Consider the following 1,153,433-nt stretch of genomic DNA (forward strand, 5'->3'; position numbering starts at 1 on the left):
AGATGGGTGGTAGTTTACAAGGACGGTAGGGTCAACAATTGTTTTTTCAGTGAGAAGGATGATGACGACAGATCTAAAGGAGAGAGGGGAAAGACCTGAAAAGAGAGAACCATTTACCATATGGGCTAACATGGGGACCAGCAGGGGAAGTTGGGTAGTTAGCAGTTTAGTGGGAATAGGGTGGAGGGAGCAAGAGGTTAGTTTCATGGACTAAGTGAGCTCAGAGAGGGTATGAAGAGAGATAGGAGAGAAACTAGACAAAGATGTGAGTTGAGGGCTAGAGTGGGGAGAGCATTATAGGATATATGTCCAGGTGGGTTAGTGGAAGGGAGGGACGTGGCAGAGGCAGCAGATTGGATGGTCTCAATTTTAGTGACAAAGAAGTCCATGAGCTCCTCGCACTTATTGTTGGAGGTGAGGGTGGAGGAGGCAGGGGACAGGGGAGAGGGGTTTAAGAAGACAGTTTGTAGCAGAGAAAAAAAGCCAGGCTTCTTTGCATTCTAGGATGATCCTGGACTACTGAGCCATTTTAGCAGATGAGACCAGGACCCAATAGTTTTTTAGGTAGTCCAGCCAAATTTGGCAATGGATGGCTAAACCAGTTGTTCGGCATATCCTTTCAAGTCTGCAGTCTTTGAACTTAAGGGAATGGAGGTGAGGGCCATATCAGGGAAAGGATAAGATGCCAAGAAGAAGACCTGCTGCCTAATGAACCCAGTGGCCATGCAGTACCAGTGGCTGTCAAAGTCACATTGCCCTCAAGGTTTTTCCGTCTGGACCCTTGCAGAGCTGTCACTGACATAAGCAGGATCTCCCAGTTGGTCACCCACAAATGCAAAAGACGGGTAACTGATGGCTCGTTGGCCAAGTCCGACAATTATGTCAATATTGCCCGTTGTGATACCAGTCAGAATGAGCAAGCGCACATTAGGCTTCCAATCCATCAATGTGCAACTGGTATGAAATCACAAAAAAGATATTTCTGCAGGTATGCACAAGATTTCTGGGCAGCTGCCATTCATTCTGTGGCAGTCAAAGCAAGCTGATCTCTTCGGACCTGGAAGCAGACTTTAGGGGTAGCTGCTATGCAACAAGGGATATCCACAGCCAACTTGGCTTCGGACACCTATCAGAAACCCCAACACTGAAGCCAAACAGTGCTACAGTGAATAGCATATCACCACCAGATGTGCAATTGATCAGATCATCAGGAGCATTAGGATGATAGGATCACAAGAAATAGGAGCAGGAGTAGGCCATTTGGCCTGTCGAGCCTGCTCTGCCATTCAATGAGATCATGGCTGATTATCTACCTCTATGCCATTTTCCCCACTATCCCCGTATCCCTTGATGTCACTAGTATCCAGAAATCTATCGATTTCTGTCTTCAACATGCTCAATGATTAAGCTTCCACAGCCCTCTGGGGTAGAGAATTCCACAGATTCACCACCCTCTGAGTAAAGAAATTTCTCCTCATCTCAGTCCTAAATGGCCCACCCCTTATTCTGAGACTGCATCCCCTTGTTCTAGACTCACCAGCCAGAAGAAACATCCTATCCACATCTACTCTGTCAAACTCTTTAAGAATTTTGTAAGTTTCAATGTGATCACCTCACATTCTTTGAAACTCTAGAGAATACAGGTCCAGTTTCCTCAATCTCTCCTCATAAGACAATCCCGCCATGCCAATGATTAGTTTGGAGAACCTCCGTTGCACTCCCTTTATGGAAAATATATTGTTCCTTAGACAAGGAGACCAAAACTGTACACCATACTCCAGGTGCCGTCTTACCAAGGCTTTATGCAATTGCAGCAACACATCTTTATTCCTGTACTCAAATCCCCTTGCAATGAAGGCCAACATACCATTTGTCTTCTTAATTTCTTGCTACATCTGCATACAAGCTTTTAGTATCTCATGAACAAGGACACCCAAGTCTCTTTGGACGTCAACACTTCCCAACCTCTCACCATTTAAGAAATATTCTGCCTTTCTGTTTTTTTCTAGCAAAGTGGATCATTTCACACTTATTCACATTATATGTGAAGGAGTAACAGGAATGCAGAGTACTGGGCTAATGGGAAGATTCTTGGTAGTGTAGATGAACAGAGAGATCTTGGTGTCCAGATACATAAATCCATGAAAGTTGCTACCCAGGTTAATAGGGCTGTTAAGAAGGCATATGGTGTGTTAGCTTTTATTAGTAGGGGGATCGAGTTTCGGAGCCATGAGGTCATGCTGCAGCTGTACAAAACTCTGGTGAGACCGCGCCTGGAGTATTGCGTGCAGTTCTGGTCACCACATTATAGGAAGGATGTGGAAGCTTTGGAAAGGGTGCAGAGGAGATTTACTAGGATGTTGCCTGGTATGGAGGGAAGTTCTTACGAGGAAAGGCTGAGGGACTTGAGGTTGTTTTCGTTGGAGAGAAGGAGGAGGAGAGGTGACTTAATAGAGACATATAAGATAATCAGAGGGTTAGATAGGGTGGATAGTGAGAGTCTTTTTCCTCGGATGGTGATGGCAAACACAAGGGGACATTGCTTTAAGTTGAGGGGTGATAGATATAGGACAGATGTTAGAGGTAGTTTCTTTACTCAGAGAGTAGTAGGGGCGTGGAACGCCCTGCCTGCAACAGTAGTAGACTCGCCAACTTTAAGGGCATTTAAGTGGTCATTGGATAGACATATGGATGAAAATGGAATAGTGTAGGTCAGATGGTTTCACAGGTCGGCGCAACATCGAGGGCCGAAGGGCCTGTACTGCGCTGTAATGTTCTAGTGTTCTAATTCTAATATACCATCTGCCATGTTCTTGCCCATTCACTTAGCCTGTCCAAATCCCCTTGAAGCCTCCTTGCATCCTCCTCACAATTTACATTCCCTCCTAGTCTTCAAATTTGGAAATATTGCAATTGGTGCCCATATCCAAATCATTGATATAGATTGTGAACAGCTGTGGCCCAAGCACTGATCCTTGCGATACCCCACTAGTAACAGCCTGCCATCCTGAGAATGACCCATTTATTCTACTCTCTGCTTTCTGTCTGTTAACCAGTTCTCAATCCATTGCAGTATATTACCCCAAATCCTGTGTGCTCTAATTTTGTTTACTAATATCCTGTATGGGACCTTATCAAAAGCCTTCTGAAAATCCAAATACAGCACATCCACGAGTTCTCCTTTATCTATGCTGCTAGCAAAATCCTCAAAAAACACCAACAGGTTTGTCAGACATGATTTCCCTTTCACAAATCCATGTTGATTCTGCCCAATCATATCATTATTTTCCAAGTGTTCTGTTATCTCATCCTTTTTAATAGATTCTAACATTTTCCCTACTACTGATGACAAACTAACAGGTCTGTAGTTCTCTGATTTCTCTCTCGTTCCCTTCTTAAATAGTGGGGTTATATTTGCTACTTTCCAGTCTGCAGGAACCCTTCCAGAATCTATAGAATTTTGAAGGATAACCACCAATGCATCCACCTCCTTCAATACTCTGGGATGTAGCTCAGCTGGTCTAGGGGATTTATCAACTTTCAATCCAATAATTTTCGAGTACTACCTCTTTATTGATACTAATCACTTTCAGTTCCTCATTTTTACAAGTCCCTTGGTTCCCTTGTGTTTCTGGGAGATTTTTTCTGTCTTCTTCCATGAAGACAGACACAAAGTATTTGTTTAGTCTCTCCACCATTTCCTCATTCTCCACCACAAACTCTCCTGTCTCCGCCTGCAATGGACCCACATTTGTCCTTGCTAACCTTTTCCTTTTCACATACCTAAAGAAGTTTTTATAGTTCACCTTTATGTTTCTAGCTACTTTGCATTCATAATCACTTTTCCCTTTCTTTATCAGTTTCTTATTCCTCCTCTGTTGGACTCTAAATTGCTCCCAATCCTCAGGCTTACCACTTTTTCTGGCAACCTTATAAGCCACTTCCTTTAATTTCATGCAATCTTTAACTTCTTTTGTTAGCCACTCTTGATTCACCTTTCTGTTAGATTTTTGTGTCTTTTAGGAATGTATATTTGTTGTAAACTATATAATACTTATTTAAATACCAGCCATTGTCTGTCTACCGTCAAATCTTTTACTGTACTTTCCCAATCTACCATAGCCAACTTGCTGCTCATACCTTCATAGATTCCTTTGTTCAGATTTAAGACCCTGGTTTCAGAATGAATTATATCGCTTTCAAGTTTAATGTAGAATTCTATCACATTGTGGTCACTATTTCCTAATGGCTCCTTTACAGCAAAGTTATTAATTAGCCCTTTCTCATTACATAATACTAAATCTAAAATAGCCTGATCCTTAGTTGGTTTCTTCTACATACTGGTCCAGAAACCCATCTCATACACTCTCCAGGAATTCTTCCTCCACACCATTAGTGTTAATTGAGTTTACCCAATCTATATGTAAATTGAACTCACCCATTATTACTGTATTGGTCATGCTACATGCAACTCTAATTTCCTGATTTATACTGTGCCCAACATTACCACTACAGTTTGGTGGCCTTAAAACAACTCCCACCAATGTTTGCTTTGCTTTTTCTTAGCTCCACCCAAACTGATTCTATATCTTGCTCCTTCAATCTAGGATCCTCTCTCACTAATGTACTGATCTCATCCCTTATTAACAGTGCTACCCCACCTCCTTTTCCCCTCTGCCTATCCCTCCTAAATGAGGAATATCCCTGAATATTCAGTTCCCAGTCCTGGTCACCCTGTAACCACGTCTCTGTAAAGGCAATTAAATCATATCCATTTACCTCTATTTGTGCCTTCAAGTCATCTACCTTAATGTGAATGCTGTGTGCCTTCAGATAGAGTGCCCTTAACTTTGTTTTAATATTATTCCTCATTCCGTTCCAATTTGATGTTTGTCTTCGCCTCGTCTGCCTTCCAATTTCACTTGCTACTTTTCTACTTCCTGTTACCAGTTTTGCTTTCCTCCAATCTGAGCTCCCTCGTAGGTTCCCAACCCCCTGACAATTTAGTTTAACCTCCCCAACAGCACCAGCAAATCGCCCTGCGCAGATGTTAGTCCCGGTCCTTCTAAGGTGCAACCCATCCATCTTATACAGGTCCCACCTATCCCTGAACATATCCCAATGCCTCAGAAACCTGATGCCCTCCCTCCTGCACCAACTCTCCTATTCCTTTGATCAATAGCACGTGGGCACTGGGAGTAATCCTGAGATTACTGCTTTTGAGGTCCTGCTTTTTAATTTCTTTTCTAACTCCTTAAACTCTGTTTTCAGGACCTCATTCCTCTTCTTAACTATGTCATTGGTACCATTGCAGAATAAAGAAAAAAAACTGATCACAGAGCATTTTCTCAAACATTCATATGTATACCCTTGTACAACTACAAAGCCTTACTCTTCCCTTTTCTGCTACTCCTATGTCATAGAACCTGTGTAGCATCAAAAACCTGCTTAGATCCCTGCTCTGACTGCTGAGATGCTCTTGGCTGTTTTGGAGCTCATGAGGGCACTGCTAAAGACTTGCTACACCTGCACATGCAGAATCAGCCATCAGAAGACAATGCAGCATGGCAGGTACTGCCTGACAAATGGGCTGTGGGTCAAAAATGGAAGTGCTTTGAGTGAAGTCCCCATTTCCATGAGCCCTTTCGCTATCATCCCTCTCAGGGTCTAGCTGCACTTCACGCTGCCACTGTGCTGGAGAACACTTTGGAGCAGATCAGTGTGGCTAAGGTATCTGTCAAACTATTTAAAGTGGCAGATAAGTTGTCATCCAAAGTCTACACAGTAGTGTTGAAGGTGTGAATGTATTGATTTGATTGTAATGTTTGATGATTCATGGTGCTGGCCACTCTATCCATGGAAGAAGACCTCATCTCTGTGGCCTGTGACATCACCTCCCACATGCTTGAGCTGGACTCATTCAACCTCTCTGAAATTGTGATGAAGGTCTGTTGAAGGCCTTACAGTAAATCACACATTATCTACTAGTGCTCAATGATTCTCCTCTTTATTGACAGCCTCCGGGGTACAGCATCTGTGTCCAGCTGAGCTTGGAGAGGGTGACTCTCTACTGCTGTCCCTGCCACCATCATCTGCTCATGCATTCTTGTGAAGTGTGAGTCAGGAGGTGAAACCCCAACTATCTGCCTTACTGATCCCATCGAAGTGTGAGTGTCTGAGCTGCTACATGGTTTGAATGTGTCCTGTGATGGTGCACCATTGGAAGATCTTAGCTCCTTTGAGGGCTCATCGCCCACCATGTGCACTGACTCTTTCTGCATACATGCAGGCCCTGTGGGACTTAAAAGCCATGAATTAATCTTAGCAAGGGAAGAACATTGCAAGTTATCATTATGAAGATGATTATATTTCACTCACTGTGGAAACCAAGTCAACAATGACTGAATGCCATATGACATGTGGGTGCCTTTTATTTAATTGTGTCACCAGGCTGGAAGCTCCCTGTCTCCCCATCTCCAACAGCCGGGAATGCCAGAACTCCACTTATTTCCAGTGCCTCCTCTACAGTTGTGAGCTGCCTGATCTGCTGAGCACCCCCCCCCCCCCCCTCCAGTTCTCTCCGTTTTCCCGTTGTTCTGTGTTCTTTTCTCCTGCAAGGATGGAAAAGAGAGACCTATCATTGAATGTAATGACATGTGTTCATCTGAAGGATGGAGTGCATTTGGTGATGGTGACTATGAGGGAGAGGCATGACGCTGCATAAGGAAGAGGGTGAATGGCAATGGTGGATGGATATATGGGGATATGAGGCAGTGCATAGAAAGAATAGTATCGGTGCACTTGAAAGTTAAGTGGGTGTGAAGAATAATGTGATAGAGAGATGGCTTGAGAAGGGAGAGTGAGAGGGAGATGAGCACAGCAGGATGTAGGTGACTGGATGCAACTGTACTCACTTTTCCTGACCTGCTTAGGTCATTAAACCACTTTCTGCCCTGAATCCAGGAGCGTTGCACTACACTCCTGCTGCTGACCTCCTCTGCAACCTCTAACCACACCTTCTTGGTCTCAGTTTCTTCCTCTCATTGCTCGGGAAGAGTACCTCTCACCAACTCCTCACAGCAACTAGCAGCAGATCCAGGGACATATCAATAAAGCAGAGTGCAGCCTTTGCCCATTTGGACACCATTCTGACTTTTTTAATTCTCTGACAGCCAACTCCAACTCCTTCAATGGCCACGTTTGGATTGTCCTTTTAAATATTGGAGTTGATATCGCCTCATGTGGGTGCATATCACACCTGTTAGTGCTGATTGGATGGGAAGCACAGAAATGAAATGATAATGAGGTGACTGAGTTAAAGAGCCACTGATAGGCATGCTGAACTTACTTTCCAGTTTTCCGCATACTATCGGAGGCCCTCTCCCCTCAACAACAGCTCCTGCTTCCACCACCTCACAAACTTAAAAGTGGGGCCAAAATCTCCTGGGCTTCATATTTCAGGGGCTGTAGGGTTTTCAGCCTGCTTCCCCACACTGCTGAACACCACTCCCAGTTAAAATCTGCACAAGTATATTTTCCCATTCCCACACCTGCCATCCTTGTAGCGTTCTCTGTGCAAACTTCCACTTTTAGGAATAGTTTCTGTTTGAAAAAACTTTGCTCACCAGGAACTGAGTTGAATCTGCAAAATCTTATCTAAAGCAGGAATCTTACATCCTGCAGAAAGACTGAACTTGATTAAAACACGAGTCCTAGAAATGAAAGGACAGTGTATAAGCTTATTGTTCGTCCTAATCTCTCTCAGGTTTTTCCTGTTTAAATAATAATGAGAGAAATATCATCTCCTGAAATTCAGCATTTATATTCTTTACATTACTCTTCTAAATTGAGATAATCTTGGCTTACATTTTATGTTATTAACACTGCTGATTTTCAAGAAAATACAGTTCTGCTCAACATTGCTCCTTCAATAAGCAACACAGAAACAGATTGGACGAGCAATAGGGACATGCAGTGCTCAAATTTCAGGCACTACAAATCCTCCTAAATTTATAAAATGGCAGACTGCACTCAAGAAATCCAGCCCTAGCGGGGGAGTGATTGTGGTTTTCCCAACAAGTTAGCTTGGTAGGAAGAGGAGATGGGGCAAGAAGAGGTCCGAATAAGTCATTTTATTTTATTATTGCTTTACTTGCCTTGTGGGGTCAAGAGGGAAAGAGTTCCTCCAGGCTCCACAAGGAAGGTTGAGAGCTGGCCTGCCTTGGGATCTCTCCTGCTATTCCCTCCCACCACCTGATTTACCCAAATGCCAGTCTGTTCTTTTGGCACCCAGCAGTGATCTCCTGCTGCACAAGGTTGTGCTCCTGCTGGACAGCCATCTGCCAGTTCCAGATAGTTTTGGACAGAAAACTGACCAGACACATGCAGATACAGTTTACTGTCCACCCTGGGCTCTGCCCACCCAAATTTCATGCCAAGATAAAATAATGGACTTATGAATCAGTTTTTGAAATGTATTTGGATGCAAAATAACATTTTTTTTTGCCTTACTGTTGGAGAATATATCAGTTTATCTCTGCAGGATAAGGCAGCGCACAACACCTGGGAGAGGAGTAAGAATGAAAGAGGACCAGACAGAAAGAGAGCGGGCCACTAAGAATAAACAGCGCCGGAGACACATCGTTAAAAGCATCTGCAGGGAGTCACCTGGGGACAGAGAGAGCAAGCCTGAGGGAAAACAATGTTGGAGATCCACAGTTAAAAGCAGTGGCAGAGAGTCAGTGAGAAACAGAGAGCGCGAGTCTGAAAAAAAAGAAAAAATTCAAAGTGTGACTCACAGGAAAGCAGGTTGCTTGGTGAGCATTTTTCCCTTTTTATCTCTCTAAACTGGGGCATTCAAATAAATTAGGAGCTGTGAAATTAAAAAAAATTAATGGGGGTAAGTCTAATAGTAAGTGAATTAGTAAGAGAGGCATTAATTAAAATTAATAGTTGATACAAGGTTCTAAAAGAGGGGATTAGAGTTATTTTTTTAGACCATGGACAGGCAGCTGAGACCTGTTGCTTGCAATTCCTGCACCATGTGGGAATTTCAGGACACTTCATGTGTGTCTTGCAAAACCATGTGTGTAGGAAGTATCTCCAGCTGCTTGAGTTCAAGCAGGATTTCTGAGCTGGACAAGCAGCTGGAGTCACTGCGGAGCATCAGGAAGGATGCAAGTTTCCTGGAGCTTCAGGAGTTGGTCACCCCACAGGCAGTGAGAGTTCAGGATAGTAGATGGGTGGCCATTGAGAAGAGTAGGAAGAGGAAGGAGGTACAAGAGTCTTTAGGCTGTGTGCCACTCTTTCAAACCGGTACTCAGCTTTGGAGGCTGCTGGCAGTGATGGCAACTTGAAACAGTGCAGTCCAACTGGGCAAAGAACTGTACAGGAGAGAATAGCAAAGAGCAGAAATTCGTCATTATGGGTTATTTCATAGTTCGAGTGAGAGACAGACATTTCTGTAACCATCATCAGGACTCCCACATGGCTGTGTAAAGGACATACTGGAAAGGGTGCAGAATATTATGCCGAAGGAAGGGAGTGAGCCAGAAGTTGTGGTACGCATCGGCACCAATGACATAGTGAGGGCAGGTATTGAGGTCCTATGGTCAGACTTTCAGGAGATAAGGAGACAATTAAAAAGTAGAACCTTGAAGGTAGTAATCTCTGGATTATCCTCAGTGCTATACACCAACAATAAGAAGCTAGGGAGGATCAATGTGTGCCTTGAGGCATGACGCAGGAGGGAGGGATTCAGATTCTTGGGGCATTGGGACCAATTCTGGGGCAGGCAGCACCTATTCAAAAGGGATAGGTTGCACCTCAGCAGGACTGAGACCAATGTCCTCCTGGAGATGTTCAGTAGTGTGGTTGGGAGGGTTTAAAATCATTTGGCAGTGGAAGGGGCATGACGATATAGAAGTGGAATAGAGCAATAAGGTGCATAAAGTGAGAGAATTGGATAGTACTAGAGAAAGAAGTAGTACCATATTAGATAGGTGCAGACTAAGAAGGACTATGAGTATTACTAGGACAGGTTTAGAATGTATGTATGTGATTGCACAAAGTGTGGTGAATCAGGTTCGTGAGCTACAAGCACAAATAGCCATGTGGGAATACGATACAGTGGCAATAATGGAAACATAGTTTAAAAATGGTGAGGACTGGGCAATTAATATTCAGGGATACAAAGTGTTCAGAAAAGATAGGGAAGGAGAAAAGGGAAGTGAATTGGCAGTACTAATTAGGGAAGACATTGTAGTGTTGGAAAGAGAGGATGTCCTTGAGGAGGCAAGGACAGAATCCATTTGGTTAGAGTTGAAAAGAAAAAGGAGGATGATCATGCCACTAGGAGTATTCTATAGGCCTGCAAACAGTAAGACTGAGATAGACAGGGGAGCAAATCTGCAGGGAAATTACAAGGATGGGCAAGAACTATTGAGTGGTGATACGGGGAACTTTAATTATCCCAAAAACGATTGGGATAATATTCAAGTAAAGGGAAAAGGAGGGGGAGGAATTTCTGAAATGTGTTCAGGAGAACTTCCTTTACCAGTATGTTCTCAGACCAACTAGGAAGGAGGTATTGCTGGATCTGGTGCTGGGGAATGAGTGGGCCAAGTGGACCGAGTGTCTGTGAGGGAACACTTGGGTATGAGTGATCATCATATCAGGTTTGGAAAGGAGCAAAAACAATCTAGTGTAGAACTTCTAAATTGGAAGAAGGCTAACTTCAATGAAATGATACCCACCAAGGTATAACTTGATGTGTCGTTGAGGGTAAAGCAGCTGATGTAGTCCACATGGACTTCAGTAAGGCTTTTGATAAGGTCCCGCTTGGGAGATTGATTAAGAATGTAAGAGCCCATGGGATCCAGGGCAATTTGGCAAATTGGATCCAAAATTGGCTTAGTGGCAGAAGGCAGAGGGTGATGGTTGAGGGTTGTTTTTATGATTGGAAGCCTGTCACCAGTGGTGTACTGCAGGGATCGGTGCTGGGACCCTTGCTGTTTGTAGTGTACATTAATGATTTAGACGTGAATATAGGAGGCATGATCAGGTAAGTTTGCAGATGACATGAAAATTGGTGCTGTCGTAATTAGTGAGGAGGAAAGCCTTAGACTACAGGACGATATAGATGGGCTGGTAAGATGGGCGGAGCAGTGACAAATGGAATTTAATCCTGAGAAGTGTGAGGTGATGCATTCTGGGAGGACTAACAAGGCAAGGAAATATATAGTGGGTGGTAGGACCCTAGGAAGTACAGAGGGTCAGAGGGACCTTGGTGTACTTCTCCATAGATCACTGAAGTCAGCAGCACAGATAGATAAGGTGGCTAGCAAGGCATATGGGATACTAGCCTTTATTAGCCGAAGCATAGAATCAGGGAGGTTATAATGGAGCTGTATAAAACACTAGTTAGACCACAGCTGGAGTACTGTGTACAGTTCTGGGCACCACAGTATAGGAAGGATGTGATTGCACTGGAGAGGGTGCAGAGGAGATTCACCAGGATGTTGCTATGAAGAGAGACTGGATAGGCTAGGGTTGTTTTCCTTAGAGCAGAGAAGGCTGAGGGGGGACCTGATAGAGGTATACAAAATTATGAGGGGCATAGATAGGGTATATAGGAAGAAACTTTTTCCCTTAGCAGAGGTATCAATAACCAGGGGGCATAGATTTAAGGTAAAGTCATAGAGAGATACAGCACTGAAACAGGCCCTTCAGCCTACTGAGTCTGTGCTGACCAACAACCACCCATTTATACTAATCCTACATCAATCCCATATTCCCTACCACCTACCTACACTAGGGGCAATTTACAATGGCCAATTTACCTATCAACCTACAAGTCTTTGGCTGTGGGTGGAAACTGGAGCACCTGGTGAAAACCCACACAGTCACAGGGAGAACTCGCAAACTCCACACAGGCAGTCCCCAGAAATGAACCCAGGCTGCTGGAGCTGTGAGGCTGCGGTGCTAACCACTACACCACTGTGCCACCCAGGAGGGCAGGAGGTTTCGAGGGGATTTAAGGAAAAATGTTTTCAGCCATAGGGTGATTGGGATCTAGAATACGCTGCCTGAAGGGGTGGTAGAGGCAGGAACCCTCACAATATTTAAGAAGTATTTAGATGAGCATTTGAAACGCCATAGCATACAAGGCTACGGGCCAAGTGCTGGAAAATGGGATTAGAATAGATAGGTGCTTGATGGCCAGCACGGACACGATGGACCAAAGAGCCTGTTTCTGTGCTGTATAACTCTATGACTCTGTAATGGAACCAAAGATTGACAGGAAAAACTGTAACATCTTTAAGGAGATGTTTCAGGTGCAGGCTAGGTGCATTCCAACAAGAGGTAAAGGCGGGGAACAAAAGCCAAGGATTCTTGGATGACGAGAGCGATAGGGATTATGATGAAAACAAAAAAAAAGGTGTATGATGCATGTCAAGTGAATTTTTCAAGTGAGAACCAGGCCAAACACAATAAGTTGAGAGGGGAGTTGAAGAGGAAAATACGACAAGCAAAGAGCGAATATGAGAATAGAATGGCAGTTAACATAAAAGGGAACCCAAGAATCTTCTACCGACATGTAAATAGTAGGCAGGTAGTAAGAGGCAGCGCGGGGCCTATTAGAGACAAAGAAGGTGATATATGCTTACAGGCGCAAGGCAAGGCTGGAATACATAATGAGTACTTTGTGTCGTTGTTTACCGAGGAAGAGGATATTGACAAAATATCGGTAGAAGCAGAGATAGTAGAGGTAATGGATGGGGTGAAAATTGATAGGCAGAATGTACTGGAAAAGCTGGCTACACTTTGAATGGATATGTCATCTGCTCTGGATGGTTTGCATCCCAGATTGCTATTGGAAGTGGGAGTGGAGATAGTGGAAGGGCTTGTCATTATCTTCCAATCTTCCCTCGATATGAGGGAGGTGCCAAAGGACTGGAGAGTGGAAAATGTGAAACTCTTATTCAAGAAAGGGTGTAAGGATATTCCTAGTAACTACAGGCCAGTCATTTTAATATCAGTGGTGGGTAAGGTTTTAGAAGCAATAATTAGGAAAGAAATTAACAGGCACTTGGAGAGGTTTGAGTTAATTCAGGAGAGCCAGCACTGATTTGTAAAAGGCACATCATGCTTGACTAATCTAATTGAATTTTTGATCAAGTATCAGAGAAGGTTGTTGAACGGAATGCAATAGATGTGGTCTGTATGGATTTTAAGAAAGTGTTTGACTAAGTCCCACATAAAAGGCTGGTTAACAAAATTGAGGCTCATGTAACAGGAGGGTCAGTGTCAGCTTGGATAAAAAAATTGGCCTAAGAACAGAAAATGGCGAGTCATGGTAAATGGTTCTTTCTCAGACTGGAGGATGGTAGACAGTGGTGTTCTCCAAGGTTCCTTGCTGGGACCATTGCTTATTTTATATATATAAATGATTTACATCTTGGAATACAGAGTAAAATGTCAAAATTTGTTGATGATGCCAAATTTAGAGCAGTGGCAAACAGTGAGTATAATACCAATCAACTGCCAAAGGACATAGATAGATAAGCCAAAAGATTGGATAGGCAAGGGGCAGATAGAATTTAATATGGAGAAGTGTGAGGTGATGCATTTTGGCAGAAGGGATAGGGAAAGGCAATATAGACTTAATTGCACTGTTCTAAAGAGCGTGCAGGGACAGAGAGACCTAGGTTGTTCATGTGCACATGTCCTTGAAGGTGGCAAAACATGTTGAGAGAGTAGTTAGCAAAGCACATAGGATCTTGGGCTTCATTAAGAGAGGTATTGAGTACAAAAGCAGAGAAGTTATGCTGAACCTTTTTATAAAGCTCTGGTTAGGCCACTACTAGAGTATTGCATCCAGTTCTGGTCACCACACTTCAAGAAGGGTGCAGAGGAGATTTACCAGAATGGTTCCGGGGATGAGGGATTTTAGCTATAAGGTTAGGTTGGAGAAGCTGGGTTTGTTTTCCTTGCATCAAAGGAAATTGAGGGGAGATTTGATAGAGATGTACGAGATTATGACAGGTTTAGATAAGGTAGACAAAGAAAAGCTGTTCCCATTAGTTAATGTTGCACAGGGACAAAGATTTAAGGTTTTGGCAAGAGTTACAGTGGGAATGTGAGGAAAAAACTTTTTTTTAGGCAGCAAGTGATAAAGACCTATGAGGATGGTGGAAGCAGAGACAATGAATGATTTCAGAAATAAATTGGATGGGCACTTGAGGGAAACAAACTTGCAGAGCTATGAGGATGGAGCAGGAGAATGGGACTGACTGGATTGTTCTACAGACAGCTGGCATGGACTCAATGGGCTGAATCATCTCCTTCTGTGCTGTAATGATTCTTTGACTCCATGACCAGCCAACATCATAAACCTACCCGAGCTGGAACAGTAAATTAGTGGCACCTCCAGAGCTGCCATAATAAGTCATTTTGAGGTGAAGAGCTTCTGTGACAGGGTCTCTGACTATTACTTGTATTCTTTCAGTAATCTCAAAAAAATTATGCCAAGTTGCATTGAGATGCCTGATCTGTTGCTATCCAGCCTCTCAATGATGTGCTAACTGTTTTCCCTTTTCATTTCCTGTTGGCCCTTCTCAGCACTGCGGTCTGCAGAAGGTAGGTCCTTCTAGGGATGCACTGACATGCACCAATGTAGAAATTGACATCCTGGCTGGTTTAGAGAGTGAATTAGAAGGGTCTGTTCATGGTGAAAAACACAGGACTTGTGAGCAGTAGCAGGTACTGGTGGCAGAGGCAGTCCAGGCAACAGTTCACTGAAGAGTCAGTGCTCTTCCAGCTCTGCTGAAGAGGACAAAGGTAATAGTTATTAGATTCCTGCTTAAGATAATACTTTGCAGACTGAACTCTATTTCAAGTGAGCAAACTCTTTCCAAACAAAACCAATCCATAATGTGGCCACAAATCACAAGTTCACTCTGAGAAGCTGCACGGATGATTTGTCTGGAAATGAGAAAATAATCGGCTGCATCTTCCTCAGTGAATAATGGATTAAATGGGAAAGCGGGGAAAGTGAGAACAGGTTACTGAGTTGGATGATCAGCCATGATCATAATGAATGGCGGAGCAGGCTCGAAGGGCTGAATTGCCCACTCCTGCTCCTATTTTCTATGTTTCTAAATGGCTATTTCTCTTTGCCAGTTTCAGCTAGCTAATAACATCTCAGGAATAAGTTATTCTGAAATTTACAGGTTACTTGCAAACTAAAAAGCAGTAATTGCAAGAGTTTATGAATGATTCTTTAATACTTCTCATGCATGGTGCATGGGTGGCACAGTGGCGCAGTGGTTAGCACCGCAGCCTCACAGCTCCAGTGACCCGGGTTCAGTTCTGGGTACTGCCTGTGCGGAGTTTGCAAGTTCTCCCTGTGTCTGTGTGGGTTTCTGCCTGGTGCTCCGGTTTCCTCCCACCTCCAAAGACTTGCAGGTTGATAGGTAAATTGGCCATTATAAATTGCTCCTAGTGTAGGTCGGTGGTAGAAGAATGGTGGGGATGTGGTAGAGAATATGGGGTTAATGTAGGATTAGTATAAATGGGTGGTTGTTGGTCGGCACAGACTCGGTGGGCCGAAGGGCCTGTTTCAGTGCTGTATCTCTAAATAAAATAAAACAATGAAAGTAACTTATATCAATCTTCAATTGTACATTAATGCTGCTGTGGAATGTGTAATATTTGTCCAAAGTGGCTCAATGCAAATTGAGTAATCCTGATTTAGCTACAAATTCCTAACAGCATAAACAACAATAAAAGAAACCAGAATAAAAATTGGGAGAGATATGAGACAGGCTGTCAATTCACTATCACTCATTTACTTTATCACACAAAGTGAAGATCTATTTCACTTTCTTTGTAGTTGATTATATCGTCAGTACATCTCAAATCTGGTGGAAGATAACAATTGATATCTTGGCATTATTAGACAGGAGCTGCCACAAGCTCCTGGTTTTCAATCTGGTGAGGTCTTCTCTGGTTTTTATAGGTTAGCAGCATCATAAACACAGCAGAAATCTTTTCTCTGATTGATAGTTGCACATCTATCGCCTTAGAACACGTCCACGATTTTTCAAGAAATAGGAAATCGTTCCTCTGTATTTACAATGGGGTGAATACATAGCTAGCTGAAGAAAGGTTCCAAACAAAGCAATTGTAATATGAAACAAATTTAAACCATTAAAATGTGATACAACAATAATATATGACTGCATTTAAAAAAAAATAATAAATCTGCTGAAGTCTTATGCACTGACTATAAGGTAATTTGGTAACTGTATAATTTGTGTATTTTGTGTTTATAAACAAGCTACACTCTCCCCACCCCACCCCACCCCACCCCTATCTTGACTCTATGGCATAGGTTTTTGTCTTTAGCACTTGGGCATTAAGCATCACCCACAACAGCACAGAGAGGAAAATTGGGCGGGAGGATCACACACTTGTAATGGATCCCACCCGATTTTCATTCAGTTACGCCCAAGTGCTAAAGACAAAACTCTACTCATATGTGTCACATTATCATCATATTTCTTTACCCCAACACTGTGATTTTACCAATCACTCTCTACAATAACAGCAAAATATCATCCAGAACCTATCTCTCCTGCACCAACAGTCTGTTTTTACACCCACCACCCTTGATAAACTATATTGATTTTATACCCCAATATCCATATGTGCCAGCCTACCTTCCCACAGATCAACCAATTCCTGTTTAGATGCTGTTCTTATCCTGTATTTTTCTGTTCATTTTATTTTTATGTGCATCTTCTCATCTCACTATTTCTGCCTATAACCTCATGTATAATCACCCAGTTCTTGGTTCTCCCTGGTTATCTATGTAACCAAAGTAACTTTTTGAAACATACTTTTGAATTGACCTCTTGCTGTACCTGTCATACAAAACTGTGTAATATCAATATGTTAGTTGATTTATTGTAGCATTGCAATTGGGGATTCAGGCTAAGCACATTAGAAAGCGATAGAGTGATTGCACCTTGGTGAGAGAAGGGGTTGGGGTGAGGGAGGTAGAAGGAGAAAGGGAGGGAGAGGAGGAAAGGCGGGGCGGGGAAGGGAGGGAGAGAGGGGAAGAGGCAGAGAGGTGAGAATAGAGGGATGAGAAGAGCTGAGGGGTACAGGGAGAAGGACAGATGATGGGAGAAAGAGAATGGGAAAACGCCAAAAGTAGGGGCTAGAAGAAAGGGGTAACAAGCAGGCAGCTAATATAACGTACTGGGCCAGGACCCATTTCTTCACAGTGTGAGGTGAGGAGGAGGAGTGCAAGGGGGAACTGGAGGGGAGCAGGAAGGGAACAGGAAGTGGAGGGAGAAGGAGGTAGATGATGAGAAGGAAATGGAAAAGCAAAGAGGAAGTGGAGGGAGACATGGCTCAATGAGTGGAGGAAAGGATCAATCGGAAATGGTTGATTGACATTGAGCCAGGGTAAATTTTCTTCTCAGGAGGAGAGGACAGCTGCAGAGGAAAACTGCTCAGGTCTGCAAATGAGACCCGCCCCAAGCCAGACAGAACCCCATCCAACCCCGAGCCCGATCCGGCCTGAGTCCTTCAATTTTTTCTCGCGCCCGACCCAACCCGACCATCAGTTAACCTACCTTCTGTTTTTCACTTTGTTCCTGTGGAAGTATAAAACATTTATTGAGGAGGTATTATTACCCTACGCGCACCGCTCCACCCCCTGAGGGCGGCACAGTAGCTAGCACTGAAGCTTCACAGCTCCAGCGACCCGGGTTCAGTTCTAGGTGCTGCCTGTGTGGAGTTTGCAAGTTCTCCCTGTGACCACATGGGTTTCTGCTGGGTGCTCTGGTTTCCTCCCACAGCCAAAGACTTGCAGGTTGATAGGTAAATTGGCCATTGTAAATTGTCCCTAGTGTAGGTAGGAGAATTGTGGGGATGTGGTAGGGAATATGGGATTAAATGTAAGATTAGTATAAATGGGTGGTTGTTGGTCAGCACAGACTCAGTGGGCCGAAGGACCTGTTTCAGTGCTGCATCTCTCTATGACTCCTTACCTGCTCAAGCTTAAAATAACTGTAACAAAACCAGCTTTCAAGTCCAAAAAGTAAATTAACATTAGAGTCACTTACCTGAGGTGGTGATAGAGCATGTCTGATCTGACCTGAGCCCAAATGCCAGACCTGCGAGTCCGACCTGAACCCAACACATGTTGTCAGGTAGCAGGCCTTTAGCTGGGAGGGAGAGCATTTTTCTTCTTGTAGTGCAGGCATTTACAGAGGGTTAGTTTTTGGCTCAGGGTTGGGGATGGGTGGAGACTGGGAGACAATGTTAAGTTGCTTCTGGGTGAGAAGCTGCAAAATAAGTCAGTTGTTTCTAATTTCAGCTCAATGCAGCATGCCTTATTATTTTGCTTGGTGGATGAGGGACTGTTCATATTTGGCATGAAGGGGTTGCAATCTCTGTTGAGATGGGGGGAGGTAAGGAGGATTTCCCACTCATGTTGTTTGCCCAAATTATTCTGAGTTTCTTACCTTGATTTGTGAGAAGGCCAGATGATTAATGTCCAGCTTGTGCATTTCCATTCCTATGTAATGACAATTCATCTCGTTGGTTTGTCCTTAAGCATTCTTTTTCATCTCTGACTGCTGCAAAAGTATTTGCTCAGTGAAGAACATTCGTTGTTTAAAGTGGATCCTCACTGTGTGTGTGATTGTGTGTGCATGGTGGGGTTGGTGGGGGAAGGGTTGCATGTTATGGCTTGCTGCTTTCTTTGTTCAGTCAGAGGGTGGAGGGTGGAGGGTAATCACTGCTCATAGGATAGTAGTGAAGGGACATTCTTTAGTACACAGGATGCATTGGATCTTCACTTTAGTAAGGAGGGATTTGTGTTCCGTAGAGAGGGTGACCTCCTTTGTTCAGTTGAGGAGGCATTCTCTGTCAGATTGATGGTGGGATTTGGGTCTTGCCAATGTCTCATGGAGTGGAGGGAGTGGAGCGGTGCGCGTAGGGTAATAATACCTTTTCAATAAATGTTTTATACTTCCACAGTTCTTCCACTGTTTCTTTCTTGGAATTTGTTTCTCACTGGGTACTGGAAGTACACTGAAAGTGTACTTTTGCTAGCTATATTATACTATTCTGAAAAAAAAGCAAGAAATGCTGGAAATACTCAGCAGGTCTGGCTGCATCTGTGGAGAGAGAAGCAGAGTTAACATTTCAGGTCAGTGACCCTTCATCCGGGTCCTGATGACCTGTCACTGACCTGAAGCGTTAACTCTGCTTTTCTCTCCAAGAATGCTGCCTGACTTGCTGAGTATTTCCAAAATTTCTTGTTTTTATTTCAGATTTCCAGCGTCTGCAGCATTTTGCTTTTATTATACTATTCCGACATCGGTTTGCACTTGCATCAAGGGCTTCTTCTTCGTACATGCAAATTAATTGAGAAGTATACAGACTTCAGACTCCAGAGATACTCTTCCCTGATCTTTGCTTCAATAATTTATGCAGGTACGTGCTTTTCCATTTCAATGTTTGGTTCTTTTTGCTTGCAAATAACCTGGATGCTTGGAGACATGATTATATCCTGACTGGGCTATAATGGATATTCTTATGGTTGTGTGCAGGGGTATCACATACCTTAGATGCTGCCCCATTATGCTCAATTAGTCACACAACTTTACATTCACAATACAATGTCAGATACAGTTGCTTTAGAATACTGAACAAATCATTGGAGTAATTGTAATTTTGGCCGCTGGTGTAAAGCAGGTGATAACGGATTGGCCAACCGAGTGGTATGTAACAGGTAGCAATCCAATATCATCTGTTTTGCACCATCACTGAAAGTTAAAATGACTCCCACTGTTTTTAATAGATAGTAGATAAAAGTCAATAAGGTAGCTAACAATGTTTGATAGTGCTGTTATTCTGTGGTGTTGAATCCAAATCTTTTTCTTCATTGAACTCACTGATGCCTGATCTGATAAAAGTATGCACTGCTGCACAATACAGCATACATTCCTCAATAAAGATCTTCAGCATGAGCATGATAAACAAAAAAATATTTACTCTGGCAGTTTTACTAGTATTCTGTATTATTTTTATGAAGGTTACATACCTCAATCAACACGAACCACCAATAAGCAGCATGCTAGGTTCCACTACCTTTTACTCAGATCTAGTTTCTTTTTATTAAAATTTGTGAACAGAAGAAAATACCACTTAAGGTTTTTTTTAAAAACACATGCTGAGAAATAGCTGGCAATTCACTCACACCTGATACTGTATGTCTCTCCAACAAGTACCATTTGCTTCTGTAGGGGATGCTATATGAAATTTGTTTGTCTGCTATTATGTCAAAGGCACTAAAGATAACAGAAAGAGCAATATCCGAATGAGTGTATTTGTTCTTATTATCACACAGCATGTTCTCATCAACAATGTATGTTTTTGAATCTTAAAATGATCATGATGGTAACAATAGGGTTTTCATGCAGTGCCAGTCACACTGTACTTGACCCAATATACACCTGTCCAGAAATGAACTAAACTTGCATTCGCCTCATTTTATGAAACTCTGAGTAAATGTATTGCAGTACTGCGGTGAATGGTTAGTATCAGATACCAATGGAGAGCTGCGCTCTTCCTGTTGTATGCCGAGGATGTTCCAACACATGCAAGGAAGGAGCATAAAGCCAAGGAAGATGGACGGTGAGTACGGTGGTACGAGTGCTTAGCCTGACTGGGAGCTTTAAAAATATAATTTAACTTCCTATTCAATGCTCATTCCAAACACATAGGCAATAGTGTTTCAGCTGCATTATAGAGCATTCACCTAATTTAAGTGGAAGTCACGGGTCTATTAAGTCCTGTACAGCAGCTTACACCGTAATTACTGATTGCATTGTGCGATGCTGGGCATATTGTAGGCCTCAAGCCTGCATAGCCAATTAGCCAATAGCACTGCGATTATATTGTTGGCCCCTCATCTGAAGGAGTGTTCTCCCACATATATATACATTTCATGAATTCCGGCTGCTCACATATATCGTGGATGAAACTTGATCAGGGCCTTTTATTTACATTAATAATTCAGTGACCGAGGATTTTCAGAAGAAAGCTAAACAAAACATGACAATATTTTGTTTCCTTTCTGTTTATTATTTGTCTATAACAGTATCTTTTTTGATCAGGGCTATCTGAGATGTGCCTGGCAGTTTAAGGGATCTGAAGATTATTGCACATACAGTCAATAACTCTGATTTGATGAACTAATATAGATTGACAGTTGATTTATAAACCTCATTAGTGGCTTATTTAATTGCTAACAGATCAGAGCTCTTTACAAAAAACTAAGGTATGAGGACTAAGGGACACAGATTTAAGATTTTGGGCAAGGGATGCAGAAGGAATGTGAGGAAGAACTTTTTTCACGCAGCAAATGGTAAAGACCTAGAACTTGCTGCTGACGAGGGTGGTGGAAGCGGAGACAATCAATGATTTCAAAAGGGCACTTCAGGGAAATAAACTTGCAGCGATTTGGGGATAAAGCAGGAGCATGTGACCGACTGGATAGTTCGATGGAGAGCGGGCACAGACTCGATGGTCTGAATGGCCTCCTTCTATGCCAAAATGATTCTATGACTATAAACTATGGGCTTTGGGGACGGGCTGGGAGGTGGGAAGGCTGGCATGGGAAGGCTGCGAATGGTATGCCTGTCTTCTTTCCACTGCTTCCCATCTTGCCAGTGGTGGGAAAGGTGGCAGATGGCTCTCGTGCCCAGAGTCCAAATGAGCCACTGAAGTGGGCAATTAAGAACCTCTTCCTCCTCCGCTTGCATTTAACGAGTGGTGGGGGGGGGCCTTCTGCCACGTGGAGAGACCGCAAAATAAACCTGACACCTTCCAGCGAGGTCCGGGGGCCGGGAACTTCCTTTTTGGGCACTCCTTAGAGCACAGAAGGATCCCCCAGCAGCAATGTCTGCTCCCACAGCAACGGTACGCCTGTCCTCACCAACACCACCCCAACCCTCGCCAGGGCATGCCTGACTGACCTTGGCACCCCCAGATCCCACCTACCAAGTTGTGAGAACACATGTCCATCGATGTGTCCTCCTCCTCCCGGTGCAACCCCAACAGTAGCCACCCCTCCAGGTGGCGCTGCTAAGCTGTCAGCCCTCTGATTGGCTGGCAGCCCTCTGATTGGCTGGCAGCTTTTGAGGGAGGTCAGCCATCCTTAATCGGGAAGACCACCCTGACAGCAGCTAATTAATTGGTTGCCACTGACAAGATGCAGCCCTGGGTCCCGTTTACTACTGAAGTAGGGTCATCCCCTGCTTTCCAGCCTGGCAGCGGGACCCCTGCTACCATCACTAAATTGAGTCTATGTGACTACATCTGAAAATACTTAACAAAGAAATCTTTTAAATCCTACCTGTTACCCAGGTATGATCACGGCTCTCTGATTTGTTCTATTCCCTCCACTTTCCCCAAAGCCCTGCAATGTTCTCTTTGTCAAAATTTATAAGTAATGCAGAAACGAACTCCTTCCTCCCCAGTCATTGTCGATACAAGAAGTGAGTGATTGCTTTGCACAAAACATTGAGGCAAGTCATGTTTGCCCATATAATAAGCACCAGTAATTTCCACAGGGCTCTTCCCATCAGCCACTTTAACTTAGGTGGAAGGCCCAGAGAAAAGATGGAAACAACAGTTCCTCTGGAGTTTTCATCGATTGTTCACAGATGTTACAGGGAGATCAAGGAACCACCATGGAAATTCTATCCCAGAGTTTGTTTTTAATGATGTAACTGATTGGATAGATAAAAGGAACTTAAAATTATGAACAGGGCTACTTTCCTATATTAGTGACAATGCTTCAAAAGTACTTCATTGGCTGCAAAGCACTTTGGGATATCTTGAGGTTATGAAAGGTGCTATAGAAATGCAAGCTCTTTCTTCCTTATGATGGAGGGAAGGCCTTTGATGAAAGCAGCTCAAGTTGATTATGTCAAGGACATTTCCCTGAGAAACTCCCGCATTAGTATTCTAGGCTGGCCTCAACCAACAATTTCCCTTGTATCAGGTATGATTCCAACCACTGGAAGGTTTTCCCTATGAGCACATTGATTTCACTTTTACCAAGGCTCCTTAGTGCCTTACTCCATCAAATGCTTCTTGATGTCTGCAGCAGGTACTTTCACCCTTACTGTGGCATTGAACTCTTGTGTACATGTCTGGAACAAGGCTGTGATAAAGTTTGGAGCTAGTCATTCTGGCAGAACACAAATGGATCTCATTGATAAGCACATTATTGATGAATAGGTGCCACTTGATAGCACTTATGTAGACTCCTTCTATAGTATATGGTAAGAGCTGATCATATTGTAATACTTCCCTCTCTGTTCAGAGGAGTGATGAACAAAGGAAGGAGAGAACATGGCTGATTAAGTAGAGTCTCCAGGCAGAATTTAATGGGCCCCTGGAGGCTAGGAGGTGGAGGGGTGGGCCCATAAAATTGCGACAGAAGGTGAGCGACAGAATTGCAACAGAAGGCACATCGCCTTCCCATTGTACCACAATTTAGTCAGGGGCGGGAAAGGCTGAACACAGCCTTCCCACTCAGAGGCCAATTGAGGCCCTCAGAGTGCCAATCAGTAGCCACTTAAGGGCGTCTTCCTATTGCCACTGGAATTGCCACATGGGCCACAGAGAGCCCTTATTGAAAAAGGCCACCCCTCCATTAACACCCACCTGCCCGCAACGCCCACCTTTCCTCCACCCATTGCCGGGGCCTGTTAGACTGGCCTTAGCAACCCTGTCTCACTTACCTTTGATCTGAGGCTCCAGCGCTGGGGCTGGTCCCAGGCCTCCTGTAGTACAGCTGGTGGCCACCACTCCCGGTGACGCTGCCGATGCAACTGAACTGCCGGCCCTCTGATTGGCCAGCAGCTCTTGGAGATGGGATCCCCCATCCTTAAAGGGACATGGGTCCCGGTACCAGGCTGTTAATTGCCCGAGTGCTGTTGAATCACACTAAGTGCGGAGGGGTGGGGTGGGTGCTCAGAAGGACAAAGGCAGGGTTCCCCTCACCTTTTCAGCCCAGTACAGGACCCCCGCTGGCACATCTAAATTCAGCCCTCTATGTGAGTTATTTCCAGTCAGAAAACCAGAGTAGGCTTCTACTTCCAATTTCCTGATTAATCTTTAATTTTTTGCTTCTTCCTTCCTATATACTCACAATTAACCTAACTGGCTTCTTTCTCTTTCTGTCTGGGTATCTTCTCCCATTTCCATTTCCATGAATTTGACTCTGATCACTCAACATTTCAGACTGTGTCAAACCTGAACTTTGACGTTGACAACCAGCTCCACTAAATGGTTGGGTCTGTGACATTGAGTGATTATTTATTTATTTAATTTAATTAGAGATACAGCACTGAAACAGGCCCTTCGGCCCACCGAGTCTGTGCTGACCAACAACCATCCATTTATACTAACCCTGCAGTAATCCCATATTCCCTACCACCTACCTACACTAGGGGCAATTTACAACGGCCAATTTACCTATCACCTGCAAGTCTTTGGCTGTCGGAGGAAACCAGAGCATCCGGCGAAAACCCACGTGGTCACAGGGAGAACTTGCAAACTCCGCACAGGCAGTACCCAGAATCGAACCCGGGTCCCTGGAGCTGTGAGGTTGCGGTGCTAACCACTGCACCACTGTGCCGCCCCCTTAGCCTTAATCAAAGTCCCTGGCTCACTTTGATCTAATGGTGGATTCTGTGATACTGGCAAACATTCAATTTCTTTGTGACTTTCCCTTTCTTTCTGACTTTTACTTTGGACTGTATAAGGAATTTGGACTAATGGAGGGTTATCATGCTCTCCTTTCGTCCGATTCCCTCATTCAAGCAAATGATCTACTTTACACTGACGGAGTCTGTTTCCAATCTTCACAATATATGTGAATGTGCCTAGTCTCTTTACAACATCTCCAAACACATACTTGTTCTACCACCTCAGTGTTTTTTTTTTACCAGGACCTTCTGAGCAGTACTGAACTCTCTATGTTTCATGCCTGGTATATCATGACTCATCTTCACTTTGTCACTGACGTCAGGCTTAAGCAAGTTAAACCTTGTCCAAGGAGCATGTTTAAACACTAACTCGTAAGGTGAGCAACCTGTTGTAAACTGTAAGAGAACTGAAAATTGTCCAGCTTGTGTCGAAGGGAAACATAGTAATTACTGTCTAGCTTCTAGACCTCTTCACAATCTGCACACTCCTTTCTGCAGTACCATTTGTTGCAGCGTGATGTGGGTGGTACCAGAGTGTGTTTGACTCCATTCTTACCAGGAAATATTCCGAACTCTTGTGACATAAACTGCAGGCCGTTGTCTGGCAACCCATAAATTGCAAACCAACCTCTGAAAGCCTCAACAGTTTTGGCACTTGTGGTATTGGGCCTAAACTCAACTTTTATCCACTTCTTATAGCTATTGACCAAAACAAAGTACTTTTTCCCTTCCACTTCAAAGAAATCAACATGCATTCGTGCCATGGTTTCCTTGAGCTGGACTTTCTTCTCCCGCTGCCAAGAGTAGCGGCGGGTAAAAGAAAAGCGGCCCACACACACGGGCTTGACACGATTTAGCGTGTGGCGACTCATTTAAATACGCAGGCCGGGCCGCCCCTACCAATCACGTGGTGGGAGCAGCCTCAGCGAGACTGTGAATGGCGTCAGCTGCCTCTGCACAGGTGCTGGTGTCATTTTTAAAGGGCTGCCAGAATGGCACAGAAACCATAGATTTGATCCTCATACCCACCCTCCCACTACACTGTAAATAAATTTCTGACCCGTCCTCCCTAATGCAATGAAAGTAAATGGCCGCCTCGCTTCTCCACCCCAACCCCCTCCCCAAAAAATGAACACTTACATGAAGAGTTGAATTCTCCTCCACAACTGCACAAAGTGCAGACGTCACCCCTTCCCACCCACCCCACACCTCCCCCCCACCCCCGCCACACCCCCCACCCCTTGCTAATGCTAGAAATGCAGAAATGAAAACAACAAGTGCTGGAAATACTCAGCAGGTCAGGCAGCAACTGTGGAGAGGGAAGCAGAGTTAACATTTCACATCTGTGACCTTTCATCAGAACTGGCAAAGGTATGAAAAGAATTAGGTTTTAAGCAAGTGTGTGTGGGGGGGGGGTGGGTGGTGGGTGCAGGGTGGGGGGTGGAGGTGATGATTTGGTGGGGAAGAGAACAAAAGGGGAGGTGTGTGATAGGGCAGAGGGCAGGAGAGATTAAATAACAAAGCTGTCATGGGACAAAGGCTAAGAAAGTGTGAATGCTTGTGGTGAAAGCTTTAGTCCAGAGAGAGTGTTAATGGTAGAATAATGAGCAGCTCTGTCCACATGATAAAACAGGCACATGGTTAAAAAATAAAATAAAATGATAAAAAAAATAGAAAAATATACAAAAGAGGCCAGTCATGCTCTGAAATTGTTGAACTCAAGGTTGAGTCTGCAAGGCTATATAGTGCCTAATCGAAAGATCAGGTGCTGTTCCTTGAGCTTCCCATGACACCTTCCCATGCAATCGCAGGGAATGTAATCCCTACCCTTTTACCTCCTCTCTCCTCACCATCCAAGGGCCCAAACACTCCTTCGAGGTGAAGCAGCGATTTACTTGTACTTCCTTCAATTTAGTATACTGTATTCGCTGCTCACAATGCGGTGCCTCGACATTGGGGAGACCAAACGCAGATTAGGTGACCGCTTTGTGGAACACCTCCACTCAGTCCGAAAGCATGACCCTGAGCTTCCAGTTGCTTGCCATTTCAACACAACCCCCTGCATTCATGCCCACATTTCTGTCCTTGGTCTGCTCCAGTGTTCCAGTGAACATCAACGCAAGCTTGAGGAGAGCACAGATGCTGCCTGACCTGCTGAGTATATCCAGCACTTTCTGTTTTTATTTCATATTTCTAGCATCTGCAGTATTTTGCTTTTATACTAGAAATGCAGAGTTGACCTCTTCCCCACCACCCCCCACCCTGCTTCCAATTTACTAAAAATCCTAAGTTCCTCCTTCCCCACCTCGGTGGCAGCAACTTTCCCTGGACAGGAAAGTGAAGGAGCATGAGTGCTGCCCATTGCACGGAAGATTCTGGACAGTCAGTAAGATTGTGCGGCACAGTGACGCAGTGGTTAGCACTGCAGCCTCATAGCTCCAACAACCCGGGTTCAGTTCTGGGTACTGCCTGTGTGGAGTTTGCAAGTTCTCCCTATGACTGCGTGGGTTCCCGCCAGGTGCTCTGGTTTCCTCCTGCAACCAAAGACTTGCAGGTTGATAGGTAAATTTCCCCTTGTGTAGGTAGATGGTAGGTAATGTAGGATTAGCATAAATGGGTGGTTGTTGGTCAGCACAGACTCAAAGGGCCTGTTTCAGTACTGTATCTCTGAATAAATTTAATAAAATTGCAGTGAATGGTATTTAAATGTATTTATTTCTCATTCTGAGACACACTTCACAACTTTTCACCAATTCTTCAATATCTCTGTCTACCTTTGGATATCAAAAATAGCTTCTTGCTTCTGCTTTCGACAGACTATCCCTGTGTGCTCTTGATGAAGTTCCTCTAACAATCTCTCTCTAAATCTTGCGGAATAATGTCTCTTAAACCCCAAAGGAGGCAGCCTTGATCTACACTCAGTTCATTTCTATGTGTGAAATAATGCCTGACAAATTTGTTGGACTTGCTTTTTTCCAAGGTCTTTGGCTGTGTAGAACTTCTGTAGGAACTTGCTGCATTTCTCTTTCTCGCCTTGGTAGTCTTTGAGCAGCATGGCGGGCTGTGCTGTGTTGTGTGGGTTCTCTCTCTGTTGGGCGGGCTCTCTGGCGAAGTCTGGACTCTGCATGCGAGGGTCAGGCTAGGGGGTTGGCAGGGTGGGGGGGTGGGGGGCGATCTCCCTCTGTCCTGGCTCCTGTATTCTTGTTGTTTAACCTCTTCAACTTTCTTTATAAGACGAAGATCTTCTGCTTAGGAGTGAGAGCTCCTAATTTCTCAGGACATAAAGAGCTGAATGTTATAAGCCCCCCGATGTCGGGGTCATGACAGGGGGCCCAGAAATACTTCCGGGAGAGGCCTACCATGGGCCTCGATGCCGGGAAGGCCCTGTTGCATTTTACTGGAGTTGGCAAGGCCTTGGGCAGTCCCCCTGCTGCCCGGCAGTGGAGCCTTCATTTAAATAGTTGAATAAATTTAAATACATGCAAAAGCACTTAACTTGTCCCAACGGCCGTCCCACACCGATATTCCGGCCGGTGGCCAGAAAGCTTGCGCCGTTGGATCTCCGTTCCGAGGCGTGACCATGGTGGGGCGGGGGGAGGAATGAATTTTTCAGGGCTGGGGAGCAACAAAAAGAAACGTGATTGGTTGCGGGAATGGTGGGAAGGGGTTGAGGGTCAAAGGGAGTAAAGTTCGGGGGGAGAGGGCAATTTATATATAAACATAGAAACATAGAAAATAGGAGCAGGAGTAGGCCATTTGGCGCTTCGAGCATGCTCCGCCATTCATTATGATCATGTCTGATCATCCAACTCAGTAGCCTGCTCCCACTTTCGCCCCATATCTTTTGATCCCTTTAGACCCAAGAGCTATATCTAACTCCTTCTTGAAAACATACAATGTTTTGGCCTCAACTGCTTTTTGTGGTAGCAAATTCCACGGGTCCATCACTCTCTGGCTGAAGAAATTTCTCCTCATTTCAGTCCTGAATGGTTTACCCCGTATCCTTAGACTATGACCCCTGGTTCTGGACTCCCCCACCATCGGGAACATCCTTCCTGTACCTACCCTGTCAAGTCCTGTTAGAATTTTATAGGTCTCTATGAGATCCCCCCTCACTCTTCTGAACTCCAGCGAATATAATCCTAACTGACTCAATCTTTCCTCATACGTCAGTCCCGCCATCCCAGGAATCAGTCTAGTAAACCTTTGCTGCACTCCCTCTATAGCAAGAACATCCTTCCTCAGATAAAGAGACCAAAACTGCACACAATATTCCAGGTCTGGCCTCACGAAGGCCCTGTATAATCGCAGCAAGACATCCCTGCTCCTGTACTCGAATCCTCTCGCTATGAAGGCCAACATACCATTTGCCTTTTTTACCGCCTGTTGGACCTGCATTTTTTGATTCACAAGAACACAGAAGAACACAATAAATAGGAGCAGAAGTAGACCATTTGACCCATCGGGTCTGCTCCACCATTCAATACAATCATGGCTGATCTTGAGCTTCAATTCCATTTTCCTGCCCGCTCCCCATATCCCTTAAATGTATTCAATGATGGAGCATCCTCTGGGGTCGAGAATTCCAAAGCTTCACAACTCTTTGAGTGTAGTCATTTCTCCTCTTCTCAGTCCTGAATGATTGGTTTCTTATCCTGAGACTGCGTCCCTGTGTTCTAGATTCCCTGACCGGTGGGAACAATCTCTCAGCTTCTACCCTATCAAGCCCTTTCAGAATCCTATATGTCTCCATTAGATCGCCTCTCATTCTTCTAAACTCCAGAGAATATAGGCCCAATTTACTCAGCCTCTCATCATCGGACAACCCCCTCATCCCAGGGACTAATTTAGTATATCTTCACTGCACTGCCTCTAGTGCAAGTATATCCTTTCTTAAATGTGGAGACCAAAACTGCACACAACATTCCAGGTGCGGTCTCACCAAACCCCTTACAGTTTTAGTAAGACTTCTTTATTCCTGACTCCAATCTCCTTGCAGTGAGTATGACTATGTTAGGCTGTTCCTTGGCTAGGTTGTGAGACAGCTCTCCTAACTTTGGGACAACAAAATTGTTAATGAGGATGATTTCTCAGGATTGACTTTGAAGGTTATGCATAGCTCGTTTGTGGCGCACTACAGATTGTGACGTGAACTGTGTCTTATGCTCGCACTGTTTGCCAACCAAATAATAAACAAAGTTTGGCAACAATTTTCAGTAATACTGTACCACGCCTAGCATTTAAGTCCTCAATGGACTGTGACTGAAGCATTCCTGGGTTTCCTTCATCAAAGCTCAACAAGATATTTTAAAAATTATGCATTTGTATCACATGATTATTGTTCAATAAGTGGGTGCCAGTTACCTGACCACTGTGTTGTAATGTTGTAAATGCATCAATGAAGACTGATAAAAGACGTTTGCATTTTTTCTAAAAATGCTGTGGAAATGCTTTTATGAATGCATTTGCAATGTTGACCAGAGATTTTTTTTCCTAATATGTGCATACACAGTACTTTTTTTTAACAAAATTCTCATAATATTTTCCTTTCCAATTTTTTAAAAATGAAAATAAAAATGATTAGAAACTCCTTTAGTTCTGGCTAGGATAGATGTAAGTTGAGACAACCCTGTTTATAACTTGTGGTTTAGCCATGCCTGCCTCTCCCACAGCCTGTGTAAATTAATCCCTTTACGTTTGAGACAAATATGTAATGTAAAACGGACTACAGACAGATAGAAATTTCACACCTTACTGCAACAATTACTTAAGTTCTACAAGCAGCTATTTTTGTAGTTGATAAGTCATCACATATTCAGATAATGATTTCATCCCCCACTGTAAGGTTCAGGCTGTATTTTGTTATGTTGCTGATTTACAGATCATATTCTTTCGCTGCCAAAAGTGTTGGATGTAGCATGAGGGCAGTACAGCTTACTGTTGCCTGGAATTTGTGCACAGGGCATTTTGTTTCACACAACAAATGTTGTGTTAGAAAAAAAAGCAGCTTCTGGCCCTCATCTGAATCTCCTTACCCATACCAGCTACTCTCATGTTGTATAGAGGTGTTCACCACAATGCAGTTGAAATTTAAATTCAGGGTGGAAATTTGATACAATCTATACAACTGAACAATTAATTAATTGTCCAGCTACAGTGTAAATACATTACAGCTCTCAGCTATTTCCAATGACAGTATTTTTTGTGTCTGCTTGTTATTTATTACTATGAAAGCAAACATTTCCCTCGACCAATTTTTTCCATTCCGGTGCAGAACGAGTTTTCTCATGCTGGGATACAATCCCAATTGCACCAACTTCCCTCGCCGAGTTGATTATTCCTAATGTGCAATTGTAAACAGTGAAGCCCACAGTGGGGTGGCAAAAACAGTGTGTGATAGCTCCAAAGCACACACAAAAACAACCGAGATGTTGAGGCCCAGCTGTTTTTAACCACTGGGCCTCATTTCCATACATTTCATCAGACGCCCTCTCAGCCAGGTCCACGAGCTGGCCAGCAGGCAGGAGCGGGAATTCAGCCTGCAGGATACCTCTGCCAGGGACTACGGGAATTGTCTCTGCTGTATTTTTTTTAAATGTATTTTATTGGGAGTGCCTGTGAAATTCTACTTTGGTGGTAGCACAAAGTTAGCGAATTCGCAGCATGTTTTACATACCGCCCGATTTTCTTTAAAATTGCTCAGTTATGGGGAAGGGTCAGGGGAGTGGGATGAGCAGAGTTACTCTTGTAGCGAGCCAGCATGGACAGAACAGGCTAAATGGCCTTCTTTTGAGTTGCAGCTTTTATATGATCCGATGATTCATTTTTATATCGCCCATTTTGTGCTGCTAACAATGTATTTCTAATGATGTGTAAAGCCTAGAAATTATGATGCTCAATATTGTTGCTTAAAAGAACAAAGAACAAAGAACAGTACAGCACAGGAACAGGTCATTCGGCCCTCCAAGCCTGCGCCGATCTTGATGCCTGCCTAAACTAAAACCTTCTGCACTTCCGGGGCCCATATCCCTCTATTCCCTTCCTATTCATATATTTGTCAAGATGTCTCTTAAACGTCGCTATCGTATCTGCTTCCACCACCTCCCCTGGCAACAAGTTCCAGGCACTCACCATCCACTGTGTAAAAAACTTGCCTCGCACATCCCCTCTAAACTTTGCCCCTCACACCTTAAACCTATGTCCCCTAGTAACTGACTCTTCCACCCTGGGAAAAAGCTTCTGACTATCCACTCTGTCCATGCTGCTCATAACTTTGTAAACCTCTATCATTTCGCCCCTCCACCTCCGTCGTTCCAGTGAAAACAATCCGAGTTTTTCCAACCTCTCCTCATAGCTAATGCCCTCCAGACCAGGCAACATCCTGGTAAACCTCCTCTATACCCTCTCCAAAGCCTCCACGTCCTTCTGGTAGTGTGGCGAAAAGCTCAATATTTTTATGGCAAAATGCTATATCCATTTTTTGATGGAACCATTAAAGTAATTGTATGATAATATTGTACAATGTAATTCACAGGCATAGGTGATTTGTTTCCTGAGGATCAATTTTCTATAAAACTACTAGTGCTTGACCAGATTTTCTCTATCTCACAAAACATTTAATTCTTAAGGGGAGCTTTTGCCTGGTAACTCCGGAGTTAAAACCATGTGATATATTCTGCCACAGCTTTTTTAACATCGAGATGTTGAGGTGTCTGCCCGAGAGTGGTGGTTGCCTCATAAATGTATGGAAATTGGGGCTATATCATTCATTTTGTACTGTGACACCATTTTAATGGCTCTTCAGATGGTAAAACCTGCTGGAGCAGAGGCAGTAAAATAAATACAAAACTTCTGAGTTCCACAAGGAAAGTCTGGGCCGTTGCTATCCCGGGCTCCCCTTGTTTCCAATCAAAAGCCTTTCCAGAAACACCAACCACCCTCGTATGCAACTTCCATGAGTGCTGGCAGGTGGCTTGTGAGCCATCCAAATTTAGAAGGCAGCAGCCAGACAGCTGCTCTTGATGCCCATTTCTGAAAGGCAGATGGCTGGCAAAATGTTAATGAGGCCCAGCCTTTATAATCAACCAGGCCTCCCATGACAACTCTCATGCAGCTCACCTCTGCTTTCCATTAAGGAGGTAAAATTCATGCTTGAATGTTCATCAATGAGTTTGCTTATAGGAAAAGTACCAGTGTTTCCAGGTCACTGAATATGGGGAGAGGGGAGAGCCAGATACGTTTAGCATGAGCAATGTCATGGACAGTTCACTGATGACACAATTAATCCTTCATTTATACTAACAAAGATACAAAGTGGCTGAAAGGGAAGAATCAATTGTTAAAATGTTATTTTTCTTCATCTTATGATTTTTTTTAAATTGGTCTGGAGTTTATGTCATGTGATTGGAGCATACAAAAGCTTACCGTGTCTGTTAGAAATTCCTCTCGCTTCTTTTAGCATAGGCTTTAACATGTTTTAAATAAATGGAGTAGCACATCCTTTGATCTTTCAGATGAATGTTTTAGCTGCTTGTAAGCTACTCCTTCATAGGCATTTTCAGGTAAATTAAAACATTGATCAAAAGCACCAAGTACTTTGAGACAGAGTTTCTGTTTCTACACCTGAGGGTATTTTGTTGCCTGAGTTCTATCCTTTATGGATGGAAAATCAGCTGGGTTCCTTTATGGGTAGACAAGTTTCCCCACCTTATTTTCCATGCAATACAGACAGGTGCAGAAATAAGAAAATCTGCCCTATCATACTAAAATGATCCCTTTCATCACACTAATGGCTGATGTTAAACTTTAGACTCAATAGGTCTCAGCTATTAACAAGTAACTGCACAAATCTCAGAGCTGTAGTCTAACTTTTAAAGTCCAGCATCAATCTGAGTAATTACTGAGTCATTATGGGTGGAAGTCAGAAACAGGAAAGGAGCAGTCACTTTGTTGGGAGTTTTCTATAAACCCCCCAATAGCAGCAGAGACATGGAGGAACAGATTGGGAGGCAGATTTTGGAAAGGTGCAGAAGTAACAGGGTTGTGGTCATGGGTGACTTCAACTTCCCTAATATTGATTGGAACCTCCTCAGTGCAAATAGTTTGGATGGAGCAGTTTTTGTCAGGTGTGTCCAGGGAGGTTTCCTGACTCAATATGTAGATAGGCCGACTAGAGGGGAGACTATGTTGGACTTGATGCTTGGCAACAAACCAGGCCAGGTGGCAGATCTCTCGGTGGGAGAGCATTTCGGTGATAGTGATCACAACTCCCTGACCTTCACTATAGTCATGGAGAGGGACAGGAGCAGACGGGATGGGAAAATATTTAATTGTGGGAAAAGGTATTACAATGCTATTAGGCAGGAACTGGGGAGCTTAAATTGGGAACAGATGTTCGCAGGGAAATTCACGACAGAAATGTGGAGGTTGTTTAGGGAGCACTTGCTGCGACTGCTGGATAGGTTTGTCCCGATGAGGCAAGGGTGGTAGTAGATGGAAAGTATTCAGCATGGAGCTCAGTGACCAGTGGTGTTTCACAAGGATCTGTTCTGGGACCTCTGCTCTTTGTGATTTTTATAAATGACTTGGATGAGGAAGTGGAAGGCTGGTTTAGCAAGTTTGCCGATGACACGAAGGTTGCTGGAGTTGTGGATAGTGTGGAAGGCTGTTGTAGGTTGCAACGGGACATTGACAGGATGCAGAGCTGGGCTGAGAAGTGGCAGATGGAGTTCAACCTGGAAAAGTGTGAAGTGATTCATTTTGGAAGGTCGAATTTGAATGCGGACTACAGGCTTAAAGACAGGATTCTTGGTAGTGTGGAGGAACAGAGGGATCTTGGGGTCCATGTCCATAGATCGCTCAAAGTTGCCACCCAAGTTGATAGGGTTGTTAAGAAAGCGTATGGTATGTTGGCTTTCATTAACAGGGGGATTGAGTTTAAGAGCCGCGAGGTTATGCTGCAGCTCTATAAGGCCCTGGTTCGACCACACTTGGAATATTGTGTTCAGTTCTGGTCACCTCATTATAGGAAGGATGTGGAAGCTTTAGAGAGGGTGCAGAGGAGATTTACCAGGATGCTGCCTGGACTGGAGGGCATGTCCTACGAAGAAAGATTGAGGGAGCTAGGGCTTTTCTCATTGGAGCGAAGAAGGATGAGAGGTGACTTGATAGAGGGGTACAAGATGATGAGAGGCATAGATAGAGTGGATCGTCAGAAACTTTTTCCCAGGGTGGAAAGGGCTATCACCAGGGGGCATAATTTTAAGGTGATTGGAGGAAGGTTTCGGGGAGATGTCAGAGGTAGGTTCTTTACACAGAGAGTGGTGGGTGCGTGGAATGCGCTGCCAGCGGTGGTAGCAGAAGCAGATACATTAGGGGCATTTAAGCGACTCTTGGATAGGTACATGGATGATAGTAGAATGAAGGGTAGGTAGTTAGTTTGATCTTAGAGTCGGTTAAAGGTTCGGCACAACATCGTGGGCCGAAGGGCCTGTACTGTGCTGTACTGTTCTATGTTCTATGTTCTATGTTCAATCATATTGTCTGTGTTCTGTGAGATATATGGATGTTTAAGAGAAGCGATGATCCCTGTCAATAATATTTGTGATCTTCTTTCTGCTCCATTAAAGATCCTGATCAGACAGAATTATCATTGTTTAAGGTACTGAGAAGAATGCCTGACTAATAGAGTACCTCCCCTCCGCACCCCATGGGATCTGCCTCGTAAATAACGGGAAACCTAATTCTCCACTTCTGGGCTTCTGACACTGACTTTGAAATTGATTGTTTAAGGGTCGTGAAGAATGAAATTGGAACACAGATAGAAATTGTAGATAAGTCACTGAGAAGTGCAGTCATCTGGTCTCCACCATGAAAAATGAGCGAGTGACCCCAAACTTCATGGTCTTGATGAATTAACATCAGAATTTTCTCACACTTATCCTCATCTGGAGAGCTTTACATCCTTAAAGCCAAAAACAAGAGCATATAAAATATCAAATAATACGAGGTGATAGTTGATCCCAGTCAGATTAGATTGTGAAGAGACACAGTTTGTGACAGGGTGAATTGATGACAGAGTGAATTGATGAAAGATGATAATGGTGTCTTTGAAAAGCTTACCATAATATTTCAGAAATCACCACTTCTTTTAACCTAATAGGGTGACTTGCAGTCCTCCTTCACAATAATACAACAGGAGGAACACTCCTGTTCATCTGGGGTCCACAAGAATAATTGAACCTTTACAATCCTATGTGGATTTTAGCAAGGCTTTTGACAAGGTCCCACATGGCAGACTGGTTGAAAAAATAAAATTCCATGGGATCCAGGGAAATGCAGAAAAGTGGATACAAAATTGGCTCAGTGGCAGGAAACAAAGGATAATTATTGACGGCTGTTTTAGCGACTGGAGGGGTGTTTCCAGTGGCGTTCCGCAGGGCTCAGTACTGGGTCCCCTGCTTTTTGTGGTGTCTAGTAACGATTTGGACGTAAATGTAGGGGGTATGATCAAGAAGTTTGCAGACTACACAGAGATTGATCGTGTGGTAGACAGCGAGGAGGATAGCTGTAGGCTGCAGGAAGATATTGATGGTCTCGTCAGATGGGCAGAAAAGTGGCAAATGGAATTCAAACTTGGAGAAGTGTAAGGTGATGCATTTGGGGAGGTCAAACAAGGCAAAGGAATACACGTTTAATAGGAAAATACTGAGACGTGTCGAAGAAGTAAGGAACCTTGGAGTAAATGTCCACAGATCCCTGAAGGTAGCAGGACAGGTCGATAGGGTGGTTAAGAAGGCATATGGGATCTTTTCCTTTATTAGCTGAGGAATAGAATACAAGAGCATGGAGGTTATGCTGGAACTGTATAACTCATTAGTTAGGCCACAACTTGAGTACTGTGTGCAGTTCTGGTCACCTCATTACAGAAAGCACTAGAGAGGATACAGAGGAGATTTACGAGGATGTTGCTAGGACTGGAAAAATGCAGCTTTGAGGGAAGATTGGATAGGCTGGGGTTGTTCTCCTTGGAACTGAGGAGGCTGAGGGGAGATCTGATGGAAATGTACAAAATTTTGAGGGGCCTAGATAGAGTGAAGGTGAAGGGCCTATTCACCTGATCAGACAGGTCAGTGATGAGGGGGCATAGATTTAAAGTGATTGGTAGAAAAATTAGAGGGGAGATGAGGATAAACTTTTTCACCCTGAGGGTAGTGATGGTCTGGAACTCACTGCCTGAAAGAGTAGTTGAGTTAGAGGCCCTCAACTGATTCAAAAGGAGTCTGCATATGCACCTCAAATGCCGTAAGCTGCAGGGCGACAGAGCAAATGCTAGAAAGTGGGATTAGAATAGGTGGATCGTTTTTCAGTTGGCACAGACACGATGGGCCAAGTGGCCTCTTTCTGTGCCTTAACCTTTCATAATTCCATAAAAGTCTCTTCTCTTCCAACACCCATGGAACTGATGGAACTGGCACTCTGATTAATTCTTACCTAAAAAAGCAATTGAGGTCCTATTTCTCATTTTCCACATTAAAAGGGGCTATCGCTTGAGTTGGTCGGACACATTGGACACATTTTAAATATATCTAGCTGCATTGTGGTGTTAATGAGGCAGTAAGGCTATCGACCACATTTTGAGGCCATTGATGCCCAATTAATTTCAGGCAAAGGCACTCAAAAAATCATCCCCAAGGAGTTTTCATTTAAGTATCAAATTTCAAATTCAAGTCTTTTTTTCATGCATGTTTTGTGCACAGTGGATTCTGCCATTGAGCTACACTAAAACTAAAGTTAGCAGAGGAAGGCCAACCAGAACAGGAAAGGGCTGTCTATGATGTTAGGTGGCACTAAGGGCATACTGTCAACTGAAGGCATTTGTCCACACAACAGGTCTCCCATACCAGATGCAGTGGCCTTTAATATTTATGTCTCATACTCCTTTCAGATTGTTAAACAAAAAGTAGCCAGCACTGGCAGTTACCTGTCAATCAGTTGAAAGTAGTTAGGTTCAATAGGTGTTAATTTTTGTAGCAGAAAGCTGAGCTAGCTAGTCAGTCACCAGAATTTCTATATAAAGCAGACTGTTTCTTAGCCTGACACAGTGATGGGATGCAGTGAGAGGTTACATCTGCCTGAGTGAGACATTTCCAGAGTGAAGTTGGAGATAAGGTGCACGTGAAAATTCGGTGCAGAGGGGGAAAGAGGGGCTCTTTTTCCTACCTTTTTAAGCCTCCAGCAGCTGATGAGTCTTCTTCCTTTGACTCTAAGGTAGGTGAGTGCAACTTTCCATTACTTCAGCTGTGTGAATTATTAACTAATTGACTAATTAAAAAAATAAGGTTGCACAGAGATGGCAGGGCCAGTGGTGTGCTGCAACTGTAGCGTGTGGGAATCTGTGGAATGCACTGCAATCCCGGACAACCATGTCTGCAGTAAGTGTCTGTAGCTTGCACAACTTCAGCTCAGAATTGCTGAGCTGGAGACTGAGGTGCAGACATTGCGGAGCATCAGGGTGGGGGAGAGTTACCTGGACACTTTGTTCCAGGAGGCAGTCACACCCCTTAGAGTAGGTAGAACATTAGAGATGGCCAATGGTCAGGGACAGGAGGGTGTAACTGCAAATGAGATAGGTAGAGGGAATCAGTATGTCGTGATGGAGGAGCCTCAGCTCCTGACCTTGTCCAACAGGTACAAAGTCCTTGCTACCTGTGTGGATGAAGAGAAGGACTGCAAGGTAGATGAGCGGACTGACCATGGCACCATGATGAAAGATGCCATTCCAGTGGGTGGAGTGAAAAGGAATATGGTAGTGATAGATACTGTTCTCTGCAGCCGTGCCGTGAGCTCCGATGGCTGTGTTGCCTGCCCGGTGCCACGGTTAAGGACATCTCCTCATGGGAGAGGATCCTGTTGTTGTGATCCATGTGGGAACCAATGACATTGGTAGAATCAGAAATTATGTTCTGCCTGGAGAATTTGAAGAGTTAGGGTCCAAACTAAAATGCAGAACATCAATGGTAATCATCTCCAGATTGTTACCTGAGCCACACACAAATTGGCACAGGGTCAAGATTAAAGAACTAAACCCATGGCTCAAAGAATTGTGTGGGAAGAAGGGCTTTCGATTTCTTGGGGCACTGGCATCAGTACTCAGGGAAGAGGGAGCTATTCCTTTGGGATGGGTTTCACTTGAACCGGGCTGGGACCAGTGTACTGGCCAATCGCATAACTAGGGCTGTGGGCAGGGCTTTAAACTAACTGTTGGGGGCGGGGAGAGGGGCTGGGGAAAAGGAACTTTAGAAATCCAAAGAGAGAGCTCAGGGCATCTGAGCAGGATAGTGAGGTGGGTAAATGCCAACAGAATGGGACAGGAAGAGACAGAAAGTTGAACAAAAATTTTACATCAGCAAATAAGGTCATTGCAGGGAATAGAGGTTAAAAAATGAAATTAAAGTTCCTCTGGCTGAATGCACGAAGCATCTGTAATAAGATAGATGAACTAGTGGCACAATTTTTAGCTTTATCCGTTTATGGGATGTAGGTGTCGCTGGCGAGGCCAGCATTTATTGTCCATCCCTAATTGCCCTTGAGAAGATGGTGGTGTGCTGTCTTCTTGACCGCCCATTTTGCCCTTGGCCGGTCGGGTGGCCTAGGTCTGAGAAAAGCCGCCTGACAAAAGCTAGCGGATTTCTGACGGCCTGGTGGGGCCCTCATGATCAGGCACCCTGTGCCCGATGGAGGGCCGCCTCCAATGCCCCAATTACCGCCAACACCCAACACGCTCCCCATCCTCCCAATCGACCACTCTTGCCTCGCCGGGGCCCAATTGATCACCCCGACGAGGCCCTAAAACTTACCTTCTCCCAGAGAGTCCTTCCTCTTCTTGTTGATGCTGGGTTGCAGTCCCGGCAGTGGCCACCGCTCCCATCCGATGAAAGTAAAATTCCAGCCATGGTTACAAGGAGATCAAGGTTGGGAAATGAATATTGCAGGGTACACAATATGTCAGAGAGACAGACAGAATGGCAAAGGAGGAGGGGTAGCCTTGTTAGTAAAGGATGGCATAAGGACATTAATAAGAAGGGATCTGGTCTCAGAAGTTCATGAAGTAAAATCAGTTTGGGTGAAAATTAGGAATAGCAGGAGTCAGAGAATACTGGTGGGAGTAGCTTACAGACCCCTAACAGTAGTTATATTATTGGACAGAACATTAAACAGGAAATTATTGGAGCGTGTAAAAAAGGTAATGTATTAATTGTGGGGGACTTTAATCTGCATATAGACTGGGACAATCAAATTGGCAACAGTGGTCTCGAAGATGAATTTGTAGAATGTTTCCGTGACAGTTTCTTGGAGCAACACATTGTAGAGCCGACTAGGGATAAAGCTATCTTCGATCTCACACTGCATAAAGAAACAGGGTTAATTAGCAATGTCGTAGTAAAAGATCCACTGGGAAATTCTGATCATAATACCATTGAATGTGACACATTTCAAACACAAACAAGAGTCTTAAACATAAACAAAGCCAATTAGGAAGGTATGAGGGGAGAACTGGCTAAGGTTAATTGGGTAAATAGACTGGAATGTATGGTGGTAAATGAACAGTTGGAAACATTTAAAGAAACAATTCAAAGGGTTCAACAAAAGCAGATTCCATTCAAAAACAAAACCTTGTCAAGAAAGACCCATCTGTGGCTCACTCAGGAAGTTAAGGAGAGTATTAGATTAAAAGAAGAGGCTGACAATGTTGCAAAAAGTAGTAGAATGTCTGAGGATTGGAAGTGTCTTATAAACCAGCAAAGGACCACCAAAAGTTGATAAAAGGGAAAAATGGAATATGAGAGTAAGCTAGCCAGCAATACAAAAACAGATGTAACAGCTTTTATAAGTACATAAAAAGGGAGAGAGTAGCTAAAGTAGACATTGGTCCCTTAGAGGCAGAGACAGGAGAAATCCTCATGGGGAATGAAGAAATGGTAGAGGCATTGAACAAATATTTTGTGTCTGTCTTCACATTAGAAGACACAAGCTCCATACCAGAAATAGGCAGTAACCTTGGGGCTAAAAAGAATGAGGAAATTATGAAAATTGATATCAAATAGTCGTTTGGTGGTACAGAACCTGAGAATTGCTGAAAATAGAGGCATGTTGTCGAGGTAAGGTTACATTGGTAATTCTCGCATGTCCTGATGAGTGCAAAATGAAAAGCTTTGACAACATGTCTCTATTCTCAGCAATTTTAAAAATTGGTATCAGCCAAGAAAAAATATTGGAGAAATTTGAGGGTCTAAAATCTAACAAGTCCAGTTGGCCTGCACCCTAGGGTAGAGATAGTGGATGCACTGGCTATGATTTTCCAGAATTCCTTAGATTCAAGAATGGGCCCATCAGATTGGAAGTTGGCAAATGTTACACCGCTTTTCAAGAAAGGAGGTAAAGAGAAAACAGGGAACTACAGGCCAGTTAGCCTAAACATCAGTCGTAGGAAGATGCTGGAAACTATTATTAAAGAAGTCTTAACAATGCACTTGAAAAAGCATAGTATGATTCGAACAAGTCAGCATGATTTTACTAAAGGGAAATCCTGTTTGACAAATTTATTAGAGTTTTTTGAGGATGTAACTAGTAGGGGAGATGAAGGGGAGCCAGTAGATGTAGTATACCTGGATTTTCAAAAGGCATTTGATAAGGTGCCACACAAAAGATTAATAGGCAAGAGAAGGGCTCATGGTGTTGGGGGTAATATATTAGCATAGATAGAGGATTGGTTAACAGACAGGAAGCAGAGAGTGGGCATAAATGGGGCATTTTCAAGTTGGCAGGCAGTGAATTTTGCAAGGGTTCCACAAGGATCAGTGCTGAGGCCTCAGATATTTACACTCTATATTAATGACTTGGGTGAAGAGACAGAGAGTAATGTATCTAAGTTTGCTGATGATACAAAGCTCGGTGGAAAGGTAAGCTGCGGAGAGCATGTAGAGAGACTGCAAAGAGATATAGACAGGTTAAGTGGCTGGGCAACAAGATGGCAAATGGAGTATAATGTAGGGAAGTACGAAGTTGTTCACTTTGGTCATAAAAATAGAAAAGCAGAATATTTTTTAAAAGGTGTGAAACTGGCAAGTGTTGATGTTCAGAGAGACTTGGGCGTACTTGTACTGTGATGGAATATAGGTATAAGAGGCTTAATTAGGTAGAATTAAGAAATAGTTAAAATATTATACCTTTTAGAATTAAAGTTTGAATAAATGGTAAGGTTTTTAAGATGCACTGACATTCCCCTTTAAGAGGGTAGAAAATTTCATGGTCCCTGTTATGAACCAGATACAAGTTGGGAAATCCATTTGTGTCTCGGTTGTCAGGGGGTTTGGAAGATAAACACACACATTGAAATATCCTGTCAGTAAGAGGTAGCAATAAACTTAACTAGTTTGTGCAGACAGGTCATACAAACATAGAAAATAGGAGCAGGAGTAGGCCATGCGACCCTTTGAGCCTGCTCCGCCATTCATTATGATCATGTCTGACCATCCAACTCAGTAACCTGTTCCCGCTTTTGCCCAATATCCTTTGATCCCTTTAGACCCAAGAGCTATATTTAACTTCTTCTTGAAAACATACAATGTTTTGGCCTCAACTGCTTTCTGTGGTAGTGAATTCCACAGGCTCACAACTCTCTGGGTGAAAAATTTCTCCTCATCTCAGTCCTGAATGGTTTACCGTGTATCCTTAGACTATGAACCCTGGTTCTGGACTCCCCCACCATCAGGAACATCCTTCTTGCATCTATCCTGTCAAGTCCTGTTAAAATTTTATAGGTTTCTATGAGATCCCCCCTCACTCTTCTGAACTCCAACGAAAATAATCCTAACCAACTCAATCTCTCCTCATACGTCAGTCCCGCCATCCCAGGAATCAGTCTGGTAAACCTTCGCTGCACTCCCTCTATAGCAAGAACATCCTTCCTCAGATAAGGAGACCAAAACTGCACACAATATTCCAGGTCTGGCCTCACCAAGGCCCTATATAATTGCAGCAAGACATCCCTGCTCCTGTACTCGAATCCTCTCGCTATGAAGGCCAACATACCATTTGCCTTTTTTACCACCTGTTACACCTGCATGCTTACCTTCAGCGACTGGGGTACGAGAGCACCCAGGTCTCGCTGCATATTCCCCTCTCTCAGTTTATAGCTGTTCAGATAATAATCTGCCTTCCTGTTTTTGCTACCAAAGCAGATAACCTCACATTTATCCACATTATACTGCATCTGCCATGCATTAGCCCACTCACTCAACTTGTCCAAATCACCCTGAAGCCTCTCTGCATCCTCCTCACAACTCACCCTCCCACCCAGTTTTGTGTCATCTGCAAATTTTGAGATATTACATTTAGTTCCCTCATCTAAATCATTAATGTATATTGTGAATAGCTGAGGTCCTAGCACCGATCCCTGCGGTACACCACTAGTCACTGCCTGCCATTCGGAAAAAGATCCCTACTCTTTGTTTCCTGTCCGCCAACCAATTTTCTATCCATCACAATACACTATCCCCAATCCCATGCGCTTTACTTTTACACGCTAATCTCTTATGTGGGACTTTGTCGAAAGCCTTCTGAAAGTCAAATAAACCACATCCACTGGCTCCCCCTTATCAACTCTACTAATTACATCCTCGAAGAATTCTAGTAGATTTGTCAAGCATGATTTCCCTTTTGTAAATCCATGCTGTCTCTACCCAATTCTACCACTGTTCTCTAACTGCTCTGCTATAAAATCCTTGATAATGGACTCGAGAATTTTCCCCACTACTGACGTCAGGCTGACTGGTCTATAATTCCCTGTTTTCTCTCTACCTCCCTTTTTAAATAGTGAGGTTACATTAGCTACCCTCCAATCTGTAGGAACTGTTCCAGAGTCTATAGAATCTTGGAAGATGACCACCAATGCATCCATTATTTCCAAGGCCACTTCCTTAAGTACTCTGGGATGCATATCATCAGGCCCTGGGGATTTATTGGCCTGCAATCCCATCAATTTCCCCAACACCATTTCTCTACTAATACTAATTTCTTTCAGCTCCTCTCTCTCACTAAGCCCTGTGTTCCCCAACATTTCTGTTATGATGTTTGTGTCCTCCTTTGTGAAGACAGAACCAAAGTATGCATTTAATTGGTCAGCCATTTCTTTATTCCACATAATAAATCCCCCTGTTACCGACTGTAAAGGACCTACATTTGTCTTCACCAATCTTTTTCTCTTCACATACTTATAGAAACTTTTACAGTCAGTTTTTATGTTCCCCGCAAGCTTGCTCTCGTACCTTATTTTCCCCTTCTTAATCAATCCCTTGGTCCTCCTTTGCTGAATTCTAAACTGCTCCCAATCCTCAGGTTTGTTGTTTTTCCTGGCAAATTTATGTGCCTCTTCCTTGGATCGAATGCTATCTCTAATTTCCCTTGAAAGCCATGGTTTGGCGACCTTTCCTGTTTTACTTTTGCATCAGACAGGGATAAACAATTGTTGCAGTTCATCCATGCGGTCAGCTCTGGAGTTTGCTTTGGGGTGTCATGGAAAGGGCAATTATAGATAGTGAAACAATAAATGGCATAGACTAATAGGAACAAAAGGTTAAATAAGCAGAATTATAAACATTTTGACCAGATAAATGCTCACAACTTCAACAGCAAAAGAATTTCAAAAAAACATTAAGTGGAGATGGTAATTAAAGATATGGATTTTAAAAGGAAGCAAGACACACACAGAAAGGTCACATCCATATTCTAAAAGTCAGATGACACTTCAGAAACAGTATAAACATGAGAGGTTTTGAAGCAAAAAAATAGAAGAGTTGAGTCCTCAAACAATGCTTCCTAACGAAGGGGAATTTAAGATCAAAAGTTTACTTTAAATTTTGATGGATAGTCTGGATATTCTCAGATGTTTTTGCTGTAACATTAGCAAGGTTAAACTTTTGGATTCTATGTTAGAAATAAGATTGTGTGTTACATATTTTAGTAATATTTGATATTAGAGTCATAGGGTCATGCAGCACAGAAACAGGCCCTTTGGCCCATCGGCCGGAATTTTACAGTGGGCGGACGGGAGTCGGACTCCGACGTAAATGTCGGTGACAACCCCGCTTCCACCCAGCCTGGGTATCCGTCCCGTATTTTACACATCCCCTGGCTTTAATTGGCCCGAGGGGGACTTCTACCCACTTGAGGGAGGAGGTCCCGCCTCAGTGAGCTGCCGGCCAATTAGCGGACCGGCAGCTCTTAGTCTCAGCAGCGCCACTGGAAGCGGTGGCCACTGCTGGGACTGCAGCCCAGCTGACTTGATGGAGCCAAGAGAGTGGGTAAGTTTGGGTTGCCTCACCAGGGGGATCGGTCGTGCTCTGGTGAGGCTAGGGTGGTTGTTTGGGGGAGGGGGGCGTCTTGGATTCCGGGGTGGGTTGGGAGGCGGGGGTGGCCCTCAATCGGGCACCCTGTGCCTGACTGCCATGGCCCCCCCACCACACCCCGGGGCGTGGAAAGGCCGGTAGCTATCTCAGGGCGGCCTTTCACGTCCCCAGCACACCCGCTTGCCACGGGTAAAATACCCGTGGAGGTGGGCGATGGCCACTTAAGGGTCTTAAGGTCTGATTGGCCTCAGGCGGGCGGGCCGTTTCCCACCTCACCGCTCGACCTCTGTAAACTTGTTCGGAGGTGGAATCAGGGCGGGTAGGCCTCCCGGAGCCTGCCGCTGAATTTTACACTGCCCTCACACCACCATCCTACCCTCTGGGGCGACATAAAATTCCGGCCATCGTGTCCGTGCCAGTCATCAGGCACCTATATTGTGCTATACTTATCCACTTCGAAGTGTATTGCATGTTAAATTCTTTAATAAATCTATAAAAGTTAATAAATCGTTTCATGTAGCATTCTGCATGCAACTACAAAGAACCCCCCTCTCTGTGTCTGTTTAAGTGGAGAGATACATATTGAAGAGAGTTCCCAAACCCTTATAATATCTGGGATATTTATGACTCAGACATAATTATTAAAAATAGGATATCCGAAAGATGATAATATTTTCTGTTGGTTTTCTTTCTTTAAGGGAAAGCCAGTACAATTCTTTGGACCCAAATAACTGTCTATGAGAATTTGTCTGGTTTGAACTTGATTAAATGAGATTCATAGGGATGGACTCCTGAGTTGGTTTAATCCCTATAAGGGGTTAAAGTCATAAATCACTTCAGTGCAAGGAACGCACAAAGTTAACATGCAAGTGCAGTAGGCTATTAGGAAGGCAAACGGCATATTAGCCTTTATTGCAAGGGGATTGGAGCAGAGAATTAAAGAAATTTTACTAAAATTGTACAAGGGTTTGGTGAGACCGCACTTGGAATACTGTGTGCAGTTTTGGTCTCCACATTTAAGAAAGGAGATACTTGCACTGGAGGAGGTGCAGCGAAGATTTACGAAATGGGTCCCTGGGATGAGGGGGTTGTCCTAGGATGAGAGGCTGCTTAAATTGGGCCTATATTCTATGGAGTTTAGAAGAATGAGAGGCGATCTAATTGAGATTCTGAAAGGACTTGATAAGGTAGAAGCTCAGAGATTGTTTCCGCTGGTGGGGAAATATAGAACATGGGGGAACAGTCTCAGGATAAGGGGCCAATCATTCAGGACTGAGATGAGGAGAAATTACTTCACTCAAAATGTTGTTAATCTTTGGAATTCTCTACCCCAGAGGGTTGTGGATGCTCCACTATTGAATACTTTTAAAGCTAGGATAGATAGATTTTTGGTCTCTCAAGGAATCAAGGGATATGGGGAGTGGTCAGGAAAGTGGAATTGAAGCCCAAGATCAGCCATGATTGTATTGAATGGCGAAGCAGGCTCGAAGGGCCATATGATATACTTCTGCTCTTTGTGTTCTTGTGGATTAGTGACTGCTGGCCTCTGCAGTTACAGCCAGTTTGTCAAGGAGAATATAGATTCATTATAGTTATAGGGGACTGTAATTATATTATAGGAGAGCAATAGTTACAGGGGACTCTATAGTCAGGGGCACAGATAGGCGCTTCTGTGGACGTGAAAGAGACTCCAGGAAGGTATGTTGCCTCCCTGGTGCCAGGGTCAAGGATGTCTCTGAACGGACAGGGGGCATTCTGAAGGGGGAGGGTGAACAGCCAGAGGTTTTGGTACACATCGGTACCAACGACATAGGCAGGAAGAGTGACGAGGTCCTGCAGGGGGAGTTTAGGGAGTTAGGTAGAAAGTTAAAAGACAGGACTTCTAGGGTTGTAATCTTGGGATTACTCCCTGTGCCACGTGCCAGTGAGGCGAGAAATAGGAAGATAGTGCAGCTAAACACATGGCTGAACAGCTGGTGTAGAAGGGAGGGTTTCAGATATCTGGACCATTGGGATCTCTTCAGGGACAGATGGGAGCTGTACAAGAAGGACGGGTTGCATCTAAACTGGAGGGGCACAAATATCCTGGCTGCAAGGTTTGCTAGCGTCACTCGGGAGGGTTTAAACTAGTGTGGCAGGGGGGTGGGAACCAGAGCAGTAGGACAGCAAGTGAAATAAATGAGGGGGAACTAGTAAATAAGGCCAGTAAGACTAAGAGGAAGAGCAGGCAGGGAGATGTTGCAGAGCACAGCGGGACTGGTGGTCTGAAGTGCATTTGTTTCAATGCGAGAAGTATAACAGGTAAGGCAGATGAACGTAAAGCTTGGATTAATACTTGAAACTATGATGTTGTTGCTATTACAGAGACTTGGTTGAGGGAAGGACAGGATTGGCAGCTAAATGTTGCAGGATTTAGAAGCTTCAGGCGGGATAGAGGGGGATGTAAAAGGGGTGGGGGAGTTGCATTATTGGTTAAGGAGAATATCACAGCTGTATTGCGGGAGGACACCTCGGAGGGGTCATGCAGCGAGGCAATATGGGTGGAGCTCAGGAATAGGAAGGGTGCTGTCACGATGTTGGGGGTTTTCTACAGGCCTCCCTACAGCCAGCGGGAGGTGGGGGAGCAGCTATGTAGACAGATTTTGGAAAGATGTAAAGGTAACAGGGTTGTAGTGGTGGGTGATTTTAACTTCCCCTATATTGATTGGGACTCACTTAGTGCTAGGGGCTTGGATGGGACAGAATTTGTAAGGAGCATCCAGGAGGGCTTCTTGAAACAATATGTAGAGAGTCCAACTGGGGATGGACCCATACTGGACCTGGTAGTGGGGAATGAGCCTGGCCAGGTTATCGATATGAACTTTAGTAAAGCCTTTGACAAGGTACCGCATGGCAGACTGGTACAAAAGTTGAAGTCACACGGGATCAGAGGTGAGCTGGCAAGATGGATACAGAACTGGCTCAGTCATAGAAGACAGAGGGTATCAGTGGATGGGTGTTTTTCTGAATGGAGGAATGTGACTAGTGGTGTTCCGCAGGGATCAATGCTGGGACCTTTGCTGTTTGTAGTATATATAAATGATTTGGAGGAAAATGTAGCTGGTCTGATCAGTAAGTTTGCGGACGACCCAAAGGTTGGTGGAGTTGCAGATAATGATGAGGATTGTCAAAGGATACAGCAGGATATAGATCGGTTGGAGACTTCGGCGGAGAAATGGCAGATGTAGTTTAATCCGGACAAATGTGAGGTAATGCATTTTGGAAGGTCTAATGCAGGTGGGAAGTATACAGTAAATGGCAGAACCCTTAGGAGTATTGACAGGCAGAGAGATCTGGGCGTACAGGTCCACAGGTCACTGAAAGTGGCAACGCAAGTGGATAAGGTAGTCAAGAAGGCATACGGCATGCTTGCCTTCATCGGTCGGGGCATAGAGTATAAAAATTGGCAAGTCATGTTGCAGCTGTACAGAACCTTAGTTAGGCCACACTTAAAATATTGCATGCAATTCTGGTCGCCACACTTCCAGAAGGACGTGGAGGCTTTGGAGAGGGTACAGTGGAGGTTTACCAGGATGTTGCCTGGTCTGGAGGGCATTAGCTATGAGGAGAGGTTGGAAAAACCCGGATTGTTTTCACTGGAATGACGAAGGTGGAGGGGCGACATGATAGAGGTTTACAAAGTTATGAGCGGCATGGACAGAGTGGATAGTCAGAAGCTTTTTCCCAGGGTGGAAGAGTCAGTTACTAGGGGACATCGGTTTAAGGTGCGAGGGGCAAAGTTTAGAGGCGATGTGCGAGGCAAGTTTTTTACACAGAGGGTGGTGAGTGCCTGGAACTTGCTGCCAGGGGAGGTGGTGGAAGCAGATACGATAGCGACGTTTAAGAGACATCTTGACAAATACATGAATAGGAAGGGAATAGAGGGATATGGGCCCCGGAAGTGCAGAAGGTGTTAGTTTAGGCAGGCATCAAGATCGGCGCATCAAGATTGGGGGGCCGAATGGCCTGTTCCTGTGCTGTACTGTTCTGTGTTCTTTGTTCTTTGTTCTTTGTTCAGGTGGTCGAAGTTTCTGTCGGGGAGCATTTCGGGAACAGTGACCATAATTCCATAAGTTTTAAGGTACTTGTGGATAAGGATAAGATTAGTCCTCGGTTGAAGGTGCGAAATTGGGGGAAGGCTAATTATAACAATATTAGGCAGGAACTGAAGAATTTAGATTGGGGGCGGCTGTTTGAGTGTAAATCTACATCTGACATGTGGGAGTCTTTCAAACGTCAGTTGATTAGAATCCAGGACCGGCATGTTCCTGTGAGGAAGAAGGATAAGTTTGGCAAGTTTCGGGAACCTTCGATAACGCGGGATATTGTGAGCCTAGTCAAAAAGAAAAAGGAAGCATTCGTAAGGGCTAGAAGGCTAGGAACAGACGAATCCCTTGAGGAATATAAAGACAGTAGGAAGGAACTTAAGCAAGGAGTCAGGAGGGCTAAAAGGGGTCATGAAAAATCATTGGCAAACCGGATTAAGGAAAATCCCAAGGCTTTTTATACGTATATAAAGAGCGAGAAGGTTACTAGGGAAAAGGTTGGCCCACTCAAGGACAGAGAAGGGAATCTATGTGTGGAGCCAGAGGAAATGGGCAAGGTACTAAATGAGTACTTTGCATCAAAGATGATTGATGAAGGAAGGGCAGTGGATGTTATCTATATGGACTTCAGTAAAGCCTTGGACAAGGTCCCTCATGGCAGACTGGTACAAAAGGTGAAGTCACACAGGATCAGAGGTGAGCTGGCAAGATGGATACAGAACTGGCTCTGTCATAGAAGACAGAGGGTAGCAGTGGAAGGGTGCTTTTCTGAATGGAGGGATGTGACTAGTGGTGTTCCTCAGAGATCAGTGCTGGGACCTTTGCTGTTTGTAGCATATATAAATGATTTGGAGGAAAATGTAGCTGGCCTGATTAGTTTAGTTTAGTTCAGAGACACAGCACTGAAACAGGCCCTTCGGCCCACCGAGTCTGTGCCGACCATCAACCACCCATTTATACTAATGCTACACTAATTCCATATTCCTACCACATCCCCACCTGTCCCTATATTTCCCTACCACCTACCTACACTAGGGGCAATTGCTAATGGCCAGTTTACCTATCAACCTGCAAGTCTTTGGTATGTGGGAGGAAACTGGAGCACCCGGAGGAAACCCACGCAAACACAGGGAGAACTTGCAAACTCCACACAGGCAGTACCCAGAATTGAACCCGGGTCACTGGAGCTGTGAGGCTGCGGTGCTAACCACTGCGCCACTGTGCCGCCCATTAGTACGTTTGCGGATGACACAAAGGTTGGTGGAGTTGCGGATAGTGATTAGGATTGTCAGAGGATACAGCAGGATGTAGATCGGTTGGAGGCTTGGGCGGAGAAATGGCAGATGGAGTTTAATCCGGACAAATGTGAGATAATGCATTTTGGAAGGTCTAATGCAGGTGGGAAGTATATAGTCAATGGCAGAACCCTTAGGAGTATTGACAGGCAAAGATATCTTGGCGTACAGGTCCACAGGTCACTGAAAGTGGCAACGCAGGTGGATAAGGTAGTCAAGAAGGCATACGGCATGCTTGCCTTCATCGGTCGGGGCATAGAGTATAAAAATTGGCAAGTCATGCTGCAGCTAACTACAGAACTTTAGTTAGGCCACCTTAGAATATTGCGTGCAATTCTGTTCGCCACACTACCAGAAGGACGTGGAGGCTTTGGAGAGAGTACAGAAGAGGTTTACCAGCATGTTACCTGGTCTGGAGGGCATTAGCTATGAGGAGAGGTTGGATAAACTCGGTTTGTTTTCACTGGAACGACGGAGGTGGTAGGGCGACATGATAGAGGTTTACAAAATTATGAGTGGCATGGACAGAGTGGATAGTCAGAAGCTTTTTCCCAGGGTGGAAGAGTCAGTTACTAGGGGACATAGGTTTAAGGTGCGAGGGGCAAAGTTTAGAGGGGATGTGCGAGGCAAGTTCTTTACACAGAGGGTGGTGAGTGCCTGGAACTTGCTGCCGGGGGAGGTGGTGGAAGCAGGTATGATAGCGACATTTAAGAGGCATCTTGACAAATACAGGAAAAAGATGGGAATGGACGGATATGCTCCCCGGAAGTGCAGAAGCTTAGGCAGGCATCAAGATCGGTGCAGACTTGGAGGGCCGAATGGCCTGTTCCTGTGCTGTACTGTTCTTTGTTCTTCTTTGTTCTTTATTATTCAGCAGGCCAAAGACTTAATCATTTTCACTATTGCCCAATACCAGTAACATGAGAGGATAACTGTTTGAGACAAAACAGTTGGCTTTCCTGATTGACAGGTTCATCATTTGCACTCAGTGTTGTCATTCAGGTAATTGTGGACAGTGCTGTTGTGGACAGTGCTGTGTCTTATGTGATCTGTATAGTTACTGCCAATTTTATTTTGCTCAGTACTACCAGTACAGAATCACCTAGCAATCACTTCAAGCAATGCTTGCTTCCCTGAGACCTCTTCTTTTTCAAGCAATTATTTATGTTATTATTGCTTGAAGGACATTGAAGAGTGAGAGAATGGGGTGGGAATACACCTGATGCATTCTTAGGTCCACGCTGGACCATGCGCAGGTAATGTGCCCCAACCGAGAGTCCGAGGCCAGCCTAAAATTGTCTTTCATTGGCACAATTCCAGTTGACAGTCTGCTTGGAATGCCACATAACATCAACGGTGCCTATCACACCTCCTGAGGCAGCTCGCACATTGAGGTGATGAAGGCCAGGCTGCCTTTTTTGCCAGCAACAGTCCAAAGTTAACTCCTGGAATAGGAAAATAGGATGTTGGGGGCATGAGGAGGGGGGACACAGGGAGGGGAGATGACAGTGTTTGGGGAGTCAGAGGAGCATTTTGCTCCTCATGGCTCCACAGGAAAACTTTGAAAAAAATGCAATTTGAAAACATACCTTTTGTTGGTGGTTATTGCTTTGGCCACAATAGCCATTGCAAAATCCTTAGCGGCACTCATCATTTCCGAATTTCTGGGGTAGTGGGGGGAGGGTGGGAGGCATGAAACAGACATTATGCCCCTCATCTCTATATGCAAGGAACCTAATGACTGTTTCAAGTAATCATCAGGGATGGGCCTCTTTTCTGGCATCCTTCGGGTGGAGGAAGTTTGTCCCTCAAATTTACATACAAATGAACATACAAACTGGGAGCAGGAGTAGACTATTTGATCCATCATGCCTGTTCCGCCATTCTATAAGATCATGGCTGATCTGATTGTGGATTCAACTCCACTTTCCTGCCTACCCCCGATACTCTTTGACACACTTGTTTCGCCAGTTTTGCCCAGCTGCACCAGATCCAATTTCTACTTGGATGCTTTCAAGGAGAATTGAGCAATTCTATGCAGCTATGATTCATGAAACCTAATGGACAACCACAGATAGATGCAGAGTACAGTAAAGCTCATGCTTATCAAATGTACCATTGCAGAAATATTTGATGCCAGCAAAATTGAAACCATGGGATTGAAGAGTCTGTGCGAGCATGATTACAAATAGATTAAGGGAGAGAAAGTGGTGAATGATTGCTTTTCAGAATGGAGGGAAATGTGCAGTGGTGTCCCCCACCATCAGTATTGTCACGCCCATGCAATCTGAATTTATGAACTATAAAATAAACTTATGAAGTAAACCTGAAATGGACGCTTTTCTTGTAAATAAAATGGAGTAAGAGGTCAGGTGACCTTTACTTTCCTGCCAATACAAATAGACTACAAAAACTCTGAGCTAATTTTCATGTCTGGATAAGTCTTGGAGAAATCATTGAACTGCAAATGACATTTTCTGTGGTGATGGCTGCTTCTCTCCAACTGATTAGGTCGACAATACTGTCAAAGACTTTTTGACTCCAAACTCAAATTCCAAAGAATGGATGTGGGAAAAAAACCTACTTTATCAAGGTGAGATGAGGATGAATGACACCTGGACTCCATTGTCTAACAATGGCCTCACCATCAGAAACCATTTATAGGGACAATGGAAGGAGAAACTATGGTCGCAAGATAGAAACTAGGTTTCTGATAAGGAGCTTTAATAAAGGTATATTCCAGGCAGACAAAGGAGATCCATCTATGCCATCAAAGAGAAGAGAACCTGCCTAAGATTACCAGCTTTGAGCTATATGTTGGCAGCGATTGGAACTCGGCCTTGAACTCCCTACCTGAGAAATTGTACCAGGACTTTGCCGTTAACTTTTGGTTAGAATATAACAGGAGCAGTCTGCAGCAGCACATCCATGTTTCTGAACCTTCAGTGAGCAAGGGAAAACATTACAGGCCTGCACTATTCAAGTCCTCATTCCAGGGAAAAGCAAGTTTAACAGCGGACTCTTTAAAATCATCTGACTTATCACATTATCTTTATAATCTCTAACTTTTCTTGAGTATGTGTATATCTGCATGAGAGTGAGAGTGGGTGATGCGTACATTTCGGGTGTTGTATAATAAACACTTATCTTTTAAACTTACAAGAAATCCTATCATTTGTCTCATCTTGACAATTGAAGCACTCAGGGATTTTAAAAAACCACTTGATTTAAAAAAGAAACAATGTCTTTGGCCTGTATTTTCTAGAGTTTTGAAGAATGAGAGGTGATCACAATGAAACCTTCAAAATACTTAAAATAGATGGACAGGGTAGATGCAGGTAAGATGTTTCCCCTGGTTGGGGAGTCTAGAACCAGGGGACACAATTTCAAAATAAGAGAGAAGTCTCTTGGGACAGAGATAAGGAGAAATTTCTTTACTCAGAGGGTTGTGAATCTTTGGAATTCTCTACCCCAGAGGGCTGTGGAAGCTTAGTCATTGAGTGTGTTTAAAGCAGAGATTGACAAATTTCTAAATACCAATGCTATAAAGGGGGGGGAAAAGGCATTGAAGTGGATGATCAGCCATGATTGTATTGAATGGCAGAGCAGGCTCGATGGGCTGAATGGCCTACTGCTGCTCATACGTTCCTATGTTCCATGTCAATCAAGAGGTGAAAAAGGGGGAACCATCCCTATCATCTCTCACCTGTCCATTACAGTCTTAGGATCACGACTCCTTATGATACATATGAATGACCTGCACCTGGGTATGCAGGGCTTAATTTCAAAGTTGCAGATGATACAAAACCTGGTAATATAGTAAACAATGAGGAGGATAGTTACAGCCTGGTGAAATGGGAAGACACATGGCAGATGAAATTTAATGCAAAGTAATGTGAAGTGATATATTTTGGTAGGAAGAATGAGGGGAGGCAATATGAACTAAATGGTACAATTTTAGTGTGTGCAGGAAAAGAAAGACTTGGAGGTACATGTGCATAAGTCTTTGAAGGTGGCAGGACACAGTGAGAAGGTGGTTAAAAAAGCATATGGGATCCTTGGCTTTATTAATAGAAGAATACAAAGGAAAGAAGTTATTATAAAGCTTTATAAAATACTGCTTAGGCCTCAGCTAGAGTATTGTATTCAATTCTGGGCACCACAATTTAGGAAGGCCTTAGAGAGGGTGCAGAAAAGATTTACTAGAATGGTACCAGGGATGTGGGACTTCAGTTACATAGAGAGATTAGAAAAGCTGGGGTTGTTCTCCCCAAAGCAGAAAATATTAAGGGGAGATTTAATAAGGATGTTCAAGATCATGAATTTTTTAATAGAGTAAATAAGGAGAAACTGTTTCCAGTGGCAAGCGGGTAGGTAGGCAGAGGACACAGAGTTAAAGTGATCAACAAAAGAACAAGAGGTGAGATGCGGTAACATTTTTTGACATAGCAAGTTGTTGTGATCTGGAATGTACTGCCTGAAATGACAGTGGAAGCAGATTCAATAGTAACATTCAAAGAGAATTGGATAAATACTTGAAGAAAAATCATTTACAGGGCTATGGAGAATGCACAGTGGAGTGGGATTAATTGGATAGCTCTACTAAAGAGTTAGCGCAGTCATGATAAGTCGAATGGCCTCCCACTGTGCTATATCATTCTATAAATCTACAAACATTTAACATATCCAGACTGGGGTAGCCTTACAGTAAAGTGTCCTCCCAAGCCAAGCCCAGAGTTTTCAGACTAATCCTCATCTGTTGAATGGCTTATAAATTTACCCTGAAAAGAGGCCTCAGCATGCATCTTGATGCCAATATATCAAAGCCATGGCAAAGGAAGAGGGTGAAAATGCCAATGAGGAGTTCAGAATGATACTAGTAATGCAACAAGGAAGATTCATGTGTCAGAAAGTAATTCCTGATGGCTTGCAAATTGTGTAACTCTACTTAAATCATCTTGTCCTACACATTCACAATTCAGTTTATCAAATCTTTTCTATTCTCACCTTATACTGGTCCCCTGCTATACTCAGTGACAAACAATGAGGAGTAACATACTTCAGGAGGGCAGAGACAGGTGGGTGAGATGGGCAGATAGCTGATGAAATTTAATGAAGAGAAGAAGTGATGCATTTTGGTAGGAGGAATGAGGGGAGGCAATATGAACTAAATGGTTCAATTTTCAAGGGTTACAGGAACAGAGACCTGAGGAGTACATACACAAATATTTGAAGGGTGCAGGACAAATTGACAGAGCTGTTCAAAAATGCATACAGGATCATTGACTTTATATAAAGACAGAGTACAAAGGCAAGGAAGTTATAGTGAAACTTTACAAATCAATATTTAGGCCCGAGAATTGTATCCAATTCTGGGTACTATATTTTAGCAAGGATGTCAAGGCCTTGGAGAGGGTGCAGATGTGATTTACTAGAATGGTATCAGGGGTGTGAAACTTCCATTATGCAAAGAGACTAGAAAGCTGAGGTTGTTCCCCTTAGAGCAGAGAAGATTAGGGGAGATTTAATAGAGGTGTTCAAAATCATGAAGCGTTTTAATAAAGTAAATAAGGAGATATTGTTTCCAGTGGCAGAAGGGTTAGTAACCAGAGGGACACAGATACAAAATAATTGGAAAAGAATGAGCAGTGAGATGAAAAGTTTATTTAGCCGGCGAGTCTTGATCATCTGAAATGTTTGACATGAAAGGATGGTGGAAGTAGATTCAATAATAAGTTTCAAAAGGAATTTGGATAAATATTTGAAGAGGAAAAAATTGCAGCACTGTGGGAAAAAGGAGTAGAACTATTTGGATTGCTCTTTCAAAGAGGCAGCACAGGCATGATGGGCCAAATGGTCTTCTTCTGTGCTATATCACTCTATGATTCTAATGACAAATAAATAGCACGATGTACAAATCAATTCCAAAGAATTATTTTCCTCCACCATAGAATATATGAATGTTGGCAGATTAAGTTGAGCTGGCAGGATTCTGCCCCTTGGTACTATGCTTTGTTTCAAAGATGTGACTCTGAAAATACCATTTATCATACGTGACTCCTTGTGGAAGGAGTAACAGAACTGGCTTGTTACATGATTTCACTGAGATCCTCTTGTGACCGCCTTGGGCTGTCTGTGAGGGCCCGACATGTAATTCAGCCACTATAATTAACTGAAACTGTCTGCTTTCAGAAAGCTCCTCTTGCAACAGGTGTTTCTGTTGGCAACAGAGGAATGAATAGCCATTCGGCACCTTGGGTTTGTTCTGTTGTCATTCAATCCGATCATGTTTGATGTGTATTTTAACTCCATCTACTCACCTTGGTTCCGTGTAATGCTTAATACCCTCGCCGAAGAAAAGAATGATCAATCTCAGTTTTGAAAAGTTCAATTGATCTACCTTCAACAGTTTTTATGGGGAGAGCATCTCAGATTTCCACAACCCTTTTGGTAAAGAACTGTTTTCTGACATCACCCCTGAACAGCCTACCACTAATTTTCAGATTTTGCCACCTTTTACTGGACTCCCCAATGATAGGAAATAGTTTCTATTTTTTATTCTAGTTTCTATTATCTAGCCTATCAAATCCTTTAATCAGTGTTATGGTCAAGTGAATAGGGGTTGAAGGGCTTCCCTCTTTTCCCTCTCCTTGTTTGACCACAACAGGTTGAATTCCTTTTTAAAGTTGATGTACTTGTCAATTCAGTAGGTGCTTGATTAATTACTTGCTGTGATCATAACAAGAACCAATCGGACAGGTTTTCTTGAGTTCAACAAAGAAAGAGGTTACCTTTATTATACCTAAACCGAACTAATGAAAATAATAAACTAAGCGCCAACTTTAAGTCTGTGGCCTTTGATGATTCGGCTGGCTTCTAGCTGAATTCGGTGGTCCAAGGCTTTTAGTTTGAAGAGGTAGATGACTGGTTCAGTGGGTCTCTTGGAGACAGAAATGTGGATGATTTCCTCGAACAGGGTTTCTAATTGTAACTGGAGTATGAAAAGGTGGCTAGTCAACAGACAGTGTTTGAAGCTTGTAAGCTGAAATGGAAAGAGAGAGAGAGGGACCCCCACTTAGGTGTGTGCGTGTCAGAGTCCAGAAGCTTCTCCTCTCTCTGCTGCAGAAAGCCACAAGCTTAAAACCACAGATGGGGCAGGCTTTTTACATGACTGTCACTCAGTCATTCAAACATAGCTGTTAGCAGTATTTATTTTTGCTAAAAGAACAGGTAGTTCCTTTAAACTTCCTGGGTCCTGGTTCTTGCTGGGAAATGAGCAGATAATTTGTCTCCCTCCTCACAAGCCTTGCAATGTAGGATACAGTGTTGCAAATTAGGTCCTAAGCTGCTAACAAAGTCATCTTTTTTATCTGTTTTTTTTTAAAATTTAGTCAAAAAAATATAAATTCAGATCTCCAGTCAGTGGATTAGAGAAAATTATCATTCAACAAAGCACATTGGTGTGACATCATCTTAAACACCTCAATTAGATAACCCCTTAATTTTCTATATTCCAGGAAGTATAAGCTTAACCATTAGTCCCACCAGTATTGTGCCCTCCTCTCCTTTATTCCTTGCAGCATATTTGCAGTGCCTGGCTTGTAAGACTGGCTTTCAACACTTTAAAATGTCTAATTCTATAGCTATTCTTCTGCTATTTCAGAATTGCAGTTAACGTAGATTACGAGAATGACTGCTTCTCTCTTGTAATTGCTGGCCCACTGTATGGGAGGTATAACTCACATTTTAGCCCACAGACTGAAAAAGAGAAAAGCTGCAACGAGCAGACTGAGTTATTCTCGAAAACATCAAGTAAACAACAGTTACCACCTGAATAGCACACATGCCAATGGTATTTCTAGACTATAACTGTATGGACTGTGTCTTTCACCTGAAAGACATTACCAGCTCGGCTTTGGATAGATCTGAAACAAGACAATCCTTACCATAAAACATTTCTGCTGTAAAGTTTGGTTGTGTAGCGCCTGTATTTTTGGTGCAATGGGTTCCATTTTGGGTCCAAAATGGCATCTGTGCATGCACACACTTCTGGTGCTGGACGTGCGAGATGCAATTTTGGGTAGGTTGGTAGCGTGAGTTGAGTGTGCGTGCTGGAAGTATTCAGATTCGGCAGATTGGGACATCAGTCAGCATGCAACACCGATTTGACTCTAGCGGTGCCATTTTCAACCTGAGTGCTCCAGCTAACGCCTTCTCTTAACCTCGCGGAACTGAATGCAGCAGGAGGAATCGCCCACCAGCCTTATTAATAGGAATCAACTATTTTCAGGTTGATTGTTGATTGATTTCTACTGGCTGTTGCTGAGTTTGTTGAAATGTTTGGAGGTTTGTACTGCTACTTAATGTTGGTAAAGCCTACAGGCAGTGGTATGGCATGTGGTGAAGTCCTTGGTTCTCACTTCACGGGTTCTGATCAGCCCACTTACTGAACATGGGTGCTGCTGCTTGTATCCCCTTGCCCTGCAGCATGACAGAGAGAGTGAGCAAAGGTGAGATAGAGGAGGACAAGCTGCTCAAAGAGGGGGGGAGGGGAGGAGCAGGAGGGAGAAGTGCTCTCAGCAGGTGGCCATCTCCACCCAGGGGCTTCACGGAGCAATTTTCCTACCTCAACCTCAGTGAGGAACAGTGAATTAGACACCTCTGTTTCACTAAGGAGGTGCTCACTGAAATCTGTCATCTGTTGCAAGCAGACCTGCAGCCGGAGAACTTCTTTGTGTAGGCCCCTTCCAGGCTGAGGCAGATGACATCTCCAATATCTCCAGAGAGAAGCAGACTGAGTGAGCACATGGCTTTGCCGGGGTAGTGGACTTCCCATGGTGCAGGATGCTATTGATTGCACACACTTTGCGACAGCACATCTAAATTCAGAGATGCACTGGAACCACAAAGGGCTCCATTCCCTCAATGTCCATCTGGTGTGTGACCATACGCAGCATACCATGCAGGTCAGCGCTCGTTATACTGGCAGCAGTCATGATGACTTTATTCTGCACCAGTCTGCTGTACCATCAGCATTTGAGCCACCATGTGAAATGAGACGGTGGTTACTGGGAGACAAGGGCTATGTGCTAATCACCAGGCTCCAAGCAGTGCACAACACATGCATATTGGGCAGCATGCATATAACAAGAGCCATGCTGCCACACAAAATACCATTGAGGAGATTATCGGGATGCTTAAACAATGCTTCTGCTGCCTGTACTGCGTGAGCAGAGCCCTGCAGTACTGAGTGAGTGTCACAATTCGTTGTGGTCTGCTGCTGCATCCTACACAACCTCACCATCATGAGGGTACAGCCCTTGCCACCAGGTGTATGGTGAGCAGCTGAAGAGGAGAAGGGAGAAGAGGAGGAGGAGAAAGAGGAGAGGAAGAAGAAGAGGAGGAGAAAGGGAGGAAACAACCAACACATGCCTTTTCCATCCGGGCTGTCCGTGATCAGACCCTCCTGCTATGATGCGAGTGAATTAAACCCCAATTCCACATTATTCATCAACAGTCCCTGTTTCTGACCATCACAATGTTCTCTTGGTCACAATGCTGAAATAAAAGCCACCACAGAAAGAACAACTTTAGCAATCTAATTTTTTTTTAATTTATTCATGGTATGTGGGCATCGCTGGCTAGGACAGCATTTCTTAAGCATCCCTAATTGCCCTTCAGAAGGTGGTGGTGAGCTGCCTTCTTGAACCGCTGCAGTCCACGTGGGGTAGGTACACCCACAGTGCTGTTAGGAAGGGAGTTCCAGGATTTTGACCCAGCGACAGTGAAGGAATGGCGATATAGTTCCAAGTCAGGATGGCGTGTGACTTGGAGGGGAACTTGCAGGTGGTGGTGTTCCCATGCATTTGCTGCCCTTGACCTTCTAGTTGGTAGAGGTTATGGGTTTGGAAGGTGCTGTCTAAGGAGCCTTGGTGCGTTGCTGCAGTGAATCTTGTAGATGGAACACACTGCTGCCACTGTGCGTTGGTGGTGGAGGGAGTGAATGTTTATGGATGGAGTGCCAATCAAGCAAGCTGCTTTATCCTGGATGGTGTCGAGCTTCTTGAGTGTTGTTGGAGCTGCACCCATCCAGGCAAGTGGAGAGTATTCCATCACACTCCTGACTTGTGTCTTGTAGATGGTGGACAGGCTTTGGGGAGTCAGGAGATGGGTTACTCGCCAGAGGATTCCTAGCCTCTTGACCTGCTCTTGCAGCCATGGTATTTATATGGCTACTCTAGTTCAGTTTCTGGACAATGGTAGCCCCTAGGATGTTGATGGTGGGGGGTTTAGCGATGGTAATGCAATTGAATGTCAAGGGGAGATGGTTAGATTCTCTCTTGTTGGAGTTGGTCATTGCCTGGCAATTGTGTGGCACGAATGTTACATGCCACTTATCAGCCCAAGTCTGGATATTGTCCAGGTCTTGCTGCATTTCTACGTGGACTGCTTCAGTATCTGAGGGGTCGCGAATGGTGCTGAACATTGTGCAACTTATGACCTTATGATTGAAGGAAGGTCATTGATGAAGTAGCCGAAGATGGTTGGGCTCAGGACACTACCCTGAGGAACTCCTGCAATGATGTCCTGGAGCTCAGATGATTGACCTCCAACAACCACAGCCATCTTCCTTTGCGCTAAGTATGACTCTAACCAGCAGAGAGTTTTCCCCCTGATTCCCATTGACTCCAGTTTTGCTCGGGCTCCTTGATGCCATACTCGGTCAAATGCTGCCTTGATGTCAAGGGCAGTCACTCTCACCTCACCTCTTGAGTTCAGCTCTTTTGTCCATGTTTGAACCAAGGCTGTAATGAGGTCAGGTGCTGAGTGGCCCTGTCAGAACCCAAACTGGGTATCACTGAGCAGGTTATTGCTAAGCAAGTGCCGCTTGATGGCACTATTGATGACACCTTACATCATTAGGGTGACATCTCATCCATCCGAGCAATGTGTGTGTTGGCAGACAGATTGCTGGACTGCTGTGTTTTGTTTTCAAACACTAGTCTTTTGATTCCATTTAGGCTCTGCTTTAATGTAAGACTCCCAACAGCTCTCTGCTCGTGACTTTTTTACTCCAAGGGTGGTGCTGCGGACAAATATTTCTTCTACAAACCAAATATATTTGTCATCTCCAGCAGAATGATAATCGCCTTTCTTCCCAATAAGTAGTATTGAATTCAAAATCTAATTTGTAGGGTTGCATTTAAAGAACAGTGATCATAGTATCGTAGGGTTTAGGTTACCTATGGAAAAGAAGAAGGAGCAACACAGACTAAAAATAATTAATTGGAGGAGGGCCAATTTCTGTGCAGTGAAAACAGATCTGGCTCATGTAAACTGGAATTAAAGATTGGCAGGCAAAACTGTAAATGAACAATGGGCTGCCTTTAAAGAAGGGATAGTTTGTATACAGTCAAGGTACATTCCCATGAGGGGGAAAGGTAGGACAAACTAATCCAGATCTCCCTGGATGACAAAAGGGATAGAAAGTAAGATGAAGCAGAAAAAAGGTACATATGACAGATGTCAAGTTGATAATACAAGTGAGAATGAGGCTAAATATAAACATTTCAGAAGGGAAGTGAAAAAAGAAATAAAATAAGCAAAGAGAGAATATGAGAAGAGGCTATCAGCCAACATAAAAGGGAATCTAAATAGTAAACGGATGGTAAAAGGATGAGTAGGGACAATTAGGGACTAAAAGGAGGACTTATGTATGGAGGCTGAGATACTAAATGGGTACTTTGCATCTGGCTTTACCAATAAGATGATGCAGCTAAAGCTGTAGGGCTCAATTTTCTCAGATGCCAGCGGGAGGACCTGGGGGTGCCATTTTACTGGTGGTGGCCAATTAAGAGGCAGCCAATTGAGCCAATTGAGTTTGGCTACCCACCTCCAAGAGTTGCCAGTCCAATTAGAGGGCTGGCAGCTTAGCAGGCTTTGCAACGCTACCATTACAGTTGGCTACCGCTGAGGATGCAGCATGAAGGAGAGGGCGCCTCAATTCCAAAGTGTCCTCAAAAACGAAGTAAGTTTTGTTGAGCAAACTGGGACCTGGCAGGTAAGCTGCAGCAATTAGGGGGTTGGGGCGTTGTGGGGGCATATTCCAGCAGTGGCGCCTTAGCCGCAGGGTAAGCTATTGCCAGTGGGGGGGCCTCGCCATAGACCATGGAATGGCCATAAAGCTGGGTCCCCTTGCCAGAACCCACTGGAAGGCTGCCAGGGATTACCTTGGCAGTCTCCCCACATGGTGTGATCTCCTGACACAGACTGGAAAGGGCACTTAATTGGGCACTTAAGTAGCTTAATTGGCCACCTGGCGGGCTGCCACACCACTGACATTCCCGCCACTGGTACTAGCCATGGTGACAGGAAAATGTCCCTCCCAACGCCTTCCCCGACCATATTACCAACCCTCCCACCTCCCAGCCCATTGTCATAAGGCTGGTAAAATTCAGCCTTAGTGAAAGAGGAGGTAGTTGCAATCCTGGATGGGCTAAAAATTGATAAAGAGGAGGTATTAGAAAGGCTGGTTGTACTTAAAGTTGATAAGTGACCAGAACTGGATCAAATGCATCCAAGGATACTGAGGGAAGTAAGTGTGGAAATTGTGGAGGCACTGGCCATAATCTTCCAATCCTCCCTAGATACAGGGATGGTGCCAGAGGAATGGAGAATAGCAAATGTTACACCTTTGTTCAAAAAAGATGCAAGGACATGCCCAGCAGCTACAGGGCATTCAGTTGAACCTAGGTGGTGAGAAAGCTTTTAGAAACGATAATCCATGGCAAAGTTAACAATCACTTAGACAAAAGTGGATTAATGAAGGAAAGCCAGCATGGATTTGTTAAGGGCTAATTTTGTTTAACTACTTTGATTGAGTTTTTTGATGAGGTACAGAGAGGGTTGATGACAGTATCAGGCAAGCCCCCCACCAGCCAAGAATGACGAAAAATTTATTTTGCCACATGAACATTGATTTTAAACTATTGTTGGTGAAGAAAGAACTTGCTTTAAAAAACAATTGGAGACTTTGGCTGGAGAGAGACATTAGCATAGCAGCAGACAAGTAGTTCAAAGGACAAATGAGCTATTCCCTGCCTCAATTTAATCCACAATGGACTTTGATTACCAGACATTGAAGCATTCCAGGTTAACTACTAACATGGCCGAATACACAAACAGACATGGTGGCCAGTTTGGTCACATGACTGACTGACTGCTGGAGTTCTTTTGAATTTGAACTTCCAACAGGGAAAGAAATCAGAAAAGCACTTTTCTCCTGGACTGAGAACACCTCTCTCCTGTCTGCTCTCATCTCACTCTCACCAGCTTTGAAAACCATTGAAGACATATGAACCCCAAGAGAGAAAAGTCTCCGACAGTGAACAAGGTTTAAGAAGAATACTGCGCCCCAATGAAAAGTAAGAGCTGTCTACAATCAAGGACCCTACGTCGAGCTGGCAACACAGAAACAGTAACAAGAAACCCCCTTTTGAGACTGCCTCAAACCTCTCCATTTTATTTTTCTTCTGCTCTTTTCTATCCTTATTTGCACGTGTGTATCGCATGTGTATCCTAGCTTGGGTGCATCATATATTCATAGGCGTTAACTGTATTAGAGTTTAAAATTAAGGTTTAATAAATTTCACTTTTCTTCTTTAAACCGAAGAAAGCCTGCTAATGCTCATTTCTTTGCCTTATAATTGAAAAGTGGTGAACAAGGTATCACAAAGGGGGAGCTCAAAACACAGTGTGTTTAAAATTAAACCCTGTTACAATAAGACCAGGTGAAGGCTGAAAAGACCCCTAGACACCTTTCACACCTGGTCGTAACAGTTGTTGTGGTGTGCACGAACTTCCAAAAAGTGTTTGATAAAGTGTCACATTATAGGGTAAAATGAAAGCAAAAAACTGCAGAGACTGGAAATCTGAAATAAAAACAAGAAATGCAGGAAATACTCAGCAGGTCTGGCAGCATCTGTGCAGAGAGAAGCAGAGTTTACATTTCAGGTCAGTGACCTTTCACCAGAACTGGCAAAGGTTAGAAATGTAATAAGTTTTAAGCAAATGAAGCAGAGTTGGGGCGAGAGATAACAAAAGGCAAGGTGTTGATCGGGCAGGGTCACACAGAATAACTGACCAGAAGGTCATGGAGCAAAGGCAAATTATATGTTAATGGTGTGGTGAAAGACAAAGCATTAGTGCAGAGAGGACATTAATGGACAGAAAAATGAACAGCCCTGGCCCAAAGCACAAAAACTAAAAGAACAGTGGGCAGGCATATGGTAAAAAAAATGAATGATGAAACAAACTTAAATAAAAGAAAAAGAAAAAAGAAAACAGAAAAAAAAATGAAAATAAAAAAGGGGGGGGCCCGTCATGCTCTGAAATTATTGAACTCAATGTTCAGTCCGGCAGGCTGCAGCGTGTCCAATCGGTAGATGAGATGTTGTTCCTCGAGCTTGCGTTGATGTTCACTGGAACACTGCAGCAAGCCAAGGACAGATATGTGGGCACGAGAGCAGGGGTGTGTGTTGAAATGGTAAGCAACCGAAAGCTCGGGGTCATGCTTTCAGACTCAGCAGAGGTGTTCTGCAAAGCGGTCACCCTATCTGCGTTTGGTCTCCCCAGTGTAGAGGAGACCACATTGTGAACAGCACAATGGGTAGGCAGTGGCGTAGTGGTATTATCACTGGACTAGTAACCCAGAGACCCAGGGTATATCTCCAGGGACATGGGATCGAATCCCACCACGGCAGAAGATTAGATTAGATTAGATTAGAGATACAGCACTGAAACAGGCCCTTCAGCCCACCGAGTCTGTGCCGAACATCAACCACCCATTTATACTAATCCTACACTAATCCCATATTCCTACCAAACATCCCCACCTGTCCCTATATTTCCCTACCACCTACCTACACTAGTGACAATTTATAATGGCCAATTTACCTATCAACCTGCAAGTCGTTTGGCTTGTGGGAGGAAACCGGAGCACCCGGAGAAAACCCACGCAGACACAGGGAGAACTTGCAAACTCCACACAGGCAGTACCTGGAATCGAACCTGGGTCCCTGGAGCTGTGAGGCTGCGGTGCTAACCACTGCGCCACTTTGAATTTAATTAATAAAAAATCTGGAATTAAAAGCTAGTCTAATGATGGCCATGAAACCATTGTCGATGGTTGTAAAAACCCATCTGGTTCACTAATGTCCTTTAGGGAAGGAAATCTGCTGTCCTTACCTGGTCTGGCCTACATGTGACTCCAGACCCACAGCAATGTGGTTAACTCTTACATGCCCTCTGAAATGGCCTAGCAAGCCACTCAGTTGTACCTAACTGCTACAAAGTCAATAAAAAGGAATGAAACCGGACGGACCACCCGGCATCGACCTAGGCACCGGAAACGACAACAGCAAACCCAGCCCTGTCGACCCTGCAAAGTCCTCCTTACTAACATCTGGGGGCTTGTGCCAAAGTTGGGAGAGCTGTCCCACAGACTAGTCAAGCAACAGCCTGACATAGTCATACTCACGGAATCATACCTCACAGACAATGTCCCAGACACTGCCATCACCATCCCCGGGTATGTCCTGTCCCACCGGCAGGACAGACCCACCAGAGGTGGTGGCACAGTGGTAGACAGTAGATAGGGAGTTGCCCTGGGAGTCCTCAACATTGACTCCGTACCCCAAGAAGTCTCATGGCATCAGGTCAAACATGGGCAAGGTAACGTCCTACTGATTATTGCCTACCGCCCTCCCTCCACTGATGACTCAGTACTCCTCCATGTTGAACACCACTTGGAGGAAGCACTGAGAGTGGCAAGGGCACAAAATGTATGCTGGGTGGGGGACTTCAATGTTCATCACCAAGAGTGGCTCGGTGGCACCACTACTGACAGAGCTGGCCGAGTCCTAAAGGACAGAGCTGCGAGACTGGGTCTGCAGCAGGTGGTGAGGGAACCAACACGAGGGAAAAACATACTTGACCTCGTCCTCACCAATCTGCCTGCCGCAGATGCTTCTGTCCATGACAGTATTGGTAGGAGTGACCACCGCACAGTCCTTGTGGAGACGACGTCCCGCCTTCACATTGAGGATACCGTCCATCGTATTGTGTGGCACCACCACTGTGCTAAATGGGATAGATTTTGAACAGATCTAGCAATGCAAAACTGAGCATCCATGAGGCACTGTGGGCCATCAGCAGCAGCAGAATTGTACTCAACCACAATCTGTAACCTCATGGCCCGGCATATCCCCCACTCTACCATTACCATCAAGCCAGGAGACCAACCCTGGTTCAATGAAGAGTGCTGGAGGGCATGCCAGGAGCAGCACCAGGCATACCTCAAAATGAGGTGTCAACCTGGTGAAGCTACAACACAGGACTATCTGCGTGCCAAAGTGCTTAAGCAGCATGTGATAGACAGAGCTATGCGATCTCATAACCAACAGATCAGATCTAAACTCTGCAGTCCTGCCACATCCAGCCGTGAATGGTGGTGGACAATTAAACAACTAACTGGAGGAGGTGGCTCCACAAATATCGCCATCCTCAATGATGGGGGAGCCCAGCACATCAGTGCAAAAGATAAGGCTGAAGCATTAGCCAAGCGGTTCCAGTACAGCTACAACACTGGCATCTACCCTGCAATGTGGAAACTTGCCCACATATGTCCTGTGCACAAAAAGCAGTACAAGTCCAACTCGGCCAATTACCGCCCCATCAGCCTACTCTCAATCATCAGTAAAGTGATGGAAGGTGTCATCAACAGTGCCATCAAGCAGCACTTGCTTAGCAATAACCTGCTCAGTGACGCTCAGTTTGGGTTCCGCCAGGGCCATTCAGCTCCTGACCTCAGTACAGCCTTGGTTCAAACATGGACAAAAGAGCTGAACTCAAGAGGTGATGTGAGAGTGACTGCCCTTGACATCAAGGTAGCATTTGACCGAGTATGGCATCAAGGAGCCCTCGCAAAACTGAAGTCAATGGGAATCAGGGAGAAAACCCTCCGCTGCCTGGAGTCATACCTAGTGCAAAGGAAGATGGTTGTGGTTGTTGGAGGTCAATCATCTGAGCTCCAGGACATCACTGCAAGAGTTCCTCTGGGTAGTATCCAAGGCCCAATTATTTTCAGCTGCTTCATCAATGACCTACCTTCAATCATAAGATCATAAGTGGGGATGTTCGCTGATGATTGCACAATGTTCAGCGCCATTAGTGACTCCTCAGATACTGAAGCAGTCCGTGTAGAAATGCAGCAAAACTTGGACAATATCCAGGCTTGGGCTGATAAGTGGCAAGTAACGTTCGCGCTACACAAGTGCCAGGCAATGACCATCTCCAACAAGAGAGAATCTAACCATCTCCCCTTGACATTCAACAGCATTACCATCGCTGAAACCCCAACTATCAACATCCTAGGGGCCACCATTGACCAGAAACTGAACTGGAATAGCTACATAAACACCGTGGCTACAAGAGCAGGTCAGAGGCTGGGAATCCTGAGGCGAGTAACTCACCTTCTGACTCCACCTGTCCACCATCTACAAGGCACAAGTCAGGAGTGTGATGGAATACTCTCCACTTACCTGGATGGGTGCAGCTCCAACAACACTCAAGAAGCTCGACACCATCCAGGACAAAGCAGCCCGCTTGATTGGCACCCCATCCATAAACATTCACTCCCTCCACCACCGATGCAGAGTGGCAGCAATGTCTACCATCTACAAGATGCACTGCAGCAATGCACCAAGGCTTCTTAGACAGCACCTTCCAAACCCGCGAACTCAACCAACTAGAAGGACAAGTGTAGCAAATGCGTGGTAACGCCAACACCTGCAAGCTCCCCTCCAAGTCACACGCCATCCTGACTTGAAACTATATCGCCGTTCCTTCATTGTCGCTGGGTAAAAATCCTGGAACTCCCTTCCTAACAGCACTGTGGGTGTACCTACCCCAATGGACTGCAGCGGTTCAAGAAGGCAGCTCACCACCACCTTCTCAAGGGCAATTAGGGATGGGCAATAAATGCTGACCTAGCCAGCGACGCCCACATCCCTGAATGAATTTTTAAAAATACAGTATACTGAAGAAGTACAAGTAAATTGCTGCTTCACCTGAAAGAAGTGTTTGGGGCCTTGGATAGTGAGGAGAGAGGAGGTAAAAGTGCAGGTATTACACCTCGTGCGATTGCATGGGAAAGTGCTGTGAGAAGGGGGCGAGGTGTTGAGGGTAATGGAGGAGTGGACCAGGATGTCCCGGTGGGAATGATCCCTTCAGAATGCTGACAGGGGAGGGAAGGGGAAGATGTGTTCGGCAGTGGCATCACACTGGAGGTACGGAAATAGCGGAGGATGATCCTATGGATGTGGAGGCTGGTGGGGTAGAAAGTGAGGACAAGGGGATTCCTGTCGTGGTTCTGGGAGGGAGGGGAAGGGGTGAGGATAGAGGTGTCTGAAATGGGCCGGACACGGTTGAGGACCCTGTCAACCACAGTGGGGAGGAATCCTCGGTTGAGCCACTTTATAGTCTTGTCAGCAAAGTGGAAGCATATGAATTAAAAGGGACAGTGGCAGCATCGATACGGAGATAACTGAGTGACAGGAAACAAAGAATAGTGGTGAACAGAGAATCGTGTTTTTTTGGACTGGAGGATGACATCTTGTGGGGTTCTTCTTGCTCTATAGTAGTACAATAAACTTGGGTGTGCAGGGCACAATTTCAAAATTTGCAGATGACACAAAATTTGGAAGTATTGTGAACTGTAAGGAGGATAGTGATAGACTTCAAGAGGACATAGACAGGCTGGTGGAATGCGCAGACAAGTGGTCGATGAAATTTCATGCAGAGATGTGTGAATTGGTACATTTTGGTAGGAAGAAAATGGAGAGGCAATATAAAATAAAATATGCATTCTAAAACAGGTGCAGGAGCAGAGGAAACTGGGGGTATTTGTACACTATTTGTTGAAGGTGGCAGGCCAGGTTGAGAAAGTGGTTCATAAGGCGTATGGAATCCTGGGCTTTGTAATAGAGGCGTAGTGTACAAAAGCAAGGAAGTTATGGTGAATCTTTATAAAACACTGGTTCGTCCTCAAATGGAGTATTGCGTCCAGTTCTGGGCACCACTCTTTAACAAGGCTGTGAAGGCATTGGAGAGGATGCAGATAAAAGTTAGGAGAATGGTTCCAGGGATGAGGGACTTCAGTTACAACGATAGATTGGAGAAGCTGGGGTTGTTCTCCTTAGAAAAGAGAAGGGTTGAGAGGAGATTTGATGGAAGTGTTCAAAGTCACGAGGTGGCTGGGGTAGATAGGAAGAAACTATTCCCATTGGTGGAAGGGTTGAGAACCTGAGGATGCCAAATTAAAGTGATTGGCAAAAGAACCAGAGGTGGCATGAGGAAAAATGGTTTTATGCAGTGAGTGGTTAGGATCTGGAATGCACTGCCTGAGAGTGTATTGGAGGCCAGTTCAATCATGGCTTTGAAAAGGAGTTGGATCATTAACTGAAGAGAAAAGATTTGCAGGGCTACGGAAGAAGCAGGGGTCATGGACCAGCTGAGTTGCTCTAGTAGAGAGCTGGCACGGACATGAAAGGCCGATGGCTTCCTTCTGTGTTGTAACCTTTCTATGATTCTATCAATTTATTATATTGTGAAATATCTTTTCATTAATTGAAGCTTCTATAAGATCAAAATGGTAATTTTCCATCCACTTTTTCTTCCTTCACAAAAATCTGCTTAAACTGTGAGAAAGTAGTTTTCTAAATCAGTTATTTCTTTAGCAGCATTTGTCCAGTAGGAATGCAATTTAATCTCCTTCTCCCCAGCACATGTGGATGTGTTGAAAACTGCAAAATCTCCTTTAAGGAGAAAAGTTTTTTATGCAAGTTTACTAATGTACAACAGGATTGCATAAATTGACTTGAAATTTTCAAAATGTTATCTTTCACAAGGAAACAGATGTTTGCCAAATCATTTTTCTTTTAAAGATGGTGGTCTAAGAGGGTTCCTACATGGGCTTAAATGCCATGGGAGCTTAGATGGGATGAGTGGCCTTTCCTCAGTCCTATCATCTAAGGTTCTAGAGGGAGTTCTGTAGTACAGACAGAGGCTGCTCAGCTGCTTGCAAATATATAGGCTTGCTGAAGGAGTCTTCATTGCCCTGTTTTATCCCCAAACCACTTTTAAATGTTTGTTTACTCAAGGTTATGATATACTTTCAGCTCCCCCAAACATTTATTTTAATTGTGCCTTTAGTCCAGCTGGACCTGCCTTCCTTCAGATTAACTGCAGCAATAAACATGGCGATATTGCACATGAAGTTTGTAAAATGATCTTTATCTGCAGGTGTGTGACAGTGTGCAGCTGCAATCTCCTCAGTTCTGCTGACATTACAAATGGTGACCATGAAAGGATAACAGGAATTCTACTCCTCTTCAACATTTTTAAATGAATTTCCATTACACATTTTTAATTTCTCCTTTTTAAACTCTTGTAACAGCACTAGCAAATAAAAGAAAAGTTTGTTTTATACAGCATCTTACCAGATCTGAAGGCTATCCCAAAGTACTTCGCCTCCAATTGAATACTTTTTATACTGAAGTTATTAATGTTATGTAGGTCAATTTGTATGTTTGCATAACAACAAATGCAATGAATGACCAATTCATCTGTTTTTGGTGACATTTTTGAGGGATGAGTATTGATCAGGTCACTAAGAGAACTCCCCACTCTTTGAAAAATGTCATGGGATTTTTTTATGTTCACCAGAGCAGGTAGATGGGAACTTGATTTAACTTCTCATCCAAAAGACAGCACCCTAACTGAACTAAAGTCTTAGCTTTCATTTTGTGCTAACTCTTGAGCCAAGTAATGCCAAATTATCTTGCAACAAAACAGTTACTAATGATTTCCCCACAGTAGATGGGGTAGTTTGGCAGGGGTATGGGAACCGGAGCTATGGAACAGTGGATGGGGTAGCTGTTGAACAGGCAGATACAGAGTGCAGAGAGTCTGTGAGGAAGGGTAGACAGTTGACAGGGCAAAGTTGCAGCCAGTATGATGGGTTGAAGTGTGTCTATTTTAATGCAAGAAGTGTCAGGAATAAGGGTGATGAACTTAGAGCATGGATCAATACTTGGAGCTACGATGTTGTGGCCATTACGGAGACTTGGATATCACAGGGGCAGGAATGGATGTTGGATGTTCCGGGGTTTAGATGTTTCAAAAGGAATAGGGAGGGAGGTAAAAGAGGTGGGGGAGTGGCATTGCTAATCAGGGATAGTATCACAGCTGCAGAAAGGGAGGTCGTCGAGGAGGGTTTGTCTACTGAGTCATTATGGGTGGAAGTCAGAAACAGGAAAGGAGCAGTCACTTTATTGGGAGTTTTCTATAGACCCTCCAATAGCAACAGAGACACGGAAGAACAGATTGGGAGGCAGATTTTGGAAAGGTGCAGAAGTAACAGGGTTGTTGTCATGGGTGACTTCAATTTCCCTAATATTGATTGGAACCTCCTTAGTGCAAATAGTTTGGATGGAGCAGTTTTTGTCAGGTGTGTCCAGGAAGGTTTCCTGACTCAATATGTAGATAGGCCGACTAGAGGGGAGGCTATGTTGGATTTGGTGCTTGGCAACGAACCATGCCAGGTAGCAGATCTCTCGGTGGGAGAGCATTTCGGTGATAGTGATCACAACTCCCTGACCTTTACTATAGTCGTGGAGAGGGACAGGAGCAGACGGGATGGGAAAATATTTAATTGGGGGAGGGGGAATTACAATGCTATTAGGCAGGAACTGGGGAGCATAAATTGGGAACAGATGTTCTCAGGGAAATGCACGACAGAAATGTGGAGGTTGTTTAGGGAGCACTTGCTGCGACTGCTGGATAGGTTTGTCCCGATGAGGCAAGGAAGGGATGGTAGGGTGAAGGAACCTTGGATGACAAGAGATGTGGAACAGCTAGTCAAGAGGAAGAAGGAAGCTTACTTAAGGTTGAGGAAGCAGGGATCAGACAGGGCTCTAGAGGGTTACAAGGTAGCCAGGAAGGAACTGAAGAATGGACTTAGGAGAGCTAGAAGGGGACATGAAAAAGTCTTGGCGGGTAGGATTAAAGAAAATCCCAAGGCGTTCTACACTTATGTGAGGAACAAGAGGATGGCCAGAGTGAGGGTAGGGCCGATCAGGGATAGTGGAGGGAACTTGTGCCTGGAGTTGGAGGAGGTAGGGGAGGTCCTAAATGAATACTTTGCTTCAGTATTCACTAGTGAGAGGGACCTGGTCGTTTGTGAGGACAGCATGAAACAGGCTGATATGCTCGAACAGGTTGATGTTAAGAGGGAGGATGTGCTGGAAATTTTGAAAGACATGAGGACAGATAAGTCCCCGGGGCCAGACGGGATATACCCAAGGATATTACGGGAAGCGAGGGAAGAGATTGCCGTGCCTTTGGCGATGATCTTTGCATCCTCACTGTCCACTGGAGTAGTACCAGATGATTGGAGGGTGGCAAATGTTATTCCCTTGTTCAAGAAAGGGAATAGGGATAACCCTGGGAATTATAGACCAGTCAGTCTTACGTCGGTAGTGGGCAAAATATTGGAGAGGATTCTGAGAGACAGGATTTATGATTATTTGGAAAAGCATAGTTTGATTAGAGATAGTCAGCATGGCTTTGTGAGGGGCAGGTTTTGCCTCACAAGCCTTATTGAATTCTTTGAAGATGTGACAAAACACATTGATGAAGGAAGAGCAGTGGATGTGGTGTATATGGATTTTAGTAAGGCGTTTGATAAGGTTCCCCATGGTAGGCTCATTCAGAAAGTAAGGAGGCATGGGATACAGGGAAAGTTGGCTGTCTGGATACAGAATTGGCTGGCCCATCGAAGACAGAGGGTGGTAGTAGATGGAAAGTATTCAGCATGGAGCTCGGTGACCAGTGGTGTTCCGCAGGGATCTGTTCTGGGACCTCTGCTCTTTGTGATTTTTATAAATGACTTGGATGAGGAAGTGGAAGGCTGGGTTAGCAAGTTTGCTGATGACACGAAGGTTGCTGGAGTTGTGGATAGTGTGGAAGGCTGTTGTAGGTTGCAACGGGACATTGACAGGATGCAGAGCTGGGCTGAGAAGTGGCAGATGGAGTTCAACCTGGAAAAGTGTGAACTGATTCATTTTGGAAGGTCGAATTTGAATGCAGAATACAGGCTTAAAGACAGGATTCTTGAAAACCGCGAGGTTATGCTGCAGCTCTATAAAGCCCTGGTTAGACCACACTTGGAATATTGTGTTCAGTTCTGGTCGCCTCATTATAGGAAGGATGTGGAAGCTTTAGAGAGGGTGCAGAGGAGATTTACCAGGATGCTGCCTGGACTGGAGGGCATGTCTTACGAAGAAAGGTTGAGGGTGCTAGGGCTTTTCTCATTGGAACGAAGAAGGATGAGAGGTGACTTGATAGAGGGGTACAAGATGATGAGGGGCATAGATAGGGTGGATAGTCAGAGACTTTTTCCCAGGGCGGAAAGGGCTATCACCAGGGGGCATAATTTTAAGGTAATTGGAGGAAGGTTTCTGGGAGATGTCAGAGGTAGGTTCTTTACACAGAGAGTGGTGGGTGCGTGGAATGCACTGCCAGCGGTGGTCGTAGAAGCAGATACATTAGGGACATTTAAGTGACTCTTGGATAGGTACATGGATGAGAGTAGAATGAAGGGTATGTAGCTAGTTTGATCTTAGAGTAGGTTAAAGGTTCGTCACAACATCGTGGGCCGAAGAGCCTGTACTGTGCTGTACTATTTTATGTTGTATGTTCTATGTTCTAGATGGAAATGGTTCACTTTGAAATGCAGTTTAACTGTGAAAAGGGAATGTTAAAAATGAATTAACGGCAAGATTAACCCTGCCGTTTTCAGCAGATGGTGGTGAATGTACAGACAGTTAATTAGTGCAAAAGTTAATACTTCCTGTCAAGAAAATGCTGGTCCTTAATGAATATATATTTTAGTAAGATTACAGTTGCTTTTAGCTTTTTTATATATCCGACCAGTTTATACTTCTGAATGTGTATGACGATACTAACAAAGAATTATGTTTGTCTGCTAAATAGCCACAAAATCATTCACTGTTAACCAATCCATCCAGATGACTATATTTCTGGAAAGTTGGTAGGATGTTATTTTCAAATGATTATGACTTGTGGTCAAGCCATTCAGCAAAGAAACTAAATTATACCATATTAGGAGCATCAAAGACCAGCAACTTTTACTTACTTGGTTTTGTTGGCTGATGGATCGGGGTGTAGTCCACCAACATAAATGATCCAAAGATGTGTCACGGCAGTTCATTTATTACTTTGAGGGCACACTTGAGGACCCTGGCAACCATTCTGCAGCATAAATAATAAGGGATGTTCTTGTGTTCTTTACCAAGAAATAAAATAGTTCAACTGAAGGACAAGACTTCCAAAGCAAATACCTGTACTCAATTTCCTGGTGAAGTCCTGACCCCAGGGCATTTCTCCAGTGCTGCAAGCAATTTAATGACTTGACATGTGTGGTCAAGGTGAGATCCCAAATCACAAACACACTTTTCAATAAATGTACCACCACCAGCATCACAACCTCAACACATTGCATCCACTATCTAATTTTACACTGATATTCATACTTTCCACACTATTGCATCTTTCACATGCACTTATCACACCTCAGGCACATCTCACAACTCTGCAACCATGTAAGACATCATACTATAGCAAACACTTCTTTTGTTTTAAAAGCAAAATACTGCGGACGCTGGAAATCTGAAATAAAAACAAGAAATGCTGGAATCACTCAGCAGGTCTGGCAGCATCTGTGGAAAGAGAAGCAGAGTTAACGTTTCGGGTCAGTGACCCTTCTTCGGAGCTGTACGAGATTATGAGGGTCACTGACCCGAAACGTTAACTCTGCTTCTCTTTCCACAGATGCTGCCAGACCTGCTGAGTGATTCCAGCATTTCTTGTTTTTACTTCTTTTGTTTTCTTCGTTCATGGGATGTGGCTGTCGCTGACAAGGCCAGCATTTGTTGCCACTCCTAATTGCCCTTAAAAAGGAGGTGATGAGCTGCCTTCTTGAACCATTGCAGTCCATGTGGTGTAGGTCCACCCACAGTGCTGCTGGAAAAGGAGTTCAATACACTTATTCACAATCACCACTCTTTCTCTTAGGACAAGATAATACATAACAGGCAGTAGGAGGATGTCAACAGGGATATTGCAGGATATTGCCTGTATGACATCATACCCCTTAAGGAAGTTGTGTTTGGTGTGATTGGGAAGGAGTAGGAGGCATTGTGGCCAGAAGCAGAGCAGGGGCATAGGGTCTAGAGGTGTGTGGCAACTCCAGCTTCCTAACAGATGCTCAACTATTACTGATCCCTAATCCTCCAAACCTATCCTTACTCCTAAATTCCACATCTTCCTATAGTCACCACACATGTTGCAGTCTAACACTACTAGCCTTATCATTGCAAGCTCCGAGGAACAAGATACACCTCACCATTCCCCCCGCCCCACCCTGCGGGAAGTGGAAAACAAGCATGAGCCACCTCAACCACACCATGGCTTTCAAAAGGCTATTGAATAATTATCTGAAGAGAAAAGATTTGCAGGGCTATGGGGAAAAGGCAAGGGCTAGCTGAGTTGCTCTTGCAGACTCCTGGCACAGACATGACGGGCTGAATAGTCTCCTTCAGCCATTCTATAATTCAAAATAAAGATTGATTGCAATAGTTGGTAGTCGTGGAATTTGTGATCTTTTTTATTGTGGTTTTCATGAGGAAGGGGTTGAAAGGATTGTGTGCTGATTATAGAACTCCTGATGGATCCTCAGTCATGGAATGTACAATTATGTGGCAGCAGTGCTCCGGAATTTCATGGTGAAGGATGTCTTTCAGAAGTGCTCTTCAATTAGATGGCGGCAAGCGTTCCTCCCAGGTACAAGCTGTCTATCTGTAAATTTCTGTTGTCCCCACTGGTACTCCTCCTCTTTCTCCTCCTCCATCTTTTGTTAATCTTCCTCTTGTGCCTCCTAAGCCTGTCCCTCTGGAACAGATGCTGGTCTCTCATAAACCAGATTATGCAGTGAATGACAACAAATCTGGAGATCTTCTTGGCTGAAGGGCATATACTGACCAGTTTAGGCATCTAAACCTCCGCTTGAGGACCCCACTGGTCTGCTCAATGATATTCCTGTTGGTTGAGTACTCAGGTAGTGTCTGGGAGTTTCTCAGGGGAACATGAGCTGTGGCATTAGAGGGTATCCCTTGTCAGCTAGTAACCAGCCATGCACATTGCATTGCGACTCAGAGGCCTGTGGGATGGATAAAGGCAAAATACTGCAGATACTGGAAATCTGAAATAAGAACAAATTCTTCTTTGGCCTCCTTGTCTCGAGAGACAATGGGTAAGCGCCTGGAGGTGGTCAGTGGTTTGTGCAGCAGCACCTGGAGTGGCTATAAAGGCCAATTCTAGAGTGACAGACTCTTCCACAGGTGCTGCAGATAAAATTGGTTGTCGGGGCTGTTACACAGTTGGCTCTCTCCTTGCACTTCTGTCTTTTTTCCTGCCAACTGCTAAGTCTCTTCGACTCGCCGCGCTTTAGCCCTGCCTTTATGGTTGCCCGCCAGCTCTGGCGATCGCTGGCAACTGACTCCCACGACTTGTGATCAATATCACAGGACTTCATGTCGCGTTTGCAGACGTCTTTAAAGCGGAGACATGGACGGCCGGTGGGTCTGGTACCAGTGACGAGCTCGCTGTACAATATGTCTTTGGGGATCCTGCCATCTTCCATGCGGTTCGCATGGCCAAGCCATCTCAGGCGCCGCTGGCTCAGTAGGGTGTATATGCTGGGGATGTTGGCCGCCTCAAGGACTTCTGTGTTGGAGATACGGTCCTGCCACCTGATGTCAAGGATTTTCCGGAGGCAGCGAAGAAGGAATGAATTGAGACGTCGCTCTTGGCTGACGTATGTTGTCCAGGCCTCGCTGCCGGAGAGCAAGGTACTGAGGACACAGGCTTGATACACTTGGACTTTTGTGTTCTGTGTCAGTGCGCCATTTTCCCACACTCTCTTGGCCAGTCTGGACATAGCAGAGGAAACCTTCCCATGCGCTTGTCTAATTCTGCATCGAGAGACAGGTTACTGGTGATAGTTGAGCCTAGGTAGGTGAACTCTTGAACCACTTCCAGAGTGTGGTCGCCGATATTGATAGATGGAGCATGTCTGACGTCCTGTCCCATGATGTTCGTTTTCTTGAGGCTGATGGTTAGGCCAAATTCATTGCAGGCATCCGCAAACCTGTTGATGAGTCTCTGCAGACACAAAGAACAAATAATGCTGGAAATACCCAGCAGGTCTGGCAGCATCTGTGAAGAGAGAAGCAGAGTTAACGTTTCAGGTCAGTGACCTTTCATCCGAACTGGCAAAGGTTAGAAATGTAATAGGTTTTAAGCAAATAAAGCGGTGGTGGGGAAAAGATAACACAAGAGAAGGTGTTGATAGAACAAAGGGTCACAGAGAATAACTGACCAGGAGGTCATGGAGCAAGGACAAAGGGTGTGTTAATGGTGTTGCGAAAGACAAAGTGTTAGTGCAGAGAGGGTGTTAAATGACAGAATAATGAACAGCACTGACCAAAAGAACAAACATAAAAAAAAACTGTGGGCAGGCACATGGTAAAAAAATGAATGACGAAACAAACTAAAATAAAATAAAAAATAAAAAAGGTGGGGGGCAGTCATGGTCTGAAATTATGGAACTCAATATTCAGTCTGGTAGGCTGCAGTGTGCAGAATTAGTAAATGAGATGCTGTTCCTCGAGCTTGCATTGATGTTCACTTGAATACTGCAGCAAGCCCAGGACAGAGATGTGGGCATGGGGTGGGGGGGGGTGTTGAAATGGCAATGCCATGTTTTCGGACAAAGCGAAGGTGTTCCACAAAGCGGTCGCCCCAATGTAGAGGAGACCGCATTGTGAGCAGCAAATACAGTATACTAAGTTGAAAGACGTCCATGTAAATTGCTACTTCACCTGAAATGAGTGTTTGGGGCCTTGGATAGTGAGGAGAGAGGAGGTAAATGGGCAGGTATTAAATGCACAAGGTGTCAGGGGTAATGGAGGAGTGGACCAAGGTATCGCGGAGGGAACGATCCCTTCGTAATGCTGACAGGGGAGGGGAGAGGAAGATGCATTTGGTAGTGGCATCACGCTGGATGTGGCGGAAATGGCAGAGGATGATCCTTTGGATGTGGAGGCTGGTGGGGTGGAAAGTGAGGACAAGTGGAACCCTGTCGCGGTTCTGGGAGGGATGGGAAGGGGTGAAAGCAGAGATGCGGGAAATGGGTCGGACATGGTTGAGGGCCATGTCAACCACAGTGGGGGGGAATCCTTGGTTGAGGAAAAAGGAAGACTTATCAGAAGCGCTGTTGTAGAAGGTAGCATCATCAGAGCAGATGCGCCGGAGGCGGAGAAACTGGGAGAATGGAATGGAGTCCTTACAGGAGGCTGGGTGTGAAGAGTTGTAGTTGAGGTAGCTGTGGGAGTCGGTGGGCTTCGAATGAATATTAGTAGACAGCCTATCCTCAGAGATGGAGACAGAGAAGTCGAGGAAGGGAAGGGAAGTGTCGGAGATGGACCATGTAAAGGTGAGAGAAGAGTGGAAATTGGAAGCAAAGTTGATAATGTTTGCCAGTTCAGGGCGGGAACAGGAAACGGCACCGATACAGTCATCAATGTATTGGAAAAAGATTTGGGAGAGAGGGCCTGAGTAGGACTGGAACAAGGAATGTTCGACATATCCCACAAAAAGACAGGCATAGCTCGGACCCATGCCGGTATCCATAGCAACACCTTTTACTTGAAGGAAGTGAGTGGAGTTGAAAAAGAAGATGTTCAATGTGAGAACAAGTTCAGCCAGGTGGAGGAGGGTGGTGGTGGATGGGGACTGGTTGGGCCTCTGCTCAAGGAAGAAGTGGAGAGCCCTCAAACTGTCCTGGTGAGGAATGGACGTATAGAGAGATTGGACGTCCATAGTGAAGAGGAGGCGGTTAGGGCCAGGAAACTGGAACGTAGGAAGTTGGAAGAAATGACGTAGGAAGTTGGAAGAGTAACAGATGTAGGTGGGAAGAGACTGGACCATGGGAGAAAAGATAGAGTCAAGATAGGAAGAAATAAGTTCAGTGGGGCAGGAGCAGGCTGAATCGATCCGTGTGCCAGAACAATCCTGTTTGTGGATTTTAGGAAGGAGGTGGAAGCGGGCTGTCCATGGTTGTGGGACTATGAGGTTGGAATCTGTAGAGGGATGATCTCCAGAGGAGATGAGGTCAGTGACAGTCCTGTGGACAGTTCGGTGGTGGGGTTATGGTCCAGAGGAAGGTAGGAAGAAGTGTCTGAGAGTTGGCGCTGAGCCTTTGCAAGGTAGAGGTTGGTACGCCAGACAACAATAGCACCACCCTTGTCTGCAGGTTTGATCACAATATTGGGGTTAGACCTGAGAGAACGGAGTGCGGCAAGTTCAGAGGGGGATTGGTTAGAGTGAGTGAGGGGAGCAAAGAAATTGAGATGGCCGATGTCTCGCCGACAGTTTTCAATGACAAGATCAAGAGCGGGTAAGAGGCCAGAGGGAGGGGTCCAGGTGGAGGGAGAATGCTGGAGGTGAGTGAATGGGTCCGCTGGTCGAGGTGAAGACTCCTGGTCAAAGAAGTGAGCCTAGAGGTGAAGGTGATAGAAGAAGAGGTCAACGTCATGCCAAGCATCAAATTCATTGAGGTGGGGTGGCATCCATCTATCAGGTGGGATTGATGACTGTCTCATTGCAAACGGATCGTGGTAGCTCTCCGGATAATCAGGTATTCACCTGCATGAGGTGCTGCACATCGAAGGAATGAAATCCCTTCCTGTTCCTGAACACCTCCGAGTTTAAATGAGGGGCGCACTTGAATATACATGTGCAGTCTTTGGCGCCCTAGACCATAAGAAATCCCACAGTCCTGTCAAGTCCCAGAGCTCTCTGCATCTAGTTTTCTCTGACAATAGGGAATAATAGTCATTTTTCCTCAGAGTGTAGGGACCTCCCTTATATGCATCAGTATATAAAGGATTGTGAGATGTGACTTATATCACCAGTAGCAGCTTGGAAGGTTCCACTAACATAAAAATTAAACACTACTGAGACCTTGACAGCTACAGGCAATGTAGCCCTGAGTGTGCTCTGAGAGTCTGAGTTTCCTTCTACAAGGCCACAGATCTCTGTGATGACCTCCTTGGCAAAGCACAACCACACCGTGCACTGGATTTGGGTCAAGTTAATATAAGAATAGTACTGTCTGAAGACCCTGGGTGGACAGAGCCTCGTGCTGGCAGTCCTCCTCACTCTCCCATCCCTCTCTCCTGCAGCAGTTGATCATAGAAACATAGAGAGCAGGAGTAGGCCATTCGGCCCTTCGAGCCTGCTCCACCATTCATTACGATCAGAGTTGATCATCCAACTCAGTAACCTGTTCCCGTTTTCGCCCCATACCCTTTGATCCCTTAAAGCCCAAGAGCTATATCTAACTCCTTCTTGAAAACATACAATCATACAATGTTTTGACCTCAACTGCTTTCTGTGGTAGCGAATTCCACAGGCTCACCACTCTCTGGGTGAAGAAACTTCTCCTCATCTCAGTCCTGAAAGGTTTACCCCGTATCCTTAGACTATGACCCCTGGTTCTAGACTCCCCCACCATTGGGAACATCCTTCCTGCAGCTACCCTGTCAAGTCCCGTTAGAATTTTATAGGTTTCTATGAAATCCCCCCTCACTCTTTTGAACTCCAACAAATATAATCCTAACTGACTCAATCTCTCCTCATACGTCAGTCTCGCCATCCCCGGAATCAGTCTGGTAAACCTTCGCTACACTCCCTCTATAGCAAGAACATCCTTCCTCAGATAAGGAGACCAAAACTGCACACAATATTCCAGGTCTGGCCTCACCAAGGCCCTATATAATTGCAGCAAGACATCCCTGCTCCTGTACTCAAATCCTTTCGCGATGAAGGGCAACATACCATTTGCCTTTTTTACCGCCTGTTGCACCTACATGCTTACCTTCATTGACTGGTGTACGAGAATACCCAGGTCTTGCTGCATATTCCCCTCTCTCAGTTTATAGCCGTTCAGATAATAATTTGCCTTCCTGTTTTTGCTACCAAAGTGGATAACGTCACATTTATCCACATTTATCCACATTATACTGCATCTGCCATGCATTAGCCCACCCACTCAACTTGTCCAAATCACCCTGAAGCCTTTCTGCATCCTCCTCACAACTCACCCTCCCACCCAGTTTTGTATCATCTGCAAATTTGGAGATATTACATTTAGTTCCCTCATTTAAATCATTAATATCCTGCTCTGCTTGGACTCATCTCTTCTTCCAGTTACTCATGCAGACCAAGGATGACCTAAAGCAAGATGTCAATGACCAAGCACTCCCTTTCTCCTGGTGACTCCTACAAGATGTCCAATAAGGCACAGCAGCATAACACTCGCTCTTTTAAGGTGAAGTCCTGAGAGAATTTTCCAGGAAAAATTTTGATGAAGTCTTGACAAAGTGTTCCAGAAAGTCTCCCGCTGTTTCTCAAAAATCCTCTTCAAATACAGTGTAGCAACTCGATCACAATCAGCAAGTGAACTTTAAAAGCTGATCATGACTTTAAGCTGCACTCGAAATCCTGAACAATGACTTGTTTACTCCTGTTCAGCTGTTGCTATTAGAAGAGATCATTAATTGAAGTGCTACCCGCCAAAATGCTATGCCTCTTTAATGAGAGTGAGCAGGTAATTTAATTGTCAGTCTGCACCTTAACGATCTTTCAGGTAGCCATTTGTAGCTCTTTTACCAAGGTGGCATCTTGCGCTAAATGCAGGCTAAACCGGCATCTCAGCTTAAGACTCTTAAAACAGAAAATGCTGGAAATACTCAGCAGGTCAGGCAACATCTGTGGAGAAAGAAACAGAGTTAACATTTCAGGTCAGAATATCTGATGAAACCTCACTGACCTGAAATGCAGGTCATGATTTTCAATCGGGGTTGAGAACTGGAAATGGTTCCAGGTCCTGACTCCACAAAGCATGCTTTCAGCACACCCACAGGAATTTTCACATCCTCAGTCAATTAAAGGCCAGGCACAGCGGGCAGGCTCCCAACACTGCAGGGTCAATGGGAGGCCCTTCAGCGCTCAGTGATTGGCAGCCCCAGCAACCGCGGTGGGAGCTGCCAATCTGAAGATGGAGACTGCGAGGGAGAAGGGCAGATAAGTTTATATTTATGTTTTAAAACTGCCACAGCTGCCTGTCCGTAATCCTGGAGCAGCAACCCCTCCAGGAGAAAGTCAACAGCTGTGGTCCAGTGGCCATTATGGGTCGGGGAGGGTGGGGGGGGGGAGGTTGGGTGTCCCTCGCATGATTCATCGCTCCCCCCCACCCTGCTCTGAACCCACCATGGTCGCACGTGGTCCGAGCCAACGTGGGCTGCCTGCATTGCACATTGGAAATTCCAAACAGCATGGGAATGGGGCCTTAATAGGCCCTGCAATTGTCACTAATTGGCTGCCCGCTGGGAAGGTGGCAGGCAGCCAATCTGAACTCAAGATGCCCTCATTCAAAATAGGTTGGGATTGGGACTGTGGCGATGAACCGGCATAAAGGCCAGCGCAGCTAAATTGCGCGCCTGCCCACCTCCAATCTGGACCCCAACCACGTTTAAAGATCCAACCCATTAACTCTCTTTCTCTCTCCGCAGATGCTGCCAGACCTGCTGAGTATTTCCAGCATTTTCCGTGTTTATTGTCAAGAGCAAATATAGATAACTCCTTTGACATCACTCAGATATTTGGTAATCTTTTGCCAGTTTTCTTTTATCGTTTCCCAGTTCTCTCCTCCTTTGTTGAAGCTATTGGAGTTCACTGGAGTATGATTCCACCAGTAACAATAGATTTCAGGTACCTCACCCAAGTAACCATTCTTCATGTGTCTGCTCAGAAACTCGAAGGAAGAAGGATAAGTTTGGCAACTTTCAGGAACCTTGGATAACGTGGGACATTGTGAGCCTCGTCAAAAAGAAAAAGGAAGCATTCGTAAGGGCTGGAAGGCGAGGAACAGACGAATCCCTTGACGAATATAAAGACAGTAGGAAGGAACTGAAGCAAGGAGTCAGGAGAGCTAAAAGGGGTCATGAAAAGTCATTGGCAAACAGGATTAAGGAAAATCCCAAGGCTTTTTATACGTATATAAAGAGCAAGAGGGTAACTTGGGAAAGGGTTGGCCCACTCAAGGACAGAGAAGGGAATCTATGTGTGGAGCCAGAGGAAATGGGTGAGGTACTAAATGAGTACTTTGCATCAGTATTCACCAAAGAGAAGGACTTGGTGGATGATAAGCCTAGGGAAGGGAGTGTAGATAGTCTCAGTCATCTCATTATCAAAAAGGAGGAGGTATTGGGTGTCTTGCAAAGCATTAAAGTAGATAAGTCCCCAGGGCCTGATGGGATCAACCCCAGAATACTGAGGGAGGCAAGAGAAGAAATTGCTGGGGCCATGACAGAAATCTTTGCATCCTCATTGGCTACAGGTGAGGTCCCAGAGGACTGGAGAATAGCCAATGTTTTTCCTTTGTTTAAGAAGGGTAGCAAGGATAATCCAGGAAATTATAGGCCGGTGAGCTTTACGTCAGTGGTAGGGAAATTATTAGAGAGGATTCTTCGGGACAGGATTTACTCCCATTTGGAAACAAGCAAACTTATTAGCGAGAGGTAGCATGGTTTTGTGAAGGGGAGGTCGTGTCTCACTAATTTGATTGAGTTTTTTGAGGAAGTGACAAAGATGATTGATGAAGGAAGGGCAGTGGATGTTATCAACATGGACTTCAGTAAAGCCTGTGACAAGGTCCCTCATGGCAGACTGGTACAAAAGGTGAAGTCACACGGGATCAGAGGTGAGCTGGCAAGATGGATACAGAACTGGCTCAGTCATAGAAGACAGAGGGTAGCAGTGGAAGGGTGCTTTTCTGAATGCAGGGATGTGACTAGTGGTGTTCCGCAGGGATCAGTGCTGGGACCTTTGCTGTTTGTAGTATATATAAATGATTTGGAGGAAAATGCAGCTGGTCTGATTAGTAAGTTTGCGGACGACACAAAGGTTGTTGGAGTTGCGGATAGTGATGAGGGTTGTCAGAGGATACAGCAGGATATAGATCGGTTGGAGACTTGGGCAGAGAAATGGCAGATGGGGTTTAATCTGGACAAATGTGAGGTAATGCATTTTGGAAGGTCTAATGCAGGTGGGAAGTATACAGTAAATGGCAGAACCCTTAGGAGTATTGACAGGCAGAGAGATCTGGGCATACAGGTCCACAGGTCACTGAAAGTGGCAACGCAGGTGGATAAGGTAGTCAAGAAGGCATACGGCATGCTTGCCTTCATCGGTCGGGGCATAGAGTATAAAAATTGGCAAGTCATGCTGCAACTGTACAGAACTTTAGTTAGGCCACACTTAGAATGTTGCGTGCAATTCTGGTCGCCACACTACCAGAAGGACGTAGAGGCTTTGGAGAGAGTACAGAAGAGGTTTACCAGGACGTTGCCTGGTCTGGAGGGCATTAGCTATGAGGAGAGGTTGGATAAACTCAGATTGTTTTCACTGGAACGACGGAGGTGGAGGGGCGACATGATAGAGGTTTACAAAGTTATGAGCGGCATGGACAGAGTGGATAGTCAGAAGCTTTTTCCCAGGGTGGAAGAGTCAGTTACTCGGGGGCATAGGTTTAAGGTGTGAGGGGCAAAGTTTAGAGGGGATGTGCGAGGCAAGTTCTTTACACAGAGGGTGGTGAGTGCCTGGAACTTGTTGCCGGGGGAGGTGGTGGAAGCAGGTACAATAGCAATGTTTAAGAGGCATCTTGACAAATACATGAATAGGATGGGAATAGAGGGATACGGACCCCAGAGGTGCAGAAGGTTTTAGTTTAGGCAGGCATCAAAATCGGCGCAGGCTTGGAGGGCTGAATGGCCTGTTCCTGTGCTGTACTGTTCTTTGTTCCTTGTTCAACCTCACTTTCTTGGTGAGAAACCGACAGGATTGAATTGGCCACCCTTATTACATCCTGCCCGATTTTAGTTTTCATTAACTTCAATCGGGACCTGTCAGTTTACCGCCAGATGGGTTAAGTTGAAAGTATCTGTTTCAGAAGGTTGTCCAATCATGAAAGGAATAACAGTCAATTGTAGAACCGTTCCCATTTCGTGTCGCCGCATACACACTTTTTAGCAGGGTTGATTGGGCAGTGATCAGGCCAGGAAACTCAACTGATTTCTTTCGGCCATGGTTTATCATAGCATCCCAACTGTTGCCCATGGCTGTGATTCTGGCATCTTTCTCACCCATTATGATTTCTGTGCATGACAATTAATGGTGGATTTTTCAACTCTTTTTCTAAGGGAATGCCATGGTTATTCTAATATAGCAGGCAAGCATTTTACAGATTTAACTATGATGCATCAAAATATACACAGTATAAGAATGAGCAGATACAGCTTTGCAGCTGATCCTTATTAGTGAATATAGGGTGGACTGTAATTTTTAAAAATAAATTTAAATATGAAGGAAATTATCACTAATTCTTTTTATATTAATCAAGAGGTAAGACGATGGTCATTTTCTGTGTTCTGTTCCATAAAGTCACTTTTAAAAAGTCCCTCTTGAAAAACTCAAGCAATTAAACATGATTGTATTGGACAATCCAGATGTGACAAGTGAAACATTACGTTTAAAATTTTGCTTTGCTTGTTCATTGTGTACTATGTTTTGAATAATTGTGTATAACACATTATGTAATTGCTGGCACCACATGCCAGTCAAGTGATTCTTCATTGAGTAAGTAATAAACAATGGGATAATTTAAAAGGAGAAAATCCTCTCAGAACTGTACCATTAGTCGAGTAAGGATTGGAGGAGGCCTGAACTTAGACATGGTAGGGGCAATTTTTCAACTTAGCTCCTGCAGCAGGGAGCTTTGTGTCCTCATAGCAATTCAAGAACAGACAGTATATGATTTTGCAACAGGAAACTCATGTGCAGTATGCAGCCAAACTTCTGACATACAGGAGTGAATTTTAACATGGTGGAGTGCTGGGTGCAGCTGGAGGGTCAAAACCAGGGAAATATTTAACGCAGTGATTCACTGACTTCAACCCGTGAACTTCCAGGTTTCACGACAGTGCATTAGACTGCTTGTGTGCAACCCCCTTGGGAGAGGTATGTTACCATTAGCACATGTCATTGCTCAATTAGAGCGATATTTACACTGACTTTTACACTGCGTTTAACTTCAGGTCCACTGATTTCCCGGCTTCCTGAAGCTTGCCAGTGAAAGCAAGGTGAGTACACAGCAGCAACAGAATATTAAGGCAATAAATATACAGTACTCACAGCTGCTTTCTTACCTGCTGGTGGCAAAGAGTTTCTTCACAGTACTTTTGCTGAGAGTTGGCTTTCTACACTTTGGAGGTTTGATCTACAATCTGGAGGCTTGATCTACACTTTGAAGGTTTGATCTACAATTTGAAGGTTTGCTCAATCAGATCAGGATGGACACCACTTATTGCTGCCTTACATTAGACCTCAGATGAGAAGTAACATGACCAGCAGCAGTAGTAACCTTCTGTTCCCAGATCTGTACCTACACACCACAAAAGGCAATACCAGGGAGGAGACCAGCAGAGTTGTAATACAGGAGACACTGTCCACAAAAAAAAGGGTTTACAGGCAGAGGCTGAGTTTCCTTGGCATGTCTGCACAGCAGTGTCTCAGGAGGCTCAGGTTGTCTCACCAGATGTTGTCAGACATCTGCAGCTTCCTAGAAGAAGACCTCCTCCCTGCTGAACCAGGTGGCTCACATGCTATTAGTGGATGTCAAAGTTAGCATTGCTCTCAACTTTGTTGCCTATTAATCATTCCAGAGCTCAGCTGCAGACATAGCTAGGATCTCACTGTCTATCGGCCCACAAATGCAATAAGCAAGTGACTAATGGCTTGCTTGGCAGATCTGGCAATTATGTAAACTTTGTCACCAATGATGCTGGTCAGAATTAGTGGGACTCTGACTTCCCACAGATGTAGGGCACCATCCACTGCACACCCGTGGAAATCTGGGCACCCCCTGAACAACAAGGAGCATTTGTCAATCACAAAGGCTTCCACTCCGTCAGTGTGTAGCTGGTGTGAAACCTATAAAAAGCTTTTTATGTAGGGGTGTGTAAGCTTCTTGGGAAACTGTATTGATGGTTTCATGCCGCAGCAGCCTAAGCTCCCTGATGTCTTTGATCTGAAAGCAGACATAAGGAATGGCTGCTCGGCAACAAGGAATGCCGACTTCAAAACTGGTTTATGGCACATGTCAGAAACTGACCACTGAACTCCAACAGTGCTACAATAAATGCCATATCACCACCAGATGTGTGACTGAACAGCAGTGGGCATGCTGAAGATGCATTTCATGGGCCTGGACAGATTTTAAGGCGCCCTTCAGTTTGCACCAAACAGGGTCTACAGAATGGTCATGGTTTGCTGTACTCTGTCCAGTAAAGGGCAGCAGCAAGGCTTGGGCCTGCAGGAGAAACAAAGCAAAGGGCTTAGACTCTTCACAGACAATTCAGAGGAGAAGGAAGAGGTTGAGGTTCATGGTCCCCATCAATTCATTACAGATACAGCACTAAAACAGGCCCTTCAGCCGTAGAGTCTGTGCTGACCATCAACCACCCATTTATACTAATCCTACATTAATCCCATATTCCTACCACATCCACACTTTCCCTCAATTCCCCTTCCACCTATCTATACTAGGGGCAATTTACAATGGCCAATTTACCTATCAACCTGCAGGTCTTTGACTGTGGGAGGAAACCAGAGCACCCGGCGAAACCCCACACAGTCACAGGGAGTACCCAGAATCGAACTCAGGTCGCTGGAGCTGTGAGGCTGCGGTGCTAACCACTGTGCCACCCTTCAAATTCATCATCAAAGATAGAAGACCACTTACGACCCAGCACCCATAAACGGACAAGACAGGAAAGCGGTGAAAAAGAAAAACATTTATATGTGCTAAATAAACAACTGAAACTTAACAACACAACATTTTCAAAGACACCCAAGTGTACACACTTGTGCAACAAGTCAGGATGGTGTGTGACTTGGAGGTGGTGGTATTCCTATGCACCTGTTGTTCTTGTTTTTCTAGGTGGTGGAAGAAACACATGGCTAATCCACTTCTGTCCCAGGTTAGTCTGGCAGGAAGCTGCAGCGGCTTCCCCATTCAGGCCGTTAAGAAAGTCTGGTCCCAATTACATCATCAGGCCCAGCATGAATGTATAAAGAGGAATCCTGCTCGCTTAGGGTGGTGTCCTTATCACCTATTCAGGAGAAGAGGCTGAATTGGAGCAGGATCCTGTCTGCTCCAAGGGCATTTTAATTGCTCATGTGCCCAGTTTCTGGCTTGCAGGTAGCGCAGAGGGACAGAAAAAGAGACAGTATGTTAAGAGAAAGGGAATAAAATAAATGCAAAATAAAATAGTGTAAACTATCCATTGAAACTGGCAAATCCAATGGAATGTAGCAGGTTCCTTCCTGCATCCAAATCAAAAAAGGCCAGTTGTGAAAATCAGTGATAATTTATTGCTCCTGCGACTGCTGGGTCGTAAGTGGTCTTCTATCTTTGATGATGAATTTGAAAACATGAACCCCTCAGGTTCATGTGTAAAATACTGCCTCAAAATGGCAAGGAAATGACTGTCAGGAAATGGGTTATGGCTCAACAAAGTCAGAATTAATCCTATGAGCACTGAAACACTCTATTGCTCATGTCTTCTGGTGGACATGTTTCCCTCGACAGCGTGGGTAAAAATATTCTCAGAAAGGTTGAATGTCAAATAGCATAAGCAGTTAGATTAGATTTGAACTAGCACTCCTAGCTTAGAATGCAGCAGGATCCGTCTTTCAACTGCTGACAGACCTGCTGGGCTTTTCTAGCACTTCAATTTCAGATTCCCAGCATTGAGTATTTTTGAATCTTCCCAAAGTAATGCTACTGGAATCCACAAAAGATTAATAGTCACTTACATCTTGAAGGCTCGCTTTGATGACCAGGTTCCACCCCTCCCCCTCCTTGGTCAGCTCCTCCGGCTCCCCCAACCCCCAGCACCCCCCAGTCATAGATGTAATGACTTTTGATGGGAGTGAAGCCAAAACCTTGTGTGGTCTCCTCCAACCATCTGTTTGCAGCAGACAGTTCTGGTCAGGCTGCTGAATGACCACTTACTACAGATGTCATTGTACTTTACTGTTTTTCAGCAATGGATCATTGGATAAGATTCTTTTAATATGAGAACACAGGGCAGATACAGACATTAAACAAGAAAAAGAAAATGCTTGGCTCTATTTCAGATTGATAATACCAATAGTAATAAAACTTTTAACACCATATTCTTGCCAGGTGCAAGGTTACTTTTTGAAGTAGGCTCTGCTTAACGCAGATCAAAGTTAAAATACTTATGCTGAAATTCATCTGATCTTTCTTTAAAGCACTTGATGTATCATGCAGATGCAAAGAACATCTAGCCACACAAAAGGATTGATTCAGTTTTTCCATGCTTCACCAGCAGTTTTCTTCAGGGAGTTTTGCATGATAGAGTAACCGAGGGGCTGAGATTTCAAAAAGACCATCACAGCTGTGTGATAATTGTATCTGACTGTAGAAGCAGCTCATGTTACAAGTCCATCTCACATTTAAGAGCCTGCTGCACCTCACTTCAATAGCTGTTGGGAGGAAGGGGATGTTGAGAAAGATCGCCAATAAATATGAAATTTTGTTTTTTGTGCATAAAAATAGGACATAAAAAAGTCAAGAGAAAAGTAAATTTGGCCCATCAATGTTCATCTCTTTATTACCCTACATCTAATTTTATAAACTAGCTGCATTTTGAATGCTTCTGTTAGCTTGCCTCCACTAGTCCCCCGGAAGGTTATTTCAAACATTCATTCTTTGAGCAAAGAGTTATTTCTGTTATCAAACAAAGAACAAACAAAGAACAGTACAGCACAGAAACAGGCCATTCGGCCCTCCAAGCCTGCGCCGATCTTGATGCCTGCCTAAACTAACACCTTCTGTACTTCCGGGGCCCATATCCCTCTATTCCCATCCTATTCATATATTTGTCAAGATGTCTCTTAAACGTCGCTATCGTATCTGCTTCCACCACCTCCCCCGGCATCAAGTTCCAGGCACTCACCACCCTCTGTGTAAAAAACTTGCCTCACACATCCCCTCTAAACTTTGCCCCTCGCACCTTAAACCTATGTCCCCTAGTAACTGACTCTTCCAGCCTGGGAAAAAGCTTCTGACTATCCACTCTGTCCATGCCGCTCATATCTTTGTAAACCTCTATCATGTCGCCCCTCCACCTCCGTCGTTCCAGTGAAAACAATCCGAGCTTTTCCAACCTCTCCTCATAGCTAATGCCCTCCAGACCAGGCAACATCCTGGTGAACCTCCTCTGTACCCTCTCCAAAGCCTCCACATCCTTCTGATAGTGTGGCGACCAGAATTGCACGCAATATTCTAAGTGTGGCCGAACTAAGGTTCTGTACAGCTGCAACATGACTTGCCAATTTTTATACTCTATGCCCCGACCAATGAAGGCAAGCATGCCGTATGCCTTCTTGACTACCTTATCCACCTGCGTTGCCACTTTCATTGACCTCTGGACCTGTACGCCCAGATCCCTCTGCTTGTCAATACTCCTAAGGGTTCTGCCATTTACTGTATACTCCCCACCTGCATTAGGCCTTCCAAAATGCATTACCTCACATTTGTCCGTATTAAACTCCATCTGCCATTTCTCCGCCCAAGTCTCCAACTGATCTATATCCTGCTGTATCCTCTGATAATACTCATCATTATCCGCAACTCCACCAACCTTTGTGTCATCCGCAAACTTACTAATCAGACCAGCTACATTTTCCTCCAAATCATTTATAAATACTACAAACAGCAAAGGTCCCAGCACTGATCCCTGCGGAACACCACTAGTCACATCCCTCCATTCAGAAAAACACCCTTCCACTGTTACCCTCTGTCTTCTGTGACTGAGCCAGGTCTGTATCCATCTTGCCAGCTCACCTCTGATCCCGTGTGACTTCACCTTTTGCACCAGTCTGCCATGCGGGACCTTGTCAAAGGCTTTACTAAAGTCCATATAGACAACATCCACTGCCCTTCCTTCATCAATCATCTTCGTCACTTCCTCAAAAAACTCAATCAAATTAGTAAGACATGACCTCCCCTTCACAAAACCATGCTGTCTCTCGCTAACAAGTTCGTTTCTTTCCAAATGGGAGTAAATCCTGTCCCGAAGAATCCTCTCTAATAGTTTCCCTACCACTGACGTAAGCCTCACCGGCCTATAATTTCCTGGATTATCCTTGCCACCCTTCTTAAACAAAGGAACAACACTGGCTATTCTCCAGTCCTCTGGAACCTCACCTGTAGCCAATGAGGATGCAAAGATTTCTGTCAACGCCCCAGCAATTTCTTCCCTTGCCTCCCTCAGTATTCTGGGATAGATCCCATCAGGCCCTGGGGACTTATCTACCTTAATGCTTTGCAAGACACCCAACACCTCTTCCTTATGGATAACGACGTGACCCAGACTATCTACACTCCCTTCCCTAGACTTATCATCCACCAAGTCCTTCTCTTTGGTGAATACTGGTGCAAAGTACTCATTTAATACCTTGCCCATTTCCTCTGGCTCCACACATAGATTCCCTCCTCTGTCCTTGAGTGGGCCAACCCTTTCCCTGGTTACCCTCTTGTTCTTTATATATGTATAAAAAGCCTTGGGATTTTCCTTAATCCTGTTTGCCAATGACTTTTCATGACCCCTTTTAGCCCTCCTAACTCCTTGTTTAAGTTCCTTCCTACTGTCTTTATATTCCTCAAGTGCTTCATCTGTTCCTAGCCTTCCAGTCCTTACAAATGCTTCCTTTTTCTTTTTGACGAGGCTCACAATATCCCGTGTTATCCAAGCTTCCCAAAACTTGCCAAACTTGTCTTTCTTCCTCACAGGAACATGCTGGTCCTGGATTCTAATCAACTGACGTTTGAAAGACTCCTACATGTCAGATGTTGATTTACCCTCAAAGAGCCGCCCCCAATCTAAATTCTTCAGCTCCTGCCTAATATTGTTATAATTAGCCTTCCCCCAATTTAGCACCTTCACCCGAGGACTACTCTTATCCTTATCCACAAATATCATTGTTTAAATTTAATTTTCATTCATTAAATATATGTCTAGTGGTTCTACTTTCCTGGTTTAATTTGAAGTACTGGCCTGGAGTTTTCAGTCAGTGGCAAAGCAAGGGGGCTCACCACTGACCACAAAGTAAGTCTTGATGAGAGATCTCGTGATCGCTCTGGCGAGATTTTCACCTCTATCGCCGTGCAGTGGTACTGCAGCTGATTGCAGTGTCCTTTACTGGGCATTCACAGTGTAGTGTGGAGTGATGTCATCAGGCTGTCCAAGCAGCCAATCATATTAATGTACTTTGAAAGATCCCCAATATGACACTAAAAGCAGTAAAATAAAATCGCATTTAAAAATTTTTATATGGCACAAATTAAAGATTGGGGCATACAGATGGGGTCCAGTTAAAAGGTTAAATATTCTGAAAAAGTTTTTAAAAATATTTTTAAAATTAAGCTTAAAAAATGTACTAATTAATCATTTAACAGCATTCCACGAACATAAAATTATATTTCAGAGTGTCATGAAAGCGCGCATTGTCAAAGGTGGCTTTTAAATCCACCAGCTGGAAACCTGAATTAAACTTATATGAAAAAGAAACAGATAAAAGGTGGCTTTACCAGCAGCTATTTGCATCACTATACCCCACATTCCAATGCATTGAGGTGGAGACAAGTTGTCTGCCGAGTCCCAGCAAGAACAATGATCGAGAGAATCTGAGTGAACTACCTATCCTGCTGCCATCAGCAGGAAATTATAGCTATCACTTGGACATTAAATTGTTGGAGACAAACCACTCAAACCTAATCACCTGAACAATGGGAGCCTGGTTGAGAGAAGGGAATTCCTAGACATGGGATGTTAAAGTTGCAAGAGGGAATATACACTGGTAACCATTATGTTGTATCACTGCATGACAGTCATGTGACATTTCCACCATCTGTGTGCTTAAGCTCTTGTTTTCTCTGCAGCAACCAGACAAGCAGCTAGAGACTGACAGAAGAAGACCCAAGTGGGGTCCCTCCACCCTCTCTCTCTCTCTCTCTTCAGTCCACCTTGCGAGTTTTGAACTCTGCCTGCTGGACGTCACCACCAGGCCTATCACTGCTGCAGAAAGAGACCCTGTGAAGGAAATCATCTGCATTCGCTGTTTCCAGGAGAACCACGGAATCAGCTGTCTACATCTGCCAACCAGAAGCCTCAGGACCACCGAATTCAGCCTGAAGCCAGCCGAGTCACCAACCACCACAGACTGTATACCCGTTTTTATTGCTCCAGACTCTAATCCAACCAATCTATCCTTCCCCACTCTGTAAGCAATTTGTGTATGTGTGTATGAACCTCGAGTGTGTGTGTGTATGTGTGTGAAAGCTGGAGCGTAGTTTATATTTTTACTTAGATCAGTTTAAGTACAATAAATCTAACCTTTTCTTTGTTAAAGTCAAGAAAACCTGTCCAACTGGTTCTTTTTATGATCATAGTATGTAAATAGTTAAGCACTCACTGAATAGGCAAGTATATCCATTTTAAATGAGAAATAAACCTGTTGTGGGCAAACAAGGAGAGTGACACAGGTGTTATGGCCAATTGGGTGATGGCATGGCTTGTTCCCGCTGTTCACCTCCCAACTGACCACAGCAAGTGTTGAATATTAGGTTTTTTTACCCCTTGTGTTTTATTTGTCAAATAAACAGACAGTGACAGGTTTTCTTGTAGGTTTAAAACAGAAGATTAACTATTTATTAAACTATATTCATTCTCGAAATGGCCGCTATGCCATTCACACACACAATCAGTCACACACATACATAAGAATAGATAGAGAGGAAAAGGGTAAATCATTTGAAGTGAAGTAGGTGGTGTTCTTGTTGTATCTTCTTGGCAGACAGTCTCTTTTTAAAGTCACAGATCTGGGTGTTTATAGTTTTCTGGTGGCTCAAACTTCAGACTGGAGGTGGTGGTCACTTTCAGTTCTCTGCTGCAGCAAGTTGAAGTGTAAAATTAGCAGCAGGGCTCTTTGCTTGCCTGGCTGGACTGTCTTTCTGTGATGTTCTTGTGATCTCTCTCTCTTTCTATCTCTCGCCAGAGAGATACATTTTAAGGTAAAAAATCTTACATTAGCCTCTGTTAGGAGACACATGGTCCCCACCCTGTTTTTACCACATAATAGCACAATATGTGGCTATTCACACCTTCTTTGTTTCATAAGAACCCATTCAATTCAATAATGTCTCTTGATGGTTTCAGAATGGGTGTTATGGACACCTCCTAGCTTGGAATGTATTCTTTTGTCCTTAACAGACAGTGAGACAATTTGAATATGCAGGCTAAGTCAGTCACCTTCAGTGGCCATTTTGCAGCACATTGTCCACTATAACTCTTCAGTTTGGTTCTGTATTGTTATCACTGCACTTCTCGATGGCTTGACAAGTTGTTCATCAAAGTTTATTAATCACATCACCATTAAAACCCCAGTTACACCTAATTGAACAAGGTGTAACTTTTTAAGGAGTTTCAAAAATGGGAAAGTTGGCATTCTCGCTGGTCTCATGATTGTCAGCTCTGGTGAGGGGTTCAAAAACGTAGCCTGTATTGGAGCCCTGAGTGACTGACTGGTACTTAGGCTTTCTGCACATGCCTAACATCCTGAAGTTGCAGTCAGTTTCAGAGAGATAATGACAGTGAGCAGTGATAGTTTGCTGACAAACCAACCACTCCCACAAAATCCAGCCCACTATTCTGAGTGTATCTGTGTATCTTGGAATGCTGAGGAAAGTCATTGAGGAATCTTGTAACATCCTTGAATATGGAAGTAGTACCAGAGGACTGGAGCACTTCTGCTCAAAAAGAGAGAAAGGGATAAACCAGGTAATTGTAGACCTATGGTAGTGGATAAGCTTCTAAGGGCGGCACAGTGGCGCAGTGGTTAGCACCGCAGCCTCACAGCTCCAGCGACCCGGGTTCAAATCTGGGTACTGCCTCTGTGGAGTTTGCAAGTTCTCCCTGTGTCTGTGTGGGTTTCCTCCGGGTGCTCCGGTTTCCTCCCACAGCCAAAAGATTGCAGGTTGATAGGTAAATTGGCCATTATAAATTGCCCCTCGTATAGGTAGGTGGTAGGGGAATATAGGGACAGGTGAAGATGTGGTAGGAATATGGATTAGTGTAGGATTAGTACAAATGAGTGGTTAATGGTTGGCACAGATTCGATGGGCCGAAGGGCCTGTTTCAGTGCTGTATCTCTAAATCAAAATCTAAATCAAATCAAAACAGGGTAAAGTTCATATCTAGAAAGTCATGCATTAATTCGAGACAGCCAACATTGATTTATAAAAAGGTGAACTGTGCTAACAGATTTAATAAATTTCTTTGAGGAATCAACAAAATGTATCAATAAAGGAAATGCTATAGAGGTTGTGGATAAGCACTATTAAAAGGTGAAAAATAAAGTACCACCTCGGAGACATGTTGTTAAAATTAAGAAACACCGTACTAAAGGCCTCAATTTTAAGTTTGCTGGGAGCAGGGGGTTCCAAGTGTGCACAGGAAACCCAAAAGTAAGTTCAGTGTATCCATCAGTGGCTTTTTAACTCAGCCAACACATTATCACTTACTTCCAGGTTTCTGGTCCAAACAGCAGCAGCAGGTATGATGTGGACCTGCAGGATACAATCTCAGCTCCATTTTTAAAGGGAAAATCCAAACATGCAAGCTAAACGAGTTGGAGTTGGCTGTCAGAGAATTAGAAAGGAGAGAATGGAGTCCAGACAGACAAAGACTGTGCCCCGCCTCAGTGATGCCTCCCTCAATATGCTGCTGGGGGTTATGTGGAGTAGGAGATAAATACTCTTCCCTAGCAATGGGAGGAAGAAGCCTGCTACTCAGACCAAGACGACATGGTTAGAGATTGCAAAGGAGGTCAACAGCAGGAGTGCAGTGCCATACTTCTGGATTCAATGCTGAAAGCGGGTCAGGAAAGATGAGTACAATTGCGTATTCACCTACATTCTGCTGTGTTCATCACACCAACACCTCACTCTACCTTCTCAAGCCGACTCCATCACATCATTCCTCACACCCACTTTTCTTGCAGGTGCTCCCATCCTTCTCCTTCTATGCATTAGCTCATATCCCCATCTATATTTCCACCACTCCCATTCACCCTCATCCTTTAGCAGCATCATGCCTCTCCTTCACAGTCATCCTCACCAAATACACATTATCTATCAGATGAACATATACCAATGTACTCACTCATAGGTTTCCCCTTTTTGATCCTTGCAGGAGAAGAGAATACGGAACAACAGGGAGAGAGAGAGAACCAGAAGGGGCCCTCCACAGATCACGCAGCTCACAACGGCAGAGGAGTAGGTGCTGGAAATATGTGGAGTTATGGCATCCTGGCTGTAGGAGATGAGACACAGGGAGCTCCCAGCTACCTGGTGATACAATTAAATAAAAGCCATCAACATGTCACATGGTAATCTGTCATGTTGACTTTGTTTCAACAGTGAGTGAAAAAGGTTCACCTTTATAATGAACATGCAACATTCTTACCTTGCCAAGACAAATGAATCTCTTTTATCTCCCACAGGGCCTTTACATGTACAGCATGAGCTGGTGGGCGTGGCGGGTGACAATCCCCAGAGGAACTGATTCCTTCTGAGGTTGCACCATCACAGGACACATTCAGACCATGCACCAGCTCAGACATTCACACTTCATTGGGACCAATGAGCAAGAGCAGTAGAGTCAGGCACAGCAGTGGAGAGTTCACATCAGAGAGCACAGCTCAGCTGGAAACAAATGCTGTACCCTGTGAGCTATCGATGAAGAGGAGAATCATTGAACAGCAACAGACAATGCATAATTCACTGACCGGCCTTCAAAGTAAGACTCACCACAATTTGATTTTATTCATTCATAGGATGTGGGTGTCACTGGCAAAGCCAGCATTTATTACCCATCCCTAATTGCCTTTGAGAAGGTGGTGTTGAGCTGCCTTCTTGAATACAACTGAGTGGCTTGCTAGGTCATTTCAGAGGGCAATTAAGAGTCACACATTGCTGTGAATCTGAAGTTGCATATAGACCAGATAAGGTAAGGACACCAGATTTCCTTCCCTAAAGGACATTAGTGAACTCGATGGGTTTTTACAACAATCTGGTCGTTTCATAGTCATCATTATTGATACTAGCTTTTTATTCCAGGTCTTATTTAAATAGTTGAATTGAAATTCCCGAGCTGCCTTGGTGGGATTCAAATTCATGTCTCTGGATCATTAGTCCGGGTTCTGGATTCCTAGTCCAATACCATAATCATCATGCTACCATACTGAGAGATTGGAGGAGCCCACTTCAAGCATGTCACAGGCCACTGAGATGGTGTCTTCTTCCATGGACAGAGTGGCCACCGCCATGGACCTTCAAATATTCCAATCAAATGAGTCCATATGTGCCTTTAACACCTCTGTGCAGACTCTGGATGACAACATGCCTTCCACCTTAGATAGTTTGACAGCTACTTTAGCCTTCAGTTGCCAGGGCCACACTGATCTGCACCAAAGTGCTCTCCAGCACACTGATAGCAGTGAAGTGTAGCTGCGCCATGAGAGTGATGATGGTGAAAGGGTTCATGGATGTGGGGACGTCAGTCAAAGTGTTTCCACTTCTCACCCACAACCCATTTCTTAGTCAGTAGCCTTTTCTCCCGATGGCCAACTCTGGCCTGCATAGACAGTCTTTGACAGGGCTTTCACAGGATCCATAATCCAGAAGACATTGGCCACAAGTCACAAGCATCTCAGCAGTAAGAGCAGAGATCTGAACAGCCTGTATCTACCTCTACTGAAGCCACACAGGTTGCATCATGTATGAGTACCAGAAAAAGGAAGAGTAGGACTTTGTCGTTACATAAGGGAATGAACATGGGTGACTGAGAAAATGTTGGTTTGATAAGTGTCACACTCACACAAGTAACAGTTATGAACTAAAGTGAACTGTAAAAATGAACTGATAAACTAAACTCCAAAAAATTGACACAATTTGACTGCAGACAAGATGGAGTAATAGGTCAGATGACCTCTCCTATACTGCAAATATGCATGGTGACTGTTGGAAATGAAACCCATCATCACATCTGGACTAGCTCTGGGGAAGGCACATTAAAGTGCTAAATAGCCCATGCAATGCTAAATGGTTCCTATCTTCAAGAATTGGGTTGACAAAGGCCTTTGCAGACAGGAAGACTCCAGATTCAAAGCCAATATAATGGTTGGAACTTAATACCACTTTGTCCAGATAAGACACATTCAAACCACATTGTGTAACAATGGCCAGCTGTTCAAAGACTTTGGGCTGAATTTTGTTTTCCCTCTGCCACAAGTGGCGGCTGGTAGAAAAATGGCAGCCCGCATGAACGGGCAGTGAGCTGCCACGCTGCCCCAATCGTGCACATGGCGGCTCATTTAAATATGCAGGTGGGCCACCGCACCTCCCCCCCGCCGCCCCCCACCAATCACATGGCAGGGCGGCCTCAGCGATGCCGTGAATGGTGTCAGCTGCCTCTGTGCAGGTGCTGGTGCCATTTTTAAAGGGCTGCTAGACCTTCCCAGAGACTGCAGAGTTGAACCCCATACCCCACCCCCGACAACTACACAACAAATAATTGTACACCTGTACGCCCCCTCAAAACACTTAGATTTCAGGAACAAAAACAAGAAATGCTGGAATCACTCAGCAGGTCTGGCAGCATCTGTGGAAAGAGAAGCAGAGTTAACGTTTCGGGTCAGTGACCCTTCTTCGGAACTGACAAATATTAGAAAAGTCACAGATTATAAACAAGTGAGGTGGGGGTGGGGCAAGAGATAACAAAGGAGAAGGTGCAGATTGGACCAGGCCACATAGCTGACCAAAATGTCACGGAGCAAAGGCAAACAATATGTTAATGGTGTGTTGAAAGACAAAGCATTAGTACAGATTAGGTGTGAATACACTGAATATTGAACAGCAGCAAGTGCAAACCTGAAGAAAAACAACCTGAAAAAAATAGTGGGTAAGCAAACTGAACAAACTAAGATGAAATGAAATAAATGCAAAAAAAGATTGTAAAAAATGTAAAAAGGAATGTAAAAAAAGGAAGAAAAAATAACTAAAAATGAAAGTAAAACGGGGGGCTGTCATGCTCTGAAATTATTGAACTCAATGTTCAGTCCGGCAGGCTGTAGTGTGCCTAATCGGTAGATGAGATGCTGTTCCTCCAGCTTGCGTTGATGTTCACTGGAACACTGCAGCAATCCCAGGACAGAGATGTGAGCATGAGAGCAGGGGGGAGTGTTGAAATGGCCAGCAACCGGAAGCTCAGGGTCCTGCTTGCGGACTGAGCGGAGATGTTCCGCAAAGCGGTCACCCAGTCTGCGCTTGGTCTCCCCAATGTAGAGGAGACCACACTGTGAGCAGCGAATACAGTATACTACATTGAAAGAAGTACAAGTAAATCGCTGCTTCACCTGAAAGGAGTGTTTGGGGCCTGGGATAGTGAGGAGAGAGGAGGTAAATGGGCAGGTATTACACCTCCTGCGATTGCAGGGGAAGGTGCCCTGGGACGGGGACGAGGTGGTGGGGGTAATGGAGGAGTGGACCAGGGTGTCGCGGAGGGAACGATCCCTTCGGAATGCTGACAGGGGAAGGGAGGGGAAGATGCGACTGGTAGTGGCATCACGCTGGAGGTGGCGAAAATGGCGGAGGATGATCCTTTGGATATGGAGGCTGGTGGGATGAAAAGTGAGGATAAGGGGAACCCTGTTGCGGTTCTGGGAGGGAGGGGAAGGGGTGAGGGTAGAGGTGCGGGGAATGGGTCGGACACGGTTGAGGGCCCTGTCAACCACAGTGGGGGGAAATCCTCGGTTGAGGAAAAAGGAGGTCATATCAGAAGCACCGTCATGGAAGGTAGCATCATCAGAGCAGATGCGTCGGAGACGGAGAAGCTAGGAGAATGGAATGGAGTCCTTACAGGAGGTAGGGTCTGAAGAAGTGTAGTCGAGGTAGCTGTGGGAGTCAGTGGGCTTATTGGTAGACAACCTATCCCCAGAGATGGAGACAGAGAAGTCGAGGAAGGGAAGGGAAGTGTCAGAGATGGACCATGTAAAGGTGAGAGAAGGGTGGAAATTGGAAGCAAAGTTGATAAAGTTTTCTAGTTTGGGGCGGGAGCGGGGGCGGGGTTGACCTCTCCCCCCTCCATAACACTTAGATAGCAGAGTTGCCTTCTTCCCACCACCCACCCCCCACAACTGCACAAAGTGCAGAGGTCACTCCTTCCCCCTCCCCCCCCACCCCCACACTACAACTGCAGAGTTGCTCCTGTTTCCTCCGTCCACCACTGCACTAAAAATCCTAAGTACCCCCCTTCCCCACCTTGGAGGCACCAGTTTTCCCTGGATGCAAAAGTGAAGGTGTGTGAGTGCTGCCCGTCGCACTGAAGGTCCAAACTGCAGGTAAGATAGTAAGGAGTTTTATTTAACTGTATTCAGAACCTTGGTTTAAATATTTAAAGTTGGGTCCCGTCGCAGAGTGGTGGTGGAGGGGGGAGGAGTGGCGGCTGTCATGGAGCTTGCCGCCACAAGGAAGATTGAGCCCGGCAATCCCAGCATTGGTCTACATGGTGGGCCACTGCCGCTCCGACCTTCCGGCACTACCAACCACTACCACCCTCCGTCCCCAACCACGGAGCCCAATGTCAGGAGCTGAAAACAATTCAACCTATTGTATGAACACACCAGGGGAGAGCATCCATGGTCACTTGAACGAAGCCAAGCCTAAAGAGGTTTTTTCTTTAAAAAAAGAGCTCTCTGAAAGACAGAAACAGAAAGCAAGCCAGCCAGGAAGCTGAGAGTTCCATTCCAGCCAAGAAGAAGACCCTGCCTGTAACATCTTTAAACCACAGAGGCAGAGACTGCAAGATGACCTTGAAAACTCCCCACCTGAGAAATCGTAACAGGATTCTCACTGTCGACTTGGATTGAATCTTCACCAGAGGAATCTGCAATACTTCAGTGAACTAAAAAAAGGAATACCAGGCCTGCACCGCTGCTAAAAAAAATTCCTCCTAGAAAACCAAGAAGGTTTCAAAGTGAACTCTTTTTACAGCAATCAGACTTAAATACATGCAATCCTCTAATCACTATCTCTTCTTATGTGAATGCATGTGTGAGTGGGTGAGGTTGCAAATATTTTTCGGGTATTGTTTAATTAATAATTTATCTCTCTTTTAGTCCTATGAGAAACCTGTCAATTGTCTGTTTATTTGACCTCCAAGACACACAGGGTCCAAAACAATAGATTTTTAAAAAAACACGGTCTATGGTCAGTTGAGAGGTAAAAAGTGCAAGTCATCCACACCATCACCCCCCTGTCTGTAACATAAGCTTTTTATTCTTTATTTAGTTCACATAATTGTTATTATTTTTCACCACTTTCCCATCTTGTCCTTTCTTAGGTGCTGGGTAGTAAGTGACCTTCTAACTTGTTTGATGATGATTGGGAAGACATGAAAGGAGACCAATGGAGGTGGAGGTGGGAATTTCAAGGGGTGATTGTTTGTTTGCAGGACTGCATTATGACAGTGTCATTGTGGGAGTGGGGGAAAGGGGGTAAGAGTGGCTGTTGCATTTTCTGGCTCCATAGGCCCACTGCTGTAATTTAAATGAACTGTGCATAATAAACGCATTCATTAATAAATGAATTGCTGGCATCTCAGGCAGCAATGTGATCAGCTAGGGGTGCATCACCCTCATAAGAACATAAGAAATAGGAGCAGGAGTAGGCCATTCGGCCCCTCAAGCCTGCCCTACCATTCAATAAGATCATGGCTGATCTGCCCCAGACCTCAACTGCTCTTTCGTGCCAGCTCCTCATAGCCCTCAATTCCCTGATATTTCAAAAATTGATCTCCCTCCTCTTTAAATACTTTCAGTGATCTAGCCTGCACAACTCTCTGGGGTAGTGAATTCCAGACATTCTGAGAGAAGAAATTCCTTTGCATCTCAGTTTTAAATGAATGTCCCCTTATTTTGTAACTATGCCCCTAGTTTGAGATTCCCCCACTAGTGGAAACATCTTCTCAACATCTACCCTGTTAAGCTGCCTCAGAATCTTGTACATTTCAATAATATCACCCCTCATTCTTCTAAACTCTAATGAATAAAGGCTTAACCTGTTTAGCCATTCTTGATAAGGCAACCCCTTCATCCCAGGAATCAGCCTAGTGAATCTCTTTTGAACTGCCTCCAATGCCAGTATATCCTTTCTTAAATACGGGGACCAAAACTGTACACAATACTCCAGATGCAGCCTCACCAACACCCTGTACAGTTGGAACAAGACTTCCTTATTTTTAAACTCCAAACCCCTAGCAATAAAGGCCAAAATTCAATTTGCCTTTTAATTACTTGCTGCACCTGCATGCTAACATTGTGTGTTTCATGCACAAGAACACCCAGATCCCTCTGTGCTGCACTTTTTTGGAGTATCTCTCCTTTTAAATAATAGCCTGCCTTTTGAATCTTCCTACCAAAGTGCATGATCTCACATTTGCCTACATTAAACTCCATCTGCCAAGTTTTTTCCTACTCACTCAACCTATCTATATCCCTTTGCAGATTCCCTCTGTCCTCATCACAACATGTCCTCCCACCTATTTTTGTATCGTCAGCAAATTTGGATATATTACACTCTGCCCCCTTCTCCAAGTCATTAATAATGATAGTAAATAATTGACTGATCCTTGTGACACTCCACTAGTTACATCTTTCCAGCCTGAAAAAGACCCATTAATCCTGACTCTGTCTTCTGTGAGTTAACCAATCTTCAATCCATGATAATACATTACCCCCAATACTGTGAGCTCCTAGCTTGTGCAATAATCTTTTATGTGGCACCTTATCGAATGCCTTCTGGAAATCTAAATACACTACATCTACAGGTTTTCCTTTATCAACTCTGCTTGTTATATCCTCAAAGAACTCTAGCAAATTTGTCAAACATGATTTCCCTTTCACAAAACCAGGTTGACTCTGTTTGATGGCATCAAGCTTTTCTACATGTTCTGCTATTTCTTCCTTTCTTATGGGCTCTAGCATTTTCCCAACAACTGATGTTAGGTTGACTGGCCTATAGTTTCCTGTTTTTTTGTCTCCCTCACTTCTTGAACAGGGGTGTCACATTAGCAGTTTTCCAATCTGCACGGACCCTCCCGGAATCCAATGAGTTCTGGAATATTTTGACCAATGCCTCCACTATCTTTGCAGCCACATCCTTTAAAACCCTTAGATGCAGGCCATCAGGTCCTGGCAACTTGTCTGCCTTTGGTCCCATTAGTTAGTCAAACACTTTGTCCCTCGTGATAGAGACTGTTACAAGATCTTTCCTCACATTAGCTCCTTGCTTATCTTATATCTGTGGGATGTTTATAGTGTCCTCACCTACTCCTGCTCGTCTTCTTCCTCCTCCTCCTCAGAATCTCTGCAGGATCCAAGGCTGGTTGTTGTGCAGGGCACAGCGCACCACAACCATTCTGGAGACCCTGGCCGGTATCTGCTGAAGAGCACCTCCAAATCTATCGAGACACCTGAAGTACATCTTCAGCATGCTGATGACCTGTTCAATCACTCAGCTAGTGGTCATCAGGCATTCATTGTAGTGCTGTTGAACTTCAGTGTTGGAGTGACTGACAGGTGTGATGAGCCAGGTTTGCGTGGGTATCCTTGTCACCTAGCAGCCACCCCTTAAATCTGCTTCCACGTCCAAAGAGATCAAGGAGCATGCACTACTGCAGGACTATAGCATTATGCCAACTGCCCAGAATATTGCACATACCTGCATAAATATCTTTCTGTGGGTTGCACACCAGTTGTCCATTGATGGAGTGGCAGTCATTGTGGTTGACAAATACTCCTTTGGGAGCTTCTGCATTGCCATGTGTGTGCAGTCAATAGTGCACGGCACTGGCAGAAGTCAGCCAAAGCTGCAATGCCAAGTACCCACTCATTCTGACTGGCACCATAGCAGGCAAAATTGACACAATTGCCAGCCCTGGAAAACAGTGAGTGACCTAATCTGTGCATTTGAGTATGGCTGACTGGGAAATCCTGGGCATATATGTAGCAGAGCCCTGGAAGGATCCAGAGGTGAAAAAAGTGCTGAGGGCTATCTTGAATCTGAAAGCTACTGGTAATGCTTAGCCAGCAGGTCAAGCAGGCAGCTGGCCTTTTCTAGGAAGCTTCAGATGTCAACCACCTCCTGATGCGACACCCTGAGATCATGATACTCTGCTGTTCAGACATGTCAAGAAATCTTGGCCTGTGCCAGTAGACCCTGTTTCATTGGTAGTGCCTTGTATGAGCTGCCTCTCTCTGCTGGTTGCCTCTATGCTGCTCTCCTCTCTTCTGTGCAGCAACAGGTCTGTGACCAGCAGGCCATGGGTACTTTTGCTGGTCTGCTTGGTCCTTATCTGAGATCCAATCTAAGGCAGCACAGGCAGCACTAATCCTGATGTAAGAGAACAAACCTCCAAAGTGTTGAAAGTAACCTCTCAGCAAAAGTGCCCTGAACAAACCCTTCCCCACTAGCAGGTAAGAAAGCAGTTGTGAGTATTGAGTAATTATTGGAATATTTGCCTGAGATTGTTTAAGGTTCCTCAATTTAAAAGGGCATGAGAGAAAAATTGAAGCGGGCTAAGTGGATGGCTCTTTTCAAAAAGCGGTACCGATGCAATGGGCTAAATTTTTTTTTTAAATTTCCAAAATATACTTTATTCATAAAAATCTGTAAAAATTACATTCCCAAACAGTTTAAAACAGCATCAAGTCAAAAAATACAAACAGTGCAAAGGTGATCAGTTTCCTTCTATACAATCATGAGTTGCCTCATAACCCTTCCATTTCATTGTCTTGCCGTATACATTTTTACATTTACAGCACACAAAATTTCTCCGATACAGTTCGAGGGGTTTCCCATGGATCCAGCCCCTCAGTTCTGCTTGGTGGGGGGACCTTACACTGTGGTCTTTCCCCACTGAGCCTTTGCTGCGGCTGCCCCAAGCTTTAGTGCGTCCCTCAGCACGTAGTCCTGGACCTTGGAATGTGCCAGTCTGCAACATTCGGTCGTGGACAACTCTTTGCGCTGGAAGACCAGCAAGTTTCGGGCAGACCAAAGGGCGTCTTTCACCGAATTGATAGTCCTCCAGCAGTAGTTGATGTTTGTCTCGGTGTGCGTCCCTGGGAACAGCCCGTAGAGCACAGACTCCTGTGTTACAGAGCTGATGCAATGGGTTAAATGGCCTCCTTCTGTGCTGCAAGATTCTATGTTTCTATGCCATTTAGTAACTTACACACCTCAGTACAGTTCCTTCTTAACCTCTTCTTGGAGATTGTAGAGCTTCAGGCCATGATTTTTAATCCTCCACTGGTCAAATACTGGGGTTTAGGTAGGGAGGGGGTAGTTAAGATAAGGGCAGCAATTTACCAACTGTGATCCCACTGCCTTACCACTATATCCTGATATTAACTTGCTTCTTTGAGCAGGCAAGCAGGACACCCACAGAAAGGCAGCTTTTAAATATGCAGATCAGGTCCCAATGATGTCATCAGATCCAAATGTGATTTAAATTGGAGGACTTCGCAGAGGACCAGTGATAGCCTCCCATTGGCCAAACCTGTCAAGAACCAAGGGTTAAAATCTACCTGCCCCTCGAAGCCATGGGTCATCGAGTCATTGTTACACAGCACAGAAACAGGCCCTTCGGCCCATCATGCCTGTGCCGGCTATCAAGCACCTAACTATTCTAATCCCATTTCCTGCACTTGGCCTGTAGCCTTGTATGCTATGACATTTCAAATGCTCATCGACCTACTTCTTAAATGTTGTGGGGGTTCCTGCCTCTACCACCCCTTCAGGTAGTCTGTTCCAGATTCCAACCACCCTCTGGGTGAAAACATTTTTCCTCAAATCCCCTCTAAACCTCCTGCCCGTTACCTTAAATCTATGCCCCCTGGTTATTGATCCCTCCACTAAGGGAAAAAGTTTCTTCCTATCTATCCTATCAATGCTCCTCATAATTTTGTATACCTCAATCAGGTCCCCCCTCAGCCTTCTCTGCTCGAAGGAAAACAACCCTAGCCTTTTCAGTATCTCTTCATAGCTGAAATGCTCCAGCCCAGGCAACATCCTGGTGTTGCAACCTCTCCAGTGCAATCACATCCTTCCTTTAGTCAGGTGACCAGGACTGTACACAGTACTCCAGCTGTGGCCTAACTGGTGTTTTATACAGCTCCATCATAACCTCCCTGCTCTTATATTCAATGCCTTGGCTAATAAAGGCAAGTATCCCATATGCCTTCCTAACCACCTTATCTACCTGTGTTGCTGCCTTCAGTGATCTATGGACAAGTACACCAAGGTCCCTTTGACTCTGCTAGGGTCCTACCATCCATTATATATTCCCTTGCCTTGTTAGTCCTCCCAAAATGAATCACCTCACACTTCTCAGGATTAAATTCCATTTGCTACTGCTCCGCCCATCTTACCAGCCCATCCATATCGTCCTGTAATCTAAGGATTTCCTCCTCATTATTTACGACACCACCAATTTTCGTGTCATCTTCACATATAAGTCATTAATGTACACTATAAACAACAAAGGTCCCAGCACCGATCCCTGCAGTACACCACTGGTCACAGGCTTCCACTCGCAAAAACAACCCTCGACCATCATCCTCTGCCTCCTGCCACTGAGCCAATTTTGGATCCAATTTGCCAAATTGCCATGGATCCCATGGGCTCTTATCTTCTTGACCAATCTCCCATGCGGGACCTTATCAAAAGCCTTACTGAAGTCCATGCAGACTATATCAACTGCCTTACCCTCATCTACACATCTAGTCACCTCCTCAAAAAATTCAATCAAGTTTGTTAGACACGATCTCCCCCTGACAAAGCCATGCTGACTATCCCTGATTAATCCCTGCCTCTCCAAGTGGGGATTAATCCTGTCCCTCAGATTTTCTTCCAATAGTTTTACGACCACTGATGTTAGATTGACTGCTTTGTCCCTGCTACCCTTCTTTAATAATGGTACCACATTCGCTGTCCTCCAGCCCTCTGGTACCTCTTCTGTGGCCAGGGAGGATTTGACAATTTGTATCAGAGCCCCTGCTATGCCTCACATAGCAGCCTGGGATACATCTCTTCAGGGCCTGGGGATTTATCCACTTTTAAGCCCCTAAAACAGCTAATACTTCCTCCCTTTCAATGCTAATTTGTTCAAGTATATCACAATCCCCCTCCCTAATCTCTGCACCTACATCATCCTTCTCCATAGTGAACACAGATGAAAAGTAATCATTTAAAACCTCACCTATGTCCTCCGGTTCCACAAACAAATTGCCACTTTAGTCCTTAATGGGCCCTATTCTTTCCCTCGTTATCTTCTTGCCCTTAATATACGGATAAAATGCGTTGGGATTTTCCTTTATCTTGCCCGCCAGTGTTTTTCATGTCGCCTCTTCGCTGTCCTAATTATTTTTTTAAATACCCCCCTACACTTTCTATATTCCTCGAGGGCCTCCACTGTTTTCAGCGTTTTGAATCTGCCATAAGCCTCCTTTATTTTCCTTATCCAATCCTCTATATCCCTTGACATCCAAGGTTCCCTGGACTTGTTGGTCCTCCCCTTCACCTTTACGGGAGTATGTTGGCTCTGAACTCTCACTATTTCCTTTTTGAATGACTCCCACTGGTCTGATGTAGGCTACAAGTAGCTGCTGCCAGTCTACATTGGCCAGATCCTGTTTAATCATATTGAAATCAGCCATCCCCAAATTCATTAATTTCATTTCCGTCCTTTGTCCTTTTCTATAACTACCTTAAATCTTACAGAGTTATGGTCACTATACCCGAAATGCTCCTCCACTGACACTTCTACTCCTTGTCCAGCTTCATTCCTTAGGATTAAGTCCAGTACTGCCCCTTCTCTTGTAGGACTTTCTACGTGCTGGCTCAAAAAGCTCTCCTGTATGCACTTTAAGAACTCTGCCCCCTTTAAGCCTTTTACAGTAAGACTATGCCAGTTGATATTAGGTAAGTTGAAATCCCCTACTACTATTACCCTATTATTGTTAAACTTGTCTGAGATTTGCCTACAAATCTACTCCTCTATCTCTCCTGACTGTTTGGAAACCTGTAGTACACTCCCAGCCAAGTGATTGTCCCCTTTTTGTTTTTAAGTTCTTCCCATTTGGCCTCATTTGAGGAACTTTCTAAGATATCATCCCTCCTTACTGCAGTAATTGACTCCCTGATCAACAGTGCAATGCCACCTCCTCTTTTACTCCCTTCCCTGTCATGCCGGAAGATTCTATACCCTGGAATATTGAGCTGCCAGTCCTGCCCCTCCCTCAAGCATGTCTCTGTGATTGCAATAATATCATATCCCCATGTGTTAATCAATATCCTCAATTCATCTGCCTTACCAGTAAGACACCTTGTGTTAAATTAGATGCAATCCAGTCTTGCGTTGTTCGCTTGTGCCTTAACAGGTCTATATTTGCACTGCCTTCCAGACTGACTCAGTTTCTCTTCTATATTTGACTGTGCATCACCCCTTACTGTACCTCCACTCTGTATCCCATCCCGCTGCCAAATTAGTTTAAACCCCCCACAGCAGCACTCGCAAACCTCCCAGCAAGGATGTTGGTCCCGCTTCGGTTCACGTGCAACCTGTCCAACTTGTCCAGGACCCACCTTTGCCAGAAACAGACCCAGTGATCCAGGAAACTAAAGCCCTCCCCCCTGCACCATCTCTTCAGCCACGCATTCACCTGCTCTATCCTCCTATTCCTATACTCGTGGCGGAAGGGGCTGGTAAAATTCTGCGTGGAGAGGCCCACCTCAACGTTGAGAAGGGCCCGCTGCATATTAGCAGCTGCGGGGGGACCTTGGTGCGGCCCTCCTGTTGCCTGGCGGTGGGTCCTTCATCTCCATATGTAAATTAACATTAATGATATTCAAATTAACTTACCTGCAGGCGGCGGCCGTCCCACGCTGATATTACGGCCTCAGTTTGGCCTTCGCGTGCCTTTGGAACTCCACACAGAATTCCAAGGTGAGAACCAGGTGGGGAGGGGTGAGGAGTAAAATTTTCAGGGTGGGAGGAGTGCAGGTACAGGGAAAACAATTTTGATTGGATGTGGGAATGGTGGTAAGGGGTTGAAGGGCAAATCTAAAGAGGTTGGGAGAGAAAGTGCAGGTTGGTAGGTCCATTACTTGTCCCCTTCCCTGGAAGGGTTACACCTGGACAGGACTGGGACTGATGTCCTCGGGGGAGCATTTGCTAGAGTGGTTGGGGAGGGTATAAACTAAAATGGCAGGGGGATGCGAACCTTTGCAAGGAGTCAGAGGAGGGAGGATCAAAGGCAGAACAAAAGACAGTAAGGGGAATAACAAAAGTGAAAGGCAGAGAAATCAAGGGCCAGAATCTAACAGGGCCACAGTGAAAAATAGTGAGAAGGGGACAAGTAATGTTAAAAAGACAAGCCTTAAGGCTTTGTGACTTAACGCACGGAGCATTCACAAAAAAGTGGATGAATTACTCGCGCAAATAGATGTAAATGGGTATGATAGAGTCGGGATTACGGAGACATGGCTGCAAGGTGACCAGGGATGGGAAATGAACATCCATGGCTAATGCATGGCAGATGCAGTATAATATGGATAAATGTGAGGTTATCCACTTTGGTAGCAAAAACAGGAAGGCAGATTATTATCTGAACGGCTACAAACTGAGAGAGGGGAATATGCAGCAAGACCTGGATGTTCTCGTACACCTTCACTGAAGGTAAGCATGCAGGTCCAACAGGTGGTAAAAAGGGCAAATGGTATGTTGGCCTTCATAGCGAGAGGATTCGAGTACAGGAGCAGGGATGTCTTGCTGCAATTATACAGGGCCTTGGTGAGGCCACACCTGGAATACTGTGTGCAGTTTTGGTCTCCTTATCTGAGGAAGGATGTTCTTGCTACAGAAGGAGTGCAGGAAGGTTTACCAGACTGATTCCTGGGATGGTGGGACTGACGTATAAGGAGAGATTGAGTCGGTTAGAATTATAATCGCTGGAGTTCAGAAGAGTGAGGGGGGATCTCATAGAAACCTATAAAAGTCTAACAGGACTTGACAGGGAAGATGCAGGAAGGATGTTCCCGATGGTGGGGAAGTCCAGAACTAGGGGTCATAGCCTAAGAGTACGGGGTAAACCTTTCAGGACTGAGATGAGGAGAAATTTCTTCACCTAGAGAGTGGTGAGACTGTGGAATTCACTACCACAGAAAGCAGTTGAGGCCAAAACATTGTATGTTTTCAAGAAGGAGTTAGATATAGCTCTTGGGTCTAAAGGGATCAAAGGGTATGGGGTGAAAGCGGGAACAGGCTACTGAGTTGGATGATCAGCCATGATCATAATGAATGGCGGAGCAGGCACAAAGGCCCGAATGGCCTACCCCTGCTCCTATTTTCTATATTTCTATGTTTCTATAGTAATAACGTTTCTTTTTCTGCTAATGTCCTGTAAAAAAACATTGCAAGGGATGGGAAAGGGCCTCCATTATGTGTGTAATTTTTATTAAATAATCCTTCACAATATTCCTTTAAAAATGTAAATTTCTCGATGATAAAATTCAGGCCCAAATCTTAGTCTAGATATCTTCTCTTTGGTAAAATTCAGTTTTCCTTGTGAGCCATGAGGAGCAGGAGTGTTCTTCGGGCCATACAAGGAAACCTTGTTCTCCTTTGCCCTTGAATTCCTATCCCTTCCCCTCATTGCTATCCCCCAAGCAGGAACCATGCCTGGGAGTCTTTGGCTTCCAATTCCTCCTGCCTGAATTCCTGCTACCGCCTGCGGGCCAGGTACTGAAAATGGCCTGTCTCAGGCATTTATTGAAATTAGATAATTCTCTGGGCCTTGACATCTCTGATCATTCTGGGTGCACCACCTGCTTTGGGGTTTGTGCAGACCATTTTTGCACCTTTCCTGTTAAAACCAGGGCCTCAGTTTCTTAAATCTTTCCTCATAAAATTCATTTCCTTATACTTGGAGTCAGTTTTTCTGCTCCTTGCAGATGTCAGGCCTGCCCACTCATGATTCTTTCGTGGCCCCATGGCCTAAGCAATGGTTGTCACTGAAAGGTAGTTTTTTTTTTAAAGTAATTTAAACAAACGTTCCTGTGTAGCCAGCTGGAGGGCTCCTTCTGGCTCCTTTGCCCTCTTGATGGCCACTGACAACCCATGCTCAGTCCCCCTGTCATTCTCCATATTCCCCATACTCTTCCCCCAGACATACTTAAAGGATACTGCCGATGAGGCCAGTGGTCTGAAATTCGATTCATCAGCCAGAGAACTGTATGTGGAGTGATCAGTCACTTGCCCACACTATTTACAGGAGGTCCAATTTTGGGCCGGTCTCAAGCCTCCCGATTTGAACAAAGAACAAAGAACAAAGAACAGTACAGCACAGGAACAGGCCATTCGGCCCTCCAAGCCTGTGCCGATCTAGATGCCTGCCTAAAATAACCCCTTCTGCACTTCCGGGGCCCATATCCCTCTACTCCCTTCCTATTCATATATTTGTCAAGATGTCTCTTAAACGTCGCTATCGTATTTGCTTCCACCACCTCCCCTGGCAGCAAGTTCCAGGCACTCACCACCCTCTGTGTAAAAAACTTGCCTCGCACATCCCCTCTAAACTTTGCCCCTCGCACCTTAAACCTATGTCCCCCAGTAACTGACTCTTCCACCCTGGGAAAAAGCTTCTGACTATCCATTCTGTCCATGCCGCTCATAACTTTGTAAACCTCTATCATGTCGCCCCTCCACCTCCGTCGTTCCAGTGAAAACAATCCGAGTTTTTCCAACCTCTCCTCATAGCTAATGCCCTCCAGACCAGGCAACATCCTGGTAAACCTCCTCTGTACCCTCTCCAAAGCCTCCACGTCCTTCTGGTAGTGTGGCGACCAGAATTGCACGCAATATTCTAAGTGTGGCCTAACTAAGGTTCTGTACAACTGCAACATGACTTGCCAATTTTTATACTCTATGCCCCGACCGATGAAGGTAAGCATGCCGTATGCCTTCTTGACTACCTTATCCACCTGCGTTGCCACTTTCAGTGACCTGTGGACCTGTACGCCCAGATCTCTCTGCCTGTCAATACTCCTAAGAGTTCTGCCATTTACTGTATACCTCCCACCTGCATTAGACCTTCCAAAATGCATTACCTCACATTTGTCCGGATTAAACTCCATCTGCTATTTCTCCGCCCAAGTCTCCAACCGATCTATATCCTGCTGTATCCTCTGACAATCCTCATCACCATCCGCAACTCCACCAACCTTTGTGTCATCCGCAAACTTACTAATCAGACCAGCTACATTTTCCTCCAAATCATTTATATATACTACAAACAGCAAAGGTCCCAGCACTGATCCCTGCAGAACACCACTAGTCACATCCCTCCATTCAGAAAAACACCCATCCACTGATACCCTCTGTCTTCTATGACCGAGCCAGTTCTTATCCATCTTGCCAGCTCACCACTGATCCCGTGTGACTTCACCTTTCGTACCAGTCTGCCATGCAGGACCTTGTCAAAGGCTTTACTAAAGTCCATATAGATAACATCCACTACCCTTCCTTCATCAATCATCTTCGTCACTTCCTCAAAAAACTCAATCAAATTAGTAAGACACGACCTCCCCTTCACAAAACCATGCTGTCTCTCGCTAATAAGTTTGTTTCTTTCCAAATGGGAGTAAATACTGTCCCGAAGAATCCTCTCTAATAATTTCCCTACCACTGACGTAAGGCTCACCGGCCTATAATTTCCTGGATTATCCTTGCCACCCTTCTTCAACAAAGGCACAACATTGGCTATTCTCCAGTCCTCTGGGACCTCACCTGTAGTTTGGGCATGCATTGTGGCTGCATCGTCGTCTTCCTACAATTTGTTTACCATATTTATTTACACAGAGAATGATTGGAATGTAAGCACATAATGCAGGAATGGGAAAGAAATTATTCAGTTCAGCTGGCCATTTATGCCTATCCACAGAGCCAGTTCAGATTATTTAATCACCCTCATGCCACAGCACAATGGTGGACTTGATTTTCAATATGGGGGTCGGGAATCCGAGGCCTGGATAATTTCCGGTTCCCTCCACCCCCAGCCCTGACATTGAAAATCATGGACTGTCCTGGAGGCGTTGGATTCCGCAGATAAGATCTTCAAATCGCATCCTCCCCGGCTCCCGACCTCACAGCCTTTTGAAAATCCCACCCAGTGTCATTGCATTCTCTGTAGAATGAGGATGAAAAATCTGTAAGTGCCACATTAATGGAGGGGCATAGACACATTGGGAAAGGTGCAGCAAATGTTCACTAGTGTTCACCAAGATATTACCAAAGATGAGAGGTAACAGTTATGAGAAAGACTTGAGATGTTCTGGCTTTTTTAGAACAGAACTGAAAAGGTTAAAGGGTGGCCTTAAAAGAGATCTTCAAGATTAAGAATTGTTTTGATCAGGTAAGCAGTGATAGATTGTTTGCAACCTTCAGTAACAAGAGGGCACAAATTTATGATAAACCACAAAAGGAATTAAAGGGGAGATTAGAGTGCATGACTTCAAAATTCTGTGTTGTAATATTCTATGCTTCCATAACAGATAAGACAGTTTCCCTCAAGGGATTTGTTAGTCTTAATTTCCTTTAACGTATTACATACCTCTGTTGCACAGACCTAGCAATGCTTTACAATATTGATTGCACTGCAAAAATGTGACAGAAGTTTAATGCTTTGATGACAAGTTCCAGAAAAAAGTTCAAAGTAGTCCCCCAGTCACCAATGGGCAGGAGGTCCATATGATCCACATGAACTTTATTCACTTAAATGGATGCACCATCAGGTCCACATGCTGATCCACAGTTGCTTGACTCCAGGTAAAGATACTGGCAATAAAGTCTGCAGTGTGGTGAAACAGATGGAGTTAAACAAGTTAGCATTTTTTTAAAAATCAATATTATCAGTACAACTTTTCAATATACAAATTGGCACAGCAAAAATACCTCACTCTGGACTTTCCCTCCTTTTTAAGAGTTTCTTCACCAAATGTAACAAAAAAAATCCATATTGAATTGGGGTTAATGTAAGAAAGAAAGTGATTATTTTCAATCCCCTTTAATCCAAAATTTTATTTTATTTATTTAGAGATACAGCACTGAAACAGGCCCTTCGGCCCACCGAGTCTGTGCCAACCATCAACCACCCATTTATACTAATCCTACATTAATCCCATATTCCTACCACATCCCCTCAATTCCCATACCACCTACCTATACTAGGGGCAATTTACAATGGCCAATTTACCTATCAACCTGCAAGTCTGTCGCTGTGGGAGGAAACTGGAGCGCCCGGCAGAAACCCACACAGTAACAGGGAGAACTTACAAACTCTGCACAGGCAGTACTCAGAATTAAACCCGGGTTGCTGGAGCTGTGAGGCTGTGGTGCTAACCACAGCATCACTGTAATTTTTCACGATCTTTGTTTTATTTATTCTTTCATGAGATGTGGATGTCACTGGCAAGGACAGCATTTGCTGCCCATCCCTAATTGTCCTTGACAACTGGTGACTTGCCTACCATTTGCTCTGGAGTCTAATGTAGGCCAGACCAGATAAGGACAGCAGATGTCCTTCCCTGAAGGACATTAGTGAACCAGATGGGTTTTTATGACAATCGATGATAGTTTCATGGCACCATAACTGAGACTAACTTTCAATTCCAGATTTTAATTAATTAAATGAATTTAAATTCCACCAGCTGCCATGGTGAGATTTGAAGCTGTGCCCCCATGGCATTAGCCTGGGCCTCTAGATTATAGTCCAGTGACATTACCATATGCCACCATCTCCCCCACTTTCAGGTGTTCTCAGTTTGTTTTTGGTAATTGAATTAATAGGTGCAAATACCTGAACACTTCTGATTCATTCCTAAAATTAATAGCATTTTGATCTCAATCTTCTGGCCAGAAGATGAATGTGGTGCTGAATAGGTTTCATGGGGTGAACATAAAGAAAGCTCGATGGCCATCATTTGTCATATCATTGCCAAAGGATTCATATTTCACATATATGAACATTCAAAGGCATGCTGTACACATATGACAAAATCAGGGATAGGCAGCGACATGTTGCACCACAGACATTTGACAAAATTATTGACTCAGCCATAGACAGGGGGGCAATTAATCTTTATATAAATTGTATAACCAATCTCATGGCATCAAAACACAGTCTGATTTAAAACACATTTCTCACTATAAATAAAGTAGCGAAGCATACAAACATCAATGGAGATCAGCACAACTGTATTAGTTAGCCAGCAAGCAAAATAGTATGCAATGCCAATGCAAATTACTTTTCTTGACAGAATAGAGCTAGCTACACCATGTTAAAGCATGGTAGACCTCAGTGGATTCACACTGTGTCAGGAGTGCAAATTAATCCAATAAACCATGAATCTCAAGGAGAGGATTGTTATATTGGTTATTGAGGTGAGGCAGTAGAAAAATCGGCAATCAGAAGATGGACCATTTCTCACACTGCTGTTGTCAAAAGATAATTTAACCGGTGATCGTCAATGTTTGTGAAACTTCTCCACCTGCTTGTAACATGTATCTGAAGACATGGCAGCCAACAAAAGGACAGTGATCTCCAAATTAGGAGACTTTTATAGAATGGAGCAGAAGAGTCATGTAAAACAGAAAAGCAAAGTGGAACAGGAAGAGACAGAGAGATTAACGGTAGGTGGCCAAGATTAGTTTATTCATCTTGACAGGCTGTTAAACTGGGTCCTGAATTTTAAAATACAGAAGCAATAGAATCTCTCATGGACAAAATGTCATTTGCACACCAAAGCTAGTGACAAAAATTAGATAAGTGCAATTACAAAGAAAGAGCATTCTTCAGTTCCACAATAAAGTGGTTCTCTTAAATTCACATGTCTATATCTCAGTCTATCACTGTTGATTCTGATTCAGTTCTGACAAGATGATTATTAACAAAAAGCTTTTCTGCAAAAGGTTGAGTAGTTGTTATTGCATGTATTATTCAGTTACAAAATATTTAGTCACTATTTGTAATTGTACTCCAGACTAACCAATTTATGTCCATGCCAAATCTCTTACCTGTTAACAAAGGTACACTTATAATGTAATTACATGATACAGACAACTTTCAAATGACATTGGTCACTCAGGTTATCTGCCCTCAAACTGGATGATGCACATTGCAGTTACTATGTTTGACATACTTGTTAAAGCTGTGCTATAATACAATTCATAGCAATAAAAATCAGTTAATGGCTGTTTCTAACATGGAGTGGGGTAACATCGCTGTGGATTGGTTCGGGGTGGGGGGGTGATGGGAAGGGGTGAAGGGCAAAGGTGCCAAACTTAATAAACAAATTCCAGGGGGAAAGGGGCAGGAATGTTTTGAAATGCCTTGGGTGTTGGGAAAATGAATTTAAAGGTAATTTATTTCTGCTTTTTGATAATTCAATTGACCTGGCCCTTTAATTTTTAAATCTGCATTAAAAATGGTGCCGGCGCTTGCGCATTGGTGCTGGACGGCATTGCCAGTGACGGCTTGTCTGTCCCCTCCACATCATCGGGGGGCGGACGCCGCGGCCATGCAAATGAGCCACTGTGTTTGAAATCTCGGCAGCTCCGTGACCTGGTGCCCGTGCAGGTGGGGCACATTTTTCTTACGTCTGCTGCCTATTTCGGCAGCAGATTCTTAAAATGCAGCTGACTTGTGGAGATTCCTTGGCTTTTCTTGTCTGTTTTCCCCTCAATACAAGCTCTGGAACAATGTGATTCCAAATGGATAGGAGTGGAATTGCGGCATTTATATCGAAGTAAAAGTACAGCAACTTTCAACATTTTACTGAGCTTGTGTCCCAAATGAAAGTAATGCTTGTCAGAGCATAGAAATCGAGACATTCTCGAAGTGACTTTTGCCATTTTAAAATGAGTTTACATAACACAAGCCTTTAAACTTGTGTTTTAAAATAACCTAGCTGCTAGGTTATTTTAAAACACAAAGTAAAAGACTTGGGGCTGAATTTTACTGGCCCTTCGATGCCGCGGGTTGTGGCACAGGGGCCGATAAAATTCTGCAGGGAGAGGCCTGCCTCGACTCACGATGTTGAGAAGGGCCGACTGCAAATTACCAGCGGCGGGGAGACCTCGGTATGGCACCCCAATTAGAATATGTAAAATGGTACTGACCTCTGCAGATTATGCATCCCATCGCCTCTCGATCCACACTTCCTTATTTTACCTATAACGGGAGGTCATCACGTGCCTTCCCATTCACGAATAGAAAACTGGATGGGATAGCAGAAGCAGGAGTCTGTACAGTGAAGGTAAGTCCAGATATACAGAGGTCTGAACTCTGCACACTGGAAGGGAGGAGGGAGCAGGGGATTACAGGGTCTTACTCTGCATTCTATAAGGGAGGGGGGATCACAGGGGTCTCATTCTGAATTTTTAAAGGGAGAAGGGAGGGGGGAATTACAGGGCTCTCGGCTCTGCATTCTTAATGGGAGAAGGGTCGGGGTCTGGGATAACTGGAGAAAAAGCTCTGAAGGCATGAAGGGAGGTACTGTGTACCTTTCCTCCGTAAACAGTGTATGCTCTGTGTTTGTTTGTGTATGTGAAGGAGCAATGGCACTCTAGTCATCTTGTGTGTGGGGAGGGTGTCAGAAAGGAGCGTTAAGGTTATCTGGATGGTGGGGGCAATCGATGCAGCTGGTAGGATCTTGATGTAGTTATGATGTGCCACTCTGAATATTAGCCAAGATGGGCAATGCCATGCCATGCCACATATTTGATCCATGAAAGCACCCGATGTACCCGTCAACACCAATCCCTGCCCTGTTAAGAACCTTTGAATAAATGAAGGATACAACTTTATTTATCACATGGAAATGGGTAAGGCTCATCCTAGATTGTGTGATCCACTTCTCCTGATGCGCCAGAGGCAAAATCAACAGGCAGGTGTGGTCCACATTAGGCCCCCCAGTCATGAGCTGCAGCCCCCAAGGGGAACTCGCCATTACGGTCACCATGCATCTACAGGCTCCAATGTCATGCCATCGGATGTCAGAGCACCTGTGTCAGAGGCGATTACACATGTAGAGAGGGTCACTGTGCCCTGCTCAACGATGAGCAGCAGCCCACGGGCTTCGGTGGGTATCCTATACCTGCAGTCTTCATAGTGGCAGCAGATCTTAAGCTTGACCACCTGTGCAGCATTTCAGGGGCCCACCGGGGACCTTTGTGAGGTCACACAGTCAGTAGTGCACTGCTGCACCGGAGAGGTCACCAATGACCTACACCGGAGAGCCAGTGAGTATGTGCGCTTTAGGACGGACTCTCACAGCCGGGCCCAAAGGGCCATTGGTTTTGGCACCATCACCAGAGAGCCATTGGTTTTTGGGTTCACAGACTGCCCCCATGTGACCATCAGGCCTCCCGTCAGACTACCATCTGAAGATGATACCATTAAAGGAATCCTCTGAATCCCGGTGAAGCTGGTATGTGATCACCAGAGATGCTTCATACAAATCTGTGCCCACTTCTCAGGCAGCTGCCATGACACCTGGGTCCTTCGCCAGTCCCAGCTGCCACCGGTATTCAGTGAACTGGCTCAGGTAGAGGGGTGGATTCTTGGAGACAAGGACTATCCCTTGCAGACATGGTTCCTGACACCAGTGACAGACTCCACCACTGCTGCAAAGGAGAGCTACAATGCCAGCCATGGAGCTACAAGAGTCACCACTGAGCAAGCGACCGGCATGCTGAAAAAGCGTTTCCAATGCCTGGATAGATAGGGTGGTGTCCTGTACTATGGGTCGAAAAGGCCAGCTCCTTTCTTTGCTGCTCACTGTGCTCTGCACAACTACGCACCCAATAAGGGGTAGGCCTGGCATGATGAGGAGAGAGGCCAACAGGATTCCTTCACCAACTGTGAGGACGCTGAGGACCAACAACAGGAAAGGCTCATGGGAGGGCAGATGGAACCCAGGCTCTGCATGCAGGGCTGGCAGTGAGCTAGGGATGTACGGCAGTGGCTTATCAGAGAAAGGCTCTCTGCTTCATAGGAGCCGACATGAACTCTGCAAGCCACACATCACCCTTGCTCACCTGCTGTGCAGCAGTCCACATCTGCAACATCTTTGCATCCACCATTACTGGCAGCAGAATACTGAGCCATTGTCCATATTACTGCATCCGTGGAGACGCACAGAAGTGATACTGGCATGGTAATGATGCTATTCCATACTTTGGCAGTTCTGAAAGGCCAATGATGTAATGGGAGGAGCCACAATAGGTACCTGCTGGCACACTTCATTCACACAGTAAAAGCAATGCAATGTCAGTGAAGACGATTTTGTTTTCGGCCTTTCTACATTATTATGTCACCTATGCAGATCCATTTGTGTCACAATGCTTTTTGGAAATCCTTGCGGATGCTCCTATGCGGTGCCACTTCTGCGCTAGCAGCCTGACTGTAGAAAGGCTGCTGATATGGTAGCCCTTTGGCTGTGGATGACTTTAGCGGTTGTACCCTGTGCGCGCGAGGCCTGGAGGCCCTGGATGGCTGGGAGAGTGATCGTCCATCCCCTTCCGGCATTAGACCCTTTGACCCCGGATGGCAGCACGTCGACTCACCTCCTCTGCCATCTCCAGCCAGGCTGCCTTGTTCAGGCGGGAGGGCCTCTTCTTACCATCGCTGGTAAAAAGGACCTCCTGCCTTGCCTGCACAGCGTGGTGGAAAGTGAGCAGGGTGGTTTGGTGGCCTGTGGGTTACCCTGGAGCACCCCTCTGCCATCCTTGATTCTTGGTGTGGTCCTTAAAGGTGACTCCACTGTGTAACTGCATTAACTTCAGGCTGCCAGGTTGTCTTGCACATGTTTGATAACCGATGCAGGACTGGTGGGGAAATCTGTGCTGTTGCCATGGTTTTTCATCTATTACACATTGTTCATGAACACTTTGCTTCTGCAGCTGCTGATCATATTTATTGGTGTAATATTTCTAGTTGGCAATGCAGCTAGAATATGAACATATTTTCCTGTTTTTTTACAAAGATGGTTTAATAACAGTTACATGTCTTTTCATGTAACAGCAGAGAAATGAATACAGATTCCAAATGCATATTAGTCTGCGGCTTTTCACAGTCAGATGATTAGAAGCCCACAGTATGTAGATATTCTTCAGTTTTGGTTTTTTTGTGTATTTGCCTTTTCTGGTACATTTAAGTCTCAAGTCCTGGAATGTGCAAAATTAAGATTTTTCACCCAGGTGCAGCACGCCTACAAGAAGCATGATCACAGAATTGTTACAATGCAGAAGCAGGCCATTCGGCCCATCATGTCCACACCTGCTCTCTGAAAGAGCAACTCCCTCAGTTCCATTCCCCTGCCTTCTCCCCATAACCCTGCACATTATTCCTTTCCATATAACTGTCTAATTCCTTTTTAAGTGCTTCAATTGAACTTGCCTCCACCACGTTCTCGGGCAGCTCATTCGAGACCTTAACCACTCGCTGCGTGAAAAAGTTTTTCCTCATGTCACTTTTGCTTCTCTTACCAAATGCTTTAAATCTTGTATCACAGACCTGAAAGTTAACTCAGCTTCTCTCTCCACAGATGCTGCCTGACCTGCTGAGTTCCTCCAGCACTTTCTGCTTTGCTGCCAGATTGACAGCAGCCCCACTCTTCAACAGTGAGGTATTATTTGACAGCTGTCAGGAAGCAGGTGCTGGGGTGCTTAAAATAGGGCCCCAGCACCTGCTACACAAATGTCAAATGGTTCCTCACTGCGCCGGATGTCCCGCCTCTCCCCACGTAATATGGGAGGGGGGGGTGATCTTGGCGCAGTGATGCTAATGAGCCCCCTTGCGTAATATCGCTGGGGCTCTGCAGCAGCCGCTGAATGTGGGTGCCCTGCCGAGTTCAAAAGGCACTGCTGCAGAGCGCAGTGAAAAGAGCCCACAGTATGTTGTATATGCTGCGGAGCGCAGTGCCTGGATCAAATTCAGCCCTTGGAGTAGGCATGTCAAACGTTTTCACGTGAGGGGCCACATTACAATTTTTAGCATTAATAGGGGGCCGGTAAGACAATTTTGGAAAGATAAGGGCATTAAAAATGTATCTTACTCTTAATCAAAACAGCAAAATCGCAATTTTGTGAAGAAGCATTTAATGAGAAGACTAATTTATTGACTTCCTTTCTAGTCACTATGTTGGGCACTGATTTAGTGAGATAACCTGGATTTTTTTTTTTGCATACACAAGTAGTCAATGTCTGCCGATTCACCTGTTGTAGTGATGCGGAGTATTCGGATAGATGTCCATCTGTCAGGAGTTTAGAACATTAGAACATTACAATTAGAACATTACAGCGCAGTACAGGCCCTTCGGCCCTCGCTGTTGCGCCGACCTGTGAAACCATCTGACCTACACTATTCCATTTTCATCCATCTGTCTATCCAATGACCACTTAAATGCCCTTAAAGTTGGCGAGTCCACTACTGTTGCAGGCAGGGCGTTCCACGCCCCTACTACTCTCTGAGTAAAGAAACTACCTCTTACATCTGTCCTATATCTATCACCCCTCAACTTAAAGCTATGTCCCCTCGTGTTTGCCATCACCATCCGAGGAAAAAGACTCTCACTATCCACCCTATCTAACCCTCTGATTATCTTATATGTCTCTATTAAGTCACCTCTCCTCCTCCTTCTCTCCAACGAAAACAACCTCAAGTCCCTCAGCCTTTCCTCATCAGACCTTCCCTCCATACCAGGCAACATCCTAGTAAATCTCCTGTGCACCCTTTCCAAAGCTTCCACATCCTTCCTATAATGTGGTGACCAGAACTGCACGCAATACTCCAGGTGCGGTCTCACCAGAGTTTTGTACAGCTGCAGCATGACCTCGTGGCTCCGAAACTCGATCACCCTACTAATAAAAGCTAACACACCATATGCCTTCTTAACAGCCCTATTAACCTGGGTAGCAACTTTCAGGGATTTATGTACCTGGACACCAAGATCTCTCTGTTCATCTACACTACCAAGAATCTTCCCATTAGCCCAGTACTCTGCATTCCTGTTACTCCTTCCAAAGTGAATCAACTCGCACTTTTCCGCATTAAACTCCATTTGCCATCTCTCAGCCCAGCTCTGCAGCCTATCTATGTCCCTCTGTACCCTACAACATCCTTCGGCACTATCCACAACTCCACCGACCTTCGTGTCATCCGCAAATTTACTAACCCACCCTTCTACACCCTCTTCCAGGTCATTTATAAAAATGACAAACAGCAGTGGCCCCAAAACAGATCCTTGCAGTACACCACTAGTAACTAAACTCCAGGATGAACATTTGCCATCAACCACCACCCTCTGTCTTCTTTCAGCAAGCCAATTTCTGATCCAAAGCTCTAAATCACCTTCAACCCCATACTTCCGTATTTTCTGCAATAGCCTACCGTGGGGAACCTTATCAAACGCCTTACTGAAATCCATATACACCATATCCACTGCTTTACCCTCACCCACCTGTTTGGTCACCTTCTCAAAAAACTCAATAAGGTTTGTGAGGCACGACCTACCCTTCACAAAACCGTGCTGACTATCGCTAATGAACTTATTCTTTTCAAGATGATTATAAATCCTGTCTCTTATAACCTTTTCCAACATTTTACCCACAACCGAAGTAAGGCTCACAGGTCTATAATTACCAGGGCTGTCTCTACTCCCCTTCTTGAACAAGGGGACAACATTTGCTATCCTCCAGTCTTCCAGCACTATTCCTGTCGACAATGACGACATAAAGATCAAGGACAAAGGCTCTGCAATCTCCTCCCTGGCTTCCCAGAGAATCCGAGGATAAATCCCATCTGGCCCAGGGGACTTATCTATTTTCACACTTTCCAAAATTGCTAACACCTCCTCCTTGTGAACCTCAATCCCATCTAGCCTAGTAGTCTGAATCTTCGTATTCTCCTCGACAACATTTTCTTTCTCTACTGTAAATGATTTTGATGGCTGCCCAGATCTGTCTTGGTTTCACTTTTGGAACTATACCCCCTCAGGGTTGACTGTGGCATAGTGAGCAATCTTACAAACACAGCACAGAGTAATCAAACAAAACATATTTTCCCCCTTGCAGACTGAGAAGCTTATTTTAAATTAAACCTTCACAATTATCAAACAGGTATATACTGAGTCATTTCTTAGAGTCTGTTTGTTCCTTTAAGTACACAAATAATCGTTGCGATATTGAGGTCTTCTATAATGGCGCTGAGATCAACAAAGACATAGTTGTGGTTCAGCACAAACATCTTGATGAGGTAGGTGATCAACATCGCAATAACAAATAGAAAAGGAAATGTATCCTTCAAGTCACTATTGTCAAAATCTCCAAGTAATCTTGCAATCAAGTGTAACGCGTCCCACTTGGTTTTGTCATCCAAGAGATAAGCATTGGTACTGAGCATCCACTTGATCCGCTTAGGGTATGATAAAGACGACACAAATTTGCAGTTGCGATTTGGACATTGGATGCAAACCCAATATCTGACAGCGAATCGTGGTTTTCTTGCGCATGTTCACTTCTCAGAGTATGCTTTTACTTTGCCTTGTCACTTCACTCTGACATTCGCACTGGATGGCGGTGACAGGTGAAGAATGCTCAGCAGAGAGCAAGTGATGCGACCAATCGTAAGTTCGGCTGGTGCCTTTCTGGTCAGAGAGTGTGGGATGGATCGATATTTGCGAAATTGGATATTAATGGATTGTTCAAGCGTTTTCCCCTCTAACATGCTAGCTGTCATACTGTCCTTGATCACCCTGTTGAAACGTTTGACACCACCATTCAATTGCAGATTGTATCGCGGTGTCAGATGGTGGTAAATTCTGTAGCTTACTAGGGACTCCATGAACTGACTGGAAGCCAACTGCAGTTGTCTGTAGTGATAGTCTCTGGAAAACTCCAGTTTGTAAAAATCTTGTTTAGAATGTCAATGATCGAAGTGGTTATGGAATTTGTTGTAGCGATTTCCAACCACTTGCTATGTGGATCATGAGCAACAAACAAACAGCATTGATTGCTAAGGGCTGCACGCACTTCTCTGAAAATATCTACCTTGAGTTGTTTCCATGATAAACACACATGCAGATAGAGACAGAAAAGAGCAGAAGAAATGAAGTGGAAAAGTTTGAGGCAGTACCTGAAGATGGTTTTGGTTACTGTTCGTTGAGCTCGCTGTAGAGTCCCTGATTGTAGGTAGATTTTGCTTTTCGTTGGGGCCCAGTATTCTTCTTAAACCTTATTCGATGTAGGAGACTTTTCTCTCTTGATTTTCATGTCTTCAGTGGATTTGGAGTTCCGTGAGAAAGAGATGGGAGCAGACAGGAGAGGCTGTGGCAAGCCAGCCAGGAGAGGTCTTTACAGACCAGGCGCAAACAGTCTCTCTCGAACTGTCTGTACAATTCAGAAAAATTCAGGTTGCTCAGCAAGTTAATCATGTGACTAGCAGGTTTTACCATGTCTGTTTGTGGATTCAGCCATCATAGCTGTCATCCTGGAACGTGAGCTTCCTCACCTTCAATGTCTGGTGATCAAAGTCCATTGTGAGTTGAAAGTGTTAGGCAATGGTCCTTTGTCTCCACAAGCATTGTCTGTTAATATGTAAATATGCTAGGGGCCACGGCTGATCTGTTTAACAAGTCAAGTCCTCGTTCCAGCAGCAGTTAAAAATCAATGTTCATGTGACAAAATTAATATGCCTCATTCTTGGCAGGTGGGGGTCTGCATGACAATCACATAACGACTAGGTATGAGTTGATTCGCTCAATGATACCGTCTGCTTCCAGTCATTTCAGCGCCTTTGGTGTGGATTGCAAACGGCAGCTATCTCAAATTTTTCAAAACAGGTGGAATTGATGTGTCGACGCGAGGAGCATGACAGTACCCCATACTCTCCCCACATCTTGTGAATGAGAAAGGATACTGTTGTGCATAGTCTCTATCATTAATCACATTAATGTGTGCACCAGTGGGGTCTGCTAGTTTGAAGTCAAGTTTATAGAACAGGTCTACCCCCATAAGGCCTTTGGCCATGTAGAACGTGAACTTGTCCAGGATGACACTTTTGTAGCGCCATGGAACTGTGTTGGAATAATCAAGACATTGTAAGCTTGAAGAGTATCTGTCACGAGTGAGAGAAAGCTATGAAAAATAACGACGGTAGAGGTTTTTGCTCATAATTGACATTTTCGCACCCACATCAATAAGGAACAATACTGAAATGCCTGCGACAGCGACTGTGCAATCCTTGAAATAACCCCCATACATGGCACTGGGTGCTTCGCTATCTGCAAAAGTATATTCATACATATTTTGCTGTCAGTTATACATTCCTCCATGTTGAACTGAGAAGTCTTCTGCTTTGAGAATCTGCACACCTTTGCAAAGTGATTAATCTTTGAGCATGCACTTTTTCCATCGTGTCTGACCTGGTGTTTTGAATCCATGGGTACCCCTACAATTTGGGCACGTTGTTGAGGGTGGCTGACCGTGATAGGTCAAGTGTTGATGAGCCTGCTGAGGTCTCTTTGCCCATAACCTTTGCACTCGATTTGATTGAGCAAACTGTCTGCGACCCTAAGCCTGTGGGTGTATTTTTGTGTAATATTGTTATGACTGCTGGGCCTTGTAACATGATTATGCCTTAAAGATTGTGATTTTTAAAAGTTCAAGGTGGAGTCCAGAAGGTCAACTGACCTCAACTCCACTCTGCGAAAGGTTACCAGGCTAACAGGGAGTACAGATCAAAGACTATCTTCTGAAGAACAGGGACTACAGCACTAACACCTTCAGACCAATGGTTTTCACCTCCTGGAGTTTTGGATCATAAAAGGAGTCAGCCATTGAGAACATGCTAACTAACCAGGCAGGTGTTAGTACCTGGGACAATGGAAAGGCCGAATAGCTTTGTGGAAAGCAGACTGCTGGTCTCTGCATTTTGGAGCAGAACAAAGAACTGTTGACTTTTAAGCCCAGATAAATTTAACAGACTACCTGGAGAAAAACAAGCTGTAAGGAAGGAACCATCAGGCTGTGGCCTTACGCATGCTATAAGAAGGGAAACTTGCAGGGCAAGCTGTAAGAGAAGACACGCAGCAGTGGCAGTGGGAAAGAGAGAGAGGGAGGGAATGCCTACTGTCTGAAGATATACAGCGAAAGACTATGAACGCTCTTTTGAATGTCACAGTTTGCAGAATAGTAAAGGACCCACAGGATAACCAGAAATCACATCATCCACAGTCATCCAGGTTGGAATTGCTCAGAGAAAGGAGCAAAGGTAATAGAATCATAGAGTTATACAGCACAGAAACAGGCTCTTCGGCCCATCGTGTCTGTGCCGGCCATCAAGCACCTAACTATTCCAATCCCGTTTTCCAGCACTTGGCCTGTAGCCTTGTATGCTACGGCGTTTCGAGTGCTCATCTAAATACTTCTTAAATGTTGTGAGGGTTCCTGCCTCGACTACCCTTTCAGGCAGTGTGTTCCAGATTCCAACCACCCTTTGGGTGAAAAATGTTTTCCTCAAATCCCCTCTAAAACTTCTGCCCCTTACCTTAAATCTATGCCCCCTGGTTATTGACCACTCTGCTAAGGGAAAAAGTTTCTTCCTATCTAACCTGTCAATGCCCCTCATAATTTTCTATACCTCAATTATGTCCCACCCTCAGCCTTCTCTGCTCGAAGGAAAACAACCCTAGCCTATCCAGACTCTCATTACTGAAATGCTCCAGCCCAGGCAACATCCTGGTGAATCTCCTCTGCACCTTCTCCAGTGCAATCACATCCTTCGTATAGTGTGGTGCCCAGAACTGTACACAGTACTCCAACTGTGGCCTAACTAGCGTTTTATACAGCTCCATCATAACCTCCCTGCTATTATATTCTATACCTCGGCTAATAAAGGCAAGTATCCCATATGCCTTCTGAACCACCTTATCTACCTGTGCTTCAGTGATCTATGGACAATTACACCAAGGTCCCTCTGACCCTCTGACGATGGCAGGATCCCCAAGGACACATTGTACAGCGAGCTCGCCACTGGTATCAGACCCACCGGCCGTTCATGTCTCCGCTTTAAAGACGTCTGCAAACGCGACATGAAGTCCTGTGACATTGATCACAAGTCGTGGGAGTCAGTTGCCAGCGATCGCCAGAGCTGGCGGGCAGCCATAAAGGCGGGGCTAAAGTATGGCGAGACGAAGAGACTTAGCAGTTGGCAGGAAAAAAGACAGAAGCGCAAGGGGAGAGCCAACTGCGAAACAGCCCTGACAACCAATTTTATCTGCAGCACCTACGCCACTCCGCTCCTGGAAGGTAAGTGACTGGGCCTCGATCCTTGGGCTCAATTTATCAGCTCTGCTCTCGGTGTTCTCCCCACAGGTCCATTCCGCTCCCAGAAGATAAGCCTCTGAATATTCTTTTCAAAAGAAAATTTGAGAGGTTCAACCCATTGCAACTGGGAGGAGTTTCAACCGCAAAGGATTTCATCATCAAAAAGGACTGTGGAACTGTCATGCTAGACCCCCACCTGCCAAGAATGAGGCACATTAATTTTGTCATGAACATTGATTTTAAAATGTTGCTGGAGTGAGGAATTGACTTCTTAAACAGCCATGGCTGGAAAAAACATTTACATACTAACAGACATCGAAGGTGAGGAAGCGCATTCCAGGGCCTGCCAAGGAGGATACAATCTACAAGGACCAGGACTGGTTAGACCAGCTGGTCACATGACTACTTGGCTGTTCCAGGGTTTTCATTTGAACTGGCCACAGAGTGTTTTAACTCAGAAAGACTATTTGCTCCAGGACTGAGAAGATCTCTCCTGTCTGCTCCTATCTCTTTCTCACAAGCCTCTGAATCCACTGAAGACACATGAACCCCAAGAGAAAAAAGTCTCCTGCAGTGAACAAGGTTTAAGAAGAATATTGGGCACCAACGAAAAGTAAGATCTACTACAATCAAGGAATCTACAGTGAGCTCGAAGAACCGTAACAAAAACTCTTCAGATACTGCCTCAAGCTTTTTCACTTTATTTCTTCTGCTCTTTTCTGTCTCAATTTGCAGGTGTGTATCGCGTATGCATGCTCGCATGGGCGTGTCGTGTATCCGTAGGCGTTAACCGAATTAAAGTTTAAGTTTAATCAATTTCAACATTTCTTCTTTAAACCTAAGAAAGCCTGTTTGTGCTGGTTTCTTTGCCTTATAATTGGAAAGTGGTGGACAAGGATTCACCAAGCGGGAGCTAAAAAGCAGTGTGTTTAAAATTAAACCCTGTTACAGTAAAACCAGGTGAAGGCGGAAAGGGAACCCTGGACCTCTTTCTCACCTGGTCGTAACATAAATTTGGGTGCTAGTGTCCGGAATTGACCCACAGACAAACGAGAAATTGGAAGTGGGAAGCCAAATTGTTCCCAAGCAAAAAGAAGCAAGATTTCCTTACAGGATTTCTTGTGGTTGTGTGTGCTTGAATACTAAGATGTCTGCGACTGAAGCTAGTAGCTCTCCAAGCCAGGGTGAAGTAACTTGGGATAAGTTAAAAGCACTGTCTATGGAGGAGTTGAGGAAAATGGCTGAGCATTGTGGGACCACTGTACATGGCAAGACTAGGAAGCCTGAACTCCTAAGACTAGGAACCAACCATTTTTCCCTTGAATCTGAAGAAGCAGACACAGGGTTAGAAGCAGACTCCGACAGGGTATTGTTAGCAAAGATACAATTGGAACAGAGGAAACTTGAATTTGAGGAAAGGTAAGGAGAGAAAGAGAGAGAGAGAGGCAGGAGAGGGAGACAGAAAGAGCCTTCCAGAAGGAATGTGAGGAGAGGGATAGACAGTAGAAGGAACAGGAGAGACAGGAGAGAGAGAGAGAAAGAACATTCCGGAAAGAATGCGAAGAAAGAGAACTGAAGCGGCTTGAGTTAACTAGCGGACGACAGAGTAACCCAAGTAAAAGCATGGCCAATATGGAGGAGCGTACTTCAGGGCTGGGTACAGAATTGTTAAAACTAGCTCAACTAATCCTAAAATTCAATAACGACGATGTAGAAGAATTTTTGTGTTCCTTGAGAAACTGGCAAGGCAGCGATAATGGCCAGCTGAGACCTGGCGTCTTTTACAACAAAGCAACGTAACCGGAAAAGCCCATGAGGTTTATTCACTGTTGCCAGATGAGAGATCATCAAATTATGAACTGAACAAAAAGTGCTATCCTCAGGGCATATGAATTAGTACCAGACGTCTATCGCCAATAGTTTAGAACCCTCAAGAAGCAAGCTAATCAAACTTATCTGGAGTTTGAAAGAAGTAAGCAACTGGCTTTTGACTCTTTAACTACAGCTCATCTATGAGAATCTGAGAGAAGTAATTCTGTTAGAGGAATTTAAACTTTCTCTCCCACTCTCTATAAAGACCCATGTAGAGGAGCAGCGGGTCCAGAGAGCCCGGCAAGCGACCATTCTGGCCGATGAGTTTGCTTTAATTTATAAGTCGGTTTCCCGGGGGGACCTTTCCTAGTCACCCCCACGAATCCGAAAGGGACAAAGGGTGGGAATTTGATAGCAGCCGAAGCAGAGAGAAAAGAGAGAAAGGAAAGTAGGAGACACATGGGGCCCTCCTCTAGCCAAAAAGGAAGGTACTGTGAGCAAGAGTAAGACCCGGAGACCTGTGTGCTTCCATTGTAATAAGGCAGGTCATCTAAAAGCTGACTGCTGGAAACTAAAAGGAAAAACTGTAGGGCTAATCAGAGCACACCTGCTCAGTGAAAACAGGGACCCTGATGCAAAGCATAGCAGAACAAGCTTCGACAAGCACAGGAAAAGCTAATAGGATTCCTGAAGGTTATCAGGGTTTTGTGTCTGAAGAAAAAGTAACTCCGTACCCCTCGAATCGGGCAAGCAAGCCCATAGTAATTCTCAGCGACACCGGGGCAACTTTTACAGGGAAACAGCCTGACCTTTCCCCCAGAGAGTGCAGTGAACCCCAGAATGGTGATGAATGGTATTGGAGGACAGTGTATGCCTGTATCTGTACACCGGGCGCACCTGGAGTGCGACCTAGTTTCGGGACCGGTGACCATAGGGATTGTCCCTAGTTTGCCTGTGGACGGGGTGACCTGCTCCTAGGTAATGATCTGGCGGGGATCAAGGTGGTAGCCCCCTCAGTAGTGAAAGAAAGCCCGCAAGAGGTCAGAGAGACAGGGCAGTGGCAGGAGACGGACCCCTGCAGTTTCCCTGAATGTATAGTGGATCAAGCCACGATCAAACCAGCAACTCCAGAGGAGACTGCTTTGGCGCTGCAGGCAGATGACCATGAGGTCTGCATGTCCGAGACTTTCTTTGAAAAGTTAGAAGACCCAGGGAATGAGTTAAATAAATTCTCCCTAACTGAGGCTCAGCGAACCTACCCAGTATTGCAAGAATTAGCACAGGCTGCTCAGTCACCCAGAAAGTGAAGCAGAGGGAGCCCCTGATTACTACTATTTAAAGAATGAGGTACTGATGAGGAAATGGAGTTCTCCTCACAGACCTGAGAGCAAGGAGTGGACAGTAGTTCACCAGTTAGTGATGCCGCAGAGGTACCGGGGAGAAATAGTAAGAAGAGCCCATGAGACTACAGTGGCTGTACATGCTGGTATACGAAAGACCAAAGCCCACATAAGGCAGCAGTTTGACTGGCCAAAACTCCAGAAAGATGTGGTGGAGTACTGCAGGAGTTGCCACATGTGCCAGGTTGAGGGGAAACCCCAACCTACAGTGAAACTTGCACCCCTAAGTCCTGTACCAGAGTTAGGAGGACCCTCCAGCAGATGGCTGGTGAACTGTAAGGGACCCCCGCCAACAACAAAAGGGGGCAGGCAGGCACATGGTTGGCAAAAGTTTAGAAAGAGGAGGGGAAAAAGTGACCAAGAGGGCAGGTTAAAGGAAGTCCGGGAAGAATCTCGGATGAAAACGCCTACTGTCTGGTCAACCAACCCTGGAAAATGTGAAAAGTTAGAGCCCACATCCTCCTATGTGAATGCAGACTCTCGAAGCACTCCACCAGAGTTGCTGTCAGCATTTACAGGAACCTGCAGAGACAAAGAGTGGCCTCTAGGGGGCACAGAAACCATGAGGGTGATGCCTCACCTCGTCTAAGTGTCACAGGAGAATGTAGTTAAGTCTGTACAAATACCTGCAAGTAGGAGTGTTCCAGAGAACAAAGGGGAGAGTAACAAAGACTCCTCCCCCACAGTCAGAGGAAAAGGGAACCACCCATCCCCTGAAGTCAAAAGTGTTTGTAAAGCAGCCCTGGCACCCAGAACAAACCATTTTTTAATAAGCCTTAAGATTGGTGAATGAATGGCAATGAATGAGAGAACTGTATGGTTTTTCTTTCTGTATGTTACATTTCTCTCAAACTCTGTAATAAAATGTGTCGTTTTTCTTCAAATCTCATTTAATTCCCCTGGGTATGGAGGTGTCAGGCAAGCTCCCCACCTACCAAGACTGAGGCGCACATTATTTCGCCACATAAACATTAAAACTTAAAATGTCAAGCCCCTGACTGGAAAGACATTTGCATAGCGGCAGACAGTGTTGGAACAATGAGGAAGCAGTCCCTGCCCCAATACTCAGAGACCTGTTCAAACCAGTCAGTCACGACACCACCTGGTGGCCAACTAGGGGAGTTTTAAATTGGAAAAGCAGAATTTGAACTCAGAAAGCCATATGTTTCCAGTTGGAACAGAACCTCTCCAGTCCTGCCTGCCTCTATCTCTTTCCCACGGAACTGAATCTTGTGAAAACACGTGAACCTCAAATAGATAAAAGTCTCCTATGTGAACAAGGTTTAAAAGGAACACTGTGCCCCAATGAACAGCAGGACTACCTACAATCAAGTGATCTCCAAGCACAGTTAACAAGGGACTCTTCTGATATTGCCTCAAACCTCTCTCTACTATATTTTCCTCTTCTCTTTTCTGTTCCTATCTGCGTGTGTATATCGTGTGTGCATGCTAGCGTGGGCGCGTCGTATATCTGTAGGCATGAACCGTATTAGAGTTTAAGTTTGACCTTTAGGTTTAATAAATTTCAACTTTCTCCTTTAAACCTGAGAAAACCTGGTGTGTTGGTTTCTTTGCCTTGTAATTGGAAAGTTTGTGAACAAGGATTCATAAAAGGGGAGAGCTCAAAACACAGTGTGTTTAAAAATAAAAACATGTTACAATAAAACCAGGTAAAGACAGTAAAAGATCCCTAGACCTATTTCTCACCTGGTCATTAAAGAAATTTGGGTGCTAGCGTCCAGGATTTTACCCATAGATGAATGAGTGAAATTGGCAGTGGGAAGCCAAATTGTTCCCAATCAAAAAGAGCAAATCAATGCAGGTTTTCTTGTGGTTGTGTGTGATTGAATGCAATGTCTGCAACTGATCACCCCCACAAATATGAGAAAGACAAAGTGTGGGAAGGTGATATCCACCAAGGTAGTCCTGGAAGACACATTTCTCACCTGGTCGTAACAACAACAACTGAAGCAGTCATTCGAGTGTTACAAGAAATCTTCGCAATACATGGTATATCGGATCCGATAATGGACCACACTTTACAAATGATTACTTTGTGCACTTTGCGGAAAACTGTGGATTTGTACATCTAACAGGTTCCCTTAGGTATCCACAATCTAATGGAGAAACTGAGCAAGCAGTCAGAACTATTCAAGCACTGTTAAAGAAAAATCAAGATTTTCAAACAGCACTTCTGAATTACAGAACTACTCTATTGTTATGCAGATTAGCACCATCAGAACTGTTAACGGGAAGAAAACATAGGACACAATTTCCAATCCTACCCAAGGGCTCCAAGTCCATAATTATCAGAGAGTTCAAGACAGAGAAAAATCTTACCAAAAGCAACAAGCCTATCATTTACTCATTTGGTAGTACAGAACTTGAGTATTGCTGAAAACAGAGACAATTTGTTGAAGCTTTTCATCTTGTGTACCTCAGGACAATTCGCAAGAATACTAATGAAGGGAAGCAACAAATTTATACTATATGACAAGAGAGTGCTATCATTAGCCTATCATTACAACAGGAAATACCATACCAGGAACTTACCGAAGTTGTCAGAAGGGCGAAAGGTATGGGTACAAGATCAAAGCAGAGAAGGAGTAATTGTCCAGAGAGAAAAGAATCAACAGAAATCTTATTTACTAAGGACTTCAGAAGGTACTATAAGAAGAAACAGAAGGAATCTTATTCCTATTCGTCAAAGACATCAATCAGTCATACATTTGGAGGAACCAGATGTTGAACCTGAAATTCAGAAAACACCGGATACTACAAACCTCAATGAAGGCCATCCAAGTCAAGAAAGAAGAGTTCAGAGAAAAACTACCAATCTTCCGCATCTGATGACAACAAAATCTGGGAGAGTTGTGAAGCTTCCTGACAGATTGAATCTATGAAGTCAGAGATGGGGTAGTATGCAAATGAAAAGTGAATGTATGTAAATATATTTGGATAAAGAATTGGGGGAGATGTAGTATTAGGGTCTGAAAGGGTTAATGTTGAGAGTGTGTAAAGAATACCTCATACCATGATGATGTAAAAGAGAGAGACACTTGAAGATAGATGTAGTGTGGCTTTAGAGGAGTCACATCGATTAGTGTGAAGCTGTACATAGTTATAAAGTAATAAACATTGATGTTCTAATTACTTTCTCAGTTGACTAACTAAACATATTAAGGTGGCAGCATACCAAACAAACATACAAGTTCCAAGTCAGGATGGTGTGTGACTTGGAGGGGAACTTGTAGCTGGTAGTGTTCCCATGCATCTGCTGCCTTTGTCCTTCTAGGTGGTAGAGGTCGCAGATTTGGTAGGTGCTGTTGAAGGAGCCTTGGCAAGTTGCTGCAATGCATCTTGTAGATCAGGGTTGTCCAACCTTTTCGCGGGGGAGTCCACATTGCAGTTTTTGTCTTACATAGAGGGCCGGTAAGATAATTTCGGAATGATAAATGCATTAAAAATGTATCTTACTATTAATCAAAACAGTAACAAATATACATTTTTGTGAAGAAGCTTTAAATGAGAAGACTAATCTATTGACTTACTTTCTGTTCACTATAATAAGAGCAAAATACTACGGATGCTGGAACTCTGAAATGAGAACAGAAAGTGCTGGAAATACTCAGCAGTCTGGCAGCATCTGTGTAGAGAGAAACAGAGTTCATGTTTCAGGTCTGTGACCCTTCATCAGAACTGGCAAGAGTTAAAAATGTAACAGTCTTTGAGCAAGTGAAAGGGGGAGGGAGGGGAGATGAAATGACAGAGATGTCATGGAACAGAATGCAAATGGAGTACTAAATAGTTTTGGCGAAAGACAATGCATGAGTCCAGAGAGAGTGCTGATGGCAGAATATGAACAGCTCTGTACAAAAGCAAAAGCATGAAAAATAAGTTTACAATTATCACAGGGTTAAAAAATAAATAATTTAAAAAGATGAAAACATATATATTATATATGTAAATAAATAAAATTAAATAAAAATAAAGATAATAAATAAACAAAAATAATGGGACTCATCATCTGGAATTATTGAACTCAATATTGAGTCCAGAAAGCTGTAGGGTTGGACATTGATTTAGTGAGATACCTGGCACTTTTTTGTTTGCACAAGCAGTCAATGTTTTCCCACATGCTTGTTATTTATTTCGGATATTTGTCCATTTGTCAGGAGTGATCTTGATCACCCTCTCTCCCTCTTTCTCTCTCCCCCTCTCTCTCTTTCCCAGAGTCCCCCCGCTCTGTGTTCCCCCTTTCTGTGTTCCCTCATCTCTGTGTTCTCCCCACTCTGTGTTGGTCTCCCATCTGTGTTGTTTCCCCCCCACCCCCCCGTGTCATCCTCACGCTCTGTGTTGTCCTCGCTCTCTGTCCCCTCTCCCTCTCTGCCCACACTCTCTCTCTCTGTCCCTTCTCTGTCTCTCTGTCCCCCTCTTTCTCGCACTCTCTGTCCCCCCTCTCTCTGTTCCCCCCTCTGTCTCTGTGTTCCCCTCTCTCTCTTTCTCTATCCCCCCTTTCTTGCTCTCTCTGTCCCCCCTTTCTCTGTTTCCCACCCGCTATCCCTGTCCCCTCCTCTCTCTCTCTCTCTCCATCCCTCTGTCTCTCACTCTCTCTGACAGTTGCAGAGAACGGGAATGTTCAGCAGATGGTTGGTCAGTTTTTTTTAAATTCTCTGGTGTCAATTTCACAACTGCCAGGTGCTGACATCGGGAAAAGCAGTTTCCCAACTTCAGACAGATTTGGGGGTTTTCGGTGGGTTCTAACTTTTTTTTAAAAGCATGCCGGAAAACCCCGAATCTGTCCAAAGTTGGGAAACCACTGCTCCCCATGTCAGCACCTGTCAGCTGTGAAACTGAGTTGCAACTTTTTTTTAAAGCTGGTCTGCAAGAAGAAGACAAAGGGAAATTTCTCATTTCCAGTCACGGACCCCTGGTGAGGATGAGGAATGGCCCGGTACACTTTACATCCGTGGGCCGGATGGAATCCTTTGGCAGGCCAGATCCTGGCTTGCGGGCCATATGTTGGACAATGCTTTTGTCTGTCCCCCTCTTTCTTGCTCTCTCTGTCCCCCCTCTCTCTGTTTCCCACCCTCTATTCCTGTCCCCTCCTCTCTCTGTACGCCGGTGGTGGAGAGAGTGAACGTTTAAGGTGGTGGATAGGGTGCTGATCAAGCGGGCTGGTTTGTCCTGGATGGTGTCGAGCTTCATGAGTGTGTTGGAGCTACACTTGTAATGAGAAGCTTTTTATGTTGTCTGATGCAACACGAGTGAGATGCGTGGAGTCGTTGACTGAAGATCTCAAACAGGTTTATGAAAAAGCCATCCACTATATACAATGCAGAGCTATCTACTTACAGGACCTGCCTCTTGGTGTTATAGTTACAAAGAAAGTCTGACAAATAGTCATGTGACTGCATCCCGGCATGCAGCTAGCATACTAAGATCTTAAAGGGACATCACTCTTAAAGGCAATCACTCAACAGCACTCATCCAGGCAAGTGGCGTGTATTCCATCACACACCTGAATTGTACCTTGGTGGACAGGCATTGGGGAGTCAGGGGGTGAGTTAATTGCCGCAGCCTCTGACCTGCTCGTGTAGCCACAGGATTTATATGATTGGTCCAGTTAAATTTCTGGTCAATGGTGACCCCCAGGATGTTGATAGTGGAAGAGTCAGCGATGGTAAGGTTGTTGAATTTCAAGTGGAGATGGTTAGATTCTTTCTTGTTGGAGATTGTCATTGCCTGGCACTTGTGTGAAGCAAATGTTACTTGCCACTTATCAGCCCAAGTCTGAATGTTGTCCAGCTCTTGCTGCATGTTGGCATGAAATGCTTTAATATCTGAGGAGTTGACAATGGCACTGAACACTGAGCAATCATCAGTGAACATCCCCAATTCTGACCGTATGATGGAGGGAAGGTCATTGATGAAGCAGCTGAAGATGGTTGGGCCTAGGACACTACCCTGAGGAACTCCTGCTGTGATGTCCTGGGACTGAGATGATTGACCTCCAACAAACACAACCATCTTCCTTTGCGCTAGTTATGACTCCAACCAGTGAATGTTTACCCCTTGATTCTCATTGACTTAAATTTTGCTGTGCTCCTTGCTGCCACACTCAGCCAAATGCTGCCTTGATGCCAAGGGCAGTCACTCTCACCTCACCTCTGGAATTTGTCTATGTTTGGACCAAGGCTGTAACGAGGTATGGAGCTGACTGGACAGAACCCAAACTGAGCAAGTTATTGCTGAGTAAGTGCCGCTTGATAGCATTGTCAATGATACCTTCCATCACTTTGCTGATGATTGAGAGTAGACTGACAGATGGGCCAGTAACTGGCCAGGTTGGATTTGCCCTGCTTTTTCTGGACAGGACATACCTGGGCAATCTTCCACATTGTTAGGTAGATGCCAGTGTTGTAGCTGTACTGGAAAAGCTTGGCTAAGGGTGTGGCTAGTTCTGTAGCACAGGTCTTCAGTACTACAGCTGGGATGTTCTCAGGGCCCAGAACCTTTGCTGTATCCAGTGCCTTCAGCTGTTTTTGATATCACGTGGAGTGAATTGAATTGTCTGAAGACTGGCATTAATGATGTTGGGGACCTCTAGAGGAGGCTGAGATGAATCATCCACTTTACACTTCTGACTGAACATGGTTGCAAATGCTTCAGCCTTGTCTTTTGCACTGACATGCTGCGCTCCACCATCATTCAGGATGGGGATGTTTGTGAACCTTCTTCCTCCTGTTATTTTTTAATTGTACACCACCATTCATGACTGGATGTAGCAGGACTGCAGAGCTTTGATGTGATCTTTTGTTTACATGATTGCTTAACTCTGTCTATAGCATGCTGCTTCTGCTGTTTATCAAGCATGTAGTCCTGTGTTGTAGCTTCAACAGATTGGCAGCTCATTTTTAGGTATGCCTGGTTTTGCTCCTGGCAAGCTGTCCTGAATCCCTCATTGAAAAAGTTTTGGTCCCCAGTTTCATAAAAATGGTAGAATAAGGGATATGTTTGGCCATGAGGTTACAGATTATGGTTGAATATAATCCTGCTGCTGCTGATGGCCCACAGTGCCTCATGGATGCCCAGTTTTGAGCTGCTAGATCTGTTTTGAATCTATTCCATTTAGCACAGTAATAGTGCCACACAACTCGACGGAGGGTGCCCATAGTATGAAGATGTGACTTTGTCTCCAAAAGAACTATGCAGTGGTCATTCCTACCAATATTGTCATGGACAGATGCATCTGTGACCGATAGATTGGTGAGGATGAAGTCGTCAGTTTTTACCGCTTGTTCGTTCTCTCACCACCTGCCGTAGGCCCAGTCTGGCAGATTTGTCCTTCAGGAGTTGGCCAGCTTGGTCAGTAGTTGTGTTCCTTAGCCACTCTAGGCGATGGACATTGAAGTCCCCCACCAATAGTATGTTTTGTGTCCTTGCTACTCCCAGTACTTCTTCCAAATGGTGTTTGACGTGGAGGAGTACTGATATTATTTAAACCTACTCTTTCACCTCCTCCCTTCCCACTGGCCTGGGCACTGAACATTCCTTCCAGGTGAAATAGTGACTTATTTGTACTATTTTACAGTTTAATATGCATATTCACTGCTTTTGATGTAGTTTCTGCTACACTGGGGAGACCAAACATAGACTGGGTGATCACTTTGCAGGATACCTCCTTTCAGTCTCTAAGCAGGACCCTGAGCTTCCAATCCCTTGTCATTTTAATTCTTTCTCCCATTCCCACTCTGACATCTCTGTCCTCAGCCTCCTTACACAGTTCCAATGAAGCTCAATGGAAGCTTTATCGCCTTCCAGACACAACATCAAGTTCAATAATTCCACATCATTACACTGCACTCATTTTTTCAGACAGCAGGTACTTGGAATTATTCTACTGCTGCCATTTACAGTTTTTTAGACCCATCTTTTGTTTCTTTACTTGTCCCATTATGATTGGCTTTTGCCTTGCACTTTCATCCCTTTTGTGATTTAATCTCTCCTGCCTCCCACCCTATCACAGACCTTCCTTGTTGTTCTTTCCTCCCGTCTCCACCTTTCCCTGCCTCTGTACTTGCTTAAAAACTATTACATCTGTAATATTTTCCAGTTCTGACAAAAAGTCAATGACCTGAAAGCATAGATGCTGCCTAATTGCTGAGTATTTCCAGCATTTTCTGTTTATATGTAAGTTATTGTTTGTTGGTTTCAGACTTGGTGTCCTCACCGAATACAGTGTTGTATTACAATGCATGTTAATGGCACTTCACATCATCACACATTGAAACATATTTATGTACATTCTAAATGCACAGACATGCCATGTTTCATCTAGGCACTCTTTGGGCTAAATCTTCTGTGCCCGCTGCTGATATTGGCAGCGAGCGAAGAGAATGGCGGTGCGCCTGCGCTGGCTGCATGTCACGGAGCTGCCGCAATCTTCCGTGCAGTGGCTCATTTAAAATAGGCAGGGCAGGTCACCCCCACCGATCACATGAAGAGGGCTGGCTGTTCGTCCTCAGCAATGACTTCAGCTGCCTGTGCGCAGGCGCTGACGCCATTTTTAAAGGGCTTTGAGTCCTACTGGTAAATTTAAATATTTAAAGCTCAAGTAAATAAAAACAAATGCCCCTCTCCCACCCTCCCCATAACAATTTAATTAATTGTTTTCCCAAATCACTTACGTTGTCCATCTGACCTTCCCCACCCCCCCAAACTGCATAAACTTTAACCTCAAACCCTTCCCACCATCCCCTACACCAGTTTCCCACCCACCCCCCCGCAACACTGATAAACATACCTGCTCCCCACTCCCCACCAGTGATCCGCCTCGTTTCCCCGGATGGGGATCCGAAGGCATGGGAGTGCCAGCCACCGGTCCGAAGATCGCAGCGGGACATCAGGCGGCGGCATAAGTATTATTAATTCATTAACTTTAATTTATTTAAATATTCAAATGGGGGTCCGGTCACTGAGCGGCAGGGTGGGGGGGTGGTTGCGGCTGCCACGTGGCCTTGCTGCTGCCGGAAGTATCGGGCTGGGCCCTCCCGGTGTCAGGGTGCGTGGCAGCTCCCTTCAAGTGGCATCTTCAGCCACCACCCCCCCACACTACGAACCCCGCGCCTGGGAGAGAACAAAATCCAGCCCTTTGGCTCATGAAATGTGTCATGCAAAAAGCAGTAAGCACGCTACCCATACAGTACATGCGCACTGTTAAGTGTACACTGATTGTTAGTATCATCATCTGTTTTTCAATCTTTGTCTTCTTATTCACTTATTTGTTCCCTCAAAGTAGGTATTGCATAATAACACAGTACAATGGTTTGCCATGTCAGGCTCTGTTTCTAGGTATGTCTTATTACTAACATCCTACAATATATTATTCTGTTCCTCTAGGTGGGCAAGAAGATAAGGCAGCTTAGCCCAATGACTGACCTCAAACAAGCATCTCACAGCACCATGTATCATTCAGTCCTTGTGGAAAATACTGTGGGGGGGAATGGGAATGAATAAGTTGCAGGAGGAACCACTTGGTGAAGCATAAAGAGGATCAAGTGCAGATGGGATTGGGAACGACGCAATCTGTTGGGACTATTCACAACCTTGGCATTCCATTTGATCCTGAGCTGAACTTTTTATTAATTCATTAACAGGACACAGTGATTGCTGGTAAGGCCAGCATTTATTGCTTATCCCTAAATACCCTTGAGAAGGCGTTATTGAGCTGCCTTCATCAATACAACTAAATGCTTACTGGCAATTTCACAGGGTAGTTAAGAATCAACCACATTGCTGTGGGTCTAAGTCACATCTAGGCCAAACCAGCTAAAGATGACAGATTTCCTCCCCTAGAGGACATTAATGAACCAGCTGGATTTTTCTGACATCCAGTAGTTTCGTGGTCACCATTATTGAGACTAGCTTTATATTCCAGGCTTATTTAACTAATTGAATTTAAATTCCCCAACTGCTATGATGGGATTTGATGGAGCATTAGTCCCCAGCGCCCCCTGTTCTGATGGAGGGTCATTGACCTGAAACATTAACTCTGCTTCTCTCTCCACAGATGCTGCCAGACCTGCTGAGTATTTCCAGCATTTCTTGTTTTTATTACCCCCAGAGTACTAATCCAGTAACATAACAACTATGCTACCGTACCCCCATACCTTTATGCTTATAACATACCCTCGTATCTATATTCTGACCACATAACCTCTCCATCACCAAGACCACCCATTTCCACCTTTGTAACATCGCTTGTTTCCACCCCTGCCTGTGCTCATCTGCTGCTGAAACCCTCATCCATGCTTTTGTTACCTCTAGTGTGACTATTCAAATGGTCTGCTGATCTGCCTCCTGCCAAGCATTTCTATAAACTTGAGCTCTTCCAAAATTCTGCTGCCTATGAGCTAACTTGCACCAAGTCCCATTCATCCATCACCCCTATGCTCTCTGACATATATTGGGTCCTGGTTAGGCAATGTCTCAATTTTAAAATTCCCATCTTTGTTTTCAAATTCCTGCATGGCTTCACCCCTCTGCAACCTCCTCCCGCCCTTCAATCCTCCACCATCTTTGCCGTCCTCCAATTCTGGCATTTTGTACGTCCCCAATTATAATTCCTCTGCCACTGACAGCTATACCTTCAGCTGCCTAGGATCTGCAATTCCCTCCCTTAATGTCTCTGCCTCTTTATCTCTCTCTCTCTCTTTAATGCACTCTTTAAAACATATCTCTTTGACCAAGCTTTTGGTCATCTGCCCTAATATGTCCTATGTGGCTCGGTGTCAAATTTTGTTTGTAACTTCTCCTGTGAAGTGCCTTGGGCCATTTTACTACGTTCAAGGTGCTAAATAAATGTAAGTTGTTGTTGTTGGCTACATTGAGGACTCCTTCAGCTATTCAATCAAAGATAGTTTGCTACTCAGCAGTGTTTTGGATTACACATTTATATAGAGCCTATTACATCTCTCAGCAACTCACAATGATCTTCACATACAATGAATTATTGTGAAACACAGTGACAGTGTTCTTCTGAAGCAGCCAATTTTGACACAAGATCCCTGCTGGGAGCACAAAATCGGTGAATTTATCCTTATATGGAAAATTATAGCGTAGATTTTACAATTCAAATTACTGACACAGACTATTGCATGCTAGCAGTGTAAATTGGGAATTTGGTCAAACAGATTAGTGTCTCCCATTGGATTTTTTTGCCATTAATAAATTCCTGAATGTTCTCCCAGATTGCGAAGCTCTGTGTCAAGAGGGCAAACATGTGAAATGTATTTTCATGTTTCAGAGAACTTCTATTTTCCATACTGTTTTGCAATTTTTCAATGCACTCAGATTAGGTCTAAATTTCTAGAATGCAAGAAGGTTGTAAGCATGGTGGGTCATCACCCACCTCCTGATTCATTGGAACTGCTCCTAATAAGATATCAGCATATTTTGATCCCAAATAAACAAGTGGTGAATAATTCAAAGTAGTAGAAATGAAACCAAAACCCAGCTTTTTTCCCCCAAATTCTAATTTTCAACTTGTTTGATTATATTAATGTCTTAAATGGTTTGCCTAAAGTTCAGAGTTCCCAAATGCTCTGATGAAACCATGGGTCCGATATTAACAGAGAAGCTATGATTATGTAGAATGCCGTGGTACTACAGTGCAAACCTGGCAAGTCCAGGAATGTGGATGCCCTGTGATCTTAACAGCAGGGCCTCATTTAAATAAAAGAATGCAGACTCTCACCTGGCAGCTCAATAACTCAACAGCGTACCTGTGAGCAGGAATGGGAACTTGTGGCAAGAGACTAAAGCTGGGGACCCGAGGGAATGGTTCCCAGCAGTTAGTTAAGGGCCACTACCGTGAGGTGGGTGGTGGGGGTCTGGCCACGTTCGGGGAAATGCGGGAGGCCGGCAAAAGGGAGGTCCCAGGCTTCCTTGTGAGGCCTGGAGGAACATTCTTGTCCCTCTTGATCCACAAGGAAATCTAAAAAGTAAATGTAAAACTAGCATGTTGGACCTTTAACAGCCCAGGATCTGGTTCCAGGCAGAAGCCGACATTGCCCTGTCCCTCCCACCCCAACTCAGGTCTCAACATGAAATTGCTGATTACATCCTGCTGACATCATCAAACCCAATCTACACAGTTAAAATAGGACCCCCACAACTGCCTCCTTCCTGTGGGTGTCCTGCTCAGCTGCTCAAAAGAACAGGTTAATATAAGGTCACAGCAGGAAGGCAGCTGGGTGAGTGGGGTTAAGTGACACCACCACCCTTCCCCCAACCTTTCCCCACCAGATGAGTCAGTTAAAAATTGGGCCTCAACCTTCTCTGGGCATTTCTTCCATAGCTTCTAGTGGTGGCTATTTTTTTTTTCACAGTTTTCATTTTCAGGCTATCAACATTTAAATTTTTCCCACTGAATATTGCAGAAGTCAGACTGTGGAAGCTCCAAATTATAACAGTCTGAGGCTTCAGTCAGCGAGTAATGTTGCTCTTTGCAATTGTCTGGAATACAACTCCATTCATGTTCTTTGGCTATTCTTTGGTTCTGATGTGTTTCCAGCAGTAATATCACAGACATCATGAAACTTCATTAGATTTTTTTTCCATTCACTATGGAAAATGTTACATGTGATCTGAACGTAACACACTTCTTACCTCAACTCACACTCTGTCTTTATCCATTTGCTCCATATGTAGTTGTTTACAGTCTCTGCTAAGGATTACAGCAATCAATTAAGATATTTAATTTGGGAATCCCAGGTTACCAAACTGGGTCAGAGTTCTGAAAAAAAATGGCTGTAGAGTCAGGCAACAGCTGAAAGCTGGAGGCATTTTGTAGCAATTGTTATTCCAGGTACATCCCAATATATTAAGTTTTATACTTTGAGTTAATCAATAACGAGCATACCCTCCAGGTTAATCTAAAAACAATGAGCAAGATTGTAACCTTGTGAGTTTAGAGATTGCTGTTAGTGATAAGTGGGTTAATGACTCAGCTAAGCACTCTACACAACATAGTTTCAACAGCAATTTCTAATTTCATTTTTTTTTATTTCTTTCCCCAAAGATCTTTGAAGCTAATACACAGACCTTCAAAGAAGGGTCGTTACTCTGGATGGGAATCAGGGTGGAAAACCTGGCCACTTTTTTTCCTCTGGGTTCAGAAATGCCAGGAATTATTGGCACATCCCCGTTAAACAATATGGGGATTATTTTGGTGAAAAGGTAAAAATAGGCACGAGGTGGGTGCTGGGCCCCGGGGAGAGTGTGGGGGTGTGCGGCCTGGGCCCAGGGGAGAGAGCCAGGGTGTGCGGCCTGGGCCCAGGGGAGAGAGCCAGGGTGTGCAACCTGGGCCCCAGGGTGAGAATGGGGTATGCGGTCTTGGCCACGAGGAGAGGGTGGGAGTATGCAGTCTATGCCAAGGGGAGAGGGTGGCGGTGTGCAGTCTGGGCCACGGGGCGAGGGAGGGAGTATGCAGTCTATGCCAAGGGGAGAGGGTGGGGGTGTGCAGTCTGGGCCACGGGGAGAGGGAGGGAGTGTGTGGTCTGTGCCGCGGGGAGAGGGTAGGGGTGTACAGCCTGTGCTATGGGGAGAGGGTGGGGGTGTGCAGTCTGGGCCATGGGGAGAGGGAGGGTGCGTGCGGTCTGTGCCACGGGGAGAGGGTAGGGGTGTAGGGCCTGTGCTATGAGGAGAAGGTGGGGGTGTGCAGTCTGGGCCTGGGGGAGAGGGCTGGGGGAGATTGCAGTCTAGGCCTCAGGGAGAGGGTGGGGGTGTGCGGTCTGTGCTCGGATGGGGTGTGGGTAAGCTTGGGGTTGGGTGTGCTAGGAGGCTGCAGCCTGTCTGTTGTTGTTGCAGGGAGTTGGGGTTTTTTGGTGGTTTTGTTCATGGGTTATTGGTGGTTTGTTCCTGAATTATTGGGAGTTTCCTCTCTGGCTATTTGAGGATTTTATCCCTGGTTTGTTGTTTTTGTATCCTTGAGTTACTGGGGTTTTTAATCTTTTGGTTATTGGGGGGTTCATCCTTGGGTTATTGAGGTATTGTTCCCTGGGATATTGGGATTTTATTCCTGGATTATTGAGGATTAATCCCTGGGTTATTGTTGGTTTATACCCTGGGTAATTGAGGGTTTTATTCCTGGGTTTTTCGGATCTTGTACCTGTGATGTTGGGGATTTTTATCTCTGGCTAATTGGGGATTATATCCCTGGGTTGTTGGGGATTTATAGGGAGGCCTGGTCCCCAGATGTGTGGCACGCAGGCCGACCAGCGTGTGGTGCCACCCAAGTGCCAAGAAACAGATTCCCTACTATAGGTAAGTAGCCTCACTGCCTTGTGGGTGTCTTGGTTAAGAAGTCTTAGGGATTTAACCTTGACAGAAATTCCGAAGGCATTTAATCTGTCATTTATCGGGTAACATTCCAGCAACTCTTACAGCAGCGCTCATACCAAACCGTACTGGATTTCTTCATTTCCATTGGAGAATATGAGCAATGCCGAGAGGGTGGTCCTGATGCTTGGGCAACACAGGTTCTCCATACTATATGCCCAGGCCTGCACCGTGGAGAGGACACTCCAGCTTTGTGGTTAAACGTTGGCACAACACGTAAAAACAGTTATTGGTCATACGCTCTCGCTTTATTGGTGTAGAGGAAGAGTGCCAAGGGTTACTTCCAACAGTGGGAGAGATCATCGCATTTCATTGGATACTACCGCCTGCCCCACGCTGGACAGCCGCTAGTCAGTTGGGTGTTGTCCCACCACGACCTGCTTGCTTCATAGGTGCTTGGAGCTTAGAGAATCATCTCTCAACAGGCAGGTCGATAAACTATGCATCAGGCAAGACAAACTCAATAATAAAGACACCAGTGGCTCACATCACAAGCTGAAACGTAAAGACCATATGTCTTGGCCTTACCAACAACCTTCTTCAGGTTGATGATACCGCAAGACAGCTGTGATCGACAAATAACTTATGAGGCTCAATGCAGACATTGCTGTGCTGCACGAAACTAGGCTCACTCAAAGTGGATCCCTTAAAGAGAAACACTACATGTTCTTCTGGCAGGGGAAAGCCCAAGAGGCAACACGTGAGTATGGAGTGGGGTTTGCAGTAAACAAAGCACTACTTTCAATGATTGAATCCCCCACAGAAGGCTCAGAGAGACTACTTACTCTTTGCTTGTTAACAAGCACAGCCCCAGTTAATCACACGTGCATCTATGCCCCAACAGTCACCTCCACCCTAGATGCCAAGGATCAGTTCTATGAGACACTTGATGCTGCCATCAGCAGAATTTCCAGCACCGAGGGATTGTACCTTCAAGGGGACTTCAATGCAAGGGTACCAACTACACAGCTTGGCCAATGTGCATAGATCACCAGGGGATGAGCAAGATGAATGAAAATGGACAGAGATCGCTGGAGCTATGCTGTTACCATGGACTCTGTGTGACAAACAGCTACTTCCAGGTCAAGCTGTGCCACAAGGTGTCCTGCTGACATTTGAAATCACTCCACTGGAGCCAGCTAGACCTTATCATCACCAGACATACCACCTTCAACACTGTCCTTTTCATTTGCAGTTATCACAACGCTGACTGTGACACTGACCATTGTTGTGCAGCAAGATCAGGCTTCAATCAAGGAAGCTATACCATTCCAAGAAGAAAGGTCATCCTCGGATCAACACTTGCCGTACCAATGATACAGAAAGGACCCAGGAGTTTCTCAACATCCTCAATTAGGCTTTTTCAGACAACAACGCCCAAGGCCTGAGTGCGGTGTCAAAGTGGAATCATTTGCACGTCACCATACATAACTCTGCACTAACTGCGTTTGGGAAAAGAGATCGGAGGAAGGCTAACTGGTTTGAAGCTTATTGGATTGAAATGGAGCCAGTTACTGCAAATAAGAGGATGGCCCTCATGAACTACAAGCAAGTCCCCAACAAACAAAACTTAGATGCTCTCAGAGCTGCCAGAAACAAGTCTCAGCAGATTGCGCAGCAGTGTACCAATCAATACTGGTTGAAACTATGCAACAGCATACAATCTGCTACTGAATTCAGGGATGCTGGAGGGATGTTTGAAGGAATTAAGAAAACAATGGGCCGAGCAGTAACCATATCAACTCCCTTGAAGACAAAGACAGGTGTGATCATCACTAAACCTAGCAAGCAAATGGAAAGGTGGGTGCAGCATTATCTCGAACTCTACACAACGGAGAACATTGTCACTGAAGTAGCTCTCAGCGCCATTCCAGACTTCCCTATCATGGAGGAGCTGGACAGAAAGCCCACCATAGTAGAGCTCAACGAGGCCATTGACCATCTTGCCAGTGGTAAAGCTCCAGGAAATGATGGTATCCCACCTGAAATCATCAAAAGTGGAAAAATGGCACTGCTGCAGCATCTCCATCTCTTGTGACTCTGTTGGAGGGAAATATCTGTACCTCAAGACATGCGTGATGCAAACATAGTCACCTTGTACAAAAATAAGGAGGATCACAGCGACTTCAACATCATTGGGAAGATCTTTACTCGCTTGCTTTGACCAGATTGCAGACCCTGACGTTACACACCTATCCTGAGTCTCAGTGCGGATTCAGAGCTGGCAGATTGACAGTCAACATGATTTTCTCACTTCGGCAGTTACAGGTGAAGTGCCACGGACAGCGCAGACCACCTTACATTGCCTTCATAGACCTCACCAAGGTCTTCAATCTTGTCAGCAGAGACAGACTCTTCAAACTGCTGAGAAAATAGGTTGCCCTCCTGGAGGCACAGTGGCGCAGTAGTTAGCCCCGCAGCCTCACAGCTCCAGTGACCCGGGTTCAATTCTGGATACAGCCTGTGTGGAGTTTGCAAGTTCTCCCTGTGTTTGCGTGGGTTTCCTCGGGTGCTCCGGTTTCCTCCCACTTGCCAAAGATTTGCAGGTTGATAGGTAAATTGGCCATTAGCAATTGCCCCTAGTATAGGTAGGTGGTAGGGAAATATAGGGACAGGTGGGGATGTGGTAGGAATATGGGATTAGTGTAGGATTAGTACAAATGGGTGGTTGATGGTCGGCACAGACTCGGTGGGCCGAAGGGCCTGTTTCAGTGCTGTATCTCTAAACTAAAAACTAAAAAAAAACATGCACAATTCTGTCAGAATGGAGCAACATCGGACGCTTTCAAAATCAGCAATGGGGTAAAGCAGGGCTGCATTCTGGCGCTGACTCTCTTTGGCATATTCTTCTCCATGCTGCTATTGGATGCTTTCGGTGACTCAAATGGGGGTGTCCACCTGCATACCAGAGCTGACAGCAAGCTGTTCAACTTGGCAATACTGCGTGCCAAGACCAAAGTGCGTAAAGTCATAGTCCGTGAGTTGCTGTTTGCTGATGACATCCCATAATGAAGTTCACTTGCAGCAGCTTGTAAAACAGTTCTCCTGGGCCTGCAAGGAGTTTGGACTGAGAATCAGTGTCAGGAAGAATAAAGTTATGGGCCAGGACATAGAGACTACACCTTCCATCAACATCGACAACCTCACTTTGGAGCTTCACATACCTTGGATCAACAATCACCAGCAACCTGTCCCTTGATGCTGAAATCAGCACCAGGATTGCCAAGGCTGCAGCTGTCACGTTAAAGTCGAGAAGGTGAGTGTGGATCAATAGTAAACTAATCAAAAATACAAAGATCCGCGTGTACCAGACTTGTGTTCTCAGTACCCTCCTTTACAGTTAGCAAAGCATAGACAACTTATGCAAGCCAAGAAAAACTTCAACCTCCACTGCCTCAGATGAATATTGGGCATCTCCTGGCAGGACAGAGTGCTGAAAACTGAAGTACACCAGCGTGCAGGGATCCCCAGCATGTTTGCCCTCTTGACTCAGTGGCGACTCCGTTCCCAAAGATACACTCTATCCCGAGCTTGTTATTGGCACAAGACTAACAGGTCGCCCATGTCTCAAATACAAGAATGTCTGCAAGCAAGACCTCAAGTTGACCAGGATTGGAGTCGATGCATGGAAGCTCCTTGTTGCTGAACGGAGTGCCTGGAGACAAGCATTCAGGAAGGGCATGGAAAAAGCAGAGGACAAAAGAAATGACAAGATGGCGGAAAAGAGAGCCCAGCGGAAAGAAAAGACATCAGTCGACCGCAGACCAACAATTTTCAGCTGTGCCAGCTGTGGAAGGGATTGCCACTCATGAGTCACTCTACAATCACAACAGACAATGTTAGGGGCATCATTTTAAGGTGATTGGAGGAAGGTTTCGGGGAGATGTCAGAGGTAGGTTCTTTACACAGAGAGTGGTGGGTGCGTGGAATGTGCTGCCAGCGGTGGTAGTAGAAGCAGATACATTAGGGGCATTTAAGCGACTCTTGGACAGGTACATGGATGATAGTAGAATGAAGGGTAGGTAGTTAGTTTGATCTTAGAGTAGGTTAAAGGTTCGGCACAACATCGTGGGCCGAAGGGCCTGTACTGTGCTGTACTGTTCTATGTATGGGACATGGAAACAGTAAAGGCATGAATGACCTCCTCCATCGTCCGATCATGGCTGCGCATGGCCTCTGGCATGTCCACCAGATGTTGCCTTACCTCTCCCTGCAACTCCAGCATGCCCTGTGTTGCCAACACCAGAGGCTCATTATCAGCCTGGGCTGAGCATGGACCTGGCCATCCACAGTCCTCCGAATGCTAGAGGCCTCAGCTGTCTCACTCTCAGCCGACTGCTCAGGCGCGTGTTCCTCAGGGTAGTGTCCTAGGCCCAACCATCTTCAGCTGCTTCATCAATGACCTTCCTTCAGTCAAAAGGTCAGAAGTGGGGATGTTCGCTGATGATTGCACAATGTTCAGCACCATTCGTGACTCATCAGATACTGAAGCAGTCCGTGTAGAAATGCAGCAAGACTTGGACAATATCCAGGCTTGGGCTGATAAGTGGCAAGTAACATTTGCGTCACACAAGTGCCAGGCAATGACCATCTCCAACAAGAGAGAATTGAACCATCGCCCCTTGACATTCAATGGCATTACCATCGCTGAATCCCCCACTATCAACATCCTAGGGGTTGCCATTGACCAGAAACTGAACTGGAGTAGCCATATAAATACTATGGCTACAAGAGCAGGTCAGAGGCTAGGAATCCTGCGGCGAGTAACTCACCTCCTGACTCCCCAAAGCCTGTCCACCATTTATAAGGCACAAGTCAGGAGTGTGATGGAATACTCTCCACTTGCCTGGATGGGTGCAGCTCCAACAACAATCAAGAAGCTCGACACCATCCAGGACAAAGCAGCCCACTTGATTGGCACCCCATCTACAAACATTCCTCCTTCCACCACCGACGCACATTGGCAGCAGTGTGTACCATCTATAAGATGCACTGCAGCAACGCACCAAGGCTCCTTAGACAGTACCTTCCAAACCTGCGACCTCTACCAACTAGAAGGACAAGGGCAGCAAATGCATGGGAACACCACCACCTGCAAGTTCCCTTCCAAGTCACACACCATCCTGACTTGGAACTATATTGCCGTTCCTTCACTGTCACTGGGTCAAAATCTTGGAACTCCTCTTTAACAGCACTGTGGGTGTACCTACCCCACATGGACTGCAGCGGTTCAGGAAGGCAGCTCACCACCACCTTCTCAAGGGCAATTAGGGATGGGCAATAAATGCTGGCCTGGCTAGCGATGCCCACATCCCATGAATGAATAAAAACAAACCTCTGATGAGGAGGACACAGAAGAGAGACAGGGGCAAGCAGCAATGAATGGTGAAGACATGGCGATGGAGGTCAGGAATGTTGAGCGATGCGCAATGGAAGCAAAAGACAACCTCATAATGACCAACTTTCAGCCACCTTGTGTCCACTCACTGAGAATCTAATAAAGACTCATGGTATGCTCATTCAGAAAGTAAGGAGGCATGGGATTCAGGGAAAGTTGGCTGTCTGGATACAAAATTGGCTGGCCCATAGAAGTCAGAGGGTGGTAGTAGATGGAAACTATTCAGCATGGAGCTCGGTGACCCACAAGGTGTTCCACAAGGATCTGTTCTGGGATCTCTGGAGGGAGTGCAAAAAAGATTTACTAGGCTGATTCCTGGGATGGCAGGATTGACGTATGAGGAGAGATTGGGTCGACTAGGCCTATATTCACTAGAGTTTAGAAGAATGAGAGGGGATCTCATAGAAACCTATAAAATTCTTACAGGACTAGACAGGATAAATGCAGGGAGGATGGTCCCAATGTCTGGGGAGTCCAGAACCAGGGGTCACAGTCTCAGGATACGGGGTAAGCCATTTAGAACCGAGATGAGGAGAAATTTCTTCACTCAGAGGGTGGTGAACCTGTGCAATTCTCTACCGCAGAAGGCAGTGGAGGCCAAGTCATTAAATATATTCAAGAAGGAGATAGATATATTTCTTAATTCCCAAGGGATCAAGGGATATGGAGAGAAAGTGGGAAAAGGGTACCAAATTCGAAAATCAGCCATGATCTTTTTTGAATGGCGAAGCAGGCCTGAAGGACCGAATGGCCTACTCCTGCTCCTATTTTCTATGCTTCAATGTTTCTAATACATAGCAGATATCAAATTCAATAATCATTCCACAAACAATGTAGTGGGTTTTGAACAATCTGAGCCCTGAATACACCCTTGGTGGTGCAAGCCATGCAAAATATGCCAATGTTTGGGCTTAAGTACCATCCAGTGGAAATGTCATTCAGAAGAATCTTAAAAGGTAAATAGCATGGGTAATTCATGCACTGCCGCGGTTCAAGAAGGCAGCTCATCACCACTTTCTCAAAAGCAATTGTGGATGGGTAATAAATGCTGGCCTTGCCAGCAACGCCCACATCCAATGAAAGAATAAAAAGAACAAACATAAAGGGCCATTATTATGGTAAATTATTTCAGATGCACTTTTTCAAATTTTTTGGATAAATATTTCCTGTTATTTTTTAGAACAGACCATGGGGGAAACTTTCCTGTTAGTAGAGAAGCAGTCGAATCATTTAGTAGAACTATCAGCTTCAGTGGGAGTGTGCAATGGGTAAGATCAGATCAAATGGCCATTATAAGTCCTGCTCAACTTCCCCTTCCATTTCAAAGAGAATGAAATGGAAAATTTTGCAGGGTGCATAATGCAATATCTCTTCACTGCCAAAGTATAACCTTTCTCCCATTGTTTCCAATATCAAAGAGAAGTCGACTACAAAGAAAGTCCTTCCCATAATTTTCAAAACAGACAGCTTGTTAAAGATGAGGGGATCTAAAAAGTGGTTCGAATGGAATAGAATCATAGAATGGTTACAGCACAGAAGGAGGTCATTCAGCCAGTCATATAGATGCCAGCTCACTAGAAAAGTAATTTAGCTACTCACACTACCCCACCCTTTCCCTGTAGCCTTGCAATTTTATTTTCTTTGGGCACTTATCCAATTTCCTTTCAAAATCCCCGATTGTGTCTGCCTCCATCACACTCGCAGGCCAGGATTTTATCCGGGTGACAGGGGTCTCAACCAGTGGCAAAAGTGCCGGCAAAAGCCTCTCGTCGCCTCCACTGGGGAAGGCCTGTTGCATTCCGTGCCAATTAAGCACTTAAATGGTCAGCAGCAAGCCTTCCAAAGAATCGAGGACCCTGGCGGCAGACGTCCCGCTTTCTGAGAGCTGCCGGACAATCAGGTGCCGGCAGCTCTTTCACTGAGCAGCGCCACCGCAAAGGCAATGGCTGCTGCCAGTGGAGTATTCACCTGAGGCCCTGGACCCAGGTCACAGGTAATTGTAAGCAACAGGAGTTTCACAGGGTAGGGGTCATAGGGGAGGGGGTGTAGGAGGGTCGGCAGCAAGGTCGGGGGTATCTCTCAGCGGGCACCCCCTTTCCTGATGGCGGGTCCCTTGTTCAGGCACTAAGTGCCTTTTAACGAGGACCCCCCCCCACCACGACCGCCCTGGAGCCGGCAAGAAACCCGCCCAGATTTTCTTGGCGTACTCCCTATGCAGTGACAAGCCCGCCTGCCACTGGGCTAATTTTGGCAGCAGCAGGATTGGGCATTAATTTCCCACTTAAGGGCCTCAAATGGTGGCAAGGCGGGAAGGCCATTCACTGGCCTTCTCGCCCTGGACTTAATTAGGGTAGAGGCGGGAGGATGGCATGGTCCCCCCAACTGTTAACATCCTGGCTGATTTTATGCTCTCCCCACCTTAAAACCTGATGCAGGGGGAGAGCATAAAACTCCCCCTTCAGGTAGTACATTCCAGATCTAAATTTTCCTCATACCGCCATTGGTTCTTTTGCACCTTAAATCATTATCCTCTAGTTATTGCCCTTCTATAAATGGGAGCAGTTTCTCTCTACTCTGTCCAGACCTGTCATAATTTTGAACACCTCTATCAAATCTCCTCTCAACCTTTTCTTCTCTAAGAAGAATAGCCCCAGCTTCTCCAATCTATCCAGGTAACCGAAGTCCCTCATTCCTGGAACCATTCGTTCATCATAACTTCCTTGCTTTTGCACTGTATGCCTCTACTTATAAAGCTCAGGTTCCCGTATACTTTTTTAACTACTTTCTCAACCTGCCCTGCCACCTTCAATGATTTGTGTACATATATCCCCAGGTCCTTCTGTTCTTGCACCCCCTTTAGAATTGTATCATTTATTTTATATTGCCTCTCTCATTCTTCCCACCAAAATGTAACACTTTACACTTTTCCGCCGTATATTTCCCTGCAAATTTGTTCCTCTATATCTTTCTGGTTGGTGGCCTATAGTATACACCCATAGTGTAATGTTACTTGTATTGTTTCTTACAATATTATTATTGTTCCCAAAATACCAATGGGCACTCCGTTTAGGCAGGACCAGAGCAAATAACTGGAAGCCATAGATTGCGGTGTCACTTGGCAGGTCACTTATTTTAATGCCCTGTAACTAACTTGACCATGTTCACTCTTGTGTGCCCTCAGCATGTTCACTGATCTGCAGAGGAGAAAACCTTTGGATAGCAATACAGGCAGTGAAGCCTTCCCTGCATAATAGCTTTCATTTTAGTTTAGTTTAAAGATACAGCACTGAAACAGGCCCTTCGGCCCACCGAGTCTGTGCCGACCATCAACCACCCATTTTATACTAATCGTACACTAATCCCATATTCCTACCACATCCCCACCTGTCCCTATATTTCCCTACCACCTACCTATACTAGTGGCAATTTATAATGGCCAATTTACCTACCAACCTGAAAATCTTTTGGCTTGTGGGAGGAAACCGGAGCACCCGGAGAAAACTCACGCAGACACAGGGAGAACTTGCAAACTCCACACAGGCAGTACCCAGAATTGAACCCGGGTCGCAGGATGTGTGGCTGTGGTGCTAACCACTGCGCCACTGTGCCGCCCTATTTGATCCTATTGTGTGTTGCAACTGGGAAATAACATGGACTCCAGAGCTGCGATCTGATAGCTGACGCAGATATTCTGGCCTGAGGAGTTCCATCACTGGGGAACCTGCTGCAGAAGGCCCTGGAGTTGCTGCCTGCTCTGTGGCAAACTGCAGTTATGGAGAAGCCTACCTGCATGACCATACAGATGAAGCTAAAAGGTGCTTCCACACTTATAAGACATAGCAGAGCATTTGGTGCATTCATTTGAAAGAAAAATCAGACTGGCTATATAACGGGTTGCATTTAATGGCACCTCAATAAACAACTCCTGCTCCTAATAAGTATGTTTGTATGTAAAAAGATTATTTTCACCACCAAGAAGTGGGAGAACAACATTCACCCAGCACTTTGTCTGGAATGTGTAATTTGAACTCGTCTGCTCTAGAGTAATTCATGTTGTCTGCAATTTGTAATTTGATTCGGTCATTGTCAGGCAGGCTACAATGTTCAGACAAGGCATAATGCTATTCCTACCAATTTCAGAGAATGCACAGTGCTAACATTCTGGAGTTCAAAGAACACACAGCAGAAATATTACTGATTGTACAGAACAAACAACATTAACACTCTGGGGTTTGGAGAATGCACAGCACTAACACTCGAGTTAAGAGAATGTAGAGCGCTAACATTCTATTGCCTATTTTATGCCTCCACTGTAATTGAAAGTTCGCAAGTGGGTGGAAACAGTTTATGGTATGCATACTTGGCCAATCTATTTGGTATAAGGTCATGATTACTGGTGTTACTTGGATGACTTGCTGAAAGCTCTGAAGTTCTTCTACAGCTTGGTCCAATGAGTGCGGGAAATAGCAATGACGTGGAGAACCCTTGCACTCTGGAAGGCTGGCCTGTGAAGATCGTGCCCTGCAATGACAAACTGGATGACTCTCCCTTGCTGCGCTTCTTGCTGCAGCACCTCAACTGATATCTTGGCAAAACAAGGACACATGGATGCCTACACTTCATTGTAGCAATTTATTGTAATGCGGTGAAAATTTAATCCATCTAAAAGAGAAGAGGTTTACCAGGATGTTGTCTGGGCTGGAGGGCATTAGCTATGAGGAGAGGTTGGATAAACTCGGATTGTTTTCACTGGAACGACGGAGGTGGAGGGGCGACATGATAGAGGTTTACAAAAGTAAAAAGCGGCATGGACAGAGTGGATAGTCGGAAGCTTTTTCCCAGGGTGGAAGAGTCAGTTACTAGGGGACATAGGTTTAAGGTGAGAGGGGCAAAGTTTAGAGGGGATGTGCGAGGCAAGTTCTTTACACAGAGGGTGGTGAGTGCCTGGAACTTGTTGCCGGGGGAGGTGGTGGAAGCAGGTACCATAGAGACGTTTAAGAGGCATCTTGCCAAATACACGAATAGGATGGGAATAGAGGGATACGGACCCTGGAAGTGCAGAAGGTTTTAGTTTAGGCAGGCATCAAGATCGGCGCAGGCTTGGAGGGCCAAATGGCCTGTTCCTGTGCTGTACTGTTCTTTGTTCTTTAAAACACTTTCCCCTCTAAAATGCTTCGTTAGGTCTTATAATCTCTATAGCAGTGTGGGTATCTGCCTTCAACAGTCAGTGACTAATGACTATCACACACTAGAAGCTAACTGCACACACACAATTAGGCCTAACTCAGGAGGTTTGGCAGGGTCAAACATGTGCAACTCCAATGGATATTTCACATTTGGTTCTATTTGACCTATGAACATCACAGAAAATCCATGCTTCTGTAGCACAACCACCAGGAGATGAAAGGTCACAAACTCTGTTTCTCTCTCCACAGATGCTACCAAGCCTCCTGAGTATTTCCAGCACTTTCTGTTTTCATTTCAGATTTCCAGCATCCACAGTATTTTGCTGGTTTGGATTGGAAACTCATAATAGGATTTTTGCACCATTCTAACAATTACGTTCTCATTTATTTTCCTATTTGATTAAATTAAGCCTCCAAAGGGGAATAGCAGGTTCCTATATCCTGCAACTCTACATCAAAATGCATCAGCTCATCAGCACCACTACTGAATACATTGCTTTCACTTAACAGTAAATAGTTTTCATTTTTGATTTGCTTCTTGGTTTGAAATAACTTTTAATGAGCTGGTTGAAAGGCCTATTTGAAGGACAACCAATTATCAACTGGATTACACAATTTACTCTTTTCTTCACAAAAGGACTTATTGACTTATTTTTGTTGCTTGTCTTCACAACTGAAGATGCAGCAGAGGCAAACCTCATCTGATTTTGATCAGCTGACTGCCATGGAGTTGAAATATAACCACAATTACTGCTCCTCAAATGGTGCTTGTTATATTCTTTGGCCAAAAGTGACAACTACAGAGCAGATGCCAAATTGTTGCTCCAGCACTGGGACATAGGCTAGTGTACATATAGAATACAGCAGCATCACAGTTACAGCATTTATGAAGAACGTAGAACTGCAGCATGACTGCATCGCTGCAGATTCAAAGCTCCAGTTACAAGTTAGACTGGCTCCGAACTGGTGTGAAATTTATATCTAGAGATCAGTCAGTTGCTGACTTCAATCTACCACTGGGGCAAAGGTCATCTCTTGCTCCACCAGCAGCTTTGTTAACCAGAGCTGGCTTCAAAATTTGGAAAGGATGGTAGGTTACTGACTTATGCAACAGTCAAGAATTTATGATTCCATCAATTATGGAACAGTTATATAAAGCTCTTGTTAGATCACATCTGGAGTATTGTGTTCAGATCTGGGCACCAAACCACAGGAAGCAGTGCAGCGCAGACTCACCAGAACGATACCAGGGCTAAAAGGTTTAAATGATGTGACAGGCTTCACAGACTAGGCTTGTATTGCCTTGAGTAAGGGGTGATGCAATTAAGGTGTTTAAGCAGTTGACAGGGTAGAGGGAAACTATTTCCTCTCCACTCTTCAACCCACCAGCTTCCAAATTCAACAGGTTATCCTCCACTAGTTCCACTTTCTCCAGCATGATGTTACCAACAAACATATCTTCCCGTCCCCTTTTAGCATTCTGAAGGGACCATTTCCTCCGCAACACCCTGGTCCACTCTTCTACCACTCCCTGCTCACCTTCCCACAGCACCTACCCATGCAAGCCCAGGAGATACAACAACTACTCTTTCACCTCCTCTTTTGTCACCATCCAGAACCCCAAGCATTCCTTCTAGGGGAAACATTGTTTTACTCATAAAAGCAAAATACTGCAGATGCTGGAAATCTGCAATAAAAACAAGAAATGCTGGAAAAACTCAGCAGGTCTATCAGCATCTGTTGAGAGTGAAGCGGAGTTAATGTTTCAGATCAGTGACCCTTCATCAGAACTGACAAATAAAGTCATAAAGTCATACAGCACAGAAACAGGCCCTTCGGCCCATCGTGTCCGTGCTGGCCATCAAGCACCTACCTATTCTAATCCCATTTTCCAGCACTTGGCCCATAGCCTTGTATGCTATGGTGTTTCAAGTGCTAATCTAAATACTTCTTAAATGTTGTTCTTGGCTCTACCACCTCTTCAGGCAGTGTATTCCAGATTCCAACCACCCTCTGGGTGAATTTTTGTTCCTCAAATCCCCTTTAAACCCTTACCTTAAATCTATGCCCCCTGGTTATTGACCCCTCCATTAAGGGAAAAAGTTTCTTCCTATCTAATCTATCAATGACCCTCATCATTTTGTATACCTCAATCAGCCTTCTCTGCTCCAAGGAAAATAACCCTAGCCTTTTCAGTCTCTCTTCATAGCTAAAACGCTCCAGCCCAGACAACATCCTGGTAAATCTCCTCTGCACCCTTTCCAGTGCAATCACATCCTTCTTATACTGTGGTGCCCAGAACTGTACACAGTACTCCACAGCTGTGGCCTAACTAGCGTTTTATACAGCTCCATCATAACCTCCCTGCTCTTATATTCTATGCCTCAGATAATAAAGGCAAGTATCCCATATGCCTTCCTAACCACCTTATCTACCTGTGCTGCTGCCTTCAGTGATCTATGGACAATTACACCAAGGTCCCTCTGACCTTCTGTACTTCCTATGGTCCGACCATCCATTGTATATTCCCTTGCCTTGCTAGTCCTCCCAAAATGCATCACCTCACACTTCTCAGGAGAAAATTCCATTTGCCACTGCTCCACCCATCTTACCAGCCCATCTATATCATCCTGTAATCTAAGGCTTTCCTCCTTACTATTTACGACATCATCAATTTTCACATCATGTGTGAACTTGCTGATCATACCTCCTATATTCACATCTAAATCTTTAAAGTCCACTGCAAACAGCAAGGGTCCCAGCACCGATCCCTGCAGTACAACACTGGTCACAGGCTTCCACTCGCAGAAACAACCCTCAACCATCACTCTCTGCCTCCTGCCACAAAGCCAATTTTGGATCCAATTTACCAAATTGCCCTGGATCCCAATCTTAACCAATCTCCCTTATCGTTTGCACTGGAATGCTGAATTGGGGCTGCATTAAAGAGCTAAAGTGGGAGTTTTGTGACTGAGGGAGTTCGGTGAGGAGGGAGTGAGGAGCTCCTTTCATTTCCTACCTGTCCTTAAAGAGCTTGACGGGAGTCGAGAGTTTCCAAAGAGCACAGCTGACTGGTGAGTAGGTCCTGGTGGGTATTTGTTAATCTGGATTGAATTGTAAATCATTGTTTTAGCAAGACTTAGTTGATTTATTTATTTTTTATTATAACAGTCTTTTAAAGTTTTAAATTTAAAGCGTTTAGTCATGGCAGGAGAGCTTAAAGCCGTGGCTTGCTCCTCTTGCTGCATATGGGAATCGGGAACATTTCCAGTCCCCGGGTCCAGCATATGTACAGGAAGTGTGTCCAGCTGCAGCTGCTGGAAGCTCGGGTTTCAAAACTTGAACAGCGGCTAGAAACACTGGAGCATCCGCGAGTCTGAGAGCATCGTGGATAGCAAGTTTAGAGAGGTGGTCACACCGCAGCTGAAGGGACTTGAGGAAGGAAGGGAATGGGTGACCACCAAGCAGTCCAAGAGAAACAGGCAGGTAGTCCAGGAGTCCCCTGGGGTCCTGCTTGCAAATCGGTATTCCATTTTGGAGGCTGATGAGGCTGGTTCCTCCAGGGAGTGCGGACAGAGCCAAGCTTCTGGCACCACAAGCAGCCTGTCTGCACAGGAATGGAGAAAGAGAGGAAGAGCAATAGTAATAGGGGATTCTATAGTCAGGGATACAGATAGGCGCTACTGTGGCCATCAACGTGACTCCAGGATGGTGTGCTGCCTCCCTGATACCATCCTGAAGGGGGAGGGTGATAAGGCAGAGGTCATGGTACATGTTGATACCAATGACATAGGTAGAAAGAGGGATGAGGTCTTGCATCAAGAATTCAGGGAGTTAATCAGTAGACTAAAAAGCAGGACCTCTCGGGTTGTAATCTCATAATTACGCCCAGTGCCACGTGCTAGCAAGTATAGAAATAAGAGAATAGCACAGATGAAGAGCTTAAGAGTTGGTGCAGGAGGAAGGGTTTTAAATTCCTGGACCACTGGGACCATTTCTGGGGAAGGTGGGACCTGTACAAGCGGGACAGTCTACATCGGAACCAGAGGGGGACTAACATCCTTGCTGGCGGGTTTGCTAGTGCTGTTGGGAGGAGTTTAAACTAATTTGGCAGGGGGAGGGGACGTAAACTCCTTGCAGAATAGGGACACAGCTAAACACAGGAAAGCAAACAAGTCAGAGGGAATACAGCGGAAGTAAGTTTCAAGGGAGTAAGACCAGGATGGAGGGCCTCTACTTTAATGCCAGGAGTATTACAGGTAAAACAATGAGTTAAGGGCAAGGATTGACATGTGGAATTGTGATACTGTAGACATCACGGAGACATGGTTGAGGGAGGGGCAGGATTAGCAGCTCAATATCCCGGGATATAGAATCTTCAGGCGAGATAGAGGAGGGGGTAAAAGAGGAGCGGGCATTGCAATATTAGTTAAGGAGTCAGTTACTGCAGTAAGGAGAGATGATATCTTGGAGGGGGCATCAAATGAAGCTTTATGGGTAGATTTTAGGAATACAAAAAGGACAGCCACCTTGCTAGGTGTTTATTATAGACCCCCAGATAGTGAACGGGAAATTGAGGAGCAAATATGTGTGCAATTCGTAGAGGTGTGTAAAAATAATAATCTTCTTCTTCTTTGGCCTCCTTGTCTCAAGAGACAATGGGTAAGCACCTGGAGGTGGTCAGTGGTTTGTGGAGCAGCGCCTGGAGTGGCTATAAAGGCCAAAATTAGAGTGACAGACTGTTCCACAGGTGCTGCAGAAAAAATTGTTTGTCGGGGCTGTTACACAGTTGGCTGTCCCCTTGCGCTTCTGTCTTTTTTCCTGCCAACTGCTAAGTCTCTTCGACTCTCCACACTTGAGCCCCGCCTTTATGGCTGCCCACCAGCTCTGGCGATCACTGGCAACTGACTCCCACGACTTGTGATCAATGTCACAGGACTTCATGTCGCATTTGCAGACGTCTTTAAAGTGGAAACATGGACGGCCGGTGGGTCTGATACCAGTGGTGAGCTCGCTGTACAATGTGTCTTTGGGGATCCTGCCATCTTCCATGCGGCTCACATGGCCAAGCCATCTCAAGTGCCACTGACTCAGTAGTGTGTATAAGCTGGGAATGTTGGCTGCCTCGAGGACTTCGGTGTTGGAGATACGGTCCTGCCACCTGATGCCAAGGATTCTCCGGAGGCAGCAAAGATGGAATGAATTGAGACGTTGCTCTTGGCTGACATACGTTTAGATTAGATTAGAGATACAGCACTGAAACAGGCCCTTCGGCCCACCGAGTCTGTGCCGACCATCAACCACCCATTTATACTAATCCTACATTCCTACCAAACATCCCCATCTGTCCCTATATTTCCCTACCACCTACCTACACTAGTGACAATTTATAATGGCCAATTTACCTACCAACCTGCAAGTCTTTTGGCTTGTGGGAGGAAACCGGAGCACCCGGAGAAAACCCACGCAGACACAGGGAGAACTTGCAAACTCCACACAGGCAGTGCCCAGAATCGAACCCGGGTCCCTGGAGCTGTGAGGCTGCAGTGCTAACCACTGCGCCACTGTGCCGCCCCTTTTAAATAAGACATGATTAGATTAGAGATACAGCACTGAAACAGGCCCTTCGGCCCACCGAGTCTGTGCCGACCATCAACCACCCATTTATACTAATCCTACATTCCTACCAAACATCCCCATCTGTCCCTATATTTCCCTACCACCTACCTACACTAGTGACAATTTATAATGGCCAATTTACCTACCAACCTGCAAGTCTTTTGGCTTGTGGGAGGAAACCGGAGCACCCGGAGAAAACCCACGCAGACACAGGGAGAACTTGCAAACTCCACACAGGCAGTGCCCAGAATCGAACCCGGGTCCCTGGAGCTGTGAGGCTGCAGTGCTAACCACTGTCCAGGCCTTGCTGCCATAGAGCAAGGTACTGAGGACACAGCCTTGATACACTCAGACTTTTGTGTTCCGTGTCAGTGCGCCATTTTCCCACACTCTCTTGGTCAGTCTGGATATAGCAGTGGAAGCCTTTCCCATGCGCTTGTTGATTTCTGCATCTAATGACAGGTTACTGGTGATAGTTGAGCCAAGGTAGGTGAACTCTTGAACCACTTCTAGAGCGTGGTCGCCGATATTGATGGATGGAGCATTTCTGACGTCCTGTCCCATGATGTTCATTTTCTTGAGGCTGATGGTTAGGCCAAATTCGTTGCAGGCAACCCCAAACCTGTCGATGAGACTCTGCAGACACTCTTCAGTGTGAGATGTTAAAGCAGCATCGTCAGCAAAGAGGAGTTCCCTAATGAAGACTTTCCATACTTTGGTCTTCGCTCTTAGACGGGCAAGGTTGAACAACCTGCCCCCTGATCTTGTGTGGAGGAAAATTCCTTCTTCTGAAGACTTGAATGCATGTGAGAGCAGCAGGGAGAAGAAAATCCCAAACAGTGTGGGTGCGAGAACACACCCCTGTTTCATGCCACTCAGGATAGGAAAGGGGTCTGATGAGGTGCCGCTATGCTGAATTGTGCCTTTCATATTGTCATGGAATGAGGTGATGATACTTAGTAGCTTTGGTGGACATCCGATCTTTTCTAGTAGTCTGAAGAGACCACGTCTGCTGACGAGGTCAAAGGCTTTGGTGAGATCAATGAAAGCAATGTAGAGGGGCATCTGTTGTTTGCGGCATTTCTCCTGTATCTGACGAAGGGAGAACAGCATGTCAATGGTCGATCTCTCTGTACGAAAGCCACACTGTGCCTCAGGGTAGACGCGCTCGGCCAGCTTCTGGACCCTGTTTAAAGCGACTCGAGCAAAGACTTTCCCCACTATGCTGAGCAGGGAGATTCCACGGTAGTTGTTGCAGTCACCGCGGTCACCTTTGTTTTTATAGAGGGTGATAATATTGGCATCGCGCATGTCCTGGGGTACTGCTCCCTCGTCCCAGCACAGGCATAGCAGTTCATGTAGTGCTGAGAGTATAGCAGGCTTGGCACTTTTGATTACTTCAGGGGTAATGCCATCCTTCCCAGGGGCTTTTCCGCTGGCTAGAGAATCAATGGCATCACTGAGTTCCGATTTTGTTGGCTGTACGTCCAGCTCATCCATGACTGGTGGAGGCTGGGCTGCATTGAGGGCAGTCTCAGTGACAACATTCTCCCTGGAGTACAGTTCGAGGTAGTGCTCAACCCAGCGGTCCATCTGTTTGCGTTGGTCAGTGATTATGTCCCCCGATTTAGATTTGAGGGGGGCGATCTTCTTGATGGTTGGCCCAAAAGCTCTCTTAACGCCATCATACATTCCTCTGATGTTTCCGGTGTCTGAGGCTGCTGAATATGACTGCATCGGTGTTGCCAGTAGTCATTTGCGCAGCGCCTGGCTGTTCTTTGTGCAGTGCTTCTGGCTGCTTTAAGTGCTACGGATGTTAACTCGCTGGGGGCTTTCTTGTAGTTCAACAGTGCAATGCGCTTAGCAGCTATGACAGGTTCCAGCTCTTTAAAATGAGATTGAAACCAGTCTGCATTTCTCTTCACACCTTTGCCATAGGTGGTCAAAGCTGACTCATAGGTGGCGTCTCTGATGTGGGCCCACTTGGTCTCAGCATCCCCTGTGGGAGTGTTTTGAAGGGCTTTGACAAGTGAATTTAGAAATTTTTGTAACAGCTGTGGATAAGAAATTCTGCTCGTGTTGTTGCGCAGGTGGCCCTTCTGTTTGGAGTGATGCAGCTTCTTTGGTCTGAGTCTAACCTTGCTGCACACCAGGGAGTGGTCGATGTCGCAGTCCGCACTGTGGAAGCTGCATGTGACTTGAACACTGTTTAAGGAGGCTCGCCTTGTGACGATCAGGTCCAGCTGGTGCCAACGACGTGATCTTGGGTGCCTCCATGAAACCTGGTGACAGGGTTTAGTGTGAAAGAACGAGTTGGTGATGCAGAGGTTATGATAGGTACACAGCTCAAGCAGTCTCTGTCCATTCTCATTCATCCTTCCAACACCATGGCGCCCAAGGCAGGAGGGCCATGAGTCATGGTCGGCCCCAACCCTGGCATTAAAGTCCCCCAGCAGGAACAGGTGTTCGGTATTGGGGATGCTACTAATGATATTATGGAGTTCATCGTAGAACTGGTCTTTAGCTTCAGGTGGGGAGCAGAGTGTTGGAGCATAGATGCTGAGAAGGTGTACTGGACCAGAGGCGGTGAGCAGTAGGATGGACAGTATGTGTTCCGAGCCATTTGAGGGAGGCTCTATCATGCTGAGCAAGGGGTTTCTGATGGCAAAGCCCACTCCATGCTGTCTTGGTTCTTCAGGATCCCGACCCTGCCAGAAGAAGGTGTAGTCTTGCTCTGTTAGAGATCCACTCACAGGGAGGCGTGTCTCCTGAAGTGCTGCAATGTCTACATTGAGTCTTCCGAGAATCGTTGATTTGCGTAAGGTCTTCCGACAGGCCAGGACACATAGTTCTGACGTTCCAGCTTGCAAAACGAAGGGCTGGTACCTTCTTTCCTTTTTTCGTGCTGTTTGGTGCGGTGTTGCAGTCTGCTTTTCGGGCAATGACCCTGAGCTCCAAGCACCCATTGAAGCAGGTGGACTGTGGCGGGACAGAACCTTATTGACCAGGGGCTGCCCGGTTTGAGGCGGGCGGTAGCTGTCCAGTGAGGTGCGATGACCTCTCCCACCGACAAAGGCAACCCGAGGCACCCAATCTCTACGCCAATTGAGTTGAACTTATAACCCGTAACTGCTGCCTTCCGTGTTGTTTCGGTCGCTGTGAGGCGACTATGGAGTGATCTCTCCATGGCGCCTGCCTGGGCGAATGTATGGAGGTTGAGAGTTGCCCAAGTGTCAAAACCCCCCTCTCGGCCTTTCTGGTGGGGTCCAAAGGAGTGCAGAGCACGACGTTTGGCACCGGTATGTCTGCAGGAACTGCCGGAAACATGCCAAAGGTGACACATGACCGCCTCTGGGGTTCCATTCCAGATATTCTGTTAGGGTTTACTCCCTTAGCCTTGTTCTCTCCCGAGATGTCCACAAGGCAGTGGGGTTGTTAGGGCCCCTACACAGGGGTAGGAGGATGCTGGTGGGAGGAGGGGGTGCGAGGGGGAGGGGTGGAGGGAAGCGGGTGCGAGGGGGAAGATGGTGCGAGGGGGGAATACATGAATAGGATGGGAATAGAGGGATACGGACCCCGGAAGTGCGGAAGGTTTTAGTTTAGGCAGGCATCATGATCTGCGCAGGCTTGGAGGGCCGAATGGCCTGTTCCTGTGCTGTACTGTTCTTTGTTCTTTGTTCTTTATCCCTGAAATGCTCCCCCACTGACACTTCTACCACTTGTCCAGCTTAATTCCCTAGGATTAGGACCAGTACTGCCCCTTCTCTTGTTGCACTTTCTATGTACTGGCACAAAAAGCTCTCCCGTATGCATTTTAAGAATTCTGCCCCCTTTATGCCTTTAGCACTACGACTATCCCAGTTGATATTAGGGAAGTTGAAATCCCCTACTATTATTACCCTATTATTTTTACACCTCTCTGAGATTTGCCTACATATCTGCTCCTCTATCTCTCCCTGATAGCTTGGAGGTCTGTAGTACGCTCCCAGCAAAGTGATTGCCCCCTTTTTGTTTTTAAGTTCTACCCATATGGCATCATTTGTGGAACCTTCTAAGATATCATCTCTCCTCACTGCAGTAATTGACTCCTTGATCAACAGTGCAATGCCACCTCCTATTTTATCCCCTCCCCTGTCACACCTGAAGATTCCATACCCTGGAATATTGAGCTGCCAGTCCTACCCCTCCCTCAAGCATGTCTCTGTGATAGCTATAATATCATCATCCCATGTGCTGTTCAACGCCCTCAATTCATCAGCCTTACTAGTAAGACTCCTTGCATTAACATAGATGCAATCCAGCCTAGCATTTTTCATTTGTGCCTTAACAGGTCGATATTTGCTCTGTTTTCCAGACTGACTCTGTTTCTCTTCTATATTTGACTGTGCATCACCCCCTACTGTTCCTCCACTCTCTATCCCATTCCCCTGCCAAATTAGTTTAAACCCCCTGCAACAGCACTAACAAACCTCCCAGCAAGGATGTTGGTCCCGTTCCGGTTCAGGTGCAACCAGTCCAACTTGTGCAGATCCCACCTTTGCCAGAAACAGTCCCAGTGATCCAGGAAACTAAAGCCCTCCCTCCTGCACCATCTCCTCAACCAAGCATTCATCTGCTCTATCCTCCTATTCCTATACTCCCTAGCACGTGGCACCTGGAGTAATCCAGAGATTACAACCTTTGAAGTCCTGCTTTTTAATCTGCTACCTAGCTCCCTAAATTCTTGTTGCAGGACCTCATCCCTCTTTCTCCCTATATCTTTGGCACCAATGTGTACCACGACCTCTGACTGTTCACCCGCCCCCTTCAGAATGTCCTGCAGCCACTCCATGACATCCTTGACCCTCGCACCAGGGAGGCAACATACCATCCTGGAGTCACGTTTGCGGCCACAGAAATGCCTATCTGTACCCCTTACGATAGAATCCCCTATCACTACAGCTCTCCCACTCCTTTTCCTCCCCTCCTGTGCAGCTGAACCGCCCGTGGTGCCGCAGACTTGGCCCTTGCTGCATTCCCCGAAGAAGCTATCTCCCCCAACAGTATCCAAAGTGGAAAATCTGTTAGAAAGGGAGATGGACCCAGGGCACTCCTGCACTACCTGCCAAGTTCTTCTACTCTGCCTGGCAGTCAACCATTCCCTTTCTGTCTGAGCAGTCTTTACCTCCGCTGTGACCACCTCCCTGTACATGCCATCCACAATGATCTCAGCCTTGCGGATGTTCCACAGTGTCCCCAGCCACCGCTCCAGATCTGAAACGCAGATTTCGAGTAGCTGCAGCTGGAGACACTTCCTGCACACGTGTTTTCCCTGGACACTGGAAGTGTCCCTGACTGCCCACATTGCACAGGAGGAGCACTACACATTGCCGAGCTGCCCTGCCAAGGCTTACCCTTAATTTATCCCCTTAAATTACCCAACAATTAGATTATTTACACTAGCGACCTTGATTCCCTAACAAAAAACACAACCTACTATATTAAAAAAAACTGCAACCTTTCCCTTTACTTTAGTTACTTACCCAGCTCTTTAGAGTTATTCCCTGACAGCAGTGACTCACCAACCAATCACCTTGTAGCTTTCCTGTGACCTCACTGTTGGCTTTATTTCTTCAAAACTCCAGTGCACTTTTTAGTTTAGTTTAGTTTAGAGATACAGCACTGAAACAGGCCCTTCGGCCCACCGAGTCTGTGCCGACCATTAACCACCCATTTATACCAATCCTACACTAATCCCATATTCCTGTCACATTCCCACATATTTCCCTACCACCTACCTACACTAGGGGCAATTTATAATGGCCAATTAACCTATCAACATGCAAGTCTTTGGCATGTGGGAGGAAACCGGAGCACCCGGAGGAAACCCACGCAGACACAGGGAGAACTTGCAAACTCCGCACAGGCAGTACCCAGAATCGAACCCAGGTCCCTGGAGCTGTGAGGCTGCGGTGCTAACCACTGCGCCACTGTGCCGCCCTTGTAGAGGTCCGGCTGCTCTCCGCTCCTGAAGGTAATTGAAGGCCCCGAGCCTCGCGCTGGATTTATCCGCTCCGGGTTCTCAGTGTTTCCACAGAGGTCCAACTGCTCTCCACTCCTGAAGATAAGTGAAGGCCCCCAGCCTCGCGCTGGATTTATCCGCTCCCGGTTCTCAGTGTTCCAACACAGGTCCAACTGCTCTCCACTCCTGAAGGTAAAAGGTTTTAAGCAAGTAAAGCAGGGGTGGGGCAAGAGATAACAAAAGAGGTGTTGATAAGACAAGGTAACTGACCAGAAGGTCATGGAGCAAAGGCAAAGGATATGTTAATGGTGTGCTGAAAGACAAAGCGTTAGTACAGAGTACAGTGTGAATTGACTGCAAAGCACAAAGCACTCCAAGCACAACATTCAAAAAAACAGAAACAGTGGGTAGGCACAGTAGAAACAAACTAAACAAACTAAAATAAAATAACCAAATAAAAAAGAAAAAAGAAAAAATGACTAAACATAAAAAGGGGGGCCCGTTATGCTCTGAAATTATTGAACTCAATGTTCAGTTCAGCAGACTGTAGTGTGCCTAATAGGTAAATGAGGTGCTGTTCCTCAAACTTGCGTTGATGTTCACTGGAACTCTGCAACAATCCCAGGACAGAGATGTGAGCATGAGAGTAGGGGTGAGTGTTGAAATGGACAGCAACCGGAAGCTCAGAGTCATGCTTACGGACTGAGCAGAGGTGTTCCGCAAAGCGGTCACCCAATCTGCGTTTGGTCTGCCCAATGTGGAGGAGATCACATTGTGAGCAGTGAATACAGTATACTACATTGAAAGAAGTACAAGTAAATCGCTGCTTCACCTGAAAGGAGTATTTGGGCTCTTGGATAGTGAGGAGAGAGGAGGTAAATGGGCAGGTATTACACCTCCTGCGACTGCAGGGGAAGGTGCTGTGGGAAGTGGACGAGGTGGTGGGGGTAATGGAGGAGTGGACGAGCATGTCGCAGAGGGAACAATCCCTTTGAAATGCTGACAAGGGAAGGGAGGGGAAGATGCAATATGTAGTGGCATCACGCTGAATGTGGCGGAAGTGGCGGAGGATGATCCTTTGGATCTGGAGGCTGGAGGGGTGGAAAGTGAGGACAAGGGGAACCCTGTCGCAGTTCTGGGAGAGAAGGGAAGGGATGAGGGTAGAGGTGCAGGAAATGGGCCAGACATGGTTGAGGACCCTGTCAACCACAGTGGGGGGGAATCCTCGGTTGTGGAAAAAGGAAGACATATCAGAAGCACTGTTGTGGAAGGTGGCATCATCAGAGCAGATGCGTCGGAGACAGCGAAACTGGGAGATTGGAATGGAATCCTTACAGGAGGCAGGGTGTGAAGAGATGGAAAGAGAGAAGTCGATGAAGGGAAGTGTCGGAGATGGACCATGTCCATATAAACTGTTAAATTTCTAACTTCTTCAGTTCTGACGAAAAGTCATCAACGTGAAATGTTGGGCGGAATCTTCTCACCTTTGTCCCTGCCAGAGCTACAGAACCATTTTCAGGTCAAGAACCCAACTCACGATTTGCACATCTTAAGGTTGCTCTTTCCCAGAGCAAACCAATTATCAGCCCATCTCCAGGTTCCCTGACCAATCTGGGAGGACAGACAAGATGACATGCCTAAAGCAGCAATGAAGGCTCTCTATTTAAAGAAACCCCAGCAAGACTCACAATAGCATCAGAGTTTGCAGGAAAAAATCCAGTGTGAGGGAGGAAAGAGCTGCTGCACAGATGGAAGATGTGGAAAGCTGCAACCACCACACGCCCCCGCCGCCCCCCGGTTCACAGACTCCTCCCTGAAGGTGATGATTCAAGGAGTGAGGGCACGAAGAGAAGTCCTCTTCCCTGGGGACAGCAGGAGAAGGCCAGCCAGCCTCACCAAGCAGGTGTGGCTTTATGTTGCTGAGGCTATCAGTAGCTGAAGTGTGATACTGAGGATCTGGAGCCAGTACCGAAAAAGGTTCAATGACCTCATAAGATCTGTAAAAGGTGAGTGTCCTACAACTCTCAGCTGGCAGCCATGACTCTCTCACCTCCCAAACATTTTTCTACACAGCACTTCGTTGACCGATACGCCATGCTATCACACGTATTCTTTCTATCCAGGCTCCTCCTCAAATCTCCATTCCAACAGACAATACTCACATTCACTGTCATTGTGTTGTCTTCTCACTCCCATTCTTCACAGTCACTCTCCTCAAATGTACTGTCCATCCTCAGCAATCAGTTGACTCCTCACACTCCTGACTCTCTGCCTTTTCTCATTTCAGGAAAAGAGAGCCCACAACTCCAGGGTGAGGCAGCAAACCAGGGGTGGAGCTGCAGCTATGGCCACCCTGACTGTGATGGAGGAGGAAGCCCTGGAGATAGGCAGGGTTTTTCTGAAGTTCTTTCATGACTTGTGAGCATCACTTTCAAGGCCAGAATGTATTGCCCATCCCTAATTGCCCTTGAGAAGGTGGTGGTGAGCCACCTTCTTGAACCATTGCAATCCATCTGGTGTGGGTACACCCCCAGTGCTGTTAGGAAGGGAGTTCCAGGTTTTTGACCTAGTGACAGTGAAGGAATGGCAATATAGTTCCAAGTCAGGATGATGTGTGACTTGGAGGGGAACTTGCAGATGGTGGCAGGATGATCACCAACATGCATTCAATGCGTTGAAACAAGCACTGTAATGTCTTCAATACTATGACCCTCAGAAGGCAACAACATTAGAAGTGGAGGCATCGCAGTGAGGTCTCAGCACGTCTTCGTCCAGATGGCAAGCCTGATGCATTTGGTTCAAAATGTCTGTCGCCAAAATAAGCAAATTACACCAATATTGAACGAGAAACTCTCACTCTTGTCTTCAGGATCACCAGGTTCCACACATTCTTATTCGGGAAAGAGTTTACAGTCCAAATCATAAGTGGCTGGAGATGACCTGGAGGAAACAGCTCACAAGTGCACTGCCTTGACTCCAGAGTTACTTATCAAGATTCAAGGCTACATCTGTGATGTCAGATACAAACCCAATAGTCAGATAGTCCTATCAGACACTCTAAGTAGACTGCCCAACCCTGGGAAAGTGTAAGACATACCGCTCGACTTCCAGGTGGACAAAGTTTCTGTGAGATTGGAGGATGTCTACAAGATAGATCGCATCTGCTTCGGTCAAAGAGAGAGGAAATCCTGAGGGAGACTTCTCAAGACTTCATACTCCGAGCTCTGTGGGACGTTGTTGTAAGGGGTTGACCCGAGACCATTCAGGAGGCCCCTACAGATCTGTATAAAGTATTGTCCATATTGAGACAAAATTGATGTATTCAATGGAGTACTATTCAAAGGATACCATATACTCATCCCAGCAACACTTCAGTCTGACATAGTTGGACAGCTCCACCAAGGACACGAGATTAGAGAGGATGAGACACCTTGCTTGCGAGTCAGTGTTCTGACATGGCATCAGCAAGGACATTGACTAGATGGTGAAATCTTGTGATGCATGTCAGGAACATCAATCTAGTCAACAGAAAGAACCTCTCCAACAGCATGACATACCATCATCATGGACCAAGATAGCAACAGATTTGTGGTCTGTGGGGAGAAATGACAATCTGTTTGTGACTGATTATCCCTCCAAATTTCCTGTTGTGCAGAAGCTTCAAGACGTGTTGAGTACAGCAGTGGCCAACATTGTTAGTGCCATCTTTAGTCTTTTTTGGTGCTCTGGTAGTAGCAGTGTCTGACAATGGCTCATGTTACGACCAGGTGAGAAAGGTGTCTAGGGGTCTTTTGCTGTCTTTACCTGGTCTTATTGTAACAGGGTTTGATTTTAAACACACTGTGTTTTGAGCTCCCCCTTTTGTGAATCCTTGTTCACCGCTTTCCAATTATTAGACAAAGAAACCAATTCACACAGGTTTTCTGAGGTTTAAAGAAGAAAGATGGCATTTTATTAAACCTTAAACTTAAACTCTAATAAGGTTAATGCCTATGGATATACAACGTGCCCACGCTAGCATGCACATGTGATAGACACATGCAAATAGGGACAGAAAAGAGAAGAACTTATAAGGTAAAAGGTTTGAGGCAGTCGCTAATGGTTTTTTTTTACTGTGCTTCGAGCTCACTTGATTGTAGGTAGTCTTGTGTTCGTCAGGGCCCAGTGTTCTTCTTAAACCTTGTTCATGTAGGAGACTTTTCTCTCTTTGAGGTTCACATGTTTTCACAAGATGTTTTAGTTTAGTTTAGTTTAGTTTAGAGATACAGCACTGAAACAGGCCCTTCGGCCCACCGAATCTGTGCCGACCACCCATTTATACTAATGCTACACTAATCCCATATTCCTACCACATCCACACCAAGAGATGGAGGCAGGCAGGACTGGTAAGGAGGTTCTGTTCCAACCGGAAGTACACGGCTTTCTGAGTTCAATTCCCTTGTTGGAAGTTTAAATCTCAACAGCCAGCTAGTCATGTGACTAAAACTGGTCTGACCACTTCTTCTGTGTTTGTGGATTCTGCTATCTTAGCAGTCAACCTGGAATGCTAGCTCACCCCACCTTCAACGTCTGGTAATCAAAAGTCCATTGTTGGTTGAATGGGTCAGGGCATGGTCCTTTGTCCCTTATTCCAACACTTCTAGTTGCTGTGCAAATGTCTTTCCAGTCAGAGGCTCGCAATTTTAAGTTTTAGTGTTCATGTGGTGAAATAATGTGTGCCTCAGTCTTGGCAGGTGGGGGCTTTGCCTGACACTCACAATACATGGGAAAACCGTTCCAGGTTGTGTGTGAACAATGGTCCATCAACTATGTCACATCATCAACCTGATATGCTCATTTGAATGGGATGGCTGACCGTATGGTCAGGACAGTCAAATCGCTGATCAAAAAGTGTTTGGAAACTGAGCAAGCTATCCAAGTTGTGTTATTGCACTTACGCACAATACCATTGCCTTTAGCTGCTGAGATTGTGTTTGGTCGACTGGTGAGAAGCACATGACTAAGCTATGATCTCACCAAGTCGTCCTTGATCACAGATCGTTTATGTCAGAAACAAGCTACGATGAAAGATGACAATGACATGCATGCGGGTGCAGAATTACCGTCACTATACATTGGCCAGAAGTTAAGGGTCTTACCCCCACAAAAACACACATGGATTCCAGCAGAGGTGTCCAAGGTGTGCAAAGAACCATGTTTGTTTGAGGTGAAAACACCAAATGGTGCGATACTGCAAAGGAATCAATCTCATCTCAGGGACTTTCTGCTAGCCATGCCCAGTGCGATCAACCAGTATCACCTATGCATATCCCTGTAGGTTTTGCAGACGAAGAGACAACAAGCAACAAAGCGACAACTGAGGACAATCCTCCTAAACACAATCTTCAGGAGGAGAGGATGAACAGTTCAAGAACACACCCACATGTTATTGTCAAAAGGTCTGGTCAAGTCAGCCGATGACCAGTACAATTCCAAAAGTAGACAACACATTGAAGAGGGATGTTTCAAATTTTCTTGTTACAGTTGTATGATTTATGTAAGTAGTGTTATAATTGTCAAATTTCTTTTCTCTCATAAGGGTTGCTTATTCATATATATATATTAATGTTATACTATATGAGGCTGTCATTTAAGGAAAGGGGGATGTTGTGGTAGTGTATTTGTTAGTATGTTAAATATAATCATTTAAATATATGTTTATGCTAATATGTATGTCATCACAGGAAGTGATGCAATATCACGTGATGCAGTTCTCTTGCACAGTCAGTTAGCACGTATAAGCTGAAGCAACAACAAGTTTCCATTAAAGCTCTGCATTCAAACTCTATGGCTGTCCTTCAGCTTTGTTTGTATCAATCTAGAAAGAGATAATACAACAGACAGGCACCTGCAATGGGTGGCCACCTACTCCTCTTGGGGGGAGGTCTTCTTACAAGAGGCTGCAGAGATCTGTGACCACCTGCCCCGAGAGCCTGAGCCTTCTGAGGCACAGTTGTTCAGAGAGGCACAGTTGTTCAGAGAGGTCCAGGTAGCTAATCCTTGGCCGATAGATCCTGAGCTGAGGGTATCGCCTCCTGTTTGAGGTGCAGCCCTGTGTCTATCCCCTCTGTTCCATGCAGTTGCATGTGACTGTGCAGAAGGCCACTGTTGCTTCTGGAGTTGCTGCTCCTGTCGCAGTGGCTGCTGAGCTGGAGGATGCTAAACCTCCTCCTCAGAGGTTCAAGCAACTTCACAATATGTAGATTCCATGTCACAGGGAAGTCTCACAGGTAATAAGGTGAGACTACCCTCAGAGGTATCCAAGGCAATTGAAAAAAATTACACAAAGTTGTTGTCCCCAACGAAATCAGGAACTGCTTCTGTGCGCGTAAGCCTTTCACCGTGGCTGACCACAGGCTTACCAGTTTTACCTTTTATACTGCTTATATCATGTCCGTTTCACTCTAACATGAGATCCAATTGTGTACTAGTCATCTCCAACCTGGGAAGTTGCAGACCAAGTGTCGAACCCGTGCATTGTTGGGAAAGAGGGATTCCATGATTAAAAAGGCTCTTAAGCGCCTTTTCAACTACCTCAATTGCTTTCCTGTCAGATCCACAGGGGTTCCCTACTGAACTCGCAAGCTGCTGTGTAGAAAGCTGGAAGATGGGGGGGATCATGTCAGGATCCAAACCCAATGTCCTTTTCCTGGACTTTTCCACCCTGCCTATTCCCAAATCTATCTTCACCAGGCTGGGAAGATTCTGCCTATTAACTCTATGTCTCTCACCACAGATGCTGCCTGACCTGTTGAGTATTTCTAGCATTTTATGTTTTTATAGCTATTTCCTCTGGTGGGGAGAATCATAACAAAGGGGTTAAACCATAAATATAGAGCTAGGCCATTCAGGGGTGATGTATGGAAGCACTTATTCAGACCAAGGGTAGTGGAAATCTGGAACTCTCTCCCCAAAAAGCCCTTGAGGCTCGATCAATTGAAAATTTCAAAACTGAGATTAATGGATTTTTGTAAGGCAATTGTATTCAGGGTTACAGAACCAAGACGAATAGATGAGTTAAGATACCGTTCAGCCATAATCTAACTGATTGGTGGAACAGGTTCAAGGGTTGACTGGCCTACTCCTGTTCCTATATTCCTAAACAGTAGCCATTGACTGTGTAGAACTTTTTGCCTTTTGAGAACTGAAGAATAAAATTTGTTTTCCAATAAACATATTGTCATATAGTGATATCTGTTGGATGCTGCTGAAACACTGAAAGTCAAGTTACAGAATGTCCACATTACATCTGTAACGTTAATCCAATATACCTCCATTTACTACATATAAAGCACAGCTTAAAAGCAGGGGTAAATGGCTCTTGATAAAACTGTTTTCAGGTTCAGGTTCACTTTTATTTATCTTGAATTATTGCTACAGAGATAGAAGCTACAGATATGCTGTAGGAGCTGGTTGGCTCATGTCATATGCGTATCATGGCTTCCAGTATCACACTCTCCAATATTCCTCTCCCATTGTTGCTGAAAAACATTGCTATTATCGATTAATATTTTATATTTATATGTTCATATTTTTTCTGAAAGTTGTTTCTTTTTCCCTTCTTTAAAAAAGATCTCTAATTCACATATACAGAAAGAACTACTTTTGTACAATTGTTTTTTTATATATAAATTTTCCCATACATGTCCATAGCTATTATAATAATCTATTCTCTACGACTAGATGGAAGTGTGTGAGACTAAACTGAGGTACCTACCCCTTTGAATTTCCTTTTTTCTCTGGGGTGAAAGCCCAGCTTCTGCTTGGCTGAACCCTTGCTGGTCTGGCCTACATCTGGATTTCTCCATGTTGAGAATTACTGGCAAAATCCCATGTCCTACAGAGCCATGGTACAAGCCAAGCTGTCAACACCATGGCAACAACTTCTGAAAATTTTATTCAAATTGAATACACATCCCAGCTTTTGAGTTCTCACGCAGCAGGTGCTCACCTTTAAAGCTGCCAAAAAGGTCCCACAGCATCCCCAGTGTGCTGTTAAGAAACAATATTTTGCGATTTAAGGAAAATATGTGTGCATTAGAGCTCAGCTTATGTCCAAGTTTGCAAAAAGTAGCTACAAAGTTGACAGGACAGATTTTCCGCTTATTGCACTTGGGCATAAAATATTAGTGTGTATGGAGCATGGAGAAAAATTGGACTGCGATGATTGTACCTCTATAACGGAGCTCAACTGATTTTCATGACATTAACTAAATGTATGGAAAGTTGTGTGGGCTCCATTATAATAGATATTATATAAGGTCTTCTGGATGTGTTCAGTAATTTCCCTCATATTTAAAGTCATAGAGTCATTTATTGCACAGAAGGAGGACACCTCTGTAAAATCTTCCCTTCATTTCCTTTACATTAAAGAGAAGGATTAGAGGGGACATAAGGAAAAACTTTTTCACCCAGAGTGTTGTGGGTGTCTGGAATTCACTGCCAGGAATGACCCTACTCTAGTAGGGTCCTGAACAGCGTTTTATAAAGTTTCAGCATAACTTCCCTGCTTTTGTTACTCAAAATCTCTATTTATGAAGTCCAAGATCCCTTATGCTTTGTTAACTATTCTCTCAATATGTCCTGCTACCTTTAAAGATCGATGCACATACACCCCAGGTCCCTCTGTTCCTGCACGCTCTTTAGCTGGACAACAAAGGAAAGATTTTGGAGGACGATGTGGTTATCATATCAAAAGCTGAAGCAATGTCGAGGAGGGGTAGTGCACTATGGCCACAGTCACAGAGGATGACATTTGTGACTCTGTTTGGGGCTATTTCAATGCAGTGACTGAGTGGAAACCATATTGGAGAGGTTCAAACAAATGGAGTTCCTTGAGGGTTTGTGTGTGGATCATCGTTGTTCATCATTTTCGTCAATAAGTTGGATAAGGATTTAATATTGCAGGTGATACCGAAATGTTCCTTGATTCCAAGTCAATTTAGGGCCATGTATATCAGATGTCCTTCAAAGTGGACAAATATCATGTCATGAATTTGTGGTGGGGACGCTCCAGGTGAATGTTACTAGTCACGAGACTGGCAGTAAAAGTTTACATTTTATTAAAAGTACACAGACAGTAAGAATTGGCTATAAGAACATAGGAATATAGGAATATAGGAATATAGGAACAGGAGTAGGCCATTCAGCCTGTGCAGCCTGCTCCGCCATTCTATTAGATCATTGCTGATCATTTACCTTGACACCACTTTCCTGCGCTATCCGCATATCCCTTGATGTCATTAGTATCCAGATATCTATCAATTTCTGTCTTGAACATGGTCAATGATTGAGCTTCCACAGCCTTTTGGGATAGAGAATTCCAAAGATTCACCATTCTCTGAGTGAAGAAATTCCTCCTCATCTCAGTCTTAAATACCCTAACCCTTATTCTGTGACTGTGTCCCCTGGTTGTAGACTCACCAGCCAGGGGAAAGATCCCATCTACATCTACCCTGTCACGCTCTGTAAGAATTTTGTAAGTTTCAATGAGATCACATCTCATTCTTCAAAACTCTAGAGAATAGAGGCCCAATTTCCTCAATCTCTCCTCACACAACAATCCCGCCATCCCAGAGATTAGTCCAGTGAACCTCCATTGCACTCCCTCTATGGCAAGTATATCCTTCCTTAGATGAGTAGACCAAAACTGTACACAATATTCCAGGTGCGTTCTCACCAAGGCTGCATACAATTGCAGCAAAATTTCTTTACTCCTGCATTCAAAACCCTTTGCAATGAAGGCCAACATACTATTTACCGTTCTAATAGCTTGCTGCACCTGCATGTTAGCTTTTAGTGGCTCATGAACCAGGACACCCAGCTCCCTTTGGACATCAACACTTCCCAAGCTCTCACCATTTAAGAAATACTCTGCATTTCTGTTTTTTCTACCAAAGTGGATCACTCCACACTTATTCTTATTATATTCCATCTGTCATGTTCTTGCCCATTCACTTAGCCTGTCCAAATCCCCTGAAGCCTCCTTGCATCCTCCTCACAATTTACAATCCCACCTAGTTTTGTGCCATCAGCAAATTTGGAAATATTACATTTGGTCCCCACATCCAAATCATTTATACAGATTGTGACCAGCTGTGACCAGCAGTGATTCTTGCAGTACCCCACTAGGAACAGCCTGCCATCCCGAGAATGAACCATTTATTCCTATTCTGTTTTCTGTCTGTTAACCAATTCTCAATCTATACCCATATCAGCAAGTTGTTGTTTTTTTGCTCTAATAGCTTTTCCTGTCATGTACTGAATTTAAGCACAAGGGGTTCTATTTACAAATTATCGACAACAAAAGGAAATAGGAAATGCAGAAGCACTTTTTAAATGAAAGGTTGGTAAGTTTGTGGAATTATCAACACTGGTGGTGCTATAAGAAAGCTTAATAGATTTCAAGAAAGAACTAGACAGTTTTTTTGTCGACAAATGGGATTATCGGGTATCAGGAATGCGGTGGATAAAAAGGTTAGGTGGACTGAAGATTTTCTCCTGTCTAAAACTGTTTCTGTATATTACCGTGGCTTTGGTAAGTCCACACTTGGAACATTGTCTCTGTTAGTCCTAACCAAAGCACCCAAAAACACTCATTTCCAATGCTCTATGCAGAGAACAAGAGGTCAGAGAGTCATCACATTGGTTCTCTACCCTTGTTTATGTCACTCTCAGGCTTCTCCAGACATGTGGTCCTGTGCCTACATCTTGAATGGGTACAATATCAGAGTAGCCACAATAATAAGGTAGGAGGCTGGCCTTCTCATATTAATTCTGCACAAAGGGTATTCGTTTTCAGCTCTGCCTGAAGAAGCTGTTGATAATTCAAAATTGCAGTAGCGTTCCCAGGGAGCACCGATTGGGGAATTTTAAGGGATGGAAAATCGTAAGCTGTGGTCCCGCAATTTTCCAAGTTGTGATCTCTGGAAGCCTCACTGTACACCAGGAGCCACTGATTACTGAATCTGCCCTCTGATACTCCTATTTTTCTTCAGAAATGGCTGGATATCAGATCAGTAATAAAAACAGACAATACTGGAAAACTCAGCAGGTCTGGCGGCATCTGTGGAAAGAGAAAGGGAGTTAATATTTCAGATCACTTTTGTATCAGATCTGACTTTTCCTTTGACTAGTCCAAGGACACTAGGAGCCCCCAGGTTCAATCAGCTTACTCAGCACAGGCCTGATCCCATTGTGGTCTCCGTGGTTCAGAACAACCACTAAGCAATGAACATACTGAGCTATTACGCGAACCTGAGGAAATTGTCCAACTACAGAACAGAATAAGGACGAAGAACAACTACTTAGCAGTGAAGTTACCCAGAGAGCCATTGGCGGAGCTTGGCTGAGATGCTTTAACTGCAGCAAGTAGGGACTGCAACGGGAAGATTCCTGATTCGTAACACTCAATGTCACGTCCTACAGTGCGGGTGAAATTGATGTTGGGCGCTAGTGTCAAGCGAGCACTAGCGAACTGGCAAGCTGTTTAGTCCGATTTTCATTTCCATTGAAGGCAACGTAAATAAAAAGCGGGTGAGCTATGAAATAGGCTGCCGATTCAGTGCTGACCATTTTCCATGATCGCCCAAGATGAATTTCAGCCCCAAAATGTTTATCCACTGGGCACAAGGAACTCTGGCATGCACTAATTAAGGATTTTTAGGCTTAGCCGACAATGGAGTTAGAAAGGACTTTATTCAAAACACCACAACCCCGATACTCCCAATCTGCACTTGCTGTTAATGAGTCTTTATGTTGGTAGCGACAATTACCCCTTAGATATCTAAGCAAAAGTATATGAACATCTGATTATACTTTCTACAATATTGTACTATGTCCTTAAGTGACAGGTCTTGAACTTACGCCTTGATGTCCCGCCATAACAGCGAGAGATTGGCAGAACCCTTGAAGAAACCACAAATCACTTCTCCTAGGGTTTCTCGGAATGAGACATAGCACGAAGACTTGTGGGAAATTAAGGGTCAGAGTATTGTATTCTTTCTCTACACTCCATTCCATTCAAACTCTCTTGTAGCCCAATGGGTCAACTACTATCATCTCTTTGTTAATCAGACAGTGTACGATGCTTCTTTCACATATAGGACCCAAAACCCATCACCAGCAGCGTACCTCATATTAAAGCAAAAACCTGGAGCACTTCAAAGCACAGCATCGCTAGTCATCATGAATTGTTATTTAATAATAAGGGACTATGTTAACATGCATGAAGCATATTCAACTGAAGAATTGAGGGATACTAGAAATAATATTTTACGCAACAATTCTTGAAAAAGCTTCAGGCTGCTTGCAGGAGGAATGCGGAAGGAGGAACAGTCACACTGAATGGTATTTCAAACGCAGTAAAACTGGAAGCAGTCCCTCAATGTCATTTCGATCAGGTGACTGCCAGCTGTGGGCAGCAGAGAACATCCTCGGGCGGATAGATGAACTGCAGCAACAAGAGAACGTAACTGCGCGACCACGGTCCCAAGACAGCTTTCACAGATGTGCACAGCGGGCAGCTTGCCATCCAGCCGTGCAAAAAAATCCTAGGTGAAAGATCTTCATTTATAAGCCTGGCAAAAAAAAAAGCGAAGTCAGCTTTCCCCAGCTTTTGGCCGATTCAAAGAGTTGGTGGAATGGGCGGACAAGTGGCAGATGAAGTTCAATGCAAAGAACTGTGAAGTCATTTATTTTGGTCGGAAGAACATGGAGAGCCAATATAACATAAAGGGTACAACTCTAAAGGGGGTGCAGGAGCAGAGGGGCATAGGGGTATATGTGCATAAGTCATTGAAAGTGGCGGTACAGGTTGAGAGAGCGGTTAATAAATCAGACAATATCCTGGGATAAAAACAAGAAATGCTGGATATACTCAGCAAGTCTGGCGGCATCTGTGGAGAGAGAAGCAGAGTTAACGTTTCAGGTCAGTGACCCTTCATCGGTATCCTGGGCTTTATTAATATGGCCATAGGAAACAAGAGCAAAGAGGTTATGTTGAACTTGTCTATGACACGAATTCAGCCTCAGCTGGAGTATTGTGTCCAGTTCTGGGCACCGCACTTTAGAAAATATGTGAAGGCATTGAAGAGAGTACAGAAAAGATGCATGAGAATGGTTCCAGGGATGAAGACTTCAAGTATTAAGACAGATTGGAGAAGTAGGGATTGTTTTCCTTGGAGAAAAGAAGCCTGAGAGGAGATTTGATAGAGGCATTCAAAATCATGAGGGGTCTGGACAGAGTGGATAGGGAAAAACTGTTCCCACTTGTGAAAGGATGGAGAATGCGAGGGCACAGATTTAAAGTGATTGGCAAAAGAAGCAAAAGCGACATAAGGAAAAACTTCTTCACACAAGTGGTTAGGATTTGGAATGCAATGCCTGAGAGTGTAGGGGAGGCAGGTTCAATCGAGGCTTTCAAAAGGGAATTAGACTGTTAATCTGAAAAGAACTGTGCAGGATTAAGGGGAGAAAGTGGGGGAGTGGCATTAGGTGAACTGCTCATTCAGACAGCTGGTGCAGACATGATGAGCCAAATGTCCTCCTTCTGCACTGTAACAATTCTGAGATTCTGTGATCTGTTGCAGGTGGTATAGTGTTTTCTGTCATGGTTTTATGAAGATGACACAAATTTAATCTCTCTCCCTATTTTGCTTTGTTATTGCCCTGCCTTGTCAGTACTTGGACAGTTAACAAGCATTCTTCCTCCTAATCTTCTGTGTCTTGGGTGCTTAATATGGCCTTAGCATTCATAATTGCACAATATCGTGCAGCACAGTTTAAGCCAAAATTAAGGGGAGACAAACAAGTAAAAGGAAAGATCATAAAAGGAGAATGACAAATATACATACCCAGACGTTCCACTCTTTTGTGGGGCAGAATTCGGCCGCCGTGGGCGTGAAGGGACCAGAAATTGGGGCGCGTATCATCGTCACTGGACTTCTGCTCCTTGATAGCTGCCATTATAATCTCCAGTAAAGGGGTGGCGCTTCTTCCACCCACCCACCCCAAAATTTGACCAGATACACTTGCCATAATGTTCGCAGTGACCACGTGCTGGAAGATGGTTGTGATTGTTAGAGGTCAATCGTCTCAGCCCCAGAACATCACTGCAGGAATTTCTCAGGGTAGTATCCTAGGCTGCTTCATCAATGACCTTCGCTCCATCATGAGGTTAGAAGTGGGGACGTTTGCGGATTATTGCACAATGTTCAGCACCATTCATGACTCTTCGGATACTGAAGCGGCCCGTTTCCATATGCAGCAAGACCTGGACAACATCCAGGCTTGGGCTGATAAGTGGCAAGTAACATTCATGCCACACAAGTGCCAGGCAATGGCCATCTCAAATAAGAAAGAATCTAACCATCTCCCCTTGATGTTCAATGGCATTACCATGGCTGAATCCCCCACTATCAATAACCTGGGGGTTACCATTGACCAGAACTGAACTGGACCAGCCACATAAAAATTGTGGCTGCAAGAGCAGGTCAGAGGCTGGGAATTCTGTGGGGAGTAACTCATCTCCTGCCTTCCCAATGCCTGTCCATCATCTATAAGGCACAAGTCAGGAGTGTGATGGAACATTCTCCACTTGCCTGGATGGGTGCACCTCCAATAACACTCAAGAAACTCGACACCATTCAGGACAAAGCAGCCCGCTTGACTGGCACTCCATCCATCATCTTCAACATTCACTTCCTCCACCACCGACGCTGCAGTATATACATCACCTACAAGATGCACTGCAGCAACTCACCATGGCTCTTAGACAGCACATTCCAAACCCGCAACCTCTTCCACCTAGAAAGAAGGACAGCAGATGCGTGGGAACACTACCACCTGCATGTTCCCCTCCAAGCCACATACCATCCTGACTTGGAACCATATCGCCATTCCTTCAAAATCCTGGAACTCCCTTCTGAACAGCACTGTTGGTGTACCTACACCCCAAGGACTGCAGAGGTTCAAGAAGGCAGCTCACCACCACCTTCTCAAGGGAAATTGGGTATGTGCAATAAAGATGAAATGAGGATGAGGAGAAATTTCTTCACCCAGAGAGTGGTGAACCTGTGGAATTCACTACCACAGAAAGCAGTTGAGGCCAAAACATTGTATGTTTTCAAGAAGGAGTTAGATATAGCTCTTGGGTCTAAAGGGATCAAAGGGTATGGGGCGAAAGCAGGAACAGGTTACTGAGTTGGATGATCAGCCATGATCATAATGAGTGGCGGAGCAGGCTCGAAGGGCCAAATGGCCTATTCCTGCTCCTATTTTCTATGTCTCTATGTTTAAATGCTGGCCTGGCCAGCAACACCCATTCCCATGAACGATTAAAAAAAACTAAACTACCCATAAACAACACTATGAGGGAACAGGTAAGAGCTAATTAAATCATAAGAATCTTTTGCCAGGTCAGACCCCTCTCACAGAGCAGTAAAGTGTTCCTCAACAATCCCCTTTACAGTACAACCCCAGGGAGCACCACATACTAGACAGACCTCCACCTTAACTGGAACTCAAGATTGAAAATAACTGACATGATAGTCAGTAGTTTTCAATCATTAAATTGTGTCACAAATACCAACATTTGTTTACACTTTAAACCTTCCCTTTTTGGTGGGGTTTGAAATCAAGTTGCTTTCGTAGTACAGCCAATGGTATGGGACCTCTCTTCCTCATGGTTCCCAATAAGAGATTGGCTGAAATGCTTCCTGCCCACATGACTTGTTTACTCTCACAATAAAAGAGGAAAATCAATGTCTTGGAGCTGCCATGTCACCTGGAACAGGAGAGCAAATGTAAACCAGAGCATAGTCAAAGCGTATTGATTTTACTATGGTTTTGTTTTTGGAGTGAAGTAACATTGGCATCACAGTCAGTGCCTTCACTTTTGGTTCCCTTTCGTAGACCTGACGATTAAGTACAGTAACATAACTAGATGGATGAACTGTGATGGGCTGAATGGACTTTTCTCATCCCTAACCTTTCTTGTGTTTGCATGGGAAATAATAGCTGTGAAACAGGAAAAAACAGCACTGATAGCACCATATTAATGGGACAATACTTTTAAACTTCATGGGAGTTTATTTCACATCAAATATCCTAACTTGAGATTTCAAGGTTAAGTGGTTAACCTCCAGCAGGAAGAGAAGCCAGTAACTGTAAGAGATACCTAGTTAAGTGTCACACAGTTCAAAGTTCAGATCTTAGCTGGCTAACTCGCTCTTTATAAATAGCAAAGGCACTTAAAGAAATACTCCAGGGAAGTCACATCAAATTATATTTGTGAGTCTGACCTTGCTATTGCATAAATCAGAAATATGTTACTATTGCTTTAATCACATGTTACTTTTTGAGTGGTATAGTAACTTACAAATAAGGGTGGGCTAATATGGGAGTGGCATAAGTCAAGCATATGTTCCCAGCGCTGAGGCAAGTGATGCCTAAAGTTGAAATTTTATATATTGTCTCCCCAGATAACATTTCATTTGGGGTGAAATGAGGCGGCATTAATTCAGCATCCAGTATGCCAACCATCCATTACATTTCATTTTAAAATACTGAAACAGTCTGACAGTAAGCATTTACTCAATATGTGGGACAACTATTTAAGCATATAAATGTCAAGATTGTTTAACCTTAGAGACTGACAGATTTCAGTATTACAATCACAAATATGATTTCTATCACCTTCCTTATAAACTTCACTTCAACCGTTTATTACTACACATCTTAAGTGTATTTTTTAAAGATTTGCTGCAAAACAAGTTTCACAAGTTGAGTTATTTTAATGAATCCCTCTAATAGACTTTACAAGGGCTGTTGATATTCCAAATAATGCCAAAGATGTACCTCTTTCTTTGGTTGATGAAAGCACAGACTAGTTTTCCATGTTATCTTACAGTAAGATTGGGTCTCGTATTTCAAATTAATGAAGAACAAGGTCATTACAGCACTATAGACAGAATCTATACACAATTGATTATTCTGTGGTCAAAGTTCAAGGATAACTGGTACAGAAATATTTGTAACCTTTACAAATCTAGTTGCTGCTACATTAGCTACTTTGATAGGTACAGGTGAGTTTTTAACATTTAGTTTTAAATTAAATAAATATCAATGTGTAACAGATGCAGTTCTTCTTAAAAAAAAATTAGTTCTTCAGGATTTTTTAACATAGTTTTTCAATTGAAAAATATCTCTTTAATTTTCTAGGAAACTGGCTTTGTTTTTGTAGTGAACCATTTAATAATCCAGTTGCTCTGGTTAGACGACCATGCACTTACTAGCTCAGTTGGCAAATTCACTATTGACACTCTGAGTTATCACAAGTTGTTCATAAAATTATGTATTCTCTAACCTTTGTGACTTATTAATGAAAAAGAAAAAAAGATCAGCTCCTGTTTTCTGAGCAAAGTAAACAATTGGGTAGAAGTTCTGGTAGTACGATCTTTGAAATATTGGCCACCGCACATTGCACAAAGCACCAACACTGACTGTGCAATGATATGACTGTGCTTTTAATCACACCACCCATTTCCCTTTTGTGTAAAGTGTTGTAAATCATGAGTCATCTCAGACAATGCAGAAAGCTTAATTCTTAAATAAGTTTGGTACAAAATAGATACATTTAATGTAATATAAAAAAGCTTTAGTCATATTAGCCTAAATGAGAAGATTTAAAAAAATGTACACACTTTCAGGCAATGCCCTCAAAAAAGTCTGCCAAAGTAAGTCCTTACTCTCCTCAAATTCTGTATTTATCCAATATATTGTTCATTGGGACAGGTTTGCTCGAGCATTGCAGCTGAAATTGGAGAAGGACATGGAAAATTCTCTTTAAAAACGGTGCATGGAAGAGAATGATGTTTAATCCACACAGGAAATGATGTCACACGAGGATGAGGTGGTACAACACAAACAAATTTTCTTGGAAGTTTTCAGCAACATGGCTAGACTGTAACCCACAAAGTATGTGACGTAAACAGTAATTGACTCCAAACGTAGTCTTTTTCTTGAAAACTATTTTCGGAACTTTTACTAGGTTCAGAACTGGAGCAGTGAACTAAATAACATTTATATCCTTCCACGGGTGAAAGAGAGAAAGGGAACCTGGAGTACATTGCAAGAGCTAGTTTCATTGCTGTCATCTAGAAATCCAAACTTCATTAGGTGTAGAGCTCTTCTCCTGTATAATATTTTGCAGTTCCACCTATAGGCAGGAGAGTCGATGTGTCTTGCCCCAAATCCACCAAAAAGCCAGAAAGTGAAAGGTTGAAAATTGAGATGACTCTGATTTCTGAGTAAGATAATGCTCACAGGCCCCATTGCTCAATAGTTCAACTCTCTGAAAGGTAAAAGGGCAAACTAGCTTAACCTCCTGTTTTTCCTTTACACACACAGTCACATTCTTCATGGTGCTCCAATCCCACATCTGCCAGAGATTTCTGCAATGGTTTCCCAGGGCTCCTATATCGCAGCTGAAGAACCTGAAAGAGTTGTAAGCCATTAAATTAAAACACAGTGGAATGTGAAGGGATTTTACTTCTGTCACAATAAGATTTCTCCAGACCTTTTGAATCTTCCATGACTAGCAGACAAAAAAGGAACAATACATCCAGACTACACCACTAATCATTAGGAATTCTGTTCCTACAACATAGCTCTTTTTTAATGCTGTCTTTTTAAAATTAAAGTGACTTTGGTATTAGTGTGACATCACCCAAATTCTCACTTGGGCTTCTGGAAACTTAAATAATGCATTATAGCAATGACATGCTTTGCACCACTGGATTGCGCCATCTAGAACTCTGGAGGAGTGAATACTAATATCAAAGCATCAGCAACAATAAAAAAGAACTGTTACGTATGATAGAAATGCACTATTTCTTAGCATTTCTTAGCATTCTAATATCTAATATCTAATATCTAATTCTTATTGTATAAGAAAATCAATTTTAATTGGACAAAATAGGTTACTCGGATGGTGCAATTTTATTTTTACAGCCGGTGTTCCCAACTGAATATCGCACGCTTGTCACTTCACTTGTATTTTGTTGGGTCAGGATAATGGTTGGGAAATAAATTTCAACATATAGTTGTCCATCAGCTACTCATGGTGGATCTTTAATCCACTGATCTTTATCATTCTCAGAGCTATTTTTGGACATCTGAAGTCAACTAACCAATGGCCAATAGTTCTAGTAATAGGATATTGATTTTGAAATCAACCTCAGCAATGAATGTGAGATGGATACCAAGCAAAATGCATATGCAAAGTGGCCCTACTTTTCTTCTTTCTACCTCCTTGTCCACCTGTCCTCCCTCTCTCCTGCTCCTCTCTCTCTCTGCCTCTCCTCCCATCACACTATCCCCATTCCTATCTTGTGTTTATCCTTGCCTCTCTCTTTCGGCCCTCCTCCTGCCTCTTTCCCTTTCTCTTGTTTAGGTCCCATTATTCACCTTCCCTTGACCCTCTCCACCCCCAACCCTGCTTGATCTGATAAATGCCCTTGGTCTTGAATTCCTATATGGGAATCCACTGAATATATAAATAAACAATGCATGAATTTTACCATTTTAAACTATTCTTTCAATTGTAACATGCCATTTTCTTTGCACCTTTTTTATTCATTTACATTTGGAGCATGGTAACTGGGTTGTTAGGATCTGCCAAAAAGTTAAACAGGTTAGTTCAGATTAATAGAAAAAAATGAATCCTGCTTCCTACTTACATAGACAGGATTTATGAACCTGCTGGCAAGTTACTAGTTCTGACTGGAGTGAACTCACTGAACTTTTAGGGACAATCAGACCTTTAGGACGAGTCCTTGGATGTTCATGTGCAGGATCTCAAAGTTTTAAAAATGTCCTGTTTTACAGAAGTTTGCACCTCCATTATTTTCCCAGTGAAGATCAGAACAGCATTATTGTACAGCAATATTGTAATTTTATTATGACACTGAGACCTTTTTTTGAAAAGAATCATTTAACTAGCTATCGGATACCTCGTGGTATCTTTTTGACACTCTGATGGGGACACATTGACAATCTTGGCAGCCAAGGGAGCAGCAGGCACAGTTTCCTCCACAGCGTTTTACCAGTAGACAGCCAGGCCAGTAGATGGTATCTGTCCGTTTGAGTTCCTCTCTCAGAGACACCGATGTGTTGCGTGGTGTGCAGCTGTATAACTTCACCTCTTCTTTCAGCAAGTTCAGATCCACTGCATTAAGAAGAACAAGGACACCTCTATTAGTTTTCTAATGTTTCCAGCAATCTCAATAGAATATTTAAGAACAAGAGCAGGTTGTTCTGTCCATGTTGATCAATGTTTAAGTATCACCTAAATGTATTTGACTGTTAATTCCCTACCTCGTAAAACATCAGTTCATCTTATGTTGTGTTTCAGGTTTATGAGGGAGAAAGAAATAGAAGGATTTGTTAATGTGGAAGGAGGCTCATGTGGAGCAGACACACTGACATGGACCTGTTGGGTTGAATGGCTTGTTTCAGTGTTGTAAATACTATGTAAAAAATACAAAGCATTATGGAGATCAGGGTGTTGTTTTGTACAATCTACTAAGAAATACCAGCATGTTAAGAAAGTATTGAGCCAGATTTTCTGAAAGAAAATGTCCTTTGCAGTTTGTTAAATTTGTATATCTGTAATTAACTGTTAAATAATCCAGCTATAATTTTGGTAACAAAACAATTGTCATGCTGGGCCCCCACCTGCCAAGAATGGGGCATATAGATTTTGCCATATGGACATTAAATTTCAAAATGTTGCTGGGAAGAAGAGAAGGCCTGTTACTAGGGCTGCCAGACACTTAGCTGGAGGATACCAATAAGGACAAGCGAATCCACAAACACAGAAGTAGTTATACCAGTTGATTACGGGATGAACCTGCTGGCCAACTTGGAGAGTTTTCTGAATTGTATAGACAGCTTTTGAACTGAAAAAAAGGACTGTTTGCTCCTGAAGTGAGAAGACCTCTCCTGTCTGCTCCTATCTCTTTGTCACAAGCCTCTGGACCCACTGAGGACACAGGAACTTCAAGAGAGAAAAGTCTTCTACATCGAACAAGGTTTCAGAAGAATACTGGGCCCCAACGAAAAGTAAGAACTACTTACAATCAAGGACTTTATAGCAAGCTCGAAGAACAGTAACCAAAACCATCTTCAGATATTGCCTCAAACTTTTTCACTTTATTTCTTCTGCTCTTTTCAGTCTCTATCTGCATGTGTGCACCATGTATGCATGCTAGCATGGGTATGTAGGCATTAACCAAATTAGAGCTTAAGTTTAATCAAGTTCAACCTTTTTTCTTTAAACCTAAGAAAACCTGTTTGGCTTGTTTCTTTACCTTATAATTAGAAGTTAGTGAACAAGGATTCACCAAGGGGGAGCTAAAAACACAGTGTGTTTAAAATTAAACCCTGTTACGGTAAGACCTGGTGAAGGCAGAGAGGAAACCCTAGACCCCTTTCTCACCTGGTCGTAACAGAAATTTGGGTGCAACCGTCCTGGATTTTACCCACAGACAAACGAGAGGAATTGGAAGTGGGAAGCTAACTTGTTCCCAATCAAAAAAAATCAAGATTTCAATACAGGTTTTCTTGTGGTTGTGTATGCTTGAATACTAACATAGTAAAAAAAATTGCAACAAAAAAAAAGCTGGTAGCTTCCCAAATCAGGGTGAAGTAACTTGGGATAAGTTAAAAGCACTGTCTATGGAGGAGTTGAGGAAAATGGCTGAGCAGTGTGGGATCACTGTACATGGCAATGCTAGGATGTCTGAACTTCTAAGGCTAGTGGCAAACTACTTTTCCCTTGAATCTGAAGAAGCAGAAACAGGGTTAGAAATAGACTCTGACAGGGTATTGCCAACAAAGATACAATTGGAACAGAGGAAATTTGAATTTGTGGAAAGAGAGCGAAAGGGAAAGGAAGGAACATGAAGACAAAGATAGGAAGGAGAGACAGAAAGAATCCAAAAAGAATGCAAAGAAAGAGCGCTTGAAGCAGCTTGAGTTAACGAGGGGGCGACAAAGTAACCCCAATGAAAGCATGGCCAACGTGGAGGAGTGTAATTCAGGGCTGGGTACAAAATTGTTAAAACTATCTCAACTAATCCCAAAATTCAATGAGGAAGAAGTGGAGACATTTTTTGTGTCTTTTGAGAAACTGGAAAGGCAGCTAAAATGGCCAGCTGAGTGCTGGCCTCTTTTATTACAAAGCAAGCTAACCAGAAAAGCCAGGTTTATTCCCTGTTGCCAGATGAGAGTTTATCAAATTATGAACTGACAAAAAATGCTATCCTCAGGGCACATGAATTATTACCCGAAGCCTATCACCAATAGTTTAGAACCCTCAAGAAGCAAGCTAATCAAACTTGTTATGACCAGGTGAGAAAGGTATCTAGGGGTCCCTTTTAACCCTCACCTGGTTACCATAACAGGGTTTAATTTTAAGCTCCACCTTGGTGAATCCTTGTTCACCGCTTTCAAATTATAAGGCAAAGAAATCAGCACAAACAGGTTTTCTTAGGTTTAAAGAAGAAAAGTCAAAATTTATTAAACTTGAACTTAAACTCTAATTCGGTTGATGTCTACGGATACATGGCGCGCCCATGCTAGCATGTATACGCGATACACACATGCAAATAGAGACAGAAAAGAGCAGAAGAAAAATAAAATGGAGAAGTTTGAGGCAAGATCTGAAGAGTTTTTGTTACGGTTTTCCGAGCTCACTGCAGAGTCCTTGATTGTAGATAGGTCTTGCTTTTCGCTGGTGCCCAGTATTTTTCTTAAATCTTGTTCACTGTAGAAGACTTTTTTCTTTTGGGGTTCATGTGTCTTCAGTGGATTCAGAGACTTTTGAGAAAGAGATGGGAGCAGACAGGAGAGATCTTCTCAGTCCAGGAGCAAACAGTCTTTCTGAGTTCAAACTCTCTGTGGCTAGTTCAAAAGACTGGAACAGCCAGGTAGTCATGTGACCAGCTGGTCCAACCAGTCCTAGCTCCTGTGGATTGCATCACCCCAGCAGACCCTGGAATGTGCTTCCCCACCCGCCTCGCTGTCCGGTGATCAACATCCATTGTTGTTGAATGTGTCAGGGAATGTTTTCATTTTTTGTTTTTCGGATTGTTTTCACTGGAACGACGGAGGTGGAGGGGCGACATGATAGAGGTTTACAAAGTTATAAACGGCATGGACAGAGTGGATAGTCAGAAGCTTTTTCCCAGAATGGAAGAGTCAGTTACTAGGGGACATATGTTTAAGGTGAGAGGGGCAAAGTTTAGAGGGGATGTGCGAGGCAGGTTCTTTACACAGAGGGTGGTGAGTGCCTGGAACTTGTTGCCGGGGAAGGTGGTGGAAGCAGGTACCATAGCGACGTTTAAGAGGCATCTTCACAAATACATGAATAGGATGGGAATAGAGGGATACGGACCCCGGAAGTGCAGAAGGTTTTAGTTTAGGCAGGCATCAAGATTGGCGCAGGCTTGGAGGGCCGAATGGCCTGTTCCTGTGCTGTACTGTTCTTTGTTCTTTTTGTTCTTTGGAATGGTCCTTTGTCTTTCCAAGTACTGTCTGTTAATATGCAAATATCTTTTCCAACCACGGCTGGTCTGTTTAACATCTCATTTCCTTGCTCCAGCAACAGTTTAAAATCAATGTTCATGACAAAATGAATATGCCGCATTCTTAGCAGGTGGGGGCCTAGCATGACATCTTCACACCCAGCGGAATGAAATGCGATTTGAGAAAAGGCACATTTCATTAAAAAGGTCAAGAGAAAATATAAGATACGGCAAAAAAAAAATGCATTTCTCTCATTCATTCATAAATCCTACAACTTATTCCAGCCTGTCTTTTCTTGGTGCCAGTGCTGTTTTAATTTCCCCTTTTTTGGCCTCCGAAGAAACATGTGGTTTTTGGGGAAGCTTTTCTTCAGTTTGCCCATTTCCATGACTGCCTAGGGTGATTTTGATGATTAGGTTTAATTTGCCCTGAGTTGGAATGTTTTTTTCCAGGAGAGTCAGTAGTGGACAGGCCTATCCTGAACTCTCTTTCAGTGCTTTGCTGAGTCATACAAAGGCTTTTGACCTTAGGGGGATGGGTGGTTCCTTTTCTCCTGACTGTGGTGGAGAATTCTTTGCTAATCTCCCCTTTGTCCCAGAGGTATTTGTGCAGACTCTACTGCACTCCCCTGTGGCACCTCAACTAGGCGAGGCATTACCCTCATGGTTTCTCTGCCCCCTAGAGGTCTTTCTTTGTTTTTGCAGGGTCCTGTAAATGCTGTTAGCAACTCTGGTGGGGTATGTCTGGTGTCTGCATTTATGTAAGAGGATGTGGGCTCTAACGTTTCACATTTGTCAGGGTTGGCTGACCAGACAGAAAGGGTTTTCATTCAGGATTCCTCCCAGACTTCCTTTAACCTGCCCTCTTGGTCGCTTTTTCCCCTTCCCTTTCTAATCTTTTGCCAGCCTTGTGCCTGCCTTTTGTTCTTGATCATGGGGGTCCCTTACAATTCACCAGCCCTCAGATGGAGGGTCCTCCTAGCACTGATACTGGACTTAGAGGTGTAGGTTTCACTGTAGATTGGAGTTTCCTCTCAACCTGGCACATGTGGCAACTCCTGCAGTACTCCACCAAATCTTTGTGGAGTTTTGGCTTGTCTTATGGGGCTTTGGTCTTTTGCATACCAGCATGTATAGCCACTGTAGTTTCGTGGCCCTTTTTAATATTTCTCTCCTGTGCCTCTGTGGCACCACTAACTGGTGATCGACTGTCCACTCCTTGCTCTCAGATCTGTGAGAACTACATTTCCTCATCAGTACCCCATTCTTTAAGTAGTAGCAATCACCTCTGCTTCATTTTCAGATTGGGCAACCTGTGCTAACTCCCACAATACTGGGTCAGCTCGCTGAGCCTCACCTAGGGAAAATCCATTTAATTAATTCCCTGGGTCTCCTAACTTTCCAAAGAAAGCCTCAGACAGACAGACCTGGTCATCTGCCTGCATTGCCAATTCAGTCTTCTCTGGGGGAGCTGGTTTCATCATGGCCTGATCCAATACACATTCAGGGAAACTGCAGTGGTCCGTCTCCTGCCACTGCCCTGTCTCTCTGACCTCCTGCGGTCTATCTTTCACTACTGAGGGAGCTACCACCTTCACCCCTGCCAGATCATTACCTAGGAGCAGGTCAACCCCGTCCACAGGCAAAATAGAGACAATCCCTATGGACACCGGTCCCGAAACTAGGTCACACTCCAGGTGCACCCGGTGTACAGGTACAGGCAAACACTGCCTCCAATAACATTCACCACCATTCTGGTATTCACTGCGCTCTCTGGGGGAAAGGTCAGGCCTTTTTCCAGTAAAAGGGATCTAGTGACTCCTGTGTCCCTCAGAATTACTATGGACTTGCTTGCCCCACTCAAGGGGTATGCGGTTACTTTCCCTTCAGACACAAAACACTGATAACCCTCAGGAATCCTATCAAATTTTCCTGCACTTGCAGCAGTAGACTTCCTGGGTCTTACTCTTACTACAGTTAAAGCCACAGTTTGTTCTGCTGTGCTTTCCATCAGGATTCCTTCTTTACTGAGTGGATGTGCCCTGATTAATCCTACAGGTTTTCCCTTTAGTTTCCAGCAGTCAGCTTTTAAATGCCCTGTTTTATTACAATGGAAGTACACAGGTTTCCAGGTCTCACTCCTGCTCATAGCACCTTCCTGTTTGGCTAGAGGAGGACCCCCTGTGTCTTCTGCTTTCCTTTCTCTCCCAGGACTGCTTTGGCTCCTATCACCTTCCCAGCCTTTGGCCCTTTCAGATTTGTGGGGGTGACTAGGAAGGTTTCTCCCCTGGGAAACCGACATATAAATTAAAGCAATCTCATCGGCCAGAATGGCCACTTGCCAGGCTCTCTGGACCCACTGCTCCTCGATATGGGTCTTTATGGAGAGTGGGAGAGTGTGATTAAATTCCTCTATCAAAATTACTTCTCTGCGATTCTCATAGCTGCTTTCAGATACGGAAGAACTGCTGCCTAGACAGCCTCAGCAGAGGCAGGTGGAAGAGGAAGAGCTACTTCACAAAAGTGATGAGGATGCACTGTCACTTGATCTTAAACTTGCAACCAGTAGCTCAGATATTGACATCGGCGGGACCTTAGAGGGTAGGATAGAGTCACAGTCAGCACATGGTGAGTCACCGGGCGTGAATGGAATGAAGCCAGGAGGAAAGGGTAGCTCGTGTGCCAACTCTCTGGAGGGTGAGGTCACAGACAAGTTCTGCTGCAGGGGACTCAGATGAGGATATCGTTGGGGTCGTCTGAGGCCATAATCACAAGGTGAGGGGATCTCATCCTCTTCTCCTGCAAGAGGCGAGGGCAGCATGAAAGGATAACAACATGCGGGATAACGGGTTTCCCGATGGTGCAGTAAGCAATTGACAGCATGCATGTGGTTCTGCAGGACCCCCAATACAGAAACCACAAGGGCTACCACTCCATAAATGTGCAACTGGCATGCAATCACATTGAGAAGTTCATCTCGGTAAATAACCGCTTTCCTGGCAGCAGCCATGATGACTTTGTCCTGCGACTGTCTGCCCTACCCACCATCTTCAGGCCTCCGAGAAAGCCCAGAGGTGAGGGTGACAGTGACCTTCATGGCTACTGGGATAGCTGAAAGAGGTGGCACAGCTCCATGACCAGCTCCTTTGCACATCTGAGCTTCCTCAGGCATTGCTCCTGGCTCATATGAATGTACATATATTGCTAGCTCAGGTCTTCGATGGAGAGCCCTCCTTTGGCTCCCTCCATGCAGAGGTACTGCAAAAACTGCCCCTATACCTGGATCCAGTACACCTCTCCTTTCTGACTGTAATCACCAACTGCCACAAAACACTTCCAACAGCACTTCACAGTGCTTCCAACAGCTCCATCTGAACACATGCAAGTTAAAAAGACCTGATCTGCAACTTGCTGAGTGGTCCTTTAAACAACCTCAGTTCAAGGACCACCTTGCCTTTCTGAATTTACATTTTCTTCAGTGATCAACACATATGTACACAGGACCTGTGTGGTCCAAGTTTGCAATCCTGGCATTGCGTCAGCCCGTGTTTCTGTGTGGCATCAGAATAATGTCCATTACAGCCTTCTGGCGCAAGTGGGGAACACACCTGCATGTGTCCTTCATCTGCACTTATGTGCATGGGCCACATAGGAAACAGCTGGCAGCACAGCCCACACTCTGTAAGTAACACAAGGCAACAACACCAAACTGTGCCGAGGGTTTGTGATATACACAGGGTGTTGGCTTGTTGGGAAGGGGGAATTAATTATTGAGCATTTTGCTTATCACTGGGGGGGGAAGCCCTCTACAGGGTGACCTTTGGCTATACCTCACCAAGGCAGGGAGGGATGGCCTCTAGGCCTCAGGAGTGCTGACACCCCAGCCTATCGCTGGGTGCCTGCCTCTAGGCAGTTGATCTGGCCCCTGTCACATCAGGAAACTGGAGATCCACAGGAAAATCCCAGTCGGCCTCCTTAATTTATCTTTAACAGGCTCTTAATTAGCCTTATTAAGAACATAAGAACTCGGAGCAGGAGTAAGCAATTCAGTCCCTTGAGCCTGCCTTGCCATTTAATACGATCATGGCTGATCTTATCTTGGCCTCAACACTTTCCTGCTCATTTTCCATATCCCTTCAATTTCCTGCCCGCCTCGTGGGAGGCTGCTGAGGATGAGGTGGTTGGGGCCTGGGGGGGGTGGGGGGGGGGGTGGCAGTGGTTGGGGTGGGGGTGGCCTTCTCGGGCTCTAAATCTATGTCAGCCAAAATAGGTGACGTCAGGAGTGGCGTCCCAAAACTGACATGCTGGCCAGCATCGGTAGTTTTCAGTCCCTTCCTCTTCTGTTCCCAACCTTGCGGGGTGGGGGGGTGCTGAAAATCCAGCCCCAAGTTTAGTCCACCAATCACCCCCATGTTCGTTGATCTACAATGGCTAATGGTCTAGCAATGCCTCCATTTTTAAATTCTCAACCTTGTTTCCAAATTCCTCCATGGCCTCACCTCTCCCTATCTCTGTAATCTCCTGCAGCCCTACAACCCTTTGAGATATCTGCACTCCTTCAGTTCTGAACTCTTGAGCATCCCCAGTTTTAATTGCTCCACTCTTGGTGACCGTGCCTTCAGCTTAAGGTTCTAAGGTCTGGAATTCCCTCCCTAAACCTCTCCCACTCACATCCTCTCTTTCCTCCTTGTAAGATGCTCTTTGAAATTTAACTCTTTGACCAAGCTTTTGGTCATGTGCCCCAACATTTCATTGTGTGGCTTGGTGTCAAATTTTGTTTGATATCGCACTGTGAAGTGCCTTGGGACATTTCACTATCTTAAAGGTGCTACATAAATGCCCCCCCACTGTTGTTGACAGGGCCCTCAACCGTGTCCAGCCCATTTCCCGCACCTCTACCCTCACCCCTTCCCCTCCCTCCCAGAACCCTGACAGGGTTCCCCTTGTCCTCACTTTCCACCCCATCAGCCTCCATATCCAAAGGATCATCCTCCGTCATTTCCGCCACCTCCAGCGTGATGCCACTACCAAACGCATCTTCCCCTCTTGGATTACTTTCAACACCAGTTCCCAGCAGTTCTGTGGCTGCCATTTTGAAATGAGGCCTTCCACGACCGGTGGGTGCCGCAGGGGCTGGAGTGCATCATAGATGCAAACAATGCTATTTTAATTTGAGTTTTTGTTTTATTTATTTGATTCTAATCAGCAACAAAGAAAATAAACTTTACAAACCTCCCTTGCATCAAAGAGGAAAACACTGCTGCACTGAATCAGAGTCAATAGAAAGTTTTAGCCCCATGAGTCAATATAAAAACATAAAAAGGAAAATTCTTTCCAAAACCACAGTTTAGCCACTTCATGGAATTAGAATGCAATGTTAAAACTGTGTTTACAGGACCAGCAGCCAGGGGCCCTTTGAGGACGGGTTGAAGGCAGGAGGGCTGGCAAAATGGCATGGGAAGGTGTCAGGTGGCATGCCTGCTGCTTTCCTAACATCATGCCATTTTGCCAATGGCGGGAAAGGTGGCAGATGGTCCACCTAGCTGGAGCCCAATTCAGCCACTTAAGTAGCAAATTGAGACCCTCCTCCTGTCTCTGTTGGCATTTTATCAGCAGCAGGGTGGGAATGTCGCCTCCGCCACCTAGGAAGGTCACCCAGTTAAACAAGGTGGCCACCCTGTGAGCTTGGGGGGAAGGAGCGTGGCCTCTTCGGTGGGCAAGCTGTGGCCCACGGAGGGCCCCCGGCAGCAAAGTTCGGCCCTCCGCTAACAATTGCCCTTCCCCTATCAACGCTTACTCTTTCCTATCCCCACATTGCTGGGGACTACCAGACTAGCCCCTGTGACCCCGCCACACCTACCTGGGTCTGGGATCCAACTGGTCCTGATCCCAGGCCTCTCGTAGTACCGGCAGTCGCCACTGCTCCCAATGGCGCTCCTGATACTATTGAGCTGCTGGCCCTCTGATTGGCCAGTAACTCTTGGAGGTGGGCGTCCAAAGGGCCAAGGTGGCATTCCTCTCACCTTCTGGGCCTGGCGTCGGGACCCCCGCCAGTTCCATAATATCAAGCCCAGATTGTATTTGATTCTGCTGTAAAATGAATAAAAAACAGAACCCACAATGAACCTCACCAAACAATAGAAAGGAAACATTTAGTGTGTGATTAAAGGCACCATATTACCAGGAATTTCTGCAGGGGGAAAATATATACTCCTAGGGATGGACAATCAGAGGATGGGCAACTCATACCTCTCAAGCTGGGATATATCCTTCAATCCACAGTGAATTGATAGGGTGGAATTCAGACTAGTGTTTGAGACAGAAGAAATATATTCTATGAAACTGGCAGATCAGCCTGAGTCTTGCTGACAGCTGCTGCCTTTCTCAGGAGTGTTGTTTTTAATATGGGATCACCTAACTGAAACAGGATAGTTGAGAGCTACATGCTGGGATGCAGTTCCACAGAGACTGGAAAGCCTCTGGTACCTTGCCCATGTGAAAATTCTTCAGGTGCCAGTCCGTACATGAGTACCACCTATTAGTGAACATTTGATAAAGTTAAAATTAAATCAGGAAGATAAAAATACAACAGAAACATTTTCAAATTGGGAATGAGACCCACACTATGTATTAATTAGTTAAACTATGTGGTGGGCCCTTGTGTAAGCTCTGCGGTAGGCTGGATAACAGAGGTGTGATATCATAATCCGGGAAGGCAATGTGGTAATCAAAACATACTTGCGGGTAGCAGTCTACTCTGAAAAATGTCTATTAATTATATCTGAAGAAGAAAAATCTATCAGAGCACATTAAATACCCCTTTGGTATCATTCATATTTGTTCAAATTGGGATCTGAGCCAGGAGTTCATGTTGGGTTGGATAAAGTACCACTGGGCCTGGATGATGTAGCATTGTTTAAGTGGTCTAGTCCCAGACTGTTTGACAGAAAAATTCCAGTCTCTGGCAAGCATTCACACTTATCAGACTGGGAGCAGCAGCAGCAGGAATCTGTACAGTATATCCCGATGGAAAAATGTCATCGGTGCAATGCTACATATGTAACTGACTTCATTAAAATGTCTCAGCAATTCTTAACTTGACAGTATTTAAATAGACAGTTATACAACACCTTGAAAGTTTAGCTCCGTTCCAAACAAACATAATAAATCCAACAGTAATTCAATGTCACTGTATGGACCAGTCTGTTGTTTCATTTGTCTTTGGGAAGTTTTATGAGCCCCGTTTATCCCCACCCCACACCTCTGCCCCTCCCTCCTCAAACCCCACAGTTGTGTAGAAAACAAGTAAATTAACTTTTAGTCTTACCATACTAACCTTCAAAAACGTGTATAATATCACCAAAACCATGTATAATATCACCAAAACCATGTATAATATCACCAGAGCAGCTTGCTTCACTAGACTTTCATACTGGACTTGCTCATTTTTCTTAGTTGTAAGTGGCAAGTATTCAACTGGAATTAAAGCAGACTGTAATAGCCAAGCACAGTATTTCTATCCGCTCAAAGTTCCTCATTCCATAGTGAACACCTGGAATAACCATTCAACTTTATTTGGGCATCAGCTTTGAATGGCTTGTAATCTGTGTCTTCACAAAGTTGCAGCAGATATTAAACTTTTTATTAACTCAATGGGAGCCAACATAGATCAGCAAAGTGCAAGGGCACTCGATATTAAAATTCTGCACCTTGTATTCAAATGCCTACATGATGTCATCACCACCCCACTCCCCCCACCCCCTCTCACCCCCGCAGCTCTGTAAACTCTTCCTTCCCTACAACCCTCTGAGAACACTGTGTTTTTCTATCCCGGGACTCTTGTGCATCCCACACTTCCTTCACCCCGACCATTGGTAGCCGTGCCATCAGCCATCAAGGCCTTGAGCTTTGGAATTCTCTCCCTGAAATGTCTACATCTTTCCACTTCTTTCAGCTCCTTTATGATGCTCCTTAAAATCTATCAATTTGACTAAACTTTTAGTCACCCATGCGGTTCACCCATGGTGAATGAAGGTACACCAAACTAATTCCTGGGTGGAGGGATTGTCCTATGAGGAAAGACAGGGCCTTTATTCTCTGGAGTTTAGAAGAATGAAAGGTGATCTCATTCAAATATACAAAATTCTTACAGTGCTTGACAGGGTTGTTGCAGGAAGGATGTTTCCCCTGGCTGGGGAGCCGAGAACCAGGAAACACAGTCTCAGAATAAGGGGCAGGCCATTTAAAACTGAGATGAGGAGGAATTTCTTCACTCAGAGGGTGGTAAAGCTTTGGAATTCTCTGCCCCAGAGGGCTGTGGAGGCTCAGTCATTGAGTATGTTCAAGACTGAGATCGATAAATTGCTACATATTAAAAACATCAAGAGATACAGGGATAGTGCAGGAAAATCGCATTGAAGTAGAAGATCAGCCAAGATATCATTGAATGGCAGAGCAGGCTCGAAGGGCTGAATGGCCTACTCCTGCTCCAATTTCTTATGTTCTTATGGTCGAACAGCTTACTTCTTTGGCTCAGTTAATTTTTGTGTGATTAAACTCCTGCAAAGCACCTTGTAACGTTATACTATGTTAAATGAGTTATCTGAATGCAAGTTGATGTTGTTGATAATTTGACATGAGAAATAAGAAACAGGAGCAGGAGTAGGCCATTCGGCCCCGCGAGCCTGTTCCACCATTCAATAAAATCTTGGCTGATCTGATTTTAGCCTTAATTCCACTTTCCTGCCTGTCCCCCATAACCCTTGACTCCCTTGTAGATCAAAAATTTGTCTAACTCAACCCTGAATATATTTAATGACCCAAACACCACTGCTGTCTGGGAAAGATTGCAAAGATAACAACCCTCTTGAGAGAAGAAGTTCCTCTTCATCTCCATCTTAAAAGAGAGACCCCTCATTTTAAAACTGTGCCCCCTAGTTCTAGATTCCCCCACAATGGGAAACATCCTCTCAGCATCTACTTTGTCAACACCTTCAGAATCCTTTATGTTTCAATAAGACCACCTTTCATTCTTCTAAACTCCAACGAGTATAGGCCCAACCTGCTCAACCTTTCCTTGTAAGACAGCCCTTCATCCCAGGAATCAGCCTAGTGAACCTTCTTTGAACTGCTTCCAATGAAAGTACATCCCTCCTTAAATAAGGAGGCAAAAATGTACACAGTACTCTAGGTATGGTCTCACAAATGCCCTGTAGAGTTGCAACAAGATGTCCCTACTTTTATACATCATCTCCCTTGCAATAAATGCCAACATTCCATTTGCCTTCCTAATTACTTGTTGTATCTGCATGCTAACATTTTGTGATTCATGTACAAGTTCACCCAGATCCCTCTGTACTGCAGCATTCTGCAGTCTCTCTCCATGTAAATAATATTCTGCTTTTCTATTCTTCTGCTGAAGTGAACAACCTCACATTTTTCCATAATATATGCCATCTGCCAATTTTTTGCCCACTCACTTAACCTATCCATATCTTCTTGTAGACACTTTGGGCTGAATCTTGTTCTCCTCCAGACAGCGAGTTTCGTGGCATGGTGGGCCAGAGAATTGGAGCAGCAGTGGCCGCCCTGGAAACTGAGGCCGGAATTGTTGGTTCCGTTCCATTGTTGCCAGCCAAATAAGGGCCTCTTCCCACTAAGATCTTACCAGTGGCAGGGGGGGGGGGGGGGGGGGAGGGGGGCGAGAGGAGGTGTGGGGAGAAGTGCTGCACAGAATGAGGAGAATCAAGCCAGGTATTTATTTATTTATTAATTAATACAGCACTGAAACAGGCACTTCGGCCCACCGAGTCTGTGCCGACCAACAACCACCCATTTATACTAACCCTGCAGTAATCCCATATTCCCTACCACCTACCTACACTAGGGGCAATTTACAATGGCCAATTTACCTATCAACCTGCAAGTCTTTGTCTGTGGGAGGAAACTGGAGCACCCAGCGAAAACCCACGCGGTCACAGGGATAACTTGCAAACGCCGCACAGGCAGTACCCAGAATCGAACCCGGGTCCCTGGAGCTGTGAGGCTGCGGTGCTAACCACTGTGCCACTGTGCCGCCCTAAAGATACCTATAGGTATCTTTCGATATCAACAAATTAACTGTTTATTAAAATAAACTAAAATCTTAAACACTACTAAAATTAACCAATATCTAAAGACCTTATAACTTCTTAATTTAAACAAAAAACTGCCGCATTCGCATACAGATACTCAAACTAACAGCAGTTTCATTTTTAATTAGCTGCCTGAAAAAAAAGGAGAAAACAATAAAGTCTTTGCAGATTACACTTCCAATGAATGGTCTTCTGATACAACACAGTCAAAGTTCACTTGCAGTCTTCCAGGGTCCGATGAATCCGAAGATCTTTCCAGAGATAGGAATTCGGCTGTTCAGTTCAGCAGTTCAGTTCTTTAGTTCAATTCTTCACTTCTAGTATGAAACTCTTCTTTTCCCAGCAATGAACACAATAGATCAATAATTTATTATTTCTTTAAGAAATTAATCTGGCTTGAAGCTTTTTTAGAATTTTGAGAGAGAAACTACACAAATTGACTTAGAGAGCTCTCCTTTCTTCCTTCACATGCTAGAATAGCCTGCCAACTGTGTGTCTCTGCCAGCCAGTTTCAAAGTCAAAATGGATACATTTGAATCTCTGTTCTCCATCTCTGTATGGTTGTTGCCGGGCAACCAGAATGCACTTTGGCTTACAGTCTCTGGAGCTTGCTGCCTTAAAGAAGTACTGATCTTTTACAACCTTAAAGGTACACTGCAATATTTCCCGAGGAGAAAAAGAAAAGGACCGTGACAGTATAGATTGTAAATAGTTGAGGCCTCAGCTCTTAGCTCATGATAGTGCTGTCACTTTTGAGTCAGAAGGTTGTGAATTCAATCCCCTCTCTGTGACTTGAGTACAGAATCTAGTTGACAATTTATGAAGGGCTGAAAGAATGCTGCACTATTAGAAGTATTACCATTCGATGAACTGTTAAACTGAATCCTTGCCTGCCTGTTCAAATGGAATGGAACCGATAAAGAGCAAGTGAACAGTATTTGGAATTCAGAAGGAATGAGAGAGGGTAGTTCAGTGAAGCAGTGACCATAATAGTGCCAATAAAAATGAAAAAGTTAAAGAAAGCAAGAGAGAAAGATGCTGGAGGTGAGAGAGGGTCACCTACTAAACTGTTGAGGAGATTGGCACATATTAACACTAGATCAAAGTGATTAAAGAATGATAACTGTACAAATTCAACACTTGAACACACTGTCAAATAACATAGACCAGTTATAGCCTCTTCTTTCATACAGAAGCCTTGTGAAAGGTTTTCTTCAAAATATCCATCATTATAACACCGTCAAATAATTTGCTGCTTCCCAAGGTAGACAAGTGAAGGTCTGGGTTTGGGGAAGTTGGGATATGCATACACATGCACAAGAAGACTGCTGGAAATCACATGTCATGAACCATGCAGTATCACCAAATCTCCCATTATGTGCTTATCTTGGAACAAAGCCACATCAGAAACAAATGTCTTCTCAATGAGCTCAAGTCAAATTTTTGTAAAAATCACACGTTGCATTACTTTGAGATACCACTTCAAATTAGAATTCATGTTATTGGAGATATTTATTTGATACTTGAAGGTGCATCCTGTTTACCCTTTGGAGAAAATATGGTTCTGCTGGAAGCTGAGCACTCCACAGCAGAGCCTACAAAGAATGGGAGAACTGACAGCTGAGCACTTGGGGATGGAATCTATAAAGAGAGTGCAAAAATAAGTTTTTTTTATTTTTTCATGGGATGTGAGCGTAACTGGCAGAGCCAGCATTTATTGCCTCTCCCTAATCACCCTTGGGAAGGTGGTGATGAGCTACCTTCTTAAACTGCTACAGTCCATGTGGTGTAGCTACAGCCACAGTGCTGTTAGGGAGGGAGTTTCAGGTTTTTGACCCAGCCAAGTTGCCCTGGTAGAACCCAAAGTGAGCATCAGTCAGCAGGTAATTGCTGAAAAAGTGCTGCTTGATATCACTGTCAATGCAATTTTTCATCACTTTGCTGATAATTGAGAATGGACTGATGGGGCCGTAATTGGCCAGATTGGATTTGTTCTGCTTCTTGTGGACAGGAAATATCTGGGCCATTTCTCACATTGGTCAGGTAGATGCCAGTGTTGTAGCTGTACTGGAACAGCTTTGCGAGGAGTGCAGCTAGTTCTGGAGCACAAACCTTCAGTACTACAGCTAGGATGTTATCAGAGCCCATAGCCTGTACTGTATCCAGTTACTTCAGCCATTTCTTGATGTGGGGTGAATCAAATTGCCTGAAGACTGGCAACTGTGATGCTGGGGACCTCAGGAGAAGGCTGAGATGAATCATCCACTCAGCACTTCTGGCTAAGAATGTTTAGATTAGATTAGATTAGAGATACAGCACTGAAACAGGCCCTTCGGCCCACCGAGTCTGTGCCGAACATCAACCACCCATTTATACTAATCCTACACTAATCCCATATTGCTACCAAACATCCCCACCTGTCCCTATATTTCCCTACCACCTACCTACACTAGTGACAATTTATAATGGCCAATTTACCTATCAACCTGCAAGTCTTTTGGCTTGTGGGAGGAAACCGGAGCACCCGGAGAAAACCCACGCAGACACAGGGAGAACTTGCAAACTCCACACAGGCAGTACCTGGAATCGAACCCGGGTCCCTGGAGCTGTGAGGCTGCGGTGCTAACCACTGCGCCACTGTGCCGCCCGAAATGTTTCAGCCTTGTCTTTTGCATTGACATGCTGGGTTCCTCCATCATTGAGGATGGTGATGTTTATGGAGTCTCCTCATCTAGTTAGGTGTTTAATTGTCCATCACCATTCACGACGGGATGTGGCAGTACTGCAGAGCTTTGATCTTATTCATTGGTTGTGGGATAATTAAGCTCTGTCTATCACATACTGCTTCCATGCATGTAGTCCTGTGTTGTAGCTTCACCAGGTTAGCACTTCATTTTTAGGTTTGCCTGGTGCTCTCCTGTACTCCTCATTGAACCAGGGTTGATCGCTCAGCGTGTAGTGAGGGATATACTGGGCCATGAGGTTAAAGATTGTGGTTGAATACAATTCTGCTGTTGTTGATGGTCCACAGTGCCTCATGGATTCCCAGGTTTGAGCTGTTAGATCAGTTCTGAATCTATTCCATTTAGCACAGTAGTAGTGCCAATTTATCGGAGGGCATCCTCAGTGTAAAGACAGGATATCATCTGCCTCCGGAGAATACTTGGCATCAGGTGGCAGGACCGTATCTCCAACACAGAAGTCCTCGAGACGGCCAACATCCCCAGCTTGTACACATTACTGAGTCAGCGGCGCTTGAGATGGCCTGGCCATGTGAGCCGCATGGAAGATGGCAGGATCCCCAAAGACACATTGTACAGCGAACTCGCCACTGGTATCAGACCCACCAGCCGTCCATGTCTCCGCTTTAAAGACGTCTGCAAATGCGACATGAAGTCCTGTGACATTGATCACAAGTCGTGGGAGTCAGTTGCCAGCGTTCGCCAGAGCTGGCGGGCAGCCATAAAGGCGGGGCTAAAGTGTGGCGAGTCGAAGAGACTTAGCAGTTGGCAGGAAAAAAGACAGCAGCGCAAGGGGAGAGCCAACTGTGTAACAGCCCCGACAAGCAAATTTTTCTGCAGCACCTGTGGAAGAGCCTGTCACTCTAGAATTGGCCTTTATAGCCACTCCAGGCACTGCTCCACACACCACTGACCACCTCCAGGTGCTTACCCATTGTCTCTCGAGATAAGGAGGCTAAAGAGAGAGAGTGCCAATACATCGGAGGGCATCCTCAGTGTGAAGACAGGACATCATCTCCACAAGGACTGTTTGGTGGTCATTTCTAGCAATACTTTCATAAACAGATGCATCTGTGACAGGTAGATTGGTGAGGGTGAGGCCAAGTAGGATTTTCCCTTGTGTTGGTTCTCTCACCACTTGCTGTAGGTTCAGTCTGGCAGATATGTCCTTCAGGACTCAGCCAGCTTGGTCAGTAGTGATGCTCTTGGTGATGGACATTAAAGTCCCCCAGCCCAGAGCACAATCTGTGTCCTTGCTACCCTCAGTCCTTTTTCCAAGTGGTGTTCAAAATGGGGGAGTACTAATTCATCAGCTGAGGGAGGACGGTAGGTGGTAATTAGCAGGAGGTTTCCTTGCCCATGTTTGACCTGATACTATGAGACTTCACGGAGTCTGGAGAAAACATTGAGGACTCCCAGGGCCACTCTACCCTGACTCTATACCAGTGTGCTGTCACCTCTGGTGGGTCTGTCCTGCTGGTGAGACAACACATACCTAGGGGTAGTGTTGGAGGAGCCTGGAACATTAGCTGTAATGTTTGGTCCGGTGAGTATGACTATGTCAGGCTGTTGCTTGACTATTCTGTGGGACAACTCTCCCAATTTTGACAGAAGTCCACAGGGCTAACAGGTCAGGGTGTGCCTTTGCTGTTTCTGGTGCCTAGGTCGATGCCGGTTGGTCCATCTGTTTTTATTCTTTCTCAACTTTGCTGTAGCGGTTTGGTACAACTGAGTGGCTTGCTAAGCCATTTCAATGAAGTATCAGCTGCATTTTTGTGGGTCTGGAGTCACATGTATGCCAGACCAGGTAAGGATGGCAGATTTCCTTCCCTAAAGGACATTAATGAACAAAGAGTGCAAGGAGCAATCTGAGAAATTGATGCACAGTCAAGGAACAGGGTTAGACCTCATAAATTCAACTGTTTATTATGCATATGCTAATTTAAAATATAAAGCCTAAAATAATATATAAATAATCAGAGTAATTAATAGATCTAAGCGAATTAAATAAACTAAGTAAAGGTTTCCAACATTAAAGGGATTCAAATTGAATTAAGTAAATATCTGGCATACATAAAGAATAAATCAGAGTAAGTACAGATTAATTTGATATCAATTTAAATCATCAACTAATTAATACCTTAAGTAACCCTTAAGTGATTTTCAGCTCTAGAGATAAGCTGCTGCTAACAATGAACAAATAAATAAGGACTAGCAATGACACTGCAGGCTATGTGTTAGGACTATAAACATGTGTGAGTCTGTGGACAACAAAACTGTCCAGGATTGCCACATCAGCAGGAAATGTCTCTACCTTGAGCCACTCCAGCACAGAGTCCTGGGGGTCTAAACTTGATAGCATCCGAAAATGGGCAAGGGGATTGTGACATACAATTAACCCACACCCATTGCTTCCAATGCTGGCAGTATGCAAACTTCATGCTGCCTGGTAACTAACATTATAGCAGCATGCAGCCAGTGTTAACCATGCTGTTAAATGGCTGCACACCTCAGCAGGGCTCCAAAATCATGAGAGGCGAAAACTAGTTAAAGCTTGCCTGAATCTATTAAAGGGGAGGTACTTTGTGCTGGAACAGGTCTTGGAAAGCAGTCTAAATTGATTCTGACCTGAGAAAGACACAAGTATGACACAACATGGGAGAGAGCGTGCTCCAAAATTTTCCAACACCGCACTGCAGGTCTTGGTTGAAGTGTTGCAAAGGAGGAGAGATGTGCTGCATCCATAAGGGGCCAGAAGACCCTCCAGATAAACTTTCAAGGTAATGGGACCAGATTGCCTTGGCAATCAATGCCAGAGTCTAGCCTGAGGACCTGGATGCAGCATGGCAAAATAGTTCAATGATGCCATATGGATGGTCAAGGTCAGTGAATGTATCTACAAGTGGCATTTCCCTCCAACTGCACCACGAGTCTCAGACACTGCTGACAGTACCACCCCCCTCCCGCCCAACCCCCCATCACTCACCAACCGACAACCTCGATCAATCAGGACTCATATTTAACATTTGTAGCCTCATTTCACCCCCCGATCAGTTCTGGTCGCCACACTATAGGAAGGATGTGATTGCACTGGAGAGGGTGCAGAGAAGATTCACCAGGATGTTACCTGGGCTGGAGCATTTCAGCTATGAAGAGAGACTGGATAGGCTAGGGTTGTTTTCCTTAGAGCAGAGAAGGCTGAGGGGGGACCTGATTGAGGTATACAAAATTATGAGGGGCATAGATAGGGCAGATAGGAAGAACAATTTTCCCTTAGTGGAGGTGTCAATAACCAGGGGGCATAGATTTAAGTTAAGGGGCAGGAGGTTGAGAGGGGATTTGAGGAAAACATTTTTCACCCAGAGGGTGGTTGGAATCTGGAACACACTGCCTGAAGGGGTGGGAGAGGCAGGAACCTTTAAGAAGTATTTAGATGAGTACTTGAAATGCCACAGCATACAAGGCTACAGGCCAAGTGCTGGAAAATGGGATTAGAATAGATAGGTGCTTGATGGCCAGCATGGACACAATGGGCCAAAGGGCCTGTTTCTGTGCTGTATAACTCTATGACTCACACACTTAGCATTCTGCAAGCTTCACACGCACATCTCTCAGCTTGCACATACTGCCAGATATCCAATGATGACAGCCACATCACCCAAACAGATTGTACCACACTCACTGACCCTTTCTCTTGCAGGACAAGGTGGTGCACAAACAGCAGGTGATAACTGGTTTGGGACAGGAGCAGCTACATGTCCTTACCACGATTGAGAAAATGCTGTTCAACATGATTGGAGCAGCTATTGTTGGGACCATGGCCAGTGGCACAGCTGAAACAATAGAGGATGGTGGTGTCCTCATACCAAATCCTTTTTGTAATATCCCACTTCACCCTCATATATATAGAAACATAGAAAAATAGGAGCAGGTGTAGGCCATTCGGCCCTTCGAGCCTGCTCCGCCATTCAATACGATCATGGCTGATCATCCAAACTCAATAACCTATTCTTGCTTTCTCCCCGTATCCCTTGAATGTATTTAATGATTTGGCCTCAACTGCCTTCTGTGGTAGAGAATTCCACAGGTTCACCACTCTCTGGGTGAAGAAATCTCTCCTCATCTCAGTCCTAAATGGTTTACCCCTTATCCTTAGACTGTGACCCCTGGTCCTGGACTCCCCCGCCATTGGGAACGTCCTTCCTGCATCTATACACCATGCTGGAAAGGCAGTGGTGTTCGAGCAAGAAGACAGTGTTAATGAAGAAACAGTTTCACTTGATCTCACACTCACAGTCACCAGCTCAGGTATTGACACTGTGTGTACTTTGGAGAATAGTTTAGAGACTGGATCTGCACGTGGTGAGACACCAAGCGCACGTGGCATGTAGAGGGCAAGAGAAGCATAGGTGCCAGCTCCTTGGAGGGCAAAGTCGCACATGAGTTCTATTTGAAAGCATGCAGATGAACAATTCCATGGGGCAGGCTACTGAAAAGGGCTATGGGTATGGGATGAGGGATTCTGCTTACATGGAGAGAGTGGAGAAACTGGGGTTGTTCTCCTTGGAGTCAAAGACTAAGAGGAGATTTGATGGAGATGTTTAAAATCATGATCAATGAAATGCTTGGTGCAATGGCAAATCTGTGTGCTCTGTCAAGGAGTAAGGAGGAGTGTGACACTAACTTTGCACAGGACTTTGCACAGAGCTGGGATCCCTTTCTTTTTCCAAGGAAATGGTGGTCAACTCCATTAGTACACTTGTGGACCCAACCACTATTCAGTATTTGATGGTTGATGTCTCAACTTTCATTTCAGAACAAATAGAAGCTACCCAATGTTTGGGGGCTGCCATGCAAGCTCAGACTGATGTCATGCTGCCATTATAGCTGTGGGTAACAGACTTTTATTTATTTATTTTTTTTTATTTAGAGATACAGCACTGAAACAGGCCCTTCGGCCCACCGAGTCTGTGCCGACCATCAACCACCCATTTATAATAATCCTACACTAATCCCATATTCCTACAATATCCCCACCTGTCCCTATATTTTCCTACCACCTACCTCTACTAGGGGCAATTTATAATGGCCAATTTACCTCTCAACTGCAAGTCTTTTGGTGGTGGGAGGAAACCGGAGCACCCGGCGAAAACCCACGCAGACACAGGGAGAACTTGCAAACTCCACACAGGCAGTACCCAGAATTGAACCCAGGTCGCTGGAGCTGTGAGGCTGCGGTGCTAACCACTGCGCCACTGTGCCTCCCTTTAAAAGGGCTTGCAGTGTGTCACAGCAGTCCAGCAATCTGTCCTTCAACACATTACCAAGATTGATAAGGTGCAGCCCCGAGGGAGTGGCAATAGCTCCGTTAAGCACAAACCTGCTGTTCTGTCTGAGGATGAAAGCATCCATCCTCCCACCACTGTTACTCTGCTCATGCTATTGGAGCCATGCAGCCCAGATGCTGACGGCCATGCTTAAGTGCCAGGCCTTTTAAGCCCAGAACTATTCAAAGGCCATCTTCAGTCTATCTCACTGAAAGTCAGCAGCCCTGTCAGCTATGTTGCAGCCACTGGGGTAGCAGTATGTAGCAACACGAGGACAGGCAAAGGCACACAGAAGACAGGCAGTAAGGAAATGCATAAGTTTGATTGGTGCAATATCGCATGCTTTGATTTATAAATTTGGTTTGGAATATTTATTTTGTATTAGCTTTTAATTTTGCATTGTGATCAAGCAATTGCTGTGATGGTCAGTAATAGTTGGATAATAAGGTGCGGGACTGTTGGTGAATGGGAAATTGGGAATGTGTTTACTGGTATAGCAGACAGATGAGTTGTTCATGGACCACCAGGCCAGAAAGGGGTCATCTATGCTGTTGTCTTCTTCGACAGCATCTCCCAAACCTACAACCTCTAGCACCTAGAAGGACAGGGGCAGAAGGCAAATGGGAGCACCATCACCTCCAAGTTCCTCTTCAAGTCACACAGCATCCCATCTTGGAAATATATTCATTGTCACTGGGTCAAAATCCTGTAAGTCCCTACCCAGCAGCACCATGCGAGTACCTTCACCACACAGACTGCACTAGTTCAAGAAGGCGACTCATCATCACCTTCTCCAGATTAATTAGGGATGGGTAATAAATGCTGCCCTTGTCAGGGATGCCCACATCCCATGAATGCATAAAAATAATGTTGCCTCATCCTCCTTCTCGTTCTACTACTACTCATCTGCTCACCATATAGCGGGTGGCAAGGATTGTGCCCTTATGATGACAAGATTGTGCAGCAGGGAGTCGATCACTATAAATCTTGGCACCCACTCTGCCAAGTGCTACAGGACTCCTCCAGAGCCTTTCAGGCAGTAGAATCTTTGTCTGTTCTATCATATTTCATGTGGCAACATGACTTATTGTGTGCATGCTGCCCACCTGTGCGAGGGATGCACACTGTTGTCATGAGCCAAGTTGTCAGACTCAGGGAGATGGTGGTGTAGTGGTAATGTCACTGAACTAGTAATCCAGAGGCCCAGGCTAATGACCCGAGAACACGGGTTCAAATCTCATCACAGCAGCTGGTGAATTTAAATTCAATTAATTTTGTAAAAATCTGCAATTGAAAGCTTGACACAGTCATAGTGCCATGAAACTATCATTGATTGTCGTAAAAACCCATCTGGTTCATTAATGTCCTTTAGGGAAGGAAATCTGCTGTCCTTACCTGGCCTAGCCTACATGTGACTCCAGACCCACACCAACCAATGTGGTTGACTCTTAACTGCCTTCAGATGTGGTTTAGCAAGCCACTCAGTTGTCAGGGGCAACTAGGGATGGGCAACAAATGCTGGCCTTGCCAGTAACACCCACATCCCATGAAAGAATTTGAAAAAATTTGATAGTCACCCTTTGGTTTGCCTTGGTGGTTCAAATGCAGATGGCACAGTGGACTGTTGCTGAACGAAGGCATCATGCTAAATCAGTTAATAACGCATTTGGGATCCTAAGCTTTATAAATAGAGGCACAGGGCACAAAAGCCAGAAAGTTATGCCAAACCTATATAAAACAGTAGTTCAGACTCAACCGCTGTATTATGTCCAATTCTAGGCACATTTAGGAAGAACGCAAAGACAGAAGAGATTTACGAGAATGGTTCCAGGGATGAGGGATTATAGTTACATGGATAGAGTGGAGAAACTGGGGTTGCTCTTCTTAGAGCAGAGAAGGCTAACAGGAGATTTGATCGAGATGTTTAAAATCATGATTGGTTTAAAGTACATGTAGCAAAACTATTTCCAATGGTTGATGGGTTGATATTGAGAGGGCATAAATTAAAGGTGATTGACAAAAGAACTAGGGGAAACATGAAAAAAAACTTTATTAAACAATGTGATTAGGTTTAGAATGCACTAACTGATAAGGTGGTGGAAATAGATTCAATAATAGCTTTCAAACGGGAAATTGGATAAATGCTTGAAGGAGAAAACAATCACAGGAATACGGGGAAATAGCAGAGGAGCAGGACTAACAGTATTGCTCTTTGAAAGTCAGCACAGACTTGATGATACAAATGGCCTCCTGCTGTGCTATAAAAATAGAGCTGCAAAAAGGAAATACGAGAACAAATTTCCAAGGGATATCAAGGGCAAGGGGACAAGGGGAAGAGTAAAAAGTGTGGGAATGCAATAGTTATAGGGGATTCAATTGTAAGGGGAATAGAAAGGCGTTTCTGTGGCCACAAATGAGACTCCAGGATGGTATGTAGCCTCCCTGGTGCGAGGGTCAAGGATGTCTCAGTGCGGTTACAGGACATTCTGAAGGGGGAGGGTGAACAGCCAGTGGTCGTGGTACACATTGGTACAAACGACGTAGGTAAAAAAAGGGATGAGGTCCTAAAAGCAGAATATAGGGAGCTAGGAAGTAAGTTGAAAAGTAGGACCTCAAAGGTAGTGATCTCAGGATTACTACCAGTGCCACGTGCTAGTCAGAGTAGAAATAGCAGGATATATCGGATGAATACGTGGCTGAAGAGATAGTGTGAGGGGGAGGGTTTCAGATTCCTGGGATATTGGGACCGGTTCTGGGGGAGGTAGGACCAGTACAAACTGGATGGGTTACACCTGGGCAGCACTGGGACTGATGTCCTAGGGGGAGTATTTGCTAGAGTGGTTGGGGAGGGTTTAAACTAAAATGGCAGGGGAATGGGAACCTTTGCAAGGAGTCAGAGGAGGGGGGATCAAGGACAAGAACAAAAGACAGAAAGGGGAATAAGAATAGTGATAGGCAGAGAAATCAAGGGCCAGAATCAAACAGGGCCACAGTGAAAAATAGTCAGAAGGGGACAGGTAATGTTAAAAAGACAAGCCTTAAGGCTTTGTGCCTTAACGCACGGAGCAATTGCAATAAAGTGGATGAATTATTCACACAAATAGATGTAAATGGGTATGATATAGTCGGGATTATGGAGACATGGCTACAGGGTGACCAGGGATGGGAAATGAACATCCAGGAGTATTCAGTATTTAGGAACGACAGACAAAAAGTAAAAGGTGGTGGACTTGCATTGCTGGTTAAAGAGGAAGTTAACGCAATAGTAAGGAAGGATATCCGACAATGTGGAATCTGAATGGGTAGAGCTGAGAAGCACTAAAGGGCAAAAAACGTTAGTGGGGGTTGTATATAGACCCCCAAAATGTAGTGGTGATGTTGGGAATGGCATTAAACAGGAAATTAGAGACGCATGTGAAAAAGGAACATCTGTAATTATGGGTGACTTTCATCTGCATATAGATTGGGCAAATCAAGTCAGTCACAATACTGCAGAGTAGGAATTCATGGAGTGCATACGGGATGGTTTTCTGGACCAATATGTTGAGGAACCAACTGGAGAACAGGCCATCCTAGACTGGGTATTGTGTAATGAGAGAGGAATAATTGACAATCTAGTTGTGCAAGACCCCTTGGGGATGAGTGACCATAATCTGATAGAATTCTTCATCAAGATGGAGAGTGATGTAGTTGATGCTGAGACTAAAGTCCTGAATCTTAATAAAGGAAACTACAAAGGTATGAGGCGCGAGTTGGCTATGATGGATTGGGAAATGTTACTTAAAGGGATGACAGTGGATAAGCAATGGCAAACATCCAAAAAGCGCATGGATGAACTGCAACAATTATTCATTCCCGTCTGGCGCAAAAGTAAAACGGGAAAGGTAGCCAAACCATGGCTTACAAGGGAAATTAGAGATGGCATTAGATCCAAGGAAGAGGCAGACAGATTTGTCAGAAAAAACAACAGACCTGAGAATTGGGAGCAGTTTAGAATTCAGCAAAGGAGGACCAAGGGATGGATTAAGGAGGAGAAAATAGAGTACGAAAGTAAGCTTGCGGGGAACATAAAAACTGACAAAGCAGGACATAAATAACATCGCAGAAATGTTGGCGAACACAGGATTTAGTGAGAGGAAGGAACTGAAGGAAATCAGTATTCGTAGAGAAATGGTCTTGGGGAAATTGATGGGATTGAAAGCCAATAAATCCCCAGGGCCTGACAATCTACATCCCAGTGTACTTAAGGAAGTGGCCCTAGAAATAGTGGATGCATTGGTGGTCATCGTTCAAGATTCTATAGACTCTGGAACAGTTCCTACAGATTGGAGGGTAGCTAATGTAACCCCACTCTTTAAAAAGGGAGGTAGAGAGAAAACAGGGAATGAAAGACCAGTCCCCCTGACGTTGGTAGTGGGGAAAATTTTAGAATCCATTATCAAAGATTTTATAGCAGAGCACTTGGAGAACAGTGGTAGAACAGAGTCAGCATGGATTTACAAAAGGGAAATCATGCTTGACAAATCTACGAGACTTCTTCAAGGATGCAACTAGTAGAGCTGATGAGGGACAGCCAGTGGATGTGGTTTATTTGGACTTTCAGAAGGTTTTCGATAAAGTTCCACCTAAGAGGTTAGCGTGTAAAATTAAAGCGCATGGGATTGGGGGTAGTGTATTGCGATGGATAGAAAATTGGTTGGCAGACAGGAAACAAAGAGTAGGAACAAACGAGACTTTTTCCGAATGGCAGGCAGTGACTAGTGGAGTATGGCAGGGATCGGTGCTCGGACCCCAGCTATTCACAATATATATTAATGATTTAGACAAGGGAAGTAAATGTAATATCTCCAAATTTGCAGATGACACAAAACTGGGTGGGAAGGTGAGTTGTGAGGAGGATGCAGAGAGGCTTCAGGGTGATTTGGACAAGTTGAGTGAGTGGGGAAATGCATGGCAGATGCAGTATAATGTGGATAAATGTGAGGTTATCCACTTTGGCAGCAAAAACAGGCAGGCAGACTATTATTTGAATGGCGATAAACTGAGAGAGGGGAATATGCAACGAGACCTGGGTGTTCTCGTACACCAGTCAATGAAGGTAAGCATGCAGGTGCAACAGGCGGTAAAAAGGGCAAATGGTATGTTGGCCTTCGTAGCGAGAAGATTCGAGTACAGAAGCAGGGATGTCTTGCTGCAATTATACAGGGCCTTGGTGAGGCCACACCTGGAATATTGTGTGCAGTTTTGGTCTCCTTATCTGAGGAAGGATGTCCTTGCTATCGAGGGAGTGCAGCGAAGGTTTACCAGACTGATTCCTGGGATGGCGGCACAGACGTATGAGGAGAGATTAAGTCGGTTAGGATTATATTCGCTGGAGTTCAGAAGAGTGAGCGGGGATCTCATAGAAACCTATAAAATTCTAACAGGACTTGACAGGGTAGATGCAGGAAGGATGTTCCCGATGGTGGGGGAGTCCAGAACCAGTGGTCATAGTCTAAGGATATGGGGTAAACCTTTCAGGACTGAGATGAGGAGAAATTTCTTCACCCAGTGGGTGGTGAGAACAAAGAGCAAAGAACAGTACAGCACAGGAACAGGCCTTTTGGCCCTCCAAGCCTGCGCCGATCTTGATGCCTGCCTAAACTGAAACCTTCTGCACTTCCGGGGTCCATAATCCCTCTATTCCCATCCTATTCATGTAGTTGTCAGGATGCCTCTTAAACGTCTCGATGGTACCTGCTTCCACCACCTCCCCCGGCAACAGGTTCTAGGCACTCACCACCCTCTGTGCAAAGAACTTGCCTCGCACATCCCCTCTAAACTTTGCCCCTCTCACCTTAAACCTATGTCCCCTAGTAACTGACTCTTCCACTCTGGGAAAAAGCTTCTGACTATCCACTCTGTCCATGCCGCTTATAATTTTGTAAACCTCTATCATGTCGCCCCTCCACCTCCGTCGTTCCAGTGAAAACAATCCGAGTCTATCCAATCTCTCCTCATAGCTAATGCCCTCCAGACCAGGCAACATCCTGGTAAACCTCTTCTGTACCCTCTCCAAAGCCTCCACGTCCTTCTGGTAGTGTAGCGACCAGAATTACACACAATATTCTAAGTGTGGCCTAACTGAAGTTCTGTACAGCTGCAGCATGACTTGCCAATTTTTATACTCTATGCACCGACCGATGAAGGCAAGCATGCCGTATGCCTTCTTGACTACCTTATCCACCTGCATTGTCACTTTCAGTGACCTGTGGGCCTGTACGCCCAGATCTCTCTGCCTGTCAATACTCCTAAGGGTTCTGCCATTTACTGTATACTTCCCAACTGCATTGACTTCCAAAATGCATTACCTCACATTTGTCCAGATTAAACTCCATCTGCCATTTCTCTGCCCAAGTCTCCAACCGATCTATATCCTGCTGTATCCTCTGACAATCCTCATCACTGTCCACAACTCAAACCAACCTTTGTGTCGTCCGCAAACTTACTAATCAGACCAGATACATTTTCCTCCAAATCATTTATATATACTACAAACAGCAAAGGTCCCAACACTGATCCCTGCGGAACACCACTAGTCACATCCCTCCATTCAGAAAAGCACCCTTCCACTGCTACCCTCTGTCTTCTGTGACCGAGCCAGTTCTGTATCCATCTTGCTTGCTCCCCTCTGATCTCATGAGACTTCACTTTTTGTACCAGTCTGCCATGAGGGACCTTGTCAAAGGCTTTACTGAAGTCCATATAGATAACATCCACTGCCCTTCCTTCATCAATCATCTTCGTCACTTCCTCAAAAAACTCAATCAAATTAGTGAGACACGCCCTCCCCTTCACAAAACCATGCTGCCTCTTGCTAATAAGTTCATTTGTTTCCAAATAGGAGTAAATCCTGTCCCGAAGAATCCTCTCTAATAATTTCCCTACCACTGACGTAAGGCTCACCGGCCTATAATTTCCTGGATTATCCTTGCTACCCTTCTTAAACAAAGGAACAACATTGGCTATTCTCCAGTCCTCTGGGACCTCACCTGTAGCCAATGAGGATGCAAAGATTTCTTTCAAGGCCCCAGCAATTTCTTCCCTTGCCTCCCTCAGTATTCTGGGGTAGATCCCATCAGGCCCTGGGGACTTATCTATCTTAATGCTTTGCAAGACACCCAACACCTCCTCCTTTTTGATAATGAGATGACTGAGACTATCTACACTCCCTTCCCTAGGCTCATCATCCACCAAGTCCTTCTCCTTGGTGAATACTGATGCAAAGTACTCATTTAGTACCTCGCCCATTTCCTCTGGCTCCACACATAGATTCCCTTCTGTGTCCTTGAGTGGGCCAACCCTTTCCCTGGTTACCCTCTTGCTCTTTATATACGTATAAAAAGCCTTGGGATTTTCCTTAATCCTGTTTGCCAATGACTTTTCATAACCCCTTTTAGCCCTCCTGACTCCTTGCTTAAGTTCCTTCCGACTGTCTTTATATTCCTCAAGGGATTCGTCTGTTCCTAGCCTTCCAGCCCTTACGAATGCTTCCTTTTTCTTTTTCATGAGGTTCACAATATCCTGCGTTACCCAAGGTTCCCAAAACTTGCCAAACTTATCCTTCTTCCTCACAGGAACATTCTGGTCCTGGGTTCTAATTAACTGACGTTTGAAAGACTCCCACGTCAGATGTTGATTTACCACCAAATAGCCGCCCCCAATCTAAATTCTTCAGTTCCTGCCTAATATTGTTATAATTAGCCTTCCCCCAATTTAGAACCTTCACCCGAGGACTACTCTTATCCTTATCCACAAGTACCTTAAAACTTATGGAATTATGGTCACTGTTCCTGAAATGCTCCTCTACTGAAACTTTGACCACCTGGCCGGGCTCATTCCCCAGGACCAGGTCCAGTATGGCCCCATCCCTAGTTGGACTATTTACGTACTGTTTCAAGAAGCCCTCCTGGATGCTCCTTACAAATTCTGCCCCATGCAAGCCTTTTGCACTAAGTGAGTCCCAGTCAATATAGGGGAAGTTAAAATCACCCACCACTGCAACCCTGTTGCCTTTACATCTTTCCAAAATCTGTCTACATATCTGCTCCTCTACCTCCCGCTGGCTGTGGAATGTGCTCCCACAGAAAGCAGATGAGGCCAAAACATTGTATGTTTTCAAGAAGGAATTAGATCTATCTCTTGAGGCGAAAGGGATCAAAAGATATGGGGGGAAAGTGGGAACAGGTTACTGAGTTGGATGATCAGCCATGATCATAATGAATGGCAGAGCAGGCTCGAAGGGCTGAATGGCCTACTCCTGATCCTATTTTCTATGTTTCTATGACAATATTAATGACAAAGGAAGACGCGATACAGTAACAGGAAATTAGGAAATGGCAGACCTATTAAAGAGCTACTGTGCATTGGTCTTCACACTAAAGGATTAGGATAAAGTACTAGAAGGAAAGCTGAAACAAAATCAATGGGAAGAACCGACTAGATTCAATATAAGTAAAGAAATGATGACGGAAAAAATAATGAGATTAAAGATAGATTAATCTCCAGGACCTGATGCTTTCCACGCTAAAGTATTAAAGGAAGTAGATGAAGAAATTGTTGATATGTTAGTCATGATCTTCCAAAATTCTCCTGATTCAGCAGTTGTCTCCTTGTCCCCTTGGATTGGAAAACTGACAATGTCACTCCATTATTTAATGAGGGTAGGAGAGAGAAAGTAGGAAGTTATATTAGTTTAACACGTGTTGTTGGGAAGTTACTCGAATCTGTTATTAAGGTCAGAGTGACTGAGCGCTTGGAAAAAATATCAGCTGAGCAGAGTGAGTCAGCATGGATTATTAAAGGTCATACCAACAAACCTAGTTCAATTTTCTGAGGACAAACATGGTAGATAAGGGAGTGCCTATTGATGTTACTTATATGGATGCCCATAAGGCATTCAATGAGGTTTCACATATGAGACTTAACATAAATAAGAGCGCATGGAATTGAAGGCAACCTATTTATTGGTTTGGATAGGGAATTGTCTAGGAGGTAGGAGGCAGAGAATAGGGATAATGTGTATGTACTCAAATTGGCTATTGCTATCCCCCTGGGATCTTTACTGGGGCCTCAGCTTTTCACTATATTTACAACTGACTTTCATGAAGGAATAGAGAATTGTTTATCTAATGAAATGTTATCTGATGAAACTAAGTTAGGTGCCACAGGGATAGTGTAGACAGGAGCAGAAATTTGCAAAGGGACATTGATAGATTAAGTGAGTGGCAACTGGGAAAACTGGCAGATGGAGCTCAATGTGGGAAAGTGGGAGGTCATCCACTTTGGATCTAAGATTAGATAATTTTCTAAATGACAAGGAACTAGAAACTGTGGCTAGGCAAAGAAATTTAGGGGTCCATATACAGAAATCACTAAAAGCTAGTGGACAGTTACAAAAATAATTAAAAGGGCCTTCACCACAAGAGGGCTAAAATACAAAGGGGCAAAAGTTATGTTACAGCTGTATAGAGTTCTGGTTAAAGCCCATTTAGAGTACTGTGTTCAGTTTTGGACACCATACCTCAGGAAGGATATACTGGCCACGGAGGGACAGATTCACCAGAACTATACAAGAGCTGAAAGGGCTAAATTATGAGGATCAATTGCATAGACAAGCCTTTTATTCCCTCGAATATAGAAGATACAAGGGTGATCTAATTTAGGTGTTTAAGATGAATAAAGGAATTGATAGGGCAGATCGATAGAAACTATTTCCTCTGGTGGTGGTGCCCAGAGCAAGGGGCAAAACATAAAATTAGAGTTAGGGCATATAGCGGTGATGTCAGGAACAGTTTTTCACACAAAAGGCAGCGGAGATCTGAACTCTCCCCTAAAAAGCTGGTGAGGCTAAGGCAACTGAAAATTTAAAAACTGAGATTGATAGATTCTTGTTACCCAATAATATTAAGGGTTATGGAACCAAAACGAGTAAATGGAGTTAAGATACAGATTAGCCATAATCTAATTGAGCATGGTGTTGAATGGCCTACTCATGTTTCTAAGTTCCTATTTACATTTGGGAATTTAAATTTGTCCTTCAGAAGTCTTCATTTTCTTATATTAATGAAAAGAAACATGAGTCTAGAAACTACTGTTGTTAATGCTTTTGAACACTTAATAAATCGGCCTGAATTCTGCTCTTGTTGGCAGGTTTGCAGCGGAATGTTGATCACACCCATTCATGTGAAACAGTCACTGACCAACCATAATTTCCTCATTAGCAATGCAGGGCGGTTTGGAAGCCAAAACAAAAAACAACCTTTATTGGCTTACCACCACTGGGAGACAGGAGTATGCAACTGGCTAAAGGGCAGCATCTCTTCTCAGTGATAAAGATGGAAAGTGTTGTTCCTCCTGAGTAGGTAGATTCAAGGGCTTCTATTTTAACCGTCCTCACCCAACAAGATGGTGTGTGCTTAAGATCAGGCCAAGCCAGCTTACTGACCTGATGTCACCCCATTCAAATGCAATGCCACCTTCACCAATTTTAAAGTTTGATGAGGCTCCCGAGACAGGCGAACGGGGGCCAAATTTAAATTCACAAGTTGATGATGTAATCAATGCCTCAACATGCTTTTAACGACGAGTCAGTGGTGAGTCTTCCCGGTGTCAAACCCGCCATGTGAACCGTGACGAGAGGTGTCTATTGCCAGATGAGGCCAAGGTAAAGTTTGAAAAATTGCTCCTATGTAAATTTCTAGTCTTCAAGGACATTCCTTTTAAAGGATCAAGGACCCTTCATCTCCCATCATGGTAGCATACATGAATTCAGATGGGGTAAGTTTCCATGATACTCACAGGCTTTGTAATGTTGTCTTCTCTCCTCTAAACAACAAAACTTGTATTTATATAGCACCTTTAATGGAAAAAAATGTCCTACTAAATCACCCTGATAACACTAAATAACACCCCACTGGAAGTGGTTTACGAATTCTGCTATCTTGGGTCCATGGTGATGGACAATCTGTCCCTTGATGCAGAGCTTGATGCATGCATGGGGAAAGCAGCTCCACCTTTGGCCGACTCGCAAAATGCACATGGGATAACACCAAGCTGACCCTTAGGACCAAGCTGCTGGTTTCTAAGGCCTGTGTTCCCAGTTCCTTGCAATATGGCTGTGAAACATGGGTGACTTACAGCTACCAGGAAAAGAAGCTCAATAATTTCCATCTTCATTGTCTGCGGTGCATTAGGGGTATATCCTAGCAGGACAAAATTACAAATGTGGCAGTCCTCTCAAAAACAGAGTGCCCAACTGTGTTGGCACTAATCAGACACAGGCAGTTTTGGTGGATCGGTAACGACCGGAGGATAGAAGACCGTCGCATACCCAAGGGCCTTCTGTATGGTGAAGTAGCGAGAGCAGATGATCAGTGGGGCACCCAACGCTTCTCTTCAAGGATGCTTGCAAGCATGACATGACCCTAAATGTTGACTATCACACCTGCGAGTCACCAACTGGTGAAAGAGGGAAATGGTGACATGTCCTGTGGACTTGTGTACCCTACCACAATAACCAGCTGCTACAGCAGCTTGGCAACAGGCGCCAACATCAAAATCAACAACTTCCAGCATCATTTGGCAGCTTCACATGCAGCACTTGTGGCAGAACCTGCCTCTCAAGGATTAGCCTTCACCGTCATCAGCAAAGATGCACCAAGAGAGACACACCACCTAAATGGATTGTTTTCTGCGTGTCCATCATTTTTTGTAGATGGAACGATGTCAACCAAGGTGCTTCACAGAAGCATTATAAAACAAAATTTGACATGAGCCACATAAGAAGATACTGGGACAGGAGGTTTTGCTAGTGCTGTTGGTAATGGTTTAAACTAGTTTGGCAGGGGTATGGGAACCTGAGAGTAGATTCAGAAGCAAGAGAAGAAAAATTGGAAGTGAAAGGCAGAAAATTATTCAGTGAGTTTGGAAGGCAGAGAAGACAAAGGCTAGAAAATAGACAACAAAGGAGTTTGGCAGCATTAAATAGTCTGTACCTCAATGCAAGAAGTCCAGGGAATAAGGCAGATGAGCTGAGAGCACAGATTAGCATGTGGGAGTATGATATTTTAGCTAGTATCAAGACATGGCTGAAGGAACATTCCTGGTTAGAGTTTTCAGACAAGATAGAGAGGGGGCTAAAAAAGAAAGGAGAGTAGTAATGTTGATTAAATAAACAATTATAGCTGAGAGTAAGGTAGAAGGATCATCAAATGAGACCATATGGGTTGAACTGAAGAACAAAAAATGGGCTATCATATTACTGGAGGCACAGTGACGCAGTGGTTAGCACTGCAACCTTACAACTCCAGCAACCTGGGTTTGATTCTGGTTACTGCCTGTGCAGTGTTTGCAAGTTCTCCCTGTGACTGTGTGGGTTTCTGCTGGGTGCTCTAGTTTCTTCTCACAGCCAAAGACTTGCAGGGTGATAGGTAAATTGGCCATTGTAAATTGCCCCTAGTGTAGGTAGGTGGTAGGGGAATTGTGGGGATGTGGTAGGATATATGGGATTAATGTAGGATTAGTATAAATGGGTTGTTGATGGTCAGCACAGACTCAGTGGGCATAAGGGCCTATTTCAGTGCTGTATGACTCTATCTACTGGGAGTACACTATAGACACATGAACAGTCAAAAGGAGATAGAAGAGCAAATATGTAGGGAAATCTCTGAAAAGTGCAAAAACAATAGGGCAGTTGTAGTGGGGAATATCAACTATCCCAATATTAATTGGAATAGGATTAGTGTGAAAGGCACAGAGGGAGCAGAATTCTTAAAATGCATTCAGAAGAAAATTTTTAGCCAGTACCTAGCAAGCCCAACAAGAGAAGGGGCAGTTCTGGACTTAATTTTAGGGAATGAATCTGGGCAGGTGGAAGGAATCTCTGCTGGGGTGCCCTTTGGTGGAACTGATCGTAATTCAGTTAGATTTAGGGCAGTAATGGAAAAGGACAAAGATAGACCAAAAATAAAAGTTCTTAATTGGGAAAAGCTAATTTTACTAAACTGAGATGTGATTTAGCTAAAGTGGACTGGAAACAGCTACTTGAAGGTAAATCAGTGTCAGATCAGTGGGAGACATTCAAGGAAGAGATAGAAAAGGGTCCAGAGCAAGTATGTTCCCTTAAAGAAAAAGGGTGGGACTAACGAATCCAGTGGCCCCTGGATGTCAAGGGGCTTAAAGGAGAGGATAAAAAGAAGAATGGCGGCACAGTAGTGCAGTGGTTAGCACCACAGCCTCACAGCTCCAGCAACCTGAGTTTGGTTCTAGGCACTGCCTGTGTGGAGTTTGCAAGTTCTCCCTGTGACCATATGGGTTTCTTCCGGGTGCTCTGGTTTCCTCCCACATGCCAAAGGCTTGCGGATTGATAGGTAAATTGGCCATTGTAAAAAAAAAAATTGCTCCTAGGTGGTAGGAGAATTGAGGGAAGGTGGGTATGTGAGAGGGAAAAACAGGAGGTAGGAGAATTGAAGGAAGGTGGGGATGTGAGAGGGAAAAACAGGATTAATGTAGGATTAGTATAAATGGGTGGTTGATGGTCAGCAAGGACTCAGTGGGCCGAAGGGCCTGTTTCAGTGCTGTATCTCTCTATGACTCGAAGAGGGAAGCTTATTATAGATACTGAGGACTCAATATTGCAGAAAACCTAGAGGAGTATAAAAAGTGTGATGTGAAATTAAAAAGGAAATTAGGAAAGCAAATAGTGCATGAAAAAAATAGGGGCAAGGAAGACACAAAGATTTATTTTCTAAATTGATAAAGAGCAAGAGAGTAACTAAAAGAGTAGGGCCTACTGGGGACCATAAGAGTAACCTGTGTGTGGACCAAGAGTGGTGGCAATCTGGAACTCACTGCATGAAAGGGTGATAGAGGCAGAAACAACTCTCATAATATTTAAAAAGTACTTGGATACACACCTGAAGTGTCATAACCTACAAGGCGATGGAGCAAGAGCTGAAAGTGGGATTTGGCTGGATGGCTACATGTTGGCCACGCGGACACGATGGGCTGAATAGCTTCCTTCCGTGTTGTAAACTTTTTATTCTATGATGCTAAAAATTTCTATGACTCAATGAAAAAAATTTCAAAGAACAAAGAACAGTACAGCACAGGAACAGGCCATTCGGCCCTCCAAGCCTGCACAGATCTTGATGCCTGCCTAAACTAAAACCTACTGCACTTCCAGGGACCGTATCCCTCCATTCCCATCCTATTCATGTATTTGGCAAGATGCCTCTTAAACGTCGCGATCGTACCTGCTTCCACCACCTCCCTCGGCAGCAAGGTCCAGGCACTCACCACCCTCTGTGTAAAGAATTTGCCTCGCACATCCCCTCTAAACTTTGCCCCTCACACGTTACACCTATGTCCCCTAGTAACTGACTCTTCCAGACTGGGAAAAAGCTTCTGACGATCCACTCTGTCCATGCCACTCAAAACTTTGTAAACCTCCATCATGTCGCCCCTCCACCTCCGTCGTTCCAGTGAAAACAATCCGAGTTTATCCAACCTCTCCTCATAGCTAATGCCCTCCAGACCAGGCAACATCCTGGTAAATCTCTTCTGTACCCTCTCCAAAGCCTCCACATCCTTCTGTTAGTGTGGGGACCAGAATTGCACGCAATATTCTAAGTGTGGCCTAACTAAAGTTCTGTACAGCTGCAGCATGACTTGCCAATTTTTATACTCTATGCCCCGACCGATGAAGGCAAGCATGCCGTATGCCCTCTTGACTACCTTATCCACCTGCGTTGCCACTTTCAGTGACCTGTGGACCTGAACGCCCAGATCTCTCTGCCTGTCAATACCCCGAAGGGTTCTGCCATTTACTGTATACTTCCCACCTGCATTAGATCTTCCAAAATGCATTACCTCACATTTGTTCGGATTAAACTCCATCTGCCATTTCTCCGCCCAAGTCTCCAACCGATCTATATCCTGCTGTATCCTCTGACAATCCTCATCACTATCCGCAACTCTACCAACCTTTGTGTCGTTCACAAACTTACTAATCAGACCAGATACATTTTCCTCCAAATCATTTATATATACTACAAACAGCAAAGGTCCCAGCACTGATCCCTGCGGAACACCACTAATCAAAGCCCTCCATTCAGAAAAGCACCCTTCCCCTGCTACCGTCTGACTTCTATGACCGAGCCAGTTCTGTATCCATCTTGCTAGCTCACCTCTGATCCCGTGTGACTTCACTTTTTGTACCAGTCTGCCATGAGGGACCATGTCAAAGGCTTTACTTAAGTCCATATAGACAACATCCACTGCCCTTCCTTCATCAATCATCTTCGTCACTTCCTCACAAAACTCAATCAAATTAGTGAGACACGACCTCCCCTTCACAAAACCATGCTGCCTCTCACTAATAAGTTCATTTGTTTCCAAATGGGAGTAAATCCTGTCCCGAAGAATCCCGTCTAATAATTTCCCTACCACTGACGTCAGGCTCACCGGCCTATAATTTCCTGGATTATCCTTGCTACCCTTCTTAAACAGAGGAACAACATTGGCTGTTCTCCAGTCTTCTGGGACCTCACCTGTAGCCAATGAGGATACAAAGATTTCTGTCAAGGCCCCAGTAATTTCTTCCTTTGCCTCCCTCAGTATTCTGGGATAGATCCCATCAGGCCCTGGGGACTTATCTACCTTAATGCTTTGCAAGACACCCAACACCTCTTCCTTATGGATAACGACGTGACCCAGACTATCTACACTCCCTTCCCTAGACTTATCATCCACCAAGTCCTTCTCTTTGGTGAATACTGGTGCAAAGTACTCATTTAATACCTTGCCCATTTCCTCTGGCTCCACACATAGATTCCCTCCTCTGTCCTTGAGTGGGCCAACCCTTTCCCCAGTTACCCTCTTGCTCTTTATATACGTATAAAAAGCCTTGGGATTTTCCTTAATCCTGTTTGCCAATGACTTTTCATGACCCCTTTTAGCCCTCCTGATTCCTTGCTTAAGTTCTTTCCTATTGTCTTTATATTCCTCAAGGGCTTTGTCTGTTCCCAGCCTTCTAGCTTTTACGAATGCTTCCTTTTTCTTTTTGACTAGGCTCACAATATCTGGCATTATCCAAGGTTTGCATCTGTTTGGTTCCATTCTTATCTACCTAGTCATTGTCAGAGATCACCTGCAATGTCATCTCTTCCCACTCCTGCACTGTTACCTCTGGTATCTATCTATCTTTAGACCCCACCTATTTCTCATTTACATTCTGTCACTTGGCAATGTCAGTTTCCATATGTATGCTGAAGGACTGCTTGTCCGATATCCAGTACTCGATGAGCAGAAACTTTGTCCAATTAAATATTGGGAAGACTAAAGTCTTTGTTCCCTACCACAAACTCTGTTCCATAGCTATTGAATCATCCCTCTGCCTGGAAACTGTCTGAGGCTGAACCAGAATGTTTGTAAACTTGATGTCATGTTTGACCCTGAGATCAGCTTCCAATCACTTATTTGTGCCATCACTAAGACCACCTACTTCCACCACCAGTACATTGCCTGCTCTGCCTGTGCCTCAGCTCATCAGCTGCTGGAACCCTCATCCAAGCCTTTTTTAACTCTATACTTGACTATTCCTAAGGACTGCTGGCTGACCTCCCACATTCTACCCACTATAAACTAGAGATCATCTAAAACTCTGCTGCCCAAGTCTTAACTCACACTAAATCCTGTTCACCCATCACCCCTCATTGGCTCTCGGTTAAGCAATGCCTCAATTTTAAAATTCTTATCCCAGTTTTCAAATCCATCCACGACCTCACTCCTTCCTACCTCTGTCATCACCTTCAACTCCACAACCCTCCAAGATATTTAAGCTCCTCTAATTCTGGCCTCTTGCGCATCCCCAATATTAATTGCTCCATTGGCTGACAAAAGAAATTAGGGATAGTATTAGATCCAAGGAGAGGAAATATAAAATGGCCAGAGCAAGCAGCAAATCTGAGTATTGGGAGCAGTTTAGAATTCAGCAAAGGAGGACAAAGGGATTGATTAAGAAGAGGAAAATGGAGTATGAGAGTAAGCTTGCAGAGAACATAAAAACTGACTGTAAAAGCTTCTATAGATATGTGAAGAGAAAAAGATTAGTGAAGACAAATGTGGGTCCCTTACAGTCAGAAACAGGGAACTTATAATGGGGAACAAAGAAATGGCAGACCAATTAAATACATACTTTGGTTCTGTCTTCACAAAGGAGGACACAAATTACCTCCCAGAAATGTTGGGGAATATAGGGTCTAGTGAGAAGGAGGAACTGTATGAAATCAGTATTAGTCAGGAAATGGTGTTAGGGAAATTGATAGGATTGAAGGCCGATAAATCCCCAGGGCCTGATAATCTACATCCCAGAATACTTAAGGAAGTGGCCCTAGACATAGTAGATGCATTGCTGGTCATTTTTCAAAATTCTATAGACTCTGGAACTGTTTCAACGGATTGGAGGGTAGCTAATGTAACCCCACTATTTAAAAAAGTGGGTAGAGAGAAAACAGGGAATTATAGATCAGTTAGCCTGACATCAGTAGTGGGGAAAATGCTAGAGTCCATTATAAAACATGTAATAGCAGAGCACTTGGAAAACAATGACAGTATCAGACAAAGTCAACATGGATTTACGAAAGGGAAATCATGCTTGACAAATCTACTGGAATTTTTTGAGGATGTAACTCGTAGAATAGATAAGGGAGAACCAGTGGATGTGTGTATTTGGACTTTCAGAAGGCTTTCGATAAGGTCCCACATAAGAGATTATCGTGCACAATTAAAGCACATGGAGGTAAGGTACTGACATAGATAGAGAACTGGCTGGCAGACAGGAAATAAAGAGTAGGAATAAATGGGTGTTTCTCTGAGGGGCAGGCAGTATAAAAGGAGCAGAGAAGCAAGGCCCGAGATCAGAAGCAGCAATGGCGGCAGTGAGAGGAGCCAGGGAGCTGACGACCATGTGTGCAGGAAGTGTATCCAGCTGCAGCAACTGGCTACCCACATTACGGAGCTGCAGCTGCAGGTGGATTCACTGTGGAGCATTCTCAATGCTGAAGACATCGTGGATAGCACTATTAGCAAGGTGGTCACACTGCAGGTAATGGCTGCACAGGCAGAAAAGGGATGGGTGACCACCAGGCGGAGTAATAGCTACAGGCAGGTAGTGAAGGAGTCCCCTGTGGCCATCACCCTCTCAAACATATATACTGCTTTGGATAATGTTGGGGGGGGATGGCCTCCCAGGGGAAAGCAGCAACAGCCAAGTCCGTGGCACCACGGATGGCTCTGCTGCACGGCAGGGAAAGAAAAGGAGTGGAAGAGCTATAGTGATAGGAGATTCTATCATAAGGGGTACAGATAGGCGTTTCTGCGGCCGCAAACATGACTCCAGGATGGTATATTACCTCCCTGATGCTACGGTCAAGGATGTCACGGAGCGGCTGCAGGACATTCTGAAGGGGAAGGATGAACAGTCAGAGGTCGTGGTACACAATGGTACCAAAGACATAGGTAAAAAGAGGGATGAGGCCCTGAACAAGAATTTAGGGAGCTAGGAAGCAGATTAAAAAACAGGACCTCAAAGGTTGTAATCTCTGGATTACTCCCAGTGCCACGTGCTAGTGAGTATTGGAATAGGAGGATAGAGCAGATGAATGCGTGGCTGAAGAGATGGTGCAGGAGGGAGGGCTTTAGTTTCCTGGATCACTGGGTCTGTTCCTGGTAAAGGTGGGACCTGTATAAGTTGGACGGGTTGCATCTAAACTGGAACGGGACGACCATCCTTGCTGGGAGGTTTGCTAGTGCTGTTGGGGGGGGATTTAAACTAATTTGGCAGGAGAATGGGATACAGAGTGGAGGTACAGTAAGGGGTGATGCTCAGTCAAATATAGAAAAGAAACTGAGTCAGTGTGGAAGGTAGAGCAAATACAGATCTGTTAAGGCACAAGTGAAAAATGCAAGGCTGGATTGCATCTATTTTAATGCAAGGAATCTTACTAGTAAGACAGATGAATTGAGGGTGTTGATTAGCACGTGGGATTATGATATTGTTGCTATCACAGAGACAGGGTTGAGGGAGGGGCAGGACTGGCAGCTTAATATTACAGGGTATAGAATCTTCAGGCGTGACAGGGGAGGGGATAAAAGAGGAGGTGGTATTGCATTGTTGATCAAGGAGTCAATTACTGCAGTAAGGAGGGATGATATCTTAGAAGGTTCTTTAAATGAGGCCGTATGGGTAGAACCTAAAAACAAAAAGGGGGCAATCACTTGGCTGGGAGTGTACCACAGGCCTCCAAACAGTCAGGAGAGATAGAGGAGTAGATATGTAGACAAATCTCAGAAGAGGTGTAAAAATAATAGGGTAATAATAGTAGGGGATTTCAACTTCCCCAATATTAACTGGGATAGTCTTAGTGCAAAAGACTTAAAGGGGGCGGAATTATTAAATTGTATACAGGAGAGCTTTTTGAGCCAGTACGTAGAAAGTCATACAAGAGAAGGGGCAATACCAGATCTAATCCTAGGGAATGAAGCTGGACAAGTGGGAGAAGTGTAGGTGGGAGAGCATTTCGGGGATAGTGACCATAACTTTGTAAGATTTAAGGTAGCTATGGAAGAGGACAAAGACAGGATGGAAATAAAGGTACTGAATTGGGGGGAAAGGCCGATTTCAATATAATAAAACAGGATCTGGCCAGAGTGGACTGGGAGCAGCTACTTGTAGGAAAGTCTACATCAGACCAGTGGGAGTCATTCAAAGAGGAAATTGTGAGAGTTCAGTGCCAACATGTACCCGTTAAGGTGAAGGGCAGAACCAACAAGTCCAGGGAACTGTGGATGTCAAGGGATATAGAGGATTGGATCAGGAAACAAAAGGAGGCTGATGGCAGATTCAGAGCGCTGAAAACTGCGGCAGCACTAGAGAAGTCTAGAAAGTGTAGGGGTGTACTGAAAAGTAATTAGGAGAGCAAAGAGGGGACATGAGAAAAAAAAAACACTGGCGGGCAAGATAAAGGAAAATCCTAAGGCATTTTATAAGTATATTAAGGGCAAGAGGATAACCAGGGAAAGAGTCGGGCCCATTAGAGACCAAAGTGGCAATCTGTGTGTGGAGCCGGAGGACATAGGTGATGTTTTAAATGATTACTTTGCATCTGTGTTCACTATAGAGAAGGACGATGCAGGTGTGGCGATCAGGGAGGGGGGATTGTGATATACTTGAACATATTAGCATTGATATTTTAGCGGGCTTACAAGTGGATAAATCTCCAGGTCCAGATGAGATGTATCCCAGACTGTTATGTGAGGCAAGGGTGGAGATAATAGGGGCTCTGACACAAATTTTCAAACCCTCTCTGGCCACAGGAGAGGTACCAGAGGACTGAAGGACAGTGAATGTGGTGCCATTATTCAAGAAGGGTAGCAAGAATAAATCAGGTAATTACAGGCTAGTGAGTTTAACATCAGTGGTTGGGAAAATATTGGAAAAAATTCTGAGGGACCGGATTAATCTCCACTTGGAGAGGCAGGGATTAATCGAGCATGGCTTTGGCAGGAGGAGATCGTGTCTAACTAACTTGATTGAATTTTTCGAGGTGGTGACTAGATGTGTAGATGAGGGTAAAGCAGTTGATGTAGTTTACATGGACTTCAGTAAGGCTTTTGATAAGGTCCCGCATGGGAGATTGGTTAAGGAGGTAACAGCCCATGGGATCCAGGGAAATTTGGCAAATTGGATCCAAAATTGGCTTAGTAGCAGGAGGTAGAGGGTGAAGGTTGAGGGTTGTTTTTGCAAGTGGAAGCCTGTGACCAGTGGTGTACCACAGGGATGGGTGCTGGGACCCTTGCTGTCTGTAGTGTACTTTAATGATTGAGACGTGAATATGGGGGGCATGATCAGTAAGTTCGCAGATGACACGAAAATTGGTGGTGTCGTAAATAGTGAGGGGGAAAGCCTTAGATTACAGGATGATATAGATGGGCTGGTAAGATGGGCCTAGCAGTGGCAAATGGAATTTAATCCTGAGAAGTGTGAGGTGATGCATTTTGGGAGGACTAACAAGACAAGGGAATATACAATGGATGGTACGACCCTCGGAAGTACAGAAGGTCAGAGGGATCAGTGTACTTGTCCATAGATCACTGAAGGCAGCAGCACAGGTAGATAAGATGGTTAGCAAGGCATATGGGATACTTGCCTTTATCAGCTGAGGCATAGAATATAAGAACAGGGAGGTTATGATGGAGCTGTATAAAATGCTAGCTCGGCCACAGCTGGAGTACTGTGTACAGTTCTGGTCACCACACTATAGGAAGGATGTGATTGCACTGGAGAGGGTGCAGAGGAGATTCACCAGGATGTTGCCTGGGCTGGAGCGTTTCAGCTATGAAGAGAGACTGAAAAGGCTGGGGTTGTTTTCCTTAGAGCAGAGAAGACTAAGGGGGGACATGATTGAGGTATACAAAATTATGAGGGGCATTGATAGGTTCGATAGGAAGAAACTGTTTCCCTTCGCGGAGGGGTCAATAACCAGGGGGCATAGATTTAAGTTAAGGGGCAGGAGGTTTAGAGGGGATTTGAGGAACAATTTTTTCACCCAGAGGGTGGTTGGAATCGGGAACACACTGCCTGAAGGGGTGCTAGAGGCAGGAACCCTCACAACATTCAAGAAGTATTTAGATGAGCACTTGAAACACCATAACATACAAGGCTACAGGCCAAGTGCTGGAAAATAGGATTAGAATAGTTAGGTGCTTGATGGTCGGAATGGACACGATGGGCTGAAGGGACAGTTTCTGTGCTGTATAACTCTATGACTCGATGACTAGTGGGGTATCACAGGGATCAGTGTTCGGTCCCCAGCTATTCACAATATATATTAATGATATAGATAAGGGAATTAAATGTAATATATCCAAGTTTGCAGATGACATGGAGCAATGAGGAGGATGCAGAGAAGCTCCAGTGTGATTTGGACAGGTTGAGTGAGTGGGTAAATACATGGCAGATGCAGTATAATGTGGATAAATATGAGGTTATCCACTTTTGTGGCAAAAACAGAAAGGCAGATTATTACCTGAATGGTGATAGATTGGGAAAGGGGGATGTGCGGCGAAACCTGGGTATCCTTGCACACCAGTCGCTGAAAGTAAGCATGCAGGTGCAGCAGGCAGTTAAGAAGGCAAATGGTATATTGGCCTTCATAGCAAGAGGATTTGAGTACAGGAGCAAGGATGTCTTGCTGTAATTCTATAACGCCTTGGTGAGACCACATCTGGAGTATTATGTGCAGTTTTGTTCTCCTTATCTGAGGAAGGATTTTTTAGATTAGATTAGAGATACAGCACTGAAACAGGCCCTTCGGCCCACCGAGTCTGTGCCGAACATCAACCACCCATTTATACTAATCCTACACTAATCCCATATTCCTACCAAACATCCCCACCTGTCCCTATATTTCCCTACCACCTACCTACACTAGTGACAATTTATAATGGCCAATTTACCTATCAACCTGCAAGTCTTTTGGCTTATGGGAGGAAACCGGAGCACCCGGAGAAAACCCACGCAGACACAGGGAGAACTTGCAAACTCCACACAGGCAGTACCCGGAATTGAACCCGGGTCCCTGGAGCTGTGAGGCTGCGGTGCTAACCACTGCGCCACTGTGCCGCCCCGTTCTTGCCATGGAGGGAGTGCAGCGAAGATTCACCAGACTGATTCCTGGGATGGCAGGACTGAAGTATGAGGAGAGATTGAGTCGATTAGGCTTGTATTCGCTAGAGTTTAGAAGAATGAGAGCAGATCTCATAGAAAACTACAAAATTCTAACAGGACTGGAGGGACTCGATGCAGAAAGGATGTTCCTAATGGCAGTGGAGTTCAAGACCAGGGGTCACAGTCTAAGGATGAGGGGTAAGCCATTTAGGACTGAGATGAGGAGAGATTTCTTCACGCAGAGTATGGTGAACCTGTGGAATTCTCTACCACGGAAAGCAGTTGAGGACAAATCATTAAATATATTCAAGAAAGCGTTGGATATAGTTCTTGGGGCTAATGGGTTCAAGGGATACGGGGAGAAAGCGGGAACAGGTTACTGAGTTTGGATGATCAGCCATGATCGTATTGAATCACGGAGCAGGCTCGAAGGGCCGAATGGTCTACTCCTGCTCCTATTTTTCTATATTTCTATTTTTCTACCATTGTTGCTGAACCTTCGGCTGCCTAGGCCCTAAACTCTAGAATTCCCTCCCGAAACCTCTCTGTTTCTCTACGGCGATTTCCTCCTTGAAAACGAGGGCGGCACAGTGGCGCAGTGGTTAGCACCGCAGCCTCACAGCTCCAGGGACCCGGGTTCGATTCCGGGTACTGCCTGTGTGGAGTTTGCAAGTTCTCCCTGTGTCTGCGTGGGTTTTCTCCGGGTGCTCCGGTTTCCTCCCACAAGCCAAAAGACTTGCAGGTTGATAGGTAAAATTGGCCATTATAAATTGTCACTAGTATAGGTAGGTGGTAGGGAAATATAGGGACAGGTGGGGATGTTTGGTAGGAATATGGGATTAGTGTAGGATTAGTATAAATGGGTGGTTGATGTTCGGCACAGACTCGGTGGGCCGAAGGGCCTGTTTCAGTGCTGTATCTCTAATCTAAACGCCTCTTAAAACCTGCCTCTTTGACCAAAATTTTGGTCATCTGCCGTAATATCTCCGTATCAGTGTCATATTTTGTTTTATAAGGCTCCTGTGAACTGCTTTGGGACATTTTATTATATTAAAGGTGCTATAGAAATATAATTTGTTGATTTGTTGTATATTGCCTCTCAGCATTATTCCTACGAAAATGCATCCCTTCGCCTATTTCTACGTTAAATTTCATCTGCCATATGTCTGCTCATTTCACTAGTCTAAGTCCTCCTTGCTGTTTGCTACATTTCTGAGTATTTAGCCATCTGCTGACTTCAAAATTTTGCCACCATGCCCAAGTTCTGGTCATTAGTGTATACAAAAGAAAAGTATCCTGAATACCAAACCCTGTCAGACACCACACTATACAGCCCTCCAGTCTAAAAAAGACCAACCATTTACAACTACTCTCTGCTTTCTGACCCTTAGCCAGTTTTATGTCAACGCTGCTCAGTCATTCCTATGGGTTTCAATTTTGCTGACAAGTCTATTATGTGGCAGTTTATCAAGTGCTTTTGATGGTCCACATGCACAATATCAACCACACTACCTTCATCAAACCTCTCAAAAAATTATAGAATCATAAAGCACAGAGAAGCAATTCGGCCCATCGTGCCTGTGCTGGCTCTTTGAAAAAGCTGTCCAATTTAGTCCCACATTTCACCATATCCCTGCAAATAGTTCTTTTCAAGTACATGTCCAACTATCTTTTAAAAGTTTTTATGCAATCTGCTTTCACCATCCTTTCAGGGAGTGTGTTCCAGGATATACAAATGCTTGCATGAAATAATTTTTCCTCATTTCCCCTATAGTTCTTTTGCCAATTATTTTAAATCTCTGACCTCTGGTTACCAACCCAGTTGCCACAAGAAACAGTTTCTCCCTTCTTGTTCTATCAAAACCCTTTACAATTTTGAACACCTCTATTAGGTTGCCCCTTATCCTTCTCTGCTCCAAGGAGAACAGACCTAGTTTCTCCAATCCCTCCATATAAAAGAAGTCTCTGATCCCTAGTACCATTCTAGTAAATCTCTTCTGTCTCCTCTCCCAAGGTCTTACCATCCTTCTGAAAGGGTGGCATCCTGAAATGTACGCTCGACACAAGCTGAGGCCTAACCAGTTATTTGTAAAGGTTAAGCATGACTTCCTTGTGTTTATATTCAATACCCCTATTTGCAAGGTCATGTATCCCATATTCTTTTTTAATTGCCTTATCAACTTGCCTGCCACCTTCAAAGATTTGTGAATATACACTCCCAGCTCCCTCTGCTCCTGCACCTCTCTCAAAGTACTATCATTTCGATTATACTATCTCCCTATATTGCTTCTCCAAAAGTGCATCACTTCACACACATCTGCTTTAAATTGCATCTTCTCATTTCATCATTGCTCAGTAACTCACCTCCTGACTCTCCAAAGTCTATCCACCATCAACAAAGCACAAGTTAGGAATGTGATGGAATACTTTCCACTTGCCTGGATGAGCGCAGCTCCAACAATACTCAAGAAGCTTGACACCATCCAGGATGACATAGCCTAGAGGCCTGCTACCCGAGCCGAACCCGACGACATATGTCGGGTTCGGGTCGGGTCGGGCCCATCTTCTGGGGCCGGATTTCGGGCTCGGGTTGGTTGGGCCCAGTCCAGGTCAGGCAGGGTCGGGTCGGGCCAGACACACACGGTAAGTGCTCTGCAGGTAAGTATTGAAATTAAAAAAACTTACCTGAGCTGTGAGTCCGGGACAAAACTGAGTCTGCGCAGTGCGCGATGACATCACTATGATGTCATTGCGCATGCGCTGCAGCTCGGTGGAGCTTCCCAGCGGGAAGATGGTCGGGTTGGGCTCGGGTCGGGTCGGGTCGAGTAGTGGCGGGTTCGGGTCGGATTGGGCTTGGGGCAAAATCGGAGGGACTCGGGCCGGGTTGGGCTCGGGTCCACTGTGGTTCAGTCGGGTTCGGGTCAGGTTCTTTTTCCCGACCTAAAGCAGGCCTCTAACTAAGCCTACTTGATTTCCATCCCATTCACCACCTTAAAAATAGAATCCCTCCACCACTGGACAGCAGCATGCACCAGCTACAAGTGCACTGGAGCAACGCAACAAGGGTCCTTCAATAACACCTTCATAACCCGCAAAACTGTACCATCTAGAAGAACAAGGGCAGAACATGCATGAGAACACCACCACCTGCAAGTTCTGCTCCAAGTTACACAACATCCTGATTCGGAAATATATTGCTGTTCCTTTACTACTGCTGCGTCAAAATCCTGAAGTTCCCTACATTATGGCACTGTGGATGTACATACACCACATGGACAGCAGTGCTTCAAGAATGTGGCTCACCACCATGTTTTCAAGGGCAAGTATGGATGGTCAATAAATACTGGCCTTGCCAGAAAAACCCATATCCTGTGAATGAATAAAAAAAATCAGTCTACGTCCTTCTAAAGTTTTGGTCTCCTTATTTAAGGAAGGATGTAAACGTGTTGGAGAAAACGTTTCAGAGGAGGTTTACTAATATGATACCTGGAATGATCTGGTTGTTTTCGGAGGAAAGGTTGGACAGACTGGGCTTATTTTCACTGGAGTTTAGAAGAGTGAGGGGAGACTTGATTAAAGTTTATCAGATCCTGAAAAGTCTTGACAAGGTGGATGTGGAAAGGATATTTCCTCTTGTGGGTGAGTCCAGAACCAGGGAACACTGTTTTAAAATTAGGGGTTGCCCTTTTAGGACAGAGATGAGAAGAATTTTTTTCTCTCTGAGGGTTGTGTGACTTTGGAACTCTCTGCCTCAGAAGGTGGTGGAGGTGGGGTCATTGAATACTTCTGCTCCTAATTTGAATGTTCATATATATGTTCGTAAGTCAGCAACTATCTTCACTGTTTACTATGTTGCCAAGTTTAGTATCAATCGCAAACTTCAAAACTGTACTCCCTATACTGAAGTCCAGGTTATTTATGCCTGACAAAAAAAGTAATGGCTCTGATCCCCATTGCATACCTCTCTCCAGTCAGAAAAACATCCGTTCACTAATCTCTGTCTCCTATCCATTAGCCAATTATGTATCCAAGTTATCATTGTTCCTTTAATACCACAGTGTTCTATTTTCTAAATAAGTTTGTTATGTCATATTATGTGGTACTTTATCAAATACCTTTTGAAAGTCCATATATACACATCTGCTGCACTACCTTCATCAAACCACTCTGTTACTTCATCAAAGAACTCAATAAAGTTAGTCAAACATAATTTGCCTTTCACAATTACTTGGCAGCTGATGCCGATTAGTCCCCACTTCTCTGAATTATTCTTTTCTTTGACAACGGTCTCTAGTAGTTTTCGAATCATAGAATCATAGAAAGTTTAAGGCACAGAAAGAGACCAATTTCCCACCACTGACTTTGCACTGATTGGTCCCTTTTTTTGAACACTCCTCTGGCAGCATTCCCATGTCCAAGGATGATTGGATCATTGCGGTCAGATCTTTTGCTATCTCCATGCTAACTTCCCTCAGCAACCTAGGATGCATTCCATCTGGCTTGCGTGACTTATTAACTTTAAGTGATGCCAATCTACTGAGCACTGCCGTTCTATCTATTTTTAATCTTTCCAATGTCCCTACTCCCCCCTCCTGTGTTGCAATATTAACTTCACCTTTTCTTTTTAAAATCCTCAAGTTTTAAAACTATCTTCCGTGTTTTCAAATCCCTCCATGGCCTCGCTCCTCTCTATCTCTGTAATCTCCTTCAGCCCCACGACTCTCTGAGATATCTGCGCTGCTCCGATTCAGGTCTTGAGAATCTTTGATTTAAATCGCTTCACCATTGGTGGCCATGCCTTCAGCTGCCTTGGCTTTGGAATTCCATCCTTAAACCTCTCTGCCTCTCTATCTCGCTTTACTACACTCTTTAAAATCTAACTATTTGACCAATCTTTTGGTCATCAGCCATAATATCTCCTTATGGGTTCGGTGTCATATTTTATTTTATTTATTTATTTATTTAGAGATACAGCACTGAAACAGGCCCTTCGGCCCACCGAGTCTGTGCCAACCAACAACCACCCATTTATACTAATCCTACATTAACCCCATATTCTCTACCACATCCCCACCATTTTCCTACCACCTACCTACACTAGGGGCAATTTATAATGGCCAATTTACCTATCAACCTGCAAGTCTTTGGCTGTGGGAGGAAACCAGAGCACCCTGCAGAAACCCACGCAGACACAGGGAGAACTTGCAAACTTCGCACAGGCAGTACCCAGAACTGAACCCGGGTCGCTGGAGCTGTGAGGCTGTTTTGTTTTGTTTTTGTTTTATAATACTCTTGTGAAATGCTTTGAAATGTTTTATTGTGTTAAAGGTGCCATATAAATACAATTAAAAACAGAAAATGCTGGAAATACTCAGCAGATCTGACAGCATTTGTGGAGACAGAAACCAAGTTAACGCTTCAGGTCGATGGCCTTTCATCAAAATCTGACGCTGCCAGACCTACTGAGCATTTCCTGCATTTTCTGTTTTTACTTCAGTTTTCCAGCATCTGCAGTATTTTGCTTTCGTATACTAATACAAGTGATTGTTGTTCTTAACTTGTGGAGACCCTCTCTGTTAGTTTGTCAAAGAAATCAATCAAACATGACCTGCCTTTAACAAATCCATGCTGGATAGTGTTTATTAACCCATATTTTTTCAAATGCTAATTCATTTTGTCCCATTTTATTGTCTGTGAAAGGTTTCCCACCCATTAGATTGACTGGCCTGTAGCTGCTGGGTTTATCCCTGTCCTCTTTTTTGAATATGGGTATAACATTAGCAATCCTCCAGTCCTCTGACACTGCTTCCATATCTAAAAAGGATTGGAAAATTGTGGCCACTATCTCCACTTTTGCTTCCCCCAGCAGCCTAGGATGCATCCCATCTGGATGGGGTGACTGTTCTACTTAGAGAAATGCCAATCTTTTAAGTACATCCTCTTTATTTTTATCTCATGCAATTTCTGTATTCCTCCTTTACTGTGACATTCACAGCAGCCTCTTTTGTGAAGACAAATGCGTTTAGTACCTGAGCCAGGCCCCTGCCTCCTCAAGAAGTTACCTTTATGGTACCTTTTTGGCACCACTTTTCTTTGACTACTCTACTATTTACATGTTTTAGAGAAAACTTTTGGTTTCCCTTTTATGTTACCAGCTAATCTATTCTCATACACCCTACTTGCCTCTTTTTTATCCTTTTCCAGTTTGCCTCAGTACTTTCTTTATTCAGTTTGGTTCTCTATAGTATTTTGAGTCTGATATTGATCATAAACCTCCTTTTGCTATTTTATTTTGATCTCACTGGGCTAGAAATTGGATTACCTCCATTTTTGGACATGACTCCTGATGGAGGTTAAAAGCATGTAATGTAGATCCTCCCACCTCATTGCCACGATTGCAGCACGACCCCGAGCGGCTCCCTCAATGAACTAGGCTCCGCAGCGTTACCAACAGCCTCTGTGCACCGCAAGGGGCTGAATAGCTTTGCGAGCAATCATTGAATCCAGGCAGCCTTCTTTTTATAAAGGCACAGTCCCTATAAAAGGGAAGCTGTATAAATGGAGTGAAGGCTGCTAATCATTATAAAAGACTCAGGCTGAAGGGAGATGTTACAAGTACCAGGGAGAGGGACCCCAATTCAGTGACACCACCCAGGGGGGACTGGGCACCAAGTGGAGGCCAGCAGGCATGCCATGTTTCTGCTGGGGGGCAGGAGGTCTTTGAGGCACACCCTCAAAAGTGAATGGGAGCAAGTGGCAAGCCGGTTAATGCCCAGCAAAATGTCCTGATGATATTCGACAGTGCCGAAACAAATTTAATGATCTCACTCAGGTGGTTAAGGTGATGAATGCATCAGCACATCAGATCTCAACCCACCGCATCACCCAATGCTCACACTACTCAATGCCCCACAGCCCCGTCACTCAGCTATAACAATATCTGATACTTAGGACTCATTTCTAACTCCTGTCACAGACCCACACACGTCTTCTAATAATGCCAGCTGCACATGCACCACTCCATGCCTCCACAAACCTACAGCTTTGCAGCTACGGCAGGTACATTATCCATCCACACTGACACGCGCTCCGTGCCATTCTACCCTCTCTCTTGCAGGAGAAGGTGGCCCACAACCAAAGGGAAAGCCAGAGGACTGGCATAGGACCACTATACTTGGATCCCCTTAGCATCCTCAAAGAGACAAATAATCGGGAAAGATGCCTCAAAGCCAATGGCACCTGGTGCGGCTGAGGCTGTAGAGGATGATGGTAAGTTGCTGCCTTCTCAACTCACTCCTCACCCTCATCCTGAAAGATGCCATGAAATGTAAACCACAGATAGTCTGACCGTGGACCTTCTGCTTTCCTCTCCATCCCTCCCCTTCCCTCACTCCAACCTTAGCTTTTGTGCATTCAGATAGTCAAGAACTGGCACCTGGTCACCTCCACAGAGCCATGAGGAACAGGAAGCGCAACATCACAAGAATGAGGAGGAGGCACCATCACTTGACCATACACTCACTGCCACCAGCTTACATACTGGCTCTGCATGAACTTTAGAGGGTAGTGTAGAATCGGAATCCATACGTGGTGAGTCATTGGGCAACAGTGGGCTGCAGTCAGGCCAGGGGGATCGGTCAGCTCGAGTGTGAACTCCCCAGTGGTGAAGGTTGCACACCAGTTCTGCTACAGGGGACTCAGATGACAACCTCGTTGAGGTGGACTACAGAAAAACATTGATTACAATGCACACTGAAATGCTTGGTGAAATGACAGGTGTGCCAGATAACCTTCAGTTACTGGCTCGGAGTCTGACTCCAACGTGACAGAGGCTAACCTTTCCACTGTGGAAGTGGTGGGCACCTTCATGGCAGCACTGGTAGACCGACCCATGTTGGAGTGTCTAGTGGCCTTTGCTTCAGCTTCCACTCCATTACATGCAGAGGCCTCCCAATGTCTCACTACTACATTAAAAGCTCAGATGGAGTTAATGATATCCATGGTTGATGCCAGGCAGGCTCAGACTCCTGCCATCATAGTGCAGATTGCAGTGCTTAGAGGGGTATGCAGGCTCTTAAAGGAGTTCAACAATCTATGCTCCAACAAATTATGAGGATTGCTGAGATGCATCCTGTGGGTGTGGCAAAAGCATCGTGGAACATGAACTTGCTGTCCTCTCTCAGGATGACAGCATTCATGCTCCCACCTCTGCCACTCTGCTGATGTCCTTGCTGTTGCCTCCCAGCCAGCCAGCCCTGACTGCTTCCACCCATGCCAAGGCGGTGCAGTTTGAAACTGGGTCATCTAGACCCAGAGCTGCTCGAGGGTGTCCTGCAAGACCATCTGCAGTCTTCACAGTCAGAATCAGCAGTCTTCCACCTGCCATGCTGCAGCCACTGGGGCAGAGCTGTGTAGGAGCACTAGGCTAAGCAAGGACACCTGTAAAAAAGCACTAACGGTATGCACAAGGGTGATTAGTTTTTTTTTGCATTACTGATGGGTTGCTGGATAACGTTGTTGAGTGAAGGATGTTGCTGTTGACTATTATTGATTAATGTCGGCCAAGGGGACTTTGTGATGGGGAGTCTGATATGGTTGTAGGTTGGGTCTATGTTTGGATGGGCAAAGTCTCACATACAGACCCTCTTGCTCCGTGCATTTAGTTGCACAGAGTGGATGTGGTCTCCTCCATGACTCCTCCTCTTCCTTCTCCTCTTCCTCTCGAGATGGCCTCTGGATCCCAGGAGATAGGGGTGGGCCCGCAGAATGGTTAGGTTGTGGAAGATGCAACACACCACCACAAACATGATGTAGAGATCCCTTGAGCAATCTAACCAGCAAAACCCATTGTTTGAGGAGGTCGATAGCTTGCTTTATGTTGTTGTAGGTTGCTCCTTGGCTCCCATTGAAGGCCCCCTGACCTCGTATGGCGGGATGTTGGAAAGGGGTCATCAGCCACTTCTCACCAAGAAGTCAATCGCTTGGAGACCCAAAGACGGTAGGTAGTAAGGATTGGCGCAGCATAAATGCATCATATGCACTGCCAGGAGAGCATGTACTCCCTGGTGTGGTCATACCCCAACTGTACATTCAGAGGAGGTAGTCTTTACTGTTCCTGTATTGCTTCCTGTTGACATGAGGGCCCACAGAACAATATGCATGCAGTAGATAACACCCTGCACCATCAGGAGGTCCGTTATCCTAGCAACTCCATGTGCATTCTCATCCTGCTGTTCCGTCCTCAAGGTGAAGAGGATGAAGTCCCCGCTCCTCGTGTACATTGTCTCTGTGACCTCCCTGTTGTATCTATCCAACAGTAAACTGCGAGATGTCACTGATGTCACCTGCTCCTTCCCAGTGCAGAATGTTCGGGCAACAATGACCTTCACGGTCACTTGGTGGTCTGTCTTTGTCCTGCTTTGAAGCTCCAGGTTGGTGTGAAGGATATTGCAGAACTCCGTGATGACTCCTTGGTAAAGCATAACCTCCTCAGGCACTGCTCCTGGCTCATGACTAAGTAACAGTGGTGCTCAATGAATACCCTTTGTGGATAGGGACTTCTATTGACAGCCATCCTTTTCCTCCCTCCTTACAAAGTTTCCTCTCTCTGCCTACTTCTCTCCATGTCCTGGTAGTGTTGTAGGCCAAGAGGTACCGCAACAACTGCCTGCATACCTATTCAAGGCACTTGTCTCTACTCCCTTAATATGTGCAACTCATATCTCAAAATAACTCAAGAAACTCAAAACAGTGCTTCCACAAACTCTGCTTGAGCAGAAGTAGCTCAAAAACACCTTACCTGCAACTTGCTGAGTAGCCCTTTACATAGCTCCAGTACAGAACCCATCTTGCTTCAAAATGCTTGTTGTTTCAAGAGTGATTAACAAAGACACTGCCTGTACATGTGTTGACCAGATTTGGGATCTGGCAGTTCCTCAGCTAGTTTGGCTGAATGACGTAATGATAACATCGATTCACACCACCCAGCACACTCTGTGGACGCACCTCTGTAGTGACTTTGCACAGGCCATGCAGGAAGCGGTCAATGGTGCACCAAGAAATCAGAATTAGACCTCCAATGGGTGCCACACAATGCAGTTTTGCACCCTATGGGCAGGATTTAGTGGAGCCAGCAGGGATCCTGGCAGTGGGCCAAAAAGGCAGTGGTTGGAACCTCATCTTGGCCATTCGAAGCCACACCCAACTCTATTTAATGGCTCCAGGCCAATTAACAGCCCGGTGCTGGAATCCCCACCCCTTTAAAGACAGGGATCGCACCTCCAGGAGCTGCCAGACAATCAGAGAGCCAGCAGCTCAGTAGTATCGGCAGCGCCACTGGGAGTGGTAGCCACTGCCAGAATTCAGGAGGCCTGAGACCTAGGCCCAGCACTGGAGACCCGGACCCCAGGTAAATGAGGTGGGGTCACCGGGGCCAGTCCAGCAGGCATTGGCGAGGAGTGGGGGGAGGGTGGGCTTTGAGTGCAGAAGGAGGGGGTTTCCAGGAGGTGGGTGGTTTTCCACCGGGGGTCCTCTGTGGGCCACAGATTGCCCTCAGAAGAGAGTCCCCTCCCACTGCACCCCCATCCCCAAGCCCACAGGGAGATCATTTTGTTTCACTGAGCAACTTCCCCATATGGCAGAGGCCCCATCCCCACCAGCACTTGTGGTGGCAGGAAGAGGCCCTTAAGTGGCTGATGATAGGCCTCTTTTGGGCCTCAATTGGCCTCTGGGTGGGAAGGTCATCTCCAGCCTATCCTGCCCCCGACTAGTTCTGGTGCAATGGTAAGGCGACAGGTCCGTCACAATTCTATGGGCACCCCTACTTCCGAACCTGCCTCTGGGGTGGCCAGTTAAATCCAACCCTATATCTTCAGTCATTCAGGAAACTCTAGTCTTGGATGCCCTTTCTTTCGCTGCAATGACAGTGTATGAATCTATATCCAAGTTACCTCATTTTGGAAGGCTTCCCATTGCTCATTTGCCTGTTTTACCTGACAATCTTTGCTTCCAATCCACCTGGGCCAGATCCCTTTTCAACTCACTGAAATTTGCCCTCCTATCATAGAATCATAGCATTGTTACAGCACAGAAGGAGGCCATTTGGCCTGGCTCTCTGCAAGAGCTAGTCCCACTCCCCTGCCCTTTCTCCATAGCCCTGCAAATATTTTCTCTTCAAGTGCTTATCCAATTCCTTTTTTAAAGAATTTGCCTTCACCACACTCTCAGGCAGTCCATTCCAGATCTAAACACTTGCTACGTAAAATAAGTTTCTCCTTATGTCGCCTTTTGTTCTTTTGCCAATCATCTTGAATGTGTCCTTTGGTTCTTGACTCTTCTGCCAATGAAGACAGTTGCTCTTTATCTACTCAGTCTAGATCCCTCATGATTTTGAACATCTCTCTCAATTTCCTCTCAATCTTCTCTTAGAGCAACCAATTTATCTTCTCCAATTTATCCACGTAACTGAAGTCCCTCATCCCTGGAACCATTCTCATAGGTCTTTTCAGTATCTTCTCGAAAACCTTTACATTCTTGCTGAAGTGTGTTGCCCAGAATTGAGCACAGTACTCCAGCTGAGTCTGAACCAGCGTTTTATAAAGGTTCATCATAATTTCTTTGCTTTTGTACACTATGCCTCCATTTATAAAGTCAAGGATCTTGTATGCCTTTTTAATCATTTTCTCAACCTGCCCTGCCACCTTCAAAGAATTGTGCACAGATACATCCAGGTCTCTTTGTTCCTGCATTCCCTTCAGGATTGCCTCTCTTCAAACTTCCTCCCAAAATGTATAACTTCACACTTCTCGGTGTTAAATTTCATCTGGCATATGTCCACCCATTCTACAAGCCTGTCTCTGTTCTTTTGAAGCCTATCACAATCCTCCTCATAGTTGACAATATTTCCAAGTTTTATGTCATTTGAAAATTTGAAATTGTGCCCTGTATACCCAGGTCTAGGTCATTAATTAATATATATTAGGAAAAGTAGTGGTCCTAGCACCAGCGTCAGGGGAACCTTACTGTATAACTTCCTCCAGTTCAGAAAACAACCATACACCACTACTCACTGTTTCCAGTCACACAGCCAACTTCATATCCATGCTGCCAAGGTCCATTTTATTCCACGGGTTTCAACTTTGCTGACCAGCCTGTTATGTGGCACTATATCAAACACCTTTTGGAAGTCCAAGTACACCACATCAACCACATTACCCTCATCAAATCTCTCTGTTACGTCATCAAAAGATCAATCAACTTAGTTTAACACAATTTGCCTTTAACAAACCTGTACTGGCTTTCCTTAATTAATCCACAAAAGCCCAAGCGACTGTTAATTTTGTCCTGGATTATTGTTTCTAAAAGCTTTCCTACCATGGAGATTAAACTGACTGGCCTGTAGGTGATCAGTTTATCCTTATACCCTTTTTTGAACAAGCATGTAACATTTATAATTCTCCAGTCCTCTGGCACTATCGCTGTATCTAAGGAAGATTGGAAGTTTATGGTCAGTGGCTCTGCAATTTTCACCCTTACTTCCCTCAGCATTCTTGGGTGCATCCCATCTGATCCTGGTGATATATCAATTTTAAGTACAGACAACTTTTCTAAATATCTTCACTTTACCAATTTTGTGCCCATCCAGTATCTCCGCTACCTCCTCTGTCACTGACTTTTGCAGCATCTTGTTCCTTGGTAAAGACAGGTAAAGCACTAATTTTGTACCTCAGCCATGCCCTCTGCCTCCATGCATAGATCTCCTTTTTGTTCCCAATTGGCCTACCCCTCCTCTTACTACTTATATGCCTATCAGAGACTGAAATTCACTTTTATGTTGGCTGCCAGTCTCTTCTCCTACTTTCTCTTTACCTCTCATTTCCTTTTTCACTTCATTTCTGAACTTTCTCAGTTGTATTATCAACCTGACATCTGTCATACACAGCGTTTTTCTGCTTCATCTTATACTCTATCTCTGTCATCATCCAGGGAGCTCTGGCTTGGGTTGCCCTTCCATTTCCCCTCATGGGAATGTACCTGACTTCATCCAAACCATCTCCTCTTTAAAGGCAGCTAATTTTTCTATCAGTTTTGCCTGCCAGTCTTTGATTCCAATTTATCTGGGACAGATTTATTCTCACCCCATTGAAATTGGCTCTCCTCCAGTTTTCTATTTTCACATTTGATTGTTCATGGTGCTTTTTCATAACTATAAATCTAAAGGTCAAGAAAGTTCTCTTACACACATTTCAGTAAATTTTCCCTCTTTTTGATAATTGAAGTCCTCCTTTATCACTACTCAATAGTTTTTACATGTCACTGAAATCTGCCTGCAAATTTGCACCTCTATCTCCTTTCCACTATTTGGCAGCATAATAGCTCCTCGATCATTCCTTAATTCTAACCAAATAGATTCTCTCTTTGAACCCTCAAGAACTTCATCCCTTTCCAGTGCTGTAGCAGTATCTTTGATCAATATTGCCACCATCCTTTTTTTTCCTTCCCTACCTTTCCTGAATACTTTGTAGCCTGGAGTATTAAAATCCCATTCCTCTCATTGTTTGAGTCAGATCTCTATTATTTCCACTGTATCCTAATTCCGTGTGACAAATAGTGCCTGCAGCTCGCCAACCTTATTTACCATGCTCCTTGCATGGCATATGCACTCCAAACCCTTCCTAGTTTGTCTTCTATTCCCCATCTGATCCCTTCTGATGCTGAACGACTCTTCATTTTAATGCTATTTGTCTCTTCCACTTCTCTGAACAACTTATTTCTTCTCTCTAATGCTTCATCCTAATGCCCCTTCCTGTGTAAAATTAGTTTTAACACTCCACCACTACACCAGTTAACCTTCCCAAAAATACATTTGTCTCAGTCCTGTTGAGTTGCAGCTCATCCATCTTGTGCAGGTCCCTCCTGCTACAGAACTGGTTCCAATGCATCAAGAATCTGAAACACTCTCTCCTGCACCTATGCATTGACCTGCTTATCTTACTGTTTCTATACTCACTCGAACATGGCACTGGAAGTCATGCAGAGGCTACTATTTTGTGGTCCTGCTCCTTAACTTCCTCCCTAGCTCCTGAAATTCTGTGGCTACAGGACCTCAAACCTTTTCCTTTCAATGTTGTTGGTTTCAACATGGACCCCAATATCTGGCTGTTCCCCTTTCCCCCACATACAGTTCTGTATCCTTTCCATCATCTCCATCACAGACGCAGCACACCATGCGAAACTCATGTTGGCACTTACAGAATCACATATCTATCCCCCGACTATTGAATCCCCTATGACCACAGCATTTTTATACCTTGCTGTGTCCCCTGTGCAGTCCTTTGCAGCATGGTGCCATGCTGTGGACTGCACTCCTTCAAGATTTGAGAGCATCACATTCCCGGAGGATTCCTGAAATGCCTTTTCTTTGTTTCTTAATTTTTCAGTGAAAGTTCAGTTTGGTACTTATATCTCCTCTCATCTTCCTTACCTTGAGATAACATTTTGTTACATCAATTAATAATGAATTTCTTCCTTACTCACTTTCCTTTGCACCTTCTTGCCCACCTCTTTAGGCTTTCATCACTGGAACTGTCACATTCATGTTCTACAGCCGTAATAGGGAACACCAATCTGATTAACAGGCACAATGATAACCTCCTACTTTAAGCAGCTTGGCAATTCCTGTTATGATATGAAATTTTCACACTTATACTATAAAGTACAACTGATACTAGATATTTTTAACTTACATGCTGTGGGATCTCTTTCACACTGTGTGCGGTACTGTTTTGAATGATATTTAAATTACAGACTAAGAATGTGAGACTGTACTGGGAATTGATAATTTATCAAAAGAACATGATCTAAATTGCTGTTGAGTGAACATTAATCCCTCGTAGAGGAGCACATTCTAAAAATGTAATTTAAACTTCATAAGAGATACTGCACAATACTTTAAAGGGACCACACGTTGTACCCTGTGTGTAGCAATGGAATACACAAGTTCTGTTTTAAAATTGGAATCTTGATTCAATTAAAGCACACTATGCCACTTCATGGGGTAGATGTTAACTATTGGCTGGCTGACTGGCTCTGGGTCACCACAATATCGGGTGGCCGGGCCCGTGCACTTGGCTGAAAGAAGGTACCATTCCTGCTCCTACCAACCCCATGAAGATAAACACAGATTTTACTTACATTTGGGATCCTCTTTGTCTGGACCACCATCTAGAACTGAACAGTGTGTACATGGTGCAAACTTTTCCCAGTACTCACCCCAGTGACAATCAGAGTGCTATGCATATCACAGGACCTCAACTTGCATTTCAATTGCCTATATCGGTGGGAAACATAGACATAGAAACACAGAAAATAGGAGCAGGAGTAGGCCATTCAGCCTTCGAGCCTGCTCCGCCATTCATTATGATCATGGCTGATCATCCAACTCAGTAACCTGTTCCTGCTTTCTTCCCATACCCTTTGAACCCTTTAGACCCAAGAGCTATATCTAACTCCTTCTTGAAAACATACAATGTTTTGGCCTCAAATGCTTTCTGTGGTAGCAAATTCCACAGACTCACCACTCTCTGGGTGAAGAAAGTTCTCCTCATCTCAGTCCTGAAGGGTTTATCCCGTATCCTTAGACTATGACCCCTGATTCTGGTCTCCCCCACCATCGGGAACATCCTTCCTGCATCTACCCTGTCAAGTCCTGTTAGAATTTTAGAGGTTTCTATGAGATCCCCCCTCACTCATCTGAACTCCAGCAAATATAATCCTAACCGACTTAATCTCTCCTCATACGTCAGTCCCGCCATCCCAGGAATCAGTCTGGTAAACCTTCACTGCACTCCCTCTATAGGAAGAACATCCTTCCTCAGATAAGGAGACCAAAACTGCACACAATATTCCAGGTGTGGCTTCACCAAGCCCTGTAGAATTGCAGCAAGACATCCCTGCTCCTGTACTTGAATCCTCTCGCTATGAAGGCCAACATACCATTTGCCCTTTTTACCGCCTGTTGCATCTGCATGCTTACCTTCAGCGAATGCTGTACGAGAACACCCAGGTCTTGCTGCACATTCCCCTCTCTCAGTTTATAGCCATTCAGATAATAATCTGCCTTCCTGTTTTTGCTACCAAAGTGGATAACCTCACATTTATCCACATTATACTGCATCTGCCATGCATTAGCCCATTCACTCAACTTATCCAAATCACCCTGAAGCCTCTCTGCATCCTCCTCACAACTCACCCTCCCACCCAGTTTTGTGTCATCTGCAAATTTGGAGATATTACATTTAGTTCCCTCATCTAAATCATTAATGTATATTGTGAATAGCTGGGGTCCTAGCACCGATCCCTGCGGTATCCCACTAGTCACTGCCTGCCATTCGGAAAAAGACCCATTTATCCCTACTCTTTGTTTCCTGTCCGCCAACCAATTTTCTATCCATCGCAATACACTATCCCCAATCCCATGCACTTTAATTTTACATACTAATCTCTTATGTGGGACTTTGTCGAAAGGAGTGTGGGGTGCTCCAGTTATCCACCGACAGGCCCAGAGGAGCTCTGCTGCAGCCACTGAGCAGTAAGAGTCATTCCCTCAATGCTTTTTCAGTGCTACCGTCACATTTCCACCAAGTCGGAGGCCTTGAAATCTAACCCTGTGATTTAGTGACTTCTTTATCTTATGTTATAGAATACAGTTTTTGCACCTTCATGCAATAATCCTTTCAGTAATCTCTAGGAAGAGCGAGTCCCACCAATTATGTAGCAAAATTAATGGACTGCTAAAACAAAAATTGAAAATCCTCAGGTAGAGATCTCTTGTCAATCTTGTCAAGGCTGAAATTGATGCATCCTCATTTCTAGCTGATCCCAACTAATATTTTGTTATATCAATAATAATAGCTTCCTTCATTTCTCACTCCTGTATGCACCCAAGTCTTTCTCTGCTACTTTTCATCATTGGTTTGAGGATTCCTTTGCAACATAGTTGGGCATAAAGCCACCAAGTTTTTGGACTCCCTTCCATAGTACTGAGATCATTTTATCTGATAGCTTTTGGCACAGGCAGAATCAAAGTGTGCTGGCTTTTCTACTTGCTCCCTTTGTATTTACTTCTCATTGGTGGAGGAGGAGGAGGATGCTTCCTGGCATTAATCAGCTTTGAGATACATCCAGAACACAAGCCATTAAATTGTTCTTTATATAATAATTTTTTTTTTATTCCAACAAGTCAATGCATTGTTAACAATAAAGGCAAACTGAAAAAGGCAGTGCTACCAAAACAGATGGGATCACAAGTCAGTGATAAGATATGAGGACCTTGTTTTTACAACCTACTTTCACTTATCTGGCAGAGTTCTGTTGTGGGTGTGCATATTATATTGAAGTTTTATCTTTTACAGAGCATAGTAACTTCTAGGAAATGTTAACTAGGACTGGATTTCGAGCAGGCAGGTAGGCTGCGCGACAAGCATCAAATCCACCCACCCCAACCTCCGCCATCATCCATTGGAGGGCTGGAGTACTTTAACTCCTGGTCCTAGTTTATATCTCACTGATGGCCGCTCACTCAATTGCTTCAGAAACAGGCCTCCAGGAGTCTATTTAGCGTGTGAATGTACCAGTAAAACAGAGGTTGCATTCACTTCTGGCAGACTTGTTTGTGAACAAAAAAGTCACAAGGCTGCCCCTAAGTTATTTGACACCTTCCTTGAGATATTAGTGAAAGAGGTAAGGACAAGAACAGTGTTCAGTTTTCCCAATGGGAAGAAAAGTCCCAAGAGATACATACATCAGGCATGGAGAAAGGTGGCAGAGATGATGGGGAGCAATTCACATCCCTGCACCCATTATGCGACTGTTTAACAGACATAAAAGGAGCACAATGATGATGAATTTAGCACAATGAAATGGCCAATGTCCAATCTGTATGTGCAATCTGACAATGGAGCAAGGGAGAGTACAGCTTTTCATTTCTCCAGTTCTCTCAACAACACCTGGCAACAGTCCTTCCTCCTTTCCCCCAGCATTCTGAACAGTTCCCTCCCCTGCATCATACCTTTCAGCATCAGTCAAAAAGACACATTATTCCACCTCTCATCTCAATCCAAACATATACTCACCTCTTGCTTGCTGCACTCACAACTGCCGCAAAGCACAAAGAGCATTCTGTTCTCACGTAGCAGAAATTGCAAAACAATGAACTCCTCTCAGGATTCCTTCCTCACTTCACACTTCATCCACTTGTTTTCTATTCAATACCTCCCCAGCCCACTTGCATTTTGCTTTTTCTGCCTCTCAATAGATGTGCACTTTTCTTTTCAGTATCCCCCCCCCCCCCCCCCCACCGCAACTAACTGTCAACCTCTCTGCAGAAGAAAACGGCTCACACACAAAGCAGTTTAAGGTTGGGAGAGACTGCATATAATCATGATCCTCACCCAGATGGAGCAGAAAGTGCTGAAAATCAGTGGCCCTTCAAAAGTGATAGCTTATCTGAGCAGGATCTCTGCCTATTGTTTGTACCTTTTCATGCACCTCACAAATTCATACATTCAGTCAGCTTGACAATTTCAAGCTGCATTGTGAAGTCTTTCATCTGCTATATCCAGCTGCTGTTTGAGTCATGCTTACTCTTGACTCTTTTCTCTTTCCTCTAGGTCCTTCCCAGCAGCAACAGCTTTTAGAGATACCTTGGAGGAGGACAATATTCTTGTGGATGTACTGTCAAGCACACCATCCCTCCCAAACACCACCACAGTGACTGGCACTCCATGTGCATTAAAGAGTGAGGTAGAGGGGTCTGCACTTGGTTAAGCATCTGGCTTGAGTGAGCAGGAGCAAGTTGTGGTGGCAAGACAGCACAAGTGCTGGTTTGGCAGAGGGCAAGCTGACCAAGAAAAAGACAATGATTTCAGGGACCAGCAATAAGAAGAACACTGCTTGTGTTGTACAAGCAATTTGTGTTGTACAAGCAATTTTATTAGGTATTTGAAGGCCTGCCAAGGAGTTTCTGGACCATGGCTTATAGTATGGAGGACTCCACTTCCAACAAGCGTGGTATCCTATGGCATGGTAGCAACACTCCGCATTCTATCTTAGAGCTTACGGCCACCTCCAAGGTATCTCTAGGCTCTCACAACAGGAGTCTGTGTTACCAGCTTTTGTAGCTTTGGTAGAAGTTCAGAAGGCTGCCATCCAGACCGAGGGCTCCCAATATCTGCTTCATCATTGAGAAGCTGGTAGAACATATATTGAGGAACTTTTAAGGTGCTACTCATCTACAGTCTACTCTGCCACAGATGTGGGAGTGCTGAGCCGCAGCCCCATGGGAGTTCTGGTGGTGCAACTGTAAACAAAAGTAGCAATGAAGTGCAAAATCGTATTTAACGCCACTGTGAGAAAATGGCTCCCCAGCGACACCTCAGAGGACAGATGCCATTCCACTTCATTCATACGGCCAGGGGTTTAGCTCTGTCAGATCTATGGAAGCCCCTGATCCTGTATAATGAACAGGTGTTCTACTAAAGTTGTGACTTTGATCGACAGATTGGAGCGTCCCCAAGGGTCAGCACTGAGATCACTGCTTTTTTTGCTATATATAAATTGTTTGGATCTTGGAATACAGAGTAGAATCTCAAAATCTGCTGATGACACCAAACTTCAAAGTGAGAGGGGAAAAGTTTAGGGGGGATATGCGTGGAAAGTTCTTTACACGGAGAGTGGTGGGTGCCTGGAACGCGTTGCCAGCGGAGGTGGTAGACGCGGGCACGATAGTGTCTTTTAAGATGTATCTAGACAGATACATGAATGGGCAGGAAGCAAAGAGATACAGACCCTTAGAAAATAGGCAACATGTTTAGATAGAGGATCTGGATCGGCGCAGGCTTGGAGGGCCTGTGCTGTAATTTTCTTTGTTCTTTGTCGGTGTGGCAAACAGTGAGGATGATATGCACTGCCTACAACAGGACATAGATAGGCTCGCAGAATGGGCAGAAAGGTGGCAGATGGAATTTAACACTGACAAATGTGAGGTGATGCATTTTGACAGAAGGAATAGGGAGAGGCAATATACACTTAATGGCACAGTTCTAAAGAGTGTGCAGGAACAGAGGGACCTGGGGATGCATGTGCGTAACTCTTTGAGGTGGTTAGTAAAGCATGTGGAATCTTGGGCTTCATAAATAGAGGCATTGAGTACAAAAGCAGGGAAGTTATGCTGAACCTTTATAAAGCTCTGTTTAGGCCCCAGCTGGAGTATTGCATCCAGTTCTGGTCACCACACTTCAGGAAGGATGTGAGGCTCCTTGAGAGGGTGCAGAGATTTACCAGAATAGTTCCAGGGTTGGAGGATTTTAGTTACAAGCTTAGGTTGGAAAAGCTGGGTTTGTTCTCCTTAGAACAAAGGAGATTGAGAGGCGATTTGATAGAGGTGTACAAGATTATGACAGGCTTAGATAAGTTAGACAAGGAAACAATGTTGTCATTAACAAATGGTACAAGAACTAGGGGACATTGAATGTTTTTGGGCAAAACATGCAGAGGGAATATGAGGAAGAACATTTTTACACAGCAGGTGGTAATGACCTGGAGCTCGCTGCCCAAAAGGGTGGTGGAAGCGGAGATGATCAACGACTTCAAGAGGAAGCTGGACGGCCACCTGAGAGAAATAGACTTGCAGGGCTACAGGGACTCGAGCCAGGGGAGTGGAACTCACTGCATAGCTCCTGTAGGACGTGCATAGCTGCCGGTATGGGCTTGATGGGCTGAATGGCCTCCTTCTGTGCCGTAAGTGACTATGACTCTATGAGAGCTCAATAGGCCACTAGCCCTCTCCCCTCTCCATCTCACTGACAAAATGGGAGGGCTCTCTTTATATCTCTCTTCCATCAAACAAAGTAAGGGATCTGTGCTTGATTAGTGAGTGACAGGAAGCCTGGAACAATTAGCTTTGACAAGCTTGGCTTGAAATGCATTCCTATATTTACGAAGGTATCAAATTTTCTATAATGAGAATAGAAAATTGGATGTTCTCACTGTGGAAATGGTACACTGTTCGCTCATGTACTTTATGTAAAATAAACCAGTTGCTAGTTTGAAATCGTGCCTCGTCTTGATAGACCATCTTCTGCAAAGAAAGGAGATTGTGCATGTATATATTTGAGTTGCTGGTATCTGGATCAAGGGTTTCTGGCCTGAATGTTACCGGCCTCTGGGTGACAGTAGCGGAGACAGATGGCTGGTAAAATAGCGGGGTGCCACATTGGGATGGCTCTTGGATGCAGTCCCGCCACCAAGGAGGTTTCCCAGCAGCAGGTAGGAATGGATCAGCTGCCCGCTCCATAGAGGTGGGCAGCCGGTTTGCATAATCAATGGCCCTATTAGGGGCCATTACATATAAACATAGAAAAAAGTAGCAGGAGTAGGCCACTCGGCCCTTCGAGCTTGCTCCGCCATTCATTATGATCATGGCTGATCATCCAACTCAGTAACCTGTTCCCACTTTTGCTCCATACCCTCTGATCCCTTTAGACCCAAGAGCTATATCTAACTCCTTCTTGAAAACATACAATGTTTTGGCCTCAACTGCTTTCTGTGGTAGCGAATTCCATAGGCTCACCACTCTCTGGGTGAAGAAATTTCTCCTCATCTCAGTCATGAAGGGTTTACCCCGTTTCCTTAGACTATGACCCCTGGTTCTGGACTCCCCCACCAACGGGAACATCCTTCCTGCATCTACCCTGTCAAGTCCTGTTGGAATTTTAGAGGTTTCTATGAGGTCCCCCCTCACTCTTCTGAACTTAAGTGGGGTCGCTGGCTTTTGCCTGTGGCAGGCAGCACCCTGCAACATGGGGAGGCAATCAGCTTCATGGAGGCGGCCTCCCAGCAGCAGCCTTGGCGGGCGGTGGGGGGCCATCAGAGCCAGACCTTCTGTACCTCAAAGAGGGGACCATGGGCAGGAAAGGCAGCCCCTGCGGCCGCAACAATCACCCAGAGGGGTTTCCCCTCCGATTGGCAGGGCCTTCGGTCTTTGGCCATCCAGAATTTTAAATAGCACTTACCTCTTCAAGGTCTCCTAGCTGCCTCAGCAGCGCCCACCTCTCCCAATGGGACCTCTCCCAATGGGACTGGGATTCAGAGCTGTTGGCCCCCTGAATGGGCCGGCAGCATCAGCAGCCCGCCAGCCGTTCTTAATTGGATGGCCGGCCCGGAGACATCCAATTAGAAGGCCGCCTCTGGTAAAATTGTCGAGCCGGTCCCGCTGCCGGCAAGTGTGGGCTCGGGACTCCCATTTAGTCCCGACATTGGGGTTCCGAAGCCTCTGGTAAAAATCAGCCCTCTGAGTCACAATATTGGCTAACTAGACAGTAAAAGGTGCCCTGCGGGTAATGAGGTCTGCTTGCAGGATTGATCGGTGATGTTGAACAAGACAATATTTAGTGCAAAAACCCAAATATTACAACACTTACCCACCACCTAACAGACAGTAATTATTTGAGCTATTAGGTCCATGTATGACAGAAATTTTACAAATGTGATACTTTCTCATGCATTGCAAGCACTCTCTAAATATAGAAGCTTTAATTATAAAGACATATATAAATTCTGAAGTTCTCCTGAAATATTCAAGAAAGTAAATCCTAGTTTTACTTATTATTAAATCATCTGGCAGCCTACTGTGTGTCACTATATGTTACAATGCCCCCGCATTAAAAATAGAAAATAGCAAGCGGGGACTAAAATTTCTTAAATTTATGCATAATGTAAAGCATAATATGGTCTGTGTTGTTAAGGGGATTTTAACTCTTTCCGATGAGCAGCATTGGAACAGGGAAGCAGTTAAAAAGAAGTAGCCCAATTTCATGGAACATAGAACATAGAACATTACAGCACAATACAGGCCCTTCGGCCCACGATGTTGTGCCGACCCTTTAACCTACTCTAAGATCAAAACTACCTACATACCCTTCATTCTACTATCATCTATGTACCTATCCAAGAGTCGCTTAAATGTCCCTAATGTATCTGCTTCTACTACCACCGCTGGCAGTGCATTCCACGCACCCACCACTCTCTGTGTAAAGAACTTACCTCTGACATCTCCCCGAAACCTTCCTCCAATCACCTTAAAATTATGCCCCCTGGTGATAGCCCTTTCCCTGCTCCATTTGCGTGAATGTGCAATTTAACGCTGCTGATTTTTGCAGCTAATGAAACTCCTGCCAGAATCTGATGGGAGATTCATTAACAAATGCAAATTAAGGTCCCATAATGCACATGGGCCCTCACAGAATTTTAACCAGCTGCTGAGCAACTGTAGCATTATCGCAACTCCTGAATGAATAACTGTTATCTTATATAAATATGCAATGTGTTTCCATTGTTTATATACAGACCTCAATTGAGTAGTTACTGTTTAGCCAGGAAATGGTGCGTCAGCATCCAACCTGTTTAGGTTCATGTGCGATAGTGTCAGAAACATTGGTTGTAATGGTATTGATACATTATGATGGTATTTTCATCAAAACTTATAGCACAGCAGGAGGTCATTTGGCCCATCATGTCTGTGCTGGTTCTTTGAAAGAGCAGTTGTGCTTAGCTCCACATCCTGGCTTTTTCAATATGAATTTTGCTCAAGTAAACTGGTGTTTTTTAAAAATTGATTTTTGGGTTGTGGGTATCACTGGCAAAGTCGCCATTTATTTCTCATCCCCTATTGTCCTGAGAAGGTATTAGCAGACCTTCAATAGTGCATCTGATACAAGTAAGTGACTCACTATGAGTCAACTGTGTTGATATACAAGTGGAATCACACATGGAACAGACTGGGTACAGTTGGCAAATTCCCTTACCAAAAGGACATTGGTGAAGCAGTTGGACTTTTATGGCAATCCAACAGCTTCATGGCCACTTTTTGCTGATAGTAGATTTTTAATTCCAAATTTTGAATACTGAATTCAAATCCTCAAATTGCCACGGTTGGATTTATACAGAAGATCTCTAGGCCAATGGATTTAAGTCCAGTAACATAACCACTACGCTGCTGTACTCATAGATATGTAAATATTTATTTGGAAGGTTATCGAGATTGTTAGTTCAAACACAATGTTTAATCTTTACCTATTTCCAGCTCTATGTCTTTTTGTAAGCATTTATTCAAGAATTCATTGAACACAGACAATTCTAACTCTGCACCTTTGTGAACATCTCCTTTCACTCCACTCACTTCCTCCAAATAAATGATGTTGCTATGGGAACCCATATGGCTCCTAGCTATAATAAAAGCAAAATACTGCGGATGATGGAAATCTGAAATAAAAACAATGTGCTGGAAATACTCAGCAGGTCTGGCAACACCTGTGCAGAGAAAAGTAGAGTGAACATTTCAGGTCTGTGACCTTTCATCAGAACTGGCAAAGGTTAGAAATGTAATAGGTTTTAAGTAAATAAAGCAGGGGTGGCGAGGAAGAGAACAAAAGGGAAGGTGTGCGATAAGGCAGAGGGCAGGAGAGATTAAATGGCATGAGACAAAGGCAAAGAGAGTGCTAATAGTGTGGTGAAAGACAAAGCATTAGTCCGAGAGAGAGTGTTAATGACAGAATAACGAACAGCTCTGTCCAAAAGCACAAACATGAAAAACCATTGGAGATTGGAGAAGATGGGGCTGTTTTCCTTGGAGAAGAGAAGGCTGAGAGGTGATTTCATAGAGGTATTCAAAATCATGAGGAGTCTGGACAGAGTAGATAGAGAGAAACTGTTCACACTTGTGAAAGGATCGAGAACGAGAGGGCACAGATTTAAAGTAATTGGTAAGAGAAGCAAAAGTGACATGAAGAAAAACTTTCATGCAGCAGGTGGTTAAAGTCTGGAATGCGCTGCCTGAGAGTGTGGTGGAGGCAAGTTCATTTGAAGCATTCAAAGAGGAATTAGACTGTTATATGACAAGGAAGAATGTGCAGGGTTACGGGGAGAAGGTAAGGGAATGGCACTAAGTGAATTGCTCTTTCGGAGAGCTGGTGTGGACACGATGGGCCAAATGGCCTCCTTCTGCACTGTAACAATTCTGTGATTCTGTGATACTAAGTGAGCCCTCAGATCTAAATTTGATTCAGGTTCCAGGCTTAAAACGTGTTACATCTCTAACTTTTTCCAGTTCTAACTAAAGATCATTGACCTGAAACGTTGGGCAGATTTTTTCTAGCCCTCTGACGTCAGGGGTCGTGGTGGGGGGGCCTGGAAAATTCTTCTGGGAGAGGCCCACCATGACTCTCGATGCCAGGAAGGCCCCACTGCAAATGATATTACAAATAAAGGATAATTACCTACTTGGTAGCGACAGCCGTCCCATGCCGATATTTCAGCCATTGGCTGGAACTCCCGTGCCTTCGGAACTCCATTTGGAGTTCAGAGGCGTGACACTGATGGGGAGGGGGGAGGAGTGAAAATTTCAGGGCGGATGGGGGGAAGCAGGGAAAACCACTCCAATTGGGTGTGGGGATGGTGGGAAGGGTTTGAGGGTCAAAGGTGCTGAAGTTAGGGGGTGAAAGGTCTTCATTTAACAAATTGGTTTTACGGGGGGTGGGGGGGGTGGGTTGTTTTATTTCTTGACAACTCAGTTGGGGGTGTTAGAAATGGGACTGAAAGTATCAGTAACACTTTATTTCTCCTTTCAGGGCGGCAGCACCTTTAAAAATTGAAATATAGCTGAAGGGCTTGATGCCCTTTAAAAATGACACCGGCGCCTGCCCAATCATCGGGGCGGCTGCTCTGCCCCCTCCATTTAAATGAGCCCCCGCGCAAAATATCAGGGGGCTCAGCGACGGCGCATCCATGCAGGAAGACCGCCTAGATCAGTGTGCTTCGCCGCGATTTGGGGCACGCTCATAACATTCAGCCTGATAAGTCTGTTTCTCTCACCACAGATGTTGCCTGACCTACTGAGTATTTCTAGTGTATTCTGCTTTTATTTCTGCATTATAATGTGTTACTCTGCTGATATCAGCAACATGCATTGTTGATTACCTGATAGATTGGTACATGACTGGGCACGAACCAAATTTGTCATGGTGACTCTCATCAAAAACTGTTCACAAGAATTGGTTTACTTGTTCATTTGCTGTTGGTAAACCCCTGTTGCATCTATTATTTATGGAACTCATATTTGATATGAGTCTGTACAGCAAATCCCAAGTCGAATTATTTGTAGTCATGAGCCTCACTTAACAACTGATCAATATGACTTTGAAAGAATCTCCAAGCAACATGAGTCACTGCGCAACCTATTCGACTTAGATCAAAACCAGGAATAATTTCCTTTGGAATAATTCTTGCCTAAGCAACATCATTGCACATATAAAAGTAATAAGGTAATAAGGCAAGATAGAAAGTGAAAGAGAAAACTTGCCTCTGGATTTTCTACCATGCACAAAAGCCTTTCCGAGCATCTGCCAGGTCGGTTTGTACAAGTCCTCCAAATCCAGTTGCCACCTTTCTGGTTCCAAGTACTTGATCAGCTCTTCAACTGTGTCAAAGCTTGAGACAGCCTCATTTAAGCCATCTAAAGATAAAGGAGATGGTGGCACGACAGTTGGGCTTTCAAAGTGGACCTGTATTGAAATCAAATTGAACACAGTGATTAGAAGTATATGGTTCTGCCGTCTTAGCTTGATGCTGTCAAAATAAGGAGACTTTAAAAGTGTACATTACATACATCTGTGTTTTTACAACAAAGGCATGGTCAACGAGTTGATGGAGTTTGGAACATAATCGACTTGAGTTTCAAGACTCCTTTAGTACAAATCAAACCAAGTACAATCCATTGAACAAGAGTCTTCCCTTTCTCTAACAATCTGCCAACTCCACTATTATTTCTACTGTTGTTGATCAAGAGTTTCCATTTTGGACACAAATCAGCAAGCCCGGCACAAATAGCTGGCGTTCAACTTCCCGCTCAAAATTATTTACATAATCACAAATGTAAAATCTTCCATGAATCAGTGCAGAGGGCAATGTTTTGGAACATATTTGTTCTTCTTGCATTAAAATGTTCCTTAATATATTTAAGAGTGGTAACCTGGTGCAATTTTATTAATGCAGCTGGAAATGGCTTTGTCATAAAAAATAGTTATTTTTAATACGAGTGTGTAGTCCATCACCTGTGAGTTACCCAATTTTAAGTAAATGAAAACTACTTAAAAACGAACTGTACAGACCCATTTGCTAGTTTCATTGGTGTACAGAAGTCAGTTTCTTGGTAAAAATAAATATTTTTTAATATTTCTACATTTTTAAAAGGTTCCTACTGGAGTCCTTGCACCTACAAAAACCTTAATTTTCAGAGTCTTACGTAAGGACTGCAAATGGGCACAATTATCAGAAACTTGCCATGATGATTTATTCAATCTGGGGTGTGGCCAGTTTTGTGTGCAAGGCCACTTCCACAACGATATCTTTTAAATCAGCACAAAAGATCACAGAAACGCAATTTGTGCTGAACATAATTTGTACTTGAAATTCATCGATCTCATGTGCTGGTTTGGCCGAATTTGAGCAAATAGCACAACCTAACAACAAAACTACCCCACTATCTCAAGGACCAATTATATTCTAAGGCCTAATAACTAATCCCTACTGCCGCCTTTCCACCAACCCTACCCCCACCTAACAAAATAATAGCCGATATCTTGTATTCCTATGGTTCCGTTGAAGGTGACATTTCACACTTCTGTACAAAAAAAGCATATTGCCTAATAGGCAATCTTCTTCTCACCTCTTGTTTCCAACTAATTTCTCGATTGTAATTTTTTATATCTCTAGTTTATCAGTATTGTTATGGTCTATGATTCTCTGAGCCTCATCTCTTGCTTCTCTAAGCTTTTAGAAATAACATTCCACAAATTTTTCCATCTCCTGGCATCATCACTGCGTTGAAATCAAGCTTCGTCACACCTTCTCATATTCTGAAACAGGCTGCCGAAGTATTCAAATTGGGCTCCTGTGCCAGTTTCAGGATTTCTATTGCAATTACTCTGTCCATTTGTACAGACAGCTGCAGGCCACTTTAAAAGCAGTCAAGGAAAGTTTTAATCTATTTTTGGTGATGCCAGGAAGAATACAGGTATGAGCACTCCTCCTATGTACACAAAAATCTCTGACTGTTTGCCAGCCCATTCAAAGGCTCCCTATCCCTTCCCCCAACCATGAACTCTATGAACAAGACCCAATCTTCTGGCCAAAAATGCATGGGAGCCGGCCAATTTCCCAACCTCTCACAACTGCAGAGCCACCATGGGTGGCCACAGCTAACTGATAGCAATCAAATAAGGCCTGAACTGAAAGTAGTTCATGCCTCAAGGTATCAGCATCTGGTGGGCAGCATGGCTGCTCTGCTGTCTTTGGGTAGAATCTTACCACTTCTTACATTTTTCTGCTGTTGGGAACAAAAGCTGGCCTTGACGCCAATGGTGTCGGCTGGCTGCACATTTCAGAGGCTGCCTCCATGTTCGCCATGGGTTCTTGACATGGGAAGCCCTATCACAGGGTGTGAAGCTATGAACAGCAGGCAGCCCCACTGGGAGAGTTGGGTGCTGCTGATGCATGTAGGGGACAGCGAGGCCATCTCAAGATGCAGGCATTCTCTGAAGACTTCTGCAAATTTAAAAATAAAGAATGGCCACAGCTGTGAGGCCATCATTGAAGGGTGGAAACCGCTCCACAGGACTGCTTGTAGCCATCACCCCCTGATCCTGCCTCCATGAAAATTGCCCAGAGGTGAGACCATGACGGGAGACCATCACGCCAGCCAGTAGCGGGAAATTGTGGGCTTGTCTGCCTCCGGTCCCGACTCCGCAGCTGACTGAAAATTCACCCCTTTGTGTTCATCTTGGGCAGAGGTTGTAAGCGGAAAGGGTAATTTATTTATTTATTTTTCATTTAGAGATACAGCACTGAAACAGGCCCTTCGGCCCACCGAGTCTGTGCCGACCAACAACCACCCATTTATACTAACCCTACAGTAATCCCATATTCCCTATCACCTCCCTACACTAGGGGCAATTTACAACGGCCAATTTACCTATCACTTGCAAGTCTTTTTCTTTTGGATGTGGGAGGAAACCGGAGCACTCGGCGAAAACCCACGCAGACACAGGGAGAACTTGCAAACTCCGTACAGGGAGTACCCAGAATCGAACCCAGGTCCCTGGAGCTGTGAGGCTGCGGTGCTAACCACTGCGCCACTGTGCCACCCCGGAGGGAGATATGATCCTCTCTCAGGTTCTTATCTCCAAAAGTTTTCTTTTCTTTTACAGCCTTCAGGCATTTAAAACCTAACTTTGATATCTACTAATCATTGATCTGCCTCATTAATCTTTTCTTCAGCTGTGGTGGTGTCCTGTACAGTGGATTAAATCCTTGATCTAGATTTCTCAACAATAATAATAGCTTGCATTTATATATCGCCTTTAACATAGCAAAATATCCCAAGGCATTTCACAAGAGCATTATCAAATACGAATTTGACAAATATAATAAAAACAGGTGCATCAGGTCTCAAAAAACCTAATATCTGGTTCTCCCTGAAGACATTCCAAGCTCTGCTTATTGGTGACTTTTACTCTCCGCCTCACAAATGTTACAATCCTGAAAGCATCCTTACTCTTAGGTCATGCCTTGCCTGGGTGACAGTATTTCAGCAACTTCCATTTACTTCAATGGAAAAGAAAATTGAGCATGGTGTAAGGAACGCTGCCGATTCACTATGACTATTTTACACTACCACTGAAGGCAAACATCAGCTCCAATTTTTTTAATAAGATTCAACTTTGGCCCAATCTGACTGAATGCTGAAACAGATCACACAATATTATTCACTAGAATGCTGATCTTTCTTATGAAATAAATACATATTGGGCTGGATTTTACCAGCCCCCCCGACGTCAGGGGTTGTGGCAGTGGCGGGGGAGGGGGGGGGCCTGGAAAATACCTCCGGGAGAGTGCCGCCATGGGCCTCAACGCCGGGAAGGCCCCACCCCATATTACCGGTGGCAGCGAGACCTCATGATGGAACTCCGCCACTCGGATCTGGGGACATTATTAACATATGCTAATTAATTTAAATGAAAGCATAAGTACTTACCTCATCACAACGGCCATCTCACGCCGATATTCCGGCTGGTTGCTGGATCTCCCGCACCTTTGGATCTCCGTTTGGAGATCTGAGGCCGAACACTGGTGGGGAGAAGGGAGGAGTGAAGTTTTCAGGGTAGGGGGAAGCGGTGAAAACTCTTGCTCATGGTTGAGTTGATGGTGGGAAGGGGTTGAGAGTCAAAGTTAATAAAGTTCAGGGGGGAAGGTTCATAATCGGAATAAAAGTTTTTTTGGGGTGAGAGGGCAATTTATAGATTGATTGAGAGGGGTAGGAGAGGGGATTCAAACTGCTATTAAAGTTTTAATTTTATTTTTAGGAAACCAGGACTTTTAAAAATTTAAATGGCCCTGAAGGGCTTGAAGCCCTTTAAAAATGGCACCAGTGCCTACGCTGGACACCATTGCCGGGACGGAGCGTCCGCCCTCTCTCCATCATTCGGGGCAGTCGTTCGCCTCCTCCATTCAAATGAGCCGCTGCACTAAATATTGCGGCGGCTTAGCGGGCAAATCCTATGCGTACCCCCTGCCACTTAAAAAGATCGCCGCCGAAATCAACGGCAAACTGGAAAAATCCAGCCCATTATATTGATTTTGTTTCTATTAATTATATGGCCAGTCACGTAATTTCAACAGCTTGTTGGGTCAGAAGCAGAGTTAAAAATTATATAAGATATATAATCAAGATAGTTTATTGCGCTTCATTTAAAATGTGCCATGTGCTAGTGCAGTCTAAGTCTCCTTACTACTGAGATAATGGCATTTGAACTGTGTAGCTGATGTTTTAAATTTACCACTAAAAAAGATCTCCAGTGTGCAATGAAACATATACAAGTGTTAATCATTCTATACTCTATTAAAAAACCATGTCTGGAATTTCTGTGGGGATCTCGGCATCTCCTGATCAATAGAAACCTGGGCAGGAGACATATTTATTCACTTTTGCTGTTTCTCTGAAGGGCAGGCTCATATACCCACATGTAATCCTAGGGAAGAGGTGAACGGGGAGAGAGACAACTTCAGGCCAACAGTGATCCTGGTCCTCTTGGCTACACAGATATCTAACTATGAAACTTTGCTGTAACATTTTTGGAGCAGCCAGCAATGCTTCCTCTTTGGACCAATGCCAGGGCAATGCTTACAGGATGCTCAATAATGATTCTGATGGCTGCTCACACCTCACTGTATCTTTGCTCATCTGCTGCTCATGGCTGTCACAGTGGTGTGTCTTAGGAGCATTCTTCTAGTCCATTTTCTTCTTAAAATAACTCACACACAGTAGGGAAGTTTTACTACAGGACTTTGGTGAGACCACATCTGGAATACTGTGTACAGTTTCGGTCAACTTAATTGAAAAAGGATATAACTGCATTAGAAGCAGTTCACTTGACTCATTCTGGGGATGAAGGGCTTATTTTATGAAGAAAGGTGGAACAGGTTGGGGCTGTACCCGTTGGAGTTTAGAGGAATGAGAGGTGATCTTATTGAAACATATAAGATCCTGAGGGGATTTGATAGAGTGGATACCAGAAGATGTTTCCTTATGTGGGAGAGATCAGAACTAAGGGACACAGTTTAGAATAAGACGTCTCTCTTTTAAGACAGAGATGAGGAATTACTTTTTCTCTCAAAGGGTGGTTAGTCTGTTGAATTCTCTTCTCCAGAAAGCAATGGAGGCTGGGTCATTGAATTTACTCAAGGCTGAGTTAGATAGATTTTTGATAGACAGTGGTAGCATGGATATAAAGTTGGTTGAGTGACAGGAAACAGAGAGTAGAGGTTAACGGTTGTTTCTCAGATAGGAGGAAGGTATATATTGGGGCTCCCCAAGCTTCGGTATTAGGACCACTGCTTCTCTTGATCTATATTAATGACCCAAACTTGGGTGTGTAGGGCACAATTTCAAAATTTGCAGGTGACACAAAAGTTGGAAGTATTATGAACTGTGAGGAGGATAGTAATATACTTCAAGAGGACATAGACAGGCTGGTGGAATGGGCAGACATGTGGCAGATGAAATTTCATGCAGAGAACAGTGAAGTGATAGATTTTGGTTGAAAGAACGATGAAAATCAATGTAAAATAAAGGGTACAATTCTAAAGGGGGTGCAAGAGCAGAGGGACCTGGATATATGTGCACAAATCATTGAAGGTGGCAGGACAGATTGAGAAAACAGTTAATAAAGCATATGGGATCCTGAGCTTTATAAATAGAGGCATAGAATACAAAAGCAAGGAGGTTATGGTGAATCTTTATTAAAAAAAATGGTTTGGCCTCAATTTCTCAACTGGAGTATTGTGTTCAGTTCTGAGCACCACACTTTCAGAAGGATATGAAAGCACTGGATGCAGAAAAGATTTACAAGAATGGTTCCGGGATGAGAGACTTCAGCTATGTGGGTACATTGGCAAAACTGGGCTGTTCTCTTTAGAGAAGAGTAGATTTGATAGAGGTGTTCAAAGTCATGAGGGGTCTGGATAGAATAGATAGGGAAGAACTGATCCCAATGGTGAAAGTGTTGAGAACATTGGGTGGGACTGTGGCACAGTGGTTAGCACCGCAGCCTCACAGCTCCAAGGACCCGGGTTCGATTCTGGGCACTGCCAGTGTGGAATTTGCAAGTTCTCCCTGTGACTGTGTGGGTTTTTGCCGTGTGCTCTGGTTTCCTCTCACAGCCAAAGACTTGTAGGTGCTAGGTAAATTGGCTGTTGTAAATTGCCCCTAGTGTAGGTAGGTGGTAGAGAATATAGGATTACTGTAGGGTTAGTATAAATGGGTGGTTGCTGGTCGGCCCAGACCTGGTGGGCTGAAGGGCCTGTTTCAGTGCTGTAGCTCTAAATAAATAAATAAAAAACCAAAGGACACCGATTTAAGGAGATTGGCAAAAGAACCAGAGGCGACATGAGGAAAAACTTTTTTATGCAGCGAGTGGTGAGGATCTAGAAAGTACTGCCTGAGAGTGTGGTAGAGACAGATAAGATCATGGCTTTCAAATGGGAATTGGATAAGCACCTGAAGAGAAAATTTGCAAGGCTACGGAAAAAGGCAGGGGAGTGGGACTAGCTGAGAAGCTCTTACATAGAGCCAGCATGGACACAATGGGCTGAATGGCCTCCTTCGATGCTGAAACCATTCTATGATTCTGATGTGTCCTGCTTGATGCACTTATGCACTGCAGACTAACTGGTGTTGCTGATGTTCCCTGAAGTATGTTGAGATGGGCCTAAAGTATACAGGTTTAGGGCTGTGATCACTTTTACTGCTGCTGGTGGTGGAGGTTGCCTACTGATCACATTACAGGAAATGGCATAGCTTCAACCTTGCCTCCTTGGTGAAGTGGAGCCTATGAAGATAGTTATTTTCAAACATTCCTAGGTAGGTTTGCCTGAGTCTCGAGTTCTGTCTAATGAGGGTAGTGGAAGCTAACCCCTGACATAACGTGCATCATATCTTTTTCTTCATTTACTTATTTATCATCCCAGAAACACAAAAAGAAAGGTACCCAAAAGTTTCCACTTTCAGATTTTTAGCAATCAAAGTTCTTGCTACAAAAACATTTAACAAAGAGATTAAAGGGACTGTTACGGCCAGGTGAGAAATGTGTCTTTGCTGTCTTTACCTGGTCTTAGTGTAACAGAGTTTAATTTTAAACACACGGTGTTTTGAGCTCCCCTTTGTGTGAATCCTTGTTCACAGTTTTCCAATTATAAGACAAAGAAACCAATTCAAACAGGCTTTCTCAGGTTTAAAGAAGAAAGATAAAATGTTATTAAAACTTAAAACAAACTCTAACATGGTTCATGCCTACGGATATACAACACGCCCACGCTAACATGCACACATGATATACACATGCAGATAGGACAGAAAAGAGAAGAAAAGATAAGGTGGAACAGTTTGAGGCAATATCTTGTTACAGTGCTTTTTAGTTAGTTAGTCCTTTTTGCAAGTAGTCATACATTCGTCGGGGCCCAGTGTTCTTCTTAAACCTTGTTCACATTAAAGACTTTTCTCTCTTTGCATTTCACGTGTTCTCACAAGATTCAGTTCTGTGGGAAGGAGATGGGACAGGTAGACATGAGAAGAGGTAATTCTTGCTTCAGTTCCAGGAGAGATCTTTACTTCATGAGCACACGGCTTTGTCTGTTCAAAATCCTTTGTTGGAAGTTAAAATTCTCTGCAACGGTCAGTTAGTCAGGTGACTAAAACTGGTCTGACCACTTCTTCTGATGTTTTTGGGAAGCAACGACTGGGTCCCCATTGTTCCAACACTGCTAGTACCATGCAAATGTCCTTCCAGTCAGGGCTTGCAATTTTAAGTTTTAATGTTTATGTGGTGAAATAATGTGTGCCTCAGTCTTGGTAGGTGGGGAGGTTTGCCTGACAGGGATGTACAGTAACACAACGATGACTATTGCAGCTTTCAAAAATTCAGTGTTCCGCTAGCAATCAAAGATGCCCCTGTGTAAAATCCAGCAAATCTCCCCTTAGGAACTGACTTGCTGAAAGCTCACTATGAACCTTATGTTCTTCACCCATTCTGCATGACAAGCTGCATGCACATTGCATTCTCCACTGGAAAATTAGGGAATCACTTTAGCGCTCATTTTGGAGTAGAAATGGGTATGTGTTGCACCTGTTTTACAGCCGTAAAATGGTGCAACGCTGGTAAATGAATTAGTGGGATGGCCTATGTCTATTCTGCACATGCATTCAGGCCACAGCTAAATTTGCCAGGCCTATTTTGTAGTCGTAACAGGCGACTGCCTGAAACAGGTGTTAGATCCCTGTTACATGATAATTAGGGGCCGGTTGAATGAGCCCTCTGTCTAATTTGTTTACAGTGAGCAGAGCAGGTGCCGGGCCTGCCCTGCATCCCTTGTGGCTGACAACCAAAGAGTGCAGGATTGCTCCAGCAATTCCACCATTGTTACAATCAACCCTTTCCCTCGTTACCTGCATCAATTCCCTTCCCTGCACTTACCTCAGGGTGTTGTCAGCAAGGCAAGCAGCCTAATATTCAGTATTTACAATGTGCAAGCTGCTTTTGAAGGCAAGACAGCAGACAACAGCTCAAGCTCAACTTCTGGCCAGCCTCAGCCTTCACGGATGGGGTGCATGCTGCTTGTGCAGCAACTGAGTCTGGGGCTGAAAACAAATTTCTACCACATTAACATTCAATTTCCATTCACTGCTATATTTAAGTGTTATTTGAATAACATTGTTTTAAGAGTGATTTGGGCCAGCCACAAGATCATTCCATATATGAACTGCAGGGGCTTCCTCCAAAAGGCATTTTCACACACAGTGCACTGGCAGGACCAAGTCCATCAGCTCAGATATGCCCCATTCTGATGTACATGTGGAATTATACAGAACATTTTACGTTCCAGCTCTTGCTGGTCACTAACCAACAAGCATGATGGTGGGAATGGTATAGTCAGATCCAATAAAATGGATATGCAGGATCACAGGAACAGCATGTCTGTGCCTGGTTTGTGTAGTAAAGTATGGACAAAATCTCGGATATCTGTACTATTTAATAATTTATCCTTTTTTTCCATTTACAGAGACATGTGCCTCTAAACCCAGAATGATTATAATTGGTCCATTTGAATTTTGTTTTGGTTCTCTTCATTTTTCAAGTTTTTTTCAGCAAAATGCTATTGCAGTCCTCAAAGGATTAAGCATATGTTTTTTTACAATCTTAAACCTGACCCCAGCAAGTGCAGTTATAATTGTGACAGGCTTGTGGTTTCTCAGAGATAAAAGCTTTTGCACAAGTTTCAGGTTTTATGTATTTTGTAAAAAGAAAGCTATTGTCCTGAAATTCCAGAGAGCTGGAGTAATTGTATGTGGTTGTGCACTGGAAGGTTGAAGGATATTTGAGAGACACAGAACATTTTAGAATATATTTGCAGCGTGTTTTCTGCCTTCCTTTTAAGTTCAGTTGAATGTGCATGTGCATGTGATGGATTATAATTGTCATCTCATTTCATAAGACTGTCTTTTGGCAAGAATACTGCCTTCATGTTTTTCACTACTCTTATCAGTCCTTCACATAATACAAGATATCAGACAGACACAGTGGATTTCATTTTGTTTCACCTTGTCTCATATAATCAACTTCAGGTTTAGAACTTGTGTTCATTAGAATAATTCTTTCTATATATGTGCATGTATATATATATATATATATATATATATATATATAACTACACATACAACATTTAAAACTTATCTCCAGAACCTATAAACAGCTGCAACATATTTCAACTATACTCTGTGTAAGATTTATGCCAATCTGTTCAAAGCCAAACTCGTACAGTATGCTTCAAAACCTCATTTGGACTTTTCACCTCAGGAATACTTGATCCAGCAAGGGAAAAAGGTAGGAATGCACAGCAGATATGTCCTTAAAGTGAATAAGGAGAAGGGAAGACAGCCAAGGAATAACAGTTGCTATTGTTTTATTATGAACTGGCTAAAATCCATCCAAATTTATGATAAATTATGTCAATCTTTTTATATGGAAAATGGCTTAAAGTGCAGACGGCGCATGCAGACTTTGAACTTGCCAGGAATAACTGACAGCACTTGCTGTGTAGACCTAAGTGCAAAAAAAGGAACTACAGCATTACCATTTTGAATGTAGTTGCCATGGGTGGCTCATTCCTGTTCAGTTTAGGCTGTAAACAAAAAAGCAAATATGAAAAGGTACATATTTTTCCCCTTCTCAAAACTTGCAGCAATCTGCTTATAGTAGCTCATTTATTCTCCCCCTCCCACTCTGCTCAGCCATTCTCCTGCAAGAAGAATGATCGCATGAGCTTCAGACTCTTTAAAAGCTTTCACCACCAGTTTTGCTCTGGAATCTTAGGCAGACATATCCTTTCCTACTAAAGTTGCATATAAGGAAAATCAGTTTTTAATCAAAATCAGTGAGTACTATATGAGGTGCTGTGTCTGATCTGAAATCATTATTTTAAAACTTCAAATAATGAGAGAAATATTCATTGTGAGGATCATTACAGCAGCACACTGTAATAAGACAAACAATATGTTACAGGGGAAGCAGAGATTCCCACCAGCTGCTGATAAGCCCCACCCGTGTTATTCAGCTCCTTGGTTACAGATATATGGCCAAATGGGCTGGGATCTAAGGAATCAGACAGCCTTCTGTATTAGACATTAAGCCAAAAAAAATGGAGATTCTCTGGCAAGATTTTCTGAGTGCCTAAAAATATAACGATACTCATGTGGAGAAATACCAATACCAATAAAACTCTCTCTCCAGGCAGGGCATCACACTAAAAGTTACAGCATCAGGTGGTTTATTTCAGAAATGTAGTGTTCCTTTCAAGAAACTTCTGCCGGTAGTAAATTTCTCAATTTTTCTTTCTCTTTCTCTGCCACTCTTTCTCACTTTCCCTCCTATTTTTTCTCTCGCCCACACTACTTTCTTTTCACTTCTGTCCCTTTTGCTTTCTGTATTGTCTTTCAATCACTTTCACTGGTAATCTTTCTTCCTTCTTTATGTTTCTCTCTATCTTCAGTCAGCTCACTCTGCCTTCAATCTAATTGCTTCCCAGATGGATTAATATACACATAAATTGCAGTGTCATGACAGCAATTCAAAGATCCAGCCAACACAGTTGCTTTAAACTCAAGACATCATCTGGTATACACATCCCTTGTGAAAAACACTTGGATTCTCTCTGATTTCAAATTGGCTCCTTTAAATTTGAATGATCTGAATCCTGAACCATCTGGAATAAAGCATCTTAGACAGATAGCTACTTCACTATAACGTAAGGTAGACGGATTACACGACTGAATGTTGAAAAAAGGAATGTTTCATTTTGTTTGAAGGCACTTAGATATCAATCATAGGGACCTGCATATTTTGTACACACTGCAACCATAGCATTGCGCATCACCAAAATATGGAAAATGTGACACTGCATGCACATACCATTAGTTTTTAAATAGGTGAGATGAAAAGTGTCCCCATCTCCCAGAATCGAACCAAACTTTGATTTCAGGCCAGCTCAGAAATGATGACAAGATAAACTTGCTATAATACATTATGCTGTGTAATTGCTGAACAGTACATCAATCCAAGAAGAAGTACAGATATTGTGTAACAACTTAGAATTAGAAAGAAAAATGCAGACTAATGCAAGTTTTTTGTTACTTTGGGAACTGCCAAATACCAGTGCGTGAGACCCTTGCCTGGAATATTCCTTCAATTATAGCTCTAAATTTGGACAAAAACACTCTCTTTTTGTTGAGTATATCTTCAGGGAAGCCAAAGCACAACTAACCCAACAGCACTTCCCTAACCATCAGAAAATAACACTGTCTGCATGCATGACTGTCTTAATGTGACCTGTACGTGTAATATTGTAGTACTCATTGTGTCAGTGTTATACCCAACATCCATTTCCACTATTTCCCACAGGTTAGATTCCATTCTCTGTTCTTTACAGTTATGGGGCAGGATTTTCCCATGGGCTTTGGGACTCTTGCATTGGGACCAAATGGAGGTTCCTACACTTGCCAGGAGCCAGACTACAGGAGCTATTTTCCTGGAGGCAGCCTCCAAATTGATCCCCTCCGTGTTTCCCTCCAATTAAGGATAGCAGGCGGGCTCCTGATGCTGCCGGCACAATCACAGAGCCAGCAGCCCTAGAGCTTTGGCAGCCTCACCGAGAGAGATGGGTGCTGCTGAGGCAAGTAGGAGAATACAAGGGCACTTCAAAATGGAGGCACCCTTGGAGGGGTGAAAATAGAAAATGTTTAGAGGGGCCAATCAGGCAGATCACTCGAAGCAGAGGGGAAACCTCTCCGGCGGCAGCATTTGGGCCACAGTTGTGGCCTTTGCTACGGCGAACCCCTCTTTGGGGGATGATCCCCTAGCCTGCCACAGGGATGCTGTCTCCATTGAGTTGGCGGTCTCCCCATGCAGTGGGGGGATGCTACTCTGCCGCAGGCAAAATGCTGGCTTATCCTCTAAATTTCCCCTAATTGGGGCCCTAATTATTTAAATTGGCTCCCCCCTATTTTCTTGCCTCCTCTCCAGTCACCCTAGGGCCAAGAAAATTCTGCCCATGATTTCACTGGAAATTTTGACCAGAGGAAACCTTCCTAGTTTACGATATGAGTGCACATGCAACTAGTGGAATTTATCCCTGCAGATCTCAGATTGCATTGTAAAATGAAGATTCAGCTGCAACGTTTCGATATGAAGGGGCAGTTTTCTGATCGGAATGAATAGTTGGAAAATTGTGCAGCGCTTATAATTTGCGCACCTGGCTGACAAAGCTTCCCATCTACAGTGCAAAGTCAGAAAATTGTCTCCAAAATGTATATCAAATACAGGTATAAAATTATATAGCACAGAAGGAGGCTATTTGGCCCATCATACTTGAACCAGTTCGTTGAAGGAGCAATGCAATTCTGTTGTGGCCAAGGAAAAGAGAAACAAGACAAAAAATTGATTGAGGCAAAAAATTTACTTCAAATGTAGATAGCTGTTGTGGCAGGTTTAACAAGAAAAATACATTTAATTTTATATTCACTACAGATAAATGAAGTAATGTTCACTACAAAACTTGCAACTGCCATTGACATAAATTTAGTTTGCATATGCAATAAACGTTCTAAAGTCACAAAGTTTCTTCAGTTCAAATAATGTAGCATTAACATTTGAAAATGTGAACTGCAGCTAGATTGGGCAGCATTAGCTTTTGAGGTAGATAATGGATAACATCGACAATTCTCTTTCAATGAAACTACCTGCACCTTGATTTATTTACTGGAATGACACATTATTATGTGAAGAGCCTTGGGAGCAAGCCGTATTGAAGACAGTGACACAGATGACCCTCAGCATGGACTGACACATCCAGAACAGCACCACCGTAGATGGAAAATGCTCTGAGGCCTGCAGTCTAATTCCCAATACGCTATCAGTCGACAAAGCTCCATGCTAGAGCATGGAGAGATAAAAGTTAACCTGAAAGTGATCAATGCACGGAGTGGACTTCCCAAATAGCAGGGTGCAGGCAAAAACCTGCAAAAAGGCTTATTTGTCTGCAGGAGAGTGGGACCAATGGTATGAACCCGATGGGGCAAATGGCCTTTTTCTGTGCTGTAAATGAAACAAATATTTGTGGGATAAGAGAGTGCAATCGATTATCCATTAAGTGGACAAATTTAAATTTAAACTTTAATATAAATTCCATCCTGCAGTCATAAGAATGCTAGATGCCAAGAACATGCTGGTGTTCCTCAAGGTCGTGTCCTGAGCCCAATCATCTTCAGCTGCTTCATCAATGGCCTTCCCTCCATCATAAGGTCAGAAATGGAGATGTTCGCTGATGATTGCATTCGCGACTCCTCAGATACTGAAGCAGTCCGTGTCCAGATGTAGGAAGACCCGGACAACATCCAGGCTTGGGCTGATAAGTGGCAAGTAACATTCGCGCCACACAAGTGCCAGCAATGACCATCTCAAACAAGAGAGAATCTTACCATCTCCCCTTGACGGTCAATGGCATTCCAATGGCTGAATCCCCCACCATCAACATCCTGGAGTCACCATTGACGAGAAACTGAACTGGACCAGCCACAAGACTCCTGTGGCTATAAGAGCAGGTCAGAGACTGGGAATTCTGTGGTGAGTAACTCACCTCATGTCTCCCCGATGCCTGTCCACCATCTACAAGGCACAAGTCATGAGTGTGAAGGAATACTCTCTACTTGCCTGGATGGGTGCAGCTCCAACAACACTCAAGAAGCTTGACACCATCCAGGACAAAGCAGCCTGCTTCATTGGCACTCCATTTACCACACTCAACATTCACTTCCTCTACCACCGACGCACAGTGGCAGCAGTGTGTACCATCTACAGGATGCACTGCAGCAACTCACCAAAACTCCTTTAACAGCAACTTCCAAACCTGCGACCTCTACCACCTAGAAGTACAAGGGCAGCAGATGCATGGGAACACCACCACCTGCAAGTTGCCCTGCAAGCCACACACCATCTTGACTTGGAATTATATCACCGTTCCTTCACCGTCGTTGAGTCAAAATCCTGGAACTCCCTTCCTAGCAGCACTGTGGGAGTACATACAGCCCAAACACTGCAGTGGTTCAAGAAGGCAGCTGGCAGCTCACCACCACCTTCTCAAGGGCAATTAGGGATGGGCAATAAATGCCCAACGACACCTATATCCCGCAAACAAATAAAGAAAAGGGACTGAAAGATCCTGCCGATTGAGTCAATTCAGTTTAGATTTACAAGATTAGCATACTTAACTTTGTAGGTCCATTATCATTAACCAGCTTTTGTTAGGAGGTCGATCTGGAACAAGAAAAGCCAATTCATGAGGCATCTCTTATGGAAAATATTCAACAACATGGAACCCGGTTTGTATTTATCCTCAAGGACATTTGTTTTCATCACAAAGGCTCCATATGTAAAGATTTGAAGTGCTCTGCCCTATCCAGTTCAAAAGCAGTTGTGAATCGCTCAACCATCATGTGGCTTGTTGAATTCTGCTTGATGGTCTGTGGGGTCAGAAATGATAAGGAGATTTAGGAGAATCTCCTGTTCACTCTTCAACAGAGTGAGTCGGTAAGGAAAAGTCAAAGTAGTCAGGGAAAGTTGACCATATTGGAAGTCAGAAAGAGAGCACTGTTTTTGGTGGATAGAACAAGACAGACTGAATTGGCAATATGATTTTGTCACAAAATCTAAACACCAAATTGCTTTCGAACAGTGAGGATGTGGAGGAGTTATGTTGCAGGAGTAGTAATCATGGGAGCGCACAATGTACCTGACACGGGACACATAGTAGCACATGGTTGAGTATCCACCAGCTTGCATAGTGCACTACTCTGCAAAAGAATAGCAGACTGTGAGGGAAGATGAGCACTAAGTGGAAGTGTTTCCTCCACTGGCAAAGCCATCAAATTTGGTGATCAGGTTATTTTTGGGTCTTGATAGTTTTTGTAGGTTAGTGACGTCCAAATAAACAAGATAAACATCATTACTAAGAAGTTGACCATTTAAGATGACAGTGAGTTCACGAGTGACATTAGTAGTGTATAAATGATAGATGAAGGACATTATCTTTGTGTTAGTTATTTTAGGCATTAGTCTTCTATGAGTTTCATATCATTAGTTAGTGTAATTTCCATGAACCATTAAGCATGTCTCATTAGCGGAAATTGCCTGCCACCATCATAGAAAACTTCTTTTAAAGTATTAAACCTTCTTGATACACAGGGAGAATTTATTGTGATTTGGCCATGGGTGAATTTAATTGTGGGCTAATTTTATATGCAATATATTTGTTCTACCAGCCAAACCAGAGAATGGCACATTTAGAATAATTGGGAACTTGGACAAAAAAATGGACAAAGTCAGAGTTTTTACATTCTATTTGGTTTACATTTCCATTTAACTCTTAAATTTGAAGAAATCCTATATCATTTTGGATCAGCCATTTGATATTTAATACTTCAGCTCATGCCCTGTGGGACCTCTGAATAACTTGGTGTTATAGAAATAATGTAATGAATAGAGTAGCTTTCCCACTTACTAAGGATTTTCTCAATGCTGGGAAATCAAAGTTATCTTGTACAGCTTCCACCAAAAGACATTGGTATTTTGGGACCTTGCTGTGTGCAAATTGACTGTTATGTTTCAACGGTGACTACATTTCAAAAACGCTTCATTGCTTGACATCCACTTTTGGACATTCTTAGATTGTGAAATGTGCTATATAGATTCAAGTTCTTTATTGATTTGTTTCTACTGTGTTAAGAACCTTGGGTTGTTTTAAAATCTGAAAGGCATTATCAGGTTATTGTAACTAGTTGTTGATCAAAAATTACTATGATTTTATAATGTTTATAATTTGAATTAATAGCTATAAAAGAATTACTTCTATCCCACTGTCTTTTTCTTCCTTATTCTCTGTGCTTTGGTTATTTTCCATTATTTCTTATTTACCTTGTATATTTTATCATTTATACTATTCATATAATGAAACTAACATGATTTTCTCTGTTTCCCAACAATCTGCTTTGGAGCTGGGAATCACATCACTTAAAGTCTTTTTCTGATGGGCTGAAAATCAGTTCCAAAGGCCTTTTCCATTCAAAGAACAGACAGAATTTTGAAGTGTGACCTGATACTGGAGTGATAGATCAAACATTCTAAATACTTTGCAGTTAATTCTGCCAAGATCCAGAAGCACAAGACATTGGTCAGGAGCCAAGTTAAATGCATGCAGCAAAGTAAGCCATCTAATTAAAGTGCTGGGGGAGGTGGGGTGGGCTGGTGGGCTGACATTAAATATGCAAATATTAATCTTTAGATACATATTAATGAGTACAAATAGCAGTGCTCTTGTTATAACAATGTTATGATGGAGACTAGATGCTTACTAGAAACCTAATGATCAGATGCCAAACCAGATGAATCTCGGCCATTTCTATCCCTGCCTGGGGCCTCCAGCAGCAGCTTGGCTATATTCTGCTCTAGATGATGGAGGTGGGTTTCTTTTCTGCAACCTTCTGCACCTACTGTCAGTCAGTTTTAAGGGCATGTACTTCCAATCTCATTAAAGGAATATGCCAGGATGAGGTACTGCAATGCTGTTATCTTTTGAGTGTTCTTTCCAAAATTCCACTCCACGTTGTACTTATTTTTCAGTGTAATATCTTTTTAAAGTTAACAGGAATTTAAGGAGTAATTACTTAGTGGGAATAGTATTATATTGATTACGTTGCTGGATTATCTGGACTAATGATCGGGAGATATGAGTTCAAATCCCACCACAGCAGCGGGGGAATTTATATTCAGTGAATTAAACGAATCGGGAATGAAAAAGTTTGTATTAGTAATAGTGACCATGAAACTACTGGATTGTTGCAAAAAACCCATTTGGTACACTAATGTTCCCTTCCTTTAGGGAAGGAAATCTGCTGTCCTTGTGGTTAACTTGTAACTGCCTAGCAAGCCACTCAGTTGTCAAGAAGACAGCTCACCACCACCTTCTCAAGGGCAATTAGGGATGGACAATAAATGCTAATCTTGCCAGTGACATCCTCATTCTGTGAATGAATAAATTAAAATATCACAATTCAAGCGCTCCCAGCAGACAGCAGGATGGTAGGGGACACATCTGGACAGATGTGCACAAGCCATGATCACTTGTGAATTAAAACTTTAATGAATGGAAAATCATGTGCTGTGCACTGAATATTTCACAAGCTGTAATTCCCTTCGATGTTGCCCTTTGCTGGAACCAGCAGATTGTGGAATCACTCCTTTCCGTCTTGAAATTAGACTGTGAGATACCAATGTAAGGACACTTAACACATCCATCTGAAATTCTGTGTTGCCCTATTTTAGGGGCTGCTTTAAACTGCTCTAAATAAATGACCTAACAGTCCTGGTTTAGAGAGAGATTTCAGAGGAACACGTGAAACATTTGTATATTAATATCCCACTACATCATTTCTGAGCCTCAGGGGGAAGTACTAAGCTCCTCCCTGCCAGACAGGAATGAAGTGGGTGAATGCTAAAAATTGGGAGAGTAAATTTATTGTTCTATTCCTGCTTACTTTGTATGGACCACCACCATTTTCCCAGGGGGCACTTCAGTCAGCTGATGCTCCCACTGCGGGAAGTCAGAAACGTTATGCAGACATGAAAATTGTATTTCAGTGCAAAAATATTGCTGGAATTCAAATGTCCCATTGATATGGCTACAAGGTAAATCCTAGTGGGAATGGTGGGAAATTGAGCAGGCAATAGGATTTAAAAAGTTAACAGTCATTTAGATCATAGGCAGCTATGGCTGGTGAGGTTTTTGTAATTCGAGCTTCTTGTGACTTCTAATCCTACTATTTTCTGATAACCTCTTTAGTTTACTTACACTGAAGAAGCTGCCATTATTTATAAGGGGTGATGCACATGCTGCCTTGTACAGGTAGAGGAAAAGGAGGAGGAAGAAGCAGCAGCAGGTCAGACTCAGCAGCATATAGCAGCAGCAGCAGCAGCAGCAGGGTGGCCTCAAAGAGTACAGTGAGTGAGGGGGGGCCTTCTTGTGGAAGGCCTACCCTCTTAACAGGATATCCAGGCTGAGGTTCACCGTTCCCACCTTTCTTAACATGCATGATGAGACTGCAAGTGGTTGCTAACTAATGCAACCTTACACAACAAAACCTACAGCCTGCTGCACTGAGGGGCCATACCATGTCTGTGTCTGGGAAAGTGACCATCTCTCCAAATTTCTTTGCCTCAGGGCCATTCCAGGCAGTCACAGAGGACATAAGATAAGAAAATAAACATATTTATATAGCCGCTTTCATGACCTCAGGACATCCTAAAGCACTTTATAACCAAAGAAATACTTTTGAAGTGTAGTCACTGTTGTAATGTAGGAAACACAGTATCCAATTTGTGCACAGCAAGGTCCCACAAACAGCATTGAGATAAAGACCAGATAGCCTGTTATAGCGATGTTAGTTGAGGTATAAATACTGAACTGGACTCTTGAGATGACACTGCTCGCATCTCACAGTCATTATCCTATAAGTGCATCAAGTAGGTGACAAATCTGTTAGTTGCCAGAGTGAACCATTGCATCTCCTCCCCAATTGATGAAAACACTCAGAACAGAAGAGTCCTGAAATCTGCAGCAATGGCTATCTTCCCTAGGGTGCATGCCACAATTGGCTGCACTCATGTTGCCATCAGGACACAGCACAACCAGCCAGAAGCTTTTATTAACTGCAAGGGTTCACTTGGTGAATTCACAGCTAGGATGTGATTAGACCAAGAGAATGATGCTGGCTTGTACCAGGTACCCAGCTAGCTGCCATGATTCATTCATCCTGCAGCAGTCAAACAACCCACCATGGCAAGAATGAGAGAGGATGGCTGCTTGAGTTTAAGGGCTATGCCCTGCTAGCTTGGTTAATGACACTCCTTTGAAATTCCAGAATGTTTGAGCAGATCAGATACAATGAGAGGCATTGTCATTATTGGGCTCACAATAGGGCTCCTAAAGAAAAGGTATAGGTGCCTTGATAGATCCCGGGGGCCTGCTGCAACATAAACTGGAGACAGTCTCCCACATGTGGTCTTCTGCATCCTCCAGAATATGGCCATCCAGAGGAGATTGCAGCTGCAGGACACAGATGCACAGGACAAATCCTCATCTGATGAGGAGCAACTGGTTATGGACAAGGTTGAAGCACAGGGAGGAGAGGCAGCACTAGGCCTTGCAGCGCGAAATGCAAGAGATGAACTAATTGCACAACAGTTCAGCTCAGTTGTTCAGTCCCCTCCCACTGAACACTAAACAAAGCCCCTATGCACTAACAGTCCTGGAAACTTCAAACACTGCTCCCTAATCTGCCATTCTCTGACCCAAAGGCACTAGAAACCATTGTCAATTTTTACAACACTGACTTATGCATAAGACACTTATCAGTTGCTCTACAAACACATGCAGACCAAAATGCCACAAGTGTTAATGATTTTACTATGCAATAAATCACTAATCACCCAAATGTTAATCCATAGTTCCTTTTTAAAAAGATTTGCTCACTCTACTACTTCTATGAGGTGCTCCCCCACTGGTATCAGCAGTGCTGGTGGTAGGCTGCTGCAAATCATATTGAGATCCAGGAGATGCTTTGGCCAGTGATCTCAGAACTCGAGGCCAAGAGTGCATGGTTGCAGACTCTAGTTCCTCAGCTGTTTCCAGGACTGTCTGACCCAGCTGGCTTTATGGCACCATGGCTGGTGTTGGTTAAGTTGGGGGGGTGGGTGTGGTGTGAGAGTGCGGAGGGTGAAGGAGCAAACATACTGACATCCTGAGGTAGACCAACTCGTACTACTCCTGAAGTGCCACTACCACTCTAATGGGGCTGCGGATTTTCACTTCCACTCATCTGCAGAAGATAAGAGAAGATAAGAGACTGGTCCACCAGTCAATCTATCTGTTGCAACAATCTCTCCAAAATGGAGCAGATACTGGTGCCCAGAGTCTGGATGGCATCCATCTGAGTTTCCATCAAAACTGCAAAGTCTGGTGACACAGATTCCTACTGTGACAGCAAGGGTGCAATGTCCTTGAAGGTAGCCACATGTTCCAAGGTAGAGTGAAAATGCCATGTGACAGAATTCTATTTCTGATGGATGTGGGATGGTTCAGACTTTCCAAAATGATGCTCAAAGTCTTTGGTAAGTCTTCCAATACCTCATACAATCTCTGGTGTGCCTCAAGCATTTTTCTTTCCCTGGCCGGATGTCTGTATCTCCGTCTTGCTCATTAGAACTGCCAAAGCATGTCGCCCTTTGGCAAGTCATTTCCTCTGCTGTCCCTGTCACTAGTACCTGCTGTGTTCATGTGCTGTGTACTACAGCAAATGCAGACCCCTCTAACTCGCTATCTAAAACCTGCCTGACGGTTTGTATCACATGACGATTGTTTCTCAGGAGGGATGATGTCCTCCTAGGTATCTTCTTCAGGATGTTGTTGATTAGGTTTTGCTGCTGAGAAGGATCTAGAGAAAGGAAGAGAGGGGAAAGAGTTAGGATGACAATGAGAGGCTGGATATTGCACATGCAAGGTTTGACCACACTAGGTTGTGATTGTGAAGATGGTTGAAGGTGCAATTGCTTGTGCTTCACATGATAAACAGTCACCCTGCTCAGAGGAGGCCCCAGCCTCACCACCACCATTACTGTGAGCTCTTGCTGTGTAAAGTACTTCAAATGTATCCTGCACCATCTGGATGAAGGCAATAATGTTGGGTGTTCCTAACCCATCCTTTTTTTTTCTCTGTCATATTGTACATTGTTTTCTCCTGCAGAAGGAGGAAAGAGTTATGACTGTACATGTGTATGACTTCTGAATGCAGAAGCTGAAAGGGAGAAGAAGCACGATGCAACGAGTGGGAAATAAATGGCTTGAGTGTGAAGTGAGGATGGAGACATGAGAGGAGGTGCCGGTTCTACAATTGACAGCAGCTGAAAAAAGCATTCTTTTAGTAGATGCAGTGAAGTTAGCAAGCAGCAGTTGAGTGTATGCTAGGAGTGAGCATGAGAGGCGGTACAGTATGCCTAGTAATTGGTGTTGGCAATATGATGTAGGAGTGATGATTGGTCTGAATGCTGGAGAAGGGAGAGAGAGAGTGTGACCGGCTACAATGCAACAGATAGGTAAAGGAGTGGCTACACTCACCTTTGTTGACTTTCTGAGGTCGTTGAATCTCTTGCAGCACTGAATCCAGGTCCCTTGGATGAAACTGCTATTGCTGACCTGATCTGCCACCTCTAACCATGCTTTTCTGCCAGACTGTTGACCACATTCTCATGCATCCCATATCTTTATTACAAAGGCTGCCTAGTTCCACCTCCATAACATCATCTACCTCCAGCCCATCTGTTGCTGAAACCTTCATTCATGTCACTATTCAACTAGTCCAAAGCTCTCTAGGCTGCTCTTCCATTCTCTACCCTCCATGAACTTGAGTTAATTGAAAATGGGAGATAATTCTTTACCTCAATGCTGCACTTGAATAGAATTTTTAATACGACTTTTCAAGTGTTTGCATCTGACTTGGTCTGAAGAGAGCACAGCACTGCAGATAAATGTCAGAAACGTCAGATTTCCTGCTCTGGCACCAGATGAGGTTTAGGGGAAAAATTTTCCCAGAAAAAAAAACCTGCCACTACCACTTCCAGAGCATTTTGTCTTCTGGGACAGACTACTGTTGTCAAGGAAGTTTTTTTTTGGACTTTTTCAACAAAAATTGTTTTGCTGACTCTGTACTTCTTACAGAATGCTAGAAGTCTTGTCCAGTTTGTCATGAAGGCCTTGTTCAATATTATGCCATCTCTCACCTCTTCTTTTGCAAGTTGTCTTATTTAGAGTCAGGCAATTGGAAACAACCAAAAATTCCTGTGATGGCTGAAGTCAGCTCAGCTTCTCCGAAATCCCCAGCCTTTCCTGAGTTGCTGTTTTCCTGCATCAGTGTGGAAATCCAGTTTTCCTTGATCTTACACCTGCTCCATGCCATCTAGAATTAAATGAGGACCCTTACAGTCAATCCAGATCATTCCTTCTAATCCCCTATTTTTTTTCCTGTTCCTCCATCCACTGCTTAATAATGGTGCTGCCCTCTTACCAGTTTCCTCCAGCGTAGACTACAGATGCTGCTGCCACCCAGCCATGGCACAGCAGCATTTACTCATTCGGAATCTTTAAATTAGCACTATAAAATAATCCTGCCCCATTGCTTCTTTTAGCACTCTGTTCTATAAGTCCACTATTGTGTGTGAAAAATCTAAACTGGACCTTGCTATTCGTAAAGCACTACTTCCTCACCTTTTAGAGTCATAGAGTTATACAGCACAGAAACAGGCCCTTCGGCCCATCTTGTCCGTGCTGGCCATCAAGCACCTATCTATTCTAATCCCATTTTCCTGCACTTGGCCCATAGTCTTGTATGCTATGGCATTTTAAGTGCTCATCTAAATACTTCTTGAATATTTTGAGGGCTCCTGCCTCTACCACCCCTTCAGGTTCTCCTGAAATGTCACCTTCCTACCACCGGGGTTATTTCTCAAGCCGATTGAAATGGGCAAATTGGCATGTGTAGAGTACACCATCAATACCAGTAAATCTAACAGTGGTATTACTGGAAAAACAAAGTAAAAAGGTAACTATATTTAATGTGGACAGTATGATACTGAAAAGGAGACTTGATGCAAACTGCACCATTTAATGAAAACCTGAGGTGATCATTTGTCCAGTTTTATCGTTCTTTCTACTAATAAATGATGCTTCCTGGATCAGACTAGCTTTCATTTGCTATTGTTAAGACACATGTCCCAGTTTTCCATTGCAGATACTTGCCCAATAGATACTGTGAGCTCTGTTCTCCCTATGGATGGATGTACCAGATTCCATTCCATTTCCCACTGGGAGTGCCAAGGGACTCATAATGTATCTTCTTCCATGTGGGTGAACATCCACACATTACAGGGATATGGCATCCAGTGTATTTTCCATCATTTCCCTGCTTGTACATTACTGGATTCCAGAGTTGCTACAGCAGTAGGGGGCTTTTAATAGTTAAAGAGCTACCTTAGCCTATGCAATCAAATGCAGAGATTGGAATGCTACCAAGAATCCAGCAAATATATTCAAAAGAGCTCCATTCAGGAAAAATCTGCTTAAGCACAGGTAGAAGCCAGGATTCAACCAAAGCGCAAGAACACTTTGCAAGCTGAGCCATTAAGGAAGCTCTTCCAAGCCCTATTCAATACCAATCTTCTGTTACTCCAGAATTTCCAGCTGCATTCCGTATTCAAATCCATTCAAAAATCTTTCCTGTTTCAAAGAAAAGGTTTAAGACCATGACTGCCATTGATACCACCAGATTCATGTTTGAGGCCCTAGTCAGTTGCTCTGACTGACCTAAATGAATGCCTTGAGCTCCAGTCAAATGCAGATTATTTCCCAGAGGAACATTGTAAACCGTGTTTCACAAAGTATTTTTTTCTTGGGAAGAATCCAGGTCCCAGTGATCCCCACTGATTCCACAATGCCATCATGTCATGCTTTCCCAGGACCTCAAAGCCAAAAAGTTGAAGCGTCATTATTTGAACACTGGTTGTTAGCCATTTAAAATAAATAATGCTTATCAGAAAATCTAGGCTAAGAACTTGAGACACTGTATGCTGGACTTTGAAGGGTCTCCGATGCCAAGAACGGTGGGGGGAGGGGGGAGGCATGAGGATCGCAATGGATGAGGCCTGCCACCGACCCAGACGCTGGCAGGCCCCATCCCGATCTCAGTGGTGGTGGCGAGGCCTCGTGGCAGTCCCCTGCCGTTCAGCGACGGGACCCGCACTGCAATATGCAGATGGGCACTGACCTTTCATTAACATGCAGGCTGCAGCAATTATGACATCAGGTGAGATCTCCCAGTCAGGAAACGAGGGGCAACATCTGTGGGGAGGGAGGGAGGGGGTACTTTTCTCAGTGCGGGAGGGGGAAGCGGGGTCAAACTTTTTGGACTGGTCGAGAGGGTGATGGGAAGGGGTAAAGAACAAACATTTTGAACTCTGGAGGTGGGGGGGGGGGAAGGTCATATATTCACAGCAGGTATTCTGGGGGGGTGGGGGAAGGGCAGCAATGATGTGTAATGCCATTGGGCGGGTGGGAGAGGGCATGGAAAGATTATTTTATTCATTTTTATAAACTTTACAGTCACTGTGTCTTTAAAAATATAAATGGTCATTGAGGGCTGTAAGCCCTTTAAAAATGGCGGCAACGCCTGCGTCTTGGCGCTGGACACCGTTGCCAGGGACGGCTCGCCCGCTCCCTCCACAGCATCGGGGGCGGCCGCGCCCGGCCATGCTAATGAGCCGTTGCGTTTGTAATCGCAACGGCTCCAGGACGTGCGGCCCGTGTGTGCGGAATTTAAAAATGCATCCCATATGTCTCTTGCTGTTTCGCTTTTCTTAGAATCTTCACCTTTTAAAACTTCAGCTTGATGTTACCTATTCACAACTTCCTGTTTCATGTCTTTCACTTTTTCACTCTTCTGGGGTCATCTGCTATGGCTTTTGCTCCTTCACTTTGGTTTCTCAGTTTAAAAGCATCAAAAAATTTATATTTTGTCCAAAGTCTTATGAAACATTTTGAATGAAATTTCTCAGGGCTTGTCCCACTCCATCAAACGTCTGTCAGAGTTATGATGGGCAGAGTGATACCCTCAAGGAAACGAACACCCACTGTTATGCCTAAAAGACATTGACCAGAATTATGTTTTATTAATTTGGTTCAGGCCTGGTCCAATCAAATTATGCCTTTTACCTAGTTATATTTTACCTAGTTTTGCCTAAAAAAAAACTATGAGCTGAATTTTATAGATGCGCCGCACATTGTGACAGCGCGCTTTGAATTCGCAGACTTCAGGCGCCGTTGCCAAGCCCCTGCAATATTTCGCGCGGGGGCTTATTTAAGTGGAGGGGACGGAGCAGCCGTCCCCGATGATGTAGAGGGGGCAGCTGTTCATTCCCTGGCAATGGTGTCTGGCTCTACAGTATTTTTTAAAGGGCTTCAAGCCCTTTAGCAGCATTTAAATGTTTGAAGAGATAGAATGATGAAAATTAAAGTAAGATATGTAGTAACATTCTCACTCCCGTCATCCACACTCCCAAGGAAGAATCGATGGACTCATTGGACATTCCCCCGTAGCCGGATGTCTAACAGCTAAGCATCTGCAAAGCATGAAGGGAAAAATAGCCATCCTTACACAAGGACAAGGACTGTGAAACAGTTGAAGTTGCTGTTTAACAAACCCAGCCTGCTGAATAGGCAGTGTGTGATAAGATGTGCTCCGAATGAGACTGCGAGACTGCTGCGGTTGCGAAGGTTGCTAGACAAGGATAGATAAGAACAAGGCCAGCAGATGTATTTTGTTTTACTTTGCAACTAGTAGCTAAGCAAACAGATGGCCCCAAATCATGGGTGTACGTGACTAAGGACATTCTCGATGCTGGGAGCAACTAGATAAAAAGGGGAGGCTAGGATGCTCCGCAGCGAAGACCTGCAGGAAGAACCATCACGGAAGTGAACCCTGAGTCCAAGATTCAGTGAAGAGAACCCATTGGGAGGGAGACTGATCACCTCACCTCACAACAGGTAGTATTTAAGTCCAAGCCATGGGTCTTGTGATTTATTGTAACAAGTAACAAGTAGTTTAACAAGTGAAATAACGAGTAGCTTAATAAGTGATTTAAGTATCAATAAAAGTGTTTATACGAAGTATCTCGTGCAGGTGTCTTTTGTCCGCCACGTCAGTTGACACCTTAGTTTGAGAGTCAACATTTTGGCATCCCTGGAAAGCATATATCCATTTTTTCAACCCACAAACACGACTGTGGTCAAATGATAGGTGAAGTGGTCATAGACGGCCCCAATCCAAAGCCCCAGAAACAATATGGGTTTCCCAAGCAAGCAGAGAGTGAAATTTTGAAGGTGATAACAAGTCTGTTACAGCAGGGAGTGTTGCGCCCTGTGGCATCAACAGATAACTCACCAATTTGGCCGGTTAGGAAACCTGACGGTTTTTGGCGACTGACGATCAATTACCGTGGATTAAATAAGACCACCCCGCCTACGGTAGCGACCAGCCCCGAGACTATGATGAAGCAAGCTCCACAAGCCCGGTTCTGGATATTAGTAACGGATTTTGGTCCATTCCTTTGAAACAGGAGTGTTAATACAAATTTGCTTTTACATTTCAAGGCCAGCAATACACTTGGACCTGTTTACCTCAAGGGTTTCATAACTCTCCCTCGATCTTCCATCAGAGATTAGCGCAGGGGCTCATTAGTTTTTCTCAACCCGAATGTTTAATTCAATACGTTGATGATCTCCTCCTCCAAACAGACACAAAGGGGGAACATCTCCAGCTCCTCAGTGAATTGTTAGCCCTCCTCACTTCCTTGGGACTCAAAGTTAACCCTAAAATGGCCCAGATTATGAAATCCCAAGTTTGTTGGTGTTTGCTAGTGCTGTCAGTGAGGGTTTAAATTAGAATGGCAGGGGGATGGGAATTTGAGCAGGGAGACAGAGGAGGGGGAAACAAGGATAGAAATGAAAGAAAATAGAAAGGTAAGAAGCAAAAGTGGAAGGCAGAGAAAACAAGGGCGAGAAACAAATGGGGCCATAGTGCAAAATAAAGCTAAGATGTCTAACAATGTTAAAAAGACAAGTCTAAAGGCATTGTGGCTTAATGCGTGGAGCATTTGCAATAAGGTCGATGTATTAACAGCACAAATAGATATAAACAGTTATGATATAGTTGCGATTACAGAGACACGGCTACAGGGTGACCAAGGTTGGGAACTGAACATCCAAGGGTATTTAATATTTAGGAAGGACAGGCAAAAAGCGAAAGGAGGTGGAGTAGTGTTAGTAAAGGAGGAAATCAATGCAATAGTAAGAAAGGATATTGGCTTGGAAAATCATGATGTGGAATCTGTATGGGTGGAGCAAAGAAACACCAAGGGGCAGAAAACATTGGTGGGGGCTGTCTATAGGCCCCCAGACAGTAGTGGAGATGTAAGGGATAGCATTAAACAGGAAAATAGATTGTTCAAATCAAATTAGCAATAATACTGTGGAGGAGGATTTCCTGGACTGTGTACGTGACGGTTTTTTAGACCAATACGCTGAGGGACCAACTAGAGAACAGGTTATCCTAGACTGGGTATTGTGCAATGAGAAAGGTTTAATTAACAATCTTGTTGTGCAGGGTCCCTTGGGGAGGAGCCACCATGACATGATAGAATTCTTCATTAAGATGGAGAGTGAAGTAGTTGAATCGGAAACTAGGGCCCTGAATCTAAATAAAGGAAACTATGAAGCTTTGAGGCGTGAGTTCGCTATGGTAGATTAGGAAACTTTACTAAAAGGGTTGACGGTGGATAGGCAATGGATAATATTTAAAGAACGTGTGCATGAATTACAACAATTATTCATTCCTGTCCGGTGCAAAAATAAAACTGGAAAGGTGGCTCAACCATGGCTTATAAATGAAGTTAGGGATAGTATTAGATCCAAAGAGGAGGCATATAAAATTGCCAGAAAAAGCAGCAAGTCTGAGGACTGGGAGCAGTTTTGAATTCAGCAAAGGAGGACAAAGAGGTTGATTAAGCAGGGGGAAATAGAATATGAGAGTAAACTTGCTGGTAACATAAAACTGACTGTAAAAGCTTCTATAAATATGTGAAGAGAAAAAGATTAGTGAAGACAAATGTAGGCCTTACAGTCAGAAATGGGGGAAATTATAATGGGGAACAAAGAAATGGCAGAACAATACTTTGGTTCTGGCTTCACAAAGGAGTACACAAATAACCTCCAAGAAATGTTAGGGAACCAAAGGTCTAATGAGAGGGAGGAACTGAAGGAAATCAGTATTGGAAAAAAAGTAGTTGCTTGGGAAATTAAAGGCGATATAGGCTAACAAATCCCCAGGGCCTGATAATCTATATCCCAGAGTACTAAAGGAAGTGGCTCTGGAAATAGTGGATGCATTAGCGGTCATCTTCCAAAATTCTATAGACTCTGGAGCAGTTCCTACAGATAGGAGGGTGGCAAATGTAACCCCACTATTTAAAAAGGAGGGAGAGAAAAAACAGGGAATTACAGACCAGTTAGACTTACATCAGCAGTGGGGAAAATACTAGAGTCTATGATCAAGGATGTGATAGCAGAACACCTGGAAAGCAGAAACAGGATTGGACAAAGTCAGCAGGGGTTTACGAAAGGGAAATCATGCTAAACAAATCTACTGGAGTTTTTTGAGAATGTAACTAGTAGAATAGATAAAGGAGAACCAGTGGATGTGGTGTATTTGGATTTTCAGAAGGCTTTTGATAAGGTCCCACATAAGAGGTTAGTGTGCAAAATTAAAGCACATGGGATTGGGGGTAATATACTGACATGGATTGGGAATTGCTTGACTGACAGGAAACAGGGAGTAGGAATAAACGGGGCTTTTTCCGGGTGGCAGGCAGTGACTAGTGGGGTACCGCAGGGATCAGTGCTTGGGTCCCAGCTATTCACAATATATATTAATAACTTGGATGAGGTAACCAAATGTAACATTTCCAAGTTTGCAGATGACACAAAGCTGGGGGGGAATGTGAGCTGTGAGGAGGATGCAAAGAGACTCCAATGTGATCTGGACAAGTTGGGTGAGTGGGCAAATGCATGGCAGATGCAGTATAACCGTGGATAAATGTGAGGTTATCCACTTTGGTGGTAAAAACAGAAAGGCGGATTATTATCTGAATGGTGATAGATTGGGAAAGGGGGAGACCTGGGTGTCCTTTTACACCAGTCGCTGAAAGTATGCATTCAGGTGCAGCAAGCAGTTAGGAAGGCGAATGGTATGTTGGCCTTCATTGCAAGAGGATTCGAGTACAGGAGCAAGGATGTCATACTGCAATTATACAGACCTTTGGTGCGACCTCATCTGGAGTATTGTGTGCAGTTTTGGTCTCCTTATCTGAGGAAGGATGTTATTGCCATGGAGGGAGTGCAAAGAAGATTTACTAGGCTGATTCCTGGGATGGCAGGATTGACAGATGAAGAGAGATTGGGTCGACTAGGCCTATATTCACTAGAGTTTAGAAGAATGAGAGGGGATCGCATAGAAACCTATAAAATTCTAACAGGACTAGACAGGCTAGATGCAGGGAGGATGTTCCTGATGGCTGGGGAGTCCAGAACCAGGGTCACAGTCTCAGGATACGGAGTATGCCATTTAGAACCGAGATGAGATAGGGTGGTGAACCTATGGAATTCTCTACTGCAGAAGGCAGTGGAGGCCAAGTCATTAAGTATATTCAAAAAGGATATAGATATATTTCTTAATGCCAAAGGGATCAAGGGATATGGAGAGTAAGCGGGAACAGGGTACTGAATTAGACGATCAGCCATGATCTTTTTTGAAAGGCAGAGCAGGCCTGAAGGGCCGAATGGCCTACTCCTACTCCTATTTTCTATGTTTCTATGTTTCACACTGCTGATAAGAAGGGAGCTCTAGGTTGTTGACTCAGCAACAGTGAAGGAACGGCAATGGTATGTGACTTGGAGGGGAACTTGCAGGTGGTGGCATTCCCATGCGTCTGCTGCCCTTGTCCTTCTAGGTGGTAGAAGTCCCAGGTTTGGAAGATGCTGTTGAAGGAGACTTGGTGAGTTGCTGCAGTGCATCTTGTAGATGGTACACACTGCTGCCACTGATGGCGGCGATGGTTAAGCGAGTGAATGTTTAAGGTGGATGTGGTGCCGATTGAGCGGGATGCTTTGTCTTGGATGGTGTCGAGCTTCTATAGTGTTGTTGGAGCTGCACTCATCCAGGCAAGTGCAGAGTATTCCATTACATTCCTGACTTGTGCCTTGTAGATGGTGGACAGGCGTTGGCAAGTCAGGAGGTGAGTTACTTGTTGCAGAATTCCCAGCCTCTGACCTACTCTTGTAGCCACAGTATTTATATGGCTGGTCCAGTTAACCTTCTGGTCAATGGTAACCCCCAGGATGTTAATGGTGGGCTATTCAGCGATGGTGGGGTATTCAGCGATGGTAATGCTATTGAATTTCAAGAGGAGATGGTTAGATTCTCTCTTTTTGGAGATGGTCATTGCCTGGCATATGTGTGGCACAAATGTTACTTGCTGCTTATCAGCTCAAGCCTGAATGTTGTCCAGGTCTTGCTGCATGTGGACACAGACTGATTCAGTATCTGAGGATTCTCGAATGCTATTTAACACTGTGCAATCATCAGCAAACATCCCCACATCTGACCTTATGAAGGAGGGAAGGTCATTGATGAAGTATCTGAAGATGGTTGGGGCTAGGACATGACTCTGAGGAGCTGCTGCAGTGATGTCCTGTGGCTTAGTTATTTGGCCACCAGCAACCACAACGATGAGATCACCTCTCATTCTTCAAAACTCCAGAAAATACAGGCCCAGTTTCCCCAATCTCTCTTCATAGGACAGTTCTGCCATCCCGGGAACAAGTCTGGTGAACCTTCATTGCACTCCCTCTATGGTAATAATATCCTTCCTAAGGGAAGGGGACCAAAACTGCACTCCTGTCATAATCTTGTACACCTTTATCTAATCTCCCGTCAATCACCTTTGCTCCAAGGAGAATAAACCTACTTCTCCAACCTAACCTTGTAGCTAAAATCCCCCATCTCTGGACCGTTCTGGTAAATTTCCTCTGCACCCTCTCAAAGACCCTCACATCCTTCCTAAAGTGTGATGACCAGCACTGGATGCAATACTCTTGTTGTGGCCCAGCCAGATATTTATAAAGGTTCAGCATAACCTCCCTGCTTTTGCACTCAACGCCTCCATTTATGAAGCCCAAGGTCCCATATGCTTTGCTAAGTACTCTCTCAATATTTCCTGCCACCTTCTATTCACATCAATTCCCAGGTCCCTCTGTCCCTGCACACTCTTTAAAACTGTGCCATTAAGTCTATATTGCCTTTTGCCAAAATGCATCAACTCACACTTGTCTGTATTAAATTCCATCTACCAATTGTCTGCCCATTCTGCGAGTCTATCTATGTCCTGTATCATCCTCCCTGTCAGCCATACCTCCAAGTTTGGTATCATCGACGAATTTTGCAATTTTACACTGTATTCCAATATCCAAGTCACTTACATATTTAAAACAACAAAAAAAAAGTGGTCCTAGCATTGACCCTTGGGGAACACCGCTGTCTACCATCCTGTAGTCTGAAAAACAACAAATTATTATGGCTCACTGTATTCTGTCCTTAAGCCAAATTTTTATACACTGACCCTCCTATTCCATGAACCTCAATTTTATTAATCAGCCTTCGATGTGGTACTTAATCAAATGCTTCTCTGTTATTTTATCAAAAAATTTAATTAGATTAGTCAAGCAAGAGCTGCCTTTTACAAATCCATGCTGGCGATCCTTAATTAACTCAAACCTCTCCAAGTACCTTTGATTTTTTTCCCTGATTATTGTTTTTAAAACCTTACCCGCCATTGATGTTAATCTGACTGGTCTGTAGTTACTAGGAATGTCCTTACACCGTTCTTAAATAAAGGTTTCACATTTGCCACTTTCCAATCCTCTGGCATCTCCCCCATATCTAGGGAGATTAGAAGTTTGCGACAAACCCTTCTGCTATCTCCACTCTCACTTCCTTTAGTAACATGGGATGCAAACCATCCTGACATTAGCATTTACAAATTTCACACCTTGTAAAAAATATTTTGCTCTTCCATTCTTATGACCAAAGTGAATAGCCTCACACCTCTCAACATTATACTTCATCTGCTACCTTGTTGCTCACTCACTTAACCTGTCTATATCTCTTTGCAGCCTCCCTCTATCCTCCTCGCAGCTTGCATTTCCACCTACCTTTGTATCATGAGCAAACATAGATTACTCTCTGCTTCATTGTCTAATTCATTAATATACATTGTAAATACCTGGGGCCCCAGCACTGATCCTTGCAGTGCGAATCAGCGAGACCAGCAGGACTATAAACAGCGAGGAGAAAGAAGGCAAGAGTACAGTCGGAGCAGAGTGAATCAACAAGACCAGTGGAGCTATGGACAGAGAGGAGAAGGAAGGTAAGAGTACTGTAAGAGCAGCGCGAATCAGCGAGGCCAGCGGGGCTACAAACAGCCAGACCAGTGGGGCTATAATCAGCGAGGCCTGGGGGCTATAATCAGAGAGACCAGTGGGGCTATAATCAGAGAGGCCTGGGGGCTCTAATCAGAGAGACCAGTGGGGCTATAATCAGAGAGGCCTGGGGGCTCTAATCAGAGAGACCAGCGGGGCTACAATCAGAGAGGCCTGGGGGCTATAATCAGAGAGACCAGCAGGGCTACAATCAGAGAGGCCAGGGGGCTCTAAGCAGAGAGACCAGTGGGGCTACAATCAGAGAGGCCTGGGGGCTATAATCAGAGAGACCTGGGGGCTCTAATCAGAGAGACTAGTGGGGCTATAATCAGAGAGACCAGCGGGGCTCTATTCAGAGAGACCAGCGGGGCTATAATCAGAGAGACCAGCGGGGCTATAATCAGAGAGACCAGCGGTGCTATAAACAGAGAGACCAGCGGTGCTATAAACAGAGAGACCAGCGGGGCGATAATCAGAGAGACCAGCGGGGCTATAATCAGAGAGGCCTGCGGGGCTATAATCAGAGAGGCCTGGGGGCTCTAATCAGAGAGACCAGAGGGGCTACAATCAGAGAGGCCTGGGGCCTAAAACAGAGAGACCAGCGGGGCTATAATCAGAGAGGCCTGGGGGCTATAATCAGAGAGACCAGCGGGGCTATAATCAGAGAGACCAGCGGGGCTATAATCAGAGAGGCCAGCGAGGCTATAATCAGAGCGGCCTGGGGACTCTAATCAGAGAGACCAGCGGGGCTATAATCAGAGAGACCTGCGGGGCTATAATCAGAGAGACCAGCGGGGCTATAATCAGAGAGGCCTGCGGGGCTATAATCAGAGAGGCCTGAGGGCTATAATCAGAGAGACCAGCGGGGCTATAATCAGAGAGGCCTGGGGGCTATAATCAGAGAGACCAGCGGGGCTATAATCAGAGAGACCAGCGGGGCTATAATCAGAGAGACCAGCGGGGCTATAATCAGAGAGGCCTGAGGGCTATAATCAGAGAGGCCAACGAGGCGATAATCAGAGCGGCCTGGGGGCTCTAATCAGAGAGACCAGCGGGGCTATAATCAGAGAGACCAGCGGGGCTATAATCAGAGAGGCCTGCGGGGCTATAATCAGAGAGGCCTGGGGGCTATAATCAGAGAGACCAGCGGGGCTCTAATCAGAGAGGCCTGGGGGCTATAATCAGAGAGACCAGCGGGGCTATAATCAGAGAGGCCTGCGGGGCTATAATCAGAGAGGCCTGGGGGGGCTATAATCAGAGAGACCAGCGGGGCTATAATCAGAGAGGCCTGGGGGGCTACACTCAGAGAGGCCTGGGGGGCTATAATCAGAGAGGCCAGGGGGCTATAATCAGAGAGGCCTGGGGGGCTATAATCAGAGAAGCCTGGGGGCTCTAATCAGAGACACCTGCGGGGCTACAATCAGAGAGGCCTGGGGGCTATAATCAGAGAGACCAGCGGAGTTATAATCAGAGAGGCCTGGGGGGGCTATAATCAGAGAGGGCTTCGGGGCTATAATCAGAGAGGCCTGGGGGCTATAATCAGAGAGACCAGCGGGGCTATAATCAGAGAGGCCTGCGGGGCTATAATCAGAGAGGCCTGCGGGGCTATAATCAGAGAGGCCTGGGGGCTATAATCAGAGAGGCCTGGGGGCTATAATCAGAGAGACCTGGGGGCTATAATCAGAGAGGCCTGGTGGCTATAATCAGATAGACCAGCGGGGCTCTAATCAGAGAGGCCTGGGGGCTAAAATCAGAGAGACCAGGGGGGCTATAATCAGAGAGGCCTGCGGGGCTATAATCAGAGAGGCCTGGGGGCTATAATCAGAGAGGCCTGGGGGCTATAATCAGAGAGGCCTGGGGGGCTATAATCAGAGAGACCAGCGGGGCTATCGAGAGGCCTTGGGGGCTATAATCAGAGAGGCCTGGGGGACTATAATCAGAGAGGCCTGGGGGGCTATAATCAGAGAGGCCTGGGGGCTATAATCAGAGAGGCCTGGGGGGCTATAATCAGAGAGGCCTGGGGGCTATAATCAGAGAGGCCTGGGGGCTATAATCAGAGAGACCAGTGGGGCTATAATCAGAGAGACCAGCGGGGCTATAATCAGAGAGAGCAGCGGGGCTATAATCAGAGAGGCCTGGGGGCTCTAATCAGAGAGACCAGCGGGGCTACAAGAGAGGCCTGGGGGCTATAATCAGAGAGACCAGCGGGGCTATAATCAGAGAGGCCTGGGGGCTCTAATCAGAGAGACCAGCGGGGCTACAATCAGAGAGGCCTGGGGGCTATAATCAGAGAGACCAGTGGGGCTCTAATCAGAGAGACCAGTGGGGCTATAATCAAAGAGGCCTGGGGGCTCTAATCAGAGAGACCAGCGGGGCTACAATCAGAGAGGCCTGGGGGCTATAATCAGAGAGACCAGCGGGGCTATAATCAGAGAGGCCTGGGGGCTCAAATCAGAGAGACCAGCGGGGCTACAATCAGAGAGACCTGGGGGCTATAATCAGAGAGACCAGCGGGGCTATAATCAGAGAGGCCTGCGGGGCTATAATCAGAGAGGCCAGCGGGGCTATAATCAGAGAGGCCTGCGGGGCTATAATCAGAGAGGCCTGGGGGTGATAATCAGAGAGGCCTGGGGGCTATAATCAGAGAGGCCTGGGGGCTATAATCAGAGAGGCCTGGGGGGGCTATAATCAGAGAGACCAGCGGGGCTATAATCAGAGAGGCCTGGGGGGCTATAATCAGAGAGGCCTGGGGGGCTATAATCAGAGAGGCCTGGGGGCTATAATCAGAGAGGCCTGGGGGGCTATAATCAGAGAGGCCTGGGGGCTATAATCAGAGAGGCCTGGGGGCGATAATGAGAGAGACCAGTGGGGCTATAATCAGAGAGGCCTGGGGGCTCTAATCAGAGAGACCAGCGGGGCTATAATCACAGAGAACAGCGAGGCTATAATCAGAGAGGCCTGGGGGCTCTAATCAGAGAGACCAGTGGGGCTACAATCAGAGAGGCCTGGGGGATATAATCAGAGAGACCAGAGGGGCGATAATCAGAGAGGCCTGGGGGCTATAATCAGAGAGACCAGTGGGGCTATAATCAGAGAGGCCTGGGGGCTCTAATCAGAGAGACCAGTGGGGCTATAATCAGAGAGGCCTGGGGGCTCTAATCAGAGAGACCAGCGGGGCTACAATCAGAGAGGCCTGGGGGCTATAATCAGAAAACCCATGTGGGGCTATAATCAGAGAGGCCTGGGGGCTCTAATCAGAGAGACCAGCAGGGCTATAATCACAGAGAGCAGCAGGGCTACAATCAGAGAGGCCTGGGGGCTCTAATCAGAGAGACCAGCGGGGCTACAATCAGAGAGGCCTGGGGGCTAGAATCAGAGAGACCAGTGGGGCTACAATCAGAGAGGCCTGGGGGCTCTCATCAGAGAGACCAGTAGGGCTATAATCGGAGAGGCCTGGGGGCTCTAATCAGAGAGACCAGCGGGGCTACAATCAGAGAGGCCTGGGGGCTATAATCAGAGAGACCAGCAGGGCTACAATCAGACAGGCCTGGGGGCTCTAAGCAGAGAGACCAGTGGGGCTACAATCAGAGAGGCCTGGGGGCTGTAATCAGAGAGACCAGCGGGGCTATAATCAGAGAGGCCTGGGGGCTCTATTCAGAGAGACCAGTGGGGCTATAATCAGAGAGACCAGCGGGGCTATAATCAGAGAGACAAGCGGGGCTATAATCAGAGAGACCAGCGGGGCTATAATCAGAGAGACCAGGTGGGCTATAATCAGAGAGACCAGCGGGGCTATAATCAGAGAGACCAGCGGTGCTATAATCAGTGAGACTAGCGGGGCTATAATCAGAGAGACCAGCGGGGCTATAATCAGAGAGACCAGCGGGGCTATAATCAGAGCGACCAGCGGTGCTATAATCAGAGAGAACAGCGGGGCTATAATCAGAGAGACCAGCGGGGCTATAATCAGAGAGACCAGCGGGGCTATAATCAGAGAGGCCTGCGGGGCTATAATCAGACAGGCCTGGGGGCTCTAATCAGAAAGACCAGAGGGGCTACAATCAGAGAGGCCTGGGGGCTATAATCAGAGAGACCAGTGGGGCTATAATCAGAGAGGCCTGCGGGGCTATAATCAGAGAGGCCTGGGGGCTATAATCAGAGAGGCCTGGGGGCTATAATCAGAGAGGCCTGGGGGGGCTATAATCAGAGAGGCCTGCGGGGCTATAATCAGAGAGGCCTGGGGGCTATAATCAGAGAGGCCTGGGGGCTATAATCAGAGAGACCTGGGGGCTATAATCAGAGAGGCCTGGGGGCTATAATCAGAGAGACCAGCGGGGCTCTAATCAGAGAGGCCTGGTGGCTATAATCAGAGAGACCAGCGGGGCTATCATCAGAGAGGCCTGCGGGGCTATAATCAGAGAGGCCTGGGGGCTATAATCAGAGAGACCAGCAGGGCTATAATCAGAGAGGCCTGGGGGGCTATAATCAGAGAGGCCTGGGGGGCTATAATCAGAGAGGCCTGGGGGCTATAATCAGAGAGGCCTGGGGGGCGATAATCAGAGAGGCCTGGGGGCTATAATCAGAGAGGCCTGGGGGCTATAATCAGAGAGACCAGCAGGGCTATAATCAGAGAGGCCTGGGGGGCTATAATCAGAGAGGCCTGGGGGGCTATAATCAGAGAGGCCTGGGGGCTATAATCAGAGAGGCCTGGGGGGCGATAATCAGAGAGGCCTGGGGGCTATAATCAGAGAGGCCTGGGGGCTATAATCAGAGAGACCAGTGGGGCTATAATCAGAGAGGCCTGGGGGCTCTAATCAGAGAGACCAGCGGGGCTATAATCAGAGAGGCCTGGGGGCTATAATCAGAGAGGCCTGGGGGCTATAATCAGAGAGACCAGTGGGGCTATAATCAGAGAGGCCTGGGGGCTCTAATCAGAGAGACCAGCGGGGCTATAATCACAGAGAGCAGCGGGGCTATAATCAGCGAGGCCTGGGGGCTCTAATCAGAGAGACCAGCGGGGCTACAATCAGAGAGGCCTGGGGGCTATAATCAGAGAGACCAGCGGGGCTATAATCAGAGAGGCCTGGGGGCTCTAATCAGAGAGACCAGCGGGGCTACAATCAGAGAGAGCAGCGGGGCTATAATCAGAGAGGCCTGGGGGCTCTAATCAGAGAGACCAGCGGGGCTACAATCAGAGAGGCCTGGGGGCTATAATCAGAGAGACCAGTGGGGCTACAATCAGAGAGGCCTGGGGGCTCTAATCAGAGAGACCAGTGGGGCTATAATCAGAGAGGCCGGGGGGCTCTAATCAGAGAGACCAGCGGGGCTACAATCAGAGAGGCCTGGGGGCTATAATCGGAGAGACCAGCAGGGCTACAATCAGAGAGGCCTGGGGGCTCTAAGCAGAGAGACCAGTGGGGCTACAATCAGAGAGGCCTGGGGGCTATAATCAGAGAGACCAGCGGGGCTATAATCAGAGAGGCCTGGGGGCTCTAATCAGAGAGACCAGTGGGGCTATAATCACAGAGACCAGCGGGGCTATAATCAGAGAGACCAGCGGAGCTAAAATCAGAGAGACCAGCGGGGCTATGATCAGAGAGACCATGTGGGCTATAATCAGAGAGGCCAGCGAGGCTATAATCAGTGAGACCAGCGGGGCTATAATCAGAGAGACCAGCGGGGCTATAATCAGAGAGACCAGCGGGGCTATAATCAGAGAGACCAGCGGGGCTATAATCAGAGAGACCAGCGGGGCTATAATCAGAGAGGCCTGCGGGGTTATAATCAGAGAGGCCTGGGGGCTCTAATCAGAAAGACCAGAGGGGCTACAATCAGAGAGGCCTGGGGGCTATAATCAGAGAGACCAGCGGGGCTATAATCAGAGAGGCCTGCGGGGCTATAATCAGAGAGGCCTGGGGGCTCTAATCAGAGAGACCAGCGGGGCTACAAGAGAGGCCTGGGGGCTATAATCAGAGAGACCAGTGGGGCTATAATCAGAGAGGCCTGGGGGCTCTAATCAGAGAGACCAGTGGGGCTATAATCAAAGAGGCCTGGGGGCTCTAATCAGAGAGACCAGCGGGGCTACAATCAGAGAGGCCTGAGGGCTATAATCAGAGAGACCAGCGGGGCTATAATCAGAGAGGCCTGGGGGCTCTAATCAGAGAGACCATCGGGGCTACAATCAGAGAGGCCAGCGGGGCTATAATCAGAGAGGCCTGCGGGGCTATAATCAGAGAGGCCTGGGGGTGATAATCAGAGAGGCCTGGGGGCTATAATCAGAGAGGCCTGGGGGCGATAATCAGAGAGGCCTGGGGGGGCTATAATCAGAGAGACCAGCGGGGCTATAATCAGAGAGGCCTGGGGGGCTATAATCAGAGAGGCCTGGGGGGCTATAATCAGAGAGGCCTGGGGGCTATAATCAGAGAGGCCTGGGGGGCTATAATCAGAGAGGCCTGGGGGCTATAATCAGAGAGGCCTGGGGGCGATAATGAGAGAGACCAGTGGGGCTATAATCAGAGAGGCCTGGGGGCTCTAATCAGAGAGACCAGCGGGGCTATAATCACAGAGAACAGCGAGGCTATAATCAGAGAGGCCTGGGGGCTCTAATCAGAGAGACCAGCGGGGCTACAATCAGAGACGCCTGGGGGCTATAATCAGAGAGACCAGCGGGGCTATAATCAGAGAGGCCTGGGGGCTCTAATCAGAGAGACCAGCGGGGCTACAATCAGAGAGGCCTGGGGGCTATAATCAGAGAGACCAGTGGGGCTATAATCAGAGAGGCCTGGGGGCTCTAATCAGAGAGACCAGTGGGGCTATAATCAGAGAGGCCTGGGGTCTCTAATCAGAGAGACCAGCGGGGCTGCAATCAGAGAGGCCTGGGGGCTATAATCAGAAAACCCATTTGGGGCTATAATCAGAGAGGCCTGGGGGCTCTAATCAGAGAGACCAGCGGGGCTACAATCAGAGAGGCCTGGGGGCTAGAATCAGAGAGACCAGTGGGGCTACAATCAGAGAGGCCTGGGGGCTCTAATCAGAGAGACCAGTAGGGCTATAATCGGAGAGGCCTGGGGGCTCTAATCAGAGAGACCAGCGGGGCTACAATCAGAGAGGCCTGGGGGCTCTAAGCAGAGAGACCAGTGGGGCTACAATCAGAGAGGCCTGGGGGCTGTAATCAGAGAGACCAGCGGGGCTATAATCAGAGAGGCCTGGGGGCTCTATTCAGAGAGACCAGTGGGGCTATAATCAGAGAGACCAGCGGGGCTATAATCAGAGAGACAAGCGGGGCTATAATCAGAGAGACCAGCGGGGCTATAATCAGAGAGACCAGGTGGGCTATAATCAGAGAGACCAGCAGGGCTATAATCAGAGAGACCAGCGGTGCTATAATCAGTGAGACCAGCGGGGCTATAATCAGAGAGACCAGCGGGGCTATAATCAGAGAGACCAGCGGGGCTATAATCAGAGCGACCAGCGGTGCTATAATCAGAGAGACCAGCGGGACTATAATCAGAGAGACCAGCGGGGCTATAATCAGAGAGACCAGCGGGGCTATAATCAGAGAGGCCTGCGGGGCTATAATCAGAGAGGGCTGGGGGCTCTAATCAGAAAGACCAGAGGGGCTACAATCAGAGAGGCCTGGGGGCTATAATCAGAGAGACCAGCGGGGCTATAATCAGAGAGGCCTGCGGGGCTATAATCAGAGAGGCCTGGGGGCGATAATCAGAGAGGCCTGGGGGCTATAATCAGAGAGGCCTGGGGGGGCTATAATCAGAGAGGCCTGCGGGGCTATAATCAGAGAGGCCTGGGGGCTATAATCAGAGAGGCCTGGGGGCTATAATCAGAGAGACCTGGGGGCTATAATCAGAGAGGCCTGGGGGCTATAATCAGAGAGACCAGCGGGGCCCTAATCAGAGAGGCCTGGGGGCTATAATCAGAGAGACCAGCGGGGCTACAATCAGAGCGGCCTGAGGGCTATAATCAGAGAGACCAGCGGGGCTATAATCAGAGAGGCCTGGGGGCTCTAATCAGAGAGACCATCGGGGCTACAATCAGAGAGGCCAGCGGGGCTATAATCAGAGAGGCCTGCGGGGCTATAATCAGAGAGGCCTGGGGGTGATAATCAGAGAGGCCTGGGGGCTATAATCAGAGAGGCCTGGGGGCTATAATCAGAGAGGCCTGGGGGGGCTATAATCAGAGAGACCAGCGGGGCTATAATCAGAGAGACCAGCGGGGCTATAATCAGAGAGACCAGGTGGGCTATAATCAGAGAGACCAGCGGGGCTATAATCAGAGACACCAGCGGTGCTATAATCAGTGAGACCAGCGGGGCTATAATCAGAGAGACCAGCGGGGCTATAATCAGAGAGACCAGCGGGGCGATAATCAGAGCGACCAGCGGTGCTATAATCAGAGAGACCAGCGGGACTATAATCAGACAGACCAGCGGGGCAATAATCAGAGAGACCAGCGGGGCTATAATCAGAGAGGCCTGCGGGGCTATAATCAGAGAGGCCTGGGGGCTCTAATCAGAAAGACCAGAGGGGCTACAATCAGAGAGGCCTGGGGGCTATAATCAGAGAGACCAGCGGGGCTATAATCAGAGAGGCCTGCGGGGCTATAATCAGAGAGGCCTGGGGGCGATAATCAGAGAGGCCTGGGGGCTATAATCAGAGAGGCCTGGGGGGGCTATAATCAGAGAGGCCTGCGGGGCTATAATCAGAGAGGCCTGGGGGCTATAATCAGAGAGGCCTGGGGGCTATAATCAGAGAGACCTGGGGGCTATAATCAGAGAGGCCTGGGGGCTATAATCAGAGAGACCAGCGGGGCCCTAATCAGAGAGGCCTGGGGGCTATAAAAAGAGAGACCAGCGGGGCTACAATCAGAGATGCCTGAGGGCTATAATCAGAGAGACCAGCGGGGCTATAATCAGAGAGGCCTGGGGGCTCTAATCAGAGAGACCATCGGGGCTACAATCAGAGAGGCCAGCGGGGCTATAATCAGAGAGGCCTGCGGGGCTATAATCAGAGAGGCCTGGGGGTGATAATCAGAGAGGCCTGGGGGCTATAATCAGAGAGGCCTGGGGGCTATAATCAGAGAGGCCTGGGGGCTATAATCAGAGAGGCCTGGGGGGGCTATAATCAGAGAGACCAGCGGGGCTATAAACAGAGAGGCCTGGGGGGCTATAATCAGAGACGCCTGGGGGGCTATAATCAGAGAGGCCTGGGGGGCTATAATCAGAGAGGCCTGGGGGCTATAATCAGAGAGGCCTGGGGGGCTATAATCAGAGAGGCCTGGGGGCTATAATCAGAGAGGCCTGGGGGCGATAATGAGAGAGACCAGTGGGGCTATAATCAGAGAGGCCTGGGGGCTCTAATCAGAGAGACCAGCGGGGCTATAATCACAGAGAACAGCGAGGCTATAATCAGAGAGGCCTGGGGGCTCTAATCAGAGAGACCAGCGGGGCTACAATCAAAGACGCCTGGGGGCTATAATCAGAGAGACCAGCGGGGCTATAATCAGAGAGGCCTGGGGGCTCTAATCAGAGAGACCAGCGGGGCTACAATCAGAGAGGCCTGGGGGCTATAATCAGAGAGACCAGTGGGGCTATAATCAGAGAGGCCTGGGGGCTCTAATCAGAGAGACCAGTGGGGCTATAATCAGAGAGGCCTGGGGGCTCTGATCAGAGAGACCAGCGGGGCTACAATCAGAGAGGCCTGGGGGCTATAATCAGAAAACCCATTTGGGGCTATAATCAGAGAGGCCTGGGGGCTCTAATCAGTGAGACCAGCAGGGCTACAATCACAGAGAGCAGCAGGGCTACAATCAGAGAGGCCTGGGGGCTCTAATCAGAGAGACCAGCGGGGCTACAATCAGAGAGGCCTGGGGGCTAGAATCAGAGAGACCAGTGGGGCTACAATCAGAGAGGCCTGGGGGCTCTAATCAGAGAGACCAGTAGGGCTATAATCGGAGAGGCCTGGGGGCTCTAATCAGAGAGACCAGCGGGGCTACAATCAGAGAGGCCTGGGGGCTATAATCAGAGAGACCAGCAGGGCTACAATCAGAGAGGCCTGGGCGCTCGAAGCAGAGAGACCAGTGGGGCTACAATCAGAGAGGCCTGGGGGCTGTAATCAGAGAGACCAGCGGGGCTACAATCAGAGAGGCCTGGGGGCTCTATTCAGAGAGACCAGTGGGGCTATAATCAGAGAGACCAGCGGGGCTATAATCAGAGAGACAAGCGGGGCTATAATCAGAGAGACCAGCGGGGCTATAATCAGAGAGACCAGGTGGGCTATAATCAGAGAGACCAGCGGGGCTATAATCAGAGAGACCAGCGGTGCTATAATCAGTGAGACTAGCGGGGCTATAATCAGAGAGACCAGCGGGGCTATAATCAGAGAGACCAGCGGGGCTATAATCAGAGAGACCAGCGGGGCTATAATCAGAGCGACCAGCGGTGCTATAATCAGAGAGACCAGCGGGACTATAATCAGAGAGACCAGCGGGGCTATAATCAGAGAGGCCTGGGGGCTCTAATCAGAAAGACCAGAGGGGCTACAATCAGAGAGGCCTGGGGGCTATAATCAGAGAGACCAGCGGGGCTATAATCAGAGAGGCCTGCGGGGCTATAATCAGAGAGGCCTGGGGGCGATAATCAGAGAGGCCTGGGGGCTATAATCAGAGAGGCCTGGGGGGGCTATAATCAGGGAGGCCTGCGGGGCTATAATCAGAGAGGCCTGGGGGCTGTAATCAGAGAGGCCTGGGGGCTATAATCAGAGAGACCTGGGGGCTATAATCAGAGAGGCCTGGGGGCTATAATCAGAGAGACCAGCGGGGCCCTAATCAGAGAGGCCTGGGGGCTATAATCAGAGAGACCAGCGGGGCTATCATCAGAGAGGCCTGCGGGGCTATAATCAGAGAGGCCTGGGGGCTATAATCAGAGAGACCTGGGGGCTATAATCAGAGAGACCAGCGGGGCTATAATCAGAGAGGCCTGGGGGGCTATAATCAGAGAGGCCTGGGGGGCTATAATCAGAGAGGTCTGGGGGCTATAATCAGAGAGGCCTGGGGGGCGATAATCAGAGAGGCCTGGGGGCTATAATCAGAGAGGCCTGGGGTCGATAATCAGAGAGACCAGTGGGGCTATAATCAGAGAGGCCTGGGGGCTCCAATCAGAGAGACCAGCGGGGCTATAATCAGAGAGGCCTGGGGGCTATAATCAGAGAGGCCTGGGGGTTATAATCAGAGAGACCAGTGGGGCTATAATCAGAGAGGCCTGGGGGCTCTAATCAGAGAGACCAGCGGGGCTATAATCACAGAGACCAGCGGGGCTATAATCAGCGAGGCCTGGGGGCTCTAATCAGAGAGACCAGCAGGGCTACAATCAGAGAGGCCTGGCGGCTATAATCAGAGAGACCAGCGGGGCTATAATCAGAGAGGCCTGGGGGCTCTAATCAGATAGACCAGCGGGGCTACAATCAGAGAGGCCTGGGGGCTATAATCAGAGAGACCAGTGGGGCTATAATCAGAGAGGCCTGGGGGCTCTAATCAGAGAGACCAGTGGGGCTATAATCAGAGAGGCCTGGGGGCTCTAATCAGAGAGACCAGCGGGGCGACAATCAGAGAGGCCTGGGGGCTATAATCAGAGAGACCAGTGGGGCTACAATCAGAGAGGCCTGGGGGCTCTAATCAGAGCACCTCATTCCATGACAATATGAAAGGCACAATTCAACATGGTGGCTCCTCATCAGAGCCCTTTCCTATCCTGAGTGGTGTGAAACAGGGCTGTGTTCTCGCACCCACACTTTTTGGGATTTTCTTCTCCCTGCTGCTTTCACATGCGTTCAAATCCTCTGAAGAAGGAATTTTCCTCCACACAAGATCAGGGGGCAGGTTGTTCAACCTTGCCCGTCTAAGAGCGAAGTCCAAAGTACGGAAAGTCCTCATCAGAGAACTCCTCTTTGCTGACGATGCTGCTTTAACATCTCACACTGAAGAATGCCTGCAGAGTCTCATCGACAGGTTTGCGTCTGCCTGCAATGAATTTGGCCTAACCATCAGCCTCAAGAAAACGAACATCATGGGGCAGGATGTCAGAAATGCTCCATCCATCAATATTGGCGACCACGCTCTGGAAGTGGTTCAAGAGTTCACCTACCTAGGCTCAACTATCACCAGTAACCTGTCTCTAGATGCAGAAATCAACAAGCGCATGGGTAAGGCTTCCACTGCTATGTTCAGACTGGCCAAGAGAGTGTGGGAAAATGGCGCACTGACACGGAACACAAAAGTCCGAGTGTATCAGGCCTGTGTCCTCAGTACCTTGCTCTACGGCAGCGAGGCCTGGACAACGTATGCCAGCCAAGAGCGACGTCTCAATTCATTCCATCTTCGCTGCCTTCGGAGAATACTTGGCATCAGGTGGCAGGACTATATCTCCAACACAGAAGTCCTTGAAGCGGCCAACATCCCCAGCTTATACACACTACTGAGTCAGCGGCGCTTGAGATGGCTTGGCCATGTGAGCCGCATGGAAGATGGCAGGATCCCCAAAGACACATTGTACAGCGAGCTCGCCACTGGTATCAGACCCACCGGCCGTCCATGTCTCCGTTATAAAGACGTCTGCAAACGCGACATGAAATCGTGTGACATTGATCACAAGTCGTGGGAGTCAGTTGCCAGCATTCGCCAGAGCTGGCGGGCAGCCATAAAGACAGGGCTAAATTGTGGCGAGTCGAAGAGACTTAGTAGTTGGCAGGAAAAAAGACAGAGGCGCAAGGGGAGAGCCAACTGTGCAACAGCCCCAACAAACAAATTTCTCTGCAGCACCTGTGGAAGAGCCTGTCACTCCAGAATTGGCCTTTATAGCCACTCCAGGCGCTGCTTCACAAACCACTGACCACCTCCAGGCGCGTATCCATTGTCTCTCGAGATAAGGAGGCCCAAAAGAAAAGAAGTGGGGCTATAATCAGAGAGGCCGGGGGGCTCTAATCAGAGAGACCAGCGGGGCTACAATCAGAGAGGCCTGGGGGCTATAATCGGAGAGACCAGCAGGGCGACAATCAGAGAGGCCTGGGGGCTCTAAGCAGAGAGACCAGTGGGGCTACAATCAGAGAGGCCTGGGGGCTATAATCAGAGAGACCAGCGGGGCTATAATCAGAGAGGCCTGGGGGCGCTAATCAGAGAGACCAGTGGGGCTATAATCAGAGAGACCAGCGGGGCTGTAATCAGAGAGACCAGCGGGGCTATAATCAGAGAGACCAGGTGGGCTATAATCAGAGAGGCCAGCGAGGCTATAATCAGTGAGACCAGCGGGGCTATAATCAGAGAGACCAGCGGGGCTATGATCAGAGAGACGAGCGGAGCTATAATCAGAGCGACCAGCGGTGCTATAATCAGAGAGACCAGCGGGGCTATAATCAGAGAGACCAGCGGGGCTATAATCAGAGAGACCAGCGGCGCTATAATCAGAGAGGCCTGGGGGCTCTAATCAGAAAGACCAGAGGGGCTACAATCAGAGAGGCCTGGGGGCGATAATCAGAGAGACCAGCGGAGCTATAATCAGAGAGGCCTGCGGGGCTATAATCAGAGAGGCCTGGGGGCTATAATCAGAGAGGCCTGGGGGCTATAATCAGAGAGGCCTGGGGGCTATAATCAGAGAGACCAGTGGGGCTATAATCAGAGAGGCCTGGGGGGCTATAATCAGAGAGGCCTGGGGGGCTATAATCAGAGAGGCCTGGGGGCTACAATCAGAGAGGCCTGGGTGGCTATAATCAGAGAGGCCTGGGGGCTATAATCAGAGAGGCCTGGGGGCCATAATCAGAGAGACCAGTGGGGCTATAATCAGAGAGGCCTGGGGGCTCTAATCAGAGAGACCAGCGGGGCTATAATCAGAGAGGCCTGGGGGCTATAATCAGAGAGGCCTGGGGGCTCTAATCAGAGAGACCAGCGGGGCTATAATCAGAGAGACCAGCGGGGCTATAATCAGAGAGACGAGCGGTGCTATCATCAGAGCGACCAGCGGTGCTATAATCAGAGAGACCAGCGGGGCTATAATCAGAGAGACCAGCGGGGCTATAATCAGAGAGACCAGCGGGGCTATAATCAGAGAGGCCTGCGGGGCTACAATCAGAGAGGCCTGGGGGCTCTCATCAGAAAGACCAGAGGGCCTACAATCAGAGAGGCCTGGGGGCTATAATCAGAGAGACCAGCGGGGCCATAATCAGAGAGGCCTGCGGGGCTATAATCAGAGAGGCCTGGGGGCGATAATCAGAGAGGCCTGGGGGCTATAATCAGAGAGGCCTGGGGGGGCTATAATCAGAGAGGCCTGCGGGGCGATAATCAGAGAGGCCTGGGGGCTATAATCAGAGAGGCCTGGGGGCTATAATCAGAGAGACCTGGGGGCTATAATCAGAGAGGCCTGGGAGCTATAATCAGAGAGACCAGCGGGGCTCTAATCAGAGAGGCCTGGGGGCTATAATCAGAGAGAGCAGCGGGGCTATAATCAGAGAGGCCTGGGGGGCTATAATCAGAGAGGCCTTGGGGGCTATAATCAGAGAGGCCTGGGTGCTATAATCAGAGAGGCCTGGGGGGCGATAATCAGAGAGGCCTGGGGGCTATAATCAGAGAGGCCTGGGAGCTATAATCAGAGAGACCAGTGGGGCTATAATCAGAGAGGCCTGGGGGCTCTAATCAGAGAGACCAGTGGGGCTATAATCAGAGAGGCCTGGGGGCTCTAATCAGAGAGACCAGCGGGGCGACAATCAGAGAGGCCTGGGGGCTATAATCAGAGAGACCAGTGGGGCTACAATCAGAGAGGCCTGGGGGCTCTAATCAGAGAGACCAGTGGGGCTATAATCAGAGAGGCCGGGGGGCTCTAATCAGAGAGACCAGCGGGGCTACAATCAGAGAGGCCTGGGGGCTATAATCGGAGAGACCAGCAGGGCGACAAGCAGAGAGGCCTGGGGGCTCTAAGCAGAGAGACCAGTGGGGCTACAATCAGAGAGGCCTGGGGGCTATAATCAGAGAGACCAGCGGGGCTATAATCAGAGAGGCCTGGGGGCTCTAATCAGAGAGACCAGTGGGGCTATAATCAGAGAGACCAGCGGGGCTGTAATCAGAGAGACCAGCGGGGCTATAATCAGAGAGACCAGCGGGGCTATGATCAGAGAGACCAGGTGGGCTATAATCAGAGAGGCCAGCGAGGCTATAATCAGTGAGACCAGCGGGGCTATAATCAGAGAGACCAGCGGGGCTATGATCAGAGAGACGAGCGGAGCTATAATCAGAGCGACCAGCGGGGCTATAATCAGAGAGACCAGCGGGGCTATAATCAGAGAGACCAGCGGGGCTATAATCAGAGAGACCAGCGGGGCTATAATCAGAGAGGCCTGGGGACTCTAATCAGAAAGACCAGAGGGGCTACAATCAGAGAGGCCTGGGGGCGATAATCAGAGAGACCAGCGGAGCTATAATCAGAGAGGCCTGCGGGGCTATAATCAGAGAGGCCTGCGGGGCAAGAATCAGAGAGGCCTGGGGGCTATAATCAGAGAGGCCTGGGGGCTATAATCAGAGAGGCCTGGGGGCTATAATCAGAGAGGCCTGGGGGCTATAATCAGAGAGACCAGTGGAGCTATAATCAGAGAGGCCTGGGGGGCTATAATCAGAGAGGCCTGGGGGGCTATAATCAGAGAGGCCTGGGGGCTACAATCAGAGAGGCCTGGGTGGCTATAATCAGAGAGGCCTGGGGGCTATAATCAGAGAGGCCTGGGGGCCATAATCAGAGAGACCAGTGGGGCTATAATCAGAGAGGCCTGGGGGCTCTAATCAGAGAGACCAGCGGGGCTATAATCAGAGAGGCCTGGGGGCTATAATCAGAGAGGCCTGGGGGCTCTAATCAGAGAGACCAGCGGGGCTATAATCAGAGAGACCAGCGGGGCTATAATCAGAGAGACGAGCGGGGCTATCATCAGAGCGACCAGCGGTGTGATAATCAGAGAGACCAGCGGGGCTATAATCAGAGAGACCAGCGGGGCTATAATCAGATAGACCAGCGGGGCTATAATCAGAGAGGCCTGCGGGGCTACAATCAGAGAGGCCTGGGGGCTCTCATCAGAAAGACCAGAGGGCCTACAATCAGAGAGGCCTGGGGGCGATAATCAGAGAGACCAGCGGGGCTATAATCAGAGAGGCCTGCGGGGCTATAATCAGAGAGGCCTGGGGGCGATAATCAGAGAGGCCTGGGGGCTATAATCAGAGAGGCCTGGGGGGGCTATAATCAGAGAGGCCTGCGGGGCTATAATCAGAGAGGCCTGGGGGCTATAATCAGAGAGACCTGGGGGCTATAATCAGAGAGGCCTGGGAGCTATAATCAGAGAGACCAGCGGGGCTCTAATCAGAGAGGCCTGGGGGCTATAATCAGAGAGACCAGCGGGGCTATCATCAGAGAGGCCTGCGGGGCTATAATCAGAGAGGCCTGGGGGCTATAATCAGAGAGGCCTGGGGGCTATAATCAGAGAGAGCAGCGGGGCTATAATCAGAGAGGCCTGGGGGGCTATAATCAGAGAGGCCTTGGGGGCTATAATCAGAGAGGCCTGGGTGCTATAATCAGAGAGGCCTGGGGGGCGATAATCAGAGAGGCCTGGGGGCTATAATCAGAGAGGCCTGGGAGCTATAATCAGAGAGACCAGTGGGGCTATAATCAGAGAGGCCTGGGGGCTCTAATCAGAGAGACCAGCGGGGCTATAATCAGAGAGGCCTGGGGGCTATAATCAGAGAGACCAGTGGGGCTATAATCAGAGAGGCCTGGGGGCTCTAATCAGAGAGACCAGCGGGGCTATAATCACAGAGAGCAGCGGGGCTATAATCAGCGAGGCCTGGGGGCTCTAATCAGAGAGACCAGCGGTGCTACAATCAGAGAGGCCTGGGGGCGAAAATCAGAGAGACCAGCGGGGCTATGATCAGAGAGGCCTGGGGGCTCTAATCAGAGAGACCAGCGGGGCTAAAATCAGAGAGAGCAGCGGGGCTATAATCAGAGAGGCCTGGGGGCTCTAATCAGAGAGACCAGCGGGGCTACAATCAGAGAGGCCTGGGGGCTATAATCAGAGAGACCAGTGGGGCTACAATCAGAGAGGCCTGGGGGCTCTAATCAGACAGACCAGTGGGGCTATAATCAGAGAGTCCTGGGGGCTCTAATCAGAGAGACCAGCGGGGCTACAATCAGAGAGGCCTGGGGGCTATAATCAGAGAGACCAGCGGGGCTACAATCAGAGAGGCCTGGGGGCTATAATCAGAGAGACCAGCAGGGCTACAATCAGAGAGGCCTGGGGGCTCTAAGCAGAGAGACCAGTGGGGCTACAATCAGAGAGGCCTGGGGGCTATAATCAGAGAGACCAGCGGGGCTATAATCAGAGAGGCCAGCGAGGCTATAATCAGTGAGACCAGCGGGGCTATAATCAGAGAGACGAGCGGGGCTATAATCAGAGCGACCAGCGGTGCTATAATCAGAGAGACCAGCGGGGCTATAATCAGAGAGACCAGCGGGGCTATAATCAGAGAGGCCTGCGGGGCTATAATCAGAGAGGCCTGGGGGCTCTAATCAGAAAGACCAGAGGGGCAACAATCAGAGAAGCCTGGGGGCTATAATCAGAGAGACCAGCGGGGCTATCATCAGAGAGGCCTGCGGGGCTATAATCAGAGAGGCCTGGGGGCTATAATCAGAGAGGCCTGGGGGCTATAATCAGAGAGGCCTGGGGGGGCTATAATCAGAGAGGCCTGCGGGGCTATAATCAGAGAGGCCTGGGGGTTATAATCAGTGAGGCCTGGGGGCTATAATCAGAGAGACCTGGGGGCTATAATCAGAGAGGCCTGGGGGCTATAATCAGAGAGACCAGCGGGGCTATAATCAGAGAGGCCTGCGGGGCTATAATCAGAGAGGCCTGGGGGCTATAATCAGAGAGGCCTGGGGGCTATAATCAGAGAGACCAGCGGGGCTATAATCAGAGAGGCCTGGGGGGCTATAATCAGAGAGGCCTGGGGGGCTATAATCAGAGAGGCCTGGGGGCTATAATCAGAGAGGCCTGGGGGGCTATAATCAGAGAGGCCTGGGGGCTATAATCAGAGAGGCCTGGGGGCTATAATCAGAGAGACCAGTGGGGCTATAATCAGAGAGGCCTGGGGGCTCTAATCAGAGAGACCAGCGGGGCTATAATCAGAGAGGCCTGGGGGCTATAATCAGAGAGGCCTGGGGGCTATAATCAGAGAGACCAGTGGGGCTATAATCAGAGAGGCCTGGGGGCTCTAATCAGAGAGACCAGCGGGGCTATAATCACAGAGAGCAGCGGGGCTATAATCAGCGAGGCCTGGGGGCTCTAATCAGAGAGACCAGCGGGGCTACAATCAGAGAGGCCTGGGGGCTATAATCAGAGAGGCCTGGGGGCTATAATCAGAGAGACCAGTGGGGCTATAATCAGAGAGGCCTGGGGGCTCTAATCAGAGAGACCAGCGGGGCTATAATCACAGAGAGCAGCGGGGCTATAATCAGCGAGGCCTGGGGGCTCTAATCAGAGAGACCAGCGGGGCTACAATCAGAGAGGCCTGGGAGCTATAATCAGAGAGACCAGTGGGGCTATAATCAGAGAGGCCTGGGGGCTCTAATCAGAGAGACCAGCGGGGCTATAATCAGAGAGGCCTGGGGGCTATAATCAGAGAGACCAGTGGGGCTATAATCAGAGAGGCCTGCGGGCTCTAATCAGAGAGACCAGCGGGGCTATAATCACAGAGAGCAGCGGGGCTATAATCAGCGAGGCCTGGGGGCTCTAATCAGAGAGACCAGCGGTGCTACAATCAGAGAGGCCTGGGGGCGAAAATCAGAGAGACCAGCGGGGCTATGATCAGAGAGGCCTGGGGGCTCTAATCAGAGAGACCAGCGGGGCTACAATCAGAGAGAGCAGCGGGGCTATAATCAGAGAGGCCTGGGGGCTCTAATCAGAGAGACCAGCGGGGCTACAATCAGAGAGGCCTGGGGGCTATAATCAGAGAGACCAGTGGGGCTACAATCAGAGAGGCCTGGGGGCTCTAATCAGACAGACCAGTGGGGCTATAATCAGAGAGTCCTGGGGGCTCTAATCAGAGAGACCAGCGGGGCTACAATCAGAGAGGCCTGGGGGCTATAATCAGAGAGACCAGCGGGGCTACAATCAGAGAGGCCTGGGGGCTATAATCAGAGAGACCAGCAGGGCTACAATCAGAGAGGCCTGGGGGCTCTAAGCAGAGAGACCAGTGGGGCTACAATCAGAGAGGCCTGGGGGCTATAATCAGAGAGACCAGCGGGGCTATAATCAGAGAGGCCAGCGAGGCTATAATCAGTGAGACCAGCGGGGCTATAATCAGAGAGACGAGCGGGGCTATAATCAGAGCGACCAGCGGTGCTATAATCAGAGAGACCAGCGGGGCTATAATCAGAGAGACCAGCGGGGCTATAATCAGAGAGGCCTGCGGGGCTATAATCAGAGAGGCCTGGGGGCTCTAATCAGAAAGACCAGAGGGGCAACAATCAGAGAAGCCTGGGGGCTATAATCAGAGAGACCAGTGGGGCTATCATCAGAGAGGCCTGCGGGGCTATAATCAGAGAGGCCTGGGGGCTATAATCAGAGAGGCCTGGGGGCTATAATCAGAGAGGCCTGGGGGGGCTATAATCAGAGAGGCCTGCGGGGCTATAATCAGAGAGGCCTGGGGGTTATAATCAGTGAGGCCTGGGGGCTATAATCAGAGAGACCTGGGGGCTATAATCAGAGAGGCCTGGGGGCTATAATCAGAGAGACCAGCGGGGCTATAATCAGAGAGGCCTGCGGGGCTATAATCAGAGAGGCCTGGGGGCTATAATCAGAGAGGCCTGGGGGCTATAATCAGAGAGACCAGCGGGGCTATAATCAGAGAGGCCTGGGGGGCTATAATCAGAGAGGCCTGGGGGGCTATAATCAGAGAGGCCTGGGGGCTATAATCAGAGAGGCCTGGGGGGCTATAATCAGAGAGGCCTGGGGGCTATAATCAGAGAGGCCTGGGGGCTATAATCTGAGAGACCAGTGGGGCTATAATCAGAGAGGCCTGGGGGCTATAATCAGAGAGGCCTGGGGGCTATAATCAGAGACCAGTGGGGCTATAATCAGAGAGGCCTGGGGGCTCTAATCAGAGAGACCAGCGGGGCTATAATCACAGAGAGCAGCGGGGCTATAATCAGCGAGGCCTGGGGGCTCTAATCAGAGAGACCAGCGGGGCTACAATCAGAGAGGCCTGGGGGCTATAATCAGAGAGACCAGCGGGGCTATAATCAGAGAGGCCTGGGGGGCGATAATCAGAGAGGCCTGGGGGCTATAATCAGAGAGGCCTGGGAGCTATAATCAGAGAGACCAGTGGGGCTATAATCAGAGAGGCCTGGGGGCTCTAATCAGAGAGACCAGTGGGGCTATAATCAGAGAGGCCTGGGGGCTCTAATCAGAGAGACCAGCGGGGCGACAATCAGAGAGGCCTGGGGGCTATAATCAGAGAGACCAGTGGGGCTACAATCAGAGAGGCCTGGGGGCTCTAATCAGAGAGACCAGTGGGGCTATAATCAGAGAGGACGGGGGGCTCTAATCAGAGAGACCAGCGGGGCTACAATCAGAGAGGCCTGGGGGCTATAATCGGAGAGACCAGCAGGGCGACAAGCAGAGAGGCCTGGGGGCTCTAAGCAGAGAGACCAGTGGGGCTACAATCAGAGAGGCCTGGGGGCTATAATCAGAGAGACCAGCGGGGCTATAATCAGAGAGGCCTGGGGGCTCTAATCAGAGAGACCAGTGGGGCTATAATCAGAGAGACCAGCGGGGCTGTAATCAGAGAGACCAGCGGGGCTATAATCAGAGAGACCAGCGGGGCTATGATCAGAGAGACCAGGTGGGCTATAATCAGAGAGGCCAGCGAGGCTATAATCAGTGAGACCAGCGGGGCTATAATCAGAGAGACCAGCGGGTCTATGATCAGAGAGACGAGCGGAGCTATAATCAGAGCGACCAGCGGGGCTATAATCAGAGAGACCAGCGGGGCTATAATCAGAGAGACCAGCGGGGCTATAATCAGAGAGGCCTGGGGGCTCTAATCAGAAAGACCAGAGGGGCTACAATCAGAGAGGCCTGGGGGCGATAATCAGAGAGACCAGCGGAGCTATAATCAGAGAGGCCTGCGGGGCTATAATCAGAGAGGCCTGCGGGGCTATAATCAGAGAGGCCTGGGGGCTATAATCAGAGAGGCCTGGGGGCTATAATCAGAGAGGCCTGGGGGCTATAATCAGAGAGACCAGTGGAGCTATAATCAGAGAGGCCTGGGGGGCTATAATCAGAGAGGCCTGGGGGGCTATAATCAGAGAGGCCTGGGGGCTACAATCAGAGAGGCCTGGGTGGCTATAATCAGAGAGGCCTGGGGGCTATAATCAGAGAGGCCTGGGGGCCATAATCAGAGAGACCAGTGGGGCTATAATCAGAGAGGCCTGGGGGCTCTAATCAGAGAGACCAGCGGGGCTATAATCAGAGAGGCCTGGGGGCTATAATCAGAGAGGCCTGGGGGCTCTAATCAGAGAGACCAGCGGGGCTATAATCAGAGAGACCAACGGGGCTATAATCAGAGAGACGAGCGGGGCTATCATCAGAGCGACCAGCGGTGTGATAATCAGAGAGACCAGCGGGGCTATAATCAGAGAGACCAGCGGGGCTATAATCAGATAGACCAGCGGGGCTATAATCAGAGAGGCCTGCGGGGCTACAATCAGAGAGGCCTGGGGGCTCTCATCAGAAAGACCAGAGGGCCTACAATCAGAGAGGCCTGGGGGCGATAATCAGAGAGACCAGCGGGGCTATAATCAGAGAGGCCTGCGGGGCTATGATCAGAGAGGCCTGGGGGCGATAATCAGAGAGGCCTGGGGGCTATAATCAGAGAGGCCTGGGGGGGCTATAATCAGAGAGGCCTGCGGGGCTATAATCAGAGAGGCCTGGGGGCTATAATCAGAGAGACCTGGGGGCTATAATCAGAGAGGCCTGGGAGCTATAATCAGAGAGACCAGCGGGGCTCTAATCAGAGAGGCCTGGGGGCTATAATCAGAGAGACCAGCGGGGCTATCATCAGAGAGGCCTGCGGGGCTATAATCAGAGAGGCCTGGGGGCTATAATCAGAGAGGCCTGGGGGCTATAATCAGAGAGAGCAGCGGGGCTATAATCAGAGAGGCCTGGGGGGCTATAATCAGAGAGGCCTTGGGGGCTATAATCAGAGAGGCCTGGGTGCTATAATCAGAGAGGCCTGGGGGGCGATAATCAGAGAGGCCTGGGAGCTATAATCAGAGAGACCAGTGGGGCTATAATCAGAGAGGCCTGGGGGCTCTAATCAGAGAGACCAGCGGGGCTATAATCAGAGAGGCCTGGGGGCTATAATCAGAGAGACCAGTGGGGCTATAATCAGAGAGGCCTGGGGGCTCTAATCAGAGAGACCAGCGGGGCTATAATCACAGAGAGCAGCGGGGCTATAATCAGCGAGGCCTGGGGGCTCTAATCAGAGAGACCAGCGGTGCTACAATCAGAGAGGCCTGGGGGCGAAAATCAGAGAGACCAGCGGGGCTATGATCAGAGAGGCCTGGGGGCTCTAATCAGAGAGACGAGCGGGGCTACAATCAGAGAGACCAGTGGGGCTATAATCAGAGAGGCCTGGGGGCTCTCATCAGAGAGACAAGTGGGGCTATAATCAGAGAGGCCTGGGGGCTCTAATCAGAGAGACCAGCGGGGCTACAATCAGAGAGAGCAGCGGGGCTATAATCAGAGAGGCCTGGGGGCTCTAATCAGAGAGACCAGCGGGGCTACAATCAGAGAGGCCTGGGGGCTATAATCAGAGAGACCAGTGGGGCTACAATCAGAGAGGCCTGGGGGCTCTAATCAGACAGACCAGTGGGGCTATAATCAGAGAGTCCTGGGGGCTCTAATCAGAGAGACCAGCGGGGCTACAATCAGAGAAGCCTGGGGGCTATAATCAGAGAGAACAGCAGGGCTACAATCAGAGAGGCCTGGGGGCTCTAAGCAGAGAGACCAGTGGGGCTACAATCAGAGAGGCCTGGGGGCTATAATCAGAGAGACCAGCGGGGCTATAATCAGAGAGGCCAGCGAGGCTATAATCAGTGAGACCAGCGGGGCTATAATCAGAGAGACCAGCGGGGCTATAATCAGAGAGGCCTGCGGGGCTATAATCAGAGAGGCCTGGGGGCTCTAATCAGAAAGACCAGAGGGGCAACAATCAGAGAAGCCTGGGGGCTATAATCAGAGAGACCAGCGGGGCTATCATCAGAGAGGCCTGCGGGGCTATAATCAGAGAGGCCTGGGGGCCATAATCAGAGAGACCAGTGGGGCTATAATCAGAGAGGCCTGGGGGCTCTAATCAGAGAGACCAGCGGGGCTATAATCAGAGAGGCCTGGGGGCTATAATCAGAGAGGCCTGGGGGCTCTAATCAGAGAGACCAGCGGGGCTATAATCAGAGAGACCAACGGGGCTATAATCAGAGAGACGAGCGGGGCTATCATCAGAGCGACCAGCGGTGTGATAATCAGAGAGACCAGCGGGGCTATAATCAGAGAGACCAGCGGGGCTATAATCAGATAGACCAGCGGGGCTATAATCAGAGAGGCCTGCGGGGCTACAATCAGAGAGGCCTGGGGGCTCTCATCAGAAAGACCAGAGGGCCTACAATCAGAGAGGCCTGGGGGCGATAATCAGAGAGACCAGCGGGGCTATAATCAGAGAGGCCTGCGGGGCTATGATCAGAGAGGCCTGGGGGCGATAATCAGAGAGGCCTGGGGGCTATAATCAGAGAGGCCTGGGGGGGCTATAATCAGAGAGGCCTGCGGGGCTATAATCAGAGAGGCCTGGGGGCTATAATCAGAGAGACCTGGGGGCTATAATCAGAGAGGCCTGGGAGCTATAATCAGAGAGACCAGCGGGGCTCTAATCAGAGAGGCCTGGGGGCTATAATCAGAGAGACCAGCGGGGCTATCATCAGAGAGGCCTGCGGGGCTATAATCAGAGAGGCCTGGGGGCTATAATCAGAGAGGCCTGGGGGCTATAATCAGAGAGAGCAGCGGGGCTATAATCAGAGAGGCCTGGGGGGCTATAATCAGAGAGGCCTTGGGGGCTATAATCAGAGAGGCCTGGGTGCTATAATCAGAGAGGCCTGGGGGGCGATAATCAGAGAGGCCTGGGAGCTATAATCAGAGAGACCAGTGGGGCTATAATCAGAGAGGCCTGGGGGCTCTAATCAGAGAGACCAGCGGGGCTATAATCACAGAGAGCAGCGGGGCTATAATCAGCGAGGCCTGGGGGCTCTAATCAGAGAGACCAGCGGTGCTACAATCAGAGAGGCCTGGGGGCGAAAATCAGAGAGACCAGCGGGGCTATGATCAGAGAGGCCTGGGGGCTCTAATCAGAGAGACGAGCGGGGCTACAATCAGAGAGGCCTGGGGGCTATAATCAGAGAGACCAGTGGGGCTATAATCAGAGAGGCCTGGGGGCTCTCATCAGAGAGACAAGTGGGGCTATAATCAGAGAGGCCTGGGGGCTCTAATCAGAGAGACCAGCGGGGCTACAATCAGAGAGAGCAGCGGGGCTATAATCAGAGAGGCCTGGGGGCTCTAATCAGAGAGACCAGCGGGGCTACAATCAGAGAGGCCTGGGGGCTATAATCAGAGAGACCAGTGGGGCTACAATCAGAGAGGCCTGGGGGCTCTAATCAGACAGACCAGTGGGGCTATAATCAGAGAGTCCTGGGGGCTCTAATCAGAGAGACCAGCGGGGCTACAATCAGAGAAGCCTGGGGGCTATAATCAGAGAGACCAGCAGGGCTACAATCAGAGAGGCCTGGGGGCTCTAAGCAGAGAGACCAGTGGGGCTACAATCAGAGAGGCCTGGGGGCTATAATCAGAGAGACCAGCGGGGCTATAATCAGAGAGGCCAGCGAGGCTATAATCAGTGAGACCAGCGGGGCTATAATCAGAGAGACGAGCGGGGCTATAATCAGAGCGACCAGCGGTGCTATAATCAGAGAGACCAGCGGGGCTATAATCAGAGAGACCAGCGGGGCTATAATCAGAGAGGCCTGCGGGGCTATAATCAGAGAGGCCTGGGGGCTCTAATCAGAAAGACCAGAGGGGCAACAATCAGAGAAGCCTGGGGGCTATAATCAGAGAGACCAGCGGGGCTATCATCAGAGAGGCCTGCGGGGCTATAATCAGAGAGGCCTGGGGGCTATAATCAGAGAGGCCTGGGGGCTATAATCAGAGAGGCCTGGGGGGGCTATAATCAGAGAGGCCTGCGGGGCTATAATCAGAGAGGCCTGGGGGTTATAATCAGTGAGGCCTGGGGGCTATAATCAGAGAGACCTGGGGGCTATAATCAGAGAGGCCTGGGGGCTATAATCAGAGAGACCAGCGGGGCTATAATCAGAGAGGCCTGCGGGGCTATAATCAGAGAGGCCTGGGGGCTATAATCAGAGAGGCCTGGGGGCTATAATCAGAGAGACCAGCGGGGCTATAATCAGAGAGGCCTGGGGGGCTATAATCAGAGAGGCCTGGGGGGCTATAATCAGAGAGGCCTGGGGGCTATAATCAGAGAGGCCTGGGGGGCTATAATCAGAGAGGCCTGGGGGCGATAATCAGAGAGGCCTGGGGGCTATAATCAGAGAGACCAGTGGGGCTATAATCAGAGAGGCCTGGGGGCTCTAATCAGAGAGACCAGCGGGGCTATAATCAGAGAGGCCTGGGGGCTATAATCAGAGAGGCCTGGGGGCTATAATCAGAGAGACCAGTGGAGCTATAATCAGAGAGGCCTGGGGGCTCTAATCAGAGAGACCAGCGGGGCTATAATCACAGAGAGCAGCGGGGCTATAATCAGCGAGGCCTGGGGGCTCGAATCAGAGAGACCAGCGGGGCTACAATCAGAGAGGCCTGGGGGCTATAATCAGAGAGACCAGCGGGGCTATAATCAGAGAGGCCTGGGGGCTCTAATCAGAGAGACCAGCGGGGCTACAATCAGAGATGCCTGGGGGCTATAATCAGAGAGACCAGTGGGGCTATAATCAGAGAGGCCAGGGGGCTCTAATCAGAGAGACCAGTGGGGCTATAATCAGAGAGGCCTGGGGGCTCTAATCAGAGAGACCAGCGGGGCTACAATCAGAGAGAGCAGCGGGGCTATAATCAGAGAGGCCTGGGGGCTCTAATCAGAGAGACCAGCGGGGCTACAATCAGAGAGGCCTGGGGGCTATAATCAGAGAGACCAGTGGGGCTACAATCAGAGAGGCCTGGGGGCTCTAATCAGAGAGACCAGTGGGGCTATCATCAGAGACGCCTGGGGGCTCTAATCAGAGAGACCAGGGGGGCTACAATCAGAGAGGCCTGGGGGCTATAATCAGAGAGATCAACAGGGCTACAATCAGAGAGGCCTGGGGGCTCTAAGCAGAGAGACCAGTGGGGCTACAATCAGAGAGGCCTGGGGGCTATAATCAAAGAGACCAGCGGGCCGAAAATCAGAGAGGCCTGGGGGCTCTAATCAGAGGGACCAGTGGGGCTATAATCAGAGAGACCAGCGGGGCTATAATCAGAGCGGCCTGGGGGCTCTAATCAGAGAGACCAGCGGGGCTATAATCAGAGAGACCAGCGGGGCTATAATCAGAGAGACCAGCGGGGCTATAATCAGAGCGACCGGCGGTGCAATAATCAGAGAGACCAGCGGGGCTATAATCAGAGAGACCAGCGGGGATATAATCAGAGAGACCAGCGGGGATATAATCAGAGAGACCAGCGGGGCTATAATCAGAGAGACCAGCGAGGCTACAATCAGAGAGACCAGCGGGGCTATAATCAGAGAGGCCTGCGGGGCTATAATCAGAGAGGCCTGGGGGCTCTAATCAGAGAGACCAGAGGGGCTACAATCAGAGAGGCCTGGGGCCTAAAACAGAGAGACCAGCGCGGCTATAATCAGAGAGACCTGGGGGCTCTAATCAGAGAGACCAGCGGGGCTATAATCAGAGAGGCCTGAGGGCTAGAATCAGAGACCAGCGGGGCTATAATCAGAGAGGCCTGCGGGCTATAATCAGAGAGACCAGCGGGGCTATAATCAGAGAGATCAGCGGGGCTATAATCAGAGAGGCCTGGGGGCTATAATGAGAGAGACCTGGGGGCTATAATCAGAGAGGCCTGGGGGCTATAATCAGAGAGACCTGCCGGGCTCTAATCAGAGAGGCCTGAGGGCTATAATCAGAGAGAAGAGCGGGGCTACAATCAGAGTGGCCTGCGGGGCTATAATCAGAGAGGCCTGGGGGCTATAATCAGAGAGGCCTGGGGGCTATAATCAGAGAGGCCTGGGGGGGCTATAATCAGAGAGACCAGCGGGGCTATAATCAGAGAGGCCTGGGGGGCTATAATCAGAGAGGGCTGGGGGGCTATAATCAGAGAGGCCTGGGGGCTATAATCAGAGAGGCCTGCGGGGCTATAATCAGAGAGGCCTGGGGGCTATAATCAGAGAGGCCTGGGGGCTATAATCAGAGAGTCCAGTGGGGCTATAATCAGAGAGGCCTGGGGGCTCTAATCAGAGAGACCAGCGGGGCTATAATCAAAGAGAGCAGCGGGGCTATAATCAGAGAGGCCTGGGGGCTCTAATCAGAGAGACCAGCGGGGCTACAATCAGAGAGGCCTGGGGGCTATAATCAGAGAGACCAGCGGGGCTATAATCAGAGAGGCCTGGGGGCTCTAATCAGAGAGACCAGCGGAGCTACAATCAGAGAGGCCTGGGGGCTATAATCAGAGAGACCAGTGGGGCTATAATCAGAGAGACCAGCGGGGCTCTAATCAGAGAGACCAGCGGGGCTACAATCAGAGAGGCCTGGGGGCTATAATCAGAGAGACCAGCGGGGCTATAATCAGAGAGGCCTGGGGGCTCTAATCAGAGAGACCAGCGGAGCTACAATCAGAGAGGCCTGGGGGCTATAATCAGAAAACCCAGTGGGGCTATAATCAGAGAGGCCAGGGGGCTCTAATCAGAGAGACCAGCAGGGCTATAATCACAGAGAGCAGCGGGGCTATAATCAGAGAGGCCTGGGGGCTCTAATCAGAGAGACCAGCGGGGCTACAATCAGAGAGGCCTGGGGCCTAAAACAGAGAGACCAGCGGGGCTATAATCAGAGAGACCTGGGGGCTCTAATCAGAGAGACCAGCGGGGCTATAATCAGAGAGGTCTGATGGCTATAATCAGAGAGACCAGCGGGGCTATAATCAGAGAGGCCTGGGGGCTCTAATCAGAGAGACCAGAGGGGCTACAATCAGAGAGGCCTGCGGGGCTCTGATCAGAGAGATCTGCGGGGCTATAATCAGAGAGGCCTGGGGGCTCTAATCAGAGAGACCAGCGGGGCTATAATCAGAGAGACCAGCTGGGCTATAATCAGAGAGATCAGCGGGGCTATAATCAGAGAGGCCTGGGGGCTCTAATCAGAGAGACCAGCGGGGCTATAATCAGAGAGACCAGCGGGGCTATAATCAGAGAGGCCAGCGAGGCTATAATCAGAGCGGCTTGGGGGCTCTAATCAGAGAGACCAGCGGGGCTATAATCAGAGAGACCAGCGGGGCTATAATCAGAGAGGCCTGCGGGGCTATAATCAGAGAGGCCTGGGGGCTATAATCAGAGAGGCCTGGGGGGCTATAATCAGAGAGACCTGGGGGCTATAATCAGAGAGACCAGCGGGGCTATAATCAGAGAGACCAGCGGGGCTATAATTAGTGAGGCCTGCGGGGCTACAATCAGAGAGGCCTGGGGGCTATAATCAGAGACACCAGCGGGGCTATAATCAGAGAGCAGCGGGGCAATAATCAGAGAGACCAGCGGGGCTATAATTAGTGAGGCCTGCGGGGCTACAATCAGAGAGGCCTGGGGGCTATAATCAGAGACACCAGCGGGGCTATAATCAGAGACCAGCGGGGCTATAATCAGAGAGACCAGCGGGGCTATAATTAGTGAGGCCTGCGGGGCTACAATCAGAGAGGCCTGGGGGCTCTAATCAGAGAGACCAGCGGGGCTACAATCAGAGAGGCCTGGGGGCTATAATCAGAGACACCAGCGGGGCTATAATCAGAGAGCAGCGGGGCAATAATCAGAGAGACCAGCGGGGCTATAATCAGAGAGACCAGCAGAACAATAATCATAGAGACCAGCGGGGCTAAAAATAGAGAGGCCTGGGGGCTATAATCAGAGAGGCCTGGTGGCTCTAATCAGTGAGACCAGTGGGGCTATAATCAGAGAGACCAGCGGGGCTACAATCAGAGAGACCTGGGGGCTATAATCAGAGAGACCAGCGGGGCTATAATCAGAGAGACCAGCGGGGCTATAATCAGAGAGACCAGCGGTGCGATAATCAGAGAGACCAGCGGGGCTATAATCAGAGAGACCAGGTGGGCTATAATCAGAGAGACCAGCGGGGCTATAATCAGAGAGGCCAGCGGGGCTATAATCAGAGAGACCAGCGGGGCTATAATCAGAGAGACCAGCGGGGCTATAATCAGAGAGACCAGCGGTGCTGTAATCAGAGAGACCAGCGGGGCTATAATCAGAGAGGCCAGCGGGGCTATAATCAGAGAACCAGCGGGGCTATAATCAGAGAGACCAGCGGGGCTATAATGAGAGAGACCAGCGGGGCTATAATCAGAGAGGCCTGGGGGCTATAATCAGAGAGACCAGAGGGGCTACAATCAGAGAGGCCTGGGGGCTATAATCAGAGAGACCAGCGGGGCTATAATCAGAGAGACCTGGGGGCTCTCATCAGAGAGACCAGCGGGGCTATAATCAGAGAGGCCTGAGGGCTATAATCAGAGAGACCAGCGGGGCTCCCATCCGAGAGGCCTGGGGGCTATAATCAGAGAGACCAGCGGGGCCATAATCAGAGAGGCCTGGGGGCTCTAATCAGAGTGTCCAGCGGGGCTATAATCAGAGAGACCAGCGGGGCTATAATCAGAGAGGCCTGGGGGCTCTAATCAGAGAGACCAGAGGGGCTATAATCAGAGAGACCAGCGGGGCTATAATCAGAGAGACCAGCGGGGCTATTATCAGAGAGGCCTGGGGGCTCTAATCAGAGAGACCAGCGGGGCTATAATCAGAGAGACCAGCGGGACTATAATCAGAGAGGCCTGGGGGCTCTAATCAGAGAGACCAGCGGGGCTATAATCAGAGCGGCCTGGGGGCTCTAATCAGAGAGATCAGCGGGGCTATAATCATGGAGAGACCAGCGGGGCTATAATCAGAGCGGCCTGGGGGCTCTAATCAGAGAGACCAGCGGGGCTATAATCAGAGCGGCCTGGGGGCTCTAATCAGAGAGATCAGCGGGGCTATAATCATGGAGAGACCAGCGGGGCTATAATCAGAGAGGCCTGCTGGGCTATAATCAGAGAGACCAGCGGGGCTATAATCAGAGAGGCCTGTGGGCTCTAATCAGAGAGGCCAGCGGGGCTATAATCAGAGAGACCAGCGGTGCTATAATCAGAGAGACCAGCGGGGCTATAATCAGAGAGACCAGCGGGGCTATAATCAGAGTGACCAGCGGGGCTATAATCAGAGAGGCCGGCGGGGCTATAATCAGAGAGGCCTGGGGGCTCTAATCAGAGAGACCAGCGGGGCTATAATCAGAGAGACCTGGGGGCTCTAATCAGAGAGACCAGCGGGGCTATAATCAGAGAGGCCTGAGGGCTATAATCAGAGAGACAAGCGGGGCTATAATCAGAGAGGCCTGGGGGCTATAATCAGAGAGACCAGCGGGGCTACAATCAGAGAGCCCTGGGGGCTCTAATCTGAGAGACCAGCGGGGCTATAATCAGAGAGGCCTGGGGGCTCTAATCAGAGAGACCAGCGGGGCAATAATCTGAGAGACCAGCGGGGCTATAATCAGAGCGGCCTGGGGGCTCCAATCAGAGAGACCAGCGGGGCTATAATCAGAGAGGCCTGCGGGGCTATAATCAGAGAGGCCTGGGGGCTATAATCAGAGAGGCCTGGGGGCTACAATCAGAGAGGCCTGGGGGGCTATAATCAGAGAGACCTGGGGGCTATAATCAGAGAGGCCTGGGGGCCACAATCAGAGAGACCAGCGGGGCTATAATCAGAGAGGCCTGGGGGCTATAATCAGAGAGGCCTGGGGGCTATAATCAGAGAGGCCTGGGGGTGCTATAATCAGAGAGACCAGCGGGGCTATAATCAGAGAGACCAGCGGGGCTATAATCAGAGCGGCCTGGGGGCTCTAATCAGAGAGATCAGCGGGGCTATAATCATGGAGAGACCAGCGGGGCTATAATCAGAGAGGCCTGCGGGGCTATAATCAGAGAGGCCTGTGGGCTCTAATCAGAGAGGCCAGCGGGGCTATAATCAGAGAGACCAGCGGGGCAATAATCAGAAAACCCAGTGGGGCTATAATCAGAGAGGCCAGGGGGCTCTAATCAGAGAGACCAGCGGGGCTATAATCAGAGAGACCAGCGGGGCTATAATCAGAGAGACCAGCGGGGCTATAATCAGAGAGACCAGCGGGGCTACAATCAGAGAGGCCTGGGGCCTAAAACAGAGAGACCAGCGGGGCTATAATCAGAGAGACCTGGGGGCTCTAATCAGAGAGACCAGCGGGGCTATAATCAGAGAGGTCTGATGGCTATAATCAGAGAGACCAGCGGGGCTATAATCAGAGAGGCCTGGGGGCTCTAATCAGAGAGACCAGAGGGGCTACAATCAGAGAGGCCTGCGGGGCTCTGATCAGAGAGATCTGCGGGGCTATAATCAGAGAGGCCTGGGGGCTCTAATCAGAGAGACCAGCGGGGCTATAATCAGAGAGACCAGCTGGGCTATAATCAGAGAGATCAGCGGGGCTATAATCAGAGAGGCCTGGGGGCTCTAATCAGAGAGACCAGCGGGGCTATAATCAGAGAGACCAGCGGGGCTATAATCAGAGAGGCCAGCGAGGCTATAATCAGAGCGGCTTGGGGGCTCTAATCAGAGAGACCAGCGGGGCTATAATCAGAGAGACCAGCGGGGCTATAATCAGAGAGGCCTGCGGGGCTATAATCAGAGAGGCCTGGGGGCTATAATCAGAGAGGCCTGGGGGGCTATAATCAGAGAGACCTGGGGGCTATAATCAGAGAGACCAGCGGGGCTATAATCAGAGAGACCAGCGGGGCTATAATTAGTGAGGCCTGCGGGGCTACAATCAGAGAGGCCTGGGGGCTATAATCAGAGACACCAGCGGGGCTATAATCAGAGAGCAGCGGGGCAATAATCAGAGAGACCAGCGGGGCTATAATTAGTGAGGCCTGCGGGGCTACAATCAGAGAGGCCTGGGGGCTATAATCAGAGACACCAGCGGGGCTATAATCAGAGACCAGCGGGGCTATAATCAGAGAGACCAGCGGGGCTATAATTAGTGAGGCCTGCGGGGCTACAATCAGAGAGGCCTGGGGGCTCTAATCAGAGAGACCAGCGGGGCTACAATCAGAGAGGCCTGGGGGCTATAATCAGAGACACCAGCGGGGCTATAATCAGAGAGCAGCGGGGCAATAATCAGAGAGACCAGCGGGGCTATAATCAGAGAGACCAGCAGAACAATAATCATAGAGACCAGCGGGGCTAAAAATAGAGAGGCCTGGGGGCTATAATCAGAGAGGCCTGGTGGCTCTAATCAGTGAGACCAGTGGGGCTATAATCAGAGAGACCAGCGGGGCTACAATCAGAGAGACCTGGGGGCTATAATCAGAGAGACCAGCGGGGCTATAATCAGAGAGACCAGCGGGGCTATAATCAGAGAGACCAGCGGTGCGATAATCAGAGAGACCAGCGGGGCTATAATCAGAGAGACCAGGTGGGCTATAATCAGAGAGACCAGCGGGGCTATAATCAGAGAGGCCAGCGGGGCTATAATCAGAGAGACCAGCGGGGCTATAATCAGAGAGACCAGCGGGGCTATAATCAGAGAGACCAGCGGTGCTGTAATCAGAGAGACCAGCGGGGCTATAATCAGAGAGGCCAGCGGGGCTATAATCAGAGAACCAGCGGGGCTATAATCAGAGAGACCAGCGGGGCTATAATGAGAGAGACCAGCGGGGCTATAATCAGAGAGGCCTGGGGGCTATAATCAGAGAGACCAGAGGGGCTACAATCAGAGAGGCCTGGGGGCTATAATCAGAGAGACCAGCGGGGCTATAATCAGAGAGACCTGGGGGCTCTCATCAGAGAGACCAGCGGGGCTATAATCAGAGAGGCCTGAGGGCTATAATCAGAGAGACCAGCGGGGCTCCCATCCGAGAGGCCTGGGGGCTATAATCAGAGAGACCAGCGGGGCCATAATCAGAGAGGCCTGGGGGCTCTAATCAGAGTGTCCAGCGGGGCTATAATCAGAGAGACCAGCGGGGCTATAATCAGAGAGGCCTGGGGGCTCTAATCAGAGAGACCAGAGGGGCTATAATCAGAGAGACCAGCGGGGCTATAATCAGAGAGACCAGCGGGGCTATTATCAGAGAGGCCTGGGGGCTCTAATCAGAGAGACCAGCGGGGCTATAATCAGAGAGACCAGCGGGACTATAATCAGAGAGGCCTGGGGGCTCTAATCAGAGAGACCAGCGGGGCTATAATCAGAGCGGCCTGGGGGCTCTAATCAGAGAGATCAGCGGGGCTATAATCATGGAGAGACCAGCGGGGCTATAATCAGAGCGGCCTGGGGGCTCTAATCAGAGAGACCAGCGGGGCTATAATCAGAGCGGCCTGGGGGCTCTAATCAGAGAGATCAGCGGGGCTATAATCATGGAGAGACCAGCGGGGCTATAATCAGAGAGGCCTGCTGGGCTATAATCAGAGAGACCAGCGGGGCTATAATCAGAGAGGCCTGTGGGCTCTAATCAGAGAGGCCAGCGGGGCTATAATCAGAGAGACCAGCGGTGCTATAATCAGAGAGACCAGCGGGGCTATAATCAGAGAGACCAGCGGGGCTATAATCAGAGTGACCAGCGGGGCTATAATCAGAGAGGCCGGCGGGGCTATAATCAGAGAGGCCTGGGGGCTCTAATCAGAGAGACCAGCGGGGCTATAATCAGAGAGACCTGGGGGCTCTAATCAGAGAGACCAGCGGGGCTATAATCAGAGAGGCCTGAGGGCTATAATCAGAGAGACAAGCGGGGCTATAATCAGAGAGGCCTGGGGGCTATAATCAGAGAGACCAGCGGGGCTACAATCAGAGAGCCCTGGGGGCTCTAATCTGAGAGACCAGCGGGGCTATAATCAGAGAGGCCTGGGGGCTCTAATCAGAGAGACCAGCGGGGCAATAATCTGAGAGACCAGCGGGGCTATAATCAGAGCGGCCTGGGGGCTCCAATCAGAGAGACCAGCGGGGCTATAATCAGAGAGGCCTGCGGGGCTATAATCAGAGAGGCCTGGGGGCTATAATCAGAGAGGCCTGGGGGCTACAATCAGAGAGGCCTGGGGGGCTATAATCAGAGAGACCTGGGGGCTATAATCAGAGAGGCCTGGGGGCCACAATCAGAGAGACCAGCGGGGCTATAATCAGAGAGGCCTGGGGGCTATAATCAGAGAGGCCTGGGGGCTATAATCAGAGAGGCCTGGGGGTGCTATAATCAGAGAGACCAGCGGGGCTATAATCAGAGAGACCAGCGGGGCTATAATCAGAGCGGCCTGGGGGCTCTAATCAGAGAGATCAGCGGGGCTATAATCATGGAGAGACCAGCGGGGCTATAATCAGAGAGGCCTGCGGGGCTATAATCAGAGAGGCCTGTGGGCTCTAATCAGAGAGGCCAGCGGGGCTATAATCAGAGAGACCAGCGGGGCAATAATCAGAGAATCCAGCGGGGCTATAATGAGAGAGACCAGCGGGGCTATAATCAGAGAGACCAGCGGGGCTATAATCAGAGAGGCCTGTGGGCTCTAATCAGAGAGGCCAGCGGGGCTATAATCAGAGAGACCAGCGGGGCAATAATCAGAGAATCCAGCGGGGCTATAATGAGAGAGACCAGCGGGGCTATAATCAGAGAGACCAGCGGGGCTATAATCAGAGTGACCAGCGGGGCTATAATCAGAGAGGCCGGCGGGGCTATAATCAGAGAGGCCTGGGGGCTCTAATCAGAGAGACCAGCGGTGCTATAATCAGAGAGACCAGCGGGGCTATAATCAGAGAGACCAGCGGGGCTATAATGAGAGAGACCAGCGGGGCTATAATCAGAGAGACCAGCGGGGCTATAATGAGAGAGACCAGCGGGGCTATAATCAGAGAGACCAGCGGGGCTATAATCAGAGAGACCAGCGGGGCTATAATGAGAGAGACCAGCGGGGCTATAATCAGAGTGACCAGCGGGGCTATAATCAGAGAGCCCGGTGGGGCTATAATCAGAGAGGCCTGGGGGCTCGAATCAGAGAGACCAGAGGGGCTACAATCAGAGAGGCCTGGGGGCTATAATCAGAGAGACCAGCGGGGCTATAATCAGAGAGACCTGGGGGCTCTCATCAGAGAGACCAGCGGGGCTATAATCAGAGAGGCCTGAGGGCTATAATCAGAGAGACCAGCGGGGCTCCCATCCGAGAGGCCTGGGGGCTATAATCAGAGAGACCAGCGGGGCTATAATCAGAGAGATCAGCGGGGCCATAATCAGAGAGGCCTGGGGGCTCTAATCAGAGAGTCCAGCGGGGCTATAATCAGAGAGACCAGCGGGGCTATAATCAGAGAGGCCTGGGGGCTCTAATCAGAGAGACCAGAGGGGCTATAATCAGAGAGACCAGCGGGGCTATAATCAGAGAGACCAGCGGGGCTATAATCAGAGAGACCAGCGGGGCTATAATCAGAGAGACCAGGTGGGCTATAATCAGAGAGACCAGCGGGGCTATAATCAGAGAGGCCAGCGGGGCTATAATCAGAGAGACCAGCGGGGCTATAATCAGAGAGACCAGCGGGGCTATAATCAGAGAGACCAGCGGTGCTGTAATCAGAGAGACCAGCGGGGCTATAATCAGAGAGGCCAGCGGGGCTATAATCAGAGAACCAGCGGGGCTATAATCAGAGAGACCAGCGGGGCTATAATGAGAGAGACCAGCGGGGCTATAATCAGAGAGGCCTGGGGGCTCGAATCAGAGAGACCAGAGGGGCTACAATCAGAGAGGCCTGGGGGCTATAATCAGAGAGACCAGCGGGGCTATAATCAGAGAGACCTGGGGGCTCTCATCAGAGAGACCAGCGGGGCTATAATCAGAGAGGCCTGAGGGCTATAATCAGAGAGACCAGCGGGGCTCCCATCCGAGAGGCCTGGGGGCTATAATCAGAGAGACCAGCGGGGCTATAATCAGAGAGATCAGCGGGGCCATAATCAGAGAGGCCTGGGGGCTCTAATCAGAGAGTCCAGCGGGGCTATAATCAGAGAGACCAGCGGGGCTATAATCAGAGAGGCCTGGGGGCTCTAATCAGAGAGACCAGAGGGGCTATAATCAGAGAGACCAGCTGGGCTATAATCAGAGAGACCAGCGGGGCTATTATCAGAGAGGCCTGGGGGCTCTAATCAGAGAGACCAGCGGGGCTATAATCAGAGAGACCAGCGGGACTATAATCAGAGAGGCCTGGTGGCTCTAATCAGAGAGACCAGCGGGGCTATAATCAGAGCGGCCTGGGGGCTCTAATCAGAGAGATCAGCGGGGCTATAATCATGGAGAGACCAGCGGGGCTATAATCAGAGCGGCCTGGGGGCTCTAATCAGAGAGACCAGCGGGGCTATAATCAGAGCGGCCTGGGGGCTCTAATCAGAGAGATCAGCGGGGCTATAATCATGGAGAGACCAGCGGGGCTATAATCAGAGAGGCCTGCTGGGCTATAATCAGAGAGACCAGCGGGGCTATAATCAGAGAGGCCTGTGGGCTCTAATCAGAGAGGCCAGCGGGGCTATAATCAGAGAGACCAGCGGTGCTATAATCAGAGAGACCAGCGGGGCTATAATCAGAGAGACCAGCGGGGCTATAATCAGAGTGACCAGCGGGGCTATAATCAGAGAGGCCGGCGGGGCTATAATCAGAGAGGCCTGGGGGCTCTAATCAGAGAGACCAGCGGGGCTATAATCAGAGAGACCTGGGGGCTCTAATCAGAGAGACCAGCGGGGCTATAATCAGAGAGGCCTGAGGGCTATAATCAGAGAGACAAGCGGGGCTATAATCAGAGAGGCCTGGGGGCTATAATCAGAGAGACCAGCGGGGCTACAATCAGAGAGCCCTGGGGGCTCTAATCTGAGAGACCAGCGGGGCTATAATCAGAGAGGCCTGGGGGCTCTAATCAGAGAGACCAGCGGGGCAATAATCTGAGAGACCAGCGGGGCTATAATCAGAGCGGCCTGGGGGCTCCAATCAGAGAGACCAGCGGGGCTATAATCAGAGAGGCCTGCGGGGCTATAATCAGAGAGGCCTGGGGGCTATAATCAGAGAGGCCTGGGGGCTACAATCAGAGAGGCCTGGGGGGCTATAATCAGAGAGACCTGGGGGCTATAATCAGAGAGGCCTGGGGGCCACAATCAGAGAGACCAGCGGGGCTATAATCAGAGAGGCCAGCGGGGCTCTAATCAGAGAGACCAGCGGGGCTCTAATCAGAGAGACCAGCGGGGCTATAATCAGAGAAACCAGCGGGGCTATAATCAGAGAGACAAGCGGGGCTCTAATCAGAGAGACCAGCGGGGCAATAATCTGAGAGACCAGCGGGGCTATAATCAGAGCGGCCTGGGGGCTCCAATCAGAGAGACCAGCGGGGCTATAATCAGAGAGGCCTGCGGGGCTATAATCAGAGAGGCCTGGGGGCTATAATCAGAGAGGCCTGGGGGCTACAATCAGAGAGGCCTGGGGGGCTATAATCAGAGAGACCTGGGGGCTATAATCAGAGAGGCCTGGGGGCCACAATCAGAGAGACCAGCGGGGCTATAATCAGAGAGGCCTGGGGGCTATAATCAGAGAGGCCTGGGGGCTATAATCAGAGAGGCCTGGGGGTGCTATAATCAGAGAGACCAGCGGGGCTATAATCAGAGAGACCAGCGGGGCTATAATCAGAGCGGCCTGGGGGCTCTAATCAGAGAGATCAGCGGGGCTATAATCATGGAGAGACCAGCGGGGCTATAATCAGAGAGGCCTGCGGGGCTATAATCAGAGAGGCCTGTGGGCTCTAATCAGAGAGGCCAGCGGGGCTATAATCAGAGAGACCAGCGGGGCAATAATCAGAGAATCCAGCGGGGCTATAATGAGAGAGACCAGCGGGGCTATAATCAGAGAGACCAGCGGGGCTATAATCAGAGAGGCCTGTGGGCTCTAATCAGAGAGGCCAGCGGGGCTATAATCAGAGAGACCAGCGGGGCAATAATCAGAGAATCCAGCGGGGCTATAATGAGAGAGACCAGCGGGGCTATAATCAGAGAGACCAGCGGGGCTATAATCAGAGTGACCAGCGGGGCTATAATCAGAGAGGCCGGCGGGGCTATAATCAGAGAGGCCTGGGGGCTCTAATCAGAGAGACCAGCGGTGCTATAATCAGAGAGACCAGCGGGGCTATAATCAGAGAGACCAGCGGGGCTATAATCAGAGAGACCAGCGGGGCTATAATGAGAGAGACCAGCGGGGCTATAATCAGAGTGACTAGCGGGGCTATAATCAGAGAGCCCGGTGGGGCTATAATCAGAGAGGCCTGGGGGCTCGAATCAGAGAGACCAGAGGGGCTACAATCAGAGAGGCCTGGGGGCTATAATCAGAGAGACCAGCGGGGCTATAATCAGAGAGACCTGGGGGCTCTCATCAGAGAGACCAGCGGGGCTATAATCAGAGAGGCCTGAGGGCTATAATCAGAGAGACCAGCGGGGCTCCCATCCGAGAGGCCTGGGGGCTATAATCAGAGAGACCAGCGGGGCTATAATCAGAGAGATCAGCGGGGCCATAATCAGAGAGGCCTGGGGGCTCTAATCAGAGAGTCCAGCGGGGCTATAATCAGAGAGACCAGCGGGGCTATAATCAGAGAGGCCTGGGGGCTCTAATCAGAGAGACCAGAGGGGCTATAATCAGAGAGACCAGCGGGGCTATAATCAGAGAGACCAGCGGGGCTATTATCAGAGAGGCCTGGGGGCTCTAATCAGAGAGACCAGCGGGGCTATAATCAGAGAGACCAGCGGGACTATAATCAGAGAGGCCTGGGGGCTCTAATCAGAGAGACCAGCGGGGCTATAATCAGAGCGGCCTGGGGGCTCTAATCAGAGAGATCAGCGGGGCTATAATCATGGAGAGACCAGCGGGGCTATAATCAGAGCGGCCTGGGGGCTCTAATCAGAGAGACCAGCGGGGCTATAATCAGAGCGGCCTGGGGGCTCTAATCAGAGAGATCAGCGGGGCTATAATCATGGAGAGACCAGCGGGGCTATAATCAGAGAGGCCTGCTGGGCTATAATCAGAGAGACCAGCGGGGCTATAATCAGAGAGGCCTGTGGGCTCTAATCAGAGAGGCCAGCGGGGCTATAATCAGAGAGACCAGCGGTGCTATAATCAGAGAGACCAGCGGGGCTATAATCAGAGAGACCAGCGGGGCTATAATCAGAGTGACCAGCGGGGCTATAATCAGAGAGGCCGGCGGGGCTATAATCAGAGAGGCCTGGGGGCTCTAATCAGAGAGACCAGCGGGGCTATAATCAGAGAGACCTGGGGGCTCTAATCAGAGAGACCAGCGGGGCTATAATCAGAGAGGCCTGAGGGCTATAATCAGAGAGACAAGCGGGGCTATAATCAGAGAGGCCTGGGGGCTATAATCAGAGAGACCAGCGGGGCTACAATCAGAGAGCCCTGGGGGCTCTAATCTGAGAGACCAGCGGGGCTATAATCAGAGAGGCCTGGGGGCTATAATCAGAGAGACCAGCGGGGCTATAATCAGAGAGGCCAGCGGGGCTCTAATCAGAGAGACCAGCGGGGCTCTAATCAGAGAGACCAGCGGGGCTATAATCAGAGAAACCAGCGGGGCTATAATCAGAGAGACAAGCGGGGCTATAATCAGAGAGGCCTGGGGGCTCTAATCAGAGAGACCAGCGGGGCAATAATCTGAGAGACCAGCGGGGCTATAATCAGAGCGGCCTGGGGGCTCCAATCAGAGAGGCCGGCGGGGCTATAATCAGAGAGGCCTGGGGGCTCTAATCAGAGAGACCAGCGGTGCTATAATCAGAGAGACCAGCGGGGCTATAATCAGAGAGACCAGCGGGGCTATAATCAGAGAGACCAGCGGGGCTATAATGAGAGAGACCAGCGGGGCTATAATCAGAGTGACCAGCGGGGCTATAATCAGAGAGCCCGGTGGGGCTATAATCAGAGAGGCCTGGGGGCTCGAATCAGAGAGACCAGAGGGGCTACAATCAGAGAGGCCTGGGGGCTATAATCAGAGAGACCAGCGGGGCTATAATCAGAGAGACCTGGGGGCTCTCATCAGAGAGACCAGCGGGGCTATAATCAGAGAGGCCTGAGGGCTATAATCAGAGAGACCAGCGGGGCTCCCATCCGAGAGGCCTGGGGGCTATAATCAGAGAGACCAGCGGGGCTATAATCAGAGAGATCAGCGGGGCCATAATCAGAGAGGCCTGGGGGCTCTAATCAGAGAGTCCAGCGGGGCTATAATCAGAGAGACCAGCGGGGCTATAATCAGAGAGGCCTGGGGGCTCTAATCAGAGAGACCAGAGGGGCTATAATCAGAGAGACCAGCGGGGCTATAATCAGAGAGACCAGCGGGGCTATTATCAGAGAGGCCTGGGGGCTCTAATCAGAGAGACCAGCGGGGCTATAATCAGAGAGACCAGCGGGACTATAATCAGAGAGTCCTGGGGGCTCTAATCAGAGAGACCAGCGGGGCTATAATCAGAGCGGCCTGGGGGCTCTAATCAGAGAGATCAGCGGGGCTATAATCATGGAGAGACCAGCGGGGCTATAATCAGAGCGGCCTGTGGGCTCTAATCAGAGAGGCCAGCGGGGCTATAATCAGAGAGACCAGCGGTGCTATAATCAGAGAGACCAGCGGGGCTATAATCAGAGAGACCAGCGGGGCTATAATCAGAGAGACCAGCGGTGCTATAATCAGAGAGACCAGCGGGGCTATAATCAGAGAGACCAGCGGTGCTATAATCAGAGAGACCAGCGGGGCTATAATCAGAGAGACCAGCGGGGCTATAATCAGAGTGACCAGCGGGGCTATAATCAGAGAGGCCGGCGGGGCTATAATCAGAGAGGCCTGGGGGCTCTAATCAGAGAGACCAGCGGGGCTATAATCAGAGAGACCTGGGGGCTCTAATCAGAGAGACCAGCGGGGCTATAATCAGAGAGGCCTGAGGGCTATAATCAGAGAGACAAGCGGGGCTATAATCAGAGAGGCCTGGGGGCTATAATCAGAGAGACCAGCGGGGCTATAATCAGAGAGGCCAGCGGGGCTCTAATCAGAGAGACCAGCGGGGCTCTAATCAGAGAGACCAGCGGGGCTATAATCAGAGAAACCAGCGGGGCTATAATCAGAGAGACAAGCGGGGCTATAATCAGAGAGGCCTGGGGGCTCTAATCAGAGAGACCAGCGGGGCAATAATCTGAGAGACCAGCGGGGCTATAATCAGAGCGGCCTGGGGGCTCCAATCAGAGAGACCAGCGGGGCTATAATCAGAGAGGCCTGCGGGGCTATAATCAGAGAGGCCTGGGGGCTATAATCAGAGAGGCCTGGGGGCTACAATCAGAGAGGCCTGGGGGGCTATAATCAGAGAGACCTGGGGGCTATAATCAGAGAGGCCTGGGGGCCACAATCAGAGAGACCAGCGGGGCTATAATCAGAGAGGCCTGGGGGCTATAATCAGAGAGGCCTGGGGGCTATAATCAGAGAGGCCTGGGGGTGCTATAATCAGAGAGACCAGCGGGGCTATAATCAGAGAGACCAGCGGGGCTATAATCAGAGCGGCCTGGGGGCTCTAATCAGAGAGATCAGCGGGGCTATAATCATGGAGAGACCAGCGGGGCTATAATCAGAGAGGCCAGCGGGGCTATAATCAGAGAGACCAGCGGGGCAATAATCAGAGAATCCAGCGGGGCTATAATGAGAGAGACCAGCGGGGCTATAATCAGAGAGACCAGCGGGGCTATAATCAGAGAGGCCTGTGGGCTCTAATCAGAGAGGCCAGCGGGGCTATAATCAGAGAGACCAGCGGGGCAATAATCAGAGAATCCAGCGGGGCTATAATGAGAGAGACCAGCGGGGCTATAATCAGAGAGACCAGCGGGGCTATAATCAGAGTGACCAGCGGGGCTATAATCAGAGAGGCCGGCGGGGCTATAATCAGAGAGGCCTGGGGGCTCTAATCAGAGAGACCAGCGGTGCTATAATCAGAGAGACCAGCGGGGCTATAATCAGAGAGACCAGCGGGGCTATAATCAGAGAGACCAGCGGGGCTATAATGAGAGAGACCAGCGGGGCTATAATCAGAGTGACCAGCGGGGCTATAATCAGAGAGCCCGTTGGGGCTATAATCAGAGAGGCCTGGGGGCTCGAATCAGAGAGACCAGAGGGGCTACAATCAGAGAGGCCTGGGGGCTATAATCAGAGAGACCAGCGGGGCTATAATCAGAGAGACCTGGGGGCTCTCATCAGAGAGACCAGCGGGGCTATAATCAGAGAGGCCTGAGGGCTATAAGCAGAGAGACCAGCGGGGCTCCCATCCGAGAGGCCTGGGGGCTATAATCAGAGAGACCAGCGGGGCTATAATCAGAGAGATCAGCGGGGCCATAATCAGAGAGGCCTGGGGGCTCTAATCAGAGAGTCCAGCGGGGCTATAATCAGAGAGACCAGCGGGGCTATAATCAGAGAGGCCTGGGGGCTCTAATCAGAGAGACCAGAGGGGCTATAATCAGAGAGACCAGCGGGGCTATAATCAGAGAGACCAGCGGGGCTATAATCAGAGAGACCAGCGGGGCTATAATCAGAGAGACCAGGTGGGCTATAATCAGAGAGACCAGCGGGGCTATAATCAGAGAGGCCAGCGGGGCTATAATCAGAGAGACCAGCGGGGCTATAATCAGAGAGACCAGCGGGGCTATAATCAGAGAGACCAGCGGTGCTGTAATCAGAGAGACCAGCGGGGCTATAATCAGAGAGGCCAGCGGGGCTATAATCAGAGAACCAGCGGGGCTATAATCAGAGAGACCAGCGGGGCTATAATGAGAGAGACCAGCGGGGCTATAATCAGAGAGGCCTGGGGGCTCGAATCAGAGAGACCAGAGGGGCTACAATCAGAGAGGCCTGGGGGCTATAATCAGAGAGACCAGCGGGGCTATAATCAGAGAGACCTGGGGGCTCTCATCAGAGAGACCAGCGGGGCTATAATCAGAGAGGCCTGAGGGCTATAATCAGAGAGACCAGCGGGGCTCCCATCCGAGAGGCCTGGGGGCTATAATCAGAGAGACCAGCGGGGCTATAATCAGAGAGATCAGCGGGGCCATAATCAGAGAGGCCTGGGGGCTCTAATCAGAGAGTCCAGCGGGGCTATAATCAGAGAGACCAGCGGGGCTAAATCAGAGAGGCCTGGGGGCTCTAATCAGAGAGACCAGAGGGGCTATAATCAGAGAGACCAGCGGGGCTATAATCAGAGAGACCAGCGGGGCTATTATCAGAGAGGCCTGGGGGCTCTAATCAGAGAGACCAGCGGGGCTATAATCAGAGAGACCAGCGGGACTATAATCAGAGAGGCCTGGGGGCTCTAATCAGAGAGACCAGCGGGGCTATAATCAGAGCGGCCTGGGGGCTCTAATCAGAGAGATCAGCGGGGCTATAATCATGGAGAGACCAACGGGGCTATAATCAGAGCGGCCTGGGGGCTCTAATCAGAGAGACCAGCGGGGCTATAATCAGAGCGGCCTGGGGGCTCTAATCAGAGAGATCAGCGGGGCTATAATCATGGAGAGACCAGCGGGGCTATAATCAGAGAGGCCTGCTGGGCTATAATCAGAGAGACCAGCGGGGCTATAATCAGAGAGGCCTGTGGGCTCTAATCAGAGAGGCCAGCGGGGCTATAATCAGAGAGACCAGCGGTGCTATAATCAGAGAGACCAGCGGGGCTATAATCAGAGTGACCAGCGGGGCTATAATCAGAGAGGCCGGCGGGGCTATAATCAGAGAGGCCGGCGGGGCTATAATCAGAGAGGCCGGCGGGGCTATAATCAGAGAGGCCTGGGGGCTCTAATCAGAGAGACCAGCGGGGCTATAATCAGAGAGACCTGGGGGCTCTAATCAGAGAGACCAGCGGGGCTATAATCAGAGAGGCCTGAGGGCTATAATCAGAGAGACAAGCGGGGCTATAATCAGAGAGGCCTGGGGGCTATAATCAGAGAGACCAGCGGGGCTACAATCAGAGAGCCCTGGGGGCTCTAATCTGAGAGACCAGCGGGGCTATAATCAGAGAGGCCTGGGGGCTATAATCAGAGAGACCAGCGGGGCTATAATCAGAGAGGCCAGCGGGGCTCTAATCAGAGAGACCAGCGGGGCTCTAATCAGAGAGACCAGCGGGGCTATAATCAGAGAAACCAGCGGGGCTATAATCAGAGAGACAAGCGGGGCTATAATCAGAGAGGCCTGGGGGCTCTAATCAGAGAGACCAGCGGGGCAATAATCTGAGAGACCAGCGGGGCTATAATCAGAGCGGCCTGGGGGCTCCAATCAGAGAGACCAGCGGGGCTATAATCAGAGAGGCCTGCGGGGCTATAATCAGAGAGGCCTGGGGGCTATAATCAGAGAGGCCTGGGGGCTACAATCAGAGAGGCCTGGGGGGCTATAATCAGAGAGACCTGGGGGCTATAATCAGAGAGGCCTGGGGGCCACAATCAGAGAGACCAGCGGGGCTATAATCAGAGAGGCCTGGGGGCTATAATCAGAGAGGCCTGGGGGCTATAATCAGAGAGGCCTGGGGGTGCTATAATCAGAGAGACCAGCGGGGCTATAATCAGAGAGACCAGCGGGGCTATAATCAGAGCGGCCTGGGGGCTCTAATCAGAGAGATCAGCGGGGCTATAATCATGGAGAGACCAGCGGGGCTATAATCAGAGAGGCCTGCGGGGCTATAATCAGAGAGGCCTGTGGGCTCTAATCAGAGAGGCCAGCGGGGCTATAATCAGAGAGACCAGCGGGGCAATAATCAGAGAATCCAGCGGGGCTATAATGAGAGAGACCAGCGGGGCTATAATCAGAGAGGCCTGTGGGCTCTAATCAGAGAGGCCAGCGGGGCTATAATCAGAGAGACCAGCGGGGCAATAATCAGAGAATCCAGCGGGGCTATAATGAGAGAGACCAGCGGGGCTATAATCAGAGAGACCAGCGGGGCTATAATCAGAGTGACCAGCGGGGCTATAATCAGAGAGGCCGGCGGGGCTATAATCAGAGAGGCCTGGGGGCTCTAATCAGAGAGACCAGCGGTGCTATAATCAGAGAGACCAGCGGGGCTATAATCAGAGAGACCAGCGGGGCTATAATCAGAGAGACCAGCGGGGCTATAATGAGAGAGACCAGCGGGGCTATAATCAGAGTGACCAGCGGGGCTATAATCAGAGAGCCCGGTGGGGCTATAATCAGAGAGGCCTGGGGGCTCGAATCAGAGAGACCAGAGGGGCTACAATCAGAGAGGCCTGGGGGCTATAATCAGAGAGACCAGCGGGGCTATAATCAGAGAGACCTGGGGGCTCTCATCAGAGAGACCAGCGGGGCTATAATCAGAGAGGCCTGAGGGCTATAATCAGAGAGACCAGCGGGGCTCCCATCCGAGAGGCCTGGGGGCTATAATCAGAGAGACCAGCGGGGCTATAATCAGAGAGATCAGCGGGGCCATAATCAGAGAGGCCTGGGGGCTCTAATCAGAGAGTCCAGCGGGGCTATAATCAGAGAGACCAGCGGGGCTATAATCAGAGAGGCCTGGGGGCTCTAATCAGAGAGACCAGAGGGGCTATAATCAGAGAGACCAGCGGGGCTATAATCAGAGAGACCAGCGGGGCTATAATCAGAGAGACCAGCGGGGCTATAATCAGAGAGATCAGCGGGGCTATAATCATGGAGAGACCAGCGGGGCTATAATCAGAGAGGCCTGCTGGGCTATAATCAGAGAGACCAGCGGTGCTATAATCAGAGAGACCAGCGGGGCAATAATCAGAGAGACCAGCGGGGCTATAATCAGAGTGACCAGCGGTGCTATAATCAGAGAGACCAGCGGGGCAATAATCAGAGAGACCAGCGGGGCTATAATGAGAGAGACCAGCGGGGCTATAATCAGAGAGACCAGCGGGGCTATAATCAGAGTGACCAGCGGGGCTATAATCAGAGAGGCCGGCGGGGCTATAATCAGAGAGGCCTGGGGGCTCTAATCAGAGAGACCAACGGGGCTATAATCAGAGAGACCTGGGGGCTCTAATCAGAGAGACCAGCGGGGCTATAATCAGAGAGGCCTGAGGGCTATAATCAGAGAGACAAGCGGGGCTATAATCAGAGAGGCCTGGGGGCTATAATCAGAGAGACCAGCGGGGCTACAATCAGAGAGCCCTGGGGGCTCTAATCAGAGAGACCAGCGGGGCTATAATCAGAGAGGCCTGGGGGCTATAATCAGAGAGACCAGCGGGGCTATAATCAGAGAGGCCAGCGGGGCTCTAATCAGAGAGACCAGCGGGGCTATAATCAGAGAGACCAGCGGGGCTATAATCAGAGAGGCCTGGGGGCTCTAATCAGAGAGACCAGCGGGGCTATAATCAGAGAAACCAGCGGGGCTATAATCAGAGAGACCAGCGGGGCTATAATCAGAGAGACCAGCGGGGCTATAATCAGAGAGGCCTGGGGGCTCTAATCAGAGAGACCAGCGGGGCTATAATCAGAGAGACCAGCGGGGCTATATTCAGAGAGGCCTGGGGGCTCTAATCAGAGAGACCAGCGGGGCAATAATCAGAGAGACCAGCGGGGCTATAATCAGAGCGGCCTGGGGGCTCCAATCAGAGAGACCAGCGGGGCTATAATCAGAGAGACCAGCGGGGCTTTAATCAGAGAGGCCTGCGGGGCTATAATCAGAGAGGCCTGGGGGCTATAATCAGAGAGATCAGCGGGGCTATAATCATGGAGAGACCAGCGGGGCTATAATCAGAGAGACCAGCGGGGATATAATCAGAGAGACCAGCGGGGATATAATCAGAGAGACCAGCGGGGCTATAATCAGAGAGACCAGCGAGGCTACAATCAGAGAGACCAGCGGGGCTATAATCAGAGAGGCCTGCGGGGCTATAATCAGAGAGGCCTGGGGGCTCTAATCAGAGAGACCAGAGGGGCTACAATCAGAGAGGCCTGGGGCCTAAAACAGAGAGACCAGCGCGGCTATAATCAGAGAGACCTGGGGGCTCTAATCAGAGAGACCAGCGGGGCTATAATCAGAGAGGCCTGAGGGCTAGAATCAGAGACCAGCGGGGCTATAATCAGAGAGGCCTGCGGGCTATAATCAGAGAGACCAGCGGGGCTATAATCAGAGAGATCAGCGGGGCTATAATCAGAGAGGCCTGGGGGCTATAATGAGAGAGACCTGGGGGCTATAATCAGAGAGGCCTGGGGGCTATAATCAGAGAGACCTGCCGGGCTCTAATCAGAGAGGCCTGAGGGCTATAATCAGAGAGAAGAGCGGGGCTACAATCAGAGTGGCCTGCGGGGCTATAATCAGAGAGGCCTGGGGGCTATAATCAGAGAGGCCTGGGGGCTATAATCAGAGAGGCCTGGGGGGGCTATAATCAGAGAGACCTGCGGGGCTATAATCAGAGAGGCCTGGGGGGCTATAATCAGAGAGGGCTGGGGGGCTATAATCAGAGAGGCCTGGGGGCTATAATCAGAGAGGCCTGCGGGGCTATAATCAGAGAGGCCTGGGGGCTATAATCAGAGAGGCCTGGGGGCTATAATCAGAGAGTCCAGTGGGGCTATAATCAGAGAGGCCTGGGGGCTCTAATCAGAGAGACCAGCGGGGCTATAATCAAAGAGAGCAGCGGGGTTATAATCAGAGAGGCCTGGGGGCTCTAATCAGAGAGACCAGCGGGGCTACAATCAGAGAGGCCTGGGGGCTATAATCAGAGAGACCAGCGGGGCTATAATCAGAGAGGCCTGGGGGCTCTAATCAGAGAGACCAGCGGAGCTACAATCAGAGAGGCCTGGGGGCTATAATCAGAGAGACCAGTGGGGCTATAATCAGAGAGGCCTGGAGGCTCTAATCAGAGAGACTATTGGGGCTATAATCAGAGAGGCCTGGGGGCTCTAATCAGAGAGACCAGCGGGGCTACAATCAGAGAGGCCTGGGGGCTATAATCAGAAAACCCAGTGGGGCTATAATCAGAGAGGCCAGGGGGCTCTAATCAGAGAGACCAGCAGGGCTATAATCACAGAGAGCAGCGGGGCTATAATCAGAGAGGCCTGGGGGCTCTAATCAGAGAGACCAGCGGGGCTACAATCAGAGAGGCCTGGGGCCTAAAACAGAGAGACCAGCGGGGCTATAATCAGAGAGACCTGGGGGCTCTAATCAGAGAGACCAGCGGGGCTATAATCAGAGAGGTCTGATGGCTATAATCAGAGAGACCAGCGGGGCTATAATCAGAGAGGCCTGGGGGCTCTAATCAGAGAGACCAGAGGGGCTACAATCAGAGAGGCCTGCGGGGCTCTGATCAGAGAGATCTGCGGGGCTATAATCAGAGAGGCCTGGGGGCTCTAATCAGAGAGACCAGCGGGGCTATAATCAGAGAGACCAGCTGGGCTATAATCAGAGAGGCCAGCGAGGCTATAATCAGAGCGGCTTGGGGGCTCTAATCAGAGAGACCAGCGGGGCTATAATCAGAGAGACCAGCGGGGCTATAATCAGAGAGGCCTGCGGGGCTATAATCAGAGAGGCCTGGGGGCTATAATCAGAGAGGCCTGGGGGGCTATAATCAGAGAGACCTGGGGGCTATAATCAGAGAGACCAGCGGGGCTATAATCAGAGAGACCAGCGGGGCTATAATTAGTGAGGCCTGCGGGGCTACAATCAGAGAGGCCTGGGGGCTATAATCAGAGACACCAGCGGGGCTATAATCAGAGAGCAGCGGGGCAATAATCAGAGAGACCAGCGGGGCTATAATTAGTGAGGCCTGCGGGGCTACAATCAGAGAGGCCTGGGGGCTATAATCAGAGACACCAGCGGGGCTATAATCAGAGAGACCAGCGGGGCTATAATTAGTGAGGCCTGCGGGGCTACAATCAGAGAGGCCTGGGGGCTCTAATAAGAGAGACCAGCGGGGCTACAATCAGAGAGGCCTGGGGGCTATAATCAGAGACACCAGCGGGGCTATAATCAGAGAGCAGCGGGGCAATAATCAGAGAGACCAGCGGGGCTATAATCAGAGAGACCAGCAGAACAATAATCATAGAGACCAGCGGGGCTAAAAATAGAGAGGCCTGGGGGCTATAATCAGAGAGGCCTGGTGGCTCTAATCAGTGAGACCAGTGGGGCTATAATCAGAGAGACCAGCGGGGCTACAATCAGAGAGACCTGGGGGCTATAATCAGAGAGACCAGCGGGGCTATAATCAGAGAGACCAGCGGTGCGATAATCAGAGAGACCAGCGGGGCTATAATCAGAGAGACCAGGTGGGCTATAATCAGAGAGACCAGCGGGGCTATAATCAGAGAGGCCAGCGGGGCTATAATCAGAGAGACCAGCGGGGCTATAATCAGAGAGACCAGCGGGGCTATAATCAGAGAGACCAGCGGTGCTGTAATCAGAGAGACCAGCGGGGCTATAATCAGAGAGGCCAGCGGGGCTATAATCAGAGAACCAGCGGGGCTATAATCAGAGAGACCAGCGGGGCTATAATGAGAGAGACCAGCGGGGCTATAATCAGAGAGGCCTGGGGGCTCGAATCAGAGAGACCAGAGGGGCTACAATCAGAGAGGCCTGGGGGCTATAATCAGAGAGACCAGCGGGGCTATAATCAGAGAGACCTGGGGGCTCTCATCAGAGAGACCAGCGGGGCTATAATCAGAGAGGCCTGAGGGCTATAATCAGAGAGACCAGCGGGGCTCCCATCCGAGAGGCCTGGGGGCTATAATCAGAGAGACCAGCGGGGCTATAATCAGAGAGATCAGCGGGGCCATAATCAGAGAGGCCTGGGGGCTCTCATCAGAGAGTCCAGCGGGGCTATAATCAGAGAGACCAGCGGGGCTATAATCAGAGAGGCCTGGGGGCTCTAATCAGAGAGACCAGAGGGGCTATAATCAGAGAGACCAGCGGGGCTATAATCAGAGAGACCAGCGGGGCTATTATCAGAGAGGCCTGGGGGCTCTAATCAGAGAGACCAGCGGGGCTATAATCAGAGAGACCAGCGGGACTATAATCAGAGAGGCCTGGGGGCTCTAATCAGAGAGACCAGCGGGGCTATAATCAGAGAGACCAGCGGGGCTATAATCAGAGCGGCCTGGGGGCTCTAATCAGAGAGATCAGCGGGGCTATAATCATGGAGAGACCAGCGGGGCTATAATCAGAGAGGCCTGCTGGGCTATAATCAGAGAGACCAGCGGGGCTATAATCAGAGAGACCAGCGGGGCTATAATCAGAGTGACCAGCGGGGCTATAATCAGAGAGGCCGGCGGGGCTATAATCAGAGAGGCCTGGGGGCTCTAATCAGAGAGACCAGCGGGGCTATAATCAGAGAGACCTGGGGGCTCTAATCAGAGAGACCAGCGGGGCTATAATCAGAGAGGCCTGAGGGCTATAATCAGAGAGACAAGCGGGGCTATAATCAGAGAGGCCTGGGGGCTATAATCAGAGAGACCAGCGGGGCTACAATCAGAGAGCCCTGGGGGCTCTAATCTGAGAGACCAGCGGGGCTATAATCAGAGAGGCCTGGGGGCTATAATCAGAGAGACCAGCGGGGCTATAATCAGAGAGGCCAGCGGGGCTCTAATCAGAGAGACCAGCGGGGCTCTAATCAGAGAGACCAGCGGGGCTATAATCAGAGAAACCAGCGGGGCTATAATCAGAGAGACCAGCGGGGCTATAATCAGAGAGGCCTGGGGGCTCTAATCAGAGAGACCAGCGGGGCAATAATCTGAGAGACCAGCGGGGCTATAATCAGAGCGGCCTGGGGGCTCCAATCAGAGAGACCAGCGGGGCTATAATCAGAGAGGCCTGCGGGGCTATAATCAGAGAGGCCTGGGGGCTATAATCAGAGAGGCCTGGGGGCTACAATCAGAGAGGCCTGGGGGGCTATAATCAGAGAGACCTGGGGGCTATAATCAGAGAGGCCTGGGGGCCACAATCAGAGAGACCAGCGGGGCTATAATCAGAGAGGCCTGGGGGCTATAATCAGAGAGGCCTGGGGGCTATAATCAGAGAGGCCTGGGGGTGCTATAATCAGAGAGACCAGCGGGGCTATAATCAGAGAGACCAGCGGGGCTATAATCAGAGCGGCCTGGGGGCTCTAATCAGAGAGATCAGTGGGGCTATAATCATGGAGAGACCAGCGGGGCTATAATCAGAGAGGCCTGCGGGGCTATAATCAGAGAGGCCTGTGGGCTCTAATCAGAGAGGCCAGCGGGGCTATAATCAGAGAGACCAGCGGGGCAATAATCAGAGAATCCAGCGGGGCTATAATGAGAGAGACCAGCGGGGCTATAATCAGAGAGACCAGCGGGGCTATAATCAGAGAGGCCTGTGGGCTCTAATCAGAGAGGCCAGCGGGGCTATAATCAGAGAGACCAGCGGGGCAATAATCAGAGAATCCAGCGGGGCTATAATGAGAGAGACCAGCGGGGCTATAATCAGAGAGACCAGCGGGGCTATAATCAGAGTGACCAGCGGGGCTATAATCAGAGAGGCCGGCGGGGCTATAATCAGAGAGGCCTGGGGGCTCTAATCAGAGAGACCAGCGGTGCTATAATCAGAGAGACCAGCGGGGCTATAATCAGAGAGACCAGCGGGGCTATAATCAGAGAGACCAGCGGGGCTATAATGAGAGAGACCAGCGGGGCTATAATCAGAGTGACCAGCGGGGCTATAATCAGAGAGCCCGGTGGGGCTATAATCAGAGAGGCCTGGGGGCTCGAATCAGAGAGACCAGAGGGGCTACAATCAGAGAGGCCTGGGGGCTATAATCAGAGAGACCAGCGGGGCTATAATCAGAGAGACCTGGGGGCTCTCATCAGAGAGACCAGCGGGGCTATAATCAGAGAGGCCTGAGGGCTATAATCAGAGAGACCAGCGGGGCTCCCATCCGAGAGGCCTGGGGGCTATAATCAGAGAGACCAGCGGGGCTATAATCAGAGAGATCAGCGGGGCCATAATCAGAGATGCCTGGGGGCTCTAATCAGAGAGTCCAGCGGGGCTATAATCAGAGAGACCAGCGGGGCTATAATCAGAGAGGCCTGGGGGCTCTAATCAGAGAGACCAGAGGGGCTATAATCAGAGAGACCAGCGGGGCTATAATCAGAGAGACCAGCGGGGCTATAATCAGAGAGATCAGCGGGGCTATAATCATGGAGAGACCAGCGGGGCTATAATCAGAGAGGCCTGCTGGGCTATAATCAGAGAGACCAGCGGTGCTATAATCAGAGAGACCAGCGGGGCAATAATCAGAGAGACCAGCGGGGCTATAATGAGAGAGACCAGCGGGGCGAGAATCAGAGAGACCAGCGGGGCTATAATCAGAGTGACCAGCGGTGCTATAATCAGAGAGACCAGCGGGGCAATAATCAGAGAGACCAGCGGGGCTATAATGAGAGAGACCAGCGGGGCTATAATCAGAGAGACCAGCGGGGCTATAATCAGAGTGACCAGCGGGGCTATAATCAGAGAGGCCGGCGGGGCTATAATCAGAGAGGCCTGGGGGCTCTAATCAGAGAGACCAGCGGGGCTATAATCAGAGAGACCTGGGGGCTCTAATCAGAGAGACCAGCGGGGCTATAATCAGAGAGGCCTGAGGGCTATAATCAGAGAGACAAGCGGGGCTATAATCAGAGAGGCCTGGGGGCTATAATCAGAGAGACCAGCGGGGCTACAATCAGAGAGCCCTGGGGGCTCTAATCAGAGAGACCAGCGGGGCTATAATCAGAGAGGCCTGGGGGCTATAATCAGAGAGACCAGCGGGGCTATAATCAGAGAGGCCAGCGGGGCTCTAATCAGAGAGACCAGCGGGGCTATAATCAGAGAGACCAGCGGGGCTATAATCAGAGAGGCCTGGGGGCTCTAATCAGAGAGACCAGCGGGGCTATAATCAGAGAAACCAGCGGGGCTATAATCAGAGAGACCAGCGGGGCTATAATCAGAGAGACCAGCGGGGCTATAATCAGAGAGGCCTGGGGGCTCTAATCAGAGAGACCAGCGGGGCTATAATCAGAGAGACCAGCGGGGCTATAATCAGAGAGGCCTGGGGGCTCTAATCAGAGAGACCAGCGGGGCAATAATCAGAGAGACCAGCGGGGCTATAATCAGAGCGGCCTGGGGGCTCCAATCAGAGAGACCAGCGGGGCTATAATCAGAGAGACCAGCGGGGCTATAATCAGAGCGGCCTGGGGGCTCCAATCAGAGAGACCAGCGGGCCTATAATCAGAGAGACCAGCGGGGCTATAATCAGAGAGGCCTGCGGGGCTATAATCAGAGAGGCCTGGGGGCTATAATCAGAGAGATCAGCGGGACTATCATCAGAGAGGCCTGGGGGCTATAATCAGAGAGACCAGCGGGGCTATAATCAGAGAGGCCTGCGGGGCTATAATCAGAGAGACCAGCGGGGCTATTATCAGAGAGGCCTGTGGGCTCTAATCAGAGAGGCCAGCGGGGCTATAATCAGAGAGACCAGCGGTGCTATAATCAGAGAGACCAGCGGGGCAATAATCAGAGAATCCAGCGGGGCTATAATCAGAGACACCAGCGGGGCTATAATCAGAGAGACCAGCGGGGCTATAATCAGAGTGACCAGCGGGGCTATAATCAGAGAGGCCGGCGGGGCTATAATCAGAGAGGCCTGGGGGCTCCAATCAGAGAGACCAGCGGTGCTATAATCAGAGAGACCAGCGGGGCTATAATCAGAGAGACCAGCGGGGCTATAATCAGAGAGACCAGCGGTGCTATAATCAGAGAGACCAGCGGGGCTATAATCAGAGAGACCAGCGGGGCTATAATGAGAGAGACCAGCGGGGCTATAATCAGAGAGACCAGCGGGGCTATAATCAGAGTGACCAGCGGGGCTATAATCAGAGAGCCCGGCGGGGCTATAATCAGAGAGGCCTGGGGGCTCGAATCAGAGAGACCAGAGGGGCTACAATCAGAGAGGCCTGGGGGCTATAATCAGAGAGACCAGCGGGGCTATAATCAGAGAGACCTGGGGGCTCTCATCAGAGAGACCAGCGGGGCTATAATCAGAGAGGCCTGAGGGCTATAATCAGAGAGACCAGCGGGGCTCCCATCCGAGAGGCCTGGGGGCTATAATCAGAGAGACCAGCGGGGCTATAATCAGAGAGATCAGCGGGGCCATAATCAGAGAGGCCTGGGGGCTCTAATCAGAGAGTCCAGCGGGGCTATAATCAGAGAGACCAGCGGGGCTATAATCAGAGAGGCCTGGGGGCTCTAATCAGAGAGACCAGAGGGGCTATAATCAGAGAGACCAGCGGGGCTATAATCAGAGAGACCAGCGGGGCTATAATCAGAGAGGCCTGGGGGCTCTAATCAGAGAGACCAGCGGGGCTATAATCAGAGAGACCAGCGGGACTATCATCAGAGAGGCCTGGGGGCTCTAATCAGAGAGACCAGCGAGGCTATAATCAGAGAGACCAGCGGGGCGATAATCAGAGCGGCCTGGGGGCTCTAATCAGAGAGATCAGCGGGGCTATAATCATGGAGAGACCAGCGGGGCTATAATCAGAGAGGCCTGCTGGGCTATAATCAGAGAGACCAGCGGGGGTATAATCAGAGAGGCCTGTGGGCTCTAATCAGAGAGGCCAGCGGGGCTATAATCAGAGAGACCAGCGGTGCTATAATCAGCGAGACCAGCGGGGCAATAATCAGAGAGACCAGCGGGGCTATAATGAGAGAGACCAGCGTGGCTATAATCAGAGAGACCAGCGGGGCTATAATCAGAGAGGCCGGCGGGGCTATAATCAGAGAGGCCTGGGGGCTCTAATCAGAGAGACCAGCGGGGCTATAATCAGAGAGACCTGGGGGCTCTAATCAGAGAGACCAGCGGGGCTATAATCAGAGAGGCCTGAGGGCTATAATCAGAGAGACAAGCGGGGCTATAATCAGAGAGGCCTGGGGGCTATAATCAGAGAGACCAGCGGGGCTACAATCAGAGAGCCCTGGGGGCTCTAATCAGAGAGACCAGCGGGGCTATAATCAGAGAGGCCTGGGGGCTATAATCAGAGAGACCAGCGGGGCTATAATCAGAGAGGCCAGCGGGGCTCTAATCAGAGAGACCAGCGGGGCTATAATCAGAGAGACCAGCGGGGCTATAATCAGAGAGGCCTGGGGGCTCTAATCAGAGAGACCAGCGGGGCTATAATCAGAGAAACCAGCGGGGCTATAATCAGAGAGACCAGCGGGGCTATAATCAGAGAGGCCTGGGGGCTCTAATCAGAGAGACCAGCGGGGCAATAATCAGAGAGACCAGCGGGGCTATAATCAGAGCGGCCTGGGGGCTCCAATCAGAGAGACCAGCGGGGCTATAATCAGAGAGACCAGCGGGGCTATAATCAGAGAGGCCTGCGGGGCTATAATCAGAGAGGCCTGGGGGCTATAATCAGAGAGGCCTGGGGGCTACAATCAGAGAGGCCTGGGGGGCTATAATCAGAGAGACCTGGGGGCTATAATCAGAGCGGCCTGGGGGCCACAATCAGAGAGACCAGCGGGGCTATAATCAGAGAGGCCTGGGGGCTATAATCAGAGAGGCCTGGGGGCTATAATCAGAGAGGCCTGGAAGCGCTCTAATCAGAGAGACCATCGGGGCTATAATCAGAGAGGCCTGGGGGCTATAATCAGAGAGACCAGCGGGGCTATAATCAGAGAGGCCAGCGGGGCTCTAATCAGAGAGACCAGCGGGGCTATAATCAGAGAGACCAGCGGGGCGATAATCAGAGAGGCCTGGGGGCTCTAATCAGAGAGACCAGCGGGGCTATAATCAGAGAGGCCTGGGGGCTCTAATCAGAGAGACCAGCGGGGCAATAATCAGAGAGACCAGCGGGGCTATAATCAGAGCGGCCTGGGGGCTCCAATCAGAGAGACCAGCGGGGCTATAATCAGAGAGACCAGCGGGGCTATAATCAGAGAGGCCTGCGGGGCTATAATCAGAGAGGCCTGGGGGCTATAATCAGAGAGGCCTGGGGGCTACAATCAGAGAGGCCTGGGGGGCTATAATCAGAGAGACCTGGGGGCTATAATCAGAGAGGCCTGGGGGCCACAATCAGAGAGACCAGCGGGGCTATAATCAGAGAGGCCTGGGGGCTATAATCAGAGAGGCCTGGGGGCTATAATCAGAGAGGCCTGGAAGCGCTATAATCAGAGAGACCAGCGGGGCTATAATCAGAGAGACCAGCGGGGCTATAATCAGAGAGGCCTGCGGGGCTATAATCAGAGAGACCAGCGGGGCTATAATCAGAGAGGCCTGTGGGCTCTAATTAGAGAGGCCAGCGGGGCTATAATCAGAGAGACCAGCGGTGCTATAATCAGAGAGACCAGCGGGGCAATAATCAGAGAATCCAGCGGGGCTATAATGAGAGAGGCCTGAGGGCTATAATCAGAGAGACAAGCGGGGCTATAATCAGAGAGGCCTGGGGGCTATAATCAGGGAGACCAGCGGGGCTATAATCAGAGAGCCCTGGGGGCTCTAATCAGAGAGACCAGCGGGGCTATAATCAGAGAGGCCTGGGGGCTATAATCAGAGAGACCAGCGGGGCTATAATCAGAGAGGCCTGGGGGCTCTAATCGGAGAGACCAGCGGGGCTATAATCAGAGAGACCAGCGGGGCTATAATCAGAGAGGCCTGGGGGCTCCAATCAGAGAGACCAGCGGGGCAATAATCAGAGAAACCAGCGGGGCTATAATCAGAGAGACCAGCGGGGCTATAATCAGAGAGGCCTGGGGGCTCTAATCAGAGAGACCAGCGGGGCAATAATCAGAGAGACCAGCGGGGCTATAATCAGAGCGCCCTGGGGGCTCCAATCAGAGAGACCAGCGGGGATATAATCAGAGAGACCAGCGGGGCTATAATCAGGGAGGCCTGCGGGGCTATAATCAGAGAGGCCTGGGGGCTATAATCAGAGAGGCCTGGGGGCTACAATCAGAGAGGCCTGGGGGGCTATAATCAGAGAGACCTGGGGGCGATAATCAGAGAGGCCTGGGGGCTACAATCAGAGAGACCAGCGGGGCTATAATCAGAGAGGCCTGGGGGCTATAATCAGAGAGGCCTGGGGGCGATAATCAGAGAGGCCTGGGGGGGCTATAATCAGAGAGACCAGCGGGGCTGTAATCAGAGAGGCCTGGGGGGCTCTAATCAGTGAGGCCAGCGGGGCTATAATGAGAGAGACCAGCGGGGCTATAATCAGAGAGACCAGCGGGGCTATAATCAGAGAGGCCTCGGGGCTCGAATCAGAGAGACCAGAGGGGCTACAATCAGAGAGGCCTGGGGGCTATAATCAGAGAAACCAGCGGGGCTATAATCAGAGAGACCTGGGGGCTCTCATCAGAGAGACCAGCGGGGCTATAATCAGAGAGGCCTGAGGGCTACAATCAGAGAGATCAGCGGGGCTCCCATCAGAGAGGCCTGGGGGCTATAATCAGAGACCAGCGGGGCTATAATCAGAGAGGCCTGGGGGCTCAAATCAGAGAGACCAGCGAGGCTATAATCAGAGAGACCTGGGGGCTCTCATCAGAGAGACCAGCGGGGCTATAATCAGAGAGTCCTGAGGGCTATAATCAGAGAGACCAGCGGGGCTCCCATCCGAGAGGCCTGGGGGCTATAATCAGAGAGACCAGCGGGGCTATAATCAGAGAGATCAGCGGGGCCATAATCAGAGAGGCCTGGGGGCTCTAATCAGAGAGTCCAGCGGGGCTATAATCAGAGAGACCAGCGGGGCTATAATCAGAGAGGCCTGGGGGCTCTAATCAGAGAGACCAGAGGAGCTATAATCAGAGAGACCAGCGGGGCTATAATCAGAGAGACCAGCGGGGCTATAATCAGAGAGGCCTGGGGGCTCTAATCAGAGAGACCAGCGGGGCTATAATCAGAGAGACCAGCGGGACTATCATCAGAGAGGCCTGGGGGCTCTAATCAGAGAGACCAGCGAGGCTATAATCAGAGAGACCAGCGGGGCGATAATCAGAGCGGCCTGGGGGCTCTAATCAGAGAGATCAGCGGGGCTATAATCATGGAGAGACCAGCGGGGCTATAATCAGAGAGGCCTGCTGGGCTATAATCAGAGAGACCAGCGGGGGTATAATCAGAGAGGCCTGTGGGCTCTAATCAGAGAGGCCAGCGGGGCTATAATCAGAGAGACCAGCGGTGCTATAATCAGCGAGACCAGCGGGGCAATAATCAGAGAGACCAGCGGGGCTATAATGAGAGAGACCAGCGGGGCTATAATCAGAGAGACCAGCGGGGCTATAATCAGAGAGGCCGGCGGGGCTATAATCAGAGAGGCCTGGGGGCTCTAATCAGAGAGACCAGCGGGGCTATAATCAGAGAGACCTGGGGGCACTAATCAGAGAGACCAGCGGGGCTATAATCAGAGAGGCCTGAGGGCTATAATCAGAGAGACAAGCGGGGCTATAATCAGAGAGGCCTGGGGGCTATAATCAGAGAGACCAGCGGGGCTACAATCAGAGAGCCCTGGGGGCTCTAATCAGAGAGACCAGCGGGGCTATAATCAGAGAGGCCGGGGGGCTATAATCAGAGAGACCAGCGGGGCTATAATCAGAGAGGCCAGCGGGGCTCTAATCAGAGAGACCAGCGGGGCTATAATCAGAGAGACCAGCGGGGCTATAATCAGAGAGGCCTGGGGGCTCTAATCAGAGAGACCAGCGGGGCTATAATCAGAGAAACCAGCGGGGCTATAATCAGAGAGACCAGCGGGGCTATAATCAGAGAGGCCTGGGGGCTCTAATCAGAGAGACCAGCGGGGCAATAATCAGAGAGACCAGCGGGGCTATAATCAGAGCGGCCTGGGGGCTCCAATCAGAGAGACCAGCGGGGCTATAATCAGAGAGACCAGCGGGGCTATAATCAGAGAGGCCTGCGGGGCTATAATCAGAGAGGCCTGGGGGCTATAATCAGAGAGGCCTGGGGGCTACAATCAGAGAGGCCTGGGGGGCTATAATCAGAGAGACCTGGGGGCTATAATCAGAGAGGCCTGGGGGCCACAATCAGAGAGACCAGCGGGGCTATAATCAGAGAGGCCTGGGGGCTATAATCAGAGAGGCCTGGGGGCTATAATCAGAGAGGCCTGGAAGCGCTCTAATCAGAGAGACCAGCGGGGCTATAATCAGAGAGGCCTGGGGGCTATAATCAGAGAGACCAGCGGGGCTATAATCAGAGAGGCCAGCGGGGCTCTAATCAGAGAGACCAGCGGGGCTATAATCAGAGAGACCAGCGGGGCTATAATCAGAGAGGCCTGGGGGCTCTAATCAGAGAGACCAGTGGGGCTATAATCAGAGAAATCAGCGGGGCTATAATCAGAGAGACCAGCGGGGCTATAATCAGAGAGGCCTGGGGGCTCTAATCAGAGAGACCAGCGGGGCAATAATCAGAGAGACCAGCGGGGCTATAATCAGAGCGGCCTGGGGGCTCCAATCAGAGAGACCAGCGGGGCTATAATCAGAGAGACCAGCGGGGCTATAATCAGAGAGGCCTGCGGGGCTATAATCAGAGAGGCCTGGGGGCTATAATCAGAGAGGCCTGGGGGCTACAATCAGAGAGGCCTGGGGGGCTATAATCAGAGAGACCTGGGGGCTATTATCAGAGAGGCCTGGGGGCCACAATCAGAGAGACCAGCGGGGCTATAATCAGAGAGGCCTGGGGGCTATAATCAGAGAGGCCTGGGGGCTATAATCAGAGAGGCCTGGAAGCGCTATAATCAGAGAGACCAGCGGGGCTATAATCAGAGAGACCAGCGGGGCTATAATCAGAGAGGCCTGCGGGGCTATAATCAGAGAGACCAGCGGGGCTATAATCAGAGAGGCCTGTGGGCTCTAATTAGAGAGGCCAGCGGGGCTATAATCAGAGAGACCAGCGGTGCTATAATCAGAGAGACCAGCGGGGCAATAATCAGAGAATCCAGCGGGGCTATAATGAGAGAGGCCTGAGGGCTATAATCAGAGAGACAAGCGGGGCTATAATCAGAGAGGCCTGGGGGCTATAATCAGGGAGACCAGCGGGGCTATAATCAGAGAGCCCTGGGGGCTCTAATCAGAGAGACCAGCGGGGCTATAATCAGAGAGGCCTGGGGGCTATAATCAGAGAGACCAGCGGGGCTATAATCAGAGAGGCCTGGGGGCTCTAATCGGAGAGACCAGCGGGGCTATAATCAGAGAGACCAGCGGGGCTATAATCAGAGAGGCCTGGGGGCTCCAATCAGAGAGACCAGCGGGGCTATAATCAGAGAAACCAGCGGGGCTATAATCAGAGAGACCAGCGGGGCTATAATCAGAGAGGCCTGGGGGCTCTAATCAGAGAGACCAGCGGGGCAATAATCAGAGAGACCAGCGGGGCTATAATCAGAGCGCCCTGGGGGCTCCAATCAGAGAGACCAGCGGGGATATAATCAGAGAGACCAGCGGGGCTATAATCAGGGAGGCCTGCGGGGCTCTCATCAGAGAGGCCTGGGGGCTATAATCAGAGAGGCCTGGGGGCTACAATCAGAGAGGCCTGGGGGGCTATAATCAGAGAGACCTGGGGGCGATAATCAGAGAGGCCTGGGGGCTACAATCAGAGAGACCAGCGGGGCTATAATCAGAGAGGCCTGGGGGCTATAATCAGAGAGGCCTGGGGGCGATAATCAGAGAGGCCTGGGGGGGCTATAATCAGAGAGACCAGCGGGGCTGTAATCAGAGAGGCCTGGGGGGCTCTAATCAGAGAGGCCAGCGGGGCTATAATGAGAGAGACCAGCGGGGCTATAATCAGAGAGACCAGCGGGGCTATAATCAGAGAGGCCTCGGGGCTCGAATCAGAGAGACCAGAGGGGCTACAATCAGAGAGGCCTGGGGGCTATAATCAGAGAAACCAGCGGGGCTATAATCAGAGAGACCTGGGGGCTCTCATCAGAGAGACCAGCGGGGCTATAATCAGAGAGGCCTGAGGGCTACAATCAGAGAGATCAGCGGGGCTCCCATCAGAGAGGCCTGGGGGCTATAATCAGAGAGACCAGCGGGGCTATAATCAGAGAGGCCTGGGGGCTCTAATCAGAGAGACCAGCGAGGCTATAATCAGAGAGACCAGCGGGGCTATAATGAGAGAGACCAGCGGGGCTATAATCAGAGAGACCAGCGGGGCTATAATCAGAGAGGCCGGCGGGGCTATAATCAGAGAGGCCTGGGGGCTCTAATCAGAGAGACCAGTGGGGCTATAATCAGAGAGACCTGGGGGCTCTAATCAGAGAGACCAGCGGGGCTATAATCAGAGAGGCCTGAGGGCTATAATCAGAGAGACAAGCGGGGCTATAATCAGAGAGGCCTGGGGGCTATAATCAGAGAGACCAGCGGGGCTACAATCAGAGAGCCCTGGGGGCTCTAATCAGAGAGACCAGCGGGGCTATAATCAGAGAGGCCTGGGGGCTATAATCAGAGAGACCAGCGGGGCTATAATCAGAGAGGCCAGCGGGGCTCTAATCAGAGAGACCAGCGGGGCTATAATCAGAGAGACCAGCGGGGCTATAATCAGAGAGGCCTGGGGGCTCTAATCAGAGAGACCAGCGGGGCTATAATCAGAGAAACCAGCGGGGCTATAATCAGAGAGACCAGCGGGGCTATAATCAGAGAGGCCTGGGGGCTCTAATCAGAGAGACCAGCGGGGCAATAATCAGAGAGACCAGCGGGGCTATAATCAGAGCGGCCTGGGGGCTCCAATCAGAGAGACCAGCGGGGCTATAATCAGAGAGACCAGCGGGGCTATAATCAGAGAGGCCTGCGGGGCTATAATCAGAGAGGCCTGGGGGCTATAATCAGAGAGGCCTGGGGGCTACAATCAGAGAGGCCTGGGGGGCTATAATCAGAGAGACCTGGGGGCTATAATCAGAGAGGCCTGGGGGCTATAATCAGAGAGGCCTGGGGGCCACAATCAGAGAGACCAGCGGGGCTATAATCAGAGAGGCCTGGGGGCTATAATCAGAGAGGCCTGGGGGCTATAATCAGAGAGGCCTGGAAGCGCTATAATCAGAGAGACCAGCGGGGCTATAATCAGAGAGACCAGCGGGGCTATAATCAGAGAGGCCTGCGGGGCTATAATCAGAGAGACCAGCGGGGCTATAATCAGAGAGGCCTGTGGGCTCTAATCAGAGAGGCCAGCGGGGCTATAATCAGAGAGACCAGCGGTGCTATAATCAGAGAGACCAGCGGGGCAATAATCAGAGAATCCAGCGGGGCTATAATGAGAGAGGCCTGAGGGCTATAATCAGAGAGACAAGCGGGGCTATAATCAGAGAGGCCTGGGGGCTATAATCAGGGAGACCAGCGGGGCTATAATCAGAGAGCCCTGGGGGCTCTAATCAGAGAGACCAGCGGGGCTATAATCAGAGAGGCCTGGGGGCTATAATCAGAGAGACCAGCGGGGCTATAATCAGAGAGGCCTGGGGGCTCTAATCGGAGAGACCAGCGGGGCTATAATCAGAGAGACCAGCGGGGCTATAATCAGAGAGGCCTGGGGGCTCCAATCAGAGAGACCAGCGGGGCTATAATCAGAGAAACCAGCGGGGCTATAATCAGAGAGACCAGCGGGGCTATAATCAGAGAGGCCTGGGGGCTCTAATCAGAGAGACCAGCGGGGCAATAATCAGAGAGACCAGCGGGGCTATAATCAGAGCGCCCTGGGGGCTCCAATCAGAGAGACCAGCGGGGATATAATCAGAGAGACCAGCGGGGCTATAATCAGGGAGGCCTGCGGGGCTATAATCAGAGAGGCCTGGGGGCTATAATCAGAGAGGCCTGGGGGCTACAATCAGAGAGGCCTGGGGGGCTATAATCAGAGAGACCTGGGGGCGATAATCAGAGAGGCCTGGGGGCTACAATCAGAGAGACCAGCGGGGCTATAATCAGAGAGGCCTGGGGGCTATAATCAGAGAGGCCTGGGGGCGATAATCAGAGAGGCCTGGGGGGGCTATAATCAGAGAGACCAGCGGGGCTGTAATCAGAGAGGCCTGGGGGGCTCTAATCAGAGAGGCCAGCGGGGCTATAATGAGAGAGACCAGCGGGGCTATAATCAGAGAGACCAGCGGGGCTATAATCAGAGAGGCCTCGGGGCTCGAATCAGAGAGACCAGAGGGGCTACAATCAGAGAGGCCTGGGGGCTATAATCAGAGAAACCAGCGGGGCTATAATCAGAGAGACCTGGGGGCTCTCATCAGAGAGACCAGCGGGGCTATAATCAGAGAGGCCTGAGGGCTACAATCAGAGAGATCAGCGGGGCTCCCATCAGAGAGGCCTGGGGGCTATAATCAGAGAGACCAGCGGGGCTATAATCAGAGAGGCCTGGGGGCTCTAATCAGAGAGACCAGCGAGGCTATAATCAGAGAGACCAGCGGGGCTATAATCAGAGAGGCCTGGGGGCTCTAATCAGAGAGACCAGAGGGGCTATAATCAGAGAGACCAGCGGGGCTATAATCAGAGCGGCCTGGGGGCTCTAATCAGAGAGATCAGCGGGGCTATAATCATGGAGAGACCAGCGGGGCTATAATCAGAGAGACCAGCTTGGCTATAATCAGAGAGACCAGCTTGGCTCTAATCAGAGAGGCCAGCGGGGCTATAATCAGAGAGACCAGCGGTGCTATAATCAGAGAGACCAGCGGGGCAATAATCAGAGAGACCAGCGGGGCTATAATGAGAGAGACCAGCGGGGCTATAATCAGAGAGACCAGCGGGGCTATAATCAGAGAGGCCTGCGGGGCTATAATCAGAGAGACCAGCGGGGCTATAATCAGAGCGGCCTGGGGGCTCTAATCAGAGAGATCAGCGGGGCTATAATCATGGAGAGACCAGCGGGGCTATAATCAGAGAGGCCTGCGGGGCTATAATCATGGAGAGACCAGCGGTGCTATAATCAGAGAGACCAGCGGGGCAATAATCAGAGAGACCAGCGGGGCTATAATGAGAGAGACCAGCGGGGCTATAATCAGAGAGACCAGCGGGGCTATAATCAGAGAGGCTGGCGGGGCTATAATCAGAGAGGCCTGGGGGCTCTAATCAGAGAGACCAGCGGGGCTATAATCAGAGAGACCTGGGGGCTCTAATCAGAGAGACCAGCGGGGCTATAATCAGAGAGGCCGGCGGGGCTATAATCAGAGAGGCCTGGGGGCTCTAATCAGAGAGACCAGCGGGGCTATAATCAGAGAGACCTGGGGGCTCTAATCAGAGAGACCAGCGGGGCTATAATCAGAGAGACCTGGGGGCTCTAATCAGAGAGACCAGCGGGGCTATAATCAGAGAGACCTGGGGGCTCTAATCAGAGAGACCGGCGGGGCTATAATCAGAGAGGCCGGCGGGGCTATAATCAGAGAGGCCTGGGGGCTCTAATCAGAGATGCCGGCGGGGCTATAATCAGAGAGGCCTGGGGGCTCTAATCAGAGAGACCAGCGGGGCTATAATCAGAGAGACCTGGGGGCTCTAATCAGAGAGACCAGCGGGGCTATAATCAGAGAGGCCGGCGGGGCTATAATCAGAGAGGCCTGGGGGCTCTAATCAGAGAGGCCAGCGGGGCTATAATCAGAGAGACCTGGGGGCTCTAATCAGAGAGACAAGCGGGGCTATAATCAGAGAGGCCTGGGGGCTATAATCAGAGAGACCAGCGGGGCTACAATCAGAGAGGCCTGGGGGCTCTAATCAGAGAGACCAGCGGGGCTATAATCAGAGAGGCCTGGGGGCTACAATCAGAGAGACCAGCGGGGCTATAATCAGAGAGGCCTGGGGGCTCTAATCAGAGAGACCAGCGGGGCTATAATCAGAGAGACCAGCGGGGCTATAATCAGAGAGGCCTGGGGGCTCTAATCAGAGAGTCCAGCGGGGCTATAATCAGAGAAACCAGCGGGGCTATAATCAGAGAGACCAGCGGGGCTATAATCAGAGAGGCCTGGGGGCTCTAATCAGAGAGACCAGCGGGGCAATAATCAGAGAGACCAGCGGGGCTATAATCAGAGCGGCCTGGGGGCTCCAATCAGAGAGACCAGCGGGGCTATAATCAGAGAGGCCTGCGGGGCTATAATCAGAGAGGCCTGGGGGCTATAATCAGAGAGGCCTGGGGGCTACAATCAGAGAGGCCTGGGGGGCTATAATCAGAGAGACTTGGGGGCTATAATCAGAGAGGCCTGGGGGCCACAATCAGAGAGACCAGCGGGGCTATAATCAGAGAGGCCTGGGGGCTATAATCAGAGAGGCCTGGGGGCTATAATCAGAGAGGCCTGGGGGCTACAATCAGAGAGGCCTGGGGGGGCTATAATCAGAGAGACCAGCGGGGCTATAATCAGAGAGGCCTGGGGGGCTATAATCAGGGAGGCCTAGGGAGCTATAATCAGAGAGGCCTGGGGGCTATAATCAGAGAGGCGTAGTGGGCTATAATCAGAGAGGATTGGGGGGCTATAATCAGAGAGACCAGCGGAGCTGTAATCAGAGAGACCAGCGGGGCTATAATCAGAGAGGCCTGGGGGCTCTAATCAGAGAGACCAGCGGGGCAAAAATCAGAGAGACCAGCGGGGCTATAATCAGAGAGACCAGTGGGACTATAATCAGAGAGGCCTGGGGGCTCTAATCAGAGAGACCAGCGGGGCTATAATCAGAGAGACCAGCGGGGCTATAATCAGAGCGGCCTGGGGGCTCTAATCAGAGAGATCAGCGGGGCTATAATCATGGAGAGACCAGCGGGGCTAGAATCAGAGAGGCCTGCTGGGCTATAATCAGAGAGACCAGCGGGGCTATAATCAGAGAGGCCTGTGGGCTCTAATCAGAGAGGCCAGCGGGGCTATAATCAGAGAGACCAGCGGTGCGAGAATCAGAGAGACCAGCGGGGCAATAATCAGAGAGACCAGCGGGGCTATAATGAGAGAGACCAGCGGGGCTATAATCAGAGAGACCAGCGGGGCTATAATCAGAGTGACCAGCGGGGCTATAATCAGAGAGGCCGGCGGGGCTATAATCAGAGAGACCAGCGGGGCTATAATCAGAGAGACCAGCGGGGCAATAATCAGAGAGACCTGGGGGCTATAATCGGAGCAGCCTGGTGGCTCTAATCAGAGAGACCAGCGGGGCTATAATCAGAGAGGCCTGGGGGGCTATAATCAGAGAGGCCTGGGTGCTATAATCAGAGAGGCCTGGGGGGCTATAATCAGAGAGGCCTGGGGGGCTATAATCAGAGAGACCTGGGGGCTATAATCAGAGACGCCTGGGGGCGCTAATCAGAGAGACCAGCGGGGCTATAATCAGAGAGATCAGCAGGGCTTAATCAGAGAGGCCTGGGGGCTACTATCAGAGAGATCAGCGGGGCTTAATCAGAGAGCCCTGGGGGCTATAATCAGCGGGATCAGCGGGGCTATAATCAGAGAGGCCTGTGGGCTCTAATCAGAGAGGCCAGCGGGGCTATAATCAGGGAGACCAGCGGGGCTATAATCAGAGAGGCCTGTGGGCTATAATCAGAGAGGCCAGCGGGGCTATAATCAGAGAGACCAGCGGAGCTATAATCAGAGAGACCAACGGGGCTATAATCAGAGAGACCAGCTGGGCTATAATCAGAGAGACCTGCGGGGCTATAATCAGAGTGGCCTGGGGGCTATAATCAGAGAGGCCAGCAGGGCTATAATCAGAGAGGCCTGGGGGCTATAATCAGAGAGACCAGCAGGGCTATAATCAGAGAGGCCTTTGGGCTAGAATCAGAGAGACCAGCGGGGCTATAATCAGAGAGGCCTGGGGGCTATAATCAGAGAGACCAGCGGGGCTATAATCAGAGAGATCAGCGGGCCTATAATCAGAGAGGCCTGGGGGCTCTAATCAGAGAGACCAGCGGGGCTATAATCAGAGAGACCAGCGGGGCTATAATCAGAGAGGCCAGCGGGGCTATAATCAGAGAGGCCTGGGGGCTCTAATCAGATAGACCACCGGGGCTATAATCAGAGAGACCAGCGGGGCTAAAATCAGAGAGTCCGGCGGGGCTATAATCAGAGTAGCCTGGGGGCTATAATCAGAGAGGCCTGGGGGCTACAATCAGAGAGGCCTGGGGGCTACAATCAGAGATGCCTGGGGGGCAATAATCAGAGAGACCTGGGGGCTATAATCAGAAAGGCCTGGGGGGCTATAATCAGAGAGACCAGCGGGGCTCTAATCAGAGAGGCCTGGGGGCTCTAATCAGATGAGACCAGCGGGGCTCTAATCAGAGAGACCAGCGAGGCTATAATCAGAGAGACCAGTGGGGCTATAATCAGAGAGACCAGCGGGGCTAAAATCAGAGAGGCGGGCGGGGCTATAATCAGAGAGGCCTGGGGGCTATAATCAGAGAGACCAGTGGGGCTATAATCGGAGAGGCCTGGGGGGCGAAAATCAATGATGCCTGGGGGGCTATAATCAGGGCGGCCTGGGAGGCTATAATCAGAGCGGCCTGGGGGCTATAATCAGAGAGGCCTGGGGGCTATAATCAGAGAGGCCTGGGGGGCTATAATCAGAGAGGCTTGGGGGGCTATAATCAGAGAGACCAGCGGAGCTGTAATCAGAGAGACCAGCGGGTCGATAATCAGAGAGACCAGCGGGGCTATAATCAGAGATGCCTGCCGGCTATAATCAGAGAGACCTGGGGGCTATAATCAGTGAGGCCTGGGGGCTCTAATCAGAGAGGCCTGGGGGCTATAATCAGAGAGGCCTGGGTGCTCTAATCAGAGAGACCAGCGGGGCTATAATCAGAGAGATCAGCGGGGCTTAATCAGAGAGGCCTGGGGGCTATAATCAGAGAAACCAGCGGGGCTATAATCAGAGAGGCCTGGGGGCTCTAATCAGAGAGACCAGCAGGGCTCCAATCAGAGAGGCCTGGGGGCTATAATCAGAGAGACCAGCGGGGCTATAATCAGAGAGACCAGCAGGGCCATAATCAGAGTGGCCTGGGGGCTATAATCAGAGAGACCAGCGGGGCTATCATCAGAGAGACCAGCGGGGCTATAATCAGAGAGGCCTGCGGGGCTATAATCAGAGAGGCCTGCGGGGCTATAATCAGAGAGCCCTGGGGGCTCTAATCAGAGAGACCAGCGGGGCTATAATCAGAGAGACCAGCGGGGCTATAATCAGAGGGACCAGCGGGGCTATAATCAGAGAGACCAGAGGGGCTATAATCAGAGAGACCAGCGGGGCTATAATCAGAGAGACCAGCGGTGCAATAATCAGAGAGACCAGGTGGGCTATAATCAGAGAGACCAGCGGGGGTATAATCAGCGAGACTTGTGGGGGTCTAATCAGTGAGACCAGTGGGGGTCTAATCAGCGAGAATAGTGGGGGTCTAATCAGCGAGACCAGTGGGGGTATAATCAGAAAGACTAGTGGGGGTATAATCAACGAGACCATTGGGGGTCCTATCAGTGAGTCCAGTGGGGGTATAATCAGCAAGACTAGTGGGGGTCTAATCAGCGAGACCAGTGGGGGTATAATCAGAAAGACTAGTGGGGGTATAATCAACGAGACCATTGGGGGTCCTATCAGTGAGTCCAGTGGGGGTATAATCAGCAAGACTAGTGGGGGTCTAATCAGCGAGACTAGTGGGGGTCTTATCAGTGAGTCCAGTGGGGGTATAATCAGCAAGACTAGTGGGGGTCTAATCAGCGAGACTAGTGGGGGTCCTATCAGTGAGTCCAGTGGGGGTATAATCAGCAAGTCTTGTGGAGGTCTAATCAGCGAGACTAGTGGGGGTGCAATCAGCGAGACTTGTGGGGGTCTAATCAGCGCGGCCAGTGGGGGTATAATCAACGAGACTAGTGGTGGTCTAATCAGCGAGACTAGTGGGGGTCTAATCAGCGAGACCAGTGGGGGTATAATCAGCAAGACTAGTGGGGGTATAAACAATGAGACCATTGGGGGTCTAATCAGTGAGTCCAGTGGGGGTACAATCAGCAAGACTAGTGGGGGTCTAATCAGCGAGACTAGTGGGGGTCGAATCAGCTTGACCACTGGGGGTATAATCAGTGAGACCAGTGGGGGTACAATCAGCAAGACTAGTGGGGGTCTAATCAGCGAGACTAGTGGGGGTCGAATCAGCATGACCAGTGGGGGTATAATCAGTGAGACCAGTGGGGGTATAATCAGCAAGACTAGTGGTGGTCTAATCAGCGAGACCAGTGGGGGTATAATCAGCAAGACTAGTGGGGGTCTAATCAGTGAGACCATTGGTGGTATAATCAGTGAGACTAGTGGGGGTATAATCAGCGAGACTAGTTGGGGTCTAATCAGCGAGTCCAGTGGGGGTATAATCAGCGAGACTAGTGGGGGTATAATCAGTGAGACGATTGGGGGTGTAATCAGTGAGACCAGTGGGGGTATAATCAGAGAGACCAGTGGGGGTATAATCAGCGAGACTAGTGGGGGTCTAATCAGCGAGACCAGTCGGGGTCGAATCAGCGAGACTAGTGGGGGTCTAATCAGCGAGACCAGCGGAGGTATAATCAGTAAGACCAGTGGGGGTGAAACCAGCGAGACTAGTGGGGGTCTAATTAACGAGACCAGCAGGGGTATAATCAGCAAGACGAGTGGGGGTCTAATCAGCGAGAAAAGCGGGGGTATAATCAGAAAGACTAGTGGGGGTCTAATCAGTGAGACAGTGGGGGTCTAATCAGCGAGACCAGCGGGGGTATAATCAGCGAGACTAGTGAGGGTCTAATCAGTGAGACCAGTGGGGGTATAATCAGCCCGACTAGTGGGGGTATAATCAGCGAGACTAGTGGGGGTCTAATCAGTGAGACCAGTGGGGGTATAATCAGCGAGACTAGTGGGGGTCTAATCAGTGAGACCAGTGGGAGTATAATCAGTGTGACCAGTGGGGGTATAATCAGTGAGACCAGCGGCGGTATAATCAGCGTGACTAGTGGGGGTATAATCAGTGAGACCAGCGGGGGATAATCAGCAAGACCAGTGGGGGTATAATCAGCGAGACTAGTGGGGGTCTAATCAGTGAGACCAGTGGGAGTATAATCAGTGAGACCAGCGGCGGTATAATCAGCGAGACTAGTGGGGGTATAATCAGTGAGACCAGCGGGGGATAATCAGCAAGACTAGTGGGGGTCTAATCAGAGAGACTAGTGGGGGTCTATTCAGCAAGAGTAGTGGGGGTCCAATCAGCGAGAGTAGTGGGGGTCTAATCAGCGAGACTAGTGGGGGTCTAATCAGCGAGACCACTGGGGGTATAATCAGCAAGACTAGTGGGGGTCCAATCAGCGAGACCATTGCGGGTCTAATCAGCAAGTCGGGTGGGGGTCTAATCAGCGAGACCATTGTGGGTATAATCACCAAGACTAGTGGGGGTCTAATCAGCGAGACCATTGGGGGTCTAATCAGCAAGTCGGGTGGGGGTCTCATCAGCGAGACCATTGGGGGTATAATCAACGAGACTAGTGGGGATCTAATCAGCAATACCAGCGGGAGTATAATCAGCAAGACTAGTGGGGGTCTAATCAGCGAGACCAGCGGGGGTCTAATCAGCGAGACCAGCGGGGGTATAATCAGCGAGACTAGTGGGGGTCCAATCAGCGAGACCAGCGGGGCTATAGTCAGCAAGACTAGTGGGGGTCTAATCAGCGAGACCAGCGGGGGTCTAATCAGCAAGACTAGTGGGGGTCCAATCAGCGAGACCAGCGGGGCTATAATCAGCAAGACTAGTGGGGGTCTAATCAGTGAGACCAGCGGGGCTATAATCAGCAAGACTAGTGGGGGTCTAATCAGCGAGACCAGCGGGGCTATAATCAGCAAGACTAGTGGGGGTCCAATCAGCGAGACCAGCGGGGCTATAATCAGCGAGACTAGTGGGGGTCTAATCAGCGAGACCAGCGGGGGTATAATCAGCAAGACTAGTGGGGGTCTAATCAGCGAGACTAGTGGGGGTCTAATCAGCGAGACCAGCGGGGGTCTAATCAGCAAGACTAGTGGGGGTCTAATCAGCGAGACTAGTGGGGGTCTAATCAGCGAGACCAGCGGGGGTATAATCAGCAAGACTAGTGGGGGTCCAATCAGCGAGACCAGCGAGGCTATAATCAGCAACACTAGTGGGGGTCTAATCAGTGAGACTAATGGGGGTCTAATCAGTGAGACCATTGGGGGTATAATCACCAAGACTAGTGGGGGTCTAATCAGCGAGACCATTGGGGGTATAATCAACGAGACTAGTGGGGATCTAATCAGCGAGACCATTGGGGGTATAATCAACGAGACTAGTGGGGATCTAATCAGCGTGACTAGTGGGGGTCTAATCAGCGAGACTAATGGGGGTCTAATCAGTGAGACCATTGGGGGTATAATCACCAAGACTAGTGGGGGTCTAATCAGCGAGACCATTGGGGGTATAATCAACGAGACTAGTGGGGATCTAATCAGCGTGACTAGTGGGGGTCTAATCAGCGAGACCAGCAGGGGTATAATCAGCAAGACAAGTGGGGGTCTATTCAGCGAGACTAGTGGGGGTATAATCAGTGAGACCAGTGGGGGATAATCAGCAAGACTAGTGGGGGTCTAATCAGAGAGACTAGTGGGGGTCTATTCAGCAAGAGTAGTGGGGGTCTAATCAGCGAGACTAGTGGGGGTCTCATCAGCGAGACCAGTGTGGGTCTAATCAGCGAGAGTAGTGGGGGTCTAATGAGCGGTCCAGCGGGGGTATAATCAGCAAGACTAGTGGGGGTCTAATCAGCGAGACTAGTGGGGGTCTAATCAGCGAGACCATTGGGGGTATAATCAGCAAGACTAGTGGGGGTCAACTCAGCGAGACCATTGGGGGTATAATCAGCAAGACTAGTGGGGGTCAACTCAGCGAGACCAGTGGGGGTCTAATCAGCGAGACCATTGGGGGTCCAATCAGCAAGTCGAGTGGGGGTCTAATCAGCGAGACTAGTGGGGGTCTAATCAGCGAGACCAGCAGGGGTATAATCAGCAAGACTAGTGAGGTTTAATCAGCGAGACCAGCGGGGGTCTAATCAGCGAGACTAGTGGGGGTCTAATCAGTGAGACTAGTGGGGGTCTAATCAGCGAGACTAGTGGGGGTCTAATCAGCGAGACTAGTGGGGGTATAATCAGTGAGACCAGTGGGGGTATAATCAGCGAGACTAGTGGGGGTCTAATCAGTGAGACCATTGGGGGCATAATCAGCGCGACTAGAGGGGGTCTAATCAGTGAGACCATTGGGGGTAGAATCAGCGCGACTAGAGGGGGTCTAATCAGTGAGACCAGTGGGGGTAGAATCAGTGAGACCATTGGGGGTCTAATCAGCGCGACTAGAGGGGGTCTAATCAGTGAGACCAGTGGGGGTAGAATCAGTGAGACCAGCGGGGGTATAATCAGCGCGACTAGAGGGGGTCCAATCAGTGAGACCAGTGGGAGTATAATCAGTGTGACCAGCGGGGGTATAATCAGCGCGACTAGAGGGGGTCTAATCAGTGAGACCAGTGGGGGTATAATCAGCGCGACTAGAGGGGTTCTAATCAGTGAGACCAGTGGGGGTATAATCAGTGAGACCAGCGGGGGTATAATCAGTGTGACCAGCGGGGGTATAATCAGCGCGACTAGAGGGGTTCTAATCAGTGAGACCAGTGGGGGTCTAATCAGCGAGACTAGTGGGGGTCTAATCAGCGAGACTAGTGGGGGTCTATTCAGCAAGAGTAGTGGGGGTCTAATCAGCGAGAGTAGTGGGGTTCTAATCAGCGAGACCAGCGGGGGTATAATCAGCAAGACTAGTGGGGGTCCAATCAGCGAGACCAGCGGGGCTATAATCAGCAAGACTAGTGGGGGTCTAATCAGCGAGACCAGCGGGGGTATAATCAGCAACACTAGTCGGGGTCGAATCAGCGAGACTGGTGGCGGTATAATCAGCAAGACTAGTGGGGGTCTAATCAGTGAGACTAGTGGGGGTCTAATCACCGAGACCATTGGGGGTCTAATCAGCAAGACTACTGGGGGACTAATCAGCGAGACCATCGGGGGTATAATCAGCGAGACTAGTGGGGGTTAATTCAGCGAGACTAGTGGGGGTATAATCAGTGAGACCAGCGGGGGATAATCAGCAAGACTAGTGGGGGTCTAATCAGAGAGACTAGTGGGGGTCTATTCAGCAAGAGTAGTGGGGGTCTAATCAGCGAGACTAGTGGGGGTCTAATGAGCGGTCCAGCGGGGGTATAATCAGCAAGACTAGTGGGGGTCTAATCAGCGAGACCATTGGGGGTATAATCAACGAGACTAGTGGGGATCTAATCAGCGAGACCATTGGGGGTATAATCAACGAGACTAGTGGGGATCTAATCAGCGTGACTAGTGGGGGTCTAATCAGCGAGACTAATGGGGGTCTAATCAGTGAGACCATTGGGGGTATAATCACCAAGACTAGTGGGGGTCTAATCAGCGAGACCATTGGGGGTATAATCAACGAGACTAGTGGGGATCTAATCAGCGTGACTAGTGGGGGTCTAATCAGCGAGACCAGCAGGGGTATAATCAGCAAGACAAGTGGGGGTCTATTCAGCGAGACTAGTGGGGGTATAATCAGTGAGACCAGTGGGGGATAATCAGCAAGACTAGTGGGGGTCTAATCAGAGAGACTAGTGGGGGTCTATTCAGCAAGAGTAGTGGGGGTCTAATCAGCGAGACTAGTGGGGGTCTCATCAGCGAGACCAGTGTGGGTCTAATCAGCGAGAGTAGTGGGGGTCTAATGAGCGGTCCAGCGGGGGTATAATCAGCAAGACTAGTGGGGGTCTAATCAGCGAGACTAGTGGGGGTCTAATCAGCGAGACCATTGGGGGTATAATCAGCAAGACTAGTGGGGGTCAACTCAGCGAGACCATTGGGGGTATAATCAGCAAGACTAGTGGGGGTCAACTCAGCGAGACCAGTGGGGGTCTAATCAGCGAGACCATTGGGGGTCCAATCAGCAAGTCGAGTGGGGGTCTAATCAGCGAGACTAGTGGGGGTCTAATCAGCGAGACCAGCAGGGGTATAATCAGCAAGACTAGTGAGGTTTAATCAGCGAGACCAGCGGGGGTCTAATCAGCGAGACTAGTGGGGGTCTAATCAGTGAGACTAGTGGGGGTCTAATCAGCGAGACTAGTGGGGGTCTAATCAGCGAGACTAGTGGGGGTATAATCAGTGAGACCAGTGGGGGTATAATCAGCGAGACTAGTGGGGGTCTAATCAGTGAGACCATTGGGGGCATAATCAGCGCGACTAGAGGGGGTCTAATCAGTGAGACCATTGGGGGTAGAATCAGCGCGACTAGAGGGGGTCTAATCAGTGAGACCAGTGGGGGTAGAATCAGTGAGACCATTGGGGGTCTAATCAGCGCGACTAGAGGGGGTCTAATCAGTGAGACCAGTGGGGGTAGAATCAGTGAGACCAGCGGGGGTATAATCAGCGCGACTAGAGGGGGTCCAATCAGTGAGACCAGTGGGAGTATAATCAGTGTGACCAGCGGGGGTATAATCAGCGCGACTAGAGGGGGTCTAATCAGTGAGACCAGTGGGGGTATAATCAGCGCGACTAGAGGGGTTCTAATCAGTGAGACCAGTGGGGGTATAATCAGTGAGACCAGCGGGGGTATAATCAGTGTGACCAGCGGGGGTATAATCAGCGCGACTAGAGGGGTTCTAATCAGTGAGACCAGTGGGGGTCTAATCAGCGAGACTAGTGGGGGTCTAATCAGCGAGACTAGTGGGGGTCTATTCAGCAAGAGTAGTGGGGGTCTAATCAGCGAGAGTAGTGGGGTTCTAATCAGCGAGACCAGCGGGGGTATAATCAGCAAGACTAGTGGGGGTCCAATCAGCGAGACCAGCGGGGCTATAATCAGCAAGACTAGTGGGGGTCTAATCAGCGAGACCAGCGGGGGTATAATCAGCAACACTAGTCGGGGTCGAATCAGCGAGACTGGTGGCGGTATAATCAGCAAGACTAGTGGGGGTCTAATCAGTGAGACTAGTGGGGGTCTAATCACCGAGACCATTGGGGGTCTAATCAGCAAGACTACTGGGGGACTAATCAGCGAGACCATCGGGGGTATAATCAGCGAGACTAGTGGGGGTTAATTCAGCGAGACTAGTGGGGGTATAATCAGTGAGACCAGCGGGGGATAATCAGCAAGACTAGTGGGGGTCTAATCAGAGAGACTAGTGGGGGTCTATTCAGCAAGAGTAGTGGGGGTCTAATCAGCGAGACTAGTGGGGGTCTAATGAGCGGTCCAGCGGGGGTATAATCAGCAAGACTAGTGGGGGTCTAATCAGCGAGACTAGTGGGGGTCTAATCAGCGAGAGTAGTGGGGGTCTAATCAGCGAGACCAGTGGGGGTCTAATGAGCGGTCCAGCGGGGGTATAATCAGCAAGACTAGTGGGGGTCTAATCAGCGAGACTAGTGGGGGTCTAATCAGCGAGACTAGTGGGGGTCTAATCAGTGAGACTAGTGGGGGTATAATCAGCAAGACTAGTGGGGGTCAACTAAGCGAGACCAGTGGGGGTCTAATCAGCGAGACCATTGGGGGTCTAATCAGCGAGACTATTGGGGGTATAATCAGCGAGACTAGTGGGGGTCTAATAAGCGAGACCAGCAGGGGTATAATCAGCAAGACTAGTGGGGTTTAATCAGCGAGACCAGCGGGGGTCTAATCAGCGAGACTAGTGGGGGTCTAATCAGTGAGACTAGTGGGGGTCTAATCAGTGAGACCAGTGGGGGTATAATCAGCGAGACTAGTAGGGGTCTAATCAGTGAGACCAGTGGGGGTATAATCAGCGAGACTAGTGGGGGTCTAATCAACGAGACTAGTGGGGGTATAATCAGCGCGACGAGTGGGGGTCTAATCAGTGAGACCAGTGGGGGTATAATCAGCGCGACGAGTGGGGGTCTAATCAGTGAGACCAGTGGGGGTATAATCAGCGAGACTAGTGGGGGGTCTAATCAGTGAGACCAGTGGGGGTATAATCAGCGCGACGAGTGGGGGTCTAATCAGTGAGACCAGTGGGGGTATAATCAGCGAGACTAGTAGGGGTCTAATCAGTGAGACCAGTGGGGGTATAATCAGCGAGACTAGTGGGGGGTCTAATCAGTGAGACCAGTGGGGGTATAATCAGCGCGACGAGTGGGGGTCTAATCAGTGAGACCGGTGGGGGTATAATCAGTGTGACCAGCGGGGGTATAATCAGCGAGACTAGTGGGTGTCTAATCAGTGTGACCAGTGGGGGTATAATCAGCGAGACTAGTGGGGGTTGAATCAGCGAGACTCGTGGGGGTCTAATCAGCGAGACCATTGGGGGTCTAAACAGCGAGACCATTGGGGGTAGAATCAGCATGACTAGTGGGGGTCGAATCAGCGAGAGTAGGGGGGTTTAATCAGCGAGACCAGTAGGGGTCTAATCAGCGAGACCAGTGGGGGTCTAATCAGCGAGTGTAGGGGGGTCTAATCAACGAGACCAGTGGGGGTCCAATCAGCAAGACTAGTGGGGGTCTAATCAGCGAGACCAGTGGGGGTCTATTCAGCGAGACTAGTCGGTTTCTAATCAGCGAGACCAGCGGTGTTCGAATCAGCCAGACTAGTCGGGGTCTAATCAGCGAGACCAGTGGGGGTCTAATCAGCGAGACCAGTGGGGGTCTAATCAGCGAGACCAGTGGGGGTCCAATCAGCAAGACTAGTGGGGGTCTAATCAGCGAGACCAGTGGGGGTCTATTCAGCGAGACTAGTCGGTTTCTAATCAGCGAGACCAGCGGTGTTCGAATCAGCGAAACTAGTCGGGGTCTAATCAGCGAGACCAGTGGGGGTCTAATCAGCGAGACTAGTGGGGGTCGAATCAGCGAGACCAGCGGGGGTATAATCAGCCAGACGAGTGGGGGTCTAATCAGCGAGACCAGTGGGGGTATAATCAGCAAGACTAGTGGGGGTCTAATCAGAAAGATCAGCGGGGGTATAATCAGCGAGACAAGTGGGGGTGTAATCAGCAAGACTAGTGGGGGGCTAATCAGTGAGACTAGTGGGGGTCCAATCAGCGAGACCAGTGGGGGTCTAATCAGCGAGACTAGTGGGGGTCTAATCAGCGAGACCAGTGGGGGTCCAATCAGCGAGACTAGTGGGGGTCTAATCAGCGAAACCAGAGGGGGGATAATCAGCGAGAGTAGTGGGGGTCTCATCAGTGAGACCAGCGGGGGTATAATCAGCGAGACTAGTGGGGGTCTAATCAGTGAGACCAGTGGGGGCATAATCAGAGAGACCACTGGTGGTATAATCAGCAAGACTAGTGGGGGTCTAATCAGTGAGACTAGTGGGGGTCCAATCAGCGAGACTAGTGGGGGTCTAATCAGCGAAACCAGAGGGGGTATAATCAGCGAGAGTAGTGGGGGTCTCATCAGTGAGACCAGCGGGGGTATAATCAGCGAGACTAGTGGGGGTCTCATCAGTGAGACCAGTGGGGGTGTAATCAGCAAGACTAGTGGGGGGCTAATCAGTGAGACTAGTGGGGTCCAATCAGCGAGACTAGTGGGGGTCTAATCAGCGAAACCAGAGGGGGTATAATCAGCGAGAGTAGTGGGGGTCTCATCAGTGAGACCAGCGGGGGTATAATCAGCGAGACTAGTGGGGGTATAATCAGAGAGACCACTGGTGGTATAATCAGCAAGACTAGTGGGGGTCTAATCAGTGAGACTAGTGGGGGTCTAATCAGAAAGACTAGTGGGGGTATAATCAGCGAGACTAATGGGGGTCTAATCAGCGAGACTAATGGGGGTCTAATCAGCGAGACCAGCGGGGGTATAATCAGCGAGACTAGTGGGGGTCTCATCAGTGAGACCAGCGGGGGTATAATCAGCGAGACTAGTGGGGGTCTAATCAGTGAGACCACTGGGGGTAGAATCAGCAAGACTAGTGGGGGCCTAATCAGTGAGACCAGTGGGGGTATAATCAGCGCGACTAGTGGGGGTCGATCATTGAGCCCAGTGGGGCTATAATCAGCGAGACTAGTGGGGGTCTGATCAGTGAGACCAGTGGGGGTATAATCAGCGAGACTCGTGGGGGTCTAATCAGTGAGACCAGTGGGGGTATAATCAGCGAGACTAGTGGGGGTCTGATCAGTGAGACCAGTGGGGGTATAATCAGCGCGACTAGTGGGGGTCTAATCACTGAGACCAGTGGGGGTAGAATCAGTGTGACCAGTGGGGGTATAATCAGCGAGACTAGTGGGTGTCTAATCAGTGTGACCAGTGGGGGTATAATCAGTGAGACCAGCGGGGGTATAATCAGCGAGACTAGTGGGTGTCTAATCAGTGTGACCAGTGGGGGTATAATCAGTGAGACCAGCGGGGGTATAATCAGCGAGACTAGTGGGGGTCTAATCAGCAAGACTAGTGGGGGTCTAATCAGTGAGACTAGTGGGGGTCCAATCAGCGAGACTAGTGGGGGTCTAATCAGCGAAACCAGAGGGGGTATAATCAGCGAGAGTAGTGGGGGTCTCATCAGTGAGACCAGCGGGGGTATAATCAGCGAGACTAGTGGGGGTCTCATCAGTGAGACCAGTGGGGGTGTAATCAGCAAGACTAGTGGGGGGCTAATCAGTGAGACTAGTGGGGGTCCAATCAGCGAGACTAGTGGGGGTCTAATCAGCGAAACCAGAGGGGGTATAATCAGCGAGAGTAGTGGGGGTCTCATCAGTGAGACCAGCGGGGGTATAATCAGCGAGACTAGTGGGGGTATAATCAGAGAGACCACTGGTGGTATAATCAGCAAGACTAGTGGGGGTCTAATCAGTGAGACTAGTGGGGGTCTAATCAGAAAGACTAGTGGGGGTATAATCAGCGAGACTAATGGGGGTCTAATCAGCGAGACTAATGGGGGTCTAATCAGCGAGACCAGCGGGGGTATAATCAGCGAGACTAGTGGGGGTCTCATCAGTGAGACCAGCGGGGGTATAATCAGCGAGACTAGTGGGGGTCTAATCAGTGAGACCACTGGGGGTAGAATCAGCAAGACTAGTGGGGGCCTAATCAGTGAGACCAGTGGGGGTATAATCAGCGCGACTAGTGGGGGTCGATCATTGAGCCCAGTGGGGCTATAATCAGCGAGACTAGTGGGGGTCTGATCAGTGAGACCAGTGGGGGTATAATCAGCGAGACTCGTGGGGGTCTAATCAGTGAGACCAGTGGGGGTATAATCAGCGAGACTAGTGGGGGTCTGATCAGTGAGACCAGTGGGGGTATAATCAGCGCGACTAGTGGGGGTCTAATCACTGAGACCAGTGGGGGTAGAATCAGTGTGACCAGTGGGGGTATAATCAGCGAGACTAGTGGGTGTCTAATCAGTGTGACCAGTGGGGGTATAATCAGTGAGACCAGCGGGGGTATAATCAGCGAGACTAGTGGGTGTCTAATCAGTGTGACCAGTGGGGTATAATCAGTGAGACCAGCGGGGGTATAATCAGCGAGACTAGTGGGGGTCTAATCAGTGAGACCAGTGGGGGTAGAATCAGTGTGACCAGTGGGGGTATAATCAGTGAGACCAGTGGGGGTATAATCAGCGAGACTAGTGGGTGTCTAATCAGTGTGACCAGTGGGGGTATAATCAGTGAGACCAGCGGGGGTATAATCAGCGAGACTAGTGGGGGTCTAATCAGCAAGACTAGTGGGGTTCTAATCAGCGAGACCAGAGGGGGTATAATCAGCGAGAGTAGTGGGGGTCTCATCATTGTGACCAGCGGGGGTATAATCAGCGAGACTAGTGGGGGTCTAATCAGCGAGACCATTGGGGGTATAATCAGCGAGACCATTGGGGGTGGAATCAGCAAGACTAGTGGGGGTCTAATCAGTGAGAGTAGGGGGGTCTAATCAGCGAGACCAGAGCCGGTATAATCAGCAAGAGTAGCGGGGGTCTAATCAGCGAGACCATTGGGGGTCTAATCAGCGAGACCAGTGGGGGTCTAATCAGCGAGACCAGTGGGGGTCTATTCAGCGAGACTAGTGGGGGTCTAATCAGCGAGACCAGTGGGGGTCTATTCAGCGAGACCAGTGGGGGTCTAATCAGCAAGACTAGTGGGGGTCTAATCAGCGAGACCAGTGGGGGTCTATTCAGCGAGACTAGTCGGTTTCCAATCAGCGAGACCAGCGGTGTTCGAATCAGCGAGACTAGTCGGTTTCTAATCAGCAACACTAGTGGGGGTCTAATCAGCGAGACTAGTGGGGGTCTAATCAGCAAGAATAGTGGTGGTCTAATCAGCAAGACCGTTGGGGGTATAATCAGCAAGACGAGTGGGGGTCTAACCAGCAAGACAAGTTGGGGATTAATCAGCAAGACCGTTGGGGGTATAATCAGCAAGACTAATGGGGGTAGAATCAGCAAGACGAGTGGGTGTCTCATCAGCGAGACTAATGGGGGTATAATCAGCAAGACGAGTGGGGGTCTAATCAGTGAGACCAGTGGGGGTAGAATCAGCAAGACTAGTGGGGGTCTAATCAGTGAGACCAGTGGGGGCATAAACAGCGAGACTATTGGGGGTCTAATCAGAGAGACCAGTGGGGGTATAATCAGCGAGACTAGTGGGGGTCTAATCAGTGAGACCAGTGGGGGTATAATCAGCGAGACTAGTGGGGGTCTAATCAGTAAGACCAGTGGGGGTATAATCAGCGAGACTAGTGGGGGTCTAATCAGTGAGACCAGTGGGGGTATAATCAGCGCGGCTAGTGGGGGTCTAATCAGTGAGACCAGTGGGGGTATAATCAGTGTGACCAGTGGGGGTATAATCAGTGAGACCCGCGGGGGTATAATCAGCGAGACTAGTTGGGGTATAATCAGCAAGACTAGTGGGGGTCTAATCAGCGAGACTAGTGGTGGTCTAATCAGCGAGACCAGCGGGGGTATAATCAGCGAGACCACTGGGGGTATAATCAGCGCGGCTAGTGGGGGTCTAATCAGTGAGACCAGTGGGGGTATAATCAGTGTGACCAGTGGGGGTATAATCAGTGAGACCCGCGGGGGTATAATCAGCGAGACTAGTTGGGGTATAATCAGCAAGACTAGTGGGGGTCTAATCAGCAATACTAGTGGGGGGCTAATCAGTGAGACTAGTGGGGGTCTAATCAGCAAGACTAGTGGGGGTCTAATCAGCGCGACTAGTGGGGGTCTAATCAGCGAGACCAGAGGGGGTATAATCAGCGAGAGTAGTGGGGGTCTCATCAGTGAGACCAGTGGGGGTATAATCAGCAAGACTAGTGGGGGTCTAATCAGCGAGACCAGTGGGGGTCTAATCAGCAATACTAGTGGGGGTCTAATCAGCGAGACCACTGGGGGTATAATCAGCGAGACTAGTGGGGGTGCAATCAGCGAGACCATTGGGGGTATAATCAGCAATACTAGTGGGGGTCTAATCAGCGAGACCACTGGGGGTATAATCAGCGAGACTAGTGGGGGTCTCATCAGTGAGACCAGTGGGGGTATAATCAGCAAGACTAGTGGGGGTCTAATCAGCGAGACCAGTGGGGGTATAATCAGCAAGACTAGTGGGGGTCTAATCAGCGAGACCAGTGGGGGTATAATCAGCAATACTAGTGGGGGGCTAATCAGTGAGACTAGTGGGGGTCTAATCAACGAGACCAGAGGGGGTATAATCAGCGAGAGTAGTGGGGGTCTCATCAGTGAGACCAGCGGGGGTATAATCAGAGAGACCACTGGGGGTATAATCAGCAATACTAGTGGGGGGCTAATCAGTGAGACTAGTGGGGGTCTAATCAGTGAGACTAGTGGGGGTCTAATCAACGAGACCAGAGGGGGTATAATCAGCGAGAGTAGTGGGGGTCTCATCAGTGAGACCAGCGGGGGTATAATCAGCGAGACCAGTGGGGGTATAATCAGAGAGACCACTGGTGGTATAATCAGCAAGACTAGTGGGGGTCTAATCAGTGAGACTAGTGGGGGTCTAATCACCAATACTAGTGGGGGTCTAATCAGCAAGACTAGTGGGGGTCTAATCAGCGAGACTAATGGGGGTCTAATCAGCGAGACTAATGGGGGTCTAATCAGCGAGACTAGTGGGGGTCTAATCAGTGAGACCAGTGGGGGTATAATCAGTGTGACCAGTGGGGGTATAATCAGTGAGACCAGCGGGGGTATAATCAGCGAGACCATTGGGGGTATAATCAGCAAGACTCGTGGGGGTCTAATCAGCGAGACCAGTGGGGGTCTAATCAGCGAGACCAGTGGGGGTAGAATCAGAGAGACCACTGGGGGTATAATCAGCAAGACTAGTGGGGGTCTAATCAGTGAGACCAGTAGGGGCATAAACAGAGAGACTAGTGGGGGTCTAATCAGTGAGACCAGTGGGGGTATAATCAGCGAGACAAGTGGGGGTCTAATCAGTGAGACCAGTGGGGGTATAATCAGTGTGACCAGTGGGGGTATAATCAGTGAGACTAGTGGTGTTCTAATCAGCGAGACCAGCGGGGGTATAATCAGGGAGACTAGTGGGGGTCTAATCACTGAGACCAGTGGGGGTATAATCAGTGAGACCAGTGGGGGTATAAACAGCGACACTAGTGGGGGTCTAATCAGTGAGACCAGTGGGGGTATAATCAGCGAGACCACTGGGGGTATAATCAGCAATACTAGTGGGGGGCTAATCAGTGAGACTAGTGGGGGTCTAATCACTGAGACCAGTGGGGGTATAATCAGCGAGACCACTGGGGGTATAATCAGCAATACTAGTGGGGGGCTAATCAGTGAGACTAGTGGGGGTCTAATCAGTGAGACTAGTGGGGGTCTAATCAGCAAGACTAGTGGCGGTCTAATCACTGAGACCACTGGGGGTATAATCAGCAATACTAGTGGGGGGCTAATCAGTGAGACTAGTGGGGTTCTAATCAGCGAGACCAGAGGGGGTATAATCAGCGAGAGTAGTGGGGGTCTCATCAGTGAGACCAGCGGGGGTACAATCAGCGAGACTAGTGGGGGTCTAATCAGAGAGACCACTGGGGGTATAATCAGCAAGACGAGTGGGGGTCTAATCAGTGAGAACAGTGGGCGTCTAATCAGCGCGACTAGTGGGGGTCGAAGCAGCAAGACTAGTGGGGGTCTAATCAGCGAGACTAATGGCGGTCTGATCAGCGAGACCAGCAGGGGTTTAATCAGCGAGACTAGTGGGGGTCTCATCAGTGAGACCACTGGGGGTAGAATCAGCAAGACTAGTGGGGGCCTAATCAGTGAGACCAGTGGGGGTATAAACAGCGAGACTAGTGGGGGTCTAATCAGTGAGACCAGTGGGGGTCTAATCAGCGATAATAGTGGGGGTCTAATCAGCGAGACCAGCGAATGTATAATCAGCAATCCTAGTGGGGGGCTAATCAGTGAGACCAGTGGGGGTCTATTCAGCAAGACCGTTGGGGGTATAATCAGCGAGACTAGTGGGGGTCTAATCAGCGAGACTAGTGGGGGTCTAATCAGCGAGACCACTGGGGGTATAATCAGCAATACTAGTGGGGGGCTAATCAGTGAGACTAGTGGGGGTCTAATCTGCAAGACTAGTGGGGGTCTAATCAGCGAGACTAATGGGGGTCTAATCAGCGAGACCAGTGGGGGTATAATCAGTGAGACCAGTGGGGGTCTAATCACTGAGACCAGTGGGGGTATAATCAGCGAGACCACTGGGGGTATAATCAGCAAGACTAGTGGGGGTCTAATCAGCGAGACTAGTGGGGGTCTAATCAGCGAGACCACTGGGGGTATAATCAGCAATACTAGTGGGGGGCTAATCAGTGAGACTAGTGGGGGTCTAATCTGCAAGACTAGTGGGGGTCTAATCAGCGAGACTAATGGGGGTCTAATCAGCGAGACCAGTGGGGGTATAATCAGTGAGACCAGCGGGGGTATAATCAGTGAGACCAGCGGGGGTATAATCAGCGAGACTAGTGGGGGTCCAATCAGCGAGACTAGTGGGGGTATAATCAGTGTGACCAGTGGGGGTATAATCAGTGAGACCAGCGGGGGTATAATCAGCGAGACTAGTGGGGGTCCAATCAGCGAGACTAGTGGGGGTATAATCATTGAGACCAGCGGGGGTATAATCAGCAAGACTAGTGGGGGTCTAATCAGCGAGACTAGTGGGGGTCTAATCAGCGAGACCAGAGGGGGTATAATCAGCGAGAGTAGTGGGGGTCTCATCAGTGTGACCAGCGGGGGTATAATCAGCGAGACTAGTGGGGGTCTAATCAGTGAGACCAGTGGGGGTATAATCAGAGAGACCACTGGGGGTATAATCAGCAAGACTAGTGGGGGTCTAATCAGTGAGAATAGTGGGCGTCTAATCAGCGAGACTAGTGGGGGTCTAATCAGCGAGACTAGTGGGGGTCTCATCAGTGAGACCACTGGGGGTAGAATCAGCAAGACTAGTGGGGGTATAATCAGCAAGACTAGTGGGGGTCTAATCAGCGATAATAGTGGGGGTCTAATCAGTGAGACCAGTGGGGGTAGAAACAGCGAGACTAGTGGGGGTATAATCAGCAAGACTAGTGGGGGTCTAATCAGCGATAATAGTGGGGGTCTAATCAGCGAGACCAGCGGGAGTATAATGAGCAAGACTAGTGGGGGTCCAATCAGCGATACCAGCGGGGGTCTAATCAGCAAGAGTAGTGGGGGTCGAATCAGCGAGACCAGCGGGGGTATAATCTGCGAGACCACTGGGGGTATAATCAGCAAGACTAGTGGGGGTCTAATCAGCGAGACCAGTGGGGGTCTATTCAGCGAGACTAGTCGGTTTCTAATCAGCAAGACTAGTGGGGGTAGAATCAGCGAGACTAGTGGGGGTAGAATCAGCAAGACCGTTGGGGGTATAATCAGCAAGACTAGTGGGGGTAGAATCAGCGAGACTAGTGGGGGTAGAATCAGCAAGACCGTTGGGGGTATAATCAGCAAGACTAGTGGGGGTAGAATCACTGAGACCAGTGGGGGTATAATCAGCGAGACCACTGGGGGTATAATCAGCAATACTGGTGGCGGGCTAATCAGTGAGACTAGTGGGGGTATAATCAGCGAGAGTAGTGGGGGTCTCATCAGTGAGACCAGCGGGGGTATAATCAGCGAGAGTAGTGGGGGTCTCATCAGTGAGACCAGCGCGGGTATAATCAGCAAGACTAGTGGGGGTCTAATCAGTGAGACTAGTGGGGGTCTAATCTGCAAGACTAGTGGGGGTCTAATCAGCGAGACTAATGGGGGTCTAATCAGCGAGACCAGCGGGGGTCTAATCAGTGAGACCAGTGGGGGTCTAATCAGTGTGACCAGTGGGGGTATAATCAGTGAGACCAGTGGGGGTCTAATCAGTGTGACCAGTGGGGGTATAATCAGTGTGACCAGTGGGGGTATAATCAGTGAGACCAGTGGGGGTCTAATCAGTGTGACCAGTGGGGGTATAATCAGTGAGACCAGTGGGGGTCTAATCAGTGTGACCAGTGGGGGTATAATCAGCACGAGTAGTGGGGGTCTAATCAGCGAGACTAGTGGGGGTCTAATCAGTGAGACCAGTGGGGGTATAATCAGCACGAGTAGTGGGGGTCTAATCAGTGAGACCAGTGGGGGTCTAATCAGTGTGACCAGTGGGGGTATAATCAGCACGAGTAGTGGGGGTCTAATCAGCGAGACTAGTGGGGGTCTAATCAGTGAGACCAGTGGGGGTATAATCAGTGTGACCAGTGGGGGTATAATCAGTGAGACTAGTGGGGGTCTAATCAGCGAGACCATTGGGGGTATAATCAGCAAGACTAGTGGGGGTCTAATCAGCGAGACCATTGGGGGTATAATCAGCAAGACTAGTGGGGGTCTAATCAGCGAGACCATTGGGGGTCTAATCAGCGAGACCATTGGGGGTAGAATCAGCAAGACTAGTGGGGGTCTAATCAGCGAGAGTAGGGGGGTCTAATCAGCGAGACCAGAGCCGGTATAATCAGCAAGAGTAGCGGGGGTCTAATCAGCGAGACCCGTGGGGGTCTAATCAGCGAGAGTAGGGGGGTCTAATCAGCGAGACCATTGGGGGTAGAGTCAGCAAGACGAGTGGGGGTCTAATCAGCGAGAGTAGGGGGGTCTAATCAGCGAGACCAGAGCCGGTATAATCAGCAAGAGTAGCGGGGGTCTAATCAGCGAGACCATTGGGGGTCTAATCAGCGAGACCCGTGGGGGTCTAATCAGCAAGACTAGTGGGGGTCTAATCAGCGAGACCAGCGGGGGTCGAATCATCGAGACTAGTGGGGGTCTAATCAGCGAGACCAGTGGGGGTCTATTCAGCGAAACTAGTCGGTTTCTAATCAGCAAGACTAGTGGGGGTCTAATCAGCGAGACTAGTGGGGGTCTAATCAGCAAGACTAGTGGTGGTCTAATCAGCGAGACTAGTGGGGGTCTCATCAGCGAGACTAATGGGGGTATAATCAGCAAGACTAGTGGGTGTCTAATCAGCAAGACTAGTGGTGGTCTAATCAGCGAGACTAGTGGGGGTCTAATCAGCGAGATCAGCGGGGGTATAATCAGCGAGACTAGTGGGGGTCTAATCAGCGAGATCAGTGGGGGTATAATCAGCGAGACTAGTGGGTGTCTAATCAGCGAGACTAGTGGGGGTCTAATCAGCGAGACCAGTGGGGGTATAATCAGCGCGACTAGTGGGGATCTAATCATTGAGACCAGTGGGGGTATAATCAGCGAGACTAGTGGGGGCCTAATCAGCGAGATCAGTGGGGGTATAATCAGTGCGACTAGTGGGGATCTAATCAGTGAGACCAGTGGGGATCTAATCAGTGAGACCAGTGGGGTTATAATCAGCGCGACTAGTGGGGATCTAATCAGTGAGACCAGTGGGGGTATAATCAGCGAGACTAGTGGGGGTCTAATCAGTGAGACCAGTGGGGGTATAATCAGCGCGACTAGTGGGGGTCTAATCAGTGAGACCAGCGGGGGTATAATCAGCGAGACTACTGGGGGTCTAATCAGTGAGACCAGTGGGGGTATAATCAGCGCGACTAGTGGGGATCTAATCAGTGAGACCAGTGGGGGTATAATCAGCGAGACTAGTGGGGGTCTAATCAGCGAGACTAGTGGGGGTATAATCAGTGAGACCAGAGGGGGTATAATCAGTGAGACCAGAGGGGGTATAATCAGCGAGACTAGTGGGGGTCTCATCAGTGAGACCAGTGGGGGTATAATCAGTGAGAACAGCGGGGGTATAATCAGTGAGACCAGTGGGGGTATAAACAGCGAGACTAGTGGGGGTCTAATCAGTGAGACCAGTGGGGGTATAAACAGCGAGACTAGTGGGGGTCTAATCAGTGAGACCAGTGGGGGTATAAACAGCGAGACTAGTGGGGGGCTAATCAGTGAGACCAGTGGGGGTATAATCAGCGAGACTGGTGGGGGTCTAATCAGTGAGACCACTGGGGTTTTAATCAGCGCGGCTAGTGGGGGTCTAATCAGTGAGACCAGTGGGGGTATAATCAGTGTGACCAGTGGGGGTATAATCAGTGAGAGCAGCGGTGGTATAATCAGTGAGACCAGCGGGGGTATAATCAGCAATATTAGTGGGGGGCTAATCAGTGAGACTAGTGGGGGTATAATCAGTGAGACCAGCGGGGGTATAATCAGCAAGACTAGTGGGGGTCTAATCACTGAGACAAGTGGTGGTCTAATCAGCGAGACCAGCGGGGGTATAATCAGCGAGACTAGTGGGGGTCTAATCACTGAGACCAGTGGGGGTATAATCAGCGAGACCACTGGGGGTATAATCAGCAATACTAGTGGGGGGCTAATCAGTGAGACGAGTGGGGGTCTAATCAGCAAGACTAGTGGGGGTCTAATCAGCGAGACTAGTGGGGGTCTAATCAGCGAGACCAGAGGGGGTATAATCAGCGAGAGTATTGGGGGTCTCATCAGTTAGACCAGTGGGGGTATAATCAGAGAGACCACCGGGGGAATAATCAGCAAGACTAGTGGGGGTCTAATCAGTGAGACTAGTGGGGGTCTAATCATCAAGACTAGTGGGGGTCGCATCAGCGAGACTAATGGGGGTCTAATCAGCGAGACCAGCGGGGGTATAATCAGGGAGACTAGTGGGGGTCTCATCAGTGAGACCACTGGGGGTAGAATCAGCAAGACTAGTGGGGGCCTAATCAGTGAGACCAGTGGGGGTATAAACAGCGAGACTAGTGGGGGTCTAATCAGTGAGACCAGTGGGGGTATAATCAGCGAGACCACTGGGGGTATAATCAGCAATACTAGTGGGGGGCTAATCAGTGAGACTAGTGGGGGTCTAATCACTGAGACCAGTGGGGGTATAATCAGCGAGACCACTGGGGGTATAATCAGCAATACTAGTGGGGGGCTAATCAGTGAGACTAGTGGGGGTCTAATCACTGAGACCAGTGGGGGTATAATCAGCGAGACCACTGGGGGTATAATCAGCAATACTAGTGGGGGGCTAATCACTGAGACCAGTGGGGGTATAATCAGTGAGACCAGTGGGGGTATAAACAGCGACACTAGTGGGGGTCTAATCAGTGAGACCAGTGGGGGTATAATCAGCGAGACCACTGGGGGTATAATCAGCAATACTAGTGGGGGGCTAATCAGTGAGACTAGTGGGGGTCTAATCACTGAGACCAGTGGGGGTATAATCAGCGAGACCACTGGGGGTATAATCAGCAATACTAGTGGGGGGCTAATCAGTGAGACTAGTGGGGGTCTAATCAGTGAGACTAGTGGGGGTCTAATCAGCAAGACTAGTGGCGGTCTAATCACTGAGACCACTGGGGGTATAATCAGCAATACTAGTGGGGGGCTAATCAGTGAGACTAGTGGGGTTCTAATCAGCGAGACCAGAGGGGGTATAATCAGCGAGAGTAGTGGGGGTCTCATCAGTGAGACCAGCGGGGGTACAATCAGCGAGACTAGTGGGGGTCTAATCAGAGAGACCACTGGGGGTATAATCAGCAAGACGAGTGGGGGTCTAATCAGTGAGAACAGTGGGCGTCTAATCAGCGCGACTAGTGGGGGTCGAAGCAGCAAGACTAGTGGGGGTCTAATCAGCGAGACTAATGGCGGTCTGATCAGCGAGACCAGCAGGGGTTTAATCAGCGAGACTAGTGGGGGTCTCATCAGTGAGACCACTGGGGGTAGAATCAGCAAGACTAGTGGGGGCCTAATCAGTGAGACCAGTGGGGGTATAAACAGCGAGACTAGTGGGGGTCTAATCAGTGAGACCAGTGGGGGTCTAATCAGCGATAATAGTGGGGGTCTAATCAGCGAGACCAGCGAATGTATAATCAGCAATCCTAGTGGGGGGCTAATCAGTGAGACCAGTGGGGGTCTATTCAGCAAGACCGTTGGGGGTATAATCAGCGAGACTAGTGGGGGTCTAATCAGCGAGACTAGTGGGGGTCTAATCAGCGAGACCACTGGGGGTATAATCAGCAATACTAGTGGGGGGCTAATCAGTGAGACTAGTGGGGGTCTAATCTGCAAGACTAGTGGGGGTCTAATCAGCGAGACTAATGGGGGTCTAATCAGCGAGACCAGTGGGGGTATAATCAGTGAGACCAGTGGGGGTCTAATCACTGAGACCAGTGGGGGTATAATCAGCGAGACCACTGGGGGTATAATCAGCAAGACTAGTGGGGGTCTAATCAGCGAGACTAGTGGGGGTCTAATCAGCGAGACCACTGGGGGTATAATCAGCAATACTAGTGGGGGGCTAATCAGTGAGACTAGTGGGGGTCTAATCTGCAAGACTAGTGGGGGTCTAATCAGCGAGACTAATGGGGGTCTAATCAGCGAGACCAGTGGGGGTATAATCAGTGAGACCAGCGGGGGTATAATCAGTGAGACCAGCGGGGGTATAATCAGCGAGACTAGTGGGGGTCCAATCAGCGAGACTAGTGGGGGTATAATCAGTGTGACCAGTGGGGGTATAATCAGTGAGACCAGCGGGGGTATAATCAGCGAGACTAGTGGGGGTCCAATCAGCGAGACTAGTGGGGGTATAATCATTGAGACCAGCGGGGGTATAATCAGCAAGACTAGTGGGGGTCTAATCAGCGAGACTAGTGGGGGTCTAATCAGCGAGACCAGAGGGGGTATAATCAGCGAGAGTAGTGGGGGTCTCATCAGTGTGACCAGCGGGGGTATAATCAGCGAGACTAGTGGGGGTCTAATCAGTGAGACCAGTGGGGGTATAATCAGAGAGACCACTGGGGGTATAATCAGCAAGACTAGTGGGGGTCTAATCAGTGAGAATAGTGGGCGTCTAATCAGCGAGACTAGTGGGGGTCTAATCAGCGAGACTAGTGGGGGTCTCATCAGTGAGACCACTGGGGGTAGAATCAGCAAGACTAGTGGGGGTATAATCAGCAAGACTAGTGGGGGTCTAATCAGCGATAATAGTGGGGGTCTAATCAGTGAGACCAGTGGGGGTAGAAACAGCGAGACTAGTGGGGGTATAATCAGCAAGACTAGTGGGGGTCTAATCAGCGATAATAGTGGGGGTCTAATCAGCGAGACCAGCGGGAGTATAATGAGCAAGACTAGTGGGGGTCCAATCAGCGATACCAGCGGGGGTCTAATCAGCAAGAGTAGTGGGGGTCGAATCAGCGAGACCAGCGGGGGTATAATCTGCGAGACCACTGGGGGTATAATCAGCAAGACTAGTGGGGGTCTAATCAGCGAGACCAGTGGGGGTCTATTCAGCGAGACTAGTCGGTTTCTAATCAGCAAGACTAGTGGGGGTAGAATCAGCGAGACTAGTGGGGGTAGAATCAGCAAGACCGTTGGGGGTATAATCAGCAAGACTAGTGGGGGTAGAATCAGCGAGACTAGTGGGGGTAGAATCAGCAAGACCGTTGGGGGTATAATCAGCAAGACTAGTGGGGGTAGAATCACTGAGACCAGTGGGGGTATAATCAGCGAGACCACTGGGGGTATAATCAGCAATACTGGTGGCGGGCTAATCAGTGAGACTAGTGGGGGTATAATCAGCGAGAGTAGTGGGGGTCTCATCAGTGAGACCAGCGGGGGTATAATCAGCGAGAGTAGTGGGGGTCTCATCAGTGAGACCAGCGCGGGTATAATCAGCAAGACTAGTGGGGGTCTAATCAGTGAGACTAGTGGGGGTCTAATCTGCAAGACTAGTGGGGGTCTAATCAGCGAGACTAATGGGGGTCTAATCAGCGAGACCAGCGGGGGTCTAATCAGTGAGACCAGTGGGGGTCTAATCAGTGTGACCAGTGGGGGTATAATCAGTGAGACCAGTGGGGGTCTAATCAGTGTGACCAGTGGGGGTATAATCAGTGTGACCAGTGGGGGTATAATCAGTGAGACCAGTGGGGGTCTAATCAGTGTGACCAGTGGGGGTATAATCAGTGAGACCAGTGGGGGTCTAATCAGTGTGACCAGTGGGGGTATAATCAGCACGAGTAGTGGGGGTCTAATCAGCGAGACTAGTGGGGGTCTAATCAGTGAGACCAGTGGGGGTATAATCAGCACGAGTAGTGGGGGTCTAATCAGTGAGACCAGTGGGGGTCTAATCAGTGTGACCAGTGGGGGTATAATCAGCACGAGTAGTGGGGGTCTAATCAGCGAGACTAGTGGGGGTCTAATCAGTGAGACCAGTGGGGGTATAATCAGTGTGACCAGTGGGGGTATAATCAGTGAGACTAGTGGGGGTCTAATCAGCGAGACCATTGGGGGTATAATCAGCAAGACTAGTGGGGGTCTAATCAGCGAGACCATTGGGGGTATAATCAGCAAGACTAGTGGGGGTCTAATCAGCGAGACCATTGGGGGTCTAATCAGCGAGACCATTGGGGGTAGAATCAGCAAGACTAGTGGGGGTCTAATCAGCGAGAGTAGGGGGGTCTAATCAGCGAGACCAGAGCCGGTATAATCAGCAAGAGTAGCGGGGGTCTAATCAGCGAGACCCGTGGGGGTCTAATCAGCGAGAGTAGGGGGGTCTAATCAGCGAGACCATTGGGGGTAGAGTCAGCAAGACGAGTGGGGGTCTAATCAGCGAGAGTAGGGGGGTCTAATCAGCGAGACCAGAGCCGGTATAATCAGCAAGAGTAGCGGGGGTCTAATCAGCGAGACCATTGGGGGTCTAATCAGCGAGACCCGTGGGGGTCTAATCAGCAAGACTAGTGGGGGTCTAATCAGCGAGACCAGCGGGGGTCGAATCATCGAGACTAGTGGGGGTCTAATCAGCGAGACCAGTGGGGGTCTATTCAGCGAAACTAGTCGGTTTCTAATCAGCAAGACTAGTGGGGGTCTAATCAGCGAGACTAGTGGGGGTCTAATCAGCAAGACTAGTGGTGGTCTAATCAGCGAGACTAGTGGGGGTCTCATCAGCGAGACTAATGGGGGTATAATCAGCAAGACTAGTGGGTGTCTAATCAGCAAGACTAGTGGTGGTCTAATCAGCGAGACTAGTGGGGGTCTAATCAGCGAGATCAGCGGGGGTATAATCAGCGAGACTAGTGGGGGTCTAATCAGCGAGATCAGTGGGGGTATAATCAGCGAGACTAGTGGGTGTCTAATCAGCGAGACTAGTGGGGGTCTAATCAGCGAGACCAGTGGGGGTATAATCAGCGCGACTAGTGGGGATCTAATCATTGAGACCAGTGGGGGTATAATCAGCGAGACTAGTGGGGGCCTAATCAGCGAGATCAGTGGGGGTATAATCAGTGCGACTAGTGGGGATCTAATCAGTGAGACCAGTGGGGATCTAATCAGTGAGACCAGTGGGGTTATAATCAGCGCGACTAGTGGGGATCTAATCAGTGAGACCAGTGGGGGTATAATCAGCGAGACTAGTGGGGGTCTAATCAGTGAGACCAGTGGGGGTATAATCAGCGCGACTAGTGGGGGTCTAATCAGTGAGACCAGCGGGGGTATAATCAGCGAGACTACTGGGGGTCTAATCAGTGAGACCAGTGGGGGTATAATCAGCGCGACTAGTGGGGATCTAATCAGTGAGACCAGTGGGGGTATAATCAGCGAGACTAGTGGGGGTCTAATCAGCGAGACTAGTGGGGGTATAATCAGTGAGACCAGAGGGGGTATAATCAGTGAGACCAGAGGGGGTATAATCAGCGAGACTAGTGGGGGTCTCATCAGTGAGACCAGTGGGGGTATAATCAGTGAGAACAGCGGGGGTATAATCAGTGAGACCAGTGGGGGTATAAACAGCGAGACTAGTGGGGGTCTAATCAGTGAGACCAGTGGGGGTATAAACAGCGAGACTAGTGGGGGTCTAATCAGTGAGACCAGTGGGGGTATAAACAGCGAGACTAGTGGGGGGCTAATCAGTGAGACCAGTGGGGGTATAATCAGCGAGACTGGTGGGGGTCTAATCAGTGAGACCACTGGGGTTTTAATCAGCGCGGCTAGTGGGGGTCTAATCAGTGAGACCAGTGGGGGTATAATCAGTGTGACCAGTGGGGGTATAATCAGTGAGAGCAGCGGTGGTATAATCAGTGAGACCAGCGGGGGTATAATCAGCAATATTAGTGGGGGGCTAATCAGTGAGACTAGTGGGGGTATAATCAGTGAGACCAGCGGGGGTATAATCAGCAAGACTAGTGGGGGTCTAATCACTGAGACAAGTGGTGGTCTAATCAGCGAGACCAGCGGGGGTATAATCAGCGAGACTAGTGGGGGTCTAATCACTGAGACCAGTGGGGGTATAATCAGCGAGACCACTGGGGGTATAATCAGCAATACTAGTGGGGGGCTAATCAGTGAGACGAGTGGGGGTCTAATCAGCAAGACTAGTGGGGGTCTAATCAGCGAGACTAGTGGGGGTCTAATCAGCGAGACCAGAGGGGGTATAATCAGCGAGAGTATTGGGGGTCTCATCAGTTAGACCAGTGGGGGTATAATCAGAGAGACCACCGGGGGAATAATCAGCAAGACTAGTGGGGGTCTAATCAGTGAGACTAGTGGGGGTCTAATCATCAAGACTAGTGGGGGTCGCATCAGCGAGACTAATGGGGGTCTAATCAGCGAGACCAGCGGGGGTATAATCAGGGAGACTAGTGGGGGTCTCATCAGTGAGACCACTGGGGGTAGAATCAGCAAGACTAGTGGGGGCCTAATCAGTGAGACCAGTGGGGGTATAAACAGCGAGACTAGTGGGGGTCTAATCAGTGAGACCAGTGGGGGTCTAATCAGTGAGACCAGTGGGGGCATAATCAGCGCGACTAGTGGGGGTCTAATCAGCGAGATCAGCGGTGGTATAATCAGCGAGACTAGTGGGGGTCTCATCAGTGAGACCAGCGGGGGTATAATCAGCGAGACTAGTGGGGTTCTCATCAGTGAGACCAGCGGGGGTATAATCAGCGAGACTAGTGGGGGTATAATCAGCGAGACTAGTGGGGGTCTCATCAGTGAGACCAGCGGGGGTATAATCAGCGAGACTAGTGGGGGTCTCATCAGTGAGACCAGCGGGGGTATAATCAGCGAGACTCGTGGGGGTCTAATCAGTGAGACCACTGTGGGTAGAATCAGCAAGACTAGTGGGGGCCTAATCAGTGAGACCAGTGGGGGATTAAACAGCGAGACTAGTGGGGGTCTAATCATTGAGACCAGTGGGGGTATCATCAGCGAGACTAGTGGGGGTATAATCAGTGAGACCAGTGGGGGTATAATCAGCGCGACTAGTGGGAATCTAATCAGTGAGACCAGTGGGGGTATAATCAGCGCGACTAGTGGGGGTCTAATCAGTGAGACCAGTGGGGGTATAATCAGTGTGACCAGTGGGGGTATAATCAGTGAGAACAGCGGGGGTATAATCAGATGAACTAGTGGGCGTCTAATCAGCAAGACCAGCGGGGGTCTAATCAGCGAGACCAGCGGGAGTATAATCAGCAAGACCAGAGGGGGTATAATCAGCGACACTAGTGAGGGTGTAATCAGTGAGACCACTGGGGGTATAATCAGCAATACTAGTGGGGGCCTAATCAGTGAGACTAGTGGGGGTCTAATCAGCAAGACCAGAGGGGGTATAATCAGCGAGAGTAGTGGGGGTCTCATCAGTGAGACCAGCGGGGGTATAATCAGCGAGACCAGTGGGGGTCTAATCAGTGAGACCACTGGGGGTAGAATCAGCAAGACTAGTGGGGGCCTAATCAGTGAGACCAGTGGGGGTATAAACAGCGAGACTAGTGGGGGTCTAATCAGTGAGACCAGTGGGGGTATAATCAGCGAGACTAGTGGGGGTCTAATCAGCAAGACCAGAGGGGGTATAATCAGCGAGAGTAGTGGGGGTCTCATCAGTGAGACCAGCGGGGGTATAATCAGCGAGACTAGTGGGGGTCTAATCAGTGAGACCAGTGGGGGTATAATCAGAGAGACCACTGGTGGTATAATCAGCAAGACGAGTGGGGGTCTAATCAGTGAGACTAGTGGGGGTCTAATCAGCAGGACTCGTGGGGGTCTAATCAGCGAGACTAATGGGGGTCTAATCAGCGAGACTAATGGGGGTCTAATCAGCGAGACCAGCGGGGGTATAATCAGTGAGACTAGTGGGGGTCTAATCAGTGAGACCACTGGGGGTAGAATCAGCAAGACTAGTGGGGGTCTAATCAGTGAGACCACTGGGGGTAGAATCAGCAAGACTAGTGGGGGCCTAATCAGTGAGACCACTGGGGGTAGAATCAGCAAGACTAGTGGGGGTCTGATCATTGAGCCCAGTGGGGCTATAATCAGCGAGACCAGTGGGGGTCTAATCAGTGAGACCAGTGGGGGTATAATCAGAGAGACTAGTGGGGGTCTAATCAGTGAGACCAGTGGGGGTATAATCAGTGAGACTAGTGGGAGTCTAATCAGTGAGACCAGTGGGGGTATAATCAGTGAGACTAGTGGAGGTCTAATCAGTGAGACCAGTGGGGGTATAATCAGCGAGACTAGTGGAGGTCTAATCAGTGAGACCAGTGGGGGTATAATCAGTGAGACTAGTGGGGGTCTAATCAGTGAGACCAGTGGGGGTATAATCAGCGAGACTAGTGGGGGTCTAATCAGTGAGACCAGTGGGGGTATAATCAGTGAGACCAGTGGCGGTATAATCAGCGCGACTAGTGGGGGTCTAATCAATGAGACCAGTGGGGGTATAATCAGTGTGACCAGTGGGGGTATAATCAGTGAGACCAGCGGGGGTATAATCAGCGAGACTAGTGGGGGTCTAATCAGCGAGACTAGTCGGGGTATAATCAATGAGACCAGAGGGGGTATAATGAGCGAGATTAATGGGGGTCTAATCAGCGAGACTAGTGGGGGTCTAATCAGTGAGACCAGTGGGGGTAGAATCAGAGAGACCACTGGGGGTATAATCAGCAAGACTAGTGGGGGTCTAATCAGCGAGACTAGTCGGGGTATAATCAATGAGACCAGAGGGGGTATAATGAGCGAGATTAATGGGGGTCTAATCAGCGAGACTAGTGGGGGCCTAATCAGTGAGACCAGTGGGGGTATAATCAGCGAGACTGGTGGCGGTCTAATCAGTGAGACCAGTGGGGGTACAAACAGCGAGACTAGTGGAGGTCTAATCAGTGAGACCAGTTGGGGTATAAACAGCGAGACTAGTGGGGGTCTATTCAGTGAGACCAGTGGGGGTATAATCAGCGAGACTAGTGGGGGTCTAATCAGTGAGACCAGTGGGGGTATAATCAGCGAGACTGGTGGCGGTCTAATCAGTGAGACCAGTGGGGGTATAATCAGCGCGGCTAGTGGGGGTCTAATCAGTGAGACCAGTGGGGGTATAATCAGTGAGACCAGCGGGGGTATAATCAGCGAGCCAAGTGGGGGTCTAATCAGCGAGACGAGTGGGGGTATAATCAGTGAGACCAGCGGGGGTATAATCAGCGAGCCAAGTGGGGGTCTAATCAGCGAGACGAGTGGGGGTATAATCAGTGAGACCAGCGGGGGTATAATCAGCAAGACGAGTGGGGGTCTAATCAGCGAGACTGGTGGCGGTCTAATCAGTGAGACCAGTGGGGGTATAATCAGCGCGGCTAGTGGGGGTCTAATCAGTGAGACCAGTGGGGGTATAATCAGTGAGACCAGCGGGGGTATAATCAGCGAGACGAGTGGGGGTATAATCAGTGAGACCAGCGGGGGTATAATCAGCGAGACAAGTGGGGGTCTAATCAGCGAGACGAGTGGGGGTATAATCAGCGAGACCACTGAGGGTATAATCAGCGAGACTAGTGGGGGTCTAATCAGCGAGAGGAGTGGGGGTCTAATCAGCGAGACCAGTGGGGGTATAATCAGCGAGAGTAGTGGGGGTCTCATCAGTGAGACCAGCGGGGGTATAATCAGCGAGAATAGTGGGGGTCTTATCAGTGAGACCAGTGGGGGTATAATCAGAGCGACCACTGGGGGTATAATCAGCAAGACTAGTAGGGGTCTAATCAGCAAGACTACTGGGGGTCTAATCAGCGAGACTAATGTGGGTCTAATCAGCGAGACCAGCGGGGGTAGAATTAGCAAGACTAGTAGGGGTCTAATCAGCAAGACTACTGGGGGTCTAATCAGCGAGACTAGTGGGGGCCTAATCAGTGAGACCAGTGGGGGTATAAACAGCGAGACTAGTGGGGGTCAAATCAGTGAGACCAGTGGGGGTATAATCAGCGAGACTAGTGGGGGTCTAATCAGTGAGACCAGTGGGGGCATAATCAGCGAGACTAGTGGGGGTCTATTCAGTGAGACCAATGGGGTATAATCAGCGCGAGTGGTGGGGGTCTAATCAGTGAGACCAGTGGGGGTATAATCAGTGTGACCAGCGGGGGTATAATCAGCAAGACAAGTGGGGGTCTAATCAGCGAGACCAGCAGGGGTATAATCAGCGAGACTAGTGGGGGTCTAATCACTGAGACCAGTGGGCGTATAATCAGCGAGACCACTGGGGGTATAATCAGCAATACTAGTGGGGGGCTAATCAGTGAGACTAGTGGGGGTCTAATCAGCAAGACTAGTGGGGGTCTAATCAGCGAGACTAGTGGGGGTCTAATCAGCGAAACCAGAGGGGGCATAATCAGCGAGAGTAGTGGGGGTCTCATCAGTGAGACCAGCGGGGGTATAATCAGCGAGAATAGTGGGGGTCTTATCAGTGAGACCAGTGGGGGTATAATCAGCAAGACTAGTGGGGGTCTAATCAGTGAGACTAGTGGGGGTCGAATCAGCAAGACTACTGGGGAACAAATCAGCGAGACTAATGGGGGTCTAATCAGCGAGACCAGCGGGGGTATAATCAGCGAGACTAGTGGGGGTCTCATCAGTGAGACCAGTGGGGGTATAATCAGCCAGACTAGTGGGGGTCTAATCAGTGAGACCAGTGGGGGCATAATCAGAGCGACTAGTGGGTGTCTAATCAGTGAGACCAGTGGGGGTATAATCAGCGCGAGTAGTGGGGGTCTAATCAGTGAGACCAGTGGGGGTATAATCAGTGTGACCAGTGGGGGTATAATCAGTGAGACCAGTGGGGGTATAATCAGTGAGACCAGTGGGGGCATAATCAGAGCGACTAGTGGGTGTCTAATCAGTGAGACCAGTGGGGGTATAATCAGCGCGAGTAGTGGGGGTCTAATCAGTGAGACCAGTGGGGGTATAATCAGTGTGACCAGTGGGGGTATAATCAGTGAGACTAGTGGGGGTCTAATCAGCGACACTCGTGGGGGTATAATCAGTGAGACCAGTGGGGGTATAATCAGTGAGACCAGCGGGGGTATAATCAGTGAGACCAGCGGGGGTATAATCAGCGAGACTAGTGGGGGTCTAATCAGCGAGACCAGCGGGGGTATAATCAGCGAGACTAGTGGGGGTCTAATCAGCGAGACCAGTGGGGGTCTAATCAGCGAGACTAGTGGGGATATAATCAGCGAGACCAGCGGGGGTCTAATCAGCGAGACTAGTGGGGGTCTAATCAGCGAGACTAGTGGGGGTATAATCAGCGAGACCAGCGGGGGTCTAAACAGCAAGACTACTGGGGGTCTAATCAGCGAGACTAATGGGGGTCTAATCAGCGAGACCAGTGGGGGTATAATCAGCGAGACTAGTGGGGGTCTCATCAGTGAGACCACTGGGGGTAGAATCAGCAAGACTAGTGGGGGTCTAATCAGTGAGACCAGTGGGGGCATAATCAGTGAGACCAGTGGGGGTATAATCAGCGAGACTAGTGGGGGTCTAATCAGTGAGACCAGTGGGGGCATAATCAGCGCGACTAGTGGGTGTCTAATCAGTGAGACCAGTGGGGGTATAATCAGCGAGACTAGTGGGGGTCTAATCAGTGAGACCAGTGGGGGCATAATCAGCGCGACTAGTGGGTGTCTAATCAGTGAGACCAGTGGGGGTATAATCAGCGCGAGTAGTGGGGGTCTAATCAGTGAGACCAGTGGGGATATAATCAGCGCGAGTAGTGGGGGTCTAATCAGTGTGACCAGTGGGGGTATAATCAGTGAGACCAGCGGGGGTATAATCAGCGAGACTAGTGGGGGTCTAATCAGCGACACTCGTGGGGATATAATCAGTGAGACCAGTGGGGGTATAATCAGTGAGACCAGCGGGGGTATAATCAGTGAGACCAGCGGGGGTATAATCAGCGAGACTAGTGGGGGTCTAATCAGCGAGACTAGTGGGGGTATAATCAGCGAGACCAGCGGGGGTATAATCAGCGAGACTAGTGGGGGTCTAATCAGCGACACTCGTGGGGGTATAATCAGCGAGACCAGCGGGGGTATAATCAGTGAGACTAGTGGGGGTATAATCAGTGAGACCATTGGGGGTATAATCAGCAAGACTAGTGGAGGTCCAATCAGAGAGAGTGGGTGGGTCTAATCAGCGAGACCAGCGCCGGTATAATCAGCAAGACTAGTGGGGGTCTAATCAGCGAGACCAGCGGGGGTCTAATCAGCGAGACCAGTGGGGGTCTAATCAGCAAGACTAGTGGGGGTCGAATCAGCGAAACCAGCGGTGGTCTAATCAGCAAGACTAGTGCGGGTCTAATCAGCAAGATTAGTGGGGGTCGAATAAGCGAGACCAGCGGGGGTCTAATCATCGAGACTAGTGGGGGTCTAATCAACGAGACCGGCGGGAGTCTAATCAGCGAAACTAGTGGGGGTCTAATCAGCGAGGCCACCGGGGGTATAATCAGCAAGACTGGTGGGGGTCTAATCAGCGAGACTAGTGGGGGTCTAATCAGCGAGACCAGTGGGGGTATAATCAGCAAGACTAGCGGGGGTCTAATCAGCGAGACCAGCGGGAGTATAATCAGCAAGACCAGTGGGGGTCTAATCAGCGAGACCAGCGGGGGTCTAATCAGCAAGACTAGTGGGGGTCTAATCAGCGAGACCAGCGGGGGTCTAATCAGCGAGACTAGTGGGGGTCTAATCAGCGAGACCAGCGGGGGTCTAATCAGCGAGCCCAGTGGGGGCGTAATCAGCAAGACTAGTGGGGGTCTAATCAGCGAGACCAGCGGGGGTCTAATCAGCGAGACCAGTGGGGGTCTAATCAGCGAGACCAGTGGGGGTCTAATCAGCGAGACTAGTGGGGGTCTAATCAGCGAGCCCAGTGGGGGCGTAATCAGCAAGACTAGTGGGGGTCTAATCAGCGAGACCAGTGGGGGTCTAATCAGCAAGACTAGATTAGATTTTAGATTAGATTAGAGATACAGCACTGAAACAGGCCCTTCGGCCCACCGAGTCTGTGCCGAACATCAACCACCCATTTATACTAATCCTACACTAATCCCATATTCCTACCAAACATCCCCACCTGTCCCTATATTTCCCTACCACCTACCTATACTCGTGACAATTTATAATGGCCAATTTACCTATCAACCTGCAAGTCTTTTGGCTTGTGGGAGGAAACCGGAGCACCCGGAGAAAACCCACGCAGACACAGGGAGAACTTGCAAACTCCACACAGGCAGTACCCGGAATCGAACCCGGGTCCCTGGAGCTGTGAGGCTGCGGTGCTAACCACTGCGCCGCTGTGTGGGGGTCTAATCAGCGAGACCAGTGGGGGTCTAATCAGCGAGACCAGCGGGGGTCTAATCAGCAAGACTAGTGGGGGTCTAATCAGCGAGACCAGTGGGGGCGTAATCAGCAAGACTAGTGGGGGTCTAATCAGCGAGACCAGTGGGGGTCTAATCAGCGAGACCAGCGGGGGTCTAATCAGCGAGACTAGTGGGGGTCTAATCAGCGAGACCAGCGGGGGTCTAATCAGCAAGACCAGTGGGGGTCTATTCAGCGAGACTAGTCGGTTTCTAATCAGCGAGACCAGCGGGGGTCTAATCAGCAAGACTAGTGGGGGTCTAATCAGCGAGACCAGTGGGGGCGTAATCAGCAAGACTAGTGGGGGTCTAATCAGCGAGACCAGTGGGGGTCTAATCAGCGAGACCAGCGGGGGTCTAATCAGCGAGACTAGTGGGGGTCTAATCAGCGAGACCAGCGGGGGTCTAATCAGCAAGACCAGTGGGGGTCTATTCAGCGAGACTAGTCGGTTTCTAATCAGCGAGACCAGTGGGGGTCTAATCAGCGAGACCAGCGGAGGTCTAATCAGCGAGACTAGTGGGGGTCTAACCAGCGAGACCAGCGGAAGTCTAATCAGCAAGACTAGTGGGGGTCTAATCAGCAAGATTAGTGGGGGTCTAATAAGCGAGACCAGCGGGGGTCTAATCATCGAGACTAGTGGGGGTCTAATCAGCGAGACCGGCGGGAGTCTAATCAGCGAGACTAGTGTGGGTCTAATCAGCGAGACCACCGGGGGTATAATCAGCAAGACTGGTGGGGGTCTAATCAGCGAGAGTAGTGGGGGTCTAATCAGCGAGACCAGTGGGAGCATAATCACCGAGACCAGTGGGAGTCCAATCAGCGAGACTAGTGGGGGTCTAATCAGCAAGACTAGTGGGGGTCTAATCAGCGAGACCAGCGGGAGTATAATCAGCGAGACTAGTGGGGGTCTAATCACCGAGACCAGTGGGAGTATAATCAGCAAGACTAGTGGGGGTCTAATCAGCAAGACTAGTGGGGGTCTAATCAGCGAGACCAGCGGGAGTATAATCAGCAAGACTAGTGGGGGTCTAATCAGCGAGACCAGTGGGGGTATAATCAGCAAGATTAGTGGGGGTCTAATCAGCGAGACCAGTGGGGGTCTAATCAGCGAGACCAGCGGGGGTCTAATCAGCAAGACCAGTGGGGGTCTATTCAGCGAGACTAGTGGGGGTATAATCAGCGAGACCAGCGGGAGTATAATCAGCGAGATTAGTGGGGGTCTAATCAGCGAGACCAGTGGGGGTCTAATCAGCGAGACTAGTGGGGGTCTAATCAGCGAGACCAGTGGGGGTCTAATCAGCGAGACCAGTGAGGGTCTAATCAGCAAGACTAGTGGGGGTCTAATCAGCGAGACCAGTGGGGGTCTAATCAGCGAGACTAGTGGGGGTCTAATCAGCGAGACCAGTGGGGGTCTAATCAGCGAGACCAGTGGGGGTCTAATCAGCAAGACTAGTGGGGGTCTAACCAGTGAGACCATTGGGGGTCTAATCAGCAAGACTAGTGGGGGTCTAATCAGTGAGACCATTGGGGGTGTAATCAGCAAGACGAGTGGGGGTCTAATCAGCGAGACCAGTGGGGGTCTAATCAGCGAGACCAGTGGGGGTCTAATCAGCAAGACTAGTGGGGGTATAATCAGCGAGACCAGTGGGGGTCTAATCAGCGAGACCAGCGGGGGTCTAATTAGCAAGACCAGTGGGGGTCTAATCAGCGAGACCAGTGGGGGTCTAATCAGCAAGACTAGTGGGGGTATAATCAGCGAGACCAGTGGGGGTCTAATCAGCGAGACCAGCGGGGGTCTAATCAGCAAGACCAGTGGGGGTCTAATCAGCGAGACCAGTGGGGGTCTAATCAGCAAGACTAGTGGGGGTCTAATCAGCGAGACCAGTGGGGGTCTAATCAGCAAGACTAGTGGGGGTATAATCAGCGAGACCAGTGGGGGTCTAATCAGCGAGACCAGTGGGGGTCTAATCAGCGAGACCAGCGGGGGTCTAATTAGCAAGACCAGTGGGGGTCTATTCAGCGAGACTAGTCGGTTTCTAATCAGCGAGACCAGTGGGGGTCTAATCAGCGAGACCAGCGGAGGTCGAATCAGCGAGACTAGTGGGGGTCTAACCAGCGAGACCAGCGGAGGTCTAATCAGCAAGACTAGTGGGGGTCTAATCAGCAAGATTAGTGGGGGTCTAATAAGCGAGACCAGCGGGGGTCTAATCATCGAGACTAGTGGGGGTCTAATCAGCGAGACCGGCGGGAGTCTAATCGGCGAGACTAGTGTGGGTCTAATCAGCGAGACCACCGGGGGTATAATCAGCAAGACTGGTGGGGGTCTAATCAGCGAGAGTAGTGGGGGTCTAATCAGCGAGACCAGTGGGAGTATAATCAGCAAGCCTAGTGGGGGTCTAATCAGCGAGACCAGTGGGGGTATAATCAGCAAGACTGGTGGGGGTCTAATCAGCGAGACTAGTGGGGTCTAATCAGCAAGACTAGTGGGGGTCTAATCAGCGAGACTAGTGGGGGTCTGATCAGCGAGACCAGCGGGAGTATAATCAGCAAGACTAGTGGGGGTCTAATCAGCGAGACCAGTGGGGGTATAATCAGCAAGACTAGTGGGGGTCTAATCAGCGAGACCAGCGGGAGTATAATCAGCGAGACTAGTGGGGGTCTAATCACCGAGACCAGTGGGAGTATAATCAGCAAGACTAGTGGGGGTCTAATCAGCAAGACTAGTGGGGGTCTAATCAGCGAGACCAGCGGGAGTATAATCAGCAAGACTAGTGGGGGTCTAATCACCGAGACCAGTGGGAGTATAATCAGCAAGACTAGTGGGGGTCTAATCAGCGAGACTAGTGGGGGTCTAATCAGCGAGACCAGCGGGAGTATAATCAGCAAGACTAGTGGGGGTCTAATCAGCGAGACCAGTGGGGGTATAATCAGCAAGATTAGTGGGGGTCTAATCACCGAGACCAGTGGGAGTATAATCAGCAAGACTAGTGGTGGTCTAATCAGCGAGACCAGTGGGGGCCTAATCAGCGAAACCAGCGGAGGTATAATCAACAAGACTAGTGGGGGTCTAATCAGCGAGACTAGTGGGGGTCTAATCAGCGAGACCAGCGGGAGTATAATCAGCGAGACTAGTGGGGGTCTAATCAGCGAGACCAGTGGGGGTATAATCAGCAAGATTAGTGGGGGTCTAATCAGCGAGACCAGTGGGGGTCTAATCAGCGAGACTAGTGGGGGTCTAATCAGCGAGACCAGTGGGGGTCTAATCAGCGAGACCAGTGGGGGTATAATCAGCAAGATTAGTGGGGGTCTAATCAGCGAGACCAGTGGGGGTCTAATCAGCGAGACCAGTGAGGGTCTAATCAGCAATACAAGTGGGGGTCTAATCAGCGAGACCAGTGGGGGTCTAATCAGTGAGACCATTGGGGGTCTAATCAGCAAGACCAGTGGGGGTCTAATCAGTGAGACCATTGGGGGTCTAATCAGTGAGACCATTGGGGGTCTAATCAGCAAGACGAGTGGGGGTCTAATCAGTGAGACCATTGGGGGTCTAATCAGCAAGACCAGTGGGGGTCTAATCAGTGAGACCATTGGGGGTCTAATCAGTGAGACCATTGGGGGTCTAATCAGCAAGACGAGTGGGGGTCTAATCAGCGAGACCAGTGGAGGTCTAATCAGCAAGACTAGTGGGGGTCTAATCAGTGAGACCAGTGGGGGTCTAATCAGCAAGACTAGTGGGGGTCTAATCAGCGAGACCAGTGGAGGTCTAATCAGCAAGACTAGTGGGGGTCTAATCAGTGAGACCAGTGGGGGTCTAATCAGCAAGACTAGTGGGGGTATAATCAGCGAGACTAGTGGGGGTCTAATCAGCAAGACTAGTGGGGGTCTAATCAGCAAGACTAGTGGGGGTATAATCAGCGAGACCAGTGGGGGTCTAATCAGCAAGACTAGTGGGGGTCTAATCAGTGAGACCAGTGGGGGTCTAATCAGCAAGACTAGTGGGGGTCTAATCAGTGAGACCAGTGGGGGTCTAATCAGCAAGACTAGTGGGGGTATAATCAGCGAGACTAGTGGGGGTCTAATCAGCAAGACTAGTGGGGGTCTAATCAGCGAGACCAGTGGAGGTCTAATCAGCAAGACTAGTGGGGGTCTAATCAGTGAGACCAGTGGGGGTCTAATCAGCAAGACTAGTGGGGGTCTAATCAGTGAGACCAGTGGGGGTCTAATCAGCAAGACTAGTGGGGGTATAATCAGCGAGACTAGTGGGGGTCTAATCAGCGAGACCAGTGGGGGTCTAATCAGCAAGACTAGTGGGGGTATAATCAGCGAGACTAGTGGGGGTATAATCAGCGAGACCAGTGGGGGTCTAATCAGCAAGACTAGTGGGGGTATAATCAGCGAGACCAGTGGGGGTCTAATCAGCAAGACTAGTGGGGGTCTAATCAACGAGACCAGTGGGGGTCTAATCAGCGAGACCAGCGGGGGTCTAATCAGCAAGACTAGTGGGGGTATAATCAGCGAGACCAGTGGGGGTCTAATCAGCAAGACTAGTGGGGGTCTAATCAGTGAGACCAGTGGGGGTCTAATCAGCAAGACTAGTGGGGGTCTAATCAGTGAGACCAGTGGGGGTCTAATCAGCAAGACTAGTGGGGGTATAATCAGCGAGACCAGTGGGGGTCTAATCAGCAAGACTAGTGGGGGTCTAATCAGCGAGACCAGTGGAGGTCTAATCAGCAAGACTAGTGGGGGTCTAATCAGCAAGACTAGTGGGGGTATAATCAGCGAGACTAGTGGGGGTATAATCAGCGAGACCAGTGGGGGTCTAATCAGCAAGACTAGTGGGGGTCTAATCAGCGAGACCAGTGGGGGTCTAATCAGCGAGACCAGCGGGGCTCACTGTCGCCTGTAATCAATTGTCGCCTGCATTCAGACAAGAAAGTCAGGTGTGACATCACAGGAAGCAGGTACGTGATTGGCTGGTGAGTATTGCAGCTTCGGGACTGCGTCTCAACAACTGGTAGTCGAAAACGAGAAAACAATTAAGGAACAAGTGAGTAGCTGGTGAGTATTATTAATTTTTTTAGTCAGGTTTATTTTAACTAGTGAACTGTCTTGATTAGTAATAGGGTTTATCAGTGCTAGTAAAGTTTTATTCATAGTTCCAAGGTGTTTTAATAAACGAGAAATACTGCAGATGCTGGAAATCTGAAATAAAAGCAGCAAGTATTGGAAATACTCAGCAGAACAGGCAGCATCTGTGGAGAGAGAAACAGAGTCAACATTTTAGTTCTGTGACCTTTCATCAGAACTGGCAAAGGTTAGAAAAGAATTAGGTTTTAAGCAAGTGAAGCGGGGGTTGGGGTCGGTGGTTGGTGGGGAAGAAAACAAAAGGAAAGGTGTGTGATCGGGCAGAGGGCAGGACAGATTAAATAATAAAGCTGTTATGGGACAAAGGCAAAGAGTGTCTTAATGTTTGTGGTGAAAGACAAAGTATTAGTCCAGAGACAGTGTTAGTGGCAGAATAATGAGCAGCTCTGTATACATGAAAAACAGGCACATGGTTAAAAAATAAAATAAAATAATTTAAAAATATATATATCAAAAAAGGCCAGTCATGCTCGGAAATTATTGGACTAATGTCAAGTCTGCAAGACTGTAGAGTATCTCATCGAAAGATCTGGTGCTGCTGCTCGGACTTGCATTGATGTTCACTTTTAACTTTTAGCATACGAGACTTATCTTTGGAAAGCAGAGGGTTGTTGTGTGATTGCCTTTAAGAGTGATGTCCCTTTAAGATCTTAGTACGCGAATGAGCTGAGTACTAGGATGCAGTCGTGTGATTACATGCCAGTCTCACTCTGCTACTGTAACACCTAGATGCAAGACATGTAAACAGTTAGCTCTACATTGTGTATACTTGTTAGCTGTTCAATAAACCTGTTTGAGAACGTCAACAATCTGAACTCCATGCATCTCATTTATGTTGCATCATAAATAGCTTCTCATTACACTGTGTGCAGTTCTGGTCACCTCATTACAGAAAGGATTTAATTGCACTAGATAGGGTACAGAGGAGATTTATGTTGCTGGGACTGGAAAAATGCAGCTTTGAGGAAAGATTGGATAGGCTGGGGTTGTTCTCCTTGGAACAGAGAAGTCTGAGGGGAGATCTGAATGAAATGTACAAAATTATGAGGGGCCTGGATAGAGTGGATGTGAAGGGCTTATTTACCTTAGCAGAGAGGTCAGTGACAAGGGGGCATAGACTTAAAGTGATTGGTAAAAAGATTAGAGGGGAAATGAGGAAAAGACTTTTCACCCAGACAGTGGTGGGGGTCTAGAACTCGCTGCCTGAAAGGGTAGTAGAGGCAGAAACCCTCAACTCATTCAAAAGGTGTCTGGAAATGCACCTCAAGTGCTGTGACCTGCAGGGCTACGGACCAAATGCTGGAAGGTGGGATTAGACTGGGTGGCTCGATTTCAGCTGGTGCAGCCACAGTGGGCCACGTGGCCTCTTTCTGTGCCATAAAGTTTCCATGAATTTTTCTATGATTCTTTCACTCTGCCAGTCACAGTCTGCCAACTTGAAAATGTTGTGTAAAAATGCATTTCCTTATCGAGTCATATGTCACCTTTGGTTCTTTTGCCAAATCACCTTAAATCTGTGTCCTCTGGTTCTCGACCCTTCCGCCAATGGGAATAATTTCTCTCTATCTACTCAATCTGGATTCGTCATCATTTTGAACACTTGTATCTCCTCTCAACCTTCTCTGCTCTAGGGAGAACAGCCCCAGCTTCTCCAATCTATATCAATAGGCATAGCTGTGTTGGTGCTTGCAAGTATTGGTGAGGGGAATACTGAGTGTTGTTCTAAATCACTGGCAGTGCTGACAGGCTGCTCTTCCAGGCCTAGAACAACAGAAAAGTAACAAATCCTAGCATGCTGAATCCAAGACACAGCTTAAAGGAGAGTTTGCATTAAAATAACAGAAGTTGTATCTATTCAGCACCTTTAAAGTGATAAAACATTCCAAAGTGCTTCACAGCAGCATCATCAACAAAATTTGATGAAATGATTTGCTACCTGAAGCGATATTAGGGCAGAGAGGTAGGTTTTAAGGAGTGTCTTAAAGGAGGAAAAAGTGGTAGATAGGTGGAGAGGTTTGGGGAGGAAATTTCAGAGCATGTCTCTGGCAGCTGAAGGCACGGCCGTCAATGATGGAGGAACTAAAATTGGAGATGCTCAAGAGGTCAGAATTGGAGTAGCACAGATATTTTGGAGGGCTGTAGGGCTAGAGGAGATTACAGAAATAAGGATTGTGAGATACTCCGAGATAGCTTTGTCAGTATGTTGATGGCTGTGTGGGAGTGAGGAGGACAGCAAGAAATAAACAACAGTACAATGTTCAGAAAACCCTTTTATATTCCCTACTTCCTTGAGGCTCTTATCGGCAAAGATATCCACAGCCTTTTCCAAAGGAATCAAGGGCTAATTTTGGGAGCCTTGCACCAGTTCAAGCCATAAGTAAATGCAAAAAATGCTGGAAATACTCAGCAGCTCAGGCAGCATCTGTGGAGACAGAAACAGAGTTAATGCCTTGAATTTTACCGAGCGGGCAGGACATCCTATGGGATTATACCAGCAAGAGCCAATTCAGAGCTGAAGGGCAGGGGGGTGGGTCCTAGTGCTGTCAGCTTGAATGTGCCATTTTTAAAGGCACAACTGCAGGCAGGCAAGTTGAAGAAACAGATAGAAAGGAGGGGTCTATAGTAGTGGAACAATGGCTTCAGAACAAGGAAGGGTCGCTCCACGATTCAGCAACGCCCCTTGGAGGTGCTCCTGAAGGCAGTTAGAGAAAGGAGAGATGTCATGTTTCCAACTGATGGGAGGAGGAAGCCAGCAAGCCTCACCAAGAAGGCATGGCTGGAGGTGGCAGCCATAGAAAATAGCCAAGGGGTGGTTGCAAGAACCTGGATCCAGTGCAGGAAGAGATTTAATGGCCTGCTGCAGTCTGGAAAGATGAGTGGCATTTAGAATTACAAATGGGAAGGTCAGCATAAATTAAAAGGTGTCCATGAAATGTGATGTCAGATGGTAGGCCCATGAATGGGGAAACACCAGGCATCAATGTCCATATTGAGGCACCCAGTTCACGTGCAGTTCTCGTCAGTCATGGGTGACTGTTGCATTGTGATGACTCAATGGCCACATCAACTTGTCGTCCCAGCGGCATGGTGCTGCACATTTACAGTGCCTCAGAATGACCAGCACAGATGTGCCATGGAACAGGAGTAACACTGTGTATGTCTGTGCTTGCAGGAGAAGTGTGATCATGAAGCCAGAGAGTGCCAACATATGGGAGATGGAGTGCCTTTCTTCACCAAGGTGACATTAATGGAGGAGGAGTCCATGGAGATCGGATGGGTTGCTGTAGGCGAGGCAAGTGTGGAAGCAATGGAGAGTGAGTAAAGCGATGGTTGCATCCAACATTTCCGAAACCATGTGTGGCCTGTGGCACCTGTGTGGCCTGTGGCACCTGTGTGGGCCTTTAACACCACTGGATGCTCCTGATCAAGGGGAGGTGCTAGAGTTTGGTTGAAGGAGCAGCTGTTTCACTTAAATCATGTCTCTCCAACAGGTACAGTAGCAGATGAGAAAGAGACAAGGGCTCCTGCTTCACTGGAAAGCTCAGAGGATGCAATAGCATCTCAACACACTTCACTCCATCACACCCTCCACCAGTGCAGTTACACTCACATCACTGGACTTTGTTGTGCCAGTAGAACGAGTGGCACAATCTGTTGAGTACTGCACAGACGGACAGGAAGAGGTAACAGAGGCAGTGACAGCTGTGGCCGCTTCCCCTCAGAGGCATAAGGAAAGGCTCAGTGATGTTTAGCTTCATGCAGATGGTGAGCCTCGGGTGTCATCAGCAAAGCAGCCGATGCTTCAGCAGCAGCGTGAAATGTGTGAACATTTGTTGGAGTTCCAGAGGCAGTGCAGTCCCATGCACAAATTATGGAGGAGTCCATCCATTTCATGAGTGGCTCCGTTTCTCTGGCATGTGAACATGTGAGCACATGCCATATTCCAGAGAGAGTGGTGACCTTCATGGAGAGACACAGGGAGCATTGCACCGTGGATGCAGGGGTAGTGCACAGACCTCCATAGCATGGCCTCATCCAGGAGATGTATGGAGCAATGGGTGGGTGAGATGGGCCAGTAATGCATCTCCCTGAAGTTGAACCACTCCAGGCAACCACAGGAGTGCATGTGAGGCCTGAAAGGGCTGAGGAAGGGCAGGCTGTTCCACCTGGCTGCTGTCACATCCACCTCCTGCAGCAGCAACTTCACTTCACCAGATATCAAATAGTAGATTCAAGGGTGCACTGTTCTATCACTGAACAGATTCTGTTTCCTGCTTCTGTATTTACTTTTCCAGCCACTTTTTTTTTTGCCAGTTGCTTCTTTTACCCATACAGCCTTTGGTAAAGCTGTTGAGAATATTTACCCCATATGTAGCCTCTACCTTTAAGTGGCCATGTTTATCTTAAATCCCAGTTTTAGGCCAGTGAGTCATTATGATCTGGAATGCATTTCCTGAAAGGGTGATGGAAGCGGATTCAATGGTAACCGTCAAAAGAAAATTGGTTAAATGCTTGAAGGGAAACATATTGCAGGGCTATGTGTAAAAAGCTGGGAAGTGGGTCTATTGGACAATACCTTCAAAGTGCGAGAACAGGCACAATGGCTTTCTTCTGTGCTGCAAGGTTCTATGAATCGAGGAGCTTAGCTGATGTGCTGGAACCAGCAACTTTAGCCTTGGAGCCAAATTCAGGGATTTCCAGCTTTTCATATTAGATGAGATTCTGAAAACTTTGAAATTTGTCAGGTAACTTTCCAAGTGTATGTTCTCTACAGGCAAGGCTGCATGCTGCGAGCATTACCATAAAATTACCACTTTTTTAGTGATTTTTTTTGTTTAGAAGGAAAGATGGTAATTCTAATGAAATGGAATAGTCTTCCATTTATGGCATCTAGGTAGCTGACCCTACTTTTGGCACAGAGCCTTGTTCAACAGGTACAGAGATTTGGATGGAGAAATCAATACATCCAACTTGCAGCACTCCCAATTTTCCAGCCAATCAGATCATTTCTCTGATTCCAGCTCTGGGATCACAGTCTAACAATTTCAGAAATATTGTGTCAGCATCAGTGACTTCCAGCTAAAGTATAACACAAACCAAGCAGGACTTGCATTTATATTGTGCTTTTAACGGCCACCAGATATCTCAAAGCGCTTTACAACCAATGAAGTACTTTTTGAAGTGTTGTAATGTAGGAAACTGCAAAGCTCCCCTTGTTTTATGGTAAGACAGGAAGAAGCTTTCTTCCTGCTTTTGCATACTAATGCCATTATAAAAACAGTAGGAAAATTTCCTAAGTTTGATATTTCCAGACAAATTGTAAAATATTTACAATTTTTCTAGAAATAACAACTGGAGAAAAATGAAGAAATCATAAAATACCACTCACACAATTCTTCTCCACATGCTCCACCCACAGGAAACATACCCAAAATAAGAATATCTTAACCCATATGTTTGTGCTATGGGTCTAATGAATCCAAGAGAACAATTAAGAGTTTCCAAGAGTTTCCATGTGCTCAAGGGTTGCTCTTGCTGCTTCTTGTCACACACTGGCCTTCTTTGTTTTCCTGACTAAGATTAAGTCTAAAATTTAGTTAGTCTCAATCAGACTCCAAACCCTGATGTAATCCAAGCATATATCTAAAATAAATAACTCATAACTCCACCCTTCCTTTGTTGATATTAATCTTTACTCTCTTTGGGCCTCTAACGTGGCCTGCTTTTCAATAATCTTGAGTAGACTCTCATGGGCATTGGCATCTCTCAGCCCAAATTCCTCAACCCTTTCTTTTCCCTCTCACCATTTTCTGCCTTTTCTCCTTATGAATGATCTGTGCTTTAAGACTTAAAATAGTAGCAAGGACAAAACATTGCTTTGTATATTTTGTACAGAATTGCTTTCACAAGGATCTGGTTTTGTCACCAGGAGTATTGCATATTGCCACTTGAGCTTTGAATGTGTGTGCACATTTTTGCAATATTTTTTCTGTGCTATTTTGTTTTGTTTAAATATGTTAATTTAGATAACCTTGCAACTACGTGCACCAGCCCAATACCTTTGACTGTCTCAAAGTTTGACTGTTAATGCAATGGAGGAACTCCTACCAACATGCTCACAGCCTTTTCTATTCCCCCTCAAGTACATTGTCATGGTTTCCTAGAATTCTACATTGACAGGCAGGCAAACCATTGACTAAACAAAATGAGAAAAAATATGCTTTGTTCAAAGAAAAAAGGGCATTGCACACAAATAAGATGCAGATTTAATTGCTCTTATCTGATTTTACTTTCTTTTTTTAGTTACCAAACCAAAAGGAAAAATTACCTGTTTGGAACACCATAGGCTCTTATTTTCAGCAAAATTACCATCATAGCAAGCCCAAACACAAATTCTGCAGTCCTGACTGTAACAGAGAGGGATAAATAATTGTAGACTAAACCAGTATTCATGCTAATCCTGGTGCAAATACAAGTTATCCTCAGCGTGTATGAAGGGAAATTTTTCCTCTATCTTACCAACAGCTGTGACAGCTCACTTTAGAAAAACACAGGGAGCTGCACCAATATCATCTTACCTGACTAAAACCTAATGGTGCATAAGAAGGATAATATAACTCCTAGACATGCACAAAAAAGTCAAATTCCTGTCAAAAATATTATATCCTATACTGCATGTTTCGCTTATACCAGCTCAAGAGTTGAGCAATAATCTGTTCAATTGTAATTTTTAATCCAACAAGGTTAAGAATTTGCCATTAATTTAAGCCAAAATTGAAAATAAAACTTGATGTTGAAAATGAATTGTGCTTTAATGCCAAGATATTATTTTTCACTTGACAATAATTCACGGCAAAACAGTGGAAGTCAGAAATCAAATGGAAGTGCAATTCGACTTGGGCAGCGACGCAAAACAGGCGATAGCGAATCAACAGCCCGTTTGACATGCCACCTGATTTTATCTCATTGAAGTCAATGGAAAAAAAAATTGGGTGGAGTGTAAAACAGACCACCAAGCTGCCCTTCAAACTCATCCTTAAATGTGTCCTCTTAACATTGTGCTATTTTTAAACGGTTGGATAAACAATTTTTGTGAAAGTAATTTTCTGAGTTTTGCGCATATTATTTTGAATGCTGAGAGGCGTGCTGTTATTTGCTGTAGCAGAATTTACTTTTTATTCGTTCGGGGGATGTGGGCATCGCCGGCTAGGCCAGCATTTATTGCCCTTCACTAATTGCCCTTGAGAAGGTGGTGGTGAGCTGCCTTCTTGAACCGCTGCAGTCCTTGGGGTGTAGGTACACCAACAGTGCTATTAGGAAGGGAGTTCCAGGATTTTCACCCAGCGACAGGGAAGGAGCGGCGATATAGTTCTATGATAGGATGGTGTGTGGCTTGGAGGGGAACTTGCAGGTAGTGGTGTTCTCATGCATCTGCTGCCCTTGTCCTTCTAGGTGGTTGAGGTCACGGGTTTGGAAGCTGCTGTCCAATGAGCCTTGGAGAGTTGCTGCAGTGTATCTTGCAGATGGTACACACTGCTACCACTGAGCGTTGTTGGTGGATGGAGTGAATGTTGAAGATGGTGGATGGGGTGCCAATCAAACGGGCTGCTTTGTCCTGGATGGTGACAAGCTTCATGAGTGTTGTTGGAGGTGCACCCATCCAGGCAAGTGGAGAGTATTCTATCACACCCCTGACTTGTGCCTTGTAGATGGTGGACAGGCATTGGGGAGTCAGGAGGTGAGTTAATTGCTGCAGAATTCCTAGCCTCTGACCTGCTGTTGTAGCCACAGCAGTTATGTGGCTGGTCCAGTTCAGTTTCTGGTCAATGGTGAGCCCCAAAGATGTTGGTAGTGGGGAGTTCAATGATGGTAATGCCATTGAACGTCAAGGGGAGATGGTTAGATTCTGTCTCGTTTGAGATTGTCATTGCCTGGCACTTGTGTGGCATGAATGTTACTTGCCATATTATCAGCCTAAGCCTGGATGTTGTCCAGGTCTTGCTGCATATGGACACGGATTGCTTCAGTATTTGCGGAGTCGCGAATGGTGCTGAACATTGTGCAATCATCAGCGAACAACACCACTTCTGACCTTAAGATGGAGGGAAAGCCATTGATGAAGCAACTGAAGATGGTTAGGCCTAGGAAACTACCCTGAGGAACTCCTGCAATAATGTCCTGGGACTGAGATGACTGACGTCCAATAATCACAACCATCTTCCTTTGTGTTAGGTATGACTCCAACCAGTGGAGAGTTTTACCCCAATTCCCATTGACTCTAATTTTGCTAGGGCTCCATGACGCCATACTCGGTCAAGTGCTGCCTTGATGTCAAGGGCGGTCACTCTCACCTCACCACTGGAGTTCAGCTCTTTTGTCCATGTTTGGACTAAAGCTTTAAGAGGTCAGGAGCTGAGTGGCCTTGGCATCAGTATGAAACACTTCTAGATCAATTATCCAGAGGTTGCATATGATCCAAAGCTCCTTCATGATCATAATAATTTCAGTTAAGTTCAGCATCAGCCAACTATCCTCGATTGCACAAGTCTGTCATGCCTGCCAGACATGGTTATTAGAATAATTTTGTGTCATGTACTCACAACCATAGGAGTTTGGGTTAAAGTTCATTAAACTTTGCAGGTCGGCAAAGCTCCAGGAATAGTATAAGGTCTGTGCCCCATTTTGAAGACCCAACCATTCAACAGAAATACAGCGTTCTCTACAAACATATCTTGTCTTGAAAAATTGTGGCAGTTTTACAACATAAATAACCAAAGTGCCAAAACCAACGTTCTACATAAAGACTTTATCGTACATGTTTGAGTAGTTTTAAATATAATTGATCATTGTAGAATATCACAAAGGATCAATCAAGGAAAAAGCTTTTCAACCATCAAGCTCAATCCTTGCATAGACCAGTACCATCATGAACTTTCTAAAACATTCAATTTCCTTAAGGAAAGTTCTGAAAAGGATTCTTCTTGACCCCAGAGGTGAGCCATGCAAAAATTCTAAATTCCTATCGAATTTTGGGTGTAAAGAATTAGCTGTGAGTAAAACAATGGTACTCAACTCCTACAGAAAATAATGTAAAGACCTATGAACCCTCAGCTCCCAAATTCCTAATATGCAATCTCATCTGGCTCAAATTCATAAATTTAGCTGGTGGTCTCTAGCTTTATGCTTACAGACCAAGTGCAGTAACTGATGAACATTATTGCCCATCACAGCATTTTAATTATTCAAATCAAATCTCCAATCAATCATCTTTTCTCTGATGAATACATGTTCAATTGAGTTTCTCTGCAAAAATTAGGCCAAGATTTTAGCTTACCTGACTTGCCGGGAGTAGTGGGGTCGGTAAGGCTTGGGAAACCCGGTGCTTGTTTTATTGCGACGTCACTGGTTCTCCACCTGGAAGCCAGCCTGATTGACAAGCTTGGCTTTCAGTTGGGAGGTGAACAAGTCGGTAGAGGCTGCAGGACAAGATAGGTCCACACCCCATGGGATTGGTTCTGGGTTAGGGGTGGGGGAGGTGTTCAATCGGAGTGGAGGGCGATCTTGGTGGGGGTCCTGGTAGGCAGAGGTCTGGCTGGGGGTGAGGGGCTGGAGGTAATCAAAGGTCTGGGGAGGGGATCAGAGGCCTGGGCAGGGGAAGTAGGTGGTTTGGAAGCAGGTTGGTGTCGGGATTCTGATTTTTTAGACTTTAACCACCTGTCCCACCTGACCCAAATCCCTGTTTTTTGTGGTTAGAATTCACCCACCTCCCCACCGCCCCCCCCCCCCCCCCCACCCCCGCCCTTACAGCCCTATGGTGCTGTATAATCATTCTTGTCCTTCTTTAAAAGGTATCCAACCATCAATGTGATTTTGAAGATAGTGCATCCAAAATGCCATGAAACATTTCAAAAGGAGTCTTGAAAATGATCTTTGTAAGGTTAGAACTAATTTGAATTTAAAGTCCAATTGCCTTGAAGTGCAGCCAAGTGCATGATTAGTCTTTAATATAACAATTCCATGCTGTCTGTGAATGCTGAATAATAATTTTCCTTTTCCACCTTTGCTGATGAGCATCCTTTCATTGTGTCTATATGTTCTTCTTTCATGTACCAATGGGCATTATCTTGCATTCTTCTACATTAAGAGCGATACACCCTTCCTTAGTCCATCCATATCAATGGTACAGACCCACTTGGCGACATTTTATTGTGCCACCAGCAAATTTCATCATATTATGCGGTGCCATCCACATCATCTGGGCTGAAACTCCAGTGTGAAACTGACGGAGTGCTGCCTTGTTGCAGTTGTCATCTTTCTGTTCGGATATTACACTGAAGTACTGTTTGCCTGTTCAGGTAGGCATCAAAGATCATCCACAGCCTGATTTAAAGAAGAGCAGGGAATATTCCTGGTCTCTTAGCCAACATTCCTCATTCTACCAATACTTTAACAAACAGAATTTACTGTTCACTCATTTTTGTTGGTAGGATCTTGCTTTGTGAAAAATGGCGACAGCATAGTGATATTTGCTGGAAGTACAAGGCAATTAATTGTATGCAAAGTGCTTTCAGATATTCTAACAGACATAAATGTAAATTTTTTTGGTCTCCATATCATTTATGAATTGGTTGATCAAGGAAATCAAGGAAATCTGCCGTCCTTACTTGGTTTGGCCTACATGTAACTCCAGACCCACAGCAATGTGGCTGATTTTTAAATGCCCTCTGAAATGGTCTAGCAAGCCACTCAGTTGTATCTAACCGCTGCAAAGTCAATAAAACAGAATGAAACTGGACGGACCATCCAGCATCAACCTACCGGAAACGACAATAGGAAATCCAGCCCTGTTGACCCTGCAAAGTCCTCTTTGCTAACACCTGGGGGCTTGTGCCAAAATTGGGAGAGGTGTCCCACAGACTCGTCAAGCAACAGCCTGACATAGCCATACTCACGGAATCATACCTTACAATGTCCCAGACACTGCCATCACCATCCCTGGGTATGCCCTGTCCCACCGGCAGGACAGACCCAGCAGAGATGGCGGCACAGTGGTATACAGTCAGGAGGGAGTTGCCCTGGGAGTCCTCAACATCGATTCCGGACCCCAGTCTCCTGGCATCAGGTCAAACATAGGCAAGGAAACCTCCTACTGATTACCACCTACCGCCCTCCCTCAGCTGAAGAATCCTCCTCCATTTTGAACACCATTTGGAGGAAGCACTGAGGATGGCAAGGGCACAGAATGTGGGGGACTTCAATGTCCATCACCAAGAGTGGCTCGGTAGCACCACTACTGACCCAGCTGGCTGAATCCTAAAGGACATAGCTGCTAGACTGGGTATGCGGCAGGTGGTGAGGGAACCAACAAGAGGGAAAAACATACTTGACCTCCTCCTCATCAATCTGTCTGCCACAGAGGCATCTGTCCATGACTGTATTGGTAGGAGTGACCACCGCACAGTCCTTATGGAGACAAAGTCTCACCTTCACATTGAGGATACCCTCCATCGTGTTGTGTGGCATGACCACCATGCTAAATGGGATAGATTTCGAACAGATCTAGCAATGCAAAACTGGGCATCCATGAGGCACTGTGGGTCATCAGCAGCAACAGAACTGTACTCAACCACAATCTGTAACCTCATGGCCCAGCATATTCCCCACTCTACCATTACCATCAAGCCAGGAGAGCAACCCTGGTTCAATGAAGAGTGCAGGAGGGCTTGCCAGGAGCAGCACCAGGCATACCTCAAAATGAGGTCTCAACCTGGAGAAGCTACAACACAGGATTACTTGTGTGCCAAACTGCGTAAGCAGCATGCGATAGACAGAGCTAAGTGATCCCATAACCAATGGATCAGATCTAAGCTCTGCAGTCCTGCCACATCCAGCTGTAAATGGTGGTGGAAAATTAAACATCTAACTGGAGGAAGTGGCTCCACAAATATCCCCATCCTCAATGATGGGGGAGCCCAGCATATCAGTGTGAAAGATGCGGCTGAAGCATTTGCAACAATCTTCAGCCAGAAGTGCGAGTTGATGATCCATCTCGGCCTCCTCCTGAAGTTCCCAGCATCACAGATGCCAGACATCAACCAATTCGATTCAATCCGCGTGATATCAAGAAATAACTGAAGGCACTGGATACTGCAAAGACTATGGGCCCTGACAATATTCCAGCAACAGTACTGAAGACCTGTGCTCCAGAACTTGCCGCGCACCTATCCAAGCTGTTCCAGTACAGCTATAACACTGGCATCTACCTGGCAAGGTGGAAAATTGCCCAGATATGTCCTGTACACAAAAAGTGGGTCAAGTCCAACCCGGCCAATTACCACCTCATCAGTCTACTATCACTCATCAGTAAAGTGATGGAAGGTGTCTTATACAGTGCTATCAAGCAGCGTTTGCTTAGCAATAACCTGCTCAATGACGCTCAGTTTGTGTTCCGCCAGCTCCTGACCTCATTACAGCCTTGGTTCAAACATGGACAAAAGAGCTGAACTCAAGAGGTGAGGTGAGAGTGACTGTCCTTGACATTAAGGCAGCATTTGACTGAGTATGGCATCAAGGAGCCCTAGCAAAACTGAAGTCAATAGGAATAAGGGGGAAAACTCTCCACTGGTTGATGTCATACCTAGTGCAAAGAAAGTTGATTGTGGTTGTTGGAGGTCAATCATCTGAGCTCCAGGACATCACTGCAGGAGTTCCTCAGGGTAGTGTCCTAGGTCCAACCATCTTCAGCTGCTTCATCAAGAAATGACTGAAGGCACTGGATGCTGCAAAGGCTATGGGCCCTGACAATATTCCGGCAATAGTACTGAAGACCTGTGCTCCAGAACTTGCTGCGCCCCTTCAATCATAAGGTCAGAAGTGGGGATGTTCATTGATTGTTGCACAATGTTCAGCACCATTCACGACTCCTCAGATACTGAAGCAGTCCATGTAGAAATGCAACAACACCCGGACAATATCCAGGCTTGGGCTGAGAAGTGGCAAGTAACATTCGTGCCACACAAGTGTCAGGCAATGACCATCTCCAACAAGAGAGAATCGAACCATCTCTCCTTAACATTCAATGGCATTACGATCGCTGAATCCACCACTATCAACATCCTAGTGGTTACCATTAACCAGAAACTGAACTGGAGTAGCCATATAAATACCATAGCTACAAGAGCAGGTCAGAGGCTAGGAATCCTGTGGCGAGTAACTCACCTCCACACTCCCCAAAGCCTGTTGTTACGACCTGGTGTGAAAGGTGTCTAGGGGTCTTTTTCAGCCTTTACCTGGTCTTATTATAACAGGGTTTAATTTTTAAACACACTGTGTTTTGAGCTCCGCCTTGGTGAATACTTGTTCACTGCTTTCCAATTATAAGGCAAAGAAATGAGCACACCAGGTTTTCTTAGATTTAAAGAAGTAATGTGAAATTTATTAAAACTTAAACTTAAACTCTAGTTTGGTTAACACCTACGGATACATGCCGCGCCTCACGTTAGCATGCATATGCGATAGACACATGCAAATAGAGAAAGAAAAGAGCAGAGGAAAATTAAAATGGAGAGGTTTGAGGCAATATCAGAAGAGTTTCAGGTTACTGTGCTTCGAGCTCATTTTTGTCCTTTTGTAGGTAATTCTTGCTTTTCGTTGGGACCCAGTATTCCTCTTAAACCTTGTTCACTGTCGGAGACTTTTCTCTCTGGGGTTCATGTGTCTTCAATGGGGCTTCAGTTCCATGAGAAAGGTATGGGAGCAGACAGGAGAGAGATGTTCTCAGTCCAGGAGAAAAGAGCTTTCTGAGTTTTAAAACTCTGTGGCAAGTTCAAATTCAAAAAACTTCAACCGCCAGTTAGTCATGTGACTAAACTGGTCTGACCAGGTCTTCTGTGTATTGGGGAAGCAGGGACTGGTTCCTTTGTTCCAACTCTGCCTGCTGGTATGCAAAATAGGTCATTCCAGTGATGTGCCTGACAATTTCTTGTGATAGCCCTCTTTTTTCCCAGCAACAATTTTAAGTTTTAATGTTCATGTGGCAAAATAATGTGTGCTTCATTCTTGGCAGGTGGGGGCCTGCATGACACTGTCCACCATCTGCAAGGCACAAGTCAGGAGTCTGATGGAATACTCTCCACTTGGCCTGGATTGGTGCAGCTCCAACAACACTCAAGAAGCTCGACACCATCCAGGACAAAGCAGCCCACTTGATTGGCACATCATTCACATACATTCACTCCCTCCACCACCAACGCACAGTGGCAGCAGTGTGTACCATCTACAAGATGCACTGCAGCAATGCACCAAGGCTCCTTAGACAGCACCTTCCAAACCTGCGACCTCTACCAACTAGAAGGACAAAGGCAGCAAATGCATGGGAACACCAACACCTGCAAGTTCCCCTCCAAGTCACACACCATCCTGACTTGGAACTATATCGCCATTCCTACACTGTTGCTGGGTCAAAATCCTGGAACTCCCTTCCTAACAGCACTGTGGGTGTACCTACCTCACATGGACTGCAGCAGTTCAAGAAGGCAGCTCACCACCATCTTTTCAAGGCCAATTAGGGATGGGCAATAAATGCTGGCCTAACCAGCGATGCCCACATCCCATGAATGAATAAAAAAAAACCCAGAACAGATCCCATTGAAACTTTACAAACCAATGGCCCCAGCCAGAACAGCTTCTACAGCTTTCATTCTATTTTGCTAATTTGCCAATCATTTCATAAGGAACCTTCATGTACAGGAAATGTAAGTAAATTATATTCTCTTGACGACAGTCATCATTTAATTTAATACCCTCATTAAGGAATTCTCGCAGATTTGGGTAGAATGAGCTATTGTTCCTCAATTCGTGGCAACTTCCTTTACTGGCCTCTAGCCTTTTTAGATGAACACTGATGGCATCCTTAAATGTTTCTCTTGGGCTTGTAGACTTATGTATTTCGGAAATTAGGAATATGAAATGGGGTGAAACTGGGTTGGTTATTTGGCCTTCTACTGAAACTCAAGAATGCCACGACTGGGAACAGGCACAAATTCCTGTTATTTATGCACTTAGATGCCTGCAGATGGAAGCTTCAGAGGAAACTAAAGTGTCATTGACCAGCATGAGTATCTTACTGCACTTCATCAGTAATACTGTCTTTACTGTAAAAAGTGCATATGACTGGTGCTGAGCTTTTCAATGCAGGCTCCTAAAGCCTGCTGTTATTTTCTATCAATCAGTCATCTATTCAGGGCTAATGACCAACTGCCCCAGTCATCATGATCTATAACAATTGCCAGTCTTACATACTTTCGCAATGCAGTACCTATGATCTTCTGCAAGTTAATCTTACCTCCAAGGTTCAACTTCTTTCCCACTAGTAAATTGTTATTTAGTTTAGAGATACAGCACTGAAACAGGCCCTTCGGCCCACCGAAGGTGGTTGCCGACCATCAACCACCCATTTATACTAATCCTACACTAATCCCATATTCCTACCACATCCCCACCTGTCCCTATATTTCCCTACCAATACTAGGGTCAATTTATAATGGCCAATTTACCTATCAACCTGCAAGTCTTTGGCATGTGGGAGGAAACCGGAGCACCCGGAGGAAACCCACGCAGACACCGGGAGACCTTGCAAACTCCACACAGGCAGTACCCAGAATTGAACCCGGGTCACTGGAGCTGTGAGGCTGCGGTGCTAACCACTGCGCCACTGTGCCGCCCTCTGCTCAGTCTCTCTGCAATGACCAACAGCACCATTGTTTCATTTCTTAGAACCGAAGTTAAAAGCCATTTCAAAAGATGGGATGAAAGCTTCTTCTCTGTCAATGATTAGCCACTGAAAGACATTTGGCTAATTTTGACCTGCCCAACCCAACCTTAAGTGGATATGAATACACAGAATATAGTTACTCCTGTGACATTAACTAACAAGAAGAAATACAAAAGCAAAATACTGCCAATGCCGGAAATCTGAAAATAAAAATTGAAAAGGTTGGAAATACCCAACAGGTGTTCAGCATCTGTGAGAGAGAAACAGAGTTAACAGACAGAACTTTAACAACCAAGGTGGGATGGTGGTTTGGGGTTGGGGTTGGGGAGTGGTGGTGAGTTCAGGTGCGGGCAGGGGTTTATATCCCCCCAAAATGCCGGCATGTCGGAATCCCAGTATGATCTTTTACTGGGATATATTCTTAAGTAAATTGGGAAACCCCTATGGAGACATTGGATCAGTCATTTAAATATTTATATATTCAATTCATTGAGCCTTTCGCCCAGAATTCCGGCTATAGCAGCCAACGTATGAGTTCCCCAAACTGTGTGGAATGTCAGGGTCAACATGGTGAGAGCACAGTGTGGAATCATTGATCACTGAAACTGACAGGCTGGAAAATCTTTGAACAGTGAAACTGCACAGCTGTTGCCCTGCCTACGTGAAAGGCTAGTGCTCATGCAACTTGATATGAGAGTGTGCTTTTACTGCTTTACAGGTGGTTTACAACTTTTTGGAAGTCATTTCACCTACCTTGGACTTTGTCCACTTTAACCTGCAATGCCTGCTGTCAGCCTTCAATGCAGCATGGGAGCAGTTTATGGAGCTATACCATGGCCCTCTGATGAGGAATGAGAAACACCCTCACCAACAAGTCCAGCAGCCAGACCAACAACAGTAGCAGCACCAATAGCAGTTGGAGCAACAACAACAACAGCTGTCTTCCCTGCAGCCACATGCTGCTCCACAGAACAGAGAGGATGGACACAGAGCACCAGCTCAAAGGAGACAATACTCCCAGCATAGGGTATACATCCAGTGGATCATCTTCCTCAAAACGATGGAGCAACAGTGCCTCAGGAGGCTCAGGCAATCGCATCAGGATGTTGCTGACATTTGCATCCTCCTGGAAGAAGATTACCTGCCAAGAGGGACAGGTAGGCATGCTTTGCCACTGGCTGTCAAGGTCACCAGAGTCCTGAATTTCTTTGCCTCTAGCTCTTTTTAGGCATCTGCTGGTGACATCTGCAGGATGAAACCATTGCTTGAGCAGCCTGGTAGCTTGCTTCATGGTGTTTTGGGTGGCTGTCATTGAAGACCTCTGATCTTACCTCGTAGGATGGGAGAAGGTGGTCATCAGCCATATATGGAAAGGATAGCCCGTGTTGCTGAGCAGATATTCTGCAGTGACTCTTGGAAGCCTGAGCACAGTCGGTATTGCGGGCTGACACAGGACAAAAGCATAGTGGGTGCTGCCAGGAAAGCAGGCTTTCACTGACATGAATTTTTTGGTGTGATCACACACCAACCGCACATTAAGAGAGTGGTCGCACTCGTGATTGCAGTATCACTTCCTGTTGGCGTGGAGGTCCCATAGAGCCTCATAAATGCATTCAACGGTTCCTGCACCATCGGAAAGCCCATGATCCTGGAGAATCCACTTGCTTTTTCATACTGGTGTTCCCTCCTCAAGGAAAAGAGGATGAAGTGCCTCTGTAACCTCCCTAATGCACCTATGCCTGGTGAACTGTGATATGTTGCTGATGTTGTCTTCTCTCGCCTGGAAGGATACATTGGCGTGGAATGCAAAGGCAACAGGGACCTTCATGGCCACGCGGAGGGCCATCCTCGCCCTGGTTTGAGGCTCCAGGTCAGTGTAAAGAAGGTGACACAAATCCTTGATGATCTGCTTTGTGAATCATAGCCTCCTCAGGCACTGCTCCTCGCTCATTGCTAAGTAGAAGTCATGCTCCTGGAAGACCTTCTCCTGTTTGGGTCTTCTATGAAGAGCTTCCCCTCTCTGCCTCCTCCTCTCCATGTCCTGATTATATTGCAGAGCAAGGTGGTACTGCAGCAACTGCCCTCTTACCTATTCAAAACACTCGTCTTTCCTCCCTTCCTGTGGTCAGCAAACACCTCCAAATTCCTCCAGCAACTCACCACAGTGCTTCCACAAACCTTGCTTCAGCAAAGGTAAGTCAAAAGCACCTCAGCTGCAACTTGTTGAGCATCCCTTTAAACAGCCCCAGAACAGGGGCCATCTTGCTTTGTACACTTGTTGTTTCTGGAGTAATTAATGAAGATTACGCCTGCATATGCATTGACCAAATTTGGTATCCTGGTGCTGCATCAGCCGGCTCGGACAACTGACATCATGATAGTATCCATTCAAGATCTTCAGGTGCACATGAGGACACACTTGATTAACACCACACAAGCAGTGCAGGGAGAGGCCAGTAGCACGATGTGCTCATGGAAAACTCTGGTAGGCCTCCGCAGAAGCAGTGTTACACAACTGAATTGTGCACCCCTCAAGCCAATTCCATTCACTCCACATGACATCATGTTTACTGGATACGACAAAGGCTACAGGTCTCGACAATATCCTGGCTGTAGTGGAGCATGGGAACATCGGAACATAGAAATAGGCTATTTAGCCCCTCAAGCCTGTTCTGGCAATCAAAGAAATCATGGCTGATCTGTGATCTAAGTCTACATACCTGCCTTTACCCTATATCCCTTAATACCTTCCAATAACAAAAGTCTATCAATCTCAGATTTAATATTTACAATTGATTAGTATCAATTGCTGTCTGCAGAAGAGAGTTCCAACTGTAGGGGAGACTGGCATAGGGCACCATGGGATACTTGGCGGAACCTAAATCCCTGTAAATTGAGAAAGCTTGCCTGCTAGATACACAAATTATATGAATACCTAATCAGAAGGTAACGAGACTAGGAGGGAGACACCCGAATTATATGAAAAATCTAAGAATCCTATGACTAGGGTAATCAAGAGGTTGACGAGGTGAATAATTTAACCAAGGCAGGAAGAGATCAGGGAAGGCAATAGATGGGAGATGCTGTAATTAAGAAACAGTTTATCAAGTAAACCTCCTGTAAAACTGTATAAAATGACGACTGGCACAATGTACTAGCAGAACCCCTACAATCATTCGTGAGAGTTGGACCTCTCCTTGCATGCTCGTAAATAAAGATCGCTCGTTTGTACCAGACATCCGACCCTAGAGGAGTTTTTGGGTACCAGGGCAAGCCCTCACCCTTACACAACCTTCTGCCACCCTTTTTCTATAGAAATGTTTCCTAATTTCATTTCTGAAAGGTCTGGTTCTAATTTTTAGACAACGTGCCCGAGTCCTAGACTCCCGAACCAGCAGAAATAGTTTCTCTCTATCTATCATTCCCCTTAACATCTTGAAAACTTTGATCAAATCATATCTTAACCTTTTAAATTCCAGGGAATACAGCCCTAGTTTGTGTAATCTTTTCTCGTAATTTAACCCTTGCAGTCCAGACATCATTCTGGTAAACCGAAGCTATACTCTCTCCAGATCTTCCTAAGATGTGGTGCCCAGAAATTCTCGCAATAGCCCAGGTGTAGTCAAACCAGGGCTTTGTATAGCCAAAGCATGACTTCTACTCCCTTGTATAATTGTCCTCTAGATATAAAGACCAACATTCCATTCCGCTTTTTGATTATTTTCGATACCTGTTCATGACATTTTAAAGATCTATGAACCTGGACCACCAAGTCTCTTTGGAACTCCACTGCTTCTAGTTTCTTCCCATTTAGAAATTACCCTGTTCTATACTTGTTATGTCCAAAGTGGATGGCCTCACATTTGCCTACATTGAAATTCATTTGCCACAGTTTTGCTCATTCACTTAATCTATCAATATCTCTTTGTAATTTTATGCTGAAGAGTTGTACTCCAGAATGAGCCATGCCTCGAATCAACCTGTTCCAGTACAGCTACAGCACTCGCCTCAACCTGACAATGTGGAAAATTGCTGAGGTATGTCCTGTCCACAAAGAGCGGGACAAATCCAATCCAGCCAATTACCAACCCATCAGCCTAGGATCAGTCATCAGCAAAGTGCTGTAAGGAGTTACCAATAGTGTTATAAAGCAGCTCTTACCAATAACCTTGTTTAGTTTAGAGATACAGCACTGAAACAGGCCCTTCAGCCCACCGAGTCTGTGCCGACCATCAACCACCCATTTATACTAATCCTACACTAATCCCATATTCCTACCACATCCCCACCTGTCACTATATTTCCCTACCACCTACCTATACTAGTGTCAATTTATAATGGCCAATTTACCTACCAACCTGCAAGTCTTTTGGCTTGTGGGAGGAAACCGGAGCACCCGGAGAAAACCCACGCAGACACAGGGAGAACTTGCAAACTCCACACAGGCAGTACCCAGAACCTGCTAACTGTTTGGATTCTGGCAGGACAACTCAGCTCCAGACCTCTCCATAAGCTTGGCCCAAATATTTGGAGAAGGCAAAAAAGGCAAGGGAATACATAGTATATGGTAGGATACTAAGAAGTGTCGAGCAACAGAGATGCCTTCGAGTGCATGTGCACAGATCCCTGAAAGTGGCTGGACAGGTAGATAAGTTTGTTAAGATGGTATACAGGATACTTTCCTTTAGTGGCCAAGGCAGAAAACACAAGAGTAGGGAGCTTATGCTAGAACTATACAAAATGCTAGTTAAACCACAGCTTGAGTACTGCATACAGTTCTAGTTACCACATTACAGGGAAGGGTACAGAGGAGATTTATGAAGATGTTGAAGATGATGTTGAGAATTTTAGCTATGAAGCAAGAAGCTTGACACCATCCAAGATAATGCAGCCTGCTTGATCAGCATTCCATTCACCACCTTCAACATTCACTCCATCTACCACCAGCGCCCAGTGGCAGCAGTTTGTACCATATACAAAATGCAGTGCAGCAACTCGCCACGCCTCCTTCAACAGCACCTTCCAAACCCCCATCCTGTTCAACCAGAAAGACAAGGGCAGCAGATGCAAGTCCCCTTCAAGACAGACACCATCCTGACTTGGAACTATATTGACGTTCCTTCACTGCTGCTGGGTCAAAAACCTGGAACACCCACCCTAACAACACTGTGGGTGTACCTACACTACAGAGACTGCAGCGGGTCAAGAAGGCAGCTCACCACCAACAACTTCTCAAGGGCAATTAATCTGGCCTTGTCAGCAACACCCACATCCTATGAAAGAATATTTTTCAAAATACTGATTCATCAGTTCCCTTCTCTCCATCATAAGGTCAGAAGTGGTGTTATTCGCTGATGATTGCACACTGTTCAGCTCCATTTGCAATTACTCAAACAATAAAGCTGACCATGCCCGTGAAGAACTTGACTTAGATAACATCCAGGTTTGTGCTGTGAAATGGAAAGTAACATATTTTAGTACACAAGTGACAGACATTGACCGTCTCCTACAAGAGAGACTCCAACCACCTCCCCTTGACATTCAATGGCATTGCCATCATACAATCCCGACCATCAACACCCTGAGAGGCAAAAATGTCCAGACACTAAACTGGATCAGCCACATAAACATCCTGGCTACAACGGCAGGTCAGAGGTAGGCTATTCTGCGATGACTGACTCGCCGACTGACTCCCCAAAGCCTCTCCACTACTTGCCTGGATGGGTGCAGCTGCAACAACACTCAAGAAACAACACCATCCAGGATAAAGCAGTTCACTTGATCAGCAGTGCAACCAGAACCCTCAAAGGTCCAATTCATTCACCACCAGAAAACCATGGGTGCAGTATTTTTAAAAAATTCAATATGGTGTGCAGGCCTCGCTGGTAAGGCCAGCATTAGAAATCATAGAATCATAGAAAGTTTAAGGCACAGAAAGAGGCCACTTGACCCATTGTGTCTGTACTGGAAATTGCCAATGCTTTATTTCCCTTGAGCAGGTGGTTGTGAGACAACATCTTGAACCATTGCAGTGCATGTGATAAAGGTACGCCCACAGTGATGTTAGTGAGGGAGTTCCAGAATTTTGACCTAGCCATGATAAAAGAATGGTGATGTATTGTTAAGTCACAATGGTGAGTGACTTGAGGAAGGGAGTTTGCAGGTCAATGTGTTCCCATGCACCTGCTGCCCTTGTCCTTCTAGGTGGTAGAGGTTGCAGGTTTGGAAGGTGCTGTCGAAGGAAACTTGGTGAATTGCTAATTGCTCCACTGCACCTTGTAAGTGGTACACACTGCTGTCACTGTACAGTGGTGGTGGTGGAGGGAGTGAATGCTTAAGGTGCTGAATGGGGTGTCCATCAAATGGGCTGCTTTGTCCTGGATGGTGTCATGGAGTTGAGCTTCTTGAATGTTGTTGGAGCTGAAGCCATCTAGGTAAGTGGAAAATATTCCATCACATTCCTGACTTGTGCTTTGTAAATGGTGGAAAGGCATTGGGAACCAGGAGGTGAGTTACTTGCTGCAGAATATTCAGCTGTTGTAGTATTGTATTTATGTGGTTGGTCCAGTTATGTTTCTGGTCAATGGTGACCCCCCAGGATGTTGATGGTGGGGGATTCAATGATGGTAATGCTGTTGAATGTTAAGAGGAGATGCTTGGATTCTCTTCTGTTGGAGATGGTCATTGCATGGCACTTTTATGTTGAAAATGTTATATGCAAATTATCAGCCTAACCTGAATGTTGTCCAGGTCTTGCAGCATGAATGCACAGACTGCCATTTGAGTAATTGCAAATGGAACTGAATACTGCGCAATCATCAGCGAGCATCCCAATTTCTGACCTTAAGTTGGAGGGAAGGTTATTGATGAAGCAACTGAAGATGGTTGGGCTTAGGACACAGCACTGATGAGCTCCTGCAGCAATGTGCTGAGATGATTGGACTCCAACAACCTCAACCATTTTCTTTTGTGGTAGGTATGGCTACAATCAGTGATGTGCTTTACCCTGGATTTCATCTGAATTCAATTTTACAAGCACTCCTTGATACGGCACTCAATCAAATGCTGCCTTGATGTCAAGGGCAAGCACCTCACCTCTGGAATTCAGCTCATTTGTCTATTTTTGGACCAAGGCTACTTAATGAGATATAGAGCTATGTGTTCATGGCAGAACCCAAACTGAACATCAGTGAGCTGGTTGCTGGCCGTGGTCAGCAATGTGTCTGTAGACGGACACCAGAGTCCGTGGTAAAGATTTTGAGGTTCTTGGTAATTTTAAATGTCTTTCTCCAAGCCTTTAAACTTGTGTTTAAAACAACCTAATGGATAGCCTCTCTATAGCTATAAGTGGTAATTCAGGTTTCAACACTTTCATATGAGGAAAATTATTTTGCCCCAATATTTGGCCTGAATTTTATTAGTGCACTGCAAATCGCAGTGGTGTGCTTTGAAGTCAGCAGTCTGCCCGCGTGGAGCTGCCACTGCTGAGCCCCCACAATATTTCGCACAGGGGCTCATTGAAATGGAGGGGGGCGAAGCGGCCACCCTCGATGACGTAGAAGGGGCTGTGCTCGGTCCCTGGCAATGGCATCTGGCGCCACCATGGAGGCACCGGCACCATTTTTAAAGGGCTTCAAGCCCTTAGACGAAATTTGAATTTTTAAAGTAACATTATTATGCATTGTCTTCAAAAAATTAAAGAAAAACTGGAGGCCATTTCCCATCCCCTCCTCCCCATGTTTGTTTTTGGGCCTATCTCACCAAAATTAATTTAACTTCCCTCCACAAACTCATTACCTTTGCCCTTCAACCCCTTCCCACTATCCCCACAGCCAATACAAAGTGTTTTCTCTGGTCCCCCACCCCCAGCCCTGATAATTTCACTCCTCCCTCCTCCTCACCAGTGCCACACCTCAGAACTCCGAACGGAGTTCTGAAGGCGCAGGAGTTCCGGACAGGGGCTGGAATATCAGCATGGTACAGCCGCCGAGACAATGTAAGTTTATGTGCATTTATTTCAATTAATTTTAATATTAAAATGAAGGTAAAAATGCGGCGAGGTCTTCTTAGCATTGGGGGTCATGGCAGGCCTGTCGCGGAAGAAATTTCTGGGCCACCCCGCCATGACCCCCGACATCGGAGGGGTAGTAAAATTCTGCTCTTTGTGGCTTTGTTTGTAAATTGAAAAAAAAGATTTATTTTCGCTCCATGAACCTGTGCCAGGAATTAGTAGACTGATTATTGCATACAAGTGATCTGGTTGACCAAAGGAGTATCAATGAATGACAAGGACATTTCCTGGCAGACCAGAAGCAATACAATGCAAGTTCTTAGCCAGGGCTTTTGTCCTGCTGACTAATAGTTGCACTGGAAACTCCAACATGTTTGATACTAGACTGGGTGCTTTGAGCTGATTAAAGAACTTAGTTGCTTCATTCAGCTCTCCATCCCCAATTCAAATACACAACATAATGGAATGTCTACTATAACCAAAACTGATAACATGTCAACCTAAATTATGCTTTGTTTGGGTTTGTGCACCATTGTTTATCAAAAATTATATCTAGTATTTTATTTCCTAGTCTTTATTTTAGAAAGAAGTGATAAACCAATGGTTGGCTATACACTTCATATACAAATTAAGTGCCTCCATGTCAGTGGCTGAGTCAATAATTTTGTCAAATGTCTCTGGTGCAACATGTTGGTGCCTATCCCTGATTTCTGGTAATAAGTGACATTTGATAGCGCTGTCAACGACACCTTCCGTCACTTTGCTAATGACTGAGTGTAGACTGATGGAGCAGTAATTTTCTGGATTAGATTAATCCTACTTTCTGTGGACAGGACATGCCTGGGTAATTTTCCACATTGTCAGGTAGATGCCAGTGTTGTAGCTGTATTGGAACAGTTTGGCTCAGGGCACAGCGCGTTTTGGAGCACAAGTCTTCAGGACTACAGCCAGGATGTCGTTGGGGCCTATAGCCTTTGCTGTATCCAGTACGCTGCGCTGTTTCTTGATATCACGTGGAGTGAATTGAATTGGCTGAACACTGGCATCTGTGATGGTGGAGACCTCAGGGGGAGGCTGAGATAAATCATTCACTTGTCACCTCTGGCTGAAGATGGTTGCAAATGCCTCATCCTTGACTATTGCACTCACATGTTAGACTCTGCCATCATTGAGCATGGGAATGTTTTCAGAGCCTCTTCCTCTGTTTAGTTGTTTAATTGTCCACCACCATTCCCGACTGGATGTGGCATGACTGCAGAGCTTGATCAGATCCGTTGGTTTTGGGATCGCTTATCTCTGGCTATAACATGCTTCTTTCGCTGTTCAGCATACAATGTTGTAGCTTCATCTGGTTCGCACCTCATTTTTAGACACACCTGGTGCTGCTCATGGCATGCTCTTCTACACCACTCATTGAACCAGGGTTGGTCCCCTGCCTTGATGGTAATGGTAGAGTGAAGGATATGCCAGAGCGTGACGTTACAGATTGTGTTGAATACAATTCGACTTCTGTTAATGGCCCACAGCATATTATGTATGCTAGTTCTGTTCTGAATCTATCCCATTTAGGATAGTAATGGTGCCACACAATAGGATGAAAGGTGTTATCAGTGAAGACGGGAATTGCAGCTCCACAAGAACGGTGCAGTGGTCACTCCAGTCAATATTGTCTTGAACAGATGCATCTGCAACGGGCAGATTGGTGAGGATGAGGTAAAGTGGGTTTTTCCCTTATGTTGGTTCTCTCACCAGTTGCTGCAGGCACATTCTGGCAGCTACGGCCTTCAGGATATGGCCAGCTCAGTCAATAGTGGTGGCTTTTGACTCATTCTTGATGAAGGACCTTTAATCACAACACGAAACACATACTGTGTTTTATGATCCTCAGTGCTTCTTCTAAGTGGTGTTCACCATGGAGGAGTACTGATTCATCAGTTGAGGGAAGGTAAGAATCAGCAAGAAGTTTCCTTGCCCATATTTGACCTGATGCCATGAAACTTAATGTCCGAAATTTTATCTGGACAATGGGGGTTTCGGCCACCAGCTAATACGTTGGTGAGAGCCCCATGTTTACTTAAGTGGGCAGCAGCGGGCCTTCCCCGGATTAAGGACCCCGGTGACAAATGTCCCGCCTGCTGAGAGCTGCCAGCCAATCAAAAGCAGCAGCTCTTTAACTGAGCAGTGCCACCACAGAGCTGGTGGCTGCTGCTGGTACTGGACTCACCAGAGGCGCAGGACCCAGCCAATGTTGAGTCAGGGCACGAGGGGTTACGTGAAGTGGGGGCTGCGGGGGAGGTGGAAATAGGGGGGTCGGCAAGAATGGCAGGGGAGTGGGTCTTAGTGGGCCCCCCTTCCCATTACTGGGTCCCTTGATCAGGCACTAAGTGCCTTTTAATGAGGGTTCCCCCCCAAAACCCCGCACTACTCCACCAACCCAACCTCAGAGCCTGCAAGCAACCCTCACGAGGTTGTTTGGCGTGCTCCCTGTGCTACGACAGGCTCGCGTGCTGCTGGACTGATCCTGGCAGAGGCAAGATGAAGCCCTTAATTGGGAATTAATTGCCCACTTAAGGGCCTTAATTGGCAGCAGGGTGGGAAGGATATCCATGGGCATCCGCCCCAGACTTAATTTGGGTGAGGCAGGAAGGTGGCGGTGTTTCCCACCCGCCCAACCCCTCCCCCTGGCCAACATCCCGCCAATTAAATTCACTCCCTGCCTCCAAAGTCGCTGTGGGTAAGAGCATAAAAATCCCCTCCCTAGAGTCATAACGGCACAGAAAGAGGTCATTTGGCCCATCAAATCCATGCCGGCATTCTGTAGAGCAATCCAGTCAGTTTCCTTTACCCCGCACTATCCCCATAGCCCTGAAAGTTTTTTTCCTTCAAGTACCCATCCAATTTCCTGCTGAAATCATTCATCCTCTCCGCTTGTAAAACCTTCGTAGGCAGCGAGTACTAGGCCATTACCACTCACTGCGCAAAAATGTTCTTCCATACATCCCCCCTGCATCTCTTGTCCAAAACATTCAATCTGTGTCCCCTAGTCCCTGTACCATCAGCTAATGGGAACTGCTTTTCTTTGTCTTCTTTATCGCAACCTGTCATAATATAGTACACATCTATCAAATCTCCCCTTAATCGCCTTTGCTCCAAAGAAAACAAACCCAGCGTCTCCAACCTAGTAGCTAAAATTCCTCATCCCTGGAAGCATTCTGGTAAATCTCCTCTGTAACCCCACATCCTTTCTAAAGTGTGATGACCAGAACTGGATGCAATACTCTTGTTGTAGCCTAACCAGAGTATAATGTTTCAGCCTAACTTCCCTGTTTTTGTACTCAATACCTCTATTTATGAAGCCCAATATCTCATATGCTTTGTTAACTACTCTCTCAGTATGTCCTGCCACCTTCAAACATCAATGCTCATGAACCCCCAGGTCCCTCTGTCCCTGCACACTCTTTAGAACTGTGCCATTAAAACTATATTGACTTTCCCTACCCCTTCTGCCAAAATGCATCACTTCGTACTTCTCTGTATTCTCTGCCCGAACAAAATGCATCCTAAGCTGTTAAGAGAAGCAAGAGAAGAAATAGTGGAGCTCCTGACCATCATTTTCCACTGCTCCCTGACTACAGGCATGGTACCAGAGGACAGCTAGTGTTGTATTATTGTTTAAAAAGGTAGAAAGGGATAGACTGAGTAATTATAGCACAGTCTGTGGTGGACAAATTATTGAAAAAAGTTTTGAGGGACAAGATAAATCTTCATTTAGAAATACACAGATTAATCAAACACAGTCAGCATGGATTTGTTAAGGGAAGGTAATGTCTGACTAACATGTTTGCATTTTTTGAGGAGGTAACAAGGCAGGTCGTGAGGGTGGTGCATTTAATGTAGTCTATATGTACTTTAGTAAGGCATTTGATAAGGCCCCATATGGGAGACTGGTCATGAAAGTAATAGCCCTTGGGGTCCAAGTGGCAAGTTAGATCAAAATTGAGTCAGACGCAGGAAACAAAGGGTAATGGTCAATGGGTGTTTTTGTGATTGGAAAGTTGTTTCAAAGAACAAAGAACAAAGAACAGTACAGCACAGGAACAGGCCATTCGGCCCTCCAAGCCTGCGCCGATCTTGATGCCTGCCTAAACTAAAACCTTCTGCACTTCCGGGGCCCATATCCCTCTATTCCCATCCTATTCATGTACTTGTCAAGATGCCTCTTAAACGTCTCTATGGTACCTGCTTCCACCACCTCCCCCGGCAACAAGTTCCAGGCACTCACCACCCTCTGTGTAAAGAACTTGCCTTGCACATCCCCTCTAAACTTTGCCCCTCTCACCTTAAACCTATGTCCCCTAGTAACTGACTCTTCCACCCTGGGAAAAAGCTTCTGACTATCCACTCTGTCCATGCCGCTTATAACTTTGTAAACCTCTATCATGTCGCCCCTCCACCTCCGTCGTTCCAGTGAAAACAATCCGAGTTTATCCAACCTCTCCTCATAGCTAATGCCCTCCAGACCAGGCAACATCCTGGTAAACCTCCTCTGTACCCTCTCCAAAGCCTCCACGTCCTTCTGGTAGTGTGGCGACCAGAATTGCACGCAATATTCTAAGTGTGGCCTAACTAAAGTTCTGTACAGCTACAGCATGACTTGCCAATTTTTATACTCTATGCCCCGACCGATGAAGGCAAGCATGCCGTATGCCTTCTTGACTACCTTATCCACCTGCGTTGCCACTTTCAGTAACCTGTGGACCTGTACGCCCAGATCTCTCTGTCTGTCAATACTCCTAAGGGTTCTGCCATTTACTGTATACTTCCCACCTGCATTAGACCTTCCAAAATGCATTACCTCACATTTGTCCGGATTAAACTCCATCTGCCATTTCTCCACCCAAGTCTCCAACCGATCTATATCCTGCTGTATCCTCTGACAATCCTCATCACTGTTCCGCAACTCCACCAACCTTTGTGTCGTCCGCAAACTTACTAATCAGGCCAGCTACATTTTCCTCCAAATCATTTATATATAACACAAACAGCAAAGGTCCCAGCACTGATCCCTGCGGAACACCACTAGTCACATCCCTCCATTCAGAAAAGCACCCTTCCACTGCTATCTTCTATGACCGAGCCAATTCTGTATCCATCTTGCCAGCTCCCCTCTGATCCCATGTGACTTCACCTTTTGTATCAGTCTGCCATGAGGGACCCTGTCAAAGGCTTTACTGAAGTCCATATAGATAACATCCACTGCCCTTCCTTCATCAATCATCTTTGTCACTTCCATTGGGATTCTGCAGGGCTCAGTACTAGGTCCCTTGATTTTTGTGGTACATATCAAGCATTTGAACTTGAATGTCAGAGGTATGATTAAGAATTTTGCAGAAGTAACATAAGTAGCAGGTAGCTTGACATGTACGTTGTGGAGAAGATGCAAAGAGGCTTCAAGGGGATTTAGACAGGCTAAGTGAGTGGGTAAGAACATGGAAGATGAAATATAATGTGGAAAAATGTGACGTTATCCACTTTGGAGGTAAAACAGAAATGCGGAGAATTTCTTAAATGGTGAGAGATTGGGAAGTGTTGATGTCCAAAGGGACCTGGGTGTCCTTGTTCATAAGTCACTGAAAGCAAGCAATTAGGAAGGCAAATGGTGCATTGGCCTTTATTGAGTACAAGAGGAAAGACGTTTTGCTGCAATTGTATAGAGCCTTGATGAGAAGGCACCTGGAGTATTGTGTACAGTTTTGCTCGCCTTACCTAAGGAAGGATATACTTGCCTTAGAAGGAGTGCAACGAAGGTTCACTAGACTGATACCTGGGATGGCAGGATTTTCATATGAGGAGAGATCGAGGAGACTATGCCTGTATTCTCTAGAGTTTAGAAGAATGTGAGGAGATCTCATTGAAGCATACAACATCTTTATAGGGCTCAACAGGGTTGATGCAGGAAGGATGTTTCCCCTGGATGGGGGTGGTGGGGGGGGGAGGTCTAGAACCAGGGTACACAGTCTCAAAATAAGAGGTAGGCTATTTAGGACTGAGATAAGGAGGAATTTCTTCACTCAGAGGGTGGTGAATCTGTGGAACTTTCTACTCCAGAGGGCTGTGGAGGCTCAGAAATTGAGTATGTTCAAGACAGAGATCGATAGATTTCTAGATATTAAATATATCAAGCGATACTAGTATATGGGTAAAGAGGTAAATTGGGTATGATTTAATTGCGATTACACAGACGTAGGGCTGGATTTTCCCAGCTTGCCATGGGCTGCACGCACAGGATTTGCCCCACGGAGCCGCCGCAATATTTAGTGCAGTGGCTCATTTACATGGAGGGGGCGGAATGTCCTCCCCGATGACGTAGAGGGGGCAGGTGCTCCGTCCCCGGCAAAGTAACCACATGATAGGACAGAGTATAAAGGAAGAAATAATGGGAGCTTGTCAGTAAGGTACAATGATAATCATGGGGAATTTTAATCTACATATAGACTGAAAAAATCAGATAGGCAAAGGTAGCCTAGATGATGAGTTCATAGAATGCTTTTGGGATAGTTTTTTAGAACAGCACATTCTGTAGCCAACCAGAGAACAGGCTATACTAGACCTGGTATTCTGCAGTGAGATAGAATTAATTGATGACCTCATAGTGAAGGTGCCCCTAGATAACCGCGATCATAATATGATTAAATTTTACATTTAGTTTGAGGGAGAGAAGAATGGGTCCAAGATAGTATTTTAAACTTAAATCAGGGCAATTATGACGACATGAAAACAGAGCTAGCTCAGGTGATCTGGCGAATTTGGTTAAGGGATAGGTCAGTAGAGATGCAGTGGCAGACATTTAAAGGGATATTTCAGAATACACAGAATAGATACATTCCAACGAGAAAGAAAAATTCCAAGTGGAGGACCCACTATCCGTGGCTAACATCATATTGCCACATGGCTACTTGTGTTTGTAAAGCACCAACCTCATTCACCACACTTGGTGCATTTACATACATGCATTCTAAACCTGTCTTTGTATTCCTCGTCGTCCTTCTTAGTCCTCTCCTATCTAATATGGTACTACTTTCTTCTCTAGTACTAACACTCTAGCTTTATGCACCTTATTCCTCTATTCCACTTCCAAATCCTCCTGCCAACCCCCCTGCCAATTTAGTTTAAACTCCCCCCTACCACACTCGTGAACCTCCCTGTGAGGACATTGATCTCAGTCCTCTTGAGGTGCAACCCTTCCCTTTAAGAAAGAAAAAGCATATAATTGCGCAAAGATGGGTGGCAGGTCAGACAATTGGACAGAATATAAAGAACAGTAAAGAATGACTAAAAGATAAGCAGGGAAAAATTAGAGTACAGGAGTAAGCTAGCTAGAAATATAAAAACAGATAGTAAGAGTTTCCACAGATATTTTAAGAAGAAAAGAGCTAAGAAAGTGAGCTTTGGTCCTATAGAAAGTGAGTCTGGGGAATTAATAATGGAAAATAAGGAGATGGCAGATGAATTGAACAGGTATTTTGCATTGTCTTCACTATAGAGGATACAAGTAACATCTTAGGTCTGTACAATACTCCCAGTAGTGTGATCATACCTTTCTTGCTTCTCAACTCTAATCAAAAAGATTCTGTCCTTGTGCCCCCTCTTTCCAACATTACAATGTCTTCCCTAATCAGTACTGCCACCCCACATTCCCTTTGTCTTTCCCTATTGTCATGCTCAGAAGGAGTCGTGATGAAATAAACAATGAATTGGAGGAATTATGGAAATAAAAAGTCAACTGTTAAACTGAACCACAAGATGATGGACACTTATACCACAGAGAAAATTGAATAGTGGTCAGGAGACTCCCTCTTCTATTGACAATACACAGCTCCATCTGTTGAGGAGGAAACTTGGTAATCTTGTCTGAAATAGATGTGGGGAGAATCCATTGACATTGAAAGGAGCACCATTACTATTGATGACTCCTGTCTACATGAATGAACTAACAAAGGATTCTGGAGACAGACTGACTCACAGCCTGAATCAAAATGAATAGGAGTAAAGCAGCACCATTATCACAGAATCGACCGCATAAGACATCAACCAGTCACGGTTTCTGTATCCTGGACCATTGTGTGGTCACTCCACTGGAGAGGGTCCTGTAACACCTGACAGAGACTCAATTGTGATTTTTTTTTACCTTGATAGGTAACCCTCTGGAGAGAGAGAGAGAGAGAGGGGAAGATCAAGCCAAGACCACAGAAAGCCAGTTTCCAGCCAGAGGCTGAGAAAGGACCAGCTTACCAGAAGAAACCTGTTGAATAAGAACTGAAGAACCACCACAGCAGAAAAATTACAAAGTGACTTTGAGACTCCATCTGTGAAGCTAAACCAAATTCACACCACCAACTTTGGGCTTAGTTTTAACCACTAGAACTCTACAACACCTTTGCAAGTTTAAGACTGCAAACATCCAGGCCTGCACACAGTATTCAGTAAACCACCTTGGACTCTTATTGCATCCTACCCTTTTCTCTCTATCTGTCTATTCTTGTGTATGCATGTGTGTGAATGTGTGAGAGGGTGTAGGTTGTGACAATTTCAGGAATGGTTTAAAATACATAGTTATCTCTCTTTTTAAACCTATGAAAAACCTGTTATATGTCTGTTTGTTTGACCCTAAAAACACTCTTGGACTAATGCACCATTTTTAACAAAACACGATTGCAGCCAGTTGGAAGGTGAAAAGTAGAAGCCACCGACATACTCTTACCACCTCTCCATAACACTATCTTTTCTGGACACTTTGTATCTTTGAATATTAAGTGCCTAGTCCTCAACGTTTTAAAGCCGCAATCCTGTTATTGTTGCTACATCATATTGCCACACGGCTACTTGTGTTTGTAGCACACCAACCTCATTCACCACACTCGGTGCATTTATATACATGCATTCTAAACCTGTCTTTGTATTCCTCGTAGTCCTTCTTAGTCTGCTCCTATCTAATATGGTACTATTTCCTTCTCTTGTACTAACACTCTAACTTTATGCACCTTATTCCTCTATTCCACTTCTAAATGCTCGTGCCAATACCCCTGCCAATTTTGCTTAAACTTCCCCCTACCACACTCGTGAACCTCCCTGCGAGGACATTGACTTCAGTCCTCTTGAGGTGCAACCCTTCCCTTTCGAGTGGGTGCTTCCTGCTTCTGAACTGGTCCCAATGTTCCAAGAATGTGAAGCCCTCCTTCCCGCATCATGCCTCAAGCCACGCATTGATCCTCCCTATCTTCCTGTTTCTACTCTTACTGGTGCATGACACTGAGAGTAATCTGGAGATTTTTGCCTTCAAAATTCTACTTTTTAACTTTCTCCCTAGCTCCTGAAAATCTGACCGTAAGATCTCAATATCTGCCCTCTCTATGTCGCTGGTACCGAAGTGTACCATAACGTCTGGCCCACTCCCGTCCCCCACAGAATATTTTGTATCCTCTCCGTGCATCAGGAAGGCAACATTCCATGTGGGACTCACAATAATGGTTACAGAAATGCCTGTCTGTCTCCCGAATTATGGAATCTCCTATAACGACAGCATTTCTACTCATTGCTGTTCCCTCCTGTGCACTCTCATGCCTATTGGTGCCATGGTCTGGACTGCACTCCTTCAAGGTGTCATCAGTCCCAGCAGTCTCCAAAGCTGAGTATCGGTTTGCGAGTGGCACACTGAATATTCCTGCACTTTCTGCCTCTTCCTACTCTTCTGGATGGCTACCCATCGACTAATCCGAACTTTCACTGCCTGTGGGGTGACCACCTCCTGGACCGCATGATCCAGGAAACTCTCATCCTCCCTGATGCTCCGCACTGACTCCAGCTGTCCCTTAAGCTCAGAAATCCTGAGCTCCAGCTCATGCAGCTGGAGCCACTTCCTACACACATGATCTGCCAAGACACATGAAGTGTCCTGAAGTTCCACATGGCATCGGAATTGCAAGCAATCAGTCTCAGCTGCCCACCCATAATCTAAAAAATCCTGATTCCCTCTTTTAGAATCTAGTTAGTACCTTGTTTAAATTATTCATTTTAGTTAATACCTCTAGACCCATTCCATACTAATACTCTCATTAATTCACTTATTGTTATACTTACCCAGATTGTGCTGACAATACTTTTAGTTTTTGTTTACCTTGCTCGCTGATGTTCGTGATCAGTCTGCTCTACTGTTCTGTCCCAAAACTCCTTCAGCTATGTGCTCCTCAACTCGGGGCTCTTTGGACAACCAATCACCTACCTCCAGTCCTGTGACGCCACCCCTTGATTTTTTTTTTGTTGATTTATTCTCACAGCGCTCTCACTCTGATTCCTGCTGTCTCCCTCAGGCTCACGCTCTCTGACTCCCTGCCACCACTTATATCTGTTAAGTCTCCAGCACTCTTTTCCCTCAAAGGCACTTTTTCTGTCATTTGCTGACTCCCTCAGGCTTGCTCTCTTTGTCTCCCACTGACTCACTCAGGCTTTCTTTCTCTGTCACTCAATGAATCCATTAGGTTCGTGCTCTCTGTCTCCAGCTGACTCCCTCAGGTTTGCTCTCTCTGTTTCCCGCTGATTCGCTCAGCCTCACTCTATCTGACTCCTGCTGACTCCCTAAGGCTTGCTCTCTCTCTTTCCCACTGATTCCCTCAGGCTCACTCTCTCTATTTCCCTCTGATTCCCTCAGGTTCGTTTTCTCTGACTCCTGCTGACCCCCTAAGGCTCACTCTCTCTGTTTCTCGCTGATTTTCTCAGGCTCCTTTTCTCTGTTGTTCGCTGACTCCCTCAGGCTCACTCTTTCTAACTCCCACTGATTCCCTCAGGCTCACTCTCTCTAACTCCTACTGATTCCCTCAGGCTTGCTTTCTCTGTCATTCACTGATCCCCTCAGACTCGCTCTCTCTTCCTCCTGTGACTCCCTCGGGCTTACTCTCTCTGACTCCCTGAGGATCGCTTGCTCTGTCGTTCATTGACTCCCTCAGGTGCACTCTCTCTGTCTCCCACTGACTCCCTCAGACTCGCTCTCCTTCATGGGGCTCAGAGTCAATGTTGAGGATTCCCAGGGCCACTCCCTCCCAACTGCATGCTACTGTGCTACCACTTCTGGTGGGCCTGTCCTGCCGATGGGACAGGACATACCAGAGATGATGATGGAGCAATTTGGAATGTTGGTTGAAAGGTTTGATTATGTCAGTATGACTATGTCAGGTTGTTGCTTGACTAGGCTGTGGGCCAGTTTTGGCACAAGTCCCCAGATGTTACTGAGGAGGACTTCAAAGGGTTGATTGGGCTGAGTGTCTCCTTGCTTCGTCCAATACCTAGGTCAATGCCAAGTAGTGAATCCAGTTTTACTGTTATTTTTATTTTATTATTAGAATGTACTGCAGAAACTCACACAGCCTTCTTCAACAACACCTCCAAATATGAGACTTCCAGTTCCACCACCTTGAAGGATATGGACTTGAGGTGCATGGGAATGGAATCACCTCCAGGTAGCCCTCCAAGTCACACACTATCTGGACTTGGACCTATATTGTTGTTCCTTCATTACTACCGGGTTAAAGTCCTGGAACTACCTTCTCAAGAGCAATTCGGGATGGGTAATCAATGCCAGCATTGCCAGTATCACCCACAACCCAAAAATAAATTGTAAATAAAACAGAAAATTCTAACTTAATAATTATTGTATATTAATTCACTGCAATATATGCTTGCAACACTGTGCATGTGATGACCTCAGTGCATATGTAAAAACATCATTTTGGGGTTTACCCAATCGTGAACACCTGAAGTGAAGAAAACAGTGCTCCCTGATAGCTCACTCAAATATATTCAAAAGAACAAATTAACAAACTTACTTCTATTGACATAGGTCATGTCATATCCTCAGGATGCCTCAAATGCTTCCAATCTAATGGATTATTTTTGAAGTGGTGTCACCAAGATAATAACTGCTTTTAAATTGTACTTATGTCATCATCTTCTGACACTGACTTCTCACAAAGGGGGCTGCAACTTGAAAGTAAATTTAATGTGATTTTTTTTAAGGCTGGCTGCTGGGCAGACAGAGTAAAAATAGATCTCCTCAGCCACATGCCTATAATGAATCCTAGGAAGTTTACTTTTGGATTACAGCTGCTGCCATTAGTATGGTCCTGGCATATTATAAAAGCAACCGAAGAAAAACATACAGAAGGAGAATGTGCCAATTTTAATCATTGGATTGTCCTGAGTTAACTGACCTCAGTATGGGTGCTACCAGAGGAATTACAAATGGCCCCACAGTGTCCACTAGTGAACGTAAAAAGAGGGGAAAGTTCAGCCAGAGTTCCCACTGCTCATTAATATCCAGACCTCCCCACCCCTATGTTGGAAAATGCACCTGTTCGATGGGGACATGATTAGACTGATATGTAATGTTGAGTTGAGGCTCACAAGTGAACAATGATCATTTGTGTGAGGTATAAGAAGGCCTCTGAGACAGCATTTGACCGAGTATGGCTTCAAGGAGCCCTGGCAAAACTGGAGTCAATGCGAATCAGGGGGAAAACTCTCCGCTGGTCACAGACATACCTAGCACAAAGGAGGATAGTTGCGGTTGTTGGAGGTCAATCATCTCAGTCCCAGGACTTCACTGCAGGAGCTCCTCAGACTATTGTCCTCGGCCCAGCCATCTTCAGCTGCTTCATCAATGACCTTCCCTCCATCAGAAGGTCAGAAGTGGGAATGTTCACTGATGATTGCACAATGTTCAGCACCATTTGGGACTCCTCAGATAATGAAGCAGCCTGTGTCCAGATGCAGCAAGACATGGACAATATCCAGGCTTGGGCTGATAAGTGGCAAGTAACATTCGCGCCACACAAGTGCCAGGCAATTACCATCTCAAACAATAGAGAATATAACCATCTCCCCTTGATGTTCAATGGCATTACCATCGCTGAATCCCCCACTATCGACATTAACGAGAAACTGAACTGCAGCAGCCACATAAATACTGTGGCTACTAGAGCAGGTCAGAGGCTGGGAATTCTGCAGTGAGTAACTCACCTCCTGACTCCCCAATGCCTGTCCGCCATCTACAAGGCATAAGTCAGGAGTGTGATGGAATACTCTCCAATTGCCTGGATGGGTGCAGCTCCAACAACACTCAAGAAGCACGACACCATTCAGAACAAAGCAGCCCGCTTGATCGACACCCCATCGACCAACGTCAACATTCACTCCCTACAAGATGCACTGCAGCAAGACTCCTTCCATAGTATCTTCTAAACCCACGCGTCTACCACCTAGTTTAGTTTAGTTTAGTTTAGTTTAGAGATACAGCACTGAAACAGGCCCTTCGGCCCACCGAGTCTGTGCCGACCATCAACCACCCATTTATACTAATCCTACACTAATCCCATATTCCTACCAAATCTCCACCTGTCCCTATATTTCCCTACCACCGACCTATACTAGGGGCAATTTATAATGGCCAATTTACCTACCAACCTGCAAGTCTTTTGGCTTGTGGGAGGAAACCGGAGCACCCGGAGAAAACCCACGCAGACTCAGGGAGAACTTGCAAACTCCACACAGGCAGTACCCAGAATTGAACCCGGGTCGCTGGAGCTGTGAGGCTGCGGTGCTAACCACTGCGCTACTGTGCCTAGAAGGACAAGGGCAGCGGATGCTTGGGAACATCACCATCTGCAAGTTCCCCTCCAAGTCACACACCATCCTGACTTAGAACTATATCGCCATTTATTCACTGTTGCTGGATCAAAATCCTGGAACTCCCTTCGTATCAGCACAGTGTGTGTACCTACGCCCCAAGGACTGCAGTGGTTCAAAAAGGCAGCTCACCACCACCTTCTCAAATGTAATTAGGGATGGGCAATAAAGTCTGACCTACCCAGTGTAACCCACCTCCCATGAATGAATAAATAAAAAAACAATCCCCAGCTATCTTTAGAATAGAAAAGAAGAAAACTGGAGGTGGGGCGGGGGGAGGATTAAAACACCATTCCAAAAACTACTTGGAAAAATAAAATCACATTTCAGTAGATGCTAGTCCTGTTAAAGGGGTAAAATTTTAACTTTCAGGCAGCTGATTGGCAGAGCACACGAGCGGCCTTTCTATGGCAGGAGCAAAGAGGCTGAAGCCATTTTGAAATTTTGGCCACATTTAAATAGAACTGGCATGCTGCCTGCCCAAAATAGGCACCCTGAAGCAACATTACACATTCCGACCCGCTCAATCAGAGCCCCCCAGATGCCACCAGTGGGCAGCAAGGCAAGCTCTTTGGAGGGGACTTTGTGATTACAAGAAAGGGGGAAAACCCAGGGCAACAGCAGCCCAGATTTCCTTGTGTGCAGCTAAAGGAGCATTCTGCTCTCCCAAAAATAATTTAGCTGTACCACCAGTAAATCTGGAGTGGGCATGGTACATGCCCCTCCCAGTTCTCTCTCCAAATGGCAATCAAGGTCGTAGGTATTTCATCAGATCCCAATTTGCATATTAAATTGATCTACTGCCTAAAAGAGATGGGTGATTTGGCCACCCAGCCCCAGCCCCCTTAAAAATCAGGACAGCTGAAAAACCGATGTTAACAACCCCATTTTGAGACTATTAGCGCCCCACTAATGCTAATTTGGAAAAGGTAAAATTGATGTAAAATTCTCCCTGATCAGTCAACATGCCTGAGTATCAATGCAAACAATGAATGCTTGTTCTAGAAATTATGCTTATCTGTGAAACTCCCCAACAGAAAAATATGTTGGATTATTGTGTAAAGCATATCAGTTTTGAGTACACATCTTAAGTATGACAAATGACTGTGCTTGCTGGCAGGAACAGGTAGTTCTAATCATAGCCAACATCAAAAGCAATCTGCCGGAAGGAAATAGTTGATCAAACATTCAGAATCTTAATAAACACGTTTATATCATTGAGGTGATCAATGCAGATAGCATATGCAGTGTACCTGACCTTGACAGTGGTCCAATGATTTATAAAATGAAGGAAATGGTAACTAAGCGTGTTTAAAAAATGACAGCATTGTTACAGTATTGAGTTGTCATCGACACAAAGAAAGACCCACAGACAGGTTCAAAGCAGATAATTTTCAAAATGAACGTTGAGCTTGATCAAGGGAATTACTGATTTCTGAAATACTTTCCTCTCCAGTTTTCTCCCTTGCTCTCTTGAATGCACCAACTGTGCTGAGATGCAGTTCCATGAGTGTTCGCTACCCTCATCCAAATATACATTTTGCATGGTGAGTTTAGACAGTGGAGGCAGCACAACAGAATTGAATCCTCTTCCCACCCATAGTCCAAATATGCATACTTCTCAGCAGGACACACTGATCGTAGTTAGGAACAGCACCTCAAGTGATGTTCCCCTTTGTAGTCAAAGGGCACTGAGGCTAACCGCAGCACCCTTACTGCCAGCTTGACTGAAGTCAAATAATTCCGCATTGACACCACTTACCAACAAAGCACTGGGAAGTACAAAGTGAATCAATGTCATTATTGTTGTATGAGCACTTTAAGAGTGATGTTCCTTTAAGAACTCAGTATGCTAATGAGCTAAGCATTCGGATGTAGTCATGTGACTGGAAGCCATCGTCACTCTGCATTGTAACACTTTGGACAAAGGTTCTGTATATAGTTTGCACAGGTTTTGAAATGCAGGACAAATTTGCGGTGAGTGGGATAAACCACACTTGTCACACAGCTTGCTTGCTTTTTGTGACCTGGTTATCATGCTAATACTGTTGGCTGCACCTGGTGCTTGCAGATGTTGTTGTCCAGCTGCAGTAGCTTTGTATTTCCTGCCATCTTCTAGCAGCGCATCAATGCTGTGACCTTTCTTTTTCCCCAAGAGGTCTTCCTGAAATGCTTCAATGGGTGCTGAGACAATCATCAGCTCTACTAGTCACTCCGACAGCTCAGTTTCTGATAAATCACATTTGTTGTCCTTACTATGGCATCTATTGGTGAACTGATCTGTTGATTCCTGTAGGACATCAATTCCAGGCAGTAAATTCTAAAATTCACCCTTAATCGGAGCTGATCATCTAGCACTTTCCATATCTTTGTGGGATCTTTCTAGTCCTCTTCAGATAAGCCAGAGGTATTGATTCTGTGTAACTCCTCATTTCCAACTGCTTTCATTATTTTTATAGCCTGTTTCTCTGGTTCTACAATCACTTGGTCTGTGAAGCCTAAGTGCATTCTTAGTTTAAAAAGTTTTAACTTGATAGGATATCAATGGCCTTCCAGTTCATGCTGGGAAATTTGGTATCCATCTTTCTTCTGTTCTTTTGCTTTTTGGTCTTTATTTAACTTTGTTCTACTCACTCAGTGATGTTTCCCCTTTAAGAAACTCTATTATTTAGACGAGCTGCTTGGTTGGAGAGTAACAGGTGTTTGGTAGTGTTCTGTGTTTATCTTGCTTGCAGCCCTTAAGCTTGTCTGTTTACATAGCTGTTCAATAGGCAGTTCAATGCTTTTTTGTTTATGTTCTTCATGCTCGATTGGTTTAATGATTTTTTTTAGCTGTGGCTGCATGAATGGAAATGCTCCTTCACGTTCGAATGGTTTAATGATTTTTTTTTAACTTTGGCTGCATGAATGGATTCTACAGTGTTGGAGGACTTCCTGTGCTTTTTGCTATTGGATGCCTCCTGTAATGGCGCCAACTTCAATCAGGCTGGGAGAGGAATTGGGCTTTCCCCAGTGTTTTTTTTTTATCTCCCATGGAGCTTTTGAAAAAAAAACTCAATTTTTTAGGCACTTCAAAGCTTGTCTTTTTAAACAGGGATTCCTCGACCGTCAGCACAATGACTCACCCAATTGTAGGAATTTACTTGCAGCCTGTCGTTCTGAGCTCTGTCTTTTACAGCTGGAGGTAAATTCTTTTTTCTTTCCACAGTTTGGGCCAGTGTTTCTTTTGAACTTTCTCTCTAGTGGCTGTAGAAAGGGTAATTTTCAAAGCTGTTGTACCTGTGGTCTTCAACAGTGATTTTGTCTTTTCACCACAGCTGCCACCATATAATGAGTTCTTTATGTTGTCTGATGCAACATAAATGAGATGTGTGGAGTCCAGTTGCTGAAGATCTCCAACAGATTTATCAACAGCTAAACTAGTATGCACATTTCAGAGCAAACTATTTGCAGAAACTTTCTCTCAGTATTGCAGTTCAGGAGTGACTCTGGCTTGTAGTCACATAACTATATCCTGGTACTTAGCTCATTAGCATACTGAAATCTTAAAGGGGCATCACTCTTAATCATCCAACTGAGATATCAACTGTTAATAATGTGAAACCTAGTCCTAATCCACAGTGAATGTGCTTACTTTCAGTTTAACCCCAACGGGTTTGGGACATCCAAGTCACCCAAGTTAGTGATTATAATATTCAAATAAAGCCCAGTGGTTGGGAGACCAGCAGCTAAAGGGAGCTGGGAATTTCGAGATGCAGCAGATAAGTGCTTCTCCAGCCCTGCTTGTGGGTGCTTCCCCCATCGACCCTCAAGGGAATCTTCTACCGCAATCCCTCCCTCTCCTTGACTGGCCAACCCCCACCCTACTGTGATCTTCAGACACCCCCCCCACTCCCCCCCACCCACCACCTGCGACCTGCTGATCACCCTGCTATCTGAAGCTCTCCCACAACCACCCTCCAGGATCTTTCCCCACCCCAATCTCTCTCCCCCCATGATCTCTGCCCCCTCCCCCCTACCCCGCTTGTTGCCATGCTGCAAGTACACCCTCCCCACAAACCCCAATCTTTCCAATTGCCAGTACCAACTCCAGCAGTCTGTGGCTGCGGTCTTGTACCGCAGCCTTTCCAGTTCTGCAACCTATCACTCTGGCCAGCTGCAGAATGCAAAATGGAATAAAACAAATTCTACTGAGATCGTGCTGTTAAATTTCACAGGACTGCCAGCCTCCCAGCGTTTCTGGGTTTCCTGGCGGCTGACCAGAGCCCCCTCTCCTCTACCTCCCTGTAAATATCCGGGGGAGAGATATGTCTGTCTTTGCCTTTCATCCCTATGAAACATGCTACTGTGTGATCGATCAATGAATCATGACTATTGTGCATAGTTAATTGTGAATGAAAGTTTTGGCTGCAATAGATGTTAGCTATGGCAAGTGAAAATTATTAATTTCTCACTGTGAGAATGAAAGATGTTGTGAGGAGGAGGAACAGTTGTCCATCAATTAGTGATTAAATGGAGTCAAGAGTGAGCGCCACTGGCCAACTGACACCTTGATGTGCATTTAAAGAATTTAAAGATCTGATTTTGTGTTTAAAAGGGATTTCTACTGCACTTCAGACAAAGTAATGGCGGTGGAGTGGTAGTACCTCTGAGGAGTTTCCCAAACAGATATTCTTCACGAGAATAGTTTGCCTATAGACAGTGCTCATGGACTGTTCCTCAAACTAAACTCTCAGCAATCCCTCAGCAACTACAGATTACTTCAGTAAAATTACTGAGAACACTTTTGTTAACTAACCTGCTGGTAAAGTAGGATTTTCATTCATCAACTAATCACCAGTTGACCACTGGTACACTACCAGCGTCTTTACAGGACTCTGATAATTTATACCCATATTAAACCTAAAAAGTAAATAAGGTACATTTTGTGAAGGCCTTCAGATTTGTACATACATTAAATATACATCAATCTATATGGACATTCATGAGGTGCTGTGGGCCATCAGCAGCAGCAGAATTGTATTTATCCACCATCTGTAACTCTATAGCCCAGTATATCCCTCTCTTCCATTACCATCAAGCCAGTTGATCAACCCTGGGCCAATGAGGAGTGCAGGAGGACATGCTAGAAGAAGCAGCAGGCATACCTAAAAATGAAGTGCCAACCTGGTGAAGCTACAACACAGGACTACATGCATGGTAAACAGCAGAAGCAGCATGCTTTAGACAGAGCTCTGCAGTCCTGCCACAATCAGTTGTAATGATGGTGGACAATTAAACAAATAACTAGAGGAGGAGGCTCCACAAACAGCCCCATTATCAATGATGGTGGAGCCCAGAACATCAGCGCAAAAGACAAGGCTGAAGCATTTGCAAACCACCTTCAGCCAGTAGTGCCGAGTGGATTGATCCATCCAGAGGCCTCCTCCTGAGGTCCCCAGCATCACAAATGCCAGCCTTCAGCCAATTTGATTCACTCTATCTGATATAAAGAAATGGCTAAACACACTGGATACAGCAAAGGCTATGGGTCCTGACAACATCCCAGCTGTAGCATTGAAGAATTGTGCTCCAGAACTAGTTGTGCCCCATCCAAGCTGTTCCAACACTGGCATTTACCAGACAATGTGGAAAATTGCCCAGGTATATCCTGTCCACAAAAAGCAGGACAAATCCAATCCGGCCAATTACTGCCCCAACAGTCGACTCCCAAACATCAGCAAAGTGACAGAAGATGTTGTTGATAGTTCTATCAAGCAGCATCTACTCACCCATAAACTGCTCACCAATGCTCAGTTTGGATTTTGCCAGGGCCATTCAGCGCCAGCCTTCATTCCAGCCTTGATCCGAACATGGACAAAAGAGCTGAATTCCAGAGGTGAGGTGAGAGTGACTGCCCTTGACATCAAGGCAGCATTTCACTGAGTGTGGCATCAAGGAGCCTTAACAAAATTGAAGTCAATGGGACCCAGGGGGAAAACTCTTCACTGGCTGGAGCACAAAGGAAGATGGTTGTGGTTGTTGGAGGCAAAACATCTAAGCCCCAGGACATCGCTACAGGGGTTCTTCAGGGTAGTATCCTAGGCCCAACCGTCTTCAGCTACATCATCAATGGCCTTACCTCCATCATAAGATCAAAAGTGGAAATGCTCCACTAATGATTGCACAGTATTCAGTACCATTCACAACTCCTTAGATAGTGAAGCAGTCCGTGCCGTACATGCTGCAAGACCTGGACAGCATTCAGGCTTGGGCTGATAATTGGCAACTAACATTCACGCTACACAAGTGCTATGCAATGACCATCTCCAACAAGAGAGAATCTAACCATCTCCCCTTGATGTTCAATAGCATTACCATCACTGAATCCCCCACCATCAACATTCTGGGGGGCAGTGGGTGGGGGGGCACTATTGAGCAGAAAGGTTAAAAAACACAGCCAGATTAATACTGTGGCTACAAGAGCAGGTCAGAGGCTAGGAATTCTGCAGCGAGTAACTCATCTCCTAATTTAACAAAGCCTGTCCACCATCTACAAGGCACAAGTTAGGAGTGTGATGGAATATTCTCCACTTACCTGGATGAGTGCAGCTCCAAAAATACTCAGGAAGCTCAACACTACCCAGGACAAAGCAACCCACTTGTGCGACACCCCATGCACCACCTTAAACATTCATTCCTTCCACCACCGAAGCATAGGAGCAGCAGTGTGTACAATCTACAAGATGCACTGCAGCAACTCGCCAAGCCTCCTTCGACAGCATCTTCCAAACCCACGAACTCTACCACCTAGAAGGACATAGGCAGCAGATGCATGGGAACACCACCACCTGCACGTTTCCCTCCAAGCTACACACCATCCTGACTTAGAACTATATCACCATTCCTTCACTGTTGCTGGGTCAAAAACCTGAAACTCCCTTCTTAAAAGAACTGTCGGTGTATCTACACTACATGGACTGCAGCAGTTCAAGAATGTCGCTTACCACTACCTTCTTACTATCTCTTACTATCCATTATTATAGCTAGAAATATAAAAAACAGATAGTAAAAGTTCCTACAGGTAATTGAAAAGGAAAACAGTAAGTAAAGCGAGTGTTGGTCCTCCAGAGAGAGTCTGGGGAGTTAGTAATGGAAAATAAGGAAATGGTGGAGGAATTGAGAAGATCTTTTGCATCCGTCTTCACTGCAGAAGATACAAATAACATCCCAGAAATAATTGTGAATCAAGAGGTGAAAGGGAGGGAGGAACCTAAAATAATTCCCATCACGAGGGAAGGGGAACTGTAAAAATTATTAGAACTAAAAGCTGACGAGTCCCCAGGTCCTGATGGACTTCATCCTCGGGTCTTAAAAGAAGTGGCTGCTGAGATAGTGGTTGCATTGGTTTTAATTTTCCAAAATTGCCTAGATTCTGGAAAGGTCCCATTAGATTGGAAAATAGCAAATGTAGCTCTGCTATTCCAGAAAGGAGGAAGACAGAAAGCAGTAAACTATAGGCCAGTTAGCTTAACATCGGTCATAGGGAATATACTGGAATCTATTATTAAGGAGGTTATAGCAGATCATTTAGAAAATCTCAGTGTAATCAGGCAAAGTCAACATGGTTTTATGAAAGGAAAATTGTGTTTGACTGATTTATTAGAGTTCTTTGAGGAAGTAACAAGCAATGTGGATAAAGGGGAACCTGTGGATGTTGTGGACTTGGATTTCCAGAAGGCATTTGACAAGGTGCCACATCGAAGGTTACTAAACAAAATAAGATCCCATGGTGTTGGGGTAACATATTAGCATGTTCAGAGAATTGGTTTGCGAACAGGAAACAGAGAGTTGGCATAAATGGGTCATTTTCAGGTTGGCAAGCTATAACTAGTGAAGTGCCACAGGGATCAGCGCTGGGACCTCAACTATTTACAATCTATATCAATAACTTAGATGAAGGGACAGAATGTATGGTTGCTAAATTTGCTGATGACACCAAGATAGGTAGGAGAGTAAGTTCTGAAGCAGGCATAAGGAGTTTGCAAAGGGATATAGATAGGTTAAGTGAGTAGGCAAAGATTTGGCAGATGGAGTATAATGTGGGAAAGTTTGGCTGGAAAAATAGAAGAGCAACATATTATTTAAATGGAGAGAGATTGCAGAACTCTGAGATGCAGAGGGATCTGAGTGTTCTAGTACACAAAACACAAAAAGTTATTATGCAGGTGATTAGGAAGGCAAATGCAATGTCATTTATTGCAAGGGGAATGGAACATAAAAGTAGAGATTTTTGCTAGAGTTGTGAGACCACATCAAGAGTATTGTGTACAGCTTTGGTTTCCTTACTTAAGAAAGGATTGGAAGCAGATCAGAGAAGGTTCACTCGACTGATTCCTGGGATGGGAGGGTTATCTTATGAGGAAAGGTTGGACAGTTTGGGTCTGTATTCATTGGAGTTTGGAAGGATGAGAGGTGATCTTATTGAACCATATAAGATCCTGAGGGGACTTGACAGGATGGATGTTAAAAGGATGCTTTCCCTTGTGGGAGAGACTAAAACTAAGGGGCACAGTTTAAAAATAAGGGGTTTCCCATTTAAGAAAGAGATGAGGAGAAATTTGTTCTCTCACAGGGTCATGAATCTGTGGAACTCTCTTCCCCGGAGAGCGGTAGAGGCAGGGTCATTGAATGTTTTAAGGCAGAGGCAGACATATTCTTGACAAACAAGGGAGTCAAAGGGATCAGGGGTAGGCAGGAAAGTGGAGTTGAGTCCACGAACAGATCAGCCATGATCTTATAGAATGGCAGAGCCAGCTCAAGGGGCCTAATGGCCTAATCCTGCTCCTAGCTCATATGTTCTCAAGGCAATTAGGGATGGGCAACAAATGCTCGCCTTGCCAGCTCCGCTCACCTCCCACGAATGAACAAAAAAAAATGTTTACCGTCAATGAACAAAAAAAGAACAAAGAACAGTACAGCACAGGAACAGGCCATTCGGCCTTCCAAGCCTGCGCCGATCTTGATGCCTGCCGAAACTAACACCTTCTGCACTTCCGGGGCCCATATCCCACTATTCCCATCCTGTTCATATATTTGTCAAGATGTCTCTTAAACGTCGCTATCATATCTGCTTCCACCACCTCCCCTGGCAGCAAGTTCCAGGCACTCACCCCCTCTGTGTAAAAAACTTGCCTTGTACATCCCCTCTAAACTTTGCCCCTCGCACCTTAAACCTATGTCCCCTAGTAACTGACTCTTCCACCCTGGGAAAAAGCTTCTGACTATCCACTCTGTCCATGCCGCTTATAACTTTGTAAACCTCTATCATGTCGCCCCTCCACCTCCGTCGTTCCAGTGAAAACAATTCAAGTTTTTCCAACCTCTCCTCATAGCTAATGCCCTCCAGACCAGGCAACATCCTGGTAAACCTCCTCTGAACCCTCTCCAAAGCCTCCACGTCCTTCTGGTAGTGTGGCGACCAGAATTGCACACAATATTCTAAGTGTGGCCTAACTAAGGTTCTGTACAGCTGCAACATGACTTGCCTATTTTTATACTCTGTGCTTTGCATTATATATGATATTATGCACATTTATATTGGAAACTGCCTTTGTCAGCTTGTCATGCTGTAATTACATCCTGATGTCAATGTAGGCACTGCTGCACCACCATTGCCAGGATGATGTAATTAGTTTCCATTCTAAATGTGGAGATAAAAAGTTTCTAGTGAAATAGAAAAATAAGTATAGAATGAATGAATGGGGTAGGAATTCGGACATGCCCCCTTCTGGGCATGCGGTGGCTGCAGGGTACCTTCCTCTGATTATTTTGCTTTTACCTTCCTCTGATGTTGTCTTAGACATCATTATAATCATAGAGTCACAGAAATGGAGCTGGAGTGGCACCAACAGCTAGCCAACAAAGGAAAAACTAAGATTCGCTTGGTGATCGGAAATTTAGCAGGCCAGGTAGAGGAGCATCACATGGGGATAGAGGATCAAAGGCCGGGGTAAGGAGAAGAAGAGATCGGGGAAAATTGGAGGCTGGGGAATGGACACGTGATCAGAAGCCACAGGATGGACAGGCGATCGAAGGCAGGGAGATAGACAGACGATCAGAGGCCAGGGGTGGACAGGCAATTGGAGGACGGGCGATGGACAGGCGACTGGAGGCTGGGAGATGGACAGGTGATTGGAAGCCGAGAGATGGGAAGCGATTGGAGGTCGAGAGATGGGCAAGCGATCGGAGGCCGGGAGATGGACAGGTGATCGGGACTGGGTAGGGATGGCAATTTTTGAGGAGGAGTGGTGATGACCTGCGTTCTTTAAATGGAGGGTCAGGAGGAGCATTCCTGCTTCTCCTGGCTGCAAATTCAGGGAAGTAAAGTTCAGAAACTTACCTTTTTGTTAAGAGTGCAAAACTGAGAATAAGCCAATCATGCAGTGGGGCCTTAAACAGGTGTTAGGTCTCTTGTTCCTTGTTGTGCATATGCAAAGGGTCTGAAGCCTGTTTTAGGCATGAGCCACGAATGCCTTTTTTTCCTTTACCATTAGGGTGGATGACGCACTTCTGGCCGTAAATTTGTATGAACTTCCTGTCCACTATAATCGGATTTTAGTGGGCCAATTAATAAATTTAAAGGCTAATGACTTCAAAACAGGCACTGAATTATGTCTGTGTGCCCTGGTCACCTACTTCTAAGTACAGTTCACCTCAAAACTTCACTTAGCCTTGATATACTGTATGCAATACCATGAGAAAATATATATATATAATATACACACTCACACACTGATATAACATATATAATATACGCATATATAATATATATAATAGATGCACACATATAAAATATTTATTATATATATAAAAATCAAAAAGCTATTAACTAAAGGCCGGTTCGGGTCTGCAAATGAAACCCGACCTGAGCCCGACAGAACCACATCCAACCCTGAGCCCGACCCGGCCTGAGTCGTTCTATTTTTTCCTGCGCCCGACCTGACCCAACCCGACCCGACCATCAGTTAACCTACCTTCCATTTTTCACTTTGTTGCTGATCTGCACAAGTTAAAATAACTGTAACAAAACCATCTTTCTAGTCAAAGAATTACATCAACATTGCAGCCACTTACCTGAGGTTTGTGATAGAGCCTGTCCGACCTGACCCGACCCGAGCCCGAATGCCAGACCTAGAAGTATGACCCGACCCGAACCCGAGACATGTCATCGGGTCCCATCGGGTTCAGTTCGGGTAGCTGGCCTTTACTATTAACCTCCACCATTGTCGGCTATGTTTTAATTGCCAAGGACCTAAGCTCTGGAAGTCTCTCCCTAAATCTTTCCTCCTCTCTACCTCTCTTTCCTCCTTAAAAACTACCTCTTTGACCAAATTTTTGGTCATCTGCCCTAATATGCACATCCTTATGCAGATCAGTGTCAAATTTAGTTTCATAACGCTCTTGTGAGGCACCTTAGAATCTTTTAATATATTAAAGCCACTGTATAAATGCAGGTTATTCTTGTTGTCAGTGCTTCAGCAGACTCATCCTTAATGATGCTGATGCAAGCCTGTTGAGATTGACTTATTAAACTGGGTTGTGTGTGCTGCCTTTCAGAATACAGTTGTCAAACTGACAAACAAAGGTTCGACAGTTGAAATTTTTTTATCCTTTGCTATGCTGTGAAACCGTAGAGCACTGAAACCTTGTTTTAATTTACGTGTAAATGTCAGGCAATAAATGCTTAGAGGTTGCTGCCTGGGGTACTTGCAAAGTGCTGAACGTGAAGGACTCATAGTATTTTCCCACTAAGAAATCAGCTTAGGGGAAAAATCCTACTGTTTTGTGATCATTATTATTCTAGGAGAGCAAACTGCACAAGTTGCTTTACTACTGGAAGAAAAGGAAAAGGCAGCTGTGTGTTGGAGTCCCTGCAGTAAAGGAATGTACAACCAAAGCCAAGGCACTGCCTTTCTATCTGGCTCTCTTTTACTTGCATTCCTCTGGTGTAACACTGTACAACATCACAGAACTCTGTTACAGACAGTATTCCTGTCTTTTCAAAACGTAATTTACACATTTTTTTGTCCTTTCCTCTCTTTTTCCCACTTTATCTTCCTATTATTTTCCTCAACTGTAAGAACAGGGTCGTCCAACCAACACACACATCCCCACAGATACTTCTCTCAATGTTGGGTCTCTCAAAATGGCCTCTGGGCTGGCATTCTCTTATTAAGTTTCTCTTCTTTGCAATTTTATCTACAACCATCCCCTTGCCCTTCCCCCCTAGATTTCTTTTCTCCTCTGTTTAAGATTTCCTGCTTCTAATAGAGTGTACATTTTTGCCTGAATTACAAGTTCAAGTTACAATTTAAAGTTACCTGTATAGCACACTCTGCAATGCCTGGAGCTCTACTCAAGTTTGATTCTGGACTGCTAGATTCCTCTGCCATCAGGACTACACTGCCGTACTGATCATCACTGGAAGACTTGGCTGCTGTGATTCCTCTCTGCCACTAAGTCGCTTCAAGTTTTAAGGTAACCGCTTCTTGGCTATTATGTCCAACCCCCATGTCCTCCTGTTGAGCTTCAGGATTGTACTTCAATGAAGTGCTGGCTTCATGGTTTACTTTGTGGCTGTGTTGGGGCTTGGACAAACCATCCATTCAGCTGTCTCTGTCACATTCCTCCCTTCCCCATCAAGCCAAGCTTTCCCCAATGTTGCCCTCACCCTAACCCTGACCTTGAACCTTTCTCTACTATCTGCCTTCTTTGAGTTCATCTTGTCCATTTCACCCTATTCTCACTAAAATGCTGAGCACCCAACCATCTTCCTGGCCTTCATACAAGTTGATAAGGACTGGTACTGCCAGATCTAGAGCCTCCTGGTTATCTAGAAAGTTACAGGGTAAGTTAAAGCAGAAAAAGAAGTTTATGACAATCACAAAAATCTTAATACTTTAGAAAGCCTAGAGGAGTATAGAAAGTGCAGGGGTGAAGTATAAAAGGAAATTAGAAAGACAAAGAGAGGACATGAAAAATTATTGGCAGGTAAAATCGAGGAAAACCCGAAGATGTTTTATCAGTACATTAAGAGCAAGAAGATAACTAAGGAAAGGTAGGACCTATCAGAGATGTAGAAGGGAACTTATGCGTGGATGCAGAAGATGTGGACAGGGTTCTTAATGAGTTTTTTGTCTCTGTCTTCACAAAGAAGAGGGTTGATGTAGACATTGTAGCTAAAGAGGAGTGTGAAATATTAGATATGATAAGCATAATGAGAGAGGACGTACTGGAGGGTTTGACATCCTTGAAAGTGGATACATCACCAGGGCCGGATGGATTGCATCCCAGGTTGTTAAAGGAAGCCAGGGAGGAAATAGAGGATGCTCTGAGGATCATCTTCAAATCCTCACTAGATACAGGAAAGGTATCAGATGATTGGAGGTCTGTGAACTTTGTACCATTTTTTAAAAAGGTGCGAGGGATAGGCCAAACAATTATAGGCCGGTCAGTCTGTCCTCGGTGGTGGGTAAATTGTTGGAATCTATTCTGAGGGACAGGATAAATTGCCACTTAGAAAGGCACAGATTAATCAGGGGTAGTCAGCATGGATGTGTTCAGGGAAGGTCATGTCTTACTAACTTAATTGAGTTTTTTGCAGAAGTAACAAGATGATGAGGGTAATGCAGTGAACAAAGAACAAAGAACAAAGATAATTACAGCACAGGAACAGGCCCTTCGGCCCTCCAAGCCTGCGCCGATCCAGATCCTCTCTCTAAACATGTCGCCTATTTTCTAAGGTTCTGTATCTCTTTTCTTCCTGCCCATTCATGTATCTGTCTAGATACATCTTAAAAGACTCCATCGTGCCCGCATCTACCACCTCCGCTGGCAATGCGTTCCAGGTGCCCACCACCCTCTGCGTAAAGAACTTTCCACGCATATCCCCCCTAAACTTTTCCCCTTTCACTTTGAACTCGTGTCCTCTAGTAATTGAAACCCCCACTCTGGGAAAAAGCCTCTTGCTATCCACCCTGTCTATACCTCTCATGATTTTGTACACCTCAATCAGGTCCCCCCTCAACCTCCGTCTTTCTAATGAAAATAATCCTAATCTGCTCAACCTCTCTTCATAGCTAGCGCCCTCCATACCAGGCAACATCCTGGTGAACCTCCTCTGCACCCTCTCCAAAGCATCCACATCCTTGAGATAATGTGGCGACCAGAACTGTACGCAGTATTCCAAATGTGGCCGAACCAAAGTCCTATACAACTGTAACATGACCTGCCAACTCTTGTACTCAATGCCCCGTCCGATGAAGGAAAGCATGCCGTATGCCTTCTTGACCACTCTATTTACCTGCGTTGCCACCTTCAGGGAACACCTCGCATGTGGTCTACATGGATTTTTGTAAGGCATTTGACAAGGTCCCACATGGTAGACTTGTGAGTAAAATGAAAGCCCATGGGATACAGGGGAATGTGGCAGGTTGAATCCAGAATTAGCTCAGGGCCAGGAAACAAAGGGTAGCAGTCGACGGATGTTTTTGTGAATGGAAAGTGGTTTCCAGTGATGTTCCACAGGGCTCAGTGTTGTATCCCTTGCTGTTTATGGTATATCTTAATGACTTGGACTTAAATGTGGGAGGCATGATTGGGAAATTTGCTGATGACACAAAAATTGGCCATGTAGTTGATAGTGAAGAGGATAGCTGTAGACTCCAGAAAGGTATCAATGGTTTGGTTGAGTGGACAGAAAAGTGGCAAATGGAATTCAGTCCAGAAAAGTGAGAGGTAATGCATTTGGGAAGGGCAAATAAAGCGAGGGAATACACAATAAATGGGAGGATATTGAGAGGGATAGAATAAGTGAGAGACCTTGGAGTGCAAATCCATAGGTCCCTGAAGGTGGCAGGACAGGTAGATAGAGTGGTGAAGAAGGTATATGGAATGCTTTCCTTTACTGGCCGAGGTGTAGAATTCAAAAGCAGGGATGTAATTCTGGAACTGTATAAAATGCTGGTTAGGCCACAGTTGGCGTATTGCACACAGTTCTGGTCATCACATTACAGAAAGGACATAATTGCTATGGAGAGAGTACAGAGGAGATTACAAGAATGTTGCCAGGGCTCGAAAGTTGCGGCTATGAGGAAAGATTGGATAGGCTAGGGTTGTTTTCCTTAGAACAGAGGAGGCTGAGGGGTGACTTAATAGAGAAGTACAAAATTATGAGGGGCCTAGATAGAGTAGACAGGAAGGACCAGTTTCCCCTAGCGGAGAGGTCAATTACCAGGGGGCAAAGATTTAAGGTGATTGGTAGAAGAATTAGCGGGGACATGAGGAAAAGCTTTTTCACCCAGAGGGTGGTGGGTGTCTGGAATTCACTGCCAGGAACTGTGGTGGAGGCAGAAACCCTCAACTCTTTTAAAAGGTACCTGGACATGCTCCTGAAGTGCTGTAACCTGCAAGGCTATGGACCAGGTGCTGGAAGGTGGGATTAAATTATGCGACTAGTTTTTTCAGCTGGCACGGACACAATGGGCTGAATGGTTTCCTTCTGTGCCATAACTTTTCTATGGTTTTTCTATGGTTTGATATTGTCAGTGATTACTTCTCCACAGATACTGTCCCTCATTCTTTTAAATCTGAAATCATCACCTCCAGATTGGAGAGTTGGGCAGAGAAATGGCAGATGGAGTTCAATCAGGGGAAATGCGAGGTGATGCATTTTGGAAGATCCAATTCAAGAGTGAACTATACAGTAAATGGAAAAGTCCTGGGGAAAATTGATGTACAGAGAGATTTGGGTGTTCAGGTCCATTGTTCCCTGAAGGTGGCAACGCAGGTCAATAGAGTGGTCAAGAAGGCATACGGCATGCTTTCCTTCATCGGACGGGGTATTGAGTACAAGAGTTGGCAGGTCATGTTACAGTTGTATAAGACTTTGGTTCAGCCACATTTGGAATACTGCGTGCAGTTCTGGTCGCCACATTACCAAAAGGATGTAGATGCTTTGGAGAGGGTGCAGAGGAGGTTCACCAGGATGTTGCCTGGTATGGAGGGCACTAGCTATGAAGAGAGGTTGAGTAGATTAGGATTATTTTTCATTAGAAAGACGGAGGTTGAGGGGGGACCTGATTGAGGTGTACAAAATCATGAGAGGTATAGACAGGGTGGATAGCAAGAAGCTTTTTCCCAGAGTGGGGGATTCAATTACTAGGGGTCACGAGTTCAAAGTGAGAGGGGAAAAGTTTAGGGGGGATATGCGTGGAAAGTTCTTTACGCAGAGGGTGGTGGGTGCCTGGAACGCGTTGCCAGCGGAGGTGGTAGACGCGGGCACGATAGCGTCTTTTAAGATGTATCTAGACAGATACAAGAATGTGCAGGAAGCAAACAGATACAGACCCTTAGAAAATAGGCGACATGTTTAGATAGAGGATCTGGATCGGCGCAGGCTTGGAGGGCCGAAGGGCCTGTTCCTGTGCTGTAATTTTCTTTGTTCTTTGTTCTTTGTTCCATTTCAAAAAAATTCACCCTCAAAGCCTCTGGCAAACTTTTGTCTCATCTCCAGCCCTTTTCCACTCCAAAGTCCTTGAACATCGTTCTCCCTCTTAAATCAGTACGAATCTTTCCTGAAACGCCATGCTTTGAATCTCTCCAATCAGGTTTCCATCTCTGCCTCAACACTGAAACAGGCCAAATCAGACACAAATAGCTTTGACTGTGATTATGGCCATGGTACACCATCCCCCTTCATCATTAACAGCCTCTCTGTAGCTTTTGGCACAATCAGTCATGCAGTCCCCATCCAACATCTCTCATCTATATTCCAGCTCAGTGGGACTATCCATGCTTGGTTCCTCTCTTACCTATCCACTTGTAGCTAGGGCATCTCCATCAATAGCTTCCCCACCTGTCTCCATATGATTACCAGGAGAGTCCCCAGAATCGGGCGGCACAGTGGCGCAGTGGTTAGCACCGCAGCCTCACAGCTCCAGCGACCCGGGTTCAATTCTGGGTACTGCCTGTGTGGAGTTTGCAAGTTCTCACTGTGTCTGCGTGGGTTTCCTCCGGGTGCTCCGGTTTCCTCCCACATGCCAAAGACTTGCAGCTTGCAGGTTGATAGGTTAATTGGCCTTTATAAATTGCCCCTAGTATAGGTAGGTGGTCGGGAAATATAGAGACAGGTGGGGATGTGGTAGGAATATGGGATTAGTGCAGGATTAGTATAAATGGGTGGTTGATGGTCGGCACAGACTCAGTGGGCTGAAGGGCCTGTTTCAGTGCTGTATCTCTCAACTAAACTGAACAATCTATCCTTGGCCCTGTCCTCTCCTGCCTCCTAACAACATCTGAAGACTCGGCATCGGGTTCCACATGTACGGCGACGACAGCAGCTCTACTTCTGCACCACATCAGCCTTCCACTGGCTTTTTGTTGTGAGACATACTTCAGCCCTGAATGAACTGTGATTTGATCGAGGTAGGCATTGGCATGACTGCAGCCACTGTCTGTGGCCCATGCCACAAATTCCATACTTATCTCCATCCACTATCTCAGGTTGGATCAGACTATTCACAACATATTGGCCCTGTGGTGAGCTTCTGACCCTCTATTCTCTCCATCATAAAGACCATCTAGTTCAATCTTTGTAATATCACCTGCTCCCCCCACCTCCCTTGTCTCAGCCCATCTGCTGCTCAAGCCTGCACCAAGCTTTGGTCACTTCCAGATTCGACTGTTACAATATACCTTGGGCCAGTCTCCCATCCTCCAGCCTCCATAAAATTCAGCATACTCTGCTGTCTGTATCTTAACCCACACATTTCCCATTCAACAATCACCTGTGCTCACTAATGCACATTGATTCAGTGCTTTAAATTTATAATTCTCATCCTCACATTAAGTCCCTTCAGGGCCTCACCACTTCCTGATCTCTGTAACATTTTCCAGCCCATATAATCCTCTGAAAACTCTGCATTCCCCCAACTTGGGCCTCTTGTGCATCCATCACTCATTTTGCCATATCATTGGTGGCTGTACCTTCAGCAGTCTCGGTCTGAAGCTCTGTAATTCCCTTCATGAACTACTCCACCTCCTTCTCCTTTAAGACCCTCCTGAAAACTTACCTCTTTGATAAAGCTTTAATCAGCACTCTTAATATCTCTTGCTTTGCTTGGCACCCATTTTGTCTGATATGCTTCTGTAAAGCATATTGGGATATTTTTCTTCTTTGAAGGTGCTTCGTTGCTCACACTCTTCCTATGTCGCTTTGTTAGAAAGTGTTTGAGTTATTATGACAGGGATCAGAAACATCCCAGGCCCAACTATCTTCAGTTATTTCATCAATGACCTTTCACCCATTTTATGTTCTGGAGTGAGGATGTTTTCTGATGATTGCACAGTGTTCAGTATCATTTGCAACACCTGGACAACATCAACGCCAAGTAACATTTGTGTCACAGGTATCAGTCAATGACCATCTCCAACAAAAGAGAATCTAATTACCTCCTCTTGACATTCAATGGCATTTCTATTGTTGAATCTCCAAGCATTAACATTCTGGGGGTCACCATTGACCAAAACCTCAATTGAACCAGCCACATAGATGCCATGGCTATGACAGCAGGCCAGAATTTGGGTATTCTGTGTTGAATGGCTCACCTCCTTACTCCTTAAAGCTTTTTTGACCATCAATAAGACACAGGTCAGGAGTGTGATGAAATACTTTCCACTTACCTAAATGGGTGCCGCTTCAGCAACACTCAAAAAGCTTGACACTATCCAGGGTATTCACTATCCACTATCCACTATCCACTTGCACTGTGATGCATTTGCATGTACTGGAAGCTACCTATATTAGTACACAGGGGGGCCTGTTCTTTGCAGACAGAAAGAACATATATACACACTGCGCCTGTTTCAGCTAAATAAAATAAGTGACCGCCATTCGTTGGTTCATTCCTCAGGGCAATGCCTTGACCAATCAGAGTCAAGCTGCCTGTTTTAAATTACAAACAAAGCCTGGCAGTTAACCCTGGGTCAAGGCAGCTGACGGTGTGACTGCCAATGGTGCAGTGATTAAAATTGGAAGTGTGAATTCAAATCATTAGCAGCGCAAAAATAAAACATGCTGACAATCTACTTGAATATGTATCTGTACATAGCTTCCCTACTGGCTCAGTTGGAAATAAGTAACTGAACCAGACTGGCCAGAAAGTTCCTTGTTTCATTCCTGCTTTCCACAATGTTTGATGACCTCAGCTGGGGCAGTAAAATGGGCTGTGACATTTGGCCTCAGCACTCCTCTGTTAGCAATGGGGAAAACCAACTTGGGTTGCAGCTCATGATCACGACCCAGCAACCTCTGCTGGAACATCGGGAATGTGAACATTATGCAAGGACTCAGCTGTGATGTCCCCATTGAAAAAAATACCCTGCCACTAATCAATGTCTGGGCTCACACATGAAAACCGACTTCTTGGACGAGGTACTGGAGGGTATCTGTTATCTGTGGCATCATTCAGTGCCAACAGGTTCAGGACTGGAGGAAGAAGTAGATGGAAAGTTAAAAGGGAACAGACAATTGTGTGGAATAGATGTGGCATTGGTTCTCCTGTTATTGTAACTGCAGACTAGTACAGTGGTTGCCTTGTCACTGTTATGCCCTGGTGGATGTTGTCTATCAGATTGCTTTCATGGCAATAACTCATTAATAGTTCTGATTGAAAAAAATGCAGGTCAAAATATGGCTAACATCCACTTGCATCATCTGTGCTGCTGCACTTTTCAGATGGCCTGCCTACTTATCCATTAGCAGAAACAGAATTCTGACCCATTTAACAATACAGAATTACTTTCTGGTTTCTCTGATAGAATTGTGCAAGAAAAATTATGAATGAGCCTGATCTGCAGTTTCCTCAGCAAACACTATGAGGAGAATTCCAATGGGTGTGATGTATTCTTCCTCCCTGTTAACAATTGTATGTTGAATGCAGGGTTAGGGGCAGAGAAGATTGGAAGAGAACTGACTTCTTTGTTTCAAGAACTGCTTTCCATGAATGACATTGCAGCTGGTCTACAATTCAGTATCGCTAACACATTTCACAGTTGCGTAGCCTGGAAAGGTCCCATCGAATTTTTTTTTTTAAATTTGTGTATAGTACCACGCATTTCTCATCAAATAGAATTATTTCTGAAACGTGGAGAATCATACTGAAAAGTGGAAGCTATAGGGTCCCAGTTACACATGAAGAAATCTGGAACATTTCTGAAATTGAATTGATAGAGCTGTCTTCGCAGTTTATGTACAGATTCCTATCGCTTTTCTTGTAAAAAGCAATAAATGAGTGCTTTGGTAAAATATAAAAATGCGAGCAAACATAGTACATGAAAAGGGAGTTGACTTTTGGATTGAATGGGCTTTTTCTTGATCCATGTTTTGTTTCAAAAGATCAGATAACAGTCAATACTCTCTCTCCCCAGGTGAATAAATATAGTTGCCAAGATGATAATTTTTCAAGTCAAAATTCCAGGATATCAATTTGACATTATCATTGAAATAACACAACTTTGACCAGTTGGAGTCCAAGATGTCAGCCCCAATTTTCAGACTGTGTTTGGGTTGGCTGTGTATGAGGTAAGGTGGGAGTCCCTCATAAAAACCTTGGTGTGAGGCCCGAAGCCATTTTAATGCTCGGCCCTCATTTAAATGTGTCTGCATTGTCTCAGGCCCGTATCTGCTGAGAATGATATGGGAGGTTACAGGTGGGGGCAAGAAATCAGGCAGGAAGCCAAAGTCACCGGGGACTCAAGAGGATGGTGGACGAGGTGGGGGGGGGAGGGTCTCCTAGATCCAAGTCATTTATATATAGCAAAAAAAAACAGTGGTCCCAGTAATGACCCTTGGGGAACACCAGTGACTACCATCCTCTAGTCTGAAAAGTAACCATTTACCATGTCTCGCTGTTTTCAGTTCTTAAGTCAATTTGTTTTATCTGATTGGACGCTGAACCGCACCCCCCACCATTCCATGAGCCTCAATTTTGTTCACCAGTTTTTTATGTGGTACCTTATCAAATGCTTTCTTAAAATCCATAGAAACAACATCCATCACATTCCCTTCATCAACCTTCTCTGTTACTTCATCAAAAATTCAATTAGATTAGTCAATCATGATCTACCTTTTACAAATCTCCTTAATTAACTCAAACCTCTCCAAGTGTCTGTTGATATTTTCCCTGATAATTGTTTCCAAAACCTTACTTACCACTGATGTTAAACTAACTGACCTGTACTAGCTAGAACTGTCCTTACACCCTTTCTTGAATAAAATTTGCCACTCACCAATCCTCTGGCACCTCCCCTCGTATCCAGGGAAGATTGGAAGATTATGGCAAGCCCTACCACTATCTCCAAATCACTTCCTTTAGCAACCTGGGATGCAAGCCATCCAGACCAGGTGACTTATCAACCCTAACAATAGTCAACTTTTTAATACCTCCCCCCACCCCTTAATTGTTATCCTATCCATTGCCTCTACTCTCTTTGCTTCTATCGATATTTTGACTGCCTCCATTTCCTTAGTGAACACTGATACAAAGTACTTATTAAGTATATTAGCTTTGCCCTGCACCTCTAAGCATATATTACCCTCTCTGTCCCTAATAGGCCCCACTCTTTCTTTTACTATTTACATGCGGTAGAAGATCTTTGGATTCACTTTTATGTTGATCGACTCGAACACCATCAATGATTGGCTGTCGAAAGCAATCTTTCCTTTACTTTAAATAATTTGATGGCAATCATTTATTTGTCTCCTTTGAGTTTGAATTGTTACAGCTCACGCTTTTGAGCAGTACTTGTTTCATGTTTCAACATCTATAAGCAAACTGAGTCACCCTGGAACTGAAGTGCATGTTTATTCTCTGTTGTGTTTGCTTTCACGTGATCCTTGTCCAATGATTAGCAGCCAGCCATGGTAATTTTCTAACTCGAGAACATCTGTAAACTGGCCATCATGGCTGCAAGTCAATGCAGAACATCAAATAAACCGCACCATGAGACAACTGCATAAGGATTGAAATACTGGCTGGATTTCATTACACAGAGCAAATAGAAAAAGACAAGATATATACAATAATCTGATTTACACTGCATTTAACTGGATTGGTTTAAAATAATGCAAATTTTGAGAGATTCCCTTGCAAGTTTAGTTTAGAGATACAGCACTGAAACAGGCCCTTCAGCCCACCGAGTCTGTGCCGACCATCAACCACCCATTTATACTAATCCTACACTAATTCCATATTCCTACCACATCCCCACCTGTCCCTATATTTCCCTACCACCTACCTATACTAGGGGCAATTGCTAATGGCCAATTTACCTATCAACCTGCAAGTCTTTTGGCATGTGGGAGGAAACCGGAGCACCCGGAGGAAACCCACGCAGACACAGGGAGAACTTGCAAACTCCACACAGGCAATACCCAGAATTGAACCCGGGTCACTGGAGCTGTGATGCTAACCACTGCGCCACTGTGTTACAGGGGTAGATTGTCCTCTTTAGTACTTGGGTGTAAAACACTGCTTCAGCGGAACACAGAGTAAAATTAGGCAGGGAGGACTGCCAACCTGCAATGGAACCTGCCTGGTTTCCATCTAATGGATTAAATGGGCAGATAATAAGGTGGCCTTCATAATTGGCATACAACACTAGTCTTCTGAATCTCCTCTCTGTGCTCTGCCAACGCATTGTTTTATACCAAGCACTAAAAAGGAAAAACTGATACATGTGTAAGTTTCTTCCGACAAATCCAACTCCAATCCTCTGTTGAAGCCTTGGAAGCAGCAAGAGTAACTGTTGAGGATGTAACGTGCATATTTCTGTAGTACAACTTGCACACTATGGGCTGAATTTAGTGAGCCCGCGATGGTCCCTGCGGCAGACCTGGAAATGAGCGCCATTCCTGATAGTCATGTAGGTGGCCACCCCACTGTGATCACACGGCAGGAGGCCATTTTGCATAATGGAGGCATGGGGCTCATCTGATAACATGGTGGAGGCGGGATGCAAAACGTTGAATATGATGTCAGATGACAGGTGTTGGCACCATATTTGCAGGCCTGCCAGCTCTGCTTGCATTGCTGTCTTGGACTCATTTGGTGCTAGCTTCTCAAATCTGAGACCCATGTTGAGTGATACTGAATCCCCCACCACACGCCCACAACCCATCAACCCCCCCCACAACACAGAGGTGGACCCCACAGGATGGCAGAGGCAAGACACAGGGTGGCCCCACAGTTAAGCAATGCCTCCCTCGAGTTCCTCTGCCAGGCTGCAAGGGAAAGGTGGGTGATCCTCTTCCCCAGCGATCGCAAGAAGAGGTCCTCCCACCTGACCAAGAAAGTCTGGATGGAGATCGCTGAGGAGGTCAGCAGCTGTTGGGCCACTTCCTGCCAACACCACCCCCACCCCCCTCCTCCCAGAACTGGGTTTAGTGCCTCAAGAGGGTCAATGACCTCCTGCATTCTGCAAAGGTGAGTGCTCCACAACTCTCTCCTTTTTAGTGATTGCAAATGGCTATGCAGGAGGAAGCGGGACATGCGGATGCAGGCCGCAGGCACTACAACAGCGATGGCAGAGGTGGTTAGGCATCACCTCCTGATAGATGCAGGGCTGCATCTCAGCCACAGACCATCTTCTTTCACAAATCACCTCCATTAACCCCCCTTAGAGCAGAAGGGAGCATAAACTATGTGTGATACTCCAGGATGGGACAAAGGGCTGACACTGGCAGAACTGTCATATTGACCTCTCTGTGAAGTAAGACTAGCTCCCTCTTTTCACTTGTGGGACAAGAGGGCCCATAACAGAAGGGAACCAGCCGAGACTTGCAGAGACATTCAGATCTTCAGCCTCTCTGTGCACACCAGAGGAGGAGGCACTAGAATTGGCAAGGACCTAGAGCGGCCACTCCATATCAGATGGAGAACCTGCAGTTGCCATGCAAGAGAGTGAGGATTGGCTTCCATCGCCATACAGTTCACTTCTGGAGACCCACATGGTTGGCATGACAAGATCTGCACAGCCTCACCCACACACGTTTATGTTCTGTCATGCAGGTCAATGCCCGCAGGAGACTCCAGCAGAACCAGTACAGCCGTCCACCTCCGAGGAGGAAGAGCACTCAGAGGATGCACCATCCCATGACTGTCCTGCACTGCCCACCAGCGCAGATACTTTCACCTTGGTGGGCCTCCGCTCGGCTGTAAAATCAGTGTCACAAGCTGGTGAGAGCATTACACATGTTCCCGAGCAGTTGGCTGAGGCTGAGACAGACGAAGTTTCTACAGTCGGAGGATTGTGGGTGGCCAGCCCCATGCTGAGCCCTAGGCTCATGACAAGCATGCTGGAGTTTCATGGAGAGGTAAGGCAGAGATGCCAGAGGCAATGCGCGGCCATGAGCATATTGGTGGAGGTGTTCATCCATGCCATCAGTACTGCCATGGTTCAGGCACATGAGCGCATGGCTTCCTCCCTCGAGAGGTTGGCAACTCTCATGGAGAGCCAGATTCCACAGATGCAAACAGACCTGCACACTATCACCTTGGCCGTGAGCTCTATGCAGCAGTGGCAAGGCAAGAGAAGGACGATGTGCCTGGAGTCTTCTCCAGGTCCTCGTCCTTCTCTGCTGAGCATGGAGGTTCAAGTGACCCTTGAAAGGGAGGAGGAGAGGCTGATCTCAACACCTGGGAACTCTGAGTGTGGACACTGGCTCCTCAGTCCTTACGCCAGTGAGCCCAGCTCCAGCAGTTGCAATGCCTGAGCAGAGTCCTGCACCAGTGCAGGAAAACCTAAGCAGTCGGGGCCCTCCAGATCACAGGCAGACAAAGGACAGCCACTGAAGTCATCACAGGCCAAGGGGCAGCCTGATCAACAGCCTGCCTCCAGCCCAGCTGCTGGCATTGGGTTCACACCTCATAGAAACACTCGTAAATGTATAAAGAAAAGCACCTAGACACACTTGGGGGTTCATGGGTGTTTGAAATTTGACATGTGCTGGGTAATTTTTTGTTCAAGCCATTAACCTTCATTGTGTAAAAGTGATTCTTCTATCATGCCTTAATTGTGAGCGGCTGACTTCCCCCCTCCCCCTTAGTGAATGACAATGAGGGCACAGCCCTCATTTGCATATGATCTCCCATGGGCCTTGCACATGGTTCAGCTGGGAGCTAGGCACAGAACACAAATAAAAAGGAGGCAACAGACTGCATGCATTGAGATGAGTCTTTATGGATTTTTCTCTGAGTGGCCAGCAGAGTGGCTGGAAGCGGGTAATTATGACATTATCTCTTGCCTCCTTGGCCCATCACTCTGCCTGACCTCCGGTGCATGGGCTTCAACATCCAGTGTTGCTTGCTCATCTCCCTCCTCCACGACCTCCTCATTGGTGGAGGAGTGTCGCTCAGCCTTGTCATCATCATGCAAGGCCTCCCCCCTCTGCAGTGTTAGTTTGTGCACAGCACAGGGATATGCGAAACCCACGCTGGGGCATACTGCAGGGCTCTGCTGGATCGATCTAGGCAGTGGAATCTCATCGTCAGCAGCCCAATGGCCTGCTTGATGGTTTATGGGTGGAGCTATGGCCTTCAGTCAATTCGATTCACTCCATGTGACATCAAGAAATGACTAAAGACACAAGATATGGCAAAGGCTATGGGCCCTGACAATATTCCGCAATAGTACTGAAGACCTGTGCTCCAGAACTTGCTGTGCCCCGAGTCAAGCTGCTCCAGTACAGCTACAACACTGGCATCTCCCCAGTTATGGGGAAATTTGCCCAGGTATGTGCTGTACACAAAAAGCAGGACAAATCCAACCCAGCCTACTACCACCCCATCATTCTATTCTCGATCATCAGTAAAGTGATGGAAGGTGTCATCGACAGAGCCATCAAGGGCACTTGCTTAGCAATAATCTGCTCAGTGACGCTCAGTTTGGGTTCTTCCAGGGCCAGTCAGCTCCTGACCTCATTACAGCCTTGGTTCAAACTTGGACAAAAGAGCTGAACTCCAGAGATGAGAACGACTGCCCCTGTCATCAAGGCAGCATTTGACCAAGTATGGCATCAAGGAGCCCTAGCAGATCTGAAGTCAATGGGAATCGGGGGAAATCACTCCGCTGGTTGGAGTCATACCTAACACAAAGGAAGATGGTTGAGGTTGTTGGAGGTCAATCATCTGAGCCCCAGGATAACACTGCAGGAGTTCCACAGAGTAGTGTTCTAGGCCCAACCATCTTCAGCTGCTTCATCAATGACCTTCCATCAATCATAAGGTCAGAAGTGGGGATGTTCTTTGATGATTGCACAATGTTCAGCACCATTTGCGATTCTTCAAATACTGAAGTAGTCCATGTAGAAATGCAGCAAGACCTGGACAATATCCAGGCTTGGGCTAATAAGTGGCAAGTAAAATTCACACCACACAAGTGCCAGGCAATGATTATCTCAAACATGAGAGAATCTAACCATCTCCCCTTGACAGTCAATGGCATTACCATTGCTGAATCCCCACACTATCGACATTCTGGGGGTTACCATTGACCAGAAACTGAACTGGAGTAGCCAAATAAATACCATGGCTACAAGAACAGGTCAGATGTTAGGAATCCTGCAGTGTGTAATTCACCTCCTGACTCCCCAAAGCCTGTCCACCATCTACAAGGCACAAGTCAGGAGTGTGATGGAATACTCTCCACTTGTCTGGATGGGTGCAGCTCCAACAACACTCAAGAAGCTCGACACCATCCAGGACAATGCAGCCCACTTGATTGGCACCCCTTCCACATACATTCACTCCAACCACCACCGATGCACAGTGGCAACAGTGTGTACCACCTACAAGATGCACTGCAGCAACGCACCAAGGCTCCTTGGACAGCACCTTCCAAACCCATGACCTCTACCATCAAAAAGGACAAGGGCAGCAGTTGCATGGGAACACCACCACCTGCAAGTTCCCCTCCATGCCACACACCATCCTGACTTGGAACTATATCGCCGCTCCTTCATGTCGCTGGGTCAAAATCCTGGAACTCCGTTCTTAACAGCACTGTGGGTGTACCTACCCCACATGGACTGCCACGGTTCAAGAAGGCGGCTCACCACCACCTTCTCAAGGGCAATTAGGGATGGGCAATAAATGCAGGCATACCCAGCAATGCCCACATCCTACGAATGAATTTAAAAAAAATTGTTGTACTTCTTCTCCGCTGCATTGCGATCAGTAGCCATGTCTTCAATGGATATCCTTGTCCCCAAGAATCCATCCCTGAAGGTGAGCAGGGGAATTGAAAAGCTGTGGCACCTGGGGCTGTTGAAGTATATAGGTGCTGTGACTGCTTCCCGGGAAGCGGGCAGACACCTGCAGTAAGCACTTTCAGTGGTCGCAGACCAGATGAACGTTGATGGAATGGAAGCCCTTCCTGTTGATGAAGGTGGCTGGCAGGTCCATTGGAGCCTTGATGGCCACATGCATGCAATTTTTATCACCTTGCACCCAGGGAAATCCAGTGATGGCCCCGAAATTGATGGCCCTTTTGGCCTGACTATTCGGGTTGGTCCAGCAGTGCACACAGTCGCTGGCCCTCTTGAACAAGGCATTGGTCACCTCCTTGATGCAGTGGTGGGCATCCCACACATGACCCTAGTGGATCGTGCCACTATGATCTTAAGGCTACTAGCATATGGTTGTTATATATTTGGTTCTTTAAGCTGCCGACATACAGAGTCTAGCCTGAGACATTCTTAGACTGTATTGTTTAAACATTAATCTTAATTGTGTAGTAACTATACACACTCCACACTAGCCTGTGTCTTCTTCAAAAGCCACATTGTAACTGTTCTCAAATCTCTCCCGCATGATCTCTTACATCATCATGGTGGTCAGTAATCTTGACATTCTGTCAAGATTAACCCTTTCAGTCCTTTATACCACATCTCCCCCGAGTCTTTATTCAAGTATATATTTACATACATTCACTTTTTTATTTACATGCTACCCATCTCCCCCCAAGTCTCTGAATTCATAGATTCAACCTATAGACTCTCCCTGATCTTGTTGTCGTCAGATGTGGAAGATTGGTAGTCTTTCTCTGATCCTTTGTTTCATGACTTCGACAGCCTTCATTGAGGTCTGTAGCATTCGGTGCTTTTTGAATTTTCAGTTCACCATTTGAGTCGGCTAAATGTATGACTGATTCCCACCCTTGATGTAAAGGAATAAGATTCCTACCATTTCTCCATACAGAATCTTCTTGAGCTCATGTTAGATAAGATTGCTGTTGATTCTCATCTTTCTGGAGAATTATCCCTTCTCTATTTTGGTCTCGTATACATACCCTTTGCCCTTCTTACAACTTTGTTAGGTTTCTTGTATGATATCTTCTGTTATAATTATGGGTCTGTTTGTTTCGATACAACTTTTCTTTGTCTTGTATTTTCTGATAATCCATGCTTTGCAATACTGGAAGTAATTTCCTGGGTAGAATTGGAAGTTGCGTTCAAAGTTTTCTTCCCATTAAGTGTTCTAATGGCACTAATCAGTTTGCATATTTTTCAGGATTTTCTTGCTCTCCACCCTCGCATTCAGCCCGAGTGAGGGATTGGGTTTCCCCATTTTTTTCTCTTGCTTACATGCAGCCTTTAGAAAATTAATTTTTTAAGCTTTCCAAAGGGTTTTTTTTCATGGATTTCTCAATCGTTGGCACAATGACTCACTGGATCGCTTGCTTTTCAGCCATGCTTCCGTTCTATTGAAGCTTTCTGCGGTATGTAGTTTGCTTTTTCCCTTCATCTACTTGTTTGTCTCTTCTGGCTGAAGGATGATTGCTGCTTCAAATTTTCTCTTCTGCTTGAAGGGTGGCACAGTGGCGCAGTGGTTAGCACCGCAGCCTCACAGCTCCAGTGACCCGGGTTCAATTCTGGGTACTGCCTGTGTGGAGTTTGCAAGTTCTCCCTGTGTCTGCGTGGGTTTCCTCCCACATGCCAAAGACTTGCAGGTTGATAGGTAAATTGGCCATTATAAATTGACCCTAGTATAGGTAGGTGGTAGGGAAATATAGGGACAGGTGGGGATGTGGTAGGAATATGGAATTAGTGTAGGATTAGTATAAATGGGTGGTTGATGGTCGGCACAGACTCGGTGGGCCGAAGGGCCTGTTTCAGTGCTGTATCTCTAAACTAAAAAGCATATAGGATGTCGATCCCAGCGCTGTTCACAATGTTATATATTTAGTTCTTTATGCTGCCACCATATAGAGAGGTTCTTCGACTGTATTGTTTAAACATTAATCTTTATTGTCTATTAACCATATACACTCCACACTAGCCAGTGTGCCTCCTTCAAAAGCCACGCTGTAACTGTTTTCAAGTCTCTCCCACATGATCTCTTACATCATCATGGTGGGCAGTAATATTTAGTCTCTCAAGATTAACCCTCTGATACCCTTATATTACAATGGTGACTCCCAAATCCCATTGGTCGCAACTTATCCTGCAGCAAGACACTAAAGTCGGTGAAGGCCACCCTGGAGAGGCATAGTCTTCGCTAACAGTGCTGCTTGGGCACTTGAAGGCAGTTGATTTGAGTCCGGTACACTCTCTGATGCAGGTTGACCGTTCCTGGCATGGCTGACTGCTGCTGCTCTTATTATGGAGGTTCACAGGCAGGTGCTGTAGCCTCTTGGCCCTCTATCATGCCACAGGGGTCCAAAAAGACAGGGGGTATGAATCCCATGCTAGGTGACCAGTGGGCCTACAGAGCACTGTCAATGCAGAGATGACCCTGCCTTGGCAACTGAACTTTTGCTACCTCTCCTGGAAGACTCCCTGATGGCACTCATTGCCCACCCTTGCTGATAGCTGACCCACTCATCCAGCATTATGGGAAACCAAGCATCTCGCCGAACAGTTTGATCACCCAATACAGCCACCAAACCTAAGCACGCACCACCCCCCCACCCCTTGTAGAGCACCCAAACCCAAGCCCTCCCCTTGCAGATCAACTGAGACCCTGACCTCCCACCCCCCCACTTGCAGGGCACTGGAGACCCTGAGCCCCCTTACAGAGCTCCTGAGACCCTTAAGCCCCTTACAGAGTTCCCGAGACCCCAAACCCCCTTGCAGAGTGCACAGCACTGCAGGCCAACAATGGTCTCTACACACTCCTCTTCCCCTATGCAGTGCTGAACATGGCTGCCTACCCGTCACGGCACGGAAGCCTCGCCTCGGTGCTGCCAGTTTTTAACGGACAGGAATCTGAAGATACATGAGGGCTGCCTGTCGTACACTTAATCCCAAGCCACCCTGTTGAATTGTGATGAATTAGATGCAAATGTATTAAAAGTAAGTGTTCAGCAATTTAAAATAAATTCCTCTTACATCAGGGTGGCAATTCTGTCCTTGTGTTTTCCCGCCGCTGACTAAATCCGGAATCGAGGTTGCGACGCCAGATTTCTGGGTGGACGCTTCCGACGCAACTCTTCGTCTCCCCACATCACCATTCCCACTCCAAACTGTGCACAAAATTCAGCCCTATGAGTTACTTCTTTTAATTTTCTATCTTTGTAAGATATGCATTGCACAACTGTTATGAAAGTGCCTCCATTTTTTATATTTTTTGAGGACTTAAGTTTTAGAATTTTAGAGATGGATTTATTGAAGGACTGAAGTGATTCCATAGATACTGGACTTTTTTTTAAAGGGTCACTGGAAGGACTTCGTTCAAAAACAACTTTTACTGGATGTCACATGTGTTCAGCTAAGTAAATAACAGATGCCTTCTGACTATGGGAGTTGTTTACAAGAAAAGTGACATGTCAAGATTTATGGTGCTCAAGAGTGGGTTTCATTTTGATTACAGTTTTGAATCAGTTTTGGAGGTCAGCCTGCTAAAAGAGAAGACCAGTTCATCTTTACTCCACCTCTTTTAGAAACCCTGAGACTCAAGTGTAAGAAATAAAGAAACCAAAGCAGCATTTCTCCTGAGAAACTTCTGGAAGACTCCCTCTCAACATCTCCTAAATGAACTGCTTCTGAAAAGATCCCAGTGACCCATCTACATGTACTCGGATGCTAGACTGTATGCCATCTGGAACATATCTTATCCTTTTTCTTCAACAATTAACAAGTACTTTGGCCAAAGCATCTTTATTTTTCTTTTAGCCAGTATGTGTGAGTATGTGTGTGTCTGGGTGTGTGTGTTAAAGCCAGAAAGGAAGATACTGAGGGTGGAAGTGAGGTCCGAAAGCCACAAGGTGGGACACCTTTGTGCAGAATGCTGGAAGTTGAGGGGTAAACCCATGGGAATTACTGGGGTACACAAGGCCAATGCAGAGAAAGGGACCCTGACTGAGAATATGACAGAGCAAGCTGTAGCTCTGACTGCAGCTGTAAGGCCAAGTACAAAAACCGCTGTGAGTGTGGGGGACGTGACTAAGTCTTGTTTTATAATAAATTAATAATTTTGTTGCTTATTAAAGCAACCTGTCGGTGGATTTTATTCTGAAACTAAAATAGATAGAGGATATAATTGGCCGCATCAGTAACTGCATACACATTTCTATATATGTTGTGACCTGTGGAGAAGTGGAACTAGAGAAAGACAGTGCACTCCTCTCGCATTGGACAGAACACAACTGCCAGGAAGGTGTTGGAGATGCCACTTACTGCCAATGCCACCTCTGTCCATTGGTCTTCAGCCACAGAAAAGAAAGCTCTTCTGAACTGCACCCTAAATAAGCTGACTGTTTGTCCCAAAGGAGCCCTTGAAAATGCTGCAAAACTAAACTCTGCAACAAAAGGTTTCCATCCTCTCTTTCTTCCCCCACTCCCAGTACAAATTGCCGGCTGGATTCCCGCCAGAATCCAGCCAACATTCTCTAACTGAGCTTACTCCAGAAAAACAGCCAAAGCCGTCAAAGTACACAAGTAATGGTCCCACCCCACTGCACATCTGCTCTCATTATGGACAAGTGGAAAGTCATAATCTTTGTCTTTAACAACGGTGACTGAGAAGACTAACTACAGTAAAGAACAGGTTAATGGCTTAGAAATCATATCTCTTCTGCTGTTGCTTGTGCCTGGCTCTAACGCCTGAAACAGCTGAAAATTACATTTCCAGATTGCTACCACCAAAATGAACAACAACAACAACTTCCATTTAAATAGCACCTTTAACATAGTAAAACATCCCAACGCACTTCACAGGAGCGTTATCAAATAAAATTTGACACTGAGCCACCTAAGGAGATATTGGGATAGATAACCAAAAGATTGGCCAATGAGGTGGGCTTTAAAGAGTATCTTAAAGGAGGAAAGAGGCAGAGAGTTTTAGGGATGGAATTCAAGAGTCTAAGGCCTTGACAGCTGAAGGCATGGCCGTCAATGGTGGAACAATTAAAATTGGGATGTTCAAGAGGCCAGAATGAGAGGAATGCAGATAACTCAGAGGGTTGTAGGGCTAGAGTAGGTTACTGAGATAGGAAGGGGCAAAGCCGTAGAGGGATTTCAAACAAGGATGAGAATTTTAAAATGATGCCATTGTTCAATCAGGAGCCAATGTCGGTCAGCAAGGACAGCGGTGATGGGTGAATGGGATTTGGTGCGAGTTAGGATATGGCAGCAGAGTTTTGGATAAGCTTAAGATTATGGAGGGTGGAAAATGGTAGTCCGGCCAGGAGTACATTGGAATAGTCAAGATTAGAGGATGAGGATTTTCATAGCAGGTGAGCTGAGGCAGGGGTGGAGTTGGGCAATGTTTCAAAAGCGGTAATCGGGGTCTCACGTATATGTGGTCAGAAGGTCATCTTGGTGTCAAATACAACACCAAGGTTGTGTTGAGGTTCAGCATTAGATGGGAGAGGGATGGAGTTTAGTTTTAGTTTTAGAGTTACAGCACTGAAACAGGCCCTTCGGCCCACCGAGTCTGTGCCGACAATCAACCACCCATTTTATACTGATTCTACATTAATCCCATATTCCTACCACATCCCCATCTGTCCCTATATTTTCCCTACCACCTACCAATACTAGGGGCAATTTATAATGGCCAATTTACCTACCAACCTGCAAGTCTTTTGGCTTGTGGGAGGAAACCAGAGCACCCGGAGAAAACCCACGCAGACACAGGGAGAACTTGCAAACTCCACACAGGCAGTACCCAGAATTGAACCCGGGTCACTGGAGCTGTGAGGCTGCAGTGCTAACCACTGCGCCACTGTGCCGCCCATGTTGATGAGTTGATGGCTAGAGAATGGAGCTTCTGGTGAATTCACATACAATAGCCCTGTACGGGATCCCATGGATACAAACAATGGATGGTGCTTTGAATAGTTGGATGCGATCACAAATCAACAAACATCCAGTTACAACAGATCCTGAATAAATTCACAATGACTAATGATAATCCTGCCAACCACCTACACTTGCTTCACAACAGACCAAAGAAAACTGCATAAGACATCCCAGATAGTTTAGTTTAGTTTAGAGATACAGCACTGAAACAGGCCCTTCGGCCCACCGAGTCTGTGCCGACCATCAACCACCCATTTATACTAATCCTACACTTATCCCATATTCCTACCACATCCCCACCTGTCCCTATATTTACCTACCACCTACCTATACTAGGGGCAATTTATAATGGCCAATTTACCTATCAACCTGCAAGTCTTTGGCATGTGGGAGGAAACCGGAGCACCCGGAGAAAACCCACGCAAACACAGGGAGAACTTGCAAACTCCACACAGGCAGTACCCAGAATTGAACCCGGGTCGCTGGAGCTGTGAGGCTGCGGTGCTAACCACTGCGCCACTGTGCCACCCCAAGTTGACTGCTGCCATTTTTAGCACAGGCTTGTTCAAGTCACTTAAACCAGAGAAGTCTAAGAATAGAGAATTCCTATTTTTTCTCAAGTCCCTTACCATCTACTACTGTATTTCAGAGTAGTACATTCCATTGGAGGCCCAATGTGATGTACAATGTCGTGGTGGGACAAGGTACCTGCTTGTGATCCACACATAGTGTGGCATAGCTGTGGCATTGTTGGAAGGCACCAATTGTTTAAAGGAAGAATATATTAGAGGGAGACTCACCCAGTCCACTCTTGCAGAACACTTTACATCTGACAATCAAAGCTTAATTTCAGAAGTGCCTATATTTGTACTTACTCCACACATGAATGGAAAGGTCCAAGGATATCGGGCCTCATAACTCAGTCAACTAAGAATGGTCTTGTGGGTGGAGCCCAAGAAAGTTAGTGGGGAAAGATCAGGCTGTTGTTCGCACTGCAGTGGTCCACAGATAAATGAAAGCCTTGGGAGACATTGCGGGAATCAGTGGGTTCATGAGTTCTGGGGGAGGGTGTTTGTCGGGGTGTGGGTGGGGAGAGCAGAGCCAGGGGTTAGAGAGATAGTAGCGTGGCAATTGATTGCCAGGGGCAATCTGTAACCTGGTGGGTGTAGAGGCAGCTGGCAGCTGCTCGCGGGCTCAGTGCCTAGTGGTCGGTCATCAGGGCCGGGTGTGGATGGAGGTCAGATGTCAAGGCTGGGGTGTCTAGAGGTTGAGGGTCAGTTTTCTTTGGGCCCGGAGGAGCTGGGTGCGGCAGAGATTCAGGCCGTCCTATAACATAGGGTCGGGTAGAGCACTCCTGTCTTCTGTAGGGTTGGTATCCCTGAAAGCAGCCCTCAATTTTGCTGGCTGCCTCAGGAAAACCAATCTTGCAGTGGGGACCTGAAGAAGGTGTTAAACCCCTTATTTGCATATGCAAAGCACCTAATGCCTGCATCAGCCTTTGGTTAAGGATGTCCTTTTGTTTATCCTCATCCACTATGGCAGGCAGCGTATTTCCAGTTGGAACTGTGCACACATTTCTGTCCACCATTATGGGGAATTCGGAGGCGGCATTGTGCTCGAAAAACAATAATGTCCACTTATCTGACTCTCTGTCACATATGGATTGTGGTTTTGAGAAACGATAGAGGAAAAGGATAGAAAAATGAATACAAATATCTTAAAAATATAAATGAAATTTTAAAAAGCACAACACAATTGAACTTGAAGCCCTATGACCTCTTTATAAACCCAGTTCTAATGTTTGAGGCTGTTCATTTACAGAGGTTGGTGCCTTATCTACCATGTGGAATGGAAAATGGTCCACATTTTTCTCTTCTAAAGAGCCACTGAATACACATTCTCAATAACTGGACCCACTCAGACAAGCTTTTGATCTGTTGTTTGATTTAGTGTTTAATTATTATACTGTTTAATCTACCAGAGTTAAAAGGAACTACTTTCAACATTATATTGTAATGCTGTACTAAAAAGTAACTTGAGACCTTAATCTCACTTCATCATATGCAAATATGTTCACTCATGCGTACCCTTAAAAATGTTCTGCACATTAGTACTATGAAGAGCCTGGTATGGTTTGTTACAGGTGAAACACACTGATACCTTTAAAATAAATGTGTAACAATTAATAAAGCACTGAAATAATGTTGCCAAAATTATCTGCAAAATGGAACAAGTTAAATAAGGCAACAAGTCAGAACTGGGAAATTGTAGGCCCATCAATATGATTTCAGTTTTTTTTCACTCTGGCCATAGTCCCAAAGGAATCTTTCCCCATTAGAATAGCTTAACAGTCACCACTCCTCAAGCATGGGGCAAGGCAAGGAGGCAGGTGTCCATGAACTACCACAGCCAGTACAGGGATTGAACCCATGCTGTTGGCATTTTTCTACATCATAATCTAGCCAAGTGGAACTCCGATGAAGGGTCACTGACCCGAAACGTTAACTCTGCTTCTCTTTCCACAGATGCTGCCAGACCTGCTGAGTGGTTCCAGCATTTCTTGTTTTTATTTCAGATTTCCAGCATCCGCAGTATTTTGCTTTTATATTTACAACATGTTTGTGGGCCAGGAGGAGCAGGAGTGTTTCCCTCCAGCCCAAAAAACTACCCTCCCTGATCTCCCCACAGTAATCTCTGACTCCCCTGATCCACACAAATTTCATTTTCTGTCTTCTCCCCGCAAACCCCCCTCCCCCCACCACAAATAAGTTCTCTCCCCCACTGCGATTTTTCACTTGCTGCTGTCTATGCCCTGGCTGTGGCCTTGTGCTGCAGGATTTGTCACCTGACAGGCAATCAGGCTGGTTTGTCAGGTGGAAAACCTGGTGAAAAAATGTCAGACACATCCCGCAGTTAATTTCAGTAGCATGTCCTGGAAACCCATACTTCCGGGTTTCCCACCCAGCACTCCTCCCTCTGATCCCATGCCGTAAATAACAAGGCCTTAGAGTATGACCACCTGCACAGAGAAAGGGTTATGGAGATGCTCAATATGGCTTTGGGAAAAGAAAGTCATGTCTTACCAATCTGATTGAACTTTTTGAGCAGGTTACCCGGTTGAAGGATAAAGGTACTCCAGTTCGCGAATTAAGTGCGGATACTCAAAAAAACTTCTGACAATGTGCCACACAATGGGATATCTGATTCCTGTTCTGATAAAGGGTCACCGATCTGAAAAGTTAACTCTGTTTCTCTCTCCACAAATGCTTCCCACACTGCTGAGTATTTCCAGCATTTTCTATATTTATTCCAGTCAGATTTGTTCCGATAAGGAATTGGTTGCATTCTCACAGATAGAAAGTTGGTATTAATGATGACGGTTCTTCATGGAGACCAGTTACTAGTGTTGTCCTGCACGGTTCGCCAGCACCACCATTGCTTTTCAGGATCTTTATGAATCTGGATGAAGCATAGCTAAATTGAAAGTATTGTCAACTACCTTTCTCTAGAAGTACTGAGAGGATAATCCTTCTCGGCCTCCTCCTGAGATCTCCACAATCACAGATGCCAGTCTTCAGTCAATTTGATTCACTCCATGTCAAATCAAGAAATAACCAAGTGCACTAGACAAGCAAAGGCTACAGACCCCAACAATATCCCAACTGTAGTGCTGAAGACATGTGTTCCAGAACAAGCCTTGCCCTCAGCTAAACTCTTCCAGTACAGATACAACATGGATCTAACCGAGAATATGGAAAATTGCCCGGGTATATCCTTTCTACAAAAAGCAGGACAAATCCAACCTGGCCAATTTCCATCCTATGAGTTTATTCCCATTCATGAGCTAAGTGATGGAATATGTAATCAACAGTACTATAAAGTGGTACTTACTCATCAATAACCTGCTCACCAATGCTCAGTTTGGGTTCCACCAGGACCACTCAGAAACCAAAAGCTGAATTCCATCAGGCAACATTGCTCCAAGTTTGGCACCAAGGAACCCTAGAATCAATGGAATCAGAGGGGAAACTCTCTGGTGGTTGGAGTCATACCTAGCACAAAGGAAGGAAGGTCAGGAGCGAGAGCGAAGCAAGACTGGTGGGGATAAGGAGAGTGGCAGCAGAGGAGGCCCGAGACCAGGATTGAGAGCTGAGTGAGTCCGGTGGTAAAGGAGGCCCGAGACCAGGAGTGAGAGTTGAGTGAGTCTTCCAGGGATAAAGAGAATGGCAGCAGAAGAGGCCTGAGACCAGAAATGAGAACTGAGGAAGTCTGGCAGCAGTGGAGGCCCAAGACCAGGGTGAGAGTTGAGTGAGTCCGGCAGCAGTGGAGACCCGAGACCAGGAGCGAGAGCTGAGTCCGGTGGGGATAAAGAGAACCGCGGCAGAGGAGGCCGGAGACCAGGAGTGAGAGCTGAGTGAGTCTGGTGGCAGAGGAGGCTCGAGACCAAGATCAAGAGCTGAGTGAGTCCGGTGACAAAGGAGGCCCGAGACCAGGAGCAAGAGCTGAGTCCGACGGGGATAAAGAGAACTGCGGAGAGGAGGCCCGAGATCAGGAGTGACAGCTGAGTGAGTCTGGCAGCAGAGGGGGCCCGAGACCTGGAGCAAGAGTTGAGTGAGTCCGGAGGCAGAGAAGGCCTGAGACCAGATGCAAGACTGGCAGGGGTAAATAGTATCAGGTTGGCAGCAGTTGGACAAGGTTTGAAGAGAGAAAACCCACAGTGTAGCATCACCACAAAGTAGGTAAGTGATTGATTTGTGAGTATTTCTTTTTTTCCCTCTCTATAAACTTGGGCATGGGTTTGAACTAAGCGATGGAAAATTAAAAATTTCAATATGGGTAAGTATAACAGTAAGTGAATTAATAAAAAAAAGTATTAGCACAGCACATGTCCAGAGGCCTTAATTAAAATTAATAGATGCACTTAGGAGCATGCAAGTGGCAGAAAGTGTCATAGACAGGAGTTTCAGAGAAGTGGTTCCACCCAAGGTGCAAGCAGATAGATGGGTGACCGCTAGAAGGGGCAGGCAGTCAGTGCAGGAATCCCCTGTGGCTATCCCCCTCTCTAACAAGTATACCGTTTTGGATACTGTTGGGGGGGATGGCCTATCAGGGGAAAACAGCAGCAGCCAGAGCAGTGGCACCACAGCTGGCACTGTTGCTCAGCAGGGAGGGACAAAGCGCAGAAGAGCAATAGTTATAGAGGACTCTATAGTCAGGGGCACAGATAGGGGCTTCTGTGGACGTGAAAGAGACTCCAGGATGGTATGTTGCCTCCCTGGTGCCAGGGTCAAGGACGTCTCTGAACGGACAGGGGGGATTCTGAAGGGGGAGAGTGAACAGCCAGAGGTTGTGGTACACATCGGTACCAACGACATAGGCAGGAAGAGTGAAGAGGTCCTGCAGGGGGAGTTTAGGGACTTCGGTAGAAAGTTAAAAAACAGGACCTCTAGGGTTGTAATCTCGGGATTACTCCCTGTGCCACGTGCCAGTGAGGGAAGAAATAGCAAGATAGTGCAGCTAAACACTATACATGATAGGGGCACAAATATCCTGGCTGCGAGGTTTGCTAGCGTCACTCGGGAGGGTTTAAACTAGTGTGGCAGGGGGGTGGGAATCAGAGCAGTAGGACAGCAAGTGAAATAAATGAAGGGGAACTAGTAAATAAGGCCAGTAAGACTAAGAGGAAGAGCAGGCAGGGAGATGTTGCGGAGAACAGTGGGACTGGTGGTCTGAAGTGCATTTGGTTCAATGCAAGAAGTATAACAGGTAAGGCAGATGAACTTAGAGCTTGGATTAGTACTTGGAACTATGATGTTGTTGCTATTACAGAGACTTGGTTGAGGGAAGGACAGGATTGGCAGCTAAATGTTCCGGAATTTAGAAGCTTCAGGCGGGATAGAGGGGGATGTAAAAGGGGTCGGGGAGTTGCATTACTGGTTAAGGAGAATATCACAACTGTACTGCGGGATAACACCTCGGAGGGGTCATGCCGCGAGGCAATATGGGTGGAGCTCAGGAATAGGAAGGGTGCAGTCACGATGTTGGGGCTTTACTGCAGGCCTCCCAACAGCCAGCGGGAGGTCGAGGAGCAGATATGTAGACAGATTTTGGAAAGATATAAAGGTAACAGGGTTGTAGTGGTGGGTGATTTTTACTTCCCCTATATTGACTGGGACTCACTTAGTGCTAGGAGCTTGGATGGGGCAGAATTTGTAAGGAGCATCCAGGAGGGCTTCTTGAAACAATACGAAGATAGTCCAACTAGGGATGGGGCCGTACTGGACCTGGTATTGGGGAATGAGCCCTGCCAGGTGGTCAAAGTTTCAGTAGGGGAGCATTTCGGGAACAGTGACCATAATTCCATAAGTTTTAAGGTACTTGTGGATAAGGATAAGAGTAGTCCTCGGGTGAAGGTGCTAAATTGGGGGAAGGCTAATTATAACAATATTAGGCAGGAACTGAAGAATTTAGATTGGGGGCGGCTGTTTGAGGGTAAATCAACATCTGACATGTGGGAGTCTTTCAAATGTCAGTTGATTAGAATCCATGACCAGCATGTTCCTGTGAGGAAGAAGGATAAGTTTGGCAAGTTTCGGGAACCTTGGATAACGCGGGATGTTGTGAGCCTCGTCAAAAAGAAAAAGGAAGCATTCGTAAGGGCTGGAAGGCTAGGAACAGACGAATCCCTTGAGGAATATAAAGACAGTCGGAAGGAACTTAAGCAAGGAGTCAGGAGGGCTAAAAGGGGTTATGAGAAGTCATTGGCAAACAGGATTAAGGAAAATCCCAAGGCTTTTTATACGTAGATAAAGAGCAAGAGGGTAACCAGTGAAAGGGTTGGCCCACTCAAGGACACAGAAGGGAATCTATGGGTGGAGCCAGAGGAAATGGGCAAGGTACTAAATGAGTACTTTGCATCAGTATTCACCAAGGAGAAGGACTTGGTGGATGATGAGCCTAGGGAAGGGAGTGTAGACAGTCTCAGTCATCTCATTATCAAAAAGGAGGAGGTGTTGGGTGTCTTGCAAAGCATTAAGGTAGATAAGTCCCCAGGGCCTGATGGGATCTACCCCAAAATACTGAGGGAGGCAAGGGAAGAAATTGCTGGGGTCTTGACAGAAATCTTTGCATCCTCATTGGCTACAGGTGAGGTCCCAGAGGACTGGAGAATCGCCAATGTTGTTCCTTTGTTTAACAAGGGTAGCAAGGATAATCCAGGAAATTATAGGCCAGTGAGCCTTCCGTCAGTGGTAGGGAAATTATTAGAGAGGATTCTTCGGGACAGGATTTACTCCCATTTGGAAACAAATGGACTTATTAGCGAGAGGCAGCATGGTTTTGTGAAGGGGAGGTCGTGTCTCACTAATTTGATTGAGTTTTTTGAGGAAGTGACAAAGATGATTGATGAAGGAAGGGCAGTGGATGATCTATATGGACTTCGGTAAAGCCTTTGACAAGGTCCCTCATGGCAGACTGATACAAAAGGTGAAGTCACATGGGATCAGAGGGGAGCTGATAAAGATGGATACAGAACTGACTCGGTCACAGAAGACAGAGGGTAGCAGTGGAAGGGTGCTTTTCTGAATGGAGGGATGTGACTAGTGGTGTTCCGCAGGGATCAGTGCTGGGACCTTTGCTGTTTGTAGTATATGTAAATGATTTGGAGGAAAATGTAGCTGGTCTGATTAGTAAGTTTGCGGATGACACATAGGTTGGTGGAGTTGCGGACAGTGATGAGGATTGTCAGAGGATACAGCGGGATATAGATCGGTTGGAGACCTGGGCGGAGAAATGGCAGAAGAAGTTTAATTTGGACAAATGTGAGGTAATGCATTTTGGAAGGTCTAATGCAGGTGGGAAGTATACAGTAAATGGCAGAACCCTTAGGCGTATTGACAGGCAGAGAGATATGAGCGTACAGGTCCACAGGTCACTGAAAGTGGCAACGCAGGTGGATAAGGTAGTCAAGAAGGCATACGGCATGCTTGCCTTCATCGGTCAGGGCATAGAGTATAAAAATTGGCAAGTCATGCTGCAGCTGGACAGAACTTTAGTTTGGCCACACTTGGAATATTGCATGCAATTCTGGTCGCCACACTACCAGAAGGACGTGGAGGCTTTGGTGAGGGTACAGAAGAGGTTTACCAGGATGTTGCCTGGTCTGGAGGGCATTAGCTATGAAGAGAGGTTGGATAAACTCGGATTGTTTTCACTGGAACGACGGAGGTGGAGGAGCGACATGATAGAGGTTTACAAAGTTATAAGCGGCATGGACAGAGTGGATAGTCAGAAGCTTTTTCCCAGGGTGGAAGAGTCAGTTACTAGAGGACATAGGTTTAAAGTGAGAGGGGCAAAGTTTAGAGGGGATGTGCAAGGCAAGTTCTTTACACAGAGGGTGGTGAGTGCCTGGAACTTGTTGCCGGGGAGGTGGTGGAAGCAGGTACCATAGAGACGTTTAAGAGGCATCTTGACAAATACATGAATAGGATGGGAATAGAGGGATACGGACCCCAGAAGTGCAGAAGGTTTTAGTTTAGGCAGGCATCATGATCGGCGCAGGCTTGGAGGGCCGAATGGCCTGTTCCTGTGCTGTACTGTTCTTTGTTCTTTGTTAAACAAGGTACTAAATAGATTCTAAATGAGGGAATAGAGTTTTTTTCATAGATCATGGATGGGCAACTGTTGCTTGCAATTCCTACCATGTGGGCCCTTCAAGACGCTTCCTGTGTCTTGGGGGAACCATGTGTGTGGGAAGTGTCTCCAGCTACTTGAGGTCAAGCTCAGGATTTCTGAACTTGAGTGACAGCTGGAATCATTGTGAAGCATTAGTGGCAATGAGAGTTTCCTGGATTATACATTCCACAGTCAGAGGGAGTTCAGAATAGTAGATGGATGGCCATCTGGAAGAGCAGGAAGAGGCAAAAGGTGTAGGAGTAGTCGGAGTGTGTGCCACTCACAAACTGGCACTCTGCTTTACAGACTGCTGGGAGTGACGACATTTTGAAGAAGTGCAGTCCAGACCATGGCAGCAATGGGCAAGTGACTGCACGGGGAGGGGTGGGATGGGGTGGGCGGTGGGGGGGTGAAAAACAGCAAAGGGTAGGTATGTAGTCATTATAGGAGATTCCAAAGTTAGGCGTACGGACAGGCATTTTGGTAACAGTTATCATGAATCCCACATGGTGTGTTGCCTCCCTGGTGCCAGAGTAAAGGACATCACAGAAAGGGTGTAGAATATTCTACAGGGAGAAGGCAGTGAGCCAGAAATTGTGGTACACATTGGTACCAATGATATAGAGAGAGCCGATATTGCATTCCTACAGTCAGAGTTTCAGAAGCTAGCTAGAAATTTAAAAAGATCTCGAAGGTAGTAATCTCTGGATTACTCCCATTGTCACATGCTAGCAAGGGTAGGAATAGGCAGATAGGGAGGGTCAATGCATGGCTTGAGGCATGCTGCAGGAGGGAGGGCTTCAGATTCTTGGGGCATTGGGACCAGTTCTGGGACAGGAGACACCTGTTCAAAAGGGGTGGGTTGCACCTCAACAGGACTGGAATCAATGTCCTCATGGGAAGTTTCACTCGTGTGGTTGGTGAGGGTTTCAACTAAATTGGCAGGGAATGTGCACAAGGAGATAGAAGTATAAAAGAGGAATAAGGTGGTTAAAGTGAGAGTGTTTGGATAGGACTACAGAAGGAAGTCGTACCATATTATATAGGTGCAGACTAAGAAGGACTACGAGAAATACAAAGACAGGTTTAGCATGCATGTATATAATTGCACAAAGTATGGTGAATACAGTTGGCCAGCTACAAGCACAAATAGCCGTGTGGCAATATGATGTAGTGGCAATAATAGAAGCATGGCTTGAAAATGGTGAGGACTAAGGATACAAAATGTGCAGAAAAGATAGAGAAGGAAAAAAGGGAAGTGGGGTGGCAGTACTGATTCGGAAAGACATTGTAGTGTTAGAAAGAGAGGTTGTCCTTGAGGGGGCAAGGACAGAATCCATTTGGTTAGAGTTGAGAAGCAAGAAAGGTATGATCAAGCTACTGGGGGTATTCTATATACCTCAAAATAACAAAAGAGAGATAGAGAAGCAAATCTGCAGGGAAACCACAGAGATGTGCAAGAACTATAGAGTGGTAATATTAGGGGACTTTAATTACCCAAATATCGATTGGGATAATGTTAGAATAAAGGAAAAGGAGGGGGAGGAATTTATGCATTCAGGAGAACTTCCTTGAACAGTATGCTCTCAGTCCAACTAGAAAGGAGGCATTGCTGAATCTGGTGGAACTGAGAAGGTTAAGAGGTGACCTGATCGAGGTGTTCAAGATGATGAGAAGTTTTGATGGAATAGATAGAGAAAAATTATTCTCTGTGGCGAACAGGTCCAAAATGAAAGGTCACAAATTTAATATCATTGGCAAAGGATCTAGAGAGGGGGATGGGTAGAATTTCTTTCACTCAGGGAGTTGTCAGGATCTGGACTGCTACAACTGAAAAGATGGTGGCACTGATTCCATAAATAATTTTAAGTGGGAGTGAGACAGGTACTTGAAGATGAGGAACTTACAGGGGCACAGATAGAAAGTGGGGATGTCGGATTAAGCATAACTGCTCCTTCAAAGAACCAGCATAGACACGATGGGCGAGTGGCGTCCTCCTGTGCTGTAGGTTTCTATGGTTCTTTGACCAGTCTGTGTCCATGTGGATACACTATTTAAATTAGATAAGTTAGGGAAAACATGCACATAAGTTGCATAAGTGTAGAACTAGGTTAGATGGCAGGAGTTTTTTCTTTTCGCTGGTTAGAATCAACACTTGGAACAGATCGCTAGCTCCTACAGTGTATGTGGATTCACAACATCTGTTCAAAAGCAAGCTGAACAAGCTCCTAACTAAGGTTAAAGTCACAGCATATGAAAGATCAGTGAAGTATTAGGTGATGTATCTCGCGGTCTTTGTGGTCTCCTTGAACTCATCTTGTCATCCTTGGGGGTCAAAGCAAAATTTCCCAGATTTTGTTTTCTTAATTTGCTTAGGATTTTTTAAATCAGGTTTTTTTGTGTGTTTTGCTTATCTCAGAAGATTACATGGCTGTTTTTGGGAAGAGAATGTTAGGGATCATGATGTTCAGTTGCACCATAACTGTATAGGCCAGGCTCAATGGAGCAGCTGGTCTTTTCCTCACGTTAGTGAGTATCCTTTATTTCCAGTGCACAGGTGTTGTGACTGTTTACCTGTGGAGACCTCAATCGGCCAAATTCGATGTAAAGGAGAAAAAATGTAGATGTGGTCATAGCAAACAGTTTCAGATTAATCCTTCAAGATGAAAAATTGTATTATATATTCAAATAACAGCATAGTTTGAGATTGTTTTGATACCCAGCTGATGCAGATTGCAGGACAATTATTCACTGAGAGAAAGCAGAAAAAACCATCAAGCTCTAGAGTTCTTTGAATTCCCATAGCATAAATGACATCAGTCTTTATTACATTAAGCATGACTGGTAATTTCAGTAACCACAAGATTGATATTGAGGATGAAAACTGAGAGTGAGCAGTGCCTCAGCTCCATTTTGCTGTGACACTGAATGAAAATACATGTTCTATACCCTTGGATATGGACCCAAATCTTAGGGAAAGTTGCTAAACAGACACTGAGAAAGTACTAGGCACTTCAAAACAGTTAGACAAAGAAAAATGTTGTGTTAATCACTTGACAATGGTCGGATTTGTCTTTTCGTGGTTGGCTGAAATGAAGTGACCAGAGGCCTGGGAGCAGGTTGTCTGCCCACATTCTTGGCCAGGGAATGATGGATAATCAAGGGGATAAAAAAGATAGCATACAAAAGTTAGCAGTCAGTAGTAGGCAAGAATTTATTTAAGAATATGCCTGAGGTTCTGTCAAGAATCAGATACGCACAGAACAAACAGATTATCTCACCATTACTTGTAAGTACTATGCATTCTTTTTTTTATCGTAAAACAGAAGTGAGGAACACAATGGCCTTCTTTCCTTCACATCTAATAGAACTGCCACACCTTATTGGCATAGCTGAGACACCTCCTGCACAACTAAAGTACAACATGTTACACATCCGCAAAAGAAGAAAATAGTATTTAGTTTGCATAAGTCAAATTCTAGAAGGAAGATATTTATCACCCGCAACAGAATGTTCCAGTGGTGATGCTTGGGCTGGTTTGAATAGTGGTTTATTAACAACCTGATTTACTGCAGAAATCATGCTTTATATTTTACCAACTTCCGATAGACTGAAGACCAAATTGTTTCTTTTTAATTCACACGTGACTCAAGTAACCAAGCTAAATGTTTCCCTTTTCTTGTGTTCTGTCATTTTCCTTATCTGACTACATTTTCGTCCATTGTATTTATTGTCACTGCAATATTTTAGCAGATATTTTATTTGTGTTAATTCCTAGTAGCCTAGCATGGCAAAAAGTACATACATCGTTCTAATCCAAACTAGTCCAGTGGAATGCATCCAACCTACAGGACATCTAGTGGGTGGGAGAGGTGACCTGTAGGTAATGACACATTGAGCAAATCACTGGGCCCCTAGCAGGAAAGAGGTAGGTTTTGGGGCAGAATGAGAGCTACTCTGGGCACTGGTGCAAGGACATTGTAAATACATTCAAAACATGTAGCATCCTAAACAATTTCTCCCTGGACTTATGTGTCCATTCTCTAATCTCAAGCATTAACAAAGCAGTTTTTCAGTGCTTAGGTGCAAGTTGATTCGTGAATAGGATTTCAGGTCTTTTTATCAATGGTCCTTAGACTGGGTGAAATCATTGTAAGTATTGCTGTACATTCCCTAAATTACCAGTGGTTTCACCTTTACTAATACTTGCCTGGTTCTTAAATTTAGACATGCAATTGGTGCAAATATGGGAATCTTGCACATTTCCAACCAATCACTTTTTGAAATTCATACGTTGAGGCAACTTTTCTGAATAAGCCCGAGCAGCAGGTGAGGTAGTCACAGAGTTAAAACTTATATACACTGGAGTCAACATGGTTGTCTATACTAAAACGCCACAAGTGGATATTGTAACATAATATACGGATAACTAAAATTCATCAAATAATTTCCATTTCTTCAACTTTTAAAACAGCATGCACATTCCTTAAATAAGATAATATTCTCGTTTACTTACAGGTTCCAGAAGGGAGTAGTAAATGCAGAAGCCCGGTTTTGATGGGAGATATTCATCGGATCGGAATCGTATCCTGATTTGATTTGCCTTCGATATCTGTATACCTGGAACTACACTGGTGCCACACCATCGTCCAATAATCACACCATCACTTGGATCTTCAATTTCTACAAAGTCAAACCTAAAGGAGAAAATTACCCTTCAACAAATGTGGCTTAGATGCAAATGAGCTGTATTCAAATTCACCAAAATAACAGATCCACCAATTTTCAAGCAGTCTCCATTTCGAAGTCTGGAGATTATTGATGACAATACCATCATACAAATGCTTAACATTCTCCCAGATCAAATTCCTCCCCACTATTTTAACAGAGGTATTAGCCAATATAAAATAAATTGGGTTCATGTCACACTGTTTTAACAGATATAAATACATTAAACATTTCTTGTGATCATATCACCAAGAGGAATTTCCAGAATGGGATCTCAAACCCATTTAATTGGAAATGTCCAAAATGCTGAATTGAGGAATTATATATTGTTATGTTTAAAAGCAGTTTCATAGTTAAATTAAATCACTATAGTGTTATATCAAAAACTTCCATAAATTATAAAGTATTTATTATGAAAATGAGTAGGCTTCAGCCAAAAGTTTATGAAATAAGCAGGAGCTGCACTCATAATTTCAGGGTCTAAGATAAATAATTCATGCCTTAAATAATTCAAGTTAACAACCGGTTTATCAGAGCTCCAGAAGCTGGCTGTATCTTGGATAAATTGTTTGCTGAATCAAATGCCAGCACTAGGCCAGAAAAAATATAGATGCGATGAGTATGACTGAAAGACAAAGTGTATGAGGGCACTAAGTGGAAAACATCTGACATGCCTCTCAATTTTCCAGATCATCTAGATCATCTAGATCATTAGGAATTACACTCCACATTTGCTACCCTTTCAATTCCATTCATACTAGAGCTAAAAACCCTGTTTTATAGCTTGGGGTGCAAATCGGCCGTGTGCGGAAAGCGGGTAGTCCCCATGATATCGCAAGTGTGAGCCCCGGCAATTTTAATTCCCAGCTTTCATTTTTCTGTCATTGACAGGCTGCCCATCCGATTGCACTGGGAATCAGGCAGCCCAGCCACATGACATGCACAATTTTTGGCAGGCTTCCAGAGGCCTATTTAAAATGGGGTGCATCTCTTACAATGGTGTTGCATTCCCTGCTTTGATTCTTTGTTGAACATTATAAACAATTGTGGCACCAGAGATGAGTCAGAGGATTGCTTCCTGATCCCCCCACCAGGTTTTCTGATGCCTTCCTGGGGGTCCTGGTGAAGGAGGTCAGGACAGGGAGGGAGGTTCCATTCCCCAGCAGCTGGACCCACATAGCCAGGCCACACTTTTGCAGGCCTGGACAGAAGAGGCTGACAGGATCAGTGTCACCATTATTACCCCTAGGACCTGGCTTCAATGACCTCACAAGATTAGTGAAGATGAGTACAGCTCTTCATCTCTCCACAACATGTGACAACACTCCTTTCACACAATTTCCCAAGACTCTCAATAAATCCCTCCCCTCATCTCATCATTCAACATCCAATCACAAGGATAGACTGGAACACCTCTTTCTCATTCCTAACACACTCACCCTTTGCTTTCCTCTCTTCACACCACAAACTCTTCTCATATCCTAACACTTGCACAACCACTAATTCCTCCCAGCACCCCTTCCTCATTTCACATGCTACAAATGTGGATTTTTACTCATCACCACCCCATTCTCCTTGCATCTTGCATTTTCACTTCACAACACATGGATTACATTTCAAACCCATTTGCATCTCCAGGTGACCTCCTCATTCTTGGAACTTCTTGTATATAACAGCTGCTGGTGCGAAACCACGAACGAAGATACTCAACTGCAGAGATCCAGCCTTTATAAACTAAATGCAATTAACTTTTTTTTTTAATCGAGGTATGGCGTTACAAACACAGCCAACCTTCATTACCTATTCCTAGTTACCTTTGAGAAGATGGTGGTGGGCCTTCTTCTTGAAGCACTGCAGTCTATAATAGAGAGTTTCAGGATTTTGACCAAGCAAGCGTGAAGGGAGAATTTACAGATATCACATGGTCAGATATTATGTGATCAAACCTCCAGGGATTAAAGGGGCAGCGGGTGCATAGATAGGAAATTGGCTAAGTAACAGATAAGAGGGAATAGTGGTAAACTGTTGCTTTTGGAGGCAAAAAAGTTGATGGTGGTGACTTTAACAGCCACTGGTAACGCGTGGCCACCAGGTTCAGCAGGCATCTGATCTTTTCTAGGAGGCTGCAAATGTCTGATACCACCTGATGTGACATCCTGGGCTGAATTTTACCGGCCCCTGGGTGGCAGGAACGGAGGCTGGGGGCCAGTAACATAGCGGGAATCTACAACAGAATGGCTTCCCGTTGCTGTCGCAGCCCCGGGGAAGAGGGCAAGAGACAGGCTTTGATGCAGATTGGCTGCCCGCTCCACGGAGGCGGGCAACAAATTTGCATAGTTAAGGGCCCAATTATGGGGCTTCATGGAAGCAGCCTTCCTGCAGCAGCCCAGTGGGCCATCAGTGCTGGAGGTTTCACGGCCCAAAGGGAACAAAAGACAGCCTCCATGGTACCAACAATCCCCCCACAATAGATTCCCTCCATCCCGCGGGGCCTACCGCCCTTCGCCATCCTAAATTTTCATTTTAACCTGTCCGAAGGCACCTCCGTTTTGAAGCACCACTTCGATGCATTCTAGCAACTGCACCATTAGTCACAGTAACTATTCAATTTCATCCTCCTCCGTCAATTATCTACCAGCAATTTCTATCATAGCTGACATTTATGGTTTAACCTCACCTTCACACACTTAGTACTGCTGCAGCCTAATACCCACAACTCACAGCTTGCATGCACTGCCAGCTACTCAACCATACCACATCACCCAAACACACTGCACCACTCTCACTTCGCTCTCTCTTCTAGGAAAAGGTGGCACACAGCCGGAGGCAGCATGAGCTAACTGGAGCTAACCATAGGGGGACAGGCAAGCCTGAATGTCCTAACCTCCAAGGAAGAGACACTGTTGGGCATTATTGGAACAGGCATTGCTGAGGCCGGGGCCAGCGGTGGATTATAACACTGATAGTCAGGTGGCGAAGGACGGAATACTGGAGCCTAGTCTTTATACACTTATAAGCTCTTACTTACAGAGACACACATAACATATCCCCCGAACCCTCGATCTCTCAGAAAGTTCCCACCGTCGATGACTGGCCCCTGATCTCTCCTTCCCTTCTCTACGCTCCCCGTCTGTGGACTGGTGCCATAGGCCTGCCTGCCTGAGAGCCATGCAGCTTTTCAATCCAGTTGGCAGTGGCCATTAGCAGATTTCAAACATCCAAAAATGGTAAATAAGGTCCTGCCATTAAAGTTGGCAGGACCTGAGGGAGATCTGTACTTCTAGGTTTCCCAACTGATAAAATGCACCCTGACCCATCATTCTCTCCCCTTCACTCCATAAATATTGTGGCCTATGCCTTTATTTATGAAGTCAAGGATTCCAAATGCCTTTTTTTAAGCCTTCTCAAACTGTCCTGCCACTTTCAAAGACTTGTGAACCCTCAGGTTCTCTCCCTGCATCCCCTTTAAAATTGTACCATTTAATTTATATTGTTTCTTCTTATTCATCCAACCAAAATGATTCACTTCACTGTCCAGGAGTGCACATATTTTGCTGAGAAATATTGCTCCATGGCTGGGGCACAAGTTTAAAAAATTACTCTATGATGCACACACAAGGCAGTCCTGAAAATCCACTGTCAGTAAAGCAGATTCAGGATGCTATCAGGGCAAGTGGGGCAGATTAGGAGGTGGGACATGTATAAAGTAGGGGGATGAAATTCAACTTTGACAATGTGCAAATGGGCAGTTGTGGTTCAGCTGTGTGTACAGCTGAATAGAAAAGCAAAATCGGCCAGGGTGTATAATGGGAGACAAATTCTCTACTGTTTGTTTTGTGCACCTGACCCCAGTGAATTTTCTGGAAGTGCTGGGATACCCTGGAGGAAGACAGAGGTGGGGTGGTGGGTGGTTTTTGCATCTGCCCTTGCTGCTTGAAGTTCACAGATGGCAGCCAAAATTCCCATCAGTCTCACCTCTGATGCCTCCAAAGAAGTAGCTCTCAAACTTTTTCATCCACGGACCACTTAGGCCCCTGCAGGTCACCTACCAGTCCAACTCCACCTGCTTTCACTTGCCACTGCAAAAACATTCATCAGTATTAATGGGAAGAATGGTGCTGCTTTTGATGAGATACCAATGAGGTGATGTCTGGTTTCAAGCTGAAGAGCTTCAGTCTCATGTCAGGTTCCAAGTTCAGGCAGTTCCTCTTCTTTGTTTTATGCCTCACAAGTGTTGAAAATCTGATCTCACAGTTGTATATTGTTGAGAATGGCAGCAGGTGCTTCACAGCTGCATCGGCAAGTCCAGGATATTCAGACTGTACATGAAGCCAAAAGTCCATCAAGCTTTTCTCGCCGAATACCAGCTTCAGTAACTCATCCAATGCCACCTCACAAGATTGTCCTTCTCTTTTGATGGAAGCTTGACATCAATCTCTTCAATGTGGCCCATGTTTGTGAATGGATTCCTAATCCACTCATATTCTGTCTGTGGATCTGGGAAGTACTTCCTGAATTGCTCATGGAGGCCCTGTAAGGGTGTGGTGAAGTCTTCAACAATCTGCCTATCAATATCTTCCTTGGATGTAAGCAGGAAATTGGAAAGAGTTGTTGTGAAACAGTCAAATTCTCGGTGGTTGAAGTGGCCACACCACAGCTCCATCTTCAGACATAAAACCTTTACTTTGTCCTGGACATTAAAGATGGTGACAGCTATTCACTGCAAGGCAAACTTCAGCCCGTTCAAGATGCTGAAATTATCAGCCAAGTATGTTAATTGGGCAAACCACGAAAAATCAGGTATGTGGTCCGAGAGGTCACACCCTCAACAGTCACTGTTGTGCAGGTAGATTTTGATCTCCTCGCACAGTTCAAAGAATTGGGTGAGTACTTTGCCCCACGACAACCAGCAAATTTCAGTATGGCAACAAAGTTTCATGTGTTCACTCCCCATCTCGCCACAAAGGGCTTTAAAAATGCACACATTCAGAGGATGTGCTTTGATAAAGTTTACAATTTTTACTGCCTCATCCAGAACTGTTTTAAGGCCAGCAGACATCTTCTTCACAGCCAGTTGTTGGTGATGAATGTTACAGTGTGTTGCTGCTGCCAATGGTGCTACTGCTTGAACAGATGAAGATAGGCCTTTTGTCCTGCCGTGTCATTGCTGAAGTGCCTTTAATACAAATTGTGTCCAATCCTCCTTAACTTTCACAATAAAGCCATTCAGTATCTCAAAAATAGCTTCTCCTGTTGTTTTGGTAGCCAGAGATCGGCAGAACAAAAATTTGTCATGTAATTCCCTGAATATTCATACCTGACATACACCAGAAGGTTAGCATCACTCACTAGACTCATCAAGTTGGAGTGAGAAGTACTGACTCTGTTGCAAACTGGACAACAGCTGGTATTCCACATTTTCAGCCATAATTGTCATTCAAAGCTGAACTGCATCATTCAAAAGAGGTACGTTGTCTTTCCCATTTTTTCCATTTTCCCCAAGCATGATGTTTGCCATTATTTTTGCAGCAGGCTTTATCAAGTTCTCAGCTACATTATGATCTTTCCCAGTTTTTGCAACTAGCAACAATAACTTCTATGAAGTCTGTGCAGTGCCGGGGCCTCAACTACTTACAATCTAAATTCATGACTTAGATGAAGAGACCGAGAGTAATGTATCTAAGTGTGCTGACAATACAAAACTAGGTTGGAATGTAAGCTGTAAGGAGGACACAAAGAGATATAAACAGATCAGATGAGTGGGCAGCAAAGTGGCAGATGGAGTATAATGTGGGAAGTGTGAGGTTATTCACTTTGATAGTAAGAATAGAAAAGCAGAATATTTTTTAAAGGTGTGAAACTTCTAAATGTTGTTGTTCAGACAGGCTTGGGTGTACGTGGGCAAGGAACACAGAAAGTTAATATGCAGGTACAGCAAACAATTAGGAAGGCATTTATTGCAAGGGGATTGGAATACAAGAATAAAGAAGTCTTGCTGCATTTGTACAGGGCTTTAGTGAGACTGCACCTGGAGTAATGTGTGCAGTTTTGGTCTCCATATCTAGAGAAGAATATACTTCCCTTGGAGTCAGTACAGCAAGGGTTCACTAGATTGATTTCTGGGACAAGAGGGTTGTCCTATGGTGAGTGGCTGAGTAAATTGGGCCCATACACTCTGGCGTTTAGAAGAATGAGAGGTGATCTTATTGAAACATGCAAGATTCTGAAAGGGCTTGACAGGATAGACAACGAGAGCTTGTTTACCCTGGCTGGGGAATCTAGAACATGGGGAGGCACAGTCTCAGGATAAGGGGCTGATCATTTAGGACTGAGAAGAGGAGATATTTCTTCAGTCATAGGGTTGTGAATCTTAGGAATTCTCTACCCCAGAGGGTTGTGGATGCTCCATAATTTAATATATTTAAGGCTGAGATGGACAGATTTTTGGTCACTCGGGGAATCAAGGGATATGGGGAGCGGGTGGGAAAATGAAGTTGAGGCAGAAGATCAGCCATGATTGTATTGAATGGGTGGAGCAGGCTCGAAGGGCCGTATGATCAACTCCCGTTCCTAATTCTTATGTTCTTATATTAACATTTTCCCTACCAATAACAATAAAATGCATAGTGTGCTTATTATGGATTAATTATTTGCATTGTTCTGATGTAATTCAAGGAGTTTTCCAATGTATTCCTTGTGTTTGCATTCAAAATAGCATTTAGGCTTAGAGGGTTTCAGTGCTTCCTTCGCTAATGTTTTGTAACACAAAGCATAATGAGCACTTGGATCTTCTTTATCACCTGTCAAGAAAAATCCCATTTTCAAGCAGTCACTGTTAAACTTCCTTTTTACTTTGTTTTTTTCTCTTTTGATTACTCTTATTGCTATTTTGATCTTGATCACTATTTTTTGAAATAATTTCGCAAACAATTTCTTCATTGCCCTTCCCTTACCCGTAAAGGGGAGATGGTGGCGTTGTGATAATGTCACTAGACTAGTAACCCAGAGTCCCAGGCTAATGCTCTGGGTACAAGGGTTCGAATCCCACCACAGCAGATGGTGGAATTTGAATTCAATTAATAAATCTGGAATTAAAAAGCGAGTCAAGTGGTGAACATGAAACCATTGTCAATTGTTGTAAAAACCCATCTGCTTCACTCATGTCCTTTAGGGAAGGAAACCTGCCGTGCTTAGTAGGTCTGGCCTACATGTGACTCCAGACGCACAGCAATGTGGTTGACTCTTAAATGCCCCCTGAAATGGCCTGGCAAGCCACTCAGTTGTCTCAAACTGCTATAAAGTCTAATAAAAAGAATGAAACCGGCAGACCACCCAGCATCGACCGAGGCACTGGAAATGACAACGGCAAAACTGTTGACCCTGCAAAGTCCTCCTTAATAACATTGGGGGGCTTGTGCCAAAATTGGGAAAGCTAGTCAAGCAACAGTCTGACATGGTCATGCTCAGGGAACCATACCTTGCAGACAATGTCCCAGACACCATCATCCCTGGGTTAGTCCTGTCCCACCAGCAGGACAGACCCACCAGAGGTGGTGGCACAGTGGTATACGGTCAGGAGGGAGTTGCCCTGGGAGTCCTCAACACTGACTCTGGACCCCATGAAGTCTCATGGCATCAGGTCAAACATGGGCAAGGAAATCTCTTGCTGATTACCACCTACTGCCCCACCTCGGCTGATGAATCTGTACTTCTCTATGTTGAACATCAATTGGAAGAAGCACTGAGGGTAGCAAGGGCACAAAATGTACTCTGGGTGGGGACTTCAATGTCCACCACCCCAAGAGTGGCTCGGTAACACCACTACTGACCGAGTTGGCCGAGTCCTAAAGGACATAGCTGCTAGACTGGGTCTGGGCAGGTGGTGAGGGAACCAACAAGGGGGGAAAATATACTTGACCTCATCCTCACCAATCTACCTGTCGTAGATGCATCTGTTCATGACAGCATTAATAGGAATGACCACCGCACAGTCCTTGTGGAGACAAAGTCTTGCATTCACTGAGGGTACCCACCATCGTGTTGTGTGGCACGACCACCGTGCTAAATGGGTTAAATTTTGAACAGATCTCGCAACTCAAAACTGGGCATCGATGAGGCGCTGTAGGCCATCAGCAGCAGCACAATTCTATTCAACCATAATCTGTAACATGGCCCAGCATATTCCCCCATTCTACCATTACCATCAAGCCAGAGGACCCACTCTGGTTCAATGAAGAGTGTAGGAGGGCATGCCAGGAGCAGCACCAGGCATACCTAAAAATGAGGCAAAAATACAGGACTACTTGCATACCAAACAGCGGAAGCAGCAGATGATAGACAGGGCTAAGCAATCCCACAACTAACGGATCAGTTCTACGCTCTACGGTCCTGCCACATCCATTCATCAATGGTGGTGGACAATTAAACAACTGACAGGAAGAGGAGGCTCTACAAACATCTCCATCCTCAATGAGGGAGGAGCCCAGCATAACAGTGCAAAAGACCAGGCTGAAGCATTTGCATCCATCTTCAGCCAGAAGTGCCGAGTGGATGATCCATCTCAGCCTCCTCCTGAGGTCCCCAGCATCACAGATGCTAGTCTTCAGCCAATCCGATTCACTCCACGTGATATCAAGAAACGACTGAAAGCACTGGATACTGTAAAGGCTGTGGGCCCTGACAACATTCCAGCAATAATCCGCCAGCTGGAGTCTTACCTAGCACAAAGAACATAGAACATAGAACATAGAACAGTACAGCACAGTACAAGCCCTTCGGCCCACGATGTTGTGCCGAACCTTTAACCTACTCTAAGATCAAACTAACTTACCTACCCTTCATTCTACGATCATCCATGTACCTATCCAAGAGTCGCTTAAATGTCCCTAATGTATCTGCTTCTACTACCACCGCTGGCAGCACATTCCACGCATCCACCACTCTCTGTGTAAAGAACCTACCTCTGACATCTCCCCGAAACCTTCCTCCAATCACCTTAAAATTATGCCCCCTGGTGATAGCCCTTTCCACCCTGGGAAAAAGTCTCTGGCTATCCACTCTATCTATGCCTCTCATCATCTTGTATGCCTCTATCAAGTCACCTCTCATCCTTCTTCGCTCCAATGAGAAAAGCCCTAGCTCCCTCAATCTTTCTTCATAAGACATGCCCTCCAGTCCAGGCAGCATCCTGGTAAATCTCCTCTGCACCCTTTCTAAAGCTTCCACATCCTTCCTATAATGAGACGACCAGAACTGAACACAATATTCCAAGTGTGGTCGAACCAGGGCCTTATAGAGCTGCAGCATAACCTCGCGGCTCTTAAACTCAATCCCCCTGTTAATGAAAGCCAACACACTATACGCCTATCAACTTGGGTGGCAACTTTGAGCGATCTATGGACATGGACCCCAAAATCCCTCTGTTCCTCCACACTATCAAGAATCCTGTCTTTAAGCCTGTATTCAGCATTCAAATTCGACCTTCCAAAATGAATCACTTCACACTTTTCCAGGTTGAACTCCATCTGCCACTTCTCAGCCCAGCTCTGCATCCTGTCAATGTCCCGTTGCAACCTACAACAGCCTTCCACACTATCCACAACTCCAACAACCTTTGTGTCATCGGCAAACTTGCTAACCCAGCCTTCCACTTCCTCATCCAAGTCATTTATAAAAATCACAAAGAGCAGAGGTCCCAGAACAGATCCCTGCGGAACACCGCTGGTCACCATGCTCCATGCTGAATACTTTCCATCTACTACCACCCTCTGTCTTCTATGGGCCAGCCAATTTTGTATGCAGACAGCCAACTTCCCCTGTATCCCATGCCTCCCCACTTTCTGAATGAGCCTACCATGGGGAACCTTATCAAACACCTTGCTAAAATCCATATACACCACATCCACTGCTCTTCCTTCATCAATGTGTTTGGTCACATCTTCAAAGAATTCAATAAGGCTTGTGGGGCATGACCTGCCCCTCACAAAGCCATGCTGACTGTCTCTAATCAAACCATGCTTTTCCAAAAAATCATAAATCCTGTCTCTCAGAATCCTCTCCAATAATTTGCCCACTACCGACGTAAGACTGACTGGTCAATAATTCCCAGGGTTATCCCTATTCCCTTTCTTGAACAAGGGAACAACATTTGCCACCCTCCAATCATCCGGTACTACTCCAGTGGACTGTGAGGACGCAAAGATCATCCCCAAAGGCGCAGCAATCTCTTCCCTCGCTTCCCGTAATATCCTTGGGTATATCCCGTCTGGCCCCGGGGACTTATCTGTCCTCATATCATTCAGAATTTCCAGCACATCCTCCCTCTTAACCTCAACCTGTTCGAGCATATCAGCCTGTTCCACGCTGTCCTCACAAACGACCAGGTCCCTCTCACTAGTGAATACTGAAGCAAAGTATTCATTTAGGACCTCCCCTACCTCCTCCGACTCCAGGCACAAGTTCCCTCCACTATCCCTGATCGGCCCTACCCTCACTCTGGCCATCCTCTTGTTCCTCACATAAGTGTAGGACGCCTTGGGATTTTCCTTAATCCTACCCGCCAAGACTTTTTCATGTCCCCTTCTAGCTGTCCTAAGTCCGTTCTTCAGTTCCTTCCTGGCTACCTTGTAACCCTCTAGAGCCCTGTCTGATCCTTGCTTCCTCAACCTTAAGTAAGCTTCCTTCTTCCTCTTGACTAGCTGTTCCACATCTCTTGTCATCCAAGGTTCCTTCACCCTACCATCCCTTCCTTGCCTCATCGGGACAAACCTATCCAGCAGTCACAGCAAGTGCTCCCTAAACAACCTCCACATTTCTGTCGTGCATTTCCCTGAGAACATCTGTTCCCAGTTTATGCTTCCCAGTTCCTGCCTAATAGCATTGTAATTCCCCCTCCCCCAATTAAATATTTTCCCATCCCGTCTGCTCCTGTCCCTCTCCATGACTATCGTAAAGGTCAGGGATTTGTGATCACTATCACCGAAATGCTCTCCCACCGAGAGATCTGCCACCTGGCCTGGTTCATTGCCAAGCACCAAGTCCAACATAGGAAGATAGTTGTGGTTGTTGGAAGTCAGTCCCAGGACATTACTGCAGGAATTCCTCAGGGTAGGATCCTCGGCCCAACCATCTTCATCAATGACCTTCCTTCGATCATCCACTAATTGTGTCTGTCTACCTTCTGCTCTAATGATGTGACCAAAGTATTGTATCTTTCTCTCTTTGATGTTATGCACTAATTTCCTCTTTTCTCCAGCCATTTCCAGCACTTCCTCATTAGTCTTTTTGTCTGTGTAAGATATGTGGGGCATGTAACATAGATGACAAAATGTAACATCTCAGCATTCTTTTCCTAAGATTCAGGGTCAGTTTCTTTGATGTTAACAAGTCTTTCATTCTGACAAAGCTGGTCTTGGCTATCTCAATTCTCCTTTAGATCTCATAGCCAGATCTCCCATCATCTGTGATAACCTGTCCAAGGTATGTAAACCTTTTCACTTGTTCCAGGATTTGTCCATTTACTTCAATTTCCACTTCCGGGGTTAGGTCTCTGCTTATCAGCATTGTCTTGGCTTTCGTCACATTCATTCTTAATCCATATTCCACACTCCTTGCATTAACTTTGTTCACAATTTCCTGTAGGGCCTCTTCTGACTCTGCAATTAGTGCAGTGTCATCTGCATATCTCAAGTTGTTAATGTTCAACTCACCAATATTGCAACCTGGTAGATGTTCTATGTCTCTGAAGATAGTTTCAGTGTGCAGATTGACGTTTTGGGGACATAACACAACCCTGACACAGTCCCTTTTTGATTGGGAAACTGTCTGATAAGCCGCTATCAAGTCTCATCACCGCTGATTTCTTCGAATATAGATTCTGAAATACCCTTTTATAACTTCTATCAATTTCTAGTTTGTTTAACCACTCCATTATTTTCTAATGGTAGACGCTATCAAATGCCTTCTCATAGTCTCGCCACCAGATTGCATCAAAATTCCAACCCATTGTCCGAGCCGTGGTGAAGCCATACGAGAGTACAAGCCAGACTCCTCTTTAGGTGACGGCACACAACCCAACTGGCTATAGCATTTACAATTATGGAAGCTATAAATATTTCACTATTAAATGTAATACATTTCTGTGCATCAATTTTTTTAGATATCATAATAAATTATTAAATCATGCCAGAAACAAATGTATAGACATTTTCATATTATAAACATTAATACTTCAAGAGAACACGTTTATTTGAAACATTCTACTATATCCTATAAAATCATCACAATAATCTTCTTCTGAGAAACTAATACTTATCTTACATCTATATTAATCAAACAAAATTAGCAGTAACATAAATCTTGTTGATAAAGACTACCTTGTTGTTGCTCGCACTTATGATGACTCATGCTGAGTACGCGGAGCCGGTCTAGTTGTGTGACATAGCATGAGTGGTGGGGATGAGGGGTCTGGCCTCTTCTCTCAAATAGCTTCGGTCGAGGTATTGCGCGTCAGCCACTTGCATTTTGGACCAGCCCGTGAACCACCAGGAGGACCCTTGCGGACCACAATTTGAGAACCAATGCTCCAAAGTATTGCAGCTTGCCGGAATCAGCTGCACAGCATTTTGGAGAAGCAGAGCTCATAACTTGTTTAAGACCAGTTTCCTTACGGCAGCTAGTCAAAAGGCTCCAAAAGGCTCAAATGGGTCACAGACCTGAAACGTTAACTCTGTTTCTCTCTACACAGATGCTACCAGACATGCTGAGTAATTCCGGCACTTTCTGTTTTCATTTCTGGTCAAAAGGCTTGCTCAATTGCTCTATTTTGTCTAGCTTTTTCCCCTGTGCGGCTGTTTCCCATGACTTTATGTTACTTAATTGAATTGTTCTTTTACTGTCTTATTATTGCCTCACTTAGACTATTACTTCGATCACGTAATGGTCTCCTGCTTTTTATGGAATTGTTTGTAGGTTATTCAACCACAACTAGAATATTTGTTGCTCATCCACTTTGCTAAAGTGCTTGCTTATATTTCAGTTTTCAGAGGCTGATGTCTCTACAGTATTTTTAATGCATTTTCTGTTTTTGTTTAAGTTTTTCAGTAATTGTAATTCTTTGGATTGAGCAGTGTAATACTTAAAAATCAAATTGCACTTTGAAGATGTCAATAGTGTTTTGGCACTTAAGTACAACAACGCTTGTGCACAAAGAGAATTAAGTCTAGAAATTAGTTTCCAGAGTAGCAGACAAATGTTTAAAACACTCATGTGGCATTCCTTTGTCTGCTATTTTAGTAGAAGCACTCACCCACTTATTTTACACAATGACTATCCACTAATATCACCAACAGTAGACTTGTGATTTTATAACATAATAAAAGATCATAAACCTTCTTAAGTGTGAAGTGTGTCATCCATTAATGCAGCACATTATGACTTCAATATGTTCCACTATTTATGTGTAGTCATATAGGCTCAACTCACACAGTAAATGAGGTTGCAATCTCACTCACAGCACTGTGGGAAGTACAAAGCAGAAACCAGTTACTTCCTCACAAGGAAGGAGAGGAGAAAGCTTCAATGTTGTGGTTCTCCCAGGTTCTCCCACTCATTTAGACACTGATCATGTGTGGATTCAAAGAAAGCCTCTAATCCGTTTTCCCTCCTGTCTTTCTGGTTGCAGTGGTGCATATTAGAGGGGTGTGTGTGTGTGTGTGTGTGTGTGTGTGTGTGTGTGTGTGTGTGTGTGTGTGTGTGTGTGTGTGTGTGTGTGTGTGTGTGTGTGTGTGTGTGTGTGTGTGTGTGTGTGTGTGTGTGTGTGTGTGTGTGTGTGTGGGCAGTGGTGGTGGTGGAGAGGGTGGGGAAGCAGGGGGAGGTATCCTTCAAATTACAGTTGGCTAACTGCTATGACAATATTTTGTTACAAATTGGGTTTTTACAATATAAATCTTTCTTCATTGGTAATGAAATGCTGTTGGAGTATTATTTCTGGCCTATTGTGGTTTTATAGGCAATTATCTATAAACATTCAGAAAACATAATGCACAAAAAAACTCACAAAAGGGCAAAGTAGGGACATAGTCAATTAATTACTCACGTTTTTGAAAAATGGTTTGACAGCTTCCCAACTGAAAAACTTGGCTACAACAGCAAGGTATTAAAAAGGTCCTACTTACAAAAAAGGTTTCAACCTGGAAAAGACTGTTAATCACTGTTAAGAAACCCAATTTATTGCCACAATTGCTCAAGTATTTGACAGTAAAACAAATACAGTAAAATGCTCTTGTTTGTAACCATGGGGATTAGCCTCAATCTGTGCATCAGGTTTACTATTTCAATAGTTGCTGTTAAGATCATGGATTTGTTGCCAATTTTATCTTCTGTACATTGATTCTATCAACTGAAAATGAATAAACTTGCTCCGCTGTTGCAAGGCAAGATTTCTTAGATCTTACAGTTCTAGAATGTCACGGACTGAGATTTTATCAGCCCGCTGCTGATCTCTGAGGTCTTTTTCCCCAGCAATGGTAAGAAGAGGCCTTCCCGCTTGACCAAGAAAGCCTGGACGCAGATTGCAGAGGAGGTGACCTGCCATGGGGTCATCCGCTGAGACTGGGTGCAGTGCCGCAAGAGGATGAACAATCTCATGCACTCAGCAAAGGTAAGTGGCACTTTGTTCTATGGCTCTGTTTGACCTGGGTGTCCCCACACAGAGTGACACTAGGGTGCCACTGCCATGTTAAAGACACGAAGGTCAGGCAGGGAGGATTAATGCCACATGAGTGACTGCATGTGTGAAAGAACTCACCCTCATTTGCACCTCAAAGCATGGCACCTACATGACAGGCTGAGTGTATATTACAGACTGAGCTTCTCCCACATTTGGTTTTAGCCCCCTGTTGTGACATGCGTCATGTTGTTGTTTGGCAATGTTCAACATCTGCATCCTTGTTCTTTGAGGTGAAGAGGGCCCACAATGCAAGTGAGTCCTTCAGGACTGGGTGGAGGGGTGCCAGACATCAGACCAGTAATATAGGCTGAGGAGGAGACCCTGGAGCTAGTTCGCAGCCAGGGAGGACATGCCGTTTTGGATGTGGAGCTTGGGGTCCCGGGTGAACATACAGCTCTTTGACAAACACAATAAGTACTCAAAACATTTCATTTTTGGACATAATGCAGTCATGTTTGTGACATGTACACCATAAAACTGTGCTCTTCACATTGTATCGTGTAGGGTGAGGCTCAGAGTCGGCATTGGAGACCCTGAAGACTTCCAGCACCTCTGAAGAAGAGATAACCTCAGAGGACGTGGCGTCCCATGACACTCCTGCACCTTTCACCAGCGCAGATACACTCACCTCGGTGGGAATCCATTTGGCTTTAGAGTCTGAGTCACAATCTGATGAAAGCACAACACATGCACCCAAACCGCTGGCTAGGGATGAGAAAGGCAACACCTCTGACAGTCGGAGGACTCTGGGTGACCAGGCCCATGCTGAGCCCCAGGCTGATTATGATCCTCTGGTATCAACAGCACAGGGCATGCTGGAGTTGCAGGGAGAGGTCAGGCAACATCTGCTGGAGATGCAACAGGCCATGCACCAGCTTGAGCGGAGGATGGGGGAGTCCATCCAGGCCATGTGTGCTGCCATGTCCCAGGCATACGGGCACATGACTTCCTCCATGGAAAGGTTGGTCACCCTCATGGAGAGCCACATTCCACAGATGCGCACAGACCTGCAAACTCATGCCTCGGCCATGAGCTGGACGCAGAAGGCTAGGTGAGAGAGAGACCAGGGGCCTGGAGAGTGTCCCTGCCACTGGTCCTTCTCAGGAGAGCAGCGAGGTTCCTACGAGCCTTGAGAGGGAGGAGATGAGCCAGCGCTCCATATCTGGGGTTCCCCCTCAGGGTGATTTCAATGTGAACACGGGCTGCTCAGTCCCTCTGCCGGTGAGTCCAGCTCCAGCAGCCACATCATCTGAGGATAGCCCTGCACTGATGCAGGAGGCCCTCAGACAGCTAGGGCCCTTCAGGCCTCAGGCACCCAGAGGATGACCGTCCAATTCATCCAAAGACAAAGGGTACCTCCACTCAAGCTGCTAGCGCAGAAGTAGTACCACGAAGGAGCGCCTGCAAACATTTCAAAAAGACACCATGACACATATGGGTTTTCACAGGCGACACACCTATTTATTAATTCCTTCTCACTAAATGTGTCTTTCTAACATATGTCTCCTTTTTACTGTGTGAATGATGCATGCCAGCATGTGCCAATTATGTGTCCTCCCATTACATCATTGACCTGACAGAACTGCCAATGTATGGAACAACATTATTGCCATACCAGTATGTGTGATGAGGCACTGCATGGATGCAGTCAAATGGGCAATGGCTCAGTCATCTAATACTAGTAATGGAGGAGACACAGATGTCACAGGTGCAGAAGACTGCCTACCAGACGAAGCACGGTGGTGTGTAACGCGGAAAGCATATGGTGCACTTCAGGGACTGTGGAAGCACTCAGCAATAAGGCGTTGTCATGCATCCCTTGCTTGCTGCTCACCATGTCTGCACTGCATCAAGGCTGTCCATCCTCCAATGTGCGTATGCTGCTGCAACTCCTCTGTGTCCTCATTGTCCAAGGATATCTCCTGCTCCCATCCCTCATCATGCTGCAAGGCCTCCCCCTCTGTATTGGAAAGTTGTGCAGAGTACAGCATACAGCAACGATACACATAACCCTTTCTGATTCGTACTGTAGGGTCCCACCTGATCTATCTAGGTAGCAGAAGTGCATCTTCAGCATGCCGATCACCTGCTCGATGGTAGCTTGTGTCAAGCTGTGGCAGGTATTGTATCTCTCCTCTGCATCGCTGGTGGGGTTTCTCACCGACGTCAAGAGCCATGTCTGCAAGGGATACCCTTGTCCTCAAGAATCCACCAAAGGATTTGAGCCAGTGCTGTGAAGAGCATTGGCACCTGAGAATGGTGCAGGATGAATGAGTCATGGCATCTGCCTGGAAAGCGGGCACACACTTGCATGAAGCGCTTCCTGTGGTCACATACTAGCTGCACGTTGAGGGAATAGTAGCCCTTTCTCTTGAGGTATGCGACTGGTTGTCCTGCTGGAGTTTTAATGACTACATGCGTGCAGTCGATGACCCCTTGCACTCGCGGGAATCCTGCGATGGCCTCACATCCAAGGGCCCTCTGGTCCCGACTCTCAGGGTCCGTCCTGAAGTGAATATAGTCACCGGCCCTCTCTGATACAGCGGCGTGCTGCTGACTGTGAAACCCCACACTCAGGTCACCAGTGGATCCCTGGAATGATGCAGAGGCATAGAAGTTAAGAGCCGCAGCAACTTTGAGGGCCACAGATATAGGGTGTCCAGCAAAGCACATCGGCTGCAGGTCATCATTCAGTAGTGCACAAAGATGTGTCACCACCTCTCTGGACATCCGCAGTTGTCTCTGACACTGGCGCTTCAACATCTGCAGGTATGACATGCAGGGCTTGTAGACCCGCTGTCTTCTTTGGCCTCGAATGCGCCTTTTTGTCTGCTGCTGCTCACATCCATGAGCTTCCACATGGGCTGCACCTGACGTTTGGTTCTGCCTCTGATGGATATGGATCCTCATGGCATGTGGATCAAGAAAGACAGGGTGGACCAGCCCCATCTGTATGCTGGAGGTGAACTCAGTTCCTTCAGGAGGGCAGAGAGTGATGTGAATTGGTGCTTCAGCTGCCTTCTGGCATCACCTATATGATATAATATGGCATTGCCCGTCTTAGCTTTAAATAAGAGGGGGCAGCTTGACCACAGTCATATTATTGTCATTACCTGGACTGGACCACCGGCAACATGATCATAAATCTTCAACCATTTATGCCCCCACCGCACATAAAGGGGTCCTGGACTGCCATTGCTCCCCCCCTCCCTCAAACATCGCTGGCTGAATGCAGGGTCAGCCCCCCCACCCCCACCCCAAATGTTAACGGACACAGAGTTGGTCCCTTTATGGAAGAATAGTACAGGGTTCCTCCCTTCATGAATGTAGAGTTCAGACCCCTTTCACTACAGCCATCCACCCACCTTCACAGGCTCCGGGGACTGACGCCTCGGTGCCGCCTGCTTTTCTTGGAAGTGAAGTTGAAGGCAAGAGTGCCGCACATCCGGATGAAGTTCGTGACCTGCTGGCTGAATGGCAGTGGCATGCGTATTAATGTATGGTAAGCAGCAATTTAAATATTCAGATCCGGGTCCTGTCACCTAGCGGCAGGTGGGCCGCCAAGGAGCCTCACCGCCGCCGGGAGGATCGGGCCGGGCCAGCTAGAAAATACTATTGATTATGACAGATGCCAGGTGGAAAATACTGTTGAGAATCAGGCTGAGAACCAGAGGGGAAGTAAAAACGCAACTACGAGAAGCAAAGACAGAGAGCAATAAAAGGGACTGGCAGCTAGCATTAAAGGAAATCCCAAAGTTTTCTATGGGCATATAAATAGTAAAAGGGTGATAAAAGGAGGAGTGGGGCAGATTAGGGACCAGAAAGGGGATTTACACAAGGAGGCAGAGGGCATAGCTGAGGTATTAAATGAATACTTTGCATCTATCTTTACCAAGGAAGAAGATGCAACCCAGGCAATGTTGAAAGAGGAGGTACGTCTAGAGGGGTTTAAAATTGATAAAGAGAACCTACTAGATAGGCTGTCTGTACTTAAAGTGAATAAAGCACCAGGGCCAGATGAGATGCATCCAAGGATACTGAGGGAAGTGAGGGAAATCGCAGAGGCACTGGCCATAATTTTTCAGTCTTCCTTAGATTCGGGGGTGATGCCAGAGGACTGGAGAATTGCAAACATTACACCCATGTTCAATAAAGGGTGTAAAGATTAGATTAGATTAGATTAGATTAGAGATACAGCACTGAAACAGGCCCTTCGGCCCACCGAGTCTGTGCCGACCATCAACCACCCAGTTATACTAATCCTACACTAATCCCATATTCCTACCCAACATCCCCACCTGACCCTATATTTCCCTACCACCTACCTATACTAGTGACAATTTATAAAGGCCAATTTACCTACCAACCTGCAAGTCTTTTGGCTTGTGGGAGGAAACCGGAGCACCCGGAGAAAACCCATGCAGACACAGGGAGAACTTGCAAACTCCACACAGGCAGTACCCAGAATCGAACCCGGGACCCTGGAGCTGTGAGGCGGCAGTGCTAACCACTGCGCCACTGTGCCGCCCAAATAAGCCCAGCAACTACAGGCCAGTCAGTTTAATTTCGGTGGTGGGAAAACTTCTAGAAAAAATAATTCAGGACAAAATCAATAGTCACATGGACAAATGTGAGTTAATTAAGGAAAGCCAGCATGGATTTCTTGAGGCAAAATCATGTGTACCTAACTTGCTGGAGTTTTTTGAGGAGGTAACAGAGAGGGTTAATGAGGGCAATGCTGTTGATGTGGTGTACATGGACTTTCAAAAGACATTTGATACAGTGCCACACAACAGACTTGTGAGCAAACTTGTAGCTCTTGGAATAAAAGGAACGGTAGCAACATGGATATGAAATTGGCTGAGTGGCAGGGAACAAAGAGTAGTAGTTAATAGATGTTTTTCGGGCTGGAGGAAGGTTTGTAGTGGAGTTCTCCAGGGGTCAGTATTGGGACCCTTGCTTATCCTGATATATATTAATGACCTAGACCTTGGTGTACCTGGCACAATTTCAAAATTTGCGGACGATACGAAACTTGGAAGCATTGTGAACTGTGAGGAGGATAATGTAGAACTTCAATAGAATATAGACAAGTTGGTGGAATGGACATACAGGTGGCAGATGAATTTTAATGCAGAGAAATGTGAAGTGATTAATTTTGGTAGGAAGAACATAGAGAGACAATATAGAATAAAGGATAGAATTCTAAAGAGGATGCAGGAGCAGAGGGACCTAGGTGTATATGCGAAAGGTTGAGAGGGTGGTTAATAAAGCATACAATATCTTGGGCTTTATTAATAGGGGCATAGAGTACAAGAGCAAGGAAGTTATGTTGAACTTGTATAAGACACTAGTTCAGCCTCAGCTGATGTATTGCATCCAGTTCTCGGCGCAGCACTTTAGGAAAGACGTGAGGGCATTGGAGAGAGTACAAAAGAGATTCATAAGAATGGTTCCAGGGATGAGGAACTTCAGTTATGAAGATAGATTGGAGAAGTTAGGACTATTTTCCTTGGAGAAGAGAAGGCTGAGAGATGATTTGATAAAGGCATTCAAAATCATGAGGGGTCTGGATAGAGTAGATAGAGAGAAACTGTTCCCACTCATGAAAGGATCGAGAACGAGAGGGCACAGATTTACATCATTTGGTAAAAGAAGCAAAAGTGACATGACGAAAAACTTTTTCACGCAGCCAGTGGTTAAGGTCTGGAATGCCTGAGAATGTGATGGAGGCAGGTTCAATTGAAGCATTCAAAAGGGAATTAGGCAGTTATATGAAAAGGAAGAATGTGCAGGGTTACGGGGTGAAAGCAGGGGAATGGAACTGAGGGGATTGCTCTTTCACAGAGCCAGTGCAGACATGATGGGCCAAATGGCCTCCTGGCCTCCTTCTGCACTGTAATGATTCTGTGGTTCTGTGATTCCCAGGGTCGAGGTTCATGGCAGGCCTTTTCCAGAGCCATCTTCAGGCACCACCCCCACCTCCCCCCACCCGCCCCCACCACTTCCCCTGCCATGGATCACGACATTGAGACCTTCTTGAAATCCATTTCCCTAAATTTCTTACATTATATTTGGAAGGTGACAAGGGGCAATATTATGGATGTTTTGCAGGGTGAGCAAAGGCTGCCGCAAGTGCTGCCAGTACAGAAGTGTGCACTGAATGAGTTCAAGTAAATAAAATTCATGGCTGATTTGTGGAAATTGACAGACCTAGTACAAAAAACTGTTGTGACTTTGAGGCAATATTCTTTCTTTTTGGGCCTCCTTATCTCGAGAGACAATGGATACGCGCCTGGAGGTGGTCAGTATTAACCTGAAGTTAATCATCTATTTTTATCTGAGTACCTCAGCCCTTCTTTATAAGTTACTTGCAGCTTTTAAATGGATTTTTGTTCTTATACTATATTTGTAATCGTTAACACATAGCACACTGTTTTATGCAACTAATCTTCTACATCATTCAGTAGAAGATAAAACAAAGTACTCCAGATGCTATATGATGGATTTTAAGAGAAAAAAATTGTAAATGCCTCAATTACCTTTTTGGGGTAAGAATTTTGAGTGGGAATGTAAAACAGTTGATAGTGAATAAACAGCATGCTTTACATCTCTGCTGATTTTTATTTCCATTGTCGACAAGATCTAAAGCAGGTTGCCAATTGGCTATCACCATATTACACTATTGTGCAAAGTTAAAATGATCCTTAGGTGCTTCCCCACAAGAGAAGTCTTCACAGTCTTAGCAAATGGCCACAGAGCAACATTTGTAGAGAACATTGAACAGGTTACCAACCTTGTTTTTTGGCTAGAGAAGTGCACTGTGAGAATGAAATCAGGAGAGATGTGTAATGAATGGCTAAATCAATATAGGCTATTTTCCACTCTTGCCCAAAGTCAAAAATGTCCACAATGCCTTTAAATTATACAGGAAGAGGGAGCCGGGCTTTTCCATTGAAAGGTAGCAGTCAGATAACCAGTATAGAAAAGAAGAGAGAAAAAGGAGAATAAAAGCTGTAAATTACACAGGGCAATAAACAAACGTTGTATGTCCCCAGGCACCAATTGCTGAAGCCTTACAATGATTATAAACTACTTTTAAGTATTATATTACGGTGCAGACAATGGCACAAAATCAAGTCTACAGAGAATTTATTGAGCCTGTTTGCTGGGCCAGTGAAACCACATTCCCATGTCAACAGAATATATTGGTCTCCTTTCTGTGATTAGCACCTGGGGATTTTATGGAGTTTTATTATTTAGGAGTTTTATTGAATATCAAGTATATGCACAGTGGTATAAATTAAGCCGCAACTCTAGTTGCAGAAGTAATTAAATATGTTTACACTGTGCAACCATAATTTAAAAAAATACTTTCTCCATACTGCAGGTTTATAAAAATTAATACAGTTTTATGACACACATTAAATGACCAAGATCACAACATTTCACCAGAGGTACACAGAGAGTGGTGGGTGCGTGGAATGCGCTGCCAGCGGTGGTAGTAGAAGCAGATACATTAGGGACATTTAAGCGACTCTTGGATAGGTACATGGATGATAGTAGAATGAAGGGTAGGTAGTTAGTTTGATCTTAGAGTAGGTTGAAGGTTCGGCACAACATCGTGGGCCGAAGGGCCTGTACTGTGCTGTACTGTTCTATGTTCTATGTACCCCATTCCCCATCCATTATATAAATCAATTAGAACTATTTTGTTTTCCTCACTGAACTCACTGATAAAATTTATTTTATTTCATCAATTTCCTGAGAAAGTCCTCCTCTCAAGGAGATGTTTGAGCAATGACAATGCAGGCACACATTTGCAATAAAAATAACAGGGGGGAATTTTAATTCCCCTGACGTGACTGAAACCTGCCACAAGTTAAAACTCCCCCCAACCTCTTATTGTTTGTTGACTCTCATGTGACCTGTACCGCAACTAAAAATGCTATTGATTGGCCAATCCTTCCTTTGTTTGAAATGTAATGGAAATAGGCTGAGATTACACTTGTGCCAATATAAAGTACAGTTTGAGACAAATAGCCTTTTTGCACTTTACCATGCATGATGTATCCTGATTATCAATATACCATTTTCAATCTCAACCTTTTGTAATTAGCATAGATCTTTTCATTTAAAAATGTTGGAGCTCAAATTCAACCAGTTATAAAAGATTTGGGAGCAGGAGGTTCCACAGGTTCCCCACCAGTGTTACAGTGGGAGACTTGTGGAACCCTAATGGAATTTCAACTAATTTTCTTTGCCTTACTTGTTGCTCATCACTGTGCCTACCCCTCTAGACTGGCTGCATGAAATATTGTACAGCCTGGCTAGAGATCTGTGAAAACAGACTGTACCACAGCAATGAGATTGTAAAAGTCCTGCACGGTAAATTGTCTTAAGCTGTTTCCCCAACAAGATCTATACGGACAAAACAGATTGCTGCAAATTGGAGCCCAAGGGCCTCTGTTTCAAATAGGGCCACCCTTCAATACAGGACTTCCTGAGCAAGATCTCCAAAATCTGCCTGCTGAATGGCACTATTCTGCACTCCCACCATTTTCTATCAACAAAGAAACATAACTTTATGGGTATGTACATACAGCTCTTTAACTGTTGCTGGGACTGAAAATCCTGATTTATGACCTCAGTAAATTCCCAGTATTTAATATGTTATGCACTGGAAATGTCATCTAACTATATAAATACACTAGCCTTGTATTTTTGGTGGGCGGCTTATAACCCCAACTTAAACACTTGCCGGATGCACCTGTGCTACATTGTAAACCACTGTACATGTGCAATATCAGTATTTTAGTTAGTTAAGGCATACTTATCATAAAATCATAGCAGAGATTTCAAATGTGTTGCTGCTGGAATTTTTTCATTCATTTAGGGTTACAAAATTACAGGTCAATTTTTCTGACTTGTGCTTCATGCTGGGAATGTGGGATCAAGCAAAACACATTAGGAACAATAGTGGCTATCAAAAGCACTTAACGCGACTTTTTGCATAAAAATTCAGATGGGTCATTAGTAAGCCGAAGAACTGGGTTGAGGATAATGGAAGTTTCAGTCCTGCATTGGGCGATAATTGTATCCTCTGTACTTGCAGAACAAGTAACCACACAGAAAACAAGCTGAAGTCAAAGATTTAATTGCCATTGAAGTCAACGGTCCTATTTAATTTTTGCAATTTCCCCTGTTTTGGATAAAGTTTATGCACTTTCTCCGATCAAATTTACTAGTGCTTAAAGCCATGAGAAAAATATAATAACAAAAACAACAGGTTGCATTTATATAGTGCCTTTAACATATTAAAACATTCCAAAGCGTTACACAGGAGCGTTATAAATCAAAATTTGACACTGAGCCACATAAGGAGATACTAGGGCAGATGACCAAAAGCTTGGTCAAAGAGGGAGGTTTTAAGGAGTGCCTTAAAGGAATAAAGACAGATATAGAGGTAGAAAGGTTTAGGGAGAAAACTTCAAAGCTTAGGGCATTGGCAGCTGAAGGCATGGCCACCAATGGCGGAGCAATTAGAATTGGGAATGCTCAAGATGCCAGAATTAGAGGAACATAGATATCTCAGAGGACTGTGGGATTGGAAGAGATTATCAGAGATGGGGAGGAGTGAGGCAATGGAGGGATTTGAAAACAAGGTTGAGAATTATAGAATAGTGCTTTGCTTAACTGGGAACCAACGTAGGTCAGAGAAGACAGGGGTAATGGGTGAACAGTGCTTGGTGCGAGTTAGGACACAAGCAACATAGTTTTGGATGACCTAAAGTTTACAGAGGGTAGAACGTGGGAGACCAGCGAGGAGTGTGTTGAAATAATCAAGTTTAGAGGTAACAAAGGCATGATTGAGGGTTTCAGCAGCAGATGAGCTGAGGTAGGGGCAGAATCGGGCGATGTTACGGAGATGGAAATAGGGGGTCTTATCAATGGCACGATATGTGCTCGATAGCTCATCTCTTGTTCAAATATGACAACCAGTTTTCCAACAATCTGGTTCCGCCTCACACTGTTGCCAGTGAGAGGGATGAAGTTGATTGCTAGGGCACAGAGTTTATAGTGGGGATCAAGGACAATGGCTTGACAATATTTAATTGGATGACATTTCTGCTCATCCAGTCCTGGATGTTGGACAAGCAGTCTGAAAAGTTAAACACTTTGGAGCTGTTGCAAGAGGTGCTGGTGAGGTAGAGCTGGGTGTTATCAGTGTACATGTGGAAACTAACGTCGTGTCCACTAACGTCGTGTTTTCAAATGATGTCACTGAGCCTAACATGTAAATGAGAAAGAGGAGGAAGCCAGGGATAGATTCTTTGGGGACAACTGAGGTAAAGATGTGGGAGCTGAAAGAGAAGCCATTGCAGGTGATTATCTGGCTATGATTAGATAGATAAGGTTGGAACCAGGTGAGTGCAGTCCCACCCAGCTGGATGACAGTGGAGAGGCTTTGGAGGAGGATAGTGTGGTCAACTGTGTCAATGGTTACAGACAGGTTGAGAAGGATGTGGAAGGAAAGTTTTGTAACAGTCACAAAGGATGTCATTTGTGACTTTGATAAGAATCGTTTTGGTACTGTGGCAGGGGTGAAAACTGACTGGAGGGATTTAAACATGGAATTCCAGGATGGATAAGCAAGGATTTAGGAGACGACACCACGTACAAGGACTTTGGAGAGGAAAGAGTGTTTAACATAAGGACATACGAACACAAGAAATAGGAGCAGGAGTAGGCCATGTGGCCGCTCGAGCCTGCTTCGTCATTCAGTAAGATCATGACTGATCTGATCTTGGCCTCAACTCCACTTTCTTACCTGTTCCCAATAACCCTTGATTCACTTACAGTTCAAGAATCTATTTATCTCAGCCTTGAATATATTCAATGAGTCAGCCTCCACATCTCTCCAGAGCAGAAAATTCCAAAGAGTCTCCAAAGATTGGAGATAGGGCAGTAGTTGGCAAGGATATAGGGATCAAGGGTTGGTATTTTGAGGAGAGGGCAGATTTGAAGAGGGGCACAGTACCTGAAGAGAGAGAGCCATTAACAATATCAACTAACATGCGAGCCAGGAGGGGAAGACGAGTGGCGAGCAATTTAGTGGGAATAGGGGCAAGGAAACAGAAGGTGAGTCTCATGGATAAAATGAGCTCAGAGAGGGCATGAGGGGAAATGAGAGAAACTAGAGAACAACATGAGTTCAGGGCTAGGGCAGGGGGGAACATCAGAGGAAGTTTAGCCGGGTAGGACAGGGGAAGGGAGTGAAGTGGCAGAGGTAGTTGATTGAATGGTCTCAACCATAGTGACAAAGAAGTCCATTGGCTCTTCGTACTTGTTGTTGGAGGTGATGGTGGAAGATACAGGGGGCAGGGGTTTAACAGGATAGTTTGCAGTGGAGAAAATAAGTCAAGGGTTATCTTTGCATTCCAGAATAATCATAGAATAGTGTGTAGTTTCTGCAGAAGTAGCACAACCCAATAGCACTTTACGTGGTCCAGCAGATCTGGCAGTGAATGACTAAACCAGTTTTGCTATATCTGTTCAAGTCTGTATCCTTGTACTTAAGGGAGTGGCAATGATGTTTAGTGGTGGCAAATGCTGTGTTGTTCTCCACACCCATGCCATTGCTTTGTATCTAATGGAATGTAATTTGCATTTCAAGACATGAATGTGGAAAAACTGTGAAGCCCTGCAAGACTTGCATTTCGTGAGGTGCCCAGAACTTCAACTGCGATAATTGCAGCACAGTGGCGCAGTGGTTAGCACTGCAGCCTCACAGCTCCAGCGACCCGGGTTCAATTCTGGGTACTGCCTGTGTGGAGTTTGCAAGTTCTCCCTGTGTCTGCGTGGGTTTCCTCCGGGTGCTCCGGTTTCCTCCCACATGCCAAAGACTTGCAGGTTGATAGGTAAATTGGCCATTATAAATTGCCCCTAGTATAGGTAGGTGGTAGGGAAATATAGGGACAGGTGGGGATGTGGTAGGAATATGGAATTAGAGTAGGATTAGTATAAATGGGTGGTTGATGGTCGGCACAGACTCGGTGGGCCGAAGGGCCTGTTTCAGTGCTGTATCTCTAAACTAAACTAAATTGTGAAGTTCTATTTTACAGCTAATTATGTGATCCACTGTCATTTCTGAGTTAGAGCAGATCAGTGTTACTGATGCAAATCAAGAGCTCTGAATTTTAGATAGAAAGGAATAAAAATATATGGCATGTCCAGGAAACAACTATATTTCTGTAAAAGTGTATGTTTTCAGGTACAGGGCATATGCAAATTTAAATAAGCAAAATGCTGTATCTATCCTTACCCAAAAAAACAAACATACCCAGCTGTAGCTCTGTTGGTAGCACACTTGCCTCTATTTCAGAAGGTTATAGATGTTGCATGATAGCCTTTAAGAATGATGTCCCTTTAAGATCTTAGTATGCTAATGAGCCAAATACCAGGATGCAGCCACTCTGCAAATGTAACACCCAGAGTAAGGTTCTGTAAATAGTTAGCTCTGTACTGTATAGCATACTTAGCTGTAATAAACCTGTTTGAGATCTTCAACCAACTGGACTTCACGCATTTCATTTATGTTGCATCAGACAACATAAAGGAATTCATTATATGGTGGCAGCTGTGGTGAGAAAACAAAGTTTAGGTTTGAAGACCACAGGTAAAACAGTTCTGAAAACGACTTTCCTACAGTGACTGGAAAGAAAGTTAAAAAAAATCTGGCTCAAACAGTAAAAACAAGAACTTACCTCAAGCTGCAGAAGACAGAGCACAGAACTACAGGCTGCAAGTAAATTGGTTGAGTCATTGTGCCAACAGGTGAAGGATACATGCATTAAACAAAAAAGCTTTGATGTCCTTCAAAAGATTGATTTTTTCAAAAGCTCCATTTTTAAAAAACAGCGAAAACCCGACTGCTCTAACAGGCTGATCGAGGTTGGCGCCATAATGGGAGGCATCCATTGGAAAAAGCATTGGAAAACTCCACCTACTGCAGAGCTTTCATCCACAGCCAAAGTTTAAAAAACCCATTAATCTACTCAAGCATGAATAAGCTTCCATTCACAAAGCTACAGTAAAAAAAACTCAAAAACCACTCAAGCGTGAACAACATAAACAAAATAGCAAAAAAAACCATTGAACTGCCTATTTGACAACTGCGAAAACAGAACAGGCTTAAGTGCTGAAAGCAAGATAAACACACAGCACTAGCAAACACCTGCTCCTATCAATCAAATCAGCTAGTATAAATAACAGACAGTTTCTTCAAGGGGAAACAGTTCAGAGTTATAGTACAACTCTTAAAGTAAGTTTTAAGCAAAAGAATAGCAGGAAGATGGATACCAAATTTCGCAGCATGTACTGGAAGGCCATCGCTATCCTATCTGAGTTCCAGCTTTTCAAACAGAATGCAGTTATGCTTTACAAGCCAAGTAATTGTAGAACCAGAAAGAACAGGCTCGAAAAATACTAATAGCAGTCGGAAATGAGGCATTACACAGAACCAACACCTCTGGCTTATCTGATGAGGACCAGAAAGATTCTGCAAAGATATGGAAAGTACGAGAAGATCTGTTCCAATTACAAGTGAATTTTAGAATTCACCGCCTGGAATTGATGTCCTATAGGCAACAGCCACAGGAATCAATAGACTATCAGAAGATGGTGTAGGAAGGGCAATGAATGCGACTTCTCAAAAACTGAGCAATCAGACCGAATAATGGAGCTTGTGATTGTATCAACACCCATTGAAGCGTTTCAGGCAGACCTCTTGGGGGAGAAAGAAAGCATTGATGCACTGCTGGAAGATGGCAGGAAATATGAAGCCATTGTAGCTGCACAACAGCACCTGTGAGCATTAGGTGCAATCAGCAGTATTGGCACCATAACCTGGTCAAAAAAAGCAAGCAAGCTGTGTAGTAAGTGTAGTTTATTCCACTCACGGCAAAATTGCCCTGCATTTCGTGAGCTGTGCAAGGCGTGTGGTCCAAAAGGGCACTAGGCCTGCCTATGCAAGAAATCTCGCTCCAGAAACGCAGCTAGAAGCTGCAACAGCACACAGACAAACAGAAGACAGGTGCAGCAACAAGACAACAGCAGCAAGGAGAGCAACATAGGCCTGCGTAAACGTAAGCCGATACATGAATTCCACAGGAAAACAGACCTGAGACAAGACTCACAAGGAGTAATTGTCAGCCAGAGGACCAACAGGTGTTCCACATTTCCACATTGTGAGCCTGACACATCATATTGATGAAGTCAAACAACTGGAAACTTTCACCACAATTAGCTTAATTTTTTTTATTCATTCATGTGGGCATCGGTGGCTAAGCCAGAATTTATTGCCCATCCCTAATTGCCCTTGAGAAGGTGGTGGTGAGCTGCCTTCTTGAACCGCTGCAGTCCATGTGGGGTAGGTACACCCACAGTTGTGTTAGGAAGGGAGTTCCAGGATTTTGACCCAGCGACAGTGAAGGTACGGCGATATAGTTCCAATTCAGGATGGTGTGTAACTTGGAGGGGAACTTGCAGGTGGTGGTGTTCCCATGCATTTGCTGCCCTTGTCCTTCTAGTTGGTGGAGGTCACCCAAAGAAAGCTGGCAAATATACACTCAGGGTCAAGATTGATACCGGCGCTGGTGCAAATATATTACCAGTCCGAATACTCAAAGATATGTACAGGAGTCATTGGACATCAAAGATACAACCAACAACTGCCAAGTTATCTGCTTACAACAGGTCACCCATTCCTTTCAGTGGCACACTAACAATGCAATACATCCAAGGCAAGTCAGCATGGAAATCACAAACATTCTACCTAGTAGACACGAGCAGACCAGCAGTGGCAGAACTACCAGAGTGTAAGGACCTCAACATCATAACTATCCATGAGAGCATGGCCAAGGGGAAATCTCCAAGAACCGGAACCCATTCGCAGACTCCGACCAACATCAAACGGTACAGTCTTGAAACCCAGCAACAGCACAACTATGTCGCATCTTCACTTCTGCTCTCTAAAGATCCACCAGCAACACACTGAGCCAGAATGGACAGGTTCCTGCATGAGACCAAGTACTCTTCCCCCAACAAGTCCTTGACCTTGAGCCTCAAGCCTTCAGACACGGAGGATGAGGAAAGGCGAAGAACACATAATGTCCTGAAGAGGCAGAGGAGGAATGAGTTGAAGCATTGTCTCTTCGAGATGAGATGCTGGAACTTTCCAAGAATGACAAGGCCTCAAATTTGGTCGTCTTGAGAAAAGCAACAGAGTATGTTCGCACGCTGAAGGCAGAACAACAGAAACCAAATGCAGAAAGGGAAAAACCTCAGAAAAAACAGCAACAGACGAGATGCAAATTCTCCGAGCAAGGGTTGTCAAACCACCGAGATGATATCTGGACTTTTCAGCCTCTATAATTGTAAAGTTCATAATATCTATCCCTATGTAAATAATTTTGATGTTATCTAATTTTATGTGCTTTTACTTTTAGCATATGCGACTTATCTTTGGAAAGAAGGGGGAAGAGTGACGTCCCTTTATGATCTTAGTGTGTGAATGAGCCAAGTACTAGGATGCAGTCATGTGACTTGGAGCCAGCGTCACTCTGCAACTGTAACACCCAGAGTAAGGTTCTGTAAATAGTTAGTTCTATACTGTATATAATATTTAGCTGCAACTAACTGGTCTCCAAACATCTCATTTATGTTGCATCAGGCAACATAAAATAACTCATTATAGTAGGTTCAACTCCCGCTCTTGGGGTGAAAGGGATCAAAGGATTTGGGGAGAAAGCGGGAACAGGTTACTGAGTTGGATGATCAGCCATGATCATAATGAATGGCGGAGCAGGCTCAAAGGGCCAAATGGCCTACTCCTGCTCCTATTTTCTATGTTTGTTTCTATGTTTCCAGAACCTGAGCATCAAAATCAATGCTGACATTCCAGTGCAAGGCTGAGAAACTGGTGTGCTGTTATAGGTGCAGTCTTTCAGATGAGACACTAAACCGAAGCTCTATCTGCCCTCTCCGGCAGTTGCAAAAGAACAGGTAATGCTATTTTGAAGAAGAGTAGGGGAGTTATCCCTGCTATCCTGAGCAATATTTGTCCCTCAAATTAATATCATAAAAACAGATTAGCTGGTCATTATCACATTGCTGTTTATGGAAGTTTGCTCTGTGCAAGTTAGCTGTGGGGTTTCCAGTGACTACACTTCAAAAGCACTTAATTAGCTGTAAAATGCTTTGGGATGTTCAGTGGTAATGAAAGGTGCTATATAAATGCAAGACTTTCTTAACTACCCCTTGCTCAAGCTCTGAAGCTGGGTCTTTTTCTAGTATCTCCCCTCATGGCATCTCTTCAGCTTATCAGATCCATGAAACCCACCCCTTGCTCTATTTACCATATTCCCACTAAAATGCTGATCACGAAACTTCCCTTCCTGACCTCCATGCCAGCTGACTTTGTAAACAATTCCCTCTCTTCAGAAACTGTCTCCTTTCTTTTGTTACAACCAGGTGAGAAAGGTGTCTAGGGTTTCCTCTCAACCTTCACCTGGTCTTACCGTAACAGGTTTCATTTTTAAACACACTGTGTTTTTAGCTCCCCCTTGGTGAATCCTTGTTCACTGCTTTCCAATTATAAGGCAAAGAAACCAGCACAAACAGGTTTTCTTAAGTTTAAAGAAGGTTGAAATTTTATTAAACTCAAACTCTAATTTGGTTACCGCCTACGGATACATGACATGACCATGCTGGCACGCATTTGCGATACACACATGCAGATAGAGACAGAAAAGAGCAGAAGAAAAATAAAGTGGAAAAGTTTGAGGCAATATCTGAAGAGGGTTTTTGTTATGGATCTTTGAGCTCACTGTAGAGTCCTTGATTGTAGGTAGATCTTGCTTTTCATTGGGGCCCAGTATTCTTCTTAAACCTTGTTCGATGTGGGAGACTTTTCTCTCTTGGGGTTCATGTGTCTTCAGTGGATTTGGAGTTCCGTGAGAAAGAGATGGGAGCAGACAGACAGGAGAGGTCTTCTTCAGTCCAGGAGCATTCTGCAGTCTCTGAGTTCAAACTGTTTGTACAATTCAGAAAAAACAGGTTGCCAAGCAGGCTAGTCATGTGACCAGCTGGTCTGACCACATCTGTTTGTGGATTCGGCCATCCCCGCAGTCATCCTGAAATTTGAGCTTCCTCACCTTCAATGTCTGGTTCGCAAAGTCCATTGTGGGTTAAATTGGATAAGGGAAGTAACCCCTTTGTCTCCACAAGCACTGTCTGTTAATATGCAAATGTATTTCCGGCCAAGGGCCTGATGATTTTTTAAAACAAGTCCTTTCTTCACTTCAGCAACACTTTTCAAATCAATGTTCATATGACAAAATTAATATGCCTCATTCTTGGCAGGTTGGGGTGTTTGCATGACACTTTCAAAACTACCATCATCATATCTCTTCTCTAAAACCCACACTTAACAGGTCCATTCTTGCAAACTAGTGCCCCATCTCCAACTTCCCTTTACTATCCAAAGGCCTTGAACACTTGGTCATCTCACAAGCCCGCACTGATCTTTCCCGCAACTCCATGTTGAATGACTCCAATCAGATTTCCATCCACAGCACTGAAACAGCCCTAATCAAATGCACAAATACACTCTCTGACTGTGGTGCACTATCCCTTCTATTTCTTCTCTACAACCTTTGACATCACACTATCTTCCTCCAATGCATCTCAATTGTCTAGCTCAGTGGAATGACCTCATTTAATTCCACCTTTCCCTATTCAATCATAGCCAGAGCATTTCCAGCAATGGTTTTGTTCAGCTCCTGCATCATTACCCCTATGAGTACTTGCTCACTCACCTACATGCTTGCTGACATCACCCGAAGAGGTAGAGTAAACATGTACATTGACAACATCAAGTTCTACCTCTGTATCCACTTCTTCATTTTCTGAGTTGCCAAACTGCTTCCCTGACATTCAGTCATGAATGAGCTGCAATTGCTACAGTAAAGTGCTAGGAAGTAATTCTGTACAGTAAGTTATATCAACAAACATTACAACAGAGACCACAACAACATTGTGCATTTATAGGATACTTTTAAAGTAGAAAAAAATCCCAGTACAGCACAATCATAATTTATGGGAAGATTTTCAATGCAATGTTTCCTCTCCTCTGCCCTCTTTGCAAGGCAATAGGAAACACAAAATTACCATGACACCTTACACTTACTGTATTGAAGGATATCCCCAAATCAATCCAGGCACCAGAAGCACACCTTCACCATGTCAATGGCATCTCGATTATAAATCTGGAGGTTGTGTGAACTTCATTATAGCCAGCATCTGTTAGCATCTGGGAATTCCATACAAGCATCATCAGCTACAGCTGCAGTGCATATCATTGATCTTTCAGGAGCCAGCACGAAACTTCATCTTCATGGTTGAAGAGTGGTGACATCCTAGATTGCTTTAAAATGAATGCATCATGGTAGTTGCTCAGGAAGCAAGCATTTGGGTACATGAAGTGGTACTACCAGTCGCAACCAAACTGCACACTGTAAAAGTACGCAAAGGTAATGGTAAGGGAGCACGTGGCCAGGTGGATGCAATGTATAGCTTCTTAGACTCTTAGGAGACCCTCAACTCTTAAAATGCAGCCATGCTGCCTTTGTCCATGTGGAATAGATGAAATTGCTGATGCAGGTAAACAATTCGCCTGTCAAGTGTTCAATCCACTGTACACAGCTGACTGGTTATTGCTAGTTAATATCTCCAGTAACAGCCTGGAATTATTCTGCAGCAGAAACATTCCAGGGTGTCTGTGACCTTTATAGCCATACATCGGTGGTACTGCCTGACCAATCTGTCCTCCTCCTTTTATAATCAGGCATGGTTGAGCAGACAGCAGACAGCACAAAAGTTAATGTGAAAGTCATTATCAAAAGCAAACAAATGGAAAAAAGTACACCAAAACTGACTTATAAATAGAGATTGCTGCAAATTACTGTAAATTCTGCTCAACCACCTGCTGACCTCTATAAAAATTGTCTTCCACCTTTTGTCTTGTGCCTAGCAACTCTAGACATCATTGTATAATGGCAAAAACATGAACTGCAGCTCAGTAGGCAGAAATATTGCCATTCCTTCACCTTCCTAACAGCAGTGTGGGTGCACCTACACTAGATGGACTGCAGTATTTCAAGAAGGCGGCTCATCACCACCTTCTCAAGAGCAATTAGGGATGGCAAATGCTGGTGATGCTTACATCCCAAGAATTAACAGAACTTAAGGCATCATATAATTACCATTCATTAACAGATTCAAAGCAGGTTCCGACAGTATAATTAAAAGCCTGATTTAACAGCTGTTTGCCAGCTATCTCAGGGCTAAAGAAACCTGGCAATGAAAAGGAGGTGGGATCTGCCAGCTGCAGAAGGTCAGCATTTTTACTCTTTGTGAGTCAGGAAATAAGGTCATAGAGTAATTACAGCACATTCAGCCCATCGAGTTTATGACAGCTCTCCGTAGAGCAATCCAATCAGTCACATTCCCTGGTACTAGCCCTGTAGCCCTGCAGATTTACTTCCCTCAATTTCACCCAATTTCCTTTTGAAATTATTGATCATCTCTGCTTCCACCCGCCTTCATAGGCAGCGAATTCCAGGTCATTGCCACTTTCTGTGTAAAAATGTTCTTCCTCACATCCTCCTTTACATCCCTTGCCCAAGATCGTAAATCTGTGTCCCCTAGTCCTTGTACCATCAGCTAATGCTCCACCCACCCCTCAAGAAAGCCTTCCCCCCCACTCCCCACCCTTTTATGAATTGCGGCATCTCTCTTACCCCTGCTGCAATCTACAAATGCAACCTCGCTCCCAGCCCTGGTATCTGGCTCTCTTCCTCCTGATTGCTACTCTCTTCCCCTCCCTTCCTCCACCATGCTCCTATCTCTCGCTTCCTCCCTCCTGATTGCTGGAGTCAATCTCATCATTGGCTCTGGAACCACCTACACAAGATGCCTCAAATTAGCATTGGCGTTATCGACACAACACAATGGACAGAATTCTGCACTGGAGTTACACTATCTCTCTGCCCCAGGAAATTGTTTAGTTACCCTGTTGCCTTTTGCCATTTACAACATTTTCCACCTAAACTGATGAGAAATATAGAGTATCTTCGCCCTATTTGTGCAGGCGTATTCAAAAGGAATGTAAATTATAGGAATACATTATCCAACTTACTTCCTATAATTTGCACCCTTGAAACACTGGGCGGTGAAATTGTGTTTTTTTTAGGGTATTGAGAAGGAAGATTTGATTTTATAGGACCACAGGATGTTGACTTGATCAATTCAACTCTCTAGCCCTGCAAAGTTTAAATTAACTGTTCAATTGCCTCAGAGCCATCTGCTCTGATTTTTAGCAAAAGTCACAAGAGGCCTGCCACAATTATTTTCCACTCTCCTCATGGATGCCTTCCTGATAGAGACAGGAATCCCACTGGGAGCTTGGCTAAAAAAATGTACATTTTACTTCAATTTTCAACTTTCGTCTAACTTATTTTATTCCCCTCTCTTGGTCTTAGATTCTATCCTGCATGAAATCTCTCTACCACAAACAATTTTTCTTTCTTAACGTATTGTCGGACAGAATTTTGTGGTCAGCAGTGAAGTGATAATGCTTGCTGCTGATCGCAAAGAAAGCTGCCCATCACCCACAAAGATTTAGCAATCTCTGTAATGTGGATTTTACCTTTTCCCATATTAATTTGAATCTGGTACCAAGTCAAGGAGATCTCCAGGCCTCCAGTAACAGTGATGTCATCAAGCAGGGTAAGCAGCCAATCACATTGAAGTATTCTTATAGACAGCAAATCAGGAAGTTAAATGCACTAATTATCCTCCACTTGTTTGTATAAATTTTACAAACAGCAAAATAAAGATTGGAGTGTACACATTAGAATCTGAAATATCATTAAAAAAACTTTAATAATTTTTATTACATTAAAAGCTATGGAATTTTTAATCATAATGGATCAAAGAAGTTCTTCAGCAATAGTTATGACTTAGTAAGTCGCTAAAAACCCAGTTGCATCTCATTAATAAAGCATAACATTTTCAGGAATTTTAACAGCAATATTACAGTGCTGTAAAAGTGGAAGTTCTTGGCAGTTCAGTGATTTCTATAAATTGTTGTCTGTGGGGACTTCAGCAGCGCACACTGCGGAGGAGCAGAGACAGCAATTTCTGGATTACTGCATTTAATTATGCATGCGCAGATGCCAGAAGTCGACAGTTTCACTAACATTAGAACCACAAAATCCAGGCCATTGTCCCTAATTTTCATTATTTGCTGTGACTTTTTTCAATGCATTTTTCTGGAAAACTAATTTACTTGTCATAACCTTGGAACCTCTGTCATCAGCAGAAGATTGACTATGAAGATTGAGGGTTTATTTGCTTAAAAGCAATGTTTTCTTACTGGTTGTTTGATGCTTTTCATTGTGTTATTTCAGAAAACATTTTCTGCTTTTAAACTTGCCCTTTTTTTGTTTGTGTTAATAGCATTTTACATTGAAATGCCGCAACTCTCCATGTAAAATTTTTCCAATGCTCTGTATCTTTATACTTAATCTTGATATGCCCTCTCATCCTATAACCCCTCTCCTCAATCTCTGGTAAAGAGTCTGTTTCTATCTACTCTGTATTAATCCTTCATGCCTGACAAATCTACTGGAATTTTTTGAGGATGTAACTAGTAGAATAGATAAGGGAGAACCACTGGATGGTGGTATATTTGGACTTTTAGAAGGCTTTTGATAATTTATTTATTTATTTAGAAATACAGCACTGAAAACAGGCCCTTCAGCCCACCGAGTCTGTGCCAACCAACAACCACCCATTTATACTAATCCTACATCAATCCCATATTCCCTACCACATCCCCACCATTCTCCTACCACCTACCTATACTAGGGGCAATTTATAATGGCCAATTTACCTATCAACCTGCAAGTCTTTGGCTCTGGGAGGAAACCAGAGTACCTGATGGAAACCCATGCAGTCACAGGGAGAACTTGCAAACTCCACACAGGCAGTACCCAGAACTGAACCCGGGTCGCTGGAGCTGTGAGGCTGTGGTGCTAACCACTGTGCCGCCCACAAAAGGTCACACATAAGAGATTAGCATGCAAAATTAAAGCACATGGGATTGGGGGTAAGGTAGAGAACTGGTTGGCAGACAGGAAACAAAGAGTAGGAATAAACTGAACTTTTTCCGAGTGGCAGGCAGTGACTTGTGGGGTACTGCAGGGATCAGTGCTAGGACCCCAGCTATTCACAATATATATTAATGATATAGATGAGGGAATTAAATGTAATACATCCAAGTTTGCAGATGACACAAAACTGGGTGGAAGTGTGAGTTGTGAGGAGGATGGAGAGAAGGTCCAATGTGATTTGGACAGGTTGAGTGAGTGGGCAAATACATGGCAGATGCAGTATAATGTGGATAAATGTGAGGTTATCCACTTTGATAGCAAAAACAGAAAGGCAGATTATCTAAACGGCAATAGATTGGGAAAGGGGGAGGGACAGTGAGGCCTGGGTGTCCTTGTGCACCAGTCACTGAAAGTAAGCATGCAGGTGCAGCAGGCAGTTAAGAAGACAAATGGTATGTTGGCCTTCATTGCAAGAGGATTTGAGTACAGGAGCAAGGATGTCTTACTACAGTTATACAGGGCCTTGGTGTGACCTCATCTGGAGTATTGTGTGCAGTTTTGGTCTCCTTATCTGAGGAAGGATGTTCTTGCTATGGAGGGAGTGCAACAAAGTTTCACCAGACTGAATCCTGGGATGGCAGGACTGACATATGAAGAGAGATTGGGTCGATTAGGCTTGTATTCGCTAGAGTTTAGAAGAATGAGAGGGGATCTCATAGAAACCTACAAAATTCTAACAGGAATGGACAGACTAGATGCAGGAAGGATGTTCCCGATGGTGGGGGAGTCCAGGACCTGGGGTCACAGTCTAAGGATAAGGGGTAAGGCATTTAGGACGGAGACGAGGAGGGATTTCTTCATAATGTTCCTTTTAAGTCTCCCAAATGACATAACAGCAATTTAAACTGGTCAACTATTAGCCAAGGATGTTAATCCAACTCTGGAGAGCAAGAGACTGGGAAACTGTGGGAACTTAAGCAGGGCACTGAACTTGCATACCCTTACTCAGGCACAGCCTTTAATGGATTTTAAAGGATTACTTTATAAGGCTTATTCCTCACCCAGAGCAGCACAGCAGTACTAATGGGGGGTCTCTCGATGGAAAATTGTGGGCTCAAATCCCTAATTGTGAATCTATTAAATTTCCCAACCAGCATTCCCTGTGAGTACTGCTCCTCGCAGGAAATGCCCCATTGAGCAATTAGCTCTATGGTGCATGCCATTAAAGAGTAGTTACTCTTGTTTGTGTAATCAACATCGGAGTGAGAAAATCAGAAAAAAAAGTTAAACCACAGTTCCATTTTTAAATTGTGTGCTCTGGATGCTTGTGTAGATTGCATTGAAAATTGTATGTAAATTGATTTCTTGGTTAGTCTGGCTTTCTTTGAATGTTTAACATAATCATTACAAATAGAAACTTTTGAGGTTTCAACTACGCATGAGAATATATGAGAAGAAACTTGCTGCTTATCTGTTTAAAGTGCATGCACTGAGCCCTGCTCAAGAGATTAAAGTACCAGAAAGTAGCACAACTAAAAAACTCAGTGGTTATCACAGAGTGAGTATTTAGTACCTGCTGTAACTTACACTTTTGTCCAGCCTTCTCAGACCAGCGGGAACACTGATTTAGATAATGCAGCAATTACAACACAAATCCATATTGAAGAAAAAAATTCTGCCAAAACTTTAGCTGCTCCATTGTTGAATTAATTCCAACTGAATAGGCGAGCTAATTGCTGCCTGTTTGTTTTAATTCATGCAATGGAAAACTGCCACATCTTTCCTTTAAAGGTCATTAACAAAATATTAATAGAGCTAAAGCAGCAAGCTGATTTTTGCCTATTTCTCTCCCCTTTATGTTTGTGTGGAAATCAGGGAATAGCAAAGGAAAAGCTAACAGTTTCAATGATTTTTCAGTTTTAATGCCTACTTCTGTTATTGTTTAAACAAGGACAGAAAATATCCCCTTCATACATGGAAGTGAAGAACAGGTATTGTTTTTCAGGACCACCTCTGAAGTACATTTTCCAAGTATTTAGGAAGCTACAAGAACATAATGATGTTCAGAAGAAAGCATTGAAATCTTATTCTTATCGGGCTAGGACCTAATGGTTCAGGCCCTGACAGTTTGCTGAGGGGTGTTTGCCTATGAACAGTAAACTGTTTGTCTGAACTTCCTCTTTGCCAATTTAACAGAGGTGCCAATCTATTTTCTTTAAATGGATTAACATCTCTGCTAAGATAGCAGAGAGAAGAATTTCATATGAATATGCTCAGCATTTATGTGCTTGTATCTTACTGTGCAATTTCAGGGTATATGTTTTAATGAGGAGAAGGGGCAACTAAATTTGCCTGAGGATTAGTATGTGTATGTGTAGGGGTCTTAACTCTTCTGAGGATTATGTGCAAGGTCTCAACACCAACCAAGGACATTTTGTGCATCTGGCCATTAGCTTAACTGTGTAGAAGGAGCTAAAATAGGCCATATATGGAAAATATATGTGAGTGAAGCTGCTCACATACAAAAAGGTGTCACTTCATCAAACGGACTTTTCCAGTTTATTTTGTACCAATTCTTTGGAAATCCTTTGCCTTTCACTTTGCTCACTATTATAAAAATGCATAGAAATATAAGCTTTGATCGGCCAAATGGCCTTATCTTGTTTTGGTTGTGCTACCATTTCATTTTTCTAATATTTTGGCCTTGATATCTTAATCTGCATCAGTCACATTTAAAATTCACCTCCCTTTAAACTGCCTCTAAATCCTTTTTTTTTAGATTAAGTAGACCAGAAATACTTCCCCCACATACATTGTATTTCCAGGGCTATACACAGAAATGTGAATATTTCTAAATTAATCACAATTTATCACCCTTACCTCAGTTCACTCATTGCTTTCAATGAACATAGCTACAATTGGGAACCAAGGGTAACGGGTCTGAAATTCCTGAGTCTCACTCCAACGGCAGATCAGCTGCCCAGATGCAATGACATAGACCCCAATCCAAATTCCAGAGTTGAAATCACCTGCACGGTCAGGCAATTGGTTGGCATCTGCAAAGGCACATCAGCAGCTCCCACCCCGATGTAGGCACTGAAAATTAGAATCGCTATATGCTATTCTGAAGGCTACAGAATGGCCCAGGAAGGGCCCAATTAAAAAGTTTTATTTTCATTTGTTTACAATTCCCAATAGAGCCAGCAGGGTTTTTGCTGAAGATAAGTGAGTCCCTTTCTTTCTGTCCTTAGGAGCAACCAAGATTTCTGGCCTTAGGTGTTCAGTCACTTAGGACTGAATTTTGTTCAGCTCCCGACGTTGGGCTCCGTGGTGGGGAGGCCAGAAGGTCGCACCAGCACCAGCCCACCATGGAGTCCGATGCCAGGATTGCCATTCCCAATCTTCCAGGTGGCAACGAGGCTCCCTTGCGACCCAGCCCCTCCACTCGGCGACGGGACCCAACTTTAAATATTTAAATAAAGGACGTGAATAAATTAACAGACCGTTCACGGCAATCTTGCCGGCTGTCCACGATCTTGCATGCGGTGGCCAGCACTCATGCGCCTTCACTTTCCTGTCCAGGGAAAGCTGGTGCCACCGAGGTAGGGAAGGGGGGAATCTTAGGATTTGTAGTGTAGTTGTGGGGTGGTGGGGTGGGGGGAGAGGAGTCAATTCTACATGTTTAATGTAGGGGAGGGGGGGGAAGGGGTGACCTCTGCACTTTGTGCAGTTGAGTGCGGGGGGTAGGGTAAGATCACATCTTAAATGTAGGTGTTTTGGGGGGGTGGGGAACAGAGCAGCCATTTATTTCCCTTATATTGTGGGGGAGGGGAGGTGCAGGATATGGGCCAAAAATAATTTCACAGTGTTTTTGTTGGGGGGGGGGTGGGGTGGGGGGGGTGGGTAGTACGGGCTTCAAACGTGCAGGTTGGCAGCCTTTTAAAAATGGCACCAGCGTCTGCTCAGAGGCAGCTGACACCATTGCCAGCATCACAGAGCCCGTCCCCATCATGTGATTGGGGGGGGGGGGGGGCGGGCGGGTGGCAGACCCCCCAACGTCTGCAGATGAGCTGCCGTGCACTAGATCACGGTGGCATGGCGGTGCTCAGCTGGCATGTGTGGGCCGCCATTTTGCTCGCCCATCGCTGCTCCCGGTGGTGGGAGAATAAAATTCAGTCCTTAGTTTTTGCTTTTAGACAGCCCTTAATTAAAAATGAACATCAGGAAAAGGAGACAGCAACGAGAGCTGAGTTTAGTCATTAGAACAATATAGAGCTGATTCTATGACTGGCACCATTCCTTTCTGGGAGTGCTCCTTTGGGAAAATCAGACCTTAAGTTTCCATGCTCTATTTTGAAAGTACCAGCCTTGAAATTAGGTCATGAGACATAAAAACACAACAGGATCTCTTTTATAAAATCATGCTCAAGGTGAAAACTCACTTTCTGGAATGAACATCAGAAATGTAAGCAGGTACCCTTTTAAATTTTCACTCATGGAGAGAAAATTGCATATGTTGAAATTCACAAAATGTACTCCCGACTGGCATGGCTTGCCACTGTGTACTATTTCCTTCTTACACTATTTTAAAGAAGGCATTCGCTCAATTCAAACAAACATCCATTACAATGATGAGGAAAGAAATTTCATCCAATTGCATTAAGGGTTCGTACACCAGTGTCCAACAAGATAACTTCTTTTGCGTTGAGATAAAGAGCAGCACTGATGAAACCCTTTTATGTTTTTATTATTTCTAATTGATGTTGTTTTCTCCACAATTAAATGTCAGTGCATGGAATAAGTCAACAGGAAAATGAAGCACAGCAGGTCCACAATCTCCTGGCCAGTCCATTCTGCAGGAATGCTGAATCATGAAACTGAATCTTCCCCACGAGGCTGGAAACAGGAATTGGGCTGTTTTCAGGCCTCAAACCCACCTCCAGTGGGAAACTGATTGATATGGAAACGGATTCCCTGCCCAATTGGAGCCTGTCGGATCAGGAATGGAGGTGGGTCAGATGAAGTGGGGGACTGATTTAGACTCCCCACGGATGCCATCACTGAGGCTGCTGGTTCTCTTAAAGGAGAAATCTGCTGAATGTGCCAAAGCCTTCCACAGCACCAGAGGGAAGCAAAATATCACGAGAGAACCAGAGGCTTAGCACCCAGGGCAGGGCTGCCCCTCGCTTCAATGAGCTGGCCTGCATGTAATGTTGGAGGCCGTGAGGGAGAGGAGAGAGGTCCTCTTCGAGGAGGATGGCAGCAGGAGGCCTCCAGCAAAGGCCAAAGAGGTCTGAGTTCAGATTGCTGCCACCATTAGCGGCAGAAGGGTGACAGGAAGAACCTGGATTCAGTGCCGTAAAAAGTTCAAGGATCTCATATGTTCTGGCAAGGTGAGTGCAACCCCCAACCCTCCGAACAGGACTCATGGCTTGTACCCTCCAGCAGACACACCATGAGGAGCCTCAGGGAGCATGGTGCTCCAGAACATGGGAGGGGTGTGTGCCCAGGGTACTGACTCACCCTTCAGAATAGCTCACAGCCATAGTGCTGCTAAGGACTTGTCACCACTGAGACATACAGCTGCTAATGGATAGGGGCAGATGACATTGGACAAAGAGGACAACAGTACCTTATCTCGCTCTCTTTAGTCCTTGCAAAAGGGCACACAATGTCTGGGAGAGGGCCCAGATGGGAGAAGGCATGTCATTCTTCTACTGCACCACGCAATGGAGCAGTCAGCAATGGACATAGCCACAATGGTGGGAGAGGAGGCAGTCAGGCCTGGCGGGTCAGGAATTCGTGATGGACCTGGTGCTTACATAGAATCATAGACAGTTTACAGCACAGAAAGAGACCACTTGGCCCACCATGTCTGTGCCAGCTGAAAAACATTCCACCCATTCCAATTCCACCTTCCAGAATTTGGTCCATAGCCCTGCAGATTACAGCACTTGAGATGCATATCCAAACTCCTTTTGAATGAATTGAGGGTTTCTGCCTCAACTACCCTTTCAGGCAATGGGTTCCAGACCACAACCACCCTCTGGGTGAAAATACTTTTCCTCATCTCCCCTCTAATCTTTCACCAATCACTTTAAATCTATGCCCCTTTGTCACTGACCTCTCTGCTAAGGTAAAAAGACCCTTCAACTCCACTCTATCCAGACCCCTCAAAATGTTGTACATTCCAATCAGATCTGCCCTCAGCCTTCTCTGTTCCAAGGAGAACAACCCCAGCCTATCCAATCTTTCCTCATAGCTGCATTTTTCCAGTCCCAGCAACATGCTCATAAATCTCCTCTGTACCCTCCCCAGCGCAGTTACATTCTTTCTGTAACGAGGTCACCAGAACTGTCCACAGTACTCAAGTTGTGGCCTAACCAATGATTTATACAGTTCCAGCATAATCTCCCTGCTCTTATATTCAATACCTCGGCTAATAAAGGAAAGGATTCCATATGCCTTCTTAACCACCTTATCGACCTATTCTGCTACCTTCAGGGATCTGTGGACATTTACTCCAAGGTCCCTCACTTCCTCTACACTTCTCAGTAATTTCCCATTAATTGTGTATTCCTTTGCCTTGTTTGACCTCCCCAAATGCATCACCTCACACTTCTCCGGGTTGAATTCCATTTACCACTTTTCTGCCCATCTGACCAGACCATCAATACCTTCCTGCAGCCTACAGCTATCTTCCTCGCTTTCTACCACACGGCCAATCTTTGTGTCGTCTGCAAACTTCTTGATCATGTTCCCCCACATTTAGGCCCAAATCATTACTGAGCCCTGTGGAACGCCACTGGAAACAGCCCTCCAGTCGCTAAAACATCCGTCAACAATTACCCTTTGTTTCCTGCCACTGAGCCATTTTCTACCCACCTTGCTGCATCTCCCTGGATCCCATGGGATTTTATTTTTTTAACCAGTCTGCCATGTGGGACCTTGTCAAAAGCCTTGCTAAGAGCCATGTGGACCACATTGACTGCACTACCCTCATCAATCTTCCTTGTCACTTTTTCAAAAAATTTGATCAAGTTGGTCAGACAAGATCTTCCCTTAACAAATCCATGCCGACTATCCTTCATTAATCTGTGCCTTTCTAAGTGACAGTTTATCCTGTCTCTTAGAATATATTCCAATAATTTGCCCACTACTGAGGTTAGACTGACTGGCCTGTAATTATTCTGTCTATCCCTCGCTCCCTTTTTACACAGGGTAATGTGGTTATTACAGGGATGCAGTGCACTCCACCCCATCCGATAGCATATTGCAGACCGAGTAACTTGGGTAGCCTCAGTACTGCAGCGGCTTCTATTCTCCTAGGCTAGCTGGCATCATCTCTTCTTGCGTCTCCCACAGATGCAGATGTCTAACACATGGCACCCTCACCCCATCCCTCCGTAGGCCTAGAGGACCAAGAAGGAGATGCAGAAGCACCTTACGAGCACACCTACCTCAGTGGGTCCTTGCACACATGTAGATAGGGTGGCACAGTGTGATGATCATGGCACTAGTGGGCAGGAGGTGGTGCCAGAGTCAGAGGAACTTGGAGGAGGGAGGCAGACATTCAGCTCAGCTGGGCACAGGTGCAGGGCCTGGCAGGAGGGTACTGGAGGGTGCCACCTGACCAATGCAGGCATTGGAACCACATCTTCAGAAGCCTGATGACTGTTCAATGGTTGTCCCAGTGAGCAGATAGCCTCTGCCTCAGGCTCTCATAGAGGGTTGAGTAGCCATCTCTTCAAGGGATATTCCTTGTTCCCTAGAATTCATCCACAGAGTTTGAGGGGGAGCGGTGGGGGTGTTGGAATGAAGAGCTTCAGCAGCCTGGACCGCCGAAGGATGAAGGAGTTGTGGCAGCTGCCAGGAAAGAGAACACACACATGCAGGAAACTTTTTTTGTGGTTGCAGACCAGTTTAACGTTGAGGGAGTGCATGCCCTTCCTGTTGATGAATCTCACTGGCCGGTCACTGGGTGTCTTGATGCAATCAATGATGCCCTGCACCTGGGGGAATCCAACGATGGAGGCGAAACCCAGTGCCCTCTGTGCCTGTGAGGTTGCATCTGTCTGGAATCGAATGTACTGTCTAGTTCTTGCTAATATGGTATCAGTGGCCTGTGAGAGACAGTGGTGTGTTGCCATTTGCGAGATGCCACTAAGGTCTGCAGCTGATCCTTGAAAGGAGCCAGAAGCAAAGAAGTTCAAGACCACAGTGACTTTGATGGCTACTGGCAGGGGCAACCTTTCTTGACCATCTGCCTGGAGAGTCACAGTCTCCAGCAGCACTGGTTCTCAGTCATCTCAATGTGGCTCCATCTTTGTCATTAGATCCTATCCTGAGTGTATGGCCTCTGTGTCTTTCCTGTCCCTCATGCCTCTCCCCTGTCCTCTTGATGCCTGAGGTTGTGCCCTGCCTGCAGAGGGTGTTGTTCCTCATCGCCACTGGTCCCAAATTCTGAGAGTTGTGCCCCCATTGCTAGCTGCAACCTTCCTTGTGCTCAGGTGGCCCCCCACAATTTTTTTTTGCCTTGCGCCTTCCTCTTATGGACCCACAATGTCAAGAAGGTGATGACTCCTGCACTGTTCGAGTGCTTACTGACAACTCTCCCCACAATCTGCACTGACCCGATGGCACCTATGTGCCAATGGTTGAGTCCCCCTCCGCACCATTCACCCTTTCATGGGGCAGATCTAATTTCCTCAGGCAGCCGTGACTGGTTCCCCAATGTGTTTCCGCCTTCATTCACCTGGCTTGCCCTAGATTGCGCATGCCACTGTCAAAATCAGAACATGCCACTTAACGAGCTCTCAATGGGTGCTTAAACAATCTTAATTGCCATGGTTAATGGATCAAGCAGGATCTTGGGGCTGCCCTCTCCCTGCCCTGGTGAAACTCGCTTGTCCCCTGCCCGCCTCCATTCCTGCCCCTGGCAGGACCTGAAAATTCAGCTTTTCATTTTCCAGGCCTTTTGAGATAAAGACTAGCATTCCATTAGGCTTTTTAATCTTTTTTGTACCTGTCCACTAGCTTTTAGTGATTTCTGTGCAAGGACCCCTAAATATTTCTATTTCACGACAACTCCTAGTTTCGCGTCATTTAGAAAATACACTGATCTATCTTTCATAGGTCCAAATGGATAGGTCCAAGTGGATGACCTTACACTTTTTCACACTGAACTTCATCTGCCACAGTTTTGCTCACCTCATGACAGAAGGCAGGCTTAAAATTAATGGACAGAATATTAAAGGGAACACTGAGTTAGATGTTATTCGGTTATTGGAGATGTGTTGTGTTAAGAGTTCGAAGTGTTGCTTCTCTGCAACAAGTGCAAAGATGACAACATGTATAAAAAAATTTTAGTGGGTACTTTCAAATTCACATTTCAGACATTTAGTACGATAAATGGCAATGCATAGCATAAAAGGGAGTTACATACCATGGAAAAAAGCACTCATATGTACTTCTATCATCTGTAAAGACTTCATTGGTGATGTCAACAACTATGATTTCATGTAGTCCACCCATATTATTCTGCATTTGGCAGTTAAAATCCAGTCTTTTTCTTTACATCACAAAACCTTTGCCTTATCTCCTGTCAGGTTTCAGAGGTGGCAGATGTAGATGGAAATCTCATCCCAAACTTGCTTTCTTATGCTTAGATTGATGAAAAACCCAGTGTCAATAGTTTTTTTTAGTTTTAATTTTAGAGATACAGCACTGAAACAGGCCCTTCGGCCCACCGAGTCTGTGCCGACCATCAACCACCCATTTGTACTAATCCTACACTAATCCCATATTCCTACCACATCCCCACCTGTCCCTATATTACCCTACCACCTACCTATACTAGGGGCCATTTATAATGGCCAATTTACCCATCAACCTGCAAGTCTTTGGCATGTGGGAGGTAACCGGAGCACCCGGAGGAAACCCACGCAGACACAGGGAGAACTTGCAAACTCCACACAGGCAGTACCCAGAATTGAACCCGGGTCGCTGGAGCTGTGAGGCTGCGATGCTAACCACTGCGCCGCCCAATAAGGGAAAAATAGTCTGGAAAATTCCTCTCCGACCTCCTCAGGCGATCAAAATCAGTCCAAAAGATCACATGGACCAAGTTTTAGAGATAAAGACATTTGCTTTCTATTAGAGGCAAACTCTGCCCCAGTCAAACACTGCTGCTCTCCTTGCCAGTACTTCTTCTACAATCAGCATAACTCAGGATTAATCAAACATGTTTTTCTTTTGTTTCTTTTCAGACATAATTTTAATGTTTGCAATCAGTACATCACGATTGGATGTCATGTGACACAGAGTGTTGTTCGGAATTAGTAGAATTTGAGTATTTTGAAAGGGATAGGGGTGTCGGGTAGGGTGGTGCAGTATAGGATCTTGTTATGATGCTCCAGCCATCATGGTATGGGGGGCAGGCTTCATTGACCAGCTGGTCTTTTCCTGCAAGTCAATTTTGTATGGTGTTATGCCTGAAAACTCAAATTCTAATTAAAAATTTGGTAACAATATTTTTCACTGCCTGTTACTTATTCCACACAACCTCAAGTCCTCACATTCAAGATTATATAGTCAAATTAAATGATCTATGTCACTGCACGGAAAGAACAACCATATCCCAAATATATTAAAGTTTGTTTTTATGTTCGTATATTAATCATAATAATAGGCATGAGAAGGTGTTCAGTTATTTCACAGCTACCTTGATAATACTCGTGGCTGTTTTTCACTGTAATGGTTTTAATCAACCTCAAGCTGATTTTCTTTTTGCATACCTCAATTATTGAGGTTTCTACTGATGGCTTGCTGATCCCAAAATTGAAATACTAGACCAGTTTGTTGTATGTTGCATGATCGCAAATGGCAACTTAAACACTTAACCAGTAGAAAAAAGATGGCCATTCTAACTGTACTGTGGCTGAAGCACATGTCTGCGACTTAAGCACATTATTAAAGTACCAGGTACACATGTACAATACATAGGAGTAATTAGCTCTGGAGAAAAGTCTTAGCTTCTTTATCCAACTAGTGGAGTCTTTGAGTATTTGATGACTAATTGCATCTGGCTTTACTTATAAGACAGAATTATGCAATGTGGAAAAAAACAGTATCCTACTCGTAATGGATGCGGTAAAGTCTGGTGGCTGCTTTATATTCTCAATATAGACTTTTACATTAATAAAATAATGCTTCTGCTACAAATAAACATCAAATTTAAATGTGGGCCAATTCCATTTTGTTCATATAATTTTCATCTGGCCCAACGTTCAACGCTGCTTTGTATAACTTGCTATTTAAAATAAGTATTTTCTTCTTGTGCAATTCATGAGCAATCAAGTTTTCTATCAAGCCGACAGCCTCTTATGGCAATTATCTATGACCATGCCAGTAAGTAACTGCTAAAGAAAACTGTTTCTTCTAATTTATCAGATATCTGTCTTCAATGCTGAAGTTTCTGGGCAATTTTCATGGTGGTTTTAATGATTGACATTTAGTGTTAACATCAGATTTCTGCATGAGATGCAATTCAGATATCGTCTGAAACTGCATTTTAATCCAAATGTTGGGTTTTCACAATTGGTTCAGCTCAGGAAAGTCAAAAGTCAAGCAACCACAAATTCAATGTCCTTTGATCCAACTTAAACAGAAGTGTCGGCGCTTGGCCTTGGTAGCGGCTCTGTGTTCAAATCTGTAGGGTCTATCTCTCTCTTCTAAGATGCTTTATGAGTATGTCACTAATGGCATAATGAGTGAGGTTGTAGCCATCAGTACATTTTCAAGTTCCTCATTGTCAAAACAGTGGGCTTAATTTTAAGAGCCCACCATAACTCCCGGCAGCAAGCTCAAAAAATGGAAGCCCAAACGTGGTGGCTGCACACCAAAGAGCTGCCATGATCTCCTGTGCAGCAGCTCATTTAAATACTGCCTGTACCCCCCGCCAATCACATGGAGGGGGCTGGCTGTCTGACGCCAGCCCTGCCAGCATATTTAAGTTTTTAAAGATACACCTCCCAAGATTTATCACATAAAATTCTAACACCACTTTCCCACCCCCCAATAACAATTACATTAACTATTTGCCGTTTCCCCCAAAAACACTTACCTTTTAAATCTGATCTTGCCCCCGCTGAAGACTGCACAAAGTTTAAAGTTCATTCACCTCTTCCCACTATCTCCTACACCCATTACGTTTATTTGACCCCGTCCCCCACACCTTGCACAGAAAATCTAAACTCCTCCCCCCCACCACCAGCAGCGTCACGCTGGCTTTCTCCAGACGGGGAATTGAAGGCACGGGAGTGCCAGCCACAGCACTGAGGATTGCAGTAGACTGGAAAGATTTTGGGTAAGTTCATTTAAATGTATTCATTTCATTGATTAAAATATGTAGATGTTGGTCCCGTTGCCCAGTGGCGGGGGGGCCGCTACAGACATCGCTGCCGCTAGGAGGATCGGACCGGGCCCTCCTGGCATCGAGCTCTATGGCAGGCCTCTGTTGCAACCATCTTCCGGACCCCCACCATGGAGCCCGACGTCATGGGCTTGGTAAAATCCAGTCTAGTGCCCTTGGCATTAGTGCCAATATTAATTAATTCCAGTACTGATAATCTACAAATCTATTTTCTGGTCAATATATTTAAAGTTAAATCAGGGGATTGAAATTTTGGGCAGTAAAAATTGAAATCAAAGGGGGGAGTTTTTACTTGCCAATGTGCTGGATGTGGTGGTTGGGCAGGGGGAGCAGTCATGTGTGGAAGAGCTGGAAGTCTAAGTTTCCCTACATGCGACTTTTGGCGCTGACAGGTTCAGCACCAGGAAGTCAGCCTGAATGATAGGCTTGGTTTCCAGTTGGGCGAGAAGCACTCTGCAGGAAGTCGCATGACTCTCCACACCCACCCCCAACCCCAGGGAGGTCCAATCTTGAAGGGGGTTACAATCATCGAACCAGGGTGAGGGGTTTGATCTCGGGGGGGAGCCAATCACTGACCACAGAAAGGAGGGTCCAATCCCAGGGTGGGGTCCACTTCCCAACCCTCTGGCGGTTTGATCCCAAAGAGGGGTCTAATCCCAGAGTGATTTTACAGGGTGGGGGGGGGGGTGGTGGGTGCAGATCTGATCATGGGAGAGCTCCTCCTGGCCCATAAAGAGTTCTGTGAAGATACTTCCCTGCTGCCTAGTTTGTCCTTGCCTCGCTGCAACTGCTGAATTTCCCGAGCCCAGGCAACCTAGCTGGTCACAGCTAAACCTGTCTAATAGGTTAAATCCAAGACTTCCAGCACAGTAGCATATTTAAAAAGCCAATCTGCCTCCTGAGCAGGTTGGCTATCCATTCCTTGTCCCACCTCAGTCAAACTGGAAGTCACTGATTGCAGCTGGCTTCCTGACTCAATCAGAATTTTTGTCCATTTAAGCCACCATCTGCACCATGTCCCACCTGCTCACCCATGTCAAAACACCCTGCAAAAGTCTGGATTAGCACAGGTGATCATAATTCTGATTCTTGGGTTCTTCCTGTGCTGTTAAATTTTGATAGCTCCCTATCCACTAGCACCTACATTCAACAAATGTATCAGAGGAGAGTCATTGCCTAAATATCACAAAATTCCCTGGGAGCAAAGCCTGGCTCAGGTATAAAATTAAAACCCGACCCGGGCCCGACCCGAACATAGCCAAGTCGAACCCGACCTGAGCCCGAGTCCTTTAATTTTTAATCGCGCCAGACCTGACACAAATCTCCTTCATTCGTTTGGGCAACAGGCTATTCCTGCAGCTCGAGTTGTGGGGAATCATGGGTAAGCCTGATCCCGTGACTTCCCGGAAGCAGCACTGTCCAGCCCAACCCGACCCGAGCCCGAATGCTGGACTCAGAATTTCGACCCGACCCGACCCGAACCCAGCACATGTAGTTGGGTTTGGGTCGAGTAGTCAGGCTTTACCTGGGGGTAGTTTTAACTTTGGGCAATGCTGTAAAATGACTGATATGGAATAACTCATCCATTATACAACATGCATAATTTTTCTTTCCATTGAAGTCAATGAAACAAAATATCAGTGGGGTGTATAATGGCCAAAGCAATTACACTCATTTAAGACGTCAGCCATAATTAAAATTACATCCCTTCTATTGTGCAAAGGAAAACTCTGCTTAAAATTTGTTCCTTTCCCCTCTCCTCTGCCAGTCCAGTGCAGGTGCAAGCACTCCAACATGGAAGTAAATGCGCATAGTTTGGTTTGTTTCATCATAAATTAAACAATGAATAATAACAAGGGAGCAACAACCCTGCTGTCAATCGTCAATCTTCATAATGAAAAATTCAATACAATTCCAAACAGGATTTTCCATTGTGTAATTACTTCAACCTTCTTGCTATAATTATCGATACAAGGATTTGAATCCCAGCTCTGAAGCAAATAGTACTTTTTATTCAGTAGTATAGCAGGATTGCTGCAATATTTCCATACCTTTTATATATTTACTTTTTACTAGTACACAATATTTTGGTAAAAGCTTTATTAGGTGCCAAAATCTCTGAAACAGGAAGATTTCAACAAAATATAGTGCCTAGAACAACAAAAAAAAGCCTGTCCTAACAATTCTGTGGCCGTGTTGGCTGCCATAAAAATTTATGCTGCAATAGACATAGAAGTACAGACAAATGCATAAAAGCTACAACACAACAACATTCCATTTCTGAAGAAAGTTCTGAAGGAGTTCTGAAGAAGGGTCACTGACCTGAAACGTTAACTTTGCTTCTCTCTCCACAGATGCTGCCAGACCTGCTGAGTGTTCCCAGCATTTCTTGTTTTTATTTAACATTCCATTTGGATCAGCAAGTCCATGTCAGTATTTACCTCAGTAAGAGAAAATACTCCAAATCACATCTACCTGCCATGTCGCTATATCCCTTTAGTGGCTTTTTGTTCAGCCACTTATCCAATCTAATCTTAAATGTTGACATTGTTTCTATCTCAACCATTAAACTTGTAATTGAGTTCCACAGCCTTACAATTCTCTCCAAAATGTTTCTCTTCCTCTTTGTTCTAAATCTCAATGTCAATCCATTCTTCAAATTGTTAATTAAAGTCAAAATAAAAAATACTTCCAAACTCCCTTGTGAACTTCATCAGTCTGCCTGTCTCAATTTGCAAACTGTGTAAAAGGTCTTTCAAACATTTTAGCTTAGGTTTTCCAATTAGAAATCTTTCAACACAAGCATTAAGCATTTAAAATTAATGGATTACTACCACTATTAACATAATGCTGCTTGAAAAATTTAGCTTTATAACTTCAGAACTCCATCTATTCCTACCATTTGTTCAAACGTTTATTCATTGACATGCTGTGGAGTGGGGGCTGAAGATTTCCTCTTCTGTTTGTACCAAAATCATTATAGCATTCTTTACACTCATGGGAATAAAGGGAAGTAGACACTCAGTCTACAGGAAACACTAGGTTGCTATATTGAGACTGCTCCACCATTTTGTTAGCCAATACAGCTTTATCTTTCTCGCTCCAGTTCCCTATTCAAGTCATTAAATCATACTTGAGCATTAAAAAAAAACTCAGCAAGAAAGATCCATTCCTGGCTTACTTGGGAAGTTAAGGTGAGTATTAGATAAATGAAGCAGTTATAATGTTGTAAAGAATAGATAGTAGTAAGCCTCTGGATTGGAAATGTTTTAGAAATCAGAAAAGGGTGACCATAATAATAAAAGCAAAATACTGCAGATGCTGGAAATCTGACATAAAAACAGAAAGTGCTGGAAATACTCAGCAGCATCTACGGAGAGAGAAGCATAGTCAATGTTTCAGGTCTGTGATCTTTCATCAGAACTGGCAAAGGTTAGAAAAGAACTAGGGGTTTTAAGCAAGTGTGGTGAGGAAGAGAAAAAAAGGGAAGGTGTGTGATACGACAGATTGCTGGAGAGATTAAATAACAAAGCTGTCATGGAACAAAGGCAAAGAGTGTGTTAATGCTTGTGATGAAAGACAAAGCATTAGTCCAGAGAGAGCGTTAACAGCAGAATAATGAGCAGCTCTGTCTACATGAAAAACAGGCACACATAAGTTGATAAAAAGGGTTAAAATAGAATGAGTGTTAACTAGCCAGGACTATAAAAACAGATTGTAAGAGCTTTTGCAAGTATATATAAAGAACAATAGCTAAAGTAAACATTGGTCCCACAGAGGCAGAGACATGAGAAATTGTCATGGGAAATGAGGAAATGGCAGACATTGAACAAATATTTTTGTGTCTGTCTTCACAGTAGAATACACAAGTTACATACCAGAAATAGAGGGTAACCAAGAGTGAGGAGCTTAAGGTAGTTAATATCACAAGAGAAAATGAATTGGAGAAATGTAAGGGACTAACATCCAACAAATCCACAGGAACTTGGTCTACATCCTAGGGTTCTAAAACAGGTAGCTGCAGAGATAGTGGTTATGCTGGTTTTGATTTTCCCTAGCTTCCAGAACAGCCCCAGTGGATTGAAAGTTAGCAAATGGTGCATCACTATTCAAGAAAGGAGGGAGAGAGAAAACGGGGAACTACAGGCCAGCTAGCCTGACATCAGTTGTCAGGAAAATGCTAGAATCTACTATTAAGGATGTCTTAACAATGCACTTAGTATGATCAAAGCCAACATGGCTTTACAAAAGAGAAATGGCGTTTGACAAATTTATTCGAGTTTTTTGAGGATGTAACTAGTAGAGTAGCTAAAGGGGAACCAGTAGATGTAGTATACTTGGATTTCCAAAAGACATTCAATAAGGAGCCACACAAAAGGTTAATAGGCAAGATAAGAGCTCATGGAGTTGGGGATAATATATTAGTATGGATAGAGGATTGGTTAACAGGCAGGAAGCAAGGATATGGGATAAATGGGGCATTTTCAAGTTGGCAGGCTGTGACTAGTGGAATGCCGTAAGGAACAGCTATGTACAATCTACATTCATGACATGAATGGGGAAATCGAGAGTAATGTATCTAAGTTTGCTGATGATACAAAGCCAGTTGGAAATGTAAGCTTTGAGGAGGATACAAAGAGGCTGAAAAGAGATATAGACATGGTAAGTGAATGGGCAAAACGGTGGTGGAAGGAGTATAATGTATAAAAAGAGGTTACTCACTTTTGTAGTAAGAATAGAAAAGCAGAATATTTTTTAAAAGGCGTTAAACGTGTAAATGTTAATGTTCAGAGGGATTTGGTGTACTCGTACAAGAAACACAAAGTTAGCATGCAATTAGGAAGGCAACTAGCATGTTGGCCTTTATTGCAAGGGGATTGGAGTACTTGAATAAAGAAGTCTTGCTACAATTGTACATGGTTTTAGTGAGACCACGCCTGCAGTACTGTGCACAGTTTTGGTCTCCATATCTAGGAAGGATATACTTGCATTGGAGGTAGTACAGTGAAGGTTCATTAAATTGGTTCCTGGGATGAGAGGGTTATGCTCTGATGAGAGGCTGAGAAATTGGACCTATATTCTCTGGAGTTTAGAAGAATGAGAGGTGATCTCATTGAAAGAAAGAAGATTCTGAAGGGGCTTGACAGGGTAGACACTGAGAGGTTGTTTATCCTGGTTGTTTCTCCTGGGGACACAGTCTCAGGATAAGGGGCCGATCATTTAGGACTGAGATGAGGAGAAATTTCTTCACTCAGAGGGTTGTGAATCTTTGGAGTTATAGATGCTCTATTGTTGAAAATATTTAAGGCTGAGATAGACAGATTTTGGTCTCTCAGGGAATCAAGGGATATGGGAAGCAGGCAGGAGAGTAGAGGCAGGAGGTTAGCCATGATCATATTGAATGGCAGAGCAGACTCAAGGTGCTGTATAGTCTATTCCTACTCCTATTTCTTATGTTCTTTGGTTATGTTCTTATGATTTTGCAAGCAAAGAATATCTGATGAAAGGTCACTGACCTGAAATGTTAACTCTCCTTCTCTCTCCACAGGTGCTACCAGACCTGCTGAGTATTTCCAGCACTTTCTATTTTTATAGCTACCCCCAAGCTAATTGTCTTTTGCTAGATGTTCTAAATGTAATTAGAATTATTTATTTGTGTGGAGGGTGAACATCAACATGGACAGGTTGGGCCAAATGATCCAGTTCCATGTTGTAACTTTTATGAACATTAGAATGTTATACAAACAGGTTCCAATTGCTTAAGGTGCTTATTGGCTATAAAAGAAATGAGTTTGACTATTCCACTCTTCAGTCCACTGCTCTGGACACTGCAGCACAGCAGTACCCTCAACCATGGTTTACTAAGGTAATGAACACAGGGAATGGAAAACAAAGGATAAATTAAGGAGATCTGTGAGATATATATGATTTTTCTTTCCACAAGTGAGGTAGTTGTACAGGTCATGAGTTACACAGTCAGGATTTAATAGCGGTTGGAGTTCTCATTGTAAAAATGCGTATGAACATAAATTGTCATGAAATATTCTGTTTATAGTGCTCGTAGTTCAATTTAGAAATTAGTTACTTCTTCTGAGTTATTGTAAGGACAAATGTCCAAACTCAATTCTAAATCCAAATTAATTTTCTGTAATTTACAAATACCTGAATTTGGCTAGTGATGAATTTTCAACACTCACTGGTGTTTTTTTTTCAGAACCACTCACTGATAGATTTGCTGCTGATGAGGGTACATTTCAGGACTCACGGATTGAAGTCTTGCTCAGTTACTGTCTAGAAAATTGGGAGTGCCACAAATCTAATGCATTTCCTTTGAGCAAGACTTTGCACCTGGAACAAAGTTTCTGAGCATTTCACCTAATATTACTCAATATATTTTAAGTTGACATTTCATTCATATTTGATTATGTTTAACTGTGAGGACATAATGAGGCAATTTTTCCTGTTTCTGGGCCTATTGGATTGCCTGGGCACAGTGCACAGAAGGAAATCAGACAGAGGGGTTCACACATCCATAAGGAAACCTGCCCATTTAAATGCACAGAAAACTGGGCAGGCTCCATTATAGATGTGCAACCTCCTCACTAGATTTTCCTTTGTGCATTAACCTCAGGCAACCTTTTACACCCAAGTACAATAAGAGAAAAATCTTCCCCTTTTAAAGACTATTTAGATTGTAGTGCTCTATAAGCTTACACAGATACATTTGGACCTTCTGATGTAGCCACATCAGCAATGGTGACCATGTAACTACTGAATTGTTATAAAAACCCATCTGGTTCACTAATGTCCTTTAGGGAAGGAAATCTGCTGCCCTCGCCCAGTCTGGCCTATATGTGACTTCAGACCCATAGCAATGTGGTTGGCCCTTAACTGCCCCCTGAAATGGCCTAACAAGTCACTTAGTTAAGGATGTCTATGACTGGGCAATACATGCTTGCCACATCCTGTGAATACATTTTTAAAAATCACATAAGGCAGCAACCTTATCTGTACCAGTAACATTATTTGCACATGCACCTCAAACTACCACCGCCAATCAGGGTATCAAGAGTTTCAGCTGTATTACAAACTCTGGCGGCATCTGCTACACTTGACTATGTAACTAACTCAGAGGATTCAGTGCTGTGGAGAGGCAACTTGAAGGCTTCTGGTGTCACAGACAACAGGAGCCTGATGAAATGAAGGTGCTGCAGCAAAAAGTCGGTGTAAGAAGGGTTGTCCTGTTTGGCATTTCACTTTCCTATGTATAGAGATAATGGTGTACAATCCTTGAATTATTATTATTGTATTATTCCAACATTGGGATTTTTAGTACATAATGAAACACTTCAACAAAGCACATGCAACAAATCCAGGAAAATCTGGTAGGCTGCTTCTGATCTGTTTGAGTTGTTGCACTGTAGAACTACTGCAATTCAGTTTATTGTGGAGGGTAATTCAAATATCACAGTGGCCGCTGTACAATTGTTGGTCATTGTGGTAAGAATAATAGGGGCAGATCTTTGAAAGACTGCTTGCAGAGAAATTAACATCCAGGGAGGTTTGATAGAGATTAGTGATGCCATGCAGACTAGTTTGACCCAAAGGAGTGACTTACTTAGACATATGCAAAGATGAACAAGGCTTTTGACATCCCAGGTAGGAAGGAGATCACAGAGCCAATTATTCTTGGTAGTGGCTTGCTCAAACGCTATAGGGTAAATGTTCCAGTCCCGTGGGCAGGGAGATCAACTGGACTATTTAAACCTGTCATTATACCACCAGCCATATCAGTAGAGCTTGGCACCCATACCTGGCAATAACCATAAGAATCAGCTCTGAAGGCTCCAGGTCAATGTGAAGTCAGTTGCAGACCTCCAGACAAGCTAAGTTATATGGATGCATTGTTAGAAGTGGGGTGGGAGAGGGGGGGAGTGGGCAAGACTAATGGTCGGAACAGACTCGGTGGGCCGAAGGGCCTGTTTCAGTGCTGTATCTCTAAACTAAACTAAACTAAACTAAACTAATGGCAGAGGACACCATTTCCAAAGTTGCCTGGGCCTCCTGCCGTTTTGTCCGGGGCAGGGAAGGACAGCCTTCCTGCCCCAGGCCAATTGAGGCCATTAAATGACAGCACCAGCTCTCCCCCCCCGCCCCCCACCCCGCCCACTGACCATTTTGCCAGGGCCTGTCTGAATGGCAAACCTCAACCCCACTCAACTGTACCGGGGTCTCCTTCTTCTTCATGCTGCAGGGCCTCCCCAGTATTGCCAGTACTGCAGAGCTGCCGGCCTTTCAATTGGCCGGCAGCTCTGGAGGTGAGAGTGTGTCCCTTAAAGGGTCAGCAGCCCTGACAATTGGCTGCCTGCCGTGGAATAGCTAAGGGGGTCCAACGGAGGGCAAGGTGGGGGTCTCCTCCCACCCCGCCGCTGGGACCCCCATCGCAAGAAAAAAATGCAGCCCTTCGTTTTCGGCCTCAAATTTATTTTTGGTGCATTGAGTTTTGCCAGCCGCTTTTTTGCCTTTAGAAATGGAACATCCATTTTCAAAATTTACAGCATTTGTAAAAGCTAAACAAAGGTTTGGCTCCATATGTTGGCACTTCTCTTTCTGTGACTATATCCCTTCAACTGTTTTCAGAAGCTCCTTGTAGCCTGCTGAATCACACAATTTCATGCCCCCTCCCTTAGGAATGTTCCAAATGGGCACATAGAAACCATGGACTTTCATCAGGGCCAACCTTAGAAAATCCTAACAGATTAGTTTAGTTTAGTTTAGAGATACAGCACTGAAACAGGCCCTTCGGCCCACCGAGACCGTGCCGACCATCAACCACCCATTTATACTAATCCTACACTAATTCCATATTCCTACCACATCCCCACCTGTCCCTATATTTCCCTACCACATACCTATACTAGGGGCAATTATTAATGGCGAATTTACCTATCAACCTGCAAGTCTTTGGCATGTGGCAGGAAACCGGAGCACCCGGAGGAAACCCACGCAAACACAGGGAGAACTTGCAAACTCCACACAGGCAGTACCCAGAATTGAACCTGGGTCACTAGAGCTGCGAGGCTGCGGTGCTAACCTGGCTTGAATTATTTGAGAAAGCACCCTTACATACACAGAGAGGTACAAAGTTTCTCTGTGCACGTGACGTAAGACACCACTCTCTAGGGGCAAAGTTCAATAAGCCTGTTTTCAGGCACGGGGATCGCGATATATGATTACCCGACGCCTGGCCAAGTTGAGGCAAGCAGCAAGCAAACTTCGTGCTGCCTGCTCATCAACATGGTTGTAGCATGCAGCTTAGATGCTGATTAGCTGCAAGTTCAACAAGAGGCCAAGCAGCATACGTGGCTAACATGATGTAAACTCGCCTGCACTTTTTAAAGGTAACCTGCCCCACTTAAAGTGGAGGTGCACATAGGCATCAGCAGCTGCTGGAACAATCTAGGGAAAGTTTTGATGGAACCAAGAATACTGATAATGGAGCAACAGTCCAGAGAGAGGAGCTGGAAGCCTTAGTGATGGATGTGGAAATGAGCAGAGAGGTGATATTTTCATAGGGTGCCAGGAAGCCCTCAAGGCATAGCCTCCGAGAAATGGGAGCAGGTGACCAGGGAGATCAATTCCTGGAATCTGGCATCAAGTACCTGGCTGCAGTGTCAGAAAAAAGTTCAATGACCTCACATGTGCAGTCAAGGTCAGTGAATGCATCTTCAAAACGACATCTCCTGCCCACTGCAGCACCAACCTCTCATGGTGCTCAATGCACCACAGCCCCATTACTCACCCATCAGCAATCAGGACTCATGCCGAACACTTAGACGCTCCAATTCATCCCCACACATGTATCAATGCTGCCAGTCTCACACCCACCTCTCGCAGCTTCCACATACCTCCAGCTATTCAGTTAGGGCGGGGAGATCGCTCATGTACAACACAACATACTCACTGGCATTCCTCCCTCTCTCTTGCAGGACAAGGTCATACATAACAGGAGGGAGTAATAGAGAATCGGCAGGGAACAGACACGCCTGCATTTCCTGAGTCTTTTAGAGGAGAGAATGATCCGCCTTTGGAGAGCCAACAATCACTGAAGCTGTTGTATCTGGTTTTGTCAAGAAAATGAAGGATGACGAGTATGTTTCTGCCTTCTGTTTGAATAATAAATTACTGGGAATAGAAGTACCATATGTGGAACGAAAGAAAGTAATTGTAAGTAGCACAGTACGTTCTGTGTATTGTGGGTTATCTGGGTACTGCCTGTGTGGAGTTTGCAAGTTCTCCCTGTGTCTGCGTGGGTTTCCTCCGGGTGCTCCGGTTTCCTCCCACATGCCAAAGACTTGCAGGTTGATAGGTAAATTGGCCATTAGCAATTACCCCTAGTATAGGTAGGTGGTAGGGAAATATAGGGACAGGTGGGGATAACTATCATAGTTATGGTAACCTGCATATAATTTGATATTTTGAAACGCAGAATGGAAGATCATTATAGTTTTTCCCAAGAGCCTAATCCAATGAGGATATAAATTTAGGTTACAGTGGTTTTACCTGCCACAGGAAGGACAATAAAACTTGCAAAAACACTGTCCAAAACCTGAGCAATTACATAACTCTGTAATAAACACCTTGCTTAATTTAAAATACTGCATTTTCTGTTCATCAGATAAATGGGAAAATTCAGCTCAGTCAGAAATTTGATATATGGTGTTGTACTGAGCTGTACAGACAAGGATCCATGCTCCTGACATCATTAGCTGATCAGCAACAAAGGGGCTTCGACAATTAACTTCTGTGTCCCAATCAATAGAAAAACAAAAATTATCCTTATCACACAATAATTATGAGTGAGCAAAGGCATTCGGCCCATCTTAATTTATCCATTATCATGGTCATGAGAAGTGCAGCAATGAAAATACAAAAAATAAACAGAAGAGTTAAAACATCAGACCAATTTTAAAAGATTAGTACATTTGCTTTCAACAAGATGCAGGATGCAGTCACATGACAAATACTACCTCCTGCACTACAACACGCATCCATGTCTAATACAACTAAAACTAATTAACACCGCCTACATGGAAATGAGCTATACACAAAATGAACTAAAACACTCTCCCAGAATCTGTGCCTCCAACTACCCTTCACCACAATAGAATGTGAACAGCCCTCAAACATATAATGAGTTCTTTATATTATCTGATGCAACATAAATGACTTGCATGGAGTCTCGTTCATTGAAGATCTCTAACAGGTTTATTAACAGCTAACTAGTATGTATAATACAGAGCAAACTATTTACAGAACCTTCATCTGGGTGTTACAGTTGCAGTGAGAGGCTGGCTTGTATCACATGACTACATCCTGGCACTTAGCTCATTAGTATACTGCGATCTTAAAGGGACATCACTCTTAAAGCTATCACACAACACTTAACACTGCTGCAAGCCTCACTCCAGATCTTACAGCTTTCACACACTGCCAGCTATTCAATTCTGACAGCCACATCAAGCAAAAACATTGCACCACACTCACTGACAAACTTCCCTTTCTCTTGCAAAAGAAGGTGGTGATCAACCAGAGGCAGCAGGAACTAACCAGAAGGGGAGAAGCACGGATGCATGTCCTAACTCCCATGAAGGAGATGCTGCTGGCTATTACTGGAACTGCTATAGTTGAGGCTGAGCCAAAGTCGGGACTATATCCTGTATAGGAGGACAGTATCCTCATATGTAATCCCCCTTCTCTGATCCCAGTTCCTCCTCATCCCACAATCTCTTCTGACTTACAAGTTGCAGATGGTGTAAGATACAACTCTTACTTTTCCCTCTCCCCTCACCACAACCCTATCCTTGTGCCTTTTCTGTTCAGATACGCAAGATGTGCCAGGCAGTGGAAGAACACCCAAGGAGAGCACAGTTATGAAGATTCATCATCATTTGATTTCACACTCGCAGTCACCAGTTTAGATACTGACGCTACGTGCATCTTAGAGGATAGATTCAGGATGGGATCTGCACATGGTGCACTGGGAACAAGTGTACAGCAGCCAGAGCAGAGGGAAAGGATAGCAGAGAGGCCAGCTCACTGGAAAGTGAGGTCGCACATGTGGTCTGCTACACAGGATTCAAATGAGGACTTTGATGGTCCAGGATACTGAAGAGGGCTAAACACAACCAAATGCTTGGCTCATTGAGAAGCCAGCCAGAAAGCCTACATTCAATGTCATGGAGCTTGGAGGAGTCCAGCACCAAATTGGCACCAGACTTTGTGCAGAGCTTGGATCCTAACTTTCCCATCATGGAAGTGGTGGACAACTCCATTTACACACTTGTGGATCCAACTTTCTGTAGTGCCTGATGGCCGACCAACTTCTGTTGTAGAACAACCAGCTTCCACTAAATGTCCAGGTGCTGCAGTGGAAGCTTACACTGGGGTCATGAAAAGTCAGCTTGATGCGATGCAAGCTCAGACTGTTGCCATCATGGCTGCGGATTTCAGTATTTAAAGGGACTTGCAGGATATCACAGCAGTCCAGCAATCTGTCCTCCAATAGCTTACTAGGTTTGCTGAGGTGCCACCTCAGGGAAGTGGCAGTGGATCCATGGAGCACCGTCCTGCTGTCCTCTCTCAGGAATACAGCATTCCTCTTCCCACCACTGCCATTGCACCAGTGCCTTTGCTGTTGCCTATCAGCCAGGCAGCCCAGACTGCTGCCTCCCATGCCAAGATGGTGCAGTCTGAAGCCAAGCCTTTTGCACTATGAACTGCTCGAGGTCATTCTCCATGGCAATCTGCAGTCTCCTCCACTGAAAGTCAGCAGCGTTCCACCAACCATGCTGCAACCACTGGGGTAGCACTGCCCAGGAGCACTAGGACAGGCAAAGACACATGGAAGACAGCCACTAAAGGGAAAGCACAAAGATCATTAGTTTACATTTGTATACAATATGGCCTGATTTCATTTATAAATTTGATTTGGAATGTTTATTTTATGGTGGCTTTTAACTTTGCCTTGTGGCCATGAGGACAATGTAATGGCCAGTAACAGAAGGAAGCTAAGGAGTGTGGGACTGTTGGTGAAAGGCAAATTAGGTTTGTGGTTACCAGTATTCCACGAGCATAAGTCCTTCACGTACAGCCCAGGCAGAAAGGGACTACCTTCTTCTTCTTCCTCGTCCACCTCCTCCTTTTCCTCATCCTGTTCCTCAGCTTCTTGCCTGATAGCTGGCAGCAAGGACTGTCCCTTCATGACAGCAAGGTAGTGCAGCATGCAGCATAGCGACATGAATCTTGACACCTATTCAGCCAATCGATGACTTCAAGAGGAAGTTGGATGACCACCTAAAAGATATAGACTTGCAGGGCTATGGGGGTTGAGCCGGGGAGTGGTACTGACTGCATAGCTCCCTGCAGAGCCAGTATGGACTCGATGGGCTGAATGGCCTCCTTCCATGAAGTAAATAACTCTATGACTCTATAAGTACTGCAAGGCTACTCCAGAGTGACCCAGACAACCGACTTGTTGCTTCAGCATGCCAATGGTCTGTTCTATCACATTTCTAATGGCAGCATGGTTCTCATTGCATGCATGCTGTGGACCTATACTTGTCTTGTGAACCAGAGTCGTGAGCCATGTCATCAGTGAATGGCTCTTGTCGCACAGTAGCCACCCTTAGCTTTGCCGTGGTGGCTCAAATGCAGAATAAAGACATCATTACTGCTGCCAGGATACTGGGCGTTGACCTGCATGATGCATTGCTCATGGTCACACACCGGCTGGACTTTGAGGGAGCAGAATCCCTTCTGGTTCCGGTATATGGCAGAGTTGACATGCAGTACCCGCAAAGCAATATGCATGCAGTCAAGGCCACCCTGAACCATGGGGAAGCCTGCAATCCTAGCAAACCCTTGTGTTCACTCTGCCTGCTTGTTTCTGGGGAGAATGAAATGAAGAGAGCTCTCTTTGAATAGAGAGCCTCTGTGATCTCCCTTACGGATCAGTGGATTGCAAACTGCAAGATGTTGCTAATATATCTAGCTCCAACCTGGAATAAGCCAGATGCATAAATGTTCATTGCCATGGTCATCTGCACAGCCACTGGCAATGCAATCCTTGCCCTGCTGAGTCTGTAGTCATGGCTGCAGCATTTGGCAGATTTTAGTGAGGGTCCCCTGAGTGAAGCACAGGCATCGGAAACTCAGTTCCTCACTGAGGTCCAAGTAGGGAATTGCTCCTTGAACACCTCCTGCTCAGAGCTCTACTCTCCCTCCTGCTCCTTCCTCTTTCAGCAGCTTGTCCTGCTTTATGTGGCCTCTGTTCGTTCTTCCAGTCATGCTTCATTCTGAAGAGGAAGGCTTACTAGTGCACCCATTGTTTGTAGAAGTTTTGAAGTCATTAAAAAGTCCTTCAGCACCTGCCACACCACTCCATGTAGACTTTTGCAACTTGAAACCACTATAGAAAGCATCAAAAGCATACAATATCATAGCAACAACTAAAAGAAATCAACCGGCGACTAAGTAGTTGATGATCCCTTTATGTAGCACGTGCTGCGATCCAGTCTTGCGCTTAACAAGTGTTCAGCTATGCAAGCTTAACAGAGGGCATCAGCTGGAACACTGAGCTCAAAAATGGCAGTGCTGTCATCAAATCATCATTACATGCTGACTGATGTCATGATCTGCCACTCTACATACTTCCTGTAAATGTTTACTACTTGTGCACCAACGCTGAAGCAAGCTGGCAACTGCTGTGCTTCGTGCATCACAACTGTGGGTGCTACCAATTCCAATTTTCTGTCATAAACGTCCACATGGGATCTATCAATCATCTGCCATAACGTTGTCAGAACATATGGAAACTCCAGAGAAACAATGTAAATGCAGTTTACAGTATTACTCCAGGGCTCTGCAGATCATCCACCAAAGGTTCAGCAAAGATCAGTTGAACCCCTTTAGAAACAAATGTGGAGACCCTCTAGTTTAAATGAAAATCCCAAGTTTCTCATCCTCTCCTCATAACTCAGTCTTCTAACACTGGGAATCAGCGTCATGGCTATTCTCTGCACTATCTCCAGTGCTTGAATATCTGCAGTGTTTCTTGGTGATCAGAACTTAACATAACATTCAAGGTGTGGTCTGAACAGAGCACCATACAGTCTGATCATTACTTCATCTAACTTATATTCTACCATTTTGTCTGTATTGTTCAACATCCTACTATCATTATTGATTGCTACTCAGCATTGATTGGAAGTGTTTACTGTTGTGTCTACTAAGGTCTCTCTCAGGATCACCCTTAGTTATGTTAACACCACTCATGTGTCAGCTATTTTTCCTTTCTATGTGTATAACTGTCTACTTAAATTGCATCTTCCTTTGTTCTTCCCTCTTGCATATCTTATCCAAATATTCTTAATTTCTGAGCTGTATCCTCCGAAACCACAGCCCTGCAGAATTTGGCATCACCTGCAAAACTGACTGCTTTGCAGAGAGTTTCTGAATCCAGGTGTTTTATGAAAATTACATACAGTAGTGGTTCTATCACAAGCCCTGAGACATCCCACCCAGTACTTGCCCCACTCCAACATAAACCGTCTAATGAGTACTGATTTCCTACTCTTCAGCCAGTTTCTTATTCATTCCCAGGCTTTAACTGAAATCCAACAACTTTATTTGTCTTAAGCCTGTCTAGCATGATGAAGTCATTGATTTTATGTAGGAGGGTATGTTCCTCATGTCTTACCATGTAAACAATTAGTCATAGAGTTGTTTACATCAAGAAGGAGGCCTTTTGGCCCATCGAGTCCATGCTGCACTCCACAGAGCAATCCAGTCAGTCCCATTCCCCCACTCAATTCCCTTAGCCCTGCAAGATTATTTCCTTCAAGTGGCCATCCCATTTCCCTTTGAAATCATTGATTATTTTCACTTTCACCATTCTCGTGGGCAATGAGTTCCAGGTCATTACCTCCCGCTGCGTAAAGACATTCTTCCTCATATTCCCCCTGCATGTCTTGCCCAAAACCTTCAGTCTGTGTCCCCTAGCCTTTGTACCATGAGTTAATAGAAATAGCTTTTCCTCGGCTAACTTATCTAAGCCTGTCATAATCTTGAACACCTCTATTCAATCTTCCTTCAATCTCCTTTGCTCTAAGGAGACCAACCACAGCTTTTCCAACCTAACTTTGTCATGAAAATCCCCCATCCCTGGAAACATCCTAGTAAATCTGGGGCCCTCTCAGGGACCCTCACATACTTCCTGAAATGCGGTGACCAGAACTGGAAGCAATACTCCAGTTGAGGCCTAACCAGAGCTTTATAAAGGTTCAGCATAACTTCCCTGTTTTTGTACTCAATGCCTCTATTTATGAAGCCCAAGATGGCATATGTTTTACTAACCATTCTCTCAATATGTCCTGCCACCTTCAAAGATTGATGCACATACATCCCCAGGTCCCTCTGTTCCGGCACACTCTTTAAAACTGTGCCATTAAGTTTATATTGCCTCACCCAGTGGGGACATGGGTTCGAATCACACCATGGCAGATGGTGGAATTTGAATTCAATTAATAAATCAGGAATTTTTAAAAAAGCTAGTCAGTGGTGATCATGAAACCATTGTTGATTGCTATAAAAACCCATCTGGTTCACTAATGTCTTCCCTACCTGGTCTGGCCTACATGCGACTCCAGACCCATAGCAATGTGGCTGACTCTTAAATGCCCTCTGAAATGGCCTAGCAAGCCACTCAGTTGTATCAAACTGTTACAAAAGCTAAGGAAAGGAATGAAACCGGGCAGACCACCCAGGATCGACCTAGGCACTGGAAACGACAACAGCAAACCCAGCCCTGTCGATCCTGCAAAGTCCTCCTTACAAACATCTGGGGGCTTGTGCCAAAGAGAGCTGTCCCACAGACTAGTCAAGCAACAGCCTGACATGGTCATACTCACGGAATCATACCTTGCAGACAATGTCCCAGACACCACCATCATCATCCCTGGGTATGTCCTGTCCCACCAGCAGGACAAACCCACCAGAGGTGGTGGCATAGTGGTATATATTCAGGAGGGAGTTGCCCTGGGAGTCCTCAACATTGAATCTGGACCCCATGAAGTCTCATGGCATCAGGTCAAACATGGGCAAGGAGACCTCCTGCTGCCTCCTTACAACCTACCACCCACCCACCCCCCCCCCCCCCCCTCAGCTGATGAATCAGTGCTTCTCCATGTTGAACATCAATTGGAAGAAGCACTGAGGGTAGCAAGGGCACAAAATGCACTCTGGGTGGGGGACTTCAACGTCCATCGCCAAGAGTGGCTCGGTGGCACCACTACTGACTGAGCTGGCCAAGCCCTAAAGAATGTAGCTGCTAGACTGGGTCTGAGGCAGGTGGTGAGGGAACTAAGAAGAGGGGGAAACCTACTTGACCTCGTCCTCACCAATGTAACTGTTGCAGATGCATCTGTTCATGACAGTATTGGTAGGTGTGAGCACCGCACAGTCCTTATGGAGACGAAGTCCTATCTTCACACTGAGTATACCCACCATCATGTTGTGTGGCACTATCACCATGCTAAATGGGATAGATTTCGAACAGATCTAGCAATGCAAAACTGGGCATCCATGAGGTGCTGTGGGCCATCAGCAGCAGCAGAATTGTATTCAAGCACAATCTGAAACCTCATGGCCCGGCATATCCCCCACCCGACCATTAACATCAAGCTGGTGGACCAAACCTGGTTCAATGAAGAGTGCGGAGGGCATGCCAGGAGCAACACTAGGCATACCTCAAAATGAGGTGTCAGCTTGGTGAAACTACAACACAGGACTACTTGCATGCCAAACAGCAGAAGCAGCATGTGATAAACAGGGCTAAGTGATCCCACAACTAACGGATCAGATATCAGCTCAGCAGTCCTGTCACATCCAGTCGTGAATGGTGAACAATTAAACAACTGACAGGAGGAGGAGACTCCACAAATATCCCATCCTCAACGATGGGGGAGCTGAGCACATCAGTGCAAAAGACAAGGCTGAAGCATTTGCAACCATCTTCAGCCAGAAATGCCAAGTGGATGATCCATCTTGGCCCCCTCTTGAGGTCCCCAGCATCTCAAATTCACTCCACATGATATCAAGAAATGGCTGAAGGCACTGGACACTGCAAAGGCCACGGGCCCTGACAAAATTCCAGCCATAGGACGAAAGACCTGTGCTCCAGAACTTGCCGCGCCCCTAGCCAAGCTGTCCAGTACAGTTGCAACACTGGCATCGACCCGGCAATGTGGAAAATTGCCCAAGTATGTCCTGTGCACAAAAAGCAGGACAAAACAACCTGATCAGTTACCGCCCTATCAGCCTTCTCCCGATCATCAGCAAAGTGAGGGAAGGGGTCGTTGACAGTGCTATCAAGCGGCACCTGCCCAGCAATAACTTGTTCACTGATGATCAGTTTGGGTTCCGCCAGGGCCACTCAGCTCCTGACATCATTACAGCCTTGGTCCAAACATGAACAAAAGAGCTGAACTCCAGAGGTGAGGTGTGAGTGACTGCCCTTGACATCAAGGCAGCATTTGACTGAGTTTGGCATGAAGGAGCCCCAGCAAAACTGGAGTCAATGGGAATCAAGGGGAAAACACTCCGCTGGTTGGAGTCATACCTAACACAAAGGAAGATGGTTATGGTTATTGGACGTCAGTTACCTCAGTCCCGGGACATTACTGCAGAAGTTCCTCAGGGTAGTGTCCTAGGCCCAACCATCTTCAGTTGCTTCATCAGTGATCTTCCTTCTATCATATGGTCAGAAATGCGAATGTTCGCTGATGATTGCACTATGTTCAGCACCATTCACGACTCCTTAGATACTGAAGCAGCCCATGTCCAGATGCAGCAAGACCTGGACAACATCCAGGCATGGGCTGATAAGTGCCAAGTAACATTTGCGCCACACAACTGTCAGGCGATGACCATCTCCAACAAGAGAGAATCTAACCATCCCCATTTGACATTCAACGGCATTATGATCGCTGAATCCCCCACTGTCAGCATCCTGAGGGTCACCATTGACCAGAAACTGAACTGGAGTAGCCATATAAATACCATGGCTACAAAAGCAGGTCAGAGGCTATGAATCCCGCAACGAGTCACTCACCTCCTGACTCACCATTGCCTGTTCACCATCTACAAGGCACAATGCTGCTCAAAATGTGGTCTCCTCTACATTGGGGAGACCAAGCACAGATTAGGTGACCGCTTTGCAGAATACCTCTGCTCAGTCCGTAAGCATGACCCTGAGTTTCTGGTTGCTGGCCATTTCAACACACCCCCCTCTCTCACGCTCACATCTCTGTCCTGGGATTGCTGCAGTGTCCCAACGAACATCAACGCAAGCTTGAGGAACAGCACCTCATTTACCAATTTGGCACACTACAGCCTGCTGGACTGAACATTGAGTTCAATAGTCTCAAAGCATGACGGGTCCCCCTTTTTATGCTTAGTTATTTTTTCTTTTTTTCTTTTCCCTTTTTTATTTGGTTATTTTATTTTAGGTTTTTCAGTTTGTTTAGTTTGTTTCCACTGTGCTTAACCACTGTTTTGGTTTTTTTAATGTGTTTTTTTATGTTTGTACTTGGAGTGCTCTCTGCTTTACAGTCATTCACACCCTCTCTGTACTAACACCTTTTCTTGAATCAGGATGTTACTTTTGCCACACTCCAATCCTCTGGCACCTCCACCATATCCAGGGAAAATTGAAAGATTATGGCAAGCCCTTCCATTATCTCCAACCCACTTCCTATTGCAACCTGAGATGCATGCCATCCGGACCAGGTGACTTATCTACCCAAAGCATAGCCGGCCTTTTTAGTGCCTCCCCCCTCTCAATTTTAACCCTATCCATTACCTTTACTCTCTCTGCTTCTACCGATATTTTATCAGATGAACACTGACACAAAGTACTCATTAAGTATAAAATAAAAACAAGAAATGCTGGAAATACTCAGCAGGTCTGGCAGCATCTATGGAGAGAGAAGCAGAGTTAACGTTTCAGGTCAGTGACCCTTCTTCAGAACTGAAGAAGGGTCACTGACCTGAAACGTTACCTTTGCTTCTCTGTCCACAGATGCTGCCAGATCTGCTGAGTATTTCCAGCATTTCTTGTTTTTATTTCAGATTTCCAACATCCACAGTATTTTGCTTTTACTCATTAGGTATATTAGCCTTGCCCTGCACCTCTAAGTATATATCAACTTCTTTGTCCTTAATAGGCCTTATTCCACCTCTTACTACCTGCTTACTATTTACACGTCGGTAGAAGATTTTTGGGTTCCCTTTTATGTTGACTGCCATTCTATTCTCATATTCTCTCTTTGACAGTCTTATATTTTTCTTCATCTCCCCTCTCAACTTATTGTATGTCGCCTGGTTCTCAATTGAGGAATTCACCTGGTATGTGTCATACACCCTCTTTTTTAGTTTCATCATAATCTCTATCTCCCTTTTCATTCAAGGTGCCCTGTTTTTGGTTCCCTTGCCTTTCGACCTTGTTGGTATGTACTTAGCCTTAACCTGAAAATTGGAGGAAGTAGTCACTCAGAATATTTACTATTCTGTGTTTATACTCTGGCCAGAATTTTACGTTGGGTGGGAAGCACCACCCACCAGCCAAAAGGTCAGAGTGAGACCGCCTACACTGGATCCGGGGAGCCATGCCAGGATTTTATGCTCCCCAGGCCCTTAATTGGACTTGAGCGGGACTTCCACCTCTTGAGGCAGGTGGTCCCATCTCCAAGAGCTGACGGCCAATCAGCGGGTGGCAGCTGTTAGTTCCAACCGCGCCACCGGGAATGGTGGTACTATTGGGACTGCACCCAGCATGGGCAGCAAGAGGGACGCCAACCCCAGAAGAAAGCTAAGTTTTGTGACTTCGCTGGGGACAATCGGCCAGGCTCTGGTGAGACAAGGGGGGGAGCTTTGGTCGGTGGGGGGGGGGGGGGTCTTTATTTTATTGTGGGTGGTTGGGGCTCTGGGGGGGCCTACATGGGGCACAGGATGCCCGATCAGGTGGGCCCCCTCCAGCCCGCAAGGAGACCGCCAGGTTTTACCTGGCTGTGTTCTGGGGCCTGAGGCACCTGCCGGCCGCTCGTAAAATACCAGCAGTGACAGGAGGTGGCCCTTAAGTGGTAGTTAATTGGCCACTTAAGGGCCTTGATTGGCCTGGAGTGGGCGGTCCGTTTCTCGCTGCCTCTACCCGGGTAAAATTACAGCGGGGGTGGGAAGGTGTCGGGAACAGAACCCCCCCCCCACCTCCCACTCAATTTTAAGCCCCCCGATCCCCCCACCCATCACCAGCATGCTCCTGAGGGGGGGGGGGGGGGCATAAAATTCTGATCTCTGTTTCAAGTTCATTTGCTTCTTTTGTGGTTGTCAACTTTTCTGGCTGCCCTCATGCTGCTGTGGTACTGAAAGAATGTTATTTTTATTGTGATGTTTAGTGTCTGCGGCTATGCTTTTTCTATAACTATCTTTGCCTTTCTGATCATCCTTTTCAACATGTTTTTGCATTCTATCCACATCAGTATGGGGAAAATGGTCAAGAATTGCTTCCATGATGGAAAATAATCTAGAATTTCTTTAAGCAAAGCAAAGGGTTTTTTTAGTGACTCTTAAAACTAAAAGGGAATTAGTGACTTGTATTGAAAGAACAGTTTCAATCCACGGTAATGCTTCTCTTCAATACATCAGAAAAGGTAATGGTCACTTGGAAACAATATGCCAATAAATGACAGCTGACACAGCTTTATTAAAGACTTTGTTTAACAAATTTGGTTGAATTCTTTGATAACATAATGGGTTAATGAAGGGTTAATGAAGGTAGTGTGGTTGAAATTATATATATGGACTTCCAAAAGGTTTTTGATAAAGTACCACATAATAGACTTATTAGCAAAATTGAAGTCCATGGGATTAAAGGGACAATGGCAGCAAAGATACAAAATTGGTTAAAAGATAGAAAGCAGAAAATAGTGGTGAACGGTTGTTTTCAGATTGGAGGGAGGTTTGCAGTAGTGTGTGCCCCAGAGTTCAGTATTAGGACCACTGCACTTTTTGATACATATTAATGACCTGGATTTGAGTATACAGGGCATCATTTCAAAATTTGTAAATGACATGAAACTTGGAAATATAGTAAACAGTGAGGAGGATAGAAACATACTTAAGGAGAATGTGGACTAGTGAAATGAGCAGGCACAGGGCACATGCAATTTAACAGACATAAGTGTGAAGTAAATGTCATGAAAACCCCACCTGCCAAGGAAGAGGCATATTAATTTGATATATGAAACATTAATTTTAAACTGTTACTGGACTAAAAAGATGGCTTGTTTGAAGAGATCACAGCAGTGGCTGGAAACATTTGCATTCTAAGATACAGTGGCCTGGAGAAGACAATGGAACTGCTCCCTGATCCAATTAACCAAATAGATTTCGATCACCAGACAATGTATGTGTAAAAAGCCAGAATTCCATTAACCGCACCACCCCCACCCCCCACCCCACCCCCCCCACAACCCACTCCACCGCTCCACTGAGTCTGTCTGCTAAGATGGAGAATCCATAAAAATGCAGGAGAGTTTGTTGAAACAAAAAGCTGTTCACATGATTAACCTGCTGGCCCAGGTTTGGTTTTGAACTGTTTTCACAGAATAGTTTGAGTCAGATTGCAATTTGAAGACAACAGAGAAGGAAGGTCTCTCTCTCTTTCTCACACAAAGACAAGGACCCATGGAAGGAAACTAAGTCTCAAGACAGAAAACCATCGAAACAAGTTTGAAAGTGCACTGGGCCCCAACGAGATGGCAAGATTGAACTGCAGTCAAAAACTTTACATCAAACTCAAAAGACAGTAAATGAACTCCAGCCCTTGATTCAAACCTTTCCCCTTGATGCTTTCTCCTTTCTTGTCTCTATCTGTGTGTGTGTTTATCGCGTATGCATGCTAGCATGTTCGCTTCGCGTATTGTTAATAGTTTTAACCAAATTAGAGTTTTAAGGTTAATAAACTTACACCTTTCTTGTTTAAATCTAAGAAAATCTGTCTGGTTTGTTTCATGCCATTACAATTGGAGAGCTGTGAACAAGGATTCACTGAGGGGAAGCTAAAAACACAGTGTTTTAAAAATTAAACCCTGTTACAGTCAAACCAGGAAAAGGCCGAGAGGGAAGCCCTTGACCCCTTTCTCACCTGGTCGCAACATAATACATTTTGATCGGAAGAATGAAGAGAGGCAATATAATCAAAATGGTACAGGAACAGAAAGACATGGGTGTGTATGTATGCAATTTTTTAAAGGCTGCGTTTGCTGACAATGCAACCATTAGGTGGCGCAGTACTAGCACATGCACAAATGCAGCCTCTTCCACTGAAATGTCACTGCCTGTGATGTTCAGGCAGCTTCCGGGATTAAAGATGTTGCTGCTCAATTCATCACAGAAAAACAACTTCAACCCGAAAATCCCCTCAAAAGTTGCCATCGCCACCTCCAACCCACCCCCATCAGTCACCCGCTCCCTCCTGTCATTGCTTCATTTGTATCATTTCTTGGATGTCTCTTGCTCAACTGTTTTGATTTTTTTTACAAAGACAGAAGATCTCTGGTATGATACTGTCATTGAAATTTGGAATGTAAAGTAATTTTCTATGGAACAGGTCGAGTCAACATTTACACTATAAAGTTTATGGAGGAAATAACTCTGTGAATTTCTGCCCACCCACCCTACCCCGCCTCCATTCCGCAATCTCCCATTCTCCCAATCCACACATTCACACTTCCTACAGCCTAGCTGTTTCCCCCCCTCCCTCAGCCGCTCGCTCCAGATCTCACCACCGCCGGAAGAAGCAAGGCAGGCCGCAAGGGGTGATGGTGTGACATAGGAGCAAATAGCTGAGAGCACGGAAGCGGTGCGGCCTCGAGGAGGGAAGCGGCGTGGATTAGATCTAGCGGCTGGAGTCAGGGAGGGGAAGCAGGCACCGAGCAGCCGGAGAGGGGGGTACTGGGGGTAGGGTGAGGGGGCATGCGCGGGAAGCAAGGAGCAAGGAACAATCTGCCAAGGGGAGTGGGGGGGAGCAGTGGTGAGGTCTGGAGAAAGCAGCTGAGGGGAGGAAGGGGCCGGCGGGGAGCAGGGGTGAGGGGGAGAAAGCGTCGAGGCCTGGAGCGAGTGGCCAAGGGGGGAGAGCGGCCAGTGGGATGGGAGAGAGTAGCTGAGTGGAGGGAAGTGGGTGAGGGGAGCCAGTAGCTGATGACATTTTCCCGCGCATGCACCAATTAGTCCTGGCAAGATATAGGCAGCATGTCACTGAGACCAGGAGACCATTTGTGCATGTGCTCAGCTTGGAGCGCTCTGATGACATCAGCGGACCGCTGCATTGTCAGGCGTCACTTTGTTTTTTAGTAGTGGCAGGACAAGTTGCAAAGGCTGTTAAAAAAGCACATTGGGATCCTTGACATCATAAGCAGAGGGATAGAGTACAAAAGCAAGGAAAATATGCTCAACCTTTATAAATGACTGGTTAAACCTCAGGTGGAGTATTGTCCCCAAGTCTGGGCACCAGACTTTAGGAAGCATGTCAAGGCCGTGGGAGGGTGCAGAGGAGATTTACTAGAAAGACACCAGGGATGCAGGATTTCAGTTAAGTGGAGAGACAAGAAAAAGTGAGGCTGTTCTCCTTAGAGCAGAGAAGGTTAAGGAGAGATTTAATAGAGGTGTTCAAAATCATGAAGGGCTTTGATGGAGTAAATAAGGAGAAACTGTTTCAAGTGGCAGAAGAAACAGATTGAAGGTGAGTGGAAAAGAACAAGAGATGAGATGAGGAGAAATTTGTTTACACAGCAAGATGTTATGGTCTGGGAATGCATTGCCTGAAAGGGTGTTGGAGTATATTCAATAGTAACTTTCAAAAGGGAATTAAATAAATATTTGAAGGGGAAATACTTGCATGGCTATGGGAGAAGGGCAGGAGAAATGGACAAATTAGATAGCTCTTTCAAAGAACTGCACTGGCACGTTTGGTTAAATGGTTTCCTTCTGTGCTGTATCATTCTATGATTTTATGGCCCTCAATTTCCTCAAATGGCATAAGCATCATGGTACACCAAAATTTCCTGACCTGAGCAAACGGAATGTAAAAAATAGTGAACAACAAGCAGAGATCAGCAGAGGAAAGCATGAGACTTCTTTCATGCTTAAAAATTAGAAGTTCAAAGCCATCAAACTATCCTTTATACCTGTTAAGCATCATGTTTTAAAAATAGCAATCAGGGAAGCTTTTCAATTCTTGAAGTAACTCATTGTGGTGTCTTAAAATACATTCATTATTGCATACATGAATTGGGCTTTTGGTTTTGATTCTATTAACCCCAGTTCTATTAACTCCTTAAACAGACTTTACTGCATTAACATTGCCAGTCATATGAATACTTTTGGAAATTTTCCAGAATTTCTGCAGGATCACATGCTTGACTGTATACCGCCTGTATATTAAATGAAGTGGCTGTTCTGAGTTCACCTCCTATCTTAAGAGCATTTTTTTTGTTAATGGTAGGTTTGTTCTACCCTTATCTGAAAAGGAGGCACTCACTTGCACAGTCCATTCTCTGGTTCCTCAAGTCCAAATCTTTCATCGAAGGTCAGCTGTATTTGCATATTCTCATCAGCTGCTATTAATCTCCACACCAGCACCACATTCCGAGGGTAACTCTGAGGAAATCGTGGACTCTGCACAAATCCATCCTCTGATATTGTGATAATTTTTTCATGCTGATGATCATGTACTCCTAATTTAATTAAAAAAAGCCAATGTAATTGTTTGTGTAAAACACAGGGAATTTAAATCTCAGCCATGATCAGTTGTATTTATGTACTTCATTTTGTCCAACTGTGCAGGTATAAACTGTAGTCTGATATAATGAACACAAATCTCACAATAACCATCCAATAAAGGATAATGAAACACGAAAACCACTATCCTAATGAAATATTTGCAATCTGGAATGTATTTAAAGATTCTCTATACCATATCATTTTTACCAGGTATCTGCTGAAAGTTCCTTCAAGATGCTTGGCACGGGGCCTGTTCTTTCATCACATATTTGGTGAAAGCTTACGAAACATTGAAAACTAAATAACACATTCTGTTAGGAATTTCAAAGTTTGCCATCACTCAAACCCAGACACTTTCAAGGCTTTAAATAGTGAAAGCCATTTGTTCTCCTGCCTGCTGTTTCAAAGACTGATTGTAAACATAAAAAGTGTGCTGTAATTTTTAACAAAGTCCACTTGTCTCTTATTTGTCATTCTCTAGGAAACATCCAACACTAAAATATACATTATTTAAGGTTGAATGTGTTTCTGAGGGTTTTTTTCACCCCCTTTAAGCAATGAGTTTCTTAAAGTAACACTGCGCTTCCTGAAAATGTGCATAGAATGCTGTGAAGCTCTTTTTGATGTAATGATATTGTTTTCACTGAAATCACACGATATACATCAGAAAAACTAAGTGTATCACAAAATCATGTTACTAATGTTTGATATTTTTATGATGAAAACATGTATCATTGAAGGTCCAATGTTTCTGTGGGAGTTTTTATCCTAATAGGAGTAGTCTACAGACCACCTAATAATGGAAGGGAGGTGGAGGGAAAAATGCCAAAAAATTAGGAAAATTTGTAAAAAAAACATAGAATAATAATTATGGGGAATTTCCACTACCCCAAAACTGATTGGCCAGAGGAGATTGGTAAGGGGGATAATGGAATAGAGTTCCTACAAAGTGTACAAGACTCTTTTCTAATCCAGTATTACTTTGCTTCAATATTTAGCAGGGTGATGGATCAGATGAACATGACATTAGTAGATAAGATTAGAAATGATATAACCACATTTAAAATAAAAACAGAAACGTTAAATAAACTAAACAAACTCAAAGAGGATAGAGGCCTGGTCTAGATGGGTTATACCCATTTTAGAAGAATCTAAGGAACAGAAAGCAGAGACACTATTACACAAAATTAATAATACCATTTGAAAAAGATGTAGTGCCAGAAAACTGGCAAGTTAGAACATGCCCAGGAAACTCGAGCTTATCATCGGTGCTGGGAAAAATAATGGAATCCCTACAAAAGGACAAAATAGAAAAACATCGAGAAACCAAAAATATAAAAATGAATAGTCAGCATGGACTTTAAAAAGGAAAGTCTTACTTGACCAACCTCATTAAATTCAAAGAGTAGCAGAGAGAGCAGACAAGACCAATGCAGTGGATGGAATGTATCTAGATTTTCAAAAGGCCTTTGATAAGGTGCCACTTAATAGATTAATGACTAAAGTCAGAGGATGTGGAGTCAGGGACAAGTAGCGGAATGGATAACTGGCTAGCGTCAAGACAGGAATCAGAGAGTAAGGCTAAAGAATAGTTATTCAGAGTAGCAGAAGGTGGAATTATGAACATTGTTTTATTTGGGAAACTGTAAAGAATTCCATGGATGGTTTTTTCACTGGTGTCATTGAAAGGACACTAAGGGGACTTGGTTTGTAAACAACCCTTACTGCAAGTCACCTGGCTTCAGATAAATACCCAGCACAGGCTTTTTGGACTCAGGGGAGATGTTTACCGAGAAGTAACAGGTCAAGATTTAAAGGGGTCAGGAGGCTTGACTCTTGAGATTGTTTTGGGTTTCGCTTTGGACAGTCAGTTAGGGCTTGGACAGTATTCTGAAAGGAGTTTTAAAAACCAGCCAAGAGAGCAGTCACTCCAGCTTAGCCTTTTCCATCTCTTTGAGGAGCTCTTTGAAGCGAGTGTAATAAATAGAGAAATTGATACTGCATTCCACCTGGAAAACCTACCAAACTGATCTTCAACATTGCTTGAAAAAAATTGTTCTAGAAAGATCCCAGTGACAGCTGTCGATGCATATTTGGGACACTAAACCAAAAAAGGGACAACTGACATCTTTCCATACCTTCTTTTTTCGTCAAGAATTAGCAAGTATTTGGCCAAAGTATTCTTTTATGTCTTTTTTTTTGTAACAGAGCTCTAAATAGAAAATTTCTATTTTTTTTTCCGGTATGGTGTGTATGTGTGTGTGAGGGGCTAAAGTAAAAGAGAACTTTCATATTTCACTCTTTGTATGAATGCTTTGCTTTGTTACTCGTTATGTCTTGTTTTATAATAAACTGATAATTGTGTTGTTTATTTTTTAAAAACCTGGTTGGTGTATTTTATGCGGCATAAAGAGTAGAGTCTATGATTGACTGTATCGATAACTGGATAAACATTTAAATATATGTTGTGACCTGTGCAGAAGTGGAACTAGAAAAAACAGTGCACTCCTTCCACCTCAGTTGTAACATATAATTGGGGGCTCATCTGGGATAACGCAATGCCGGCAATGTGCAATTGTAATTGGGTAATAATAATTGAAAAAAAAGGAAAAGGAGAAACCAGATTTCTTGTGTATTAAAGAAAAATTTACACTACTGGAATGTCTTTGTTAGTTGCTATGACCTTTCTGGAGAAGGAGGATATATCTCTGAGTGACTTGAGAAATTTAACAAACATTAGACTAAAGGATTTAGTTTTAGACTTAGTTTTAGGAAATGAAGATGGGCGGGTGAAGCAGTGGGAGAGCATTTTGGTGGTAGTGATCATAATTCAGTCAGTTTTAACATAATTACGGAAAAGGACAGAGGTAGAACAGGAGTTAGAGTCCTCAATTGGGGCAAGGCCAATTTTACTAAACTGAGGAGTGATTTAGTGAAAATGAACTGGAAACAGTGTCAGAGCAATGGGAAGCATTCAAAGATGAGATTCAAGGAGTTCAGAGTAAACATGTCCCCACAAAGAAAAAGGGTCAGACGGCCAAATCTATAGCCCCTTGGATGTCAAAGAGCTTATAGGGTAACGTAAGGCAGAAAAGGAAAGCTTATGTCCAACACCGAGAACGCAATACTACAGAAAGCCGAGAGGAGTATAGAAAGTGGAAGGGTGAAATCAAAAAGGAAATTAGGAAAGCAAAGAGAGGGCATGAAATAATATTGGTAAGCAAAATCAAAGTGAACCCAAAGATGTTTTATCAATACATTAAGAGTAAGAGAATAACTAAGGAGAGAGTAGGGCCCATAAAAGACCAAAAAGGTAACCTATGTGTAGGGGCGGAAGATGTTGGTATGAGGGGAACAATGCAGATATTGTAGTTAAGGAGGAGGAGGGTGAAGTATTAGATGTGATAAACATAGGGAAACAGGAAGTATTAATGGAATTAGCATCCTTGAAAGTTGATAAATCACCAGGGCTGGATGAAATGTACCCTAGGCTGTTAAAAGAAGCAAGAGAGGAAATAGCAGAAGGTCTGACCATTATTTTCCGGTCCTCACTGGATACAGGTGTGTTGCCAGAGGATTGGAGAAATGCTAACGTTGTTCCTCTGTTTAAAAAGAGAGTGAGGGATAGACTGAATAATTACAGGCCAGTCAGTCTAATCTCAGTAGTGGGCAAATTATTGGAATCTATTCTGAAAGACAGGATCAACTGTCACTTAGAAAGGCACAGGTTAATCAAGGATAGTCAGCATGGATTTGTTAAGGGAAGATCTTGTTTGACCTACTTGATTGAATTTTTTTGAAGAAGTAACAAGGAGGATAGATGAGGGTAGTACAGTTGATGTGGTGTACATGGAGTTTAGCAAGGCTTTTGACAAAGTCCCACATGGCAGACTGGTTAAAAACATAAAATCCCATGGGATCCAGGGAAATGGAGCAAAATTGGCTCCATGGCAGGAAACAAAGGCTAATTGTTGACGGCTGTTTTAGCGACTGGAGGGCTGTTTCCAGTGGCGTTCCGCAGGGCTCAGTACCGGGTTCCCTGCTTTTTGTGGTATATATTAATTATTTTGATGTAAATGTAGGAGACATTATCAAGATGTTTGTAGATGACACAAAGATTGGACGTGTGTTAGATAGCGAGGAGGATGCAGGAAGATATTGATGGTCTGGTCAGATGGGCAGAAAAGTGGTAAATGGAATTCAACCTGGAGAAGTGTGAGGTGATGCATTTGGGGAGGTCAAACAAGGCAAAGGAATACACAATTAATGGGAAAATACTGAGAAGTGTAGAGGAAGTGAGGGACCTTGGAGTAAATGTCCACAGATCCCTGAAGGTAGCAGGATAGGATGATAAGGTGGCTAAGAAGGCACATGGGATCCTTTAATTAAAACAAGAAATGCTGAAACCACTCAGCAGGTCTGGCAGCATCTGTGAAAAGAGAAGCAGAGTTAACGTTTCGGGTCAGTGACCCTTCTTCGGAACATGGAATCCTTTCCTTTATTAGCCAAGGTATAGAGTACAAGAGCAGGGAGGTTACGCTGGAACTGTATAACTCATTGGTTCGGCCACAACTTTGAGTACTGTGTGCAGTTCTGGTCACCTCATTACAGAAAGGATGTAATTGCATTAGACAGGGAACAGATGACATTTATGAGGATGTTGCCAGGATTGGAAAAAATGCAGCTATGAGGAAAGATTGGATAGGCTGGGGTTGTTCTCCTTGGAACAGAGAAGGCTGAGGGGAGATTTGATTGAAATGTACAAAATTGTGAGGGGCCTGGATAGCGTGGAGGCGAAGGGTCTATTTATCTTAGCAGAGAGGTCAGTGACGAGGGGGCATAGATTTAAAGTGACTGGTCAAAAAATTAGAGGGGAGATGAGGGAAAACTTTTTCACCCAGAGAGTGCTGGGAGTCTGGAACTCACTGCCTGAAAGGGTAGTTGAGGCAGAAACATTCAACTCATTCAAAAGGAGTCAGGATATGCACCTCAAGTGCTGTAATCTGCAGGGCTACGGGCCAAATGCTGGAATGTGGGATTAGAATAGGTGGATCGTTTTTCAGCCAGCATAGACACAATGGGCCAAGTGGCATTTTTCTGTGCCTTAAACTTTCTATGATTCTATGATTTGTCAGACCTTTTGGCATTAGAGTTAAAACTAGGAGATAAGAAAGTAGTCATAACTGAAGTAATAGCACAGCATTTGCAATTGGAAGAAGGCGGCAACAAACCAAATGGTAGTGCAGTCGAATTAGCTAAAACAAGGTTGCAGATGAAGCAGCTTGAACTTGAGGAAAGGGAAAAAGAGAGAGCATTTCAAAGGGAGCAAGCAGCGCAGCAGGAGAGGAAAAGGGCAAGAGAAAGAGAGGAAAAGAGAGAAAGGGGTTACCAGATTAGAAGGCTAGAAATAGAGAAAAAAAAAGGATGCACTTGACCCCAATGAAAATTCGGGTGGGGAAAGACCTGGCTCCAGCCCAGGACCCAGTGGAGAACTGTTTGAATTTGTACAAGCACTCCCAAAATTTGAGGATAGAAATGTAGAGGTATTTTTAATTTCTTTTGAAAAGATAGCCGAACAGATGAAGTGGCTGAAGGAAAGTTGGACACTGTTTATGCAAAGCAGGTTGCTGGGCAGAGCTCATAAAGTTTATGCCATGCTTTCTGAGGAGGCTTATGCAATTATGCGACGGCAAAAAAGGCTATTCTCACTGCTTATGAATTGGTCCCTGAAGCATACAGGCAGAAATTTAAGAACCTCAGGAGACAGCCTGGGCAGACCTATATAGAATTTGAGAGGGTAAAGCAAATTAATTTTGATCATTGGATGCGGGCACTAAAGGGAGAGGGCACATGTGAGAACCTTAGGGAACTAATTCTCCTGGAAGAATTTATAAATTCACTCTCTCTATTAGTAAGAACCCATGTACAGAACCAGAAAGTTTCAGCAGCCAGACAGGCAGCAGAAATCATCGATGATTACGAGCTTGTTTATAAGCCCAAAAAACCTGAAAAGGATAGAAGGTGGGACGGTAAAAGGAAGGCAAGTAGCCGGGGACAAGAAGGGACAGCTGGGAAAAACCTGGGATCTCCTCCTCAGGCCAGAAAGGAAGATGCTGAGGGTGGAAGTGAGGTCTGCATGCCTAAGTGTTACCATTGCCATAAGGTGGAACATCTTCGTGCAGAATGTTGGAAGTTGCAGGGTAAACCCATAGGACTTATTGGGGCACACAAAGCTAATGTAGAGAAAGGGGCCCTGACCGAGAGTACACCAGATCAGGCTGTCGCTCTGACTGCAGCTGTAAGGCCAAGTACAAAAACCGCTGTGAGTGCAGGGGTCATGAGTAAGATACCTGAGTGTTATAAGGAATTCTTGTCAAAAGGAAAAGTAGCTCCATATCCCTCAAGTGAGGCAGGTAAACCTAAAATTATACTTAGGGATGCAGGAGCCACCCAAACTCTTTTGCTGGGGAAAGGCATAACTTTCCACCAGAGAGCACAATGAATACTAAGGTTTTAGTGAATGGTATCGGCAGTATATAATCGTGCCTTTGTTTCGAGTGCACCTAGAGTGTGACTTAATGTCTGGAACGGTGGGAGTCGTCCATAGTTTGCTGGTAGACAGAGCTGACCTACTCCTGGGGAATGGTTTGGCCAGCGCAAAGGTAGTCACTTCTCCAGTAGTCGCGGAAAAAGCAATTGAAGTAAAAGAGACAGAACAGTTGCAGGAAAAGGTTCCAGGAATTTTCCTTCATGTGTAGTGACCCGAGCAATAGCTAAACAGGTTCCATTGTTGGAGGTAGAATTTGCACCACAGACAGATAGTCAAATATCTGAACTTTCTTTCGGGATTTGGATAATCTAAAGGAAATGTTCAATAAATTGTTCCTGATCAAGGCTCAGCAAGCTGATCCAGAGTTAAATAAAGTGGTACAATCAGCTGTAACTGAAGCTGAGGCAAAGGGAGTTCCAGAAGGCTACTACATTAAAAATGGGATTCTGATGAGGAAGTGGAGACCTCCTGACAGACCTGCGAACAAAGAATAGACGGTTGTTCATCAGATAGTGGTACCACCCAAGTATCGCCAGGAAATATTAAGGATAGTCCACGAAATTCCTATAGCGGGACATGGGGGGACCCAGAAGAATGAGTCACGTTTGGTTGACATTTTTACTGGCCAGGTCTTTCCAAGGATGTGGTGCAGTTTTGTAAAATGTGCCATACATGCCAGATTGTGGGAAAACCAAAACCTGCCATAAAACTGGCACCTCTAATTCCCATACCAGCTTTTAGGGAACCATTTAGCATGGTGTTGGTAGACTGTGTAGGACCTTTATCAAAAACAAAACCAAGACACCAAAATATGCTCACTATCATGGATATGGCTACTCAGTTCCCAGACGCAACTCCCTTGAGAGCAATTTCTGCTAAGTTAGTGGTAGAGAAGTTAACCCAGTTCTTCACTAGATATGGATTACCGATTGAGATTCATTGGTGCCGGACAGCGTTGCCGAGGAGGAAGATGATCAGGTCATACTGTCATGAATATGTGCATGATTGGGATAAAGGGCTAGAATTTCTTCTGTTTGCCACTAGGGATTCACCTAATGAGTCTACCGGTTTTCGTCCTTTTGAATTAGTTTATGGACAATAGATAAGAGGTCCTCCAAAACTAATTAAAGAAAAGTTTTTAGAAGAGGGACAAATCTTCTGTCTTAGATTATGGGCTGAATGTTAGTAAGTGCGTGGCGCGCGCACACTTCCTCCTCGGCAATGCTGTCCGGCACCACCGCGCAGGTGCCATTTTTAAAGGCTTTCAAGTCATTACCGGTATTTTTACTTTTTAAAGTGAAATGGACGCGACATGGAAATTTATAAATTTATGAAAAGATCGAAGGCCCCCTCCCAACAACCCCCCCCCCCCGCATGATCATACACTTCATTTATTGTCATTTCCCCGCTAAAAAAAATGTTGTTCCCATCCCAAATTTACCTCCCGAATTTCATTGCCTTTACCCTTTAACCACTTCCCACCATCTCCTCAGCCAACAGAAACAGTTTTCCTGCTCCCCCATCCCCACCTGCCCTGAAAATTTCACTCCACCCTCCCTCCCCATCAATGTTACGCCTCGGATCTTCGAATGGAGATCTGAAGGCATGGAACGTCCGGCCACTGGCTGGAATATCAGCGTGGCATGGCCATCGGGACAAGGTAGGTGCTTATGCAGTCATTATACTTTATTTAAATATTTAAATTAAGGCTCCGCTGCCGAACGGCAGGGGGGCCACCCCAAGGCCCTGCTGCTGCTGGGGAAATGGGGCGGGGCCTTCCCGGCGCCGAGGCCCATGGTGGACCACTCCTGGAAGTATTTTCCGGACCCCCCCCCCCCCCACCGCCACGAACCCCAACATTGGGTGGCTGGCAAAATCCAGTCCTATGTATCCATGTTCCAGGAACAGCTCACAAGAGCCTGCAAAGTGGCCCAGGAACACCTTAAAGTTTCACAAACAACCATGAAGACAAGCAGGCCAAGACCCGAACATTTCAACCAGGGGATGAGGTGTTAGTATTACTGCCTTTACAGGATGAACTGCTGAAAGCATGGTTCAGTGGTCCATATAAAGTAGTCAAAAGAATTGGTAAAGTAAATTATTTGATTGACGCCCCTGAACACCAATGTGTCATCAATATGTTGAATCAATATTGTCGGGAGGGGGATAAGCAAGCACAGGTATATCAGGTAGTAGGGTCAGGGAAGGATGAAAGGGCAAGTGAGGATGAGGCAAAACGAGGCCTAAACAATTCTCAAATTGAACTTCTTACTATCCGGTTAGCTAAAACTGAATTGTTAGGGAGATTGGACACTATGCTTTCCTATTTAGAAGCAAAACAACGAGAAGACTTAACATGGTTACTCAGGGCATTTAAAAGAGTCTGTAGGGACAAACCAGGATATACAACCTTAGCCACACATGATTTGGATGTAGGGGATTCCTTTCCTATAAAACAGCATCCTTATCACTTAAGTCCAGAGAAACAGTCCCAGGTAAAAGCAGAAATCCAATACGTGCTGGAAAACCACCTAATTGAATGAACCCAATCAAAGCAGATGGAGTTCCCCGGTGGTGTTAATGCATAAACCTGATGGTTTAAATAGATTCTGCATAGATTCGGCACAGTGGCGCAGTGGTTAGCACTGCAGCCTCACAGCTCCAGCGACCCGGGTTCAATTCTGGGTACTGCCTGTGTGGAGTTTGCAAGTTCTCCCTGTGTCTGCGTGGGTTTTCTCTGGGTGCTCCGGTTTCCTCCCACGGCCAAAAGACTTGCAGATTGGTAGGTAAATTGGCCATTATAAATTGCCCCTTGTATAGGTAGGTGGTAGGGAAATATAGGAACAGGTGGGGATGTGGTAGGAATATGGGATTAGTGTAGGATTAGTATAAATGGGTGGTTGATGGTCGGCACAGACTCGGTGGGCCGAAGGGCCTGTTTCAGTGCTGTATCTCTAAACTAAACTAAACAAAGTCAATATTTAGATGTGTCAACTTTTAAAGCAATGGAGAAAGCCAGCAACTGTCTTCAGAAGAAAAACTGACCTACAATCAGTGCCAAGTTCACTGTCTGGGGAAGCTTGCAATATAAGTGCAGGTTTAGAGACATTAATTAAAATTAGTTCCAATGAAGGGTCACTGACCCGAAACGTTAACTCTGCTTCTCTTTCCACAGATGCTGCCAGACCTGCTGAGTGGTTCCAGCATTTCTTGTTTTTATTTCAGATTTCCAGCATCCGCAGTATTTTGCTTTTAATTAAAATTAGTAGTTTAAACAATGTACCAGATAGATTCTGCAGAGGGTGTTACGGCCACGTGGTGAGGTGTTTGGGTGGTTCCCACTGTTCAACTCCTACCTGGCCACAGCAAGTGTTTTTTGTTCTTAGAGTTTAACCCCTTTGTGTTTTATTTGTCAAATACACAGATAGCAACAGGTTTTCTTGCTGGTTTAAAACAGAAAATCAATTATTTAATGATCAATACACTTTACCCCGAAATTGTCGTAACTGCATTCACTGATGCATTCATTCACACACATACACATATACATACACAAGAGATAGATAGAGAGGAAAAGAGGAAAAGTGGTTGTAAGTAGGGTAGGTTTCGGGGGTCACGGTAAACCTGTTCAATTCTGTTGGAAGTCAAGTTCTCATTGATTGCAGGCCAGGCCTGAGGTGTTTGTGGAAAGTTCAGTTGAAGACAGTGGATCACTTCTAATTCGTTGCTGCATAAGTAAAGATGCAAAATTCTACAGCAGGGCACTTCCCTTCTGGCTTGCTGGATTTCTCCCAGCCTCTTAGCTGGAAACAAGCCTCTTGGTGAGACTTCTTCTGGGTGTCTCCCTCTCTCTCTTCAGGGAGCTACCTTTAAAGTAAAGAATGGTTTCATACCTTTGGGCTGTATTTTGTGCTGGAGCCGGGGCTCCTGCTGCCAGGCCGATAAAGGCGAGGGGAACCCCGCCTCGGCCTTTTCATGCCCCCCCAGAGCGATCTTCCGGTCTTTTTCAATCAAAGTTTCACAAGCAAGGACCCTATCCATTTAAAGACGGGGGACTGGAGAGGCCCACCACAGGCCTCGACGCTGGGAAGGCCCCAACCCACATTACCATCATCAGTGAGACCTCGTAGCGGCCCCTCCGCTGTTCGGCGATGGGAGCAGGATTTAAACATGTTAATTAATGAACTTCTCCCATCGGCCAACCCGCTGCCATATTCCAGCCTGTTTTCGGGACTCCCGCACCTTCGGATCTCTGACCGGACATCCGATGTGGGACACTGGTGGGGAGTGGGGAGGAGGTAAGTTTTTAGGGCTGTGGGAGCGGGAGGAAAACCTTTTGATTGGTTATAGGGGGTGGTGGGAAAGGGAAAGGTTCAAAGTTTGTAAACTTTGGGGGGGGGGTGTGAAGGTGGGGACTATAAGGTAAGTGTTTTTTGTGGGGGAGGGCAAGTAATCATTTGTTTTGTCATTGGAGGTGGTGGGAGAGGTTTTTTTATTATCATTAATTACGGTTTTCATTTCTAATTCACAATTCCTATACCTTTAAAAATGTAAATTCATTGGAAGGGCTTGAAGCCCTATAACATTGGCGCCGGTGCCTGCACAGTGGCGCCTGACACCATTGCCGGGGATGGAGTGCCCGTCCCCTCTTCGCGGAGTAAGTCTTGCGCGTGCGCCCCGCCATTCTTGAAACTCACTGCCACCCAGGGATTCGGCCTCCAAGAGTCACCGGTTAATTGGAGGGCCAACAGTTCAACAGTATCGGCAGCACCACTGCAAGCGGTGGCCACTGCCATTACAGCAGAGGCCTCAGACCCCGGCCCAGTGTTGGAACCCCAGACCAGAGGTAGGTGAGGTGGGGCCACCAGGGCCAGTCGTGCAGTCCAGGGGGAGAGCACGTACCAGGGGCAGACTTGCTCCCAGTTGGGGATCTCTGTGGGCCAAAAATTGCCCACAAAGGAGGGACCCCACCAAGCCCGCAGGGAGGGCACCTCGTGTTACGAGGCATCCTCCCACATGGCGGCGGCACCCCTCACTGCTGGCAAGATCCCAGCGGCAGCGGAAGGAGGCCGAATCCCCAGCCCACCACCACCCATTGCGATTTTCCATGCTCCATCCGCCTCCGACCTCGCCTCATGGCAGCCTCCCGGCAGACTCCAGGGGTGGGGAGGGGGAAGTGCCCTCATTTTTGGGCACACTTTAGCACACGTAAGAGCACTCCAGTGACAATGGCTGTCTCCATGACAACAGTTCCACCCGCCCTCAACATCATCCACACATCATCCACACTGGATGGCACAGTGGCGCAGTGGTTAGCACCGCAACCTCACAGCTCCAGCGACCCGGGTTCAATTCTGGGTACTGCCTGTGTGGAGTTTGCAAGTTCTCCCTTAATCTGCGTGGGTTTTCGCCAGGTACTCCGGTTTCCTCCCACCACCAAAAGACTTGCAGGTTGATAGGTAAATTGGCCATTATAAATTACCCCTAGTATAGGTAGGTGGTAGGAGAATATAGGGACAGGTGGGGATGTGGTAGGAATATGGGATTAGTATAAATGGGTGGTTGATGGTTGGCACAGACTCGGTGGGCCGAAGGGCCTGTTTCAGTGCTGTATCTTGAAATAAAAATAAACAAAATAAAACATCCTCACTGGAGCCTGTCTGACTGGCCCAGCGCCCCCAGATCGCACTTACCTGACTTTGAGAGCACACGGCCATCGATATGCCCTCAATCGCCAGGTGCAGCTGCAGCAGTGATCACTGCTAGTGTCAGCGCTGCTAAAGCTGCTGAGCTGCTGGCACTCTGATTGGCCAGCAGCTCTTGGGGTCCTCCATTGGGATGCCAGCCCCAGTGGCAGCTACTTAATTGGCTGCCACTGACAAGATGCGGCCCCAGGTCCCGCTGAAGCAGGTTCTCCCCCACCGTCCCCCCCACCCCTCACCCACAGCTTTTAGCCCGGCAACAGAACCCCTGCCGCCTCCACAAAATCCAGCCAAGTATTACTAAAAACAGATTGGCTGCTCATGTATCTCATCGCTATTTGAGTACCTTACTGTGGGCAAATTGGTTGCCACGCTTCTCTACATTACAATAGTAACTACACTTCAAATGTACTTTATTGGTTGTCAAATGCCTTGGAGTGTCCTGAGGTCAGGAAAGGTGCTATACCAAAGTATATCTTTCCCTTTACCTGTGCAGAACTCTGCAGAAGAGTCGTCAGGTTCCATGTACCCCTCCCACACACCAATCAGCAAGTGCTGGCAGCTTACCAATATTCTACAGGTGAAGTTTGACCCTGAAAATGGCTCAGCCTTTCTGATGCCTTTGAGCAAGTTGATGAAAAGCTGCCCCTCAAAAGTACTTAGCTCGCATACTTAATAGCCTCCAACACTTCACAAATAATACTCTGAGGTTTGACCAACAGCAATTTGTTATTCAAAGCTCATCATTCTGGCAGGTTCAATGCTTTCTTGTGACTCTTTTAATGTAAAAATACTCCACCAACAAGAATGAGATCTTGTCTTGCGATATTAAAGTACATGAAAATGTTGAGATCAAAAGAGACCATATAGCTTTGATATTAAAATCATACATCTGTAATTAAATATAATTTTAAAAGGAACACCCATACGTACACAATTTGTGGCATTTTGCTCTTTAAATTACAAGCAGCTCTTTCTTATACAGCTGATGCAATCAACCCAAAGCAAAAATTACAGTGGTTTAGGCAATAACCACATATAATGTGCACATTTCTGGTGTCAGCAGACTGAGCCCACAGGCAGGAAGTTACAAATGGTGCCACTGCTAAAGCTGGCAATGCAATAAAGTGCAATGTAAAGTGAATCACCCCACTCCTTCCCAGTGAGAGCCAGCATTAATAATAAAGGCATACATTACAGATGATCAGTAGCAAAGCTTCTGTTCAGCTCTTGCAGCCATAATTCTGTCAACACCAATGAAAAACGGTACCCCAAATACAAAAAACATCTGATAGGTTCCCCAAAGGTTCAAAAGACAAATGGAGAGAAAAACCCGAAGATAATCATGAATTCCTTTGGTGTTGATATCAGAGTTCCATGGAGTTTTTATATAAATATATATAATATATATTTACATATATATATACATACACAACATATTCATATATATATAATATATCTTCTCTTCTTTGGCCTCCTTGTCTCGAGAGACAATGGATACGCGCCTGGACGTAGTCAGTGGTTTGTGGAGCAGCGCCTGGAGCGGCTAGAAAGGCCAATTCTAGAGTGACAGACTCTTCCACAGGCGCTGCAGATAAAATTGGTTGTCGGGACTGTTACACAGTTGGCTCTCCCCTTGCGCTTCTATCTTTTTTCCTGCCAACTGCTAAGTCTCTTCGACTCTCCACACTTTAGCCCCGCCTTTATGGCTGCCCACCAGCTCTGGCGATCGCTGGCAACTGACTCCCACGACTTGTGATCAATGTCACAGGACTTCATGTCGCGTTTGCAGGCGTCTTTAAAGCGGAGACATGGACGGCCGGTAGGTCTGATACCAGTGGCAAGCTCGCTGTACAATGTGTCCTTGGGGATCCTGCCATCTTCCATGCGGCTCACATGGTCAAGCCATCTCAAGCGCCCCTGACTCAGTAGTGTGTATAAGCTGGGGATGTTGGCCACCTCGAGGACTACTGTGTTGGAGATGCAGTCCTGCCACCTGATGCCAAGGATTCTCCAGAGGCAGCGAAGATGGAATGAATTGAGACGTCGCTCTTGGCTGACATACGTTGTCCAGGCCTCGCTGCCGTAGAGCAAGGTACTGAGGACACAGGCTTGATACACTCGGACTTTTGTGTTCCGTGTCAGTGCGCCATTTTCCCACACTCTCTTGGCTAGTCTGGACATAGCAGTGGAAGCCTTTCCCATGCGCTTGTTGATTTCTGCATCGAGAGACACGTTACTGGTGATAGTTGAGCCTAGGTAGGTGAACTCTTGAACCACTTCCAGAGCGTGGTCACCGATATTGATGGATGGAGCATTTCTGACGTCCTGCCCCATGATGTTCGTTTTCTTGAGGCTGATGGTTCGGCCAAATTCGTTGCAGGCAGCCGCAAACCTTTCACTGAGACTCTGCAGACACTCTTCAGTGTGAGATGTTAATGCAGCATCGTCAGCAAAGAGGAGTTCCCTGATGAGGACTTTCCGTACTTTGGTCTTCACTCTTAGACAGGCAAGGTTGAACAACCTGCCACCTGATCTTGTGTGGAGGAAAATTCCTTCTTCTGAAGACTTGAACGCATGTGAGAGCAGCAGGGAGAAGAAAATCCCAAACAGTGTAGGTGCGAGAACACAGCCCTGTTTCACGCCACTCAGGATAGGAAAGGGGTCTGATGAGGCACCGCTATGCTGAATTGTGCTTTTCATATTGTCATGGAATGAGGTGATGATACTTTGTAGCTTTGGTGGACATCCGATCTTTTCTAGTAGTCTGAAGAGACCACGTCTGCTGACGAGGTCAAAGGCTTTGGTGAGATCAATGAAAGCAACGTAGAGGGGCATTTGTTGTTTGCGGCATTTCTCCTGTAGCTGACGAAGGGAGAACAGCATGTCAATGGTCGATCTCTCTGCTCGAAAGCCACACTGTGCCTCAGGGTAGACATGCTCGGCCAGCTTGTGGAGCCTGTTTAAAGCAACTCGAGCGAAGACTTTCCCCACTATGCTGAGCAGGGAGATTCCATGGTAGTTGTTGCAGTCACCGCGGTCACCTTTGTTTTTATAGAGGTTGATGATATTGGCATCACGCATGTCCTGTCGTACTGCTCCCTCGTCCCAGCACAGGCAAAGCACTTCGTAGAGTGCTGAGAGTATGGCAGGCTTAGCACTCTTGATTATTTCAGGGGTAATGCCGTCCTTCCCAGGGGCTTTTCCGCTGGCTAGAGAATCAATGGCATCACTGAGTTCCGATTTTGTTGGCTCATCCATGACTGGCAGAGACTGGGCTGCATTGAGGGCGGTCTCAGTGACAACATTCTCCCTGGAGTACAGTTCTAGGTAGTACTCAACCCAGCGGTCCATTTGCTTGCATTGGTCAGTGATTGTGTCCCCTGATTTAGATTTGAGGGGGGCGATCTTCTTGATGGTTGGCCCAAAAGCTCTCTTCATGCCATCATACATGTCTCTGATGTTTCCGGTGTCTGAGGCCAGCTGAATATGACTGCATAGGTGTTGCCAGTAGTCATTTGCGCTGTGCCTGGCTGTTCTTTGTGCAGCACCTCTGGATGTTTTCAGTGCTCCGGATGTTAACTCGCTGGGGGCTTTTTTGTAGTTCAACAGTGCAACGCGCTTAGAGGCTATGACAGGTTCCAGCTCTTCAAAATGCGATTGAAACCAGTCTGCATTCTGCTTCACACCTTTGCCACAGGTGGTCATGGCTGACTCATCGATGGCGTCTCTGATGTGGGCCCACTTGGTCTCTGCATCCCCTGTGGGAGTGTTTTGAAGGGCTTTTTCAAGTCAATTTAGAAATTTTTGTAACAGCTGCGGATAAGAAATTCTGCTCGTGTTGATGCATGGGTGGCCCTTCTGCTTGGAGTGATGCAGCTTCTTTGGTTTGAGTCTAACCTTGCTGCACACCAGGGAGTGGTCGGTATCGCAGTCCGCACTGTGGAAGCTGTGTGTGATTTGAACACAGTTTAAGGAGGCTCGCCTTGTGACGATGAGATCCAGCTGGTGCCAACGACGTGATCTTGGGTGCCTCCAAGAAACCTGGTGACAGGTTATAATATATAATATATATAATATAATATATATAATATATATATCAGACATATACACACAAAGCTTTACAGCCATTTCATTGCACTAATTCCAACTCTTAGCCTTCTTCTTGCCCAGACTGGTCAATATCTGATGCTTCATACAAATCAAAAGCTCCTTTTTTTTACTGTTACCATGGAGATGGAAATTCTATTTCGGCAAAGATTGTTGAATACTCTCCAAGAATAAAAATACCTGATGGAAAGCAGTTGCTTCGTTGCTGCAAGCTAAAAGTTGTATCCACAAGGCATGTTAAATTTTGCCACATACCTATCCATGAAAGAACAACAAGAGGCCGCCTCCAAGACCCCCATCCAATTAAGAACAGCAGGTGGGCTGCACAGGTGGGAGGGCCAGTTGAGTGCCTGAGATGGGCACTGCAACTGTAGGTGGGAGACCGCAAGGGCACCTCAAGATTGATATGCCCTCCGAAGACTGCAAAAGCAGATTAAAATAAACTGTGGCCACAACTGTCAGGCCACCACTGACAGACCATCTTTAAGGATGGCAGGCGAGCATTTAAGGATGGCAGGAGAAACCCCTCCAGTTGAATTGTTTGGGCCCTGGAGGGGGGGCCCAGGAGTGATGGGGGGGCCTTTGTTGCCTGCTGCTCCCTCTTTGGGGGATGGAGCCTTCGGCCCCGATGTCCCCTTGGACTGCCACAGGGAGGCTGCCTCCACAGAGATGGGAGGGACGGAGGAGTGAAGGATACTCCACCGATGGCAAAATGCCGGTGGGAATGCAAAATCGGCTTTAATGCAACCTTAACTATATAAATTGCTTGTCTGCCTCCATGCAGTCGGCAGGCAATCCACTTCCCAGGTCACCTCTGGAAACTTGCCCAGTGGTGGGAATGCATCGAGGAGCCTTGCCAATGTATTCCCCCCTATTTTCCCGATTCCCTCCACCACCTCCAAGCCCGCTATCATGGGGCCAGGAAAATTCAGCCCTTGGTCACACATAGAAATAAACACATACTGGATTTTCTGCACCCATTGCTGGGAGCGGCAGCAGACGAAAAAAATGACTGCCCACACGCTGCCATGCCGCTGCGATCTTCCTTCCAGTCAGGCCGCCCCCCCCCTCAATCACGTGGAAAGAGCGGGCTCTCCGATGCTGCCAATGGCGTCAGCTACCTGTGTGCAGGTGCTGGTGCCCTTTTTAAAGCCCTGCTGGCTAGTTTAAATTTTTTAAGTTATAACCCATTCTACTGATTAAAAATCTGCCACCCCTTTCCCACCCCCCAATGACAATTCAATTCATCATTTGTCCCCTGCCCAAAGCATTTACCTTCCACACTTGACCTTCCCCCCGCAGAACTGAACAAAGTGCACAGATCACCCCTTCCCATCATCCCCTACGCTAATGATGTAAATTTGACCGCGTTGTTCCCACCCCCACGCACTAAAAACGTTAAGATCCCCACTTCCCCACTACCGCGGTATCTGCTTTGCCCAGACGGGAAATAAAGGTGCATGAGTGCCGGCCGCCGCTCAGAAGATCGTGGCCTGACAGTAAGACTGGAGACAATTTTATTTAAATGTATGCATTCTGCTAATTTGAATATTTTAATCCAGGTCCCATCGTCCAGTTGTGGGGGGGGACTGCCACGGAGCCTTGCCGCCGCCGGGAAGATCAGGCCCAGCCATCCCAGCATCGAGCTCCATGATGGGCCGCTGCCAGAACGAATTTTCGGCCCCCCACCCCACACAGAACCCTACGTCGGGAGCTTTGTGAAATCCAGACCATAATGTGCATTGCAGAATCTTCCTTAAGTTAAACCACAATTACGACTTGTATTTATACAGCACCTTTAACACAATAAAATAGCCCAAGGTGCTTCACAGAAGCATTATAAAAAAAAATGACACTGAGATATTAGGACAATTGCCCAAAAGCTTGGTCAAAGAGGTAGGTTTTAGGGTGTGTCTTAAAGGAGGAAAGAGAGGAAGAGAGGCAGAGAGGCTTAGGGAGGGCAATCCAGAGCGTAGGGCTTATGGCAGCTGAAGGTACAGCCACCAATGGTGGAGCGATTAAAATCAGTGATGCTCAAGAGTCCAGAATTAGATGAGCGCAGATATCTCACAGGATTGTGGGAATGGAGTTGATGACAGAAATAGGGAGGGATGAGGTCATAGAGGAATTTGAAAACAGAATGAGAATTTTAAAATGGAGCTGTTGCTTAACCCCGAGACAGTGTAGGTCAGCGAGCACAGGGTGATGGGTGAATGGAAAGCGAGTTAGGGCATGGACAGCAGAGTTTTGGAGGACCTCAAATTTATGGAGAGTAGAATGTGGGAGACCAGCCAGAAGTGCATTGGAATAGTCAAGCCTGGAGGTAACAAAGGCATGAATGAGGGTTTCAGCTACAGATGAGTTGAGGTGGGGTGGAGTCAGGCCATATTGCAGAGGTGGAAATAGGCAATCTTAGTGATGGCATGGCTATGTGGTCGGAAGCTCATGTCAGGGTCAAATACAACACCGAGGTTGCTCACAGTCTGGTTCAGACAGTGGTTAGAGAGAAGGATGGAGTCAATAGCTAGACAGCAGAGTTTGTAGCTGGGGCTGAAGATAATGGGCAGAATTTTAAATTTGCCAAGGAGGCTGGGGTGTGGGGGGGCGGTGCGGGAGACTGGTGGTGTGGCAGGTTCGGATGTGGGTTTAAAGCCCCAAAAGTGATGTCAGGTCAGGAATCCAACATGATCCTGTCTGCTTCTGAGTTTAACCCGGGGTGGGGGGGGGTTTCAGGCGAGCAGGGAACCCCTGTGGAGATCTCGCGTAAGTAATTAAAGTATCAAAATAGGCAATTAACTGAGAGTTTAACCGAGAATTCTGTTTTTTTAAAAGCCAGTGCATGGATTTCCTGAGCTGTGTGGAACTCACCAGGGTCAACAAGGTGAGAGAACAGCAGGAACTCATTGACCAATGAAACTAACATGCTGGGAAGCCTTTGAAGAGTGAAATTATAAAGCTTCTGGCCAACCTCGGTGAAAGACTTATGCTTCTAGGACTTGTTCTGAGAGCCTGATTTCATTGCTTTGTAGGTCATTTTCAACTTTTCGGAAGTACTTTCACCTACCTTGGGGTTTACTCTCTTGCATCTCAATTTCCCTGCTGTCAGCCTTCACTGCAACATAGGAGCAATTTATGCAGCAGCAGCATGGACCTCTTGTGAGGAGCACCAGGAGCAGCAGCAGCAGCACCAGGAGCAGCAACAGCCACTGCCTCCTCCACAGTTACATGCTGCTCCGCAGGACAGTGCAGATGGACACAGAGCTCCACTTGAAGGAGGCAATAGTCCAAGCACAGGGCATACATACAGTGGATCAGCTTCCTCAACACCATGGAACAACAGTGCATCAGGAGGCTCAGGCTTTCACGGGAGGTCGTTGCTGATATCTGCATCCTCCTGGAACAATACCTCCTTCCAAGTGGGCCAGATGTTGCATGATCGGTGGCTGTCAAGGTCATTTCACCCTTAATTTTTTGCCGCTGGGTCCTTCTAGATATCTGCTGGTGGCATCTACAAGATCTCACAATTTACTATCAATAAGTCCATCTGCCAGGTCACCGATGATTTGATTTTTAAGGCTGCCATTTCACACTTAATAGACCAGTCAGACACAGAATGCTGTCGGTTTCGCTGCAGTGGCTGGATTTCCACAGGTCCAGGGAGTCACTGACTGCACACATGCGGCAATCAAGTTGCCCACAGATCAGCCTGGAGTCTTCATCAATCGCAGGGGATTCCACTCCCTCAATGTTCAGATAGTTTGTAACCACTGGAAGGTTATCATGCATGTCTGCAGGAGAGATCCTGGGTGCTGCCATAATTCATTCATTCCGCAGCAGTCACATCTCCCACAGGTATTCTCTCCTCCACACAGCATCAGCAACTGGCTCCTTGGAGACAAGGACTACCCTCTGAGGCCCTGGCTGATGACTTCCGTCAGGAAAACACAGGAGAGTACAACAGGAGCCACGCGAGCACAAGAGCAATAATAGAGCAAGCCAGTGGGTTGGTAAAGATGCCCGTCAGGTGCCTTGACAGACCCATCAAGGGTCACCAGAATGGTTGTGGCCTGCTGTGCCGTGTCTGTACAATATCGCACTGTAGAGACGAGTGGAGCTGCAGCAAGAGGATACTGCTGACCGCTCGGCATCCTCCAAAGAGGAAGAGGAGGAGCCAGATGTGGCTATAGTGCCTGCAGCCGCTCATCCGACTGCCAGGAAAGCCCCCGACGACCTCATCCAGGCCTAATCTTTACCTATTCTGAGTGCATGAGGGCATCTGACAATCCAATCAGAAACCTTGTGCCTGTACCCTCACCACAAACACAATTCATTCCAACAGTCAACAATCTAACAGTCACATTCACTCCCTTTCCTCCTCATAAAACCTAATTATACTGTTCACCTGAAGGCTACTGTCAAGAGTAAATGGAGGATGCAACAAAGTAAAGGCCAAGACAATGAGGAATTCAAATAATGTGTTTCATTCATTGAAATAAATATTAACATAATGCCATAAACATTGCTCCTGTCACCCAACTGAATCCCCTTGTGCAACTATTACGTCTCTCAGTTACTTCTTATTGCTCCTACTTGGTATAGCTGCTGTGGCACCAGCAGATCTGGCAGCAGACTGCTCATTCCCCTGCTTGAACACAAGATGCCCGTGGTGGAAGTCCTCTGGGCTTTGGAGCCCATGAGGGTGCTACCAAAGACTGCCTCACTTGCCCCTGTGCAGGGGCAGACTCAGTCATCAGGGTAGAAGGCAGCTCTGGTGGGGGTGTGGGGGGAGTGTTGGCGGGGAGGTGCAAGGGATGAGAAATTGGAGCATGTTGAGAAGAGTCCCCATTGCCATGTACCCTTTATCCCTCTCATGGCCCATCCACACTTCCTTGCTAGCCAAGAGCTGGAAAGCACTTTGCTGTATTTCAGTGATGCGCTGAATGGCCAGAGCAAGGCTTTCCTCCTAGTGTGCAGGCCATGGGTGAGGGCCAGCATATATTCAGTTGCCTGCCACATCTGATTCTCTATACAGGTGGCCACTCTTTCCATGGATGTAGACATCAGTATGTAAGCCTGAGACATTGGCCAGAATTTTTCATGGCCTGGTGGGAATGCAGAGACTGGAACCGGAAGCGGATGGCAAAGGCTCATGCTCTGATTTCCATTTGAGGACCAATCTTGCAACGGCCGGTCAATAACTGCCGGCAGGAAGGGTCGCTGACCACACAGCTCCTGGAGGCAGTCCTTGAGACAGTGGCCATATTGTCAGCTGACGCAGAAGGAAGTGCTGGCAGCATGTTTAAAGGGCCACCAGCACCCACACCGGTTTCAAACTGCGGCCAGCAGGAAGCCTGCGCCCAGCGACCACCCTCTTCAGCCAGCAGTCAGACCCCTTCAGACTCCAGGCAAGGAACCACTTCAGCCTCCAGCCAAGGAATCACTTCAACCTCCAGCCAAGAAACCACTTCAGCCTCCAGCCAAGGAAACCCATCAGTCTCCAGCCAAGGAATCACTTCAGCCTCCAGCCAAGGAACCCCATCAGCCTCCAGCCAAGGAACCCCATCAGCCTCCAGCCAAGGAACCACTTCAGCCTCCAGCCAAGGAACCCCATCAGCCTCCAGCCAAGGAACCACTTCAGCCTCCAGCCAAGGAACCCCATCAGCCTCCAGCCAAGGAACCCCATCAGCCTCTAGCCAAGGAACCACTTCAGCCTCCAGCCAAGGAAACCCATCAGCCTTCAGTCAAGGAACCCCATCAGCCTCCAGCCAAGGAACCCCATCAGCCTCCAGCCAAGGAAACCCATCAGCCTCCAGCCAAGGAACCCCATCAGCCTCCAGCCAAGGAAACCCATCAGCCTCTAGTCAAGGAACCTCATCAGCCTCCAGCCAAGGAAACCCATCAGCCTCCAGCCAAGGAACCACTTCAGCCTCCAGCCAAGGAACCCCATCAGCTTCCAGCCAAGGAACCCCATCAGCCTCCAGCCAAGGAATCACTTCAACCTCCAGCCAAGGAACCCCATCAGCCTCCAGCCAAGGAACCTCATCAGCCTCCAGCCAAGGAACCACTTCAGCCTCCAAACAAGGAACCACTTCAGCCTCCAGCCAAGGAACCACTTCAGCCTCCAGCCAAGGAACCACTTCAGCCTCCAAACAAGGAACCACTTCAGCCTCCAGCCAAGGAACCACTTCAGCCTCCAAACAAGGAACCTCATTAGCCGCCAGCCAAGAAACCACTTCAGCCTCCAGCCAAGAAACTCCATCAGCCTGCACATTGCCCATGCCACCTGGGCCCTGCTGCTATAACGGGGACACCCTTCCAGTAGGTGCTGAAATGTTACTCAGCCCATTCCCCTCTCAGGCCCCTCTCTAGTGATCCCCCTGACAGGAGTAAAAGATCCTTAAGGGGGCCTAGACCCCAAATAAATGGTTGCCCTACTCGTTCCTTGCAATGAAAGTGAAACACCTCACTATACGGCTGTCAGGGAGTGGCACAGTGGTTAACACCACAACCTCACAGCTCTAGTGACCTGGGTTCAGTTCTGGGTACTGCCTGTGTGGAGTTTGCAAGTTCTCCCTGTGACCTTGTGGGTTTCTGCTGGGTGCTCTGGTTTCCTCCCACAGCCAAAGACTTGCAGGTTGTTAGGTAAACTGGCCATTGTAAATTGCCCCTAGTGTAGGTAGGAGAATGGTGGGGATGTGGTAGGGAATATGGGATTAATGTAGGATTAGTATAAATGGGTGGTTGTTGGTCAGCACAGACTCGGTGGGCCGAAGGGCCTGTTTCAGTGCTGTATCTCTCTATGACTCTGCAGCACTGATGCTACTCTTTAAAAGCTGCTGAGGCTCTGAACCTGAGTCATTCATGCACTGCTCAAAAAATTCATAGGGGCCTGTAAAATCACTTTCAATTGCCTCCTTAATCATCAAAATTACCTTTTAATTGCTTGTTTTCAAAATGCAAGCAGAGTCCCCACGTGACCTGCCGCCCTCCACTCCTGAAATTGCGTCCTGGTGTGATGACATGGGGGTCTGACCCAATGCCATCATGCAATCATTGCCGTCTGGTTTTTCCCCGTAAAATCCCTGCCATCATGAGACTCATGCTAGAGATGGAATCCTCTGATCTCTCTCCAACAATGTGTACTGACTCTGGAAATGCTGACAGAAGCAGACACGTTTCCGCTCCCTATAACAATTTCATGAATGACTTTCAAGGCTCAGCATCTCCGTGAAGCTGAGCAGAGTTTGGAGTGTCCTGTATCCTCCGGCGGGGACTCGCCACTATTGTCCTTGTCTCCTGCACCTGCTCCTGCTCACATGTGATGTGTGACTCACCATGTGACAACCTAGCCATCTCTAATGGAGTACCCACCAAGGTGTGTGTATCTGCACTGGCGAGTCATGTGATGGTGCATCCTCAGAGTACTCGCCCTCCTCTGAGGACTATTTGCAGTGCAGCTCCACCATCACCCCTGAAGGACCCATGGAATATCAAAGTGTCACGACAAGGTAAGAAAAGTGTCTAGGGTTCCCTTTCAGCCTTCACCTGGTCTTACCGTAATAGGGTTTAATTTTAAATACACCGTGTTTTTAGCTCCCCAATGGTGAATCCTTGTTCACCGCTTTCCAATTGTAAGGCAAAGAAACCAGTACAAACTGACTTTCTTAGGTTTCAAGCAGAAAAGTTGAAATTTATTAAACTTAAACTCTAATTTGGTTGACCCCTACGGAGACACGACGTGCCCCACACTTGTATGCATACACGATACATACATGCAAATAGAGACAGAAAAGAGCAGAAGAAAAATAAAGTGGAAAGGTTTGAGGCAATAACTGAAGAGTTTTTATTACAGTCCTTCGAGCACACTGTAGAGTCCTTGACTGTCGGTAGATCTTGCTTTTCGTTGAAGCTCACTATTCTTTTTAAATCTTTTTCGCTGTCGGAGACTTTTCTCTCTTGGGATTCATGTGTCTTCAGTGGATTCAGAGGCTTGTGAGAAACAGATGGAAACAGACAGGAGAGATCTCCTCAGTCCAGGAGCAATCAGAATTTCTGCCCAAACTGTTTGTACAAATTCAAAAAACTTAGGTTGCCCAGCAGGTTAGTCATGTGACTAGTTGGTTTGACCATCTTAGCAGTCAACCTGGAATGCGAGCTCCCCCACCTTCAATGTCTGGTGATCGAAAGTCCATTGTTGAATGTGTCAGGGAATGGCTGCTTTGTCCTTCCAAACACTGTCTGTTAATATGCAAATGTCTTTTCCAGCCACAGCTGATGTGCTTAACAAGTCCTTCCTTCACTCCAGTAACAGTTCAAAATCAATGTTCAAGACAAAATTAATGTGCCTCATTCTTGACAGGTGGGGGTCCAGCATGACAAAAGACATAAGTTACTGCTAACATGGCAAAAGGATTTAAATTCTACATAGGCATAGCATGGCATTTCAGTCACTGGTGACATCCAATCAACATGAGTGACTGTTAAGTGCCAAGTGGTGGTGTGATATTTAATGCTGTCATCAGGTCTGCGGGCCATGCCCGTCTCTCCATCGCCAATGCTTAACGTCTGTACCACCCTGTGAATTTGCAAGACATGCCTCTCCAATGCGATCAGCATGGCTATGGCTGTCGGTCCATCCTGGGCTCTCTGCCTCTCCATGGAGCTGTGCGTTCTCTTCTGCAATGAGAGAAAGTAGAGAGGTATGAATGTGAGAGGTGGAATGTGTGGAAAGGATGGAATGAGAATATTTGTGGAGGGTGACTGTGAGGGATGGGTGTGAGATGGTAATGAGGGTGGGTGTGAGTGTTGGCTGTTCAGATGCAAATTTGAGGAGGCGCCTGGAGAAAAATGAATGTATGAAACTGCAAGGCGTGTTGGTCAGAGGATTGGTGTGCAGGAGAATATCAGGGAAGTCAGAAAGTGATGGATGCCACCTGAAAGTGATATGTAACTCACCTTCCCTGACCTAATGGGATCGGTTTTCCTTTTCCGACACGGTATCAAGGACCTGGACACCACATTCCTGTTGCTGACAGCCTCAACTGCTTCCAGCCATATCTATTTACTTTGGTGGCTAGCCTCTCGCTCTCATGCTGAGCAAGCAACACATCCCTTCTGGCCCTCACCACCTCCAGCGTAACCTCCAAGGGCACAGCCTTCCCATGTCTTCCTTGTATTTCCATGTCTCCACTAGCCTTCAGCAGCAAGTTTTCCTGCAGCCATTCTGACCCGTGCCAGGGTCCCTTTAATAGAGATTTTCCACTCATAGAGGACTGGATTTTGTGTTTGTTCTATGTTTTCAGAATGCTTTCAAATAATTGACACATTATCTAGCCAATGACACTTGGCATTCTGCCCCGTCCTTTCCTTTCCTGCTAAACTGAGAACAGTGGCAGGTTGAACCTGTGCCTTCCTATTCCATGGAGACACGCATTACTGCTTCAACACGAAGTGCCATCCAGATGAAATTGACTGACTAGATTTGAGAAATCTATAATGACTGATACGCTAGGAAAGAAGTTGTTCTGTAGCAGCCCCTTAAAAATAGCTGCACACTGTTTCTTCATATCAGTTTACATCCCTCATCTTCTGTATCAACACCACATAATTTTTTAAGTGTGGTTTCCCAGAACAGCGTTGAAAAAGTGCCCAGTAATTTTATATTATGGACTCATTCCCACTGGGATCTGAATTAGGACAGTTAGAAATTGAATTATGCAATTAGGTATACTGTGGAAGAGAAAGGAAAACTAAAGTGGAAACAGTGTAAAAATATGGTTTAATCAATTCTAGTTGTACTACATCCGAATGAATTTTTAACTCAACGTCCATTTGAGCTTTTTGGGGTCTAAATTTAACATTGTTGTCCCTAAAATAGGCACAGCAATTACCATTTTAGCATTGGAGAGGTCCATCTGCGTGGGAGTTGAGGCCACTGCTATATTGGTGTTGAAATGAAGCTGCTGCACTAAATTCAGACCAGGACTTCCAAATTTGTTTGCCCTAGTGAGAGCTTTGATCCGACTGCATTTCGGGGCCTAGAGAAGCGAATCAGTGATCCTGAATGAGACTGCAGGAGACCATTCAAAAATAGGCCCCAAAACTTCCAAAATCTTGCTTCCTATACAGTCAGAAGGTGCCGGAGTATTCCTTTTGGCTTCACAAAACAACACTGGGCAGCTACCAGCGCATCCTTGCTACCTTTCCCAATCATCTTCTTCCTCACGGATTTACATCTGGGCAATGAAAAAGGGAAGAAATTCTTATAGCCCAGACAGGGGAGTGTATTTTATTTATTTTGAGATACAGCACTGAAACAGGCCCTTCGGCTCACTGAGTCTGTGCCGACCATCAACCACCCATTTATACCAATCCTACATTAATCCCATATTCCTACCACATCCCCACAATTCCCCTACCTACACTAGGGGCAATTTATAATGGCCAATTTATGTATCAACCTACAAATCTTTGGCTGTGGGAGGAAACTGGAGCATCCGGCGAAAACCCACATGCTCACAGGGAGAACTTGCAAACTCCGCACAGGCAGTGGCCAGAATTGAACCCGGGTTGCTGCGGTGCTAACCACTGTGCCACTGTGCCGCCCAATTGCACTGGAATGCTTAATTGGGGCCCACAGCTCGTCTGATTTATTCTGATGAGGACCGATTTACTTTGGTCCTTGGCCTCTCCATTCTAGGGCACTATTACTGCTTACCGCTGGAATCGTGCCTAGTTTGGGGTATTTCGTTCCCATTGTTTCTGCTGTCAAGAACACAGGCATGAAACCTTCTCCCAGACCTTCTAAAAAAGAGTCAATTGAAATCCACAAAACTAAGATCAATAGATTTTTGTTCAATATGGTTATCAAAGGATATGGAATGAAGGAGGTTAATGGAGTTGAGTTACAAATCAGCCATAATTTATTGATTGGTGAAACTGGCTAGAAGGTGCTGAAAGATGCTTTTCCTATGTTCCCTAAGATGAACCTAAACAGAACATCTGTCTGTGTTTTATTTTTTAACCTCCACACCCATGCCCACCCCCCCCCCACCACTCCCACGTGAGGAATTACAACATCCTCTACTTGCCCCACTGCAGACAATACACTGGCAACAGAGCAATGTGATTAAATCAAGCCGACACTCCTGTTATGCTAAATGTTAGTGGTCCAACAATATGCATCAGCCAAGGTAAAGGTTCTAGACTAGAAATTCTACCATGCAGAACCCATTTTTGGATGCTAAATGGCCCCTTAACTCTCCAATATGGTGGCAGGAAGCACAAGATCATCATAAGCTGGAGGTGCGTTGCCCACCATATTTGTATATGCAAGAAAATCAGCTTCCAGGGACTGAGCCTGAAACAGGCAATTGCATAGGTCTAACATCTGTTTGAAGTCCCCTCTGCAATGTTGGATTCCCCTGAACACAGAAGGCTGCAGTCAACAAAGTAAAGTATTTAAAATATACTTACCTAGATTTGAAGCATGAGGAGCAGGAATGATCCTCATGATCTCATATTCAAAAGACATGGGCCATTGCCAGCCACTGCTCCACCCTCTCCTCCCAATCACAATATCAAATCTCACCTCTCCAACTATAGCCATCACTAACCAACCTTCCCGACTATCACTACCTTCCCCATACGATTGCCCTCCCTCCTGACATGATAGCCCTCCCTCCCAACAAGATCTCCTTCCCTCCCGACACAATTGCCCTTCCTCTCAACATGATTTCCCTCCCTCCCAACACCATCACCCTCCTTCCCGGCACGATCGCCCTCCCTCCCAAGATGATGGCCCTCCCTTCCGACACGATTCCCCTCCCTCCCTTCCGACATGATCACCTTCCCTCCCAACATGATGGCCCTCCCTCCAAACCCCATTGCCCTTCCTCCCAACATGATCTCCCTCCCTCCTGACACGATCACTCTCCCTCCCAACCCCATTGCCCTCCCTTCCCACACGTTCGCCCTCCCTCCCAACCCTATTACCTTCCCTTCTGACACGATCAGCCTCCCTCCTGACACGATGGCCCTCCCTCCTGGGATGATCACCCTCCCTCCTGACACAATCACTCTCCCTCCCAACCCCATTGCCCTCCCGACATGATCGCTCTCCCACATGATCACATGCTTGCCCTCCATCCTGACTGATCATCCCCTTTCTGATCTCCTTTTATTGACTTACCTTTGTGCTGCAGCTGACTTTGCAGCAACCCAGTCAGCAATTTGACTTTGCCAGCGAACTGCATGGGGATACCTATTATGTGGCCGCATCTTGCCAGATTGATGATAATGAAGCCTGAGACCCAACATCTCGTGCACCTCAGGCCGATCCATTCAGGCATGAAAAATGGACCCTGTGCCCCCTGCACATCCACCTTTTGTAAGCCACTATTTCTTCAGTGATTGTGGAATTTGACCCTTTTAAGCTACTGGAGCTGCTCAGTTCAAACAGGGTGAAGATATTGGCCCTGACATTTATGAACAGATGGGGAGAGAGTGATGGTGACTTTTAGCAGCCAGGAAACATGGCAAAATGGGGAACACAAAGGTCCGTCATAATTTAAAAGCAGAAGCTCATTTGAATATTTTCTCTCCACTTTTCATCTGACAGCTGGCCAGATTGAGAAGTCCTGCATGTCATGATTGTATGTCTGGGCTTGAGTATTAGAGACTCTACAGTACTTGGAAGTGAAATTGAAAGTAACTCAGTGTTTTGGGGAAAAGGCCTGACCTGGGAGTAGTTATAAATGTAGATAGGCATTTGCTGCAGCAGTGAACAGAACTCTTTATTAAAGCTTGTCAAATCTTTGTTAAGATTAAATCTGTGACTTCAAGTCTGATTCTTCAGCCTGAGATGCGACACTGCATAGCCTTCTTGCAGCCAGTTCAATAGAGGAGGGACAGAGGGAAGTGGATGGAGGGAGGAAGAGGGAAGGAGAGAGATGGGGGGAGGGAGGGAGGGAACATAAGAATATAAGAAATAGGAATAGGAGTAGCTCATTCAACGCCTTGAGCCGGCTTCTCCACTCAATAAGATCATGGCTGATTTGATTGTAGCCTCAACTCCACTTTCCTGCCTGCCCTCCATAATCCTTGACTCACTTGTAGTTCAAGAATCTGTCTAACTCAGTCTCAAATATATTCAATGATCCAGCCTCCACTGCCCTCTGAGTTGATAATTGCAAAGATTAATGACCCTCTGAGAGAAGAAATTTCTCGTCATCTCGTGGATTGAGCTGGGGAGTGGAACTGACTGCTTCGCTCTGTGGAGAGCCGACATGGACTCAATGGGCCAAATTGTTTCCTTCTGTGCCGTAAATGACTCTATGACTCCATCTTAAATGGGAAGCCCCTAATTCTGAAACTGTGCCTCCTAGTTCTAGGGAGAAGGAGGAGAGGAGGGAGAGGGAGGGAAGCAGGGAGAGGGAGGAAGAAGGAAGGAGAGATTCCGGGGAGGGAGAGGGGTTTCCTGACTCACGTCTCAAGAGCAGCTGATTCGCCTGACTCCCAAGCTGCCTCAGTTAAACTGGAAGTAGGCACATTCACAGTTGGTCAGGGTCGAGTCTCCAATCTTTAAGAATTTAACCACCCCCCCACCGCCCCCCCGCCTCGCACTGTCCTGGGGGTATAAAATTTCCACCAGTGTCCTTTTTGGAATTTGTGAGTCTCTTTTGCTCAGTCGAAACCCATGGGGGCCCCATCAAATAAAGAAGAAATTTAACAGCACTGTCTAGTTTGTGCTTAATAAAGCCAGGCTTATCTATATGGCTTAGAGATAACATAAAGATGTATGCACTGGAACCAGAAAAACCTGTGATGCATCAAAATTTCCTCAGGACTTACCAAGCGAGCTAGATTCAAAGAACTGTTCCAGGGAATGAACATAAGGTACTCTCTGAGTAATTAGCGAATGCCAAAAAATTATGGGACCCTTTGCTTAAGTTCATTATGTATAAATGATGAGCGCCCACAGGAGCACATGTTGAGAATTCATGGGTATGTCATGAACGGATGAAATATCATGGGTTGCACACCCATGATTATCCAATGTGCATTCTTGATTGGGAGCATTGAATCATGAAAGCACCCAGCTCATAGGTCAGATGATCTTTAGCTCAGCTCATTTCCCCTCTTTTCCTGAAGAAAAAACAAAACTGCCTCTCTCTCTCTCTTTCCTCTTTAATGTGCCATTTGATTTGGTTAGTGTGTGCATTAATATAGGCCATGGACTTTCACCTCCAGTGACTGGATGAAATAAGAATGCAAGCTTTTGATTGAACCAGGTATCTTTCACCTCAGATTGCAAAAACACTGCCTATTGCAACTCTATGGTGGACAAGACAGGAATGTTATGCTGTTATATTTTACTTTCGGTAAAAAGGATACAGTTTATGTCTGTGCAAAGTGGTAACATATTTATGGTTTATTCACTCTTCTAAGGTGTCTGATACCATGCAGGCTTATTCTTTTACCCAATATGCCATAGTGTTCTGGAATTACACAGGTTCCCTCCAACTTGCTGCCAGTATTTCTACTTTCAAAATCCTTTTTGTTCACTCTTCCAACACCATCTCTTTTCTCTCCTGTTTAGCATCCACTATTTTTCCTCCTCAATGTAGAGTACTTTGAAATTCTCCCTTTGTTTGAGGACCAGGCCTCTTCCAACATCACAGCATAACTGACCAGTATGAAGGACATCAGAATACCTGCTGTGTGTCTCGCAGGCAGGCAGGCTCGATAGCCCATCAATTTAGTTGCTTTGTATGTTTGGCATCCGCTTCTTCACATCTTCTTCCCTACCCTCCATTTCCACCAAACCTTGGTGTATCACCTTGACAACCTTGTTAAGACATCCATTGCAGCATATTAAATAAATCAAAATGTGACCCAGTACAGGACCACCCAGATAGTTTATCAATGTTTGAAAGAAAATAAAACCATGCAAGATATTTATAAAAGGGCAACCAAAAGGTCCCCATCACAAATCATAATACATATTTTTCATTAAAAATAATTGAAATTGCTGCCAACACTTTCATGATATTTTAAACCAGACATTCTGATGTAAATCAGTTTGTTATTGAAAACCTTCAAGCAGATAAACATTAGGTAATAAATTTAGGGAAAGGGAGGTCAAGTGGGTCACTGAAGCCTGAATTCTTGACAACCCCACAATAACTGCCTGTGTGGAGTTTGCAAGTTCTCCCTGTGTCTGCGTGGGTTTCCTCCGGGTGCTCTGGTTTCCTCCCACAAGCCAAATGACTTGCAGGTTGATAGGTAAATTGGCCATTATCAATTGTCCCTAGTATAGGTAGGTGGTAGGGAAATATAGACAGGTGGGGATGTGGTAGGAATATGGAATTAGTGTAGGCTTAGTATAAATGGGTGGTTGATGGTCAGCACAGACTTGGTGGGCCGAAGGGCCTGTTTCAGTGCTGTATCTCTAATCAAATCATAATCTAATCAAATCTTCACTGCATGATGTATTTCCTTTTTTTTTATATGGTGATCCAATATGCCACCCATTGTGGGTAAGCATATTATGCTCCAGCCCCTGAAAGTGCAAAGAATTCTGGTGTAGGTTCAAGGTAGGTATCATGTCATGGGTTCCTTGTCAGTGCAAGAGCACTGTGTATGTATGTGTGTGTGTGTGTGTGTGTGTGTTGTGGAGCTGAGGGTCAGGGAGCTTTCTGTCACGACAAGTCTACTGTTGGACATCTTTTCCTGTTCACAGATCCTCCAGGCAGATGATCCATATCCATGCCGAAATGGATTACTTGTTACTGATTCCATAATTTTTACTAGAGTAAAAATATCTGGCAACTGCAAACAATGGTGATCACTGCAAACAACCATGAACACTACAAACTACAATGATGACTTCAAACTACAATGATCACTGCAAACTACAATGATCACTACAAACTATGATGATTACTGTAAACTGCGATGATAACTGCAAACTATGATGATCACTGCAAACTATGATGACCACTGCAAACTACAATGATCAATGCAAAGTAGGAGAAAGGTACGGAAAAATGGTGATGCAACAGTGATAGTGGGAAATTGGGATGTGGGTAGGTTTGCCAAACCTGGTTGAAGGCATTCCTGGAGGTTTGATCATGTGACACTCTGACCATGTGATATCTTTATGCTCAGATGACACCTGATCACGGGACATATGATCACATGGCAGTTGATCATACATCAGCTACTTACCTGTCAGCTGTGGCATAGTTACGAGCACTCCTGCCTCTGAGTCAGAAGGTTCTGGATTCAGGGCCCATTCTAGGATTTGAACCCAAAAACCAAGGCTGACTCTTGAGTGCAGTAGTGAGGGAATGCTATGCTGTTGGAGGCAAAGGCTGGCGACCCGACAATATGCGTCGGGTTTGGGTTGGGTCCGCCATTCAGGCTCGGGTCGGGCCTGGTCGGACATGCTCTATCACAACCTCAGGTAAGTGGCTCCAATGTTAATTTACTTTTTGGGCTTGAAACATGACTCAATATGTAGATAGGCCGACTAGAGGGGAGGCTATGTTGGACTTGGTGCTTGGCAACAAACCAGGCCAGGTGGCAGATCTCTCGGTGGGAGAGCATTTTGGTGATAGTGATCACAACTCCCTGACCTTTACTATAGTCATGGAGAGGGACAGGAGCAGACGGGATGGGAAAATATTTAATTGGGGGAGGGGGAATTACAATGCTATTAGGCAGGAACTGGGGAGCATAAATTGGGAACAGATGTTCTCAGGGAAATGCACGACAGAAATGTGGAGGTTGTTTAGGGAGCACTTGCTGTGACTGCTGGATAGGTTTGTCCAGGCAAGGAAGGGATGGCAGGGTGAAGGAAACTTGGATGACAAGAGATGTGGAACAGCTAGTCAAGAGGAAGAAGGAAGCTTACTTAAGGTTGCGGAAACAAGGATCAGACAGGGCTCTGGAGGGTTACAAGGTAGCCAGGAAGGAACTGAAAAATGGACTTAGGAGAGCTAGAAGGGGACATGAAAAAGTCTTGGCGGGTAGGATTAAGGAAATTCCCAAGGCGTTCTACACTTATGTGAGGAACAAGAGGATGGCCAGAGTGAGGGTAGGGCCGATCAGGGATAGTGGAGGGAACTTGTGCCTAGAGTCGGAGGAGGTAGGGGAGGTCCTAAATGAATACTTTGCTTCAGTATTCACTAGTGAGAGGTACCTGGTCGTTTGTGAGGACAGCGTGGAACAGGCTGATATGCTCGAACAGGTTGAGGTTAAGAGGGAGGATGTGCTGGAAATTTTGAATGATATGAGGACAGATAAGTCCCCGGGGCCAGACGGGATATACCCAAGGATATTACGGGAAGCGAGGGAAGAGATTGCTGCGCCTTTGGCGATGATCTTTGCGTCCTCACTGTCCACTGGAGTAGTACCAGATGATTGGAGGGTGGCCAGTGGTGTTCCGCAGGGATCTGTTCTGGGACCTCTGCTCTTTGTGATTTTTATAAATGACTTGGATGAGGAAGTGGAAGGCTGGGTTTGCAAGTTTGCCGATGACACGAAGGTTGCTGGAGTTGTGGATAGTGTGGAAGGCTGTTGTAGGTTGCAACAGGACATTGACAGGATGCAGAGCTCGGCTGAGAAGTGGCAGATGGAGTTCAACCTGGAAGAGTGTGAAGTGATTCATTTTGGAAGGTCGAATTTGAATGCAGAATACAGGCTTAAAGACAGGATTCTTGGTAGTATGGAGGAACAGAGGGATCTTGGGGTCCATGTCCATAGATCGCTCAAAGTTGCCACCCAAGTTGATAGGGTTGTTAAGAAGACGTATGGTGTGTTGGCTTTCATTAACAGGGGGATTGAGTTTAAGAGCCGCGAGGTTATGCTGCAGCTCTATAAGGCCCTGGTTCGACAACATTTGGAATATTGTGTTCAGTTCTGGTTGCCTCATTATAGGAAGGATGTGGAAGCTTTAGAGAGGGTGCAGAGGAGATTTACCAGGATGCTGCCTGGACTGGAGGGCATGTCTTACAAAGAAAGATTGAGGGAGCTAGGGCTTTTCTCATTGGAGCGAAGAAGGATGAGAGGTGACTTGATAGAGGGGTACAAGATGATCAGAGGCACAGATAGAGTGGATAGCCAGAGACTTTTGCCCAGGGTGGAAAGGGCTATCACCAGGGGGCATAATTTTAAGGTGATTGGAGGAAGGTTTCGGGGAGATGGCAGAGGTAGGTTTTTTACACAGAGAGTGGTGGGTGCGTGGAATGCACTGCCAGCCGTGTGGTAGAAGCAGATACATTAGGGACATTTAAGCAACTCTTGGATAGGTACATGGATGATAGTAGAATGAAGGGTAGGTAGTTAGTTTGATCTTAGAGTAGGTTAAAGGTTCGGCACAACATCGTGGGCCGAAGGGCCTGTACTATGCTGTACTGTTCTATGTTCTATGAAAGGTGGTTTTGTTACAGTTATTTTAAGCTTGTGCAGATCAGCAACAAAGTGAAAAACAGAAGGTAGGTTAACTGGTGGTCGGGTCGGGCGCGGGAAAAAATGAAAGGACTCGGGCTGGCTCAGGCTCGGGGTCGATGTGGTTCTGTCGGGCTCGGGCGAGCCGGCCTTTAGTTGGAGGTACCATTTTTCAGATGAGAGCTTAAACCGAGGCCCCGTCTGCCCTCCCAGGAAGATGTAAAAGATTCCGTGGCACTATTTTAAAAAAGAACAGGGGAGTTATCCTTGGTGTTCTGGCCAATATTTATCTCTCAATCAACATCATAAAGCAGCTTATCTGGTCATTATCACATTACTGTTTATGAGACCTTGCTGTGTGCAAATTGGCTGCTGCGTTTCCTACATTAAAACAGTCCACACTTCAAAAGTACTTAATTGGCTAAATATATATATATATATATATATATCAATGACCTACGCTGGAGTATACAGGGTACAATTTCAAAATTTGTGGATGACACAAACCTTGGAAGTCTTGTGAACTGTGAAGAAGATAGTGATAAAATTCAAGAGGACATGGACAGGCTCGTTTAGAGATACAGCACTGAAACAGGCCCTTCGGCCCACCGAGTCTGTGCCGACCATCAACCACCCATTTACACTAATCCTACACTAATTCCATATTCCTACCACATCCCCACCTGTCCCTTTATTTCCCTCCCACCTACCTATACTAGGGGCAATTTATAATGGCCAATTTACCTATCAACCTGCAAGTCTTTTGGCATGTGGGAGGAAACCGGAGCACCCGGAGGAAACCCACGCAGACACAGGGAGAACTCGTGGAATGGGTGAACACGTGGCAGATGAAATTTAATGCAGAGAAGTATAAGGTGATTCATTTTAGTAGGAAGAACAAAGAGAGGCAAAATAAAATAGGGTATAATTCTAAAAGGAGTGCCGGAGCAGAGGGACCTGGGGGTATATGTGCACAAATCATTGAAGGTGGCAGGGCAAGTTGAGACTGCGGCTAATAAAGCGTACGGGATCCTGAGCTGCAAAAATAGGGGCATAGAGTACAAAAGCAAGGAAGCTATGATAAGCTTGTATAAAACCCTGGTTCGGCCTCGACTGGAGTATTGTGTCTAGGTCTGGCACTGCACTTCAGGAAGGATGTGAAGACATTAGAGAGGGCACAGAAAAGATTCACGAGAATGGTTCCAGGATGAGGAACTTCAGTTATGTGGATAGATTGAAGGAGCTGGGTCTGTTCTCCTTGGAGAAGAGAAGATTAAGAGGAGATTTGATAGAGGTGTTCAAAATCATGAGGGGTCTGGACAGAGTAGATAGGGAGAAACTGTTCCCATTGGCAGAAGCATCAAGAGCCAGAGGACACCAATTTAAGGTGATTAGAAAAAATGCCAAGGGCGACATGAGAAAAAATCTTTTTATGCAGCAAGTGTTTCGGATCTGGAATGTACTGCCTGAGAGTGTGGTGGCATCAGATTCAACTGAGGCCTTCAAAAGAGAATTGGATAATTATATGAAGCAAAAAAGTTGCAGGGCTATGGTGAAAAGGCAGGGGAGTGGGACCAAGTGAGTTGTTCTTGCAGAGAGCCGGCATGGACATTAGAGGATGAATGGCTTCTTTCTATGCTGCAACCATTCTATGATTCTATGATAAAGCGCTTTGAGATGTCTGGTGGTACTGAAAGGCAGGATAGAAATGCAAGTTTAGTTTAGAGATACAGCACTGAAACAGGCCCTTCGGCCCACCGAGTCTGTGCCGACCATCAACCACCCATTTATACTAATCCTACACTAATCCCATATTCCTACCGCATCCCCACCTGTCCCTATATTTCCCTACCACCTAGGGGCAATTTATAATGGCCAATTTACCTACCAACCTGCAAGTCTTTTGGCTTGTGGGAGGAAACCGGAGCATCCGGAGAAAACCCACGCAGACACAGGGAGAACTTGCAAACTCCACACAGGCAGTACCCAGAATTGAACCCGGGTCGCTGGAGCTGTGAGGCTGCGGTGCTAACCACTGCGCCGCCCGAATTTCTTTTACTGGAAAACAGTGAAATTCCTGACATTTTTTTTCGTAATTATGGTACAAATAGGCCTACAAACACTCGGAAAGAGAAATCTGATTCTACATAGGCAGAAATCTGATGACCTTACAGAGTCCATGGGATACCCTCAGAGAACCCTCGGCTCTGAGCAACCCAGTTTGAAAACATAAGATGCGAGGAAGATGGATAGGCAAATGTTCAGCTTCTGCCATTACAATGCAAATGGTCTAAAGTGCCAGAAAAGACATAGAAACTAAATAAACAACACAACCACAATTAGAATAAAAGTAAGCCCTGGCCCTTTTTGTGACTTGTGCACACTGTCCGTGAGGTAACTGAAGCTGAGATCACAAAATGTTAAAAACCATTCCATTTAAGGCTTGTTACATTATATCTGTATTGCTAAACAATTTGCAGATTAAACTATTTTAAGGCAGAGCCAGACCATACATAGAATGAATATTTGGACTGAAACAGAACTCATTGGGATGATTTGACTTCTAAAAGTGCATTTTAAAGGATTACAGTCTCTGGCTTGTTACAGAAACCACCACAAATCCATTAATCAAATAACCATTAAAATATCTGTTTTAACATGAACTTCAATGAGGGAGACATTGCAGAATTCTAAACAGAAAGCTGAAGTATCAGATTAATTTAAATATAATCTGCTCTGCAAAAGTCTGTGGATGAATAGAGGTTTCCTCCAATTAAATATTGGGAAGACTGAAGCCACAATTTTTGGTCCCTGTCACAAACTAACCACCTACCATCCAAGCTAACTACTGACTCCACTGCTCTGAACATAAGAACATAAAAAATAGGAGGAGTAGCCATTTGGCCCCTCGAGTGTGCTCCACCATTCAATAAGATCATGGCTGACCTTGTACCTCAGCTGCACCTTCCTGCACTATTCCCATAACCCTTGATTCCTTTACTATCCAAAAATCTATCAGTCTTTGACTTGAGTATTCTGAAGAATTAAGCAACCACAGCTCTCTGGGGTACAGAATTCCATTTAAGTGAGGAAATTTCACCTCATCTCAATCCTAATCTCAGTCTGAGGCTGAACCAGACTGTTTGCAACCATGGCACCCAATTTAACCCGGAGCTGAGCTTCCAACACCTTATCCTTACCATCACCAAGTCTGCTACTTCACATATCCTGTTTGAAATTTTGAAGTGTTGAAGGGGCTACCTCTGTTTGCATGGGCAGTGGACTTTGGTCACATTACCCTGATCCCCTATCTCACTGTGGTAGATGCTTGAAATGTGCCCACAGTGGCGTGGGTACCTACTGTAAAATTCAAATGAAAAAACCTCCCCTGACTGTAGCAGGGGTCAGCATGAAAAAACTCTGGCATTTTACCAGTGATTTTCAGGGTTGAATTAACTAAAGCAGCTCCAAAATGGAAAGGAGCAAATGGAATGTAAATATAGGAAACTGAGGAGGAAGTGATGTTCCTAAAATTGGTGTTCAGACCAGAGGCTCCAGGGTGCAGGAATTCTAATGCCGCTTTTATGAGGTCTCTCTGGTGGCATGAGCCTCAGTTAAATACAAAGAAATATGCTCATCATAACTTTTAATAACTTACACATTGCCAGGCAGAAACAATGGATTTCACAAGTGCCTGGACATGTCTAAAGAGAATAGGTCTTCACCATATCTGCACCAAAGGCACCATCTGATGCAGTGTCCTGCAAATAATGGAGCCAATTTTTATTTGCGGCCTAGAATGGGGTGTCCACACAGCCTGCCTGATGATGTTGGCGAAAGGTCTATTCAACTTTGGTGGCCAGGCGTCATTTAAATAGAAACTGCGTGCTGCCAGTGGTAATCGTGCTGCTTCTAGGCAGCTTGCCATTTGGCAGGACAGGAAATCCTGCTGGCCTGCTGCCATGTAAAGGAAGCCTGAAAATCTTAAAGGGGAGGGTACTTTGCAAAGGTGATCAGTAGACAGCACTTTATTGAATCAGCAGGCAGCATGACATTGACCAGAGCATTCCTGAATCTCTCATGCCACAGTGAAAGCCTTCGTGAAGTAAATGAGCAATAGAAAGGAAGCCCTCTTTACTTCAGATGGGCGATGGGTGCCTCATCAATTAAGCCAGAAGCAGTGGAGAGAGGTGGCTGGGCAGAACAATACCAGCAGTACTGTTCCAAGAATCTGGCAAAAGTCCAAAAAGAAACTAAATAACCTTAGCAGGAATGCCAAGGTAAGACAACACATCACATCTCTCTACTCTCTCTGCTGCCCTGCAACACCAGCTCCCAAATTATCTATGGGTTCTGATGAAAGGTCACTGACCTGAAACATTAACTCTGCTTCTCTATCCACAGATGCTGCCAGACCTGCTGAGTATTTCCAGCATATCTTGTTTTTATCCCAAATTATCTATCCTTCCCTCACCTGCTTCACAAGCTTCAACTCCAATCATATGTGTCACTTAACTACACCTCCTAATACTTGCTGTCACACAAACTCAATGCTTGTTATTGCTCTCTGCATCTACGGTTGTTGAATCCCCACTAGGATTGCCAACCCACCAGGAGTCATCAAAAATTAAAGATTAATCTCCTGTTCACTACTTCAAGGAGAAAAATGTCCCAAGGCACTTTACAGGAACATTAGCAAACGACATTTGCCACCGAGCCACATAAGAAGATATTCGGGCAGATAACCAAAAGCTTGGTCAAAGAGGTAGGTTTTAAGGACTATCTTAAAGGAGGAAAGAAAGGTAGAGAGGTGGAAAGGTTTAGTTTTTTAGTTTTAGTTTTTAGAGATACAGCACTGAAACAGGCCCTTCGGCCCACCGAGTCTGTGCCGACCATCAACCACCCATTCATACTAATCCTACGCTAATCCCATATTCCTATCACATCCCCACCTGTCCCTATATATTTCCCTACCACCTACCTATACTAGGGGCAATTTATAATGGCCAATTAACCTATCAACCTGCAAGTCTTTGGCATGTGGGAGGAAACCGGAGCACCCGGAGGAAACCCACGCAGACACAGGGAGAACTTGCAAACTCCACACAGGCAGTACCCAGAATCGAACCCGGGTCCCTGGAGCTGTGAGGCTGCGGTGCTAACCACTGCGCCACTGTGCCGCCAGAGCTTAGGGCCTAGGCAGCTGAAGGCATGGCCACCAATGGTGCAGCAATTAAAATTGAGAGGACAGAATGAGAGGAGTGCAGATAAGTGGCCTGCTCAGGTCAGGAAAAAAGAACCTGACCCAAACCCAAACAAACCGCAGCAGACCCGAGCCCAACCCGGCCCAAGCCCCTCCGATTTTGCCCCGAGCCCAACCCGACCCGAACCCACCCCGACTCAACTTGACCCGAGCCCAACCGAACCATCCATTTATTTACCTTCCTGCAAGAAGCTGCAGCGCATACATGATGACATCATAGTGACATCACTCGCTCACTGCGCAGACCCAGTTTCGTCCCAGACTCCCAGCTCAGATAAGTTTTTTAATTTCAATACTTACCAGCAGAGCACTTACCCTGTGTGTCTGGCCCGACCTGATCCGACTCGACCTGGACTCGGCCCGACCCGACCCGAGTCCGAAAGCCAGACCCTGAAGATGGGCCTGACCCGACCCGACCCGAACCCGACACATGACGTCGGGTCCCGTCGGGTAGCAGACCTCTAGTGCAGATATCTCAGAGGGTTGTAGGACAGGTTAGAGAGATAGGGAGGGGCGAGATCATGAGGGATTTGAAAACAAGAATGAAAATTTTAAAATTGATGTGTTGCTTAACTGTGAACCAATGTAGTTCAGCAAGCACAGGGGTGATGGGTGAACGGGACTTAGTGTGAGTTTTGGATTAACTTAATTTTCTGAAGGGTGGAAGGTGAGGATCCAGCCAGGAATGCATGAAATAGTCGAGTCTATAGGTAACAAAGGCATGGTTTATGGCTTCAGCAGCAGATGAGCTGAAGCAGTTGTTAATTATTTATAAAAATATTCGAGATTGGGGAAAAATGTTGTTTGACTGGGTGGGGTAGTAGTAAGTGGATGGTCCTGTGATGAAACCTCCAGTAATGTTTCAAACTCAAGTTGGTAACCCTAAGCCCCCCACTGATAAACTTCCCAACAACAGAGGAGCACTTTGACCTGGAATCCTCAGCTTCTGTTTATTGTTCTTTGGCTGCCATTTTTACCTGCAAGAAACATGTAGCATGTGCTTAGGCAAAATGTAATGATATGTGCAGAAAATGCAATGGTAACTTACAGTGAGTGCAGTAGTTTGCAACATGCTTGCTGGCCCCACAAGGACTCTGCTCAAAAGTGAAGAAATACTCTGGCCTTCACCTTGCTCCTGATACTAACAAACATCTTGTTCATCTGCCGCCAGGTTCAAGGAATCTGGGTGACTGTATTGACTTGGTCAGCAACATCCCTCTATCCAGCTTACATCTATCTGTGTATTTACTGAAAACGGACATCAGCACCACTCCCCCAAACACCGCCACATTCCATTGATGGACCTCCAGCACTTCAGCAGCAAAGGGAGTGGTGCTGTCCACACATCTACACCATGACACTGGGAATGATAATGACATTTCTGGACACCACCACAATTTATGTTTATGTTTTAATGATTAAGTCATCTTTTCATGATTTGTTGCCTCACTACACTTTAGACTCTCCAACCAAATGTGATACAGATCAACTTTCCTGGATAAACTTTTCATTTACCATCAGCCTTTACAAGTTAATGGCTGGAACAAAGATGTAACAGCTCTGCAAACAGCTCTCCCTGTATGCACCACTCCTAGTAGGGAGCATTTAACTCAAAAGTCAGTCCTTTAGCATTTTATTATATCCTCAGCATGTGTCAAAGCACATTAAAGTCAATAGATTACTTTTTGAAACAGGGGCTGAATTTTCTCCTGCAGGCATGGGTCATGGGGACAGCACGGGAAGCGGGTATCATTTCTGTCTGGGCATTAGGCTGCCAGCTGCACATGATCTCAAGGCTGCTGGCCAATTAAGGAACACAAGATGCCGGGGCCATCCAATTAAGGAGTGCAAGTTGCAGGGAACGTCCAATCTTGGGCCCATGGTGGCAATGCGGGCTGCGAGGTCGGTGTCAGCTGACGCCGCAGCAGGTGCTGGCACCATCTTTAAAGAGCTTTGCCAGCCCTGCATTCGTTCCTGCCTGAACAACGGACTTCTTTCTGTTCCTGCTGCCTTGTGTGGTGCTGCAACTGCTGTCTTGAACCATCCTACTGCTAATGCTGCCTTCTCCCTTCACTGAAGACTGAAAGCAACCAAGGAACACACCGAAAGTCAACAGAGAGGGGGCGAGGCACCTAGAGTCTCCACAAGGTCCTCGTGCTTCTGAGCTTAGCAGGGAGGTATAAGTGTGCCTTGCAAGGGAGGAGGAGTGGTTGCCTTCTGCTTCTGGGGGCTCCTCTCAGAGCGCTCCCTCTGCCAGTGGCACCTTTGCCTCAAAAAGCTGTGATGTCAAAGCAGGGTCCTGCACCTGTGCAGGAGCCCCTCAGCCAGCTGTGGCCCTCCAGGCCCCAGGCAGCCAGAGGAAGGCTGCCAAGGTTATCCCAACGCATGGGGTAGCTCAGAAGAGCACTCACAAGAGAATTAGGAAAAGCACATAGTTGCATTTGGGATTCATGGGTGATTACAATATCTAGATCAGGGCCGTCCTACATACGGCCCACAGGCCAGGATCCAGCCCGCCAAAGGTTTCCATCCAGTACACGGATGTATTTCAGAAAAGAGAAATTTCCCATGGTTTCTTCTTCCAGAACAGCTTTATAAAAAAAATGGCTAGTCAGTTTCACAGCTGTCAGGTGCTGGGAGTGGGAACAGGGGTTTCCAACCTTTGGGCAGATTCAGGGTTTTCCGGGAGGCTTTGAAAAAAAAGTCAGAACCTGCCAGAAGACCCCGAATCTGCTCAAAGTTCGGAACCCGCTGTTCCCACTCTCTGCTATGAAACTGACTTGCAATTTTCAAAAAAACTGACCAACCACAAAGCTGCTCTGCTCAGCATTCCCGCTCTCTGCGATTCTGAGAGAGAGAGAGAGAGAGAGAGAGAGAGACGGGGGGGGGGGGGGGGGGGAGAGAGGGAGAAAGCCGGAGAGAGAAAGAGAAGGGGGAACAGAGAGAGTTTAGTTTAGTTTGTAATGATGATACAGCACTGAAACAGGCCCTTCCGCCCACCGAGTCTGTGCCGACCATCAACCACCCATTTATACTAATCCTACACTAATCCCATATTCCTACCACATCCCCACCTGTCCCTATATATTTCCCTACCACCTACCTATACTAGGGGCAATTTATAATGGCCAATTTACCTACCAACCTGCAAGTCTTTTGGCTGTGGGAGGAAACCGGAGCACCCGGAGAAAACCCACGCAGACACAGGGAGAACTTGCAAACTCCACACAGGCAGTACCCAGAATTGAACCCGGGTCGCTGGAGCTGTGAGGCTGCGGTGCTAACCACTGCGCCACTGTGCAGAGAGGGGACAGAGAGAGAGAGGGGGACAGAGAGGGAGAGAAGGGGGACAGAGAGAGGGGTACAGAGAGAGAAAGGAGGGGACAGAGAGAGGGTGAACACAGACAGCAAGGATGACATGGGGGGTAACAACACAGAGAGGGGGAAACACAGAGAGGGGGGAGACAGAGAGGAGGGACACACAGCGAGAGACAGAGAGAGAGAGATGGCGAGTGATCAAAATCACTCCTGACAGATGGACATTTATCCCGAATTCTCCTGATCGCTACAAGTGTGTGGACAAACATTGACTACTAGTGCAAGCAAAAAAATGCCAGTTATCTCATTAAATCAGTATCCATCATAGTGACGAGGGTCAATAAATTAATCTCATTTAAAGCTTCTTCACAAAAATGCATATTTTCTGTTGTTTTGATTAATAGTAAGATAAATTTTTAATGCCATTATCTTTCCGAAATTGTTTCACCTGCCCACTATGTCAGACAAAATTTCTAATGTGACCCCCCACACGAAAAGTTTGGACAACCCTAATCTAGATATTATGTTTCCTTTCTGTAGTGTGCCTCAATAAATCTTTCACTCACTCTTCCTGCTTCTATTCTAATTCTTGGTGCCCTGTCAGATCACATCTACACCTTTGCTGCCTCAATGGCCCTGAAACAAAGGAGTAAGGCACGAACATTCAGCACCTCAGCCCTGCCACTATGCGCTGTGCACCTGGGCAATGGGCGATGAAGTGCAAAATGAAGGGGACGAGATTAGGACGAATTAAAGGTCAGGCTTTATTGGAATCTTTCTGATAGGGTACAAGGGTCAGAGAAAACGACTATATATTAAGGTGTCCCAAACTTCCCTTGCACCTATCACATTGCACCTTGCCTGAGGTCCAAAGAGTTCCTCAGATTGTATTACCTGGTCAGCTGGCTCCTCCACATCCTCATCATCGGAGGACGCATCGCAATCAGCGAAGTCCTCATTGCTCAACGCCTCACCCCCTCTACATCACTAGGTTGTGCAGTGCACAGTAGACCACCATGATATGCAAGACCCTTGCTGGACATACTGAAGGGCACCACCAGATCAGTCTAGGCTCCTAAATCGTATCTTCAGAAGGCCAATGGCCTGCTCAATAGTCACTCAAGTTGATCTGTGGCAGGTGTTGTACCTCTCCTCTGTATCGGTGCGTGGATTCCTCACAGCTGTGAGTAGCCATGTCTTTAATGGACAGCCCTTGTCTCCAAGTATCAATCCCTGAAGGACAGTGGGGGCTGTAAAAGCTGTGAGACCTGGGACTACCAAAGTACGTATGTGTCTTAGCTGCTTCCCAGGAACCATGCAATCACCTGAAGGATCCTCTTTCGGTGATCACTGACCAGTTAGACATTGATGGAATACAAGCCCTTCCAGTTGATGAAGACAGCTGGCTGGCCCATGGGAGGATTGTTGGCCACATGTGTGCAGTCGATGACACCTTGCCCCTGGGGAATCCAGCGATGGCCCTGAACCCAATGGACCACTCCGCCTGACTTTCTGGATCAGTGCGGTAGCACACATAGTTGGCGGGCCTCTTGAACATAGCAATGGTCACCTTCTTGATGCACTGATGTGCTGCAGACTGAGAGATCTCACACATGTCCCCAGTGGATCTCTGGAAAGAGCCAGAGGGGTAACAGATGAGAGTCACGGTGATCTTCAGGGCCACTGGCATTAGGTGTCCACCAAACCCCATGCGTCTCAGCTCATTCTGTAGCATGGCGCAGAGATCAGTGTCGGCCTCCCTGGAGAGTTGCAGTCTTCGCTGACACTATCTTTCGGACATTTGGAGAAGTTCAGCCTCGAGCAGTAGACTCTCTCCTTGGGATATGCTCTTCTGCACACACATGGCTGCTGGCCTGCCCTCTGTGTCCTTCTGCATCATGCCCATCCCAAGGATGGTCCTCTTGCTGGTTGTGAGGTTGGTGATGTGCCCCACCATTCCCTCCCTCTGAGCTGCCCCTCATCCTCAGTTGGGGCCACGAGGTGCGGATGAATGAAGCCCATGGCAGGTGTCCTCTCTCTGATTCCTAGGCCTTCTACCAGGATGGCCCTACCCAACACCCCCAAACTTGTCCCTGAGTCCTCGCCTCGGGGTAAGTGCCATTGCCGCTATGTGATCCTGGTCACATGCCCCCACACTCGTGGCACCTTCTCCCCTCTTCAGCCAACATCACAGTTTCCTTCACACACCACCCTTCCTGCCACCACACACTAACTCTTCTGATGGCTTTGTTAGAGAGCCAGCACTTATCCCCTTAGCGTCCTTACTGTCCCCTAATTCCTTGCCACCTCGTTTCATCAGGCAGGGCTCCAAAGCCCCGTGGTCCTTGTGCACCCCTGATAAAATCCAAAAGACCCTGTAAAATTGGAGGTAATTGGCCTTTTAAATACCTCTATTGGTGTTCAGCTACCTTAATGTCAGAAATCAGCCTTCCATGGGTCCTGCCACTGGTAAAATCCAGAAATGATGTCAAGATGATAGACTTCTGGCCAATCGCAGTCCACCCCTATTTTATGCCCCCCATCTCCCCACCCCCAGCCTCCGAACCCGCTCTTACTGGCCTGGTAAAATTCTAGCCACAGTCACTATTGTTATTTAGGTAAAAATGCCAGCCAATTTGTGGACAGCATGATTCCAAAAACTGCATGGGAATGAATGACCAGATGCTTTGTTTTTGGTGGAGTTGATTGAAAGAAGTATTTCTCTGATCAAATGTTGCATGGCTGATGATTCCTCTTGCCTTGTGATGTGCAATAGGGAGTGTAAAGCAGGATCAGCCTCTGCACTGAGCAACTTCCCATCCTCAGAGATTTCAAAATCCATCCCTTGCACTCTCTCCTCTGAATTCGCTGCCCTCCTATCCACCTTTAATCTCTCCCCCAGTATCAACTTGCAAACCTATATTTACCTCTACCCTTTTGAATTTGCCATTTCAAATGGCCTCACTACTCCCATTGGGTCAATTACAGGTAAGGCCATTTCTGATTGTTTCCTTGTATCACTCTGCAGCCACATCTCCCTTCCCCTTCCCAAATCCACTTCTTTCTATTTCAGCTCCTTAAAAAAACATTCCTCCAAGATACTTGCAACTCCATTTTCAAATTCCCAACTGACTAGTTTTGGCCCGCCATTCACCACAACATTTCTGCCTTGACCACTCTCCTCAATCACCTCCACCTTTAATGCCCTAGTCTCTGGTAAAATCATTATTCTCTCTCAACCCTGGTCTTTCTCCTGGTAGACCCTTCATCTCTGCTCCCTTAAGTCCAAAGGGCACAGACTTGAATGTTTGTGGCTGACAGCTGGTTTAGCCATTCATCACCAGATCTGGCTGGACCAAGCAAAGCACTCTCGGGTCCTGCTCTCCCTTGCAAAAGCTTCACAGTATTCCAGGATGCAAAGATAACACCCAGCTTCTTTTTTCCACTACAAACCGTATTCTTAAACCCCTCTTTTCTGCCTCCTCTACCCTCACATCCAACAATAACTATCACGAGCTCATGGACTTCTTTGTCACCAAGACTGAGACCATCCATTCATCCCTCTCTGATGCTTCCTTCCCCTAGCTCAGCAGGCCAAACATCCTCTAAGGTTTCCCCCTGCCCTGGCCCTGAACTCGTATTTTTCTCTAGTTTATCTCCTATCTCCTCTCATGCCCTCTACGAGCTCATATAATCCATAAGACCCACATCCTGCTCGCTTGACCCCAGTCCCCCAAAACTACTGACCACCAAACTTCCCTTTCTGGCCCCTATGTTAGCTAATATTGCCTCTCCCTACCTCTAACGTCCTGCAGTCAGTCGTATAATATATTGAGAACTCACCATTCCACCAATATTAACTTTTAGAATATCCCTCAAGTTCCTTTCTTATCCATCGAATCGTAGCCAGAGTATCATTTCAATGGCTTGCTTCCCGCTCCTGCACTGTTAATTCAAGTGTCCCCAAGGACCTATCCTTGGCCTGTTGCTATTTCTCATCTAATTCTGGCCTCTTGAGCATTTCCGATTTCAATTGCTCCACCGTTGGCGGCAATGCCTTCAGTTGCCTAGGCCCAAAGCCCCGGAATTCCCTCCAAAAACCTCTCTGACTCTCCACTTCATGTCATGCTCCTATCTGCCAAGAATGAAGCACATTAATTTTGTCATGAACATTGATTTTAAGCTGTTACTGGAGCGAAGAAAGGACTTGTTAAACAGATCAGCTATGGCTGGAAAAGACATGTGCATATTAACAGATGGCGATTGGAAGGACAAAGGACCATCCCCTGATACATTCAACCCACAATGGACCTTGATCACCAGATATTGTGTGCAAGAGGAGCATTCCAGAGACTGCTAATATGATACAATCCAAGATGTGGTCAGACCAGTTAGTCACATGACTAACCTGCTTGGCAACCTGGGGATTTCTGAATTCTACAAACAGTTTGAACTCAGAAAGACTGAGAAGATCTCTCCTGTCTGCTCCCATCTCTTTCTCACAAGCTTCTGAATCCAACAAAGACTCATCAACCCCAAGAGAGAAAAGTCTCGTAAAGCAAACAAGGTTTAAGAAGAATATTGGGCCCCAACGAAAAGCAAGATCTATCTACAATCAGGGAATCTACAGTGAGCTTGAAGAACCAGAACAAAAACTTTTCAGAAATTGCCTCAAACCTTTCCATTTTATTTTTCATCTGCTTTTTTCTGTCTCTATTTGCGTGTGTGTATCACGTATGCATGTTAGCGTGGATGTGTTGTATATCCGTGGGCGTTAACTGAACTAGAGTTTAAGTTTAATAAATTTCAACTTTTCTTCTTTAAACCTAAGAAATGTTTGCCTTATATTTGGAAAGCGGTGAATAAGGAATCATCAAGCGGGGAGCTAAAAACATGGTGTGTTTAAAATTAAACCCTGTTACGGTGAGACCAGGTGAAGGCTGGGAGGGACCCCCAGACACCTTTCTCACCTGGCCGTAACAAAACTTTGGGTGCTAGTGTCCAGAATTGACCCACAGACAAATGAGAGAAATTGGAAGTGGGAAGCAAAATTGTTCCCAAGCAAAAAAAGAGCAAGATTTCAATACAGGTTTTCTGATGGTTGTGTGCGATTGAATACTAACATGTCTGCAACTGAAGCTATTAGCTCTCCAAGCCAGGGTGAAGTAACTTGGGATAAGTTAAAATCACTGTCTATGGAGGAGTTGAGGAAAATGGCTAAGCGGTGTGGGATCACTGTACGTGGCAAAGTCTGAACTCCTAAGGCTAGTGGCCAACCAATTTTCCCTTGAATCTGAAGAAGCAGAAGCAGTGTTAGAAGTGGACCCAGACAGGGTACTGTTAGCAAAGATACAAATGGAACAAAGGAAACTTGAATTAGAAGACAGGGAAAGAGAAAGGGAGAGATAGGAAATAGAGAGAGAGAGGCAGCAGAGGGAGAAAGAAAGAGCCTTCCAGAAGGAACGTGAAGAAAATAAAAGACAGGAGAAGGAACGAGAGAGAGAGAAAAAAAAAATTCCGGAAGGAATACGAAGAAAGAGAGCTGAAGTGTTTGGAGTTAACTAGGGGGCAACAGAGTAACCCCAGTGAAAGCATGGCCCATATGGAAGAGCATAATTCAGGGATGGATACAGAATTGTTGAAACGAGCTCAACTAATCCCAAAATTCAATGAGGAGGATGTAAAAGAATTTTTTGTGTCCTTTGAGAAACTGGCAAGGCAGCTAAAATGGCCAGCTGAGACCTGGCCTCTTTTACTGCAAAGAAAGCGAACTGGAAAAGACTATAATGTTACTCCCTATTGCCAGATGAGAGTTCATCAAATTATGTACTGACAAAAAATGCTATCCTTGGGGCAGATGAATTAGTACCTGAAGCCTATCGCCGAAAGTTTAGAACTCGCAAGAAGCAAGCTAATCAAACTTATCTGGAGTTTGAAAGAGGTAAGCAGCTGGCTTTTAACCAGTAGCTGAGGGTTCTTAAAGTACAGCTCAGCTATGAGAATCTCAGAGAAGTAATTCTGTTAGAGGAATTTAAAGATTCTCTCCCACTCTCCATTAAGAGTCATGTAGAGGAGCAGTAGGTTCAGAGAGCCCGGCAAGTGGCCTTCCTGGCCAATGAGATTGCTTTAATTTATAAGTCGGTTTCCCAGGGGAGAACCTTTCCTAGTCACCCCCACAAATCCAAAAGGACATAGGGTGGGAAGGTGATAGGAGCCCAAACAGTCCTGGGAGAGAAAGGAACGCAGGAGACGCAGGGGACCCTCCTCTAGCCAAAAAGAAAAGTGCTGTGAACAAGAGTAAGACCTGGGGACCTGTGTGCTTCCATTGTAATAAAGCAGCGCATTTAAAAGCTGACTGCTGGAAATTAAAGGGAAAACCTATAGGATTAATCAGGGCACATCCACTCAGTGAAGACAGGAACCTGATGGAAAGCACAGTAAAACAAGCTGTGGCTTTAAATGCAGGAAGAGTGCAACCCAGGAAGCTAACTACTGGATGTGCAGGAAAATTTAATAGGATTCCTAAAGGTCATCAGGGTTTTGTGTCTGAAGGGAAAGTAATCCCATACTCCTCGAGGGGGCAAGCAAGCCCAAAGTAATTCTCAGGGACACAGGGGCCACGAGATCCCTTTTACAGGGAAAAGGCCTGATCTTTCCCCAGAGAGTGCAGTAAACACCAGAATGGTGGTGAATGGTGTTGGAGGGCAGTGTATGCCTGTACCTGTACACCGGGTGCACCTGAAGTGCAACCTAGTTTTGGGACCGGTGACCATAGGGATTGTCCCTACTTTACCTGTGGACAGGTTTGACATGGTCCTAGGTAATGATCTGGCAGGGGCGAAGGTGGTAGCCCCCCCAGTAGTGAAAGAAAGACCGCAGGAGGTCAGAGAGACAGGGCAGTGGCAGGAGACAGACCCCTGCAGTTTCCCCGAATGTGTAGTGGATCAGGCCATGATCAAACCAGCTTCCCCAGAGGAGACTGAATTGGTAATGCAGGCAGATGACCAGGTCTGTCTGTCCGAGACTTTCTTTGGAAAGTTAGAAGACCCAGGAAATGAATTAAATGGATTTTCCCTAGGTGAGGCTCAGTGAGCAGACCCAGTATTGCAAGAGTTAGCACACACTGCCCCAGTCTGAAAATGAAGCAGAGGGAGTCCCTGATTACTGCTATTTAAAGAATGAGCTATTGATGAGGAAATGGAGTTCTGCTCACAGACCTGAGTGCAAGGAGTGGGCAGTAGTTCACCAGTGGCTGTACATGCCAGTATATGAAAGACCAAAGCCTGCATAAGACAGCAGTTTGACTGGCTAAAACTCCACAAGGATGTGGTGGAGTACTGCAGGAGTTGCCACATATGCCAGGTTGATGGGAAACCCCAACCTACAGTGAAATCTGCACCCCTAAGTCCTGGCGGACCTTCCAGCAGAGGGCCGGTGAACTGAAAGGGACCCCTGCCGAGAACAAAAAGGGACGGGGCGGCACAGTGGCGCAGTGGTTAGCACCGCAGCCTCACAGCTCCAGCGACCTGGGTTCAATTCTGGGTACTGCCTGTGTGGAGTTTGCAAGTTCTCCCTGTGTCTGCGTGGGTTTCCTCCGGGTGCTCCGGTTTCCTCCCACATGCCAAAAGACTTGCAGGTTGATAGGTTAATTGGCCATTATAAATTGCCCCTAGTATAGGTAGGTGGAAGGGAAATATAGGGACAGGTGGGGATGTGGTAGGAATGTGGGATTAGTGTAGGATTAGTATAAAGGGGTGGTTGATGGTCGGCACAGACTCAGTGGGCCGAAGGGCCTGTTTCAGTGCTGTATCTCTAAACTAAACTAAACATAAGGCTGGCAAAAGGTGAGACAGGGAAGGGGAAAAAGTGACCAGGAGGGCAGGTTAAAGAAAGTCCGGGAGGAATCCCGGATGGAAACCCCTATTGTCTGGTTTGCCAACCCCAAAAAATGTGAAGCGTTAGACCCCAAATCCTCCTACATAAATGCAGACACAAGAAACATCCCACCAGAGTTGCGAACACTATTTACAGGAACGTACAGAGACAAAGAAAGGCCTCTAAGAGGCAGAGAAACTGTGAGGGTGATGCCTCACCTAGTCAAACTGCCTGAAGGGAGTGCAGTAGAGACTGCACAAATACCTGCAGGCAGGAGTGTCCCAGAGGACAAAGGGGAGATTAGCAAAGAATCCTCCCCCACAGTCAGAACCAAAGAAAACCACCCATCAACCAAAGTCAATAGTCTCTGCATGACTCAGCAAAGCACTCGAAGCGAGTTCAGGATAGACCCACCCACTACTGACTCTCCTGGGAAAAAAATTACCTCAGCAGGAACAAAGACACTAGGCAGCCATGGAAATGGGCAAACAGAAGAGAAACTTCCCCAAAAAAGAACCACATGTTAATTGGGATGCCAAAAAGGGGACGATTTTAATAAGTTTTAGGATTTGTGAATGTATAAGAGACATGCATGAGTTTTTTCTGTATCTTATATTTTCTCTTGATCCTTTTAATGAAATGCGCCTTTTCTAAAATTGCATATCATTCCACTGGGTCTGGAGGTGTCATGCTAAGCTCCCACTTGCCAAGGGTGAGGCACATTAATTTTGTCATGAACACTGACTTTAAACTGTTACTGGAGTGAAGAAAGGACTTGTTAAATAGATCAGCCGTGGCTGGAAAAGACATTTGCATATTAACAGATGGTGATTGGAATAACAAAGGACCACTCCCTGACACATTCAACCCACATTCAACCCCTTGATCACCAGGTACTGTGTGTAAGAGAAGCATTCCAGAGACTGCTAAGGTGATACAATCCAAGACATGGTCAAACCAGTTAGTCACATGACTAACCTGCTTGGCAACCTGGGGTTTTCTGAATTCTACAAACAGTTTGAACTCAGAAAGACTGTTTGCTCCTGGACTCAGAAGATCTCTCCTGTCTGCTCCCATTTCTTTCTCACAAGCCTCTGAATCCACTGAAAACACAGGAACCCCAAAAGAGAAAAGTCTCCTACAGCGAACAATGTTAAGAATAATACTGGGCGCTAACAAAAAGCAAGATCTACCTACAATGAAGGACTCCACTGTAAGCTCAAAGAACCGTAACAAAAACTCTTCAGATATTGCCTCAAACCTTTCCACTTTATTTTTCTTCTGCTCTTTTCTGTCTCTATTTGCATGTGTGTATCGCGTATGCATGCTAGTGTGGGCGTGCCGTGTATCCGTAGGCGTCAACCGAATTAGAGTTTAAGTTTAATAAATTTCAACTTTTCTTCTTTAAACCTAAGAAAGCCTGTTTGTGCTGGTTTCTTTGCCTTATAATTGGAAAGCGGTGAACAAGGATTCACCAAGGGGGAGCTAAAAACACGGTGTGTTTAAAATTAAACCCTGTTACGGTAAGACCAGGTGAAGTTTGAGAGGGACACCTAGACACCTTGCTCACTGGATCGTAACACTTTCTTTCTTCTTTTAAGATGCTCCTGAAAGCCAACCTCTTTGACCAAGCTGTCCTAATATTGACTTATGTGACGAAGTGGCAAAGGTTTCTTGATAAAGTTCCTACGAAGTGCCTTGAGATGATTTACTACATTAAAGGTGCTATATAAATGCAAGTTGTTATTGTTTGATCGAGGTAAACATGCCAGCTAATTTGTGCAAGTTTCAATGGAGATTCAGACTATGGGACATGACTTTTGCTCCAGAACAGCCGTGCCCTTAGACTAGCTGCTCCAGTGCAGCTACATCACTGGCGTCTACCAGAAAATGGGGAAAATTGACCAGGTCTGCCCTGTCCACAAAAAGCAGGACAAATCCAATCCGGCAAATTACCACCCCATCAATATGATGGATGGTGTTGTTGACAGTGCTATCAAGCAGCACTTACACAGAAATAACCTCCTCACTGAAGCTCTGTTTGGGTGTCAGCAGGGCCACTCAGCTGCAGTCCTCATTACAGCCTTGGTCCCAAAATGAACAAAACAGCTGAATTCAAGTGGTGAGGTGAGAGTAACAGCCCTTGACATCAAGGCAGCATTTGACCAAGTGTGGCATCAAAGAGCCCTAGTAAAATTCAAGTCAATGGGAAAAGCTCTCCAATGGTTGAAGTTATACCTAATACAAAGGAAGATGGTTGTGGTTGTTGGAGGCCAAACATCTATGCCCTAGGACATCGCTGCAAGAGTTCCTCAGGGTAGTGTCCTCAGCCCAATCATCTTCTGCTGCTTCGTCAATGACCTTCCCTCCATCATAAAGTATGAAGTCGGATGTTCACTGATGATTGCATAGTGTTCAGTACCATTCATGACTCCTCAGATACTGAAGCAGTCCGTGTCCACATGCAGCAAGATCTGCACAACATTCAGGCTGAGGTTGTTCAGTGGAAAGTAACACTTCAAACTGTTGGATGCTTCACTACACGCGTGAGAGCTGGGGATTGGAGTGTGGAAGCAAAATTTGTAGTGATTGGGGAGGTTGGTGAGCCTCTTCTGAATAGAGAAAGTGGCCAAGCCTTGGGGGTGTTACACAGTGGATTGAAAGTGAATTCTGTGAAATCTTATGCGGAGCTTCGAGACGCGTTTGAACAGGTGTTCCAAGGAATTGGGAAGTTGCAGAACCACCAAGTGAGATTAACAATTGATGAGAACATGAAGCCTGAAGCTCAGCCTGTACACAGAACACCGTTTGGTCTGAGAGGGAAAGTTGATGCAAAGATCAAGGAACTGATTAACCAAGACATCATAGAGCCAGTTGAAGGACAAACACAAAGATCTTCACCAGTGAAGGAAGCTGAATCATTTGTGCGGTTTGTGGCAGTTCATGCTACACCCAGCCCAATGACAATGAGAGAGGTTGAAAGGGAGTCAGATAAAGATCCAAAATTGAATGACATCAGACAGAGAACCAAGCTGGAAATTGGGAGAATTGCACATTCAGAGCATACATTGATATACGAGATGAACTGTGCACAATTGAAAAGTGTATTCTCATAGGTAACAAACTTATACTGGGGTAGGCGGTGGCGTAGTGGTATTATCATTGGACTAGTAACCCAGAGACCCAGGGTATTTCGCTGGGGACATGGGTTCGAATCCCACCACAGCAGAAGGTGGAATTTGAATTTAATTAATAAATCTGGAATTAAAAGCTAGTCTAATGATGGCCATGAAACCATTGTCGATTATTGTAAAAACCCATCTGGTTCACTAATGTCCTTGAGGGAAGGAAATCTTCCATCCTGACCTGGTCTGGCCTACATGTGACTCCAGACCCACAGCAATGTGGTTAACTCTTACATGCCCTCTGAAATGGCCGAGCAACTCAGTTGTACCAAACCGCTACGAAGTCAATAAAAAGGAATGAAACCGGACGGACCACCATTGACCAAGGCACCGGAAACGACAATGGCAAACCCAGCCCTATCGACCCTGCAAAGTCCTCCTTCCTAACATCTGGGGGCTTGTGCCAAAGTTGGGAGAGCTGTCCCACAGACTAGTCAAGCAATAGCCTGACATAGTCATACTCACGGAATCATACCTTACAATGTCCCAGACACTGCCATCACCAGCCCCGGGTATGTCCTGTCCCACCGGCAGGACAGACCCACCAGAGGTGGTGGCACAGTGGTATATAGTAGGGAGGGAGTTGCCCTGGGAGTCCTCAATATCGACTCCGGACCCCATGAAGTCTCATGGCATCAGGTCAAACATGGGCAAGGTAACCTCCCACTGATTACCACCTACCGCCCTCCCTCAGCTGATGACTCAGTTCTCCACGATGTTGAACACCACTTGGAGGAAGCACTGAGGGTGGCAAGGGCACAAAATGTACTCTGGATGGGGGACTTCAATGTCCATCACCAAGAGTGGCTCGGTAGCACCACTAATGCCTGAGCTGGCCGAGTTCTAAAGGACAAAGCTGCTAGACTGGGTCTGCGGCAGGTGGTGGGGGAGCCAACACGAGGGAAAAACATACTTGACCTCGTCCTCACCAATCTGCCTGCTGCAGATGCTTCTGCCCATGACTGTATTGGTAGGATGACCACCGCACAGTCCTTGTGGAGACGAAGTCCCGCCTTCACATTGAGGATACCGTCCATCGTGTTGTGTGGCACTATCACTGTGCTAAATGGAATATATTTCGAACAGATGAGACGTTGTGGGTCATCAGCAGCAGCGGAATTGTACTCAACCACAATCTATAACCTCATGGCCCCTCATATCCCCCACTCTACCATTACATTCAAGCCAGGAGACCAACCCTGGTTCAATGAAGAGTGCAGGAGGGCATGCCAGGAGCAGCACCAGGCATACCTCAAAATGAGGTGTCAACCTGGTGAAGCTACAACACAGGACTATCTGCATGCCAAACTGCATAAGCAGCATGCGATAGACAGAGCTAAGCGATCCCATAACCAACGGATCAGATCTAAGCTCTGCAGTCCTGCCACATCCAGCTGTGAATGGTGGTGGACAATTAAACAACTAACTGGAGGAGGTGGCTCCACAAATATCGCCATCCTCAATGATGGGGGAGCCCAGCACATCAGTGCGAAAGATAAGGCTGAAGCATTTGCAACAATCTTCAGCCAGAAGTGCCGAGTTGATGATCCATCTCGGCCTCCTCCTGAAGTCCCCAGCATCACAGATGCCAGACTTCAGCCAATTCGATTCACTCCGCGTGATATCAAGAAACGACTGAAGGCACTAGATACTGCAAAAGCTATGGGCCCTGACAATATTCCGGCAATAGTACTGTTGACCTGTGCTCCAGAACTTGCCACGCCCCTAGCCAAGCTGTCCCAGTACAGCTACAACACTGGCATCTACCCTGAAATGTGGAAAATTGCCAAGGTATGTCCTGTACACAAAAAGCAGGACAAGTCCAAACGGCCAATTACATAGACAGGAAGAGTGATGAGGTCCTGCAGGGGGAGTTTAGGGAGTTAGGTAGCAAGTTAAAAAACAGGACCTCTCAGGTTGTAATCTCTGGATTACTCCCTGTGCCACGTGCCAGTGAGGCTAGAAATAGGAAGATAGTGCAGCTAAACACGTGGCTGAGCAGCTGGTGTAGAAGGAAGGGTTTCAGATATCTGGACCATTGGGCTCTCTTCAGGGACAGATGGGACCTGTACAAGAAGGATGGGCTGCATCTAAACTGGAGAGGCACTAATATCCTGTCTGCAAGGTTTGCTAGCGTCACTCGGGAGGGTTTAAACTAGTGTGGCAGGGGGGTGGGAACCAGTGCAGTAGAGCACCTAGTGAAATAAATGAGGAGGACATCGTAAATAAGGCCAGTGGGACTAAGAGGAAGAGCAGACAGGGAGATGTTGCTGAGCACAGCGGGACTGGTGGTCTGAAGTGCATTTGTTTCAATGCGAGAAGTATAACAGGGAAAGCAGATGAACTTAGAGCTTGGATTAGTACTTGGAAATATGATGTTGTTGCTATTACAGAGACTTGGTTTAGGGAAGGGCAGGATTGGCAGCTAAATGTTCCAGGCTTTAGAAGCTTCAGGCGGGATAGAGGGGGATGTAAAAGGGGTGGAGGAGTTGCATTACTGGTTAAGGAGAATATCACAGCTGTACTGTGGGAGGACACCTCAGAGGGGTTATGCAGCGAGGCAATATGGGTGGAGGTCAGGAATAGGAAGGGTACAGTCACGATGTTGGGGGTTTATTACAGGCCGCCCAACAGCCAGCGGGAGGTAGAGGAGCAGATATGTAGAGAGATTTTGGAAAGATGTAAAGGTAATAGGGTTGTAGTGGTGGGTGATTTTAACTTCCCCTGTATTGACTGGGACTCACTTAGTGCGAGGGGCTTGGATGGGGCAGAATTTGTAAGGAGCATCCAGGAGGGCTTCTTGAAACAGTATGTAGATAGTCCAACGAGGGATGGGGCCATTCTGGACCTGGTATTGGGGAATGAGCCCGGCCAGGTGGTCGAAGTTTCCGTGGGGGACATTTCGGGAGCAGGTGACCATAATTCCATAAGTTTTAAGGTACCTGTGGATAAGGATAAGAGTAGTCCTCGGGTGAAGGTGCTAAATTGGGAGAAGGCTAATTGTAACAATATTAGGCAGGAACTGAAGAACTTAGATTGGGGGCAGCTGTTTGAGAGTAAATCAACATCTGACATGTGGGAGTCTTTCAAACGTCAGCTGATTAGAATCCAGGACCAGCATGTTCCTGTGAGGAAGAAAGACAAGTTTGGCAAGTTTCGGGAAGCTTGGATAACGCGGCATATTATGAGCCTAGTCAAAAAGAAAAAGGAAGCATTTGAAAGGGCTGGAAGGCTAGGAACAGATGAAGCACTTGAGGAATTTCAAGACAGTAAGAAGGAACTTAAGCAAGGAGTTAGGAGGGCTAAAAGGGGTCATGGAAAGTCATTGGCAAACAGGATTAAGGAAAATCCCAAGGCTTTTTATACGTATATAAAGAGCAAGAGGGTAACCAGGGAAAGGGTTGGCCCACTCAAGGACAGAGATGGGAATCTATGTGTGGAGCCAGAGGAAATGGGCGAGGTGCTAAATGAGTACTTTGCATCAGTATTCACCAAAGACAAGGACTTGGTGGATGATGAGCCGAGGGAAGGGTGTGCGGATAGTCTCAGTCATCTCATTATCAAAAAGAAGGAGGTGTTGGGTGTCTTGCAAAGCATTAAGGTAGATAAGTCCCCAGGGCCTGACGGGATCTACCCTAGAATACTGAGGGAGGCAATTGAGGAAATTGCTGGGGCCTTGACGGAAATCTTTCCATCCTCATTGGCTACAGGTGAGGTCCCAGAGGACTGGAGAATAGCCAATGTTGTTTCATTGTTTAAGAAGGGTGGCAAGGATAATCCAGGAAATTATAGGCCGGTGAGCCTTACGTCAGTGGTAGGTAAACTATTAGAGAGGATTATTCGGGACAGGATTTACTCCCATTTGGAAACAAACAAACTTATTAGCGAGAGACAGCATGATTTTGTGAAGGGGAGGTCATGTCTTACAAATTTGATTGAGTTTTTTGAGGAAGTGACGAAGATGATTGATGAAGGAAGGGCAGTGGATGTTATCTATATGGACTTTAGTAAAGCCTTTGACAAGGTCCCGCAGGGCAGACTGGTACAAAAGGTGAAGTCACACGGGATCAGAGGGGAGCTAGCAAGATGGATACAGAACTGGCTCGGTCACAGAAGACAGCTCCAGCGACCCGGGTTCAATTCTGGGTACTGCCTGTGTGGAGTTTGCAAGTTCTCCCTGTGTCTGCGTGGGTTTCCTCCGGGTGCTCCGGTTTCCTCCCACAGCCAAAAGACTTGCAGGTTGATAGGTAAATTGGCCATTATAAATTGCCCCTAGTATAGGTAGGTGGTAGGGTAATATAGGGACAGGTGAGGATGTGGTAGGAATATGGGATTAATGTAGGATTAGTATAAATGGGTGGTTAATGGTCGGCACAGACTCGGTGGGCCGAAGGGCCTGTTTCAGTGCTGTATCTCTAAATAAAAAATTTTAAAAATAAAATAAATAAAGAGGGTATCAGTGGATGGGTGTTTTTCTGAATGGAGGGACGTGACTAGTGGTGTTCCGCAGGGATCAGTGCTGGGACCTTTGCTGTTTGTAGTATATATAAATGATTTGGAGGAAAATGTAGCTGGTCTGATTAGTAAGTTTGCGGACGACACAAAGGTTGGTGGAGTTGCGGACAGTGATGAGGATTGTCAGAGGATACAGCAGGGTATAGATCGGTTGGAGACTTGGGCGGAGAAATAGCAGATGGAGTTTAATCCGGACAAATGTGAGGTAATGCATTTTGGAAGGTCGAATGCAGGTGGGAAGTATACAGTAAATGGCAGAACCCTTAGGAGTATTGACAGGCAGAGAGATCTGGGCGTACAGGTCCACAGGTCACTGATAGTGGCAACACAGGTGGATAAGGTAGTCAAGAAGGCATACGGCATGCTTGCCTTAATCGATCGGGGCATAGAGTATAAAAATTGGCAAGTCATGTTGCAGCTGCACAGATCCTTAGTTAGGCCAACTTAGAATATTGCGTGCAATTCTGGTCACCATACTACCAGAAGGACGTAGAGGCTTTGGAGAGGGTACAGAGGAGGTTTACCAGGATGTTGCCTGGTCTGGAGGGCATTAGCTATGAGGAGAGGTTGGAAAAACTCGGATTGTTTTCAACGGAACGACGGAGGTGGAGGGGCGACATGATGGAGGTTTACAAAGTTATGAGCGGCATGGACAGAGTAGATAGTCAGAAGCTTTTTCCCAGGGTGGAAGAGTCAGTTACTAGGGGACATAGGTTTAAGGTGCAAGGGGCAAAGTTTAGAGGGGATGTGCGAGGCAAGTTTTTTTACACAGAGGGTGGTGAGTGCTTGGAACTTGCTGCCAGGGGAGGTGGTGGAAGCAGATACGATAGTGACGTTTAAGAGACATCTTGACAAATATATGAATAGGAAGGGAATAGAGGGATATGGGCCCCGGAAGTGCAGAAGGTGTTAGTTTAGGCAGGCATCAAGATCGGCGCAGGCTTGGAGGGCCGAATGGCCTGTTCCTGTGCTGTTCTTTGTTCTTTGTTCTACCGCCCCATCAGCCTACTCTCATTCATCAGTAAAGTCATGGAAGGTGTCATCAACAGTGCCATCAAGCGGCACTTGCTTAGCAATAAACTGCTCAGTGATGCTCAGTTTAGGTCCCGCCAGGGCCACTCAGCTCCTAACCTCATTACAGCCTTGGTTCAAAGATGGACAAAAGGGCTGAACTCAAGAGGTGAGGTGAGAGTGACTGCCCTTGACATCAAGGCAGCATTTGACCGAGTATGTCATAAAGGAACCCTAGCAAAACTGAGTTCAATGGGAATCAGGGGGAAAACCCTCCGCTGGCTGGAGTCATACATCGCGCAAAGGAAGATGGTTGTGGTTGTTGGAGGTCAATCATCTGAGCTCCAGGACATCACTGCAGGAGTTCCTCAAGGTAGTGTCCTAGGCCCAACCATCTTCAGCTGCTTCATCAATGACCTTCCTTCAATCATAAGGTCAGAACTGGGGATGTTCGCTGATGATTGCACAATGTCAGCACCATTCATGACTCCTCAGATGCAGAAGCAGTCTGTGTAGAAATGCAGCAAGACCTGGACAATATCCAGGCTTGGGCTGATAAGTGGCATGTAACATTCGCGCCACACAAGTGCCAGGCAATGACCATCTCCAACAAGAGAGAATCTAACCATCTCCCCTTGACATTCAACAGCATTACCATCGCTGAATCCCCCATTATCAACATCCTAGGGGCTACCATTGACCAGAAACTGAACTGGAGTAGCCATATAAATAACGTGGCTACAAGTGCAGGTCAGAGGGTAGGAATCCTGAGGCAGGTAACTCACCTCCTGACTCCCCAAACCCTGTCCACCATCTACAAGGCACAAGTCAGGAGTGTGATGGAATACTCTCCACTTGCCTGGATGGGTGCAGCTCCAATAACACTCAAGAAGCTTGACACCATCCAGGACAAAGCAGCCCACGTGATTGGCACCCCATCTATACAAACATTCACTCCCTCCACCACCGACGCACAGTGGCAGCAGTGTGTACCATCTACAAAATGCACTGCAGCAATGCACCAAGGCTCCTTAGACAATACCTTCCAAACCCACGCCCTCTACCAACTAGAAGGACAAGGGCAGCAAATATATGGGAACACCATCACCTGCAAGTTCCCCTCCAAGTCACACAATATCCTGACTTCGAACTCTATCGCCGTTCCTTCACTGTCGCTGGGTCAAAATCCTGGAACTCCCTTCCTAACAGCACTGTGGGTGTACCTACCCCAAATGGACTGCAGCGGTTCAAGAAGGCAGCTCACCACCACCTTCTCAAGGGCAATTAGGGATGGGCAATAAATGCTGGCCTGGCCAATGTTGCCCACATCCCATGAATGAATTTTTTAAAAGTGCCACAAAAGCCTCGGCATAGAATTGTGATGCTAGCTCATGGAGGTCACTTGGGAGTGATTGGTATTAAGCAAAACTTATAAACCAAAGTATGGTGTCCAGGGATGGAGAAAGATGTGGAGCAGTTTGTCAAAACCTATCATATGTGTCAACTTGTCTGTAGACCCAATCCACCGGAACCAGTAAGCAGCACACTGTAACTGGTTGGACTATGGGAGGATGGAGCAGTTGACTTCTTGGATCCATTTCCAGCAGGAGAGGCCACACTAGTGGTGGTTGACAATTATAGACATTATTATGAGTATGTGGCAATGAAGTCTACAACGGCAGAAAAAACGGTGTTTGCATTGCCTGAAATATTTGCAAGGCATGGTATACCAGTCACTTTGTAGTCAGATAATGGGTCACAATTCATTTCACAGACCTTTTCAGATTACATGCAAGTCACAGGTATTCACCATCACAGAGTAACACCAAAATGGCCACAGGCAAATGGGAAAGAGGAAAGACAAAACCAATCCTCAGAGAAACAGATGAGGATTGCTCAGGCTAAGGGCAAAGACTGGAAGGAGGTGTTGTTGTCATATGTGACCATGTATAGAGTAACTACACACACAACGATGAGAAAGAACCCAGCTGAGTTGTTATTTGGATGCAAAATATGCACCAGGATATGATGATGTTGCTGAGAAAAAGGGTGCTGCAAAGTTTTATCCAGACCACAGAAGGAGAGCTAGACAGTCTGATGTGATGCCAGGTGATGGAGTATTGCTGAGACGAGAGAATCCGGGTAAAATGGAAACACTATATCATGCCAAGCTGTACACAGTTATTGACCAGAAGGAAAACAGTGTGACTGTGCAGTCACCAGAAGGAGTTCAGTATGACAAAAATTCTTCATGCATTAAAAAGTATCATGGTGACAAAGACACAACAGCAGATGAACCAGATGTAAGAGCTGAGGTGAAGCTGACATTCAGCAATTCAGATGTCCAAGCCAGTGATGCTATTGGCAGGCAGAGAGAGAAACATCAGTTCCAGAGGGGCCAATGACATGACCAGAGTTCCTGAGACAAAGGGAATACTAAGGTGTGAGAGGAGACCACTAAAGCGATATGAAGATTTTGTGATTATGTTCAAAAATCATGACTGTATTTGTGGGCTTGTGTGTTGGAGACGATGGTACTTGGAGGTGAAACTTAAAGTGACTCAGTGTTTTGGGGAAAACACCTGACCTGGGGGTTGTTGTAAGGCCAGATAGGCACATGCTGCTGTACTGAAATGAAGTGTTTAATAAAGCTTCTTTTTTTATTTTTTTTATTTTATTTTATAACAGCATTACTATCACTGAATCCTCCATCAACATCCTGGGGGTTACCATTCACCAGAAACTGAACTGGACCAGCCATATAAATACTGTGGCTATAAAAACAGGTCGGAGACTGGGAATTCTGCAGCAAGTAACTCACCTCCTGACACCCCAAAGCCTATCCACCATCCAGAAGGCACAAGTCAGGACTTCAATGGAATTCTCTGCACATGCCTGGATGAGTGCAGCTCCAACAACACTCAAGAAACTCGACTCCATCCAGGACAAAGCAGCCCGCTTGAACGGCACCCCATCCACCACCAATGCATAGTGGCAACAGTGTGTACCATATACAAGATGAACTGCAGCAACTCACCAACTCACTTTATCATCATCTTGTAGCTCTACCTTCCACTCGGAAGCTGATCAAACGGTCTGCCGGCCAGTTGACAGGTTTTCCCTTTCTTCCCAGATACTCCTTGTTTCTTACCTGCATGTACCTGGCATTTATCAATCTTGTCTGTCTCAAATTCACCTCCTGCCCCTGGTTTATCTTCATCCATTCCTCTTCATTTGTTCCAGTTTTATTTACTGGCTATCGGCATGTGCCAGTAAATCATAGATAAAGCTCCCAAGGTCTGGCCACTGAGGGAAGCCAGCCCCAGCCTGTCAACTAACAGAATTCCATGCAACCTGTGATATCAGAAAATTTTCCAAAGTAGCAATAAAAAGAAACTTAAGTTTTAAAGAAAGATACATCAGGGTAAAAGAAAACAAACATCTGTCGATTGGAAAGAATACGCCCCTGTAACGTAACTGACAAAACCCATTGACAGCTCACCACTTAATGGCTAATTTTCATGACTTACTGGCAGGACCAGATTAACATTTTTTGTCGGCATTTCCCGGCCTCAGCCAGACAGACTGGGGGCGCAGGACTTAGACACCAGATCTCAGCCAGGGAGCAGAGAGGAGGAAAGGAGGTATCAGAAAGGCGTTGGCAAGTCGGGAGGGAGATGAGAGATCAGAGCCTGGAGGAGGGGGAGATCAGAGGCTATAGAGGGAATTCAGAGGCTGGAGGAGTGGGAAATCGAAGATTGCATATGTGGTGAGGGGGAGATTGGAGGCTGGAGTGGGGGAGATCAGCGGCTGGAGCAGAAGAACAGAGTCTGGATAACAGAGAGATCAGAAGCCGGAAAGTGCAGATCTGAGGCTGCTAGGGGATCATGGAGGGATTGGCAACGGGGGGAAATATGAAAGCTAGGTAGCGTGATCAAAAAGGCTGAGTGGGGAAGATCAGAGGTCAGGGGGAGGTGGGGAGATCAGAGGCTGGATGGGGGCTGGTGGAGAGATCAGAGGTTCAAGGTGGAGAGGCAAGGTGGTGAGATCGAGGCTGAACTCTGGAAGATCAAAGACTGGGGGCGGAGGTACAAGGAAGATTGGAGGGTGGGAGGGTGGATTGGAGGGTGGGGAGAGCTCTGTGACCAAAGGGAAATCAGAAAAGCCATGGCCGTAGATTGGAAAGGCTGAGGGTGGGGCGGAGGATGGGGGGAGGTAAGAGATCGGAAATGCAAGGGGAGATTGGAAAGACGAGGCAGGAGATCGGAAAGGCGGGGGGGGGGGGGGGCAGGGAAAAGCGTATGATCACTGAGGAGGGGTCAGCTGATCACAGGAGTGGTTTGCAGGTAAGCAAGGGCGGGGCTGGGAGAGAAACACTCTTGCTCCTCCTGTCCCACTGACCTGCTGCATCCGGCAGTCCTCGCCTGCCATTAGCTGCAACATTTTCCAATGCCCAGGTGTGAGGTGGATTGAGTTGGGGTTTAAGATTTTTAATGTGTTAACATCCCACTCGTTTTGGGGAACACAAATTACTCTTGTTAAGTTGTTTTTTTCTCTCCACAGGTGTTGCCTGACCTCCTGAATGCTTCCAGCATTTTCTGTTTTCCATAGAATTATAGGATCATGTAATTACACAGCACAGAATGAGACCATTTAGCCATTCTACTCTTTGAAAGAGCTATCCAGTTAGTCCCACTCCCTGGCTCTTTTCCCGTAGCTCTGCAAATTGTTCCTCTTCAAATATATATCAAATTCTCTTTCGAAAATTATTACCGAATCAACTTTCAGGCAACAAATTCCACGTCATCATAACTCACTGCAGAAAAAACAATTCTATTCACCTCCAGTTACTTTACATCCCTGTCCTCTGGTTACTGATCCTCTTGCCACTGAAAACAGTTTCTCCTTATTTATTCTATCAAAACAGTTCATAATTTTGCACACAACAATTAAATCTTCCCTCAGCCTTCTCTGCTCTATAGGGAAGAATTTCAGTCTCTCCAGTCCCTTCACATATCTGAAGTCCTTCATCACTGGTATCATTCTAGTAGATCTGCTCTGCCCCTCTCTGGAAATCCTTCCTCAAGTGTGGTTCAGAATAAAGTCCTTACTCTATGGGGGCAATTTTACCCCTCAAAAAGGGGTGGGTTTGGGTTGGGTGAGAAGTTAAATTGTAAGACCCTAACCCACAAGCTTGCAATTTCAATGGAAGTGGGGTGGGGGGGGGTTGCTGGTGACCAATCTGCTCTCAGGAGGCGGGTTGGTCAATGAAAGCTTTTAAGGAGACACAAAGCCTCCATTTTACTGTGCTTTTTATTTTTAATCCATCTTGGTGAGGTTTCCCTGGCCCCAGGAAACCTAGAAACTAAAAGGATACAAGGAGGGCCAGATCCAGTACTGCTTGACAGAAAGAAAAATTGGCATTTAAAGAGCACCTTTCATGACCTCAGGTTGTCCCAGAGCAGTTTATAGCCAATGAAGTACTTTTGAAGTGTAATAAAAGCAAAATACTGCGGATGCTGGAAATCTGAAACAAAAACAAGAAATGCCGGATTCACTCAGCAGGTCTGGCAGCATCTGTGGAAAGAGAAGCAGAGTTAACGTTTCGGGTCAGTGACCCTCATAATCTCGTACAGCTCCGAAGAAGGGTCACTGACCCGAAACGTTAACTCTGCTTCTCTTTCCACAGATGCTGCCAGACCTGCTGAGTGAATCCGGCATTTCTTGTACTTTTGAAGTGTAGTCACTGTGGGAACAGTGACTTGAGACCCCAGAGGAGCAGAAGTGTTTCTCCCAGGTACAAGAAGTTTACCTGCTTCCCTTCCAGTGATCACTGACGCCCCACCATCTGCCCCTGCATTCTCCCCTCACCTCAGTGCTCTCTCCACCGTGATCTCTCCCATGACCACAATCTGCGCTCCCAACCACGATCTCTCCCTTTCGACCAAAATCTCCCCCCAGACCACGATTGCACCTCATATGACCTCTCAAGCTGTGTGGGTTGGTGGGTAGCAATCCTGCTTAGAATCAGATGGTTTTGTGTTTAAGTCTGACTCCAGAGACTTGGGCTGAATTTTATGAGCCCTCTTCATTGGGGATCATGGCGAGCGGGTGGCCCGGAAAATTCTTCCAGGAGAGGCCTGCCATGACCTCAGACGGCAAGAAGGCCCCACTGCATTTTACCGGCGGCAGTGAAGCCTCGGTGCGTGCCCCACACACCTCCCCCACCCCGCCACTGAGCGGCAGGGCTTTCATTTAAATATTAAAATGAATTAAAACAAATACAAAATAACTCACCTTGACTCATTGTCGTCCTATGCAATATTCTGGCCATCAGCCAGAACTCCCACGCGTTCAGAACTCCGTTTGGAGTTCCAAGGCGTGACACTGGTGGGGAGGGGAGAGGAGTGAAACTTTCAGGGTTGGAGGGTGGGTGTGGAGCAGGGAAAATAGCTCCAATTGGGTGTGGGGATTGTGGGAAGGGGTTGAGGGTCAAAGGTGCTGAAGTTGGGGAGGGGGTGAAAGTTCGTAATGTTACAAATTGGTTTTCCGGGGGATGGGTTATTTTATTAATTGATAACTCATTGTGGGGGGGGGGGGGGGGGGGGGTGGTTGGAAAGGGGATTGAAAGCATCTCTGAAATTTTATTTGTCATTTCTGGGCGCCGGCACCGTTAAAAATTTCATTGTACCTGAATGGCTGGAAGCCCTTTAAAAATGGCGCAGCACCTACGCGGTGGCACCGGATGCCATTGCCAGGGATGGAATGTCTGCCTCTCTACGTCATCGGGGGCGGCCGCTGTGCCCCCTCCATTTAAATAAGCCCCCGCGCAAAATATCGCGGGGGCTCAGGGACGGCACATCCACGCCTGAGATCAGAGCACACCGTCACTCATAAATTTCAGCCCTTGAACACAAAATCCAAACTGATGCTCCACTGCAGTACTGAGGAAATGCTGCATTGCTGGATGTGCTGGTTTTCAATTGAGATGTCAGTTGGAGGCCTTGTCTACCTTATCATGTAAATAATCCCATAACACTATTCAAAGAAGTGCAGAGGAGTTTTTCCTTGTGTCCCTCAACTGCACTAAAACAGATTACATACTCATTACCGCTTGTGGGAAATTGCTGTGTGAAAATTGGCTGCCCACTTCCTACATTACAACAATGACTGTGCTGCAAAATTACTTTATTGGCAGTAAAGCACTTTGGGATTTCCTGAGGTCATGAAAGAAACTATAAAGTCATTTTAGCCGAGGCATAGAATATAAGAGTAGGGAGGTTATGATGGAGCTGCATAAAACGCTAGTAAGGCCACAGCAGGAGTATTGTGTACAGTTCTGGTCACCACACTATAGGAAGGATGTGATTGCACTGTAGAGGGTGCAGAGGAGATTCGCCAGGATGTTGCCTGGGCTGGAGCATTTCAGCTATGTAGACAGACTGGATAGGCTTGGATTGTTTTCCTTGGAGCAGAGAAGGCTGAGGGGGAACATGATTGAGCTATACGAGATTATGAGGGGCATTGATAGGTTAGATAGGAAGAAACTTTTTCCCTTAGCGGAGAGGTCAAGAACCAGGGGGCATAGATTTAGGGTAAGGGGCAGGAGGCTTAGGGGGGATTTGAGGAAAAATGTTTTCACCCAGCAGATGGTTGGAATCTGGAACGCACTGCCTGAAGTGGAGGCAGGAACCGTCACAACATTTAAGAAGTATTTAGATGAGCACTTGAAACGCCATAGCATACAAGGCTATGGGCCAAGTGCAGGAATATGGGATTAGAATAGTTGGATGCTGGATGGCCGGCACAGACACGACGGGCTGAAGGACCTGTTTCTGTGCTGTAGAACTCTATTTGGTGCTTTCCCCATCATATACTTATCTAGCTTCCCCTTAAAGCATCTACTACATTCCCAAGTTTTGTGTCACCTCAAGTTATGCCCTGTATACCTAGTCTAGGGTCATTAATATATATCAAAAGGAGCAGTGATCCTGATACCAAACCCTGGAGGACACTTCCCTCCAATCTGAAAACAACCAGTCACCACTACTCTCTGCGTTCTCTTTGCCAATTTTGTATCCACGCTGCCACTGCCCCTTTAATCCAATGGGCTTCAATTCTTCTCAATTTTTATTTCTTAATCGCTGGCCGCAATATTCATGGAGAGGTAGGGAGGGTGTGGGGAAGCATAGAACTACTGGAGAAATTTGGCAAGGTTGGGAATGCAGAGGTCGTAATGGTAGGAGCTCATTATGATCATTCCCATCCATTTCCTGCCAAATAGCTGGACAAATTGATATAAAAGCAAAATACTGCAGATGCTGGAAATCTGAAATAAAAACAAAAAGTGCTGGAAATACTCAGCAGGTCTGTCAGCATCTGTGGAGAGAGAAGCAGAATTAACTTTTATGTCTGTTCATCAGAACGGTTCTGATGAAAGATCACAGACCCGAAAGGCTAACATGGACAAATTGATAAACTGGCCGCTACCAGGCAGGAAAACCAGCAGCAGGACACCACAGCTGCGGGAACCTCGTAGACTGCCCCAACAAGCAGGAGGGTGGAAGGAACGGGAGATCAGTGGTTGGGGGGTGTGGGCAGCCTGTAAACTCGGGGGGTGGGGGGAGGTGGCAGTCAATGGGAAATCGGTGCTTGAAGGTGTTGCGATAGGAGGTCGGCTGTGACTGGGGAGGGAGAGAGGAAGCCATACACCAAAGCCTTGGGGGTGCGGGTAGGAGGGCAAGGTCTGAGATCACAGCAGGGGGAGTAAGAGCAGCCGTGATCAGCAGAGGAGAGGTGGAAAGCTTCCTCGAGGGACATCGCGGAGTACTCCTGTTCCGCCTGGCTCAAATCGGGTACTGGAAAGGGCATTGACCTTCATGAACCAGTAACTGCTGTCTCCCTTTCACTGCCAAGTTTTCCGAGTCCTCGAAAGCCCAGCCGCAATTGTTAAATTTAAATAGGCTCCCAACTGCACTGTGGAAGCCTGATTTAAATATGTTGATGAGTGTTCCACTTCTCAAAGACGGAATTCCTGCAGCGGTAAACTCACATTGGGGATGAATGTCTACACATTTTTTTGATTTTTAGTCCCCCACCCAAATCCCGACCTTCTCCTGCCTGTCATGGGGGTGCTCCGGGCTTCATAGGAAGGCCATTGCGTTTGTCTTTCATGATATCAGTGAGTCGTCCTTAAAAACCGTTTGTTTTTAAACAGACAGGAAGTCTTGCTTTCAGCAAACTCAACTTAAAATGATCAACATTTCAGCCCCCACCCTGCTCACATTTGGGACTTATGAAAACACATACATGTTATCACTAAACAAGCATTGAGTTTTTTCCATCTTTATAACTCCACACGGTAATTTGAAGTCTTGTTTTTCTAATCACTGCAAATCATTTCATTGATTGTTCTGGCAACTATCCAATTTAGATGATCAGGTGTGATCAGACCAGCCACCACATGCACATTCCTATTTGTGTTTTTAATTCAGGTTTGGAGAAAGAACACACATCATTGTGCACTTGCATAACAGCCGCTGCCTGACAATGCTGAAATGCTAAATCATATCAAGAGTGAAATAGTTATTCGAAAAAAAAAGTAATCTGAGCTTTAACTTGTATCAGCTACACAAACTAGCATCTATAATAACAGGATGTGTATTTTTTATGCATGTTAATGACAGTTTTCACTCCCTTTTGGTGACATGGTAACTAACTGAAATTAAATCGAAAGTCATCAATCTGAAATGTTAACCCTATTTCTCCGACCACAGATGCTGCCTGAACTGCTGAGTATTTTCAGCATTTTCTGTTTTTATTTCAAATTTCCAGCATCTGCTATATTTTGCTCTGATAAATCAGCAACAGTTTCCTTCACTGAATTGTTACTGGATGCCTCGTATCATTTGGGGCGGCACGGTGGCGCAGTGGTTAGCACCGCAGCCTCACAGCTCCAGCGACCCGGGTTCAATTCTGGGTACTGCCTGTGTGGAGTTTGCAAGTTCGCCCTGTGTCTGCGTGGGTTTCCTCCGGGTGCTCCGGTTTCCTCCCACATGCCAAAAGACTTGCAGGTTGATAGGTAAATTGGCCATTATAAATTGCCCCTAGTATAGGTAGGTGGTAGGGAAAATATAGGGACAGGTGGAGATGTGGCAGGGATATGGAATTAGTGTAGGATTAGTATAAATGGGTGGTTGATGGTCGGCACAGACTTGGTTGGCTGAAGGGCGTGTTTCAGTGCTGTATCTCTAAACTAAACTAAACATCATACAATCTCTCCTGGGATTTATTTTAAATGAAGATGGTATCACTGTTGGCCTCATTAACTAAACTTTCTAAAACACAAAAGAGGTGTAATTTTGACCCTTATACTCCATGATTCCTTATCTGACAGGCTACTTGATCAATGCATATATATTTGCACAGCACACTTTACCTCAAGCATTAACTATCCCACATATTTAACCACAGGCAGTCTATCTGAGGCAGTTCCATGCCAACTCATTCTTTCACGCAAAATGCTCAGTGCTGTAGAAACTAAAAGTTAGATCAGATTCCAAACAGTAACATGTGGGGAGCCTATGCATTGCCTACACTAGACATTTTGACTGAGTGCCATCACTATTGCCACATACATACAGTAGTGCTGCAGCAACTTAGGTAAGAGTGCCAGTATAAATCATTTCTAACAGGAATCTATCTCTGTTTCCACATGCTTAGGTTTTTTCTGTGGCAAACTGAGTTTATAAAATTCTTCCCAATAAAAGCTCTCAACAGTTTTCAATCAAATGAATTTTTCATTTCAGTTCAGAATTTTTCTCATATATTTTTGCTGAGACTACGATAGGGTTTACAATCAGAGTTCAGAATTATTCAACTGGAACTCTTGGACATTTCATCTTGTGCCACCCCTTGCCTCCCCTGGCCCCCAAACCATTAGTATGTTAGAATTTAGAAAGAACATCCCACATTTTCAGATGGCTGCTGCTTTTAGGCATTTGGAGGCTGAGATGATTTGGAAACAATTTATTAAATGTGTTACGACCCGGTGAGAAAGAGGTTTAAGGTTCCCTCTCACCCTGGTCTTACCGTAACAGGGTTTAACTTTAAACACACTGTGTTTTTAGCTCCCCTCTTGGTGAATCCTTATTCGTCGCTTTCCATGTATAAGGCAAAGAAACCAGCACAAACAGGCTTTCTTAGGTTTAAAGAAGAAAAGTTGAAATTTAGTAAACTTAAACTCTAATTCGGTTGATGCCTATGGATACATAATGCACCCACGCTAGCGTGGATACGCGATACACACATGCAAATAGAGACAGAAAAGAGAAGAAAAATAAAGTCGAAAAGTTTGAGGCAGTATCTGAAGAGTTTTTGCTACGGTTCTTCGAGCACACTGTAGAGTCCTTCATTGTGGGTAGATCTTTCTTTTCGTTTGTGCCCAGTATTCTTCTTAAACCTTGTTCGCTGGGGTTCATGTGTCTTCAGTGGATTCAGAGGCTTGTGAGAAAGAGATGGGAGCAGACAGGAGAGATCTTCTGAGTCCAGGAGCAAACAGTCTTTCTGAGTTCAAACTGTTTGTAGAATTCAGAAAACCCCAGGTTGCCAAGCAGGTTCGTCATGTGACTAATTGGTCCGACCACGTCTTGGATTACAGCAGTCTCTGGAATGCTCCTCTTACACACCCTGGTGATCAAGGTCCATTGTGGGTTGAATGTGTCAGGGAATGCCGCTTTATTCTTCTAAGCACTATCTGTTAATATGCAAATATCTTTTCCAGTCACGACTGATCTGTTTAACAAGTCCTTTCTTCACTCCAGTAACAGTTTAAAATCAATGTTCAGGACAAAATTAATGTGCCTCATTCTTGGCAGGTGGGGGCCTAGCATAACAATTGATTTATCAATGCCAATGCCTGCCAGTGTTTGTATGTTAAATGTGTAAACCATATAACATTAGTGCTGACCACACATTCTCCAATCCTTCAATAGACAAGAGCCACCATAAACACTAACATACTTCCAACAAACCTAAGCAATTAAACCTTAAATGCCAGCTATGTTTGTATAAGTTATATTGCTTACACTACAACAGTAACATTTCAAAAGTACTTCATCAACTGTAACGTGCTTTGGGATGTCCTGAGGTCATATAGGTGCTATATAAATGCAAACTATTTTTCTACTATGCATTGGGAGTTAAAATAAGGAGTTAAAATCCGACAAAACCCCAGGAGCTACTGACCTACATCCTAGGGTTCTAAAAGAGGTAGCTGCAGAGATAGTGGATGCACTGGTTATCATTTCCCTAGATTCTAGAAGTTTTCAAATCTGCTATTGAAGAGACGAGGGAGAGAGAAAACAAGGAACTACAGGCCAGTTTGCCCGATATCAGTTGTCGGGAAAATGCTGGACTCTATTAAGGAGGTCTTAATAATGCACTTAGAAAATCATCGGATGATCAGACAGAGTCAACATGGTTTTATGAAAAGGAAATGGTGTTTGAAAAATTTGAGAGCTTTTTGAGGCTGTAACTCATAGGGTAGATAAAGGAGGAGAGCCAGTCGATATAGTATACTTGGATTTCCAAAAGGCATTCGATAAGCTGCCACACATAAGGTTAATATACAAAGTAACAGCTGATGGTGTTGGGGGTTATATATTAGCAGAGATGGAGAAGATTAGTTAATGGACAGGAAGCAGAGAGTAGGGATAAATGGGGCATTTTGAAGTTGGCATCTGTGACTCGTGGAGTGCCGCAAGGAGCAGTGCTAGGCTGTCAGCTATTTACAATCTATATTAATGACTTAGTCGAAGAGACTAAGAGTAGTGTATCCACGTTTGCTGATAATACAAACAAGGTGGGAATTAAGCTGTGAGGATTACGCAAAGAGGCTGAAAAGAGACATAGTCAGGGCAAGTGAGTGGGCAACAAGGTGGCAGTTGGAATATTACGTGGGGATGTGTAGGGTTATTCACTTCAGTAGTAAGAACAGAAAAGCAGAATATTTTTGAAAAGGAGTGAAACTTCTAAATGTTGATGTTCAAAGTGACTTTGGTGTAATCATACAAGGAACACAGAAAGCTAGCATGCAGGTACAGCAAGCAATTAGGAAGGCAAAGGGCCTGTTGGCCTTTATTGCAAGGGGATTTAAGTACAAGAATAAAAAAAATCTTGCAACAATTGAATAGGCCTTTTGTGAGACCACACCCGGAGTACTGTGCGCAGTTTTGGTCTGCATATTTAAGGAAGGATATACTTGCATTGGAGGCAGTGTAGCAAAGGTTCACTAAATTGGTTCCTGGGATGAGAAGGTTGTCCTATGATGAGAGGCTGAGCAAATGGGCCAATATGCTCTGGAGGTTAGACGAGTGAGAGGTATAACATTCTGAAAGGGCTTGACAGGGGAGACACTGAGATGTTGTTTCTCCTAGATGGGGAAAGCCTGAATTCGGAGGCACAGTTTCAGGATAAGGGGTTAATCATTTAGGACTGAGATAAGGAGAAATTTATTCACTCGGAAAGTTGTGAATCATTGGAATTCTCTCTCCCAGAGGGTTGTGGATGCTCCATTGTTGAGTGTATTTGGGGCTCAGAAAGGCAGATCTTTGGTCTCTCAGGGAATCAAGAGATATGGGCAGCAGGTGGAAAAAGTGGAGCTGAGGCAGAAGATTTATCATGATCATATTGAGTGGCCTAACAGGCTCAAGGGGCCATATGGTTTAATACGGCTCCTATTTCTTATGTTCTTAGAAGGGGGGTAAGAATGTCCTTAGGGGATACCAGAGATATTGGTACAGAAGTGAGTAGAGAAGCCATTTCTGAAGATCCTCTGGCTATGTTTTCATTGATAAGCATGGAACCAAACAAGTTGAATATAAGAATATAGGAATAGGAATGCTCCATCATTTAATAAGATCATGGTTAATCCTCAATGTCAACTTCACTTTCCTGCCTGATTATGTCCCTTGATTCCCTTACAGTCCAAAGATCTGCCAATCTCAGCCTTGAATGTACTCCACAATTGGGCATCCACAACTCTCTGGGGCAGAAAAATTCCAAAGATTCACAACCCTCTGAATGAAGAAATTTCTCCATATCTAAGTCCAAATCATCATCCCCTTATCCTGAGACTATGCTCCTTAATTCTAGATGCTCCAGCTGGGGAAACAGCCCTGAACATCTACCATGTGAAGCCTTCTCAGAATCTTGCATGTTTCATTGAGAGCACCTCTCATTCTTCTAAATACTGGAGACTATTGGCCCATTGTACTCAATCGTTCCTCATAAGACAATCTACGCATCCAAGGAATCAATCTGGTGAACCTTTGTTGCAACCCCAAATATATCCTTCCTTGGGTACGGTGACCAAAACTATACACAGTACTCCAGGCGCAGTCTCACCAAAGACCTATACAATTGTAGCAAAAACTTCTACAGTCTTGTGTACTTCAACTCCCTTGCAATAAGAATCAACATTCCATTTTCCTTCCGAATTGCTTGCTGTACCTGCATGTTAACTTCTGATAAAAGGTCACTGACCTGAAACGTTAATTTACTTCTCTCTCCAAAGATGCTGCCAGACCTGCTGAGTATTTTCAGCACTTTTTGGTTTTATTGCAGGTTAAATTACTGTGTTCATTGTACAAGAAGAGGCGTACACGTCAAAACCTACAGAGAGGTTGAGGAGGATGAGGAGGGATGGTGCATCATGGTCAGTCACAAAGCCTGTCATTTGAGACTTTGGTTAGGATCATTTCAGTGCTGTGGCAAGGGAAGAAACCTGACTGGAGAGGTTCAGAAATGTAGCTGCAGAAAAGATGGGTATTGATTCTGTGACAGAATCTGCAGTCTGCAGGACCCATGGGGAAATGTGTGTGAGCTGTTTCTGAAAAGATGGCTTGTTGAATGCTCTGGAAGGTGCACTGACCCTAGTTAGCAAAGATTGTTTTCTTTTTTTGGAATAGAATGTCCTAACAGAAATTGAAAACAAATACTTTAGGTTGCTGAGGTAACTAAAACTGAATGGAAATAGATAAAAGAGTGAGACAATGCCATCCAAGCTCAGATGGCAGGATGGTTTTTTTTACAGGCAGGTTGAAGAAAGTGAAAATGGGATCTCAGAGTGGTTTCTGTTATTTAGGGGAACTAATTAACCAGACCCAGTCATACAGAGAACAGGGCTGTCACTGAAGGGTATGGATAAAGATAACACTGGAAATGCATACCGTCAAGCCTGTCACAAGGAGAACTGAGATGGTTCTGATGAAGTACGCCATTTTTCTTTTGGTAAAGACTGTACCTGTGGAGTTCGGGAGTAAAGTGAAAATGCTGACAGTTGGGAATTGTGGCTGCATCTTGGATGCCAGTATCTGGAGATCAAACTGATGAATTTCAGGGTTTTGTGGAACTGTGTGACTGTACTTTGGTGCCATACATGCTGAATGGACTGCCTAGTGAATCCATGAGATCCATCTTTATTGTATGATAGTGAATGTGTAATTTGTAATATTTTGACCGTGATATACTGGTAATTCAAGTTTAATTTATGTCAATTTTGGTTTGATGGTAAAGTAAAAGTTATAAAAGTAAAATCTTGTCCATTGTTTTTTTTTATTGGGGTTGTTTGGTAAATTCTGTTCTTTTGGTTTCTTGATCTCCACGGGAATCACAACAATTTGATGAGGCAGAGAGAGATAGGTGGAAATGACATGGTAATTTTCAAGGATGGTATTTTAAGGGTGGGATTTTAAATTTGGGAGGGCAATGAGAGAAGTTTTGAAAAGGAGGGTGATAGTACTTGAAGAGAGGGAATCATTTACAATGTCAACCAGCATGTGGGGCCATGGAAGGGAAGTTGAGTGGTCAGCAGATTTAAGGGAACAGGGTCAAGAGAGAAAGATCTGTGTCTCATGGAGAAGATGAGCTCAGGGACGTAACTTGATGCATAAGAAGGGAGGATTGCATCAGAGACAGTTGAATAAACGGGCCTGGTCTTAGTGAGAAAGAAATCCATGATCTCTTTACAATTACAAAAGCAAAAAACTGTGGATGTTGGAAATCTGAAATAAGCATAGAAAATGGTGGAAACCCTCAGCAGGTCAGGCAGCATCTGTGGAGTGAGAAATAGAGTTAATGTTTCACCATGATGACCTTTCATCAGAAGTGGGAAAAGTTAACAATGTACTAGGTTTTAAATGAAAGGGAAGAGGGTGGGAAAAAGAACAAAAGGGAAGATCTGTGATAGTGTGGAAGACAGGAGAGATTAAATGACAAAAGGGTTGGTGGTGCAAAGCTAAAGGGAGTAGTAATAGGCCAAGTAAAGAAACAAAGGATGTGTCTAGAGGAGATGTGAATGGCAGGATAGCTGCCATGTGAACACAAAGTAAAGGAAATAAGAGGGAAACTTGGCTGTGACAGAAATCCCACATGCCAAATGGAAAATATTAATTTCATTGTATGGAACTTTGCCCAAGACTTTCTATTGGACATTATTACAAATAACTTTTAAAAAGCAGAACAGAACAGCCAAAGATGGCCACGCACAATTTGCTTATAAGAAGCTAAAGGCCAGCTGGGAGACAGAGGTGATTACCCAGTCTAGCTAGAACAATAGGGGTGCGCTCTGATTCAATTACCTAGAATGGTTTTTGTCAATAGTGGTCGATCAAAGCCTCGACACCCATAAAAGAGTCAAAGGCCCCCTACCAGGTATGTTTGTGCAGCTTGAGAGAAGAACTTTGAATTTCAAAAAACCTTCCAGAAACTTCTGTTTTCAAACAAACAGGTGGTCACATTACATACCTGCCTGTGTAACTCGGAGTTTGTGAATTGTGCCTCAGAAGAAAGACAGTAACTGAACTCCAAGAAGCAACCCTCTCTAGCTCTCTCTCGCTCTCTCCTCCTCCTCTCCAGGAAGGCCTCGGCTACAGCTAAACCTCAAATCTACAGATCCTGACAGTCATCAAGGAAGATGGATAAAGCCCCTCTCCTGCCTTCTGGAACCAGAGAAGCAAGCTCAAATTGAGCACATAGTCCCAGCGAGGACTTCAAGACTTTAACTTCAACTAAGGACACTGAAATTCAGTATTTGAATTTCAAATCTTTCTTGTTTAAACTCAAAACAACCTGCCTGAACAAAGAACAGTACAGCACAGGAACAGGCCATTCGGCCCTCCAAGCCTGCGCCGATCTTGATGCCTGCCTAAACTAAAACCTTCTGCACTTCCGGGGCCCATATCCCTCTATTTCCTTCCTATTCATTTATTTGTCAAGATGTTTCTTAAACGTCGCTAGCGTACCCGCTTCCACCACCTCCCCCGGCAGCAAGTTCCAGGCACTCACCACCCTCTGTGTAAAGAACTTGCCTCGCACATCCCCTCTAAACTTTGCCCCTCGCACCTTAAACCTATGTCCCCTAGTAACTGGCTCTTCCACCCTGGGAAAAAGCTTCTGACTATCCACTCTGTCCATGCCACTCATAACTTTGTAAACCTCTATCATGTCGCCCCTCCACCTCCGTCGTTCCAGTGAAAACAATCCGAGTTTATCCAACCTCTCCTCATAGCTAATGCCCTCCAGACCAGGCAACATCCTGATAAACCTCTTCAGTACCCTCTCCAAAGCTTCCATGTCCTTCTGGTAGTGTGGCGACCAGAATTGCACGCAATATTCTAAGTGTGGCCTAACTAAGGTTCTGTACAGCTGCAGCATGACTTGCCAATTTTTATACTCTATGCCCCGACCGATGAAGGCAAGCATGCCTGATTGGTTCATTTCTAATAATATTCGAGGAACAGTGAGCAAGTGCTCACTGAGGTGATAAGCTAAATCACTGTGCTGAAAGAATAAACGCTGTTGTGGTCAAAACAGAGAAGGGGCGAAAGGGGTGCCTGAGACTGTAACACTTGACAAAAACCAAAACAGCAAAAAAAAACAAAATGGGGGCAGAGGTTATGATCAAAAATTGTTGAACTCGATGGTGAGTCCAGAAAACTGTAAACTGCATAATCAAAAGATGAGCTGCTGTCCCTCGAGCTTACATTGAAGTTCATTGGAACACTGCAGGAAGCCTTTTATTCATATATAAGGAGCAAGAGGGTAACGAGAGAAAGGATTGGCCCACTCAAGGACAAAGGAGGAAAGTTATGCGTGGAGTCAGAGAAAATGGGTGAGATTCTAAATGAGTACTTTGCATCGGTATTCACCGAGGAGAGAGACATGACGGATGTTGAGGTTAGGGACAGATGTTTGATTACTCTAGGTCAAGTCGGCATAAGGAGGGAGGAAGTGTTGGGTATTCTAAAAGGCATTAAGGTGGACAAGTCCCCAGGTCCGGATGGGATCTATCCCAGGTTACTGTGGGAAGCGAGAGAGGAAATAGTTGGGGCCTTAACAGATATCTTTGCAACATCCTTAAACACGGGTGAGGTCCCGGAGGACTGGAGAATTGCTAATGTTGTCCCCTTGTTTAAGAAGGGTAGCAGGGATAATCCAGGTAATTATAGACCGGTGAGCCTGACGTCAGTGGTAGGGAAGCTGCTGGAGAAGATACTGAGGGATAGGATCTATTCCCATCTGGAAGAAAATGGGCTTATCAGTGATAGGCAACATGGTTTTGTGCAGGGAAGGTCATGTCTTACCAACTTAATAGAATTCTTTAAGGAAGTGACAAAGTTGATTGATGAGGGAAGGGCTGTAGATGTCGTATACATGGAATTCAGTAAGGCGTTTGATAAGGTTCCCCATGGCAGGCTGATGGAGAAAGTGAAGGCGCATGGGGTCCAAGGTGTACTAGCTAGATGGATAAAGAACTGGCTGGGCAACAGGAGACAGAGAGTAGCAGTGGAAGGGAGTTTCTCAAAATGGAGACGTGTGACCAGTGGTGTTCCACAGGGATCCGTGCTGGGACCACTGTTGTTTGTGATATACATAAATGATTTGGAGGAAAGTATAGGTGGTTTGATTAGCAAGTTTGCAGACGACACTAAGATTGGTGGAGTAGCAGATAGTGAAAGGGACTGTCAGAGAATACAGCAGAATATAGATAGACTGGAGAGTTGGGCAGCGAAATGGCAGATGGAGTTCAATCAGCGCAAATGCGAGGTGATGCATTTTGGAAGATCCAATTCAAGAGTGAACTATACAGTAAATGGAAAAGTCCTGGGGAAAATTGATGTGCAGAGAGATTTGGGTGTTCAGGTCCATTGTTCCCTGAAGGTGGCAACGCAGGTCAATAGAGTGGTCAAGAAGGCATACGGCATGCTTTCCTTCATCGGACGGGGTATTGAGTACAAGAGTTGGCAGGTCATGTTACATTTGTATAGGACTTTGGTTCGGCCACATTTGGAATACTGCGTGCAGTTCTGGTCGCCACATTACCAAAAGGATGTGGATGCTTTGGAGATGGTGCAGAGGAGATTCACCAGGATGTTGCCTGGTATGGAGGGCGCTAGCTATGAAGAGAGGTTGAGTAGATTAGGATTATTTTCATTAGAAAGACGGAGGTTGAGGGGTGACCTGATTGAGGTGTACAAAATCATGAGAGGTATAGACAGGGTGGATAGCAAGAAGCTTTTTCCCAGAGTGGAGGATTCAATTACAAGGGAACACGAGTTCAAAGTGAATGGGGAAAAGTTTACGGGGGATATGCGTGGAAAGTTCTTTACGCAGAGGGTGGTGGGTGCATGGAACGCATTGCCAGCGGAGGTGGTAGACGCGGGCACGATAGCGTCTTTTAAGATGTATCTAGACAGATACATGAATGGGCAGGAAGTAAAGAGATACAGACCCTTAGAAAATAGGCGACAGGTTTAGATCGAGGATTTGGATCGGCGTAGGCTTGGAGGGCCGAAGGGCCTGTTCCTGTGCTGTAATTTTCTTTGTTCTTTGTTCTTTGTCGATGACAGAGAGGTCAGAATGGAAGCAAGGTGGAAAATTAAAACGGCAAGCTACCAGAAGCTCAGGGTCATACTTGCAGACTGACTGGAGGTGCAAAGAGGTCACCCAATCTGCATTTGGTCTCCCCAATATAAAGCAGACCATATTGTGAGCAGCGAATACAGTAATTGTGAGCAACAAATACAGTACACTAAATTGAAAATAGTGCACGTCAATTGCTGTTCCACCTGGAAGGAGTATTTGGGACTTTGGATGGTGAGGAAGGAGGAGGTAAAAGGGCAGGTGTTGCATCTCCTGCGTTTGCATGGAAAAGTGCCATGAGAAGGGGAGGGGGTGTTGGGGATGATTGAGGAGTGGGCCAGGGTGTTGTGGAGGGAACAATCCCTTTGGAATGCTTAAAGGGGAGGGGAGGGAAAGATGTGTTTGGTTGTGGCATCACGCTGGAGATGGCAGAAATGGCGGAGGATGATCCATTGAATATGAAGGCTGCTGGGGTGGAAGATGAGGACAAGGGGAGGGTACGGGAGAAAGGGGAAGGAGTGAGGAACAGAAATGCGGAAAATGGGACAGTCACAATCGAGGGCCCTGTCAACCATGGCAGTGGTGGGGAGTGGTGGGGGTGTGGGGGGTAGAATCCTCGGTTGAGGAAAAAGGAAATATCAGAAGTGCAAGCTCAAAGACCAGCACCTCATCTTTCGATTAGGCACTTTGCAGCCTTCCAGACTCAGCGGTGAATTCAACAATTTCAGATTGTAACCTCTGCCTCATTTTGTTCTTTTTTCTTCGCTTGGTTGGTTTTATTCTCTTATTTTTCTCTTGTTTTTGCTTTCAGATGGCAGTTGTTCATCATTCTGCCATTCACACCTCCTCCAGACATATCTTTTGTTCCTTTACCTTCTCCTTACCTCTCCCTTTGGTCTTGCACCACCAACTCTTTTGTCATTTATTCTCTCCTGTCTTCTACCTTAACACAGACCTTCCCTTTTGCTCATTACCCCACCCTCCCCCCTTTCATTTTCTTAAAGCTTCTTACACTTCTAACTATTGCCAGCTCTGATGAAAGGTCATCAACCTGAAACATTAACTCTGTTCCTCTCTGATGCTGCCTGACCTGCTGAGTCATTCCAACATTTTCTGTTTTTATTTCAGATTTCCAGTATATTCAGTATTTTGCTTCTGTGTTTGAGCAGGAGTGAGTCCTGGCTTCATTAAAGTACTGCAGGTTGCTGTGGCCCAGGCTCATTCCCTCTGTATTTGCCTACTGCCTCTCCCACAACTCCACCAAGACCAACCTACTGGCTGATGCAGCATGCGAGCCGCTCCATATTGTGCCAGCCCAGAGCCAACAAGTTGTAGCAGGATGCCCATTCAAGACATGCAGCTTGCTGGTGAAACTTAAATGAGGTCTGAGCTCATAATTGATCTGGCCTCCTTGCCCAATCAACGGGTGAGCAACTCCACCATTCAGAAGTAAAAATGGTCTCCCTTGGAAGAGTAGAAAGGCTACATAAAAAGGCAAGGGGGTGACCATGAACATGGTAGACAGACAAACTTGCATTCATAAGCGAATTTATATGGAAGGGGAGGCTGAAAATAGGAGGTCAGTGAAATCAGAGGAGAGAGAACAAGGTAAGTTGAGATCAATATTGATGGCAGCACAGAACAAAGATTTGAAAGGAAAAGCAAGAGGTGTGGTACAAGGTGAGATGCTTGAAGGAAGATAACATACCAGAGGAGCAGGGAGAAAGACCACGTTGTGATGGTTAGGGTTGGATCAACAGCGTGTCAGTTTAGGTGGAGCAGATGGTGATTGTCTCAAATTGAGTATCACAGCATTGCAATATGGGACATGTAACTTTTTTTCCTTAAAATATGAAATAATGCCTTTTCGCAGTCAGGCTTCTAGTTATTTTAAAATAACATGATCAGATTACTTTCAGTGTTGAAACAGTGTGTTGCATGAAACTTAAAACTTGTAAATAATGAACTTTTTGGATTCAGTGTAGAGTTACATGGACCATTCATTATTAATTGATGAACCACATGAAACAAGACCTAGACTAACTCCAGATTCATGTTTAGAATGAATAGCACATGTTATCTCACTAGCTCTCATCCATTATCAAAGCACATAATATGAAGCATGATCCTAAGATGTTAAAGGGATAGCAACCCATCTCCATGTAAATATTAGAGGCTTTTTCCAGTAGTACTCTACTTCCCAATATGTATTTATAAAGTTCAGTACTTAATACAGAACACGGTCAGCAACATGACAAATGTTTATCCAAGGCAGCAAATCATCATGGCCTAAAGAAGCAAGTGGGTATATTTCATCCTTACTGAACATATTTCCATCCAAGAAATTTAGCTACGGCATGATTCCAGGAAACTGAAAGGCAGTATCCATCAGCCTGAAATGTGTTGTAAACCAAGCCACAAATTATGTCATGTGTTCACCGATTCCATCGAATTAGATAGAAATTATAACACTGAAACATGCTGGTCAGTCAACCAGTCCATGTTGGTGTTTATCCTCCATGGTTATGAATAGTCCTAATCCCTTTTCCCTGCCCCGTTTCAGTTCTTTTTTTCCCTTAAACCAAATCTTTCACCTATTATAAAAGCTGACATTGAGGTAAGTATCGTTCTTTTTCTGGAATATTGCATTTTTATAGCCTAAATGTGTATTTACTGTAATCTGCCCTGGTTTGCAGCACATGGCAGCCGTCTCAGAAGGCTGAGACACAATTAATACTCTCTCAGCCTGGCTACTCTCCAGCAATTGACAGACAGGGTGCAGATTTTCAGAAATTACAAAGTAATTTTCCTCACAGCTGTAGGTTCCAACAACAGCAAGCACTATGCTCTTTCGAGACATATCTGTCACACATTGGCACCCAATATCAAAAAGACAAGTTTTGTTTAATCATAGTTTGCGTCACTTAGCTCTCCTCCCTTTCAGAATTCTGGCATATTCTACTAAAAAGGAGATCTGGCTTAACTAATGTCAACTGGCTTCTGGGTGTTGATTTTCCACTTTGGGTGCAATGGCAATCTGAGCACAAATTGCACCCAAAATTGCACTATTTTTGAGACGTGATTTTTTTCTTGAGTTTCTGCTCAAACTCATTTGCATATCGCCAACCATAAAATCTGCTATGAACCATCGAAATCAGGCAGCATTTTAAAATGTAATTTTTTAAAAACCAACATTTTGCATTAAACATATCCCTCGATATATTTAAGAGTGATAGTTTGATTAGAACACCTGAAAATGGATTTATCATTAAAAAATAAGCATTTATAATGATAGTGTCAAACCACCATGTATGAGTAGTCAGTCTGATTTTAGATTACTGAAAATGACTTCTAAAAAATATACAGATCCATTTGCTAGCTATATTGGGGTACAGTAATCAGTTTCTTAGTAAATCAAAGGAAACATTCAAAAGCTTTTATAAAGTAACGATTAGTGTCCTTGCCGACAAAAGAACCAGCGTAATTTTTAGAGCCTCTTCAAACGCCTGCAAAAGAGCACATTTAGCAGCAACTCCTAACGGTGATGAATTTATCTTGGGAACATGACCAGTTTTGTGGGCGGCGCCTGCTTTTAACACAATGTTTTTTAAACTAGCGCAAAAGATCGCAGAAACTAAATTTCTGCTGAACGTAATTTGGACCTAAAATTCCATGACCTTTCATTTGTTTTGCACTGATTTGGGGCAAATTGCGCCCAACAAAAAGGGCAACTGTAACCCCTGATCCTTATGACACCAACTTTTTCATATCTTGTTAAAGGAACTGCAAAATATCACCTTGGGTAGCAAAGGAAAAAATATAAATCCATCTACTTGATGAGTGTCTCGAAATAATCTCCAGCAAAGTTATTATTTCCTGTCTTTGTGTACTTGGCAGGAAAGGTGGAGGTAGTTTTGTTACCCAATGTGATAAATAATATTTCACATCCGAGAAACAGATGCTGCCTAATACAATTTCTAGGCCCATAAATGAGTTGACAAATTCGTACAGTCAGATCATCTTTTTACGAGAATATGCTAGAACTCTGAAAGGCGGGACTGCAATGATCTAAGGGAATGTGCTATAGACATATTTGAGTGTGACTTCTCAAATAAGAATATCTACTGATGATGTTCCTTGTTATTATAGACAAATTGGCATTACTACATCAATGATTCTATTACTCAGTCAGATGGACACTAAATGGTAACTCCAAACAGTGTGTATCAAGGTCCCACTCTTGAGGGACAATGCTTTCGCCCTATATTTAGAATTAAGAAAGAAATCAACATTGTGCCTTTAATTAGGTGACACTGATTTTCTACAGGAAAATTAATCTATATTGTACCTTTCACACCCTCAAGACATTCCAAATTGTTTCCTGCTAATTAAGTACTTTGGAAGTGTGCGAATGTAAGTGTCATGAATAGATATGAACCCCCTTATCAATTGTGTTGTATATTCAAGTATTAATGTCAACCATCATTTTATCCATCATGTTTAAGTTTGTATTTCTGAGTTCCGATTGTCAAAATGGAGAAGAGCGGTCAGGTGGGACAGCAACTTGAAAAGGGTCTAGCTTTAGGACCCAGGAGATTCTTATCTAATCTGCCTGGACTTGAAACTGTAACTGTTTGTGAGTACAGACTGTCTTCCATTATACCGCTGCCATGTGCTACAGAGACGTTTCCCTGAGACCTCTCTGCAAGAAGCAGAACTGCTTGAAGCTGCATTGACTTCGCTCTAAGGCCTTTTCAACAAGAAAAAACTTTAAAAGAAGCCACACTTTGACAAATCAAGTAAATAAAATCAACAAGACAAGCTGCAGTTACAATAGAAAAGTTTAATTTCGACCAATTTCCTCTCCATCCAAAAAAAAGGTGACTTCAGCAATTTAACTGTCTCCATTATTACCTTTGAGGGTGCAAAGAAAAGGAAATTTGCAAGAGAAGAGATATCTCAAACAGTTCCTCTCATATTCAGCATTTCTAATCAGTGATCGTTGGACTTTTTTGATATTTAAAAAAAGACTCTAGTTTTAACTGAAATCCATGTTAGCTAGTAGTTAAGATAAGTTTCTATTTAATAAATGTCCTTGCCTTTTTTATGCCTTTAACCTTTCCCTGAATGTATGTAAGCGTGTGTGGCGAAGTTAAACCCCTTCCCAAGTTTAAGAGAGTGTTAATAAACCCTACTTCTTTGTTTTATCTTTAAAGTCCATATTGTTGAAGTGGTCATTTATTATTAGGGTTTAAGGGAGGGAAAGAAATTCAATCACTAATCTATTTACGGACAGGTGGTTGGAAAAACAGGGAAATTTGTACAGAAGAAAAAAAAATTAACTGCCTGCTCGTAACATAAGGAAATGCAACAGCCAGCTTGTGCACAGCCAGGACCCACATACAGCAATCAGATAATCTGTTGATGGATAAATGTTGGCTTGAACCCTGGGAGAGCACCCATACTCTTCTTGGAACAGTGTCATGGGATCAGCTAGGACCACCTGCCAGCCTGGATTATGGATTTTTTGAAGTCCATGGATATAACAGATGACTGATCAGATGTTTGCAGTAACCCACCTATGCCGAAACCAAACATTACCCCTCATATGTCTGCAAGTCTGTGGAGTAGGATGTTTGCATTAGCCACTGGACTGAAGACCAAGTATTGACTTTGGAATAAGTATTAGATAATCTTTGTCTCTGTAATGTAACAGGTGAATTCTACTGGAAAGCTTCATTACTACAAAAAAGTAAGATGTAGCACAGGAATATGGAAATAATAAAAGGACCCAACATCTAACCATAGGGTAAAAATTAAAATGTTCAAATTTTTAGGAAAATGAAAAGACTGTCAGACATCTCAAGTCCACCCTTTTCTCTTTTAAATGAGTTTTAACTCCATCTACCTGTTTTCTCACCACAGGTGAAATGGTGATGCGAAAAGAACAATGCTACTATGTTCACTTCCAGCTTCCTAATGTCTTCACATTAATGTGCATCTAAAAACACACATTTTAATACAACAATCACACAATATTACTCATTCAAATCTGAAACAGATCAATACTTTCAGCACCTATTCATGACTTTCAAATTACATTCAAATCTGTGCAGTATTCTGCAAAGTTGGATGAATAAAGTTGCCCCATCACAAGGTTAATTAAGCAAAGGCTCACTAATTATGTTACTCAGCTGGTATTTAATGAGTAAAATAGGCTCAGATGTTCTTGCAACATGCAAAATCAGAGATGTACACCATAAATCTGTCTACCTAGTACATTGATCTCATCATTGATAACTTACTCCATATTTTTAATTGGAAAATAGGCACTCAGGGCTTTTGATATGCAGTAGATGCATCAAATGAGTGGAAGGAATTTCCATCACATTATTTAGTAAAGCCTGTCCTCTGTACCATGGACCAGATAAAGCCCATCTTTGCCATTCTCCCAAAATCAGGAATGCTGGTTATAGGTCTTCCTCAACAGGAAATATCAAGTAACCCTTTTTCATATGCCCTCATTATAAAATGGTTGCTTTCCTGGCTTTCAAAGACAGTGCAAGTAATTTTAACTATTGGTGATAGTGTAAAATGGGTGATAATGGATAATGAGTTCAATGGAAATGAAAATGGGGAGGGATGTTTAACAAAGGACTGAATCGATATCACCTGTTTTATACCATCACCCAAAGCCCAAATTGCTCCCAGTGCTCTTGAGGTCTTACACTTAACAGCACCAATTTACATTTAGATAGCACCTTTAATGTAGGGAAACTTCCTCGTCTTAGTCTATTAATTCAAATCTGCTGAAAGACTTGCAGAAATTTTCAGATAGCCAACAATCCCCTATACTTATTAAGCTTTTAAATAGTGGGTTTCCCAAATATATCCTTCTTACCTCATGTACTTAAGCTATGTTCACTTGCAGGAAGAATCTTCACATACATGGTTCATCTATTTTAATCAGTCATCTTACTAACACCTTGTAAAAACGAAATCAATCAGTAGTAATGCACGTAAGACGCGGAAATACAGTTTGACAATAATACGTGTTTTTGCTTTGAATAAGTGAGATGAATGATGTAATCAGAATTCCATGAAGTAGCAGTAAACAAGTATCAGTGTCAGCTGCTTTCATCATTTCTAATCATGTGTATACATCAGTGGTGATTACATTTTCAGGAATGATGGACTAAATTATTCCTTCCTTTTGTTGATTTTTTTACAAATGGAACTATTAGCCAAGACATAGAATATAAGAACAGGGATGTTATGCTAGAACTGCATAAAACACTAACTAGGCTACAGAGTATTGCATACAGTCTGGTCACTGTATTACAGGAAGGACGTATCACACGAGAGAGGGTATAGAGAAGATTTACAATGTTGCTGCTAGGAATGGAGGATTTTAGCTATCAGGAAAGATTGGATTGTTGTTGGCTGGGTTGTTTCCTTTGGAACAGAGCTGGCTGAGGGATGACTTAATTGAGACCTATAAAATTATAAGGGGCCTAAATAAAGTGGATAGGAATGGTCTCCTTTGTTCTAGCTTTGTACTGGGGCCTAAGTTAATTAGTGCCTGAAACCAGGAGATTTGTGAGATGTGCAACCAAAGTCACTTGAGGATCAGCCTAAATTTGTCTGGGCCACATCATGATAATTCCTGAAAGCTGTGGGTGTCAGCTGGGTAAGTTCGGACCTGACCGATTTCAACACATAGGTGTGTTCTCGAGATGGGGGAAACATGATTGGGAGGAGGGGGTGAGTGCAGGCCTTTTGTGCCTGTAGTCTTAATGTGTAGGCAGGAGGAACACACCTGCTCCTCCTGGCTCCACATTAAGGTAAGTTAAAGCAACTTAACTGCTGGCTGCTTCCGTGGCCTCCAACTGTCCGCAATCACACCCACCAATCTCACACCACAATCTGTAACTGCTGGTTAGGCCATTGTAGAGTCTGAAAAATTAGCCGGAGTTGGCTGCAGTGCCCGTTCCAACTAATTTCTAATCAATGTTGCGAACGGGCCTGGAAATGGGAGACCCTATTTCGATATTGAAATGAGGCCTAGCCTCCTTTCAGATGACCACCATTACCACCTAAAATTAAGCAGTTGCTCAGGTGCCCACACAACTTCTACCCCATTGTGTTTTATGTACTGAGAAACTTAAACTCCTTTACATTTTCCCATTGCTCTGCACAAAAGTTGAGACCAATCCCCTCGATATACATAGCACAGACTGTGGCTCAAGCTGTAAACCTGTACTTTCTGACTTACTACTTCAATTTTAGGTCAGTGTTTTTTGTCAGTAATATTGTGTACCCATTCTTTTTTGCATATTTCGGGTAGCACTTTCTCGTTGAAAATGAGAACCTCATACCCCAAATTCAATCTTGCATGGCGATCCCATATGCTGTTTTGAATTTTACCTGATGTCTTGCTGTCACTGCAGAATGATAGTACTATATAGTGTGAAGTCCCACTGATAGCTTACCCTCCTCTGGTGTCAGTCTATTGAGCACATGGCTCATTAAAATATCATTTTTACTTTATCCAACAGTAGAAAAGTGACCAAATCCCTTTTAAAGCATGTGAAGGACTGAGCAAGTTAATCTTGGAATTATTTCTGACTTTATTTTTTAATAAAGCAACTGTAATTCACTCTTTTCTACTCCCCTGCCCTCTAAAACTTTCCACAAATACTCTTGTTTGACCTCTCCAATTACATCACAATTTTTCTTGCTGGATGAACAGATTTCACCTTTTGTGTAAAAATGTATCTAATAAAATACTCACTTATTTACCACATTGAGAAGGCATTCAATATCATTGAATCATCATTTTAAAAAAAACTTTTTATGATACACATAAAATTATACTCTAGCTGGAGCTACTTCTCCACAACGATACTTTTATAGCCCTTCATTACAATTGTATCCTTTGTATTCCCCTGTGTGCTCTTGGCCACATCATCATGTAACCCTGACTTCTGAAGCAACCTTAATCCCACCGAAGCTCGGGTCTTGACCTTGCTTCTTTACTATATCTAATCTTTAACATCAATGCTTCCCTATTTCACAACACAACCTCTCTAGCTCCATAATAATCTACACTGCACAACACTGGCAGCGTTACTGCACCCATGGAAATGACTTCATAGTGCAGAACATATGAGCTGCATACAGGTATGGGAAAGAATGTAAAAAAAAGTAATTAAGGACATAAATGAAGACATCTGGGGTCTTGCACCAAAATTGGGAGAGTTGACCCACAGACTAGTCAAACAACAGCCTGATGTAGTTATACACACAGAATCATAAACCTTTCAGCAATGTTTCAGACTCCTCCATCACTATCCCTGGATATGTCCGAACCCAGCAGCAAGACACACCTACCAGAGATGGGGGCACAATGGTAGACAGCCAGGAAAGAGTGGCCCTGGGAATCCTCAACACTGACTCTGGACCCTATGAAGTCTCAAGGCATCAGGTCAAACATGGACCAAAGAAACTGCTTGCTGATTACCATCTAGGGGGTGAAGATGAAAATTTGCCCCATTATTTCAACCAAAGTGTGGTCTCAATATTCAACTGAATTGAACTACCTTGCACAGCCTCTCTGTGTTGCAAGATTTCTAGTTTCCTACTTCTTTTCCAGCTCTTTGTTTATTTGCTGCAAATTTAGATGCAGTGTCATTAGCTGCCAGCACCTGTTACTCTGCTTATTGTCAAGTGATGGGTTCACTGTAACGTTGCAAGGCCGATGAATGACATTTGCTGAAAATTGGTGAAAGAACCCAGAAATGAAGATGTTGAAAATCATCTTGGACAGTGGCAACACATGTGTGTTAGTGAATCGGTAGCCCGATTTTATTTTTCCACTGATGTTTAATGCTACTCGATTTGCATTAAAGAACAGGCAGTTCTCGCAAAAAATGTTACTCAGCTAATTACTCAGCTGATGTAGAGGATGGCATTAAACAGGAAATTAGAGATGCATGCAATAAGGGTGCAACTGTAAATATGGGTGATTTTTATCGACATATAGATTGGGCAAACCAAATGAACAATAATACTGTAGAGGAGGAATTCTTGGAGTGGGTACGTGATCATGTTTTGGACCAATACGGTGAGGAACCAACTAGAGAACAGGCCATCCTAGACTGGGTATTGTGTAATGAGAAAGGATTAGTTAACAATCTTGTTGTGCGTGGCCCCTTGGGGAAGAGCGACCATAACATGATAGAATTCTTCAGTAAGATGGAGAGTGAGAGAATTGATTCCCAGACTAGGGTCCTGAATCTAAATAAAGGAAAATATGAAGGTATGAGGCACGAGTTGGCTATGATAGATTGGGGAACATTACTTAAAGAGTTGACTGTGGATAGATAGGCAATGGCTAGCATTTAAAGAGCACATGGATGAATTACAACAATTGTTCATTCCTGTCTGGCGCAAAAATAAAACAGGAAGGGCGGCTCAACCGTGGTTTACAAAAGAAATTAGGGATAGTATTAGATCCAAGGAGGAGAAATATAACATGGCCAGAACAGGCAACAAACCTGAGGATTAAGAGCAGTTTAGAATTCAGCAAAGGAGGGCAAAGGGATTGATTAAGAAGGGGAAAACAGAGTATGAGAGTAAGCTTGCAGAGAACATAAAAACTGACTGTAAAAGCTTCTATAGATATGTGAAGAGAAAAAGATGAATGAAGACAAATGTGGGTCCCTTACAGTCAGAAATGGGGGAATTTATAATGGGGAACAAAGAAATGGCAGACCAATTAAATACATACTTTGGTTCTGTCTTCACAAAGGAGGACACAAATTACCTCCCAGAAATGTTGGGGAACATAGGGTCTACTGAGAAGGGGAACGGTATGAAATCAGTATTAGCAGGGAAATGGTGTTCGGGAAATTGATGGGATTGAAGGCCGTTAAATCCCCAGGGCCTGATAATCTACATCCCAGAGTACTTAAAGAAGTGACCCTAGAAATAGTAGATGTATTGCTGGTCATTTTTCAAAATTCTATAGACTCTGGAACATTTCCAATGGATTGGAGGGTAGCTAATGTAACCTCACTATTTAAAAAAGGAGGTAGAGAGAAAAAAGGGAATTATAGACCTGTTAGCCTGACATCAGTAGTGGGAAAATGCTAGAGTCCGTCATAAAAGATGTAATAGCAGAGCACTTGGAAAACAATGACAGGATTGGACAAAGTCAACATGGATTTATGAAAGGGAAATCATGCTTGACAAATCTACTGGAATTTTTTGAGGATTTTTTTGGGCGGCACAGTGGCGCAGTGGCTAGCATCGCAGCCTCGCAACTCCAGTGACCCGGGTTCGGTTCTGGGTACTGCCTGTACCGAGTTTGCAAGTTCTCCCTGTGACCGCGTGGGTTTCCGCCGGGTGCTCCGGTTTCCTCCCACAGCCAAAGACTTGCAGGTTGATAGGTAAATTGGCCATTATAAATTGCTCCTAGTGTAGGTAGGTGGTAGGAGAATGGTGGGGATGTGATAGGGAATATGGGATTAATGTAGGATTAGTATAAGTGGGTGGTTGTTGGTCGGTGGGCTGAAGGGCCTGTTTCAGTGCTGTATCTCTCTCTATGTAACTAATAGAATAGATAAGGAAGAACCAGTGGATGTGGTGTATATGGACTTTCAGAAGGCTTTCGATAAGATCCCACATAAGAGATTAGCGTGCAAAATTAAAGCACATGGAATTGGGGGTAAGGTACTGACATGGATAGAGAACTGGTTGGCAGACAGGAAACAAAGAGTGGGTATAAACGGGTCTTTTTCCAAGTGGTAGGTGTGACTAGTGGTGTACTGCAGGGATCAGTACTAGGAATCAGCTATTGACAATATATATTAATGATATAGATGAGGGAATTAAATGTAATATATCCAAGTTTGCAGATGACACAAAGCTGGGTGGGAGTGTGAGCTGTGAGGAGGATGCAAAGAAGCTCCAGTGTGATTTGGACAGGTTGAGTGAGTGGGCAAATACATGGCAGACACAGTATAATGTGGATAAATCTGAGGTTATCCACTTCGGTGGCAAAAACAGAAAGGCAGATTATTATCTGAATGGCAATAGATTGGGAAATGGGGAGGTGCAGCGAGACTTGGGTGTCCTTGTGGACCAGTCGCTAGAAGTAAGCATGGAGGTGCAGCAGGCAGTTAAGAAGGTAAATGGTATGTTGGTGTTATTGCGAAAGGATTCGAGTACAGGAGCAAGGATATCTTGCTGCAATTATACAAGGCCTTGGTGAGACCACATCTGGAGTATTGTGCGCAGTTTTGGTCTCCTTATCTGAGGAAGGATGTTCTTGCTATGGAGGGAGTGCAGTGAAGGTTCACCAGACTGATTCCTGGGATGGCAGGACTGACGAATGAAGAGAGATTGGGTCGATTAGGCTTGTATTCACTAGAGTTTAGAAGAATGAGAAGGGATATCATAGAAACCTACAAAATTCTAACAGGGCTAGACAGACTAGATGCAGGAAGGATGTTCCCGATGGCGGGGGTGTCCAGGACCAGGGGTCACAGTCTAAGGATAAGGGGTAAGCCAATTAGGACTGAGAAGAGGAGGGATTTCTTCGCTCAGAGAGTGGTGAACCTGTGGAATTCTCTACCATAGAAAGCATTTGAGACCAAATCATTAAATATATTCAAGAAAGAGTTAGATATAGTTCTTAGGGCTAAAGGAATCAAGGGATATGGGGCGAAAGCTGGAACAGGGTACTGAGTTTGGATGATCAGCCATGATCATATTGAATGGTGGTGCAGGCTCGAAGGGCCAAATGGCCTACTCCTGCTCCTATTTTTTCTATGTTTCTAAAATCTGGACAGGCTGGAACTGCCTCCCTCTTCATTTCTACAGAAAGCAGTACCATCTACATTTGTTACCATCAAAAATAAAATCCTCAAAAAGCAGTAAAATCATTATTTCAATTTCACTTCATGCGGTGTTAGTCAGAATTCCTTATCCATGGAGTGTACTCCATGTACCACAATGTATCTTCCATGTAGAAGCAATGCAAATGATAATTTTAATTTCCTGAACAAACTCTCTGCATAAGCTCAGAGAGAGGCCCCGATATCAGCATTCCATATCACAACAAATTAAATGCAGTGCAATAGTACCTTTGTACTGTGTCAATAGCAGCAAGTCGACTCGAGTCTGTACCTTTACAGGTTCAGGATTGAAGTGCATGAAAAATCCCAGCAGCACAATGTTACACTCTGAATGACGAAATATCTCACATGATGGAGATATGTTAAGTGGGTCCCAACATTAGTAATGCTTTCATCAATGCAATCGTAAATTACTTATGACACAGAGATAAATGTTTACAAATTAACTACGATAAATCAGATGTGAAAACCACACTTGCAGTTTTAAGTCTGCATGCAGTAAACGGTCATTTGGTGTGACATTCGCAATGACACGCTCCTTCCTCTGTGTTGCATGGTAGAAAAGCTGTGTGAGGCAGTACGGTTGGCATCCTTCCATCTACGAAAGATGATGGACATGCAGCACACATGATGGGGCACCTTTGCTGATGGTTGTGAAGGCCAATCCTTAAGTGGCAGGTTGTGCCAATAGTGCTGCAGGTGAAGCTGCTAAATGACGCAGTGAGTTGTTGTATTTGATGTTTGCGCCTGTTGCCAAGCTGATGTAGCAACTGGTCTTCGTGGTCGTGCACACCAGTCCACAGGTTGTGATGCCATTTTCTTCTTTCACCAGCTAGTAACTTCCAGGTGCGATAATCAACATTTCAGGGGAGGCGGTGGCGCAGTGGTATTGTCACTAGACTAGTAACCAAGGTATTGCTCTGGGGACATGGGTTCAAATCCCACCACAGCAGAAGCTGGAATTTGAATTCAATTAATAAATCTGGAATTAAAAAGCAAGTCAAATGATGATTGTTGATTGTTGTAAAAACCCGTCTGGTTCACTAATGTCCTTTAGGGAAGGAAATTTGCTGTCCTTACCTGGTCTGGCCTACATGTGACTCCAGAGCCACAGCAATGTGGTTGACTCTTACATGCTCTCTGAAATGGCCTGGCAAGCCACTCAGTTGGATCTAACCACTACAAAGTCAATATAAAGGAATGAAACCGGACGAACCACCTGGCATCGACCTAGGCACTGGAAATGACAACGGCAAACCCAGCCCTGTCGACCCTGCAAAGTCCTCTGAACTAACATCTGGGGGCTTGTGCCAAAGTTGGGAGAGCTGTCCCACAGACTACTCAAGCAACAGCCTGACATAGTCATACTCATGGAATCATACCTTACAGACAATGTCCCAGACACTGCAATCACTATCCCTGGGTATGTCCTATCCCACGGCAGGACAGACCCACAAGAGGTGGCGGCACAGTGGTATACAGGAGGGAGTTGCCCTGGGAGCTCTCAACATCGACTTTGGACCCCATGAAGTCTCATGGCATCAGATCAAACATTGACAAAGAAACCTCCTGCTGATTGTCACCTACTGCCCTCCCTCAGCTGATGAGTCAGTACTCCTCCATGTTGAGTAGCACTGAGGATGGCGAGGGCACAGAATATACTCTGGGTGGGGGACTTCAATGTCCATCATCAAGAGTGGCTTGGTAGAACCCTCATGACCGAGATGGCCGAGTCCTAAAGGATATATCTGCTAGATTGGGTATGCGGCAGGTGGTGAGGGAACCAACAAGAGTGGAAAACATACTTGACCTCATCCTCACCAATCTGCCTGCCGCAGATGCATATGTCCATGACATTATTGGTAGGAGTGACCACCGCACAGTCCTTGTGGAGACGAAGTCCCGCCTTCACATTGAGCATATCCTCCATCGTGTTGTGTGGCACTACCACCGTGCTAAATGGGATAGATTTCGATCAGATCTAGCAATGCAAAACTGGGCATCCATGAGGTGCTGTGGGCCATCAGCAGCAGCAGAATTGTACTCAACCACAATCTGTAACCTCATGGCCCGGCATGTCCCCCACTCTACCATTACCATCAAGCCAGGAGACCAACCCTGGTTCAATGAAGAGTGCCGGAGGGCATGCCACGAGCAGCATTAGGCATACCTCAAAATGAGGAGTCAACCTGGTGAAGCTACAACACAGGACTATCTGCATGCCAAACTGCGTAAGCAGCATGCGAGACAGAGCTAAGCGATCCCATAACCAACGGATCAGATCTAAGCTTTGCAGTCCTGCCACATCCAGCCATGAATGGTGGTGGACAATTAAACAACTAACTGGAGGAGGAGGCTCTACAAATATCCCCATCCTCAATGATGGGGGAGCCCAGCACATCAGTGCAAAAGATAAGGCTAAAGCATTTGCAACAATCTTCAGCCAGAAGTGCCGAGTTGATGAGCCATCTCAGCCTCCTCCTGAAGTCCCCAGCATCACAGATGCCAGACTTCAGCCAATTCGATTCACTCTGCGTGATATCAAGAAACGACTGAAGGCACTGGATACTGCAAAGGCTATGGGCCCTGACAATATTCCGGCAAGATGACTGAGGACCTGTGCTCCAGAACTTGCCACGCCCCTAGCCAAGCTGTTCCAGTACAACTACAACACTGGCATCTACCCTGCAATGTGGAAAATTGCCCACGTATGTCCTGTACACAAAAAGTAGGACAAGTCCAACCCGGCCAATTACCGCCCCATCAGCCTACTCGCAATCATCAGTAAATTGATAGAAGGTGTCATCAACAGTGCCATCAAGCGGCACTTGCTGAGCAATAACCTGCTCAGTGACGTTCAGTTTGGGTTCCGCCAGGGCCATTGAGCTCCTAACCTCATTACAGCCTTGGTTCAAACATGGACAAAAAGGCTGAACTCAAGAGGTGAGGTGAGAGTGACTGCCCTTGACATCAAGGCAGCATTTGACCGAGTATGGCATCAAGGAGCCCTAGCAAAACTAAGGTCAATGGGAATCAGGGGGAAAACCCTCTACTGGCTGGAGTCATACCTAGCGTAAGGAAAAATGGTTGTGGGTGTTGGAGATCAATCATCTGAGCTCCAGGACATCACTGCAGGAGTTCCTCAGGGTAGTGTCCTAGGCCCAACCATCTTCAGCTGCTTCATCAATGACCTTCCTTCAATCATAAGGTCAGAACTGGGGATGTTCGCTGATGATTGCACAATGTTCAGCACCATTCGTGACTCCTCAGATATTGAAGCAGCCTGTGTACAAATGCAGCAAGACCTGGACAATATCCAGGCTTGGGCTGATGTGGCAAGTAACATTTGCGCCACACAAGTGTCAGGCAATGACCATCTCCAACAAGAGAGAATCTAACCATCTCCCCTTGACATTCAATGGCATTACTATCACTGAATCCCCCACTATCAAAATCCTAGGGGCTACCATTGACCAGAAACTGAACTGGAGTAGCCATATAAATACCGTGGTTACAAGAGCAGGTCAGAGCCTAGGAATCCTGTGGCGAGTAACTCACCTCCTGACTCCCTAAAGCCTGTCCACCATCTACAAGGCACAAGTCAGGAGTGTGATGGAATACCCTTCACTTGCCTGGATGGGTGCAGCTCCAACAACACTCAAGAAGCTCGACACCATCCAGGACAAAGCAGCCCGCTTGATTGGCACCCCATCTTCAAACATTCACTCCCTCCACCACCGACGCACAGTGGCAGGTGGTACCATCTACAAGATGCACTGCAGCAATGCACCAAAGCTCCTTCAACAGCACCTTCCAAACCCGCGACCTCTACCAATTAGAAGGACAAGGGCAGCAAATGCATGGGAACACCATTACCTGCAAGTTCCCCTCCAAGTCACACACCATCCTGACTTGGAACTATATCGCTGTTCCTTCACTGTCGCGGGGTCAAAATCCTGGAACTCCCTTCCTAACAGCACTGTGGGTGTACCTACCCCACATGGACTGCAGCAGTTCAAGAAGGCAGCTCACCACCACCTTCTCAAGGGCAATTAGGGATGGGCAATAAATGCTGGCCTGGCCAGCGACGCCCACATCCCATGAATGAATTTTTAAAAAAATTTAGTGCCTTCATGTCACACTTGCAAACATCTTTGAAGTGGAGCTTCGGGTGCCCCACTGGTTGTCTGGCTCCAGCTACCTCACCATGCAGAAGATCCTTGGGTATGCGACCGTTTGCCATCCTGTGGACATGTCCGATCTACTGGAGCTGCCTCTGTTTGATCAGTGCCAACACATTTGGGAGCTATGCCTTTGAGAGGACTGCTGCATTTGTGATTTTGTCCTGCCAGGATATGCCCATAATGTGCCACAGAGGGAAAGTGAAAATTATTGAGCTTCTTTTCCTGGTAGCTGTAAGTCACCCATGTTTCATAGTGATACAGCATGGTGCTGAGAACACAAGCCTTATAAACCACCAGCTTGGTCCTCAGGGTTAGCTTGGTGTAATCCCATGGTTACCATGGGATTACACCATCCCATGGGGTGTTATTTAATATGGTCAGAGCTTGAGATGCAACACATTGTACCATGACCACAGTTTTCTTGAAGCTTATAGTCAAGGAGAACAAGTTACAGGCATTGGACAGTCCATGAGGCTTTGTAGCTGATTTTCCTGGTGGCACAATATATTGAGGTTCCAACTGTTGCCATGTGGAAGCTCACACCTGCCACTACCCAAACAAAATCACAGAATTGTTACAGCGCAGAAGGAGGCCATTCGGCCCATCATGTCTGCACCGGTTCCCTGAAAGAGCAACTCCCTCAGTTTCATTCCCTTGCCTTCTTCCCATAACCCTGCACAATCTTCCATTTCATATAACTGGCTAATTCCCTTTTGAATGCTTCAATTGAACCTACCTCCACCATGTTGTCACGGAGTGCATTTCAGACCTTAATCACTCGCTCCGTGAAAAAGTTTTTCCTCATGTCACTTTTGCTCCTCTTCCCAAATACTTTAAATCTGTGCCCTCTCAGTTCTCAATCCTTTCACAAGTGGGAACAGTTTCTCTCTATCTATTCTGTCCAGATCTCTCATGATTTTGAATACCTCTATCAAATCACCTCTCAGCCTTCTCTTCAACAAGGAACACAGTCCTAATCTCTCCAATCTATCTTCATAACTGAAATTCCTCATCCCTGGAACCATTCTCATGAATATTTTCTGTACTGTCTCCAATGCCCTCACGTCTTTCCTCAAGTGCGGCGTCCAGAATTGGACGCAATACTCCAGCTGAGGCCAAACTAATGTCTTATACAAGTTCAACATAAATTCCTTGCTCTTGTACTCTATGCCCCTGTTAATAAAGCCCAGGATACTGCATGCTTTATTACCCGCTCTCTCAACCTGTCCTGCCACCTTCAATGACTTGTGCACATATACACCCAGGTCCCTCTGCTCCTGCATCCCCTTTAGATTTGTACTCTTTATTCGATATTGTCTCTCCATGTTCTTCCTACCAAAATGAATCACTTCACATTTCTCTGCATTGAAATTCATCTGCCACCTGTATGCCCATTCCACCAACTTGTCTATGTCCTTTTGAAGTTCTACACTATCCTCCTCACAGTTCACAATGCTTCCAAGTTTCGTATCATCTGCAAATTTTGAAACTGTGCCCTGTACACCAAGGTCTAGGTCATTACTATATATCAGGAAAAGCAAGGGTCCCAATACTGATCCCTGGGGTACTCCACTACAAACCTTCCTCCAGCCCAAAAAACATCCATTAACCACTACTTTTTGTTTCCTGTCCCTCAGCCAATTTTGTATCCATGTTTCAACCATCCCTTTTATTCCATGAGCTACAAGTTTGCTCACAAGTCTGTTGTGTGGCATTGTATCAAACACCTTTTGAAAGTCCCTGTTCACCACATCAACAGCAGTGCCTGCATCAACCCTCTCTGTTACCTCCTCAAAAAATTCCAGCAAGTTAGTTAAACATGATTTTCTCTTAAGAAATCCATGCTGGCTTTCCTTAATTAACACACATTTGTCCATGAGACTTTTGATTTTGTCTCTAATTATTCTTTCTAGAAGTTTTCCCACCACCGAAGTTAAACTGATTGGCCTGTAGTTGTTGCGCTTATCTTTACACCCTTTTTTGAACAAGGGTGTAACGTTTGTAATTCTTCAGTCCTCTGGCACCACACCTGAGTCTAAGGAAGACTGTAAAATTACGGCCAGTTGCCTCTGCGATTTCCACCCTCAGTATCCTTGGATGTATCTCATCTGGTCCTGGTGTTTTATCCACTTTAAGTACAGACAGCCTATCTAATACGTCTTCTTTATAAATTTTAAACTCCTCTAGTGTCTGACTTACCTGCTCCTTCAACGTTGCCTGGGTTGCAGCTTCTTCCTTGGTGAAGACAGATACAAAGTATTCATTTAATACCTCAGCTATGCCCTCTGTCTCCATGCGTAAATCCCCTTTCTGGTCCCTATTGGCCCCACTCCTCCTTTTACCACCCTTTTACTATTTATATGCTGACAGAAAACTTTGGGATTTCCTTTAATGCTAGTTGCCAGTTGTCTTTTCATGCTCTCTCTTTGCTTCTCTTATTTGCTTTTTCATTTCCCCTCTGGGCCTTCTATATTCAACCTGGTTCTCAATCGTATTTTCTAGCTGGCATCCGTCAGAAGCACACTTTTTCTTCTTTATCTCTTTTGTCATCCAGGGAGCTCTGGATTTGTTTGCCTTACTTTTCCCCTTGAAAGGAACATACCTTGACTGTGCCCAAACTATCTTGTCTTTGAAGGTAGCCCATTGTTCATCTATCAGTTTTCCTGCCAGCTTTTGACTTCAATTAATTCGCCCCAGCTCCATTCTTACCCCAGTGAAGTTACCCTTCCCCAAGTTAATTATTCTTACCCTGGATTGCTCTTTGTCCTTTTCCACAGTCAGTCTAAACCTTATGATACAATGATCACTATCCTGTTAATGCTCTCCTACTGATACTTGATCCACTTGGCCCACCTCATTCAGAAGAACCAAGTCTAGCATTGCCTCCTTTCTCGTTGGACTAGCAACATACTGTTGTAGAAAATTTCCCTGAATACACTCTAGGAACTCTTGCCCCTCACTGCCCTTTACACTACTATTATCCCAGTCTATGTTTGGATAATTAAAGTCCCCCACTATAACTACCGTATCATTTTTGCACCTTTCTGTAACTTCCTTGCAAATTTGTTCCTCCACGTCTTTCCCACTGGCTGGTGGCCTATGGACAACACCGAGCAATGTAACCGCACCTTTTTTGTTCCTTAGCTCTAGCCAAATTGATTCTGTCTTCTCTCCCTCTGGGACATCCTTTTTCTCCAGCACTGCAATGCTATCCTTAATCAATACTGCCACCCCTACCCCTTTTTTCCCTTTCCTATCTTCTCAGTCCTGCTAAGATGCAAACCGTCCATCTTGTACAGATCCCACCTGGCCCGGAACTGATCCCAATGTCTCAGAAATATGATGCCCTCCCTCCTACACCAGTTTTCCAGCCATGTGTTCAATTGCTCAATTCTCCTATTCCAATGCTCACTTGCACATGGGACTGGGAGTAATCCTGAGATTACTGCTTTTGAGGTCCTGCTTTTTAATCTCCTTCCTAGCTCCCTAAAATCTGCTTTCAGCACCTCATCCTCCTCTCATCCTCCTTCTTACCTATGTCATTAGTATCAATGTGGACCACAACCTCTGGCTGTTCACCCTCCCCAGAAGAATGTCCTGTAGCCACTCCATGATATCCTTGACCCTGGCACCAGGGAGGCAACACACCATCCTGGAGTCACATTTAGTGCCACAGAAACGCCTGTCCATTCTCCTAACTAATGAATCCCCTATCACTACTGCCTTCCACTCGTCTTCCTCCCCTCCTGTGCTGCTGAGCCACCAGTGGTGCCACAAACTTGACTCTGACTGCATTCCACTGAGGATACATCACCCTTACCAGTATCCAAACTGATTAGTCTCGGGGGACTCCTGCACTACCTGCCTGGTTCTCTTAGACTGCTTGGCGGTCACCCATTCCCTATCTGCCTGCATACTTCTAAACTGCGGTGTGACTACCTCCCTAAACGTGCTATCCATGTAAACTTACGCTTCGCGGATGCACAACAGTGACTCCAGCTGCCACTCGACTTCCGCAACCCGGAGCTCAAGCTTCTGCAACCGGTGACACTTCCTGCAGATATGTTCGTCTAGGACACACGGTGCATCCATGACTTCCCACGTACCGCAAGATGTACATTCCACTCAGCGGAGCTGCCTTGCCATACCTTAACTTTACGGTGAATTTCCAATCTCAATTTCAATTTCAAAATTTTTGAATGACATTAATTGTGATGTCTGGTTAATACAAAGGAAGAATGCGACAAAATACAGGAAGACATTAATAAGTTTGCAGAATGCATGTGCAATTGGGAAATGAATTTCAATGTAGCTAAGTGTGAGGTGTTGTATTTTGGTAGGAATAATAAGGAGGCCACATATTGCTCCGATAATAAGAGTCTGAACAGGAGTAGGGATCTAGGGGTGCAGGTACACAAGTGGTGAGGCAGGTTAACAAAGTCATAAGTAAAGCAAACCAAGCTCTGGGATTCATTTTTAGAGGAATAGAGGTGAAAAGCAGAGAAGTTATGTTAAATTTGTATCAATCCTTGTTTAGACCAGATTTGAGTGCTGTGCACGGCTCTCTTCTCATATCTATAATAAGTAAATAGAGACATTGGAAAAGGTCCAAAAAGGATTCACAAGGATGATACCAGACCTTTCACAGGGTGGTCGAAGTTTGGAACTCTTTGGCAAATGGCAATTATTGCTAGATCAATGGTGAATTTTAGAATTGAGATTGACAAATTTTTGTTAACCAAAGATATTAAGGGAGATGGGGCAAAGGTGGGTGTATGGAGTTATGTCACATATCAGCCACAAACTTATTGAATGGCGAAACAAGATCGAGAGGCTAAATGGCCTACTCCTGTCCCTATGTTCTTAGAACTGAGAGGTTAAACTTATTAGGAAAGGCTGAAATGCTTTTTTCTGGAAGAGGTAAGGCTGCGGGGTGACCTGGCAGAGGTGTTTACAATTATGAAAGAGCTTGATAGGTCAGATGTAGAGAAGATGTTTCCACTTGCAGGCGAGACTAGACTATGAGCCATAAATATAATTAAGTCAGTAATAAATCCATTAGGGAATTCAGGAAAAGCTTCTTCATCCAGAGAGTGGTTAGAATGGGGAACTGGCTATCATAATGACTAATTGAGGCAAATACCGTTGATGTATTTAAGGGAAAGCTTGATAAGCACATGTGGGAGAAAGGAACAGAAGGATATGCTGATTGTTATGTTTACGCCAGTTTGCTGGATATTTGTATATCTGATATATCTCAGATCAATGCAGACATCACACTTGTATTAAATTACCAACTGGTTTATTTACTGCATTTTAAAATATCACAGCACTTACAAGATCTCAGTACAATGTCTTCTCAGAACAGTCCTTGTTTAGTAGAACATTCTTCCGAAGAAGGGTCACTGACCCGAAACATTAACTCTGCTTCTCTTTCCACAGATGCTGCCAGACCTGCTGAGTGGTTCCAGCATTTCTTGTTTTTATTTCAGATTTCCAGCATCTGCAGTATTTTGCTTTTATTCTTCTTTTAGTTTCCGTTTCAAACTGTTAAGCTCCACCCATAGGCTTAAGCAATCAAACACAGTGAGCATAGATCAGTGGACAGACTAATACAACCAAACCCAGGTCAATCAAACACTACACTGATAGATGAAGTAGGGTGGGAGGAGTCTTGTACGGAGCATAAACATCAGAATAGACCATTTGGACGGAATGGTCTGTTTCTGTGTTGACTTAAACTTGATGTAACCACAGGCCAGTTGCTTCCACCACAAGGAAGAAGAGTAAATCATAAAGCCAAAACTATTTGCTCTCGTGCACCTATAAGTGCAAGTTCTTTATTTTATTCTCTCTAGGTAAGTGGCTGCACAGAGAAATTGTGTGGAACACGGACCCAAGTTTTCAAATTGTTGTTTTAGCCAGAGAAAGTGGGCAACAACAACACCTTGAATTGAAATAGTGCTTTTAACATAGTAAAAGGTCCCAAGGCACTTTACGGGAGGGTTATTAACACAATTTGACACTGAGCTCCATAAACAGATGATAAAAAGTTTGGTCAAAGAAGTAAGTTTTAAGGAGCATCTTAAAGGAAGACAGAGAGGAAGAGAAGCAAAGAGGTTTTGGGAGAGAATTCCAGAGCTTAGGACCTAAGCAGATAAAGGCATAGTCACCAATACTGAAGCAATTAAAAATGGGATGCACAAGAGGCCAGACATGGAAGAGTGCAGATATCTTGGATGTTTGTAGGGCTCATGGAGGTTACAGAGCTAGGAAGGGGCAAGGCCATGGATGGAGTGGAAACAAGGATGAGAGTTTTAAAAGCAAGGTGTTGCTCAACTGGAAACCAATATAGTGGGTGAACAGGACTTGATGTGAGTTAGGATATGGGCAGTAGAAGATGGGAGTCTGCCAGGAGTATGTTGTAATAGTCAATCTGCAGTGCCAAAAGCCTTCTGTAGGGTAAAGGGGGAGAAAATTAAACTCCCATCATGCAAGAACCAATCCTGAGTCATGCCAATTGTGGAAGTAATCATAGACACTGTGGCAAATGTGACGATGTTTAGTTAATGAAAGTAAGAAGTGTTTTTTTGTAAATCATAATTGACAGAAAGCAAATCAGATACTGGGATGGAAGGTGGATGAGTGCTGGATGATGTGGCTAGATCTCATATTATGTGAGTGCATCTTAACTGAACAGACTGTACTACAGGAAATCTTGTCAAGCCTCACTAAAAATACTGAAAGGGTCACTAAGGCATAACTAAACAAAACAAAAGGAAGGCAATTTTTACAGCCAGTAGTTCCTTTTTAGTATTGCTCACCCATGCTTCCACACAATTAACAAAGCAATGTTGCTTTGCAGAGCTATGTGCTTAAAACACAAGGTGACATGTAGTTACATGAACTGCAACATTTTCTTCTGTCCACGTGGATTACAAGCTGTACTGTACGATTAGTACTGAGGATTACCAACAGAATTGGGTGTGATGCCAAAAGTTGCAAGTTTAGTCTTCCAGAACATGTGAATTAATCATAGTCCTGTACTTGTTCTTAGTACTGTTTCTCATATTCAGTTTCAAATACTGTCAGGGTAGTAAATAAAACAAACCAACAATTCCATTAGCTGCTGTTCTTGTTAATTTTCTGCTGTGAGAAAGGCTTGGATCAAGAAACCTTTATTCCTTCCATTCCACTAAATTCTGATCGACTGTCATTCAGACCTTTTTTTGTGTCCTTACTGGCACAATAACCTGAACTGCCGGCAACTTGTCCACAAGTTAATGTAACAGAGCTGTTAACTGAACAAGTTACATGAGAACACGTTATATCAATTGAATGTGCTAGAAAACAGACACTGCATTGTAAATTTATTTTTCTTTTTGATGGCTATCATTATTTCCAACTATTTCCACCTCTGTCACAATGCTTGATTCTGCGCCGCCTCAGCTCATCTGCTGCTGAAATCCTCATCCATGCTTTTATTACCTCTAAACTTGACTATGCCAATGCACTCCTGGCCAGCTTCCCATAATCTACCTTCTATAAACTTGGTGTCATCCAAAACTCTGCTGTCCATGTTCTAACTCGCAGCAAGTTCAGTTCACCCATCACCTCTGTTTTCATTGACCTGTACTGACTCCTGGTTAAACAACACCTCAATTTTAAAATTCTCATCCTTGTTTTAAAATAATTCCTGCCCCATGGTCTCATCCCTTCCGATCTCTTATTCTCCTCCAAGATATCTGCTTTCCACTAATTCTGGCCTCTTGAGCTTCCCCGATTTTAATCACTCCACCATTGGCAGCTGTGGTTCAATGCCCAAGCTCCTAAGCTCTGGAATTCCCTCCCTAACCTCTGCATCTATCTCCCTTTCCTCCTATAGAATGCTCCTTAAAACCTACCTTTTTGACCAAGCATTTGGTCATCTGTCCTATTATCTCATGTGAATTGGTGTCAAATTTTGCTTGATAATGCTCCTGTGAAGTGCCTTGGGACATTTTATCATGTTAAAGATGCTGTATAAATACAAGTTGTTGTTGACACAGTTGTTGTTATCTGCATACACCCTGCGCAGTTAAAGATCATTTTCACATAGAACTACCTGTTTTTTCCTCTTGGTCTTTCAAGAAACATCTGATTTAATTGAAAAATCCTGTGTTTTAACAAAGAGATAAGTGTCAGGTCTAACAATGAAAAGATTGTCTCAGGCGCCCTAAAGCAAGACTATGGAATGATCATGTTGCTGCTGGGGAAAAAAAATCAACTTTTCCTTGAAAAATGTATAGATGACGGTACTAGTTTTATGCTAAACCTCAGACTGAGTTTCTGACAGAAATGCTTTAAAGGTCTCTCAAAAACTCAACCCCATTCTTCTATCAAACTTGTTCCATGCTTAAAATTGCAACTTTATTTGAGGAATGCTTCAATTGCCCAAAAATCCATTAATATTAAGCTCCAGCTATTTTGCTTTTTGATAACCCATCAGCCACAGTCTTGTAGTGGGTGGGCTGCTGTAGTGATAGCATTTTGCGTGTCATGTTTGATTAATGCTTTGAAACTGCTGAAACGGTTCATTGGCCTCTAATGCCCTCTTTGAGAGAGAACAAAGGCACTGTTTCAGGTACAATGTTTGAAAAAGCGCCCTAGGCAGCTTCAGTGCAGGCCCATAGCACAGTACCAAGCAGCTTGTACAGTAACTCTTCAACCTTTAGAAAATGCTCTTTCACTGACTCTGTAAAGAAATCCCTTCAAATCTGCTTTTATGGTGCCTGCCAGATTGATTTCAACAGGTGTGCAAAACAAAGGCTTGTCTAAATACTTTGCTATTCAGGCAAATATGTTCAAAGCCATTACTTTCCTTATCAAAGACTGCTTGTTTTCTGGTCAATAAAATTTGATTTTTCAGACTGAAAAAAAATTCAAATTTACAAAGCTCCACACAGCCAAGTGATATTTGTCATTCCCTGTACCATACTATGAACACTTACAGCACAGAAGGAGGCCATTCTGTCCATCGTACCTGTGTATGAATATTTCTCCATTCTATGTTGTATCTTTTTAGTGTCTCCACAGACTGAATTGTACACCACCCCAAAGAGCGGGATAGTGGTGGGGGGTGGTGGGGGGTGGGTGGCTGGCGTAAAATGGAGCGGGACGGTCCGGGAGCCCTTCCCAACCCGCTCCCGCCTCCTCCCCCACTTTATGCAGGGTGGCAGCGAAAACCAGCCTGCCTGCCCCAAGCCAATCAAGGCCCTTAAGTAGCCACTTAACGGCCACTTAAGAGCCTTCATCCGCCTCCACGTGGATTTTACGTATGACAAGCCAACGTCCTAGACCCAAGAGAAGCTGCCTGGCAAACACAGGCGGCTCTCAAATGTCCCAGGGAGGCCCTCATGATCGGACACCCTGTCCCCGATAAAAGGCCGCCCCCACTACCCCAACCATCCCCAACACCCAGCACACCCCCCTTCCCACCAACCAACCATCCTTGCCTCACCGGGGCCTGACCGATTATCCCCGGCGAGGCAACCAAAACTTACCTTTGCTCCAGGCTCCTTGACATCTTTTCTTCATGCTGGGCTGCAGTCCCAGCAGTGGCCACTGCTCCCGGTGGCGCTGCTGGGACTATGAGCTGCCGGCCCTGCTGATTGGCTGGCAGCTCCATTAGGCAGGCCTTCCCACCTCAAGCAGGTGGAAGTCCCGCCTTACACCAATTGAAGCCCGGCGACCCGTAAAATATGGGTTGGATCCCCAGGTGAGGCGGAAGCGGGTTTGCCACCGACTTTTTAGTTGGTCACCAGCTCCCGTCCACTTATGGTAAAATCCTGGCCCACATCTAACCATTGTCTGACACAATCCATTGCAAATGACTTTTTTGCCCAAAACTTTGAGTTTAAAAGGATAGATTTCAATTATTGGACTAAAATCTTAAATATGACTAACTAAGGATGTTGCCCAGTGCTTTAATACAGTTTTAATTCTGAACTTCCACTCCTTGGACTCTTTTCCACTGGCAACACTCTTCAGCAGATTAATTATTATTATCCTCCAACAACACATGCTTAAAGCATTTGATAATAGCATGCTACGCAAGGAATTTGTGACTTTGATGTTACTGAACAATAACTCCCCTACAAGTAAATAGAATCTGATACAAACCAAGACAGAGCATTGGGAGTGCATTTTTTTCTCCCTCTGTGTAGACAGTTACAGATTTAACATGCTTTTGGACAAAAAACGTATTGTCTTCACCAGAGCATGAATTAAATAGTAAATCAAGTTACTTGAGGTGAGTGGTATTTTCATACGATGGTGAAAATTTTCATTGGCTGCTATATTGAGGTCCTGCTCCACCCCAAGCCAATGCTGCATCTCTGCTCATGTTATAAATGCAGTGCCTTGTGAATTATGTATTTTTAATAGACTTGTAGGCAATAAAATATGAATGTCAGGCATGCAAGCCTGGAGTCTGAGTCCAGTAGCACTGAACCTAACTCTTTCCGAGACATCAGAAGCAAAATTCTTCAATGGCCATAACTTCTATCTGATCTATCTCCAACAAGCTACAAAACAGAGAGAAATCTGATTACATTTACTGGTACTTAGTGCTGCTAATGTCCTCTTTCCTGCACCCTGATGACAGCATTCGAGCCTACCACTGGCATTTTTGAATGAGGAACCATTTGGAGGCTGGCAGTGGTCCACGTGATCCAATACAGTGATATAAGGAAGAACTTGCATTCATATGGAACCTTTCAGAGTTTCAGGGCATACCAAGTTCTTCACAGTCAATAAATTACTTTTGAAGTGTATTCACTGTTATTTTGTCGACAAGCATGGCATCCAATTTCCACACAACACGGTTTCACAAGCAGGAAATGGGATAAATGATCACAAAAACTGTTTTGGTGGTATTGATTTAAGGAGGAATGTTGGCCAGGAAACCAGGAAAATTGATCTTTAAACACTGCCATCAAATTGCTTATTTCCACCTGAATAGGCAGCCAGGACCTCAGTTTCATCCAAACGGTTGTACTTCCAACAATATAGCATCCCTTCAGTATTGTCAGAGTAGATTATGTGCTTCTGGACTGAGATTTTAACCCATTACTTTCTAACTAAGAGGAAAAAGTGCGAACAGCTAAGCCAAACTGACACTCACATACTGTTTAATGCCACCACAGGTGGAAAAATGCATCCAATTTAGGTATTTGAAAATGATGAATGCAAAATTTTCAGTGTCACTTTTCTCCTTCCAAAATTTCTATTAACTTTCTTCTAAGAAATTTATGTGCAGTGACTGCCCATAGTACTGTGATGTTTGACACAGTTCTAGCTACAAAACAGTTTCCCATTTTCTAGTCTTCCTAGAATGCGCAGAAGGGAAGTGCTACAACAGGAACAGCAGCCAATCAAGTGACTTCTTTTTCCTCCTGCTTTGGTTGTTGTTGCTGTTTTGGTAGCATAACAAAGTCAGTCAACATTTCAATAGTAACTCAAGTTTCTGATACATCTCACCTTTCATGCTAGAACACTCAAGGACAAACATAAACAAACACTCCTCCAGACATCTGCATGACAGCATGCTATCTCCCAGCCATTTGGAATGAGTTCAGCTTCTTCTGTTTGCCAACCACAAGTGGATGAAAAATCTCTTCATTTTCATAGTGAGGTGTAAGGAAGCAGTAGTTGTGCAAATGAGCCTGAAAATAGTTGTGATATTTTAATGATATTTAAAAAGTGTCAAAAGTAAGTATTCTACAAAAAGGATTTTAAAGCAAAATATTTTCTGCAATCAATTTCAGAATGTATCTCCTTCCCTCTAAATAATTCCTTGCATATGGGAGGAAATTTTCAGGCTCAACACTATGCTGGCCAGCCAACATTATACATCAGGTGGAAGTGGAGATTCTCACTCAGCTTAGTGGCTGATTCAAAAGAAGCATAGAGATTAGCATCTTTTTTCCTTGAATGCATACAGAAGAGGTTTCTCCACCTGACACAGACTGTATTTTGCCTTTATTCCAATACAAAAACTGACTGAAAGGACATAGAAATAAACATAGTTATTCTGCAGCACTTATATGCGTTTTGTGTGCTAATAAAATACAGCTCATGGAATCTTAATGCACACTCAAAGCTGAATTGTCTGTTGATTGCTAGGACTGTCATTAAATGGTCATTATAGAGAGTACTCTAATGTCTTCAAGTCAAGTTTCACCACACAAAAAAGTTCAAATTACAGAGACCAACAAAAGATCATTTTTTTAACTAATTGACTTACATTATTGTGTTGGCAATTATGACATCCCAGATGTGACAAGCTCAAATAAAAAGTTTTAATGACATCATTAAATCACCAAAAGGGACATGAGTGGAATTTTCCTTTCATTCGTAATACATGAGGGGATTATGACATCATTAGCTTAGCAGTCACAAGGGCTCTCAGTAAGTGGCCCCAGACCAGCTTGTTTTAATTTAGATCTTCACAAAGCATTTGACCTTCTTTTTCCTAACTTTAACACAATTTAAATGATACACCGAGGGATGGGAGGGTATATCATGCCCCATCTGCCTTTCTTGTTATACAATCGGCACATTCACTCTGCTCTTAAAACCCTAGCATCATAATTACTGAAATCTTCAGCTGTGCATTGGATTCAGAACAGGTTTCAGCTGTGTCCCAGATTCACAACTTCCAAGTTCTAAACAATGAGGTTGAGATTTTTGGGGCTATCCATTAACTATAGTTGCACAAACATCCTTGAAATAGAATTTCATAAATGAAATGCCAAACACCTAGACTCCGACCCTTCTCCATGCCCATATCTGATGACCTTGATAATAATGTCACCACAGAATCGGGTGGGATTCTTAAACCTAAAATAGTTCCTGTTTTGTACATTTCATAAACATTTGTAACTGGTTACATTAATTACTTCCCAGTAGGCATTTGGCACATTGATGAAAGTTTTAGTTGCAAATATGATCAAGAACGCTAAGTCCAAGACTGCCTGTAATCAATGTATACCACATGTGTGAATTGTGGACCAAGGGTTCCCCCTAAATGGAAACTCAAAGATTAAAAAAGCATAAAACCTTGGTGTGTCTTCATTGCAGTCCCATTGAACAGTTGGAAACAGATTCATGACCATAATTTTTCTCATAGTACTTGATTTTAACCAATTCTTTGGGGGATATATTGGGCTGACTTTTCCAGGTTGAGTTACAATCCCAACATCAGCCTTAGTTTCAATTTGAGAACCCGGAAGTGCCCATGGCGGGATGTAAATTACAATCTTCCCAGAGGCAGCCATTAAGAACCCACCTCCAGGAGCCCATCCAATTAAGGACGGCGGATGGACCAGGAAGTGGGAGGCTGCATACAAGGGTCTGCAGTGATGTACGGCCAAGAGATGCACTGGGAGAGGTGGGTGCAGCTGAGGCAGGCAGAAGACTGTGAGAGTGCCTCAAAATGGAGGCACTCTCTGCAGCATTGGGAAAATTAAAATACACGCATTACCACAACTGTCTGGCCATCATTGTGGCCGTCACATCCCAGAGGGCCTGTGCTGTGGTGAGTGAGAAGAAACCCGATGGACCCCTCAGCCTGCTGACCTCAGTGGGGGGACCCCTCTGCCATTGGCAAGACCCCGTCAGCACCATCACTGTTCTCCCAGTTGGCCTATTAATGGGCCTAATTGGCTAACCACCACTGTCAGATGGTTGACCCGATGCACTAGTTTACAAATTTATGCCCGGTCCTGCTAACCCATGACCGAGAAAATTCGCCCCATTGAGTGAAGGAGTGCTACTTCTATAGAGAAATTAATATTGCAGGCAGGGCCACATGATTCTACACAATGACATTGGAAGGGTCTTGAGGATAGATTTTGGCAAGTTAGGAATGTTACTTGAGATTTTTAAAAATTTGTTTGTAGGATGTAGGTGTCGCTGGCTAGGCCAGTATTTTTGCCCATCCCTAACTGCCCTTGAACTGAGTGGCTTGCTAAGCCATTTCAGAGGGTATTTAAGAGACAACCACATTGCTGTGGGCCACATGTCACATGTAGGCCAGACCAAGTAAGGATGGCAGATTTCCTTTCCTAAAGGACATTAGTGAACCAGATGGGTTTTTACAACAATCAGCAATGGTTTCATGGTCACCATTAGACCAGCTTTTAATTCCAGATTTATTAATTAAGTTCAAATTTCACCATCAGCAGTGGTGGGATTTGAACCCATGTCCCCAGAGCATTAGCATAGTCCAGTGACATTACCATGACGGCACCGCCTCCCCAAAATATTGGATTTTATAATAATATTCAAGTGGTGTGGCATATTACATTGGAACACCAACATACCACTTATTGAGCAGAAGGGCACAGCTTCCGAGCTACAGTTTCTCACAGGTAATATGTTCCTGAATTTCAATTGTGCCAGCATGAAGAATCATACAGTGGAACCCAGGAATTTTCCCATTAAGAAGGGAGGAACAATCAAAGGTAAAATCACCTGGGACTGCTCGCATATGCCTTCAGCAGCTGTTAGAAAGCTATTGGCAGGCATTTACAAGCAGGCTGCCTGTCTGACTTTTCAATTGCAGAAAATATTTGGCATGGATAAGCCTTAAAATATTGTACAAAACGTCATATTTTAGGCGTGTAAATAATATAAATCTTGGAGTGTGCAGCATTCTCAGAATAAACATACAAAAATGTATTTGTATCATTTACAGCAGATATATTGCTGCCATCTTCAATTGTTTGTATGGATCTAGCCATTTGTTGAGTCTTCTTCCCCAATGAGATGTTTGCACTGTTTAGTTTTATTATCCCTTCCTTAAAATTTGTGTTAATGTCATAGTATTTCCCTACGTAGATCTACACAGTGCATTTTGAGTACAGTTACCCGAGCATGCAGTTAATAAGAGCAACTGTTCAAAATATTGTCCTTATGCTATATTCTGATTCAGGTGACCAATTCATGCTATGCCTTCAAAATAGTCTACATTTTAAAAATAATTTGTTAGCTGTGAAGTGCTTTGGGATGCCCTGAGGATGTGAAAGATGCTATACAAATCCAAGTCCAAGGTGACTCAATAGAGACATATAAGATAATCAGAGGGTTAGATAGGGTGGATAGTGAGAGTCTTTTTCCTCGATGGTGATGGCAAACACGAGGGGACATAGCTTTAAGTTGAGGGGTGATAGATATAGGACAGATGTTAGAGGTAGTTTCTTTACTCAGAGAGTAGTAGGGGCGTGGAACGCCCTGCCTGCAGCAGTAGTAGACTCGCCAACTTTAAGGGCATTTAAGTGGTCATTGGATAGACATATGGATGAAAATGGAATAGTGTAGGTCAGATGGTTTCACAGGTCGGCGCAACATCGAGGGCCGAAGGGCCTGTACTGCGCTGTAATGTTCTAATTCTAATTCTAAAGTCCTTTCTTCTTTTAAAGCAGTACATTTGTGGCTTACCCATGCAACAACTGGCACAAAAAGGGTAACTTAAGGTCACACAAAACCACTGAACGAACACTCAAACTCATCCAAAAGACCATGACAGCAAATAATTTAGGTGATATTAATTCCATTCTTTTAAAGGAGGAAATATTTAAAGAGTTAACAAGCTACAGGTTCCTCACGATGCTGAAAATGTTGACAGATGGCATAAGGCAGATTCCCCTGCCTGCAGGTAAAGGGTTATAAATTTCACCAACTGTTTACACAATATTATTGTTATAGCATCTCATTATAAGCCATAGCCAACAAAAACATCAGATTTTAGAGGAACATAGGTGCTGTCTTACTATAGCGCAGACTCAGTGAAGTGTTCAATACTGCCAGAAAGCCTGTACCGTGGATATGGTGTGTGCCTGTACTTCAGAGTATGTAGCCAGAGGCTAACCTCTCTATGTAAATGTCTTACATCACTGTGAATACCACCTATGCACAAATGGTTTCCCTTTGCATATGCATTTATTTAGTCACTTTATTCCCCCCAAAAAATGATAGAAGCTGAAAATAACTTGTTCATACAGGCAGAAAAGCACTCCATACCAAAGCCTGCATTGTTGTATTCTAAAAAAGACTTATTGGATTCAGATAGAAGATTTCCTCATCTTACACCAGGTAATTGAGGTCATGCTGCAGTTAAAGAAGACACTCTGCAATACACCTCTGTAATGTTCAAACTCTTCTTTGTTTGAAGGATGGATGAGTTAAAGTTTACCTTTGCAGCAGCTCTTAAGAATTGCAAATGGGATGAACAAATTGCAAATTCAATTTACCTTACAAATTTAAACCTCCATTTGTACCGCCAAGAAGTGTGTTATGAAACTGAAGCAGCCATTCTATTCTTGGCTACTATAACAGCAACATATTTTTATATAACCCCTTTTATGTAGAAAATATAAAAAGGCTCTTTACAGAGGAGCTAAAAACTAACAATAAAATGAATCAAGGAACACGCATGGTGCAAGAGTTACTGAAGATGAGTAAAAGCTTGTCAAAAAGATGACTTTTGAGAAAACGTTCAAAGGTGAATAGAGAAGCAAAAAGTCAGAGAACTTTAGGGAGGGAATTCAGAAAATAGGGATGACGTTACTCAAGGCTCTATCAGCAATGCAGGGATCTGGGGGGTAGGGGGGATAAAGGAAGGTAGGGTATATAATAAACCTTCAAAAGACTGAAAGGTATGGAAAGAGTTGTATTGTTAGATGAGATTGCAGACATAATGTGGGGTGAGGCCATGGAAGAATTTAAAGACAAAGGCAAGAATTTTGAATCAAATTGGGGACAGTGAGCCAATGTAAGTCAGCAAGGGAGTGATGGATAAGTGATATCTAATCTGGGACAGAATATGGCCAGCTGCAATTTAAACAAATTGGAGTTAACAGAGGGTGCAGGATATGAAGCCAGTAAAGAGAATAATGAAAGTTCTAGATGTGACTAGTGTGGATAAGGGTTTAAGCAGAGCTGATATTGGTCAAGGTGGCTAATGTGGAGGTGGAAGTAAGCCATCTTGGTGACTGATAAATGTGAGATTTGAAGCTCAGTTCTGAGTTGAGGAGGATGCCAATATATTGCATTATCTAGCTTAACTTTAGCAAGTGATTTCAGAATACCTTGGGATCTGTGGCAAAGGAACAAAATCTATGTCTTTCTGTTGTTAACTTGGATAAAATTTTGATTTCTCCATGCCTTGCTGTCAGAATCAGAGTCTGAAAACAAATGTGGCCATAAGACTGAAGTAATTAGTGGAAGGGCCGAGCTACATGTTATCAGCATAACTATAATAGTTGAATCTGTACCTGTACAGAATCTGTACCTGTAGCTAAAGTCACCAAGAAGCAACATGTAGCTGAGGAAGAGGAGGGGTCCAAAGATGCAAGGTCTTCTGAGGTAATGATGCAGGGCAGTAAGAGAAGCCATTGCTGGACATGTATAGGCTTTGCTCTGACAGTTAGGAGCAAAGCTATACAAGACCAGACCCAGAAAGTTCAGCCCCATGGAGCTGGACAATGAAAGGGAACCAAAGGATGAAGAAGCATGGCATGGTCAACCATATTAAACACTTCAGTGTAGTCAAGAAGAGCAAGGAGGAATGATGCACTGTGTTCACAGGCACAAAGGAAGCCATTTTTGTCTTTGATTATGAGGGTTTTGGTGCTATGAGCAGAGTAGGAGCCAAACTGAAAGCACCTTAATAAGCGGTTTTGCAACAGATGGTTGCAAGTCTGTGAGACCAGGACAAATGAGAGGATTTTTGCAAGAAAGGGAGGTTAGAAACGAGCACCTGAACTCACTGTATTTTCCCAAAAGACATTCTGAGATGGACTTCTTCGCGCAGCGTATGTTACACCAGTCCTGTGGCAAGGACAAAACTGGCCAGAGTGATGACTTAAGTCTTCTTCACATTACATTGATCAAAGAAATGGCATTCATAGCACCTGTAGAAAATGTCCACTGATCCTGCTGGAGCAAGACTATCTTGAAAAACGAACTAAATGAAGGTTTCCAGCACAATGGTAATACACAGTGTGAGTTTATATACAGGTAGCAGAGTTTTGGATGAGCTCAAGTTTGAGCTTAATTTTCTAGAGGGTGGAGATGAGAGGTTGGTCAGGAGAGCATTGGAATAGTCAAGTCTGGAGATAGCAGAAGCATGGATGAGGGTTTCAGTAGTATATGGGCTGAGGTGGAGCGATATTACAGAGGCGATAGAGGTAGAAGTAGGTGGTCTTGGTGCCAACATCCAGTGTTCACTGACCTCATGGGCTCCCAATCTACCAAAGCCTAGAACACATAAGGTTTTCATTCTTGTGTCCAAATCCCTCCACCCACTGGCACCTCCCTAACTCTGTAACCTCCAAGAACTCTGAATTCCTCTAATTCTGACCTCTTGTGCATCCTGATTTCCTTCATTGGCAGCCGTGCTTCCAGCTATCTAGGCCCAAGCTCTGGAATTGCTTTCCTAAACCTATTTCTTTTAAGACAGTTCCTAAAAGCTCACCTATTTGTCCAAGCTTTTAATTACCTATCTTTTTTATGTGGCTCAGTATCAAATTTTGTATACTAAGACTTCTATGAAGAGCTTTGGGATGCTTGTACTACATTTAATGTGCTATACAGATGCAAGTTGTTGTTTAGTAAATTGTAGCCAATTAGGCCCATCAAATATATAATGATTGAAAACAAAATACCTTTATGTTTTCTATATTACAGCAGTAACTACACTTCAAAAAACAATTTCACTGGCTGTAAAGCACTTTGAGATATCCTGAGATTGTGAAAGGTGCTCTCTCTCTCTCTCTATATATATATTTAAAACAAGTGCAAGTCTTTCTTTTCTTTTTACTGGAAATATGTCATCCTGTGTCTGTAAAGAGAAAAATAGGTTAACATTTTCAGTATAAGTCAAATTTATTTGCTATAACCCTTTGTCGATCAAAGAGTTATAACCGAACTGCTAACTGCTCTCTTTTCTCTTTACCGATGGGGACTGACACAGCTGTGTCGTTTCAGCATTTTCTCTTTGTATTTCAGCTTTCCAACATTTGTAGTTGTGTCTTAAATTTTAAATATATGATCGGCAGTGGTTCAGTAACTTTAGTCCAAAAAAAATCTAAAAATACATCCATCAACATGATCACTTATGACTTAACTGATGTCTAAATCTAATCTAAATCTATATTATATATATTAGTCTAAATCTAATAACTGCTTCGTGCTAAAAAGCACTTGCTGCAGTACGCGACTATTCTAACAAATTACGCAGTCTGATGCTCATTCCTGCAAAGGTCCAGCACTATTCCCGGGTGCAGCAAATAGTTCCTTGCACCGAAACTGGCTATTTTTGGGCCATCGTTGTGCATTGACCAGCGCCGAACCCCTGGACCACACCCAATACAGGAACACCTCAGCGCTATCGCCACACAGAGAAAAATTCCCTTCTTTCGCATGGTCAACACTCCGAACGCAAATATCCAGTGTTCCTTGCATTTAAACAAAAAAGAAAGCTTTCACAGTTTTTCTTTTCAAACAAATTGTGTCATTTCTAAAACATGAAATCCTTTTTGATGCAATCCTGTGATCTCAGCTGCGAATTGTTATACAAAATATAAGAAATGTTGTCATGTGCATAAATCTGGTTACACGGGGGTATATTTATGTACTCATTAAACTAATCTCAAACTTTATTTTGGTTCAAACCTGTGCTGGATTAGTCCAACTATTTCTTACTATGGGGGATGGACGGGTTTTAAAAAAAACACAGGAATGCCATGCTTTACTTCCCTTTTTATTAGCCAGTCTAGGTTGTAATCTAAAACTGTCAAGTCCCAAAGCTATATAATTAGGTAGTAATGCATGGGAATAGTGAGTTTATCATTGCTTTTAACGTACTGATCTTTGTCTTGCCAAGAGGGCGGAGCACAGCAGGAGGACGCACCTTTAGATTCTCCATTGCGATTTTTAAAACACGACAGTAGGTTCAGGGGCTGAAGTCAACATTAGTATTTGTAGAAATGTTTACCACAATTTTCATTCAATTAGAGCCATTTATGGATTTATTGGATTTTATGGATTTATGGACACTGGTGACTTAACATGGCTTTTTGAAATGTAACAATTAGGTAGACAATTTCGAAATGTCTTAGTGACAGTCCATGAATAAACGCAAGTTGCCTGAATCTTTACAGTGAAAAATCAAGTATCCAAGTATGAAATGAATGCTACAAGGCACAGGCACGATGGGCCGAATGGCTCCATCTGTGCAATAAGAAGCTAATCAAACGATATGCTTATAAAGTGTGTGAGTATATAATTCTCAAGATGCGATAGTAATGGCTTTGTAAAGACTGGTGTCTATCTGTCAGTCTGCAGCTCTGCTTATTCTTTTGATCGCTTTCACTGGCTCTTCCAACTTGTTCTGACTGTGAGGCCAGCTTTGTTAATGCTGCTCTTTGATCAGCGCCCTGGCTGCCTGCAGGTGCCAGATGTCATCGCGTTTACAAGCAGCGTGGCTCAGTTTAAAAAAAACATACCAGCCCTACTTCAGAAGCACTCAATTGGAAACTTAAAATCTTTCTTAAGATAGACTAGTTTTTTTTTTAAAGTATGAGACATACACAGAGGAGCCGTTCCGGTCAGTCGCATGCATAATATCACAATCCTGCACGTTTTTAAAGAGTACCTTAAGGAGAAGTTTGTACTCTGGCAGCTGGGAAATTCACATTTCCTACAAAAAAAGTCAAACAAACAAAACCCCTATGAGGGCCAGGATTTCCTGAGTTCTTAAGTACCATCGCTTGTGTGTGCCGGGGCTGCACTGAAATCCATACCTGTAAGCGATCATCCACTCGCCACACTGGCAAGCGAGTGGAGCAAAAAGAAAACACACCAGGAATTGCTAACTCAACTTTCTCGCATCAAAGAGCTACGGGAAAAAGGAAGGAAGACTTACCGTTGTGTTCCTTGTTACTTGAAGGCTGGATTTTGTTGATTTGGGCTTCCGATCCATGATGGCGGAAGTTGAGAGCCGATATTAGCAGTAATACTAATGACAGGGACATTTGGGGAAGAATGTTTGCACGCTATCGGGGCACAGTAAACAAGACACTGGACTTCTTCACACTGACTCACTTCCAGCCGCCGCTTCTACCATGAAGGATGCCGAGTGCAGGGACCCTGATGTGCCAGCATTTCCACCAGATAATCACATAGTGGCTTCCACATTCCGATCCAAAGCACTCCCTTCTCTCTCCAACGTGCCCTGATCCAACGATCGCACTTATCTACTCAATGGCTAATGTAAGGCGGAAAAAAAATGATAGACGGTTATGCCAGACCCGAAGATTTTTTTTAAAGGCGCAGCCAAGTACTTACGCACACCTGTCAACTTTTATAAACTTCTGGATTTAAAAAAAACTTATACATAAAGTTGACGATCTTTGTTTTCTGTTCCTTGCCTTGCTCGTAACATTAACTGGCAGTGCAAAACTTTTCTATCCGAATAGACTTTTAGTAAAAAATTACTTTAAAAGGTAGTTTACCAGCAAACAGCTGGATTCCATTATTGCAGGGCACTTTCAAGTGGCTTTTTTATTTTAAAAAAAGGGCTGATCTAAGTTTTTTTCTCCCTCGCTTGACGTCAGCTAAAGACGAAAAATAAAACTTTAAAGTGCTGCTTGTTGCCGTGTGAAAGTAAAGGTTACGGTTTAGCACATTTCATGTCTACCTCCCCACGACCCCCTCCCCAGCCCCCGCCCCATCGCCTGCTCTGTTCAGTCACGCTGGGTGTGCTCTGGGTGAACAGAGCCTGCCAACTGGCGACACGACAGGTGGTATAACATTGCCGACTGCAAATCTCTCCAGGGGCAAAAACCTCAGACATCAGACTTCACATAGCAGCTTTAATCACCGCGTACGCTTTACAAGTCAAAGCCTCGGATTGTTTACTAACCATTTTAGGATATTTGGGAAACCCTATATGTAAACATAAAAAAGTGCCAAGTAAATGCTTCAACTATATTTCAAAGTCTCGCCTGCACTCAGTGAATTTTGATCGATCCGCATTATATAAAATATGATGCGTTAATGGGAATTGCTACACTACATGCAGTTCGGATCTGTCTGAAGTCCGAGCTTTACTTGCAATTCGCACTCGGTACTCAGCATAAATTGAACTTTATACAGTACCTACACTTTTTGTCAGAGTCATAAATAAAGATGTGACAATTTGCTGTGGATTTTGTCGAGACGCGGATTGTCACAATTTTGAAAGGATGAGATTTTGACTGGGCGTCAGGGGCACTCGTGTTTAATTCAATTTAATTCATGCAATTTAGAAAATACAAGGGTGTTAAAAGTGATAGACACTATGTTGGCCAAAGCATAACGTGTATTATAAATGCTCAAATGGTTTGCCTGAATACCAACGGAAAATAGTGAAAATGCTTAGCAGGGCAGGCAGCATCTGCGGAGAGAAAGTTAACGGTTCAGGTCGATGGTTCTTCTTCAAAATAACTAAAGCTTAACGATTAATTTGCTGAACGTTGTTCACCAAATCCTTTATGAAACAAAAACGGTTCTAAATAAAACTCAAACCACAAAGAATACCAGACCTATAATATGTTCGAACAATTTGTAGTAAGGGTTTTTGGGGCGTGTTTACACCATAGGGCCAATTTATGATGCTTGTTCTTGGCTGCAAAACCACATTGGACCTCACAACTTTAATTTTACTGAAAAGTGATTTCCAAAGGAAAACGATACTAAATTATAATACACATCCACAGTCCTGACTCCTGGGAGAAGAATAATAGAAGGTGGAATTTGAATTCAATTAATAAATCTGGAATTAAAAGGCTAGACTAATGTTGACCATGAAACCATTGTCAATTGTTCTAAAAACCCATCTGGTTCACTAATGTAATTTAAGAAAGGAAATCTGCCGTCCTTACCTGGTCTGGCCTACATGTGACTCCAGACTCATAGCAATGTGGTTGACTTTTAACTGCCCTCTGAAATGGCCCAGCAAGCCACTCAATTGTATCAAACTACTACAAAGTCAAAGAAGAGGAATGAAACCAGATGGACCACCCAGCATCGACCCAGGCACTGGAAACGGCAACAGCAAACCCAGCTCTGTCGACCCTGCAAAGTCCTCCTTACTATCATCTGGGGGCTTGTGCCAAAATTGGAAGAGCTGTCCCACAGACTAGTCAATCAACAGCCTGACATAGTCATACTAATACCTTGTAATGCCCCAGACACCACGATCACCATCCCTGGGTATGTCCTGTTCCACTGGCAGGACAGACCCACCAGAGGTGACAGCACAGTGGTATACAGGTGGGAGGGAGTTGCCCTGGGAGTCATCAACATTGACTCAGGAACTCATTAAGTATCAGGTCAAACAAGGGCAAGGAAATGTCCTGCTGATTACCACCTACCTCTGCCCCCACACCCCAGCTGATGAATCATTACTTCTCCATTTTGAACATCAATTGGAAGAAGCACTGAGGGTAGCAAGGGCACAAAATGCATTCTGGGTGGGGGACTTCAAAGTCCATCATCAAGAGTGGCTCGGTAGCACTGCTACTGGCTGAGCTGGGTGAGTCCTAATCAATCTACCTGTCACAGATGCATCTGTCCATGACAGTATTGGTAGGAGTGACCAACAACAGTCCTTGTGGAGACGAAATCTTGTCTTCACATTGAGGATACCCACCATCATGTTGTGTGGCACTACCACTGTGCTAAATGGGATAGATTTCTAACAGATCTAGCAACTCAAAACTGGGCATCCATGAGCACTGTGGGCCATCAGCAGCAACAAAATTGTATTCAACCATAGTCTGCAAACTCATGGCCCAGAATATCCCCCACTCAAAATTACCATCAAGCCAGGGGACCAAACCTGTTTCAATGCAGAGTGCAGGAGGGCATGCATGGAGCAGCACCAGGCATACCTAAAAAATGAGGTGTCAGCCTTGTGAAGCTACAACACAGGACTACATGCAGGCCAAACAGCGGAAGCAGCATGCGATAAACAGAGCTAAGCGATCCCACACCAATAGATCAGAACTAAACTCTGCAGTCCTGCCACATCCAGTCATGAATGGCGGTGGACAATTAAACAAGTAACAGGAGGAGGAGGCTCCACAAATATCCCCACCCTCAAAGATGCAGGAGCCCAGCACATCAGTGCAAAAGACAAGGCTGAAGCATTTGCATCCATCTTCAGCCAGAAGTGCTGAGTGGATGATTCATCTCGGCCTCCTTCTGAGATCCCCAGCATCACAGATGCCAGTCTTCAGACAATCAGATTCACTCCACATGATATCAAAAAACAACTGTTCCAGTATAGCTACAACACTGGCATCTACCCAGCAATGTGGAAAATTGCCCAGATATGTCCTGCGCACAGAAAGCATGACAAATCCAACCCGGCCAATTTCTGCGTTATCAGTCTACTCCCAATTATCAGCAAAGTGATGGAAGGGATCGTCAACAGTGCTATCAAGTGGCACTTGCTCAGCAATTACCTGCTCACTGACGCTCAGTTTGGGTTCCGCCAGGGCCACTCAGCTTCTGACCTCATTACAGCCTTGATCCAAACATGGACAAAAGAGTTGAACTCCAGAGGTGAGGTGAGAGTGACTGCCCTTGACATCAAGGCAGCATTTGTCTGAGTATGACATCAAGGAGCCCTAGCAAAATTGGAGTCAATGGGATTCAGTGGGAAAACACTCCGTTGGTTGGAGTCATACCTAGCACAGAGGATGATGGTTGTGGTTGTTGGAGGTCAATCATCTCAGTCCCAGGACATCACTGCAGGAATTCCTCAGGGTAGCATCCTCGGCCCAACCATTTCAGTTGCTTCATCAATAACCTTCCCTCTGTCATAAGGTCAGAAGTGGGGATGTTCGCTGATGATTGCACAATGTTCAGCACCATTCGCGACTCCTCAGATACTGCAGTAGCCCACATCCATATGCAGCAAGACCTGGACAATATCCAGGCTTGGGCTGATAAGTGGCAAGGAACATTCGCAACACACAAGTGCCAGGCAACGATCATCACAAACAAGAGATAATCTAACCATCTCCCCTTGACATTCAATGGCATTACCATCGCTGAATTCCCCACTATCAACATCCTGGGGGTCACCATCGACCAGAAACTGAACTGCTGTGGCTACAAGAGCAGATCAGCGGCTGGGAATTCTGCACAGAGTAACTCACCTCCTGTCTCCCCCATGCCTGTCCATCATCTACAAGACACAAGTCAGGAGTGCGATGGAATACGCTGCACTTGCCTGGAAGGGTGCAGCTCCAACAACACTCAAGACCATTCAGTACAAAGCAGCCCGCTTGATTGGCACTCCATCTACCACCTTCAACATTCACTCCCTCCACAGTGCACCATATACAAGATGTATTGCAGCAACCTACCAAGGCTCTGCCGACAGCACCTTCCAAACCCACGATCTCTACCACCTAGAAGGACAAGGGCAGCAGATGCATGGGAACACCACCACCTGCAAGTTCCCCTCCAAGCCACACAGCATCCTGACTTGGAACTATATCACCGTTCTTTCATTGTCGCTGGGTCAAAATCCTGGAACACCATTCCCAACTGCACTTTTGGTGTACCTACACCCCACATGAACTGCAGCGGTCCAAGAAGGTGGCTCACCACCATCTTCTCAAGGGCAATTAGGGATGGGCAACAAATGCTGGCTTTGCCAGTGGCTCCCATATCTCATGAACGAATAAAAAAAATTCGCCACAGTTTTTTCCGTTCACTTAATCTATCGGTATCTCTTTGTAACTTTATGCTTCCATCCACACTACTTAAAATGTCGCCTCACCAGGTCAATAATTTGCCTTCAGTTCCATGTGCTTCAACTTTACCAAACTTCCTCTAATGAGCATATTTATCAAATGCATAAAAGTCCATGTAAATAACATCCATTGACATTCTCCTGGCTGTTACTTTAGTTACCTCTTCAAAAAATTCAATCAGGTTTTTCAGGCATGACCTACCCTTAACAAATCCATGCTGACTTTCTCTGATCAGATGAAAAGTTTCAACGTGATCAGACACTCTATCCTTAATTATGAACTCCAGCAATTTCACAACAACAGATGCTAATTAGTCTGTAATTCCCTGATTTCCCTCTGTCACCATTCTTATATAGTGGAGTGATAGGCACAATTTTCCAATCCAAAGAAACGATTCCCAAATCGAGACAACTTTGGAAGATTATAGTTAGGGCATCTGCACTGTTACTTCCTTTAAAACCTGGAATGGAAAACATCTGGTCCTAAGGGTTTGTCACTCTTTAGTGCCATTACTTTTTTGAACCCGGGCGGCACAGTGGCACAGTGGTTAGCACCGCAGCCTCACAGCTCCAGCGACCTGGGTTCAATTCTGGGTATTACCTGTGTGGAGTTTGCAAGTTCTCCCTGTGCCTGCGTGGGTTTCCTCCGGGTGCTCCGGTTTCCTCCCACATGCCAAAGACTTGCAAGTAGATAGGTAAATTGGCCATTATAAATTGCCCCTAGTATAGGTAGGTGGTAGGGAAATCTCAGGACAGGTGGGGGATGTGATAGGAATATGGAATTAGTGTAGGATTAGTATAAATGGGTGGTTGATGGTCGGCACAGACTCAGTGGACCGAAGGGCCTGTTTCAGTGCTGTATCTCTAAATAAATAAACTTTAAAAAAAATAATTTCTCTATGACTTGAGTCCTAATTCTTGTTTTGGTTCTAGCACCGTCACCTAACAAAAATCTATAAATTTTCAATTGACCTAGCCTCAGCAATGTTTTTGGAGGAGAGAGATCCAGATTTTCACGATCGTTTCTGTAAAGAAGTACTTCCTGATATCAACCCTAAATGGCCTAGCTTTAATTTTAAGGTTATGCCCCCCGTTCTGGCTTCTGCCACCAGAGCAAATTGTTTCTCTATTGCAGAGATCCATGACCAAGTGCAATCATAGGATACTGGCATTTGAAAGTGGAGGGCATGACTAGTTGTCTGAATGGAAATTTGTTTGAATGGAGGATTTGATGCAGTAACATAAAAGATTTAGGAGACTTGGATAGATTGTAACTACATACATAAATCACATATGCCCAAACTTCCACAAACTGTTATATCACATAATTTGTTGGTGCCCAGATTATGTGTGTATCTGGGCACAAGTGCAGAGAAAAATCGAGGGCAGGATGTTTCTCTGCCATTTACCCGTGGATAGTGTAATCCTGTTAATTAATATTTTAGTGATGAGGAATGGAGCACTTTCAATTGTAGGCACCCCTTGTCAGAATCAAATGATTCCAGATAACACTGGGATAATAAGTAACAGTTGCAAATTGTAATCAAAAGGGTAGGCTTGGACTGGCGACAATCATACTTTGTGTGTCACTGAATCTTGTGTATTTGAATTATGGGTCTTTGGCAATCCATGAATGAGCACAGAATTGTTTCTTTTTAGAAGTACAACTCGTACAATTGATTAGGTTCTTCAGTATAGAAATCAGAAAGCTATGACTATCTGTAAGATTTGTCAATTGTTGATATTACTCATTCATGTGACTTTCTAATGACTTCAACAATTAAGTGCACAGCAAATGTAATGGTATTCAGTGAATAATTAGCATCATTCTAATCCTCCTCCATTCTGATTTCAATTGCAGATAGTATAGGATAAAGAATTTTTTTAAAATGTGATTGCTGGAAACCTAAGACAAAGAAATATATAGCCAGTTTGTAAATAGATGACAGGTTAATATTTTATCAGAATTGGTAAGTTGAAAGATCAGCAAGCATTTTTGTGCAGTTGGAGAAAAAGAAGCAGATGTGAGGAAAGAAACAACAGGAAAGGAAGTTAATGAGTTGAATGAGGACATAGACGAGTTGGTGGAATGGGCAGACAGGTGGCAGATAACGTTTAATGCAGAGAAATGTGAAGTGATTTGTTTTGGTAGGACGGACATGGAGAGACAATATAGAATAAAGGGTACAATTCTAAAGAGGTTGCAGGAGCAGAATGTATATGTGCATAAGTAATTGAAGGTGGCAGGACAGTTTGAGAGTGATTTCAATAAAGCATACAGTATCCTGGGTTTTAGTAATAGGGGCAAGAGCAAGGAAGTTATGTTGAACTTGTCACTAGTTTGGCCTCAGCTGGAGTATTGCGTCCAGTTCTGGGCACCGCACTTTAGGAAAGACGTGAGGGCATTGGAGAGCGTACAGAAAAGATTCATCAGAATGGTTCCAGTGACGAGGAATTTCAGTCACGAAGATAGATTGGAGAAGTTCGGACTGTTTTCATTGGAGAAGGCTGAGAGGTAATTTGATGGAGGTACTCAAAATCATGAGGGGTCTGGAGAGAGTAGATGGAGAGAAACTGTTCCCACTCGTGAAAGGATTGAAAATGAGAGGGCACAGTTTTTAAGTATTTGATAAGAGAAGCAAAAGTGTATAAAGTTTTTTGTGCAGCGAGTGGTTAAGATCTGGAATGCACTGCTTGAGAATGTGGTGGAGGGAAGTTCAATTGAAGCATTCTAAAGGAAATTAGACATTTATATGAAAAGGAAGAATATGTAGGGTTATGGGGAGAAGGCAGGGAAATGGAACTGAGAGAATTGCTCTTTCGGAGAGCCAGTGTGGACACAATGGGCCAAATCGCCTCCTTCTGCACTATAACAATTCTGTGATTCTGTGACCTGAAAATAGCATAATTACAAAGCAGCAAACTTGTGTAAAAGAACTCACTTCTCTACTATCTGTACCTCATATCAACAGTATGCATGCATTTCAAGGTCAGGTTAAATGCAAATGGAAGCTTTTCCTACCTGTCTCAACAATGTAGTATTCTTACAAAAGGTCATCAACCTGAAATTTTGGGCCGGATTTTCCTCTGGATTCCGGACCATGACGTCGGAACCATTTCCAGAGCCCAACCCCACTCTGAGGGGGAAGCAGTCACAGGTCCTGATTTTTCCTGAGCTTGCCCCAAATTGGCTGGAGAGCTGGTTTGGCGGGCAATTAGCATTGGCAGGCCTCTGAATGTGCAGGCCCAATTCAAAGACTTATGACGGCAGCCATCTTGCAACTTAATGGCAGGCAGAAGGGAGGAGAAGGTGGAAGCAGAGGCCAGGCATCCATGATAGGGCAGCTCCAAGGTTTAGCAATATCACCCTTGAGGTCATGTTGGGGGCTGTGTGTGAAAGGTCTTGTTCCCAGAAGGTCACCCAGCCAAATTAAGCAGTCCTGGCTGGAGGTGGCAGAACAGGATCTGAGTACAGTGCCACAAGAAGTTGACTAACCTTCTTTATTCTGCTGAAGTGAGTTCAGCGTGACACCCAGATGACAGGCCTCTAGATCTGCAGCCACCAGCAGACACACCAGCTGAGCAGCCTGAGGGCATATGGTTCTGCTGAACATGGGAGAAATTTGAGTCCAGGATTATTATTGACCCATCAGTAAAGCTCAAAGTTCTAGCACTATTGAGGAAATGCAACACTGTCAGATCATTCAAGCACACCTTCCATTAGCGTGGATACACTCACATTGATGAGTCTTCATGCGCGGTGAGAAAGAGTGTCATTGGATGAAGAGCATGTCACTCATGAGCAGGAGGAGGTGAGATAGGTAACTGTGGGCAATCCTCCTTGGAGGATGGAGGACAGACACAGGCATGCTCAGCTGGGTGCAGCAAGACGGCTCAACTTTGCGTGAGATATGTGCCCATGTGTCGAAGTTCCTTGTGGCAGTGTGGAGTCATTGGCCGAGAACAAAGCCTACTTCATTGGTCATTTTAGGTGACTTTCATTTGTGCTTGTGTAAACTGTTATTCATTAATTATATTGGATATGTTGAGCCATGATCCAAGATGTGTGAGCTTCCATTCTTTAATGGCAAAACTGGAGAAGAAGGAAGCAATGGTGAAGGGAAGCAATGGCCTTTGAATGGGAACAGTGGGCTGGATTTTACCGGCTCCCCGGACGTTGGGTTTCGTGGCTGGGGTGGGGTGGGGGGGGGCTGGAAAATGCCTGCAGGAGAGGGCCGCCATGCACCCCGACATTGGGAGAGCCCCCCCACCACTCGGCGATGGGACCCCAATTTGAATATTTAAATAAATTAAAATGATTGATTTAATTAAGCTCACGCCGCCGCCTGATGTCCCGCTGTGATCTTCAGTCCGACGGCCGGCACTCCTGTGCCTTTGGATCCCCATCTGGGGAAATGAGGTGCAATACTGGTGGGGAGGGGTGGGGAGGCAAGTTTGTCAATCTGGTGGGGGTGGAACGGGATCAAATTAACATCATGGGTGCAGGGGATGGTGCGAAGAGCTGCAATTGAAAGGTTGTGAAATTTGGGAGGTGGGGTGGGGGGAAGGTCAGAAGGTAAAGGCAAGTGATTGAGGGGGAAAGGGCAAATAATTAATTTAATTTATTGGGGGGGTGGGAGAGGGGCAAAAGAGATGTATTTATTTATTTTCATTCAATTTACGGGCGCAGTGGTTAGCACCGCAGCCTCACAGCTCCAGGGACCCGGGTTCGATTCCGGGTACTGCCTGTGTGGAGTTTGCAAGTTCTCCCTGTGTCTGCGTGGGTTTTCTCTGGGTGCTCCGGTTTCCTCCCACAAGCCAAAAGACTTGCAGGTTGATAGGTAAATTGGCCATTATAAATTGTCACTAGTATAGGTAGGTGGTAGGGAAATATAGGGACAGGGCAGGGATGTTTGGTAGGAATATGGGATTAGTGTAGGATTAGTATAAATGGGTGGTTGATGTGCGGCACAGACTCGGTGGGCCAAAGGGCATGTTTCAGTGCTGTATCTCTAATCTTTAAATATTTAAATTAGCCAGTAGGGCTGACAGCCCTTTAAAAATGGCATCAGCGCCTGTGCACAGACAGCTGATGCCATTTCTGGTGAAGGACAGCCCGCCTCCTCCTTGTGATCAGGGGGACAGCCCGTCCCGGGGATGCAAATGAGTCGCCGCACATAAGATTGCGGCGGCTCTATGGCGTGCGGCCGGCACAGACGGGCCGCCGTTTTTTCATCTCGCCGCCGATCTCGGCAGCGAGATTGTAAAATCCAGCACAGTGAGACTACTGGAGAGATATGTACAATGCATTGATGGTAAGAATGGAACTAATCGAGGTTGTGTGTTTAGTGAATGTGCTCTCACAGGCAGAGCAAAGTGAGAGCCAGAGCATGCAGTCCTGTTGGATGAGTAGCACTCAGGTGAAATGTGGCTGGATCAGATGTGCCCTGGCATTCAAGCCATCCAGCTGAGAGCTTTGATTTCTGAGACAGCCCCAGCCCTGCCAGCACTGACACAGTTCTGCTCTGCATCTTCCTCCTTCTCCTCTCCTCCTCCTCCTATGATCTGTGTTGATCTAGCACTTCACCCTCTTCAAGGTCCCCACCTCTGTGTAGGGTCATGTCATGGAGATCACAGCTGACCACCACAATGCATGAAACCCATGCAGGTGTGACTGCAGGGCATCACCCAACCAGTCCAGGCACCGGACCGCATCTTCAGAAACCCGATGGCCTGCTCAATGGTGGTCCTTGTGAGCAGCCAGCTTCAGTTGTGGTGCCTCAGTGCTTCTGTCTCGGGGTCACGTAAAGGTGTGAGTCATCATCTCTTAAAGGATATGCCTTGTCCCCAAGAAGCCATCCACAGAGTTTTAGTGGTGACATGAAGAGCTGCGGTACCTTGGATTAAAGGCCGGCTACCCGATCTGAATCCGATGGGACCCGACGACATGTGTCAGGTTCAGGTCAGGTCGCACTCCTGGGTCCGGCATTCGGGCTTGGGCCAGGTTGGACACGCTCTATCACAGGCAAGTGGCTCCAATATTAATTTAATTTTTGGACTGGAATGGTGGTTTTGTTACAGTTATTTTAAGCTTGTGCAGATCAGCAACAAAGTGAAAAGCGGAAGGTATGTTAAGGTAGGTCGGATCGGGTCAGCTCGGGTGCGGGAAAAAATGGAAGGACTCGGGCTGCGTCGAGCCTGGGGTCAGATATGGTTCTGTTGGGCTCGGGTCGGGTTTTTTTTTTGCAGACCCGAGCAGGCCTTTACCTTGGACTGCTGGAGGATGAAGGCATCATGGCAGCTGCCAGGATAGCAAGCTTGCATATGCCAAAAGAACTTGTTGTGGTCACGTATCATACGTTTAGGGAGTGGAAGCACTTCCTGCTGATGAATCTCACTGACCGCTCACCCGGTACCTTGATGGCCACATGGGGGCAATCGATGATACCCTACACCTGGTGGAATCCAGTGATGGAGGTGAATTCCACTGCTCTTAGTACCTGCGAGGCCCCATCTGTTTGAAATTGTATGTACTGCCCAGCTCTCACAAATAGGGCATCAGTGACCACTGCGGAATGCAGTGGTGTGCTGTTGCTTGTGAGACGCCACCAAGGTCTGCTGCCAATCCTTGGAATGAGCCAGAGGTGAAGAAGTTCAAGGCCACAGTGAATTTAATGGCTACTGGTAAGGTATGGCAAGCAGTACTATGAGGTCTGAGATCTTCCTCAATGAGGGCACAAATCTCAGTGACCATCTGCCTAGATAGGTGCAGTTTCCTGGAGCACTGACTTGCTGACATGTCCAGGTTGCTTCTTCTTTGGGGGTACACTGATAATGAGGGCATGGCCTTCATTGCCTTCCTTCCCCTTGTTCCTCACCTCTGCCCTCCTCATGCACAGGGCTCTGCATCTGCTCTTGAGGATGTTGGTCCTCATTGCTACTTATTTCTATCTCAAGTACCTTAATCCCATGTCCAGCTGTTGCTTTGCTTGCAATCAGCTGCACTCACAATGGTTACTGTAACTTCCCCTGTATGGTCCCACGATCCCTGAAGAGTCACGAACCCCTCAACTGACCAAGTGCGCACAAACCACTTGCTCTGCAAAATCCACTCACCCAATGGCAAATTATGCCAATGGATGAGCGCTCCTCTCAGCCATGCGCCATTTTATAAGCCCACCCAATTTAATGGTGCCGCCATGAATAGCTCCCTGCTCTGTTACCACCTCCTTCTATTTGGACAGTTCCAGCTTCAGTGTGGATCCCATGCCTTCTCACAAAAATTGCAGACCAGCGCTTAACGAGGTGACAATAAGCTCATTAACAGGCTTAATTGGACATTGATCTGAATCGGGGGTTTGCCAGGTTCCCCCTTCCTCACCTCCACCCCCCAAGTAAAATCACTGACCATCAGAACTGTATTGACTAATGACACGACGGTTGGCATCAAGAAATTGCGCACCCCTCCACCTCCGTTCCATCCCATTTTTCCACAAAATACCAACCCATTAACTCTGTTGCTCTCTCCACAGGTGCTGCCAGACCTGATGAGTATTTCCAGCATTTTCTGTTTTTATTATTCGCCCTGAATATTAACTAATTAGCATATAGACTTGGCTCACTAGTAGTACTCTTGCCTCTGAGTCAGAAGGTTGTAGGTTCAAGTTCCACTCCAGAGACTTAACCATGTAATTTAGGCTGGTACTTTAGTGCTGTACTGAGGGAGTGCTGCACTGTTTGAGGTGCTGTCTTTCAGATGCAGTGTTAAACCAAGGACCTGTTGGTACTGTCAAATGTACATAAAAGTTTACATGGCACTGTTCAAAGAAGAGTAGGGTAATTCTCCTGGCCAATACCTAGCATTTAACTAACATGACTTAAAAAACAGATTTTCTGCTCATTATCTCTATGGGCCAGATCTTTCTGTCAAACTGATGGTGAGGCGAATGGTGCTTGCTGTTATTTATATGTAAGTTGTACACCAATTTCAGTGACAAGCAGATGCACAGTTAAATGCCAATATCTAAAAGTTGCTGTGTGAGTTGCACTGCTCTGCCATTTTACTTCTCACCAATGGCATGCATTGAATGTTGTGACGTTGCATTTGCATGATAGATATGAACTAAACATGCCACAGAAAGTTAAATCTTCTCATTAGTAGTGTAAGTATCCCTTTAACAACATAACAATTATTAATTACTGTAATCACCCTCACTGAGACTGAAAATTAACTATTAGAAATGTGTACTTGCATTCCTTCAAAATTAACTTTTGCTGAAGATTTTTAACATGCATATTTAAAATTTATTTATTTTTGAAGACTTTTCCTTTCTATCTCTTTTTTCTCTCTCTTTATCTAATCTTTCTTTCCTGTCTTTATGTCTCCTTCTGCACCTGATTTTACATTGAATTCTCCCTTTCTAACTTACACTTCCTACATAGCCGCATGGAGTCCAGCTTGACGGAGTACTGCTTCAACAGTATACTTAACACGAGAACTTGAAAGATTCACTGGCAGCCGTGTCAGCGGTGGACCTGGGTGGGGACTGAGTACAGCAACCAAGGAGATAAAGTGGGGGAGGGAGCTTCCAATGAAATCTCTGACAACAAAAGCAACATCTGCAAAACAGCAATGGTAACACCCCAACCAGGGCAGGAGCCAAATGGTCAGTAGCTGATAAGTGTTTCTAGGTAATAGTCTAGAAAGTAAAGTTATGACAGCCCCATGGAATGCACATCTGTGCCATGTGGGAAATCCTGGATGCTTCTCATGGCCTGGACCACTACATGTGCAGGAAGTGCCACCAGCCAGAGTAGTTCGAGCTCTGGGTTTCGGAGCTTGAACAGAGGCTGTAGTCACCATGGGGCATCCATGAGGCTGAGAGCTTCGTGGATGGCATGTTTCTGGTGGAGGTGGTCACCCCACAACTTAAAAATGTGCAAGCAGAGAGGGAATGGGTGACAACCAGAAGGATGAGGAGGACCAGGCAGGCAGGGCAGGGATCCCATGACTGCATCTTGCTCTCCAACTGGTATTCAGTTCTAAATACTGGTGAGAGTGATGGTTCCTCTGGGGAGTGTCGGCAGAGCCAGGTCCATGGCACCATGAGTGGCGCAGGTGGGGAGGAAGAAGAGTGGAAGATCAATAGTGGTAGGGGATTCAATAGTGAAGGGAACAGACAGGCACTTCTGTGGCCGTAGATGTGACTCCAGGATGGTATGTTGCCTCCGTGGTGCCAGCGTCAAGGATGTCATTGAGTGGCTGCAGGATATTCTGAGGTGGGGAAGGTGAACAGCCAGAGGCTGTTGTCTATATCGGTACCAATGACATAGGCAGAAACAGGGATAAGTTCCTGAAGGCAGAGTTTAGGGAGCCAGGCGAGAGATTGAAAAGCAGAACCTCAAAGGTAGTAATCTCCAGATTATTCCTAGTGCCACTTGCTAGTGAGTACAAAAATACAAAGATAAAGCTGATGAATATGCAGCTGGAGAGAAGATGCATGAGGGAGGGATTTAGATTCCTGAGTCATTGGGACCCTTAAAGTGGGAAGTGGGACATGTACAAGCTGGACGGGTTGCACCTCAACAGGGCTGGGACCAATATCTTGGCAGGAGATTTTGTTAGTGCCGTTGGGAAGGGTTTAAACTAGCTTGGCAGGGGAGTGGGAACCTAAGGGTAGATTTAGAAGGGAGAAAAGAAAAGTTGGAAGTAGAATGCAGAAAATTAGTAAGCGTATTGGAAGATAGATGAAATAGAGGCTAGAAAATAGACAACAAAAGAGTTTGGCAGTGCTAAATGATATATACTTCAATGCAAGAAGTCTAAGGAATAAAGCAGATGAGTTGAGATTGAAACATGGGAATATGATATTTTAAGTTATTACTGATATCTGGCTGAAAGAAGGGCAGGAATGGCAACTCAACATTCCAGTTCTACAGTTTTCAGATGAGATAGAGAAGGGGATAAAAACAGAGGGCAGTTGCAATATTGATTAATGAAACAGTTAAAACTGAGTAGGGATGATATGGTAGAAGGGTCATCAAATGAGACCAAATGGGTTGACCTGAAGAACAAAAATGGGGCAATCATGGTACTACCAGACTGATCCTTGGGATGGCAGGCTTGTCCTATGAGAAGAGATTGAGGAACTGGGCCTGTATTCTCTGGTGTTTAGAAGAATGAGAGGTGATCTCATTGACACATACAAAATTCTTACTGAGCTTGACATGGTAGATGCAGGAAGGTTGTTTTCCCTGGCTGGGGGTCTAGAACCAAGGGATACAGTCTCAGAATAAGAGGTAGGTCATTTAGGACATAGATGGGGAGAAATTTCTTCACTCAGAGGGTGGTGAATCTTTGGAATTCTCTACAACAGAGGGCTGTGGAGGCTCAGCCATTGAGTATATCCAAGACAGAGATTGATAGATTTCTAGATATTAAAGATATCAAGGGTTTGGAGATAATGCGGGAAAATGGCATTGAAGCAGAAGATTATCCATGATGTAGTTGAATGGCGGAGCAGGCTCAAGGGTCCGAATGGCCTACTCCTGCTCCTATTTCCTATGTTCCTATGATTCTACTGTATACCCTCATTCAGTCAGAGGGAGATAGAACAGCAAATATGTAGGTTAATCTCTCAGAACTGGAAAAACAACAGGGTCGTATTGGTGGGGAATTTCAACAACCCTAATATTAACTGGGACAGAATGATTGTGAAAGGCACAGAGAGCAGATTTCTTAAAATGCATTGAGGAGAACATTTTTACCAGTACACAGCAAGCCCAACAAGAGAGATGGCAGTTCTGGACTTGGTGTCAAGGAATGAAGCTGGGCAGGCTAAAGGGGTATCAGTTGGGGAACACTTTGGTGGAAGTGATCATAATTCAGCTAAATTTAGGGTAGTTATGGAAAAGGACAAAGACAGACCAAGAATAAAAGTTCTCAGTTGGGGAAAAGCTAATTTTACTCAGCTGAGATGCATTGCAGCTGAAGCAGACTGGAAACAGCTATTTGAAGGTAAATCAGTGGCAGTTCAGTGGGAGGTATTCTAGGAAGAGATAGTAAGGGCTCAGAGCAAGTACGTTCCCTTAAAGAAAAAGGGTGGGACGAACAAATCCAGAGTCCCCGAATGTCAAGTGTACTATCTTGTCAGTGTGCTATTAGTATTGAAGGAGGAAAAGTAGACTCTGGGTCAAAATAACAGGAGTTTATTTACAGGGGTCGTCTTACCAGGGTAGCTACATAAACATTGAGTAGTACAAGGTACATCACATTCTGTCAAGATGCTTAGATATAGATAATCTACCCAGCAACAGCTTATGTACATTATACTACATCTCTCCTTAAATCTCTGATTTCGTTCATCAGAACTGTAATGCTATGGGGTTCACACGACTCTGCCATAGTGTGTGATTCTTTCATTTGTTTGGGGTATTGAGTCTTTTAATTCTTCATCCTCACTTTTCCTGTGTGTAAGTGGAACTATTGGATGACTCATGTTTTCTGTCTTCACTGTCATCTGGGTTATCTGTTGTTGGTTGTATCACCGGTTCATCAGTTCTCTCTGGTAGCTGATTCTCTTGATCTTTCATCAATTCTTTATTTGGAAATGGTATTATTCCTTTGTGAGATGGAGGAAAACCATAACCATCCCTTTCGCATGAGAGAGGTCCTCCTAAGCCACTTCATCTTCCTCCCATTACTCCACTTTGCGTTGGCCTCGAAGGAAGGGGCTTTTTTAGGTGGTGGTACAGTCCTCTTAAGGTAGCGCTGTTCCTTCTCCTGAATCCACTCACCGTGCCTACCTTTCTGAGAGGAACCTCTCACTCCTCAAATCCTCCTAGGAAGACCACAGCTTCTTGAGGGTGGAGGTGATCTATGTCATCTACTATTTTCAAATGTTGGTCTAGTAACTTGCTCTACTTTAATGGATTTTCCATCCAAAGGCTTCCCACTCGAAGCTAACAAAAGCAAACCTCCTCGATTTATTTGTTTCAAGATCATTCATCAGCAGGACTTCTTCCATATTTTCCAAGCACTGCTTCAAGTGCCTTTTCATTTGTTTCAGTCTTCAGACCACCAATGAAGAGTTTTCCTGGACAATCTGCTTCCATCCTGCATGACAGCTGTAAAGCTAGGCATGCTTTTTTACTATGGAACAAGCAGGCTTGGTTCCTTATAATATATAGGATTTCCTAGATCATGTTGTTTCTGTGTGTTAAGGTTGTCTGTATTTATCTCACAACCTCCAACTGAATCCCTCCTGGCCTGTATAATTTTTTGTTGGTTTTCCTAAGCCTTTCTTTCCTCAGCCAAGTTGTTTGATCAGACAGGATACAAACTGCTGCTCCTGTATCCAATTTGAAAGTGCTTTTATTTTCTCCCACCAGAATTTCTGCTTCCCAGCAATCTTCGTTTTTTCCCTGCACTTCTCCTAGGAATGGAGTATTAATTGCTTGACCCTCCTATATTTCCTCTACCTTTTTTCCAGTCTGCAGCATTTGTTTCCTGCTGCAATAGACCTGCTGAAAGTGCCCCTTTCACTTGCACCAGAAACATTCAGCTTCCCAGGCTGGGTAATTTTCCAGCCGATGCTGCTCCCGGCCATACCTACTGCAGTTCAAGTATTGCTGCCTGTAGGTGTCTTTCCCACCTCTAGGGCTTTCTGGCACCAGTACTCTCTGCTTATTGACCTGCTTGGGCCCATAATATGTTCTTTAAGAGTGAGAAATTTAAAGGTGATTCCCTAATTAGTCACTTCCAGCAAAGCGAAGAGTTTGTGTGGAGTACTGAGGCTGAATTTTCCAGACTCCCCACACCCGACGTCGGGGCTCGTGGAGGGGGGGAAGCCCGAAAATGCATCCGGGAAAGGGCCGCCACGCACCCCAATGCCGGGAGGACCAGCGGTGGCGAGGCCTTGTGGCGGCCCCCCCTCTGTTTGGTGACAAGACCTCCATTAACATATTTACATAAATTAAAATTAATGAATTAATCATACCTACACCAGCGCCTTTCATCCCGCTGCGATCTTCCAGCCATTGGTGGGCACTCCAATGCCTTCGGATCCCCGTCTGGGGAAATGAGGCGGAACACTTGTGGGGATGAGGGAGGTGGTAAGTTTATTAATGTGGGGAGGGGTGGGGGTGGGTGTTATGGGGTCAAAGTAACATCATTGGTAAAGGAAATGGTGGGAAGGTGGGAATGGTTTGAGGTGAAAGTTTATGCATTTTTAGAGAGAGGGGAAGGTCAGGTGGACAAGGTAAGTGTTTTTTTGGGGGGGGAGAGGGCAAGTAATTAATTTTATGTTTATGGGGGGGTGGGGTGGGAGAGGGGAAAAGTAAATTTTTTTTATTCACTGCATCTTTAAATATTTAAATTTAATGGTGGGGCTCAGAGTCCTTTAAAATGTGTCAGCACCTGCACCCAGGCAGCTGACACCATTGCCGGGGACAGACAGCCTGCCTCCTCTATGTGATCAGTGGGGGAAGGGGCGGGTTTGCATTGTTTTCAGTGGCCTTGTAAAATTCAGCACCTGATAAGGAAATCACAAGCATGTAGTGTCTGATTTATTTATCCAGTAATATTAAACTAGAGCATCTTTTATGGATTTTACTCCTTAATTCTATGTAGTTAGGTTTGATTTAAACATAAATTCTGAGGATGAAAATACTTCTATGTTATTGCCGTTTGGCTATTTGAACTGAGAATCTGTCTGGTGTGCCTTCTGAATATATAAGGATTAATCTGATGATGCATAGTAATCTATTCAGTGGGTTGCTAAAAATAAGATCTTGAGTCATATCATAGGGTGATCAGTTATGTGGAATCACTAGTGGTAACTTTTTCTGTAAACCACTAAGTTCCAATCTGTATTTTGTTTCTATCACACATTGATTGATTGGTTACTCAGGCAGGGAGAGTTTTCACGGTATAATTCTCGGGCACTACTCTCTCACCTGTGACATCTGGGTTTAATCTAGCCCAGATTGATGTGATGAGTGCAAATTACTAGCTGTAAAGATCCTACAAAAGATTAGCTTAGACAGTCTCAATATTGTGCTTGATGGACATGAGTCCATAATTTTACTCAAAAAAGTTATAAAATAATTTGTGTGAAAAACAAAATTATCTTACTGGTGGAGTTAGTAGATTAGAAGGGGTATGGCCAAAATAAAATATGTTCCATTCCTCATTACGGAAGTCCACCACACTCATGAGCATCATGTAACAGTACAAATAATAGTGTGAACTTTAATTGCAATTTTAAATTATAAAAATAATTTTCAAAAAATGAATGTTGCTGCAAAGATGAGATAACTTCACAACAATGAAGGACAGTTTACTTTTCATTCCTGCAATTTTCTTCCCTCCTAAATTTTGTTTACTCAGTGGTGAAAATATGGAAAACTCTACCATGGGGAGTAACTGAGCTGAATAGTACAGATGCACTTCTGGGAAAGTTAGATAAATACATGAGGGAGACAGGAATAGAAGGTTATGCTGATAGAGTTAAATGAGGAAAGATTGGAGGAGTCTCAAGTGGAATATGAATACTGGCATAGACTGGTTGGTTCAAATAGCCTGTTTCTGTATTGTATATTCTATATGTAAAGATGCTGACTCATGCTCGGATACAGGTTCCTTAAATCATGGCAACCTGCTGATACTTCTCAAAAGTAGTCCCTGTGTAAGCAGAGACAGTAACAATGAGCAGACATTTTGAACATTGACTATTCTGATATCCACGCATGCATGCTTTCCAGTGGAATTCACTTGATTATGATCAGGAGAAGGAAGCTTGACTGATATTTTTCTCTTTGGCCCAGTTATAGTATCTGCATTGCAGGCTCAGCTAGGTCAACTAATACAGACTAGTGACTGAACGTGGAAATTTCTTGAAAATCAGGATAACTCACTGGATTATTCACATAGAATTAGAATTAGAATTAGAATTAGAATTAGAACATTACAGCGCAGTACAGGCCCTTCGGCCCTCGATGTTGCGCCGACCTGTGAAACCATCTGACCTACACTATTCCATTTTCATCCATATGTCTATCCAATGACCACTTAAATGCCCTTAAAGTTGGCGAGTCTACTACTGCTGCAGGCAGGGCGTTCCACGCCCCTACTACTCTCTGAGTAAAGAAACTACCTCTGACATCTGTCCTATATCTATCACCCCTCAACTTAAAGCTATGTCCCCTCGTGTTTGCCATCACCATCCGAGGAAAAAGACTCTCACTATCCACCCTATCTAACCCTCTGATTATCTTATATGTCTCTACTAAGTCACCTCTCCTCCTCCTTCTCTCCAATGAAAACAACCTCAAGTCCCTCAGCCTTTCCTCGTAAGACCTTCCTTCCATACCAGGCAACATCCTAGTAAATCTCCTCTGCACCCTTTCCAAAGCTTCCACATCCTTCCTATAATGTGGTGACCAGAACTGCACGCAATACTCCAGGTGCGGTCTCACCAGAGTTTTGTACAGCTGCAGCATGACCTCGTGGCTCCGAAACTCGATCCCCCTACTAATAAAAGCTACCACACCATATGCCTTCTTAACAGCCCTATTAACCTGGGTAGCAACCTTCAGGGATTTATGTACCTGGACGCCAAGATCTCTCTGTTCATCTACACTACCAAGAATCTTCCCATTAGCCCAGTACTCTGCATTCCTGTTACTCCTTCCAAAGTGAATCACCTCACACTTTTCCGCATTAAACTCCATTTGCCATCTCTCAGCCTGGATTATTCACTAAGGGTCAGGGTAGCTTGAGCTTGATTCAGTGAGGACAGGTGAAAGAGCTACTTTTATTGGGTTGGACAATAGGAAAGTATCACATAACAGGTCAGGTGATTATAATAATCCAAAAATGTGCTAGTTTCAGAAATGATTCACCACAAATAGATCATTGATATTCGGTTATATTTGTCTTATAAACTTGTTTTTCTCAAGGTTTAGTGAATTTTACTTAGGAGGTATTCACATGGAAGTTCATATTACACATAATGGGGGTAATTTTAACTTTTTTGCTGGGTGAAAAACAGGTGATCGAGAATTGTTACCCCATTTTACACCTCACCCAATTTATTTTTCCATTGAAACCTGCTGATAAAGGTTAAAATTAGCTCCAAGGAGATCATTAGGAAATGTGGGACATCAATTTTCAAACTGTAAATTAAGATTATCGAGAACATATTGGTAACTTTCAACTTGGGCAGAGATAACAGACAGGTTGTATTGAATCTGCCACTTGTTGTACACCCCAGCCAATTTCCCTTTCCACTGAACTGGTTTCCCATCCTTGCTAAAGTTGGAAGCTATCCCCATGATGCATTTCTAAATAATAAATATTGATTGATTGACTGTAACTATTGAAATTTTATTTAAGCATACATAAAAACACAAAATGCCCTGGCTGTTCTGTGGGTAAATATTGTGCTGTGGCACTAACCAGGTGTTGGTAACAATGGCGTAGTGCCGCTTCTAACAGTGCTATGAAGACCTACCTGATGTTTTCTTGAATGTGAAGTGCCACTGGCTACTTCCCGTGTGGCCCTCATGCATTAATGAACTAAAGTGGCACACGCATTGTGTCTCCTATGCGTGCCCGCAAATGTTGAGTGAGATCATGACATCATTGACACAAACAGGCTGATTCAATGCCAGGATACCAAAATTGGTCAATGAATGTGCAGGCAGCATCGTCCTTATCCATGTCTAAAACAACAAGAGTTATGAAGCAACATGGGCACTGTACTGGGGCTATTTAAAGGGCCACTCAACAAGTTGCAGCTGCGGTGTTTTTGACTGACTTGTGCTCTGATGGAATTTGTGGAAGTATTGTGGTGAGCTGCTGAAGTAATTTGAAGATGTTTGTTGACTGCAGGAAGGCAGAAAATAACATTGCCTTGCATAGTTATGCAGGCAGTATTTGCAGTGCCACTTGCTCTGCAACATGAGCCTGAGATGCAGAGGAGGAGGCAAAGGAGGAAGCTCTGCGAGGAGGGAGAAGGCGGGTTCTTCATAGAAGACCTGAGAAGGTCTTCCAGGAGCCTTCATAGCAGTGAGCCAGGAGCAGTGCCTGAGGAGGTTTTGCTTCACTGAGGAGATAATGACAGAGTTATGCCACCTTGTTCACGATGACCTAGAGCCTCAAACCAGGGTAAGGAGGCCCTTCCAGTGCCTGTGAAGATCATCATCACCCTTACATTTATGCCATGGGATCCTTCCAGGCGGGGAAGTTGACATCAGCAATGTGTTGTAGTCCATTATGGATAGAAGCATCAGGGAGGTCACCAAAGCACTTTTCACCCTGATGAGTGTAAACAAATATGTCTTCCCTTGTTTGTCTAATGTCATTGGCTGCATCAAGCTGATGAAATTAAGCTGATAACAGTATAAACGGGATCTTTTGACTAGAGATGAAACCCCAGATAGGAGTTTAGAACTTTACAGACTCATCTGCAGAACAAAGGGGAGTAGAAGCGTTGAAAATAACAACATGTGTGTCAAGCATGAATTGGAAGAAAGATATTGCCTCATTGCTGCTAGAGCATTTAGAGGCAAACAGCGAGCAAACCTATGCAGTCATAGTGAGGAGCAGCACCTGGGAAGAACCAACATCGACTAAGTCATCACTGTCCAGCTCCATGCAGAAGTATGAAGTTCAACGAAAGTCATTATATGCATTAAATGTGTGATTTCCATTTATATTAAGCTAGCAAGAATAGTATTGCCAAGAAATATTGATTTTGAGTGTTATTTTGATGCTGTTTGAAGAATATAAGCCATAGGTCTGTCATCTGAATAAAGCTTGTAAGTTAGCATCCAGTTTCGAGTCCGATTAGTACTCATTTTCTTACAGGAGAGAAGACCAGGATGAAAGGGTACCTGGTTTCGCCAGAATAGGAGGCTTCCAAATGGTGCCAGGCTTTGGCTCTGTGGACATCCCACATGAATAGGGAGAGATATCACAACTGCAAGGGCTACCACTCTCTCAATGTACAGTTGGTGTGCGACCAGACAATAAATTCATCTCTGTGAATTCCCCAATCCTGGCAGCACCCATGATGCTTTTATCCTGAGGCGGTCCACAAGACCGACTTTGGGCCTCCAAAACACAACACAAGATGGCTTCTCGGCGACATGGGCTACCCCCTCCACACGTGGTTCGTTATCCTCTTCTGCCATTCCACCACACGAGGTCAGAGGACCTTCAATGAAAGCCATGGGGCCACCAGCAACACCGTGGAACAAGCTTTCTGTCTCCTAAAGCAAAGGTTTCACTGCTTACATCACTCATGGAGGGGTGGGGTCGGGGGGGTGGAATCTCTGCAGCATATGCCCGAAAGGGTCTCCATGTTTGTAGTGGTGTATCCAACTATGAGGGTTCAGTCATCATCCCTTGGGATCCTAAAGCCACCTTGGGAGTAGGAGGAGAAGGAAGGAAGGACAGCACATCCACCATGTCCAACTGGATAGAATGAGAGGAACTACATTATGAGGCTTTGCTCCAGTTTAAATGAACATCCCCACCCCAAATTGGAGCCACAATTCCCTAACAATACATCCATTTCAAACTCCCAATCACAAAGTGCCCTTGGCATTCAATAAAGACCAACAGCAACAGCAGCATATCAATTTTTCATTATTATTTGTTCTTGGGATGTGAGAGTCACTGGCAAGGCCAGCATTTATTGCCCATCCCTAATTGCCCTTGAACTGAGTGGCTTGCTAGGCCATTGCTGGGCCATTTCAGAGGGCAGTTAAAAGACAAACACATTGCTATGGGTCTGGACTCACATGTAGGCCAGACCAAGTCAGGACAGCAGATTTTCTCTGCTGAGGGCATTAGTGAACCAGATGGGCTTTTATGACAGTCTGGAAGTTTCATGATTGTTATTAGTGAGGCTTGCATTTTATCGCAGACTTAATAATTGATTAATTGAATTTAAATTCCCCCAGGTGCTATAGTGAGATTTGAATTCATGTCTCCAAAGCATTAGTCCAGGCCTCTGGTTTACTAGTCTAGTAACATTACAACTATGCTATCATCCCCTAACTACTATCAACAGAAAAGCAAATCACCCTTGTGTATCTCCTCGTTGCCTGTCTTGCAGGTACCTTTGCCCACCCTTGAACACCTATGCAGTGCTATCCCAGTGGCTACAGCTGGCTGATGGAAGGCTGCTGACCTTTACTGGGGGGGTGACTGGAGACGGCCTTGTGGGATGCCATCCAGCAGCTCTGGGCCTTGAGGGCCTAGCTTTGGACTGTACCCATCAGTGTGGAAGGGAGCAGTCTGGACTGGCTGGTTGAGGGGCAACAGCAAAAGCATTGGCAGAGCAGCAGTTGTGGGGTTGTAAGAGTGGACAGCAGATTTGTGCTCCATGGTGCCACTGCCACTCCCATGGGGTGACACCTCAGCAATCCTTGTAATCTGCTAGAGAACAGATTGCTGGACTGCTGTGAGAACCTGCATGCCTTGTTGAGCACTGATGTCTTCATTCACAATGGCAGCAGTCTGAGCCTGCCTGCCAGCAGCCAGGAATCTCATGGCCTCTATCTGAGCTTCCACTGCGACATTAGGAGACCTCTGCCTGTGCTGAACTGGAAGCTGAGACAGCGGCCACTAGACACTCCATCACTGGTCAGTCTGGCAGTGTTGCCATTGAGGTGCCCACCACCATCACAGTGGAAAGGATGGCTCCACGCTCTGCACGATGCCCTCTGCCAAGGTGGAACTGGTGTCCTCCATGCTCCCATGCTATCTGGAAGGCCTGTCAATGCACCAAGCATCTTGGGGTGCATCGTCATCAGCATTCTCCTGTAATTTTTCCCAATGACGTCCTTATCTGTATCCCCTGCAGCCAAACTGTCGACTCCACCCTCCTAAGAGTTTGAACATGAGCTTACCTATGCCCCTGTCCTGGCTGCAGCCCACTTGTGCCCAGTGACTCACCACATTCAGATCCTGACTCTAAGCTAGTCTCTAAGGTACATGTAATGCCAGTATCTGAGCTGGCACCTACAGGTGTAAGGTCAAGTGATGGTGCTTTTTCCTCAGAGGTTTGCTCTTGCTCTTTCCCTTCCTCCTGAGGCTGTAGTAGCTGGTCAAGCGGCAACTCTTGACTGTCTGAAAGAGCAAAAACATAAGGGGAGGGAAGGGCAGGTGGGGAGATAAACAGGAGATCTGCAGTTTTCATTTCACGGTACCTTTCCAGATGAAGTTGAGGAATGAGTGGAGAAAGTCCCTAAGACTGCAGCCTACCATCATCCCAGGTGGCCTTGGCAATGCCAGGTGCTACTGGCTCTGTGGCATTGCTACCAATAATCCTATGCAGCCTCTCCTCCAGGATGTTGAGCAGATGCAGGTGTGTTGGTCCTCTACCAGTCTTGTGGGTTTCCCTTCTGTTGTGGGCCAACTTCTTCTGCAAGAGAGAATGCAGAATGTCAGTGACTGTGCGTCATTGTAGTTGGTTGATGTGCCTGACACTGCTGAATAGCTGTAAATTTGCAGACATGAGTAGATGTATGTGTGCATCTGGCACGATTGGAATATGTATGTGGGTGAGGTGTAGTATAAGGATGTTAGGGGTGAATTCTGAGTGTTGGGGAGTGCTACTGGGTGAATGATGGAGGAGGACGGTGATGCATGACCAGTGTGAGACGTGGGTGGTTTGTTGGGTGTGAGATGTGATGTGCAGATGCATTCACTCACTTTGACTACCTGAGTGAGGTCATTACATTTTTTTTGGTTCTGCTGCCATGTCCTGGGTCCCACCGTCTGGCCATTAACCACACTTGGCACCTGCTCCCATTCCCTGCTGAGATTCAGTTTTGATGGTTCCATGTGCCCCAGCAGGAACATCATCTCCTTCCTCGCTTTCACCCCTCTGACCAGTGTGTCCAGGGTGGCCTCATGAATGAGGCAGTCCTTTCCTTCACATGGTGTGCTATCCTTCTTCAACCTCAGTGCTCCAATTTAATTATCCAGCAGCCTGCAGATCATTGCTGAAACATTCCTTTGACAGGAACTGAGCCTTTAAAAAGGGAAGAAGCATATGGTTTCATCACAACGCCACTCAGTCCCCTATTGGGTGCAGAGGATGGCAGCAGTGCAATGGAGACCAACTCAGCAAGGGAGCAGCTCGTGGTCACACTACAATTAGGGAAATGAGGTGGTTACATGAAGCTTACATGCTGTCCACCTCGTTTTGTGGATAATCACCTATAATGAATGATGGCATGGGCGTGGTGTAAATATGTCTATGAAATTATACCCAATCTGATGGAAGATTTTCGGAAGTGATGATCTCGGGAAAAATAGAGAGATAGAGGAGTAAATACAATTTTAAAAGTGGGAAATGTTGCACAAAGGATAAATCTGCAAATGAAGAACATAATATCTAGCTGACCAACAATATCTACAGAGTACACTTGGATTATGTTCTGGACCATTAATAGAAAATACTATGGACCATCAGTCCCAATTTAAAAAAATTTGTTCATAGGATGTGAGGGTCACTGGCATGGTCAGCATTTGTTGCCGTCACTAATTGCACTTGAGAAGGTTATGGTGAGCCATCTTCTTGAATCACTGCAGTCCACGTGGTGTAGGTATACCCACAATGCTGTTAGAAAGGGAGTTTCAGGTTTTTTTTCTCCCAGTAACAGTGAAGGAACAGCAAATAGACCAGAATTTTATGCCACCCCAACGAGCGGGATGGTGGCGGTAGGGTGGCGCAAAATGGAGCAGGAGGCTCCAGGAGGCTTTCCCGACCTGCTCCCGCCTCTGCAGCCCTTTACGTAGGGCGGATGGGTGAAAAACGGCCTGCCCACCCCAGGCCAATCAAGACTGTTAAGTGGCCACTTAACAACCACTTAAGGGCCTTCGCTCGCCTCCATGCAGATTTTACGCATGGCAAGCGAGCATCCTGGAACTGGGAAAAGCACCTGGGAAAACCAGGCAGCTGCCGATCACCCCAGGGGATTTGAGGGGCCCTGCTTATCGGGCACAGGATGCCCAATGGAGTGCTGCCACCACTACCGCAACCACCCCTAGCACCCAAAACGCCCCCTTTCCTCCCAACTGACTACCCTTGCCTCGCCAGGGACCAACCGATTATTCCCAGCGAGGCAACCAAAACTTTCCTTTCCTCCCGACTCCATGTCTTGTTCTATCTTCATCCGAGCAGCAGTCCCAGCAGTGGCAACGCTCCTGGTGACGCTGCTGGGATTAAGAGCTGCTGGCCCGCTGATTGGCCGGCACCAAGTGGGTGGCAATCCCACATCCGTAGAATTAAAGCCTGGGGATTCATAAAATATGGAACGGATCCCCAGATGATGCGTAAGCGGGTTTGCCACTACCTTTTACATCAGAAGCCAGCTCCCATCCGTCCACCGTAAAATTCCGGCCATAATTCCAAGTGAGTACCTTGGAGGGGAACTTGCAGGTGATGGTGTTCCCATGCGAAGCTTTCCTTGTTCTTCTAGGTGGTAGAGATCTAGGTTTGGAAGGTGCTGTTGAAGGAGTCTTGGCGATTTTCTGCAGTGCATCATGTGGATGGTGCACACTGCTGCCACTGTGCTATGGTAGTGCAGGGAGTGAATGCTAAAGATGCTGGAAGGGATGCTGATCAAGCAGGTTGCTTTGGCCTGGATGATTTCAAGCTTCTTGGGTATTGTTGAAGCTGCATTCATCCAGGCAAGTGGAGAGTATTCCATTTCACTCGTGACTTGTCGATGGTGGACAGGGTTTGGGGAGTCAGGAGGTGAGTTATTCACCACAGAATTGCTAGCCTCTGACCTGCTCTTGTAGCCACAGCATTTGTGTGGCTGGTCCAGTTCAGTTTCTGGGCAATGGTAGCCCCCAGGATGTTGATAGTGGGAGATTCAGCGATAGCAATGCCATTGAGCATCAAGGGCAGAAAATTTGATTCTCTCCTGTTGGAAATGGTCATTGCCTGGCACTTGTGTGGCATGAATATTACTTGCCATTTACCAGTCCAAGCCTGAATATTGCCCAGGTCCTGCTAAGTGTGGGCACGGACTGTTTCAGTATCTGAGGAGTTCCAAAAGGTACTGAACATTTTACAATCATCAGCAAACGTCCCCACTTCTGACGTTATGATGGAGGGAAGGTGAAGATGAAGCAGCTGAAGATGGTTGGGCCTAGAACACTACCCTGAAGAACTCCTGCAGTAATGTCCTGGGGCTGAGATGATTGGCCTCCAACCATCTTCCTTTGTGCAAGATATGATTCCCACCAGTTGAGTGGTTTTCCCCTAATTCCCATTGACTTCAATTTTGCTCACCCTCCTTGATGTCACACTTGGTCAAATGCTGCCTTGATGTTGTAATGCAGGCACCCCCCTGCCAAGAATGGGGCACAGATATTTCGCCACATAGACATTAAATTTTAAAATTGTTGCTGGGAAGAAAAGAAGGGTTATTACAAGGGGTCGCCAAGCCCTTGACTGGAAGGACATTTGCATAGTAACAGACAGTGCTTGGAAAGGACAAAGGGGTCACTCCCTGCTCCAATTTAATCCACAATGGACTTTTGATTAGCAGACATTGAGGGTGGAGAGTCTAGCATTCCAGGTTAACTGCTAAGATGGCCGAATATACAAACAGATGTGGTCAGACCAGTTTATTCACATGACTAACTGGCTGTTGGATTTTTTTGAATTTGAACTTGCCACAGAGAATTTGAACTCAGAAAGCTATTTGCTCCTGGACTGTAAAGGCCTCTCTGCTGTCTGCTCCCATCTCTTACTCACGGAACTGAAGACCCATTGAAGACACATGAATCCCAAGAGAGAAAAGTCTCCTATAGTGAACAAGGTTCAAGAAGAATGCTGGGCCCCAATGAAAAGCATGACTACCTGCATAAGGACTACAGTGAGCTCGAAGCACCATAACAAGAAACTCTTCTGATATTGCCTCAAACCTCTCTACTTTATTTTTTCTTCTGCTCTTTTCTGTCTCTGTTTGCATGTGCGTATCACGTATGCATGCTAGCGTGGGGCGCGGCATGTATCCATAGGCGTTAATCAAATTAGAGTTTAAGTTTAAATTTGATTAAATTTCACTTTTCTTCTTTAAACCGAAGAAGGCCTGTTTGTGCTCATTTCTTTGCCTTAAAATTGGAAAGCGGTGAACAAGGATTCGCCAAGGGGGAGCTCAAAACACAGTGTGTTTAAAAATTAAAGCCTGTTACAATAAGACCAGGTGAAGGCTGAAAGAGACCCTTAGACACCTTTCTCACCGAGTCGTAACGATGTCAGGGGCAGTCATTCTCAGCTCACCTCTTGAATTCAGCTCTTTTGTCCATGTTTGGAACAAGGCTTTAATGAGGTCTGGAGCTGAGTCAAGGCTGCAGAGGACATAAATTCTATTTATCCCTAGGTTAGGTGGAGGTCGAGCTATGGGCAACATCTTGCCTCTGCTGGGATTTTGCCCCATTCAGACTAGACTTTTGCATTTTAGTTGAGTTGCATTGGACAGTCTTCTGTAGTTGAATTGATTCCAGTGGGAAATGAAGACTTAAATAGAAAACTTTTTTTTGGGCCCATTTGGACCTCAGAAAGACTCTGCTCTGTCTTAGAAGCACAGCTTGGCTTGGGAAGGGGTAGCCACTGCTGATGTACCTTTGTAGGTGCTGGCGGCCCACCCTGATTACACAAAATGTCCTATCTCTGGGATTTAGGGTGGGACTTCCCAGCTTTAACTGAGAATGGATGTCAGTTCCTCTCTCCTGGGCTTACACTGGTTGATTGGGACTCTAGGAATTTTTAGATAAATATTTGGTCACTTGTGTAGTCATATTGATGTATGCAATTGTATTATTAATGCAATGCAAAGATGAAATATAAAATCTGAAATAAACATGTACACAAGTTTTATTTTACAAAGAATTTATGTCTTTAGTGACATTTAGATTTTCTTTTCAATAACTCCTTAAATGGACTTGCTATGTTTGGATAGGTTGTAACGGGGCACGCTTTGATAAGGTTAAGCAATAGAATTGCTTCTGTCTGGTACATATTGTAAAATATTCTATTTTCTTTGTAATCTTCAACTTCTATGAGGAATATTCACAAGCAGAGGAAAACTGACTTGTCCATTGATCGAACAAAGCGCACAACTTTCTTGAATGTTCACTTGCTTAAAAATGAACGAACTGTAGGAAAAACCCTAGGAAGTGTTCCCCACAACTAAACTGGTACACTGTTGCTTACTGAAATGGAAAGATGAGTTACAAACTATCTAAATGAAATAAATATTTGGAATTTATTTGTTTTTAATGTTACTTTTGAGGGCTATGACATTACCCATTCAGTCAGTTATGGAACTGACTGAAAAATTACATTAATGCCATAAGTTGAATAAGTTGGCTGAGAAACTTGACTTGTGTTTTGAAATGGTCACAAAGTTTGTGGGGCAATTGCTCCAAACCTGGGACCAGAGACAAACTTAGCTTTGGACCTGATTTAGATGTCGCTGGTGGACTGTGAGCGCTAAATGGGCATCCCATTGCAGCTTGCCAGTCTTGGAGGGTGGAACATTGGCCAGTTGATATACAGAGCCAGCCATTAGGCTCCCTTCCAACCCTATTTCCTTCTGTATTTGCTCTGGAAAAACACATTCACAAACTCACTTATAATTACACTTTCATACTCCAAACTGCCTACCATTTGGCTCTCCAAATGTCACAGTACTTTGCAGTAGCAATTTTCTCAGCTATATACTCGCCTCCACTTTTGATACTCAATTCTCCATTTAAACTTTAATCTCTCCCATTCTGGTCATTCCCCTTAGTACGGCCTTCAATTTCACTCTCTTAAGTCCAAGGAGAGCAGGCTTGCCTTACAGCTGGTTTAACCATCCATCACCAGATCTGGCAAAACACACATTGTGCAATATCGGGCCTCTGTCAAAATGATCCACTACTCCAGGATTATCCTGGAGAGTAAAGATAATTTCCAGATGCTTTTCTCTATTGTCAACAGTCTTTTCCCCTCCCCCTCACTGTCAACAACAAGTGTAGTTATGGACTTCTTCATCACTAAAAATTAGACTACCTGTTCAGCTGCGTCTACTGCCACCCAACACACCTCTCCTTCTTTTGCCCGTTAGCCAAACCTCCCCTGAGATCTCCAAATCCCAGTTCTAAACCTGTGTGTCTCTCAGGGACATAGCTGCCAAACTGTCCTTGTGGGAGGTTGTGAGAGAACCAACATGGGGAAACAACCATTACAAAAGCAAAATGCCCCGGATGCTGGAAATTTTAAATAAAAACAGAAAATGCTTGAAATACTCAGCAGGTCAGGCAGCATCTGTGGAGAGAAGAACAGAGTTAACATTTCAGGTCGATGACCTTTCATCAAAACCGCAAAAATTTGACAAGTAAGAGATTTTAAGCAAGTACTGAGGCAGGAAAAGGGGGGTCTGGAGGAAAAAAAACAAAAGGAAGGTCTATTAAAGTGTGGAAGGCAGGAGAGACTGAATGACAAAAGGGACAATGGAGCAAGCCAAAAGGGGATGGTAATAATTTAGGATGGGTTTAGAGGTGGTGTAAATGGCACAAGAACACAAGAAATAGGATCAGGAGTGGACTATATGGCCCATTCAAAACTATCATAGCTGATCGTTGGATTCAATTCCCCTTTCCTGTCCACTCGCCATAACCCTTGATTCCCCGAGTGACCAAAAATCTGTCTATCCGAGCCTTAAATGTATTCAACGATGGAGCATCCACAACCCCCTGGCATAGAGAATTCCAAAGATTCACAACCCTTTGTGTGCAGTAATATCTGCTCATCTCAGTCCTTATCCTAAGACTGTGCCCCCATGTTTTAGGTTCCCTGACCAGCAGAAATAATCTCTCAGTGTCTACCCTATCCAGCCCCTTTAGAATCTTATATGTTTCAATGAGATCACCTCTCATTCTTCTAAACTCCAGAGAATACAGTCCTAATTTGCTTAATCTTTCATCATAGGACAACCCCCTCATCCCAGGGACCAATCTAGTGAATCTTATCTGCACTGCCTCCAATGCAAGTATATCCTTTCTTAAATGTGGGGACCAAAACTCAACACAGTATTCCAGACGTGGTCTCACCAAAACCCTGTACAATTATAGCAATAATTCCTTATTCCTGTACTCCAATCCCCTTGCAATAAAGGCCAACATGCCATTAGTCCTAATTGCTTGTTGCACCTGCATGTTAACTTTCTGTGTTCCTCGTACAAGCACGCCCAAGTCTCTTTGAACATCGACACTCACAAGTTGCACACCTTTCAAAAAATATTCTGCTTTTCTATTCTTACAACCAAAGTGCATAACTTCCTTCCATTATACTCCATCTGCCATCTTGTTGCTCATTTACTTAACCTGTCTATATCTCTTTGCAGCTTTTCTGTGTCCTCCCACAGCTTATCTTTCCACATCTTTGTATCATCAGCAAACTTAGATACATTACTCTCTGTCTCTTCACCTAAGTCAGTGATGTAGATGGTAAATAGCTGAGGCCCAAGCACTGATCCTTGCGGCACTCCACCATTTACTGTTTGCTACCAACTCCTACATACTGCAGCCACAACACATTACCTGCCCTGCTATCCTGATTATATTTTAAATAACTAATTAATTATTTACTTAATTAATTAATAGGAAATTTTCACCAGACCATCTAATAAGCTTAACTAAAACCTTACAATTAGTAAAATTATCTGAGTTTTGAAAGATAAATATTAAAAAAAACTCACCAGCCAATCAACTACCTGTTTTCCTGTGAGGTCTCACTTTGATTTTTTTTCTCTATAGAAGAAAAGTAGAAGAATCATTACCAACAGCAGCTGTCTGAAAAAAAATGGTAGCAGTGGTTATGATCTGAAATTGTTGAACTCAATGTTGAGTCCAGAAGGTTGTAAAATGCCTAATCGAAAGATAAGGTGCTTTTCCTTGAGCTTTTGTTGAGCTTCATTAGAACAGTGCAGGAGGCCGAAGTCAGAGAGGTCAGAGTGGGAGTGGGGAGGAGAATTAAAATGACAGGTGACCAGAAGCTCAAGATCATGTTTGCCAACACAAGGAAAATTGTGACCCTCACGTAAAGTGCAGCTGAAACTGAAGGAACTCAACCTGAAAACTTATAAAAATGGACTTTTCTTTTAAAGAAGTGGACAATGTGCTAAAAAATGGCCACTGAAGGTAAAAAAAACCTGGCTTTTTACATTCAAACTGTTTACTGTCTGATATGAACAAAGGAATAAATTCCAAGCTAAGTGGTGTCAATTGCACCCATCCTAAACACATCAAGTGGCATTTTTGAATTGAATGGGTTCTTCCAAAATAAAGAAGGTGTGAAGTAGCCATATCATGGGCCATTGGCACTACAGGGAGGAAAATCTGTCTCCCAACAGAGGGAGAGGTGTGAAACCATTTTTGACCTTAAAAGTAGCTCTCTGGAGAGAGAGGAGAGAGACCCGGGAAGAAGCATCACAAAAGCTTGTCCTGCTGAGAACTGGGCGAAAATCCAGCAAGCCAGAAGGGAAGATGCCCTGCTGCGAATTCTATCTTTCAACTTGTGCAGCAGTGAAGTGGAAAAATCCTCTGTCTTCAAGCTGAACTTTCAATCAACAGAGAAATCTAAAAACAGCTCAGGCCTGCAACTAAAAAGAACTTGACCTCCACAGGAATTCAACAGCTTTACTGTGAATGCCGAAAGCCTGCCTCACTTCAAACCACTTACCCCTTTTCCTTGCTATCTGGTGTGCGTGTGTGTGAGTGAATGCATGAGTGGGTGCAGTTGCGATAATTTCGGGATAAGGCATATTGCTCAATAAATAATTCATCTTCTGTTTTAAACCTACAAGAAAACCATTTGCTGCCTGTTCATTTGACAAACAAAACACAAAGGGGTTAAAACCTTAATAACAAAAAGACTTTCCGCGGTCAGGTGGAAGTTGAACAGTGAGAACCACTGACACCCCTCACCATGTGGCCATAACAAAGTATTCTGCAAAACGATCAACAATGTAGAGGAGACTGCATTGTGAGCAGCAAATACAGCATACTAAATTGAAAGAACCTTAAGTAAATCATAGTTTCACCTGGAAGGAGTGACTGGGACTCCAGTGGTTATGAAGAGAGGAGGTAAAAGGGAAGATATTGCACGGGAAGATGTTATGGGAAGGAAGGAGATGTTGGAGATGATTGAAGAGTGCACCAGGGTGTCGTGGAGATTATGGTCCCTTTGAAATGCTGAAAGGGGAGGGGAGGGAAAGACATGTTTGATGGTGGCATCACTCTGCAGGTGGCTGAAATGGCAAAGGATGATCTGGTGAATGTGGAGGCTAGTCCGGTGGAAGGTGAGGACAAGGGGGACCCTATTGTGGTTCTGGGAGAGAGGGAAAGGGGTAAAAGAAGTACAGGAAATGGGACATACATAGTCAAAGGCCCTGTCAACCACAGTAGAGGGGAATCTTCACTTGAGGAAAAAGGAAGACATGTGGGAAGCACTGTTATGGCAGCCAATTTGATTCCACGTAATATCAAGAAATGGGGCAGTGTACAGGATACAGCAAAGGCTATGGGCCCCAACAACATCCCGGATGTAGTGCTGAAGACTTGTGCTCCAGAACAAGCCGCACATCTGACCAAGCTGTTCCAGCACAGCTAAAACACTGGCATTTACCCACAAATTTGAAAATTGCCCAGGTATGTTCTGTCCACAAAAAAAGGACAAATTCAATCTAGTCAATTACCTCCCTACCAGCCTACTCTCAAGCATTAGTAAAATGATGCAACTTGTCATGGACAGTCCTATAAAGAGCACTTACTCACCAATAACCAGTTCACTGATGCTCAGCTGCATTCCACCAGGACAACATGGCTCCAGATTTCATTACAGACTTTGTCCCAACACAGACAAAAGAACGGAATTCCAGAGGTGAGGTAGAGTGACTGCCCTTGGTGTCAAGGCAGCATTTTACCAAGTATGGAATCAAGAATCCCTAGTAAAATTGAAATCAATGCAAATCAGAGGAAAACTCTCCATTGGCTGGAGTCATACCTTGCACAAAGGAAGATGGTTGTGGTGGTTGGAGGCCAATCCACTCAGCCCCAGGACATCGCTCCACGAGTTCCTCAGGGTAGCATCCTAGGCTGAAGCATCTTCAGTTGCTTGACCTTCCCTCCATCATAAGGTCACAAGTGGAAATGTTCACAAATGGTTGCACAATGTTCAGTTGCACTCGCAACTCCTCAGACACTGAAGCAGTCCTTGCCTGAATGCAACAAAACCTGAACAACATTCAGGCTTAGGCTGTTAAGTGGCAAGTAGCATTAGTGCCACATAAGTGCCAGGCAAAGACCATCTCAACAGTATTATCATCGCTGAATCCCTCACTGTCAATATCCTGGGGGTCACAGTCACCAAAAACTTAGCTGGACCAGCCATATAAATACAGTAGCTACAAGAGCAGGTCAGAAGCTGGATATCCTATGGCGAGTAACTCACCTCCTGACTCCTCAGAGCCTGTCCACCATCTACAATGCACAAGTCAGGAGTGTGATGGAATACTTTCCAGTTGTCTGGATGAGTTCAGCTCCAAAAGCACTCAAGAAGTTCAATGCCATCCAGGACAAAGCAGCCCGCTTGATCAGCACAGCATCCAGCACCTCAAATATTCACTCCCTCGACCACCATTGCACAATGGTAGCAGTATGTACCAGCGACAAGACACACTGCAGGAACTCGCCAGGGCTCCTTCGACAGTTTATTCCAAACCCGTAATCTGCATCACCTAGAAGGAGAAGGGCAGCAGGTGCATGGAAATAATCACAACCTGCAAATTTCAATCTAAGTCACATTATGCTGGCTTGAAAATATATCACTTGCTCCTTCATTGCTGTTGGGTCAAAATTCTGGGTCTCCCGATCTAACAGCGCTGTGGGAACACCTTCACCACATGGACTGTAGCAATTCAAGAAAGTAGCTCACCACCACCATCTTAAGGGCTATTAAGAATGAGTAATAAATGTGGCCTACCCATCGATGCTCAGGAATGAATAAAGAATATTGGCATTGTCTGAACAGACACAAAAGAGACAGAGAAATTGAGAAAATGGACTAGAGTCCTTATAGGATGCAGGGTGTGAAGAAGTGCCATCAAGGTAACTATGGAAGATGGTAGACATGGTTCAACAGCCTATCTCCAGCATTGGAAATAGAGAAGTCGAGGAAGGGAAGGGAAGATCTGGAGATGTAGCACTTGAGGGCAAGGGAACGGTGGAAATTGGAAGCAAAGTTAATGGAATTTTCCAGTTCAGGGTAAGAGCTGGGAATAGCACTGATATAATCATCATGGTACCAGAAAAAGATATGAGGGAGGGGACCTGAGCAGGACTGGAAAAAAGAACATTCTGTATATCCCATGCTAAGGCAGGCATAACTAGGACCCAGATGGGTGCCATTGCAGCACCTTTTATTTGGAGGAAAGAGAAGTTGTTCAATTTAAGAATACTCCAGGCTGTCTGTTGTATGATTGCCTTAAACGTGATGCCCCTTGAAGATCTCCGTATGCTAATGAGTTAAGTACCAGGATGTACTCATGTGACTAGAGGCCAGAGTCACTTTGCAACTGTAATACCCAGACGAAGGTTCTGTAAATAGTTTGCTCTATACTGTATATAACAGTTTAGCTGTTAATAAACCTGTTTAAGGTCTTCAGCAAAGAACAAAGAACAAAGAAAATTACAGCACAGGAACAGGCCCTTCGGCCCTCCAAGCCTGCGCCGATCCAGATCCTCTATCTAAACATGTCGCCTATTTTCTAAGGGTCTGTATCTCTTTGCTTCCTGCCCATTCATGTATCTGTCTAGATACAAACTGGACTCCACGCATCTCAATGACGTCGCATCACACAACATTAAGAACTCATTATATGGTGGCAGCTGTGGTGAAAAGACAAAGGCTAAGCTTGAAGACCATGGGTAAAAGAGCTTTGAAAATGACCCTTCCTACAGCTAAAAGAGAGAAAATTCAAAAGAAATACTGGCCCAAACAATGGAACGAAAAAAACTTATCTCCAGCTATAGAAGACAGAGCATGGAGTGACAGGCTGCAGATCAAATACTGCGATTGGATGAGTCATTGTGCCAATGATTGAGGAGTCCCAGTTGAAAAGAAATAGCTTTGAAATGCTTTAATGATTGATTTTTTCAGGTGCTCCAAGGGAGAAAGAAGGGAAGTGGGGAGGGCCCAGTTCCTCCCTCAGGCTGATCGAGATCAGTGCTATTACACGAGGCATCCTATAGCAAAAAATGCAGGAAAACCCTGAACATTGCAGGGTCTCAATTCATGCAGCCAAAGTAAAAAAAATTAAACCACTCAACCGTGAAGAAGTGTCTCCATTCACGTAGCCACAGTAAACTAAACATTAAACCATTCAAGTGTGCAGCACTTAAACAAACTCTAGCAAAAAAAGCAATTGAACTGCCTATTGAACAGCTGTGTAAACAGATAGGCTTAAATGCTGAAAGCAAAATAAACACAGAACACTGTCAAACACCTGCTCCTCTCCATCTAAGCAGCTAGTCTAGATAACAGCCTGACATAGTCATACTCACGGAATCATATACATTGCAGACAATGTCCCGGACACAACCGTCACCATCTGCGGGTTCGGCATGTCCCACTGGCAGGACACCATAGAGGTGGCAGCACAGTGATAGAAAGTCAGGAGGGAGTTGCCCTGGGAGTCCTCAACATTGACTCCATACCCCATGACGTTTCATGGCATCAGGTCAAACATGGGCAAGGAGACCTCCCTGCTGATTACCACCTGTCGCCTTCCCTCAGCTGATGAATCTGTACTCCTCCATGTTGAACACCACTTGGAGGAAGCACTGAGGGTGGCAAGGGCACAGAATGTACTCTGGGTAGGGGATTTTAATGTCCATCACCAAGAGTGGCTCGGTAGCACCACTACTGACCGAGTTGGCCGTGTGCTGAAGGACATAGCTGCTAGACTGGGTAATGGGCAGGAGGTGATGGAACCAACACGAAGGTAAAACAAACTTGACCTTGTCCTCACCAATCTGCCTGCCGCAGATGCATCTGTCCATGATAATATTGGTAGGAGTGACCACCAAACAGTCCTTGTAGAGACAAAGTCCTGCATCACATTGAGGATACCCTCCATTGTGTTGTGTGACACTACCACCGTGCTAAATGGGATAGATTTCAAACAGATCTAGCAACTCATAACTGGGCATCCATGAGGTGCTGTGGGCCATCAACAGCAGCAGGATTGTACTCAACCACAATCTGTGACCTCATGGCCTGGCATATCCCCCACTCTACCATTACCATCAAGCCAGGAGACCAACACTGGTTCAATGAAGATTGCAGGAGGCAAGCAAGGTGCAGCATCAGGCATACCTCAAAATGAGGTGTCAGCCTTGTGAAGCTACAACCCAGGACTACTTGCATGCCAAACTGCATAAGCAGTATGTGATAGACAGTGCTAAGCGATCCCATAAATAACGGATCAGATCTAAGCTCTGCCTTCCTGCCACGTCCAGCCATGAATGGTGGTGGGCAATTAAACAACTAACTGGAAGAGGTGGCTTCACAAATATCCCCATCCTTAATGATGGGGGAGCCCAGAACATCAGTGCAGAAGATAAGGTTGAAGCATTTGCAACAATCTTCAGCCAGAAGTGCCGGGTTGATGATCCATTTCGGCCTCCTCTTGAAGTCCACAGCATTATAGATGCTAGACTTTAGCCAATTCGATTCACTCCGCGTGATATCAAGAAACAACTGAAGGCACTGGATACTGCAAAGGCTATGGGCCCTGACAATATTCTGGCAATAGTACTGAAGACCTGTGCACCAGAAGTAGCCACGCACCGAGCCAAGCTGTTCCAGTACAGCTACAACACTGGCATCTACCCGGCAATGTGGAAAATTGCCCAGGTATGTCCTGTACACAAAAAGCAGGACAAGTCCAACCCAGTCATTTAGTGCCCCATCAGCCGACTCTCAGTCATCAGTAAAGTGATGGAAGTTGTCATCAACAGTGCTATCAAGCGGCACTTGCTTAGAAATAACCTGCTCAGTGACGCTCAGTTTGGGTTCCGCCAGGGCCACTCAGCTCCTGACATCATTACAGCCTTGGTTCAAACATGGACAAAAGAGCTGAACTCAAGAGGTGAGGTGAGAGTGACTGCCCTTGACATCAAGGCAGCATTTGACCGAGTATGGCATCAAGGAGCCCTAGCAGAACTGGAGTCAATGGGAATCGGGGGAAAACTCTCCGCTGGTTGCAGTTATCCTGAGCACAAAGGAAGCTGATTGTGGTTGTTGGAGGTCAATCATCTGAGCTCCAGGACATCACTGCAAGAGTTCCTCAGGATACTGTCCTAGGCCCAGTCGTCTTCAGCAGCTTCATCAATGACCTTCCTTCAATCATAAGGTCAGAAATGGGAATGTTCGCTGATGATTGCACAATGTTCAGCACCATTCGCAACTGCTCAGATACTGAAGCAGTCCATGCAGAAAAGCAGCAAGACCTGGACAATATCCAGGCTGATAAGTGGCAAGTAACTTAAGCACAACACAAGTGCCAGGCAATGACCATCTCCAACAAGAGAGAATCTAACCATTTCCCCTTGACATTCAATGGCATTACCATCGCTGAATCCCCCACTAACAACATTCTGGGGGTTGCCATTGACCAGAAACTGAACTGGAGTAACCATATAAATACTGTGGCTACAAGAGCATGTCAGAGGCTAGGAATCCTGTGGTGAGTAACTCACTTCCTGGCTCCCCAAAGTCTGTCCACCATCTACAAGGCACAAGTCAGGAGTGTGATGGAATACTCTCCACTTGCCTGGATGGGTGCAACTCCAACAACACTCAAGAAGCTCAACACCATCCGGGACAAAGCAGCCCACTTGATTGGTACCCCATCCACAAATATTCATTCCCTCCACCACTGACGCACATTGGCAGCAATGTGTACCATATACAAGATGCACTGCAGAAATGCACCAAGGCTCCTTAGACAGCACCTTCCAAACCTGCGACCTCTATCACCTAGAAGGACAAGGGCAGAAAATGCATGAGAACACCACCATCTGCACGTTTCCCTCCAAGCCACACACCATCCTGACTTGGAACTATTTCGCCTTTCCTTCACTGTCGCTGGTTCAAAATCCTGGAACTCCCTTCCTAATAACACTGTGGGTGTACCTAACCCACATGGATTGCAGCGGTTCAAGAAGGCAGCTCACCACCAGCTTCTCTAGGGCAATTAGGCAATGGCAATAAATGCTGGCCTGGCCAGCGATGCCCACATCCCATGAATGAATAATAAAAAGATAACACAGAATTTCTTAAAGGGGTACAGCACAGAGTGAATAGAACAAAGTTAAATCTAGAGCAGAAAGCAAAAGAACAGCAGAGAGATGGATACCAAATTTCCCTGCATGAACTGCAAGGCCATGATATCCTATCCAAATTCAAATTTTTTAAACAAAGAATGCAGTTATGCTTCACAGACTAAGTCATTGAAGAACCAGAGAAGCAGGCTGTAAAAATAATGATAGCAGTTGGAAATGAGGAGTTACACAGAATCAACACCTGTAGCTTATTTGAAGAGGACCAGAAAGATCCCACAAAGATATGGAAAGTGCTAGAAGATCAACTCCGGTTAAGAGTGAATTTTAGAATTGATGTCCTACAGGCAACAGTCACAGGTATCAATAGATCAGTTCATCAGTCGATGCCATTGTCAGGACAACAAATGCGATTTTCCAGAAACTGAGCTCTCGGAGTGTCTAATGGAGTTGGTGATAGTCTCAACACCCATTGAAGTGTTTCAGAAAGACCTCTTGGGGAAAAAGAAAGGTCACAGCATTGGTACGTTGCTAGATGAAAGCAGGAACTACAAGGCCATTGTGGCTGGACAACAGCATCTGCAAACACTAGATGCAGCCAACAGTATCGGCATGGTAACCAGGTTACAAAAAGCAAGCAAGCTGTGTGTTAAGTGTGGTTTATCCCACTCACTGCAAAGTTGTCCTGCATTTCAAGATCTATGCAAGAAGTCTGGCTCCAAAGACGCAGCCAGCAGTCGCAATAGGGCACAAGCCAACAGAAGACAGGCACAGCAATCGGGCAATAGCAGCAAAGAGAGCTCCAGAGACCCGTGTAAACGCAAGCTGATGCACGAAGTCCACAGCAAAACAGACGTCAGAATAGACACAGAGCAGAGCAATTCTCAGCCAGAAGATGAGCAGGCATTCCACATAATGAACTTGACACATTGTGTTGATGAAGTCCAACAACTGGAAGCTTTTGCTCCCATTAACATCACACACCCCAAGAAAGTTGGCAAACTGACACTCAGGGTTAAGATTGACACTGGAGCTAGTGCAAATATCCTACCAATTCGAATCCTGAGGATATGTACTTTAGTTGGTGGAAATCAATGATACAACTGACAACTGCAAAGTTATCTGCATACAACGTGTCACCGATCCCTCGCAGTGGCACACTAACAATGCAATGCAGCTATGGCAAGTCAGCATGGAAACTGCAAATAATTTACCTGGTAGACACAAGCGGACCAGCAGTGGCAGGACGAACAGTGTGTAAGGACCTCAACATTGTGACTATCCACAAAGTCACCAAGGTACCCATTACAGCAGAAGAGACCAAGGGTACCCACATTGAGTCAGTCCACGATCTGCAACAAATGTACCCGGACTGGTTCGACGCCCTAAGGAATTTCAAAGGCGATGCCGTACTGCACCTCAGAGAGGATGCAATTCCATCAATTGACTCTCCCAGAAAGTGCAGCTTGCACATACAGGAAAAGCTTAGACATGAGTTAGATGACATAGAATGTGATGGCGTCATCCATCGTGTGCACACAGACTGGTGCAGCCCAATTACGTGTGTACTAAAGAAGGATGGAGCAATCAGGGTATGTCCAGATTCGAGGCATCTAAACTTCTCCCTCAAGAGATGCCCCCACAAGATTCCAACAATAGAGGAATTGAATTCAAAGTTCACAGGAGCCAAATTCTTCTCCAAGTTGGATGCTAAACATGGATATTGGTTGGTACAACTAGCGAAGGAATCTCAGGAATCACCTCCTTCAGAACACCATTTGGAAGATACTGCTTCCAGAGACTACCCTTCAGATTATTTGTCGGTAAAGATCTGTTTCAGCAGCAAATGGACAGAATTATAGAAAATGTGCCTAGATATATATGCATTGCCGATGATATTGCGGTAATGGGCAAAACCAAAGAAGAGCATGATCGAAATCTTCATTCACTGATGGCAGTAGCTCATCACAAAAGGCTTGTTTTTAACAGCAAGAAATGCCAGGTGAATTAATGTCAGGTCAATTTATTTGGCTCCATCTATTCTGGTTGCAGAATCCGTTCTGACCCAGGCAAAATCTAAAATGTAAGGCACATGCCTACTCCACAAGACAAGGAAGACCCCCAGAGATGTCTTGGATTTTTAAATTTTTTGACACCATACATTCCAAATTTCTCTGACAAAACATCATCACGAAGAGCTCTTAAAGAAAGATGTATCATTTGTATGGAAGGAGAACCATCACCATATGTTTGAGTCTCTCAAACAAGCATTGTTAGCAGAAACCTGTATCCTGCAGTACTATGATTCAAGGAAGAAGACAATCCTGGAAGTCGACACCTCACAGAAAGTGCTAGGAGCATGCATCCTGCAGGATGGCAACCAATTGATTTCAGGTCCAAATGTTTATCCTGAGCACAATCCAATGACTCAAACATACAGCGTGAAACACTTGTCATTGCCAAGGTTCCACACCTATCTGCTGGGTAAGCAGTTCACTGTTGAACCTGACCACAAACCACTGGAGATGATCTGGCACAAACCATTGACAAGCGCACCACCTCACCTACAGCGACTCTTAATGAAAGTACAGTGTACGACTTTGACATATGCTTCAAACTGGGTACCAAAGTGATCACCTCGGATATGCTGAGCAGATTGCCAACCCCGAGCAAGAATGAAGAAGTTCCAGTGGATCTACAAGTAGATAGCATGGACATTTAAGTGGAAGATGTGCTCAAAATCAATTTATTGCATTTTGGTCAGCACAAATGTGATCAACAACAATCAGAAACTGCCAGTGACCCACAACTGAAGGCACTATGGAGAGTAATAACAGAAGGTTGGCCTGATATGGTAAATGAGGTGCCAGAAACCCTCAGATGCTTTTGGCCCTTCAGAGATGAACTCAGTATCTCAAGAGGCATCACCTTCAAGGGAAAACTAGTGACTGTGCCCAAAGCTCTCCAACAGGACATCTTGTCACAACTTCACCAAGTCCATATGGGCATAGATCGAACAAGACGACTGGCATGAGACATTGTTTATTGGCCAGGGATCAACAGTGACATCAAAAGGTTAGTGAGGATGTGCAAGGCATGCCAGGGCCACCAGTCACAACAACATAAAGGAGCTCTACACCCTCATGAGTCTCCATCAGTCCCTTGGTCCAAAATCACCACTGATTTATTTTCCATTAATGGAGATGACTTTTATCTTATCCACCGATTATTTCTCCAAATTTCCAATTGTCAGACAGGTAAAAGACACTTCAAGCACAGTCGTCACAGACTCTTTGTGTGCCATATTCAGTCTATTTGATGAACCTTGTTATGACCAGGTGAGAAAGGGATCTAGGGTTCCCTCTCAGCCTACACTTGGTCTTACTGTAACAGTGTTTAATTTTAAACACCATTTTTTTAGGTCCACCTTAGTGAATCCCTGCTCACTAACTTCCAATTGTAATACAAAGAAACCAGCCAAACAGGTTTTCTTAGGTTTCAAACAAAAAGATTGAACTTCATTAAACTTAAACTCTAATTCAGTTAATGCTTACGGATATGTAACTTGCCCGCACTAGCATGCACACACGATACACACATGCAGATAGAGACAGAGAAGAGCAGTAGAAATAAAATGGAAAAGTTTGAGGCAATATCTGAAGATGGTTTTGGTTACTGTTCTTTGAGCTCGCTGTAAAGTCCTTGATTGTAGGTGGGTCGTGCTTTTCATTGGGGCCCAGTATTCTTCTTAAACCTTGTTTGATTTAGGAGACTTTTCTCTCTTGAAGTTCATGTGTCCTCAGTGGGTCCAGAGCCTTGTGAGAAAGAGATGAGAGCAGACAGGAGAGGTCTTCTCACTCCAGGAGCAAACAGTCATTTTTTCAGTTCAAACTCTTGTACAATTCAGAAAAAGCCAGGTTGCCAAGCAGGTTAGTCATATGACTAGCTGGTCTGACCACGTCTGTTTGTGGCTTCTCTTGTCTTAGCCAACCCTGGAATGTCTCTTCTTACATACAATACCTGGTGCTCAAAGTCCACTGTGGGTTACATTGGAGCAGGGAATAGCCCCTTTGTCCCTCCAAGCACTGTCTGTTAGAATGCAAAAATGTTTTTCCAGTCAAGTGTCTGGTGATGTTTTTAACAAGTCCTTTCTTCACTCCAGTAACAGTTTACAATCAGTGTTCATAGGACAAAATTAATATGCCTCATTCTTGACGGGTGGGGCCTGCATGACAACCTGAAGAAATCAATTCTGACAATGGGCCACAGTACACGGGCAAACCTTTCAGGGATATGTGTGTCAAACGTAAACCATGTGATGCCCTCACAACATTACCCTAGATCTAATGGTCTTGCCACGCGAATGGTTCACACAGTCAAATCACTTATCCTAAAGTGTAGGACAACAGAATAAGGTTTTTGTGTTGCCATGTTGCACCTCAGAGCTATACCTATGGATATGGGCCTACTGTCACCAGCAGAGATCATGTTTGGCAGACAAGTGTGAACGACTCTGCCAAGCCATCATCTGTCAAAATTCTCTGAGATGGAGGAGACACTGCTCGAAACACAATGGAGAATGAAGATGGTGCATGACTGACACGCAGGGAAAGAACTGCCTCAGCTGCATTTGGACAAAAGATCAGGGTCATACACCCCATAATGAGAACATGCTTACCCACAGAGATATCCAAAGTATGCAGTGAGCCTAGGTCCTACGAGATTACATCTAGCACAGCAGTGTTGAGAAGGAACTGAAGCCAACTAAGAGAAATGTGCAATACTCCAATTGTACATAGTGGACTTGAAAAAAACACAATCCGATGATGAGGGTGTGATGGAACAACAGGAAAACAACAAACACGTTGACAACATGCCTGAAAACCAAAAACATCCAAGTATAAAATCCACATCCCCAGAAGGTTACACAATAACCAGATCTGAAAGAGTTGTCAAACCACCAAAATGATATATGGATTCTTAAGCTTCTATACCTGTAAATTTTATAATCTCTATCCCATATAACTAATTTTGATGTTATCTAATCTTATGTGTTTTTTACTTGTAGCATATGAGACTTCCTTTGGAAAGAAAGGGGATGTTGTATGATTGTCTTAAAAGTGATCTCTCTTTAAGATTGCCATATGGTAATGAGCTAAGTACCAGGATGTAGTCATGTGAGCCAAAGCCAGAGTCACTCTGCAACTGTAACACCCCGACGATGGCTCTGTAAATAGTTTGCTCTATATTGTATATGAAAGTTTAGCTGTGAATAAACCTGTTTGAGATCTTAAGCAAACTGGACTCAAATTGGGATGTGACTAGTGCTGTTCCACAGGGATCAGTGCTGGGACCTTTGCTCTTTGTAGTATATATAAATGATTTGGAGGAAAATGTAGCTGGTCTGATTAGTAAGTTTGCAGACGACACAAAGGTTGGTGGAGTTGCGGATAATGATGAGGATTGTCAGAGGATACAGCAGGATATAGATCGGTTGGAGACCTGGGCGGAGAAATGGCAGATGGAGTTTAATCCGGACAAATGTGAGGTAATGCATTTTGGAAGGTCTAATGCAGGTAGGAGGTATACAGTAAATGGCAGAATCCTTAGGAGTATTGACAGGCAGCGAGATCTGGGCGTACAGGTCCACAGGTCACTGACAGTGGCAACGCAGGTGGATAAGGTAGTCAAGAAGGCATACGGCATGCTTGCCTTCATCGGTCGGGGCATAGAGTATAAAAATTGGCAAGTCATGTTGCAGCTGTACAGAACCTTAGTTAGGCCACACTTAGAATATTGCGTGCAATTCTGGTCGCCACACTACCAGAAGGACGTGGAGGCTTTGGAGAGGGTACAGAGGAGGTTTACCTGGTCTGGAGGGCATTAGCTATGAGGAGAGGTTGGAAAAACTCGGATTGTTTTCACTGGAACGACAGAGGTGGAGGGACGACATGATAGAGGTTTACAAAGTTATGAGCGGCATGGACAGAGTGGATAGTCAGAAGATTTTTCCCAGGGTGGAAGAGTCAGTTACTAGGGGACATAGGTTTAAGGTGCGAGGGGCAAAGTTTAGAGGGGATGTGCGAGGCAAGTTTTTTACACAGAGGGTGGTGAGTGCCTGGAACTTGCTGCCAGGGGAGGTGGTGAAAGCAGATACGATAGCAACGTTTAAGAGACATCTTGACAAATATATGAATAGGAAGGGAATGGAGGGATATGGGCCCCGGAAGTGCAGAAGGTGTTAGTTTAGGCAGGCATCAAGATCGGCGCAGGCTTGGAGGGCCGAATGGCCTGTTCCTGTGCTGTACTGTTGTTTGTTCTTTGTTCTTTTGACTCCATGCATCTCATTTATGTTGCATCAGACAACATAAAGAACTCATTACATGTCCTGGTGGGGGATGGAGGTGTACAGGGATTCATTGTCTATCGTGAAAAGGAGACAGGGCCAGGGCAGAGTATGTCAAGAGTTGCAGAAGTAGGTGGGAAGAGACTAGAAAATGAGTGAAAAAAATAGTCAAATTAGGAATAAATAAGCTCTGTGGGGCGAGAACAGGCTGCAATGATAGGTCAGCAGGGTAGTCCTGTTTATGGATCTTGGGAAGGCAGTTAAGGTGGGCTGTTCATTGTTGGGGTACAATGAGTTTGGAGGCCGTAGACGGATGTTTTCTGGAGGAGATGAGGTCATCGAGTCATAGAGTCATTTACGGCAGAGAAAGAGGCTTTTCGGCCCATTGAGTCAATGCTGGCTCTCCTTGGAGCTATCCAGTCAGTCCCACTCTCTCGCTCGACCCCATAGCCCTGCAAGTCTATTTCCTTTAAGTGCCATCCAATTTCTTTTGAAATCATCAATTGTCTTCCCTTCCACCAGCCCTGTGGGCAGCGAGTTCCAGGTCATTACCACTCGCGACATAAAAAAGTTCTTCCTCAAATTCCCCCTGCATCTCTTGCCCAAAACCTTCAATCTGTGTCCCCTAGGCCTTGCACCATTTGTTAATGGGAACAGTTTTTCCTTGTTTAACTTATCTAAGCCTGACATAATCCTGTACACTTCTACTAAATCTCCCCTCAATCTCCTTTGCTGTAAAGAGAACAACCCCAGATTTTACAACCTAGACTTGGACCTAAAATCTCCATTCCTGGAAACATTCTGGTAAATCTCCTCTGCACCCTCTCAAGGACCCTCACATCCTTCCTGAAGTATGGCAACCAGAACTAGATACAATACTCCAGTTGGCGCCTAACCAGAGCTTTATAAAGGGACAGCATAACTTCCCTGCTTTTGTACTCAATGCCTCTATTTATAAAGCCCAATGTCTCATATGCTTTGCCAACTACTCTCTCAATATGTCCTGCCACCTTCAAAGATCGGTGCACATGCACCTCCACGACTCTCTGTTCCTGCACACTATTTAGAACTGTGCCATTAAGTATATATTGCCTCTTCCTATTCCTTCTACCACAATGCATCACCTCCCTCTTGTCAGTATGAAATTCCATTTGGCACTTGTCTGTCCATTCTGCTAGCCTACCTATGTCCTGTTGCAGGCAGTTCATATCATCCTCATTGTTTGCCACACTTCCAAGTTTGGTGTCATCAACAAATTTTGATATTCTACTCTGTATTCCAAGATCCAAGCCATTTTTATCTAGCAAAAAAGCAATGGTCCCAATACTGACCCTTGGGGAACACCAATGTGTACCATCCTCCAGTCTGAAAAATAACTATTTACCATGACTCGCTGTTTTCTGCCCTTAAGCCAATTTTTCTTATCCAATTGGATACTGATCCTCAATTCCACGAGCCTCAATTTTGTTAACCAGCCTTTTATGTCGTACTTTATCAAGTGTTTTGTTAAAATCCATATAAACAACATCCATCATATTCCTTTCATCAACTGTCTCTGTTAAGTTCATCAAAAATTCAATAAGATTAGTCAAGCAAAATCTACCTTTTACAAATGCTGGTTATCCTTAATTAACTTGAATCTCTCCAAGTGTGTTTTGATCTTTTTCTCTGATTATTGTTTCCATCCCTGACGTTAAACTAACTGGCCTGTAGTTGTTTGGTCAGCAATAGTCTGGGAAGTGATGGCTTGAGGTTTGTTTATGGTGCCTTGGTCCAGGAGAGGTAGGAGGAGGTGTCAGAGAGTTTGCCATCAGTAGAGATTGGTTTGTTAAAAATCAACAGTGCCTCCTTGTCAGCAGGTTTATTGGCAATATTAGGGTTGGACAAGAGAGGATGGAGTGCTGTAGGTACAGAGGGGGGTAGGTTAGAGTGAGTGACTGGAGTAGAAAAATTAAGATGGCCAATGTCATTGCTGGCAGTTCCCAATGAAAAGATCTAGAAAGGGTAAGAGAGCAGAGGGAGGAGTCCAGGTAGAATGAGAATTCTGAAAATGGGAGAAAGGGTCCACTGTGCAAGTGAAACACTCCTGGTCAAAGAAGTGGCCACGTAGACGAATGTTATGGGAGAAGCATTCAGCATTGTGCCGAGCTCGAGGGAAAAACCTACTTGTCTTTGTCCTCACCAATCTAACTGCCACTGATACATTTGTGCATGGCAGGATTGGTAGGCATGACCACGGCACTGTCACTGTCTTTCACACTTAGGGTAACTTCCATCATGTGTGGAGCTACAACCATGCTAAGTAGGATAGATTAAGTGTGATGGAATATAGGTATAATGGACTTAATTAAGTAGAATTTAGAAATAGTTAAAATATTATACTTTTTAGAATTAAATATTGAATAAATGGTCAGTTTTTAGAACTCGCAGATATTCCCCTTTAAGAAGGTAGAGTTGATTGTAGGTCCTGGGTCTCCCTATGTACATGGTGGCCATGGGCTTCGGATTAGATGGCTTCCTCACAATGAGGTTCAGGATCAGAATTTGCTGGAGGATTATTGACAACTCCTGGTATATTTCCTTCAAATGAAACAGGCACTTCTCAAGGCTTTTGCTAATGATGCTGCTGCAGGCTTTCCTCTGTCTGTGGGACAGCCAATGCAGTCTCAACTTACACCCTTAGGCAATGTGAATCTTAACTCTATACATGCCATGTGTAAAGCATGGTTCAAGCAACCAAGATAAAACAAAGTGGATTTTAAACAACCTTGATGGACTTGACACTTGTTGTCAAGGCTGGAGTGCTGCACATATATGGCAGCTCCTCTCCATGATGCTAAACTCTGATCTCATCCCCCCAATTAATAAGTGCAACAGCTGGATACAAATATATTCCCACCTCCTGACCGCAACTCAGAAAGGGCATGTGATGGGCTCAATTAAAGAAATCCTTCAAGGTACTGTTAAGTTGAATGGTTTGGTAGCCGCCTATTGATTAGGTAATGACCTTACACATGGCAACTGGGAAATTGTTCAAGGTTGTCTGGCTAACTAGTATCAGAATTCTGCACTTAGATTAGCCTGTGAAGGAGCTTTGTCTGCTTATTCTGAAGACCAGCAGAGGTGGGATCATGTTGAACGCATTATCCTCTCGAACCATGCCTTTCTGGGTCTGCCCCATACTAAGCCTATGGTCCAACTGGATCCTAAGGTTAAAAATAATACAGATAATGTCTCTGCTTTACACAGACAGGGACAGAATAGAACATGGACTCATTCTCATTCCAGTCGCCCGCAGACTCGTTCCTTTGGACCCCGAGACGGGCGCTCTGGTCAGTCTATACTACCATCTCGCCAGGAACGCGAGTGGCATGTTTCCCTGGAACAGTGGTCTAGCACCACACCTTGTAGAGATAGCAGGGTTAGCTGGGATCCCTATGGGGATGAATTTTACATTGGCCAATCCTATCACAGAGTAATGGGAGGTTCCAGGGCTGACAAAGGCAGAGATCAGAAAGACTCCTGACAGGAATCAGCAGCCACCCCAAGGGGGAAATAGATGTGACTGTAAGCCTTCTGATAGACCACTTAAGGGATCGGGAAAGCATGAGACTCCTAAGACGGAGGGGCAGACTTCAATTAAAGCCATCAGAAATCAAGGCAAGGCTGATAGTCAGGACTCAGAAGCATCTGACTCTCCCCAGTGAAGAGCTGGCACCCAGCCAGGGTCTCTCGAATTCCCCTATGCCTTGGCAACACTGCCCACTGCTGAACAGGTACAGTCACTGTTTGATACAGGAGCTGATTACTCAGTCATAGATCCTGTAATTATAAAACCTCAGTGGTCAGATTTGGGAAGCCAGCTTTATTACTTATCAGTAGGGGGATTTATACAGTGTAAGACACAATTGATCGACTTTTATACCAGTCCTGTTACCATTTATTGTATTACAGCCACCCTGGAGGTGGGTTTAGTACCTGATTTCATTTGCCCTCTTATTATAGGACAGCCTGATATTAAATACTTCCTTAGGATCATGTCCAGGCCAATGGAGGCATCCATGGACCAGGATGACCGACAGAGATTTATTCAGACACAGCGAGACCACACCTGTCTGGAGGTGGGGCGATAAGGGTCTTTTGGAACAGCTCCTAAATAAGTACTAGCTTTATCTGCAGCGTCATCCAAAACAATGTGGCAAGGTAGATACAGAACCTCACTCTCTTGATGCAGGCTGGCACAAGTCCAGGAAACAGTGGCCTATTCAGGATCATGAAGGGAAATTAGATCGACTTGACACTATTAGGGATTTAGAGGAACAAGGTGTCCTAATAAAAATGCCCTCTAGAACTAATTCGCCATTGTTTGGTGTCCCTAAACCTGATGGCAGGTGGAGATTAGTGGTTGATTACACATCCCTTTATAAAGTTTCAGTGCGAACACTGCTCAGCAGCAAAATTCCACTGCCTTTCTTTCTGGAATAAAAAGAGAAAAATTTAAATCTTGTATTGATTTGGCTAACGGTTTTTGGTCACATCCACTTAAAGAATCCGATTGGCAAAAACTGCAATGACAGCCCCTGACGGTTTTCAATACTGTTGGTCTAGATTATCCCAGGGATTTCAAAACAGTCCCGTTCTTTTTTCTGCTCATGTTATCAATCTTTTAAAAGACCTGCCCAATGTTAACTCTTACGTGGATGACATTTATGTTTCACATAATAATCTCCAGAAACATTTGCAAGCTGTTGACGCAGTTTTATCCTGGCTCACTGGATACCTGACCAACATTAGAGTCAGTTTATTCGAGAGAAATTAGATTTTTTAGGCCTCCGTATAACTGGGAATGGTAGGGGATTAACTCAGTCCTAAAAAGAGAAACTAGACACAATTCAATATCCCTGAACTTTGAAAAATCTGCAAGCAAGTTAGGGCTCCTGAACTTTGCTAGATCATTTATACCGACCTTTTCTGAGCTCTCAGCACCTCTGTATGCTAGAGTAGGTGAGACAGTAAAAGGCCCATTCATTTTTTTCCCCAGATGATTACTTGAAATTGCAACAACTGTGCCTTGATGTACAGAAGGCAATAGATTTGGAGCAAAGGAACTTGCAGGTCGCATTTAATCTTCATGTTAAACCATCTCCAAAAGTAGCAGTTGTAGTTTTTTACGACGAAAATCGAATTGTGCCGGTTCAGTTTCATTCTTATAATTTTTCCAATGTTGAAAGACAGTACAATAAAAAGGGAAGGGTTATGACGATGATAGTTCAGTGCCTCATTAAAGCACAACCCCTTCAGGGGATACACCCCATCATAATTTATACGGAAATACAAGACTTGAGATCACTTTTGCGAATAGCCTCTGACGAGAGAAGAGCCACTCAAATCCAATACGACAAATGGGCCTCCTTTTTGAATGAACCAACACTCATTTTTAAATTTCTATCCTTAGACATCGATTTAGAACACCTCCCTGTTTTGGAAGATGATGATACTGAGGAGGGACTTAAACAAGTACCTCTGAAACTATTTACAGATTGTCATCAAGTTATTTACTGTGATAGGTCATCAATGATGATTAAAAAAGGGATATCCTAACAATCCTCAGCTGGGATGGGGATAGTAATAGGTACCTTTCGGGATTCTTATTCTTTCTATCCAGAAGAATTACTGTTCATACCCCTTGGCCAACGGATAGCACAGTATGCTGAAGCTGCGGCATTATGGTATGCTTTAAAAAAGGCATACCCTATTAAGCCCACTTTAATTTGTACAGGTATTGACTATTGTAAACGGGCTTACAATCAGGACCTTGTGTTCTGGGAGCGAACAGGTTTTACCAATCATAAAGGTAAACCCATAAAACACAAGTCATTATGGTAAGATATTCTCCATTTACTAAAGGAGAAATGTAATTGTCAGGTAATTCATGTACCCAGGCATACCACTGGTTCAGTACATTCAAAGGACAACAGTCTTGCAGATCGACAGGCAAAACATTCAGTCTGCATAGCATCTCAAGAGGGGCCTGCCATAGTTAATGTAATCACTAGGAGAGAACGGGTAGCTAATCAGGATGAGGAACTGATTCAGCTATTAGACCCGACGAAAGAGAATCCAAAAGAATATCCATCAAAGTACTTCTTTTAGGAGACCCCGACTGGTATTGCACTGGTTAAGTTACCCATGGTGTCCAGGAGTTACCCCCGAATCGCAAACGAGAACAGCTTATAACAGAAGCTCACGAGAGTATAGGTCAGGCACATAGTGGTGCCCGAACAACATTCTGTAAATTGACTCCTTTATATTGGTGGTCAGGCATGCTTAAAGCCTGTGAAACATATGTGGCAAATTGTGAGCCATGTAATTTGATCAACAAATCATCACTTATTAAACCACCACCGTTGGCTCCTGTGAAGCCTAATAGATTTATGGAGAAATTTTTTGTTGACTTCATTGGACCACTACCCCCATCAATAGGGTATGAACATGTTCTCACTTGTGTTGAAGCCTGCACATCTTTTTGCTGGCTGGTCCCCACAAAATCTGTTTCAGAAACGCACTTGTCGGTGTTATTACTGACATTATTACTGTAGCTGGTGCACCCAAAATCCTACACTCTGATCAAGGTGGAGCATTTGTTTCCAATGATTTAAAAGTCTATTGTGTGCAAAGGGGATTGGGTTAGAGCACAGCATATCACGTCATCCACAGTCAGCGGGACTGGTGGAATGTAAAAACCAGAAAGTAAAAAAGCTATTGACCAAACTTTTGTGAATCAGAGGGAATAAGTAGGCTGCCATCATTCCGGAAGTACAGTTATCACTAAATAATGTGCCCATGTATGCATCAGGGACAGTGTTCCCTAGAACACAGTATATAATGTATGGTGTTGAAATGCATACACCACTTACTCGCAGCTCTTTTATTACCTCTACATTTCTGACTCCTTGACCCGAGAGCAACAATTAGATTTGAAACATGAAATAACAGATCAAATTCATGAAATTGAACAGAGGACCAGAGCGAAGACTAGACAAAAACGAGTAAATGACAAAGCTTGGCAACCTGTAACTGGGGAGTGGGTTCTGGAGAAAAGGTTTGAACAGAAACCTGGATTGAGACCTAAGTGGAAGAAACCTGTTCAAATTCTGTTATTAATGAAAGAACTGTCAACATATTTGCTAACCAGCCGAATGGCAAGCACTGTTTTAAAATTGTCTCTGTAGACAACCTGAAGAGGTGTTCTGAAGGGTACAGCAATGGAGGAACAGTACAAAGTGCAGTCATACACTGTCTTTCAGGACCCAGCCTGGAGGATGGCACCGGAAATGGTGCTAATCGAACTGCATCAATAAATGGTTGAGAAGGTAAGAGCCCATAGGATCCAGGGCAATTTGGCAAATTGGATCCAAAATTGGCTTGGTGGCAGGAAACAGAGGTTAATGGTTGAGGGTTGTTTTTGCGAGTGGAAGCCTGTGACCAGTGGTGTACCACAGGGATCGGTGCTGGGACCCTTGTCGTTTGTAGTGTACATTAATGATTTAGACATGAATATAGGAGGTATGATAAGTAAGTTTGCAGATGACACGAAAATTGGTGGTATCGTAAATAGTGAGGAGGAAAGCCTTAGATTACAGGACGATATAGATGGACTGGTAAGATGGGCGGAGTTGTGGCAAATGGAATTTAATCCTGAGAAGTGTGAGGTGATGCCTCACTTGAGAGGACTAACAAGGCAAGGGAATATACAATGGATGGTAAGACCCTAGGAAGTACAGACGGTCAGAGGGACCTTGGTGTACTTGTCTATAGATCACTGAAGGCAGCAGCACTGGTATATAAGGTGGTTAAGAAGGCATATGGGATACTTGTCTTTGTTAGCCGAGGCATAGAATATAAGAGCAGGGAGGTTATGATGGAGCTGTATAAAATGCTGGTTAAGCCACAGCTGGAGTACTGTGTACAGTTCTGGGCACCACACTATAGGAAGGATGTGATTGCACTGGAGAGGGTGCAGAGGAGATTCACTAGGATGTTGCCTGGGCTGGAGCATTTCAGCTATGAAGAGAGACTGAAAAGGCTAGGGTTGCTTTCCTTAGAACAGAGAAGGATGAGGGGGGACCTGATTGAGGTATACAAAATTATGAGGGGCATTGATAGGTTAGATAGGAAGAGCCTTTTTCCCTTAGCAGAGGGGTCAATTACCAGCGGTATAGATTTAAGGTAAAGGGCAAGAAGTTTAGAGGGGATTTGAGGAAAAAAATTTTCACCCAAAGGGTGGTTGGAATCTGGAACGCACTGCCTGAAGTTGTGGCAGAGGCAGGAACCCTCACTCATTTAAGAAGTATTTGGATGAGCACTTGAAATGCCATAGCATACAAGGCTACGGGCCAAGTGCTGGAAAATGGGACTAGAATACCTAGGTGCTTGATGGCTGGCACAGACACGATGGGCCAAAGGGCCTGTTTCTGTTCTGTATAACTCTATGACTCTATGACCCATGCAGGACCTCGCAGTGCCTCAAAGGTTAGTTTCACAGGGTACCACACTCAGCGCAACAAGTAATGATCAAGTCACAACGACAGAAGAAGGAAACACTGTGGGAAAGGAATGAAGTAGTGCAGACTCTCAGTGATGGGACTTGCTCTTGTGCAAAGCAAGGATTAAGGTACTGCTGGATTCTTTTGTTAAAGATTTTCTGGATGCAAGCAGTGCATGCCTTACTGCTTGAACACCTTATCCTATGCGATTTCTTGCAGAGAAACAGAAATCGAACATTTTACTGCATTTGCCCTGAGTGACTTTGGAGGGGAGGTAATACAAGTGATGTTGTTATTCATCATAACATTGGAAGACTGCAATGGTACGAAGGAAGATATGGCGGAATGGTTTTTCTTTGTTTTGCCACATTAGCTTCTGATAGATTGTACACCTGTTCTAAAGATAATCAGGTTCTGCATAACACTTTTATCTCAGACTTCTCTGATGTTCATCTCTATTCATTTTATTCCTGGTATGAGTATGTTGGCTGGAATGTGACTGAAAATAGACTAAAACACATTTTAGTTTATCTCAAAAGGACTTTATCGGGTTAAGATCAAACGGCAGCTATGGAATCTTACTTCTCTACTTCATCACATGATTTCATCAATTGATCATTGATATTCGACATGTCAGGATACAATCATCTCAGTAGACATTTTGCAACCTCAGATCACCAACACTTCGCATACTTTTATACTGAACTTTGTGATAGCATTATAAGATTCATTTTTCGTAAATTTAAATGATCCATGTAAAAACACAGACTATGATTGTTGTCAATGTAGTCTTGTATTATTGACCTGTTTCACATAATAGGTTATGACATTTTATTGAATGTTTTTATTTTCAGCATTGTTTAGTTTAAACAACCTATTTTCGTTGTTCACCTTTATACGGTTCAAAAGGGACGTGTGATGGAATATGGGGATAATAGGCTTAATTAAGTAGAATTTAGAAATAGTTAAAATATTATATGTTTTAGAATTAAAGATTGAATAAGTGGTCAGTGTTTAGAACTCACTGACATTCCCCTTTAAGAAGGTAGAGTTAGAAAATTTCAAGGTCCCTGTTATGAACCAGAACAAAGTTGGGAAATCCATTTGTGTCTCTGTTGTCAGGGGCTTGGAAGATAAACACACACTTTGAATTATCCTGTCCATAAGAGGTAGCAATAAACTTACTTGGTTTGTGCAGACAGGTCAGCTCCGGAGGTTGCTATGGGGTGCCATGGAAAGGGCAATTATAGATAATGAAATAATAAATGGAATGGACTAACAGGAACAAGAGGTTAAGTAAACACGATTACAAACATTTTGACCAGATAAATTCTCACAACTTTAACAGCAAAGGAATTTCAGTAAAACATTAAGTGGAAATGGTAATTAAAGATATAGATTTTAAAAGGAAGCAAAACATACACACAGGAAGGTCACATTTAAATGCTAAAAGCCAGATGTCACTTCAGAAACAGTATAAGCATGAGAGGTTTTGAAACAATGATTATAAGTGTTGAATCCTCAAACAATGCTTCTCAACTAGGGGAATTTAAGGCAAAAAGTTTACTTTAAATTTTGATGGATATTCTGAGATTTTTTGCTGTAACATTAACATTAAACATTTGGATGCTATGTTAGAAATCAGATTATGTGTTACATCCTTTAGTAATATTTGATACTGTGTTATAATTATCCACTTCGAAGTGTATTGCATGTTAAATTCTTTAATAAATCTATAAAACTTAATAAATTGTCTCATGTAGCATTCTGTATACAACTACAAAGAACCCCCTTTTGTGTCTCCTTAAGTGGAGAGATACGTATTGAAGAGAGTTCCCAGACCCTTATAACATCTGGGATATTTATGACTTAGCCATAATTATTACAATAGGCTATCCGAAAGATGGTAATATTCTCTGTTGGTTTTCTTTCTTTGAGGGAAAGTCCGTACAATTCTTTGGACCCAAATAAGTGTCTATGAGAATTTGTCTGGTTTGAACTTGATTAAAGGAGAATCATAGGGATGTACTCCTGATTTGGTTTAGTCCCTATAAGGGGTTAAAGTCATAAATCACTTCATAAGAACAGATCTAGCAGTTAAAATCTGGGCACTGTGGGCCATTAACAGCAGCAGAATTGTATTCCACCACAACTTTGTATCCGGTATATCATATTCTCACTCCTCCACCACCTTGAAGCCAGATGATCAACCCTGGTTCAATGAGGAGTGTAGGTAGAAGAGTACCCTGGAAGTAGCATCAGGCGTACCTGAAAAATAGGTGAATACTTGGCGCACACAGGACTACTTACATGCTGAAGAACAGAAACAGCATACTATAGACAGAGCTAGGTGGTATCACAGCCAACGGATCATTTCAAATCTCTGCAGTCCTGTCACACCCTGTCATGAATGGTAGTGGACGATTAAGCAACTAACTGGAAGAGGACAGATGCTCCATGAGCATCCCCATCTTCAATGTTGGCAGAGATCATCAAATATGTGCAAAAGACAAGGATGAAAAAATCAGAACCAATTTCAGCCAAAGGTACCAAGTGGATGACACACTTGGTCTCCTCCTGAGGTCCTTGCCGTCACTGATGCTAATCACACATCATCCCAAATAGGACATATCGCTGTCCTTTCATCGTCATTGGGTCAAAATTCTTGAACTCTCTATGTAGCAGTGTTGTGGGAGCATCTTCACCACATGGACTGCAGCAGTTCAAGGAGGCCCACCAGCACTTTCTTGAGGGCAGTTTTGAATAGACAATAAATTCTGACCTTGCCAGCAATGCCCAACTCCTAAGAAGGAAAAGAAAATCAGGAGCTTTAGTTATGAGGACAGACAAGAGAAACTGATGCTTCTTTCATTGTAAAACAGATTCAGAGAGATAAAAAAAGGTGTTTATAATTATGAGAAAGATAAATCCAAAAGAACTATTTCCTTTGACTGTGAATCATACATTTAAGATTATCGCCAAAAGAAGGAAGAAAAGAGGTTAAGAGAATTTTTTTCATGTTGAGGGTAGTTGGGATACCGAGCAGGTGAAATTGGACATGGGCAGTGATGCAAAACAGGTGGAAAATCACATTTTCCGACTGTCATACAACATACATGACACTATTTCGAAGAAAAGCACAGGATTTCTCCCCAGTTATCACCAATATCATTTTATTCATCAATAGAATTGAATATCGTGCAGAGATTACAGACAACCCATGGGTTAGCAGCTGTTTAGCATCCCCACGGATGTTCAATTGTAACTCCCAAATGTCTTACCCGAAAGAGTGATGGAATTAAAATGTTATGGGGGATAAAATTGATATTTATATCAAATATATGACTGTGGGTCATGAGAACTTGGGTGCAGAATTCATGAAGAGTGCAACAATGCTTCCATGATATTACCAACACTGTAATACAGCAAATTCTCTGTTACCAGTGCCAGCTGAATTCTGAGAAGCTCAGCCCTATGTTGAAGAGGCAACTATATACTCGAGTGCAGTTCATGCATATCAAAATAATGTTATAATGTAGTCATGCCACTGTTGGATTTATTTTTCACGTCAAGAATTGGTGCAAGTGGATATAGATTAGTGCAGTGGGAAAAGGGCCTAAGGGCAATGCCGCGAAGACCATGAAACAGCACAGTGCCAGTGATCAACATTTGATAATGTTCCTTCACGTTTTATATTTTACAAAACCCTTTGATGAAGTACAAGGCAGAGGAAAGGAATGACTGATCAAGAAGCTGGATGCCATTCGCAGCTTTGCCTCTTTCCCTGCTGTATTTGCAAGAAACGGAACTACTGCGCATGTAGCAAGTGCACACAACGCTCCTCCATCTTGAGAAACAGTATCATCCACAAAATACATTTTAACAAAATAATACTGGCCGATGTGTTAATAGTGCAACGGATTGAAAATGCAGTGGGGGAGGATTGAGGTCAGGGCAGTGAGGCTGTAGCTGGCTTGTCTTTTCTGAGGTGTCAGTGCTGTCAAAGTCCAGCGCTGAGTCGCTGATGGATAGCAAGCACAAGACACACGCTGGGGGATTCCAGAGATCTCTTACGTTTTAGATTTCGTATCGACATTCAAGGTGAGTTGGAACAATCCAAAATTATTATTATTTTTTAAAACAGGTCCCACAAATGTCGCTGTGTGGCTGTGAGGTAAGAGAAGAGCTGTCCAGTCGCCATCGCCTGTGGTTTTGTTGTTCAATGTTGTGCTGGTCACGGTCCCCACAGCCTCCAGGCTCTGGCCGGATGCGGCTCGATGTTCTGGAGATTTGTTGTTTACAAAACCGATTGAAATCGGTGTGAAAACAATGCAGCGACTTTTAGGCGCAGTATTTCTGTAATGTGCTTCTTTTTCGACCTGCAGTGTAAATATTATTCACGTGTACGTGCTCCATGACAAAAAATTGCAATATATGAAACATGCATCGCTCGGATTACTTCACAATTTCTAAGAATCTTGTGCTTAACGTTTTGCATTTCTTTTAAAATCTTTGAAAATTCGAACAGAAATGTCATCGTACAGATCTTGAAAAAAAACTGGACGGGTTCTTAGTATCGGTGAGACTTAATAAACAATACGTGCTTTTAAAAAAAATAATGAATGGGGTCTTGGATATCAGATCCAAGATAGGTTAGAAAGGGGTCGTGTGACAGCACTATAATTTTGCTGTCTGGTGATCAATATGGGTTTGGGTGTTGGGGCATCAATTTTGTTCACACAATCTAACATGGACACATACATGATTAAATCTGTCTAGTGTTTCTCTATTTTGTCATTTGCAAAATGGAGTTCTTGGAAAGGATTAATATTTGCTAACATTTTTCCTGTTCCAGATTAGCATTGTGCCGGACCAGTCAACGTAAGAATGGAGCTGATCAAGATATCCCTTCTCTTTGTTGCCTTCTGTTTTTGGATTGAACAAGGCATGTCCAGTGATAAGTCTTCAAAGAAAGGAAAGTCGAAGAAGAAGCAGCATCTGTGCCCATCGTATGTTGTCTTTTCTCTTTCCTCTCATTCTGTATTAAAATTAGTATTTGTGCTTTTTTAAGTTGGTGTTTCCCAAGGAATGATAGATAGTGCTCTCAGGCCTGTCAAACTCTTTCCAAATATCATACAGCTTTACTGCATAATGAGGGAAGAGAATGGATATCCTTGGATTTATGACCATTTAAAGGGCTCTGTCTTCCCAAAAAAATACTCAAAAACATCTTTATGTTTTGGAGTGAGAACAGCCATTGGGTCATTTTTACTTGGAGAAATGCTGTCATCATGATTTATATCACTTGTGTACTTGTTTACAAATAGGAAAACAAAGGTTTCCTAAACTTTTACAAAGCCATTGTCACTTTAAAAGAAGATGCAGCTGTGGTTGAAAAAAGCCCCACATTTGTGCCCATGTGAAATATTGTAATATTCCTTCAGTCTCCTCCAGAGCTGAAAATTAGATACAAATAGATGTAAGTAGCATACTTATGCCATTTTTAGGAGACAAAATGTTATATATCAGAATTTTTTCCAGCAGAAGAATGACACCTGAAAATTACTGTGCAACTCGTTTACCAGTTGGAGACAGAAGTTGCAAGTTTCTGACAGCTGTTTGTGATGTTAAAAACCAGTTGGTGCAAATGTAAGAAAATTACAAAGGACCATGTTGCAGTTTGTAACCACCTAGAGGCCCTGTGCATCACTTGCCCACAAATTCACCATAGTGCTGATGCTGATGGGGTGTGTTCTTCACCTAACTCAGCTGCAGCACGCAACTTTGCCCTCTGGAGATTGACCTCACGAGTTCAGTTGAGGAACGAGGTAAGTGGGAGTGTCAGGAAAATATGATTACTACCCTTATCAGCTGAGAGAATCGTCTGTGCCAAAGTGAATACTGTCCTGGATGATACCTCGTTACATATACATACGAACGAATGAATTAGGAGCAGGAGTAGGCCACTCAGCCCCTTGAGCCTGCTCCGCCATTCAATAAGTTCATGGATGAACTGATTAGTCCACATTTCCATCTACCCCCGATAACCTTTCACCCCCTTGCTTATCAAGAATCTATCTGCCACTGCCTTAAAAATATTCAAAGACTCTGCTTCCACTGCCTTTTGAAGAAGAGAATTCCAAAGACTCACAACTCTCTGAGAGAAAAATGTTCTCCTCATCTCTGTCTTAATTGGGCGACCCCTTATTTTTAAACAGTGACCCCTAGTTCTAGATTCTCCCACAAGGGGAAACATCCTATCCACAGCCACCCTGTCAAGACCCCCCAGGATCTTATATGTTTCAATCAAGTCGCCTCTTACTCTTCTGAATTCCAGCAGATACAAGCCTAGTCTGCCCAGTCTTTCCTCGTAAGACAACCCGCCCATTCCAGGTATTAATCTAGTAAACCTTCTCTGAACTGCCTCCAACGCATTTACATCCTTCCTTAAATAAGGAGACCAGTACTGTACACAGTACTCCAGATGTGGTCTCACCAATTCCCTGCATAGCTGAAGCATAACCTCCCTACTTTTCAGTTCAATTCCCCTCGAGATAAACAATAATATTCTGTTCGCTTTCCTAATTATGTGCTGTACCTGCATACTGACCTTTTGCGATTCATGCACTAGGACACCCAGTTCCCTCTGCATCTCAGAGCTCTGCAATCTCTCACCATTCAGATAATATGCTTTTTTATTCTTCCTGCCAAAATGGACAATTTCACATTTTCCCACATTATTCTCCATTTGCCAGGACTTTGCACACTCACAACCTACCTATATCCCTTTGTAGCCTCCTTATGTCCTCTTCAGAACTTACTTTCCTACCTATCTTTGTGTCATCAGCAAATTTAGCAACCATACCTTCGTTCCTTTCATCTAAGTCATTTAGATAAATTGTAAAAAGTTGAGGCCCCAGCACAAATACCTGTGGCACACCACTCATTACATCTTGCCAACCAGAAAATGACCCATTTATGCCTACTCTCTTTTTCCCATTAGCTAGCCAATCTTCTTATCCATGCCAATATGTTACCCACTACACAATGAGCTTTTATTTTCTGCAATAACCTTTAATGTGGTACCTTATCAAATGCCTTCTGGAAATCTAATTACAATACATCCACCGGTTCCCCTTCATCCACAGCACATGTAACTCCCTCAAAGAACTCCAATAAATTGGTTAAACCATGATTTCCCTTTCACAAAACTGTGTTGACTCTGTCTGATTACCTTGAACTTTTCTAAGTGCCCTGCTATTATGTCTTTAATAATAGCTTCTAACATTTTTCCTAAGACAGATGTTAAGCTAACTGGCCTGTAGTTTCCTGCTTTCTTCTCCCTCCCTTTTTGGATTAAGGAATTATATTCACTATTTTCCAATCTAACGGAACCTTCCCCGAATCTAGGGGAGCTTGGAAAATTAAAACTAACGCATCAACTATCTCTCTAGCCACTTCTTTTAATACCCTAGGATGAAGTCCATTAGGACCCGGGGTCTTGTCAGCCCACAGCTCCAACAATTTATTCAGTACCACTTCCCTGGTGATTGTAATTTTCTTCAGTTCCTCCCTCCCTTCCATTTCCTGACTTAAAGCTAGTACTGGGATGTTATTGTATCCTGTATAGTGAAGACCTTAGAAAAATATCTGCCATCTCCTTTTATCCATTATTAATTCCCCAGACTCACTTTCTATAGGACCAACGCTCACTTTGTTAACTCTTCCTTTTCAAATATCTACAGAAACTCTTACTATCTGTCTTTATGTTTCTAGCTAGCTTTCTCTCGTACTCTAATTTTGCCTTCCTGATCAATCTTTCAGTCATTCTTTGCTGTTTTTTATATTCTGTCCAATTTTCTGACCTGCCTCCCATCTTTGTGCAGTTATATGCTTTTTATTTAAGTTTGATACTATCTTTAACTGTTTTAGTTAACCACAGATGGCGGGTCCCACCCTTGAAATTTTTCTTTCTCATTGAAATGTATCTATTCTGTGTATTCTGAAATATCCCCTTAAATGTCTGACACTGCAACTCTGTTGACCTATCCCTCAACCTAATTTGCCAGTTCACTTTAGTTAGCTCTGATTTCATGCCCTCATAATTGCCCTTATTTAAGTTTAAAATACTAGTCTTGGACCCACTCTTATTTCCCTCAAACAGAATGTAAATTTCAATCATATTATGATCGCTGCTACTGAAGGACGCCTTAACTATGGAGTCATTAACTAATCCTGTCTTGCTGCACAATACCAAGTCGAGTATAGCCTGCTGTCTGGTTGGCTCCAGAGCATACTGTTCCAAGAAATTATCCCGAAAACATTCTATGTACTCCTCATCTAGGCTGCCTCTGCCCACTAGATTTTTCCAGTCTATATGTAAGTCAAAATTCTCCATTATTATCGGTGTATCTTTCTAACAAACTACCATTATTTCTTCCTTTATACCTCATCCTACAGTGTGGTTAATATTAGATGGCCTGTACACCACTCCCACAAGTCACTTCTTACCTTTACGATTTCTCATCCCTACCCAAACTGCTTCTACGTCCTGGTGTCCTGAAGTTAGGTCATCCCTCTTTATTGCGCTAATACCATCATTAATTAAAGAGCTACCCCTCCATCTTTTCCTAGCTTCCTGTCCTTCTTAAATGCCATGTACCCTTTAATATTCAGGTCCCAATCTATGTGATCCTGCAGCATGTCACTGTATTTATTTCTAATTGCGCTCTCAGTTCATCGGTTTTGTTTCGAATGCTACGTGCATTCAGATACAGAGCTTTTAGTTTTGTCCTTTTATTATTATTGTAACCTCTAGCCTTATCTGTTTATTTACTTTTAGATTTGGACACTCTGTCACAGTCTGTTTGTCATTTCCCATATTAATACCTTTCTCTCTTGCCTTGTCTCTATTCCTTGATTTACCATATCTTCCCAAATTTGATCCCTTGCCCCCACTATTCATTTTAAAACCCTCTCTACTTCCCTAGTTATGCGGCTCGCTAGAACACCAGCTCCAGCATGGTTCAGGTGTAGACTGCCTCAATGGTACAGTCACCACTTTCCCCAGTACTGGTGCCAGTGCCCCACGAAGCGGAACCCACTTCTACCACACCTGTCTTTGAGCCGCGCATTATATATATAGAACTCTCTGCCATAAATGTTTTCATCCTGCCCAGTCTTGCTATTTCACTGTCTTCCACCACGAATTGTATGACAGACATAATATTGCTGCAGTTCTACCCATTAAAACAACCTCATATCTGTAGGAAGCATCACTTGGACTCATAATGGTATATTTCAAATACGTTCTCCTTGAGTCTGCGTGGGTTTTCGCCGGGTGCTCCGGTTTCCTCCCACCACCAAAAGACTTGCAGGTTGATAGGTAAATTGGCCATTATAAATTGCCCCTAGTATAGGTAGGTGGTAGGGGAATAGAGGGACAGGTGGGGATGTGGTAGGAATATGGGATTAGTGTAGGATTAGTATATTATTTATTTAGAGATACAGCACTGAAACAGGCCCTTCGGCCCACCGAGTCTGTGCCAACCAACAACCACCCATTTATACTAACCCTACACTAACACCATATTCTCTACCACATCCCCACTATTCTCCTACCACCTACCTACACTAGGGGCAATTTACAATGGCCAATTTACCTATCAACCTGCAAGTCTTTTGGAGGTGGGAGGAAACCGGAGCACCCGGAGAAAACCCATGCAGACACAGGGAGAACTTGCAAACTCCACACAGGCAGTACCCAGAATCGAACCTGGGTTGCTGGAGCTGTGAGGCTGCGGTGCTAACCACTGCGCCACTGTGCCGCCAATGGGTGGTTGATGGTCGGCACAGACTCGGTGGGCCGAAGGGCCTGTTTCAGTGCTGTATCTCTAAATAAAAATAAAAAAAATAAAAAAATAAATAAATGATGCAATAGGGTAGATTTTACCAATTTGCACTCCTGGTGCAGTGTTTTGCCCATCTATAACTCATATTGGAAATTAATACATGGTGTTTGTTTTCTGTGGATGAAAACTCCTGTGGGCAAAAAATCCTGTGGGCTCTAGTGAAAATCTTGATCTGCATTCCATGCAAAGTTTAGTGCTAGGACTGCAAGTTCATAAAACGTAACCTAGTAAATCATCATCAAGTTATCTTGTGCTTTTGTCACATCAGCAACTGTGCTTTTGTTAAACTTAGCCTGTGTAATTAGAAACTGAGGGGGACAAATGCAAAATTGTTCGAAAGTTATTAGATTCTTTCTTTTAGTGAAATATATGCCTACCATGCTTATTTTATAATCTTCTGCTATACAATCTATGGACCTCTCACGTTTTGAGTATATGACCATGGTGGTGTTTTCTGTAATAATTTTACTACAGTCACCACATCTGACTGTGGACCTTCAGGTTGTTTAAGCCCAATGTTTGGAAGATTATTCATGATACTGGGCAAGAAATGCCTTTTATAGATGTTATGGATGACTCCTAATGAGTACCAGTGAAAGAGAGAAAAACTTGCATTTATATAACACCTTTCATGATCTGAGGACATCCTAAAGGCTTTACAGCTAGTGAAGGACTTGTGAAATGTAGTCACTGTTGTAATGCAGGAAATATGGCAGCCAATTGTGCACAGCAATCTCCCACAAACAGCAATGTGATAATGACCAAATAATCTGCTTTAGTAATGTTGGTTGTGGGATAAATATTGGACAGGTAACTGGGGAGAAATCCTGTGCTCTTCTTTGAAAAAGTGTGATGGGATCTTTCATGCCCTCCTGTGAAGGCAGATGGGGCATTGGTTTAACATCTCTTAAAAACAGCACATGCACCCCAGCCCTTACCTCATAGCCCTACAATTTTTTTCTCTTCAGATGCATATCCAATTCCCTTTGGAAAGCCATGATTAAATCAGCCTCCACCATACTGTCAGACAGTGCATTCCAGATCCTAACTACTCCCTAGGTAAAAATATTTTTCCTCTTGTTACCATTGGTTCTTTTGTTATTCACCTTATAGCAATGTCCTTTTGATCTCAACCCATCCGTCAATGGGAACAGTTTCTCTCTGTCTACTCTGTCTAGATCTCCTCTCAACAGTCTCTTCCCGAAGGAGAACAACCCCAGCTTCTCCAATATATCCATATAACTGAACTCCCTCATTCCTGGAGCCATTCTCGTAAATCTTTTCTGAACCCTCTCGAAAGTCTTCATATCATTCCTAAAGTGTGGTGCCCAGAACTGGCCACAGTACTCCAGCTGAGGCCGAACCAATGTTTGATAAAGCTTCATCATAACTTCCTTGCTTTTGTACTCTTTGCCTCTCTATATAAAATCCAGGGCCACTATTTCTTTTTAGTTGCTTTCTCAACCTGCTCTGGCACCTTCAACAGATTTTGCACATATGCCCCATGTCACTCAGTTCCTGCCCTCCTTTGGAATTGTACCCTTTATTTTATGTTGCCTCTCATCGTTCCTCCTACCAAAATGCTTCACTTCACGCTTTTCTGTATTACATTTCATCTAGCACATGTCTGCTCATTCCATCAGCCTGTCTATGTCCTCTTAAAGTCTATCACTATTCTCCTCACAGCTCACAATGCTTCAAGTTTTGTGTCATCTGCAAATTTTGAAATTGTGTCCTGTGCACCTAAGTCTATGTTATTAATATATATTAAAAAAGTGGTCCTAGTACCGATTGCTGGGGAGCCCCATCCTCCAGTCTGAAAAACAACTGTTCACCACTACTCTGCCATGCAGCCAACTTCGTAGCCATGCTGCCGCTGTCTCTTTTATTCAATGGAATTCAACATCGGTGAGAACCCTATTATGTGGCACTGTATCAAACACCTTTTGGGAGTCCACGTATACCACATCAACTCTTATCAACCCTCTCTGTTACCTCTTCAAAAAAACTTGATCGAGTTAGTTAAACATGATTGGCCTTTAACAAATCCATGTTGGCTTTATATTTTATATTTATAGATACAGCACTGAAACAGGCCCTTGGACCCACCGAGTCTGTGCTGACCAACAACCACCCATTTGTCCTACATTAATCCCATATTCTCTGCCACATCCCCACCATTCTCCTACCACCTACCTACACTAGGGACAATTTACAATGGCCAATTTACCTATCAACCTGCAAGTCTTTTGGAGGTGGGAGGAAACCGGAGCACCCGGCGGAAACCCACGCAGACACAGGGAGAACTTGCAAACTCCGTACAGGCAGTACCCAGAACTGAACCCGGGCCGCTGGAGCTGTGAGGCTGCAGTGTTTCCTTAACTAATCCATACTTGGCCAAGTGACTGTTAATTTTGTCCCAGATTATCATTTCTAAATGCTTTCCTACCAGTGAGGTTAAACTGACTGACCTGTAGTTGCTTAGCTTATTCTTACACCCTGTTTTGAATAAAGGTTTAACATTTGCAATTCTCCAGTCCTCTGGAACCACCCCTGTATCTAAGGAGAATTGTAAAATTATGGCCAGTGCTTCCACAATTTCCTCCTTTACTTCCCTCCTTATCCTCAGATGCATGCCATCTGGTGACTTAGCAATTTTAAGTGCAGCCAGCCTTTCTAATACCTCCTCTTTATCAATTTTTATCCATCCAGTATCTCAGCTTCTCCACTTTCACTATGGCTTTGGCAGCATCTTCTTTGGCAAAGACAGATGCCAAGTGCTCATTTAGTCCCTCAGCCACATCCTCTGTCTCCACTCATAGATCCCCTTTTGCTCCCTAACAGGCCCGACTCCCCGTCTTAGCATCCTTTTGCTATTTATATGCCTATAGAAGACTTTTGGATTCCCTTTTATGTTAGCTGCCAGTCTCCTCATACTCTCTTTGTCTCTTATTTTCTTTTTCACTTTCCCTCTGAACTTTTTATATTCAGCTTGGTTCTCACTTGTATTATCAACTTGATATCCATCATACTCACTTTTTTTCTGCTTCATCATACTCTTGTTATGATCAGGTCAGGAGGGACCAAAAGGCTCCCCTCTTGTCCCTCCTTGTTTGACCGCAACAGGGTTTTTTTTCTTTTAAATAGTGGATAAGTTTACCAAATCAATGAGCATTTAACCCTTTTATGTGCTATGATCAGAAAAGAACCAATGGAGTTTAAACAAGAAAGAGGTTATTTTATTGTACTTAAAACCAAAATGCGATCTAAGTAAAACAATAAACTACACTCCAAATTTCCACACACACATGCAATAGAATCACACACACAAAAATAGGTTACAGAGTGAAGAAGGATAGATTGGTTGGTTTAGAGACCAGAACAAACAAATGAATATACAGTCTGTGCAGTCTGATAATTCAGTTGTCTTCCAGATGAACTCATTGTCTTGAGGTTTCTGGCTGGTAGAGGTGGCCACCTGGTTCAGGGTTTTCTTGGAGACAATGACGTAGATTGTTTTCTCATCGGGGTCTCTGTCTGCAGCAATGATAGACTTGGATGTTTTGCAGTTAGCAGGCAGGGTTCAAACCTACAACGCTGCCTGGAGAGAGAGAGAGAGAGAGACCCCCACTTGGGTCCTGCACTGTCAAACTCAGGTGCTTGTTTGCTGTAGAAAGAAGAGATTGCAAGTTTTCCACACAGATGGAGAGTCTGTCACATGATGGTCTAGCGTATTCTCTCTCTTGCATCTTAATTAGTCTAAGAATTCTAATTTCTCACCAAAGTGATCCCCGACAACGCAGTGGCCCGATGACATCATCAAAGTGCCACAAGCTGTGCACATGCGCAGCTACAGCTTGCCAGGACTAAGTGGCACATGTGTGGGATTACGTCATCACGTATCCGCGCCTGGCCCACCTTAGCGCATGCACGATAAAGCGTCATCAGGTATCCAGCCCCCCACTCGGCTGGAGGTAGCGGCTGAATGGGAGACTTTGAGACTGGAGCTTGATGCCCCCCTTGGCAACTTGCTCCAGGCCTCGACGTTTCCTCTTCTCAGCCACTCGCTTCAGACCTCGCTGCTCCCCACACTCCCCTGGCCGATTGCTCCTCACTTTGTGCCACCCTAGTCTCCGGCCCTCGCTCCCACTTCACACCACCCCCCCCCCCCACGCCCGCACTCCAGCCGCTAGATCAGGACCGTGCCGCTTCCCTCCTCTTGGCCACTCACTCTTACGTCGCCCCTTGCGGCCCACTTTGCTTCTTCGTGCGGCGTGTGGAGACTGATGAAACATGGGAGTGAGTGGCCGAGAGGAGGGAAACGGCGCAGCCTACAGCTCATGGCTGGAGTGGGGCGGAGGGGGGAAGGGGGGAGCGAGCAGCTGGAGAGTGGAGTGGCACGAGTAGGGAATAATCGGCCTGGAGTTGAGGGGTGGCGGGGGGGAGGGGTGGGAAGCAGCGAGATCTGGAGCGAGCGGCTGAAGGGGGCGGGGGAGAGGGGGTGGTGAAGCGGCCAGTGGGGAGAAGGATGAGAAAGTGAGTTGCCGAGGGGGGAGAGCAGCCAGTGGGGCGGGAGCAAGTAGCTGCGTTTGGGTGAAACCAGTCCTTGTCAGTCATATAAACAAATCACATAATGAATTGGCAGCGCATTTTATACTTGCATGATTTTCTTTTCCATCTATCGGGGTGACAATTCACTATCTTCCAATGGAAATTCAATCATAAAATTCCTTTTGTATTTAATAGGATTACTGGAATATTAATTGGATCTGAGGATTACAGTTAGTATCCAAGAACTACATAGTAGCATATTACTGGGCTTCCATCCAACTTAATGTAAGGTTAGTTGTGCTATAACGATCTAGCCATAAGCATTTCCTGTGATAAATTGAGCAGCACCATCTTTAATCCTGGCAGCTGCCTGAACGTCACAGACACTGACGTTCCAGTTGAAGAGCCTGCATTTACGCATGTGCAAGTACTGCACCACCTAGTGGTTGTGCTGTCAGCAAATACAACCATTTCTCACTTGGGTCCCATTGTTTCAGTGTTTACCCTTTGAGGTTCTTCTCCACCAGTGCTAATATTTAAAGGTGGCGTTGATTGTCTTGTTAATGGAGATCAGGCAGCGCTCATTCAAAATTTGCAAGCCATTGTTCTGGTGGGAGATTAACCAGACATTCGTCTCCACCTCGATACCTCGGTATGTGAAGTATTTAGATGCAAGTTGCCATGGCCACTTTAGTTGCTAGCAGGGATCCTTTTATCACTTGTTAGTCTCCTGTTTTCTTTTTAAAGTTTAATTCAGATTTCCAACTGATGGATTAAAAAAATCAACATTTGGCATAGCACATGTTCATGACACCTCCACACTATGCGGAATGAAATGTGACGACAGAAGCATTTCATTATAAGGTCATAGATTTTAAAAAACTGTACACACACATTCATCCTCAAACACCTACTTCTTAATCTCACACTGCCGTAGCTACGTTCTGGTTTAATTTTCATCTGGTTTGATTCTGTGTTGAATTAGACTCTGGATAAAGCGTCAGTTATCACTTTTTTTTTCCTGCAATATGGGTAATTTTTAAGTGGTAGGGTTGCAAAAGCAGGCTTCATTGAAATAGCCTTGCAGTTTGATTTTTGAATTTTTCCACAAAAGTTAAAGGGCTATGACTATAGTCTCCCTATATCCATTTTGGACATAGACCTCAAAGTGCTGGAGAGCTAGCAACATTCCCAGCATTTCCTTTTCCACAGTGGAATACCTCTTTGGGTGTCGGTTTAATTTTTTGGAGAAGCACCCAACTGGTCTCTTAATGCTTGACTCATCATCTTGGAGCAGAACAGCACCTACCCCTTGTTCACTAGCATCAAATGCCACTTTAAATGGTTTATTAAAATTTGGAGCCACAAGCACTGGTTCATTGGTTAAGATGGCGTTTAGCCTCACAAAAGCTGTATGGCACCTCTCTGACCACACTACCTTTGATCTTTTCTGCAGTAAGTCTGTCAGGGGGTGGCTACAGTGCTGAAGTTTGGGACAAACTTGCAGTAAAACCCACACATCCCCAAAAATTGCATTATTTCCGTTTTGGACATGACAGGAAAATCCACCAGCGCCTGTACTTTTGCTGCTCTGGACAGCACTTGTCCCTGACCTACAACATGCCTTAGGTAGGTTACTTGAGCTTTAGCAAACTTGCTTTTTGCAAGATTACCACGAGGTCAGCTGACTGTAACCTTCAGAAGAGGGCTTCTAACTGGTCTTGGTGGTTCCCCCCAGGATTCACTGTACACTAACAAATCATCCGGGTACACTACACAATTGGGTAGGCCCGCTACTACTTGGTTCATCAGCTTTTGGAAGGTGACTGGGGCATTCCTTAATCCAAAGGGCATCACTCGGCACTGGAATTGGCCATCTAGGGTGACAAAAGTTGAGATATCTTTGGCTGAGGGTGTTCAGGGAACCTGCCAGTATCCTTTTAGCAAGTCTATCTTGGTTATGTAGGGGGCATTTCCTACTCTATCAATACAGTCTTCCAGGTGGGAATTGTGTAAGTCACTGCATTAACCTTCCTGTAAACAATGCAGAGCCTTGTTGAGCCATCAGCCTTGGGCACCACACAGCTGGAGAACTCCAGCTGCTCTGGCTGGGCTCAATCAGCTTGTTTCCCAGCATATACCAAATTTCCTACAGAACCAGGGTCAGTTTCTTGGGACCTAGTCGATAGGGATTTTGTTTCATGGGCGGGGTCTCTCCTACATCCATATCGTGTAGGGTTAGGGTTGTGCACCCTGGTTTGTCCCTGCAGGTTTCCTTAAATGCTGTGAGTAGTCTTGTTTGGGGTCCTCCTTGTTCTGCGTTTCAATAAAAGAGTAACTGTCAAATTTTCCTCACATTTCAATGTTGGCTACCCGGACAGTAGGGAGTTCGATTTGGGAAGTCTCCAGGCCTCCCTGTAACTCACCCTCACTGTCCTTTTCATCCTCCTCCTTCCTGACTGCCTGACAGACCTGGGCTTGCTTGTCCCCTTCACAGCTGTTATCCTGTGTTAACATATTAATGTGGCACAGCCTTTGTTTTTTCCTATGACCTGGGGTGTCAATTAAATAATTCACCCTGCCAGTTCTCTTCACTACTCTATAGGGGCCACTGAACCGAGCTTTCAGGGATTCACCCTGTATTTGGAGTAGTACTAAAACATGGTCTCCGGGCTAAAATGTTCTGGCCTTGGCATGTTTATCTGCCTACCTTTCCATAACTGTCTGGGAGGTTTTTAGGTGTTCCTGAGCCACCTGCACAGGCTCTTGTGAGCCACTCTCCGAACATGGAAATGTAGTCTAACATGGAAGGCTCATCCCTGTGTCCCAAAAACCTCTCCTTTATTATTTTAAGAGGACCTCTCACCTCATGTCCATAAACTAATTCAAAGGGACTTAAGCTGATGGACTCATTGGATGAGTTCTTGGTGGCAAATAGGAAAAGTCCCAGCCCTTTGTCCCAGTCATGGGGGTACTCATAGCCCTGATCATTGTGTTTAGGGCCTGGTGGTACCTGGAGCGAGACCAAGGCGGACCTGCGAGGTGACAAGCACTGGCGAGTGGGAGTTTCAGCAGCTTAAAAGAGGCTGTGACAGGACTGGGAAAGAGCGAGACCGAAGCGGACCTGCGAGGGGACAAGCACCGGCGAGCGGGATTTCCAGCGGCTTAAAAGAGGCATACTCTCACACACTCTCACAGGGACAGCGAGAGAGTTCCATGAGTTCAGAAAGTGACGCGTTGCAAGGGGAGGCAGTAAGTAGGAACAGGTGGGTATTTCTACCCTATTTTACTACTTTCAGTAGCTGAAGTAAAAGTAAAGGTAGGGACTTTAGATTGTAGTAGGTAATGTTTGGAGTGGAATAAGGTCCCTCCCGTAATTAGCACTCTAAATTAAAGGGAGTAACTAAGGAGCTTAATCTAAGAGTAAGTCATGGTAGGAGAGCTCAGCCCGTGGCGATGTGAGAAATCAGGGACACTTCCAGTGTCCCTGGCGACCATGTGTGCAGAAAGTGTGTCCAGCTGCAGCTACTGGCTGACCGCATTGCGCAGCTAGAGCTGCAGATGGATTCGCTGTGGAGCATCCGCGATGCTGAGAACGTTGTGGATAGCATGTTTAGTGAGATGGTCACACCACTAGTAATGGCTGCACAGGCAGAAAGGGGATGGGTGACCACCAGGTGGAGTAGTAGGCAGGTAGTGCAGGAGTCCCCTGTGGCCATCCCCCTCTCAAACAGATATATCACTTTGAATACTGTTGGAGGGGGGAATAGCCTCCCAGGGGAAAGCAGCAACAGCCAAGTTCATGGCACCACGGATGGCTCTGCTGCACAGGAGTTGTGGGGGGTGGGGGGAAGACTGGGCGAGCCATAGTGATAGGAGATTCAATTGTAATTGGCTGAAAATGAGACTCCAGGATGGTATGTTGCGTCCCTGGTGCTAGGGTCAAGGATGTCCCAGAGTGGCTGCAGGACATTCTGAAGGGGGAGGGTAAACAGCCAGTGGTCATGGTACATGTCGGTACCAACGACATAGGTAGAAAAAGGCATGAGGTCCTGCAAGATGAATTTAAGGAGTTAGGAGCTAAATTAAAAAGAAGGACCTCAAAGGTAGTAATCTCAGGATTACTTCCTGTGGCACATGTTAGTGAGAATAGGAACAGGAGAATAGACCAGATGAATGCGTGGCTGGAGAAATGGTGCAGGAGGGAGGGATTTAGATTCCTGGGACATCGGGACCAGTTCTGGGGAAGGTGGGACCTGTACGAGCGGGATGGCTTGCACCCAGGCAGGACCGGAACCGATGTCCTCGCAGGGGTGTTTGCGAGTGCTGTTGGGGAGGAATTAAACTAGAATGGCAGGGGGATGGGAACCTGAGTGTGGAGACTGAGCAGGAGGAAACAAGGATAGAAACGAAAGACAGGAAGCAAAAAGGCAAAAGTGGAAGACACAGAAACCAAGGGCAAGAAACAAATAGGGCCATAGTGCGAAATAATGCTAAGATGACCATGAATGTGAAAAAGAGAAGCCTAAAGGCATTGTGTCTCAATGCGCGGATTATTCGCAATAAGGTAGGCGAATTAACTGCGCAAATAAATGTAAATGGATATGATATAGTTGCGATTACGGAGACATGGCTGCAGGGTGACCAAGGATGGGAACTGAACATCTAGGGACATTCAATATTTAGGAAGGACAGGCAAAAAGGGAAAGGAGGTGGAGTAGCGTTGTTAGTACAAGAGAAAATCAGTACAATTGTGAGGAAGGATATTAGCTCAGAGAATCCTGATGTGGAATCTGTATGGTGGAGCTAAGAAATATCAAGGGGCAGAAAATGTTGATGGGAGTTGTAGATAGACCCCCAAACAGGAGTAGTGATGTAGAGGATGGCATTAAACAGGAAATTAGAGGCGCATGCAATAAGCGTACAACTGTAATTATGTGTGACTTTAATCTACATATAGATTGGACAAACCGCAATACTACTGTAGAGGAGGAATTCCTGGAATGTGCATGTGATGGTTTTTTGGACCAATATGTTGAATTAGAACATTACAGCGCAGTACAGGCCCTTCGGCCCTCGATGTTGCGCCGACCTGTGAAACCATCTGACCTACACTATTCCATTTTCATCCATATGTCTATCCAATGACCACTTAAATGCCCTTAAAGTTGGCGAATCTACTACTGCTGCAGGCAGGGCGTTCCACGCCCCTACTACTCTCTGAGTAAAGAAACTACCTCTAACATCTGTCCTATATCTATCACCCCTCAACTTAAAGCTATGTCCCCTCGTGTTTGCCATCACCATCCGAGGAAAAAGACTCTCACTATCCACCCTATCTAACCCTCTGATTATCTTATATGTCTCTATTAAGTCACCTCTCCTCCTCCTTCTCTCCAACGAAAACAACCTCAAGTCCCTCAGCCTTTCCTCGTAAGACCTTCCCTCCATACCAGGCAACATCCTAGTAAATCTCCTCTGCACCCTTTCCACATAAGAGATTAGCGTGCAGAATTAAAGCACACGGGATTGGGGGTAAGGTACTGACATGGATAGAGAACTGGTTGGCAGACAGGAAACGAAGAGTAGGAATAAATGGGTCTTTTTCCGAGTGGCAGTGAGGTACTGCAGGGATCAGTGCTAGGACCCCAGCTATTCACTATATGTATGAATGATATAGATGAGGAATTAAATGTAATATATCCAAGTTTGCAGGCGACAAAGCTGGGTGGGAGTGTGAGCTGTGAGGAGGATGCAGAGAAGCTCCAGTGTGATTTGGACAGTTTGAGTGAGTGGGCAAATATATGGCACATGCAATATAATGTGGATAAATGTGAGGTTATCCACTTTGGTGGCAAAAACAGGAAGGCAGATTATTATCTGAACGGCGATAGATTGGGAAATGGGGAGGTGCAGCAAGACCTCGGTGTCCTTGTGCACCAGTCGCTGAAAGTAAGCATGCAGGTGCAACAGGCAGTTAAGAAGGCAAATGGTATGCTGGCCTTTATAGCGAGAGGATTCAAGTACAGGAGCAGGGATGTCTTGCTGCAATTATACAAGGCCTTGGTGAGACCACACATCGCGTATTGTGTGCAGTTTTGGTCTCCTTATCTGAGGACTTATCTTGCTATGAAGGGTGTGCAGCGAAGGTTCACCAGACTGATTCCTGGGATGGCAGGACTGACGAATGAAGAGAGGTTGGGTCGATTAGGCTTCTATCTGCTAGAGTTTAGAAGAATGAGAGGGGATCTCATAGAAACCTACAAAATTCTAACAGGACTGGACAGACTAGATGCAGAAAGGATGTTCCCGATGGCGGGGGAGTCCAGGACCAGGGGTCACAGTCTAAGGATAAGGGGTAAGCCATTTAGGACTGAGATGAGGAGAGATTTCTTCACCCAGACAGTGGTGAACCTGTGGAATTCTCTACCACGGAAAGCAGTTGAGGCCAAATCATTAAATATAGTCAAGAAAGAGTTAGATATAGTTCTTAGGGCTAAAGGGATCAAGGGATACGGGGAAAAAGCAGGAACAGGGTACTGAGTTTGGATGATCAGCCATGATCGTATTGAATGGCATTGCAGGTTCGAAGGACCAAATGGCCTACTCCTGCTCCTATTTCCTGTGTTTCTATGTTTCTTTGTTCCAAAGCTCCTTGTGATGGTGGTAGGCTGAGGACTTTAGCTGGGCTATGCCCAGATTACCCATGACTTTTTGAAAGATACCAGACATGAAATTCATGCCCTGATCCGACTAGGTCTCGGCAGGAATCCCATATTGAGTCATGAATTGGATTAGCTATTCCATCACTACCTTGGCAGGGATAGTTCTTAGGGGGAATGGCCTCTGGGAATTGGGTAGCCACATCTATAATGGTGAGAAGATACTGGTAGCCCATTTTGTTTTCGGCAAGGGTCCCACACAATTCACCAGCACTCTGCTGAAGAGTTCCCCAAAAATGGGAATTAAGGGTGCAAGTTTTAGTGCAGTTTGGGGCTTTCCCACAACCTGGCATGTGTGGCAAGTCTTACAGAAGTCCACCACATCTTTGTGGCCATTCAAAATGCTGTCCTATACATAAGCCAGACTTGGATTTTTCGTATCCCGACATGTCCAGCCATTGGAAATTCATGGACGGTTCTTAGTATTTCGTTACAGTACCTTGGCGGCACTACTATCTGGTGAATCACTTTCCACTCTTCACCGCAGGTCTGTGAGGAGGTCTCCACTTCCTCATCAGCACTTCATTCTTTAAATAGTCGCACTCTGGGGCACCCTCTGCTTCAGCTTCAGCTTCAGTTTGGGCAGTCTATGCTAACTTTTTTAACACCGGGTCAGTTTGCTGAGCCTCAACCAAGGAATACCTGTTTAACACTTCCTTTGGGTCCTCTAACTTCCCAAAGAAGATTTTGGATAACCAGACAGTAGGGTCATCTGTCTGCACTGCCAGTTCAGCCACTTCTGACAGAGCTTGTTTGGCCATGGACTTGGTCACCACACAGTGAGGGAAAATGCTGGAGACCTTCTTCTGCAACTACTCTGTCTCCTTGACTTCTTTCAGTCTCTCTAAACCACTGGGTAAGCTACAACCTGTGCCCCTGCCAGATTATTATCCCGGAGCGGGTCAACCCCATTTACAGATGGGGGGTACTAAAAAAGGTAATTAGGAGAGCGAAGAAGGGACATGAAAAAACATTGGCGGGCAAGATAAAGAAAAATCCTAAGGTATTTTATAAGTATATTTAGGGCAAGAGGATAACCAGGGAAAGAGTGGGGCCTGCCGGACATAACATTGAATTCAATAATTTCAGAGCATGGTGGGCCCTCCGTTTTTATGTTTAGTTATTTTTTCTTTTTTTCTTTTTTCTTTTTTATTTGGTTATTTTATTTTAGGTTTTTTAGTGTGTTTAGTTTGTTTCTACTGTGCCTACCCACTGGCTGGAATTCTACTGTGGGTGGACGGGAGCTGAACTCGAACGTAAATGTCGATTTCCAAGGCATCCTCCCCACACGGCGGAGGCCACCCCAGCTGCTGGCAAGATCCCAGCGGCGGTGGGAAGAGGCCCTTAATTGGCTGTCAATAGGCCACTTGGCTTCAATTGGCCTCTGGGCAGGAAGGCTGACGTCAGCCTATCATCTATGTAATCATCTGAAAACAGCTTTGCTTCTCATCTTATGAAGGAAGTATAGTCATTGATGAAGTGCCCTGAGGAAATCCTGCGGCAGTGTCCTGGTGCTGAGATAATTGGCCTCCAACAAGCATAACCATCCTCTTTTGTCCTAGGACTGCCTCCAGCCATTCAAGATTTTTTCCCCTGCTCCCGATCGATTTCAGTTTACTAGGACTGCTTGGTGCTGCACTTGTTCGAATGCTGCCTTAATGTCAAGGGTAATCACTGCTGGAATTCAGCTCTTGTGTCCATGTTTGGCAGAATCCAAACTGAGCATTGGTGAGCAGGTTATAGATGAGTAAGTGTCACTTGAAAACAACTTCTTCCCATCACTTTTCTGTTGACTGAGAAGAGGCTGATAAGGTGTAATTGGGTGGGTTGGATTCATCCTGCTTGTTGTGGAGAGAACATACCCTGAGTAATTTTCCACATTGTTGAGCAGGTGCTAATCTTATAGCTGTACTGGAACAGCTCGTGAGAGGTGCTGCTAGTTCTGTAGCATGGGTCTTCAGCATTACAACCAGGATGTTGCTGGGGCCAATAGCCTTGCATCCAGTGTGTCAGCCATTTCCTGATTTCATGCGGAGTGAATTGAATTGGCTGAAGATTGGTATTGGTGATGGAAAAGACCTCAGAAGGAGGCTTGTCAGGATCTTCTATTAGCCACTTATGACTAAAGAGTGTTGCAAATAAATCAGTCTTGTGTTTTGCACTCAAGTGCTAGGCTCTGCCATCATTGAGGATGGGAATGAATATGAAGAATCCTCTTTTGTTAGTTGCTTAATTATCCATTACTTTTTGTGACAGGTTATGGCAGGACTGCAGAACCTTGACCTGACTGTTGTTTCTGGATTTGCTTGACTCTGTCTATGGAGTTCTGTTTGGCATACTGTCATAGATAGGCGAAACTGTAACTGTAACTAATAGTTTGTTGAAGACAAGGTCAGGTGGACTATTGTCTCATATTGGTTCTTTCAACTGTTGCCTCAAGCCCAGTCTGGTAGCTGTCACCTGAAGGACTTGACCAGTTTAGTCAATGATAATAATACTTAGCCACTCTTGGTGATGGACATTGAAGTGCCCTACCCAGAGTATATTTCATACTCTTGCTACTCTCAGTGCTTCTTCCAAGTGGTGTTCAACATAGTAAATAATCGACTGAAGGTGGGTGGTAAGCTTTTTTAATTTATTCATTCATGAGATGTGGATATTAAAACAGAGATCTGATCTTGAAACATTGCATTTAGGCCTGGAGCAGTTGCTCATATACTGTGTCTTCTTTCTAGCTATGAAGAAAATGTGTGTGTTTTTTAGGTTTTTCTTGTAGTTTGAGCAGGTAGAAGTGTACACCTGTTTTACATACAATCAAGTGATTGGTGCATGAGTGTGCTAATCATATAATTTCTGTAATGTGTACACTGGGATAGATTTTTCCATCTGTTAAGCCTGGCAATTGGCATATAAAGAATGTGTAATCAGTTGTAATGGCACTGCTTTACTTTGTCTTAGTTCCATGGTTGCAGAACAGTATTCAAAATATCTAACAGAGGCTTTATAAATATATAGTAAGGTACATAATGAGGAAAACGACATTTTTGTATATTTAACTTTAAATATTTGTTGTAAGTTGTGAAGAGGACATAAGGAGGCTACAAAGGGATATAGATAGGTTAAGTGAGTGGGCAAAGAGCTGGCAAATGGGAAATGTGGGAAAATGTGAAATTGTCCATTTTGGCAGGAAGAATACAAAAGAATATTATCGAAATGGTGAGAGATTGCAGAGCTCTGAGATGCAGAGGGATCTAGGTGTCCTGGTGCATAATTACAAAAGGTTAGTATGCAGGTTCCGGAATGGGCAGGTTGTCTTCTGAGGAAAGGTTGGACAGGCTAGGTTTGTATCTGCTGGAGTTTAGAAGAGTAAGAGGCGACTTGATTGAAACATACAAGATCTTGACAGTTCTTGACAGGGTGGATGTGGAAAGGATGTTTCCCCTAGTGGGAGAATCTAGAACTAGGGGTCACTATTTAAAAATAAGGGGTCACCCATTTAAGACTGAGATGAGGAGAAATTTTTTCTCTCAGAGGGTTGTGAGTCTTTGGAACTCTCTTCCTCAAAAGGCAGTGGAAGCAGAGTCCTAAAATATTTTTAAGGCAGATTCTTGATAAGCAAGGGTGTGAAAGGTTATTGGGGCTAGGCAGAATTGTGGAGTTGAGGTTACAATCAGATCAGCCATGATCTTATTGAATGGCAGAGCAGGCTTGAGGGGCCGAGGGGCCAACTCCTGCTCCTAATTCATATGTTCATATGTTCAAATGTACTCTCCTCTGCATTCGTGTGATGCAGTATCAAAAAAATCATGAGGATGGATTTAAGAAGCCTTAATTGAGAATATTGGTATGAATTTATGAAATAGTAATCCTGCCGTAGAGCCCTCACCATCTGGGAGCAGAGACTGGGAGTTTGGGCACTCGCTGGTCATTATTTTCAACCCAGATGTTACACATTCTGGTAGGAAGAATGATGAGAGGCAATATGAACTAAATAGTTCAATTTTAATGGAGGTGCAGAAACAGAAAGACCTGAATGGTGTAGTTGTACAAATCTTTGAAGGTGGAAGGACAAGTTGAGAAGGCTGTTAAAAAAATGGGATCCTTGGCTTTATCAATACAGGAATGGAGTAGAAAGCAAGGATGTTATGCTAAACATTTTGAAAACACTGGTTAGGCTTCAGCTGGAGTATTCTGTTCAGTTCTGTGCATCACACTTTAGGAAGGCTGTCAAGGCCCTGGAGAGGGTGCAGAAGCGATGTACTAGAATGGTACCAGGGATGAGGGACTTCAGTTATGTAGAAAGACTGGAGAGGCTGGTGTTATTCTTCTTGGAGCAAAGAAGTTTAAGAGGAGATTTGATAATGATATTCAAAATCATGGAGGGTTTGATGTAAAACCTGGCTTGGGTGTAAAATTAAAACTCGACCCGGGCCCCATCCAACCACAGCCAACCTGAGCCCGAGCCCTTTAATTTTTTTTCGCGCCTAACCTGATCCGACCCGACACGACACGAATCTCCTTCATCTGTTCCGGCAGCAGGCTATTCCTGCTGCTGGAGTTGTGGGGAATCATGAGTAAGCCTGATCCTGTGACTTCCTGGAAGCAGTGTCCAGCCCGACCTGACCCGACCCTGAATGCTGGACATGGAACTGGCTCTGTCATAGAAGACAGAGGGTAGCAGTGCAGGGTGCTTTTCTGAATGGAGGGATGTGACTAGTGGTGTTCCGCAGGGATCACTGCTGGGACCTTTGCTCTTTGTAGTATATATAAATGATTTGGAGGAAAATGTAACCGGTATGATTAGCAAGTTTGCGGACGACACAAAGGTTGGTGGAGTTGCGGATAGTGATGAGGATTGTCAGAGGATACAGCAGGATATAGATCGGTTGGAGACTTGGGCGGAGAAATGGCAGACGGAGTTTCATCCAGACAAAAGTGAGGCAATGCATTTTGGAAGGTCTAATGCAGGTGGGAAGTATACAGTAAATGGCAGAACCCTTAGGAGTATTGACAGGCAGAGAGATCTGGGCGTACAGGTCCACAGGTCACTGAAAGTGGCAACGCAGGTGGATAAGGTAGTCAAGAAGGCATAAGGCATGCTTGCCTTCATCGGTCGGGGCATAGAGTATAAAAATTGGCAAGTCATGCTGCAGCTGCACAGAACTTTAGTTAGGCCATACTTAGAATATTGCGTGCAATTCTGGTCGCTACACTGTCATGCAGACCACTACCTGCCCAGAATGAAGCACATTAATTTTGTCATGTGAACATTGTTTTTAAACTGTTGCTGAAGCGAGGAAATGACTTGTTAAACAGATCAGCCGTGGCTGGAAAGAAAACATTTACATACTAACAGACAGTGCTGTGGAGACAAAGGACCATTTCCTGACACATTCAACCCACAATCGACTTTGGTCACCAGACATTGAAGGTGAGTAAGCTCTCATTCCAAGATGACTGGGCGGCACAGTGGCGCAGTGGTTCGCACGGCATCCTCACAGCTCCAGCGACCCGGGTTCAATTCTGGGTACTGCCTGTGTGGAGTTTGCAAGTTCTCCCTGTGTCTGCGTGGGTTTTCTCTGGGTGCTCCGGTTTCCTCCCACAAGCCAAAAGACTTGCAGGTTGGTAGGTAAATTGGCCATTATAAATTGCTCCTAGTATAGGTAGGTGGTAGGGAAATATAGGAACAGGTGGGGATGTGGTAGGAATATGGGATTAGTGTAGGATTAGTATAAATGGGTGGTTGATGGTCGGCACAGAACCGGTGGGCCGAAGGGCCTCTTTCAGTGCTGTATCTCTAAACTAAACTACCAGAAGGACATGGAGGCTTTGGAGAGGGTACAGAAGAGGTTTACCAGGATGTTGCCTGGTCTGGAGGGCATTAGCTATGAGGAGAGGTTGGATAAACTCGGATTGTTTTCACTGGAACGACGGAGGTGGAGGGGCGACATGATAGAGGTTTACAAAGTTATGAGCGGCATGGACAGAGTGGATAGTCAGAAGCTTTTTCCCAGGGTGGAAGAGTCAGTTACTAAGGGACATAGATTTAAGGTGCGAGGGGCAAAGTTTAGAGGGGATGTGTGAGGCAAGTTCTTTACACAGAGGGTGGTGAGTGCCTGGAACTTGCTGCCGGGGGAGGTGTTGGAAGCAGGTACGATAGTGACGTTTAAGAGGCATCTTGACAAATACATGAATAGGATGGGAATAGAGGGATTTAGTTTAGGCAAGCATCAAGATCAGCGCAGGCTTGGAGGGCCGAATGGCCTGTTCCTGTGCTGTACTGTTCTTTGTTCTTTGTTCTTTTATTTACCAAAATCTTATTATCCTAAGCTGCCGGGAGATGGAAGTGTACCAAGGAAACCAACTGCAATAGTGAATATTGTGGGATGCAAGATTAGATAGATATTCCAGAGTTTTACTTGATTTGATTTTGGAGACACAAGAGTGTAGAAGTATTGAACATAAGAAATAGGAACAGGCGTAGACTGTACGGCACCTCAAGCCTGCTCCGCCATTCAACACAATCACGGCTGACATTCTGCCTTAACTCCATTTTCCTGTCTGCTCCCTATATCCCTTGATTGCTGAATGACCAAAAGTCTGTCAGTCTGAGCCTTAAATATATTAAGTGATGGAGCCTCCACAACCCTCTGGGGTAGAGAATTCCAAAGATTCACAATCCTTTGAGCAAAGAAATTTCTCTTCATCTTAGTCCTAAATGATTGGCCCCTTATTCTGAGACTGTGCCCCGGTGTTCTAGATTCCCCAGCCAAAACCTTTCAGTGTCTACCCTGTCAAGCCCCTTCAGAATCTTGTGTGTTTCAATGAGATTACCTCTCAGTCTTCGAAACTCCAGAGAGTATAGGCCCAATTTACCCCCCCCCAGTTTACTCAACCTCTCACCATAAGACAACCCTCTCATTCCAGGAACCAATCTCGTGAACCTTTGCTGTATTGCCTCCAAGGCAAGTATATCTTTCCTTGATATGGAGACCAAAACTGCAGAAAGTACTCCAGGTGTGGTCTCACCAAAGCCCTGTACAATTATAGCAAGACTTTCTTGTTCTTGTACTTCAATCCTCTTGCAATAAAGGCCAACATGCCATTCGCCTTCCTCATTGCTTGCTTTACCTGCATGCTAACTTTCTGTGTTCCTTGTATGAGTTGAACCAAATCCCTCTAAGCATCAATGTTTACAAGTTTCACACCTTTAAAAAAAACCTCACACTTCCCCATGTTATACTCCATCTGCCACCTTGTTGCTCCCTCAGTGAACCTGTCTATATCTCTTTGCAGCCTCTTTGTGTCCTCCTCACAGCTTACATTCCTGCCTAGCTTTATATTGTCAGCAAACTGAGATACGTTGCTCTTAGTCTAAGTCATTAATGTAGATTGTAAATAGCTGAGGCCCTAACACTAATCCTTGTGACACTTCACTAGTTACAGCCTGCCAACTTGAAAATTCCCCATTTATCCCTACTGTTTGCTTCCCGTCGATTAATTATTCCTCTACCCATGCTAATATATTACCCCTAACTCCATGAGCCCTTAGCACCAAGTAATAAAGCACAAAAAGATTGAATGAGGTTATTTACTCAGTAGTTGAAGCATACAGATCTGAACGATCAAGATGCCAAAAATCTGCAGTCCTTCCAGTAACTTCAGCAAGAGTCCGTCGGAATGGATGACACTGAGGTTACAACCCAGAGATGCTGGGTTTCAGTTTACTTGAGCTTCTGGATGCCTTGTTGAGAATGGAGCAAACACTGACCCCATCTTAATGTAAAAGAAGAGGCAGAGCTGGGGTGGGGTCTCTGTACATGGAGAGCTCCCCGCTTCTGGCCCTTAAATTGTCAGAACCAATGTGTATTTGGCTGACCAATGCCGCATATGGGGACAACCTGGATGTCTTGGCTCTGAAGAAAGCTAAGCACTTTTCATTGTGGCCTGAGATGCACCCAGGTCTCACAGGTGCCCATTGGCAGCCTAATAACCCCATAAAGTCTGCCAGGGTCAGTGGTGGAGGTTCTTGCTAGGCGCATCACTGCCACTATGCCAAGGTGCACCCCTTTCAGAAATTTTAGGCCCCAGTATTTATTCCCTGTCTGTGCTAAATCAGTCAGTCTCAGTCGAGTGTTCCAAGTATAGGGTGAACACATTTGGCCAGAGCTCCGACTTCTGTTCAAGAACCAGTAATGCTTCATCTGCCAGAAGTATTTCAGTATGAGTTTTGAGTAGGGAGAGAATGCCTCTGTCCGTTCTCTAAATGGGCAAATGTATTTTCTACGAGAATTGCAAACCTAGGAGGCACCTAGCTCTAATATCTCCAGTTCACGTTTTGAGTTAAAAATGCAATGCCATTTATTTAATGGCACTTGCATTGACCTCAAAGAAAGCTGCTACAACTTTCAAACTATCTCTGTGGCTTGGATTTCCCCTTTCCTCACGTTAATTTGAATCTGAGGTTAAGTCAAGGGGTTCTCCAGGCATCCAGCAACAGTGATGTCATCAAGCAGAATAAGCAATCACATTGAAGAATTCTCACTAACAGTAAACCAGGAAGTAAAATGCACTGTTTATCCTCTTTTTATAAATTTTACAGAGAGCAAATAAAAATTGGGACATACATATTAGAAGTCGAAATATCATAAACAAGCTTTCAAAAATAATTCTTACGATATTACAAACTATGAATTTTTATCATAATGGAAAAAAAGGAATTACACAAATATAAAATTAATTTTTCAGGATTAGAGAGGTGCTTCACCAGTAATCACCAGTAGTTATGACTTAGTATGCATTAAAAACCCAATTACATCTCATTAACAAGATGTACCTTTCTCAGGAGCTTTTTGGCTTAGTGGCAGGAGGCAGAGGGTGATGGTCGAGGGTTGTTTTTGTGATTGGAAGCCTGTGACCAGTAGTGTACCGCAAGGATCGGTGCTGGGACCCTTGCTGTTTGTTGTGTATATTAATGGTTTAGACGTGAATATATAAGGCATGATCAGCATGTTCGCAGATGACACGGAAATTGGTGGTGTCGTAAATAGAGAGGAGGAAAGCCTTAGATTACAGGACAATATGGATGGGCTGGTAAGATGGGCAAAGCAGTGGCTAGTGAAATTTAACCCTGATATGTGTGAGCTAATGCATTTTGGGAGGACTAACAAGGCAAGGGAATATACAATGGATGGTAGGACCGTAGGAAGTACAGAGGGTCAGAGGGACCTTGGTGTACTTGTCCATAGATCACTGAAGGCAGCAGCACAGGTAGATATGGTTGTTAGGAAGGCATATGGGATACTTGCCTTTATTAGCTGAGGCATAGAATATAAGAGCAGGGAGGTTATGATGGAGCTATATAAAACGCTAGTTAGGCCACAGCTGGAGTACTGTGTACGGTTCTGGTCACCACGCTATAAGAAGGATGTGATTGCCCTGGAGAGGGTGCAGAGGAGATTCACCAGGATGTTGCCTGGGCTGGAGCATTGCAGCTATGAAGAGAGACTGGATAGGCTAGGTTTTTGTCCGAAGAGCAGAGATGGCTGAGGGGGGACCTGATTGAGGTATACAAAATTATGAGGGGCATAGATAGGTTAGATAGGAAGAAACTTTTTCCCTTAGCAGAGGTGTCAATAACTGGGGCAAGGTAAGGGGCAGGAGGTTTGGAGGGGATTTGAGGAAAACGTTTTTCACCCAGAGGATGATTGGAATCTGGAACACCCTGCCTGAAGGGGTAGTAGAGGCAGGAACCCTCACAACATTTAAGAAATATTTAGATGAGCACTTGAAACGCCATAGCATACAAGGCTATGGGCCAAGTGCGAGAAAATGGAATTAGAATAGATAGGCGCTTGATGGTCGGCACGGACACGATGGGCCGAAGGGCCTGTTTCTGTGCTGTATAACTCTATGACTCTATTACAATGTAAAAGGGAAGGTTCTTGTCAGATCAGTGATTTCTTAATTAATTGAAGTCTGTTGGGACTTCAACAGCATATCCTACAGGGAATCACAGAATTACTGACAGAAACTTCTGGATTTCTGCATCTAAGTCTGCATGTGTGGACCCCTAAAGTTGTCAGTTTCAGAGGAGTCATGGCAATGAACGCTGGCAGCTTCACCATCATTATAATCGAAAAATCCAGGCCAACATCTCCACATGTAAAATGCTAACTCCAACTTTTGACACAGTTAGATCTATTAAAACCAATATTTATCTGATCTTACAATGTCAGGTCACATGGAATGATTAAGTACATTTACATGGGCTGAATATTACGAGCCACCGGCATCGGGAGTCGTGGCGGGGGGCCTGAAAAATACTTCTGTGAGAGGCCCGCCTTCACCCCCGATGCCGAGAAGGCCCGCTGCATTTTACTGGCGGTGGCGAGGCCTCGGTGTGGCCGCCCACCGCTGCACGGCTGCAGAGCCAGCATTTGCATAATAAAATTAATTCAAATGCATGTTAATAAACCTACCGGACCAGGCAGCCACCCCACAGTGATATATATTTTTTTTCAAGATACAGCACTGAAACAGGCCCTTCGGCCCACTGAGTCTGTGCTGACCAACAACCACCCATTTATCCTAACCCGACAGTAATCCCATATTCCCTACCACCTACCTTCACTAGGAGCAATTTACAATGGCACTTGCAAGTCTTTGGCAGTGGGAGGAAACTGGAGCAGCTGGTGAAAACCCACACGGTGACAGGGAGAACTTGCAAACTCCACACAGGCAGTACCCAGAATTGAACCTGGGTCCCTGGAGCTGTGAGGCTGCAGTGCTAACCACTGTGCCACCCAATTCTGGCTGATGGCTGGAAGTCTCTTGCCTATGGATCCCCGTTTGGGGAACCGAGCCGAGACACTGGTGGGGAGGGGGAGGAGTGTAATTTTCAGGTTGGGACGGTTGGGGGAGCCAAGAAAACTGATTCCATGTCTGAGGGGATGGTGGAAAAGGGTTGATGGGCAAAGATCTTTAAGTTTGGGGGTGAAAGGTCGGGACTGGCAAAGCGTTGTTTTCTGGGGGTGCGGGGGGAGAGAAAATGAAACCTTTCTATATCATTGCGGGGGTGGAAGAGGGGCCTCACTTGTTTTTTTCATTGTGACCTTTCACATTCTCCCTTTAAAAATGCAAATTTCTTCTCAGGGCTTGAAGCCCTTTAAAAACGGCGCCGGCGCCTGCGCGGTGGCACTGGACGCCGTTGCTGGGGACAGATCGGCCGCCCTCTCTATGTAATTGGGGGCAGCCGATCTGCTCCCTGCATTTAAATCAGCCCCCCTGTGAAATATCACAGGAGCTCAGCGGCGGCTGAGGGCGGACCGCCAACTTCAAAGTGTGCTGTCGCTATTTGCGGCGTGCTTATAAAATTCAGGCCACATCTCACCTACTCAGTGGAAATGGTGGAGGTAAATGCAGCACTTCTTTGACAGAGGACAACAGCAGCCAGGAAGGAAGGATATGAGCCTCCCCCTCCACAGAACAACTATATAAACTCTTTAGTAATTACCTTATCTAAACAAACACAGATTGAAATAACTTGTTGAACACTGGGAAACATCTGGCTGCAACTAAAGCAATTATTAGCACAAAAAGCTGGTCTGGCACTCCAGTGCAGTACTGAGGAAGATCTGCACTGTTGGGGGTGCCGTCTTTCATATGAGACATAAAACTGAGTCCCAGTCTGCTCTTTCAGGTGAACGTAAAAGATCCCATGGCACTATTTTAAAGATTAGCAGGGGAGTTATTCCTGGTGTCCAGGCCAGTATTTATTTCTTAATTCACACTGCTAAAATTATTTTCTGGTCATTCTTACATTGTTCTATGTGGGAGCTTGCTTTGCGCAAAATGGCTGTCACATTTCCTGCATTACAACAGTGACTATACTTCAAAAGTACTTAATTGTCTGTAAAGTGCTTTAGGATGGCCTGAATTGGTGAAAGGCGCTATTTAAATGTAAGCCTTTTCCTTTTCCTTTTCCATGTACTTTGTAACTTTTCTTCTAGGTTTGCAGAAAATACCTTTTGTATCTGCACTGACGTGATTCATTTCTTACTATAAAATCTCAAGTTTCAGACTCTGAGTCATCTGTTTTCCAAAAGGAATCAGTTTAATTTTCTGAGCCAATCTTCAGAGCTCAATAATCTAACATCTGGAATCACCTTTCCTGTCTCTCTGTGCCCTGTTAACTATGGGCACAATATTCTATATTTGATCTCAGCAGTGCTGTTTATGGTATTAGTATCACTTCTTTGAACAGATAGGGATAAATTTTGCAGATACTTTGCCAGTCATTTTCTGTCCGTCAAAGTCAATCCAGTAAAATCCCAGAGTGCTGTGATTTTGAAATCCCCAGCGGCTACATATGAGGCCCTGCCACCGACATGGGGTCTTGCAAAACTTATCCTAAATTATAGGAAACTGTTAGATAACACCAAAATGTTATGAAACTCTTTTTATTGGGACCACAGAGACCTGGGCTGTCAGCGCTCCGGGAGCCCCAATATGAAAAAAGATGTGCACAGCATGTTCTGCTGCTCGCACGGTGCCCTGTGTGTGGTGCCCTGATGCTTGTATACCACAAGCATCAAGCAAGGTCTAATAGTTTTAGTTTTAGTTTTTAGAGATACAGCACTGAAACAGGCCCTTCGGCCCACCGAGTCTGTACCGACCATCAACCACCCATTTATACTAATCCTGCACTAATTCCATATCCCTACCACATCCCCATCTGTCCCTATATTTCCCTACCAGCTACCTGTACTAGGGGCAATTTATAATGGCCAATTTACCTACCAACCTGCAAGTCTTTTTTTGGCTGTGGGAGGAAACCGGAGCACCCGGAGAAAACCCACGCAGACACAGGGAGAACTTGCAAACTCCACACAGGCAGTACCCAGTCATGTTAATCAACTGTTCCAGTTGTTCTGATGCATGGTTTTGGAAATTGGACGGCATGGGTTCAATGTACTTATAGCTGAACCTGCATTCATTTGCAAGAGCGATACCCACACTAGCGCTACTCAAAGGACTAGTCATCCAACTTGCAGCAGAGTTGCTCTTGACTTCTGTTATTGCAAAGTTTGTGGAAGAACTCTGGCTTGTTTTTGGAGGTCTGTTGGTGAACTGGTCCTTCCATTTAGGGAGAGCAGAGGATTTGGTCACCTGTACACACCAAGGGCTGAATTTTATCAGGACAGCTGAGACCCCGCTGCCAAGGCCAAAAGTGGGAGGTGGCCCCGCTTAGACCAGTGGTGGGACCCAACTGGCCCCTAAGAGCTGTCAGCCCAATCAGAGGGCAGGTAACTCAGCAACCTCAGCAGCGCCATTGCTAGTGGTGGCCATTGCTGGGGCTGCAGCTGCAGAATGAGGGCACATTGATGGCCGTGCACTCTAAGACAGATACGTGGGGTTTGGCGATGCTGGGGCCAGACAGGCAGGCCTCAGTGATCGGTTGGAGGGCGCGAGTCGCTGAGGGATGGCGGTGCTGTTGCTGCAAGGGTGGCCATTGCTGCCAGGGGGCCCCTCCAAGGAGCTAGGAAGAGGCCCTTACCTGGCCACTTAAATGGCTCAATTGGGCTCCAGTTGGGCAGCACGTCTTCCAGCTTTTCTGTCATTGGCCAAATAGCATGGCAGCGGAAAGACGTCAGGCACCACCCCCCCTCACCCCGACCGATGACCTCTCACACTATTTTGCCAGCCTTCCTGCCTCCCAGCCTGTTGCCAAGGAACTGGGAAAATTCCAGCCAAAAACTCTGAAAAAGATTTGGGGGCTGTAGTTGCAGTGCCTCTGGGTCTGGATCTCCAGAGAGGCATTTCATCTCAGAGCTGCTATGAAGGGGATGAAGCCTTTGACAAACCCAGCAAAAGCATAGCAGAATGAATTTTTACTTGTATTTGTAAGGTGAGGAATTGAACCAAAGACAGCTGAGGTAATACAAGTGCAAAATTCTCCGAACACCATATTCCAGAGAGAGGGTCTGCAGGAACAGAATGTCTCACCTGAGATTAACTGGGGGACAACATTAGAGGAGACTGAGGCATTCCAGAGGTACAGTTATTGGGTTTTGGGAGACGTAAACAGAGGATTTGAGGTTCTCTTTGGTGACAAGAATTACTCTGCCTGTGGCTATGAAGAGCATAGATGCCATCAGCCTGAGGATTAGCTAGAAAGCCTTATCTACCTGTTAATGGCCCCATGAGAAAGGTGTCTCGGGGTCCCTCTCAGCCTTCACCTGGTCTTACGATAACAGAGTTTAATTTTAAACACATCATGTTTTGAGCTCCCCCTTGGTGAATCCTTGTTCACCGCTTTCCAATTATAAGGCAAAGAAACCAGCACAAATAGGCTTTCTTAGGTTTAAAGAAGAAAGGTGAAATTTTATTAAACTTAAACTTTAATTTGATTAACGCCTACGGATACACGATGCACCCCACACTACCACGCATACGTGATACACACATGCAGATAGGGACAGAAGAGAGCAGAAGAAATAAAGTGGAAAGGTTTGAGACGATATCTGAAGAGTTTTTTGTCACGGTTCTTCAAGCTCACTATATAGTTCTTACTTGTAGGTAGATCTTGCTTTTCGTTGGGGCCCAGTATTCTTCTCAAACCTTGTTCACTGCAGGAGACTTTTCTCTCTTGAGGTTTATGTGTCATCAGTGGATTCTGAAGCTGGTGAGAAAGAGATGGGAGCAGACAGGAGAGGCTCTTTTCAATCCGGCAGCCAAGAGCTGTCTGCAAACACTGTCTCTACAATTTAAAACTCCCCAAGTTGCCCAGCAGGGTGGTCACATGACCAACTGGTTTGACCAGGTCTTTTCTGTGTATTGTATGGGAGCAGGTTAGAGAATCAGTGGCATCACTGAGTTCCGATTTTGTTGGCTGTTCGTCCAACTCATCCATGACTGGCTGAGACTGGGCTGCATTGAGGGCGGTATCAGTGACAACATTTTCGATGGAGTACAGTTCGAGGTAGTACTCCACCCAGCGGTCCATTTGCTTGCGTTGGTCAGTGATCGTTTCCACTGATTTAGACTTGAGGGGGGCGATCTTCTTGATGGTCGGCCCAAAAGCTCTCTTAATGCCATCATACATTCCACTGATGTTTCCGGTGTTGGAGGCCAGCTGAATACAACTGCATAGGTGTTGCCAGGAGTCATTCGCACAGCACCTGGCTGTTCTGTGTGCAGCGCTTCTGGCTACTTTAAGCGCTATGGATGTTAAGAACAAAGAACAAAGAACAGTACAGCACAGGAACAGGCCATTCGGCCCTCCAAGCCTGCGCCGATCTTGATGCCTGCCTAAACTAAAACCTTCTGCACTTCCGGGGACCGTATCCCTGTATTCCCATCCTATTAATGTATTTGTCAAGATGCCTCTTAAACGTCATTATCGTACCTGCTTCCACCACCTCCCCCGGCAGCAAGTTCCAGGCACTCACCACCCTCTGTGTAAAGAACTTGCCTCGCACTTCCCCTCTGAACTTTGCCCCTCTCACCTTAAACCTATGTCCCCTAGTAACTGACTCTTCCACCCTGGGAAAAAGCTTCTGACTATCCACTCTGTCCATGCCGCTCCTAACTTTGTAAACCTCTATCATGTCACCCCTCCACCTCCGTCGTTCCAGTGAAAACAATCCGGGTTTATCCAAACTCTCCTCATAGCTAATGCCCTTCAGACCAGGCTACATCCTGGTAAACCTCTTCTGTACCCTCTCCAAAGCCTCCACGTCCTTTTGGTAGTGTGGCGACCAGAATTGTACGCAATATTCTAAGTGTGGCCTGACTAAAGTTCTGTACAGCTGCAGCATGACTTGCCAATTTTTATACTCCCTGCCCCGACTGATGAAGTCAAGCATGCAGTATGCCTTCTTGACTACCTTATCCACCTGCGTTGCCACTTTCAATGACCTGTGGACCTGTATGCCCAGATCTCTCTGCCTGTCAATACTCCTGAGGGTTCTGCCATTTACTGTATACTTCCCACCTGCATTAGATCTTCCAAAATGCATTACCTCACATTTGTCCGGATTAAACTCCATCTGCTATTTCTCCGCCCAAGTCTCCAACCGATCTATATCCTGCTGTATCCTCTGACAATCCTCATCACTGTCCGTAACTCCACCAACCTTTGTGTCGTCCGCAAACTTACTAATCAGACCAGCTACATTTTCCTCCAAATCATTTATATATACTACAAAGAGCAAAGGTCCCAGCAGTGATCCCTGCGGAACACCACTAGTCACATCCCTCCATTCAGAAAAGCACCCATCCACTGCTACCCTCTGTCTTCTATGACAGAGCCAGTTCGATATCCATCTTGCCAGCTCACCTCTGGTCCCGTGTGACTTCACCTTTTGTACCAGTCTGCCATGAGGGACCTTGTCAAAGGCTTTACTGAAGTCCATATCGATAACATCCACTGACCTTCCTTCATCAATCATCTTTGTCACTTCCTCAAAAAACTCAATCAAATTAGTGAGACTGGGGGTTTTCTTGTAGTTCAACAATGCAGTGTGCTTAGCGGCTATGACAGGTTCCAGCTCTTCAAAGTGAGATTGAAACTAGTCTGCATTCTGCTTCTCACGTTTGCCAAAGGTGGTCATTGCTGAGTCATAGATGGCATCTCTGATGTGGGCCCACTCATCTCTGCATCCCCTGCAGGAGTGTTTTGAAGGGCTTTTCAAGTGAATTTAGAAACTTATGTAACAGCTGTGGATAAGAAGTTCTGTTCGTGTTGATGCACGGGCGGCCCTTCTGCTTGGAGTGATGTAGCTTCTTTGGATTGAGTCTAACTTTGCTGCACACCAGGGAGTGGTCGGTGTCGCAGTCCGCATTGCGGAAGCTGTGTGTGATTTGGGCACTGTTTTTAGAGGCTCGCCTTGTGACAATGAGGTCCAGCTGGTGCCAACGACGTGATCTTGGGTGTCTGCATGAAACCTGGTGACAGGGTTTAGTATGAAAGAACGAGTTGGTGATGCAGAGATTATGATCGGTACACAACTCCAGCAGTCTCTGTCCATTCTCATTCATCCTTCCAATGCCATATCGCCCAAGGCAGGAGGGCAATGATTCATGGTTGGCCCCAACTCTGGTGTTAAAGTCCCCCAGCAGGAACAAATATTCGGTATTAGGAGTGCTACTAATGATATTATGGAGATCCTCGTAGAACTGGTCTTTAACTTCAGGTGGGGAGCAGAGTGTTGGAGCATTGATGCTGAGTAGGTGTACTGGACCAGAGGCGGTGAGCAGTCGGATGGACAGTATGCGTTCTGAGCCATTTGAAGGTGACTCTATCATGCTGAGCAAAGAGTTGCTGATGGTGAAGTCCACTCCATGCTGTCTTGGTTCTTCAGGATCCCTCCCCTGCCAGAAGAAGGTGTAGTCTTGCTCTCTTAGAGATCCGCTCGCAGGGAGGCGTGTCTCCTGAAGTGCTGCAATGTCCACATTGAGTCTACTGAGCTCGCTGTTACTGATGGCGGTCTTCCAAGAGTCATTGATTTGTGTAAGATCTTCCGACAGGCCAGGGCACATAGTTCTGATGTTCCAGCTTGCAAAACGAAGGGCTGGTACCTTCTTTCCTTTTATCGTCGTGCTGTTTGGTGAAGTCCACTTGTCGGTCATCCCTGAGCTCCAAGCACCCATTGAAGCAGGTGGACTGTGGCAGGACAGAACTTTTCTGACTGGGGGCTGCCCGGTTTGAGGCAGGCGGTAGCTGTCCAGTGAGATGCGATGACCTCTCCCACTGACAAATGCAACCCTTGGCGCCCAATCTCTACGCCAATTGAGCTGGACTTATAACCCGTAACTGCTGCCTTCCATGTTGTTTTGGTCACTGTGAGGCGACTATGGAGTGACCTCTCCATGGCGTATGCCTGGGCAGAATGTGTGGAGGTTGTGAGTTGCCCAAGTGTTAAAACCCCCCTCCCGGCCTTCCTAGTGGGGTCCAAAGGAGTGCAGAGCACGATGTTTGGCACCGGTATGGCTGCAGGAACCGCCAGAAACATGCCAAAGGTGACACAAGACTGCTCCGGATTTTCTGTTAGGGTTTACTCCCTTAGCCTTGGTCTCTCCCGAGATGCCCACAGGGCAGTGGTGTTGTTAGCTCCTAACCCTGAGCAGGGGCCCTAACAAGTAAACTGTGCGATTTCATGCAGGGAGAGGGAAGGGGGGATGGGGTGCGAGGAGGGAGGAGGTGGGAGGGGACAGGGTGGGGGAAGGGGGAGCGGGGAGAAGGGGTTGCGGGGGGAAGGGGGAGCAGGGGGTGTGAGGGGGAGGGGGGATGGGGAGCAAGGGGGGAGAGGGTGTGAGGGGGTGCGGAGGGAAGAGGTTGCAGGGGAAAGGGGGTGGGGGGAAGGAGGTGCGGGGGGGAAGGGGGTGCAGAGGGATGCGAGGGGGAGGGGGAAGGGGGTGCGAGGGAGGAAGGGAGTGCGGGAGGGGAGAAGGGGGTGCGAGAGGGGAGGGGGTGGGGGGAAGGGGGTGCGGGGGAAGGGGGTGCGAGGGGGGAAGGTGGTGCGAGCAGGTGAGGGGGAAGGGGGGAAAGGGGGTGCGGGGGGAAGGGGGAGGGGAGAAGGGGGTGCGAGGGGGGAAGGTGGTGCAAGGGGGGGAGGGGGTGGGGGTGAAGGTGTTGCGAGGTGGGGAGGGGGGTTGGGTGTCTTTGCTATGGCCGGCCGCGATGTGGAGCTTCTTCTTGCGGGATCTGATCAAGGATTTTCCGTACAAGACCAGCGGGAAGGGCCAAGCCCTCGCTCGGCCTTTGGCATGCACTCATCGTCGCCCCAGTCCGGGCTCTGCCGCTCAGGTTTTGACGCAACCCTGTAGCGGCTCCGGCATTAAACGAACAACAGGAGTTTGAGTTCTCTGCGTGCATCCCCTGGTGAGCGGGCCAGCCCACAGCCTGCGCGGTCTCCTCGATGTCAGCGTCCTGCGGGCCCTGTGCTGGGATGAGGGAGCAGTACCACAGGACATGCGCGATGCCAGTATCATCATCCTCTTTTAGAACAAGGGTGATCGCGGTGACTGCAACAACTACCATGGATTCTCCCTGCTCAGCATAGTGGGAAAATAATTCGCTCAAGTCATTTTCAACAGTCTCCAGAAGCTGGCTGAGCGTGTCTACCCTGAGGCATAGTGTGGCTTTCGAGCAGAGAGATCCATCATTGACATGCTGTTCTCCCTTTGCCAGCTATAGGAGAAATGCCACGAACAACAGATGGTCCTCTACATTGCTTTCATAGATCTCACCAAAGCCTTTGACCTCGTCAGCAGACGTGGTCTCTTCAGACTACTAGAAAAGATCGGATGTCCACCAAAGCTACTAAGTATCATCACCTCATTCCATGACAATATGAAAGGCACAATTCAGACCCCTTTCCTATCCTGAGTGGCGTGAAACAGGGCTGTTCTCGCACCTACACTGTTTGGGATCTTCTTCTCACTGTTGCTCTCACATGAGTTCAAGTCTTCAGAAGAAGGAATTTTCCTCCACACAAGATCAGATGGCAGGTTGTCCAACCTTGCCCAGCTTAGAGTGAAGACCAAAGTACGGAAAGTCCTCATCAGGGAACTCCTCTTTGCTGACGATGCTGCATTAACATCCCACACAGAAGAGTGTCTGCAGTTACTCAATAACAGGATTGCAGCTGCCTGCAACGGATTTGGCCTAACCATCAGCCTCAAGAAAACGAACATCATGGGCCAGGACATCAGAAATGCTCCATCCATCAATATCAGCGACCACGCTCTGGAAGTGGTTCAAGAGTTCACCTACCTAGGCTCAACTATCACCAGTAACCTGTCTCTCGATGCAGAAATTAACAAGCGCATGGGAAAGACGTCCGCTGCTATGTCCAGACTGGCCAAGAGGGTGTGGGAAAATGGCGCACTGACATGGAACACAAAAGTCCGAGTGTATCAAGCCTGTGTCCTCAGTACCTTGCTGTACGGCAGCGAGGCCTGGACAACGTATGTCAGCCAAGAGCGACGTCTCAACTCATTCCATCTTCGCTGCCTCCGGAGATTCCTTGGCATCAGGTGGCAGGACCGTATCTCCAATGCAGAAGTCCTCGAGGCGGCCAACATCCCCAACATATACACCCTACTGAGCCAGCGGCGCTTGAGATGGCTTGGCCATGTGAGATGCATGGAAGATGGCAGGATCCCCAAGAACGCATTGTACAGCGAACTCGTCACTGGTATCAGGCCCACCAGCCGTCCATGTCTCCGCTTTAAAGACATCTGTAAACACGACATGAAGTCCTGTGACATTGACCACAAGTCGTGGGAGTCATTTGCCAGTGATCGCCAGAGCTGGCGGACAGCCATAAAGGCGGGGCTAAAGTATGGCGGTTCGAAGAGACTTCGCAGTTGGCAGGAAAAAAGACAGAAGTACAAGGAGAGAGCCAACTGTGTCACAGCCCCGACAACCATTTTTATCTGCAGCAGCTGTGGAAGAGTCTGTCACTCTAGAATTGGCCTTTATAGCCACTTCAGGTGCTGCTTCACAAACCACTGACCACCTCTAGGTGCTTACCCATTGTCTCTCGAGACAAGGAGGCCGAAGAAGGAGAAGAAGTATGGGAACAGGGGATAGCTCCTTTGTTCCAACACTATCTGCTAATATGCAAAAATTTCTTTCCGGCCAGGGGCCTGGCAATTCCTTGTCACAGGCCGTCTCTTTTTCCCAGCAACAATTTGAAATTTAGTGTCCATGTAGCAAAATTAATATACCTCATTCTTGGTAGGTGGGGGCCTGCATAGCATACCTGTATTCAGGACATGACAGATACACTGTTTTGTTCATTTTCATAAATGTGCAGAGGAACTGAGGTATGGAACACAACAATTTTACACCATTACTGCATTCTGAAATTTATTGAGTGCTGGAAAGTACGGGAAACATCCATGACCAATCTTCCCTGTAAAATATGGTTGTTGTGCATGGACAGTTTTTTCAATGTGCGGTGCCTTTAATTTTTTTTTGCATGGCCACACAGGTGTGGTATTTAACATGGACCAAGACCTGCGGAGTACCTTCCAGGCTGGTTTGGCTTGATTGCGCACATGCCCAACCTAGTGAAAACATTGCCCGTGACCATCCTGTGGTTTACATCAATTGCAAAGATATTCATTTCATCAATTCAGTGATGCACAAAACAAGTCCTACATGTTAATGCACATGACTGCTTCATTCTCAGCTAATTGTCTCTTGTTGCAGCATGATAGCAGACTACATGACTGGGACTAAAAGGACAAATTCTGAGAGCAGGTTGCATAGACTAGGCTTGTATTTCCTTGAATATAGAAGATTATAGGGTGATGTAACAGAGCTAAGATGATAAAAGGAGTTGCTAGGATATCATAGAATCATAGAATGATACAGCAGACAGGAAGGCCATTTGACCCTTCATACTTGTGCTGGCTCTTTGTAAGAGCTATCCACTTAGTCCCATTCTCTTGCTGTTTCCTTATAGCCATACAAATATTTCTGCATCAATATTTATTCAATTCCCTTTTGAAAGTTATTATCGAACCTACTTCAATCATCCTTGCGGGCAATGCATTCCAGATCACAATTTGCTGTGTACAAAAATGTTTCCTCACAGCATCTTTGGTTCTATTTGCCCATTATCTTAAATCTATGCCCTCGGGTTACTGACCCTCTGCTACTGTAAAGGTTTCTCCTTATTTACTCTATCAAAAATGTTTATGATTTTGAACAGCTTTATCAAATCTCCCCTTTGACCTTCTCAACTCGAAGGAGCTCAATCCTAGCTTCTCCAGTTTCTCCACATAAATGAAGTACCTCAGCCCTAGTAGCATTCTAGTAAATCTCCTCCGCACCCTCTCCAAAGCCTTAACATCCTTCCTAAAGTGTGATGCCCAGAATTTGACACAGTACTTCAGCTGAGGCCTTATTAGTGATTTATAAAGGTTTAGCAAAACATGATTGCTTTTATACTCCATACCTTTATTCATAAACCAAGGATCGAATATGCCTTTTTAACAGGCTTCTCAACTTGTCTTGCCACCTTCAAAGTCTTGCATATGTGAAACTCCAGTTCTCTCTCTTCTTGCACCCCCTGTAAAATGGTCCCATTTAGTTCATCTTGCCACGCCTCATTCTTCCTACCAAAACAAATCACTTCACACTGCTCTACATCAAAATTCATCTGCCATATTTATATCTATCTCACTAGCCTATGTCCTCCCAAAATCTGTTGCTATCCTCCTCACCTTTGTTACATTTCTGAGTTTTGTGTCATTTACAAATTTTGAAATTCTGCCCTGCATATCCCAGGCCAGGTCATTACTATATATTCAAAACAGCAATAGTCCTAATACTGACCCCTGTGCGATAGCACTGTATCCTTTCCTCCAATTTGAAAAACAACTTTCTGCTTTCTGCCCCTTAACAATTTTGCACTCACACAGCAACTGCCCCTGATAGCACATGGGCTTCTATGATAGAGATAGATAGCAACTATTCCATCTGATTAGTAAGTGCAGAACAAGGGAACATAATTTTTTTTGGAAAGTTTGTTGTGTGGCTGCGTATGTGCGCCAATTTAAAGGGGACTGACTTGTGCACCGCCAGTGCGAGGACTTTCAGGTGTAAGCAACTTAGAGAGAACATTGGAGCTAGGCCATTGAGGGGTGATGTCAGAAACTACTTCTTCACACAAAGACTGATGAAAATCTGGAGCTCTCTTCCCCGAAAAAAAGATGCTGAGGCTAGGTCAATTTACAGAACCCCACCACATCCTTGTGGAGTTGTGGCCAGTGAAAATGCTGTCTTATGCAGGTTGGGTTTTTCTGATACCGACATCTCCAGCCATTGGAATCTCATGGGCTATTCTCAACATTTCACTTTGGTACCTCAGCGGCACTACTACCTGGTGAACCACTGTCCACTCTTCATCTTGAGGTCTGTGAGAAGGTCTCCATCTCCTTATCAGCACCTCATCCTTTAAATAGTAGCATGTGGAACTCCCTCTGCTTCAGCTTCAGTTTGGGCAGTCTGTGCTAACTTTTTTAACCCTGTGTCAGCTTGCTGAGCCTTGACCATGGAAGACCTGTTTAATCCATCCTGTAGGTCCTCTAACTTCCCAAAGAATGTTTCAGATAACCAGACAGTAGGGTTATCTGTCTGCAGTGCCAGTGCAGCTTCCTCTGCTGGAGCTTGTTTGGCCATGGACCGGATCACCACACAGTCAGGAAAAATTCCAGGTACCGTTGCCTGTAACTGCTCTGTCTCCCTGACCTCTTTTGGTCTCTCTAAAAATACTGGGGAAGCTACCACCTTCGCCCCCGCCAGATCATTACCCAGGAGCAGGTTGACCCTGTCCGCAGATAAACTAGAGACAATCCCCATGGTTACTGGTCCTGAAACAAGGTGGCACTCCAGGTGCTCCCAGTATAAAGGTATGGGCATATACTTTCCTTTGATACCGTTTACTAGCACTCTAGCATTCAATGCACTCTCTGGGGGAAAGGTCATGCCTTTTCCCAGCAGATGGGATTGGGTTGCTCCTGTATCCCTAAGTATGACTCTGGGCTTTCTTGCCTCACTCGAGGGGTGTTGGGGCTATGGAGGCACTTCCCTCTGGACCCAAAATCCTGGTAACTCTTAGGGATTTTGTTACGTTTTCCCACACTCTCAGTGGTAGGTTTACTGTGTTTACTGCCGCAGTTAAAGCTACAGCCTGGTCTGCTGTGCTTTCCATCAGGGCCCCTTTTCCTGCTTGTCAAAACAGATGAAAAATGCTTCCACATCCCCCTCATTGAACATTGGTATCAACTGGGAGAACTTTAAGAGTTCAGCACCCAGTCCTGAGCTAGGCATAGTTCCCTCACTAGTGGTGTCTTCAGTGGGTACATTGGGTTCGAGCCACCTTAACTCCCTTTCCTCCTTCTCCTTTTGGAAAGCTCTTTCTTTCCCCCTTTTCTGCAACTCGCTTTGCTCTTTCTTCTTCCGGAATTGTAATTCTAGTCTCCTCTGTTCTAGTTGTACCTTGGCTAATGTTACTTTGTCTGTTTCAGATTCTATGCTTGTCTCCAGTTCTTCAGTGTCAATTTTAAAATGGTTGGCCACAAGTTTTAGGATCTCAGGCTTCCTTGATATGGGACAGATAGTAATCTCTAACTGCCTAGCTACATTCCTCAACTCTTCAACAGATCGGACTTTTAACTTGGCTCAAGTTACTTCACTGTGTTCTAGGAATGTATTGGCCTTGACTATGGACATTTTAGTACTCTAGCACTGAAAACTGCAAGAAAGCCTGTGTTACGATCAGGTGAGAAAGAGGACTAGGTTTCCCTTTCAGCCTTCACCTGGTCTTACTGCAACACAGTTTAATTTTAAACACACCATGTTTTAGCTCCCCCTTGGTGAATCCTTGTTCACTGCTTTCCAATTATAAGGCAAAGAAACCAGCACAAACAGGCTTTCTTACGTTTAAGGAAGAAAAGTTAAAATTTATTGTAGTTAAACTTAAACTCTAATTTGGTTGACGCCGACGGATACACGACATACCCATGTTAGCATGGATACGCGATACATACATGCAAATACAGACTGAAAAGAACAGAAGAAAAATAAAGTGGAAAAATTTGAGGCAATATCTGAAGAGTTGTTGTTCGGTTCTTCGAGCTCACACGAGAGTACTTGATTGGAGGTAGACCTTACTTTTTGTTGGGGCCCAGTATTCTTCTTAACTCTTGTTCGCTGTGGGAGACTTTTCTCTGTTGGGGTTCATGTGCCTTCAGTGGATTCAAAGGCTTGAGAGAAAGAGATTGGAGCAGACAGGAGAGATCTTCTCAGTCCAGGAGCAAACAGACATTCTGCCTTCAAACTCTCTGTTGCCAGTTCAAATGAAAATCCTGGAACAGCCAGGTAGTCAAGTGACCAGCTGGTCTAATCAGTCATGGCCCTTGTGGATTGTATCTCATCAGGCCCTGGAATGCACTTCCTCACCTTCGATGTCTGTTTGTATGCAAATATTTTTTTCCAGCCATGGCTGATCTGTTTAACAAGTCAATTCCTCGCTCCAACAACAGTTAAAAATCAATGTTCATGACAAAATTGATGTGCCTCGTTCTTGGCAGGTAGGGGCCTAGCATGATACCTCCACACCTAGCGGAATGAAATGCGATTTGAGAAAAGTGTATTTCATTAAAAGGGTCGAGAGAAAAATATAAGATACAGAAAATAACCATGCGTTTCTCTCACTCATTCACAAATCCTAAAACTTATTAAAATCGTCCCTTTTTTGGCTTCCCAATAAACATGTGGTTCTTTTTTGGGGAGGTTTCTCTTCCATGTAACCATTTCCATGGCTGCCTAGGGACTTTGTTCCTGTTGAGGTCTGAAAAGGGGGAAGGGTAGGGTTAGATTTAATTAGCTCTAAACTGAATTTTTTTTCTCAGGAGAGTCAGTAGTGGGTGGGTCTAATCTGAACTCTCTTTCAGTGCTTTGCTGAGTCATGCAAAGGCTTTAGACTTTGGGGATGGGTGGTTTTCTTTGGTTCTGACTGTGGGTGAGGATTCTTTGCTAATCTCCCCTTTGTCCCAGAGGACACTCTGCCTGCAGGTATGTGTGCAGACTCAACTGCACTTGACTAGGTGAGGTCTTTCTTTGTCTCTGAAGGTTCCTGTAAATGCTGTTAGCAACTGTGGTGGGGTGCTTCTTGTGTCTGCATTTCTGTAGGAGGATGTGCGGTCTAACTTTTCACATTTTTCGGGGTTGGCTGACTGAACAGTAGGAGTTTTCATCCAGGATTCCTCCTGGACTTTTTTTAACCTGTCCTCTTGGTAACTTTTTCCCCTTCCCTGCCTAACCTTTTTCCAGCCTTGTGCCTGCCTGGCCCTTTTTGTTCCCGGCAGGGGTCACTTACAGTTCACCAGCCCTCTGCTGGAGTCTCCCCCTAACACCAGTACAGGACTTGGGGGTGCAGGTTTCACTGTAGGTTGGGGTTTCCCCTCAACCTGGCAGATGTGGCAGCTTCTGCAGTACACCACCACATCTTTGTGGCGTTTTGGCCAGTCAAACTGCTGTCTTATGCAGGCTTTGGTCTTTCATATACCGGCATGTACAGCCACTGTAGTCTCGTGCGCCATTTTTAATATTTCTCTCCGATACTTCTGCGGCATCACTAACTGGTGAACTACTGCCCATTCCTTGCTCTCAGATCTGTGAGGAGAACTCCATTTCCTCATCAGTACCTCATTCTTTAAACAGTAGCAATCAGGGAGTCCTCTGCTTCACTTTCAGATTGGGCAGCCCTGGGTCTCCTAACTTTCCAAAGAAAGTCTCGGGCAGGCAGACCTCATGGTCATCTGCTGGCAGTGCCAATGCACTCTCCTGTGGGGGAGGTGGTTTGATCATGGCCTGATCCACTACACATTCAGTGAGACTGAAGGGGTCCGTCTCCCGCTGCTGCCCTGTCTCTCTGACCTCCTGTAGTCATTCTTTCACTACTGAGCGGGCTACCACCTTCACCTCTGCTCAAATCATTACCTAGGAGCAGGTCAACCCCGTCCTCAGGAAAACTAGGGACAATCCCTACGGTCACCAGTCCCGAAACTAGGTCGCACTCCAGGTGCACTCGATGTACAGGTACAGGCATACACTGCCCTCCAATAACATTCTGGTGTTCACTGCACTCTCTGAGGCAAAGGTCAGGCCTGTTCCCAGTAAAGGGGATCTAGTGAGCCCTGTGTCCCTGAGAATTACTATGGGCTTGCTTGCCCCACTCGATGGGTATGGGGTTACTTTCCCTTCAAACACGAAACCTTGATAACCCTCAGGAATCCTGTTAAATTTTCTTGCACTTGCTGCCGTCAGCTTTCTGGGTTTCACTCTTACTGCAGTTAAAGCCACAGCTTGTTCTGCGGTGCTTTCCATCAGGGTCTTGTCTTCACTGAGCTGGTAAGCCCTGATTAACCCTACCAGTTTTCCCTTTAGTTTCCAGCAGTCAGCTTTTAAATGTCCTGCTTTATTACACTGGAAGCACACAGGTCTCTGGGTCCCGCCCCTGCTCTTAGCACCTTCCTTCTTGGCTAGAGGAGGGCCCCCTGTGTCTCCTGCTCTCTCCCAGTTCTGCTTCGGCTCCTTTCACCTTCCCACCTTTTGTCCTTAGGATTAGTGGAGGTGGTTAGGAAAGGTTCTCCCCTGGGAAACCAACTTATAAATTAAAGCAAACTCATCAGCTAGAAGGGCTGCTTGTCACGCTCTCTGAACCCACTGCTCCTCTACATGGGTCTTTATGAAGAGTGGGAGAGAGTTTTTAAATTCTTCTAACAGAATTACTTCTTTGACATTCTCATGGCTGAGCTGTACTTTAAGAGCCCTCAGCCACTGGTCAAACGCCAGCTGCTCACTTCTTTCAAACTCCAGATAAGTTTGATTAACTTACTTCTTGAGGATTCTAAACTTTTGGCGATAGACTTTGGGTACTAATTCATATGCTCCCAGGATAGCACTTTTTGTCAGTTCATAATTTGATGAACTCTCATTTGGCAACAGTGAATAAACCTCATGGGCTTTTCCAGTTAGCTTGCTTTGCAGTAAAAGAGGCCAGGTCTCAGCTGGCCATTTTAGCTGCCTTGCCAGTTTCTCAAAGGACACAAAAAATGCTTCTATATCCTCTTCGTTGAATCTTTGAATTAGTTGAGCTAGTTTTAACAATTCTGTATCCAGCTCGGAATTATGCTGCTCCATATTGGCCATGCTTTCACTGGGGTTACTCTGTTGCCCCCTAGTTAACTCAAGCTGCTTCAACTCTCTTTCTTCGCATTCTTTCTGGAATAATCTTTCTCTCTCTCTCTCTCCTGCCTTTCATTTCCTTCACGTTCCTTCTGGAAGGTTCTTTCTCTCTCTCCTGTATCTCTCCTCTTTCTCTTTCCCTGTCTTCTAATTCAAGTTTCCTTTGTTCCAATTGTATCTTTGCTAGCAGTACCCTGTCTGGGTCTGCTTTGAACCCTGTTTCTGCTTCTTCAGATTCAAGGGAAAAATGGTTGGCCACTGGGCTTGCCACATACAGTGGTCCCACACTGATCAACCATTTTTCTCAGCTCCTCCATAGACAGTGCTTTTAACTTATCCCAAGTTACTTCACTCTGGCTTGGTGAGTCACTAGCCTCAGTTGCAGCCATGTTAGTATTCAAGCACACAAAACCACAAGAAAACCTGTATTGAAATCTTGCTCTTTTTGATTGGGAACCATTTGGCTTCCCACTTCCAATTTCTCTCGTTTGTCTGTGGGTAAAATTCAGGATGGTAGCACCCAAATTTCTGTTACGACCAGGTGTGAAAAGTGTCTAGGGGGCCCTCTCAGTCTTCACCTGGTCTCACCGTAACAGGGTTTAATTTTAAACACACCGTATTTTAGCTCCCGCTTGGTGACTCCTCGTTCATCGCTTTCCAATTATAAGGCAAAGAAACTGGAACAAACAGACTTTCTTAGGTTTAAAGAAGGAAAGTTGAAATTTATTTAACTTAAATAGTTTAGGGCGGCACAGGGGCGCAGTGGTTAGCACCGCAGCCTCACAGCTCCAGCGACCCAGGTTCAATTCTGGGTAATGCCTGTGTGGAGTTTGCAAGTTCTCCCTGTGTCTGCGTGGGTTTTCTCCGGGTGCTCCGGTTTCCTCCCACAAGCCAAAAGACTTGCAGGTTGGTAGGTAGATTGGCCATTATAAATTGCCCCTAGTATAGGTAGGTGGTAGGGAAATATAGGGACAGGTGGGGATGTGGTAGGAATATGGGATTAGTGTAGGATTAGTATAAATGGGTGGTTGATGGTCGGGACAGATTCGGTGGGCGGAAGGGCCTGTTTCAGTGCTGTATCTCTAAACTAAACTTAAAGTTAAGCTCTAATTTGGTTGATGCCTATGGATACGATGTGCCCTCGCTCGCATGCATACGCGATACACACTTGCAAATTGAGACAGGAAAGAGCAGAAGAAAAATAAAGTGGAAAAGTTTGAGGTAATATCTGAAGAGTTGTTGTTACGGCTCTGAGCTCACTAGAGTCCTTGATTGTAGGTAGATATTTCTTTTCACTGGGGCCCAGTATTCTTCTTAAACCTTGTTCGCTGTAGGAGACATTTCTCTCTTGGGGTTCATGTGTCTTCAGTGGATTCAGAGGTTTGTGAGAAAGAGATGGGAACAGACAGGAGAGATCTTCTCAATCCAGGAGTAAACAGACACTCTGCCTTCAAACTCTCTGTTGCCAGTTCAAAAGAAAACCCTGGAACAGCCAGATAGCCATGTGACCAGCTGCTGTAACCAGTCCTGGCCCTTGTGGATTGTATCTTATCAGGCCCTGGAATGCGCTTTCTCAGCTTCGATGTCTGTTAGTATGTAAATGTTTTTTTCCATCCACGGCTGATCTGTTTAACAAGTCATTTCCTCACCCCAACAACAGTTAAAAATGACAAAATTGATGTGCATCATTCTTGGCAAGTGGGGGGCCTAGCATGACACCTGTAAAGAAGTTTTTAAATTATTGCTAGGGATCAATTAAGCTTCCTGGTTTCAAATTCCCGTTTGTCTTTCGATCCTGAATGAGACCCCAAATTTCTGTTACGGTCAAGTGAGGAGGAATTTAAGGGCTTCCCTCTTTTCCCTCTCCTTGTTCGACCACAACAGGTTTAATTCTTTCTTAAAGTGTATGTACAGGCCAATTCATTAGGTGTTTGATTACTTACCTGCTATGATCATAACAAGAACCAATCAGACAGGTTTTCTTGAGTTAACAAAGAAAGAGGTTAACTTTTTATTGTACCTAAACCGAACTAATAAAATAATAACGCACCAACTTTCACTCTCGGGCACGCACTAGAGGCTTTCACACACACACAAATAGGTTATAGAGTGGGGAATGGTATATTGTTTGAATTGGAGTTCACAGGAAAAAGGTATACAGTCTGTGGAGGTTGGTGATTCAATTGGCATCTAGCTGAATTCAGCATTCCTGAGACTTTTAGTTTGAAGAGGTAGATGAATGGTTCAGTGAGTCTCTTGGAGATAGCGATGCAGATGATTTCCTCCAACTGGGTTTCTGATTGTAGCCTTCAAGCTGAAATGGAGAGAGAGAGAGAGAGAGGGACACCCACTTAGGGTCTGCTCAGTCAGAGCCCAGTTGCTTCCCCTCTGCTGCAGAGAAAACACTATCTTAAAACCACAGATTGGGAGGGGCTTGTCACACGACATTCACTCAGTGATTCAAGCATAGCAGTTAGCAGTATTTCTATGCTTGCTGAGAGATTAGGTAGTTCCTTTAAACTTCCTGGGTCTTGGTTCTTGTTGGGATATTAGCAGACAGTTCATCTCTCTCCTCACAAGCATTGCAGTGCAGGATAGAGTTGCAAATTTGGTAACCAACTTAAGCTGAAAGGATGACTTTGCTGGCGGCTTGTCTTTTTAAAAAGTGCCTTTTAGAAAAATATAAATTCAGATCTCCAGTCAGTGGACCAAAGAAAATTATCATTCCACAAAACACAGTGACATAACATCAGACATGATCAAACTAAATGGTGGAACCAGGTCGAGGGGCTGAATGTCTTATTCCTGTTCTGGTGTTCCTTCCTTTCAATGGAATGAAAATCAGGACAATTTTATAAATTCACAATTCACTCCAGCAAATTGCTACCCAAACACTGAAGACAAAAATCCATGATCTATCATAAGAGCTCACAGCCAGTTGAGTTGTGGTGGAGTCAGGCACATAAAACTAATTGCAATTATCAAGCAAAATATCAATTGTGAACTTGAAGCAGTGATTGAGGTTTCTTGACTGTTTTGGGGAAGGGCTTTATATCATGAATTAGCCAAACTGCAGAGTGATATTTGGCTTGCTACTTGCTGCAAAACCTCATAATTGAGAAGGGCCTGCAAGGCAATCAACAAAGAATATACATGTGCCAAGACTTGGATTAGAAGGAACTACATCTGCCAGCACTGGTTGAAGATAAATTGGTTTATACATGGGAGGTAAGGGAAAATCTGATTAACAGATTCTCCATAGGTGGTGATAAAGCATACAATTGGATGATTCTTCGTCAACAGGGCACCTGTCAAAAATATTACTCAGTCTTGTATGGAAAGTCTGTTTCATGCTGTAAATCAGGTATGGCAAAACTATCAAATTTTAAGAACAGGGAAAAGGAATTGTAATATATGGCGCCTCAGATTTTCAATACTGACTGATACTCTATGACTATAACTGGCACAAGTGTGCTGTGCAAGGAATTTTGAAACCTAGCCATGTTTTGATATGCTTTGTTTCTAACTATTTACTTGGAATCTGAATACTCTCTTAGTCCTGCTCTCTTACACTCCCTCCCTCCTCCTCTCTCACTCGCCCTCTTCCTATGTCTCATTCTTCCTCTCTGAGTCCATCTCTTGTTGCTCCTTTCTAACTCCTTTTATTTGTCTTTCTTTTATCGTTTCTTCACTCTCTTTTCCCTCTCACCCTCTGTTTCATTCCCATTATCCATGATTATCAATCCTTCTTTCTCGCCTTTTTCATTCCCTCTTTTCTCATTGCTTCTCTCTGTTCTCTCATTCCCTCTCTATATTTCATTTATTCTTTCCGTTCATTCTATCATTGTCTCTTTTCTTTGTTCTTTCATTCCATCTCTTACACTGGTAGAGGCTCTTTGTTTCTTTTGCCAAAGTTACACCTCCATTTCAAGTGACACCATCTTTTGCGTTGCACAGGCCAGTACACTGAAGGTTTCTGCAAGTGTGAAGCAGCAATATTATTCCTTTCTTGCTCCCTTGTTGGATTATGAACTGATTTTTTAAAGCTGATTGTGCAAAGCAGGTGTAAATGTGGGCATCGTGGCATAGCCAGGACAAAACTAGATAAAACAAAAATGAATCCATAAGCATACAAATAAATAAAATAATTTATTTTATGGTTTGCTTGTCACAGTGCAGCCATCTGGCACAGCCCTCTGCACAAAGCAATCCCAGTCAACAACACGGGCGGCACAGTGGCACAGTGGTTAGCACCGCAGCCTCACAGCTCCTGGACCCGGGTTCAATTCTGGGTACTGCCTGTGCGGAGCTTGCAAGTTCTCCCTGTGACCGTGTGAGTTTTCGTCGGGTGCTCCGGTTTCCTCCCACTGCCAAAAACTTGCAGGTGATAGGTGAATTTGCCATTGTAAATTGCCCCTAGTGTAGGTGGTTGGTTGGGATTACTGTAGGGTTAGTATAAATGGGTGGTTCTTGGTCGGCACAGACTCGGTGGGCTGAAGGGCCTGTTTCAGTGCTGTATCTCTAAATAAATAAAATCCGTCCCTCTCACTGATACTCATTGCTTGTCAAACCATTCTTCAGAAGGCTACTTGACAGATTTCAGGCAACAGTGGAGAGGATAGGGCAATGGAGTTTTGAAATCATGGCCCTGATTTTGCTGTCCCAATAGCAGCAAACATTGAGGTTGCACTTGTGCCAAAAGCAGGAAGTTGCAATGCATCTCAGTTGGCTTCGGAAGAGCCTCCGATGATGGTCCCACTGGGCCACTTTGTGAATCGGCAGAGACTCGTATTTTGTCAATTTGCACTGATTGCCCAGAACTAGCTTTGGATTTAGTGTTGATTTATTTAGAGCTGGCATCAGCAGCCTGCTCGGGAGTGCATCCACATCTGTAAACATCTTTAGTTATAAGCAAGGAATGCATCACTTCTGTATAACTTTCTGAGGCAACTTTTAAATTATTTTGATTTCATTCATACCAAAAGTGAATTACTGTAAACACCGAGGTCTCAAACACTGAGCTCAAACTTGAACAGTTGTTACACCTTCAAGAATTGCTACTGGCAGGAGGATAGTACCCTGTCACAGTAGCGCATTCCTGGTTTCAGAGGTTTATTTTAGAGTTGTATTAACAATTTTAAGAAACAGTAAAGAGCTAAATGCAGTCACCGACTATATTTGGGAATCAGAGTCAATGCCAGAGGCTTGCAAGCAAGGGTTAATTATCCTGGTTATAACTAAAACCTAACGCACATGCAACTCTACCCCTGGATTAGTGTACTGATAATCAGCATTTAGAAATTTGAATGGCATGTCAGCACTTAGGATAATTACAGAATATGTCATAACCGCAGAAAAGTATAAGTGGGAACAAGTTTAACTGCCCATTTAACAATCTTGTTTCAGGGGAATTAATGCACAAATTGGTAGGGAGTCAACAGAAAAGAAAAGAAATTCATGATTGAATTTATATTAATCACAAAAAACTAAATTATTGCCATATTATTTTAGATTAATACAAACAAATGTGATAATTATATTTCATTACTTGATGATTAAGCTTTTTGTGATCCATTTTTAAAATTATGTTTGTTATATGATTTTATTTATTTAATAGTGCTAATTGTTGTCGTGGGGCCCTTTTAACTGGAATTATTCCAGCACATTCTGTAGAAAATCTTTCATATATCAATTGTTTTAATTGAAAGTTCAGCAAAAAGAAAAGGGTTCACACTACAGTGTGTTTGGAGAAAGGTGAGCTGAACTCGTGTGCATCGAGGGCATTTGATGTAAATATAATTTGATTTTACCTCCCGGTTTTTATTTTAGAGAGAATGGTTAAATGGGAGTTGATGTTGAATTGAACAGGTCTCCCCCCAGCCATAGCATTGAAACTATCAGCTTTTCAAAGAGATCGTGGTAAAAATACGAACTCACTTTCAGACAATCCTTTATCCTTAGTGTATATAAAATAATTTTTAAAATGTTGGATTTTTTGATCACCTTTTGCATAATAAACCTATTTCTTGACTTGGTTGATCAGCCCCTCTTATATATGAGGTGGTAGCTAATTCGACTGACCACAAGGGGGATATCTTCAGCTGTTGATGTCATTAAGGGGGCATGGCTTTGCTGGGAATATGCCTTGCTGCAAGGCTTCGCTGATGCTTTCGACAGTGGACAACACTGCAGCAAGAAGTTGAAATTCTCGCTGCAGTCAACGAAATAGATAAGTTTGCATTTCTCAGTACAGTCAGTAACAAACACCATCACTTTGCCACTGACTGCAAAATCTAGGCCAAAGTTTATGATTTGTAAACATTGAACATGTAAGTGACTATTTAATACAGTATTAAACAACTACGTGATTTTTTCACTTCCTTTTCCTATTACTTCCAAATTGTGTTACCCCTGTGGCTTCAGCAGAGCTAGAGAATGGCTGCTCATTCCCTGGCTCTGACTATTCAGATCGGAGCTAACGTCCTCCAGATTTTGGATTCCATGAAGGCCTTACCAAACACTGCCCAACCTGTACCTGTGCAGGATCAGATTTGGCCATTGAGACAGGAGGCAGTATGTAGGGCTCTGACTAAGAGTGGGCGCAAGTGGGGAAGAGTGGGAGTGCTTTGAGCAGAGTTGCCACTTCCATGACCCGTTTATCCATCTTCCCTCTCATGGCTCACCTCAATTCCTTCCGAGCCAAGAGCTGGAGAGCATTTTGCTGCAAGTCAGTGAGGCTTTCCTCCATCCCATTTAAGGTGGCATGCAGGCTAGCATGCCCTCCATTGCCTGCAGCATCTGAATCTCCATGCAAGTGGCCACTCTTTCCATGGAGGTGGACATCAGCGCAAAGACCTGAGACACCATGACACTCATGGTGGAGACAGATTGTCCAATCTCTCTCCAAGGGTGTGCAGTGCTTCTGGAAAGACTGACAGAAACCCATATTTTTGCTAATGCTCCAGATGCTCTTTGATATTTGAGCAGAGCTTGGATCTCATGCATCCTCCAATGAAGAGCATAGAAAGACAACTTTTGTTGAGGGTCACTGTGAGGGATGATTATGTCATGGCAATAACATAAGGGTGAACATTAGTGGTAGCTGTTCAGATGGGGATGTGAGATGGTGCCTCAAGAGAGGCCAGATGGAGTGGATGCCGGGATGGCTATGTGGGGTAAACTGAGAGCTGTGCTCGGAGATGAGGATACCTGCACTGGCTTCCTACTTGGTGGCATCGGCGAATTGAATAAGAACTGTCAGCCCAACTTCCTGGTGGTGGAGAAGGAGACGAGCGTGGCTGAGATTGAGGAGACCTTCAAGAGTTTCTTGCGCCATGATGATATTGGGATCATCCTGATCAATCAGTACATTGCAGAAATGATTCGTCATGTCATTGATGCCCACACACTCTCCATTCCTGCTGTGAAATCCCATCCAAGGAACACCCATACAATGCTTCCAAGGACTCCATTCTTAGTCATGCCAAGGGAATGTTCAGTACTGATGAATTCCAGTAGCTGGACTTGCCCAGTGCTAGCCCTGTGGCACAGAGCAACATGCACCAGTCCTCACCCACACCGTCCCCTTGTGTTGTCTTGCTGCATGTTGTGCAGCGTGCTGATTCCTCTGAGGCTGCCATCTAATCCGAACAGGCTCTGCAGAAAGGCCTTCTCCACTCTTACTGGAGATGGGTGTCCCAACCCAGTGCTTAATGAGTTTACACCGAAAACTAATCCCGGGTGGAAAATGGGATTAGAATAGATAGGTGCTTGATGGCTCGCACAGACACGATGGGCCGAAGGGCCTGTTTCTGTGCTGTATAATTCTATGACTATGGCTCAATGAGTGCTGTGCAGGAGAAGGCTGGGCAAGTTAGAGTGAGGGTCTTGCATTTCAATGTGGCATGCCACTCACCTTTCCTTGTTTGATGAAGTCATTAGAACCTCTTGCAGCACTGTATTCAGGAATGAGGCACTCTTATGCCACTTCCAGCTGTGCCTCCTTGGCCTCCGAGGCAGGCTTCATCCTCCAGTCTGCTGGTAACAGAATCTCTCTGTGGGCTCTTACAGCCCTCATCTGTATGTATCTGTGAACCATGGGCAGCTTTCCCTTGTTGACACTCCATAATTCCAGTGGCTGGTTCTCTCCTGACAGTTGTAGAGTGCCTCCATTCTGATCCTCACAATACGCTTTAAATCGTAAAGCGTCAATGGTCAGGTATAGGTCATCATCACGCCCATCCACTCTAATTGGTCAAAAAACCCAGAAATGGGATACTAATGCTGTGTCTCAGTTAAAAGGCCACTGAAAAACCCGCTGCTCAAAATTTCAGGTTCCTGACACGCTGCTGGCTTCCCCAGCTGTGAGTGGGTCAAAACATTTAGGGCAGCATTTTGCTCTTTGGGTTGGGGCCCCAACTTTGGGGTCAAATGGGGGTCATAACCCTGCACTATGTGGAAAACTGTCACCAAGCAGCGATTTTTCCCTGAATTGGCCAATTAGTGGCCAGAAGATGAGCCCACCTCCAATTAAGGATGGCAGGCAGGCTCTCGAAGCTGGAGGGCCAATAGGAGGCCATCAGCACTGATGGAGCAGCAGCTTGCAGTTCAGGTAAGAGAGAGAGAGAGGGCGTCTCCATTTTGAGGTGCCCTCTCCAACTTTTAAACTTTTTATTTAAAAATGTCTTCATCAGCTGGGCTACCACACCATTGTGGAAGGGAAATCTCCCTGATGTTACATTCCTAGTCACATTTCCATTGATGCCATCTTAGAAGACATACAGCCCTCTGTAGCGACTGTTTTAATGTCTCAATACCAGGAGCGTCTGCTGATTTTAGATGAGAACTGAAAATATGTTAAGAATAACCCAAGAAAATGATGAAAATCTCTTACGATGGAAACAGCACACCTTATGTAACACATTAACTTTAAAATTCTAAACCTTGTTTTCAAATCCCTCCATGGCCTCATCCTTCCTTAACTCTGTAACCTCCTTCAACACCACAACCCTCCAAGCTATCGACACTCATTCAATTCTGGACTTTTAAACATCCCCAGTTTTAATCACTCCACCACTGGTCCTCATGGTCCTAAGTTCTAGAATTCCCTCCCTAAACCTCTCTTTGCTCCTTTAAGATGCTTCTTAAAACCTATTTGACCAAATTTTTGGCCATCTGCCCTAATACTGCCTTATGCAGCTCAATGTCAAACTTTGTTTGATAACTTGCCTGTGAAGTACCTTGGAACTCTTTACTACATTAAAGCTGCTGTATAAATACAATTTGTTGTTGACTGAGGGATATATATTGGCCAGGACACTGAGAAGAATTCACCTGCACTTCTTCAAACTGGTGCCATGGAATCTTTTACATCCACTGAGAGAGCTGATAGGCCTTGATTTAATGCCCTATCTGAAAGATAGCACCTCCAGCAGTACAGAACTCCCTCAGTACTGCACTGTCAGACTAGATTTTTGTGCCCAAGTCTCTGGCGTGGAACTTGAACCCACAGCTGACAATAAGTTGCAAAATTGTAAATATGTTAGAAAAATGGTACTTTGGCCATGTGCAAGAGGAAGGTTTGGTGACTGAAAGGAAATGTGCTCAGTTAATTAAGTAAAGTTGTGGTCTTGTTATGTGTTATGGAGGCTTCATGTGTAAAGTGAATTCTATACAGCTTGTGTTTGTGTTTTTGAGCTGGTTCCTGATTTGAGACTGGGGGTTTCCAAGTTGAACCCAGGCACAGTGGCGCAGTGGTTAGCACCGCAGCCTCACAGCTCCAGCGACCCGGGTTCAATTCTGGGTACTGCCTGTGTGGAGTTTGCAAGTTCTCCCTGTGTTTGCGTGGGTTTTCTCCGGGTGCTCCGGTTTCCTCCCACAAGCCAAAAAGACTTGCAGGTTGGTAGGTAAATTGGCCATTATAAATTGCCCCTAGTATAGGTAGGTGGTAGGGAAATATAGGGACAGGTGGGGATGTGGTAGGAATATGGGATTAGTGTAGGATTAGTATAAATGGGTGGTTGATGGTCGGCACAGACTCGGTGGGCTGAAGGGCCTGTTTCAGTGCTGTATCTCTAAACTAAAGACAAATGAACAGTCTTGTGACTGAGGATAAACAGTTTTTTTTAAACCAGATACGACGTGTGATTGGATTTTTAGTTTCAGTTTGTTAAGAATTCTCCACAGGGTGTTAGGCCGGGAAGGAAAAAAAAGCAGTGTGAGTTTGTCAGGAAAACACCAGAGAGTGTTAAGCTAGAAAAAGGCTGTGTCGTTTTCACAAGCAGTCAGCTGCAGAACTGGGTGTTGTTGGTTTCAAAAGAGTCTCCTAGGGCTGCTGAACTGGAAAAAGCTAGGGGCTGTTGGTTTTAACAGGACAAGGCTATTTCGATTGGAACCTGTTTTGTGGTAGCTGACCCTTGGAAGATACAAGTTGCTACCATTGTCTTTGGCGACTGAAAAGTTATCAGCAGAGCCATGCCGTCAGGATGGTAGTGGGCGAGACCGAAGTGATTTGAGAGGAGATAGGATCAAATCATTAAAGGGAAGATTGCATCGCTCACTACCGACAGGACATCATTATTTCCATATTCACATCCTGGAGGACGGGGCTTGAAAAGCGACCTGAGGAACATTTTGTTGTGCTGTGAGACTGATCAGTGGACGATAAGGATTTTCCTTCATGCATCTGTGAATTAACATGTAACCTTTAAGATTTATATATCAATCATGATTTAACTGTTAGTTCATGTTTAATTTATATTGGTTTTGGTTTGAGTGTTAAAGTAGCCGTTATAAAAATGAAGTCTTGTCCTTTTGGTTTTTGGATTCCTAAATTGGGGTCTGTCGGTGGATTTAATTCTTTTTGTTTGTTGCTGGTCTGCTAGCGGATCATAACATATGTTATCAAGCAAGAGATGCACTTATTCATCTTAACAATATAGATATTCATTGGGACATTTCTGAGGTTGTGACTTCATCCTGAACATTCTCTCTTCCATCATAGCTTGTGTGGTGGCCGTAACATTTTGCTGATGCTATACAACCATCAAGTTCAAGGTAGACATATTATTGTCTATACCTCCCTCTCCATCACCTGGAGTGTCAGACCTAGGATTAGTGTAACCCCTTAATTGCATCTCCACAACTTCCCCAATATTAACTGGGATAGTCTTCGTGCAGAAGGCTTAAAGTGGGTGGAATTCTTAAAGTGCATTCAGGAGAGCTTTTTGAGCCAGCACGTAGAAAGTCCGACAAGAGAAGGGGCGGTACGGGACCTAATCTTAGGGAATGAAGCCGGACAAGTGGTCGAAGTGTCAGTGGGGGAGCATTTCGGGGATAGTGATCATAACTCTGTAAGATTTAAGGTAGTTATGGAAAAGGACAAAGATGGACCGGAAATAAAGGTACTGAATTGGGGGAAGGCCGATTTCAATATGATAAAACAAGATCTGGCCAATGTGGACAGGGAGCAGCTACTTGTGGGAAAGGCGACATCAGACCAGTGGGAGTCATTCAAAAAGGAAATAGTGAGAGTTCAGGACCAACATGTTCCCGTAAAGGTGAAGGGTAGGACTGACAAGTCCAGGGAATCCTGGATGTCAAGGGATATAGAGGATTGGATAAAGAAAAAAAAAAGGCTAATGGCAGATTCAGAGGGCTGAAAACAGCGGAGGCCCGAGAGGATTATAGAAAGTGTAGGGGGGTACTTAAAAAAGTAATTAGGAGAGCGAAGAGGAGTCATGAAAAAACACTGGCGGGCAAGATAAAGGAAAATCCTAAGGCATTTTATATGTATATTAAGGGCAAGAGGATAAACAGGGAAAGAGTGGGGCCCATTAGGGACCAAAGTGTCAATCTCTGTGTGGAGCTGGAGGACATAGGTGAGATTTTAAATGATTACTTTTCATCTGTATTCACTATGGAGAAGGACGATGTAGGTGTAGAGATCAGGGAGGGGGATTGTGATATACGAACAATTTAACATCAAAAGGGAGGAGGTATTAGCGGTTTTAGCAGGCTTAAAAGTGGGTAAATTCCCAGGCTCAGATGGGATGAATCCCAGGCTGCTATGTGAGGCAAGGGAGGAGATAGCAGAGGCTCTGACACAAATTTTCAAATCCTCTCTGGCCACAGGAGAGGTACCAGAGGACTGGAGGACAGCGAATGTGATTCCATTATTCAAGAAGGGTAGCAGGGATAAACCAGGTAATTACAGGCCAGTGTGTCTAACATCAGTGGTAGGGAAACTATTGGAAAAAACTCTGAGGGGCAAGGTTAATCTTCACTTGGTGAGGCAGGGATTAATCAAGGATAGTCAGCATGGCTTTGTCAGGGGGAGATCATGTCTAAAGAATTTGATTTAATTTTTTGAGGAGGTGACCAGGTGTGTAGATGAGGGTAAAGCAGTTGATGTAGTCTACATGGACTTCAGTAAGGCTTTTGATAAGGTCCCGCAGTGGAGATTGGTCAAGAAGCTAAGAGCCTATGGGATTCAGGGCAATTTGGCAAATTGGATCCAAAATTGGCTTAGTGGCAGGAGGCAGAGGGTGATGGTTGAGGGTTGTTTTTGCGATTGGAAGCCTGTGACCAGTGATGTACGCAGGGATTGGTGCTGGGACCCTTGCTGTTTGTAGTGTACATTAATGATTTAGACGTGAATGTAGGAGGTATGATCAGTAAGTTTGCAGATGACACAAAAATTGGTGGTGTCGTAAATAGTGAGGAGGAAAGCCTTAGATTACAGGACAATATAGATGGGCTGGTAAGATGGGCAGGGCAGTGGCAAATGGAATTTAATCCTGAGAAGTGTGAGGTGATGCATTTTGGGAGGACTAACAAGGCAAGGGAATATACAATGGATGGTAAGACCCTATGAAGTACAGAGGGTCAGACAGACCTTGGTGTACTTGTCCACAGATCACTGAAGGCAGCAGCACAGGTAAATAAGTTGGTTAGGAAGGCATATGGGATACTTGTCTTTATTAGCTGAGGCATAGAATATAAGAGCAGGGAGGTTATGATGGAGCTGTATAAAACGCTAGTTAGGCCGCAGCTGGAGTACTGTGTACAATTCTGGTCGCCACACTATCGGAAGGACGTGATTACACTGGAGAGGTTGCAGAGCAGATTCACCAGGATGTTGCCTGGGCTGGAGCATTTCAGCTATGAAGAGAGACTGGATAGGCTAGGGTTGTTTTCCTTAGAGTAGAGAAGGCTGAGGGGGAACCTAATGGAGGTATATAAAATTATCAGGGGCATTGATAGGTTAGATAGGAAGAAACATTTTCCCCTAGCAGAGGGGTCAATAACCAGTGGGCATATATTTAAGCTAAGGAGCAGGAGGTTTGGAGGGGATTTGAGGAAAATTTTTTTCACCCAGACGGTTGTTGGAATCTGGAACACACTGCCTGAAGGGGTGGTAGAGGCAGGAACCCTTACAAAATTTAAGAAGTACTTAGATGAGCACTTGAAACACCATATCATACAAGGCTATGGGCCAAGTGCTGGAAAATGGGATTAGAATAGATAGGTGCTTGATGGCCAGCACGGACATGATGGGCTGAAGGGCCTGTTTTAGTGCTGTATAACTCTTTGACTCTATGACAAATCTACTATCCAAATGGAGGTTCTGCTGCCCAGGTACTTAGTGAGTGACCTGGTTATGATTAAATATGTTGCGGAATTGCAGATAATTCAAATTCTGTATCGGCGGTGCGACTGTCAGAGTAGCGATGCGTGATAAAGAGGAACTGATAAATAGCAGCTCAAGCTATTAACCACAAAGTAGTGATTCTGTACTACATTACTTACCAAGCTCATGGTCTACAGGGCCACAGCTTTCCTGCTGTTCTGTATGCATTGGAGAAGAAGCATCCGCGATGGTGCCAGCCAGTTCGAATAACGGCAACTTGTCCAGGCCCCAACCAAGTGCAAACAGTGGAAGGAGCGTTCGGAAATTCGAGCATCCCATTTAGTCATCTCATCAAACATCACCTGCCCCACCTGTGGCAGAGTGTGCGGATTCAGAATTGGAGTATTCAGTCACCTAAGGACCCACAACCCTGGAGTTGCAGAAAATCATCCTCATTCCCGAGGGACTGCCTCAGAAGAAGAGTTATCCAGCAAAATGCATGGAAAAGCCTGAGTTTGGAGGAAAGACACTTGCAGATACCTCAGGATTTGATTTTAATTTGTTAATCCTGAGCATGATTTGGATAGTACAGAACTATCTCCTGCCCAAAACTGGTAGAAATTACATTAAGGCTGTTGGGGGGAATGGAAATTTGTGTCGGAGCCCTGCGCATCTGGGGATCCGGGGCCTGGGTATCGTGCCGTGGGTGAGGATTTGAGAGGAGAATCTGCAGCTCTTGTTGACACAAGTGGAATCCTCAGAAAGTTTAGTAAAACTACTTAGCTTGGCCTCTTCTGACCACTCTGCTGACATACACCAAGGTCTGGATGTCAGGTGTGGTCCCCTGCAGGCCTCTCAATTTTCTAAGTTGAAATTGCGTTGCAGTGCTAATGATGTCATCAGGCCTTGACTTTTCACTGTTATAGTAGGCCCACACCTGCCTGGGATGGCGACCCTCCCATGCCTGTTTTGAGGTGAGTTACAATGCTGAGAATGCATCGGGAGCGCAGTGTGAACTGCTACCCACCATATTGAACCACCTTATCCTGTTTTCACTGGGCGAGCTGGGTTAAAATTTACCCTATCCAATTCGGCTTTGTCATCGCTGCAGATTTTCCAGGCTGCACAATTCCACCAGATCACTTTTTGTGTCAAGTTTCAATTTCCTGTGGCCACCGCTTGAGGTTTTGTGTGACATTTAGTTGAAAGTAAGCTTTCTCTTTTTGAAGTCAGGGAAATTTTTTTTGACCTCTTGCCACATTTTGTGGGTAGTGGACATGGCATTCACCCAACTGGCAGCATCTTCCCTGGATTGTTTCCTTGCATGTGGATCAGGGATATATTTTCCAAAGTTGAATGTTGCAGCCCTCCTTGTAAGGACTCTTGCATAATCAATTGCATCTCGCCTGGGTGAAACATCTTTGTGGTTGATTTTTTGAACATGGTTGTTAATTTTCTGATGATTGTAATGTTGAAGTTTGCTTCCTGCATATCAAAATATTAAACAATGATATTTGTTGAGCTCATTTAAATCTGCTTGATAAATTCGTTGAACAGAGGGTGGCACAGAGATGCTGGGAGACCTACCATTGCATCCCACCTCAAACTAAATTGTTCTTACCCTACCTATGCGGGGAAAGTCATTGCCATTTCTTCACTACCTCACCGCCAACAATAAATGTAGCCCATGAACCTAATTGATATCTTTGCCCGCTACCATCCCACTACCCCCCAGGGATTGCCAGGAGAAGGGCGGTCGTAGTTCTTGCAGCAGTGGAAAATCTCTGGCTTCTGACCCCAAATAGCTCATCGCTTCTACTTCGGATTTTTGTCATGAGGAAATTCAGGTCAAACTGTCATTCATTTCTTCAGTCTGGCTGCCATCCTGCTAACCCACATTCCTTGCTTCTTCCCATGCTGCCATTTCACCTTTAAGATTTTATCTTCTTCTTCTTCTTCTTCTTCTTCTTAGGCAGTCCCTCGGGAACGAGGATGACTTTCTTCCACTCCAAGGTAGTGGGTCCTTAGGTGACTGAATAGTCCAATCCGGGATCCACACATAGAGTCATAGAGTTATACAGCACAGAAATAGGCCCTTTGGCCCATCATGTCTGTGCCAGCCATCAAGCACCTAACTGTTTTAATCCCATTTTCCAGCACTTGGCCCATAGCTTTGTATGCTATGGCGTTTCAAGTGCTCATCTAAGTACTTCTTAAATGTTGTGAGGGTTCCTGCCTCCACCACTTCTTCAGGCAGTGCGTTCCAGATTCCAACCACCCTCTGGGTGAAAATTGTTTGCCTCAAATCCCTTCTAAACTTCCTGCCCCTGACCTTAAATCTATGCCCCCTGGTTATTGACCCCTCTGCTAAGGGAAAAAGTTTCTTCCTATCTAAGCTATCAATGCCCCTCATAATTTTGTATACCTCAATCATGTCCCGCCTCAGCCTTCTCTGCACTAAGGAAAACAACTCTAGCCTTTTCAGTCTCCCTTCATAGCTGAAATGCTCCAGCCCAGGCAACATTCTGGTGAATCTCCTCTGCACCCTCTCCAGTGCAATCACATCCTTCCTATAGTGTGGCGACCAGAACTGTACACAGTACTCCAGCTGTGGCCTAACTAGCATTTTATACAGCTCCCTCATAACCTCCCTGCTCTTATATTCTATGCCTCGGCTGATAAAGGCAAGTATCCCATATGCCTTCCTAATCACCTTATCTATCTGTGCTGCTGCCTTCAGTGATCTATGGACAACTACACCAATATCCCTCTCACCTTCTGTACTTCCTAGGGTCCTACCATCCATTATATATTCCCTTGCCTTGTTAGTCCTCCCAAAATGCATCATCTCACATTTCTCAGGATTAAATTCCATTTGCAGGTGGGGCAGGTGGTGTTTGATGTGGCGAATAGATGGGATGCTCGAATTTCTGAACGCTCCTTCTGCAGTTTGCACTTGGTCACTGCCTGGGCATGTCGCGTTGTTCGAACTGGCTGGCACCTTCGCGGATGCTTTTCTGCATTTTGGTCGGTCTTGGGCAAGAGATTCCCATGAATCGGTGGAAATGTTGCATTTTTTCAGGGAGGCTTTAAAGACATCCTTGTAGCGTTTCCGCTGCCCTCCCAGTAGCCTCTTGCCATGACGAACTAGAAATCTTGTTTTGGGAGTCTTGTGTCAGGCATGCGGATGATGTGGCCCACTCAATGTAACTGACTAGCCATGACCAGTGCCTCGATACTTGGGGTGTTGGCCTGAGAGAGGGATATTGGAGCACCTCGCTGCTGCACTAGATCTCTGCCTCACCTTCATCTATACATCCCCATAAGCCTCCTTGGCAGTTAACTGCAGCTTCTGCTCGAGTTTCCTACTCATCATCTAGTGTTTCTGTGACATTGCAAGATGAATTTACAGAGCATACACACCTTTCCACATTCTAATTATCGGATGCTGCAACTCATAGCAGGGCCAGCACCAGGACATCATGATGGGCAGAAGTCCCGCACCATGGCTGGATTTTGTGGAGGAGGTGGGGCTCCCAGCATCGGGCCAAAAAGGCAGGAGGAACCCTGCCTCGGCCTTTTCGCAGCCCCCCCAGCGTGATCCTCTGTTGTCCTGGAGATGACGTTTCCGACGCCAGGATCTCCGTCCCTTTAAGGACGGGATCCCGCCTCCAGTAGCTGATGGCCAATCATAGGGACGGCAGCTCAGCAATATTGGCAGCACCACAGGAGTGGTGGCCACTACCGGTACTGCAGAGGCCTTGGATCCAGGCCCAGCGCTGGAGTTCGGGACTTCAGGTAAATGAGGCGGAGTTGCTGGGGTCAAGCCGGAAGGCCCAAGCGAGGTGGGGGTGGTCATAAAGTACAAAGTCCAGGTGGAGGGCTGTCCTAGGAGGTGTACTGTTTCCCCACCGGAGTCCTGCATTGCCCATAGAGGAGGGACACCACCCTCCCCTCCATTAGCCCGCAGAGAGAGCACCTCGTTTTACAAGACATCCTCCCGCATAGCAGAGGCCCCCGCTCCGCCGTTGGTAATATCCCAGCGGCATTGGAAGAGACCCTTCAGTGGCCAATAATAGGCTACTTAAGGGCCTCAATTGACTTCTGTGCTGGAAGGCCATCGTCGGCCTATCCCGCCTCCGGGAAAATTGCTTGGTGACGGGGCAGCGACATGCCCTCAGTCCCCTGCCACGATTCTCTGTGCTCCATCCTGCCTCTGACCCCACCTCAAGGGGGCCCATAAAACCCAGCCCGATGTCACTTCCAGTGGCATAACATTGTCTGAACTTTGGACCGACAGTGTTCTATATTGCATAATGTGTTAAGTATTATAATGGCGATTTATTTTTTCGCAACTTCACACAGTTCCATTTATTGTCATCAATAACTGTCCCTCGATTCGAGGATGACGTTGACTCAGGGTTGCAAGTTTCTGCCATGGGTGTTCAGGTGACTGAGCAGGCTGATTTTTGACCTACAAATCTTTGGCAGGGCATCTCATGTGGGAGTGGAATCGGGAGTGCAGGATTTGCTTCCTTTACTTTCCTTGTCTGCTGTTGTTCTGCCTCATCATTACGGCGTTGGGACTCGAAGCATGATGCAGCTTGTAGACAAATTGTTGCTATTCTGAACAGTTGATAGCAAGCTCCTCCCAGTCACTAAGATACTGTTTCATTAGTGAATAGTGCAAAGTCGTGTAAGGATTCACAGGCTGATTAACAGTCTGACAGATGGCAATCTGATTGCCCTATGCATGGCTGGAACTACCTTGATACCAACCAATAAAACAGTTAGTCCGATACAATGCGAGGGTTTTACTGGCTCCCATGACCCACACAGTGGGGGGCATTTTATGGAGCCTGCAAGAACGGCTATCATGGTGAGCTGGGTGATTTAATTAGGGGGTGGTGATACTTCGCATTCCTGACGGCGGGTTTTATTTTAGAGATTAAGTCAGTGGTGTCTCAGTGGCGGGTCGGGGTTTATTCCGTCCTGTGTCGATTTCCAGCTTTCCATACATTTGCTTAGCATGAATCCTCGTTACCATATAATTATTTAAAATTTCATCCTACCTGTCAAATTAAGTCAGTGGCGCATGGCAATCTCATGGCATCCGGTTCACATTTGTTTAAAGGTGGTGTGCACCAGTTGGCTTTGTGCGGTTGTGTCTGAGGTCATTGGTTTCCTTTCTTGAACTCTTCGGCACAAGAAAGGGCAACATTGGTATGGATGTTTGGCTGTAGGCTCGGGACCAGCAAGGGCGATTCTTTAGCAGTGATGGTGGCTAAGCCATGAGGGAGGGGTGGGTCTTGGGTGCCAGGAGGCACAAGGAAGGGAATGGTCGAGCGTTTAGGATATGGACTAGGTGGTGCTGTTGCTGCTGTTGGTGGGGGGCAGATAATGTATGTGATGGTCATGATGGGCCTAAAGGGAGGGGTGAGTGTTGTCAATGTCGTGGTCCTGTGGGGTGAACTTGGGGTACTGGCTGGTGGAAGGAACAGTCGCAGTCACAGGGACCAGTTCAATTCGCTAGGGGGGGCAGGTCTAGACTTAGGATTGGCTATTCGATAGAATCATAGGGAAGGGAACGGGTCTCAGCAACGACATTGAGGTGAAGAACTGGAAGATCTAGGGTTAGATGGTGACAAGTATAGGCAGAGGGGGGAGAGATGGCATGTATAAGTTAATAATTATCCGGCCCATGGTAATGGGGGGAGGTTCAAGGGTCATAGAGGGAAGACTTAAGGTAAGGTTGGGTGGGTCAACGGTGAGAGTGCAGGCTGGAAGGTGGCAGGAGGAGGGTAGAAGGTGGGGAAACCTGCCTCGAATGTTATCTGCACCATGTTTCCAAGTGAGACTATAAACCAAGTGGTCATTCTAGGAATATAAATCGAAGTGGGAGGAGACCAGTGTTGGGTGGGTAGATTTTAGGCTATGTACAATGCTAGATGCATATAAGCTCATAACTTCAATGGTTGAGCTTCATGGGAAAGCATGGTTCAAGCTTAATGCTTGTCAAACAGTTGCAAAGCTGCAAAGATATTGGCCTCATACACACAATATTTCTGCTACCTCAGGAACAAGAGCAGAGTTTGCGTCTGAGGAGAGCTCTTGTCACTCAGCGGCTGATGCCACAACACCAGCAGCAGGCAGCACAAGAGGGGGAGGCTGCTCAGAATGATGTCATCCAAGGAAGGTATAACAGATGATATGCGCTGGTGCGTCAGCGCATCCTTAGGACAAGGACAAACTACCTTCAAATGTCGGAGAGACTATGCCAGTGACACCTGAAGATGTCACGTGAGATGGTTACTGAAATTTGTGGGATCATTCAGCAGGACCTGCAACCATGTGGTTTTGTTGGGAACCCCATGCCAGTTACCCTCAAGGTGACAGCTGCACTAAATTTTTTCCCCAGCGGTACCTTGCAGGGCTCAATCGATGATATATGTGCCTCTCGCAGGCTGCGACTCACAGGTGCATAAAATGCCCTATTTTCGTTGTGCCAATGATTTCATCTATCTCCCAGTAGATGAGGACAGCCAGGCAGCAAGGTCAGTGGCCTTCAGCACCATCGCTCGTTTCCCTAGAGGGGTGATCGACTGCACTCATTTGTGAATTGCAAAGGCTTTCACTCTTTGAGCGTTCAACTGGTTTGCGACCACAGGTGAAAAATCATGCAGGTCTGTGCTCGTTTCCCAGGAGCTGTCATGACTCATACTTTTGTGAAACACACAACTACCAGGAATTTTTCAACCACCAGCCCAGTTTGACAGCTGGATCTTGGGTGACAAGGGTTATCTCCTTTGTACATGGTTAATGGCACCAGTGAGGCATCTCCAAAGCACAGCTGAAGAGCGATACAATGCAGCTCCTGCCTCCACCAGAGCCATCATCGAACATATCATTGGCATGTTGAAAATGTGCTTCCGCTGCCTTGACCAGTCTGGAGGGGCTCTGCAGTGCGCGCCACAGAGGGTGTAACGGACAGTCGTTGTCTGCTGTGCACTACACAACCTGGCAATGCAACGTGGACATCTTTTGCAGGAGGAGGAACGAGAGGAGCACCACTCCTCCTCAGATGAGGAAGCCTGAAGAAGAGGCCATTAATGTGAATGAGCATTTAATGGATTGTCGGGCCATGGAGAGACATGTACAGGACATCAGAGACAACCTTATAGTTGGACATTTTAGCCAAGAGTGAGGAACGTAGATGTTTATAGCTCCAACACAAAAACTACTTTACCTTCTTTGTATGTTCGCATACCTCTGTAAGCTTAAACATTGCTGCAATCTAAAAGCAGGTGTCCTGTACCATCACAATTCCATCTGCAATGGAGCTGTGCTGAATGCACTGTCTGTTGGAAACAACCTGTGGCTCACTGGAGCAAGTGTCTTGCATCTAGGCATAACCCCTCAATCAGAGGCAGTTACACCATAACATCCCATACTGGGATCCCCTTGGGGCGGCACATTGGCACAGTTGGGACAGCACAGTGGTTAGCACCGCAGCCTCACACCTCCAGTGACCCGGGTTCGGTTCTGGGTACTGCCTGTGCAGAGTTTACAAGTTCTCCCTGTGACTGTGGGTTTCTGCCGGGTGCTCCGGTTTCCTCCCACAGCCACAGACTTGCAGTTTGTTAGGTAAATTGACCATTGTAAATTGCCCCTTGTGTAGGTAGGTGGCGGGGATGTGGTAGGGAATATGGGATTCATGTAGGATTAGTATAAATGGGTGGTTGTTGGTCAGCACAGACTTGAAGGGCCTGTTTCAGTGCTGTATCTCTCTAATCTAATCACTTTGAATAGACCTGCACCTTCTAACATATACGGATTATGATGGAACTGAAAGGCATAGAAGCGAGGGCCTACTGAGCCCACATATGAAGGCACGTTGCAATGGTAAACTGTTACATTACTTCAAGCTACAACTAACTGTCAGTGAAGACTAAAGGCTGAAACATCAATCTTAAAACCACAATGGCCATGCCGCCAATCCTTTGTTAGCATCAATGCATGTCAGCAATAAAGCTATCCATAATCATTATCCTTTTCACCTCGGCAAGTTTAAATTGTAAACAAGAATATAGCAAAGATTAAAGCAAATGAACGTATTGCAAAATATTAGCAATTGCAAAAATACTAACTTCAACACCCATGTCACATTTGTGCTCATAATTCCTTGCGTTTACGTTTTCTCCCACTACATCTTGGTGCTACCCCGACATTAGCAGCTGAGGAGGAGGCAGTCTCCTCATTGCGCTGCCCTGTTGCCATGGATGACTTCGGCGGGCGTTCTCTGGCAGTATGGGACTTTGAGGGCTCCATCCTATTGGGGGTCTCCAGCAGCAGTACTTGAGCATCCCTCTTGGGCTTGCCTGCTGGAGTTAAGGGAGGAGGATGAGACACCGCTTATTCTGAGGGTGTCCTGAGAGGAAGGCCCTGGGGCAGCTGGTACGCACTCCTCCATCTGGATGCACCATGGCACCTGCCTGTCTCCCTGAGGGGAAGGGGTACCCGGAGGGAGGTCCTGGTTCCTTGCCCCCTCTCGCTTAGCCACTGCTGCATGCTGCCCATAGCTACAGTGATGGCGTTCTGGTCAGAATGCGTATGGGTCAAGTGTCGACCTGGCTCTCCATGGTGCTCGCCAGCCTCTCCATTGAGGAAGACATGCACTCATATACCTGGGGCATGGAAGACGTCATGGTTTGCATGGACTCCTCCACGGCATGTGCAAATCCACGGATGATCTCAGGCATCTCTGACATATTTTCCCTTTGAAATAACTGCACTTCCAGCAGACTTCTTGTGGCCTCAAACAGGATCATCATCAGCTTGGGGTTGAACAGGTGCCTGGTCTCCATCAGTCCTCCGGCTGTAACATGCTCCCTCAGCTGCTAGAATGTGTCTGTGTTGTGGCCACCAGATTGTGACCCAGCTTCTAATCTCAAACCACCACCCCCCTACCCCCTGGCAGACCATATGGATGTATCTGCACTGGCAATGGTGGCAGAAGAGGCAGGTGACGTTGCACCCTCTGGGGAATTGGCATTATTTTCCCCAGAGGCGGTGTCATCAGCTTCATGGCGTTCCATCCTATGAGTGCGGGCAACTGCAGTGGAAAACAACCAGAAGCACATTAAGCATCATCACAGCATGAGGTCATCATATTTGCTCACGATCCTCCTGTATGTACATATGGCTGCAACAATAAGGTTGTCAGTTCATCCTTATGCCTTGACATTCCTGCCTCTCTGTCTACTGTGACTCTTCCGCCCTCCTGTCCAGCTATCAGTACAGCTTCCTCCTCTGCTGGGGTCAGGATTCAAATATCTGGGACGCCAGCCCGTTTTGTTTTGCTTCTTTTGGTTGTGGATCTGCTGTCCTGCATGAAAAAGTGCTAATTTAATGACATGCCAAATGATGCCTCTCACATGCTTCGGCATCATTCATTCTGGCCTCTCAGTCAAAGGCAGCATCCAAGCACAACCAGACGACAGACTTACACAGTCTCCAGAATCAATAGCTATATGGCACCAAAGCTGAACATGCATTCGAATGCATGGCATGGCTGCCCACTGACAGACATAGAGTTTTACGGAGCACATGAGATAAATATTTGGACAGTTTCGGACACATCACTTACACTCGCTGATTTGAGCAAGTCATTGACCTGTTTCCGAAACTGAACCCAGGTTCAACAACTGACCTCACGGTTTAACGCTAACTCTGCACCTTTATCCAGGCCACCTTGGTCAGGCAGGAGGGTCTTCTGATTCCATCTTCAGGGAAGAAGACCTTCCGCATTTGCCTCGTGGTCTGGAGGAGAACCTACAGGGAGGCATCACTGAACTGTGGGGCAGGACCCTACCTACTGGCTGCCATAACGGTGATGGTAGGGGTGATGTTTAGTTTAGAGATACAGCACTGAAACAGGCCCTTCGGCCCACCGAGTCTGTGCCGACCATCAACCACCCATTTATACTAATCCTGCACTAATTCCATATTCCTACCATATCCCCACCTGTCCCTATATTTCCCTACCACCTACCTATACTAGGGGCAATTGCTAATGGCCAATTTACCTATCAACCTGCAAGTCTTTGGTATGTGGGAGGAAACCGGAGCACCCAGAGGAAACCCACGCAGACACAGGGAGAACTTGCAAACTCCACACAGGCAGTACCCAGAATTGAACCCGGGTCACTGGAGCTGTGAGGCTGCGGTGCTAACCACTGCGCCACTGTGCCGCCCCTGTGATGATGGAGAGATGATTAAAATATTAAAAGGAGTTGGTGCTAGGGTGGGAGAAAATGACTAACGGATGAGGGAGGGTAAAAATTAATAATGAATAAAACAATGCCACAAATAAATATCTGCAAACAATTAAAGAGCGGCCAGACTGGTGATCCTCCATGACTGTAATACAGAAGGATTTATATCGGTGGTATTAATGGTGCTTTGCAGAATGATGGCGGGATTCACCAATGGAAAGCCGTTCCTGCCGCATGGTCGCACGTCTTCCGTGCCTGCAACCGGAACTTAAATTTTACTTCGTGATTGTGTGGGAACCGTCAAAAAGGGCAGAAGTGGAAGTGCAGCCAACTTCCGGTTCCGCCGTCGGATATGTCACGATTATGCATAAAATATCTCCTGTTAAGTGGGGGCAGGTAGTATATACACTCACTGACGGTGAGTATCTCAGTGGATGTCAAACCAAAATTCAGACCTGGATGTGCGGTCTGCATACACTGGGACTGTCTGGGGAGGTGGTGGTGTAGTGGACTAGTAATCCAGAGCCCAGGCTAATGCTGTGGAGGCATGGGTTTGAATCCCACCACAGCAGAAATTCAAATTCAATTAATAAATCTAGAATTAAAAAAGAAGCTGGTCTAATGGTGACCATGAAATGATTGTTGATTGTTGTAAAAACCCATCTGCTTAACGAATGTCCTTTAGAGAAGGAAATCTGCTGTCCTTACCAGGTCTGGCCTACATATGACTCCAGACCCATAGCAATGTGGTTGGCTCTGAAATGGCCTAGCAAGCCACTCAGTTGAAGGACAATTCAGGATGGGCAATAAATGCTAGCTGAGTCAGCGATGCCCACAACCCACAAATGAATTTTTAAAAAGTTTTAGGACCCCACAGGTGGGCATGCTACCACTAAGTCAAAGGTTCGTTCCTCATGAAGATTGCTAATTTAAAGTGATGGAATAATTAATTTAATGAACTGTAATTTCTATTACAAAATATTAGATTATGAGGAAGCTCTTTATGGCATTTACTGTGCTTCTACTATCTTTGTAAAAGCTCATGAAGCTTTAAGAACATAAAGCTGGTTTCTGGATAATGATTAGGAATACAACAATAGAATGTTTTCCAGTAGATGAGAGAAGAGGTAGATGCCATATGGCAACGAAAAATCATTCAGCCCCTGCTATGCATAGGTGATAAAAGGTTGAAAGTTAATAATTAATAGCATGCCAAAAAATCAAGTGGTAGACACAATATGGTGGGAAATGTGTGACAGGAACCGCAAATAGCATTTTAACAAGTTAAAGAAAGCTTATGGATATAAATACTTTTGTTTCCAGCATGGAGAATTTTAGCTCCCACTCCCAAATTGTCCGATGTTTTTGCAATTTATAACCTTAAAGCTGCTGGTACCCCGAGAGGCTTACCTTTGGTGATAAGCCCATTTCCAGCTGTATTAGTTTAGAGATACAGCACTGAAACCCACCGAGTCTGTGCCGACCATCAACCACCCATTTATACTAATCCTACACTAATTCCATATTGCTACCACATTCCCCCCTGTCCCTATATTTCCCTACCACCTACCTATACTAGGGGCAATTTATAATGGCCAATTTACCTATCAACCTGCAAGTCTTTGGCATGTGGGAGGAAGCCGGAGCACCCGGAGGAAACCCACGCAGACACAGGGAGAACTTGCAAACTCCACACAGACAGTACCCAGAATTGAACCCGGGTCGCTGGAGCTGTGAGGCTACAGTGCTAACCACTGCGCCACTGTGCCGCCCACAGTATTAATAAAACTGCACCAGGTTACAACTCAAGGAATACTTTACAATGGAAATTGAATAAATTAAAATTATGTTCTATTACACTGCCCAATTGTGCTGGTTCATGGAAGATTTTACATTTGTGATCATACAAATACATTTTATCAGAAACTTGAACTGTAACCTGTCCAGAGCAAATTCGGTGCATTTTGGGTAAATTTTCCAGTTGCATCCAAAGCAGAAATATGACCCAATTGAATTTACTTCTTTTACAAAGAACTCCAATGCTTTTCCAATTTTTGGTACAAATTTACATTTTCCAGAATCATGATTCACCTTATTTTTAATATTTTGGAATAAGAGTAGGTACTTTCCTGTGTTGTAGTACTTCTCTCTCTCTCTCTCTCTTTGGCCTCCTTGTCTCGAGAGACAATGGGTAAGCGCCTGGAGGTGGTCAGTGGTTTGTGGAGCAGCGCCTGGAGTGGCTATAAAGGCCAATTCTAGAGTGACAGACTCTTCCACAGGTGCTGCAGAAAAAATAGTTTGTCGGGGATGTTACACAGTTGGCTCTCCCCTTGCGCTTCTGTCTTTTTTCCTGCCAACTGCGAAGTCTCTTCGACTCGCCACACTTTAGCCCCGCCTTTATGGCTGCCTGCCAGCTCTGGCGATCGCTGGCAACTGACTCCCACGACTTGTGATCAATGTCACAGGACTTCATGTCGCGTTTGCAGACGTCTTTAAAGCGAAGACATGGACGGCCGATGGGTCTGATACCAGTGGCGAGCTCGCTGTACAATGTGGCTTTGGGGATCCTGCCATCTTCCATGCGGCTCACATGGCCAAGCCATCTCAAGTGCCGCTGACTCAGTAGTGTGTATAAGCTGGGGATGTTGGCCACCTCGAGGACTTCTGTGTTGGAGATACGGTCCTGCCACCTGATGCCAAGGATTCTCCGGAGGCAGCGAAGATGGAATGAATTGAGACTTTGCTCTTGGCTGACATATGTTGTCCAGACCTCGCTGCCATAGAGCAAGGTAGATTAGATTATTAGATTAGAGATACAGCACTGAAACAGGCCCTTCGGCCCACCGAGTCTGTGCCGACCATCAACCACCCATTTATACTAATCCTACACTAATCCCATATTCCTACCAAACATCCCCACCTGTCCCTATATTTCCCTACCACCTACCTATACTAGTGACAATTTATAATGGCCAATTTACCTACCAACCTGCAAGTCTTTTGGCTTGTGGGAGGAAACCGGAGCACCCGGAGAAAACCCACGCAGACACAGGGAGAATTTGCAAACTCCACACAGGCAGTACCCAGAATCGAACCCAGGTCCCTGGAGCTGTGAGGCTGCGGTGCTAACCACTGCGCCACTGAGCCGCCCACTGAGGACACAGTCTTGATACACTTGGACTTTTGTGTTTTGTGTCAGTGCGCCATTTTCCCACACTCTCTTGGCTAGTCTGGACATAACAGTGGAAGCCTTTCCCATGCGCTTGTTGATTTTTGCATCGAGAGACAGGTTACTGGTGATAGTTGAGCCTAGGTAGGTGAACTCTTGAACCACTTCCAGAGCGTGGTCGCCAATATTGATGGATGGAGCATTTCTGACGTCCTGTCCCATGATGTTCGTTTTCTTGAGGCTGATGGTTAGGCCAAATTCATTGCAGGCAGCCGCAAATCTGTCGATGAGACTCTGCTGACACTCTTCAGTGTGAGATGTTAAAGCAGCATCGTCAGCAAAGAGGAGTTCCCTGATGAGGACTTTCCGTACTTTGGTCTTCGCTCTTAGATGGGCAAGGTTGAACAACCTGCCCCCTGATCTTGTGTGGAGGAAAATTCCTTCTTCTGAAGATTTGAACGCATGTGAGAGCAGCAGGGAGAAGAAAATCCCAAACAGTGTGGGTGCGAGAACACAGCCCTGTTTCACGCCACTCAGGATAGGAAAGGGGTCTGATGAGGTGCTGCTATGCTGAATTGTGCCTTTCATATTGTCATGGAATGAGGTGATGATACTTAGTAGCTTTGGTGGACATCCGATCTTTTCTAGTAGTCTGAAGAGGCCACGCTTGCTGATGAGGTCAATAGCTTTGGTGAGATCAATTAAAGCAATGTAGAGGGGCATCTGTTGTTCGCGGCATTTCTCCTGTATCTGACGAAGGGAGAACAGCATGTCAATGGTCGATTTCTCTGCACGAAAGCCACACTGTGCCTCAGGGTAGACGCGCTCGGCCAGCTTCCGGAGCCTGTTTAAAGCGACACGAGCCAAGACGTTCCCCACTATTCTGAGCAGGGAGATTCCACGGTAGTTGTTGCAGTCACCGCGGTCACCTTTGTTTTTATAGAGGGTGATGATATCGGCATCGCGCATGTCCTGAGGTACTGCTCCCTCATCCCACCACAGGCAAAGCAGTTCATGGAGTGCAGAGAGTATAGCAGGCTTGGCACTCTTGATTATTTCAGGGGTAATGCCGTCCTTCCCAGGGGCTTTTCCGCTGGCTAGAGAATCAATGGCATCACTGAGTTCCAATTTTGCTGGCTGTACGTCCAGCTCATCCATGACTGGCAGAGACTGAGTTGCATTGAGGGCGGTCTCAGTGACAACATTTTCCCTGGAGTACAGTTCTAGGTAGTGCTCCACCCAGTGGTCCATTTGCTTGCGTTGGTCAGTGATTGTGTCCCCTGATTTAGATTTGAGGGGGGCGATCTTCTTGATGGTCGGCCCAAAAGCTCTCTTAATGCCATCATACTTTCCTCTGATGTTTCCGGTGTCTGAGGCCAGCTGAATATGACTGCATAGGTGTTGCCAGTAGTCATTTGCGCAGCGCCTGGCTGTTCTTTGTGCAGTGCTTCTGGCTGCTTTAAGTGCTACGGATGTTAACGTGCTGGGGGCTTTCTTGTAGTTCAGCAGTGCAATGTGCTTCGCCGCTATGACAGGTTCCAGCTCTTCAAAATGAGATTGAAACCAGTCTGCATTCCTCTTCGCACGTTTGCCAAAGGTGGTCAGAGCTGACTCATAGATGGCATCTCTGATGTGGGCCCACTTGGTCTCAGCATCCCCTGTGGGAGTGTTTTGAAGGGCTTTTACAAGTGAATTTAGAAATTTTTGTAACAGCTGTGGATGAGAAATTCTGCTCGTGTTGATGCGCGGGTGGCCCTTCTGCTTGGAGTGATGCAGCTTCTTTGGTTTGAGTCTAACCTTGCTGCACACCAGGGAGTGGTCAGTGTCACTTTCCACACTGTGGAAGCTGCGTGTGATTTGAACACTGTTTAAGGAGGCTCGCCTTGTGACAATGAGGTCCAGCTGGTGCCAACGACGTGATCTTGGGTGCCTCCATGAAACCTGGTGACAGGGTTTAGTGTGAAAGAACGAGTTGGTGATGCAGATGTTATGATAGGTACATAACTCAAGCAGTCTCTGTCCATTCTCATTCATCCTTCCAACGCCATAGCGCCCAAGGCAGGAGGGCCATGAGTCATGGTCAGCCCCAACCCTGGCATTAAAGTCCCCCAGCATGAACAGGTGTTCAGTGTTGGGGATGCTACTAATGATATTCTGGAGTTCATCGTAGAACTGGTCTTTAACTTCAGGTGGGGAGCAGAGTGTTGGAGCATAGATGCTGAGTAGGTGTACTGGACCAGAGGCGAGCAGTCGGATGGACAGTATGCGTTCTGAGCCATTTGAGGGAGGCTCTATCATGCTGAGCAAGGAATTTCTGATGGCGAAGCCCACTCCATGCTGTCTTTGTGCTTCAGGATCCCTGCCCTGCCAGAAGAAGGTGTAGTCTTGCTGTGTTAGAGATCCACTCGCAGGGAGACGTGTCTCCTGAAAGGTGCAATGTCTACATTGAGTCCACTGAGCTCGTTGTTAATGATGGCGGTCTTCCGAGAATCGTTGATTTGTGTAAGGTCTTCCGACAGGCCAGGACACATAGTTCTGACGTTCCAGCTTGTAAAAAGCAGGGCTGGTACCTTCTTTACTTTTTTCGTGCTGTTTGGTGCGGTGTTGCAGTCCGCTTTTCGGGCAATGACCCTGAGCTCCAAGCACCCATTGAAGCAGGTGGACTGTGGCGGGACAGAACCTTATTGACCGGGGGCTGCCTGGTTTGAGGCGGGCGGTAGCTGTCCAGTGAGGTGCGATGACCTCGCCCACCGACAATGGCAACCCGTGGCGCCCAATCTCTACGCCAATTGAGCTGGACTTATAACCCGTAACTGCTGCCTTCCGTGTTGTTTCAGTCGCTGTGAGGCAACTATGGAGTGACCTCTCCATGGCGCATGCCGGCGCGAAAGTATGGAGGTTGAGAATTGCCCAAGCATCAAAACCCCCCACTCGGTCTTCTGGTGGGGTCCAAAGGAGTGCAGAGCACAATGTATGTCTGCAGGGACTGTCGGAAACATGCCAAAGGTGACACATGACCGCCTACGGGGTTCCGCTCCGGATTTTCTGTTAGGGTTTACTCCCTTAGCCTTGGTCTCTCCCGAGACGCCCACAAGGCATTGGGGTTGTTAGGGCCCCTACACAGGGGTAGGAGGATGCCGGTGGGAGGAGGGGGTGTGAGGAGGAGGGGTGGAGGGAAGGGGGTGCGAGGGGGAGCTGGGAAGGGGGCTGTAAGGGGGTGGGGGGTGTGCAGGGGAAGGGGGTGCGGGGGGGGAGCTGGGAAGGGGTTACGAGGGGGGAGGGGGTGGGGGAGGGGGGTGCGGAGGGAAGGTGGGGTTTTCGTACTATAACCTAGAAATTGAGTAATAAAAATAATGCAAGTTGAATGTAATTCCAGTGGGCAGGCATGGAAAATTAGAAAATTGCATGAAAGCTGGATCTGCCAGGCGTCCACCCTTTTTAAATTCCCAACAAATTGTGGGGAACTTTGACTGAAAAAAGTGTGCGGGTTTGGATTGGCTAGTGTTTTCAAGTCAGAACAATCTTTTTCCCAACTGAACCCCACCTCCAACCCACCCATATCTGGCTTTAACTGAGACCCGAAGGTGGGAGGGCAGCCAATCCAACCCAAGGAGATGAGTTGTAGCTTTCAATATAACAATGAGGCTCGCAGGCTCATTGTCATGCTAATTTTGAATTTATACTGCTGCCAGCTGGGTTTTCCAAGCTATGTGGGACCCGGTAGCTTCCTTAATGCAAGGACTTGATGGATTCAGGAGGTAAGTGCCTTTCCACTTTCGTCCTGGATTCATCGGCCTGCCTGATCGGGGGCCCCCAATGAAGTTCACCCAAGGCTGCTGACCACCCTACCTCCAACCAGGCCCACATCTTACCCCATCCCCAAACCAGACCCTGATCTCCCCCGCCCTGCCCTCACCCCACTAGAGGTCTCCAATTCCCCCCTACCACGAGGTTATAACTCCCTCAGGACCCAAACTCTGCCCTGGGGAATGGCAGCTCCCTCCACCCAACACACTCCCACCCAATGCCCCCACACCAATTGCCTCCCCCTTTCCCCCAATCGAACCACTCCATCAAAAGCCACACCCCAATTGAAACCCCCTCTCTGATCGAACCCCCTCCCTGCAACCCTCACACATCACCGATCACAAACCCCTTTCCCAACTTGGACTTACCTGCTGCTACTGTAATCAGTGACCACCCCAACACCCCACCTCCACTGGATTGAAGGCCCTGCTGCCAATGAACTTTTTGAGGAAGTGATTCAGCAGCAAGGTCCCCGATCCCACTTTATCCATCAAGGCCCCTGGATCACCCTTAAATGAGTGGAAATGTAATCCTGGCATATCAGCATGAATTTTCGACTCTTCAATAGCAATTCTTATGGCCACTTTGAGATTGCCAGTTTAGGGGCACAGGTGCAGCTGCACACTCCTGGGGCTGAATTTTACCAAGCTCTCGACGTCGTGATCCATGGCAGGGAGGGCCAGAAGATGGATCCGGATGATGCCCGCCATGGACCTTGACGCTGGGATGGCCCGGTGTGATCCTCCTGGCGGCACAAGGTTCCGTGGCAGCCCTCTCCCCACCACCATCACCCCCCCACCCACCTCCACCACTGGGTGACAGGACCTTAATTAAAATATTCAAATGAGTAAAATTAATAAATTTACATCGATTTACCTCCAATTTTGAGGGCCCACCGCAATCTTTGGTGCAGTGGCTGGCACTCCTGCACCTTCAATTCTCCGTCTGGGGAAAGGCGGCGTGACACTGGGGGAGGGGGGAGGAGGTAAGATTTTCAGCGTGGGGGGTGGGGAGAGAACGGGGTCAAATGAACATAATGGATGTAGGGGATGGTGGGAAGGGTTGAGCTTCAAACTTTGTGCAGTTTTAGGCAGGGTGATGGTCAGATGTTAAAGGTCAGTGTTATGTGGGGGGGGAGAAAGGGCAAATAGTTAATGTAATCATTATTAGAGTGGGAAAGGGGCAAAATAAATTTATTTATTTAATTTTGGGAGAATATGTTTTTAAAAATTTAAATCAGGTGGCAGGGCTGCCTGCCCTTTAAAAATGCGCCAGCAGGCAGCTGATGCCATTGCCGGGGACAAACAGCCCGCCTCCTCCATGAGATTGGGGGTGGTGGGCTGCCCCAGCTATTTAAATGAGCCGCCGTGCTTGGGATTGCGGTGGTTCCTTGGCGTGTAGACCACCATTTTTTGAGCAAATCCAGCCCCTGGTGTGCGCTAAGGGCACATAGTGCAATCCCAGTCTGTAATTTTCCTTCTGTTAAAGTGTGTTTAGGAGAACTTCCTTGACCAACATGTTCTCGGTCCAACTAGGAAGACGGCATTACTGGATTTGGTGCTGGGAATGAGATGGGCCAAGAGCTCAAGTGTCTGTGGGGTACACTTAGGTAAGAGTGATAATCATATTGTAAGATTTAGATTTGCAATGGAGAAGAGCACTAACTTCAATGGGATGAGAGCGGATTTAGCCAGGGTAAAATGGAAGCAAAGACTGACAGGAAAAACTGTAATGGAGCAATGGGTAATCTTTCAGCAGGAGATGTTTTCGGTACAGGTTAGGTATGTTCCAACAAGGGTGAAAAGTAGGGGAACCAAAGCCAGGGCTCCTTGGATGACGAGGGAGATAGAGAATTTAATGAAACAAAAAAAGAGGGTGTGTGATGCAAATCAGATGAATTCTTCAAGCAAGAACTAGGCCAAATACAATAAGTTGAGAGGGGAAGTGAAGAGGAAAATGCGACTGGCAAAGAGAGAATGTGAAAATAGAATGGCAATTAACATGAAAGGCAACACAAAAGTCTTCTACCGGCATGTAAATACTAACTGTGTAGTAAGGGGTGGCATGGGTCCTGTTAGGGACAAAGAGGGTTATATACTTAGAGGAGCAGCACAAGGCTCGAATACTTAATGAGTACATTGTATTGGTATTTATAAGGAAGAGGATGCTGAAAAAATATTGGTAGAAGTGGAGATGGTCGAGGTATTGGACGGGGTGAAAATTGCTAGGCAGGATATACTGGAAAGGCTGGCTATGTTTAGAGTGGATAAGTCACCTGGTCCGGATGGCTTGTATCCCAGGTTGCTAAAGGAAGGGGGTGGGGGGGTGGAGATAGCGGAAAGGCTTGCCATAATCTTCCAATCTTCCCTAGACATGGGGGAGGAGACAGAGGATTGGAGAGTGGCAAATGTGATGTCCTTATTCAAGAAAGGGTATCAGGACATTCCTAGTATCTACAGGCCAGTCAGTTTAACATCAGTGGTGAGTAAGGTTTTAGAAACAATAATCAGAGAAAAAAAATCAACAGGTACTTGGAGAGGTTTGAGTTAATTAAGGAGAGCCAGCACTGATTTGTAAAAGGCAGATCGTGTATGATGAATCTAATTGAATTCTTTGATGAAGTAACAAAGAAGGTTGAGAAGGGAATGCAGTGGATGTTGTCTATATGGATTTAAAGAAATCGTTTGACAAAGTACTACATAAAAGGCTGGTGAATAAAAAATTGAGGCTCATGGAACAGGAGGGTCAGTGTCAGACTGGATAAAAAAAATTGGCTTAGGAACAGAAAACAGTGAGTCATGGTAAATGGTTATTTTCAGACTGGAAGATGATAGACAGTGTTGTTCCCAAACGGTCAGTGCTAGAACCACTGCTTCTTGATATATATATATATTTATGTGTGTGTATATGACTTTAATATTGGAATACAGAGTAACATTTCAAAATTTGCCAATGACACCAAACTTGGAAGTGTGGCAAACAAGGAGGGTGATACAAGTTGCCTGCAACAGAACATAGATAGGCTAGCAGAATGGGGAGACAAGTGGCAGCTGGGATTTAATGCAGGAAAGTGTGAGGTAATGCATTTTGGCAGAGGGGAGATGCAATGTAGACTTAATGGCATAGTTGTTAAGAGTGTGAAAGGGCAGAGGGACCTGGGAGTTCATGCATAGATCTTCGCAGGTGGCAGGAGACATTGAGAGAGTAGTTAGCAAAGTATATGGGATCTTGGGCTTCATAAATAGAAGCATTGAGTACAAAAGAAGTGAAGTTATGCTGAACCTTTATAAAACTCTGGTTAGGCTACAACTAGAGTATTGCATTCAGTTCTGGTCACCACACTTTAGGAAGAATGTCAGGGTTCCTGAGAGCATGCAGAGGGCATTTACCAGAATGGTTCTCGGGATGAGGGATTTTAGTTAAAGGTTAGGTTGGAGACTTTGGGGTTGTTCTCCTTGGAGCAAAGGAGATTGAGTGGAGAATTGATCGAGGTGTACAAAATAATGACAGGTTTAGATAAGGTAGACAAAGAAAAGCTGTTCCCATTAGCTGGTGATACAAAGACTAGAGTACACAGAATTAAGGTTTTGGGCAAAAGATGTAGGGGGGATTGTGAGGCAGAACTTTTTTTATGCAGAGAGTGGTTATGACCTGGTACTCACTGTCTACAAGGTTGGTGGAAGCGAAGATGAAGAATGATTTCAAAAGGAAATTGGATGGGCACTTGAAGAAAATAAACTTGCAAGGCTATGAGGATAGAGCAGGGAAATGGGACTGATTGTATTTCTCAACATGGACTTGAGAAGCTGAATAGTCTCCTTCTGTGCCGTAATGACTCGAGGGGCAGGAATTTTCATTTTGTCTCGGCAATCCGCATTCGGGGTCAACTGCAGGTCCCAACCCCGCACTGTGTCAGAAACAGTAATCCGACAGTGCTTTTGCATTGATTGGCCAATTAGTGGCCAGAGGGCCACAGATTTGGAAGGAAGGCTCTTGAACCTGGAGGGCCAATAGGAGACCCTCCAGCACAAAGGCGGTGCAGCCTGCCATTGCAGGTAAGGGAGAGAGAGGGTGTCTCAAGATGGAGGTGCCCTCTCAGCAACTTTAAAAAATCTGAAAGAAAAATGACCCCTCCACAGGGTGGCTTTCATCAGCAGGGGATGGGGTGCCTCAAAGTCTGCATGGAGTGCTGGCCCCCCTGTCTGCTGCCAGGATGCTGTCTCTCGGCTTCCAATGCTGTGGGGGCCCGCAGGCTGACTGGAAATTAATCGGTCTTACTTGGCCTTTATATTACTTTAAATAGCCACCCACTGCTTGCGGATCAGTAGCCATTCTGCTCCCGATCTGGCCTCTGGGAAAATGGCTCGGGGGCAGGATAGTGCCGGCAAACCATCATGCCGGCTGGCAGCACAAAATTACTCTTCCGCCCGCTTCTGGTCCCGCCCCCATATTTGGGTGACCATCCTGCCCATATGACTCTATGATTCTAACTGATGGGTTTCATAAGCTGGGACTGTACAGTTTTGAGATTTTTGTTTCTATTTTTACGACCGACCGCTTCAGTCAAAACGCCCAATCAAAATATACGATTCTGATTGTGGTTGGAGGATCACACTGTTAATTCAATCCTGTCTCTCCACAGATCGTTTAACATATCATTTTAAATTAAAGAAAGACCCAGCCAAATTGTACCATCTATGAACCATCTAATGAGGCCAGGTGTCTATAAATCAACAAATTAACTGTTTAATTAGAAAAACTAAATCCTTAGACACTGTGAAGATTTAAACATTTATAATAGAAAAAATTAGAGTCCTTGCAAATTTACTCTTCCCAGTGAGCAATGCTCTGATTAAAGTCCATGCGCAATCTTCCAGGTTGAGGAAAGGAAAACAGTCCAATACCCGACGTTTCAAACTCCTCTTTCTTCCAGCAATGAACACAGTAGATCAACAACTCGCAAACACTTTCGATAGAATCAATCTGGCTTTAGAATTATTGAGGGATAAAATAATTGTCACAGTCTAACTTCCCTTCCTTCAGTTTAAATTATCTGAGATCTCTGTTTTGGTTTGACTTTTTAGATTTTTGACAGAATAATAAATAAACAGACTAAATTCTCTTCCTTTAGTTTAAATGGGCTGAGAGCTGTTCTTTCAGGTGCTAACACACAGCTGTCTATCTGTGTCTTCTCTTAGAACAGTCTGTTTGCACTATAAGCCAGTTCAAAATTAAATTGTAACAAATGTATCTCTCGATGCTCAGTCCGAGTGGCTGTATCCAAGGCAATGAGAATGCACCCTTTGAATCGCAGTTTCTGAGTGGCTGTATCCAAGGCACCGAGAATGTAATCTTTGACTCAGTCTTTAGAGCTTGCTTCCTTTAAAGCAGTATGGCTCTTTTTCCAGCACATCGCATTCTTCCTGGGAAAAAAAACTACAGGATCATAACACTAGTGTGCTCTCGGAGCAGTGAATCAGGATTTTTCACCCCAGTGTTATGAGTCCTGAATTGTTATCAGTGTTGTGCTATAAACTTAGGTTAACCTGTTGAATATTATTTCATAGAGGATGCCTGTAGGTTATAGCAAGAGGAGAGTTTCATCCTATCTCTTTGCCTGGATTCAAACATGGGTTACAGGAGAAAACAAGTCGAAGAACCCAGTGCACCATGCAGCCTATCATCTGTACTTTCTAAATGTTTAAAGTCAAGCAAAATTAACTGTTTCACTTAAATTTAAACTAGGCCTCTATTAGACCTGAGTATTTTTGATCACTGCAGGCATTGAAGGACCACGTATACTTCTGAATAGGTGTTTTTTGTGTTTAAGCACTGTTTAGCAAGGGTCTCCACCTTTGCAATCCTAAATAGATGCTGTCTCACATCCTGTACTTAAATTATTTGCCAGTAACTATTTGAAATAATAAGAGAAACTGCTGGAAAAACACAATAGGTCAGTCAAAAAAAACCCACATTAATTTCAATGGAAGTAAAATCCATCAGTTTCTGTTACCTCCCTGCCAGATTTTCATTTCTGCACTTCACCCAGATGAGAAGAAGGGAAAACCAAGCAAGCTCAGACTCTTGCAATGTGACCCTTGCTAAGTTGTGTAGAATATACAGCTACTTCTTTATTTTGGATATTGTTAATGACTTGCAGGAAAAATGTGCATGGATAGGCGAATCTTTATTTCAGCAGTATAATAGTTATGAATGCTGGACTTTGTAGCAAGATTATGTTTTAAAAAGTGTAATATTTAAAAGTTTAAGATGGAGTCAGAGAAGTCGGGTGACCTCACATCAACACTTCTTAAAGACTAGACAAGGATTTTTGTTGCCAGGACAACAAAGAACCCACATCAAAGTCCTTTTTGAAAAGCAGAGACTTCAGGGGTATAACACCTGAAGAACAATGGGTTTCACCCTCCTCGACTTTCAGATCGTAAACAAAGAGTAAGTAGTTCTGAAAATGTAAATACGATTGGCAGCTGCTAACACCTTGTAAGATTTAGAACCTTACTTATAATTTGTTCTTGGACCAGACAATAAGAATTCGGACAAGGAGACACCTAGTCCAGATGGCCTTACTCTCCACCAGCGCTAGTGGCACAGATGGTTCGTGACTCGCCTTCTATTGTCTGTCCCTTTATCATCTTCAAATCTATGCATCGACCCTCTCCAGGTCTGTTCTTTTATTCTTTGTAGTCGGTGGCTTCTCTTGTGCACTGATTGGTTGGTTCATATATATCACTGTTTTGATTGGTCCTGCCACATCATTTGTCAATATTTCTGTTTGTCTATTAATTCTGATCACATGTGTAAAACAATGGCTGGAATTTTACGCCCCCCCCCCCAAAGAGCAGGAACGTGACGGGGATGGGGGAGCATAAAATGGAGCGGGAGGCTCGGGGGGGCCTTCCCAACCTGCTCCCGCCTCTGCCACCACTTTACGTAAAGGGGTGGTGGCGAAAAACAGCCTGCCTGCCCCAGGCCAATCAAGGCCACTTAGGGCCTCTGTCCACTGCCACGGGGATTTTACCAATCACCCCTGGCGAGGCACCAAAAACTTACCTTTGTACAAGGCCCCCAACATCTTCTTTGTGGTGGCTGGATTGCAGTCCCAGCTGTGGCCACCACTCCCAGTGGCTCTGCTGGAACTGAGAGCTGCTGACCCGCTGATTGGCTGGCAGCTATATTAAGTGGGACTTCTTGCCTCAAGAGGGTGGAAGTCCTGCCTCAGACCAATTAAAGGTCGGGGAACTGCAAAATGCGGATCAGATCCCCAGGCCAGGCGGAGGCAGGTTCGCCACCGACTTTTCGGTCGATGGATGGCTCCTGTCCACCGAGGGAAATGTTCCGGCCAATGTGTGCAAATAATAACCTTGAGGTCCATTTGATCATACATTTCCAGTGAGACTCATCCTGCTTTTCAGTTACATTTTAATCACAACTTGTTACATAGTTTTCAATATCTGTTATTTTCTTTCCCTTTATCTGTTTTTTACTGTGTATCTTAAAGTAATTCAGGATGACTCCAATTGTATAGGCAGCATTTTTTCTCAGTAAGATACAGAGCTAAAGTTAACTCTTTATTTACCAAAAGCTTATACACTATATATATGTATGAAAGTACATAAAATTCATAATACAAAAAAAAGGCCAGAAAAAATGTCAGAATCCACATTTCTTACAACCTGGAAACAATGGAAAACCGGGGTAGCTCTGTTGTAGCCAGACGTCTGGACTTTGCATATTAGAAAAGACAATTGGCTATTGACTTTTGATTTGAGATAAATTCAACAGATATTCAGAAGGCAGGCAGGCTGTAAAGAAGCCCAGGGGGCAGGCTCAGAGAGGAGAGCGAGAGGGAATACCTGCCCTCAGAAGACTTATACAGCAAAAGGCTGTGAAGACTTGAATCTATTTTGAAAGTTGAGGTTGTGGAGAAGTAAAAGACCAACAGGATCATCAGAGATTGTCTTATTCAACAAAGTCCAGGTTGAAAGTGCTCAGAAGAAGTGAGCAAAAAGAACATTAACTTTGAGAAAGGTCTGGGAGATCCAACCCAGTGCAACTGAGAGGTGTTTAGGACTTTTACCTGCAATTATTTCACCATTAAAGAGGACTGTGTAATCTATTAGTGTGGTGTGAGATTGCCAAGTACTTTAATAAGTGTAGAAAATTAACATTTTCTGCAATTTGGGGGTATCAGCTCCTTACAAAGTACTATTTAGTTAATGGGGATTTCTTTTAATTTAATTGTTATAATAAAAGTCTTAAAACATGAAATCTTGTCATGTACTTCTTTAAATTGGTCTTAAGAGTTCATAGCTCATGTTTTAACATGAACAGTCTCGCTGACAACTAACAATAGTAACTAAGGATTAATCCCATCACAGGGTTACCGTGGGATTTGATATCAGTGCTAATGATATGAGTATGTTCAACTTTAGTTGAAAAAAGGTTTTTGAGTCTTCTCACAGTTTGGACCTTTGCTTCCGAAAGCTCAGCTAACTGAGGAAACTTGATAGAATCCTACAGACCAGGAGTAGGTCATTCAGCTAAAACTTTCCTGTGCTGGCTCGTTAAAAGACCGATCCAATTAGTCCCACACCCCTGCTTTTTGCCCACAGCCCTCTAAATGTATCCTTTTCAACTATTTGTCCAATTATTTTTAAAAGGTACCACTGAACCTGCTTCCACCACTCCTACAGGTAGCCAATTCCAGATCATAACAACATGCTGTGTTAAAAAAATTCTTTTAACTTTCCCCTGGATTTTTTGCCAATTAACTTACTTCTGTGTCCTGTGGTTGCTAATCCTCCTGCCAGGATAAACAGTTTCTCCCTATGTATTCTATCAAAACCCCATATAATTTTGAACAACTCTTATCAAATCTCTCCTTAACCTTTTCTCTTCTAAGGAGAACAGTCCCAGTTTCTCCAGTTCTTCACGTAACTGATGTTACTCATTCCTGGTACTATTCTATTAATCTCTTGTGCACCCTCTCCAAGGCCTTGATATCCTTCCTTAAGTGTGGTACCCAGAATTGACCACAAAAGCTGAAGCCTGTAACATTACTTGTCCCTTTGGGTTATGAACTATTGTAAGAGTCACAGGATTACAAGTAATATACAAAGAAAATGTGGATTTTTATTATATCTTAACTAGAACATATATATGCAAACAGTTATTGAATGAGAACATCTAAACACATGTCACTCTGTAGGATTCCACCCACAACTAACTGGTCATGTGTGACATGACATCACTTTCTTTGGTGATCTTCACTTACAGCTAAGGTGGTCTGTTCTTAAGTTGGTCTCTTCATAAGATTGTCCCGCAACATCCCCCTTTTTTCCAAAGATAAAAACATATATATATGTACAATATGCAATGATGTGCTTCAGACTGATTACATGATTAAAACAAAATGTTATTTACAAGTTAGTAAGTTTAACACTCTCTAAAACGTAGAGGAGGTTTGTTTATTCATTCTGATCTTGTTATCATGAACCTCTTCCCAGAGCTGAGCTTGTCTTGACGACTCCTCTGAGGCTCTGATGACTCGGAACTCTTGTTAGCATGTTCTTCCTCTGTGCTCGTAGCCTCTGTACATTCATCTTCAGACTTTGTCTTTGAACATGTCCGTGATGCCACAGCATTGTAACTTGTAGTGCTGTCGTACAGCTGTTTGAGTTGACTTTGGTTCCATTTGAGAATCGCACCATTGGATGTCTGGACCTCATATGACCTGGCTGGTTGCATATCCTAGCAACCTCTGCAGGATACCAAGTTCCTGACACATGATTGAGGACTGTGACCTTCTGTCCTACTCGCAATCAAGCTAATTCCAATCCTGCTTGCCTGTCATATGATGCTTTCATCTTCCATTGTTTAGAAAGTTTAGAAAAGTGATGACTGGCAACATCATCAATCATTGGCAATCCCTCTGGCCTCTGGGTACTTGCTGCTGCAGGAATGTCCAAAGCTTGCTATGGTCCTTCTGATTCTCAGCTGACAATCCTGATGTATTGTTCCATTACAGGCCTCGTTGCCCAGTGTGATCTTAATCTTGATAGCTTGTTTCTCTGGTTCGCTCATTTCTTGATCCAGGAAATGCAGTTCCATTCGCTGTCGAAACAATTTAAATTCAAATGCTATGTTTGATGCCTTCTAAGCTATAACCAGATAGCTGAAAGCCATTGTCTTAATAATCCTTTTTTAAAATAAAAATAGGACATTTTACAGGGTCTCTTTCACAGGCATACTTTTTGTTTCCTTTTCAAGACAGATTTTTTTTTCCGACCTGCCCCTTTGAAGCGTGAGAGACTACAGATTTCATTCTTTCCACCGCTTGTTTTTGTTAAACTGAGAGATCAGCTCTTTGTTTACACTTTTTTAAACTCAGAGAGCGCTTTTTAAACTGCGAACTGTTTTTTAAGAGGGCTTCAGCTTGCAGTACCAGCAGCTGCCACAGCCAGCCTTTTACTCTATGCTGGACCTCCAGTGGCGCTGTCGAGTTCTTTCTGCTCCTTTTTACTTAGGCCCTGCTCACAAAGCAAAATAAAAAACAGGAAATCTAAAACAGTAATGGCTGCTACTGCATTTCATATTTTTCAACTCACCATCAGATTAGGTGAAAGCTCTGATCTCTTGGCAGATGGCCTGCTGTACTCACAGAGTTTGAACACTTCCCAGGGTCCTGTCTGTAGCCTAGCTCATTGCAGTGTTGTGGGGTCCCCTGGAAATTGCTCTCCTGCCAGATCTTCAGCCACTCCAGGCAAGCAACCTATTGTTCTTTGTTGCCATGATGTAATTTGTTTTGTCCCTTTGGTATGTAAACTATTGTAAGATTCATAAGACTATAAACAATATCCAAAGAAAATGTGGGTTTTATTTTAACTTCACTAGAATATACATATACAGCCAGTTACTGCATGAGCACATCTAAAGCACATCTCACTCCTGTGCTCCACCAACTAACTCCACTAACTGGTCATTTGTGATGTGACATCACCTCCTCTGGTGATCTTCACTTACAGCTCTTAAGGTTGTCCACTCTTAAGATGGTCCCTTCTTCAGGTCATTCTACAACAAAGCCTAGCCAGTGTTTTATAAAGGGTTAACATAACTCTCATGCTTTTGTGCTCTTTGCCTCTAAGGATCTCTAAGTCATATATTTATTAACATTTTGACAACTGCTCAAAATGGTATCTTCAAAAATTTTTGTATGTGAACATTCAAATTATACCAATTAATTTATATTGCCTCATTTGACATATTAGTGCACTTATATGTTTATGGAGAGGTGGGTAGAACATGGGTTTGCATATTAGTGGCCAGGAAATTGCCTGGTAGTCAGCAAGATTGGGAGGCTAGCTGGCTGCCAGGCGGGAAAGCTGATGATACAAGACAGCAGCCCATGACTGCTGCAGATGGTCCCTGGCGATTGATTCGATGGGGGCTCAGTGAGGAACAATAAGGGATTTGAAAAGCAGTGGAGAGGAAGGAGGGAGAGTAGGAAGGATCCGTGGAGAGATCATAAGGTGGGGCTGGGGGAGTGTGGATCATAGGGGAGAGATTGCAAGATAGTGATCATTTTGGATGGGGTTTGAATGATTTTGAGATGGGAGAAATCATGTGAGGTTGAGAAATTGCAGTGAGGGGCTGTCGAAGGATCACGAAGAGAGATTGTGGGTGTCCGAAGTTTGCAGGTTTAGAAATCGTGGGTGAGGAGAGATTGGATCACGGCGAGGGTGGCAAATTGCAGCAGGTTTGCTTGAGGGGCTGCAGAGAAGCACTCCTACTCCTCCTAGCTCACAAGCAGTGCTGGAAAGGCATTTAGTTGCTGGATCTAGCAGTTCCCACCTTCCCTTAACTGCTGAATTTCCCACTCAGGAAACCCTTGCTGGAGGTGTTAATTTCAAATCACAGCCAAAATCGAGGCACAGTGCCTCATTTAAATGTTAGAATTACCAATCGCCTCTTCAGGACCAGTTTATGGCTGACCCTAAACCTGCCTCTTTTAAAATGGAAGTCGGTGTATTCAAGGCAGTTTTGTGTCAGGTGCAGTAGTCCCTCTAAGTAGCATGCACGCATGAGACTGTGCAGCAAATAAGAAGGTGCAACATGGGCCACTCACAAGCTGCCCCCTTTAAGATACCCCACATACAGGACATGCAAAAAAATCTAAAGGGGTTGCATATTGAAATAAACAGGCAATGCTCAACGACGAAAATTTAAAGGGATCATTGGTCAGGTATCTTATTTTTAAAGCCCCCACCAAACCTATCCCGCACAATCTGGTGGGGTGGTGGGGGTGGCTTGTGGTTAAAATACACCCGCCCCCCCACCCCAATAAATGTTTGAAGCAGTGATGCCAAATACAATATGTCCATTCTCAATGATCAGGAGAGGGAAAATCCTCGTCCCAGCACATAACAGCAACTTGATTTAGATAACACTTTCAATATAGCAAAATTGCACTGATGATGGTGTTCAGTAACATTCATGATTCCTCGGATACCAAAGCAGTCTGTGCCCACATGCAGCAAGATTTGGACATCATTTAGGCTTGGGCTGATAAATAGCAATTAATATTTGCACCACACAAGTGCCAGGCAATGACCATCTCCAACAAAAGAGAATCTAACCATCTCCCCTTATTACGATTGCTGAATCCCCCAGCATTAACATCCAGGGGTTACCAATGACCAGAAATGTAACTGGACCAGCCATATAAATACTGTAGCCACAAGAGCAGGTCAGAGGCTGGGAGTTCATGGCGAGTAACTCTTCTCTTGATTTCCCAAAGCCTGTCCACCGTCTACAAGGCTCAAATGTGGGGTGTGATAGAATACTCTCCACTTGCCTGGATGGGTGCAGCACCAACAACACTCAAGAAGCTCGAGACCATCCAGGACAAAGCAGCCTATTTGATTGGCATCCATCAACAACCTTCACTTCCTCCACTATTGACACACAGTGGCAGCAGTGTGTACCATATACAAGATTCACTGCAGCAATTCGCCAAGTCTCTTTTGACAACACGTTCCAAAGTCATGACCTCTATCACCTAGAAGAACACGGGCAGCAGATGCATGGGAACACCACCACTCGCAAGCTCCCCCCCAAGCTACACATTATCCTGACTTGGAACTATATTACAGTTCCTTCACTGTCAATGCATCAAAATCCATGAACTGCAATGGTTCAAGAAGGCTACTCACTATCACTTTCCCAAGGGTAATTAGGGATGGGCAATAAATGCTGGCCAAGCCAGTGTTGCTCAGATCTTATTGATGAATAAAAGAAAATCTCAAGATGCTTCACAGAAGAATTATTGAACAAAATTTGAGACTGAAGCATATCAAGAGATATTAAGTTTTGTCAAAGGGGAACGTTTCAAGGAGCACATTGAAAGGAGAGAGAGTGATAGAGAGGCTGAGAGGTTAAGGGAAGGAATTCCAGAGATAAGGGCCTAGGCGGCTGAGGGCACAGCCGCCAATGGTGATGCAATTAAAATTGGGGATGTGCAAGAAGCTAGAATTGGAGGAGTGCAGATATCTGGGAGGGTTCTGGGCCTGGAGGAGGTTACCAAGATAGAGTGGAGCAAGCCCATGCCAGGACTTGAAAATAAGATTGAGGCTTTTAAAACTGAGGCATTGCCAGACCAGGAGCCAGTGTAGGACAGCGTGTGCAGGGATAATCAGTGAACAGGACTTAGTGCAAGTTATGATACAGGCAGCAAAGTTTTGGATGAGTTCAAGATGGGAGGCTGGGCAGGAGAGCAATGGAGTATTCAAATCTAGTGGTAACAAAGGCATGGATGTGGGTTTCAGGAGCAGATGACCTGAGGCAAGGGCAATGTTGCAAAGGTGGAAGAAGGCTTTCTTGGTGATGGAGCGGATATGTGATTGGATGCTCATCTCAGGGTGAAATAGGATGCCAAAGTTGAAAATAGTCTTGTTTAGCCTCAGATTGGGACCAGAGAGAGGGATGGAGTTGGCAGCAAAGATGTAAAACAATGCATTTGGTCTTCCCAATATTTAGTTTGAGGAAATTTCTGCTTATCCAATACTAGGTGAACACAACTGAAACTTTGAGATCATGCTATTGATCAATTTTTTTCAAATCCACCAGTAAAATGTTGGAATGGATGTTGGCACAGTCATATCTTGGAACAAACAAGTTGATGATCGGGTTGATCACTGGAATTGAACATTCAAAATGTATTCATTTTTTGTTGCAGTGAACAGACAGCTGAAGATCTTGCACGAGTACCTGCAAATTCCACCAGCAACATCCTCAACAGGTTACTTGTCCCATATGACCCAAGAATACGGCCAAATTTCAAAGGTCTGTGTGGCACTTTACATGTATGGACAGTAGCAAACTTTCACTGTAAGGCTGTTGTAATGAGGATTATATTTTACATAGGGTGCCTTATACAGTTTTGTTATTAGCAAAGGAGCCATATGCATGATATATTAAGGATCATTCCATGGGCTGTTGCTCCCAGTGGGAGTGCATTTCGGGAAATGCTAAATGATTATTTCTATCACTTCATCAATTTAAATTAATGGATGAAAGATCATAGGTTGCTTGCATGTGCTGTTCCATGCTCGGAGTATCATATCATGAGATCACAGTTCTATTATCGCAAATTTCTCTCCGCTCCTGCCTCAACTCATAAATAAGTCACTGCATTGGAGGCAATACATCGTCATTGTAAGGATCTTTATTATGAGTGAAAGAAACAGCACAAGTTAATTTAATTTTCAGTATGTTCATGAATCATTTGCGAAGTTGGCATCTGAGAGGAGTGAGAAAACCTGACAATTTATAAATATCTTGCAAGCCATTGGGAAACTGAATACCAAATAGATGTCCATGTTGCTGTGTTTTTATTTCCATAACTGACATCTATCATATAACCAACACATTTTAAAATCACAAGGGGGCTCTGACTAGTATCGACAGGAATATAGATAACATCACAATTATAATAGCATATTCCCTGCCTATGCAACAACAACAGCAGCATCAACTTGCATTTCTAGAGTACCTTTTATGTAGAAAAACATCCCAAGATGCTTCACATACAAAATTTGACACTGAGACCCATAAAGGAATATTAGGGCATATGACCAAAAACATAGCCAAAGTCATAGGTTTTAAGGTGTGTCTTAAAAGAAGAAAGAGAGGTGGAAAGACCTCTTTAGGTTTAGGGAGGGAATTCCAGAGCTTAGGGTCTGGGCAGCTGAAAGCACAGTTGCCAATGTTGAATGATTAAAATTGGGGATATGTAAAAAGCCAGAATTGAATGAATGCAGATATGAAGGTTGCAGGCTGAAGAAGGTTACAAAAATAGGGAGGGGTGAGGCCATGGAGTGATGTGAAACAAGGATAACAATTTTAAAATAGAGGCATTATTTAACTGGGAGCCATTGTAGGTTAGCAACCAAAGGGATGATGGGTGAATGGGAGTTGGTGTGTGTTAGAATGCAAGCTGCAAAGTTTGGAGGAGCTTAAGTTTATGGAGGGTAGAATGTGGGAGGCCAGTCAGGCATGCAGTCAGTCAAGCCGAGAGATAACAAAAGCATGGATCAGACTTTTAGTTGCAGATGAGCTGAGGCAGGGTGGAGTCAGGCAATGTTAGGGAGGTGGCACTAGATCGTCTTAGTCTTGGAACAAATATGTGGTCGGAAATTCATCTCAGAGTGAAATACGAGACCAAGGTTACGAACAGTCTGCTTCAGCCTCAGTTGCCAGGAAGAGGAATGGAATTAATTGCTAGAAAACTGAAGGCAATGGCTTTGGTCTTCCCAATTTTTAGTTCTAGGAAATGTCTTTGCATCCAGTACTTGATATTGAACAGGCAATCTAATAATTCAGAGACAGTAGAGGGATTGAGAGAGGTGGTGTTGAGGTAGATCTGGGTGTCCTAAGTGTCCTTTTGGGCCTCCTTATCTCGAGAGACAATGGATACGCGCCTGGAGGTGGTCAGTGGTTTGTGAAGCAGCGCCTGGAGTGGCTATAAAGGCCAATTCTGGAGTGACAGGCTCTTCCACAGGTGCTGCAGAGAAATTTGTTTGTTGGGGCTGTTGCACAGTTGGCTCTCCCCTTGCGCCTCTGTCTTTTTTCCTGCCAACTACTAAGTCTCTTCGACTCGCCACAATTTAGCCCTGTCTTTATGGCTGCCCGCCAGCTCTGGCGAATGCTGGCAACTGACTCCCACGACTTGTGATCAATGTCACACGATTTCATGTCGCATTTGCAGACGTCTTTATAACGGAGACATGGACGGCCGGTGGGTCTGATACCAGTGGCGAGCTCGCTGTACAATGTGTCTTTGGGGATCCTGCCATCTTCCATGCGGCTCACATGGCCAAGCCATCTCAAGCGCCGCTGACTCAGTAGTGTGTATAAGCTGGGGGTGTTGGCCGCTTCAAGGACTTCTGTGTTGGAGATATAGTCCTGCCACCTGATGCCAAGTATTCTCCGAAGGCAGCGAAGATGGAATGAATTGAGACGTCGCTCTTGGCTGGCATACGTTGTCCAGGCCTCGCTGCCGTAGAGCAAGGTACTGAGGACACAGGCCTGATACACTCGGACTTTTGTGTTCCGTGTCAGTGCGCCATTTTCCCACACTCTCTTGGCCAGTCTGGACATAGCAGTGGAAGCCTTACCCATGCGCTTGTTGATTTCTGCATCTAGAGACAGGTTACTGGTGATAGTTGAGCCTAGGTAGGTGAACTCTTGAACCACTTCCAGAGCGTGGTCGCCAATATTGATGGATGGAGCATTTCTGACATCCTGCCCCATGATGTTCGTTTTCTTGAGGCTGATGGTTAGGCCAAATTCATTGCAGGCAGACGCAAACCTGTCGATGAGACTCTGCAGGCATTCTTCAGTGTGAGATGTTAAAGCAGCATCGTCAGCAAAGAGGAGTTCTCTGATGAGGACTTTCCGTACTTTGGACTTCGCTCTTAGACGGGCAAGGTTGAACAACCTGCCCCCTGATCTTGTGTGGAGGAAAATTCCTTCTTCAGAGGATTTGAACGCATGTGAAAGCAGCAGGGAGAAGAAAATCCCAAAAAGTGTGGGTGCGAGAACACAGCCCTGTTTCACACCACTCAGGATAGGAAAGGGCTCTGATGAGGAGCCACCATGTTGAATTGTGCCTTTCATATTGTCATGGAATGAGGTGATGATACTTAGTAGCTTTGGTGGACATCCGATCTTTTCTAGTAGTCTGAAGAGACCACGTCTGCTGACGAGGTCAAAGGCTTTGGTGAGATCAATGAAAGCAATGTAGAGGGGCATCTGTTGTTCACGGCATTTCTCCTGTATCTGACGAAGGGAGAACAGCATGTCAATAGTCGATCTCTCTGCACGAAAGCCACACTGTGCCTCAGGGTAGACGCGCTCGGCCAGCTTCTGGAGCCTGTTCAGAGCGACTCGAGCAAAGACTTTCCCCACTATGCTGAGCAGGGAGATTCCACGGTAGTTGTTGCAGTCACCGCGGTCACCTTTGTTTTTATAGAGGGTGATGATGTTGGCATCGCGCATGTCCTGGGGTACTGCTCCCTCGTCCCAGCACAGGCATAGCAGTTCATGTAGTGCTGAGAGTATAGCAGGCTTGGCACTCTTGATTATTTCAGGGGTAATGCTGTCCTTCCCAGGGGCTTTTCCGCTGGCTAGGGAATCAATGGCATCACTGAGTTCCGATTTGGTTGGCTGTATGTCCAGCTCATCCATGACTGGTAGAGGCTGGGCTGCATTGAGGGCAGTCTCAGTGACAGCATTCTCCCTGGAGTACAGTTCTAGGTAGTGCTCAACCCAGCGGTCCATCTGTTTGCGTTGGTCAGTGATTATGTCCCCCGATTTAGATTTGAGGGGGGTGATCTTCTTGATGGTTGGCCCAAGAGCTCTCTTCATGCCATCATACATTCCTCTGATGTTTCCAGTGTCTGAGGCCAGCTGAATATGACTGCATAGGTGTTGCCAGTAGTCGTTTGCGCAACGCCTAGCTGTTCTTTGTGCAGTACTTCTGGCTGCTTTAAGTGCTGCGGATGTTAAATCGCTGGGGGCTTTCTTGTAGTTCAAAAGTGCAATGCGCTTAGCGGCTATGACAGGTTCCAGCTCTTCATTATGAGATTGAAACCAGTCTGCATTTCTCTTCGCACTTTTGCCGTAGGTGGTCAAAGCTCACGTGGAACGTAATCCTGTGTTTTCAGATGATGTCACTGAGGGGCAGAATGTAGATGAGAAATTGGGGGGTGGGGTGGGGCCAAGGAAAGATTCTTGGAGGAACATTAGAGGTAATGGTGCAGGAGGAAGAGGAGTAGTTGTAAGTGAATTGGGAGAGGGTTTTTCCATGGGGGGACACAAAAGGAAGTACAATATAACAAAAGTGGGGAAATCAGGTTGATGCCAAGTGCTTTATTTTGTATTGTATTGAGTTTATTTAGATCTGTTCACAGGGAAATGAAAAGAGTTGAAGTTTGTGATTCTTATAAGCAATAGGGACAAAGAAGAAAAGAAAAATATGACACCCTTGTTAATCAACAGACAGCAACAACTTGCACTTATATAGTCCTCCTGACATGTAGATAGATAACTCAGTGTACTTTACAATAAGGAGGAAAAGGATGCGGTGGACACAGATGATGGGAAATGGAGAAACTAGGATCTGGAATTTAAGTCAAAGAGCAACTGTTTAAGGAGTTCTCGAAAGCAAGGAGGGTGGTGGCTAGAGAGGGAATGGGGTAGGAGGTTCCAGAGGACAGGATTATTGTGGTTGAATGAATGTTACAAGATCTGAGGTACCTGCAGGGATGTAAGACAGGAGGTAATCACAAAGCAGGGAAAGAGCATGGAAAGATATTGAACACAAGGATGAGCACGTAGATACAGGAAGGTGGGCGTCATGGGAGATTTGATGGGAGCATCAGACTTAGTGCAGGTGAGGAGGCTGGCTGGAGTATTTTGGATTAGTTGGAGCTTGTAGACCAGGGTTGTCCAACTTACGGCCCGTGGGCCAGGATCCAGCCCGCCAAAGGTTTCCATCCAGCCCAGGATGTATTTCAGGGATGAGAAATTTTCCATTGTCTTCTTCTTTCAGATCAGTTTAAAAAAAATTGCGCTGTCAGTTTCACAGCTGACATCGAGAACAGTGGTTTCCCAACTTCAGAGATTCAGCGTTTTCTGGCAGGTTCCAATTTTTTTTTGGAAAGCCCGCCGGAACACCCCGAATCTGCCCAAAGTTAGGAAACCACTGTTCCTGCTCCCAGCACCTGTCAGCTGTGTAACTGACAGCGCAATTTAAAAAAAAAGCTGCCCAACAAAGCTGCTGTGCTGAGTGCCCCCGCTCCCTGTAAATGTCAGAGAGCGAGAGAGGGACGGGGCGGGAGGACAAAGAGAGAGGGTGGGGACATAGAGAGAGAGCGGGGGCACAAAGAGTGAGGGGGAAACAGAGAGTGAGAGACTGAGGAGGGAACAGAGAGAGAGAAAGAAAGGGGGCAACAGAGAGAGAAAAAGAGAGTGGGGAGCAGAGAGAGCCAGAGAGGGGAACAGAGAGAGCGAGGAACAGAGAGAGAGAGGGCAGAGAGAGGCAGGGCAGAGAGAGAGAGAGAGAGAGACAGAGAGAGAAAGGGGGACAGAAAGAGAAAGGGGAGACAGAGAGAGCGGGGACACAGAGAGCGAGGACAACACGCGGGGGGAGCAATACGGGGTAGGGAACAATACAGAGAGGGGGGACACAGAGTGTGGGGAGAGGGAGAGAGAGAGAGAGACAGAGAGAGAAAGGGGGAGAGAGATTGATCAAGATTACTTCTGACAGATGGACATCTATCTGGAGTACTTCACATTGCTCTAAGTATGCGGACAAACATTGACGACTTGTGCAAGCATAAAAATGCTAGGTAGTTCAGTGTCCAACATAGTGAGGAGAAAGTAAGTCAGTAAGTTAATCTTCTCTTTTAAAGCTTCTTCACAAAAATGCACATTTGTTGTTGTTTTGATTAATAGTAAGATAAATTTTTAATGCCTTTACCTTTCTGAAATTGTCTCACCAGCCCTCCCACACAAAAATATTGGACAACCCTGTTGTAGATGGAAGCAGGTAGGCCAGTTTTGAGATGAACAAATGGCCTAGGGTTTTTCTGCAGAAGGGGAGAACGCGCAAAAAGCAGTAATAAGAGAGAAACTTATGTGGAACCATCATAAGATACCATAGATTAGATACCATAGTCTAAAGGTAATCATTTTTTCTTATCAATCAGGACATCAATACCATCCATGCATGTTGTATCAGATACTTCCATATTTGAAGAAAGTTAGAGCAAGTGATAAATGAAATTTGCATGGTAGTCATACATGCCGCTCCAAAAAAGCTGGCAAAATTGCAGAAAAACTGAGCAGCTCAAAAACAGCTATGACATATAGTTAAACCGAAAATGCAGTGCAGCATAAGCTTTTAGTAATTTAAGCTGCAGATACCAAACATATCTGGTGAGGAATATGACAGCAATTCTTGCTGGCACTCAACATTGCCTTGCCTTCAATTCATTCTGATACCCTTGCAGCCTTCCATCCTTTGATCATGCTGTTATTCTCTTTTCCACACTCAGTTCCTGCTGGCACCCTTCTTCCCATCTCCTAGCTCTTACCTGCTGCAACTCTGGGGAATAAAGCCAGGCCACATGCTGTGGGTAGAAATATATGATCTCATACAACTATTTTGAGAATTCTCACTCACACAGTGTGGAGCAGAGCTCTACTCCCATGAGCAGCAGCAACATCAGGTTGGAGCCAGGAGCATTGGTGTCGCATGGGACTCTGAGTGATGGTGATGTAACAGAGAAAGATCAGTGCTGATTTTCATCCATAGATGCAGATAAGCAGATTCTCATTTCAAAACATTCACTGTTCATGTGAAATCGAGATGCTTGGCATATATATAAATTTAACTGATCACAGAACCTATATCCCCTTAAAAATTTATGTTTGTGAGAGTATGAGTAGATTGTTCAATTGTAAAAATATGTCTGATCGTACAGGGAATGAGATGTTAATGCATGTTAGAAGCTAATATTCCTACAGCCAGTTTAGCAACACATATGCAGAATTGCAAGAGTGTTTATGGTGCCATCATTACATCATTGATTAATGTATGATGATATCCCATTTTCCTAATATCTCAGATTAAAACTCCAGCATGTTTTTCATGAGAATAGAAGACTGCAAATTGGTCAAGCTACTCAGCAGCTACTTAATCAGCTCTCTGCCCATGTTCTGCTATAAAACACATTCAACTACTCACTATGATTTAGTAAAAATGTTGTCAAAACTCCCAAGATAAAAGAAGCAGTGAAATTCTAGAAGACAAAGCAGTTGAAATATCAAATGAATACATTCTAATTTACTCATTAGGGTAATGCTGATTTTCCAATTTCTATATTATACCTACATTGAAGTTGGTAGGGCAGAGCCATTGATAAATTAGGAGGAGATGAGATTAATAAATCTCAAGGCCAGAAGGTGTACATCCCAGGATGCTGAAGGAGTCCAAGGGATTACTATTTTGTGTATTAAATGGAAGCTTGGGATGCTGGATGAGATCATAAGGTATCAAGAGGTGGTTGGTGGATTTTTATACATCATGTAAATCATATGGTGTCAGGCAAACCCCCACCTGCCAAGACTGAGGCACACATTATTTCACCACATGAACAGAAACTTAAAATCGCAAGCCCTGAGTGGAAGGACATTTGCATAATACCAGATAATGTTGAAACAATGGGGGCCCCCAGCAGTTGCTTCCTAATACACAGAAGTGGTCAGACCAGTTTCAGCCACAAGACTATGGCTATTACAGAGACTTTGCACTTCCCACGAAGGATTTTTGAAGAAACTCCTTCCATATAAGGAGCTAGTCACATGACTAGCCTGCCAGGCAACTTGGGAGTTTTTTTGGGTAATTTGAACTCCCAACAAAGGGGATTTGAGGGCAGAATGCCTTGTGCTCCTAGAACTGCAGCAAGAACATTTCCTGCCTGCCTATCTTCCTGCTCATCTCTCAGGGAACTGAAATGATTGAAGACATGCGAAACTCAAAGAGAGAAAGGTTTGCCACATGAACAAAGCTTTAAGAAGATTACTGGGCCCCAATGAAACGCAAGACTATAACTTCAATCAGGGACTACAGCGAGCTCGAGAAACAGTAACAAGATATTGCCTCAAACTGTTCTTATCTTTTCTTCTCTTTTTTGTCCCTATTTTGCATGTTTAAATCGCATGTGCATGCTAGCGTGAGCGTGTCGTATATCTGTAGGCATGAACCGTATTAATGTTAAGTTTAAGGTTTGATAAATTTGATCTTTCTGCTTTAAACCAAAGAAAGCCTGTTTGTGCTCATTCATTTGTTTTATAATTGGAAAGTTGTGAACAAGGATTCACAAAGGGAGAGTTCAAAGCACAGTGTGTTCAAAATTAATCCCTGTTACAATAAGAGCAGGTGAAGACAGCAAGCGATTCCTAGACACATTGCTCACTGGTCGTAACAATGCGAGGCAAATGCTGTGCCTGCCTCAAGGAACTGACATAGAGCACATGCCATTTATCGGCCTCTGCACGGATATAAATGGAATGATTTTCTGCCAGAGCATATTACACTCCCCGTGATTAGGAGGATGGGAAATCCGGCTGGTAGCTGCTAATTGAGTGCAGCCAGTATCCCGTGAAGAGTTCAGAATATTCTGTAATTATTACAAGCACTCAAATTGTCTACGTAGCAAAATTTTTCCCAAAACATTTCAGCATTTTACATGAGAGCAGCTTGGATCTCTACAAATATCACTGGAAATGTCTGCTTCCTGACTTTGTGCTGCCTCTAGTTCGTGGGTGGCATCCGAATGGTAGCAACAAGGGAAAAGACAAAAAGAGCATTGAGGGCCCTGACTATGTCATCTGAACTTGATAAACATTTATTCAAAGAACAAAGAACAAAGAACAAAGAAAATTACAGCACAGGAACAGGCCCTTCGGCCCTCCAAGCCTACGCCGATCCAAATCCTCTATCTAAACCTGTCGCCTATTTTCTAAGGGTCTGTATCTCTTTACTTCCTGCCCATTCATGTATCTGTCTAGATACATCTTAAAAGACGCTATCATGTTCGCATCTACCACCTCCGCTGGTAATGCGTTCCATGCACCCACCACCCTCTGCGTAAAGAACTTTCCACGCATATCCCCCCTAAACTTTTCCCCTTTCACTTTGAACTCGTGTCCCCTTGTAATTGAATCCCCCACTCTGGGAAAAAGCTTCTTGCTATCCACCCTGTCTATACCTCTCATGATTTTGTACACCTCAATCAGGTCCCCCCTCAACCTCCGTCTTTCTAATGAAAATAATCCTAATCTACTCAACCTCTCTTCATAGCTAGCGCCCTCCATTCCAGGCAACATCCTGGTGAACCTCATCTGCACCCTCTCCAAAGCATCCACATCCTTTTGGTAATGTGGCGACCAGAACTGCACGCAGTATTCCAAATGTGGCCGAACCAAAGTCCTATACAACTGTAACATGACCTGCCAACTCTTGTACTCAATACCCCGTCCGATGAAGGAAAGCATGTCGTATGCCTTCTTGACCACTCTATTGACCTGCGTTGCCACCTTCAGGGAACAATGGACCTGAACACCCAAATCTCTCTGTACATCAATTTTCCCCAGGACTTTTCCATTTACTGTATAGTTCACTCTTGAATTGGATCTTCCAAAATGCATCACCTCGCATTTGCCCTGATTGAACTCCATCTGCCATTTCTCTGCCCAACTCTCCAGTCTATCTATATTCTGCTGTATTCTCTGACAGTCCCCTTCAGTATCTGCTACTCCACCAATCTTAGTGTCGTCTGCAAACTTGCTAATCAGACCACCTATACTTTCCTCCAAATCATTTATGTATATCACAAACAACAGTGGTCCCAGCACGGATCCCTGTGGAACACCACTGGTCACACGTCTCCATTTTGAGAAACTCCCTTCCACTGCTACTCGCTGTCTCCTGTTGCCCAGCCAGTTCTTTATCCATCTAGCTAGTACACCTTGGACCCCATGCGCCTTCACTTTCTCCATCAGCCTACCATGGGGAACCTTATCAAACGCCTTACTGAATTCCATGTATATGACATCTACAGCCCTTCCCTCATCAATCAACTTTGTCACTTCCTCCAAGAATTCTATTAAGTTGGTAAGACATGACCTTCCCTGCACAAAACCATGTTGCCTATCACTGATAAGCCCATTTTCTTCCAGATGGGAATAGATCCTATCCCTCAGTATCTTCTCCAGCAGCTTCCCTACCACTGACGTCAGGCTCACCGGTCTATAATTACCTGGATTTTCCCTGCTACCCTTCTTAAGCAAGGGGACAACATTAGCAATTCTCCAGTCCTCCAGGACCTCACCCGTGTTTAAGGATATTGCAAAGATATCTGTTAAGGCCCCAACTATTTCCTCTCTCGCTTCCCACAGTAACCTGGGATAGATCCCATCCGGACCTGGGGACTTGTCCACCTTAATGCCTTTTAGAATACCCAACACTTCCTCCCTCCTTATGCCGACTTGACCTAGAGTAATCAAACATCTGTCCCTAACCTCAACATCATGCATTAGGTTCCCATCTGTTTCCAGCAGGTACTCTGGCTGCCGAAATCAAGATCCACTTGACAACGAGAAATAAGTTGGTATCTCTGTTTCCCACTCAATTTTCATCCTGCTCTCGCCACATTTTTAGGTAGAAACCAGATGATAGTGAGATGAAAATTACCCCCCGATATGGAAGAAAAAGGGCTGGTCAGTGATAGAGAGTTAAACCTGAATACTAACAGGGACAGATTACATGGGGAGGGGTTGGGGTCACAGCTGGCTATTCTATGTGACAGTATGTATTTGTTCCCCTCTTGTTGAGTACCATCTTACCTCACAAGTAGAAATCATTAGTGAGGAGAAAGGAGGAAAACCAGTCACAATAACAGGGAGCTGATACTTGGGCCTGGATATTCCATATGGGGTCAGGAACCTGACATTGGGAGAATTTCCAGGTCCGAACCCCAGATCGCATCGGAAGTAGACCTTCGACCCTATTTTTCAGTGCCAGGCCAGGTAATGGCCAGAGGGCGTGCTCACCATCCAATTAAGAAAGGCGGACAGGCTCCTGTCCTCCAGCATTGACACATCAGCCGCCCCACCATCTGAAGTGAGAGCTGCCGAAGTATGTATGAGAGAGAGAGAGAGAGGGTGCCTCCGGCTTGAGGCGCCCTTGGAACACTATTTAAAAATATAAAAACAGAAAGAGGCCAGAGCTGCCAGGCCATCCTCGTGGAAGGGGAGCCACACCACAGGGCAGCCGGTGACCACAGCTGTGGCCATCGAGGTATAGTGGCTGTGGGGAGGGTTGATAAAACCCAATGGAGCTCTGCCCCCCACGCCTGCCACTGGGAGGCCTCCTCCTCTCCGCCATGTCTCAGCCAGCTCAGGAGGCCCGCCTGCCGACGGGAAAATTCCAGTTGCTGTGGAAGGCCTGTTGCTCCCAACACAGCTTTTTCGAAAACGGCTCAGGAATGGAAACATGCTGGGCCGGGAGCGGGAAATTCTGGGCCCGCTTGCTTCCAGTCCTGCCCCCACCGGACTTCGAAAATCCAGCCCTTTGTGTGTCAGTGGAATGATGTGTGAGCATGGCCAGGACAATGATGAATAATACGGTTAGTTTGGTGGGTATCTTGTTTGCACCTAGTACAGCAAGTCAAGTTGTGAGGGTGTTATTTTAGCAACTTTTTTCCTTTTTTATTCATTCATGGGATGTGGATTTTGCTGGCTAGGCCAGCATTTATTGCCCATCCCTAATTGCCCTTGAGAAGGTGGTGGTGAGCTGCCTTCTTGAACCGCTGCAGTCCATTTGGGGTCGGAATACCAACAGTGTTGTTAGGAAGGGAGTTCCAGGATTTTGACCCAGCGACAGTGAAGGAACGGCGATATAGTTCCAAGTCAGGATGGTGCGTGACTTGGAGGGGAACTTGCAGGCGGTGGTGTTCCCATGCATTTGCTGCCCTTGTCCTTCTAGTTCGTAGAGGTCGCAGGTGTGGAAAGTGCTGTCTAAGGAGCCTTGGTGCATTGCTGCAGTGCATCTTGTAGATGGTACACACTGCTGCCAATGTGCATCAGTAGTGGAGGGAATAGAACAAAGAACAAAGAAAATTACAGCACAGGAACAGGCCCGACGGCCCTCCAAGCCTGCGCCGATCCAGATCCTCTATCTAAACATGTCGCCTATTTTCTAAGGGTCTGTATCTCTTTGCTTCCTGCCCATTCATGTATCTGTCTAGATACATCTTAAAAGATGCTATCGGGCCCGCGTCTACCACCTCTGCTGGCAACGCGTTCCAGGCACCCACCACACTCTGCGTAAAGAACTTTCCACGCATATCCCCCCTAAACCTTTCCCCTCTCACTTTGAACTCGTGACCCCTAGTAATTGAATCTCCCACTCTGGGAAAAAGCTTCTTGCTATCCACCCTGTCTATACCTCTCATGATTTTGTACACCTCAATCAGGTCCCCCCTCAACCTCCGTCTTTCTAATGAAAATAATCCTAATCGACTCAACCTCTCTTCATAGCTAGCGCCCTCCATACCAGGCAACATCCTGGTGAAAGTCCTCTGCACCCTCTCCAAAGCATCTACATCCTTTTGGCAATGTGGCGACCAGAACTGCACGCAGTATTCCAAATGTGTCCGAACCAAAGTCTTATACAACTATAACATGACCTGCCAACTCTTGTACTCAATACCCCATCCGATGAAGGAAAGCATGCCGTATGCCTTCTTGACCACTCTATTGACCTGCGTTGCCACCTTCAGGGAACAATGGACCTGAACACCCAAATCTCTCTGTACATCAATTTTTCCCAGGACTTTTCCATTTACTGTATAGTCCACTCTTGAATTGGATCTTCCAAAATGCATCACCTCGCATTTGCCCTGATTGAACTCCATCTGCCATTTCTCTGCCCAACTCTCCAATCTATTTATATTCTGCTGTATTCTCTGACAGTCCCCTTCACTATCTGCTACTCCACCGATCTTAGTGTCGTCTGCAAACTTGCTAATCAGACCACCTATACTTTCCTCCAAATCATTTATGTGTATCACAAACAACAGTGGTCCCAGCACGGATCCCTGTGGAACACCACTGGTCACACGTCTCCATTTTGAGAAACTCCCTTCCACTGCTACTCGCTGTCTCCTGTTGCCCAGCCAGTTCTTTATCCATCTAGCTAGTACACCCTGGACCCCATGCGACTTCACTTTCTCCATCAGCCTACCATGGGGCACCTTATAAAACGCCTTACTGAAGTCCATGTATATGACATCTGCAGCCCTTCCCTCATCAATCAACTTTGTCACTTCCTCCAAGAATTCTATAAAGTTGGGAAGACATGACCTTCCCTGCACAAAACCATGTTGCCTATCACTGATAAGCCCATTTTCTTCCAAATGGGAATAGATCCTATCCCTCATTATCTTCTCCAGCAGCTTCCCTACCACTGACGTCAGGCTCTAATTACCTGGATTATCCCTGCTACCCTTCTTAAACAAGGGGACAACATTAGCAATTCTCCAGTCCTCCAGGACCTCACCCGTGTTTAAGGATACTGCAAAGATATCTGTTAAGGCCCCAACTATTTCCTCTCTCGCTTCCCACAGTAACCTGGGATAGATCCCATCCGGACCTGGGGACTTGTCCACCTTAATGCCTTTTAGAATACCCAACACTTCCTCCCTCCTTATGCCGACTTGACCTGGAGTAATCAAACATCTGTCCCTAACCTCAACATCCGTCATGTCCCTTTCCTCGGTGAATACCGATGCAAAGTACTCGTTTAGAATCTCAACCATTTTCTCTGACTCCACGCATAACTTTCCTCCTTTGTCCTTGAGTGGGCCAATCCTTTCTCTAGTTACCCTCTTGCTCCTTATATATGAATAAAAGGCTTTGGGATTTTCCTTAACCCTGTTTGCAAAAGATATTTCATGGCCCCGTTTAGCCCTCTTAATTCCTCATTTCAGATTGGTCCTACATTCCCGATATTCTTTCAAAGCTTCGTCTTTCTTCAGCCTCCTAGACCTTATGTATGCTTCCTTTTTCCTCTTAGCTCGTCTCACAATTTCACCTGTCATCCATGGTTCCCTAATCTTGCCATTTCTCTCCCTCATTTTCACAGGAACATGTCTCTCCTGCACGCTAATCAACCTCTCTTTAAAAGCCTCCCACATATCAAATATGGATTTACCTTCAAACAGCTGCTCCCAATCTACATTCCCCAGCTCCTGCCGAATTTTGGTATAGTTGGCCTTCCCCCAATTTAGCACTCTTCCTTTAGGACCACTCTCGTCTTTGTCCATGAGTATTCTAAAACTTACGGAATTGTGATCACTATTCCCAAAGTAGTCCCCTACTGAAACTTCAACCACCTGGCCGGGCTCATTCCCCAACACCAGGTCCAGTATGGCCTCTTCCCGAGTTGGACTATTTACATACTTCTAGAAAACCCTCCTGGATGCTCCTTACAAATTCTGCTCCATCTAGACCTCTAACACTAAGGGAAACCCAATCAATGCTGGGAAAATTAAAATCTCCTATCACCACCACCCTGTTGCTCCTACATCTTTCCGTAATCTGTTTACATATTTGTACCTCTATCTCACGCTCGCTGTTGGGAGGCCTGTAGTACAGCCCCAACATTGTTACCGCACCCTTCCTATTTCTGAGTTCTGCCCATATTGCCTCACAGCTCGAGTCCTCCATAGTGCCTTCCTTCAGCACAGCTGTGATATCCTCTTTGACCAGTAATGCAACTCCTCCACCCCTTTTACCTCCCTCTCTATCCCGCCTGAAGCATCGATATCCTGGGATATTTAGTTGCCAATCATGCCCTTCCTTCAACCAAGTCTCAGTAATAGCAATAACATCATACTCCCAGGTACTAATCCAAGCCCTAAGTTCATCTGCCTTACCTACTACACTTCTTGCATTAAAACAAATGCACCTCAGACCACCAGTCCCTTTGCGTTCATCATCTGCTCCCTGTCTACTCTTTCCCTTAGTCACGCTGACTTCATTATCTAGTTCTTTACAGGCTTTAGTTACTACCTCCTTACTGTCCACTGACCTCCTCATTTGGTTCCCATCCCCCTGCCACATTAGTTTAAACCCTCCCCAACAGCGTTAGCAAAAGCACCCCCAAGGACATTGGTTCCAGTCTGGCCCAGGTGTAGACCGTCCAATTTGTAATAGTCCCACCTCCCCCAAAACTGGTCCCAATGTCCCAAAAATCTGAACCCCTCCCTCCTGCACCATCTCTCAAGCCACGCATTCATCCTGACTATTCTTTCATTTCTACTCTGACTAGCACGTGGCACTGGTAGCAATCCTGAGATTACTACCTCTGAGGTCCTACTTTTTAACTTGGCTCCTAACTCCCTAAATTCTGCTTGTAGGACCCCATGCCGTTTTTTACCTATATCATTGGTGCCTATGTGCACAACGACAACTGGCTGTTCACCCTCCCCTTTCAGAATGTTCTGCAGCCGATCTGAGACATCCCTGACCCGTGCACCTGGGAGGCAACATACCATTCGGGAGTCTCGTTTTCGACCACAGAACTGCCTATCTACTCCCCTTACAATCGAATCCCCGATGACTATAGCCCTTCCACTCTTTTTCCCGCCCTTCTGAACAGCAGAGCCAGACACGGTGCCATGAACCTGGCTACTGCTGCCTTCCCCTGGTGAGCCATCTCCCTCAACAGTATCCAAAACGGTATACCTGTTTTGGAGGGAGATGACCACAGGGGACACCTGCGCTGCCTTCCTGCTCTTTCTCTGCCTTTTGGTCACTCATTCCCTTTCTCCCTCAGCAATCCTAATCTGCGGTGTGACCAATTTGCTAAACGTGCTATCCACGACCTCCTCAGCATCGCGGATGCTCCAAAGTGAGTCCAGCCGCAGCTCCAGAGCCGTCATGCGGTCTAACAAAAGCTGCAGCTGGACACACATCCAGCACGTGAAGGAGTCGGGGACATCAGCCGTGTCCCTGAGCTCCCACATTGAGCAAGAGGAGCATAACACGGGTCTGAGATCTCCTGCCATTTTTAATCTTTAGCTTAACTTAGTCAAAAATGAATGTTTGTGAATGGGATGCCAATCAAATGGGCTGCTTTGTCCTGGATGGCGTTGAGAGTCTTGAGTGTTGTTAGAGCTGCACCCATCCAGGTAAGTGCAGAGTATTCCATCACACTCCGGACTTGTGCCTTATGGATGGTGGACAGGCTTTGGGGAGTCAGGAGGTGAGTTACTGCAGGATTCCTGGCCTCTGACCTGTTCTTGTAGCCATAGTATTTATACGGCTACTCCAGTTCATAAGAACTAGGAGCAGGATTAGGCCGTCCGGCCCCTCGAGCCTGCTCCGCCATTCAATAAGATCATGGCTGATCTTTTCGTGGACTCAGATCCACTTACCCGCGCTCTCACCGTATCCCTTAATTCCTTTATTGTTCAAAAAGATATCTACCTTACTTTAAAAACGTTTACTGAAGAAGCGTCAACTACTTCACTGGGCAAGGAATTCCATAGATTAACAACCCTCTGGGTGAAGAAGTTCCTTCTTAATTCAGTCCTAAATCTGCTCCCTCTAATCTTGAGGCTATGCCCTCTTGTCCTAGCTTCACCTGCCAGTGGAAACATCCTCTCTACTTGTATCTTATCTATTCCCTTCATAATTTTATATGTTTCTATAAGATCCCCCCTCATTCTTCTGAATTCCAATGAATATAATCTCAATCTACTCAGTCTCTCCTCATAAGCCAACCCCCTCAACTCCGGAATCAACCTAGTGAACCTCCTCTGCACCCTCTCCAGTGCCAGTACATCCTTTCTCAAGTAAGGAGACCAAAACTGCACACAGTACTCCAGGTGCGGCCTCACCAGTACCTTATACAGCTGCAACATTACCTCTCTGCTTTTAAACTCAATCCCTTTAGCAATGAAGGACAAAATTCCATTTGCCTTCCTAATTACTTGCTGTACCTGCAGACCAACCTTCTGCGATTCATGCACAAGGACACCCAGGTCCCTCTGCATAGCAGCATGCTGCAACTTTTTACCATTCAAGTAATAATCCTTTTTACTGTTACTCCTACCGAAATGAATGACTTCACATTTATCAACATTGTATTCCATCTGCCAGACCTTTGCCCACTGTATCTTTGTTCCTCTGCAAAGTTTCACAGTCATCTGCACACTTTGCTCTGCCACTCATCTTAGTGTCATCTGCAAACTTTGACAGCCTACACGTGGTCCCCAACTCCAAATCATCTATATAAATTGTAAATAATTGCGGTCCCAACACCGATCCCTGAGGCACACCACTAGTGACTGATTGCCAACCAGAATAGCACTCATTTATCCCCACTCTCTGCTTCCTGTTAGTCAACCAATCCTCTATCCATGCTAATACTTTACCCCTAACGCCATTCATCCTTATCTTATGCAGCAGCCTCTTGTACGGCACCTTGTCGAAGGCCTTTTGGAAATCTAGGTACACCACATCCACTGGGTCCCCATTGTCCACCTTGCTCGTAATGTCATCATAGAATTCCAAAAGATTTGTCAAGCATGACCTGCCCTTCATGAACCCATGCTGCGTCTGCCCAACGGGACAATTTCTATCGAGATGCCCTGCTATTTCTTCCTTGATGATAGACTCAAGCATCTTCCCCACTACAGAGGTTAAGCTAACCGGTCTATAATTCCCCATCTTTTGTCTACCTCCCTTTTTAAACAGCGGCGTCACATCTGCTGTTTTCCAATCTGCTGGGACTACCCCAGAGTCCAGCGAATTTTGGAAAATTACCGCCAGTGCACCTGCTATTTCTCCCGCCATCTCTTTTAGTACCCTGGGATGCATTCCAGCAGGGCCAGGAGACTTATCAATCTTTAGCTCCATTAGTTCCGAAGAAGGGTCACTGACCCGAAACGTTAACTCTGCTTCTCTTTTCACAGATGCTGCCAGACCTGCTGAGTGGTTCCAGCATTTCTTGTTTTTGCTTAGCTCCATTAGCTTGCCCAACACTACCTCTTCCGTAATAATGATTGTTTCCAGGTCTTCACCTACGTTCATCTCTTTGTCAATTACTGGCATGTTGTTAATGTCCTCCACTGTGAAGACCGATACAAAATACCTGTTCAATGCCTCGGCCATTTCGTCATATCCCATAACTAAATTCCCCTTCTCATCCTCTAAAGGACCAACGTTTACTTTAGCCACTCTTTTTTGTTTTCTATATTTATAGAAACTTTTGCTTTCTGTCTTTATATTCTGTGCTAGTTTTTTCTCATGTTCTATCTGACCTTTCTTTATAGCTCTTTTTGTGGCTTTCTGTTGACCTTTAAAGTTTTCCCAATCTTCTAGTTTCATGCTGTTTTTGGCCACTTTGTATGCCTTCTCTTTCAATTTGATAGCCTCCCTTATTTCCTTAGACACCCATGGCAGATTACCCCTTTTCTTCCAGTCCTTCCTTTTCACTGGAATATACTTTTGCTGAGCACTTTGAAAAATTGCTTTGAAAGTCCTCCACTGCACGTCAACTGTCCCACCATAAAATCTTTGTTTCCAGTCTACTTTAGCCAAGTCCTCCCTCATTCTATTGTAGTCCCCTTTGTTCAAGCGCAGGACCCTGGTATTGGATTTTGTCTTCACACTCTCCATCTGTATTCTAAATTCAACCATACTGTGATCACTCCTTCCAAGAGGATCCCTAACTATGAGGTCATTAATTACTCCTGTCTCATTACACAGGACTAGATCTAGTTCAGTTTCTGGTCAATGGCAGCCCCTCAGGGCAGCACAGTGGCGCAGTGGTTAGCACCGCAGCCTCACAGCTCCAGCGACCCGGGTTCAATTCTGGGTACTGCCTGTGTAGAGTTTGCAAGGTCTCCCTGTGTCTGCGTGGATTTCCTCCGGGTGCTCCGGTTTTCCACATGCCAAAAGACTTGCAGGGTGATAGGTTAATTGGCCATTATAAATTGCCCCTAGCAGAGGTAGGTGGTAGGGAAATATAGGGACAGGTGGGGGTGTGGTAGGAATATGGAATTAGTGTAGGATTGGTATAAATGGGTGGTTGATGGTCGGCACAGGCTCGGTGGGCCGAAGGGCCTGTTTCAGTGCTGTCTCTCTAAACTAAACTAAAACTAAACTAAACTAAGATGTTGATAGTGGGGGATTCAGCGATGGTAATGTCATTGAATGTCAAGGGGAGATGGTTAGATTCTCTCTTGTTGGAGATGGTTATTGCCTGGCACTTCTGTGTATGATTGAAGGAAGGTTATTGATGAAGCAGCTGAAGGTGGTTGGGCCTAGGACACTACCCTGAGGAACTCCTGCAGTGATGTCCTGGAGCTCAGATGATTGACCTCCAACAACCACAATCATCTTCCTTTGCGCTAGGTATGACTCCAACCAGCTGAGAGTTTTCCACCGATTCCCATTGACTTCAGTTTTGCTAGGGCTCCTTCATGCCATACTCGGTCAAATGCTGCCTTGATGTCAAGGGCCGTCACTCTCACATCACCTCTTGAGTTCAGCTCTTTTGTCCATGTTTAAACAAAGGCCATAATGAGGTCAGGAGCTGAGTGGCCCCGGCAGAACCCAAACTGAGCAACACTGAACAGGTTATTGCGAAGCAAGTGCCACTTGATGGCACTGTTAATGGCCCCTTCCATCACTTTACTGATGATTGAGAGTAGACTGATGGGGCGGTAATTGGTCAGGTTGGACTTGTCCTGCTTTTTGTGTACAGGGCATACCTGGGCAATTTTCCACATTGCAGGATAGATGCCAGTGTTGTAGCTGTACTAGAACAACTTGGCTAGGGGCGTGGAAAATTCTGGAGCACAGGTCTTCAGTACTATTGCCGGAATATTGTCAGGGCCCATAGCCTTTGCAGTATCCAGTGCCTTCACTCGTTTCTTGATATCACGTAGAGTGAATCAAATTGGCTGAAGTCTGGCATCTGTGATGTTGGGGACTACAGGAGGAGGCCGAGATGGATCATCAACCCAGCACTTCTGGCTGAAGATAGTTACAAATGCCTTATCTTTTGCACTGATGTGCTGGGCTCCCCCATCATTGAGGATGGGGATATTTGTGGAACCACCTCCTCCAGTTAGTTGTTTAATTGTCCACCACCATTCACGGCTGAATGTGGCAGGACTGCAGAGCTTAGATCTGATCTGTTGGTTATGGGATTGCTTAGCTCTGTCTATTGCATGCTGCTTACTCAGTTTGGCACGCAAGTAGTACTGTATTGTAGCTTCACAGGTTGACACCTCATTTTGAGGTATGCCTAATGCTGCTCGTGGCATGACCTCCTGCACTCTTCATTGAACCAGGGTTGGTCTCCTGGCTTGATGGTAATGGTAGAGTGGGGGATATGCCGGTCCATGAGGTTACAGATTGTGGTTGAGTACAATTCTGCTGCTGCTGATGGCCAACAGCACCTCATGAATGCCCAGTTTTGCATTGCTAGATCTGTTCAAAATCTATCCCATTTCGCACGGTGGTAGTGCCATAACACGATGGAGGGTATCCTCAATGTGAAGGCGGGAATTCGTCTCCACAAGGACTGTGCGGTGGTCACTCCTACCAATACAGTCATGGACAGGTGCATCTCCGGCAGGCAGCTTGGTGAGGACGAGGTCAAGTAGGTTTTTCCTTCTTGGTTCCCTCACCACCTGCCGCATACCCGGTCTAGCAGCTATGTCCTTTAGGACTAGGCCATCTCGGTCAGTAGTGGTGCTACCAAGCCACTCTTGGTGATGGACATTGAAGTCCCCCACCCAGAGTTCATTCTGCGCCCTTGCCAGCCTCAGTGCGTCCTCCAAGTGGTGTTGAACATGGAGGAGTACTGACTCATCGTCTGAGGGAGGGCAGTACGTGGTGATCAGCAGGAGGTTTCCTTGTCATTTTTTGTCCTGATGCCATGAGACTTCATGGCGTCCGGAGTCGATGTTGAGGACTCCCAGGGCAACTCCCTCCCGACTGTATACCACTGTGCCGCCACCTCTGCTGGGTCTGTCCTGCCAGAGGGACAGGGGATACCTGGGGATGGTGATGGCAGTGTCTGGGGCATTGTCTGTAAGGTATGATTCCGTGAATATGACTATGTCAGGCTGTTGCTTAATTAGTCTGTGGGACAGCTCTCCCAACTTTGGCACAAGCCCCTAGATGTTAGTGAGGAGGACTTTGCAAGATTGACAGGGCTGGGTTTGCCATTGTCGTTTCCAGTGCCAAGGTCAATGCCGGGTCGTCTGTCCGGTTTCATTCTTGCCATTCAATAAACGTCTTTGCTTCTGTCAGAAGTACAATGGTTGATATTATGCAACTACTCTGTATGAAGTAGCAGCAAGATCTGAGCGGTTGTTCAGGTTATGTTTGAAGCATTACTGTTATGTGACAGTTGAAAAGCAGAGGTAACAATTCTTAGCTCTAATCTTGATGGATATTTTTAAACTCATCATTTATTTCTATATTAAAGTAGCATAAGGGATCCTTGGCTTTATAATTAGAGGCATAGTGCACAAAAGCAAGGAATTTATGCTGAACAAATCAGTGGTTAGACCTTACCTGGAGTATTGTGGTATTGATTAGATTAGAGATACAGCACTGAAACAGGCCCTTTGGCCCACCGAGTCTGTGCCGAACATCAACCACCCATTTATACTAATCCTACACTAATCCCATATTCCTACCAAACATCCCCACATGTCCCTATATTCCCCTACCACCTACCTATACTAGTGACAATTTATAATGGCCAATTTACCTATCAACCTGCAAGTCTTTTGGCTTGTGGGAGGAAACCGGAGCACCTGGAGAAAACCCACGCAAACACAGGGAGAACTTGCAAACTCCACACAGGCAGTACCCGGAATCGAACCCAGGTCCCTGGAGCTGTGAGGCTGCGGTGCTAACCACTGCGCCACTGTGCCGCCCTCAATTCTTGGCAGTATACTTCAGGGAGGATGTCTAGGCCTTGGAGAGGGTGCAGAGGAGATTTACTTGAATGACTTGGGATGGAGGACTTCAATTACATGGAGAGATTAGAGAAACTGGGATTGCCCTCCTTAGAGCAGAGCTTAAAGGGAGATTTAATATAGGCATTCAAATTATGAAAGGTTTTGAAGGAGTAAATAAAGAGAAATTGAACTGAATTTCTAGGCCCCACTGGGGTGGGAACAGAGGCGGACGGGGCCCAAATATGCCACTGCTGGCAGCATGTTGATTTTGTGACTGTTACCAGCAGCAGCAATGTTCACCGGGCAGGGGGGGTGAGGGGGAAGGGTGGGACACTGATCTCCTCCACCTCCTGATCAAGGCCAATTAAAGGTATTAAAGAACTCGTGATGAGCTCATTAAATGGGGCGGTTGAAATTTTCACAGGTGCACAGGTTACACCTGATGTCTGGGGCTGACAAGCTGAAGGGAGGTGAGTACATAGTAGGGAGCCAGTCATGACCTCCCCCAGGGAATTACTTCAGCCCCATAAGAGGGTCAGAGGCACAATCTGGGACTCAGTCTTTGGGAAAGTAGTGTCCTTGGTGCTACACAGCTGACAGGGAGAGTGGGCAGCGTTATGGACAGGAGAGAGAGATCTAAGGCTTCTCCTTTTCACGTCTCATGGGGTCATAAGAGCAGGGACTAGGCTGCCAATCACAATAGGACAAGTAAGGCTGCCGCTGGCAATGGGGGTATGACTCTTAGAATCTGGGCCCAGTTGTGATGTGGGGCAATGCCCTCCACAAGAAGGGCAGAACCCCAAGCAGCAGGAGGGCATGGGAGAGGAAAGAGGGGCAAGAAGGCAAAGGCGACCATACCCGCAACACAGGAGCAATCACTGAAGATGGAGTTACCGCGAGATGACCGAAACTCAGTGCTGCAGGAGACTGCGACTCCACAGACAGATTGTCACAGACATCTGTGATCTCGTTGCTGAAGATGTTGCACCTCGCACTACTTGGTTGCCATGCTCGGCCAGTAGCCATCAAAGTCACTGTGGCCTTGAACCTCCTCACTTCTGGCTCAATCCATAAATTAACTGCAGACTTTAGTGGCATCTCGCAAACATCAGCCCACCACTGCACTCGCAGGTCACTGATGCCCTCTTTGCAAGAGCTGGATAGTACATTCATTTCACGACAGGTGCAGCCACACAGACACACATGGCAGTAGGTTTTAGCACCAGCACTGGATTACCCCAGATGCAGGACACCATTGTTGCACCCATGTGGTCATCAAGGCACCCAGCAATCGCCCGATCACATTCATTAGCAGGAAGGGCTTCCTCTCCCTCAATGTTCAACTGGTCTGCGACCACAAAAAGAGCTTCCTCCATGTATGTGCTTTCTTTCCTGGCAGGTGCCATGACTCGTTCATCCTCCGGCAGTCCAGGCTGCCTCAGATCTTAGAGGACAAGGGATATCCCTTGAAGAGATGGCTACCGATCCCTCTGCCGAAGCACCAGAGGCACCGAGGTGATACAACCAATGCCACTAGGACAACCATTGAGCAGTCCACCGGGCTTCTGAAGATGTGATTCTGCTGCCTGGACCAGTTATATGGCACTCTCCAATGTCCTCCTGCACAGGTCTCGCTCATTGTGATGGTCTGCTGCATTCTCCATAACATTGCCCTCCAGAGAGGTGTAGACCTTGAGGGCAGTGAGGTCCTGGAAGGATACAGCTCATCGGGGAAGGAGCACGAGAGGGAGGTGAGAGAGGAGAAGGAAGTGGGGGTAGAGGGCAAGGATGCTGAACAGAGAGGTGCCCCGGCGGCACAGTGGCGCAGTGGTTAGCACCGCAGCCTCACAGCTCCAGCGACCCGGGTTCAATTCTGGGTACTGCTTGTGTGGAGTTTGCAAGTTCTCCCTGTGTCTGCGTGGGTTTCCTCTGGGTGCTCCGGTTTCCTCCCACAAGTCAAAAGACTTGCAGGTTGATAGGTAAATTGGCCATTATAAATTACCCCTCGTATAGGTAGGTGGCAGGGGAATATAGGGACAGGTGAGGATGTGGTAGGAATATGGGATTAGTGTAGGATTAGAATAAGTGGGTGGTTAATGGTTAATGGGCCTGTTTCAGTGCTGTATCTCTAAATCTAAATCAAATCAAATCATAAATAGGCAAGGCTCAGGGTGTGAAGGGCTTGTCAGGATGCCATGAATGTCAGGGATCAACTGATTCAGGAGCGTTTCACTTGACTCCCTCTGAACTAGGTTGAAGTGCACGGCATGGAAGGTAGTCAGATACTTGTGCTAACACATCCATGGAAGATACAGCCTAGAACATCTAATCGCTTATCACCAATGAAGGAAGCACATCTGCCCAGAGGCTTTGCCCTCACTATGGAGGCAGCTTTGATCTCCTTCATGGCCTCATATCACTTTTCCTGTCATAGCAGCTTTAAAAGGAGCCCCAGATGTGTGTCTTCAAGTGTCATCATTTATATAGTGCAAAGAGAGGAAATCAGTAAACGGAGACAGTAAGAGCACATACCAGTGACCCACTTAGTGTTCCAAATGACGTAGTAGTCTCCATGCTTGGCCACTCCTACGCTATGCTCTCCTTGTGGTCTCGGGGGAGGTGGAGACAACCTGCTCACTCTTCTCGGCATGTGGCTAAGAGTCATGTGGCAGTTGTCCTCGTCATGAAGGTGACCATGGGGGCATCTTCAGACACTAATGCACCTGCAGTATTGCAGGGGCAAGTCACTGAGCCTTGCTGCATAGATGGGGCATAATTTTATGCAGCCAGAGGGGGCCCCGACATTGAGCCAGAAAGCCGAGGGGAACCCCGCCTCTGTCATTTTCAGGACCCCCAGCATTTAATGGTGCTCAGGCAATTAACTGCCCGGCGCAAGGGTACCCGTCCCTTTGAGGACAGTGATTCCGCCTCCAAGAGCTGCAGGCTAATCAGAAGGCTGGCAGCTCAACCGTCCCAGCAACACCGCAGAGAGTGATGTCTACTGCTGGAACTACAGTAGACCCAGGACCAGGAGCTGCCATAGAGCCTCGGAGAGGAAGTAAGTGGGGCTGGGCTTGCCAGGGCCAGTCAGACGGGCCCAAGTGAAGTGACAGGTTGTTGAGGGCAGGAGAGGGGGTGTTGGCACAGGGGTGGTCTTTGCCGCTGTGGGCCATCAGTGGGCCACAGATTGTCCAAGCAGGAAGGGGTCCCTTAATCCACCCCTTACGGAGGAAGCCTGGTGTTAATGGACGGCCTCCCCATATGGCAAAGGGCCGCCTGCCACTGCTAAAATGCCAACGGCGGTGGGATGAAGTCCTTAGGTAGCTATTAATTGGCCATTTAAAGGTCTGAATTGGCCTCTGACTGAGAGCGGCATCTTTATGACTGGCAGCTGCCTGAGATGTCACAGACAGTGACGTTTCAGTCAATGAAGTTGCATTTGCGCATGTGCCAGTACTGCGCCACCTAGTGGTTGTGTTGTTAGCAAACGCAGCCAATTGGATAATTCTTTCAAAAAGAGTCTGCACAGGCCTGCTTCTGTGCAGCTTGGTTCTACGATTTTATATCTTTCCAAGTCCTAGCAGCTCTGGACAGAACATTACCAATTTGGCTATTTTTGCCTTGCACTTGATAACTCTATCTTCTATATGTAATTTCCCTCTACTCTTGCACTCCCTGGACCAGTAGGCACAAGACCTGGTAAGTAGGCCTGTTCCCGGGTTCTCCATTTCTGCTCGTCACAAAGGTCTTGGGGTCAATTTTATGGGCCCCCTGAGGCGGGGGACCCATAGAATTGTGACAGGTGGTGAGGGCGCTGCCCTGTCGCCAAGCGCTTTTCTTGGTGGCAGGATAGGCCAATGATGGCCTTCCCACCTAGAGGCCAATTGAGGCTCTTAACGGCCACTTAAGGGCCTCTTCCCACCGCCACTGGGATCTCACCAGCAGCGGGGGCGGGGTTGCAATGTGGGGAGGGCATCTTGTAAAGTGAGGCACACTCCCTGCAGGCTTGGGGGAGGGGGTCCCGCTTCTGTGGGCAATCTGTGGCTCACAGAGGACCCCCACTGGCAAAGCTTCCACCTCCATGAATCCCCCTCCCCCGTGACTTCACACACACCACCGCCCCACCTCCACCTCGCCAGGGCCTTCCGGACTGGCCCTGGTGACCCCGCCTCTCTTACCTGAGGTCTGGGGTTCCAGCACTGGGCCTGGGTCCAAGGCCTCTGCAGCACCAGCAGCGGCCACCGCTCCCAGTGGCGCTGCTGATATTGCTGAGCTGCCAGCCCTGTGATTGGCTGACAGCACTTGGAGGTGGGATCCCTGTCTTTAAAGGGACGGAGATCCTGGCGCCGGAAAATTCATCTCCGCAACAATGGAAGATCGCGTTGGGGGGGGGTCACGAAAAGGCTGAAGTGGGGTTTCCCCTGCCTTTTTGGCCCGGTGCCAGGATCCCCTCCGCCTCCACAAAATCCTAGCTAAGTGCACTATTGTAAACAATTTTAAAGACACTTAAATGTTTCCTTAAGCTAGAATGAAGCCTTTGATTGACTGCCCAGTTGTGCGAGTACCAAAATCAGTGACTAAAGCACATGGCAAAAAAAAAATGAGCTTGTGCTTTGACATGCTTACCACTGCTTCTATTTAAAACTAGGCACCAAAACTTCCCATTTAGTGCACAACATAATTATTTCAACATTTAAAAGTCACAACAAATCACATCAGTCATAATCATGCAATGAATAGAAATAAGCTAGTCATGAAGTCTTGAAATGGGCCTGTGAATAACAGTAGATGGGTCACGTCTAATGTGCCAACAATGTCACCAAGCAATTAAAAAACATGGAAATAAACCTTCGAGAGATGAAAAACTGGTTGGCAATTTATAATCACCTGCTTTAAGCTATAGCACAAAGCTAAAATTACCCATTCTGAATTAGTGGCTATAATATGTGACAGAATCTGGTTTAGTCAGTATACCATCCTCATTTTTCCTGCATTTCTGTTTTCTGATACAGGGGCCATTGGTATGTGGGTCTTCTGCCTATCTTCTATATGACAAGGCACATGGTAGCATTGTGATTATGTTACAAGGCTAGTAAACCAGAAGCTGGCACTAATGATCTGGAACCATAAATTCAAATCCCACCATAGTTACAATGGAATTTAAGTTCAATTAATTAAATAAATCTGGAATAAAAAGCCAGAATCATTAATTGTGACCATGTAACTACCGGTTTTGTGTAATAACCCAAGTGTTTCATAAATGTACTTACCTGGTCTGGCCAATTGTGACTCCAGACACACAGCAATGTACTTGACTCTTAACTGGCCTTTGAAATGGCCTAGCAAACTGCTCAGTTGTAATCAAGAGGGTGGCTCATCACCATCTTCTCAAGGGCAATTAGGGATGACAATAAATGTTGGCCTTGCCAGTGATGCTCACATCCCATGAACAAATTTTAAAAACTAATCATTTTGGAGAGAGTTCCTTGGCTTAATGGAAGGTCACAGCAGAATGGGTGGCACAGTGGCGCAGTGGTTAGCACCGCAGCCTCACAGCTCCAGCGACCCGGGTTCAGTTCTGGGTACTGCCTGTATGGAGTTTGCAAGTTCTCCCTGTGTTTGCGTGGGTTTCCTCCGGATGCTCCGGTTTCCTCCCACATGCCAAAGACTTGCAGGTTGATAGGTAAATTGGCCATTATAAATTGCCCATAGTATAGGTAGGTGGTAGGGAAATATAGGGACAGGTGGGGATGTGGTAGGAATATGGAATTAGTGTAGGATTAGTATAAATGGGTGGTTGATGGTCGGCACAGACTCGGTGGGCTGAAGGGCCTGTTTCAGTGCTGTATCTCAAAACTAAACTAAACTCTTGCCAGCTAATGTACTTTTAAATGGCCCCATAATCTTATCAAAGCTAAGGCGATCATTTCTGGAGGAAAAATAGAAACAAAATAAAATAAAGACAGAAAATGACTCATTCTCGAGCCCAAAGCTGTCTTAACTAGTTTTAGTTTAGTTTAGAGATACAGCACTGAAACAGGCCCTTCGGCCCACCGAGTCTGTGCCGACCATCAACCACCCATTTATACTAATCCTACACTAATCCCATATTCCTACCACATCCCCACCTGTCCCTATATTTCCCTACCACCTACCTATACAAGGGGCAATTGCTAATGGCCAATTTACCTATCAACCTGCAAGTCTTTGGCATGTGGGAGGAAACCGGAGCACTGGAGCTGTGAGGCTGCGGTGCTAACCACTGCGCCACTGTGCCGCCCAGAAAAGAAAAGTCTTTTCTTTTTAAGTCTCGAGGGACCTGGATGCATCTCAGGTGCTCCACCTCATAATGCAGATAGAGCTAGGAGCCACTAAAGTGTCTTTGCAGTTACTGGTAGCTCTCATCAACCTTACAAATGATCCCATCCATTAGGACAGAGTCAGCAGCCAAACGTATGGGCAGGGGGTTTTGATCCATCATTCATCCACTGGCGGGGCTGCCCTCTGCAAAAAGCTTCTGGCCTTAAAGGAATGCTGGGATATAGAGCCAGAACAGTTTCAGAGAAATCTTCAGAACTTGTGCAAAGGTTCTGCACAGGCCACACCACACACAGCATACTGTATTCAGTGTGATTACCACCCAGAAAAAAGACATACATGTATTAAAATTGGCATAGAAAAGGCACAGAGCAAGACTGATCTCAAATGTAAAGCAGATTAATTTGAGGCAAGGTAAGAAAAGCTTAAGCTTTCTAAAACCAGAAAGAAGGCAGATAAGGGGGAACAAATTAAATAACATATTGAATAATGATAATAAGTCGAGATTATTAGTTCAAATTAAGCCAGAAAAGGAAGATCAAATGACATGAGTGGAAATTAACAAAAGGTAAATTTAAAAGTTATCAGGAATTGATTCTTTACTCAAAAAATAATATCTATTTGGAATAATCAGCCAGGTAAAAACATTGGGGCTGTTCAGAATGCAGTTGAATGCCTTGACAGGAGAATTGGGGGGCAGGATTTTCCCTGCGAGCATCTGTACCCCACCGTCAGGCTCCAGTGGAGGTCAGAAGCCCACACAGTCAGCCAATGTGATTTTCCCTGGAGTGGCCAATTAATTGCCAGATGGCAGGCTCACTGTTCAATTAAGGATAATGGGTGGGCTCTCGAAGCTGGAGGGCCAATCAGAGGCCTTCCAGCTTGGAAGTAGCAACAGGACGCGATGGCAGGTAAGTGAGAGGGTGCTTCAAAATGGAGGTGCTTTCTCTCCAACTTTTTAAATTTGAAATAAAAAATGGCCTTTTGCAGCTGGTCCACCACTTGGTGGGAGTGGGGGAACTCCTGTACAGGACAGCCTGCAGCTACTGCTAACCTCAGGCAGGCAGGGAAGGCCTCGAAGCTTGCTTGGAGCGCTGTCTCCCTGGTCTGCTGCCAGGCAGCCAAACTGGCCCTCATCACCTCTGGGGACCTGGAGGCCGACTGGAAAATCCTAGTTGGCCTTCGTTAACAGGCCGTAATTGGCCTTCATTTGGTTTAATCGACTACCCTGCTGCCTTCCCTACCCCCATCCCATCTCCGGGAAAATGGCCCGGGGGCGGGATGGAGCCAGGGAACTGGCATGCCAGCCGGGTTGTTTTTACCCCCACCCACCTCCGTCGCTGGCCCTAGCAGGGACTGAAAATCAAGCCTGGATTGCCAGAAGAATAAACATCTGTGTGCTAACCAGTCTTATGTTTTCTCTAACTATTTTCTGTTCTTCTAAGTTAGTATTTATCCTGTGAGATTAATAACTCTTCTGTTTTTTTTTCTAGATATTCCAGTTGATGTACAAGTAAATATTTTCATTAATAGCTTTGGTTCAATACACGAAACAACCATGGTAAGTTCACCTTATTAACTTAAGAAACAGCGACTTGCTTGATGCAAATTAAATATCCTATTTAAACACTGTGTAAACAATTAAAACACAAGAAATAATTTAAATTTCTGCAAAGACATGTAATAAGCAGAAAGAGAAAAGAAAATGTCATAGATAATTATATTAGTGTAACAGGAATAATGGAGCCACATTTCCATGAGAGGTCTTTTGGGGGTGAATCTGGGTCTGGCTGGAATATCAGGCCTACAAAGGGAGGTGGTGGCCAGAAATGGAGGGAGAGGAGGCCTTTGCTAGGTATCTTATCTCTCCATCAGAAGACTTTGGGGCCTTTACCAATATTACCCTGGGCCAACTGCTACCTTTAACTAAACAGTCCTGGGAATCATTGGTAACTGGGGCAGATAGGAGACAAGCAGAATGGGAACATAAATCCCTCACCCCTCATGCTCTAACTAACATAGAAACATAGAAAATAGGAGCAGAAGTAGGCCATTCAGCCCTTCGAGCCTGCTCCGCCATTCATTATGATCATGGCTCATCATCCAACTCAGTAGCCTGTTCCCGCTTTTGCCCCATTCCCTTTGATCCCTTTAGACACAAGAGCTAAATCTAACTCCTTCTTGAAAACATACAATGTTTTGACCTCAACTGCTTTCTGTGGTAGCGAATTTCACAGGCTCACCACTCTCTGGGTGAAGAAATTTCTCCTCATCTCAATACTGAAATGTTTATCCCGTATCCTTAGACTATGATCCCTGGTTCTGGACTCCCTCACCATCGGGAACATCCTTCTTGCATCTACCCTGTCAAGTCCTGTTAGAATTTTATAGGTTTCTACGAGATCCCCCCTCACCCTTCTGAACTCCAGCAAATATAATCCTAACAGACTCAAGCTCTCCTCATACGCTAGTCCCACCGTCCCAGGAATCAGTCTGATAAACCTTCGTTGCACTCCCTCTATAACAAGAACATCCTTCCTCAGATAAGGAGACCAAAACTGCACATAGTATTCCAGGTGTGGCCTCACCAAGGCCCTGTATAATTTCAGCAAGACATCCCTGCTCCTGTACTCGAATCCTCTTGCTATGAAGGCCAACATACCATTTGCCTTTTTTTACCACCTGTTGCACCTGCATGCTTACCTTCAGCGACTGGTGTACGAGAACACCCAGGTCTCGCTGCATATTCCCCTCAGTTTATAGCAGTTCAGATAATAATATGCCTTCCTGTTTTTGCTACCAAAGTAGATAACCTCACATTTATCCACATTAAACTGCATCTGCCATGCATTAGCCTACTCACTCAACTTGTCCAAATCACCCTGAAGCCTCTCTGCATCTTCCTCACCCTCCCACCCAATTTATGTTATCTGCAAATTTGGTGATATTACATTTAGTTCCCTCATCTAAATCATTAATGTGTATTGTGAATAGCTGGGGTCCTAGCACCAAACTAGCACTTAGATGGTGTGTGCAGTGAGCAGGGAAGGAGTGCCCAATGAGGGGCAAAACTCAAGTTGGTGCAGTGAGGCGGTGGCCGCTGTCAGCACTGCAACTTCCTGCCATTTCTGCTACAATCCTGCCAAATTCTTGTCAGGATCATGGAGGGAATTCCAGCGCACAGTCTCTCTGTAAGATTGGAAAATGCCAAGCAGCCTGGACCATTTTCTTCTTACATACACCACAGCACACTGTCAAAAGAGAGGAGCATATGACATTAGAGGAAAGAAAGAAAGAAAGAAGAAAGAAGGGTGGCACAGTGGCGCAGTGGTTAGCACTGCAGCCTCACAGCTCCAGGGACCCGGGTTCGATTCTGGGTACTGCCTGTGTGGAGTTTGCAAGTTCTCCCTGTGTCTGCGTGGGTTTTCTCCGGGTGCTCCGGTTTCCTCCCACAAGCCAAAAGACTTGCAGGTTGGTAGGTAAATTGGCCATTATAAATTGTCACTAGTATAGGTAGGTGGTAGGGAAATATAGGGACAGGTGGGGATGTTTGGTAGGAATATGGGATTAGTGTAGGATTAGTATAAATGGGTGGTTGATGGTCGGCACAGACTCGGTGGGCCGAAGGGCCTGTTTCAGTGCTGTATCTCTAATCTAATCCAATCTAATCTAAAGTATTTATACAGTATCTTCACAATCTCAGCACAACCAAAAGCAGATTACAGCCAAGTACTTTTGAACTGCTGTCATTGTTGTATTGTAAGAAACATTTTTTTTTAATTCATTCATGGGATGTGGGCGTCACTGGCTAGGCCAGCATTTATTGCCCATCCCTAATTGCCCTTGAGAAGGTGGTGATGAGCTGCCTTCTTGAACCGCTGCAGTCCATTTGGGGTAGGAATACCAACAGTGCTGTTAGGAAAGGAGTTCCAGGATTTTGACCCAGCGACAGTGAAGGAACGGCGATATATTTCCAAGTCAGGATGGTGTGTGACTTGGAGGGGAACTTGCAGGTGGTGGTGTTCCCATGTATTTGCTGCCCTTGTCCTTCTAGTTGGTAGAGGTTGCGGGTTTGGAAGGTGCTGTCTAAGGAGCCTTGGTGCATTGCTGCAGTGCATCTTGTAGATGGTACACACTGCTGCCACTGTGCGTCGGTGGTGGAAGGAATGAATGTTTGTAGATGGGGTGTCAATCAAGCAGACTGCTTTGTCCTGGATGGTGTCGAGCTTCAACCATCCATCACACTCCTGACTCATGCCTTGTAGATAGTGGACAGGCTTTGGGGAGTCAGGAGGTGAGTTAGCTGCCTCAGGATTCCTAGCCTCTGACCTGCCCTTGTAACCACGGTATTTATATGGCTACTCCAGTTCAATTTCTGGTCAATGGTAGCCCCTAGGATGTTGATAGTGGGGGATTCAGCGATGGTAATGCCGTTGAATGTCGGGGGGAGATGGTTAGATTCTCTCTTGTTGGAGATGGTTGTTGCCTGGCACTTGTGTGGCGCAAATGTTACTTGCCACTTATCAGCCCAAGCCTGGATATTGTCCAAGTCTTGCTGCATTTCTACACGGACTGCTTCAGTATCTGAGGAGTCACGAATGGTGCTGAACATTGTGCAGTCATCAGCGAACATCCCCATTTCTGACCTTATGATTGAAGGAAGGTCATTGATGATGCAGCTGAAGATGGTTGGGCCTAGGACACTACCGTGAGGGACTCCTGCAGTGATGTCCTGTAGCTCAGATGATTGATCTCTAACATCCACAACCATCTTCCTTTGCGCTAGGTATGACTCCAGCCAGCGGAGGGTTTTTCCCCTGATTCCCATTGAGCTCAGTTTTGCTAAGGGCTCCTTGATGCCATACTCGGTCAAATGCTGCTTTGATGTCAAGGGCAGTCACTCTGACCTCACCTCTTGTGTTCAGCTCTTCAGTCCATGTTTGAACCAAGGCTGTAATGAGGTCAGGAGCTGAGTGGCCTTGGCGGAACCCAAACTGAGCGTCACTGAGCAGGTTATTGTGAAGCAAGTGCCGCTTGATGGCACTGTTGATGACACCTTCCATCACTTTACTGATGATTGAGAGTAGGCTGATGGGGCAATAATTGGCCGGGTTGGACTTGTCCTGCTTTTTGTGTACAGGACATACGTGGGCAATTTTCCACTTTGCAGGGTAGCTGCCAGTGTTGTAGTTGTACTGGAACAGCTTGGCTAGGTGAGCGGCAAGCTCTGGAGCACAGGTCTTCAGTACTATTGCTGGAATATTGTCAGGGCCCATAGCTTTTGCAGTATCCAGTGCCTTCACTCATTTCTTGATATCACGTGGAGTGAATCAAATTGGCTGACGTCTGGCAACTGTGATGCTGGGGACTACAGGAGGAGGCCAAGATGGATCATCAACTCCGCACTTCTGGCTGAAGATTGTTGCAAATGCTTCAGCCTTATCTTTCGCACTGATGTGCTGGGCTCCCCCATCATTGAGGATGGGGATATTTGTGGAGCCACCTCCTCCAGTTAGATGTTTAATTGTCCACCACCATTCACGGCCGTATGTGGCAGGACTGCAGAGCTTAGATTTGATCCGTTGGTTATGGGATCGCTTAGCTCTGTCTATCACATGCTGCTTACGCAGTTTGACACGCAGATAGTCCTGTGTTGTAGCTTCACCAGGTTGACACCTCATTTTGAGGTTTGCCTGGTGCTGCTCCTGGCATACCCTCCAGCACTCTTCATTGAACCAGGGTCGGTCTCCTGGCTTGCTGGTAATGGTAGAGTGGGGAATGTGCCAGGCCATGAGGTTACAGATTGTGGTTGAGTACAATACTGCTGCTGCTGATGGTCCACAGCGCCTCGTAGATGCCCAGTTTTACATTGCTAGATCTGTTCAAAATCTTTCCCACTTAGCACGATGATGTGCCACACAACACGATGGACGGTATCCTCAATGTGAAGGCGGGACTTCGTCTCCACAAGGACTGTGCGGTTGTCACTCCTACCAATACAGTCATGGACAGAAGCATCTGCAGCAGGCAGATTGGTGAGGACGAGGTCAAGTATGTTTTTCCCTCGTGTTGGTTCCCCCACCACCTGCCGCAGACCCAGTCTAACAGCTATATCCTTTAGGACTCGGCCAGTAGTGGTGCTACCGAGCCACTCTTGGTGATGGACATTGAAGTCCCCCACCCAGAGTACATTTTGGGCCCTTGCCACCCTCAGTGCTTCCTGCAAGTGGTGTTCAACATGGAGGAGTACTGAGTCATCAGCTGAGGGAGGACGGCAGGTGGTAATCAGTAGGATTCATGGGGTCCGGAGTCGATGTTGAGGACTCCCCGGGCAACTCCCTCCCTACTGTATACCACTGTGCCACCACCTCTGGTGAGTCTGTCCTGCCGGAGAGACAGGACATACCCAGGGATGGTGATGGCAGTGTCTGGGACTTTGTCTGTAAGCTATGATTCCGTGAGTATGACTATATCAGGCTGTTGCTTGACTAGTCTGTGGGACACCTCTCCTAACTTTGGAACAAGCCCCCAGATGTTAGTAAAGAGGATTTTTCTGGGTCGACAAGGCTGTGTTTGCCGTTGTCGTTTCCGGTGCCTCGGTTGATGCCGGGTGGTCCGTCCGGTTTCATTCCTTTTTATTCACTTTGTAGCAGTTAGGTACAACTGAGTGGCTTGCTAGGCCATTTCAGAGGGCATGTAAGAGTCAACTACATTGCTGTGGATCTGGAGTCACATGTAGGCCAGACCAGGTAAGGACAGCAGATTTCCTTCCCTAAAGGACATTCGTGAACCAGATGGGTTTTTACAACAATCGACAATGGTTTCATGGCCATCATTAGACTAGCTTTTATTTCCAGATTTTTATTAATTGAATTCAGATTCCACCTTCTGCTGTCGTGGGATTCGTACCCATGTTCCCAGAGAAATATTCTGGGTCTCTGGGTTACTAGTCCAGTGATAATACCACTATGCCACCGCCTACATAGCAGCCAAACTGCACAGAACAATGTCCCATAAACAGCAATATGATAATGGCCAGATGATATGTTGTAGTGATGTTATATGAAAAATAAACATTGGCCAGGACACTGGAGAGAACACCTCCGCTCTTCGAAGAGTGCCATGGGGAGGCAGGGCCTCGTTTTAATATTTCCTCTAACAGTACATTGCTCCCTCATTATTGCACTGATGTGTTAACCTAGATTTTGTGCTTAAGTTTCCGGAGTGGGACTTGGACTAACAACCTCTGACATCTGGAAGGAGTACATCATCACTGACTGCAGGTGTCATAAGAACAGAGATATAATACAATGGCACTCACAAAGGCAGTCAGGTAGCCCCTATGCATTACCATACAGATTCCTGCACATCACTAAGTGACCACAGCAACTAAACACCCTGATTCAAAAATATGTAACACTTTACTAAGTCAGTGCACATATGCAGGCCTGTCGACCGATAAGGACAGAAATTGTAAGACTCTGCTCACACTACAATATTTACCAGATGTAAGTGTGAGGCACAGAATTGGAATACGTCGCTGGATTTTCAGCCCCCACTGGGGCCGGAATCGGAGGTGGGTGGGAGCTGAAAATAGCCCCGCTGGCCAGCGTGCTGGTCCCCCAGCTCCGTCCAACCTCCGGCAATTTTTGCAAAGGTGGGATTGGATGTGGAAGGGCTACCCATCTGCAAGCTCTAGCTAGCTGATCAGGCTTATTAGGAGCCACTTGAAGACAATCGAAGGAGACCGACTGGAATTTTCCAGTCGGCCGCCAGGTTCCCAATCGGCAGCGGGGGCCAGTTGAGGTGCCTGGAGGTAGCTTTCCAGTGGCAGGCCAGGGGGCCAGTGCTCCAGGCAGGCCCAGAGGCTCTCCCTGCCTGCTTGGGTGCAGGACCAGCTACAGGCCACTCCATAGAGAGGTTCCCCTCTCCTCCCCCCACCAGGTCAGTGGTGACCTGACTGCAAAAGCCATTTTTTTAATTTAATATTTAAAGAACTTGGAGAGAGGGCATCTCAGTCTTGAAGTGCCCTCTCTCTTACTTACCTTCCTTGCAACCTGCTGCTCCTTTCAAGCTGGAAGACCTCTATTGAGCCTCCAGCTTTGAGAGCTCACCCACTTTCCTTAATTGGATGGTGAGCCTGTATCCAGGCCAATTAAGTGGGTGCCCCTGTGAAAATTACAATGAGCGACTGCTTCCTTCTGAGGGGCACTTCAGCACCTGGAAATAGTCCCGATCTCTGTTTCCCACCTCCAGAAGGAAAATTATGCCCAGTCTCTAACTCATGACAGCGTCTAGTAAGATGCTGCAATGGCAGCAGCACCTTATAATTTCAAGCAGCAATGATTTAAATGCTGGGCAATTCACTCTTCTTACCTAAGTTTTCATACATTTACCCTAATTCAGATCATACTTGTTAGTGAGGGTAATTTTATGAGTCCAGTCAGCCGGCGTGAAACTCTACTCACTGGCAGCACAAATTGGAAATGTAAGTGTGTGATTACTGATTTCTGACCATTGTTGGAAAATCACAGGCAATAGGCACCCAAACTTCTGATTTGAATTGCTTGCAGGCAAGCCTCCTTGCCAACAGTGTGAACTCCAACGTTAATTTCTTTATTAAAAAATTGTTGGCACTTATTTACGCTGTTAAATATTTAAAGAATATTCTTGATTTATGTGTTTTTAATTTGAAAAAGGAATTGAAAGAAAATCATAATGGAAAATCCATTTCTTGTTTATCACAAGAGTTGGCACAGGTGTTGCGACTAGTGTCTTAAAAGATACAACATTTTAATGTTTTGAGTCATGTGCAGTTAATTTCTCTAACTGGAGGAATCAAAATCCTGCCCTCGATGCGCAATAGTTAACCAATTCCAGCTTTAACACAATGGTCCATTTGTTAAAGTCATGACATGTGGCAATGCTGACATTGCTGAGACCCTGACAGAAATGCTAGAATATCAGAACAAAAGAATGTGTGAAAAAATGAACAAGAAAAGAGCATTCAGCCCATCTAGGTTATTGACATAGATCCATCTACAGGGCCTTTGTAAGAGACAGGCCTGCTCAAGCCGTATTGATAATCTTCTTGGCTCAATGCCCAGCTTTTCTGCAATCATTGTTGAATCTGAAATATGTCCATTTTCTTTTTTTTTTGAGAGTTTCGACTGAGCTCACATTCACTGCTCTTCATGGGAGTCCATTCTATAAGTTGACAAGAACAGAAAACACTAAAAATACTCAACAGCACAGCAGCATCTGTCGCAAAAACACAAATTGACATTTTGGATATTGAATCCTTCCTCAGAACTGGAAGATGTTACAATTGAACAGTATTTAAAATGGAACAGAGCAAGGAAGAATTAAAAAACACACACAATGATCTCACACACACAGTGAAAAAAAATAGGCTGACCTGTCAAGTACTTAGGTGGAGAACAGAGATGGTTAAATTGCAGAAATGAAACAAAAGGAGGCATAATGAGAGAAATCAAAGAAATTAAAGACATGTACAAGACACAAAAAGGTTAAAGGGGGTTGGTAATGTGATTGTTGTGTGCTTTTGTCCTCTACCCCCTTTCCTCTGTTCTGGTCCTTTTTAAATGCTGTTCATCTGTAATACCTTTCAGTTCCGAGGAAAGGTTCAACAACCAAAATATTGACTTGTATTCTTTTGACATATGCTGAGTGTCTCCAGCATTTTCTGTTTTTGTTTCGGATTTCCAGTATTTGTAGTGTTTTGCTCAGTGGCCATGCACATTAGGAAATCCTGGGTTCATATTTATAAAATGAACCATCACCAACCAGTCTACTAAACAGATTTTGTGAGGTTTCATTGCTGCCGTGGAGCCTTGTCCAATGAAAATGTGAATCAGGGATTTAGCCATTAAGCCTGACCATACTCCTGGTTTTCAACTCATTAAAATTAAAGACCTTCATGACCAATCTCTGGTTCACACTTCTGTCAAGCTAGGTTCTGCTTAAAACTCACACTTACAAGTGACCAAATTCATATGAAGCACAGATTAGCAACAATATAATATATGTGACAAATATGAGAATAAAAAGGTCAATTTATGGCGCCAATTTCCCTGACCTTTTGCTCCTGGTGACTGCTAATTCCTTGGGTGAAAAGATCAGGAAGGAGAGAGTAGAGGAGTAAGCGACCTGGTATGCTGATCTCTGTCCTTTCACTTAGCTCTTGGATTATTGTAGTTTTTCCCAGAGAGCAGAGCTGTCCCCGCACCTACAAAAGGCCCAATAGTATTGTGGAAATGAGGCCTCGCTGCTCTTTTTCTGACATAATAGACTTGGGACTATCAGATGCAGAGTTGCCCTGGCATTGAACTTGTGCTCCAGATAAGAGGGTCTGAGGGGTGCAACAGCAAGCTGAGGAGGATCCCAAAAGGTAAGATTTAAAATAAATTCTACTTACCAATTAAGTAGGTCAGTTGAGGTTCTTCAACAACAGTCAAATGGCTTTATGGCCAGCAGATATATCTGCCCCTTGGGCCATGTGAATGACAGGAAATTCTGGAACACCTATACTCGGGGAAATGTAGCTCATTTCAGGTACACTGTGCTTGTCCAGCCATGTGGCAGAGAGAGCCCAGGATAAACAGCCTCCAACGTTCAAGAATATAAGTTCAAAACCACAAATCATTTGTTTTAGTTCAAGTTAGAGGAGTGACACCAAATATTTGTGTTCATTTCAATTGTGCAAGGGCTTTTCACCTCAGGAGATAGCTGGTTCCCTTTTTTCCTGACTGTGGCTGGGGGGAGGGGAGATTTTTTGCTAATCTTCCCGTTGTTCTCTGGGACACTCCTGCTTGCAGGTATTTGTCCAGATTTTACTACATTCCTCTGCGGCACTTCGACTAGGTGAGGCATCACCCTCACGATTTCTCTGCCCTCTTGAGGACTTTCTTTGTCTCTGCAGGTGCCTGTAAATGTTGTTAGACACTTTGGTAGGGTGCTTCTAGTGTCTGCATTTACTTAGGAGGATATGGGGTCTAACTTCTCAAATATTTTGGGGTTGGCTGATTGGACTGTAGGGGTTTTCATCTGGGATTCCTCCCGAACTTCCTTTAACCTGCCCTTTTGGTCCCTTTTTCCCCTTTCCTTTCTAACCTGTTGTCAGCCTTGTGCCATTCTGTCCCCTTTTGTTCTCGGCAGGGTTCCCTTACAGTTCACCAACCCTCTGCTGGAGGATCCTCCTAACACTGGTACAGGACTTAGGGGTGCAGGTTTCAATGTAGGTTGGGGTTTCCCTTCAACCTGGCACATGTGGCAACTCCTAAGTACTCCACCACATCTTTGTGGAGTTTTGGCCAGTCAAACTGCTGTCTTATGCAGGCTTTGTTCTTTTGTATACCGACATGTACAGCCACTGTAGTCTCATGGGCCTTTCTTAATATTTCTCTCCAGTACCTCTGCGGCGTGTCATGCAGGCCCCCACCTGCCAAGAATGAGGCACATTAATTTTGTCACATGGACATTAAATTTCAAATTGTTGCTGGGTAGAAGAGAAGCTCTGTGACAAGAGGTTGCCAGGCCCCTGGCTGGAAAGACATTTTTTCACATTAACAGAAAATGCTTGTAGACAAAGGAGCTATTCCCTGCTCCAATTAAATCCATTAACAGATGTGGTCAGACCAGTTAGTCACATGACTAACTGGCTGTTGCAGAGTTTGAACTGAAGAGTTTTTAAATTGTAGAGATAGTGTTTGAACTGGCAAGAAAGTTGAATGCTGCTGGACTGAAAAAGACCTCCTGTCTGTCTGCCTGCTCCCATCTCTTTCTCACCAGCTTCTGAATCCATTGAAGACACATGAACCCCAAGAGAGAAAAGTCTCCTACAGTGAACAAGGTTTAAGAAGAATACTGGGCCCCAACGAAAAGCAAGATCTACCTGCAAGCAAGGACTCTACAGTGAGCTCGAAGACCCGTAACAAAAAGTCTTCAGCTATTGCCTCAAATTTTTCCACTTTATTTCTTCTGCTCTTTTCTGTCCCCATCTACATGTGTATCGCGTATGCATGCTAGCATGGGCGCGTCGTGTATCCGTAGGCGTTAACCGAATTAGAGTTTAAGTTTTTAAAAAATTCACTTTTCTTCTTTAAACATAAGAAAACCTGTTGTGCTGGTTTCTTTGCCTTATAATTGGGAAGTAGTGAACAAGGGTTCACCAAGGGGGAGCTAAAAACATGGTGTGTTTAAAATTAAACCCTGTTACAGTAAGACCAGGTGAAGGCTGAAAGGGAACCCTAGACCTCCTTCTCACCTGGTCATAACAGAAGTCTTACTGAGAATAAGCAATGACTGATTTATGAAGCTATGATGTAAAGCATTCCCACTTGAAATCAGTTCCAATCCATTTTAACCAACATTCAGTGTCAGTGGTCAGTCTTTCTCATGTTTTGCTGGACTATGAGGTTGTGTTTTGGTGAGTAGAGTATCCATCTCAGGAAGGAAGAAGTATGACATCAGGGCAAAAACGTTGGTCAGTAGCTGTGAAAAAATATACCCTTTAGGTTAGATAGATAGATAGAGAGATACAGCACTGAAACAGGCCCTTCGGCCCACTGAGTCTGTGCCAACCATCAACCACCCATTTATACTAATGCTACATTAATCCCATATTCCCTGCCACATCCCCACAATTCGCCTACATACATGAGGGGCAATTTACAATGGCCAATTTACCTATCAACCTGCAAGTCTTTGGCTGTGGGAGGAAACCGGAGCACCTGGTGGAAACCCACACGGTCACAGGGAGAACTTGCAAACTCCGCACAGGCAGTACCCAAAACCGTACGCGGGTCGCTGGAGTTATGAGGCTGCGGTGCTAACCACTGCGCCACTGTGCCGCCTCAATAATAATTGGTAATGTTAATAAAAATAAGAATAAGAATAATGCAACATAGTGCGAGTTGAAGTATGTGATACTTTGTGTCATTTTGGAGATGATCAAACTTACATTTGAACTAAACTGACACAGGACTGAAATTTGGCAGCTCATCGCGGGTCCTTTGGCAGTACCAGAAGCGGGTGCGCTGCCGCATGTCACATGTGCGGCTGGCCGACCGCAAACATGTGGCGGCCGGCCAATTAATATAACTGAGGCGCTGGACTAGTCCTAGTGCAGGATGTGGGTGGACTATGATGCCCTGATGGCGGCATCAGATATCAGAATGTAGGCGCTGGCGCCATCTTTAAAGTGCAGCCAGCCCTGCTTGTACTGCTGCCATTCACTGATGCAGTGAACCTGAAGTGTTACTGGACCCAACTGCAGCTGCTGTAACTCCTGGACCCTCCTCTACTACTGATGTTGCTGCTGGACCTGCTTGGACCCCCCCCACACACCCCCAGTCTGTTGCTTCTGCTGCTGCTATTGGACCACCACCCCTGCCCCCTGCTGTATGTGGCAGGACTGCAGAGCTTAGATCTGATCCGTTGGTTATGGAATCGCTTAGCTCTATCGCATGCTGCTTACGCAGTTTGGCGCGCAAACATATATGGTCCTGAGGGTTCTTGACAGGGTGGATGTGGAAAAGATGTTTCCTCTTCTGGGAGAACCTAGAACTAGGGGTCACTGTTTAAAAATAAGGGATCGCCCATTTAAGACAGAGATGAGGAGATTTTGTTCTCTCAGAGGGTCGTGAGTCTTTGGAATTCTCTTCCTCAAAAGGCAGTGGAAGTAGAGTCTTTAAATATTTTTAAGGCAGAGGGACACACTAACTGGATATGAAATGAAAATGTCCCCTTTATAATACTTACAAAGATGTTATAAGATGATATTTTGAACAGTACACATTCTGAAACATGCCACTTGAATAAAATAATCCATTTTTCCACTGTGTTCTGCTTACTGGGGAAGCTAAGATAATTCACTGTTGCCTTCCTCCAAGTTTATATTTTTGGAGTACCTTCTCCTAGATGGGCTGCAATCAACAGCTAAAGCGTTCCATCCACTCCTTAAAATTGGGGGGGTGGGGGCTTCATGGCGGGGTCGGTGCCTTGCACCATTCGGACACAGTCCAGTAATTCACAGGTGGTGATCTGCTCACTGGGGCTGCCTGGAACAGGGACTGAATCATACCATTTTGACTCAGAGGATGGAAACTTCCATTGAGCCAGTGGTCACTGTCTGGATGTGAGTATCCTGCTGTACGTCAAGCCAGGATGTGAGGACCATGTTGTGAATTTTCCCCAGAGTGCTAACATGGTGGCTGGTGGACACACTAACTGACCATCCTGTGGTTTTGATTATTTTTGAGAACCAGAAATCATTTGCATCAGGCCAAAGGGCTGTAGCCTGAAACTGAACATACCAGACCTATCCACCTACTGTGGGCTGCTGCAAAATTGGGTGGCCTGGCTAGCCTTCAGACAGGAGGGGGAATGGGTTACCTATCTCTGGAAGGGAGAGCCGGAGCTGCAGTAGCCTAGGCTAAGTTTGGGGGCCAGGAGGGAAACCCCTGCATAGAAATGAAGAGGCATTCACCCTTCAGGTCCTCTTCCACCACATTGTCTGCATGGCCCACTGCCTGATTATGGGGGCTACTCAAAGCAATGAACATTGCTACAGTCACAATGATAGCAGCAAGTTATTGTCCCATTTAAATGACATTACTGCCCCAACATTAAGAGGCAGGAAAATTCATCCCTATATTTTAGTCTGCACTCACCAGAACTATCTGGAGTAGGGTTCAAACTCTTCTCATTCAGAAGCAGGAATGTTACCATTAAGTCAAAAGCTTACTTCATAAAATAATCAAATAAGACTTTTAAAATAAGAGTGTTCAGTTAACATAGAATAACAGAGAATGTCAATATAATCCAATGTTAAAGACTTTCTATTCTGATGCAGCCAGCAGATACCATTCATTTGTAAGATTCTCAGAGAAATGGGCACAAGTATTATTCTCTACAAATACAAGTTAACATTTCTGATTAATTCCAATGAGAGGTCCTACATTAACCTATCCTTTTTCAGATGCTGATGGATCTGCAGTGTATTTCAAGCATTTTGTTTTTATTTCAGATTTAGAACTTCACAGCTTTTATTTTTAGGTTCTCTATAATTGTGTGCTTTTCATATACAACTAATCTGACCGTCACCTTCTGTTTTGATAGGACTATCGGGTCAATATCTTCCTCAGACAAAAATGGAATGATCCTCGACTCAAACTGCCAACTGATTTTAAAGGTTCAGATACATTGACTGTGGACCCAAAAATGTTCAAATGCTTATGGAAACCCGATTTATTTTTTGCAAATGAAAAGAATGCAAATTTCCATGATGTAACGCAAGATAATATCCTGCTGTTTATATTCCGTAATGGTGATGTGCTGCTGAGCATGAGGTGAGATAAAAACTTGCAATTACTAAAGAAGACACTGAACACATTTGCTGAAAGCTTCAGTTTTTATAACTAGCAAAAGTAGGTAATGCTTTCCCTTCTCTTTCATATTTCAGATTGTCAATAACTCTTTCATGCCCACTTGATTTAACTCTGTTTCCCATGGATATACAGCACTGCAAGATTCAACTGGAAAGCTGTATGTTTCTTGAACATTTGCAGTAAGATAGATGCATAAACAGATAGGTGTTGTTGAATGTGTTAACTTACAGTTGCTGTTGGTACAAAGTTAGTTGAACTTTTTATTTGATGTCACCTGTCAAAAAAATGTTTCTTGCGGCACAGGGCAGGGAAAATTTCAGCCAAGTGGGACAATTTTCACTCTTGCTGCGGGAAGTAAACTGGTAACAATGGATGGGTTTCCTTCAGTGGAACTGAAAATTAGTGACACCAGTTGACCACCTAAGCTAAAAAATGAAAATTTCCCCAAGTTCCTGATGCTGATCATAGTATAATGCCGCCTGCTAGAGAAGATACATATATGAATGTCATGTGAGGTCTGAATTAGGCTTGTTCTGGTAACCCTGCCAGAAGTCACCATCTAGACTCACACATGAAGAAAGAAACTTGGGCAAGGTACTGGAGGGAAAGGTACCCACCAAGCTTTACTTTTGTCTTAAAAGGGGGAAATTCGGGAGTTTGTTTTGTTGAAAATTGCTATTAAAAATTCTACTTTTTGATGGAGGTCTGACTATTAATTAAATTAGTAATTACTGATGGTCATTTTAACATATGAAAATGCGTTCTTATGACGTTGCTCTGTTACTTCTATGGAAGCGTTAATCCCATTTCAAATAAACTAATTGTAAAAATAGTAAGCAAAGGAATCTCATAAGTACGCATTAAGCGTTTTCCCGTTAATATCAGTAACAGTAATTTCTAGCCCATATCTTCTAAACTAGTAATGGAATTAACTCGGTTACTTGGTTAGCAATGTATTTTAATTCTGTTAATTTTTGTACAAAATAATTTATGGGGCAGTAGTTTCCTGTGGGCTTTGGGGCCCCACCGTCAGGACCAAATTGGGGTCCCGAGCCCACACTTGCTGGAAGCCAGTCCAGTGAAGCCATTTTCCTGGAGCTGGCCTCCTAATTGACTGCTGTTCTTTTAAGAATGACAGACAAGCTCCCAATGCTGCAGGCTGAATCAGATGGCCGGCTGCTCTCGAGCCTCGGCAGCCCAACCGGAAGAGGTGGGCACTGCTGAGGCAAGTAGGAGACCGTGAGGGCATCTTAAAATGGAGGCGCCTTTGGAGGCTTAAAAATAATTAAATATTTCGTGGTTGGGGAAAGAAGCAGGCCCCTCGAATTAGAGGGGAAACCCCTCCAGTTGGATCGTTGGGGCCGTGGGGAATGCCTTTCCTGCCCATGGCCCCCTCTTTGGGGTTGGAGTCTCCAGTTCTCATGGCCCCCCCTCCCCGGACTGCTGCAGCAAGGCGGCCTCCATGGAACTGGCAGCCTCGCTACATGGCAAAATGCCAGCGGTGCCTCAAAATTACCCCTAATTCAGGCCTTAACTATTTAAATTGCCTGCCCCTCTCCATGCGGCTGGCTGGTGATCTGCTTCCCAGGCTGCAGTGGGACACTTCCCTGGTGGTGGGAATGCAGGAGGGAGCGCTTCCTGTCATGGTTATCCCTACTTTCCTGGCACTCTTCCTCCATTCACACCACCAAGGGCCTAGGAAAATTCAATCCATAATACTATATGTCAATTAAACAGTTACAACATGGAAGCAAAAGATTTGCCGTTAACACAAATTTAATAGCATGCCACTGGGTGTGAGAAGATATTTGATCAGATTTAATATTAACTTAGAGTTAGAAACAGAGAATGTTTTGGCCTGCATGCACCAAAAATCAGAAAATCAAATGGATGGGAATGCGTACTTGCCCTGTTTAATGGAGGAAAATTGTTGGGTTTCTTTAAAGTATGCATTCTGACTTGCTCAATCTTCTGATATCACAGATCCAGGAAAATCTCCCCAGTAATGTTTTGGGTAGACAAAAGATACATTTTGAAGTAACATGAGTTTAGTATTCACACAACGTTGTGATTGACTAGTAAAATGCACTGGTTGCTGAAATGCACTGGGTTTGTTCAGTGAATTAGCACACTATTTGACACTTTGAAATAAAATAAGGAAATGCTGAAAATACAAAGTAGATCTGTCAACATTGGGAAAGAAAAGATAGATTTGTGTTTGGGTGCAGACATTTTGTCAATTCAGTTTACTAACCTTTCAACATTAATTGGCGTTAGTAAACAAATATAACCTTGGCGGGCAGTGAAGGAAGATGTGGTGAGGAGCTGTTCTGTTGTCTCCCCACCACCTGATGCCACTGGAGTGATGTTAGGTTATAATATGCCCAACCAAATATGGGCTAACACCTTAAAATGTACTTCTCATCATTTGTGCCTCTGGACAAAGCTGGGTGCCAGCAACATCATTGTGTTCCAGGTGTACAATGTTTCTATGGCCATGTTGGCAGCAGTGATTAGAATTAAATTGTTGTTTTGTCTAGTGCAATTGATTTCAAAGCAATCTATTAGCATCAGGCAAAGTGCAGACTTCAAAAAATGAAAATTTTATTGAAATTTTTGAAGAGTTCAGCCAGCAACTGTTGACTTAGATGCTATTGAGGTGCTGATGCCCACCCTAATTATGTACATCTACTTGACCTCAGGAAATAGGCTCAGGAAACAGGTGCAGGCAAGGGGCAAGTACGAGAGAGAGAGAGAAAACCTGAGATGGAGACAAAACCCAGGACAGAGACAGAAAAGTGGGATAGAAAAAGAGAAAACCCGAGATGGAGACAAAACCCAGGATAGAGAGAGAGGAAACCCGGATAGAGAGAGAGAGAGAGGGAGAAAATCAGAGATAGGGAGAAATATCTAAAAAGGAAGAATGTGCAGGGTTCATAGAATCATAGAAAGTTTAAGGCACAGAAAGAGGCCACTTGGCCCATCATGTCTGTGCCAGCTGAAAAACGATCCACCTATTCTAATCCCATCTTCCAGCATTTGGTCCGTAGCCCTGCAGCTTATGGCACTTGAGGTGTATATACAGACTCCTTTTCAATGAGTTGAGGGTCTCTGCCTCAACTACCCTTTCAGGCAGTGAGTTCCAGACCATCACCACTCTCTGGGTGAAAAACCTTTTCCTTATCTCCCCTCTAATTTTTCGACCAATCGGGTTACGGGGAGAAGGTGGGGGAATGCTACTCGGTGAATTGCTCATTTGGAGAGCTGGTGCAGACACGATGGGCCAAATGGCCTCTTCTGTGCTGTAATAATTCTGTGATTCTGATTCTGTGATTCTTCCATTGTGCCCAACAATAAAATCAAGGCTATTGTTTTTGTATCAAATTTCTAGTATTTGTATCTATTTCTTTAATTGTGTATACTAGTATTTTCTTTGCTTTTCAGTTGGCTATACCACAAATGACCTTCGATTCATTTGGCAGTCTAAAGACCCTGTTCAGATGGAGGAAATTGCATTGCCACAATTTGACATTAAACAGGAAGATATTGAGTATGGAAACTGCACAAAATATTATAATGGCACTGGTGAGAATTGTTCACATTAATGTCACAAGTTATTTTTGGTACAGTGTTTTGAAGGTAAAGGCTTTGGATAGAGACTACATTGTAGGAGTCTCAGTTTGGATGCTCCGTTTGTTTTCAACATGTAACATGTGGATTGTTCTCAATTCAAAGCAACTGCAGTTAAAATCCATTTTCAATATCAAGCAAGACTCATGTCAGTTTAAACTTTTTTGAGACTGCTAAAAGAAATATATGGGCGCATCCAGACTGAAGTGGAAAACGTTTGTTTTTTGATCAAATTCCAGTCTGTTTTGATGTTCAGTCCTGCTCAGACATTCCAAATATATCCATAAAAGACCTCATCAAAGGCCGTGAATCATCCTGTGCAAACATTATCACACAAACTTGTTTGCAGCCAATTCCTTTGCTATTTTACTTGAAACATTAAACAGGTTAATAGGTCCATTAAAATAGTGGCCAAAGGAATTGTATAAAATGTGTTATGCACTTGTATGGTAATATTTGCATAGCATAATTTCAAAGCTACAGTAGTTTTAAAAAAAGAGCTTCTTTTCCCAAATAAATTGTCCAGTCATGGGATGAAATTAGTTTCCGTTTATCCTCAGTGAGAAGTACAATGATCTTTCAAATTTATTCCCAACTTTTGTCACCTTTGCCCTGCCCAGTCAAACTGTCCAAGTATGTTTATGTGAAGAGGTAGGGATCTTCTGGAGCATGCTCTTCAAGCATCAATGCTCTAAGCATATCTCTGGCCACTTATCCTTTGAATCCCCAGAAAGCATAAATGTAGATAGTGTAGATGATTGACAAATTAGAGGGACTGTTCACTGCAGTCAATAATGCTTTCTGTAAATTTACATTGTGTTCTTTTTTAATTTTACAAAATGCTACTTTTCACCGAATTGCCTTTTCTCCAAGGAGTAGAGAAACATTGCATTCTTTCTCCATCTTTATGTGTGTAATCTCAAAAATGCTTTGTTGGGTTTTAACTAATGAGTTAAAGAGGTCAGTAACATATAATAAGTTCAATGTTACATTAACCAAGGTTATTCCACTTTTTAAATGCTACCATTAATTGTAAAAATAAGTACTGATGAGGGGTATGTATCCTTCCGAGAATTCAGAAATCAACCTACCACAACCTAGCATTAGTAGCAGCTAACTACTGAATGATTCCAAAGTTTAAGCCTCCACTACGCCAGCTAGAAGCCATTACAGATATTAATTATTCTTTGACAATTGCTTCTTGAACTTGCCTTTGATTATTTTGCACCTATGTACCATGAGTTAAAACATAGAACATAGAACAGTACAGTACAGGCCCTTTGGCCCACGATGTTGTGCCGAACCTTTAACCTACTCTCAGATCAAACTAACTACCTACCTTTCATTCTACTATCGTCCATGTACCTATCCAAGAGTCGCTTAAATGCCCCTAGTGTATCTGCTTCTACTACCACCGCTGGCAGCGCATTCCACGCACCCACCACTCTCTGTGTAAAGAACCTACCTCTGACATCTCCCCGAAACCTTCCTCCAATCACCTTAAAATTATGCCCCCTGGTGATAGCCCTTTCCACCCTGGGAAAAAGTCTCTGACTATCCACTCTATCTATGCCTCTCATCATCTTGTACCCCTCTATCAAGTCACCTCTCATCCTTCTTCGCTCCAATGAGAAAAGCCCTAGCTCCCTCAATCTTTCTTCGTAGGACATGCCCTCCAGTCCAGGCAGCATCCTGGTAAATCTCCTCTGCACCCTCTCTAAAGCTTCCACATCCTTCCTATAATGAGGCGACCATAACTGAACACAATATTCCAAGTGTGGTCGAACCAGGGCCTTATAGAGCTGCAGCATAACCTCGCGGCTCTTAAACTCAATCCCCCTGTTAATGAAAGCCAACACACCATACGCCTTCTTAACAACCCTATCAACTTGGGTGGCAACTTTGAGCGATCTATGGACATGGACCCCAAGATCCCTCTGTTCTTCCACACTACCAAGAATCCTGTCTTTAAGCCTGTTTTAGCATTCAAATTCGACCTTCCAAAATGAATCACTTCACACTTTTCCAGGTTGAACTCCATCTGCCACTTCTCAGCCCAGCTCTGCATCCTGTCAATGTCCCGTTGCAACCTACAACAGCCTTCCACACTATCCACAACTCCAGCAACCTTCGTGTCATCGGCAAACTTGCTAACCCAGCCTTCCACTTCCTCATCCAAGTCATTTATAAAAATCACAAAGAGCAGAGGTCCCAGAACAGATCCTTGTGGAACACCACTGGTCACCGAGCTCCATGCTGAATACTTTCCATCTACTACCACCCTCTGACTTCTATGGGCCAGCCAATTTTGTATCCAGACAGCCAAATTTCCCTGAATCCCATGCCTCCTTACTTTCTGAATGAGCCTACCATGGGGAACCTTATCAAATGCCTTGCTAAAATCCATATACACCACATTCACTGCTCTTCCTTCATCAATGTGTTTTGTCACATCTTCAAAGAATTCAATAAGGCTTGTGAGGCATGACCTGCCCCTCACAAAGCCATGCTGACTGTCTCTAATCAAACCATGCTTTTCCAAATAATCATAAATCCTGTCTCTCAGAATCCTCTCCAATAATTTGCCCACTACCGACGTAAATCTGAGTGGTCTATAATTCCCAGGGTTATCCCAATTCCCTTTCTTGAACAAGGGAACAACATTTGCCACCCTCCAATCATCCGGTATTATTCCAGTGGACAGTGAAGACGCAAAGATCATCGCCAAAGGCGCAGCAATCTCTTCCCTCGCTTCCCGTAATATCCTTGGGTATATCCCGTCTGGCCCCGGGGACCTATCTGTCCTCATATCATTCAAAATTTCCAGCACATCCTCCCTCTTAACCTCAACCTGTTCGAGCATATCAGCCTGTTCCACGCTGTCCTCACAAACGACCAGGTCCCTCTCACTAGTGAATACTGAAGCAAAGTATTCATTTAGGACCTCCCCTACCTCCTCCGACTCAAGGCACAAGTTCCCTCCACTATCCCTGATCGGCCCTACCCTCACTCTGGCCGTCCTCTTGTTCCTCACATAAGTGTAGAACGCCTTGGGATTTTCCTTAATCCTACCCGCCAAGACTTTTTCATGTCCCCTTCTAGCTCTCCTAAGTCCATTCTTCAGTTCCTTCCTGGCTACCTTGTAACCCTCTAGAGCCCTGTCTGATCCTTGCTTCCTCAACCTTAAGTAAGCTTCCTTCTTCCTCTTGACTAGCTGTTCCACCTCTCTTGTCATCCAAGGTTCCTTCACCCTACCATCCCTTCCCTGCCTCATCGGGACAAACCTATCCAGCAGTCGCAGCAAGTGCTCCCTAAACAACCTCCACATTTCTGTCGTGCATTTCCCTGAGAACATCTGTTCCCAATTTATGCTCCCCAGTTCCTGCCTAATACAACAGTGAGCATCCCTTTAAGTAGCACTTGAAATCCACATAAACACTTTGTTTACTTCCAAACAGCTGGTTGCTGTTAGGAGATGGCGTTAGGACAAGCACTAGCCACCAAAATGCAATGCCCCTCCTTATTGAACACTGCCAGGCAATTTAAGTATCAATCAGCCCCTTAGCAAGTCTCCAAACAACTGTTTCCAGTGCAGACAGCTTGCAGAAAACATGGGCTAAACCAGCATTTCAGCTGATTCAGAAGACACCATCTGGGCTACATCAGAGGCTCTTCAGCATCTGAACGCACTGCTGAAAATCGCAGCCTTCAGTCCTGAAACTTGCCTTTGCACTCTTAAATTACCTTCCGTTTCCTCTCCTTTCATGTTCCCAGTCTCCGGAGAGCATCAGACCTGTTATGAGAGGTCAAGTACCTAAGGACAATAATTTACTGGGTCAAAGAAAAGGAGGTGCAATTCATTTTGGCCCATTTTTGGACCTGAAATAGGTGGTGTGCAAGGATCATGGACCTAAACCCAAGGCTCACTGGAAATTGACTCTCAACCTCATCAGCATATTGCTAGCTCCAGAAACCTCCCCAGCAGCAGCTGTCAGGTAGGGGATGTAGGAGAATGAGAGGGTGGAGGTGGGTGATTGTGGGCCGACAGCAGCCTTCAGGATTGCTGTGGAGTTGGAAGACAATCCAGATGCCCCACAGGCTCTACTTAAAGACAGCTTTTTAGAAAAAAATTACTTGCCTTGAGGCCACATGTAGAATAAAAAAGTGAGCAGAGCGGATACAACAGCTCCTCTGCTCAGCGCCAAACAATTTCTATGAAAGGTGCTGAATTGGCATTAAGACCCTCATTAACACACTTAAGGGGCCTAATTCCTATTGAACGTCACTGCCCAGGATGCCTGAAAATTGGCTGAGGCCTTTATGGCATTGGACATATTTCAGCATTCTTGGGGCATAGGGCCAATAGCGCAGTCAAATGGATCATTTTAACCACTGGTTTCTGCCTGAAAAACGGTTATAATGTGAACCAATTTGTAGTCCATGGTGTTTAATCATTACAACTAAATTTACGCTTTTCTAGATATTGGTGGATAATTTTAACTAACCCAATCAATTTAACGGTTAGAAAGTATTGTTCTCGTGTTACAGTAAGCCACAGTCTTATGTATCATTATGTTTAAGAAGAATGTCACGAATTTTGGGATTGTTTTTAATTAAAGATCCTGACCAGCTTGTTACAAAATTGTTGAAGCTATAAAAACAGGCTTGTTTCCCATTCAATTGAATGATCTTTTCTGCTTTGAAAATGGATTCTCTCAGTATACTAATCACAAAAGTTATATTAAATATTTTGCTTTTACTACAGAAAATATTGTATTAATTAATTTACTTTGTTTTTATTAAAGGGTATTATACCTGTGTGGAAGTGATATTTACACTAAGAAGACAAGTTGGTTATTACATGATGGGTGTTTATGCTCCAACTCTTCTGATAGTTGTCCTATCGTGGCTGTCATTTTGGATAAACCCTGATGCAAGTGCTGCAAGAGTGCCTTTAGGTAAACCAAATTAGCACTGACACTTATAGAAATGATCACCTCCTCCATTGTTACTACAGAAAGTAATTTCACATTTTCATAAATGTTACTGATTAATGTATCAATGTATATTTGATCACAAAGAAAATTTCATGAGAGGCCATTTGATAAATTAGATATTTAAAAGAAAGAAATATGGATAATGTAAAATTGCTGCATTAAATATTTACTATTTTTGAAAAAAAAGTCTGATTGTATGGATATTGCATATTCAAACTCGATTGGAAATAGGAATGATAGGGGATCTCCACATTAAATGCTCTATTACAATAGGGTGCCCATCAGTCTCCTACTATTAGGTGTCATTAATTGCATTGAGATATCTCCTCAGGGGCAGTGATTCTTGAAAGACTGAAAAATTAGAATATAAAGATTGTGGCATTACCATTAGCAGAAACTGTACTTGAATATGTAGAATGGACTCTGCCACTTCTTTAATCGTTACTTAAAGGGCTCACCATTTGATTGTGCCCTATCTGTATCTAATTTCCAGGTAAAATACAGGCATTCATTATTACTTAAAAGAGGAAAGTGAGGGAACAGAAATCTACATATTCTTATTGAAGTTGTTATTTATTTTCTGCTGTTTTCACCATTTTGCTCTGTAAAATAATGACTTATGCTGGTTTACAGTTCCAACTGTCAGCCTCCCGAGCTATTTATCTGTGTGCATGTGTAGGCATGGGGTGGGGGCAGATTTTGTTGACGTTGGCAAGGACAAGCATGTTCAATCTTGTAATCCAACAGGAGTAAGTCCTTTTGCTATTGACTGAGTCCACAAGGTAAGGGAACTAGGGGAAATAGGGGAGGAGGTCCCACGGACACTGGTCTTGGTCAATAAGTAATGTGAGGATAGGCTGCAGGGTGGACAACCAGAATGCTAACTATGGCCTTGTGGAGCAGGAGGAAGTCCAATGAGGGGAAGAGCAGGATAAAAGGTTGCAGTTATAGTGCATCTGATAATTGGAAGGATACATAACATCCTGTGCAGTCACGACCGAGAGTTGAGAAGGGTGTGTTGCCATTGGTGCAAAGATAAAAAATATCTCAGAGCAACTGGAAAGCACTTGAAAAGGGTGGAGGAAGATCCATGTTATGGTCCATGTTGGGACCAATGACATAGGGAAGAAACGGGAGGAGGGCCTGTTAAGGGATTATCTGAAGTTAGAAACTAAACTAAAGAAACATGACCTCACAGGTAGTAATCTCAGAATTACTACTCGGGCCATGTACTAATTGGCATAGTGATAAATCAAAAATCAGGGGCTGAATTTTGCTGACCCCCCAAGGTCAGGGGTCGTGGCAGTGGGGCCCAGAAAATCCTTCCGGAAGAGGCCCACCACAGGCCTCGATGCTGGGAAAGCCCCGCCTCATTTTACCAGCGACAGCAAGTCCACGGGGCAGACCTCCTGCTGCTTGGCAAAATTAACTTAATTAATATATATAAATTAATTATAATTGAAGAATAATTACCTCGTTGTGACGGCTGTCCCATACCGATATTCTGGCCGGTTGCCAGAAGTCCTGCGCCTTTGGATCTCTGTTCGCAAATCCGAGGCATAACACAGGTAGGGAGGGGGGGGGAGGAGAGAAGTTTTCAGGGCTGGTGAGGGGAAAACTCCTACTATTGGCTGAGGAGATGGTGAGAAGTGGTTGAAGAGCAACGGTAACAAAATTCCGGTGGTGGTGGGGGGGGGAATGTTCGGGACAGGAAGAATTTTTTTTGTGTGGAAAAGACAATAAATCAAGTGTTTGGTCATGTGGGGGTGGGGGGGGGAGAGGAACTTCGATCTTTTATTAAACTTATAACTGTAAATGTTCCCTTCATTTCTGTTTAAATATTCAAATTGCCTGTAAGGGTTTGAAGCCCTTTAAAAATGGCGTCGGTGCCTGCGCAGTGGCTCTGGTCACCGTTGCTGGGGATGGTGCGCCCTCCCCCTCTGCCTCATCGGGGGCGGGCGGTCCACCCCCTCCATGTTAATGAGCCGCCAAATGAAATGTCATGACGACTCTGTAGTGCACATCTCGCGTGTGCGCCGCACACTTTTTGAAGCTATTCAGCTCACGTCTGAAAGACTGGTGTGGGAAGGAATGGTTCCATTTCATGGGACACTGGCATCAGCACTGGGACAGGAAAGAGCTGTACCCCTGAGATGGGCACCACCTGAATCAGAGTGGGGCAGTGTCCTAGTGGAAAGGAAAAATAGGGCTGTCGATAGAACTTTAAATTAGTAAAATGGAGGTGGGATCTGGTGAAAATAACTTAAGTCTGAAAATAAAAGGAATAGGAGATGAGAGTAAAGGTCACACAAAGGTCAGGAAAAAGGGTAACAAATGGTCAGGAAACAAAACAGTAGTATAAATGGACTGTCAAAAATACAATGACTTAAACTGCCGGTACAGGAATGTACACAGCATCCAAAATAAAACAGAGGACCTGGAGACAATAATTCATAGCAAGGAACCAGATGAAGGACCAGATGGAATAACTGGGGAGCATAAAGTGGGAACAGATGTTCTCAGGGAAATGCACGACAGAAATGTGGAGGTTGTTTAGGGAGCACTTGCTGCGACTGCTGGATAGGTTTGTCCCGATGAGGCAGGGAAGGGATGGTAGGGTGAAGGAACCTTGGATGACAAGAGAGGTGGAACAGCTAGTCAAGAGGAAGAAGGAAGCTTACTTAAGGTTGCGGAAGCAAGGATCAGACAGGGCTCTAGAGGGTTACAAGGTAGCCAGGAAGGAACTGAAGAATGGATTTAGGAGAGCTAGAAGGGGGCATGAAAAAGTCTTGGCGGGTAGGATTAAGGAAAATCCCAAGGCGTTCTGCACTTATGTGAGGAACAAGAGGATGGCCAGAGTGAGGGTAGGGCCGATCAGGGATAGCAGAGGGATCTTGTGCCTGGAGTCGGAGGAGGTAGGGGAGGTTCTAAATGAATACTTTGCTTCAGTATTCACTAGTGAGAGGGACCTGGTCGTTTGTGAGGACAGCGTGGAACAGGCTGATATGCTCGAACAGGTTGAGGTTAAGAGGGAGGATGTGCTGGAAATTTTGAATGATATGAGGACAGATAGGTCCCCGGGGCCAGATGGGATATACCCAAGGATATTACGGGAAGCGAGGGAAGAGATTGCTGCGCCTTTGGCGATGATCTTTGCGTCCTCACTGTCCACTGGAGTAGTGCCGGATGATTGGAGGGTGGCAAATGTTGTTCCCTTGTTCAAGAAAGGGAATAGGGATAACCCTGGGAATTATAGACCAGTCAGTGTTACATTGGTAGTGGGCAAATTATTGGAGAGGATTCTGAGAGACAAGATTTATGATTTTTTGGAAAAGCATGGTTTGATTAGAGACAGTAAGCATGGCTTTGTGAGGGGCAGGTCATGCCTCACAAGCCTTATTGAATTCTTTGAAGATGTGACAAAACACATTGATGAAGGAAGAGCAGTAGATGTGGTGTATATGGATTTTGGCAAGGCTTTTGATAAGGTTCTCCATGGTAGGCTCATTCAGAAAGTGAGGAGGCATGGGATACAGGGGAAGTTGGCTGTCTGCATACAAAATTGGCTGGCCCATAGAAGACAGAGGGTGGTTGTCGATGGAAAGTATTCAGCATGGAGCTCGGTGACCAGTTGTGTTCCGCAGGGATCTGTTCTGGGACCTCTGCTCTTTGTGATTTTTATAAATGACTTGGATGAGGAAGTGGAAGGCTGGGTTAGCAAGTTTGCCGATGACACGAAGGTTGCAGGAGTTGTGGATAGTGTTGCAACGGGACATTGACAGGATGCAGAGCTGGGCTGAGAAGTGTCAGATGGAGTTCAACCTGGAAAAGTATGAAGTGATTCATTTTGGAAGGTCGAATTTGAATGCTAAAACAGGCTTAAAGACAGGATTATTGGTCGTGTGGAGGAACAGAGGGATCTTGGGGTCCATGTCCATAGATCGCTCAAAGTTGCCACCCAAGTTGATAGGGTTGTTAAGAAGGCGTATGGTGTGTTGGCTTTCATTAACAGGGGGATTGAGTTTAAGAGCTGCGAGGTTATGCTGCAGCTCTATAAGGCTCTGGTTCGACCACACTTGGAATATTGTGTTCAGTTCTGGTCGTCTCATTATAGGAAGGATGTGGAAGCTTTAGAGAGGGTGCAGAGGAGATTTACCAGGATGCTGCCTGGACTGGAGGGCATGTCTTACGAAGAAAGATTGAGGGAGCTAGGGCTTTTCTCATTGGAGCGAAGAAGGATGAGAGGTGACTTGATAGAGGGGTACAAGATGATGAGAGGCATAGATAGAGTGGATAGTCAGAGACTTTTTCCCAGGGTGGAAAGGGCTATCACCAGGGGGCATAATTTTAAGGTGATTGGAGGAAGGTTTCGGGGAGATGTCAGAGGTAGGTTCTTTACACAGAGAGTGGTGAGTGCGTGGAATGCGCTGCCAGCGGTGGTAGTAGAAACAGATACATTAGGGACATTTAACCAACTCTTGGATAGGTACATGGATGATAGTAGAATGAAGGGTAGGTAGTTAGTTTGATCTTCGAGTAGGTTAAAGGTTCGGCACAACATCGTGGGCCGAAGGGCCTGTACTGTGCTGTACTGTTCTATGTTCTATGTTCTAACTGAAACATGGCTTCATAAACAACAGGACTGGCAACTAAATATTGAAGGTTAAAACATAATCAGAAAGGATAAGGAAAGAAGAAGGGGCCAAGAGGTAATTTTACTAATTGAATATAGCATAATGGCAATGAAATAAAAGGAGCATAACTTACAGAAGGTTAGGAACAGACTCTATATACATTGAAATAAAGGATAAGGGATCAATTATGCTAATAGGTGCGTATTACAAACCATCTAATCGTGGAAGGGAGGTTGAGGAAGAAGTATGTAAGCAAATATGTAAAATAAATAAAGGGCATAAAATAGTAATCATGGGAGATTTGAACTACCCCGAAATAAACTGACAAAAAGAGGTAGCAAAACAAGTACAGGGAATGGAGGCTTTATAATGTTTGCAGGATTCTTTTCTTACCCAGTCTGTAAAAAACCTGACAAGAGAGTGAGCATTGCTGGAGCTAGTAATGTGAAATGAACCAGTACAGATAAGAGAAATAAGTGTCAGGAAACATCCTGGCAATAGTGATCATAGAGTCAGAACGTCACTGAGTCCATGCTGGCTCTCTGTGCAGCACTCCAGTTAGCCCCATTCAGCTATTCTAACCCCATAGCCCCGCAATTGTATTTCCCTGAAGTGCCTATCCACTTTCCCTTTCAAATCATTAATCATCTCCACTTCCACCACCCTCATAGGCAGCAAGCTCCAAGTCATGACTTCTTGCTGCGTAATAAACTTCTTCCTCACATATTCCACCACACCACCACCGCCCCTGCACCCCCCCACCCCCCATATCACTTTCCCAAAATCTTCAATCTGTGCCCCCTAGACCTTATACCATCAGCTAATGGGCACAGCTTTACTTTGTTTACCTTATCTAAACCTACCATAATTGTGTACACTTCTGTCAGACCTCCTCTCATTCTCAGCATCACAGAATTGTTACAGTGCAGAAGGAGGCCATTTGGCCCTTCGTGTCCGTATTGGCTTTCTGAAAGAGCAATTCCCTCAGTTCCATTCCCCTGCATTCTCCCCATAACCCTGCACATTCTTCCTTTTCATATAACTATCTAATTCCCTTTTGAATGCTTCAATTGATCCTGCCTCCACCACGTTCTCAGGCAGCGCATTCCAGACCTTAACCACTTGCTGCATGAAAAGGTTTTCCCTCATGTCACTTTTGCTTCACTTACCAAATACTTTAAATCTGTGCCCTCTCGTTCTCGATCCTTTCATGAGTGGGAACAGTTTATCTCTATCTACTCTGTCCAGACCCTTCATGATTTTGAATACCTCTATCAAATCACCTCTCAGCCTTCTCTTCTCCAAGGAAAACAGTCCTAACCTCCAGTCTATCTTCATAACTGAAATCCTCATCCCTGGAACCATTCTCGTGAACCTTTTCTAAACTTTCTCCAATGCCCTCACGTCTTTACTAAAATGCGGTGCCTAGAACTGGACGCAGTACTACAGCTGAGGCTGAATAGTGTCTTATACAAGTTCAACATAACTTCCTTGCTCTTGTACTCTATGCCCCTATTAATAAAGCCCAGGATACTGTATGCTTTATTAACCGCTCTCTCAACCTGTCCTGCCACCTTGAATGACTTATGCACATATACACCTAGGTCCCTTTGCTCCTGCACCCCATTTAGAATTGTACCCTTTATTTAATATTGTCTCTCCATGTTCTTTCTACCAAAATGAATCACTTCACATTTCTCTGCATTGAACCTCATCTGCCACCTGTCTGCCTATTCCACCAACTTGTGGGTGGCACATTGGCGCAGTGGTTAGCACTGCAGTCTCACAGCTCCAGGGTCCCAGGTTCAATTCTGGGTACTGCCTGTGCGGAGTTTGCAAGTTCTCCCTGTGACCGCGTGGGTTTTCGCCAGGTGCTCTGGTTTCCTCCCACTGCCAAAGACTTGCAGGTGATAGGTAAATTGGCCATTGTAAATTGCTCCTAGTGGAGGTAGGTGGTAGGGAATATGGGATTACTGTAGGGTTAGTATAAATGGGTGGTTGTTGGTTGGCACAGACTCGAAGGGCCTGTTTCAATGCTGTATCTCTAAATAAATTTAAAAATTTAGGGTGGCGCAGTGGTTAGCACCGCAGCCTCACAGCTCCAGGGACCTGGGTTCGATTCCGGGTACTGCCTGTGTGGAGTTTGCAAGTTCTCCCTGTGTCTGCGTGGGTTTTCTCCGGGTGCTCCGGTTTCCTCCCACAAGCCAAAAGACTTGCAGGTTGATAGGTAAATTGGCCATTATAAATTGTCACTAGTATAGGTAGGTGGTAGGGAAATATAGGGACAGGTGGGGATGTTTGGTAGGAATATGGGATTAGTGTAGGATTAGTATAAATGTGTGGTTGATGTTCGGCACAGACTCGGTGGGCCGAAGGGCCTGTTTCAGTGCTGTATCTCTAATCTAATCTAATCTTGTCTGTGTCCTTTTGAAGTTCTGCACTATCGTCTTCAGAGTTCACAATGATTCCAAGTTTCATATCATCTGTAAACTTTGAAATTGTGCCCTGTACACCAAGGTCTAGGTCATTTACATATATATCAGGAAAAGCAAGGGTCCCAACACTGATCCCTGGGGAACTCCACTACAAACCTTCCTCCAGCCCAAAAAATATCCATTGACCGTTACTCTTTGTTTGCTGTCGCTCAGCCAATTTCGTATCCATGCTGCTACTGTCCCTTTTATTCCATGAGCTACAGGTTTGCGCACAAATCTGTTGTGTGGCACTGTATCAAACACCTTTTGAAAGTCCATGTACATCACATTGCCCTCATCAACCCTCTCTGTTACCTCCTCAAAAACTCCAGCAAGTTAGTTAAGCAAGATTTTCTCTTAAGAAATCCATGCTGGCTTTCCTTAATTTGTCCATGTGACTATTGATTTTGTCCCTAATTATTTTTTCCTGAAGTTTTCCCACCACTGAAGTTAAACCGACTGACCTGTAGTTGCTGGGCTTATCTTTACACCCCTTTTTGAACAAGGGTGCAACATTTGCAATTTTCCAATCCTCTGGCACCACCCCTGAATCGATGAAAGATTGAAATATTATGGCCAGTGCCTCTGCGATTTCCACCCTCACTTCCCTCAGTATCCTTGGATGCATCTCATCTGGCCCTGGAGCATGATCCACTTTAAATACAGACAGCCTATCTAATACTTCCTCTTTATCAATTTTAAACCCCTGTAGTATCTGTCTTGCTTCCTTTAACATTGCCTGGGTTGCGTCTTCTTCCTTGGTAAAGACAGATGCAAAGTATTCATTTAATACTTCAGCTATGCTCGCTGTCTCCATCTGCCAATCACCTTTCTGGTCCCTAATCTGTCCCACCCCTCCTTTTGCCAACCTTTTATTATTTGTATGTCTAGAGAAAACTTTGGGATTTCCTTTAATGCTAGTTGCCAATCTCTTTTCATGCTCTCTCTTTGCTTGTCTTATTTGCTTTTCAGTTCCCTTCTTGACCTTCTATATTTTTCCTGGTTCTCAATAGTATTTTCTACCTGGCATCTGTCATAAGCACACATTTTCTTCTTTATCTTAATCTCTTCCTCTTTTGCCATCCATGGAGCTCTGGATTTGTTTGCCCTACTTTTCCCCTTTGAGGGAGCATACCTTGGCTGTGCCCGAACTATCTTGTTATGCTCGGCCCCCACCTGCCAACAATGAGGCACGTTAATTTTGCCATGAACATTGATTTTAAACTGTTACTGAAGTTAAGAAAGGACTTGTTAAACAGATCAGCCGTGGCTGGAAAAGACATTTGCATATTAACAGACAGTGTTTGGAAGGACAAAGCAGCCACTCCCTGACACATTAAACCCACAATGGACTTTTGATCACCAGACGTTGAAGGTGGGGGAGCTCGCATTCCAAGTTGACTGCTAAGATGGCCAAATACGCAAACTGACATGACTAACCTGCTGGGCAACCTGAGTTTTTTGAATTTGTACAAACAGTTTTGGGCAGAGTGTCTGTTTTTCCAGGGCTAAGAAGATCTCTCTCCTGTCTACTCCCATCTCTTTCTCACAAACCTCTGAATCCACTGAAGACAAGTGAACCCCAAGAGAGAAAAGTCTCCTACAGCGAACAAGGTTTAAGAAGAATACTGGGCACCAACAAAAAGCAAGATCTACTCACAATCAAGGACTCTACAGTGAGCTCGAAAAACCGTAGCAACAACTCTTCAGATATTGCCTCAAACTTGTCCACATTATTTTTCTTCTGCTCTTTTCTGTCTCTATTTGCATATGTGTATCGCGTATGCATGCTAGCGTGGGGCACATTGTGTATCGTAGACGTTAACCGAATTAACGTTTAAGTTTAATAAATTTCAACTTTTCTTCTTTAAACCTAAGAAAGCCCATTTGTGCTGGTTTCTTATCCTTATCATTGGAAAGTGGTGAACAAGGATTCACCAAGCAGGAGCTAAAAACACGGTGTATTTAAAATTAAACCCTGTTGCGGTAAGACCAGGTGAAGGCTGAAAGGGAACCCTAGACCTCTTTTTCACCTGGTCGTAACAATCTCTTCTTTGAAGGTAGCCCATTGTTCATCTCCTGGGTTTTCTGCCAGCTTTTGACTCCAATTTATTTGCCCCAGCTCCATTCATACCCTGTTGAAGTTGGCCTTCCACCAGTTAATTATCCTTACCTTGGATTGCTCTTTGTCCTTTTCCATAGTCAGCGAAACCTTATGGTACAATGATCACTGTCCCTTAAATGCTCTCCTACTGATACTTGCACTTGGCCCGCCTCATTCCCAGGTCTAGCATTGCCTCCTTTCTCGTTGGATGAGCAACGTACTGTTGTAGAAAATTTGCCTGAACACACTCTAGGAACTCTTGCCCCTCACTGCCCTTTATACTACTATTATCCCAGTCTATGTTTGGATAATTGAAGTCCCTCGTTATAACTACCCTGTAATTTTTGCACCTCTCTGTAATTTCAAGGAGAACAACCCCAGCTTCTCCAACCTAACCTTGTAGCTAAAATCCCTCATCCCTGCAGCCAATCTCCTCTGCACCCTATCAAGGATCTTCACATCCTCCCTAAAGTATAGTGACCAGAACTGGACCCAATACTCTAGTTGTGACCTAACTAGATCTTTAAAAAGGTTCAGCCTAACTTCCCTGCTTTTTTACTCAATTCCTCTATTTATGAAGACCAAGATCCCATATGCTTTGCTAACTACGTTCTCAATATGTCCCGTCACCTTCAAAGATCTAGGCACATGAACCCCCAGGTCTCTCTGTCCCTGCACACACTTTAGAACTCTTCCACTAATTATATATTGCTTCTCCCGATCCCTTCTGCCAAAATGCATCCCCTCACACTTCTCTCTATTAAATTCCATCTGCCACTTGTTTGCACATTCTGCTATGGCCTATTGCAGGCAGTACATATCATCGTCAATGTTTGCCACACCTCCAACAGCAAATTTTGAAATTTTGCTCCATATTCCAATAATCAAGTCATTTAAATATATCAAAAAAGCGATGCTCCTAGCACTGACCCTTGGGGAACACCACTGCCTACTATCCTCCTGAGTGAAAGACAACCATTTGCCACGACTTGCTGTTTTCTGCCCTAAAGCCAATTTTTTTATCCAAACTGAAACTGACCCTCCTAGTCCATGAGCCTCAATTTTGTTAACCAGCCTTTTCTGTGGTACTTTGTCGAATGCTTTCTTAAATCCAAATAGACAACATTCCCTTCCTCAACCTTATAATTTAATTAATCACAGAATAATACAGCGCAGAAGAGGCCCTTTGGCCCATCGAGTCTGCACTGATGCATTAAAGACAAAATTAGATTAATTCAATTAGATTAGTCAACACAATCTACCTCTTACATATCAGTGCTGGTTCTCCTTAATTAACTAAACCTCTCCAAGTGCCTGTTAATTTTTTTCACTGATAATTATTTTCAAAATCTTTGAAACCATTGATGTTTAACTGACTGGCCTGTAGTTACTATGACTATCGAGCACCCTTTCTTGAACAAAAATGTCATATTTGTCACTTTCCAATCCTCTGGCATCTCTGCCGTATCTAGGGAAGATTGGAAGATTATGGCAAGTCCTTGCTCTATCTCCACTCCTGCTTCGTTTAGCAACCTGGTTTGCAAGCCATCCGGAGGTTTATCCATTCAAAACATAGCCAGCATTTCCAGTACGTCCTGCCTATCAATTTTCACCCCATCCATTACCTCTACCATCTCTGCTTATACTGATATTTTGTCAGCATCCTGTTCCTCAGTAAACAGCAATACAAAGTACTCATTAAGTATTCTATCCTTACCCTGCACCTTCTTTGTCTCTTAATAGGCCCACCCCAGCTCTTACTACCTACTTCCTATTTACATGCTGGTAGAAGATTTTTGGGTTCCTTTTTATATTAACTGCCATTCTATTCTCACATACTCTGTTTGTTAGTTTATTTTCCTCTTCACTTCCCCTCTCAACTTATTGTAATTTGCCTGGTTCTCGCTTGAAGAATTCACCTGACATGCATCATACATTTTTTTTTGTTTCATCATATTCTCTATCTCCCTTGTCATCCAAGGAGCTCTGGCTTTGGCTCCCCACCTTTACCTCTTGTTGAAATATACCTGTACCTGTACCTGAAACATCTCTTTCTTAAAGCTCAACCATTGTCCTGTTAAAGGTTTTCCTGTCAAACTTTGGATCCATTCTACACTGGCGAAATCCCCTCGTATCTCATTGAAGTTAGCCCTCTTCTAATTTAGAAGTTCTAAGTTAGATTGTTCCTTGCTCTTCTCCATTACTAATCTGAACCTTATGATACAATGATCTCTCTTACCCAAGTGTTCTCCACAGACTCTTGGTCCACTTGGAATTCCTCATTCCCCAGCACCATATCCAGCAGTACCTCTTTCCTAGCTGGACTGAGAACATGTTGGCCAAGGAAGTTTTCCTGAAATAAAAACAAGAAACACTGGAAATACTCAGCACATCTGGCAGCATCTGTGGAGAGAGAAGCAGAGTTAACGTTTCAGGTCAGTGACCCTTCTTCAGAACTGGAAGATATAAGAAATGTAAAAGATTTTAAGCAAGTAAAGCAGGGGTGGGGCAAGAGATAACAGAAGAGAAGGTGTTGATAGGACAAGGTCACAGACTAGCTGACCAGAAGGTCATGGAGCAAAGGCAAACAATATGTTAATGGTGTGCTGAAAGACAAAGCATTAGTACAAATAGGGTGTTATTGGACTGAAAAATGAACAGCCACAAGCACAAAGAAGCATCTTGGGACGAGGAAGAGGAGGATGGAGGAGGAGGAAGGAAGGTGGTATTGGGATCCCTTACTTCGAACGAGCTGGCCATGAGCGGCTGCTCAGACTCTGGTTTCCCTTAAATCTCATTCCCACATCACTGCTGCTCCACAATTCCCCATCTTTTCATCCTCTGCTACAGACCATCACAGCACCCTCTTAGCAGGAATCCTGAAATAAAAGACACCAAAAAAAAATTCCATAGTAACTTTATTCAACAACACTTTCAATAATCCATGCAAAACCTGTTTTTACTTTTTTTGGGGGTGTGAGCAAGGCCAGCATTTTTTGCTCATCATTAATTGCCCTTGAGAAGGTGTTGATGAGCTGCCTTCTTGAACTGCTGCAGTCCATGTGGTGTTGGTAGGGAGGGAGTTCCAGGATTTGGATCCAGTGACAGTGATAAGTTATAATTCAGGATGGTGAGTGGCTTGGATGGGAACTTGAAGACGGTGGTGTTCCCATGTGTCTGCTGCCCTAGTCCTTTCAGGTGGTAGAGGTCGTGGGTTTGGAAGATGCAGTCAAAGGAGGCTTGGCATTTTGGGAAGCTTGGCACACACTGCTGCCACTGTGGTACAGGGAGTGAATTTTTAAGGTTGTGAATGGGATGCTGATCAACTGGGCTGCTTTGTTCTGGTTGGGGTCAACCTTCTTGAGTGTTGTTGGAGCTGCACACATCCAGGCAAGTGGAGAGTATTCCATCACACTCCTGACTTGTGCCTTGTAGATGGTGGACTAAACTCAACTATTCATTCTTTATGCACTCTCTTAGTGACAGTCTTGTGGGTGCCTTTGCCTGTCTTAGTTCTCATATGCAGAATAACCACAGTGGTTGTAGCATAGCTGTTGGAAGGCTGCTAACTTTCAGTGGGGGAGCATGCAGATGGTCTGCAGGATGCCCTTGAGCAGCTCTGGGCCTTGAGGGCTTGGCTTCGGAGTGCACCACCTCAGGATGGAGTATTCTGAGCTGGCTGGCTGAAAGGCAACAGCAAGGCCATGTTGAGTGGCAGTGCAGGGAGCATAAATGCTGTTACCCTGAGAGAGGACAGCAGGTTCATGCTCCACGCCAGTCCCCTGGGGCGGCACCTCAGCAATGCTACTAACCTGCTGGAATACAGAGCCTGCATGCCCCTTTGAGCGTTTCAATGAGACCACCACTCATTCTTCTAAACTCCAGATAATATACGCCTAATCTCTCCTCATAGGAAAGCCTCTCACTCCAGTAACCAGTCTAGTGAACCTTTGTTGAATATCCTCTAAGGCTCTATTGTTCCTTCGGTGAGGAGACCATTTCTGAAATGGTAGAATTGAAAAGCAGAGAACTTATGTTATACCGCTTAGAACCTTGACTTGCTCACACTTGGAGTACTTAGAACAGTTCTGTTCTCCATATTATAAAAAGGCTACAGAGGCACTGGTAAAGTTACAAGAAAGGATTTACTTGGATGATACCAAAACTGAGAGATTAAAGCTATTGGGAAATAATGAACAGGCTGGAGCTCTTTTCTCTAAAAAAGAGAAGACTGAGGGATGACCTGATAAAGGTCTTTAAGATTATGAAAGAGTATGATAGTGTAGATGTAGAGAAGACTTGCAGGCATGGCCAGAACTAGGGGCCATAAATATAAGATAGTCACGAATAAATCTAATACTGAATTCAGGGAAACTTTTTTCCCAGAGAGTGGTTAGAATGTGGAACTTGCTACCACAAGGGATAATTGAGATGAATAGCATAGAGGCATTTAAGAGGAAGCTAGATAAACTCATGAGAGAGAAAGGAATAGAAGATGCGTTGATGGGGTTAGATGAAGAAGGGTGGGAGGAGGCTCATACAGATATAACCATTGGCATAGACTTGATGGGCTGAATGGCATGTTCCTATAATACTATGCAACTAAGAACAAAGGAATTGAATGTTAGAGTACCTGCTCATGCCTCTCAGAAACATCCCAAAGTGCTTCAGATACAGTGAATTTCATCGTAACACTATTATAAGAATAGACAGCAGGCCTTGGATTAGTTATCTCATTATGGAACAATATTTTTACCTGGAATTTTGCTGGTCTTTCTTGTTCAATATCATATTATACTGTACATATGACCTGCAATGCAATTAACAAATCATAAACATTCATAAATTTTACAAGGTTTTTTACAAATGTTACAAATTTTAATGATCCTTGCTTTAATGACATCCGTAGGGAATGCAGATTGAAAGCAACAATAAATGCTGAGGTTCACAAATACAATATTGTCTAAAAACTAGTGATTTTTATATATATCCTTGTCTTCAATTGCCTTGAAAACTTTATTGTATTCCTGCAATAAAGAATTGCAGAACTGTTTATTTTCATTATTTTTAAGTTATAATTTTCCCACTTTGCTTTTTAACATTCCTCCCTTCTTACATGTTTGCTTCATCAAATTTCCCCTCCAGTTGTGAAATAGGAAGGAATTTACATTTATATAGTTTCTTCCACATCCTGAGGATGTCCCAAACACTTCATAGTCATTGAATTACTTTTAAAGTGCGGCTATTGTTGGTTTGCTGGAAAGGAGGATGATTTTGACCTCAGATGTTTCCATTTTCGTTGTCAGTACTGATTCACAATTGGCTAGGATGAGATGCAGTTCCATCTGGTATAGTTGATGCTATTAATTTTTCTTACCGCCTGGGGTGAACTGTATCATTGCTTTTCATCTAATGGCTTGGCAAGGAATTGCTAAAACTTAACCATTGAAGGCCGAGAGTTGAACCATCAACACTAGTATTAAACCTCAAACTCTCCAGTTCATTAATTTTTTTTCGAACGGTATGCATGAGATATATAAAAGCTTACAAAAAAATGAAAAAAGTAGCAACTACAAAGTCAGCAATCGGTTTAGTAATTTCATTGTGTAAGTATTTTATTGACTTAAGTTATATCTTTAAAAGTTAACACTAATAACTTTCCCTTCCATAAAACATAGAATAGAATCATAGAATAATATGGCACAGAAGGAAACCATTCTGCCCATCATGCCTGTGTTGCTGAAAGAGCTATACAGTTAGTTTCACTCCCCTGCTCTCACACTATAGCTCTACAGATTGTTCCTTTTTAAGTGGTGATCCAATTCCCTTCTGAAAGTTACGACTGAATCTGCTTCCATCATCATTTCAGTTGCTACATTCTAGATTATAACACTTCTCTGAGTAAGCATAATTGTCCTCATCTCCTGCCTGGCATTTTTGCAATTATTTTAAATCTGTATCCTCTGGTTACTAACCCTCCTGCCAGTAGCTGCAGTTTCTCCATATCTACTCTGTCAGACCCCTCACAATTTTGAACACCTCTATTAAATCTCCCTTTGACTTCTCTGCTCGAAGGTGAGCAATCCCAGTTCCTCGAGCCTCTCCAGGTAGCTGAAACTCCTCATCCCTGGCACCATTCTGATAAATTTCCTCTGCACCTTGTCCAAGGCCTTGACATCCTTTCTAGCTGAGGTTGAACTAGTTATTTATAAAGAATTCATAAAACTTCCCTGCTTTTGTACATTTTTTGCATTCTGTCCAATGTTTTCATATTAAAAGTGCCTGATTTGTCAACCATAACTTCATTCTTTTGATTAGTTCTTTTGTCAGAATTGAGTCAGATCGGGATTGCTGGCAGGAATTGAGTCAGAACCACCAGAAAGTGCCAGTTTAGTTCAGAGCTGCCAGCAAAAGTTGGGGTCAAGTTAAGACTAACTACTGAAGACACTGCATTTTTGAGCAAGGGTACTACATATTGCTAATTGTATATTAATTGCGTTTAATTGTGTGCAGGTGGTGGGCATTAACTGGGCATGCACTTAAGCCCCCTGTAAATAGACAGGCATCAGGGATTTGGCCTGGAGGGTATTGCCCTCGGCGGTCCTTTGCAATCGATAGGTCCAGGCAGCAGGCAGCCAAGGGGGTCATCTGGTCACACTGTCTGCCTCTCATCCGCAGTTACATCCATGTCCGGTTGTCCCTGGAGAGGGAGCAGACGGTGTCCGCTGGTACGCTTGAGGCCTTCCGCGACCAGTGGGCACCGGAGGGACTGGAGTGCATCATCACCACCGGGAATGACATTTTAATTTGATTTAGTTAAGTTCCTTTGATAGTTTTTCTTAGTCACTGTATATTGCTGGTGCCCCTTCAACAGGGATTAGATTAGAGATACAGCACTGAAACAGGCCCTTCGGCCCACCGAGTCTGTGCCGACCATCAACCACCCATTTATACTAATCCTACACTAATCCCATATTCCTACCAAACATCCCCACCTGTCCCTATATTTCCCTACCACCTACCTATACTAGTGACAATTTATAATGGCCAATTTACCTATCAACCTGCAAGTCTTTTGGCTTGTGGGAGGAAACCGGAGCACCCGGAGAAAACCCACGCAGACACAGGGAGAACTTGCAAACTCCACACAGGCAGTACCCGGAATCGAACCCGGGTCCCTGGAGCTGTGAGGCTGCGGTGCTAACCACTGTGCCACTGTGCCACTGTATCTAGTCTCTCCCTTTAAGTTAACAATTTGCCTTTTTTTTTCAAAAGAGGTGTAAATAGATAGGCATCGAGAATTTGGCATGGAGGTTCTTGCATGCGGCAGTCCCGTGCAATTGATTATTAAGTTGATTCATGGATTTCCGGACCGCCTGTAATTTCTGTGGCCTGGACGAGACCGTGTTTCACATTTATATAGAATGTGTGAGATTGCAGCCCCTGAGAGGCTGCTCTTCAAGTTCTGGTTGCACGTCAGTCCCATGCTCCTGATCTTTGGCCACCCGGTGCAGAGGGGAGAGGGCAGGTCAAGGGACCTCCTTGTGAGACTGCATCTGGGCCTGGTCAAGGTGCCTATCAACAGGTCCAGACAGTGGGCAGTCGAGGGGGTTGTCCAGCCAGACTGCCTGCCTCTCTTCTGTGGCTGCGTTCACGCCTGGGCATCCCTGGAGAGGGAGCATGTGGTGTCCATCAATATGCTTGAGACCTTGCATGACCAGTGGGCAGTGGGGGGACTGGAGTGCATCATCACCCCTGGGAATGTCACTTTAGTTTGATTCGCTAAGTTTCCTTTAATTTTTTTTTTGTTTTTGTTTTGTTACAGTACATTAGTGGTGCCCCTTTCAGAAGGGGCACTTAGTACCTCCTTATTAGCAACTTTCTGGTTGGTCCAAAAGAGCTGTAAATAGACAGACTAAAACTGTGGATGTTGGGTTCGGAGGTGTATGCTTGTAATGTGTAACTCTGTTAAAAATACAAAACAGTGAAAAGATTGGCTCCAGTTCCAGCCTTCCCCAACAGGCTTTCTGGAAGAGAACATATAGGAACTATATATTCTGGTCTGCAAATGAAGTATTTGCCATTTATATTTGTGATATATAACTTAGCTGCCTTAAGCACCCTGTGAGGCACGATACAAATGCAATTTGCTGTTGTTGAGAATGTTAAAGGAGCTTGATTGCAGGTGAGTGATAATTGATCATTGGTCGTTCTTTCATTTGTGTTTCTGAATTCAGTTTGAAAGAAACCAGCTAAAGTAAAAATGAGAGCATCTGCCATTTTGATTGATGTCCATTAAACATGACTAAAAATAATCAATCGCTTTTAAGTATTAGAAATATTCCTGTTAGTGAATTGTGTGCATTGTGTTTTATTATCAAAGAAGAGCTCTTAAATTCTGCAGGTGTTCTCCTGGTCTTACACCAGAAATTTGGTGGGAGACTGCTGATACTCCAGAGAAATGACATAGACCATTGTTAGTGACCATTTACGCCACTTTGTTGAGGGTTGCATCGGTCTCCCACCAATGGGAGACTGAAAGAACCCCTACAAATTTCAGAGCCAAGCTATGATTTCCTCTATGGTTAACTTTTACAAAAAAAAGTAATTGTGAGCAAACAAGTAAAAAGTGGCAATGGACATTTTGGAATGGATTTCCATCATCACTACCTGGATGGAAATCTGGTAGAGCACATCACCTGCCCAGTATAAAACCCATCAAATTTTTATTCCACCAATGTCCCTTTGTCTAAACAGCTGGTGTAGGAGGGAGGGTTTCATATATCTGGATCATTGGGATCTCTTCCAGGACAGGTGGGACCTGTACAAGAAGGACGGGTTGCATCTAAACTGGAGGGGCACAAATATCCTGGCTGCGAGGTTTGCTAGCGTCACTCGGGAGGGCTTAAACTAGTGTGGCAGGGGGGTGGGAACCAGAGCAATAGTCAGAAGGTGAAATAACTGAGGGGGAACGAGTGAATAAGGCCAGTAAGACTGAGATGAAGAGTAGGCAGGGAGATGTTGCTGAGCACAGCGGGACTGGTGGTCTGAAGTACATTTGTTTCAATGCGAGAAGTATAACAGGTAAGGCAGATGAACTTAGAGCTTGGATTAGTACTTGGAACTATGATGTTGTTACTATTACAGAGACTTGGTTGAGGGAAGGACGGGATTGGCAGCTAAACGTTCCAGGATTTAGATGCTTCAGGCGGGATAGAGGGGGATGTAAAAGGGTTGGGGGAGTTGCATTACTCGTTAAGGAGAATATCACAGCTATACTGCGGGAGGACACCTCGGAGGGATCATGCAGCGAGGCAATATGGGTAGAGCTCAGGAATAGTAAGGGTGCAGTCACGATGTTGGGGGTTTACTACAGGCCTCCCAACAGCCAGCGGGAGATAGAGTAGCAGATATGTAGACAGATTTTGGAAAGATGTAAAAGCAACAGGGTTGTTGTGGTGGGTGATTTCAACTTCCCCGATATTGACTGGGACTCTCTTAGTGCCAGGGGCTTGGATGGGGGAGAATTTGTAAGGAGCATCCAGGAGGGCTTCTTGAAACAATATGTAGATAGTCCAACTCGGGAAGGGGCTGTACTGGACCTGGTATTAGGGAATGAGCCCGGCCAGGTGGTCGAAGTTTCAGTCGGGGAGCATTTCGGGAACAATGACCATAATTCCGTAAGTTTTAAGGTACTTATGGATAAGGATAAGAGTAGTCCTCGGGTGAAGGTGCTAAATTGGGGGAAGGCTAATTCTAACAATATTAAGCAGGAACTGAAGAATTTAGATTGGGGGCGGCTGTTTGAGGGTAAATCAACATCTGACATGTGAAAGTCTTTCAAAGGTCAGTTGATTAGACTCCAGGACCAGCATGTTCCTGTGAGGATGAAGGATAAGTTTGGCAAGTTTCGGGAACCTTGGATAATGAGGGATATTGTAAGCCTAGTCAAAAAGAAAAAGGAAGTATTTGTAAGGGCGAGAAGGCTGGGAATAGATGAAGCCCCTGAGGAATATAAAGAAAGTAGGAAGGAACTGAATCAAGGAGTCAGGAGCGCTAAAAGGGGTCATGAAAAGTCATTGGCAAACAGGATTAAGGAGAATCCCAAGGCTTTTTATACGTATATAAAGAGCAAGAGGGTAGCCAGGGAAAGGGTTGGCCCACTCAAGAACAGATGAGGGAATCTATGCATGGAGCCAGAGGAAATGGGTAAGGTACTAAATGAGTATTTTGCATCAGTATTCACCCAAGAGAAGGACTTATTTATTTAGAGATACAGCACTGAAACAGGCCCTTCGGCCCACCGAGTCTGTGCCGACCATCAACCACCCATTTATACTAATCCTACATTCCCTCAATTCCACTACCTATACATGGGGCAATATATAATAGCCAATTTACATATCAACCTGCAAGTATTTGGCTGTGGGAGGAAACCGGAGTACCCGGCGGAAACCCACACGGTCACAGGGAAAACTTGCAAACTCTGCACAGGCAGTACCCAGAATCGAACCTGGGTCACTGGTGTTGTGAGGCTGCCATGCTAACTACTGTGCCACTGTGCTGCCCTGTGTATTTTTGCAGTATATATAAATGATTTGGAGGAAAATGTAGCTGGCCTGATCAGTAGGTTTGTAGACGACACAAAGGTTGGTGGAGTTGCGGATAGTGATGAGGATTGTCAGAGGATACAGCAGGATATAGATCGGTTGGAGACTTGGGCGGAGAAATGGCAGATGGAGTTTAATCGGACAAATGTGAGGTAATGCATTTTGGAAGGTCTAATACAGGTGGAAGTATACAGTAAATGGCAGAACCCTTATGAGTATTGACAGGCAGAGAGATCTGGGCGTACAGGTCCACAGATCACTGAAAGTGGCAACACAGGTGGATGAGATAGTCAAGAAGGCATACGGCATGCTTGCCTTCATCGGTCGGGGCATAGAGTATAAAATTTGGCAAGTCATGCTGCAGCTGTACAGAACCTTAGTTAGGCCACACTTGGAATATTGCGTACACTTCTGGTCGCCACACTACCAGAAGGATGTGGAGGCTTTGGACAGGGTACAGAAGAGGTTTACCAGGATGTTGCCTGGTCTGGAGGTTATTAGCTATGAGGAGAGGTTGGATAAACGGATTGTTTTCACTGGAACGATGGAGGTTGAGGGGCGACATGATAGAGGTTTACAAAGTTCTGAGTGGCATGGACAGAGTGGATAGTCAGAAGCTTTTTTCCAGGGGATTTAGGTTTAAGGTGCGAGGGGCTATGTGCAATGTTGGAGGGAATGTGCGAGGCAAGTTCCTTACACAGAGGGTGGTGAGTGCCTGGAACTTGCTGCCGGGGGAGGTGGTGGAAGCAGGTACGATAGCAACGTTTAAGAGGCATCTTGACAAATACGTGAAAAGGATGGGAATCGAGGGATACGGACCCCGGAAGTGCAGAAGGTTTTAGTTTAGACAACATCAAGATCGGCGCAGGCTTGGAGGGCTGAATGGCCTCTTCCTGTGCTGTACTGTTCTTTGTTCTTTGATCTATTTTTACCACTAAAATATGTACATGAAAATTCACCCAAAAATGCTATTTGATGAGTGCCATTACAATCCTGTTACTGGCCAGCAAGAGAAAGTTGTGCAGAATTGCACAGAGTGAAATAAAAACAAAACTTCAATTCATTACTAACAGTCAGACCTGTGAGTATTCTGTACAAAGAAATAGAAAGACTCCAAAGTTTCAACAGACAAAAGAATAGCATAAAACACGTTGAACCCCCAGTATAGGTCCAACAGCCATGCCCAGGTACGCAAAGGGCTTATGAATGATACCATTCCGTCTGGCTCCAACTGGAACTGTGGGGCCTATGAAAATATTTGAAGGGGTAAGGGAAAAAGATATGTGGTTATCTGTTTCAGAAGCCCCAGTTTTACCAGGGAAGCTGGAAGGGAGGATACAGGAGAATCTGATAGTAAGCTATAAGCCCACTAACATTCAAATAATTTTGGGTAGACTTCCATCTGACAGCTGGCCAGATTGACTGCCTTGGTGGGCGGAGTGGTAGTAATGGCAGGAGGTCACCGGCGGGGACCCATAGGGATGGTCTCCGGCAGTCTGTTGTATGGAGTATGGGAGAGGTCTCCAGGTTGTGATTGAGGGAGGCAGAAATCAGGGCTGGAGAGGCTGAATGCTTCATTGTGATGCCTGGGAGTCCGGTGGGAGTGGGGGGGGCGGTTGGTGTTGGTGGGGTTGTGGGGTTGTTGGTAGTGGGGGAGCACTCCTGCTCTTCCTGTCTCATTATGAGTGCTAAAGCGAGATTAACTTAATTAACAGTGTTTACATTTAAATCCACCTATGCAAGCAAATATTTAAAAATATTAATGTTAATGTACCTATTTGTTTCTCACAGGCATCTTCTCAGTGCTCAACTTGTCATCTGAGTGCATGTCTCTCGCTGCAGAGCTGCCCAAGGTCTCCTATGTAAAAGCCTTGGATATCTGGTTGATTGCTTGCCTCCTGTTTGGGTTTGCATCACTTGTAGAATATGCTGTTGTTCAGGTTTTCTTGAACAGCCCAAAGAAAATTGAAGCTGAAAGGGCTCGAATCCAAAAAAAACTGAAGGCCAAGGAGCAGGCCATTGCACCTGAAGGGAAAGGATGTGGAAACTGGGTCAAACCATCCTCCAAGAATACTGTTAATGGAACAGGCACCCCCGTTCACATTAGCACTTTACAGGTAAGAAACTATGAAATTTGCTATTTACAACTTTTCTCACATTTTATGGTTTCTACTATATTTTATCTTAAAAGTTATGCAAGAGGGGATTGCTATGTCGTCATTATGACAGCTGAATTTAAAAATTTTCTGCACGGAGAAGCTCCCCCGCTCCCCCCCCCCACCCCCCGCAAATATGTACATAGCATTGGGAGCTTTCTGCTAACTCCTGAAAGACAATGGTAGCTACACAAAGCAAAACAATGCTATGATATGATTATTTTATTAGTGTACATCGGAAACAATGTGCCAGCATGCCAACAAATACTGAAAACACGAAGTATGCATACAGAGTTCTCAGGACACAAGTTGTGTTGTCTGCCCTGAGGTAGATAGGAATCTGATAACCTTGCTGATCCTGCTCTGGTTAATAGACCCCTCTTTGAAAATCCACAAAGAGTAATTTTCAAAATTCATGCTTCCAACCAGGAGCTTCACCTGTTGGGATCAATTTTGGAAATTCAGCTGCACACTTAAATTCCAATATGTGCTCCCAGTGAGCAGGAAGGTGGAAAATTACCCCAATGGCTTAAAAGGAGCAGAACAATCCAATAGATAAATCCTAAAATTATAATTAAGTAAAGCCAATGGCTGAAGACCTATCGTGCAACAAATTGGACAGATTAATGTCGGCATCCATTTCTCACATTTGCACTCCCATCAGCTGAGGCTTGAAAGTCTTGAAGTCTTGGACTGTCAGGAGATAAGAACTGAATAAATAGCAACAGAGGTATGACATTGGCTCCTCAAGCCCACTCTGCCATTCAATAATATCACAGCTGAACCTTTACATCAGCTGCACTTTCCTGCCCAATCCCCACATCCCTTGAATCCTTTGGTGCCCAAACACCTATCGATCTCGTTCTTGAATATACTGAAAAAAAATGCATTCACAGCCCACTGTGGAGTTGCAGGGGGGTGGGGGGGAGAGGCGGGGTAGGAAGTTCCAAAGAGTCACAACCCTCTGAGTGAAGAAACTTCTCCTCATCTCAGTCCAAAATGGGTGAACTCTTATTTTGAGACTGAGACTATAGAGTCATAGAGTCGTACAGCATAGAAACAGGCCCTTCGGCCCACCGCATCCATGCCGACCATAATGCCTGTCTATACTAATCCCACCTGCCTGCATTAATTCCATATCCCTCTATGCCTTGCTCATTCAAGTACCTGTCCAGATGCCTCTGAAATGTCACTACGGTTCCAGCCTCCAACACCTCCTCAGGCAGCACATTCCAGATATCCACTATTCTTCGTGTGAAAAATTTACCCCTTTGATCCCCTTTAAACCTCCTGCCTCTCACCTTAAATCTTTGCCCTCTAGTTTTAGTCACCCCTACCATGGGAAACAGACTCTGGCTATCGACCCTATCTATGCCTCTCAAAATTTTATATACCGCTATCATGTCCCCTCTCAGCCTCCTTCGTTCCAGGGAAAACAGACCCAGCCTATCCAATCTCTCTTTATAACTCAAGCCCTCCAAAACAGGCAATATCCTTCCGAATCTTTTCTGCACCCTCTCTAGCTTAATCACATCTTTCCTGCAGTGCGGCAACCAGAACTGCACACAGTACTCCAAATGCAGCCGAACCAACGTTATGTACAACTGTAACATGACGTCCCAACTCTTGTACTCAATGCCTCGGCCGATGAAGGCAAGCATGCCATACGCCTTCTTCACCAACTTGTCTACCTGTGTTGCCACTTTCAGGGAACTATGTACTTACACCCCAAGGTCTCTCTGCTCAACAACACTCCCCAGGGCCCTGCCATTCACTGTGTATGTTCTGCCCTGGTTAACTTCCCAAAATGCATCACTTCACACTTGTCTGCGTGAAATTCCATTTGCCAATCCCTTGCCCACTTTTCCAGTTTATCTATATCCTGTTGTAACCTTAGACAACCTTCTTCACTGTCCAGTATACCACCAATTTTGGTGTCGTCTGCAAACTTAATAATCGTGCCCCCGACATTCACATCCAAGTCATTAATATATATGACAAACAACAGAGGGCCCAGCACTGATCCCTGCGGCACACCACTGGTCATCGGCCTCCAATCTGAAAAACAACCCTCCACTACCACCCTCTGCCTCCTATCACCAAGCCAATTTTGTATCCAATTTGCTAGCTCACCCTGGATCCCATGTGTTCGAACCTTCTGGACCAGCCTCCCATGCGGGACCTTGTCAAAGGCCTTGCTAAAGTCCATGTAGACAATGTCCATCGCCTTGCCCTCGTCAATCCTCTTGGTCACCTCCTCAAAAAACTCAATCAAATTCGTGAGACATGATTTCCCACGCACAAAGCCATGCTGACTATCCCTAATCAGACCATGCCTTTCCGGATGCATATAAATCCTGCCTCTCAGAATCCCTTCCAATAACTTTCCCACCACTGATGTAAGGCTCACCGGCCTGTCGTTCCCTGGCTTATCCCTGCTGCCCTTCTTAAATGAAGGCACAACATTAGCTATCCTCCAGTCTTCCAGTTCCTCACCTGTGGCTAACGATGATACAAAAATCTCTGCCAGGGCCCCAGCAATCTCCTCCCTTGCTTCCCATAGCATCCTAGGATACACCTGGTCAGGCCCTGGGGATTTATCCACCTTAATGCGCTTCAAAACCTCCAACACCTCCTCCTTTGTAATGTTGATATGCTCCAGGATATTGCTGTTCCCTCCCTTGAACTCACTAGCTTCCATGACCTTCTCCACGGTAAATACGGACGAGAAATATTCATTTAAGACCTCGCCCATTTCCCATGGCTCCACACATCGATTGCCACACTGATGCTTAAGGGGACCTACTCTCTCCCTAGCTACCCTTTTACCCTTAATATACATAGAATCTTTTAGGATTCTCCTTTATCTTATCTGCCAGAGAAATCTCATGGCCCCTTTTTGCCCTCCTAATTTCCTTCTTAAGTGTAGTCCTAGATCCCCTATACTCCTCGAGGGACTCGCTCGATCCCAGCTGCCTATACCTGACATATGCCTCCTTCTTTGTCCTGACCAGACTCTCAATATCCCTCGTCAACCAAGGTTCCCTAAACTTGCCAGCCTTGCCATTCCATCCAACATGCCGGCCCTGAACTCTTCCCATCTCACTTTTAAAAGCCTCCCACTTGCCAGACGTCCCTTTACCTGTAAACAGCCTCTCCCATTCAACTTTTGAGAGTTCCTGTCTGATGGCATCAAAATTAGCCTTCCCCAATTTAGGACTTCAACCTGAGGACCAGTCCTATCCTTTGCCATAACTGTCTTGAAGCTAATAGAGTTATGGTCACTGGTCCCAAAGTGCTCCCCCACTGACACATCTACCACCTGCCCATTCTCATTTCCTAAGAGAAGGTCGAGTGTAGCCCCTTCTCTAGTAGGGCCATCCACATACTGCTTCAGAAAACTATCCTGGACACACTGAACAAATTCTTCCCCATCTGATCCCTTCGCACTAAGGCAGTCCCAGTCAATATTAGGAAAGTTAAAATCACCTACTATTATAACCCGATAATTCCTACACCTATCTGTGATTTCCCTACATATATACTCCTCCACTTCCCTCTGACTATTGGGAGGCCGATTGTATAATCCCATCAAAGCGATCACCCCTTTCTTATTTCTAAGTTCTACCCATATGGCCTCACTGGACATTCCCCCCAGGATATCCTCTCTAAGTACTGCCGTGATGTCCTCCCTAATCAATAGTGCAACTCCCCTTCCTCTGTTACGCCGGAAAGATCGGTACCCCGGAACATTGAGCTGCCAGTCCTTCCCATCCCTCAACCACGTTTCCGTAATAGGTATAATATCACAATCCCATGTACCGAGATCATCTGCCTTATCTGTAAGGCTTCTTGCATTAACGTAAATGCAGTTTAGCTTACCAGACCTTCCACGCTCCCTGTCCTGCCCCAGCCCGGCATGCCTACTGGACTTGCTTGCTTTAACCTCCACATTTGAACATTAGAACATTACAGCGCAGTACAGGCCCTTCGGCCCTCGATGTTGCACCGACCTGTGAAACCATCTGACCTACACTATTCCATTTTTATCCATATGTCTATCCAATGACCACTTAAATGCCCTTAAAGTTGGCGAGTCTACTACTGTTGCAGGCAGGGCGTTCCACGCCCCTACTACTCTCTGAGTAAAGAAACTACCTCTAACATCTGTCCTAAATCTATCACCCCTCAACTTAAAGCTATGTCCCCTCGTGTTTGCCATCACCATCCGAGGAAAAAGACTCTCACTATCCACCCTATCTAACCCTCAGATTATCTTATATGTCTGTATTAAGTCACCTCTCCTCCTCCTTCTCTCCAACGAAAACAACTTCAAGTCCCTCAGCCTTTCCTCCATACCAGGCAACATCCTAGTAAATCTCCTCTGCACCCTTTCCAAAGCCTCCACATCCTTCCTACAATGCGGTGACCAGAACTGCACGCAATACTCCAGGTGCGGTCTCACTAGAGTTTTGTTCAGCTGCAGCATGACCTCGTGGCTCCGAAACTCAATCCCCCTATAAATAAAAGCGAACACACCATATGCCTTCTTAACAGCTCTATTAACCTGGGTAACAACTTTCAGGGATTTATGTACCTGGACACCAAGATCTCTCTGTTCATCGACACTACCAAGAATCTTCCCATTAGCCTAGTACTCTGCATTCCTGTTACTCCTTCCAAAGTGAATCACCTCACACTTTTCCGCATTAAACTCCATTTGCCATCTCTCAGCCCAGCTCTGCAGCCTATCTATGTCCCTCTGTACCCTGCAACATCCTTCGGCACTATCCACAACTCCACCGACCTTCGTGTCATCCGCAAATTTACTAACCCACCCTTCTACACCCTCTTCCAGGTCATTTATAAAAATGACAAACAGCAGTGGCCCCAAAACAGATCCTTGCGGTACACCACTAGTAACTAAACTCCAGGATGAACATTTGCCATCAACCACCACCCTCTGTCTTCTTTCAGCTAGCCAATTTCTGATCCAAAGCTCTAAATCACCTTCAACCACATACTTCCGTATTTTCTGCAATACCCTACCGTGGGGAACCTTATCAAACGCCTTACTGAAATCCATATGCACCACATCCACTGCTTTACCCTCATCCACCTGTTGGGTCACCTTCTCGAAAAACTCAATAAGGTTTGTGAGGCAGGACCTACCCTTCAGAAAACCGTGCTGACTATCGCCTCAACTATCTCATCTGAGAGTCTACTACTTTGGCTCCCACCCCACTGCAAGACTACTTTAAACCCTCTCGATTAGTACGAGCAAACCTCCCCGCAAGGATATTGGTCCCCCTCCAGTTTAGATGCAACCAGTCCTTGTACAGGTCACCTCTGCACCAGAAGAGATCCCAATGTTAAAATTAGCTGAAGCCCTCCCGCCTACACCAGCTCTTCAGCCATGCATTCATTTGCCTTATCCTCCTATTCCTACCCCCACTAGCACGTGGCACAGGGAGTAATCCTGAGATTACAACCCTAGATGTTCTGCTTTTTAACCTTCTGCCTAACTCCCCATATTCACTTTGCAGGCCCTCATGCCTCTTCCTGCCAATGTCGTTAGTACCAATATGGACCATGACCTCTGGCTGCTCACCCTCCCCTTTCAGAATGTCCTGCAGCTGCTCCGAGACATCCTTGACCCTAGCACCAGGGAGGCAACATACCATCCTGGAGTCTCGTTTGTGGCCACAGAAACGCCTATCTGCACCCCTTACGATAGAATCCTCTATCACTATATCTCTTCCAACCCTTTTCCGCCCCTGCTGTGCAGCAGAGCCCTCCGTGGTGCCACGAACTTGGCTGTTGCTGCTCTCCCCTGGGAGGTCATCCCCCACAACAGTATCCAAAGCAGTATATCTGTTTGAGAGGGGGATGGCCACAGGGGACTCATGCACTACCTGCCTGCACCTACTACTCCGTCTGGTGGTCACCCATCTCTTTTCTGCCTGTGCAGCCATTACCTGCTGTGTGACCACCTCACTAAACCTGCTGTCCACGACTTCCTCAGCATCGCGGATGCTCCGCAGTGAATCGATCCGCAGCTCCAGCTCCGTAATGCGGGTAGCCAGTAGCTGCAGATGGATACACTTCCTGCACACATGGTTGTCAGGGACACTGGAAGCGTCCCTGATGTCCTACATAGCGTAGGAGGAGCAGATCTCGGGCTGAGCTCTCCTGCCATGACTTACCCTTAGATTAATTAGTTACTCCCTTAATTAAAAAATACAAATTATACTCAGGGCCTTGTTCTACCCACTCCAATCTAAAGTCCTTAAAAAAAAACTTTCGTAGTACTCACCTTATTGAGTTGAACACATGGCTGCAGGGATGGTGCAGGAGGGAGGGTTTTGGTTTCCTGGATAACTGGGGCTCTTTCTGGGGTAGGTGGGACCTCTACAAACAGGATGGTCTTCACCTGAACCAGAGGGGTACCAATATCCTGGGGGGGAGATTTGCTAGTGCTCTTCGGGGGGGTTTAAACTAATTCAGCAGGGGGATGGGAACCTAAATTGTAGTTCCAGTGTACAGGATGTTGAGAGTAGTGAGGTCAGGGATAAGGTTACAAGGACACAAGAGGGCACTGGCAAGCAAGAACCTGGTTTAAAGTGTGTCTACTTCAACGCCAGGAGCATCCGGAATAAGTTGGGTGAGCTTGCAGCATGGGTTGGTACCTGGGATCTCGATGTAGTGGCCATTTCGGAGACATGGGTAGAGCAGGGGCAGGAATGGATGTTGCAGGTTCCGGGATTTAGATGTTTCAGTAAGAACAGAGAAGATGGTAAAAGAGGGGGGGGTGTGGCATTGTTAATCAAGGAGAGTATTACAGCGACAGAAAGAACGTTTGAGGACTCGTCTACTGAGGTAGTACGGGCCGAGGTTAGAAACAGGAGAGGTGAGGTCACCCTGTTGGGAGTCTTTTATAGACCTCCAAATAGTTCCAGAGATGTAGAGGAAAGGATAGCGAAGATGATTCTCGACAGGGGCGAGAGTAACAGGGTAGTTGTTATGGGGGACTTTAACTTTCCAAATATCGACTGGAAATACTATAGTTCGAGTACTTTAGATGGGTCAGTTTTTGTCCAGTGTGTGCAGGAGGGTTTTCTGACACAGTATGTAGACAGGCCAACCAGGGACGATGCCACATTGGACTTGGTACTGGGTAATGAACCCGGCCAGGTGTTAGATTTAAATGTAGGTGAGCACTTTGGTGATAGTGATCACAATTCGGTTAGGTTTACCTTAGCGATGGGCAGGGACAGGTATATACTGCAGGGCAAGAATTATAGCTGGGGGAAAAGAAATTATGATGCGATTAGGCAAGATTTAGGATGCGTAGGATGGGGAAGGAAACTGCAGGGGATGGGAACAATCGAAATGTGGAGCTTATTCAAAGGGCAGCTACTGCGTGTCCTTGATAAGTATGTACCTGTGAGGCAGGGAGGAAGTTGTCGAGCGAGGGAGCCGTGGTTTACTAAAGAAGTTGAAGCGCTTGTCAAGAGGAAGAAGAAGGCTTATGTTAGGATGCGACGTGAAGGCTCAGTTAGGGCGCTTGAGAGTTACAAGCTAGCCAGGAAGGATCTAAAGGGAGAGCTAAGAAGAGCAAGGAGAGGACACGAGAAGTCATTGGCGGATAGGATCAGGGAAAACCCTAAGGCTTTCTATAGGTATATCAGGAATAAAAGAATGATAGAGTTAGATTAGGGCCAATCAAGGATAGTAGTGGGAAGTTGTGTGTGGAATCAGAGGAGATAGGGGAAGTGTTAAATGAATATTTTGCGTCAGTATTTACAGTAGAGAAAGAAAATGTTGTCGAGGAGAATACTGAGATTCAGGCTACTAGGCTAGATGGGATTGAGGTTCACAAGGAGGAGGTGTTATCAATTTTGGAAAGTGTGAAAATAGATAAGTCCCCTGGGCCAGATGGGATTTATCCTAGGATTCTCTGGGAAGCTAGGGAGGAGATTGCAGAGCCTTTGTCCTTGATCTTTATGTTGTCATTGTCGACAGGAATAGTGTCGGAAGACTGGAGGATAGCAAATGTTGTCCCCTTGTTCAAGAAGGGGAGTAGAGACAGCCCTGGTAATTAAAGACCTGTGAGCCTTACTTCGGTTGTGGGTAAAATGTTGGAAAAGGTTATAAGAGACAGGATTTATAATCATCTTGAAAAGAATAAGTTCATTCGTGATAGTCAGCACGGTTTTGTGAAGGGTAGGTCGTGCCTCACAAACCTTATTGAGTTTTTCGAGAAGGTGACCAAACAGGTGGATGAGGGTAAAGCAGTGGATGTGGTGTATATGGATTTCAGTAAGGCGTTTGATCAGGTTCCCCATGGTAGGCTATTGCAAAAAATACGGAAGTATGTGGTTGAAGGTGATTTAGAGCTTTGGATCAGAACTTGGCTAGCTGAAAGAAGACAGAGGGTGGTGGTTGATGGCAAATGTTCATCCTGGAGTTTAGTTACTAGTGGTGTACCGCAAGGATCTGTTTTGGGGCCACTGCTGTTTGTCATTTTTATAAATGACCTGGAAGAGGGTGTAGAAGGGTGGGTTAGTAAATTTGCGGATGACACGAAGGTCGGTGGAGTTGTGGATAGTGCCGAAGGATGTTGTAGGGTACAGAGGGACATAGATAGGCTCCAGAGCTGGGCTGAGAGATGGCAAATGGAGTTTAATGCGGAAAAGTGTGAGGTGATTCACTTTGGAAGGAGTAACAGGAATGCAGAGTACTGGGCTAATGGGAAGATTCTTGGTAGTGTAGATGAACAGAGAGATCTTGGTGTCCAGGTGCATAAATCCCTGAAGGTTGCTACCCAGGTTAATAGGGCTGTTAAGAAGGCATATGGTGTGTTAGCTTTTATTAGTAGGGGGATCGAGTTTCGGAGCCACGATGTCATGCTGCAGCTGTACAAAACTCTGGTGAGACCGCACCTGGAGTATTGCGTGCAGTTCTGGTCACCTCATTATAGGAAGGATGTGGAAGCTTTGGAAAGGGTGCAGAGGAGATTTACTAGGATGTTGCCTGGTATGGAGGAAGGTCTTACGAGGAAAGGCTGAGGGACTTGAGGTTGTTTTCGTTGGAGAGAAGGAGGAGGAGGAGAGGTGACTTAATAGAGACATATAAGATAATCAGAGGGTTAGATAGGGTGGATAGTGAGAGTCTTTTTCCTCGGATGGTGATGGCAAACACGAGGGGACATAGCTTTAAGTTGAGGGGTGATAGATATAGGACAGATGTCAGAGGTAGTTTCTTTACTCAGAGAGTAGTAGGGGCGTGGAACGCCCTGCCTGCAAAAGTAGTAGACTCGCCAACTTTAAGGGCATTTAAGTGGTCATTGGATAATTCTTATCACCTGAGGTTTTATTTTCAAGAAAAAAAACAACTTTCCCCTTATTTTTTTAAGATATTCCAACAGCTGCAACTAACCAACCAATCAACTTGCAGCTCTCCTGTGATGTCACGTTGGCTTTTTTTTTCAAAACTCAGGCCGCTGCTGCTGCACTTTTTAAACACTGCTTGTCTCACTCAGTCTCGATCTTTCCCGCTGTCTCTGCATTTTTTAAACACCGCTGGTCTCACTCAGTCTTGATCTTTCCTGCTGTCTCTGCTCTTTTTAAACACCGCTGGTCTCACTCAGTCTCGATCTTTCCCGCTGTCTCTGCTCTTTTTAAACATCGCTGGTCTCACTCAGTCTCGACCCTAGTTCTAGACTGTCTAAGAATTTTAAAAGTTTCTTTCAGATCACCTTTCATTCCTCTAAACTCCAGAAAATATAGGCCCATTCTACTCAATCTCTCCTCAGAGGATAATCCTCTCATCCCAGGAGTCAGCCTTTGCTGAACTGCCTCTAAAGCAAGTTTATCCTTCCTTAGATAAGGAGACCACAAGTGTACAAAGTACTTCAGGTGTGGTCTCACCAAAGCTCTATATAATTTCAGCAAGACTTCCTTACTCTTGTACTGCAACCCCCTTCCAACAAAAGCTAACATATCATTTGCCTCCCTAACTGCTTGCTTACCTGCAGGTTAACTTTCTGTAATTTGTGTACAAGAAAACCCATATCCCTTTGAATGCCAACATTTACTAGTCTCTCACCTTTTAAAAGCTCTTCTGCTTTTCCATTCTTCCTACTAAATTAGATAATTTAATACTTCCCCGCATCATACTCCATCTGCTATCTTCTTGCCCAATCACTTAACGGGCTATATCCCTTTGCAGCTTCTTTGCAGCTTACTTTCCCACCTACTTTGCATTATTAGTAAATTAGGATATATATTACACTTAGTCCCCTCATCTAAGTCATTGATATAGATTGTAAATAGCTGAGGCCCAAGGACTGAGCCTTGTGGCACTTCATTAGTTACAGCCTGCCAACTCTGTTTTCAGCCCCAATCCCATAAGCACCTTAAATAACTTTGTATAATAACTTATTGAATTCCTTCTGATAATCCAAATAGACTACATCCATTGGTTCCCCCTTATCTCCCCTGCTAGTTACACCCTTAAACATTTTTAATACATTTATCAAACATGATTTTCCTTCATAAAAATGTGTTGACTCTATCCAATCATATTGTGATTTTCCAAATAGCCTGATAACCTGTCCTTAATAATAGATACTAACATTTTCCCTGCTTCTGAAAGCAAGCTAACTGACCTATAGTTCCATGTTTTCTCTCTCCCTCCTTTCTTGAATAGTGTGGTTATGTTTGATACTTTCCACAGTGATCTTTCTAGAATCTAGAGCATTTTGGATGATCAAAACCAATGCATCCACTACCTTTGCAGACATTGGGCTGAATTTTATGCCACCCTAGCGGGTCGGATGGTGACATGGGGGTGGCATAAAATTGAGTGGGAGACTCTGGGAGACCTTCCCGCCCTGCTTCCGCCTCCGGCTAACTTTACGGCAGTCGGATGGGGGGGGTGGAATGGCCCCTTAACAGCCACTTATGGGCCTTCGCCTGCCTCCACAGGTATTTTATCTGTGGCAAGCTGATGTGTTGGGTACGTGAAAGGCCGCCCAGCAATAGCTACTGGCCTTTCCACACGCCGAGCGGGTGTCATGGCAGTCGGGCACAGCATGCCCAATTAAGGGCCGCTCCCGCCTCCCAACCCACCCCCGGGACCCAGGATCACCCTCTCCCGAAACAACTACCCTCACCTTGCCGGCACGACCAATGCCCCCCGGTGAGGCAACCCCAACATACCGCTCCCGGTGGCGCTGCTGAGACTAAGAGCTGCTGGCAAGCTGATTGGCCGGCAGCTCACTGAGGCGGGACCTCCTTGCTCAAGCAGGTTGAAATCCCGCCTCGTGTCAATTAAAGCCCAGAGACCCGTAAAATGTGGGTCGGATCCCCAGTCTCAGTGGAAGCGGGTTCGCCACCAACTTTTATGTCGGTGGCGAAGTTCCGTCTGTCTACGGCAAAATCCAGCCCATCTCTTTTAAAACCCTTGCATGTAGGTCATAAGGCCCAGGAATTAGTCTGCTGTTATTTCCATTAATTTTTCCAGTACTTTTTCTTCACTCATATTAATTACTTTAAGTTCCTCACCGTTATTAGATCCTTGCTTCACTACTCTTTTCAGTATGTTCTATGTATCTTCTACTGTGAAAACAGATGCAAAATATTAGTTTACAATCTTTGACATTTCCTTACTAGTTTAGTTTAGTTTAGTTTAGAGATACAACACTGAAACAGGCCCTTCGGCCCACCGAGTCTGTGCCGACCATCAACCACCCATTTATACTAATCCTACACTAATCCCATATTCCTACCACATCCCCACCTGTCCCTACCACCTACCTATACTAGGGGCAATTTATATAATGGCCAATTTACCTATCAACCTGCAAGTCTTTTGGCTTGTGGGAGGAAACCGGAGCACCCGGAGGAAACCCACGCAGACACAGGGAGAACTTGCAAACTCCACACAGGCAGTACCCAGAATTGAACCCGGGTCGCTGGAGCTGTGAGGCTGCGGTGCTAACCACTGCGCCACTGTGCCGCCCCCGTCTCAACCTACAAGGGGCCCACGTTTACTTTTGATGATCGTTTCCTTTTTACACACTTGTAAAATCTTTCAGTCTGTTTTATACTCTATTCTCGTATTCTGTTTACGCCCACTTTATCATATCCTTTGCTGATTTTTAAAATTTTCCCAATCCTCAGATTTACTACCTTTTAGGCAACATTGTAAGCCTCTTTTATTTTAATATTATCCTTAACTTCTCTAGTTAGTCACAGTTGTATCACTTTTCCAATAGATTTTTTATTCGTCGAGGGTACATATTGAGAATTATGAATAATTGGCCGATAATTTGACTGATATCGACAGTACAGCAAAGGTGCTTCAATAATAGTTCAGTAATTTCAAAGCCCCCCATTTTACTTTCATTTTTAGTTCTTTTTTCTTTTTTCATTTTTATGTTTTTTTTGTTTATTTTATTTCATCTTCGTTTGTTCAGTTTGCTTACCCACTTTTTTTTTCATGCTTGTACTTGGGGCTGTTCAATTTTCAGTCCGTTAACACCCTATCTGAACTAATGCTTTGTCTTTCAACACACCATTAACATATTGTTTGCCTTTGCTCCATGACCTTCTGATCAGCTATCCTGTGACCTTGTCCTATCTACACCATCTCCTTTGTTATCTCTTGCCGCACACACGCTTTACTTGCTTAAAACCTTTCACATTTCTAATATTTGCCAGTTCTGAAGAAGGGTCACTGACCTGAAACGTTAACTCTGCTTCTCTCTCCACAGATGCTGCCAGACCTGCTGAGTATTTACAGCATTTCTTGTTTTTATTTCATATTTCCAGCATTCACAGTATTCTGCTTTTATTATAGCAAAGATGCTTGATACTCTTCAATGTATGAAATAGAACCTACACTTGTGTAAAGCTTTACCACAACTATTGAGTTATTTTGAAGTACCATTGGTATTGTTTCATAGAAAAAATGTGCAGCTTGATTTTAAGATCCCCTAGGCAGCAGAAACAGAAGTGACTGGGCGCTGAAAATGGCAGCACCAGCCAGTGTACTGGTTTCCCATTGCTGTTCCCACCAGCGAGTTTCATCAGGGCAGGGGAAAGCCAGCCCCAGAAACCTGCCCGATTTGCAAATAAGTCAAATTAAGCTAATGAGAAAGCTCATTGAGAGCTCATGGAAGGCCAGCTTGCAATTTTGGTGAGGGCACACAGGCTACATGCTGGGTTAGGGGCAGTCCAGGTGCATGGAGGCAGCAACACAGCGGGAAGCCAGTCACGGCTGTCCCAAGAAATTATGTGGGCCCCATGAAAAGTGCAAGAACAGTAGGGCAGTAATAGTAGGGGATTTTAACTACAGTGGCGCAGTGGTTAGCACCGCAGCCTCACAGCTCCAGCGACCCGGGTTCAATTCTGGGTACTGCATGTGTGGAGTTTGCAAGTTCTCCCTGTGTCTGCGTGGGTTTTCTCCGGGTGCTCCGGTTTCCTCCCACAAGCCAAAGACTTGCTGGTTGATAGGTTAATTGGCCATTATAAATTGCCCCTAGTATAGGTAGGTGGTAGGGAAATATAGGGACAGGTGGGGATGTGGTAGGAATATGGAATTAGTGTAGGATTAGTATCAATGGGTGGTTGATGGTCAGCACAGACTCGGTGGGCCGAAGGGCCTGTTTCAGTGCTGTATCTCTGTAACTAAACTGTAACAATATTAATTGGGATGGTTTCAGTGTGAAAGGAATTGAGGGAGCAGAATTCTTGAGGTGCATTCAGGAGAACCTTTTTGTCCAGTATGTAGCAAGTCCAACAAGAGAGGGCGCAGTTTTAGACTTAGTTTTAAGAAATGAAGATGGGCAGGTGGAAGGAGTGGCAGTGGGAGAATATTTTGGTGGTAGTGATCATAATTCAGTTAGTTTTAACATAATTATGGAACAGGACAGAGATAGAACAGGAGTTAGAGTTCTCAATTGGGGCAAGGCCAATTTTACTAAGCTGAGGAGTGATTTGCGAAAGTGGACTGGAAACAGCTACTTGAAGGTAAATCAGTGTCAGAATAGTGAGAGGCATTCAAAGGGGAGATTCAAGGGGTTCAGAGTAAACATTGTTCCCACAAAGAAAAAGGGTGAGATGGACAAATCTAGAGTCCCATGGATGTCAAGGAGCTTACAGGGTAAGATAAGGCAGATAAAGGCTTATGACCAATACCGAGAACTCAATACTACAGAAAGGTGAGAGGAGCATAGAAAGTGGAGGGGTGAAATCAAAAAGGAAATTAGGAAAGCAAAGAGAGGGCACGAAAGAATATTGGCAAGTAAAATCAAGGTGAACCCAAAGATGTTTTATAAATACATTAAGAGTCAGAGGGTAACTAAGGAGAGAGTAGGGCCCAGAAAAGACCAAAAAGGTAACCTATGTGTAGGGGCGGAAGATATTGGTATGGTTCTTAATGAATACTTTTCATCTGTTTTCACAAAAGAGGGGGACGATGAAGATATTGTAGTTAAGGAGGAATAGTGTGAAGTATTGGATGTGATAAACAGAGAGAGAGGAAGTATTATTGGGATTACCATCCTTGAAAGTTGATAAATCACCAAGGCAAGATGAAATGTACCCCAGGCTGTTAAAAGAAGCAAGAGAGGAAACAGCAGAGGAACTGACCATCATTTTCTGGTCCTCATTGGATATAGATGTGTTGCCGGAGGATTGGAGAACCTATAACGTTGTATCTCTGTTTAAAAAGGGAGCGACGGATAGACCGAATAATTACAGACTAGTAAGTCTAACCTCAGTAGTGAGCAAATTATTGGAATCTATTCTGAGAGACAGGACAAACTGTCACTTAGAAAGGCACAGGTTAATCAAGAACAGTCAGCACGGATTTGTTAAGGGAAGATCTTGTTTGACCAACTTGATCGAATTTTTTGAAGAAGTAACAAGGGAGATAGATGAGGGTTGTACAGTGGATGTGGTCTACATGGATTTTAGCAAGGCTTTTGACAAGATCCCACATGGCAAACTGGTTAAAAAAATAAAATCCCATGGGATCCAGTGAAATGCAGCAAGGTGGATACAAAATTGGCTCAGTGGCAGGAAACAAAGGGCAGTTGTTCTGAAGAAGGGTCACTGACCTGAAACGTTAACTCTGCTTCTCTCTCCACAGATGCTGCCAGACCTGCTAAGTATTTCCAGCATTTCTTGTTTTTATTAAAGGGTAGTTGTTGACGGCTGTTTTCGCGACTGGAGGGCTGTTTCCAGTGGCGTTCCACAGGGCTCAGTACGGGGTCCGCTGCTTTTTGTGGTACATATTAATGATTTGGACATAAATGTAGGGGGCATGATCAAGAAGTTTGCAGTTGACACAAAGATTGGCCATGTGATAGATAGCGAGGAGGATAGCTGTAGGCTGAAGGAAAATATTGATGGTCTGGTCAGATGGGCAGAAAAGTGGCAAATGGAATTCAACTTGGAGAAGTGCGAGGTGATGCATTTAGGGAGGTTAGACAAGGCAAAGGAATGCGCGATTAATGGGAAAATACTGAGAAGTGTAGAGGAACTGAATGTCCACAGATCCCTGAAAGTAACAGGACAGGTTGATAAGGTGGTTAAGAAGGCTTATGGAATCGTTTCCTTTATTAGCCGAGATATAGAATACAAGAGCAGGGACATTATGCTGGAACTGTATAACTCACTGGTTAGGTCACAACTTGAGTACTGTGTGCAGTTCTGGTCACCTCATTACAGAAAGGATGTAATTGCACTAGAGAGGGTACAGAGGAGATTTACAAGGATATTGCCAGGATTGGAAAAAATGCAGCTATGAGGAAAGATTGGATAGGTTGGGGTTGTTCACCTTGGAACAGAGAAGGCTGAGGGGAGATCTGATTGAAATGTACAAAATTTTGAGGGGCCTGGATAGAGTGGAGGTGAAGGGTCTGTTCACAGCAGAGAGAGCAGTGACAAGGGGGCATAGATTTAAAGTGATTGGTAGAAAAATTAGAGGGGTGATGAGAAAAACCTTTTTTCACCAAGAAGGTGGTGGGAGTCTGGAACTCACTGCCTGAAAGGGTAGTTGAGGCAGAGATCCACAACTCATTCAAAAGGAGTCTAGATATGCACTTCAAGTGCTGTAATCTGCAGGGCTACGGACCAAATGCTGGAAGGTAGGATTAGAATAGGTGGATCGTTTTTCGGCTGACACAGACATGATGGGCCAAGTGGCCTCTTTTTATGGATACTGTCTGATATAAACTTTCTATGATTCCATGATTCTATGAAAGGCACTCAGCCATTGGGACACAGGTGCCATTGGGTGCACATATATTGCGGGGAGAGTCTTACCTACATGCTCGGCATTGCACGGGGTTTGGGTGGGGGGCACCACCCTCCTGGCATTGCAGGGCCATAAGAGGAGGGTGGTAATGCTTCTAGACACTATTTGGAGTCCATATAAGCATAAGGAAGGCAGCTGCTGGCAATAGGAGTACAACTCTTAGATTTCTGGTCCAGTGACGATGAGGAGCAACATCCTCCGCAAGAAGGACAGAATCCCAGACGTGAGGAGGCCAGTGAAGAGAGACAAGGGTCAGGAGAGCTATGGAGACCATATCCCCTGCCTAGGATCTACCACCGTACATAAAGCTACCTTGAGCCGAACGAGAGCCAGTACCACAGGAGACTGCAACTTTCCAGGCAGATGGTCAGAGATTTGTGCCCTTGTCACAGGAGACCTCACACCTGACAGCACTGTTCACTGTGCCCTGCCAGTAGCCATGAAACTCACTGTGGCTTTGAACTTCTTTGCCTCCTGGTCCTCCCAGGATTAGCTATGGTGGCATATTACATTTGGCTGCACACCACTACATCTCACGGGTTATTGAAGCCGTTTTTGTGTCAACTGAACAGTACATTCATTTCCATGCAGATGGGGCCTCGCAGGCACAATGGGCAGTGGGTTTCTCTTCCATCGCTAGATTCCCCCAGGTGCAGGGCATCATCGATTGCACCCATGAGGCTATCAAGCACTGAGTGAGTGGCCAGTGAATTCATGAACAAGAAGGGCTTCCACTCCCTCAACGTTCAGCTGGTCTGTGACCACATGAGTTTCCTGCGCTTGCTTTCTTGGCATCTGCCAAGACTCCTTCATCCCCTGGCTATTGAGGGTGCCACAGTTCTTCATTCCATTCCCCAAGTTGTGTGGATGGATTCTAGGGGACAAGGGATATCCCTTGAAGAGGTGACTGCTCACCCCTTTACCTGGCCCTGAGACTGAGCCATAGAGGGGCTACAGCAAAAGCCATCTGCTCACAAGGGCCGCCATCAAGCAGGCCATCGGGCTTCTGAAGGTGCAATTCCTGTGCCTGGTGTAAGGTGGTTCCCTGCAGTACACCCCTCCAAGGGTCTCGCACATCACTGTCGTCTGCTACGCACTCCATAACATGACATTCCAGAGACGTGCGTACCTTGAGAAGGGTGAGGCCCTAGAATGACACAGCTCGTTGGAGGAAGAAGAGGAGGAAGATGCAGAACACAGAGCTGTCCTGGCTGCACGGGAAGGTGGCCGGGCTTGGTGCAGGACTCGAGGGTCTCATCGAGATGCCATCAACATCAGGGATCATCTGATCAAGACACGTTTCAGCTGAGCCCTTCTAACCCAGGAGAACAACATGGTCTGGAACTTACTTTGAGATGCCTGTGAGAACACATCAGTTGAAGATGCAGACTAGAATAGGATGCACTCTTACCACCAAGGAATGATGCACATCTGTCAAAAAGTTTCATTTCATTATCCATGCGCCCCTTTGCCACTTCTTTTATACCAGAAATGTTGGGGAACACAGGGGTTAGTGAGAGAGTGGAACTGAAAGAAATCAGTAGGGGAATGGTGTTGGGGAAATTGATGGGATCGAAGGCCGATAAATCTCCCGGGCCTGATGGTACGCATCCCAGAGTACTTAAGGAAGTGGCCCTAGAAATGGTGGATGCATTGGTGGTCATCTTCCAAGATTCTATAGATTCTGGAACAGTTCTTACAGATCGGAGGGTAGCTAATGTGACCCCACTATTTAAAATGGGAGGTAGAGAGAAAGCAGGGAATTATAGACCAGTCAGCCTGACGTCAGTGGTGGGGAAAATTCTAGAGTCCATTATCAAAGATTTTATAGCAGAGCATTTAGAGAACAGTGGTAGAATCGGGCAGAGTCAGCATGGATTTGCGAAAGGGAAATCATGCTTGACAAATCTGCTAGAATTCTTCGAGGATGTAACTGGTAGAGTTGATGAGGGGGAGCCAGTGGATGTGGTTTATTTGGACTTTCAGAAGGCTTTCGACAAAGTCCCACATAAGAGATTAGCATGTAAATTAAAGCGCATGGGATTGGGGGTAGTGTATTGCGACGGATAGAAAATTGATTGGCGGACAGGAAACAAAGAGTAGGAATAAATGGCAGGCAGTGACTAGTGGGGTACCGCAGAGATCGGTGCTAGGACCCCAGCTATTCACAATATACATTAATGATTTAGATGAGGGAACTAAATGTAATATCTCCAAATTTGCAGATGACACAAAACTGGGTGGGAGGATGAGTTGTGAGAAGGATGCAGAGAGGCTTCAGGGTGATTTGGACAAGTTGAGTGAGTGAGCTAATGCATGGCAGATGCAGTATAATGTGGGTAAATGTGAGATTATTATCTGAACGGCTATAAATTGAGAGAGGGAAATATGCAACGAGACCTGGGTGTTCTCGTACACCAGTCACTGAAGGTAAGCATGCAGGTGCAACAGGCGGTAAAAAAAGGCAAATGGTATGTTGGCCTTCATAGCGAGAGGAATTAAGTACAGGAGCAGGGATGGCTTGCTGCAATTATACAGGGCCTTGGTGAGGCCACACCTGGAATATTGTGTGCAGTTTTGGTCTCCTTTATCTGAGGAAGGATGTTCTTGCTATAGAGGGAGTGCAGCACCAGACTGATTCCTGGGATGGCGGGGCTGACGTATGAGGAGAGATTGAGTCGGTTAGGATTATATTCGCTGGAGTTCAGAAGAGTGAGGGGGATATCTCATAGAAACCTCTAAAATTCTAACAGGACTTGACAGGGTAGATGCAGGAAGGATGTTCCCGATGGTGGGAGAGTCCAGAACCAGGGGTCATAGTCTAAGGATACGGGGTAAACCTTTCAGGACTGAGATGAGGAGAAGGTTCTTCACCCAGAGAGTGGTGAGCCTGTGGAATTCACTACCACAGAAAGCAGATGAGGCCAAAACATTGTATGTTTTCAAAAAGGAATTAGATATAGCTCTTGGGTTTAAAGGGATCAAAAGGTATTGGGCGAAAGCCGGAACAGGCTCCTGAGTTGGATGATCAGCCATGATCATAATGAATGGCGGAGGAGGCTCGAAGGGCCGAATGGCCTACTGCTGCTCCAATTTTCTATGTTTCTATGTTACTTTCTTCTTTTCCTGTCACGCCATTAAAGAATTACTGAAGATCTAGCGAGAAAGATTTGGAACCTGTTTGGTGGCACAGTTGTGTTATTTTCTGAAGTCCCCAAATGTCTCTGGAAATCCATTGGCCTGTTTTGTGGTATCTGCATTTTGAACCTTCTGAACATGTCTAAGCTTCTGCTTCTCCTTCAGGAGAATTGTACCTCTAAAAATCATTGAAACAAAATGTTGATTTAAATCTAACCAACTCTGTAACAATTACTACACATTTAATATTTCTGAAGTTAATCTAAAAGAAATGCATTCAGTAGTCAGACAAGATTGTGCCATGAACTTGCCCCCAGCAAGAGGTTTTCAAGGTCTTATTTAGATTATTCTAATTAAATTAAATTGAATTAAGTAATTTGTTTCAGATGTGTGTTTTCATTTGGCTGAAAGTCATGTGTTTCACGGCACATGATATTTTAGATGAAGTGTAGGTTTCACCTAAAAGCATCATTTTGAATAAGGCATTATTATAACTAATCCTAATGTGCCTTTAAATGATTTCATTAAATGTTTCTTTTTTCAGGGAAGATTATTTCAGGATAACACTGATGAGAGCATTTCCCCAATTTATATCCCTCATTAATGTTTTAGCTTATCTATTATGAACATACATACGAACATACAAATTAGGAGAAGGAGTAGGCCACTCAGCCCCTCAGGCCTGTTCCGCCATTCAATAAGATCATGGCTGATCTGATTGTAACTTCAACTCCACATTCCTGCCTACCCCCAATAACCTTTCATCCCCTTGCTTATCAAGCAACTATCTACCTCTGCCTTAAAAATATTTAAAGACTCTGCTTCCACCGCCTTTTGAGAAAGAGAGTTCCAAAAACTCAAAACCCTCTGAGAAAAAATTTCTTCTCATTTCTGTTTTAAATGGGCGACCCCCTATTTTTAAACAGTGACCCCTAGTTCTAGATTCTTCTACAAGGGGAAACATCCTTTCCACATCCACCGTGTCAAGACCCATCAGAATCTTTTATGTTTTAATCAAGTCGCCTCTTACTCTTCTCAACTCCAGCGGATGTAAGCCTAGTCTGTCCAACCTTTCCTCATAAGAAAGATCACAGTAATTCCTATTAATATCCTGTAGGTGTTACAAGTAACAAGGAATTCCAACACTACCAACTCTTTACTCTTTGCTTAAACTCCAACCTCTTGTTGGCCTCATGCCCACTTTCACCACAGTGAGCTCATTTTAACTTCTTCCAATTGTTCCAAGTGCTTATTATGTTAATTCTTGTTAAATGAATATTACACCTGCACATGGCGTATTTTGCCCATTTTTTCCTGTGTAGATTTGATAGAAGGCGATATGTTCTGATCAGTGAACAAGCTAAACTGGATTGAATCTGATACAAAGAGGCATCCACTGTATTATAAAAAGATCCTTCAACACCCTGCAGACTATTTGGAAAAAAGTTTTGTGCAGCCATCTGTTATCATTAATATATGAACATCTGTAACCAATAGAAACCTTTTGCTTTGATGGTTTGATGATATCATCAAATGATTGTACAATAGGACCCTTTAAAAGGAGTGTTCAGTCAACTGAAGTTGGTGTTTGATGAAGATAGCCTCTAGTAACAGAGAGTAATCTGGTTCTTATCTTAGCAGAACATTAAATTGTGATGCTATCCACAGATAGGTGTACCTTGTGACTGTTTCAATACAAATTCTTCCATGTGAAAATTATAAAATGCTATCTTTATTGAGATGTAGGAACTTTTATATGTTACTCATAAATATGATCTTGAGGAATGCTGCTTTAGATCTAGTGATCATAGCTATATTAAAATTATTTTGTTTGTTCTGGCATCAGCTGCCCACTGTTGCAGCACATTTTCTCCATCATTGCTCACCAGACCAGAACACTTTGCTAGTTTTATTTTGCCTCTTATAGAGGCCCCCTGAAGTGGCACAGATGCTAATATCTGACTTTCTACCACAGTCTTACAGTTTCAGCCATGCAATACAACCTCAAAAGTGACAGTCCCAACCCCTATATTATGTTCCAACTTCATATTCCTTCGACAACCACACAAAGCTCGCACATCTCAAATATAATTTGGCAAACATATTAGGTGAAGGCCAAGTCACACAGTACAGGACATGACTAGGTTTGCAAAGGTTAAAAAGAGAATATTGTATAAAGAAGTAGTAATTAGGCGATTCCAAGCTTGGGTTTTAAAGTGCTAACGTTTGTCGAGGAATAGGCGACAAAAGGTGGTCTGAGGTTTCCCTGAGAATGAATGAATTAGAATAAGAGACAATCAGATACAGTTTTGAAGACCCCATTTGTGCAGCAGAGTCTCGCTGGACTAGAGTATAGATGAAAAATGTGAACATGGACATCTATAGATAGGAAGGAGCATTTGGAGGAACTTCATCTCAGGAAATAGCATGCACACAGTAGGATTTTTAAACCATTGAAATTATTTATTAATGTTCAGAAAATTTGAGTGAGACATATTAATCTCTGCCCAGTCCTTGCTCTCATGTTCGAACAGCAGAGTCTCTGAAAATTTATCTGAACTTGAGCAGCGCTGATTTTTATATTGTGAAATTTCAGGAGAAACGGAAGAGGGAAGTTCAGAAAAGCAATGCTTATAGTCGTATTCATGAAAGTAAATATGTCACAATCTATTTTGTTTCGAGCAAGGCTGGAGGCTAGAAAACTTCTAAATGCCAGCAACTCCCAGCGCCAGTGTTCCTTGCCTTAATCACTGCAGTTGGTTCATATTGTTTCAGTCATTTCTTCTGATCCCCAGCATAAATAAAGGTCTTCAAAGTCTCTCCAACACAATCACCTTATTCCCGTTTATAACTAATGTAACAAAATTCCCCTTTTCAAGAAAGTGAAAATGATATAATCATATAAACTAACAACACGTTGCTGGGTGCTTTGTTAAAAATACAAACTTTCAAAATTCAGACTTGCAGAATTTGATCAAGAAAATTTTTATTAAAGTGCTGAATCCTGTCTTTCTCCAGTATTTTACCAACATTTTAGGTTTAATGCCCGAGTGGTCGCACTTTTTTATTAGTTCAAATAATGACAATAAATTATAGTGTTAGCAGAGTGTGTTACTAGCCTGAACATCTAAGATCTTAAATCTCAATTTCTAGAGTCATAGAGTTATACAGCACAGAAATAGGCCCTTCAGCCCATCGTGTCTGTGCTGACCATCAAGCAACTAACTATTCTAATCCCATTTTCCAGCATTTGGGCCCGTAGCCTTGTATGCTATGGTGTTTCAAGTGCTCATTTAACTTCTTATATGTTGTGAGGGTTCCTGCCTCTACCACCTCTTCAGGCAGTGTGTTCCAGATTCGAACCACCCTCTGAGTGAAACAAATTTTCCTCACGTCCCCTGTAAACCTCCTGCCCCTTACCTTAAATCTATGCCCCCTGGTTATTGACCCCTCTGCTAAGGGAAAATGTTTCTTCCTATCTAACCTATCAATGCCCTGCATAATTTTGTATATCTCAATCATGTCCCCTCTCAGCCTTCTCTGCTCTAAGGAAAACAACCCTAGCCTTTTCAGTCTCTCTTCAGAGCTGAAATGCTCCAGCCCAGGAAACTTCCTGGCGAATCTTCTCTGCACCCTCTCCAGTGCAATCCCATCCTTCCTACTGTGTGGTGCCCAGAACTGTGCACAGTACTCCAGCTGTGGCCTAACTAGCATTTTATACAGCTCCCTCATAACCTCCCTGCTCTTATATTCTGTGCCTCGGTTAATAAAGGCAAGTATCCCATATGCCTTCCTAACCACCTTATTTACCTGTGCTGCTGCCTTCAGTGATCTATGAACAAGTACACCAAGGTCCCTCTCACCCTCTGTACTTCCTAGGGTTCCACCATCCATTGTATATTCCCTTGCCTTGTTAGTCCTTCCAAAATGCATCACCTCACACTTCTCAGGATTAAATTCCATTTGCCACTGCTCCGCCCATCTGACCAGCCCATCTATATTGTCCTGTAATCTAAGGCTTTCCTCCTCACTGTTTACGACACCACCAATTTTTGTGTCATCTGCGAACTTACTGATCATACCTTCTATATTCACGTCTAAATCATTAATGTACACTACAAACAGCAAGGGTCCCAGCACTGATCCCTATGGTACACCAATGGTCACAGGCTTCCAATCACAAAAACCACCCTTGACCATCACCCTCTGTCCCCTGCCACTAAGCCAATTTTGGATCCAATTTGCCAAATTGCCCTGGATCTCATGGGCTCTTACCTTCTTAACCAATCTCCATCCGGGACCTTGTCAAAAATCTTACTGAAGTCTATTTAGATTACATCAACTGCTTTATCCTCATCTACACATCTAGTCACCCCACGAAAAATCCATCAGGTTTGTCAGATACAATCTCGCCCTGACAAAGCCTTGCTGACTATCTCTGATTCAGCCCTGCCTCTCCAAGTGGAGATTAATCCTGTCTCTCAAAATTCTTGACCAGTCTCCCATGCAGGACCTTATCAAAAGCTTTACTGAAGTCCATGTAGACTACATCAACTGCTTTACCCTCATCTACACATCTAGTCACCGCCTTGAAAAATTCAATCAAGTTAGTTAGACACGATCTCCCCCTGACAAAGCCATGCTGACTATTCCTGATTAATCCCTGCCTCTCCAAGTGGAGATTAATCCTGTCCCTCAGACTTTTTTCCGATAGTTTCCGAACCGCTGATGTTAGACTCACCGGCCTGTAATTGCCAGGTTTATCTCAGCTACCCTTCTTGAAAAATGGTACCACATTCACTGTCCTCCAGTCCTCTGGTACCTCTCCTGTGGCCAGAGAGGATTTGAAAATTTGTGTCAGAGCCCCTGCTATCTCCTCCCTTGCCTCACATAGCAGCCTGGGATACATCTCATCTGGGCCTGGGGAAGTATCCACTTTTAAGCCCGTTAAAACAGCTAATACTTCCTCCCTTTCAATGCTAATTTGTTCAAGAATATCACAATCCCCCTCCCTGATCTCTATACCCTACATCATCCTTCTCCATAGTGAACCCAGATGAAAAGTAATCATTTAAAACCTCACCTGTGTCCTCCGGCTCCACACACTGTCAATGCTCTGCACAATTTTCGGGCTGTAATTGGATTGGGGAATAATGGTAGATTAGCTCATGGGCCTTTTTGCCAGATTGACACAGACTGACTTTCTGCTGTCATTTCCAGCAGCCAGTGAAAGTGCCCACCACTTTTCTGCAGGGAAGCACATCTAATGGTTCCACTGAAATCAGGAAAAACATATATAGTACTTCTATACAACTGGTCTTTAAGCCTGTTCAAACCGGGGGGCGATCTCTCCAGTCTGGTACCTGTGGCATCTGTGGCAGCAATCTGAGCATCTGTGTAGAAAGCACAGACTGCCCTTAGAGCAACTGCCATGGAAGTCTCCAACGGATATCTCCCTGGAGTTACAACACGCTCCATGGTTGACTGCAATCCTCTAGAGTGCTATTCGTGTAACTAGTGAACTCTTCCAGCTGAGCAAGCAACTGCAGCATACTGTCCCAGACAACCCCCAATGCTTCCAACCACACTTGATGGTCTGAAAATATATTGTTTTTAAATACAAGGCCTTTGAATTGCACATTCCGAGGCATTCCTCCCTTCCAGCTGGTATTGTCCTCCTCCTCATGTGCCACCACCCATTTCTCTTGCTCAAACATGCCTTGGCACTGCCCAGTGCACCCTCCTGGTTCCTCCCTTGGGGTGGATATCCCTCAGCTGGTGCTTAGGAGCCATAGATTGAGTGAGAGTGTGTTCTGTGTAGTGTTGCATTGCCATATGATGGGGATCCTATGTCTTCTTGATACTGCAGCACATCTAGAGGGGTGAGAGATGGAGAATGGTTTCCTGAGAGCAAAGCACATAAGTCAATTTCTGTAGAAGTAACATGATTGTCACTGAAGATTAATCAAGAATATAATAGGCAGAGAAATTGAATGTCCTGATGAATTTTTGGCTATCACTTGTCTTCCTGCTTCCAACATCCTCGATGGCTTTGATTCCCTATATCTATAAAAGCTTCATTTTCATCAACAGTTGAAGTCTCGGGCAGAACTTTTGATTCCCCGAAGAGGTGGGGCTGGAGGCATGGGAGGGCACAAAGTTGGTTCCCAGTGCGGCGTGCCGGCTCTCTGATGTGGTCCCGCACATCCTAGCGATTTTTGAAGAGAAAACTGAACAAACCTGGTGGTTCAGCACTTTAGCATTTGAGGTACCCAATAGTCAGTTAACGGGCAGAAAGCAATTTTTGATTGCAGGCATAGGGACCACGAAGGATCGTGACCATGTCCCTGAGAAAGAGGAGGCCTCGCAGTGGGGAGCCAGTCACTGAAGAGGGTCTGTTTAACATCAGTGCATTAAAGGGGAATGGCTCAGAGAGCTGCTCAGGCAGAGTCACACAGTGGCTAGTAAGTATGCAAAAGTTGCAGAGAGGTAACTCTGTAGGCACCAGAACACTTGATGGGGCAGTGGGGAGGGAGCTACAGGGGCATGGCAGGTGATCCAGGCAGCCGTAACATCATTTCTGGAGGCAAGGGAGGTCAAGCATGGAGATGGGGTTCGGCTGCTCGGATTTGGAGACAGCATCTATGAGGAGCGGCTGCTCACACAGCAAGTGCAGGAAAGGGCATGGAGGGAACAAAGGTGATACCCTACACAAAGGGTGTACTGGCAAAGAACAGCATATCAGTGTCGCCGAAGGACCCACCTTTCAAAGAAGATCGTGGCAGAGTTGTGTGCGCTGGTGGAGGGCCACCTCCATCGTCACTGGTCATGTCTGAACATCTTGCTAGTAGCTGTCAAAGTGACCATAGCGCTGAGCTCCTTTGCCTCTGGGTCCTTCCAAGGGGCAACTGCTGACCTCACTGGCATCCCACAGTCGGCTGCCCAACACACCTTTTGGACAGTGACAGATGCCCTGTTTGAGAGGTCATTGGATTACATTGAGTGCAACATTGATAGGGTAACACAGGGACAGAAGGCAGTGGGATTTGCCTCCATTGCTGGACTCCCTCAGGTGCAGAGTGTTGTCAACTGCACCCTAATGGCCATCAGGGCACTGGCAAAGCAACCAGCAGCATTCATGAACAGGAAGGTATTGCAACCTCTCAATGTTCAACTGGTGTATAACCACCAAAAGCATCTCCTCCAGGTCTGTGCATGGTATCTGGGCAGCTGCTATGGCTCCTTCATCCTTAGGCAATTGCAGATGCTACAGCTGTTCATGCCACAAGAGAGGCTATGTTTTTTTTTATTCATTCATGTGATGTGGGCGTCACTGGCTCAGCCAGCATTTATTGCCCATCCCTAATTGCTCTTGAGAAGGTGATGGTGAGCTGCCTTCTTGAACCGCTGCAGTCCATGTGGGGTAGGTACACCCACAGTGCTGTTAGGAAGGGAGTTCCAGGATTTTGACTCCGCGACAGTGAAGGAACGGCAATATAGTTCCAAGTCAGGATGGTGTGTGACTTGGAGGGGAACTTGCAGGTGATGGTGTTCCCATGTATTTGCTGCCCTTGTCCTTCTAGTTGGTAGGGGTCTTCAGTACTATTGCCGGAATATTGTCAGGGCCCATAGCTTTTTCAGTATCCAGTGCCTTCAGTCGTTTATTTATTTATTTTTAATTATTAAGAGATACAGCGCTGAAACAGGCCCTTTGGCCCACCGAGTCTGTGCCGACCAACAACCACTTATTTATATATTCCTACATTAATCCCATATTCTCTACCACATCCCCACCATTCTCCTACCACCTACCTACACTCGGGGCAATTTACAATGGCCAATTTACCTATTGACCTGCAAGTCTTTGGCTGTGGGAGGAAACCGGAGCACCCAGCGGAAACCCACGCAGACACAGGGAGAACTTGCAAACTCCGCACAGGCACTGAACTGTGAGAACACTGAACACAGAACTGAATCCAGGTCGCTGGAGCTGTGAGGCTGCGATGCTAACCACTGCACCACTGTGCCGCCCGTTTCTTGATAGCACGCGGAGTGAATAGAATTGGCTGAAGTCTGGCATCTGTGATGTTGGGGACTTCAGGAGGAGGCTGAGATGGATCATCAATTCGGCACTTCTGGCTGAAGATTGTTGCAAATGCTTCAGCCTTATCTTTCGCACTGATGTGCTGGGCTCCCCCATCATTGAGGATGGGGATATTTGTGGAGCCACCTCCTCCAGTTAGTTGTTTAATTGTCCACCACCATTCACGGCTGGATGTGGCAGGACTGCAGAGCTTAGATCTGATCCGTTGGTTATGGATTCGCTTAGCTCTGTCTATTGCATGCTGCTTACGCAGTTTGGCATGCAAGTAGTCCTGTGTTGTAGCTTCACCAGGTTGACACCTCATTTTGAAGTATGCCTGGTGCTGCTCCTGGCATGCCGTCCGGCACTCTTCATTGAACCAGGGTTGGTCTCCTGGCTTGATGGTAATGGTAGAGTGGGGGATATGCCGGGCCATGAGGTTACAGATTGTGGTTGCGTACAATTCTGCTGCTGCTGATGACCCACAGCGCCTCATGGATGCCCAGTTTTGCATTGCTAGATCGGTTCGAAATCTATCCCATTTAGCACGGTGATAGTGCCACACAACACGGTGGACGGTATCCTCAATGTGAAGACGGAACTTCATCTCCGCAAGTATTGTGCGGTTATCACTCCGAGCAATACTGTCATGGACAGAAGCATTTGCGGCAGGCAGATTGGTGAGGACAAGGTCAAGTATGTTTTTCCCTCGTGTTGGTTCCCCCACCACCTGCCGCAGACCCAGTCTCGCAGCTATATCCTTTAGGACTCGGCCAGCAGTGGTGCTACCGAGCCACTCTTGGTGATGGACATTGAAGTCCCCCACCCAGAGTACATTTTGTGCCCTTGCCACCCTCAGTGCTTCCAGAAAGTGGTGTTCAACATGGTGGAGTACTGAGTCATCAGTTGAGGGAGGGCGGTAGGTGATAAACTTACCCATGTTTGACCTGATGCCATGAGACCTCATGGGGTCCGGAGTCGATGTTGAGGACTCCCAGGTCAACTCCCTCCCTACTGTATACCACTGTGCCACCACCTCTGCTGGGTCTGTCCTGCCGGTGGGGAAGGACATACCCAGGGATAGTGATGGCAGTGTCTGGGACTTTGTCTGTCAGGTTCCGTGAGTATGACTATAAAATCAATATAAAAATGCATTATATCAATATAAAAATGCATTTTAGCATAGCACAAACTCTTAACTTAAGTAAATAAGCTGGATTGCTGTACAAAAAACAAGCCTTCTACTATCCTCTTCAGGGACATTGTCTATCAGGTATGATTCCGTGAGTATGACTATGTCAGGCTGTTGCTTGTCTAGTCTGTGGGACAGCTCTCCCAACTTTGGCACAAGCCCCCAGATGTTAGTAAGGAGGACTTTGCAGGGTTGACAGGGCTGGGTTTGCCGTTGTCGTTTCCGGTGCCTGGGTCGATGGTGGTCCGTCCTGTTTCATTCCTTTTTATTGACTTTGTAGTGGTTAGGTACAACTGAGTGGTTTGCTGGGCTATTTCAGAGGGCATGTAAGAGTTAACCACATTGCTGTGGGTCTGGAGTCACATGTAGGCCTGACCAGGTAAGGACAGCAGATTTCCTTCCCTAAAGGACATTAGTGAACCAGATGGGTTTTTACAACAATCGACAATGGTTTCATGGCCATCATTAGACTAGCTTTTAATTCCAAATTTATTAATTACATTCAAATTCCACCTTCTGCTGTGGTGGGATTCGAACCCATGTCCCCAGAGAAATATACCCTGGGTCTCTGGGTTACTAGTCCAGCAATAATACCACTACGCCACCGCCTACCCCTTAAATGAAATGAGACCATATGGGTTGAACTGAAGAACAAAAAAGGGGCAATAACACTTCTGACAGATTGATCCCTAGGATGGCAGGATTGTCCTATGAGGAGAGATTGAGGAGACTGGGCCTATATTCTTTAGAGTTTAGAAGAATGAGAGGTGATCTCATTGAAGCATGCAAAATTCTTACAGGGCGTGACAGGTTGGATGCAGGAAGAATGTTTCCCCTGGCTAGAAACAGGGGACCAAGTCTCAGAATAAGAGGTAGGCCATTTAGGACTGAGATGGGGAGGACGTTCTTCACATAGAGGGTGGTGAATCTTTGGAATTCTCCGTCCCAGAGGGCTGTGGAGGCACAGTCATTGAATATGTTCAGGACAGAGAGTGATAGATTTCTTGATATTAAAGATATCAAGAGATATGGAGATAGGGTGGGAAAGTGGCACTGAGGTAGAAGTTCAGCCATGCTTTAGTTGAATGGCGGAGTAAGCTTGTGGCCGAATGGCCTACTGCTGCTCCTATTTCCTATGTTCCTAAGAAGGAAACCGGGGAGGAGGGAGATCCATCCCTGTCACCTGAAGATGTTCAGATCTTTTCACCCTGTCTTGGACGGACTTCCCTCTCACCATTGCCCACTCCCTCCTTTGCTGCCACTCTGGTCAGTTCAAGGGCCGTCTCCTCCATTATCATCATAACTCTACCACCCAACTGGGCCCTTTCTCTGGCCTTATGCGCTCTCTTGTCCTGCAAGGTCAAGAGGGTAAGAGTTAACACCATTATGCTTCACTACTTCCATTTGCACAAACACATGTGATGTCACTGGTCAAAGTGTTTTCTCTTAAACTTCTGGTAGAGAGGTCAGCTTTGCCCATGGCTCAGAGATGCTCCAGGGCACCCCTGAAGAGATTGTTTTGGAGGACTATGCAACCTCAGGGTGCTCAACTCGTGCATACGCTTGTGACTGCATTCCTGGAGGCATGTAATCTGCACTCACTTTACCAATTCTCAGAAGGTCGTTAAAGCGTTTGCAGGACTGAATTCAGGTCCTCCTCACCACCGTAGCTCCATTCTCTTCCTCTGTCACCTCCAGACAAGACTGTTTGGTCTGGCGGGATGGCCTGTTCCTGCCGATACCCGGGAATATATTGTCTCGGCGTGCTGACGGCACCTCCAGTAGAGTCTCAAGTGAGGCATCACTAAAGCATGGGTGATTTTTTCACTGCAGGCATGCTGTTCCTCTCCTTCTGCCATCTCGCCCTAAACCGGTACCAAAATGATGACTTCCAGATCCTTTTTAAATCTTGCCCGCCTTGCTGCTATCCTGCCTACTTCCCACCTCCGCCACTCCAAATGGGGCATCCAACGCGCATCCTGGCCACATTAGCATCACCGCTGACACAATGCGGGGTCGGGACCTCGAAATGGTCTCAACGTCAGGGGCTCATCCCTGGAATAAAAATTCTGTCCCTCATATGTTTGGGAATCCACTATTTAATTGACAATCTCACCCAACTTTTGCAGACTATCTTCTCCTTTAATGCAAAAAAAAAATTACCTTGGATATTGAGATGCCATAAAACCAAATCTAAAATATCAGCATGCAGTAAAGGTCTGCTACCCGACCCGAACCCGACGGGACCCGGCGGCATGTGTCGGGTTCAGGTCGGGTCGGGTCGCAATTCCGGGTCTGGTATTTGGGCTCGGGTCAGGTCGGGTCGGGCCAGATCGGACACGCTCTATCACCACCTCAGGTAAGTGACTCTAATGTTAATTTACTTTTTGGACTTTAAAGGTGGTTTTGTTACAGTTATTTTAAGCTTGTGCAGGTAAAGTGAAAAATGGAAGGTAGGTTAACTGATAGCCAGGTTGGGTGCGGGAAAAAATGGAAGGACTTGGGCCGGGTCGGATGGGGTTCTGTCGGGCTCGGGTCCGGTCTCATTTGCAGACCCGAGCAGGCCTTTAGCATGCAGCTGTCCCTAACCTCCTGTAGGAGCTCTTCCAAATCTGCATCTGCAAATTTGGGGCTCTATTCCCTGCCATAAGTCATTAAGACATTGTAGGATGAAATTGGGCTTGGTAATGTCCCTTTTTTGGGCACAATGAGGCCCCTTAAGTGCCAAAATGGCCTGTGCTGTGTGCTTGTGCACATTTCTAATACGACTATGCCAGATGCCTTATTGGTAGAGGAGGTAGCATGCCTGTGCCTTACTATGACTGTGTTCAGCCTTTTCAACCTGAGTTTGGAACTGACTCAAAAATACTAACTGTTTCCATTGTTCGTCCTGGGACTTCTTATTCTCCTTTTCTAGCTGGAGGACCCGGTCCTTCCAAGCATTCCTATCCTTTTGCATCTTTGCCAGTTGTTCTTTTAGGTGCTCTACTTTCCTTTCCTTTTCATCCAATACTCTCATACATGAGGCAATCGCCATTGCCTTTGCTAATTTAGGGGCTTTCTTAGCCTGGTGAGTACGAGCATTCTCCCAGTGCTGCACTCTTACAGATCCCTGACCCGTGTACTGCTTAACAGCAAACTCAATCCATGAGGGCCACTTATTCTCTAAGTACCTCCTCAGTTCCGATTCCCAATCGGGCCAAGACTGAGCCATTTAAATACTAACTTTCACTGGAGAATTCCCCGAATCCTTAACTAGCGTACACTGGAGGATTCCCCAAATCCTTAACTAACTTACACTGGAGGATTCCCCAAATCCTTAACTTCCCCTTTTCTATTTCAATGTCAAGCTTGGATCCTGCGAGTTTAAGACGAGCTTCTTATCAAGATCCTGCTGACTACTGTTGTGCTGTTCTGTTGTGCCTAATTTAACTCGGGATGGGAAGATTGACCCCTTTTCCAATTATGTCAAACTCCCAGGCACCAGACAGCGGAATACAAACATATGACAAGGAGAAGTTTAGTACAACAGTTTTATTTAGACACCAAATAAATACAAGTCTCACTTCTTGTACAAGATACTACCCGTCAACGCAGAGGTAATCAGTCTCTTGTCATGGTTGATCACTGAGCCTCTGCACTCAGGGGCCTGCCTTCGAGAGTTGTTCCTAGGTTCCCGCCGAAGATATACTCAAGCGTTAACCCTTACATATTCTTTAAAGGCTCATTTCTCAACCCATGACTCACATGATCGTGTCTTGCATGGTCTTTAAGATAAAGCTCTAAACATTAGCTCATCTTTGATTAGCTAGCGTTAGTGGTTTAGCTGCCTAAGCAGATGTCTAGACTTGTTTGCAACACCCATTGTTTGTTCCCCTTAATCTGCTGCCCTTTATCTGCACCGTTCATTAGTCACTTATTTGTTCCCCTTTGTCTGCACCGTTCAACAGTCATGTACCCTTAACCACAAATTTTGACATGTCTGTAAGCTTACTTCAGCAAGTTCTGCGCCTATCATAGCTACCTTAGAGCATGCTGGGTATAGAACAATACTTGACCAATTTTTCAAGGCCTACAATTTGGAATAGAATGGATTATCATATAATCCAATATCAATATAGCTTTTAGCTTCTTATAAGCATTTAGCTTATTCTTCTGTAACACTATTAAGCTGCCCCTTGAATGATTTCAGATGTTTGGCCTCCATTGCCCCATCTGATAAGTATTCCCCAGGCATTAATTACTCACTAAACGAAGATATGCTTCCCTACATCTATTTTGTTCTTGTTTTTTGCTAGTTTGTACCTATATTCGCCTGACCGACAGTTATGAGATTCCACATGGCAATATGAAAGAAATTCTGCAGTGTTCCAGCAGGACTTTCCCACCTACTGTTGTGTTGTGGAAAGAATCATTTTAATTGGGAAATTCTGTTAATCATTTAAAAGACTTGAATTAGGGTTAATCTATTATATTTAGATACACAACTAAAACTAATTTTAATTAGTAAAGCTATTATTATTTTTGCAACTGTATTGCAGTTACATTAACATGCAGTAAATTGTTATTTAGCATATATTTTGTATTCAAATGATGTTTGATCATACGAAATGTTCATTAAATGTGTTGGTTAATTATTGACTGATGAGATTGGAAATTAATTTATTATAAACTGTTTCAGAGAGTTCCAAGGATTTTCTGTGTTTAGCTTGTAATTACTAGAAATCTCCTGGGGAAGATTTTGTCCATGCATTATGGCAAGATTTTATATGTCGGGAGCTGTTACAGGGAATTCAGGAGCATTCTTCTGCACATGCTATATGACTGTGACCAAGGTTCCCTCTAATTTCTGTTGCTGTGCGCAGCCTTTGGTGCACTGCGCAGTCCCTTTAAGATAGTTACATGGAAGCGCATGTGCATATTTTAAAGAGAATAGTGGTTTTGCGCAGACTTGCATGGTATGTTCTGGATTGCTGCATAGCTGCGCACCTTTGAGGGAAAATTGATTGTGACCATGATAAACTAACCTTCCTCATCCTTCTTGAACTGTCTACAGCCTTTTACATGGTTGACCAAATCATCCTTTTCCAATGCCTCTCCTCTGTTGTCCAGGTGGGTGAGACTACCCTCGATTAGTTCCATTCCTTTATATGCAGTCATAGCTGGAGAATCACTTGTGATGGCTTCTGTTCCCATTCCTGCACCATTACCTCTGAAGTTCCCCAAGGATCTATCCTTGGCCCCCTCCTATTTCTCATCTATATGCTGCCCCTTGGCAACATCATTCATAAACATAACATCAGGGTTCCACATGTATGCTGATGACACCCAGCTCTATCTCACCACTACCTCTCTCGACCCTTTTCCTACCTTTGATTTGTCACGTTGCTTGTCCAACATCTAGTATTGGATGAGCAAACATTTCCTCCAACTTGGAAAGACCAAAGCCACTGTCTTCATTCCCCACCCGAAAATCTGTTCTATAGCTGCCGATTTTGTCCCCCTCCCAGGCCACTGTATGAGACCAAATCAGACTCTCTGCAACCTCAACGTCCTGTTTCACCCTGAGCTGAGCTTCTGATTCCATATCTTGTCTGTCAACAAGACCACCTACTTCTATCTTTGTAACATCGTCCGTCTCTGACCCTGTCTCAACTCATCTGCTGCTGAAACCCTCATCCATACCTTTTTTGCCTCTAGATTCGACTATTCCAATGCTCTCCTGGCCAACCTCCCACCTTGCCTCCGACATAAACTTAAGCTCATCTAACACTCTGGTGCCCATATCATAAGTTCACCCATTACCCCTGTGCTTGCTGATCTACTTTGGCTTCCGGTCTGATAACACCTTGATTTTTTAATTCTCGTTCTTGTTTTCAAATCCCTCCATGGCCTCACCCCTACCCAACTCTGTAACCTTCTCCAGCTCCACAATCCTCCAAGATCTCTGCAGTAATTCAATTCTGGCCTCTTGCGCTTCCCCACTTTTAAACATTCCATCATTGGTGGCCATTCCTTCAGCTGTCTAGGTCCTATGCTCTGGAATTCCCTCCCTAAATCTCTCCATCTATCTACTTCTCTCTCCTCCTGTAAGACTCTCCATAAAACCAGTGTTTTTAATCAAGCTTTTGGTCACCTGTCCTAATAATCCCTTATGTGGTTTGGTGCCAATTTTGTTTGGTAATGCTCCTGTGAAGTAGCTTGGGGCATTTTATTATGGTTAAGGTGCTATATAAATGCAAGTTATGATTGTTGTTGCATAATTTGTCTTACTAGATGGAAAATCATGAGAGATGTCCTCAAATTCACTATATCGCTTGCTTTCCCTATTCAAGGACTCCCAGCAAGAATTGGTATTCACAGGGAACTGTATAAAACGCTGGTTTGGCCGCAGCTGGAGTATTGCATACAGTTCTGGTCACCACATTGCAGGAAGGACATAATTGCTCTGGAGAGAGTACAGAGGAGATTTACAAGAATGTTGCCAGGGCTTGAAAGTTGCAGCTATGAGGAAAGATTGGAATGGCTAGGGTTGTTTTCGTTGAACAAAGGAGGATGAGGGGTGGCTTAATTGAGGTATACTAAATTACGAGGGGCCTAGATAGAGTATACAGGAAGGACTTGTTTCCCCTAGCAGAAAGGTCAATTGGCAGGGGGCACAGATTTAAGGTGATTAATAGAAGGATTACAGGGGACATGAGGTCTTTTTCACCCAGAGAGTAGTGGGTGTCTGGAATTCACTGCCAGGATGGGTGGTGGAGGCAGAAACCCTCAACTTATTTAAAAGGTACCTGAACCTGCACCTGAAGTGCTGTAACCTGCAAGGCTATGGACCAGGTGCTGGAAGGTGGGATTAGATTGGACAGCTAGTTATTTCAGCCGGCGCAGCCACGATTTTTTAAAAAATTCATTCATGGGATGTGGGCGTCGCTGGCCAGGCCAGCATTTATTGCCCATCACCTAATTGCCCTTGAGAAGGTGGTGGTGAGCTGCCTTCTTGAACCGCTGCAGTCCATTTGGGGTAGGTATACTCACAGTGCTGTTAGGAAGGGAGTTCCAGGATTTTGACCCAGCAACAGTGAAGGAACGGCGATATAGTTCCAAGTCAGGATGCTGTGTGACTTGGAGGGGAACTTGCAGGTGGTGGTGTTCCCATGGATTTGCTGCCCTTGTCCTTCTAGTTGGTAGAGGTCGCGGTTTGGAAGGTGCTGTCTAAGGAGCCTTGGTGCATTGCTGCAGTGCATCTTGTAGATGGTACACACGTCGGTGGTGGAGGGAGTAAATGTTTGTAGCTGGGGTGCCAATCAAGCGGGCTGCTTTGTTCTGGATGGTGTCAAGCTTCTTGAGTGTTGATGGAGCTGCACCCATCCAGGCAAGTGGAGAGTACTCCATCACACTCCTGACTTGTGCCTTGTAGATGGTGGACAGGCTTTGGGGAGTCAGGAGGTGAGTTACTCGCCTCAGGCTTCCTAGCCTCTGACATGCTCTTATAGCCACCGTATTTATATGGCAACTCCAGTTCAGTTTCTGGTCAATGGTAGCCCTTAGGATGTTGATAGTGGGGGATTCAGCGATGGGTAATGCTGTTGAATGTCAAGGGGAGATGGTTAGGACACCACCCTGAGGAACTCCTGCAGTGATGTCCTGGAGCTCAGATGATTGACCTCCAACAACCACAACCATCCTCCTTTGCACTAGGTATGACTCCAGCCAGCGGTGGGTTTTCCCCCTGATTCCCATTGACCTCAGTTTTGCTAGGGCTCCTTGATGCCATACTCGGTCAACTGCTGCCTTGATGTCAAGGGCAGTCACTCTGACCTCACCTCTTGAGTTCAACCCTTTTGTCCATGTTTGAACCAAGGCTGTAATGAGGTCAGGAGCTGTGTGGCCCCGGCGGAACCCAAACTGAGCGTCACTGAGCAGGTTATTGCTAAGCAAATGCTACTTGATGGCACTGTTGATGACACCTTCCATCACTTTACTGATGATAGAGAGTAGGCTGATGGGGCGGTAATTGGCCGGGTTGGATTTGTCCTGCTTTTTGTGTACAGGACATACCTGGGCAATTTTCCACATTGCAGGGTAGATGCCAGTGTTGTAGCTGTACTGGAACAGCTTGGCTAGGGGCGTGGCAAGTTCTGGAGCACAGGTCAACAGTACTATTGCCGGAATATTGTTAGGGCCCATAGCTTTTGAAGTATCCAGTGCCTTCAGTCGTTTCTTGATATCACGTGGAGTGAATCGAATTGGCTGAAGTCTGGCATCTGTGATGCTGGGAACTTCAGGAGGAGGCCGAGATGGATCATCAACTCGGCACTTCTGGCTGAAGATTGTTGCAAATGCTACAGCCTTATCTTTCGCACTGATGTGCTGGGCTCCCCCATCATTGAGGATGGGGATATTTGTGGAGCCACCTCCTCCAGTTAGTTGTTTAATTGTCTACCACCATTCACGGATGGATGTGGCAGGACTGCAGAGCTTAGATCTGATCCGTTGGTTATGGGATAGCTTAGCTCTGTCTATCGCATGCTGCTTACGCAGTTTGGCACGTAGATAGTCCTGTGTTGTAGCTTCACCAGGTTGACACTCCTGCACTCTTCATTGAACCAGGGTTGGTCTCCTGGCTTGATGGTAATGGTAGAGTGGGGGATATGCTGTCCATGAGGTTACAGATTGTGGTTGAGTACAATTCTGCTGCTGACAATGGCCCACAGCGCCTCATGGATGCCCAGTTTTGCATTGCTAGATCTGTTCGAAATCTATCCCATTTAGCACGGTGATAGTGCCACACAACACGATGGTCGGTATCCTCAATGTGAAGGCGGGACTTCGTCTCCACAAGTACTGTGCGGTGGTCATTCCTACCAATACAGTCATGGACAGAAGCATCTGCAGCAGGCAGATTGGTGAGGACGAGGTCAAGTATGTTTTTCCCTCGTGTTGGTTCCCCCACCACCTGCCACAGACCCAGTCTAGCAGCTATGTCCTTTAGGACTTGGCCAGCTTGGTCTATAGTGGTGCTACCGAGCCACTCTTGGTGATGGACATTGAAGTCCCCCACCCAGAGTACATTTTGTGCCATTGCCACCCTCAGTGCTTCCAGAAAGTGGTGTTCAACATGGTAGAGTACTGAGTCATCAGCTGAGGGAGGGCAGTAGGTGATAAACTTGCCCATGTTTGACCTGATGCCATGAGACTTCATGGGGTCCGGAGTCGATGTTGAGGACTCCCAGGGCAACTCCCTCCCTACTGTATACCACTGTGCCACCACCTCTGCTGGGTCTGTCCTGCCGGTGGGGAAGGACATACCCAGGGATAGTGATGGCAGTTTCTGGGACATTGTCTGTCAGGTTCCGTGAGTATGACTATAAAATCAATATAAAAATGCATTATATCAATATAAAAATGCATTTTAGCATAGCACAAACTCTTAACTTAAGTAAATAAGCTGGATTGCTGTACAAAAAACAAGCCTTCTACTATCCTCTTCAGGTTACTTGGGAGACTTGTTTTCTATGTATGACTATGTCAGGCTGTTGCTTGTCTGGTCTGTGGGACAGCTCTCCCAACTTTGGCACAAGCCCCCAGATGTTAGTAAGGAGGACTTTGCAGGGTCGACGGGGCTGGGTTTGCCGTTGTCGGTGCCTCGGTCGGTGCCGGGTGGTCCATCCGGTTTCATTCCTTTTTATTAACTTTGTAGTGGTTAGGTACAACTGAGAGGCTTGCTAGGCCATTTCAGAGGGCATGTAAGAGTTAACTACATTGCTGTGGGTCTGGAGTCACATGTAGGCCAGACCAGGTAAGGATAGCAGATTTCCTTCCTTAAAGGACATTAGTGAACCAGATGGGTTTTTACAACAATCAACAATGGTTTCATGGCCATCATTAGACTAGCTTTTAATTCCAGATTTTTATTAATTAAGTCAAATTCCACCTCCTGCTGTGGTGGGATTCGAACCCATGTCCCCAGAGAAATACCCTGGGTCTCTGGGTTACTAGTCCAGTGATAATACTACTATGCCACCGCCTACCCGCTGAGCTGAATGGCCTCCTTCTGTGCCATAATTTTTTTATGGTTCTATGGAGCACTGGTCAGAAAATTAAAGGCCTGCAGCCACTTATTTCCCATGCATTTAAATTAGAAGAAACTCTATACCAAGAATACTGAAGACAGAAATGTTTCCATATGCATGACAAAATCGTAAACCTGTTTGCAGAGATTAGATTTACAGTTTCATTCCACTTATCATAGAAATCGTCCACTTGTGAGAGACTCTAACTGGGCATCCAGACTTTTCTGACATTTAAATTCCCTGAATCATAATAAAGTTTTAAAAGTATAGGTAGAATTATGAAAGGAGCAACCCGATCCTAATTGGCCAGTACATCTCTGAAAGTTTGATCGCTAAACTGCCTCAATACCTGAGTTCTGTCTTGGAAAGAGCATAATTTCTGGACTCTCTTTATGGAAGTGAAGTTAGAGGGATGAAAAACTGCAGGGACTGGCTAACAGTGAGGGAAATTAGTAAACAAGACAATAGAATCCGTGGAACAGCATAGAAAATAAATATCAAATAGGTTTCAGGCACTGGATCACATTAAGGAGTTAAAATATCATTGTGCACCAGTTAACATGCTCGGCTGATTTTTTTCTTGTAACTTTTTTTCATGGGATGTGGGTGCCACTGGCTGGCCAGCATTTGTTGCCCATTCCTAATTGTGCTTGAACTGAGTGGCTTACTCAGCCATTTCAGAGGGCAGTTAAGAGTCACCCACATTGCTGTGGGCCTGGAGTCACATGGAGGCCAGACCTAGTCAGGATGGCAGATTTCCTTCTCTGAAAGACATTAGTGAACCAGATGGGTTTTATTAACAACCATAACTTCATGACACCATTACTGAGATGAGCTTTTAATTTCCAAATTTTCTTTTATTAGTTAATTTAAGTTCTATTACCTGCCATGATGGGATTTGAGCCCATGTCCCCAAGGTACTAGCCTCGGGGTTACTAGTCCACTGATATACCACTACACCATCACCTCCCCTTTGGCTGGGAGGAGATGGGTTTTGGGGGGTGATGCAGGGGTGATAAAGGATTGTCTGGGCACAGAACATAGAGGAAATTCAGGTGGGGCAGATCACATGCCTATAATGGAACTCTCTTGATTTTCCAAAGCTTTAAATTGAGTAGGATCCATAAGGCGTGTGTGATTTTCCTCCCACTCTATTTTCCTCCATGCATTGAGCATGCGCAATTCTTTATGCGCCCCTATCGATGCAACTACATCCAGACTGAGATCGCACCTACACCCTCAGAACTCTAATGCATTCTCCCCTCACTCAGCCAAAAGCTGCCTCAGCCCTACTTCTGGAAGTCCGACCCCCAAACCCCTTCACTCTGCATTTCTGTCTCATCCTTGAGAAGTTTCATACCCCATCCTTCTGGCAAGGTTTTAGTTCACACTTCCGAATCTCATGGCTCACTGTCCATGTCCTTGTCAATTTCCTTTGGACATTTGTATATTAAACGTATATAAGTGCAGGTTATTGTAGTGACCACAAAATGGCTGTATTTAAGCTTATCTGGCAGTCATCATCTCAATGAAAATACATGACATTAAAAAGGCAAATTTCAAAGTACTGGGATGAACTGAAATTATTTAACTGGGAAATATTGCTGAAAGTTATCTCAATCAAGGAAAGTGGAACACTTCTCAAATTATGGTGTTGAATTCACACAGTAAATATAAACCCAAGGAACTGAATGTAAACTAAACAAGCAGAGAATTTTTTCTGTTGCTACATCTCAGGTTCATGGGTCATCTCAGTGCAGTAAATACAGGAAAATTGGACATGGAGCACATACCCCATCTGAACCCACATAGTTACTTGTCCAATTGTTTAAATGGATGGAATGCTGGGTGGGCTTCGTTATGGATGTGTAATCATCCTGCCTGATGCGATGTGCCCAGGTGACTTTTCATACTCAAGTGTAACAGATGAAAATGTACAGCATTCACTCAAATATTGAATCATTCTTTGTTGAAGTAATCATGAAGTATAGTTATTGTTTTGTCGTAGAATCAGAAATCTGTAAAAGCACACTTTATTTCTTTACAGAATACTTAACTTGCCTCTTGCTATTTTTTTAAAAAAGCGAGTATACTATTTTCAGGAAAATCCTCATGTTGTCTAATCTGATTATCTATAGCAGCTTTGTCACAATACTGAATAATAACCCTTTCTATACCATAATTGTCTAAAACTGTGCCAAACACAGAATGGTGGCCTCAATGCATAAGTTATAACTAAAAGATTTCCAGGCACACTATGAAAATTAAAATGGAAACACATAAGTTTCACATTATGGAAAATAACACAGAAGTGTTTCAATATTATGGTTGTAACACATTCTTCAAAGCACCCATAAAGCTATAAACTGCTCAAGCTTTTATTGCATGGTTCATTAACATTTTCTACAATTTGCGACCTTACAGTGCACCTACACAGACAACATAGCCTAATAACTGCCACCTAAACATGTCTGTTAGTAACTAATATCCTTGACCTACAGCTACCATCTATTAGCATTACCACTCACTTTATGAATTTTCGGAAGGATTGGTAGTGCTCTTTCACAGTGGATACTCTCTCCAGGAGCAGAGCAAATTTTAGTTAATTTTGTTACACTCCTGACTACATTTGACAGAAAATAGGAATCAGAGATTGAATTTAACATGAGTTAACAGTTTTTAATTATCATCTTCTTTGTAATATTTAATTTAATAGGTTTAATTAAAAATTATGTACAAAATAACCAGATACTATAAAATAATAAATATTGAACCACATTAAGAAACTTTACAACAATGCATTTTTGGGTCAGTTATCACTGGTCAGGAAAGTAAATTTCAAACAGTGCCGTAGGTGATTGTTTAATCAAGAAGAACTTTGTAACATCACTGAAATTTGTTATTGCAACATAGGATGTATGGTTATATTATGTGATGAAAAAATAAAGCCCAAATCCACATCATAAATTATGTTGACAACTAAACACATTCAGCATGTAACACCTGCCCTCCTGTACTATCTCATTCACTCTGAACAATGCACGTGGTCAGTAAATGTTTTTAATCTTTTCAGTAACATTTTGTGATAATAAGATGTTTGATTATTAAACTGCTCAGTTTTCAAGTGTAGGGTTAATGCTAACTTCAACAAATTTAACCAGATTTGGCACAAGCATGTTTATTTGACTGCTAATTCAATATTATTTGTCTGTTAGATATGTTTGCTTTTGAATGATTTACAGTTTCTTTGAAAAAGGGCATGAAATCTCTGGACCATTTCAGCGAACTCCTGTCGTAAATTTGCATCCAGATATACCAGTTCTTGGTCTGTATGGGTGGCTTTGTGGGAGCCCAGCCTTCATCTACCCTACGAGGCAACTGATGTAAGGAGGGGTAGAGCTGAGGCGGAGGCTCGCAGGGTAGATTTTTGTTTTCAGTGATGCACATTCTTCATCAGGATAATCCCATGGGAGTGTTATTGTCCAGCTGAATGGGCAGATGGAGCCTTAGTTTAACATCCCTTCCAAAGGACAGAACTTTAAACAATACAGCATCCTTTCGGAGTATCAGCTCAAGATTATGTGCTCAAGTCCAAGAATGGGGCTTCAGTCAGCAACCTACTGATTTAGAGTTGGAAATGCCTAGTTGAATTTAGGTGAACTTAGACTTTATACAAGTTGTTGAGGAGAAAAGTAATATTGGTGTGAAAGAAAAACTCCTGTTTCTTGGAGGTAGGTTTAGCAATGGAGAAATCGTGAGTGTTGAATTTAAGACCAGAAGTGATAGTGCCAAAAATATCAAGAAATAGATGAAGATTCCATGAATGGTATTTTTTAATAACTTAGTTTGAAGTTAAAAGAGATTGAGGGATTTTGGCAGATTCAATGCTCAATGTGTCTAATCAATTGGAGGAACAATTAGCAAAACAAACAGAATGTTAACCGAAAAGCACAATACCGCAAATGTTGGAAATTAGAAATAAAAACAGAAAACAGTGGAATCATTCAGTAGGTCAGGCTTTTTGCATGTAACTCCCATTTAACAGCATTAAAAATAGCACTGGTGGAGCCCCAGGAACCAGGAAATTAGCCGATCTTTGCTGTAGTTGACTCATTTTCCAGTAACTCAGGGATTTCCCCGATTCCACCATATGGAATGGATTTAAGGGTAGGGTAGTAGAGGCAAAAACTCTGGAATTATTTTAATAAACAGTGAAGGGAGCAATATTTTTGTATTTTGTTTTATTCGTTCATGGGATCTGTGGCAGGACCTAATTGCCCTTCAGAAGGTAGTGGTGAGCCACTTTCTTGCACCGCTGCAGTCCATCTGGTGTAGGTACATCCACTGTGCTGTTAGGGAGTTCCAGGATTTTGACCCAGTGATGGTGAAGGAGCAGCGATACAGTTCCAGGTCAGGATGGTGTGTGACTTGGAGGGGATCTTGCAGATGGTGGTGATCCCATGCGTCTGCTGCCCTTGTCCTTCTAGGTGGTGGAGGTCACAAGTTTGGAAGGTGCTGTCGAAGAAGCCTTGGAGAGTTGCTGCAGTGCGTCTTGTATATGGTACACACTGCTGCCACTGTGTGCTGGTGGTGGAGGGAGTGAATGCTTAAGGTTGTGGATGATGTGCCCATCAAATGGGTTGCATTTCCTGAATGGTGTTTACCATCTTGAGTGCTGTTGGACTTGCACTTATCCTGGCAAGTGGAGAGTATTCCATCACACTTCTGACTTGTATCTTGTTGTTAGTGGACAGGCTTTGGGGAGTCAGGAGGTGAGTTACTCACTGCAGAATTCCCAGCCTCTGACCTGCTGTTGTAGCCACAGTATTTATATGACTGGTCCAGTTAAGTGTCTGGTCAATGGTTGGGGACTCAGCGATGGTAAAGCCATTGAACATCAAGGGGCGATGGTTAGATTCTCTCTTGTTGGAGATGGCCATTGTTTGGCACTTGTGTGGCAATTATGTTACTTGCCATTTATCAGCCCAAGCCTGAATGTGGTCCAGGTCTTGCTGCATGTGGGACCAGACTGCTTCAGTACTTGAGGAGTTGCAGATGATACTGAACACTTTGCAATCTCCACCTCCATCCTGATGTTCTAGGGAAGGTCATTTATGAAGCAGCTGAAGTTGATTGGGCCTAAGACACTGCCCTAAGGAACTCCTGCAGCAATGTCCTGGGACTAAGATGATTGGCCTCCAACAACCACAACCGTCTTCCTTTGTGCTAGGTATAACTCCAACTGGTGGCAAATTTTCTCCCCGATTCCCATTGGCTTCAATTTTGCTACGGCTCCTTGATGCCACACTTGGTCAAATGCTGTTTTAATGTTAAGGGCAGTCACCCTCCCCTCACCATTGGAATTCAGCTCTTTTGTCCATGTTTGGACCAAGGCTATAATAATGTCTGGAGCCAAGTGGCCCTGGCAGAACCCAAACTGAGAATTGGTGAACAGGTTATTGCTAAGTAACTGCTGCTTGATAGCACTGTTGATGACATCCTCCATTAATTTGCTGACGATTAAGAGTAGGCCGATGGGGTGGTAATTGGCTGGATTGGATTTGTTCTGTTTTTTTTTAGGACAGGACATACTTGGGCAATTTTCCACATTGTCAGGTAGATGCCAGTGTTGTAGTTGGACTGGAATAGCATGGATGAGCTAAGATGAGCTGAATGGACTCTCATATATGTGACTTAGCATGAAGCCATCAAAGACGAGGACCTCAATTTTAATTCTGAGTGACTCAGGTGGGTAGAACCATGAGTTGGAAACTCACCTATTGTTCCAGAAATAAGGCCCAGTCTATTTAGATTTCTGGTCTCATTTAAATCCTGCTAGCTGGATTCTCACTTGGAATATGAATCGGTGGAAAATCATGCTGTCCAGAGGTCGTCATCCAACACAACACAGGAAAGAAGAAAAAAATCTACCTGTTTCGATCTCTTCTCACCCTGATGTCTTCATCAAGCGGGAATGCCGCAGCTGCTTCGCAACTCAGGGCACCCATTAAAATTGCAGCCGGATCTTGAAATATTTAGTATAACAGATTAAAATTTGGAACGGTGGTTCCTGACAACCTCTGATGGGTAAGTAATCTGTACAGTTTTAGAGAGCATGTGAGAAACATGTAGAAACTGCTGCATAAATTGGATCATGCCCCAATTTCTAGTGTGAACTTGGTGTTACACCCAAGAACCACCCAAAACTGTTTCTGAGACCCTTAATATTTTAGTTGCGATCCAGAGGCAACATGCCCATTTGGAGCAATCAATTTTGAATCACATTCCTCACCACTAGCAGCCTTCAAGCATGCTGTAGAGCTAGGAATAACATTCCTGCTGGTCCTGGTGCTATATCAAGCTTAAAAAAATATATACTTGCATTTCTGGTAGAGCCACATGCTAGGCCGCATCTGAATGACTTCCAAATTTTGCCATGGTGTCTTGAAACAGCTGTTAGGCCCCTTATTAATATATGCAAAGGGCCTAATGGCTGGGCAGCCACCTAAAATTTTGCCCAAGCTACTATCAGGTCGACGTGTTTCAGGCGTGCTTGGTTTACAGAACATTGGTTTCTGAAATTGGTTCTCACTTTGCTAGTTTTACAGCCATAATAGGTGCAGTGATGTCCAAATTTTAATATGCTTGTACTTAAAGAATTGAAAGAAAGAAGATTTTCATTCCCCTATTTAAGAGAAAAAAATGCAATTCAGCCAATAGATTGAGAGGTTTGTAACCTGAATAAAGTTTATGAAAATAGAATGGAATCTGCAGCAAAAGGGTGATTATTGGTTCTGTCATGAGGGGAGGTCATTAAAGAGGTGGGAGAAAGTTGGGGAAATCCTTGAACTGGAAAATGAGCCAAGACTATGAGCCATCAACTATTGAACAGATAGACTGGGTTCCTGTCATTTAGAGGTCGACAATGCTATTCTTAATCCTGCTAAATGGGATGTATAAGGGAAAAGCCCAGGGTGAATCTCCTGCCAATTTTCCCTTTGTGGGAAATGCCTGGTGAAACGTCTTTTAATGAAAATGAGTATTACTGCTTCCATTGTAATTGAGAATGCATTTCAAAATTGCATTTTCAGAAATCATATATGTCAAAGCTGTATGTCCCCACAATTTGGCTAATTGTAGAAAAACTGCAATTTTCCTGTTTTGATTAAGAGAGGAATTTCACATTCAGTGGTCTTCTATTGACACCATGTCCCATCAGAAACGATGCCGGGCCGGATTTTTAAAGCCCGCTGGGGCGGGACATCTCTTGCCAAAACCGTAAATCTGTGTCCCCTCATCCTGTAACATCAGCTAATGGGAACAGTTTTTCTTTGTCTACCATATCTAAACCTGCCTGCCATGAGATAGCAATGGGAGTCCAATGGAGGGCCGAGACAGGGTTTCCCCCACCTTCCGACCCGCCACCCGGGACCCCTGTCTCCATAACAAAATTCAGCCCATAGTCTCAGGATAAGGGGTCGGCCAGTTAGGACTGAGATGAGGAGTTTCATCACTCAGAGGGTTGTGAGTCCTTGAAATTCTGTACCCCAGAGGGCCTTTGGATGCTCAGTTGTTGAGTGTATTCAAGTCTGAGATTGATAGACTTTTGGGCATCAAGGAGTGTAGGGATATGGTGGGAAATTAACTTGATGTAGAAATTCAGCCATGGTCTTTTCCAATGACGGAGCAGGCTTGAGGGGTCATATGGACGAAATCTGCTCCTACTTATCTCCTTATATCATAACATGGTCACATTATTTTGCAAAACATGAAAACAACTGCGTGAAAGCCTTTATGGTTTACTTAGATTAATCATAAACAAACCAATAAGTTAAACTCAGAACAGTTGGCACTTACATAGAAGCAGCAATAATTATGGAGAGAGAGGAGAGGCAGTAAGGATAAGTCTGGTTATCATTCAGTGAGATATTGCAAATGGGACTTCCAGTGAGTCAAAAGAATCCTGGAAGGTCAATGTATACACAACAATTCAGCTGATTTTGTATGGACCAGGACCATAGTAAATGGTTTTAATTAAAGATTTTTTATACTTATGTTTGATTGACTGAAATAATGGTCAAAAGATGAAAATCATTTCAGAGAAAGTAGGGTGTTAAATGATATTGTGCCCCACATCTTTGTGGAAATCCTAATTTGAAATCCCTTGTAACCTCATTTGCTGTATTGCAAATAAATTACTGTATAATTTAGAATTGATCTAAATATATATTTAGAATCTTCACAGTTCCGTTTACATTATGAGGAGCTCAGAAAATGACAGCAAACTGCAAAGTATTTTTGGCATTCTGGTAGTGTTGCATAATTTTTACAAACGTAACTTTATATGGCAGACATTATAGCGTTTGCATAAATAGTGTTGAGCCTTAGTTCAATATTTATGCCTCCAGTCAGAAGTGTGGGAAAAAATCCATAGTAAATATTAAATACACAGTAACTATTGTTTTCTAGCACTTTGTTCCACATAAACACCAATGAGTTTTAGTGGCATGCATCGTTATCAAGTCAGGACCACCCAGGGGCCATCTATTGTTGGCAAGTCTGTAATTTCTCTGTCTTAGAAAAAAAGCAGCAGCCCATTTGAGTCACCTCAGCCAATCTGCACAGAACCATGAAATAAAAACAGAAAACGCTGGGCCAGCAGCATCTGAAGGTAGAAAAAAATGCATGATACTTTCATGTGTAGATGTGCAGATTCTTGGTCATAACTGGAAACTTGAAGATAAGCAAGACGGTTTTTGTACTGAATTAAACAAGGGGGAGGGAGAAGGCTGAAGCACATCACGTGGAAATGGAGAGTTAGAAATGCTGACATCTATCACGGAAAGGCAGATTTAATGGCCTGTATACAGATTTTTTCGAAAATTAGAAGGAAAAACTGCAAATACTGGAATTTCTTAATAGGTTAGTCAATGACCATATATAGTGATGGCCAATTATAAGTACTTATCACCAGATCCAAGTTTGATTAAAGGCACAGAGTTTTTGTAAATTAGGTGTTTGTGATGTTACTTCCACAAAAATGTTAAGGATGTTCATCAGGCAGAACTCTCCCTTTTAAAGAAAGAAAAGGAAAGGCTTGCCCTGATCTTATCTCAGAGAGTCGAGGAGGGAAGTGTGGGTTCCCTTTTCAGGTTGGAAACCCGAGAAGGACAGGTTTCTCTGTTGGTCTTCATTTTTCAGCTGCAGCCATCTAGACTGAGAGGCTGTCTGCCTGTCGGGCAGGTAGGCCTTCAACAGCAGGCCACAGCGAGGTAATGGAAAGGAGGGAGGGAGAGATCGCAGGCCTCGTGGTGGGGCAGAACAGGGGGGAAATCATAAGGAGATCGGAAGGGCCTCTGAGGAAGATGGGGAGAGTCAGGGAGATTGGAACAGTTAGCCTGGTTCAATTGTGGCTGGGTTGGGTGCGGGGGAGGGGTTGGGGTGGATGAAGCCAGTAAACTGGATCCAGTAGGTAAGTGGCAAGGCGTTTAATTCCTGGATCAAGGGCTCCTTGCTTCCCAAAGGGTTTCCTGAGGCTCAGGAAACCAGCCGGCCGGGGTAAATTTAAAATGGTGGTTATTTCTGAGACAGGCAGCCTCCCTACAATATTTAAACGACTGACCCTCCTTCTGTGAGTGAAATTGTAACTTGCCTCCCACACCCGCCCTCTTCCCGCCTCCGTTGAAACTAAAGTGGGCAGATTAGAGGTTATTTGGGGTCGGGTTTCAGATTCTCTACATTTTTACATGCCACCAAACCCAATCACACCCATTTTTTGGGGTTAAAATTCCCCCCTTATGGGCTGGATTTAAGCAGCCCTCAACGTCGTGATCCGTGGTGGAGGGGGCATGAAGATGGCTCCGGATGAAGCCCGCCACGGACCTCGATGGCGGCAGGACCCGACCTGATCCTCCCAGCAGTAGCGAGGCACCGTGGTGGCCCACCCACCACTGAACGATGGGACCACAATTTGAATATTTAAATCAATAAAATTAATTAATTTAAATATACTGACCCACGATCTTGAGGGCCCGCGCGATCTTTGGCGTAGAGGCCGGCACTTCTGCGCCTTCAGATCCCTGTCCGGAGAAGGGAGGCGCAACACTGGTGGGGAGGGGCAGGAGATAAGTTTATCAGTGCTGGGTGGTGGGGGTACGTGGTCAAATCCACGTAATGAGTGTAGGGGATGGTGGGAAGGGTGGTAGTTTAAATTTTGTGCAGTTTCGGGGAAGGTCAGATGTTGCAGGTAAGTGTTTTGGGTGGGGAAAGGGCAAATAGTTAATGTAATTTTTATTGGGAGGGTGAGAAAGGGCGATGGAACTTTATGTAATTCTGGGGGCTATCTTTAAAAATTAAAATATCTGGGCAGGGCTGACAGCCCTTTAAAATTGGCATCAGTGCCCGCGCACAGGCAGCTGGCGCCATTGCCGGGGATGGACAGCCCAATCCCTCCATGTGATCGGGGGAGTAGAGCGCCGTGGCTATTTAAATAAGTTGCCGTGCTCTTTGGCGTGTTTTTTTGAGCTCATAGAATCCAGCCCATATTTATAAAGCACCTTTCATGGGTTCAGGGTGGTCCGAAGTACTTTGTAGCCAATTAAGTACTTTTGAAGTAAAAACAGAAAATACTCGAAGTATTCAGTGGGTCAGATAGCATGTATAAAGAGAGAAACAGAGTTAACGGCCAGGATTTTTTTTGGCCCCCTGGAGGCGGCTGGGTGGTAGGGGGGGGTAAAATTGTGGGGAACCGCGTCAGCTTGGCTCCCTGGCACGGTCCTGTAGCTGGGGCATTTTCCTAGCAGCGGGTCCGGATGTGCCCACCTCTAAGGAGCGGGCAGCCAATTACCATTATTAAAGTCCCAATTAGGGGCCATTTTACGGTGCACGATGCTGTCGGCAATTGATGGCAGGCTGACCCCCCGCCTCATGGAGAGACCACCAGCTAAATGGAGGCAGCCTCCCTGCGGCAATCTGGTGGCCAAGGCTCAATGACCCAAAGTGGGAGCTGCGGGCAAGGGAGGCAGACCCTTGGCACCAACGAGAGCTCCAGAGGGGTTTTCCCTCTGACACTCGGCCCATGATTATTTTTACTGACCTGATCCAGCCCCGGTGGTCCCCTGTGTGGCGTAGTAGTGACCGGCTCTTCCATGGCGTTGCTGAGGCTTCAGATCTGCCGGCCCGCTAATTGGCCCAGCAGCATCAGGATCCCGCCTGCCATCTTTATTAAGACAGTGGACCTGCAGGCATCTAATTAGAAGGGCCCTGGTGGTAAAATTGCCAAAGCGGTCCCGCTGCTGGCAAACGCAAGCTCGGGACATGCTTTTCACTGCGACGTCGTGGTCCCGATACCAACGGTAAGATTCAGGCTAACGTTTCAGGTCAATAACCTTTCATCAGAACTAGAAAGGGTTAGAGATCTAACATGTTTGAAGCAAGCACAGAGGCAGGGAAAGGGGAGAGGGGAGAAAGAACAATAGGGAAGGCTTGTGATGTGGATGGAAGGTAGGGATGATTAAATGACCACAGAGATGATGGTGCAAGACAAAAGGAGGTGGTAATGGAACAGTAAAGTAAGTTTTGGAGCGTAGTCACTATTATTTATCAGACTATTTTCATATCGCTACTCCTCAAGTTTTCCCCTGATAATTGAATTTATTGTTCTACTAAATATGAATGTTTGGTTCATGGGTCTGTAATTATTCAGATTACATTTTTCCTCTTTCAAGAATATGACTTGTTTCCAATCTAGTGGCATTTTCCAACATTCATTGACCTTCTCATGATTTTTAGCACTTCATAAATTTCATCCTGAATCTCTTTTAACACCCTTGGATAAAAAATATCTATCCCTGGGGTTTTATTCACATTGAGCCCTTTTTTGCCTGCTTAGAACCTCCATCTTGTCAAATTCTTGAAGTCTAATTTTTCTACACCATTGTTTCAACCTAAAATTCTGTTACCATCTGGGTTAGGTATAGGGATAATATGATTAATCTCTACATCCCTCAGAAATGAAGGGGAAAATCAATCAGGATCCCTGCTTTGATTTGTTATCCAACAACCAATGGTAAAAAAGGTAGAGAGTATGAATTTTGGTAAGCCAAGTTCGGGTTCAACCGTGACACCCCACACTGTTGAAGTGTCTGCCAATGAGCATTCGCTACACACGAGTGATATACTGTAGAAGTGGTCAACATCAGTGGACAAGTTGCCTCCTAGAGAAGAGAAAGGATGAAAAAGAAACAGTAAAAAAAAAGTTGAAAACAAAAGATCAGATTGTGAAATATTTTCCTTTGAGAAAAATGATAACATCAAGGTTGCCAAATCTGTTGAAGTTGCTGGTGTTTAAATAGCATCTATATTGCATGCTGCTGATTAAAGTTGTGAAATGGAGGTACTGTTAAGGATGGCTAATGAACAGCAGTGTTACTACAGAAACACAACAGCAAAATACTGCAGATGCTTGAAATCTAAAATAAAAATAGAAAACTCAGCAGATCTGGCAGCATTTGTGGAGAGAGAAACAGTTAGTGGGCTGAGCTTTACTGGCCCCCCGCTGGTGGGAACTGACATGGGGGACCTGTAAAATAGCGGGGATCCACATTGGGGTGGTTCCCCGATGTAGTCCCGCTGACAGGAAGGTTTCCTAGTGGTGGGCTGCGAGGTGGTTTCGCTGCCTACCTCTATGGAGTGTACAGCCAATTTGCATAAAGGCCCGATTAAAGCACATTTTACGGGGCTGCCAGCATTTTGCCAATGGCAAGGTGGCCCCGTACTGCGTCTGGAGGCCACCAGCTTCATGGAGGCACCCTCCCTGCAGCAGCCCGGGGGGCCCATCAGAGCCAGATGCTCCATGGCCCAAAGAGGGGGCTGCAGGCACAAAAGCTAGCTCCCATACCCCAACAAACCCTAGAGGGTTTTCCCCTCCATTCCGCAGCCTCCTAAATTTTAATTTGGACTTAGCTGCCTGAGGTTACCTCCATTTTGAGGCACTCCAAGGTCCCCCTGCCTGCCTCAGCAGCACCTACCTCTCCTGGTTGGGCTGCTAAGGTTTCAGAGAAGCTGGCCCTCTGATTGGTCCTATTGCTGGCAAGTGTGGGCTTGGGACCCATTTGTTAGCCCAATGTCAGAGTCCCAAAATCCATGATAAAATTCAGCCCAGTGTTTCAGGTTGATGATCTTTCATCAGACCAATATTACTATCTGAAGTCACCCTCACGATTTCTTGAAACTGATGAATTCTTCAATTTACCTCTCACTAGAGGAGATTTTCCTGGGTATGCTCCCAAGTGCACTGGATCAGCTTGCTGCAGCACATATTGGAAAATGAACAAGTCAGAGCACATACCTGTAAAGGGACCCACCCAATTTCTGTGCATTAATTTAAGTGGAAAAAACATCAATGGTTCCTTGGCAGGCATACACTCTGACACATCCGATGCTCTGAGATTTGCTGCATTCAGGCAATTCAATGCACCTGCTTACAGAAATGAACATTTCCCCTATAGCTTCTCCAGAGAGCCAGAGCTATTACACTGGCCACTGTGCAAGAGGTGTAAAGACAAATAAGAGATGGGAGAAAAAAGAATAAGCGAAATAGAACAATAACCAAGTATGAAGATAGAAGAGGAACTGAAAACCAAGGTTTGAAGAGAGAAACACAAATGATGACTTGGCTGCATACACTTGAGACTGTAGGACAAGAATAGGCTTCTTGGCTCACTGCTGTACTAGCAATCTTTAATGCTTCAGCTGAGTCAGCATTTACTATACTGGCCAGCAATCTGTTGCATCTTACCTTCATTATAGTGCACTTTAGGTGCTGGACTGGGGCCAGATTAGTGCTGTGCCACAAATTTCACCATTTCAACCCCAATAATACAGTATAATACGGTCCGTGACAAGCTAACCTTGAAGTCAGTGACATCAGCAATAAAACTCTCCAAGAGAATATCTTCCATTTTCTTTCTTCAGCTAGAATGTAACCATAACTGGAAAAATGCATTGCTTTTGTTTGCTTTTCCTATAAAATTGTACTGCCACTTTTACTCACAATCTGTTTTTTTGTTCCTGATTAAAAAGAGCTTCCCAAAATACAGGAGCCCAGTAAATTCCTTAGTTTTGATTAAGCATGTGTCTCCACCCTTGTTCTTGCAGCAGTAGTCAGTATAATTGGGCAAACTCCACGTACAACTATACGCTTGGCATTGATAATATATGTCCTGATTGTGGTGCACGTACTTATAGTGGATATTTCACTGGAGTAATAATCCAGAGGCCTGGACTGATAATCCAGAGAATGTGAGTTCAAGTCCCACCATGACAGTTTGAGAACTTGAATTCAGTTTAAAATTAAATTGGGAAATGAAAAGCCAGGTACTCCAGATCCACGACAACAGTATGTCATCCCAAAAAGAAGAGTAACCTCTGGGCTGTGTTCTTTAAATTACATTTATTTTGTGCCTTTTTTTTAGTTTATAATCATGTCATCTTGATTATCTAACATTGGCTTTATATTTTGATGATTCTAAAAGCTTAAATTTTGTTACCTACCCCATCATCTTTTCTCCGTGATAACTAAACTGTTTATAAGTCAGATTTTAAATGAGTATTTAAGATTTTTATTTTCAATTTATTTCTAAGCTTGAGCCCATATCATTCCTTAGCATCAGCCTATGCCCTGCCAAGCCCCCAGAAAGCTTTTTGTCTCTCGACATACCACTTCTCACTCAAACACTTCTGACCACTACCTTTTCTTGCCCAAAGGGATTGATGAACATAGTGCAGTAGATGTTGCCCCTCTACATTGCTTTCATTGATCTCACCAAAGCCTTTGACCTCGTCAGCAGACGTGGTCTCTTCAGACTACTAGAAAAGTTCGGATGTCCACCAAAGCTACTAAGTATCATCACCTCATTCCATGACAATATGAAAGGCACAATTCAACATGGTGGCTCCTCATCAGACTCCTTTCCTATCCTGAGTGGCGTGAAACAGGGCTGTGTTCTCGCACCCACACTTTTTGGGATTTTCTTCTCCCTACTGCTTTCACATGCGTTTAAGTCCTCGGAAGAAGGAATTTTCCTCCACACAAGATCAGGGGGCAGGTTGTTCAACCTTGCCCATCTAAGAGCAAAGTCCAAAGTATGGAAAGTCCTCATCAGGGAACTCCTCTTTGCTGACAATGCTGCTTTAACATCTCACACTGAAGAGTGCCTGCAGAGTCTCATCGACAGGTTTGCGTCTGCCTGCAATGAATTTGGCCTAACCATCAGCCTCAAGAAAACGAACATCATTGGACAGGACGTCAGAAATGCTCCATCCATCAATATTGGAAGTGGTTGGAAGTGGTTCAAGAGTTCACCTACCTAGGCTCAACTATCACCAGTAACCTTTCTCTAGATGCAGAAATCAACAAGCGCATGGGAAAGGCTTCCACTGCTATGTCCAGACTGGCCAAGAGAGTGTGGGAAAATGGCGCACTGACACGGAACACAAAAGTCCGCGTGTATCAAGCCTGTGTCCTCAGTACCTTGCTCTATGGCAGCGAGGCCTAGACAATGTATGTCAGCCAAGAGCTACGTCTCAATTCATTCCTTCTTCGTTGCCTCCGGAGAATCCTTGGCATCAAGTGGCAGGACCGTATCTCCAACACAGAAGTCCTCGAGGTGGCCAACATCCCCAGCTTATACACCCTACTGAGTCAGTGGCGCTTGAGATGGCTTGGCCATGTGAGCCACATGGAAATTGGCAGGGTCCCCAAAGACACATTGTACAGCGGGCTTGCCACTGGTATCAGACCCACCGGCCGTCCATGTCTCCACTTTAAAGACGTCTGCAAACGCGACATGAAGTCCTGTGACATTGATCACAAGTTGTGGGAGTCAGTTGTCAGCGATCGCTAGTGCTGGCGGGCAGTCATAAAGGCGGAGCTAAAGTGTGGCGAGTCGAAGAGACTTAGCAGTTGTCAGGAAAAAAGACAGAAGCGCAAGGGGAGAGCCAACTGTGAAACAGCCCTGACAACCAATTTTACCTCCAGCACCTGTGGAAGAGTCTGTCACTCTAGTATTGGCCTTTATAGCCACTCCAGGCGCTGCTCCACAAACCACTGACCACTTCCAGGCGCTTACCCATTGTCTCCCGAGACAAGGAGGCCAAAGAGAGAAGAGAGAAGGGATAGTAACTTGGGTACGTAATTCGGTAAGGGATTGGAGGCACAGAGTAATGGTGAACTGATGTTTCTCTGACTGGAGAGAAACATCGGAACATAGGAACAAGAGTAGGCCATTTAGTCACACAAGCCTGTTCCACAGTTCAATGGCCTATCTACAACCTAATTCCATATTCCTGCCTTTGCCCCATATCCCTTAATACCATTGGATAGCAAAAGTGTATCAATCTCAGATGTAAAATTTTCAATTGATCTCGCATTAATTGCCATTTGTAAAAGAAAGTTCCACACTTTTATCACCCTTTATGTGTCGAAGTGTTTCTTTCACTCCTTGAAAGGTCTGGTTGTAATTCTAAGACGATGCTTCAGTCCAAAAATCTCAATCAACATTTCTGCCGACATACCCAATCTGTTCCCCATAATATCTTGTAAATTTCGATCGAATCACCTCTTAACCTTTTAAATTCCAGGGAATACAACCCTAGTTTGTGTAATCCTTTCTTGTAATTTAACCCTTGATGTCCAGATATCATTCTGTAAACCTATGCTGTACTCCCTCCAAGGCCAATATATCCTTCCTCAGATGTCGGCTGGAATTTCCGCACCCCCCCCCCAACTTGGAGCAGGATGGAGGTGGGGTGGGGGCATAAAATTGAGTGGGAGACGGGGGTGCCGTTCCTGTTACCGACCTGCACTCCGCTGCCATTTTACCAGCTGCGGGGGAGGTGGAAAGTAGCCCAGGCCAATTGAGGCCCTTAATTGGCAAAATAATTGCCACTTAAGGGCCTACTGCCACTGCCATTGATACATTAACCGGCGGCCAGGCACTTAGCCAGCTAAGGAGGCAGCCCAGTAATACCCGGCGGTCTCCTTGTGGGCTGGGGGTGGGTGGGGAGCCCTCCTGATTGGGCACTTTTTGTCCCACAGAGGTTCCCCCGACAGCACAAACTGACCCTCATGCACCACCTCCCCCCACCCTCTCAATCAACCCCCCCCCCCCAGCTGATTGTGCGCAGCGAGACCCCCACACACTTACCTCCATTCGGGGGTCTGCTCCATCTTGCTGGTCTTGGCTTGGTGCAGTCCCAGCAGTAACCACCACTCCTAGTGACACTGGACTGAAGAGCTGCCGGCCCTCTGATTGGCCGGCAGCTCTTGGAGGCGGAACTTCTTGTCTTAGAGGGACTTCCAGTCCTGGCGGAGGTGGGCTTGTCCCCAACTTTTTAACTGGTGGGCGGTGTCTTCGCCACAGCATAAAATTCCGGCTGTGTTGTCCAGAACTGCTCACAGTACTCCAGGTGTGGTCTAACCAAGTCCTTGTATAGCTGAAGCATTACTTCTACTCCCTTGGATTCTAGTCCTTTAGATATGCAGGCCAATATTCCATTAGCCTTTTTAATTATTTTCTGTTCCTGTTCATGGCATTTTAATGATCTATGTACCTGGACACCCCCCTCCCCCCCGCCCCGAGCCTCTTTAGATCTCCACTGTTTCTAGCTTTTCACCATTTAGAATGTACTCTGTTCTATCCTTTTAGATTTGAACGTCCAAAGTATGCAGTGGAGCCCCACTCCCTGCACCCCAACACCCCCTCCACGATGGTACTAGGACCATTGTTTTTGCTTGTTATATAAAAATGACTCGGATTTGGGTATAGGGAGTACAATTTTGAAGTTTGCAGATGATACAAAACTTGGTAATGTTATAAGTAATAATCAGGATAGTAGCAGAGGATATAGACTGACGAGTGAAATGGGCAGACACATGGCACAAGCAATTTAATGCAGGTAAGTGTGAAGTGATGCACTTTGGGAGAAACAACCTAGACAAGCAGTATAATCTAAAAGGTACTATACTGAGGAGCATGCATGAGCACAGGGACCTAGCGTCGTAGAGCCATTATGGCACAGAAGGAGGCCATTTGGCCCATCGAGTCTATGTCAGCTCTCCACAGAGCAATCCAGTTAGTCCCACTCCCTGGCTTGATCCCCAAAGCCCTGCGAGTTTATTGCCTTCAAGTGGCCATCCAATTTCCTTTTGAAGCCATTGATTGTCTCCACTTCTACCACCCTTGTGGGCAGCGAGTGCATATTTCAAAATACTTGAAGGTGGCAGGGCAAATTGATGAGAATTAAGTTCAGAAAATGTATGGGATACTTGGCTTTGTAAATAGGGACACTGAATAAAAAAACAAGAAAGTTATGCTAAACCTGTACAAATCATTGGTTCGGTCTAAGCTGGAGTATTGTGTACAGTTTTGAGCACCAGTTTTGAATGAATGTCAAGGCCTTAGAAAGGGAGGTTTACCAGGATAATACGAGGGATGAGGGACTCCAAATATTTGAAGAGATTGGAGAAGCTGGGATTGTTCTTTTTGGAGCAGAGAAGGTTAAGGGGAGGCCTAATAATGGTATTGAAAATTGTGATGGGTTTTGATATAAGTAGGGAAAAACTGTTTCCTCTGGCAAGTGCACCTATAACCAAAGTCACAGATTTAAAATAATTAGCAAAAGAATTAGAGGGGGAATGAGGAGAAATTATTTCACCCAGAGGGTTGTTACTATCTGGAACGTGCTACCTGAGAGGATGGTGGATCAGATTTCATAGGATTTTTCAAAAGGCAATTGGACATGTATTTGAAGGGAATGAATTTGCAGGGATATAGGGAAAAACTGGGATGTGGGATTAAATCGGACAGGATGTCACTGGAAAGACCAGCATTTATTACCCATCCCCAATTTCCCTTGAGAAGGTGGTGGTGCTTCCTCCTTCTTGAATACAACCGAATGGATTGCTAATCCATTTCACAGAGCAGTTAAGAGTCAACCACATTGCTGTGGGTTTGAGTTCACTTATAGGTCAGACTGGTAAGGAAGCTAGTGAATCAGGTACATTTTTACAACAATCCAGTAGTTTCATGCTCCCAATTACTGATATAAACTTTTTATTCCACATATATTTAACTTCCCAACTGGTCTAGTGGGATTTGAACTCAAGGTGAGGATTTGTCTTCCAGATCATTATCCAAGCCTTTGGATTATTATTCCAGTAACATAAACATTATGCTACCAAATCCTCTAATTAATGTAGTCAACATAATATGTTTTCACGAGAAATGCTGGAATCACTCAGCAGCTCTGGCAGCATCTGTGGAAAGAGAAGCAGAGTTAACGTTTCGGGTCAGTGACCCTTCTTCCGAAGAAGGGTCACTGACCCGAAACGTTAACTCTGCTTCTCTTTCCACAGATGCTGCCAGACCTGCTGAGTGATTCCAGCATTTCTTGTTTTTATTTCAGATTTCCAGCATCCGCAGTATTTTGCTTTTATTATAATATGTTTTCACCTTGTGCTAAGTGAGCTATTGTGGCACGGTGCCCTTGCAACTTTTAATTTCATGTGATTCAGAGGGCTCTGTAACTGTGTCAAGAGTATCCTGTGCTGCACTCATTACATTGGGTTTCATGCTTTCGGGTATTTCCTGTCACATACACAAAAACCTGGGATTGTCCTCAACAAGAGAGCCAACTCCCATCTTGTTCTAGTGCTACTACATGTATGCTGCTGCTGTATACCAAGTTCTCAAATAGGCCACTGATCTCTGCAGACAAAAACTGTTGGGCATACGGACATATAATTAGGAGCATGAGTAGGCCACTTGGCCCCTCAAGCCTGCTCCACCATTCAATAAGATCATGGCTGATCTCATTGTGACCTCAACTCCACATTGCTGCCTGCCCCCAATAACCTTTCACCCCTTGCTTATCAAGAATCTATCTACCTCTGCCTTAAAAATATTTAAAGACTCTGCTTCCACTGCCTTTTGAGGAAGAGACTTCCAAAGACTCACGACCCTCTGAGAGAACACATTTTTCCTCATTTCTGTCTTAAATGGGCGACCCTTTATTTTTAAACAGTGACCCCTAGTTCTAGATTCTCCCACAAGAGGAAACATCCTTTCCACATCCACTCTGTCAAGACCTTTCAGAATCTTATCTGTTTCAATCAAGTCGCCTCTTACTCTTCTGAATTCCAGCAGATACAAGCCTAGTCTGCCCAGTCTTTCCTCGTAAGACAAACCACCCATTCCAGGTATTAGTCTAGTAAACCTTCTCTGAACAGCTTCCAATGCATTAAAATCCTTCCTTAAATAAGGAGACCAGGACTGTACACAGTACTCCAGATGTGGTCTCACTAATGCCCTGTATAACTGAAGCTGGACTTCTATGAGTTCTCAGAATGTTTGGATTTGGAAGGATGTTTTTACATTGCATAGTATTTTCATGTGGTTGCTGCCATTGATGTTACCAAGTGTTCAATGGAGAAATCTGCTCTGTTCTGAGATATCACTGAAACCCCTTTCCAGCATGTATTGAATAGAGTCAGCTGACCGACGTGCACATTCTTGCTTGTACAATATCCTCCAGTTGAAATCTGGTCCTATGAGGCATGAATGCCAGTATGATACAGCAGGCACTCAACATGTTGGAGCTCTGCCCAGCATTAGCCAGCCTTTCTTCATGCACAGATGCTGCCTCTTTACCACTATGGTCAGTGCCTCACCTTGTTTTCATACGTCAGTCTCACTTTCAGAAGCTGGGCTGGAAAGCTGCTTACCTGTTGGATCTGGCCTTTCTTGCCTCGATTCAACTGCCTGCTTTCCTGACCGCAGGAAACCTGGCCCACAACAGTTAACTCTGAAAGTATGTTAAAATTTGAGGCATGTAGCCTCATTAACATATTTAAATGACTTGCATCTCAAGAGCAGTTTAAATACCCTCCCCCAACCCAGCTACCAACGACTATGGAGAACTAACGAGGGAGCATGGAAGCCCTGAGATGCTGAAGAGACCTCTGGTGATCTAGATATCAAGGTGACTCAGGGGTTCAAGTGGAACTAGCAACAGGAGTGCCACCAGCACCTGATCTCAACTGTGTTCTTGCGGTGCTTCAAGTACAATATTTCAATCAAAAACCCCCTTACGAAGAGTAGGGATAAGAGATCGAGAGAGTAAGGTCAGGATCATAAATCTGCATTCCTGCTAAAACAAGGCATTCCTGCATCCCATTGTTTAACAAACAAGTCTGCAACATTGCTGATTTGAAACAAAGAGTTGAACTCTCAATGGTTCTCCTGCTTCGGGGTGGTGAGCAATGGTTGTCCACTGTAATGAGTTTGTTTCTTTTAAGATAAGATTTTTTCTTCATGAGTGTACTTTCATGTTTGGTGCCAAAGAGACACTGAGCTGGAACCTTCACATGTTCAGTGTGCTTTTTTATACGTTTACTGAGGTGAAAATTATAGCCCAAACCAGAATCCTGGCCAGACCCTCCCACTTCACTGTACCTCATGCTGTCTAAGGTTTTTATTCCTATTATATCCACTATTGAAAGAATAAAGGCTGTATTCTGTGGAACATTAACATCATTCACTGCCTCTTATGTTTGTACTGATTGAGAGTGCCTTGTGGACTGACAGTTTAAACTAATGGTGCAAACCCACTACATAGTCTCTATTACATAGTTCAGTCTAATAAACATTACTTACTAGCTGAAATTCTATGATATTAATATTTAAATTTATATTGTGTTCTGGTTGTGCTTACAGGCATTTAGGGATATATTTTTTCAGATGAAGCTTCCAACTGTTTCCATATATATGGGCTCTCACGATATTTCACATAAAAGTTTAATGTTTTAATTCAGTGGTTCTTTTTGAGCACATTGGTTGATTAACTTTTGATAACTGCTTTTCTGAAACCATTTCATCATATCGGTTTGCCTTTTGCAACTTCTTATCATCTCTAGTTATATGAAGAAGGGTGCGAAAAGACCATGGGCTGCATTTTAAGAGTCCACCGCCGAAGTAAGCAGTGGACGTAAAAAACATTCGGCCCATCCGCGCGGGCTCCACATCACGGAGCCGCCCTGATTTCAAACGCAGTGACTCATTTACATGGCTGCAGCGCCCGCCACCCAAGATAACATGGAAGGGGCGGGCAAGCCGTCGCAGGCAACGGCATTCGGCGCTAATGCGCAGGCGCTGGCGCCATTTCTAAAGGGCTTATAGCCCTTAATGGACATCTAAAAATTAAAGGGCCATTTTAAGTTACATTGCAACAAAACAGAATTCCATGATCTTTGAATGCATTTTCCCACTCCCACTAATGGCATTTCCAGCCATTCCTGCCCTTTCCCCCCAAAATATGAACAGTGAGAATCTGCCCTTTCCCCCCTCCAAAGTTCGGCAACTTTGCCCTTTACCCCTTCCCATCATCCCCTCCAACCAATCTGCATCGTTTTAACCTCACTTCCCCCTTCCCGCACAGAGAAAAAATCCTCCTCCCCCCTCCCCACAGGTGTCGTGCCACGTTTCCCCGAATGGGGATTCAAAGGCGCGACATTGTCGGCCACCTGAATGAAGATTTGGTGCAGCAATTTAGGAGGCAACAGGACCTTCATTAAATCAGGTATGTAAATTAGTTTACATATTGAAATGGGGTACCGTCACTAAGCGGTGGGGCGGCCGCCATGAGGCCTCGCCTCTGCCACCAAGATCGGCCCGGGGCTTTCCGCCATCTGGGCTGTTGGCGGGCGTCACCAATCTTTATACCCCGCCAATGTTCCTGATGGCAGAGGGGCTTTAAAATCCAGCCCCATTAGTCTCATCATTTTCCACCCTATCCATTAGATGATATAACTTTCTGCAATGCCCGCCCCAACTTCTAATAATACTAACTACTGGGAAGGATTAAAAAAAGAGAAAAAAAAACCTGTGGTCAAGTTCAGGAAAATTTGTGATGAAAGGTCACAGACCTGAAACTTTAACTCTGTTTTTATTTCCACAGATGCTGCCAGACCTGCTGAGTATTTCCAGGACTTTCTGATTTTATTTCAGGAAAATTTATCCCTGATTCCATAAGTTAATAAAACAAGCTGGAGGAGACCATGGTTATCAATCGCACATACTAGGCACACACACCAAACCCCTGCACTCCAAACTTGTCAAGTCCCTTCATAAAGGGCTGTTGTATATCAATAATGATCCCATCTCCTAGGAACCTGAGTGTGACAGTCCTCTTGAGAAGAGAAATACTTTCTTGCAGGCAACCTAACTCTGCCTACATGTTGTACAGGAACATCTTCTTGTTCTTCTATCTCTATTCAATTACATTCCCCTGAACCTCTTTTTCTCCACAGTGTATCATCATATCTCTCTAAGACCATTTTGGTATTTAAGAGATTTCAGTTTAAATATCATCCTTGATGGCCTCCTGCAGGTCTTTCTCTGTGGATCCTCAAGAGTACCTGTTCTAATACTTTGTACCTTCTGCTTTTCTTAAACTCAGACAGATTTTTGTGCACTTCCTGACATATGTTATGGTTGCATAATACCGACAATTTTTTTCTTACACTTGACCACCCCTCTGGTCATTGGTGGGGTACTCTTACATCCTAAAAAGGACAGTTTTGCCATTTCCTTATGCCAGTCATCAAAATCTGCTGGATCTCACTACTACAATTGTATCCTCCTGCCACACAATACCTGCACCCCAATAGCTGGATTAATGAAAAATGCATTCTTTATATTATTAAGTGGCTCAAAATTGTTATTGTTGGCATGTTCTGATTGGTTCCTTAATATCAATGTTGCAAGGTACAAATTGTTCAGGACAGTGCATTCCTACAGTTTATTACAATGACAAGTTTTTTAAGTACACATTTTTCATCTCCAAAAAAGAAATGCACCTCAAGGAGAGAAAATAATATCCATCATTTAGTATTTGTTATCTCTTTGAAAGCAAAGTAATTAAAGTTAATATTACTTTATCAAAACACTGGCTCTAAATTTGTTGCTGCAGTCTTGCAATTTGTTTTAAATGCTAAGCCTGAAAGGACTGCCTTGTCCTTGAAACAAAATGTTTTGGAAAGGTTGAAGCTGTCAAAGTGTCCCATGAAGATTGTGCAGAAATCAACTCTTTAATTCTTTAATTCTTCAATTCTTTAGTTTCTGAATAGCCTGGCTAATATCAGTCATTGACAATCTACTACCCTGTGGCGCCACATGTTGGCACACCAATGTACTGCACCACTGTCATATTTTCCTGTCAGACGAGGGCAATTTAAACCAAATACTTTTTTTGTAAATTATACAGTTATCCTGTGGTACTAACGATTATTGTACAGTTATCCTGTGGTACTAACAATTATGGTTATAATAGTACTGATGACAATGATGCTAAGCATCAACAGTTATACTCTCTATTTTGCTAGGTTGCAGAGACAAGGTGCAAAAAGGTTTGTACTTCTAAATCAGACCTGAGATCCAATGACTTCAGCATCGTTGGAAGCTTGCCACGTGACTTTGAATTATCTAACTATGACTGCTATGGAAAACCCATAGAAGTTAACAACGGTCTTGGGAAGCTCCAGTTAAAAAATAATAAGAAGCCTCCACCTCCAAAACCTGTCATACCAACTGAAGCAAAGCGGATTGACCTCTATGCAAGAGCTTTGTTTCCATTCTGTTTCCTCTTCTTTAATGTGATATATTGGTCTGCTTATCTATGATCATACCACCACTAGTTTCCATTGTATGAGATATGTCAGTTATCATTGGACCCTCTCCCCATATCTCTTCAGCATAATTTTTCATTGTAAATGCTCTGTGATTGAAAATTGATTATTAACCAGATACATTTATGTCAAATTTGAATGAAAGCATGAAATTGCAATGTGTACACTATAACCAAACAATGATGTATATAGCTGTACAGCACCCATGCTGCTTTGGAGATCATGATGGATAAACTACATTACAAACTTTCTAATACTCTTAAGAATAACGTATGTATGGGGTTGTGATGAGTCATTTACAATGTGCTACAATCTTTCTGATATCTGATACTTACACCTGCACGTTTAAGGTTACTGAGATACCAATTAAGTATGACTATATGTGTGCAATTACAAAAAATTCTATATCTTCCAAACAGTAATGAGTAGGCAGTTTGATAGTTTTGCTTTAACTTAAAATTGTGCTCCAAGAACAAAGTACCTCAGTATTTTCTTTATCAGATGTGAGCTGTAGTTCATACCACCTTCATTTCTAAATGACAAAATATAGAACAAACCATTCCTGTCAATGTCAAATTTTGATATAAGGTTTAAATTGCCAAAATAATTTATTTAGTGATTGTATTATTGAGATGTTCTCGTGTCAAAATAAATATAAATCTGTATATCTAATCATTTCTGCTTCAATAATGGTCATATAAATGGGCATATGTCTGTTATGTGGAAGTTCACTGAAATTTGTCTGGTCAAGTCCATACAATTGAGATGGTAGTGAATTATGTCCCCAAAGTGAAGACTAAGGAGAAGGGAATGAACTTAATTTCAAATTGTATTTTAATGCTTTTATTTTATACATCTTGATTAAATATGTTCATTATTGTATATTGTATGTGCATCTCAATGACATAGGTTCTGTTAGTTTTAATGACAGAGGATGTATTTGTAGTTTACAGTGCAGACTACAGGTATACGTGGCATGTACAATGCTACAGGTGATCGATAGGATATAATAACACAACCTATGCTGAAGTATAATAAACATTTTCTGTTCATTAAACCAACTTACTTCCATATTTTGCTCTGAATTCCTTGGCATTATTCCTTTAAGGAATTAATATTATAGTTGTATGTGCCTACTTTTCCAAAAGAATACTTTACCCAGCAAAGCTCCACAAAGCTTTTATCCTCTGATGTTCTCTGCAGAAGGAAACAATGGATCATGATAAATGGATCTTTATCTTCTTAATGCAATGTCTACATAAGAGTTTTTCATGAGCTTGCTGACCTTTAACTTCATCAATGGAAAATGTCATAAAAAGTGATGTTCTTTTCAGTGAATAAGCCACTTTTAACGGAGTGGTGGATATGTCAGAGGCAGGCAATCATGAGATCTGTTCAGGCAGATATGGTTCACATTGAATAATGAGCTGACTTATTTGTGTGTTATCTCTGGCACTGAGAGGACAGAAGTCAATGACTGTTATGGAAGCTTACCCATGATATTGTATGCAGACATTCCCGTACAATAGGACCAAGCATTCTTCAGTTACAGAACTCCAAGATCTTTGGTTTGATAACCACATCTGAGACCAACAGACAGTTAAGATGGTTGAAAAGCTGGTAGAATAATAACAATCTTCAAGAAAGTTCACCCCCCCTACCATTCACAGTGTATTCTATAACACCTATATCCCCACAGTGCGATAATACTCTTGTCCTTCTGGCCAGTTTTAAGTATGAATAAGACACTCATCTGCTACTCCAGAATAAGGCTAGGGAAAAGTTAACTCCCCGGCCTCATTTGAGTCCCACTGGCTGTTGGCCCACCTGCAGCTGATAAAGAGCAGTAATCATGCAGCCTGGAAGCCATTCTCTGACACCAGGTCCTGGTCCTGCAAGAAAAGTTTTTAAATCCCACCTTTTGGTCTCGTTATGTCCCTGATACACTTTTTCACTGGGTTGACCTGGCAGGAAACTCACTGCTGTTTACTGTTCATGCTGCTGAGTTAAAAATGCAGTCAAGTTCCAATGACTTCATTGGGGCATAGGTTCTGTTAGTTGTAATGACTGAGGTGCTCTTGCTCTTCAGTTGAGCAGTTTAAAATCCCAAATGGCCCGTTTGTAGCAGTTCCAGGGCCGTTAAATGACCTGGGAAATTCTAACTGCCAACCTACTAAGCTGGTGGAGTAAAACACCCTCCTCCATTTTTAATCCACCGGTAAAACTATCTCATTTTAGTTCTAACTAAATCCTTTTAGATTAGATAAAGCTGTCCAACTACTGCAACCTAATAAGATCATGATTGGAGTGGCATTGCAGAAGAGTTGCTAGCCTTTCATAGACCTATGTATTTATACTACAAAGAATAAAACTGCTGTAGCTGCACTTTATTATACTTTACTAGAAAAGTTATGTGCTGCTATCAATGACAAAGCATTCTCCAGCTGCCAAATTCACTGCCAAAGACTGTCATCTGGAACTTGGGGAGAGAAATTCATCTAGCGGCCATGCACTTTATGTCTGACTACCCGGCAGCAAGGAGTTGAAAACAGAGAGGTGGGAGACACCACTGCCACCTCATTGATGCCCAAAGCCCACCTGATGTCATAATCAGGTTTGCCTGATGTTTTGATAGTGCAAGTAAGCGAAGCTATTTGAAGACATGTTTATGCATATGTATGTGCCACAACCAGAAGGCATAGAGTCATTTATCACTTATGGCACAGAAGAAGACCATTCGGCCCATCAAGTCCATGCTGGCTTTCACGGAGATATGCAGTCAGTCCCACTCTTTGGCTCGATCCCGGTAGCCCTGAGTCTATTTCTCTCAGATGGCCATCCAACTTCCTCTTGGAGTCATTGATCGTCTCCACTTCCACCACCCTTGTGGGCAGTGAGTCCCAGGTCATTACCACCTGCTGTGTAAAAATGTGCTTCCTCATATTCCCTCTGCATCTTTTGCCCAAAACTTTCAATCTGTGTCCCATAGTCCTTGCACCATTTGTTAATGGGAACAGCTTTTCCTTGTCTAACTTATCTAAGCCAGTCATAATCTTGCATACTTCTATAAAATCTCCCTCTTCCATGAGCCTCAAATTTGTTAACCAGCCTTTTATGTGGTACCTTATCAAATGCTTTCTTAAATTCCATGATGTTAAACTAACTGGCCTGTTGTTGATAGAACTGTTCTTACATCCTTTCTTGAATAAAGGTGTCACATTTCCCACTCATCAATCCTCTGGCACCTCCCTCATATCCAGGGAAGATTGTAAGATTGCAAGCTCTTCCACTGTCTCCATCCCCACTTCCTTTAGCAACCTGGGATGCAAGACATCCAGACCAGGTGACTTATCAACCCTAAGCTTAGCCAACCTTTTTAGTATCTCCCGCTTGTCATTTTTTATCCTATCCATTGCCTCTACTGTCTCTGCTTCTACCTATATTTTTGCCAGCCTCCATTTCCTTAATGAACACAGATACAAAGTACTCATTAAGTATATTGGCCTTTCCCTGTGCCTCTAAGCATACATTATCCTCTCTATCCCTAATAGGCCCCACTCCTCATGTTACTATTCGCTTACTATTTACATGGTGGTAGAAGATCTTTGCATTCGATTTTATGTTGACTGCCATTCTCTCTTTGCCAGTCTTTAGATTAGATTAGATTAGAGATACAGCACTGAAACAGGCCCTTCGGCCCACCGAGTCTGTGCCGACCAGCAACCACCCATTTATACTAATCCTACACTAATCCCATATTCCTCTTCAACACTCCTCGCAATCTATTTTATATGGCCTGGTTCTCAGTTGATGAGTTCACCTGACATGCATCATACACCCTTTCTTTTGTTAAATCATCATTTCTAACTCCCATGTCAACCAAGACGCCCTGTTCTTGGTTTCCCTACCTTTCACCCTTGTTAGAATGTTCCTAGTCTATACCTGAAGTGATGTGATCACCCACATAGTGCTGCCATGATGCCGAGCCTTGAGCACATATAAGAACATTCTCTCAATAAAGCAACAAGTACAACGCCCATACTGACTCTTCGACTGAGTTTTCAATGATCTAAGCACAAATAACACAATATGATGGCAGTGCTGTTGGATCAGCAGCCTAACAAGAAATGGGAAGCAAGAGGCGCGATCTGATCATAGTTTTCCTGAAATAAGTAACAAAAAAATTAGAAACAAAATGAGCTGATGCCTGTCAGGTGAACGAACCAGAAATAAAAGTGCTGAATTGGGTGAAGGCCGATTTCAATATAGCAAAACAGGACCTGGCCAACATGGATTGGGAGCAGCTGCTTGTAAGAAAGTCTACATCAGACCAGTGGGAGTCATTCAAAAAGGAAATATTGAGAGTTCAGGGCCAATATTTATTTAGAGATACAGCACTGAAACAGGCCCTTCGGCCCACCGAGTCTGCACCGACCATCAACCACCCATTTATACTAAACCTACAATAATTCCATATTCCTACCACATCCCCACCTGTCCCTATATTTTCCTATCACCGACCTATACTAGGGGCAATTTATAATGGCCAATTTACCTATCAACCTGCAAGTCTTTGGCATGTGGGAGGAAACCGGAGCACCCGGAGGAAACCCACGCAGACACAGGGAGAACTTGCAAACTCCACACAGGCAGTACCCAGAATTGAACCCGGGTTGTTGGAGCTGAGAGGCTGCAGTGCTAACCACTGTGCCGCCCTGCAATATGTTCCCGTGAAGGTGAAGGGTAGGACCAACAAGTCCAAAGAATCCTGGATGTCAAGGGATATAAAGGATTGGATGAGGGAAAAAAGGAGGCATATGGCAGATTCAGAGTGCTGAAAACAGCAGAGGCCCTAGAGGAGTATAGAAAGTGTAGGGGAGTACTTAAAAAAATAATTAGGAGAGCGAAGAGGGGGCATGAAAAATCACTGGCAGACAAGATAAAGGAAAATCCCAAGGCATTTTATAAGTATGTTAGGGGCAAGAGAATAACAGGGAAAAAGTGGGGCCCATGAGGGATCTAAGAGGAAATCAGTGTGTGGAGCCCGAGGACATAGGTGAGGTTTTGACCGATTACTTTTCATCTGTATCACTATGGAGACCATGTAGGTGTAGTGATCAGGGAGGGGGATTGTGATATACGTGATCAAATTAGCATTGAAAAGGAGGAAGTATTAGCTGTATTAGCGGGCTTAAAGGTGGATAAATCCCCAGGCCCAGATGAGATGCATCACAGGCTGCTATGCGAGGCAAGGGAGGAGATAGCGGAGGTTCTGCAACAAATTTTCAGATCCTCTCTGGCCACAGGAGAGGTGCCAGAGGACTGGAGGACAGCAAATGTGTTACCATTATTCAGGAAGGGTAGCAGGGATAAACCAGGTAATTATAGGCCTGTGAGTCTAACGTCAGTGGTAGAGAAATTTTTTCCAAAAATTCTGAGAGACAGGATTAATCCCCACTTGGAGAGGCAGGGATTGATCAGGGATAGTCAGCATGGCTTTGTCAGGGGGAGATCATGTCTAACAAATTTGACTGAATTTTTCAAAGAGGTGACTAGTTGTGTAGATGAGGGTAAAGCAGTTGATAGCGTCGACGTAGACTGCAGTAAGGCTTTTGATAAGGTCCCGCATGGGAGATTGGTTAAGAAAGTAAGAGCCCATCAGATCCAGTGCAATTTGGCAAATTGGTATCAAAATTGGTTAAGTGGAAGGAGGCAGAGGGTGATGGTCGAGGGTTGTTTTTGCGAGTGGAGGCCTGTGACTAGTGGGGTACCGCAGGGATCGGTGCTGGGACACTTACTGTTTGTAGTGTACATTAATGATTTAGACGTGAATATAGAAGGTATGATCAGTAAGTTCACAGATGACACGAAAATTAGTGGCATCGTAAATAGTGAGGAGGAAGGCCTTAGATTATAGGACGATATAGATGGGCTGGTAACTTGGGCAGAGCTGTGGAAAATAGAATCTAATCCTGAGATGTGTGAGGTGATGCACTTTGGGAGGACTAACAAGGCAAGAGAATATACAATGGATGGTAGGATCCTAGGGAATACAGAGGGTCAGAGGGACCTCGGGGTGATTGTCCATATATCACTTAAGGAAGCAGCACAGGTAGATATGGTGGTTAGGAAGGCATATGGGCTACTTGCCTTTATTAGCCGAGGCATAGAATATAAGAGCAGGGAGGTTATGATGGAGCTGTATAAAACGCTGGTTAGGTCGCAGCTGGAGTACTGTGTACAGTTCTGGTCACCACACTGTAGGAAGGATGTGATTGCAATGGAGAGGGTGCAGAGGAGATTCACCAGAATGTTGCCTGGGCTGGAGCATTTCAGCTATGAAGAGAGACTGGATAGGCTAGGGTTGTTTTCCTTAGAGCAGAGAAGGCTGAGGGGGGACCTGATTGAGGTAAACAAAATTATGAGGGGCATAGATAGGGTAGATACGAAGAAACCATTTCCTTTAGCGGAGAGGTCAATAACTCGGGGGCATAGATTTTAGGTAAGGGGCAGGAGGTTTAGAGGGGAGTTGAGGAAAATTCTTTTCACCCAGAGGGTGAATTTGCGGATGACACTAAGGTCGGTGGAGTTGTGGATTGTGCCGAAGGATGTTGTAGGGTACAGAGGGACATAGATAGACTGCAGAGCTGGGCTGAGAGATGGCAAATGGAGTTTAATGCGGAAAAGTGTGAGGTGATTCACTTTGGAAGGAGTAACAGGAATGCAGAGTACTGGGCTAATGGGAAGATTCTTGGTAGTGTAGATGAACAGAGAGATCTTGGTGTCCAGGTACATAAATCCCTGAAGGTTGCGACCCAGGTTAATAGGGCTGTTAAGAAGGCATATGGTGTGTTAGCTTTTATTAGTAGGGGGATCGAGTTTTGGAGCCACGAGGTCGTGCTGCAGCTGTACAAAACTCTGGTGAGACCGCACCTGGAGTATTGCGTGCAGTTCTGGTCACCGCATTATAGGAAGGATGTGGAAGCTTTGGAAAGGGTGCAGAGGAGATTTACTAGGATGTTGCCTGGTATGGAGGGAAGGTCTTACGAGGAAAGGCTGAGGGACTTGAGGTTGTTTTCGTTGGAGAGAAGGAGGAGGAGAGGTGACTTAATAGAGACATATAAGATAATCAGAGGGTTAGATAGGGTGGATAGTGAGAGTCTTTTTCCTCGGATGGTGATGGCAAACACGAGGGGACATAGCTTTAAGTTGAGGGGTGATAGATATAGGACAGATGTCAGAGGTAGTTTCTTTACTCAGAGAGTAGTAGGGGCGTGGAACGCCCTGCCTGCAGCAGTAGTAGACTCGCCAACTTTAAGGGCATTTAAGTGGTCATTAGATAGACATATGGATGAAAATGGAATAGTGTAGGTCAGATGGTTTCACAGGTCGGCGCAACATCGAGGGCCGAAGGGCCTGTACTGCGCTGTAATGTTCTAATAAAGGGTGGTTGGAATCTGGGACACACTGCCTGAAGGGTGGTAGAGGCAGGAACATTCACGATATTTAAGAAGTATTTAGATGAGCACTAAAAACGCCATAATGTATAATGCTACAGGCCAAGTGTGGGGAAGTGGGATTAGTTTTGGATGGTTGCTTGATGAGCGGCGCAGGCGCTTTGGGCCAAAGGGCCTGTTTCTGTGCTGTATAACTCCATGACTCTAATTAGCCGAGGCATAGAATATAAGAGCAGGGAAGTTATGCTGGAGCTGTATAAAACGCTAGTTAGGCCACAACTGGAGTACTGTGTACAGTTCTGGTCACCACACCAGGATGTGATTGCACTGGAGAGGGTGCAGAGGAGATTCACTAGGATGTTGCCTGGGCTGGAGCATTTCAGCTATGAAGAGAGACTGTATAGGCTAGGGTTGTTTTCCTTAGAGCAGAGAAGACTGAGGGGGGACCTGATTGAGATATACAAAATTATGAGGGGCATTGATAGGATAGATAGGAAGAAACTTTTTCCCTTAGCAGAGGGATCAATAACCAGGGGGCATAGATTTAAGGTAAGGGGCAGGAGGTTTAGAGGGGATTTGTAAAAATATTTTCTTACTCAGAGTGTGGTTGAAATCTGGAACACACTACCTGAAGGGGTGGTAGAGGCAGAAATTGTCACAACATTTAAGAAGTATTTAGATGAGCACTTGAAATGCCATAGCATACAAGGCTACAGGCCAAGTGCTGGAAAATGGGATTCGAAGAGATAGGTGCTTGATGGCCGGCACAGACACGATGAGCCGAAGGGCCTGTTTCTGTGCTATATAACTCTATGACTCTATGAACACACTCTGCTCTATACCCTGACCAGGCAGAGTAAATGCAGCATCAGCATTAGCCAGTGAGATGAGTAGAGTGATCGTGTATTTGACATAGATTTTTACTTACACCATCACTACACCTGCGCGACAGTAACCGGCTCTTCCGCCAGAGGCCCTCTGTCTCTGTAACCTCGAGGCCCGCACTGCAGCTGCACAGCTTAGGGCATGGCTGCAGTCCAGCTCCATGGCAATTGCTATCAGCTACCACTTCACTATCGAGACTCGCTCCTTTGGATGAGCAGTGGCAGAAGATAGAGACCATGGTGACCAGGCACCCAGAAATAAATTGGAAGGTCTCCAGGCAAATTTAAGCTGTTCGGACAAAGAATGGTGTTATGCCTTCTAGGTAATGAGCTAATTTCCCTTGACAACTGAATGCCTTGCTCGGCCATTTCAGAGGGCATTTAAGAGTCAACCACATTGCTGTGGGTCTGGAGCGACATGCAAGTCAGATCAGGTAAGGATGGCAGATTTCCTTCCCTGAAGGACATTAGTGAACGATATGGGTTTGTACAACAATGAATGATAGTTTCATGGCACCATTACTGAGACTTGCTTTCAATTCCAGATTTTTTTTTATTATTAATTGAATAATTACTAGTTCAATAATATTTCCACTATGCCACCATCTCTCTAAAGGTAAACTTCAAAATCCATTGTTCAGAGCTTATGAGGTATAAGCAAAAAATGAATGAGAGCATTGACAAGTTCATCAGTAGGTGCAGAGACAAAGGAAAGGAGTGGGACTTCACAGATGCAGAGCTCTCTGAGCATATCATGGAAGTAGTCATTGTCTCCACACCAATAGAAGCATTCCAGAAGGATTTGCTCAACAAGCCGAAGGGACATGGCATAGATAGCGTGCTACAAGTTGGATGGAAGTATGAAGCCATCGTAGCAGGGAGACAATGCTTACAAGCTCTGATTTCTGGAATAACCGTTGGTGCGATTTCAAGAGCGCTTAAGCAGAAGAAGACATGTGGCAATTGCAGGCTCTCCCATCAGTTGCATTAGTTTCCAACTTATAGACACGTGCAAGGCCTGTGGATTCAAAGGACACTGGGCTAAGTTATGCAGGAGGTCTGATAGCAAGGACAAAGGGAGAAGCCAGAGCAGACAGCGTTTCAGCCGTAGATGCACGCCACCTAAAGGCAAAGGCAGATGGGACTCAACTCAGCACTGCCAGAAATATCGGATCGTCCACAAAATGAGCGAATGCCAGACCAGAGGAGAGTAGGTGGATGAGGATGAATACACAACTGAATGTGAGCAACTATTCCACACAATCAGTATGGTAACCAACCTTCTTGGATTATGCACACAGCAAGGTTTCACAAAGACTGAGCATGCATTATTGATTATTGAAATGTATTATGTAAAAGATGATTTATATGAAACACATTGCCATTAGTTTTTCCTGAATGTGAGCAAGCTTTGTTCAATTTAAACAGTGTGTAGCTCAAAGAAAACAATCTTGAGGGAAATTAAAATACTAACCATGTAACAAGCCCTCTGAAAGGAGGGCATGCACAGAAACAGGGACTCAAACAGTGTAAAGGGCACAGAGGGGACAAAATTCTTGAACTGTATTCAAGAGAACTTTTTTAGCCAGCACGTAACAAGCCCAATGAGAGGGGCCGCAATTCTAGATTTAGTTTTCGGTAATGAAGCTGGGCAAGTGGATAAAGCAACAGTGGGTGACCATTTTGGACATAGTGGCCATAATGCAGTTTTAGCATAATCATGGAAAAGGACAAAGATAAAACAGGAGCAAAGGTTCTAAATTGGGGGAAGGCAAATTTTATAAAACTGAGAGGTGACCTGGCGAAGGTGGACTGGATACAGCTTCTTGAAAGAAAATCAGTGGCAAACCAGTGGGAGGCATTCAAGATCAAGATACGACAGGCACAGTGTAGGCATGTCCCCACAAAGATAAAGGGCTGAATTTTATGCCGCCCCAGTGGGTTGGATGGTGGCGTGGGGGAGGATGGGGGCAGCCTAAAATTGAGCGGGAGGCTCTGGGAGGCCTACTTGCGCCACTTAACGGCCACCTAAGGGCTCTCACCCGCCTCCATGGGTATTTTACCCGTGGCAAGCGGGCGTGCTGGGGATGTGAAAGGCCACCCAGCGATAGCTGCTTTTCCGTGTGTCGGCAGGGGCCATGGCAGTCGGGCACAGAGTGCCCAATTGAGGGCCGCCCCCGCCTCCCAACCCACCCCCGGAACCCAAGACGCACCCTCTGTCCACAAATTATCACTCCAGCCTCACCAGGGCATGACTGATCTCACCGGTGAGGCATGCCCAACTTACCTGAGGTCCTGGCTCCATGGCGTTGGCTGACCTGCAGTCCCAGCAGTGGCCACCACTCCCAGTGGCGCTGCTGGGACTAAGAGCTGCCAGCCCACTGATTGGCCAGCAGCTCACTGAGGCAGGACTTCCTCCCTCAAGTGGGTGGAAGTCCCGCCTCGGGACAAATAAAGCCCGGGGACCCGTAAATTATGGGACGGATCCCCGGGCTAGGCGGAAGTGGGTTCGACACCGACTTTTACGTGGGTGGTGAATTCCCATCCGCCGAAGGTAAAATCAAGTCCAAAGGGTGGTCTTGCCAAATCTAGAGCTCTCTGGTTATCTGGAAGCCTGCAGGGTAAGTTAAAGCAAAAAAAGAAAGCTTATGATAATCATTAATATCTGAATACTTTAGAAAACCTAGAGAAGAATAGAAAGTGCAAGGATGAAACAAAAAAGGAAATTAGAAAAGCAAAGAGAGGACTTGAATTATTATTGGCAGGTAAAATCAAGGAAAACCCTAAGATGTTTTATCACTACATTAAGGTAGTTATGGAAAAGTACAAAGAGGGACCGGAAATAAAGGTACTGAATTGGGGGAAGGCAGATTTCAATATGATAAAACAGGATCTGGCCAAAGTGAACTGGGAGCAGCTACTTGTAGGAAAGTTTACATCAGACCAGTGGGAGTCATTCAGAAAGGAAATAGTGAGAGTTCAGGGCCAACATGTTCCCGTAAAGGTGAAGGGTAGGACCAATAAGTCCAGGGAACCCTGGATGTCAAGGGATATAGAGGATTGGATAAGGGAAAAAAAGGAGGCTTATGGCAGATTCAGAGGGCTGAAAACAGTGGAGGCCTGAGAGGAGTATAGAAAGTGTGGGGGGGGTACTTAAAAACGTAATTAGGAGAACGAAAAGGGTGCATGAAAAAACACTAGCGGGCAAGATAAAGGAAAATTCCAAGGCGTTTTATCAGTATATTAAGGGCAAGAGGATAACCAGGGAAAAAGGAGGACCCATTCAGAACAAAAGTGGCAATCTGTGTGTGGAGCCGGAGGAGGCAGGTGAGATTTTAAATGATTACTTTTCATCTGTGTTCACTATTGAGAAGGACGATGTCGGTGTAGAGATCAGGGAGGGGGATTGTGACATACTTGAACAAATTAGCATTGAAAGGGAGGAGGTATTAGCGGTTTTAGTGGGCTTAAAAGTGGATAAATCCCCAGGCCCAGATGAGATGCATCCCAGGCTATGTGAGGTAAAAGGAGATTGCAGGGGCTCTGACACAAATTTTCAAATCCTCTCTGGCCACAGAAGATGTGCCAGAGGACTGGAGACAGTGAATGTGGCACCATTATTCAAGAAGGATAGTAGGGATAAACTAGGCCAGTGAGTCTCACATCAGTGGTAGGGAAACTATTGGAAAAAATTCTGAGGGACAGGATTAATCTCCACTTGGAGAGGCAGGGATTGATCAAGAATAGTCAGCATGGCTTTGTCAGGAGGAGATCATGTCGAACAACTTTGGTTCAATTTTTCAAGGAGGTGACTAGGTGTGTAGATGAGGGTAAAGCAGTTGATGTAGTCTACATGGACTTCAGTAAGGCTTTTGATAAGGTCCCGCATGGGAGATTGGTTAAGAAAGTACAGAGGGTCAGAGGGACCTTGGTGTACTTGTCCCTAGATCACTGAAGGCATAGATAAGGTGGTTAGAAAGGCATATGGGACTCTTGCCTTTATTAGCTGAGGCATTGAATCTAAGAGCAGGGAGGTTATGATGGAGCAGTATAAAATGCTAGTTAGGCCACAGCTGGAGTACTGTTCTGGTCACCACACTATAGGAAGGATGTGATTGCACTGGAGAGGGTGCAGAGGAGATTCACCAGGATGTTGCCTGGGCTGGAGCATTTCAGCTATGAAGAGAGACTGGATAGGCTAGGGTTGTTTTCCTTCGAGCAGAGAAGGCTGAGGGGGGACCTGATTGAGGTAAACAAAATTATGAGGGGCATTGATAAGACAGATACGAAGAAATTTTTTCCCTCAGCGGAGGGGTCAATAAACAGGGGGCATAGATTTAAGGTAAGGTGTAGGAGGTTTAGAGGGGATTTGAGGAAAATTCTTTTCACCCAGAGGGTGGTTGGAATCTGGAACACACTGCCTGAAGGGTGGTAGAGGCAGGAACCCTCACAACATTTAAGAAGTACTTAGAAGAGCACTTGAAATGCCATAGCATACAAGGCTACGGGTCAAATGCTGGAAAATGGGATTAGAATAAATAGGCTTGATGGCAAATACAGAATGACTAGGAAAATTAAACAATAGGTTTTTATACTTAGAGGCTAAACAGCATGAAGTCCTAACCAGGGTTTTCACAACGTTTCAAAAAGTTAGTAAGATGTACAACCTTAGCCAAACATGATGTGGGTATAGGGGGAGCCATTCCTTTAAAACAACATCCTTGGTGCTTAAGTCCAGACAGACAGGCCCAAGTGGAAGCAGAGGTACAATGCATGCTGAAGGGCAGCTTAATTGAACCTAGTCAGGACAGCTGGAATTCGCAGATGGTCTTGATGACTAAACCTGGTGGGACAGCTCAAACTTGCATGGACTCTAGAAAATTCACTTTGGCAAAGAAGGCAGACTCCTCCCCAAATTCTCATTTAAAGGACTGTAAGGGCAGAGTGGGCAACACAATGAGTCTTAAAGAGGCAAATATGTTGGAGGAAACCTGTCAAATTCCTTTGACACCCAGGGTAAGAAAAAATCAGCTTCTCTTACATCGGATGGGGGTTTCCAGTGTCAATTGAGGCCACATAGGTTAAGGGGTACTCGAGAAACCTCTCAGAGAATAGTGAACCCAGTAGTGGTCAGTTCTCTTAGCTGTGCAGCTCACCTGGCTGAGGTGATGGACAATAGGGACACTCGGAAGGAATACACGAAACAATTGGAAGACTATGCTTGTAAATTTGAAATAGGTTAATTGGAACAACCTTTTTGAAAATTTAAAGCCGAAACGTTCTGGTGGAACTTGTTGTTGTCGTCTAAACATTTGTTTAGAAATGTGCATATCTGTAAATGCGTGGAAAGGAAAATGTTAGCGATTTTTCAATTTTTGTATTTTTTTTGCGCATTGTAATGAAACGCATTTCAGGAATGGCGTTTCATTCTGCTAGGGGCGGAGGTGTCATGGTCCTGTAGTTCCAGTAGTTTTTTTTGGAATATGAGGTTTGCCTTTAAGGCTTGCAAGGGATCAGCATTGCTTTAAGAGCCGGCAAGCCTTAGGAGTTGTCGGAAGGTGCATTTTTATTGCCATGACAATAGCTCTTTCCAAGAGCTGGAACAGGTAAGATAGGCTGAAAGGCTTCCTTCAGTGTTGTTCTTTTCTATGATTCTATGTTAGCAAAAAGAACAAGCCATGGTTCTCCAATCTATTTTTGTTGGGAAGTATTCGTGATTTAAAAAAAAATGAAAATCACTCTTATTTTGACTTTTTGTAGAACATTTCTTTTGTTGTATTAGCACTGAAAAATTTGATTCATCTATGCAACGATGGGAAGTACAACAGTCAGTGGCTATGCTGCTCCTGATCCGCTGCTGTGCTTGCTGGGATGTATTCGAATTACTTTTTCAGCAAATTGTGGGGTGAATTAACCACTGGAGGATCGGCGAGCACAACAGTCTCACTTACAGCTTTCATTGTTGATCTTGTCATTGCAGCAAATTTCGGACCATTGTTAACTAGAACACCTTGCACCGCTTCAGATAGTGATATGGAATCTTTAACAACGGCAATCTCAGCTTATCACATCATCAAAAGGACAACCCCACTAACGATGCTGTACTGCCACAGTGCTGCACTGAAGTAGCAGCCCATATTATCTGGTTAAGTCCAGTAGGGGGATTTGGGAGGTAAAGCTGCTCGCCAAACTGACAGTTTATGATATTTACGACATTTATGGACTGGAATACTAAAGCGTGATGACAAAAACTATTGCCTGTCTTTTAAATGTAAACTGCAAAATTAATATTTAAGAATCTGAATGTGAAATTTCTTTGGGAATTGAATTATCCTATGAAGTATTATAATATGGAGGATTTAGATACTAACAATAATTGTATGGAGAGTTCCCTCGTAGACCAAGTTTTAGTTAACTATGATTTATATTTGCCACTGGATTAAACATCAACTTTGCAAAAAATGTATTTATTCCGGAAATAATAAGATAAAATGCAAATGGATGTGTTCTGCCACTGACTTAAGCATATTACTTCCAAAATGATGACAGACTAGAATAAGTAGATTATTGCACTAGGAAGTGTGATCCCTGTTCGGCAATTAAAGTTTAATAATAATGATTGTATTATTACAGTCAAGTGAGGATGGGTCAAAGGGCTTCCGTCTTTTCTCTCTCCTTGTTTGACCACAACAGGTTTAATTCTTTCTTAAAGTGAATGTACTGGCCAATTCAGTAGGTGTTTTATTACTTACTTGCTATGATCATAACAAGAACCAATCAGAAAAGTTTTCTTGAGTTTAACAAAGAAAGAGGTTAACTTTCTTGTGTACCTAAAGTGAACAATTAAAAATAATAAGCTACATGCCAACTTTCACACTCACACACATACACTAGGGACTGAATTTTGTTGCGGTGCCAACATTGGGATCCTTGGCGAGGTGGAGGACTGGAAGGTCGTACTATCAGCAGCCCGCCATGGAGCCCGACGTCGGGATGCCGGGCCCGATCTTCCCAGGGGTGGCGAGGCGCCGTGGCGGCAACCCGCCACTGGGTGACAGGATCTGACTTTAAATATTTAAATAAAGTAAATTAATATATTTAAATAAAATTGACAGAAATCTTACTGGCTTCCCGGGATCTTCCATGCAGCAGGCAGCACTCACACACCTTCACTTTCCCGTCCAGGGAAAGCTGGTGCCACCAAGGTGGGGAAGGAGGTACTTAGGATTCTTAGTGTAGTGGGGTAGGGGAACGGGGTCAAATCAGCGTGTATAGGTCATCGCACCTCACTGGACAGCTACCGCCCGCCTCAAACCGGGCAGCCCCTGGTCAATAAGGTTCTGTCCCGCCACAGTCTACCTGCTTCAATGGGTGCTTGGAGCTCAGGGTCATTGCCCGAAAGGTGGACTGAAACACCGCACCAAACAACACGAAAAAAGGAAAGAAGGTACCAGCCCTTCGCTTTGCAAGCTGGAACGTCAGAACTATGTGTCCTGGCCTGTCGGAAGACCTTACACAAATCAACGATTCTCGGAAGACCGCCATCATTAACAACGAGCTCAGTAGACTCAATGGAGACATTGCAGCACTTCAGGAGACACGCCTCCCCGCGAGTGGATCTCTGGCAGAGCAAGACTACACCTTCTTCTGGCAGGGCAGGGATCCTGAAGAACCAAGACAGCATGGAGTGGGCTTCGCCATCAGAAACTCCTTGCTCAGCATGATAGAGCCTCCCTAAAATGGCTCGGAACGCATACTGTCCATCCGACTGCTCACCACCTCTGGTCCAGTACACCTACTCAGCATCTATGCTCCAACACTCTGCTGCTCACCTGAAGCTAAAGATCAGTTCTACGAGGAACTCCATAACATCATTAGCAGCATCCCCAACACCGAACACCTATTCCTGCTGGGGGATTTAATGCCAGGGTTGGGGCCGACCATGACTCATGGCCCTCCTGCCTTGGGCGCTATGGCGTTGGAAGGATGAATGGGAACGGGCAGAGACTGCTTGAGTTGTGTACCTATCATAACCTCTGCATCACCAACTCGTTGTTTCACACTAAACCCTGTCACCAGGTTTCATGGAGGCACCAGCTAGACCTCATTGTCACAAGGCGAGCCGCCTTAAACAGTGTTCAAATCACACGCAGCTTCCACAGTGCGGACTGCGACACCGACCACTCCCTGGTGTGCAGCAAGGTTAGACTCAGACCAAAGAAGTTGCATCATTCCAAGCAGAAGGGCCACCCGCGCATCAACACGAGCAGAATTTCTCACCCACAGCTGTTACAAAAATTTCTAAATTCACTTGTAACAGCCCTTCAAAACACTCCCACAGGGGATGCTGAGACCAAGTGGGCCCAATTCAGAGACGCCATCTATGAGTCAGCTTTGACCACCTACGGCAAATGTGCGAAGAGAAATGCAGACTGGTTTCAATCTCATAATGAAGAGCTGGAACCTGTCATAGCCGCTAAGCGCATTGCACTGTTGAACTACAAGAAAGCCCCCAGCGAGATAACATCCGTAGCACTTAAAGCAGCCAGAAGCACTGCTCAAAGAACAGCCAGGCACTGCGCAAACGACTACTGGCAACACCTATGCAGTCATATTCAGCTGGCCTCAGACACCGGAAACATCAGAGGAATGTATGATGGCATTAAGAGAGCTCTTGGGCCAACCATCAAGAAGATCGCCCCCCTCAAATCTAAATCAGGGGACATAATCACTGACCAACGCAAGCAAATGGACCACTGGGTGGAGCACTACCCAGAACTGTACTCCAGGGAAAATGCTGTCGCTGAGACCGCCCTCAATGCAACTCAGTCTCTGCCAGTCATGGATGAGCTGGACATACAGCCAACAAAATTGGAACTCAGTGATGCCATTGATTCTCTAACCAGCGGAAAAGCCCCTGGGAAGGACAGCATTACCCCTGAAATAATCGAGAGTGCCAAGCCTGCTATACTCTCAGCACTACATGAACTGCTATGCCTGTGCTGGGACGAGGGAGCAGTACCCCAGGACATGCGCGATGCCAATATTATCACCCTCTATAAAAACAAAGGTGACCACGGTGACTGCAACAACTACCGTGGAATCTCCCTGCTCAGCATAGTGGGGAAAGTCTTTGCTCGAGTCGCTCCAAACAGGCTCCAGAAGCTGGCCGAGTGCGTCTACCCTGAGGCATAGTGTGGCGTTCGTGCAGAGAGAGCGACCGTTGACATGCTGTTCTCCCTTCGTCAGATACAGGAGAAATGCCGCGAACAACAGATGCCCCTCTACATTGCTTTCATTGATCTCACCAAAGCCTTTGACCTCGTCAGCAGACGTGGTCTCTTCAGACTACTAGAAAAGATTGGATGTCCACCAAAGCTACTAAGTATCATCACCTCATTCCATGACAATATGAAAGGCACAATTCAACATGGTGGCTCCTCATCAGACCCCTTTCCTATCCTGAGTGGCGTGAAACAGGGCTGTGTTCTCGCACCCACACTTTTTGGGATTTTCTTCTCCCTACTGCTTTCACATGCGTTCAAGTCCTCTGAAGAAGGAATTTTCCTCCACACAAGATCTGGGGGCAGGTTGTTCTACCTTGCCCGTCGAAGAGCGAAGTCCAAAGTACGGAAAGTCCTCATCAGGGAACTCCTCTTTGCTGATGATGCTGCTTTAACATCTCACACTGAAGAGTGCCTGCAGAGTCTCATCGACAGGTTTGCGGCTGCCTGCAATGAATTTGGCCTAACCATCAGCCTCAAGAAAACGAACATCATGGGGCAGGACGTCAGAAATGCCCAATCCATCAATATTGGCGACCACGCTCTGGAAGTGGTTCAAGAGTTCACCTACCTAGGCTCAACTATCACCAGTAACCTGTCTCTAGATGCAGAAATCAACAAGCGCATGGGAAAGGCTTCCACTGCTATGTCCAGACTGGCCAAGAGAGCGTGGGAAAATGGCGCACTGACACGGAACACAAAAGTCCGAGTGTATCAAGCCTGTGTCCTCAGTACCTTGCTCTATGGCAGCGAGGCCTGGACAACGTATGTCAGCCAAGAGCGACGTCTCAATTCATTCCTTCTTCGCTGCCTCCGGAGAATCCTTGGCATCAGGTGGCAGGACCGTATCTCCAACACAGAAGTCCTCGAGGCGGCCAACATCCCCAGCTTATACACACTACTGAGTCAGCGGTGCTTGAGATGGCTTGGCCATGTGAGCCGCATGGAAGATGGCAGGATCCCCAAAGACACATTGTACAGCGAGCTCGCCACTGGTATCAGACCCACCGGCCGTCCATGTCTCTGCTTGAAAGACGTCTGCAAACGCGACATGAAGTCCTGTGACATTGATCACAAGTTGTGGGAGTCAGTTGCCAGCGTTCGCCAGAGCTGGCGGGCAGCCATAAAGGCAGGGCTAAAGTGTGGCGAGTCGAAGAGACTTAGCAGTTGGCAGGAAAAAAGACAGAGGCGCAAGGGGAGAGCCAACTGTGTAACAGCCCCGACAAACACATTTTTCTGCAGCGCCTGTGGAAGGGCCTGTCACTCTAGAATTGGCCTTTCTAGCCACTCCAGGCGCTGCTCCACTCACCACTGACCACCTCCAGGCGCTTACCCATTGTTTCTCGAGATAAGGAGGCCAAAGAAGAGTGTCGGGGAGGGGGGAAGGTTGACCTCTGCACTTTGAACAGTCGGTGGGGAAGGTCAAATCTTGCATATAAATGTTTTGGTTCGGGAGAAAGCAACTATTATATGTAAGTGTTATTGGGGAGCAGGAAAGGGTGATTTTTTTTTTTGCGGTGTACTGGGGGTACAGGTTTTAATATTTGAATTTAGCGGCAGGTCTGGCTGCACTTTAAAAATGGTGCCAGCACCTGCGCAGTGGCAGCTAATGCCATTTTCAGCATCGCAGAGCCCGCCTCCACCACGTGATTGGGGGGGGCAACCCAGCCGGCGTATTATCTTGAGCCACTGCACACTACATCATGGCGGCATCGCGTAGCATGGCGGCACATGGCCTGCGGATGCAGGCCACCATTGTTTTCGCCCACTGTCACTCCCAGTGGCCGGAATGTTAAATCCAGCCCTAGAGGTTTACACACATGCAAATAGGTTACAGATTAGGGAAAGGTAGATTGGTTGAGTTAGAGAACATAGAAAAAAAAAAGTGGTGTACAGTCTGTGACTTTTAGTTTGAAAAGGTAGATGACTCGTTCGGTGGGTCTCTTGGACACGGCTATGCTCCAACGGGAATTCTGATTGTTGCCGGAGTACGCGAAGGTGGTCAGTCAACAAGCAGGTTTTGAAGTTTTTAAGCTGGAATGGAGAGAGAGAGAGGGACTCCCACTTAGGTCTGCACGTGTCAGAGTCCAAAGCTTCTCCTCTTCTGCAGAGAAAACACTAGCTTAAAACTACATATGGGGAGGGGCTTGTGACATGACAGTCACTCAGTGATTCAAACATAGCTATCAGCAGTATTTCTTCTTGCTATGGGTTTTGGCTCATACTGGGGCATGAGCAGACATTTTGTTTCCCTCCTCTTAGGCCTTGCAATGAAGGATGCAGTGTTGCAAATTAGATGGCCATCTTAAGCTGCTAGCAATGTCATTTTATTTTATCTGTTCTGGCGTGACACCAACCCACTATGTGAAGTGAAATGTGATGACAGGAACATTTCATTATTAGGTTGCAAATTAAAAAGAAACTGTACACACATGCTCATCAGTCTCATTGTCACAGCCATACTTTGGTTTAATTTTTTTTATCTGGGATTGGGCACGAGCACAACTGGGGAACTCCAACTGCCCTGACTATGCTCAGTTAGCTTGTGCTTCAGCATACATGGAATTTCCTTGTGTATTTCTACATTATCTTCCTTTTTCAGTTTCTCTATATCAGTGAGCTCAACCCTGGATTCAGAGTTGTTCATAACTTTGTGACGATCATCCAGTCCTTTTTGTACTTGTTTTTTCCTGTGCTCTACCAGGCCAACAGCTTGTTGTGCAGAGCACTTTGCAAACCAATTGTCACCTCGTAAAATGGTGACTGATTTCGTGTGGATTACCTGTCCTGGCATAAATACAAATGGGCCAAATGGCACCATAATATCATAAGATACTTTATCAGGCAAAGTTTTAAGCCTGCCTTGAAGTGCTTCATAGTCATTTTGTACTTTAACACAGTGCTGGATTGTATCTCTTGCAGCTTGAGACTACCTATCAATTTCATCCTGCATCTCTTCCTGTTGTTCCAGCTCATCCAGCCTGGCCCACAATTCCCCCTCAGTTAGAACACTTGACTTGCAGTCACCACCACCATCACCACCCTCCAAATCTGCCACAAAACCCTTTTTGTGCTTAGGTTTTCCCTTTGGCTTATGAGCTTTTCTGTATCTCCCTTCAGAATTAAAATCTGTAATTTCTGGGTTTTCATTCTGAATTTCCTCTTGAACCAGGGTCAGTTTCCTGGGACCCAGGCATTAGGGATTTTGTTTTATGGGCGAGGTCTCTCTTACATCCATATTGCGTAAGGTTAGGGTTGTGCACGCTGGTTTGTCCCTGCATATCCCTTTAAACACTATGAGCAGCCTTGTTAGGTCTCCTCTCAGTGCTGCATTTAAATAGGAGAGTACGGTGTCTAATTTCCCCAACATTTTAGTATTAGCTAACTGGACAGTAGAGGGTTCGATTTGGGAATCCTCCAGGCCTCCCTCTAACTCATCCTCATTGTCTCTTTCGCACTCCTGACTGCCTGACATACTTGTGCTTGTTTGTCTCCTTCCTGGCTGTGATACCATTTTACCAGATTGATGTGGCACAGCCTTTGCTTGTTCCTACGATCTGGGGTGTCAATTATATAATTCACCTGGCTAATTCTCTTTATTGCTCTGCACTGGCCACTGAACTGGGCTTTCAATAGTTCTCCGTGTATTGGTAATAGCACTAACACATCGTGTCCGGGCTGAAATGTTCTGGCCTTGGTATGTTTATCCGCCTGCCTTTTCATGGTTGTCTGGTAGGTTTTTAGATGTTCCTGAGCCACAACACAGGCTCTCGTGAGTCGTTCTCAGAATATGGAGATGTAGTCTAATAGAGAAGGTTCGTCCCTGTGTCCCAAAAACCTCTGCTTGTTTAGTTTTAGAGGACCTCTCACTTCGTGTCCATAAACTAATTCAAAAGGACTAAGGCCAGTGGACTCATTGGGTGAGTCCCCAATAGTAAACACAAGAAATTCCAGCCTTTTGTCCCAGTTATTGGGGTATTCATAGCAGTCCGCCCTGATAATTGTCTTTAGAGTCTGGTGGTACCACTCCAAAGCCCCTTGTGACTGTGGGTGGTAGGCTGAGGACTCTATCTGGGTTATGCCCAGATTACCCATGACATTTTGAAAAACTCTGGACAAAAAAGTTGTGCCCTGATCCGATTGGACATCGGGTGAAGAATTGGGTTAGCCCCTCCACCGCTTCCTTGGCAGAGATAGTTCTTAGAGGGATAGCCTCTGGAAATTGAGTAGTCACATCCAATATGGTGAGAAGATACAGGTAGCCCGCTTTTATTTTCACCAAGGGCACCACACAATCTACCAACACTCTGCTGAACGGTTCCCCAAAAGTTGATGTGGGATTTTGGGGTGCAGGTTTTATCGCAGGTTGAGGTTTTCCCACAACCTGGCACATGTGGCAAGACTTACAGAACTCCACCACATCCTTGTGGAGTTGTGGCCAGTGAAAATGCTGTCTTATGCGGGCTTGGGTTTTTCTGATACTGACATGGCCAGTCATTGGAATCTCATGGGCAATTCTCAATATTTTCCCATGGTACCTCAGCAGTACCACTACCTGGTGAACCACTGTCCACTCTTCATCTGCAGGTCTGTGAGGATGTCTCCGCTTCCTCATCAGCACCTCATCCTTTAAATAGTAGCACTCTGAAACTCCCTCTGCTTCAGCTTCAGTTTGGGCAGTCTGTGTTAACTTTTGTAACACTGGGTTGGCTTGCTGAGCCTCAACCAAGGAAGATCAGTTTAACCCATCCTATGGGTCCTCTAACTTCCCAAAGAATGTTTCAGATAACCAGACAGTAGGGCCATCTGTCTGGCAGTGGTAATAGTAATGCCAGTTCAGCCTCCTCTGATGGAGCTTGTTTGGCCATGGACCAGATCACCATACAGTCACGAACAAATGCCAGCAACTTTATCCTGTAACTGCTCTGTCTCCCCGACCTCTTTCGGTCTCTCTAAAACAACTGGGGAAGCTACCACCTTCACCCTGCCAGAGCATTACCGAGGAACAGGTCGACTCTGTCCACATGGCATCAAGGAGCCCTAGCAAAACTGAGGTCAATGGGAATCAGGGGGAAAACCCTCCGCTGGCTGGAGTCATACCTAGCGCTAAGGAAGATGGTTGTGGTTGTTGGAGGTCAATCATCTGAGCTCCATGACATCACTGCAGGAGTACCTCAGGGTAGTGTCCTAGGCCCAACCATCTTCAGCTGCTTCATCAATGACCTTCCTTCAATCATAATGTCAGAAGTGGGGATGTTCGCTGATGATTGCACAATGTTCAGCATCATTTGCAACTCGTCAGATACTGAAGCAGTCCGTGTAGAAATGCAGCAAGACCTGGACAATATCCAGGCTTGGGCTGATAAGTGGCAAGTAACATTCGCGCCACACAAGTGCCAGGCAATGACCATCTCCAACAAAAGAGAATCTAACCATCTCCCTTTGACATTCAATGGCATTACCATCGCTGAATCCCCCACTATCAACATCCAAGGGGCTACCATTGACTGAAAACTGAACTGGAGTAGCCATATAAATACCATGGCTACAAGAGCAGGTCAGAGGCTAGGAATCTTGAGGCGAGTAACACACCTCCTGACTCCCCAAAGCCTGTCCATAATCTACAAGGCACAAGTCAGGAGTGTGATGGAATACTCTCCACTTGCCTGGATGGGTGCAGCTCCAACAACACTCAAGAAGCTCGACACCATCCAGGACAAAGCAGCCCGCTTGATTGGCACCCCATCTACAAACATTCATTCCCTCCACCACCGATGCACAGTGGCAGCAGTGTGTACCATCTACAAAATGCACTGCAGCAATGCACCAAGGCTCCTTAGACAGCACCTTCCAAACCCGTGACCTCTACCAACTAGAAGGACAAGGGCAGCAAATACATGGGAACACCATCACCTGCAAGTTCCCCTCCAAGTCACACACCATCCTGACTTGGAACTATATCGCCGTTCCTTCACTGTCGCTGGGTCAAAATCCTGGAACTCCCTTCCTAACAGCACTGTGGGTGTACCTACCCCACATGGACTGCAGCGGTTCAAGAGGGCAGCTCATCACCACCTTCTCAAGGGCAATTAGGGATAGGCAATAAATGCTGGCCTGGCCAGCGACGCCCACATCCCGTGAATGAATAAAAAAAAGGTAAACTAGGGACAATCCCACAGTTACCAGTGCTGAAACAAGATCACACGCCAGGTGCACCCGGTATAAAGGTATGGGTAGATATTTTCCTCCATTACCGTTTACTAGCGCTCTTGCATTCAGTGCACTGTCTGGGGGAAAGGTCATGTCTTTTCCCAGCAGAAGAGATTGGATGGCCCCTGTCTCTCTAAGAACGACTATGGGCTTACTTGCCTCACTCGAGGGGTATGGCATCACTTTTCCTCTGGACCCAAAATGCTCAGGGATTTTGTTATGTTTTCCCATACTCTCAGTGGTAGGTTTACTGGGTTTTACTGCCACAGTTAAAGCCACAGCCTGGTCTGCTGTGCTTTCCATCAGGGCACCTTTTTCTGCACTGTTTGGTGTACCCTGATTAAACCTATGGGTTTTCTCTGTAACTTCCAGCAGTCAGCTCGAAGGTGACCTGCCTTATTACAATGGAAACATATAGGCTTTTGGACATCACTCCTGTTCTCAGCAGCTTCTTGTTTGGCCTGAGGAGGGCCACCTTTGTTTCCAACTCTCCCTTCTTGCCCATGGCTGCTCATTCTCCTAACACCCTCTCACCTTCTATCCTATTCAGGTTTTTGGAAGTGACTAAGTAGGGATTTCCCTTGGGGCAAGGGCTTGTGAATGAGTGTATAATCATCAGCTGGAATTGCTGCCCGCCTGGCTCTTGGAACCTTTTGTTCCTCCACGTGGTTTCTTATGGAAAGAGGAAGCAAATTTTAGAATGCCTCGAGGAGGATCACTTCTCTGAGGTTTTCATAGGTGGACTCTAACTTACATGCCCGAATCCACTGGTCAAAAGCAAGCCGCTTAACTCTTTCAAACTCGAGGGAAGCTTGTTCAGGCTGCTTTCGGAGGGATGGAATTTTTGGCGGTACGCCTCCGATACTCGCTCATATGAGCCCAGGATAGCATTTTTAGTCATCTCATAGTATAATGAACTCTCATCAGGCAACAGTGAATAAACTTCATAGACCTTTCCTGTTAGTTTGCTTTGCAGTAGCAGTGTCAGCCATTTTAACTGCAAGCTTTTTAAGAGATGAAAAATGTTTCCACATCCCCCTCATTGAACTTTGGTATCAACTGGGAAAAATTTAAGAGCTCAGCACCTGGTCCTGAGCTAGGGATAACTCCTTTACTAGTGGTGACTTCACTGGGTACATTGGGTCTTCCCTATTTCAGGTTGAGCTGCCTCAACTCCCTTTGGAAAGCTCTTTTTCCCTTTCCCCCTTTCTTATTCTCTTTCCGCACTTCCTTTTTCCCTTTCCTGGAATTCTCTCTCCTCTTTCTCTTTCTGGAAAGCTCTTTCTTTCTCCATTTCCTGTAAAGCTGTTTCTTTCTCCATTTCCTGAAACTCCTCTTTCTTCTTCTGGAATTCTAATTCTTGTCTCCTCTGTTCTAGTTGTACCTTAGCTAATGTTACTTTGTCTGTTTCAGATTCTATGCTGTCTCCTGTTCTTCAGTGTCAATTTTAAAATGGTTGGCCACAAGTTTTATGATATCAAACTTCCTAGCTTTTGGACAATAGTAATCGCTAACTGCCCAGCTTCGTTCCTCAACTCTTCAACAGATAGGGCTTTTAACCTGGCCCAAGTTACAATACTCTGTTCTAGGAAGGTCATGGCCTTGAATGTGGACATTTTAGTACTCAAGCACTAAAAACCATTAGAAAACCTATAGTGAAGTTTTTAAATTATTGCTGGGGATCAATTTGGTTCCCCACTTCCAATTGCCTGTTTGCTTTTGGGTCTGATCCCAGACGTGAGCCCCCAAATTTCTGTTAGGGTCAAGTGAGGAGGGGTCGAAGGGGTTCCCTCTTTTCCCTCTCCTTGTTTGACCACAACAGGTTTAATTTTTTCTTAAAGTACATATACTGGCCAAGTCAGTCGGTGTTTGATTATTTACTTGCTATGCTCATAACAAGAACCAATTGATCAGGTTTTCTTGAGTTTGACAAAGAAAGAGGTTAACTTTATTGGACTAAATCGAACTAATAAAAATACACACCAACTTTTACTTAAACACAAACGCACACTAGAGGTTTACACGCACACACAAATAGGTTCCAGAGTGGGGAAAGGCAGATTGGTTGAGTTAGGGTCCATTGAAAAAACAGGTATACAGTCTGTGGTATTTGGTGATTCCGCTGCTTTGCAGCTGAATTTGGTGATCCTGAAAATTTTAGTTTGAAGAGGTAGATGACTGTTTCAGTAAGTTTCTTGGAGACAGTGTCATAGAGTCATAGAGTTATACAGCACAGAAACAGGCCCTTCAGCCCATTGTGTCCATGCCAGCCATCAAGCACCTATCCATTCGAATCTCATTTTCTAGCACTTGGCCCATAGCCTTGTATGCTATCGTGTTTCAAATGCTCATCGAAATACCTCTTAAATGTTGTGAGGGTTCCTGCCTCTACCACCCCTTCAGGCAGTATGCTCCAGGTTCCAACAACCCTCTGGGTGAAAAAGATTTTCCTCAAATCCGCTCTAAACTTCCTGCCCTTTACCTTAAATCTATGCCCCTGGTTATTGACCCCTCCGCTAAGGGAAAAGGTTTCTTCGTATCTACCCTATCAAAGCCCCCCATAATTTTGTATACCTCAATCAGGTCCCCCCCTCAGCCTTCTCTGCTCTAAGGAAAACAACCCTAGCCTATCCAGTCTCTCTTCATAGCTGAAATGCTCCAGCCCACGCAACATCCTGGTGGATCTCCTCTGCACCTTCTCAAGTGCAATCACATCCTTCCTAGAGTGCGGGGACCAGAACTGTACACAGTACTCTAGATGTGGCCTAAATTGTGTTTTATACAGCTCCATTATAACCTCCCTGCTCTTATATTATATGCCTCGGCTAATAAAGACAAATATCCCATATGCCTTCCTAACCACCTTATCTACCTGTGCTACTACCGTCAGTGATCTAGGGACAAGTACACCAAGGTCCCTCTGACCCTCTGTACATCCTAGGGTCCTACCATCCATTGTATGTTCCCTTCGCTTGTTAGTCCTGTCAAAATGCATCACCTCACACTTCTCAGGATTAAATTCTATTTGCCACTGCTCCACCAGCCCATCTATATCATCCTGTAATCTAAGGCTTTAAACCTCACTATTTACGACACCACCAATTTTTGTGTCATCTGCGAACTTATTGATCATACCTCCTATATTCATATCTAAATAATTAATGTACTCTGCAAACAGCAAGGGTCTCAGCACAGATCCCAGTGATACACCACTGGTCACAGGCCTCCACTCGCAAAAACAAGCCTCGCCCCTCACCCTCTGCCTCCTGCCACTCAGCCAATTTTGGATTCAATTTGTCAAATTGCCCTGGATCCCATGGGCTCTTACCTCCTTAACCAATCTCCCATGCGGGACCTTATCAAAAGCCTTACTGAAGTCCATGTAGACTACATCAACTGCTTTACCCTCATCTACTCATCTAGTCACCTCCTCAAAAAATTCAATCAAATTTGTTAGATATGATCTCCCCCTGACAAAGCCATGCTGACTATCCCGATTAATCCCTGCCTCTCCAAGTGGAGATTAATCCTATCGCTGAGAAATGTTTCCAATAGTTTCCCTACCACTGATGTTAGACTCTCTGGCCATTAATTACATGGTTTATCCCTGTTACACTTCTTAAATAATAGTATCACATTCGCTGTTCTGCAGTCCTCTGGTACCTCTCCTGTGGCCAGAGAGGATTTGAAAATTTGTGTCAGAGCCTCTGCAATTGCCTCCCTTGCCTCACATAATAGCCTGGGATACATTACATCTGGGCCTGGGGATTTATCTTCCTTTAAGCCCACTAAAACTACTAATACGTTTCCCTTTCAATGCTAATTTGTTCAAGTATATCACAATCCCCCTCCCTGATCTCTACATCTACATCGTCCTTCTCCATAGTGAACACAGATGAAAAATTGCACCTATGTCCTCCGGCTCCACACACATATTGCTACTTTGGTCCCCAATGGGCCCTACTCTTTTCCTGGTCATCCTCTTGCCCTTAATATATTTATAACATGCCTTGGGATTTTCCTTTATCTTGCCCGCCAGTGTTTTTTAATGCCCCGTCTTCGCTCTCCTAATTGCTTTTTTAAGTACCCCCCTACACTTTCTATATTCCTCCAGGACCTCCGCTGTTTTCAGCCCTCTGAATCTGTCATAATCCTCCTTTTTTTTTCCTTATCCAATCCTCTATATCCCTTGACATCCAGGGTTCCCTGGACTTGTTGGTTCTACCCTTAACCTTTACGGGAACATGTTGGCCCTGAACTCTCACTATTTCCTTTCTGAATGACTCCCACTGGTCTGATGTAAACTTTCCTACAAGTAGCTGCTCCCAGTCCACTTTGGCCAGACGCTGTTTTATCATATTGAAATCGGCCTTCCCCCAGTTGAGTACCTTTATTTCCGGTCCCTCTTTGTCCTTTTCCATAACTGCCTTAAATCTTACCGAGTTATGGTCACTATCCCCAAAATACTCTTCCACTGACATTTCTACCACTTGTCCGGCTTCATTCCCTAAGATTAGATCCAGTACTGCCCCTATGTGCTACGTATTTCTATGTGCTGGCTCAAAAAGCTCTCCTGGATGCACTTTAAGAATTTCACCCCCTGTACTGTTGTCCCTGGAACATAAACGCAATCTTATATTGACACTCTTGCGCCAGCGGTATGGACCAGAACCCATTGCTAATGTCCAACATCGGAATAAACGGGTCTTTTTCCGAATGGCCGGCGGTGACTAGTGGGGTACCGCACGGATTGGTGCAAGGACCCCAGCTATTCACAATATACATGAATGATTTAGATGAGGGAACTAAATGTAATATCTCCAAATTTGCAGTTGACACAAAACTGGATGGGAGGATGAGTTGTGAGGAGAATGCAGAGAGGCTTCAGGGTGATTTGGACAAGTTGAATGAGTGGGCTAACACATAGCAGATGCAGTATAATGTGTATAAATGTTAGGTTATCCACTTTGGTAGCAAAAACAGGAAGGCAGATTATTAGCTGAACGGCTATAAACTGAGAGAGGGGAATATGCAGCAAGACCTGGGTGTTCTCGTACACCAGTCGCTGAAGGTAAGCATGCAGGTCCAACAGGCAGTAAAAAAGGCAAATGGTATGTTGGCCTTCATAGCGAGAGGATTCGAGGAGCAGGTATGTCTTGCTGCAATTATACAGGGCCTTGGTGAGGCCACACCTGGAATATTGTGTGCAGTTTTGGTCTCCTTTATCTGAGGAAGGATGTTCTTGCTATGGAGGGAGTGCAGCAAAGGTTTACCAGACTGATTCCTGGGATGGCGGGGCTGACGTATGAGGAGAGATTGAGTCGGTTAGGATTATATTCGCTGGAGTTCAGAAGAGTGAGGGGGGATCTCATAGAAACCTATAAAATTCTAACAGGACTTGACAGGGTAGATGCAGGAAGGATGTTCCCGATGGTGGGGGAGTCCAGAACCAGGGATCATAGTCTAAGGATATGGGGTCAACCTTTCAGGACTGTGATGAGGAGAAATTTCTTCACCCAGAGAGTGGTGAGCCTGTGGAATTCGCTACCACAGAAAGCAGTTGAGGCCAAAACATTGTATGTTTTCAAGAAGGAGTTAGATATAGCTCTTGGGTTTAAAGGGATCAAAGGGTATGGGGCAAAAGCGGGAACAGATTACTGAGTTGGATGATCAGCCATGATCAAAAATGAATGGTGGAGCAGGCTTGAAGGGACGAATGGCCTACTCCTGCTCCTATTTTCTATGTTTCTATGTTTCCACTACGGATACTCAAGGACATGCTCAGGGGGAAACGTGCCGATGCAGAACTATCTCCACTCCATGTTGGTCAGAAGGTGAGAGTCTTACACCCATAGGAACAAATGTGGATCTCAGCAGAAGTGTCAAAAGTTTGCAGAGAACCACGATCCTAGTAATTCCTAGAGTCATAGAGAGATACAGCACTGAAACAGGCCCTTTGGCCCACTGAGTCTATACTGACCATCAACCACCCATTTATACTAATCCTACATTAATCCCATATTCCCTACCACATCCCCACCTTCCCTCAATTCACCTACCTACACTAGGGGCAATGTACAATGGCTAATTTACCTATCAACCTGCAAGTCTTTGGCTGTGAGAGGAAACCAGAGCACCTGGCGGAAACCCACATGGTCACAGGGAGAACTTGCAAACTCTGCACAGGCAGTACCCAGAACCGAACCCAGGTCGTTGGAGCTGTGAGACAGTGGTGTTAACCACTGCACCACTGTGCTGCCCACACTCACTCCATGGCAAGAACTTCCTCCACGGCAAGAACTTCCTTCCTCAGATAAGATCAAAACTGCACACAATATTCCAGATGTGGTCTCACCAAGGCCCTGTAAAACTGCAGTAAGGCAGTACTCAAATCCTCTTGCAATGAAGGCCAACATACCATTCACCTTCCTAACTGCTAGCTGCACCTGAATTCTTGCTTTCAGCGACTGGTGTACAAGGACACCCAGGTCTCGTTGCACCTCCCCCTTTCCCAATATATCACCATTCAGATAATAATCTGCCTTTCGGTTTTTACAACCAAAGTGGATAACCTCACATTTATCCATGTTACACTGCATCTGCCATGCATTTGCCCACTCACCCAACTTGTCCAAATCATATTGGAGCCTCTTTACATCCTGCTAACAGCTCACATTCCCCCCCAGCTTTGTGTCGTCTGCAAACTTGGAAATGTTCCATATAGTTCCCTCACCCAAGTCATTCATATATATTGTGAATAACTGGGGCCCAAGCACTAATCCCCTGCGGTACCCCACTCGTCACTGCCTGCCACCTGGAAAAAGACCCATTTTTTTCTACTCTCTGTTTCCTGTCTGTCAACCAATTCCCAATCTATACCAGTATGTTACCCCCAATCCCATGTGCTATAACTTTGCACACTAACCTCTTATGTGGGATCTTATCAAAAGCCTTCTGAAAATCCAAATACACCACATCCACTGGATCTCCCTTATCTATTTGACTAGTTACATCTTCAAAAAACTCCAGTAGATTTGTTAAGCATGATTTCCCTTTAATAAATCCATGCTAACTTTGTCCAATCCCGTTTATGCTTTTCAGGTGTTTTGCTATCACATCCTTTATAATAGACTCTAGTATTTTCCCCACTATCATGTAAGGCTAACTGGTCTGTAATTCCCTGTTTTTTCTCTCCCTCCTTTTTCAAATAGTGGGGTTACATTTGCCACCCTCCAATCTGTAGGAACTGCTCCAGAGTCTATAGAAGTTTGCAAGATGACCACCACTGCATCCATTATTTCCAGGGCCACTTCCTAGCACTCTGGGATATAGATTATCAGGCCCTGGGGATTTGTCAGCCTTTAACCTCATTAATTTCCCTCGCACTATTCTTTTACTAATACTGATTTCCTTCAGTTCCTCCCTCTCAGTAGATCCTTGGTTCCCTAACATTTCTTGGAGGTTATTTATGACCTCCTTTGTGAAGACAGAACCAAACTATGTGTTTAATTGCTTTTCTATTTCTTTGTTTCCCATTATAATTCCCCCATTTCTGACTGTAAGGGACCTACATTTGTCTTCACTAATCTTTTTCTCTTCACCTATTTATAGAGCTTTAACAGTCAGTTCTTATGTTCCCCTCAAGTTTACTCTCATAATCTATTTCCCCCCACTTTGTCCTCCTTTGCTGAATTCTAAACTGTCCCAATCCTCAGATTTGCTGCTTTATATGCCTCCTCTTTAGATCTAATACAATCCCTAATTTCTTTTGTAAGCCACGGTTGAGCCACCTTGCCAGTTTTATTTTTGTGCCAAACAGGAATGAATAATTGTTGTAATTCATGCACATATTCTTTAAATGTTATCCATTGCCTATCCACCATCAACCCTTTTAGTAAAGTTCCCCAATCTGCCATAGCCAACTCGCACCTCATACCTTCATATTTTCCTTTATTTAGATTCAGGACCCAAGTTTCGGATTCGACTACTTCACTCTCCATCTTGATGAAGAATTCTATAATGTTATAGTTGCTCCTTCCCAAGGGATCCTGCACAACAAGATTGTTAATTAACCCTTTCTCATTGCACAATACCCAGTCTAGGATAGCCTGTTCTCTAGTTGGTTCCTCAACGTATTGGTCTAAAAAACCGTCACGTACACACTCCAGGAAATCCTCCTCCACAGTGTTATTGCTAATTTGGTTTGACCAATCTATATGTAGATTAAATTCACCCATGATTACAGTTGTACCCTTATTGCAAGCATTTCTAATTTCCTGTTTAATGTCATCCTTTACATCTCTACTACTATTTTGGGGCCTATAGACAACCACCACCAATGTTTTCTGCCCCTTAGTGTTTCTTAGCTCCACCTATACAGATTCAACATCATGCTTTTCTGAGCCAATATCCTTCCTCACTATTGCATTGATTTCCTCCTCTACCAACAACGCTACCCCACCTCCTTTCCCTTTTTGCCTGTCCTTCCTAAATATTGAATACCCCTGGATGTTCAGTTCCCATCCTTGGTCACCCTGCAGCCATGTCTCCGTAATTGCAACTATATCATAACTGTTTGTATCTATTTGCGTTGTTAATTCATCTACCTTATTGCGAATGCTCCGCGCATTAAGACACAATGTTAGTCATCTTAGCTTTATATTGCATGATGGCCCCATTTGTTTCTCACCCTTGTTTTCTCTGCCTTCCACATTTGCTTCTTACCTTTCTGTCTTTCATTTCTATCCTTGTTTCCCCCTCCTCTGTCTCCCTGCTCAGATCCCCATCCCCCTGCCATTCTAGTTTAAACCCTCCCCGACACACTAGCAAACACCGCACCACCCATCCGCCCCCCCCACCAAGGAAATTGGTACCAGTCCTGCCCAGATGCATCCTGTCCAGTGCAACCTCTGACTGTTCACCATCCCCCTTCAGAATGTCCTGCAGCCGCTCCGCGACATCCTTGACCTGAGCACCAGGGAGGCAACATACCATCCTGGAGTCATGTTTGCAGCCACAGAAACATCTATCTAAACCCCTTATGATAGAATCCCCTATCACTGTAGTTCTCCCACTCTTTTTCCTTCCCTCCTGTGCAGCAGAGCCACCTGTGGTGCCACAATCTTGGCTCTTGATGCATTCCCTTGAGAAGCTATCTCCCCCAACAGTATCCAGAGCGGAAATTCTGTTAGAGAGGGAGATGGACCCAGGGGACTCCTGCACTACCTGCCTAGTTCTTCTACTCTGCCTGGCCGTCACCCATTCCCTTTCTGCCTGAGCAATCTTTACCTGTGGTGTGACCACCTCCCTGTATGTGCTATCCACGATGATCTCAGCCATGTAGATGCTCCACAGTGTCCCCAGCCGCTGCTCCAGATCTGAAATACGGATTTCGAGTAGCTGCAGCTCGTGACACTTCCTGCACACATATTCGTCCTGGACACTAACTTCCCACATTGCACAGGAGGAGCACTCCACGCTGCTGAGCTGCCCTGCCATGACTTACCCTTAATTTGCTCCCTTAAATTACTCAAAAATTCGAGATTATTTACACGAGGGACCTTGATTCCCTATAAAACTCTACTTACTATATAAAATGAAAACTGTAGACCTTACCTTTCTTTTTACTTTAGTTACGAACCCACTTTACTTACTTTAGTCACTTACCAGATACTCACGAAACAGGTAGCTTCTTCCCAAACCAATCACCTACCTGCCTGTCTGTGATGATTGATGCTATGTTTGATTTAAATTAAATTAAATTAAATTAAAAGCTTAGCTATATACTCACCCTGGCGGCTCTCTGTTTCCCTGTTCTCTCTGCTGATTTTGACATCACTCTGATGTCACTTTTCGATATTTCCCTGCTCTTGCCCGCTGCTCACTTACTGGGTTCTCGCTGCCTCTGTGCTGCTTTTATCCCCGCTGCTGGTCTCGCTTTTGCCCAACTGGATGCGGATTACTTCCTCCAGCGGGGTTTCTGATTGTAACTGGAGTATGCAAAGATGGTTAGTCAACAGGCAGGATTTGAAGCTTTCAAGCTGGAATGGGGAGAGAGAGAGAAGGAGTCCCACTTGGGTCTGCACATGTCAGAGTCCAGAAGCTTCTCTGCTGCAGAGAAAACACTAGCTTAAAACCACAGATGGGGAGTGGCTTGTCACATAACAGTCACTCAGTGATTCAAACATAGCAGTTAGCAGTATTTATTCTTGCCAAAAGAACAGATAGTTCCATTAAACATCCTGGGTCTTGGTTCATGCTGGGAAATGAGCAGACATTTTGTCTTCCTCCTCACAGGCCTTGCAATGAACGATACAGTGTTGCAAATTAGGTGGCCATCTTAAGCAGCTAGCAAGGTCATCTTTTTTATCAGTTCTTTTTAAAAATTTCTTCAAAATATATAAATTCAGATCTCCGGTCAGTGGATTAAAGAAAATTATCATTCAACAAATCAAGTTGGCGTGACAGTACAATTTGATTTTTATATTTCTTTGGTAACAAGCTAGAATATAGCTTCAAAATGTATTAGATTAGATATACAGCACTGAAACAGGCCCTTCGGCCCACCGAGTCTGTGCCGAACATCAACCACCCATTTATACTAATCCTACACTAATCCCATATTCCTACCAAACATCCCCACCTATCCCTATATTTCCCTACCACCTACCTATACTAGTGACAATTTAACCTATCAACCTGCAAGTCTTTTGGCTTGTGGGAGGAAACTGGAGCACCCGGAGAAAACCCACGCAGACACAGGGAGAACTTACAAACTCCACACAGGCAGTACCCGGAATCGAACCCGGGTCCCTGGAGCTGTGAGACTGCGGTGCTAACCACTGCGCCACTGTGCCGCCCTAAAAACACAGTGCCGTATTCTTCAGTGCTTGTTCTTCCTCTTAACTAGTTGTGGTTGTTAATAATACAAATACTTCTCGGTAAGAGGGAATAATCAGGGAACTATCTAAACTTTATATATGAATATAAAGCTACACTAATATTGATATATTGTCCTTCCTCAAAAGAAAATAAACATTTAATTATGAATATTTCAACAACAATAATGTTTGTATCAACTATAAAGTCCAACAGTTCCAGTTTTAACAGCTCACACAAAGTCACTGAGAAAATTATTAATGCATGGTATTTGCGCAACCCTACTTGTTTAGATTGTTAATATATGGTTTTTAAAACAATCTACCACATCTCTTTGTTAAGCTTCCAATGTGGGTTCTTTTCCATTCCATTAAAGGTACCAGTGGCCTGAAACAGCTTGCATATATCACACCTATATTTAGATGCCTTATATCCTTATTCATCAGAAGAAAATCATTTCTCCAGCTCTCCATAGACAATCCTGGATTCTAGCACTACTTCAGTGACCTGTGCACCATTCTCTTTCTCATGCAGTATAGTATAACTACTCAATATGCTTTAAATATCAGTTCTGCCTGTATTCATCTCTGGCACTTCTCTTGAATCAAACCATCCTTTATTAATTGTCATTCTCAACAATGCAGATCTACATTCTCTCCAGTATTTTGGCTAGTTTTTGTCAGTGCATTCTCAGATAAAGATAAATATCACCACATATTATGATTCACATATCTTTTTCTGTTCGTGAATGTTGGCGATTGGCAAGACTTTCTTGTCAACTTCTGATCATGTGATCCAGAAATTCTCTAGTCAGCATGTCAGCAAAAAGGCATCTGACATACACCTTCACAAAACCTGTCCTCCAACTATTTCAATTCTTGAACTTTATTTTATCCTTGTTCAGTCCAATATATTTTTATTGGAATCATTTCAATAGGGCTCACAGTTTCTGATTGCAGGCAGCATGTTAAATTGGTGCTGCCTGATCTTTTAAATGATTGCTGTGTCCGGCAAGCAATCCCTGCCCTTTTCATTGGATGCACCTATCAGCAAGGAGTCCCATATCGCGAGTGGCTAGCACTACTTAAAGGCAGTCTACACCTCTTAAAGAGGAGGTGCATTGTGGCTGTAAGAAGTGGTGGGAATTTTTTTTAAAGGTGATCTGGGCTGTGATATTTTGAGCAATGGCTGAACATGTGCGAGAACGAGCACCAAGATTTTCAGACATTGCACTACAGGTCCTGGTGGAATTGGTGGAAAGAAGAAGGACGTACTGTATCCGCAGCAGGGCAGGAAGTCCTCCAGACATATGCTGAGGAGGAGTGGAAACAAGTAATGGCAAGGGCAACGCCAGGAGTATTGCACCAAGAACATGGATGCAGTGCAGGCAGAAGTGTAACTATCTCACAAGAGTTCTCAAGGTGAGTAAGTTCATCTTCAAATAGTATTTCCTATCAACTGCTATCACCACTAGCCTCATCCCCTGCTCTCTTCTCTACACCCCCATCACCCACCTACCAACAATTACTATCAATCAGTACTCAACTCTAAAATGCATATGCTTTACCTCATCCTCGGACTTCCTTAGCACTGTTGCAAGCCTTGCACCTACAGTGCACAGCTCAAACACACTAGCAGCTATTTGGCATGACAGTTATATCACCCAAACATATCGCAGGACACTCACTGACATACTTCCCTCTTCTTGCAGGAGAAGGTGGTATGTAAACGCAGGCAGCTGGAAAGAATGGGAGGAGGACAAGGGTATCTGCATGTTTTAGCCCCCATGGAGAAGACAGTGTTCACCATCATGGGAAAGGGCATCAAAGAGGCCATGGCCACTGGAGGCTGAAATGATGGATGATGAAGATATCTGCATACCTAATCTTCCTTCTCTCATTCCACTTCTCCATCAAACCACAATCTCTTCTGACTCACAAGCTGCAGATGGCATAAGCACACACTTCTCTCCAGTACTCCCTTTCCTATTTTCTCCTCTTCCGTCACCACAACCCAAACCTTGCCCCGGTTTCATTTCAGACACTCATAAACTGGAACTTTACCAGTCAGTGAAGAAAGAGGAAAAAGACAGTGAAGATAAAGAGAAACCATCACTTGATCTTACAGTCATAGCCACCAGCTCAGAGACTGACACTGTGCATATTTTAGAGGTTAGGATAGAGGTGCGATTTGCATGCGCTGAGACACTGGTAACAAATGTGCAGGAGCCAGGGTGAGGAGGAATGTTGCCAGCTCATGGGAGGGTGAGGTTGCACACTAGTTCTGCTGCAGAGGAGTCAGATGAGGACTTCAATGGGCCAGGCTACATTAGAAGGCTAATTGGTGTCTTCTTCTTCGGCAGTCCTTTGGAAACGCGGATGATTTTCTTCCATTCTAGGGTTGTGGGTCCTTAGGTGACTGAATAGTCCAATTCTGGATCCGCAAATTCTGCCACGGGTGGGGCAAGTGGTGTTTGGTGAGGTGACTGAATGGGATACGCGAATTTCCAAACACTCCTTCCCTGTTTGCACTTGGTCACTGCTTGGGCATGTCGACATTGTTCAAACTGGCTGGCACCTTTGCGGATGCTTCCTCTCCATTTTGGGCAGTCTCGGGCAAGAGATTCTCACGAATCAGTGGAGATGTCACATTGATGTACATAATTGGTGTACATAACCAAATGCTTGGTGCACTGGAAAGCCTGCCAGAAGGCCTGCCTGCGCTCAAGGTCAAGGAACACATAACAGTCCGGCACCAACTTCACACAAGGCTTAGTGCAGAACTTGGAGCCTGTCCTTCCCAACATGGAATGGGTGGTCACCTCCATTAGCACAATTGTGGAACCCACCATGATGCAACTTCTAATAGCCAATATCACAGCTTCTAGTGCAGCACAATCAGCTTCCATCAACATCTGACTGTTGCAGTGGAAATTCAGACTGCTGACATCATGGCTCTGGCTACTAGAGTTCAAAGGGGCTTGCAGGACACAGAAATGTATCAATCTGTCTCAAAAAGGTTACTAGGATGCTGAGGTGCTGTGGTCATGGCTCTGTGAAGCATGAACCTGCTGTCCTCTCTCAGAATGGCAGCATTCCTGCTCCCACCTCTGCCAGTGCCTTTACTGTTGCCTGCCAGACTGCTGGCACCCATGCTGAGATGTTTTTTAAAAATTCTTTCATGGGATGTGGGCTTCGCAGGCCAGGCCAGCATTTATTGCCCTTGAACTGAGTGGCTTGCTAGGCCATTTCGAGGGCATGTAAGAGTCAACCACATTGCTATTGATCTGGAGTCACAATGTAGGCCAGACCAGGTAAGGACAGCAGATTCCCTGAAGGACATTAGTGAACCAGATGGGTTTTTACAACAATCGATAATGGTTTCATTGCCATCATTAGACTAGCTTTAAATTCCAGATTTATTAATTGAATTCAAATTCCACCTTCTGCTGTGGTGGGATTTGAACCCTCGTCCCCAGAGCAATACCTGGGTCTGTGGGTTACTAGTCCAGTGACAATACCAGTACGCCACTGCCTCCCCTTTGGTGCAGTCCAAAGCTGGGCCTTCTAGGCCCAGAGGTGCTCGAGATCATCCTCCATCAGCTACCTCCTCAATTAAAGGTCAACAACCTTCCACCACCCATGCTACAGCCACTGGGGAAGCATATCGTAGGAACACCAGGAGAGGCAAAGGCACCTGGAAGGCAGGAACTAAAGGAATGCATGAGTCATAGAGTAATTATGGCACAGAAGGAGGCCATTTGGCCTACTGTGTCCATGCCAACTCCCCACGGAGCAATCCAGTCAGTCCTAGCTCCCCTGCTTGATCCCCATAGCCCTGCAAGTCTATTTTCTTCAAGCGTCCATCCAATTTTTGAAATCATTGATTGTCTCAGCTTCCACCCTCGAGGGCAACGAGTTCCAGGTCATTACCACTCTGCACAAAAAAGTTCTTCCACACATTCTCCCCTGAATCTCTTGCCCAAAACCTTCAATCTGTGCTCCTTAATCCTTGTTGCATCAGTTAATGGGAACAGCTTTTCCTTGTCTAACTTATCTAAATCTGTCATAATTTTGTACACCTATATCAAATCTCCCCTCAATCACCTTTGCTCCAAGAAGAACAATCCCAGCTTCGCCAACATAACCCTCATCCCTGGAAGCATTCTGGAAAATCTCCCTGCACCCTCTCAAGGACCCTCAAATCCTTCCTAAAGTGTAGTGACCAGAACTGGATGCAATACTCTAGTTGGGGTCCAACCAGAACTTTATAAAGGTTCAGCATATCTTCCCTGCTTTTGTACTTAATGCTTCTATTGTTGAAGCCCAAGATCCCATATGTTTTGCGAACTACTCTCTCAATATGACCTGCACCTTCAAAGATCGATGCACATGCAACCCCTGGTCTCTCTGTCCTTGTATACTCTTTAGAACTGTGCCATTAAGTCTATATTGCCTCTTTTGCCAAAATGTATCACCTCACACTTGTCTGTATTAAATTCCATCTGCCACTTGTCTGCCCATTCTGCTAGCCTATTTATGTCCTGTTGCAGGCAATTCGTATCATCCTAATTGTTTGTTACTCTTCCAAGTTTGGTATCATTGGCAAATTTTGAAATTCTACCCTGTATTCCAAGATTCAAGTCATTTACATTTAGCAAATAAAGCAATGGTCCTAGCACTGATCCTTGGGGAACACCACTGTCTACCATCCTCCAGTCTAAAAAATAACTATTTACTTCAATTTGCTGTTTTATGTCCTTAAACCAATTTTTATCCAATTGGACACTAACACTCCTATTCCATGAGCCTCAATTTTGCTAATCAGCCTTTTATGTGGTACTTTATTAAATGCTTTCTTAAATCCATACAGACAACATCCACTGCATTCCCTTCACTGCGACTTCATCAAAAATCCAATTAAATTAGTCAAGTGTGCCTTTTACAAATCCATGCTGGCTTTCCTTTCTCAACTCAAACCTCTCCAAATGGCTGTTGATTTTTTTTCTCTGATTATTGTTTCTAAAACCTAACTGGCCTGTAGTTACTCAGACTGTCTTTACACCCATTCCTGGAAAAGGATGTCACATTTGCCATTCTCCAATCTATATCTAGGGAAGATTGGAAGATTATGGCAAGCCCTTCCATTATCTCCACCCCCACTTCCTTTAGCAACCTGGGATGAAAATCATCCAGACCAGGTGAGTTATCTATCCGAAGCATAGCCAGCCTTTCCAGTACCTCCTTCCTCTCAATTTTTACCCTATCTCTACTCTCTCTGCTTTTACTGATATTTTGTCAGATTCCTCTTCCTTAGTAAACACTAATGCAAAGTACTCATTAAGTATTCTAGCCTTGCCCTGCACCTCTAAGCATATGTTAGCCTCTTTATCTCCAATTGGCCTCACTTCGCCTCTTATGACTCACTTACTATTTACATACTGGGAGAAGATTTTTGCATTCCCTTTTATATTAACTGCCATTCTATTCTCAGAGTCTCTCTTTGTCAGTCTTATTTTCCTCTTCACCTCCCCTCTCAGCTTATTGTATTTGGCCTTGTTCTCGCTTGAATAATTCACCTGACATACATCATACACCCACTTTTTTATATCATAATTTCTATCTCTCTTGTCAACCAAGGAGCCCGGGCTTTGGTTCCCCTAATTTTTGCCCTGGTTGGAATGTATCTAGTCTGTACCTGAAGCATCTCTTCCTTAAAGATTACCCATTGTTACATTACAGTTTTTCCTATCAGTCTTTGGTGCCATTTTACCCTGGCTAGATCCCTTTACATCGCATTGAAATCAGCCCTCTTCCAATATAGACTTTCTACCTTATATCATTTTTTGCTTTTCTGCATTACTAATCCAAACCTTATGATAGAATGATCTTCTTATCCATGTGCTCCCCCAAAGACATTTGGCCCATCTCATTCGCCAACACCATATCCAGCAATGCCTCCTTTCTAGTTGGGCTGAGAATATACTGATCAAGGAAGATGTCCTGAACACATTTCAGAAATTCCTCCCTCTCCTTTCCCTTTACTCTAGCATTATCCTAAGTGATATTTGGGTAATTAAAGTCCCCCAGTATCACTACTCTATACTTCTTGCACTTTTCTGTGATTTCCCTGCAGATTTGCTCCTCTCTCTCTCTCTCACTATTTGGAGTCCTGTAGAATACCCCCAGTAGCGTGATCATACCCTTTTTGCTTCTTAACTCTAACCAAATGGATTCTGTCCTTGCCTCCTCAAGAGCATTTCTTCTTTCCAACACAACAATGTCTTCTCTAATCAACTGCCATCCCACCTCCCTTTTTTCCTTCTCTATCTTTTCTGAATACTTTATATTCTTCTATATTAAGTGCCTAGTTCTCACCATGTTAAGTCATATTTCCATTATTGCCACTACATCATATTCTCTTACAGATATTTGTGCTTGTAGCTCACCAACCTTATTCACCAGACTTTGTGGTTGATTTATTTTTGTATGCAAATTGAATTTATAAAATTTATTAGAATGTGTAATTTCTAGTGGTTTTTATTTTTATGATGGTCAGTGATAGACAAAAGATAAGGAATGTGGGACTGTTGATGAATGGGGAGGGGTGGTTGAAGGTATTGGTATCACTCATTAATTATTTCATTACGTAGAGCCCAGGCAGAACTGGGGGTTTCTGTGCTGTAACCTCCCTTCCTCTTTGAGTTCTTGCATTTCCTGTTTATTTACTCCTCCTCCATTTCCTCCTGTTACTTCTTCTACTCCTCCTCCTCTTCCTTGTGCTACTGCTCCTCAGTTTCTTACCTGCTAGGTTGTGGCAAGGGCTGTTCCCTTATAATGGCCAGGTAGTGCAGTATGCAGCTTACTATCACAAAATCTGATACCCACTCGGCTGAGTACAGCAGGGCTCCTCTAGAGTGGTCCAGGCAGTGGAATCATTGCTTGTCAATGCCGATGGTGTATTCTACAATATTCCTTTTGGTAGCATGGCTCTCATTGTAGGCCTGCTGTGCATGTGTGTGGAGCTTCTAGATCAGAGTCATGAGCCATGTCATGAGGCCCTTGTCACCCAGTAGCTAGCCTTTGACTTGCCATGGTGGTTTAAATATAGGGGGCACTGGGAACTGTCTCAGAATGAAGGAATCATGATTACTGCCAGGATAATGGGCATTCAGGTGCCCAGTGTGCTGCTTGTGGTCACACACCACGTGCATACTGATGGAGTGGTATCCCTCTAGTTTATGAAAATGGCTGTGTTCAGATGAGGCACAGGCAAGGCAATGTGTGCACAGTCCTAGGTCCAACCATTGTCAGCTGCTTCCCTCCATCATAAAGGTCAGAAGTGGGGATGTTCACTGATGATTGCACAATGTTCAGCACCATTCGCAACTCCTCAGATACTGAAAGAACCTGTGTAGAAATGCAGCAAGACCTGGACAACATCCAGGCTTGGGCTGATAAGTGGCAAGTAACATTTGCACCACATAAGTGCCAGGCAATGACCATCTCAAACAAGAGAGAATCTAACCATCTCCCCTTGACATTCAATGGCATTACTATCGCTGTATCCCCCACTATCAACATCCTGGGAGTTAATATTGACCAGAAACTGAACTGGGCCAGCCACATAAATACCGTGGCTACAAGAGCAGGACAGAGGCTAGGGTTTCTGTGGCACGTAACTCACCTCCTGACTCCCCAATGCCTGTCCACCACCTACAAGGCACAAGTCAGGGGTGTGATGGAATAATCTCCACTTGCCTGGATGGATGCAGCTCCAAAACACTTGAGAAGCTTGACACCATCCAAGACAAAGCAGCCCACTTTATTGGCACCCCATCTACCACCTTCACTCCCTCCACCACTGATGCACTAATCCACATATCATCTACAAGATGCACTGCAGCAACTCACCAAGGCTCCTTCAACAGCATCTTCCAATCCATGACCTCCAACACCTAGAAGAACAAGGCCAGCAGATGCCTGGGAATACCCACCACCTGCAAGTTCTCGCCAAGTCACACACCATCCTGACTTGGAACTATATCACCGTTCTTTCACTGTCGCTGATCAAAATCCGGAACTCCCTTCCAAACAGCACTGTTGGTGTACCTACACCCCAAGGATTGCAGCGGTTCAAGAAGGCAGCTCACCACCACCTTCTCAAGGGCAATTAGGAATCGGCAACAAATGCTAGCCTAACCAGCGATGCTCACATCTCATGTACAGATAAAACAAATGACCCTGCACGACGGCGAACCAGCAATCTGAGAAAACCCTTCTACTCATTCTTTCTGCTTGTCTCTGGCAAGACGGAGCAAGACAAAGATGACTCTATGTGTATAGAGAGCCTCAGGAGCCTCCATTATGCAGCAATGTACTTCAAACTGCAGGATGTTGCTTATATCCCTAGCAATAGCCTGGAATGAACCAGTCATGTATAAGTTAAAAGCTTTGTCACCTTGAGAGCCACAATCAATGCTCTCCTTGTCTAGTCATGGATACAACATTGAATCATAGAATCATCGAAATTTACAACACAAAAGGAGGCCATTCAGCCCGGCATGTCTGTGCCAGCTGAAAAAGAGCTATGCACCCTAATCCTACTTTCCAGCTCCTGGTCCACAGCCTTTTAGGTTAAAGCTTTGTAAATGTGATGAGGGTTGGCAGATTTCAGTCATGGTCGCCTTAGTGAAATGCAAATATCTCAAGCATTGGTTAACACTCAAGTTGAATGAAAAGAATTGGTCCCTAAAGATCCTCTGTGGATATGGCCTCCTGTTGTATGCCCTTCTCCCCATGCTGTTCCTCTTCCTCTTGAGCAACTTGTCCTGGTCTGCATGGCAACTTTTCATTCCCACAGTCATGCTCAATTCCCAGAAGAAGATCTACCAGGTCACCCATGTCTGGAAGCAACTTTCATCAGCACAAGCTTTAAATCAACAAAAAGGCATTTCGTCTCTAGACAGAAAACTCCCTGTTGTGAACACTATTGAAACTTGAGGCAAGCACAAGAAAGCTTAAAAACATTTACAATTGCACCAGCATCCAGAAGAACTAATCCAGCAATTAGCCAGTAAATAGGTCATGATCCCTTTAAATACCATTGATAGGGTGGGTTCTTCATGCAGTTTAACAATATGCTCAGCTACGTGAGGTTAATACAAAGGGTCTTATAATCTTCCTGTTCTGCAGGTTGTTGGCCTTCATTAGGTGTGTGCATGCAAATCTGCCAGCTGCCGCAGCCTCAATTGCAACCTACCAAGATGGTAACTAGCACTTTCTGCATTAATTTGCATTACTAATTGATAGTGTTTAATGAATTTTAACACAACCCGGATCATTTTATTTATTGTACACTTTTTTCCATTTATCTTGAAAATATAATATAGACCCAACAATCCTTTGCATATGCTCCATTCTTTTGTTTAATTTCACAGAATCACAGAATTGTTACAGCGCAGAAGGAGGCCATTCAGCCCATCATGTCTGCACTGGCTCTCCGAATGAGCAATTCATCTAATGCTATTCCCCCACCTTCTCCCCGTAAATCTGCATATTCTTCCTTTTCAGGTAACAGTCTAATTCCCTTTTGAATGCCTCGATCGAACCTGTCTCCACCACACTCTCAGGTAATGCATTCCAGATCCTAACCACTTGCTGCGTGAAGAAGTTTTTCCCCATATCCCTTTTTCTTCTTTTGCCAATTACTTTAAATCTGTGCCCTCTCATTCTCAATCCTTTCATGAGTGGGAACAATTTTTCCTTATCCACTCTGTCCAGACCCCTCATGATTTTGAATATATCTATCAAATCTCCTCTCAACCTTCTTTTCTCCAAGGAAAACAGTCCTAACTTCTCCAATCTATCTTCACACCTGAAGTTCCTCATCCCTGGAACCATTCTCGTGAATCTTTTCTGTACTCCCTCCAATGCCTTCACAGCTTTCCTAAAATGTGGCGCCCAGAACTGGATGCAATACTCCAGCTGAGGGCGAAGTAGTGTCTTATACAAGTTTAATATAACCTCCTTGTTCCTGCACTCTATCTCCCATGAATAAAGCCTAGGATACTGTATGCTTTATTAACCATGCTTTCAACCTTTCCTGCCACCGTCAATGACTTATGCACATATACCCCCAGATCCCTCTGCCCTTGCACCCCCTTTAGAGTTGTACTCTTTATGCTATATTGTTTCTTCATGTCCTTCCAAAATGAATCACTTCACATTTCTCCACATTGAACTTCATCTGCCACTTGTCTGCCTATTCCACCAACTTGTCTATGCCCTTTGGAAGTTCTACACTATCCTCCTCACAGTTCATAATTGTTCCAAGTTACGTATCATCTGCAAATTTTGAAATTGTGGACTATACACCAAGGTCTAGGTTATCAGGAAGAGCTTTATCTCTTTTATCTCTTTATCACTTTTTTCTAACATCTGCTTTTGTTATTTTATTTTAATAACATTTGATGCTAACGGCTAAAGTATCGCTCAAAAGCATTGTTGCATTGTTTGTATTATGGAATGTCTACAGGTTCTCCATGGCAAGCATGGAAAGTGGTTGGAAGGTATAGTCACACCATCGGACAAATTGCATGCAAAAGAAATGACTACATTTTGTGCTTTATGCCAACTACATGAGCTCTTTAAAAAGACCACATTTTACTGGTCAATGTCAGTGAGATGAATTTTGATTTAATTCCATAATTATGTATCTATCTTTATTTTTAATGGCTGCAGATTAATGGTTAATGAATGATCCTTTCTCATTACTCTAAATAAATGCGTCACCAATGCTAGTATGTCTGTCCATCAGATTATCTGCTGTACGGTGAGGACACACCAGTCACATTTCTTTGGCTGTCTGTGGAATTGAAATTCAATGGCGGTTCCACCACTTTCCTGCCAGAGTTATGTCCGGAGACCAGTGGAATCGAAGAAACTTTTGTCGAAGAAACCTATATCCCGCAGAAAATTCTAAACCTGTGTCCCAGTGAATGAACTTCAAAATGCTCATCTTCCATGGGCTCACCATATCTGAGAGATCTTCTTACCAACACTCTCCACTCCTTTTATGTGTTTGCTCTTGGGTTCCTCCACTTTGTCTTTGGAAGTCAGTAACTAAGTCACTATACCTCTTCCATTAGGATTTCCCTTCAAAAATGTATTTGTTTTACTGTCTCCCTTTAAAAACCTCAACCTTTGATCATGCCTTGAGTTGTCCACTCTTAACATGTTCCCCTTTTCCAGTTCAATATTGACCTCCTTACCTTGTGAAGTGCTCAGAATAGCAATATATAGTTATTGCTTACATAACCATACTTGTTAATGAAAGTATTAATTCAACTAGCTACATAGATGGTTTATACATGTATTTATGTATATATAGACATCTATATGAAACAACACAACTTGTATTATATAACACCTTTAACAGAATAAAATGTCCCAAGGTGCTTCACAGGAGCAACATAAGCCAATATTAGAGCAGTTGACCAAAAGCTTGATCAAAGAGGAGCATCTTAAAGGAGGAAAGAGAGGTAGAGAGGTGGAAAGGTTTAGGGAGGGAATTCCAGAGCTTAGGGCCTAGGCAACTGAAGGCATAGCCACCTATGGTGGAGTGATTGGAATTGGAGATGCTCAAGAGGCCAGAATTAGATGAGCGCAGATATCTCAGAGAGTAGTGGGGCTGGAGGAGATTACAGAGAAGCATGAGGCCAGGAAGGAATTGAAAACAAGGATGAGAATTTTAAAACTGAGACATTGCTTGATTGGGAGCGCTCATGCTAGGCCCCCACCTGCCAAGCATGAGGCACATTAATGCTGTCATGAACATTGATTTTAAACTGTTACTGGAGTGAAGAAAGGACTTGTTAAACAGATTAGCCGTGGCTGGAAAAAACATTTGCACATTAACAGACAAAATGTTTGGAAGAACAAAGCAGCCATTCCCCGACACATTCAACCCACAATGGACTTTTGATCACCAGACATTGAAGGCGGGGGAGCTCGCATTCCAGGTTGACTGCTAAGATGGGCGAATACACAAACGGACATGGTCAAGCCAGCTATTCACATGACTAACCTGCTGGGCAACCTGAGTTTTTTGAATTTGTACAAACAGTTTGGGCAAGAAAAAAGTCTCTTTACTCCTGGACTGAGAAGATCTCTCATGTCTGCTCCCATCACTTGCTCACAAGCCTCTGAATCTACTGAAGACACATGAACCCCAAGAAAGAAAAGTCAAACAAGGTTTAAAAAGAATACCGGGCCCCAACGAAAAGCAAGATCTACCTACAATCAAGGATTCTACAGTGAGCTCGAAGAACCGGAACAAACTCTTCAGTTATTGCCTCAAACCTTTCCATTTTATTTTTCTTCTGCTCTTTCTGTCTCTATTTGCATGTATGTATCGCATACGCATGCTAGTGTGGGGCATGCTGGGTATCTGTAGGCGTCAACCGAATTAGGGTTTCAGTTCAAATTTAATAAATTTCAACTTTTCTTCTTTAAACCTAAGAAAGCGTGTTTGTGTTGGTTTCTTTGCCTTATAACTGGAAAGCGGTGAACAATGATTCACCAAGGGGGAGCTAACAAACACGGTGTGTTTAAAATTAAACCCTGTTATGGTACGACCAGGTGAAGGCTGAAAGGGACCCCTAGACACCTTTCTCACCTGCTTGTAACAGGATCCAATGAAGGTCAGCAAGCACAGGGGTGATGGGTGCATGGGACTTGGCACATGTAAGACAGGCAGCATAACTTTGGATGACGTCAACAGTGTACGGATGGTAGAATGTGGAAGGCCAGCTTGGAGTGCATTGGAATAGTCAAGTCTAGTGTAACAAAGACATGGATGAGGGTTTCAGCTGTGGATGAACTGAGGCAGTGGCAGAGTCAGAAAATGTTATAAATGTAGAAATGGATGATCTTAGTGATGCGGCAGATATGTGGTCAAAAGCTCATCTGAGGGACAAATATGACACCAAGGTTACAAGCAGTCTGATTCAGCCTCAGACAATTGCCAGGGATAGGGACAAAGTTGATAGCAGGAGAATGGAGTTTGCAGTGGGGACGGAAGACAATGGTCTTCCCAATGCTTATTTGGAGGAAATTTCTGCTCATCCTGTAGTGGATGTCCAATAAGCAGTCTGATAATTTAGTATCAGTCGCTGAAAGTAAGCATGCAGGTGCAGCAGGCAGTTAAGAAGGCAAATGGTATGTTGGCCTTCAGAGTGAGAGGATTCGAGTACAGGAGCAAGGATGTCTTGCTGCAATTATACCAGGCCTTGATGAGACCACATCCTGAGTATTGTGTGCAGTTTTGGTCTCCTTATCTGAGGAAGGACGTTCTTGCTATGGAGGGAGTGCAGCAAAGGTTCACCAGACTGATTCCTGGGATGGCAGGACTGACATATGAAGAGAGATTGGGTCGATTAGGTTTATATTCGCTAGAGTTTAGAAGACTGAGAGGGATCTCATAGAAACCTACAAAATTCTAACAGGACTTGACAGACTAGATGCAGGAAGGATGTTCCCAATGGCGGGGCAGTCCTGGACCAGGGGTCACAATCTAAGGATAAGGGGTAAGCCATTTAGGACTGAGATGAATAGGGATTTCTTCACCCAGAGAGTGGTGAACCTGTGGAATTCCCTCCCACAGAAAGCGATTGAGGCCAAATCATTAAATATATTCAAGAAAGAGTTAGAGATAGTTCTTAGGCTAAAGGAATCAAGGGGTATGGGGAGATAGCAGGAACAGTGTACTGAGTTTGGATGATCAGCCATGATCGTATTTAATGGTGGTGCAGGCTCAAAGGGCTGAATGGCCAACTCCTATTTTCTATGTTTCTGTGTACCAACCTCAACCTTGCAGAGGTTGAGCACCAACTCTCAGACATTTCTTCCTACCTTCCCCGGCCCATGACCCCACCACCAAACACCAAGCCACAGTCTCTAGGACTGTCATTTATCTCATCTCCTCTGGAGATCTTCCCTCTATAGCTTCTACCCTCATAGACCCGTAACCCCGGACAGCCCGCTTCTACTTCCTTCCCAAAATCCACAAAAAAGCACTGTCCTGGTAGAACCATAATTTCAGCCTGTTCCTGCCCCACTGACCTTATTTCTTCCTATCTTGACTCTACCTTTTCTCCCCTGGTCCAATCTCTTCCCACCTACATCTGTGACTCTTCTGATGCCCTATGTCATTTTGACAATTTTCAGTTTCGTCGCCCTAACCGCCTCCTTTTCACGATGGAGGTCCAATCTCTCTACATCTCCATCCACCACCAGGACGGTTTTAGGGTTTTCCGCTTCTTCCATGAACAGAGGCCCAACCAGTCCCCATCTACCACCACACTCCTCTGCCCGGCTGAACTTGTTCTCGCATTGAACAACTTCGCCTTCAACTCCACTCATTTCCTTCAAATAAAAGGTGTTGGTATGGGTACCTGCATGGGTCGTAGTTATGCCTGTCTTTTTGTGGGATATGTTGAACATTCCTTGTTCCAGTCTTACTCAGGTCCCCTCCCCCAACTCTTTTTCCGGTACATTGATGACTGTAACGGTGGCACTTCCTGCTCTTGCCCGAACTGGAAAACTTCTTCAACTTTGCTTCCAATTTCCACCCTTCTCTCACGTTTACATGGTCTATCTCTGACACTTCCCTTCTCTTCTTCGACTTCTTTGTCTCCATCTCTGGGGATACGCTGTCCACTAATATTCATTATAAGCTCACTGATTCGCAGGGCTACCTTGACCACACTTCCTCACATCCTTTTTCTTATATGGACTCCATCCCATTCTCCCAGTTTCTCCATCTTCAATGCATCTGTTCTAATGATGCAACCTTCCACAATGGTGCTTCTGACATGTCTTTATTTTTTGCTCAACCGAGGATTCCCCCCATTGTGTTTGGCAGAGCCCTCAACCATGTCCGACCCATTTCTCACACTTTTGCCCTCACCCCTTCCCCTCCCTCCCAGAAGTGTGACAGGGTTCTCCTGGCCATCACTTTCCACCCCAACAGCCTCCACATCCAAAGGATCATCCTCTGCCATTTCCACCACCTCCAGCGTGATGCCACCACCAAACACATACAAACAAACAAAGAACAGCACAGCACAGGCACAGGCCATTAGGCCCTCCAAGCCTACGCCGATCTTGATGTCTGTCTAAACTAAAACCTTCTGCACTTCCGGGGACAGTATCCCTCTATTCCCATCCTATTCATGTATTTGTCAAGATGCCTCTTAAACGTTGCTATAATACCTGCTTCCACCACCTCCCCTGGCAGCAAGTTCTAGGCACTCACCACCTACTGTGTAAAGAACTTGCCTCGCACATCCCCTCTAAACTTTGCCCCTCGCACCTTAAACCTATGTCCCCTAGTAACTGACTCTTCCACCCTGGGAAAAAGCTTCTGACTATCCACTCTGTCCATGCCGCTCATAACTTTGTAAACCTCTGTCATGTCGCCCCTCCACCTCCGTCGTTCCAGTGAAAGCAATCCGAGTTTATCCAACCTCGCCTCATAGCTAATGCCCTCCAGACCAGGCAACATCCTGGTAAACCTCTTCTGTACCCTCTCCAAAGTCTCCACGTCCTTCTGGTAGTGTGGCGACCAGAATTGCACGCAATATTCTAAGTGTGGCCGAACTAAAGTTCTGTACAGCTGCAGCATGACTTGCCAATTTTTATACTCTATGCCCCGACTGATGAAGGCAAGCATGCTGTATGCCTTCTTGACTACTTTATCCAGCTGCGTTTCCACTTTCAGTGACCTGTGGACCTGTATGCCCAGATCTCTCTGCCTGTCAATACTCCTAAGGGTTCTGCCATTTACTGTATACTTCCCACCTGTATTAGATCTTCCAAGATGCATTACCTCACATTTGTCCGAATTAAACTCCATATGCCATTTTCCGCCCAAGTCTCCAACCGATCTATATCCTGCTGTATCCTCTGGTCATCCTCATCACTATCTGCAACTCCACCAACCTTTGAGTCGTGCACAAACTTACTAATCAGACCAGCTACATTTTCCTACAAATCATTTATATATACTACAAACAGCAAAGGTCCCAGAACTGATCCATGCGGAACACCACTCGTCACAGCCCTCCATTCAGAAAAGTACCCTTCCACTGCTACCCGCTGTCTTCTATGACCAAACCAGTTCTGTATCCATCTTGCCAGCTCACCTCTGATCCTGTGTGACTTCACCTTTTGTACCAGTCTGCCATGAGGGACCTTGTCAAAGGCTTTACTGAAGTCCATATAGACAACATCCACTGTCCTTCCTTTATCAATCATCTTCATCACTTCCTCAAAAAACTCAATCGAGTTAGTGAGACATGACCTCCCCTTCACAAAACCATGTTGCCTCTCGCTAATAAGTTCATTTGTTTCCAAATGGGAGTAAATCCTGTCCCGAAGAATCCTCTCGAAGAATTTCCCTACCACTGACGTAAGGCTCACCGGCCTATAATTTCCTGGATTATCCTTGCTACCCTTCTTAAACAAAGGAACAACATTGGCTATTCTCCAGTCCTCTGGGACCTTACCTGTGGCCAATGAGGATGCAAAGATTTCTGTCAAGGCCCCAGCAATTTCTTCCCTTGCCTCCCTCAGTATTCTGGGGTAGATCCCATCAGGCCCTTGGGTCTTATCTACCTTAATGCTTTGCAAGACGCCCAACACCTCCTCCTTTTTGATAACGACATGACCCAGACTATCTACACTCCCTTCCCTAGACTCATCATCCACCAAGTCCTTCTCCTTGGTGAATACTGATGCAAAGTACTCATTTAGTACCTCGCCCATTTCCTCTGCCTCCACACATAGATTCCCTCCTCTGTCCTTGAGTGGGCCAACCCTTTCCCCGATTACCCTCTTGCTCTTTATATACGTATAAAAAGCCTTGGGATTCTCCTTAATTCTGTTTGCCAATGACTTTTCATGACCTCTTTTAGCCCTCCTGACTCCTTGCTTAAGTTCCTTCCTACTGTCTTTATATTCCTCAAGGGCTTCATCTGTTCCTGGCCTTCCAGCCCTTACAAATGCTTCCTTTTTCTTTTTGACTCGGCTCACAATATCCCTCGTTATCCAAGGTTCCCGAAACATGCCAAACTTATCCTTCTTCCTCACAGGAACATGCCAGTCCTGGATTCTAATCAACTGACATTTGAAAGACTCCCACATGTCAGATGTTGATTTACCCTCAACAGCCACCCCCAATCTAAATTCTTCAGTTCCTGCCTAATATTGTTATAATTAGCCTTCCCCCAATTTAGCACCTTCACCCGAGGACTACTCTTGGTCTTATCCACAAGTACCTTAAAACTTACGGAATTATGGTCACTGTTCCCGAAATGCTCCCCTACTGAAACTTCGACCACCTGGCCGGGCTCATTCCCCAATATCAGGTCCAGTACGGCCCCATCCCGAGTTGGACTGTCTACATATTGTTCCAAGAAGCCCTCCTGGATGCTCCTTACAAATTCTGTCCCATCCACGCCCCTAGCACTAAGTGAGTCCCAGTCAATATAGGGGAAGTTAAAATCACCCACCATTACAACCCTGTTACCTTTACATCTTTCCAAAATCTGTCCACATATCTGCTCCTCTACCTCCCGCTGGCAGTTGGGAGGCCTGTAGTAAACCCCCAACATCGTGACTGCACCCTTCCTATTCCTGAGCTCCACCCATATTGCCTCGCTGCATGGCCCCTCCGAGGTGTCCTCCCGCAGTACAGCTGTGATATTCTCCTTAACCAGTAATGCAACTCCCCCACCCCTTTTACATCCCCCTCTATCCCGTCTGAAGCTTCTAAATCCCGGAACATTTAGCTGCCAATCCTGTCTTTCCCTCAACCAAGTGCCTTTCCCTCCCCTGTCAGCATTCTGAGGGGATCGTTCCCTCTGTGACACCCTGGTCCACTCCTCCATCACCCCCGACACCTCGCCCCTTCCCACGGCACCTTCCTATGCAATCACAGGAGGTGTAATACCTGCCCTTTTACCTCCTCTCTCCTCATCATCCAAGGTTTCAAACACTCCTTCCAGGTGAAGCAATGATTTACTTGTACTCCCTTCAATTTAGTATACCGTATTCACTATTGACAATGAAATCACCTCTACATTTGGGGGGAGGTGGTGGCATAATGGTTTTGTCACTGGACTAGTAATCCAGAAACCTAGGCTAATGCCCTGCAGACATTGGTTCGAATCCCAGAACGCCAAGATGTTGAAATTTGAATTCAATTCATAAAAAAATCTGGATTAAAAAGCTAGTCTGATAGTGACCATGTCAATTGTTGTAAAAACCCATCTGGCTCACTAGTGTCCTTCAGGGAAGGAAATGTGAGGTAATGCATCCTTACGTGGTCTTGCCTACATGTAACTCCAGACCCACAGCAATATGGTTGACACTTAAATGCCCTCTGAAATGTCCTAGCAAGCCACTCAGTCTCTCAAGGGCAATTAGCGATGGGCAATAGATGCTAGCCTTGCCAGCGACGCCCACATCCCTCGAACGAATCAAAAAATATTTGGGAGACCAAATGTAGATTGGGTGACGGCTTTGCGAAGCACCTCCGCTCAGTCCAAAAGCATAACCCCGAGCTTCTGTTTGCTTTCAACTCACCATCCTGCTGTCCTTGGCCTGCTGTACTGTTCCAGTGAACATCAACGTAAGCTCGAGGAGCAGCACCTAATCTTTCGATTAGGCACTCTGCAACCTTCCTGACTCAACATTGAGTTCAACAATTTCAGGGCATGACTGGCCTTTTTTATTTATTTTTAATTTTTTTAAATCTTCATATTTAATTTTATTTTTTAACCATCTGCCTGCCTTAAACTCAATTTTTCATGCTGTGCTTTTGGACAGAGCTGCTTATTATTCTGCCATTAACGTTCTTTCTGAACTAATGCTTTGTCTTTTCCCACGTCCATTAACACTCTCTTTGCCTTTGGTATTTAATCTCTCCTGCCCTCTTTCCTATCACACACCTTTCCTTTTGTTCTCTTCCCCACCCCTCTCACTTGCTTAAAGCCTGATACTTTTCTAACCTTTGCCAGTTCTGATGAAAGGTCACAGACCTGAAACTTTAACTCTGCTTCTCTCTCCACAGATGCTGCCTGACCTGCTGAATATTTCCAGCACTTTCTGTTTTTATTATCAATTGTCATGCTTACAAGAAGTGTGATGATGAAAAATTATGGACTAAAACTGAAGAGTTATAAAAATTGACTGTGTCTTTTAAGAAGTGGACCTTTCTTTTAAAAAGTGAACAATGCTGCTAAAAGTGGCTGCTGGAGGTAAATGACCTGGCTTTTGTATATTCAAACTGTCTGACAGGGACAAAGGAACCTTCAAAGCTAAGAGGTGTCAATTGCACCATCCTATACCCATCATGAAACATTCCTGAATTGAATGGGTTCTTCTGAAACAAAGAAGGTGTGAAGTAGCCATATTCTAGGCTATTGCTGGCCTAGAAAGAAAATAAGATAGAAAATCCCTCTCTCCCAGCAGAGGCAAGATGTAGCAAATCTTTACCTTAAAAGGCAGCTCTAGAGAGAAAGAGAGAGAGAGAGAGAGAGAGAGAGAGTGACCCAGAAAGAATCATCACCAAACAGATTTTCCAGCTAAGGGACTGAGAGAAAATCCAGCAAGCCAGAAGGGATGTGCCCTGCTGTAGAATTCTGCATCTATACTTATACAGTAATGAATTAGAAGTGATCCACTATCTTCAACCGAACTTTCAACCAAGAGAGAAACCTTAGGCCTCCAATCAATGAGAACTTGACTTCCGAGAGAATTCAACAGGTTTACCGTAACCTCCGAAACCTACCCCCACTTACAACTGCTTACCCCTTTTCCTCTCTATCTGTCTCTTCTTGTGTGTGCGTGTGTGTGTGTAAGTGAGCGTGTGCGAGCGAATGCATAAATAGATGCAGTTGTGACAATTTCGGGTTAAGGCGTATTGATCAATAAATAATTGATTTCCTGTTTTAAAACCTACAAGAAAGCCTGTCGTTCTCTGTTTATTTGACAAATAAAAACAAAGGGGTTAAACTCTAAAAACAAAAAAATACTTGCTGTGGTCATGTGGGAGTTGACCAGCAGGAACCACCCAAACCCTTCACCATGTGGCCACAACACAATGTATTCCAGGATGATCCTGGAATAGTGAGCAGTTTTAGCAGGCAAGAGTAGGGCCCGATAGCATTTTATGCAGTCCAGCCAGATCTGTCATTGGATGGCTAAACCACTTGTCCACCATATCTATTCAAGTCTTCATCCCTTGGACCTAAGGGAGCACTGATATAAAGAAAGGGTGTTTATGTAAACAACTGCATTGTGCCATATATATATATATATATATATATAGAATATGGAAATGAGTGTTATAATATCGCAACTGAGTAAAGAATTGACTCTAGCTTTCATCTATCTGTATTGTCTTTCTAATTTTGCTTTCTGCCTTTCAGTTTCTATTGTCTGCATATATTGCTTTGTCCACCAGTGATGTCTCATTCTATGTTAGGGAAGAAAGTATCTTGCAACAAGAAGTCTCTGTGTCCTGACTCTTCCAAAAGTTTTGACAATAGATCCAAGTTAAATCTGTTAGAACTGGATGGAACTGGTTCCTTAAAGTCTCACAGAATTCTTCACAATGACACTTAATTCATTCAGAGTTTTGCACTTTGGGAATCAATGTTTATTTGTTATTTTATGCCATTTGTTTTTGTGGTCAATTCTTTTTTCTGGATGATTGAATTGAGCAAATTTCCTTTATTACATTTTTCTTTTTTACAGTTTCAGTAAGTAATCTGTTCCTGCAGCTATTCCACAATTATTACTTGTTTTGGGAATTCACCTGCAAGTGTTATCTTTTTGTACCTTGTGTCTCATATATCTGTCAGGATACAAAGAGATTAACTGTAGATGAGATCATTTTGTCACATTTTATACTGTGGCAGGATTTATGTTGTGACAGGTCTGAGAAAGGCCATAACACATGGGTGACAAAGGTGGAAGTGAGTTATAAATATTTCCTTCATGAGTGAAATAAATTTGGTATATTACACCCAGTTGTTGTATATTCTCCAGTAATTCTGTGTCAGAATAAAGAAATTGTCTTTTGGGAGAAATATTTATTCTATGTATTGCACTGCATTCAATTCTGAAAACTATACCTCAGGAGGGATATCTCAGCCTGGTTTCACCAGAATGATGGCAGGACTAAAAGGGTTAAATTATGAGGGCAGGTTGCATAGCTGAGGCTTGTATTCCCTTGAGTACAGAAGATTTTGGGGCATATAACTAAGAAGATTAAATGATTTGAAAAATAATTTCCTCTGGTAGAAGAGTCCAGAACAAAGGAGCATAATCTGACAATTAGAGCTAGGCCATTCAGGGATGTTGCCAGGAACCACCTTTTCACATAAAGGGTATGGAAATCTGGAACTGTCTCTCCCAGAAAGCTGTTGAGGCTAAATCAATTGAGAAATTCAAAACTGAGATTGATAGTTTTTTTTTTAGGCAAGAGTATTAAGGGATTTGGAATCAATGCGGGTAAATGGAGTTAAGATACAGATCAGGAATAATCTAATTGAATGGCGGACCAGGCTCGAGCGGCTGAATGGTCTACTCCTTTTCCTATGTTCCTGTGGACTCTATGTAAAGAAGTTACACATTAAAATGGGTCTGTTCCACATTATACATTTATCACATTGATGTCACATTTGTAAAAGTAACAGTGATAATTTTCCTATACAACATTGGGTATATCTTGCATCCTTTAATATTAATTACTAAAGTTCACCTATTTCTGTTCACTATTTATCTCATGCAGAATTCTCTACTGATGAGAAATCAGCATAAATCACAGTGCTCAGTACAGGAACCTGTGGCATGGAGTTTGCCAAATGAAAGGTTACAGGCATTTATCAGGGAGAGATTCGAAGTAACAAGAGAGATGCACACTCTTCTGTCCTCCAGCAGGTGAATGGACTTCCTGAAGAGACATCCTTCAGCATCAACCAGTGTCTACAGAAACAGGACCATCTAGATGATGGAGATGTCAGAGTGAGTTCTGTGCCAGCAACTGGCCCTGCACAAATACAAATAATTTCTGAAATTTCTTCCTGAAACTCTCTGCTTGCAACCCTCCCAATCAGTACACCACAGTACTGAAAAGACTCTTATCAGAGTCATAAATTACATCCTATATGACTGTGGCCATGTTGCACTATCCCTCTTCATCCTTCTCAACCTGTCTGGAGCCTTTGACGTGGTTGACCACACCATCCTCCTCCAATGCCTCACCACTGCCCTTGCCTATCTGTCCAGTCGTAACCGGTGAATCTCCTGCAATGGTTTATTTATTTATTTAGAGATACAGCACTGAAACAGGCCCTTCGGCCCACCGAGTCTGTGCCAACCATCAACCACCCATTTATACTAATACTACACTAATTCCATATTCCTACCACATCCCCACCTGTCCCTATATTCCCCTACCACCTACCTATACTCGGGGAAATTTATAATGGCCAATTTACCTATCAACCTGCAAGTCTTTGGCTGTGGGAGGAAACCGGAGCACCCGGCGAAAACCCACGCAGACACAGGGAGAACTTGCAAACTCCACACAGGCAGTACCTAGAATTGAACCCGGGTCTTGGAGCTGTGAGGCTGCGGTGCTAACCACTGCGCCACTGTGCCGCCCATCTCTTCCTTTTCCTGCAGAGTTATCTCCGGAGACCCCCAAGGATCTATCCATGCCCCCCTCCTATTTCTCATCTACATGCTGTCCCTTGATGGCACTACATGAAAACATGGGGCTGAATTTTCCCAGTTCTTTGAAGATGGACTGGGATGTGGGAGTGCTGGCAATATGTTGAGGGTAGGCTTTGTGGGGAGCCCAACATCTTTCCACCACCATGGCTTATTGCCAATGATGGGAACATGGGGTGGCTGACTGAGCCACTTAAAGACCCAGTTAAGGATCACTTCCCACCCCCGCGGGCATTTTGCCCATGTCGGGAGGGCCCACTGCCACCTGGGAAGACCACCTGGTAAACCCTGGTGACGTCCCAGCAGTTTCCTGGCGGTGGGGCCCTCCCTAAATGGCACTCTATGGCCCATGGAGGGGCCTTCCAGTGGCAATGATCACCCCTGCGCCTATCTCGTCACTGGTGCACGATGACCACCACTGCTCCATTGCTCCCCCCACCTCCCGTTGATCACCGGGGCATGCCTGCCTGTTCTCGGCTTCCCTAAATGAACCCAGAAGTCCTTGAGGGCACCTTGGCATTGAGGCACACTCAAGTGCTACAGCCTCAACAGTGACCCGCAACAGCGAAGTTCAGCCCATAATGTCAGGTTCCACATGTACTTTGATGACACCCAACTCTACCTCAGCATCATCTCTTTCAACCCATCCACTACTTCTGATTTGTCATGCTGTTTGTCCGACATCCCCTATTAGATGAGCAGAAAATTCATAGAATCATATAATCATAGAAAGTTTAAGGCACAGAGAACGTCCACTTGGCCCATCGTGTCTGTGCCGGCTGAAGAACAATCCACCTATTCTAATCCCACCTTTCAGCATTTGGTCCGTAGCCCTGCAGATTACAGCACTTGAGGTGCATATCCAGACTCTTTTTGAATGAGTTGAGGGTTTCTGCCTCAACAACTCTTTTAGGCAGTGAGTTCCAAACCCCCACCACCCTCTGGGTGAAAAGGTTTTTCCTCATCTCCCCTCTAATTTTTCTACCAATCACTTTAAATCTATGCCTCTTAGTCACTGACCTCTCTGTTAAGGCGAATAGGCCCTTCACCTCCACTCTATCCAGGCCCCTCAGCATTTGTACATTTCAATCAGATCTCCCCTTAGCCTTCTCTGTTCCAAAGAGAATAACCCCAGCCTATCCAATCTTTCCTCATAGCTGTATTTTTCCAGTCCTGGCAGCATCCTTGTAAATCTCCTCTGTACCCTCTCTAGTGCAATTACATCCTTTTTGTAATGAGGTGACCAGAACATAAGAAATAGGAGCAGGAGTAGGCCATTCAGCCCCTCAAGCCTGCCCCACCATTCAATAAGATCATGGCTGATCTGTCCCAGTCCTCAACACCTCTTTCGGGCCTGCTCCCTTGGCTCCCCGAGATTTCAAAAATCTATCTACCTCCTCCTTAAACACATTTAGTGACCTAGCCTCCACAACTCTCCGAGGTGGAGAATTCCAGAGATTCACCATCCTCTGAGAGAAGAAATCTCTTCGCATCTCAGTTTTAAATGTGTGACCCCTTATTCTGTAACTGTGTCCCCTAGTTGGAGATTCCCCCACCAGTGAAACATATTCTCAACATTACCCTGTCAAACCCCCTTAAAATCTTATATGTTTCAATAAGATCACTTCTCATTCTTCTAAACTCCAATGAATAAAGACCTAACCTGTTTAGCCGTTCTTGATAAGTCAACCCCTTCATCCCAATAATCAGCCTAGTGAACCTTTTCTGAACTGCCTCCAATGCGAGTGTATCGTTCCTTCAATACGGGGACCAAAACTATATGCACTACTGCAGGTGTGGCCTCACCAACACCCTGTACAGTTGTAACAAGACTTCCCTATTTTAAAACTCTAACTCCCTAGCAATAAAGGCCAAAATTCCATTTGCCTTCCAATTACTTGCTGCACCTGCATGCTAACTTTTTATGTTTCATGTACAAGAACGCCCAGATCCCTCTGTACTGCAGTATTTTGTAGTCTTTCTCCATCTAAATAATAATCTGCCTTTTTATTCTTCCTACCAAAGTGGATGACCTCACACTTTCCTACAGTGAACTCCATCTGCCAAATTTTTGCCCACTCACTCAACCTATCTATATCCCTTTGCAGATTCTTTGTGGCCTCATCACAACATGCCTTCCCACCTATTTTTGTATTGTCAGCAAATTTGAATACATTACACTCTGTCCCTTCCTCCAAGTCATTAATATAGATAGTAAATAGTTGAGGCCCTAGGACCGATCCTTGTGGCACCCCACTAGTTACGGCTTTCCAACCTGAAAAAGACCCATTGATCCCAACTCTCTGCCTTCTGTGTGTTAGCCAATCCTCAATCCATGCCAACACATTACCCCCAATACCCTGAGCTCTTATTTTATGCAATAACCTTTTATGTGGCACCTTACAAACACCTTCTGAAAATCCAAATACACTACATCTACCGGTTCCCCTTTATCCCCTCTGCTTGTTATATCCTCAAAGAACTGTAACAAATTTGTCAAACATGATTTCCCTTTCATAAAACCATGTTGACTCTGTTTGATTGCATTATGTTTTTCTAAATGTCCTGCTATTTCTTCTTTCATAATGGACTCTAGCATTTTCCCAATGACAGATGTTAAGCTAACTGGTCTGTAGTTTCCTGCTTTCTGTCTCCCTCCTTTCTTGAATAAGGGTGTCACATGAGCTTTGATATATTATGACTAATGCCTCCACTATCTCTGCAGCCACTTCTTTTAAAACCTTTGGATGCAAGCCATCAGGTCCTGGCGACTTGTCTGCCTTTAGTCCCAACAGTTTGTCAGGAACTGCACACAGTATTCAAGTTGTGGCCTAACCAATGAGTTATACAGTTCCAGCATAACCTCCCTGCTCTTATATTCTATACCCTGGCTAATAAAGGAAAGAATTCCATATGCCTTCTTAATCACCTTATCAACCTGCCCTGCTACCTTCAAGGATCTGTGGACATTCACTCCAAGGTCCCTCACTTCCTCTACACTTCTCAGTATTTTCCTATTAATCGTGCATTCACTTAGCCTTGTTTGACCTCCCTAAATGCATCACCTCACACTTCTCCAGGCGGAATTCCATTTGCCACTTTTCTGCCCATCTGATCAGATCATCAATATCTTCCTGCAGCCTACAGCAATCCTGTCTACCACACGGCCAATCTTTGTGTCGTCTGCAAACTTCTTAATCATGCCCCCTACATTTACGTCCAAATTGTTAATATATACCACAAAAATCAGGGGATCCAGTACTGAACCCTGCGCAACGCCACTGGAAACAGCCGTCCAGTCGCAAAAACACCCGTCAACAATTATCCTTTGTTTCCTGCCACTGAACCAATTTTGTATCCGCCTTGTTGCATTTCCCTGGATCCCATGGGATTTTATTTTTTTATCCAGTCTGCCATGTAGGACCTTGTCAAAAAACTTGCTAAAATCCATGTAGACCACATCAATGGCACTACTCTCATATACCTTCCTTGTTACTTCTTCAAAAAATTTGATCAAGTTGGTCAAACAAGATCTTCCCTTAACAAATCCATGCTGACTATCCTTGATTAATCTGTGCCTTTTTAAGTGACACTTTATCCTGTTTCTCAGAATATATTTTGATAGGGTTCCCACTACTGACGTTAGACTGACTGGCCTGTAATTATTCGGTCTATCCCTCGTTCCATTTTTAAACAGAGGTACAACATTAACAGTTCTCCAATCCCCCGGCACCACACCTGTATCCAGTGAGGACTGGAAAATGATTGTCAGACCTTCTGCTATTTCCTCTCTTGTTCCTTTGAACAGCCTAGGGTACATTTCATCCGGCCCTGATGTTTTATCAACTTTCAAGGATGCTAATCCCATTAATACTTCCTCTCTCCCTATGTTTATCACATCCAATACTTCACACTCCTCCTCCTTAACTACAATATCTGCATTGTCCCCCTCTTTTGTGAAAACAGATGCAAAGTATTCATTAAGAACCATATCAACATCTTCCGCCCCTACACATAGGTTACCTTTTGGGTCTTTTATGGGCCCTACTCTCTCCTTAGTTATTCTCTTACTTTTAATGTATTGATAAAACATCTTTGGGTTCACCTTGATTTTGCTTGCCAATATTCTTTCATGCCCTCTCATTGCTTTCCTAATTTCCTTTTTGATTTCACCTCTCCACTTTCTATACTCCTCTCAGCTTTCTGTAGTATTGAGTTCTCGGTGTCGGACATAAGCTTTCCTTTACTGCCTTATCTTACCCTGTAAGCTCCTTGACATCCATGGGACTGTAGATTTGGCTGTCTCACCATTTTTCTTTGTGCAAACATGTTTACTCTGAAAAAATATTGGAAAGACTGCAGCCGTTGTCCATGAACTCTGCCACAAACTCCATTCCTTAGCCACTGACTCTATCACCCTCCACGAACACTTTCTGATGCTGAACAGACCGTTCACAACTTTGGCATCCTACTTGACTCTGAGCTGAGTTTCCGAACCATCTCCATCACCAAGTTCGCCTACTTCCACCTCCATATCATTACCTGTCTCTGCCCCTATCTCAGCTCATTTTCTGCTGAAACCTTCATCAATGTCTTTGTTACCTCTTAGCTGACAATTCTAATGCTTTCCTAGCCGGCCTCCTACCTTGCACCCTCTGTAAACTCAAAATCATCCAAAACTCAGTTGCCCATATCCCAACTTACATCAAGTCCTATTCACCCATTATCCCTGTGCTTGCTGAACTATGGTTTGGCAACACCTCAATTTTAAAATTCTCATCTTTGATATTAAATCCCGACATGATCTCGACACTTCCTATTTCTGTAACTTCCTGCAGCCCTACAACCCCCCAAGATAGCTGTGCTCCTTCAATTCTGGCCTCTTGCACATCTACAATTTTCATCGACCCATCATTGGTGGCCGTGTCTTCAGCTGCCTAGGCCTTAAGCTGGAGAATTCCCTCTTTATGCTTCTCCAGCTCACCACCTCTCTTTCCTCCTTCAAAATGCTCCTTAAAGACCTAGTTCTTTTCTGTCCTCATATCTCCTCATGTGTCTCAGTGTCAGGCATTGTTTAATAGCATGCTTATGATTTAACTTGCAACATTTTATTATGTTAAAGATGCTATATAAATGCAAGTTGTTGTTATTGCTGTTGTTGAGATAAGGGCCTCCTGAAAAGAAATGACTCTGCCTACCACCTGCACCCTGATGTCGGCCTGGACTGTCTGGTTTTCTGATCCTCACGCCTTGCCATCTACTTTTTCCTCCTGCTACTTCCTGACTTCCTTCTGCCTCTAACAAACTTCCATCGTGAATAATTGGCCATATTGTCCAACAAACAGCATGCTGAAACAATTTTGGCAATTTTCAGAAAATAATATGGTAAGGAAACATCTTTGCTATCCAAGTATATAACTGTTGCATTGGCACTCCAGAGGTTTGTGCATGACAGCTCAGCTCAGACAGCTAACGTTGTACCATTGTTTAAAAAGGGAGAAAGGAATAGACCAAGTAAGTGCAGGCCAGTCAGCCTAACCTCGGTGGTGGGAATATTATTGGAAAAAATTCTGAGTGACAGTGTTACGACCAGGTGAAAAAGGTGTCTAGGTGTCTCTTTCAGCCTTCACCTGGTCTTACTGTAACATGATTTAATTTTTAAGCACACTGTGTTTTGAGCTCTCCCTTAATGTGCACTGAGTTCAAAAAAACTTAGTGACATCATGGGAAATCTGTAAGCTGATTGGTTAGTAAGTAACAGCTCTTATTGCCTGTAAACAGCTAAAAAAAATCAGAAAAAAAGTTATTTTCTTCTTAAACCCGAAAATAGCTACCTTGTGAGTGGTAAGGTTAGTACTAGTAAGGGTGCAGTTAGTGTAATTTAGTAATAATTAATAAAAGTTGTACTATTTGGATAGAGAGTCAGGCTGTGAGTTGTGTGTGAGGGATTTTACTGACCAAGGGAAGAAAGTGCTCTTGGGTCTCTTCCTTTCTTTTTTGCTTTTTCAGCCTCCACAGTACAGGGGAAGAAGCTGATTGGCAAGTAATTATCTATGTATTGAGAAGGGCAGTGGTGGCGAGAGATACAAACCGGTGGCAGAGAGCCCCTTCTACCTGTCTCTACCTGTCAGAGCATAAATGTGATGTCACAGGAAAACAGGTAGGTGATTGGTGGGTATCTCTTCCATGTCTCTCTTTGCTCACAGGTATCTGTCCAGATTCCACTGCACTCCCCTGCAACACTTCAACTAGGTGAGACATCGCCCTCACTGTCCCTCTGCCCTTTTTGGGACTTGCTTTGTCCCCTCAGGTTTCTGTAAATGCTGTTAGCAGCCCTGGTAGGGTGCTCCTTTTGTCGGCATGTACATAGGAGGGAGTGGGGTCTAATTTTCCCAGCATTTCAGGGTTGGCTGATGGGACAGTAGGGGGTTTCATTTGGGAATCCTCCCGGCCCTCCTTTAATCTATCCTCACTATCCTTTTCATCCCCTTCCTCCCTAACTGTCTGCCAGACTTGTGTTTGTCTGTACCCTTTTGTTTCGGCAGAGGTCCCTCACAATTCACCAGCCCTCTGCTGGAGAGTCCCCAAAAGCCAGTAGAGGAATTAGGGATGCAGATTTCACTGCAGGTTGGGGTGTCCCCTCAACCTAGCACAAATGGCAACTCCTACAGAACTCCACCACATCTTTGTGGAGTTTTGGCCAGTCAAACTGCTGTCATATGCGGGCTTTGGTTTTTCGTACACCGACATGTACAGCCATTGTAAACTCATGGGTCCTTTTTAATATTTCTCTCCAGTACCTTTGTGGCACCACTAACTGGTGAGCTAACTGGTCCACTCTTTGTCATCAGGTCTGTTATGAGAACTCCACTTTCTCATCAGCACCTCATTCTTTACATAGTAGCAATCAGGGACTCCCTCTGCTTCAGTTTCAGTTTGGGCAGCCTGTGCTAACTTCCTTAATACTGGGTCAGCTTGCTGAGCCTCAACTAGGGAAGATTCGTTTAACCTATTCACATCCTCTAACTCCCCAAAGAAAGTTTCAGACAATCAGGCAGCATGGTCATTTATCTGCAGTGCCCCTTCAGTCTCCTCTGGGGGAGCTGGTTTGGCCATGGCCTGAGTCACTACACAATCGGGGGAAATGCAGGGGACCGTCTCCTGCCACTGCCCTGTCTCTCTGACCTCTTCGGTCTCTCTACCACTATGGGGAGGCTACCACCTTTGCCCCCACCAGATCATTACCTAGGAGCAGGTCGACCCGTCCACAGGCAAACTAGGAACAATTCCTACGGTCACCGGTCCCAAAACTAGGTCACACTCAAAGTGCACCTGACGTAAAGGTACGAGTGTACACTGCCCTCTGATACCATTCACTATCATTCTCATGTTTATTGCACTCTCTGGGGGAAAGGTGATGCCTTTTCCCAGCAAAAGGGATCTGGTGGCCCCTGTATCCCTGAGTATGACGATGGGCTTGCTGGCCCCACTCGAGGGATATGGGGTTATTTTCCCTTCAGATACAAAATCCTGATAACCTTCAGGGATATTGTTCAATATTCCCGCACCAGCAGCTGTATTTTTCTTGGGTCTTACTGCTGTTGCAGTTAAAGCCACAGTCTGCTCTACTGTGCTTTCCATCAAGGTCCTGACCTCAGCACTGGTCGGGTGCACACTGATTAACCCTACAGGCTTTCCCCATAGTTTCCAGCAGTCAGCTGTGAGGTGACCTGCTTTGTTACAGTGGAAACACACAGGTCTCCGGGTCTTACTCCGGCTCCCAGCAGTATCTTTTTTGACTTGAGGAGGGCACCCTGTGTGTCCAACTTTCCTCTTTGTCCCAGGATCGTTTGGGCTCCTATTACCTTTCCACCTCTTTTCATTTTCGGGGTTTTGAGTGTGACTAGGAAAGGTTTTTCCTTGGGGTACGGATTTGTATATGAAAGTTAAACTCATCAGCCAGAATTGCAGCTTGCCTCGCATTTTGCGCTTTCCTTTCCTCCACATAGATTTTTTATAGAAAGAGGGAGAAAGTTTTTAAATTTCTTGAGAAGAATCACCTTTAAGGGCACTTTAAGTGTTTCCGGAGGGTTCGGAATTTCTGGTGGTACGCTTCCGGTACTGGCTCATATGCCCCGAGGATAACAATTTTAGTCAATTCATAGTCTGATGAATTTTCATCTGGCAATGGTGAATAAACCTCATGGGCTTTTCCTGTTAGCTTGCTTTGTAGCAGCCGTGTCCAGCTATCAGCCATCCATTTCAACTGTCTAGCAAGCTTTTCAAAAGTGACAAAAATTGCTTCCACATCTCCCTCATTGAACTTTGGGATCAATTGGGAGAACTTTAAGAGCTCAGCACATGGTCCTGAGTTAAGTGCAGCTTCCATATTGGCCATGCTTTCACTGGGGTTACCATGTCACTCCTAGCTAATTCAAGCCGCCTGAGCTTCCTTTCCTCCTGCTCCTTCTGGAAAATTCTTACACTTTCTCTCTCCTGTCTGTCTTTCTTTCCCTTCTCTCTCTTTTTCTTTCTTTTCTCTCTCACTCTCTTTTTCTCTCCTTTTCCCTGTCTTCCAATTCAATTCTCCTCTGTTCTAATTGTATTTTTGCTAATGTTACCCAGTCTGAGTCTAACTCCAACCCTGTCTCTGACTATTCAGATTTGAGTGAAAAATGGTTGGCCACAAGTCTTAGGAGTTCGGATTGCTTAGCTTTCACATGGAAAGTGATCCCACACTGTCCAGCTACAATACTCAACTCTTCCATAGATAGGGCCTTTAACTTATCCCAAATTACTTTGCCCTGACATGGGAAGGTACTGGCCTCGGATGTGGACATGTTAGTATTTGAGCAACACAAACCACAAGAAAACCTGTATTGAAGTTTTTTTTTGCTTGGGATCAATTTGGTTTCCCACTTCCAATTTCTTGTTTGTGGGTAAAATGCCAGACTAGAGCCCCCAAATTTGTTATGACCAGGTGAGGAGGGGATCTCAGGCTCCCCTTTTGCCCCTTCTGTGGTTTGACTGCAACAGTGTTTATGTTTTATAACACAGAGATTAAACTTACATCTCAGTGAGCACTTACTCCAGTTCCTCTAATCTAATTGCAAATGAACCAATCAGACAGGTTTTCTTGAGTTTAAAGAGGAAAGATGAAAGTTTATTAACCTTATCACTCTAAACTGGTTAAAATTACTAAAATACATATGTATCCACAGCCTACATTCATACAAGAGCCCCCCACACAAACAAATAGATTACAGAGGGATAAACAGAATTGGGAGGTTGGAGTAGAGTCTGTAAAAAATGGAATTTACATATTGAATCTCAACTCCAGAGTTCTTAGTTGCAATTGTAGTCCTGAAGTCCTCGCTGGGCCATGTGCATGGTTTGGGCTTACTTCTCAGGTTCTGGAAGGCAGAGGAAGGGCTTTATCCTTGTCCCCTAGTTACTGGCTGTTCTGGCTGTAGGTTTGAGGTTGAGTAGTTGCAGCCGAAGCTTCTCTGGGATTTTACTGGAGAGAGGGAGAGAGGAGGGAGATGTTCCCTCGCTGGATTTCAGTTACTGTCTGCCTTTTGAGACCACGTCTTTGTGTTTGAATGAGAATCTTCTGGAATGATCTCTAAAATTCAAGGCTCTCCCTCCAGGCTATCCAGACATACTTGGTGGGGGTGTTAGCTCTTTCAAATTCAATGGGTGTCGATAGCTTTTGACGATCAACATTAACAAGGCTATCTCAGATAAATGAATCAGAGAGCACCCCATTATTCTGGCTGGGCTGAGTTATAATCACATCTGTCTCCAGCCTAATCCTTTTTTTCCATATGCAAATTGTGCGTGGCCATCTTGGCTGCTAGCTGTTCTGTTTTAAAAGTTATTTGTAACAATTTCCAGTAAAAGTCTCAGGCAAAGTTCCACATGATGAAATTAATATTTCCACTTGGCATGTGGGGTTTTCTTCACAGTACAAAAACAGGAACGTTGTGATATACCTGTATGAAACACTGGTTTGGCCTCAACTGGAGTATTATGCCCAGTTCTCGGGACCACACTTTCAGAAGGATTTTAGAGAGAGTGAAGAAAAGATGTACAAGAATAATTTCAGGAATGAGGAACTTCATTTATGGATAGGTTTGTAGAGCTGGTTCTGTTCTCCTTAGAGAAAAGAAGATTAAGAGGAGATTTGATAGAGGTGTTCAAAATCATGAGGGATCTGGACAAAGTAGATAGGGAGAAACTGTTCCCATTGGCTGAAGGATCCAGAACCAGAGATCATGAATTTAAGGTGATTGGCAAAAGAAGCACAGCGACATGAGGAAAAACTTTTTTATGCAGAATGTTTTTAGGAACTGGAATGCACTGCCTGAGAGTGTGGTGAAGGCAGATTCAATTGAGCCTTCAATGGCGAACTAGATAACTATCTGAAGAGAAAGGATTTTGCAGAGAGTCGGGATGGGTATGATGGGCTGAATGGCCTCCTTCTGTGCTGTAACCATTCTATGAGTTTATGATAAATTGCTGAGCTCAGTTGCATAGCAGTTCACACTGAGTGACACTACTCAGTGACTAATTATTTTGTTCAGCTTCAGCCTTGCCAGACACTCTCCTTAGTCAGTAACAGTTTAGTTGCACCTTGCATGGAAACATGTCACCCTGAGAGTGGCTGATCGCCATAATGATCAGCTACCACTGCCCTCAATATTTACTTGTTGTAGTCTTCTCCATCATAGCCCAAAATTACATTTTCCCCATTGGAATAAATTTTACGATTTAGTACTCCCAATGTAAAGCTTGATTGATTAAAATGCATATCAGGAATTTGAATGTGAACCAATTAATGGCCTGCACAGTTTTCCATCAAATAAATTCACAATGGATGGTGACATGTCTCGACACTACACGCACACCTGCATATCATAGATGCTCAGGAAGGTGACATATCAGTCGGAATTTTACCTTGGGCAGCAGGCCCCCATCCACCGGCCAGAAAGTCGGGGCGAGCCTGCCTCCACTGAGCCTGGAAGCCATACAGTGCTTTTATGTGGCCCAGACCCTTAATTGGCCTCAGGCGTGACTTCCATCCCTTTGAGGCAGGAACACCCACCTCCAAGAGCGTTGGCCAATCAGCAGACTGGCAGCACTCTGTCCCATTAGCGCCACTGGGAGCAGTGGCCACTGCTGGGATTGCACCCAGGGAGAGGAGCAACAATGGAGGAGGCCCTGGAATCAAGGTAAGTGTTTGGGGCCTCACCGGGGACAATCGGCCAAGCCCCGGCAAGGCAAGGTTGGTGGGGAATGTGCTGCAGTGACAGTGGCTTGTGCCATGGGGGGCCATCCATGGGGCTCAGAGTGCCCATTCAGGAGGACCCCCTCCCCACCCGCCCAGCCCCCAAGGAGCCACCAGGATTTACTAAGTGGCCTCCTGGGGGTCCTGAACTGCCTGCCAGTGCTGGTAATATACCAGCAGCGGCAAGAGGAGGGCATTAAGTCGCAATTAATTGTCCTGTCATGCAGGCCCCCACCAGCCAAGAATGAGGCACATTAATTTCGCCACATGGACATTAAACTTCAAATTGTTGCTGGGAAGAAGAGAAGTGACAAGGGGTTGGTTACCTGGCCCTTGGCTGGAAAGACATTTTTGCATATTAACAGACAGTACTTGGAACAAAGGAGCTAGCCCCTTCTCCAATACAATCCACAAACAGATGTGGTCAAACCAGTTAGTCACATGACTAATCTGCTTGGCAGTCTGGGTTTCTTCTGAATTTTACAGTTTTGAACTGAGAGCCTACAGAAAGCTGTTTGCTCCTGGATTGAAAAGACCTCTCCTGACTGGCTCGCCACAACCTCTCCTGTCTGCTCCCATCTCTTTCTCACAGAACTCCAAAACCCACTGAAGACACATGAACCAAGAGAGAAAAGTCTCCAACATTGAGCAAGGTTTAAGAAGAATACTGGGCCCCAATGAAAAGCAGGACTTACCTGCAATCAAGGACTCTACAGCGAGCTTGAAGCACAGTAACAAAAAAAAACACCCTTCAGATATTGCCTCACACTTTTCCACTTTATTTTCTTCTGCTCTTTTCTGTCTCTATCTGCATGTGTGTATTGCGTATGCATGCTAGCATGGGCGCGTCATGTATCCATGGGCATTGACTGAACTAGAGTTAAGTGCATGTTAATAAATTTCAATCTTCTCTAAACCTAAGAAAACCTGTGTGTGCGCTGTTTTATTTGCCGTATAATTATAAAGTGGTGAACAAGGATTCACCAAGGGGGAGCTAAAAACACGGTGTGTTTAAGATTAAACTGTGTTACAGTAAGACCAGGTGAAGGCTGAAAGGGAACCCTAGACCTCTTTCTCACCTGGTCATAACAGGCCAGTTAAGGGCCTTAATTGGCCTGGGGCAGGTGGGCTGTTTCTCACCGCTGCCACCAGTTGTAAAATTGCAGTAAGGGTAGGAAGGTAACAGGAATGGCTCCCCCCACCTTCCACTCAATATTACGTACCCCCCCCCCTCGCCTCCAGCCCGCTCTTGCAGGAGGCATAAAATTCGGGCCATGATATGGAACTACCAAGGCAAGCCTACTGTTATGACTGACCTTCAGGACAAAACTCCCAATCAAAATATACGATTCTGATTGTGGTGGGAGAAACGCACCATTGATTCAGTCCCGTCCTTCCACAGATCGCGTAACATATCACTTTAAACTTTCCAAATTAAAGAAAGACCCAGCCAAATTGTACCATCTATTCACACCTGAATGAGGCTAACCAAACCAGGTGTCTTTATATCGACAAATTAACTGTTTAATTAGAAAAACTAAATTCTTAAACACTAAGTTATAAACAACATTTAAAGTAGAAAAAAATAGAGTCCTTGCATATACACACCTTCCAATGTAGAATAGTCCAAGATTGCTTGAAGTCCTCACAGCTGTCTGAGGCCAATTAAGGTTCTTCAACAGTAGAACAGTCCGTAGTCTAATTCAGTGGTTGGATTGATGCTCTTAGTTTCCAGCAATGAATTTCAACAATTACAGTTCATTAGTTAAAGGAATTTGGTTATTTTCTTTTAGGAAATTAATCTGGCTTGACATCAGAATCCTTAGAGTATAATAAATAAGGTTTAAATAAACTGAGAGAGAGCTCTCATTTCCTTCAGTATATGCTGGTCCAGCTGTCTGTCTCTGTCCCTGTCAAAAAACAGTTTATCAACTAGTTTCAAACATCAATCGGCAACAATGTATCTCGTATCTTTGGTCCTGAGTGGGTGTATCCTATGGGAATGAGAATGCACTCTTTGAATCACAGTCTCTGGAGCTTGTTGCCTTAAAGCAGTACATAGAACATGGAACATAGAACAGGACAGCACAGTACAGGCCCTTCGGCCCACAATGTTGTGCCGAACCTTTAACCTATTCTAAGATCAAACTAACTACCTACCCTTCATTCTACTATCATCCATGTACCTATCCAAGAGTCTCTTAAATGCCCCGAATGTATCTGCTTCTACTACCACCGCTGGCAGCGCATTCCACGCACCCACCACTCTCTGTGTAAAGAACCTACCTCTGACATCTCCCCGAAACCTTCCTCCAATCACCTTAAAATTATGCCCCCTGGTGATAGCCCTTTCCACCCTGGGAAAAAGTCTCTGGCTAGCCATTCTATCTATGCCTCTCATCATCTTGTACCCCTCTGTCAAGTCACCTCTCATCCTTCTTCGCTCCAATGAGAAAAGCCCTAGCTCCCTCAATCTTTTTTCGTAGGACATGCCCTCCAGTCCAGGCAGCATCCTGGTAAATCGCCTCTGCACCCTCTCTAAAGCTTCCACATCCTTACTATAATGAGGCGACCAGAACTGAACACAATATTCCAAATGTGGTCGAACCAGGGCCTTATACAGCTGCAGCATAACCTCGCGGCTCTTAAACTCAATCCCCCTGTTAATGAAAGCCAACACACCATACGCCTTCTTAACAACCCTATCAACTTGGGTGGCAACTTTGAGCGATCTATGGACATGGACCCTAAGATCCCTCTGTTCCTCCACACTACCAAGAATCCTGTCTTTAAGCCTGTATTCCGCACTCAAATTCGACCTTCCAAAATGAATCACTTCACACTTTTCCAGGTTGAACTCCATCTGCCACTTCTCAGCCCAGCTCTGCATCCTGTCAATGTCCTGTTGCAACCTACAACAGCCTTCCACACTATCCACAACTCCAGCAACCTTCGTGTCATCGGCAAACTTGCTAACCCAGCCTTCCACTTCCTCATCCAAGTCATTTATAAAAATCACAAAGAGCAGAGGTCCCAGAACAGATCCTTGTGGAACACCACTGGTCACCGAGCTCCATGCTGAATACTTTCCATCTACTACCACCCTCTGACTTCTATGGGCCATCCAATTTTGTATCCAGACAGCCAAATTTCCCTGTATCCCATGCCTCCTTACTTTCTGAATGAGCCTACCATGGGGAACCTTATCAAACGCCTTGCTAAAATCCATATACACCACATCCACTGCTCTTCCTTCATCAATGTGTTTTGTCACATCTTCAAAGAATTCAATAAGGCTTGTGAGGCATGACCTGCCCCTTACAAAGCCATGCTGACTGTCTCTAATCAAACCATGCTTTTCCAAATAATCATAAATCCTGTCTCTCAGAATCCTCTCCAATAATTTTCCCACTACTGACAAAAGACTGACTGGTCTATAATTCCCAGGGTTATCCCTATTCCCTTTCTTGAACAAGGGAACAACATTTGCCACCCTCCAATCATCCGGTACTACTCCAGTGGACAGTGAGGACGCAAAGATCATCGCCAAAGGCGCAGCAATCTCTTCCCTCGCTTCCCGTAATATCCTTGGGTATATCCCGTCTGGCCCCGGGGACTTATCTGTCCTCATATCATTCAAAATTTCCAGCACATCCTCCCTCTTAACCTCAACCTGTTCGAGCATATCAGCCTGTTCCACGCTGTCCTCACAAACGACCAGGTCCCTCTCACTAGTGAATACTGAAGCAAAGTATTCATTTAGGACCTCCCCTACCTCCTCCGACTCCAGGCACAAGTTCCCTCCACTATCCCTGATCGGCCCTACCCTCACTCTGGCCATCCTCTTGTTCCTCACATAAGTGTAGAACGCCTTGGGTTTTCCTTAATCCTACCCGCCAAGACTTTTTCATGTCCCCTTCTAGCTCTCCTAAGTCCATTCTTCAGTTCCTTCCTGGCTACCTTGTAACCCTCTAGAGCCCTGTCTGATCCTTGCTTCCTCAACCTTAAGTAAGCTTCCTTCTTCCTCTTGACTAGCTGTTCCACCTCTCTTGTCATCCAAGGTTCCTTCACCCTACCATCCCTTCCCTGCCTCATCGGGACAAACCTATCCAGCAGTCGCAGCAAGTGCTCCCTAAACAACCTCCACATTTCTGTCGTGCATTTCCCTGAGAACATCTGTTCCCAATTTATGCTCCCCAGTTCCTGCCTAATAGCATTGTAATTCCCCCTCCCCCAATTAAATATTTTCCCACCCCGTCTGCTCCTGTCCCTCTCCATGTACTGCTCCTTTTCAGCCTTAAAGGCACACTGCATTCTTACTGGAAAAAATAACTACAGGATCAAAATTGCAGTGGGGGTAGGAAGGCAACAGGAATGGCACCCCCCCCCCCCCCCCCCCCCCCCCCACCTTTCACTCAATTTTACACCCCCACCCTTCGTCTCCAGCCTGCTCCTGCAGGAGGCATAATATTCCAGCAATGATATAGAACTACCAAGGCAAGCCTACCCAATTAGGTCCACATACACATGACACAAAGTGTTATTGGGCAATGTGTTGCACATTTACTGTTGGCCCAGGCTCAGACTTCACATCTCTTTCATTACTGACAATGCATGTTCATCATGCAGGCTGTAAGCTGCAATTCCAAATTGAAAACATTGAAACACTCAGCTCTTCAATAAGCTCCAGACGTAATGGTCTGAATTTTACCAATCAGGCAGACAACCCGATGTCAGGGGATATTTAGATTGGCTGCAAGCGGGCAGTGGGACCTCCTCTGTAATTTTATGAGGAAGTGTCAATTAAGGACTGGCAGGCAGGGGAACTGGCCAATTAAGGGTCATAGTGCCAGCAGCTCACTGTGAGTTGCCATTTTTAAAGGCTCATGTGCAGCATTCAGACAGACTGCAGACATAGGCTACAAAGGAACAACAGAAGCAGTGGAGGAATAACTTTATCACAAGGAAGGGTCGCTCTATGATTCAGTGACATCTCCCAGAGGTGCTCCTGCACGTAGTAAGAGAAAGGAGAGGTGTTCTGTTTCCCACAGAAGGGATGAGGAGGCCAGCAAACTTAATGAGGAAGGCATGGCTGGAGGTGACAGAGATAGTCAGCAGCTGAGGAGTGGTTGCAAGTACCTGGATCCAGTGCAGGAAGATATTTAATGGCCTGCTGTTGTCTGGAAAGGTGAGTGGCATTTTGAATTGCAAACTGGAAGCCCAGCATGGATATCGCTGAAGGCGAGGCAAGTGTGGAAACAATGGAGTAAAGCAATGGTTGTGTCCATCATTCCCTTGACCATGTGTGGCCTGTGGCACCTGTGTGGGCCTTTAACACCACTGGAAACCCCTGACCCAAGGGGAGGCAACAGGAGTTGGTTGAAGGAGCAGCTCTTTCACTTAAATCATGTCTCTCCGGCAGGTACAGCAGCAAATAAGGAACAGACCAGGGTATGCAACACCATCTCAGGACACTGTGTCACTTCATTGCAGCACACCCTCCACCAGCACAGATACACTCACATCACTGGGCTTTGTTGTGCATGTAGAACAGGTGGCGTAATCTGGTGAGCTTGACGCAGACATGCAGAAGGAGGTAACGGAGGCAGTGACAGCTGCATCCACTTCCCCTCGGGGGAATGAGGAGAGGCCCAGCGATGCTCATCTTCATACAGATGGTGAGTTTTGTGTGTCATCATCAATCGGTGTGAAATGTGTGAACATCTGTTGGAGTTTCCAGAGGCAGTGCAGTCCCATGTGCAAATGATGGAGGAGTCCATCCATGCCATCAGTGGTGCCATTTCTCATGCATGAGAGCAGGTGTCCTCCATTGAGAGAGTGGTTACCTTCATGGAGAGACACATGGAGCATAACACTGAGTGGGTGCGGGGGTGTGCACAGACGTCCATAGCATGGCCTCATCCATGAGATGTATGGAGCAGTGGGTGGGTGAAATGGGCCAGTCATGCATCTCCCTGTTGCCAGAAGCGGAACCACTCCAGGCAACCACGGGAATGCATGTGGGGCCTGAAAGTGCTAAGGAGAATCAGGTTGAAGGCAATGGGATCGCCTATCAAGGCACTTTGATCGATGAAGGCAGATCCTTGGCCCCCTTGACAGTGACACCAACACTGCATGCTGGTGACTGGTGACTGATGACTGAGGCAGCCCCTGCACAGGTACAGATGGCCCTGAATATGCCGTCCCCAGTAGTGCTCAGGCCCCCAGAGAATGCAGGCCACAGCCATCTCATGTACCGGAGCCAAAAAGGCAGCAGCCTGTCCTACATCAACTCCAGGCACAGGGAAAGCACCCTGTAGGACTTACCATAAACAAGCACGTAAATGTATGGACTAGCTCTTGGGGTTTCACTGGGTGATAGTTATGTGAGTTAAAGGTCTTGACATGCATTTTATAATGACTTGTATACTTACTTTTGTGCACCAATTGATGGTGACCAAATGTAGAATTAAATTTATGGACTGTGTGTCAAGGTGAGGACCTCATGAAAGGTCAGCAAGGCCACGTCTGAGAGAGAACTTCTTGTTTCAGTGGCCCCTTGCACTTGTCCTCTTGTGAAGCATCTGCTGATCAGAGTTGAGAGTCTCCCTGCCATGCATGTCACTGTCTGATGAGTTGTGCCCCGCAGTGCCATCTTCATCAGCTGGGGCCTATTGAGGTGCCTCATGCTTATTCGCCTCCTCTGAGGATGTCACTCACTCAGTGCTCTCCTCCAGCTCCAGCGCTACTCCCCTTTATGAAGCGCCAGGTTGTACAATGCGCATATTGCTCTATTGGGGCATCTAAACCGCATCTTCAAAAGGCCAATGGCCTGCTCAATGGTAGCCTTTGTTGTCATATGGCAGAGGTTGCCCAATGTCCTCTGCCAGTGTTTTGGGCCTGAATAGCTGCGGCAATTGGGACTGTCTAAGGACGTAGGAGTCATGGCAGCTTCCTGGAAACCCCGTGCCCACCTGCATGTAGACGACTTGAATGTTGAAGGAGTGGAACCTCTTCTTGTTCACAAAACTGCCTGGCTGCTCTGAAGGAGCTCTGATGGCCACATGAATACAGTCAATGATGGCCTGCAGCTGGGGAAATCCAGCCATGGCCCCGAAGCCGACTGCCCTCTCGGCCTGACTGGTTGATCAGTTGTGAACTTGATATATTGCCCAGCCTGACAGTACTTGGCATTCGTGACCTTCTTTATGCATTGATAAGCTGTTAACTGAGAGATGCCACATAAGATTTCCAAACGATCCTTGGAATGAACCACAGGTGGAAACATTGAGTGGCGACGTCACTTTTAACGCAACAGGCATTGGGTGTCCGCCACTTCCCAATAGCATCAACTCCTCCTCCAGCTTCGTCACCTCTTCCCTGGATAGATACAGTCTTGGTAGACATTTGTGCTAGGACAGCTCAATCAAACTGAGCGTCTGGTGCTGTGAGCTGTGTAGCACCTTCTGTGACGATGATGCTACTCCCTTACCCCCACGTGCCCTCACATTCATGTAAAATGACTTCCTCAAGGAGATCTCATAGCTGCTACACAATCATTCCATGTGGCTGCATCCCCTTCTCTGTGCCAGTCTCCTCTTCACTGGAGGAGTCAAAGTCTGAAAGCATTGATCCCAAAGACAAATGAAGCCTCCACTGCAATGAGCCTCTCAAGAACCTTGTTCCATCTCCAGTAGCTGCTTTGGACCTGGGGGACACATTTCCACAAGCAGCCTTTCACTTTGGCCCCACCCTCTGCAGTGCCTCCAAACTTGATAGTGTTGTTTCTTCAAGACATAGCCTGCAGGCAGCTTCACAGTATGGCTACCAGTTCCCTCCACAAATCAACAGCCAATCAGATCTCGCCTCCTTTGAGTAGGCGTGACTCTGAGCTTCTGTACATCCCATGTGTCATTCATAAAATCAGAAAATGGTAGGAAAATGCCTGATAATTGGCTGTTGAAGAACTTAATTACCTGCCCGATGCCAATGTGTCTGCCACTGATCTGTCCAGATGCCTGCATCTCGTAAAATTGGTTGGTGGTGGGATGATGTTGGAGAGCCGGCCAGATGCATGCCCATGCTATTTTACTGGCCCCTCTGCCTGCATTCCCAACATCACTGGGCTGATACAATTTTTCCCAATAACACTCTAACACAACTCAGCTGCATGAAGCTACATTAATGACAATTAAGATATGCTGCAGCTTCAGCATGTCTGATGCTGTGCATTCTCTTCAACGTAAAGAATGTCAAGACTACTTCCCTCATTACATGACAAATTTGCATCTTATTCGAGGCAGCAGATCTAAACGAGAGAAGGGTTCAGAAATTACTAGCCAGGAAGTCTATTAGAAGAGACCATTTTAAACAAACTTGCTTATAAAAATAAAGAGGGCTAAGAGATTATGGAGCTGCATGTTTCCTCCAGGTCATAGGCTAGTGCCATCTTATGACTTGCTCCCTTCTCACACACCTACCCCTCACCCCACAAGGCATACACACAATCACTCAAACAAAATGCACAGTTATTGTCTTGAGGTGTTATTGACTTTTGGAAGGTGGCTCTTGATGACATATATAACTTTGCTGTCATAGTAGGCCTGGAGCAGCAGCCTATGAGTTACAATAGAACATCTCAAGTGTGGTGGAAATACAATACTAGTCACACAAATAGTGCACATGTGCCAGATATATACTCTCGGGTCAATTTTTGAATGCATGCTGTAGGTAATCTTGAGGCCGTGCTCATGATTTTTTCTGGTATGCACTCCCGGTAGGCAAGACTCTGCACCAGGAGTACTTTACGATTTGGAAAGTACATATATATATTCCATTTGTGATAATATGACATTTTTTCATTAGTATCATCAGTGAAATAAAACATTCCAGTGCAGTGCCTTATGTATCACAACTTTATCACATAATTCTTAGTCTAAACTGTTTTCACCACTAGAGGAGAGAAGCGAAAGCAAATTAAAATATAGTCTCAAACAATGACCAATAAAATAATTCCCTACCTGATATTACAGTGAAAAAAATCATAATCTTATGATATGTACTTTTGTTTTTCTGTAACAGGATCCATGTTGGAATTAAAGAACAAAGAAGTGATACACGGTAAAAATAATAAATAAAATACAATTTACAGCTTTCGCTTTTTTCTGCTGTTTCCCCCTTTCATTTTCTCTCCTATCTTTTTTACTCCGAACTTTGTCCCACATGAATCATCTGACATCAACCTCCCAAAGCTAAAAATGTGTCTCCCTGAAATCACTGAATTATTTTGCTATCACTCCCCAACCCTGCAGAATTTTGCAACAACTTGTCAAGCCAAATTGAATCTATCGACTCTAATTTCTCCCTTGCTGAATTCACCATTCTTGGCAATTCAGTGTTTACTACCAACAGTAACTGCTTCTCTTCTATTGATTGATCTTGTACTCTGTCTCTTTGCTTTCCTGTATGACTTCAAAGACCTGTCAGTTTTATCTTTATCCAGCTTGATAATATGACTAATTTCCACTGCTTTTCCTCACTCCTAATAGTAACTTGAACAAAGGATCTCTTCCTTCACATCTGGGCTTAGAAACATAGAAAATAGGAGCAGGAGTAGGCCATTTGGCCCTTTGAGTCTGCTCCGCCATTCATTATGATTATGGCTGATCATCCAACTCAGTAACCTGTTTCTGCTTCCGCCCCATACCCTTTGATCCCTTTAAACCCAAGAGCTATATCTAACTCCTTCTTGAAAACATACAATGTTTTGGCCTCAACTGCTTTTTGTGGTAGTGAATTCCACAGGCTCACCACTCTCTGGGTGAAGAACATTCTCCTCATCTCAGTTCTGAAAGGTTTACCCCGCATCCTTAGTCTATGACCCCTGGTTCTGGACTCCCCCACCATCGGGAACATCCTTCCTGCATCTACCCTATCAAGTCCTGTTTAGAATTTTATAGGTTTCTATGAGATTCCCCCCTCACTCTTCTGAACTCCAGTGAATATAATCCTAACCGACTCAATCTCTCCTCATACTTCAGTCCTGCCATCCCAGGAATCAGTCTGGTAAACCTTCGCTGCACACCCTCTATAGCAAGAACATCCTTCCTCAGATCAGCAGACCAAAACTGCACACAATATTCCAGGTGTGGCCTCACCAAGGCCCTGTATAATTCCAGCAAGATATCCCTGCTTCTGTCCTTGAATCCTCTCGCTATGAAGGCCAACATACCATTTGCCTTTTTTACCACCTGTTGCACCTGCACGCTTACCTTCAGCAACTGGTGTACGAGAACACCCAGGTCTCGCTGCACATTCCCCTCTCTCAGTTTATAGCCGTTCAGATAATAATCTGCCTTCCTGTTTTTGCTACCAAAGTGGATAACATCACATTTATCCACATTATACTGCATCTGCCACGCATTAGCCTACTCACTTAACTTGTCCAGATCACCCTGAAGCCTCTCTGCATCCTTCTCACAACTCACCCTCCCACCCAGTTTTGTGTCATCTGCAAATTTGGAGATATTACATTTAGTTCCCTCATCTAAATCATTAATGTATATTGTGAATAGCTGGGGTCCTAGCACCGATCCCTTCGGTACCCCACGAATCACTGCCTGCCATTCGGAAAAAGACCGATTTATCCCCACTCTTTGTTTCCTGTCCGCCAACCAATTTTCTATCCATCGGAATACACTACCCCCAATCCCATGCGCTTTAATTTTACATGCTAATCTCTTATGTGGGACTTTGTCGAAAGCATTCTGAAAGTCCAAATAAACCACATCCACTGGCTTCTCTGATCACTGCCTCATTCTGTTATTCTGCAAGATAATACTCTGTAAACAATGTTACAAAAGTCCCTCTTTGTTTTGTTAAATATATTTTTTGAGGATTCATTTTTGAAAGATTGAAGAAATTTTGGATGTTGGGGTTTTCAAAAGGGGTCATATAAAGGCCACTTCACTTTGAAAAACAGTCCCTGGAAGTGTTTTTAAAAGGGGAACTGAGAGGTCTTGTGAGGAAAACAAGGAAACCAGCTGGCTTTCAGCAACAACAACAAGTCTTTTTGGGAAACCACCTAACTTCTAGCTCAATAAACAACAGAGAACAGACACCTGGAGAAGTTGTTTACAAAGAAGTGACAGGTCAAGGTTGATGGAGGTCAAAAGGTTGACCTCCTGTTGTTGGTTTCAATTTTGAAATGTTTTGTGTTAGGGTTGAATTGTATAAAAAGGAGAGAAGAGAACTTCCAAGGAGAGAAGAGAACTTCCAATGTGAGAAGAGAATTCCCAAGGAAGGAGAGAAGCCCACAACCCAGCTCAGCTTTCCAACACCTCTTTAAAAGACCACCATGTCAACTCATCTCATTGCCTCTCTTTGAAGAAAAGCCTGCTAAATTAATTCTCAGCACCACCTCAAAAGAACTGCTCTAAAAGATCCCAGTGACCTGTCTACATGTACTCAGAGGCCAGCCTGTTTGCCAGTTTTGGAACACAACATATCTCATCTGTTGTTATTTCAAGATGAGCAAGTATTCAGCCCTAGTGGATTTATTGGTCTGTAATAGAGCTCTAAAAACAAAAATTGTTTTATTTTTCCCATTAACGTGTGTGTGTGTGTGTGTGACTAAGGTAAAAAGGGAACTTTAATATTTTAATCTGTGTGTTTATGCTTTACTTCATTTCTGGTTAAGACTTGTTTTAAAATAAACTGATAATTTTGTTGTTTATTAAAGAAACCTAGGTGGTGTGTTTTATTCTGGGATAAAAATAGAGACTATGACTGACCATATTGAACTGACACAGAAGTCCTTGAAGCGGCCAACATCCCCAGCTTATACACACTACTGAGTCAGCGGCGCTTGAGATGGCTTGGCCATGTGAGCCGCATGGAAGATGGCAGGATCCCCAAAGACACATTGTACAGCGAGCTCGCCACTGGTATCAGACCCACCGGCCGTCCATGTCTCCGTTATAAAGACGTCTGCAAACGCGACATGAAATCGTGTGACATTGATCACAAGTCGTGGGAGTCAGTTGCCAGCATTCGCCAGAGCTGGCGGGCAGCCATAAAGACAGGGCTAAATTGTGGCGAGTCGAAGAGACTTAGTAGTTGGCAGGAAAAAAGACAGAGGCGCAAGGGGAGAGCCAACTGTGCAACAGCCCCAACAAACAAATTTCTCTGCAGCACCTGTGGAAGAGCCTGTCACTCCAAAATTGGCCTTTATAGCCACTCCAGGCGCTGCTTCACAAAGCACTGACCACCTCCAGGCGCGTATCCATTGTCTCTCGAGATAAGGAGGCCCAAAAGAAGAAAAAAGAAGAATTGATAAGTGGAAAAAAATTTAAATATACGTTGTGACCTGTGGAGAAGTGGAACTAGAATAAACAGTGCACTCCTCCCGTCTCGGTCTTAACAATGAGGCCCATCTTTTTTGGCACCCTGGATTTCAAATTCTTTTCAATGAAAAATAGATGAATTTCTTTATTTTGCCATAATTAATAATCATCCAACAAATTGTGAAAAGGCATAGCTTTGATGTCTGATTTCTAAGGATGTAATTTCATTTGTGTGTTGCAGAATAATTTTTTTTTTGTTAAAAAAATAATTTTATCACCATATAATCAAGCACGTGGGCTCCTTTCCCCTGGTCCAACTGCTTTTTTAACTCACCTCATACTCCAATCTGTGAAAGTCAACAAATTGAAGTCAACAGAGAAGAGTTTATACCTTCTACAGTGAAAAGAGCTGAGCTTCATTCCAATGAAACCAATGAAAAACCTCAATGGAAAGGCAAGTCTGTTGGGATGTGTAATAGGCAACTGATCCATGACAGCCAGTTTTCTCCCCACTGATGTTGGAAATTACTGACACTATTTAATCTGACTGAAGGAGAAGCTGACTGAGTGAAATTGTGCTGAGAGGAAGCAAGAGAAGAAAACTGACTTGAAGAAAAGTTTAGTACTGAGATGGTGTAGGCCAGAAATAGAGCAGATAAATGGTAAAATTAGTTCTGGTGTTCATACTTTTGAGTAGCAAAGTAGTTGGGAGCATAGAAACCATTAGATAAGAAGTTAAACCAGTGAGTTGTATGTTGTGGGATATCCTGGGTTTGCAAAGTATTTAGGAAGAGCACACAAGCATGAAGTACCAAAGAATTCTGCTCCCTTGAGCTCAAAGGCTTGCTGGTTAAATCACATGTTAGGAACGTGATATGCTAAATGATGATTTTCAATTAATTGGTTAGAAACCAAAATTAATCATTTAAAAAGAAAGCTGGAAACCTAAATTCAACTTTTAAAAAGAAAGCAGCTAAGATGGCTACCACAAATAGCATTGAGATACCTCACATTCCAGGTATCGAGGTATCGCATGCCTGAATAGCCGTCATCCAGAACAATGGCTTGAGCAGGTTGAATGCTAGCTGCTATCACCTTCATTAGCAAGACATTCAAAGCCATCTTGGAACATTAACACGAGTGGAGATGAACCTCAAGGGATACACATTGAAACAATAAGACCTGAGAGAGATTGGAGTTCTTAGACTTGGATCTCATTAAAGTGCAAAAGAGAATACACTGGGTCACTCATGTGACAGTCTCTCCATCTGAGTGAAAAATTGGAGTTTCTTTTGTAATCAAGCTTCTGAGTTTAAACCAGTGCAAGACCCAAGTGATCTCTCTCTCTCTCTCTCTGTCCAGGCAACATCGTAATTTTTGAACCCTGTCTGCAGGCTGAAAAGCATCCAAGCCTATCATTGCTGCAGGCAGAGACTCCAGGGAGAAAACCATCTACATCACTGTCTCCAAGAAAACCCTGAACCAGGTGGCCACATCTACTAGCCAGGAACTTCAGAACCACGAATTCAGTCAGAAGACAACTGAATTACCAGATCCCACAAAATGCAAATTATTTTATTTGTTCTGGATTCTAATCCAAACAATCTACTCTTCTTCACTCTGTAAACTATTTGTGTGTGTGTGTGTGTGTGTGTATGATTCTCATGTGTGTGTGTGAAAGTTGGAGCATTGTTTATTATTTTTAATTACATCGGGTTTTGATTTTAAGTACAATAAGCTAACCCTTTTCTTGTTTACAAAATTATGAGGGGCATTGATAGATTAGATAGGAAGAAACGTTTTCCCTTAGCGGAGGGGTCAATAACTAGGGGGTATAGATTTAAGGTAAGGTGCAGGAGGTTTAGAGGGGATTTGAGGAAAAAAAATTTCACCCAGAGGGTGGTTGGAATCTGGAACACACTGCCTGAAGAGGTGGTAGAGGCAGGAACCCTGACAACATTTAAAAAGTATTTAGATGAGCATTTGACACGCCATAGCATACAAGGCTACGGGCCAAGTGCTGGAAAATGGGATTAGAATAGTACGGTGCTTGATGGCTGGCACAGACATGATGGGCCGAAGGGCCTGTTTCTGTGCTGTATAACTCTATGACTCTATGACTCTATGAATTGGTAACACATCCACTGTTTAACAGAAAGAAACCCTGTTGCGGTCAAACAAGGAGTCAGGCAAAGGCCTTTCGATCCCTCCTCACCTGATCGGAACACACAACATATATGGAGTGAAAAGATAAATCCTGGAATGTCATCAACTCCACTAGTTAAGAGGAATAGTTAAGTTATCCATTGTAATTTCTTATTTCAACTGCACTTCCCACCTGCGGTTGAAGTCCTAAATTGGGGGAAGGCTAATTTCGATGGCATCAGATAAGAACTCTCAAAAGTTGAATGGGAGAGGCTGTTTACAGATAAAGGGACGTCTGGCAAGTGGGAGGCTTTTAAAAGCGAGATAGGAAGAGTTCAGGGCCGGCATGTTCCTGTTAGATAGAAGGGCAAGGCTGGCAAGTTTAGGGAACCTTGGCTGATGAGGGATATTGAGGGTCTGGTCAGGACAAAGAAGGAGACATATGTCAGGTATAGGCAGCTGGGATCAAGCGAGTCCCTCGAGGAGTACAGGGGATGTAGGAGTACACTTAAGAAGGAAATTAGGAGGGCAAAAAGGGGCCATGAGATTTCCCTGGCAGATAGGATAAAGGAGAATCCTAAAAGATATTTAAGTATATTAAGAGTAAAAGGGTAGCTGGGGAGAGAGTAGGTCCCCTTAAGGATCAGTGTGGTAATCTATGTGTGGAGCCACGGGAAATGGGCGAGGTCTTAAATGAATACTTCTCATTTGTATTTACCATGGAGAAGGTCATGGAAGCTAGTGAGTTCAAGGGAGGGAACAGTGATATCCTGGAGCATATCAACATTACAAAGGAGGAGGTGTTGGTGGTTTTGAAGTGCATTAAGGTGGATAAATCCCCAAGCCTGACCAGGTGTATCTTAAGATGCTATGGGAAGCAAGGGAGGAGATTGCTGGGGCCCTGGCAGAGATTCTTGTATCATCGTTAGCCACGGGTAAGGTACCGGAAGACAAGAGGACAGCTAATGTTGTGCCTTTATTCAAGAAGGGCAGCAGGGTTACGGTGAGCCTTACATCAGTGGTGGGAAAGTTATTGGAAGGGATTCTGAAAGACAGGATTTACATGCATTTGGAAAGGCAAGGTCTGATTAGGGATAGTCAGCATGGCTTTGTGCGTGGGAAATCATGTCTCACGAATTTGATTTGAGTTTTTTGAGGTGACCAAGAGGATTGACGAGGACAGGGCGATGGACGTTGTCTGCATGGACTTTAGCAAGGCCTTTGAAATGGTCCCGCATGGTAGGCTGGTCCAGAAGGTTTGAACATATGGGATCCAGGGCGAGCTAGCCAATTGGATACAAAATTGGCTTGGTGACAGGAGTCAGAGGGTGGTGGTGGAGGGTTGTTTTTCAGATTGGAGGCCGGTGACCAGTGGTGGGCCCTCTGTTGTTTGTCATACATATTAATGACTTGGATGTGAATGTAGGGGGCATGATTAGTAAGTTTGCAGATGACACCAAAATTGGTGGTCGAGAGGACAGTGAAGAAGGTTGTCTCGGGTTACAACAGGATATAGATCAACTGGGAAAGTGGGCAAGGGATGGGCAAATGGAATTTAATGCAGACAAGTGCGAAGTGATGCATTTTGGAAAGTTAAACCAGGGCAGGACATATACAGTGCAGGGCCCTGGGAGTCTTCTTGTGCAGAGACCTTGGGGTGCAAGTGCATAGTTCCCTGAAAGTGGCAACACAGGGAGACAGGGTGGTGAAGAAGGCATATGGCACGCTTGCCTTCATCGGCCGAGGCACTGAGTACAAGCATTGGGACATCATGTTGGTTAGGCCGCATTTGGAGTACCGTGTGCAGTTCTGGTCGCCGCACTACAGGACACATGTGATTAAGCTAGAGAGGTTGCAGAAAAGGGTGGCAGAACTGGAGGGGCACCAATATCCTGGGAGGGAGGTTTGCTAGCGCTCTTCGGAAGGGTTTAAACTAGTTTGGCAGGGGGATGGGAACCGGAGCTAGGGATCAGTGGATGGGGTAGCTGTTGAACAGGCAGATACAGAGTGCAGAGAATCTGTGAGGAAGGTTAGACAGTTGACAGGGCAAAGTTCCAGCCAGTATGATAGGTTGAAGTGTGTCTATTTTAACGCAAGAAGTGTCAGGAATAAGGGTGATGAACTTAGAACATGGATCAGTACTTGGAGCTACGATGTTGTGGCCATTACGGAGACTTGGATATCACAGGGGCAGGAATGGATGTTGGATGTTCCGGGGTTTAGATGTTTCAAAAGGAATAGGGAGGGAGGTAAAAGAGGTGGGGGAGTGGCATTGCTAATCAGGGATAGTATCACAGCTGCAGAAAGGGAGGTCGTCGAGGAGGGTTTGTCTACTGAGTCATTATGGGTGGAAGTCAGAAACAGGAAAAGAGCAGTCACTTTATTGGGAGATTTCTATAGACCCCCCAATAGCAACAGATACACGGAGGAACAGATTGGGAGGCAGATTGTGGGAAGGTGCAGAAGTAACAGGGTTGTTGTCATGGGTGACTTCAACTTCCCTAATATTGATTGGAACCTCCTTAGTGCAAATAGTTTGGATGGAGTAGTTTTTGTCAGGTGTGTGCAGGAAGGTTTCCTGACTCAATATGTAGATAGGCCGACTAGAGGGGAGGCTATGTTGGATTTGGTGCTTGGCAACGAACCAGGCCAGGTGGCAGATCCCTTGGTAGGAGAGCATTTTGGTGATAGTGATCACAACTCCCTGACTTTTACTATAGTCATGGAGAGGGACAGGAGCAGACGGGATGGGAAAATATTTAATTGGGGGAGGGGAAATTACAATGCTATTCGGCAGGAACTGGACAGCATAAATTGGGATCAGATATTCTCAGGGAAATGTACGACAGAAATGTGGAGGTTGTTTAGGGAGCACTTGCTGCGACTGTTGGATAGGTTTGTCCCGATGAGGCAAGGAAGGGATGGTAGGGTGAAGGAACCTTGGATGACAAGAGATGTGGAACAGCTAGTCAAGAGGAAGAAGGAAGCTAACTTAAGGTTGAGGAAGCAAGGATCAGACAGGGCTCTAGAGGGTTACAAGGTAGCCAGGAAGGAACTGAAGAATGGACTTAGGAGAGCTCGAAGGGGACATGAAAAAGTCTTGGCGGGTAGGATTAAGGAAAATCCCAAGGCGTTCTACACTTATGTGAGGAACAAGAGGATGGCCAGAGTGAGGGTAGGGCCGATCAGGGATAGTGGAGGGAACTTGTGCCTGGAGTCGGAGGAGGTAGGGGAGGTCCTAAATGAATACTTTGCTTCAGTATTCACCAGTGAGAGGGACCTGGTCATTTGTGAGGACAGCATGAAACAGGCTGATATGCTCGAACAGGTTGATGTTAAGAGGGAGGATGTGCCCAGGGCCAGATGGGATATACCCAAGGATATTACGGGAAGCGAGGGAAGAGATTGCCGCACCTTTGGTGATGATCTTTGCGTCCTCACTGTCCACTGGAGTAGTACCAGATGATTGGAGGGTGGCAAATGTTATTCCCTTGTTCAAGAAAGGTTTAGTTTAGAGATACAGCACTGAAACAGGCCCTTCGGCCCACCGAGTCTGTGCCAACCATCAACCACCCATTTATACTAATCCTACACTAATCCCATATTCCTATCACATCCCCACTTGTCCCTATATATTTCCCTACCACCTACCTATACTAGGGGCAATTTATAATGGCCAATTAACCTATCAACCTGCAAGTCTTTGGCATGTGGGAGGAAACCAGAGCACCTGGAGGAAACCCACGCAGACACAGGGAGAAGTTTAGTTTAGATTAGTTTAGAGATACAGCACTGAAACAGGCCCTTCGGCCCACCGAGTCTGTGCCGACCATCAACCACCCATTTATACTAATCCTACACTAATCCCATATTCCTACCACATCCTCACCTGTCCCTATATTTCCCAACCACCTACCTATACTAGGGGCAATTTATAATGGCCAATTTACCTATCAACCTGCAAGTCTTTGGCATGTGGGAGGAAACCGGAGCACCCGGAGGAAACCCACACAGGCAGTACCCAGTATTGAACCCGGGTCGCTGGAGCTGTGAGGCTGCAGTGCTAACCACTGCGCCACTGTGGAGAACTTGCAAACTCCGCACAGGCAGTACCCAGAATCGAACCCGGGTCCCTGGAGCTGTGAGGCTGTGGTGCTAATAGGGAATACCCTGGGAATTATAGACCAGTCAGTCTTACATCGGTAGTGGGCAAATTATTGGAGAGGATTCTGAGAGACAGGATTTATGATGATTTGGAAAAGCATAGTTTGATTAGAGATAGTCAGCATGGCTTTGTGAGGTGCAGGTCATGCCTCACAAGCCTTATTGAATTCTTTGAAGATGTGACAAAACACGTTGATGAGGAAGAACAGTGGATGTGGTGTATATGGATTTTAGCAAGGCGTTTGATAAGGTTCCCCATGGTAGGCTCATTCAGAAAGTAAGGAGGCATGGGATACAGGGAAAGTTGGCAGTCTGGATACAGAATTGGCTGGCCCATAGAAGACAGAGGGTGGTAGAAGATGGAAAGTATTCAGCATGGAGCTCGGTGACCAGTGGTGTTCCGCAGGGATCTGTTCTGGGACCTCTGCTCTTTGTGATTTTTATAAATGACTTGGATGAGGAAGTGGAAGGCTGGGTTAGCAAGTTTGCCGATGACACGAAGGTTGCTGGAGTTGTGGATAATGTGGAAGGCTGTTGTAGGTTGCAACGGGACAACGGGACATTGACAGGATGCAGAGCTGGGCTGAGAAGTGGCAGATGGAGTTCAACCTGGAAAAGTGTGAAGTGATTCATTTTGGAAGGTCGAATGTGAATGCAGAATACAGGCTTAAAGACAGGATTCTTGGTAGTGTGGAGGAACAGAGGGATCTTGGGGTCCATGTCCATAGATGGCTCAAAGTTGCCACCCAAGTTTTTTTTTAGAGATACAGCACTGAAACAGGCCCTTCGGCCCTCCGAGTCTGTGCCGACCATCAACCACCCATTTATACTATAATAAAAACAAGAAATGCTGGAACCACTCAGCAGGTCTGGCAGCATCTGTGAAAAGAGAAGCAGAGTTAAAGTTTCAGGTCAGTGACCCTTCATCGGAACGGCCATTTATACTAATAGTACACTAATCCCATATTCCTACCACATCCCCACCTGTCCCTATATTTCCCTACCACTTATCTATACTAGGGGCAATTTATAATGGCCAATTTACCTACCAACCTGCAAGTCTTTGGCTTGTGCGAGGAAACCGGAGCACCCAGAGAAAACCCACGGGGAGAACTTGCAAACTCCACACAGGCAGTACCCAGAATTGAACCCAGGTCGCTGGAGCTGTGAGGCTGCGGTGCTAACCACTGCGCCACTGTGAAGTTGATAGGGTTGTTAAGAAAGCGTATGGTGTGTTGGCTTTCATTAACAGGGGGATTGAGTTTAAGAGCCGCGAGGTTATGCTGCAGCTCTATAAAGCCCTGGTTAGACCACACTTGGAATATTGTGTTCAGTTCTGGTCGCCTCATTATCGGAAGGATGTGGAAGCTTTAGAGAGGGTGCAGAGGAGATTTACAGGATGCTGCCTGGACTGGAGGGCATGTCTTCCGAAGAAAGGTTGAGGGAGCTAGGGCTTTTCTCACTGGAGCGAAGAAGGATGAGAGGTGACTTGATAGAGGGGTACAAGGCATAGATAGAGTGGACAGCCAGAGACTTTTTCCCAGGGCGGAAAGGGCTAAAACCAGGGGGCATAATTTTAAGGTGATTGGAGGAAGGTTTCGGGGAGATGTCAGAGGTAGGTTCTTTACACAGAGAGTGGTGGGTGCGTGGAATGCACTGCCAGCAGTGGTAGTGGAAGCAGATACATTAGGGACATTGAGCGACTCTTGGATAGGTACATGGATGATCGTAGCATGAAGGGTATGTAGGTAGTTTGATCCTAGAGTAGGTTAAAGGTTCGGCACAACATCGTGGGCCGAAGGGCCTGTACTGTGCTGTACTGTTCTATGTTCTGAAAGATTCACAAGGATGTTGCCTAGTTTGGAGGGCTCGAGTTATAAAAAGAGATTGGAGCGGCAGGATTTGTTTTCCCTGGAGCGAATGAGGCTGAGAGGGGACATGATAGAGGTATATAAAATTATGAGAGGCATAGATAGGGTAGATAGCCAGAGTCTGTTTCCCATGGTAGTGGTGACTAAAACTAGAGGGCATAGATTTAAGGTGAGAGGGAGGAGGTTTAAAGGGGATCAAAGGGGTAAATTTTTCACACAAAGAATAGTGGGTGTTTGGAATGAGCTGCCAGAGGAACTGGTGGAGGCAGGAACAGTAGCAACACTTAAGAGGCACCTGGACAGGTACTTGAATGAGAAAGGCATAGAGGGATATGGAATTAATGCAGGCAGGTGGGATTACAATGGATAGGCATTATTGTCAGCATGGACGTGGTGGGCCGAAGGGCCTGTTGCTATGCTGTCCGACTCTATAATTGAAAAGCAGTGGACAAGGATTCACCAAGGAGAAGCTAAAAACACGATGTGTTTCAAATTAAACCCTGTTACGGTAAGCCCAGGTGAAGGTTGAAAGGGAACCCCTTTCTAAATGCAAATGACATAAGGGGATGTGAGGGTAGTGTGAGAAAAAGGTATTGAAGTGATGCCTTTTCAGCCATGATCATATTGAATGGTGAGGCAGGCTCGAAAGGCTGAATGGCCTCCACCTGCTCCTATGTTCCTACAGAAATCACAAATTTTTGATTTAAATTTGGAAAATAAATGCTCAGTAATTATATACATATTTGAAAACTGCTTTATACACTTTTTATTTGATAAAATATGATGACACTCCATAATAACAGATTATTCTAAGCAAATATTTTCCACATAAATGTTTTTGGTTAAAAGTTACAGATCAAAATTTACTCTATTCATCTAGTTCCCCAAAGCAAAACTTAAAAGTTTATTCACCACTGATGTGTAGTATTCATTTTCCAAATGGTATTGTTTTATTAGGGGGGCTCCAGGGAGGTAGTGGCACATCATGCTGAAAAATGCTCCTGATTTTCCTTTGCTCCTTTTCACACTTTTTCTGCTTTTCTTTCTCTTCCTGTAAACAGCACAACATTAAGAAATCAGCTTTTGTTAAGATTAATATTCAAATTATAATTGCTCAAATCAGGCAAATGCAATGGTAATCGCCAATGTTTTCCACCACTCATGGAAAAAAGGTAGGACCAAGTAGGCGAGGTTTAAAAAACAGGTTGGCATGAGTATAAGAGAGAATTTCCTTTTATTTTGTGCTGCAACCACGGCGGGAACAATGCACTGTCAATTCAGTCCCGTTACTCCACAGGCCACAGCATATTATCCAGTTTTCACACCCAATCGCAAAACAGGTAAATTGGGGCGGCACAGTGGCGCAGTGGTTAGCATCGCAGCCTCACAGCTCCAGCGACCCGGGTTCGATTCTGGGTACTGCCTGTGTGGAGTTTGCACGTTCTCCCTGTGTCTGCGTGGGTTTCCTCCGGGTGCTCCGGTTTCCTCCCACATGCCAAAGACTTGCTGGTTGATTGGTTAATTGGCCATTATAAATTGCCACTAGTTTAGGTAGGTGGTAGGGGAATTTCGGGACAGGTGGGGATGTGGTAGGTGGGGATGTGGTAGGGATATGGGATTAGTGTAGGATTGGTATAAATGGGTGGTTGATGGTCAGCACAGACTCGGTGGGCCGAAGGGCCTGTTTCAGTGCTGTATCTCGAAACTAAACCATGGCCATCTGCTCCCATCCCTAACGTTTTCTCCCCCAATCTGCCCTCTTAAACTGTTTAAATTCCCCTGGCTCTTTAAATCAGTTCATTTTAGCCCTATCTAAAAGTTAACAGTTAGTTTAGTGTATGTTACCTGGGCCCACTGCCCTCCCCCAGCCACACCTGCTCTTTGTTTTCTCAATGAAATTGATCCGGATGAAACTGACGAGAACAGCTGCCGATACTTCAATCTCCGATCCTGCTGTCTTCACAGTCCAGAGTGTCTGCAGCCACGGCATGCGGTAAGTCCATTGAGGTGAAGAAGGAGCTGCGGGACCCGAGAGAAGTCCTGTGAAAAGGTGCCCCGAACACCCAAAACATCCACGAACGGCCCCCCCGGCCGCAACTTCAAAGCGCCCGCGGGAGATGGCTCGGAGAGCATCTGCAGCGCACTGTCGGCAATGCTGCATGCCTTTATTTAAACCACTGCAAAAAAAAACCCTTAGCAAATGTAATCACCTCTAAGTCTGCCAAATGATGCTTCACCTCCCGAAGGACGTGGATGAGCTTTCCGGACGTCGATGGCGGGCACTGAGGAAATGGCTTATTACCTGCACCAGATTCCACCCCCCCTCCCCCCCCTTTACCCCCCTTCCACCCCCCTCCCCTTCCCTGCTCCACCCTCTCAGCTCACCCCCTCACAACCCCGTCCCAGCCCGCCCCCCCCTCGCACCATCTTCACCCCGCACCCCCTTCCCCTGCACCCCCCCCTCCTCCCTCTACCCCTCCCCTCCTCCCTCTACCCCTCCCCCTTGCATCCCCTCCTCCCACCGGCACCATCCTACACCTGTGTAGGGGCCCCAACAACCCCACTGCCTTGTGGGCGTCTCGGGAGAGACCAAGGCTAAGGGAGTAAACCCTAACAGAAAATCCGGAGCGGAACCTCGTAGGCGGTCATGTGTCACCTTTGGCATGTTTCCGGCAGTTCCTGCAGCCATACTGGTGCCAAACGTCGTGTCCTGCACTCCTTTGGACCCCACCAGAAAGGCCGAGAGGGGGGTTTTGACGACTGGGCAACTCTCAACCTCCATAAATTTGCCCAGGCATGCGCCGGCGCGTATCCATTGTCTCTCGAGATAAGGAGGCCCAAAGAAGACTTCCCACCTGCTAAAATTAATTTGTCCTGAAGTCCTATAATTATATATTTAAACTCATCTAAAAGTACATCAATTCTTCATCAAGCTTCAAGTTAGCCTGAAGTTATGAATCTCAGTTTTACTTCCCTCTTTTTCAATTGAAAGCCTTACTTTAAATTCCACCATATTATGGCAAACTGTTAGCTTGCTGTCCTCTGACTGTATCCTCCATTTCACAGAATCACAGAATCACAGAATAATACAGTGCAGAAGAGGTCCTTCGGCTCATCGAGTCTGCACCGATGCATTAATGACATCTGACCTGTCTACCTAATCCCATTTGCCAGCACTTGGCCCATAGCCTTGAATGTTATGACGTGCCAAGTGCTCATCCAGGTACCTTTTAAAGGATGTGAGGCAACCCGCTTCTGCCACCCTCCCAGGCAGTGCATTCCAGACCGTCACCACCCTCTGGGTAAAAAAGTTCTTCCTCAAATCTCCCTTAAACCTCCTGCCCCTCACCTTAAACTTGTGTCCCCACGTAACTGACCCTTCAACTAAGGGGAACAGCTGCTCCCTATCCATCCTGTCCATGCCCCTCATAATCTTGTACACCTCGATCAGGTCACCCCTCAGTCTTCTCTGCTCCAGCGAAAACAACCCAAGTCTATCCAACCTCTCTTCATAGCTTACATGTTCCATCCCAGGCACCATCCTGGTGAATCGCCTCTTCACCCCCTCGAGTGCAATCACATCCTTCTTATAATGTGGCAACCAGAATTGCACACAGTACTCCAGCTGTGGCCTTACCAAAGTTCTGTACAACTCCAACATTACCTCCCTGCTTTTGTAATCTATGCCTCGATTGATAAAGGCAAGTGTCCCATATGCCTTTTTCACCACCCTATTAACCTGCCTTCAGAGATCTATGGACAAACACTCCAAGGTCCCTTTGTTCCTCGGAACTTCCCAGTGTCAGGCCATACATTGAATACTTCCGTGTCACATTACTCCTTCCAAAGTGTATCACCTCACACTTTTCAGGGTTAAATTCCATCTACTGCTTTTCTGCCCATTTGACCATCCTGTCTATATCTTCCTGTAACCCAAGACACTCAACCTCACTGTTAACCACTCGGCCAATCTTTGTGTCATCCGTGAACTTACTGATCCTACCCCCCACATAGTCATCTATGTCGTTTCTATAAATGACAAATAGGGGACCCAGCACAGATCCCTGTGGTACGCCACTGGACACTGGCTTCCAGTCACTAAAACAGCCGTCTGTCATCACTCTCTGTCTCCTACAGCTAAGCCAATTTTGAATCCACCTTATCAAGTTATCCTATATCCCATGTGCATTTGCTTTCTTGATAAGTCTCCCATGTGAGACCTTGTCAAAGGCTTTGCTGAAATCCATGTAAACTACATCAACTGCACTACCCTCATCTACACACCTGGTCACGTGCTCAAAAAATTCAATCAAACTTGTTCGGCATGACTTCCCTCTGACGAAGCCATGCTGACTATTCCTAATCAAATTTTGCCTCTCCAAGAAGAGATAGATTCTCTCCTTCAGAATTTTCTCCAATAGTTTCCCTATCACTGACGTGAGACTCACTGGTCTATAGTTCCCTGGCTTATTTCCTGGAACACTTGCTACATTGTGTTATTTGAATTTGGGGTGTAGCTAAAAGCTTAATGAATCCTCAGAGAGTCTTTTCAGAGTCTTTCAAATGAGGCCTTTGATGGTCTTTTATGTGAGTGGACACTTCTGCAAGCACAGACATCTGTCTCACTGCTGTGAGACAGTGAAATGCTTGCATTGGATGAACTAAGGATATGAAGCTCTCACAGGACTTACCTGCCAAAAAATAAACCTTTCATGGCACAGATGTTCATTTTAAGACATTATCTATCTTACTCCTAGGAATGGGCCAACCAATATAAATAATAACTGCTTATCCTTTTGCAAACTTGCATAGACACAGCAAGAGCACTTCTACAAAAATCTGCTTTTGGCAAATAACCTCACTTGCTGGGAGCACGTATTACAAAATTTGGACAAGTGCCCCATATTTTCTGCCCATTTAGTCAAAGTGCCTCTAATATTTCAAAACCAAAATAATTCCTGATACAATCAAAGGGCCAGTGATTCCCTCTGGGAGGGTGGTTGGGCTATTATCAATAACACCAGTTGCTCTTAGCCAGTATTGTATTTTGGATCTATTGTCTGGCTCTCAGACAAAGATAGCTTCTTTATACTGCAGCGAATACAATTACAACATCAGAATTTATTGGCCACAGGAGTCAGTGGTTGAAATATTGGGCATTAGAAGTAGATTGGCTGCCTGCTGCCCCTAAAGTAGAAGTTTTGTGTGCAGGAAAATAGTTTGAGACCAATCAACATGGAGCCATGCAGGAAGGTTGGCCCATATGTTAAAGAGAGGGTGGGCAGGAAAAATAAATCTATGCTGAAGTCCCCTAAAGTGCACATTATGGGCTGAATTTTACCAGCCCCTCGGCACTGCGGGTCACAGCGCGGGGACCAGTAAAATGTTACGGGGAGAGGCCAGCCTCGACCTGCGACATTGAGAAGGGCCCGCCGCATATTACCAGTGGTGGTGGGACCTCAGTGTGGCTCCCCCACTGCACGGCAGCAGCACCACAATTAGCATATGGTAAGGAATACTTACCTATGCTGATTATGCAGCCCGCTGCCTCTCCACTGACACGTCCGGATTTTTCGTTGAATGGGCAGCCGTCACGTGCCGTCCCGTTCACAATCTGAAATGCCAGAGGGTCCTCAGAGGCAGAAATTGTCTCCAGCGAAGGTAAATTGTGTTATTCAGGGTTCCCACTCTGCGTTACGGAAGGGAGGAGAGAGGGGGGATATTCAGGGGTCTAACTGCATTCTGAAAGGGAGGAGGGAGGGATACACCAGGGTCTAACCCTGCATTCTGAAAGGGATGAGGGAGGGGGGGATACACAGGGGTCTAACTCTGCATTCTGGAAGGTAGGAGGGAGGGAGATATGCAGGGGTCCAACTCAGCATTCTGGAAGGGAGGGAGGGCGGGGAGAGAATACATAGGGGTCCAACACTGCATTTTGAAACGGAGGGGGTCTGGGATTACTGGAGTGAAAGCTGTGCTGGCATGAAGGGAGGTACTGTTTACCATCCATCCATTAACAGTGTATGCTCTGTGTTTGTGAGCGGACAATGTTACACTAGGCACCCTGTGTGTGAGGAGGGTGCCAGAAATGGCAGGAGCATTAAGGTTTTATGGATGGTAGGGGCAATCAATTCAGCTGGTAGGATCTTGATGTGGTCATGCTGTGCCACTCTGAGTGTTGGCCAAGATGGGCAATGCCATGGCACGCCACACAGTTTATCCAGGAAAGCAGCTGATGTACCTGTCAATACCAATCCATGCCCTGTTAGGAACCTTCAGATACATGCAGGGTTCAACGTATTTATCACATGGAAATTGGTATGGCTCAACCCACATTGTGTGATCCTCTGCACGTGAGGATCCATATGCGTCAGAGGCAATATCAACAGGCAGGTGTGATCCACTTAGAGGACCCCGGTCGTGAGCAACAGCCCCAAAGGGGAGCTCACTCTTACATTTGCCGTGCATCTACAGGCCCCACATGACACGCCATCGGATGTCAGAGCACCAGTGTCAGAGGAGATTGCACATATAGAGAAGTTGGTGACACGTCTCTGTGCCCTGCTCAAGGATGACCTGCAACCCATGGGCTCTGGTGGACATCCCATGCCATTGTTCCTCACAGTGGCAGCGGTTCTCAAGCCTGTTGCCTCTACAGCCTTTTAGGGGCCCAACAGAGACTTTTATGGGGTCACATAGTCAGCAGTGCACCACTGCATCAGGGAGGTCACCAATGCCCTGCACCGGAGGGCCAGTGAGTATGTCCGCTTCAGGACGGACTGTCACAGCTAGGCCCAGAGGGCCATTGGTTTTGGCACCATTGCCAGAGGACCATAGGTTGTAATGTTCATAGACTGTACTCATGTGGCCATCAGGCCTCCTGCCAGGCTACCACCTGCAGATGTCATCATTAAAGGAGCCTTCTCAATCTAGGTGAAGCTGGTATGTGATCACCGCAGCTGCTTGCAGCGAATGTGTGACAGCTTCTCTGGCAGCTGCCATGATACCTGGGTTTTGGGCCAGTCCTGGCCGCCACTGCTGATCACTGAACTGGCTCAGATGGAGGGCTGGCATCTTGGAGATAAGGGCTATCCTTTGCAGACATGGCTCCTGACACCAGGGAGAGACTCCACCACTGCTGCAGAGTAGAGATACAATGCCAGCCACTGAGCTACATGAGCCAGCACTGAGCAGGAGATTGGCATGCTGAAAGAGCGCCTCCAATGCCTGGATGGATAGGGTGATGCTCTGTACTGCGAGCCGAAAAGGCCAGTTCCTTTCTTTGCTGCGCTGCACCCAATAGGTGCCAGGTCTGGCATGATGAGGAGAGACATCAATAGGATTCCTCCTTGGACTATGAGGACGCTGAGGACCTAAAACATGAAAGATGCATGGGAAGGCAGATGGTAGCCAGGCTCTGCACACAGGGCTAGCAGTGAGGTAGGGATGTATGGAAGTGGCTTATCAGACAAAGGCTCCCTGCTCCATAGGAACTGACATGAGCTCTGCAATCTTCACATCACCTTCGTTCACCTGCTGTGCACCAGTCGACATCTGCAGCATCCCTGTGTAAACTGTTAGAGGCAGCAGCTGACTGAGCCAATATACATTTCACTGCATCCGTGGAGACGCTCATGTGTAATGGTGGCATGGCAATGATGTTATTGAATACGTTGGCTCTTCTGAAGGGCCAATGGTGCAAAGGGATCTGATGCTGGCACACATCATTCGCACAGAGAAAAGGACACACATGTTGGTGAGGAACATTTAGTGAAAGACGTATTTACATTGCTGTGGCACCTGTGCTTTCCCATTTGTGTCAGTGTGTTCTATGTAAATCACTGTAATACCTTTTATGGTCTAGTTAAGTCTCATGTCCTTGAAAGTGCAAATTTAAGATTATTTACCCAGGTGCAGCACGTCTACAAGAAGGAATGTTACACTTGAGTGGAAGAAGAGGATCGCAACTTCATAGGACACTGGGACACAGTAGGATAAGTATGTGTCAGCAAAGCGAAAAGTGCTGGGGTAACTCAGCAGGTCAGGCAGCATCTGTGGAGAGAGAAGCAGAGTTAACTTTCAGGTCTGTGAACTTGAACAAGTTAACTCTGCTTTTCTCTCCACAGATGCTGCCTGACCTGTTGGATTTCTGCAGCACTTTCTGCTTTGCTGCCAGATTGACAGCAGCCCCACTCTTCAGTAGTCAGGTAAGTATTTCTTTGACAGCTGTCAGGAAGCAGGGGCACTTAAAATAAGGCCCCAGCACCTGCTGCACAGCAGTCAAAGGGTTTCTCACTGCGTCGAATGTCCCACCTCTCCCCACGTAATATCAGGGGGAGGCTCGGCGCAGTGATGCTAATAAGCCCCCGCATGTAATATCGCGGAGGCTCTGCGGCGGCGGCTAAATGCGGGCGCTGTGCTGAGTTGAAAGTGCGCCGCTACACATGGTGGCGCCCGAATAAAATTCATCCCTATAAGTGAGTACAGTGCATTTGAGTGGGGCTCAGATGCTACAGATGCATTTTAGGCAGGACCCCTAATCTGAATTAAATTTAGCTTAGTATATGGTACAAGTGCATCATGCACATTGAGCTCATAGCAGTCAATGAATTCTGAAAGAAGCTTAATAATAAAGAGTCAATGACTGAAATACATGAGCACTTAGGGAATGCAATTGCATTATTAGCCCATATGCATTTCTTCTTTGCAGAATCACAGAATTGTTACAGCACAGAAGAAGGCCATCGGCCATTTGTATCTTCGCTGGCTTGCCAAAGGACCCATTTACTAGTGCCACTCCCCTGCCTTTTCCTCATAACCCTGCACATTCTTCCTTTACAGATAACAATCCCTTTTGAATACCTCAATTGAATCTGCCTCCACCACACTCTCAGGCAGTGCATTCTAAATTCTAACCATTTGCTGCATGAAAATGTTTTTTCTCATGTCACCATTGCTTCTTTTGCCAATTACCTTAAATCTGTGTCCTCTTGTTCTCAATCCTTCAACCAATGGGAACATTTTTCCCTATCTACTCTGTCCAGTCCCCTCATGATTTTAAATATCTCTATCAAATTTCCTCTCAACCTTACCTTTTCCAAGGAAAATAGTCCCAACCTCTCCAATCTATGTAACTGAGATTCCTCATCCCTGGATCATCCTTGTGAATCTTTTCTGCACCCTCTCTAATGCCTTCACCTCTTTCCTAAAGTGTGGCCCCCAGAACTGGACACAATACTCCAGTTCAGGCTGAACCAGTGTTCGATACAATTTGACATAACTTCCTTGCTTTTGTACTCTATGCCCCTATTGATAAAACCTAGGATGCTGTATGGTTTGTTAACCACTCTCTCAACCTGTCCTGCCACCTTCAATGATGTATGCACATATACATCCAGGTCCCTCTGTTCTTGCACCCCCTTTAGAATTGTACCCTTTATTTTATACTGCCTCTCCAGGTTATTTCTACCATAATGAATCACTTCACAGTTCAGTGCATTAAATTTCATCTGCCACTTGCCTACCCATTCCACCAACTTATCTATATACTATCCTCCTCACAGTTCACAATGCTTCCAAATTTTGTATCATCTGCAAATTTTGAAATTGTGCCCTGTACACCAAGGTCTAAGTCCTTAATATATATTAGGAACAGCAAGGGTCCTAATACTGACCCCTGGGTCACTACAAACCTTCTTCCAGTCTGAAAAACATTCATTAGCCAGTACTCTCTTTTTCCTGTCACTCAGCCAATTTTGTATCCACGTTGCTACTGTTCCTTTTATTCCATGAGCTATAACTTTGCTCACAAGTCTGTCGTGCTGTACTTTATCAAATGCCTACTTCATTTAAATGGATCTTTCCATTCTGTCATCCACCACAGTGAACCATGAACATTCTGATGCCTGAACACTTTAACTTTGAGGTTAGGCCCATTGACCTTCATTAGCATACATAACCTTTTGACCTGCTATCTAGTTTGCCTGCAACTTGTCACTGGTTTCTCCAGTACACCAGCAATCACTGGAAGTGTTATAGTCACCAGTTCTCATGCGCTGCAATTTACTAACTATTAGAGGTATACGTAGCTCTGGCTATGTGGTGGTTTAATTATGATTGATGGGATGCATACATTCTGATGCAGTCTTAAGTACAGTAGTCATTTATACTGCAGGCAGTTCAGGTTTATTTACAGAAAGAAAAATGGTATGTAAGTATGCAGCTGAGCTTTCATTCCATGAATTAAAAATGCAGTTTGCGTGCAGGTACTTAAGGCAGATAATATACATAAGGCAGCAGACTAAGGGTAATCACATGTTTTCAGCTATTATTTCAGATAAGTTTTGTCTAAACTGTGGAAGGCAACATTATGTTGGAACAAAGACACTAGATTGAGTGGTAGATATGTTTTTATTGGTCTTCAGCACTCTTCCAGAAGGCCAAACAGTTGGGCTTCTGCTTTTTCCAGCTTTCTGAGTAATTTTAGTTTGTGTGTCCCTCCCTGCTGGTCTCCTGCTGGAAGGTTTTTAAATGCTATCTCATATAAAAGTGGGAAGTATTAAGGACAAACTGGCTAAGTAATGGGTTGGAGTGTCATTCTTTCTCCTTTGGGAACTGAATCCAAATCTTATTAAGATTAATTGAATGAAAGTCTCCTTTCTAAGATGACTAAACACCTAGATCTTAAAATTGCTTAGAACGGGAGGATGTCATGGCAAAGTAAATTGGGTAGATGAACTGGAATTTGAGGCAGGACTCAGTACCACTGGGTCTCTTCCCTCTTTTTTCGTCATCACAAAATTCTGGCAGAGGTGAGTGAGGTAATTTCTAAAACTCAATCATCCCCACTATACAAATGTCTTTAGAAGGGGGAGGGAGATTGGTATAGTTTTGCCACCCATCAGAAATCCTGCCAATTCTGCCTCACTTGCCTCTAATGAAAAGTGTGCCTGTATGATACAAAGGCTAATAATCTGACATTTAAGAAATTCTAATGGAATAAAAGCAGAAATGAGGTTGTGTACGAATCCTGATAGAACTGGACAGCCCCGATAGAGCACCAAACTTCCTTTGATAAAATCCTGTTCAAATCCCACATGCCCCCCTCCCCCACCATGACTCCTCACCAATCATTGCAGGAGAATGCCCAAAATGCACAAGCGGCGCAGATGCCTGACTTCTCCAAGAAAATGACTCCAACCCTGGAACTGGGATGGAGTCGGGGTTGGGACAGACTAGCTGTACTTTTGGCAATGGAGTAGAACCAAAGAAATTTCAGGGCCTGAGGAGCAAACAATTATTTTGGAATCATTAATTCTTTAGTGTAGAAATCATCAAACATCAGTGAAACAACACTCAAGTGATATTGAAAGCTTTGGTTAATGGAACAATAGGTCCAAATTAAACTTTTAAAAAAATGATCATGAATGTATGTCATAAAAATGTAATCTGGAGAAATGCTTTGCCATAAGTAGGGCTTGCAATGATTTCAATGCTATAATCTCATTTGAAGATTTAGATGAACTATTTTATTTCATTCTGACCTTTCATCATGTGAACTTCTTGATCGGATACCATACACTGTTGCTGGGTCGAAATCCTGGAACCTTCTCCGTAACAGCATTGTGGGCATACCTACACCCTAAGGACTGAAGTGGTTCAAGAAGGCAGCTCACCACTACCTTCTGGGCAATTAAGGATGGGCAACAAATGCTGGCCTAGCCAGTTATGCCCATGTTCCATGAACGAATTTAAAAAAAATCAGTGTCAGATTTTTTTGTCAATTTGTCCATGCTGTCTATTTTTGTGCGGACAATTTACAATCTCAGAAATTGCCGAGTAAATCAACTAATAGTTATGTGTATGTGTGTGTGTCATTGGTAATTCTTCAGTATCTACTGAAGAGAACACTAAAATAGTTTCCTCAGATGAAGAAAATAATAGACATCATTTAAACACTTTAAAAATAATAAAAAGGTACATTATTGATGAACACAAAATCTTAGCTGTCAGTTTTTATGCCGAGTATAGTAAGGAAAATGAAAACATTTCAAAAACTGAGATGACCATATGTGTCGACATATTTCCATATTCTGTTGTTATTTTGAAGGCACATATTGATATGTCTTTGAATTTTTCAGCTATATTAATTATTTTTAATTAACCAAGACTCTACAAAATGTAGTTAGCTGGGACTAATACTGGACGTTACCTCGCCTTTTCAATTCTAGTTGGACAATTTACACTTAAGGTGACGTGCCCATAATTCGCCCCCCCCCGCCCCCCCACCCCCCCCCCCTGCATTTAGACCTTTTACATATTGAAACACTTGATTATATGGAAGGAAAGCTGGTATGGCCCAGTTCATGTCCCCGCCCTCTGAGCCCTCACCATGTTTTACATTTCACCATGACTTAATTAAGATTATACAATGCATTGCAACTGCAAAGTGAAACGTACTGCATTTGTGTTTAAGCAGCAATACATTGGTTAAATTATTATTATGCTACCTAGGCTAATTACCCTTATCAGCCAATGATTTGATTGCATGTCTCCGAAACAAGGGATATGCGCAATACCTTCTTAGGTATATTCTTAATCTATTAGTTGACCAGCCAAATGATGGGAGCTGTTTTTGAACAATTGTTTCTGCTGGAGTCCATTTCCTCTTGTTCATGCAGCAGCCTTTTATTGCAAAGAAGCATCTCTTTATGATCACATATTGATTGCATTTGGATAAGAAGCAAAATAATGTGGATGCTGACGACCTGAAATAAAAACAGCAAGTACTGAAAATACTTGGCAGGTCTGGCAGCATCTGTGGAGAGAGAAACAGAGTTAACATTTCAGGTTGATGACATTTCATCAGAACTGGCAAAGGTTAGAAATGTTGTCAGCAAGTGAAAGGGAGGAGGGGGGAAGAAAGGCAAAAGGGAAGGGCTAGAATAGACCTTTGGGGCGGCACAGTGGCCTCACAGCTCCAGTGACCCAGGTTCAATTCTGGGTACTGCCTGTGCGGAGTTTGCAAGTTCTCCCTGTGACTGTGTGAGTTTTTGCTGGGTGCTCCGGTTTCCTCCCACAGCCAAAGACTTGCACGTTGATAGGTAAATTGGCCATTATAAATTGCCCCTAGTATAGGTAGGTGGTAGGGGAAGGTGGGGATGTGGTAGAAATATGGGATTAATGTAGGATTAGTGTAAATGGGTGGTTGATGGTCAGCACAGACTTGGTGGGCCAAAGGGCCTGTTTCAGTGCTGTATTTCTAAAGAAATAAATAGGGCAGAGGGCGGCACAGTGGCGCAGTTAGGGCAGCATAGTGGCGCAGTAGGGTGGCACAGTGGTGCAGTGGTTAGCACCGCAGCCTCACAGCTCCAGCGACCCGGGTTCAATTCTGGGTACTGCCTGTGTGGAGTTTGCAAGTTCTCCCTGTGTCTGCGTGGGTTTTCTCTGGGTGCTCTGGTTTCCTCCCACAGCCAAAAGACTTGCAGGTTGGTAGGTAAATTGGCCATTATAAATTGCCCGTAGTATAGGTAGGTGGTAGGAAAATATAGGGACAGGTGGGGATGTGGTAGGAATATGGGATTAGTGTAGGATTAGTATGGATGGATGGTTGATGGTCGGCACAGACTCGGTGGGCCGAAGGGCCTGTTTCAGTGCTGTATCTCTAAACTAAACTAAACTAAAGGACAAGAGAGATTAAATGACAAAGATGTTATGGAACAAAAGGCAGAGGGAGTGGTAATAGTTGCAGTAAAAGACAAAGAATTTGTCCAGAGGGTGTGTTAATGGCAGAGTAATGAACAACTCTGTCCAAAAGCAAAAACATGAAAAACAAGTTTAAGTTCAGCACATGGTTAAATCAAATCGAAATGGCAGTCATGGTTTGAAATTATTGAACTCAATGTTGAGTGCAGAAGGCATTACATTTGGCTTTATTTAATAATCAAAGCAGTCACTGAGCTTGAAGGAAAAGAGTGGGTTCAATCATGTTGTTGTATTTATTTTAGAAGTAGATGTTTAAAATTGCACTTATATAATTCAGTGGGGCCCACAATTAATTATCATCACTGCTTGAGTTGTGTTAGAAAGGATAAAAATGTGTTTGTGTCACTTTTGTTGACACATTAGTCTGTTTAACCCTAAAATAATTGCTCTGATACCACTGACATAATGACAAAATTGTAACAAGATGAGTTAGCCACTTTTCTGGATAATACGATGCATAAATCACATCTTTTATGCCACGCCCTTCTCTCTTTATTTGACTTCGAGTGTTAGTACCAGATTTATAACTGAACCAAAATAAGCAAAGATATTCGATGATGAAAATCTGTTAAATGCTGGGCCTGCTTTCGTTCAAGCATCATATTTTGCAATGCCTACATCTTCATAAGTGAGAGTCAACACTGTATCGTTGGTTGATAAAATGTGTTTATAATGTAGCAAACACTAGATTAAATCCACCGTGGTTAACACTGTTGGATTAATGATCTGGCAAAAAGAAACACTGCCATTAGTTTAAACTTTGTACGTCCCAATTACTAGGAATGTGAGTGTGAAAACCTCTATTTTAACTTAAACGTTGATTGCTCAGTGCTACAACTGATTTATCTTACACAAATGTTACAATAAAACCGTCACACTTGACAAAATATTAAACACGGTGTTATCATTTTTGCTTTAAAATATATTATTAATTATGGTAGGAATTCCGAAAAACTCTGAAAGGTTGGGCAACAATGCTAAGATTATAATCAGCTCTACTATTGATTTAGAAAAGTGATGTTCTGTCCATATGAACAGTTACAAACAACTGCGATGCTGTTGTCCAATAAATGGATGGAAATTCTTGTTTTTGTGCGACTCCAATCTTATAATTATTGTTTCACGTTGACATTAAAATATGAAGTATTAATAGCGCCGTATCAGTACATGGTTGATATGTGCTTATTGTGGATTTATAAAATCTGAAGATTATTAATATGTTATGGTTAATAAATGGAGTGTTACTAATATGATAAACCTGAATAATAGCATTGTTAACAGAAGAATAAATAGTATGGGCGTCTAAAGGACGTTTGTTTATGTTGCCCGTTCCACTCGGATGCCACACTTTGTAATTTGAAATGCCATTCTAATATTGGCGTTAATATGTAGGTTGTAAGTGAAAACATTAAAAGGAATATGACAAGCAAAAGCATTCTGCAAAAAAAAAATGGAGGCCTAATGAATCCGAGTCAAGTCCTTTCTGGATTGGTAGTGAGAAATGTGCATGTGTTCGGTCACTGATCGGTTATGTTCGTGTGTTCGGATTTATTAAGAATCAAGACATGTCTCTGGCAGCGTGGCTGTACTGAGAGGTGATGCTGGGTAAAGCGCAGTGCTAAAACTGCTTTTCACATCTTCCTCCTGCTCGTGCTCCTGCTGCTGCTTTTCAATCGAGAAAGACAGCGTTCGCCAACGAGGTGTTTATTGTTTTCTTCTGTTCTCTTTCTCTCCCCTTTCGTGAAACTGCGTTATGCAAAGGATCTGAACTTTACAACAAATCCTGAAAGGGAAGGATTATAACGTGCTTGCAGTATTTTTTCGACAATGCAAAAGATTATGCAGCATATATCCGTCTTCCTGGTTTCTTGGTTTTGCGGACTGGCGTTTGGTGCCTCTTCTCCCACCAGCGTACAAATAGGTGAGTTACCTTCAAATAAAATAACTGTAAATACCAAACAAATCATAAATTCTTATTTCTGTGTACCGCGCTGTGTGAAATACTCCAATTCTATCGATCGTACTTGCCTTTCTGTATTCTCTGCCATAAAGCATTCAACTATGAGTGGCTATCATAGAATTTTAAAAACTGTTTATTTCTCATGGAGATTCTTAATCTCATATTATTTTAGCATCAGTGATTTCAATTTAAGTAAATCTTCACGACCTTCCTAATTTTATTTGGACTACAAACCACAAATGCATTACTACACATATAAGCTTCCGTTGATGAATTTTGAATAAACCGTAGTACGGGCAAAACCAGTTATTGCTTCTCTATTACAGGAGGGCTATTCCCAAGAGGGGCAGATCAGGAATACAGCGCGTTTCGTTTAGGAATTTTTCAGCATAATTCACACGAACTGAGACTAACGCCCCATGTTGACAATTTGGAGGTGGCAAACAGCTTCGCCATAACCAATGCATGTAAGTCTTCTTTCTAACCAAGACGAGTAATGTTAGATGTATTGGAATGCTTGGGTTCTCTAGCATGAGCAGGGACAGTTAACCGAGCGTTTTTTTTTTAACATTGATCTACCTGAACTTGAAGACTGGCTGGATGCGATGTTGTATCTCTTTGTGCTAGACTGCTTTACCGTGTATGTCTGGGAAAGTGAAGTGTTGTGAACGTTAAAGGTTGCATTAAAAAAAATCATATGCTCATTTCAATCGTTGGTTGCAAACCTCGTGTGTTTCTGTGTGGTGAACTCGAGTGTTTTTCACAGACATATTTTGTGGTACGACCATCTCAAATGGCAGTTGGTTCACTGGAAGAGCAGAGTGGCATGATCTTCAGCACTGTGTCATATATGTGAGTCACATTCCCATTGAGTGAGCCAGTGTAATAACTAACCAGCAACGGAGTTGCCAGTTAGTTATTAAGTCGAGGTGTGGATATAATGATCAGACAGGCATTAAACCAATGATGTGATCTCGTTATACCAATGTAACAATCAAAAGACACTAATGTTAAAGCCATTACCATTCTTGTTACACTCTGAAGTCACAAAGAGAGGTCACATCACAAAGTAAGTGATATACTGCTGACGTCATACCACTGCAGTGGTATAACGAGCATTTAGCCCACGGAGTCGTTATAGAATATATGCAGGAGAGAAAAGCAGCATTAGACAAGGAATATGGATAAATCAAGTAGAGTTATTGACCCGAACCTTGGGTAAAACTGCTTTATAAACTGGACCTGTTTAACATGCTGGTCGTGATTATTATTTTTACTGGAATAAAAAGTTAGTTGTATGGTCCCGAATAAAAACATGTAATATTGACTCACAATTCTTTTAAATAAGAGGGCATCTGTTTTCCAGATTGCTGAAAATGGTGGTGGTGGGAGGATGGCGCGTACATTCCACTGCACCAGATTATCACACAGCATTAGAAAAAGAGCTATATAAGCATCTCTCAGATTCAATGAGAGAAGACTAAAAGCCGGGACAGGTATCTCTGTGCAGCTGCTATGTGCTACACAAGCCAATAATGTACCTGTGCTTATTACTTCCGAACCTTAAGTCACGTCTCCATTTTAACTTGCTTTGTGTTGAGTTTGTTAGTTTTTCCGTGTAGCTTTTCGTGCAATTACTTACATGGAAGCTGGCTGCCGAAGGACTGGCTGGATGCGATGTTGTATCTCTGTGCGAGGCTGCAGGAACTAAATTGACTTAATTTAGATTTATTTAAGAAGTAACAAACAACTTATCTAGAGTCAAAAGCTAAAACCAGAGCTCGGGAACAGTGTCGTGATCGGAATGTAAACAATGTGATTTCAAAGGGTCGCTACAATTTTTAATTGAGCCACCTTTATCGAGAAGGCGTATTTCTGATATAATCGAGCCAGATTTTAGAAATGTGTTGCTGAAATTGATGACTGATTGCTAATGCTTATTTTCAATTTATTCCTGTCGTGCTTCTTGAATTGTGATCCCACTTCATGTGAATGAGGGGAAATCGCTAAACAACACTTGTGCCAGTTAAAATAAAAAAAATACATCTTGATTTGCGGGATACAGTTGGAAATGAAATTCTAGGGCAACCAAGCGCCCTCTTACTTGAAACAATTGAGACCATTTCCCTCTGAACAGGATAATTGTAAGGTGGAGGAGGCGTTCGGCAATTTCACACAGCAATGGAATCAAACATTTCCACGGATCTCCATGCTCCTTCTGTCATTTCAAATGACATGGTGTATGTGTGTTCGAGGGGGGATTATGAATATTAATGCGACACATCTAGTTCTTTGTACGGCACAACGAGTTCCCTTTTACTGCTGTAGATAACGTTAATTGGCCTTTAGCAAAGCATCCGATGTACGTCACGATTATCTGACGGTTTGGGAGAAGATGGGGACTGAAATCATTAGATTATATACAAAACCTCTTTCACTAACACTGCTTTTCACACACATTTTGGTCCATGGCATTTATTATAAGGAGTTGAGTTCCAGCTATTTTTACAGATGTTTAGTTTCATCTATTTATAAATCACAGGAGGCCTTTGATAGAGTGATTCAGTGTCTGAATGTGCAAGATGAATATAAAGGATCGCCACAGATACAGTCTTCACTTGTCACGTCTAAGCCAGGTGGAGATTGCATTCATTCTGGCCCAGCGCTTTTGTATTTATGAGATCCGATAAGCAAAAAGAAAATCCTCACTCTTTGTGAGCTGCCAGAGATCCATTTTCATAAAATGGCTGGTCTCCGGTGTGTGTGTAAGTGTCAGCTCGTACAAACTAACATTCCATTCACCGGATCCGATTGCAAAATAGATATTCCCAGTCCCTTGCATTTGAAAAATAAACAGCCTGCCTTTAAGGGAATTTGAATCTAATGCATCATTGACGTTAAGTTGCCAGCGTTTTAAAGACATTTTCTTTAAGTAGTTATGCTCGGGATCTAAATAGTGCAAGATTCATTGATTTGATCTACTGTACCGCGGAGGCAGCAGTTTCTGCATTGTCAATCATTCCATTGAGCAGTTGCAGAGGGCGCAGTCTGTTCACTTACCGCCAGGGGACAGACTGGCGTCAGAAAATTACATGGAATTTTACAGCACAGAAACAGGCCATTCTGCCCAACAGATCTATGCTGGAGTTTATGCTCCATACGAGCATCCTTAGATCTTACTTCATCTCACCTTATCAAAATATCAAAAACTTTTGGAGCTTGCAAACTGCAGGAGGATAATTCCTCATCTCAAATTCGGCATCGGCCTGCTAAATGTTATTTCTTTGGTACAAAAGTAAGTTTAAATTAGTTGCAACGGTGCTTTTGGATGATTAGATCCTGGATGCAGAACATTTTAAAAGTATGTACACACTGCACTGTTTGAATCGGGCAGCCCTCCCTGTCTATTGTATTCAAACTGCTGAATTCCATGTCGATTTGGCACCGAAAATTTACTTACACAATCTTCTGCAAAAAAACTTTATTCATACCCAAATACTAATGGGTTTAATGTATTTGTGATAAATGTCAGTTTGCCCCGGCAAACTTCATTTATAATCACCTTAATCATAATAAATCATGTCAATTATTACAGGGAATCATTTCAATTCTCGTAATTTCTTCTACAACCATGATCCCAGTTCCCATGAGATACTTTAAAATATGCACTGCGGATTACAGCCAGTGTGTAGAGCATTTGAACAAAAAGATAAGCGTTCAACGCTATTGTTAACCACAACAGCAGTTTGTGTGTGAAGTGAACAACAGTAATGCTATTATTGAGTATGGGGCAAATGTAAGATTTCAGTGAGCTCATTGAGTCCAATCCTACCTCACTAAACATCCACAAACACACTTTCAGGATCGCATACAGCAGCGGGAACACAGGCTAGTTTTATTCCTCTCAACCTTGGGATGCAAAGACCAATTGTAGCATGGTTACCATTATACCAACTGGATCAGCTAATTCATTTGTGAATAAACGAAGTATTTCCCTGGTTCGTTTTACTTCGCTACTTGCTGGATAAACTGGTTGATGCATTAGGACAGCCTTAGCTGCTCTTTATTAATTATCTACAAGAAAAGCCATTGAACGACAACAACATGGTCAATGAGGTCATTCTTCAGAACAGAGTACAGCAATCATCTCATTAGTTATTGTCAGGTTATAATTTTGTTATGGTCAGTTTGTGGGAAAATCAGAGAATAGTCACAGAAAATATATGAAGTCGGGGAAATTACGGTAAAAAACATGAACGGTCATGGACAAGTCTTAATCATATTTGAAAGTGGCGCAAGGAGAATCAAACCATCTAAAGAACTAGGAGGGAATATTCAGTGGAGTGCATGAACTTCCTGCATCTGTGAAGACCCAAGTGTTTCATGTTTTTCTCACAGACTTTGTTGTTTCTTCCTCGTTGCTTCTCTCCACCCTCGGCCAAGTTATATCAATGCTACAGTCCAAAACAAAACGATTGCATCTGATTGATTACCTTTTTCTGTGAAGGGAGCATTGTGTGTTGGTAGATAGGAGGAGTGCTAGCTTGTTCAGGTTTAGCAACACCACCTAAGCCTGGTTTGGCCAAGTTTAGACTTAGCAGGACTGTGAATTGAGGACGGTCACGGCTGGAGCAGAGATACGCTACTGGAAGGGAGAGAAGTGTACCGTCCATATCAGCGCCTTGTTAGAGCACTTACAGGATTATGGGGTGAATTTCCGCAGGGGTCCTTCCCCCAAGTCCACTGTAATTTCGATGGAAGATCCGTAAAAACCCTGGAGATGTAGCGAGAGAATCCCTGTGAAAGCCACCCCATAGTAACAGCAAAAACAATTTAAATTCGTGTACCAAAACATCCCGAGGCACTTCAGAGTTTAGGGTTGGGCCCAAGGGGAACAGCAAAAGGGGCTCAAGGCATAATCAAAGATGAAGTTTTCAAGGAGGTTTTTGACATGGGAAAAGATGTAAGCTAGCAGAAGAATTTCGGTAGAAACTTCCAGTAGAATGTGTTGGGGGGAGTGAGATAAGATGGCAGAAGGTTCTGTTGCTGATGGTAGAGTGTAGAGACTGGGGATGTGCAACAGTCGGGAGGTGGAAGAGCAGAACATCCAAGCTGGATTGAAGAGGTTGCAGAGGTTTGCAGATGTGAATGAGACATTTTAAATTGATGCACTAAAATGATAGTTAATTGAGTTTTTGTGCGGGACTGGACGTGGCTGGTAGAGGTCTAAATGAATTGTAGGGTGCACATGGGACGCTAGCAAGGAAGGCAATGAAAAAGTTGATTCTGTAGGTAACTGTTTATCCATCAGGACTGAGTCTAAGGCAGGACATGCAGGACAAATCATGATAAACCACCCCAGTTGCACTGTTACTGTGGTCTGAGCACTAAGATAACATCACTGTCCTTGAATTGTTCCTCGGCAACTTTTTTAAAAATTCTATGTACGGTGGTCTACTTTACTGTGATTTTTGCTTTTTTGCAAGCATCAAAACTGTCAAAGATACTCCATTCTATTAGTATGTGACAATCTCCTGCTTTAGGATTAACAATTGTGGTGCAATGACTACAAACATGTTGACCAATAATGATAAACTGAAAGCACAGCATATGACCCTTTCAGTTTTCATATAAATTGTGGACATATGCTGAATTAATAGCTGTCCAAAAGTTACCTTTTTGGGTCATGAAATGCTCAAGTCATCTGGTGCTTACCTAAAATGTTCTGTCTTTTCTCTAATTGATGACATCATATTTCACATGAAACTTTTCTTTTTAGTTGTTATGTGTACTTAACTATAAAAAGGTTCCTGATGTGAGATATATTCGATAGCTTGGTAGCAACAATTTCTATCCTACTATATTATTGAATGAAAGGTATTTGCTGGCCAAGTACTTTGCTGAACATCTCTAAACCTTTATCTTTGGATGGGTTCAAAAATCAAGGAGAGGCAGTTCCACATTATCTTATCCAGTTTGTTTGGAAAAGGACAACTAACTAAAAGGAGGTGTCAAAGAATCTGGGAGATGCCAAATCATAAACAGAAAATTTAGATACTCTAAGACTCTCGTTAGATTGTAAATACTAGTCCTATATTGGTATATGTATACTGCCGAACAGAATTATACATCTAACTGTCCCTTGCTGCAAGTAGCATTGAGCTCAGCAACAAAGGATACACTGATAGAGCTTCATTCCCTCAGCTAATTTTATGCATAAGTGTGTAGGTGTGAGCAGCATTTATGAATTAAGGAACAAGTCAATGGTAGAATTATGTAACAAATTCAAAATACTCAATTGACCACCTGAGCAAGTCTAAAATATGGCTTTGTACTGGGCTTGCTTAGTTGACACCAGTATGAGGCAGCCTACAAGAAGTATTCACAAATTGTTGCTTTGAGTGTGCTCAGGAACCTGATCGCTGATTTGAGTTACATTAAAACATTGATATGCATCCAAAATCATTTCATGTTATTATTGAAGTCAGCGGGAATTGGGGGAAAACACTTCACTGCCTGGCGTCATATCTAGCACAAATGAAGATAGTTGCGGTTGTTGGCAGACAATCATCTCAGCTCCAGCTGTTTCATCAATGATCTCCCTCCATCATAAAGGTCAGAAGTGTGGATGTTCATTGATGATTGCTTAGTGTTCAGTTCTATTCAGAACTCCTCCGATAATGATGCAGTCCTTGCCCGCATGCGGCAATACCTGGATAATATTCAAGACTGGGATGATAAGTGGCATGTAACATTTGTGCCACATATATGCCAGTCATTGGCCATCTCCAGCCTTCCCCTGACATTCAACAGCATTACCAGCACTAAATCCCCCACTATCAATAACCTGGGGATCACCATTGACCAGAAACTTAACTGGACCAGTCAGATAAATACTGTGGCTACAATAGCAGGTCAGAGGCTAGTTATCTTGCAGCAAGTGACTCTCCTCCTGACTCCCAAATCCTTTCCAATATCTACAAGGCACAATCAGGAGTGTGATGGAATACTCTCCTTCACTAGCCTAGATATAGTTCATTATCTTTATCTTAAGTGAACATGAAACTGTGTCTGTGGCATCCTTTCGAAAGTTTGCAGAAAACATTAAAATAATATTTTATAGTTAATACAGTTATTTTCCTTGAATTACTTACCTCTTCAAGTACCCTTAAAACATGGCAGGTAAATTTCCACAGATCTTTCCCTGATCTACCAAAGTTACAGTGGTCAAAGAGCCATTTTTACATGTTTTCTGCAGCTCGTATGATTCAGTGAAGCGCAAGCTCTTTCTAATCTGCCCTAATAGTGTACCTCAGCCTCAACCTTCAAGTGACTTCTGCCAAAGTTACAGGGAATGAGCAGACGAAACCCTGCAGAATTCACCCTGTGGTTTAGCAATTCCCAAGATGGTCATTAATTACAGTTTCAATATATTTTCTGGTCTCTGTGTCAGCTTGGATCAGTTATTTGCATGGTGAATCAGAAAGTTACAGATTTAAGCCACACTCAATACTTGAGCACATAATCTTGAGGAAGTGCTGCATTGCCAGAAGTCCTATCTTTTGGATGAGATGTTAAGCTAAGGCTCTGTTTGGCTGTTTCAGTAGTTTAGCTGATCACTGTTAGGAGGAAGAGGGCAAGAGTCTTCAAAGGTCCTTGTCAAGATTCTTTCCTTCACCAATGGACCTCAGAAAAAATTATGGTCATTCATCTTATTGCTGTTTGTTGGATCTTGCTGTATGCAGACAGATCGTTGTACTTACCAACACAACAATTACTGCCTGTTAAACTAATTTATTTACAACATTTCTGAGAGAGGGCAGAAATTGCTGCATAATTTTTATGCACAGTTTTCAGTTGAGCCATAAAAAGCTAACATTTGATTAGGCTTCTCCCTTGTCAACTGTTTCTGTTCTTACATATAATTACTATGGTGTTAAGTATTTTTCCTATGTTTTTGTTTCTGTGAATCATTTTATTTATAAATAAGTCTGAATAGTAGTTTACCCTGTACAAGGTGATCTAGCATTATGAACATTTTCTGAATTTGAAATAGTCGGCAAATTTTGTTTGATAACGCTCCTGTGAAGCGCTTTGGGATGTTTTAAATGCAAGTTATTGTTGTATATATTCTCCAGCAGTATATGCCATGAGTGGGATTTTAGTCTTAATAGCAGAAAGTAAAAGATACAGGTTTCAATTCATTAGAGACACAGTCTGCTTACAAAAACTGCTATCAAGAAGCCTATGCAAGAGAAAGGTGCTGAAAATAGTCCAGCCACGTCATAAATATCTAGAGCTGGTTTTTCCGATTGGTGGGATTCACCATTATCAGTCACATCAGTAGAAAATTTATGACCAATCAGTTTAGATATCTTCTAATGGTTGAAAATGTAACAGTGAAACATCCTCATATTTGCTGAGTAGAGATTTTCCACTAGCCTTCCATGAGTACAGTGTATCTGTCCATCTGAAGCATAAGTGGGACCTTTACAAAATACATTGGTTTGTCTTTTTTATTGAGTAGCATCAAACATATGATTGGAGTCTGTTGTTAATTGGGTTCTATTGTTTTAGTGCAAGTGAAAGACAACCAAAGACTTCACCATGTAAGACTGTTTTTTTAAAAAGCCTTCTCATTAAAAACAATAAAGAACCAAGTCAGTTGGCGATTTAGGTGTCCCATTCTCCTTATGACTAAAAACACCCAGCATGGGCCATGACACCTGCAAAATGTAGCTTGTGGGCTTTTGATTCAGCTGCACAGATGAGTCATTTACTTACTTCATGGGTTGACGTTAGATTATTTATTTATTTAGAGATACAGCACTGAAACAGGCCCTTCAGCCCACTGAGTCTGTGCCAACCAACAACCACCCATTTATACTAATCCTACATTAATCCCATATTCCCTACCACATCCCCACCATCTACCTACACTATGGGCAATTTACAATGGCCAATTTACCTATCAACCTACAAGTCTTTGGCTGTGGGAGGAAACCAGAGCACCTGGCAGAAACCCACATAGTCACAGGGAGAACTTACAAACTCCGCACAGGCAGTACTGAGAACTGAACGCGGGGTGCTGGAGCTGTGAGGCTGCAGTGCTAACCACTGCGCCACATATTTATCACAATAAACTGGTGAATTTCAATCTATTTACCCTTTTTAAAATCAAGCCTAATTCTGTTAAAGTGGACAATATGATTCCTGATGAATTTTAAGGCATTTTTTTCCAATTTAACAAAACAGGGGAAAAAAGCTTTAAGATATATAATAAATAAGAATCCTAGTGTACGCCCTCATGATCCTGAAAAAAATTGTCTTGAAAAGGGAGTACAAATATTTTACTAGACAGTACAACCTTCAGCCAAAGCCTTCCTGTCTCTCCATCTTAAAGCCACTCACATAACGAGCAGTCAATAGCTTTTTGATGTAAGCTTCTCTAACTTTTGTCAATTCCACTACACAGACAATGAGAGATGCTTCTCGAAAGGCATCAAATCAGACGCTGTTAGTTTTTCCCTTGCCCAGTAGGGAATGACTTGTGGCAATCCATCTGTCAGCTCAGCTGGGAGGTGATTACATTATTCTATTGAGGCAATCCTTGAGTGACAGATGGCCCTAGGATTCAAACTCTTGACCTTCTGGTTGGCAGTCAAGAAGTTATCATTTTGTGAAAAATAAAATTAAAATAGGAGGAGGTTTTACAGCAATAATTTTTTTCAGTGCCCCAGTATCATTTGTTTTGTTCAAATAAAATACTGTCCTAAATTTGCTCACACTTTGAGTCTGAGGAAATTTCATCTGATGGAACTATCCTGGGATTGCATTGATATGAAGCAATTTCACGGCTCGTGTGTTACCCAGAAAAAAAGTGCAAATTTTATATGAAAATGCTTTTTTAAATTTAACATGATGTTTCGCTTTAAGAAAGCCACAATACACAGTCAATATTTCTGTAAGTAATGGATAGAAAGTAGCAACTTCTCTGGGCAATAGCACGATGGAGGAGTTTAAATATTGCTGCAATCTGCAAAAGGAATGAGGAGATAATTTTCTGCAGGGATTCTTCTGCTTGTTCATTCGAACGCCACAGAAAATCCAGAAAAATGGCACAGATTCACTGGAGTGAGGTATCTCATGTTGTGACCCACATTAGTTACACTTTTTCCCTCACCCTTCAGCTCAAATTCTTTGTGCTTCAAATTTCCGGAAGTTTGAGCTAATAACGTTTCCTACATTACAACAGTGACTACACTTCAAAAGCACTTCATTGGCTGTAAAGCACTTTGGGACGTCCGCTGGTTGTGAAAGGCTCTATACAAATGCAAGTGTTTCTTTCTTTAACGGTGTAGCAAGGTCAATGGGGCATCTGGGATCTTGAGGAATGGCAGGACTGGCAGTGTATCTCTTTCACCAATCAGATTGAAGGATCAAGAAATACGCAGAGATGGAGAATTTTTAAAATCTTGAACAGCCATTTACTATTTGTAGTAATGGGACTCCACAGTTTCAATTGTTCCCTTTCTGAGCTGGAGGGGTTGATTGGCATTGCAGCAACATAAATTTTGCATTAAAAGAGTGTTAAAACAAGACTTAATGGGGAGGTTGAGGGTGAGCAGGGGTTTTTGTGAGTTTAATGGCAGAGTGGCAGAAATCATTCAGAAAATTGTGGCAATTAGCAGCTCACATGGCATCTCTTCTTCATTACTAATTGCTGTATGATTGACATACTAATAATGGTGAGTGCCATTAAACTTGCTATTTTTTGCCAGCAAATTCTGGCCCAATGCCATCAATGGAGTAGACACTATTTTTCTGGGGTTTGAATGGATTTTGTGCTGAAGATACAGTGGAAAAGCATGAGGAACACCTCATGGAAATTTAACCCCATTGTTTAGATCTGACTGCTGGTTTATAATCCTTTGTCTATATGAGTAGCAGCTGAGTGGTTCTTACTGCAAAAGAGAAACAATAGTCAAACATTTTCAGTAGTTTATCAGTTGGTAAAAGGTCTCTTTTCTAATTGGAGTTTTTGAAAAACATTATGAGCTTTAATGTACAGGAAACTAAGAAATAAAGGATAATTTTGTCAGAATTGCATTAGATTTCTGTGAGGTCCTGTCAGTTAGTCTATGTTCTGAGTTATTGTGACACAAGTGAATTCATATTATTCACTGCCTAACACAATGCTTTTTAAAAAGGTTATTTTTTGCTGTGAGATATTGGGTGACTCACTGCTTTGTATAGTCAGTGCCTGTTATTGGAGCACCCAAGTGGATGTAAAACTGTCACATTTATCAGCATCTCAATTGAATGAAATTCATCAGCACTAGTTTAAGCATAAGCTATAAATGACATAAATGCATAAGCTTACCGTACAGGGGAAGTGAAGTTAGCTAAGCAAATGAAGGGTGAGGTCTGCTGTTGCTGGTGGAAAAGGTCCTGAGCTAATGATACCTTTTGTAGCTTTTCTAATTCTACAGATGTGCTACATTTGAGCTGCGTTTTCAATATATGATATGTGGACAGGTAGTCACTTCATTCTATTTATATAAAAATAATGAGACAACAAACAACAATGATATCGTATCTTCTCTTCCTAAATCACTTCTTGATTCATAATGAAACTGATATGAATGTTCCAGATGTAATACGATCTATCCGTTTCCTATGCTAGCAACTGAACTGTTTTTGCAAGCACATCTTATGCCGCCTTCCTTGAACATGCTGCTCACTCAGAGTAAACAATTAAAAGTGATGTGAACATCAAGTAGATGTGCAATTTACTCCAATATTAAAGGCATTTAAAAAAATTTGCAATCATGTTTATTTTGATTTTATTTATTTTATTTAGAGATACAGCACTGGGCCCACCGAGTCTGTGCCAACCAAGAACCACCCACACAATTATACTAACCCTACAGTAATCCCATATTCCCTACCACTTACCTACATTAGGGGCAATTTACAATGGCCAATTTACCTATTACCTGCAAGTCTTTGGCAGTGGGAGGAAACCGGAGCACCCGGCAAAAACCCACGCTGTTACAGGGAGAACTTGCAAACTCCGCACAGGCAGTACCCAGAATTGAACCTGGGTCCCTGGAGCTGTGAAGCTGTGGTGCTAACCACTGCGCCACTGTGTCACCCCATGTTATTGACCACCGTGAGGAATATGACTAAATTCAAACTTAAGCTGACTCAGAGAATGATGTAACGAAAGCAGTGAATACTTATTGAAGACAATATGCACGCAGTGACTCCTGATCTAGGGGTAACTACAGGAAGCAGCTGCCTGGGACCTGTCAAAGTCCATGAGGTTCAAGGGGTCAGGGAGCAGTCCCTTTATTGACCTTTGAATGCAGGTGCCCAGACCACTTCAGGTGCCTCTGAGATGCAATTTGTGGTGGAGCAACTTCTTCCTCCCCTTAACCTGGAAAGATGATTCTATGCCCGCTTTGTAAAGGAACCAATAATAAAACTTTTTTTTTTAGTTGTATGTCTTCTGGTGTCCAACTTCAACCAAGGCCTGAACCCCCAGGACTGATTTCACTTAGTAAATTAGCTGCCAAGGATTTCTGAGCCCTTATGAAGCTAGGGATGTGGGAAGTCCTGGCAATGCCAGTCCTGTGCTGTCAGCTCAGTCCCTTCCGATGCCATTGACGTTGTTAAGGGCTGAAGTATTCTAGCCCTAGTGGTTGTATTCTGCTTTTGCAAAACATTTCTATTTAGACATGCTCTTATATTCCTTATGGAATTATCAGTAAAATGATAAAAATACAATTCTTTTCACAAAATGGCTGCTAAGGTCTATAATTATTGATCTATATTTCAAATTATTTAACTGTGCACATTCCTTGTTGTCAAATTGATTTCCTGTCTCAGATCTAGCAGTTCCCCCACAGCCAGATATAATGCTTTGGTAATATTTTACATTAAAGTTTGCACCTGTGTTGCCATGTCTTATTCGTTAGCACCCTTCTGAATATGAAGGCTGTGGTTTCAAGTCCCCCTCCAGGACTTGAACACAAAAATCTAGGTTGACACTCTAGTACAGTATTGAGGGAAATCTGCAGTGTCAGAGGTGCTCTCTTTTGGAACAGACATTAAACCAAAGCCCAGTTTGTCCTCTCAGGTGGATGTAAAGATTCCCTGGCATTATTTTAGGAAGATGTGCAGGAGGGTTCATCCCAGTGTCCTGGCCAATATTTATCCCACAGTCAACATCACTAAAAAGAAGCAGATTACATGTTATTATCACATTGTTTGTAGGAATTGGTTTCCCATGTTACAACAGTGTTTAATTCAAAAATTAATTGGCTGTAAAGTGCTTTGAGCTATCCTGAGGTCACGAAAGGTGCATTATAAATGCAAATCTGTCTTTCTTTCTTTCTCACCTTATCATCAATTGGCTAGATCTTCACATGTGGCTGCTGCTACTTCCAATTCCATTGAAGACATTTGCATTCTCGTTTCAGCTACCAGAATGCCTGTTTGCAAATTGTGTTTTAGATCAACTGGCCCTGAGGTTTCTGACCACAGGCCAGGGCAGTGTTTTCATTGTTTAATATTTTCTGGCAGTGACGAAGACAGTTTATAAATTTGCTTTTTCTTTGGCCAACCAATCAGCATTCAATTTTTTTTTCGGTCAGCTTGCTATGGCTTCAGCTTCCTGATCAAGGGCTATAAGAGAGAGATTGGAGGTGGAAGACTAAAACATTGGCCAGGTGGATAGAAGTGGATATATGGAAGAAGAGGTTGAGGACAGAGACAGAGAAAGAGACAGGCAGGCAAAGACAAAGAGATAGGGGAACAGAGCAAGTTATGGAGAGATGGTGGGAAACGATTAGGAGTAATGAGAGATCAGGTGACCGAGGAAAAAGGTTGAGAGAGATAGACACTGGTCAGTAGGACAGAATGAATACACAAAGATCAGTCGGTAGATATCTCAACATATGGGAAGTCTACAATTAATACATTAAGTCATGCATGTAGCGCACACCTTGCAGTGGTGGTGGGGTACAGGGTCAGACCACAAAGCTAGGATTCGCTGGGTTCCCTTGCACTGTACCAACCTGTAAACAGTTCCAGAGAAAAACAAGGTGGGGGAGGGGCAAGAGTGGCACCTGATTTGCAAACTCCATCCCTACACTAAGGAAGCCCTTGAAATCTCAGGCCTCGAATCTGGAAAAAAAACAGGTCTCTATCCCATTTCTTTGACCTTTGCACGTGGGGAAAAGAGCATTCTCAGGGCAGGAAAATCTGCCCCCACCCCATCCCTATACCTAATTGTTATTCTTACCACTTTTCATTCTGCCCACATCAGTGGCTCTAACTGAATCATTCCAGCTCGTGTATTTTGTCTGTAAGGTAAGTGGCACTTGTGACAAAAAATGAAGAGGTAGATTTTCTTCTTCACTACCTGGATGAAAATTTACCTGGAAGTATTTTGGTCTAAAGTTTAGCTTAGTGTTAGTTTCTTTAATTCTGTCACATATACAAATATGTGATTGTTTGGCAGCACTTTTTCAACTTGTTGAAATGTAGTTATTAACTTGTGTTTTTACAAATCGTGCATCTAAATGGAGCTTTCAGAGTCTGTCTGGAAGTTCTGAAGAGAGTTAGTTCATACAGATAACTTCTGTAGTTGGTGAGAAAAGAAATGAAAGAACCTCAACAAATGGAAAGTAATTACAGGATAGATTAGCATATGATGAGCAAAATGAGGACCTAGCTAAGCTTAACAACCACTGTAAAAATATATGTTGTGTTACTGCTACTATTGACTTGCTTCATTAATCTTTATAATAAACCAGGTCTTGGTTAGTGTTATTCTCCCTCTTCCAAAGATGAGGATTCTGTGAAGGCATGGGATAGAACCAAACAGCTGAAAACAAACTGTAAAAAGTTCTGTGTTTCCAGGGCACACTATGAATTTTATCACAGTATCAGGACTTGTGAAACACCCTGAGATGCAGGGAGTTGAGGCTTATCAGAATAGTCTGAGATATGGAAACCAAAAATATCTACCTATGTTTCGAGTCTGTCATGTTTAAATTTTTTAAGATGCTAAACAATCTTTTAAAGATAAGAAAGATAGTCATTTCTTGTTTTTTTTTCTGGTTCAAGGAACCAATGAAACAAATCACCCTTGAATTGGCCTGAAAATATATCTAAAAGGTTACCTGCCAATCTAAGAGTTCTGTCAATTCACAGTGAATATGGCCTTGCACTAATTTAAGTAATACACCAGTTCTGAAGAAGGGTCACTGACCTGAAACGTTAACTCTGCTTCTCTCTCCACAGATGCTGCCAGACCTGCTGAGTATTTCCAGCATTTCTTGCTTTTATATAAGTAATACACCATCCTGACTTGAAAATATATCGCCATCCTTTCATTGACCTTTCTGAAGGCATTGTGCTTTCACCACATGGACTGCAGCAGTTCACTCCCCCTACCTTCTCAAGAGCAATTAGGTATGGGCAATAAATGCTGGCCTTTCCAGTGATGCCCACATCCTATGAATGAATTACGAAGGAAATCTTTTTATTGATCCCAGGGTGTAGCTATTTAATGCAATTGGACATTATGGCCTCAGCACCATAATAAGACATTGTGCACTACCTGGTATAACACTCCTGTTTGGAACACAGTATGTGTCAATTCACAGTGAGCATGGCCTTGTGTTAATTTATACTGTGTGATGATAAGCACATAAGTAATTGTAATTTAAAATGCATCATGTTCCAACCCTTGCAGGAAGAGTGAAAACTGCTTAATCTATCCATCCCTTTCTTGTGTATATTTGTTATAGCTTTTGCGCTGAAAGAAAATTTCAGAATTTCTTAGCAACTGAGGCTAGTACGGCATGGTCTGGGTTTCTGCCTTATACCTGTGCTGGGTGAAAATTCTTCCAGGATGTTTTATCCCCCTGCTGTGATGCCAGGGGTTTTGTTTGTGTGTATGTGCATGTATCTGGTTTTGGGGGAAGGAGCAAACATGTATAACGGGTACCTAGTAATCTGAACCCAAAAGGCAAGTGTCTTATTTCATTAGAAAATACATGAAAGCAATTTCATCGACTGGACAACAAATAATTATCAATTTGACCATTTTGCCATCTGGATCCACATTTCCTCAATGCTGTAATGGAATGTTGTGGCAGTTGATTATTTTCCATGCACAGCTTTTGCCCTAAAACAGCTAGACTTAAAAGAGAACACAACACATTATTTCTGCTTTATGGTTGAACACAAAATATTGAACAACATGCCGGATGGATTTAATTTCAAATACCTTTTCTATTACCTCACTGGTTGCCTTTGTTGATCGTTCAAACTAGTAAAACAGCACATGCAATTGTAGCTTTCTTGTTAGGGTATGGCTTTGTATTGCTTACTGCAGAAGGTCATGTTTCTATGTGTCTTCCATGTACCTTTAGAATAATGTCCACTGACATGTTCAATCTGATACACAGTGACAACTCGGATACGTTCTCACTCTCCTCAAACTGGAATAGCTTGTGGCTGATATTTCAGTGCTATTTCTTTACTATTGTTATGTAGTTTTGATGTGACACTAATAGTTATCTTCAGCATACCTGGTAATTCAGGTTGCCAATACATATGCTTGTTTGGCAATTTTCTATTTCATGCTTTAATAAACCAGATAGAATAAAAACTTCTAGCACCAGCAGTGCGAGAACTCATTTTTGTGCATCTGTTTACCTTGTCAGAAGCTTTAGCCCCGAGTTTATCCAGGGGCAAGAGGCCTGCCTGTGGCAGTCGATGTGGGCAGCAGTTCAACTGGCCTCCTGCAGCGCAAGATCCGGGAGATTTTAACTCCTGGGTCTCATTTAAATGGGACTCCTGCCTGAAGCTGGTGGGAATGACATGAAGGCTGGCAGGTGAGAGTTGGATTTCGGGTGGCAGGAGTCTACTGTCGGGGACCCAAAGGATGGTGTCCTCAACAGTCAGGTAAGTCGATCGTGAGATGGGATTAGTTCTGAGGAGGAGAGCAACCCAAGGGAGGCTCAAAGTTTCCCTATAAAACCCAAATAAAACCCACTGCCCCCCACCCCCAACTAACAAAGAAACCTTTACCACGATCCTACCTGTTTCCAGGTCTGAACAGGCCTTCCTCAATCTGCAACTAAAATAGTGTGCGTCTTCAGCTGATGTTAGCAGAGTGCAACTGTGTAATTGTAAATAGGCCCCCCACTCATCTGGAATGGGCACCTGTCCTGAAGCAAAATCAGCAGTTAAAATAGTGGTGAGCACGCTCCCAAACCTGATATTAACCAGAGTGACTCTTGGGGGGAGGCGGGGTGCTTTTATTTTGTGAATTGGCCTATTTTCCTCTGCCTGAACTGACCCGTGGCAGAACCGTGGCTCACATAAATTTAATCTGTCTCTGATGAGCTGAAAACTGATTCCAAAGAACATTTTTTTGTGCTCATCATGACCAATTACATTACACTATATTACAACAGTGACTGCATTTCAGAAGTACCTCTAAAATGCTTTGGTACGTCCTGGTGTCATAAAAGGTGTAATATAAATGTAAATCTATCCTTTAGATCTTTGAAATTTGATTCGATTATATTATTACAGTAACAATTAAACTAGTTTTTTTTGGAAACACGGAATATCTCATTAGGTAGCTGATTGGTGGCTGAGGGTAAGCAGATCCATTGGGTCTGTTTCTCTCTCCACAGATGCTGCCAGACCTGCTGAGTATTTCTGATACTTTCTGTTCTCATTTCAGAGTTCCAGCATCTGCAGTATTCTTCTCTTATTCCATTGGGTCATTATTGTTTTCATCAATGCAAAAAGTAATGGCCCAGCTGAAATTCTAGGGTAATGGATGCTGGTAAGGAGTTACAAGCCAGTTAATCCTAGTTTGGTTCCGACACTGTCATAAACCACAAGAGTAAAGGCTGCAGCTCAGTGCCAGCTATATTCATGTTCTTGATATTTGGAATGAGCAAGGAAAATTTTTACTGTTCTTATTGTTATATGATGAATATGTTAGCACATTAGACACAGCATGGCAATAGTGATTATAGTAAACCTGACAGTGATGTGGCTCCTAAAGTACAGGTATATAACTGGAACTTTAAAAAAAATCTAGCAACATATTACTACAGAAGTGTAATCCTACACATTCTGTGGGAAATGTTTTGATACCTTTATACTGTATCCACATTATTCTGCTAAGCATCAAATTCAAAAAGAGCAAACTTCAATAATGCATATTTTCAATAGCATGATGTTTCTATTAATAACAACTTTCTATGAATATGTATTTGTGTGTATATTTTTATAGAAACATTACCCTTTCTCCTATAATACATCCAGTTTATGAATATCTATCAATCAGGCACTCAGCCCTACTAGAATTCCACTTCTGAGAACCACAATTTGCATTTAAAAACAGTACGGCAGAGTTTTAGAAAGATCCACTAATGGCCACAGTGTGTGGTCATGACAATCCTTTTCTAGTATGGGAATCTTTGAGTTGATTAAGGCATTCACTTTTGTGCTTTAATCATCTCCTTGTAGCCTATTCCAGCATCACCCTGTCATGATTGCACTCTATACACATCCATTACCAGCAGTGAAAAACAGCAACATATTCATAATGGTAACACTTTAGGAGAACCAGTTCCTCTTGATTGGATTTTTGTAATGAGGTTCTCTAAGGGTCAGGTATCAAAATTTGCTTTCAATTTGTTTCAAAATTATAGCTGAAAGTGCTGTTAAATTTGTGGGATGAGTCATACTGTTCTGTAAAAAAACCTGGGGGTTTTGGTCATGGGCTGAGGCAGGAAATTCAGAATTGCACAAAAACTTAAGTGCTCCCCTTACCCTCTCATGCCCACTGCTATTTCTGAGAAAGGCTGAAGACACAAGCTTTTTTTTGAAAATTATGAACTGTTTGTACAAAAATATTGTATTTTAGTTAATTTTAAACCACTTTCCCAGTTGATCCATCATCAAAATGATGGTAAAGACTTTTATGTAAAATCTATGTATTTTTTGCACTGAGTAAATCAATTAGTTTGCTCACATGGCTTTGGTGGAAATGCCGTTCACAGATTCAATGCAATGAATCACAGATCATACATACCATGTAACACAAGACGATATTGAAGGGCCAGTAGTTATTGCAGACAAATGCATTACAGGGCCAAATCCTGTTAGAATTTAATGTTTTGGGGAATTCTGAGATGCAGTTTTCCTAAAGGACCAGAACATGATACAAACATGAAAGTGCCTTATGCACTGATCTAATGACTTTCTAGGCTGGATTTTACCAGCTCCCGATATTGGGTGTCATGGCGGTGGGGTCCGGAAAATACTTCCAGGAAAGACCCACCACACTGCCCGATGCTGGGAAGGCCCTACCCCATTCTACCAGCGCGGCAGGGCCTCGGAGCAGCCCCTCCAACACTCGGCGGTGGCACCCCAATTTACTTATTCAAAGCACTACTCACCTTGCCATATTATGCATCCCACTGCCTCTTAGTCCACAGTTCCGCATTTTCCTGTTAACGAATGTCTCTCACATGCCGTCATGTACATGATTAAGAAAAGTCAGTGGGACAGCAGAAGTAGCAGTCATTGGAGCCTGTGCAGGTAAGTCTTGTCAGACTGGTCTCAACTCTGCATGCGTGTGTACAGAAGGTGGGGGGTTGTGGAATGGTCTTACCGGGGGCACAACTCTGCAGGCATGAAGGGAGGTGGGAGGGGGGATCCCTATGCGCTGCAGGCAGGTGCAGTTCATGTAGAGGCTTCCGGTCATGACCAGCAACAGTCCCCAAGGAAAGCTCGCCACTACAGATCGCCACGCATCTACAGGTCCTGCATGACATACCAGCGGATGTCTGAGCACCAGTGTCAGAGGCGACTGCGGATGTCGAAAGAGGTGGTGACACATCTCTGTGCCCTGCTCAATGATGACCTGCAGTCCCATGGGCTTCGGGGGACATCATATGCCTGTGGCCCTCAAAGTGACAGGGACTCTTAACTTTTACACCTCTGCATCATTTCAGGGGCCTACCGGAGATCTTTGTGGGGTCACACAGTCAGCAGTACACTGCTGCATCAGGGACCTCATGGATGCCTTGTACTGGTGGGCTGGTGACTATGTCCGCTTCATGGTGGACCCTCGGAGCCAGGCCCAGAGGGCCATCGGTTTCAGCTCCATCGTGGGATTCCCTCAGGTGCAAGGGGTCATAGACTGCATCCATGTGGCCATCGAGGCTCCTGCTGGGCGACCAGCTGCATACATAAACTGTAAGGGCTTCCACTTGCTCAACATACAGTTAGTATGTGATCATTGGAAACGCTTCATGCAAATCTGTGTCCGCTTTCCAGGCAGCTGCCATGATGCCTTCATCCTATACCAGTCACAGCTGTCGCTGCTGTTCACTGAACTTGCTCAGATGGAGGGGTGGCTTCTTCGAGACAAGGCTTACCCCTTGCAGCCATGGCTCCTGACACCAATGAGACACCCCACCACTGATGCAGAGGAGAGATACAATGCCAGCTACGGAGCTACAGGAGCCACCATTGAGCAGGCGATCGGCATGCTGAAAATGTTCTTCCACTGCCTGGATAGATCGGGTGGTGCCCTGCAGTACGAACCAGAAAGGGGAGCTTGCATCATTGCTGTTTGCTGTACTCTGCACAACTGTGCTGTCAATAGGGGGTGGGCCTTGCAGGATGAGAAGAGATGTCAATAGGACTCTTCCTCAGATGATGAGGCTGCAGGGACGTACGGCAGGAAAGGTGCATGGGAGGACCGAGAGCATCCAGGTGGCACATGCAGGGTGAGCAGCGAGCAAGTGATGCACAGCAATGCCTAATTGATGAAAGATTCTCCATGCCATTGGAACTACCATGTGCTCCGCAAGTCACACAGCATCCTCGTTCACCTGTTGTGCAGCAGTCCGCATCTGCAACATCTTTGTCTCCACCATTACAGGCATTCGCAGACTGAGCTATTGTCCATGTCATTGCATCCGTGGAGATGCACATAAGTAATGCTGGCACGGCAATGATGTTATTCCATACATTGGCAATTCTGAAAGGCCAATGATGTAATGTGAGGAGACATAAGCGGTGCATGCTGGCACACATCATTCATGCAGTAAAAACAACGCATATGTTAGTGCATAACATTTAGTGAGATAACTTTTTGCAGTGTTGTGGCACCCCGTCATTCCCATTTGTGTAACGGTGTTTTCTTTAAACGCTTGTGAGTGCTCCTTCGCAGTGCAACCTATGCGCCAGCAGCCTGACTGAAGGAAGGAATCCTGAAGGAAAGGGGAATCCTGCGTCAATGCAGAACTCTCCTCAGATGTCGTGGCTGCTGGAGCTTGACTCACCGTCAGAGGGGCCAGTATCCACATTGGAATCACCTTGATGGGGGACCCCCAAATATGGTACGCAGGCTCGCCTCCTCCATCTCAGGGCTCATTTGAGCCCCTCTGCTCACCCAGGAAGGACCGGGGTAGGGACAGTCTCCATGCCCCTAGTCCCTCTCTCGTCTTGCCACTGCTGAGTGGATGTCGTGGCCGCGGTGAAGGATTGCAGGTCAGAGCGAATCAATGGAATTTGGTTCTGCAGGATGAAGCCATGCACTCATATGCCTGGGATATGGCAGCTGTCAAGGCCTGGATGGACTCCCCCATTGTCCGCTCAAGGCTGTACATGGCCTGTGGCATCTCTGTTAGATGTCGCCAGGACTGCTGCTGCACTCCAGCATGCCCTGTGCTGTCAACAACAGAGGGTCATCAGTAGCCTGGGGCTCAGCATAGGCCTGGCAACTCACAGCTCTCCGACTGTCAGGGGCATCATCTTTCACACTTAGTCAGCTGCTCGGGCACGTGTGCAGTGCTCTCACCAGCTTGTGACCCAGACTCTAAGGCTGAATGGATACCCACTGAGGTAATAGTATCTGTGCTGGTGGAAGGTGCGTTAGTGCCATGGATGCTGCTTCCTCGGAGGTTGTCTCTTCCTCCGAGGTGTGGGAGGTCTCTTGGGCCAACGGGGTTGATTCAGAGCATTGACCTGGAAGATCCAATAGGGAAAGCACACTGTCAGTCTTGAGGTTGTGCATGTCATGACTATGACAGCATTGCCTCAAACAAGAACAACTGCACAGCGATCATTGTTTATATCAAATGGACCTGGGTTCACCCAGGACCCCAAGCTTTATGTCACCGAATGAGCATTCCACATGGATCACAGAGATCTCCAGGGCCTCCTCTTCAGCGTCAGTGAGCCTTCTGATGACAGGCACACCTCCGCCGGTGCAGCTTGCTTCCCTTGCAATGTGGGCTCTCTTAGCCTGGAGGAGCAAGGAGGCAGGTATTAGGCATGGCAGATCAACAACACAATACATGTCACAAGAGGGGTGCTGGGCCCAAAGGTAGGGGATGCTTGGTGTGCACTACTGAATGAGCCACTCATGTAGGTGCCATGCTCTGAGCAGCAGACAAGGGTGAGGTCTATCATACATTCTTCCATTCAAGTCATGTCTTTCCTCTCTGCCCAACCTCCATGGCTTTGGCATGGCAGTGGCACACATGTGCCACTCTGTGTAGGCGCACCCAGGTTCAGTGGAGCCTAGATATAAAGTGCCACTTACTTTTGCGGAACGTAGAAGATCGTTCATCCTCTTGCGGCACTGAACCCAGTTAGGCCGGATGGCCCCATGGCTACTGACCTCTTCTTCTACCTCCAGCCAGGCTGCCTTGGTCAGGCGGGAGGGCCTCTTCTTGCTAACACTGGGGAAGGGGACCTGCCACCTTGCCAGCACAGCCTGGAGGAGACTGACAGGGAGGCATCACTGAACCGTGGGGTCACCCTGGAAAGCCCTGCTGATGACAGTCTCTGAATTTTGGGTTATCCAAAAAATGAGATGAATCTTAGAGCCATAGAGTTATCCAGCACAGAAACAGGCCCTTCGGCCCATCGTGTCTGTGCCGGCCATCAAGCACCCAACTATTCTAGTCCCATTTTCCAGCACTTGGCCCGTAGCCTTGTATGCTATGGCGTTTCAAGTGCTCATCTAAATACTTCTTAAATGTTGTGAGGGTTCCTGCCTCGACTACCACTTCAGGCAGTGTGTTCCAGATTCCAACCACCCTCTTGGTGAAAAAGTTTTTCCTCAAATCCCCTTTAAACCTCCTGCCCCTTACCTTAAATCTATGCCCCCTGGTTATTGACCGCTCCACGAAGGGAAAAGATCTCTTCCTATCTAACCTATCAATGCCACTCATAATTTTGTATACCTCAATCATGTCCCCCCTCATCCTCTTTTGTTCTAAGGAAAACAACCCTCACCTTTTCAGTCTCTCTTCATAGCTGAAATGGTCCAGCCCAGGCAACATCCTGGTGAATCTCCTCTGCACCCTCTCCATTGCAATCACATCCTTTCTATAGTGTGGTGCCCAGAACTGTGCACGGTACTCCAGCTGTGGCCTAACTAGTGTGTTATACAGCTCCATCATAACTTCCCTGCTCGTATATTCTGTGCTACGGCTAATAAAGACAAGTATCCCATATGCCTTCCTAACCACCTTATCTACCTGTGCTGCTGCCTTCAGTGATCTATGGACAAGTACACCAAGGTCCCTCTGACCTTCTGTACTTCCTAGGGTCCTACCATCCATTGTATATTCCCTTGCCTTGTTAGTCCTCCCAAAATGCATCACCTCACACTTCTCAGGATTAAATTCTATTTGCCACTGCTCTGCCCATCTTACCAGCCCATCTATATCATCCTGTAATCTAAGGCTTTCCTCCCCACTATTTATGACACCACCAATTTTCGTGTCATCTGCGAACTTACTGATCATACCTCCTATATTCATGTCTCAATCATTAATGTACACTACAAGCAGCAAGGATCCCAGCACCGATCTCTGTGGTACATCACTGGTCACAGGCTTCCACTTGCAAAAACAACCCTCGACCATCACCCTCTGCCTTCTGCCACCAAGCCAATTTTTGATCCAATTTGCCAAATTGCCCTGGATCCCATGGGCTCTTACCTTCTTAACCAATCTCTCATGCCGGACCTTATCAAAAGCCTTACTGAATTCCATGTAGACTACATCAACTGCCTTACCCTCCTCTACATATCTAGTTACCTCCTCGAAAAATTCAATCAAGTTAGTTAGACACGATCTCCCCCCGACAAAGCCGTGCTGACTATCCTTGATTATTCCCTGCCTCTCCAAGTGGAGATTAATCCTGTCCCACAGAATTTTTTCCAATAGTTTCCCAACCACTGATGTTAGACTCAGCGGCCTGTAATTACCTGGTCTATCCCTGCTACCCTTCTTGAATAATGGTACCACATTCGCTGTCCTCCAGTCCTCTGGCACCTCTCCCGTGGCCAGAGAGGATCTGAAAATTTGTGTCAGAGCCTCTGCTATCACCTCCCTTGCCTCACACAACAGCCTGGGATACATCTCATCTGGGCCTTGTTCTGCAGCTCAAGACTTCCATGGTTTCTCTGTGCAGCTGCAGTATTGGAGTGGCGACATTAATGAAGTGCTGGCTGCCCTTTTAGGGCCCCAGCATCTGATGAGCACCTGGCCCGGTGCCGGAAGTACTGCCCCCTCCATGTCATTTGGCGGGGGGGCGGGGGGGAGCGGGTCACGGGGCCGGCATTGCCTGCATTGTAATGAGTCGCCGCACTAAATATCATGGCGCCTCCATGACAGGTGGTCCGTGTGGTCGGACTGCCATCTTTAAAACGCACCGCCAATCTCGGCAGTGCGCTAGTAAAATTCAACCCTCTGTGTCTAATTTCCCCAAATGCAATCCTAGATCCTTCTAATGAATACATTTTACCATAAAACTTATCGGGTTCAAACGTAAGTCGCAGGGAGCTAGAGTACCAGGTGACATCTGAGACCCTGCAGTTATGACACAGAGATGAAGGTGACCAGCCCCATATTTATAGGACATGTTTGTTCTGCATTATTTTGATTGCAAATTACCTCTGCTATCCTTGAAACTATGGACGAAGCATATAGTCACGGTCTGATGCTACACATTGGATTTATATGCTTTTAGTTTGAAGTTAATGGACCAGCAGCCATGCCAATGATGCAGACCACTGTTATAAAGAAGGGAAAGTATTACACTCATGCTCCAGATATCTATTGCATCATTGTAGCATTGGCAACAAGCCTATAAAGACTAGTCAGGAAGGAGGAAAAAGTTACTTTAAAAGTGTGAGAGAAGTTATATAGAATTTGCACAATCTATCAAAAATATTGTCTTCAACCCATGCATTCCTCTGTGGTGGGGCTCCGTCCTTTTTCCGTTAGTTTGTAGCACTGTCGCCTCTGAGTTAGTGGGTTACGGATTCAAGGTCCCTTGCAAACTTGGGCACAAAATATGGGCTGACGGTGGAAGACTGGGGGAGTGCTGCATTGTCAGAAGGCCATCTTTTGATGAAATGTCAAATGAAGATCCCATCTGCTTGCTGAGGTGGGCATAAAATATTCTGTGGCACTATCTGAGGAACAGCAGGGAGTTTTGCCAAAGCCCTCATCAATACTGCTCCCTTAATCAACGTTACCAATAACTACTTTTCTGAGCATGTGCTGATGGTTGAGAGCCTTGCCAGCTGCTGCACATAACAGGAAAATATGAGTACACTGTCTGTGAATTCTCGATTCATTAATTTTTCACGGTGAACGTTAACCAGTGAAGTTTGCTTTCAACAGTGCATACTTGCAAAATTGGCCCTCTTTAGTGGTCATTCATTTATTTGTTGTTTGTGAGATCTTGCTGTGTCCAAATTAGCTGCCACATTGGCTTATGTAACAACAGTGATTGGATTGAAAAATAATCCATTGGTTGCAAAGTTCTTTGAGACATCTCTATCAATGGAAGCCCCTTTTTTTCGAAATGATTGACAAACTATTTACCAAAGCCCTACTCTGGCTGACAGTTGGAGTCCAAACTGAGGGACAAGAGATTGGAAATGACTCAATAGAAACCACTTTCACTTAAATTTATTCTTGAAGGAGATGAGAAGATAAGTGCACTCATTGAGGCTGATTCTTTCTCCAATGATACTTCTCATCTTGAGATTAAACAAAGAGAAACCTGATTGGCAGCTAGACAGATCAATCATGAGTCAAGTTGCTCTTGGCATTGCATGCAATATGGACAATAACAGATCGGAGAAGAATGTAACATGGATCAAAGTCTGAGTGCTGTTTTCTTCATCTGTCTGGTTCAATATTTCTCATCAAGGAGTAGTTTTCCCTCCATGGAGTTTTTGGATCGCTGGGTGGTGGATAATGTGCACAGGAGGTCCAGACCATTCCGAGGGCTAGTCTCTTTAACTTTGGGGCTGGCGGCTCCAAGAATCATCCCCATTATGTTTTGCTTCTCCATTTTCATTCTTAGCATTGATCTACCATTTGCTTTATCATCAACATGATGGGCTGCTTAAAGGGTCAGCCATTAGAATGGCTTTTTATTTTCTCTAAATTATATAATAATTTATTTCCTGTGGCTATGATGAGAAATGTCTGTTGAGAAACTGATACAATGGCAGTGCCAGTCAATTAGGTGTGCCTTGCAGCTGTTGATCATTGGTCTGATAGTAGTATTCTATGCATTTCAAGCTGTGCAGTGGGTTTTGGGAAAGTGAAATGAATTAAGGGATTATTTTGGGTGGTCTCTTTTCTATTTATGCCTTAATTTGTTCAGGACAAAGATAGATTCATAATCAATAGAATTTGGCATTGAAAATGTTGTCGAGGAGAATACTGAGATACAGACTACTAGGCGAGATGGGATTGAGGTTCACAAGGAGGAGGTGTTAGCAATTTTGGAAAGTGTGAAAATAGATAAGTCCCTTGGGCCAGATGGGATTTATCCTAGGATTCTCTGGGAAGCCAGGAAGGAGATTGCAGAGCCTTTGACCTTGATCTTTATGTCGTCATTGTCGACAGGAATAGTGCCGGAAGACTGGAGGATAGCAAATGCTGTCCCCTTGTTCAAGAAGGGGAGTAGAGACAGCCCTGGTAATTATAGACCTGTGAGCCTTACTTCGGTTGTGGGTAAAATGTTGGAAAAGGTTATAAGAGATAGGATTTATAATCATCTTGAAAAGAATAAGTTCATTAGAGATAGTCAGCACGGTTTTGTGAAGGGTAGGTCGTGCCTCACAAACCTTATTGAGTTTTTTGAGAAGGTGACCAAACAGGTGGATGAGGGTAAAGCCGTGGATGTGGTGTATATGGATTTCAGTAAGGCGTTTGATAAGGTTCCCCACAGTAGGCTATTGCAGAAAATACGGAAGTATGGGATTGAAGGTGATTTAGTGCTTTGGATCAGAAATTGGCTAGCTGAAAGAAGACAGAGGGTGGTGGTTGATGGCAAATGTTCATCCTGGAGTTTAGTTACTAGTGGTGTACCGCAAGGATCTGTTTTGGGGCCACTGCTGTTTGTCATTTTTATAAATGACCTGGATGAGGGTGTAGAAGGGTGGGTTAGTAAATTTGCGGATGACACGAAGGTCGGTGGAGTTGTGGATAGTGCCGAAGGATGTTGTAGGTTACAGAGGGACATAGACAGGCTGCAGAGCTGGGCTGAGAGATGGCAAATGGAGTTTAATGCGGAAAAGTGTGAGGTGATTCACTTTGGAAGGAGTAACAGGAATGCAGAGTACTGGGCTAATGGGAAGATTCTTGGTAGTGTAGATGAGCAGAGAAATCTTGGTGTCCAGGTACATAAATCCCTGAAAGTTGCCACCCAAGTTAATAGGGCTGTTAAGAAGGCATATGGTGTGTTCGCTTTTATTAGTAGGGGGATCGAGTTTCGGAGCCACGAGGTCATGCTGCAGCTGTGCAAAACTCTGGTGTGGCCGCACCTGGAGTTTTGCGTGCAGTTCTGGTCACCACATTATAGGAAGGATGTGGAAGCTTTGGAAAGGGTGCAGAGGAGATTTACTAGGATGTTGCCTGGTATGGAGGGAAGGTCTTACGAGGAAAGGCTGAGGGACTTGAGGTTGTTTTCGTTGGAGAGAAGGAGGAGGAGAGGTGACTTAATAGAGACATATAAGATAATCAGAGGGTTAGATAGGGTGGATAGTGAGAATCTTTTTCCTCGGATGGTGATGGCAAACACGAGGGGACATAGCTTTAAGTTGAGGGGTGATAGATATAGGACAGATGTCAGAGGTAGTTTCTTTACTCAGAGAGTAGTAGGGGCGTGGAATGCCCTGCCTGCAACAGTAGTAGACTCGCCAACTTTAAGGGCATTTAAGTGGTCATTGGATAGACATATGGATGAAAATGGAATAGTGTAGGTCAGATGGTTTCACATGTCGGCGCAACATCGAGGGCCGAAGGGCCTGTACTGCGCTGTAATGTTCCATGTTCTATGTCTTAGATGTCTACCTTAAACAAATAGTAATTAGTTGATACATATTAATAAAAGGACACGATGGATCAGGCAAGGCCGTTTATAAAATGCAGATTTCGGCAAGATGATGTCTCGTGCAGGTACCCCCAGCGCAAGATTCCACGGAATGATAGGATGAAAGGTCATGTGCATGTGATTGCTATTTTTTAAAGATGTGGCTTCTTCAGGCTATCAGACAATAGTGAGCGCATAATTTCAGTTGCTGTCTCAGGAGAGCTGCCGAATGAAGATTACATTTCTCCTTATGTTAGGAAGCTGGAAGGTGGATCACCATTGTAGGAAGTTGTAATGTTTCTACTGTTCACCAATACTCCGTGTCTCTTTGCCAATTTTGTATCTATGCAGTACTGCCCCTTTTATCCCCTGGGGTTCAATTTTGCCAACAAGTCTTTGTTGTGGCAATGTATCAATGTAGTCAACGTCAACCTCATTACTTTCATCAACCCTCTACTTCATCTATTAGTTTCATCACCATCGATGTTAGGCTGACTCCTGTATTTTATTGCTTTCCCCTTTTTGAACAGGGGAACATTTACATTCCTCCAGTCCTCTGGTGCACTCCTGTATCCAAGGAGGATTGAAAAATTGTGGCTAAAGCCTCCAATATTTCCACCCTAGGATGCATCCCAGATGCTCTGTTGACCTCTCAGCCTCTTGACCTGAATTTAGATTTTATCATTTATAATCGGATTGTCCAGCATACGGCCCATGGGCCAAGATTTGGCCTGCCAAAATTTTCCATCCAGCCCACAGATGTAAGTTGTACCCGGCCATTTGTCATCCTCGCCAGGGATCTGCAACGTGTCCATGTTAAAAGATTTTGTGGTCCATGACTGGTAATTTCAGGGATGAGAAATTTCCCATTGGCTTCTTCTGTCCGACCAGACTGGCTTTTAAAAAAAATGCACTGTCCGTTTCACCGCTGAATTAGAATTTCTAAACTCAGATCTTTGCCTAATGCTCATTAATACTCCTTTCCATGTTCACAGCTGACAAGTGCTGAGAGTGGGAATGGCAGTTTCCGAAGTTCAGACAGTTTTGGCATTTTCTGGCGGGCTTTTAAAAAAGAATCAGAACCCACCAGAAAACCCTGAATCTGTCCGAAGTTTGGAAATCACTGTTCCCGCTCCGGGTTCTCATTGGGTTCCTTTTTTTAAAAAGCTTGACGGAAAACCTAGAATCTGTCTGAAGTTCGGAAGCCACTGTTCCTGCTCACAGCAATGGTCGGGGGTGGGGAGGGGGGGATGGCGGAGTGGGGGGGGGGCAGAGTGAGAGAACGGGAAACAGAGAGGGAGAGAGATGAGGAAGAGGGGGGTCAGAGGGAGTGAATGACACACAGGGTAGGGGGTGACACATAGAGGGGGAATGACACAGAGAGGGAAGGGAACAATACAGAGAGGGGAGATGACGGGGAGGGGGAACATGGAGAGGGGGACACAGAGAGGGAGGAGAGGGAGACAGACAGAGAGAAAGAGAGGATGGAGAGAGAGCAATCAAGATCACTCCTGACAGATGGACATCTATCCGGAATACTCTGCATTGCTACAAGTGTGTGGGCAGACATTGACTACTTGTGTCAGCAAAACAAATGCCAGGTATCTCACTAAATCAGTGTCCAACACAGTGATGAGAAAGTAAGTCAATAAATTAGTCTTCTCATTTAAAGCTTCTTCACAAAAATGGCCATGTGTTGTTTTGATTAATAATAAAATACATTTTTAATGCCTTTATCTTTGCCTTTACCGGTCCCCTATGTAAGACAAAAATTGTAATGTGGACCCCATGTGAAAAGGTTGAACACCCCTGATTTATAACATTTAAATGCATTGCTAATTTTGGAAAATGTGAAAGCAGAATTATTACATGAGCTACAATTGGCGAATTTACCATATTCTGACAATTTGTTTCCACATATCAATCAAAGGAAAATTATATAAATTTTAATCGATAGTTAAAAATTTGCAAAAAACTGTTATTACTTAAGGTTGAAGAAAAGAAGAAAATATTCCCCATTTCTATTTCAAAATGTGTCTTATATAATCTGGACTGTTTTGCAACTGTTTGTGTCCAACTGTTTGTATGAAGTAATCTGCTGTCACTTCGTGGCAGTCAAAGAGCTCGAGAGTGACTGCATCAGCTAAAAATGATACTGGTGTGATTAAAGATTCTGATCATGATTTAACAGGTTACAAATTCTAAGCTTTTCTGTTTGAAAACCATATCAGTAAACTGCAGTATCACCCCATAATACTTTGAGATGTCCTGGGTATAATGTTTAGAAAGGTTAAACAAAGCTGATCAAGGTAAATAGAAGTGGACACAACTTTAAAATCAGGAAGTGAGAAGGAGAGTCTTTTTAAAAATATAACTAACTAGTGGAATTGGCTATCAAGGAAAACCATTGACTTGAATAGTTAAAATGGCCTCAAGAGGCAAGAAGCTGGACTTTTAGAAAGCAGAGTAGAGGGATATGGTGAAAAGGTGGGGAAATTGGCTTCAAATCAATCAGAAAAGTATTGTTTTGCCAATTGTAACCTTACCCGTTCTCACAGATTCTTAGGCTAGAAATTACTGTTTGCGATGAATAGTTAACACTTATATATGATATTCATCTGATTGTAATTTTAACAGATGTCAACTCACTTATTCAAAACAAGGTAACGCCTTCATTAAAATAGGATTCAGAGGAAGTCTGTATGACATGATAGGGGAGATTTTCATCTGAACGCAATAAATATTGTCATGCTAGGCCCCCACCTGCCAAGAATGAGGCACATTAATTTTGTCATGAACATTGATTTTAAACTGTTACTGGAGTGAAGAAAGGACTTGTTTAACAAATCAGCCGTGGCTAGAAAATACATTTGCATATTAACAGACAGTGTCTGGAAGGACAAAGTAGCCATTCCCTGACACATTCAACCCACAATGGAGTTTTGATCACCAGACGTTGAAGGTCAGGGAGCTCGCACTCCAGGTTGACTGCTAAGATGGTCGAATACACAAATGGACATGGTCAAACCAGCTAGTCACATGACTGACCTGCTGGGCAACCTGAGTTTTTTGAATTTGTACAAACAGTTTGAACAGAGTGTTTGTTTGCTCCTGGACTGAGAAGATCTCTCCTGTCTGCTCCCATCTCTTTCTCACAAGCCACTGAAGACACATGAACCCCAAGAGAGAAAGGTCTCCAACAGTGAGCAAGGTTTAAGAAGAATACTGGGCCTCAAGGAAAAGCAAGATCTACCTAGAATCAAGGACTCTACAGTGAGCTTGAAGAACCGTAACAACACCTCTTCAGATATTGCCTCAAACTTTTCCACCTTATTTTTCTTCTGCTCTTTTCTGTCTCTACTTGCATGTGTGTATCACATGGGCTAGCATGGGCGCATCATGTATCCATAGGCGTTAACCGAATTAGAGTTTAAGTTTAATAAATTTCAACTTTTCTTCTTTGAACCTAAGAAAGCCTGTTTGTGCTGGTTTCTTTGCCTTAAAATTGGAAAGTGGTGAACAAGGATTCACCAAGGGGGAGCTAAAAACATGGTGTGTTTAAAATTAAACCCTGTTACGGTAAGACCAGGTGAAGGCTGAGCAGGACCCCTAGATACCTTGCTCACCTGGTTGTAACAATATTGAAATTGAGTGGTTGAGAGTCAAGGCCTGCTTGGGTCTGGGAAAAAAACCCCACCCAAACCCAACAGAACCACATAGGACCCGAGCCCGACCCGTCCCAAGTCCTTCCATTTTTTCCCATGCCCAGTTTGACCCGACCTGACCCCAGCCTGAAAGCCAGACCCAGAAGAGCGACCTGACCAGACCTGAACCCGACACATGTCGTCAGGCCCCGTCGGATTCGGGTCGGGTGGCAGGCCTTTAGTTCAGAGCACATGCCTGTAATTTATATGAAATAAATTTGGGTGAACTTCTTCATAGATATGCATCTGACTGACCCAATTTCTTGATATTTTTGGCACCCAGATGATCGGTGCCTAGGCATCCAATTAGGAAAATATTCCTTAAATGCTGAGAAGCTAATGGGCCAAAATTTGCTGTAGAAATAATGATGAGGCTAACAGCTCTCATCGTTCTTTATGTGGAAATCAGACAGCAACTTTTGGTGACCGCAGAGGTACAGTAAGAATCATAGAATCATGAAATTGTTACAGCACAGAAGGCTATTTGGCCATTTGAGTCCATGCCAGCTCTGCATTTAATTCAGGAAATCCAGAAGTTTCTGCCGGAGATGCGCTGATCTTCCAAAAGCTGTGCAATAGTGCTATCTCACATTCTGACTCACCATTCAAATACATTGAATGGTGTGAAGTTCCTTAGAAATTGGAATGAAGCTTGACAAAAAAGTTAGTGCTTGTCTATTCCAGTTTAAGTACCCATTTCATGGTCTGGTAAGTCTGAGTTACTGCCAAACTCTCCAGCACTGAAAATTAACTTTTACAAGTATTTGGTTCCAATATTTGGTTCTCACTTCGGTACAGGGGAAGAAGCTGATTGGTCAGTAATTGTTAAGTTATTCTACTTAAAACACTAACAATAATTAGTTTGTAAAGTTAAGGTATGGCAGGGCAGTTCAGCCGAGTGGAAGGTGCCTCCTGTATTATGTGGGAAGTTATGGACGCACCATGTGTCCTTGGCAAACACATCTGCAGGAAGTGTCACCGGCTGCAGACGTTTGAGCTCCAGGTTTCAGAACTTGACCAACGGGTGGAGACACTGTGGTGTATCTATGAGGCAGAGACCTACATGGATAGCATGTTTAGGGAGGTGGCTACACTACAGGTTAAGAGTCTGCAGGCAGAGAGGGAATGGGTGACCACCTGGCAGTCTAAGAGAACCAGCCTGAGTCATTCTCGCTTGCTAACAGGTTTTCCATTTTGGATACTGGTGAGGCTGATGGTTCTTCAGAGGAGTACAGCAAGAGCCAAGTCTGTGGCATCATGAGTGACTCAGCTGCACAAGAGGGAAGAAAGAAGAGTGGAAGGGCTATAGTGATAGAGGATTCATTAGTTAGGGGAACAGACAGGCATTTCTGCGGCTGTAGATGTGAGTCCAGGATGGTATGTTGCCTCCCTGATGCCAGGGTCAAGGATGTCACAGTGCGACTGCAGGATATTCTTCTGGGGAGGGTGGACAGCCAGAGCTCATGATCCACATTTGTACCAACGACATAGGTAGGAAGAGAGATGAGGCTCTAGTGAGCATAGGAATAGGAGGATTGAACGACTGAACACTTGGCTGAAGAATTGGTGCAGGAGAGAGGGCATCAAATTTCTGAGGCATTGGAATCTATCTGGGGCAGCTAGGACCTGTACAAGATGGACAGGTTGCACCTAGCAGGACCAGTACTAACATCCTCGCAGGGAGATTTGCGAGTGCTGTTGGGGAGGGTTTAAATTAGATTGGCAGGGGGTTGGGAACCGAGAGAGAGCTTCGATTGGAGGGAAGAAAAACTGGTAACAGGAAGTAGAAAAGTAGTAAGCAAAATTAGAAGGCAGACAAAACAAAGGCAAACATCAAATAAGATCATAGTGAGGAATAATGTTAAGACAAAGTTAAGGGCATTCCATCAGAGTGCATTGCAGCATTTGCAACAAGCTAGATGATTTGAAGGCAGAAATAGAGGTAAATGATTTAATTGTCATTACGGAGAAGTGGTTACAGGGTGGCCAGGACTGGGAACTTACTAACTAACTTACTAACCACATCTAACTTAATTGGGTTTTTTGAGGAAGTAACAAGAAGGATTGATGAGGGTAGTGCAGTAGATGTGGTCGACATGAATTTTAGTCAGGCATTTGACAAGGTCCCACATGGCAGACTGGTCAGGAAAATGAAAGCCCACGGGATACAGGGGAGTGTGGCAGGTTGGATCCAGAATTGGCTCAGGGCCAGGAAACAAAGGGTATTAGTCGACAGATGTTTTTGTGAATGGAAAGCTGTTTCCAGTGGCGTTCCACAGGGCTCAGTGTTGAGTCCCTTGCTGTTTGTGGTGTATAAGAAGACAGACAAAAAACTCAATAAGATCCCTGCCCACATCTTCTGCATGCGTGCATAAATTCCCTTGTACATCTCTGAAAAGCCCTACCCTTTCCTTAGTTATCCTCTTGCTCTTAATGTACTGATAAATCATCTTTGCATTTTCCTTGATTTCATCTGCCAATAATTTTTCATGTCCTCGCTTTGCTTTTCTAATTTCCTTTTTTACTTCACCCTTGCACTTTCTATACTCCTCTAGGCTTTCTAAAGTATTAAGATTTTTGTGATCGTCACGAGCTTTCTTTTTCTGTTTTAACTTATCCTGTAAGTTTCTAGATAACCAGCAGTCTCTAGATTTGGCAGTACCACCCTTTATCTTTGTGGGGAAGGGCTAATTAATAACTTTGCTATAAAGGATCTATTCAGAAACAGTGACCACAATATGATAGAATTTTACATTAAGTTTGAAAGAGATATGGTTCATTCTGTAACTAGGGTCTTAAATTTGAACAAAGGAAAGCATGAAGGTATGAGGGGCAAGTTGGCTATGTTGGATTGGGAAAATACATTAAAAGATTTGATGGTAGACAGGCAAGGGTTAGTATTTAAAGTAGTATTACATGGTCTACAACAAATATACATTCCTCTAAGACACAAAAATCCAACAGGAAAGGTGAATCAACCGTGGCTATCAAAATATTTAATAAGATCAAAGGAAGTGGCTTATAAGGTCACCAGAAAAAGTGGTAAGCCTGAGGATTGAGAGCAATTTAGAATCCAGCAAAGGAAGACCAAGAAACTGAGAAAGAAAGGGAAACGAGAATATGAACGTAAGTTAGCGAGAAATATAAAGGCGGACTGTAAAAAGGTTCTTTAGGTATGTGAAAAGGAAAAGAACAAATGTGGGTCCATTACAGGCAGAGACAGGAAATTTTGTGGTGGAAAATGGGGAAATGGCAGAGAGACTAAACAAATACTTTGTGTCTGTGTTCATGGAGGAAGATACAGAAAATCTCCCAGAAGTACTATGGAACTAAGGGACTTGTAAGAATGAGGTACTGAAAAAAATTAGTGTCAATAAAGAGGTAGTATTCAAAAAATTAATTGGATTGAACGTTGATAAATCCCCTGGACCAGATGAGCTACATCCCAGAGTATTGAAGGAGGTGGCTATAGGGATAGTGGATGCATTGGTGGATATCTTTCAAAATTCTATAGATTCTGGAAGGGTTCCTGCAGACTGGAAAGTAGCAAATGTAACCCCACTATTTAAGAAGGGAGCGAGAGAGAGAAAATGGAGAACTACATACCTGTTAGTTTGAGGTCAGTAATAGGGAGAATGTTAGAAACTATTGTAAAGGATGTGATAACTGGACACTTGGAAAATAGTGATGTGATTGGGCAAAGTCAACATGTATTTATGAAAGGGAAATCATGTTTGACAAACATATTGGAGTTTTTTGAGAATGTTACTTGTTTTTTTTATTCTTTCATGGATGTGGGCATCACTGGAAAGGCCAGCATTTGTTGCCCATCTCAAATTGCCCTTGACAACTGAGTGGCTTGCTGGGCTATTTCAGAGGGCAGTTAAGAGTCAGCCACATTGCTGTGGGTCTGGAGTCACATGTCAGCCAGACAAGGTAAGGACAACAGATTTCCTTCCCTAAAGGACATTGGTGAACCAGATGGGTTTTTATAACAACTGATAATAGTTTCATGGCAATACTGAGACTAGCTTTCAATTCCAGATTTTAATTAATTAAATTTAAATGCCACTAGCTGTCGTGGTGGGATTTGAGCCCATGACTCCAGGGCATTAGCCTGGGCCTCTAGATTACCAGTTCAGTGACATTATCACTACACCATTGTCTTCCCCCTCTAAATAGCATAGATAAAGGAGAACCAGCGAATGTGGTGTATCTGGATTTTCAGAAGGCTTTTGATAAGGTCCCACACAGGAAGTTAATAAACAAAATTAGAGTACATGGGATTGAGAATTGGTTAACAGACAGAAAGCAGAGAATAGGAATAAACGGGTCATTCTCAGGATGGCAGGCTGTTACTAGTGGGGTACCGCAAGGATCAGTGCTTGGACCACAGCTGTTCACAATCTACATCAATGATTTGGATATGGGGATCAAATGTAATATTTCCAAATTTGCTGGTGACACAAAACTAGGTGGGAATGTAAGTTGTGAGGAGGATGCAAGGAGGATTCAAGGGGATTTGGACAGGCTAAGTGAATGGGCAAGAACTTAGCAGATGGAATATAATGAGAATAAATGTGAAATGATCCACTTTGGTAGAAAAAACAGAAAGGCAGAGTATTTCTTAAATGGTGAGAGGTTGGGAAGTGTTGATGTCCGAAGGGACCTGAGTGTCCTTGTTCACGAGTCACTGAAATCTAGTATGCAGGTGCAGCAAGCAATTAGGAAGGCCTTCATTGCAAGGGGATTTGAACACAAGAGTAAAGAAGTCTTGCTGCAATTGTATAAAGCCGTGATGAGACCGCACCTGGAGTATTGTGTACAGTTTTGGTCTCCTTATCAAAGGAAGGATATACTTGCCATAGAGGGAGTGCAACGGAGGGTCACCAGACTAATCACTGGCATGGCGGGATTGTCTTATGAGGAGAAATTGCAGAAATTGGGCCTGTATTCTCTAGAGTTTTGAAGAATGTGAGGTGATCTCTGAAACTTAGAACATTCTTACAGGGTGTGACAGGGTGAATGTGGATAGGATGTTTCCTCTGGCTGGTGAGTCTAGAACCAGGGGACACAGTCTCAGAATAAGGAGCAGGCCATTTAAGACTGAGATGAGGAGGAATTTCTTTACTCAGAGGGTGGTGAATCTTAGGAATTCTCTACCCCAGAGGGCTGTGGAAGCTCAATCATTGAGCATGTTCAAGACAGAAATCGATAGTTTTCTGGATACCAATGACATCAAGGGATATGGGAATAGTGGGGAAAAATGGCCTAGAAGTAGATGATCAGCCATGATCTCATTGAATGGCTGAGCAGGCTCGACAGGCCGAATGGCCTACTCCTGCTCCTATTTCCTATGATCCTTCAGCTTTTAATTATTGTTAGATATTTAAAAAATAAAGTATTTGTTTTTACTTTTCCTTTCTGTCCTATTTTCTCTATCTCTTAATCCCATTTTTCTTTCCCTTTATTTCACTTTTGATACTGGATTTGACATTGAATTAAATATTCTAACCAACACTTTCTGGTTCAGATTCTGTGCTGTTCATTAACGATTCTTCAATCTGATTGGCTAAGAAGATACACAGTTGCTTGCTCTGTTTACACAAATCCCAGATGCCCTGTAGGAGGTGCTACACTTTATGGCTCATGAATTTACAGTACGTTCCAGTGCAAAATCATATATAAATTGTCAAGTACCAATGTAACGAACAGCTAGCACTGTTCATTTGCCACTGAGAACAAAATCTGGCCCAATATTGCTAACAGCAATTTCTATCTCTTAAGATCATTACAATTTGAATAATGTGCTCTAGGTAATAATAACTAAAAGAGAGTGTGTGTGTGTGTTACAAGTTTGCAGTTTCTTTTTTATTCCTTCTTGAGATGTAAGCATTGCTGGCAAGAATAACATTTATTACCCATCCCTTATTGCCCTTGAGAAGATGGTGGTGAGCCACATTCTTAAACTGCCACAGTCCCTGTCGTGTAGGTACACCTACAGTGCTGTTAGTGAAAGAGTTCCAAGATTTTGACCCAGCAACAGTGAAGGAATGGAGATATAGTTCCAAGTCAGGATGGTGTGTGGTTTGGAGAGGAGGTTGCAGTTGGTGATGCTAAGATGCGTCTACTTCCCTTGTGATAGAGGTTACGGGTTTGGGAGTTGCTTTCGAAGGAACCTTGGCGAGTTACTGTAGTGCATCTTGTAGATGTGCGTCAGTGGTGGAGGGAATAAATGTTTAAGGTGGTGGAAGGGGTGGCCATCAAGTGGGCTGCTTTGTCCTGGATGGTATCGAGCTTCATGAGGGTTGTTGGTGACTCACTCATCCAGGCAAGTGGAGAGTATTCAATCAGACTTGTGCCTTGTAGATGGCTTTTTGGAGTCAGGAGGTGAGTTGCTCACTGCAGAATTCTTAGCCTCTGACCTGCCCTTGTAGCCACAGTATTTATACGGCTGGTCCAGTTCAGTTTCTGGTCAATGGTAACCCCCAGGATGTTGATGGTGGCGGACTCAGTGATGGTAATACCATTGAATGTGAAGGGGAGATGCTTAGGTTCTCTCTTGTTGGAGGTGGTCATTGCCTGACACTTGTGTGGTGTGAATTTTACTTGCCACTTATCAGCACAATCCTGAATATTGTCTAAGTCTTGGTGCGTGCAGGCACAGATTGCTTCAGTACCTGAAGAAGTGTGAATGGTACTTAATACTGTGAAATCATCAGCAAACTTCTGCACTTCTGACTTTATGATGGAGGGAGTCATTGATGAAGCAGGTGAAGACAGATGGGTCTAGGACACAATCCTGTGGAACTCTGCAGGGATGTCGTGGGGCTGAGAGGTTTGGCCTCCAACAACACAACAATCTTCCTTTGTGCTAGCTATGACTCCTACCAGTGGAGAGTTTTCCCCTAATTCCTATTGACTTCAGTTTTGCTAGGGTTCCTCGATGCCACACTCAGTCAAACACTGCCTTGATGTCAAAAGCAGTCACTCTCACCTCAACTCTGGAATTCAGCTCTTTCTTCCATGTTTGGACCAAGGCTGAAATGAGGTCTGGAGCTGAGTGGCCCTGGTGAAACCCAAACTGTGGATCGGTGATCAGGTTGTTGCTAAGTAAGTGTAGCTTGATAGCACTGTTGGCAACACCTTCCATCACTTTGCTGGTGATTTCGAGTAGACTGGTGGGGCAATAATTGGCCAGATTGGATTTATCCTGCTTTTTGTGTACAGGACATACCTGGCAATTTTCCACATTGTTGAGTAGATGCCAATCTACTGAAACAGCTTGGCTCGGGATACAAATAATTCTGGAGCACATGTCTTCAGAACTACAGCCGGGATATTATCTGCTTTATCCAGTTCGTTAAGCTGCATCTTGATGTCATCTGGAGCAAATTGAATTGGTTGAAGACTGGCGTCTGTGATGCTGGGGACCTCAGGAGGAGGCCAAGATGGACCATCCACTCGGCACTTCTGACTGAAGATGGTTGCAAATGCTTCAACCTTGTCTTTTGCACTGATGTGCTGGGCTCCCCCATTATTGAGGGTCGGGATGTTTGTGGAGCATCCTTCACTGGTTTGTTGTTTAATTATCCACCAACATTCATGACTGGATGTGGCAGGACTGCAAAGCTTTTATCTGATCTGTTGGTTGTGGGATCACCTTTGCTCTGTCTATCACATGCTTCTTCCACTGTTTAGCATGCATGTAGTCCTGTGTTGTAGCTTCACCAGGTTGGCACTTCATTTTTAGGTATGCCTGTTGCTGCTCCTGACATGCTGCCCTGCACTCCTCATTGAACTAGGGTTGGTCCCCTGTCTTGATGGTAATGGTAAATAGAGGGATATGCCAGGCCATGATGATACCAATTGTTGTTGAATACAATTCTGCTGCTGTTGATGGCCCACAGCATCTCATGGATGCTCAGTTTTGAGCTGCTAGATCTGTTCTGAATCTATCCCATTTAGCCCAGTGGTCGTTCCATTCAACACGATGGAGGATGTTCTCATGTGAAGATTGACTTCGTCTCCACAAGGACTATGTGGTGGACACTGCTACCAATGCTGTCATGGACAGATGCATCTGCGACAGGTAGATTGTTTAGGGTGAGGTCAAGTAGGTTTTTTTCCCTCGTTTCCCTTACTATCTGCCGCAGGCCCAATCTGGCAGTTACATCCTTCAGGACTAGGCTCACTTGGTGCTACCAAGCCACTCTTGGTGTTGGACATTGAAGTCCCCCACCCAGTACATTCTGTGCCCTTGCCACCCTCAGTGCTTCTTCCAAGTGCTATTCAACATGGAAGAGTACTGATTCATCAGCTAAGTGAGGGTGATGGGTGGCAATCAGCAGGGGGTTTCCTTGCCCATGTTTGACCTGTTACCATGAGATTTCATGGGGTCTGGAGTCAATGTTGAGGACTCCCAGGGCCACTCCATCCCAACTGTGTAGCGCCATGCCGCCAGCTCTGATGCATCTGTACAGCTGGTGGGACAGGACATACCCAGGCACATTGATGGAGGAATCTGGAACATTGTCTGTAAGGTATGATTTGTGAGTATGACTATATCAGGCAGTTGCTTGATATAGTCTGTGGGACAGCTCTCCCAATTTTGGCACAAGCTCCCACATGTTAGTGAGGAGCACTTTTCAGGGTTAATTAGGCAGGCTGTGCCTTTGTCGTTTCCGGTGCCTAGGTCGATACCGGGTGGTGTGTCTGATTTTATTCTTAGTCAGCTTTTCTTTAGTGGTTTGGTATAACTGAATGGCTTACTTGATTAAGAGATCCTGATGATATCATAAGCCATGATTGTCGTCCCCTTAAGGCTACGTAATCTAAACAAAGTATAACAGTCATGTGAGGGTGAAAGCTTTTGAACAGAGTTTCTTTTTTATTGGTTTCTCTCTTCTGTGTGCCTGAAGGTATTGAATGCTTGCTGAATGCTAGACCCAAGTTACTACTGTTTATGTGTGAACCTTCACAGTGAGCATTGCTAAGTTATTTTTCATGGGTGACATCACATCTGAATTCCAATGAGAATGAATTTAATGTTTGCCTGGGCAGTTTTCTCATTAATGCTATCATTATGGCTACTGAGTTTAATCATGCAGGTTCCCAGATGGGATCGGTAAAAAAAAAGCATGCATTTGCTGGACTAGGATTAACATATTGTCCTTTCACTTCCAGGTTATGATCCAGCCCAGATCGATGAGCTGACAGCCTCCTGTTCTGTCAACTCGATATGAAATGAGTTTGGGCAGTCTGAACCCAGCTTCTGTCCACAGGACTGTCACTGACCTCATCTCCTCTGGAGATCTTCCCTCTACAGCTTCCAACTGTCCCGCAACCCCAGACAGCCCACTTTATTTATTTATTTATTTAGAGATACAGCACTGAAACAGGCCCTTCGGCCCACCGAGTCTGTGCTGACCATCAACCACCCATTTATACTAATCCTACATTAATCCCATATTCCTACCACATCCCTACCTTCCCTCAATTCCCCGACTTATACTAGGGGCAATTTATAATGGCCAATTTACTTATCAACCTGCAAGTCTTTGGCGGTGGTAGGAAACCAGAGCACCCGGCGAAAACCCACGCGGTCACAGGGAGAACTTGCAAACTCCGCACAGGCAGTACCCAGAATCGAACCCGGGTGGCTGGAGCTGTGAGGCTGCGGTGCTAACCACTGCGCCACTGTGCCGTCTACCTCCTTCCCAAAATTCACAAACAGGACTGTCCCGGCAGACCCATTGTGTCAGCCTGCTCCTGTCCCACTGAACTTATTTCTTCCTATCTTGACTCTATCTTTTCTCCCCTGGTCCAGTCTCTTCCCACCTACATCCGTGACTCTTCTGATGCCCTACGTCATTTTGACAATTTCCAGTTTCCTGGCCCCAACCGCCTCCTCTTCACTATGGACGTCCAATCTCTCTACACCTCCATCCCCCACTAGGACGGTTTGAGGGCTCTCCACTTCTTCCTTGAACAGAGGCCCAACCAGTCCCCATCCACCACCACCCTCCTCCACCTGGCTGAACTTGTTCTCACATTGAACTTCTCCTTCAACTCCACTCACTTCCTTCAAGTAAAAGGTGTTGCTATGGGTACCCGCATGGGTCCTAGTTATGCCTGTCTTTTTGTGGGATATGTCAAGCATTCTTTGTTCCAGTCCTACTCAGGCCCCCTCCCCCAACTCTTTTTTCGGTACATTGATGACTGTATCAGTGCTGTTTCCTGCTCCCGCCCCGAACTGGAAAACTTTATCAACTTTGCTTCCAATTTTCACCCTTCTCTCACCTTTACATGGTCCATCTCTGACACTTCCCTTCCCTTCCTCGACTTCTCTATCTGCATCTCTGGGGATAGGTTGTCTACTAATATCCATTATAAGCCCACTGACTCCCACAGCTACCTCGACTACACTTCTTCACACCCTGCCTCCTGTAAGGACTCCATTCCATTCTCCCAGTTTCTCTGTCTCCGATGCATCTGCTCTGATGATGCTACCTTCCATGACAGCGCTTCTGATACGTCTTCCTTTTTCCTCAATCGAGGATTCCCCCCCACAGTTGTTGACAGGGCCCTCAACCGTGTCCAGCCCATTTCTCGCACCTCTATCCCTCCCTCCCAGAACCGGGGCAGGGTTCCCCTTGTTCTCACTTTCCACCCCATCAGCCTCCATATCCAAAGGATCATCCTCCGCCATCTCCAGCATGATGCCACTACCAAACGCACCTTCCTCTCCCTTCCCCTGTCAGCATTCTGAAGGGATCGTTCCCTCCGCGACACCCTGGCCCACTCCTCCATTACCTCCACCACCTCGTCCCCTTCAATCGCAGGATGTGTAATAACTGCCCACTTACCTCCTCTCTATCCCAGGCCCCAAACACTCCTTTCAGGTGCAGCAGCGATTTACTTGTACTTCTTTCAATGTATTCTCTGCTCACAATGTGGTCTCCTCTACATTTGGGAGACCAAACGCAGACTGGGTGACTGCTTTGTGGAACACCTCCGCTCAGTCCGCAAGCAGGACCCTGAGCTTCCGGTTGCTTGTCACTTCAACACTCCCCCCTGCTCTCATCTCTATCCTGGGCTTTGCTGCAGTGTTCCAGTGAACATCTCATTTACCAATTAGGTACACTACAGCCTGCCGGACTGAACATTGAGTTCAATAATTTCAGAGCATGACGGGCACCCCATTTTACTTTTATTTTTAGTTATTTTTTCCATGTATGTTTATTTCATTTCATCTTCGTTTGTTCACCTTTTTTTTTCCTGTTTGTACTTGCTGCTGTTCAATCTTCAGTCCGTTAACACCCTATCTATACTTAATGCCTTGTCTTTCAACACACCATTAACATATTGTTTGCCTTTGCTCCATGACCTTTTGGTCAGCTATTCTGTGGCCTTGTCCAATCTGCACCTTATTCTTTGTTATCTCTTGCCCCACCCCCACTTGTCATAGAGTCATAGAGAGATACAGCACTGAAACAGGCCCTTCGGCCCACCGAGTCTATGCCGACCAACAACCACCCATTAATAATAATTCTGCATTCCCTACCGCGTTCCCACCATTCTCCTACCACCTACCTGCACTAGGGGCAATTTACAATGGCCAATTTACCTATCGACCTGCAAGTCTGTGGCTGTGGGAGGAAACCGGAGCACCCGGCAGAAACCCACGTGGTCACAGGGAGAACTTGCAAACTCCGCACAGACAGTACCCAGAATCGAACCCGGGTCGCTGGAGCTGTGAGGCTGCAGTGCTAACCACTGCGCCACCCCAGCCTTTAACATTTCTAATATTTGCCAGTTCCGAAGAAGGGTCACTGACTCGAAACGTTAACTCTGCTTCTCTCTCCACAGATGGTGCCAGACCTGCTGAGTATTTCCAGCATTTCTTGTTTTTATTTCAGATTTCCAGCATCCACAGTATTTTGCTTTTATTAACCCAGCTTCTTGTAGTTTGAGTCCACTGCACAATGTGCCTCTAATTTGGCACTAATAGTCACCTAATTGGCAATCTCATTCAAAGACCCTACTGAGATGGCTGGCATCACAAACAGAACATCAGATATAACTACAATGTGGTGGTCTTCTGAGATCGGGGTTATTGTACGTTGTTAGAGTAGAGAGAACTTTACACTGCATAAAACCTATGCTATGGCTGACCTGAGAGTGCTTGATACCTGCATGTGTGCCTGAAATATAAGTGTGTTCCATTCCCGGCAGCTACAACCTTCACCATAATAAGAATAAAATTTGTAAGAACATAAATAGTATTGCAGTTTATCAATATATACATATTTCTGTATGCATTTTGGTCCTATTGTTGAACTGCAGTGACCTTCCATTTCCCTGTGTATTCAGAATATCCCATGTCTGCGTCTTGAATGATTGTTGATCTGGTTCTTGTCTTATGAAATCAGTCAAATATAATTCATGCCAACAAGTAAACAAAGTTATAATTCAGAAATGATAATTATGCTATTAATTTATCAGGTAAAATTATCATAAATGTGACCTGAACAGCCAAGTCCAATTTTCATATCATTTTCATAATTGATGGATCATTTTTAAATTTACTTTGATGACAGCACACCACAAATGGATTTTTAATGTATTTTTTAATGAGGGGAAGCACCTACAACTAAAACAGTAATGATTTGAAAGAAAAACTTTCAGTGGAAAAGTCTCATTTTTCATCTAAATAACTTCTTTTTGTAAGATATTTCTGTTCACTTAGCAAAAACCTCTGCTTCACAAAAACAATCAATTCAGGTAAATTGAATAGGCTCATTAATCAGTATAATATGTAAATGATCCAGTGACTGCCACTTACATTTACCTGTGTGTTTGTTATGCAGGATAAAAAAAGCTTAGAAATTACTATTAACATGGATAAATGCTTAACACAATCTTATGACATTTCTCTTTCGGCTATTTTAGTACAGCCAGAAGGTGTTAAGCATTCATCTGCTAATGTCACCAACAGTGTCAACAACAATAACAAGTTGCATTTATATAGTGCCTATGATGTAGTAAAACTTCCCAATGAGTTTCACAGGAGCATTAACAAATAAAATTAATTACCAAGCCGCATAAAGAATTATTAGGACAGCAAAGAGGTAGATTTCAGGGAGTGTCTTAAAGGAACAGAAAGGTATAGAAGCAGAGAGCTTTAGGGAAAGAATTCCAGAGCTTAGGACCTCGGCAACCATCAATGGTGGAGTGTTGAAACTTGGAGATGAGCAAGAGATCAGAATTGGAGGAGTGCAGAGATCTCAGAGGGTTGTGGGACTGGAGGAGGTTACAGAGATAAGGAGAGACAAGGCCATGGATCGATTTGAAAACAAGGATTAGAATTTGAAAATACAGGTGTTGCTCAACTGGAAGTCAGTGTTGGTCAACGAGCATAGGGGTGATGGGTGAAAGGGTCTTGGTGCGAGTTATTATACAAGCAACAGAGTTTTGGATGAGATCAGGTTTTGGATTGGGTCAGGTTTACAGACACTGGAAGATGGAAGGCCATCCAGGAAAGCATCTAAATAGTCTAGAGGTAACAAAGGCACGGATGGGGGTTTCAGCAGCAGATGGTGCTGAGGCAGTGGCGGAGACAGGCAATGTTACAGAGGTGGAAGTAGGCAGTCTTGGTGCTGAAGCAAATATGTGGTCGGAAGCTCAGCTCTAGATCAACTAATGTTGTGGACAGTCTGGTTCAGCCTCATACAGTTGCCAAGGAGATGGATACTGTCAGTGGCTAGGGAATGGAGTTTGTGGCAGGAACTGAAGGTAATGACTTCAGTCTTCAAAATATTTAGTTGGAGGAATTTTCTGCTCATCGAGTACTGGCTGTTGGGCGAGCAATGTGACATCAGTTCTGGTGGAGTGGTTAAAAGAGATGATGGTTAAGTCGAGCTGGCTGTAATCTATGCGCATGTGAAACCTGATGTTGCAGAGGGGCTTCATGCAGATGAGAACTAGGAGGGGGCCTGAGGGGTCTCCAGAAGTAACAGTGCGGGAACAGGAAGACTTTGATGAGGGCTGCTTCAGTATTGTAGCAAGGATGGAAATCTGATTGGAAAAAAATCAAACATCAAATTGTGTGAAAGTTGAGGATGAATTTAGGAGCAACAGCACATTCAAGGACTTTGGAGAGGAAAGGGAGGTAGGAGATGGGATGGCAGTTTTGGAAGGACAGTGGGGTCAAAGGTGGGTTTTTTGAGGTGAGGGGTGATGAAGGAAGATTTGAAGGGTAGTGGATTGCACCTGAGGAGAGGGAACTGTTAATAATATCAGCTAACAAGGGGTCCAAAAAAGTATGTTAGGTAGTCGGTAGTTTGGTGGCAATTGTGTTGATGGAGTAAGAGGTGGGTCTCATGAACAAGATGTATACAGAGAGGGCATGAAGGGAGATCAGAGAGAGGAGATTAGAGAGTAGCTAGAGAAAAACACAAGTTCAGAGCTAGCGCAGCAGGGAACCTTAGAGGAAGTTTGGCTCAGTGGGATAGGGGAAGGGAGAGAAGCGTCAACCTTAGTGACAAAGTCCCTGAGCTGCTCCCACTTCTTGAAGGTAAGGGTGCAGGAAACAGGGAAGTGAGATTTAAGAAGTTGGCTTGTCATAGAGAATAGAAGCCAGGGGCTATCTTTGCATTCCAGGATGATCCCGGAATAGTGAACAGTTTTGGCAGAAACAAGTAGGACCTAATAGTGCTGGATCTGGCGATGAAATTCTGAACTAGTTGTCCGCCATATACATTCAAGTTTGCATTGGTTGGACTTAAGGAAGCAGAAACGAGGGCTATACTTGGGGCAACTGGGGCAATGACGAGGGTGATACAGACAATGAGGACTCAGGCATCAAAGCTGGAGGTGAGGGTCAGATTGAGCACATCTGTAGTTTCAGAAATGTTGTGGTGAAAGCCACGTCAAAGGCTAGAGTATTGTGATTTTTAAAGTGTAGTTGTAAGTGAATTGGGAGAAAGTTTTTTTGAGACGTGGACCCAGAAGAAGTTGGATTGGGAGAGGGAATGGTGATGTGGACCAGAGTGATACAAGTAAGTGATCCGAGATGGCCTTATCTGCGACTGACACAATGATAGTAGAGAGGCCACATGAGAGGGTGTGGCCATGTAGCGTTAAAGAGTACAGAAGGAAAATCAGTACCATCCAGGATAATTATACTAAAGGAGTTACTAAAACTTGCTACCACTGTATCTCATTTCTTCATGCCTGATATAATAAATACTGTTACGTCTTCTTGTTGTTTTCTGGTTCCCATGTGGTTGGAAATAACCACATTTTCAACTTAGAATGGCTGGTGCTCTTTGTGTTTACAATAGCTCACCATGCTGCCTGATATAGGACTGGCCAGGTTGGTTTTCTGTTACATACCACATAACTCTTCAGTGCAGCCGTGAATGTGGTCCCACTGGAACACTTACACATAACAAATAGTTCTTAGCTAATTAGTTCCTAGCATTTTACAGATAGTATAACAATATATAACATCCCACATTCTTTAAAACATAATGCCCCTATATCAATTTAACTGTCAATATAACTAAAGAAGATTATCAACCAACTTTTGGAAATCATCTGAACCCCTTTTTAGAGTCTTTTATAGCATGCATTCTTTTCTAAAAAATATTATTCATGGTATCGCTTGGGTGATAAGATGTTGTGCATCCATCTTATAGATTTGGCATTTGTTGCTCTCAGTGGTGAGTTGACACGATGTACAGGCAATGTTGTGTCACTTGCTGGTGATGTTGGAGCTATGTTTCTGGTATTGTTGATGGTCTTTTCTGTTGTTCCAGCTCAGGTGTAGGTCTAATATGGATTCTGTTCTGATGAAGGGTCACTGACCTGAAACATTAACTCTGCTTCTCTCTTCACAGATGCTGCCAGACCTGCTGAGTATTTCCAGCATTTCTTGTTTATGTTTCAGATTTCCAGCATCTGCAGTATTTTGCTTTTATTATTCTGTTCCTTCTCAATTGGTTACTGATTTCGGTCTCAATGATTTTATGACCTTGGGGTTTCAGCTTCACCAACAACTTTTGCTGGGCTCTAAGTTTTCATGATTGGATCCTGTAGATATACAGTTTGTCCTTTCAACAACTCGGGTTGGGATTTAGCATACTTGTTGAAGTGTTGCTCTCCTCTTACCTGTGTTTTAGTGAGTTGTTGTCTCACTTCCTCCTGGTCACTTGAAGGATGTATTTTGCTTGGCAGAGTAGTCTTATATTTTCTTCCATTTAACAGCTCTGCAGGTGATTTCATGTCAGTCTTGAGAAGTGTGGATCAGAGTGACAATAAGGCCAGGTTTGGGTCTTCCTTCGTCTCTTGGCATTTCACAAGGGTTCTTTCGACCGCCTAGACGTGTCTTTCTATAAATCCGTGTCCCCGTGGGTAGTGTGGTGATGAGGCTATGGTGTTGAACCCATACTGGTCAGCGAATTACTTAAATTCTCTGGATGTAAATTGGGTGTCATTGTCAGATATTAACCATTCAGGAATTCCTTGCACAGTGAACTGAACTCGTACTGCTGAGATGACTGTTGTGGCTCTCAAGTCTTTCACCTTCCGGATAAAAGGGAATTTTGAGTAGTAGTCTGCGATTATGAGATACCATTCTTGATTATGTGTAAACAAATCGACTCCTACAGTATGCCATGGTAGCTATCATCTCTTTTTGCTTTGCGTTTCTGTACTTCTGGCATACATTGTATGTAGACACCATTTTGTCGATGTCTTTGTATATGCCTATTACGTACACAGCTGATCTGAGCTTACACTTCTCCATTCCCCTGTAACCTTCATGTATCTTTTGCAGCAATTCATCCTGCATTGTTTTGTTATGATTATGCTGGATCCGGCCAGCAGAACACCATCTTCTAGTGAGATTTCATCTCTGATAGACCAGTACTGCCGTAGTGCTGGCTGTATGTGCTGTATCTTATGCCATCCCTGGAGCACTTTCTGAGAGAGCATCTGTAACTCCTCATCTTTGCTGGTCTCATCTCTAATTTGATTAAGTTTCGATGGTGTTACATTCACTCGGTAATGAATCTTTATAGCTAGATCTTCTATCTCGTGTTTCTCATGTGGTGACAACTGAGATAGGGTGTCTGCCAGCACTATTTCTCTTCCTGGCTTATATTTCAGAGTGAAATCGTAACTCTGAAGCCTCAAGAGTAACCTCTGCAATCTTGCTGGTGCTTTACATAGATTTTTCTTGTAGATCTGCTCCATTGGACGATGATCACTCTCCACTATGAACTTTCTCCCATAGAGATATGTGTGGAACTTCCCACATCCATACACGACTGCCAAAAGCTCTCTTTCTATGTTGGCATATCTTCTCTCAGCTGATACTAGAGCTTTGGATGCAAATGCTATTGGCTTTCCCTCTTGTACCAGGGCTGCTCCCAGTCCTTCTGTGGAAGAATCTACTTGCAGAGTGACAGGTTTCTTTCTGTAGTAGTATGACAGACTTGTCTCCTTGCATACAACCTTTTTGAGTTTGTTGAAACTCCTGTCATGTGACTCTGACCACTGGTACTCTACATCTTCTTTCATCAGCTCCCGCAGGTTTGCTGTGTCTTCCAACATGTGCGGAATAAAGAAGCTCATGTATTGTATCAAACCAAGGAAACTTCTCAACTCTCTCTTATCTCTTGGGGCTTCCATCCCCGAGCTGGCTGAGATTCTTTCAGGACTTGGCTTGACTCCGCCAGGTGTGTACACCATTCCGAAGAACTGGCATTCTGTCACTTGCACAATGCATTTGTCTGCGTTTAAGCTTAATCCCAGCTTTCCTGGTTCTCTCCATGGCTTCATGTAGGTGGTTGTCACCATATGTCTGGATATCATCTGCTATGCCCTTTGCATCCCCTGTATGTCTTGTTTACTTTCTGTTGGAACACATCCTGGCTCACTTTGAGGCCAAAAGGTAGACGCAGGAATTTGTACTGTTCAAAGCGTGTGTTGAATGTTGTCAACAATGAAGATTCTGCGTCCACCTTCACATTCCAGTAGCCATTTCTGGCATCAAGCTTGCTGAAAACTTTAGCCCTTGCCAGTGCAGGTGTGATTTCTTCCAGTGTGGGAATAGGGCAGTGTAGAGGCCTGGTCAGGTCAGGAATTTTCTACTCCAAAGGGCTGTGGAAGCTCAGTCATTGAGTATGTTTAAAGCTGACATTGACAGATTTCTAAATACCAATGACATAAGGGGATAGTGTGGGAAAAAGGCATCGAAGTGCATGATCAGCCGTGATCATACTGAATGGTTGGGCAGGCTTGATGGGCTGAATGGCCTACTCCTGCTCCTATGTTCCTCTGCACTAGCTTTGTACTTTGTGGAACTGATTTAGAGGGGCACTTTTGGATGAGATGTCAAACTGAATCTCCACCTGTCCTCTCAGGTAGATGTAAAAAATTCCATGGTACTATCTGAAGAGCTGGTCTAGACCATATCACTAAAACAGTTTATCCGCTCATTATCACATAGCTGTTTGTTGGAGCTTGCTGTGCACAAATTGGCTACTGCATTTCCTACAATACAACAGTAAGGATACTTACAAAAGGTACTTGATAAGCTCTACTTTATAACTGACAATTTCTCACCATCTAGAAAATTTTACGATTTGTCTTCTTTGGATTCAAAGTAATAGTCTGGATTTTGCGGTACTCATGACAGTAAAATTGTCAGTGTGTGCCGTCATTACTCCTCTGAAGATGACAGTAACTTCTGGATGTGCAGTTAAATGCAGAAATCCAGAAGTTGCTGTCAGTGATTCTACGTTTCTGCACAGGGTGTGCTTCTGAAGTACCCCTGGACTGCAATTAGTTAGGAATCACTGAACTGATGAGAACTTGCCCTTTTTTAAAGAAAAAAAAGACTTGCATTTATATAGCTCTTGCAACCAACAGATGTCTCAAAGCACTTTACAGCCAATTCAGTACTTTTGAAGTGTAAAATAGGAAACATCACAGGCAACCTGCACACAGCGAACTCCCATAAACAGCAATGTGACAATGACCAAATAATCTGTTTTTGTTGTGTTGAATGGGGGATAAATCCCCTGCTCCTCTTTAAAATACCGCCATGGGATCTTTTATATCCACCCGAGCCCCTCCGATTTTGCCCCAAGCCCGAGCCGACCTGAACCCGTCCAGACTCGACCCGACCCGACCATCCGTTCACTTACCTTCGACTGGGAAGCTCCACGAAGCTGCAGCGCATGCATGATGACATCATAGTGACATCACTCGCTCACTGCGCAGACTCAGTTTCGTCCCAGACTCCCAGCTCAGCTAAGTTTTTTCATTTTAATACTTACCAGCAGAGCACTTACCATGTGCGTATGGCCCGACCCGACTCGATCGAGCCCGAAAGCCGTACCCTGAAGATGGGCCCGACCCAACCCATGTCGTTGGGTCCTGTCGGGTAGCAAGCCTCTAGGATAGTGATCCCTCGTTTTTGCTTGGTTAGGATCTAGGCAAATTCTTAGCCGTCCATTTGGCTTCTTTCTCACGATAGAATTTACCCAATCTGTAGGCTTCTTTACTTCCATTTCTTGGACCTCTCTTTCAAGCTTTCCTTTTAGTTCTACTGGTACTTTACATGGGGGATGAATCACTGGTTTTATCACTGGGTCAATGGTCATAGAGAGATACGGCACTGAAACAGGCCCTTCGGCCCACCAGGTCTGTGCCGACCATCAACCACCCATTTATACTAATCCTACATTAATCCCATATTCCCTGCCACATCGCCACCTTCCCTCAATTCTCCTACCACCTACCTACACTAGGGGCAATTTACAATCGCCAATTTACCTATCAACCTGCAAGTCTTTGGCTGTGGGAAGAAACCGGAGCACCCAGCGGAAACCCATGCAGTCACAGGGAAAACTTGCAAACTCCACACAGACAGTACCCAGAACCGAACCCGGGTCACTGGAGCTGTGAGGCTGCGGTGCTAACCGCTGCGCCACTGTGCCATCCAATAGTGATGTGATACTCAAAATCTTCAAAGCATCCAACTGTCTCAACAAAACACTCTGGGTACATTTGTACCAGATCTTCTTTGCTTCTGATCGGAGGGCACTTTTCAATGGGTGTACTGTTTTCAACCCTCAGTGTCACCTCCTTCACCTCATGGTTCACTGAGATAATCCGCAGCTCTTCAGAACTGCTCAACCCCAGGATAGCAGGACCATCTGTTTCAGTGACGTAGAGCATACAGTTAACATCTTTTCCTTTGTGTGTCCCTCTGATTTGGGTTGTTCCCAGCTGTTGAATCTCAGTTCCCCCGTATGCTGTTAGCATGATATTGTTAAGTTTCAGAGCACCTTTCCTTGGATAACCATTTCCTCCAAATTTTCAGGAAAGATCTTCTGGTATAGTCTGAGTGGGATGATGTTACTCTGTGCTCCAGTATCAATCTTCACCTTCAGATTTATCGTTGTGGGCTTATTTCTCAGCTTCTTCCTGATCTGAATGGTTGTGTGAATTTCTTTTGTCTGGAAACTATCCCATCCAGACATTTCATGCAATTGTATGGTTGCTATGTCCATCATGTTCTCAAACCCATCGTCATCTTCCAGGGTATGAATGTTTTGGTTTCTTTTGCTGCTCATTCGCCCTGCTACTCTGGCTCTGGTAACTCGTCTACCACCTTCTTGCCTTGTTCTGCACATCTTTTCCCAGTGATTGGACTTTCCGCAAGCTCTGCAGATTGATCCAAATGCGGGTCATTTCCTTCTGCCAATTCATGTGGTCGTCCACAGCTCCTGCACATCTTTCAGTCTGGTATACATTCTTTTGTCGTTGTTTCACTGCATCAACCCTGCTGCCTTTCTCTTGGCTTAACTGAGGGCTAGCCATTTGGGTAGTCAGTGTCTTCATCTGTCTGCTCATGGCTTCATGTGTACTGGCAGTGTCTACAGCCTGCGATATTGTCAGCTTGTCCTTTCCGATGAGAGCTTTCTGTACTTCAGGATGTGCAGAACCCCAAATGAGCTGATCTATCAGCCTTTCATCTGTGTCCTTAAATTTACATTTCCTAGCTGCATTTGTCAATCTTGTTACAAAATTATCAATAGGCTCACCTAGTTCCTGTCTGAGGCCTTGAAATTCATATCAGTACATCCGATAATTTGATTTTGGCTGGAGCTGGGTGCTGAATGTTTCAAAAATTTTGTCTGGGTTTCTGCTGTCCTCTTCACTTAGGTCCCAGCAGTTAAATAAATGTAATCCTTTATCTCCAGCCCACAGAAGGATGTAGCTGACCCTCTCTTCTACATTAGTGCCTTTTTGGAAACTACTGAATGTCAATCTGCACTTTTGTTTAAACTTCTCAAATGCCTCAATGACATCATCAGCTTCCCAATCCATTATGGGCTGTGGCTGTGCATTCATTCCTGTCTCGGCTGATTTCATTTTCCGTTTTCGCATGAGTCACTCAGTTTTTCTTTCTCTCTCTCTGGCACTAATTTATGCCATCTGTGACTCAGCAATGACCACCTATGGCAAACATGTGAAGAGAAATGCAGACTGGTTTCAATCTCATTTTGAAGAGCTGGAACCTGTCATAGCTGCTAAGCGCATTGCACTGTTGAACTACAAGAAAGCCCCCAGCGAGTTAACATCCGTAGCACTTAAAGCAGCCAGAAGCACTGCTCAAAGAACAGCCAGGCACTGCGCAAAGGACTACTGGCAACACCTATTCAGTTATATTCAGCTGGCCTCAGACACCGGAAACATCAGAGGAATGTATGATGGCATTAAGAGAGCTTTTGGGCCAACCATCAAGAAGATCGCCCCCCTCAAATCTAAATCAGGGGACACAATCACTGACCAAATCAAGCAAATGGACCGCTGGGTTGAGCACTACCGAGTACTGTACTCCAGGGAGAACGTTGTCACTGAGACTGCCCTCAATGCAGTCCAGCCTCTACCAGTCATGGATGAGCTGGACGTACAGCCAACGAAATCGGAACTCAGTGATGCCATTGATTCTCTAGCCAGCGGCAAAGCCCCTGGGAAGGATGGCATTACCCCTGAAATAATCAAGAGTGCCAAGCCTGCTATACTCTCAGCACTTCATGAACTGCTTTGCCTGTGCTGGGACGAGGGAGCAGTACCTCAGGACATGCGCAATGCCAATATCATCACCCTCTACAAAAACAAAGGTGACCGCGGTGACTGCAACAACTACCGTGGAATCACCCTGCTCAGCATAGTGGGGAAAGTCTTTGCTCGAGTCGCTTTAAACAGGCTCCAGAAGCTGGCCAAGTGCATATACCCTGAGGCACAGTGTGGCTTTCATGCAGAGAGATCGACCATTGACATGCTGTTCTCCCTTCGTCAGATACAGGAGAAATGCCGCGGACAACAGATTCCCCTCTATGTTGCTTTCATTGATCTCACCAAAGCTTTTGAACTCGTCAGCAGACGTGGTCTCTTCAGACTACTAGAAAAGATCGGATGTCCACCAAAGCTACTAAGTATCATCACCTCATTCCATGACAATATGAAAGGCACAATTCAGCATAGCGGCACCTCATCAGACCCCTTTCCTATCCTGAGTGGCGTGAAACAGAGCTGTGTTCTTGCACCCACACTGTTTGGGATTTTCTTCTCCCTGCTGCTCTCACATGCGTTCAAGTCTTCAGAAGAAGGAATTTTCCTCCACACAAGATCAGGGGGCAGGTTGTTCAACCTTGCCCGTCTAAGAGCGAAGACCAAAATACGGAAAGTCCTCATCAGGGAACTCCTCTTTGCTGACGATGCTGCTTTAACATCTCACACTGAAGAGTGCCTACATAGTCTCATCGACAGGTTTGTGGCTGCCTGCAACGAATTTGGCCTAACCATCAGCCTCAAGAAAATGAACATCTTGGGACAGGACGTCAGAAATGCTCCATCCATCAATATCGGCGACCACGCTCTGGAATTGGTTCAAGAGTTCACCTACCTAGGCTCAACCATCACCAGTAACCTGTCTCTCGATGCAGAAATCAACAAGCGCATGGGAAAGGCTTCCACTGCTATGTCCAGACTGGCCAAGAGAGTGTGGGAAAATGGCGCACTGACACGGAACACAAAAGTCCGAGTGTATCAAGCCTGTGTCCTCAGTATCTTGCTCTATGGCAGCGAGGCCTGGACAACGTATGTCAGCCAATTCATTCCATCTTTGTGCCTCTGGAGAATCCTTGGCATCAGGTGGCAGGACCGAATCTCCAACACAAAAGTCCTCGAGGCGTCCAACATCCCCAGCTTATACACACCACGGAGTCAGCGGCGCTTGAGATGGCTTGGCCATGTGAGCCGCATGGAAGATGGCAGGATCCCCAAAGACACATTCTACAGTGAGCTCGCCACTGGTATCAGACCCACCGGCCGTCCATGTCTCCGCTTTAAAGACGTCTGCAAACGCGACATGAAGTCCTGTGACATTGATCACAAGTCGTGGGAGTCAGTTGCCAGCGATCGCCAGAGCTGGCGGGCAGCTATAAAGGTGGGGCTAAAGTGTGGCGAGTCGAAGAGACTTAGCAGTTGGCAGGAAAAAAGACAGAAGCGCAAGGGGAGAGCCAACTGTGTAACAGCCCCGACAAACAATTTCTTCTGCAGCACCTGTGGAAGAGTCTGTCACTCTAATATTGGCCTTTATAGCCACTCCAGGCACTGCTCCACAAACCACTGACCACCTCCAGGTGCTTTCCCATTGTCTCCCGAGATAAGGAGGCCAAAGAAGAAGAAGAAGATATGACAAATACTGTGTTTGTCTGGGACAGAGATCTCATCATTTAAAGGTTAATAAACGCATGGTCAATGTGATTTCCTGCACTGGTTGCAATTATTTGAGCTGTTCAGAGAGGAACTTTCCAGATTCTTTTTCATTTTTGATTTTGAATTTCTTCTTCAGTTTTGTCCTCTACAAGGAGGTAACGTGGCTGCAGAGGGGTGGATGATGAGGCGGTTTCTAGGAATGATGCTCCAGGTATCATATGTGGGTCAGGCTTGTTGGATCAGCTGGTCTTTTCCTGCCCATCATTTTTGAGTGTTCATTTGTCCAGCTTATCTATTTGTTTTGCAAATATGTCATACACACATGTTAAAGTCAAATTTCAGAAAATATGGAAACTTTATCTAGCTGCTGAATAGTTGTGTCATGTGAATCTGGCCCTTGGCTCCAAAAAATTGCACAGTACTAGGACTGTGATATTTTGCACTGTCCCTATCTTTTAGCACAAATTAAATTCTAAAGCATCACTTTAAAGTTACCAGATTCTAAAAACTGAATAATAAATAAACAGGATATAAATAATATGGTGTGTAAATTGTTATGTTTATGATCATAAATGTCTTGCAAACAGGCCTTCCAAGGTGTGGCTCACCCTGAATACAATAATGTTAAACTGAGGGTCTGATAAAGAATCCCTTTGCCAAGGAAGTGAAGAAACATTGGAACAGGGGTATGTCATTTCTCGAATTGAGCCTGTCCTGTTTTTCAATTAGATCATGGCTGATCCGTACCTTGGTTCAGTAACCATTAATTCCCTTGCCTAACAAAAATCTATCAACCTCAAGTTTAAAATTTTCAACTGACCCGTCACCTAAACAACACTTTGGGAGAGGGAGTTCCAGAAAGAACAATGATGTGCAGCATAGCAATTTTCCTGTAAGTTATTAATTGCTGCAGGATTTAATTGATATGTTTTCCTTTATATGAATTGTAACACTTGAAGTCATGAGCATTCTTGATTTAATTAATTTGCATTGGCTTAAAAATGTTTAATTTTTAGTTTGGGTGGCACAGTGATGCAATGGTTAGCACTGCAGCCTCACAGCTCCAGCGACCCTGGTTCAGTGCTGGGTACTACCTGTGCGGAGTTTGCAAGTTCTTCCTGAGACCACATGGGTTTTCGCTGGGTGCTCCGGTTTCCTCCCACAGCCAAAGAGTTGCAGGTTGATAGGTAAATTGGCTATTGTAAATTGCCCCTAGTATAGGTGGTGGGGATGTGGTAGGTAATATGGGATTAATGTAGGATTAGTATAAAAGGGTGGTTGTTGGTCGGCACAGACTTGGTGGGCCATAGGGCCTGTTTCAGTGCTGTATCTCTAAATAAATACAGTTGTGCTTTATGATTTGAACCAGAGGATATTGTGACTATTTACATTTTGAGTAAAGTTAAGAATTTTTACAAAGTATTTTTTAATTCCCTATGCCACATAACCTTCCTTGCTGAGAAGATGGACTAAAATCCTGAAGTTGGAATGCTGCTCAAAATATCAGCAGCTGAGAAATGCATGATGGTGTCCACAGTGATTTCCTCTGAACCATTTTGGTGGAAAAGTGTCTGGGCTTCTGTTCAGGGGCTCCCAGTGTTCCCAAGGCTGAGATCAGGAACTCAAGATGTTGAGAATCACTGATATTATTGGACATTAAGATCTTCCAGAAGGTTTAATTTAATTTAAAGGGTTAAGTCATGGCAGGAGAGCTCAAAGCCGTGGTGTGCTCCTCGTACTCCATGTCGGAATCCGGGAACATTTCCAGTGCCCGGGACCAGCATGTGTGCAGGAAATGTATCCAGTTGCAGCTCCTGGAAGCCCGGGTTTCGGAGCTGGAGCGGCAGCTGGGGACAGTGTGGAGCATCCACGAGGCGGAGAGTATCTTGGGTAGCACGTATCGAGAGGTGGTCACACCGCAGGCTCAGACACCACAGGCAGGAGGGGAATGGGTGACCACCAGGCAGAGCAAGAGGACTAGGCAGGCAGTTCAGGAATCTCCTGTGGCTATCCCCCTGCAAAACAGGTATACTGCTTTGTATACTGTTGGGGGGAATGGCCTCTCAGGGGAAAGCAGCAACAGCCCAATTCGTTGCACCACGGTTGGCTGGGCTGCACATGGGAGGAGTAAAAAGTGTGGGAATGCAACAGTTATAGGGGATTCAATTGTAAGGGGAATAGATTGATGTTTCTGTGGCCGCAAAGCAGGCTCCAGAATGGTATGTTGCCTCCCTGGTGCTAGGGTCAAGGATGTCTCAGAGCGGGTTACAGGACATTCTGAAGGGGGAAGGTGAACAGCCAGTGGTTGTGGCACACATTGGTACAAACGACATAGGTTAAAAAAAGGATGAGGTCCTAAAAGCAGAATATAGGGAGCTAGGAAGTAAGTTGAAAAGTAGGACCTCAAAGGTAGTGATCTCAGGATTACTACCAGTGCCACGTGCTAGTCAGAGTAGAAATAGCAGGATATATTGGATGAATATGTGGCTGAAGAGATGGTGTGAGGGGGAGGGTTTTAGATTCCTGGGGCATTGGGACCGGTTCTGGGGGAGGTGGGACCAGTAAAAACTGGACGGGTTACACTTGGGTAGGACCGGGACTGATGTCCTAGGGGGAGTATTTACTAGAGTGGTTGGGGAGGGTTTAAACTAAAATGGCAGGGGGATGGGAACCTTTGCAAGGAGTCAGAGGAGGGGGAATCAAAGACAAGAACAAAAGTCAGTCAGGGGAATAAGAAAAGTGATAGGCAGAGAAATCAAGGGCCAGAATCGAACAGGGCCACAGTGAAAAATAGTGGGAAGGGGACAGGTAATGTTAAAAGGACAAGCCTTAAGACTTTGTGCCTTAACGAGGGAGCATTCACAATAAAGTGGATGAATTAATTGTGCAAATAGATGTAAATGGGTATGATATAGTCGGGATTACGGAGACGTGACCGCAAGGTGACCAGGGATGGGAATGAACATCCAGGGATATTCAGTATTTAGGAAGGACAGACAAAAAGCAAAAGGTGGTGGAGTTGCATTACTGTTTAAAGAGGAAATTAATGCAATAGTGAGGAAAGATATTAGCTCTGACGATGTGGAATCTGTATAGGTAGAGCTGAGAAACACTAAGGTGCAAAAAACATTAGTATATAGACCCCCAAACTGTAGTGATGTTGGGAATGGCATTAAACAGGAAATTAGAGATGAATGCGATAAAGGAACATCTGTAATTATGGGTTACTTTAATCTGCATATAGATTGGGCAAATCAAATTAGTCACAATACCGTAGAGGAGGAATTCTTGGACTGTTTACAGGATGGTTTTCTGGACCAATACGTTGAGGAACCAACTAGAGAACAGGCCATCCTAGACTGGGTATTGTTTAATGAGAGAGGAATAATTGACAGTCTAGTAGTGCGAGACCCCTTGGGGGCAAGCGACCATAATATGATAGAATCCTTCATCAAGATGGAGAGTGACGTAGTTGATTCTGAGACAAGGGTCCTGAATCTTAGTAAAGGAAACTACGAAGGTATGAGGCATGAGTTGGCCATGATGGTTTGGGAAACGTTACTTAAAGGGATGACGGTGGATAGGCAATGGCAAACATTTAAAGAGCGCATGGATGAACTGCAACAACTGTTTATCCCTGTCTGGCACAAAAGTAAAACGGGAAAGGTAGCCAAACCATGGCTTACAAGGGAAATTAGAGATAGCATTAGTTCCAAGGAAGAGGCATATAAATTTGCCAGGAACAACAACAGACCTGAGGATTGGGAGCGGTTTAGAATTCAGCAAAGGAGGACCAAGGGCTTGATTAAGAAGGGGAAAATAGAGTATGAGAGCAAGCTTGCAGGGAACATAAAAACTGACTGTAAAAGTTTCTATAGGTATGTGAAGAGAAAAAGATTGGTGAAGACAAATGTAGGTACCTTACAGTCAGAAACAGGGGAATTTATTATGGGGAATAAAGAAATGGCTGACCAACTAAATGCATACATTGGTTCTGCCTTCACAAAGGAGGACACAAATATCATACCAGAAATGTTGGGGAACACAGGGCCTAGTGAGAGAGAAGAACTGAAAGAAATCTGTATTAGTAGAGATATGGTGTTGGGGAAATTGATGGGATTGAAGGCTGATAAATCCCCAGGGCCTGATGGTATGCATCCCAGAGTACTTAAGGAAGTGGCCCTCGAAATAGTGGATGCATTGGTGGTCATTTCCAAGATTCTATAGACTCTGGAACAGTTCCTACAGATTGGAGGGTAGCTAATGTAACAAGGGAGGTAGAGAGAAAGCAGGGAATTATAGACCAGTCAGCCTGAAGTCGGTAGTGGGGAAAATTTTAGAGTCTATTATCAAAGATTTTATCGCAGAGCACTTAGAGAACAGTGGTAGAATCGGGCAGAGTCAGCATGGATTTACGAAAGGGAAATCATGCTTGACAAATCTGCTAGAATTCTTTGTGGATGTAACTCGTAGAGTTAATGAAGGGGAGCCAATGGATGTGAAGCCATTCGACAAAGTCCCACAAAGCAGATTAGCATGTAAAATTAAAGTACATGGGATTGGGGGTAGTGTATTGCGATGGAGAGAAAATTGGTTGGCGGACAGGAAACAAAGAGTAGAGATAAATGGATGTTTTTCTGAATGGCAGGCAGTGACTAGTGGGGTACCGCAGGGCTAGGACCCCAGCTATTCACAATATACATTAATGATTTAGATGAGGGAACTAAATGTAATATCTCCAAATTTGCAGATGACACAAAACTGGGTGGGAGGATGAATTGTGAAGAGGATGCAAAGAGGCTTCAGGGTGATTTGGACAAGTTGAGTGAGTGGACAAATTCATGGCAGATGCAGTATAATGTGGATAAATGTGAGGTTATCCACTTTGGTAGCAAAAACAGGAAGGCAGATTATTATCTGAACGGCTATAAACTGAGAGAGGGGAATATGCAGCGAGATCTGGGTGTTCTCGTACACCAGTCGCTGAAGGTAAGCATGCAGGTGCAACAGGCGGTAAAAAAGGCAAATGGTATGTTGGCCCTCATAGCGAGAGGATTCGAGGACGGGAGCAGGGATTTCTTGCTGCAATTATACAGGACCTTGGTGAGGCCACACCTGGAATAATGTGTGCAGTTTTGGTCTCCTTATTTGAGGAAGGATGTTCTTGCTATAGAGGGAGTGCAGCAAAGGTTTACCAGACTGATTCCTGGGATGGTGGGACTGACGTATGAGAGATTGAGTCGGTTAGGTTTATATTCGCTGGAGTTCAGAAGAGTGAGGGGGATCTCATAGAAATCTATAAAATTCTAACAGGACTTGACAGGGTAGATGCAGGAAGGGTGTTCCCGAAGGTGGGGGAGTCCAGAACCAGGGGTAATAGTCTAAGGATACGGGGTAAACCTTTCAGGACTGAGATGAGGAGACATTTCTTCACCCAGAGAGTGGTGAGCCTGTGGAATTCTCTACCACAGAAAGCAGTTGAGGCCAAAACATTGTATTGTTTTCAAGAAGGAGTTAGATATAGCTCTTGGGTCTAAAGGGATCAGAAGGTATGGGGAGAAAGCGGGAACAGGCTACAGATTTGAATGATCAGTCATGATCATAATGAATGGCGGAGCAGGCGCGAAGGGCCGCATGGCCTACTCCTGCTCCTATTTTCTATGTTTCTATGTCCTCCCACTCTACTGCTGCAACATTCTGCACTGCTTTATCAGAAATTGTTCTTTTTTGTGTCGTAACTGTATATTCTTCTGCTTACAAAAATTAAAATGTTGGCTTGTTTTGCAAAAACATTTGACCCTTCAATGATGGCAAGTGTTCATTACTAAAATACTGGGGTTAAGAATTTTCGGAAAGCACATCTGTGCGTGTACACTAATATCCTGCAGTGTAACCTCCAGCCTTCTGTATTCTACACCCAGTCCAGCCTAATGGTGAGGGTTCAATTAATCACAGAGCTCAATGATTCATGTAAATATAATATAGACTTACAATAAATTCATTGAATTAATACCCTCTGCACTTCTGCAGAATCACTACTTTATATGAGCAAAAATATTAGAAATAAGGCAAGTCAGTGATGATAAAACCCATTTGTTCCATCAAAACTCATCTCTCCAGTTCATTAACTCTCCTATCATGGGATTTAATTATACTTTAAATGACCTTAGTATGTTTGCCTCTGTTACTTTTTTTGGTAGTCTGTTCCAAACATATTTCACTCTTTGAGGAAAAGAGCTTTTTTCTCATATGTATTCTAAATATACTTTGTGCTACTTTAATTCTTTTTTGTCCCCTGGACCTAATTTCTTGGCATATTTTGAAGTAATTGACTGTGTTGATCTTATCTACCAACTATTTAATATTTAATGTATTTCAACAAAGTTCTCTTTTGTAATACTGTTTTTCCAGACTGTAAAGCTTCAGTTCCTTCAACTTTTTCATGTACTCCATTGCCATACACTTAAGATAAGTGTATTGCAAGTTGATCTTGTTTGAGGTATGGTAAGCAAAAGTATTCTTGGGTCACATAAAGGCATTAAAGTCATGGCATTAATTCTGTAGACTTGCATTCTGCTGTTCTGGCTGTAGAACCTATTAATTTTAATATATTTTGGCCACAAAAATCAACCAGTTGCATTCTGGTGGTTAGGCAGGATTGCAGCCAGTGGTGCCTTTCAGTACAGAAGTTATTGGAGTTGGTTAGGGTCAGAAGGACAGCTTATTTGCATGGGCAGTGTGGTCCATGTGCCACAATGGATGAACCTTGGGCAGTCACTTGCCCGATGCAAGTGGAAAATCCATGCATATTAATATCTGATTCCCTGGCAGTTCATGTTCAGAAATCCTGTATGCCTGCTTTTATTTTTAATTGGAGATGATAGGATGGAAGGAAAGTTTCCGGGGACGGAAGTCATGGTTCACCGAGAAACCCCATACTGTGTCAGAGAATAGGTACACTTTAGAGTTAGGGCAGCATTATACCCACTTGGATTTCTCAAGGAGTACTTCCTATTTCATCAGTTGATCAGGAACGCTTTGCAATATACCTCAGATTGTGTCTGAAAGATCATGGTATTATGCTGTATGTTGCATAGCATTGTGAAGACGCGAAACCATCATAGTGCGACAGGACACACACTACCAGAAGGACGTGGAGGCTTTGGAGAGGGTACAGAAGAGGTTTAACAGGATGTTGCCTGGTCTGGAGGGCATTAGCTATGAGGAGAGGCTGGATAAACACAGATTGTTTTCACTGGAATGACGGAGGTGGAGGGGCGACATGATAGAGGTTTACAAAGTTATGAGTGGCATGGGCAGAGTGGATAGTCAGAAGCTTTTTCCCAGGGTAGAAGAGTCAGTTACTAGGGGACATAGGTTTAAGGTGCGAGGGGCAAAGTTTAGAGGGATGTGCGAGGCAAGTTCTTTACGCAGAGGGTGGTGAGTGCCTGGAACTTGCTGCCGGGGGAGGTGGTGGAAGCAGGTACCATCGAGACATTTAAGAGGCATCTTGACAAATACATGAATAGGATGGGAATAGAGGGATACGGTCCCCGGAAGTGCAGGAGGTTTTAGTTTAGACAGGCATCAAGATTGGCGCAGGCTTGGAGGCCGAATGGCCTGTTCCTGTGCTGTACTGTTCTTTGTTCTTTTTGTTCTTTGACACAGATGAGGAAGTTTATGACATTGTAAAAAACAAGCAACTATATAGTATAACAAAACTGAGCAGGAGCAAGATAGGCTTCCATAAATGGCAAGAAATTACATTTTTTCCCCATTACCTTAACTACACAGATCAGCTTATAAAGCAGAGTCTATATATTTTAGAGAAATACTGGCCCTGATATTAATTGGGAGGTGTAAAGGGAGCTGGGTGGGGGATGTGGGGACTCCGGTAGTACATGGAAAACCCAGAGGTAAGTTCATCACTTCTGTCAGTGCCTTTCTAAACTCACCCAGCTCATCATTTTACTTCAGGGTTTCCCAGCCAATCAGTGGCTGCGGGTTTGATGAGGACCTACATGACACAGTTTTTAAAGGGCCTATCCAAAAATGCAATTTGGAGGAGTTTGGAGTTGGAAACGAGAGAGGAGGAAATTAAGCAATGGTGTTGAAACGTTCCAAGGCTGTGTGCCTGTTCACTGATACCCCTCTGGATGTGCTGCTGGGAGCTGTAAGAAGCAGAAGGACACACTGTTCCCAGCAATGGGAAGAAAGATGCAGCAGAAATGAAGAGATGGTTGTTTGTTTCGAGGACTGCTTTGTTTCAGTGGCATTGGGGGGGGGGGTGGGTGGAAGAGTGGCCATTGCGTATACTTATGACATCAGTCCACTGGTACAACCTAAGTGAACCTTGTATTAATAAGGGCATCCCTGGCATCCCCGGCAGCAATGTGAGCAGCTAGGGGTGCATTATCATCATCACTTTTCTCCTCCTTGTCTTCCACCCTCATCCTCCTCCTCCTCTGAATGTTCCAAGAAGGACCTGAGTTCTTTGCATGATTCCTCCTGCAGGTCCAAACTTCACTGCTGTGCAATGTTGTACAGAGCATGACCATTCTGAAGACCTTGGCTGGTAAGTACGGTAAGGCAGCTCCAGATCTGTCTAGGCACCTGAAGCACATCTTTTTGTAGTTGCACACCAATAAATCATTGATAGAGTGTAACCCCCTTGCAGTTGATGAATACTCCTGTTTGATCTGTGGCCATGTGTGTAAGGCGATGATGCTTTGCATCTGTAGGCTGTCAGCCAGAGTGTCCACCCATTCTGACTGGTGCCATTGCAGGTGAAGTTCACATATTTGGCAACCCTAACAAACATGCCATCAGTCTTATGCATTTGGGAGCTGCTGACTGGAAGATCCTGGATATGTCACCAGCAGAATCCTGGAAGGATCCAGCGTCAAAATTATTGAGGGTTGTAGTGACTTTGACAGTCACAGTAAAGCATGGCCACCAGGTCCAGAAGGCAGATGGTCTTCTTCTAGGAGACTGCAGATGTCTGCCACCAGCTGATGTGACAACCTGAGAACTGCTGTTCAGTTATGCCAAAGAAACGTAGCCTCTGCCTGGAGACCCTGTTTTGTGGCTCGTGCCTCCTGCGAGCTGCTCCCCTCTGCTGCTGCCCTCTCTGTTGCTTCCCACTCTTGGCAGTTACAGATCTGTAACAGGCTGCATTTGCTTCTGCTTGTGCTGCTGCTGTTGGTTATGTTGCTGCCATCTCAGGTACAATCTAAGGTAGCCAAAGCACTGCCCATCCTGATGTGATAGAGCAAACCTCCAAAGTGTAGAAAGTAAACACTCAGCAAAAGTTCTTTGAACAAATCCTTTCCACTAGCAGGTCAGAAAGCTTCTGGGAGTACTGAGTATTTATTGTCATACTTCCATGAGATGATTTGACCCCCTTCAACTGCTACTGTGTTCTTGCTTTCCCTGGCAAGTTTCAGAAAGATCTGGAAACCTATGGACCAAAATGCAAAGCCAAAAGTCTGTGTAAATGTTGCTATAATTGTGCAATTAGCATATGTTAATTGGCAACCCTCCCCTAACGAGGTGGGTTATTCACATGCAGCCTAATGCACTGGAGTGAAATGTGGAAGTCTGCAGGTTGGAGCAAGCTTCCCAAGGCACTGTCAATTTCACCAGTTTTAATCTCCCCATCTGTACCCAGACACATGTGCTCCTCCACGTTAAAAGGACCCCCACAGACTCGGCGATTTGATCAATATCTACAAAATAATGAAGGAACTAGATTGTGTCCAAATTGAAAAATTAATTAAGTTGGTTGGGGAGGAACGGGAGGTCATGCTTATAAGTTGTGCAAGGGTAGAACTAGGTTAGATGTTAGATGGTTCTTTTTCCCAGAGAATAGTAGATGGATGGAACAAGTTTCCAGCTTGTGTGGTGAGTGGTGATTCAATATATGTCTTTATGAGAGAGCTGGATCTGTTCCTGGCTGGGGTGGAGAACATGTCATACAAGAGGTAGGTACTAAGTAACGTATATCATGGTCAATGTGATGTTCTGGACTCGAACGGCAGAATGGGGAGGGGCGGGGGGAGTGGGTGGCAGAGGAGTCGAGGAGGAATTTTCTAGATGTTTTTCCCTAATTGGCATTGGATTTTTATCTTTCTTTGCCTCTTTAGTTAGAAGCATCTGGTAAGTACGGAATAACTTTATCATGAAGCATAAGGTGTCATGACTGTATGGGACTGGCTGGAGAAGCCAGCTGGTCTTTTTTTCGTTTGGCATTTTCTTGTGGTTGTATTATACTTTCCACATAGAATCATGGAATAGCACGGAACAGAAGGAGGCCATTTGGCCCGTTGAGACTGCGCTGACTCTTTCACACAGCAATTCAGGTTAGTCCCACTGGCCTGCTTTTTCCCCATATCCTTGCAATTATTTCTCCTTCAAGTATGAATCCACATCTTTGAAAACATACCTTTCAATATGACCTTTTATCTGACTTGGCTTCCTCTTTCTGCTCGTATGCATAATTTCATGCTATGCTTCTAGTAGTATATTTTTGTATGGTTCATGATGGCGACAGTTACCCATTCCTAAAGCTGCACTGTTCCGTCATAATTTGAACTTGAAGTCAATGGAAAAGGAAATCTGGCAGGGTGTATAAATTACTATTAAAACCTGAGGAAAGATACATTTCAAGTTGTATAGATGAGTTGACTAAATAACATTGATGCACGTTGGGAGGTTCTCCACACATATACACACTGACAACTCTATGAAGAATATGAGCTCAACTACTTATCAAAAAAGCCAAGACCTTCAAATAAAAGCATTAATGATGCAAAATATGATTTTAGAAGCAAGTATTTAATGTATTATATCACCAGATTTGTTTTACAGCATTTTGTTCCCAGAATCTTTTCGATGATAGTGAAATACTGGTTTCAAGACTTTTTGCTTACATACTTCCTTTATGTAAGCTGTTCTGTCTGGCTTCTCATTCTTGGAAGATCTGCAGTTTATCCTCTCCCTTGTCAAAAGAGATTAGTTAGAAGAATAGATTTTTAAAAAAGGATTCTATTTTTATCAATGGAAGACTTTTTACTGGAGGATATTTATCACGTTTAGGAGCTCCTTTGAACTGTGAAAACTGCACATGTCAGTTCAAGAAACATAGGAAAAAGTTCAATTTAATCATAACTTTTGCATATTAATGCCTAACTGCTGGTTCAAGATTCTGTGGTCACATTTGGTTCACAGGATAGAAACTGCGCTTTCACTGGTTGACTTGATGTTCCAGAAATTTCTGGATGCCTGTTAAGTTATATCATAAGGTGTTATATTATTTTACTGGTCTTGGTGTATTATCGAATGATTTGCCAGTGGACATCAGCTGATTAAAAACAAAAAATATTCAAATTAACTAACTGTAAAAACAGAAGAATGGTATAGCCAATAATGTTAGCAAATAAATGTGTCTATGTACTGAGATGTTGATTGACTGACTTATGAACATACGTACATATGAATTAGGAGCAGGAGTAGGCCGTTTGGCCCCTTGAGCCTGATTGTAACTTCAGCTTCACATTCCCACCTACCCCTGATAACCTTTCGCCCCCTTGCTTATCGAGAATCTATTTCTGTCTTAAAAATATTTCAAGACTCAGCTTCCACTGCCTTTGAGGAAGAGAATTCCAAAGATTCACGACCCTCAGAGAGAAAACATTTCTCCTCATCGCTGTCTTAAATGGCTGGCCCCTTATTTTTAAATAGTGACCCCTAGTTCTAGATTCTCCCAGTTTAGGGAAACATCCTTTCCACATCCACCCTGTCAAGTCCCCTCAGGATCTTATATGTTTCAATCAAGTCGCCTCTTACTCTCCGAAACTCCAGTAGATGCAAGCCTAGCTAGTCCAATTTTTCCTCATAAGACAACCCACCCATTCCAGATTTTAGTCCAGTAAACTGTCTTTGAACTGGTTCCAATGCATTTACATCCTTCCTTAAATAAGGACACCAGTAATGTACACAACACTCCAGATGTGGTCTCACCAATGCCGTGTATAACTGAAGCATTACCTCCCTCCTTTTGTATTCAATTCCCCTCATAATAACTTGAAACATAACTTCACAATGCCTTATTTTGGGTAATTTTTAAAAATGAAATCCCAAGGTAACAAAGGGCCGTGAGATTACGCTGTGGGATACCAGCTTATGAACACATCTGAAATGCATCTCTCCTGAATGCGTTAACATTTCTGCTAAAATAGTGAAAATAAATTTTCTGGTGAACATGCTAGCTTTTTTTATTTATTCATTCTTGGGTTGTGAGCATCGCTAGCAAGACCAGCATTTATTGCCCATCCCTAATGGCCCTGGAGACAGTGATGGTGAGCCACCTTCTTGAACCACTGAAGTCTATGTGGTGTAGGTACACCCACATTGCTGTTAGGGAGTGAGTTCCAGGATTTTTTTCACCCAGAAACAGTGAAATATTTTTAAGTCAGGATGGTGCATGACTTGGAAGGGAACTTGCAGGTGGTGGTCTTCCCATGCATCTGCTGCCTTTGTCCTTCTATATGATAGAAGTTGTGGGTTTAGAAGGTGCTGTCAAAGGAACTTTGGAGAGATGCTGCAGCACATCTTATGGTTGGTACACAATGCTGTCACTGTGCGCCAGCAGTGGGGGGAGTGAATGTTTAAGATGGTGAATGGGGTGCCAATCAGGCAGGCTGCTTTGTCTTGGATAGTGTCAAGCTTTCTGAGTGTTGAAGCTGCACTGATCCAGGCATGTGGAGAGTATTCCATCAGACTCCTGATTTAGATCATAGAGAGATACAGCACTGAAACAGGCCCTTCAGCCCACCAAGTCTGTGCCAACCAACAACCACCCATTTATACTAATCCTACATTAATCCCATATCCCCTCTTCCCACAAATCGCCTACCACCTACCTACACTAGGGGCAATTTATCGGGGCCAATTTACCTATCAACCTGCAAGTCTTTGGCTGTGGGAGGAAATCCACACTGTCACAGGGAGAACTTGCAAACTCTGCACAGGCAGTACCCAGAATTGAACCCGGGTCACTGGAGCTGTGAGGCTGTGGTGCTAACTACTGTGCCACTGTGCTGCCCTTGTGTCTTGCAAATGGTGGACAGCCTTTGGGGAGTCAGGAGGTGAGTTACTTGCTACAGGATTCCCAGCCTCTGACCTGCTCTTGTCACCACAGTATTTATATGGCTAGTCCAGTTAAGTTTCTGGTCGATGATCACCCCCCCAGGATGGGCTGATCTTTGTTCAACTCCTGAAGTCGAGCTCTGTGGCTGGGGAAACCAGAAGATTGGAGCGGCAGCGGCCCGCCACGGAGCCCGACACCGGGATTGCCAGGCTTGATCTTCCCAGCAGCGGCAAGGCCCCGTGGCTGCCCCTCCGCTGCTCGGCAACAGGACCCGACTTCAAATATTTAAATAAAAGTTATGATTACATTTAAGTACAATTCCCTGCGATCTTACCTGCAGTTCAGGATATACCATGCGATGGGCAGCCAGGGAAAGCTGGCGCCACCAAGGTGGGGAAGGGGGGAACTTAGGAATTTTAGTGTAGTGGGGGGTGGGAGATGGGGTCAACCCTGCATATGTAGTGTGCGAATGGGGAGGGTTGACCTCTGCACTTTGTGCAGTTGAAGACTGGGGGGGAGAGGTCAACTCTGCAATCTTTAAGTGTTTTGCTGGGGGGAGAGGTCAAACCTGCAATCTGAGTATTTTCGGTGGTGGGGGAGGAATGGGATGTACAATTATTTGCGGATAGTGGAGGGGTTCAACTCTGCAGTCTCTGGACATGTCTAGCAGCCCTTTAAAAATGGCGCCAGTGCCTGCACAGAGGCAGCTGACGCTGTTCACAGCGTCACTGAAGCCATCCCTGCCACGTGATTGGGGGGGGGGGGGCCCGCCCTACGTATTTACATGAGCCTCCGCCTGCAAGATCGCAGTGGCATGGTGGTGCACAGCAGCTCATGCATGCGGGCCGCCATTTTTTTCACAAAACAAGATTCAGCCCAATGTTAATGGTGGGAGATTCAGCACTAATGAATGTCATGGGGAGATAGTTTGATTCTCTCTGGTTAGAGATGGTCATTGCCTGGCACTTGTGTGGTGCGAACGTTCTTGCCGCTTATCAGCCCAAGCCTTGTCAAAGACTTGTTGCATGTGGAGACGAACTGCTTCAGTATCTGAGGAGTTGTAAATTGTACTGAAAAATCATCAGTGGTTCTGCCCACTTCTGACTTGATGATGGAGGGAAGGTCATTGATGAAGCAACTGAAGATGGTTGGGCCTAGAACATCACCCTGATATCCTGCAGCTGAGATCATTAGTCTCCAACAGCCACAACTGTTGTGCTGGGTATGTCTCCAACCAGTGGAGAGTTTTCCCCCTGATTCCCATTGACTTCAATTTTGCTAGTGCTCCTTGATGCCACACTCTTGTCAAATGCTGCCTTGATGTCAAAGGCAATAATGACAGAATAAAGACAGAAATTGCTGGAAACACATAACAGGTCAGACAGAATCTGTGGAGAGAAGAATTTGGGTTAACGTTTCAGGTCTTATGACCCTTTGTCAGAAATATATTATTAATGAACACCTTATAAGAGCAACAGAACCAAGGAAAAAGGAACGGGGAGATAAAAACGTTTGTAATTAGATGTAGGGCAGAAGATGAATAAATGACAGAAATGATGATGGTGTAAGATAAAAAGGGGCAATAATAAGAGAAATTGGAGTAATTAAATTTGTATCCGAGATCCAGAGGATGGGCTGGGTTTAATGGTCCTTTGGAAGGAGGGTTTTTTGGTGGAGGTTGGGGAGCTGGAGATTCGGCGCGGAGTCAGAACTGTTCCGATGAAACGTCAACTCTGTTTCTCTCTCAATAGCTGCTGCCAGACCTGTTGAGTGTTTCCAGAATTTTCTGTTTTTATTTAATACAGTATACTAAGTTGAAAGTTGTACAATTAAATCAGTGTCTCACCTGGAAGCAGTTTTTGGGGCTTGGACAGTGTGTTGAAGGAGGTGAATGGGCAGGTGTTGCACTGCCTGTGCTTGCATGGGATGATGCTGAGGGTTCAGAGAGCATGTGCTAAAGGTTTTGGTGGCACGCGCTAGGTTGTCATGAAGGGAACAGTCCCTTTGAAATGCTGAAAGGGGAGTGGCGATGGTGGAATATGATCTGCTGAATGTAGAACGTGGTGAGGTAGAAGATGAGGATAAGGGCGACCCCATCACAGTTCTGGGAGGAATGAGGTGTAGAATCTTATAGCCATATCCGCAAATAGCATGTTCATTCATCCTTATTTTGATGATATTGATGAAGCTCTAGAAAGTAACTAAAGACATTATCGATAATGCACATGTGTGGATTATGACTGGCTGGCAAATCTAGGAGCTCACATTTTTTTGCAGGATGAAGTCCTAATTCTTTTGTTGTTAGTTCACAAATGGCAAATGAAATGACTATAGCTGCTCTAGTTTATGATAAGTAAGTATACATCATGGTATGACTGAAACCACAGATTTTTCAGAAGCCTGGCAGTTGGGCAAATGCCTTTTATGAGAATCATTTTTATTCTGATTCTGTTCAGTATAATTTTATTCTCATGGAAGAACATTTTTTCCTTTAGGTTATAAATATTGCAACAAAGCTGTGACTGATTTTTGAGTGTTCATAATTTAAAAATTCTGTTTTCTTTCTCTCACAGTTTGTTCTCAGTTTTCAAGAGGAGTCTACGCCATTTTTGGATTTTACGACAAGAAGTCTGTAAATACGCTTACGTCATTCTGCGGAACACTGCATGTTTCTTTTATCACCCCAAGCTTTCCTGCAGATGGCTTACATCAATTTGTCATACAGATGAGGCCAGATCTCAAGGGTGCTCTTCTTAGTTTGATCGAATATTATCAATGGGACAAGTTTGCTTATCTATATGACAGTGACAGAGGTACACACAATTTTTTTCTATACTTTACTCTAGTTTCCTTTGTTTTATTTTCCTTTTTATGCAATGTCTGTGCATCACCATTTCACTGTGGAATAATCTAAAAATTCAGATGAGTTAGAAATAATGAAATGATAATAGACTAAGGGTGAGTTAAGGGCTGAACTATGTAAATTTGCCATTGCATTAGTAGGTTGTTAGTTCAAGTCCCACTTCAGGACTTTAGCACAATGATCAAGGCTGATACTCTAAGGTGGTGAGACAGTGCTGCACTGTCATAGGTGCTGTTTCTGGATGAGACGTTAAACCAAGGCCCTGTCTGCCCTCTCAGGTGGATATCATAGATCTAATGGCACTATTTTGAAGAAGAGCAGGGAAATTATCCTCCATGTCCTGACCATCATTTAGCCCACAATCAACATCACAAAAAATAGATCATTATTACATTGCTGTTTGTGCTGTGTGAAAATTGGCTGTGACATTTCCTGTGTTACAACAGTGACTACACTTCAAAAGTACTTCATTAGCTGTGAAGTGCTGTGGGACATCCTGTGGTCATGAAAGGTGCTACATAAATGCAAGTTTTTCTTTCTTATGATTCCCTCTTTATTTGGCATTAATTCTATATATGAAAGATGTAGTTTATATTTCACTGCACACAGCTGCTTATATCACTGCTGTAGTTCCGGTTGATGCATATACTTAGTTACATGATCTACAATGAAATGCAAATTGTAGAAGTGTAGTCACTGAAGGTGTACTTAAACTATTTAAGAGTGAATTCTAGGACAGTAGTCTTAGATTTCCTGTGAAATATGGCAACTTTCAATCATGTGGAACATTATCTCAATGTAATCATGGTCATCAATTAACACCTGTGGCCAAGAAATTGGTTTTGCCTTCAGTTTTTACTGAATTTGATATTGGTGTTCTGAAACTGGCATTAAGCCCTGATCAGCATATTCAAGGGCTCTAACATCTGCTTTAGGTGGGCACACTGAACACTCAAAATCACTGCCTTTCAATTAGGCAGCTGGCACACTTCCGGGGTGAATTTAGGCATGGGATACTACCATCTAAAATTAATCTCAGAAGCAATCATTTAGCATTCAGAACTAAAGCGTGATGTGAGCCATATTCTCCCCCTGTATTTGTATTTCATAGTGAATCATCCATTTATTTTCTTTTTACTCTTCCACCTCCTTCCTCATATCCTACCATAACCTAGCAGTAATACAGAATGCCAACAGCAGGAAGGAAGAGTAGAACAGATTTCTTCACAGCTTCCACTGTCAACACTGTTCTGTAGGTCAACTGACAGCTAATGCACCTCTGTGGGATAGGTGGAAACTGTTGCTTCAGTTTAATGAGATGTCATCCCAAGTAGACCTTCTGATTGATCATTTTCTTCATTGACTTTGGGCTGGTACGGTGGCAGTGGGGTGGAACCTTTGCCTGTTGTTGTCACTCTGCCGTAACCACAATGCATTTTCCTGGAAAGGGGCTTATTTAGCATGTGGGCAGGGTTTTCAGATGATTCATGCTACCATGAGGGAGCTTGCTGCTGCAACCTGGAAGATTCTGTAGCAACTGAAGAGGTGGTCAGGGACTTAAATGGTGTGGAAGAACCTCAAAGAGGAACAGAACTTATTTTAGCATCAGACGGAGATCAAGGCCTAAAAAGGCTAATAGTTGAGGCTGTTATGGAATGAGAGAGCGAGAGTAGCCCACTCTGGCCCTCACCATTCATGCAATGACTTATGGAGCATGAAGGGGTGGGGGGGGGGGAAGTTTCTGGTGGTAGTGTGCTTTTTGCTACTATCCAAGGGACTACTGTCACCTTTCGTCTGCTGGGACAGCTTACTAGCTTCCTCTTCCCATCGACTTGCAGGGAAGGGGTGATCGGGGGCTGTCACAGTGGGGCAAAGGGAGGGAAATCGAGATAGGCCTCATCACTGATTGTGCCACACTTTCCCCCCACTGTCCTCCCTGAGAGTGGAGGACAATGTAACCCTAAGAACTGGATTCCACTGGTAAATGTAAGTGATTGGGACCAATTCACATTTTTAATACATTGTGATATTTTAAAAAGATGATAAATTATTTAATTTTACAAAAGCTTTGTAAGAAATCTAGCAAATTATCATTTGTAATTGATATATGAATGCTTTATGGTCATATAAAAAAAAGTTTAAAACATCCTCTGAAATGTTTTTGTCAGGCTAAGCCAATTGTTATAACTTGTCATCATTGGGCAATTTATAGTGGAATAGTTCAGTTTGTTTCAAGCCATGAATTTAATATGGAGACTATGTTCTGCTATTTCTTTCCCCCAGGATTGTCAGTGTTACAAGCAGTCCTGGATGCTGCTGCTGAAAACAAATGGCAAGTCACAGCAATCAACGTCGGAAATATAAAAGATGAGAGAAAAGATGAAGCCTACCGCTCACTTTTTCAGGATCTGGAAAATAAAAAGGAAAGACAAGTGATTCTTGATTGTGAGCGTGACAAAGTTAATGACATCATGGAACAGGTATTATTTGTATATTTTGAGTAAATAAAGACATTGTGTTAAGATTTATAGTGTTATTAATAAATTAAATCATGCGGCTAGACATTCACAGCATGTGAAACTCCACTTTGCTAGATCTATAATAAAATCTATCCTTGTAACCACAGTATGTATTAAATTATCAAGTAAGCAATATATTGTTACGACCGAGGAGTGCACTGCCTTTTCTAGTTCCACTTCTCCACAGGTCACAACATACATTTAAATGGTTACCGTTACTGATGCAGTCAATCATATATTCTACTCTTTATCCCAGAATAAAATACATCAACCTGGTTTCATTAATAAACAACAAAAATATCAGTTTATTATCAAACAAAACTTATCCAGTAATGAAGCAAAGCATTAACACACAGATTAAAATATAAAAGTTCCCTTTTAAAATTCCCCACATACACTCACACACACTGAAAAACATACAGAAATTCTCTCTGCAGAGGTGTGTTACAAGAAGCAGAATGCTTTGGCCAAATATTTGCTAATTCTTGAAGAAAAAAGAGAAGAAATGGAAGGAAGTCAGTTCTCCCTTTTGGTCTGGCATCCGGGATATGGAGATGGGTCACTGGGATCTGTTCTAAATCAGTTCTTTTCAGGCAGCGTTGAGAATTACTCTGGCAGGTTTTTCCAGCTTCTCAGGAGAGATGCAGCACCAGGGATTTTAGCTCTCCCACACTGGATCTTTGCAGCGTTTCTTCAAAGAAGTAGAGAAAGAGTGAGCTGGGTGGTTTCTTTTTCCTTGGCAGGCAAAACACCAACTGTCTTCCAAACAGTTCACACTCCAACTGACTTGAAAACAATATTTAAACCCCAAAACAGAAAGTCAACCTCCTGACCATCACAAACCTTGACATGTGGCTTCTCTGTAAACATCTTTCCCAAGTCGCCATGGTTTGTGTTGTTTACTTTGCTTAACGCACATGATTTCCAGCACAGGTTGTTTTCAAACAACATTTCAGTGTCCTTTCAGTGAACTGTCAACAACAAAGCAAAGTCCAGCTTTTATGAAATCTTCAGCCTTCCGGTGAATTATCTCCACAATTTAAGTATGAGTCCTCAAAAAAAAAACTAACAAAAAATAGAAGCACTTCCGTAACAATATATCTTTCGCATCCCTTTGCTTTTTTAGTGATAATAATTATGGCACTATAGGTATCCTGTCTGATGATTGGATAATTATCTTTCACCAAACATTTACTGTGACAAAAGAAGGGCTTTCATTGATCCTTCACGCACTATGATATTCCCAGGAACATGCATGATACAGGCCCATCTTATTGCCTTACTCCTGTGGTATGTGTATAAGTTTCCATGCATAATGATTGGTAACAGGCCTTTTAAGGGGTAAGATAAAAAATGAAACTTTGCACCAAACATTTGCTTTATGCAAATAGCTTTCAGATCTGACAATTCTAAAAAGTGATTCAGGGCACAGCATGGAAGTTGAAGCAGTCTTTGCAAAATGTTACACTATTTCATGTTAGGTTATAGGAAACAATGGAAGACCCAAAAACTTACTGATAACCAATGCCGAATATTGACAAAAAAAAAAATTCTATATCTTAAAGTCTGTCTATGCAATGTACTTCTTCCCAACCGAGCATAGTTCAGTTGATATATTGCCAGGCCAATTCCAATCAGTGCTACTTTTAATATGACTGCAATGTCACTTAATACCAGGATGACTGGATGTTCAATTTTGCATTCCTCCCCAGGGGAGTGTCTGGCTTACATTCAACTAACCTCCTGATAAAACAGTCAAGATTGGAAACTTACGCAAAATGGAAATTGCTACAGGATAGCACGTTGGAACACCATTGGAGTTCTTACTGCAACATCTCATAACTTGGATAATTTTTTATTCAAACATTGTTGCTGTGTTGAACTCTGTCTCCTGTGATCATTCATCTGATCTAAAATTATAATCAGACTTCTCCGTCAGCTACATTTTAATTTGATTATACTTAGTAAGCCACTGGAAAATTGTGCAAATAATTTATTAGTGTATTAGTAACATCAATATTTGTGATTTCAAAAGTTGTCACACTAATTCAAACTATCTACTGGGCTGAGTTGCTGAAGTTCCATTTTAATCTGAGGCATAGAAACATAGAAAATAGGAGCAGGAGAAGACCATTCGGCCCTTCAAGCCTGCTCCACCATTCATTATGATCATGGCTGATCATCCAACTCAGTAACCAGTTCCCGCTTTCCCCCAATATCCTTTGATCCCTTTCGCCCCAAGAGCTATATCTAACACCGACGCACAGTGGCAGCAGTGTGTACCATCTGCAAAATGCACTGCAGCAACACACCAAGGCTCCTTATACAGCACCTTCCAAACCCGCGACCTCTAGCATCTAGGACAAGGGCAACAAATGCATGGGAACACCACCACCTGCAAGTTCCCCTCCAAGTCACACACCATCCTGACTTGGAACTATATCGCTGTTCCTTCACTGTCACTGGATCAATGTCCTGGAACTCCCTTCCTAACAGCACTGTGGGTGTACCTACCCCACATGGACTACAGCGATTCAAGAAGGCAGCTTACCAGCACCTTTTCAAGGGCAATTCGGGTTGGGCAATAAATGCTGGCCTGGCCAGTGACACCCACATCCCATGAACAAATAAAATAAACTCTCCTCTTACGCCATCCCAGAAATCAGTCTGGTAAACCTTCGCTGCACTCCCTCTATAGCAAGAACATCCTTCCTCAGATAACTGCACACAATATTCCAGGTGTGGCCTTACCAAGGCCCTGTATAATTGCAGCAAGACATCCCTGCTCCTGTACTCGAATGCCCTCGCTATGAAGGCCAACATACCATTTGCCCTTTTTACCACCTATTGCACCTGTATGTTTACCTTCAGAGACTGCTGTACAAGAACACCCAGATCTCGTTGCATATTCCCCTCTCTCAGTTTATAGCCGTTCAGATAATCATCTGCCTTCCCATTTTTGCTACCAAAGTGGATAACCTGACATTTATTCACATTATACTGCATCTGCCATGCATTTGCCCACTCACTCAAATTGTCCAAATCACCCTTAAGTGTCTCCTCATCCTCCTCACAACTCATCCTCCCACCCAGTTTTGTGTCATCTGCAAATTTGGAGATATTACATTTAGTTCCCTCATTTAAATCATTAACATATGGGCAGCACAGTGGTGCAGTGGTTAGCACTGCAGCCTCAGAGCTCCAGGGACCCAGGTTCGATTCTGGGTACTGCCTGTGCGGAGTTTGCAAGTTCTCCCTGTGACTGCGTGGGTTTTCGCCGGGTGCTCTGCTTTCCTCCCACATCCAAAAGACTTACCGGTGATAGGTAAATTGCTCCTAGTGTAGGGAGGTGATAGGGAATATGGGATTACTGTAGGGTTAGTATAAATGGGTGGTTGTTGGTTGGCACAGACTCAGTCAGCCAAAGGGCCTGTTTCAGTGCTGTATCTCTAAATAATAAATAAAATATGTTGTGGATAGCACTGATCCCTGTGGTACACCACTAGTCAGTGCCTGCCACTCAGAAAAAGACCTGTTTATTCCTACTCTTTGTTTCCTGTCTGCTAACCAATTTTCTATCCATCGCAATACACTACTCCCAATCCCAAGCACTTTAATTTTACACGCTAACTTCTAAGGTGGGATATTGTCGAAAGCCTTCTGAAAGTCCAAATAAACCACATCCACTGGCTCCCCCACATCAACTCTACTAGTTACTTCCTCGCAGAATTCGAGTAGATTTGGCAAGATGGTTTCACAGGTCGGCGCAACATCGAGGGCCGAAGCGCCTGTACTGCGCTGTAATGTTCTAATTCTAATTCTAAAATAATTTTCCTTTCATAAATCCATGCTGACTCTGCCCAATTCTACCACTGTTCTCCAAGTGCTCTGCTATAAGATCTTTGATAATGGACTCTAGAATTTTCCCCACTACCATGTCAGGCTGACTGATCTATAATTCTGTTTTCTCTCTACCTCCCATTTTAAATAGTGGGCTTATATTAGCTACCCTCCAATCTGTAGGAACTGTTCCAGAGTCTATAGAATCTTGAAAGATGACCACCAATGCATTCATTGGTGGTCATCTTTAGGGCCATTTCCTTAAGTACTCTGGGATGTCGATTATCATCAGGCCCTGGGAATTTATCGGCATTCAATCCCATCAATTTCCCCAACACCATTTCTCTACTAATACTGATTTCCTTCAGTTCCTCTCTCTCTCTCTAAGCCCTGTGTTCCCCAACATTTCTGGTATGTTATTTTTGTCCTCCTTTGTGAAGACAGAACGAAAGTACGCATTTAGTTGGTCAGCCATTTCTTTGTTCCCATAATAAATTCCCCTGTCTCTGACTGTAAGGGACCTACATTTGTCTTCACCAATCTTTTTCTCTTCACATACCTGTAGAAACTTTTGCAGTCAGTTTTTATGTTCCCCAGAAGCTTACTCTCATACTCTATTTTCCCCTCCTTAATCAATCCCTTGGTCCTCCTTTGCTGAATTCTAAACTGCTCCCAATCCTCAGGTCTGTTGCTTTTTCTGACGAATTTGCATGCCTCTTCCTTGGATCTAACGCTATCTCTAATTTCCCTTGTAAGCCATGGTTTGGATACCATTCCTGTTTTACCTTTGCGCCAGACAGGAATAAACAATTATTGCAGTTCATCCATGCACTCTTTGAATGTTTACCATTGCCTATCCACTGTCATCCCTTTAAGTAACGTTTCCCAATCCATCATAGCCAACTCACGCCTCATACCTTCATAGTTTCCTTTTATAAGATTCAGGACCCTAGTCTCAGAATCAATACGTCACTCTCCACCTTGATGAAGAATTCTATCATATTATGGTTGCTCATCCCCAAGGGGTCTCACACAACTAGATTGTCAATTATTCTGTTCTGGTCGCCACATTACCATAAGGATGTGGATGCTTTGGGGAGGGTGCAGAGGAGGTTCACCAGGATGTTGCCTGGTATGGAGGGCACTAGCTATGAAGAGAGGTTGAGTATATTAGGATTATTTTCATTAGAAAGGCAGAGGTTGAGGGGGGACCTGACTGAGGTGTACAAAATCATGAGAGGTATAGACAGGGTGGATAGCAAGAAGTTTTTTCCCAGGGATTCAATTACAAGGGGACACGAGTTCAAAGTGAGGTAGGGAAATATAGGGGACAGGTGGGGATGTGGTAGGAATATGGAATTAGTGTAGGATTAGTATAAATGGGTGGTTGATGGTTGGCACAGACTCGGTGGGCCGAAGGGCCTGTTTCAGTGCTGTATCTCTAAACTAAACTAAACAAGGCACAAGTCAGGAGTGTGATGGAATACTCTCCACTTGCCTAGATGGGTGCAGCTCCAACAACACTCAAGAAGCTCGGCACCATCCAGGACAAAGCAGCCCGCTTGATTAGCACCCCGTCCACAAATATTCACTCCCTTCATCACTGACGCACAGTGGTAGCAGTGTGTACCATCTACAAGATGCACTGCAGCAATGCACCAAGGCTCCTTAGACAGCACCTTCCAAACCCACGACCTCTATCACTTAGAAGGACAAGGGCAGTAGACGCATGGAAACACCACCACCTGCAAGTTCCCCTCCAAGCCACACACCATTCTGACTTGGAACTATATCGCCGTTCCTTCACTGAAGCTAGGTCAAAATCCTGGAACTCCCTTCCTAATAGCACCGTGGGTGTACCTACCCCACATGGACTGCAGTGGTTCAAGAAGGCAGCTCACCACCACCTTCTCATGGACAATTAGGGATGGGCAATAAATGCTGGCCTGGCCAGGGACACCCACATCTCATGAAACGAATAAAAAAAATCACCCTTGTGCATTCCCGCAGTACCTGTCTTACATGTATCTTTGCCTGTCCGAGTACGTCTATGCACTGCTACCCCAGTGGCTGCATTATGCTTGGTGGAACACTCCTGACTGTCAGTGGAGGAGACTGTGGATGACCTGGAGCAATTCTGGCCTTGGAAGGTGCAACTTCAGACTGCACCATATCGGCATGGGCATCAGCTTTCATGGCTGGCTGATTTGAGAGGCAAGAGCAAGAGCACTGACAGAGTGGCTGTAGTGGAAGGATGAATGTTGTCATCTTGAGAAAGGACAGCAGGTTTATAGTCAACAAACCACTGCCACTCCCCATGGCAGCACCTCAGCTATCCTTGCAATCTGTTGGAAGACAATTTGCTGGAGTGCTGCGAAATCTTGCAAGACCATTGATGACAGCAGTCTGAGCTTGCATGGCAGCAAGCTGAGCTTACATGAGAGCAGCCTGTGCTTCCAGGGCAATAGGCTGAGACCGCCTGACTTCAGTCTGAGCTTCCACTGCAACACCCGGATTTTGGGTGGGAGCTGCTTGTGCTGTAATGGAAGCTGAGACATCAGCTATTACATGCTGCATCATGGTTGAGTCCACAGGTTTGCTAATGGAGTTGGCCTCCATTTCCATGCTGGAAAGGCTGGGCTTTAAGCTCTGTGCAAAGCCTTGTGCAAAGTTGATGCCAGATTCTTCCATGCTTCTTGACATCGCACGCAGGTTTTCTGGCAAGTCTGTCAATGCACTAAGCATTTCATTTTGCATACCATCAAACTTCTTCCATAGCCCACTCCACTGATGTGCACATCTCAGTCCTCTGCTGTCAAACTCATGTGGAGCCTTGCCCTCTGGTGAGCTGGCACCTGTACTATCCTAGCCCCAAGCCCTGCTTGCAGGCCACTGAGGCCCAGTGTCTCATCACATGCACATCCCGCCTCTATTCTCTCCTCTAAATTATGTACCGCGGCAGTATCTGAGCTGGTGGCTGCGAGTATTAAATAGAGTGACTGAGTTTCTTATCATCAGTGTTTTGTTGCTCTTCCATCTATTATAAATCCATTATTGCCTGGCCAGGTGGCAATTCTGGGTATCTGAAAGTCACAAGGGTACGATTGTGGTGAAGGGAGGGGGGGAAAAGAGTGTATGCCTACGTCATCTGCAGCCTGTAAATCAGAAGAGATTTTGAGATGAGCAGGAAGTGGGATGTGAGGAGGAGGATTAGGTATGAAGATACCATCCTCTTCCCTGGTTACAACCCCACCGCTAGCCATGGCCTCAGCAATGGCCACTCCAATGATGCCAAGCACTGTCTCCTCCATGGAGCCTGTTTGCTCCTGCTGCCTCTAGTTGTACGCCACCTGTCCCAGTGTTTCAGTGAGTGTGGTGAAATGTGATTGAGGGATGTGGCTGTCATGGTTGAATAGCTGGCAGCGTACACAAGCTTGGAGATGTGACTGTGAGGCTTGAAGCAGTGCTAATTGTGGGAGGGTGAGTGCAACTATGAATATTAGGTAGGAGTTATGATTAATAGAGATTGTTGGTAGGTGAGTGATTGAACAATGTGTGAAGCTAGTGATGCAGTTGTGGAATATAGCAATTCACTGACTCATGAGGTTGTTGAACTTTTTGTGACACTGCATCCAGGTCCTTGGAGCTTGACTCCTGGCATTGACCACCATGGCTATCTGGTCCCATTGCCTTCTGAGCACTTGTATGGAGGGCTTCCTGCCCCTCTTTGTGTGTTGAACTTCTCTCCTCCTTTCCACCTTGCCCACCATGACCTCAAGTGCAGCATCTCCCAGGTAGTCCCATTATTCAGTCATTTTCCATATTAGAGTGACTTGAACAAGTCTACCACCTGCTGCAGCCACAATATATCTTCCTTTTAAGAGATGAAAGCTGCCTTTAAGTAATGCAGGTTATTTTTAATTCATGCTAGCCTCACAATTTTGGGCCTCCTGCTGAGGTCTGCAGCCACTCAACAGTGCAGTTAGCAATGGCTACACACTATATTCATGGGATTTTCGGGGGCTGTTCAATTAAGTACCCCCAAGTATCAAGTAGCTTCACCTGTACAATGTCAGCTGCTGCCAGCTGGTGTTCCACTCAACTCGACTCCTCCAGCACTGTGATATTTAAATGACAATTTCCCTCCTGACTTTAGTCAAAGCTCCTATGGCTCACGCAAAATTGAAGGCAGCCCAGCAGAATGGATAGAGGGAAGAGGCAATTTTAAATCATCAAGGGCTGTCAGGAGGGAAGAGTTGACATTTAAGAATTCACCAGTAGCAGATAGGAAAATATATTTGAACGTAAGTCAATGTGAAGGTGAGAATCATGGTGGTCAGAAAGTCTCTAGTATTTTACAAGAGTCAAGGATTTTATTGGGGGGTGTCAGTTTATTTGTGGTTTCCTTATACATAAATGCGTGTGGTATCTCCAGTTAGATATTAGGGAATTTTACCAATTCATGTGAATTAAATATTTACTTACCATTTGGCAAGCATCCTCCTTTCTTTGTTTCTGTGCATAAATTAAAACAAAATAGCTACAGCAAAAGCATGAGTGTTCCCTTCATCATTAGAATATCAGTTTGGCGCTACATAGTATAGGAGTGAAAGATCTGGATACAAATCAGGTATGTTTGCACTTGACTTCAATAGTTAATTTAGTGACTGTTCTGAGAAATGGGAATATTGGACCGACTGGTTCAGTGATTTCAGGAGGTGGAAAATTGAATTTCTCACAGTAGTTGTTTATCATATTTAATATGAAGCTGGAGGAGCCTTTTGGTACAGCAACAAGCAGGTAAACTAATGGTTTTATCCAGATACTTTGGGAGAATTTTAACCCGAATAAACAGGTGGATTTAGGCGAGTGGAAATGTAAAGTGTTAAAAATCTGAATCCCAGCTCCAACCTGCCCACTTTCAGTTTTAGCAAAGGCGGAGGCAACCAACTCACTTGCAGGAGGTGGGTTACCAATTTAAATATTATAATGAGGCTCTCTGCTTCATATTTATTCCCATTTCAAATTTAACTCAGCTGGCCGGGCTTCCCGTGCCTTGAGAAAACCCAACAGCTAAAAGAAAGCGAGGACTGCTGGATTCAGGAGATAAGTGCCTTTGCAATTGCTTGCTGGATTCAGCGTAGCTGCCTGACCAGCCCCACACGATCGTCCCCCCCCCTTACTGCCGGTCCATGACCCTTCCCATCACCCCAAGGCCCCCGACCTCCCCGCAAGACCTCCGACCTCCACCCAACTCCACCAAGGCCTTGATCTCCTAGTGCTCTAACCTCCAGTTTCAGACAAACCCAACCCTGCCCTCTGATCCTTCAGGCCTCTGGTCTCTCAGGCCTCTGATGTCCGCAATCTTTGTCCCCTGCTCACCTCTTTCAGGATCGGACACCTTCCCCACTTCCACCCACCCCGGTTTCAGGGATTTGACTCCCCTCCCTCTCTGATCTACCTGGTGCTGCCGCCTCTTCGATATCGTACCCCATCCAAATGGAATCCAAGCCTGGCAATCCTTATGCAGGAAACCCTAACTTCTGGCTTTCCCATATGCTACTGCTACCCGCACCACTTCTCCTGGCAAGTCAACATGCTAAAATTTCATTCACTGAGTCAGTGGTTCAGCCTTATTGTTCAGACAATGATAACCTTCTCAATAAAGAACAGACCTGATAATGACCAGACTCCATATTGCTTATTTTAAAGAATAATTCCATGATTATACATGAGCATAAGTTGAATAATCAGCATTGAATTTGGTGCATGCAACTGTGCAAAGTTATACGTGTCAGAAATCATACAGGACATATAAGGATAATGTGATTATTCCTCCTTTTTTCAGATGCTGAACTTGAAGTTAGTAGCTATCTTAGTGTTTCATAATAAATCCACTCTGGCAATTTTTTTTATTTTGACTTTTGTGTTGGAAAGGATAGTATTGGGTATGGTTTAAGTTTCATGTATGTTTCTGCTCTTCAGTACCACATGTTTTAAGTAGCAAACTAATTTCTCAATTTCTTCATCACAGGTCATAACTATTGGGAAGCATGTTAAAGGATATCATTACATCTTTGCTAACCTGGTAGGTAACCTACACTCTGTCATGGAATCCTACCAAATGTAATAGTCTAAGGACAGGCAAATTAAAGTTGCCAATACAAGGTTTGTCCATAATAGAATTGGCTCTACCAGCACTGGCTGTGGAAGATACATTTTGAG

The 1,153,433-nt window shown here is 45.4% G+C and overlaps 3 protein-coding genes and 1 pseudogene across 6 annotated transcripts in view; 3 read left to right on the forward strand and 1 right to left on the reverse strand.

Moving 5' to 3' along the window:
* Positions 1 to 185,511: 185,511 nt before the first annotated feature.
* On the reverse strand, positions 185,512 to 677,109 carry pdgfc (platelet derived growth factor c). Its single transcript, XM_068042045.1, has 6 exons — positions 676,699 to 677,109; positions 558,474 to 558,669; positions 483,206 to 483,386; positions 259,398 to 259,599; positions 188,440 to 188,654; positions 185,512 to 186,921 (listed from the first exon to the last, which is right to left on the reverse strand). The coding sequence occupies exons 1-6, from the start codon at positions 676,805 to 676,807 to the stop codon at positions 186,805 to 186,807; spliced, it is 1,020 nt and encodes a 339-aa protein (XP_067898146.1). The 5' UTR covers positions 676,808 to 677,109; the 3' UTR covers positions 185,512 to 186,804.
* A 58,649-nt stretch (positions 677,110 to 735,758) lies between these two features.
* On the forward strand, positions 735,759 to 964,472 carry glrbb (glycine receptor, beta b). 2 transcript variants are annotated; one of them, XM_068022517.1, is made up of 10 exons: positions 735,759 to 736,006; positions 736,761 to 736,914; positions 825,999 to 826,105; positions 855,702 to 855,769; positions 869,350 to 869,579; positions 869,693 to 869,775; positions 873,063 to 873,203; positions 878,054 to 878,206; positions 899,859 to 900,184; positions 963,484 to 964,472. In XM_068022517.1, the coding sequence occupies exons 2-10, from the start codon at positions 736,793 to 736,795 to the stop codon at positions 963,778 to 963,780; spliced, it is 1,527 nt and encodes a 508-aa protein (XP_067878618.1). In that variant the 5' UTR covers positions 735,759 to 736,006; positions 736,761 to 736,792; the 3' UTR covers positions 963,781 to 964,472. The 2 variants fall into 2 exon arrangements, with proteins under 2 accessions (XP_067878618.1, XP_067878701.1); XM_068022600.1 differs by lacking the exon at positions 735,759 to 736,006 and adding an exon at positions 736,402 to 736,484.
* Positions 788,027 to 788,382, forward strand: LOC137356633 (V-type proton ATPase subunit F-like; annotated as a pseudogene).
* A 104,240-nt stretch (positions 964,473 to 1,068,712) lies between the features above and the next one.
* gria2b (glutamate receptor, ionotropic, AMPA 2b) overlaps positions 1,068,713 to 1,153,433 on the forward strand; it is a 164,037-nt gene continuing 79,316 nt past the window's right edge. For all 3 annotated transcript variants that reach the window (XM_068042059.1, XM_068042067.1, XM_068042077.1), the window contains exons 1-5: positions 1,068,713 to 1,068,806; positions 1,069,172 to 1,069,312; positions 1,140,560 to 1,140,799; positions 1,143,133 to 1,143,329; positions 1,153,243 to 1,153,296. In XM_068042059.1, coding sequence (XP_067898160.1) covers positions 1,068,713 to 1,068,806; positions 1,069,172 to 1,069,312; positions 1,140,560 to 1,140,799; positions 1,143,133 to 1,143,329; positions 1,153,243 to 1,153,296 — 726 coding nt within the window. The remainder of the gene's footprint in view (positions 1,068,807 to 1,069,171; positions 1,069,313 to 1,140,559; positions 1,140,800 to 1,143,132; positions 1,143,330 to 1,153,242; positions 1,153,297 to 1,153,433) is intronic.

The sequence above is a fragment of the Heterodontus francisci genome, chromosome 1 (assembly GCF_036365525.1).
Source record: "Heterodontus francisci isolate sHetFra1 chromosome 1, sHetFra1.hap1, whole genome shotgun sequence".
Classification (NCBI taxonomy): domain Eukaryota; kingdom Metazoa; phylum Chordata; class Chondrichthyes; order Heterodontiformes; family Heterodontidae; genus Heterodontus; species Heterodontus francisci.

Coding starts and splice junctions, on each gene's coding strand:
- pdgfc (XM_068042045.1), bottom strand. CDS start 676,807: ATGTCCCTGTCATTAGTATTACTGCTAATATCGGCTCTCAACTTCCGC. Junction 188,655..259,397: donor GCATGGTAGAAAATCCAGAG/GCAAGTTTTCTC, acceptor TTCTTAATGCAG/TGGATCTGAACTTGCTGAAA. Junction 186,922..188,439: donor TGTCAAAAAGATACCACGAG/GTATCCGATAGC, acceptor CAACTCTTTCAG/GTTCTTCAGCTGCGATATAG.
- glrbb (XM_068022517.1), top strand. CDS start 736,793: ATGGAGCTGATCAAGATATCCCTTCTCTTTGTTGCCTTCTGTTTTTGG. Junction 869,776..873,062: donor CAAGATTCAACTGGAAAGCT/GTATGTTTCTTG, acceptor TTTGCTTTTCAG/TTGGCTATACCACAAATGAC. Junction 878,207..899,858: donor TGCTGCAAGAGTGCCTTTAG/GTAAACCAAATT, acceptor TGTTTCTCACAG/GCATCTTCTCAGTGCTCAAC.